Genomic DNA, 1,153,433 nt, shown 5'->3' on the forward strand with positions numbered 1-1,153,433 from the left:
TACAGGCAATGGCCTTGTTCTTTGTTCAGAGACTCTCTGGCACTTCCCACCTAGGACGTTTGCTGGAAGAACCAAGCTGGGCACGCTGTGTGCTGGCTGGGTACAGGTTCTGGAGCTGCTGGACTGGTCCTCTGAGTCTGGTATCTCCCTCTGTTGCCTGGGAGATGTTTAGGGGAGGGCTCTTGCTTCCCTCTTGGAAATCCTGGACTTCCTTCACTGGCGGAAGATGTAAGGTTGACTGTACCTTCAGCCAGGGTCCAAATTAGTCCATCTTCTTACTCCTTTCGAAGTCGTCGGATTATCTGGTAAGTGAGGGCCTCGGCCCTCTTTTAAAGCCAACTAGGTCCCAGTGATTGGTGCAGGCTAAGCCTACCTTAAGGAACGAATCTGGGGTCCCCAACAACACGTGAGCTCAGGACCAGAGTGCTTTGCAACAGGAAAGCTAGTGGGCGGCACCATGTACTCCTAAGTGCCACCATCTTCCTGTCTGTTGTAGATCAAAGTGTCTCTCTGTTTAACTGAGCCCTCTGCGGCTCTTGATCAAATCACAGGTCTCCCCTGAAATTTGTGATGATAGCAGACTTCCTGTCTCCCTTAAATTACATACTTCTCCCTCTGAAAGGGGTCCACTCTGTAGGGGTTGCCTATGGTACTAGTGGATGCAGACATGCCATTCACTGTCCTTCATACAGAGGGCTGGGAACTAGCTTCAAGTTGACACATTGCATACAATAGAGGTGTTAGCCCCGCCTTCCTGTTGTCTGTCCTGCGACCAAGCCCCTTTAACAGGCTTGCCTCAATTAATTCTCATCAGTATGCGCTGCCACCAGCAATTGAGATAACAGGAGGGCAGATCCATGGAGCCTTTGATATTTTAATTAGGCTGCCCATAGCTGGAGGAAAGGGTCACTTTCTTCCTTCTTGAGATGCTTTGAGATACCTTTGACTTTCACGTTCTAGTTGAACATGACAGGGGAGGACGGCGCCTGTAGGCTGTGTCCTCCCAGAGTACACTTGACTGTGCGTTTCGTGCGATGAGCAGGGAAAATGTGTGCAGAATGGGCTCACATATTTTCGGAGGTTGATCTCCCATCAATCAGTTTCATTTTTCAAAAATCAAAAAGCCCTGGTGGAGCGCACACTTCCTTGTAGATGGATGAATTCCTCACACCCAATCTCCCAGCTTCTGTCTATCTTCAGCACTTGCCTCGGCACACCCTCCACCCTTGAGACTCACACTTTTCCACCCAACGCGACTCCTGCCCATGTAGCACTTACCATACCTTGCACTTCTTCTGTGCCTCATCCATGAGCACGGACACCCCAACACCTACCCCACTGTCCTCTTCCTTGCCGCACTTGCACAGTCTGAACACTCACAAGGCATAGTAGGTTTGTACTTTCCCTTCCCCCACTGTATTATTTTTGTGTATTTTAATGTACTTCTATCCCTGTGGGCACTTTGAAACAGAATGTATTTGCTGTCTAAGTGCCTAACAAGTGAGCAATAAATAAATAAATAAATACACTATCATGGCTATTTTCTGAGAGCAAATGTGTGTGGCCTCGCAAAGTGCTTAACTGGGAACATGTCAACATGCCATGACAATGTGGGAATTGAGATGCTGGCGCATGGCTTGAACTCTGAAATACCTGGGTTCCGTGGTCTATCTGAGAAATACCCTTGGCAGCAGTGCTTCATTTGTAAGAAAATAAGTGCCAGGGCACAAATATTTTCAAACACGCTTGTGCCAATGCGTGAGGGCAGTTCCACACCATTGCTGCCACCACCCACGGCTGCAGCCCACATTTGGGGTTAAACTACAGCTCGCACCTGCTCATTGGCGTTGATGGATGCTCTGGCTATCATCACTTCATAATCAAGCTGAGTCTGAGACAATAAGTGCCGGGGCTCAGAAACAAGTGCTGAGCCCTGGAAAACACCCCCACAAATGAAGCACTGCTTGGCAAGCTGGCACAATGAGCATTCTAATATCAGCATCATTGTGCAGTATTTGAGACCAATTCTAACATTCGCTACAGTAGCCTGGATTATTTCAGCAGCACTTAGATTTAACTGCGGCAGTAGCCGTTGATGTTGTGGCAGCACCATGTCATAAAATGCTATATAAAAACGCATATGATTCTGCATGTTATTTTATGACTAATCGAACAGCATTTTATCAACTTGCAGAGACCATCATCGCTACTTGCTATATCCCCAGGCACAGTATAGAAGACTTTAATATGGCTGCCACAATATTTTTAAAAAGTGCGATTTCCAATGGCGTTTCAGAATTGAGTACCATTTTTGCCCACTAGGGGCAGTGGTGCGCTAAATTGGCAGCTTCTTTGACGAGGTATCCCTGTCTCCATTGAGTACATCATGTTATGACAGGGCTTTGTGTCTTGGGACTATGTGCTAAATAACCCATGTGTTTGTCTTGGGGTGTTTACGCACCGCTTGTCAGCATCTCCCCGTGTTGTTGGACATGGCACATCTGTCTGCAGGTCCACCAGCTGCATTTGTATCTCGCTTGCATCATGGGGATGCATGTTATTCCACCGAAAAACATGTCTTCATTTGTACTTTGTTGTTCGGACTTCTACCAGGTGGGCCGCCGGATTGCACTGTATGAACAAAAATGAAGCATATAAGGAAATGGCGAATTCTAAATGGAGTCCAATTGGTGTGAACTTAGTGTAGTTCCACAAATCAATAATACGTTGATACATTGATTGCATTCTAGTGCTCATAGTGGTCCACATTGTTTATGGAAAATATGGACACTGTTTGCTGTTATTATTTTTATTGTATTTATTGAGCGCGGATCTAGCTTTGGGAACAAGGGAGCGGGGAGCTGACAGCAGGGAAGTGCAAGGGCGGGCAGGGTGGCAGCAGGGGATCTACAAGCAACCAGTGGAGGAAACAGTGGGGCGCAGATCCCCGACTCTCAGCTAGGGTAGAGAGTGGTGGCTTTGTGGACCTGGGTGTTGGGGGGGAGCCATTCCTGGAAGTGAAGGGTCTTCAGCTGCTTCTGAACTGTAGAAGCGACGGGGCCAGTCTGATGCTGACACGGGCAGGTTCCAGAGTCGTGGGGTGTAGACAGAGAAGGCCTGGCTTCCGGTTCTTCCCTTCCTGCACTGTCAGAGTCCTTACTTCTGGTGCAGCGAAGACCACCAGAGTCTGTGTTTTGCGTATCAGGGATTGTTAGGCTTATAGTATATTAAGCATATCTGTGTATAGCTTGACTGTTTTCCTTCGGTTATCATTCGCATTACAGAATTTCAGGGACTATTAACTTTACTGTCGGTGTCGTTCTCCGACCTCTCGGTACCTGAATTCTTTTCCGATTTTGCTTCAAATCTGCGGGAAAAAAGTGTTTTGCTGACCGTCCTACTTTTGTAACCAACTTTCACGCAATCGTATTTTATTGCCCACCGATGCCCACATGAAAAACCACGCGTTTCTGCGTTTCATTACGGTCAAAACGGATTTAATTTCACTAGATGGTTCATCGAATGCCCACTAGATGGCAGCAATACAAAACCAATGAACGGCGACGTTAAACCAGGCCAATTTTGGATTTTCATTGAAGAGATAATCTAATCATCCATGTATGATTTTAGCCTCAGCGAGACACTTTGATTTGGAAGAATCCGCTAATGAAGGCTTACAGCGACACGTTAAATGCTCAGATTAGTGCCTCCTGCGAGTTAAATAGAGGCAGGCAGGCACCAGGTTACGAGCTCAGCCGTTCCGATTCATGTAAGACACAGCAGCGCGTTACTGCTCCACTAAGGCAAACTGGACGGGGGGTACTAATAGCCCTACTCTCCTCTAGGCAATACAGCTTAGGTGGCTGAGCACCCGCTGCATAGATAACTGTATCAATGTTGACTATCCCGCTTAACCCTTTCACCCTTCAGTTGGTGATCAAATAGGCACCGCTGAGTTGAGAAATGAGTGACAGCACAAAAATGCAAAATAACTCATTAAAAATCGTTTTCTATTGTGTGGCACATACATGCTACTTAATCTCTTTTAAAACACACCCCTTTCTATGTGTGGAACATAGATATATATTTATTTTGTGGTGGGTGCTAGACAGCCTGGCATTCCTCTCGTTTAGTCACCCGCCAAGCTCCTCTGCTCTCAATTTACATGGATGCTAACATTATACATTCCAATTACAGAGACACTACTCCAGGCCCGGGTTTTATCTTTGTATTTTGGTGCCTGTGAACCCCGGCTTATGAAGGGGAAATCCAGGACAACAAGTCTCAGAATGCAAACTTAAAGCCAGGACTGGATTGGTGTATCCCGAATTGGCATTTATGAATTCATGCCCCCGTAGAGTTCACAGACGCTCGCAGAAACTTGGGCACCGAAATAACTGGACACACGGTAAACTGAGACACTACAGTTTGGCGTGGATTTTAAAAGACCGCTGCATGCCCGTTACTATTAAAACAGAGAGTCAAACTACATGGGAAAAGCAGCCTGAAAATAGAACGCCTGCTTTCCAGAGCAAGCAGGTTTGCCGGAAAAACAACACCTGGGTTAACAACTTTGATAAAGTTCCCTCCTTAACCGCTATAAAAAACCGAGGGATCAGCAGTTTTTTTTTACTATGCACATTATTTCTTGTTACCGCCAATGGCGCCGCAGGGCAAAAAAAGGAGTAAACAGGAGAAACCTGTGTGGGGAGGCTGGTGAGTGAGGAGAGATTGCTAATGGAATTGCTGATCAAGAGTGCAGCAAGGTAGACAAGTTTCCAGAAGGGAAGGCCAAGCCGGGTCAGCGATGTAGGGGCAACAATTCACCAAAATGCCAATGGCAGCGGAAGTGACATCACACACGCGATGGCGCCACAGGAAGTGACATCAGTAGATCATTGATACCAATGACATCACTTGAATTTACATCACATGAAATGTAACCCTGATGAGATCAGCTGAGGTGCCTGGCGGGTGTAAACATCGCCCATGAGCTTACACTTCATAAAATACCAAACTGGTACTAAGAAGACATAAGACCTTTTTAGATTCCAACCCCATGTTAAGGAGGGTGTTGTCCTGATATGCCATGGAGGGCGTCAAATAATGACAGCGGTAGAGCCAGTAGTGTCCTAGTCATGGGCACTGCCATGCATATGCCACTACAGCCTCATATGTCGTAGACTGGTATAGCTGCACGTCAGGTCTAGTAATTGCATGCCAGGTTAACCCCCACATTCCCAAGTGCGGCCATAATGCAGTATGCCACATATATAGCCTCTATTTGTGGATGCTTCAGTATTTGGTCTGTTATAGTCTTACATCCTAGGTTCATTCAAAATATGTAAGGAACAGTTTTATATATCCAGTTGCTTCTTTCATATGACAAGTACATCCTATAATGTCCAAGAATGCCATCCAATGTCAGTTAATGCTTCCTACACCTGGCATGGTCACCATATGCAAAGGAGAGCCTCCCAAGTCTAATTGCTGTCATTATATGTGAAGTGCAGCCTCAAATGCTCAGTAATACCACAAAATGGGCCTCATTACGAGGCTGGCAGAATGGGCTTAGCGGTGCCGGTGCTCTTAAACCCATTCCGCCCTATGATGAGGTTCCCTCGCGGGACTTGCTCTGGACGTGAGGTTTTACCAGACGTCCATTGCGGGTCCCGCGAGGGGACACGGGAGCTAACAACGGGCCCGTTATTTACGGGCCCGCTGTTAGCTCCCTCCCCATTCCCATTGAGCCCTATGGGGGCTCGAATGGGAATGGGGAAGGTCCGGGTTCCCTGAAAGGGGAAATACCGGGCCCTCCAAGGTTGGAATGGCCCGGTATTTCCCCATTCAGGGAACCCAGACCCGGGTTTGGGGATAGCCATGCCCTTATTAAGGGCATGGCTGCCTCCAAACTCGTAATGAGGCCCAATGCCTTTTTTATGGATGGTAGAAGGTAGCATGGGTGCAGCCTTAGCTGAAAATGATTCCATCATGTGCCAAGCAAGCTCAGCCTTATATAAACCATACATGCCACATAGTTGCTTAGATGCATGGTATCTTTCCTATCGATAATGTGCAGCCTCAACTATCATAGAAAATGACAATGAATGCCTCATGCAAATTGAGCATCACTGCATGTAATGTGCAAGCTCATGCCCATGTGCTGCTGCCACCTACCAAATGCAGCCTCAAATGGCAACACAACGCCACTTAGCTTCCCATATTCATGGCATCTTTACCATCAAGGGTCTGCAGCCTGTGGCTAATCAGATGTTTTGGCCTAGAGCCCCCACAATCACTTGCCATTGACTATGCTTTGTAAGGCTGATGGGTGATGTAGTTCCAAACATAAGTAGAGGAGAAGGTGTCAGGCGTCATATTTCCATTTGCTGCCGCCATATGCCACAAAAGCATAAAAACACACTAATTCCCCCGCACCTAATCGAGCCCAACCACCTCCCCTGCCTTCACTGGTCTAACCTAATCTTTCTATCCTGTCCTGAAAAAATGTAGTAACTTCTGTCTCACCTCCCACCATTTGTACTTTTAAACCTTGTCAGGCACTCGAGGACACACTGCTTGTTTTAGACGTAGAAAGCATGGATGAAGATACCAGACAGGGGTGTGTCCAGAAGTTATATTTGGGGTGGGGAGCACGTACAGCTTCTAACAATAACAAGACGTTATATACATATATATTTTCTGATGCATTCATATCCCAGTCTCATTCAGCTTCAATACATTTATTCATATCTCAAGAAAGCAAAGAAACACTTTTTAAAGTGATACTAATTTAAGACTATGACATTATTCTGAGTCTATGCTTGGATTTATTGATGCTAACACTTAGGCATTTACATGTTACTTATGTAGCACTTTCGTCACAGCACTTTACATAAAACACTCTTATATAAAACTTCTACCCGGCAGCCACATTTAATACTAATTGGTCGACCTCAGAAGGATGAAAGGTTCAGTTGACCTTACTAGGATTCAAACCTGTGCCGTGACTAATACCCAGCAGTGAACACTTAACCCGCTGAGATATCTTACCATTTTGTTCTCCTTAAATATGCATATCACAGCATTTTGTAATACGTTGGCTCTTATTAACATGACATTGCTAAGAAACCAGCAGCGTATGTCATGGCCCACTAGTAAACATGAGAATAGTACTGTTACAATTTGTTTTGACAAGGACTGGAGTGGGCAGGAGAGGGAGGTGGGCAGGTATGCTAATAAACATTTTTTTTCAACTGCACAATTGATCAAAAAGCATACTGTGTAGCAATTGGATAGCTCAGCAAATTAAAAGTTCAACTCTGAGATGTGGCAGTCTGCACTTTCCAAGCTCAGATTTCAGCAGGGCTGAATAAACCGTTTATCTTTCGGAGGTTGATAAATTTGGTACTGTTACATTGTGTAGTAATAACACCTACCAGAACTTATGCCTGCTCTTACCTTGCACTTGCCACCATCTGGCTGTTGTATTTATCTACGTATTCTGCTATCCCATGTACTGCACTTTCCCCCCTCAATTCCCCCACGCAATTTTCCCTTTCCCCCTTCCCATGCAAATGCGCGATCTGAATGACACCTCTCCTAGTATGATCGTTGTCTGTTCTTATCTCTGTTCCCCCTACCCGCCTCGTCGCACCTCAAAACACTTGTGTATAGGCACGTTATAAATGACATATCATATCATATTCGTCCAGCAATTAGAAGCCGGAGTCAGACATGAAGCACTTAACATGAATATATGATATAATAGCAACTATTTTACCTTGATACCGGGACATCTAGGCCCTAGGAATATTAAATAGTGAAGCATTTTTGCACAAATGACAGGCCTCAGAAACATTAAACAATCAAGTTAACTCTGAACAAGAAGCTCTTGGTCCGGGGCATCCAATCTGACAGGCCTACATAAATGAACAATAATCTCCAGCTGCACCTTTGCAAAGAAAGTACAGTAAAAAAAGAAAACATCACAGTGTGTTTTCAGGAAATAAAGAGTGTACTAAAACCCACTTTATTTTCATTTTAAAAACTGCCTCTGCATTCCTTGACTAGGCGTCGCAGAGGCAGTGCCAGAGGTCACGGGAGAGTCACCAGAGGGCGCAGCTCCTACCCCTGGCGACACGAAAATGACATCCATGCAGTGATGTCTGACACCAAAGCCGTGAACAACTGCAAGGCCAAAATAAGTGCACACCGGAATGCCAGGAAGATAGTGCTGTGGAACTGTGGCAAGCGGAAGAGGGAGATCACTGACTCCTGCAGGCAATCCTTTAAACATTCAGCTGCTTCAGTGAAAGGGCTGCCTGCTTGGGGTTTAATCATCTCATTAAGAAACAGAAGGAGGGCTGGGGAGCCAACACCCAGCAGGCAGCCCTTATATCAAGGCGTTGCATGGTTAAAGAACTGCTTGCAGTTGTCTGCGCTTGTGATTAGAAAAAAAAAGGGGAAGCATTGTCTGATGCCTCTCTTTTTATTCTAATCGGAAGCACAACATCTGCTTTAATCAAGCAGAGCTTTGGCTAAATGGGTTGCCTGAGGTGTCGGCGTAGGGGAGGAAGAATAGCTCAGGGGCAAAGTGTTTGTCTTGGAAGCAAGACAATGCAGCCCAACACAGGTTCGAATCCAGATCCTGCCCTTAGAAATTGCTTGGTGATAAGCGCGTTATAAAAGAACAATTATAATTAATTAATATGGGGCTAGTGGGGGGTGAGCACTGGCAGTGCCACGGCTCAGGAGCTCTTTTTAGAGACTGTTGGGGCGCTTCCCCAGCTAGACCCCGCTTACTTAAAGCCTTGGGTTTAGCATTAAGGAAGTGCTGCAGAGCATGCTGCTGACTAACGCGGGTCTGGGGACATGCCAGAGGAGCTCTGCCACTACCCCAGGCCATGTGATACACCTGGATTTCATGAGGTTTACCAGAGTAACAGCTGCTGGCACTAACACATGACTTGCTGTGTTATTGGGGCTGCTCGGGCTCATGAACAGTCACATCCATGAGAGCGCCTGGGCCCGCGCCTGTTTGCCCACAATTTGATGGATGTGGAGGAAGGGGATGCGCTGCATGTAAGGTAAAAGTGATAGCATGCATGCACAGTCCCTTATCCCTGCCTTGCTCCCTTCACATCAAATTCTTTCCTCTAGGGAGTGGCACCAGTTGGCAACTCTCTGTGGGCATTGCCATGTTCCTCAGCCTCTTTGCTCACGTTGACACAGGATTTGGAGGTTTTATATAATGGCTCTGATTAATTCTTGGCTCATCTTTTGAATTAATCTCCTCAAGCACACGTGTGGCTCCTCCAAGGGCTCAATGTCTTCCAACCTTCTCATTAAAACTTTCAAGGGCATTCTAAGCACCTTGTCTTCCTCTGCTGGAAGCTGGTCTTACATGGAGGAGGCAGGGGAGGAAGGTGAGCTGTGTGATGAATATTGTGAAGAGGAGGGGACTCCAATGTTGCTAAATCCAGGGCCTAGCAGGGCAAGCTCCCCCTCAGAAGGGACCTTGAGAAGCCAGTCGTTGCTACCAACAGGGACAGAATTGGTCCTTACAGGGGGCAGACATCATGCCTGCAAGAGACCTGCCTCTTCTATCTGGCTGGGCTCTAATATATATAATGGGAGAAAACCCTCCCTGAGACTGTCTGCCTTGCAGAAGCTCAAGACTATGTACATTGTGAAGGGGACTTTGTCCAGTCTCAGACCCTCTACTCTGGCGTATGTAACATGGGGTACATTCACGCCTTTGGGGAGCAAGATCTGCCAGGTGAAGACCAGGGGATGATGCAGATGGTGAGGGTTGGCTCACATGAAAAATCACAAGACCACAAATGCAGGAGGTTATCGACCACCACAGAGATACTGACAGTTTGTACAGCCATGTTCTCCCACGACACCATTCACCCCTCTATATCATCAGAATGGATTCTGTTATCCCGGGTGTCTGATTAGGTGGCCTCTAGATCGAGAAAAGCCCTAGAGAAGGAGGTCAGAGCCAAACTCAAACCAGTGACTCAGACTATCACTGGATGATAACGTGATGTGTAAGCCAGATATAGACCCATAGAAGGTTGACTTTCATTTCTAATACCAATAAAGACCTGAAGAATGACATTGGGCCTCATTATAAGCATGTTGGTCCAGGAACTACGGTACTACGAGCTGTGCTCACGGGTGCCTGTCAGCCCTCCAGGTCTGGCCTGTCGGGCAGAGCGGCATTGTTGCCGGTGCCGGTTCATCCGACATCCCCATTCCCATTGAGCCCAATAGGGCTCAATGGGAATGGGACTGACAGGCACCGGAAATGCAGGAATTATCGGGTCCAGCAATGTCGAAATTACCCCATAATTCCTCATTGACGGGTGCTGGAAAAAATGCAACTCCAGCGGCAGCCGTGCTTGTTTTACGGGCACGGCTACCGCCAGGGTTATATTTAGGCCCATTGACCACTCTTGCAACTCCTGCCAAGACAAATTGCTAGACTTCTTTGTTTCACTGGGCAAAATCATAGACCTCTCTAAAAAGCTATACACAATGGGGGAGCTCCTCGACCCAACAATACTGGCAGGTTGGGTGTAGAGTGCAGTTTTTTTTGGGCAAAGTAAATTTTGCCATAGGTGTGGAGCACTGCAGGGGTGTGTTGGTCAAGGTTGACACCAAGCTCGGAGAGCTGTAATCCTCAGGAACGGGCCAGAAGCCAATGGGCTTTTATTTGGGTGTCCATTTACAAAACGGACACAGCAAGCACAGTACAAAGCATACACAGTCCTGCATCATACTTAACCTCCATCAATAGAGTTTATCCCACGCAGGTTTTTGGAAGGGAAACCTGTCACAGGAGCCCATAAGGCAGCTGCTCACACTATAATGTCAAGGAATTATCTGATTTCACCGAAAATAAATTACTGCATGGCCTAGTTGACTGAATTTAGGCTGTACAAAATGATCATACAACCAAAAAGGCGTATAACTAGGTCATACCGTTCCATTATAGCAAACAAGGGGAATGGGGGTTGCAGGGGTGTCCCCTGCACACCTTGCTAACAGGAGTTGCGGGGGTGTCCCCCGCTTCCAGGACGTTGGAAGCAGGGGACTTAAAAAAAACACAGAGAAAGGGACCCAGCAGTGTCGTTTCCGACCCTTGTTTCAGGGAAAGAACTGACGCTGCAGAGGTGTAAGAGAAGTGCCGGCAGATGGCAGTAAGGTAAGTAGGGGAGGGGGGATGAATATAGGGCTGCTAGCGGGCCGGGGATTTAGCTTGTTTGGCTGAAGGTCAAATAGGTTTGCGGTGAAATCGGCTACAGTCAATTCTGCAGCGAATTTATGGCCTCGGTCAAACAACCCATATACTAATGTCAACAGGACCAGATGATATTGAGGTGCAGCTTCCTACTGGTACTTCCAACGACAAGGCTCCTTATTCCAGTCCAGGGGATGAGGTGGTTGTTGCCGATGCTCGAGGAACACCAGATATAATGCCATTACTGCAGAAGAGAGTTTTATAAGATCTGTGGACTCCAGTGGGAGAATATACAGGCCTGTATAGTCGCAATTGGGAATATCAGAAGATGTCTGAATGTCGCAAACGGCAGTGGAAATACTGCTAGGCTCTATATGGTCCACATATCAAATTTCTCCCACACACAGTATACCTCATGACACAAGAGTGTTCAATGATGGATAGGTATGTACAGACTGTGGCTGAAAAAAAGGGCAATAGCACAGTCCTCCTGAGTGTTTAGTAAGCAACCTATTCCTGGCGCAAAGAAAATACAAGGTTCTCCCCATGATAAAAGTATGGAATTCCAAACAAATGGGTGTTCTTCTATCAGTTCAATATAGAGGCCGTTCAGGTGTTCAGGGAGATTTTACTGAGAGGAGGCTGGTTGATCTGTGTCCATCGCACAGATGCATGTCTCACAGTCGCTCTCTGCTGAGCCCCTAGGAAGGTCAGTTTGGTGGGCTGGATTGGGGGATGCATGCACGCTCCCGTTGTCTTCCAGCCGGTGATGCTTAATGAACTTGATGAAGCGAATGGTGGAATCTCTGAGAGCCCATGCCATGTGGATGATCATATACCTTAAATTACATGATCTTTATGTCTTAGTATGCGTGGCAAATTGACACAAAGAGAGGTGGGGGACAGGGTATTTATACTGCTCCACCAAACTAACCCCCTAACTAATGAAAACCTTCACATATCATACAAAAGCTTTGGTGGACAGTGAAATGACACAGGTGAAGCATCAACCTCTCGCTGGATCAAACTTCCAAACTAGGGGGGGAGAAAATATATATCATCACCCTAAAGTAAGGAAACGACCAACCATGTTAACACTGGACAATATACATTCAGAACAAAAGATTTACCAAAAAAAATATATGTTTATTAAATTGATTAACAATAGTACTCCTTCAAAACGCTATTGATATTTAACAACATAATACAATAGAAAATGTGAAAAGTAAACAAGGAAAAACTCAAGAAAATAATACACGGGAACAGTGACAGTGAAGGGAACCACCTTAAATCAGGTTCCACATTCGGAATAGAGGAACAATCACTATTCAGAAAAACACACAAAGGGCTGAAATTAATTTACCTACATTAGACTTGAAACTCAATTACACATAAAGACTCACACTGCATCATACCCAATCAACTCAACATGTTTCATTCCTCATACAACCACAACACAAACAGTAAAGGGAAATTCATCAGGGGCATGTCTTAAAAAAAACAACAACAATTCACAAAAAACAAATGTTTATGCAATTTTGAAGGCAAAAAAACCGGCCAAAGTGCAGTTTTAAAAAATGCAGAGTTTCCTGGTCAATACCAGGGCTAACCAATAATGCACACTATCAATGTAATGTCGTGGTTAGACAGTGGACAAAAGTGGTAAATGCAGCTGGTTTGCTGCCTTCACCATCCACTTGATCTCTGATCCTGCCGGAAGTAGATGCTGTACACCTGTGAGCAATAAAAGAACGGCGTATAGGTAAGAAGGCTAATCAATAGTACCTCTATACCAACAGAATGTTTAATTACAATTATGAGGAGTACACAATAGGATTTGTAGGGTGTCTCCAAATCCCCATCACACATTGGAAATCTAGTGCTAAGACACATGTTGAATTTTTTAAAAAGCAGAAAAAAGCAAAAGATAGGCTAAATGGTACGGCTACTTAAGCTCTCATCTAGCAATCACCATCCGAGTATCACACCTGTAGCGAGACCCAAACTACTGCAACAAACCCTCCATCACAAAAAACTATGGTCATGAGTACACACTAGGAAACCTCAACAATTGCCAGTTTACTAAACAGCAACTATGAGGCACTGAGGCATATTGCCCGTGTTCGTAGCGGCCCCTAAGCATTCAAAGCACCAAACAGGCTTGTGGCTGCTGGCAAAATAGTTGGTTACGGCAATATCCCAGTTGCAGAGTTTCGGATTCCTAATAATTTTGGAGATGTCAGCACTGACCCTGTTGCAACACCTGGAATTCTTAGGGTTCCAAGTTAAAACATTGACTGTGACTCTCCATTTACCATTACACACAGTGTGGGATATCAAGAAGGAAATTTGCTGAAATGAGGCGTGGTTTCTTTCAGAGAATTGGCCAAGATGGTGGGCCTCTTGGCCTCTTTCACACAAGCTACTTTTTCCGGCCTGGTTCACTACAGGGCCCTAGAGAAGCTGAAACACTTAAATGTATGTGCAGCGTCTCTTACTCTGAGATCATTTCTCTAGATGGTTGCTTGTCCAAGATCTCTGTAAATCCACCCATGTATTGTCTCTGCTGACTGTTCAATGTACTACCCACCACTACCTGGTCAGAATGTCACTCAATCTCACCCCATTGTAAGTAGCTCACTACTTCCCATCAAATCTGAAATCATATCTTTTGCATGTTCTTTTGCAATTAAAAGAGCATTGCACTTCTCTGTATATGAATATAAAATAAATAAATATACTAAAAATAAATGCATACATATGCTCGATGTAGAAGCCAAAATCGTGCTACATTGCAGATTGGTGAACATGGATGCTTGGAATGGTCGAGCCCTGTTCTGCTTCATCCCTCACCATGCTATAGATTTAGGTGCTAGCAGTGGGGTGGTGAGCGAGATGTAGATATATCTCCCATGGTGGAAAATGGATCCCAGAACATTTGAGCTTGCATATCAACTGCTTGATATCCGGGCCGGTTCTTTTGCACTCAGGGCTCTGAGTGTGTAGTGTGCATGTGCTTGCATCTTGCTCAAGATGGACAACATGTCAGCAGAGAGGTATATCAATCACATCTGTGCAACATGGCCCACACACACCTCACAGAATGAGTGAAAATGTTCTAGCACTCGAGCCAAAAGAGAAGGTTGTTGGTAGATGCACAGTATTTACTAGCTCTCTCCATTGTGGTGGCCAACTGGGACGCCAGGCATCTTAGGGATCTCAGCGAATGGAGGCTGATTCCCTGTTTGCAAGGTTTTCAACACAGAGTGGGTACCCTTTCGAATGACCTTTTGCCACCAGGCTCCACGCCCGGCTTACATGCTTGTTGGACTGGTAGATGTTTACTGCCACTATGGACATTCGCCTCTGGCATACACATCCTGCCTTTATTCTGATTGCTGGGAGAGAGAAGGTGTCCTTGTTGTTGATCAGCCCACGTTTGAAAGCACAGGTCATGGTTTCCAAGTCTTTTGGTACTTTCTTTGGTTTGTACAATCCTACTTCCCCAGAAAACAGAGAATCTGATGGATCCGACCATGTACGGACCCCCAAAAAGGGGGTGATTGCTATTCACACCCCGGGGCTCCATCCTCATGAGAGACTGGCTATGTGGGTATTGAGCAAGCCCAATCTCCCATGTAAAATAAAAAACAAGATGGCCCCGCCAGAGTAAATAGAAAAGTGCCTAACATGCTTCTCCCAACATGAAGTCTCTTCTGTTTTGGTTCTGATCTCTTTGTGACTGTTGTTTGCATGCTACCAGGTTAAAGAAAGCAGCCTGTGCAAGGTTGCCTCATAGAAAGAGACATGGGTCCCTTGTTGATGATGGCATCATGCATGCAGGGTGTCATCATAGCATCGGGTGCAGGCTTGGACAGTGATGATTTGCACACTAATGTGTAGTGCAGACCCAACAAATGGTTGGGGTGGGAAAAGGGTCTCCAATTCATACCCTGTGGGGCTCTAAACTGCAGCACGAATTCCACCTTTACCCCTTACTCGAGTCCTGGACATGAGGGAGCATTTTTCAGAGCATGGGGAAACATGAAAATATGTAATATCGCGAAGTAAAAACATTCACGTTTGAAACACAAAGATTCTTGTCAAATCAAGGGTACAAAAGGTGTTATAGAGGACATTTAAATGCATACACACATATTGCCCTTTGTCGCCTCTTGGTTTAGAGATGTCAAATATGGTCCCATTTTCTCCCCCGAAGCTTCTGTCAGCTGCTGGAGCTGCACATTTACCTGGAATGAGGCAGAGGGGTACTGCAGCCATCTTTTCTAACCCGAACAGCTGCAGCTTATGTCAGGTGGGGTTTCTGTGACCCAAAAGCTGGTCTTGTTCAGACTGCTCTGCTGGCCACAGAGGAGGAGTTTGAAGGGTCCTTTCGGCAGTGGTCGAAGTGTACGAAAAGAAGTAGTGGAACTATGTTCCCTGCTGCCCTACCCTCGCTCCCCACAAACCCCATCAACATGCCCCCTTCTATGCACAATCCAAACCCCCAAACAAACACACCTGCTGTTTAAGGGAACGTTCAGTGCAGTGCACTAAAGTGCAAGTTTCAACTTCTTCGTACACTTTCATTTTTAAACTAAACCATTCCAGAATGGTATCTTTTGAAAATAAAAGTATGGGCGCAGTACAACTGAATTAAAAAAAAAAGTGGATAAACACTGCTCCCTTCCACTTCGACCACTGCCTTTAAGAACAGGCATCTGGTTGTTTGTCAGCACAGTTTTTGATGGGTAGACCTTCAGCTCTGTCATGTGGTGAACGCGTGTCTGCCTTCAGGGTCTTCCTGGCATTCAGGTTATTTTCTTCATCTTCTAAAAGCAGAGGGAATTTACTGCATAGTTTGTATCCTTTTCCTTCTGTAGCTGACTTCCTTGTAAAATGGCAGGTACATTTTTATTTTAGAGGGATCCAAACTGTCTCACAGGCGGAAACAATTATCAAGGTTCTTTTGCACAGTGAGCCCAGTGGGGGATGCATAAGGCCTTGAAGCGTAATCTGTGTTTGATAAAAACCGAGTGTGGGGTCTTCAATGCTGGAGTGATATTTTATTTTGTGTTTATTTTTTTGTGTGTATATTTTTATATATAACGCGAAACGCGAAAACGAAACGCGTTAACGAGTATAGAGCGGGCCCAAACTTTACTTTACTTTATTACATTTATATAGCGCGGCCATGGACCCTAAGGCATGAGGGCGCTACAAGACATAGACAACGAATAACAGAAATCATATAAAATTCATAACAGGTTGCTAAAAAGAGAGATAAAATCATCGGATAAAACCTATAAATAAACTAAAAAGGTGAGTCTTCAACCTTTTCTTAAAAATCTCAAGTGACTCAATGCATCTCATATCCAGAGGGAGAGAATTCCAGACCTTGGGCCCAATGGAGAAGAAGGCTGAATTGGCCACTTTAGCAGTTTGGCATTTCGGCACAAGTAACAAATGCTGGTTATTCCATTTTAGCGATCTGGTGTTTTCGTAGTAAGGAGCTGTTGTAAGTAGTCAGGCATGATGCCTAGTTTGCATTTTTGTACTAGAGTTAGAGTCCTAGTGGAGAACATGTCTTGCGGTCGTGACATGATCTCTACGTTTAAGTTATATGACAGTTCTGACCGCTCCATTTTGACACACTTGTAATTTGTTGCAGTCAGTCTTATTTAGTCCCATTAGGAGGCTTGAGTAGTTATCAATTGTTGATCCTATTATCACTCTAGCAATGGTCTCTACATTGTCTTGAGATATAAGGGGCCTTAAATGCGCTAAAGGTTTGATATAATAGGTGCATGATGATACCAGACTGCTGACGTGTTGCTTCATAGTCATCCATTGGTCAAAAGTCACCTCCAGTGTTTTCACCTTTTTCAGTGGTGTGATAGTTTCTTCTCCCAGCTGAAAGCTATCATAGCGTGGCCCAAGTTTATTTAGTATATCTGAGAAACCTATAATAAGGAGCTCAGTGTTAGATTCATTCAGGGCCAATTTATTATGTTTCAATTATGTCGAAGACTTTTTTGATGGCAAGTTCATCTAAGCAGCTATGTCAGCCAGACAGCGGGATGACACATTGAGTGTCATACGCGTAGTTAGTGAATATTACGTTCTCATGTTCAAGCATTGCAAATGAAGGGGCTGTGAAAATATTGTAGAAGCAAGGGGAAATGCAGGCTCCCTGAGGCACTCCGCAGGTGATCATAGTGGGTTCAGATTCTGCCTGTTGCAGAAGACCTTGCTATCATGGTTATTAAGGAATGATGAAACCCGTTTAGATGCAAGGGGGGAAATGTTTGCGACTTCATGCAACCCGGTGGCCATGATATCATGATCCACCAGGTCAAAGGCCGCAGAAAGATCAAGTAACATAAGTAGTGAGGCCTCATTACGATCCATGCGGGACATTAGCTTAGACTTGAGTTCCAAAGAGCGGTCTCCGTACCAAAAGCAAACCGGAACCCAGACTGGTGGTGATTTAGGACAGGATATTTCTTTACATGGTCTGCAATTTGTATGTAGACCACACGATCAAGAATTTTGAGAAGAAATGCTGTATTAGTAATAGGCCGATAGTTATTTGGCACATCGACTGAAAGGCCAGGTTTTTTTAAAATAGACATGACCCAAGCCTTCTTAAGATCCTGTGGAACCGTGCCAGATATTATGGAGGCATTAACAAATGCACAAATTGAGGTGATTAGGGAAGGGGCACATGTTTTAATCAGCATGGTGGTGTAGATGTCATTCTTGCATTTGGTGGGCTTAAGTTCATTGATAATAATTTCTAATTCCTTTTCCGTGACAGGGAATAAGTTAAATGTAGGAATAAGTGGAGATCTTTGAAAGGACCAGTCTGCAGGTTTGATCTTGTTACATTTTAAGGTATTGCTTTTTCCATGATGTTTTCCTTAATAGTGTTCAATTTCTTATGCATGGCTTGTTGCATTACATTACACCAAGAGACATCATCTGTGATAGATCTCTCTGGGGTTGTATGATTAGTTCTTTCTTGTTCTTTTAATATACAGAAGAGTTCTTTTGTGTCGTGTTGAGCATTTTGGAACCTGTTATTAAAGAAATTACATTTAGCCTTCATAATGGCCATTTTGAAGGTGGAGGGAGGGACTTTATATTTACTGAGGAGCAGGGGTGTCTTACATCTCTTCCATGTGTGGTAAGATTTTAGGGTTAGCGACTTCAGGGATTGAAGCTCTGGAGTAAATCATGGGTTACATTTGAGATCAGGCTTTGCAGTCTTCTTTTTAATGGGGGCCAAGATGTTAGCTATGATTTCTAAATTAGCAGAAATCAGTTTTGCTAAATCCTCTGGTGTGTCTCTTTTAGGATGCCTGGGTAGGGTCTTAAGTAATGGTTCAACTTTACTCATAGTGATATTTATTAAGTTCCAATATGATGTTTCTGTTTTATTTTGGTGTTTAGATTTAATAGGGGGATCCACCATGATATAAAAGTTCACAAAGAAGTGATCCGACCACAGACAAGGTGATACTAATATGTCATTAATATTGATTTCATGTCCAGAGCTACCCAATATATGATATGGCCCATGCTATGTGTGGGCTCTTGAATAAGTTGCAGACGTCAGATCTCTATAGAGGGAATAGATAACCAGAAACATAGACAGTGAGACAACAGGCTAAATATCTTGGGACTCAATTCAACTTTGGGGGTGCAGAAATAACATGCCATTATTACTGTATGCCGGCATGTTTCCACACTGACAACGTACAAGTTTGCCGGTGGGGTGGCCGAAATTACATCCAGCTAACAACAGCTAACAGCTGGAGGTAATTCTGACACCCTATAGGCAAAGAATAGCTGGTATTACTGTCGCCGGTATTACCGTTGCTGGTAATTCTGGCAAATCCCCCATGGTGTACTATGGAACTTCATGGAATGGGGACTTTACCGATGTTACCAGCACTCATAATCTGGCGGTAATTCTGCTGGACTGATGGACAGTAAAGGTGTTACCATTTCCCGGTATCTTGGTGGAATTACCACCAGGATACTAGCATACTTGTAATGAGGGCCCTTGTAATGAAAAAGTTAAACTAGATAATGATCGTATTTACGATCCATTTTAAATAGCAAACTGAAGAACTAGACTGTGAATTAAGAAAGCACTGGAACACAATATTCCTATTGTCTTTAGTGGTAAAATGCAGGTAGAGGAAGAGAAAGACATTGGAGAGGGAGGAGGTCATAAGAAGGAGGTTGGGAAACATGAAGAATTTACTCATCCAGCGCAGTGCCTGTGCCATCCCAGGAAGCTGGGGTTAGTGGGCAGATTGGAAATGTGACCGTACTGTGGTAGTTGGTGGAAAAAGGCATGCCCGGATATTGGTAGCTGCCACTATTCCACTAAGAAATGCAAGATGGGAGGGAACACCAGACGGGAAGAAACATGACAGGAAATGCGGGAGAGAGAAAGAAGCCATGGGCTTGCATAGATGCATGTACCCTTGCACAAAAGTTGGCCGAGGTCAACGGGAGGTGCAGGGGGAGTGTACATGCTGCTTTGCTTTAGAAATGCTTATATCAAAGTCCAGGAAGGGAGCTGACCTAAACACCCTTTTGCGGGAGCAGGAAGTGAAACTATCAGTCCTCTCATGGTCATGGCCAAGTGAAAAGGAGGGAGAAGGAAGTTGGGGTCCAGAAGCGGACATGGCTTGAAATTAAGTGCGTACCATAGATGTGGCTGGAGCAGCGACTGAGGGATACTGTTACAAGACTCTCCCCTTCCCACCTGCTTTTGTTGTTTGCTTGCAAACTTCTGTGATGTCTTCTTTCTCACGGGCCGGGATTTGTACAAACCCGAACGCTGGTCCTCGGATTCCAGAGTGAGGTTTGCTATCCAACTTCTGGGAGCGGTCAGAGTTCCAGGGTGGATACCAGGAAGGAATGAAATTTGTACTCGGAGGCACAGAATGAAGTGACCCAAGCGCGGAAGAAAATCCAGGAAGATCAGAGGTGAGGTAGAGGAATGGGAGGAAGGACGGGGGATTCAAGGAACCGGGAACCAGGAATCAAAAGAGAGCCCCAAGTGAACTCCGGCAACACACGTCCGACTACAGCAAGCAGTAGCGTTGAGACATGCAGAGCCGCGGGGGCGTGTCTGTTTTGTAGAGCGTAGAGACTGGCCAGAAGCATTCCGTTATGAGCGGCCATGTTGGAAGGATCACTGAATTCAATCCCCTATGGGTCAGGGACCAGCAAGTCCAGAAGGGGCGCAGACGACGGTTCATGACAGTATGCCTCCTCTGAAACCCAGCTCCTCCGGGCTTACCCGGATGGATAAGATGGAATCTTCGAACCAGCCAGGGGGCATTCATGTTTGACATGGGTTCCCAGGTGCGCTCACTGGGAGGGTATCCCTTTCATTCGACCAAATATTGCAGTTAACCACGTCGGTACCTAGAGTCACAGATTCTGGAAACCTCGTATTCGAGTTGGTCATCACTGGGGTAGATTTTGGAGCTGTTCAAGATGACTGAAGATATGGTTTTAACAGTGAGGTGTGGAAGACTGGATGGACCCTTTTCCAGGATTCTGGTAATCGGAGTCGAAAGGCCACTGGATTGACGATTTCTTGTATAGAAAAGGGTCTGTAATACCTGGGAGCCAATTTATTTGGGCGCAGATGTCAAGGAAGGAGCTTCGAGGGTAACCAGACTTTATCGCCTACTGAGTAGGAAGGTCTAGGTCTTCTTTTGGAGTCAGCATAATGTTTAACATCTCTTCGGGCTTTTTCTAAGTGTTCCTTTGCTTCTTTGTGTATAGTAATAAGGGTTTCAATCCAGGAATCTACCGCAGGAACTGGGGTAGGGTGTGGGGGAACGGAGGGTAGAACTGAAGAATGAAATCCTTGACTACAGAAGAAGGGACTGGTTTTGATAGCTGAATAATCTGAATTGTTATAAGCGAATTCGGCCACAGGAATTAAGAGTGACCAATCATCTTGGACCTTGGTAGCGAAGCAACAAAGGTATTGTTGCAGAGTTTGGTTTACACGTTCAGTGGCTCCTTTGGTCTGTGGGTGATAGCCTGAAGACAAGGCACATTGGATTCCCAGTATACAACATAATTGCTTCCAGAACTGAGATATGTACTGGGGTCCTCGGTAAGAAATGATCTTGGAGGGTACCCCATGAAGCCGGAATATGTGTTTTAGGAAGATTCCGGCAAGGTCAGATGAGGATGGCAGTTTGTGTAAAGGTGTAAAATGAGCCAAATGAGTAAACAAATCAATAGTAACCATGATAGTTGTGTAGCCCCTGGAGGATGGTAGTTCCACGATATAATCTGTGGCAATGATTTCCCAGGGTCTTGTTGGTATTGCAGGTTGGAGCTGGAGGCCTGCCAGTTTCTTATTATCATGTTTGTTCTGATTGCAGACTGCACATGTCTGGATATGGATCCTGATATCATCCTTCCTCTTCGGCCACCAAAACTGTCTTTGTATTAGATGGTGGGTGTTGGTGATTCCACGGTGTCCTGAATGAAAGGTATCATGACATAGGCTTGTGATCTTTTGTCTCAGTCAAGGAGTGGGAATGACTAACCGATTGTCCTTGAATAGATACCCGTCCTTTGTTTTGAGATTCCATCTATTGTTTCTCTTAAACTCCTACCAGGTTTCAGAGGATTGAGTTTGAATTCGAATATTCTCCAGGAGGGTGAGTGCTTGAGCAAGAAATATTGTGTGGGGAAACATCTTTGGCAAGGTCTCATCTTCAAGGGTTTCGTAATCAGGATGTCTGGATAGGGCATCGGCTATAATGTTATGTGTTCCAGGGAGATGATGGATTTGCAACTGGTATTGAGCAATAAAGAAGGCCCAACGGGCTTGACGACTGTTTCTACATTCTAGAGATTGTAGAATCTAAAGATTCCGATGGTCCGTGCGAACTTGTACTGGGTGTTCAGCTCCCAGGAGTAGATAACGCCAGTCAGTGAAAACTTGACGGATAGCTAGTAATTCCTTTTCCAAAACGTGGTAATGGGTTTCACTGGGATTCAAGGTGTAAGAAAGATAGGCGATGGGGTGTTCTAACTTGTCATCCAACTCTTGCTTTAGGACTGGCCCAATGGCGTAGTTGGAAGCATCAGTTTCAACAAGAAAGGGTCGATCAATGTCAGATTGAGCTAGGATGGGAGCTTGTGTGAACTCCGACTTCAACCGTTGGAACGCCGTATCTTGGGCTGAGGTCCACAGGAAAGGGGTGTCCTTCTTTAACAATGTAACGATCTGATGCACAATCTCTGACAAGGTTGGTATACATTTCTGATAGAAGTTAGCAAGCCCCAGGAAGGATTGAATTTGTTTCACAGTAGTGGGAACGGGCCACGACAAAATGGAGTCTACCTTCGAGGAGTCCATTCCAATTCCCTTTGGGCTGAGAACGAATCCGAGGTAGTGAACAGTTGATACATGGAAAAGGCACTTCTCGGGCTTGGCCAGGAGCTTATGTTCATGTAGACGTTGTAAGACTGCCTTCACGTGCTCTTCATGTTTTAGATGGTACTTGGAGTATATCAGTATATCGTCCAGGTATACAATGACGAAGATGAACAGCATATCAGAGAACACTCGGTCCATAAAACGTTGGAAAACCGCTGGGGCATTAGCAAGTCCAAAGGGCATAACCAGGTATTCAAAGTGGCCAAAGGGGGTTCTAAAGGCTGTTTTCCAGGTTAGTATCCAGGTATTCTCAGAGGGCCCTTTTTCAGGTTCTGATAAAATAAACATCCTGCCAAAGGGAATCACTGCTGAAGGCTTCAGTATCGATGGTGCAATCCTCTGGTCTGTGAGGAGGGAGAGCTTGAACTATAGTGGTTGAAAATACATCAGAAAAGGCTTGGTAGGCCCTGGGAATCTGGATAATGTTAGAGACGGTGACTGGATTTTGCTGACTCTCTTGCAAGTCTTCAGAAGACTTTGGTAAGGAATCTAGGGATAAGCAGTGAGACATACAGTGCTCAGATCCAAGGAACAGGGAGCCTGCTACCCAATTTATGTAGGGGTTATGCCTTTGTAACCAGGGCATTCCTAGAACCATCGGATAAAGGGCTGATTTTATAATGTCAAATTTGATCCTCTCTCGATGGTGGTTTATAGAGAGTAGAATCTCTTTAGTCCGAAGGGTTATGGGTCCTGAAGACAGAGGTCTCCCATCAATAGCCTCTACAGGTTGCATTGTTCCTCGAATTTCATGTGGAATGTTGTGAGCAGTGACCCAATCATGATCTAGGAATACGCCCATGGCTCCGCAATCTACTAATGCCAGGATGGGGTAGGATTCTTTCTTAGAAGGGGATAGAAAGGCCTGTAGAACCACAAGATTATTTTGTCCAGGAAAGTTCAAGGATGGAATTTATGTGGAGCAAACATCTCTCTCCCGAAACTGTGCCCCTTCTAGGATCGGGAGCAGGCGTTTCCCGAACGCCACGGAGGAGCAATAGGCATTCTCTCACGAGGTGTTTATCGGATGCGCAATACATGCACAGACCAGTGTGAATCTGTCGCATCCTTTCTTGTGGGGTAATGGGTCCATGGAAGGCCCTCAGTTGCATGGGTTCTGGGTCCGGGGTTGGAGAAACTGTGGGCTCAGATCTAGACGGGTGTTCTGTGGTGGCCTTTTGGAAGCCGATTTAGACTTCTTTTTCTCTGCTTTTCTTTCTTGGATTCGGAAGTCTATTTGCAAGGAAAGGTCCATGAGAGCCTGGAAGGAGCTTGGGCAAGCTACCCTAGCTAATTCATCCTTTATTTCTTCATTCAGACCTCTTCGGAAGAGAGTGAAGCTGGCTTCTTGAGACCAATCTGCTTCCTTCACGAGTTGTTTAAAACGGGTCATATAATTGAGCATATCCTGGGATCCTTGTTGAAAATCGAGCAGTCTTTCTTGGGCACTGTACACCTGTTCTGGGCGATCAAACATGGCCTTTAGAGCATCCACAAACCCATCATAATCATCCAGGAGGGTGTCGCCCGAATTGACTAGGGGGGTTGCCAAGGTCATGGCATTTCCAGTGAGGTGTGAGATCATAAAGCCCACCTTTGCTCTAGGAGTGGGGAAGTAATAGGGCTTGAAGGTGAAGTGCACTAAACATGAGTCAAGGAAAGCACAGAGAGTCTTGGAAGAACCATCATACTTGTCCACTACTTCTCCCAATAACACAATTTCTTTATTTGCAGAGTCAAGTGACAAAACTAGCTGTTTTAATGCAGCATTCTCAGCCTTAAGGTTCTGTACCTCTGTGGTTAGTTCCTGCATGCCTCGCATGAGGTCTTGAACAGCGGCTTCTATCTCTGTATCTGTATCATGTTTTAGGTGTCTCAATCTGTCACAAGTGTCTCCCCTTCTCACCTGCTATTGTTGTTTGCTTGCGACCTTCTGTGATGTCTTCTTTCTCACGGTCTGGGATTTGTACAAACCCATACCCTGGTCCTCGGATTCCAGCATGAGGTTCACTATCCAACTTCCGGGAGCGTTCAGAAGTTCAGGGTGGATACCAGGAAGGAATGAAATTTGTACTCAGAAGCATGGAACTCCGTGACCCGAGCATGGAAGAAAATCCAGGAAGATCAGAGGTAAGGTAGAGGAATGGGAGGAAGGAAGGGGGATTCAAGGAACCGGGAACCAGGAATCAAAAGAGAGCCCCGAGCGAACTCCGGCAACACATGCCCGACTACAGCAAGTGGTAGCGTTGAGATGCGCAGAGCCGCGGGGGCGTGTCTGATTTGTAGAGCGTGCAGCATGGAGCGTAGAGACAGGCCAGGAGCATTCTGTTTCGAGCGGCAATGTTGGAAGGATCACTGTATTCAATCCCCTATGGGTCAGGGACAGGAAGTCCAGAAGGGGCGCAGCCGACGGTTCATGACAGATTCAACGAGTGAATATTGTAGCAGTTAAGCCAAGCACCATAGTTGTGGTAGGTTAGAAGAAGGGTGGGGCTCAATTCAGCAGGGAGCGAGTACCAGAACCTTGGAGCGCAGCTGGCAATGGACTGTCACAAGGGTTTGGTTCTTTTTTAACATTGGCATTTCCAGGTGAAGAATGTCTTTACTCTTTTGCACAGTGGCACCTCATGAGACCACAGGCTTCTAGTCCAAGCTCTTGGGGGATTGCAAGTCCAGGGTTTTGCATGTTAATCAGATTGCCTTGAAATCAAGTCAAGCTTCAATCTAGAGCTAGCGTAAAGCATTGAGTACTGGAGTAATGTGGCTGGAACGCTGAGTGTTGAATGTTAGCCGAGCTGCAGCGTGGTAGATGGCCTACACCACTGTCTTTTAGGGGTCCTTCATGGTGGCATTTCCACAATCCAGTCTAGAATGGATGGTTGCCTGTACCGCAGCTCATAGGTCTGAGGCTGGGATACGTTTTTTAATGTTTCTCGGCAGTATCATCTACAATTTATCCTGTTTTACCACGTTTTTGACATGGAGGTCTAACTGAAGTCTGATGCCCAGGACAAAAGCCATCAATTTGGAATTGTAACTAGAGCTCTACTCCCCCTAATTTCTGAGAGGTCTGCTATCCCGTGTTGGATGGGTTGGAATGGGGTAAACAGATCTGAACGAATATCATTTTCCGAGGATTTTTGCTTCTTGTAAAAAAAAAGGACAACCAGCTTCTTCATTCCCATTGGATTTTTAGAAAAGAAGATAATTGGGCCTCGTTACAAGTGTGGCGGTCTGTGAAAGAATTGGCAGTAACGGAACTACTGCCACTTTTCCCGCACCTCCATACTACAAGTATGGCCCTGGAATGCGGAATATACCTCCAGCAACATGCTGGAGGTAAATCCTCCGGCTTTCCGCTGATAATCAGCACAATCGGCAGAATTCCCACAGCACTGATTCCACCGGCAGTAATTCGGCCAAAAACGCCCCATAGAGTTCAATGGGTTCTATAGAAATGGGGATTAACTCCACCACCTCCACTTGTAATCGGACGGTAATTCCGCCGGACCAAGTGGCGGCAACACTAACTCCGCTGGGGGGATTTCGGCTGATTTACCCCTGGAATACCACCCAACTCGTAATGAAGCACATTAATGTCCTATTCCATCGTGATCTTGAGGTAAAGCTGAGAGCCCTTCGCATATTGGGGTGTACGCAGGTTCATGTCACTTATCAGCTCGCCCAGAGATCCTATGTGCATGTTAACTAATATGGGCATAGAGTGAAGGCCTTAGTGACTATGGAAGGATAGCTCATGGGCAATGCGCTCATCTTGGGAGCAAGACAGCGGTCCTGCGCTTAGAGGCTGAGTCTGGAATGAAGTGCCTTATAAAAAAATACAGTTGTTTTATTTTTTGTTCGTGGAATTTCCCATCTTGAGGATTTGTTATTAGTCTTGGAGTTCTGCCTAGGATCATTGGATCCATTCCCTACAGATGTCCTGGCATCACATCATGAGATCATTATGGCCACGGTGGCAGACACTGCGGATAGATCCAGCGTTACACAGAGGCATGCTTCTCAGTTGTCCATAATGCGTAGTGCCTCATCTTTTACTTGAAGGGTGGTGGATGCAGTGCTGACACCTGCTCTGAAAACAAAATGGTTGCCCTGCCACAGGCTATTTACCAAAACACACCCCTTCAGTTACATGGCGATGCAACACTCAATCACTAGAGCATGAAAGTAGATTCTGGCTATCTGACGGTAGTTGTTTGTGTCAGCTGGGCCATTGGAAGGTTTCTTCAAGAGGTGCATTGTACAGCTTTTATTCAGGGTAACAGGTACCTGTCTATGTGGGTGATCTGGGCCTCTTTGAAGCTGTTGTGGAATACACTGAAGCTAATGATGTAGTGATGATTTCAGCCCAGGTGTTCGAAGGAATGCTTCACCACAGAGCCATCTGTTGGGTCACTCTCATGACTCAAAGTTTGGACAGGAGTGACAGTCTTTTGGGGGAGCCTGGTGATATCAGAAAGCATTCCGTGCAGTCGGTACTAGCTTTAGGTATTGTGGAGCTGATCCAATGTAGAGGCTAACTAGCCTCAATCTCCTGCCTGATACCGATTATCTTTTCAATTAAAAAATAAAAATTCTGAACCTTTCTTTGGAGAGAGGGGTCACTGATTGGGGCATGTGGGTAGTTGCATGTCTGGCCACTTCAAAGATGTTCCTCAGACAGTTCCTCACTGGATCAATGCAAGACTTGATGTGGTCCGCCGTTGCATCAATTGTATTCCCTCTGTATTGTATTGCATGCAGCATAGAGGTCATTCGGTTTTGGGATTGGCATAGCTCCTATTTCCTTTCGGAGGACTGGGGAGGCTTTCTTGGGTCTTTAATTTCCTCGGATAACCAGGGCGATGTTGTCCTAGGCTTCTCCCTTTTCAGAGAGTGTGGGCATTTCATTGATGATGTTTGCCAACGCGTTGTGGTAGCTGGTCATGAGAGTGTATATCCCTTTGTTCTATGATAGGCGGGAGTCAGGATGCCACCTGTTCACCACATTTGTTTCCGTTGATGTTCTGGAGGTTTCTAGCACAAGACTTACTTGGCATTTTTGAGTTGGCCGGTCACATTTGTTTTCACACCCTGTACTGTAAATGGGATGAAGAGAAGATCCAACTCGGCCACTCTTACGGGTCCGCTGCCTTCTGTATGCCTGACTGGGCAATTGCGTGGGCCCCCGGTTGGCACATGGTTGTGAGTTGGCTTGTCGAACGGCAACACTTGTGTGTCTGATGTGTTACCCAAGTAACGACTGAATTCTCCGGCAGCTTCATTTGATTCCATCTGTTGGGTAGTAGTGTGGTTCTACAAGGAGAGCAATGTACTTTTGGTGAATGATAAGCGAAGTTCATTCTGGGAATTTTGGAGGTGAGATTTTAAATTTAACCATCAACCATTCAAAGGTAGAATTCTTTTGCGATCGTAATGGTTACCATTGAAACTTCTTTTTTTGGATCATCCCTGACCGCTTTCGGTGGATAATTCATTAAGAAATATGAGGTTTAGATTACATTCTCTAATTGTTTCCCCCGTTTCACTGTGAAGCAAGAATGTCACGGAGGCCATCTCAGAAAGGCTGTTAAGGGGGGTTCTGTGGGCGGAAGTTCGAAGTACCACATAGATTGTTCAATTGAACCTCTCTGGATGATGTAGGTCTCCTTGTACTGTTACATTTGTTCAAGCTGTAGTTAAGTGAATATCCTGTAACAGCGCCACGATGCCTCAGGGCCACTGTGCGCTTTATCAATTTAAATAAATAAATAAATAAATAAATAAATAAATAATGACACTCAAATTTATACATGCTGTGATGTTAAAGGCATTGTTTTCTATTCATGCTGTGGCTGTTGTCTGGAGATAATGTTGACTGGCATGCAATGTGCTCATTGGCTTCTGCCTAAATATGTATTCTCATGATAGTTTTTGCTGTAATTTGATGAGGTTATGTGGTAGTTGGAGTTCACTTCCTTCAAACATGTCTTCCAGGTAGGTGGTTGTGGGGTATATTGACCATATGTTCTCATCAACACTCGGAGGATCGGAATTTAAGGTGGGCGGACCCTTATTCTTTCATATTTGCCTCTTCTTGAGTGAATAGGCATGCGGACATAAGTTATACAGGTTGGATCCAAGTGGGCAAGGATCTACAAGGTTCTCTTTGAGCGCAAGTCCATTTCTGATTTTCTACGTGTAAGGGTCCTTTGTAGTAGGAATAGTTGTTATTGAGGGTCTAGAAGTTGGAGCTCTGATACTTGAGATTTTTCCTGCCCACCGTTAGGGCTGTGATGGCACTTTCCCGGTCTCTATTCATCGATGAATGAGGGTACATGGCACAGAGTTCAGTACGGAGGGCAGTGACACAATGGTATATGTTACTGAAGTAGGATGGAACAAGGATAAGCACATCTGCAACAATGAGTGCTTTGTTAGAAATTGACGAGGGATTAAGGAAAATCATAATACGTATATGTGTGATGTGTTAAAGTTTGAGTAGAGATTAATGCAAGGGTCATAAGGAAAAGTAACATGCTACCGGCGAGGAGCAACTAGTTCATGCCCTAGATGGTGGTGAGAGGAAGAGATGAGTTCTGTGGTTGCTGCAAGGGACAGCACAGACAGATTTGGGATGTGTTTTCGAGGAGGGCGGAGAATGGCTCACACTAGATGATAGTGAGGAGATATGTGGGCTGTGGATGCAGTAAAGGATTGCACTGATGCACATGTGATGAGTGTGATGAGTGTGATGAGAATGGTGGTGTAGGACTTAACATACACGACATAAGAGCATGCAATAGGGGATAGCACAGAGGAGGTAGAATGTGTCATGAGGGAATGTGTTGCAGTTTTTTTTTTTTGTGATCCGAAAAGAAGAGGTGTGATGGAGAGCACAGGTTAGCTTGTGATGCCGAAGTGTGATATGATATGGAAGAAGGAGAGATTTGTAGCTGGTAATACTAGCAGCAAGTTTGTGTCATGGGAGCTATGTGATGTTAACAAATGAAATTTCAGAGAATGCTTTTCTACCTAAACCTTTTTTTCATCTGTGGGGGGTCAAACCTTGCGTAGGGCTTTTAAGCGTTCCATTAATGCCACAGTCCATTTTCATTCATTTGTGTGGGGGAGAGGAGGAGCAGAACGGAAATTGCGTTTCCGCCGCCTCCCTTCGTCTGCTCCATACAAATGCCACAGCATTTGCACCTGCGCGCATTTTCTTGGCGGCTCAAAAATGCTGGGGATCCCTGTAGAGCCTGCTCGCAATATGTGCCAGCATACAGCAGGCGAAGTCCATCGGGATCCATTCTGCACGTTGCCTGCCATGCTTGCACGGCATGCAGTGTTTACAATTAAAATCTGCATGGCAAGCAGCGTTTAATTGTAAACGCTGACTTCCATGCGTGCATGGCAGGCAGCGTTTACTCATGTGCACGGCAGAGTGCAAATAGGCAAGGCAAAAGACAGCGTTCGCAGTTTTCCGACTTTTGTCCTGCACATTTGCACTCCGCCATGCAAATGACCAAAATTCTACACACAACGCCTCCCCGCCGCCAAATTACGGCCTGGAGCAAAATGAACACCTTTAATTTTCTTCAGAGTGCTTAACTCTTTCATATGAAGGGCACCCTGTCCTTCTTATTCTTCGTCAGATTTTAAGACATGGAACCGAATAGGATAATGTCAATAATAATTCTTTTATTATATAATTGGTTATTTATAACGCACTTAATACCCAGAGGTTTCTAAGGGCGGACCCGGAGATCGACCCTGTGGTGCTCTGCGTTGTCTTGCTTCCAAGACGAGCACGTTGACCCTGAGCTGTCCTCCTATGACTAATTATCGATTTAACAAGTAATTAATGATCGTTATACTTATTCATTTTACAGAAAAAAAACTGTATTGGTAAAATCATTCAGAAAAGTTTAAGTGAACCAAAAACGATGTGCAAAAATTGCACAAGCAGCCCACCTCCAACGTGGGTGGCACCGCGATGCCTCTACGACAGGGGATTTCAGTCCGGGCAACACAGAGGCGATGCTCCCAGGGTCATGTTAGTGCCTGTTTTTGAGCCGCCCTCGTGGCATACCAATGCCAGCTGATGTGGGCAGCCGCTCTGCTCCTTGATCCGCAGCCTTTCCCACTGCCATCCGTTTTCCGAAAATCCACAAAAATAATTGCCTTTAATTTTACTCACGCCAATTACTCGCCGCGCACACGCTCACCTTTTTAGACGTTTCCGGCACGCGCAAAGCCTGTTTTTCGTCCACGTAAATGTTAATCTAATTAAAATCCGGACGACGACGAAAGGAAAAAAAAATGGGGTTGTTTGCGATTACCACTACATTAAAGCAATTAGTCGCTTGAAATGCTTACCTTGACACGTGCAGGGTTTGGTATTTCCAGAACATTCCGACCTGTCAGCCGACCTTCCGTGTAAGTGCACTCTACAGAGAGAGCTGATGTTAGCTATTAGCGCAACATTAATTGGTTCACGTGTAAGGGGGGACCTCCGCCATCTCTGCCGTTTTTACGACATCTAAGGCTTCATGCTGCTTATGGGGTGTTTTTTGTATCATACCAAAGTGTGAGTGGAGAGGGAGTGGGCCGCCAGGAAAGTATCCCCGCCTCACGCGACCATAGCCACTAATTAGATTCCAGTAGCCCAAGGAAAATACGATAAATGCATGTTTGTATACTACCTGGGGAAGTGTTAAACCGTGGAGATGCAAGAAAGAACGTATAGTAGTAGCACCAGAAGCTTTTGTGCATCGCATGATATGTTAAGTTGACTTATACTGCACACGGCTACCACTCAAGGGCAGTCGCCAAGCTCTGGCAGTGCTTACAATTAAAAGCTGCATGGTGGGCAGCGTTTACTCATTTACACGTATAAGGCAGCATACAAATGTCCATGCCACCTTTTGGCCAGCACATTTGCTCTCCGCCATGCAAATGATCAAAATTTGGCGACGGGGAGCTGTCAATGTGTATCTCTATACATAATACATCCCGGCTGCCAAATTATGGCCTTTGAAGCCATGTGATTTCATATTGCTGTACCTGGATGTGAAGCAGAGAGGGGCTAAAGGTATGCATGGCTAAAGGTGGGCATTAGTGTCCTTTACCACATAAGACATTGAGTTCTGAAGTTAACAGGTGGTGCTTGGTGCACCTAAAGAGATATCAGACGCTGAGTTCCAAAGTTTACAGGTGGTCCTTGGTGCACCTAAAGAGATCAGACGCTGAGTTCCCAAGTTTACAGGTGGTCCTTGGTGCACCTAAAGAGATATCAGACGCTGAGTTCCGAAGTTTACAGGTGGTCCTTAGTGCACCTAAAGAGATCAGACGCTGAGTTCCAAAGTTTACAGGTGGTCCTTGGTGCACCTAAAGAGATCAGACGCTCAGTTCTTAAGTTTACAGGTGGTCCTTGGTGCATCTGAAGAGATCAGACGCTGAATTCTGAAGTTTACAGGTGGTCCTTGTTGACCCTAAAGTGATCAGACGCTGAGTCCTGAAGTTTACAGGTGGTCCGTGGTGCACCTAAAGAGATCAGATGCTGAGTTCTGATGTTTACAGGTGGTCCTTGGTGCACCTAACGAGATCAGACGCTGAGTTCTGAAGTTTAAAGATGGTCCTTAGAGTACCTAAAGAGATCAGATGCTGAGTTCTGAAGTTTACAGATGGTCCTTAGGCTACCTAAAGAGATAAGACGCTGAGTTCGGAAGCTTACAGGTGGTCCTTGGTGCACCTAAAGAGATCAGACGCTGAGTTCTGAAGTTTACAGGTGGTCCTTGGAGTACCTAAAGAGATCGAACGCTGAGTTCTGAAGTTTAAAGATGGTCCTTAGAGTACCTAAAGAGATCAGATGCTGAGTTCTGAAGTTTACAAATGGTCCTTAGGCTACCTAAAGAGATAAGACGCTGAGTTCGGAAGCTTACAGGTGGTCCTTGGTGCACCTAAAGAGATCAGACGCTGAGTTCTGAAGTTTACAGGTGGTCCTTGGAGTACCTAAAGAGATCGAACGCTGAGTTCTGAAGTTTACAGGTGGTCCTTGGTGCACTTAAAGAGATCTGATGCTGAGTTCTGAAGTTTACAGGTGGTCCTTGGTGCACCTAAAGAGATTGGATGCTGAGTTCTGAAGTTTTCAGGTGGTCCTTGGAGTACCTAAAGAGATCGAACGCTGAGTCCTGAAGTTTACAGGTGGTCCTTGGTGCACCTAAAGAGATCAGACGCTCAGTTCTTAAGTTTACAGGTGGTCCTTGGTGCATCTGAAGAGATCAGACGCTGAATTCTGAAGTTTACAGGTGGTCCTTGTTGACCCTAAAGAGATCAGATGCTGAGTTCTGATGTTTACAGGTGGTCCTTGGTGCACCTAAAGAGATCAGACACTGAGTTCTGAAGTTTAAAGATGGTCCTTAGAGTACCTAAAGAGATCAGATGCTGAGACCTGAAGTTTACAGATGGTCCTTAGGCTACCTAAAGAGATAAGACGCTGAGTTCGGAAGCTTACCGGTGGTCCTTGGTGCACCTAAAGAGATCAGACGCTGAGTTCTGAAGTTTACAGGTGGTCCTTCGAGTACCTAAAGAGATCAAACGCTGAGTTCTGAAGTTTACAGGTGGTCCTTGGTGCACTTAAAGAGATCTGATGCTGAGTTCTGAAGTTTACAGGTGGTCCTTGGTGCAGCTAAAGAGATTGGATGCTGAGTTCTGAAGTTTGCAGGTGGTCCTTGGAGTACCTAAAGAGATCAAACGCTGAGTCCTGAAGTTTACAGGTGGTCCGTGGTGCACCTAAAGAGATCAGATGCTGAGTTCTGAAGTTTACAGGTGGTCCTTGGTGCACCTAAAGAGATCAGACGCTGAGTTCTGAAGTTTAAAGATGGTCCTTAGAGTACCTAAAGAGATCAGACGCTGAGTTCTGAAGTTTACAGATGGTCCTTAGGGTACCTAAAGAGATAAGATGCTGAGTTCTGAAGCTTACAGGTGGTCCTTGGTGCACCTAAAGAGGTCAGACGCTGAGTTCTGAAGTTTACAGGTGGTCCTTGGTGTACCTAAAGAGATCAGACGCTGAGTTCTGAAGTTTACAGGTGGTCCTTGGAGTACCTAAAGAGATTGAACGCTGAGTTCTGAAGTTTATAGGTGGTCCTTGGTGCACTTAAAGAGATCTGACGCTGAGTTCTGAAGTTTACAGGTGGTCCTTGGTGCACCTAAAGAGACCAGACTCTGAGTTCTGAAGTTTACAGGTGGTCCTTGGTGCACCTAAAGAGATCAGACGCTGAGTTCTGAAGTTTACAGGTGGTTCTTAGCGTACCATATGAGATCACACAATGAGTTCTGTAGTTGACAGGTGGTCAGTGGATTTACTGTGGGCAGAATTACCATAAGTAGTAAATGCTTCAAAACCCCAATGGATTTCCATGACAATCACTTTACATTAAAGAAAATACCTTTATTTGATTTATATATACAGCGAGGACACCTCAGTGCACTTTTCTGCCTGCTTTTTCAAACAGGTTAGAGAGGACTCCAACCCAGAGTGACTGAGGGAGGAGAACTCTCAAGCCATTACTCGGCCTGGAACTCCCCGAAAACGTGTAGCGTCCATCTCTACCTGAAGTCTTGGCAGTTGATATAGAAAGAGCACCAAATCTTTAAACAAAATAAAAGCATACAACAAAATCAGTCACTCGCACAAGTTCCAGTTGCATAGTCTATCGCATCTTATCGCCACACACTCAGGTGCGAGTTGTTCCCCCTGCGCGTCAGGTGCTCACAAGCAAAGGTTGAGGAGGCATTGTTCGAGCAGCAGACATGGTGTCAGGGTCTGCGGGGCGTTTGCATAGAGATCAGAGGCATTTGGGAAGCTTGAAGCAATACACAGCTGGGGTCCTCCAGAGGTGCAGAGCCACAGCTTGGCACTCACCAGCACCTGCAACAAGACAAAGACCACCCTGGAAGTCACCTCAGCAGACCTTGTGCCGCCACCACCACAGGCAACAGCTTGGGATCCCCATCAGCAATACAGTGTTCCTGCATCACCATATGAAACGGGGTATTAGATGCAGGGGCGCTCACAGCAGCGGAATGGACCATTATGAGGTGGAGGGGGCAATGACTGCTCCAAAAGGAGAAGTAATGAAATTTTAGAATAGGGGCCAGTTGCTTTTCCTGCACTTTAGACATTACATTTAAGAAGTAGTCGGGTAGCGGCTGCACAAACATAAAAAGGAATGATCAGCTGGGGCAGGAGGCAGCAGCAGCTGTATGCAGGCAGTAGGAATGCACCCTTAGAACGATAGGAAGTGGCAATAGCGGTCGCACAGTGCAGAAATAGACCAGTATAAAGGACAGGAAGTGGCTATACTTGGACCATGTTGCCGGAATAGAGCATTATAAAGGGCAGAAAGTTGCTGGAGCAATCCCACATTGCAGGAATTGAGTTTTATAAGGACAGGAATTGGTTAGAAAAGTCCCATATTGCATAAATGGACCATGTTCATGACAAGAAGTGATTACTATAGTGGTCCCATGTTGCAGGAATTGAACATTATATGGACAGGAAGCAGCTGGAGCAATTCCACATTGCAGGAATTGGGCGTTACAGCGACAGGAATTGGGTAGAGTAGTCTCACATTGCATTAATGGACGATGTTCATTACAGGAAGCGGCTATAGTGGTCCCATGTTGTGAGAACGGAGCATTATAAGGACAGGTAGTGACTGGAGCAACCCCACATTTAAGGAATTGAGCGTTTCAGCGACAGGAAGTGGGTAGAGTAGTCTCACATTGCATGAATGGACCATGTTCATGACAGGAAGTGGCTATAGTGGCCCCATGTTGCAGGAATGGAGCAATATAAAGGACATATAAATAATCTCCCTCCAGGACCTTCTAAGCTGGGCCTACACTAACAGTGATGTTAGTTCTAGAGGAATTTTAGGGTTGTGCATTTCAGACACTCAGGCCCAACTCTGACTTATTTCTCTCATGGGTTTGTAATTTAACCCATGCCCACCTTCCCTGATTGTCAGAATCTTTGTGTAGGATTTTGTGTAGCAGATGTTTGTTAAATAAAATTGCTACGCCATTCTTTTTGCCAGCAACTTTGCTTGCAATAACGTCCCGAACCCAAAAGGTTTGAGTTACATGGATTGGAGCATGGATAGATGGGTTTCTTGGATACAAGCGACTGACGGGTTGAATTTCCTGAGACGGAATAATATACTATGTCTTTTAATTGGGTTACAGATACCTTTTATATTCCATGAAATACACTTAAATATCATTAAAGCAGATCAGATATGTCCATACAGAGATACATGGACATAAAAGACCATAATATAGATGTAGCTGTGGGTTGTCCAAGCATTTGAACATTCGAGAAAAAGATATTGGTTTGTAGGTGTTGCAAATGAAAAATTGTAAAAAGACACAAAAGGGTAAAAGACATAAGGAAAACGTGACATACTTTTCCACATATTCAGAGAACATAGAATGAGTTTGAGTAGAGGATAGTCTATTTGAGAAGAAAAAGATATACTAAGATCTATCAAGTTTACAGATGGAAGAACGAAAAGCTTAAGACTAGGTGACACCAAATGGACCAAAAGGACCCTAGGGAAACAAGGCACCTAGTCATCACCTCCACCCAAAGGATTACATGAATGATCGAAATCCGTAACACCTGTACATATCTGAAGGATGTCATAGGCAACTCATGCAGGCAGTCAAGATATCGGCAATGGAAAAGTTGAAGGTAGAAACATATTCATATTTTCTGACTTTGGGGACCTAATGAAAGATTTAAGCTCAGCCGGATCATCAAATATAAGATGTCATCTTTGATGTCCTGGGTGTTAGTCTTAGCAGTGCACAGTGGTGGCGCGAGTTATGGTTGCTTAGTTTACCATAACTGACACATTTCTGAGGTTTCGTGGTTTTACCTGTAACCATAGTGTCCCTGTAGCAATGTTTTTCCATAGAATTTCATAGGTTTTGATAAGTGCAATTTAACCATAACGTCCCCTTAAGTAAGTTTTTTCATTGAATTTCAAAGGTTTCTATTAGTGCAACTTAACCATAAAGTCCCTTTAACAAAGTATTTTCATTGAATTGCATAGGTTTTCATGGGTGAAACGTAACCATAAAGTCTCTTTAACAAAGTTCTTTTCAGAGAATTCCATGGGATTTTCCAATGCATGCTATTTTCCTACAACTTACTAATATCATACTTGCCCTAATATAGCAACGTTTGTGTCCAATTTACAACATTTCACCTTAAAACTCTGCCATTTCCCACCTTCTAGCATCATTTTTAACACTTCTATATTTTTTCCACTATTTTTCCTTCCATCGACATCCGCGAAAGTCTGACGTCACTGTAGACCTTCCGGACAGTGCCACGTGACAAGACATAGACTCACTACATTTTCCCAACATTTTCATTAGCATTTTGTGTTATGCTAATGGGAATAATGTGGCGTTCATCCCCTGTTCCACGACCCGGAAGCCCAAGTTATTGGCCCAAGTGAAGTGTGTCTGTGTGCGCCATGATGCCTGTGGGCTTTGGCGTGTTATAAATAAATAAATAACGAGGGCTCTGGACCATTATCCTCCATTGCAGCCCATGCAATGGTGGATAAAGGCCATTAGCCTTTAGCTAGAGCCAAAGTGAGAACCAGGGGTGCTAAATGATAGATTTTTCTTCATACAGCGGGATGCCTGTAGGAAGGAAAACCCTTTTCCAAGATGGCCACCATTTAAAGAGAAGGTGGGGCTCGGTACAAAGCCCCTCTTCCCTTACCATGGCAGCCTGCAGAAGGCGAAGTCAGAAACCTATGACCATATTACCATGAGCACATTTTATTTCCCTTTCAAACCTATCCTACATTCGAATAACTTTATAACATAGCCAGTCCCAGATGAATGTGGACACTTTAACACCATTTTTGATCCTTTGCGGTCAAGGCCAGTAGGCAGATTGTCCAGGTCATGACCTTATACCATGACGCGGACAATCTGGCCACTGCCCATGGCTCCAGGCTATACTTCAGTCACCAAAGGTATATCACTATTTTTTGTACCTACATTATGACACTCATGTAGAGTTTGCTTGAAATCTGCCCGTGTTTTTTTTCTCAAAAGTTTGAAAATGTATGTACATACAATAGTCATATAACTTAGCCCTCAACTTCACAAAATCTATTCAGACTTTACACAAACATTCACGGTTGGGTCTATAATATTTTTGAAAACATTTGTCCACATTCGTCAAACAGCAACAAAGTTATAAGCCACCTAAAAATGTTGAAATCCCATCTAATTTAGCCCACTCTTGAGAAAATCCCATCAAACGTTACAAAAACACTTATATTTAGATTTAAAATCATTTTGCAAACTTTTGTGCAGATTCATCAAATGGCACCACATTTATAAGCCTTTACAATCTTTTCGGACCCCTCTCTAATTTTGCCCTCTCTTGACAGAATCCCACCAAACTTTGCATAATAGAATTCCAAAATTTCATGCACTTTCATTGAGTGGTGCCAAAGTTATAAGCCATCCAAGAACTGCTCCCGAACATCTGAAGTGTCCCTGAACTTCACAGGACTGTTCACGAACATCCGGACCATTCCTGGACTTTTATGGCAAAAACAACAATTTTCTAGGTTCTTATCGGCACATCCCATCCCATCCTCATCACCCTCCCCCTGCCCAGAGATTGTTTGTTGAGTTTGACAAGTGCAATATTGCTTTTAATTTTTTTCTACTGCGGCGTCCGCGGACGCCGGCAAAAGTCAGTGGGTGCGCCCGATGTACGCAGACTTCATGTCGCCGATGGACCAATCAGATCACTGTCCGCGGACCGAACAGGGAAATGGGTCAGCAGAGCAGAGCAAGATATCACTCATTTTTTGGGTCCTACATTTTATCTGTTTTTTAAAAAACTACTAGATGGATTTTCACCAAACTTACAAAAGCACGCTTTCGGGACCAAACCTCTGCTCATGCCACAAATTTGGTGAAAATCCGTCCAGCGGTTTAGGCTGTAGACACGAACAACATTTTTTTTTCATTCGGTCTATGGATAAAAAATGATTTTGGGACCCCCCTATAACTTTGGCCCCCTTTGAACGAAACCTCACCAAACGTGCCAAAAAGATTCAGAGCGGGCCATATACTTTTTTTGCAAAGTTTGGTGAGGATTCGTCCAGGGGGAGCGAAGTTATAAGCCACCCAAAAAGTGCTTTTCCTATGAGTTGAGCAACTTAACCATAACTATACTGCCGCTAGCGCAGGCCATGTAATGAGCTGGAGAGTAATGTCTGACCCCACTCTATTTTATTCCAAAATCCTTTACATCGCCCACACCTTTCTCCTTTTCTTCCCTCCTTCCTTCTTCCTTTGGGCTGTCAGTGATTAGATCATATTAATTTATATATATATGGTGGCAGCCATGATATTATTAAGGTGAAAGCTGTAAACATAGACCTTTCTCAAAATTCTAATACTAATAACATTTGACTTGCTAAATAGATAGATAAAAGTTTCCAAAAGAAAGATTAGAGCTTTGCCCCTCCAAACTGGACTTTTTGGGAAAAATGTGTTTAAAGGTGGAAAAATTACTAAAAATTCCCATAGAGAAAAACGGCGCCAGTAGAACAACCGTAGCCGGGAAACGCTGGACGGATTTGCACCAAGTAAGAAAAATACAAATGTTCCTTTTGGCAGTTTGGAGTAAATCTGTCCAGTAGTTTTGTAATTCTTCTGCAGAGATGGCGTTCCCCTCTCCAAAAAAGGTGTATATCTCCCTTGGCACTTTGCAGGAAAGAGGCGTAGAAGCGCTTCAGAAATGAAAATCCAAAACATTTTGATGCAAGAGATTCCCATGGTAATAGTGATATGCGTGACAAGGCGGGGGGGAACAAGGGGAGACAGACAATGATCCTACTAGGTCAGGTGTCATTCAGATCGCGCATGTGCAAGGGTAGAGGGGAAGGGAAAAGTGCATGGGGGAAAGGGAGAGGGGAAAGTGCAGTACAGGGTTATTAGCATACAGAATACAGGATAAATAACAAGGGCCAGCAGGTGGCAAGTGCGAGGTAAGTAAAGACAAGTGCTGGGAAGGGGGGCTGTAGGGTTACAGACACAGTCCCGCAGTGCAGGGGTTGTCGGGGAGGCAGTGCAGGAGAGAGTGGCTGGGCCAAGGACCGAGAACGGTGAGTGGCCCAGTTGCAGATTCAGTGCAGTTTCAGGGAGCCAGGAAGGCTGTTCCAGAGGGAGGCCCCTGCAGCGGAGAGAGATCTGCCCCCAACTCGTTGTTTGGAGAAACGGCTGACCCTGAGGGAGTTGGAGGCGGATGAGCGAAGAGCTCGAGAAGGAAGATATTTAGGAAGAGAGAATTGAAGGTATTTTGGCCCAAGGCCCCAGACTGCCTTGTGGACAATGCAGAGGGTTTTGAACTTGATCCTCGCAGTCACTGGGAGCCAGTGTAGTGATTTCAGTCCTGGAGAGATACGGTCCCTGGGCTTGAGGCCAAGGACAAGTCTCGCAGTCCTGTTCTGGATGAGTGGCAAAGGGCGGAAAGTAGAGGCGGGCAGATTTAGATAGAGGCTGTTACAGTAGTCCAGCTTCGAGAGAACCAGGGCTCTAGAGACAGTGAGCTTCTGGGGGAAGGACAGGAAAGGAAGGATACCTCTGAGGAGGTGTAGCTGGTAGTGTGACTTCTTAGAGACGTCGGATATGTGAGGAGAGAAGGAAAGTGTGGAGTCGAAGATGACCCCAAGGTTTTTTGCCTTGCAGGTAGGAGCAGGAAGAGGACCCATAGAGGATGGCCAGAGAGCTGCAGGGAAGGAGGGAGTGGGAGTGCCGATGAGTAGAATCTCTGTCTTACTGGCATTAAGGCAGAGGTCATTGGCGGCACACCATTCCTGGATAGCAGAAAGACAGTCAGAGATGAGGGAAGGAGAAGAGGAGGCCGAGGGTAGCCTGAAAATGAGCTGGGTATCGTCCGCATAGCACTGAAAGTTGGGGCAGAGAGCAGCGATGCGGTGGGCGAGAAGTGCCAGATACTGGTTGAACAGCCAGGGAGAGAGGTTAGATCCTTGGGGGACACCACAGGTAGAGAAAAAGATGTCAGAGAGGAAAGACCCCAGTTGGACCTGGGAGGGTCGATTGGGGAGGAAAGAGGTCAGCCACGCCAGAGCCTGACCAGTAAAACCCAGGTTATCACAGAGACGGTTGAGCAGGATGGTATGGTTGACAGTATCAAAGGCAGAAGAGAGATCAAGCAAAATGAGGACACATGGAATGTTAGAGTCAAGGTTTGAGAGCAGGTCCTCATGGATGTTCAGGAGAGCAGTTTCCGTGCTTCTGGCAGCTCTGAGCCAGACTGATGGTCATGAAGACTACCAACAGATTCAGCATGCAGATTAAGCTGGGAGATGGCCAGTTTCTCCAGGAGCTTGCCCAGGAATGGAGTGATAGAGATTGGGCGATAGTTAGCTGGGCAGGAAGAGTCGTAAGAGGGTTTCTTAAGAAGGGGGTGCACAAGGGAATGCTGTAGAGGGGATGGGAAGACTCCAGAGGCGAAGGAGTGATTGCAGAAGTCAGCAAGGGCAGGAGCCAAGGAGTCGATGTGGTCCTTGATAGTTTTGGAGGAACAGGGGTGGACCTGTTTTGATGAGACTTTCATAGATCGGACTTGTCTTGAAACCTCGTCAGCAGAAAAAAGGGGAAAGGGAGAGAAGGAGAGAGGAGGGGTGGCTGCAGAAGGGCCAGAGGAAGTGTAGGGAATAGAGGGGGGGAGGTGATAGGAGGAGAGTGAGGACAGGATGTCCTGAGTTTTTGAAATGAAGTGAGAGGCCAGTGCCGTGAGAGGGCCTGGGAGGGGACAGGAGAGGTAGAGACTGCAGCAGGGTTGGCCAGCTCCCTGCAGATTTTAAAGAGTTTGGCCGAATTGTTAGATGCCGCAGAGATGTGGGCTTGGATAAGAGCTCTCTTCTTGGTGAGAACGGAGAGCCGGTATTGCCTTTGGAGCAGGCGACAGGCCAGTTTGTCAGAGGATGAACATGAAGCACGCCATTTCCTCTCTGCCACCCTGCACTTGCGTTTAAGGGTGACGAGAGCCGAATCATACCAGGAGTTACATTTGGCTTTGGGCTTCAGGTGGATTCTCATAACAGGGGCAAGGATATCAAGAGTATCAGATATAGCGGAGTGGAGAGTGGAGAGGGCTGTGTCAGGGTGGGAGTCAGCCGAAGGGGGAGGAGGGGGCGAGAAGGTGGCAGCGAAAGCCTCAACTGACACGTGCTTCATGGGTCGGATGACCGAGAAGGAAGGTGGCAGTGATGGGGGTGGCTTTGCCTGTGGGGTAGGGAGGGTGAGGTGGGAGGAGAGGAGAAAGTGATCACTCCAGGAGAGAGGAGTGGAGAGAGGGACAGAGAGGGGAAGGTCAGAGGAGATCAGGGCATCAGCCATTGATGTCTTTTGTCAAATGCGTCATTTCATCCCTGCTTGAGAAAGTGGTGAAAAACACAAAAGCTTGAAAATAAATGAGTTAGCCTAGCTAAGATATCAACAAATCTGAATATAAAATAGGGGGGTATGGGTCTGTGGGTGATCTGAGGGGGTCAGGGGCAGGGTTATGCATGGAACCCCAATAACAGAAAAACGGGTGGAAAATAGGTCAATCATAAAGAGTCGACCGCCTCTTCTCTCATTCTATGTTCATGGCCCCTTTTATTTGTGTTCACCCTCCTTCCTTTCCCCCTTTCCCTACAATTCTTATATTATAGTGTGTACAGCCACTCAGCCGTTATCATTTATACAGGCAAAATAAAACCTCGAGACAGCTGAAATCGGAGCCATAAAACGAATGCGTCACGGCACGATGGTGGTATTTCCAGCCAATAAAATGGTCTGCGCTGCAGGCCCACCCTCCCAAGCCCCACGCCCTTCCTTTTTATGGAAAGATTTCCTTCCCGGGAACATGTCTAGGAGCGTGTCCCGTTCGATTTTGGCATTAAGGGAATTTGCAGAGCACATTCACTGGCGAGTCCACAGCAGCCCTCGCTCTCCTCACTTGCACGAGCTCTACAGATCTGGTGCAGGCGATTATGGAGATTTTCATTTCTTCTACGTCCATTAAAATCCTTTGGATGTAACTATCCCTCGGTGTTCCTAATTCGGGAAAGCACTCTGGGTGACATCACACTCTCAAGCTGAATAGAGCTTCTTTGTCAGCGTTCTTCAGCATTTGGCTGTCCTGATGGCTTGGGGTGTAACTCCCATCAGCTCGCCCTAGCATAGCCAATGGGGATAGATCATGGGAGTGGAACCCCAAAATATCTGGCAAGCCGCAGGTTAGAGGTAGGTGACCGTGCAACATATTTCAGAGGCGCCATGCTTCAAGAGGTCTAAATGACGCACATGTTCCAATTTATAAATAAAAATAATAGCGCCTAGATGCCATCAGGAATTTGCTGCGCTTCAGAAATATCGTTACAATACTACAATACAATACAAAATGAAAGGACAGAAAGGCTCATTGCTCGTAGGGTAAGACATGTAGTGGTGAATCATCGCTGAAGATCTGCCTATGAACATGTCGTGACGTTTGGGAAGCGTAGGTGGGCCGTTAAGGGAAGACAGACCTTTGGAACGCATGATGAGTAAAGACCCATGCAAAACCAGCTATTTGATAAAAAGCTGCGTTATTGCGCCGGTACGTTGTGACAGGTTTCTGCATCCTTGGTTGCATTGCATGCTAAAATGTCCCTTTTCAGGTCACTAATACACAAGTATATGATAACCTTCCCCAACCCCAAACCTCATGTCCTCCTTCCCTTTTTCTTCTTGTTCTTTAGCCTGCCTGAGCTCCAGGCCCCTTCCTATCCAGTACATTCTCCTAGTCCTATTTCACTTCCACCTTCTTCTGCCTTTCCTCTAGCGTACCTGCCTGCTACTGCACCAGGAATCCCTACTTCCCGCCCCTAGACCGACCTCAAATGTATCAAGCGTTAACTTTCTTTCTTTAATCTTTAATCTTTATTTCGGAAAATGATCTAAGTTCAAAAAAAGTACCAAACACAGATATCAATACAGTAACATTAGAAACATCACCTGAGTATAAATTACGTCAAAGTCAATACAAAGTTCCAAAAGGTAATATGTGCGTATGCATAAGCTAGCAAAAGACAGCATTCTGCCCCAAGATAGTGGTTCTCTCTGCACTTACCCCAGTCTCAACCAACTGGGTGCACCTGATCCTCCCCCTCCCTGTGACCCTCTGTGCACTTGCTTGATCCGTAAGCAACGCGCCTGAAGATTGTCTGCCTGTTCTCCCTTGTCTTGTCTTCATTGCACTGTTAAAACTGCAAAATCGCCGGCAGGCCCATTTGCTGTCTCTCAAACTGTTAAATGTATTGTTTACGCACTTACTCTGCCTGTGCAGACTATTATCGGCCCCAAATTTCAAATGCTCTGAGCGACTGTTTGTTTTTTTCCCCATGTTCCCACCCTCCTTGAGCGCTTTGAAACACTTGCCTGTGTATAGGCGCTATATAAATAAACAGCACCATACCATACCCTAAAAGGAGCTGCATATTGTATATTTATACGGTGTAGTCAACACTTTGTTCCTAATGTAAAGTGCAAGCTCGAGGTAGAGGTAGATTACATTTGCAGAGTATTCCACTCATGGCCAGAGCTACCCGATTAATCCCCACATTTCTATATTTTCTTCTTACTGCTCCATAAAATAGGCATAATAATACACACTGTGTTAAATCTTCATTTGGAACAATTTTGCAAATGCATTTACAGCTACGCACAGACCTGTTATCCCTTACGGCTAGAGGGAGTGTGTTTATTTTATCATTTCATATAGAGGGCCCTGTGCTTTAATTAAGTCAGCCAATCCAAGCACTTGTCACAGTGCAAAGGCCCTGACTAGGAAAGGTAACGCCAGTGTTGGTTTAACAGACTGCACCTCCTCTGTTTCCTTTTCTCTGGCCAGTAAACATTGGTTCCACATCTCTCAATGTTTTGCTTTGACACATGCCTCCATAGACAGGATAAGTGAAGGAGAATTCCATTTTAACAGTTCCCTTTTAATACAGATCTTTTAATATGGGCCAGCAGAGGAATAGCTTGAACACATTTCAGAAGATACATCAAATGTTTGGTTTCTCGTGAAGTGTCAGGACTCTCAAGTATGTTGCAGGTAAGTTCTTAATTTACTTAACAGGAGGAACTATGGAGCAGACAACGAGGGCAACACAATGCCACATGTCCCCTCTTTAACAAGGCACATACAATCACATGATTGAAGCAGAACAGACTCCACACACACCTCCCTCATCACACACAACATTCTCAATATTTCAACTCATCAAGCCACCTTCGTTACTTTACTTTTATCTTGTGGCAGCCTTTGCTATACACTTCTACGTAACCTTTGTATCATACGGTTAATGTTCACTCTTTGTTTCTTGATCCTAAACATTAATGCACACCCTTAGTTGCTCTTATTTTACATGAATGCACAACCTTGCTTGCCTATTTCCAGATATCAATGTGCAGACGTTGCTGCTTAAACATATACTTTTTAGTACCACTAGAACCATGTGCAACCTTTGTTGCTTTGCACCTTTTCTCATGTACTTTTTTTTTCTTTGCAACATTAGTTGCTCATATAACTAATGTTTCCTGTTACAGAACGTTAATAAGCATTTTCCAGCTAACACATATAGAAAACTGGGCCACTACATGTACTCTTCTCTAGACAAGACAATGGCCCTATTTATACATTTGACATGGCAATCTTAGTGTTGCAATTAACTTCAGCGTTCACTCTTTCCTGTAACCTTCTCTTTTCCTACAACAACCTACCTCCTGTCTATGACACTCCACTCAGCAATATACCTCCATTACTCATATCATCCACATGACACTATTAACCTGCTGTGCACCCATGTCATTCTTTTCCCTTGCCCCTTTGGCAATTCATTTTAAACAGTGAACCCATCGAATTAGGGAAAAATTCCAGCAATGCGGTGTTCGGTGCCTAAACCTGCATTGCATCTAGGACAACAACATTTTGTTTCCTTTCGGTACACTTCTGTTTCACGTTTCACTGTGTCTAGGGACGTCATCAGGGTCTTTCAACGTTTTCAAATGAAAGGGACCTGGAGCCTCAGGGGGGCCCCAGAAACTGCCCCCATATTGCAGTCAGCAACCTAATAACAGCAATATATTCGTTTATATATTATTTATAATCTGGGGCTTACAGTGTGCGCTTTGCAGCACTCACCTTACAAGCTGTGTTTGCTGGAGCCCGTCACTTCTATTGGCAAAAATTAGAGTGTGATCACCTTGTTGACTTTCAACACTGGTTCCAACTTGTCAGCTACTTGCTCAGAAAAAAGCATTAATAGCCCGAGTCATAGCTATTGAGTGCAGTGTTTCAGCTCCCTCCTAGCTTCCCATCTCATGATATTTGGCCGCTATTAACCATATCTTTATCTCCATTAAAATGTATGACCCCCACAAGTGCCTCAGACTGCTTTCCACTCTGAGCAAAGGGGAGCTACAACCATCATGTTGAAATGTTGAAATGGGCACCCACACATCTTCAGCCGGGCCTCTGTCTCGTCTCACAACTACATTTTTCGTTTTCAGATAATATCTTCCTAAATTCATCATCACAACGCCATCAGTCACATAATGTCTGGCCTGTCCTTTTTTCTCTTTGACATAAGATTAATTCTGAAATTCTCTCCCCAGAACTGCTTAAAGAAGTCTCACCCTTTTTGTTTCCTTCTCTGCTAAGTGAGCTTGTTTTTTGTCATGGCCACGTTTATGTGGTGTTTCTGTGCCCTTTCCACTAATGAACAGATCCTCGGGATTCTTTCACCCGCTACCTCTTCGCAAAACGCAATTGCGCCAAGCGCATCCGAACACAAAACACTCTTCTCGAGACCTTCATAGCAGGGTGACGTCATCATGTCTGCCTCCAGCTCTGAAGGTAGTGGACGAGTTTTTAATTTAACTCACAGCTCCAATTTGACTGGAGAATTCACAATTTTGTGGCATTTACTGCAGGGTGACTTTCATTCTTTACAGGTCACAACTCACAGCAATCTGCTCGTTGCCATTTCATCAGAGATGGGGGCGAGCCATGTCTTCATCAGGCTCTTCCACTGGCAGCCCAGGGCTTTCTTCACCCGGGCCACTCAACGGATCATCCCTGGTCTTCACTGGCTCCTCTTCACCTGGGTTGGCCACCGAGGCCAACCTCAGGCTTCCATCTTACCTGTTCCACCTGCTGCGATGGAGTGGGCTTCCGCTGTGTGCCTCTGCATTACCTCCCGGGCTTCTCCTGGCATATGCGGCCCAGGAGAACTTGATTGATGATGGGCCTGCATTGCTGGCATTGAGGCGGGCCTTTGAGGCTAGGTCCGGGCAGAATATCTCTGGGCCTATCTGGTCTGGCTCTTAGGTGGTCTGCAAATGCCATTGCCCAGCAAGGGCGTAGCTGCCCCCGGCATAGCAGATTGCTCTCCCTGCAAACAGTATCTGGGGGACTCCCATTGCACAACCTAATGCTGATCAGAGGATTTAGGCCCCAGGGGGTCGCCTAAGGCAGTGACCCCCGAGGTAAGTTTCTCTCTTCTTTAACTGTTCTTTTTTTAAAAAATCCTCCTGGATTCTTTCTCTCTCTCCTCTGCTCAGACCATTCTTGGGCAGGGGAGTTATTTTACATTTTCTTTTCTTTACTTTTTTCACATTCTATCCAGCCTCATGGTGGGCTGGATGGATTCTTCCAAGGACACACCCACACACAAAACATACAAACACTCACTACACTTTAATAAAAACCTTTTATTACACTGATGTTTTTGTCTTTCTTTCTGGGTGTTCCCTCACAGGGTCAGCATGCAGCCCCACTAGCCGGGTCTCATGGGGCCACAGACTACATCCCTGCGACTGCCTTTTCCCATACCACAGTTACTGTAGTGCACGCCTGATCTGTTTCCTGCCCTCTTTCTTTAGACCGACTTGTTGCCAATTGTAAAGTCCAGCTTCTCAAGAAGTGACAGGACTCTCAAGTATGTTGGAGGTACGTTCTTTATTTACTCAGCAGGAGTAACTATGTACACGGACACAGTGGTGCCGCCCCCTCCCTCCAGGTTACTGATTCCAACTGTCCTGGGTAGAATACTCCAAAGGACACATTCCATATTACATCATAATAACACAACACTAAGGTCAGGCACACACATAGGAACAGGGGCAGGCAACTAGGACATGACAATACAACATCTCGTATGAGCTGTAGTGTTATTTTTAGATTTTTATTTCCCCATAATCGAGCCCAGTATAAAAGTGGACTAAGAGCAGTCAAGTCTGAAATATAACTAAGGTTTAATTTCCCGATGATGTGGCAATGCTGGGAAACTCTGGGCCTAACCCATTATTATACAAATTAACATGATTTCTTGAATTTGCAACTGTCCTTGCAAATCTGAATTGCACAATTCACAGACATTCAACCAATTTTTCGTCCGTAGTTGATGAGGCATGCGCGATATGTGCGGGCCAATCTGGTGTCTGTGTAATAGTTACACCAAGTTAACTAAAGGAGTTTACCCACTATAATTGACAATTGTTTAACCCATAGAGGGCATGAGGGGTGTTTCTGCTTAAACACACAAACACACATAACTTTTTATTTAGATACGTTCAATTTAAGACCCCTTCCCTTCATTAAGGATTTGTTCCCATTCATCAAAATGTGCTACTTTCATGTTACCCCCCTTTTCAGCTGTCCAAATGGCACCCAGAATAACCCACATCTGTGTTGTTACTCTGTCCACCCAGATAATGACCTTAATGTTCCCTCTCCAGAAAATCTCATCCATATCCATTTTCTTCATCAGAAACAATTCTGTCCCAAGGGAAGATAGGTATAACCCATCCAGTCTAAAGTACTCTGATTCACAAAAACAAATCTCCTCAAGTTTCCACATCCACTCTAGAGAAACCGGTTAACTGTCTTAATTTCCCTTTGGGCCCTGTTCAACACCAATGGTTTTCTGGCTCCCCTCCATACTCTATGCGTAAAGAACTGGATCATAACAAGATTGACTTCCGGCCACAAAGCTTTAATCACCCTCATATCATTGTTCATGAATTTGATGAGTTGATGTTTATGGTCATGTTCTCCCAGATGTAGGATAAATAAGTGAGGCTGCAATCTTCCAGTTTCAAGTTAAAAAATCAGGGGCGTTAATTGGCTCCATCTTCGCATTCTCACTCCACAACCCCCAACCACAGTATCTGCACCTCCATGTCAGGACACCCCACCTGCTTATCATATATCCTCCTCACCACTTGATTGCCTTCCCATTTCACAATCGAATGACCACAAATACAAACTTTGTTGTCAGCCTATACTGAGCCAGTGCTCCTAAAAAATGACCCAGTTAGATAGCCGGGCAGTAATTGTATAATATCCTCTTAAGCAACCCAGATACCTCCCCACCCTCATCTGCCCAACTTTATCAGTTGAGATCCATTACTGCACCCTCATCCCAATTGGAAGGACAGTATTCGACATATGCTCAGTGATAAACCCAGCCTACTCACAAGCTTCAGTAACACCCCCAAAAAAGCATGTGCCCTCCACACACGCTCCATTTTCATGGCAAAAGAAAATTGGCACACCCACACTCGCAGCAAAAAGAAGTTGAGTAACCGCTCTACTGGTCACACACTTTCCAACCCTGATCTAATCAGGGAAATCTCTGTCTCCTTGCTTCTCTGATCTGTTTTGTTCATTGAAGCCATAGTTGAAGTACCTTGCCAGAACACCAAACACCCTGGAGCCTCAAAGACAGAAAAACGTTTTCTCCCACCATCTCCGACACCCGGTATCCCCCTAGAAACATGTATGCAAATAACACCCATAACATTAACCATTACCAATCCAATGTTTGAATTTCCAACAACTCATGCAGCAAATGTTGTAATGATTTAACTATAAAACGACAATAATCATCCTTTTTTCTGCCCTTCTGCCTGGCGCAGGCCTCAGTCATTATTTTGGAAATTTTCCCACCACAAGGCTCATATCGCCAGGTCATCTTTCCATAAAAATCAACCCCTGCCAGATTTGCTGAAATGATCAATAAATGACAGATAAATTAGAAATTGAGCTAACTACCATAGAGGGTGAAATTAAGAAACTAGTCCCTTTAGAGGCATTCAAGACGAGATTATCAAAGAAATGTAGGACTTAAAGGAACAAACCACTCGAGACGGCTCAAGAAAGATCTTAACAATTTGTCACATGAGCAAACATTCAAGTACACCAAAGAGAACTATGTTCCGAATCAAAGTAGTGATCCATCATCTATTCATAGAAAAGAAGTGAGACTTCCCACAGCTCTCTGAGCTCGAGTGATGACAGTTCAGCAAGTGACACTATTCAAAATGGTTCCAGTAAGGGCCAACCACGTGGCCGAGGAAGGTTTAACAATAGGCACAGGTCTTCTCAATATAATCAGAATCAGAGAGGCAGAGGCCCACCAGCTTCTAATTCTTTAGACAGGGCACATATGGTATGGGATTATGAGCCTTACCAGATGAGAAGTCGGACAGTCTATTAATAAACATGTCTTTGTATACACCTACATCAGAAGATTTCGCAGTACTGGAAAAAGGATTTAGCTTTGTACCAACTACACAATATGATAGGTTTAACACCAGAATAAAAGTACAAGAGTTTCTAAGGAAGATACACCTTAAACAATATTTTATGGATAATCCATTTGATGCTCCAGAAAATATTTGTGGCTTTCACAAACAATCTTCCTTTTGTCCACCTATGGCTAGCTTTAGTCCAGAAACCATAGTCTTTGAAAAAAGAATACTTGCAGAAATCAAAGCCTTAGAAGATAAGAGTAAGGGCCTCATTACGAGTGTGGAGGCCGACATGCCCTTAGTAAGGGCATGTCGGCCTCCATACCGGGTTCCAGTACCGGGTTCCTTCAGTGAGGAATAACCGGTCATTCCAACCTTGGAGGACCCGGTAATTCCTCATTGAAAAAAAAACAATCCCCATTCCCATTTGACCCCCCATTGGGCTCAATGGGAATGGGGATGGAGCTAATAACCGGTCTGTTAATAACGGCATGTTATTAGCTCCTTGGTCCCCTTGCGGGACCTGCTAAGGACGCCTGGTTTTACCAGGCGTCCTTACTGGGTCCCGCAAAGGGAACCTCGTAATAGGGCATCCCATAATGAACGGTGCCGGTCCCATACCGGAACCCTTCGTAAAGGGAGTGCAAGCCTCGTAATGAGGCCCTAAAAATGATAAGATTGATCAAAACCTGTTGAATAAAGAACGAAAAGCAATACAGTCCTTAAAATCTAACCAAGAGATAATTCTAAGAAGAGTGGATAAAGGAGGTGCCATTATTCTCCAAAACAGAGAAATATATATATCAGAATGTAATCGCCATTTAAGCGACACCTCTTTCTATAAAGAAATTGAAGTAGATCCTACTGGAAAATTACAAATGTTAATAAAAAAACAAAGTCGAAAAGGCATGCAATCGACAGTGGCTCAGTAAAAAGGAAGCAGACTTTTTGATTACTTCAAACCATAGTACGCCAAAATTCTATGCTCTACCCAAAGTTCACAAAACATTAGAAAGACCACCTCGACATCCTATAGTCTCAGGCACAGGGTCAATATTAGAACCTTTGGCCAAATTTGAAGACTTTTTCCTTAAAGGATATGGAAGAAAAATTCCATCATATATACAGGATACAACTAATTGTCATGGCTCAATCTTCCTGGTCTCTGTGCAATTGAGAGTGTTTCTCTTTCGCCGGATCATCTCGGCTACTCCCTGTTCACATGGCGGCCACTGTGCAGAGTACTAAAGGCTTGTCAATTGCTTCATGTTTTTGCTATTCACGCTCTCGTGGGATTCCGTATTTCCGTAGAAAACCGATCTCTGCTGGCTTCAAAGCAAACTGCTCCAGAACTCGCAGTGCGTCTCAATGTTAAGGTTAGAGATGGATATGACATGATTGCTGTTATGAATGAGTATGAATGTGGGACTTGTTTGTATTTACTTGAATGATTTAAAAGAGAAAATCAAAAAATAATTGTATATAGTGTTGTTAAATTTTAATGTTAACTCATGAATTTGATTGCAATAAATAAATGAATTAGGGACATAAAGTGAATGGTGGACTCAATATTTGAGGTGTTCAAAACACAAATCATTAGGGGTGCTGTTTTCCTGTCTAGTACAAATTGTTTTGGATCAATTTTACCTTTATAGTATTATGAAAGTCTGTTAGATCAAGACCGTATCATGCACCCCTGCTTATAATTATTCATATGAAGAAACTGAAATATGTCCGCTGTTAGGGGATGTTAACCCTAGGAATCAGGCATTGGTTTGGAAACCTGCTATCTCATTAAAATTGAATAATTGTATCTTCTTGATGGGCTGCAAAGAGGAAAATCAGATCGCAAACCCTAGTATGTATGACAATGCGATTCAAAGGACTTTGAGCACCTTACATTACTCAACCTCAGAGAGTACTGGTATGAGAAAAACAAATAGTTCATATAGGCATACGTTTGACACTGCACTTTCGGGTTAAAAAGAGGGAACTGAATAAAAGTGTAAGATATCTCAGAAAGTTGGCACCTGATCAGAGTGTAAAAATAAAAGCACTGAAAATGGCCTACAAAAATTGGGCCAGAGGTCATTGCTTTTTATTGTACATAAATGATGCAGAAGCAATGCTTGGTTCGATTGTTCGAAAGAACACTGCTTCCTTTTGGAAACTCATTAAGGAGTCATTAGTGCAATGCCATCTGCAATGCCAACCTATCGATAAAGGGTTGTGGAGGAGCACTTCTCCTCATTATATCGTGAAAAAGAGGGGATTAATGGTTGTTGCTTAGGTAACAACAGTCGGGCTAACGAGGTGAAGATCGAGTTAGGGACAATTAAGGGATTGATTAAGACATCTAAACCCTCAAACGCCCTGGGTGCGGATGGATTGGCAAACGCCACATTGAAGTCGAACTTGAACCTCTGGGCAGCAATTCTTTATGTGTTATTTCAAGAAATTGTTAAGGAAAGAAAACTGTCTGTCTCATGGAAAGGAGCTAACATTGTGGTAATTGACAGAAAGGCAAAACTCGTCTAATTATCGTCCTATATCCCTTTTAGATGCCTCGAGTAAGATCTTTGGGGCTATAATCCTGGAGAATCTGCGAGAGTGGGCAGACACATCTGGGACTATTGGCACATTTCAATCATGTTTCCGAGCAGGTTTAAATACTGCACACAACTGCTTTGTGATTAACCTCCTACAAAACCAAGCCATTCAAGAAAAAAAGGTTTTATACTGTTCGTTCTTGGACATCTCCCAGGCATTTGATCAGGTAAATCGCAAATGTCTATGGGAAAAACGTACCTGGACTGGGAGATGTTCTAAATGCAATGCATGCAGACACTAAGGTAAGGGTGCGCCTAGATCAGAAGGGAAACTACACTAGGTGGATTCATAGTTGCTGTGGGCTATGTCAAAGTTGTGTGCTGGCACCATTTTTATCCAGTATGTACATAAGCGATTATGGAAAATGTTTTAAACATCTTCGAACCTTGCCTAAGCTAGGAAATCTGTATATAAGCTATCTGGCTTACGCCAATGACATAGTCATAGTTGACTTGGCACCAATTGGTCTACAAAGAGCTCTAACAGCGACCAGTGTGTATTTTGCAGCATTGGATCTGCAAACCAATGTTGGGAAATCAAATGTTTTAATGTTAAATTACACTGGAAGTTGTTCAGAACTTTAGGTAGCTGGGAATGGAGATCAGTTAAAAAAAAAACGAAATGCATGAAACACGAAGGACTTTTAAAAACAACTAAATTGAGCAAGTCTGAGTTATTGGCTTTTGACAGAAGGTTTGGCAGGTTCTCAGCGATCCCTATGAATAGGTATTACCACCAAAAAGTGGCTCCTCGGTTGCTATATGGAGCAGAAACTGGTTTATTACCATCTATTTGGGGAAGAGTGGAATCCCTGTTGTGGTTGTGGAAGAGGCTCCTTCCAATTCCTAGGGGGATGCCTATGCCTGTGCCAGGGATCAGACATGAATTAGGCTTGGTCTCACTGCAGGCACGGGGGATTGAAGGCGCCTATACCTTCTGAGAACTGTCTTATCCTCCCCAGATAACTATGTGCTGTCCGAACTACGTTTTGTACTGTTTCATAACACTTCTAGGGTTTTAATTGAGTGGTTCCAATCGACTTTAAACCTTTTGACTGAGATTGATATGAATCTTGAAAAATTGTGTACTCCTTGGGTTAACAGGAAAAGGTCCCTGTTTGGGCTTGATTGGATTATAAACAGAGAATTGGCCATGAATTACCATCTGTTTTACCACTTATCACATGAAGTAAGGGCATTTAACATACTACCTTGCTACCTTATACAACACCCGTCAATGAAAAAACGCTGGGAAATGCTTGGATTCAAATTCAATTTGTATCCCACTAGGGAGTTTACAGGAGCTCGATAAGGAATCCAACGCAGCTTGTGAAATTGCAAACACTGTCTTGGGCAAATAGAATCAATTTGTCATCTTTTGATTGGGTGCAAAAAATATGACCATTTATACCACAGAAGTACCTCCTGAATACCGAATGGTTTTGGGTAAGGTTTTTAAATAGTGGTGAATTGATCTTAAATACTGCACTTTTAGAGTTCTTAAATATCTGCTGTATCGATGAATTGATATGATTATATTTAGGCTGAGGATCTTACAGTAACTGGTGATTTGTTTTGCTGTTCGCTTGAAATGTAATGTATGAATTTGAATTTTATGAAATTATGTAATTTAAATTTGTGTGTTTTGTTTGTTTTTTGCCAATATTACTTGTTAATCATATGCAAATAAATAAAGTTAAAGATATGTAGGATTATGCCACATAACAGAATCAAATGGTATAGTCCAGAGACCAGGTAACCCACGCAACAAGCAGGGGCAACCAGAAGGTGTAGCCCGCACATAATTCTGCAATGCCCACAAAGAGCATGATGTGGGCTGCATGAGGGCTCAACAAAAGGCTTAATGAGACAGTGTGGATATACAAAATTGACAAGGTCCAATCGAATGCCAGCCAAACAGAACAGGATTAATTGCTATTCCGCTTTACGCTACTATTCAAGGTGAAATGGTTTTCGGTAACCCACATTTCAATCCACTCCTGGGAAACCGTTTTAATCATTTTGATTGTTAAGAAAGTCTGCATCTGAATGTGGGTTTCCAACATGTTACAAGAGAAAAAGTCTCCAATGCCATGAATTCAAAATTACTCACATTCCTGAGGGTGTCTAGTCAAAGGAACGAATCCAAAGGGTTGACAGGTCAAAGGATCGACACCAAAGGGTCGACAGGTCAAAGGATCACATTTTTTTTTTATTATATATTTTTTTGGGGGGTTTTGTTTAGGGAAAAAAAAGTGATTTTTAGCAAAAAAAAGGGGGCTGTGGGAGAACCCCCCTTAAAAAAAAAATGTGAAGAAAAAAAAAGAAATGTGAAAACAAAAAATAAATGATTCTTTGACCTGTCGACCCTTTGGTGCCGATCCTTTGACCCTTCGACCCTTTTACTGTCGATCCTTTGACCTACAACCATCCCTGAGCAAATGAATCGAAGTGCAAAAAGCGACAAGCGAAAAAGGGTGAGCCGGAAGATTAAACAGTTAACATTGCCAAAATCATCATTCCATGTAGAACTACCAGATCATCAGGGGAGTATCCGTAGGAGATCCCTTAAACAAGCCAAAAGTCGAATATATCAGAAGAACCATAGAAGAAACTCCATGAATTTAGGTGACACCACTCACAGGGGACTGAAAACACTTGCATTGAGGGGCACCTTTCTCCCAGAGTGGGGGCTTTTTATTTCCTGGTTTGATACATGCATTGAGATATGCCCATCATTGATTGTGTGATGATGTCACCATGTGCAGAGTCATTTGGGGATTGTAGTCCCGGCTAATGCAGCGTGTCAGTATATGACATGGGAAACACAGTAATGCATAAAAGGAATGCGTCCAAATCTCATTATGGACCTGATACTTCCTGGCAGCCAGCTACATAGTGAGCGCTTGAATAAAGGTTATGCAGTGATATGGAGGCAGACTCAACAAAGGCATACCCGTTAACTGTATTAGTGGTCAAGGCAGGTGAAAAAAGGATTTTGTTTTCAAATTGATGCCTATGGGTGGTCAAGGACATTGGCGGGTGACTAAACTAATGCAGTGACGGGGTTCAGCCTCCAAAATTGCATGAGTGGACATCTATGCAAAGGGGAATCTGCGCCTCTAGCTAAATCCTATGCATTGTCTTCTGAACTGGAATGCTGGTTATTTTGATGCTAAATATAGCTCAGTTTGTCTGAGGCAGAACCACAACTGCTTCAACTTGAAGGGCACTACATATAAAATCAACACGATACACCAACCACCAGGGATTTCCTGAATCCATACTAATGCTGAACATTTTACTACTCTGCATCCTGATTGGCACAGCAATTCACCACTGGGGAAAGGGAGGGTGGATGGATCTTACATATATACCAGATTCTCGGAGACCAACCAAATAAATAAAGAAATAATGTGGTCTTTCAAAGAGGTGGTGCACCTATGTGGGGTGAAATAGCCCTAAAATGCCATAACTACAGGCCGGAGTCAGTGGGGGGGGGGGCATGCCCCTCAGCAAAAAGGTCTGCGCATGAGTACGTGAAAAAGGAAGCCCTTGCCCAAACATGAAGGAGAAATGTAGGCATCTAAGCCTGGTGTTGCCTGAAAATGTTCCTTGCCACACATGAGGGGAAGACCTCATGATACTTTTGAAAAAGATTCAGAAAGGTTGAGACCATGTTGGCAAAAACTGCAGCATCCAGCATGTAAATTTGTGTGCAAACCAGCACTTCGGAATGGAGTTTTTTTACTATGACCAAAATTAATGTCTTCAAAGTCCCTCCCTTTGAATTAAAGCCATGCTCGTCAAAATGTGCACAAGATATGCAATCAAGGAACTGTATGTTTGTTCATCATGAGCCCGTCATGAAAAGACATAATAATTTGCAGAATCCATGTGAAGTAATGTGAAACTGCAACAGAATGAAGGGTCACAGCTGGAACTTTCTGCAGTAAAATTGCAACTGTGCTTTTAAATATTAACTGCTTTTAAACATCACCACTTGGAGCTTCCACATGTTCAGTCTTTAAAGAAACATTATGTTGCCTGTCTATAATTAGTGATTGCAGGCAACCACTTTGTGAGGGTTTTTACATATTGAAATGGTGCCATTCTAATACTTTATTTAAGAAAATGCTTGCAGTGGGGGAAAGGCTGGAGTATCAGTTTAATTTCTGCTCTGGGCTCCTGAGGTGTGATTTGGGCTGTGTCCAATCCCCGTTGCCAAGGAGATGGGTTGAGGAATTCTCTGCTCTCCAAGTTTTATGTCCCAAAGCACTTAAGGCAACCATAACATTTGCCGTTGCTGGCAATTAGTCCTTTGAAGCTGATATAGCACCCCTTGTGACATCACAGCCCCACATGGCAGAGGGTGGGGGCAGGGTTATGGAGGGGTTTGATGTCCCATTGCCCACAATTTGAGATATGCTTTTCTTCGTGTAATATCCACAATATCTACCCCAGAATATTCATGTGTGGATTTCTGGAAAGCTGTCCGCAAGCTGCATCTGGTCAACTGAAAAGGATGTTGGTGGCACCACCATACCAAAGGTTTTAAGAAAAAAATTAATTGTGATCACTGCATAAAGATGACAATCATACAAATTGGAGAACATGTGTAACAGGTGATAGGATTTAGCTCAGCGAATGCCAGATTTTCCAGTAATATCGTTTGGGCATGAACGACAAACAACTGTGACACTGCCATAGAATAACATACAGAATGGTAGGTTGGATCATTTGATTCACATCAAAATATAGTGTCTGAATATGCTGATATATACTGCGCAATCTGATGAGAAAGGGTATTTATTAAAATGTGAGATTTCCAGGTACAGAAGCCAGATCCAACCCCCTGTCTTGTCATATGATTGATGGGATATCCGCCCCTGGCTGCTCAAATCACTCCTACATTTCTCTGGATCTACTGGCTTGCAGAGGGGGAGGGAACCCTTGACCACTGCCCTATCAGTTGTGCGAGCAAAATGACACAAAAGTGATGTCATTTGGCTTATAAACAGGTTACTCCTCCTTAACTGAGGATTCTCTCTACACAATCCGAGGTGTGCAGCTGACTGAAAATCTGGACCTATCATTGCAGAAAATTGGGCCTGGTCTTGGAAAGAAGAAGGGAGCTGCAGTAGCTGATTGGGAGGATAGAGAGAGGCCTTGACTGACCCCTTTGATGGTCCCTGCAGTGAAACCCGAAAAAGTCATTTTAGTACGAGCTAAAAAAAAACAATTCTTCCAGGTGTTAAATTATGCGTTTAAAAACAAATCCCCATGTGCATCTATCATATTAAACTAAAGCTGTGAGAATTCCTTTGCCCAAAGCATACCTGTGAGTTGCCGCCGTCAATTTCACTGAAAACCGTGGTTCCTATGTGCCTTTCTCATTGTTCAAAGCCATTGGCCCTCATTAGGACTCCGGCGCTAAACCATGGTGCTATTAGCACCATGGTCCATGCCGGAGTCCGCCATGGAGTAAGGGGAATAACCACCCCATTCCAAGGTTGGCGGGGCGGTAATTCCCCCTTTCTCCATGGCCCTTCCCCATTCCCGTTTTTGCCCCATAGGGCTCAATGGGAATGGGGAAGACGGCAATTACGGTACCGCAAATTGCGGTACCGTAATTGCCATCAAGGTCCCTTTGCGGGTCCCTACTTTAACGGCTGGTCCAGACCAGCCGTTCAGGTCGGGTCCCGCAAAGGGACCTCGTAGTAACGCGCTAAGGGGTTAACGGCGCCACAGCCTTTTACGGCACCATTAACCCCTTAGCGCCAGGGTCATAATGACCCCCATTGTGTCATTTTCAGACCCAGCCAAATTAGTGGGATTTGCATTTTCGTCTTTACCAAAATTTCTTTTCGTCCTTTAACAAGTGATTTTCCTTGAGTATTCCCCTTCCTCTATCATGCTTTGAGCTCAGATTTGGCATTGCCTTTCCTTTATTGCTCATGGTTTTGAGCCCGCCTGTCATTTCCAGCTCCAGCTAAATTTAGTGTGCTTTCCTACTCTATCCTTCTTCCTCTATCATACCCTAGTCACAGATTCGAATTATATTCCCTTTTATTTTTTGTATTTTTTTTTCTCACGTGCTGGCTGTGTTAATATCAGATTTCCAATGTGTGCTAGCTAGTCTGTTTTGAAGCCCTATTTGTTCTCTAGCGTAAGCAGCCCAAAGTACCCTTGTGTGCTGTTCCATAGCAGTAGTATCAAATCATTGAAAACAAACTGTTCCATTGTCGCAGGGGGGAGCGCTTAACCTTTCCTGCAATAATTTGTGTGAAAGAATTCGGCATTGCTTTTCACAACACAAAATTGGTGTGGTGTTACAGTATCTCTCAGCTGGGTCATGTTATAGAAGACTGTGCATTTGTGTTGACACAACATTAGTGGCTGCTGTCATATCTTTGTTCTGATTGGATAGCAAAACAATACATTAATACACTATCCATTGAGAACACACCTGCCTGGTTCTTTGTCTATTGGGAAAAGCGGTGCTGGTGGAGGTTGGGTGCGAGTCAGGTTGGAGGCCTTCTCAAAAAGAATTCTGTGTAATAATAAAAAGCGTGTTAATGTGCGTCACCTTCATTGCAGGGAAAAAGGTCCCTGACTTGCTTGTGCTGCATAATATCTCGTGACACCTATAACCTGTCAAACAGGGTAAGGAAAAAGGAAGAATCATTTGAACTCACTTAAAATTATTTTACAATCTACATTATTTTAAACCTTCATTTAATACAGATGCATTTTTCCTTAACACTTTTATAACCTACACAACCTAGTCCTTCCTACTTCTGGGCATAAACAGCTTTCGAGTTCCTACACCCTAATCAGTAATGTCACTTCCCATGTAAAACAAAACTGCTCTAGTGACTGTGTTTGGTCTTTATCCTGAGATGCCAGGTGCCATATCCTTGTCAGGCACTATACATAGGCTAAATCACAAGCCTTCTGCCTATTGTATGGCATGCCTTGAAGATGAAGGCCATGCAGTCTAAGAAACACCCTGCCATTGTATTTTGAGGATAACTCCTCCTTGAGGGAGGAAGCCTCATTAGTTTCACTAGAGAAAACCCCTCAGCCCGGGGACATGTCTAGTTACCCTTCCAATGGACTAACTGCTCTTTACAGGCTCCAGTACCCTTGTCCCCTTCACAGTTACAAAACTGTCAGTATCAAGAGTACAATGTTTTCCGTTATTCTTGTGCCATTAGTTTTGTGCACTAGGACCCCAACCGGCCCATAGAGCTGGGTGTTACCCAATAGCAGTTTAAGAGGAGGCAGCAGCACCCGTGAGATGGATGGGGATGCAGATTAATACTCTAGCATCAGATCAATAATGACAACTCAATAGTTTGGCAAAGGGAGTCTGTTTAATGACAAGTACAAAAAACGGGGAGTTAATGGATATCAGCAATTGCTCGATCTTCCTTCTCGCTTCAATAACTCCAACGAACTTCATAAAAAAACACATCTTTTATACTAAACACTCATCATTACTGACGTGTAATGCTTAAAATGGTGCATGCAATTCTATTGGTTATAGGAAGGTACCTTTAATATAGGTACTATATCTGTATATGGTAACAAAGTGAGGGGATTGGATAAACAGTGTCAGGTGGGGCATCTAAGGCCTTCCTTCAAAATGGCTACTGTAGACGTCATGAAAAGTACAACGTCTCATTGGTTCTTCTAACTATAGAACCCTAGATTACTTGTTCCACTATGATTGGGTTGGCATCAACCCCACTCATACTTTTACACCAGCCTAGCAGTGTGCAGAATAGCCAGCCAGGTGCAGGGAGCTCGTCTGCTCCCCAGTTTCCCACCAATTATTGCAACAATCACTCATCACTTCAGTGGTCATGTGTCAATTATTTCTTTGTATTTTGGCCTCAAGACTGCTTCTTGGTCTGGAAAAGTGAAGGCGTCTGGGCATGGCACAAGTCCATGCATAGGCATGAAAGTTTCATCCCTTCTGCTTGCTTGGTCATGTGATTCCGACACCGTGAAATTGTCTTATTCTCCATGCAATTTGTGTATTTTATTTAATTTTGCCAGCCATCTGCCTCCTGTGGCTTATCTTGACCTTTCAGAATAGGATACTCTGTTTTTCTCCTCATTAATTGTATCCACTGTTGAGCTATTTCAGCTGGTACGACCATGGCTTCTTGGCACGACTTGCCTTCGTCTGAGTTTGTCTCTGTCCTTAATTCTCGATTTTCCTGTTGCAGAGCTCTCTTCGTGAGACCTTAAGTAACCTTTGGTCGTTTCTGCTCTTGTACATAGTGGAAGTATACTTATATAAAGTTCTTTTTCTCGAGGTAGATATGTATAGGTGGCGCTTGCTGCACTCTATTTTACCACTAAGCTTTAGCAAGCCTTGTGATTTTCTGTGCTTTCTTGCGGTTCCATGCATATGTACACGTGTAAGCTAACTGAATATCTTCATCATGCTCATGGCATAAGCTTCTAACATTTGACATCATTATTTTGCTTTAAAACTCAGGATGTCACTCATCCGTGGTGTTTCGTCTCTTTTCATCATTCATAAGTCGTCATATCTTCTATATGTGAGTCAGTCCGGGTCTTGTGACGTCACCGTTCGTCTTCCTTTAGGACTTTCTTGGCTTCTTCAGGCATTCTGTTTTGACAATCGTCATTTTGTCTCACTTGTCGATATGGTTTCCTCAATGGGTACCTCACTGTCCAAGGTTTCTTCTGTGCAGGTACTTCAATAGGTGCTGTCAGTCTGATAGGTACTGGGCAGAGCCCCACTGCGGCTCTCTGTTGGTTTATTTGCTCGTCATATGTCACATATTTCGGCGTGAATGTTCCTGGTACTTCAAAATGAGCGGTAGGGTGGCGAATCGTGCTTGTGTCCTCCTCTACACTTCTGTCCCCTTTCTATCAAAATAGGGTCCTCCCCTGTCCACTCCAGTGTCACCACATTGTCCCCTAAAGTGAGCAATTGATCACTGCTGTAATGCCAGCTGTCCATTGGAACCTAGGTGATGTCACAGCACAGGCCCAGGAGTTCAAGTATATGTACCCTCTGTCGCCCAGCACACAGCTATGACAGGAAAAACATGAACAGCATGAACTAACGGCCCTGTGCGCTCTATAAATAAATAAACAATGCAATACAATAAAACATAAACATGTTGTGGTAGGCTGCCATTTGAGCAAGGGGCTCAGACATGCTTAATTTCACATGTTAGCTGAGGGGCAAGGGCTCAGAACGTTAAGGTGGAAAATTGACAATGAACTCGGGGACTGCTAGATATTTTTTATGCCAGTAATTAATATGCATATGATCATGTTTACTCAATATTGACATGCTGTGCATACAGTGAGTCCATGGCGACTGTTAAGACCACAACTTAGATGCATAGTTCCTGGCCTACCTCATGCTCTTAAATAACCCACCCATAACCCACCCTGGAATGCAGTGGTTACTGGTGCAGATGTCAATTCTTGAATGGGGAGATGTGTACCGCCTGCCCTTTCTACAACTCTGCGTTGTGCTCGTGCATGCGTTTGGTGAACCGCAGAGGGGGCCCGTGGCGTACAGGCAGCAGACCACAGCGTGCACAGCAAATCGTCTGTGCAAAGCTGCTGGCACCAAACAATGATAGCCATACACGCTTGCAATTGTCACCATGTGGCAGGAAACACCATGCCCCACCTCTGAATATGAGCTTGAATGCTCCCTAGGGGGCTTGGGGAGTTTTCCACCCAATATTTATTTTAAATAAATAATTGGTTGAAATGGTGCATGTACTGCGCACTTTTCAGAAGAATTCTGAACACATACGATATTTCAATACTATAGATAAAACGTCTTGCAGAGCAGTTGCTAAATGGAGTAGTGGGGAAAGAAAACCTATCCTGCGGTGGCCCACCATCTGGGATGTCCCTAGAAAATATGATTAGGGGTCACCAATGCCAAAGAGTAGAGCATGTGTCTATTTCTATGTAGGTATATATTTATAATACACGTGTCATTATCCATTGCAAAATTGCATGCATTTACATTTTCTGTGCGAGAACCATGTTTTAAGTGAGCAAGGGGCAGCTCAGCATGCAGTGTGCACTATATATAATGTTCATGTTAAAATTGTAAATGGAGCAACATTATAGACTTTTAAACCATGCGCGAGTGAGGCTTTCTCTTGAACACATAATGAACTGAATCCCTGCTGACTGATTGCAATTTTGGTAGTTATGGAAAAAAAGACACAGTGAGTTAAAGTAATTTGTGCAGGATCACATGTGTTAACCGAGGAAGCCAGGACTTGGTCATTGGTTTCCAGGTTTCGCAGTTTCCAATTTAGATATTTAGATAGACTACATTGCCTCATATTCCAACCACAGTTTTAGAACCAACATACCTACGTCTGCCTAATTGTGTTTTAAAGGCTCAACTGACCAGCAGAGCACTAAGTCACTTGATGAATCAACCTGACAATGCATAAGAGATCTTAATAGAAACTGGGTTGCAAAATCAAAAATAACTGTCTTAGAAAATAGAAAGGGTCTGAGATGATTCAACAAAGATTAAACAGGCTGAGTTGCATGCAGGTTAAGCACAGAACTAATCAACATTCACACACGGGGCAGGGAACTAACCAATGAGGTTTCTCGGATCCCATGATCTCAGCCTGCGTTCCGAGCAGTCTGGCAGCTGCTGCCCCGCCCTGCCATCTTCCCCCTACCATCACCTCTTCTACAGTCGCCGTTTCCTCCCCTCTCCCTGCCCCGCTCACCTTATTCTTTTTGCAGCGGCGCAACCCCCGCTCCAGCCACTGTCCTGTGCCTACGTGGAAATGGAAGAGGAACTCCACACGGGGCCCCACCTTCAGTCTCCATGGTGGACATCTTAAGTCAGTATTTTCTTTGAATTAACTGGACTCTGCAAGGCATCCCGTTCATTTGAAGACAATATATTGCTATCAGCTCCCTGGATTTCCAGATTGGAAACCTGGGTGCTAATGGCAATAATATCTGAATTGTGGGGTCATCATTATAACGTGGGCCCTGGCCCGCTATCACTCGATCCAGTCAACCGGATCATGTGTTATTGCCTAGGTCACTCAACCTGCTGAAATTCCTTTCCAGCTTCATACATCATGACTCATTGCTCCATTTTTGAAGAACAAGATAACATGTGGATCCCAGATAGTGGCCAATATCACTGCTTTACCAATAGCGCAGTTCCTCACAATGACTTAATGTCTAACAGTTGTCAAGGGTTTTGAACCATGTTGAATCAATAGACTGGGTAGATGTGGGGATGAGCTGTCGCCGCCCATTATTCTATCCCAGAACAAACTAAATCAATAGACTGGGTAGATGTGGGGATGAGCTGTCGCCGCCCACATTCACGCCAGAATTCAGGAGAACTGCGCAGTTTGCGCACACCAAAATGGTCAACTAATCTGCCACCCACCTGTGCAAAGAAAGGTGGTTCTGTTCAAAATCTGTTTTTTTTAATGTCAAAAAGTTGCTAAAATCATGGGCACAAGACCACTCTAAAGATACAACCTTCTTGTGGGGGGTTCCACATCACCACTCTACTGTAAGGATGCCATCAAAACAATGTTAAGTAAGGGTCCTATACTATCAAGCAAAAGACCACTCTATTGAAATGCATTAATTCAAGACAGATCCCAAAAATGGGTGCAGTACCAGCTTTGTCCACAAACCAGCGCTAGCGGTCTAAACTCTGACAGTAGGACTGTATCTCAGGAGTGCAAGAGGATCCGGCCTAACTGGGACTTCAAAGCCTGTTGGTTAATTAAAAATCTTAGCCACCTGCTGTTCCCAGAGGCCAAGAGGCTGAGAACTCTTAACACCCCAGAGACTCACACAGGAGGCAGGATATCACATGGCCCTTCTGAGTGAGAGGGAGGGGGTTTCCCCTTCAGCCTGGAGGAGAGAGACAATAGCCCCTTTCAGTTGAATGGGGCATGTTAATTTTGAATGTTGACTGTAAACAGAGCTCTGCCTGGGAGCAGAGACATGTGATCCCTGACCCACCCAGCTTCAAGGGGCGGGCCAGACTTGAGTGTGGATTCCTATTGCAGCAAATATATATTTTATAGAAACAATATATAACTTATTGTAACCAAATGACAGGAATGTACAACTTTGAGATTCTTAGTATGAAAAATGCCCTCACGATTTGAGTCCAAACTCCAATTTCTACGGTGTTCTAGGACCAAACCCCGCTATTTATTGATATTACAGACACCGGGTTTATGCTAGAAACCTAGTAAATAGCTGGAATGTGTGTAGAAGGAGGGTGTACATCGGTGTAATTTTTGATACAGATTTAACATTGGTAAACCAATTAAAAACGAAATTAAGTTGTCATTTTTTTAATGCAAGCCCCCAGGAAGATCAGGGTCGGACAAGCATGGACCATAAGGAATCTGTAATATGTACATGTAATTTCAACAAATTGTGTATCTAGGAAATATGTATTTGGGTCAGAAATAGATTTGTGTGCACATTGACAAGGGGAGTGTCTTTCTGTAAGCCATAAAGATAACACACAACTCAGCTCCCCAAACAAGGGAGAGGGGAGAACTGGGCCAATGACAAGTGAGAGGTGCAGGCTTAGCTAGGCCCAGGCACACACCCATTTTCAAAACACATAAAAAGTGCCACTGGAACCCAGGTAGGGACATTCACTGTCCACTTTCTTGCGGGACGCTTCGCCGGGAGACTTCAGACTTCACATCCAGAGATCCAGATTTCAAATCCATTAATCTCCAGAGACCAGCAATTAACTCCAGAATTTGTAGCAGAGAGGCCTAAATCCACAAGCTGAATCCTCTTCAGCAGGCCTCAAAACCAACCAAACTATTCAACAGCCGGGCGAGCTGTTTGAATTCTTTGCCAAGAACTTTTGCAAGATCCTGTAGCAGTATCCAGAAAGCAGTGCTGTATCCGAAACCAGAGAGAACCAGAGACCAGACGCTGTGAGCAGAACCGCCAGAAGTCCCGTTCAACCTGTTGACCAGATCCGTGACAAGGCCCATTCCTGTCGAAAATCTAGTGTGAGTACTCAGCTAGCACTGTGCCAAAACCAATCTCTTAGTGTATAATAATCTAATTAAAACTATTTTAACCTATTTAGAACTACCTCCTATTAATCGTGTGTGTCATTCTGTCCTTTTTAAAGCTGAAAACTGTCATCTGCCATTTTGAACTTTTAAATTTCAAATCCGAAAAACTACCTTCACAAAAGCGTCCGTATCTCTGGAACCGTTTGTCCTAGGAACGAAATTTAACTGTCATTTTAAAGCTTAGAATCTAGAACCGACTTCCTACTCCTTATAGTGCCTCCGTAATTAGGCTCGACGCGCGCGACTAATTTACCACGATTTGACATTTTCAATAATTCCAGCCACGTGTGAAAATATTTGCCTTTGCTTTCATCCTTGAAATTCGTTTTTAACCTGCTAATTACTCATAGAGCATTGCTAAAGTGAGCCTGAACTAATACCAACTAGCTGTCACTCACCGTGAACCTCTACAGGGAATTAAAATCAATTTTAGCATCATTTCACTTCATTGCCACCACATTCAAAGCATTTTGGGCCTGTGTTTTAAAATCATACCTGTTTTTCTCTAAGCTTGCTAGGGGGGAACTGAATTTCGTATTTTATTTGATTGCATTCCTGAGAACTGTGTGCTCTCCTTTCCATCTCCTTATATTGCATAAAGGGGGGGAGTGAATTGTCAAGGAAAAGTTATTACATTGGGCCTCATTACACGGATGGTGGAGAACCATGGCGCTATTAGCGCCATGGTTCATGCCGGTAAAATACCGGCACCGCCTTGGCGGAAAGGGGAATTACCTCCCCATTCCAAGGTTGGCGGGCGGTAATTGCCCCTTCCACCATTGCCCTTCCCCATTCCCATTTTTGCCCCATAGGGCATAATGAGAATGCCCTAATTACGGTACCGCAAATTGCGGTACCGTAATTAGCTCCCTGGGTCCCTTTGCGGGTTGGTTTTTAACGCCTGCAAAAAGCAGGCGTTAAATCCCCAAACCCGCAAAGGGACCTCCTAGTAAGGCGGTAAGGATTTACCGGTACCAGTATTTTACCGGTACCGGTAAATCCTTACCTCCATCCGTGTAATGAGGCCCATTGTCTTTTGTTGAAGCCATATCCAGTTATTTTCTGTACTGCATTTCATTCATCATTGCATTGTCCTTGAAGCCATAAAGGCATTCTCTACCACCTTATTTTTCTTTTCCTATTCATAAGTAACCAAGAACTGTGCTACTGTAGGATTACCTATTGCTGATTACTGCTCATATTCACAAGTGTGCTATCCATTATCAATTTATTTATAGAAGTGTGATATATATATTTATATTGTTTAATTTTTCAAATAAACCTTTTAAATTTGCAAAACAAATCTACTTCTTGGCTCAGTGGGGTCAGGGGTATTCTAAGAGAGGGGTGTTATACAAGGGTTCATCATCCAGATTATAACTTGCCATAAAAATATATAAATAAGGGCTTCCCTTGGGCATCCCAGACAAGGCACTGACTTAGTGGGATTGCTTGATTGGAGTCACTTACAGAGTGGGGGCTCGGAGCCGGGATATTCTGGGTTAGATTTACCACTTGTGCAGCTTAATACAGTGTGCCAACTGACCGGATAGACATATCCGGTTAGATCACCACGCTTTTTTACACTGTGAAAGCACCCCTCAAAGGAACGCTCTAAGGAAACGGTCTGTTTTGCAAAATAAAATACAAACTTCTGTAAGTCAGGAAGGAACTCAAATTCCAGAATGACGACCTTGGTAGATATGAAGATAGCTAGGGAGCACCTCTTACATAAACTGTTTGTGAGAGGTGAATGATCTGAGCAGGACCAAAATGTATGGTTGCAGGCGATCACACAACAGGTCACTACAACTGGGTCAGATATGTGGAGAGATCAGGGTCCCTTACATGTGGCCCTGAGTGAACTATACATGGCTTCTAAGGCCAAAGATGAACACAATAAGATTGCCAGGATAGCGGCATATTTGTATCTATACATGGGAGCCATGCAGGACAAATGTGCTGAAGGCCAAGATCTGGCAAATAGGCAACAGATGGTGTTAGAAAAGGCCCAATCTGACCTGGTCTCTTCTGAGCAGAGGCTGCAGAGGAGCCAGGAGTCAGAAAATGATAGTAGGCAGTATATCATTAAAATAAAAGAGGACATGGATATACTGCAATAGGAAAAGACAGACCAGGATACCAGAATTCTGGCTTTGCAGAAGGAGCACCAAGACAGTTTGGACTCCTTACTGCAGAGCCAGAAAAATCTGGAGCAACAGATCAATTTTAACAGGGCATGCACAGAGCAGGTAGCCACCCTGCAAATCCAACTAGACAGAGAGAAAGAGGAAAGCAATATATTGATTTTGAAAGACCTGGATACCCAGACAGAGTTTGATGAAGAACGCCAGAATGCTGGTGCCTTTCAAAGGCAGAGGGACGACCTGGCGTCACAAATGCAGGCTCTTGGTCAGGAAAGGGATACCTTAGGCCAGGAAGTCTGCCATTTAAAAAGAAAAATTGAAGAAAATCACTTGGCCCTCCAGGGGCTGGGTGACCTCCAAAAAGAGCATCAGGGCTTGCTAGATCACACCAGGAGGGTGGAGGAGGCTCTGGCAAGAAAGGAGCAGGCCAGTAGGGATGGTACTGAGGAGGTAACCCTCCTGCAGCAGAGACTGGCCCAGTACTCCAGGACCAATCAGGAGGCACAGAGAGAAAATGAGGCTCTCTGTCAGCACAATGATAGGCTCCAGCAACAGGTAGCCATGCAGGAGAGACTGATAGAGTCTAGTAAGGCCTTAACTGAGGAACTGAAAGCGCAGGCTCTTGCATTGCAAAAGGGAGCAGGGGCTAACAGAGATGAAGTTCGCTGGGAAAGGGAAACACCTGAGCATAACCTCAGAAGCCCTAGTACCAGAGGTCTTCATCTCTCTCGGTCCGTGGACTCTGCCACCCCCATGTCCCCTGGCGCACATGAGCACAGGGCCACAGGGATGGCAGATTACTATCCAGCCAAAAGTATGGGGCTCATAGGCCAGTACCACCCAGGAATGGATGGGCGGGCACCTGGGTATGGGCACCTAAGTACAGTGCAATTTAGTGGGGAACCCCAGGAAATTAGGCCCCCTAAGGGCATCCTAAAAACCTTTGCCCAGTTAGGTCACTGGGGGGGGGGGGTACCCATCAAATCCTGGTAGCAAGGAGGGATCTGAAGACTCCTCTGAGCGTCACAGGACACAGGAGACCAGGTCCCCACATTCTGCCAGCTATTCCCAGGCTTGCAGAATGCGGGAAAACCTGGAAGATCAGACGGGCACCTCTGGGAGCAGTGCTTCTGAATGAGAGGATGAATGGACCAGGGTTACCCGAACCAAAAAGGCCAATAAGGTGAAAAGGGCCTTGCTTAAGGACCCCTTAAAACAGATTAAGGCAATCAGGAGTGTCATCACGCCTTATCATAAGAACGCCAAGTATTCTGTTTGGGAACACTTGGAGCTTTATGAGCAAATGATGGAGACTTTCTATTTGAAGGACAGCAGTAGCTGCATCCAGTATGTCAAATGGACATTCTCCCCTGAGTACTCCAGTTTCTTTGCGGGGCTGGAGGACCAAAACCATTCAAGATGGTCCACATATAGGGCGGCCATCTTGAAACATTTTTCTGTACATAGAAATCCCCAAGAGGCTCGCAAGGCAGCCTACAATTTGCTAATGTGGGGAGGATCAGGCCCGACAAGAATTCGTGCAAGAATTGAAGCGTTCCTTTGCGCAGACCACCAGAAGGGTGCGCACGAACAGCAGAGAATTCATCAACACATTTTTCCATGCTCTTCCCAAGTACATAATGACCTAGCTCGTGAGAGATTTTCACGAGAAAAGATCTTTAGACTGGGTCATTGAGCAAGCCACCCAGATCTATGAGATGCAGAAGCCCATAGAAAATAAAAGTAATGCGCAGAAAAACCCCAAAACCAACAGCACCCCTGCTGCTGCCAAGGTGGCAGAGGTAAAGGTTGCCCCCGTTTTAGATTTGGAGATGGGGGGGCCTAAAAACCTGTCTGCACCAAATAATTCACATCCCAGAAGGCCCTCGGGCCAGTCACAGACAGGGAGTCGAGGAGGTAGTCCCACAAATGGGGTCCCCCGCTCCCCTGACTATGTAAGTCCTCGCTACAAGGGAAACCGACCAATCCTGGGTTATGTGTGGACTCCTCCAGCCCAAGGGGGGGGGGATCCAGCCAAGCACCTGACCCAGGGAACTTCCCTCCTAACTTCCCACAGGAGGGCAGAAATTCCCCAAACACTGGGCAGAACTTTTTTCCCAGGTATCCACAAGGTTTCCAGCCCCAAACTCATCCATCCTTCTTTCCCCAATTCCCTGAGCCCAGACCACCTAATCCGGGGGAGGGGAGGCCAAGGGTGGACGGTTACCCAAATCTTCCCAACCCGGGGTATTACCAGAGAAGGGATAGCTGCCCTTCCCGGGATCAGCCCAGGGGAGAAAATAGAGCCCCGTATCAACCTGAGCGGGTTTCCCAACTTGAGCGCCAGGTCCAAAATATGGCACGGGATCTGGGTCACATACTGAGGGCTCAACAGAACCCTCAGATGAGCATGCCACCGCAGAATGCCCCAAACTCTGGAACTGGTGCTCCAGAACAATGACGGGGGCAGCACCCCGATAACCCACCGGTTCCCAGGGAGGAGGCACAAGCGAAAGGGGGGTGTAAAGCCTTGGAGGAAGCTCCCTTCCCAACTTGTAAACAGCCCCTGGAAAACCAAGACCCGGAAACAAAATCTCCTGCCCCTGAAAGCCTGCCTCCCAAGGAGCAGAGAGGGGTTAGGAGAAACAAAGGACCCAAACAGACCCACTTTGTGGAGGAGGTACAGGTCTTCCAATTTGAGGGAGAGGGATCCTCAGAAGATCCTGGGAAAAGGATCTTCTCCTTCAGAGATGGGGGAACTCCTCCCAAGGAAAAATGGGTCCCAAGAGATTCCAATCCAGACTGGGTGGATGTGGGGATTGAGCTGTCGCCGCCCATCATCCTATCCCAGAACCAACAAAACCAAACTTCCCTGGTTCAAACCCATCCTGGTGACTGCCTCCAAAAAGGCAGGGGCGGCCCAGAACCGGAACCAGGGGAACCTAAAACCGAATCAACAGACTGGGTAGATGTGGGGATTGAGCTGTCGCCGCCCATCATTCTATCCCAGAACCAACAATACCAAAATCCCTTGGGTCAAACCCATCCTGATGACTGCCTCCAAAAAGGGGGGGGGCGGCCCAGAACCCGAAACCATTTCCAGTTGCCAACTTTTTCTTTCAGATTCCCCAGGCTCTCCACAGAATTCTGCGCTAGCAATGTCCAAAACTAGAAAATTAGCCAACCAGTTGTCCAGAAATGTGCATTATCTGTGCCCCTTGAGGAGAAGGAGGGAAGATACTATGCCCCGGTACAAGTACAGGGGCAGGGTACAATTTTGGCACTGGTGGACACTGAATCCCAAGCTACCCTTCTGTCCAAAAGGGCCTTTGATGAACTAAATGCTGGAAGGGGGGAGAATTACCGTATTCCTCTCACCTCTCTTCCTGGACAACTGCAGAACTTTGACGGGAAGGAAATTCCTGTTGAGGGGACTGCAGATTTGGACATCAAAATTGGGCGACACAAGGTGAAACACCCGGTCATAGTAGTGACTCCAGAGGGCACCCCTTGTTTACTAGGGAATGACCTCCTGAGAAGGTTGTCACCCCTAATAGATTCCGTAAACAATGTCCTCTGGACCCAGACTAGCCGACCAATAAAATTAAAACAGAGTGTCAACCATGTTAGTTTAAATGGCACCTGCCACATGGTTGAACAAAAATCTGACCAAGTAGAATTTCACTTCCAGAACAACCAAATTCCAGACGTGACAGTAATAGCAGTAGGACCACAGACTGGTGATGGGGGGTCCTCTCTATTTCTGAAAATCAACCTTCCTTCCAGTTTAAGGTGGTATTCCAAACTGGAAGGAAACACTCTGAAATTCTTTACCAATCCACAATCGGACACTCCCACTCCTATAGTCCAGAAAGATGTGAAATCAGCTCAGAGACTGGCTGATATTCAACAAATTGGAGAGCTGTTGTTCATCCCTGTTCAGTTAAATGATGGGAAGGACTCTGTTCTCGCCCGAGTGTGTGTGAACAACGGTAAGAGCTTCATCAGCGAAGCCATGTTCCGCCAACTCCCAAAAGATCCAGCCATTCCCACATTCAAACTGATAGACAAATGGGAAATGGACCTGGAAGCATCTAATTCCAAACATCTCCTGCCAAGCAGGTGTATGCTCAAAATCTCCATTGGCAACAAGAGCATAGTCCATAATTGTTGGGTCATGCGAGACGTCACTGCCACCTTTTACTTAGGCAGTGACATTCTCAATCGCTTCGCCATTAGTTTGGATCTAATAAACTTCAAAGCTTGGTCCCGATTAGCGGATAATCCGATGGGCTTTGATGATCAAGAAAAAGCATTTAGGTCAGCTCAATTGCTACCTTATGCAGTTGAAATTCAGTTTAAAGAGGAAGTCACCATCCCAGAAAGGACCCGACAATTCTCCCTGTAAGTGAAAGTTAAAAGAGGACAAAAATTGAAAAACCCTGATGCGTATATTCATCTAAATGCTTCTCTCCAACAACAAGGGTTAGGGGTAAACCCAACACTATTAGTTAACATAGAACATGACACCATTCGAATAGAGGTGGATAACAGCGACTTACAGAGTATAACTCTAGCCGCAGGCACCATTATTGGAATGGCGGTTGATGACCGACATTTCTCCATTGATTTAGGAAATTAACTGTTAGGACCAATCCCCAAGGACTGTTTTGACAGTGACAGTGAGGACAATACAACACCAGACAGGATTTTCACCCGGCATGGAGGGAACTTCCTGGTGTACACTTCTTGCCCTTATGGTAAGGAAGATGTGACTTGTGACTTCAGAGGGGATGAGGTGATTTTCCAGGTCCATGAGGGCTGCCTTTGCCACCTGAAGCCTCCGGTCCAAATCAGCACTCTGACCAGGGACTTCTCCACCGAGCTGGAGGAGGCCGCTGAGATAGTCAAACCAGAAGTCTTTCCAGGCTTCAGGCAGATGGTGGAAGAGAGAGTCAACCTAACTGATGCTTGTGTGACTCTGGAACAGAAGCAAAAGTTGAAACAAGTTTACTTGGATTTCCAAGATCTCTTTGCGTTAGACTCATATGACTGTGGTCGCACCGACATCCACACAACAACAATTCCCACGGACCCTGGCATGACTCCAGTGTTTGTGAAGCAATACCACTTGCCTCTCGCATCTATGGAGTCCCTTACTGAAATAATTAAGAACCTTGAGTCCCGGGGAATAATCCGTCCAGTACACAGCACCTTCAATAATCCGGTGCTGGGAATATTGAAGCCAAACGACCAGTGGAGACTCTGCGCCGACCTTAGGGAGCTCAACAAACGGGTCCATACTTCCCGATGGCCTCTGCCCTACATTGACCAAGGGCTGGCCCAGATTCAGGGGTCACAAGTATTCACTGCAATAGACCTGACCAATGGAAACTGGACCATGCCTGTCAGTAGGGAGGACCAATACAAACTGGCTTTTATCTTTGGGGCCAGCAGTACACATGGACCCGGACTCCCTTCGGATACCTCAACTCTGGCAATGAATTCAACATTTTCCTACATAAGGCCATGCCCGACCTGGGTGCGAGGGGTAACCTGGCTTATGTAGACGATGTCCTCATCAAAAGTTCATCTGTGGACGAACACAAAGCGGAGATCCGTTATGTTCTGACGCAGTTGAGGCCCGCTGGAGCAAAACTTTCCTTTCAGAAAGCACAGTGGTGTAGAACCCGTGTTAATTTCTTGGGGCATGAGATTACTCCTCAGGGTCTCTGTCCCCAAGAAAAGAAAGTGGAAGCACTTCAGAAACTGAAGGATCCCACAACTCTGTGGGAACTAAGGAGCCTCCTTGGACTGACTAATTACAGCAGAAAGTTCATTGAGGGCTACGCAGAGATCACCAGACCCCTGATTCTCCCTTGAAGGGGGGGGTCAAGTGGGAATGGGGTCCAGAACAATCCGAGGCAGTAAAACAACTCAAGAGAAGCCTCTCAGAAGCGCCTTGCCTAGCTTACCCTGTCAGAAACAAGGAGTTCTTCCTGGAGACAGGGTTTTCTAATACGTGCTTGATGGCAGTATTATACCAAAAGCATGACAAGGTCAATAAAGTAATCTCCTATGCGAGCAAAACTTTATCCTCTGTGGAGGAAAAATTCAACGATTGTGAGAAGGCACTCCTGGCAACGGTGTGGGCATTGAAGAATTACCGCCCGTTTATCCAGGGGGAACACATCATAGTGGAGACTCCACACCAGCCTCTGCAATATCTCCAAAGTGACAGAATCCGGGCCAGAAATGTGAGTAATTCCCGAATTACTTCCTGGATTCTGTCAATGCAAGGCTTTCCTGTGGAGGTCAGATATGGCCAAAACAAGAAGAGTCCCCTCGGGCATGGTCTGGCTGACTTGCATGATTGTGCCAGAGAAAACTGTCTCGAGGATGAAAGTCTAAAAATCAAGGACAACATGGAGGCATACCTTAATTCCCCACACAAAGTCTTTGAAGAAGACAAGTGTGAGGGAATGCCCACTGTCTATGTGCATGGATGCTCTTACCATGTTGACAACAACGGGGAGAAAGAACTGGTGGCAGGCGTAGGGAATGCATGGGTGAAGGAGTTTCCAGAACCCTCAGCTGGATACAAAATTGGTCCCCGAAATAGTCAGGTGGCAGAATTGATGGCTGTGCATCAGGCCATCCTCACTGCTGTCCAACATCAACTCCACAAACTGGTCATAATCACAGATTCGGATTATGTACGGAACGGGTTTGTGGAGCACCTGGTTAATTGGAAAACCAGAGGCATGTTATGTGCTAATAACAAACCCTTGAGACATGGGAAGTTAATCCAAAACATTGATGATCTGGTCACCTTGAATGGGATGACCATCTACTGGAAAAAGATCAAGGGTCATTCCAAAGTAGAGGGACCAGACAAAACTGGAAATGACTTAGCTGATCAGCTGGCCAAAACCGGGGCCATCCAAGGAGATCTAATAGAAATAGAGTCCTTGTTGGGGGAAATCCAGGTCACTGCTATCACTAGGTCCCAGACAAATGCTCACAATGATCTTTCAACTGCACAATGGAGTAAGGAGACCCTTGATGCTGATTTCATTACAGCTCAGAAGGGGGATCCAATAATTGGCAAGTTTTACCAACACATTGAGGACCCTGAGAACTTTCCCCTGAGAAATACCGATTACATTGGGAAGGAGGACCTTAGAGTGTTGATGAAATGTCCAAAGATGTTCTGAATCCAAGACGGTTTGTTGGTAAGGAAATCCCAAGCTGGCCATGATCAGTGGGTGGTTCCTACCTCATTCCGAAGCCTGGTGTTAAGTCACGCCCAAGATGCGGCCACCGCCGGTCATAGGGGGTTTCACACAACACTGGAAATCTTAAGAGAGGTTGCATACTGGCCACACATGCACACATGGGGCAGGACCTCGACCAATACTTGAAGGGTTGTCTTGTGTGTGCACAATTTCAGCCATCATCCCTCACGCACCGTGCACCTCTCCAAAAGAGGGGGATGACACTGCCATGGTCAGATTTGCAAATCGACTTTGTAGGCCCTGTAATTCTCTCGTCTAGAGGAAACAAGTACATGTTAACCGTCACATGCTTGTTTACCAAGTGGGTGGAATGTCTCCCGGCCCCAAACTGCAAGGCAGAAACAGCAGCTGCCCCGATGATTAACCACATCTTTTCCCGTTTTGCTCTACCTCAAAGGATTGAGTCAGACAGAGATAGCCACTTCACCAGTGAAGTAATGACAAAGATGTGGGAGATACTGGGGGTTAAAGGGAAGCTACACATTGCTTACAGGCCAGCTTCTTCTGGAGCAGTGGAGAGATATAACCGAACCATTGTGAGCATATTAAAAAAGTTTTTGGCAGATTCTGGGCCAAGTTGGGATATCCGATTACCTCTGGTCCTAATGGCCATCAGATCTACCCCTTCATCTGCAACTAAAATGTCACCATTTGAGTTGATGACCGGACGCAAGATGGTGCTTCCCCAGCATTTGCTCTACAGGACCCAAGAGCAGACACTGGTAAAAATGCCTCCACAACTCATGAGTATGTGGAAAATTTAAGGAAAAACCTTCAGCATGCTTTTGCCTATGCGCAGCAGAATCTAGAAAGATCAGCTGATAGCATGAATACCCACTATGACCTGAAAACCACCAGGAAAGTATACGAAGTGGGGGACCGGGTCTATCTATACAATTTCCAAAGGAACCAGGCCAAACAGCGAAAATGTTTGCCTACATGGAAGGGACCGTTTGAAATTATAGACAAAATCTCCTCTGTAGCCTATAAGATCTGCATCCCCAAAGGTAGTCTGGCGAAAGGGGAAGACAGGTGGGTCCATATTAATCAGCTAAAGTGTTGCCATCCCAGGCACACTCTACAACAACTGGAGGAGTCCTCTGCAATACCAGAGGGGACCGCTCCAGATTAATTCAGTTCCCATCCTAAAATATCCCACATATAGTCTCTAAAATATTATGATTGGGAAAAAAAATGTTTCATGTTATATCTTGTTTTAAAATAAGACTGAAAAATGTATCCTGATGTATAAAATGTATATGCCACCGCACTATATCAATAGTGGTGGAAAAATGTCTATGAATAGGTATTGCCGCTTTTGCTTTATCATCCTAGGAGAGATGAAACCATGGAGACTGACCAAGGAGAACGATCCGGGGACCGGGAGCAAAGATCCGAGGGGCCCGGGGTACCGCCCAATCCTCCCATCAGGACCGGAAAGGAGAACTGATTGATCGACTGGAGGGAGGAAAAGATGCTGAACTGTGCCATCTACGGAATTGGAAGAAGATGATGCGGACATTCCAGCGTATGGATCAAAACATCCTTTGCACCCGACTCCCCTCGACTCGAAATCAAAGCGCAGTCGGGCGGGGGGGGCTTGTCAAGGGTTTTGACCCATGTTGAATCAATAGACTGGGTAGATGTGGGGATGAGCTGTCGCCGCCCATTATTCTATCCCAGAACAAACTAAATCAATAGACTGGGTAGATGTGGGGATGAGCTGTCACCGCCCACATTCACGCCAGAATCCAGGAGAACTGCGCAGTTTGCGCACACCAAAATGGTCACCTAATCTGCCACCCACCAGTGCAAAGAAAGGTGGTTCTGTTCAAAATCCGTTTTTTTTAATGTCAAAAAGTTGCTAAAATCATGGGCACAAGACCACTCTAAAGATACAACCTTCTTGTGGGGGGTTCCACATCACCACTCTACTGTAAGGATGCCATCAAAACAATGTTAAGCAAGGGTCCTATACTATCAAGCAAAAGACCACTCTATTGAAATGCATTCATTCAAGACAGATCCCAAAAATGGGTGCAGTACCAGCTTTGTCCACACACCGGCGCTAGCGGTCTAAACTCTGACAGTAGGACTGTATCTCAGGAGTGCAAGAGGATCCGGCCTAACTGGGACTTCAAAGCCTGTTGGTTAATTAAAAATCGTAGCCACCTGCTGTTCCCAGAGGCCAAGAGGCTGAGAACTCTTAACACCCCAGAGACTCACAACAGGAGGCAGGATATCACATGGCCCTTCTGAGCGAGAGGGAGGGGGTTTCCCCTTCAACCTGGAGGAGAGAGACAATAGTTCCTTTCAGTTGAATGGGGTATGTTAATTTTGAATGTTGACTGTAAACAGAGCTCTCCCTGGGAGCAAAGACATGTGATCCCTGACCCACCCAGCTTCAAGGGGCGGGCCAGACTTGAGTGTGGATTCCTATTGCAGCAAATATATATTTCATAGAAACATTGATAACTTATTGTAACCAAATGACATGAATGTACAACTTTGAGATTCTTAGTATGAAAATTGCCCTCACGATTTGAGTCCAAACTCCAATTTCTACGGTGTTCTAGGACCAAACCCCGCTATTTATTGATATTACAGACACCGGGTTTATGCTAGAAACCTAGTAAATAGCTGGAATGTGTGTAGAAGGAGGGTGTACATTGGTGTAATTTTTGATACAGATTTAACATTGGTAAACCAATTAAAAACGAAATTAAGTTGTCATTTTTTTAATGCAAGCCCCCAGGAAGATCAGAGTCGGACAAGCCTGGACCATAAGGAATCTGTAATATGTGCATGTCATTTCAACAAATTGTGTATCTAGGAAATCTGTATTTGTGTCAGAAAGAGATTTGTGTGCACATTGACAAGGGGAGTGTCTTTCTCTAAGCCATAAAGATGACACACAACCCAGCTCCCCAAACAAGGGAGAGAGGAGAACTGGGCCAATGACAAGTGAGAGGGGCAGGCTTAGCTAGGCCCAGGCACACACCCATTTTCAAAACACATAAAAAGTGCCACTGGAACCCAGGTAGGGACATTCACTTTCCACTTTCCACTTTCTTGCGGGACGCTTCGCCGGGAGACTTCAGACTTCACATCCAGAGATCCAGACTTCAAATCCATCAATCTCCAGAGACCAGAAATTAACTCCAGAATTTGTAGCAGAGAGGCCTGAATCCAAAAGCTGAATCCTCTTCAGCAGGCCTCAAAACCAACCAAACTATTCAACAGCCAGGCGAGCTGTTTGAATTATTTGCCAAGAACTTTTGCAAGAACCTGTAGCAGTATCCAGAAAGCAGTGCTGTATCCGGAACCAGAGAGAACCAGAGACCAGACGCTGTGAGCAGAACCGCCAGAAGTCCCGTTCAACCTGTTGACCAGATCCGTGACGAGGCCCATTCCTGTCCAAAATCTAGTGTGAGTACCCAGCTAGCACTGTGCCAAAACCAATCTCTTAGTGTAAAGTAATCTAATTAAAACTATTTTAACCTATTTATAACTACCTCATAGGAATCGTGTGTGTCATTCTGCCCTTTTTAAAGCTGAAAACTGTCATCTGCCATTTTGAACTTTTAAATTTCAAATCCGAAAAACTACCTTCACAAAATCATCCTTATCTCTGGAACCGTTTGTCCTAGGAACAAAATGTAACTGTCATTTTAAAGCTTAGAATCTAGAACCGACTTCCTACTCCTTATAGTGCCTCCGTAATTACGCTCGACGCGCGCGACTAATTTGCCACGATTTGACATTTGCAATCATTCCAGCCACGTGTGAAAATATTTGCCTTTGCTTTCATCCTTGAAATTCGTTTTTAACCTGCTAATTACTCATAGAGCATTGCTAAAGTGAGCCTGAACTAATACCAACTAGCTGTCACTCACCCTGAACCTCTACAGGGAATTAAAATCAATTTTAGCATCATTTCACTTCATTGCCACCACATTCAAAGCATTTTGGGCCCGTGTTTTAAAATCATACCTGTTTTTCTCTAAGCTTGCTAGGGGGGGTCTGAATTTCGTATTGTATTTGATTGCATTCCTGAGAACTGTGTGCTCTCCTTTCCATCTCCTTATATTGCATAAAGGCGGGGAGTGAATTGTCAAGGAAAAGTGATTACATTGTCTTTTGTTGAAGCCATATCCAGTTATCTTCTGTACTGCATTTCATTCATCATTGCATTGTCCTTGAAGCCATAAAGGCATTCTCTACCACCTTATTTTTCTTTTCCTATTCATAAGTAACCAAGAACTGTGCTACTGTAGGATTACCTATTGCTGATTACTGCTCATATTCACAAGTGTGCTATCCATTATCAATTAATTTATAGAAGTGTGATATATATATATATATATATATTGTTTAATTTTTCAAATAAACCTTTTAAATTTGCAAAACAAATCTACTTCTTGGCTCAGTAGGGTCAGGGGGATTCTAAGAGAGGGGTGTTATACAAGGGTTCATCATCCAGATTATAACTTGCCATAAAAATATATAAATAAGGGCTTCCCTTGGGCATCCCAGACCAGGCACTGACTTAGTGGGATTGCTTGATTGGAGTCACTTACACAGTGTTTCAACCCAAGTAACGGTAACAATGGCTGCAGTCTGATTTAGGATGTACCTTCTGGAACCAATAACTGTACACAGCTCCAGAGGGGCAAAGCGAGCTTCCCACCGCCTTTGCTACAGAACAGATGGACAGTTGACACTTTTGCACCCATGTTCTCTGTGTCCATGCCAATAGTTGACTTCAAAGCGCACAGCATACCACCTGGGGGTGCATAGATGTGCACTCCAGCCTGAGTAGCAACCTTTGAGGATACGGGGGACGATTGTGCTCCACACACTGTAGTTCTATCAATGTGGGGGGATGCAGGCTATGAGTTGGAGAGGCAGAAACTCTCTGGTGCTAGAGATTCCATTGAGAACATTACATGAGGAAAAGTAGCCGCGTGCATAAGGGAGACATGAGGGGTACTTTGCGAGTCATACCACTTCATCGAGGTTACACTAAAGTCGGGACTCGAATCCCATTCCAAAAAGCCCATTTCTGCAAAGGGCAGAGAGATTTTGTGCAGCTACGTTGAAAGTGCCTTGCTGATTGAGACCACTTTGTAATTGCTGAACAAGTTGGAGACAATGGGGGTCATTCCGAGTTGGGCGGTAAGGGTTTACGGGCACCGGTAAGGATGCCGGTGCCGGTAAACCCTTACCGCCCTATTCCGAGGTTCCTTAGCGGGTCCCAGTAGGAACGGGTGGTCTGACCACCCGCTCTGTGCGGTTCCCGTTAAGGGACCTTGGAGCTAATAACGGTACCGCAATTTGCAGTGCCCTTATTGGCACCTTCCCCATTCCCATTGAGCCCTATGGGGTCGGAATGACCCAGTAAATCCCCATTCAGCCAGACTGGACCCGGATTTGGAGGCAGCCATTGCTACCTCCAAACTCGGAATGACCCCCAATGTCAGGCTATGTGACAGTTTTCCATCCGTTCTTCCTGTGGTGGTCTTGTTTCACAGGTAGTGGTTTGATCTGTGTCATGCCCACACTATCACTCTTTTTAGTGACACTGAACTCTTTTTTTTGTTTCACTTAATTACTGCTAACCTTTATATTTTAATTGTATTTTTATAACGCCCTAATACCATACCTGTGTTCAGTTTCTAGACCTGATCGGGGTTTGGAACCTGTGTTGCTCTGGGTGGTCATGCTTCTAAGACCAGCGTGTTTTTCCTGTGCTATCCTCCTTTGACATTGTCTGAATGACGCCTGTAGCCACTATAAGGCAGCTTGTTGATGCCATATCAAAATATCATCATCATCACCATATCAATTTATTTGGATTGAAAACCCATCAGACTAGCAGCAAACAATAAAATCCAAACATAAAATACACTCGCAAATGTAAAATCCATTCATTATACATCTACGATCTAAAAGATATGTGAAAAAACGGATGTAATGATTGAACGAGCTCTTATTTATTTATTTATTCATTAATATGCAGCCTTATAGCAGCCTTTCTTAAATGCATAGCTTTTTTCAAAAATGTTTAAAAAAGCCCATGCTACATGTGGAGAATCAACTAGAAGAATAAAAAATAAAGCCGGACGAAATTGTCTGAACTTAAAATGCCTAAGCACAGGAAGGATAATTGCTTAATAAAAATAAAATAAGAATGACCAATAAAATAAAAAATAAAAAAATAAGCAGAGCAAAACAATGCAAAATGTCAAATATCTTCCACAGCATCTCTGCACATAGGACAAGTCGCTGCATCAGGAAAGCCTTTCCAATTTACAGTGTCCTTCCTTAATAATAATTTTAAAAAAAACAATTAAATCATGCACGAGTGATTGGCCAGCAGTCAGTTTTATTATGACTTAGAGTAGGATAAAACTGGATGGAATTAACCCTGATAATGTCTGCGTGCTGTCTATTAGACATCACACGCAGCTCTTTATACTCGCGCCTCCCACTAACAGATGAAGCAAACAGATGTTTATAGAAATGTTGTTCGGATGACACCAGCACACCAGGGGGAAAAATATCTAAAAAACCTCCACCTTTGCCACCCAGTTGGATAGCATCCCCAGAGTGTCAGCGGACACCCTCCACCACCATGCACCATTCACCAGCATGCAGGATTTTAGCAGGGACATCATTTCACCAAAATGCCTGGGGCAGCGGAAGTGACATCACACGACCCTTGACCTCCGATGACATCACAGGAAGTGTTCCTAAGTGCACTGCGAAAAATATGGCTATGATATCACTAAAATGTGATATGCATTTCATACAAGAATGGATCACCATATGTATCGTTAATATCAATGTGTGTAGGCCCATATTTCTAAATTACTGTGAATGCAGGCAGAAGTTGTGACTCATTTATCGACCTCGGAAGGATGAAAGGCTGAGTTGAGGAGTTTAAGAACAGACTACATCAGTATCTGACCCTCTAAAATAAAGCATTAATGAGTCTAGCAATTATTGTATAGAATTCCAGAAAGACAAAATTATTTGTTATTTCTTTTCTTTCTTATTCAGGTTCACTGCTCAAAGTGTTACTTTTGTGGAACCTGCTGTTTTTCGTTAAGAGGCCTGAACAAGAAAGCCAGCCACTTTAGAAACAAAGAGCCACATGGCGCTGGCCACAGTCCATGGGCTTACATTTAAAAAGAAAAAGAAAAGAAAAAGGATAAAAAACCTTTTTTTTTACGGGTAGCAAGGGAGAACTCAGGGGTCGCAAGGGAGACGCCTGGCGACCTCCAAATGACGTCCTTGGACCTTAGTTAACTAGACCTATGAGATGACATCTGAACTGTCAAGGGATTAAGCACTAGATCTATTTCCATCAATGCCACAGTTCTATACCCTTTCAAGATGATGCAAGGACACTGTTTAAAATGGGCCAGATTAAAGTATGCAGCTGGTGTCAAGCATCATCTACACAGTATTCCTGTTAAGTGGGCTATACCTTAGCGCCATGCCGCCACCCTCTTGTTTACTCTGAACAATTCTGCTCAAAACAGGACATTCCATAACGCTAGAACTTCACATCCTTTATTTGTTGCACCTGGGAGCAATGGAAGCACCAGGCCCATCCCAATAAGGTATACCCCTCTTTCCTGTTTGGAGATACCATTCTCAATATTGCACAGCTCGCAGTGCCTAAATGCTGCTGAATGTGGATTGTAGGCCATCTTTCCTTTTCCCAAAGAAGAGACAATGATATAATGGAAAGAGCGTTCCTTTCCATGGGACTGCCTTCGTGTGTTACCTGTGCTAGGCCATCTTCAGAATAGATCCCTCCTCTTCCATTGGTTCTCATCCTATTACACCTAGCCAGCGGAGGTCCCAGAGAACTTCCCCTGCTTCTACCTGAGAAGGATTTGTGTGGATGGCTGTTATGTCTTACCTATCCTGGTTCATTAGCTGTTTCCTAAGTATATGTGAGCCTGTGCCTGGAATGCTTGTATTATAGTGTTCCATCTAGAATGTTTTGGTGTGAGTGCCAAGGTTCTCCCTGTTCAGTTGGAAAGTGAGCTGAACAGAGGGGGGACCGGTGGATGCTTCCCTCCCTTGTGTACTTATCCTGCCTGTAACTTATTACCTGTGATTTATGTACCACAAACCCACTAAAGTCTCTTAACCCAACCTGGTCTCCTGGCGCTGAAAAGCAGCAAGAAAGGACAGAAAAGAAGCAAACCTGTGCCAGAAGGAATATGGTGCACAGGAAGTTGCCCACCAAAAAGGAGTGAGGAACCAGATGGGGCTGAAAAGCAGCAAGAAAGGACAGAAAAGAAGCAAACTTGTGCCAGAAGGAATATGGTGCACAGGAAGTTGCCCACCAAAAAGGAGTGAGGAACCAGAAGCATCCACCGGCCCCTCCCCAAGACCCCCTGGACCCAAGGTGAGCGCACCCCATGTCCTGCATGACTGATTAGTGAGGGACATTTATAGTGATTTTGGGGGGCAGCGCTGCTCACTTTCACATGTTCTGCATCTGCCACTGCAAGGGCTTCTTTTTTTTTTTTTTAAACTTTTCTTTATTGGCAAGAAGCAGTAGAAGGCACGGCACGTGCTACAGTAACAACATAGGGTACAGGTCAAAAAGGAAGGTAGGTGTCAATGCAGAGGCGCAGCACAGAAAACATATAAGCATATACCAGCAGGTAAATCACAGCAGGCCATTCATTTTACAGCATGGTCCATTCCCTGCCCCGGAGATGGGGGAGAAGACAAAAGCTCCAGGTCAACCCTTCTGTTAAGGTAGCTGCAGAACTCAGTCCAAACATTTTAGGTCTAGCATTCACAGGCAACATGTTGATGTAGTCTTCCTCACATGTTTGTGTCCAAGTGAGGGCTTTCAGCCACATCTGTAGTGAAGGGGGGGATCGACGTTTCCAACACCGCAGAATGCACTTCTTGGCCACGCTCGCAGCCACATTCAGGAATCTAGCAGCCCGCTTCACGTCAGTCCCCTCCCAGACCCCAAACAGTAGAGAGAGGGGGTCGGGGTCAATGTGGAATCCCACCATCTCAGAGAGAGCCCCAAGAACCGCGTCCCAGAACGGGGCCAGTACCCCACAAGACCAGAACATGTGTGCGTGGTCCGCATCACTGGATCTACATCTCTGGCAGGAGTGAGAGTGGTCCTGTGCAAATCTCCCAACCGCGTGAGGGGTGTAATATAGGCGATTGAGCAACTTGTATTGGATGCATCTGACCCTGGAGCTGAGAGAGACCTTGCGTGTGTGCGTGCACATTTTGGTCCACAAGCTGTCTGTGATATCCAACCCCAGATCGCGGCTCCAGGCATCTCGGACAGCATGGGAGGGCTCGGGGGCTCTCGCCATCAACATCTTATACAGGCGGACACTATGCCTCTGCCCCCTGCGGAGTTCGCAATATAGCAGATCTCTGGGGACTCGGGGGGTTCGTCAGGATACGAGGGCCACATATCCTGGACAGCCGCTCTAAGTCGAAAGTATTGCAGCAGTTCCAGAAAGGACTTAGAGTGCCCTGGCTTCCAAGTGAGAGGGGTGATAAATTTCCCATCTGGGAACAGGTCGGCGAATGATCTGTATCCCAGGTCCACCCAGTGACGTGTCAGTAGTTTATCTTGTGTAGGGGTGAGGCCAGGGAACGACCACAAGGGAAGCCATTTATAGTACGGGGGGGGGTCGGAGTATGGCATCAGAACCTGTCACCACGCTCTGATGGTGGAGGCCACCGGGTCGGCGGGGGCGTCTGAGTGATACGAGTGGAAGAGGATAAGGGACATGACGTTTACTTCCGGAGTCGCGAGTCTCTCAAGCTTAACATGGGGGGGAGGGTCCTGGTGGTGGTACCAGTAAGTGGCGTGCTGAGCTTGTGCGGCTATCCAGTACTGAGTAAGATCGGGCGCATTGAAGCCCCCTTTCTCGTACGGCAGAGTCATAAATTGCCACTTCCTACGAACGGCACCGGAGTGCCACGGGAAGCGAGCGCAGCCCGAATGCAGGTCAGCAAAGTATTGTTTTCCGGGCCAGAGTGGGACATTGGCAAATATACATAGGAGCTTTGGGACGATGATCATCTTGATTAGGGAGAGCCTCCCTGATAGTGAGAGTGGAAGGTGGCACCATCTTTTCATCTTGGACTGGGTATATTGCGCGGCGGCCCCATAGTTGTCAGCCAATAGAGAGGGTTTCGAGAGGGACACCTGGACCCCCAGGTATTTGATGCCCTCGGGGGCCCACTTGAGTGGGAATTCACATGCAGGTTGGGGAGTTGCGGGTGTGAGGGGGAAGATTTCTGATTTGGTGTAATTTATAGTGAAGCCCGAGAAGGTGCCAATTTTGATAATTTCACGAATGATCGGATCAAGATGGACCGATGGGTCTCTTATGTACAAGAGCACGTCGTCCGCATAGAGTGATATGATGTCAGGGGTGTCCCGTAGCCGTATACCTTTACGGGTGTGGTTGTCTCTGACACTGTCCGCCATGGCTCGATAGCCATCGCAAAAAGAAGGGGAGAAAATGGGCAGCCCTGACGGGTCCCTCTATAGAGGGTGAAGGGAGCTGAAAGGTGAGAATTAACCAGGACTCTGGCGGCAGGGTTAGTGTACAGCAGTTTAATGCAGGCCAACATGTGAGGGCCGATCCCCATTTTCACCAGTACCGCCCACAGATATTGCCATGAGACCATGTCGAACGCCTTTTGGGCGTCTAGCGTCACGGCAACCGCGTTGGCTTTGGGGTCTATCCTAGAAATAACGTTGAATAACCGCCGGATGTTTAGCGTAGTGGAGCGAGCAGGGACAAAACCACTTTGATCCGGGTGGATCAAATATTTCATGATGGGGAGGAACCTGTTAGCTATGACCTTGGCGAAAATCTTGGTATCGGTATTGATGAGGGACAGGGGTCTGTAGGAGCCGCATTCGTCAAGAGGCTTACCCGGCTTGGGAAGTACTGTGATGACGGCCTCGCGCAGGGTCAGGGGAAGGGTGGCCAGGTGCAGGGACTCGGCCCAGACCTCATGGAGTCGCGGGGCAAGAAGGGCAACATGCTCTTGATAGAATTCGGCAGTTAGGCCATCTGGGCCAGGAGCTTTCCCCTTAGGGAGGGCGGAGATGACCGAGGCGATCTCGTCGAGGGTGAAGGGTGCATCTAATTGTTCTTTAGTTGCTAAAGATATGAGGGACATTGGGATGCGGTCGAGGAGGGCGTCCAGGTCCTGTGGGCTGTGCTCCCGCTGTCGGGCATAGAGGGTAGCGTAAAAATCTGTGAAGGTATCGAGAATGGACCGGTCGGACCAGTGTCGCACTCCGTTACTGTCGATGACGCTGTCGATCCGGGCTCCGCCACGCTCGGATCGGACAAGACGGGCAAGGGTGCGACCCGGCCTCTCTCCCTCCCCATACCTCCGGGCCGCAACTGGTCGGGCAAGGTATCTTATTTCGCTGAGGGCAAGGGATTCAAATTAATCTAGCTCAGACCGTATCTCTGCCAGCTTCGGTGGGGAAGGGGAGGCAGCGTATTCGCGTTCCAGCCCACCCAGTCTAGACTCAGAGCGGCGCAACAAATCTCTAATAGCTTACAGAACCCCTGCCTCCCTGGAGATACATACCTCTGATGTAGGCCTTGAATGCCTCCCATATCACCCCATCTGTTGTGTCATGTCGTTTGTTAGTGTCAAAGAACAAGGTAATATCGGCGAGGATATCTGCCCTGAAGACAATATCCTGGAGCGCCTCCGACTTAAAGCGCCAGTTAGAGTGCTGGGGGAGAGACGGGTGCATGGCTATGTCCAATGTGATCAGGGAGTGGTCGGACATCGTGCGTGGGAGGATCTGTGTGGTAAGTGTTTTGGCCATGAGCCCGGCAGAGAGAAGGAAGAGGTCGATTCTGGAGTAACTGTCATGGGCAGAGGAGTAGAATGTAAACTCTTTAGACAGAGGGTAGAATGCTCTCCAGGCGTCGACCAGCCCGGCAGTTGCCATATGTGCGCGGTGTCGGCGAGCAGCCCTGGACAGCACCCTGGGTGCGGCTCCGGATCTATCCAATTCGGAGTCCAGGATGAGATTCATGTCCCCCCCCCCAAATAATTGGAACCCCGACATATCTTAGGAGGGTGTCATTAATGCGATCGAAGAAGTCAGGTGCATCGATACTCGGGGCGTAAGTATTAACGAGTAGGCATTCGGTATTAGCTAGGAAGCAGTGGAGGATCACGTACCTGCCCTCCGTATCTATGTGGCTGGAGCGGAGAGAGAATTCCAAGGACTTGTGAATCAATGTAAGGACCCCCCTGGACTGTGAGGAGTACACCGTGTAGTACTTGTTGGGGCCCCATGCCGGGGCGAGAGACGCCGAGAGGTGAGCGAGGGCGTGGGTTTCTTGTAATAGAAGTATTTTGACCCCGTGTCGCTGGGCATATGCAGTAATCCTGCGCGCCTTCGTGAAGTTACTGAGCCCTCTGATATTCCATGACATTAGCCTAACCGCCATTCAGTAGTGTTCTTAAGGGGGATTCCAATAACGAATGCCATATCCAGTTAAATAAGTATCTGTCACCCCAACCCCAACAGTAACACGCTGTGTCGGGCCATAAGCCACTGCTATCTCACCATTTTTTCCATAACATCCCGCAACTGAGCCCCCCCCAACTCAGCAGTGCCCGTGTACCCACCCAGAAACCCAAAGCGAGCGTGTGAGCCCAAACAGGGCGCCCCATACCCGCGCGCCCAACAGGGGCGCAACCAGGGATCAAAACAAGCCAAACTCGGCGTTGCAGTTGCAGCGGGGGTCGTGCTGCCGTAAGCCTGACTGCGATGACTGATCGGTCGTATACACCGCATAGCGTACAGCAGGGAACATGGTGATTTTCAAGAGACAGCACAGCAGAGCACGATAGACAGAGGGTATAGAACTAGAGGTCCCCAGTGGTCGGTGAGATATACCATAGTTCGTGCTCCAATGTCCCATATTAAGTTTCAGGAGACGTTACAACAAGTTACAACAAACACAGGATATGCAAGACAAGGGTTCATGAGATTGCAAGGCAAGTGTAGATGGCGAGGAGGCCATCAGTACAGTAAAGGATTCGAGTCTCGGGGCGAGGCCAATCCACTTAACCCTCCGCTGATGGTTCGTCGAGAGGGCCAGGGAGAGGAATATGGGATTCAATAAATTTCACCGCCTCCTCTGGGACCGTGAAAAAATACAACTTGTTGCGGTGGGTAAGCTTCAGCCTTGCGGGGAACAGCATGGCGTATTCCACCCTTCTCTCCCTGAGCAGTTTTTTCACACCATTGAATTGTCTGCGCTCCATTTGGACATTGACAGAGAAGTCGGGGAAAATACGGATTGTCTGGGACTCAAATTTCAGTTCACCCTTCTCTCGAGCCAGACGTAGAATGAGATCCCTATCCCTGAAACTGAGAACCTTGGCGATGATTGGTCTGGGAAAATCACCGGGTTTGGGGCGGGGAGCCAGTGCGCGATGGGCGCGCTCAATAGTGAAAAACGGGGAGAGTTGAGGATTGCCCAGGAGGTCTTTCAGGAGGTTTTCGACAGCATGTTCCATTTTGCCCTTGAGGGCCGCCTCCGGAACCCCGATGATGCGGATGTTGTTCCTGCGGGATCTGGACTCCAAGTCATCGCATTTCGCCTTAACCTGCTTCATATCGCGCACCAGGTCGGAGACCGTGCTCTGGAGTGTGTGCACCACATCCTCGTTGGCCCCGATCCTGGTCTCAGCCTCGACCAGCTTGGTATCATGTTGGTCCAATTTAGTGCGCAGTGAGGCGACACTGGCGTTGATGTCGTCAAATTTTTCATGGAACGAAGCAAAGTTTTTGGCCATAGATTCCATCAGTATTGAAAGGTCTGGCTGAGGGGGGGGGCGAGGAAACAGAATCATCCTGAGGTGGGGTAGTTCCTCCCTGCTCCTGTCTGGAGAGGTTTTTGGCGAATTTGTCCATTGCCCCAGATTTGTTGGACCCACGTGACTTGCCAGACATGTTGGCGATGAACCAAGATCCAGAGGGCGGTAAATCAGAAAGCGCGTGCCAGGCCGCAGGGCAGGCGATGGCGGGGGTCCCAGAGGGGGCGGCAGGCCATACAGGGCTAATCACCATATAGGGATGAGAGCGAGGTGCACAGCAGGCAGGTGCGCAGCGGGGCGCGTATGTCCCAGTCCGAGGAGGTCCGGCTGGGGGGAGTGCTAGGGGACTATAGCATAGAGACAGGCCCAGCAAGGATCAGGTCGAGTAGCAGTTAGAGAGCGATCACCACACAGCGCACCCCAGGCCCAGGACGCCAGGCAGCAGGTGGGGGAGTGGGAGGTTGGCAATGGGGTTTGGCAGGAGCAGGGTGATCCCCCCAGAGGTCGTCCGTAATGCAGGTGCAGCAAGGCTCCAGGGTTATACACAGCGCTCCGAAAGTGTGGGGGGTGATAGTGCTCCGCAGTGGAGCCCCCAAAGGATTGGTGAAGTAGAGGGGGGCGGCAAGCTGCAGTGAAGGACCCACCACTCCTCACCTGTACCCAGTCCCAGTCAGCAGGCCGATGGATGTGGCGTCAGGCGCGGGGGAGATCCAGCGTGGCTTCCCAGGATCCGCGGGCAGCATAGAGGAGGCAGGGGTGCGGTGGTCCAAGTAGCAGCAGGAGGTGGGATGCCCCGCAGGCGGCCAGTGGCAGGAAGAGCAGACTGAGGACTGGAGGGCAGCCCCCAGATGGAGCAGGGAAGCCCCGGCATTCGGCCGCCACCAGGGACCTCGGTCTGTGGGGGCCGCCGGCAGAGGGTCCACCCCAGGCGGTCAGAGGGGGGCCAGTGATCCGGTATTGTGAGGGACCGAGTTGGGGAGGCCGCTCCAGCAGCTCCCGCAGGAGAGTGTTAGCGAGCCCGCCCGCCCCCGCCCCGCTCGGGAGGCAGGTCGGGAAGTGGAGTCGGCCCCAGATGGTGGGCTATTGGGAGAGCGGGGGCGGAAAGGGAGCCCAGCGGCGCCAGGCCAGGGGGTCGGAAAAGTCCTTGGCGCCTCGGCGGCCCATGCAGATGTGTGACTGCAAGCCTGCCCACCTCCGACCCACTCGGGAGGCAGCCCAGGCAGAGGAGGCCCAGCGGGGCGCGGAGCGCGGGGCCGCTCGCGGAGCTCCGGAGAGTCCCCAAGGTGCTGTGAGGGAGACAGGTCGAGGAGGCCGCTCCGGCGGCCTCCGCAGGAAAGTGTCGGCGGGGCCGGCTGCCCCCACCTCCCTCGAGAGGCAGTCCGGGAGAGGAGCCGGGGCCAACCGGCTAGGAGGAGGGAGAGCGATGGCGAGGCGATGAAGCCCAGCGGCCCGCGGGGCAGCCCGCAAGGCCAGACGGGCGGGAGAGCCCCGAGACCGCCGCCCAATCTCCAGGCCCCGCAGGCAAGGGGGAGAGGGCGGGCAGGGACCCGGCCCCGAGAGATCCACAGTGGGCGAGGCCGCAGCCCAATCCAGCAACAACGAGGCCTCAGCTGTCCGGGAAGCCCACCGGTACCAGGGCATCCAGCGCTCTGATCCGCCCAAGCGAGGTATCGTGGTGTTGCCCACTACATTGGCAGCCTGATTCTCGGACTCCGGAGCTCTGATGGCGTATGTATCCGCTTATATGTACAGATGAAGAGCAGCCAGGCACGGAGCATGAGAGCTAAGCAGCCATCTTGCAGGCTGCTCAACAGCGCCCCCACAGCAAGGGCTTCTTAATATATGAAGGCATATTCGCATTTTTAGTTTGGCGCTTCACAAGAAGTCAATGGCGTGTTATTGGCAGAGCAAGAGGTCGGGGGAACAAAAGAGAGACTCTGCTTATCAGCAGTGCAAGTGGCTCCAGCCCACTTTCATAAGACTTTTACAAGCTGCGTTTGAACATGCTGTAAAAAGGAGCGGCTGCAAGTCATATTAACACTGAGTAGGAGTTAAAGGCACAGCTGGATTTGACTGTTCATTACCTTCGGCATTACTGGAACGTTACATGTACTGCAATGACTGGAGGATGCATTTCAAGGCTATCAAAATGAAAGCGGCAGGCATTTATTTTCTATTAGCATTTCCATTTTGTCTGATCGGATCTTCAGGAAAGTGTTTCTGCCTTTCGATTTTCTTGAAAGTGTAATGTGCGAACTCAAAATGTTTTGCCTTATGTACATTGCAATTTTTTTTTGTGACATTGCCATTTGATTGAGCTGATACTTAAGAGTTGAAAGCAGCATGCAATGTACCCATGCAACGTTTCTTTATATTGTAAATGCAAAGGCCATCACATGCTAAAATGTTGTTTGGAAAATTAAAATTAAGGCAATGCATCACTTTGGGAATGTGATATATGAAAACATGGGTCACATTTTGCAGGCATTGTGGTGCAGTTTGTATGGTTTGTTATATGGCATTCTATAACATGCTTCTGGGAAAGGAGTTTCCTGTTTTTTGTGCCAATAGCGTTGGCAGGAGTGTTGATTTACAGTGGCCATGTGCTGTGGGTCTCTTTATTGGTGTGAATATAGTTATTGGTGTGTGCCAAACTGTAAGCACGAGTGTTACCCAAGGGTGGGCAATTGAATTATTTTTTGGAGCCATATGGTGGCTATGTGCCAATAAGCAGTGTTTTATTATGGTGCCAATGTGTTTTGTTTGGCAAGTGTTTTAGTAATCGCATTGGACCTAAAGTTATGGTGCCCATGTTGGTTATTGGCAAGTTTTAATTGGAAATTGCTATGGCACCAATGCTTTCAGCAGGTTTTAAGTGGTAATGGAATGGAATTAATGCAACCAAAAGAAATGGCAGGTAATAAAATGTATAGTGTAGTTTGCAGTAACTAACCCACAGCTACATATCAACAAAGACTCTGCCGGCATAACATTTAGAATTTTTATTGCGGCGCACCTAATTTTCGGATTATCAAAATTTGTTATGCTGAATTCGTCTTGTTGTTTGGTGTGGATATTGTGAGTGCCATAGAACTACTGCATTTCTTTGATATGTTCACCTTGACAATGTTTTTATTAACCTAACAATTTTTCCACAGGTATATGTCAAAACTGAACTTTGCAAGCATGATTTTTGGGACTCGCTATGGTGGTGTAATTAAAACGTTTTATATTCCCAAATTTTCAAGCTGAATTCGTTAATTAGTTTATTTAACAAACTGTTTAGGTTATTAACAAGTCAGCTGTGTGATTGTGGTTGTGTGAACGTCTGTTTGCCAGTATAAGAGCATGGTTTGCTCATTGTCTAGTAATAGGTTAGTTCCTTGACCTTTAAGCATGCCTATGTTTAATATCCTTAGTTGTGGCGAGCATTCTCTTGTTCAGGTGGTGAACTTACATAGTTTCAAATGTTAATGTGCTCAGTGGTGAGCTTTGGTGTTTCGAGGTTAGTAGCTAGGTTACAGACCTGGTTTTATGTTGGCACATTTTTGTGTCAATGTGTTAGTTAGTTAATGATTGATCATTTGGTTGGGTATCAACATTGGTGCTATTTGTCACCGTTAATGTGGTTGGTGCTCAGCAGGATGTTATGTGGAGGCAATTTGTGTCTCTAAATGATATGCATTAGGCAGATAGAGGGTATTAACCCTGTAGTTTCTTTCAAGAAGCTTTTGATGTTGGAGAATGATGTAACAGGGTTAATGATATGATGTAGGTGGTCAGGTTTGTTTATTAGATTGTGGGCTGGTTCCCTGTAGCTGAGTTCCATAAATGGCCATTATGGTTCTGGTGAGTGTCTTGTAGTGGATTAGCTATTTTTAGCTATATCATGGAATTGGAAGGGAATAGCATATGACTATTAGTGGTTTGCTGGATGGGATATGGAAGGATAGTTTTTTTTAGATATATTGTCCATTTATGACTTTTCCTTCTGTTTCCTTCCTTCATTGTATTGTCATGTAAGGGGGGAGATGTGTTATGTCTTACCTATCCTGGTTCATTAGCTGTTTCCTAAGTATATGTGAGCCTGTGCCTGGAATGCTTGTATTATAGTGTTCCATCTAGAATGTTTTGGTGTGAGTGCCAAGGTTCTCCCTGTTCAGTTGGAAAGTGAGCTGAACAGAGGGGGGACCGGTGGATGCTTCCCTCCCTTATGTACTTATCCTGCCTGTAACTTATTACCTGTGACTTATGTACCACGAACCCACTAACGTCTCTTAACCCAACCTGGTCTCCTGGCTCCTCATTGCAACCCCTCAACTTGCGTTGTAACAATGGCCCAGCTGTTCTCCTTTGTTCCCAGAGTAAGAACAGGTGGTCATGTCTGCTAACTAAAGAGGCATAACATCATGCAGTTCCCGATCCCCAAAACGTTACTGCTCTTTGAGCTTCCTTTAATCAAGCCTTACCATCAAACTTGCCTCTGCCCCCTGCGGAGTTCGCAATATAGCAGATCTCTGGGGACTCGGGGGGTTCGTCAGGATACGAGGGCCACATATCCTGGACAGCCGCTCTAAGTCGAAAGTATTGCAGCAGTTCCAGAAAGGACTTAGAGTGCCCTGGCTTCCAAGTGAGAGGGGTGATAAATTTCCCATCTGGGAACAGGTCGGCGAATGATCTGTATCCCAGGTCCACCCAGTGACGTGTCAGTAGTTTATCTTGTGTAGGGGTGAGGCCAGGGAACGACCACAAGGGAAGCCATTTATAGTACGGGGGGGAGTCGGAGTATGGCATCAGAACCTGTCGCCACGCTCTGATGGTGGAGGCCACCGGGTCGGCGGGGGCGTCTGAGTGATACGAGTGGAAGAGGATAAGGGACATGACGTTTACTTCCGGAGTCGCGAGTCTCTCAAGCTTAACATGGGGGGGAGGGTCCTGGTGGTGGTACCAGTAAGTGGCGTGCTGAGCTTGTGCGGCTATCCAGTACTGAGTAAGATCGGGCGCATTGAAGCCCCCTTTCTCGTACGGCAGAGTCATAAATTGCCACTTCCTACGAACGGCACCGGAGTGCCACGGGAAGCGAGCGCAGCCCGAATGCAGGTCAGCAAAGTATTGTTTTCCGGGCCAGAGTGGGACATTGGCAAATATACATAGGAGCTTTGGGACGATGATCATCTTGATTAGGGAGAGCCTCCCTGATAGTGAGAGTGGAAGGTGGCACCATCTTTTCATCTTGGACTGGGTATATTGCGCGGCGGCCCCATAGTTGTCAGCCAATAGAGAGGGTTTCGAGAGGGACACCTGGACCCCCAGGTATTTGATGCCCTCGGGGGCCCACTTGAGTGGGAATTCACATGCAGGTTGGGGAGTTGCGGGTGTGAGGGGGAAGATTTCTGATTTGGTGTAATTTATAGTGAAGCCCGAGAAGGTGCCAATTTTGATAATTTCACGAATGATCGGATCAAGATGGACCGATGGGTCTCTTATGTACAAGAGCACGTCGTCCGCATAGAGTGATATGATGTCAGGGGTGTCCCGTAGCCGTATACCTTTACGGGTGTGGTTGTCTCTGACACTGTCCGCCATGGCTCGATAGCCATCGCAAAAAGAAGGGGAGAAAATGGGCAGCCCTGACGGGTCCCTCTATAGAGGGTGAAGGGAGCTGAAAGGTGAGAATTAACCAGGACTCTGGCGGCAGGGTTAGTATACAGCAGTTTAATGCAGGCCAACATGTGAGGGCCGATCCCCATTTTCACCAGTACCGCCCACAGATATTGCCATGAGACCATGTCGAACGCCTTTTGGGCGTCTAGTGTCACGGCAACCGCGTTGGCTTTGGGGTCTATCCTAGAAATAACGTTGAATAACCGCAGGATGTTTAGCGTAGTGGAGCGAGCAGGGACAAAACCACTTTGATCCGGGTGGATCAAATATTTCATGATGGGGAGGAACCTGTTAGCTATGACCTTGGCGAAAATCTTGGTATCGGTATTGATGAGGGACAGGGGTCTGTAGGAGCCGCATTCGTCAAGAGGCTTACCCGGCTTGGGAAGTACTGTGATGACTGCCTCGCGCAGGGTCAGGGGAAGGGTGGCCAGGCGCAGGGACTCGGCCCAGACCTCATGGAGTCGCGGGGCAAGAAGGGCAACATGCTCTTGATAGAATTCGGCAGTTAGGCCATCTGGGCCAGGAGCTTTCCCCTTAGGGAGGGCGGAGATGACCGAGGCGATCTCGTCGAGGGTGAAGGGTGCATCTAATTGTTCTTTAGTTGCTAAAGATATGAGGGACATTGGGATGCGGTCGAGGAGGGCGTCCAGGTCCTGTGGGCTGTGCTCCCGCTGTCGGGCATAGAGGGTAGCGTAAAAATCTGTGAAGGTATCGAGAATGGACCGGTCAGACCAGTGTCGCACTCCGTTACTGTCGATGACGCTGTCGATCCGGGCTCCGCCGCGCTCGGATCGGACAAGACGGGCAAGGGTGCGACCCGGCCTCTCTCCCTCCCCATACCTCCGGGCCGCAACTGGTCGGGCAAGGTATCTTATTTCGCTGAGGGCAAGGGATTCAAATTTATCTAGCTCAGACCGTATCTCTGCCAGCTTCGGTGGGGAAGGGGAGGCAGCGTATTCGCGTTCCAGCCCACCCAGTCTAGACTCAGAGCGGCGCAACAAATCTCTAATAGCTTTCAGAACCCCTGCCTCCCTGGAGATACATGCCTCTGATGTAGGCCTTGAATGCCTCCCATCTCACCCCATCTGTTGTGTCATGTCGTTTGTTAGTGTCAAAGAACAAGGTAATATCGGCGAGGATATCAGCCCTGAAGACAATATCCTGGAGCGCCTCCGACTTAAAGCGCCAGTTAGAGTGCTGGGGGAGAGACGGGTGCATGGCTATGTCCAATGTGATCGGGGAGTGGTCGGACATCGTGCGTGGGAGGATCTGTGTGGTAAGTGTTTTGGCCATGAGCCCGGCAGAGAGAAGGAAGAGGTCGATTCTGGAGTAACTGTCATGGGCAGAGGAGTAGAATGTAAACTCTTTAGACAGAGGGTAGAATGCTCTCCAGGCGTCGACCAGCCCGGCAGTTGCCATATGTGCGCGGAGGCGGCGAGCAGCCCTGGACAGCACCCTGGGTGCGGCTCCGGATCTATCCAATTTGGAGTCCAGGATGAGATTCATGTCCCCCCCCCCCAAATAATTGGAACCCCGACATATCTTAGGAGGGTGTCATTAATGCGATCGAAGAAGTCAGGTGCATCGATACTCGGGGCGTAAGTATTAACGAGTAGGCATTCGGTATTAGCTAGGAAGCAGTGGAGGATCACGTACTTGCCCTCCGTATCTATGTGGCTGGAGCGGAGAGAGAATTCCAAGGACTTGTGAATCAATGTAAGGACCCCCCTGGACTGTGAGGAGTACACCGTGTAGTACTTGTTGGGGCCCCATGCCGGGGCGAGAGACGCCGAGAGGTGAGCGAGGGCGTGGGTTTCTTGTAATAGAAGTATTTTGACCCCGTGTCGCTGGGCATATGCGCGCCTTCGTGAAGTTACTGAGCACTCTGATATTCCATGACATTAGCCTAACCGCCATTCAGTAGTGTTCTTAAGGGGGATTCCAATAACGAATGCCATATCCAGTTAAATAAGTATCTGTCACCCCAACCCCAACAGTAACACGCTGTGTCGGGCCATAAGCCACTGCTATCTCACCATTTTTTCCATAACATCCCGCAACTGAGCCCCCCCCAACTCAGCAGTGCCCGTGTACCCACCCAGAAACCCAAAGCGAGCGTGTGAGCCCAAACAGGGCACCCCATACCCGCGCGCCCAACAGGGGCGCAACCAGGGATCAAAACAAGCCAAACTCGGCGTTGCAGTTGCAGCGGGGGTCGCTGCTGCCGTAAGCCCGACTGCGATGACTGATCGGTGGTATACACCGCATAGCGTACAGCAGGGAACATGGTGATTTTCAAGAGACAGCACAGCAGAGCACGATAGACAGAGGTTATAGAACTAGAGGTCCCCAGTGGTCGGTGAGATATACCATAGTTCGTGCTCCAATGTCCCATATTAAGTTTCAGGAGACGTTACAACAAGTTACAACAAACACAGGATATGCAAGACAAGGGTTCATGAGATTGCAAGGCAAGTGTAGATGGCGAGGAGGCCATCAGTACAGTAAAGGATTCGAGTCTCGGGGCGAGGCCAATCCACTTAACCCTCCGCTGATGGTTCGTCGAGAGGGCCAGGGAGAGGAATATGGGACTCAATAAATTTCACCGCCTCCTCTGGGACCATGAAAAAATACAACTTGTTGCGGTGGGTAAGCTTCAGCCTTGCGGGGAACAGCATGGCGTATTCCACCCTTCTCTCCCTGAGCAGTTTTTTCACACCATTGAATTGTCTGCGCTCCATTTGGACATTGACAGAGAAGTCGGGGAAAATACGGATTGTCTGGGACTCAAATTTCAGTTCACCCTTCTCTCGAGCCAGACGTAGAATGAGATCCCTATCCCTGAAACTGAGAACCTTGGCGATGATTGGTCTGGGAAAATCACCGGGTTTGGGGCGGGGAGCCAGTGCGCGATGGGCGCGCTCAATAGTGAAAAACGGGGAGAGTTGAGGATTGCCCAGGAGGTCTTTCAGGAGGTTTTCGACAGCATGTTCCATTTTGCCCTTGAGGGCCGCCTCCGGAACCCCGATGATGCGGATGTTGTTCCTGCGGGATCTGGACTCCAAGTCATCGCATTTCGCCTTCACCTGCTTCATATCGCGCACCAGGTCAGAGACCGTGCTCTGGAGTGTGTGCACCACATCCTCGTTGGCCCCGATCCTGGTCTCAGCCTCGACCAGCCTGGTATCATGTTGGTCCAATTTAGTGCGCAGTGAGGCGACACTGGCGTTGATGTCGTCGAGTTTTTCATGGAACGAAGCAAAGTTTTTGGCCATAGATTCCATCAGTATTGAAAGGTCTGGCTGAGGGGTGGGGCGAGGAAACATCAGAATCATCCTGAGGTGGGGTAGTTCCTCCCTGCTCCTGTCTGGAGAGGTTTTTGGCGAATTTGTCCATTGCCCCAGATTTGTTGGACCCACGTGACTTGCCAGACATGTTGGCGATGAACCAAGATCCAGAGGGCGGTAAATCAGAAAGCGCGTGCCAGGCCGCAGGGCAGGCGATGGCGGGGGTCCCAGAGGGGGCGGCAGGCCATACAGGGCTAATCACCGTATAGGGATGAGAGCGAGGTGCACAGCAGGCAGGTGCGCAGCGGGGCGCGTATGTCCCAGTCCGAGGAGGTCCGGCTGGGGGGAGTGCTAGGGGACTATAGCATAGAGACAGGCCCAGCAAGGATCAGGTCGAGTAGCAGTTAGAGAGCGATCACCACACAGCGCACCCCAGGCCCAGGACGCCAGGCAGCAGGTGGGGGAGTGGGAGGTTGGCAATGGGGTTTGGCAGGAGCAGGGTGATCCCCCCACAGGTCGTCTGTAATGCAGGTGCAGCAAGGCTCCAGGGTTATACACAGCGCTCCGAAAGTGTGGGGGGTGATAGTGCTCCGCAGTGGAGCCCCCAAAGGATTGGTGAAGTAGAGGGGGGCGGCAAGCTGCAGTGAAGGACCCACCACTCCTCACCTGTACCCAGTCCCAGTCAGCAGGCCGATGGATGTGGCGTCAGGCGCGGGCGAGATCCAGCGTGGCTTCCCAGGATCCGCGGGCAGCATAGAGGAGGCAGGGGTGCGGTGGTCCAAGTAGCAGCAGGAGGTGGGATGCCCCGCAGGCGGCCAGTGGCAGGAAGAGCAGGCTGAGGACTGGAGGGCAGCCCCCAGATGGAGCAGGGAAGCCCCGGCATTCGGCCGCCACCAGGGACCTCGGTCTGTGGGGGCCGCCGGCAGAGGGTCCACCCCAGGCGGTCAGAGGGGGGCCAGTGATCCGGTATTGTGAGGGACCGAGTTGGGGAGGCCGCTCCAGCGGCTCCCGCAGGAGAGTGTTAGCGAGCCCGCCCGCCCCCGCCCCGCTCGGGAGGCAGGTCGGGAAGTGGAGTCGGCCCCAGGTGGTGGGCTATTGGGAGAGCGGGGGCGGAAAGGGAGCCCAGCGGCGCCAGGCCAGGGGATCGGAAAAGTCCTTGGCGCCTCGGCGGCCCGTGCAGATGTGTGACGGCAAGCCTGCCCACCTCCGACCCACTCGGGAGGCAGGCCAGGCAGAGGAGGCCCAGCGGGGCGCGGGGCGCGGGGCCGCTTGCGGAGCTCCGGAGAGTCCCCAAGGTGCTGTGAGGGAGACAGGTCGAGGAGGCCGCTCCGGCGGCCTCCGCAGGAAAGTGTCGGCGGGGCCGGCTGCCCCCACCTCCCTCGAGAGGCAGTCCGGGAGAGGAGCTGGGGCCAACTGGCTAGGAGGAGGGAGAGCGATGGCGAGGTGATGAAGCCCAGCGGCCCACGGGGCCGCCCGCAAGGCCAGGCGGGCGGGAGAGCCCCGAGACCGCCGCCCAATCTCCAGGCCCCGCAGGCAAGGGGGAGAGGGCGGGCAGGGACCCGGCCCCGAGAGATCCACAGTGGGCGAGGCCGCAGCCCAATCCAGCAACAACGAGGCCTCAGCTGTCCGGGGAGCCCGCCGGTACCAGGGCATCCAGCGCTCTGATCCGCCCAAGCGAGGTATCGTGGTGTTGCCCACTACATTGGCAGCCTGATTCTCGGACTTCGGAGCTCTGATGGCGTATGTATCCGCTGATATGTACGGATGAAGAGCAGCCAGGCACGGAGCATGAGAGCTAAGCAGCCATCTTGCAGGCTGCTCAACAGCGCCCCCACAGCAAGGGCTTCAGCTGTCCGGGAAGCCCACCGGTACCAGGGCATCCAGCGCTCTGATCCGCCCAAGCGAGGTATCGTGGTGTTGCCCACTACATTGGCAGCCTGATTCTCGGACTCCGGAGCTCTGATGGCGTATGTATCCGCTTATATGTACAGATGAAGAGCAGCCAGGCACGGAGCATGAGAGCTAAGCAGCCATCTTGCAGGCTGCTCAACAGCGCCCCCACAGCAAGGGCTTCTTAATATATGAAGGCATATTCGCATTATTAGTTTGGCGCTTCACAAGAAGTCAATGGCGTGTTATTGGCAGAGCAAGGGGTCGGGGGAACAAAAGAGAGACTCTGCTTATCAGCAGTGCAAGTGGCTCCAGCCCACTTTCATAAGACTTTTACAAGCTGCGTTTGAACATGCTGTAAAAAGGAGCGGCTGCAAGTCATATTAACACTGAGTAGGAGTTAAAGGCACAGCTGGATTTGACTGTTCATTTACCTTCGGCATTACTGGAACGTTACATGTGCTGCAATGACTGGAGGATGCATTTCAAGGCTATCAAAATGAAAGCGGCAGGCATTTATTTTCTATTAGCATTTCCATTTTGTCTGATCGGATCTTCAGGAAAGTGTTTCTGCCTTTCGATTTTCTTGAAAGTGTAATGTGCGAACTCAAAATGTTTTGCCTTATGTACATTGCAATTTTTTTTTGTGACATTGCCATTTGATTGAGCTGATACTTAAGAGTTGAAAGCAACATGCAATGTACTGATGCAACGTTTCTTTATATTGTAAATGCAAAGGCCATCACATGCTAAAATGTTGTTTGGAAAATTAAAATTAAGGCAATGCATCACTTTGGGAATGTGATATATGAAAACATGGGTCACATTTTGCAGGCATTGTGGTGCAGTTTTTATGTTTTGTTATATGGCATTCTATAACATGCTTCTGGGAAACGAGTTTCCTGTTTTTTGTGCCAATAGCGTTGGCAGGAGTGTTGATTTACAGTGGCCATGTGCTGTGGGTCTCTTTATTGGTGTGAATATAGTTATTGGTGTGTGCCAAACTGTAAGCATGAGTGTTACCCAAGGGTGGGCAATTGAATTATTTTTTGGAGCCATATGGTGGCTAAGTGCCAATAAGCAGTGTTTTATTATGGTGCCAATGTGTTTTGTTTGGCAAGTGTTTTAGTAATCGCATTGGACCTAAAGTTATGGTGCTCATGTTGGTTATTGGCAAGTTTTAATTGGAAATGGCTATGGCACCAATGTTTTTAGCAGGTTTTAAGTGGTAATGGAATGGAATTAATGCAACCAAAAGAAATGGCAGGTAATAAAATGTATAGTGTAGTTTGCAGTAACTAACCCACAGCTACATATCAACAAAGACTCTGCCGGCATAACATTTTGAATTTTTATTGCGGCGCACCTAATTTTCGGATTATCAAAATTTGTTATGCTGAATTCGTCTTGTTGTTTGGTGTGGATATTGTGAGTGCCATAGAACTACTGCATTTCTTTGATATGTTCACCTTGACAATGTTTTTATTAACCTAACAATTTTTCCACAGGTATATGTCAAAACTGAACTTTGCAAGCATGATTTTTGGGACTCGCTATGGTGGTGTAACTTAAAACGTTTTATATTCCCAAATTTTCAAGCTGAATTCGTTCATTAGTTTATTTAACAAACTGTTTAGGTTATTAACAAGTCAGCTGTGTGATTGTGGTTGTGTGAACGTCTGTTTGCCAGTATGAGAGCATGGTTTGCTCATTGTCTAGTAATAGGTTAGTTCCTTGACCTTTAAGCATGCCTATGTTTAATATCCTTAGTTGTGGCGAGCATTCTCTTGTTCAGGTCGTGAACTTACATAGGTTCAAATGTTAATGTGCTCAGTGGTGAGCTTTGGTGTTTCGAGGTTAGTAGCTAGGTTACAGACCTGGTTTTATGTTGGCACATTTTTGTGTCAATGTGTTAGTTAGTTAATGATTGATCATTTGGTTGGGTATCAACATTGGTGCTATTTGTCACCGTTAATGTGGTTGGTGCTCAGCAGGATGTTATGTGGAGGCAATTTGTGTCTCTAAATGATATGCATTAGGCAGATAGAGGGTATTAACCCTGTAGTTTCTTTCAAGAAGCTTTTGATGTTGGAGAATGTTGTAACAGGGTTAATGATATGATGTAGGTGGTCAGGTTTGTTTATTAGATTGTGGGCTGGTTCCCTGTAGCTGAGTTCCATAAATGGCCATTATGGTTCTGGCGAGTGTCTTGTAGTGGATTAGCTATTTTTAGCTATATCATGGAATTGGAAGGGAATAGCATATGACTATTAGTGGTTTGCTGGATGGGATATGGAAGGATAGTTTTTTTTAGATATATTGTCCATTTATGACTTTTCCGTCTGTTTCCTTCCTTCATTGTATTGTCATGTAAGGGGGGAGATGTGTTATGTCTTACCTATCCTGGTTCATTAGCTGTTTCCTAAGTATATGTGAGCCTGTGCCTGGAATGCTTGTATTATAGTGTTCCATCTAGAATGTTTTGGTGTGAGTGCCAAGGTTCTCCCTGTTCAGTTGGAAAATGAGCTGAACAGAGGGGGGACCGGTGGATGCTTCCCTCCCTTATGTACTTATCCTGCCTGTAACTTATTACCTGTGACTTATGTTCCACGAACCCACTAACGTCTCTTAACCCAACCTGGTCTCCTGGCTCATCATTGCAACCCATCAACTTGCGTTGTAACAATGGCCCAGCTGTTCTCCTTTGTTCCCAGAGTAAGAACAGGTGGTCATGTCTGCTAACTAAAGAGGCATAACATCATGCGGTTCCCGATCCCCAAAACGTTACTGCTCTTTGAGCTTCCTTTAATCAAGCCTTACCATCAAACTTTGAACTCGAATAGCCTGCTAGTGTTTTATTCAAAGCAGTCTTCTGAGAGTTAATGACACTAGTGTAAAAAAAATGTCCAAATCAGGTCTGCCTTCAACGACTGGATTTAAAAGCACTATGTGTGTCCTTCACTGAAGTCCTGTTAAAAACAAGCATTGGCAAAGCCAACCATTTTGGCTTGCGTATAGGTATTAGGCATTTGCCAGGCACTGCTATTAGATGGCCAGTTACTTGCAGAATTTTTCACCTGCTACCATCTTTGGCCATTTAATGGCAAGTGCCTTTCCCATGCCTACACAAAAGCCCAAACTGTTGGCATTGCCCCTACTTGTTTTTTACTGCCATTACCCTTAATATTGATTACTTTTTTGTGAATTATCTATAATAAATAACATCAATAACGCCTTATAATTAGGATGGAATCTGTTTAGCATGGTGATCTAAGTAAGACTCAGCAACAGAAATCCAGTAGGTAACGTTACATTTAAAAAGTCTGCCTAGACCTTAATGCAGGAAAATAACTTTGAACAAGGAAAGCAGCACCGGTTGTCGAGTTCCTACAAACCATGTCTCAACACGACTTGAGTGAGTTTGAGAAGTCATTTTCTGTGGAAGGTAATTACTTCTGATATTTGTGTCGCCAAATAACTCTCCGAACGGCAATTACAACTTCTCTCCTCCTCCCGACGCCCTCTTACGAGGACGTTATAATCGCTGTTTGTATGAAAAGCAGCGCCATTTCTGTGGTAACAGATGTTATGAGTATAGCCAATCAAGCCTTATTATCAACAGAGCGCGGCGCGCTCGGAAACAATGCCCTGCTTAATGTGTGGGCGGAGTTCACACCGCCCTTCGGTGGGAATATGTGGGCACGAATGTCAGAACGAGAAGGTTAGGTCTCTGTGAAATTGTGGTTAACACCCTGATGACGGGTACATCTGGAAAGAGGGGGCGCGAGCGCTCTGATGCCAGGCGCCTGGGGAAATGGAGCGCCACGTATTAGCTCAGACTCCAAGGGGCAGACACTTTCGTATTTTCTGAGAACATCACTTTGTCTCTCATGCGCCCCCTCGTATATAATACAAGACTGTTAGGCCGGCGTGTATGAGTGGCTAGTTATGTCAGGGTATGAGTTTGCGGTAGTGGTTTCCTGTAGGCCCACAAGGTGCGGAAGGAACATGTGATGGTCTGCATGCTGAGGTGCCCCTTTCATCTTCTTAGCACAGAGAAGACAACACTCAACACGTAGCCACACTGCCCACTGTGTGACCCCTGAACACATACAACCAGTGGCGGAAGTGTACAAAAAAAAGTAGTGGAACTATGTTCCCTGCTGGCCTGGCCCTGATCCCCACAAAACCCATCGCCACGCCCATCCCAGCAAAATCCAAACCCCCTGCTGTGTAAGGGAACGTTCAATGCAGTGCACGTTTCAATTTCTTCCTAAGCTTTTATTTTAAAACAAGCCATTCTGGAACGGTTTCTTTTTTCAAACAAAAGTATAGGAACAGTAAAACTTAATTTAAAAAAGTAGAGGAGCACCGCTCCCAACGGCTCCCCCCTACTTCCACCAATGGATATAACACACAGGGATACAAAATAAGGCAAACAAGAAACACAGTCACAAGCAGTATGCAACGAGTGAGACGGGAATTTACCAATGTGGGTGCAGAGCTTGCTGTACCCGGAGAGACAAGCTAGACCTCACTCACTGAGCATGTTATGTTATGATAAATTATTGTGGCAATAAGACCCGAGGCGGCAATGGGTCTTATTGACCGGGGTACTAATGGCATTTATTTTCTGTTTCGCGCGTTTCGAAACAGGAAAAAAAAAGTTACAAAAAACGACCGCCGGGAAAGGGAAAACGTAGTCCGTTTTCCCTTTTCATGGCGGCCATCGGGAGCGGACGCACTGGAAACAAAAGTGTTTCTAGCGCATTCGCTTCCAAGACCAGAAGAAAAAAAAAGAAGGTAAGTGGGTTTGGGAGGACGGAAGGAAGGGAAAGGGGAAGATAGGAAAAAAAAAACGTACCGCGGTCTCTGGCAGGGGCCAATGGAAGTCTCCAGCCGTGTGGAGGCTTGGAGCCGGGATGGCCCCGCTCCGGGTCTCCACACGGCTGGAGGTTTCCATCGTCCCCCGCCAGAGACAGTGGGATAGAAGGTAAGTGGGGTGGGGTGGGAGGAGGGAGGAAAGGGAAAAAAAAAGTCTTACCTGAGTCCCTGGCGGAGGACGAAGGAAGCCTCCAGCCTTGGGGAGGTTCGGAGCAGGGATTGCCCCGTTTCGAGCCTCCTCATTGGCTGGGGGGCTGCCACGCCCCTCGCCGGGAACAGAGTACCCGGCACGCACGGCGTACAAGGGAATAGCGTTTGGTATGGCTCGCAAATGAGCCAATCACCACGCTGTATTCCCGTTGTGCCGCGCGTGCCGGGTACTAATGTGTATTCTTATAGCGCCTTACATATCATTGCTATGATCTCAAAACGCTGTGGGTTGAACGCCCTTGGGGACTGCAGTCCAGGTTGGTGGAGTGAGTAGAGTAGCATATAGTGCTAAGCTGCACTCGGTATGTTTGCCGCCAGTGTGGTTTGCATGGAGGTGGCCGTGTAGTGCAGTGGTTGTGAGAGATCAGTGGAATGTGTGCAGCAAGGTAGTTGGCCTCAGAGTCTGCATTTTGGATGCTGTGGTGCCTGCGTAGGAGATTATGCATGCAGCTAGGCCGATTTTTTCATGAGTTATAACTGCGTTTTAACAAACTGTTGAGGTGTTCAAGGAGCAGAGAAGGTATGTGTGCAACTAGGCCGAAATTGATAGAGGGGTATAGCTGTGTTCTATTGTTTGCTGGTGTAAAGTGGAGAATAAGCCTATTGGTAAGAATGAGTGTCTGTGCTTACTGGTAGGAGGCCCCTGTTCCTGGCTACTTTCCGAAACCTGATGAGCTTGCTGTGTCTGTCCCGGTGGTTCGCGGTAGTGGATCTCTCAGAATGTTTCTCTGGCTGGTGCGGAGTATGTTATGTTTGCCCGGTTGGATAGTCCCTCTTCCAGAGGCTCTGTTGTAGTTGTGAGAGGGCCCATTTTATGGGTCCTTGGTCATAGTCCATGGCGGGTGGTTAGTTAATTCCTGACATGTCTTTGGTTACTGTGTAATTCTCAGGAGAGTCCAACCAAGCATAGTTGATATAGCGCCTCAGGTGTGGGGGTCCTGGCCTCACTCCTAGGTAGGCCAGCGTTGCCTGACCTGAGCATATACCCCCCTTGGTAGGCGACAAGGCATGATCCAAATGTGATGATTGAACCACAAGTGCTATGATGCTCTGCATCAGTGGCTCTGCATGTCGATTTCCAGATAGGTAGAGCTTGGCACAGGGTTTAGCAGGAACAGGGTCATTTAGCTGTCAGTGGAGCTAATTATGCTCCAGTAATGTGGTGGTGCGCAGGAGTCTGGGATGGCCTGTATGACAGTGGTTGGCATCTCCTGGAGTGGTAGTGCTGTGCTTCCCTATGGGAAGATAATGATTAAGCTCAGTTATGGGTGCTGTTGAGCTCTACTTTCCAAGTTGATGCATGCCTACAGACATCTCCCGGTTTTAGGGCAAGAGGCATGTCGGGTCAGGTGGCAGTGAGCTTGCCTGGACATAGGATGCGATTATAGTGTTGACAGGTCTTAGGATTCGAGTCATGGGCAGTGGGATTGCGAGTGCTGGGGGAATGGCCAACTTGTTGGCACAAGGGGGACTGCTAGGCCACTTTAGTTGAATTAGGGTGCGGCGAGTCGGCAGCTGCCTAGCACAGAGCCTGCTGGTCTCCAGACAGTTTTTGTGCCCAGACTGTTCCTATCTTTTTGCTCTGATGCCTTATTAGCTGACTTCCGTGGCCTGGCTGTTTCTAGATAATGAAGGTTAAGCTGAATTTTGGTCAATGGTGGAGGGTTTGGCGGCCATAGGCGGTCCCTTTCGTGGTTTAGGGTAAAAGCCAGGTTTTCAATGATTTACGGAAGGCCATGTAGTCCTGGTTGTTTTGAATGTGAGGAGGAAGTGAGTTCCACATTGTTGGTGCAAAGGTAGAGTAGGCAGCCCATCCAATCCTTGCTGAATTGGAGGCTGGGATCACTAGCAGAGTGTTGGGAGGAAGGGCATAATCGTCTCTTGTAGGTATGCCGGGCAAGTCTTGTGCTCTGCTAGGTGAGTAATGCATAGGCCTTTGAAAGGGGCCATTCGTCCAATAGGGAGCCAGTAAAGGGAGCGGAGAGCAGGTGAGATGCGACCCCTTCCTCCTTGTGCAAGAAGGAGTCTGGCGGCCGCGTTTTGGACTGTTTGGAGTTTGTTAAGTAGGTAGGCCGGTGCACCTATATAGATGGAGTTTGCATAGTCCAGTCTGGGCATGACAATGGACATAACAGCAGCAAGTCTGTTGGGGTGGGTGAGGTAAGGGAAGATATGTTTCAGAAGCCTGAGGTGGTAGTGACAGGATTTGGATACATTATTGATCTGGTGGGACAGGGTTAGGCCTGAGTCCATTCTGCAGCCAAGGTTTTTGACTGTGTTGGAGGTGGAGGAGGAGGGGGTTCCGAGGTAGGGGGACCATGGGAGTGGTTGCGGGAGTTGAGCTGTGTTGCTGCACACCATGGTCTCTGTTTTCCCTGGGTTCAGAAGGAGGTGGTTTCTTGTGAGCGTTCAAACGGATGGATGTCCCATGAACCGTGGACTAGGGGAGCAAATAAGTTCAAAAATTGGGGAGGGGCGGTCACGCGCGGAAATACACAATTCAAAAAGGTACAATTGACTCAAAAACAATGAAAGGGAAATTAGGCTCAGTCAGGCAATTAAATCAATACAAAAAGTAATTCACACAATAACATCATGAAATGTATATAAGCATAAACAAGTGTAAAAATAGACCTTAAGTGCACTGCTAGGCATAGAACATGTCATAACAGTGTCTAAGACAGTGCTCACATGTCAATATATAAGTGCTAACATCAAGTGCTTAATGCTTAGTCTTGTCAACCATAGATCTATATCTCTGAGGCAAGCTTCTATGTCAGGTTGTAAATTGGAGCTTGTTTTGGGGATTCTCAGGATAATTTGAGTGTTGTCAACATAGTTATAGCAGTTGAGGTTGTGTGAGCAGATAATCCCTGGCAGAGGGATCATGTAAAGGTTGCAAAAGAAAGGTGAAAGGCAAGCGCCTTGGGGTACACCAGTGTTCACAGAGCAAGCGGTGGAGAGAAAAGGGGGGAGGAAAGTGAATTGTTTCCTGTTGTTGAGGAACAAGGCAGTCCAGTGCTGAGTTTCGGATTCCTAGGGAGTGGAGTCAGACAAGGAGGTTTGAGTGGTTAATAGTGTCAAAAGCTGCTGAGAGATCGAAGAGAACCAGTGCAGCGCATCCTTGAGAGTCTGCCAAGACTTTGAGGTCATCCCAGATTGAGATCATTGTGGTTTCTGTTCAATAGCATGGCCGGAAGCCTGCTTGAGCTGGGTCTAGTCTGTTGTTGGATTCTGCTAAAAGGTTGAGCTGAGAGTATGCAGAGCGGTCGATGAGTATCACCAAGAATCAGGTGTTGGGGATGGGGCTGTAATTGATTGGCTGGAGGGGGTCGAGACACGCTTTCTTCAGAAGGGGTTTGACATGCGCTATTTTGATGGGTTTTGGGAACATGCCAAAGGTGAGGGAGTCGTGGAATATGGATCTTGCCTGTTCTCCTGCAGAGGTGGAGGTGAAGATTTCTTTGAGGAGACTACAAAGGGTCTGCTGCTGGACAGTAGTTTGAGGAACTCCTTGATCGAGATGGGGTTGAAAGAGTTGAAATATAGAGGTACAGAGAGTGGATGGTGGAATTTTGAGGAGTGGGTGATGGGCAGAGGTTGAAAATATGCCATTAAGGGTGGCCGTCTTCTCCAGTGCCCTGTTGTGGAAGTGCTGTGAGAGAGAGTTGCAGAACAATTACGTGGATGTTCTCGGGACAATGGTGCAGGAGGGCTTCACAAATTCTGAGAGGATCCTGAGGAGCTCTTTGCTGCTGCTGAGGTAGTTCAGGATTCTTTTATTGTAGAATTCTTTTTTGGCCTTTCAGATAATCTCAGATGTGTAGTTACAGTGATGGTGGGTGAACACTGATTTGCTATGAGGGGTTTTGGATGCTCACCATTTGCGCTCGAGGGAGCGATTATGGGTTTTGAAAGTCTTCAGGTGAGGCGTAAACCATTTCGGGATAGGACCTTTGCGGGTGGCAGTGGGGCATGAGGGGGTGAGAGGGAGGAGTCAGTTGTTAAGCCAGTAGTCAAAAGATTCGATAGGTAGGGGTCTATTTGAGGTCAGGAGTGTTGAGAGTGTTTGTAGCAGGGCTTCAGCCAGGCCAGGCAGTACCTTGACATTGTTCCAGCATTTGTCGATATGGGTGGGGACAGGGCGGGCCTTGGGTGGTGGGGGCAGTGTGCGGACAGAGAGAGGTATGGCAGAGTGGTCGTCCAGGTGAGGGGTTTGGGGCTGGACACAGAGATGAGGTCGGAGGTGCTAACTATTACATCAAGGGTGTGGCCTTCAGTGTGGGTGGGACCCGTGCTATGCCCAGAATTGTTGAGTGCCTCTAGACTGTCTACCAGGGGTTGAGTTATACAGTTGTTGGGCACATCAAACCAGATATTAAAGTCCCCCAGTAGTGTGAGTGCTGGGTGCTGGGTGGTTGACTAGGGTGGTAGCTAGTGAGTCACAGAGATGGTTGGCAACACATCTGTCATATCCAGGTGGCCTGTAGATGAGTAGGAAGCTGTGTGTGAGAGTGGGCTACAGTGAGAATCTGACTAGAAGGGTTTCACAATTAGCTGTGTAGGGCTGGGTTTCGGTGAGCAAGATGGTGGGTTCCATGTAATAATGTCGCTGTGAAAAAGTCATCAGGTTCTGGTGATTTTTTCCTGGCTACCAAAATTCTTTCCCCAAATATACTAGGACGGGTATGGCAGAAAACAGCTAGATGTGTGTCAGCTGAGTAGCGGTAGAAAATGTCCAGACAAGGGACAAAGGTATCCGGCAGCAACTGGCTAGATGTCAGATAGCTTAGTGATTGGGGAAACACCTAGCTAAGAGGTAGCAGCTGCAGAGGACAAGCCTCTAGATATGAGCCAGATATACGGTGGGATAATGGTGGCAGGTGCTAGGTGCCTAGATGTGGGACACCTGGACAGTGTGAGATAAGGCCCAAATTTGAGACAGTGACTGCAGACAATAAGCGGCTGGGTGTGAAATAACTGAATGCACCTAGGATAGGTACAACCGTAAATGCAATACAACCTACTCTTGGGAAAACTGGATAGTGGGAGAAGCGCCTAAAGTGGGGGCACAATAGTAAATGCAAAAATGCATTAATGCCTAGATCTGGGACACCTGGATTGGGAGAAGTGACTAAAATGAGAGCACAAGGTAAATGGAATAAATGCAACAACACCTAGATTTGGGACACCAGGATAGCGGGAGAAAGCACCCGAAATGGGGGCACAACAGCAAATGCAATAACACCTAGATTTGGGATGCCTGGCTAGTGGGAAGAAAACGCCTAAAAAGGGGGCACAAGAGTAAATGCAATAACACCCAGATTTGAGACACCTGGGTAGTGGGAGAAAATCACCTAAAATGGGGGCACAACAGTAAATGCAATAAATGCAATAACACCTACATTTGGGATACTCGGAGGAGGGAGAAAAGCACCTAAAATGGGGGCACAACAGTAAATACAATGACACCTAGATTCAGACACCTGGATAGTTGGAGAAAGCACCTAAAATTGGGGCACAGCAGTAAATGCAATAACACCCAGATTTGGGAAACCTGTATAGAGGGAGAGTGTGCCTAACAAGGGGTACAGCAACAGGCAGAGGGCAGTTGTCCTACACACAGATTATGGTTATCTAAAACCATTTGCTTGTGTGCGACATATGGTTGACTAACACAAAATAAAGGTGAATCTGGGTCACCTACAAGGTGCACCCCTGTGGGCTATGTGCATCAGACTGTTAGATAATGTGTAATAAGATTGGTGGGGCAGTTTACTGGTTTTCAATAAAGGCTGTTCCTCCTTCTCTAGCCGCACTTACTTTGTCACTTACTTTGTCAGTTGGTGCGGGTGTTGTATCTGAGAATATGTGTATAGATGAATGCTAAGGTAGTCCTATTGGAATGTTATGCTGTTTGCTGGAATGAAAGGGACCGTGAGGTTCCATGAATGACAGTTAAGGGACTTGGAGTATAGATAGGAACCTGGATGGATGCATGAGCGTTACTCTCCCAATGCTAACCTCTTATGCTGCAACTAAGATGCAATAAAGCATCCTGTTCTTTCACACCTACCTGGGTCTGGTCTGGTACCTGCTCCATTTTCATTCAGTGACCCAGATACTTCAGCGGGTTGATGGCTGCAGGCGTCCCAGGTGAACACAGGCCAACATGGTCTGGAGCTTCTTCTTCAGGAGCTGCCCTTTGCCTTGGGCCACTTTGCTGATGGGGCTGCCCAGGCAGAAGGGCTGCTCTTGGTGTTTGTCCTAAATTTGGTAACTAGGCAATCAGAAGCCTGGTTGGGGGCGTGAGCAGTGGCAGAACTATTACAGTCCAGAAAGCCCTTTGCAAATGGGAGATTGTCGGCAGGAGTGATTAATGTGGGTAAAGGAGGGGATTTTTAAACAAGATTACACCATTTTACAAGGCACAGCAGGCAATTACACCTTACCTCAGGACACAGGATGTAAGAGTCTGAGGCCTGAGCGCGATCAGGGAAGACCCTCACTACTTACTGGGCTTCGATTGATGGGCAATCAGAATCCTGGTTGGGTGGGAGCAGAAGCAGGATTATTAGAGTGGAGGGAGCGGGTCAGCAGGAGCCATTAATGCAGGTCAAGGGAGGATTTGTAAACAAGATCACACAATTTTACAAGGCACAGCACACAATTACACCTTACCTCAGGACACGGGATGTAAAAGTAAATGTCCGCTGTGGAGCTAACATGCCGGGTATGCTCATGGTCTCATGGAGATGGGATTTAAACTAGAAGTTTAGAGTGGCCTTGGCTGAGACCAAGCAGAATTTGCATATGGTCTTCCTCTTCTGTAAAGCCATGGCAGGATGAATAACAATGATCAGGTGGGTTTCCCAGAGCACTGCTAGTGGTTATGATTATTTCGAAAATTTCCAACAGTCAACCTTGAGTTTAGCAGGAAAACACCAACAAACAGGTTATTCGTCTGAGAAGAACAAGAAGGAACGAAAGCCTTGTAACAAACCTCCAGACCATCACCTGGCAAATGCATTGTGCTATTTGGCCATGTCAAAAGATGGCAGCTTGTCTGAATTTCACAGCACGCGGGATGTTAAAAATGTGGCAGTATTTCTGTCAGGAATACCGTATGGGATGACTACTGTTACAAAGGCGCTAACCTAAGGTGTCAAACTGAACTGTGAGTATATCACCGCTACACTGCACATGCAGTATTTCTGAAGTACTGCGCATCTGTTAAAAAAAGACAATGCACTTAAATTCCGGTTTGAGAGATGGAAAGGCAGAGGGGACAGCGTAAGTGCACACCACAGCTCTCCCATTGGAGTAAAAATGCACTGAAGGATCATTAGCAACCTTTCTGGGCATTGCACATACTGAGCCTAGGGCATCAGCATGTGTGCATCCCTCTGCACATTCTCATACACTCTGGGCCCTACATTTTCACGCGGGTGAAGGGGTGAGGTAGAGCATCCCTTCAAATGTGGGGGGAAATGTTTTTATGAAGTACTCTCATTGCTTTTCACCTTTAGTGTGAAGGCAAACATTATGCTGGTATACAATCTCACAATTGTGCACAATTTATTTCCGTATTCTGTATTTATAAAACTAGTGCCTGTTGCAAATACTGCATGGTGTACTGTCATGTAATGAGGCAGGTGGTATAGACAGGCAGTGTTTGAAAGATGGCCTATTTATACTGTTCTCACAAAAACAAGGTTGCCCCAATACTGGAATGTCTATGATTAACTCATATTACACCACCGGCCATCTTGAAGTGACTTAAAACGCATGATGCTGACTGAAATCTTGTCTCTCCCACCATATAACCGACTTTAATTTTGGTTCTTGCCAGTTATATGGATACATTTGGGCGGATCATGGGAACATTGAGGGCTTGTCTACAGACACTGTGCGAGCAGAAGGAGGTAACATATTTCCTGGGACCCCTATTTCCTGTCATTTTTCTCACTGCGCTCGCTTGTTAATTTTAAACACTGCCACCCACTTCTCTTATTACTTGTCACGTCACCCCCTGATTTCTCCTTTCCCTGTTTCCACCCCTACCTTTACTTCTTTTCTTTGCCGGTAGTGCTTTGAAGCAGCCTGAAGGTGGCACCAAGCACTGTGCAACAATCCTAGATAAATAACGTGACTCTTACCGCCCTCTATCCCTCAACATTCTCGCCCATCTCGCTTTCCATCTAAGTGCTCTACCCACGTCCCGTTCTCTCTAAGGACTCTATCTGCTCTAAAGAAGCTGCCAGGCAACCAGCCTTTTCCCTTTTTGTGGTTCACCATAGCACAGCCATGCAACTTTGGTAATCTACAAGGAAAAACAGGAGGCATATACATTCTAATTTTCCATTGTACCAGTTGGAATATAAGGTAAACGTGAGAAAATTGTCCTTCCTCAGAGATGCTGAAATCAGACTCATATCCCGAAGGCTTACAACATGGGCCTGACCCTGAGGGTAGGTAACTCTAGCAAAGTGCAACCCACTCACTGCAGGGGCCTTATTCTGCATTAGCACACGGTTGGGGGGAGACAGCCAATCAGATGGCTAGGAACAGAGGCTTGAATCGCCTGTACAAGCCTGGCACTCAGCTTCCCCCGGCCACCATCTTACCCCACCATCCGTACCATTTCTAATTGTATTTCTCCCCCAGCCCCTCTCCTTACTTTATTTCGTCAGCAGCCAGTGCCACTGCCACATCTGCTCCTTTACTTCGCCTCCTGCAGGCCGCTATGGAAAGGCATTAGGGGCTCCGTACAGAGACCCGCCTTCCCTTTCCATGGTGGCCATCTTGATAATGGATTTTCCTTCCTAGAGCAGGATGCCACGCGCGTCCCATTCTAGGAATATAAATCCTTATTTTTTATCACTCCCAGTTTACAGCTTTGGGCACCCTGAGGGTTAATGGCCATCCTCCCCTGTTCCAGGGGCTGGAATGGGGGATAACGGCCCAGAACCCTTGTTATCCACCCTTGCTTCGCTTGGGCCAATAACTTGGGATGCACAGCCCCTGGAACGGGGGATGAATGCCACAGTGACATATGCAATTCCTGCAGCCCTATTGTGCCCAAAGCACTGCATTGGCAAACAACATTTCTTAGTTCCCATGAAATACACTCTAGCAGGTTGACAAAACAGGGAAGAAGGCCAAAAGCTGAAAAGTATTTGTGTGTGTGGTATTTCTAAATAAGTCTTTGGGCCTCAATACACAGTAGGCGGTAAGGGTTTATCGGTACCGGTAAGGGCACCAGTACCGGCAAACCCTTACCGCCTTACTACGAGGTCCCTTTGAGGGACCCGACCGTAACGGCTGGTGTAGACCAGCCGTTAAAGTTGGGACCCGCAAAGGGACCTTGGTGCTAATTACGGCAACGCAATTTGCGGTACCGTAATTAGCTCCTTCCCCATTCCCATTGAGCCCTGTGGGGCAAAAATGGGAATGGGGAAGAGCCATGGAGAAAGGGGGGAATGACGGCCCCGCCAACCTTGGAATTGGGTTGGTAATTCCCCTTTTCTCCATGGTGATAACGGTATGGTACCGGCGGCAACCATGGTGCTAATAGCATCATGGTTTACCGCATAACGTGTAATGAGGCCCTTTGTTTTACTGAGTTAACTGTCCCTGTGCCAGAGATACTGCAATGGTAGCACAGCTCTCTAAGAGTGAGGGTCTAACCAAGCCCCGGAGTGCATTACCTACGGATAAATAACACCACAGACCCATCCCTCACTCTGACTCACGCCATCACATATGGCAACCAGGTTGTAACAGGGCCAGATTCTCAAAAAGGTTTTTAGTGGGGGTTGTGAGATGAGGTGGTGCATCTCATCACTTGTGCAAAAAAAAAAAAATTAAAAAAAAATGTTGACCCCTTTCAAAGATGTCATCTGAATATGCGTATCATAGATGTAAATATGCAGGTGCCGTTTTCCACCTCCTATGCACAAGTATGGGTCTGTATCTGGAAATACATTATTAATGCATGCCAAAACGAATAAGCTTCGAAGTGCACAGAAAAAAATAACTATTATCCTGTGCTTGTTTGAATGGGTTTAGGGGGATGCACAATGCCTGGGAGGATCATTTCTGACAATTTCAGGCCTTTTAGTCTAAGTGAGATAGCAGCAGACCACTTCCATTCCTATCCCCCATAAAGGGATATACATGTTTTCTTTATTTTATGCACAGTTCAAAATGATCTGCCAATGGCACAATTCGATGGAAATGCACAGGTCATCTTTGTGAATAAGATTACACGTGAGTTTCTTAAAGTAACACCAATCAAAAAAGCACATCTTCTGCATAATTTTTATTTGCATTGCTTTTTTGGAATTTGACCCAATGCCTCTCTCTGCAGTCATGGGAATTTATGACCATCTTAATTCAGAATTCCCCCCCAATATGTCCCCTGTGATGTGATTTTGTATTTCATTCTGAATGTCTGCTGCAATATAATGCTTTGCAACAGGGGTACACCGAGTTCAGTGGTCCTCACTTCCCAGACCCTCTGAATTTCAGAATTTCAAAGGGTTTGTTCAGATAAATTAACTCACTTTAACTCTCTCTAACTAAAGATTTTTCAGTGAATTTGAAGGGATTTGTTATGCTATATTTTTTCCAGGTGCCTCTGTTCATCTTTCAACAATATCTTGCAAAAAGGTAAGGGCCCCAGCCTACCAGCTATCTTTAACTATCTCTTAATTAAAATGTATGCACTGAATTTCAATACTTTTGCTATGAAATCATTTCTTTGGGGCCCACTGTCCATGTTGCTCTAATGCTTTTAAAAGAGGGAAGACTGAGGCCCATTGCCCACGAGGGACCTCAGGTTTTATTGCCTTTCATCCATTTACAGTGGGCGACTCGCCAGGGTCAATGTTCTCAGAGTTCACTTGCCATAGCCGTGGCCAATGTATTTGACTTGCCATGGCTTTGTCCATTGTACATGTTGCACCAATTCTTCCCAAAGACCCATTTCTTCCTGTTTAGTAAATGTGATCCGTGCAGGGTTGTGTGGGGTGTAATCAATGGCCCCAAACCAATGGAACTGAACAGACCACTGAAAAGAATTACCTGGCAGCATTTATAACAAAACCTTCACACTGAAAACAGGTTTTTTAAGGCAGACTGTGGGATTTCTGCAAGTAACACATGGAAGGGCCATGTGAAAAATGACTACCTGTCGTTACAAGAGGGAAATCAGCATTTTATTCACAAGTGGCAGAAAAAATTCAAAGGTCCCTTTCACATGAAAAACATTGACACCAAAAGAGCTTTGCATATGTGCTTGAAATTTAAAGCAAGACATGAGAAATATGTTCCCCTGCTAACATAGAGATGTCAGGGAAAAAAGCAATGTATATTATGCTTCATATGCAAAATACAGGCAAGAATTTGTAAAGAAAAGCCCACTTTTTCAATGAAAAGTTCATGTAGACCGAGGCAGACTATGTGGGTGTCTTTCTGCACTGGAAATCCAGAGAAAGATCAAAACAAAAATGTAATCCAAGTGCAGATTGTAAAGGTACATCACTGACACTTCCAACCATCAAAAGGTGGTGCACTGTCACAATTCAAACCTACTTTTCAGCAGAAAAACAAACAGCAGATACTTAAAAGAGTATTTTATTAATGACTGAAAGAAATAGCCCCTTATTATCAGCACAAAAGCAAAGGGAATCATGATCGGTAAAACACACTGTATGTCAAAGAATGAAGGCTGATGTTAGAACATGCAATATGTGAGTTCCTTTCAGCCAAGGACAAATGATGGGTTTCTGGTCAAAATTCACAAAGGACTCCCCACTCAAAGCCTGGCTTGCATTCCCACTGTTGACAACTGCAATACAATGTGGCCTGCCCGAAGGGTGTCGAAAACTAAGTTTCCATTGACCTGCTGTCCCTGAAGACAGTTCTGAGCAGGCCAAAGTTTGTAGCCAGTGCATGAACAGAATGTAGGGGGAGCTGTGAAAACAGGGGCTGCAATCAAGGCTTAACTCTGAATTCAAACAACAAAGTGGCTAATAAAAAAGAAAACTATGGTCACAGGCTGACTAAGAGTGAAAAATGGCCTGGAAGAAGGGGAGCTCACATCTACACCTATGAAGATTCCCTTTGTTTAAATGGACAATCACAATTGTGGCATTTTCCCAGAAATCACAAGTCACACTGATTACATGTATGTTTTATTTTTTAGATCATTTCCAGGCGATTTTGTTGAAATAAAATTCTCCCACCTGCAATTTAGGGAATTATAATGACCAGCTAAAAGGTGTTCCTGGCTGTTCTGAACATGTTCGGAATTTGAGAGTTGGCAAACTGGTAGAGTGTAAAATTAGGAATGTGGGGAGAGAATTACATGTTTCTAAACTATTATGCTTTTTGTAAAAGTGGTGGAAAATTGCCAAACGGCCGTGCAACCTGGTGCGGGCCCGTCTGTGGTTTTATTCAATTGTCCATGGTTAGCTGAAGCAGAATATATAGATATATATATTATGGCATACTAGTGAATCACAATGTTTTTGACACATATCAAGGTTTTTGCCAAAGGTTGACAGGGGAACAAAAGGGTATTTCAAAAGGAGGTAGCCATATGTCTGCTCCAGACTCCTAAACCAATCCTTAGGGAGAGGCTGGACTGGGAGGTAGAGAAGAGTAACTGTCCAATCCTGGTTGCAAGAATTCTTGCAAGTCATTGCCCAGTATTGAAATTGTGTCATCACTGCTATATAAAGTGAATGCACTATGAGGAAGGGACAGAGCTGATGAAGTTTACATCTGACAGCCACAAGAAAACACCAAAGGAGTTTTGCAGAGATTGCATCTGGGTGGAGCTGTCTATTGCTGCAGGGGCTTAAAAGCTGACTGGATCCTATGGTGAAGAGCTGGGTTCCATCCTTGAGAGTTGATTGACCACGCCCCTGGCCTGTCCTCCCAGTGGGTCCTGAAATGCATTTGGCTTTCCTGAACTCTAACAGAGGTTTTAAATGTAAGTAGAATCGAACCCTCTGAAATGAAAAGGTGCAGAATTTGCTTGCTGTCAATTATTTCCCTTTATCATGGGTGGGGGGCAGCAAAACTGTGTAGATCCTTGGCTTATTTTACTAAAAATATTAATTTATTTAATTCCCCTTGGTAGAACACCACAGGGGGATTTTTGTTACAATATGAAATTAATAAAGCTCATTCCCAGTGTGCAATGAAAACTATAGACTTTAATTTAATTGGATAATCCTATTTGTCCAGCTTCCCCAATACTGCCCTTTAAGTCAAGGGAGGGTCTAAAATCCATATTTCTGAAATCATCCCAATCTTTTTCTGTCCAACTTCCCCAAGACAGGCCTTTAACTGCAGGGGGGTCTGAAATCCACAGTTTTCAAATCATCCAAATTATTTCTGTTCAGTGTCGCCAACACAGACCTTTAAGTGGAGAGGTGCTGAAACTCCAAAATTCTTAAACCATCCCAATTTTTACTGTCCAACACAGAACTTTCAGTGAGGGAGGTTTGAAAGCAAATCGCGAAATCACCCTGTGTTTATTTTAAACCAAAGGTGTGGGTGAAATCAAAATTGCTATATGCATTTGTACCAATCTATAAACCAAACAGCTAGCCTTTTAAATGCACAGGAAAAATCGAAATTGCACAGCACTACATATGTAAATTCGTTTTCTTCTTTGAATATTTCTTGAAGTCAAATCTGTATAAAGTAAAGTATTGTGAATTGTGTTTTTCCCCAAACAACTTGCGTGATTTATTTATGTAACAAGAAGTTTAAGTGTGAGCCACAAAGACTGTGGTGTGTGTCGTTTTAATGTGATCTCTATTAACTATCTTCCAAATAAATGCAACTATATTTCCTATACCCTGGCCTGGTTTCTTCCCACACTGTGTGAACGGGCGGGGGGTCAATTTGTGTGACTCTATATGAGACTTCAGTAAGGCCAGAACTAAAAAACGTGAGTATTGCAGGGCCCCTTGATTGGGGGTGGGAAGGAACTCCCCAGTTTAAGGGTGGACTCAATATAATGCAACAGTTTAAACACTCTACTAGTGATTTTTACCCCCAAACCCTATTCCTGCTGTAATGATGGCATGATATTCCGATTCTCGTGATAACATATCGTTTACATATACCTGCGTTAATGGGAAAACACTCAAAAATTAAAAAGTCTTACCACCTCACTGGCACTCACCATGTGGCCCCTCCTCTTTTCTTGTACCCCCCACACCTCTCATTTGCTTTTCTCTCCATGACCCTGTCCCACTACCCCCTTTCATTCTACGCTTCATGTGACTCATTTGTGTTTTCCAAGCACATCTTGCGGCGTTACCACAGACAGAAATTTCACGAGATTCCCTAGATAAATTGAATATGTTCTACCCCAAACAGGCTCTCCAGCCCATCCCAAACTCCCCCACTTCACATGTCCTCTTCGCCTTCCCAACTCTAGCCTGATGTGATTAAACCATCTTTCAGCTTTCAAAGAGCATTTTGAGCATTTTTCATTTTCAGCTTCCTCCGGTATTATCATGGGAATCTTTTGCATTGAACAAAACGAAAATGAAGGTTTTAATTTTTGAAAAGCCTCTCAGCCTCTCTGCTGCAAAGCACCTTGGAGAAATATGTGTGTTTTTTGGGACAAGGGGCACACACTTGTACGTCAAATATTTTAAAACTACTGGATAGATCTGCCCCAAATTGGCAAAAGAAATATATCAAACACTTAGCCCCCAAGTTGTCACTTAGTTGGTACAAATCTGTCCAGCTGTTTTCGCGCTATGTTTTTTTCAATGCACTTTTTGTCTATTGGAAAATGAATGTGACTAGGCTGAAAACAGTATTTTATTTTCTTAATAACTTTTTCATCTTTTCACAAATATTTCCCAAAACGGCCAGCTTGTATCAGGGGATTTAGGGGATGGGGGGAGGGGGCAGGTAAAATGTTATCCAATCCATCCAGCAAGTCAAAGGTTATTAGCAATAGAATTTCTGGGAAATGTCTATGTGCACAGGCTTAATCTTCCCTAAAGGGTGTGGACTGCTGTCCATCCATGTAGGAAGCCCCTTCCAACAAAGACCTAGTATCTGTCATGGACACACACAGTGCAAAACACATTTTCTTGACATTGTATCCTCTACCTGCATCTATAGTCTAAACAATCTGTGCCTAACACTAGGTCTTGCTCTAAGTCCTTAACATTACAGCTCTTTCCAACGTGTGTGCGTAACAATAGTACCTTTATATATACGCAGGTGTGGGTCTTAAATATTAGGTTGCTCTGTCCTTCACAGAATCAGATGATGCAACCTCAACCAGGGGGAATTCTATGAGAGAAGCTTAGATTCATGCCAAGAGGTGCTTTCCAGGATGGATTACTAAAGCTTCCTTCTTACATGCTTAGTTACTGGAAATGGCATCCTCAGCTCCTTCCTTGCAGACTCTTTACCAGGCTCAGCTGTGTATATAATCCATCAACAACACAGCGGGAAGGCCGGACAGGTTGTGATGATAGTTATCATCTCCAGCTAGCCGGACCCTATTTCAGCTAGGGGCCTGGGCGGAGGTGAGGGGGTCACATATTGCCTTTAACAATATAGAGCATTTATGGAGCATCACAATGTTATTTACCAACTGAATGGCACCTACCTTATTGGGCTAGGTAAGATAAAAATCAAAGCCACCATCCCATCCTCCTGGCACTGACACGCTGTTCACTGGACTGTTGAATGAATGGATATCTCATCTTGTAGACACTTATAGGAGGTACATGCTCTGGAGGATGTCCTTTCATATTGGGCCAACCGGTTTTAAACTGTATTGTAGTATGTGAAATATTCCTATTCAGTGGCCTTCTTCAGGTCATTTTGCTTCTTCCATGCTCTCAACAAGGGTAAAACCTTTCCCCAGTTATTGCCCACATTTCAGTACTCTTTCACTCGCACTTGGATGAAGGCTGCAGCCCAAGTTTAGATGGAGCATTATTGCTGATGTTAAGGGACGGATGAATAAGTCATCCGTAGCTATTGTCACTCCCTCAGCCCAATGTTGCATAGGTGAGAGGTGTTACTCACTGAGACAGCCATACCACCCATATCCTAGACAGGTGCAGCGGGAAATAAACATGATCTAGGCTAAAGACAGAGGCATAGCCAGGATTGTCTAACAAGTGGGGCCTGAAGCTAATGTATTTGGGCCCACTGCACTGACAACATTTTGTAAATGCCCACAGAGCTCTCAGTGGGCATTTACTGATTTTGGGTGGGCCTTGCCCACACTCAAGCCCTACACTGTCTACATCTCAGGCTAAAGATGGCAACAATAAAACAAACTCATAATGAAAAATACGGTTTACAGTCACTATTTCGAAAAACAATTTGGTCGAAAGTCAAAATGTCGAAAAAATAATGTCGAAAAAAAAAATTTGAATGTCTTTTTTGTTTGTTTTTTGTTCGAAATGGGGGGGGTTCTCCCCAACTCCCTTTTTAATTTTGTTTCTGTTTTAACCCTTTTTTTACTTGCAGAACCCAAAAAAAACATAAATAAAAAATAAAGGATTCAAAAACATTTTTTTAGACATTCTTTTTTCAACATTTTTGGCATTCGACCAAATGTTTTCGACATTTTGACTGGACACCGAAAAATACATATACATGCATAATACACCAAGAAAATGTGCACACAACATGAAGAAAGTGAACACTAAATCAAATTTGCATTTATACATAAAGAATGTTAATATTGCATCCACAAGACATGAAGAATGTTAACATAAGCAAATGTGAGCTTAATGTAACGTGAACGATATGCGCATATAGCTCACTAAAAAAGAAATGCAACAGTATTGGGCAGCCATCTTTTCCAAAACAGAAGCCACAACACTAAGTAAATGAAAGAGCTCAAGAGAGTACAAAAGGCAGAAACCACAGAAATAGAGATCCATGCAGGGTTCAGACAGTATTTAGCAAATCATGACAAGGTTATTGAGAAACTAGAGAGGGTCTGCATGTTACAGAGAAGGCACAAGATAATTGTTCCCTGGGCACAAGGCATATATTGTTAGATTAATTAAATCCACAACCAGTCTTTGTAAGCCAGGTGTAGGATAATTATAAACCAAAAGACTCCATGGGGAATGGATCAAGAGAGTCCCCAGTGTTAGAGAAAACCATAACGCTCAAACTAATGTTAGCCAAAATACCAATCAATGCAGGGTGAAGTAATTCCAAATGAGGTCTCACAGTACGTGACACATAAGTGAAGAACACTGTCTATTAATTAGCAATGGACACAGATAGAACACCTGCCTCCCTCCTCACGCATACTCCCAGACACAAGGTACCACACAAGGCCAACTAGAGAGGAAACATCCTCGCTCATGACCTAGGAATGAGGGATGGAATCTTTTTTAATTGAAAGGAAAGCAGTCCAGGAACCTCTCTGCCCCTACTTGTGTCTAGCTCATGTTTTGATGGCCTGTCAGTTGTCCAGGTTTGGTCAGTAGAAGGTCAACCAATGAAAACCCCTGAGGCTTGGCCACCCAGTACGAATTATGCCAACCAATGGCATATTGTAGAGGTTATGTGTATTTACTGTTATCAAACTAGAGGTGATCTCAGGAGGAGCCATCAGATAGGTGTTATACAATCAGAAGTTTAACCTGTATATAATCTATACAAAGTTAGTTCTCTTAAACAATCCCTTCACCCCGAAGGTTTTTATAACTAAGATTGTAATGTTAGATCAGTTATGACGATTGTTCACCTTAAAATATGTTGTTTTGTATGAGAGCTCTGAGAGTGACAATCCTATGCTGTCCCTGCTTTATTTACTAGGTTTTGCCTTTCACTTTTTCTGCTTCTGTTTTTGAGTTCAGTTTTTCTGGCTCCTGATCCTCTGCATAAATTTGGGGTTTTCTAGGCCATCATTACAGAGGGTAGCAGAGGTGATGGTTAGCTAGGTGTAGTCGGATTGTTAAGGGTTCCCGCCGTGGGCCCAGGACTACGTAGGTGACCTGTGGAGAGCGGAGTATCATGCGTGACAGAGAGAGGTCAACAGGAGCCCCCTTGGAGAAAATTCCTGTCCGGTCCCTGCAGGATGCTCCGTGGGGTGGAGGGCAGCTGGCGATTAGGGGTGACTCAATACTGAAACCTTTAGCTGATTCATGGATGTAAGTGTTGACATATGCCTGGCAAAACGAGGGAAAGAGATTGGGCCTCATTACACGGTAGGCGGTAAACCATGGTGCTATTAGCGCCATGGTTCATGCCGGTAATTTACCAGTACCGCCTTGGAGGAAAGGGGAATTACCGCCCTATTCCAAGGTTGGGAAGGCGGTAATTCCTCCTTCCTCCATTGCCCTTCCCCATTCCCATTTTTGGCCCATAGGGCATAATGGGAATGGGGAAGGCGCTAATTACGGTACCGCAAATTACGGTACCGTAATTAGCATGCCAGTCCCTTTGCAGGTTCGTTTTTTAACGCCTGCTAAAAGCAGGCGTTAATGTACCAACCCGCAAAGGGACCTCGTAGTAAGGCGGTAAGGGTTTACCGGTACCGGTAAAATACCAGTACCGGTAAACCCTTACCGCCTACCGTGTAATGAGGCCCATTGTTTTCTATATATTGGGAAATTGTAATGACGTGAAAAGATATTGAAGATGAGATAAGAAATGTCTTCTCGGAAGGCCCAGAAAAGATTACGTGGTACACCTCATTACAGGGTAATAAAAAATAGAATGATAGCCTCACCAGGTGTTGGAAAGACAGCCATAGCATATTTTATTTGTGTAGTGGTTGCTGGAGCCAGCCTCATGTTGTAAAGCAGTTTGGTTTTTGCGAAAAGTGAACTTTTTATGTGTAAATTGGTGTATATTGTGGAGAATGTGAAGTTGCGATGGGACCGGGTAGTCCGGTGTGGGTGCAACAAAGTGGCTGCTTGGGATGAGGGGTGGTTCTGGTGTCACCAGTAAGATTTGGAGGGAGCAGTGAGAAGGGGCTGCACAGAGCAAGTAGCATTTGTAGTATTTTTTGGGAATATTGGGTGATGCAAAAGGCATGGTCTCGTGGAAGGACGCATAAACAATAAGTGCAAGGAAAGCATTATTGGGGAAGGGTGGCAAAAGGGAGGTAAAAAAAGATGAGCAAGTATTGAAATAAAATCTGGTAGGTATTGGTAAATCCAAGTGCGATGATTCATCATTGGAGACACTCCCATTATTCATTTGTGTAAATTACCTCGGTATTAGGACAGAATAGAGAAATATTACATCCAATGGGTACGGGACACTGGACATAAAATGTGTATGCCCTGGTCACAAGAAGGCACTCACTCCAAGTCAGTACTGCAACACATGTGCACATAATTAAATGCTGCATACAAAGGGAAACAGTTGCAGAATTGACTAGCCATTCTGAAGCTGTGGAAAATGTATGTGGAGGAGACAGAGGAGCCCCCTGCAAAAGAATGAATGCTTAATCAGCATGATGAAGGGGTCAAAGCACCCACGGCTCCTCCTCCTCCTCCTCCCCCGAACAGTGACCCACCTTCTGAAAACAAAGGTTTTAAATCCATTAGGGATGTTAAAAGCAGCAGCATAATATGCTAATCCGACATTTGCACCACCCGTGTAGAGTAATGAAGACGTACTAAGTGGCGTACAAATGGACTAGCAAAGACCAATGTCCACAAATATGGAATCTGGAATATGATGAGCGATTTGCAGGTCAAACTAAGCCAAGGAAGATCTCCAGAGAGAGAGGGGAAGGCAAGGCAATAAGGATGAGATGGCAATAGTGCCGAACAAATGGGTAGGAGGACAGATAATGTTCAATTTAGATGGGAAAATGCATGGATGATTTTAAAGAAAGAAAAGGGGAAGTTAGAGAAAGGCAGGAGAAAGAGGAAGAAGAGAAAGGGAACACTTTTGAGCGAAAGAGAGTGGTAAAGAGAGGAGAGAGAAAAAGACAGAAGGATTGAAGAACGAGAAAGAGAAATGAAGCGAGAGACAGAAAGAAAAAGGGAGAAGAGACGAGAAGAGGAAAAAGATAGGGCGAGAGAAAGAGATGCAGAAAGGGAAAGAGAAAGACAAAAGGATGAAGAGAGGGGCACGGAGAGGCAATGAGAGATAGAAAGAAGCAGAGAAAGGCAGCAAGAAGAAGTCGATAATATTATGGGGGGATGTACGTTCCCAGACTGAGAGGGAGACAGGAAGAAGCAAGAACAAAGAAAGTGAGCGAGGAGCTCAGAAAGATGTTGCAAGGAAGTCGATGAGATCCTTAAAAAACACACTCTTCCGGATGCAGGAGAAGAAGAGGCCAAATGAAGAATGGTTGGCAATCTTTACAGGAGCAGGAGGGATGGCACTAGCATTATGATGGGAAGTAGAAAACTGTCTCTGCAAGAGGGGGGCAGGAACATATTGGAGGAAGTGATGAGTGGAACGTACAAAACAAGTCCCCTTAAGAAACTGTTGTATTTAAACAGGCTAACAGATTTAGCAGGACAGAAGTACATTAGTATGACAGATGCTGTGACAAAAATGCAGGTTGCGGCTATACACAAACAGGGCTATGGGTTTACACAGTTCCCTTCATTAGAGAAAAGGGGGGACTGATAGAATACATCCAATGGCCACAAATGGACCAAAATAATTTTGTTTGAAAACTGCTAACACTGACATCAGGGGCAGATAAATGGATTTATGAATTGGAGAGAATAACAGCTCGGATGATGTTAGCGGTAGGTGACATAAAATGTTTGCTTGCTGCTACATTAGGAGAGCGATCAAATGACATTTGGACGTGTGCCGGTTACCATGAAGAGACAGCACAAAACATTGACCATAACAAAGTACCCTTTATTAACTGTCAAGCTAACATTTGGAGCATGCTTAGGGTTCAGTATCCAGACTCGTTAGACATGAGTGCTATTATGACTCGTAAAATGGGATCAGATTAAGATCCAATTATGTATATTCAGGAAATTAAGAAAAAATAGAGGCTAGAAGCAAGAGAACTGTGGGATAAAAAACACAACAATCTTTTATCACATTTTATGCCAGAGGCTTCCCAAGGAAGTACGAAGACAATTGAAAAAGATTGCGGGAATGGAAGTGAAGCCATTGGAAAAGATTCAACTGACTATTTTCCACCATTGGCGGTTAAAGCAAGAAAAAGACAGAAAGAACATTTAGGACATGAAGATTGAGGATGCAAGATCAGGTCAGGAGTGATTGTTGAATTTCTCAGTCTGCAGTTAACAGCAACTTTGCAGGAAGGAGAGAGCATCATTATTTTGCACGAAGGTGAGGGTGCACCAAGGGGCAGATGGTTTGGATTTCAAGCTCTATAAGGAGGAGGGTTTAACAGGGCAATCTAGACTTGTTGGACAGACAAAGCAATGTTGGACTTGTGGGAAGATGTGCACATATCACATGTATGCAGAAGCAGGGGAGGGTTACAGCAGAATTGGCAAGCGGCTGATCCACAGAGCGGGATAAATTAAGACCCACCCTATAGTGCAGAACCACCAGAATGTTATGCCCAAGATGACACGCAGTATCAGACAGAAGCACCAGCAATACAACAGACGCAGCAAGGAATGTCGCCCCAAACACAGCAAACACCAATGGATGCGCAGCAGGCCCCGATGCAGATACAAGCTCCAATGCAGACACAAGCACCCACACAACAAAATGCAGTAACGCCATGGAACGCAAACATATTACCACATGCCCCCACACCTAGAACATGGGGTGTGATAGTAGTGGGAGGGAATACCTTCACTTCACTGGCACAGGACTGGACATGTACCCACAATAGGACAGCCACAGACTGACTTGATGTGTCCCTTCCTATCAATTACACCAGACCCACAAGAGGAACTGAGGGTTGGAGTGAATGTAGGCAACAACATATTCTCCTTCCTAGTGGATACAGGGGTGACTGAATCCTGTGTTAGAGAAGGGAAGTTCCCAATGTCATGCATTGTCATCAATACACAAGGTTTTTCTGGGGTGACAAGTATGGTTAGTATGGACTCATTACCCATCACCATAGGAGAATATGATCTTTCCATGCCAGTATTATATTCCTGCAAGATGCCAGTTAACATATTGGGGAGAAATTTGATGAGCAAACTAAACATGACAATATCATTCACTGACCAGGGGATAATATGTTCTATCCCAGGGATTCATTATGTGCACACATAATAATTCATAGCAGCATTCTATGGCCTGGAAGCACAAATGGGCGAGCTATTAGACCCAGAAGTATTCTTTTATGGGGTGAACATTTTGCTAGCAAGGCTTCCAAGAATACAAGACAGACTATTGCGACTACCTACAGAATTTCTTTTCCGACCATAGGTACCCACGGACGTGGAGGAAGGGCAGATAATTAAGAATGAGCTAGAAGCAGCCATAGTAAGAGAAGACAGAGTCATTTTACACAGAATTGATGATGAGTCAGGCAATTGGAGGACAGTGATAGCTCTTGACAAGGGACACAGATTGACTGACTTGACCAATGATACTTTGTTTAAAGATGATGACTAAGATGATGAAGTAATGTTCAATACAATACCTAAATGTATTTTGGGGTTTTGTTATGGGTACAGCTTCTTATGCCGGCGACCCGTGACTCTTCCAACTGCGATATGGAGCATGAGCAAAGTTTCATTTTTGACAAAGGCCTTTGAGAGGCTGAAACACGTGTAAACAATTCAAAGGGCAATTAATATTAAAATCTTTGTTGACTGCAACCAAAGTGACCAAGGGCATTTATTGTCAATCATTGTTCGGTGGCACAGCAAAGGTGTGGATCACAGAATTCATAATGTTCAATACAAGTCTCACATATCAGTTGAGAATTGAAAATAGGGAGATACTGTATACAATGATTTGGCACATGTACCAGGTACATTGTGGAACAGCAGCCCATACGATGTTGGCCAATTGAAAGGAGGGGGACAGTCAAAATTAAATTGATGCAAGGAGCTATTTTAATGTGAGTGAGACAATACCCCATGTCAAAAGAAGCTGACAGAGGTATTCATGACACCATTGATGCTGATGCGACAGGGAATATTATTATCATTAGAATCCTCATGTCACACAGCTCTGTACCCAGTGAAAAATGTGACAGGGGCGTCATGAAGATTTATTCATGGTTTGCGTCCCCCAAACAATATAATTGAAACTGAATTCCAATTGGTTCCGAACACAGCTATAATGTTGTGTAACATCCCACCCAAAGCTCAATATTTGACAGTGATTGATTTAAAGAATGCTTTCATTTCAATCCCATTACATTAAGAGAGTCAGTATTTGACTTTGTTTACCTATCATGGGATCAAGCTAAAACATACTAGTTTACCCCAGGGGTACTGCGAGTCACCTTCGCCCTTTCAACCAAGTGCTTCAGAAGGATTTGGGAAATGTACAGCTTGAATGCCCAGTAGTACAACATGTAGATGACATTTTAGGGTGCAGCAACACAGAGGAAAAATACAAGAGAGACTTAGTACAGCTGATGACATTATTGGCAGTAAATGGGTACAAGGTTTACAAAGAGAAAAATCAATATTGTCCGGAAGAAGTGCTATATAGCTCAGCTAATATCACAAGAAGGAAGGAAATGTATGGACATTTGCAATTACTGCAGGGCATAGGTCTTTGACTACAGCACATATGTCAGATCCCTTTTAAAAGGACTCGAGGAAGCACAGAAAGACAACAGTGACATAGGGCCTCATTCCGAGTATGGTGGTAGCCATGGAGCAATTAGCTCCATGGCTGCCTCCCATACCGGTACCACCTCCGGCTTGGTGCAATTGGGACTTACCGGTCCATTACGAACTTGGAGGGACCAGTAAGTCCCCATTGACAAAACCATTCCCCATTCCCATTTCAGCCCCCATAGGGCTCAATGGGAATGAGGAAGGAGCAAATAATGGTATCGCAAATTGCAGTACCTTTATTGGCTCCAAAGTCCCTTAACGGGCCCAGTCCACAAACCTGGTCAGAACAGGCGTTAAAGGAGGGACCCGCTAAGGGACCTCGGAATTGGGCGCAAAGGGTTTACGGACAACGGTGTCCTTACCGGTGCCGACAATCCCTTTGCGCCCAACTCGGAATGAGGCCCATAGTCTGGACCGGTGAGATAAAATATGCCCTTGATAAATTGAAGCTAGCAATTAGTATAGCTTCTGTGTTAGGGATCCCTGATTACAATGCAGAATTCTACTTATTATCACATTTGAACGGGGTAGTGATGACAGCTATCCACGCACAAAAGACAACCATGTTATGTTATGTTATGTTATGTTATTGGTTCTTATAAAGCACACATACGCCAGAGGCATCTTGGAACTAGAGGATACAACAGCGCCAATGATCAACCTAAAACAGATAAGTCTGCAAGGCACGCCAGAAGTTAAGATGGTCTTCTGTTGCTCGAAGACTGGGAGGAAGAGAATTCCACAATCTGGCCGTTGTGATGGAAAAGGAACCCATTGTATTCAGACAGAAATGAGGAACAGGGAGAAGATGTGCATCCTGAGAGCAGATGGAATGTGTCGGCACATAGTGTGGAAACCTTTCCTGTAGATACTCTGCCCAAGGCCATAGAAGACCCGGTGAACAATCCAGAGATATTTGAACATGGCACGTTGTTGAACCAGCAGCCAATGGATCTGAGTACCTGTGAGATGTGAGAGCCCTAATGGATATCAGTAGCAAAGTGATCCATCAGGTTCTGAAGCAACTGCAAATGGTGGAATAGATAAAGAGGCTGGACAAGGAATTTGGAGTTGTAGTAGTCTAGGTGGCTTAAAATGAGAGAGGCAACCGCAAGTGGGTGCAAATGGATATGGAGAAAGGGCAAAACCTTTTCAAGAACTCTCAGTTGGAAATAGCCAGCCTTACAAATGGAACCAACCTTGGCTGCAGTGGACAAAGACGACAAAAATGTAAACGCCTAGATTTTTAACCCCAGATACTGGTGATAGACAGGGATAAAGCTTTGAAGGCCAATAGGCTAAGGGCCTGGCTGGGGAAGAGGTGGGGAAACCAGAGCATGGACCATGAGGGGGTTGACCACTGGTACCTCTGTCTTGTCTCCATTTAGCTTCGGCCAACTGCGCTCATCTAACTGCCCACCACCATCAGGCATCCGCTAAGATGAGAAAATGTGTCCGACTAGCCTAGTCAAGGCGGACGATGATTTGCGTTTCATCAGTGTAGGAGAAGCAGCGGAAGCCATGGGAGTGGAGCACCATGGGCCACAAACCTTTGGCATTTTACAGAGAGATCCTAGAGCCAGTCATGAGAGGCCATTTACCATGCAAACAAGCATTGGGTGCAGCAGCATTTGCAATTGAGAAATCTGCCAGCATAACCATGGGATGCACAGTTACATTATATTTTGAGCATGCCCTATTTGTGATCCTCGAAGAAACCCAAAGCACATTGACTACACATAGAGCCTCCAGCTATGAAGTGATAATATCAAACCCATCGAGCAAAATTGTTATGTGCAGAGTGGCAAATCCAGCAAGATTTATAGCAGAACCAGTGAAGTAAGAAGACAACGTGCATGATTGCACTAAGTACATTGACTATTATCATGAGATACCGCATGCCAAAGAAAATGACCTAGGAGGGGGACAATTCTCTTCATTGATGGGTCCTCGTCAATAGACCAGAGGATGTATGAGCGGCACAGTGATACAGCAGTAATAAAAGCAAAAATGCCTAATACCTTTGAGACAGTGGTAAGTGTGAGATTGACAGTGCATTTTTCAGCACAAGCAGCAGAATTGGTGGTGCCGATTTTGGCACTTGAAGCACACGAAGATGAGGTGGTAAAGGTGTATTCCGACTATGTGATGTCAACAGTACATGCAGGACTGTCACGTTTGAAGAGGCGTGACTTCTTATGCACAGACAGCACGCCAGTGCATCATGCGCCACTATTGGACGGGCTTATAGATGCACTCCAACTCCCATCAGCCATTGCCATGGTGAAGTACTCAGCGCACACCAGAGGTGCCGACTTGATGTCCTGCAGTATTGAGGCCGCAGACCTTGAGCAAAAATATTTTCCCAAAATATCAGAATTTGTGATTATACCGAATAAATACACACATGCACACAATATGATGATGAAAGAGGCTTTTAATACACTACCCGTAGCCCATAATATAGAATTACAGGGAAGAGAACCACCAGAAAAGCGAGAGTTATGGAAACAATGAGGCTGCTCATTGTCCCCCACAGATACAATGTGGCGGCAGGACAGCACCAGAAAACCAGTCATACCTCTAGGGTTGCTTAAAATAGTATTAGACCAATTGCATTACCCAGCACATACATTCAGAGAATGTCGTGCAGTGGTGATCTCAGAGTGTTGGTTTGTTCCAAATCTGGAAGAACATGTTGCAAAGTCTGATATGCCAGCAGTATACTGCTGGATGTCCATTGTGAACAGTTAGAGGAGCAATACCCTGTCCCACAGGCCCATTTCAGCATTTACATATTGACTATGTAGATATGTTCCAAATTTGTAACGGCTACTGGCACATGCTAGTAGTCATATGTCCCTTTTCCTAATGGATGCCACATTTGCTGCAACGTTCCTCATACGTGAGGTCTTCCCAAGATGGGGAGTATGCGAAGTGCTCCGATCTGACAAATGACTTACTTTTGTAAATGAACTATTTGAGCACATCACTATTGTGTTGGGTATTAAGCATACATTTCTGTCCACTTACCCCTGCAAGCAAACGACATTTGCAAACACCTCAAGAGCCTCTTAAAAGAGCGCATTGCCAAGCTAAAAGTGACACTGAAAAAAGGTTGGCTCCATTCCCTTCCCTTAGCCCTATTTGCATTATGCAATCAGCCTGGCTCAGAACTTCACCAAACTCCACATGAGCTGGTAATGTGACGCTGTATGCATATACTCTTTGCTCCTCCCTGTTGAGCACTCAATGATGCAGAAAATGTAGCTACTGTATTGGGTACTGAGGTGCATGATTATTTGATTACTATGACGGAGTGTGTTACATTTACATCTCAACAGCTTCAAGAATGGCACGGGGAGTTGAAGAAGATTGATGGAGCAACTAAACAAATTGATCTGGAAACGCTGCTAAAGTCCATAGTTTTATTCCCTTGAGACAACGGCCTCTGTACAGGTTTTTGTACATGGTGTCACCACCCCGTGTTAGTGGACCTTTTATAGTGGAAGCATTCACACCAACAGAAGTGAAGCTCCAGGGAGGGCACGCCTGGCCACAACTTAAGATCTACAATGGAGAGAATCCCTTGCCTGCCAACCCTAAATGCGAAAGTGAAGAGGAAATGACAAGAGTCCAGCCGAGGTGCAGTCTCTCTTTCCAAAGAATTGATCAGGTAAGGGACGACCATACATACATTTCCTGAATTGGTTTTCAAAAGATCTGGTACATATAAACTATTCAAGAAGTCCAAGGATTGATTATTGCCTTCAGGCTGCACTCTCCGCAATCCTTCTCGTGGGCAAATGCAGTCTATTTCACATAGCCTTGACTTCTCACTCTGCCCTAAAGCCATATCATTTGATGTCTCAAATGGGGCAGATCTACATTTAGTCATGTGTGATATACCAAGACCCCCACTCAGAGGAAGCAAGACACATTGTGGTGGGGATTCATGGAGACCCCTGAAATCAAATGTAACTGTTTTAGCAGCCAGGGGAACCTCACAGGATGTTTTAGGGCCTGCTTCCAAGTGACCCTTTGCTGGAAGAACACACCACTTCCCAGGCAGGGGGCAATTTTTCAAAACATGAATCGGAATCCCAAATGCAGAGTCCCCTACTAGGGTGGGTTAAAATCTGTCTGCGTTACCAAAGAAAGAGAATAGGAGCCACATATAGTCCCATTAGGTCGTGATGTTTGACCTACTTTTGAGCGCACAACCTCATGAGACCCAATGTCTCATTAATTAGTACCCCAATGACTTTATCAGCACTTGACGAAACATCAGGGCCTCCCACTCCCCACATCAGGGACGAGCATAGCAGAAGCAGTCAACCTGCCAACATCCATAATCATAGCTTCCTCTACTGAGTCACAACAATTTTCTTCACGTGCAGCCAGAATCAAGTATGTAGCTTTGTATTCTTTTGTTGTACTTTATTCATAGATGCATAAAATTGTCACATTTCTTATATATTTCCTCAAAGAAGCACTTCCTTTTTTGTCAATTTTTGATTTTTAGATATTTTTGGCCTGGCACCCAGATTTGCCCCACATTGGAATTTTGGCGTTTCAGTAGTTCAGACATTAGGGACAGTTAAATCCACAGTCTCCTGCACTTTGTCTACCCCCTCACCCCACCAAGAACAATCACAGAATGGACAGGAGAAATCAAATCTACCACTTCAGAAGTCCGAGTCATATCGCCGCTGAGCTATTCGCAATAGACATACATGTTGCGTTGCCAATCACAGAACCAGATGCTGGAGGGCCATCACGACCCAAAAGATGCTTGCAGATCGTATCCCAATCTTCCAATTTTATTTTTGTAATACTTAAGATGACAGTATGTGCTTTAACTTCACTCCATACATTGTCATAAAGATCCACAAACAAATTTAGCACCATATCTAATGCTGATATTTTTGAAGATGTGAAACGTATACGTTCGTCAACTTCCTTGAGAGTAGGATGGATTCTGCCTTCATCCTGCTCTTCTTCGTCTTCCCCAGGAAGAGAAGTTATAATATTCGGGGCAACCTGTTCGAACAAATCAATCAAATCCGTGGGCGAACCCATCTGTGATATGTCACTCATTTGTTGGGGTAACTATGGGGCTGGCTGCCATTCATTTTATTTATTTATTTATATTTATATAGCGCGCAAACAGCCCAGGGGCATTGAGGCGCTGTTACTTGTAAGAGCTTAGTTACAGAGGTACAGGAATGGTAGCAGTAGTTGGTACATTATAAATACTACAGACATAATTCTATACTTGCAGCCTATGTAATTGGTCATTACATTACAGCTTATGCAGTGGGTCATATGTATAGTATTTGTGCTGATACGAGGGACCTTATGTGAAGAGGATGGTTTTCATAGCTTTACGGAAAGCGATGAGGGAGGCCTCACCTCGGATAGTGGAAGCTAGGCATTCCAGTGAGTGGGTACAAGATATGGGAAGCTGGAACCACCCGCTCTGGCTCTTTTTACTAGTGGCACATAGAGCATGTTGGTATAGGGTGATCTGGTTGGCCGTGTAGAGGAGACAGGGTGGATCCTTTGTGAGAGGTTAACATGAGCAGTGAGGTGAATGTACTTGTGTGTCAGTGTCAGAGCTTTGAAGACGATTCTTTCCTTTATTGGGAGCCAGTGAGCTAGTTTTCTAGACTCCGAGATGTGTTCTCTTTTAGCAATGACTTGGGCTGCACGGAGAGCACTATTCTGTATGACTTGTAGCCTCTCCAGGTTTTTATTGGAAGTTCCTAGGAAGAGTACATTGCAGTAGTCTAGCCTGGAGCCAGTGCAGAGGCTGCATGCTCCATGATGCTTATATTGTTCAATGGGGATAAATAAAAGTCGCCAACCCCCAGATTGGGGGCTTCAATTTTATTGTTGTGCTAGTACTGATAGAACCCACGATTTTAAAGTAATAGTCAGTAATTTGACATACAATAGGAGAGAATAACTCACTCCTTTCATTCCTCAATGTTGGCGTCCTTAGTTTAGAGAGGAAATTCCCCTGCCTAAAGTTGTCCAAAACGACAGCCTCATCTCTGGACGTGCCTCAACTCTAACCGCTTCCGGCGAAGGTCACACTGCCTCCGTCCTGCACCCCAGGTTCAGCAGGAATGTAGCCACCAATGCGGCTTCCTGAGTGTCAATGCCTCTGTTAGCACTAATGTGGTTCGTCGCCAGTCCAGAGGGACCGGCCACAGCACTATCAACCTGTGCGGTATTTGTGTACCAAGCGGTCGGGCCTGTTTGGCTCCTCTAACCACTGTGCTTCACCATCTCAAAGTCTATGCACCACACCTGGTTCAAAGAGTAAAACACCCAGCAGTCACCAGGTCACCCCACTGTATATGACAGATTAATAAGAATTCATCCAATCGCTTGGCTCAAAGGGCAAGTCATCAGCTCCGACTGCTGGTACATAGATCAATGGTGCGTCCTTCAAAAGTTCTCCTAGCTCAGTGTGCGGTGTACCCCTGCTGCAGCACGCTTACGCCCCCTGTGTTGAGCCGCTGAGATCGATAAAGAAAGGTTTTTCATCTGGATGCTTTCCTTCAGAATCCTAATGCCATATCACTGGGCGGGTCATATAATCACCATGGCCAGTAATCTAGATATACCAACGATCATCTTTCGAAACCTCCGCTAGGCAGATGGGTGCTTTGAATTGGATGCACGACTGCATATGAGAACCAACAAAAAACCTAAATAAATACCTAAACTAAAAGAGTAATATGAAGTGTAAATATCATAATCCAGAGGGGCCTCCCAGCAGCTCCATGTGCATGTGCGATCCATCAGCACTGTGACTCTCACTCTTCCAGCAAGGGCTTAGGTGGTATGTGTAGGCAGGTCTTTGCAGCGGTGGCGAAGGGTTAATGGACAAGCTGGTGGCCAAGGTGTATCTATGGACAGTGCTACAATAAGGCAATTCTAGGCATCTGCTTAGGGTACCATCAGTACTGGGGCACGAGCAGGCACCCTTTTTTGTAAGAATGTATTATATTTAGCATTAATATAAGGAAAGGGTTAGGGACTTTTGGCACTGTGTCTGTGGCAACATACATCCTTTCACCAAGCCTGGATTCAGCCTGGGGACTGCTTCTACATTGCCTCACTGCCCACCTTTTGGAGCAGAGGCTGTGACTACCTGGCATACTCAGAGGGGTATTTGGTTGGTTGCTCAGGACTGCAATCAATTATATTGTTTCCAGTAAATACTGCAACTTTACCGGTGGGAAGGTTCACAGTTGTTTCCATGTTGTGGTCTGCTACCAGTGTTAACAGTTTTTTTAATTAGTATTTTAGCGGTTGATGAAAGCCTTTAATACATTTAAACTGCTACTGTAAAACAATATACATTTTTAAAGTGAAATGTAAAAAGAAATGTATAATTAATATTTTTTTAAAGTTCATGTCAATATCGTATAACATCAAGTATTGACAATTTCTCCACAACATTAATGTATTGTTCGATAACAAAAAATTACTTGTTGGTAAGATCTTTTCCTCTCAATACAAAAGGTCCCATAATCCTTCTTCTCCTTCTACTCAGGTTGAAGCCTTGTTGATGACGTTGCAGCTAAGAGTCTAAAGACTTAGATTTGCTAAATGGTGTTTAAGTGCCTCAACCTTACCATGTGTATTAATGATTCGACATCGTCAATCTATTACAAGAATATTCTGCCTGGCCCCAAAAGCTTTGGCCACTGGCAGTTGATTCAGATGTAATTTCTAAAACTCCAAACAACGAGATCTTCAGGGAAATTGGGTTAAGTAAAGAGCTATCCTGGGTTCCATACAGAAATCCTAAGGAAATGCTTTTGAATGAAATTAGAGCTAATACTTTTAAAATCCTATCCTCCAATACGGGCCAGGAGGATAGTTCAGGGGCAATGCACTTGTCTTAGAAACAAGACAATAAAAAGCAGCACGGGTTATCCGGTTCCGTGCTTAGAGGCTGGACTCTGGCATGGAGGGCAATATAAAAAAGCTATTTATTTTCGGAGTTCTCAAAAATTTGTTTTAACCTCACAAGTTGGTAAACCACTTCTGTCACAACTGTCCTTTTTAATGTCCTGAGAGGGAAGTAGTTTTAGTTCTTTTGGAATACTTGAAATTCAAGATCCAAATAAAGGCATACAACTCACTATTAAGATTACTCAGTACATTATTTTGAGTTTTCGCAAATCATTGTTAATCCAAATTGTTTTGTCATAGAGATGACTAATGCTTGCCATATACTTAGCCTTAGTTCGACATGCATACAATCCATCAAAAATACAGGCATCTCTGCTTTCTAGAACTAATGGAGACTAAGCTATCCTCAAAGAGCATTATGCACATGGTGCCTCAGTAGAGCGAGTAGGCATGAGCCCGCCGCAAAGGTATATTTTAAGAGTAAAGTTGATTGTGATTTTGAGTTCCATCCACTTTTTCTGACTTGCGCTACTTCTCGTTGTTACACGGTTGGCACCCAGGGAATTGCTAGTGCGCGTAGGATCCATTGTCCAACTTTCTGTTTTGTTATCTATATACAGAAGGATCTGTAGTCAGGTGATCTGACCAATATTCTGGCAGAGAGTGATAAGGGCTGCCTTTAAAAAACATTGCTACCAGGAAACACAATCAACAGCTGGCAGCTTCAGCAGCTGTTCAACTTTTACCAACAGGAACATTCTTAGTATAGATGTAAAATACGTGTTCCTGGTCCTTATGCTGTGGGTTTAGCCCAGAACGTTTTTCCTTACAATTCGTGTCACAGAGCCTCCATAACTAAAAGGTTAACATGCTCTGTCTGTTTACTGGAGCCTGGATTGGTGAGCAAGACATGAGAGTTCCATAGGCATCGTACAGTGAGTATACCTACTGTAACTCATAATATTCTATATGTTCACACAGTAAGATGCACCCTCCCAAACCCAAACAGCCAAGCAACGCTCCTCAAAACTACTTTCTACAGTCCACTGTGTTCCACCCCTTCACCCCCTCCCAGAGCGATTACATGCTCCACACTCACAGTAAATGTTAACTATTCCCAGCTACCTTAAATTGTACGTCTGTAACACATACTAAGTTATGAGAAATGTTCCCTCTTGTAACCATCTGATATATGCATGTAAGACGCCCGAAGGTACCACACTCCGTTGTTTTCCAAAGATAGGTTTGTACTCAATCAATGATCAACATAAAATATAAATACATGAAGTAAATATCCTGAATGATCCTTTGACCTTTTTATATCTTGTGACTTTCACAAACATACTACTACTGCTACTTCTACTACCACTGCCATTATCAATAATATTGCTCTAACCCCGTTGTGGTAGGCCGGATCGGTTGTTAACGCTATTAGCAACTGGGTTTCCGATCTGGAAACCCCAGGTCTTAAGAAAAATGCATTTTCGTTCAAGGAACCAGAGGTTGCATGCGTTCCGTTTCTTGCATGAAAATACTGGCACAAGATGGCTGCCGTGGATCTGGAAGGCGGGCTCCATAAGGCACCCCTCTGCCATTTCCATGGTGGCTGGCAAAGGGAGACAGAGTGAAGCTGCGGTGGGAGCTGGCATCGCTGCCGTCAAACTCAGGTAAGTGGGGCTGGAGAGGGGCATTGGGGTTTCTAAAAAAATGAAGGGAACGGGAGGGTGGGAGGAAGATGGTGCTGCAGGGTGCGGAAAGCAGCCTCCAAGTTCGATGGAACGTATGCTGAGATTAGCAGATTCAGGCTGCAATCCATGAAACCTGATTGGCTGCTCCTCAGCTCCGGGGTGCTAATAGTAATAGCAATAATATTTGGTGCTATATTTAGCATTGCATACCGGAAACTCCAGGTTCAGAGTGTTATTACTAATTGCCTTCATTATTACTCATGTTTGTGGTACTAAGTTCAAAACCTTGGAAGGATAAAGACATGAGACGGCCCAGAGGAGCCTCAGACGCTTGTCTGAGGGGCAGAGGCTCCTGATAGCTGACGCACACCCTACGTGTACAGCTCTCTGTTTCTCCAGTAATGCATTTCTTTTCAAATCATTAATTGTTTTGTTCTCAATGAGAACAATAACGTTTTTTTGACTTGTGCAAAAAAATAAATTAATTGTTTAGTTAAATGGTTCATAAAATAAGAATGTCCATTGTAAAGTATCTGTGAGAAACCAATGTAGGGAATTTTATTGGAAATCTAAACACGATTTACACAAATAACTGATAAGATCCAAAGTAATCATAGCTCTAAAAAATGTCTGTTTCTATACTAAATGCGGGCTACGATTTCCAGTGTCTCCCCAATAGCAATTTAAGTAGGTTTACTAAAGGCCAATTATTTAGTTAAATTATGTGTTTTGATTGGATTGACAAAGCCAACAGTTTGGGGTTTGCACAGGGACTGCTATAATTACCGTAAAATGACAACACCATCGAAATTGGAGCTAGTACACAGGCGTATGATTGCAGTGCCTGCCTAATCACTACACAAGAGCCAAAGTGGATGACTTTTACAGTAGTTGTTTTTAACAGGAATTAATTGAAAGGAACAAATGTGAGGACACACATATTGCTTAAATGTCAAGTGGCTGAAGGCACACTTGCTGAAGATTTTTTTTTTTACACTAGGAGCTGATTTACAAATGCATTAATGATAGGGCTAGATCAAAGATAGACCAGGATGGTATGTTTTGTGCAGGGAAGGGCCTTCAGTGGGTGGAAATGGCCATGGGCAGTCAATGGGTGGGCAACATCCCGAACAATACAGCTCACTCCTAGCTGTATCCCAATGCCAAGAGGTGTGTCTGTATATGTGTCATTGAAGCACAACTTAATAACAAAAACTAAAACAAAGCAAAGCTGGCCTACATTGGTAGACATTTGTAGGCCTTACACTGAAAATAAACATGATTTCCCGCAGATCCTGTATTTTTAATTACATATCAGCCTGTGCATAAACGTTTCAAGGCTATCTGGACAAATTCACAGCATGTTGAGTAGTAAAGGCTGGAACTTTCATATCTAGGCAATAGATGCTTCGCATATTGAAATGCTGTGGGCCCATGGGTACAGAGAACACGGGATCTAGGAATCATGGAAGGTAGGCGTTATTGTCCACTGGTACTCCAAGCAAGCAAGAGGTGAATACACCAGGTAATTCCACAGGTAATAATTAGGATCAAAGCCAAACATCACTGGCCCATCCACACACAGACAGCCACTCTCTAACGTTAAACCCTAGAGCATTCACTCTGCCCCATACACAAACATTCCACTCTGACATCACAGGCCCACTAACATCACAAACTCTGTGTGCTGCAGCATGGCAGTGAGGTATCAAGCTACTACACCGATTATGTGTGATAAAGGAAGAATGGAGAGTGAAGAAAAGTGCATGAATGTACTGCGAATTACTATTAAATTGGAAGTCTCAGAAAAGACCTAATTTACATTGACAGAAAAGATTCAGGCATTCATTGTGGGTACAGGGATTTGAGAGTCAAACACTTGAGTGGTCTAAGTATTGTCTTCAAAGATACAACAGACGAATACATTTGTGAATTTCGGTCAGAATATGGGGGGATCCTGCTCGAGTCTCAGTGTTGGCTCAAATTTGCTCCAAGCTTACAGTCCGCTCACGGCTATACCTTTACCACTAAGCTGCTTACTGTCATGATTTAGAGGAGAGTCCTGAAATCTTAGAGCGTCCAGGCAGATGCTCCACCCAGTGGTCCAATGGTCCACGTTAAGGGCTGAGACAAAACTATGGACAGTCCAGAGCTGGCTCATCACAGGATCCCTGATCAAGGTAAAAAGGTATACATTAGACGCCATGAGTTAATAAGTAATGATTCCAATATAGGTCAAGGATCTCTCAGACTTACCTGGGAGACGACATTCAGAAGTGGTACTTTGCAGACACCTACCTTCCTATCTCGCATTGTCTAGGTCAGAATAAAAAAAACCTGAAGCCCCAGGGAAAACTGCCACACCAGAAATCAAGTGGAACAAAACAATCCCTAACAGAGCACAGAGTAGACTGGCATCCAGCTCCAGAAATGGGGCAGCAAAGGAAGGGAGCATAGAAAAGCAAGAATGTGCCCAGAGGGATCATGGGAAGCATCCACCTAGATAAAAGGTGAGAGAAAGCTACTGGGCACCAGAGGCCAAGCGCCGCACCAGGAGAGGGAGGGTTGGTTGGCTGGGACTGCAAGGTTAGAGCAAAAGGAAATAGGGAACCATGCAATCAAGGAAAAGAAGGAAAGAAAGCCTGCTGGAAAGGAATGGGGGACAAACAGCAAGGGACAGCGAGAGGGAGCAAAGGTCTGACTCGAATAAAGGACTGGACAGACGAGGGGAAAGAGCAAAATCCAAATAATATGAAAATGAGTTGGAATATGTTCTCTAGCACGCTGAAGCATCTCTTGTGCTAGATGAAATTACCAATAAATATCTCAGACCAAATGACCGGACAGACTCAAAGATAATGGCAAAGTACTACTTCCTTCTCAATTTCAAAAAGCAGGCTCAACTGGCAGACATCGGACGGATGCTTGCACACTCACACACAAACTTGATTACACAGAGGTCTTATACCCCAACATGTGGCATCTATGACATCATTCTATGTGGCAAACCATTAAACCTATTAGCGGGAGTAATTGGTTAGGGGAAGTATCTGTTTGTAGAATGTATATGGGTTAGTACTTCATTGGCTGTCTCCTATCTGTAAGACACGCCTCAAATGACTTCTAAATATGTATAATACTGTTTATTGCAAACAAAATGGCAGCGGATTGGTCTATGGAAGATTGTATAGCAGGTTGCCCTATAGTCCCACTGATTGGTTGGCATCCTCACTCAACCTTGGACTTTTGGCTCGACTAGCAGAACATAAGGAAACCTAAACCCAGGTGCTTAAATCACGTCACATTACTCCCCACTTTCCCAATCAGTCTATCATCTCTCATCAGTCCGCCCATGAGCCAAAGTTTGCCATCTATAGTTGACCTTGAAGCCTGCTCTCTCTCTCTGGGTCATTCATGGAGTAAAAGCACATCACTATCTTCATCCGAGGCTTAATGAATAGCCCATGTTTTGGACTTCTGAGTCACATGGAAGAGACCACAAATATTTCCATTTCAACCTCTTATTTACTGCCAAATGATTTAATTATACTCAATGTCATTGCTCTTCCTGGCCTCTAAAGACTTGCTCACGCTATCTTGTGTAGACTTTATGCACTAATTATCCAATACTTGGCTCTTGCGGATTGTTTCTTCTTCTTTAATCTAAGAGAAATATGCCTCTTCCATAGCTTATCCATCTGCCTCCCTTCGTATTTTGCAGCTATTACTTAAAAATAGCATCCTTGATCCCAAGCCAACATAGACCCCTCTTTGTTTTGCACACAAAGCTTTTCTTCCAGTGTCTCCTGACTCAGCAATCCTGATCTGTTTCTGAGGTAGATGAATTGAATATTAACACAAGCCAGCAACCAGTTTCCAACTATGGCCGTCTATGCCACGTTATATATTCCACTATAGCAAGCTTCTATGTATCTTACCTACCGTGCGTTACTGGATATTTTCGCTTATTCATCAGCAAGTTACCTTGTCTTCTTTTGCATTCATGATTACTTTATCGTTTCATGTTTCTCTTATCGCTTCACTTACATTGTCACTCTTAAGTATTTTCATATCGTTTCAGTATGGCTTTGTATATCTTCTTTATGACATCACTCTGCCCTCATCAGGTTTCACTCAGCGCTCCATGATGTCGAATGGTGCGTGCTGACATCCTTCCATATGGCATCCTTCCATACTTTCACTGCAAGGGTATATTCGATATGGTTCTCTGAGTGCATGCCATCTTTCGTACACTCAATGTGGTATATGCATAGCACATGGATTCTCAAATAGGGCCCATCTCCTGATGTTCCAGTATGACGCGGTGAAGGGTTGGGGGATAGGAAAATATGTCTGACAGCTCCTGTACAAACCGAACCAACAAACGATTCACTGTAGAACGTTGCCAAGCAATGCCTTAATGCCGAATCTGGGCCGTTATTGTCCCATACCGTCACATTGTCTGTGTGTCCTTTGCCCATGTTTTGCACCCAGGGTCTAATCTGGTGGCCATCTTGGAATGAAATGTAGAGTAAGGCATATTCTTCTGACAACTAACAGGCTCTGTTAGTCTTTAGTCGTCTGACTATTTTACCACTCAACTTCAACCTAAGTCCGTCTTTCAACTTCCTTTTTGTTCCTTTCCTCATCCTGCTCTTCTGTGTCACTGGTCCCATGTCCCCTGAATCCTAACTTGTTTGGGTATTTTCTGCTTTCAGGAACAGATCTCAAATTGCTCACAAGTATGTGATGATAAGACATTTGATTAGGTGCATAGGCCATTGATGGGAAGTGGGGGTGATCGTCTCAGGCCACCAAGAGGTTCCAGATGAAGCAGACACCTGTGAGAATGTTATAGGGATTGGGGAAGGATGTAGAGGGGAGGGAGACATTCACAGAAACTGCTTAGGTATAGATTGTGCTGAGAGTGAATAGTTCCCAGATGCCCCTGTCCCAAGATCCCAGAATTCCAGATGACCAGCCGAACCCAGACCACCGACCATAAAACTGTTACAACACCAATTTATCAAAAAGATCACAGCAGAATATCCTGGACCCCCATGATTTGTGCTGCGAGGTACCAGGGAGGTAAAGTAAAACATTTAAGCCTGGGGTGGAAAGAACTGGAATGGTGCTGATGCGTCAGGGATCGAGCTGGGGATTTAGAGCTATCCTGACCTCGAAAGCAGCCTCTGTCCCCATGTCTACAGTACCAGGTGCACAGTAGGCCAGATATATGAGATGCACTGAATGTGCTAATAATTGCCAATTAGGAGCTTCAAGCTGAATGAAGTGCAACGAAGAACCCCACGTGGAAGAAGATGGACAAGAGAAGCTGGGACCAAATACCTGGCTTCGCATACGGAGCAGGCCCACTATGTATAGGGTCGCACCAACCAGCTATGCGGATCTGTAACCTATGTGATGTACATTAGTTGTGATGCTTTTTACATTTATAAACTATCAACAATGCTGATTTCGTCAGAGCGCTCGTGGCAGCAGAGTTCTTTGCTGGAGCGTATTTGTCTTTTTATGAGACTAAACCTTGTTCTCCTTGCAAGAGGTGTGCTGGGCCTTTATCCCTAGTGAGTTGTATTATTTCTGGTGTGAGCATTGAGGGGCTTCTCTACAACATACACCAATTAAGGTCCAGGAGTTGTATTGTATTGTATTGTTTATTTATTTATAGAGCACACCTGGCCGTTGAGCAACTGGGCGCTTGCAGAAAATAAATCTTAGGTTACAGGTACATAAATAAGTTACATTTCTAATGTTACAGGATCATATATCAAGCATTTCTTATGTTACAGTGTCGGAAGACTTACATGTGGGATATGTTACATATATCAAACATTTCTTATGTTACAATGTCGGGTGACTTACATGTGAGATATGTTACAGTTACATATGTTACAGTTGCACGTATTTACAATAAATGTACAGCGTATTTGGTATGCACATGTTGAATGTAGCAGGCGGGGGGTTTACCACACACTATTTTGGGAGACAGGCTTAGGCGGGCACACAATATACCTATTATATAGCTTTTCTGAAGACTTGACCTGTCTCTTACCTGTCTCCAACCCCTGCTTAACTGGATTCAAGATCATCCCTGTGATGTGGCGGAGGAATGAGCAAAGATTAGGGCATGATTTCCACAAATAGCCCTAAGAAAAAAGACACTGGTTTAAAGTAACTGGCACTAAAGAGGAAAGACTGACAAAGGAATGCTGGTGTACGGTTCATTTAGTTCTTACATGCTCACTTATACTTTTCACTTTCAGTACACCAGCATGGTTTTTTGACAGTTTTATTTTTTTTTAAAAAGGGAAAATCACAAGACAATATATACAATTAACTTAACCATAAGCAGCTGTGTTCAATTTAAAACAAAAATATTAAAAGTCCTTTGAAATATTAAAAATGTACAAAAGTCTTTAAAAAATGTATACAAAGTCCATACAGTGCACTGTGCAAAAAACAATTTATAAAAACACCTTACTTCAGAGACAACCTGGCCATGGCTGTCTCAAGTTCCTTTCTGCTGCTCTTTCTTGATGTTCTCTGGGTCTTGGCATGCTGTCTTGTGATGGTTTTCTTGTTGTGGCAGACTAACAGCAGCAGGTAGCAGCAGCAGAAAATGGGTAAGGGCCCCAAAGTCTTTACTTGAGCTGGGCTGCATATACAGGGTGCAGCCCAGCAATCAGATGAAGCGTGGGGAGCCCCACAACTCTTTTCCACCTGGGCCACATCTGCCAGGTGAGTCCTGGAGTGCCAACTGTCAGGGACGGACTCCTTTATTTATTTGCAGCCCAAGTGTGCTCAAAATGTTGGGCACTCCCGTGCTGTGGGGAGCAGCAGTAATTAAATGTGGTGCCGGGGCCTCGGCCCCTCCTGGGGGGTGACAGTTCTCATAGGCACTCCCCTGCTAGTCATAGGAGCACCAGAATGAAGGCTCGGGCAGTGGCAGTGATGGCGCGGAGAGCCGATAAACCCTTGGAGGCTTTTTCCGGTGTCCCCGAAAATCTGTTTGCACCTGCAACATTTTTTTCCTTTCCCCAACGTAAAGGGACCCTATCACAACAACATGTGAGGGTCCTTTACTCTGATGGATTTTCCTTTTCCGGATCCCTGGCGTGGCTTCTCACGCCTGGGATCCTTTTCTTAATCCCTGCAAGGGGTTACATTAAGGTAATTCTCTGTTACACTGTTGGGCGATTCTGGACAAGCTTTTAACTCCCTCAGGATTCTCCCTCAGGATTTTATGAGGTAACTACAATCAAGGCGACAGAGCAGTAAGGCTTAAACTGGTTGGGTACTAGTGTGAAACAGGGGGAGAGGCGTGATTGCCTTGAGCATGTATAAAAGAAAATGAGAACCTTTGGTCAGTGCATTTGCTTGTGGAATGAAAGACAATTAGGGGGCAACTTTGACCACCAGGTTTCTGGCTTTGTTGATCGTTTTGGGGTTCACCAAGAGACATCGACTGATTGAACGCATATATTACCCTACAGTCTTTTTTGGTAAAGGGATCCGGCAGTGCTCCAGTGATCCACTGAATAGCGACTGTCCACAAGAGCAAGGACAAGAATCTTTTTTTGTTTAGTTACTTGTGTTTGGCTTTCGCTTCACAATGTGTCCATGACATTCTGAATTGCACAAAAAAGGAACAGTAAGAAGCAAAATAATATGATTGTGCACCCCGGATTATATTTATGACTAAAACCACAAAACGCGATAAATTCTAAATCGTTTCTCTTTCCCCTCTCCTTACTTTAGTTTAATTGGCACTATTTACTTATTGTTCCATGCTGCTCACCAAACTCTTATAACTGCTGTCTGACGAGCATAATCACCACTTTTCATAAACAAAGATATTGTGGGTTGAGTAATTCAAGGTTAACGAGAACAAAAATTGCACACAGCTATCCATCCTTTGTAATGTATGCTTCTTTGTATTTATGTTGGTATTTTATTCAAGCATAGCTGAATGCACCCAAATAACCATTGTTTTCTTGGTAACTGGGTCCAGGTTCCCACACCCTCTACCATGGGGACCTGGGCGATCCTAAACTTGAGGAATTCCCTTCCTAGGCGCATATGTCGCAGGCACGAAAGCTGTTGTTAAAGGGTCATAATGCGTGTGTATTTCCGCTAAACTTTAAGACTCTGCACTTCTCCTCATTAAAGATGTTTCGCCAGACCCAGTTCCCAATAAACAGTTCAAACCAACATTGCGAAGCCAAGTATATCTTTTCTGTGTATTGCCATGCTAGGTATGTCGTTCCAATAAACAGTGTTTGGATAATGATGGCTGACTGTGATATTTCAAGCAACTTGTATGTTTTATAAACAGTGCCTCTGTGGTGCAGTAAATTCCATATGTTTTCTGCAACCCATAACTTTGAACCAGACACACAATGATGTACCTTCGGTCTTATAATGAAATGTATGCCAGGCAAGTCAAACAGAATGACATTGGGGGCTCACTGACCGGCCAAGAAAATATGGAGCGAAGAGAAAACACTGTTGGGAAGAATTAGCCAGCAAGAATAGGTAGTCCAAGATGGCTGGACTGTTAGAAGGACTCACTGCTCATACAGGGTAAAGGACGACAGGACACGTCTGGTTCTCTTGCCATTTATTCACTAACTAACTCGCATTCCTTCCACGGGCTCCTCCTCTTCCTCCTCCCGCCTCTCGTTCCACTTAACAATTTGTGTGCCTTTCCTCCTCCCTCGTAGCATGGACCAGTATTTATTCACTTTGCCCAGGAAGGTCACCAAAGTATCACACTAACTAGAAAGAGGATGTTTAATCTGAGAACTATTCGGGAGTGTATGGGGTGCAATTGGAGGGAGGCTTGAGGGGCAAAAGAGACAATACTTCTGCCTCGAAAGCAGATAGGGCCTGCAAGCAGAGTAGGAAGCATCAGTGATGCTTGCTGGTTGCTAAGAGACTGAAGGATAAGCCTCCGAACCGCTGAAGAAGGGCTGCTTCCATGTGAACGTAAGGTCAGGTGACTAACATGGATGTAGGCGCATGAGAGGCGCGGATGAAGCAGTTACCGTTAAGCATACATCCTGTGCGGTTGTCCCTCATTGTGTTGTGCGTTGCGACCCATGCGCGCCCACAGCCCAAGAGCCAACAATGGTGATGAGGTGGTACACCCACTGCCACCACTGACACCTTGCACTGGAGAAGCAGCCGGCAGCCTGCAGCGCACATCTACCAGTGCACATCCACCGGTTTACGGTGTCACGGAGTGGCCCGACAGTAGTACAGAGCATGCAGGGGGGTGAGGCCTTGCCCATGCAGCTGATTGGCTCACTAGAGTAAACGGGTTGATCCTGGATGTGATGTGACATCCAGCCCATATGCTGACAGGCCCAAGAGGTGAAAGCCCCAACCCATTGTGCCCAGCTTGCAGAGGTAGCCCAGGAGTGTACCTTACCCAGTCCACACAAGCACCAGAAGGCCTCACCCAACATATGTCACTTTTCCCTCTGGCCCATCTGCCCTGTCAAGCCACTCCACTTGGCTCAGGAAGGAGCTATAGGAAAGAAAATCCACCGACATGTGGCAGAATGAGTGCACCTGCACAGGACCAGAACCCTGCAACCCCGGGACCTCAGAATAGAAATGCATTTCCGCTGCCATCACTGCTCCCATTTGACACCACAGACTCCACCAGCTTGGGACCAAAATGGAAAAGGTGGATGAAAGAATTTGATTCATGGCTTGCACCAATATGATAGGTTATTTATAACGTGCTTAATACCCAGAGGTTTCTAAGTGCGGACCCGGGGATCGAACCTGTGTTGCTCCGTGTCGTCTTGCTTCCAAGGCGAGCATGTTGCTGCTGAGCTATCCTCCTGAGACGATGTACACTCTGACTTGCTAAATGGGGATTGCGGCATGGCTGAATCCCTTGCCCCCATGGATTTGGAGACTGGCCATGGCTGCAAGCCATGAGTTCTGGCTATTGGTTACATTACTAGGGTACAGTGGACACTGAGCTAGGATGCAGGGTAGGTGCAGTGAATAATAGGGGTGGTTTGGTTTGACTGGAGTCATGGTGGAGCCCTATGCCGTAGGCAATTGAACGATGATTTCCATCCCCAGCATGCCCTGCTGATAATGACAGACATAAGTATGTGTTGCAAAAAATATGTTTCTTACAGGAGGTTTATAGTTCTTATATATGAAAAGAGGAATTATTGATAACTTATATACAATGATGTAACACCATGAAACATTTTCCTCTATAAAAACTATGAAACTGATAGAAAAAACTTTGTTAAAGGGAGGTTACGGTTAAAATGCATCCCACCCTTGGGACTCTTCTACTCCAGTAGTTAGCCAATGGCATATCACATTTGCATCCCTGGGTTCTCATGAGCACTTGCACAGTGTACAGACCCTTCCATTTATGCACTTCTCTCACTGCACAATGCATATGTGCATTTATAGGAGCACTGTGTACACGTTTTGCTATACACGTAAGGGAAATGCAGATTCAAAAGATTTTTAGAAGATTGTTAAGTTGCAGTTGCTGTGTGGAAGCTTAATATGTTAATAGGGTTATATGTACAGTTTTTGGAAGTGATTGGTGGATGGATGTGTGACTGTTTGAAAGCAGGCATTAAGGGAGTGTTACAAATATACAATTAAAAAGGGTAGGAGGGCTGCCCTGTGCAATGGTGTGCACGTGCCATCCCGGTCTTTCAATGATCCATGGCCTGGAGAGAGGAGTGTGGAAACTGCGGATAGTTATAAAGGTCTATGGATTGTGGTCCTTATTGTATGCTAGAGAAAAGTATTTGGGACAGAAAAAGTGTTTCGATCCTTCTATATTTTTCTCTATTATACGATTGTCCATTATTCCCATTAGCATAACACAAAATCCTAATGAAACTGTTGGATAATCTTATTGAGTATATCTACTTCACTGAGAAATGTAAAGTAGATGGAGTCTATAAGATTATTATTTTTACTTCTATTTTTCAACTGTGAAATGGGGTTCGTAAAGGAACCTTTATTTAGGTGTTTTATTGTTGCAGGAGACATCAGAAAGTAAGGTGGAGAGGGAAATGAGAGAAGAGGCACCAGCCACAAATATGGAGGGGTAGGTGTACAGGGGAACATGTTGTGCTGTGTGTTTCATCTAAGGTAGGGGGCAGTGTTTCTCATGCTCTTTGGTTACAGCTTCAAAAGCACTTCAAAATTGCTTCCGCCTGCAGAGTGGTGTGTTGCAGTATATACAGAGGACTGTTGTCTTCGAAAGATATGGCTCAACAGCCTCTCTTATTGCTTGCAAGGTAGCTGGTGGGATCTTGTGTCCCACAGAAGTAGGTGGGTGGTCACAGTGTTGGTTGAGGAAGATGAGGTGGAGGAAGACAGCCTACTACTTTGTAAGAAAGGAACAACCTTTCTGAGAGCATTGCAGTGGTTGGTTCTGCTGTGGCGCTGCATGGAGGTGGTCCCATAGGAGTGCAGTCCAGGTAGCCTGCCACTGAGTACATTCCACTTTGGTAGCCTTAGCCTTTGGTACATTCCCGACAGTGATAAAGAACTGCCACACCCATGATTCTCTCTGGGTGCTAGAGGTAGGCACTTCCTCTACTTCATCTTCTTGGTCCTCTTCATTGTATCTTGAAGAACTGTGCTATTTTAGTTGTGTAGGTCCTCCAGCTGGTGGTGTTGGGGTAGGCTCTTGGGGAGGAGGGATGGCAGTAGCTGATGCCATTTTTAAAATAAATAGCAGTTTTGCTAATATTCTTCGAAGTATGTGCTGTATGCTAGAGTGTTAATGGATAATGAGTACAAATAGGTGTTGGAGCTGTGCAAGGGTAAATTTTGAGCTTCAAAGTTCCTAGATCAGCTGAAAACGCATTTCCGAACTGTTCGCGAAGCACGGACTCATTCATGAAGTGTGTATGCGTTCATAAACACGCCATCACGCACCACATACGTGGTCATGTGACACTGTCTGGAAAGTCTGCAATGACATCAGACATCCACGAATGTCGGCGAACAGGAAAACAGTGGAAAAAGTTGCAAAAAGTGCATAGAAGTGTTAAATATTATGCTAGAAATTGGGAAATGGCATAGTTTTAAGGTGACACTTTGTAAATTGGACAACAATGTTGCTATATTGTGGTAAGTATGATATTAGTAAGTTGTAGGAATTTAGGGTACACTGGTAAAAACCCATGAAATTCACTGAAAAAACTTTGTTAAAGGGACTTCATGGTTAAGTTGCACTGATAAAAACCTATGAAATTCAATGAAAAAAACATTGTTAAAGGGATGTTATGGTTACAAGTAAAACCAAAAACCCCCAGAAATTTGACAATTATGGTAAGCTAAGCAACCATAACTCGCGCCACCACTGCGCACTGCTAAGACTAACACCCAGGACATCAAAGATGACATTACAAATGTCATTAATGACATCACTGATGACATCACATATGAAATTAATTTTGATGAAAAGTCCTTACAAGGGGATGTGTTTATAATGTTGGTAACAACATGTCAGGGCTGATCGGGAATAATATCATGAACTATTTAATCTATTAAAAATTTAGTAATTTAAATAAAGCAGTATATCGGAGTGTTGTTGTTTATACAGGTACCTAATCATACATAGGCATAGGCAATGGCTGCAGCATGCACCATAGAAGAACAGCATTTTCAATCTGGTAATTTTGGATAGTAAAATAATGAATGCTACCTTGTCAGAGTTTTGAGTAATGTTAAACATGGAACCAATAGTTAATAATTCAAGATTTACTACACTTGTGTTAATACAAACAATACATATGAAAACCCACAATGCATATAAATCAGAGGCACATACAGATAAAATATAAAATAAAGTAAGGAAGAAAGAAACAACATCACCCCAAATCATCAATAACATTAAAGTTCATTATTTTGTATACAAATGAATTGTTTGTTTGAGGCCTGCTTATGGCCCCATATATGTGCACCATGAGCTGAGACCATACCTTAAGGAAAGTATCTTAACAACATAGGACAAGGTTAACGTCTACATATATATCTCCTTTCAAATTTTAAAATTCTCATTGGCAGTGGACAAAAACAACTGGACTAAATATGTCAGTGAACAAAAACAAGTGGCCCACAAATGTGATGTCACCAGTGAAGTCATCAATGACATTTGTGATGTCATCTTTGATGTCCTGGTTGTTAGTCTTAGCAGTGCATGGTGGTGGTGAGAGTTATGGTTGCTTAGCTTACCATAACTGGTTAATTTCGGTTTTGCATGGTAGTGGCCGCGTAGTTATGGTTAAGTTGCTCATCCCATACAAAGAGCACTTTTTGGGTGGCTTATAACTTCGCTCCCACTAGACGAATCCACACCAAACTTTGCAAAAAAGTATATGGTCCACTCTGAATTTTATTGCAAAGTTTGGTGAGGTTTGGTCCAGGGGGGGAAAAGTTATAGGGGGGCTCGCAAAATGTATTTTCTTCCCATAGACTGAATGGGGGAAAACTTTGCGCACGCCTACAGCCCAAACCACTGGATGGATTTTCATCAAATTTGCGGCAGGAGCAGCAGCTTGATCCCAGAAGCGTTCTTTTGTAAATTTGGGGAAATACATCCAGTAGTTTTTTTTAAAACGATCAAAAAGTAGGTCTAAAACAATGTGTGATATCTATGTCCGCTCTGCGGACACACTTCCCTGTTCGCTCCCCGGGCAAGATATCGATTGGCTAATCGGTCGTGTCATGTCTGCGGCATGTGACGCGTTCGCTGATTGGATGGTGAAGAGAGTGAAGTGCGTCAGATTGTTCCGATGCGCCCACCATCTTGGATCCGTATTTTGGTGTCTGCGTACATCGCCGCAAAAACATATTAAAAAATACAACATTGCACTTGTTAAACCTATCAAATACTGTCTGGGGAGGTGAGGGTTGATGAGGATGGGATGGGATATGGCAGCAAGAAGCAAAACACTGGTGTTTTTTTGTCACGAAAGTCATACGGTACATTTGGAGGTGTTTCACAATACAATGTGCGTAAAGTACAGGCGAAGGACTAATGTGTCTCTGTTAAAATGTAATTAAAATAATAATGGAGTCAGACTGCCGCCCCCTAGAGTCTGGCATCTGAGGCAGCCAGCTGCAGCGTCTGATGCAAAGAGAGGCCCTGCATGTGTATGAGAATAACAGTTCTCATGGCGTCAGTGTGGAACGTTTTTGCAAAGTGAGAATGTATTTAGATTCTGAGTGAAGGTCACCAGCTTTGAATTTTTGGTTGTGAGCTAAAGAAGCCCACGCATGGGACACACAGTATAAGGTTCAATTGTTTTTTGACCTTGAGAGAAAGGGACCATTCCGTAAGGAATGCACTGAGAGGAGGTTTGTAATAATGAAGATTTGATAAGGCTATGCATTCCAAAAGTGTGTAGGGAACATTTAAATTCAGTTTATAAAGAATATTTGGTGCGAACGCAGTGAACGTTACTGTCTGATTTACGCCAAGAGAATGGAAATGGTGAATATAATGTAAGTTTGATTTTCGACGATTGTTTACCGGAAAGAGCATTAACTTATTATTATCTGAAGATTAATTTTGGGTTATATTCTATTTGTTTGTTCTCCTTTGCTTATTGGAATGTAACGCAAGTACTATCTTTGTGTGTAGTTGTCTTTTTTTTATGTGGTTATGGGGAGTGCAGCATCGAGGTGCATGTAGACCATCACTAGGTTCACCCAGGTTCAACGCTAATATTTCATTAAAATGTCATGTATGACCATATCGAATTGTGTATCAGTTTGCACGTTATTTTCTCTTTGTTGAGATTGTTTGATGTGTGTGCTAATCGTTTTTTTAAACTCTATGCCGAATTAAAGAGTCAATAGATACATTGTAATAAAGTTTGGGTATTGAGACACATTTTCTGGTATGTTTTCAAAACAGATACATTCTCCCTTTCTGCGATTGTCATAGATTCCAGATGCCAACTGACGGCTCCTTTAATCGGCAGCTGCAAATAGTTGTCAACGCCTGGATCACAGTGACTGTTTTATGGGACGATTGTCCAGGGCCCATGTGCCCGTATGCTGTACTAGCGATTAGGAGTAACATAACATCTTTTATGGTGGTCTAGGCCCAAGTTGATGCACAAGCCCTGGAATTCACTGTTCGACCCAAGCAGTTCTTTTATCGAAAATGAATACCTTGTGTATGCAAAAAGAACAATGTGTGCCTCACGATAAACATTTTGGATCGCGAACGAAGAAACAAATTTGCAATTTGAATGAATATGGCAATAGTCGGATGTTCTCAGAGCGTTTATTGTGAAATAAAAGTACTTTACAAATTGTACAGTGTTATTCTTTTCTTTTAAAGTACAGTTTAATATTCCGAATTGTGACGTGCTGTGTTCTTAGTCACAGAGAAAGGTGTAGAATATCAGTGGGGATGGTGATGTGAGGGTCAGGGGCGGGGCATATGATTTAGTGACGTCAGGGCAGTTTACCTTAGGCAGATGAAGCAATGGATAAGAATAGCAGCAGATGGACGCGCTGAGGTAAGGTGAATTGGAAATGTTTGCGATAGATCAACGTATGTATAAAGAGTCATGGCCGAACCCTCGGGACAATAATATTTTCTGAGCATTGCACTTGTGAAACTTATGGAATAATGTTTGGGGAGGTGAGGGGTGATGACGATTGGTGGGATATTTCTGGCGTGATTTCGAATGAGTTTACAACGTTTGGTGGGATTTTGTGCAGTGCTTATATGACGATTGTATGTGCATTCATTTGACAGTTTTGAAAATATAAAACGTGGGTGGATTTCCAGCAAACTTGTGTAAGGCGGTTACCAGACATTTGGTCGAAAAAAATTGGTCGACCAGACAAATGGTCGAACCAATTTGGTCGAAAATCAAAGGGTCGATTTTTTTTTTTTTATTTTCACCCCTTTTTTTTTTTGGGGGGGGGGGGGTCCCCTCCTCAGCCCCCTTTTTTTTCTAAAAACCCATTTTTGTAAAAAACGAAAACCCGAAAAATAAATATATAATTAAAAAAAAAATTCGACCATTTGGTTTTCGACCAAATTGCGTCGACCAAATGTCATTCGACCAGTTTTAGGTCGACCAAATGTCTGGACACCGTGTAAGGCGCATTGGCAAGGATCTAAAAGCATGGTTTTGCAAATGTGGCAGTGTTTTCTTATTTGACAAGTGTCATAATGTGGTTAAAAAACATAGCGGTATAGCTTTAGTGACTGTGGGGTAGCCTGTGGCAATGGGGAGTGGCCAGATTGTCCGAGTCATGGAATAAGGTCATGATTCGGACAATCTGGCTACTGACCAAAACATAGGATTCAAGTGCCCATGTCCACCTGGGATTGGCTTTGTGGTAAAGTTATTCAAAATTAGGATAGATTTGAAAGGGAAGAAAAATGTGCTTGTGGTAATATGGTCATAGGGTTCTCTTTTTGCCTTCTGCAGGCTGCCATGGAATGCAAAGAGGGACCCTGTATGGAACCCCCATCTTCCCTTTCCATGGTGGCCACAGGCGTCCCAGTGTAGGACGAAAAATCCTCTTTTTTAGTACCCCGGGTTCCCGCTTTGGGAACCTAGACTGCTAATGGCCTTCATCCCCCATTTCAGGGGCTGGAATGGAGGGATAATGGTCCAGAGACCTAGTTTACCACCCTTGCTTCGCTTGGGCTGATAACTGGGCTGCTGGGCCGGTATCCAATGTTCCAGTCCTTGGAACAGAGGATGACCGTCCCAATATTCCCATTAGCATAACACAAAATGCAAATGGAGATGTTGGAAAATCTTATTGAGTCTATGTACTTTACTGAGAAATATAAAGTAGATGGAGTCTATACATTTTTTTTATTTTTTTTTTATTTAATTGTGAAAGGTGGTTCCTAAAGGAACATTTATTTTGTTTTTGGATGCATTTTTTTTTTGTTTGGCAGGAGAGCTTATAACGAAAGGTGGGAAGGGAAATGAGGGAAGAGGCACCAAACACTAATATGGAGAGGCCAGGTGGACAGGGGAAAATGTTGCGCGTGTGTTATTTCTAAGGTAGCGGGCAATGTTTTCATGCCCCTTGATTACAGCAGTGGTGGTGTCTCTTGGGGAGGAGGGATGGCCTTAGCTGATGCCATTTTAAGATAAATAGCAGTTTTGCTAAAAGTATGTACTGTGTACTAGATTGTTAATGGATGAGTAGGAATAGGTGTTGGAGCTGTGCAAGGGAAATTTTGAAGTTGAAAGTTTCTAGATCAGTAGAAAATGCAGTTCCGAACTGTCCGCGAAGCACAGATCTTATTGTTAAGTGCGTACGGGTTCTCGGACACATCATCATGCTGCGCGCCAGCATATGGTCATGTGGCATTCTCTGGAAGGTCGGAAATGAAGTCAGATGTTCGTAGACATTATGGTTAAGTTGTACTAATAAAAAACTATGAAATTCAGTAAAAAAACTTAGTTCAAGGGACGTTATGGGTAAGTTGTGCTACTAAAAACCTATGAAATTCAGTAAAAAAAACGTTGTTAAAGGGATGTTGTGGTTCGAAGTAAAACTGAAAAACCCCTGAAATTCGCCAGTTATGGTAAGATAAGCAACCATAACTCCCGTCACCACTGTGCACTGCTAAGACTAACACCCAGGACATCAAAGATGACATCACAAATGTCATTGATGACATGAAAACTGTGGAAACAAGTACTCCTTTATTAATTCAAAGATTGGACATGGAGGGCAGCAGCAAAGAGAACACACAGGAACGACACGTTTCACCCTAAACGTGCTTCGTCTGAGGACTGTACATTTATAGAAAGCCTTTTGCTCGCTAGTCCATCATTTCTGTTCAGAACAAAGGGCTACTAACACTTTTTATAGAAAATTCTATATTTAAATGTGCCAACATGTTAGGAAGTGTATGAAATATACGAATGTGGATATTGTGACATTATCAAAATACATATGATGCATACAATTTAATAGTTGAATGTTAGAGTTGTAATAAAACGTACCATCATACTAGTACTTATACAGCGTAGGAGGAATATTGCAGATATAAAAGCAGAAGCCTTTCAAACCCAATTGATTATTCCATCGCTATTTCAATATATAAAATACAAAGGGTCAATATACTCTTATTTAAATAAGCTGTTATTTTATATATATAACATTTTGCACTGTTGTGCATTGAGAAGGTATATCGCATTCATTAATAGACATTCTCCCTGATGGATGGGCTGTGAATAAAGTGCAATGTGCAAGTATTTTTGATTTAAAATAGATGTTCCGTCATGACAAATGGCACTTTGTGCGTTGGATTGGCATTTCCCATTAGCTCATGGACATTATCCCCTGTGGGTGAACTAGGAATAAAACGCTATGTGCAAATATTGTCGCAGATATTTCAAACATGCTCATTGCACATTTAATACAAAGAAAACAGGCAGTGCTAAACCCTCACTGGCACCAGGGTCTACGTGTGTATGAGTGCAAACATTTGCATTTAGCACTTGGTATATTACCGAAAGTTAATTATTGGAAAAATAAACTGAACATTGTCAGCAGACAGCGACACTCCTCCATGGATATCAATAATTCACATCCACATGGTGAATCTCTGTATCAGGTCCTTTATTTAGTACATGGTGGACAAGGTGGAGCAGAGAAAACAACAACGCATTTCACCCTGGCGGGCTTTTTCAGATTGTTTAAGTGAGAGTGTGTGCGAGATTAAATCTTCATGCAGGCATAGAGTGCTTTCTCCATTTCTAACATCTAGAGCGGTACCTGGTTTCTTGTTCATAGTCAGCTTTGGCCGCCATGTTGAACATATGAGGCATAATTAGGTCCTATAGGATTCTGCTGCCGATAAAGGTGGCTGCTGCTGTTAGCTCCATGTTTATGCGCTTATTGTTGCACCTACAGTAATGTATCTGAATGCGAAAGGCACTGAGCATACGTGGGTGTTCGTGCTTTTGCTAGATGCTCACTTTGTCAGATAAGAAGGCTATTTGTCAGGACCTGTATAATTTTTTAAAAAGACATCACCATCCGGAGCTTCCTTTTGCCTACCACCATTTCTTAAAATTTCGTGTGCACATTTGCTGACTGTAAACAGGTCATATACAGTGCGTAATGCATTTAGAAATGATTTAACAGAATGTTGTCTAAAAGTTCCTGAATTACAGAAGAAAGTGCTGTAAAGTGCATAGTGCATCAAACTTCATGGTTGTACATTTGCCTATGCATGTTGTGGGGTCTTAATGTAAAATGTATTAGGTTCAGTTTGGTCCTGGATGGAATATGTGCAACAATAATATTTTACAACTGTCATCAGCTAAGCCATCTTGAAGGTGGATCTTTATGCACACCATGATGGTTTAAAAGCATTGCCGTAAGGTAGTCAGGTTTGCCTAAATATGGCCTCAAATGCAAAATGCTAAACTGCTAAATGTGAGTACCTCTAGTAAAGTGTGCGACGCGTTAGGAAACCCTGAATGCCTCTGGGTGCTTAGGTTATAAAAGGTAGCGCTGTAATATGCATAGTGCATTAGAGTTTAAGATTATATAACCTAAAGTACATGAGACTTGATCCACGGACATAGGCATTAGGTTTAAAGTGCTTAGTGCATGTTTTAACCCTGGATTAGATATAGATAGTAATACAGTGCAACATATGAGAGCAAAGGTGCCATGGGTCAAAAGCGAAAAAATAAAGTGCAGAGTGCTAGATCACATAGATGTATGATGCATGTAGATAAGTTCAAAAGTGATCAGTTGGCTGTAGTTTGCACAGAAACAGCCCTGATCGACCTCAAGACCCAAATTGACGAACTAAAGGACAAAGGGAACTCAGCTATGCTATCGGCGGCTTTCGACCTACTGGATCACAAAGTCTTATGTAACCACCACAAGTCAGCCGCCCATTTTTCAAGTGGTGCCATAACCTGGGTTCAGTCCTTCTTAGCAAATCGCACTATGAGAGTCTTCTCCCCTCTCGCAGCTGCAGACCCCATTCAAGTTCGCTGTGGGGTACCTCAGGTATCCCGCGTCTCCCCACCATGTATAGCATATTTACTAAGCCCCTGTTCGACAAGTTGGACAGACTGGGTGACACCCAGATCCTCATCCCTCTTTCGGGCAACTTGCTGGAGGACTCAGCCTTAGTAAATAAGATATACCACCTCATTCAGGCATGGATGGCATCCCACAGCCTCTGCCTGAATGACGACAAAACTGAACTCCTAATCCTAGGCTCCGAGATGGCCATAAAAAAACTCGACCCCAACTACGTCACCTTTAATATCGACAACAACGACATTAAAGTGGTACCTGCTGTCAAAACACTTGGCTTCTATCTCGACTCTGCACTTTCACTCAAGAAGCAAGTCAACTCACTAGCATCCTCCACAGCTCACACCTGCAAATTGATCCGAGCTTGCCGACCATTCCTCTCTGAAACCAATCTCATCACTCTAGCCAACTCACTCATACTATTGAGACTGGACTATTGCAACGCACTCTATGTGGGCTCCAATAAATACATCATAGACAAACTACAAAGACTCCAAAACAATACCCTAAGAGCAGCTCTCAATATTCCTAACAGAGATCATATCTCTGCATTCAGGAGAAATGTTCACTGGCTCAACATAAAAGACAGAGGGCCTCATTAGGACCTTGGCGGAGAGGGTTTTACGCCAGCGTAGCGCATGGCGTACCTCTCCGCCATACTACGAGATTTTTTACCGCCATGGAGGGTTTTACGCCTGCTTTTTGCAGGCGGAAAAATCCATGGCGGTAATGAACCTCGTCGTTAATTACGCCACCGTACTCTACAGTGGCGTAATTAACTCCTTCCCCACTCCCATTATACCCTATGGGGCAAGAATGGGAATGGGGAAGGGCAAAATGGGGATTGGGGATTTACCGCTCCGCCAAGGTCGGCATGGGGTGGTAAATCCGCCAACCTCCATGGCGGTATTGGCAGCTCTGCGCCATGGTCCATGGTGCAAATTGCACCATGGACCTCCGCCAAGGTCGTAATGAGGCCCAGAGTCCTCCTCAAAACACTATCCCTGACATCCAAATGTCTAAATAACATTGCGCCCCCGAATCTTACAGAGAGAATCAACAGGAAAACCTCTACCCGACCCATGAGATCAGCCAACGCCTTCACCCTTGAGATTCCTAGGTACAAACTGAACACAGCCGGCGGCTCCAGCTTCCCAGTTACGGCTGCCCAGTCCTGGAACAAACTCCCACTTGAACTGACCAACCCTACCCCTCATTCAGGCGAAAACCTCTAGCATGGTTATGGTCCAATGATGCCTAAACCCAGCACCAGAGGTATCTCCCCTACCCAGACAGGGTACCATACCTCCCACTAACGGCTTACATGCCATCCTACCACCAGTAGATGCTCTACCTACTGCTCTCAGTAACCTGATCACCTACTGTAATCAAGTGAACTGATGACTCTGCCTGTATTATAACTTGTATGTAATCCTGTTTTGTATATAAATACTGTGCATGTAAATCCTGTATATTTATAACAATGTGTAATTAAGCTGATAAGTATCCTTGTAATGCTTGCGCCCAACTACCTTCGGGTCTCGGCTGCGCCATATCAAATAAATAAACAAACATAAACAAACATAAAAGAGTTTATACTCTCCGGCAGAAGCTAACTCTGTGCGCAGAGTGTTGCTTGTCTGTCATCTATGCGTGAACACAGTATTAGAAATGGAAAAGCCTCCAAGCCTGGTCAATAGCATGAATATCAAACATTAAAAGCCAAAATAGAAAAATAAAGTTCTGCTTTGGGAAAAGTTAATGGATTGTGAATCTAGATAACACCTAATCGTGTATCTAGAACAATAAAGGTTTGACCTTTTGGGTCACGTAATACTAGTTGTAATCAGAATACAAACATCATTACGACAGGAACAATGTTGGACAACACACATAGATATCCAAACAGATGATTTGTAGTTTTGGATATTTCAGTCCCCCATGCAGGTATAGAGTTCCTCATCTTTGTTATGTCCTCACAGGGTCTTTGTATTGTAGTCAACAATATATCGTCTCTCTAATTGTCTCAATTTTCGCTCTCGATTGCCTCCCCTAGGATGTTGGGGTACTGTGTCAATTCCAAAATACTTGAAAGATGAAATATCCCCTCCATGTTTCTCATCAAAATGTTTGGCGAGAGGATATGTTAGGTCATGATTGTTAATGGCTCTTAGGTGTTGAAGTATGCAAGCTTTGACTTCCAGTTTGGTGCTTTCTATGTATGATAGATCGCTGCTGCATTGCATGACATATATTACAAATTTAATGGAACAGATATGTTTTGTAATATGAATACTTTGCCCAGTCTGCGGGTTTTTGTGTTGCTTCATATCAAAGCCATATCTGCATGCCTTGCATTTGCACATTTTTGGAAACCTTTATGTGTACTTGTGAGCCAATTTGAAGAGGAAGATATGATACGATTGAAAGAGACTTGGTGACGAGTCTGACTGTATTGATTTCACCTTCCTGAATGTTACACTAGCATGTGTTTGAATGGATTGCCAGATGTCCCAGTGTTTAAAAATCTTCCTGATTTCCTTAGCCCCATTTTTAAAAGTGGTAATGAATCTAATGCTTTCAGTTAGATTTTTGGGATTCTGAATCTTTTTGTTGGCCTTGATAAAGATCTCCTCTCTGGTTTGATTTGTACATTGTTCGTATGATTTGCTTATAATCGACTTTTGATAGCCTCTAGCATCGAATCATGCTGCTTTGGTTCTCGCATTTTGTTGGTATTTTATCTGTTTACTACAGTTGCGTTTCATCCGTAGAAATTCCCCGTCGGGTATGCTGTTTTCCAAACTCATGGGATGTGCACTTGAAGTATGTAGCACTGAATTGGTGCTTATTGGTGTGCGATGGACTTCTGTGGTGATTGCTTCATTCACAACTCTAACAATAATGTCCAAAAATACCACTTCTGTGCGGTCATGGTGTTGTGTAAATGTAAGACTCGCATTTTGTGTGTTTAAGAGTTTGAAGAAATCTAACCATTGTGTTTCTATGCCCTCCCAAAGGATAAAAAGATTGTTGATATATCGACGCCATAGCATTACTTTGCTGGTATGAACATCCATGCTATCTTCAGAGAAAAGGCTTTCATCCCAGGCTCCCATATAGAGATTTGCATATGTTGGGGTTACTGCTGTGCCCATGGCCGTCCCGCACAGTTGGTTGTAATGTTGGCCGTTAAACATAAAAGAATTGTGCAGAAGATAAAAATATAACATGTCAAGTAGCATCAGAGAGTGTTCTCTGAAGCTTAATGATCTTGTGGACAGGTATCATTAACTGCTTCAATGCCTTCTTCGTGGGTGATGCAAGTATAGAGGGAGACCACGTCAAGTGTGACTAATAGGTAGTGGGACTTCCATGTAATTTGATCAATTTGTTGAAGGAAATCTGAGGTGTCTGTTGTGTAGGAAGGTAATGTTTATACAAATCGGAAAATAAATGGGTCTATGTATTTGGACGTATTCTCGAGGCAAGAGTCAATAGAGGCAACTATGGTTCTGCCTGGGGTTTTTCTGATAGATTTGTGAATCATGGGTATGAAGTGTGTAATTGGCATGCTGGGGAAATCTTTTGTCAAATATCTTTTTTTCTGCCAGGTCAAAAATCCTTATTCATACCAATTGAATAACTTGAGATCATACTCAGTTTTGTAGGTGGGGTATGGGTCACTTGTCAATTTTACATAGCTGTGCACTTCCTTTAGCTGTCACATAGCTTCAGTCTTATAATCCCTAGCATTGAGGACCACCACGTTTCCTCTTTTATCCAAAGATTTAATTACTATGGATTCATCCATTTGTAGATCTTTGATGGCTTTCCATTCACCTGTAGTCGAATTGCGATTGGACGTGGGGGTACCCGAAGCTAATTTTATAAGATCTTCAGTTATGAGGTCCTCAAACAGATCAATTATGTGGCATGTTATGTGCCGGTGGAATATAGATGGATTTTCTTCTTAGTTCACTGGGAGCTCTCATGGAAGTAGATAGAGTGCTGGGCAGCATTAGAATCCACTCATTTTGATCCAGGTTTTGTTGTACATTGTCCTCATTGTCGTTATACAGTGATTCAAGGGTGCAGAATGTTGGTATTTCTCCAGTGGTTAGTTTGGAAGGTATTTCTTTGTTGTTGCCATCTTGTGGTTTTGAGAAATTGGAGTTGGCAAAATATTTGCCTAGCCAGATTTTTTTCATAAAACAATGTAGGTCAGTCCTGGATCGTGCATAGTCATGTTTGGATGTCAAATAAAAGGACACACCTTTCATGAGTACCCTGTAAAAATTCTGTCAGATAAATTCACAGCTTGGGGTGTCTTGTCTGGTGTTGCTATTTCTTGGCCTTGTCAGAGCGTGTCTGATGGCCTCCCGATTGCCCTCTTCTTTTTGCTTTTCCTTTGTCCTCTACATCCCCGTCTGTTCTTGTATTTATACAATGGTAAAGCATGTTTTAATTGCTCTCAACACACCTTTTTTTATCCGCATTGTATGATTATTTGTCAGAAATATCTTTAGAAGAAAACAGACGGATCATAAAGGCGTCTGTGGTTAGGAATGCAGCTGGATGAATTTACAGCATGAAGCACTCTTCGGATGAGCAGCTGCCTGACCTCTTCCAGCCGCAGAACGAGGAAATGTTAAGATTTCCCAGTCCACCCCACCCTACGGTTAATTGGTTTCCTTCTTTGGATGTCTTCTTTTTGCAAACCTCCCACTCCCTCATCTGGAATGATCCACATGTGTTGCTCCCTGCTGACACAGTCTTTTATGCTCTGGCAGTCATCACCTCATGAAGTCTAGGAGTGGATGAGTGACTCAAAACCTTTGACCTCAAAAGAAAAGTCAGTGGGGATCATTCCGACCCTGGCGGTAGGGGGTTAACGGCACCGGTAAGGATGCCGGTGCCGTTAACCCCCTACTGCCCTATTACAAGGTCCCTTAGCGGGTCCCACCAGGACCGGCTGGAGCTAATAACAGGAGCTAATAACAGGCCCACAATTGGCGGGCCCGTTATTAGCTCCTTCCCCATTGCCATTGAGCCCTATGGGGGCTCAAATGGGAATGGGGAATGGTTTTCAAAATGGGGACTTACCGGGTCCACATAGGTCGGAATGTCCTGGTAAGTCCCCATTCCGACACCATGGACCATGGACCCGGACCAAACACCATTGCTGCCTCCAAACTCGGAATGACCCCCAGTATGTTGCACTATTCCTGCCCACTCCTCAAAAGTGATCAGCGAGCTCAGTGGAGAGTGGACTACAGAGGTGAGAAATTCCTTATAAACCCCAGCATGGACAGCTAGGCCACATTTACTCTGTGTGTCACATGTAGTCTTTTCATCGAGACCCACTGGCAACAAGAGGATAACGGAATGGAAGGTGATGTGGCTTAAAGCCAAATGCAACCCAACTCTGTATTGAAATACCAGCACCCACAAACAACCGCGTGCATCCTTGCCCATTACAACATAACTCAATGATCAAAGCTGGACAATACATAAGGTTGCCAGATGACTCTGCCTAATCAGGCACACGCTCCTCCAGTCCAGGGCTTTGCTTTTATTCCGTGTATTTTATTGAAATGACGTGACCTAACACTACAACTCCATCAATGCAGTTGATGGAGAAAGAAAAAACCAGGGACTGGAGCACAATTTCTACGATGATATGGATTGGTCGGTAACTTTAACAACACACCAAAAAAAGCCAATGTTGGTTTGCCAGTGACATAATGCTGATTCTACAGAGAAACTAGGCCACATAGTAATATCAAAGAACATTTAAAGCTTCCTGAGTGAGCAGTATCCTTCTGCAAGCAAAGGTTGAGGAAGTTGCTTGGCCGTTGCTAACGATGACCCATCAGCTGCCCACAGCAGGGGTTGCGTTGGTGAGAATAAATGGGCATTCCAGCGTCTCTATCCTTGCCTGGACCTTGGCCATAGGCCACCTAAGCGATAAATATGAGTCTATAAGAGGCTTCTTGTATTTTCCAGGCATTTATTTATTTATTTATTTATTTGCATTTTTAAAGCACTCACACAGCCCGGGGACATCGAGGCGCTGTTACAGATTTGTTTCACAGCGTCAAAGACTTGCTAAATTTCAAGTTGCAATCCAGATCCGCTCCCTACAACAAAACAATCCTCCATGTTGGATCTTCAGTTTTCCACTTAGCATCACTTCTCTGTCCAGGGCAGCCGCACCATGTTCACACGGCCCTACGGTTTGTGGTTACCGGAGCTCGCAAATCTCCCAGGAGTCACAAAACGCTGAGCAATTCAATTTGATTAGCTCATTTTTCGCTCCTAAAACATCTCAGAGTAATTGAACTTGGGAGCCTTTCCAAGTGCGGAATATTCGGTTAATGTAATTGAGGTGACATTTTTAAAGGCAACATTTGAGGAGTTAAGGGCTCTCGGGATGGATTGAAAATGTTGCTTTATTGTCCGCTGGAGCCGGTCTTGAGTTTAGCGGCCAATTTCATGGGCTGGTTTCTCACACCCGTGCTTTCAGAGCCTCGAGCCTCATCATCTGGAAACATCAACTTGAAACGCTTACCTATTAATTTGGAGATTTAAAGTAGTCTCCTGGCATTTGCTTTTGTGTTTTTCTCTTGATTGGAACTAGTTGGTCTTTTATTTCCATTACTGAGACATGAAAGTTCCCGAACGTTGTGAGCGCCGCGGCAGCATCGCGCTGGCGTGGTCCTTTAGCAACGTCACAGATATTGCGAGAGAAATCTGGTGAATTCTTCATAACTTGGGAAAGCTGAGGCTCTTTGGCCACTCTCAGGAAAGGGAGATACGGTATGGTGGTATGACTCTTTATCCCCCTTTTGCGACAAAATAAAATAAGTTAGGTGGCAGAGCATTGGATGCTGCATGTGCTGCCATCTGAGAGCGGAAGAAAATCACTAGCTGGTTTCAAAAATAATTAAGAGGTTTTTATTAAAAAAAAAAAAAAACATTTGACACGTGGCTCAGGAAGCCGGACTATTCTGGTTTCCCATTTTTTGTCAGAACACCATATACTTTTGTTCTCGTTTTAACTTCTTGCACACACCTGGTTTGCATTTGATTTTTGGTTCAAACCTGGCTTTTCACAAAAGAGTTAGGCTTTACCTTAATACGCATGTATGTATGTACTTTTTGCTGTACTTTCATAAAACCAACGCCTAGATGTCTAACGGAATTGTTAACCTAGACCTTACTATTACGCATGTATTTTTGTACTCTTTGCCTAAAAACGTTCTAACAACCAGCGCCTAGATGCGTTAGGGTTCGGTGCGCTCTACAAGTGTCAACAACAAATAAATAAATAAATACATAAATAAACGAGTCTGTATCACTAGAGGTGGGCTGCAGTGAACTTTAGGAGGGGCTGGAGTTGAGAGTCCCTATTGCATTACACATTGATGGGAATTGCTGTATAGTGAGCTGTAAGAGCAGACTGCTTAGCCTTTCTGATTGGCTAACACTGTCATGCATGAAGGCGATGCATGAGTGCAGGACAATGCCAACTCATTCGTGCTGCTTTCAATCTTCCCAGGCAAAGAAGAGGGCAGAAAGACCTACGTACTGCCCTTCTGGGCTGGCCATTTCCCAACATACTTCAGAAATATGGTCGAAATTGATGTGTGATAATGGTCAAGCTTTTTTATATCAAATGATTCCTTCCTACAAAGGATCTCCCTCGTGTGCGACAATGTTTTTCCCTAGTACTTGGTTCCAAATGCCCACTTTATTCATACCCAGTAGGCCCTTTCCCCTGACAATATTTGGTAACTGCTCTCAGTGATGAACCTGAAAGGCAGCAATGGGATTCCTCCTACTACTTAGGTACTGTTACCCCTGTGTTTACACTGCTCAAAATATTTAATTCCCACACCTTCTGCAGCTGTCCAGGGTATCATGGATGAACTGAGTAGTTCATGTTTACACATGGATATTCCCTATCCTTTCTTGAATGTTTGCCTTCGGTGTGTTTTCCCATGATCTGTAAAGAATCATAGCCACTTTGTCCATGGTCTCTGTGACAGGCAACCTCTGGTTGTCCATGTTATCATGGATAAACCGACTCGTCCATATATGTACATGCACATGGCCATCACTGTTCTGTCTGTCCTGGTTTAGTTTTGCCATTGTCTGCCTATGCAGCACAATAAGTACACCCATGCTCTTGGTGCCTGTAACAGGGGTATACAAGCATCTGAAGGTCTTGCAGTTTACTGCAAACTGTATATACAATGGGGCCTATGCATCACTTTTCATTTTTCCTAGGTTACAGATATCATGTGCAATTGTGCATATATATATTACAGTGTCTGCAGTAGCAACCCTGTAGTTATGGTTAAGTTACTCATCCCATAGGAAGAGCAATTTTTAGGTCGTTTATATCTTCACAAAAGTTTGCAAAAAATGTATACAACTAATTCTGAATTCTTTTGCAATGTTTTATGCACTTTCTTAAAGGGAGGGAAGTTATAGAGATGACACAAACGTTTCCAGATAGACAGGAATGGAAATAAATTGTACTCACTGCTACAGCCCAAACCGCTGGATGGATTTGCATGAAGCATGCGTGAGGAGCGGCAGCCTGGTCCCAATTTGGGCTAATTTTCATACCCACAATGACTTGCTGTTGTGGCTCAGCACTGGAGGTGAGCTTCCAGCGATGGCTACTAGGGGCGCTGTGGAATGTGTGACTTGGCTCATGTCGGGTGAAAGGTTTTTTTTAAAACCTTTTTAAAGCCACTATAACTTTCTTTATTTTTTCAAATCATTGCAAAATGTCCCAGCCACCAACAAGGGGATGGCTTCTTTGATGTGCTGGGCACGGTGGTGGCGCAGGTAATGGTTGCTTAGCATATGATAACTGGCAAATTGCTGAGGTTTTTCGGTTTTACTTGTAACCATAACGTCCCTTTAACAAAGTTTTTTCATTGAATTTCATAGTTTTTTATTATATATATGTACATATATATATGCACACACACACACACACTCTCTCTCTCTCTCTCTCTCTCTCTCTCTCTCTCTCTCTCTCTCATGGATTTACATTGTATAATGGGAGGGAGAGTTGGTTCCTGGCTGACTTTGTTAAAGGGACGTTATGGTTCAGTTGAACTAATAAAACTCTATCAAATTCAGTGCAAAAACTTTGTTAAATGGATGTTATAGTTACTTTGCACTAATAAAAACCTATCCATATTATGGTTACAAGTACAGTCGTAAGCAATCGTAAAATCGTAAGCAACCATAACTCACGCCACCACCGTGCACTGCTAAGCCTAACATCCATGACATCAAAGATGACATCACAAATGTCATCGATGACAAAACTGATGACATCACATGTCTGGCTCCTTCTTTTTTGTTCATTGACATATCTAGGCCAGGTGGTTTTCTTCAGTGACACTCAGAAACAGAAAATTCAAAAGGTACTGTATTTGCAGACGTTCCCTTCTCATATGTTCTTACAGTACTTTCCTTAGGGTTCAGTCGCATTTTATGATGCATATACATAGGGAAAGAAGCAGGCCTGAAACACAGCTATCATTTCTGTACATCAAGATAACCGTTTAGGTTATGAACAGTTTCTGATTATACTGCTTCACTTTGGGTTACTTTATATTCCCTCTATATGCCACAGATTTGTATGCATTGTGGTCTCATTATGTTATGTTTGTAGCAGTACAAGTGTGCAGTAAGTGATGCATTATTAGCTAGTTACTACATGTTGCACAGCATGCAAAAGTCTGATATGGAAGCATTCACCATATTACTATCCAACATTGAAACATTAAAAATATTGCACCTCTATGGTGGATACTGCAGGCAATGCCTATGTTTCTGTATGAGAAGGTTGCTGCACTAGAAAGAACACTGCAATGGAATATTGTTTATATCAGTACATTCTTGAGTGAAGTACGTAGTTCATAATGTCTCGCAATCACCCCTCACACTTTTTTGCTAGCATGTTACTCACAACCCCATGTAGGGACTTTTCATGAAAAGTAACTGCACATGTGATGTCATCAGTGATGTCATCAATGCCATTTGTGATGTCATCTTTGATGTCATGAGTATTAGTCTTAGCAGTGCACGGTGGTGGAGCGAGTTATGGTTGCTTAGCTTACCATAACTGGCAAATTTCTGGGAGGTTTCGATTTTACTTGTAACCATAATATGGGTAGGTTTTTATTAGTGCAAAGTAACTATAATGTCCCTTTAACAACGTTTTTTCACTGAATTTGATAGGTTTTTATTAGCGCAACTTAACCATAACGTCCCTTTAACAAAGTTTTTTCACTGAATTTGATAGGTTTTTACCAGGATACCCTTAATTTGTGTAGATATACCAACCAACAAAAAAAAGACCTGACCTTACGCCAATAACCGCAAAGTCTGCGAACTATGCAACTGTTCGCAGACCTCGGGGAGCATCGATGCTGCCCAAAAGCTCAGGGGTTATCTTACATTGTTGTAGCGTACAGCAAAGACACCGAACATGTTTAAAGAGCAACGTGTAAGTGAATTACAAGGAAATATTAAGTAGATCTGCAAACTCTGTACTTATGAAAGCAACAGTGCAATTGTGCTTATAACAATTTTACAATTTATGCTGCTTTACATACACACTGAGAAGCAACTGTCAGCAGGACAACTGCAAAGTACTGACAGCAGAACTGTACTATGAAGTGGTAAGTACAGTACATTTTTTCCTATAACTGGGCAGTGCATTCTGTGTGTAATACTAGTAAAAATGATTTCTCTTATTTTACATAGAAATGGCATGCACCCTGGAGTGGCTTGAAGAGAATTTGCCTCGGTATGAAATGAGTGAAGACAGTAACTCCATTGGTACACAGTGCAGTCTGAAAAGTAAGACAATTAATACACATTGTTTCACATATACCTGTCACATATGTTTTTCTTTAACAGTACATACAGGAAATGAAGGAAATGCCCCAGAAGCAGCAGCTCCTCCACAAGTCCATGAGCACATAGAAAACCAAAGTAACACTGTACAAAATCACATAGTGAGCCTGGAGGCAAGAATGGACCAATTAATGAACAGTTTTGGCAACTTAAAAGATTTTGTACAGAGACATATCATGGACAAAATTAAATACCACTGCCCCACCTGCACCTGTACCCCTTCCCCCTGTCCCAGCCACCCATCCCCACAAATTCCCTGTAAGCAAAGATGTTATGATGGGACCTCAATCGCTTCCTCCCCTGATGCCCAACCTGTGAAAAACCCCAACCCCCCTGTATATGTCTCCATTTTTGCTAGACCCTTCCCTTTCCTAATTGTGTGTATTTATATTTGTAAATAAAGTGCTATGTGTATACTGTTTCGCTGTGTGTGTTAAAAAAAAAAGCCCCATTATGAGTCCGCGGAATGCGCAACTGTCTGGGATGTCCACAATTAATCAAAATGGAGGTGTCCTACAGACACTATGACTGTCCGGGAAGTCTGCATTCAAAATGGAAGTGTCTGTAGGACCCCGCTCCTGTCTGCATGTCCGAAAAGCTGTAATATACCTTCTTTTTTTTTTTGAGTTTTATTGGTTTTTAAACATGAGGGTAATACATACATGTGCGTGCGTGTTACATCCGCACTGTTACATCAAAGTTATATAATTATTGAACATAAAAGACAATTTCGTGTGGGTTATCTCACCCCCACCCCTTGTATTAGATTTTCTCGGTCCCACTCCCTCCCCCCTCACTCCCCTGAGTGGCTTTCTTGATTCTTCCAGTTTGTTGACGAAAGTTCAGTTTGTGGTTAGCACAAGACGGGACATCAGGCAGTCTTTTTGGGATCTGAGTGTGCGACAGAGTATGCGACGGGCTTGGTTGACTTGTAGCTTGTCAGGCGATGTTTGCTTCCTGCGGGGGGTGTTGCTTTCTAGGGTCCTTGATGTGTTGGGTTGTTCTCTTCCGTGCGTATGACATGTAGATTAGCGAAATCACACCAAGTGTCTTCGTGTCATGCGGCATTGTCGTGGAGGGCTGCCGCAATTTTCTCCATTGTATAAATGTTAGTTGCAATCTTAACCCATTCCTTTTTAACTGGGAGGCATGGGGATTTCCATTTAATGAATAGGTCCGCCCTAGCAGCCAATAGTGGTGGGGACGCCAGTCCCTTTATTCTGATTAGCTCCTCTGCTTCCTCCTCCAGACCAAATAATGTCAGGAGGGGGATGACTTCCGGTCAATGCCGTCTATCTGTTTGATCCAGCCTAGGACTTCATCCCAGTATATGCGAACTTTGGGGCATACCCCACCACATGTGCCAGTAATCGGCGTCCATGTCACATTGTCGCCAGCATTTCGACCTGTTAGTCTGGTACATTTTGGAAAGCCTGTATGGATCGTACTGCCATCTGTGCTGGGATGGTGTTGTGCAAATTATGTCCCATGCCTGCTGATCGAATTCTCTGGCGAAGTCCTTTTCCCATTTTTCTTTGAGGCGGAGGTTTGGGGTTCGATCTTTACAGATCAAGGCACTGTACATTAGAGCTATCAAGCCTTTGTTTGTGGTGGTCATATCTAGGATTTTTTCAAAGGGCGTGAGTTCTCTTCTCGTCTTGTCTTTCCATTCCCTTTGGATAGGACGCCTTTCAAACATAGGTACAGGAAGATCGGGTGCAATTGGAGGGCTTCTTCTAGTTCTGTTCTCGATATGAATGTATCCTCTCTCCACAGCTGGCCGACCCTCTCAAGTCCGGCATCGAACCAAGCTTGGTATCTGGAGTATTCAGGGATTTCCTCTCTGATTCCAGGGGACCAGAGATGGTTCAAGGGGGATGGCCATGTGGTGACGCAGGTCATCCCTTTCCCTTTCCGCCATATGTTCCATATTGCTCCCAGTATTGGGTGGTTGTGTAATCTTCTCGTGAGCTTTGGTCTGGGGACCCATAGCCATTCTGCAAGGGTTGCGGGGGTTAGGTTGTCGTTGTCCAATTGGATCCATTGCAGGTTCTTTCTGTCTCGTAGATGTGGAATGAGGACCCTTAGTTGGGCAGCCTGATAATATCGCTCGATATCGGGGAGGCCAACCCCTCCTTGCTCTTTGGGTAGTATCAGAGTCTCGTATGGCATTCTTGTTTTTTTCCATCCCATAGGAATTTGGTGACTGCCCTTTTCACTTGTTTGAAGAGGTGTTCTGGGACTGTCACAGGAAGTACTTGGAAGGGGTATAAGAAGCGTGGAAGGCTCACCATCTTGATGGCATTCAGGCGCCCGAGCAAGGAGATCGTGAGAGGTCTCCATTTTGTGAGGTCTGCTTTGAGGGCAGCCAGGAGTTGGGGAAAGTTTGCCTCGTACAGGTCTGCAATGTCCCTCGTTAGGTTGACCCCTAGGTATCTTAGTTTTGGGCCTCCGATGATTAGTCCGTTCGTTGGTCCGAAGTGGGTTCGTGGCACGGGAAGGGGATGGATTTGGTTTTGTTCATTTTAAAGCCCGAAAGTGTGCCATATTCTTCGATAAGACTGATCGCTTGGGGGATCGATGTCATTGGATTCTGCACGTGGAGCAGGATGTCATCTGCGTACACGGCCAACTTGTGTTCTCTGCCATTCACCTGCATCCCCTCCACACTGTCGTTTGTTCTAAGCGTTTGCGCCAGTGGTTCCAGCAACAGTGCAAATAATATTGTCTGTCTTGTCCCTCTACTCAGGGGGAACCAGCGTGAGTACTGGGAGTTCACTACGACGGACGCTGGAGGTGCCATGTAAATGGCCTTAATTCCTCGTCAGAGTGCAGGGCCCAAGCCTATTTTCTGTAGCGTAGCTTCCAGGAAGTGCCATTCAACTCTATCGAACGCCTTCTCTGCGTCGATTGAGAATAGTGCGGGTGTGTTCGGCATTTTCTTGGCTTCATGTATGAGGTGAAGGGTCTTCTGGGTAGAGTCCGCTCCTTGTCTGCCGAGGATAAATCCCACCTGATTGTTGTGAATTATGGCAGGCATGTGTGATTCCAGTCGCGCTGTGAGGACCCTCATGTAGATTTTGGTGTCTGTATTTAGGAGGGAAATAGGGCGATATGATACGCATAGTTTGGGGTCCTTGCTTTCCTTAGGGATAACCGTTATGAGTGCCTCGGAGAAAAAGTCTGGAGCTCAGCCTGATTGGAGGATGTTATTGAAGAGCTCGATCATGAATAGAAGGAGGGTGTCTATGAAAGTCTTGTAGAACCCTGCTGTATAGCCGTCGTTTCCGGGGGCTTTCCCTATTGGGAGACTTTTAATCGCTTCTTCTATCTCCTCACCTGTGATGGGGGCATTGATGGCTTGCGTTATGTCTGGGGGTAGGCGTGGAAGGGATACCTTGTTCATATATTCTGTAATCGCCTCTGGGTGTGGGGCAGACTCTGAGGTGTATAGTTTCTCATAGAAGCTGGCAAATGTCTCTGGGACAGGTGGTTTCCGTGGGACGTTTCCTCACTTTGTATCGTTGACACCCATCTTTCCCTGCGCTGCCCTCGTAGTCTCGTGGCGAGTAGTGCGTCTGCCTTGTCCCCTTTTTCGTATTGTTTCTGTTTTAGATACTGAAGCTTGTGGACGATGCGATCAGTTTCTAATTGCTGCAGTTCCTCCCTCTTGTTGTTGGCTTCCTCTATTTTTCGGCTTCTATCGGCGCTGGCTGATTGGGCACTGTGATCCAGTTGGGTTATTTTGTTTCGGAGCTTGTTTTCTATGAGTTGGCGTTCTCTTTTCTTAGCTGCTCCTTCATTAATGAGTATCCCTCTCCACGTGGCTTTGCCCGCTTCCCATACTGTATATACGGAGGTTTCACCTGTGTTCTTTTGCTCGAAGTACTGTTCGATGTCATGCCTAAGTTGATCTCGGAATATCGGGTCCTTCCAGAGTGTCTCGTTGCAACGCCATTTCGAGCTTCTGTGGGGGAGCGCCATCCGACTGCTGGTGGCCGTGACCATGTTGTGGTCCATCCATGTTACTGGGGATATACTGGATGTGGACATTGCCTAGGTGAGGTCTGGGGCAAGGTATAGGTAGTCGATTCTCGTGTTCGTGTACGTGGCATGCGGCGCGGAGTAAAACGTGAAGCCTATCTGCCAAGGGTTTATTTGTCGCCATGCATCCTTCAGTTTGTAGGCGTCCATCATGTCTGCAACCGGTGAGTGACCAGATTCTGGTGGGGCAGCCGCTAGTGGGTTGCCGGCTTGTCTGTCCCATTCTGGGTCTATCCACATGTTGAGGTCCCCTCCCAAGATCACTTTGCTTTCTGCTTCAGTCATGACTTTGGGGACTGTGTGTTGTAGGAATCTGGACTGCCCAGAGTTGGGGGCGTATATGGATGCAAGTGTGATAGTGGTGCCCTGTATTTTGCCGACCAGTACGAGTGCTCTTATGCTTACGTCAGCCCTGGTTTTCAAGAATTCAAACCGAAGCTCTTTGCTGATTAGGATGCCAACACCGGCTCTCTTGAATGTGCCAGAGCCCCAATATTCGGAGCCTGTCTTGGCGTACAGGACCTTCCTCTCCTCCCCTCGGCTGTATCTGGTTTCTTGTAAGAAAGTATGTCTAGCTTCACTCTCTTGAACTCTTTAGACACCAGTGACCTTTTGGTGGGGGAGTTGAGTCCCTTGACGTTCAATGTGCCAATTTTAATTTCGCCAAGCCCGTCGCTCATCGCATCATGTCTGTCGATCATTTGTGTGCCTTCTTGGATTGTGCATCAAGTCCCGCCTTCTGTCTCTGGATGCTTCCTTAGTGGAAGTGGGCTGATAGGTGCCCATAGCCGCCTGGAGCTGTGCTGTGTTCATTTGCCCTCCCCTTTCCTTCCCCCTAGAGGTATCCAACGTGATACCCCTTGCCCTCTGTCCACTTTCTTCATTTTTCCACTTTTCAACGAGGGCCTGCATTTTGGTTTAGTGGCGTCCGGATTGGACTGAGTGAATGCAGCCAGTCCAATGTTGGACCACCGGTGGGGACCATTACCTCATGGTCCCTGTTGCAGTTAGTATCAAAATAACATTTTGAGCCTCCTTCCAGCCCCCCCAACACTTCAATACTAGACAATAACTGTTATAAGTGAAAACTGTAGTGATACATGCGGTTCTATGGCTCGTCGTCAGTCGACTGTTCTATTCCGCCTCCGAGGAGGAGGCCCTTCTATGAGGCGGGCCTCGCATCAGAGGTGCGTGAGTCACCGGGATCCTGACAAGTGTCCATGCAGTGATGCCCGGATGGATGGCGTGGCTCATGACGGGTAACCCTGTTGTGTCTCTGAGTTTCGGGCCTGTCGGGCACGGGTTGCGTGATAGTGTCTCATTTCTCGCGATCCGGAGTGTTGTTGCCCCTTCTGTATTTTCTTGAGCCTTTCACTCTCTTTCTCCTCGGGCCTTGGAGCTCCCATCGTTGTCTGGTATGTTCGGACCCATCACAGTCTCCTTCCTTTGGTGCCGGTCCTAGAAGGTCGGCGATTTCTTCTTCGGATCTTAGCTGTATCCTTCTGCTGCCGTGTTCAAAGGTGAGAGAGAAGGGGTATCCCCACTTATATCATGTGTCCTGATGTTTGAGCCATTTCGTGAGTGGGCCACGGAGGCGTCTCAGCGCTAGAGTGAGTGCGGATAGATCCTGAAAGATGGTTATCTGGGTGCCTCTGAGTGTAAGGGGCCCCCCTGATTTAGCCTTCTCTAGTATTCTGGCTCTGTCTTGGTATCGATGAAATCTGGCGAGGACTGATTTGGCCCGCCAGGTGGGCCTCGGGCTCTGTGTATTCTCTCCATTTTAGGCTCATTGATATCCTCGTCCGCCGTCAGGATTTTGATGATGGCATGTATGGTTTTTTTTAGGTCTTCTTCCGATTCTCCTTCGCGCTCTGGAATGCCAAAAAAGCTTAGGTTGTTTCTCCTCTCACGATTTTCTAAATTGTCCATTTTTAGTCAGAATTCCTCCTCTCTCCTTTCTATTTCTCTTATTCTGAGGTCCATTTGGGTTTCAAATGTGTCTATTGAGGCTTGATTATTCTCAACTCCTTCCAGTTTTTCTTCGATGTTATCCATTCTTTGTGTTATTTTATCTATTTTTCCACCTAAATTGGCTCCCATGTTTTTTATTTTGTTGAGCGGGGCTGCGATATCGCCTTTGGTGGCAGCGGCACTCATTTCTGAGGTCTCCATTTTCTCTGTGGACATGGTGTCAGGGGTCGGTGGGGTTGGAGTGTAGGCGTATCTGGCAAGTTTCACATTAATGCTCATAGGGTGGTGACTGTGGTAGAGGAGGCACACGCCCCTGAATCGGGGGCCCTACCATCTGCACTGCAGTGCCCCCAGATGGCTTCAGGATGATTCCAGGTGCAGGGCGGAGTCCGGCGTCCCCTTGTCACTGTGCGGCAGGAGAGTGGTGCGTACAGCTTGTTAGTTGGGCGTGCGCACAGTTGGGGCTCTTAGTCACGGTGGACTGGCGCTTCGATCTCCAGGATCTTTGGACGTGTGGCTCTGTCTTGCGGGGGTTGGGAGCTGGTGATCGTTCTGTGCAGCCTTGTGTGTTCCTTTTCAGTTGCCCCTCTTATTTGGGGCCATTACTTCTTTTCTGATAGAAAGTGTGGAAGTAGGGTGGTGTGCTGTGATAGGTGATTGATGTGGGTCCTTTGTTGTGCTTCGGTGTAAGGACATGTGGGTCATGGGAAAAGTGATCCTTCCTTCCTCTTCTGGGTGGGTGGCTCCCTTGGGCCGGCTATTGGAAGTTATGTATGACTTGTGGGCATGTATCGGCTCTTGATTATATAGTTGTCCACTTTAAGGGCTGGGCGCTTGGGCTTCCGTGGGGCTTTGCATAGTTACATGGGCCGGTCACCCTGGTGTCTAACACGTTGTGCAGTGGGGTGCACCAAGGAGCATATGAATGGAGCCTCCGGACTCTGTTATAATTTGCAAAGCTGTCAGTATCCCATGTTATGTTGGCGTATGGGGCAAGGTGACTCTCAGGTCTGTGCACCTCTTGGGGTTGGTCCGGCTGTGCTCTGAGCAGGAGGCCTGATTTATGGACATTTACGGGCATTCAAGTGCCCCACATGTTAAGTGTTACTGTTCGGACGCTATCAGCCTTGGGTTGCAGGTGATCTGTTTGTTGGAGCGTCTCCAGGCTCCTAGAGGCTTGTGCACCCCTCTCTCCCCTCCCCTTGCTTGCCAGAGGGTCTAAATCATTGGCTCCATGTCGGGAAGGCAGTCCTCGTGGCACGTGGCCTCCCGTGGGGGCAGGGAGCGGTGCTGCGTTTGGCTCTGACTTCACGCAGTGTTAGAGGGGCCCCCCCGCGGGAGGTTTAGCAGCCGCTTGTGGCGCCCGCACTTGGTGCGCAGCTCTGTGGGCAATGAGGGGGGGCGCTTACTTTCCTCCTCGGCGAGCGTATGCCTCCTCTCATGGAAGCACAGGCTGGTGTCTCTGGAGGCGCAGGTCCGTGGGGTGCAGCGCGAGACACGCTCTGTGCTTCTCTCTGGGCCACGACAAGGTGTTCGGGCAATACAGAAAGGGAGTCAGGCCATGCCTCGCCACAGTCCCGCAGTCGGGGGTCCTCCTCTGATCGTTGCGCGGGATCTTCAGGGCTCAATTCCACTGAGAAGCGGGCCCGTGCCCGCTGCCCCTTGACAGTCGGATTTCGTCAACTTCCCAACTCCGATTTCGACCAGGTTTTTTACCAGTTGTGGGGGGGGGGTTCTTCCGCCAGCTTTTCCTTGGTTTTCGGTCTGGGGGGGTCACGAGATGGGGGCTCAATTCTGGTCAGGGACCCGTGGCCACGGAGCTCACACGGAGGTGAAACTCATCTGTGCGCCCCTGGTGGCCAAACATTGTGACGTACCTTTAATTAGTTCAGGGACCCCACCAATCTCCGGCGGACACTTGGGGGCATGCGCATCTCTCCCCCCACACCCCAAGTCCTATGAACATCGCCCCTATCCGGCATTCCCGCAAACCGATGACATACTTTAATTAGATTGGGGACCACACCCATGTCCGGCAGACACCTGGGCGCATGCGCATCTCATTCTCTGTGTCCTACTGACAACGCGCCTGTCCATCATGTCTGCAAAGTTGTGGGATACTATTAATTAGTTCTGGGACCCCAACCCTGTCCAGCGGACACCTGAGCACATGCACATCTCACCCCCGGGACCCACAAAAACAGCGCCTGCTCAGAACTGTCCACAGCATGTGTGTCTCACTTTTATTTAGTTCAAAGACCCCAACCCTGTCCGTAGGACACCTATGCACATGCGCACAATGTATCCCATACAATCAGTGTCCTGCGGATAGTCATCCAATCTGCAAACGTCCGCAACATCACCATGCGACCTCACCCAATATGAGAGTCGGTCCTTATTCGCAGACAGGGTCCAAGCCACCGAACAGCAAAAAAGTGCTTTTTTGAGCAATGCAAGCTGTTTACTGTGCATCTTCACCCTTGCAGAGGTCCCAGACCATGCCCCTGCCCTTTGGCCATGCACCCAAGACTCTAGTAACTGGTCACAATCACCACAGCATAATACAGCCATACACTCAATAATCTGTACATTGGCCACAACCCACACACATAAGCATGCCGCCTGAGGCCCTCTCCACTTCTGTTTACATAGTATTTCAGTACGTGCAACCATTCACCACAATGTTGGGTGCAATAAGCCAGCGCCTAAGGCCCTGTGCACTTCTCTACACATACAATTACAGTGCTTCACCAGTGGGAACACTCTTGAACTCTAGGGTGCATGGCCTCCGGCCTGTAGTAGCTGGCCACACTTACCACCCACTGCATGGACTATCATGCACCTAAGAATCTCGGGGCACTCCAACAAGCCACCTGACACACACCCTGTCCACTTCTGTACACATATTATTACACTTCTTGCAGCCAATGGGCACACTCTTGGGTGCATGGCCTTTGGCTATGCACCCAAGAGTCTAGTAGCTGGTCACAATCACCATAGCATAATCCAGCCATGTACCCAACTATCTGTACCCTGGCCACAACCCACACACATAAGGCAGCCACCTAAGGCCCTGTCCACTTCTGTACACATACTACTATAGTACGTGCAACCAATCAGCATACTCTTGGGTGCAATGAGCCACCCACCTAAGGCCCTGTACACTTCTCTACACATACTATTACAGTACATCAACCACTGGGCACACTCTTGGACTCTTGGATGTATGGCCTCCTGTGCCCATGCATCAAAGACTGTAGTAGCTGGCCACAATTACCACCCATTTTATATACATATTTGTGCAATCCATATGCCAGTGTGACAATCTTGAGTGCATAGCTGTATTATGCTGTGGTGGTTGTGGACAGGTCCTAAACTCTCAGGTGCATGGCCTTCGGCAGCACTGCAGCATAACACTGCCATGCACGCAAACATCTGCCCACTGACTACAACCCACAAACATAACACAAGCGCATGAGGCCCTATCCACTTCACTTCACATATTGTTACAGTACTTCCAGCCAGTTGACAGACTGCACCCAAGACTCTACTGACTGCCCACAACCAATACAGCATAATACAGTGAAATATCCAAGAATCTGCCCAGTGGCCACAGCCCACACGCATAACGCATCCACCTAAATCCCTCTCCACTTCAGTTAACATGCTATTACATAACTCAAAACGACAGCACAGACTATGATACACCCAAGAATCTCAGGGCAGTCCAACAAGCCACCTGCCACACACCCTGTCCACTTCTCTACACATACTATCACAATACTTGCAGACAGTGAACGCACTCTTGGGGGCAATAAGCCAACCGCCCATGCACCCAATAATCTGCTCAGTGGCCACAATGCTCGAGGCAGTCCAATACGCCAGCTGCCACACACCCTGTCCACTTCTGTAAACATACTATTACACTATTTGCAGCCAGTGGAAAGACTCTTCTTCTGCGTCTGGCCATGCACCCAAGACTCTAGTAGCTGGTCACAATCACCAAAGCATATTACAGCCATGCACCCAACAATCTGTACACTGGCCACAACCCCGACACATAAGCCTGCCGCCTGAGGCCCTCTCCACTTCTGTACACATAGTATTCCAGTATGTGCAACTGGTGAGCACACTGTTGGGTGCAATAAGCCAGCCACCTGAGGCCCTGTCCAATTCTCTACACATACTATTACAGTACTTCAACCAGTGAGTAGACTATTGAACTCTTGTGTGCATGGCCTCTGGCCATGCACCCAAGACTGTAGTAGCTGGCAACACTTACCACCCACTGCATAGATATCATGCACCCAAGAATCTCAGGCACTCCATGAAGCCAACTGCCACACACCCTGTCCACTTCTGTACATATACTATTACACTACTTGCAGCCAGTGGGCAGACTCTTGGGTGCTGCACCCAAAACTCTAGTAGCTGGCCACAATTTCCACACCATAATACAACCATGCTCCCAAGAATCTGCCCAGTGGCCACAATCCTCTGTGCAGTCCAATAAGCCAACTGCAACACACCATGTCCACTTCTGCACACATACTATTACACTACTTGCAGCCAGTGGGCAGACTCTTGGGTGTGCACCCAAGAGTCTAGTAGCTGGTCACAATCACCACAGCATAATACAGCCATGTGTCATGAACCACCACTCGCGCCCCTTCTGGACTTCCTGATCCATGATGCATCATACCACCGGGCGGTGTCCCTCTCAACATGGTCGCCGCATCAGTCATGCAGCGCTCCAGCGTTTACGCCTGTGCGATGGACGCCTACAAAAAGGACATGCGCCCTCGGCACTCCGTGTCTCAGCGCTCCTATACTAGTTAGCGGCTAGTGTGCCTTGCGTTCCTTCCTCGTATCGCTTTTCCGATACTTCAATTCCTTCTTCCTTAATCCCCGGACCCCCGAGTGGTTCTCCTCTTCCAGACCACTCGCTCCTTCATTCCTGGCTCCCTTCCTTGCTCCGTGCTTACTCCCGCCTTGTTTAGCTCTGGAGCAGCAACTTCCTTCCTGGTTCCGTGCTCAATTCTGAACGTAGTCTTCCCTGGCTTCCTGGAATCCTGATCTCTCCCCGTGTATCCATCCACGTTCACGCTGGATATAGAGGATCACCGGCCGTACCTCTTCAAGTCCAGGACCTCTCGGAAATCGGAGAAACCCACTAAGAAGAGAGCGGTGAAAGACAAACAGGTATTATCGGGGCTTGAGTGTGACAGTTTGAGATGCCGGAATCTGATACAGAGTTCAATATGGAGGCAGCAGTCCAGGATCTAATGAGAAGAATGCAGGAGTTAACAACAGAGGTCCAGAACCTCAAAGCTGAAAATGCAGCCTTAAAGCAACTTGTGCTTTCCCGGGATTCTGCACTACAGGAAAGTGCTCTAGTCGGGGGCATAGTGGACAAGTATGATGGTTCCAGCAAATCACTGCGGTCCTTCCTTGATTCCTGTTTGGTGCATTTCACATTTAAACCCTACTATTTTTCTGCACCTCGAGCCAAAGTGGGGTTTATAATTGCCATCTCTCTGGCAATTCCTTAGCCTGGGCTACTCCCTTAGTCAATTCTGCAGACCCACTCCTGGCCAATTATGACGGGTTTGTGGAAGACTTCAAAACCATGTTCGATCGTCCTGAACAAGTAAACAGTGCTCAGGAAAGACTCCTAGAATTCCATCAAGGGAGTCAAGACATGCTTTCTTATGTGACCCGTTTTAAGCAATTGGCTAAAGAAGCTGATTCGTCTCAGGAAGCAAGCTTTACCCTGTTCCACAGGGGACTGAACAACGAGATCAAAGACAAACTTGCTACAGTGGCCCGTCCAAGTTCCTTCCAGGCCCTGATCGATCTATCTCTCCAAATTGACTTTCGAATCCAGGAAAGAAAAGCAGAAAAGAAAAAAACCAAAACAGCTTCTAAGGTTCCCATGGAATATCCCAGTCCTAAGGAAGTAACCACATCTCACTTTACTGATCCTGAACCTATGCAACTGGGTTCCATACGGGGTCTGATATCCGCTCAGGAAAGGATGTGCAGGATTAACACAGGGCTCTGTATGTATTGCGCCTCGGATAAACATCTAGTACCTAATTGCCCTATTGCTCCACCCAGGCGTTTGGGAAACGCCAGCTCCCGATCTTTAGCGGAGCCCAGCTTCGGGAGAAAGGTGTCTGCTCCGCCTCAGCTTCTTCCTTACATTACCCTCGATTGAACACCTTGGTGGTACTACAAACGTCCTTATCTACCGCCAATAAGGAGACTCATTCCGTTATGGCCATAGTAGACTGTGGCGCAATGGGAATCTTCTTGAACCATGAATGGGCCTTGAAAGACAGCATTTCCCGGGAAGCTAAGTGAACAATTCAGGCTGTCGAAGGAATTGATGGAAAACCACTCTCGTCAGGCCCCATAACCCAACAAACCACAGAACTGTTACTCTCGATCAACAATCATCAGAAAATGCTTTGTTTTGACATCATCAAGGCAGCACATTACCCCTTGGTTCTGGGAATGCCCTGGCTGCAAAAACACAACCCATATTTCAATTGGTCGGCAGGGTCCTTATTCCTAGGATCTAAATACTGTCTGTCCCATTGCTTATCCCAAAGCATGATTCAGAATGTGGATATGGAACCCCAGGGTTCCCAACGACCGTCCATCTGTGTCTCCAGTATTTCCCAGGTTCCAGAAATATATCATGACTTCTCTGATGTGTTTTCTTCAGCTATAGTTCAATCACTACCACCACATCGACCAGAAGATTGCGCTATCGACACAGAAGACTCTGCAGTGATATCATTTGGAAGAATGTTTATCCTTTCCGAGTCGGAAAAAAGCAAGAGTATCTGGATACTAATCTTGCCAATGGAACCATTCGACCTTCCAAATCCCCAGCCGGTGCCTCCTTGTTTTTTGTGCCCAAGAAAGACACTAAGGAACTTTGACCCTGGCTGGATTATCTGAGACTCAACCAATGTACCCTCAAAGATCGCTATCCCCTACCACTCATATCCGACGTCTTGGAAGCAGTCAGGGTAGCTGTAATTTTCACTAAACTTGACCTAAGAGGCGCCTACCAACTCATCCGGATAAGGGAAGGAGATGAATGGAAGACAGCCTTTCAGACCCCCTTTGGACATTTTGAATACCTGGTAATGCCATTTGGCCTTGCAAACGCCCCTGCAGTGTTTCAGCGATTCATGGATAGGGCCTTTTCAGATATGTTGTTCCTCTTTGTCATAGTGTATTTGGATGACATCATGATTTATTCCAAGGAACCCCAGCCACATCAGAAACATGTAACATCGGTATTACAACGTTTACGTGAGAACAAATTACTGGTCAAACCTGAGAAGTGTATATTCCACACTCAAACAGTCCATTACCTCAGATTCGTCCTGAGTGCTAAGGGAATTGAAATGGATCCTTCTAAGATGCAGTCTATCCTATCTTGGCCAGCCCCTACCACAGTAAAACAGATTCAATCCTTCTTGGGACTTGCCAATTTTTACCGGAAATTCATTCCCACCTTCTCTGATGTTGTGCATCCAATAGTTGCATTGTTGAAGAAAGATGTTCCCTTCCTTTGGTCCGCAGCTCAAGAAGCGGCCTTCCAGGAGTTAAAACAGAGATTTACTCAAAGTCCCATCCTGGCCCAACCGGATATCGACAGACCCTTCCTGGTAGAAACTGATGCCTCAGATCACGCAATTAGAGTCGTCCTGAAACAGGAATTCAAGGACAACTTGGAACACCCCATCGCCTACTTATCTCGAACCTTAACTACCATTGAGACCCACTATTCAGTGCTGGAGAAAGAGTTGCTCACCATCCGGCAAGCCTTTACTGATTGGCGTCATTTACTCCTAGGTGCCAAATTTCCTGTCCAGGTGCGAACTGATCATAGAAACCTGCAGGTTCTTCAATCCCTGGAATGCAGGAATAGTCGTCAAGCGCGTTGGGCTTATTTCTTTGCGCAGTTTCATTTTCACATTCATCACGTTCCTGGAACTCACAATATAATTGCTGACGCCTTATCTAGGCGGCCGGATTACGAACCAGTGGAGGTCCGTGCCCTTCCTAAAATGTTCCCTGACGCAGTGTTCGTCGCCCAAGCCAACTCCCTGCTGGAAAGGTTCCGAGCTGAAACCCCATCCTCTGAATTGTGGAAGGACTACATCGGAAGGAACCAATGGTCTTTAATTACAAAAGATGGGTACCTTTTCAAAGATAATAGGTTGGCAGTACCCACAAACAAGTTGAGAACCAAGATCACAAACCTTTGTCATGACACCTTCCATTCCGGCCATCGAGGCATTACTTCCACCCTTCGTCATATTCAGAGACAATTCTGGTGGCCTAACATGAAGGATGACGTAAAGGCATATGTCCAAGCCTGCCCAGTCTGCAGTCAGAATAAGTCAGATAATAGGAAACCTGCTGGTCTTCTCCATCAAACTAAGTTGCCAGATCATCCTTGGGAGATAATCGCTACCGATTTTATCGTAGAGCTAACCCCTTCCAAAGGTTTTACCATGATAATGGTCACCATCGACTTGTTCACTCACATGGCTCATTTCACCCCATTGCATAAGTTACCTTCAGCCCAGGAAATGGCAGGTATATTTCTGAAACACATCTTCAGATTACATGGCCTACCCTCCAAGATCATTTCTGACCGTGGCCCTCAATACATCTCACAGTTCTGGAAACACCTATGTCACATGCTGGGCATCCAATGTGCCTTGTCTTCAGGATACCACCCTCAAACCAATGGGATTACAGAACGAGTTAATCAGACCTTAGAACAATATCTGCGCTGCTTTTCAGCCAAAGTCCAGGATGATTGGTCAATCTTGATTCCAGTGGCAGAATTCGATTATAACAATTCTGATCACTCAGCCGTTAAGACAAGCCCCTTCTTCTGTAGTCAAGGTTTTCATCCATCGGTGCTACCAACCATTCTACCTCATGCCACCCCGGTTTCATCGGTTGATTCCTGGATTGAAAGGTTGGTCACTTCGCACAGGGATGATAAAGAACATTTGAAAAAGGCCAGGATGGATGTCAAAAGACATGCTGATGCCAGACTGGGACCAGCCCCTGTCTATGGGATTGGAGACAAGGTCTGGCTGTCATAGAAACTACTACCTCGACATCTACATCCTAATAAATTGGCCCCCAAATTCTGTGGGTCATTTCCCATCAAGGAGGTCATCAATCAAGAGGTGTATCGACTCCAGTTACAAGACTCCCGGAGAAGGATTCATCCTGTCTTTCACACTTCCCTGCTCAAACCATATCTTTCATCCACTAGGTCAACTCGTTGACCCAATCCAGTACTAGTCAACGAGCAGACTGAATTCGAGGTCTCCAGGATCTGCAACTCTAGATATAGAAGAGGTCGACTTCAGTACCTAGTGGAATGGGAAGGATATCCTCCCAGCGAACGAACTTGGGAACCTGTCACCAACATTAATGCCCCTCGCTTAGTGCGGAAATTCCATTTAGCTCACCCAGGCAAGCCCGGTGGATCGGGGTTTCGCAGGTGGCTAGCTGTCATGAACCACCACTCGCGCCCCTTCTGAACTTCCTGGTCCATGATGCATCGTACCACTGGGCGGTGTCCCTCTCAACATGGCCGCCGCATCAGTCATGCAGCGCTCTAGCGTTTACGCCGGTGCGATGGACGCCTACAAAAAGGACATGCCCCTGCGGCGCTCCGCGTCTCAACGCTCCTATATTAGTTACCGGCTAGTGTGCCTTGCGTTCCTTCCTTGTATCGCTTTTCCGATACTTCAATCCCTTCTTCCTTTATCCCCGGACCCCCGAGCGGTTCTCCTGTTCTAGACCGCTCGTTCCTTCCTTCCGGGCTCCCTTCCTTGCTCCATGCTTGCTCCCGGCTTGTTTAGCTCTCGAGCAGCAACATTCTTCCTGGTTCCGCGCTCAATTCTGAAAATAGTTTTCCCTGGCTTCCTGTAATCCTGATCTCGCCCCCTGTATCCATCCACATCCACGCTGGATATAGAGGATCACCGGCTGTACCTGTTCAAGTCCAGGACCTCTCGGTAATCGGAAAAACCCACAAAGAAGAGAGCGGCGAAGGACAAACAGGTAGGATCGGGGCTTGAGTGTGACACCATGCACCCAACAATCTGTACACTGGCCACAACCCACACACATAAGGCAGCCACATGAGGCCCTGTCCACTTCTGTACACATACTATTACAGTATGTGCAACCAGTCAGAACACTCTTGGGTGCAATAAGCCACCCGTCTGAGGCCCTGTACACTTCTCTACACATACTATTACAGTACTTCAACCACTGGGCACAATCTTGGACTCTTGGGTGCATGCCCTCAGGCCTCAGAATATGCACCCAAGACTCTAGTAGCTGGACAGAATGACCACCCACTGCACAGACTATCATACACCCAGAAACCTCAGGGCACTACAATAAGCCACCTGCCACACACGCTGTCCACTTCTGTCCACATGCACCCAAGACTCTAGCAGCTGGACACAATCAGCACAGCATAATACAGCCATACATCCAACAATCTGTACACTGACCAAAACCTACACACATAGACCAGCCGCCTGAGTCCATGTCCACTTCTGTACAGTTTATAGTCAAAGGTTCGAATACAAAGGATCGAATGCAATACTTTAGAACCAAAAGGATCTAAAAAAAAAAATTCGAATGCCTGTTTTTTTTCCCGTTTTTTCTAAGGAAAAATTTGTGGTATTTCCCCAGAGAAACAGGGGTTTGGGGGACAGGGGGTCCCCCAAACCCCTGTTTTTTGGGGGAAATACCACTAATTTTTCCTATAAGAAACCAACAAAAATAAAATACATTAAAAAAAGTGCATTCGAAAAAAGAAAATTTGATGCTTTTGTTTCGAACATATTGCATTTCAAAACTTTGTATTCATAACTTTGACTGGACACCCTTCTATACATATTACATTACTTGCAGCCAGTGGGAAGACTCTTGGGTGCGTAGCAGAGCCAGATATCACTAATATTTTGGACCTACATTTTGCCTGTTTTTTAAAAAACTACGGGATGGATTTTCACCAAATGTACAAAAGCACGCTTTCGAGCCCAAGCTGCCGTTCCTGCAACAAATTTGGTGAAACTCCATCCAGCGGTTTGAGCTGTAGGCATGAGCAAAGTTTTTTTCCATTCAGTCTATGGAGAAAAAAAATGTTGCAAACCCCCTATAGCTTTGCCCCCACACCCCAGCGAAACCTCATCAAATTTACCAAAAGAATTCAGAGAGGGGCATATACGTTTTTTACAACGTTTCGTGAGGATTCGTCCAGGGAAAGCCAAGTTATAAGCCGCCCAAAAGGTGCTCTTCCTATGAGTTGAACAACTTAACCATAACTATATATAGATATATTTAAAGAACAAAAGGTGCTAGGGCACCACAGATGGCACTCCAGCGAAACTCTGCTTAATCCCAGGCACAGATAAAAAAAATGGACAGAGAATGTTAGCGTACAAAAACGTTTTATTCCATCACTCAAGTAAGATAACACTAACTATGGTGCAACATGTTTCGCAGCCCTCTGGCTGCTTGATCACATACAACAGTCCTTTGTGAAAAGCCTGTCTGTATATCTGCCAATGTCTCTATAGTAACTGTGATTCAGTGAAACCCTTATCCATTTTGGCCAATCCACAACCAAGGGTATAGCCTGACTAGTTTAACTTCACTTTGGTCCATTTTTCACTGTACAAACCCAGGTATCCATATATATGTAGAAGAACAACAGGCACATACTTTTTACAATAAAACACAAATGGACCATAAAACAATAAGCCACAAATTAATGCAAATGTTCCTCAATTTCTTATTGCAGCATTTCCGTGTTTCTAAATGTATCCTTAAATAAAGTGCAAGTGCATTTCTATACTGATTACCAATATTACATTTTAAAATGTCTGTTAATACAACAGTGCCCATTTTGCTGGTACAACAATAAAGTGCCAATGTTTTGCGATGCTCCTAACCTATAGCAGATTCTAGGAAGTTCAATTGTGCTATCCTTCTAACTTGATCAAAACAGCATTACCAAATGAGTATGTTGATCGCACAATAAAGTGCAAGTGCATTACAGTACATCTGTTTTATAGCAGTATTTCCAATATTAGCGATTGTAATTGCAAAATAAAGTGCCATTGCATTACTGTACATCTTTTTTGTAGCAGCGTTTCTAATCTTGGACATTTTAATCACAGAATAAAATGCCAGTGCCTTACAGTAACTCTATTCAGGCAAGTATAGTGCCAATTGTTAGAGCACTCTTTTGCATCGATTGATTATCAAATACATGTTAATGCAATATTCCTGAGTTCACTGTAATAAAACCCTGATGCTTGAAAAAATACCAATATATGCCAACTCACACAAAGAATATAAAAACATGAAAGACTTTATCCTTCAAAGCCAAACTTGATTTCTGACCAAAGTACACATGCAATGCTGTTGTTGAGCTCAGACAATTATTCTTAAAATGATTTGTGCTGCATTATTGTTTGAATAAATATTTCTAGCTAAAATCAAAGTGCCACATTGCATGTCAGCACAAATACACCCACAGAAAGACTTCGAACATGAGGATTACTCCCTCTAAATCAAATAATTTGATCACACTCAAACATTTGTATGGCACTCAAAAACATCTTGAACTTAATAGAAAAACATGTATTGGCAAAACCATTTTGTTTTCTCTTTGCAACCCATATTAATCAACAGGCTCTTATATATTGCACATCTCCTCCTCACAGGCAGATAGATGGCTATACAGAATCAAAAATAAAAATACAAATTTCATAAGTAAAAACACTATAAAAATGTATACTTTTAACAAATCAGGGGAATATAACCACCACATATTTTCTGGATTCATGTAATGAGTGCATTGATCAGAATAATTAGTATAGCAACATTAAATACCTGACGAACCAGAGGTACTGGTAATAGTAACATATGACCAAAGAAACAAATAAAGGAGGGTCACTTCACTATAATTTGAAAGTAGTATAAGTAAAAAAAAAATAGTGACGTTCCCAGAAATGAGTACAGTTCCTCATCCAAATTATGGCCATTATGTCTCAAAATCCAGGATACACCAAGTTTCCAACTGTCGCAGCTGTAATTCGCAATCTCCTCTGTGAGATTTTTTAATGTTATGAATGCCAAAAAAGCCAAAGCCTTGGAGTTGCCCCTCATGCTTCTCCTGAACATTTTTGGCCATTGGATAGGATGGGTCTGCATTTTTTAATATCTCTAATTTGTTGTAAGATACAGAGTTTTAATTTTCCAATGGGGCTGCCAATATTCAGTTTTTTACATGAGCAACTCAGTACAGAAACGACAAATTCAGTATTACACTAAATTCCTGAATCCATATAAATTTAATGTTCGACAATTGGATGCTTGTAGCTCGACCAACACTGCAGATTCTTGTTTTCTGAATAACCTCTTTATTTTTTAACTGATCTTTCCCAAAATTCCCAGTCTAGCGCAGCTGGTAAGTACAATTTTGTTTGCAATACTTCAGCCAAATCCGTCATAAGAGTCAAAGGTAATTAGCAATACATTTTTCAGGTTTCCTATGGGACTCAATACACAATTTAACTAGGGTGAAGGCGACAGCCACACTGCTAAACTATATATATATATATATATATATATATATATATATATATATATATCTATATAGATATATATATATATATAGATATATATATATATATACACACACACACACACACACACACACACATATATTTAATTGTTTTCAAACTGAGGGGGGCGAGGAGCGCACTGTGGTTCCCTGTGTGTACCTTCGACAGTCCAAGCACATTCATTTCTCTTGCACTCATCAGGGAGGCAGTCTATTCAGGTGTTGCTATTTAATGCCAACTATGGCCTCATGGGATTCAGGTTGCTGTAGTCAATGCAGGTAGTCAGCAACCAACTCTCCTTCCAATTACACAGTGTAAATCCCACAGTGGGAGGAAGAGGATAACCAGCAGTGTGGCTCTCCAGAGTGGGGGAAGTGTCACACCGGTGCTGCCCCTCTGGAGTCAAGAACTCCCCAAAAATATATAAAACTGGGGGGTGAGGGGCACACTCTGGTTCCCAGCTTAGTGTACCTACCACAGTCCAGTTGATCTTCTTCAGCAAGCAGTTTCATGCCTCTTGCACTCATCACGGAGGCAGTCTGTTCAGGTGTTGCTAGTTAATACCAAATATGGCCTCAGGGGATTCTGGTTGCTGTAGTCAATGCAGGTAGTCAGGAACCAACCCTCCCTCCAATTACACAGTGTAAATCCCACAGTGGAGGGGGGACCAGCAGTGTGGCTCTCCATAGTGGAGCATGTGTCACCCCAGTGCTGCCCCTCTGGAGTCTGGAAACCCCCCAATAAATGTCAAAATAGGGGGGCGGGCACTCTGCTTCCCAGCTTAGTGTACCTACCACAGTCCAGTTGATCTTCTTCAGCAAGCAGTTTCATGCCTCTTGCACTCATCAGGGAGGCAGTCGCTTTAGGTGTTGCTAGTTGATACCACATATGGCCTCAGGGAATTCTTGTTGCTGTAGTTAATGCAGGTAGTCAGGAACCAATCCTCCCTACAATTACACAGTGTACATCCCACAATGGTGGGAGGGGGTAAAAAACAGCAGTGTGGCTTGCTGGAGTGGGGCGTGTGTCACCCCGGTGCTGCCCCTCTCAATCCGGAACACTTTTTTCAAACTAGGGGGGTAGGGGGGAAGGAGCTGGCAACCAGAGTGCACCCCTTGCCCCCTCTAGTTTAAAAAAAGTGTATTATATATATTTATATATTCTATTTATAGCGCGCCCATACACAAGTGTTTCAAGGTGCAACAAAGCAAGGGGGGTACAATGAACCAAAAAGACAACGATCTTACTAGACCCATCGACATTGAGATCGCGCAAGTGCAGGGGAGCGGGAAGGGGGAAAGTGCAAGGGGCAGAGGAGGAGTGGAAAGTGCTGAAACGGGATCAAAACAACAACAAGTAGTGCAGCCAGCAGGTGGCAAGTGCAAGAGTTAAGCACAGACAACGGGTTCTCCAGTAAGTGCAGGTAAGGGGACTGTAGGTTTGCAGATACAGACCCAAGTGCAAGGGTTGCCAGGAGGTAGTGCGGGTATGCATCTGGGTGGGCAGGGACCTGGGCCCGAATTCAGAGGGTAGCCAGGTGCCCAGTGCAGTAACAGACAGATATCAGCAGGGGACAGGAAGAGAGAAGGCAGAAGTGGCACAGTGAGTAGAGCGCTCGCTTTGACATCCGTGCAGAGCCTGCTAACGCAGGTTCAAATCCCGGCAGAGCCAAACTCAGCCTTTCATCCTTCCGAGGTCGATAAATGAGCACCACACACCATGGGTAATAATAAGCAGCGCTCAGATACCTGATGGTTCGTAGCACTGTATAAATGCGAAATTATTATTATTATTAGAAGCAAAGAGGAAGGTCTTGGGGTGCTTCCGGAACAGTAGATGGTTCTCCACAAGTTTCCTAGAGGCGGGCAGGCTGTTCCAGTGGGTGGTCCCAACCGAAGAAAGAAATCTACCATCAACTCGTTGCTTGGAGAAGTGTCTGACCATGAGGGAGTTGGAGTTGGTGGAGCGAAGAGCTTGAGTAGGAAGATATTTCTGAAGGGAGAGTTGAAGGTATTGGGGACCCAGGCCCCAGAAGGCCTGTGGACAATGAAGAGGGTCTTGAACTTAATCCTTGCAGCCACTGGGAGCCAATGAAGAGATTTCAGGGCTAGAGAGATATGCTCCCTGGGCTTGAGGGCAAGGACAAGTCTTGTAGTCCTGTTCTTGATGAGTTGCAGAGGGCGTAGAGTAGAAGCAGGCAGATTTAGAAAGAGGCTGTTACAGTAGTCCAGCCCAGGAAGAACCAGAGCTCTAGAGACTGTGAGCTTCTGGGGGAAGGAGAGGAAAGGAAGAATACCTCTGAGGAGGTGCAGTTGATAGTTCGACGTCAGAGATGTGAGGAGAAAAGGAGAGTGTGGAGTCGAAGATGACGCTAAGGTTCTTAGCCTCCTAGGTGGGAGCAGGAAGAAGGCCAAGGGAGGCCAGCCAGAGAATGACAGGAAAGGAAGATGCAGGTGTGGCGATGAGGGGGAACTCTGTGTTACTGGCATTAAGGCAGAGGTCATTGGTGGCACACCACTCCTGGATTGCAGACAGGCAGTCAGAGATGAGAGAGGGAGACGAGGTGGCAAAGGGGAGCCTGAAAACGAGCTCAGTGTCATCCGCAATGCAGTGGTTGAGGGTTGCCAGGTATTGTTTGAAAAGCCAGGTAGAGGGGTTAGACCCATGGGGAACACCACAGGTAGAGAATGAGATAGAGGAAAAGATGGACCCAAGTTGGACCTGGGAAGGTCCGTTGGAGAATAAAGAGGTCAGCCAGGGCAGGGCCTGATCGGTGATACCCAGGTTCTCATGGAGACAGTTGAGCAGGATGCATGGTTGACCGTGTCAAAGGCAGAAGAGAGATAGAGTAAGATGAGGACAGAGTGGAGATTAGAATCAACGTTGGAGAGCAGGTCTTCACGAAGGATCAGGAGAGCGGTGTCCATGCTTATGGCTGCTCTGAAGCCAGACTGATGGTCATGGAGACCACCAACAGAATCAGTGTGGATGTTAAGCTGAGAGATGGACAGATTTTCCAGGAGTTTGCCTGAGAAAAGAGTGATAGAAATCAGGCAATAGTTAGCCGGGCAGGAGGGGTCGGCTGAGAGTTTCTTTAGAAGAGGGTGCACAAGAAAGTGCTTCAGGGCGGAGGGGAAGGTTCCAGTGGCAAAGGAGTGAGTGCAGAAGGCGGCCAGGCCGGGAGTGAGGGTATCAATATGGTCCTTGATGGTTTTGGAGGAACAGGGAAGAACCTGTTTTGATGAGACTTTCATAGGTCGGACTTGTCTAGAAATCTTGTCAGGGGAGAACAGTGGAAAGGAAAAGAAAGAGGGCTGGGGGCCAGCTACAGGTAGCAGAGAGAGAAGCGGGAAGAGGAGGAGAGGACGAGAGAGTTGACAGGATGTCCTGGGTTTTAGAGATAAATGAGAAGCCAGGGCCGTGCAGATGGTCGGGAGGGGACAGGAGAGGTAAAGAGTTTGTCCGAGTTGTTAGAAGCCGCAGAGACGCGGGCTTGGATGTGGGCTCTCTTCTTAGTGCAGACGGAGAGTCGATATTGCCTTTGGAGCAGGCAGTAGGCCAGTTTGTCAGAGGATGCAAGAGATGCCAGCCATTTCCTATCAGCCACCCTACACTTGCGTTTAAGCTTGAGGTGGTCAGAGTCGTACCAAGAGTTGCACTTTGCTTTGGGCTTCAAGTGGATCCTCATGACAGGGGCAAGAACATCGAGAGTATCAGAGATTGAAGAGTGGAGCTTGGAAAGGGCTGTGTCAGAATGTGAGTCAACCAGAGGTGGAGGAGGGGGTGAGAAAGTGGCAGCGAAAGCCTCAACTGACACACGCTTCAAAGGCCGGATGACTGAGAAGGTAGGTGGCAGTGCTGGAGTTGGCTTGGCCTGAGGGGTAGAGAGGGAGAGGTGGGAGGAAAGGAGAAAGTGATTGCTCCAGGAAAGAGGAGTGGTGAGAGGGTTAGAGCGGGGCAGGTCTGAGGAGAGGAGAACATCCAGAGTGTGCCCTGCAGAGTGAGTCGGGCAAGAGGGAAGAATAGAAAGAGAGAGGGAGTCGCATAGGTTGCAAAAGATTCCAGAGGAGGAACATGAAGCATCCAGGTGGATGTTGAAGTCTCCAAGGAGGAGGAGTTGAGTGGTCGAGGCCAGGAGGGAGGAGGAGAGGTCAGCCCACTCAGAGAGGAAAGAGGTAGTCTAACCAGGTGGCCAATAGATAGAAGCAATGGTGAGAGAGTGGCCAGGAGAGAGAGAAAGCCTGCAGACAAGGCATTCCAAGGAGGAGTAGGCCTGCACAGGAATCACAGAGGCCGGAATGCACTCCGGTAAGATCAAGGCTACACCCCCACTGGGACGGTTGTATCTGGGTGCGGAGAGGATTGTGTAGCTATCAGGGAAGAGAGTGTCAAAGATTGTGACATAGCTGGCCGTGAACCATGTCTCTGTGAGACCAAGCACATCGAGGTCAAGTTCTTCCAGGAGGCAGCAGATGTCAGAGGAGTGTTTGACAGCCGACCGAGAGTTGAGAGTGACAATATGAAGAAAGGTTGCCAACCTTGAAAGACTTCAGGGAGGGCTACAAATCAGAAGTACGCCCTGTGGAGGTGTAGAAGGAGCCGGAAGGGGGCAGGAGAGGGCAAGGTAGCCAAGGAGGAGGCAGAGGTGGGAGGCAAGGAAGCAGGAGAAGAGAGAGAGGGCACCGCAGGAAAAGGAAGGAAGTGATGAGGTGCAGGAAACATTTATCAAAGAGGAGAAGGTTAGCCTGAGGGCGTTGGACCAGGACGGTGACATTTAGGTAGACATTAATGATGACCTTAGAGGAGTGTAAGGGGCCAGGAGGGCCTCCCATCTGGTGCCATCATTAATGGGAGAAGAAGAGAAAGAAAAGAACATAGAGACCATATGAGGAGTCCATAGGTCTGGTGAAGGAATGACAAAGAGGGTGTCGGTGAGGGTCTGTCTGGAGGACGAGCTGGGGTAGGTGTCAGTGATAGGGAGACCAGGGTTAGAGACCAACATATCCTTTTTGAACTTTTTCCTACCAGACTTAGCGAGAAGGGTAGGATAGTCAATGGAGAAACAGTTAGAGAAGATAGGAGAAACCGAGAACGCCATAGGTGATGTGGAAAGGCAGAAGAAGAGAGAGAGAGGGGGGTCGGTAGGGAGTGAGAGAAGCACAGAAGGGGGTGTGGGGCCACTAGGGAGGAGCAAGCGGGTGCACGCAGAAGAGGTAGAACAAGACTGGAAAAGCAGGACAGAGTAGCACAATGCAGCCAATGGGCAGAGCTAGATATGACATTTAGCAAACAGGGGGAAACACAGTACATCCACTGGGCACAGCTATATTCGAAATTTAGCACACAGGGGGAAGCACAATACAGCCACTGGGTACAGATAAATTCGAAATTTAGCAAACAGGCTAAAACACAATACAGCCACTGTGCAAAGCTAGATTTGAAATGTAGTAAACAGGGTGAATACAGTACAGTCACCGGGCACAGCTAGATTCGAATTTCGGAAACAGGGTGAATACAGTGCAGCCAATGGGCACAGCTAGATTTGAAATTTAGCAAACAGGCCGAAACACAGTACAGCCACTGCGCACAGCTAGACCCAAAATTTAGCAAACAGGGTGAAACACAGTATAGCCACTGGGCACAGCAGGAGGCAATGAGAGTGGGAGTTCAGGTGAGACAGCGTGAGGATGGGACAGTCAGATGTGTAGGAGCATTTATAGGTAGAGCTGACTAACCCATGGTGAAGTGAAGTGGCGTGTCATGAAAGTTCCAGCTTCTCCGAAGAGTGTAGAAACGCCAGCCCCAATGAAATAGTGAAGGGTGCAGAAGACCTCCCAGACCCGACCAGGCTGCGGACAGGTAGCAGACAGGGTCTTAGGAAGTTGGCCTTTGTTGAGGGGGTCGGCTAAAGCCTGCAAACAAAAGGGGGTTCTGGGAGTCCCTCTACCAGCACAAACACGGTCCATTGACCTGTTCTTGGGTGGGTGGCTCCCAGGAGAGTCTCAACCAAATCTTAAGCTCACTGTCCCTTTCACAGAGGAGACATTTCCCCACATATTCGTTTTTGTCCTGCCCAAGGGCAGTCCAGCACCGAAATGCTGGGCAATTCTCCTCTGAACAAGAGTACCAATAGAAACCCCAGACAGTTTTGGCCTAGGAGGGCCTCATCATTGAGGTGGAGCTGTGCCTCTCTAAGAACAATGAGCAGGGGGTCCACGTCTGGATTCCTCTGGTAATTTAGGGTAAGACCCAAAGTTAATAAATATGCACAAAGGTGGGTTGTGGGAGTCCCTCTACCAGCACAAACACAGTCCATTGACCTGTTCCTTGGGCGATGGCTCCCAGGAGTGTCTTGGGGGACAGCCCTGTGATGGTGAGGAACATCTAAGATGTTTGGAGGCATGGATACATATTTTTGAATTACAGGTTAGGTGAAAAGCAGTATTTGGATGGTGTATAACTTTGATGCCACTCAATGAAACTGTATGAAATTCTGTGATATCATTTTAGACGTGACCTTGCATGGTTCTAAAATGTTTGGTTCTGTTTTGCCAAGAGGGAACACAATTAGAGGGTGGGAGGGCTAAACATGTGAAAGGCTTATAAATTTGGTGCCATTTCACAAATCTGCACACATGTTTGCAAAACAATTCAAGACCCAGATTTTAATGTTTTTTTTTTCATTTTTTTTCAGGAGAGGACAGAAAGTAAGGCTGGGAGGGAAATGAGAGCAGGGGCATCAACCACACATATGCAGGGGCAGGTGGACAGGGTAAGATGTTGTGTGTGTTAAATCTAAGGTAGAGGGCATTGTTTCTCATGCTCCTTGATTACAGTTTCAAAAGCACTTCGAAATTGCTCCCCACTGCAGAGTGGTGTGTTGCAGTATAAACAGAGTACTGTTGATTTCGAAATATATGGATCAACAGTCTCTTTTATGGCTTGCAAGGTAGATTGTGGGATTTTGTGTCCCACAGAAGTAGGCTTTGTGGTTACAGCATTGGTTGAGGAAGATAATGTAGGGCAAGACAGCTTATACTTCCTAAGAAGGGAACAGTGTTTCCGAGAGTATAGCAGTGTTTGGATTTGGTGTGGAGCCGATGGAAGTGGTCCCCTAGGGGTACTGCCCAGGTTGTCCTCGACTGAGTAGTGCATTTCACTTTGGTAGCTTTATCCTTTGGTACATTTCAAACAGTGGTAAAGAACTGCCACACCCATGATTCTGTCTGGGCGTTAGAGGTAGGCACTTCTTCTACTTCAGTTCCTAGATCAGCTGAAAATTCAGTTCCTAATGGTTCGCGAAGCATGGACCGGTTCGTGAAGTGCAGACACTCTCGCGGTCATGTCATCATGTCACCTGACACTGTCCAGTTTTAAGGTGCAACTTTCTAAATTGGAGAAAAATGTTGCTATATTGGGGTAAGGATGATATTAGTAAGTTGTAGCAAATTAGGGTGCACTGGTAAAAAACCATGAAATTCACTGAACAAACTTTGTTAAAGGGACGTTATGGTTAAGTTGGATTAATAAAAAGCTGTGAAATTCAATGAAAACACTTTGTTAAAGGGACGTTATGGCTACAAGTAATACCGAGAACCTCAGAAATTCACCATTTATGGTAAGCTAATCAACCATAAATCGCGCCACCACAGTCCACTGCTAGGACAAGCACCCAGTACATGAATGGTGACATCACAAATGTCATTGATGACATCACTGATAATATCACATATTAAAATATTTTTCATGAACAGTCTCTACATGGGGTAGTGTTTCTGATGTTGGTTACAAGATATCAGGGGTGATCGGGAGATCCATCATAAACTACTTAATGTATTAAAGAATGTTCTCATAATAAGAAAACATTACATTCAAGTGTTGTTAATCCAGGACCCTAATCACACATACACATAGGCAATGCCTGTAGCATGCCCCATAAAAGTACAATATTTGGAATCAGGTAATTTCCAATAGTAAAATAATAAATGCTATCTTATCAAGGTTTTGCGTAATGTCAAACATGGAATAAATAGCTAACAATTTCAAACATATGACATACTTCTGTTAGTACAATAAACACATATAAAAACCCAGAATGCATACAAATTAGAGCCACATACTTTGAAACTAAAGTAAAGAATAAAGAAGAAAGAAACAACAGCATCAAAAAAATGACAATAACATCAGAGTTGATTATCATGTGCGCAAATGAATTGTGAGTTTGAGGCCTGCTTACGGCCCCATGTATGTGCACTATGAGGTCAAATCAAATTTAATGGAAAGTACTTTAAGAAGATATAAGAATATACATATGTATATATATATATATATATATATATATATATATATCAAAATATATATATATGATAGCTGGTGCACCCAGCGTTGCCCGTGTCCTGATTGAATGGTGTCTCATGTGTCCTGGAGGATGTTGCTCTGGCCCTCTTGTCGGCAAGTCTTACTTCAGTTAGCTCTGGCATCTAATTTGCCCTGGAGAAAGTTGCTCTTGTCCTCTGATCGGAAAGTCGTTCTGCTGTTTGTTGTTGTGTCTTAGAAGCTCTTGGAATTGGTTTTGGCTTTGCATCAGATGGAGCTTTTCCGAGTGATGCTCATTTTTTCGGTTTTTGTGCGGCATGTTTCAGTCACTCAATGGCTTCAGCACATTTGAGAAAATGTCCAAGAAAGATTGATTGATTGTGCTCTCTTCTCGTGAATGAACTTAAGTAAACTGTAACCTTGCCATTTCCCATATTTGGAGTGGCGCGTTAAAAGAAATTCCCTTACAAAATGCTTTAATAAACACATTTGAGCTGTATACAGTAGTAATACATTTCAAAGGAATAACCAACACATCGAACATTTTGCTCAGGCACTTTTCCAAATGTTGCTTCCTTCTAGTAGCTACTGTAGTGAAACGGGGTGAACATCAGTAACTGAGGGTGTCTACAGAGTGAATGTTTTGCATTCAAACATAGACCACAATCTTGCCCCAGACAAATGAGGAATCCATGCAAAAGTTGGTAGCAGTGGGTCCAACGGTGTGGCTACAAATCCACACTGTTAAACCCACTGCTACACACACACACATCCCACATTTGTTTTGCATATAAGGTTTTTGCATCCAAACATAGACTACAATCTTGCCCCGGACAAAAGAGGAATCCATGCAAAATTTGGTAGAGATGGATTAAACAGTGTGGATTTGTATAGCTGGACAAAAATACACACATACATACATTCAGCTTAAAATATAAAGATATAGCACCTTTTCAATTGTTTAAATTCTCGTTGTTAGTAAAAATAAAAACTAGCATAGACACATCATTGAACAAAAACAAGTGGCCCAGATATGTGATGTTATCAGTGATGTCATCAATGACATTTGCAATGTTGTCTTTCATGTATTGGGTGTTTGTTTTAGCAGTGCACGGTGGTGGCGTGAGATATGATTCCTTGGTTTACTATAACTGGCGAATTTCTGGGGTTGTTCGCTTTTACTTATAACCATAACGTCCCTTTAACAAAGATTTTCCGTTGAATTTCATAGCTTTTTATTAGTGAAACTTAACCATAACGTCACTTTAACAACGTTTATTCATTGCACACACACACACACACACACACACACACACACACACACACACACACACACACACACACACACACACACACACACACACACACACACACACACACACACACACACACACACACACACACACACACACACACACACACACACACACACACACACACACACACACACACACACACACACACACACACACACACACACACACACACACACACACACACACACACACACACACACACACACACACACACACACACACACTTGTTCTATCTATCCTAGATTGGCAGATATCTTGATAGAGAGTGTGATACTAAATAGAGTGTTAGTGTTGTTGATTCGTTTTTGCTCCCTGACACAGATCAGGTACATTACTTTGCCCTAACTGTGGCACATGCTCCCTTGTCAAATCATTTACATTAGCAACTGCTACACTTTATTCTTTCTTGGCAGGCTGAATCTTCAGATATGCACACGCATACCATGCGAGCAAAAATATCAACCTTCATGTTCCTAACCATATTAAGATAGGGAACCATGCACAACAACTTTATAATGAGTCCATTATTAACATACCCCAACATAAAAGTAAGACATCTTTTTTGGTTTACATTTTAATTTCCAGCACTTAGTTCAGCACTCTAGGCACATAACTGCTATTTGACTACCCAACAAGGTGCCATTACTGGTAAATCAATATAGCTAAAGAACAAACCCATTCAGATAGAATCATCATTTTGAATTTTATTAATATTATATGAACATTTTGAGAAGGACAATTTCTATCAAATGCTACATCCTTTTCACATTGTTATGCAGGATTTCATAGACCCCAGTCACCTGCATTTAGACAGTGTGATCATACATCAAATATCACTTTACTTAAATCAAGGTAATTACTAAATTATTAGATGAGTTTAATTTCAATTATATTCATTCGTTGTTGCTTCTGATTCATTTTTCTAGCAAAGACACAGAACTGTTACTATATTTCCCATTTTTATACATTTCATTTTTGTCTTTCCTATTTGTCATGTCTTATGTTTACTGGAATCAACTCACAACCATTTGGAATGATTGTTCTTATGACTTGAAATGTTATTATTATAATTCGTTTTATTTTATGAACTAATAACTGTTCGAATTAAGAATATGCTCTTATGTATTTGGCCCTGAAGAAACTCATAATAGGAGTGAAACATGTGTCAGTCATCAGTCCTCTAACACAATTAGAACACATTTATTCAAGTGACCTTCCTTGAAATAAATTAATTATCCAACGTACCTGAATCCTTAAAAATTGACCATTAGAACCTATATTCATATTTTGTTTATATGATGGGTACCTCCACATAATAGAAGTAGCAATTATTAAACACTTTAGGTTGTGGTACAATTAGTCATCCTTCTTGGAACTGAAACTGTTACACCTGCTTTTAACACGTCAGAGGTTCTTCTGACTGTGATCTTGCTTCTAGGTCGGTACACAATTCTGTTAATGCCCTCACATGAAATTCTTCTTGTGGGTTCTGCCAATTGCTCCTTCTTAGGTAAGCATTTTTGTTGCGCCCAATATATTTTGACCCCTTATTTTGTGTTCTCATGGAAGAGTCCCTCCATACATCAGGGTTGTCTTTGCCCTGTCTCTTGTGTCTTGGCATTTTGGGGCTATGCTATGTTGGTGTCTGTATTGCCATGACTCCAGTGGCCCTATGCCTCTGGGGCTTGGACAGACAATGGGTCGAGAGTATGGGAGGCTGCATCGCTGACCTTCCTCCATGATATAGCATCTAATGAAGCAGATGGAGCCAGGAAACCAGTCTAGAAAACGGTGTTGCAATGGATGATGACAGTGGGCAGAGATGCACCAAGCAGCCAGTGTACAGCTCTCCCTTCACGAGAGGGAACCTAGTCACTGCACCGATTCAAAAGCAAGATCTCATCTGCATAATGGAGTAGCTAGGTCCAACATCTGGGCCAGTCTATTTATTTCATTTGTGGCATAACTTTATTGCATATTCACAGATCTTTTTAAATTCATCCCCTGTTATGGAGGTGCTATTTTTGCAGTTGCACGGTTTTACGTGCTTTGATGCCTTGTATCTGCTGCGGAAAAACCGTCGAGGTTCTGTTTTCAAGCATCAGAAGATCAGCAAATTGCACTGCAGCTCTTGTTTTGCATAATGCATACTATCGCCTTCATTATATTGCATAGCCTCATTCCACTTCAATCTTCTTTGCATGCCTAGGATCCTTCAGTAATTATAAGTGTCCGAAAACCTCTGCATGATGGAGTTACATGCACACAGGCATTCTGCTACCTGTAGTTCTGCACAGGTAGAATGCCTTTTCTACTGCATAGAGTGACAGTTAAATGGGCCACGTGTATCCATCCAAAGTGGCGGGGGGAGTCAGGCTCATTGTGTCCCTCTGTGTGATGATGTTTAGGGGGAGGTCTCCCATGCCCATTAACAGCGCCTGGATGGCGAGTTTAATCTACCTTCCTGCTAGAGAGAGGTACACATTACAATTCTGATGACCACAGCCTGGATAGGGGGTTCAGTGCCCATCCTCCGATTAGAAACTGCTACATTTTATTAGGACCTGATAACCCGCACCCAATTGTTGCACTACATCTTACTAGCAGAACACATGGCGTGTCTAATGGGATACAACCAAAAACTGATTAATGCAATGACTTCTTTACTTTAAGTCAACCAATGACCTCCCAAATGTATGTGTGACCTTGCCCAATTGATGCACTGAAACTAACAAATACACAAAATAGCTGTCCAAGTATGATTTTTGGGGTACTTCGGTGTGTAAGTCCCCTGCATTACCACTAAACCCATTTACTGTTACTGCACTCTGTCCCATGGGCTTAAAAGATTATTACGAGTTATGGAAGGGTGATGTCAATCGCAGATGTTCGTGAAATAACTCAAGCCATAATTAAGCCACAGTAATTCCATATATTTTTGGAGGAACAGTGGAGGATTTACCTGCTTTCAACGTTTCCCTCTGCCAGAGACACGGGATCAGCATCCCAATACATTATCATCTTTATCATGATGTATGTTTATTCGGTTATATATCGATATATCCGAATAAACAGGAGGATAGATCCTCTCTGGAGGATAGTTCAGGGGGAACGTGCTCGCCTTGGAAGCAAGATGACGCAAGGGCAACACAGGTTCAACCCCGGGTCTGCCCTAGAAACCCCTGCTTATTAAGTATTAAGCGTGTTGTAAATAACCAATTACAGATAAATAAACACACAGATACAAAATACAGAATTCAAATGACATAATGATTACAGACAATGCATCCCAGGAGATGAACATGTAAGGTCCGGAATACAATCAGATATAAAAACAAATGTGAGTCAAAACCAGACAGCTAATTACCAATAGCAGCATTTCTGACAAGCATGACCTTCCGTACCAAACTAAGGGAGGCCCACGAATAGAGCCATTGGTGGGACACCAGCCACCACACTCACACTCACTCTTCCCGGCAGCACCTCCTACAAGGCTGCAGCGATTGTATCTAACAGGTGTAAAGCACAAGCATGGCCATCTGCACCCTCATCAGTAATGTCACCCAAACACAGGCCATAGCAGGGAGAACAAAAGAAGCCATTAGGGTCAGCTTTATATGGTACCACATTTATTTAGCAGTAGCCAAAAACCAATGCCAGGGGCACTGTTCAGCTTAGGAGCACTTGCCAACTGCATTGTGTTTAGGAACAAATAAGACAGTGCAGGAAGCTGTGCCTAGATTTAGTGCTCATCGCATGAGGCAGGACATTTGGTGAATGAGTTGCTAGGAATGGACATTAGGACATATTTGTATCATGCAAACAGGGCAGAATGTAAGGAATGGGTATTACCTTTTAACCCCAGGAGATGTCGTGGAGTATTTCAATGAAAATGTATTGACACAAATCTTGGACTTTTGCATAACTATTGCATAGGCAGTGTGCAGGCATTTGCCAGTTAGTCACCATTTGCCGGCTATTGCAGTTTTAGGCCTAGGTTTTACCATCGTTTGCTATGGCACTCACATCTTCGAATGAGAGGTATTGCTACTCACGCCGTTGGCAAAGCTTGCCATCAAAATGCATACACTCACACTATTCTCAGCAATTGGCACCGAATGCCAACAAAAGCATGGTTACTTACTCCATTACCACAGATTGCCATCAAATGTCCAGGAACTGAAATCATCAGTTAGAAGAACACGGGACTTCATGACTGCAGCACTCATTAACTCTTCATAAATTAACGGCAGAACCTCGCCTCCCGTCTCGGGCAGCATGCACTCCACAGTGTTGCATGATGTGTGCGTGTGTTTATCCTTTTGCAGTGCACTACTTTGAATGCGGAAGGATACACGACCGCACAGAATGTTTGGTGCCCGTTCCTGGACCAGTTTATCTCATCAGCTTTTTGCCAAGTACACGACAGCAGTTGGTAATTAGTGTCTCAGCAGCCAAGTAGCCAACGCTAAAAAAGACCTCGGACATATGTAGCTGACCAAAACTAGTCAAATTACAAATGGTAACGCTTGAAACTATCATTGTTTTTTAATACATTTTAAAGGTATAAAGAAAATAGGCCCACTGCTTGGGTTTTGTTTCTTAGATAGATACTACGGCGAAACAATGCGCTATCTTTTAACCTGTAAGCAAAACACATGGAGGCCGTTCAAGCACTTATAAGTAGGGTGAACAGATTTTACAAAAAAAAAAAAACCGGACAGGCCATAGACATAAAAGTAGGACTAACATACATTAAAAAAATATATAGTCCTACTTCTATGTAGCTGGCCTGTTGCAGGGCTGGGGGGGGTGCGGATGGGGATGTGCTCACATGCACACCCCTCTTATTGGAGGAAAGTGGCCGGGGAGGTCAAGGGAGAGGAAATGGGGGCGATTCGCGCATTTAAAGTTGCGCCGGGATCCGATTTCGGGATTTCGAAATCGGGTCCCGGCACAAACAGGAACCTTGGGCACCCACCCTTGCAAACCCGGACAGGATTTGCAAAATGAAAAAACTCCCGTGACCCCGGGACAGGGGGGTGATTTCCCCGGACTGTCACGGGAAAACCCGGACGTCTGGTCACCCTACTTATAAGTCATATTTATTTAGAAGAGCTCGTGGAGACGGGCAGGCAGGCATAGTTCATTCCTCTCGGCAGTCCTCAGATCTCCATACTGCGCCTTGCCATTACATCTCATTTCCGCCCCGGGGCCTCCCCACCGCACTGGCTGCCAATCATCTGTGCCGTGTGAAATTCATGGACCCTTAGTATGGTTGGCGGGCATGTGCGCAGATGGGACTAGCTTTTGGCCATCAAGCTCGCTGCGCCCCAGCTGCTCTCCAATCTTTCCTGAGCGGAAAGGCAGTCACGAATCCAGGCGTCCAGCATATGCTTCCTTGTGTTCATGCTCGATGGCAGCTGGCCCTGATTGGCTGTTAGGAAGAGACGGCAACATGTTCTCATGGTGGCCCTCTCTGCCGAACTGACATTGTGTACTGTCTTAATTGAGAAATATGTTTTCTCGTGATACTCAAAAACGGAGACAGGAATGCCATCTCACCCTCTTATTGCATTAATTAAGGCATGTCCAAAAGAGAGTGCAGAGAATTCGTCTATTTTAATAGCCTGCTGATTGGCAAAGGAGCCCTCAGTATTGGTTTGGAAAGGGAGCTAGAGGTGACCATTAGGTAGCCAGAGTCTAAACGGTGTTAACAAATAGAGCAGATGGTCAGGAGGTTTTCAAGCTCCTGAGAGATTCTGGCCACCATTGTTATGTCGGTCCCTGCCACAGAGGGACGTCATTTCACCAAAAAGCCAGGGGTAGCGGAAGTGACATCAAACAACCTTTGACCTCTGATGACATCACAGGCAGTGATGTCATTTGACCCCACCCCAAAGGGGAATCATGGGAAGCAATGAAACACAATCTTTCACCCCTTGACAAAACAGGAAATGGCATCACATAGCATTGTACCTAAGTACACTACGAAAAATATGGTTACGATATTACTATGATGTGATATACAGGAATGGATCGCCATATGTATCATTAAGATGAGTGTGCATAGGCCCATATTACCAAATTACTGTGAATGCAAGCAGACATCCATGGCCAAATGATAATAATGTGTTATTATATAGCACTTATGCTTAAGCGCTTTATATAGAGCAAATATACATATAATATCACCCAACCTGTGTTGGTATTCAATTATCGACCTAAGAAGGATGAAAGGCTGAGTTGAGGTGTTTAAGAACAGACCAAATCAGTGACTCACCCCCAGAAGTGTGCCTGAAATAAACCTTGAATGAGTCTATCAATTATTGTGTAGAATTCCACATAGACAAATTATTTGGTATTCTCATTCTTACTTATTTAGGGTTATTGCTGAAAGTGTTAGACGTGTGGAAACCATGTTCTTTAAAAAATAAATGTTTAAGAAGCCTGTACAAGAAAGCCATCCACTCCAGAAGCAAGAGCCACATGGCGCTGGGCACAGCCCAGGACCGTGCATTAAAAAAACGAACTTTCTTTTAGGGGTGGCAAGGGAGACCTCACGGGTTGCAGTTGCGACCCCTGGCGTCCCCTAAATGACGTCCGTGCTGCCACATGGCCTCACTTACAAGGCTGACTAAAGGGAGTGCTGATGGCACCACCTGAAATCAACCACAGAAGATGCAGACACTGGGAGGAGGTGCAACTTGGTCCCCACTCGTGCCGCGTATATGTGTCGAGTGGGAAGTCAGGCCTTGATGTGTCTAACTGTGTGTCTTAAAGGAACACACAGAATCCCTCCTTTATCATAAACAACTAAACATAGAACCAAACAGTACACATATGAACAATATGTCAAACTATTACTTGGAATTCCAGATATGAGGCTTAACCAGCCACATACTAGCGTGTCCAAGAACACACTATTCCATTACATAATCATCCAGGTGTGCCGGTCAACGTCTCATCTGTCTTTCAGGTTACCGACAAGTCACATCAGTTCCACTTGGTGATTGTTCACGCCGACCTGTCAACCTGTTCGGTGAAAATTCCTCATGAGTCTTCATTTTCAGACTCATTCCCTGGTTCCAGACCACCTCTGCCAACATTGGACACGTCATCACTATCTCCTAGCCTCCTCAGCGCTTACTTCCTGACCAGGTGAACCACAGAATTGTTTAAAGAAACAAGAGTTCCTCGTTATCGTATCATGTCCATCAGACACTGTGCCCATGGATCCTTTCTTGTCCACTATTTTGAAGGGGGTGGTGCTCACAGGGAAAGCTCAATTTTCCACACAACCTCCATGTCCTCACACACATGCTGGGCAAGGAAAAGCCCACTTGGTCATCTTCCAAACAAATCTTCTGCTTGGGCTACTCCTGTGGATCAGTGGGAAGTTGCACCGTACTCAAACAAGAACTGGCATAGGTTCTGGCTTGGTATGTCCTTTGATCATGTACTTATTCAGAGTGCACAAAAAACATTCTGCATACCCATTCACTCTTGGCCACATCAGTGTGATTTTCTGGTGAGTTATTCCTCGGTCTAACAGAAACTTCCAGAAAACCTCTCCCTGAAACAGCGTGCCATTGTCTGTGCATACCACCTTTGGATGGGCAGCAAACATCTTCTCCAACATGGGTCACATCGTCCACTGCTGTTTAGGACACAAACTCCCCTATTGGATATCTCTACCACTTCTCAATTGCCACCAAAATATGCATCTGTGTATGGTGTGATGATGCAGATGAATATGTCATTACTGCCTTCTGCCGCAACCCGGACCAGTATCGCAAGTGCGAGAAATGGTACAAACTGAGACAGACTTACCACCCCATAAACCTAGGGGTGGTTCACAGTATGAGTTACGCTGAGCTCCATGAAATATATTCTTAACTAAAGTAAATGAACATGCGATCTGCCATAAAGGATAAGTTACGTTGTGCGGCACAAGTAAGGATTAAAAGTAGTTTGTAGAATGAGCAAATAGAGCTCATAAAACTTTTGATGTCCAGGTGCACAAAATCAGTAAGCCAAAAGTCTTTATAGAAAAGTAACTGATTAGCGTCCCAAGTGGCAACAAACAACACAACATGCATGTTAGAATTAGCTAAAAGCTTGATAAATGGAAGGAAATCCACTCTCAAACATGGTACCCTAACATATGATCCAGAGATGAAGAACACTGGCCATTCATTATGATCCAAAGACAGATAGGACACCTGCAGAACTCCCTCAGTAGACACACAGACACCAGACAGCACACAAAGTCAAGTACAAAGGAAAAGGAAGGGCTCATCATCCCAGGGTGGCCATGAGCATTCTTTAATTGGAATTATGGCAGACTGCAGAATTCTCTTCCCCCACTTATGTCTTGCTCATATCTTGACATCTTGTCAAAATGTCCAAGGTTGGTAAGCTAGGTGCCAACCAATAGCAACTCCCCTTGCATCATCGCCTATGATGGATAATGCCAACCAATTAGCTTGCCCTGTAAGGATGTATTACAAATGGTATCAATAGTAGAAAGGGTCCAGGCAGAGCTATCTGATAGGCCCTGACCAATCAAGTGACTAACCCATATATATCCTATTGGTAGTTTGAGCTAGTAACCACCCCAACTGCCTCGTATGATTTTTAAATTATTAGTGTAATATGACGTCATTATTGACACAGTTTTTCTACAAAATTAATTTGCAATCATTGAAAATGTTGAGAGTTACGAGAACGAGATGCTTGTATGCTTTCCCGGCTAGGATTCATTGTTAGAATAAAGCTGTGTTTTGACGAGCACCTGAGTCCTCCATAAATGACTATTGTTCAGACTAATTGTGTAATCTTGAAGGCACCTTTACAATGGGTCGAGCCAAAGCCAATGTTTATAATTTCCCACAGGCATTTTCCTCTCAGCATTGACTGGATTGGGGATCTCTTGTCTCAGGGAACGCCACTTGACACCACAAACAGCCCTTCACATAGACATCGACCCTGATTTCTCATAAAGGAATCCACACCTTTTGATGAGGATGTGCCTTCATTTTGGTGCCCCCTTGGTGGCCATAATGCACAAGCTGCACAACTCTTGGTATTAAGTTAGAGGGTACCACTATCCTCAAGTCCTGTAACATCAGCTCTGTTGTTGTGAATGTCAGTTCCTGTTTCACCTGCCAGAGTTTCTCTTGAGTCATCCTGGCATTCACTCACAAGGGCCAGGACAATTACTTAGCACTCATCATCCTCTGATGCCAACACAATCTCATCTTCAGACATGGAATTTGGAATTGCACTCTCTGTTACCATACATAGGTAATTCTCCATTTCCAGTTCAATCTTCATGACATTACTCTTGAGGGAACTTGTATTCCTAGACATAGTGTGATAGATTGTCCCCCCCCAGTCGATACGCCAAAGAGACATTATAGTCAGACAGCTCCAAAATCCATATTTCCATTCTTACCTGAGGCCTCAAGGAAGATCCAGACATAATCGGAATCAATGGTTTACTCTCCATGATTACATGAATGGGCTTTCCATAAATGAACAGATGGTAATGGCGACAGCCCCACACTGCTGCCAGCGCCTCGTGTTCTATTCGTGAATGTCTTGGCTTAGTAGGCAACAGTGCACTGTTGACATAGACCACTGTATGTAACACTTCTTCAGCGTTGCCTTATAATAGTTCTGCACCCAGACCAAATGTACTTGCATCCACAACCGTTTCAGAATGTCGACTTGTGGTAAAAAAAATGACATTGTTATTTCAAACATGAGAGCAAAATTCATCTCTTCAAATGATATGGCTTCTAGCAGTGCTCACTGTCACAGAGTATCTTTCTTGGTCAAGTTCCTCGACGTCTCTGAAAGGGTAGTCACATTTTTAATAAGGCGGTCACAGTATGTGACATACCAAGAAAACTCCTCACTTCTGACACAGTTGTCGGTGCTTTGGCATCTGTAATGTCCTGAACTTTTAGTGCATGCGCCTAAAGGCCTTCTTTCTGAAATATATATCTGAAAAAGCTCAATTTCTTCTGGAGTAATTCACATTGTCCCTTGTGAAGAGTCAGCCCCAGGGATTGTAACCTTTTCAGCACCATCCTCAGACATTTCATGTGTTCAGTTTAAGTCATGGCGTACACCAAGATATCATCATTGATGTTCACTGTACCTTGCAACACTGCCAAAACATTTCTAAGGGCATGCTGAAAAACCTGTGCGGCCCAGGAGACACCAAAGCTCATTTTTTTTAAATACTTGAACAAACCCTTGTGTGTCATGAATGTTGTTATATCTAACATGAGGAGGGATGTAAAACCAACTGGTAGGCAGCCCTCAAATCCAACTTGCAAGCTGGACACTATATCGTCAATCATAGGCGTGATATGTCACTCCCTCCAGATGACCTTGTTTGGTAACTTCATGTCTAAAAAACACTTAGGTTTGTGGGCAACCACAATCGGGGAGAAACATTGAGTGGGTCTTTATTCCATCTCAGTAACATCCAGAGTGACCAGTTTGTCCAGTTCTTCCTCTACTTTGCCACGCAGGTGGAACAGAACTCTCCTGTGTTTCAGCGCAACAGGTTGGACCGTCTCTTCTATATGCAGGCATATGGGGTCAGCTTTCATGCAGCCAATTTGTATTTGTATTTGTATTTAGTTTATTTGTATTGCGCGCCTGGCCCTGAGGCCTCTGGGCGCATTTCTTGAAGGATACACAAGTTACACATAATAAAACATTACATGCTACAATAAGCATAGTAAAGACAGAAGACAGTAGTGCACAAGTGCAGCTCAATATAATGACAGAGTGGTATCCGAGACATTAGTAGGAAAAATGACTGTCAAGTATACAGTATGTTCGTAAGATTACATGGGAATACAATAGGAGATGCAATAAATTTACAATATAATGCTAGTTGCCAGTTTGGTTGAAGTTTTGAGTGACCAGAATTAGGCCCAGTGTCCGCTTGGCATTATTTAGTTATGGGCATGTGGAGGCTTGGTCCTGCTCAAAGAGCCACATTTTAGCCTTGCTCTTGAATGCATAATAGGAAGGTTCAGCTCTAAGTGAGTTGGGGAGTGTGTTCCATAGTTTGGCTGCAAGGACAGGGAAGCTAGACCCACCTGCTTTCTGCAGCTTACTCAAACACTGGTGCAAACCTGTGTATCAGTGAGTTCCCGTCCTTCAAATATACCCCAAAGGCAAAGTTCATAATCTGCAGCTCCTTCACTGCTGCACAGCCCAGCAGAATGACCTCACTCACCCCTTTGGCAAAAAATCTGGCCCTCAGCTTCCTTGAGCCATGGGTGACTGTGGGGACAAATACTCCTTTTTAAGGAATGGGGGTAACACCTCCAAAGGTAAAGGTGCATACAGTGGTGTGTGCTGGAGCAGTCTTGTCGCGCAGGTTTTCATGGTGCAATAACTCTATGACATTAATCGATGCTCCAGTATCAATCAGCACTGGACCTTCAGTGTCCTAAATCAGTACGACACATTTTGGTTGGCGTCTCCGGCAACCTCCTGCACCCAGCACATTTGAAATGAAGAAATGAAGAACACTTCACCTTCCTCGTCCTCCCCGCCTTTAGATCATTCTCAAGAGACGATGGGTCAACTTGAACAAACTTCTAGCGTCTCTTCAGGAACTGTTGTCCAAGCCTGCTCTTTTCCTGTGCAACCAACAGTGGTATCTGGGCCATCCACGACTTTGCAAAATGGTTGATACATTTGCAACATCCACAAATATATCCTTTGGCAGTGCACTCACTACTATTAGGGAGTGAGTAGCCACATTGTTGGCATGCACTTGTCACATCTGCTGGCTTTTCCTGCTTATTGGCACCCTTTTTGTCCGGATGAACTGAACAGGCAATTATTTGACAGCATATGTTTCCTCTATTTTGACTTAAAAATAGAGTCCATTCTGGATGCCCTCACCTCAGCCAGCTTGTGAGATCTACCTAGCTTGAGTATCCTCGTCTGGCTAATACTGGGCTGAAGCTGAGTATCTGTTCCCTCAGCTTCACCGAGGAATTCCCTTGCATGATCTGTGCTCGGATTTCCTCTTCTTCATTAAAACGTCCACCAGTAAATGCTAACTGTCTCAATCTCTGTAAAGCATTCAAACTCCTCTTACTTTTGCATCCCTCAGGAGGAGCCTCCCATAGTCCTCATTAACCATTGGGTTAAAGTACTCCATCAGCGTTGTTGTGGCCACTGCATATGAGTTGTCTACTAGATACACAGTTTTGAAGATTATATGCACAGAGGGTCCTGCATAGTACAATGAAGTGGACCTCTTGGCACTGTCATTCACCCCGCCCCCCAGTAACATCAGAATACATTTCTAGGCACTCCACCCACAATGCCAATCGTGGACCCTGACTTGATGGTGCACCCAAGATGTTGAATTCCACAAGAGGCGCCAGCGAGCTGTGTTGCCTGGGTAACATGCCTTCAAGAAAAAGCTCCTTGGCACCTCAGGGTTTTGGGCGCTTTATAAGAACAATAAATAAATAAAATAAAATAAAACAGACATAGCTTCTACTCGGGAAAAACCTGCTCATGATGATAGCCTCAACTCACTCCACTAGAAGGGTAGGATGAACTTCTGTCTGGACACACCGTTCAAGAGCAACGTTTCTTTTTTTCCTTGGCACCTGCCACCGGACCCCAAAAGGAAGTCTCTCATTCACAGCCCACCACACCGTGGTGTGGCAGGGGTACACAAGCACTCCAGATGAGCAGCCACCTCAGGAACCACACAGCCTTTACTCAAACAGGGGCTCAATCGGGGTGATCCCAATCGTGTAACTTGATTGGTTTTCGGTGAAGCGCCATTCCTTCTTACTACATGTCCGCTTTTGTATTTATTTATTTATATTTAACTCTTCCTCCGTAGAGGATGCACCACAGACTGTGACTATTGTACCAGATTGGTTCTGGAAGGTATGTGACATCCCTCGCAGAACGGTACACCCAAAATCACGCTCGTCGCCAATGTTATGTCAGCTCCTGCTAGTTGGTCTCGCCTGCAGGGACGACAAGAGGGACTGCTGATGGCACCAACAGGGATGCCCCACAGAAGGCGCAGACACTGGGATAGGGCGCAGCTTGGTCCCTATCTTGCCGCTTCTGCATGCCCGAGTGTGACGCCCTTTACTCACTCAGCCGGTGACGTGTCTAGTTGTGTTGTGCTGTGTGTCTTAAATGAACACACAACATCCATCAGAAGCTTGGCGATATTATCAATACTAACACCATCAAACAAATGTACAATACCGTTGTAGGTAACTATGGGAAATCTGCCATATCATGAGCTTTGGTTACACCCCATTTTGAAGTCACATCTTTGGGCATTGGAGGAATTACTGCTGGTGTTAATTCCATCTGTGATTTTTCTGGAGGCAATCCCTCCAGCCAAGAACTGAAGAAATGTCCTTCTTCTGGGAACCTAACTCATAATGAGGCGGACTGAAAAACTAGGTGGTAATTCAATGAACGCCTATTTTTTCACCTACTGCCCGTAGGTGAACTCGTAATGAGGACATTAGTTTATGTTCTTATGGCAGACTCTCCGATAGGCAGAGAATAAATCCTCATCTTTTCACCTATGTACATTATAGAGTTGCAACATTTGAACAAACATATTAACGTTCTTACTTCCCACTACGCCATTTTAACAGTGCTAATGGTACTGGGCAGTACAGTATTTTGCTTCTGGTTAACCTCATCACACTGCAGTTCAAAATATCATACAGCCAAATTGATTTTTCTCTAAAAAAAAGAATTCGGCAAAAGTGAGCCAAGTATTGCAACGTTCAAACACTTCGGTCTTCTCTTATCAGGAAAAGAAAAGTTCCTGGAGAAAAGGGGCAGAGGGAGACAGGCACAGGCACGATTGCACGATAGCGAATTTCTCGCAGGCGGCAATACCAGAGGTGCCGATGGCCTGTCCAAGCGAGGGAGGGATCCAAAGTGACACTGGGTCTGAGGAGGCATCGGCTGGCCCTAAAGAGGAGGGCTGTCAGCCCCAGATTTTGAAAGTTGAGAAGAAGCACATCTAGAGCAGACAAGGGGGCAGCCTGCGGGCTGCCGGCACATTACAAACACATAAATAAATACATAATAAAAATAAGTGGCTGAGGCAATAGCACCTAGATGGGATAAATGATGCAACTGTATCTGCAGCAACACAATGCATTGCATAGCCACTGACCTTCTGCTGTGCAGCCATTGGGTCTACATAGGACACATTATTTTACTTTGTCACCGAAATATCTATGTAGGGTGAGTGGAAAAACACTACTCTGCCCTATGGCAGACCTTGCTGGATTGGATTGCTCCCTCAGTGCCATCTGAGAGATCTGTGGATTCTCGGGCGACACTCTTTTAAAAATATTCTGCAACGTGCACTGGTTGTGTTCACTTTTTAAAACTTTTGGGAGGGCAATGAAACCTTGCACCAACTATAAACGTTTGACTCAGTGGTTATCAAGTGACCTCAGTGCTAAGAGAGGAGGCAGGGACCGAGGCAGGGTGGGAGGGACACATAACTTTCTACCCCTGCTCCCGGGGAATTAGAAAGCATAAATACATTCTCAAGGCAATGCCAGCCCACTTTTTTAGGATGACTGTATACATTTTCACGGGATTCCACCCATTATATAGAAGGACTTCAAGACCTTCTCAGGATGGTTCTTCCCGTCAGCCGGATTGGGTCCCTTCGTCCAGAGAAACCTCCCTTGTCCAATGTCCATGATGCTGGTGAGTAGGACTTCCTGGCCTCTCAAAGTTAGTGTCTCAGTTCATATAATTCACAAAGGGATGACCACAATCCTCTCTGATATTGCAGGCTTTAGGGTGACGCAATCCCTCCTGCTTGGTAAGAACTAGAAGCAGGAGTTCTGGGGTCCTTTAACCTATGACTCAGACTATTGTAAAGTGAAGTGTTGGTGGATGTGGCAGGCAGAGAGAGCAATAGAGGCGTCCTTATTTCAGCCTTCCTTTCTCCTCCTTATGCTATCCCTCCAGTGTCCTCTTTTCCACCTTTTCTATCCCTTTGCCCTCACCTACTCCTCGTGGTACTCGTTGGTCCACCTTTTCCATGTTGATTAGTCCCATTGCTGTTACCTCCTCCAAATCACTTCCACTCTCTAATGCTGCTTCCCCCTCCTTCTCTGTGAGTCTCAACACCTTCTCCTGCACCCCAGCTTCTACTAATCCCTCTTGGTTTACAGCCTCCTCTCTTGATGTTACCACCTCCTCTATTACTCCCTTAGCTATGACAACCTTCCTCGACCTCTTTCTTACCCACCATTCATAGCAGTTCCTCGTTGGCTACCAGTTCCTCCTGTCCACTCGCCCCGTGTGATGTCACTAGTTCCTCTCTGGTTACTACCTCCTCCTCTCCACTTTTGCCTTCTGATTATAGCACCTCCTCCATAAGTCTCTAACCACCTCCTTCTGTTCTCCACTATTGGGACCTCTACACTCTCTTCCTTCACCTTAGCCCTTTCCTCTTCCATTGCTCTCCAGTCTCCAGCCTTCGCCAAACACATGCCTCCTGCTTATGCAACCCAAATTGCCTAACCTGGGGGGTGAATGCCTTTATAATATCTTCCCTGCTGCCCCTGGGTGAGTCGTCTAATGATGGTCTGCACCTGTGGTTTGCAATTTGGTGAAGGTTATCACTGGTTATTCTCCCTCGGGGCATCACTGGCTGCTATGGACTCAAAAGGCTGGGCCAAGTGTATAATGGGGGCTGAGCCCCATTTTGGGATTTAACCCTTCTCCCCTGACCCTCCTGGATGTTGCCTGCTCAGTTCTGGGCTCTTCAATGTTTTCATTGTGTGTTTTAAAGGCTGGAAATTCACTGGGTTAGGTTTTGGAACCCTCCATTCCCCTGAGTGTGTGGGGAATAGTAACATTGTATCCATGGCATGATTATCTCTTGACTGGGACCAATGACTGTGAAATGCATCCTCCTGTGCTGAACTCGGGAAGTTGCAAACTGACAAGATTGCATCCATGGAATCGCAGACTTTACTGTGGGTCCCGCACACTCTCTGAGAGGGGTCCTTTGATGTACCAGGTGAAGCTGCAACAGCATCTAAAGATGTGTTACGATCCACAGGTGCACAGAAACTAGTGAACCTTCAAAGCAAAGCTTGTTTTCCATGTTGTACTTTTGGATCTGCTCAGGGAGATCTTAAATCTCTCTCAGTTGAGGAAGGCATGCACTGATATTACTTTGCAGGCTCTCACATGCGTTCTGGGCTAGTGGAGAGGGGAAAGTCGCAACTCCCAAATCTGGCCAGTGGTGCAGCATTGTGATTGCTCCCTGCCATTCGACGGTAACCAAGGGAGAGTGACCTGTGGAGAATCTCCATATCAACCCTGGCCCCAACATCCACTGGCTCGGGCGTGTCTCCTGGATCCCTGAATCACCAATTTACCAGTCCTCAGACCCAGGAAGGGGACTTCATCACTGTACCTATAGGAAGTGAAAGGCCGAAAGGGAGCTTGCTTGCTGCACTGGCATGTTTGTTGACCAAGCACCATGTCACACATAATTTGTGTGGGAAAAGGCAAATGGATGATAGGGGCCAATTTCTTACACTTTGTGCCTATCACTTTTGACTGCTAATCTAACATGCAATCATGAATTAATTCTAATTAGTACCCAGCGAGGGACAATCAGATTGTAATAATCAATCTGATTGGCCCTCGCTGGGTCATTACCAGGCCCACGAAGACTCACCTGTCATAGTTTGCTTCTCCGCGTCCCACGGACTTCCATCTATTTCCTTGTTAGAACACCAAGGAACAGGAGATCTCCCGTTTCATGTAGGCCATTTTGTTTGTTTACCTTTTTCCCTATCTTTGTAATGGCTGCCATGGAAAGGGAGAAGGGACTACGTGTAGTCCCTGCTCCCTGGTGGACATTTTCTTTTCTTGAGTTGAACAACAGTTGCAATGCTGTTCCTCAACTCGAGAAAAAATGCTATTAGTACTCAGGCATCTATTGCCCCGAGGGCATTACCCTAATGTTAATGCCCCCCCTCCTCGGGTTCTATTGCTTTAAGCTACCCTCTGCTGAAAATAATTGGTACCACATACAAGACTTCAAAATGTGTTTACTGCAGTACTCTGGAGATTTATGGAAATGGGGTCTTCAAAAGCACACCCATTCTTCCAAGATTCTTATGGGAAGTGATACAAAATGTTTCTTCAACAGCATGAGCACAGTTCTGCTAATGCCATGGGTGTTGAATGCAAAGCTGTTTTCTACCACCACACCCGTTGATTAGAAAAATCCATAAGAACTGAATGCAAAATGAGTCTCTCGTGCCGAAAACACATTTCCGTCACGTGTGCTGACTACAAAATGGATTGTAAATGGCAATCATGCTCCTCAACTAATATCATTTGTACCAAATGCAAAATGGGGACCCACAAATGCATACTTGCTTTAAGCTAGTGCCATCAGAGCTGAATGGAATGCCAGTACCATTCCGTCGCATGTGTACTGATTGTAAAGAGTGTATTTAATGACAACCTGCAGTTCAGATACCATCCAGAGCGGTAAACTGGTCTTGGCCTACTAAAACCCTTGTTACTACAACCTGGCTCAACCTGCTGGTCAAACATTCAGATCCAAGTAATACTGACTCCCCCCATACCCTTTCGAGGTCATTCAATTGGGCAATAATAGCACCAATTATTTACAGCCCAACCTCGAGTTGCAGAGACTATACAAACACATTTGTATTATATAGTCTTGTAGAGCGAGGGAGGAGTCATTATCGTGGAATGATGACCTGATAATGATGGCTCCCGAGGGCCATTTGCTATTAACACGTGGGCGTTTTAGAAACATAGGTTTTAAAGCTGTATTGGGCAAGGATACAACTTTATTTTAATAGTGAGCAATGTTGTGGTATTTAGAGAAAACGGATTTCTTTACAAGGTAACATTTTTAATTGTAAGCTTGGTTGAACAGGAACTGTTTCAACAAGAACATGCATTAATGATGATAACGATAATGATGTGGCTATTTATATGGTGCCTTTTTACATTTAATGGAAAAATAAAAAAAACTTTTTTCAATACACAAGTTAAAGCATTGGTCCATAGTTTATTTAGCATTTAGCTTTAAGTTGGATATTGCCTGTCATTTTGAAGGCACAGTAAAAAAAAAAATAAGTTTGATGCGTTTCCTGAATGCATAGCAATGCTTTCTATTGTTTCCTCGTCCGCTTCTGAGTGCAGAATGCTGGGAATGGAGTCAATGTCAGTAGTTATTCACTGTATCCCAAGTATTCTAATTGGCTGAGGGGAGACAAATAATGACATCCATTTCCTACTATTATATTATACATGGGTGGCTCACTCTCGCAATGAATACCCGGGCCTTAATTATGTCAAGTGCTATTTAAACAGGTGCATTTTGCATGGGGCACCCATGAGCTATGAGCCATCATATGAATCAGTGGTTGCTTTCATCCAGTGGGACCCTTCCACTGGGGGAATGAGACACCAATGGACACTCCTTGGAGTGGGGGCATCACAAATCCCCCCTTCCGCAAGAAAAAGGGATTTATGCCTGGCAATGTCATGGACAACCTGCAGGGTAATGGTTAGACTATAAAAAGGAGCTTGGATGGAGGGGGTTACTTTTTAGAATACCATTTCATCACAACTTCACCACCTGGTCGAAAGAATTACTATGCACTATACTGGATTGTAACAGTTTTTGCAATGAAGGTCCTGGAGTTGTGAGTTGGAAAGTCACTTCTCATTTGTAATAAGAAAACAAATATAAGTATTTTGAAGCGCTTGAATGGTATGGAGCAGATTCAAAAATTAGTTACTATTAGTAACTCTGTGATACTCCTGGTTAGATATTTTCAATGCACAAAGAAGTTGCTATGAGTACTACCAATTTTCTCCTTTTCCAAGTAAGTAAGAATTAAGCCAGAGTTACTCAAGGTAACTTCAATGATCATCACATTTCCCTCTTTGGAAGCAATCAATGGTAAGTCAGAGTTACTCATAGTATATCCTGTGTGAATCAGCACAGATGTGATACTAACATTTAACCTAGAAAATATTGCAGTCCAAGTCTTTGTGATTTCTGGACAGAGACCTTACAGAGACATTCCAGGGCCAGTCTCCCTTCCATGCACATTTTCATATTCTCATTGGTTGGGGAACTGCCACACTGTAATGCCTATCCTTCTTAACTAAAACAGAACTTTACTGTGAAACGCTTCTTTTTTTTCTATATTTCACTACTAATGTGTATGCAATATTATTTTCATTTTTATGAAACATTTGGATAGAGTTATTCTAGAAAGGAATACAGGATTTTTCAATCATACATGAATAAAATATGTTTGTCGGAAATATCTGCAAATAAGGATGGTATCAGCAGGGATTACACAAGAAAAGCAATAAGCATCAAGTTCACATTAAGATTGTAATTCATGGTACCCGCCCATTGGAGCTCAAGCGTTTGCTGCTTACAAGCAGTGTCAGTAAGAAGAGAGCTCTTTCCATTTGATCCAGGGTTCCATTTTTGCACAAAATGGCTCCTCTGCTCAGGCCCAGGTCAACTGAATAGTGGTAGAGGAGTAGTGTGGGTTTCTGCTGCAGTACTTTTACCTTCTTCTGTTGATGTCCAGCAGCAGGAGAACACGTTCAAGCACATTGCCCTGCCTGGTTTCCTCCAGAGACCACTTAGCGGCAAACATCAAACTACAGGGAGTGGTGAGGAGGGACAAGAGTCAGAACTCCACAAATAGTGATGTAGCGATAATCTTGGCTTCATGCTCATCTCCCCAGCATCTGCCAATAGGGAATTTGTACTTTACAATGAGGGTGCTCTCCCAGGGCCCCCGCTCCAGTTCAGAGCTGGAATGACGGGAAAGATATAGGCCCAAGATGTAAGAAATATACATCTCTTTGTGCAAGTCTCTGGTTTCACAGTGGTCTCTGTTGTGCGGCTAGGTTCTCCTGCCAGTGCTGCATCTCTCCTGCCTCCTTGTGGAAAGAGAAGCAGGGCGGCTCTTGATTGGGACACCTTGCAGTTGCTTAAGGTATGCATGAGGGGGAGCAATAGTTCCCACCCTTTTGTTTCACAGACCCTCTTCCCAAGTCCCACCAGAAGCAACGCAAGGTTATTGATGTGGATGTGGAGTGACAATCCCACCTCGCTGGTTGGGAGACCAGCTGATCTCCCTCCATCCCCTCCTCTTGCACCCCTGCCAACAGGAACTCTCTGCAACGCCAGGTCATGTAAGCTTGTTATTCGGGTGAAGATATGGTGCAAGGGTCTGAAGGTCATCAGTAGTATTCTCTGTTAATGATAGAAGATGCAAAACTATAAGGACAACTGACACAGGGAATAGGTGTTTATTTCTAAGCCACTGAACCTAGATTTCATATGCCAGGAAACAGTGTGATATATTAGTTCCATGAGGAAAAGGCATTGACTCACAAGTTGCATTGCCACGAGGGAGTCAGGAGGCAGCTGAGTTTAAGATATGCCTCACAAACATTTAGAAAATATATATTCCATTAAACCATATATGATTTGGAACCCAGTCCTTTTTAGTTACTTCAATTTTCGTTATGCAGAAAAAAAAGACTAAATGATGGAAAAATAAGTTTGATTAAATCTGAAGCCAAGGTGTGTGCCTAATTCTCATGGCTCCAAAGATCATAATTCAGCCAGTAGGGCATAAATCCTTCAATGTTTACACCAATACTAAGTGCTTTATATGTCGTTGTCCTCAAAGAGGTAAATTAGTATTGCATGTTCAATAATGTTGACATCTTATGTGCATGATTTATATGATAAACTAACCTAACATTTCCAAAGGAGCAAGAGTCGAAAAGAGAATCAATATCTGCATATGATTACAAGACAATAAAGAAAAGAACATTGATTAAAATAGGTCTTTGTTGACCTCCACACAACAATGCCAACAACAAGAAGGCAAGATTCTTTGTGTATTATGTTATGCTATGTTATGTTATGTATGTTACTAGTTGTTTTTATACTACACCAGCTATCACCACCGTAGTGAGAAAAAAAAACGGAGGCTTATCTGGCAAGTGACATATTTAATCAAATCGTTGGGCACTGTCGACTTAACAAAAATAACTATTTGATACAGCGCTGACGTTGTAATATGTGTGGTGAAGTGAGTCAGCAAAACAACTGTGTACCTGAGGTTCAAGTGATCCAGAAGACCTGCTCTTGGGTTATTGGATGTGAATATAGTAGTTGGACACAGTTCAACTTTTAGCAGCCAGCTCTGCGGCCTAGGAGCTTGAGGCTGGATATTCGTTCTATGCCCCAGTGGCTGCCAAAATGGCTCAGGAGAAGTAGGAGAGTGGAGCTTGGAAACATACAGAGAGGTTTGTCTCCCTCTGTCCTTCCTCTGTCCTCCCACCAATGGGTGTGGAGGGTGCATCGTAGAGAAAGAGTAAGGAATGGGAAAGATGACTGCAGTAGGAACCCATTTGCAGAAGAGCAACAGTGATTCAGACACTGGGCTAAAATTTATGTCAGGCTTACCCATTTTTCCCACACCCAATTTTCCTTGTCACAGCCCTTCAAAACAAGGGGGGTTGCTACTCTCAACAATAATCCTAGCTTCCAATTAAGCCTTGAATCACCCACGAAAGGTTATAAAAAATGTCTTTGCATTATATCAAGCTCTACGGTTTAAAACACATCCCAGGAGAGATGGTCGGATTTAAGGAGTATAATGAGGAAGAGTAGGGCTAACAATAAGGGTGATTGATGAGCAGTTATAGGAACAATGAAACAAAGGCATCCTCAATCTAACATGCTGCAACATAATTAATGTATTGCAAATTGCAACAAATCACACATTTTGGAGTGGACAGATGAGCCAGAGGATGTTGTCATAATGGGGCACTTAGCCTCTTGGGAAACCAATGTCTCCTCCTTCTGGTGCGATCATCAAGCATTAGGACAACTTGGAAACATTGGTCTTAAACATCACTTCTGGAAAGGCAAGATAACCATATCTTGTTTTGAAATGCTATCATTAGGAGTCTTGTGAATTTTGCCAACAGGATTTCTTTGGTGGAAAGTTAGATTTGGAAAGTGACAAACAATAGAAATCAAAGAGGACATCAATCCTTACATGATTTAGGCAGAGAATTCCCACATTTTGGATTAATTCACTGATAATATCTTTCCAAAAGTGCCTCGAACTGCAGGTGCAAATTCAGCAGCATTCAAAATCCCACCGGAATGACAGTGCTGCACAAAGGAATATATTTGGCATGGTAGCTCTTCAGAAAATGTCTATCTAAGGCACCACATTCAGATTGACCCACAAAGCTGCCATATAGCTAGTGGATCATCCGTGAATAACAAGGAAACATCAAAAAAATAGTCTAGAGCAATAGATCTCATCCATTTACCTGGGGGTCTAATTAATAGCTTTTATCGACTGATATATTACGAAGGGAACCACCAAACTGGCTGCTTCACAGAAGTAAGTCATGTAGTCCAAACAAATTAAGACAACTCTCTTTTATGTGGAGTGAATTCCAAAGTTCCAGTTCAATTGAAGGAGCATGCACAACAGAAGGACCCATGATTTCCTGATGTCTCTGAAAATCAAGCAACATCTTTGGTCCGAACGTTAGATCCAACATTAAAATCAAAAATGGTGGATGCACCATCAAGAATTGATCCTTGCAAAGGAGCACATCTGTTTCAGAAATTCTTCTAGCCAAAGTGTTAACCACAAGAAACACCACCTTCATTGTTAAACACTTCACATAAACCTCTGACAATGTTCTAAAGGATAACCTTGTAAAGACTTTGTCATCCAGCTGACATAGAAATCCAGTCTTTAATGGAGAACTCTATGAAAGCTAACAAACAATGGGTTGAAATGGATTGGATTAATACCATTGAAGAAGTACGTTCTGCAAGAAATTCCAACCCATTGTTGAAAGCTGACAAAAAATTGAGGTTCTTAAATAAGTATCTGGTGAAATTTCCTGATTGGAGGATCAGGAAAAAATTCTTGAGACTGTTCTTGAATGTCATACATACAAGGGAGGTACTGGCAAATAGAGGACTGGGACATTCAGCCATTCAATTATGCAAGGTTTGTAGAAATCCTGAAAAGCAATCCATCTGGCATCTATTAATGGACTGTGAAGGCACGTGGCAAGCAAGATCCCTTTTCTTCGAAAAATGTGGCTTTGAGTCTGCATACTATATACGGGAAATGTTTTGGGACAGGCTGATCTCTGGTATCTTATAGGGATTAACAATAGCAGTGATTAAGATGTTGTAAAAATGTAATATTGTCCTCTGATTAGAAAAGTGCTTGGTCTCCAGGAGGAGAAATTGTGAGGTCCTAAATGTAGGTCATTGAGTAATTGGGTAAGAAGTTAAGCAATGAAGGAACCCAAAAGATGTTGAGGGGAAAAACTGACTATTCATATAGGAGAAATTTTAAACGTGAATGGGAAGGGAAACTTGAAGTATGATTCTAATTTAGATTGTTTTTCTTCTTTTCTTTTAATGCACTTATTCTTATGTGTAAATATTCTGTTTTTAAAAGGTTTCATATTTTTTGCAAACCAAATACAATAAAAAAAAAAAAAACATCCATGATAAGTCCTGAGCAGGTACTAGGGGCCTACATTGAGGATGAGAAAAAAACAAAAAACTGTGCATGATGTTAAAACAGCATCTTCATCAACATTACATACCAATAGGATCACCAAATTCCCTAAATGTTGCCCACTGGAAATAGAGTAGAAATTGACTAATGAAAGCAGAACCCTTGCTGGAGGAACTGAAATGCAACTGGAACCACATGAAAGAAGGAAGAAGGTTCTTAGACCCACATCATCCCTGAAATGACCTCAATTTATGACCAAAGCCTTTCAATGTGCAAAGTTGCCTAGGCTGTTGCACAGCTAATGAAAATTCTTAGCAATGACCCTACCTATGAAGGTTCTTCTTTTTACCTGCTAAGACTACCAATTCAAAACCCTGCTTAAATGACATAGAGAGAGCCCTTGAAAAAGTGATTTGAGAGAAGAGAACCTCCAGACTGGGTCCTCCATCAGATGAATCAACAGAAGAAGCCAATATTTTTAACATGAACAGAAATAATTAGGAAAATCTCTACTGACTGCTCCTGCACCTTTTAGAGGACCCGTGGAATGATGGGATATGGATTAGACTACCATTTCAGGTTGAGAAACTCCCACCGCCCTCCGTTGCTTGGAGTTCAAGGAATATCTATTCAATGTTGCCCAGATCTGTGACACATCTCCCTGAACACAACAGGAGAAGCCAAGGCCTCTGAGTGTTCACCTAGAGCTTTCTGCTCAGCCAGTCAGCTTGCCCATTATCCATCACCTGATGTTGACTGCCATCAAAGAAAGCAGATGTTTTTTGGGTTTAAAGCCAAAGTGAAAGCTGACTGCCCCAGAACTTGGAACTTGCCCTCCATCCTGGTTGACGTAGGCATGGGCCCCCATGATATCTCCATGAAACAAAATCACTATTTTTCCACGGCAAAAGATAAAAGGCAACTGAACCCTGAAAGCTCTTCCGATCACTACTCTGTTGGACGATCTTCTTGATTCCTTACAAGACCAATGAGGCTCTACAAATCAAGTTTGAAGTATTGTAGTCTTCCCAAGAACACCTTGCTTTTGATTTTATAAAGTATTGAAAGGGAATAGTCAATCTAAATCTCCATCTTTAACTGGACTAGGACAAATTATTACCTTCAAGTCTGAAACCAGGCAATAACTGCCTGGTATCTACAATACCTGGACGATGAAGAAGTGTGCTTGTTTACCTCACTCATCTTCAGGAATGAAGCTATGGGTTTCTTAATCTTTAGGGAATGGATTATTTTCTAAAGGGTGCTCTTCTTTGCTTTATTTCAAGGTCACAAAGCAAAGATTACACACATTTGTAGGATAACATATTATTGCATGTCCTGAGTGCACCACTCCCAGCACCCAGAAATCTAAAGGAGATCTTGTTCACGCATCTTTTAAAGAGGCCACTGTTTCCTAATCAGGAAAATGTTTGTTAAGCGATGAGTGAAAGTGATATTTCTGCATTACTTGGAGATCTTCTGCATAGGATTCAATTTTCTTTGTTGATTTTTTAGTGGAAGCGTAGAATTTCAGTGACATCTGATGGAAGGAAGATGTTTCCACTGGATACAGGGCTGTAAAAAGATGGCCAGTTTTGAAATTAGACACTACATTTTCAAACTTTCACAAAATGAATAACATTTTAGGAAATTAAAAATAAAAGGGTATGAGTCATATACAAGTCCAAGAAAATACAGTTTCAAACTCAGATATATTTACACTCTGTTAGATATTTTTAAACAAAAGATGACATTTGTGATGTCATCTTTGATGTCCTGGGTGTTAGGCTTAGCAGTGCACGGTGGTGGCGCGAGTTATGGTTGCTTAGCTTACCATAACTGGCGAATTTCAGGGGTTTTTCGGTTTTACTTGGAACCATAACATCCCTTTAACAAAGTTTTTTCACTGAATTTCATAGGTTTTTAGTTGTGCAACTTAACCATAACGTCCTGTTAACAAAGTTTTTTTACTGCATTTCATAGGTTTTTAGTAGCGCAACTTAACCATAACGTCCCGTTAACAAACTTTTTTCATTAGCACACAGACAATATACAAAGATGGAGTGGCCCACGACTCGCACTATTAGGTTCTGTTGTTTTTTGACCTTGACAGACAGGGACCGTGCCAAAAGACTTCTTTTGAAGGAGGGGTGCAAAAACATTAGAGACGATAAGGATGAAATTTCTGAAACTAAACTGCTTTTATATATTATATCACTATGAGAAAGATCGTTGGCACAGACGGAGTCGTATTTAGGGACTTCATTACGCGTAGACAATGGAAAATGCCAATATAATGTAAGTAACCCTTTAGATTATTTTATACCGGAATATAATAACAATAGCGTGGCGTTAAAGCCCGGTTAAGTTGTACTTGTTCGTTCAATGTGGCATATTGTTTTGTACTGCGCACTATCACCGCCGAAGTGGTCCCCTGGCGCTCAGAATGCTCTGAAAATGTCAGAGGAGAGAGGGTGGGTTAGTGGGAATAAGTTAACATACTCCATTGCACTATCCTTGCTAGCAAATAGTTTCACGCCCTAATAAATAAAATGAATATTTTTAATGAAGATCGGCTCATGAGACTAATTTATGTTTTTAAAACAGGTACATCCTTCCCTACTGTCAATGCCACGATTTTCAGACCCTGGCCGACAGATTCTTCAACTGCCAGGTGCAGCTACTTCTAAACAACTTCATGACCCTCACCATCTTATGGGACAATCGCCAAGTACCAATATGCCCTTAAGCGGTACTAGCGGCTAGAAGCAACATACCAACCATTATGGTGGTCTAATGCCTCGTTGTTTGAACAGCCTTCCGATTATCAGTGCGACCATAGTGCTTCTTTTATCATAAACCAACACCCTGTGTACCGCAAAGGAACAGCGCGTGACTCAAGATGAACTTTTGCGGATCGACAGCAAAGACAAATGCAAATCGCTGAATATTCTCTAAACATTTGATGTCAAATAAAAGTACTTTGCAAATTGTACAATCTTGCTGTTTGCTTTTAAATCACAGTTTCATATTCCGAATTGTGGCGCGCTGTGTTGTGAGATGATCTGTGTTGTTTTCCGGATTCTGTGTAGAGTCACGTAGGACTGGAGACGACTGGGCGCGTTTGGCTACACACCCTGTAACGTCACGGAGAGAGACGGGGAATATGAATGCTTTGATAATGTCAGGCTTAGGGGCGGGAGATATGATTTAGTGTCACAAAAGCAGGTCAGCCAGGTCGATGGCGCAAGTGATAGGATTATCACATAATGTCGGCGCACAGCAGCCTGATTTATCGTTTGTTTAGTGGACAAAAAGTCGGGTAAGGGCCATAGGAAATTGTAATGTCAACGGACATAAGGAGGGTTCTTAGAACACTTTCAACCTGACAACGAACAATACGAACAGCGTTCTCAGACCACCCCCATTTTGTTTAATTGCAAACATTACCTCCACGTCCACTCTTCCTCATCTCAGTACTTACTTCATGAGGGCCCTGCCTCCGACACAGGACCTTCTTCTATTTCTTTAAATTCCTATAACTCCTCCCCCACATCCACATCACTCAGTTTCATATTACCAAGCCGGAGCATGGGACCTTCCCCGCAGGGAGGTTGAGGAGGGTCGTCAGTACTATGACGAGGAAGAGTAGGACTAGGAGTAATGAAGATCACCGGTAAGTAATCATAGCATTTCGGGACACCGCAAGTGTTCTTAGAACACATTCAACTTGCCAGAGTACAATACGGACAGCGTCCTCAGGACACCCCCATTTTGTTTATGAACGAACATTTAAAGATAGCGCGAGAGCGCGAGTGTTCTTAGCTCAATTTTAGCTTGCTTGCGAACAAAATGGACACATACTCCGTCCTCAGAACACCCCACCATTTAGTTTATATAGAACATTTCAGAACAGCCGTGTTGTCCGCAGACAAATCGAACACAACAAAAGTGTCTAGCACATAAAAAAAAACAGAACATTGAACCTATCTCAGACTCCCCCACTCTTACACACCAACACACTCCACTAAATACAATTTTTAATCCTAGTTTCACCGCGCTGTCCGCGGTCGTCCGCAAATGCAAGATGGCGGGCGCCACAGAAAATCTGACGCGCTTCACGCACCACGCCGTCCAATCAGTGAACACGTCGCATGTCCGCGGCCATCACGCAAGCCGCTCGGCCAATCAGGACACTGTCCGCGGAGCGAACCGGAAGTCCGTCTGCGGAGCGAACGGCGATATCACTAATTTTTTTGCCTTACATTTTGGTCATTTTAAAAACAACTACTGGACGATTTACACCAAATTTGCAAAAGCATGCTTTCGGGACCAAGCCCCCGCTCCTGCCGCAAATTTGGTGTAAATCCGTCCAGCGGTTTGGGCTGTAGGCGTGCGCAAAGTTTTTTCCCATTATGTCTATGGGAAAAAAACAAAAGTTTTGGGACCCCCCCCTATAACTTTTCCCCCCCTGGACCAAACCTCTCCAAACTTTGCAAACAAATTCAGAGTGGACGATATACTTTTTTTGCAAAGTTTGGTGAGGATTCGTCCAGAGGGAGCCAGGTTATAAGTCACCCAAAAAATGCTCTTCCTATGGAAACACCAACTTAACCATAACTACATGGACGCTACCGCGTCCATGCAATATATATATATATATATATATATATATATATATATATATATATATATATATATATATATATATATATGTTCCAAAAACATGTCAGGATGTCAGGAAAGGATGCAGGATAACCAGTTTATGTTACCTCCACCTTTAACCATAACTATGCCCAAGCACTCAAGACCAGTTACTGAGTTTAAACATTTCTTTATTTATCAAAAGTAGTGCACAAATTCATTAAAAAAGCATACAATACAATGTCTGGTCAGACCAGACATAAAGCAACACTCACCCCAACGGGTGGAAAAACGCCACGCGTTCCACTCGACTCGCGAGCTTCTTCAGGCTTATAGTTGATTCCAACTAGTGATTTCTCGTTGTTAAATAGCCTCGCTGGCCGAGTGTTAGGCTCCTCCCATTATTTGCTAGCACGTCATGTGATCACCAGTGAGATTTTTACTATGACAGAACTCTATGGTTCAGTATGATGGTAAATCCACCATCTTGAAGTGTGTCATTATTCAATACAGCTTATAAGTATAAGTTGCTAAAAGCTGGTGTATAACGGCCAACTTAGTAGTTAGCCATAACGTGCATACAGCAAACCTGGGAGGGGTCCAATCCCCATGCCCAAACGATAATGCAATGCAGCAACTTCATTCCGAGATTTAGCGCCAGTGCGCTGCTATAATAATCGTTACCTCACCTTGCAAGAAAATAATTTCCTCAGGGTGTGGTAAACAATCCGCATGATGGATTGAGTGCAAAAAAGCGGATGCCGCTGCCCCTTTTAAACCTTAACCGTGCTCGCTCGCACAAAACACAGACTAAATGCAACCCTTTCAGTACATTCCATATCAGCTCACAGTGCTAATTAGTTCTGTAGATTACAGAACTCACCAATTTATGCATGTGCATAACTGGAAAAACAATATATTGTGAGACTAGATACAGTGCATTATGGTCCTAGTGGTCTTAAAATTCATCAGGCTTTTGCAAATGCATGAATGATAAAATAATGCATTGACATGAAGAGAAAGTGCTAGTGCATGTTGTCCTATGTCAAATACTACAGTACTAATGATTGTACGGTCTCAGTGCATATATAAAGTGCTAGTGCAATGTTAAAAATGACCTACAATTATCTTTAGGATCAGTGTCCTGAAAATTTCTGTACCCTGTGCGGTGAGCACGCCGAGGCCCGGCAGTCTGATCCCGTATGATCAAAACTATGGACACATAATATTAATCAGCGTCCAATTTGACACATTATGCACCACCTCGCTCATAAGGACAGCGCAACGTGGAGCAGGGCATTTCAGCACCCACGCGCAGGTCTCTGCAGAAGGTACGTTTATGTTCATTTATTTTTTATTTAAATATGTGTATGGATGCGTGCATGCTTGTGTCATGAGTGAGTGTATGGTGATGGGTGCTTGTATAATGATAGAGTGATTGCTGTGTGAATGTGTGTGTGTGTTTGTTTTGGTCCATTGAGCTGAAATTGGCGAGTGGGGATTGAGGGGGGAAGGAGGGCTGTACAACAAAGGCATTTTAAAAATGCCTTTGTTGCACAACCCCCCTACCCATCTGCCAAAATGTGGTCTCCTTTTGCGGCGCTGTGGAGCCCAGGGGACAGGGATGGTTTTTATTTACTGGATATCTATCCTAGTAAAAAATACCATGCTTTCCCCTTGGGCCCCAGTGCCAATTGCAAACTGTTTGGCTTTTTACCCATTTTTTTTTAAAGTATGATCTAAAATGTAACATTTTAACCCATTTTTTAAAAAAAATTCACGTGAGTAAACCACCCGAACCCCCCTTGATTGGTTCTGGCTCCCTCGCTGCGCTCGGTCGCTATGCCATTTTTGTGGGAAATATTTATGCCCCTCCACTTAAAAAATTCACTAGCTCCCACTGGCCCTCGCACTGTGTTGGGGACTGGGTGGGCAACGCCCAGGGACTGTGGTGGGAGCAGAAGGGGCAGGAGCACTGGGATAGTGGTGGGAGCAGGGTGGGGAGAGCCCAGGGTCTGTGATGGGGTCAGGAGAGCCCAGGGACTGGGTAGGAGTGAGATGAGGAAGCCCAGAAGGTGAGGGAGCCCAGGGACTATACTGGGAGTAGGGTGAGGTGACGGCACACAATCGTGCATAGCCATTTGTGCATACTGCCAAAAATCTGCTCAGGGGGGGCCCAGACCAAAAAAGCTTAAAGACCACTGGTCTAGACTGACATTTTGTTGTCAGGTACCTTGTGAACATAGGCTTCATACTGTAGGCTTATGCATTCCTGCACTTCACATCCACTAGGTCTGTCTCCCACTATGTATTAATATAGCACAAGCCTCTGCTGAACCCAACTTTCACTTAAACTGCACCTCTGAGGAAGACCCAACTGCATTTGAGTAATCCCTGCATTGTTCTAGCGACTCATTGACCTTTTAACCCCTCAATATTGCCCCTCCTAGTGTGTAGCCTCTCATTATAAAGTTTCCCTTTGTAAGGTGTAGCCCTGTTTTGCACTCATCTAATGTTTTCAATATAATCACTGTTTCCCACCCAGCTGAATATCTCAGCATAGCCCTGTTTTGTATTAAGCTGAATTCTTGAGTACAGCGCTGTTTTGCATGTAGATGAATTCTTGAGTACAGTCCTGTTGTGCATTTAGCTAAATATATGAGTATAGCCCTGTTTTGCATCTAGCTGAATTTCTGAGCATAGTCCTGTTTTGTGTTTAGCTGAATATCTGAGCATAGCCCTGTTTTGAGTTAGCCGCTATTATTCATTTTAGTTGACCAGACACAGTCATTTCTTTATAGCATGCCAACTAACCCACAGACTAGAGGGGAACTCTGGTGCACCAGAAGACTGACTGACCTCCCTGCCTACCAAGACCCCTGCTATCATCACACATCCTGCCCTCTGGGGGAACGTTCCCCACCACTCCCTGCCAACCGCCCCCTCCCCAACCCCCGAACAACACCCTCCCACTCCCCTTTGCAATCAAGACCCCCGACCTCAGCCTTCCCATCCCAAGTGTCAGCCTGCCCTCTAGGTAAACACTCCTCACCAAACCATTCCATTCCAGCTCCCCCTTCTCAAGCTCCCCACACTACCCTCCCTCACCTCCTTGCACTCCAGACATCTTCCATCTCAGCCTTCCCATCCCTCAGTGTCGCCCACGCATTCCTCACCAACACCCTCTCCTCAGCAGACCTGCCGACCCTCTCACATACGCCACAGGCACCCAAGAATCCCTTCAAGCACAGAATCCACAACACCCATGCCATCTCATCTTTGCACGCCTCTCCCTATCTGCCCCAGGATGCTTACCCACACTGAGATGAGATAGTGGTGGAGAGTTGCCACACTATCTCATCATCCCCAATCTCCCCCAATTCAAAGAAGTCCCTTTTCAATTACCCACCAACACCTCCAGCTCAATCACCCCCCCGCCACCTCAACACTCCCAGGGACCATCAAAACCTGGCATCATTCCAAACCTCACCCCCACCACTCGCTCCAACTCCACTTTCAGACCCCCTCTCTCATAGACCCCATTCATCAACCTGCACCCCCACCAACACCCAATATGCAACTCCACACACACTCCCCCTGCTCGCCCCCCACCACACCCCATGTCCCTCACATCACAAACACTCTTTTCACTGACCCTTGGAATGCCTGGCACCCCACCCTCCATCCTAACATGAGAGACAACTGCCCTCTCACTAACAAACAATCCCTCTCTCCCTCCCCTCCCTCTTACCCCACCCACCCTACAGTCACTCTCACTAACACCACAGTGCCCCTCCTCCCCAACCTCCCACCTATACACCCCACCCCCCAGTAATGCCTCCTCTGGGGATCCCACCCACTTCCCATTGCAATCCAACCCCCACAGCCCGTACCCACCTGCAATCCAAGGGGCCAACCATTTTCACCATTGCATCCCACTCTCATGTATTCTTATCAATGCCAGATCTGTCATCAAACACCGACATAACAGACATAACATTTACGACATTATTGCCACTGAAAGCCCATACATCCTGCTCATTGCAGAAACGTGGTTCTCCGATGACTTCCTACCTATTACACACAAGGCATTCCCCCCTGACTACACTCTCATCAATTACAACAGAGCTAGCAGAACAAGTGGGACTGCAACTGGCTGAACATTGCAGTTTCAATTTCAGATTTCTTGGAACCTCACAGGAATACAGCTTCAAGGTTGGCACCTCTGTTTTATAAATGTGTAAGTGCTTCCCTTTTGAAGTTGAAGTTCTGTGAAATAAACAACTCTGGGAGTGTATGTATAATATTTAGCGAAAGATTGCATTTGAGCATCAGGTATTCACCTAACAGGAGTTCTTTCTATTTTTCTTTGTTTAGTAAGTGCTTCAATGTTAGGTGAGCAATTGCTGCAATACCTCCATGACAGAAAACCATCTCTATGTGCTTTTAAAATCTTCATTGGACAAGCTCAGAAAAGAGCAGGGATATGTGGGAGGAGCTACTTGATGGTTTGGGGCCTTGAGGGCCATTCAAGGGATAAAAAGGCTTGCACTCCTTCCACAATGCCCATATCAGGTTCGGCCTCAGATGAGAACAGTGATGCAGACCCACTGGCTAAACATTGCAGTTTGAATGTTTTTTTGCCGTCCCCTCTGCTTCTCTGCTCTTTTCACCGTTTTTATTCTATTCACTTCTCCTCTCCGGTCCCTTCTCTCACTCCCCATCCCCCTACTTTTTTCTGTGCACTTACTCTATCAGAATTGTCCCTGGATCTAGTATGATAGTAACAAATGTTTGTCTCCCCCCCCTTAATTCTTATCCCTCTCTCCCCCTCCAGCACTATCTGAAATGTCGTCAGGCTTAGTACCATAGTCACATGTATTGTTGATTTGATTGGATTTGTTTTGACTGTTTATTTGTATAGCGCCTATACACAAAGTGTTTCAAAGTGCTTCAAGGAGGGAGGGAACATGGGAAAATACAGTTACATTCTTACAAGTCCTTGAAACGGATCATAATGTGAGTATAACTATCATATCATATCTGTTAAGTATTTCAATCAGGCGATACACTCTGGTCTCAGCCTAGTATGCAGCACACAGCTGAAATGCTTATTTTATTATGTCTATAGGTTCAATATTCTGAGTGATATACCACTCATATCACACCCCTTTTTAAAATACCCCAGGTCACAAAGGACCAGGAATCAGGCTGGTTGGTAAAGGTAACATTTATTTCTTCATTTAAAATTCTAATTAAACATATACTTTTTAATAGGGAGCAACAATCACCAATGTGGTGACAATAACAGATAAGAAGGTATGTAAGGCAGTTAAATTCACTTTTAGCAACACAGAATATAAAACAGAGAAAATAACACTTTTGGCTTGTTTGAAAAGATAGCACTTAGGTTAGGATTTCCGCCTGCAATATTACTCAACTCATCAATAAACCCTGCTGAATAGTTATAAGAAAGCAGCAGGTATTCAGGAATAAAGAACAGTAAAAAGAATTGAAATACCGCTTTCCTTCCCCAAAAAAGAGAGAAAAACAGGTTTGCAATCTTACACTTTTTAAAATGACATTCGAAAATGGCTGTGTGAAACAATGAAAACTGTGCAAAAATCCTTAAATCAATACAAATTTCTATGTGAGCAACATTGGAAAGATGCTAACAATCATGAGCTATAGTTCGAGCAAAAGTAACCACTTTGAATCTTAATGGAAGTTTGGAAATAATTTTAAATGTAAAACACACGTGTAAAACTTTGCAGAAATGCGGATTTCCGCCTAAAATCAACCAAATTATTTAAAGAAGTTAGCACTAGCGCAAAGAATCAAAGGCAAGGTTTCAAGAATGGTTGTGACAATATTACAAGTTCTAAAGGTAAGGATAGGATGACTTAGAGATTGGGATGGAACAAAACAAGGCAAGGTATGCTATGATTTTCTATGCTTCCTATTAACACTTACAGCGCACTTTAATTTAGGATTTTGGACCGTCAAGGGTTCTGGTCATCACACAGATCTGGTCTGACCAAGGACAGCAGGGCACATCTGGTGGGATAGGGTCAGCTGGGTGGTTCTGGTCACCAGACTGCACTGGACTGCACTTCTGGTTACTGGAGACTGGAGATCTGTGGGATGGCGAGTTTGCGGCAGGCATGCATTAAGTAGTAGCACGCCAGCTGGATCAGAATGCTTCCCATAGGTTTTGGGATTTTGAGGTGTTTGAGGCCTAGCTGAAAAAGGAGTTCAGCAATGACGCCACACGGAAATCAGGAAGAAGTCAGGAATCAGTGTGTCTGTGTGCTGTGAGGTTCCTTTATTTATCATCCCAAATGACATCACTAAAGTATATGGCAGGGGCAGGCTTAATGTCCACAACCCTAATGCTAGGATTGGTCAAAAGAACAATCTCTGCCTTGCTTTTCGCTGATTGGATGACAGAAAAAGATGTCATGTTCATGGGATGATTTTTCAATGACTAGAACCTCCCCTAGCCACTGGAACCAAAATCCAACTTTCCCAGAAATACATATTTATGTAGTTGTGACCTCTAAGAAAATCAGGTGCACAGGTTACATATTTTGTGGGTCACATTTCAATCCAACTCCCAAGTCTGTGGGACCTGCTTTAGTCTTTAATACATTTTGGCAATTTCAACCATTAAAGATTTGGACTAACATTTCCCAATTTTGTACATAGATGCGCTGTTACCCCTAGAATATGTGTACACAATGTTATGTTTGCAACATTAATACTTTCTGCGCAATTGGTAATTCTTTATAACTTCTGTTCCTTATGCAGTAGTAAGTCCTACCAAGTCTCCAAATAAATAGCATAAAATTAGATTTAGAATTTTGCACTTCTCAATTTTTTTTTTCATTCTTGCTGCCAAGTTAAATGTCTTGAAAGTTCAGTTGCAAAATAGGCATTTTAAAGCAAATGTCACTTGTCAGTTGTTTCTTTCTTTTTCCCAAGTGTAAGCACGTGTCATTCCCTTTGAAGTAGAATGAGGGGCCTCTACCTTAAGAGTGAAGCTTCCTGCCCCTCCCACTGGAAGGGTAAGTGTCTTAGCCTGCTATTGTCTTGGCCTGGGGCAAAGACTAATGTCTAATGTGACTTGAAAAGCCCCATTATCCTGGGTATTCAAGGCCTCCAGCAAGCAATTAGCCTTTTCCTGTTCCAGCAGTTGAGGTGTCACCCTTTCTCAGGGCTTAGCACTGGCAGAGCAGGTTTTTTTTCTTTTGAATATAGTTTACCAACTCAGACTGGGTTGAGCTTTGAGTTTCACCTTTTAAATCTTTACTTTAAACCTATGGAATTAAAGAGTTTATAAGTGGATTTTTAACAGTAGCAATTTCTGTTAAATTCTTGAATAATCAAGCCTTTACACAATAATATACTTTAAAAATAGGCGATTTTGCTCTACATTCAGGAAAAAGCACATTTAACTTATTCCTTTAAATTCTGTTTTCATCTGCAGCAAATACACATTTTAGTCAGCTCTAGTCCTTCCCTTGAGTGCTGGAATTGTTTGCATCATGGGTAAAATGAAAAACAAAGTCCCTGGGTTGCTTTTTCAAAGATTCTTTTGGTATGAGCCGTCATTCAGATGAGGCCTGGTTCCTCTGAGACTCAAGATCCTGGGCATTGCAGGGCCCCTTTGCTCACAGTGGTTCATAAGAAATGATGGATTTAGCACCAAGCAGCACTTTTAAGGTTGGGAAAGTGTCATTTTAAAGAGGCATTTTGGGTTTACAGAAAAGTAATGCTGTCTCTTTCCTTTGCTCCATGTAAAATGTTGCAGAGCACACTGGCACCTTTCTGCAGTGAGTACTCCACCTGAAATGTGTGTTGGCAGGGCGGTGCAGCCATTTTCTGGTTATTGCAAAGCGCAGTTTAGGGATTTTGGTGCACCCAAGAGTCAGCACGTCCATTTTGTGCTGTTTCTGGCATCAAAGCAGCAAAGTGGTGTAACATAGCACATCTGAGTGGGTCAAAATATCCCACATAACAGACAGTACAAGTGCACGGAACAATAAAGGAGAGATGGGGAAGGAAAAAAAGGAGACAATACGAGCAGTAACATTACTATGCCTGACAGCAATAATTGCAGTGCTAGAGTTACAAGATGAGGAGGAGGAGGGGAGGTGAGGGGTAGGGGAGGGAAGGGAAGAGGAGAGGAACAAAACAAGTGACTATCTTAAGAGACCATGCCTGAACAAGGTAGGGGGGGAGGGGAGGGAGAGAACAAGAAGGAAAGGGGGGCACAGACAAGCTATTTTCAAAGGACTAGGGGCCATGATAAGAGTAAGTGCCAAGATAGTTGCAGGTGAAGGGGGGAAGGGGAGGACAAGATGGCTGACAGAAGAGAGGGACACATGGGCCCAACGTGGTACACAGATGGACACAGGGGCCAGAAAGGGCGCACAATGGGGCACAGGGGCAAGTGGGGGAATACAAAAAATGGACACGGGGCCAGGGTGGGCACACAGAGGGACAAAGGGAACAGTGGGGGCACACAGAGGGACCCGGGGGCAAGAGGGGGCACACAGAGGGAATACAGGGGTGGATTTGGGGGGCACATAGACACTCAAAGGGTGGATGGGGCACACTGACACTAATCAGGGTGCTTCGGGGGCACACAGAAACTAAACAGGGTGCTTGGGGGGCACACAGACACTAAACGGGGTGCTTGGGGATGCACATAGACACTAACGGGTGCTTGCGGTGCACATAGACACTCATGGGTGCTTGGGGGGCACACAGACACTCACAGGGTGTTTGGGGGCGCACAGACACTCAGTGGGTGCTTGGGGGGCACACAGACACTCACAGGGTGCTTGGGGGGCACACAGATTCCTACAGGGTTCTTGGGGGGCATACAGATTGTTCCTCTCCCTCCGCTCTCCTCCCCGATCCCTCACCTCGTGTAATTCTCCACCAGAAATGTTGTCAGGCCTAGTACGGTAGTCGCCGGTCTATTCCCATTTCCTTCCTATCTGTGTCTTAGCACTTGAACTATCTGAAATGTCACTAGGCTGAGTACAATAGCTAATTTCACATTCTTGTTGTTCATGGCCTGTAAGAATGTTTTTTATTTTCCCTTGTTGCTTCCCTTGTCGTGAAGCACTTTGAAACACATTGGGCCTCATTACGACCCTACCGGTCTGGTAACCACAGTGTTGGTAGACTCACTGGCACTGTTGTTACCAGACTGGCAGAGTACAAGTTTGAGAGCCGGATGCCTTTCGGCCCCCCAGGTCTGACCTGGCGGGCGGAACGGCACCCGCTCCCAGACTTTAACAGAAGCACCAGCACTCTTGCACACGGTACTGGCGCTTCCATCCTCCCCATTCCCATTGAGTCCTATGGCACTGGAATGGGGAGTTACTTTTTCCGGCGCCTGGCTTCTGGTACCGCGGGGGCTGTAATGCCCCTGTAATCCCCTAAAGCCAGGCACCAGAAAAAAACACAACTCCGGCGGCAGCCATGATGATTTTACTGGAACAGCTTCCGCCGGGGTCGTAATGAGGCCCATTGTGTATAGGTGCTATATAAATAAACTATCATAGGCACAGGCATGCAACACAGACTGTGAATTGCTCCTGGTGAAATTTCACATGAACCCCTCGTACACCCACATTTTCTTACTCATCTATAGACCCCCCAGGCTACAAAAGACATTTCACAAATGCCCTAAGCATTTCACTAGTGGCCACCTTGATCTCCCACCCCTCACTCACCATTCTAGGAGACCTCAACATATTGTTCGAAGGCCAGAAAACCCCATGGCACAACCACTCATTGACAGCCTGAAAGCCCCTAACATGACTCAGCAGGTAACAGGTGCCACTCACACAGCAGGACATACCTTCGATGCAATGTTCAGCTCCAGGAACCTTATCCCCATGCTTCCCCCTCGACCACTCATATGGACGGGACATGCAGCTATCCCTTTCTCACTCCTGTCATACTCCCATCTTTCACACATGCCTAACACCGGACCACCCATCTGTGTCCTGATTTGGAACACAGTGGTAGTAACCCAGAGGTGACAGACTCCATGCTCTCTGCCCACCCCATCCTACCTGTTGAAGAAAGATTACCTTGTATCAGTCACTTTGACGCATGGCTCTCCAATTCTCTCCTACCTCTAGCTCACTCAAGAGCAACTTCGAACAGACAAGGCCAATTGCCCAGGTAGTTCTCCCCCTTTCTCAAATCTCTCAGGACACTCAACCCCTCCATGGAACGCAGATGGCGAGCTGACCAATTTCCCTAAAACAGAACTGAGTAGGCCCATCAGACCCATGTTCACAAACTCAAAATCAAGAAGGGCAAACAAATATTTTTTATGGCTCAGAATCTCCAAAGCCCATAAAAGTATCAAAGAACTTCACAAGATCATCGCAGAAATCATGCCCCCCCCCATTGTACCTCCCCACCCTCACAAATTTCTCAATCCCTCTGTGACATCTTCTCTGACCACTTCTACAACACGGCACTAGAAAGATCTTGCTCGATCAGCTCGAAACTAACAGCGCTCCCTCACCCACCTCCAACTCCCCCTCTTGAACCCTCTGACCCACCTCCCACTCCCCTATCGTTTCCTTTTCTCCCCATCTCTAGACCTGAATTCCTTAAGCTAGTAGCCAACAGAAATCTTCACTTCAACCTGTGCAGGCAGCATCGCAAGATCCATCCTTAACTCCTCTCTCACCTCAGGAATCTTCCCAGCAGCATTCAAAACATCACACGTCAATCCCCTCCTTAAAAAACCCTTGCTTGACCTCCTCCTTACTGCCAACTACAGATCAATCTCTAACACGTGTTTCCTAGTCAAACTCATTGAGAGAACGGCCTACTCCCAGTTATGCACTTTCATGGATGCCAATCACCTTCTCGATCCCGCACAGTCCAGGTTCAACCCCCTTCATGGAACGGAATCATTCCTAGTTTTGATATAGGATGACCTCAAAAACACAGCAGACATCGCACCCATACTTCTAGACTCCTCAACAGCCTTCAACACCATCAACCACAGTATCATCAATGACAGACTCCACTTGCTTGGCATAAGAGACACAGCACTAAGGTGTATCTCTTCATTCCTTGCCAACAGATAGCAAATAACCCACCTCCCTCCCTTCACCTCGTCCACCCACACTGTCAATAGTGGGATCCCACAAGGCACCTGCCTTTCACCTATTCTATTCAACCTCTAAATGATCCCTCTCTCCACGTATCCATTCAGACAACCTCACATGCTACAACCACACAGATGACACACAAATCATCTTTAAGATTCCCAAGTCCGTCTCCACCCCACACCCTGACCTCACTGCCTCACTGATATTGACCAGCGGATGATGGCCAGCCACCTCCTCCTCACCCCAGAAAAACAGAAATCATGCTCTGCAGAAGAACAGCTCTCTTCCCACAACCCACCCCCTGGCCTTATTCTCTACCCCCACATCCCCCATCCCTGCTGCATCCACAGCGGTTAAAAATCTGGGATGCAGCATGGACTCTGACAGGACACTCTTGCACTGCATTAACAGTGTCTAAATCTTTCTACCTATACCTCAGTACTCACAGACGCATCTTCCCTTACCTCTCCTATCCCCACATACTCACTGCAATCTTGTCCATTGTCCTCCCCCATCTGAAATATACCAACTCCCCTATCAACTCAGAATGCTACACAGGGTTCAGAACGCTGAACCTAGGCTGCTCTTTGCCCCTGGCCCCAGAGAGCACATCACCCCTGCCCTCCGGGTCCTCCACTTGCTTCCGGTCGGATGACAGTCCACTTTCAAAGGCATGTGCATCATGCACCGTGCCCTCCATAAGGCAGGCCGTGAATACCTCAAACAGAAAATCACCAGCTACCAACAGAAATCTTCGCTCAGACACTGCACTACTCCTCGTGAACCCCACTTTCAAATCAACCAGAATAGTAGGCTCCACCTTCTCCGTCCAAGCTCCCACTATCTGGAATTCAATGTCACTCAACATATGACACATTGAAGACGACTTGGCATTTCGGAGGGCCATCATGACACGGCTATTCCCCTTTGCATCCTGACAAACCCTGCCTTCCTGAGCTAGAAAATTACTTAAGACAGACCAAGAAAGCAAGGAACGTCCATGCATTCACCGAATGATGGTGAGAATAAGCAATTTTTTTCATTTTTTATTTTTTATTTTTTATTGTGATATAACCAAATTTATGTTTTTTACACAAACTTTCTCAATACAAAAGGAAAAAAATAGTAAAATGTGTTCATCATTCATTTCAACAAATTCCATACAATTTTACACATACTAAAAGATAATTAATCAGTAACAATAAAATTAAAGTAAGAGCACACTTAGATCCTTCAACAAAAAATAATTTACCAATATTTTTGTGGAATGAATCCTGCATATTGCAAAACTCTTATGACATTTAGTGTTAGTTTAGTCTCGTGGCCAGCAATCATTCTTTTCCAAAGGCACTTGATGATAAACGATTGATTGTCCTGACTGAGCTACCCAGGTATTCAACTCTAATATCCCAGGTATCTCTACAGAATCTCAGTAGATGCTCAAGCGTTTGTTACCTCGGGTCCATGCACTCCAGGCATAGCCTCCGAGCCTCTTCTTCGAGCCCCCATTTGGCTAAAACCGAGCCCTTTTTGATCAAATTCAAACGCACTCTCATGAAATTCTGCCTACCATTTGTGTCTGTGAACTTAATTAAGTACCTTGGAACAAAGCCCTGCTTTTTTCCGTACTTAAAGAAGGATGTCGGAATGGAAGATGACCTCACCGTATCTGATGTAGTGATCCAATCTCTTATTGTCATTGCTTTCTTGACCTTAAGAGGATTTGTGATCAATGTGTGATTGTTTTGTTCACAATAAATCAGTAGGTCTTCTGCCACCTTCTTAAATTCCCTCAAGGTTAGGGAGGAGTCTAGTTTCAGATTGTCTAAGAGATCTTCATATAGTGTATTTGTCATTGGCACCAAGATAGATCTATATAAGGAAAGCAATTTCCATTCCACTGAGATCTTAAGGGATTTTAGGCCCAACTCATATCTCAGTGTGGCCGTCTGGAAGCCTTTGGTCAAACCCAGTACCTGCTTCCAGATGCTGCTTTCTACTTTTTGGCAATCTATGGACCATAGAAGAGGTTTAGCCTCGATTCCATAGAGCAGTACAGGAATCGTTTTTGCCATGTAAAATTTTATTATTGGCAAGATGGAAAATTTGCAGTAAAGGCTTAATATCTTCTTCATTTGTGCAATCAATTGTATACATTTGGCCATTAGTTCTAGAATACTTCTTGTGATGTCATCAGAGGTCAAGGGTCATGTGATGTCACTTCCGCTACCCCTGGCATTTTGGTGAAATGACGTCCATGACTACTGCATCACATTAAGCTAATATGACTGCATGTTAAAATGATGTTAAAAAAGATAAAGCTGAAGGTCAATTGAAACCACATCCAAAAGGATTTCCAAGACACTTTTCATCCTTAACAATAGGACCTAGGCATCCATACATTTTGAGAGAAAGGCCAGAGAAAGGCTATTTGAGCACTGTATCCAACAGGTCAACCCAGAGAATTTCTTCTTTAATGCTGTGTCTATGTTCTTTTCTACCACATCCCTGGGTGTGGAGTCTTCAATTGAAACAGATAATATTACTGCTAATACTGAAAGGAATATATTAATCTGCACTGAATCTAATATTACATATTCCTATCTCAATAGTGGCTAGAGTTTGGAAATATACCTTGGCAATGGAAAACATTTCAGGCTGTCTCCTTAACCGCAGTGCCACGCCCGTCACCAATTTCACTGAAGGAGATGTCAGACAAAGTGAATGCTCAAATCGCATAAACTGGTGCTCTCGATGCTACTCACGTGGTTCTATGTTCATTCTTCGCCCGATTTCTTTTTGCGTCACTTTTTGCCGAAAAAAATAATCAAAATTCTTTTTTATTTGGGGGGGTGGTCCCTCCCAATCGCCCCCCTCCCCGATTACTCATACACTACCCCACGCTACCCATTATATGCCCTCACCCCCCATATTTTTCGATGTTTTTTTAAGTAACAATATTTCGGCAAAAGTGCTATGAAAAAAATAACTGGGGATGAATGAATGTCGTACCACTCAGGTACCCCAAGGACAGTCAATATCATGGGGGTGAGAGTGGGAAGATGGACTAAATTGTGGCAACCAGTAAGGATGTTTTTATACAGTGGCATAGCATATTTTACTGGCATTACATGCAAAACCAACATGATGAATGTGCTTATGTGGAATATGACCTATATTGGTGCATCCAATTGTCTCCCTTCTGGGGCCTGAGTCCGGAATACCTTCAAATTTCCCTTCAGAAATACCTTCTTACTCTAGCCCCTTGCTCCTCCTCCTCCAACTCCCCCAGGGTCAGTCGCTTCTCCAAGCAAAAAGTCGGGGATGGATCTCTTTCTTCAGCTGGAGTCTCCCTCTGGAACAGCATCCCTGCTTCTCTGAAACTTGAGGAGAACAATCTTCGGTTCAGGAAGCACCTCAAGACTCTCCTCTTTGCTTCTGTCTTCTCGCTTCCTCTCCCCTGCTGATATCTGTCTGTTTGGCACCGGACACCTGGCTACCTCTGATTTCGGGTTCAGATCCCTGCCTACCCAGTTGCACACCCGTACTTCCTACTGGCAGCCCTTGCACATGGGTCTGTATCTGCAACCCTACAATCCCCTCCCTGCACTTATTAGACACCCACTGCCTGCACCTTGTTCTTGAACTTACCACTTGCTGGCCACACTACATGTTTGTTGTTCATCACATGTTCAGCACTTTACCACTCCTCCCCTGCCCCTGGCACTTTCCCCCTCCCTCTCCCCTGCACTTGCACGTTCACAATGTCACTGGGCCTAGTAAGATCATTGTTTTGTTCCTCCCTTGTACCCCTCCCTTGCCTTGTCGCGCCCTGAAACACTTGTGTATGGGTGCGACATAAATATAAAATCATATCATATCATAACCAGTAGGGACATGTTCTTAAAGTAGTGTGGCTTTACTGGAATTATGGGCAAAGCCAACCTGACTGTCACGTGTCGTTGTGGGAAGGGGATTACATTGAGACAGCCAGTATGGATACTTTCTTGCAATAGAATGGCATGTTTTACTGGATCTATGAGCAATGCCAACTTGGTGAGTGTTTGTATGTGAAGTGGAGGGGACTACATTGGGGCATTCAGGAAGGATATTTTTTACAGCAACATGGCATGTTTTCCTTGCATTATGGCCAAAGCCAACCTGAGCGGTATTGCGTGAATGTGGGAAGAGGACTACAGTTGGTAGCCAATATGGATATTTTTCCTTCAGTGGCATGGTATGTTTTACTGACATTATGTGCAGAGTCAACTTGATGTGTGTTCATATGTGTCTGTCATGGGGAGGGATGACATTGGGCCTCATTAGGACCCAGGCGGACTTCGCGGTGCTAAATGCACCGCGAAGCATGGCGGAAAGCCGCCGATAGCGCCATGGGGGTTGGCGGATTTACCGCCCCATTCCGACCTCGGCGGAGCGGTAAATCCCCAATCCCCATTCTGCCCTTCCCCATTCCCATTTTTGCCCCATAGGGTATAATGGGAGTGGGGAAGGAGTTAATTACGCCACCGTAAAATACGGTGGCGTAATTAACAACGAGGTCCCGTAGCGCCATGGTTTTCTCCGCCTGGTAAAACCAGGCGGAAAAGGCCGCCATGGCGCTACGGGAACTCGTAGTATGGCGGAGAGGTACGCCATGCACTACGCTGGCGTAACACCCTCTCCGCCAGGGTCCTAATGAGGCCCATTGAAACTAGTAAGGATGTTGTTGTTAAATGGCATGGCATACTTTACTTGCATTATGGGCAAAAACAACATGATGCATGTTCTTACGTGGGACACTGGCCTACATTGGTGCAGACAATATGGATATTTTCCTGCAGTGGTATGGCAGGTTCTACTGGCATTATGGGCAAAGCCAACTTGATAAGTATTCTTACATGGGATTAAAGGGGCTACATTGGGACAGCCAGTATGGACATTCCTTACAGTAGCATTTTATTTATTTATTTATTGGGTATTTATAATGCCACTCAGTTTTAGGCTCTACCCCACCAAGCTGGTACCTATTTGGAATTTGAATATTGTTAATTTAGGTGGCATATAGCCGCATTTGTCACCAATACATGACTTGAGCCCCCAGCCAATGAACAGAGATACAAAGAGCATGTGTGTGACCTTGACTATTTGCACGTACACCAACCATATTTGGTACAAATTTGCTATATCCTTTGAGCATCAAACTTTTTGTCAACACAGCTAAGAGTTATCATTTATTCATTTATAATGGTAGTATGCTGGTAGTGTGCCAATAAGTGTTTCAACCTTCATAACAGTTTGTTTTATGTCTCCTCTTGTTGTTTTCTATAACCACCCATGTTGGAATATGATGATACTGTATCTATGTGGTGGAATCTGTATGAAGAATTTACGAAAGCCCTTTTCTTTGGTAATGTATGAAATTGACTTGTTATGTTTTTTGTATCTATAATTAATATTTATTGGTATTATAGCCCTGAAGAAGACCTCATTAGAAAGTTGAAACACCTGTTCACATTCTACCGGCATACTACCATTAAAAATGACTAACTGATAACTCTTAGTTGTGTTGATAAAATGTTTAACGCACAAAGGATATAGCAAATGTGTACAAATAATTGTTGGTGTACGTGCAAATGGTCAAGGACACACATGTATTTTTGGTATATGTTCTTGGTATTTATAATGCGCCTAGACACAATGTGTTTCGAGGTGCAACAAGACAAGAGGGTGGGGGAACAGGGAGGACAAAACAAAAATGACACTACTAGGCCTTGTGACTTTCGGTTCATGCAAGTGCAGTAAAGAGAAGTGCAGGGGGGTGTGTCGGTCGGGGCAAAAGGACCAGTGAGAAAAGTGGGGGCAAGGGGAGGCCAGATGGACAGAGCCAGGGGAAAGCAGAGAGTGCAGGGGAAGGAAGGTCCATGAGCTAAGTTCGAGGTTAGCGGCTGGAAGGTCTACACGGGTGCAGTCCCAGCCAGGGTAGTGTGGGGGTAGGGGCCCAGAAGGGCACATGCAGGTTTAGGGGCGTCATGGGAGAGCGAGTGCAGGGGTAGACTGGACATGGGGGGCTAGTACCCTGTAAGACACTGAAGGAACCAAGCAGCCAGTCAAGAGGCAGATGTGGACATTAGCTGGGGAGATGGAAGGAAGAAGAAAAAAGGAAGGTCTTAAGAAGCTTCTAGAACTTAAGGAGATCCGTCTCAGGTCTGAAAGGGGCCGGGAGTTTATTCCAGAGGGAGGCACCTGCGGCGGAGAGAGATCTACCCCCCCCCACTCTCTGCTTGGAGGAGCATCTGATTTGCAGAAAGTTAGAGCTAGAAGACCAATGGGCTCTAACAGGGAGGTATTTAGGGAGAGAGAGAGTTGGATTTCATGCGGTCCGAAGCCCCAGAAAGCCTAGTGGATGATGCAGAGGGTCTTGAACGATATTCTTGCAGCAACCGGGAACCAGTGGAGAGATTTCAGGGCTGGAGAGAAGCAGTTCCTGGGCTTGAGGCCAAGGATAAGACTTGCAGTCCTGTTCTGGATTAGTTGAAGGAGGCAAAGGGAGGAGTTAGGTAGGTTGAGGATGAGGGTGTTGCAGTAGTCCAGCCTGAAGAGGATCAGAGCTCTGAAGACATTGACTTTCTGGGGAACGGTGAGGAAAGGTAGAATGCCTCTGAGGATGTACAGCTGAAATGGTTTATTGGCATCATGGTTTATTGGCATCATGGTCAAAACCAACTTGATAACTGGTCACACGAGGTGGGGGAAGGACTACATGGGGACAACTATTAAGGATGTTTGTGTACAGTGGGATTCCATGTTTACAGACATTATGGGTAAAGTCAACTGGATGAGTGCCCTTATGTAGGGTTGAGAGAGGGGACTACACTCGGGCAGCCAGTAAGGATGTTTATGTACACTGGCATGGCATGCTGCACTGAAATTATGGGCAAAACCAACATAATGAATGTTTTTGTGTGGAAAACTGGCCTACATTTTTGCAGCCAGTCTGGACATTTGTTAACAGTAGTGTGACCTGTTTTATTGTCATTATGGGCAAAGCCAGCTTTTTGAGTATTCTTCTGTGGGAGTGGGAGGAAACTAAATTCGGCCGGTGAGTAGGTATGTGTTTGTACATTGGCATAGCATGTTTTATAGGAATTAAGCTCAAAGTCAACATGAGTGGGCTTTCATAGTGTGTGAAGGGGACAACATTGAGGCAGCCAGTGTGGAAATGTTATTACAGTGGCATGACTTGTTTTACTAGTTATGGGTAACGTCAACTTGATCAATCTTATTATGTGCGGTTGGAAGGGAATACAATGAGGCAGTCAGGAAGGATGTTTTTGCACAGTGGAATCACATATTTTAGTGTCATTATGGCCAAAGTCACCCTAAGTGGTCTTACATGGTTGTGGGCAGGGGACTAAATTAGGCAGCCATTATGGATGTCTTCTTACAGTGCCAAGGCATGCTTTACTGGCATTATGGGCAAAGCCAGCTTGGTAAGAATTCACATGTCGGGGTAAGTAAGAAGAGCGCTACATATGAATGTTTTGTTACAGTGGCATGGCATGCTTTATGGCAATATTGGCAATACTAATCTGATGAGTATTCTTACATGGGGATGAGGAGAATCATTGCGACAGCCAGTCTAGATGTTTTCTGAAAGTAGCACTTTGGTCAAAGCCAAGAGGGGATATTGATATATACAAGCCCACCGACACACATGTTTGGGCCAGCATGAATATGTTTGCTTGTACTAGCATATATGCTGGGCAAAGGCATCAATAAAATGCTCCTTTGCACTATTGGTGACCTGGCAGTTAATTGAATTCTTCATATGTAACCCCACAACACCGTTGGTAAACCATGTGGTAAACCATGTGGCTTTATGCACCATTTTAACACATGTTTGTAAAACAATTTCCTGGTGGGGGAGAACACCAGGAAACCCACCCTTTGTGTGTTGGGGTCCCTCGCTACGCTCGTTCGTTTGGAAACTTTAGAGGAAATGTTTACAGCCCTCCAGTCAAAAAATTCCCCAGCCACCACTATCAGAAAGTCGTTAAAATGCTGTTTCCCTGTGTGTAAAGGGGTAGGACATTAGTGCTTGCAGGCTACTCCTCGAGGTTGCACAGCTGGACATTCATGAAAGAGGCGTTATCATTTGAGAATTGTGAGAGGGGGGAAACGTCATTGTGAACTAGAACGTCACAACACTCGCTTATATCCTGTGATTCTACTTTATGTTATACACATGCACACGTCCACCCTACGGCATCTTGCCACTATGCAAGGTACTTTCAACAGCTCAGACCCTCTGTGGAAATGTAGACGAAAAGAAAAGTCTTCGGTGGCCTGCGGAAAGATAAATGGCCATCAGTTGCCCGAAGACGGATTGGAGGAGAATTCCAGCAACTAGCTGCCAACGGAAAACACACGCCCACCAACTCGTGCAAGACGTACCCGTGGAATCAAATGGTACATGACTCGAGAGAACGTAGGGGACGGTTGGGAAATAGGGGTGAAACTTACACTGTAGCAAAGCATAACATAATTAACTCAAAATAGCATACGAGCTCTGTGGCGCCATTAGTAAGCAACTGGGGAGGAGGCGGGCAGCAGGCAAACTGTTCTGCAGAGTGGCTGTAAAAAAGCGTCATCAATTGCATTGAACTCTGTGGGCGATGCTGCCTTGAGGCTGGTGGCAACCCTTTACCTGCCGGGACTTCAGTGATTTCCTATGGAAATGAGGGTATATACACGCCCTAACTGCAGTGCAATGGCAGAGTTCATTTGACACCAGAGGAGATAAATGGAATTAAACTACCCAAGGCAAGGGACTGCAGTCACCATCAATTGCGAGTTTAATGGATATCTAATATCCACTCACTCGGTGTTTAAAATGCTTTTTTGGAAATGGCAAGATCTAAACAGGATGTGGACATTACAGATTGCCATCAGAAATGAATAAACTGGTCATTAAGAGGCGGATTCTGTTCGATTCTCCGGGGTCCATTTGCATCTTTATCTCAGAGCACGTGCAGAACAGCGTGTATCGATTTATTAGAGTGATGGATGGCTCGTTCACTATCCACTAATGAATTTATTGGCGATGACGAGAACAAATAGTGCCTTAAAGCATTGACTTCCCCTGGCCTCAACGGCCCGGTGCACACCACTACATGGGCGTGATTTGGGGCTTTTTGCATTTTTAGAGCAGAAAGGTTCATTTATCCTAACAATTGAAAACAAATGTGTTTAGTGAAAGCTTTATCAGCACTTTCACGAAGCATAGACTATGCATCGTAAAACAATGTAGAGGTTTCAAAGATGGTTTTAGGCAGCTCCGCAAACTCTACCCCACTTATTCTTTCTTCTGCTTAATCTAATTGTATATTTTTTAATTGTATGCATTGTTTTTATATTGGACTCAAATAACACAGCTTTAGAGCAGCGCTTCAGTTAAGGCCTTATCGTACATCTGTTCCTGAAAAAGCCACAAAAACATAAAAATACGAGGATCTAATATGTCAAGGACTCCCGTAGACATTAGTGGGTTTACAATTAGACTTCCAGTTGTAGACCTCAGTTGTGTCTTCAGAAGTATTTATACACTTTCTAATTGTTCTGGTGGAGCCTTTACAAATGAAATTGCTGAATTGTTCTATGCTAGGGAGAGAAATCGCCAAGAGATGCCATGTGTGGGCTCAGGCGGATTTTGTACACTCTTTTTTTTACCGACTCGCTTATAAAGGTAAAGAAGTGGCCATAGGGGGGTCCAATGATCCATTGGTTGACCCGACAAGGAAAGGCGTGCTCTCAAGAGGCACGCAGAGGAAGCGCAAACCCCTCCGCAAGCAGGAATTCCTGGCGCACAGACCTATCGGGTACAGCCAAAGCAGTCTGTCATAGGCCTTGGTCTAGCCTACTGCATCTACTGGAGTAATTTCACTGAAAGGAAAAGGGAAGGGGAAGTGACACTGCACGTCCTTTCACTGATGTTTGACAATATAGGAAATTGAATGACATGATCTTTGATCTTGACAACATAACAAGAAGTGATGTCAAAAAGCATTGACAATGATGAAATCATAGGATACATATAAACTCAACCTTTATTTAATGTAAAGTGAAAAACGCATCAGAACACAGAATAACATGTAAACACGAGAGTTTCACAACTATATCAATTATAATTGAAACTAAGTGTGGTAAAATAAGTTCATCAGAACCCCAATTATGCCAAATATTTGTTCGAGGGTTTGGATGGATAGATCAGCACACCTTCTTTAGGTTTTTCAAAGCCATACACACAGCTGCTCACTGTAGGAGAGTGCAATATGCTACGTTGGCAGTACAATTTTAAAATGAAAACCTGCCCATCTGCTGACAGCATTCAGGGAAGTTTGTTTTACTGTGTCTACTCCTGGTATGAACTTGTTCCCAGCTTGGAGTAGACATAGTAGAAAGGCTAGCTAAGACCTGCCCACAATTGTACTTTAACTATGTCTATTCCCTGTTTAACAGTGTGTATAAGGACTACCTAAGAACTCTCTAAGGATATCCCTCTGTTACGCCTTCTGAAGGTTGAGTCTCAGTCCCAACCTCGAGTAGACAAAGTAAAAGGACTACTCTGTGTTGTGATTTCAAGGTGAGCGATAGGGTGGCTTAAGGTTAGAAGTCAGGGATGCAGGAATGGGAGAGTTTTTCAATTTGTTTTAAGAAATACTGCATGGCCTAGCCAGGAATTTAAATCATTTAAAGAAAAAGTATAGTATAACTGTGGCTTTCAACGCCCAAGTCAAGTTTTCTGTGTGATTTGCACAATAGCCCACAATAGTTTGAAATCATCCAGTATTTTAGAGGTAGACCCATGAATATTCACAGGTTGTTTTAAAAGAAAATCCCCTAGACTTACTGACAATCATTAGTTATCCTTAAATTTACTATTTATTAAAAAATAATACAATGTTTTAAAGACAGTAAATAGAATGAAGCCTTGTCTAAATTGGTCAACGTACAACCCAAGAGCCTTAAATTTGTTAACATCGTAAAACTAATGAATTATTTAACCTGTAAAGAAACAAAACAAGGTGTAATCAATCATCTCTCATAAAAGCTGAAGCACATTCCAGTTTTAGGCTTCAAAATGTTCATGTTTACATCCTTCCCTAAAGGTGGAAATTCCATCTCCAAGTTTTTAGGATTAATAAAATTGGAGAAGCAGTTTGAGTGCATGGATTTTCCTGGTTAAACATTTTGGTAATTTCCATTTGTTTGTGTTATTCTCTGGAACTATTGTGCAGGGAATGAAGCTGTGTATGGTGTATGAATGCCATTTGATTATTAATATTATATTTTGGGATTGGGTATGGGTGTTGCCTTCACAATATTACCCCTGTTGTGTTATGTTGTCTTTGGAAAATGGAATATGCTAGTTGGTGTGCGAGTTTACATGGGCCCAGGTGGTGGCACTCTGCCCCCCACCACCCCAGTTAAGAAATGCTAATTTTGATAAGCATTCTTTTTCTAGTATTTCACTGTATGTTTATATTTTTAAATTTATTGTTAACACATGGAGTAGAGGGTTTTATAGTTGGGTTTTATGGGTTTTTCGAGTTGTATGGGGAATTATGGTATTTTTTTGTATTTATTTCTAGTTTTGGCTGTTGTGTTTCTACTTTGTATTTATTTTCAAAGTTAAGTTAGCTATTTCACTGACTCCATTTTTATTTGAGTCATTTGTACTTTATGCTTTTAATACTATCTTATTTTTCCCCTCTTCATAACTGAAATTTATTTTACATTTTCATTGTATGGGATATTTGGTTTTCTGCTACTCTGGATGTGTAAGACTCAGAACGTGACTCAACTAAGTATTGAAAATCTCATGAACAAATTATCTGTTAGGGAAACCACAGATGCAATAACTGCAATCCTTGACAACCCATAAATGGCCTTGATGTCATCTCTCATCCATTCAAGGGAATGAGGTCCAGAGTCTCTTATACAGGATCCGTGAGCTAATGAAATTAACCAAACCTGAGGAGTGAATTTAGGCCCCTAACCCTCAGAAAGTCTCATCCCTCAGCACACCCTCACAAAATTGGGGGTGGGACTTAAGAGTTGTGATTGAGACTGCCATTCCACTGTGCACAAAAGTAGCTTGGGAGCGTACAGCAGAACAACACGCTGAATGCTTAATCCAGCTCACTGTTGTCAAATATGATGGGTATAGGGGATACTTGCTGATATACTGGTTCAGTTCGGGGTAGGTCTAGTGAACTATGGTTTAAAGATCGGCTGTCCATCAGAAAACACGCTGGGGCTCTCATGCATTTGGAAGTATTCAGGCGGCATGACGTGTATTTGTGATGATGAAACAAGTTATACCACACACACGGAAGTCAAGTCACAGTTACGGCAGAAGTTGTACACTATGTAGAGTCGCAAGGCTTGTAAATGATGTTCCAAATCAGTTTTTATAGAATGAACCTGGTGGCCTTTTCTTGATGCCTCTTTGTATGTTATGTTTTAATTTTTATATTTCATTCTTTCACAGAAAATAGCATGAACAACAGAAGTTACGTTTCATCATAACTGAAAGACAGAATGAAAATAATTAATTAATGTTCAGTTTCTCTAACATCGATTTCCAATCTAGACATTGTCCAAAAAATATATGACACACCATTTTTCTCCAAATTATACACATATTTTTTCATTTATGGTACATTTCCTCTGTGGCGTAAATGTGCTGCATTTTTTCATGCCATGCCACAATAGTTGTCGGTATCCTGCCTTTGAGTTTTGAGTAATTGCTGCTTGCGTCACTGTAGTGACTATAAACTAATGATTATATGCCAAATATCCCGACACAGGCTCTCCCACAGCGAGGTTCAACAGAGCATACACATTCTTTAGATAGTATATATTCATTAATTTTATTGTTCTTTATCACAGTTTCTAATGCATGCCCTTGTTCTTTCATAATCAGGCATGGCGGAAACATGCTCTCCCAATCTACCAAGGGGTTTCCATATTTAGGGAAGCTGCTAGAGTTCCCCAACGTCATTTTATGGAGCCTACTAAGTGTTGAACATAGTATATATTTAGTTTAGTACATTTTCTTAAAAATGGTCCATAATACTTGTTTCTGAACTCACAATTTCCATTGCCAGTAAACTTTATTAATAAAGTTGATTTCAATACTTTATCTCTCCAAATACTCATCTTATAAAGGTTCACCATCTGCTGAGCCTTTCCATGTAGAAGTTTTCTATACCATCTATGGTATGGTAATGTAACACAGGTCTTAATTTAGTCCAGAACTACAATCGCATTGTGAATACATTTGTATCTAATTTTTCAAATCTGTGACTTCCTGTAATTAGCTAACAAATACTCTTCCGGTTTACCTGGGCCTACCAGAAAACAGATCTTTTAACTAGACTGCACTATTCGACCCAGGCCTGTGTGGAACGTGGGACCTATGGTTCCTGTACTGCATTTGTTTCAGTAGAGTAAGGTGTGCGCCAGGAATGTGTCCTGGCGCTCCTACTGTTCTGTTGGTATATAAATGGGTTATATGAATGCGTGACAAATACCACCCTGGACGCTCGTAGATTGGGAAGTAGAATTCTATACTCTTGACATATGCGTACAATATACAAGCATGTACACTGTGCGCGCTGCAGAGACATATTCAGGATTATACAGCATTTATGGATGCCCTAAATCTAGTAAACACCCAGAAATCAGCTGTTATGGTTTGTTACATGGAAACGCAGCCATCAAAATATCAGGCAATGTTTAGTAAGGGTTCTCTAATTCCCAGAGTCAGTGAAGTTGACTATTTGGGAATTAGATTTGCATCAAATTTTTCTCCAGACCCGCTTATTAACAAACAGACTGTAAAGTAGAAGCAAGCCATTGTTGGAGTGGCTAGAGCTATGGGCATGTTTAAAGTCAAACCGGTAGACATGGACTAAAAATATACAAGGGAAAATCGGCCTTAATTGCAAGGTATGGGATGGAGCTGTGGGGCTATAGCAATGTAAATTCAATCCAGGTGGTGGAAAATGAAATTTTTAAAGAAATGCTGGGGTTGACTCGTGCGGTGTAATTGGGGTCCACTTTGAATTAGGTTGTGACTTCATTAGTTACAACATCTTGGCACAACCCCTTCCTCACAGGCTTTGACAATGGGGCAATGTCAAAGCTGAATTGACCCCTAATCTGATCAAATATGTAGTCCGTAAAGATTCAAATTCTAAGAATTATTGGTTGGTATATGTTAAAGCCAAGCCGGTTGAATGAATGGTATCACTACTTTAATTCAATTGACCTTCTGCCTTCCAGTGTGGTTGAAAAGATCAAAACTAGTTTTCACTCACACACTCTGGAGAAAAGGGATACCCAAGAGATGATGAAGGCCTCAAACGGGAGTAATGCAGTTATTACTGCCCCAGGTCCCCAAAAGTTCTTGCTGTGGGCTGAAAATCTTTCTCAATGAATCCCAAATCATGCTTTAATTGCCTTTCTTTAAGATCAGTTGTTGTGACATGCGAGAGTGATAGTGTTATTCAGTCCTTTCTGCTCTGTGATGCTTCCAGGGAGGGTTTGGTCCATTTCCTGCTGTTTTGGCCAATTTTTTCAGAATTTAGAGCAAAAACCCTGTGACCGTGTCTGCGTGATTGAGGGTTTTTAGAGTATGGACCTGACGTGCTTGATGTGCTATGGGCTGACTCAGCACGAGTTGACTATGCTCTCTTATTATGTTTGAGGCATGCTCTGTATATAAGGAAATGTTTATTGACATTTTTGAATCTTAGAATTTTGGTCTGCCTTCTTAATTGTGCGTGGGGTGTATCACATTTTAAATACATATTTTATCAGTTTTATCAGCAGTATAGTGTTTTATTGCCTTTTTGTATGTTTTTGTTTGTATGGTAAAACATTTTATTTCCATAATAAACTTTAAAATGGAATATTCACCTTCTGCTGAGCCTTCCAATGTAGAGGTTTACCATACCATTTCTGGTACTTTAACACAGGTCTTCATTTGGTTATATACTACAATCACATTTTGAATACATTTTAATCTAGCTAACAAATATCCTTCTGGTTCATCTGACCCCATCAGAAAACATATAATCATAATGTTACAGCCATTCGCCAAGGCTGGGCACATCATCCATCCGAAGGTCGGCATCTGGGCTGCACAGTGATAATCTTGAATGTCCGGTAAGCCGCACCACCCTTCCTCTATTTGCCGAATTAATGATTGTTGGTATGGGATGCATAGGGATTTTCAGCCCCTTAAAAAAAGGTCTTTTATGACTTGAAGTTTTCTTAAGAAACGTAGCACAAAATTAAATCAAGGATTTGAAATAATCCTCTATCTTTAGCAAATGTGTGTGTTCTATATTCAACAATGGAAGATTCCTCCATGCAATCAATTTAGTTTTAATCATCCTCAGTCTTGGGGCATAGATTAATTCAAGTAGCCACTTATGTGCTGTGACAAATATGCCCCTCTATTTGTTTGGGTTATCATTACTTTCTTGTGCTAATACCAGCAGGTCAGTTGCATTGATTAATTTCACTTCTGCCTTTGATGTATTGCCTCTGCAAATTGTGAACGTTCTAGTAGTAGTTCCAAAACTTGAATCATTGACCATTTGCTTTAAATAACATTGCTAATTCTTTCAACACACAATTTAATTCCAGAAAGGTTATACTGATTAAATACATATACTACCTGTCTTTCAATTTGAATTGTGACTGCAAGAGTTTCCATATATAACGAATATAGCAACTGGGTTAATGGTCACAACTGGCATGTCCTTTGTTTAATGTCAAATTCACCCACTATGCTAGTCAGTCAGTGATACTTTAATTCAGATGTCCCCACTAACATAAAACTGAAATCAAACAGGCAACAAAATACAGTGATGAAATTCAACAAAGCAAAATACATACTGAGATGAAATGAAAAGAAAAGATTGATATAAAAACATGCAAACAAAACCCAAAACATACATCACTTGTGGAAGAGCCAAGTGCCTCAAAAGTGCAGCTTTTATAAATTCATAAATATCATATATATAACCTATATCTTTACAACTGAGCAACAGGGACATAGCATCAGCCCATGTCAGTGGCGAAATGAGCGGGGGTGGGGTCAGAAGATGGACTGCTTGCCCTCCAGTGGCTCTTTTAAGAGCCAGACCGGGGTGGTGAGGGTGCCGAGCAGGAGCATGGTGTTCCTGCTCAGCATCCTCATTGTCCTGGCAGCAGGACATCTTTCCTGTTTGACGGTTTGAGCTCCGGGCAGCAGAGCAGCTCCCCCAGGGAAATGGCACGTGAATCTGTGTCAACAGAGCATTACAATGGGAGCCATTAGGCACTGATGGGAGGGAAGGGGAACCTTTAGCAGGGACGTTTTTCCCCTTAAGAAATGTGAATGGAGTGATCAGAAGTGAGAAGGGTGCCTATGAAATAATGACTAATACTTTAAAACCCATGGGGAATTTGTTAGGCTCGCATTAATCTGCATGATGCTTCTGTTACTTTGCACGCAGGCTGGGGAGAATAAAACTAAAGCCATACTTGTATTGCTCAACATATTCCTTTGCCGATGTATATAGTGTAAATCTAGTTTATTATGTAATGTGGTTTGCTTCCAAGGCATTGCTAAAAATAAAGTATTATTTAAGCACATGAAATGCAAAGCAGAACCTTAATAAATATCTATATCAACTAAACCTGTGAAGATGTGTTCAGTTGCTTTAAATGTCCACATCGCAGTTTCACCATTTAACCATAGTATGCCATCCTGGGTAAATAATTTAATCACACTGTGTCTTATCTGCAGCTCTGTAATGGATTCACTTCACAGCTTGAGTTAATAAAAAAGCCTAATGACTATGGAGTTGCTTCGTATAGAACAATATTAACATTTTGGTATTTTGCACCACAAAGTTATTTGCTACTTGACCTTACTTATGGCAACTTATTCTAAAATCAATTCCATGGTGCCTCCAAGTATCAAAGACTGATGATGCTCCTAGCAATGTACTTTCTGTGAAGTCATTTTTGTTGGTGCAATCATTATGCAAACTAGGAGGGTTCCTTTTTTGGTATGTGATATTACTTCACTAGACTGGCATTTGGGGGCAGCCAATCTAGCTCTTTCTTACTATGGAATGCATTTTTTTCTTGGAATCCTGTCCGGGGCAGCAGTGTTGTTGTGTGCTCCTGCTTGGCCTGGCTTCCTGTAGAACAGTAAGCCTGGAGCAGTACACGGACAGCAGTGTGGCCGTATGCTCCTGCTCTGTACCCTGCATGCACATGCATGCTCTGTGTCCCACTCCAGGTCATTGACTGCACTGCAGGCCCATTATGGGGCAAAGCTAGATGGAGAGCAGGAGCACACAGCTCCATGTCCCACTCCGGTCTGAATGTTGCAGGGAGAGGGTACAGAGATAAGTCATCATATGGGGGGCAGGAACAACTGTTTGTCAGTTTAGCGTTCATTTTCCATAGTAGATTAGGGGGAAAAATAGCAGGACATTTTTTGTGGCTCTCACCCCCACTTCTGCAATGTTAGATACTCCCCTGGCCCAGATCCTGATGTTTTAAAAAGAAAAATTAGTTCTTTAGCCATTTTCTTTGTAACTCTGCACATCTGGAATGATTAGAAGAAAGTGACAAGGGTCTTCAATGAGGCCTAAACCACAAGGACATTTCTTGCTATGACTTAACCATTTCATCAAAGCCCCTATGGTAGAAAATATGAAGAATTCGATAAAATAGATCTTCTAAAGATGACCGATTTGATCTCACATATGAGATATATTAATAGTTGTTTTATAGCATGCTTAATACCAAGAGGTTTCCATGCACGGACCTGGTGATCGAATTTGTGTTGCTCTGTGTCTTCTTGCTTCCATGGTGAGTGCATTGCCCATGAGCTATCCTCCCTTACTATTACTTCTTACTTCTTATGTCAGAGTGAACACGTATCTTGGTAGATAGCGCCAGAGAAGACAACCTATGTATGGTGTCCGGTCAAAGATTCGAATCCAAAAGGATCGAATGCCATAGGATCGAGTCAATTTGACCTAAAACAAAAGGGTTGATTTTTTTTTTTTAAATATCTTTTTTGGGGGTTTCCGTTTTGGGAAAAAAAGTGTTTTTTTACCACAAAAAGGGGTTTGAGGGGGAGCCCCCAAAAAAAAATTTACAAAAAAAATAAAATCGACCCTTTTGTTTTAGGTCCTTTTGATTCGACTCTTTTGTCATTCGATCCTTTGCATTCGAATCTTTGACCTATAACCCCTATGTATGCATGACCTCTCAGCCTGACTCTGTAGCTGTAGTGCTCTAGACCCAAGATTTACTTTCAGATGGTTGAATGTATACTGCTCCAGAATGGTGTTGCTTGAGATTGATTTTTAATTCGACAATTGGTCCTTCAATAACGTTCTAGATAGATTAATGCGTTGAAATAGAACATTCATTTTCATTTTTGATAATTTTCAAAAGAAATATCCAGTCTACCAAGTCAAAGGACATTTACATAACCAGTAATTATACCTCTAATCGTGATTCTTGATTGCCTACAAGTGCTATACTGTGTAGTAAATAATGAGTATCCGTGGCTAAATTTCCACCAGGAATATGCACGTTTTGGTCTTCGGCAATAATATTCCCTATCAAAATGATCAACATATTAGCAAATACCTTCAACACAATTTGACAGTCGACATTCACTAAGGTTATGGGTGATATGAATGACACTTCTGTTTTATTAGCCACTTTAATAATGAGTGATGGGTGTGAGGAGTCTTTCATATGTCATTTACCAATTTCACATTTTTACTTGTTAATAACATGTGTCAATTTTTTGTAAAATTCAGCCATGTATCAATCAATGTCATTTCAATCTCAATTTTAGCAACCACAGGCTCTAGTATCTGTAGGTTTCCCAGTGCTCAATAAACCACAAAGTGAAAGATATAAGAGAGAAAATGCGAGAGTGTACCAAAGCGGGGGCTTGTGTGTGTGGGGGATCTGTTCAATGTTGGGTTTTAATATTTCAACTGTAAAAACTGAGCCTCTGGATCCTATGTCCTTATATTTTTGTTCTACTTCTGTCCTGAGTATGAAATTGTTTAATGTCTATTTTAGACCATCTAATGGGTAGATGGATTTACAACCTCTGGCTGAACTGGAGACCATAATCGCACAGCTTAGACCAGTGGTTGCCAAGAATGATAAATATGTGATCATTTTTTTGGGTGAGTTAAATGTACAGTTTGAGCCTTTATTATCTATGTTGGCACTTTTGATGAAGAGTATAGGGCCTTTAAGATTCCAGACCTAATTAGATCCTTTACCAAATGCATGCATCCAAATGCACTGGATTTGGCAACACAATTTGCCAAACTGGGTTTTGATGCTGTAAACGATCAGAAAAATGGCAACCAGCTGGAAAAATCCATGTTCTGGAAAGGACAGCCCACTCTCCTTTTAATGCAATATTGGTTGATATGTGTTTCTGGCCTTGTGTACGCGAATACAGAATAACCAATAAAGTAGAAAGTGATCATGACCCAATCATTTTAAATTTGTCTCTTCAGACTAACAACAATTTCTCATGTATTACAACAAGCTGTGTAGACCAAGTACTCCCTTATAGTAAAAGGATACAATGGTGCAAAATTGATCGTGATTTAAATTTACCACTGATATATGGAGAAATGATAATGGTTTTAGAGAATTCTGCTCAGGTTTTTGATTGCACAAAAAATCAATGTTGAGCAGATTTATAACTTACTATTTGAGATATGTAAACCATTCATCACAGCTGATGGAAATCTGATAAACCACAGTATAGGGCCAAAAAAAAGGCTAATAAAAACAATGAGGCCAGCACCAGATGTAAATTCAGCTATAGTGGCACAATTGAGATCCAAATATAAATCACTCATAAAATATTAGAAGGAAAGATATATAGAGTGAATGTTGTCCTTTTTAATGACTGCAACAATTTAATAAGGATCAACAGACATTCTGGTATATTGAGGCTAAAAGCCAGTTGGAAAATGAACAAGGGACCTATGCTGCTAATATTTCTCACAACCTTTGGTTTAGGCACTTCCAAGCAAGTTATGATGCAGGGTGTCCTGATCATCATGTGACGGCAGTTTGATTGTTTTTACAGAAGCTGAGGTGTCAGATGCTTGAATATCCCAGATGGCGGGAAAGGCCACTGGCCCTGATAAAATTCCTACAGTACTTTTCCAGATTAAATGCATGTCTGGGTTCTCTTTTTAACTTTGTTTTTTGATTACATTAATTGCACATGCACTTTACCTCGTTTCTGGATCATGACCAAAGTCATTCCTATGTTTAGGAAGGGCAATAAGAATAATAAATTAATAATCGCCCAATCTCCGTTATTGACTCCCTTTCTAAAGTGTATAGTAAAACCCTTGTTAAGAGACTTTTGAATATATGTAGATTGACCAATAACTAATTTACAATGGGGGTCTAGATAAAATAAAGGCATGATGGAGCATTGTTTTTTACTAAACGCCCTAACACAAGAAGTTAGCATTCAAAAGAAAATGCCTCATCCCCCTTTCTCTGCTCTCTACGGTTCAATCTATATATGTAAAACAAAGTTGTGTTTGTTTGTGGGTTTTTATGTGGAGTTTATCTTGCAGACATAACTCTTCATGAACGGTGAGGTCTGGCATCATGAATTTTGCATGGAATATTCTTTATTTCATTGCAGAATTAATGAATTAATGCAACTATTTCTAGCTCGATAGGTAATCCTGTTCCCGATATAATTAACTTATTATATTTTTCGGCATTATGTTTTGGTGTTCCGCGCACCATGTACAGGTCATTATTAGAAAGGGCTCATCATTGCTCTGTCTGTGCTGAACTGATCTTGCGTTTTTTGGTTTTCTAATATTTGTAGAAGAGAGTGAGTGTGTCTTTCTTTTCATTGATTTGTTCTGCAATAATCTTGATACATGTATATTTCACTAATTAATTGAATATTTGTTTGCTTACTCTGATTATTTGCAGTGTGTGTCTAGCAGAGAAAATGGCCACCACTGCTAATAACACTGCAAATAATCAGAGTAGGCATACAAATATGATATTCATGTGAGAATTTTAATCTAAGACAAAAGAAAATTTGGTGTTACGGCCCTAAAAGCAAATGTACTAAGGCATTTCAATTTACATGGGGAGTAGGAAAAGGGTGCATTTTGGTACTGTTGTTTTTTGTATATAAATGAATTAGTGCAGTTTGTCCAAGATCTGGATTGTGATGATCTCAAAATTGGAGGCACTAAGGTCAGTATTCTACTCTATGCAGATGATGTGGTTCTAATTTAGTTGACCACACATGGACTATTAAAACAACTTGAAGTGCTATGTACGTTTTGAAGAGATCGTGGTTTTAAGGTGAATGCAACTCGAATAGTTGTGATGGCATGCCACCCCACATACATAGAAGAACCTCGTCCAGACCTACAAGAACAGCTAACGCGAACTGCCTACAAGTTCCGCAATTCAAACTCTCTACTATAGGAGGACATAGCTTCCCAGTCAAGGCTGCGCAGCTGTGGAACTCCCTACCCCCTGGCATTAGAGAACCTCAGCACTTCGTTAAATTCAGACAGAACCTGACCATGTGGCTGAGAGCAAATGACATCTAACCACCCTGACGTGCATGACTCCTTTGACGCACCTCCCTGACGCCTACCCTCGGCTCCCGGAACTTACCCATTATGTGTTTGAAGTCTGCGCACACTTCACTACCAGGATACTTGAATCTGTTCTCTCTTTTTGCAATGTAATGTTCTTGGTGCCACTTGACCTGATAAATCACACTGTATATAACTGTATATCATTATCCTATGTCTATCCATAAAACCTGCACCTTGTAATTGTTGCTTCTCGACCTAGATCCTGCCTTGTACATACATGCCTATTGTAACATGTCTGATGTCCCTGTACTTTCCTACTTACCATGTACCTGTAACTAAGTTGAGCATATTCCTGTCTTTTGCGCCCTGATGCTCCAGGGTCTGGTGCGCTCTATAAATAATAAACTAAACTAAACTAAACTCCATTAATCCACTGAAGGTATGTTTGAAGCATGACGATGAAATAATTAGACAGGTTGACTGCTTCGATTACTTGGTTATGAAAGTGATGGAAAAAGGGTCCTGCACGGAACACGTCTACTGCAGTAAGTGCACTCTTGCACAAAGAGCGTTCCCCACCTCAAGATTTGCATCCAGATTTGCAGGAAGGTTGTTTATACCTTCTGTCGAAGTTTACAAAACACAGGTCTGCAATGCAATTTTGTATGGGGCAGACGTATGCAGGTCACACTACAAAAGCATTATTGTATAGTGGGGAAAAAGCATTTTTGGAAAACATGATGATGCTCCCCAAAAGTGTGGTAATGGTGCTGTGCTAATGTGACCTTGGCAGCGGTCCTGTAATTTATGAAACTTACATGTGTCACTTTTCTGTTTTCCCTGCATCTTAACTAATCACATGATTTGAATGTTCACAAGGAAGTGTTATGGGCGCCCGTGGAAACAACAGAAACACAAACATGGAAATGGCTGAAATTCAAAAAGAGTATGCTGATAGAGTTGGAATTATTTGAACTTTGGGACATAAAGAAAGTTATCCTACAGAATCCATGCTCCCTCTCAAAAGAGAGATTCAACGCTTGGGCCATCGGCTATCTCTTAAAAGAGAAGACATGTGGTACATTAACTAATAATTACAGGGTAATTAAATTAATTTGGTGTGGATCCCAGCAGGAAGCAAAGATTGCTTTTCATGATGCTCAGGTTCAGCATCTTATCTCTAGACTCATTCACTTTTAAATGGAACTCAAACTATATGGACAAAGGCATTTTTTGCCCCGACGCGATAGAATACGAGAGGCACTTTTTTTTCTCCTGCCATTCATATGCCACGGCAAGGAGGAAATTACTTTTATCAGTTTTGGTAAACTATGTGTTTTTAAATACGATATGTGCCTTGACCTTTTTGAAATGTGCTATTGATCCTGTAGTTAAGAGAGGAGTTGCTAGTTTTATTAACATTTAATGGTTTATTGGATGCAATTGTATGAACTCCCTATGATGAATGTTGATTTTAGAAATCCTTTTCTATGAACTACTTTCTGCATTGTATACCATTGTGCAACATCTTAGAGTATAATATTAGAACCATTTACGAACCTAGCTAAAGTGACACAATAGAAATCTGAGAGAAATGTTCTTATTTGTCAAAGGACTATAAGATGGTAATTTGTGGAACGTACAGTGGTACTAATTTTTTGGTGCCCTAGACAAAGAAGAATGCAGGATCATATCAAGTGATTGGACCTTGACCAACAATTGAATGGAGCACTTGGACACTGTAATGTCATTGGGCATGGACATCTCCCTCCTATATGTAGGTGATAGAGGAAACGCCAGTAGATTGGGTTTAGCTTGATTTTAACCCTGCCCGTTGGTAGACATCCAGTTAGAGATTCTTGAGAAAGTGGGTTGAATAAAGGCCAGATTATCCTGAGGGCACCTGCTTAATTGAAAAGCGATCTGGGTGTTTCTTGTATAATTCTAAAAGATGACCCTTGAATCAACCAATAGGTCATACAAGCACGTAATATAGATGTTACCATTATGCTATGATAACTCAGCAGGTTGAGCTCTTGTTGCTGTAATCTGTGATTGATATGCATGTTGCAGGTTCAAATCCAACAAGGTCGGCCCAGCCTTTCATCCTTCTGAGGATGATAAAATAAGAACCAATTTCAATTGGATAATAATGTATGTAAATATGTTCTGTCTAAAATGTTTTGTATAAAGGTGCGATACAAATAACAAAATATTATTATAATTATATTTAATAATAGAGAAAAGATGCAAGACATTTGGGGCAGGCCACATGGCCCCAGGGGTCAATATGAACTCATAATTCTACACTCTCGATGTCCCCTTAGATAAAAAAAAGATTCAGACCATAAAGCATCTATATGTGATACCTCAGTCATCTCCTTCAAGAGTTTCAATAGTACGGCATAGCTCAAGGTGCCAAAAGCCACAGACAAATCATGTAGCATCAGCATGCCTGTATGATTTTCATAAGATCTTTTAAGAAGAATATCTTTCACATCAATTAAGGCTATTTCAGTGCTTCTAAATGCCTGAAATCCAGATTCCTAGATTACCTTGAAGTTGGATTTTGACAGCCTTACGAAAGATCTTTAAAAGGAAAAGTATGTTTTTATGAGCAGTCTGTAATTTTCCAAATGTTCCCGCTCCAGAGAAAACTTCTTCAAGAGAATTGGAATCCAAGATTCCTTCCCACAGTCAGGAATAGCTGATGTTCTTAAAGAGGCATTTATGATATTATTGGGATTATTGTCCAGAAGGCGTCCAGAAGATCCTTAATATTCTGTGAGTGACAATGTAATTTTGTACACACTAATTCAGTAATCGCCTTTCTCACTTCGTCGAGCTCCACTTCTCAACTGTTAAACTTTAATTTCTCCTGAGAAAGTGAAGGCAACTCCAATGCCCTGCAGGTAGTCTCCCTTCAATGTCACCTCTATATTCCCTGCAGCTTCATATAATGTACAACAGTATTATGAAAACACTTAATCTGTTTCTATATGGAAATCCACCATTGGGGTTTGAACCCCATTCCAAATTTGGTTAACTATACACTGTTCCTTTTGATTATTAACCCTCCATGCCAGTATCTTCCAGGTTTCCTGTCTATCTCATAGTATCAATGTGTATAGTGTACTCATTTCAATGTCCTTGTTCTATCTGAATTGTTATCTTTAATCTCTTTCAAATCTACAGTTTCCAGGTTTATGGGGTCTAGCGGGCCTCTCTGTTTTTCCAACACTTATGTACTATCCATGGCTTGTTGAATATATGCCATATTAACTTTCTGAAATCCTGCCATAGTTGATATTAAGTAGGCCCTAGTTATCACATCTCACGATTCTCATACTTATCATACCGTGGTGATTTCTCATTTACGAGCAAATATTTCAGAATAATATTGTCAACCTGATTTACCACTACCTCATTTATTTATATTGAATTATACATTCTCCCAGTGCTGCTGTAACACTTGTCATTCCTTCCACTTGCACCTGTATACTAATAGGCGAGTGATCTAAGATACTGTAGTTCAATTTCTGCTCTATCACATATCAACTGTGACAAAAACGTCTATTCTAGAAGCTGAGCTGTTTTGCTTTGAGTAATGTGTACAACCTCTTTACAGTGCATGTAATCCTCGTCAAATGTCTATTAAGCACAATGCTTTGGCCATATATTTTAATAATATTTCCAGTCTTGTCATCCTTCCTGTCTTATTGTAATATTTGCCTATAATGTTGCAGATAGAAATCTTTCCTCGGATCATAGAGGGTGGGTATAGCACTTGATCTGCTCTCATTTCCTGCAATGTCACTGGATCATCAGTAATAGGACCACAACAATGTGCCACCATAAATGTGTTCTCCTGATCTTCTGTTGCTAACATGATCTCACAGTAACCTTTTATAAGATCCAAATTCGATACATAAAGGTCTGCTCTATCACACGCAATCTATGGTCAGTAGTCAATAGTACTTGTCTAGTTGTTTCCGGGGGAACTTCTGTCAGGTTCCTCCCATACCGTCAAATAATTGTGTGTAAACCAAAGTCGTCTTGTAGCAGTCCTCCTATTGGTCAAAGTTGTTCAGGTCCTCCAGAACTTCTAGAGTATTGTAGAGCCTATGGCTCTGAGCCAGATGTATACTTTTTGTAGTGGTTAAGTGGGCCATGAATTGATCTCCAACTTGAAACCTTTGTAGTCAGGCTTATCTTTCATTGAGCATTTTCTGCACATTCTACTACTCTTGCAAATGATGGCCTATGAGGGGGCTGACTATACTGATTTGTGTCCGGGTAACTTGCACATAACAAACCACATTATGCCGGCACGTTCTTAGCTCTCCCACCCCTCTCTCAGTATGTCCAAGATGCTTCGGGTCTCTCTCTCCCTTACACCAGCTCAACTGGTGAGAAACGTATTGAAGTTTGAGAGGTTTTCTGTACTGTGAAGTCTCCCAGGGCACAAGTGTATCCCAATTGATTGGGTCTTTGTCAACAAGCTTGCAGAAACGATTTGTGTGGTTTTGATTAAACCTTTACACCAATCCATCGGTTTGGTACATAAGGTATCTACACTTAGGAGATTATGTCGCTTTGTTATTACCTATGACATTAAGTGGTTCCTTGTCAATTAAAATCTCTTTTGGAAACTCCACACATGAAATGTCAGGCACTAGATGATTCTTAATAATTTGGGTAGTGCTATTTCTAGTAGGGAAGTCATTGGGTTACCCATGGTTTATTCTGAAAGCCCTACAAATGTACATATTCCCATTTCTGGGGGGCTGAGGGGCCCCATTGCATCAGTCCCATCTAGAAAATATATGTTAGTAGGAAGGGCTTGCAGGGGTGCTCTGCTTACATCACTGCAAGAGGGATTTGGACAAATTGGCAGGCATTGATGTAAATCCAAATTAATGATAGCTTCGTTTTGGATGAAATATCTAAAATGTTGAAGAAATCCTTAACGCGCCATCACATTGTATGCAAAACAATCATAAAAACACAGAAACTTAAAACAGGTTATCAGATTTGATGAGGTAGCTTTCCTTCACATTATTAGTGCTTCGATCATAAAGTCTGCACTGACCCAGTTACTTTAGAATCAGGCAGTAGTTGTAAAGGAAGAAGTGCATGGAGAATTGAGTGAATTCAAAAGCTTTAAGGACTAGTACAAACATGTATCAATTGATATGGTTATAACCTGAACTGAAACGTATGAAGTGCATTACAGTGTCCTTATATCCTGATCAGAAAGGAGATAGACACATGTCTTCACTGGAGTGAGACCAAACTGCTAGTCTACGTCCAAGTCGCAAGGAGCTAAATCTCCAGGGAGTACACCACCTTCTCGTTGCATGTTCTGTAATGCATACCAAATATTTATCTATGCATTTATTTGTTTATTTGTCATTTGTATAGTGCACATAACCCGGAGGCATAGAGGCGCTTATATTGCTCCATGTAACCATTATTGGCTACCATGGAATATAATCTAGTCTGTTTTTAGAACATTTCCAACTCTTTCATTTCCATCAGAAATTTATAAAGGATGTTTAACAAAATTCCTGTTTTTTTTCTGAATGCAAGGGTTAACATACAAATCTAAACAGTTGACAGTGGAGTTACTGTCTTCAGCAGAGCTTGATTCAACCTTTCCTCGAGTCAGGTCTAGGAGTACTGCAACACAATATCCAGAATAGTGTGGGGCGACTTCGAAAATGATCACTGCAGCATCCTTTATCAAGTTCAGAACAGATGGAAAAAAAAATCAGTGATGGTGGGAGAAGCTGGATACGTTTAAAGAAAGAGCGTTCGCCAATTTTCAAGATGCCTGGGTTCTAAACTCTCCATAGATCAGCAACATAGAGGTCTTAAGAGCCCTCAGTTTTGCTTTGGATATTCGTAGAATTGTGGGTAATAACTGCTTGCCTAGGACATTGGTAAAATGTAGGATAAGACCATTAACCTGTTTCATTCCTTACAATTAGATATTCAAATGTCCAAATGCTCGACATTTTTCAGAAAAAAGACATTTGAAGATAGAGGGGACACTAAGTGGCACTTCACCAAGATAGCTGCGTCATCTTGAGCTCCATAGGACGAGGAGGTGTTGAGCCGGCCCAGCAGCATTCTGCTGAGAGCATACCTCCCATGTGCCTTGTGCTGTGTATTGGAGTGTGGTTGATGCTGCTGGGCGAAGTTTGGTGCTGGTCCTGTCACTGTGTGCACGTATGCCACCCCAGTGGTTTTTGAGGAGTGAGTCCTGCAAGATATTAGTGCTGACCTCGAAGCGGATGGTGGCTACTGCAGCTGTTGGTGTCAGCAGATGAGGAGGAAATGAGGCGGCATTGAGGACATTGGCGTTAAGGACCCAGCTCATATGAGTGGGACGAGAGCTCAGGACCCGTACTAAGGAGAGCTGTGGGAGTGACCGGGTGTGGCATGGAGTGCACTCCCTGCAGTCCGGGGAGCATTGGCGAAGATCGCCGGGGCTGGTTCTTGATGGTGAGGACTGTCAGGGGCACTTCCTGAGACATTCTGCATGTGGGCGTTAGACAGCGGGGGTGCTAGACAGCGGGGGTGCTGCCGTAGGCACTTCGGTGGTGCTCTTTGCTGTGGGGCCTGGTGGACACTGGTGGTGGGATCAGATCGAGCGCGCACGGTGTATGCCTGATCCCTTTCCACCATGAATTTGAAGATTTCTGAAATAATGCAGCAAACCTTGGTCATACAGGGGACAGTTACTGAATGTTCCTCACTGTGTACCGGCGTGAACTGAGGGGCTTTTCGCACACAATTCACCTTACAGAAGTATGCATTTGGGACAGATCTGAGACAGGGTTTAGGTCTCTAGTATGCCAGTTGCGCTGGCCGTGTGTCTCGACGTGCTGCTGGGTGGAGTGGAGAGAACACTTTGTAGTGGATGTGGTGCCAGTGCCACTTGCCCTTCCAGAGGGTGATTTAGCAGCTGGGCTAGCCTGTCTGATATAGACTGTGGCTCAGCAGTGCTTGGCATCTCAGCTGCTGGGCTCTAGAGTATATCTGCCATAAGGTGCACATGCAAGGCGGTTGGCTGGTGTTACACGGTGTCCTCCTCATATGTCGTATAAAAGAAGAAAGTGCTGTTGTGGAGGAACCATTTGGATTTGGTGGTTTAATTGGTATAGCAATTGCCGGCTGCTGGTAGGCCCGCCCACTGTTTGGTAAGGGTCCCTAGCTGCAAACATTAGTTTGTGTTATTAGAAGAGGCACAGGGGTGAGGGTTTTGTAGGCCCTCTGTGACTGGATGGCGCTGCTCTTTTGGAGGCTGGGCATTACTTTACATGGTGACTGCCGGAGACTGGCCCTGTACATTTGAATCGTACATAGATTGGCTGAATCCACCATGTACCGGCTCCATTGTCGTTTGTGAAGGCACAGGAAGTGGATAGAAGGCCCGCAACCGGTGGTCTGGTTGACACTGCTATTCTCTTGAAACACACTGGGTTATATCTGCAAGGATAGTATTTCACCATGGCATTGCCTTGGATTGTGCCTCTCCACTGCTCTTTTCCTGGGACTACATTAGCCTCCCGTATGTAGTTCCTATCTCTCTGTGCAGCGGAGTAGGCGATTGATCAGAGAGTCTGGGTAGTGGGGTTGACGGGTTGCTGTGGCTGCGTCAATTGTGAAGGGGGCCAGAAAACAAGCAAAGCTCTCCTTTACAAGTATGGAAGCGCCAAGTAAGAAAGAATACACCCAGAGCTTTGCCGAGTGCTTCTACTCCATGGGATGAAGGAAGCGGTGTGGTAGCTGGGTTGGAGGAGTCGACACATCGAACAGTGCTGCCCCGCCGGCTCAATTTGACATGATGGTCCACTTGGAACAGATGAAGACGAGGTTTGAGTCCATAACTGGGAAGCTAGACAACCTAGTCTATAAAATGGATCGGATGAGCAGAGGAGTGAGAAAGAAAGTGGGAGGATCTCTGAGGCACAGCACAAGATTTGGACCCTGGAAGACACATGTCCGGAGATGTCTCAGGCCATTCGCTCCTTGCTATAGGAGGTGGCTGGAGTGAAGGCTAAGAATGAGGATTTAGAGGCCCAGTCCCATGCGCATATTGAGGATTCATGAATCCGTCAAGATACAACATGTGGAGGAGTTTGTTGTAGATCTCATTAGGGAGGCTCTGGTGGACCCGCCCCTCTCTCAGCAGTTTCTTGTTGAAAGGGCACATAGAGTGTCTCTGCAGGTCGTGAGGTGGGTCAGAATCCCAGGCCAGTGATAGGTCAGCTACTGAATTACAGGGACAGAGATGTTATTCTGTCAAAGCCAAGAGAGTTGGGTGATCCTCAGTACCGGGGGTCTAGAATTCCCATCTACCTGGATTTTACTCCAGCTGTGCAGAGAGCTTCTGTTAATTTTGTGGCATTGAAATGTCAGTTACGTGAATGGAGGATGCAATAGGCTATGCTGTATCACTCCAAGCTGCGGGTTTTGTATGACAGACAATAAGATGCAATTCTTCACGGATCCGGCTGAGGTACTGTCTTTCCTGGAGTCTCTTTCCAAACGCTGAACAGCTGAATGGGAGTGCCTAGTAATGTTTCTTTTGATTTTGGAGAGAGGGTATGTGAGATCCGGTTTGTTGTAGTTTAAGCCGATTGTTTCTCTCTGTTTATGGATCCTATTTTCATGCAGCACCATTAGTATGTGGGTAAGGGAGTCATACAGTTTGTGTGAATGTAACTAATTGATCCATCTTCGTGTTTAAGTTAGTCAGGAGTGGGCCGGCAGCCCTCCTCCCACATACTGAATGGGTGGGTAGAGTGTGTGTCCTGGTGCCCCTGGGATGTTTCCCACCTTTGTTGGTTCAGGAAGGGGCTTTATATTTTGCAAGCACCACAGGGCGAATGTTCTCATGCTCCAGGAGACACCTTGTTGAGTCACCAAATGAAGCATTGGCGAGATCTTGGGGGAATATGCGGACCAATACATTATATTCGAGGTGGCACTGAAAACTGCTATATCATCCAGATATGCAAGACAGAATTCATCCAACCCATTAAGGATATGATTCACAAGCCTCTGGAAAGTGGTGTCATGATGCCTACCCCCGGAGCACCAGGCCAGGCCCAGCACCCTCGGAAGCAGGCATCATGCCCTCGGGTAAAAGCCCAGCGGCCCCTTATAGGGGCTCTTTGGACTCAGTCCTGGCGCCTTTGGCGCCAGGCTCATGTTGGACATCAGTCCTGGCGCCATAGGCGCCAGGCTCATAAAGGGAGGTGTTTTGTGCACTTACCTGATGCAGACCATGCTGCACGCTTCAGGCCTCCCTGAGACCTGAAAGGGACTATTTTTTCATAGGGACTATTTTTTCACTCGGGCGTGGCCAGGGAAGGATACATACCTAGTTGGGGAAGGATACATACCTGGGACTTCTTTGGAGGCTATTTAAGTCACGCCCAGACAGCAGCTCATGCTTCGCGTTGTTCTGCTTCCTGCAGCTTAACGCTCACCGTGTCTGCTCCTGCTCCTGGACTCCAGCCACGCCCACCTCGAACCTGGAAGACCTGCAAGGAAGGAAGAGAAGAGAAAGGTGAAAACCAAGGACTATTTCAAACTTCTTACCTGCATCCGGAATCTTCTTGCCAGCATCCCTGAAGAAAGACTTCCATTTAAAAGCATCGCGTTGCTCGCTGCAACGCCACGCTTCACTCACCTGTCCTCGAGACATCTCCCGGCTCCATCGCGGCTGTCAGCATCGGACGCCACATCTCTGCACCTAGAGGAGAGAGGAAGAAACAAAAGGTGAGCAGAAGGAACACAGAAGGAAAGCCTGATTAACAGCCATAATACTTACCGGCTTTTCTTCCACATTTCGGGTCGGCGCCGCCCCGTTGGCAGGTACCATATCCCAGCCCCTATGGGGAAAGGACAAGAGACATTTCTGGGGAATGATAAGGACATTTAGAGGGATCGCCCTCATCACTACTCACCTCGGCAGTTTAACCCCTCGACGCATCGCCTTCATTCTGCACCTGAAATAAAGGACAGATCACAGGTTAGAAAGACAACATAAAGGGGGCCTTACTTGAACTTTGAACTTTCATACTTACGGCGCATCGCTCAGGAAAGTGAGTGGATTTTGCCAGCGCCATTCTGAAAACCAGTGAAGTAACTGGACGAACGTGCGCCCCTGCACCAGAAGCAGGATGGAGAGTTCATCCTTCCAAACCATAAGGTGAGCTTAAACCGGGGTTTGGAGGAAGTTAGAGAGGAGCGAAGGGGGAAAGGGGGGAGCTAGCACACTATTCTGCAGACTGTTAATCCCCTTTCTCATCTGCAGAAGGATATTCCTATGGGCCAGGCAAGCACGATTTGGAGGTCCTGTCCAATCGGTGTTCCGGGTCCTGCGCATCACGCTAGAAGAGGCCACAGCAATCCAGACTAGACCCGCGCCCCCGTGGGAACCAGGTGAGCGTTACAAGTGGCATGTGCGTTCTTCAACCCAAAAGACATTACCCTGAACTGGACAGAGGTTCAGAAGGCCAGCCTAGTTTCTTGGAGCAGGGTAACCTTCTGGACAGGCTAGGCCAATCAAGGTAGAACTGGCGGCGGCCAAGACTAGGTCTCAGGAGGGGTGAGGGTGACTGAAAGACCTCAATGAGCACATAGATTAAAGGACACTTACAAATCACTCCCAAACAGGTGTATCTATATTAAAAATATAAGTACATTTCTTCAAGGCTTTTGAAGTTCAATACACAGTAATATTTTTAAACCAACACAAGCCTACTAAAATACAATTCCACGTGGCCTAAAGGGTTTAATGCAAAGAATGGGTCCACAACCTGCAAGGGAACGAAACAAGCAGTGTGACTTATCTTTTGGCAGTTCTGCAAAGTTCAATACCTAACTGAAAGCAGTCCAGTCCCTACATTGAGAGGAGCCTAGTGTTCAATTGTACTTTCAGGTGCTGGTGCATGCGATAGAGCAGAAGGGGAAAAATTGGGGTCTCTTATAGGGTCTTTAGCAGCTCAGGAATGTGGGTGAGGTGATGCAGAATAAGTTCCCACTATTCGTGGAGGTTCTCCCCAAAAGGGCAGAACAGGTTCCAGGAGTTGGGAATGGTTCCCGAGCCCACACTATTTGTGGAAAGGTGAGTGGCCCTCAGGGGACACTTGTGCGTAAGAATTGATGGATGTGCTAGGGGCCACTGGTAAGGGTTGCAAGTACTCACTGACCGCCGGCGCACTCCCAACCAAACTTTGGCAATTGAGTCCACTTCTGTTGCAGGTTCAAATGCGGCAGTTGTGCGACTCTGCGGCTTTCAGCTGGGAAGTTACAGCGTTGATTCCCCAGTGGGACAGTGTCAATTTCTCTGCTCCTGGTGGATGGATCAGGCTAGTTTCACTGTAGCAGGCTTCAGGGCCCAGAGAGGCACAGCAGCAAAGCACCTGCAAAGTTTGTCTCGATGGCTGGGCGACACGGTAACCGTGTGTACTCAAGTCCGGGCACTCTCTCTTTACTCCAGACCTGGGAATGGCAAGTGTATGATATTCAGTGCGAGAGTGCCGTGAACACAGACCTTGTGAAGTACCAAGTTTTAAGGGTTTCCTCAAAACGGCAGCGTTGTCAGAGCAAAGGTCCAGTGCAAGCTGGTCAGCTGACTGGTTGGCCCAGGGACACTTTCAAAAAAGCTTACATGCAGGGTTTGATGAAGGTGCCGAGAATAGTTGGTCCCACTTTTCTAATGAGTCGAAGCATCTTCACAGACCTTCTAGTTCGATCAGATGCAGAGGGATCCAGCCGGACAACAGTGGGCTCAGGGTGACAAACCTTCCAGCGGGACACCAGCGGTTCCTTGACTTGGCTTCTTAGTTTCAGGGTACTTAGACCCTATCCTTCGTTCAGTGAGAACTCAAGAGATCGACATGGTATGGGTGTTTGGAGCCTTCTCTTATCCAGAATCTCCTTCACGCCAAAACAAAGAGGACCCAATGGGAGATCTGCTCACATACAGGCACACCATACATGGACCACTCATGGACCATGGTGGTCCCAGTCATTCACAGCACACCAGACTCTCTGGCACCCATGATGTGGATTGCAACTAGAAGGTCCAGCCCACATCCTGGGGCACACACACAAGACATGCAGAAGCTGTGAAAGCTTGGCATTTCGCGGGAGAATGCATGCCCAAATAAGGACTGACCCAGGTTGGCCAGGGGCAAGATGGTCAAAGGACAGGACAAAGAACCTCGTGGCATGGCCATTTTGGAGCCAGATCAACTTTATGTGCCAAATGCAGTATACGTGGTTTGCATGGAAGGAAAGGGTTAAAAATACACAAAAAGATAAGCTGCTACATGCCCTGACCAAGGCACATCTGGACTTCTCCTAGAAAATCCTTCGAGGGTGTCTAGGGCATTTGGAAATGACAGGAAGACACAAGCACACTATACTGTAAGGTACATTGTGCACTTGTAACATGTTGCAGAATAGTTGCAGCACTGGAAAGTAATAAGGGAAACAAAGTCTTCCAGATCTACTGTCTTTAAGGGCATGTCAGTTTCCCCATAACAAAGTGATCCAAAAACCGAGGGGAGGACAGCTGAAGGCTCTGCTCCACTGGCAAAGTCAGACTATGGTGTTAAAACAGCAGCAACAAGTTGGGGGGTACACAACTGGATGGAAAACTTCACATAGATGGGAATCTTTCCTAACACTTATGATCATTAGCCTTGGGTGCTTTATGTGCTGCTAACCATGCTTCATGAGCCTATTCAATCTACCCTTGCCTACACGCAAGTCTAGAGAGCTTAGAAAGATCTACATTGTTTACAGAAGACTTGAAGATGTCTCAGAGGACTCTATCTTCAGTTTTTAACAGTTTTGATTAAACCAACCCATTTTACCATCCCATTATTTATTTGGCCTGGATTGCTCAGTATATCAGCGGTGGTCTATTTTTCGGGCAAACACACAAAAGAATGCTACAAAAGGCAATTTATGAGCTTTTGCCATAAAACATGTATTTCGTGTTTGGCCTGCTTGACACTAACCCTATGGATATTATCGGAAACTTTACAGTAAAGTTTAATCTCTCTGTATACTCCTGGTCAAAATAGTTGACTTAAAATATGATACTGTGTCTTCAGTGTTCCACAGTGTCCAGTGGTGAAGTAGGAATAGGCAATTTCCAACACTACTTATTTCAAAGGCAACAGGGCATTAGCTAGAAATCCATATGTCCAACCTGTGAAATAGCCCCTCATGGACATTGTTGTTGCAGGGATTCCAAGTGGAAGTGAGATATGGATAGAAAAAAAAGAGCCCAGTTGCTCAAGGGCTGGTAGATTTACATGACTGTCCAGCAGCCTATGCCACTGATGACACAGGACTAGAAACAAATGTAACCAAATGTGAACATCTACACACAAGACATTCAATGAAGAAACATGCAGGGATCTCCCAACTGTGTACATGGACAGATGTGCATACCACGTGGGAGCTAAGTCTGAAAGATAATTAGTGGCAGAAATAGGAAATTTGTGGGTAAAGTGTAATAGCATTCCAAAAGTAAGCATGAGGCTGGGCACCAAAAGCAGTCAAGTTGCAGAACTGGCTGCCATTTATAAAGGAATATCCACGGTGGTAGAAAATTAATTCAAAGAAACAGTTTTAGTCACTGATTCTGATTATGCCCAAAAATGTTTTGTGGCATGCTTACCCGGGTGGAAATTGAGAGGAATGGTCACTTATAACAAGAAACCGCTAAAACATGGCAGAATGATCCAAGCCATAGATAAACTTTTTTCAGGAAATTACATTATCATTCACTGGCGGAAAATACGAGGCCACTTGAAAACACCAAGGTAAGACAAGGGAGGGAATGACAAGGCAGATCATTTAGCCAAGATTGGGGCTGTGATGGGGGAATTGTTTCTTATTGAGCACCTACTTGCTGAAATCCAGGTGGATGCAATAACAGTCTTCAAAACTCAGAGAATAGTATTTTGTTTTTTTTTGTAATTTTTTTAAAACATTTGTTTCATATCAACCGAACAACCAACAAACAACAAACAAACTTGCAGTACATGTTACAATATGTCAAATTTTACACAGCACAATCATTGTTGACTGTTTTTCCCATTCCCCCCCAATCCTGCATCTCTTCGCGATCTCCTTCTGCAGTTTGCAAAGGGGTTTCCTTACTCGTGTTCTCCGCCGGGTCTTGGTCACTTGACAAATCTTGCGTGAACCCAAATAGTGTAGCTATTAGGTGTCTCCAGCTAGTCAGGGTTTCTGCTTCTTCACCCCCCCACGCCCCATGTTTCTAGCATCCTGCCATACTTCAGTTTCATTTTCTGCCCATTTCTGGAGGTCTTTCCACCATACTTCAATCCTAGGTCTGTGACACGCCTTCCACCCCATGGCAATCCTGAGATTCACCAGTATATATGCCAAATCCTTTAGTTTGCTTACATGTTTAAGTTTACGTGATCTGGGGAAAACCCCAAGCAGGCACGCCCACGCTATCCTTACAGTTATCTTAATCCCCTTTTCCTTAAATTTGTGGGCTATTTCTCCCCAAGATTTCTCAATTTCCGGGCACACCCAGAACATATGCGTCATCCCAGCATTTTCTTTGCCACATTTTGGGCATATTTGCCTTACTGCATTACTGAATTTGGCTATCCTTTGGGGTATCATATAAGCCCTGTGGGTTATGTACAACTGTATTTTCTGTAACCTCGCATTCCTTGACACTTTGCTGTGGTACCCTTGGGCCCGCTTCCACATTCCATCACTCATCTGGACACCCACCTCCTCCTCCCAGTCCCGTCATAGTTGTACCACTTCCTTTCCCACTTTGGACATTACCAGCTCATATAACCTGGATATCTATCTCGTGCCCTCCCTCTGCTATATCATATATTATTTCTATGGTGGTATCCGGTACTTCTTCCAATACTATTTCTGACCATGTTTCTTTAATCCACTGGATCACCCTGTGAAATGTAATATATTGTCCTGTATGTAACCCCGTTTCCTCCACCAGCGTCCCAAATTCCTTTATCTTCCCCTCTTGCCAAATATCTCCTGTTGTCGCTATCCCCACCGGTTACCAGTGTTTCCTGATTATCTTCATTAACTGCACCTCTTTCCCTGCCAGTACCACCAGTGGCACCTGCCGGGAACAAAGGGTTGAATTTTCCATTATCTGACAGGCCTTGCGCCATATTTTCCACCCGAGTGTCATCATTTTTGGGCGCTCTTTCGTGTCTGGTTTGGACAGCCATATGATTTCCTTCAAGCAGTATGGGGCACAATCCTGGCTAAACAACCTAGATTCTGAGGTTGGGTCTTCTGATAGCCATTTTGCCACTTATTGTAGCTGGCTCGCTAGATAATACATTTCGAAGTTTGGCAAGTTTATGCCCCCTTATCATACGCATTTTGCAATTTCCAAAGGGCGACCCTGCTCCTCATCCCATGCAAGAGGAACCCCCTACACATGCTGTGCACCTTGTCAAAGAATCGTCTTGCTATCAGATATGGTATATTCCCAAAATAATGCAGTAATCTGGGTAGGACCACCGTTTTCACCATTGCCCCTCTCCCCATTATCGCCAGAGGGAGCTTTGCCCAAAACTTCATGCTATTTTCGATGCCCTTGACCACCTTCACTGTATTATGCTGGTGCTCCGCCTCAACCGTATGGTAGATGTCTATCCCAAGGTATCTAAATGTATTAATCTTCCACGGTATTTGTAGAACTGGCAATTTCTCTCGTGGAATACCGACGTATCTACCCATAGGGAATATGCATGATTTTCTGGGGTTCACCGCTATGCCCGACAGCACCGCAAATCGTTCCATTACGTCCAGAACATATTGGAGGTTTTCTTCTGGGTATTGTAAATACAACAGCATTTTGTCAGTGTACAAGGAGATCAAGTGCGGTTTATCCCTATCGTGTCATACTGTTGCCTTAGATATATCGCCAGGGGCTCTAATGCTAAGATATACAGCATGGGGGACCACCGGCATCCTTGTCTAGTACCCCTGCTAAATTGCCACCTTTCTGATATTATCGCTCCCATTTTAACCCTGGCCAACGGTGTGCTGTACAGCAATTTGACCCATTTATGATACCCAGGTCCTATCCCATAACTGGTCAGGGCTGCTATCAGCCATGGCCATTTAACTGAGTCAAATGCTTTTATTGCGTCTAGCGATACAAGTGCAATTTCTGAAGTTTCCCCCTTTTGTGTGTTCTATAACTTGGTGTAGTCGCCTGAGGTTGTTAGTTATATTTCTATGTGGAACGTACCCAGTCTGGTTGGGGTGTATTAGTTTGTCTATAATCTGTTTCATCCTGTTTGCCAGCACCGCCGTGAGCATTTTACCATCTTGATTAAGCATTGACAACGATCTAAATGATCCGCAATCTTTGCCCGGCTTATTGGGTTTAGGGAGTGGTATAATAATCGCCTCTCTCAAGGACTCCAGCAATCTTCCTATTTCGTATGCCTCATTTAACATTGTCAAAAACGGGGGGAGCACCTCCGTTCTGTACAGTTTATAAAATTCACTCGGGAGTCCGTCGGCCCCCGGGGTCTTGCAAGTGGGTAGCTGCACCACCACCTCCTCTAGTTCTTCCAGCGTTATCGGGGAGTCTAGGTCCTCTTGCTCCTCCGCACTAATTTGTGGCATACCTATGTCTTCTAGTGTTTCCCTTATGTCCCTGTGGTCACTTTCCCCTTCATCCACATACAGCTGTTGATAGTATTTAAGGAATTCTCTATTCATGCCCTCTTGGGTATCCACTACCTGCCCATCCTCCTTCTCTATTGCCCTGATTGTGACCCCTCTAGCATAAGCCGAATATGTCACGCCAACCACCGTCCCCTTCCATTTCTTCTGGATAACTTCTAGTTTCTCTTTCGTAAGGTGTGTCTCTTGTATCAGGGCTATGTCTATTTTCTGTCTGCGCAGGTACATCATAACCTTATTCCTTTTCAAGTAACTATTGAGCCCCCTAACATTCCAAGTTAGTACGTTGAGGTCCCCCATTATCCAATGCCTTCCCGCCCCTCTTTGTGTGGGTCTGCAGGTTTTACTTATAAGCCATCGCTCATGTCTGTAGGCTCTTTCACAAACTTTACCTCCCCCCGGCCACCTCCTTTTCCAACCCCAACCCCCAACCTTCCCTCCCCTCTTCTACAAACACCCCCACATGCCCCCCTCTCCCTTCCCCACCCACCACCCTTCCCAGTCCCAACTGGTGGCCAGCTCCATCCCTGGATCTCAGGCCTATCCCCATTTAGTACCTCTTCAGCGATGCCGATACTGGGATTCAGCAGGGGGTTGCCACCCTATCGGCAACCTAACTATCCTATCTATTGGGGTTTAAGAATGCATCCTTCGAGTCTCCTGTTATCTGCCACATTATGTTGTGCGCCTTCCATGTTATATTCTCAATCCGTTGCCCCTTAATTTCAACACAATCCTACTCTATCTTATATTCAAGCCCCAAAGTCACAGTATATACAGCACCTCGGTCTCAGGATCAGGCTTCACTTGTCCGTACCATCCTCTTTCCGACTGTCCGCTCCCTCCGGACAATTTTGGGCATCCAACCATTCTGTTGTATCTTCCGGAGTCTGAAAGAACAGAGCTTTGTTTTTGTGGAACACTTTCAGCTTTGCTGGGTACATCAACATATATTGCAGGCCCGCATCTCGCAATCTCCTCTTCACTGTTCTGTAATTCAGTCACCGTCTCTGCACTTGAAGTGTGTAGTCAGGATATGCCGAGATATTTGCAGATGCCCTCTGTATGCTGCCCCCTTTCTGGAAATATTCCAATATCTTCTCTCTATCTCGGTAGTTCAATATCTTGGCAATGATTGGCCTTGTGGGGGCTCCTGGAGGAGGTCTCCTTGTGAGTGCTCTATGCGCTCTCTCCACCGCAAATCCTTGCGTAAGGGCCCCGCCTCCTATTTCCCGCAGCAACATGTTTTCAACGTAGTCCGTCAGGTTACGGCCTTCTTCCCCTCTAGATTGCTGACCTGTTGCTTCAGAATGTGGATCTCCGAGGCATGAGATGTTCGGGCTGTCGTGTTTGTGGTCACTTCATTTTCCAGCTCTTCTGTGCATTCTGCTATCTTCCGTACATCCTGTCTGAGTAGGTTAACTTCCTCCTGTACTGCGCCCACTTTGAGCTCCAGCGCTGCTTTAAGTTCCGCTGGGCAGTGTCCCAATTCCGCCAGCGCACACAGGTCACACATACAAGCCCCTGCGGCCTTCGTGAGCAGGGCGTTCGGTTAGTTGGTGCAGGCACCTTTCAGCTCTCATATTCCATTGTGCTCTGTCCTAGTTTGTTTCTGTTTGCATTCACAAAGTATCATGCCCATGAGGATTCCTCGCTCCAGAGCCTGCCCACGGCCACCGAGCCACTCTGTAGCCGTCACGGGGCTTGGCCTCAGTCTGCCGCGGAACCAACTGTGTTATGCGGAGAGTTGCGAGCAACACTGCTCCTTTCTTCTTCCCATGGACATTGCAGCTCACTCTTTTGTCTGGCGAAATCGCCCGTGCTGTGCTGCTTTCAGAATCCTTTGCTTAACAAGCTTCCCTGCGCTCAGGCAAACATGTCAGTTTCACTCCTTTGTCTGGCGAAATTGCTGGCGTTGTGCTGCTTTCAGAATCCCTTGCTTAACAGGCTTCCCTGTGCTCCGCAATCATGTCAGTTTTACTGCTGTAAAAGTCTGGGCTATGTATCCCCTTGTTTGCTACTGTTGCCTCTTGGTTTATACAATGCAGATTCCTTCTGCTAGGGTCCGTTCCGCGACACTTCCTCGTTAGTAACTTGCCTCCTCTGTGAAGTTGCTTTAAGCCCTCAGTTGTGTGTTTGTACAGTGTAGTTCAGCAAACTCAGCTTGCTCACACATCCTCAGATGAAGTCCTTTGTTCTGAGTCCGACGCATTTTGTTACTACTCCATCGGGATCCTACTGGACTTTCTTTGCTTCTAGTTTACCCGCAGTAATACGGTTTCTTGCCATAGTCGGTGCCTTCTGTTCCTTGAATATTCCCACAGCAGCTGTTCCAACTGCAAGCAAAATAGTAAATTTTAGATGCATCTCCGATCCAGGATCATGCAGGATCAGCAGGAGCACCAGGAAAGCACATCCTATCGCATGGCAACTGAGAGCATAGTTGATTAGCCGGTGGCACAGTGGGGTTTTGATACCACTGATCAGGACTTGGACAAGGCACGAAAGAAGACCCAATGTTACGCCTACTATATAACAATTTGCTAGATGCAGAACCATATCCTCTGACTGAGGAGGACTGCAAGGGAAAGAGGGTGCTGCTAAAGAACAAAAATAATTCGATTACAGGATGGAATGATGATTCGGGAATCCATGTCAGGCGAAATTCAATGGGGGGTACCATTGTCATTTCAGAGACTGATGCTTCATCATGCCCATGATGCCATAACTGCGGGCCACAGAGGTTCTCAGAAAACATCGGAAATCCTAAAAGAATATGCTTATTGGCCACATATGTTCCAAGATGTAGTATTTTATACAAGAGGGTGTTTGGCGTGTGCGAAGTTTCAACCTACTTCCCCAACACACAGGGCACCACTAATGAAAAGAAGTCTGACACTTACATTGTCAGATTTCAAAATGAATTGTATAGTTCCCATGCAAATATCAGCACAAGGAAAAAGATATATGGTAACGGTCACTTGTTTAATGTTCTAGTGGCTGGAATGCATCCCGGCACCTGATTACAGTGCGCAAACAGCAGCCACATTGCTAGACAACCATATTTTCTCTAGGTTCGGTTTGCTTCAAATGATGAAATCAGACTTTGGAAGTAATTTCACCAGTGCAGTGATGACAAGGATGTGGCAAATTTTAGGAGCGAAAAGAAAACTGCACATTTCAAATCAGCCCTCCTCTTCTGGGGGTGTGGAACATTGCAACAAATCAATAATTGATATTTTGAAAAGATTTGTAGCTGAAGCAGGATCCAGCTGGGATTTGCGACTCCCTCTGGTGCTGATGGCTATTAGGTCAACACCAACCAGATCCACAAACCTCAGTCCACATGAGATTCTAACAGGCAGTAAGATGGTTTTGCCACACCATTTGCTATACCGGAACAAGAAACAGGTTCTGGTAAATGCACCCACGATTCACAAATATGTCAAAGAAATGAGAAAGCACTTGAAGGATGCATTTGCGTTTCACACAGGGAAATCTGGAAAAAGCTGCTAACAGTGTAAAATCATACTATGATAAGAAGTCATGCCATGAGGGAGTATGAAGTAGGCATCAGGTGTTTAAGTTCGAATTTGGGAAAGGTAAACACAAGAATGCAAAATTTCTTGCATCCTTGTGTGGTGCATACAAAATTGTGGCCAAAATCTCCACTGTGGTATACACAATCATGATAAAAGAAAGAGATTTGGCTGTCGAACAATTTGTCCATGTTAACCAAATCAAGCCATTTAACCCAAAATACGAGGTGAAAAGGCTGGACCAAACTGAAGATGCCAATAGGGGATGAAGGATGTATTTGGTACGTTGAAGTCAAAGCAGGAAAGCAGATGTCATTTGTATTTGCCGTAGCAGACAAGCAGGAGTGAATGTAAATATTATAATTAGAGTGGGAAAAGAGGGGATAAAACAGGTGAGTATACGTGTGTGAAAATATGAGAGCAAGGTGTGTGAATGGAAAACAAAACAAAGAGTAGAAGTAGAACCAGATTGACAGGAGTTCCAAATCGATGTTAAATTCTTGTGGTCATGCTGAATGTTATAAAAGAAGATGCTATGATTTATGTTCATATGTTTAACCCTCAGGCTTCTTTCCAGCCAGTTAGAAGAGGAAAGGTTATTGTGATATAGTTTTATAATTAATGCACGTGTTTAATTACAGGTTCTTGTAAAAAATGTATGAATAGTACAAGTGTGATGAGAATATTGCATAGTTATATTGCATAATACAGATTTTTATTTTAGGTAAACTCCAAAAAGAAAGGGAATTAATGTGTTTGGTATACTTTATACTTAATCTCTTTATTTCTCTTTTAATCTAGATACTAACTACTTGCCTCACCAGCGCTCATGGAGCTGGATACCGCTGGATCGAAGGTCCCTGGATGAACTGGAGTGCCCGGGACCAAACCCTACATGAACTGGAGCCAACTGGTTCAAAACCCCCCTGGACTGAAGAAGGGGGAAAAGATGAGCGACTGCCGACCATGAATGAAATTCCAAATGTGGTGGATGAAAACTTGATTTTTCTTCAAGGAAATCTGTGGCATTGACACAGGCATCCTGTAGACCTTGTGAGGGATTTGCCACCACAAATTAAGGGAGTTATCACCTTAAGCATCTAATCTTGTCTTTGCCTTAATATATCCATTTCTCAAAAACAATTTAAGTATGAACAAGCAAACGTTTATCTTTGGAGCGAGACATTTTCAACACAAACATTGGTTTCAACAAAGTTAACTCTAGGTTTGGACTATTGCTGCAGTCATTCAGTCCTAAAATATATTTTTTATGTATTTATTTATTTATTTTGACATTCATAAAGCACACCGAACCCAGGAGCATCTGGGTGCTGGTTTACATGAAGGCAGTGGTTGCAAGGTTACAGACATAGGTAGTACATTAGTTACAGATAATGGTTTCAATGGCTATAATCATAATTGATACGTATAAGCTATCTAGAACTACATTTATGAACAGGGTTGGTGTCAAGAGTTGTCGAGTTGGGCTGGTTCTGTTAAATGTGGGGGTCTTGTGAAAAGAGCCAGCCTTTGAGGCCTTTGCGGAAGGACCAGAAGGACTCATCAGATCTTAGGGCTAGAGGGAGGGCGTTCCAATGTTTGGCCACGATAACCGGGAAGCTGCTTCCCCCTGCATTCTGGCGCTTGTGTCTAGGAATATCATGTAAATGTGAATAGGCAGCTTCGTTAGGTCTGGCCGATTGGTCCTTGGAAATGTTCTGGACTCGTAGGTAGGGGCAGTGTTTGGGATACATTTGTGGATCAATGCTAGCGTGTTCAACATGATGCGTTCCTGCACTGGGAGCCAGTGGATGTTTCATCTGGCTATGGAAATGTGTTCTTTTTTATAGAGATGTTTAGAGCTGCTCTTACAGCGTTATTCCAAATGACCTGAAGTTTTTTTTCATACTGCAGGTATTGGTGCCTGCGAAGAGGGAGTTGCAGTAGTTGACCGCAGATAGTGAGATGGCGCCAGCAAATTTGATGCATTTGCTTGTCTGGTTAGTGATAACGCGAGTCTAGGTATACTCCCATGGTCTTTACCTCTTTAACAACAGTGATAATGTTCCCATCGATGGAAAATACTTTGTATGAGTCATTGAGTGTGTTTAGCCGATATTGTGTGCCAATGAGGAGTAGTTCAGTTTTGTCATCATTTAGGCATAGTCCGTGTTGTGCCATCCAGACCTGAATGGTTTGGTATATATACAGCATTAGCATTAACAACATGGACAAACATCGCAAGATTTTAATACTTTGATTTTTCTTGTCAGCATAAGGACTTGATATATTTGTGTTTTGATCATTTATTTAGTTTTTAAAAAAAATAAAAATTAAAAACCAAATCTTACTAACAAAAACAGAATTGCAGATTGCATTGGTATCTAATGAATTGGATACCTGTAAAATATAGATTTTGTGAAAAATAACTGATTATTTTAAGTTAAAGAATGAGAAATGTTTACATTCTCACACATGCGCACAAGGTCACATGGTTCGATGAAAGGGTGTAGCCAGGATTTCTTTTTTTGTCTTGTTTTATCAGTCCTTGGAGGCTCAACAGAAAGAAAACAGGGGGGTTGAGGGGATATGTAGGAGATTAAGGTGCTGCAGATTTTTTGGATTGGTGCAAAATTCAACTAGTCCAGGAAACATAACTTAGACTCCTGCAGAAGTAATATGATAGAGTGTATGTGAACAGCATGGAGAATTCATTTAAACCAGAGTGGAGGGGTAACTTGGGATTCACCCTGTCAGGGCGGTGCACATATTCAGGTAGCGTAGGGACTAATTACTAACTTCTAACAGGACTAATTCCTAATCTTAACATGTATCCCATTTATACAATAAGTGTTTAGAATGGGACAACTGAGTGCATAGCACTTTGTGCAAATCAGTAGTGCAAACTTAGGGTGCAAATCGGGATGTAGTTGGGACCCAGACACAGGCTCTGAAATGCTGCTTAGGAAATAAATGTAAGAATTAAAACTGCTTTTGCAATGGGAGATGTGAGGGTTAGAGAACTTGGAATGTGCAAAATGATGTTGCTCAAAGTAGTCCCACTGTCCATGTTCTAGCGCGGGAAGAAATGCAACTCATCGATTATGGCGTTCATTGAACTAAAACTTTGCTCAAAGGTGGGGTGGAAAAAAATAGTGATTTATGGTAGTTTTCAGGAGGTTTGGTTATCCAGAGGAGGTGTCTGATTGACATATGACATCACATTCAGGGGCAAGCAGATCTTACACTTTGTATAGGGGAATATGCATGAAGTGGGCAGGTGGAAAGGAAGCTTTAAAAAGAAGACAGAGAGACAAAGAAGGGGTCCTTATTGATTTTGGCTGCCGAAAGAGGGAGAAGGAAAATTACAGAAAGAGGAGGCTAATTGGGCACGATCAGAGGAAGACAAACCAGGGCAGAGTGAATAAGATACAGAGCCTGTCCTTCACTAGCTCTACAAGCGCAGATCCTTCAGTCACCAGGGTAAGCATATAAGTAGCCAAATGAGAACATTACATCTTGTTTGTGTGCGATAGTTGTGGGGTGAGTGTTGCATGTGGGTAGTCAGTTGCAAGCTTGCAAAAGCACTGAATGTAGGTCAAAGTTCCACAGATAATTCTGTATTCGCCTGCCAAACTTCTTGTGGGAAATTTTGTAAAAAAAAAAAAGGGGGGTTTCAGAATACTTTCGCATTTCTGGAGCTATGTGTAATGCAGATGACAACGTGTGAAATATGAATTAACTATGCTTCCTGCTAAATGTGCTTTCTCTCTGTATTTCTAATGACAATGATACACTTCATTTATGCATTGTCCATATTTTGAGAATATATAGATAAACGCGGAAGGGAACGGTTTAAAAAAAGCAACACTATGGCTGTTCACTGTGACTTTATTTCATTGATAAAGATGTTACATGTTCAGTATTGTGCCAGAACCTAAGTCACTCTCCAAAAGGCACCAGATAAAGTGAAGGTATTTGCAATCTGATTCCCCATGTTATGAAGGCATCATTTTACAAGTGACTTAGTAATACTACGGAAGGAAATTACCTAGCAATCCAATATAAATAATATAGAGAACATGTGTACCTAGTGCAGCACTAAGTCCTGCTTTTGGTTTCAGCAAATGATCCTAATATATGTCTATCCCAGTGTTTTTTGGCAAGCTAAGAAACCTCACAAAATACCCAACAACCTGTGATGTAGGCCACAACATGAGGACGATGCATGATGTGTCACATGATTCGGTGTGCTGATTGAGACGCTGCAAAGCTTATATCCAGTCTGGTCAGAGGGGAAACACCTCCACAATCCTTTCGCTCTCATTGTTGTGGTGCGATTGATTCCACCCATTGCATCCTCTACCCTCTTTTGCTCTCTGGGTACTTCTTAGGTATTGCTGCCTTGTTAGTAGGTGTCACATGTATCCTGTTAAGGAGGTTTCTTTGATTTAGGGGATGTTCTTGTTGCATGCCTCCGGGGTTCATTCTTATCCTCCACGCATGGTGATCCTAGATTGGTCTGGTAATGGTTTCCATTACCATAGTCTTGTCTATGTTTTGTACAATCTCTGTTCTACTCACTGCTTGCTAAGCCTGACACTCAGCCATTAGGTGTTGTAAGCTGGAGGTTGCTAGATCCTTATTTTCTTCTCTTCTCGATCGCCATTGAGTCAAGCCCACTTGCCTAGCCTTGTACCTCAGAAGAGACCAACCCCTGCTTGATTGTCAAGTGCCCATGGAGCTGGTTGTCCCTGGATTGGACTACCTCCTGCTGGTGCAGCCCTGGAAGCCATTGTGTGGACTTCTTGCAGAATATTTAATCCCCAACATACTGTTCCTGTTAAGAATACTGGTAACAGCAATATGAGTAAATCAGAAAAAATATGATAAGAAAACAGTTTGCATAAAGTTCTCAGCGCATTGTTTATAAACAAAAAATGATTTATATGAATTTCATATTGCATCGTTTGTGAGCAGAAAACATCTGCACGTGTTTCAACGTGTGGCATAGGAAGTGCCTCTGTCTTTTTATTTCCAGGTTTCCCTCACCCTCTCCTACACATTCCTCAGGACCAGCTTTGTTCAATTCGATCAGAAAATCCTCATCTAAAAACAATATAACAATTGATTTTTCCTAAAAGGTGCACAAGAAATATTAATAGCAACCTTAATTTCAGCTACAATGGGTCTGCTCAACTATATCAGTCTTTCATAAGTAATGGAGACAATGTTTCACAGGTAAGAAATCGAAGACATCTCCGTAGGAAGGCCACAGTAGCAAGTGGAGAACAGCTCCCTAGGAAGGCCACAGTAGCCAGTGGAGAACAGCTCCCTAGGAAGGCCACAGTAGCCAGTGGAGAACATCTCCCTATGAAGGCCACAGTAGCCAGTGGAGAACAGCTCCCTACAGCGTTAGTGGACTATCTTCATGTTGATTTCCCTCATTCTATACTGTTTGGCATATATCATTAAAAAAATGCATTTATTTCTTGCCAAACATCTCATTAAGTGAATTTCTTATTTCCAATGATGTTGATTTCCTGTGAAGTTGACATATTAAATTGTTTGTGTAATTAACTGGTATTGATCAGACTTTCCTTGATACATATAAGCATCTCTGTGCTGCTATTTACCGCTAAAACTCATGAACAACTTAGGACAGGACATTCTTTCAGACTCAGAAGGATAAAAAGCAGAGTTGCCCATTTCGAGATTCAGGAACATGATGTAACTCTGATCAGTGTGGATGCATGAAAAAGGCAATGCCTTGAGTGCATTTCCTTATGCTCGTATATGTCTAAGGTTGTATCTTCTTTATGGGTGCGTGTTACTTAAAGACCTTCTTCACTGAGTTCCTCATTGTGCATGTGTTGAAGCAGTGCCTTAAGGAGTTAACCAACAGTACCTAGAAATACATACTGAGTAACTTCTTTGTCAACGCTCTCGGTGGGCAAGCCACGGGTAAGTCAGAGTAACCTGGCCCCTGAAAATGCAATGGAAGTCGAGTAGAAGGACTGTAAATCAGCCACTCAAGAGTACAATGGAAGTCGAGTAGCACAGCTATGAATCGGCCACTCAGAGTACAATGGAAGCCAATTAACAGGGCTGTGAATCAGCCACTGAGAGTGCAATGGAAGCCGAGTATCAGGCCACTAAGAGTACAATGAAACCCGAATTGCAGGGATGTGAATCAGCACTGATAGTGCAATGAAACCTGAGTAGCTAGGCTTTTAATCGACCACTGAGAGTGCAGTGGAATCCGAGCAGTAGGGCTTTGAATTGAAAAGTGAGAGTGCAATGGAAGCCGGATAACAGGTCTGGCAGGATTAGCAAGGCTATGAATCGGCCACTGAGAGTGCAATGGAAGCCGAGTAGCAGGCCACTAAGAGTACAATGAAACCCGAATTGCAGGGATGTGAATCAGCACTGATAGTGCAATGAAACCTGAGTATCTAGGCTTTTAATCGACCACTTTGAGTTCAGTGGAATCCGAGCAGTAGGGCTTTGAATTGAAAAGTGAGAGTGCAATGGAAGCCGGATAACAGGTCTGGCAGGATTAGCAAGGCTATGAAACGCCACTGAGAGTACAATGGAAGCTGAGTAGCAGGGCTTTGAAACGACCACAGAGAGTACAATGGAAGCCTAGTAACAGGGCTGTGACTTAGCCACAGAGAGTGCAATGGAAGTCTAGTAGCAGGGCTGTGAATTGGCCAATGAGAGTGCAATGGAAGCCATGTAGTAGAGCTGTGTTTGGCCGCTCCGAGTCCAATGGAAGGCGAGTAGCAGGGCTATGAATCGGTCACTAAAAGTACAATGAAATCCGAGTAACAGGGATGTGCATTGGCCACTGAAAGTGCAATGAAATCCGAGCAGTAGGGCTTTGAATTGACCACTGAAAGTGTAATGGAAGCAGAGTAGCAGGGCTGGGAATTGGCCCCTAAGAGTGCAGTGGAAGCAGAGTAGCAGGACTGTGAATCAGCCACTGAGCACTGAGAGTGCAATGGAAGCCGAATAGCAGAGCTGTGAATTATCCACGGAGAGTACAATGAAACCCGAGTAGCAGGGATGTGAATCAGCACTGATAGTGCAATGAAACCTGAGTAGCTAGGCTTTTAATCGACCACTGAGAGTGCAGTGGAATCCGAGCAGTAGGGCTTTGAATCGAAAAGTGAGAGTGCAATACAATGGAAGCCGATTAGCAGGGCTGTGAATTGGCCACAGAGTACAATGGAAGCCTAGTAACAGGGCTGTGAATCACCACTCAGAGGGCAATGGAAGTCTAGTAGCAGAGATGTGAATCAGCCACTGAGAGTACAATGAAACCTGAGTAGCTAGGCTTTTAATCGACCACTGAGAGTGCAGTGGAATCCGAGCAGTAGGGCTTTGAATCGAAAAGTGCAAGTGCAATGGAAGCCGAGTAGCAGGTCTGGGACTCAGCAAGAGAGTCCAATGGAAGCCGATTAGCAGGGCTGTGAATCAGCCACTGAGAGTGAAATGGAAGCCCAGTAGAAGGGCTGTGAATCTCCACTGAGAGTACATTGGAAGTTGTGTAGTAGGGCTGTGATCGGCCACTCATAGTCCAATGGAAGCTGAGTAGCAGGGCTATGAAATGGCCACTAAAGGTACAATGAAATCCGAGTAGCAGGGATGTGAATTGGCCACCGAAAGTGCAATGACATCTAAGCAGTAGGGCTTTGAATCGACCATTGAGGGAGCAATGGAAGCCGAGTAGCAGGGCTGGGAATTGGCCACTGAGAGTGCAGTGGAAGCCGAGTAGCATGGCTGGGAATCAGCCACTGAGCACTGAGAGTGCAATGAAAGCTGAGTAGCAGAGCTGTGAATGGCCACTCAGAGTGCAATGTAAGTTGATTAGCACAGCTATGAATTGCGCACTGAGAGTACAATGGAAGCGATTAGCAGGGCTGTGAATTGGCCACTGAGAGTGCAATGGAAGCCAAGTAGCAGGGCTGTCAATTGAAGACTAAGAGTGTAATGTAAGCCAAGTAAAAGGGTTGTGAATCACCAGTGAGAATTCAATGAAAGCTGAGTAGCAGAGCTGTGAACCGGCCACTCAGAGGTCAATGGAAGTTGAGTAGTACGGCTATGAATCGGCCAGTAAGAGTGCAATGGAAGCCAGGTAGTAGGGCTGTGAATTGGCCACTGAAAGTACAATAAACCCCGAATAACAGGGATGTGAATCAGCCACTAAGAGTGCAATGAAACCCGAGTAGCAAGGCTTTGAATCGACCACTTTGAGTTCAGTGGAATCCGAGCAGTAGGGCTTTGAATTGAAAGGTGAGAGTGCAATGGAAGCCAAATAACAGGTCTGGCAGGATTAGCAAGGCTGTGAATCGCCACTGAGAGTACAATGGAAGCCTAGTAACAGGGCTATGACTTAGCCACAGAAAGTGCAATGGAAGTCTAGTAGCAGGGCTTTGAATTTTCCAATGAGAGTGCAATGGAAGCCATGTAGTAGAGCTTTGTTTGGCCGCTCCGACTCCAATGGAAGCCGAGTAGCAGGGCTATGAATCAGCCACTAAAAGTACAATGAAATCCGAGTAACAGGGATGTGCTTTGGCCACTGAAAATGCAATGAAATCCAAGCAGTAGGGCTTTGAATCGACCACTGAGAGTGCAATAGAAGCCGAGTAGCAGGGCTGGGAATTGGCCACTAAGAGTGCAATGGAAGCCAAATAGCAGAGCTGTGAATTAGCCACGGAGAGTACAATGAAACCCGAGTAGCAGGGATGTGACTCGGCCATCGAAAGTGCAATCGAAGCCAAGTAGCTGGGCTTTGAATCAACCACTGAAAGTGCAGTGGAATCCAAGCAGTAGGGATTTGAATTAACTACTAAGAGTGCAATGGAAGCTGAGTAACAGGGCTGTGAATCGGCCACTGAGAGTACAATGGAAGCTGAGTAGCAGGTCTGTGACTCAGCCACTGAGAGTGCACTGAAAGCCGAGTAACAGGGCTGTGAATCGGCCACTGAGAGTACAATGGAAGCTGAGTAGTAGGGCTATGAAAGGGCCACTGATAATAAAATGGAAGCCGAATAGCAGGGCTATGAATTGGCCACTGAGTGTCTAATGGATGCCAAGTAGTAGGGCTGTGAATCGCCACTGAGAGTGAAATGGAAACCGAGTAGCAGGGCTGTGAATTGTCCACTGAGAGTGCAATAGAAGGCTACTTAGGGGGCTGTGACCCAGCCACTGAGAGTGAAAGGAAGCCGAGTAGCAGGGCTGTGAATTGACCACTCACAGTCCAATGGAAGCCAAATGGCAGGGCTATGAAATGGCCACTAAAGGTACAATGAAATCCGAGTAGCAGGGATGTGAATTGGCCACTGAAAGTGCAATGTAATCCTAGCAGCAGGGTTTTGAATCGACCATTGAGAGTGCAATGGAAGATGAGTAGCAGGGCTGGGAATTGGCCACTGAGAGTGCAGTGGAAGCCGAGTAGCAAGGCTGAGAATCAACCACTGAGCACAGAGTGCAATGAAAGCTGAGTAGAAGAGCTGTGAACTGGCCACCCAGAGTGCAATTTAAGTTGAGTAGCATGGCTATGAATCGGCCACTGAGAGTACAATGGAAGCCGGTTAGCAGGGCTGGGAATTGGCCACTGAGAGTACAATGGAAGCCACGCCGAAGGGCTGTGAATCGCCACCGAGAGTGCAATGGAAGCCGAGTAGTAGGGCTGTCAATTGAACAGTGAGAGTGTAATGGAATGCAAGCAGTAGGGCTTTGAATTAACTACTAAGAGTGCAATGGAAGCTGAGTAACAGGGCTGTGAATTGGCCACTGAGCGTACAATGGAAGCCAAGCAGAAGGGCTGTGACTCGGCCACCAAAGGTCCAATAGAAGCCAAGTAGCAGGGCTTTGAATCGCCCACTGAGAGTGCAGTGGAATGCAAGCAGTAGGGCTTTGAATTAACTACTAAGAGTGCAATGGAAGCTGAGTAACAGGGCTGTGAATCAGCCACTGAGAGTACAATGGAAGCTGAGTAACAGGGCTGTGAATTGGCCACTGAGAGTACAATGCAAGCTGAGTAGTAGGGCTATGAAAGAGCCACTGAGAATACAATGGAAGCCGAATAGCAGGGCTGTGAATTGGTCACTGAGATGCAATGGATGCCACGTAGTAGGGTTGTGAATCGTCACTGAGAGTGCAATGGAAGCCAAATAGCAGGCCTGTGAATTGTCTACTGAGAGTGCAATAAAAGGCTACTAATAGGGCTGTGACCCAGCCACTGAGAGTGCAAAGGAAGCCGAGTAGCATGGCTCAGAATCAGCCATTCAGAGTGCAACTGGAACCTGTGTAGCAGGGCTGTGAATTGGCCACAGAAAGTGCAATGGAAGCAAGTAGCACTGCTGTGGATCATCCACTGAGAGTGCATTTAAAGATGAGTAGCAGAGCTGTGGCCTGGCCGCTAAGAGTACATTAGAAGCTAAATAGCAGGACTTTAAATCAGACACTGAGAGAGCAATGGAATATGAGCAGCAGGGCTGTGAATTGTCCCCTGTGAGTGGAATGGAAGCTGAGTAGCAGGGCTGTGAATTGCCCACTGTGAGTGGAATGGAAGCTGAGTAGCAGGGCTGTGAATTGCCCACTGTGAGTGGAATGGAAGCCGAGTAGCAGGGCTGTGAATTGTCCCCTGTGAGTGGAATGGAAGCCGAGTAGCAGGGCTGTGACTAGCCCCATAGGAGTACATTGGAAGCCGCCTAGCAGGGATGTGAAATGGCTCCTGTGAGTGCAATGGAAGCCGAGTAGCAGGGTTGTGGCTTGGCCACCGAGAGCACATTGGAAGCTGAATGTCAGGGCTGTGAATTGGCTCCTGAGAGTGCATTGAAAGCTAAGAAGCAGGGCTTTAAATCAGCCACTAAGAGTCTAATGGAAGGTGAGAAACAGGGCTGTGAATTGTTCCCTGTGGGTGCAATTGAAGCTGACGAGCAGGGCTGTGGCAGGGGCCTGAGAGTACATTTGAAGCTGAATAGCAGTGCTATGAAATGGCCCTTGTAAGTGCAATGGTAGTCAAGTAGCAGGGTTGTAATTACCCATTGAGACCACATAGGAAGCTGCATAGCAGGGCTGTGAAATGGCCCCTGTGAGTGCAATGGAAGCCGAGTGGCATGGCTGGGAATTAGCCTCTGAGAGTACATTGTAAGCTTCATAGCAGGGCTGTAAATTCGCCTCTGTGGGACGCTGAGTAGCAGGGCTGTGACTAGGCTCCTGAGAGTACATTGGAAGCTGAATAGCAGGGATGTGAGTTGGCCCCTGGAAGGGCAATTGAAGGTGATGAGTAGGGCTGTGGATTAGCCTCTGAGAGTACATTGAAGCTGAATAACAGGGCATCGACTTGGCCCCTTTGAGTGAATGGAAACCGACTGGCAGGGTTGTGACTAGGCCCATGAGACCACATTGTAAGCTGAATAACAGGACAGTGACTTGCGTCCTGTGAGTGCAATGGAAGCCAAGTAACAGGGCTGTGAATTAGCCACAGAGAATGCATTGAAACTTGACTAGCAGGGCTGTGACTTGGCGCCTTTCAGTGCAATGGAAGTTGAGTAGCAGGACTGTGGCGAAGCGCATATGAGTACTTTGGAAGCTGAATAGCAGGGCTGTGAATTGGCCCTTTCGAGTCCAATGGAAGTCTAGTAGCAGGGTTATGACTAGGCCCCTGAGAGCACATTGGAAGGTGAATAGCAGAGCTGTGAATCAGCCCCTGTAAATGCGATGGAAGCCCAGAAGCAGGGCTGTGAATTTGCCACTGAGGGTACATTGGAAGCTGAATAGCAGGGCTGTGAATTGACCACCCCTCTGTGTGAAATGGAAGCCGAGTAGCAGGGATGTGAATTAGCCACTTAGAATGCAGTGAAAGATTAGTAGCAGGGCGGTGACTTGTCCCCTATGAGTGCAATGGAAACCAAATAGCAGGGCTGTAAATTGGCCCCTTTGAGTGCTATGGAAGCTGAGTAGCAGGTGTGTGACTAGGCCCCTGAGAGTACATTGGAAGCAGAATAACAGGGCTCTGATCTGGCCCCTCTGAGTGCAATGGAAGCCGAGTAGCAGGGTTGTGACTAGGCCCCTGAGAGCACATTAGAAGATGAATGGCAGGGCTGTGAATTGGTCCCTGGGAGTGCAATGCAAGCCGAGTAGCAGGGCTGTGCCTAGGCCCATGGAGTACTTTGCAAGCTGAATAGCAGAGCTGTGAATTGGCCATTGTGAATACAGTGGAAAGGGAGTAGCAGGGTTGTGACAGGCCCCTGAGATTGCAATGAAAGCCGAGCAGCAGGGTTGGAAGCTGAATAGCAGGGCTGTGAATTGGCCATTGTGAATACAGTGGAAAGGGAGTAGCAGGGTTGTGACAGGCCCCTGAGATTGCAATGAAAGCCGAGCAGCAGGGTTGGAAGCTGAATAGCAGGGCTGTGAATTGGCCACTATGAGTGCAATGGTCACGGAGTAGCAGTGTTGCGAAATAGCTTCTGAGAGTACATTGGAAGCTGAATAGCAGGGCTGTGAATTGGCCCCTGTGATTGCATTGGAAGACGAGTAGCAGGGCTGTGACAGGCCCCTGAGATTGCAATGAAAGCCGAGCTGCAGGGTTGTGACTAGGACCCTGAGAGCACAGTGGAAGCTGAATAGCAGAGCTGTGAATTCACTCCTGTGAGTGCGATGGAAGCCGAGTAGTAGGGTTGCGGCTAAGCAGCTGAGAACACATTGGAAGCTGAATTGCAGGGATGTGAGTTGGCCCTTGGAAGGGAAATGGAAGCTGATGAGCAGGGATGTGAATTAGCTTCTGAGAGTACATCGGAAGCTGAATAGCAGGTTTGTGAACTGACCCCTGTGAGTGTAATGGAAGCCGAGCAGCAGGGCTGTGGCTAGGCCCGTGAGAGCACATTGGAATCTGAAAAGCAGAGCTGTGAATTGGATATGGAAGTGGAATGGAAGCCATTGTGCAGGTTTGTGGGTAGGCCACAGAGAGCACATTCGAAGCTGAATAGGAGGGCTGTGAATTGGCCCAAGTGAGTGCAATGGAAGCCGAGTAGCAGGGCTGTGACTAAGCCATTGAGAGCACATTGGAAGTTGGATAGCAGGGGTGTGAATTGGCCCCTGGAAGTGCAATGGAAGCCTATGAGCAGGGTTGTGAATTAGCCTCTGAGAGTACATTGGAAGCTGAGTAGCAGTGTTGTGGCTAGGCCCCTGAGAGTACATTGGAAGCTGAATAGCAGGGCTGTGAATTGGCCCCTGTGAGTGCAATGGAAGCCGAGTAGCAGGGTTGTGGCTAGGCCCCTCAGAGCACATTGGAAGCTGAATAGGAGCGCTGTGAATTGGCCCCTGTGAGTGCAATGGAAGCCGAGTAGCAGGGTTGTGGCTAGGCCCCTGAGAGCACATTGGAAGCTGAATAGGAGGGCTGTGAATTATCCCCTGTGAATGTGATGGAAGCCAAGAATCAGGGATGTGAAAGGCCCCTAAGAGTACATTGGAAACTGAATAGCAGGGATGTGAATTGGCCCCTGGAAGGGCAACAGATGCCGATGAGCAGGGTTGTGAATTAACCTCTGAGAGTACATTGGAAGCCGAGTAGCAGGGCTGTGCCTAGGCTCATGGAGTACTTTACAAGCTGAATAGCAGGGCTGTGAATTGGCCATTGGTAGTCCAGTGGAAACGGAGTAGCAGGGCTGTGGATTAGCTTCTGAGGGTACATTGGAATCTGAATAGCAGAGCTGTGAATCTTCCCCTTTGAGTGCGATGGAAGCCGAGTAGCAGGGTTGTGGCTAGGCCCCTGAGAGTACATTGGAAGCTGAATAGCAGGGCTGTGAATTAGCCCCTGTGAATGCGATGGAGGCCAAGAAACAGGGCTGTCATAGACCCCCGAGAGTACATTGGAAGCCGAATAGCAGGGATGTGAATTGGCCCCTAATAGTAAATTGGAAGCTGAATAGCAGGGCTGTGACAGGCCCCTGAGATTGCCATGAAAGCCGAGCAGCAGAGCTTCTCATAGCATTGAAAGAGCCAAGCCAGATCTTTGAGTAATTGGGCATTTTTATTTCATTTAGTGCTGCATGAGTCACTGGGCTGTATATATAGTTAATCCATTTTTATTGAATTATTTCATGTTTTTAAATGGGACAATTACAACTTTGGCAAGTGATTGTGAAAATCCCATCTGCAATACTGTCTAGGGGATAACAAAAATTCCCTGTAATCCTCTACACCATAGATCCTCGCATAATCCATTAATGAGCGGAAATCATAGAACAGACAGGTGTGTGCATGTACATTTTCATTTCTCAGAGTCTTGTCGCTGTGTAAAATATTTCTAACGTAACATAATGTTTGTGACTAGATAGTTTATGCTTGGACTACAGCTTCAGTCTTCTGGAGTTTGGGTCCAGAAGAACCCCCACTGATAGTGAAGGAAAATCAGACAACATGACGAAAAGATTCTGACAAAAACACTGAGCATTGCATTTCTGACGATTTTTGCTTTGATGTCCATACGTTGTCTTGTAAAATGGCCAGAGTTGCAACCATTTTGGAAAGTCGTTTTTAGGAAGATTTAAAATGGTGGTGGGAAGATTCTAGCGGACTACATTTATCTTACTTCCTCGAGAAATAGAATTACACAGCCCGGTTTGTCACATGGAGACAGGTTTTTGTCAATGAGGAAAACTAGTCATAGATCACAACTTGAAGACTGGTTGCAGGGCATGGTTTCTATGTCAGTGAGGGAGAAGGGGTCTTACTCAAAGAAAAGATTGGCAGAGGAATATGATCTAGCGTGGGGGCAATTAATGAACTGTTCTTGTTTGGTAGACCCCCCTATTTTTTCTTGCCTCCCTTGTGTGTGTACTTGTCCTCGTGTAATTGATGTATTCATTATAAGATTGGTTCAGAATTCCCAACTACGTTTCATAGCTGTATTATGAGGGTGGTAGCATATGTCCTCCATTGATTTATTTGTATTGCGCCAAAGCCTGCAGGCATCAGGGCACACAGTTGTAGTTTAGTAGAAATATTTCATGCATATTGAAAAAAGAAAAAAATAGGTCAATTTTGGCCATTTGTCAGAGTGAGTAACCGTTTGGGTGTATGTAATCTGTGAAACCCATCCAGTCGCCCGGTTTACAAATTCTAGAATCCAATGGGCCCACATGGACCTTCTCCCACCACCGGTCACCTGGGCATTCTCAGGGCAGAAGGAGGATTACAGTGGTCCCTCTCCTGAAATGTATGTCTCGATATATAGGGGGTTAAAGATCTCCAAGCACACTACCAAGGCAGTTTCAGGAGGAGACTCGACAAGAAGATCACAAGGAAACAGTGGCAGGTTAATCAGGATTTGCAAATGGGTGAGTCTTTAAAGAGTTTTTTTGCAGGAAAGTTGGTTGGACGCGGCTGGAGCTCCTGAACAGAGGGGTGCACGGCATTCTATCTTACGACTGTCTTTAGAGGAGGATATGCTGTCTTGGCTCTGACTCCTCTGGAGTTTGCTTCTTTCTACTTGGACATGTTTTCTATTTAACTTGACATTGGGGCCATGAGGGTATAGAGTAATAACGCCTGTAAAAAGAGTGGCAGTGCCATTCACTATCACCCCCTATACAATGGGACATGGACAGGGGTATAGGTGGGGCAAGTTGAAGTGGGTGCAAGGGGGGGGGTAACCCTAACCTAAAGAAAAAAGGGAATGCTGAAAACCACGTTTTTAGCAGCGGCATTCACATGCCCTGATTTTCATTTTGTTTACATTCATTTTTTATTTTTGTAAATTAACTTTAAGCGAGTATTCAGAATCTTAATTTCCCTGTCCTCCCCTCCCCTGTCCCCCCTTGCTCCCCGTCCAAACTCCTCACTCTGAAGCAAATGTGCATCACAATGTAGTGCATTAAGGAGGGAAAAATAATTAAATACATAAATAAATACCCCTGTACTGCCCCACACTAGTTTAATATGTATGTATTTATTGATAGGCCGCATAGGGGATTCTCGCAGACTTGGAAACAATCTCAACGAGTAGATGAGATTAGATTTTAGGTGTTTTAACTAGGGGAACCCATAGTGTGTTATACACTTGGTTTAATGCTTTTATGGTATACACTGTAACTGGGGCATGACGATGGGTTAGTCTTAGATATAGTGGTCTTAGATGCCAAAGTGTCAATTTGTAATGTTTTTCACAATCTGTACTCTGTAGCCTGCCAGGTTATCTCTTATGTGTATTTATACTTGCACTTGTACTCAGATTGGTATTTGTAACTGCATTTGTATCTACCACCTGTATTTGTTGTAGGACTTGATTGGATCTAATTTTAATCTTATATTATGTTATATGCTGTTTGTAATTTTAATGTGTTGTGTTTGTAAAAGTTCTTTGAACTAAATAAATAAATAAATAAATGCACTTGTCTAGCCCCCAGGTTCACTGCACCTGTCTGATTTCTTGATTACTCAGATTGGCATCTTCCTGAGCAAGTGCTAAATACGGTGTGTGCAATCACAAAGCAGGGAGGAGCGCCCAGCATTGGGTGGCAAATGGAAGCGCTGTGCAGAGTAGTGAATCACGCAAATAAAGTGTGCACAATGAAAAGAGGCTTTAGTCTAGGAGCACAGTAGCTCTAGAGGTCGTTAAGTCAATAATAATATCGATCGCTACAACGCTGTAATGGGCTAGCAGTGTCTACAGCCTTTAAAATACAGAGCAAGGCATTTGAATGGTTGTCTGTGTCCTGGTTCAAGAGGGATTGCTACAGGGGAGTGGTGGTATGGCTTAGTCTGCGCTGTACAGAGGGGTACTAGATGTACATGATGATGGTGGAGAAATGGCCGTTACATGTGACATGTGGCATGATGTGAATCCTGGACAGCTGACACACACACAAAGCTGATTCTCTAACCTGATTTAGATGGGCGTCAAGAATTGATGTACAATTATTTACAGAGAAATAGTAGGAGAGACCTATCTTGAATCTTAAATAATCTAAAAAGTTTAAAACGAATAGCCGTCTCTGGATAACCATACAAAATATGTTTAATTTCCATGTCTCTGCAACTCTTTGCCAAAATGTACTACATCAGTCAATCCAACCAAGGATATTGAAAGGGGAGGCCTGATGGGAGTTGTAGTCTGAAAACTCTGGCGTGCTGCGGGTTGAAGGATCTGCTTCCTCTGCTTTGGTAAGAACTGTATAGTCATGTTTTTAATAATTTCAATTGAAGTGTCCTTTTTGCATTCCCAGCAGGTCTGCTCCGCCCACCTGAATGAGCGACACACATAGAAATTAACAGTTTCTTTGTTTTGTTTCTGTTTATTTGAAGATATTGATTTAACAGAAATGTTTCCTTCGGCTGTTGCAATACATCTAAACTGTGCTGAAGATAGGAGCTCCAGCACTTTGCTCTGCCCTCAATTGGGAAGCACTTTTTAAGGGCCATGTGCGCCCATCTGCTTGTGCGCATCTACGTGAGGTGAGCGGGACAAGGCACTGGGGCCTCATCCTCGGATATTTGGAGGTGAGATCAAGTAACAATCATCTATAGGGTTGACGACTGACGTCACTCCAATGAGCCCCTTGAGACTGTTATTGTTGGCCTGCATCATGGATTCTATGTCAAGACCGGAGGCGAGCATTATGCTTCAACTTCTTATTTATCCCTGTCTACAGCAGTTTCAACACAATCAACTCTTTCCCAAATTTGAAAAAAATAAATATATTTTTCTTTTTATGAAAACTACATTTCCCTTCAATCTAGTCCTCTCTGTAGTCCTTTCTGAGCACTATGACGTGTTCATAGTGATTCATGTTCCTGCCTTCCTTCTCTTCTTTTCCTGCTCTTTAAGCAGATAAGTACCCTATATTTCAGCTGCGATATGCAAAACGAGTAAAAGGGTTTAATTATGTAATGTACAAGAACTAATGCGCGCAGCATATATACCTGAGAGAACGCTGAGGTTAAATAATGTATAGCGACCTTTTGTAAATTGTAGGTAGAAGATTCTCATACGTCATTTGTGGCAGGAGGTAGTGCGGCCCATGTCGTATTATCGGCATGCCCAGGGGCTCAGCGACCTCCACCTAACTCCGATGAGGAGGCGGAGCCTGAGGAAACAGGCGCCACCACCCTTGGGTAGGTGGAGAAATTACTCTAGCCAATGGCTGTGTGAGCCACACATTAAGACCGTCAATGCCTATTGACGGATCGGGAGTGCACGGTGGCCGCCACCCTTGGAGGGGTGGAGCTGCCTGACTATTCACGATCGAATGAGCCAGAGCTTGAATAATAAGCTCTGGTAATGAAAAGGAGCAATTAACTCACCTGCACATGCTGCGGACATGCCGCAAAGCGGAAAATGAAAAAGAAAATGCATATAATGAGATAATGAGACCGATAGCAGCAGCGATCAGGGAGAAAGGGATCCAGATGATTATCTATCTGGACGATATTCTTTTCAAGGCAGACAGCAGAGAAAAGCTTTTTTACCAGACGAGATGGGTGCAGACTCTCCTATCGTCGCTAGGCATCCGCGTGCACATGGAAATGTTTGACACAATCCTGACGAGGATAGAATTTCTCGGTTTTGTCATAGACACCAGGACAGCTACTCTAGATCTACCAGCCAGGAAAGTGAGAGACATAAAGAGAGAGATCAGAAGTTGTCTGGACAACAGCACAGTATCACTGAGGACGATAGCAAGGCTAGTGGGGCTACTAGCAGCATCTATCCAGGCAATATTTCCAGGCGTTATCAGGCCCGGCAAAGGCTAAAGATAAAGCACCTACAGCAAGGGGTAAGATATCAGCAGGCAGTCCCGCTAGACCTAGAATCCAGGACGGAGCTGGTATGGTAGTTACAGAACATGGACGCCTGGAACGGGAAGGCCATTTTTGGGCACCGATGCAATCTAATCATAGAACCAGACGCCAGCAGGGCGGGCTGGGGAGCCTGCTGCATGCAGGGAAATGGAAACAGGAGGCAGATTTAGCGAAGAGGAACTCTGCCTACACATACTGCTTTTTTTTTAGAATAGGGTTGCAGCCTCCGAAAATGGCACAAATTTGATCGAGAATGCCTCACCGATAGCAAGCGCAAGAAATAGGCTTAACAATTCCACCACGGAAAGTACTCTTCATAGTTCCCTGATGATTGATAACAACAAATCCATGCTCAATCTGTGCCTGAGCCTGACACGCAAATCAATTGCACCCGGTAGTCCCAACTACGATAACATTATTGGCACAAATTTATCAGCAAATCCAGACTTGGAGAATTTAGTATCACCATCAGACCTTTCTTCATCTGAAAGTGACACAGAGGTAGATACCACAATTTCCAGTTGCACCCCGCAGCACGACATGCAAAACATTGCTCTGTTCTAACACTTTTGCTTCTAAAATGGTTGTGCTATTCCTATTGTGTACCAAAATGGCTGAGAGCAACTTGAAACCAATCACATTTTGGCCCTGGTTGTTGATACTATTATTGCATCCAGGTTGAACTGCCGGAAAACTTCCAAATACTAACTACGGTCCGACCATCAACCTAACATCTAGCAAGCAAATGACATCATGTAGCTCTTTGTGCATGTAGCCAAATGTTGCATCATCACTGATAATCGATCCTGTCAGTATTCGCTGCATGATACAGTCCACCTTCGCCAACGTTGCAGCCACTCAGTGTGAAACTCTGAGAGTCCCCGTGGCTGCAAATGAGCAAGCTCATTAAGCCATTAGCGTCGAGGAATCCCCACTGGCTAGTTCTGCCTCTAGGCCCAGAAGCAGACGTGATGAGCGAATCCAACATGACTATTCTTCACGACGCAGCAAACCGGTGGAATTTACTAACTCCTTAGCAGGTACTAAAAACAAATCAAGGAAACTCTCAGCCTGGCAGAAGAAGGTCACTGCTGGAGGCCATTATATAATAAATAACAACATGGGGGACGGAACCATTAGACAAGTTGCCCCCCGGGGCCCGTTGGATAAATGCGTCCTTTCGTCCTACCCTGAACCTCTAAACTCAAATATACACCACCATCAATCTGACACCACCACCGTGAATGTTTTACCTGTGTTCACTTCAATTCCCTGTTCAAATCATAAACACAGGTGCATGCCTGTGGAGCCTCCAACTTTGTGCAACAACAAAGCCATTTACCGGCTGCTTCTACTGTGTTGTCTCAAAATCTCCCAGTTAATTACCTGCCCGTTCCCAGTAGTTGCTTCCTTGGCAGCCAATGGAGCCAATGCTTGTGCGGGCTTCAACTGCCCCCACGCCCCCTCCTGTAAAACGTATATACAGCAGGGATCAGAAGATGAAGTGACACTGCACAATCGTTCCCTTTGGCTCACACGTGTTGCTTCATTGTGCCCTCCTATTGAAGCTAAGGCCACGACCATACAAGCTCGCTCCTCTAAATATATAAAAATAGTGGAGATGACACCAACAACAGGCTATCCTGTTTATTAATCGCTCTTGGCTATCAGAATTGTTGCACTTAGTCCCGGACTTCAACATGATTTCATCTGATGACATTGAAAGACTTGACTTATCGGTGTACTCTAGCCAAAATAACTGGGCTTTGGTTGCTTTTGCAACCCCCTTGATTGCCGAATGCATTTGTAATCATGCACATGTGTTATATGAGCTGAGTTTTGAAGTGCTGATCTTTTATCCCAGAGTGAATGTTGGAGAAACATCTATCCGACCTAGGGCTGTGGGAAATTTTGGTTCGGTTGTCCATTATTGAAAACACAACAATCCCAGCACCCCGATCACGATTGGGATGGGGAAATCCTTATGCATCCCAGGATGCAGGGTAGTTGGCGAAGGGTGGGCGAGCTTTTGGAGGGACCAAATACTCCCTATGGTTAAACCCTTCTCTGCTCGATCATGGAATACACTGGGCCATCGCTCCTTTCTGATTAATACCTTGGGTCGACAGGAACTTTGGTTATCCAGTCTTTTTTTACTCCAAGAGATTTGGCTAACATCCTCATTTATCTTGGATGGTTTTACTATGTTTTTGTTTGCCTTTCACCTCTTCCATTTGCTGGATGCCCTAAAGGGTGGGCTCTGTATTGGAGCTAGGATTGAATACTCATTAACCCTGTTTGAAGGAGCAAGGGAACATGAAACTTGTTTAGCTGCTGTGTTACCAAGCTCCCCCCTGATTTTGGAGGCACACTAGTGACCACTCCTCCGGGTGGTAGTTCCACCAAGGACCTTATAGAAGTAGTCCATGACATTATTTACTTGTGGTCCTCTCAGAACTGTAAGGAGGGTATTATCCTAACTGGGGATTTTAATGCGGATTGTTCTTCCACAAAGCTAATGGCCTATAAGGCCTCTATAATACCGGGAATAATGCATGCGCTTGAGGTATTACCCAAATCCGCTGGTTAGCAAGGTTGGAGGCAAACATATTAAGATCCCTATCAGGCTTACCAGGTTTGGTAGCGTTGGAGGGCATACGATTAGAACTAGGCCTCCAATCACTGCAATCTCTGTGCACTATGTCTATTTGTAGATTGTGGCCTTGCAGTACCTTTAAGGGGAGTAAGAATGATTCACTCTTGCATTGCACGGTGACCCATTCGAAGCGTTACCCCCATAGCAATCGTTTAAGGATATGGAGAGCCTGGTGCTCTCGCTTTGTCGTGATTTCTCTTTAACTTGTACATCAGAGCTAGAGGTTCCTGGGTTTTTAAGTAAATTGGGGGCGAAGACCCAGGATCATGCTCCTGTGCTTTCTATGGCCCAGCTGACGGGAATGCGCGAATACTCTGCCTACGCCTCGGCAGTATCTTGTGAAAATGTGCATACCTGCTTCTGATAGGTTTTAACATGTAATTGCGCCTTGATATTCTTCCGGTGTTATCCAGTACGCCTGCGTGGAAAGGCATTCCTCTCGACGAGCGCATTCGTATTTTATGTAAGCGCGAAGTGGAGACAGTACGACACCTAGTGATACATTGTATGCTATTAAGTAAATTCTATGCCAAAGGTTATGCCAAATGCATGTCCCATGAGACAGATCAATTTTGGAGCATGCTACATGCGGCTGAGCCGCTTGTTGCGGCATCCGCGCCGTATCACGTATGGCTCAAGGCAAAAGAAATGTTGGAACTCTTAGATTGTACATAATAAGTACTGGTTAGCAAAAGTTTTGCAATCATGTCAAGTGAAACACGTTATCGGCTGATCCATAATAACAGTTAATGCGCCTCGAATGAAATGTTATACATTTAATTTTTTATATGGATTTAACAACATGCATCTCAATCTTAAAAGTAAAATTATAGGTGTTTTTATTCATATTTTTTGGTTTTCTATAAAAATGGATGTATTGTATTTTATAATTCCAGTGTAAAAACATCTTTATACAACCACATGTACTTAATAAATAAAACAAAATAAAAAAAAGAAATGCCCCTCAACCCCGTCATAAAGATTGTATGAAGGATGGCCTGGCCGTTGACATTTCTTCCGACTCTATGGTGTCATTCCAAGGCGATGTCTGAGAACAAAATACAGCATGTTAATCTCATGGCCCTCATACATGGGAAGAACACGATGGAGATCAGTGTAGCCCAGTGCAGCAGCAAATGCTTTCAATGCCAAAGAGTATGAATGAGGCACTCCTAACAGGAATGAGTATTAACCATGAGGTATCAAACCCTTCCGATGGCAATACAAATGGAAAATGTGAATTGCTGTCATGAAAGAGACGCGTCTTACAGGAGAGTGGCGTGAAGTCGCTTTCCCAGTGTAGCGAAGAGGTCGTTGTTCTTCACTGGAGGCACTCCTATTTTCTTGGCCTCTCTGATCACTGTCTTTCTTGGCTACTGAGGTCTCTTCCATTTCTTGGCCGGCTTTTGATGTGCGGACATTGGCTTAAAGGCAAATTCAAGTTATATGTGTGGCATGGACCACGGCGTGCTTTGCATCCTGCTGGTCTCTCTTTAGAGGGTGGTGTTGTCTGATCAGATCAGGTCTTGGCAAATAGTCTGTTCAGAACTCGAGGGTGTTCATCGCACTTCCCAGGGAAGGCATTGCAGTGCTGCATGATCATGCACCATTGATGGGTCGAAAGCCATGGGCCGATGCCCCCAGCCCCTCCGTCCCGTGTCAAGGGGTGGCATAGGACAGCAAAGTGAGGGCAACATCAGCTCAAAATAAATCTTGAAGAAATTGAAGTTGTGGCGGAATGTGGAGAGGGGTTCATAGAGAAATGCAGACTGTTTCTGTGTTCAGTATGGGAATTCACAAGCTCATAGTGGTACTGGAAAATGCAAATCAATATGGCTCACACATCTACTGTTGCACTTGTCTGAAATTACAGTACAGAACTATGGGCCTAATGAAGAGTTTGGCGGCGTGACCAGAAACGGAGATGGTGCAGTTGTAACAGAGTTCCCACTACATTACTTCCGCATTACCGCACCACTGAACTAGGGGGTTGGAGGTAAAGTGGAGGAAAAACCTCCAGCAAAATGCTGGAGGTGATTCCTCCACCTTATTGCCAAAAAACGGCAAGTTAGGTGGTATTACCACCAGCGGTAATTCTGCCGAAATCCCCATGGTGTCCTATGGACACCATAAATGGTGACTAGCACTGCCATACCGCCGCTTGTAAACTGGCGGAAATTCCACGAGACCAAGTGGCAGTAACGGCAAATCCATTTGGTGGTATCTCAGCAGATTTACAACCAAGATACCACCAAACCTTTTAGGAAGCCCTGTATCCTCTAACGTGTTACTTGCAGGGATGCCCCTTGTAACTTAGAGGTTGATTGTGTTGTGAATAGTATGTGCCAATGTGCCCCATGAATTCTGTGGCATTTAATCCCAAAAAGTAGATCCAACTTCTAAAGTCTATACTGAAGCACATCTCGAGACACGTGACGCAGAACCACCAATCCCTAAGTTGACCGTCCTGTACTTCCCACTGGCAGCCATGCTTTTAAACATGCAGAGTAATTCAACTTTACTGTAGGTTTGAGAGGCTTCCTCTGTCTTCATTTTGCTGTGATTTGAGAAATGGAGTCTTCAAGAGTGGTCTTTGGGGAATTTACCGCATTCCTGTACACCTGTCTTTAGCACTTCAATTCACACTCTGTGGACCTAAAAATGAGCCACTAAGTGTATTTTTTTTATTTGGGGTGACTATAATCTAGTTAAAAATTATAACCTCTGCAAAAGTACATTGAAGGAGCCCGATCAGACATATCTAATCTCACATTTGAGAGTTTCATAACAAATTGCAGATGCTTTGCGATTTAGTTATTTCTTTGGAGCTTCCACAAGGGAGATATTGCACTATCCATTTTAATATGTAATTAGAGGTGCACGTGACAAAGAATAGCTAAGCAGTTTCTGGGTCCAAGTGTTAGCAGGACTTATAACTGAAGCGATAGAAGCAAGGTGGACAGGGAGAAATAATCACTCCTTTCAAAGCTTTTTAGAGGTTATACTGTGTAAATAACAGTGATCGTGCTTCCACCTCGAGTGATTGGTCAAACCCAATGTGTGTAATTCAACGATCCGCACAGTGGGTGTGCGCTCACCTGGGCTTTTTTAAAATTGAATGATGTAGATCAACCTCTGTAAAATGTGTGGGGCTAATCTGCACACATTTTCCTATGCTTACATCATGACATACACATCGCCTGTGAACTCTGGGAGGACAGAGCCTACAGGCGCAGTCCTCCCTGTCCCATTTAGTTGGAATGTGACACCCAGGAGTACATCAAGCCATCTCAAAAGGGATGGCAAAATCTTCCTCCTGCCATGGCCAGCTTAATTAAATAAAAAGGCATCATAGATGTGCCCTATCCTTTGCTGGCCCTGTTGGTGGCAGTGACAGGTACTGATGAGAGTTAATGTAAGCAGGCCTCAGAGGCCTGGTCACAGGGCTTACAAAAGACAGGAAACCCAACACCTTTGATATACATCTGTGTCAACCTGAAGCCAGCTCCCACATCTTAGTATCAATGACAGTGAGCTGTCATGTCTGGTACGTGTGCTTACAGTAGGCAACCCCTGCAGGGGGACCCATTCAGAGGGTAGAAGAATGTGATTTGATGGAGACAGAAAGTCTGTTCTCACCACAACTTCAAGGGAGACCTGCCTTTAATCAGGAGCAACAATGAGCTCAATTAACCAGAGAGACCCTTTGATCCACAACAGACAGGAAGATTGGTGGGACTTAGTAGTACATGTTTTCACCCCTCTACCTTTCCTTTTGCAAAGCACTCTGATTATGACCTCACGCATAACAGAAGATTGTTGGTGGGAACCCAGGATTGGTTTATTAAGGTTGGCCTATCCTACACCAATCACTGGAGCCCATTTGGCTTTAAAAGAGGGCTGAGCCCCTCTTCTGATAGATCATCTGAAGACTTTGCAATGAGTAACAAGAAGAACTAATTTGGATCCTGGCTAAAGGTACAGTCGGCCTTACAGCTTCCGCCATTGAAGGAAGGCCAGGATTTCCAAGAGGGAACAAATATCCCTCTGCTAAACATCTCCCATAGAACGGAGAGAGATACTGAATCCAGAGGACCCTCCAAGCTGCTCCAGAACCGGTATCGAGCCAGAACACAGTGTACCCTGCTAGGGTCTGCAAGCAAGCTTACCAGAGAGTCTCTGAACAAAGGAAGGACAAGGGCGTTGCCAGCAACACTCTCCTTAGCTTTGTGCTGTCTTCCTTAAAGGACAACACAAGCCCAGTGAAGAAGCTAGGAGGAGCGCATCGACAAGCATCAAGCAGCATCCGACTTACAGGACATTTTTTGAGCCAGTCGAGCCCCTCGAGCTGCAACTGACTCCACCACTGACTGTTGTCACGCTGCAGTCACAAACATCATCCGAGATTCCTCAACCAGTGCTTCTGAGCCCCCAACCAGCACTGAGATGATTTCTGACCCGAATCACTGTGAAGGCCAGCCTGCAGTCCTCCATCCAGTCTCGCTCGCCAAACTGCCTGACCGCCTGAGACCCGCAGCTGTCACCCATCTTGAACTCTGTTGCAGGAGCTGCAAAGTGCCCTGAAACCGCCACTACACTGTCGAGCAATAAAATAAAAGCACAAGGTACATTGTGGTTCTGTCCCCCTGGTCCTTCTCTGAAGGCCCCTAGTGACATTTTATGACACATTGCTCCCTATGTGCTTAAACCAAATATCCTTGAACTATTGCGTTTAATTACTTTACCAACTACCCTCTGGGCAGTATCCAGATTGCACCCCTTCATCAACATCAGGAGGCATGCATCAGGCCCCTCCTGAAACTCGCTGAGTGTGGGAGGAGGTTGATGCCCTCAGGTAGATTGCAACTACGGATCCTGTGCTCTTTCTCAAGAAGGCTGCTCATCTCCCCTCTACCGAGATGGCCACCTGACAGACCGCAACATACTTGAGCTGCCTGGCTGCTCTATGGCACCTGGGCCACTGCTGATTTGACAATGGCAATCACTTAAGGAAGTTCCTCCAGGGCCAGCAGGCTTACCGGCCCGCATATGAGGCCTCCATTTAAGGCCCTTGTCTGGCCTTGTCTGGATGCACGATGCAGACGGGTGTGCAGCCTTAACTCTCTCACACTTTGCATTCTACTACACACCAAATGTATGTCAGTCCTTTTTACAGTCTGCTATCATCCTCCCTGTTTCCCTCCTCTCATTCTTTCCTTCACTAACCTTGCTCTGCCGAATCACCTACCAGCCTCCCTGTATCCCCCTCTCGTCTTCCTTAGGGTCCTCTCAGCCCTTGCCATACCTCGAACCTTGGTCATACCTAGCAGACACTATTGCGGACATTTCCAGATACACAGCAAACCGTTGCCATACCCTGATGGACCACCCTGTTGGCTTTCACTGCTACAATGTTCACTGCACTGCACACATGCATTTCCTACTGTTTCCTCTAGGGGCCCCTCACTGTCCTTTGCACCTGCTGTCCCACACCATGTATGCTCTTTCAGCACTGTAATGCTGTACCACCTGCCAACCTCCACTATGACCTGTGGTCATGGGCGTAGGAAATGAGGGGTATGGGGGGACAAATCCCCCCACAATTGTAAGTGGGGGGATATAATAGATTTTATGCCCCCCAGAATGTGTCTCTTGCGCCTTCTCCTCAATGCCACGTGTGTGTGTTTCATTCATGTCGCAGGGTTGGATTGGCCTCTCGGCCCGTGGCTGGGCCGAAATTGTCCCTAGGGAGTGGGGGCCAGTTTCTGCCCACGCATGGGCCTGTGTGAAAAAATAAAATGTAAAAAAAAAAAGATTTGAAAAAAACAACTATTTTGCAGATGAACTTAACTGGTCTGCTGTTAAATCTCAGTTACCAGTTTAATGGTACCTACTACAGAATAATTGCTCATTTTACTATAGCCGATATGATATCTCAGTGGGTTGAGCGCTTGCTGCTGAGATGTGTGTGTGATCTGCAGGTTCGAATCCTAGCAAGGCGATCTCAGCCTTTCATTCTTCTTAGGTCGATAAATGAGTACTAACACAGGTGGAGTGATATTGTATGCATATTTGTTCTATATAAAAGAGCTTAAGCGTAAGTGCTATACAATAACATATTATCATTTGGCCTTGACGTCTGCTTGCATTCACAGTAATTTGACAATATGGATCTATGCACACAAGTAATAATGATACATATGGTGATCATTTCTTGTATGAAATGTATACCATAACCATGTAAATCATAACCATATTTTTCATAATGTACTTAAGAACAATGCTATTTGATGCCACTTCCTGTTTTGTCAAGGGGTGAAAGGTTGTGTTTCATCGCTTCCCGGGATGTCACTTTGGGGTGGGGTCAAATGATATCACTTCTGGTGATGTCATCAGAGGTCAAGGGTCGTTAGGTGAGGGGTGGAACACTTTTTTGAGGCGAGGGGTGGGCCACTTTCTTTGGGTGTCCGGGCCTATTTCTTGTCCCAGTCCGACCCTGCCCTGCTGTGCCATAAAACACCTCACTGAATCCAGGACCAGAACTCCCCCGGCCCTCGCTCGCATTGACAGAGTATGCCGGGTGTTCTCCCTGCTGCCCAGTACACGCAGTGCCAGAGCACGGACACCTTTTCGTCCGCTATCTTTGTCGCTGTAGTCCTGGGTTAAGGGCTGTGGCGAGGAAGGGGGGGCGCATTGCTGATTGCCCCCATTCACAATCGCTCTATCTTCCTTGCTTGCATGCAGTGGCAGACCACACCATATTTTTACCAATGCATTCAGTGTCCCAACAAAACCCACCTTTCTTTCCACAATGCATGCAGTGCCAGCACACACGCCATATAACGTTCTTCCCCCAATGGATACATTGTTGGATCACCCGCAATCCCCAACATAATGCAAAAAGCCTAAAGAAAGCACCCCCAGAACACACGCACCCTAGCTCCCTTTAACACTTGAATGCAGTGATGAAACACAGCCCATCTATTTCACTGCACCCCCCACTACTCTCACTATGTGAAGACACACCCTTTCTCTCCCACATCAAGCGCATTTAATGCCAGAACACACACCCCTCCGACTCCTTTCACCCTAATGCGGCAATGCCCGATTGCCGGACCTGCCTCCCGCCTTCACCCCTTGGCTACAATGTATGCACTGCCACACAAGGTGCCTCACCCACTGCTTTCCGCTGTATTCAGTGCCCCAGCAGCACCCGTGTGCCCTCCACCTCCCTTCTACTGCAGTGGTGCCACCCTTGGCCCTCCGCAGGCGCTCCATCGCCTCTGCATGGAGAGCTGCGCGAGCCATTGCCATGGATGCCCCCACTCCCTCGGTCGGTCAATGGGAGGGTGCAGTTTTGTTGCCAGGCCACTGTGTCAGCGTTGCTGTCCCTTCTTGGCCACATTAGTCGCCATGCCGACACTCTGTATCGCCTCCTGTGAGATATTTTTGGAAGCATTTTGACAACAAATTATTCACCTTGAAAGACAAGCCTAGTCCCAAAAGATGTTTTTTTTCCCCTTGTGGCAATATTGTAGCGCTTTTGTATATTCCTGTCACTATACAATACTCAGATAGTCCAATATTTGGAAAACCAGCACACACTGCCTCGTACAAACAGGGGGCGATACACGGCCAGGAGAGAGAAGGGGGGAGGGGATAATGGAACTGCAGCACGGGTAGTTGGAGGTGGGTTGCATAATATTGAAATGCATGCATTTCTTATGCTGTCTTTGTAAGGTGGAGCTGGGGGAGTAGAGGCAGTCGCGTGTCAGGTCAGGTGGGTCGGGTGCGTCCATGTATCTTTCTGCGGGCAGTAAAAGTGAAACTGATTTATAATATTCCACAAGTATTATAGATGCTGGTACTTCCAAGACTGTGCTAGGGGTGGGGCAGTTACATGTTGGGTGTGCCTAGATAACCTTCTGTTCTTCTGACAGCCATCAAATGTCTGCCAAGGAATTGTGTAATGCATGAATGCATGAGTTTTATAAAGCATAAACCTATGTGGAAAGCAGCCCCTGTAAATAGGTGATGCACCCAGGTGGCCATTATTCAACACAGGTCCCTCTTAAAGACCAGTATAGAAGCAGAGAAGTCAATCACATGTTACATGTACCCAACAGAGCCCTTTATCTCACTTAGAACAGTAAAATGAGAGACATTGAAATTGGGAAGATTAACATATGCAGGCTTCCTACAAGGTAGTACTTAAGGCCATTCTCAAATGGTGCCAATTAGAATAGCTTAATTTCGCCCCTGACAAACTGGTCAAAATATAATAAAGATTTCTCCAAAATGTGTTTACGCAAAGTGCAAAATGTAAGCACCACACCTCTCACATCCACCTCGTTTGAGGGGTGCCACCGGCACCCTAATTGGGATTAGCGTCACCCTCACGAAAAGACAAAGGTTTTTCATAATCTAGAAAGGGATGGGAGGACTAGTAATCCCTCATTACCGCCACAACATATGTGATCTAATTTGATTTTAACAGGATCACCACTGAATTCGGCCATCTTGAAGGGACAGGTGGTTTAGCTGGCCCTGGAACACCAGGCAAGTATCTGCAGCGTGTAAAATACGATGTCAGCTTTCAAAAGTCAAAAGTAGACTGTCTGCAACTTCTGCTGCAGTGCCCCGCGCATGCGCTTAATGAACGTGCCCAGGCCGGGGAAAAAACTGCACGTGGCCTGCCTGCACAGTGCACTGCTGCGCAGCCTCAGTCTTCGTTTTTACACAATGAAGGAGAAGCCAGGCAGCAACCCGTACTCCAGTGACTCTGCTACAGGGTGTGTTATCGAGGGAGACAGAGTGAGACAGACTCTGAGTCTGACCGTAACTCGACCTCCACCTGAGACCTCAGCTGCCGTGAGGTAAGTCAAGTGGCGTGGCCTCCCTATCCCAGGTGGCGGACGGCATGGGGAGGATTTCTCAAAGGGAATGTGCCACTGCCAACGTTAGATATACAGTTTGTAAACACATGCGGCACATTGCAAAACTGATGCGAATCCTGGCCTCTTAATGTTTCATGATGAAACTTTAAGAGGCCAGGATTCCCTGATCAGTTTGCAACACACCACGCATGTTTAGAAACTGTACATTTGACGTTGGCACACTTTCATGAATTGAAAAACTTGAGGCCCTGCCGCCCTCAGGTTTTTCAGTTCATGAAAGAGTGTCCCTGCCAAAGAGGAACATCACATTGGAACAGCTCTTTGTTCGTTCCTTACTGTTGGGCAGCCAGGGCTCACATTTAATCTCCAAGCATTGGCCAACACGGGCTTGCAAGGCCGCACAAACAAAATAGGAGGCCATTCACTGATACAGAAGAGGATCAAGGGTGCACACTGGCAGCTGGTATTTGTTAAAATGGATTTCTGAACTCTGACCTGGTGGGAAGAGGTTCAGGAGGCCAACCTAGTTTCAGGGTAACCTTCTGGATAATCCAGACCCATCAAGGTAGCTTGGTAGTGGTCAAGACTAGGTCTCGGGAGGGGTGACGGTGACTGAAAGACCTCAATGAGCACACAGAGTAAAGGACACTTACAAATCACTCCCAGTCAGGTGTAGATATATTAAAAATACATATACATGTATTTCAAGGCCTTTCAGTTTCAAACACACAATCAAATCACAGTAATACTATATAGACCAACACAATACTTTCAAAATACATACATACAAGACCAATGGGGTCTAAAGGGTTAAAGCACAAAATGGGCCCACAAGGGGAAGGAAACAGGCAGTGCAACTAGTCTTTAGCCCCTTCAACATCCAACACACTCCTAACTAAGAGGCAGTCCGATCCCTAGGAAAAGAGGAGCCTAATGCTCAAAAGTACAGGCAATGTAAGCGCACGCAGTAGTTCCAATGGGCAAAACGTGGTCTCTTCAGGGTCTCCAGCAGCTCAGGAAGGTGGGTGAGGCAATGATGAATAGGTTCCCACTAGTCGAGGGGGGTCTTCACTTGAGGGCAGCGTCGATTCCAAGAGTTGGGAATAGTTTGCACTAGCAGTGGAAAGGAGAGGGGCCCCCAGGTGCCACTCGTTTGTAAAAATGGATAAATGCATTAGGGGCCACAGGTTAGGGTTGCGATTACTTACCGACCCACAGCACACTCCGTCCCAAACTACGGCAGCAGGTTCAAGTGCAGCAATTTGGCGGCTCTGTGGCTTTCAGTGACGAAGATACAGCGATGATTCCCAAACGGGACAGTGGCGACATTTACGCTCCTGATGAATGGATCAGGCCAGTTTCATTGCAGCAGGCTTCAGGGGCAAGAGGGGCCAAATGCAGCGCACCTGCAAAGATCGTGACTACGGCTGGGCGACACAGTAACCTCATATGCTCCAGTTCTGGCGCACTCGTCTCACTTCAGACCTTGGAAAGCCAAGTGTACGAAATTCGGTGTGAGGGTGCCGTGAACACAGAGCTAGCAGTCAGGGACGTCATTTCACCAAAATGCCAGGGGTAGCGGAAGTGACATCACATCACCCTTGACCCCTGGTGACATCACAGGACGTGATGTCATTTGACCCCACCCCGAAGTGATATCGTGAAGCGATTGAACGCGACCTTTCACCCGTTCACAAAACAGGAAGTGTACACTAAAAACAATCTGGTTACGATATCACTATAATGTGATGCTTTGGAGTAAAACGCTATATAAATACAATAAATACAATACAATACAATGTACATTTCATACAAGAATGGATCGCCATATGTATCGTTAAGATCAATGGGTATAGGCCTACATTACCAAATTACTGTGAACGCAAACAGACGTCCATGACCAAATGATAATGATGTTATTATATAGCACTTACGCTTAAGCGCTTTATGTAGAAAAAATATACACCCTAATATTACCCAACCTGTGTTGATACTCATTTATCGACCTCCGAAGGATGAAAGGCTGAGTTGAGTCGTTTAAGAACAGACTAAATCAGTGACTCACCCCCTGAAGTGTGCCTGAAATAAACCTTTAATGAGTCTAGCAATTATCGTATAGAGTTCCAGAAAGACACATTATTTAGTAATTCCTAATCTTTCTTATTTAGGGTCAGTGCTGAAAGTGTTAGACTTGTGCCACTCCTTTTCTTATTTTTCTTCTTTTTTTAAGGGGCCTTAACAAGAAAGCAAGCCACTCCAGAAGCAAACAGAGCCACATGGCGCTGGCCACAGCCCAGGAGCTTGCATTTAACAAAAAAAAGAAAAATAAATACTTTTATTTATTGTAGAGGTCGCAAGGGAGACCACAGAGGTCGCAAGGAGACCTCAGAGGTTGCTGTTACGACCTCTGGCGACCCCTAAATGACATCCCTGCTAGCAGTATACCAAGTTTCAAAGGCCTCCTTGAAACAGCGGCGGAGACAGAGCAAAGGTCCTGCGTAAGCTGATCAGCCCACTGGTTGGCCCAGGGGCACTTCTGAGAAGGCTTACTTGCAGGTTTTGGTGAAGGTGCCGAGAATATTTGGTCCCACTATTCCAATGGGTTGAAGCGTCTTCGCAGACCTTCTAGGACGACCAGATGCAGAGGGGTCGCACGGGACGACAGCGGGCTCAGGGTGCCAAACCTTCCATCGGGCCACCAGCGGTTCCTCAACTCGGCTTCTTAGCTTCAACATACTTGGATCCTATCCTTCGTTCAGTGAGAACTCCAAAGATCGATATGGTATGGCTGTTTGGGGGCTTCTCTTATCCAGAATCTCCTTCGCGCCAAAACAAAAAGGACCCAATGGGAGATCTGCTCACATTCAGGCATACCATAAGTGGACCAATCATGGACCATGGTGGTCCCAGGCATTCACAGCACTCCAGATTCTCTGGTACTCGGGATGTGTATTGGGGACAGACACCCCAGCCCACATCCTGGAGGCACACACACAAGGCATGCAGAAGCCCACGAAAGCTTGGCGTTTCGTGGGAAAATGCATGCCCAAATAAGGACTGACCCGGGTTGGCTCGACCTGGGAAGACGAAGGGCAAGATGGCCAAAGGACAGGACAAAGAACCTCCTGGCATGGCCATTTTGGAGCCAGGCCACCTATTCGTGCCAAACACGGTAATCACGGTTTACCTGGCAGGAAAGGGTTAACATTATATGAAAAGATAAGCTGCCACCAGCCCTATCCGTGACACATCTGCACATCTCCTAAAAAATCCTTTGAGAGTATCTAGGGCCTTTGGAAATGACTAAGAGACCCAAGTGCACTGTACTGGAAGGTACATTGTGCACGTGTTACATGTTGCAGAAAAGGTGCAATAAGTCAGACTATGGTGTTAAACAGTAGCAAAAAATTGGGGGGTACACAACTGGAAGGAAAATTACACATCAATGGAAATCTTTCCTAACAGAATTGACTTGTACATGCAGTTTCTATACAAATGCCGGGCACAACACTGTTTAATATATTATGTATTCCCTTTTTTAAGGAGAAGGGCGTGACAATTATTTTTGCTGCTTACACTAGTGTCCCTAAACTGTCAGGTTACTTTGAGATTTTTTCTAGTTTATTTCCTTAGAGTTGGATCACGCTGACTGCACCTGACACGTTTCTCTGCAAAAAAAATTTACAAATTCTATGAATGTATCTATAACTGCTTCCCAAAATGGGACCCGGTCCCCCAGCTGGAGGTGACATCTATTGCTGTGACACTTTGTCTCTCTTCGCACTCACGCAACATGCTTATCATACATGGAGCAACAACAAACTCTGTTAGAACATTTACGATTGAGGCATTTTGTTATAATGTACACTGCCAACAGAGTCATTTCTAGGTGATCCCGAGTAAACCTATAGAGAAAATAATGCACAGTGGGGGGTCACACAATGCACCCAGGATCACACAATCTGGCAAAGACTGGATTTTCTCCAAGATGTCCCAGGCCTGGCTTGCAAAGTGCAGACAATGCCTTAGATATCAGCCTGACATTGTATACGAAATTCTCAGGAAACCATATAAAGTAAAATGAGGATGAGCCAATCTCAAGAAGGGCTGCAACGTGGGATGTGTGCTCTTTTCTATAGTAGTATCTAAGGTAGGCAAAGGAAAACACTTGATGTATACTCTAATATCAGTAGGACTTAAGGCACACCCCTCTACCTCTTCCCACCAACTCACACCTGCTTGAGGTTTGGATGGTACCACAACAAAGCTTGGTCTCTGACATGAGGGCTACCTGCATTTCGCTAGTTGAAACCCAGCAGCAGCCATGTCCACTTAACCTTTCATAAATTCAGTACCGTTCAAATGAGGGTAATGATGCCTGCTATTACATTGCCTAGAAGCTGAAAGCATCTAGCATGAAGCGCTACGACCAAAGTGTTATTATATTCCATAAAAAAGACTACTACCAGCCCAGACCTGAACTCTGTCCCTGCCCAAAATAAACCATGTGTTGGTGCCCGTCCTGCGCATCTCTCAAAAGAAATAAAGCGCTAATCTTCTGTAGGTCTTGGCTAAGCTTGACCCTGTTTTATTCAAACTGGCTGTTTCTGTCAGCATACTTGAGTGGTTGCAGTGCAATCAAATTCTGGGGATAGAGCCTCGGCAGTACGTGGATTTAGTGACTTCTGTGTCTGTCCCCCTTCCAAATATCCATGCTCCTGACTATTTCTTAAGAGTTAATGCTTGCAGGTATCAATGGGCCCTTTTAAGGTCATGGATCTGGCATGCCTGTTCCAGCTTATTCTGAGAAGCTATATGGAGTGGTTGGTCATGCAAGGCGTGCAAGAGAAAACCTGTGAAATGTAAGCCAGGATAGTGAGGGTGCTGTGAAGACTGAGGAGAAAGTAATGAGTAAGTGTACAGACGTGAGTTGTGTGGGGTGCAGGACAAGGGGGAATGGGAAGCGAGGGACTGGGGTGCAGTAGAGTGTGGGACTGCAAAGTGAAAAAGGGTAGAAAGGGTAGAAAGGGTGCAGAGGACAGAAAAAGAGAGAAGCAAGGGACGGGACAGATGGGAACAAGAACAGAGTGCAGATGAAAGATTGGGATGGTTTGCAGCACGGGGTGGCCAGTGTGTGCTGGGGAGAGAGGGGTCCAGGAAAGACCAGAACACAGGGAGAGTGGTGTAGGGCAGAAATGGCATAGGAGGTGCTTCGGTTTTTCAAATGAGAGAGAAGTACAGACAATTGAGAAACTGCAGAGGGCAGTGTGTCAGAGGAGTGACTTGGTGTGGTGTGCAGGGAAGGGACTTGGGAGAAAAGGGTGTACAACAGACAAGAATGTGGAGTAGTGGAGGGTACAGAGGGGATATTTGTACAAGGAAGAATGGTGGCCCGCCTCATTTTCCCAGATAAAGGGTGCAGTCACGAATGCGTCGTCTTCTAACGCTTGATCCATGCTCACGAGGCCTGCACAAGGACGATTAGAAGTAGTTTGTTGAAATAATTGCAGATATATACACTACACCATATCTGTTTACGCATTGATTGGGCCTGAAAATATACACTGTGGCCCCCCTCTCACAGGTGCAGGCCGCCATGGGGAGGATTTATTAGAGGGAACATGGGAGCTCGGGCTCGGCGCTCTCCCACTGCCCCAGTGTCATCTGCACTCCTGCCTGGTTCCTCTCCAGGAAGAGACAGTCACAGCAGGCTGTTCCTGCATCAACTCCCTTTTCACTCAATCCTGCCTGCAGCCTAGGTCTGAATTCAGGACTAACCTTAAGTGAGGATTATATTCACCTCTGACCTGTCCTGTAGTGGGAGCTGGGCCAGGGGCGTGGCATCTTGCCTTGCAACACAGCATCATGTTATTTGGGCTATCTTAGCAACCTTCATGGGTTTTTGGTGGATGGATGCCACGCAGCCACAGACTCATATTACGCCATAACCTATTCCTTTAAAAAAAACACTAGAATGATCTATAAAGGGCACGTAAAGGGCCAGTTCCGGTTTAGATAAAGCCACTGACTTAGGGGTGTTTACTACAAAGCCCTGTGTAGTTAATAACTTAAATGGAGCTGGGAACATACTACTGGTGTAATACAAATGTCTTATCCAGGGATGCCTTCAGCCACTCTATTAGCACTATGCATTTCCTTCACTGAAGTCCTTCTAAAAACCAGCAATGGCAAGTGTTTGCTTGTGTATATGTATTGGGCATTTGCCAGGCACTTCTTTTAAATGTCCAGGTACTTGCACCATTTTGAAGCTTCCACCATCAGTGGGTACCTAATAACACTATGGCCATGCTTGGCAAGTGCCTTTTCCATGCCTACATTAAAGCCCAAACAGTTGGCGTTGCCAACGCCTGTTTTAAAATAGTCATGCAACTGCATTTTTGGTACCCACCACCAACTGAATAATGAGTTGTAGACAAGTTTTAATAGAGGCCACCATAAGCCACCTGGGTGACCAGGAAAAAAATAAAGCAGAGCCTCGAGATTCACAACAGCACTTGTTCCACTATCTATGTAAATCCAGTGAATACACTCGTGCCGAGGTATGATCGCAGCCTATACACTGCTGTAAATGGGCACCCTCATGTTCCATCATTGAGGGTTCAAGTGGAATAGGATAGGATGGGTTGGCCAAACTCCATAAAGCATCTGCACTTAAAGCGCAGGTGAGAGTATTATAAAAGATCTCTCTAAATGTCCATGCTGGGAGGAGTTTATACTCTGAACTGCTTTCCTTTTTCTTAATTTCTTCTGTTTTCTTTTCTTCTCTTCTCTTGTTTTATACAGTGATGATATATGTAATTTAATATGTACTGCTATTTTAATGTTGTCAAATGTCGAGTTCTTTGACTAAAATACAATAAATAAATAAAAAAGCAAAGACCCCAAGGTGTCCCCAGTCCCCCCCCCAGATTTTATCGGTCTCCTACGCCCCTGCCTGTGGCTCACCTACAATGTGCTGTTATCTTTCGTGCTGCTATCCACTGTTACCCACATGCTTATGTTTTGTATCTGTATGCCTACACTATGCATTTACCCTAACCTGGCACTCATGTATCTGTTTTCCTAATGTACCCCCTCCCCGCACCATGAGGTAGGGCTTTGCTAAACTATGTATTTACCTTAACCTGACATTTATATACCTGTATGCCTAATATAGCCCCCCACACCATGAGGAGTGGCGTTGCTGTACTATGCATTTACCCTACCTGACATTCATATATCTGTATGCCTAATATAGCCCCCCACACCATGAGGCATTGCTTTGCTAGACTGCATTTACCCTAACCTGACATTCATATATCTATATGCCTAATGTAGCCCCCCACACCATGAGGCGTGGCTTTGCAAAATTATGCATTTTCCTTAACCTCACATTCATATACCTGTATGCCTAATATAGCCCCCAACACCATGAGGCGTGGCTTTGCTAGACTATGCATTTACCCTAACCTGATATACATGTATCTGTATGCCTAGTGTAGCCCCCCACACCATGAGGCGTGGCTTTGCTAGACTATTCATTCATACATACCTGGCATTCATGTATCTGTATGCCTAATGTAGCACCGCGAACCATGAGGCGTGGCTCTGCTAGACTACTCCTAAGAACCACTCATACATTGTAATGCATGTGTGGGCTTACACTTTGAAGATTAACACACACTTGCTGTAAGTAGCGCCCTGATACATGTGGTTTTGGCACGCTGCTATAAATGAAATAAAAACATAAATAAATCCCCTTTCCTTCTTGAAACTGTCTGTTCAGATACATTCCTTTACAGGGTGGGTTGTCACTTGTGAGAAGAATACAGCAGATATGTTCATGCTACCTTGACTGGACTGTCCCTTTTATCATTGGGTAATAATTGCATTTTCGCTGTGTTGAAACTAACCAACGATCCACGACCTTACAGAGATAAGCCTGCCATTCCGTCCACGTTACTAAAATTGGACGAGGAGGTTTATAATTTGCTTGTGTTTCCAATTTGCTAGGATCCCTTCTGGTGTACTAGAGGTGTGGAGCTGATTGAAGTTTAAGAAACCGATATTCATCTCTGGACCACTGGTGCACCGGAAGTTGATTCGTTACACACCAGCATGATCTATTTAACACAATATTGGCAATAATAATCCACTAAAACAGGTAAACATTTCAACTCGATTTAGCAAGCAAGATATTGTTTTTCACACAATGACCACATGGAAGTCACATATATTCATAACCTTTCGAATGCATATGCCGACCTCAAGCCCTCAACCCTTCACTAAGTCCAAATAGCGAGAACTGAATGTCGCAGAGGCATGAAAACAAACATGCTGCTTAGGGGGAAAATATCTGATTTCTTTAAGGGCCAAAGAACTTTAGACTGCGCTTGGGCCAAAAATCCAAGTGCATACATAAATATACACTTGTTGCCAGGACTTTAAGTGGGGTATGAAATCGAGGGGTTGGCTCATTTGGGAGCTTGGCTTTCAGTATGGGCATGCCCTGAAAAGTACACAAACATTGTAAGGTACCAAACAAATATCTAAATGTATGTAAGCATTTAAATATTTGTATGTGTACCTTAGTATGCTTTGTGAACTATGCAAGCCATCTTTTATAAAAATTGAAATATGCTACACCATACTTTTCAGGCCATCTTTTTTGAACTTTCTATGTTAATAAAAGATGACTTGAAAAGTGCACAATTCAATCCATATTTTATAAAGCTTTGAAGATGGACAAAGTCTGAGGCGTCTTTGTCCGTCCAAAGCTTTATAAAAGATGGCTTGAATTGTGTACTTTTCAAACCTTCTTTTATAAACACAGAAATATCTCTAAGAGCCCCCAGGTTCGCCAAGTGTCAAAGATGCCTTGGTGACTTGGGGAGTAACAACAAAAGGACACTAACTTCTTCTTGTGAACTCTCGTGCGAGGGGTCACAAGAGGAAGTTACAGTGACTGACAGAAGTGCCAACCAGCCACAGCTGCGGCTGGCTGGCACTTCTGTCAGCTCGCATGACTCGAGAATGGCAGGTGCATCTCCCGTCGCGGCTGTGGCCTTGGCGGGATAATGTGTCCCGCCTTGGTGTGGTGGTATCGGGGGCCTAAGCAGGGCCCCTGCACAGCCCCACTTTTTGGAGATTGCCGGGCCCTGGACACGGCTGGCCCAGGCCAATTAAAGCACTGCTTGTTTCTTGGCTTAGGGATCTACGGCATTACTCGCCCACGATTGTACAGTGACCTTCACTTTGACCACATGCCTCAATTCGCTGAAGATGTTGGTTCACACAGCGGGTGGCTGGAAGGGGGCTATCCTCCGGTGTCTTGCTTCATGATAGTATTGTCTCGGAAAACAGTCCCTGTGTGTGAATGACAGGCTCGGAGGCCGGGATTCTCTTCTCCATCTCTCAGCACAGGAAGCACAGGGCTGCTCATTCTTTGCTTCTTTGCCTCTTTCTCTAACTCATGGGCAGCGTGCCGGGTGTAAGTGGTCTGCTGATGGGTTGGTCCTCCCCGGGTGCATGTATTCCTTACTGGCAGGATGCCGGGAATCCAATTGAAGCGCATGGGGTTGTAGGGACTTGCATGGACCTGCTACCCCACATGCATGTTCCTGAGGTTTCATATTTACTGTCTTCTGTGGTCTCGAGGCGAGTTCTGCTGAAATGCAGTTGCGAATGCAACAGGAAAGGTACACCCGAGCACCTGACCACCAAATGGATTAGTCTGAGGGGTTCCGTAGCTGAGGTCTAGTCTCTGAGTCTGACACAGGGAGATAAGATCTATCAGATCTTCTGAGAACATGAGAAGGGCCCCAGAGACAGCATTTTCTCCCAAAAGTGTCTCTTTATCACCTTGGTCATGTAACTAGGGCACTGTCCATTCAGTTACAATGTCAATGGGGAGTCAGGATATCAAGTAATTTCCCCCCTGCAGCGTTCAATGAGATACCGAGCAATGACACCACTGAAAGCGACTAGTAAGTCACTAATAAGGTCACTCTGAGCACAGTAAACTCAAATACGTGTAAATGAAATCCGGAACAGTGGGCTCGAAAGAATAAAACCTCCACTCAGACACTCGCCTCTCCTATCGCTATGCTCACTCTCTACATCAGCACACAATAGAGTGCAGCTACACCCCTTGATCAATTTCAGCCTAGCTGCTCACATATGAACAATTCTCCATGAACACCTCAACGCCCTGGTAGAACACAGCTGTACCCCACGAAAAATCGGCCTAGCTGCACCAAAAGCATCCTACACAGGCCTAACACAGCCAGAACGCAGTCTCTGAGTCCATCCTCCAGACTGCACACATTCAACTGATCTCAATACCACCACACCTAATGCACGGTGATGATACCGTACCCTTTCGACTGACCTGGACTTCGGTCCCTGAGGGCGTTCAACCCACGAGCGCTTTGAGGTCATACCAATGATGTATAGAGCGCTATATACATGCCAAATAACATAACTAGCCCATTTTTAAAACAATGAAAACTTCATACACTTTAAATATTTTGTGCATTTTATTGATGTGCCTTTATACGCGGCTCGTTACTCTCTGCATATTATATTGTGGACACTAGATATCCCTGCCACACTGTTGTTCATTTCTTAATCGCTGTTTACATGCTTCTCATTTCCCTCTGTGTAGGAAGGGGTGACAGTCAGGCTTTCACTGATGTTACCAAATGGGGTTCAATAAATTGGCAGGTGAAGTGTCTAGTCATTGTATAGCTGATATATGTTGTTGAAACTGATAGGACTTTATTTCTGATGAGCTGCAGACGTACAGGAGCCACGGATGAAGCAGGTCCACCGCCATAACTCGGTGATGACGCAGCAACCAGAGCCACATTTAGGGAGTTGGTGCAGTGAGAGATTTGATTGGTTGGCATGCACATGAGAGCCCATAAGGCCGTGTAAGTACGATGTCTCTGTCCAAGGGGCAGCTACACCCAGCAACATGCCCCACCTCATCACATGAAGGCGTGTTTATCTGCCTGAGAACTGCAATAGGGGTTCTGTGGGCACTAGTTGCGCACTTGTGTCTTGTTACGTGTAATGGAAAGATCTGCTAGAGGCGATGGTCTGTATCATACAGGAAGGCCCGGCACAACGTACAGGTCTAGAAAGGTGATGTACAGCCATGTTCTCGAAGGTCGGCGGATGCTCTGCTGCAAAGTTCATTGTTAATGTAACTGGCTGGGTGTCACCTCCTGACTCTTCTGTTTATTACTCATTGTGTAAAACCCTATGAAATCTCTAAGGTTTTTCATTTCAGGGGCAACATTCTGGGGGTGGGGATGCTATGGTAGTTTTCATGTCCATGTCTGCAGAGAAGTGTCAAAATAAACCTTGCCTCCACCTTTGCTGCCCAGGGTTGCTTAATGAATTACTTGGATCAGGGTTGAAAGCCCGAGATCCAAATGTTCGAGGGAGAACGGACCGAAATTCTGAAATAACCTTCTGTCTTTTCTCCCCTGAACATTTCTGACTTGGCCCCGCCCCACACTCATGACCCACCCACACCCCACACCCCTACTTACCTTGCGGCCACCGACTTGCAGTGTCCCTGCAACGCCTGTTCCCTTTCACTTCCGTGATTGGGACCTGGCGCTGCAAGGTCCTTTCCTTTTTATTCATTTTTAGGGGGGCTTTTTGGGATGGCTGCAGGGGACACCCCCGCATTCCCCGCTCACGATATAGTGAGCAAGGGTGGGGGGGACACTGACACAGCCCTTTTTTTGTTGGCTTTTTGGGATGGCTGCGGGGCACACCCCCGAAAACCCCCGCTCACAATACAGTCAGCAAGGGTGCGGTGGACACCCCTTCAGCCCGCAGCACCGAATGCGTGATTTGGTCAAACTTTTCGGCTGCTCAGAATTTTCGAACGGCCAAAATTCAGCCAAATCACGCATTCTGGCTTTTAAGCTTGGTCAATTTGGATGTTTCCAATTACTTGGTGGTGGATTTGGGGTTCTACACTACAATGTGTTATTGTGTACACTTGTGGGTCTAAAACACGTTTTCAGGAAACAGAATTTCCCAGCAATGCATTACAATGGGACAATGCACAATGTTATAACCCGCATCGGCACATGCACACACACACCTGCTGCTGGACTTCAGCAGAGCACCCAACATCTCTTCTACAGAAGTGGGTTTGGTGGCATGCAGTGTAATCTCACTCTGTCTTTTGCTGTTGATGGTGTGTAATTTGCAACTACCCTGACCTTTGAGCCTAAATCTAGTGAGACAGTGAAAAAATAACTCATTGCTGCACTCCAGCTGTCAGTGAGATTGTATGGACTCTGCTGGACTTGGACTGGTGAATGAACCTGCTAGGCTAGAGTTCACCATTATCAAGTGCTTCTAAAGGAGAACACTGCCTGAGGCAGGGCCATAATCCCTCATCTCGCTGAGATGCCAACTCCAATTCTGGGAGTGATGACCCTGCACAGCTAAACCCTAGATCTCAACCCCTGGCAGCAGAGTTGCCACTGTGTCATTAGGAGCCTTTGGATCCAGGGCTGGTATTTTAGCCAACAGAGCCGTGCATGCTGCGACTTGCAGGCCCACACTGATAATGTTAAAGGAAGACTGTAAATCCCAGCAGGCAAAGAAATAGTGGCTAAAAGCCAGGGACTGATCAACGTGAGCCTGGTGATGAGCACCGATGTATCATCTCTGTGGTGCACAGCAGCTCGCTTCATTTACGCAGAGCAGAGCTGTGCCGTTGACAGCGTCATGCTGTCCTTCCGCAGAGTGGGGGGGTCTGCGGCATGATGCGCATCCTCTTCACCACGCGCACCCCGTGGGTACATATCTATTGCTCTCAGTGTGCATCCCACCTCTACCCGCCTAAAGATGAAATCCTCTCATTGTCTTTGATTGCTTCCATATGCGCTACGACACAATGGCCAAGTTTTCCTTCTTAGTCACTCGTGGAGCTCGAAGCTCCATTACCACGATTGGCAGAGACATGTATCCGCTAATTGGTCCGGTCTGATATCTCCTCGCTCAAGCCAGACCTGCCTCCCGATCTTATTTATCCCCGCACATTTCGTTGCATATAATCTTGGTAAAGCAGTTGCAAAGTCTGCAAAGGGCCATTAGTTCCCATGGCGATAGATTTATGATAGCATCATATCAAGCAAGCAGATCCCATTGTGTATTGAAGCAGCGGGGGCAGTTTGGTTACAAGGAGAAGAGTGCATTTTTATGTAAATGTTCCGCGTTAGGAGGGCTCTGAGGAAAGACATTACCACAACAAGGATAAAATGATACATTATTTAAAAACAAATGATGTTTTGTGAAGAACATATAAATGGCCGTCTTTATGAACCGGCACTTGACGCTATATCATTTTCAATACTGATGTGTCTCTTCGCCACTTGTGGCACAATTCATTTCCAGGCAATTTAATATTGGAGTCATTGCAACATTGTTTTATTTTTATTTTTTACCCGTAATGGATTTCAAGGCAGGCATTCAAAATGAAGTTACTCCTGGCAACTACACCCTGTAATGACATGATCCGGTGTATGCTGAATGTGGCGTAAAAACGCGCTCTACTTTTTGGTTTCCGCCGTTTCGCCAGAATGTGGGATTCTGGCAGTGTTGTGATCCCATGTCACGGATTCACCACCACAAGAGGACACACCGCTTCTGTAACCCAAATATCAGATAATGATGGTAATTCTGCTGAAACCAGGACCATCATGACTGTGCGGTATTCTTGGTGCCATCCTGCGCACCCCAAACCCCGATCTAAGACCGACCCAGGTGAAAACGTGTTATGATTCCAAATTAGCCTCACAGTTTTCCAGGCTTGCGCTGGTGTGTGCGTGTATGTGTGTTTGTAGTCTTGCATGCATGTATGGGTGGGCTCATGTGAGGGGATGGAGGGATCACCTCAGGAGTGGGAAAAGGGAAAGAAATGCACTAATATTTAAATCCTCTCTCCTGTACATCCTCACACCGCAGTGAGGAGGACATGAGGATTCTCTGCATGAGTGTGACCCCTTCTGGAAGGAACTCTCTAAAGCCCTCCACATTCATGTAAAGAATCACTGATCCGTCCTCATGAAGTGCCTGGCCAATGGATAACTTTATGAGTCAGGCACTTCTCTGGGGACTTTACGACCCCATAAAGAATGACCCTACATATGGGCACCATTTTGCCCAAAAGCATTAGGCACCCATGGGGATAGGTATTGCATTGTGGGAGTTTGAACATACCAATCAGAACCCTTGGAAAGTGGTTTAGTGTAGCCAATCAGAGCCCGTTCAACCCTGACAGGCATGTTAGGCTCTGTACGGCCCAGAATCCTTCATGTTCCTCTGTGAGCTATGCTAGACATTTGGAGGAACAGTGTGAATGCAGAAGTGGACAGATAATGTGAGTGAGCTAGAGAGAGTGGGATGTTGCGATGTTGCATTCATACACCATTGTCTTCCAATGGGCAGAGATTGTGTTGCTCATCCAGAATCAATTGCTGTTACTTTTGGTGTGATCATAGCTTGATATTTTGATGTGATTTACACAGCACAGCCAATAAAATGCAATGCACCCTACACCAATCCTGCTGTAGCCTTGAGACCGGCCCTAAATTACTCATATAATACAATTTAGCACTACCACATACATCCTGAAGCAATTCAACTCTGCCGTGTCTTGCCAATACCATCACTCAACATAACTCGAACAACAGCCTCCTTGCCCAGTGGAAGTCAACTCAAGTCAACCATACCTAACTTGATTAAACATCAACCATCACTGGTACCACCAAAACTAAATCCATCCACTATAATGAAACACTATGTCAGCCCCACCTAAGCCCATTCAAAACACATCAAGAACCACCTTTCAACTCACCGCAATGTATACCCTAATGTAAACCACTCTCAACAAACCAACTATTATGGCAAGAAAAAAGCTCACAAAGGTCCATAGTCTACCCCATACAGGGGGATGCAGTATACAAACGACTTTCAAACACCCAAATTCCACACAACATGACTCCAACCAAAACAATTTAATCTCACCCAACTCAAACAAACCTTACCAAATCACATCCAGCACTAAGCAAAACCATCCAGAACTATCACACTCCATCCAAAATAAAGAACTCCAAATGCCTATTCAAACTATACAAACCATTCCGACACTTCTGCATCTAACTCTGGCCCAACTCGGTGCACTCACACACTACAGAACAACACACTCAATGCAACCCAAACTTGGGAATTCCAACCTAATACAACCACATCTTGACCAAACCTACAACACTTTACCAAAACAATCTTCATATAACCTCAAACTCACACAGCTATAGGCAACTCAGTGAAACTCACCCTCATTCAATACCCTTCACAACCTGCCGTTCCTTTGAACCTCACACAGCCCAAAACAACCGTACTTAAAGTAACCCAATTCTATGCAAACCTGACATAACCAACACAACCAACCCCGCATCAGGTTGACCAAAGTGATGTTACCCAAGTACACCCCTGCTAGACTCCCCCCTGGGCAACACCAGCACACATAACTCTTTAGGAACCTGAAACGTATCTTCTATTCGACCTAGGTCTAGTCAATGTAGCATCCAGCCCAACTCTGCAACAACGTACAAGGGCATGTTCACCTTTCCACACAATGCAGTAACTAACGGATCCCTTCGATATTAGGCTATGGGGGCTTGTGCTCCCCTAATATTTTATGTTTGCGGTTGGTTCTTATTGAATATTATGTCACTACTATGCCATTCCTATGCTATATTTCCACAGAAATCACATGATATGTATGGCTTGCCATGCCATTCCATGTCATGTGGTATTCATTATGGCTGTCCTGTCAAAGTTTCGAAACAATAGTTTCGAATGACAAAAGTTTTGAAACAAACGTTTCGAGAAAAAAAAGTGTTGAATGTATATTTTTTAATATTAAAGGGTTTATTTTAATTTCGTATAGTTAAATAAGTGTCACAATAACTCGCCACACTAACTCAAATATAGCCCATGGCATCTCTTGACACAGTTAGAATGGGGATGCCAAGCTGGGTATTAGAATAATTGACCTAAAAACATTTGACCAAATTTATTTGACCTTTTTTTTGGTCAAATTTAATTAAATATATATATGGGGTGGGTAAGGGTATAGATTAGGTTGAGACGTAGTGGGGGGTGCTGCGGGGGTCTCTCCCCACATTTTCAACTGAAGAAAAGGTCAAATAAATTTGATCAAATGTGATTATGTCAAATATTTTAGGTCAAATAGACCCAAACCGCCAGCTGGGATACATTGCTTCTTAATTCATATCTGAGTTATGTATCTTAACAATTCTGACAACTAATTCGAACATTTAAATGCATTTTATTTCTGTAAATGCCGATTACACTATCTTGTTCCGTTCCTATATCGGTAATTACAAAAAAAATGCTAATTGCCTGCAGGCTACCACAGATGTAGATGATGAGGCTGTGTTAAATACTTGTGATTCAGGACATGAAGGCGGTGGCAGATGCATAGGTGGGAAGTGACAGTAGCAGCTGTGCTGGTGTGGCAGAAGAGGGAAGGGAGGTGGTGGCTGAGGTTGAGAAGAATGAGGACTCTACTGGGCTCAATGCTGTGAAGTGCTCATGTGGGCTTAAAACCAGTGATCCGCCCCATGGATGCCAATCACAAGATTATACTGGATGTTGGAGTGTTACAATATGCTTGAGTGTGCTACGGGGAGCAGGGAGGAGCGCTTGAAGGGGAGGAGTGCCCTGTGGCATACAACTTCTTCTAGAGGTCTGTGAGGAGGTTGAGGATCTCAGAGCATTAAACCTTTGGCACTATGCCTTAAAACACTAAAGTGGCAACTAATATCCAACCTCTAAAGCATTTTCCAGGAGTGCCTCTCTACGTGACACAGTGGAGGTGTTGCAACACTGTGGGTACGGCCTCGAGGCCCCGGCCCTTCTCCCAAGCACTGCCATCAACAGAAGCAGCAGGAGCCAAGCAGTTTGGTACTGGCTGCCCATCTCCGTGGATTGGTACCTGGGCTTCCACATGGAGGCCATTAGCAGGATAGCCTGCTCAGGCATAACTCACAAAAACATTTTGCTGGGCCACCATCAGCCCCTCTGCCCCTGTTTGCTTTAACCCCAATTCATGGCACTAACACTGAAGGCCAGAGGGCAGATGGTCCTGCTAACCTCCCAAGCTCTAGTGAGCAAGTTACGCCTGATTGTGGCAACATCTGAAAACACCATCTTCCTGCAGGTGAGTTAGATAGTGGGTGGGGCTTTTTGCCCCTAGAAATGACAAGTTGGCGGTGGAAACTATAAATAACAGTCCTGACAAAGACAATACATTTTTGTGGTTGCTCTTATGAAGATTTCCGATCGAGACCAAAATTGTTGGTGACAGCTTAGGACTGTGGTCTTCACATTTTTTGGCCTGTGCCCCACAGAGCAAAATGTGGCAATGCTGCACTCCATAATTATTTCTCGCATTTCTGCCACAGCAGCTGAGTGTAGCGATGGAGCCAGAGCCAATCAAAGGTGGTCAGGGGGATTTCCCCCGGGAATCTTTTTAAAATAATGGGTTAAAGTGTTGTATTTTAGAGCATACATTTAAAAAACATTGGGTAAAAAGCCAAAGAGTTTGCAACTGGCACTGGAGGTCTAGGGGGCAGGCATAGGATTTTTTTACTGGACATCTATAATAAATGTCCAGTAAAAAGATTTCATCGCTGTCCCCGGGGCCTCACAGTGCCTAACACACACAGAATCAAAGTGATTAAGTGTCAATGCAAGGCGCTGGGGGGCCCAGTGGGAAAGCATGGTATTTTCTAATGGACATCTATGATAGATGTTAGATGTTCAGTAAGCATATACCATTCCTGTCCCCTGGACTCCACAGCACCTCAGAAGGAGAGCTGATTTTGGCAGGTTGGTAGGGGTATTGTGCAATAAAGGCATTTTCAAAATGCCTTTGTGGTACAAACGCCCCTACTCGCCAAAATCAGCTCCACAGACCAACAAAAACACACACACACATACTCACATATTCACAAAGAAAGCACTCTATCATTCACACGAACACCCATTATCATACAATCACTCATAACACAAGCATACACTCATCCATACAAATAAATACAAAATAAATTAACATAAATGTATCTTCTGCCCCGGTCCTGAAGTCTCCTCCCCAGTGCTCCAGCTCCTGCGTTCAGGAGCCTGAGTGTAGGTGCTGAAATGCCCTTCTCCAGCCTGCTCTGTGTGTATGTGCAAATAGGCTCTGGAGTCCCCCCTCACACATACAGACATGCAGTTCCCAAGCATGAGCTATGCAAGGCTGGCAAAGCAGGGCGCCCGAGCCTTGCATGGCTCATTGAGCATGTTCGGCTGGGAAACTGAACTGTCAGAGGAAAACAGTGTTTCCCTTTGACAGTTCAGCCAGCCCTGGAGAACTCCCTCAGCTGGAAAAAGCAGCTGAGGGAATGCTCAGTGTTTCACTGGACTGGCTCTTCCATAATGGGTGAGTGGGCCACTGGCTTGATCCCCTCTAACACATTATGGACAAGCCGCATCTGCCCAGGGTCCCCCTTTCCTGCTTTTTCTTTCCTCCCTTAAAACAGGGGTTCTGATAGGCTGTTAATCTGGACAAAACGCTAGGCAAAGATTTTCCCCTTCTCTCAAAGGCTGGGGGAGGTGGAACTCCAGAAAACATGCTGCCTGACTTATGAAGTGTGAACAAGACAGTCCTTTTAAATGTTTAACTTTAACATGCAAAAGAATGACCCTCCAAACAGTGCCAACTTAACCACTTTTGGGGCCCTGGGCATGGACATGTTTGGGGCCACCCTCCACCAAACCAAAGGAATCCAGAATATCTGGTTGCACCCCCAAGCCCCTTGTCGCGATCACAACCTATTGGTTGATATGCCCCCCTGCAGCATTCAAAATAAGCACGTTTACTCCCTTTAAGTCCCCTTACCCTCTTCATTCTTGCCCTAATCAGAATAATAAACAAGTAGCATTTGAAGGTCAACATTAGCAGTCTACAAAGAGGTTCCTTCTATTCTAGTATAGATACTTTTTATCAATAGCCTCCAGGTAGGTATGCAGCCTGTAGTATTAATGGAGGACCGTTTGTAAAAGGTACATTTAACCCAGAATGGACAGAGAATTCACATTAACTGCCTCACAGAATGCAAAAGGGCTCAAGCATGGATAGAGGAGACCAATTGGAAGGAAGGAGAAAGCTACACATACCATAGCACAGATAATGGATGCAGATTAGAAGCTACAGGAAGGTGTCTGTAACCAAACAGACTGACAGAAGAAGTGGGGTGTGATTTTCAAATTGTGCCTGTGGTGTCCAATTTATCAATGCTAGTGGAAGCAACACCATAGCCAGGGAAAGCATGAAGGAGGCTTTTATGAAGATCATACCCTGAGAAGGAAATCACTCTGAAGAGCTGACAATTTTGAAAGGATTAGGGACTGGCAATTTTGAGAGGTTAGGCAATACAAGATTAAATGAGATGCCCATGATCACACATTGGTTAAGGGGCGGATGTGTGCCAACTCTGCAATTTCTGCATTTGAACACTTTCTTTTCCAGTTCTTATAATGAACTAAAACAATCTCATTTTAAAACTGACTTGGAAAGTAGACAAGTCACATTAGCAAACATGACCATTTCAATAAATATTATAGAAGGGTGTTACGCAAAATGGGAATGATTCTAGATTAATCCTCTCCATCATCAAGTCAAGTCAAGGATCATGTCCCACTCTCTCATGTCTGGAGTAAACATCTTTCTAGGATCTTGTCAAAATAAAGATCTGGTCCTGACATTGATTAGGAGGGAATTCTCCAGATTCAAAAAGGAAAATAATGTGTTAAAGGAGCTCACACATATTTTGGGGACCTGAGTCACATGAATCAACGCTTCTGCAAATCAGCCATTTAGGACGGGGTCACTTAATACCCTCTCGGAGGGCATATCTTCTTATCGGGACCCTGGTACAGGTAGACCAACAGCTTGATCATTTGTCCCTAAATTAGGAAGGAGGAGACTAATTAAGTGAAGGTACCCCTATTCAATATATTAAAGACCCAGTAGCCCATGGAGGAGCTAACCCATAAACAAAGGGGCCATCAAATACACTCTCTCCACTGGGAGTCTAACTTGAAACACCGGAGCATGTTTATATTTCTTATGTAAGCACAGTACAAATTACCATCCCGTCCAGAAATTCCTCAAACAATCTTTAACCCTTTAAAGAAGTGTTTAGAGCGCCTGCCATCAGAAGGCAACTCATCTCTGGATGAGCGCTGACATCTAGCACTAAACTATGTTTTGTTGGTGACTTGTGAGCATGAATGCAATTTGAACACAGATCTATCGTGTGGCAGCAATAGGGCAGGAAGCCACCAAGACCAGGAACTCAAATTAAAGATTCTTTTATTTAGGGGTCTTGTACAGGATGGCACAAATTGATAAAGATAAATTATACAAACCAACTTAACTCCCGGGTCTCTACCGCCTGGTGTCCTTGTTTCTCTCAGTGCCACTTGGCAGATCCAGTTCTGGATGGTACTCTCTGCTGTGCCACTTTGAGGAGAGAAATGTATAGGTGGAACTTCTCCATTAGGAGGTCGTCAACGCTGGCTCCGGTATAACAGCCCCAACTGGGAGGTGATCTTCTGGCAGTTGATTGAATCATGTAGGAGGGACCCCTCGTCCACCAGGGCTTGGGCCAAAGTCTTCTCTTTTACTATGCCCCTTCTCCTTTCAGAGCCCATTGTAAGTTGCTGTTCCTCCTCTGACTTTTATCACCTGCCTTGGGCGATCGGGGTCCTGTGGAACCTTCCTGCCATAACTGGATATGCAGGGTGGTGCCAGCCTCAAAACGGTGGGAGAGAGAGAGAGAGAGAGAGAGAGAGAGAGAGAGAGAGAGAGAGAGAGAGAGAGAGAGAGAGAGAGAGAGAGAGAGAGAGAGAGAGAGAGAGAGAGAGAGAGAGAGAGAGAGAGAGAGAGAGAGAGAGAGAGAGAGAGAGAGAGAGAGAGAGAGAGAGACCAAGTCTACCTGGTATGAACATTGTTTGCATTTGGTCCAATACATCCATTATTCACCAACAATTTAAGGATATTTAGTTTCACAAAGAGATGCTAATCATTTGTTGAGGTGTAAGCTATCTAAATGCTAGCCAAAGTAGTTAAGTCATTGGCATCATCATGTGGGTATATTGCTATAAACAGGGCAGGCTTCTGTTCTCTGCCACTGTAAGTGTGTTGCTGCTGTACAATGTTTGAGCGCTTCTGCTCTCACAGGTAAGAGACCTGGCAGGCTCTTTCTGTAGTGTCCCTTTCTCGTCAGTGCCACGGGCTGAGCGTCATTATACAGTCCTTGCTCCCTTCTACCTGTAACCTCTTCAGTTTGATGGGGATTCATCCCTCCAGCTGGGGGCTGGCTTCACCACAGCTTGATATGCTCCCCCCGCTGGTGTTCCATCTTGCAAGACTCCTCTGTCTTCTCAGTCTCCTTTCTTTGCCTCCTCTTTCCACCCGCTCTCTCTCTCTCAGTCCATTCTCTCCCCTCTGATATCTCTCTTTGTCAGGCTGCTCTTTCACGCAAACTTCTTCCATCTGGTATCCTTCTCTACCATCCTCATCCCTACAATCCACCTAATCTTCATTCTCATTTCTTCAGCACCACACTGCCCCCTATTCCAAACTTCATCCTCTTGATATTCTCACTGTCATTTTCTTGATTTCCAGCCCATCGTCCTGGTGTGTTCCACTTGTAATCCTATCTCTATTGCCACCAAACTCCCTGAGATGTTCTCCACCTGCGATCTTCTGTTGTTCCCAATCTCCTCCCTGCGGTATGCCCTGCCACCAGTCTCCTCTCTATTGCCAACCTCCTGGTCGTGATATTCTCCACTTCCAATCTTTCCTCTATTCTCAACCTGCTACTACGCGTAGTATGCTCCACTTGCAGTCTTCTCTCTCTCTGCCCAGACTCCAACTGCTCCATCCCCGCCTCTGCCCACTTTGGTCTCACAAGCTCTCCTTGAAATCCGCCCACCCTCCCTCAATCTGGTCACGCACTCTCTCCCACTTTTTTCATGCCCGCTGCTCTCAAAAACTGTATGTACAGTTCCTTCCTTCACTCTGTTCTCACAAACTCTCTTCCCCTCCCACTCACCAATTCGAAAACTGTTTTACAAGCTCCTTTGCACATTTACTGATATATTCTCAACTTCTCTCTCTCCATCTCCAGTCGTTCAACCAAACTTCCCAAACCATCTGTCTCCACGTCAACATAATCTTTCTTCCCTCTTCACACTCCAATAGAAAATGGCTGTGAGCCTAAGTCAATGCAGGTTTTTGACCAATACCCCTGGGCTGGACTATGGGGAAGGGTCTGCACAAATGTGTTTCATTTTGGACTGCCCAGGGATGACTTGAGACTGATTGAGTGGGAGGGGAGTGGATTTTTAGTGTTTGAGAGGAAAGGTGGCCATCTTAGATTTCATCCTGATTTTGGTAGTAGGGATGAGGGATGTGAAAGGGAGTTTCACCTCTCTGGAATATCCATTGTGTTATTCTGCTCATTGGGAGCAACTTGGGGACCATGGCAGTAGGTTCCGCCCCAATAAGTGTTTGGAAGGGGAACGGTGTTTGGGATTCAAGAGGCGTGAAGCGTACGTGGGTACAGCCTAGTTTGCAGACCATGAACCTCAAAAGGTTTGCAAACTATGGGACTTTTGCAGCCCGAGAGTATCTCACAGGTCTGTACCACAAACATGTTGGAAAACTTTCGGGGTTTACTTTTGGCACCAGTCTGGGGACATCTGTGCCTTCTCGATGTTTCTAGGTCTTGCTAAGGACAGATTTATGCTCTTTCACTTGGGGAGGGGATATGCTGGGCTGCAACATGTGACTGTCCTCTACCTTGTCATGGGGATCAAGGAAGGGAACTCCAGGAAGTCCTCACCTACCAAGCCTTTAGGGGACCCCCCTTAATGCTGTCAGCATCAGACAGGGGCCCTTGTGACAATTCAACAAAAATTGGGGCTACATTTTCAAGATCCCTCGCAAGTAGAAATAGTATTCACCTAGTAATTTAGGACTGCCTCTGTTTCCCAGCAGTTCAGACATTGGGGAAGATGTACCCCTTAGCTCAGGAATCCTTCTTCTACAAGTGCAGGCTGAGGGACAGCATGAAATAGATGCATAGGAAATGTGATGACCTGCCAATATCTTGAAACTAGATAATTAACACCAGAGACGTAGGGGATAAAAGGTTCAGTTTAGCCATTGATGACAGTTCCCATAATCCCCCAATAAAATGGCACCCACTCCATAAATGGTGGCTAGCATAAGATCCAGATGATCAGTGGGGGAGAAGCACTGCTGCAGTTCTGATTAGAGGGCATGGTGAGACATCAAAGGGAATTTAAGCATTCATTTGTGCACCATTATCTCACAAGTGGTACTATCCAAACACGATGGAAGATGAACTCTGAGGTATTTAACTAGCAGATACCTTGCTCAGGGAACATATTTATTTTGCATTTTTAAAGCACTCACACAGCCCAGAGGCATCGAGGTGCTGTTCCAGGAGTATGTCTCTTAGTTACATATTTATAGCGTGCTTAATACCCGGAGGTTTCTAAGCACGGACCCAGGGATCGAACCTGTGTTGCTTCATGTCGTCTTGTTTCCAAAGCGAGCATGTTGCCGCTGAGCTATCCTCCCGGACAACAGACACTTATAAAAATAGATTCTTTGAAGTTTCAGTCTGATGGTCAAACTACAAATGGCAAGTCCTGCTTCCTAACAGAATTTTGGCCCATGCACCAATTACTTCCATGGGCGGTAGTATGTTAATTTCTTTCTTTTTTTATTTAAAATGTGTTTAGTACACAAAGTACTTTTACATTATCTCATAATCGTATCATCAAAATCATATAATAAAAATTCTTTTTAAAGAAGAAAAATAATATTTCAAGGCTTTCTCATACCTTTTGCAAGCCTTTTGTTACTTCCTAACACACATATAATCAGCATAAGACAGATAAAGTAGAATTTGAAATGTAAGTCCCATTTAGTGCTTTTAGTTCTGTTTGGGCTTGACCCATTACCCTATCAATACTAGCAAAGATTATTATCAGGCATTTCACTAATGCTAGCGTAAGTGATAAGTGTGAGGTCGTCATTAGCCTAATACAGAAGTCAGATGCTATTATTGCAGACAGAGAATTTACAAAATGACCAAAGTGTGCAATCCTCTCCAGCATCAATTCGGAGCAGCACATTACTAAATGTTTTAGAGATTCAGGCTCTTCGCTACACAGTCTGCAGTTTCTTAGTTCTTTTGTGATCCCCAATTTGGGACCTATTACTTCGAGCATAGGCAAACAGTGACTCTAAATTTGAAATACCAGTCTCTATGTTTGCGTGATGGACATTTTTTTATATACAATTTAACCTCATGCCCCCCTATTTATTTCTGTTATTTTTATTTATTACAATTGTTACACGCCCAGACCCTAAGGAATCACGACATAGTTACAGACATCTTGGCATTGTTGAATTATATGCACATAGCTGTTAAATATATACAAATATTTGTAAATGTGTTGCGGCATAAAACATTGTTGCAAATACTTTTAAACATACAGAATGGAAAAAAAAGAGTACAGACATAAGCATTGTACAGGGACTATTAAGATGCAATAGAAGAAGAGAATACCGGCATGCGGAATATTTACAAGATACGGCTGCACCCTACTTAATGAGGCCGTCTGCCTAGACCTGGGCAATTGGCTAGGAGTCAGGAAGTTGTCTAGCGGTGGCTTTAGTGTTGGTTTACTCGAATTGGATGAAAAGCCAGGTTTTTAGTGATTTTTTGAAGGCAGAGAAGGAATCCTCCTTTTTGATGTTTAATGGGAGAGAGTTCCAGTGTTTGGGGGCCAAACCTTGGAAACTACTGCTCTAGAGCTTTTGAAGCGAGGACCAACTATACAATCTAGATCTCTTCCTCTATATAGTTTTCACCTGGTTAGATCTTGCAAATAACATAACATATCAGCATTGATGTCACACCTTTTTATTTTTACCTTTAATGATTATTTCAAATATCTTTATTTTTGAATTTGGGTATTCGTATACATACTTAGACTAGTAATATAAAAACAAATTACCAGTGTCCAAATATTTCTTGTATGTAAAAATCCACCTATTTCAAAATGGCTCCCCTATGCTTGTGACTCTCCCAATCCTGGAACGCTGTTTCCTCCTTGCGCTATTCCAGTTTGAGGAGCAAACAGAAAGAGAGGCTCTACAACCTGGTTGTAGAACACCTCCTCTACATCTGCTCTGACCAGTTTCCCACCCACACATACCTTTAGGTTTCCTGTCTTTGGCCACATTATATTAACATTCTCTTTTTAAACATGTAGTTTTGGCATTTCAGTAGGCAGGGGAAAGGCATTTGACAAATAATGTTGCAGTGGTATTAACTGGACATTGATGGTAGCAGCTGTAACATGGTGCGAGTACCTGGACATACAATAACAGTGTCATGCAAATGTCTAATACTTATACACACGCCAAGACTGTTGGCTTTGCCAATGCTTGTTTTTAACAGGATTTCAGTGATCCGCACGCATAGTGCTTATAAAACGAGTGGCTGAAGGCAGACATGGTTAAAACATTTATATTACACCAGTAGTGTGTTTACCGTTCAGTTAAGCCATTAACTCTCAGAAGACTGCTTTGAAAAAAAACACTGCCAGGCCCTTCAAGCACAAAGTTTGATGCTAAGTCTTGATAAAGATAGCTCAAAGAGATCATAGGACGACGTATTTTTGGGCAGAAGGGGCAAGAAGCGTGTGGGAATGCCATAGGGATTAGCATGGCCATGGGCAGTCAATAGGTGGGTAAATAACCATAAAACACGAACAAGCTGTGTGGCCCTTGATATATGCCATTTCTCCATAGCTGTATTCTTATGGAAATATTTCGGCATATAAGTAGCGCTTTAGTGCCACCTAATAGCTAAAACTAAAAAATTTGTTTATGGGTTGTCACAGCAGAGTTATAAGGTGTGTACAGGAAGGGACACACTGACCAAGCAAAATGGGGTCAAGCAGTCACAAGGCTGTCTTAAGCAAAAGCAATCCAGGGTGAAAGAGAGCGGGGACGGTGAAGTCATGGGGGGTAGAAGAGCGGGCTCGAAAAGCAATTCCAGGGCCTAGAAAGAATGTCCCCAAAGGGAAGCAGAAGCATACAACTATCCATAGCAAGCAAGCAAGCGAGAGATGAGGAAAACCTAGCAGGGGGAAAAGAAAACGAGAATAGAACAAAAGTTTCTGGTACCATAAACGAGAGTGAGATGGGACAACAGGGGGGCAGCAACATTGGTAACTCTAGTACCACTAAGACGGGCCATGGCATCCCTCCAGCGGCACACAGTCCCGCGCCAGTTTCTCCAAATTCCCGAGGCTTTGCATCACATCGCCTGTAAGTTGACTCTTGCCAATAAAGCAGTGGTAGTGCCACACAATCTGGTTGTGTTGCCATTAATTGGGAGCTGATGGCAGGAGGTGATCAATGGGGGCCGAGGGGGGGGGGGCACGGGTCAAATAAATGTGTCCTTAGATGGGATCTAGAAAGAATGAGTGGATCGATCCGCCTGGCACGTTGTGCTATGTCAACCAGGCCTTCTTTTTGAGTGGACAACACATTGAATTCTGATGCTGGCAGGTCTTCCCATACCAACATAAATGCCACATTATGAGCAAAAACAGCAAAGCAATGTGATGCCAAAACACAGCCTAATTGATGAGAGAAAGCTTAAGCATGAAGAACACTTAGATCTGTAACAAGCCATAAAAGAACAATGTGGGGGAAGAGGGTGCTTGGGAGACCCTGAAAACAAGTCGAATCACCACATTCCTATTGAGGCTTTACAATGATGCAGATTGAAATGTCGAAATATCCATTTATGGGAATAATCAGTCAAGAATGAAGCATCGACGATGGGCCAGAGAACAAACCACAGTTATTATCTGCCTCTTTGGTTCGAAAAAAAAAAGAAACCAACAACACATAAGGCGGAAAATGGCCCGAAGCTGTCATTTTTCCTATGCCACATTTGCAAGCAATGTTCCCTTCCTTAGGCAACCAGCAAGAGAGACAGGCGAGCGCGCGAGAGCCTGGCAGGTGGCGCTGGAGAGGAATCTCTCATGCCCACAGGACAAACAGCTGGACACTGTAAGGCAGGAAAGTGAAGAACGCATACATTTCCATATGAGTGTTCATATAAGGGCACATGCATAACAGTCACACATCTCATGACATCTCCTAATCAGTCTTAGGAGGCCGAGCGGGAACGCGTGCATTCTCGTGTTAAGCTTTGACAAAGCCAATAGTTTGGGGTTTTGTATAGTGCCAATGGTGTGTGTGCCCTTCCCCTACTTACAGCAGGGCAATACTATGTCTACCCTTTCCCCAGTAGAGCAAACCTTTCTGAGGTAGTAGTGTGTCAGGCAATCAGTTGCTTTGCCTATATACCAGCATGTCTCTGCTTGTGTCTGTGCAGGTCCCAGCCCTGCAAGCCTTTCAGAGAGACCAGCATGTTAGGACAGCTCTCATTTTCCTTATAGACGAGCAAAGCTTTATCAGGGAGGATGCAGTGCCTACAGGGTAAGTTGGAAACGGTGGCTTCAAGGGACCCCGCTCTAACCCAAACTCCCCACTTGAATCCGGGCAAATCTGTCTACATCCCTGCACCCCTGGGGCCTGATTTACAGAAACACGTGGAAATCTAGTGCAAAAACCTTCACGCGTGCACTAGAATTGCGCTGCGAAAATGCATCACAAGAGTAGGTGATTTACAGAATCAAGCCCAAGCAGAGACCAACAGTGCAAAGAAAATAGGATAGCACATGACACGCCCAGAAAACACCCCTAGCGCAAAGCAAGGAGTCACCGAAACCGACTGCTTTGCGCCCATTCCGACCTGTGACACCAGATGGAGTGAAAATACACAAATAGCATGGCGAGTACCAGCAAGCAATGACCGTTACCTGCACCCATACCAACTACCAAGAACCCTGAGCACCTATGCCCACTATTCCCACCCCCTGTACACCCACGAAACAGAACCACACACATGCAAAGTGCACCTACACCCACTATTCCTACTCCCCATACACCCACCAAACTAAGCCATCCACATGCAAAGGGTACCTATGCCCACTAATACCACTCCCTGTACACCCACAAAACAGAGCCACACACATGCAAAGTGAACCTACACCCACTATTTCTACTCCCCATACACCCACCAAACTAAGCCATCCACATGCAAAGGGTACCTATGCCCACTAATACCACTCCCTGTACACCCACAAAACAGAGCCACACACATGCAAAGTGCACCTACACTCACTATTCCTACTCCCCATACACCCACAAAACAGAGCCAGACACATGCAAAGTGCACATACACCCAAAAAACCTAACCCCTGTAGTCCCAACAATCAACACATCACACACTTAACCCCACCCCAGGCTTCTGTGCCCCCAGTGCATGCCCCACTCTATTGCCCAGAGGAGAGACTGATGCTGAAATAAGACCCAGGGTAGTGGGCCACGTGGGTCCCTGCCCCTGGTAGGAGTACCAGGAGAAGAGCCTCTTGGGCCCTGTGTGGTGGACCTTGACACACTCTGCCATTAATCCTGACCACTGGGCACCCACCAAGCCTAACAAAATGGCCAGCGTTGGACGTGAGTCTCAACTAAGCACATCATCTGGATGCACAGGCAAGGAGAATGCATTGAGGGCTGCACTGTGAGTCACGACAGGGCCACAACAGACAGTGTCCTGCTGGTACTGCACCACACAAGAACTCTGCCCTGCCCCCAAAACTAAATTCCACTGCATGCCAGTACATAGGCCAATACCCAACAAGTTCCACCAGAAGTGTCACCACTTCAAGTGTGCAACCACACCACCCTACTGTAACCTGTTCATGGATATTGATCAAACATCATCTGAACTACAACCTGTGTGTGTCCCTTTACAAATGAGTGTCCCCCAATCACTGACACAACTTGTCATTCCCACCACCCCAATAACTGGTGTTGAAACCTTATGTCCGTTGCAACTACTGGTCCACCATAACAACCCTTTTGAGCAAATGGAATGCACATGTCCCGCAAGAACAAAAATGCGGGAGATCCACCACCTGAGTGCATGTGCACATCAACGTGAACGGGTTGCCACACCATCCCTAGAAGTGTGAGTGTTCGTTGGTACATCACATCCCCACCCACTCTAGTGCACCAGTTGGTCAGATACAAATACTACACAGATGCTTCTCACATGATGTCCGCCTTCGAGAAATCCATGGCCAAATACATCAGAGACACACGTGGTGCTGTCGACATGCATTCACCTGAAGCACATGTACAGCCACAAATACCTTACGCACACACCGTCAGACCTACAGATGTGGCACTGCCGTCTGGTGAGTAACACATGCATCAGTAGCCATGGTGCATGAAAAGAATCCAACCCTGCACAAAAGTACAAATCCCATAGCACAGACATTCCCGATACATGTACAGAACATCACAGTGGCTTCATTGGGACCAGCAAAATCACTGAGCAACAAACACTGTCACTGGCAACTTAGCCACACCCAACACACGGGTGACACCCATGTGACACCGACAAAACCTTGGCGATAGCAACACTACACATGAGAGAACAGTCACATCCACGACACAATTACAAACACATATGAGTAGTGGTGACATATACATCAACCACATCACATGTAAATATGCGTCTACAGTGCAACATCCATGCGCACTGCAAGGCACAGTCATCATCATCACAAATACTAACACATAGACATGTACAGGCAACCCACATGCATACTTGACCATCTGTGCAATTAATCTAATGTAGGACAACACTGACAACCACAAACACTAACCGTAAAATCATCCCACAACCACCTTCCACAAACACATACAGCCACTGTTAGGCACGATTGTATGCAGCACCGAACACTACAACAACCCTGACTACAGGTAATAGGAAACCCAACCTTTGGTATAAGCTTGTACTACACAGTTATGGTAGCGTGTTGAGCAGCCAGGCTTATCTGTTGAGCAACCAGGCTTATCTCAAGAGGGGTCAATGTGAGCTGTAGGGGAGTTACACAGAGATTCACAGTGACAAGTATTCAATTAAACACTTACACCCAAGGTTTCTTGCATAAACAATTATGCATTTTTTTTATCAGTCAGTTAGGTAAGCCGTCTTCAGAAGGGAGCAATATAACAGTAACACTCAAATATACTTCCCAAAATACACACTCTTACTATTTCTAAATCAGTAAGTACCCTTTTGGGATGGTCCAACGACACAACCTACACCCTCTGGTGACTTCAACAGCTCAGGTGGTGGGGACATCAATATATCACTGTTGCATTACAGTCATTTAAGAATAAGGAAAAGGTTATTAGAACATACAAGAGACCACACATATTCTTAAGCAGGCAAATACTTTCAGATCCTCCAATAAGAGTCATTCAGGGGAACAGGCTAAGCCAAAGTCAATTGGCAAAAAGTCTAAATGTGCTGAAACACTTCTTTGCAGGTTAAGAAAAGTCTTTGCACAATGTTTTAGAAGTCTTTGAAGAAAAAGAAGATTCAATGTAGGGCCACATGCTGATTAGACTTGTGAGTAGTAGAAGATGCAAGCAACTCTACAGCAAGAGGTAAGTTCTCTCAGGCTTTTAAAGTAACTTTGGATTGAAGAAAAAGTGCAGCAGATGACTTTTGTTCCTGAGCAGCTCTGCAGATCTCACTGTTCCTGGACCTCAGTCGCGGAGACAAGAGGGAGGACTTCTGGCGACTCCTGCACTGCAATGGGATGGTCACCGCTCGCAACCGGCAATCTTCAAACAAGCGGCTGTTCGGTGTTTCAGCTCCTCCCATCTATCGCAAATAGCAACACTGCGGTTCCTGGCTGTCGAGATGGGCTTTCCTTGCTTCTGGGGTCCCGCACTGAGGGGGCTCAGGTTCTGTCAGCCCCGCTTCTTGGGAGTCTGGAGGATCTTCCTGGAGCTCTTGGCCAGCTTAAAAGCAACACACGCAATCTGGTGTTCCTCTCCCTGGCGTTTCGGTTTCCAGCAGCATCTCTGTGGAAAGTCAACCAGCTCCGAGAGAATGTCCAGGTGGCTTACTTTGGAGTTGATTGGTCCCACCAACTCAAGGGGAGTATTCGTCCTTGCAGGGGCTTCTCTGTCGATACAAATTTGGAGTTTCAACACAGCAGCAGGGCTTCACCGGGCAAACCAATAGTCCAGGAGTTGCAGCAGGCGTCCTCTTCAACTTCTTCTTTGGTTCCTTCATCCAGTGGTCGACTCTGCCTTCCAAGCCAAAAGACTTGCCTTTTATTCAGTTCTCTCCCATTTATTCCAGCCTAGCTTTTAGTCACCCGGCAGGGTGGTTGTCCTTGCCGGACAATCAGCCGGCTAATCACTAAAGAGTGCATTTGGGTGTCCTAGTAGACTAAGCACAGGGAGTTTTGGGCACCTCCCTCACTTCGTGCCCACCCCAGACACCCTGGAGCCAGAGACGGGCTTCACTCGCGAATCCCGCCAAAGGCAAAATGAACAAAGGGACCAAACCTGGTTTAGCGCACAGCACTGTATTGTAAGATAGTGTGTGCTGGGTCTACAAAGTTACAAATGTAAGTAAAGCCAATTTCACTTTACTGCTCTGGGAAACAGTAGTTTATCCCAGAGAAGGTATTTAAACCTTGGGAAATCTGAAAGACTTTTCTGTGCCACTGCACTGAAGGTGCTGTGTGACACCATGTAAACGATTATGCCTATGGAGTTCAGAAATCACATTAAAAGTCCACAATGAATACATCCACATATGCCAATACAACGGTGCATGTCTGTGATCCTGACACCTGCATACAGCATACATTTTGCCTGCTGGCAATGCGCATACGTAAGCACAAATCCTACATGCCACATGATGATGTTGCATGCACCCTCATAAACAGACCAGTGGAACACGCACTACAAAAGATGACTGCACACACACAGAAGCATTGTAGAAAGAGTATATGCGAAAAATAAGAAAAGAATAACCACATGAATCTGATAGAACAACAAAAACAGTATTGTATTCTAAATCCAACAAAAAGCATGGGACAAATCGTCCAAAAGAAATTCACAGGAATCCCCTCTCAATAAATAGTAATAATGAGGCAAACAACAAAAAAGTGAAACAACAACAGTCACTGTTGCAGTCCAATCCCTGCCAAATCAAATTCCAATGTGACTTTGGAGTCTGCCTCCACCTGCCGCAGGCGTGTCTCTGTGATGTTCCTGAGGGCCTGCAGGGTCTCACGAGTTGACTGCTCAATTTCCTGTGCATCCCTCATGCTCTCCCTCAGAATATCAGCACTTAATCCCTCCACCCTTGCACGTACCGCAGCCCTGGTGTGTCAACTGCCTCCTCAATAGCACTCAACCTTGCTTCCTCCTGCTGTCACAGGCGCTGCCGTTGGAATGTCGTTGCCACATGAATACATTGCCTTGCAACTTGCTCCCCCTTGCAGACCAGGAATTACTGCTCTGCCCTACGGGCAAGAAGCCGCTGGTGTTCCTGCCTCTGCTGAAGCAAATGCCCCTGCCACCTGGCAGCCGGCCTCTGGCACTGGCCCTCCGGAGAGACGACCGACTCCTGGAGGGGAGTACTGGCTCACCACTTTCCTAAAGTGGCATGTCCACTTGCACCCCCTGATCTTGGCTGCCAGACATACCTGAGCCTGGTTCCACCGGAATGCCCTCCATATTCACTTGCAGCCCCACTGAGTTTGAAGCAGGCCCTAGACCAGCAAATGGGTGCATGTGGGCCGAGGAGCCGGGGGTGGTTGCAAGCATGGAGGCCACACCTTTGGGTTCCTGGGGAGCAGTTGCTGTGGAGGAGGTGTGTGTCACCTGGGTTTTGCCCGGACCATGGTCACCACAGCACGCAGTGCACCAGCCATCTGCGACAGGATGTGGCACACCTTCCCATGATGGCTGGCAAGTTACCCATGGACCACGTCCAGGGACTCCATTGCAGCCACCTGCCAGCCATGGCCGAAATGAGCAGGGGTACCACTGCATCCCAAATTCATCATTGACACTCACTGCCGGGATAGTTTGTGTGGTTGTGTCGACACATGTGTGCAGCCCTGTATACAATATAGACAATGGCCACGGGACACTGTGAATAGGTAACAAAACCAATGTGTCATGCAGAACGTCCTGCTGCAGGCACATGTCCCAAGCCTGCACATCGGATGATGCACCCCCACCAGACACCATGGCCAGGTCCACAACTGCGCCCTCAATCCTCCACCACACCTGATACTGGCACCACAGATGGCAACTCAGTGGCAACCTGCCTGTCTGTAGGTATGGCTGAATCCTTGTGCACCTCAGCCCCTGAAGACTCACCCTCTAGGTCCATGCAGATGCCCCTCATGTCATCCCCAGCACCATCAGAGAATGTATTATTATTACCATTGGCAGCCATATGTCACTCGGATGAGGTGAATGACGGGATCCGCTGTCGTGGTCTATGCCGCCTCTGGGATTGCCTTGGCCTTGCAACTGTCTCGTCCTTCATGCTGGTTCCCTCATCTGCATGTGACACTGAATGGTAAAGGAGAGAGGAGAGGCCGTTCATTATCTGTGTAAACATGTGCATGTCCGAAGGAAGGCATAGGTACCATGCAGCCATCTCACATACAATGACACTGACCAATCACAACACGACTGCAACTGATCACCCATAACAGATAGACATGTGAGCATGTAATACAAGATGCTAACCACCTCCCAAATGCATGCATGGATCTGCAGAAAATGAGCACTTACCACCCCAAGGGAACAACATTTAGCATGGCCAACTGGGAACATGGATGGGGCATAAGTGAGGACTATAGCATATTACTAAGACAGGCAGCCAGCATCATTGAACCATCTCCACAAACATTAAGTAGAAGAGCAGTTACATGCCTCTGCAGAAAATGCAACCCCCCTTCCGCCTATATGTTGGAAGCCTGCGATTGTGCCATGCTTGACACCAGCAGTTGGGACCAAACCACGGCGAGTATTCGAAAGATATCCTCTGAGAAAACCTTATCAAATGTATCCCCGAATAGACGATAATCTGAGGGAGGAACTCCCTGAAGGAATATGAAAAAGAGTGAAAGAGAAGCCAGCGACATCACAAGAGACTGGCTGAAGAGAATGCATGGATCTTACAGAAACTGATGGCGAAGTTAAGAAACACGTGAATTTTTATATGCGAGAAGATTTCATGTGTGCAAAACATTGAAGAAAATGCAAGTCATTCAATAACTGTACAGATGCTGTAATGCAAGTAGATTAAGTAATCTTAGAAGATGGCTATATGTAGTGAATAGACTGCAGGCAAAGCCTCCATTGTATAGAAACTGGACATAGGTGTGATGAATTGTATTAAGCCAGGACCCATGGAGAGGAAAGGCCAAGAACTGTGCTGCAGCAAGCATTAACTAAGATTGTGGAAATGAATGCTGAGGCTGTCTGGCCTGGTGTCAAATCTGAAGCAGCCAAGGCTGGTTATCTATTCTTAAAGGCAGCAAACGTGAAAATCTGAATCATCCTTTGTTAAGGTGCAAAGAAAGAACACCAAGCGTGCCATGTTTTATACATTTAAGACATTTAAATGCTGAAAAATGAACCAAATCGTGGTCTCCTGTAACGTGAGCCAAGAATGGAAATAGAGTTGGGCATGGAGTCCTAAAACAAAAATAGTGAATGCTCACACTCCCATACATTCCCAGAGACAAAAATAATCTGCAAGACCAAGTTCAAAGACACTCTTCATGGCTGAAGGCATGGGTGATGAGAGATGATGGGCTAATTGTATGGGGAGGTAAAGTCAATTGTACCGCCTGGCGCGTGGCCGTGAGCTTACGTGCTGCTAGGTGAACCAAATGTTCCAGACATGGCAGGAGCGTGCCAACCAATTATAGAGGGCAGTATAACAAAGGGCCTTATAGTTAGAAGACCAATGATATACCGTGTACTTAATATTGTTGAAGATGACATGTTTTAGAGGTAGTCATACGTTGTCCACCTGACAGTAGATATCCAATCACAATCCCAGCCCGTATAGAAAGTATACTTAGATGTTCCCCTTAAACGTATCACAATCCCTTGTAGGTTTTTCTCATTTTTTGCGTAGTATGACGTCACCTAAGATGATTTTTTAGTATATAAATGTGTTTTTATGAGAAATTCACTGAGAGCTCGAGCAAACTTCTGTTGATGTCCGTTGTAACTCCCTGTTTTAGATAATTGTTAATAAAACAGCAACCTTTGCCATCTTCCTGAGTTGGTTTGATTATTTGGTGTCAGAGTTATTCTGCATTCCCATCCATTGCATACACAATACCCAAAGGGCTGTACGCTCAATTCGTCACCCTCCACTGACCCAGGACCCTCCTCTTGCATATGACCATGGTATATGGCCATGGGTAAGGTGGACACGGCAGACCCCATGCTCCCTACTATACATCAGCACTGCCGCAAAGCAAGTCAGCAATCCACCACCCATCCCAATCAATGGCCATCCAGGTCCCAATACACCCCCACAACCACACATCCACCAACAATCGACTATGCACCCGCACCAGATGACTCAGTCAAGCTTATATCCACCAGAGGCCAACACACATCCTGCAATACAGATTGCGGCCTGGGCACACAGCCTTGACTTAGACCACATGTGTTCATCTTTACATGTACCACCTGGGAAGTGAATGTGGAGACTGGTCATCCCTTGACCTGTAACACAGGGCCCAACACTCTTGCCGTCAACATGCAACTGCACAAGACATGGCAGAATACAAGGGCCACCTTAGCACATCCTTCCAAGGTCCTCACACACATAGGCCCCACACAGAGTGCAACCATGCATGCACCATCATGTCACACAACATTGCTGTGTCCATCGACAAGCGTCCTCCCAATATGCATACCCATCTCATGGCACACACAGTCTGCCGCATTGGACTGAGAATGTGGACTCATCTGCTGACTAGTGTGGTGGAGAGGCACACTGTGAAAGAGGTGCATAAGCGCATGGATGATCTGACGAGGCGTACTAAGGAGAGGCTGTGAGCAAATGTATCCTCTGCACAGATGAATGGTGGTGGTTCTCCACATATGGAGGAACACTTTTTGAGGAGGTAGCCTCTTGCCTCATCTCAAGTGAACAGGTCGTTAGTGTTGGACATACTGCAGGTGAGTGATATGTGTGACTGATGCATGTGATCATGACTCCACTGTGCATAAGGAAGGGGGTGTGATTTGGTGTTGCACAGTGGGATACACTCCATGGGATTGAGGTTCAGGCTGTATATACATGCGGGTACAATCAACGTGGAATGCATTGTGGACATTGGCTGCATAGCGGACACTTCACTGCACCTTGCCAGTGTAGATGTGAATGGCGCTGTCTCCATGGCATTGTCCCCAGGTGCTGCATATTAGCATGCACGGCATCTGTGCCATGTCTGTGTAATGTGTACTGTCAATGTTGCATGTGCTCACATGACTCCTCCACTGGCAATGGCTCATGCGTGTGTGTGTAATTCAATGCTCTGGTCATACAGTGACCCAGGAATGTGTATATTGCCAGTGCACTGAAGGGTGGCAGTACATCACCTGCAGCCTTTATGATGGTAGCATACTACCTAGCCATGTATGACCAAGATACTGGTGCATTCAGGGTGTCCATGCTCTGTTGGACATGAAGGTGTACACCGGTGATATCCGTGCTGGTCGTTGGAATGACATGCATGTGGTGCATCTGTGCGTTTGTCCCTTTATTCAACCTTTACTGTACCTAACCAAGTGCCAGGTTAACCATCAGGGGATGCACAACCGGGCACCAGCAGTGGCCGGGCTGCTATGCATGGCGAGAACCCACAGGTGTTGCAGGCCATCCTAGACATGTCTGCACTGGCCTCATCAAGGGAGGAAGATGATGTTTTAGAGTATTTGAGGCAGTTGGTGGCTCAACAAGCACTGAGCAGTCCCGACCCCATGTTCCTACTTTTGCTCGTGGAGGAGACTGAGCCTGAGGGGGGACAAGAGCCTGTGGCCCTGCATGTGGTGAGTCAGGCATCTTCAGACAGCACTGTGCCTGCAACACTGCCCACACCTGTCCTGGTGGCAGCAGAAGTGTGTGCTGGTAGTGGGTTGCATGTCGAACCACAGGCCGTGCTGGTGCAAACAATGAGGCAGGGTAGCACTGCATCATCGCGTTTATGGTGCACAAACATGCGTGGTGGACGTATGCCTCCTCCACGCCTTGACTGGGAGGAGGAGGTCATCCATGAAATCGTGCATCAGGGCGAGCTAATGCAGGAGATCGGCAGGGACATGCATCACCTCGCTGATAACATAATTATGCCAAATACCACAATGTACATGGAGTATTAGCTGTTGCATGGTGAGATCTCTGCCTTGAGGGCCTGTCTGTGTGAGGAGATAAAGGCGCCAAGGGAGATTCTCCATCTTGAGATGTCTTCCATGAGGGACACCATCAGCGCCCAGATGGATGCTTCAACGGCTGCTAGCCAGGAAGACATGGGTGAGTCACGGAAGGAGAATCACCAGGAGCTTGTGCCACTTGGCAACCAGTTGCATGCCTCTGTGTCACATGTGGCAGCCACACAGGAGGACAGGGCATCATCCTTGCGTGGACAGGGGCCCCTTCTCATGATTCACAGGGTGGGTCATAGCTGGAATTTCGACCAGTTGGGATATCTTTTGAGTTCCCTGCACTACGTTCTTCTGTTACTTCCCACCTCACCAGGCCCCTTCCTCATCACCCCCACTGACTATGTGCATGGTCATGGATATGTTTCATTTTATTTTTGATTTGCTGTCCAAGGTGGACTCATTTTCTTTCTTTGATGGGCATTGCCATCTTGCACCGTGTGCAGCTGGTTCACTCACGGTGGACCTTTGCAAGAAATGCTGATGATGGCATTTTCAGCCGAACATGTTCAGTGACGTCAACTGGCATGCTGGTTACCAAAGTGAAATGTTAGGATAGATATACAGGTACATATAATGTTGCCCCATGATGTGCATTATGAGTGCAATATGTGTGACAGGGTAAAGGCACACTAATGGTCATGTATCTGTTTTCATTTCAGGCCACTTTGCACAGTCAGCTCACACCCACCTTGTAAATGCAAACAGGACACTCTACTTCCATCCAATTCCCCATTCCCTCTGCTTAGCACTGACCCTCCTGACACATATGAGGAAGCACAGTGTTAGATGGAGGTGGTGGGAAGCACAGTGCAACATCAGGGACTTGTGGGAAGGTAGTACCCGCCCTGAATGTGCATGTTTGTTGTCCTATGCATTGACATGGGATGGTGCCATTTATATTATTATGTACAGTATTTAGGAATCTGCTGCATGCTGGTGGTAGTCTGTTCACTTGGGGTCCTTATGTGCATGTGCTCCTGGCGCTGGCCCATACACGGCCCATACACTGACATCTTGGTTTGTTCTTGGATTATTAGATGCTATGTATTTGTTCCTTACATGTCATGTCCTGCCATGATTGTTGGCAGGTAGCCAGTACATCATTCATGTGCATCCTGCAGAACTGAGTCTCACCTTCCACATGGGGGATAGGGGGGGTCGAGTGACATGCTGCAGCATTCCTTGTACTTTTCACAAGTTAGCATGATCGTGATATGTGAGCTTTGCTCTGATTTTCATGATGGGTGCAGGGCAGAGTACAGCCTGTGTGCCAAATCACTTTGCCATGCCATGCTGCACACCTACAGTGGGAATGCTCCCTGGACCTGCAGCCCACTGCCATACTAGGGTATTGCCGCACCCGCCCACCCCGCCATGTGGGCCCAGTCCATGCATGCCCTTTGGACAGCCCCTGGGAGGGTACCGTGGAGGCACCTGTACTCATGTGTCCCTGCCAATGAGGCATCGGCACAACCAGTGTGATGGTGAGCTGGCACACAACCACCAAGTCAGATACTGCACATGCATTGTTGTGCTGGTGCAGCATTGAGGCTGCCCGTTGCCAGTATTGGGCAGATGACGCCTGTAACTGCCAGTAAACCCGCTGCCCTGGCAATTACCGGCCTGCACAAGCAGGTGGCCCCTCTACCATGGGAGGGGGTCTGCATTTATTGGAATGTATGTGGTAAATGCTCATAATGGGTGTCTGAGTCAGTCATTTCAATTGTTCTTATTGAGGGTTCATGTGTGAACAATGGGTTATGGTAGTGGCTCAGTATTGGATGGTGTGCCATGCTCTTGGTTTGTCATTTTTTGATGTCTCATGTCCATGTTACTTACTTAGTTGATGTGTGTTGCCAAGTGACCCTGTTGTCTTTATGTGTATGCTTGTATGAGTGGCTTTGGGTATGCAATATATGATACTCGTGACACTGCCCATGTTTACATGTTTATCTATGAGGTTGTCTGTGGGGGATTTTGTGTTTTTTACAGGTATGAGGCACACACCACATGTCCACCCTGGCATGCCATTCTCAGGCAGTTGTGTATGGCCCAACTAGACTTGCCATGTTTCATTATCGAAGTCATTCAGGGATGTGGCTATGGTATGGCTTTCAGACTAGATGTTTTTCATGTGAAGTATGTCTGGACTAGCTTATTGCATTTGTGCTGGTCTTTCACCCTCTGGCCTGCTATAGTTATGGGTACTACCTGTGGCTGCGGACGCAACCTCTCATGCACCTCTATCGGTATGCCAGGGTGGGTGGCTATATTATGCAAGATGCAACGTGCCAATATTATTTTGCATTTCAGAGTTGGTGCATACAACAGTACTCCACCTGAATGATCAATGCAGCAGAACCGTGATTTCAGGACTCTAAACGTCCGCTCAATTATGCCTCAGGTTACAGCGAGTGCTGTATTGTAGCGGGCCTCTGCTGGTGTGGTGGAATTTCGGATCGGAATGCTCAGGAATGGTGATAGCGGATTTTCACTGTTCCCTGTGGATGACAAAAACAGTCTTTTTTATGAAATGTTTTGGTATGGTGGTTTGTATTGGATGTGACCCCCCTCCTCCCCCTTGAGTGTGTTTTGTGTGTGTGTGTGTTGGTTGATACTCACCAAGGAACCACTTGTTGCCAAATGTTCCCACTACCAGTGCCTGGTGGATGGGGGAATGGCATAGTATGTAGCTGACGTGGGTGCATCCAGGGTCGTTGGCATTGACATGCAATATGTGACACTTGATATTGCAGATTATCTGCACGTTCACCGAATGCCCATTTCTTCTGCTCTGATATATGTGTTCAGTGGCTTGTGGGGGCTATAGTGCAACCTGTGTGCAATCTACATCCCCAAGTACCCGAGGGAAGTGGGCAACTGCATAGAATTTTTGTGCAACTCTTTGCCTTCCTGCACGTTGCATGGCATGTCTATGTGACTGTGCACACGTGCAATGATGCAGCTTAGGACCTGTTTGAGGCAGCGTGATTGTGTAGGCTGTGAAATACCCCCGCCAATGGCTGTGGTCCATTGGAATGTGTCAGTAGCTAGGAAGTGGAATGCATTTAGGACTTTCACCAAGGGTGGTATTGGCTGTAAGCACATGGCTCATGACACCAGGTCATTATACCACACCCTGACCAATTCAAGGAAGTGCCATACACTTCCTCATCAGAAATGCCGAATATTGTTGTGGTGTATGGTAGTTTCTGGGCCGCCTCCTCCTTTGCCTCCTCCTTCCATGTAGCATTAAATATGTGAGCAATGCAGGGTTGAGCATGGTGGTGAACTTTCACTACAATTGCATGGCGGGCTCTAAACCTGCGACTGCATGGCCTAGTCTTACCTTGTGCCTGGGCATTGGTGGCAGTAGGATTTTTGTGCATTTTTTTACGCAGATGCAGAGGGGAATCTTTAAATACAGGTTTCTTTGCAGCTCATGGGGCGCGTTTGCGCATTATCATGGTGCCTCCCTCCCCACGCCCATGTTATCCCTGATTGCTCTGGTTTAATGAGGGCATTTGCATATTCCGCCCCCTTCTTGGTCTTTGCACTGCCCAGTCCCGCCCGCCTCACGCAAGGCTCATGGACAAGGTGCACGGAACTGCGCAGAGGGTGATCTGTAAATTAGTGTGTTCCTTTTGCATAATTTCAAAACCAGGTCTGCCTTATCTACTCCATTAAGGAATGTACTTATTGGGTCCATAAAGCCCTTATTTCCCAGGCGGGTGGTCAAAGCGTAAAAGCAAGGTGGGAAGCCTTTATGTTTTCAGTTTGAACTCAACCTCATTTTCATGGGCATAAGAGGGGCACAAAGCAAAGGTTGAATCTACGCTTTCCTTTCCTCCTCCATCTTGGAAGAGCACCACATTTTGCACCTGCATGAGATTTTCAGGTAAGCGTTAAACCAATGGATTCCTTTGGGATCTGTTTGACTTTTTCACCTGCTAATGAGCAGGTGGATTCCATGGATTTAGATTAGTAAACGTTACCTGCAACGGGTAAAACAGAGCCTAAAAGAGAAGCGTAAAGGCAATGTTGCCTTGTTTCATTCTTTACTATTCCACTCAGCCATGCACATGTGTAAACGTGCATGCAGGGAACCCAGCAGTAACGGTGGGTGAGGTTCCTGCGGGTAGAAGGGAAAGGCGCAATCTGGAGAATGGTTTTTCGCTTCCGCTTCTTCCATGGAAAAAGGCAGCTTTCACAGCATTTTGTAGCCACAGCCGATTTCTGGAATGTTCCTGTGCCTTTTTGCTGCCTCGTTGCCCAGTTCCCCGTTTGAATGCGTTAACATGAACTTTTGCTCATCCCCGTGGAAAACACAAATAAACTCATTACGTAGCATGATATTATTCTTAAAATCATTGTTTGAAAGTAAGCGTGTCACCTGCATCATCGCATTTGGGCCTCCCGCGCGTGCGGATTGGACAAATGCATTATGGGAGATGAGGGAGGCAGGGACAAAAGCACTGATGCCACTCGCCTCATCGTGTTCACAGCTCCTGTGTGCACATATTGGATGAACACATCGCTGGAGACGAGGGGGGTGGGACCAGTGGCAGACTTAAGGCAAAGGGCTCAGTATGCAAAAAAGACAGAGGGACCCAGGTGGGCGTGTCATGTCATGGGGGCAGAGCCTAGAGTGGGCATGGTTGCACAATGACAAATCATAGGGGCAAATGCTACTTTTTTAAATTGTGTTTTCTGTGTTTGGGGGTCTCACTTTAGCTAGATACAGCTGGGCGTCCTCGCCAGGTTTTGCTGTCAATGGTGGTAATATTGAAAGATGAAGCTAATGTTGGAAATTATAGGGTTCATGGTTGTGGGAAGGGACATTACGGAAGGTGATACCAGAGGATAATTCCTACAGCATGCAGATCCATTTTTGTACATGTCCCGGGTGTACTGACCCCACACACTTGAAATGTCAACATCATAAACTTAGAGTAGTTCACTGTTTAATATCAAAACATACCAATGTTTTGTGGGTGCTGCTTGAGGCACTTGGAAGGCCCCTTAACTCCATCCCACCACATCCATATCTCTTCCAGATCTGGAGGGCACTGAATTGAAAGGGGGAAGGAATAAGGTCATAATAGTGAGGGAGAATAATATAGAAGGGGCAGGTCACATGAACATTGATGGGACAGGAGAGTGGTGAATGAAGGAGGGGTGAAGCGTGAGGGAGATTGAGAGTGAGGGAAAATAGGAGATACAGTGATTGAATAGAGCCAGGAGACGGTAAAAGGCTACAGAGAATGAATGAGGGCAGGAGAATGGGGCAATAGTTAATAAGGCACAGTAGTGAGAGGAAATGCAGGGCGAAGAGGATACAAGGGCAGGGACATAGAGGCCGGGGGTTCAGGACTGTAAGGAGAATGGGAATAATGGAAGTCTAAAGAGTCGGGGAGAAATGAAGTGTGAGGGAGGGCAGGAGAAATGGAGGTGAGTGAGGAATGGGAAGTGGAAGGGCAACAATGTAAAGGCAACCGGTTTGACGTGGGTAAACAAGGGAGGAAACATTGAGTGAAGGAAGGCAGACAAGTAAGCGAATAGCAGCAACTTGAGGAAGATCAGTATCAATATTACAAAGAACTTTTGACAGAAATGGAGACGGAAAAGGCAAAAGAAGGATTAAGGGAATGAGGCATAAACAGAGAATGTCAGTATTAAAAAAGAGGAGGAAATTGCGGGATAGTAGCGAGGAAATCACTAGTAAGGAAAAAGGAGGGCAAGAAGACTGCTGTATGGGTGAAAATGGAAGCAGGAGGGAAACGAGTACAAGGGCAGCATATTTGTGAGAGGGCAGGAAGTTGCCGTTAATGTTTAATGCCAGGCACATTGAAGGAAAACATGGTTCCGCGGCTTTCCTGAGCAAGGGAATAAGCGCGGACTGTTTATTTTTTCAGAAGTACGGCGGTGAAGAACACAGTCGTGTAATACGTGACATTGCTTCTTTCTGCCTTTGAACATAGTATTTTATATTTTAAAAAGCACCCTTCTCCAGCTAGTCGGAAAAAGCTGTACAAAGAGGGTGCACCCCAAAATAGTGAACAGAGGGCGATTCCTTGGAGGATATCCTGCGCGCATGCACTCTCTTCACCCCCACAAATCCAATAGAGGAGACAAGCGCTGTGTAATGATGGCTGATGGTCGAAGCTCCGCCTCTCTCACAGCTCACACCCACCTACCTGCGAGAAGAGGGAGCACAGAAGTGAGACTTGTGCCACCTGAATTACAGCACATCTGTGATAATACGGCACCACAGTTCACGGCAAGGTGGTATAAACATCACTTTCTCCCAACGCTGCCTCTCTGCCAGGGAACGCAGGGGTCGAGTGGGCTGCGGTGACTGGAGCTGGTGGAGGAAAACAAGCTTGGCCTGTCTTGTCCTCGCACATTTTACGTCCTCTGACCAGGGCTATTTTAAGCACTTTTGGGGTCTGGGGCATGGAAACTTTTGGGGCCCCCCACTATTGGACCAAAGGAATTAAGGAATATATAATATCTTGTTGTCCCAAACCCACGTCCGTCTTGATCAAAACCCATAGGTTGATATGCTGTTTGCAGAGATCAAAATAAGCATGGCAAACCCCTTTAAGCCTCCTTACCACCTTCATTCTTCCTGTAATCATAGTGATAAACAAGTCGCATTTCAACGGCACCATTAGCAGTCCACAACAAAGGTACTTGTGTTCTAGGGTAGGCACAGGAAACATTTAATCAAAACAGCCACAAGGAAGGTATATCAGACATAGTATAACTGCAGGATAAAGATCGCATGAAAAGATGCACATAATTCAGAATAGACAAACGATTCAGATTAGCTGCCTCATAAAATGCAAAAGTGCTCATGCATGGATACAGGTGATCAATGGGAAGCCAAGAGAAAGCTACACATACCATAGTATAGAAAGCGGATGACGATTTGAAGACACCAGAAAGGTGTCTGTATCCAAACAGACTGAGATTAGAAGAGGGACATGGTTATCAAGTAGTGTTGAATTTAAGAGCCAAAAAAAACAAGTGGATCGGGTGTGCAATATATCAATGCTCACTATTATTATAGAGGAAGCAACACTATATATAGCTAGGAAAACCATGAGTGAATCTTTTTTAACAATCATACCGCGAGAACCAAATCACTCTGAAGGACTGACAATTTTGAAAGGTTTAGGGACAGGCAATTTTGACAGGTGAGGCAATACAAATGAAATGCCCAGGATCACACATTTGTTAAAAGGTGATGCTGGCATTCATACCCTCTCTGCAATGTCTGCACTTTACCTCCTTCTTTTCTAGTTCTTACCCTGAACTAAAATTATCACATTTTAATGAATGACTTGGAAAATATGCAAATAATCTGACCCAACACAAACCTTTTCATAGAAGACAGCACAGTACTGTCAGTGATAAAAGATTTGTCCAGGATCACTGTATCGTCTGCTGGCAAAGCAAGGATCCAAGCATAAACTCTTTGGTTCCTCAGTCTGGAATTTGGATACATAATCACCTCTGTGGACTAACACTTTGTCATTTGAGGTGCCTGCCTAGGTTTTACAAACACATTTCTAGACCTTCACCATACTGATGCTATGTTAATTTCTATAGCAACCACTATCTGGTGCAGGTACATTGGTGATGCTATAACCTGGTGTGCTAAAAACCAAAGTACATATACTTGCAGGCTTATCGACGTCATACATTGGAAATGCTACGTCAGCCTTGCTGGAATTTGGTACTGTAATCTTGCATATGAACGCAAATCTCAGCAATGAGTGCTTAGCAAACTGAGCTATCCTCTGAACCATTGTGACACTCAATTTGAGCAATATCCATTTCAACTTTGGCTATTGCACATGATAAATATAATCCCTACAGAAAGAGGAGAATGCTACAGGTGTTGTGCCGCACAAACAGTGAAAGTAGGAAGCGTTACAATATGAAAAGTTTGTAGCAGAATGTTCCTGTCAGCATGAGCAGGCAATATATTAGAGCCTCAGCAGCATGCCATAACATATCCTGACGTGTGATGTTTAATTTTGGTGACTAATGGAAACGGACTTCTTTCAATCAGGCTGCACTTTGGGGCCCCCCTCCAAGGTGGGGGCCCGGGGCAAGTGCCCCTTTTGCCCTACCATAAAGACGTCTCTGCCTCTGACTGCTGCGCACCTTCTTCATTTTGTCAGCGGCTTTCTCTGTTTTTGTGCCTATAGCGTATCACTGGGGCTCGGTGATACGAAGTTGTCAGACTGCTCTGCCAGGAAACGACTCATATCTCCATTTCTGTTTATTTGCCTATTGCACTTCGCTATTTATGCAGTGCTTACGAATCTGATCAAAGGCTGAACATATAGAGTTTTTTGGACATTACCAGGAATCCCAGCACCACCCACCTTGAAGGGCCTTGTTGTTGTGTCTGAGAGAGAGACTGGGGAAAAGGGACGGGGCAAGGCACTGGGGCCCGCTCGCTCTTTGTCCTCCTGGCGACCGTTAAATCCGCCTCTGGGTGGCATGAAATCAACCATGCAGCTTGTGCCATCGCAGCGCCTGCTGCAGGATTGGACGAATGCATTCTGGGATACTCATGCAGAGAAAAAGAGCACAAATCCTGATGAAATGCAACTTTCTGCAAAAACTAAAGAACTAAAAAAGGATTCATCAGCAGGTGCTATCCATACGGAAGGCAGAAATGTGTTGCACATTTCTGAAAGCATCCGCAGTATTGAATAAAAGGAGGCCCACCCAGCACTACCCAACAGTATGTAAGTGCTAAGGCTAATGTTGGCGATCACATGCGTACAATTTGAACTCTTAAGGAAATGACCACAATGGTGTATTCATGAGAAACAGCTAGGTGCTGCTTGCTAGTAAAATCGTGGCAAAAAAGTAATCCGTAAAAGAAATGCAGTGGCATGATGCAACTGAGCTAGAAGAGCACGCAGTTCTTACGACCCATGATAGAAGGGATCCTTGGACATCCATTTTGAAGAACCGAAACACTAAGTTCACAGCATTTCAAGAGTCAGGGACGGCACGCGAGCAACAGTCAGTACGTTGTTTCTGCTTTTGGCAACCACCACACAGAGACATCCAAATTGGCAACTGGCAACACACACCAATGTGACTGTAAAGGGGGTTCTTGTATGTCCTGAAGATGGCATGGATACGGAAACCACGAACAGTACGAAGCCAAAACTCGAGTCGACACTTTTTGCCTAAAGTTCCACCAGACAATGAAAGTTGGGCAGTCATCACGACTGCTAGGGAGAATGTTCGTATCAAAACTAGACAGGTGATATGTGCCTATATTGTACTGAATTGGTGCATTGAATGTGAAAATAACACTCGGCACTGTTGGGATCGAGTTGTAAGACCCTTTTGTTTTCCTATAAATTGTTTGCATTGCGTATCTTGCACAGTATAAGTGGATTATGAATGTGAATGAATGATGTGGTTTGTATGAGGTACAGAATGGGTCGTAGCTGGTTGTGATGTGTGTTTTTGTTCAATAGTGTAATCAATTGTTAGTAGAGATTGAGCTTATGTATATTTTAATGAATGAAGGTAATTTGTTATGCACTGTTTTTTCATTGGTTGTTTAATTTTGATATAAATAAAGAATATTTTGTGATAACAAAATCAGTTTGGGTTTCTATGTAAGGCGATCGTTACTACAAGAATTATGACGTAATGCTATGAGAGTTGGTATATACCCGCGGGTCTATACACATTGTGCAGTGGACCTCTACTTGTTGGCAGGAAGTGTGGTTTAGTAGTCTAGCTGGTGATGGTAGCTTCAGGTGGCCTGGGGTTTGAATCCTTACAGCTTTTTGCACCTGAGTTCCCTTATCTGCATAAACTCTAATCACCAAGACACTTGCTGACTGCATAATAAAATGAGTATAGAAAATGCACAATCATTATTAAACCTTTCCATTCCATTGTGGTTATATTTAGCATATGATATTCAATTTTCTTTATACTGCATTCCAATGTAGTCACCCTGGTTTGCCATCTCTGTAGTTTTTCAAACACATAGTATATGTGTCCAGGTTGCAGTGCAGGGTTTTTCTGCTTGATCACAAAAACTGACCTTAGTTTAATTCACTTTGGATAGGATGGAAAAGGTGAATCCCTTTACTGCAAACCCAAAAATCATGGGTTTTTAGGTCGAATGTTTGCACTTTTTCGCACAAATATTGATGGTATGTGGTGTAGGGGTATTAACTGGAAATTGGGAATGTGGAGGACTGATAACTTATACCCCTCACTTATTTGTCAAAAAAGTGCAAAAAAAAGTCAGACTTTTCAAGCTTCGCAATAAAAGATTCTGTATTTTCACATAGATCCAATCACTTTACCACCTTGTGCATCTGTTCCCTTGTTGTCTGTCAACACTTAAGAGTCCATATATAAGAGCTGAATACCAGTTAGGTTGTATTAAAATGATATGCCCAGTTGGGGAGATTGGGAAACATTCAGTAAGGGAAACTGCTTAAACAAATGATATTTGTATTAAAGTAAGCTAGAATGTTGACTCCAGGCTGCTTTATTGTATGGGAAATGGCCATGTTATGTCCTACATTACAGTGTACATTAGGTGTGTGTTTATAGCGCACTATTAATGCTATATTCTTACTATTGCATTTGATATAATATGCTGGAACCATGACTGTTTCCAAGCAGTGGCACTTTAACCACGCGTATGGCTCCCTGTTTCCTTTCACAAATTGATATTTTGAGTGTGACATTGACATGAAGTACTGGTGCTGTCCTCATAGTGGCTTTGAAGAAATAACATGTCAACATACATAAAATTATTTTTTTTTTTTATGTAAGAGCCCAATGACTAAAACACAATAGACCTACTTCAGCAGGCGGCGGGACACAAGCAAAGCAACAAAAAGGAACATGTCCTCCTTTAAGTAATAAAGTAGCATTGGGTTTTATATATATGAACAATTGGGCAGCCATGTTTGGATAGGCCCGATATAGAACATAAAGAAGAGATATATTTAAAAAACCATTGCATTGCCAATGATGCAGAAGAATATTATGTCACTACTACCTACTGCATTAAGACAGTCATTTGGTCCTTATCCCCCGCGTTGCCACAATGGTAAGAGACAATAAGGGCTAAAAGCAGGACAGATTCCCTAGTACAAATGCTGTAACCAGAAAACGCACATCCACTATACATGAAGCAAAAATGTACTTACCATGAAGAAAACACACTTGGCCAAATATGCATTTATACATGAAGAATATTCACTGCACCCGTTTATACATGACGAACTAACAAAGCACTCATGGGAAGTGAAGAAAAATGTATGATTAGGCCGCCATCTTCTTTAAGATGGATGCCACAGAATGGCCCAGAATTACCAAAGGGCTTCCAAACCTCAGAAAACTCAACAAGACAGAATTCCCAAAACACATGCAAACTAACGCTTACCTGGTACTCTGCGGAAGTGCTTGGACTCTCGATTGTATACCCACACCACTTACCGCCCAAAGCTCATGCAGCGTTAAGCTGTGACACACCGCCAGACTTGGGGAGGAAGGGATGTGGAGACTGGAGACTGGATGATGCCCCTTGGTGAATGACTGGAGCCATTGGTAGTGGAACCAGTGTCAAATGTAGTGTACCGAGAACCCAAAACATAGGTGTCACTTGTGATTCCTAACTCCCCTTCTAGCTCAGATCTCCCCACCCCCGGGAAGGCTGGACTCACCTTTTGTTATGTGGGGAGTGAGTGTAGTGCCGAATGTGTCAGGTGCACCCGTTGCCAGTTACTTCTCAGGCATGTGCTTGCCCAGGCCAGCTGGGGCTCGCTGGGTGCTGGTAGGAGCTTTAATACCACTCATCTGCCTGGTTTCCTTATGTCCTTACATTTCCTTTAAATTTGCACTGCTTATTGGCTTGTTATATCTTTTCTGGTTGTGCCTGTTAATGTCTTTTCTTTTCCTTCTTGCTTGTTTCATGTATTTCATGTTTGTCACCTGCTGAAGACTAACACTGTCTTCACTTCTCCCCCGGCTACTACAGGGTACCTGGCAGGGCGTGGATCGATGGTGAGGGAAAATGGGCCGGGAATTCAATGTGGATCAGCTGGTAAGTGTTTTTTTGTTTTGTGCGCAGCTAGCAGAGAGCCCCTGGTTAACTATGTCATTTTCTTTCAGATGCTGCGAGGAGCCGGAGGAATCAGAGACGGAGCTCGCAGTAAGCGTTCAGCTGTTCGACAGATGAAACGCAAAGCAAGGTCACAGCTCAGGGCGTGGTTTAAATAGCGGGTGCCACCCTGTAGAACTGGCATGGGTTTTGTGGTTCCTGGCTGTGGGCTTTTCAGCGGCCATCTTGGGAGTCAGGCTGTGTGGCAAGTGAGTGGCCACCTTGGAAGGGCGCTTGCCATAGGTGAATTAATGATAATTGAGTGATGAAGGTGCCAACAGAGCATTAAGGCAGTCCAGCCTCCACCTTTGGAATGGATGTTGTGGGTACTGCTGAAGGCGGCATGGCTGCTACTTGGGGCCTTTGTATCTGTAAGGAAGGTGTCCTTGTGCCCTTAATCATGACCCTAAGAAGGCACATTGAGCACAAAAGATAGTTTAATGCTGACCCTCAAGGTTGAAATGCGAGGAAAGAATGCTTCCATGGGAGGAGGGATTTTGCCCAGAACACCATGTGCACAGACTCTGGCAGTAAAATGTAATGCAAAATAAGAATTAAATAGCAGAAAATATAGATCTTAGCAGTGCCCTGCAGATTTTTTTATGACTAGACTTGCCACAAAGTAAGGGAAAAGATAGGGAGGGACAAGAGAACCAATCAGAGAGCAATGGGACGATGGTCTAGTGTATTCGGCCTTGAGTGCTGGGCTTTGCCTCCTGTTATCGTCAAACAAAACATAATCTAGTTAAAATGTGTATTTTGCAGCTATTCTGCTGGTCAGCACATGGGGATGTCAGTAATGGGGAGATAGATTTCAGGATGTAAGAAATGGGTGGTGTGAGCTTTAATGCCAGGAAGTATTTTAGCCAATGGAATTATATCAATGTATGGAACTATGGGATTTGCACCAATCAGATTATTTGACCTGCCCAAAATGTAATAAAATGCCTTGTTTATAAAAAATAAAAAAAAGTGTTTTAGCCATGGGCAGGGCTGAGAAATGTTTCAACAAGTTCAGCTTGCAGTTTTTGAATTACTTCTCCCAGTTGTGTGGGCTTTTAATATAATCTTTGTTTTCTGCACTGTGCCTATTTTTCCATGGAACATTTGTATCAGGTTATGTCTGCAAAATGAGCCCTACTATACATTTGCATGCATAGACTAGAACATGTCCCCAACCAACCCATCAACACAATTGCATGTCAGCCAACGGTACCAAAGGTGCTCTAAGAAGCCAAAACTAATAAGAACTGAAACAGAAACTAGAAAACAGGAATTAGAGAAAACTTCCTAACATTTTCTCCTTAACTCGTGGCATCCCCAGAAGGGAGACTCATTTATATGTGTCGCATCACTTTCATTTTATTTTTGATAGTTTGAAAATATAGACTACTAGAGGTATAACCCATGTTGGAAAATAATCGGGGGGGTTTCTTGGCTGAGGGAGAGTGTGTTTTAAGTCGAAATGAAGCACATACATTTAGCAATATTGTGCTGCTAGTAAGCCCAACTAGAGTCAAGAAATAATTTCCAAATCAAAGAGTTGGTTGGATAGATCAATGTGAAAAATGCTGCAGACCCTAACTTAGGGTCAGAGGGAGTAAGGACCTTTGACCTGTAAGTTTTATGTATTGTTACGTAAACAGGGCTGTTTTTTACACTCCCTAGACTCCCTTGGTATGGGCTAGATTTGATCTTTTACGGCCACGAGTTTCCTCCTGGATCTGCCATTAATGCGGACAGTGTGGGCGGCTGCATAGAATGGACAAATTGTTCGATCAAGTCCCTCTGTACATTTGAAGACGATTATGAAGTCCTGGCTCTCCAAAGGGGTTGTCCACGTGCCTGTGGCCTACACACACGCACACACAAGGGGGGAAAACATCCACATTCTGGTGCAGGTTGATTTCCAAAAATGAATCTGCACGTTCAAAATGTGAATAAGCCCAGCCGCTAAATGAGGCAGGGATTGGCCGCAGGAAGGCTGGGACTGGCATATAGGGCATTAGGCCCATGGCTGAACGAAAAACACAAAATGCTGCTTTGAGTCCGTTTTTTTTGTCAAAGTGGGCCACCTGTTTGTCCAGTATGGGTCAGTTTGATGAGTTAATTCACTCTGCCACTAGTAGTTTTGACCAGTGTTGCGGAATAAATATTCTTTTAAATGCACAGTTTGCATCACAGTTAATCATAAAACTCCCCACTGGTTACTATTCAAACAGTGTCACAAAAGGAATGAATAGCCATTTGCAACTGTGGGCCACTTTTTCATTGGTGCCCGAGACAATGTTATGGCACAGTCTGACCAAGGCCGCAGGAGGATGCGCCACAGTACAGAGCGCCTGGTGAGTCATAAACAGCATGCACGTTCATCCGTGGCTCTTTCCCCTGTAACTGACCAGCTTCTCAAATCAGCGGTTGCCAGGTGAAATCTGCAGCTGCTGCAGGCGCCCTGTACTTTGCAGTCATGGGTGCCATGCAGATATCAGTACAGCACAGAAAGTCTGGTCATGCAAACCAATTCGATAAGACTGGTTGATCCTGCAATGCAAAGTGATATTTAAAGACAATAAAAGCGATTCCATTTCATAACACGAACTGTAGAGTGAAGTGGAATATGTAAATGTGATGTAAAAGTTGGCAGAAAACTATCTGTAAACATCGACAAAGTGCTGGATTGCGCGAAACCTCTGGATCCTTCCCCTCCCCTCTGAAGCACTCCTTTGTGCATCCTCTTCTCAAGAAACCCACAGCTGATCCTTCTTGTCCAGCTAACTATCGCCCAATTTCCATTACTCCCTTTCTTGGCAAACTCCTGGAAAAGTTGGCCATCTCTCAGCTTAACCTTCATTCCAATTCTGTTGGCTGTCTCCATGACCACCATTCTGGCTTCAGAGCTGCCAGAAGCATGGAAATTGCTCTCCTAAACATCCGAGAAGATCTGCTCACCAACCTTGACTCTAACATTCCCTCTGTCCTCATCCTCCTCGATCTCTCTTATGCCTTCGACACGGTCAACCATACCATCTTGCTCAACCGTCTCTGTGAAAACTTGGGTATCACTAATCAGGTTCTGGCCTGGCTGACCTCTTTCCTCTCAGATCGACCCTCCCAGGTCCAACTTGAGTCCTTCCTTTCATCTATCTTCCTCTCTACATGTGGTGTTCCCCAGGCGTCTAACCTCTCGCCCTGGCTTTTCAACCAGTACCTGGCAACTCTCGCCCACTGCATTGCCATTTTCTGTTCAAATTTACAGTGCTACGCTGACGACACTCAACTCATTTTCCTGCTGCCCTCTGCCACCTCCTCTCCCTCTCTCATCTCTGATTGCCTAACTGCCATTCAAGATTGGTGTGCCGCCAATGATCTTTGTCTGAATGCCAGCAAGACGGAGATCCTCCTCATCGGCACACCTTCACCATCCTTTCCCCTCACTCTCTGGCCGGCCTCCCTTGGCCCTCCTCCTACCCCCACCTGCGAGGCTAAGAACCTCGGGGTCATCTTTGACTCCACCCTCTCCTTCTCCGCCCACAACTCTGAGGTCTTTAAAAAGTCAAATTTCCGACTGCACCTCCTCAGAGGTACTCTGCCTTTCCTCTCCTTCCCCCAGAAGCTCATGGTATCTCAAGCTCTGGTTCTCTCTAGCTTGGACTATTGTAACAGCTTTCTAAATCTACCTGCCTCTACTCTCCGCCCTCTGCAACTAATCCAGAACAGGACTGCGAGACTTGTCCTTGGCCTCAAGCCCTGGAATCGTATCTCTCCTGCTCTGAAATCTCTTCACTGGCTCCCAGTGGATGCAAGGATTCAATTCAAAACCCTCTGCATTGTCCACAAGGCTTTCTGGGGCCTGGTTCCAAAGTACCTTCAGCTATCCCTCCGCAAATACCTCCCCTCTCGAGCTCTTCGCTCCTCTACCTCCAACTCACTCAGGGTCAGTCGTTTTTCTAAGGAACGAGCTGGGGTAGATCTCTGTCTTCGGGTGGGGCCTCCCTGGGGAACAGGCTCCCTGCCACTCTAAAACATGAGGAGAACCATCTCCGGTTCCGGAAGCACCTCAAGACCTTCCTCTTTTTTTCTGCCTTCGCTCCCCCTCTCCTCTGCTGATCTGTTCTCTCTTGGCACCGTGAACCTGGCCACCCTCTGTCTTTTGGGCCCAGGTACCTGCTCAACCTGTCACCCTCCCGCAATGCCTCCGGGCCACCCCTTGCACTGGGGTCTGTATCTGTACCCATACAGCCCCCCCTTTTTCGTCCTGCACTTATCGGACCTACCCTGTCTGCTTCCTTAAACCTAGCACTTGCAAAATGCTGGCTGCATTAGCACTGTTTGGTGCCTTTATTATTTATTTATTGTTATTTATCTGTTTCTCCTCTGCTTCGTACTTTCCACCCTTCCCCCCTTCCATGCACTTTTCCCCTCCCCCTCTCCCATGCACTTGCGCGTTCTCAATGTCACTGGGCCTAGTAAGATCGCTGTTTTGTTCTCCCCTGTTCCCGTCCCTTGCCTTGTCACGCTCTGAAACACTTGTGTACGAGCGCGATAGAAATAAAATATCAATCAACCAATCAAAAACATGGCAGCAGTTAAGTATCCGGGGTTCCTATTCTCCACAAGGAATACAAATTACGTAAAACTATAAGTGTGCCTGCAGTCTGTGACTATTTCCTTGATATAGTGTACTCAGACCAACCACCAGAGGCCCTGTTTCAATGGTTTGGAGCAACACACATTTGACTGTCTGCCTAAACTTCCCTGCCAATACAAATTGTGTTTCGCCCTTTTACTGAACAGCCAGACACTGCGCAGTCGAAAATATCGCCTTTTTAATGCCGCATTGTGGGTTAGGATGCCAATAAATGTGGGGGTATTGGAGAGGGCTGCAAGGGGACTCCACCCTCTCCCCGTATATATAGCAGCAAAATAGGATTAAAGAAAAAAAAAAAGTCGACATTTTCGGCTGGGCAGTTTTTGATTCGTAATGATCACATAGATTCTAGAAATCACTGCCCCACATTTTACCTTATTTTCTGACTCAGACTTGAGGTTAAGGACACTTAATTGGAGGTATATCATGAATCCAAATCTGAAATACCCTACAAAGATGAAACAGTGTATCCTTACACTTATAGTTACTCATAAAAGCATGAGAAGGGCATTAGTGTACTACCACGCAGACAGAACTAAAAGCATTAAGCCATACTCAGTTCACAAAAGGCAGCAACATCCTTAGAAATACCTGTGACGCTTCAGAGCAGGTTATGGAAGCCAGCAAGATGGCACCCAATTAACTTGCAATTCACTAAGGGCTATTCTGTGGCTAAAATATCTAAATAATAAAGTCACCGGACGTTGCGCCATTGAAGAATTCATTTTGGGCACTTTATTCTGATGAGTGAAAGGGATATTCAGCAGTAACTTCCAAGAAGGTAGCCCTGAGCACTATACCAGAGTCACGTGGGCGATATAGAGAGAGGCCACAGCGCTTTCCGGCTCTGATGGGCAGTTTTTCAGGGAAATTAGGGGGGCAACGTTGTTTCGATTCTTAAAGTGTGCCTAAAATGGGATAGCTCCAAAATGGACAATGAACACACATTTTTGTAATTAAGTTTTTTTATAACACACAATAACAAGCATATGCATCACATACAAACAGCACGCATGTTCATAGAAATACATTACATACAAGAAACGGAAATCACAACAGTGAATAGATATAACACTGCAGGAAATACAGTCCTGTACACAAAGCACGACATGTTTCAGTCTCTAACAAAGTAGGGAACCACCCTCTTGGGCAGATACAAGTGAACATAAACCTGTGACAAATATGGCAATAAAACAACGAGCAAAGGCATGCATTATGTTGTGTAAACAGCATATACTGTAGTATTAAAAAAAAACATTAAAATATCTATCAAACACTTACTCACGCCCCCCTCCCCACAAAATGAGATATTAGGCAATAGAAAATACAGAAACCGTAGCTACGCAGTGTTTTTTGTTTACAAACGTGGACCTGGGGGAAAAGAACCACTCAGTGTCTTCTACACGTTTTTGTTGTGGTGTGAGAGAAGGTAGACTGGCTGCTGTGCAGTGAGCTCACCCGGGAGAGGTGTCATACATGTACACAGTACTTTTCATTGAAGGATAAAGTTGCCAGAACTAGGTAGGGCGTAAAGGGATCCCATTAATATGTAGGTAAACAGTAAACAAAAAGGAACGAAAGCCCTGTTTCCTAAGGAATTTTGGACCATAATGAAAAGGCCACAATAAAATGCTTACAAATTTGAATCATTGAGAAAGGGGGCTCTTTAACAGAAAATAGCTATTACAGCATCGCGGGGGTACACAGGGGAAGGAAGGTGGGTAGAGAAAAGCAAATAGCAGGCTGAAAGAAGGCAGGTGATGTGTGGGTCAGTTTAATGTAAAAACATACTAGATCATCAGACTTTCTTTGCTTTTCCCTGGAGGGATACTTCAGATGTTCAACACTCTCTAGATTTATGCAGATACAGTCCGCATATAACTGGTCCGGTGATATCTAAGTTACCGCAGATATCTTTATTATTGTTATCTATTTTTATTTGTATTGGAACTCGTTATTATGTTCAGATCACGAATCAATCAAACGTTAAAAACATGAACACACACATCTACTAGTACTGCTTTCGCATCCAACAACACTCTTTTCATCGAGGGAGGCACCAAACCGAGCTCCAATGGTTTGCGTATTACTTTATTATTTCCATATTTGTTTATTTTCAAATAAACTTTACAAAACACATAAAATATAACACTGTATATCAAAACATTATTAAAAACATACTCAACATCGTACACTTTACCAAATAATTCAAATATCCCTAAACAATGTTAAAAGCTTTAAAACAACAACACATTTACTTGATCAATTAATACTTATTCTTGTAACACTATCTATGCGTTTCTTGATAATTAACCACAGCTGATACATGGCGATATGGACTTCTTGACTCTGCGTATTAAGGCAATATGCCCAAAAGTCATCACTCTTGATATAATCATACTCATGTACCGATGGTCCTAACAGATTCATATGTTCCGGACCCTGCGTACTACATTCTGTTAAAATGTGTTTAGCTGTCTTGGGATGTCCCGGGTTCTTACACATACGACAGAATCTGTCTTTTTTGGGAATTCCAAACTGTGAACCAATTACAGTGAGCATTTGAAGCTAGTTTATCCTTAACCTCAATCTAAAAGCCCACAGTCCCATATTCCTGTATTACACCCTATTTGCAGCTGCTTGCCCTAGTCTACAACAACCTGCGGATCTTCTGATGTTTTGGAATACGACTCCCATGGCCGATCACGATTGCCTTTGTTAGCGTGTGTTGCTGGGAGTTGTAGTCCAAAATATCTAGGGAGCCCAAGGTCAGAGAGCCGTGGCTAGGCAATGATTCGCTGTTTACTTTCAGCCATTGCGTGGCACTATCCCACTGCCAGCACCCAGAGAGCACGTCCTAACTCTTCCCAAATTCTCAGGACTTCATGCTCCGAGGTTGGACTGGAATGTGAGTACATCACGCATGTCCCCTTTAAGCCAACCTCGGGGAATGTTTCAGCCATTACACTGCCCACGTGTGCTCCCAGGGCCGGCAGATTTATAGAGGCCTCCAATCGCCTGCACACGCAATTAAACACTGGCTTCCACCGACCACAAATCCTTCCTGCCTGTCACCCAGAAATGGGCAATGTATTGATCCGGTCCAGCTTGTCTCCGCCCCTTCATCTCTCTCTTAATGTTTCTGAGAAACCTTGGCATTGTTAGTACGAGGCACGTGCGGCAATGCATCACCCCATCGCCCTCCTTTTCTCCTTTACAATCCCCTCCCTCACCTCCTTGCTTGTAAACGACCTCTGTGCGTTGTGCCCTGCAAGCCACAAATCAATGGAATTAAAAAGCAATGCCTACGTGTATGGCTCCTGCCGGCAGAGGGCAGGCCTCGGGGAGAAGCTGGGACCACCGTGGCCACGTCTCACACGGCCCCTGACATATACACGGGTTCGAGTCCCCATTGCAAGCTCTGGACTACCCACCCTACCAGGAGACCCTCAAAGGGCCTACATATACAACTTAAATTACTCTTGAACAGGGGCCTGCAACCTTTGGCTTTCCAGATGTATTGAACTACAACGTTCATCAGCCCAAGACAGCATAGTCATTGGTAGGGAATCATGGGTGTCATAGTTCAAACATCTGGTGAGCCACAGGTTCCAGACCCTTGCTCTTGAAAGATAGCTCAGTGTGTTCCTTGACTAGTGCAAGCATTCTGCTTTTGATCTGCAGGTCTAAGGGGGCAGTTCTTATTGGCTGCTTATTTGTGTGGGATGATTAAAAGATCACTCTTGCATCAGGTGAAAGGAAAACCAATTGTTTGAGGGCCAAGAGGGAATGAAGGTTGTACTAAGTGGCCAACAGGATGGAATAAGGCTAGGTTCTGACTTCCGTTCGAGGACGATAAATAATTAAAACCCATTAAATTCGAGAACAGTAACACTTGTTATTTCTGTGCTTGGACTTGGGAGGAATTCGACTTGAAGCACTATGTGATATTATGCAATGATTGCGGGGGGAGCTGGTTTCTGGGGGGAATGGAGTCCTGGGTCAGGAGAGTGTCTGGAGTTGCACAACCTCCCCACACATACTACACAGTGCAGGGGACACAGCGTTAAGGGTGGGCAATGTCCAGTGTGCCATAAAACAATCAACTATAGAGATCATAACGTATAACACCGTCAGTAGGAAATGTTGGAACTAAGTACAGTGAGGAGTCAAAGCAATAACCAAATACAGGACCAAATACAAACGCAGGAGAACACGCAAGCACTTGGCAGAAATAAACCATGAGCATTAACAGCACAGAAGCTGTAGTCAGGAGCAAGTGGGTAGATTCATTGGCAGGGGAAATTAATATACAGTCACATACAGTGCAAGATGGAAAATACATTTGGGAAAATATGAAGTCCCTCAATACATAGGTAAAATAGAAAATACAGAAAGCCCACAGTAAACAACAATTTACAATATGTGAAACACGAGTAAAAGGCTGTTGGGGATCAACATGTGGAGACTGCCATTTCCACAATACATTGAGCCAAAAGTAGTTTTAAGTGTGGTGTGAGTTTCTCAGTAATGAGTTACGAGTGCACAGTGAAATTTAGGCCGTAGGAGCATTGAGAGAGCTCAATTGATTTCCCATTATTTTGATATGAAGGCACACTGCAAGCAAGGAAAGTGGTGATATGAAGGCACACTGCAAGCAAGGAAAGTGGTGATATGAAGGCACACTGCAAGCAAGGAAAGTGGTGATATGAAGGCACACTGCAAGCAAGGAAAGTGGTGATATGAAGGCACACTGCAAGCAAGGAAAGTGGTGATATGAAGGCACACTGCAAGCAAGGAAAGTGGTGATATGAAGGCACACTGCAAGCAAGGAAAGTGGTGATATGAAGGCACACTGCAAGCAAGCAAAGTGGTGATATGAAGGCACACTGCAAGCAAGGAAAGTGGTGATATGAAGGCACACTGCAAGCAAGGAAAGTGGTGCAGGTAAGCACTTTGTGAATTTACCAATACTCATATTTATTTTATGTGTAAAGCACGTGACACAAGCCCAGGGGCAAAATGGTGCTAAGACAAGACATACAACAGTAAACAAGCAAAGAATCAGATCAGGAAGAAAAAGGATATCACAGAAGTTCAGGAAAACAGAACAGTTCTCAGCCTTCCCATGAAGATAACGAGCGAACGACATGATCTCGGATCCAATGGAAGAGCATCCCAGATCTGAGAAGCTGTGTGAGGAAATGATCTCTGAGCCACGTAAGAGAGTCTGGTCCTAGGTATCTCCAGAAGGTAAGCATCGTTGGACCGCAGCGCTCTACGGGCTGGCAATAGCGAGATGCATTTAGACAAATACGTAGGTGCCTGCCCATGTAAGCATTTATGCATAATACATTGCACGCAAAGGGTGATCCTGCTGCAGACGGGGAGCCAGTGTAGGGCACTCCTGGTCGCAGTAACATGGTCTGTTCTATGTAAATCCTCAACAATGCAGACAGTATTGTTTTGGAAAACCTGCAAGCGAGTGAGTTCATGTTTAGAAATGCGAAACAGTAGGCTGGAACAATAGTCCAATTCTGCCCAGATAATGCCACATGTGATAGTGGGGCAGTTAGTGGTGGTAAGGAAGGGGCGTAACTGGGCCTAAAGTTTCAAGTGATAAGAGGTACTGGAAACAAGGATGTTAACTTGTCCTTTCATGGACAGTTCTTGGTCTAACGTGACCCGCAGCGTCTTGACCTTAGACTGGGTAGGAATGCTACAACCTGCAGCCTTGAAAAGCTGATATTCCAGACTAAGCTTACGCAGCTGTGTTGTGGTGCCCAGAACCATAAATTCTATTTTTGAGTCGTTGAGTGCAAGCTTATTAGCTTGCATTCATGTTTGGAAATGCTCATTGGTGGAGTTCAGAGTGGTAGAATTAGTGATGTAATTCCCTGTCAGGGGAACAAGGCATTGCGTGTCGTCCACATAATTTGCATATATAAGGCCTGCTTCATCCATTCGTTCAAAACAAAGTGAGCATAAAGATGTTGAAAAGAGTAGACTACATGCACGAGCCTTGCGGAACCCCACCAGTGATAGTGAACTCTTCCATCAGAGCATACTTAAAGAAAACCCTGGCCCTTCGATCAGCCAAAAATAATTCCAACCACTCAGTGGCTGCTGAGGAAAAAGGCACTGTGCTACATAGTCTCTCCGCCAGTATGGTACCAGATCAAACACGGCGGAGAGATCCAGTAGCACAAGCAAAGTGGTATGTCCACCTTCCAAGGCCTTAAATATGTGGGTTTTTAATTCAAGAAGGGTAGACTCAATGCTATGTGCACTTCCAAAGCCGGATTGTTTCTGACCCAAGATGTCATGTTCAGGAAGGAAATCCTCAAATTGTAGGTGTGCCACTTTGTCCAGTATTTTAAGCAGATAGGGGACATTGGTGATGGGCTGATAGTTACTTGGCAAACTAGGATCCAAGGAGGTTGTTTTTAACAATGGAGAAATTCAGGCCTGTTTGATGTCACTTGGGACGAAATTATCCCTGAATGAGGATTTCACAAATTTAGTTATGAGAGGAACCAGCTGCAGGGTGAATGACTTCACTGTGATTGCAGGGCAGATGTCCTGATCACAGTGGGTTGGCTTTAACTTTCAAAGAGTGTCAGCAAGGTCATGCTCAGATATTGAGTGAAAGTTAAATTCGGGGCAAGTCCTATTGGTATTCGGGGCTACCATATTATGTTCTTTGTTGCCTCGGCCCAGTTTCAATGACAATATCAGACTGGATGCTTTTTAGTTTTTCCAATAGTGCCTCTTGAATGGCATTGCACCACTTGCCATCTTTAGTAATCTGTGATGGAAGAAGACAGGGACCCTTCAGCTCTTAAAGGACTCTTAAAAGCTCTTTAGAGCTAGAGGCTGCACCTAGGATGCGTTGATCAGAATAGTTTTATTTTGCAAGGCAAATAGCTGTTTTATCTGCCTGAACCGCCTGCGAGTAGATGGAATTGTCCTCAATGGATTTCGTTTTTTCCCATTGATTTTATATATTATTCTTGTTTTTCTTAAGGTTGTGAAAATCTGCCGAGTACCACTTTTCATCAGGCAGCTTTTTCAGTAGGTGAGATTTTACAAGAACCACACTATCAACAGCTGTGTCTAGTGTTCTTCGGTAAGCAGCTGCCAGTTCCTCAACAGAATGTAGATTAGGCAAGTTATCAATGGTAGGTTTAATGAAATGCCCCAAGGCAGAGGGTGTGACCTTGCAATCGTTTATGTAAGAAACCCAGCACTTCTCTTGAACAATTTTAATGGGAGGGGTATGGACATATTCCAATCCAGAAGATTGCTGTCAGACCATGGGCATTGATTGTTGCCCAAACCCCTAATGGTGATATTCTGCGATAGTACATAGTCTAAGATCCTCCCTTTATTGTATGTAGGCTGAGTGATATGCTGGTTGAAGCCTAGATCAAGTAACGTGGTCTTAACCATCATGGACGTGGCATCTAAGTCGTCCATAAACCCAAGGTTAAAGTGTCCCAAAATGAGAGTTCTTGCTCTAGGTTTAAGACAAGGGGATATCAGTTCAGAAAGGTATTTGAGAAAGTCAGGCATGTTATGTGGGGGTCTATATATCAAGAACATCTTGATTGTGGTGTTGGGATTAACCTCAAATTTATCCCACATCACTTCACATTCCGGAAATTAGGTATGCTCTATCTTATGAATTTTTAGGGCTTGATCATTGAGTAACGCCACTCCACCCCCTTTAGCGTTCATGCGTTCGGTTCTTTGTATATTGTAACCTGACGGAAACCGCCAGTGCACGGGCAGGTCCTCCGGCATCATGTAGCCATGACTCTGTAATGGTGCATAGTTCAATTTTCTGGGTGATGATATATTCGGCTACCCCCGCAGAATGCTTAACGAGTGACCTGGTATTGAGTAGCATGCATTTCAGCTCTCTATTATGTCTCAATACAGGGACTTCGTTGCATTCTGAGGTGCAACCAAGGGCACATTGAACGTCAGAGCAGAGGAACACTCAGAGAGCTCTGTATGCATGTTTTTATACAGAGATAACAGCGCAAGAATGAGATGCATTGTGAGAGCTTGGAGGAAAGTTCATTACTTCGATGTCGGTGCATAGAGGCATCAGAATATCAGTGCACTTTGACTGGATGATTCCATACTAGGATACGTGTGAATACTGCAGGTCAGGGAAGAGGTGCATTGTGAGACGAGAGACCTGTGGATGTCTCAGGATTGAGGTATAAGTGCATATTACTGATCAGGAAATAGGCACTTTGAGAGCTCCTAAGTGTTGCAGTACTAGGATGCAAGTGAAAACCACATGTGATACAAGAGGTGCATTCCTGAACTTACATGGCAATGTTCTGGAATGTTACGCTGCACACAATTCAGAAATGGAACACAAGTGCATACTTCCGGTCAAAAAAGACATATTTCTCCATAGCCCAGTGGATGCCTCAGCACTGGTGCAGTAGTACATTGTGCCGATGGGTGAGTGGTGCATTGTGAGACCCTTGTGGTTGTATTTGAACTTGGAGGCCTGTGCATGCTGCCAGCCTGGTTAGAGTTGCATTGTGAGAGTTCTGTTGATATGCCAGTACTGGTGTAGCAGTGGATGTGCAAATGGTGACAGAGGTGCATTCTGAGACTTCTGAAATGTTCCAGTATTCGGATACCCTTAATGATGCACCCTGCATGGAGGTGCATTGTAAGAGTTCTGTTGATATGCCAGTACTGGTGTCGCAGTGGATGTGCAAATGGTGACAGAGGTGCATTCTGAGACTTCTGAAATGTTCCAGTATTCGGATACCCTTAATGATGCACTCTGCATGGAGGTGCATTGTGAGCGTTCTATGGTTGTCTTAGCGTTTGAGGTGCGGTGCATGATGCATGCCAGGTTTGCAATGTTGATGTCTCAATAGCGGATCGTAGTGTGGCGAGCAGAGCTCTAATAAAAAAAAAAAATAACCCAACAGTGTACATGGAAGGCAAATCAGATGAAGGGGCATTGAAATTAGGAAGGTGTGTACAATAATTCATGAGCATTATATATATATATATATAACTGATTTTCTTCTCCTTGTTGAGATGGCTCCTCAGGGGCCGGAGCCACCGTTTTCCATCTGGAGAGATGATCGCTGATGGTCAACTTTGTCAGCCGCGCACCACCGCTAAAGCTCCTCCCATCTCCCAGTCTCCCTAACATACTGAAGGAGGGCCCTACACTGCTTGTCCTCTGACTCAGTTTTCAGGTGAAACAAGTCACATATTCCCCTCACTGGCACGCCCGATGCTACTCAGCCAGGCTATTAGCAGTTGCCTCTGAGACCCATCCTATAGTGATCCACGGTTTTAATGAAGCTCACTGGGATCATATTCAGGATGGCGAAGAGTAAAATTCATGCATAAAATGTATTCAGTTTTAGTCAACAGCATGTTTTCATTCCTTTGTACGGCAGAGAGGGGGTGGGGATCATAATTTATGACCCAACGCCCCCTTCCTCTCTGCCATAAATATGCAACACATTTACGCCAGTGTGACATTTTCATGCTGGCGTAAATGCTGTGGATTCCAATGGAGTCAACCTGCTTTTTACACCAGAAAAAAGCATGCAGATTCCAAAGACATCCATTGTAAATACAGACAGTGTTTATAAAGTGCTTTAAGTGGCATAACACATTGGGGGAGGGGAGCTTACACGCCCCGTGGCAATATTTCAAGGTGGGGCCTAAAATATCTAATGTGGCCTCAAATCTAAAGTAGCCAAGACATTGGCCAATGCAAAAACAGGGAGTACAATTTATTATAAAAGGTGTGTTAAAATATAATTATTATGTAGTAAAAAAGTTGACTAAAATAAAGATATTCAAATATACATTTGAAAATTAAATCAAAATCCCACTGCTATTTTGAAATAAATTCATAGTTATCATATATGAATTTATTTAAAGCATTTTAATGACATTACTTTCATAGAATGTGTTGCACACATCAAACAATGTATTCTCTATATTGCGGAAAAGAGGTTAAAGGGAAGGCCAAGTGGTGGTTTGGTAGTCTGGGTAGATGTCAGCTTGGAGTGGAGGGTGGCAGAAAAGTCCACAGGTTCTGAAGATCTCCAATGTGTGTCTATCCAGACAAGGGAAGAAGAACAAATAAACCGGTATAATATATATAATATGCCATCCTCCTAATTAGAAATGCCAATGTTAACCTGCTTCAAAGCAAGAATCAACTTAGGCTCTAGAGAAGGTAAATCAAATATGCTATTTATGATTGTAGGAGACTTTAACCTCGAGACAGAAGGACTAGGAACATTGGAAGGTCTTTGGGAGGACCAGGACTGCGCCTGGGATATTCCGGATTTGATCCCAGGCCCTCCAGTGAGAACACATCGCCTGACCTTAGACACTGCCTGTCTATTGTTTAAATTACATTTAAGAGCTTGCAATGAACGCTTCCCAAAAGACCAGCATGCTAAAATGACTTTCCATGGTCATAATAGGTCGTGTCTTAGAGGCTATATCCTTCTTACTGGAGTTGATTTGGCCAAGGTTGGACGACTTTGAGATCAGTATAAGACCTGAGAGCGACCATTACCCCATAAAAGTGCAAATGAATGGCATTAGGTGTGTGAACATAGAATATCAAGGCCCAGCACAAGGTCAAATGTTGGCCTTTGAAGGAAATGTGTGCAAAGTGGTTAAATGGGTGAAAGTAATCGAACAAGATAACAAACAAGATTTATAATCAGACATAATCCATAACTTACAAGCCATTTGTGACCTGGAGAGCACTGAAGTGTTAATACTGAAAACCTATGAAAATCTTAATGAGGACCTATTACCATTTATCTCAATCACTAAGGGAAAGATTAAAAAGAAATCAACCACTAAGGGAAAGATTAAAAAGAAATCCCTTCCTAAAAATGGGTAGTATGATGAGGAGTGTCGGGAAGCAAAAAAAGACATTGGGCCTCATTACGAGTTTGCTGGTCCGGTAACTATGGTATCGGTAAGCTTCCTGGTACCGTAGTTACCGGACTGGCAAACAATGAGTTCTGCTCACGGGTGCCTTTTCGCCCACCAGGTCCGACCTGGCAGGTGAAAAGGCACCCGCGAGCAGACACTGCCAGTAGCACCGGTGTCATTCTGAATGGTGCCGGTCCTACTGGTCTCCCCATTCCCATTGAGCCCTATGGCTCAAATGGAAATGGGGAGTAAAAGTTTCCGGCCCCTGGCAATGTGGAAATACAGGGTCCCCCAGGGTTGTAATGGTCCTGTATTTCCCCATTGCCAGGGGCCGGAGAAATTCGCAAGTTTGGAGGCAGCCTTCCGGTATTACCGGCAAAGCTACCGCCAAACTTGTAATGGGGCCCATTATGGCCTGTTTAAGTGCCAAAGAGGCAGTATATAAAGGTAAGCTGCGTTGGGCCAGTGCACAATATATGAAACTAACACATATTACCAAGAACACATTTGTGCAAGCAAAGTGGAGACCCATGGCTGAAGACCTTCGAAGTAAAATAAAAAAGTACTATTTTGGCAAATGGTAATGGACAGGGAACTGAAGGGCGATCAGACAATTAACTGCTGCACAGGTGCTGAAGAGTGGTGACAATATTTCAAAGGTTTGTACAGAGGTATGGGGGACGAAGTAGCCCAGCCCACAATGTGCATTAGGAGTGAGCCAATGAGTGTAGATTATCCGTCTATCACATTAGCTGAAGTAGAGGAAGCTATTAAATCACAGATGCGGGGAAAGGCAGCAGGACCTTACCTCATCCCGGGCGATCTGTTCATGGTTGAGTTGCAAATATGGGTGCCTGTCTTGTGTAAGGTGTCCAATGCAATCTTAAGGCAAGGCGCAATTCCAGACTCATGGTACATGGCCACGATAATCTCCCTGTACAAAAAAAGGAGGGAGGCACTTCCAAGCAAATTACCGTCCGATATCCCTCCTGGACAGTGCAGGCAAATTGTTTGGAAAAATCATCTTAAAATTCCTACAACATGGGGCCGATAGTAACAACCTCATAAGTAATCTTCAAGCTGGCTTCCGGAAGAAAAGAGGCACTCTGGACCATTGTTTCACGCTTTTCATGCTGATACAAATGTACAGTGTTAAAATGCATGAAACTATACGCCGTATTCCTTGATCTAAGAACGTCGTGCGATTCAGTATCAAGGGAGACCCTATGAAATCTATTAATTTCTTACAACGCCCCAGCCTATCTGACCTGGTTAATTAGGCTCCTTTACACCGGTAACACTGCATCCGTATTATACTGCCTGGGAGGCGAAAACAGCAACCCATTCATAGATACGCAGGGCAGGCCTGTCCCCTGCCCCCCTCCTATTTAATCTGTATATCCAAATGATTATCAGTGCAATGCACTATTCTATGCGGACAATGCTGTTTTATTGTCAACTACCCCAAAAGGTCTAGAAAATTCGATTGCGATCTTTGTGGCAAAGTGCAACGAACTGAATTTGAATTTGAATACAGAAAAATCAAAAGGTGATGGTGTTGAAACCACGGTTTGCAAAAATCAAATCCATGATGTTGAAGGTGAATGGAGTACAACTAGAGCAGGTTAAACATGACGATTACCTAGCGGGTCGTTTCTAAGAGAGTGGAGGCTGGGTTGACCAAGTTAGCCGGTCCGCGTCCACACTAGAAAAACTTGGGAGGCCAATTCGAGCTTTCCATGCAAGACATGGCCGAGGGGCTATTTCCCCTGCCCTAGATTTACATGGAAAACAAATTGTTCCAGCTGTTTTAGATGGGGCCGCAATATGGGGGTACACTAACCTCTAAAAACGAACAACTGGTGAGCATACGTTCATGAATAAACTGCTCTTGTTACCAAAGAGCGCATCTTCTGCCATACTAGCCTTAGAATTAGAGATAATCCCGGTGGGGGCCTTGGGGTCACTTAGGCCTGTGCCATTTTGGTTGCGACTATTGAACAAAGAGGGGGTATAAATATGTAGAGATGCACTATGCCACCTGATGTCAATGGATGGAGGATAAAACAATTGACTGCCTCATCCACATTAAAAAGACTCTCCAAGTGGCTGGGGAAGGTGACCTTTGGAATAACCCCCAAAATCAGCCAAGGGGGAGGAGGAAATCTATTAGAAATGGAGCGATCCGAAGGGCAAAGGATCAGTTGATGGTCGGTGCTATGGAATTGAAACAAGGGCCCGTTTATTAGAACTCTGCTCAGTAGGCAGAAAGTCCTATTTAGATGTAATTACAGCGCCATATGAAAAATCCCTATATTTCCAAGTGACAATGGGGATTCTCCCTGTAGCTGCTTTCATGCAATCTTCAAATGGATCCATATCAGATCAATGTGCTATGTGTGGGGCGGCAAGAGAAACAATGTTGCATTTTATATTAATTGGTGTAAAAACAAAGCACTGAAGCGTAGATATTTGAAGCCATTTCTGAACGATGTAGGAATTAGGGATACCAGATCAGCCATGAAATTCCTAGGGCAGAGTTTGCTCACCCATGTTATATACGCAACGGCTCGTTTTACTCATAGAGCCTGGTTGCAAAGGAAGAAGCTGCTGAATTTAAATGCTGATGGAGCGTAACATTTTTAGTGAAATACGCAAGAGGCTGCGAGCAAGGATCTCCTCTGTTAGTTCTCTTTAACTGCTTGGTATTAGAAAAAAAATTACATTCACATTTTTAAGTTTATGAATTTTATACAGTATTACGTCATTCTTTCCTTTGCACTAACCTGTTTACCCACTGTTTAGCCTTGAAATACAGCTCCAATATGAATTATATTGATTTTATTGTATTTTTTTTAATTCTCGTTCACCTATTCCTACATAGATGTATGTTATGTATTAACTTGAAGATTTTTATATCGAATAAAAGTATGTTGACTGACTGTTAGCAAACAGTCCGATTCCAATTGTCTTTAATAATGTTGTGAGTCTAAACATTGCTGACAGGGACATCTACTGGCACATACATTTACTATCACTTAATTATCACGTATTGTTATATTTACATTACTGCAAGAGTAAATCAGGCTAGGGGAAGTCAGTTGGGGAGCCCTATAAGAGCCCTGGCACAAAGGCAATATTTGGAGGCTGCCAGGGTTGAGTCCAACATAGCCCTGGCTCACTTAAAGCCATATGTTGACTGGTTTAGCACTGCGTAGTGCAAAAGGGAGCCATAAAGCAATTTTGCCATTATTTTACACCTCCTTTTGCCTTTTTCAGACATGCAAATGATGAACATTTCATGGAGGACACCCGTTTGCACCCAAGATCAAATATACCAGGTCCCCTCTGGAAAATGTACAAGGAATTTGAAAAGTAGGCAGATTGTGTTGAACAATCACCACTGCGACTAGCTTGCAAGCTGCAGGTCACAGGAGCAATCACGGAGCATCAGTCCTGCCATTCGTCCCTGCAAAGTTCATTACACGAATCCCAGTGTATTAACAAATGTTCTACAGCACTTTAGATTAAATGACAAGATATAGTTATAGAAAGTATTGGGCATGCCACTCCGCAGACGTTCAAGAGCTGATTTTGCACATATAAAAGTTAAGGGGCTATCGAAAAATAATGCAGATGTTTGATGCAGGGACTTTTGCCCATAAAAAAAATGCAAATGCCTACAGATATAAACGCACATGCAAAAGTATGGAGCCCATGTATTCCTATAATAGTAGGGTCAACCCGCTTTCCTAATCTCCATCAGAAGATTCATTCACCCCCCCTCCCAGCTCACCCCTCCCCCTCCACCGCCCCCACCAACAGTAGTTCGCCCTGGACAAATGTCCCTAAAGCACTGCTCCACCTCTGTGCGAAAACAAGCCTCAAGGCTAAAGGAGATATTTTGCCTAGTTCTCGAGAGCAAAGAAAATGCCTTTGTAGCAGCAGCTCCGTGCCTGCAAATTGCATTTGAAATTCTGTGCAGCGGCGCCGCCACCATCTTAGATGGGACTAGGCGCGCGCCGATAATGAGCTTTGATGAAACCTGCTCACTGATTCATGAGGCCCCGCGCGCCTCCATCACTTCCCTAACGCACCGTGATTGCGCGACAGCCACTTTTGAAACATGATGTGGTTGTTGGCAACGAGGCCTCTGCATACATCACCAGCTCCGGCCAGCCAAACGGGGAGAACGGGAATTCATATGTGGGATGCGTGAACAGAGGTTTCAAGGAATGCACCATTTATTGGCCGAAACGCTCAGCGTGAGTCAGAGCCTTCAGGGTCATGCATGGAAAATAGGCATTGTGCTGCAGTCCTCCTGACTCATCAAAAGCCTTACTCAGAGAAGGCTATCTGCTCTCAAAACGGACACCAACTTGCAGAACCAGCCAAAAAGCATAGTGTTGCCCCTAAAATGTACCATATTTGAGGAGTAAAATCCTGCTTTCCAGGGGTTATCATCTAAGAGAAAGGCCAATACCAGTATTTTAAGTGAGAAGCACAATTGAGGGGATGGGGGGGGGGGGTCTGAAGTTATAGTTATCCCAACCATACTTAGGCCATGCCCCATACTAGAGACCCGCCCCTCGCCAATGGGGGCCTGTCAATTGCTTGCACAAAGCAAGATAACTGGGGTGCACTGGTATCATATCTTTGGGGCGCCCAGCATCTCATTTTTGTTCCTAAATCACAGGCACTGTGACCCCCTTGCATGCTGCCTGTGGGGGATCAGAGACTGTTAGTAGGAAACAAAAGGGGAGCCGAGCATACCAAAGATATGATAGCAGGGTGCCTAAGCTCTCCTTCTGTTTCTTAATGAGAGGAGCTAACCCCAGCAGGCAGCACTTTCATGCCCTTTCATTCAGGGAGCCGTGTGGTTCAAGGGATACCCATGGGGTTCTGGCCCCCGCTAGCAGCCATTTAACCATGTGGCTCCTTGAGTGAAAGGGTTGCCTGCTGGGCATTAGCCCCTCCCACATATAAACAGAAGGAGACCTGGGGCACCCGGCCTCTCCTTTTATTTCTTGGGGTGAGGAGCCATCACCCAGTGGACAGCCCTTTGACTCAAGGTGCTGCATGGTTAAAGGGCTGCCGGTCAGTGTTTCATATTAGAGAAAAGGAGAGGCGCTTTAGCTAAATGGGCTGCTTGAGGGGGTCGGTACATGTGGGCTAATTGGTCTCAGCTCAGAATCCCGTTTTGGAGGCCTCTGCCCTGGCTAGCCCCAGCCCACTTAAAGCCCTGGGAAACGTTCATATGTCTGGAGGTGAGAAGGGGCCTTAAGGATGGTGACGATTAAGGAGGACTAAGGAGTAATGACAATTACCAAATTAGATCATACGTTAAATCCTATCGCGCCTCATCACTGCCCTTACTTTAAGAAGTGTTACGAAGCAGTAGGTAAGACTCTCACTGTAAATCAGTCATACTCTGAAGAACAAGGATCACCCCAAACACAGATTGAATGCATATGTTTGACATATTTGAATAACGTCAAAGAATTACTGTTTGAAGAATTCTGCTGACAACCTCCAAGTGACAGCTTGTAGCCCCAAATAAAATGACGTGGGAAAAGCCCAGGTGGACACATTGCAAATGTCGGTAAGTGAGTCCAATGAAGTCCCCGCCAGAAACTCAGGATCACCAAGGGGGTGACTTCGCTGACCGGCAGTTGGTCTCCCTTGGTCCCCATCATTTGGCAGGGGACTGTCACTTTCAGTCCAACAGATCCCCTCGCTAAGAACACGGACATTAATAGCCATCTGATCACCCAAGACTTCAAAAGGGGTCTAGTCCCCAGATCGTATAAGGAGGCAGTTCAAAGGGCCCACCTGTGTTTGGAAATGTGCTTCCAATAAAGTCTGCAAAGTTTGCATACCCCTGTGCCAACTCGGCTGGCATCTCTGAACACCTTGAAAAGGTCCAACATTGCGTTAAGAACACCTCTCCCTCCCAGCAAACCAAACTTACCTGAGCAGAAGGTTGTGCAGGGTTGTCCTTTGCTTGCATAGCCATCCCAGACTTTCCCTCCTGGGCAACCAGAAAATTCTAAAAATGGCCACCAGGAGTGATACAAGTTTAGTCCCACTACCACAGCCCCAAATGGGTCCAAATGAGGTTAGAAGCACTCGTCATTCAAAAACAGTCTCAGATGGAGACCACTACCCAATATCCAGCCCCGGGGAAGGTCTAGAGAACTATAAAATCCCATCCAGACATGAAGTCTGTGTCGCTTGTTGGACCAGGAGGTTGGAGTTTGGACTCTGATGCAGAATAAAGCAATCAGGAGAGAGCAGGAACTGGAGAGACAGAGGAGTTTGAAAGAGTAAAGCGGAGTCAGGGGGAGAGTTTGGTAGGAGGTAAGGGGAAGGAGGTGGTGGTCGCATCAAACGGTGCCGTGCATGTTACCATGAGGTCATTTCTATACTAGGAGGAGGAGGTGGTGACAGTAGAGAGGTAGAGGTTGTGGTAACACGAGGTGGTGGTGTCAGTGCTCTTGAGGTGGAGGTTATTACATCAAGAGGTGGCAAAAGTAGCAGGAAGAAGGTTCTGCAACCAGATATTGGTAGAAGTGTGCAGGTGGAGGTGTAAACAAAATGAGGTGGCAGTGACTATGCCAAGGCAGAGAAGGTCCCGGCAGCAGGTGTCGATAGTGAGAAGGCAGAGGTAGATACATCAGGGAGGTAGGTGTAGAATGATCCAGGGGACTGGCTGGGGGAGAAGCTCTCAAGGAGGTTGCAGAGAGAAGAGCCAGCAACAAGGTATTGGGTAATAGGTATCCCTGGGGAGCAGGAGGATTTGATTCTGCAAGAGACGGTCACAGTAGATAAGCATTGATAACAATGTACATAACATTAAAATTATTGGCATTAAATCATAAAATTATAGATGTTACAAAAAACATGAAAATAGATGGGTCATACCATGTTGCATCATGCACCAGGTCAGGGTTTGAGGGTTGAAGTCAGGGCAAGTTGAGAAATCGATGCCAAATAATAAAAAGAAAAATAGAGTTGCAATGAGCAATTTAACACATATTGTTAGACCTCCCATTGTATTAAAATACACAAATATATGATCTTGGAAACATTAGCCCTTAATACATGAACACCCAGCTTTAGTTTAATTTGTGATGTATTCCATACATCAGTACCCGATATGACCAATATAGCAGGGGTTTGAGATCAAATAATGTATATCCTAAGTGTAATGAAATGATTAAATGAATCCTACTCACCCTAAAATTTGATCCAAAATTGTTAATGACTAATGGTTGTAGATTTCTTATATACCCACTTGGACATCATACATGCTTCCAAAAGAGAATAGTTATTGGTACATCACATTTTTTAATTATTTGATATAATAAGGGATCAAATGAATTTCACTGATATGCGCGTCATCATGTTTACTTCAATGACGTCATGCGTTACGCATACGCGTGACGTCATCGCGCTACGGCGCCATTTTGTATTGCGTTTTTTCCGCGATTGCGGCAAAATTGCTGCTGAAGGCGCCGAAAGGCTAAGCAACAAAGACTGGGGCTAGGGATTTATCCCAATGATGAAGGTAAACACTTATGGGACTTATTTATCTGGATCTGCTTGTTCCAATTATTGTATCCTTTGTGTGAACATGGTGCTATTCATTTGTTAATGGGGCAACAAATATCTTAATTAATCATTTGATATAATAAGGGATCAAGAGCATCTTAGTCAGGTTTTAATGTTTTTTCCACACTCTTTTCATATTAATAAACCTCACAAATTAGGCATCAATATGAAGGGCAAAAAATATTTCTATAAAATGGGGCTTTGTATATAATACACATTAATAATAGATTATCTCCATTGTTACTGATTTAAATCTCAGGAATATATTATTTGATTATGAAAAATTATATATATTTTCCACAGGCTACATAACACTTATACCAGAAATGGCTCATAGAAATACAGTTTCTTCTAATCCACTATCTCTTGACAAGGTAAGAGACCCAATGCAGGATCACCTTACAGTTCATGCTATCAAATAGATCATCACTGATTTTGACATACACTTTCCTCTACTGCAGATGTACCAATAACTACTCTCTTTTGGAAGCACGTATGATGCCCAAGTGGGTATATAAGAAATCTACAACCATTAGTCGTTAACGATTTTGGATCAAATTTTAGGGTGAGTAGGATTCATTTAATCATTTCATTGCACCTAGGATATACATTATTTGATCTCAAACCCCTGCTATAATGGTCATATCGGGTACTGATGTATGGAATACATCACAAATTAAACTAAAGCTGGGTGTTCATGTATTAAGGGCTAATGTTTCCAAGATCATATATTTGTGTATTTTAATACAATGGGAGGCCTAACAATATTTCTTAAATTGCTCATTGCAACTCTGTTTTTCTTTTTATTATTTGGCATCGATTTCTCAACTTGCTCTGACTTCAACCCTCAAACCCTGACCTGGTGCATGATGCAACATGGTATGACCTATCTATTTTCATGTTTTTTGTAACATCTATAATTTTATGATTTAATGCCAATAATTTTAATGTTATTTACATTGTTATCAATGGTGTTATGTTTCATACATGATATTTACAGCCTTGACAATGACCAAGGGTCGAAACACGTGACGGCTGTTGCTCTTTTTTTGGAAATTAAACAACATTATTTCTCAAATGATTTGGACAATTGCAACGTCTGCAATATTCCTCGCATTGAGACGATTGACCTTGAGCGCAAGCAACTCCCCCGAAGTTTAATCTATAATATTCACTGTTATATACAAACTTTGTGGGAAGTTTGAGGGGGCAGGATTTGTTTTGCTGCCAGGGGACCTGAACTAATTTATAGGTTGGGTTTTGATATCAATCCAGAGTGGGCACTAGCGCACCAACAGGGACCGATCCCACAATAACAAATTCTTTGATAGTAGACAAGCAGTGGAGAAGGAAAGTGAGAAGGATTGAGAGAAGAGACACGAAGTTGAAAGAGGCAGAAGATTGGGAGACCCACAGGCAGGAGGAAATGGCAGAACTAGATGGAGGTGGTGGGAGTAAGAAGGTGGTGACATAAGGCAGCGGTGGCAAGGGAACAAAAGGGACAACAACATGTGGATGAGTCCCAAGTTACGTGGAATCCGATTTGGAGGTCAGACATCGAGGAGGCAGTAGAGACTGGGGAAAAATGGATGGAAACACAGATCCAGGAACAGGTAGGAGAGGGGGACAAGTACGTGGAGGAGGAGTGAAAGAGTTGACAGGAGGATGCAAAAGCAGGTAGGAGTTGGAAGGAAGATCTAAGGAAGACAAACCACAAGGAGAAAATCAGAGGGTAAAAAGAAGAGGGTAGTCAGTGAGCATAGCTAGGCAGGACTAGAAAGCAGGAAGAAGGATCCAAAGGCATCAGGGGATTCTCAGAAGAGAACAGAGGTGGCAAGAGAAGGGTTGGAAGCGATAAGAAAGCACACATAACTAAAGGGGCTTCTCTCTGTCCCTCTCTTGGCCACTTTGTCAAGGCTTGTCTTGTCATCTTGTTTCCTGGCTGGCCTACACCCCGTACAGAAAAATGAGGGTCGGAGTCTGCAGCAGAACAGAGTATTGAAAAAGAAGGGTGCATTACTTAAAGCCCAAATTCCCAGAGAACCACAAAGGTAGTGAGGAAACAACCCTTTTGAACTGACCGCACGGGAGGATTGTGGAAATGGCAAGCTCTGGTGGCATCAGAGGCTGACTAGAAAGTAGGACATTGTGGGGACCCCCACACTGCAGGAGAATCTTCTCAGGATGAGAAAAGGTATTAATCCCGATGATTTGTTATTTTTGCATTTCCTCGTAGTTCATTCTTTTTGGCCCATTCCTGTAAAGTAACCCGCCTTAAAAGTCTTTTGTTAACTAGAGTTCTGGTCTTGCTATATTTCTTGGTCTTGCAGTCACCAGATACCCGAGGGGGATATTCCATGAGCATTGGCCCATTATGCTGCCATCCTCTTTGTGGAACACGTCTAAACAGAGAAGGCATTGCAATACATGCCCAAGCATATGCTCTCAAGATGGTTCATGACATTCAGTGGCTTAAGGCTCAAGAATAATTCTTGTCCTCAAATTAACCTCCAAAGGGCCTTTGATTGGATACAAGAGCCTCATCTTCACTTGTAGATAGAGAGGGCACACACTAGATCAAAATAAGGCAAGGCTTGCTGAGTTCGAGAGAAGGAATTAGGAACACAAACTGGAAGAACAATGTCCTCATTTATATGAACATGTTAGCATCTTCTAGGAAGGAAGCGAGATCCTGGTCTGGTGATTACTACATCCAGGATAATCTTAAAGTAGGGTGGGGATACCAGAAAATGTCCCAATTCAATGATACATCTAGTACAAATGATTGCCTTCAGAAAGACCAAACATATATCAGAATGATATAAAAAGGTTCTAGAGATTATCCTGGAAGGCCTGGACACCAGCTGACCATTAACCCCGAGTACAAATTAATCCTAATTTGGAACCATCAGAAATAAAACCTAGAATTTGAATTTAAATTGAATATACAGGGGAGTGTTAGGACACCACCTTCACTTACCGTTGGGCGGTCCTTGGGGGGCTGCCTTGGCGCAAGGCGCCGCTGGGGATTGTATCCCCGCTACCATTGGTGGGGTCTGCAGGGATATGGGGCATCTTTTCGCCGGGCCCTGACTGGCGCACATGCGCGGTCGAGCAACGGCACGAGGCTTGCGTTGCAGGCCTCGCTTCCGGCTTCCACGCATGCGCAGTCGGGTGACGGCGCGAGGCTTGCTTTGCGAGCCTCGTTTTCGCACCGGGGGCACGTCCCAGGAGGCGTTGCCTGTCTGGCCTCACTTTCGCGAGGACTTCCTCATTAGCGGTCGGGTCGGGAGCCAGTCGCGTCTCAATGTGGCTTGGTTCCCGACCCACCGCTTCGCTCCTGAAGTTTCTGCCTGTCAGAACCTTGTCCTTACCTGCCTGCCTGTTTGTGTCCTTCCCCGTAGCCTTGGGGAAGGCCCTGTTCTGCTCCTGTTCCTCCCTGCCTTGATCTGCCTTGTTCCTCCTGTCCCTGTCTCCTTTCTGCCCTGATCCTTTTGCCAGTTCTCCCCTTGGTTCCCTGCCTGGGTCCTGTCCCCTCCTCTGTTGACCCACCAAGGGGCTCTCCGTTATCACTGCCTGACCCCGTCTGCTTCCTCCTGGCCAGTACCTTCCCTGGTTGGATCATTCATCCTTCCTGTTGCCAGCATCAGTTTTCCTCCACCTACTGCATCAGAAGGTGGACCAATTTCTACCTGCTCAGGTGGACATCTGGACGGCCTTCCCTATCAGTGCTTGCACTGTTCTGGTGCCACATTAATCCCCGGGGAAGTGCCTTGACTGTGGCGTCAGGAGTTAGTTCCCCTTCAACCCTGTGCTCGTAAGGCGGGAGTGGAGCTGGCTTCTGGCATTACCATTCTTCGGATCAACGTCGATTGACAGCCTGGCATCTCCACAACGCGCATCCTCTGGAAGATCAGGTAAGCCACGTCCCAGGGACGCACATCTTGACAGAGAGTCCCCTTTTGCCAAAGACACGAAAAAATGATGACAGCCAACAGTGCTTATGGGAGACCAAAATAGCGTAGCTGGATGACAAGACGTCTGCATTTGACCAGTCACTAGAGACCAAGCATGAGCAGATGCTATATTTCAATTACCAACCCATCCACTGAAGGCAACGAATGGCCAAAGGTGGTAGTGAGGTGATAGATATCCTATGGCCCTTGATGCAGCAAAATAGGGAGAGAGACAGAGCAGTACACCATGTGATGGGGGGAGTTTATATGTGATAAGAACAGGTCAACCCTATTAGAAGCTGAAACACCTAGCGGGACATGCAATAATCAACGGAGGAAAGGAACACTCTGCATATGCATTTGTAGTTCTCCTTATCTAGGCGGTATGCAGCTAATGATGTGGGGGAGTTGTGTCTCTGCACCAACCAACAATTGGTCTGCCAAAACACTTAGAAGGGAGATCCATGCCCCTCTCTTCCTGCTTATCAAGGCCTGTCTCAAGTGATTATCCATACAAATCAGAACTTGTTTGCCCACTATCAACGGCTGGAAGGACTAACATGACTGACTACTCCCACCAACTCCCTCCTATTGAACCAATGTCCTCTCTCACTGGATGACCAAAGAATCTGGATTGAGGAGTTGCACATTGTTGTCCAATCCCTTCCGGCTGGCATTCCACATTCTAATGCTCCAACCTGGTAAATTGTACAGTGGCATGCATGAGAGTAAAGTGTAAAATGTGGTGTGTATGTGATGTGTGTTGTGAGTGAATGAGAGTTCTAGTAATGACAATTGGTACAAGCTGGACGATGGATGACCCAGTATCTCCTATGATGTCTCCTTTCATGATACGTCTAATCCTGTACTTACCTGCATATTACTGAAGGCGATGAACAGAAAGGTTTATTAATTAATTGATTCATTCATCTTTTCTAGCTTAATACCAGAGACCAGTTACTCCTGACCAATTCCTGTGACTCTGCACCTTCACATATTACACCAACCACCATGCAAGACTGATGCGGATGTTGTGGATGGTGACAGAACCCCAGCATAAAAATTAAAAATAGTGACATAAGTGAATTAGCAAAATCAAGAAAGCATAATGTAAAGGGAAAATGGAAGGGGGTTCAAGAGGCAGGAGAACACAGGTCTGGGAAGAACGTCCTTGACAAACGAAAACAAGGAAACAGAATTGGGCTAAAATATGTTTTTATTTCATTTTCTCTCCATTGGTGGCTTCTTGATGTTAATAAGAGGTCACAAACCCAAATGGCACTCTAAATGGTATTTGTCACAAAAGAGTCAACACAGAGTGATTGTGGTATGCCACATGCAAGGTAACCCAGTTTATTGGAATGGACTGGGGAAAAGCAAGATTAAAGGCCTACCTCTCACTCAAGTATTCTCCACAATTCAACAGGAAACAACATGTTTTATAGGTAATGTGATGTCACAGTTATGAAAACCTATCGCTTCTAGTCATTGGCTCCCTCTACTAAGCTACATATGGAATCCTGTATGTTCCCAACTAGTGATTGGTCACCCTTATCTAAGATCCCATCCATGAACCTTCCCATAAAAAAGTGTGCTACTCATCATATTTGGAAATTATTGGTAGGCCCTAAATTACTTCTGCGGTGAAAAAAGACATGTGCTCATCGGTGAAGAGGCACTCACACTATCCATGGACTGGCTGCATGATTACATGTGTATATAGATAAGAGAGAGAGAGAGAGGACAAGTGTATCACCTTTGGGTTTTAATTAAATTAAACAGCCCATGTTATCTCCAGCCATGGTTGCTGAGTCTCAAGGACCTGTCCTTGCAATCACGCCATCCTGGTCTTGAGACATTTATGAATAATTATTTTGTGAGTCGTGCTACTTCCACCCTATTAAAATTTCATTGCAGCAATTAGTTGTCTTTTTAGTCACATTTGCTTTCCTCTGTCACGCCTAGCCGATTGGAGAGGCATTAATCTGCCAACTACTTCTGAACTTCCTGGGATGTTCAGTCCGTCCCATAAACTCGTAACCTAATTCACCTTGACAGCTGGATGCACACAATAGTATCTTGTTCTGCCATGCAACCCTACCTACGAAGTCTTTTGGGTCTTCACATTCCTTGAGGGCAGCTCCCATCTAGCTTGCCACAGCATTTTTCCTGATTTGCTTAAGCGTGCTTAACTGAGCTTTTTCTTAAAGCTGCAAAGCTCAATTCTCTGCTGTGCTGGTGAAAAAATGGCAGCAGCTTGTCACGTTATGTTCCTCTACAGGACACATTTGCTTTGCATTTATTTTTCTATGTACCAAGTCCTGGTGCATGCTTGGCACATGATATATCTACCTATGGGTAAAATGCAGCATCACCCTACCTATAGCTATTATAGCCATGCTGCCCTACTTGTGTAGTGAGTCCCTATGCTGAGTATACTACCTGTCACCTAGTCTATTCTATTTAAAAACACACACTAATTGTGCAAGCTAATGTCTTCTCTGTCCCCTACTTGTGTAGCGAAACTAACCAGTCTTTGTGCCATCTGCATTTCCAGGAGAATTTAAAGTGCAGTTTCAAATGTGTTCTTTCTGATTTTGTAATTCTATTTACTCTAAGGAAGGAAGGGGGCCACATGCTCTCTAGTCAACAATTGCCCTACTAAATTACAATTAACTGTATCACTACCCCTATGACACTAGCCTTTATTACTTCCCTTTAAATTCCAGTGGACTCTTAATTAGGGCAACGCAATTGTATTGGCACCAGGCAATGCTAGTAGCCTCCACGTTGAACCATGCAGCTGCATTCAATATGCCGAATTTGGGCATTTGACTGGTTCCCGGTCAGTGAGACAAGACCACTCACTCATTGTCAATGGATTTAGCTGGTCTGAACAACCGACATTGTCGGACAGGTGGAGGCCAACAACACTCACCTGCAGAGGATGTGACCAGAAACACATCACAACACCATGTTTTAAACTGAACGGATTAATCAGGTTGTCCTTTACCAGAACAGAATTAAATGAGGGACTATTCCCAGTACACAATAAAATAATTGTTTTAGGCAAGGCAGGAATAATGGAAAGGAAGGCCTGGTCAACGTCATGGGGTCAATTGTCTGGAGCGCACAAAGGGAGCTCTTCTGCAGTGCATAACGAATTAGGTGAGTGGCAACATACTAATGCTAGGAGGGTCTGTTTGTTTTATCTTGCAAAACATATATGAGTCCTTATCAAAAACTCCATGTGAATTGTCAGAGGAAGGCAAAGAGATCCAGAGGGTTCCAACGCATGCAAGTTCCCTCACGGACACGCAGGTCTCTTCCAACATAGGTGAGCCTAAAAGGGATTTATGCAGTGATTACTCAGTTTTGGGTTGGAAATTCTGGGATGGCTATGTTCTCATAACTGTTTTTGCCTGTTTTATTACTGTAGCTTTCATTATTGATTTTTTCTAACCTAAAATAGACATGGTAAGCAGGTAGGCTGGCTCTGTCTTTAAGCCCTGCAGTTCCCAGGTATATTCACATGGCCATAGTCCAAATTCGAAGAGACTCTGCTAAGAGGGTATGCCTTTAAAGAGACCTCACAGTTTGTATTTCTGGTTTTGTATAGGTAAAATAAAACTTGATCAGAACAACAGGGTTTGCTTAATGGGATGATAGTGCCCAGTGCACAAATAGGGAAAGAAAAATGTCTGTAAATTGAGGGACCCCCAGACCTTTCACTCTTGAGAATAACTGGTAGAGTCTCCTTCACTTCTCAGGACCGCAGAAATGTGGAACAAATAGGGAATTCTACATGGAGATGAGGGCACTGGGTACTTGAGAACTTAACTAGGGCGAGATGATGGGCAAGGGACAATCCAAACAGGCTGCATCACCTCATAATGGCTCGACAGCACAACTTGCAACTTTTTAGACTTCTGGCATTTTTTGACTGTACTTAACAAATGCACCCATTGCCCATAAACCAAACATTTAACCTAGATGAATAGGGTGCCCTTAGACGGGCTCTAGAGGGACAGGAGGGGAAGATAGCACAAAAACAGTGGGGGGCTTCTGTGACTTGGTTAGAAGAAGCAATGGTTATGCACAAAGACAGTGAAGTAAGGGGCCTCAGCGAAGACAATGATGATTTACGAGGACAGACAAAACATTTGAGGGTAAGTGGGGCATCGGATAACCCCATGCACCTATGCCCTCAGGTTATAGAGGGTTATGGAGGGAAAAACAGAGACTGACCTGGATGATCAGGATAAAGAGACAGCTAAAGATGTTGTTGAATTTTTTACACATGTATACGCTGCAGCGGGAGCAGCCCAGAGACAGCCAGGGCAGGGGGTGCATGTGGACTACCTAGTCTAACTGTAGATAGTATTTGCACAACATTCAGATATCGCTAAGTGTGATGAATCCAATGGAATTATCACCGATTCCCCAGTGGTGACCTCTTCCCATGTGGCCAGAGGATGGCAGCCACTGCCTGATCCTGACCCGGAGGGCAGTTATATGAGGGAGGATCCATGGGAGAAGTGTGATAAACCTGACAGTGTCTCCCTGGCTGGTCCCTGGTGATCTGTCATCCAGGTGGCCAGATCCCAGCTTCCCTATTGGATCCAGTTCCTGGGGGTGGACTAGTGAGGGAGAATCATCTGGATGGGCGGTCCTTGGGTAGTGGGAGTGTGGCACGGATGGGTGAGACTCAATATCCCCCTCCTTTCAACACCTTTTCCACATCCTGCCGCGTAGGATATTCCAAGACACTGCCGCCCCCTTTTCCAATATGAACACTTTCGCACAACACGAAAGACAACAGACTAACACCAGAGCCATTTACCTGACATGTCCCAATATAGCGGTCAGGCAAAGTCAGGCAATTTACCAGGATCACACATACCTGCTAGCCCTTTTCCCGTCCCCATCAGGATAAAAGGTGGAGCACGAAAGCACACTAGGAGCAAGGCAGACAGCACAGCGTGAGAGCTAACTCAGCATGGCAGTTACAGAAGAGGAGGAGAAAGAGGGTGCACGTTGAGAGGATACCAAGGGGAGAAGTGACCTTGCCCTTATCGACAGAGACCCGTGAAGCCTCAACAGAAGGAATCATAAGACCGTGAACAATAGCTAGCGTGTGTTGCAGCAGATGTCAACGGTGCCCGGGTGCCTCCTCCGCTGACAACCAAGCCGGGGAGAGACGCATGGCCCAATGGTACTGGCCTTGACTCTAGAGACACGGAAGCAAAACAGTTCATCACAGCCAGTGAGTCGAGGGGGGAGCCGACATAGAAACCTAACTGTATTGAACATAAGTAGCAAGCAGCTAATTGAACTTTGAATAAACAAAGAACAGTTGATAAAAGAATTGGGGAAAGCCAGCAAAACAGAACCAAACACCACGTGGGTGTTCACTCGAGAAACGCTAGGCGATTACTCAGCTATCAAACTACAGTTACGAGAAGGCCTTGGGAGAAAGGCAAGAAGAGGGGTCAAAGTGGTCATATGGGGATCTTGTAAAATCCTCTGTACCGCAGAAAGTCTTTGACCAACAGATTATTGTGAAGGAAAGGGAGATGAATCCTGCATGATGAAGTTAGCGAATGAACTGTTTTGCAAAAGTTGGCAAGAGTGAACCCGGCAGAGGGATGCTAACAAGAAGGGGCGAAGTCTGAAGACCCATGAGCATTGTGTTGACAGTAGTGAATCCGCTGGAGGGACATCCACAGTGAATTGTTTGAAAAGACATTATGATTTGGGAATGGAAGAAAAGCCGTAGTGAACCCAGAGGGAGGCTGACGTTTGAAAGAGGTCCGAACACAAAAGAGGGAGATCCAGGGGTAGAAAGACACCATCTAAAGTTCATTGAGAAAGGAACTGTTTATTTGATTTGTTAAATACGATTTCTGAGGAGTCTGCACTGCGAAGAGGGGGACGCGGAGTGAAGTCATCACCTAAAGTATTCGTGGAACAGAACTTTGTGTGTTCAGAACAACAGGCCCTCGAAGGCAAGAGACTTTTATTGAAAAGGGACTTAACCATCGAAGAAACCCACCTTGTCCTGTGCTGAAAACTTGGGGAAGGAAGACCCCTGGCAATCACATCCTGACTTATTATTTGTGAACACTTTTTCCTTTATTGAAACCCTATCCCACACTCTTTCTATAATTAGCTATAAGGAATTAGCTATAAGGTTTTCTTTTAGTATAGGCCTTTTTGTTTTCACATGACGCCACATGGACAGCCTTATTTTTCATTTGATGGTCGACGCTTGCTCCTATCTTAGATTTAGGTTTAACTTAGGCGTTTTTCCACCTTGCATTTACAGTTTAATAAACACTCTTGAACTGTGATCACTTGTGTCTGTCTTTACTGTTGCCACCATGAGCTCCTTATATACAAATCATCTCCTCCAGTGGAGGAGATGATTCCATTGAATGAGACGCGGTATTCCTCCTTTGTCCCTGACAAAGATCCTATAATACCCAAGTTCTTGATGGCTTCTTGTCACCCCACGGATCCCTCCAGTTGTAAAAATGTAAAATCCTGTCCTTTTTGTTACTTTAGACAAAGGCCCATGTATACCTCAAACACTCACAACACACGTAAAATATCTCTTGGTTCAGATATTTCTGCATGTGAACTTCTTGAACAACATCATGTTGGAAATCCAATAACATCTATGGACTTCACTTCCCATAAAACCTCAAGTACTGCGACAAAGAAGAGGAGGGAAGATTTAATGCAGATTAAGCAAAGTCCAAAGACCAACATGCAGACTAGTTGTTCTATACACCTGAGATTGCCGGGACATTTAAAAATGGCAACCGTGACGTTCACAGAAACAGTGTAGGAGTGAACCGCAGAGGAGAAGACTGGCACCTGTGTGCGGCTGCTTGCGAATGTGAGCTACAGACATCGGCTTGGCGGCTGGCCAAAAGGAGGCATGCTGACAGCTTATCTGAAGGACTGCGGGACCACCAGGAATCACAACGGAGATCTGGCAGGTATGGTTGAGTCGGGAGGTGGCGTTCTCCAATCCTGGATGCATAAGGAAGATGGTGAGTAGACACATAGCCACAGGAAACGCTGAAGAGATGCCCGCAGCACCTGGGATGCCAATCCAGGGTGGAAGTTTCACCGCAGAAGCAAGCTTTGATTTGGGGACACCACAAACCACCAGTGAGTTATCCCAGAGCCATTGAGGACCCAGGGACATATCAACAAAACAGAAACCAATTGAATGAAGTATGTGAGTTTGACATTTTGGACAATATTTAAAACCATTTCAAACACAGGCAAACCTAATGTTATATCAAGGTTTAAGAACAAGAAGATTTGAATGCCGACAAGAAAAAGTGCAACAACAAAATCTGAATAATTACATATGTGTGAAATGTCAATGTGGGGGAGAGTTGAAGCAAGTGTTGCCCTCAGAAAATATACTGGATAGAAGAAAAGCAGATGCTAATGTGACTTATTGAAAGTACCAGTGACGCTAAGAGAAATCCTGGTAAACAGAAGATAACAGGCAGTTAACATTTGGGGGAAAGATACCTGGCAGGGGAGCATACCAAGGATCTGTAATACCTCCAGTGAAAAGATTATACCATTGTGAAAGGATTCCTGGCAGGGGAGTATACCAGGCAATCCACTGAAGTTGTGAAGAGATTGAACATTGTGGGAGGATACCTGGAAGGGGAGTATTCCATGGATATAAGAAGGCCATAAAGAGAGGTACTGTCAATCAAATATACCAGGCCTTTGAAAACGGTATAAATAACTATAACACTTGGGGGAATATACCTTGCAGAGCAGTACAACAGGGAATCTGAAGAGCCCCATAAGAGGAGTCTGGCAAAGGAGTATTCCAGGCAGTCCTCTAAAGAAGAGATATGCTCAAGAAGTCCTGGCAGTCAAAACTACCAGGCATTTTGAGAATTGTGGGAATATACCCGGCAGGGAAGTATACCAGGGGATCTGAAAAACCCATGAGAGGATTTCTGGTAGAGGAGTATGCTAGGTAATCCAACAGAGATTGTAAAGCTAAACTTAACAGTGAAACAAAATAGCTGTCAAGGAAGTTTACCAGGGAGTCTGGAAAATACACCTGCCAAACGTTTAAGTTTACAGAAGGAGACATTTTGAAGCCAATACAAAGACATTCCTTTTGATCAAGAGAGACACTGTTTGCTACAAAGGTATTGATGGATGTTTTGAAAGATATTGTGTGGATAAGAACTTTCTGAATCCAAGATAAAAGCAGTAAGAAACTATTCTTTAAAGGGAGATGCTTTTTAGTGACTTTAAGGAACTGTTGTTTAGAAAAGACATTGTGGCCATCCTACTACACATCCAGTGGAAGGGAGCTATAATCTGGTTTGAAGGACTTCTCCTTGGAAAATACTTTTGAATGTATTCCTTATGTTTTGATTATGAACACTTTTTTCCATAAAAACATATGCCAGAGATATTTCCTGCTCTTACTTTGTTTCTAGTACGAGGGTCAGTTTAGAATGTTTTGGACACAAGGACGGTTTCCTCATTACCAATTACTTGGCATAGACTGATTCTTAGATTTAGTTGTTTAAATAGGGAACCTGCGTCCTTAAGATAGGGCTGGAGAGGCAGTTTCCCAACCCTTTTAATATTAACAACTTGTCTGACAATAAGAATACTGCTACTGTGTGTCTGCCTCTCATTTCTGACCCCTCACCAAAGCCATAGTAGAATTTGTTTAACTTTTTATAGACTTTAAAACTTCATAAAAGGGTTTAATTGAAATGTAACCTCTGGTCCAGCTAGAGCCATTTAAGGCTCTGGTTACTGTGCCCTACTTACGTCAAATGCATAGAAAATAGCACACACACACACATTAGGAGTTAATAAAATATTCTTTAGTTTGAGTGTACTTGTTTTTGACTCTTCCTTACCTGGGATTGCAGGCTGTGCTGCCAGCAAAGGGGACACTTATGAAGTTAGCACACAGCTAACATGAATATGCTCATCCCCAGCAGACTAGGACTGTGACTGTGAAAACATTATGAAAAAAATGAAACCAGAAAAGAAATAAAACTGCCGGAGAAGGCAACAAAGGAGCAGGGCACTGAAATGAATCTCTCTGGGGTGCCATGGCCAATAGTATTCCCCAGAACCTCACAGAGCCTGTGGGGCACTGTAGGCTAGGCTGTGCATGCCAGGTGTGGCCTCGCTGGAGCTGGAACCTGGAATTAATTCCCAGTGCAGCCCAGAGAAAGAAACATCCAGGCCTTGTGTGTAGGATGGCCCAGAGACAAAGGTGCAGCAAGGCATGTCAGCCTGCACGAGGACAGTCCTAGAAGACTATCCCATCCCAGGCCATGTGAGCTGTGACACCTGGGGAGAAGGCAGAACCCTGGGTGTCAATTTCCACTATGGCCCGGGGAAGAGAAGGCAGCCTGGTGGAATGTCAGCCCTCTCCAGGGCCAGACAGGGTGGGACCAGCAGATCATACCCCACCTGTTCAAGATACCCTGTATTCAAGCGTAAATAGCGTCTCAGCTGCTGGCAAACAATGTTATCTTGTTTTAATTAACAGAAAATTACTATTCCAAGTTTTCTATAGTTAATTATTGTGTTGGAAATAGTTGATGCTCTACAAAAAATAAAGGCTCTGTGTCCACATTAGACTACTGTCACTTGTTAATTGGTGATGCTAACATGGTGGATGTTCTGGGTATAGATAACATGAATCTCTTAGTAAGCTTGAGGGTTTTCTTAATGTATTTCTTACCTTTTGGCATACAGAATGGTTGTGTGGAGAATCCTGTGGATCCCCCACTAAAACCCTGCCTAAAGTCTCCTCCCAGGTGGCCAGGAGAGGGCAGACACTTCCTGATCCCAATCCTGGGGGTGGTGTACTGCAAGAGGATCACCTGGGTGGAGACAAAGGCCAGGTCATTGGGGAGATGTTGTAGGGTGAGACACAGTATTTCTCCTTAAAGCGAATACTCTTATCAAATACTTAGAGGATGAATTGGCTTAATGCCATTTTGAAATATCTCAACCTCCTACTAAGGATGGAAAGGCACATTTTAATCAAGTGACTCAATCTAGTGTTGAAGCCAAATAACCCATCTTTTATACCCCTCAATCGCCATACCCTCCACAAAGCCAAAGGTTCGCCAATGGTATGCCAACAGGAACATTGAATATGTGCCTTTCACTGTACCATCTATGTCTAAAATGGTTAAACCCTATTACTGCTCTATTAATAACATCAAGGGAGGAAAACCAATCTTTATGCCTTTTAAAGAAGTAGAAAAAACAAATTTCTATAAAATGGACTACATGTCCCACAATTAATTTTATCACACACGTATACCAACAAAGCTACAGCACCCACGTTTCGGAGAAAGCTTCTCTCGTCCGCATTGTTAAGAATAAACTTTTGCTGAGCGGTCGCATGTCTCCTGTTATAGAGGAGAAAGTTGCTGGTAAGCTGTATGAAGTGAAAGCTGACTTGTCGGCATTGTTACAAGCTCGTAAAACATCAAGGAGAGGTTGCACTAAGTTCTTTTGATGCATAACGCTGACTGAAAAGAAGGAACACCCATCTTTTAAGTGGCAGTTTATCGTCTGACTTAAATCGTGTGTGCCTAATTTCATTTCTATTGAGAAACATAGTGTTTGTAACAGATTGAACACTAATGTTGCAGTTGTGGTAGTTGCTGAAGCTAATAGACGAACAAGTACTACCCAAGCCAGTAGACTTAACCCATTTAAAGTGAGACCAGCTCAATTAGGAACTACAACTCATTGTTATAAAGGTGTTGAAGTTGTTAAAAACCTTGTGTCCTCTGATACAAGGGCGACAAGGTTACCCAAGGCTGGAATAGTGGGAATACAGCTTTGGGGCAACTACTGGGAACAGGAGAATGTATATGAAGCTGCAGAAGGGAGCTGGGTACTTGTTAAAGAAACATATTCTAAATCTGTAGAGCTGAGACTGTTCAAGCTAAGAAGAAGCCGTCTGGGAGATAAAAAAAAGATTTCTTGGTAGCTGCAAGATCGAAATAAAAGGCAAAGAGGCTGCCCCTTTTTGCCATACAAGAAAGAACAGTGCCTTGCCAAACTGTAGAGGTCAGAGGGTCTTGTTGAAATTGCCTGAAGTAAATTCGGATTTTGTGGTAGCTTCACGACAGAAAGTAAAGGCAAAGAGGCTGCCATTTCTTTCCATACAAGAAGGAAGAGTGCCTTGCCCACCTGTAGAGCTTGAAAACGTCTTGTTGAAGTTGCCTAAAACTATAAGTTGCAGTAGCAGCAGTAAAATTAGTTGTCAATACTTTTGTCAGAACATTATTATTTCTTAGTAGAAGAAGAGGTACACTGTGGGACAAGAGAGTCTACTCTCAGAGTATCAGTAGCAGAAGGGAATTGCTATAGAGATAGCAAGCCCTGAGAAGAAGTGTACTGACAAAGTTGTATCTAAAGATGCTGCAGAAGTTGCCAAAAGAAGAGTGGTTGTTAAACAGAATTACTACTTTTGTCTTGAACTTTATCCATTCTTTTATGGAAGGAGGCTATTGAGGAACACCATTGGCGCTGTTGTCTTCTTTGTGAAACTTGGAAAGGGTTCTTTTCACCAAGAAAAGAAGGACTTTTACAAGTTGAATTTTGTTTGTGTGAACTTTTGTTTCTTTGGTACTTTTCAAGATTTTATGTAAGACTTACTTTTTCTTGGAGGACATTCACTTTGGGATATTTCTGGTACAGCAAGAATTTCCCAGGATAAATAGACATCCAAGACACTGGTTTCTTTGGTACCCCGTTTCATTTATGTTGGTTACATGTTATTTGAATGTTTCTGTTGTTTAGTATGAGGTTTAGTTCTGTGAATCCTAGGAGGTGTTTCCTTAGATCCTAGAATAGGTAGTGCACCCCCAGGTAGGGTAGGTTTAGTTATGGTTTATATTCCATTTTTGTTTAAAATAAAATGTCAAATTGTGAGAAAACTAAACCTCGTTGTGAGTCTCACATTACTGACCCCTCACAGTTGGCTTCCCATTTTGGCTCTTTCCAAGTATGTCCTACGAATAAACGTTAACCTTAGGTCAGCTGTGATAAAGTGTTTGACTCGAAATCTACATGTTTTGATTTAAATTGTTTGTTTGACTCAGGACCTCTCCCCTTTTATACAGCCTTGCGAGAACTGGCCACTGTCCTTCCTGCAACCTTCATCTTATTTAAAGATGTAGCATTCTCAATTATATTAAAATGTTGTGATCAAGTGCTTCTATTAAAGAATCATTGCGCTTTGCTAACCATCACTGATTTTCATTGTAGAAACCTTTTAAAATCATTCAGCAAGTGCTGTAAATGATTCTGCTTAAGTCTATTATCTGTGTATTGCAGGATGTCTAAGAAACAGCAGGTTCGAAATGAAGTGTCCACAAATGGCCCTTTACATTGTAAGCGTGGAAGCAGTTTTGTTGCAGACCGAGCAGAGCCTTCCTCTTTTTCAGCTTACAATGTAATACCCCACATCTCTAAGGAGGTGCATGTCCTGACTCAGACATGTCAGCTGCTGTGGCAGTAGCTTCCTGAGCATGTGTCAACTATCCAAATTAGAAAGTCCTGTATAAAGACGGCCTCTCAGGGACTGTTTTGGGGATGGCATTAACAACTGTGACTGTCAAAGGTCTTAACTGAAAGCCTGCAGATACCTCTATTTTCATTACAGGATTGGTGTCAACGACTTAGGCTAGGGGGTCATGAACAATTCCAGTCCCTAATATGTTAGCATCCATGCTGCGCCAAAAATAAAATTTATGGGGTAGTCTTGATACTCTAACATTAAATTGTCGCTAGCATCCATGTCAGTCAAATCAATGTATTGGATGACCTGTTCAGATGCTATTTGTGAGGGGTGTGATATCAAAGAATTATTAGCTGCATTACATGGAACCTCTGAAGAATGTCCTAACTAAACTATATCATGAAGTGAACTCTCCTGTGATATGTTACAAGCTATGATGTTGTTTGAAGTGATAGTGACAAGTCTATCTCAGAAAAGGAAGATTGCGTTTCCGCTTCCTAAAAACCTTTTACTATGTTTTTGCCTTTCATATCTGTACTGTTATTCTTAGTATCATACCAGCTAAGGTCATGGTCATTCTTTTATTTTCAAATAGTTTATTTTGATCAGATGTCATAAAACCTTACATTAAACAAATAACAATATAAACCATACAATATGCAGTAAAAAATCTTATATTACAAATACAATTGATACCAAATATTTTAAAACCAGCGATTGTCATTAAAACATATAAGATTGCCATATTTAATTTGCCATGAAAACAGATGTCATTAAAGAGTCAAATCAACTATTAAAACAGATAAAAAGCACAATTAATAAGATAATTCACTGTGTTTTATGTTTGTGTCTCAAAAGGGGCTAATGCCTTTGACCTTTTGACCTCATTCAATGTACTTATAAGTTTGCAGAGTAAGAATATACCACCAATCAGAGATAAAAACATCCAATTCATAACATATGTAATCCTTTAAATAAACTGGTACAAATAAACTGTAAATGTGTTTGTAATATAAATTATATGAAGTAATGCCACAATGGTTTCATCCTTACCTCTTTTAAACATAACATTAAAAAGAGGTAGTGTTGTATAAAATAAAAATACTGAGGAAATGCTATGCCTGATTTTAACCTGTAGGTTTCTTTTTCAATCCCTTTTTATTTGAATTGTAAGTTCCATGTGGTTAATCATCACATTTTGAAATTATTAAGTATAAAGTAAACAATTGAGGCAAAAAAACCATAGTAAAAAAAAAAGAATAGCAAATTAATTACATTTTCACATTCACTTTTATGGACCTCATTTCATATATATTTCAGTTTACATAGGTAATACCTTTTGATATGTTCTGAAAGAAATATTAATTAGATTGCTGAATATAACAAATGTGGAAATTACAAGGAAGCCCGACACGTATATATAATGTCTCATTCATATTCTTAAATATTAAGTCATCAGAATTCTTTTTCAAATGAGTTCATACAAGAATAATATGATAAAGTGCATTGTACTTGGTTTACATAAACATACACATGTACTTCATCACAGTTGAAACTAAGAATAAAAATAATTTATTTTTAAAACTCAAAACCAACAGACATGGGACAGTCGTCAAATCAATGTATAGTGCATGGAGCTCCAACAACAAGCTTTGCAAAGTATAAATGATCAATTGTTATCTGCAACAATTATCATCCTTATTCATGGAATTATTTGTGTGAAAAACGCAGATTTGCGCACCTTTCTGCCCGAAAATCCCTGTTTGAAGTATAGGGATTTTCGGGCAGAAAGGCGCGCAAATCTGCGTTTTTCACGCATATAATTCCATGAATCAGGCAGTATATTTGGCGTTGATCATTTGAAATTAGTGTGGATCCCCAATTTTGCCACCTACACACTTTAACAAATCATTCCAATTTCATGATTTTGAATTTCTTTATGAAGTCATCAAGAAATGTGGAAACAGGAAATTAACATTTTTTGCGGAAAATAGTTCCTAATAACCGAAGTGCTTACATTTTTATTTTTCATGTGTTGAATGAAAATATCAATACATATATTCATATGCATCAAATTGTTTATGTTAAATAGACGATTGCAGAATGTTCTCATTTTGAACCTGAAACAAGGGCATTCCTTGTACTTGTGGTATTTTGAACATTGACAATATTCCTTTCGCCAAAAAATAAGTTAATAGATGAAAACCTGTTTAGAAAAGAGGGTCTTCCAAAAATTGAAAAGTGTGCACCCTCATCTAGGCCACAAACTCACTAATAAATACCTCTTTTTAGCCCACCACGATTAAGGTGAACTTCCACAACATATTACAGCTATCATATATTTTGGAAAAACTCCTAAATTATTACATACAATCCAATCTATTTGTCTTTGCAGATAAGTTGTATAGTTCTCACTATTAACTGAAACCCCTTCATGCAACATGGCGCCAATGTTTTTAAACATGTATATGGAAATAGCTGTAATGCTCACCTGATTCCCACGGAGGCGCAGGTCTGGCTTCGAGTGCTGATGCTTCTTCAATGGTGAAGCGCAGGACTCTGAAGATGGACAGGAAGGGCCCTCTACTCTGGCTTCTCCGGCTCGCAGGAATATTCCCCTGTGCGTGAAAAGGGAGTATTACCTACTGACTGAGTTATGCTCAAGCCTCCCACTCTCTTCCAACCCTCCACGATACCCTTCCACGATTCCCCGTGAAGTCTCACCTTAGGGTCAGGAAGGATGAGCTCTCCATCCTGCTTCTGATGCAGGGGCGCGTTGAAACCCAGTTACTTCACTGGATTGAGGATTGATGGGAGTTCAGGTAAGCTTGACTATTCAGGTAAGGCTCTGTAAAAGTTCTGTTGCAAGGTCAAAAGTCCAAGCTTAATAATAATGTTCATTGGCCCTCATTACGACCCTGGCGGAAAGGGGTTTACGCCAGCGTAAACCATGGCGCCCCTTTCCGCCTGACTACGAGTTCCCGTAGCGCCATGGTGATTTTTGCGCCTGCTTTTTGCAGGCGGAAAAATCCATGGCGCTACGGGACTTGTTGTTAATTACGCCACCGTAATTTACGGTGGCGTAATTAACGCCTTCCCCACTCCCATTATACCCTATGGGGCAAAAATGGGAATGGGGAAGGGTAAATGGGGATTGGGGACTTACCGCCCCGCCAAGGTCGGAATGGGGCGGTAAGTCCGCCAACCCCCATGGCGCAGTTGGCAGCTTTGCGCCATGGACCATGGTGCAAATTGCACCATGGTTCTCCGCCAGGGTCGTAATGAGGCCCATTGTCTTTTTGCAGCAAGCGCTAATGCTTATGTCTTTTTTCCCCTTAGGGGCCGGGGTTCGGAATGCCGGAGATATGGCGCCGACCCGAAGTGAAACGTGCAGTTCCAGTTCCAGTAAATGGCAGGTTAGTTCTGGATGAGCGCTCGGGAACTGTCTTTGCATACGCTCATTCAATGTCTGTCTTTTTTCCCCATAGGGGCCGGGGTCCGGAAAATGCCTGAAAGCGGCAAGACCCGAAATGAAATGGGAATGACCCAACAGGTAAGTCTTATTCCCTTCCTTCTCTCACCTCTTATTCTTGTCTTTTTCTCTAGGCTCTGGGAAGTGGCTGTGTATCCGGATGATCGCTTCTGAAGATGGAGGAACCCAGGAAAGGTGAGTGAAATGCAGCGCTGCAGCGATCGTAACGAAATGCTTTTAAAAATAATGTCTTCCCTTTCAGGATCGTCGGTGATGTCTCCGTGGTGCAGATCTAGCTGGTAAGGTCTCTTGTCTCCCTTTGCAGGTGACCCAGGATGCTGACAGGCGTGGCAGAAGTCCAGATGCAGGAGCTGACACGGTGAGCGTCCAGCTGCGAGGAGCAGAACAACGCGAAGCGTGAGTTGCTGATCGGGTGTGGTTTAAATAGCTTTGGAAGAAGTCCCAAGTGTGTATCCTTCCTCCGATCAGGTATGTATCCTTCCCCGACCACACCCGGGTGGAAAGTAGTCCCACAGGTAAAGTAGTTCCATTCAGGTCTCAAGAGGGCCTGGATGTGGCAGCATGGTCTGCATCAGGTAAGTGCACATTAAAACACTTGAACACATGTCTAGCTTTATGTGCCTGGCGCCTAAGGCGCCAGGACAGAGGTCCAACATGAGCCTGGCGCCTAAGGTGCCAGGACTGCGTCCAAAGGGCCCCAGCTTGGGCCCGCTGGCACTCCCCTGGGGGAAATGATGCCTGCCTCTGGGGTTGCTGGGTCGGACCTGGCTCCTTGGAGGTAGGCATCATGACAGTACGCCCCCTCAAGGCCCCTCCCAAGGTTCTTCCCTCCGGGGGTTTGGGCTTGTTCGGAAATCTCCGGTGAAACCTTTGTACTAATCGAGGTGCGTGGACATGGTTACTAGGCTCCCACGATCTCTCCTGAGGTCCATATCCCTTCCAGTCAACAAGATAGAAGAGTTTCGACTTTACCAGCTTGGAGTCTAAAATGTCTTTAACTTCGAATTCTAATTCCCCTTCAATTTGAACTGGATCTGGAGGCTTGGATAATCGGGTTCCTGGTTGTACTGGCTTCAAAAGTGATGCATGAAAAACTGGATGAATACGCATGTTGGACGGTAGATCCAGTTTAAAGGCCACTGGGTTGATTATAGCTTTGATGGGATAAGGTCCTATGAATCTGGGATTGAAGGTTCGCGGGCCCTTGAGGGGTAAATGTTTAGTTGCTAGCCATACCTGGTCTCCTACTTGGTAAAGAGGAGTTTTACTTTGGTGCAAAACAGCGTTTTCTTTATACTTTTTCTTGGCTTGCTGTAAATGAGTTGCAGCTTCTTTGAAGGCTCGGGTTATTGTGGAATGCAGATGATTTACTGCGGGCATTTCCAGGGTCAGAGGTGGATCTAGGTCAGAGGTCCGAGGATGGTGACCATACAAAGTATAAAAGGGGGTTTGTCCAGTTCCAGAATGCACTGAATTGTTGTATGCATATTCTGCGATCCAAAGGATGTCTTTCCAATTTAACTCGGATTGGTGTAACATGCACCGAAGATATTGTTCGAGAGTCTGATTGGTTCTCTCGGTTTGTCCGTCGGTCTGGGGGTGGTGGCTGGTGGATAACCGCACATCTATTTGTGCTAGTTGGCAACACCTCTTCCAAAAATGTGAGATAAATTGACTTCCACGATCCGAGACTAATATGGAAGGGAAACCATGTATGCAAACTATATTCTCCAGGAATTCCTTGGCCAAGGTGGAAGCTGTAGGGGCAAACCCTTTAAAGGGATAAAGTGGGCCATTTTGGAGAATAGGTCCACAATTACAAGGATTGTGTTGTAACCAGCACAAGGAGGCAGATCTGTAATAAAGTCCATTGACAGGGTGTGCCATGGTGCCGGTGGAATATCCAAGGGTTGAAGTAGGCCGGCTGGCCTTTTCTATTGAGCCTTGTTTTGGGAGTAAATTCCACAAGACAGTACAAAAGACTTTATGTCTTTTCTCCAAGAAGGCCACCAGAAGTGGCGTTTGATTTTTTCCTCCGTTTTAGCGATACCAGGGTGTCCTTCCATTAAAGATTCATGATGATGGGCAATAACAAGTTCTTGCAATTCTTTACTTGGCAGAAACAACCGCTCCTGGAAGTAGGGTAAGTCATCCTTAAGGTTGTAATGAGGACCCTTTTGACTCCATTCCAGTAAGGTTGAAGAGTCTAGAAGTTGTTTTACTTGCGTTTGGATATCCTCAATAGTTTGCAATGAAGTTAAGCCTAAGATTCTTTGCTCAGGTATGATGGGCACAGGTTCTAAGCTCGAATTAGGTTCTTCCATGCCAATCCGGGATAAGGCGTCCGCTTTTCCATTCTTGCAGCCAGGGCGATAGGTAATTACAAAATCAAATTCCGCAAAGAATAGAGCCCATCGGAGTTGTCGTGAAGATTGAGCTTTGGCCGTCTTTAAATACTGTAAGTTTCTGTGGTCCGTAATTACGGTGATGGTGTGTCTTGCCCCGAGAAGGTAGTGACGCCAAGCCTTGAAAGCAGATTTGATGGCCAGTAACTCTTTATCGGTAATTGCGTAGTTGATTTCAGGAGGAGAACATTTTCTGGACCAAAAGGCCACTGGGTGTAGTTGGTTAGTTTTTGGGTCTCTTTGCAACAGGACAGCTCCCATGGCCGAACTGGATTCATCGGTTTCCACTATGTACGGGAGATCTGGGTGCGGGTGCTTCAATACAGGTGCAGAGGTGAATTTGGTTTTCAGGTCCTGGAAGGCTTGTTCGGCCTCAAGAGTCCATTCGAAGCGTTTGTTTTTCTTTAGGAGAGCGGTGATGGGTTGGACTGTTCGGGAAAATTCCGGGATGAATCTTGGATAGAAATTGGCAAAGCCGAGCATGCTCTGAACTCCCTTCACTGAGCTTGGAGATGGCCATTTGAGGATGGCGTCCACCTTTCGCGAGTCCATTCGGACTCCTTGAGGTGTCAGGATGAATCCGAGAAACTCAACTTCTGTGGTATGAAAAACGCATTTTTCGAGTTTTGCAAATAGTCTGTGCTGGCGCAGTTTCTCAAGAACTGCCCTAACATGTTTTCTGTGATCAGATTCTGAAGAAGAGTACACCAGGATGTCGTCAATGTAAACAATGACACAGACATCGATAAGTTCCCGAAGAACATCATTCATAAAGTACTGAAAGGCGGCAGGTGCATTACACAAACCGAAGGGCATCACCTGATATTCGAAGAGCCCAAACTTGGTGCGGAATGCAGCCTTCCATTAGTCGCCTTCTTTTATGCGTACCAGGTGATAAGCTCCTCGGAGATCTAATTTGGTGTACACACAAGCGTCTTTCACCTGGTCGATAAGCTCAGGGATCAAGGGCAGCGGATAACGATTCTTAATCGTTATTTGATTTAGGGCGCAATAGTCTATACACGTTCTAAGGTCGCCTTCTTTTTTCGACACGAAGAACAGAGCTGAAGAGACAGGAGACTTGGACGGGCAAATAAAACCATTGGCTAGGTACTGATCTAAATACTGACGCAAATGCAGGTTCTCAGGTTCCGTAAGAGCATAAATCCTACTACAAGGTAGTTGAGCATTGGGTACCAGATCGATTTGGCAATCATAAGACCGATGGGGAGGTAACGTGTTAGCCTGTTCTTTCTGAAAAACGTCTTGGAATTCTTGGTATTCTGACGGTAGCTGTACAGGGGTGGAAGTTGCTGAGGCTAGACCCATAGCTGGATTTCTTGGATAACAAGTTGGTTCACAATCAGGAAAACGTATCTTCTTTGCTCGCCAGTCAATTCTGGGATTATGTGTTTCTAACCAAGGAATTCCAAGAATTACTTGAAATTGTGGGGCCTTGATCACATCAAACACGATTGCTTCCCGATGTCCATCCTGACCCAACAGTGGAATGCGTTACAGGCCCTGAGGCTATTTCGGTTCCATCTACTGTAGTAATGACATCTTGGGTTACTTTCGGGTGGAGAGGAAGTTTAATCCTGGAAGCCAATTCACGGTCTATGTAATTTCCAATAGCTCCACTGTCGATGTATGCTTTTATAGCATGCAACTGCTGAGGGTGTTTTGGGTCCACGAGCACCATTGGCATGACAAAATGCGAGGTCAAATAGTTAGTTTTCAAGCTCGGCAAGTGGACCCCTACGCTTGCCGGGCTAGGTCGTTTCCCGAATCAGGTGTCACTAATTCGTTATCAGTAGCTCCAACCATCTTCTTAAGTGGTTTAACTGGACAATTTCGAAGAAAGTGACCGGAAGTCCCGCAATACAGACAAAGTTGCATTTGCCGCCTTCTCTCTCATTCTTTCTGCGTTAATGGTCCTTTAACACCACCGATTTGCATAGGTTCAGATACGTCGGTACTCTTGGAGTTAGCGTGGGTTTTGATCGGTGCTCGGTTTTCATACTTGAACCGATCTGCTTTTCTATTTTGAAGTCTGTGATCAAGTTGAACCACCAAGTCAATGTAGTCTGCGCAGACCTGGGGTGGGTTTACTATCTGAGCTAGAACATCCTTAAGCTCTCCGCGCAGGCCTCGATGAAACAATGTGATCCTTTTGCTTTCTGGCCATCCAGTTTCCACAACCAGTCTGTTAAAGGTGGCTATGTAGGACAGAAGATCCTGATTACCTTGTCGTAAGGATAGCAGTTCGTTATAAAGGGCCTGTCCTTGAGAGTGTCGAGCGAACAATCTTTCCATACTGGCCTGGAAGCCCTGAAAATTCTGGAGAATGGGATCATCCTGATTTACCAATGGAATAGACCAATCGGAAGCACTGCCACTGAGGTAAGATAGTATAAAGGCTACCTTGGTCTGGTCATTATGGAAGGCTCCGGGTCTGCATAGAAAGTGCAAACGACATTGGTTCATAAAGACGGCATATTTCTTGGGATCCCCCGCAAAACGTTCAGGCGGGGCCAAAGGCATGTGTCCAGGTAGATTAATTTGTACCGGGTTACTCAAACCCATTGATGTGGAAATGTCTCCGGAATTAGGTAAAGGAGTGTGCCCTGCCTGGGCCTGTAATAACCTTTTGGCTAGGTCATCTGTTCTTTCCTTGGATAAGATCAGTTCTCTTTTGAGAGCGTTAGTCTCCTGGCGGGCTGAGTGCACCTCTGCCCGTAATTCCCCCAAAAGCTGGGCCAGCTGGACAGTCCCGGAAGTCTCCATAGCGCCCGGGTGGGAAATTGTGGGTAGGCTTTGCGTTCTGTAACGCTCACCTGATTCCCACAGAGGCGCAGGTCTGGCTTCGAGTGCTGATGCTTCTTCAATGGTGAAGCGCAGGACTCTGAAGATGGACAGGAAGGGCCCTCTACTCTGGCTTCTCCGGCTCACAGGAATATTCCCCTGTGCGTGAAAAGGGAGTATTACCTACTGACTGAGTTATGCTGAAGCCTCCCACTCTCTTCCAACCCTCCACGATACCCTTCCACGATTCCCCGTGAAGTCTCACCTTAGGGTCAGGAAGGATGAGCTCTCCATCCTGCTTCTGATGCAGGGGCGCGTTGAAACCCAGTTACTTCACTGGATTGAGGATTGATGGGAGTTCAGGTAAGCTTGACTATTCAGGTAAGGCTCTGTAAAAGTTCTGTTGCAAGTTCAAAACTCCAAGCTTAATAATCATGTTCATTGTCTTTTTGCAGCAAGCGCTAATGCTTATGTCTTTTTTCCCCTTAGGGGCCGGGGTTCGGAATGCCGGAGATATGGCGCCGACCCGAAGTGAAACGTGCAGTTCCAGTTCCAGTAAATGGCAGGTTAGTTCTGGATGAGCGCTCGGGAACTGTCTTTGCATACGCTCATTCAATGTCTTTGTCTTTTTTACCCATAGGGGCCGGGGTCCGGAAAATGCCTGGAAGCGGCAAGACCCGAAATGAAAGCGTGGCTGAAGTCCAGATGCAGGAGCTGACACGGTGAGCGTCCAGCTGCGAGGAGCAGAACAACGCGAAGCGTGAGTTGCTGATCGGGTGTGGTTTAAATAGCTTTGGAAGAAGTACCAAGTGTGTATCCTTCCCCGACCACACCCAGGTGGAAAGTAGTCCCACAGGTAAAGTAGTTCCATTCAGGCCTCAAGAGGGCCTGGATGTGGCAGCATGGTCTGCATCAGGTAAGTGCACATTAAAACACTTGAACACATGTCTAGCTTTATGAGCCTGGCGCCTAAGGCGCCAGGACAGAGGTCCAACATGAGCCTGGCGCCTAAGGCGCCAGGACTGCGTCCAAAGGGCCCCAGCTTGGTCCCGCTGGCACTCCCCTGGGGGAAATGATGCCTGCCTCTGGGGTTGCTGGGTCGGACCTGGCTCCTTGGAGGTAGGCATCATGACAATAGCATATGTCCTTGGACAAAGTTTAAAATATAAGTATTAATCTTGTTTACCACAAGCCCAGTATTTTTGCAACATGATCATCAACTATTTCGTACTCTCCAAATGTCCCAACCCCAATCAGCACAGATAATTTAATGGTGAGCATTTGTTACTAGATCTGAATCCGGTTCAGTTTCCTGATTTGGTACTGTAAGGTAAAGACCTCTTTAAGAAGACATGTCTAGAAACAATGTGACAATGACAAGCTGACTAATAATTAAAGCACTCATAAGACAATTTTATGCAATAATTCACTGACGCAATATGCTCTCCAACACCTTTTACGGCAAGGCTACCGCCAAACTTGTAATGAGGCAAATGTGTTTTAAAATCATAAAAATCCTCTGAAGTTCTATCTACTAGATGAGGTTAACTAATGTAATACATTGTTTACAAGAATGTATTACTTTGTAAAAAAGGGACAAAAGCAAGGTATCTCCCCATTGCTCCATACACCATGCCAATTTCCTCATTCAAGTTACGCTTTACCATAACCTTACACTTTATACAAAGCATCAAAAAAAGATTCTAAGCCAGGTGTTGAGATATTGATTTTCTAATTGAATTAAATGTGCCTTTGCCTTTTTATGTAATTCTAAGTAAATGATGGGTCCATCGAAGGCATAAAGAGATTTTAAGTCCACACTAAATTCATTTTGAAGTTCATCCTGAAAGAAAGAAATGTAGCACATTCTGCAACAGTAGACATGAAACAAAAACATTCAATGTGTTTCTGCTGTAAATCTAGCATGTCTTCAGGATAATGTATCCTTCATGATGTTTGTTTGAAATTAGTGCACTGTGAAGGCATCAGAAAGTAGACACAGACAACTGAGTAAAGCTTGGGCTACAAACTTTTATTAAAAGCAAAAGCATTTTGGGAAAAGGCCTAACTTGATCTGTGCTAAGGTGGGATTTCATTACCTAGCTGAACATAATTGTAGTCTGTGTCAGGAAGTCCAATGTAAATGTCTGTCTGTGTCCAAAACCTATAACTGCCCTCGCATCTAATTGCACAACGTGTGTAGGGATGTCACTGTCAAACTGAGAAGTGTTCAAACAAAAGGTTTAGAGCTTCTTCCAGCTCCTGGTTGCAAAAGGGTTCTCCCGTCCCCAGGATTCAAGACAGTTCACTTTACCAAAAAGAGGTGTTCCCTTCCTGATGCTTTCAAGTCTCTCAATGTTCCAAAACAACACAATTCCTTGGGATTCTGCCCAGCTTTTCAGGCTTCGGGGCCTTTTCACCAATTCCACCGAGTTCAGTTCTTTAAGTTCAAAATACACAAGCTTTCCTTGACATTCAGTCAAATGTTTAGATGAGTTAAGTGGTTTTTCCTTTTGCTCAGTGTACACGGACTAGGTGCAGTTGTCAGACCGCATGGTCCACCCATTACAGGTCACGCAACTGACACACCTTACTTGCTTCTTCTTCACAGTTACACTGCCACTCTTTCAGCTTCACATTGGTATTGGACTTATCCTCTTGTAGCTTTCTCAATACTTGTTTTGCCACATTCACTTGTTTGTTTATCAAATCTTCTCAAAGCTTTTGCTACTGCTTATCCTTTCAAATTACACAGGTGCTCTTATTATTATCGCTGTTGCCAATGCTTGTTCTCTTCAGTTTAAACAGTTCACTGTTCCTTTGTATCAGGGAACTTCACTGAATGCTTTCAATTCAAATGGTATCCAATCACACTTGTTTTCATTGGGTTCAGAATTCAAACACAATCAGTTTTGCTTTCTTTCAGGTTCAGTATTCAAAATGAGTGTAATTTCCTTCCAATTAGTCACATTGAATAAAGCAGCCTCAAATTCCTATTTTACTCTGTTGCTGGGAATTTGCACACTGTTCACCGGCTTCTTCACAATTTCAAAGTTAACTGGTTTGCTGGCCCTTCTTTGGCCTTGTCATTTTAATTTCATTCACAGTTCGGTATTCATAAAATCCTTTCAATAAAGCAACATCAAATTTCCAGTTTACTCTCATGCTTGGAATTTGTACCCTGTTCACAGGCTTATTCATACTTTCAAATGTACTGCTTTCCTGGCCCTTTCTTGGCCTTTTCAGTTTCATTTCATTCACAATTCTGTATTCACAAAATCCTTTCATTAATTTCTTTCACCCTTCAGGTTATCGTAATTATCAATCATCTGTATTTTAAGCTGGAGCGGCATTCCAATTGCCTAGTTGGCCCCTTCCTCACTCATAAGCGATCTGACCAGCAACTGGTCTCCGAGTGCTGTTCTCCGCTTCGGCAGTCTCTCTGTGTCGCTTCACCTGGCTCGGCACTCCTCTCTTCCTTGGTCTCCACTGCCTCAGCTTAATGGAGAGGGAGTCTTCATGACTGCAGGAGGTTAGCAGACCAGCCCTTCCAGCAGAGACATTCCGGATCGTCCTGTCACAATCTGCTTCCACTGCAACAACTCTGCAGCTCCTTGGTGCTTCAGGCACGCGTCTCCCTGCCTTCACCTCCTGCTTCTCCTGCAAGCGTTCCACAAACGATCTCCTTGGCATCATGTGAGCGGGCCATTTATACCGGTCCTTTCGCCTTAGGTACAGGCAATGTTCCTCTACTGCATAACAGGCTTGGCACTCGGCATCCCGCTTCCTCGTACCAGTACCAGAGGTGTGTTTGTGTATGTCTGAGTTACTAAAGAGAGGATTTATGGCTCTAGGCTGTCTCTTCCTCATCTCAGTACCTCCTACAAATATCCACCCCCAGGGTCATGATCCGAAAGTGACAGCCTTTCCCTGGCAACCTGGGAGGAGGATATACACGGGAAAGAAGTAAGGATGCCCTCAGATTCCTCACAGTACTTTGCAGATTGTTTAACACCATCATCAAGTACTCCATTTCAAACAGTTTTAAGCATTTTTGCAAATTCAAAGTCTACACATGGCCTATATTGACAGCTAGTTATTTTTAGTGGAAGCAATTGATTGTCCTATCAAAGGAGTTAACTGTAGGAGGTCACCAAAAACAATACATGTTTTCCTCCAAACAGCATCTCATAATCAGTCTTCAGTACTTCCTGAATTCTTTAGTCAACAAAAGTTAGCATATGAATAGACGCCATGCAAATTTCATTCACAATCAGATATTTCACTTTCTGGAGCACACATCCACGTTCTTGGGCTGCTTCAAAGACCGTTTCCTAAATTCCAAATTGTTATCATGCTCCCCGGCTAGCAGCATCAAGAAATGCAGAAGAACACCTCCTATATTACCTTTTTCAGACTGTTGTGGATAATCATATCGACCGTCAACTAAAACCCTGCCTAAAGTCTCCTGCCTGGTGGCCAGGAGAGGGCAGGTTCTTACCCAATCCTGAGGGTGATGTACTGTGGGAGGATCACGTGGGTGTAGACAAGTCCCAGGGTGGTGGGGTGATTTCACAGGAGGAGACACAGTATTTCCCCTTGCAGAGGGATACTCTTGCCACTGGGTTAAAGGAGGAAGTGGCTTATTGTCAATTTTAAATCCCTCAACCGCCTGATGAAGAGGGAAAGATAAATAACCCAACATAGTACTGTATTTGAAGAACAAGTCTTTTGCCTCCCTAAAAATACATACCCTTCCCAATGCCAAAGGTATACCAAAAGGGATGAGGGAAATGTGGTTGTTTCTGTCCCATCTGTCTTTAAAAAGATTAAACCTCACAATCTGAATTCCAACAATATCAGGGGAAGTAAAATCCTTGTTAACAATAATGAAGAAGTAGGAAAACCATGTTTTCCTAAAAATAACTACATTTCCCAGAATCCCTCAGGGACTGTGATGAAGAAAAGGGCTGAGGAGGCATGTAGAGATGAAGGACAGGCAGGCAGGACTAACAACCTTTGGCAGGGTCAGGCAATTAAATCTAAGGGCCTGCACCTGAAGCCAGTTGCCTCATCTGAGAGGAATAAAAGGCTGAAGCAGGACGAGGTAGTAGAAAGAAGCTTGAGCAGGAGCTGGAAGGTCGGCTGCAGTAACAGAAGAAGAAGCAGAGTATGAGGCTGGCAGTTCGCTAGGAAGTGTGATCACAGAAAGGACACAGGGACGAGAGCAGATTTCACCTGCAAGCTCTGAGTTGGTCCTGTGCTCACAAACCCTGTTTGGCTGTGGTTGCATTGGAAGAGACTAGGAGAAGCAGGCAGTCTTTCGAGGTGTGCCTAATTGCCATGAATGCAGAGCTGAAGCCCTGTGTTTTACCTGAGGCCTGTTTGCAGAAGCAAGTAGAAGGAAGCTGGAGAAAGGAAGACTCTATCCTTTAAAGGGGCCAGAACCGATTCACCCGTGCTGAAGAGCGGTGTGGATCCTGAGAGTGCCTGTGATAACAGTAGCAGAGAAAGAGAAGTCAGGAAGTGGGAGCAGCCTGCAGTCGCTGCAACTCTGGAGCCAGTAAATTAAGTGCCATACTGCAAAGCAACAGGGACTCCTTGCCGCTAAATGTAACCAGCTGACACTCCTGTATAAGGTAAAGCGAGGAAAATTGTTTATAATTATAATTATAATTAGTGATTTATAACACACTTAATACCCACAGGTTTCTAAGCATGGATCTGGGGATTGAACCTGTGTTGCTCCACATCGTCTTGCTTCCAAGACGAGCGTGTTGCCCCTGAGCTTTCTTCCCGAGACATTTGTGGGAAGTTGTGAAGAAAAAAGGGAAATGTATCACCCGCTTATTCTGCAATAGTTAAAGTGCTCTCTGTAAAGACTGTAGGGGGGTGCCTGTACTCCTGCTCTGTATATGGTAGAGGAGAGGCACAGATGACCACAGCCAACATTCTTTATTGTTGATAGCAATGGACAAGCAATCAAGGCCTAGCTTCTCAGGAGGTAATGAGTAATATGCAGGCTGGTTCTTAAGTACAGTGTAGTCCCCAAGCACCCACCAAGGAATGCCCACACACTGTTTTAGTGAAAACACAGTCTTTATATAATTAAGGTTTAAGGTTATATACACAATCACAATAACTCACTTTGTGCTCAGTTAATCTACAATGGCAAATATATATAGTTCTAAGTGGTACCACAATTATCATCAGATTTCATTAAAGTGCATCAACTGTACTCTGGTGAAATGTCACACAAATCAATTAAGAAAGGTAACCAACATTAGACATAGGAGGAAAGCAGTTGGTTAGGACAATTGGCAGAATACTGGCCCCATTACCTAGACACAGTTCTGTGTGGAGTTCCCCCCACCTGGGAAACCTGTAAAATAAAGATATACTACAAGCCCAGTCCATATATTGTTCAATGAGTCTTATTTCCTTCTAAAGTGTTTCTACCACCCCAAAGTACCTGTAATGGCAGAGTTCCTCGAGGAGGCATCGATGGATCCTTCTCGAGTGACTCCCTTTAAAGCAGGAGCCACAAATCGTTGATGGGCCTCGAAGGAGGTGAACTTGGCGTTGATGATCCTCGATGAAAAGTTCGATGTCATCGAGGCAGCAGCTTCGGTCCTGGCGATGCTTGTCGACGATGAGTCGAAGACGTCCTGCAAGGAAGAGGCATGCAGGGCATCTCAATGTCGATAGTTCAGGACCGCAAAGAGTTTGTGAGGAACTGTGGCGTCTCTATGGTATTTGGGTGGTGGGAAACCCACTGGTGGATGCTCCTCGGCGCGTTGATGGCCTGGCCTTCTCCGGTGGGATAAGGTGGTCAGCGGTGCGGACGAGCGCGTCTGGGAATCAAATGTCTTACTCAATGGAACGTTGAGGCTCCAGCCGTCGATGGCAGGGCGTCAAGCAGGCCCTGCTTCTGGGCAACTAACTTCGACGGGCCTCCAGCAGTTATAGCAAACCTGCAAACCCTGGTCGACGACAGTGGACGGAATGTCCTGTGCTTCTCTTCATTCTCCTCGGCGGTCCCCGTCTCCGGTCGGCAGCCTGTCGAGGCTCTGACTTCCAGGGAGCTTCGGCAAAGGTTAGCAGTGCACGATGGTCCCTCGTAGCTCGGGAAGAGGGCGTCTAACCAGGACCTCTATCAGTTCTTGAAGACACAGCAGCTTTCAGATTGACGAAACAGAGCAGCAGCAATACTTCTCTACCAGTAGGGCGTCAAGGTTAAGCTTCAGTTTCAATGTCAGTTTCAACTCCAGCTTCTGAACGAATTCTAGCAGTGAGAGGCCCCCAGATATACTGTGGATCACCCATTCATTCTGATGTGTCACACTCAGGCAACCAATCACTCAGAAGGGCTTTCAGGCAGTCAGTCAGCCAATCGGGCACACAGTGCATTCAGGCTTTCTTCTCCATCCAGACACTCACACACAGAATGTGGATTCGGACAAGAACCATGCCATTCAACACTACACATTGCATTCATAACAGTTTCAGGCAGGGCTGTCTCAGTCATTGTGTCAAACACCAGATACTAGACATCCACAACACAGAATGCGTATTAGTCACACACTCCATTCACCCACGTCCCATCCACAGGCGTACCCACAACATATGGTCGTAGGGAAGGCTCTAGCCAGTCTGGTCGGCACTTCCCCACACTACCATATATGGAACTTCCACCCAACAGCCAGTCAGGGGGAAGGGACAGAGTAAGGGCTTCCCGGGACTTAAGGAAAACGAAGGTAACAATCGATGGAAGGCAAGAGGCTATGGGGCCATCTTGTTTCCATCAGGAATCTACTGATTCCAATGACAGGGCCTAGTCATCCCAAAATGGAGGACGCACAGGGCACCTGTCAATTCAGCACGGAGCTGCCACCAGCCCGTACCCTACTCTGTGGGCCACCCAGAGGTGCCCAGGGTTGTACCCCCACCCATAGGTGCCATAAGGGTATCCCTTGGGTCTGTACACCAAACCAAAAGAGAGAACTGCACCGCCAGGATTATGATATGAACTCTTGCACGGAAAACATGACAGAACACACGATAAAAACAGTAAAAGACAAGGATACGGAGGCCCTGTCCCTCCGATGCATTTCCAGCATCACACTCTCGTGTGAAGAAAGTCTTTATTTTCCCATTGTTATATCAAAAATCATTAACCAGAGAAGTCACTGTGTCTCCTATTAAAAGGGAGAACGGTAGCAGTAATGGTTTAATAAGTTGTGACAGACTTTCCCAAAGAGTTACAAGAATATTTCACTTCAGAGAGGCCATGTATGAAGTAATGTGTTTCCCGGTCATTGTCAAAGGCGAACACTGTCTGAATTAAAGGGAACAGAAGTAGCAAGTTGGAGTTTACCATCAAAGAGAAATTGTGTGTGCTTAAATCTGATTTTGAAGTCAACCCTCACTTTTGTAACATTTTCAATAAACATTTAATTGTTGCAGAGGTTGTAGAACTCACAAGTAGAACAGGCATTACCCAAGCTAATAGACAGAACCTTCCAAAGAGAAACCACCCCAATTAAGAACTGAATCTCGTTGTCTTGAAGTTGTTGAAGCTGATACAACCCAAGAGTCCTCTGATAGAAGGATGACAAAGTTATATAAGACTGGGAAAGTGGAATTGCAGCTTTGGGGTAAACTCTGCAGACAAGAAGGTGCACATAAAGCTGGGGAAGGGAGCTGGGTGCTTGTAACAATAACTAATCAAGAATGTGTGAGGGTGAAACTGTGGCAGTTAGAAGCTAAGGCAGATGTTGTGGTAGCTACACGACTTATTGGAGAGGAAAAGAGGCTGCCCTTTGTTGTAATAGTGGAAAGAAGAGTGTCTTGCCAACCTGTAGAGGTCGAAGAGTCTTGTTTAAGTTTCCTAACACATTTCCACAATATCAAGTTGCAGCAAAAGAAGTCGAACTGTGATTGTCTAGAGTTTTGGCTGAACATTTGCATTTTGATGAAGTTGATGTAGAAGTAGTCTGCCACGGAGAGAGCATCTACCTTAAGAGACACATCCTGACAAATTGCATTCAAGACGCTGCAGAAGTTTCAAAAGTAAAGTTGTGATCAAAGTGGAAGTGGTACTTTTTGTATTGGACATGATCCAGGAATACCATTGGTGCTGTTTTCTTTGTGGAATTCACCCCCCTCTGACCCCCCCAAAGGTCCTCCACTCTCCCCCATGGTGGGGCAGCAGGAGAGGGATACATCTGGAGACAACTCTAGCGAGGATGAAATCCACACAGTCGCCATTATGGGGGACCACCACATCACCTCACTCTCCAGCATCAGCCTATCAAGAAAACAAAAACATCAATGGCAGGAGCAGAGAGCTGGGATGTCATCTTGTGACCGAGCAACAATTTCTTAAAGGGATGGCGGCAGTGGTGCGCACATTCATCTGGAAGATTCTTCATCAGGGATCATCCTAAGTGCCTTTCCAGAGCATGGGCACCTCAACCCTCATCCAGCATTTAATCCGGGTGCACCGGACGCAGCGAGGTTGATGAGCAATGCCATCAAGCTGAAAAGAGATAGCACGTAAACATGCACTGCCTTCGCCTTCAGCCAAGGCCTACACCTCTGGGTCGACCACTGCCAATACGCCACAATCCACCTCTGCTTCTGAACCCACTTCTTCCACCATGGGATCAACCTCAGCTGCTCAATCTGCTCCTTGGGTGTTTCTTAATGATTGCCTGGCGATGTGTGTTATACGCCACAACGGCCTCATCCCTGGGGCACCACACTTGATGAGTGGGCAGAAGCAATAGCAAACCACCAGCGAACCTGTGCCTATTTGACTTAACTTTTTAAGTGGTGAAATATTTTAGCCAATTATTTTGTATACGTTATTTATGTTACTAAAAACTTTGAAAAACTAAAACAAAAACACCGTTTCTATGTAGTTGTATTTGTCATTTGATAATGCTTTGACCTAGTTGTTCTCTGCTCACAGGTCCCCTCCCCTTCTGTTGTCCCCCAACATTTCTTGTTCGAGTCACGCTAAACAGTTTCCAAAAACAGAAATATCACAATGAGGCAAAAGAAAACCTTCAGGGCAGACAGATCCTACCCGTAAAAACCTTTCATCCAAGTTATAGACGTAACTGAAAAAATGTTCCCTTAATGCGGACAACAGTGTCGTTAGAGGTAGGGCCCATCCACCATTGAAGCAGCAATGTCAATTCACTGAAATTCCAGGAGTAGGGGTCATGACATCACTCCGTGTATGACATCAAAGGATGTAACATCACACAACTTTTGACCCTGGTGACATCACCAGAAGTAGCATTGCATATACAGAAAAATAATGTGTGTGAGATTGATAAATGAACAAACAACTAAGTACTAACCATTTTCCAACTAGGATGGGACTTGAAAAGCCAGAGATACACACAGTAGAAGCACCTTAGGCCAAGGGCACTTTATCTGGCACTGCAACCTTTTATGGGCTGTTGCTGCCACCTGATTGCAGTTATAGCCTCCGCCACCAGGTATAATCATAGTATGCTAAATAGTGACCCGCAATTTGTGGTGAGGCAATAACACATTGAGTGTAGTCTATATATCTCTCTATCTAGCTATTTATATATCTATCGATCGATCGATCTGTCTACCCAAGCCAATAAGGTAGCTCAGCGGGTTGTGCGCTCGCTGCTGTGATCTGCAGGTCGCAGGTTCGAATCCCACAAGGGCAACTCCGCCTTTCATCCTTCCGAAGTCGATTAATAAGTACCAGTTTCGGTTGGGTGATATTGTAGGTAAATATGTGCTCTGTAAAGCGCTTTGGATTACGGCACTATATATATATATATATATCTATATATATATAAAACACATCAGTATGGATATTTATATATAAATGGGAAATGTGTGGATATGTCTGTGTGTCTGTTCAAAATTTTCAGCATACTTTCCAACATGCTACAAACCTGAAATTTGGCATGCCGGTAGGTCGTATGGTGTAGACAACGTAAAATGTATCAAATATAAACCTGGGTCTATTTTTGTTTTACGTAGTAGGAATTATTCTGCAGCGCATAGGTACAACAGCTAGTCTCTCATATGCAGACACTGCCATGTGTTCCAGTTATACTGTCACATACCCAGTGCAGTCATAATGTGCAATGGACAGCCTCATATATTTAGGTGAATTCAACATATGCCATATGCAGCCTTAACGACCTAGTAATGCCACATAAGGGCAGCTAAAGTCTTATATGCTGGGTACAGTCGCCATATTTAGAGAAAGTGTGACATGTCGAGGTGCTGGTCGTATTGGCTAAGCACAGCCTTAAGTGTATAGTCAACGTGTGTAAGGCAAGGCTTTGCATTTTCTACCACTCTTCCCTCAAAGGGCAAGCAAAGTGCGTTTACGTGCTGCCATGCAAAGCGCGTAGCAAAGGGGGACATTTTTACACGTCTTGCAGCATTGAGGAAAGCAGCAGTGCAATGTCAAAGTACTTGCCCATCTTCAAGTACAGCATGCAGGCTTACAGAGACTGCTTTATGTTTTAAGACTACAATAAAGTCCTTTGAATGCTGCCCTTTGTATGAACATATTCCAGTGTTGGACTGCACTCCTTTTACAAAGAGATAAGCGTATTAGGTGATGGGACATTGTGGAGGTGTCATAGTGGATTACAGACTGGCTCCAAAGTGTCGAATGTTCTATATGTATGCAATTTGGGACATGTTCATTCAATCTCCATTTTAATTTTGCATTTTGGAGCTTTTAGTTCATTTCTCATTATAAATCCAGGAGTCCCAGACTACAAAGGAAAAAGAGACTTGATAAGCATTCCCAAATGACATAGGACACGTAGGCTATAGCAAATATGTCCTTGCAAAACATATGGATGCACTCAATCAGATCCTAGCCAGTCAAGAAATGTTTTCGCCAAAACATGTTTTCATGATGATCAAAGTATAAGTCACATTTTTTATAAATGTGACATGTGAAGCTCGTGCAAATGTTTTTTTTTAAATACATCATAAGACGCTATACTGCCATTGTTTTAATGGGAGTGGGCACTAAGGTTTGTACAAAGGCCATTATAAAATGTGATTAGGGGTCACTTAGAAGAGCTGATTGATCTTATGCAGCCTTCAGTGCTTGGCTAAGGTCATTCTAGCAATGAGTTAGCCGAACAACACATGCATGAAAGCAAAACAATGTAGCAAGTAGTAAATGAAGCCAGCCGGCACATACCTTAAAAGTGCAACACACACACACACACACACACACACACACATACGCCCCGCCTGCTTCCTCGTTTACCCAGCACTTCCTCACCTACTGGGTCCCGCCTCTTTGCTTTATTCCACCCTCCCTTTACCAGGTAACCTACTCCATGCCCCACCTACACCCACTCACCAAGCCCCTCCTCCTCCTCCTCGCTAGAGGGACCCAGTCATCCATCCCTACCACCCCCTTCAGCCTGCCCCGCCTCCTCCTTAAGCCTGCGCTTGCTAGCCTCCACAGTCCCGCCTCTCTTCCACCCTCCCTTTACGGGGGAACTCTTTTCATACACTGAAACTTTCTTTACCAGGGAACTCTTTTCATATCCATCAAAGCTTTTAGAAGGAGTGTGGGTACCTGCAATTGAACAAGGAGATTACCCAACTATTTTGTTTATGTGCCAAAAGCAGGACTTGAACTGAGGCTCCCAGCTGCTGTAACACAAGCACTTAATCTCTAGGACACTGCAGTTAGCTGGTATTTGGTGGAGCGGGGGGCCAGATGTTCTATCCTCTTTGGCTTCTATGAACATGTTTCACAATGCAAATGGGTATGCTTACAGTTCATGCAGGACAAAGATATACACGCCCAAAAGCTACCCTCAAAAGTACAGCCACCAGTTGCTCAAGTGGTAAGGGCTTGGGCTTGGAATGCTGGAGACTCCAGTTCTAATGCTGTGTCCGGTATCTCCTGGGAATGGTATTATTTCAATGGGTATGTATTGCACTGCGCAATCAGATAACAACTAATGCCCCTTCAATACCTGCATTCCCACTAACAGTTGTGCTGTTGTGCCTTTGTTTTCTGCACACTGGCCTTGGTTACACCCATACACAAGCTTGTCTCTCTGGCCCCAACTGACTGGAAAAAACAAGGGTAAAAAGTGTAATCTACGGGTCATGGTTGATGAGATAATTGCACTGGGACTCAAACGGGACAAGTTCTCGAGGTGACCATCGGCCCCTGCATAGCAAATAAACCTGTATAAGCATCTCATTAGCAACTGAATGTGTCACCTGCATGCTATACCTAGGAGGGTGCAGCAGGTTCATTAACCCATTGGGCTGTCGAACCTCCTTCCTTTGAGAGCAGGAGACGGAATTTCCATGTTGCCTTCCTTTGGCACATTAAATCTATCTTTCACCCCAATTCAGAGGATGTTTTGTTTCACGGAGAGATGACAATCATTGTGAGGTGTGAGCCACTAATAGCTAAGCAGGTCAGTTAAATCTTTTACTTTGTCATAGGGGTGTATTGATATGTGCAGGCCAGTCTTCTGTCCTCTGCTACTGTATGCTTTCTTATTGCTGCTTGTTCATGATTTTTAAATGTAAACACTCTGCTCTCAAAAGTGAAAGATTTGAAAGACTCTTGCTGTAGAAAGCCTTTCCCACCCTGTGCCCTGGGGGTGAGAGGGCTGCTTTCTGCCTTCAACTTCCTCAATTTTGGAGTGGCTGGCTCCACCACTGACAATCAGGGCTTAATCCGGGAGGGAAACGGGCAGATGTCTGCGCCCTGCATCCTCCTCATATCCCTAACGCTCCCAAATGCAACCACAGCCCTTACGGGCACACCCCTATATCCTATGCAGCCCCTCCGGTGCAGCCACCCACACAACTTAGGGTTAGGATCTGTGCTCTTCCACGTAGGTCTGGCCACCTAGGCCCCAGAAAGTGTCACAGCCTGCTTTGCAAACCTTAGTGATGGTGGCCTAGGTGAAGATGATCTTGCTGGAATACTGATGCCTTTTTTGTCTCAGAAGCCACCCGAGAGCATAGTAAAATGAAGGGGTGTGCCTGCGCAGTGCCCTCTGTTTACCCTCTGCCTAAGTGACATTAGTTCTGGGCTCTCCAGGCAAAAGTATCCCTTCGGGAGAGAGCTAGGAATAGGACGTCTCTTTCTGCAGGTACACTGGGGAAGACTCAGAGAGCTTGAAGTGGGAGAATGGGAAAACAAGCTCCCCCCAATCTCATCACGACCATGGCCTAGAGGATCACGGCCTAGGCACCCCCCACGGGACGAGTTCGTCTATCTACCAGATGACAAAATACCCTGGTTCAGGAATATAAGGGTATGCCCACCAGCCTGTCCGGCTCAGGCCGACACCTGCGGCATGGATGAACTCGACTGAGACAACAGCCACAAGTATCCACATCGTTAGAGATGCCATAATGACCTAGCCAACTGTCAAGAACACACGTGCCACCATGCACACTGGTCACTCACACACCAACCTACACGAAGAACATATCCAGTGCTATGACGTAGGTGACTGACACACCCACTGACGTGCATCGTTGTTATTTTTCACACAGGCCTTTTTATAGTAATGCAGAAACGCAAGACACTTGAAGAACTTGTGTATACGCTTGCTGACGCTTCTCTCACCACTCGCTGTGTGACGACACCATCATGTATACCTAACACTGCTTGAGATGCCATGTCAACCCGCGATCTCCGTACAATGGATTATGTATCGCCACCCATGAACTTGGGTAGGCCGCAAGCAAGAGCCCCACCATGGAAATCCTCTCAGAGCAAGAGTACAAGTGCTGATCATGCAGAACGAGCCCCAGCGAGAGCTCATAACCAAGGCCACATGTTGCAACTCGCATGCTACCAGCCCGGCGCCAAGGTTACACCTGTAAAAAAAGCCAAGCCCACAGAAACGGAATACAAATCTAATGTGCAGAATTCTGCTCCAGCTACGGTCTCTCCACACGTGACCAAGCCGATCTGACAAGGCGCCAGACCCACGAGACAGAAAGTCGCCTGGGTCCCACGTCTGGGACATAGGTTGCAAAAGCAAAGCGGCAAGATGGACATCTACGGCGATGGGAACGGCCCGCTCACAAGTCTATGAGCAGACCTGTACGTTGTCTGCATAAACACATAGTTGCACATTGTTGCCAATGAAAGGTACACCGCGTGCTGGGAACGACGATGGTCCCAGGCTTGGGGGCTCGCAAGAGGACCAATCAGAACGAAGGGGGGCGCATCACTGACACTACTAATATTAGCCAATCACCAGGGGTCCCCTTGTAGCGATTTTCAATAGTAGGGACAGCCCAAGTATACCACCTGACCCATGTCTCATACTCCTTTTGGGAAACACGGGAGGAGTTGGAGCCTCACAGCCCGGAGGTCTGCGGACGGCTCTGCCGACCCCGGGATAATCACCCCGACAAGTTGGAGGCACTGCTGAGATCTCTTTAAGGTCTACTCTTTTTGAGCTTTTTCTTTTCCAAGGCCTCTTGTTGCAAGGAGGCCCAACGGCGTGGCCCCCTCTGCCGCTGCCCCCTTTTGAGGACTACAGGACCATCGCGGAACTGCGAGAAGACCGGAAAGCGCAATCTGGATATTGGCCCCTTGGAGCCAGTTGAGAAGTATCCCGCCCGCGGTTGGCCGGTGGCCAGACGTGGTCCAGACGAGGGGAGGTGGCGAGCCGCTTCGAGTCGTGACACGCAGCCGAGCGGCCCCGCATCAAGAGAACTTGGTGAGTATGGCACACCCAACGAGCAATGTGAGATTGTGAGGGAGGGGGGAGGAGTTGTAATAAGGGCGGCAGGAGGTGTTATTACAGTGTGTGGCGAAGATTTAATTAATAAGTGTTGATAGACGAGTGAGCGGTAACGGGACAGGCACGAGGGCCATCCTCTACCACGTCACGGAAGGAGGGTGGGTGGAGCCAGACGGCACCACGTGCGGTTGCTCGTAGACACTGATTGGTCCAGATCGTGGGCACCTGTAGAGGGGGTGTGTGTGGATTTCCTACGAATTGACGTTGTAGATCAATGAGTAGATGAGGATCCCTATTGATCGAGCAGTTGAAACTCGATAGATAGATGACATTTTCCTATAGGAGGTAGCTAGATTGTTGCCAAGTAGGGAAGATAATTGGCTGGTTAAGCCCCCCCCCAGCGAGGGGCGTGTCACACGCGAGGCGACGCAGCGTGCGCAGTCCGATTATAAGAGTGAATTGTTGGTTACCTTGTTCCGGGCGTAACAAGAGGACAGCTGTGGGGTTAACGGGGACAAGAAGTTAAAACTTATTGCGCGCTCTCTTGAAGTGTAAAGATCTTACCGGTAGTAGTTGAAAGAGGTTGGTGACGTCACCCGTAGGGCCTTAATAGGACACCTTGACCACATCGCGCTGTTGAAGGGTGGTAGGGGAGTAAGCAGAGGACAAGGGCGGTAAAACCGAGGTGGGGAGGCTGCGCACAGAGACCGCCGGACACCCCCAAATACAGGAGGGGTGGAAAGGGGGAAGTGACCGTGCACGGAGAACGCCAGCCATGCTGAGTAAGGTGGAAGAAGGAGGGGAGTGGAAAAGGTGGGGCGGCTGTACAAGCACGTCACACAGGGCAGGCAGCCGCAGGGGGCTTCATTTGCCGCGGCAGCAGGGGGCCGTACCAACGGTATCAAAGGAAGAAACAAACGAGGAAAAGGACTGTATACTTGTAATTGTTATACTTGGTTGTTTTACTTTTAGCGGACGGTCAAAAGTCCCCAATCTACGGGGCCAGGTAACAACAGCTGTGCTGAGGGGAGTTAAAAGCACAGTATAACCATGTCATATGGGTCGGGATCTGGAGGGTGGGGGAACACTCGGACTACCCCCCTCCAACATATTTGGAAAACGCTGTCACCCCACAGGGAAAAACTCATCAAATATAGCATAGAATGGGCACAAGGAACAGACAACAAAATGACGACACCATGGCCGCCTAACGGCAGTTTTGAACCGTACGTCAAACAATCACTGCTGACACACATACACAATACTTACAAAGGGAAGAAGTTGGCACATCAGGTGGAGGTGTTTAAGTTGTGGAGAATGTTCCAGGGATCCCGGCCAGGACCAACCGGCACGTTCACTGTGGAAGGGACGACAGAAGGGAAGGGGAGCGAAGAAACAAAGGAGGCGAAGGAGATTAAGGAGGAAGAAGGAAACGGGAAAAGGCAACCAGTAGCGCACAATGCGCGGGAAGAGACAGGGAGGGGGATGAAAGGTTTGGTAATGAAAATGAAGTAGAAGTAAAGAAGGAAGGGACAGAAGTCATGCCCCTAGTGAAGGAGGAAGGTGGGTTATATCCTGTGACGGAGCCATGAGAAGCAGCAAGGCAACAACTGACGGCAGCTGAGGGGTACTCAAACCCCGCGTACAACCCTCCACCATATACTGCTACAGGTAGCTACCAGAGGGGGGAGGTGGTGACGAGCACGGTTGGTCAGAGTTGCACGCAGGCGCGCTCAAAGGGAGGGAAGAACAGCGAGGAGCCCTTTTCGAACATAGGACACGATGAATGGATAGCAGCGCAGGTGCTCTTAAAGCTGCGAGGGACATTAACAGGAGAAGAAAAAGAGGTGATGAGGAGAATGAATAAGGACGACGCAGGTAGCACTGGAATAGAGGGTGAGGAGAGCAACACAAGGGAAGGAGAGCTGTCACAAGAAGAGGAGGAGATGTTGGAGGAATGATTGGCTGAATTATGGGATGAGCGGAGTGCACTGATTAAGCAGCTCGAGCAAGAGGCACGAGGAAGGAGGAAGGAGAGGAAGGAAAGTAGGGATGAGTTACAAAGAATGAAGGAGCATACAGAAGAAAGGAAGAGGGAAGCGGAGAGGATGAAGGCAATAGCGGAAAGGGTATCCCGAGCAGCACAGCGTGACATGAAGAGAAGGGAGGAAGAGAAGGAAAAGGAAATGGAGCTATGGAAGAAGAAAATACTCTGAAAGCACCAGGAAATACAAAGAAGGTAAAGTAATAGAAAGCATATTAGAAAGGGAGAAAGAGAAATGGGAAAGGAGGAGAGAGGAAGAAAGAATATTAGTGAAGGTAAGTAGTGAGGTGATGGAGGAATTGAAAAAGAAGAGAGAGGAAATAGGTGGTGAAATAGTGGAAAATAAGGAAGAGGAGAGAAGAGAGAGGAAAGTGGAAAATGGGGTAAGAACATATGCGCGTCGGGATGCGGAAATGGCTACAACATCAGCGCAAAGGGGAGTAACTGGTAGAGAAGAACAGGAAGGAACGCATTTAATAGACTTAAAAACGGTGACAATAAGGGGGAAAAGGACAGATTGGGGGTTGTCGCTCCTGGATGAATTTTGCAGCGAAGAAAATGAGGGCGTGGGGAGAGAAGGAAGAAGCGGTGGTAGGGAGAGCTTAGATCAATTGTACATCACACGTGCTAACGGGGAATCACCATGAACATGTTAAAAGAAGGAAGAAGTGAAGAGAAGTGAGGAGCAGGTAGGAGAACTGGCAAGAGGACCAACACGCGCAGTTACATCTTCACGCCAAACATGCCCACCCACACCCGCACCTGAACACACACCATACATCAGCAGGCTCAGAGATCTCCCAGGACGCAGGCAGGAAGAATGGCCACGCACACCTGCAGTGAACCAAGAGAGTAATAGGAGAGGGGGGAGAATCGAAGGAGAAGATACGACAAGCAGCAGTAATAAAGATATGGCGGCAGATTTACTTGACACAGAGGAAGAGGAGGAGTACACGGATTCCACCTCGCGAAAACTAGGGGGACAGATGGGGTACAATTTAATACCACTTTTGGAGAGGGGAGGGGCTAGACCACAATATGTCCCTTGGAAGCATGCTGATAAGGAGAATATAAAGTGCAGGCTCCCATCATTAAGTGGAGGAGCGGGGAAATGGATATACGAGATGGAAAAAGACACTGCGGGACAGAAACTAGCAGTGGGAGACGTGAAGGGTCTATTAATATCAATATTAGGAGACGCGGCAGATGACCTTTGGAAGAGGGCAGGATTCCCCGGAGTTACAATAACAAACACGTCACATGACGGGGCACCATTTGCCAACTGCAGGCATGCATTATGGCAGGCCCTGAGGGTGCAGTACCCAGACACATCAGATATAGGAGCAATTACGTCACGCAAGATGTGTGAGAATGAAGATCCTGTTGATTATATCCAGGAGATTCAGGAGAAGTGGCGCTTGGAAACTAGAGAGCAATGGGACAAGATACCAGCAATTTTTTACCACATACTAGTACATGGGTTTCCGGAGGCAGTACAAAGACAGCTGAAGAAGATAGTGGGAATGGAAGCTAAGGCCTGGCCGGAAATACAACTAACAATAATGCACCACTGTAGGATGTGGCAAGAAAAGGTTAATCAAAAAGGAAGAAGATAGGAAAACAGAAGAGGCAAAATTAGTGCAGAAAAAAACTAAGTATACCATGGAAGGAGCACTAATAACTACACCGACAGTAACGGCACCAACCCCCACGCAAGTAGTGGCTGCACAAGATTCCACACAACAAAAAAATAGCACCATTACCAAAACCACCACAAATTATAACACAACAGATGCCACCACCCCCACCATACACGGCTCCCACAGGAGGAGGGTACATGCCACCGGGAAATGGATATTGTAACAACCCGAAGGGGAAGGGGCGGAATGATGAGAGGGAGAGGGTATGGCCAACATGTACAACAGCAGGGGGCAGGATTTCGAAGTTACTACCCCAATGGGCAACAAGGGTACCAAGACAATGCGGGGAGTTTCCCATGGCAGGCCAGGGAACCACCTGGATGTTGGGTTCATGGAATGATGGGACACATGTCACGCACATGTAGAATGAGACCCACCCCACCAGCCTGGGGAGGAACAGGGACCACAAGGGCCTATGAGGGAGCAGCAGGTTTACCAGCAACTGCAGGGAACACAACGAAGCAACACACAGCAGCAAGTATCACCACAACAACAGTTGTAGACATACACACCACCGCAGCAGCAGGTGGCAATAACACAACAACACCAAGTGCAACCAGTACAACAGCTCACTCAAATACAGGACCATAAATTGACACCCATTGATACACCGCTACAACAAACACAGTTGGGGAGGGTGACTATCTTGGGACACAACCCTTACACAGGAAGCGGTCAGTCTCTGTACCAATAATAGGAAAGCCCACAGATATCCTTGGTGTGTCCCATCCTGTCGATAACACCTAATAGTGCATAGGAACCACGCATTCAGGTAGCGATAGGTGACAAAAGATTTTCCTTCCTTGTTGACACTGGGGCAACTAGGTCTTGCATAAGGGAGGGTAAATTTAAAATGTCAGGCGAGGCCATGCACACTCAAGGATTCTCTGGGGCTAGAGGGTTGGTGCCCTTTACTGATAACATCTCCTTATCCATAGGAGATTATGACATTTCTGTCCCACTCCTGTATTCAAAGGAGTCGCCAGTGAACATACTCGGAAGGGACATAATGAGCAGATTAAATATGACAATCTCCTTCACGGAGAACGGCATAATTTGCTCCACACCAGGAATAAACATGCTTACTGCACGACAAATACTGCAAGCTTACTGTGGCCAGAAAGGAGCTCGAGCTGAGCCTGTGTATGGCGAGCTGTTCCAATATGGAACAGACATGGCATTTGCATGGATGCCAGGATTAGAAGGCAAGATTTGGAGGAGGCCAGCAGCATATTTGTTCAGGCCTGAGACACCAGCTAGTGAACCAGAGGGGAAGGTGATTTCGGTGAGCATCGAGAGCATTATAGCAACTGCAGATTGCATCGCAGTACATGCCCAAGACAGGGAAGGGAGAGCATGGAGAGCAGTGATAGAACTGGCTGAGGGATGCAGGCTCACGCAGGTGTCTGACGAAGAGCTCTTTTCAGAAAACAAGGGTGAAGGAGAGATGGTATTTATGATGAGTGTCGACATCTGGTTAAGAGTAACATACAAGCAAGTAGCACTGAAAATGGCTATGGCACTCGAGGCACCTGCATCTACCCCAGTACTATTTTACGAGGAAGACATGGCCAAGGTTCCAGGATCACTGTGGACCACCAGTCCCTATGACGTGGGCTGCATAAAGAGCATTGGAGGAGTACAAATAAAGTTGAAAAATGGCGCAATACTACCTAGAGTGAAGCAATACCCACTATCAAAAGAGGCAGATGAGGGCATATACGAAACCATAACAGCCCTGGAAAATAATGGCATATTGGTACCATCAGAGTCAGCATGTAACACAGATGTGTACCCAGTGCGCAAGGCTAAAGGAGGGTCTTGGCATTTCATCCAGGACCTCAGGCCCTTGAATTACATTGTAGAGGCAGAATCCCCCATAGCAGCAAACCCAGCCACGATACTATGTGGAATACCAGCAGAGACATCACGTTTCACTGTGATTGACCTCAAAAATGCCTTTTTCTCAATACTTCTGCACCCAGATTCACAAGATTTGACAAGCTTCACATACAGGAATACAAAATGGAAACACAAGGTTAAGACAGGGGTACTGCGAGTCACCCTCAATTTTCAACAGAGTAATACAGATGGATTTGGGAAAAATTGAAATGGAAAGCACAGTGCTGCAATATGTTGATGATATAATAATTTGCAGCACAACTGACGAGAGGTGCAGGGAAGACGCAGTAAAAATGCTGAAAGTGTTGGCTCAAAAGGGGTGTCATGTTAGGACATTTCCTTTGCGAACAGGGTCTCGCCGCAGCTGAATTTGTCGGTGGAGAAATCATCATTGATAACAACGGGGTTCCCCACCACATTATTTGTGGACCATGCATTGTTTGCAATTTTGAACAAACCTAAGTCCACACTGACCACACAGAGGGCGTCAGGTTACGAGATTATCTTATACAGACCCGAATTGACAATTGTCAGATGCAGTAAAGTAAACCCAGCCAGATTCATAGCGGAAGTTGTTGAGGAAGGTGATTATGCTCACGATTGCACACAAACTATTGAAATGTACTCCAGCACAAGGAAAGTGGAGGAGGATGCCCTTAAACGGGGTGAGATATTGTACATTGATGGTTCGTCAACCATTGACCAAAGCGATGGGATAAGGGGAACTGGGGCAGCAGTAGTTAAAATGACGGAAGATTTGATGTGCGTCCCAGTAAAATGAGTGCAATTACCGTAGCATTATTCAGCTCAGGCAGCGGAATTGGTTGCGCTGATTTTGGCGCTGAAGGAAAGTGTTGACAAAAGAGTTACTATATACTCTGACAGCACATATGTCACATCAACAGTGCACTCCGGGTTGATAAAATGGCAGAGAAGGGGGTTTAGAAGAGCTGATGGCACCGCAGTGCAACATGCCCTCTTGCTAGCAGAATTGATTGAAGTAATTAACGACCTCCAAGAGATAGCGTTGGTTAAATGTCCAGCACACATTAATGGAGATGACTATATCTCGAAAGGTAATGAAACAGCAGATGCACATGCCAAGCATGCTGCATATTTTGGTGAATTATGGACCCTCCCGTGAATCAGAGAGATGGAGGGGGAGGTCAATGGTAAAACAGATGATGATGAAGGAAGGGTACACTCATCTCCCTGCAATACAGATAATGGAATTGCATGCAGCCACACCATTGGCAGAAAAGGAACTGTGGGTAAAGAGAGGATGTACGATGTCCCCCGCGGATGTGCTGTGGCGTCAAAATAATACTGGGAAAGTGGTCAGGCCGTTGGTACTGTTTAACACCGCCCTGGCCCAGCTCCATCATGCAGCACTTACAGGAAAGGAAGTGATTGCAGCACGAATTAGGGAGGCTTGGTTCTGCCCCGAGTTAAATTCTCATGTTACTAATTTCATCAGCAACTGCCTCACATGCCAACAGTTTACTGCCGGTCACACGCTGCAAGTGATAAAAGGTACCATACCCTGGCCCGAAGGACCCTTCCTACACCTTCATATTGACTACGTTGATTTGATCAATGTATGTCAAGGACATAGGTTCATGATTGTAGTGGTATGTCCATTCTCCAGGTGGATCGAGGCCGGACCCTGCTCACACACGCATGCATTTAGAGCAGCTAAATTTCTAGTGAGAGAGGTCTTCCCCAGGTGGGGTGTTTGCGAAGTGCTGCGGTCGGACAACGGCCCACACTTTGGTAATGAAATGTTTGAGCACATCACATCTCTGCTGGGTATTAAACATAAATTTGCATGTGCATACCATCCGGATGGCCAACGGTATCTGTGAACGCCTGAATGGCCTATTGAAAGAGGAAATTGCAAAATTTCAGCAGACAACTAAAAAGAGCTGGTTGTACTGCCTTCCGCTGGCTCTTTTTGAGCTGAGGAATAGGCCAGGATCTGATCACCACCTCACTCCCCACGAGGTGGTGACAGGACGTCAAATGCGCCTTCCTTTAATACCAACATCAAGAGCCTTTACTGACCATGATAACACTGCAACTGTTTTTGGTGACAAAATGTATCAATATGTGTCTTCCTTGATTACTAGTGTCGCCTTTGTATCTCAACAGCTCGAGCGCACGCGGGGCGGGTCGAAGAGCTCTCAACAAGACACCAACGAGGAACAAGAGAAGGAAGGACTATGCACTATTGAGGAGGGAGATCATGTCCTCCTCCGCAACTTCAATAGAAAGTAGAACAGCCCACACTTTACCGGGCCCCACTTGGTAGAGGCAGTGGCTCCCAAAGCAGTGAAGTTGCACGATAAGCACGCCTGGAATCACCTACATGACGTGAAGACCTACAAACATCAGACCCGCCCTAGCGTTGGCAACAGGGCCATTGCAAGACCAACAACATCAACAGCGTCGGCTACAGAGGAGGATACAGCAACCACTGCTGAGGACAATTCTATCACTGCCCCTGACCACTCCTCAGTGACAAACACTGCCATAGACTTTGGACACCTGCCCATAGCCCACCCCATGGTCACGAGATCACAAAGTAAACAAACCTCTGCCCAATCCAGTCCCAGTTCCCCCTCCAAGGCCACCACCGATTGAAAGACATTGTACAACAAACTTGGATGTGACACACACACATATAAAAACACTTGTATGTTTTTCTCTATTTTCTCTCGCACATGCAGGTACCGCATATCATTATATTGTTTAGAAAGTGAAGTAACTAACAGTGTGCTCTGCCCAGTAGTAGATGCTGCCCGCAGATGATAACACCCCTGAGGCCCTATCACACAAATTTGTATATCATATTAGAAGGCCGAAGTACCTAAAAAGAAGAAGGGTATGCGTATATTACACCACATTTGTTTTGGCCATAGAACAATCATTTCCCCATCTTTACGAGCACTTGCTGGCTCTAAGAGATAGGTCACTAAGATTAGCGTGGGAACAGCTCTTCACCTGGGCACTGAAGGATTACTTGATAGGGAGAGCTTAACTAACAAATACCAACAATAATAACGAGCACATTAAGGATTTTCAGGCGGGCACCTTTAATGTCGCAAGAATAAGCTGCCGGACTGCAGCGAGGTAAGAGCAAAATGCCAGTGAGAATAGCTCTTGTAATAAAATTGATAGGAATGTTGGTCATCACTGGTCTGTTGGCTGCCTCTGTATGGCAGAAAAGCTATGCTACCAATTTTGTGGCTGCACCCAGAACTAACATACCCCCTCCCACGGCTGCAACAGGTATGATATCAGGTGGAACTAGCAACCCTTAAGGTAAGGAAGGTAGAGTTAAACGCAGCACATATACTGACAATAAAGGTATCGATAATTACATAACAGATTCAGCAAACGTCTCAAACAACATGTGGTACCAGCACATGACCCAAATTGGTAAGCAGACAACGGAGGATAGCTGCTATGTGTGCTCATTGATCCGATACGCCATGAGCGCATCGAGAACATTCGTTGCCACTGAAATACAGGAAAAAACAGTGCAATGTATAATATATCTGGCACTATTCCAAACGAAGGGACGATTCCAAGGAACAGTGGTGAGAATGCAGTGGAAAACAAGGGACACATACCCATAGGAAAATAATTTCCTCAAGACATACTTGAACTACCATAAAAGCAGCTTACATGCTGAAGCATTCAGATACATGATGGATGGCCCCCGATAAAGGAGACACAAAGAAGGTAACGCTAGAATACCTGCTGTGTGATTGGTACGCCACTGAAGTTCCTGGTGTACCGGGATACTGGGAGAGGCCACTGACAACAATAACTGGGAAAATATACATGAACAATCAATGGGAAATAGGAGTGCTTGGGAGCAACATGATGACAAGAGAAAATATTACCACCATACAGGAGCACAACGACAGATGCTGGATGACGTGGGGTAAATATGTACCCATGCTGACGTAGATGGAGAAGGATGAAGACCCAATAAGCATACTACCACTGACCGCACCCAAATTTTGCTACCAACACAAAGGAGATGTGGGATACAACACCAACTGTGGAAGTGTATTAGAACTACCAGAGGGGGGTGCTGGAATGGCAGTTATAATGGACCACTAATGGGCCTGTGGGGATAAGGCCTACCACACCTTGCCTCTGATATGGAATGGAATATGCACCATGGTACATATCAATGTACCATCACTGGTAGTGCCTCAAAAACATGTTAACATGGCCAATTTCCCCAAGATGGACGAAGGGAACAAGAGGAGGAAAAGGTCTGTACAATCACAAGAAGGAGAGAAAAATAACAACAATAGCATTCTACCATTCCAAGAATGAAAAGACAAGCAGAACCCCTGACAGGAAATTACCTGAGGGGAAGATCGGAAACAGCACTCACCTCCATCCCACCAGAACACAGATTATTCAGCAGGGCTGCAGTGTTCTTCTCGTCAATAATACACCCAGGACTACAAGCATATGCAAACGCAAAATGGCTTCAGATCACCCGATGGGAACTGATGATGACGATTAATTCGACAGTAAATGGATTCAACACCATAAAAGAAGAGCTGCGAGCGGTAAGAATGGTAGCACTACAAAACAGATATGTGCTGGATCTTCTTACGGCTATGGAAGGAGGAGTGTGTGCGAAAATTGGACAATCATGCTGCACATTTATCTCTGCTAACGATGCAGATAATGGGACACTTACTGAAGCAGTATCACAACTGGCCCAGATGCACTCCAAAATGATGGAAGAAAGCAAAGGGATTAAGAAGGATACTAGTTGTTTTTCAATAATATGGTCATGGATGACATCATGGCTGTCAGATGGACTGACGATTATAGTTGGATGCATAATATTAGCTGCAGCTGTGTTGATTGTAATAAGGTTCTGGAAAGTAAGGAAAGCATGCACTACAGACGAAATGATAGAAATGGTCGGCATGCACCCCTTGATGCCAACTGATGACGACCAGCACACCGACATGATAATAAAAGAAAGAGAGAGACTGCGTAAACAGATCCTTACCACCCACTTGGATCCGTCATCTGTAAAATTGGAGAACCCGAGAAACCCGAGGAGCTATGTTGGAAGATGGGTATACTGCAAACCAGGCGGCAACTGTGTTTATATGTACTGGTTGTTCGAAGATCATGTCAACCACTATGGACATTTGGCTGGAATAACTAAAGTATGGAGAGTAAGAGGAGATAAAGAAAAAGATATGTTTGTGGTCGACAAGTCGACCAGAGGGGGGACTGAAGTGGGAGAATGGGAAAACAAGCTCCCCCCAATCTCATCACGACCATGGCCTAGAGGATCACGGTCTAGGCACCCCCCACGGGATGAGTTTGTCTATCTACCAGATGACAAAATAACCTGGCTCAGGAATATAAGGGAATGCCCACCAGCCTGTCCGGCTCAGGCGGACACCTGCGGCATGGATGAACTCAACTGAGACAACAGCCACAAGTATCCATATTATTAGAGATGCCATAACGACCTAGCCAAGTGTCAAGAACACACTGGTCACTCACACACCAACCTACACGAAGAACATATCCAGTGCTATGATGTAGGTGACTGACACACCCACTGACATGCATCGTTGTTATTTTTTACATAGGCCTTTTTATAGTAATGCAGAAACGCAAGACGCTTGAAGAACTCGTGTATACGCTTGCTGACGCTTCTCCCACCACTCGCCCTGTGACGACACCATCATGTATACCTAACACTGCTTGAGACGCCATGTCAACCCGCGATCTCCGTACAATGGATTATGTATCGCCACCCATGAACTAGGCCCGAGTAGGCCGCAAGCAAGAGCCCCACCATGAAAATCCTCTCAGAGCAAGGGTACAAGTGCTGATCATGCAGAACTAGGCCCAGCGAGAGCTCATAGCCAAGGTGACGATGTTGCAACTCGCATGCTCCCAGCCTGGCGCCAATGTTACACCTGTAAAAAAAGCCAAGCCCTCAGAAATGGAATACAAATCTAATGTGCAGAATTCTGCTCCAGCTATGGTCTCTCCACACGTGACCAAGCCGATCTGACAAGGTGCCAGACCCACAAGACAGAAAGTCGCCTGGGTCTCACGTCTGGGACATAGGTTGCAACAGCGAAGTGGCAAGATGGACACCTACGGCGATGGGAACGGCCTGCTTACAAGTCTATGAGCAGACCTGTATGTTGTCTGCATAAATACATAGTTGCACATTATTGCTAATGACAGGTACACCGCGTGCTGGGAACAACGATGGTCCCAGGCTTGGGGGCTCACGAGAGGACCAATCAGAATGCTGGGGGGCTCATCACTGACGCCACTAATATTAGCCAATCACCAGGGGTCCCCTTGTAGCGATTTTCAAGTATCTAATAGTAGGGACAGCCCGAGTATACCACCTGACTCATCCTTAACCACTAATATCCTTCTCCATATGTATCCTATACTAACCCTACCACTCGGGGAACCAATCAGGAGTGGCAATAGGTTTTTTGCTGACTTTTGCAGGTGACGCAGGTAGCACGTCATACTGCTGTAAAAAGGGGCTGCGAGCCCCACTAAGGGTGAGAGTCTGGACGACGCATACGATTCAAGACCCATCCCTGCCATTGTTATCATAAACAGCAGAACCACCTTGCTCCTTGTGTGTGTCTCATACTCCTTTTGAGAAACACGGGAGGAGTTGTGTTCCCAAACTTCTAACTCTCTGCCAGGCCAGGCACTGTTTAAACAGAGTGAAGGGCACCAAAGAGGGAGCCAGTCATTGTGGCTTCTACCCTGGCGACCCTCAAAGATGTATATGCCTGGAGGGTTATATCACCATTAGCAATCAGAATGAGTAAAGACAGGTGCTTAATGTAGGAGATCTAGAATGCTGAGGAAGTTTTGTGAAGTCTGTTTTCAGTGTTAATAACAGTGACGTCATCAAAACAGAAATGGGACTTCACCAAACCTATGCGGCATTGTAGGATTACTAAGGTAAATTTGTTTTCCGATTTATGGGTTGGGGGAACCATTGTACTCCTGGACAGCCGATTAGGGAGTCTGCATGTGATATTGGATGTATGTTCCTCATGATGTCTGCTATATCATGATCTGATGCTGCCATTTGCACAATTGTTCTATTTGGAGAAAGGTACCAGACTCTTCAAACCATTGGAGTAGGTGTCTGCAACCTTTTGCTCTTTGGATGTTTTGGACTGCCGTCAGCGCTATCTAGCATAGTCTGTGATATGATATGATATGGAATTAATACGACGCCTATAAAAAAGTGTTTCAAGGCACGACAAGGCAAGGGAGGGGGAACAAAGGGAAGATAGAGACAACTATCTTACTAGACCAGGTGACATTGAGATCGCGCAAGTGCAGGGGAGAGGGATGGGGAAAAGTGTTAGGGGAATGGGAGGGGGCAGTGCAGTACATGGGAACAAGCAATAAAATAAGTGCAGCAGCTGGTGGCAAGTGCAAGGGTAACTGCAGACAGCAGGTGTCCAAAGTGCTGGTAGGGGGATTGCAGGGTTACAGATACAGACCCAAGTGCAAGGCTTGCCAGGGGGGCAGTGCAAGTGTGCAACTGGTGGGGAGGGGACCTGGGCCAGAGATCAGAGGGTAGCCAGGTGACTAGTGCAGTTTCAGTTTCAGCCAGGAATTCAGCAGGGGAGAGGAAGAGAGAAGGCAGAAGCAAAGAGGAAAGTCTTGAGGTGCTTCCGGAACTGGAGATGGTTCTCCTCATGTTTCAGAGAGGCAGGGAGGCTGTTCCAGAGGGAGGCCCCAGCCAAAGAAAGTAAAGAGATCTACCAACAACTTGTTGCTTGGAAAAGTGACTGACCCTGAGAGAGTTCGAGGAGGAGAAGCAAAGAGCTTGAGTAGGAAGATATTTACAAAGAGCGTGTTAGAGGTATTGAGGCCCCAGGCCCCAGAAGACCTTGTGGACAATGCAGAGGGTCTTTAACTTAATCCTCACAGCCACTGGGAGCCAGTGCAGAGATTTAAGTGCTGGAGAGATACAATCCGTGGGTTTGAGGCCAAGGACAGGTCTTGCAGTCCTGTTCTGGATGAGTTGCAGAGGGCAGAGACTAGATGCAGGCAGATTTAGAAAGAGGCTGTTGCAATATTCCAGCCTAGAGAGAACCAGAGCTCTATAGACAGTGAGCTTCTGGGGAAATGAGAGGAAAGGAAGAATACCTCTGAGGAGGTGCAGTTGGTAGTGTGCCTTCTTAGAGACGTCAGAGATGTGAGGAGAAAAGGAGAGTGTGTAGTCGAAGATGACCCTGAGGTTCTTAGCCTCAAAGGTGGGAGCAGGAAGTGGGCCAACGGAGACCGGCCAGAGAGTGACAGGAAAGGAGGGAGCAGGTGTGACCATGAGGAGAATCACTGTCTTACTGGCATTAGGCAGAGATCATTGGTGGCACACCACTCCTGGATAGTAGACAGACAGTCAGAGATGAGAGAAGGAGAAGAGGTCGCACAAGGGAGCCTGAAAATCGTATTGGCTGAACAGCGAGGGAGAGAGGTTAGACCCCTGGAGAACACCCCTGGTAGAGAGAGAGAGGAGAGGAAGGACCCTAGTTGGACCTGGGAGGGTCGAGCAGAGAGGAAAGTGGTCAGCCAGGCCAGGGCCTGATCGGTGATACCCAAGTAATCACAGAGCCCGTTGAGCAGGATGGCATGGTTGACCGTGTCAAAAGCAGAAGAGAGATTGAGTAAGATGAAGACAGAGGGTATATTAGAATCGACGTTGGAGACAGTTCTTCACGGACGTTCAGGAGAGCAGTTTCCTTGCTTCTGGCTGCTCTGAACCAGACTGATGGTCATGAAGACAATCAATAGATTCAGTGAGAAGATTAAGCTGGGAGATGGGCAGCTTTTCCAGGAGTTTGGCCAGGAAATGAGTGATGGATATCGGGTGATAGTTAGCCAGGCAGGAGGGGTAAGCTGAGGGTTTCTTGAGAAGAGGGTGCACAAGAGAATATTTCACGGGGGAAGCGAAGGCTCCAGTGGCAAAGGAGGGGTTGCAGAAGTCAGCCAGGGTGTCAATGTGGTCCTTGATGGTTTTGGAAGAACAGGGAGAACCTGTTTTGACAAGACATTCATAGATCAGACTTTTCTTGAAACCTCGTCAGGGGAAAACAGAGGAAAGGCAGAGAAGGAGGGAGGAGAGGTGGCCACAGGGGGGGCAGAGGTAGTGCAGACAGTAGAGGGAGGATGGGGAGAGAATGAGAGAGAGAACAGGATGATGAGGGATGATGGGAATTGTAGTACCAAACATTTGTAGAGCCGCAGGTTCCAGAACCCTGGCTCAGAAGAAGCGGAAGACACAGCTCACATACTGGCTCCTGAGGAAGATGTATACAATGGCCAAAACCTGCAGCACAATGTTACTGTTAATGTCCTCCATAAAGTAATCACAGTAGCATCTGTACTGCTCTGGTAGAAGTTCTGTGCACTTTTTATGGGACGAAATACAGGAAGAAGACTCAAGTGATTACATTGGAACGCATGTCCTGTTTTCATTGCAGTTCATGACAATCTCCAGATCCGGATGTGGATGTATTTTCTTTATTACAAGCAACTAGCCATACGGTTCTCTTCGTGATCTCACAATTTCAAGCATGTGTTTTTCCATTATTAAGCTCCATTATTAAGCCCAAGAGAATGGAAAATGTACACATGCTTCCAAGTATTAATGATGAGTACATATGGCATGTTCTTGTTAAATTAACATGAATAGACAGTAATGAGCCACAGGACATTGTCATGCTTCATCGCTCAAATGAACATATGTACCTGTAGTTTTAGAAAAGACCTTTAGGAGATTAGCAATATGACACAGGAGCTTTGAAGGCCAAATGGGAATCCAGCACAACACGGAAGATGTGCTGGCCAATGTGAACATCCCCCTCATTTCAGGTGTGTTGGAGCAGAAAATGGCAATATAACTGTTAGGCGTAATGCACTAAAGACTCAATTTTCCCCTATGCCCAATTTTCATGTGGAGACAAGATAGAGGAGGGGCGTGAAGCAGAGATAAGGAGCCAGATCCTCAAAAATAAAAAAAAGAGTGTGCAAATGTGAGATGTGCCACAAATGCTTCCTATATAGATGTGACACATTCACAGAAGTGTGCATCTCAGAGGTGCGTCAGTTTATGAAAGGAGTGGGAAAGTGGGCAAACAATCCACAAAGTGGGAGCAAAGCATGCAAATACACCAAATTAAGCATGCAAAGGGAGAGTGAAGACAGAAAGTTGCCAAAGAGGCACCAAAATCCTAATTCACAAAACATGACCACTGGGTGTGTTCCAAAAAATTCTCTTCAACATGTGTTGCTTTCTCAGTGTGGAGCAAGTGGCCCAGAAAAGAGTGCAACTGGTTTTTCCAACCAAAGAAGCACATAGAGCTCCCCAATCACAACCAACAACACACTATAGAAGCACAGCACAGAGAAACAGGTACACATTCCCAAAAGTGATCATGCCGCTGCACCGACTGATGAGGAGGCACATTTTATATGGGAGGATCACTGTATATCAAGTGGCCAATGAAGAGGTCACCCAGAGGTACCGCTTCCCACCCATATCATACTGAGATGGTTAGTTAGTGAGAATGGGCCACAACCATGGCAGCCCATGCCACACCACCACTACTCATTGCACTGTCAGCCCTGTATTTCTTTATAAAAAGGCTCTTATCAGATCACCAGCGGCATCATGGTGGGGATATCGCATTCCCCACATGCACAAAAAGGTCTGTGAGCCCCTCTACCGAGAATGAACACGGCAAAATAACCGTTATATGGGAGGATGCCCATTCGGAAAGGGTCTACAACCACATTTTAGCTAGCTATACTTTTCCTATAGGAATAATATCCATTTGCATATCAGTAAATTCCCACCCACTTAGGCAGTTCAGCACCAAAATGCTAGGTAATTGTCCTCTGAGTATGAATACCAACAGCAACCCCAGACATGAGTTTTGGCCTTGTTGAGCCTCATCAGTGAGGTGGAGCTGAGCCTCTCTAAGCACAGTGAGCAAGGGGTCCATGTCTGGATTACCCTGGGTTACTTAGTCACATGCCCTACGCAAGGTCTTCACCAAGATCCTTGCATCTGCCAGGGTATATATAGGCTTGCTTCATTATACATGCACCAGCGCAGGATTAGTGAGGGCATTTTTTGACATAGCTGGTTTTTGGCATTTGTGTTGCTATTGATTGCACCCATGTGGTCCTCATACCCTTTCAGCCACGGAACACTTGTACAGGAGAAAGAGGACATTAGGAAGTAGAACACTTTCCATGTGGCTATCTAGCAATCACACTGCCAGCTTGTACAAAATGATGTGAATTAAATGCATAATCCTTCTCTACATCAACAGAATAATAGGCATTATTACTACTTGAACTACTTGCCTTTACTACTATCCTTCCAGGTGAAGGGCTCTAAAAAACTGAAGAAATCTCTTGACACCAACCATACGTATGATAAGACGTTGGTGGAAAAAAGAAAAGTGGGCCGTAGACTGCTAAGAATAGCAAAGAAATCTAATGCCGAGGTCGACTGGAAGAACTGGCGCCTGGAAGCTAAAAGCTACAACAACTGGCGCAAACAGTACAGAGCCACTCAATATCAAAATGATGCCGAAGTAATGATGCAGAAATTACAAACAAAAAAAAAATCGAGCGAATTTTGGAGGTTGATAAAAGAGACGAACTGCACACAGTCTGCATCTTTGTCTAACGCAGTAGCCGAAGAAAGGTGGATTCAATATTTCTCTACAGAATTTGAAGGTCCAACCATCGACACACAAATGAGAAAGCAGAGCCCGTCGACATCGTGGGTTGATCTTTCGAACACAGAAGACATTGAAGCATCCATAGGGAAATCGAAATCATCCAGAGCCCCGGGTCCTGACGGACTCACGAATACAGACTTAAAAATGTTTCCTGAAAAATGGGCTGAATTGATCAGTACGATTTTTGCGGAATGCAGCAGAACGAATATGGTGCCTGAATCCTGGCAGAAAGCGGTGATAGTCCTGATTTACAAAAAGGGTTTGAGACAAGAACCAGCGAGTTACAGGCCTATCAACCTCCTAGACATATTAGGCAAACTATACGTTACCCGCCTCCTGGAGCACTTCCGAGCATGGGAAAAAGACAGCCAGTCAAAAGATCAATTCCAAACGGGCTTTCAAAAAAGTGGATGCACCTCAATCAATCTTATGGTACTAAACATCTTGAAAGCAAAAGTCAAAGAGGGGGCACCTAAGGTGTATTTAGCCTTCGTGGACCTTTGAAAGGCGTTTGATAAGATTGACAGGCCAAGTCTATGGTTGAAGCTACAAGGTTGGAACTGTCCTACAAAAATACTGGATCCCATAAAAGCACTCCATTCGCACACAAAATTCAGAGTCAAACTAAATCACCAGGATGCTCTGTCAGAGGAGATCAATGTTAACCGAGGAGTGAAGCAAAGGTGCCCCCTGGCGCCGGCACTGTTTACGGCATTCCTAGGCGACTACCAACTCTCTGAAAGTAAAATTCGTTCTTTTCCCCCCAAAATCGGGACAACGGAGATCCCTCGTTTATTGTACGCAGACGATGTCATCGTGATTGACCAGACGAAGGTGGGCCTACAAAGAAAACTACGCAATCTGGAGTCTTACATTGCGGAAAATCACTTGAACTAAATAAAACTAAGACAAAAATCATAGTGCTTGAGAAAGCCCCCAGTATAACTACAAAGAAATTAAATATGTACCTTGACAACACCAACATCGAAATTGTAAACAGCTTCAAATATCTGGGGATTCAAATGGACAGCTCCAGACCAGAAAAGAGTCTCCTAAATCAACTATGGGAAAAAGCGAAAAGCCTGACCACCCAAACAAGAGCAGTGGATCGCAAATTCGGAAAATTCTCTCTGGTAGCGGCCATAACCTTCTATAATGCAAAAGTTGTTCCAGCCCTGACCTACGGAACGGAGGCCTCGTTATACTTCCGGCGGAATAGCTGGGGCAAACTTGAAGGTCATCTGTGGAAAACGGTATTAGGCCTACCCAAATCCACTACTATGCCGGCGATCAGGAGAGAGTTGGGGCTTATATCATTAGCGTCAATGGTCGATCAAAGCGCCATGCGCCTATACAGAAGAATTATCATGTCAGACACCCTACCCATCTATAACATCATACGGGATGAAACTGAATTAGGCAAATGTAAGGCCCTGAACAATTGGGTAAAACCCAGAAAGGACGACCTGGCCAAAATCGAATGCAGTGAGAAAGAGCTGAAAGAAAATCCAGACCGAATTAAAAGAAAAACGGAAGACATGGACTGGATTCTGACAACAGAGAAAGCGGTGGGGAACAAATTTCTAAACCACCTACCTCCAACATTCAACAAGGTGAAAAAACCTTTGAAATATTGCGCTAAGTTCCCAAATAAGAAGCTGAGAAACTCGATCATGAGAGCTAGACTCAACCTGTTGCCAACTAGAGAGATCATAACAATCAGAGGAGCTGGTATCGAGAAGCGTTGTCGATTATGTAAAAATGAACTATCCTTCGAGGCTTTGAAGCACCTTGTGATAGAGTGCCCTAACACGACTGAAAACAGAAATATATACCTCCCCTCGTTGGCTGAAAACTTGTGGATATTCCAAACGGATGAACTGTGGAACAGATTAATCTCTGGCGAGAACACGAGATGGTCCCAAGCCCTGGCCAAACTGATCGAACTAGTGTTTGACCAGATAAACCGTCTACGGCCCGAGGGCGGCTCGGTCCTGGACTCTGACTCAGCTTAAAGAAAACCATAAAGATCTCTTACGAAAAATCTGCTCCCTACTGACACAAACAGGCCTGGCCAGCTCCCAGGGGAGGTATTTAGTCCTCTCCCCTCTCAACTAGTTTCGTTTGATGTGGAAGGTTTTTTGACAAAACTTAGTTGTAACTGAGTAAAGTTCAAATAAAAAAAAAAAATAATAATAATAAAAAAAGAATAGGCATTGTTCCATGACATTCCTCAGTGACATGAAAACTGCCACCTGAGACATTTAAAGGGTGTGCACTTACCCCCAGAGAAAGTGATCCACCTCACAAAGTAAACGCAGAATAAACCTGAAGTTAAAAAGATGCAGTGTCTTATTCTCAGACTTATTAGACCCAATAGACGAGAAGAAGAGAACAGACATTAAACTAATTATCAAAAATAATTTGCTTGTGTTTGTTAGGATAGATGCACTCTTTCTTGGGGGCATCTGATGAGATGCACACGTTGTTGGTGGAAAATGATGCTCATGTCAGCGTTTTCACATAAATAAATGGGCATTTTGCGGTTGTGCCAAAAATATGCACATCTGATCAGAATCGCCATTAAATTACAATTTATTTGGACCTCCTTTGCGCCACAATTTGCACACCTTTTTGCGCTGGGCATTTTTTGGTGTTTACTTTGTTGATTTGCTATGTCCAAAGAGCTGCCCAATGGCCCAGGCACATCTTTGAGCCATGGCGCATCTCATGGAGTTACCCATTTTTTTGAGCTTCAGCCCGAAGATCTCTGCCATGTCACCTTCTCCAACTTGTGTGAGGGCTTTGTTTTATGCCTGAATGACATTTTCATGCTGCTCAAACAAATGGATTTCTATGCAGTCCTCCTCGGTTTTGCACCTGGTAATAACCAGGAGGATTCCACAGGAATCCATTAGTAATCGCTGCCTGCAAAGCATATTTGCAGGCGCTGTTAACTTTTTCCCGAGCCAGGTGGTGGGGGTGACAAGAGTAAAAATGAGTTTGGCTTGCTTACTTGTTCCTTCTCCCCTCCGCCTCCTGAATGTTTAAAATTGCACGCAGGCATCACTGGTCAATAGGCTTCTTCTGGCTGGGTCTGAGATCTGGCATCAGATGTCTGGCCGGATCTCGGGGTCCGACCTGCCTCAGCCCTGACAAGGCTTTACCGAGCCCCCAGCTTCACCGAGGGAAGCTGGGGGCTCGGTGATCCCATCTGCTCTGTGCTTCTTTCTTCAGCTATCATTCGCGTGCTTGCAGGACTTATTTTCTTAGCCTGTTTTCTTTCTTCTGGTCTGAAAGGGACACCACACGAATCAATGGGGCATGAATATCACTGGGGCGGGGGCCATCAGTGTTAAAAGCAGGCTTTCTACATGCTGGCCACATTATTGTTTTCCAAATGTGCATCTTACACTTTTATATGCAAATAAGTCACTTACAAACTCAAAAATGCTGCTTAAAGTTGCATTCACTAGTTTTCTTTGAAATGTTTATGCTTTTTTGTCAGACTACAACACACCATATAATTTGTGTGCCCCTTCCTTTGTGCTTAATAACAGGTTATATCTATAATGAAAAAGAGGAAAAATGAGCCATCAACCATGTGTGCTGCACCTTTCGATTATATATTCAATACAAAGAACTGACACTACTCTTGATCGGTTTTCTAAACATAATATCTTATTGTACTTGTATTCCGCCGACACATGTTTCGACCCTTAGACACAGGTCATCGTCAGGAGCGTAGCTCTAACATACATCCTGGCGAAAACAATATTTTACAACATAATGAAGGAACAGGTGATAATGTATTGACACATAACAAAAGAATATACATTACCACAACAGGCGTATGATCCAATTGAACAGTTACACCCATCACAATTCATGTAACAAAAATGATATGTCAATTCCCAGCATGAATTGAAGCAGGAAAAAAGACGGAAAGGAAAAAAGACAATAACAATATTTGATGTACAATAAATACCTGAATACATTAGTACATAACACCCAGTGCCATTCCCATGCGTGTTCACCAATGAGGCAACTGCACCAAACGTACTGCTTGAAATATGTGACACATGCTTGTGGGGTGCCTAAAGAGTATAAGGATGAATGTTTGATCTTAGATGCAAGGTTTGAAGAGCGGTGTTAAACCAGAGAGATTTTGTGAAAAGCAAGAGAAAGGAGTCTGGCTATGAAAGGGAGTGATCTTTTGCAACCAAAGTTATCAAGGGCCAATGATTTGAAGACTGTAAGAATGGCGACGCAATATTTTAACGAGAATCTCATACTGTACAAGATACTGCATAAGCATTGGGGAATATCAATATTGGTTCAGGATTTACAAACATACATTAGTAACAGACTGAATTTGGTCGTCACAAAAGCTACAACATTAAAAAGGGAGTTAAGCCCTTCCTTTTTCAAATCTGTAGATAAACCTGTAACATGGCCAAGTCATAATATTGTCCAGTTTTTCAAGTGCTCACCTTGTACTTAGATTCATTCTATACAGTGTTTCCTGGTTATCTTATGTTAAGAAAGAGGAAACTGAATATCAAGTGCATGTATTTCCACAAAGAAGGTTCAAAAGGGTCTGTTTTGAGATAGCGGGAAAAACAATGTTTTTGGTTTGGCACAATAGTATGGTTGGTGAGTTGGCCACGTGACAGTATGTTCACATTGTGACCTAGGGTTACCAGTTCATGGAACCAGTGAACATTGTGAACAGATATTATGTGCCATGACAGCAAGATGGTTTATAAACCTTAGGAGGACCATTTTCGATAATTAATCTCAGTTGCATGATAAGCATGCGTTCACACCAATTGTTTACATTGAAGGGTTTTCATTTGAGAATTGACACAATGCACCAACTCTTCAGGCTTGCTACAAGCACGTGTCACATGTTTCAAGCAGTACATTTGGTGCAGGTGCCTCAATAGTGAACATACACGCGACTGGCACTGGGTGTCGTGTACTAATGTTTTAGGGTATTTATTCTATATCAAATATTGTTCTTGTCTTTTTCCTTTCTGTCTTTTTTCCTGGTTAAATTCTTGCTGGGAATTGACATTTCATTTGTCTTACATGAATTGTGATGGATGTAACTTTTCAATTAGATCATATACATGTAATGGTAATGTATACTCTTTTGTTATATGTCGATACATTAGGTATACAGTCTTTCATCGAAAAAAGGGTCAAAGAATCTTTTTCCATTGAATTTGTTATTCATTGAAATGCTTTTCTATCGAAAAGAATATTCATTGCATTTTGTTTCATTGAATTTCCAACTCAAGCATACCTTAAATATAGATGTATAGATGTTTGGATTGGAAATTCATGGGTCGAGGGAAGGCCTACATTTTGAAAATGGGGGTATGGGGGAGAAAAACAAACACTACACATGTTAGATGGAGCTGTCCAGTGCTGAAATACATTGTGAATGTATTCAATAGATTTCAGCACTGGACAGCTCCCTCTGACTTGTGTAATGTTAGCGAGCAATTTCAGGACTGTGGACAGGTTTTTTATTTTATTGGGGGTGGTGGGGGTTGTGAGGTGACCCCCCCCCAAAAAAAAGTGTCAAAAACAAAACAAACAAGTGCACTCGACAGCACCACACAAGTTATAGGGAGCTGTCCAGTGCTGAAATACATTGCAACTGTATTGAATAGATTTCAGCACTGGACAGCTCCCTGTAATGTTATAACATTATGCATGTTTCAGAAACTTTCCATTCAAAACATGTAAAGTGTTTATATAACGAAACCCTATTCGATGAAAGGGTTTCAATGCATAAACACTTTACACTTTATCAATGGCAATTCGATGAAACATCTTTCAATAAAAAAATTTGATGGAACAAATCCTCAAGGAAAAGTTTCAATGGAAAGACATGTAACTGATACATTATCATCTGTACATTATCATCTGTTCCTTCATTATGTTGTAAAATATTGTTTTCCCCTGGATGTATGATAGAGCTAAGCCCTGAGGACGACCTGTGTCTAAGGGTCAAAACACGTGTCGGCACCATACCAATACAATAAGATATCATATTTTGAAAACTGATCAAGAGTAGTGTCAGTTCTTTGTGTTGAATTTTACAGGCAGTACATATAATTCAAGGGTGCAGCGCATATGGTTGATGGATCATTTTTCCTCTTTTTCTGTTCAGTGCATGACTCAGGGTTGGGGTCATTTTCCTGCGACCGGTGCTTGCAGATCACCCACCCAGACATATTTGAGTGGTCTTGTTAAATCTTTTCCTTTGGCTATGTTAATAGAGGTGCACAGCTCAATGGGGAATTAACCCGTTTCTTTTGGTCTATATTTATAAAGCTGTTATGTGCTGGTCAAACTGCTTAATCACTAATAAATGCTTCTGTTGAGCTGACTGCAGTTTTTAGGAAATTAAACCGTGGGTTCATGGGTGCCAACTTTTGATTTTCACTACAGGGACAGAAATACCCCAACCTCTGCCCTGAATATAAACAAGAGACCAGCCGAACCCATTCCCTGACCCAAAACATTTTGTAGCACTTGTTTTTTATAAGGAATTGCAAAAGCCATACGATTAACAACACGTTTTTAATATATAATATCTCAGCAACTGTCTCTCAACCTGCTGAGTTACCCTGGTAGCCTTCTACCGTAGAGCGTGTCTATGAATTCCTTAATGGACTAAACATCACTGATTTATCAACAGTAATGTGGGTGCGGCACTGCCAGGTAAGTGATTTAAAGTGGCATTGATGTACAGTGTGGCGTTTAGAAAGAAGCAGCATTAAATAAATAGCACAATGTTTAAACTATTATTCTGGACATTTCCTTTGAGCTGAGTTTAACTGCCAGCTACGCCCCCTCAGAACTCCGCCCCCTCCTCCAAACTTCGTCCACACCCCGGCCCTTGTAGGATCCCCCTTTAATTGTGTTCTATTTCCACCACTGCATCCAGGGGACCCCACAGCAACATAAAAGTTAACGTTGGGTCCCCTGTACGCACTTTACGTTTTTTGTAAAAATGACTCTGCATGTCTCCTACGTGCCCTTTGCACTGTCCGTAGTTGCTCACTGCGCACTGACACACCCAGTATCATGGGCAATGTTGTGGGTGACCCTCCCATGTGTATTGCCCCTTTAAGGGGATGTGTCCCTCCCACGTTTATTGCCCCTTTAAGATGGGCCATGACTCTGTCATGGCCCAAGCTAATAAAAGGAGCTCCTGCAGGCACGTGAAACAGAGCGGCTGCAGACTCCCAAAGAGGAACGACTGAGTCCGTGTTTCATTATCGATGTAGGCCGCAGGCCTACACGTGGAGGCACAGGCCTGCACGCCCTGATGCTGTGGGACCCGCATGCCAGGATGGCAGCCGATGTCCGCACGGTCAGAGGCCTGGCAGGCTGTGACCCCACTTCATGGTGCTGATGCCTCATAGCACCGAGGGCCCTGCCGGATGTCCAGGGCAGGCCCCAACCCCCACACATAGTGGGACTGTCTGTTGCTAACAGAGATAGCACCCAGGGGCGCCTGCCCGATGACCATGGCAGGCGACCCCCAACAGGCAGGATCGGTGGGACACCGGGTTACCTGAGCTGGCATCCTCTGGGATGTTTGTCATAGTGCACACATTTGAGAATTGGGCCAAGGTGTTTATGCACGCTCTGCCTTGTTTACATGCTGTCCCAGAGAGGGAAAAAACAATGCCTGATGTTCACAGTTACTTTTCTCAGCTTTTACTGAAAAATATCACCCATATCGGTGACATACCGCCGTAATTGATTTTCGCAGGTGGCAGGAAGTGAGTACATAGTAATAAGTTAATGAGGACAGGCAGGGGAGTTGCTAGGTCTGGAAAAGACCCGGGGCTAAGCGGATGTCTGAACTGTTGGGACTGGGGGCTAGCTAGCCTTTTGGCTGTAGCTCCTGAGATTCTATCCGGGGCTACAACCAAAAGATCAGGTGCTATAGCGCAATTAGCCCCCCCTAGCAACGCCCCTGAGGACAGGATTAATGCTCTTCGAAGAGCAGCTTAAACTGCAGTACGGGCGGTAAACAGTTTTGTCACACCTTGGTAGAGTGACAAGTGCACGGACCAATCATTTGCCAGATGCGCAGTTCCAACTATCTCCGCTAGATGTCAGTGTAAGACCAGAGAGCAGTAGCACGCCGCCTCCAAATACTAAGCCGTGCCTTTCCTTTCCTTGGAGTACCTTTACACCCATTCATAAAGTGGAGTCTGATTTGTGGCACTGCCTCAATGCGTTCATATGGGAGGGAAGGCATCTTTGCTTGTCTCCATTCGAGATTTGTTATTCTAATTTCTCTTCTCTTTTATGCCTACCAGCTGCCTTTATTACCAAACGAAGGCTTCTATGTCTCCGCTTTTTTTTTTATTGTCAGCGCGTTTGCTCGTACGCATGTTTCTGCAGACAATCGCCGCCTACAGCCCCAGCTGGCAGCGCAGATTTTTCATTACAACATAATTTACGCCTGGGATTGGAATGGAAATGTCTTTTTGTGCCGCGCGGGGGGTGTGCGTGGCCTGTGGTTTTATAGACGAAGGCGTAACCGTTAGTTACTCTTGTTTTTCCCCGATTGTGAAAGTGACATGGGGCGTGGTTAAGCTGTCGCACGCTGCGGCCTAGAAGGTATTCCAGTTACACTGCCCTGAATTAATCTTAGTTGTGTGAGAGGAAGAAGCGTGCCTGTGCGCGTTTATGTGACGCAGTTTGTGTCTCTGTGTGTGTGGGTGTGTGCGCGTGCGTGTTTATTACCCCAAGGTCTCTTTTCCTCATTCCAGTTCTTACTTGGGAAGGCGCCTACCTTGTGACAGGCGTTTCCCCTGAATTCCTTTTAGACACCCAGGGAATAGGGATAGGAATCAGTGGGGCCTGCTGGGCAGATTGAGTCCAGTGAAGGGAGTTTAGCATCTGCTTGGCATTGGTTGAAACCAGGGGTGTTGCTAGGTTTGTAAAAGATCCAGGGCTAAGCTAATGTCGGGACTGTCAGGACTCGGGGCTAGCTGACCTTTTGGTTTGTAACCCCTGAGCTTCTATCCTGTGCTACAACCAAAAGACCCAGGGCTATAGACAGAGGCGTAGCCAGGATTGTCTAGCCAATGGGGCCTGATGCTAATGTAGTTGGGCCCACTGCACTGACAAAAATATCTGTAAATACCCACACAGCGCTGCTGAGTGGGCATTTACAGATTTTGGGTGGGCCTTGCCCCTCAGGCCCTACCCTGCCTACGCCTCTGGCTATAGACCCCTCAGCCCCCTTCTATCCTGGCCTACAACCAAAAGACCCAGGGCTATAGACCCCTCAGCCCCCCGCCCCTAGCAACGCCTCTGGTCGAAAGGACGATAGGAAAAGTAGTCTACCAATAGTGTTGGCCTTACTTCACTTGGCCCTCTAAATAGGGTACCCATCTCCGCCTCCTGCTCCAGCAGGGCTTGAGCGGGAGTTGAAGCATCAGCTCTACAACGTTCGCCGGTAACTATAGAGACCCAAGATGGGTAACTGGAGGGATCTTCTGGGGCCTGCTGGGCTGTGCGCGCAGGTTGCTCAGGAGGATCGCGCAGTATCAGACATCTTGTGACAGAGTCTCAGGAGTCGCTGGCACCCCCTGTAAAACCGCAAACCTCTGCAGGGGGGTACGAAGCAGGCGGTTAGGACTAGAGGGTATCTTTGGCCACTAAGCAAAGCCGCTCTTCCGCTCTCATTCCATCACTAAGCTAGGCACGCCTGCTCTATGATTCGTGATCAGCTCCAGATGTACACAGCCTTGGGACTTCCACTTCTCATAAGGCCCTCCCGACCAGCGCATGCCTTCCAAACACAATGGACCCGAGTATTGGAATTTTTAGTGCAGTGCAAAGTGACTGGTGCAAAACAGACAGCCTGATTAACAGAGCGGTGCAGAGTGTATTTTTAAAGTCCAAAGAACTCAGAATTCCATGAATCAGGCCCTAGATTTCTAGGGGTGGGTGAAAATCCGCCTGGCAAATTGAAATTGGCAAAATGCACCAACAATTCTGTTCAGCTGACTTGACTGGGTGCTTTCTGCTGCCCTTTTTGAGTTTTTTTGCAGTGAAAATTTCATGTTTTGCTACAATTTCATTTTATATGTGGTCCGAAACACACACGAAAATGACATTTTGGTGCAAAACAAAATGTAAAGGGGCAAAACACCCCTTTTGCGCTAAAAAATGTGTTTCTGAAAAACAAACATTTAAAAAAAGAAGTTTCAGGTGGGAGAAGGCCCCAAACGGTCGATTTCGCTCCACGTGCGAAATTGGTGGATTTTGGGCGGCTTTCAAAAAGGGAAAACCCACATTGCCTCGCACCCCATGCCCACAACCCCACTCACACCCGCACCCTTCCCCAACAGGATTTTTTGAAAATTGTGGGGTTACACCCCTGAACCTCCCTCCCTCAACACCCCCTAGCCACACTCCCCAAAAATAAACAAACACACACACAAACACGCAACTCACACACAAACACACATGCAACACTCACACCCATTCTACAACGCGGCTGCTTCCGGGTCCTGGCGTGCCTGTCAGCCAGCACTCGTGTGTGTCCCAGGGGCTGACAATTTAATTTAGAAAGACCGCTCTGTGCCGTCACAGAGCAGTCTTTGTAAATCATTTTTATTTATTTCGTTTTTTTAAAAAAAGTCTATTCACCTAGAACGAGGGAAACATTGTAGCATATCCCGTAACTGTTCAAGACATCACAGTACAGGGAAGACTTGGGACAAAAAGGCCCAGCCAAGAGTTACCATGTTACAGATTGCTGTCCCGCCTTCTCCCCCTCACGATCCCCCTCGCCTGTCACAAGCGGAATAAAGAAGTGAGGACGGTTTTGCACTCTGAAGTCAAGCTCAAGGATATAACTATGGAAAACTGCAAGAACAAATAATGCTTTCGAAATACCTCTTTTTTAAAGTCTGCACTTTGTTCGTGCTTTTTATGTTGCATTTGTCAAAAAACATATAGACATATATGCATATGTATGTGTGTATGTGGGTGTAGAGGTGAGGGGGCAGGACAGGGGCATCATGGATGTCATTTAGGGGCCGCCAGGTGTCGCACTTGCGACCCCTGAGGTCTCTCGTTACCCCTGTGGTCTCTCTTGCTACCCCAGGAAAAAATATATTTTTTTTTTTTACAAATTGAAGCTCATGAGCTGTGGCCAATGTCATGTGGCTCTTTGTTTCTAGAGTGGCTGGCTTGCTTGTTCAGGCTTGTTAAAAAAAAACAGGGGGTTCCACAAGTGTACCACTTTGAGCCGTGACCCTAAATAAGAAAGGATAGGAATAACAAATAATGTGTCTTTCTGGAATTCTATACAATAATTGCTAGACTCATTAAAGGCTTATTTCAGCCACACTTCAGGGGGTGAGTCATTGAGTTCTTAAACACACCAAATTCACAATGCAGACTAAATCCTTCAAAAAGCATTTAGAGTAGAATAAGCATCCATTTCGGACTATGTAGTTTGCTTTTTGCAAGTTGCAGTGAAAGCATATTTTTTCAGCAGATACATATCCATTTTTGTATGAAATGTGTATCACGTTACAGGGATATTGTAACCATATTTTTCATAGTGTACTTAGGAACAATGCTATGTGTTGCCACTTCCTGTTATGTCAAGGGGTAAACGGCTGTGTGCCATCACTCCCTGTGATGTTACTTCAGGAGGGGGGGGTTAAATGACAGCACGTCCTGTGATGTCATCGGAGGTCAAGGGTCATGTGTTGTCACTTACGCTACCTCTGGCATTTTGGTGAAATGATGTCCCTGAATAGTGGAGTATGGGGAACCCACCTTTAAAAATAAACTGACTGTATTCAATACGCCCCCTCCGATCGTCCAGGCAGTAGTGTCGAACTTGATGGATATGAAAGAAGGCAGCACCCTGAAAAAGAACTGCACTGGGACGCACCTTTCCCTCAGAACCAACACTTACACCTCTTGATGAAGTTCCAGGCCTGTCTACGTGAAGCAGGGATAGCCATCTTCCCTAAGCTAGACAGTGACTGATCCAAGGAACACCCTTACAAGTCTCAGAAGATGGCGGGTTAAAAACATGCTCCTTGTTAACAAGCTATGGAATCCTCCTGAATGTTCATTAAATAGAACATCCAATTCGCAGGCAGCTCAGTTATTCATAATTTCTAAAGCCACGCCAAATTTCATGCTCAGCACATCAAAAGAGTGACCAACCTCTGAACTCAAACCTGCCTTAGGTTTCTTCAAAAAATCAATAGGTCACAAGATACCCAAAACACCCAGCCATTTTGCTGAGAATTTAGTTCCTCCACAAGTAAGCAAGGAGTGTGTATGCCCTGATGATTCCATGGTCACATGCCTGCCTATATGCTTCCCCCTGATTTGACTCATTCCCATGGCACTTGTAAAGTGGGGAACAGCTGTTTGCACCCTACTGGGTCATGAAGACCTGGTTCTCTTTATGGCTGTCATCTTGCCCTCTCTCCTCTTACCTAGGATTACCTTCCCAGTTCAGGACCCAATGGGGTCTCGGCAGCCAACCCACTGGAAATGGATGAGGTGGTTATCGAAAGAGAGGAGCTCTTAAGGCACAGCTCTTCCATGGATGTTGTGTGAGGATTTAGAGAGTCTGGGTGGGGAATTACCGAAAGCAAAGCATTGGCAGCCAGACTCTTTAGGTGTGTTGCTAATTCACAACTGCGATCAGACCCCTCGTTCCGTCTTGAGAGTAAGAACGGGCTAATCTCCCAAAAACCCATGCTCAAATCCCTGCTGGTTCAACCACCAGATTTGGGTGCATCCACACTAGTCCACTGGAGAATCGGATGCCCAAACATTTCAGGAGAGATGGAGAAGCACATACCTAGATTCGAGAACTCACCTGGAAATTCCTAGGTTGTGGTATTCATGGGAGATTTAAGTACTCCTGGGAGGATTCCAGAAGACTTCTTAGGAAGACAGCAGGTTCATAGTCTCACTTAAGCAATCTGAAATTTCCTGTTTCCTTTGTGGATTTAGCTTGCTTGCATGAAGGCGAGGAATGGTTGATCCAGACCACAGAGGGCAACGTTGTAGAGTTTCTGAAGAGAGATTGGTAGAAATGTATCGTCTCACGAGGGAAGAGGATTGTTGCATCTTGTGCAACCCTTACTTATTTTTGTAAGGAACATTATTTTTCTCTTAGTTTGGGAAACCATTTTGTTTTCACGAAGCCAGTCTATTTTGCAAGTTCATTTTCTTTTGGGAAGCTACTTTTTAAATTTAGTTTGGGAAGCCTTTTTTTAATTTGTTGAAAACAAAATGGCAGGCTGGAAGTAAGAAGAGGCATTGCTGTCCAGTCAGTAGAGCGGTCTTGGTAAAGGGGCACAGTGGGGCATGGTACTATTGTCCTCCTACCTTGATTCTGATAGGGCTAGGCACAGTCACATGACATGTTCATTCTGATGAGGCACACAGGGGGCGTCCTGCCTCCTCCACTAATATGGATACTGCTTCTGCTGGGATTGTGGGTGGGACTGGTTGTTGGTCTGGGAGTATTGGTGTGATGGGGGAATTGTTAAGGAGCCTAAGGAGTAGGATGAAGAGGTAGTAAGAGAGGAGGGGGGGTCATGCAGGTGAAAAGGTGGTCAATAATGGGAAGAGTGAAGGGGCGTGTAGGAGCTGTGGGGGTGGAGAGGGAGAAGGAGCACACAGCAATGATGGTGGGGAAGGAGGAAGGGCATGCAGGAGTGTTGCATGAAGAAAGGGAGGAAGAGCGTGCAGACCAGAAGGTCAAGGAGGCGCGACAAGCGAAGGAGCATGTGAAGTGGTAGAGGAAGAAAGGGAGGAATAGCAGTATGCAGGTGAGCAGATGGTGAAGGAACGGCTGGTGCAGCTGGCACTGCAAGGGTCAAGCGCAGGAGGCACTAAGCACAATAAGAGTGCACGGTAAGTTGTTATCCCGCCTGAGGTACACGGAAGAAAGGAGAATACCCTTGGTTTGCCATCATCTTATTTGTCCTTGTTTTTATATTGGGGTGCCTGAGGGCATTTTACTAGAAGATGCTGAAGAAAGCCAGTGCAACATGTGCCAGGCAGCCATCCGCGCGGGGGAAAAAGCGCAGCCCCATTCCAGTGCGCATCGCATGGATTGTGGGTCATTGCATTAGTGTCTAAGGGACCAGGTGGGGTCTATTATGTGGGCCTATCAGCCAAGGACAATGGCTGCAGGAGGCAAGATTGGATATGAGGTTTCAGCATTTTCTGAGGTAGCACACGAATGCATCTGAACATGCTGATGATGTGGTAGTGGCTCGGCACTGGCAGTAAGGGCACCGACTAAAACTTTTTTTTTGTTTATAAATTTGGGTTAGCTTTTTACATTGTTTCTTTTTCTCTTCCCTCACTTCTGTTTTGTAAAAACAAATAACCTAAACATATTTAAAAAAAAAAATGTAAAACAATTTACTGTAAAAAAAATAAAATCAACCCAAATAGCATACAGTAAACTTTGTTTAGAGTTGTGTGGTGCAAAACTGTGGGTGTTGAAGAACAGCGATTCACAGGGGGGAGCCATTTGAAGCCATGTGCCCTACTCCCCCCTTTTGCTTTGCATAGGGGTGAATCACCCACTGGGGCTTTTCAGAGTATTTCTTTCCTCTTTTAGCATTTATGTAGGTGGCACACCAGTTGCATGTTAATGATATGATATTTTATTTATATCGCGCCCATACACGAGTGTTTCAGAGCGCGACGAGGCACGGGAGGACAGAAACAATGATCTTACTAGGCCCAGTGACATGGTTAGGGAGATACCCTACAAATAGGGACCCGGTTCTCATTCCAAATACTGCAAAGACTAATACCAATTCAGATTCCTGCTGTGAGAGTGGAGGGCAGACAATTTCACAGGCCAGTTAAAACCAACCAATTCTCTGCCTTTTGGTAATGCCATTTTATCCTCCTGCCGCACTGGCAGTGTCCTGAAAGGATCATGGAAAACACCATTGCCACCAGAAGCTGGCCTCTCACTGCGGGAACCAGAGGCCAGCTGTATTCCTCCACCCTCATCCCATCCCATTAGATCCCAGAGTGCGTTGATCTGAGTGTCGCTATCACGGGGATACCATTACCCATCCTTCTTTTAGGAGAGATTGACTAATGACTGTGGGAAACAAGAGTAGCTCCTCAAGTCCTATTGAAAAGCTGATGCTCTCGGGGGGATAGCTCAGGGGCAACATGCTCGCCTTGGAAGCAACACAGGTTCGAACCACGGGTCCGTGCTTAGAAACCTCTAGGTACAAGCGTGTTATAAATAACCAATCCTATCATACCATACCTGTGACTATACCCTCCAGAAATAGTGTAGCATGCCTCATGGAGATGCAGTTGAAGGGTCCCACCTCTTGGAGGTACACAGCTCCGACCTGAGAGTGAGGTCACCAATCCCCATTCAGGGTCTTGTTGCATGACATAGAAATGAACATTTCTGTGTGCCCCCCACACCCTCTTCCCTGCAGGAGTGCAGCAATCATTAGGCATGTGCAGCAAACATGATTTCATTTACATGAAGCACATGAAAAAGGCCACACCAAATACAGGTTGGACAGTGCTAGTAAAATACCCACAAAAATAAAACCTCTAATCACCACTTAGCCCACAACCCTCCACACACACGACTATGGTATTAATTGTACTGCAAACTCCAGAACAATCAAAACCTCTTTCATGAAAGAACCTCACCTCTCTAGGGCATACTGGGGAGGGTGAAACAGTAGCATGGAATAATCAGTGTGGTAGACATTGTGTATGGGTGCCGCTTACCTCCAGAACCGCGGCAAAAAGTGAGCGAGAAAGTGACTCACTCAGTTTACTTGGTCAATCCAATCAGGGCCATTTCTCACATGCCCTTGCACTACATTCTGGTCAAAGACATTCAAAGCGTAGGAGGCTTGGCACTTCACACTCTGGGGAATTAAAATAAATGTTCATCCTCATCACCACCGTGGCCCTCACCATCCACACGGCAGTGTGATTTACATTTAAGATACTGAGCTAGAAGTGTCCATGAAAGCAGTATTAGCTGCCACGCGCATTCCACTTACCTGCCTGGCGTGACTTCCGCTGGGACAGAGGTCATCCTCTGACTTGACTATGATTGGCATCTGACTTTGAGGATAGTGTTGCTGTGCTTCTAACGGGACGAGTGTCTTCCCATAGCTAACTGGGAGGTTGTGCGTCTTCATTGTGATGAGTACCAGTGGTCCCCCCCGGAGATATAGAGAGCTTTCTCTTGCTGTTCGAGGCCATTGTGCCAGTAGCACGCAAAAGAAGTTTCAATTGCACAATAGCTGGGGTCCAGTTTGTAAGATGATGGCTACATGGATTAGTGCTGGAGGACACATGTTCCACATGGAGAAACAGTACAGTAGCAGGTTCTTGACCTTGCTGAGACAGCATGTGTCACTTAAGTATGCCCACCGTGTTTGCGGTATTCGACCTACTACCACTACACGCAGGTCCAGACACATTGACGATTCAAGAGGTGAGTCCCACATAGACGTGTTTGAGTGTGTGTGGGAATTGCACCCTCTACAGGGAGTTCCCTTGTGCCTGACACAGTCTCACTTGCTAAGAGGGGACTGCAGATGACAGACTTCTTACTGGCTGTTTGGAGTGCCAAGCTAATGCTTGCCCTTCACAACTCCTCCTTTCAGGCAAACCTTCTTGTAAATGCCGCTCTGGTGCGAGCTTGCACGTTTCATCTCTTGAGGTATCATGTTACTCTACACAATCTGAAATGCAGCTCATTTCGTTCCCAAGCAGGGGGCCAAGAAAAGATGTCTAAAGACATTCATTGTTTTCTTTCAGGTGTTGCATGCATGGATCACCACAAAAGATTCGCACCTGTTCTCTCACTTGCAGCGCAATGTATGATTCACCGGCTTATTTGTGTTCCATTGCGTTTTTGGACAGGCTAATTTCCAACAAGTAATCAATGGAAGTACCTAACTAAGTGACACAGGTCTATGGCTCACACACTGTGTGGCTTCCATAAAGGGCCATATACCTGGTACTTCCATTGATATACCTGTTGGAAGGATAGCTCAGGGGCAATATGCTTGCCTTGGAAGCAAGACAACACAGAGCACCACAGGTTCAATCCTCGTGTCTGTGCTCAGAAACCTGTGGGTTATAAATAACCTATCATATCAAAAATAATCTTCAGTCTTTTTTCCCTCAAACATTTCCATCACAGGATTCTAAGCCCGATCCCACACAGCTGGCATTGCGCTTGAGGTGTCACTGAGTTGGTGTGCAGGACGCGCCATCCAACGCTCCCCTTTGACAGCCTCTTTAGCCAATTGCATCATTTCTTTGCTCATGCATGCCGCTGAGGATATGCAATGCTGGATACCCGAGTGTCGGTAGTTACATTTTCAGATGTTGGCTTTGCTTGACACACAGGTTTTGGACACAGAACACAACACTGTTCGTGACCATGAACAGACAATGACAACAACACATAAATGCACTGTGGGACCGCAGAAAGGGCTGTAGGTGACATCGATTGGTCGGCAGAGGCCGGAGAGGAGAAACAGGGCACTTGGCAATATGAACAGATCCTGAGGGTGTACATGGCTGCCCTGACAGCCTGGCTGGTGCCTCTATTGCTAGATGACAAACTACTCCACTGGCACTTCCGGATCGCTGACTATGTGTCGCAAAGAGAGTGCAGACAGGGTTCGTGCTTTATGTAGATGGAGGGCGTGCTGGTGGGCATCATTCCAGGGCATGCTTGCCCCTCCATCAGTCCCTCTGGCTCAAGGCCGAACCCGCGGCTGGACACGGTACCAGTGTTCTATGACAGGGGTCAGTCGTAGTGCAAGCATTGCTCATCATCATGGTAAGCGTATTCTTGTCCACATTCCCACCGGTGACATGCCAAAGGAGCGGAACGGGTGGGGAGACATGCAGTAGGTTTGCCGGGCTGAGAATCCTCTAGCATGGACTATTGACTATGGCTCTGCCACCCCTGACGTACTGCTAAGTGCTACAATGCCAAGCTGCCGTCATTTGTATTCCCTTCTGAAGCAGATTAAGTGGGTAGCTTCTCTGCTGGCACCTCAACAGACACCTGCAAAATATGGAGTGCTGGTCTATTGCGACATGTGTGGTTGGGACACAGTCCAATTTGTTCATACCCAGACGTCAGGCAATATAGGCCTTGGGTTGCCAGCATTTAGTGTGGGACAGAGCCAAGTCGGTGATGACATTAGATGCACAAGTAGCAACCTCTACCATTCTTTGAGTGCTTGGAGTACTTGTTGTGGTTGATGTGCTGCTTCTAGTTGGTGCATGGCACAGCCCTATGTTTCCACCCACAATTTATGCAATAACTGTAGCAGCCATTGTGTCTTTTGTAAACTGTGACAAATTTCCAAAGCATTCCTTTACCCCCTCCCATGTTTGGCCGCTGGCATTGAGGCCATCTCCTTTGATGATGCTTAGTGCCTCACACGCCTCAGACACCGACAGCTTGGGTAGATCATTTTTAAAAACGAGGTAGCATTGGGCTGTGTGATCTTGCACTTGGCCTCTACTGTTGAAGCAAACTGCAATGCTTCCATAATCAAGTGACCCCAGCATAATCTCTCCCTACATCCAGGGAGGCTATGTGTTGCATCACACACCCAATCACCCTGCCACACATCCCACTGCCTGATCACCAACACACTGCAAACAATTTTTCCAGCACACTCAAAAACGGAGCCCTGTTCCCTCAAAGGGCTGGTAATAATAAAATAGATTCACATGCTCATGTCAATCATTGTGGTAAACCAAGTTGTATGTGAGTGTGTGTTCATTCCAGTTGCCTCTGCACTAATTCCCCCTCTTTCGATGCAGGTAGAATGTTGAGGCACTTGCCCACACATCCAGGAACAAATGCCTCTGCCTAATCACCAGCACCCTACAAACAGAACTTACCAGCATACCCCCACATTCCCCATCCCTAAAAGTGGTGGGAATTCTGATGCAAAGGCACCTGTTATTGTCAACGATTTCACTAAAGCAAGTTCTCTGAGAGCATACATTCAATCAAGACCCCCGAGTGCAAGATATGCAAGCCAGCTGTTGACAGGCCTGGCAGAAAAAATGAAGTCTGTCTCACACAAAATTTGAAAGCCCGAGCAAGTCTAACAAAGGTATTTCTGTGAAATCCAGATAATTCCTTTTAAATATGTTGGCAAAACTAAAGTATGAATCTATTAATGTCTATCACAATGGCACTATCATGGCCTAGGGCTCTCAGCCCAACCTCATCCTTCTTGACAGGTGACTTCCATCTCGGTTCAACGTCCTTCCCTCTCCTACCACCCCTCCATCCCTCATCCCCCTATCCCTGGTGGTGACCCCCCACACCTGTGCCCCCCCCTTGCAAATCCTTTAAACGGGGAACCAGCTTCACTTAGCAACCCTCAATTCTTCCTCTGCTATCAAACACTCTTCTGACATCTGTCACCTGCTTGAAGACCTTGACATTGACGTCCTTGCTCTCACTGAGACGTGGTTCAAGGCCAGCTCCATCACTGCTTTTGACATGCCTCTCCCTGAGGGTTACAAGATCTTGTCCAACCCCAGGCACTCCCGGCCTGGTGGTGGAGTGGCTCTGATCTTCCCTGAGTGGATACCTGCGTCCATCATCCCCACTCAATCCTTCCAATCCTTTGAAAGCCTAGTCTGCATGTTTTCTGTCTCGCCTACCTCTTCTCTTACTCTCGCTATGATCTACAGGACTCCCAGACCAAACACCCTCTTCCACTCAGGATGGGCTGACCTCTCCTCCTCTCTTCTTGCCTCCTCCCCCAAACGTATCTTCCTTGGAGACTTTAACATCCATCTCAATTCTCCATATGTGGCTACTGTTCTCTTTCGTGACCTCCACGCTCTTTCCCCCACTATCCTTCCCTCTGGCCCAACCCACTCTGCCGGCACACCTTGGATGCTCTCATAACAACAGACATCCATCTCTCCAACACTCTTACTACCCCTCTCTCCTGGTCTGACCACTCTCTCCTCTCTTCCCACCTTGACCTCCCCTGTCCCCTGATGATACCTCCGTTCGCACTGCCTGCCTGTCTCCGTCTCTGTCATTCGACCGATGAAGCGTGTGGCAGTTGCTGCATTTGCCTCTTCCTTCATCCCTCCTCCTCCCCTGTCATTTGACTCTCCCTCCGACTCTGTTCTAGCTAACCTCCATCTCTCTATCTCTAACACTCTGGACATCCTTTCCCCCATCATGCGGATCCGCATGAAGCTGGCCTCCAAATGCAACTCTTGGTATGACTCCGACTTGAAACACAAGTGCAAAGCTGCAGAGCGGAAGTGGCTGGTATCAATCTCATCCTCTGACAAACTGGCCTGCTGCCTGCTCCAAAGGCAATATCGTCCTGCCATCTTCTCCAAGAAGAAGGCTCATGTCAATCCTGCATCTCTATGGACACCATTAACATGGCTGAACTCTTTAAATTCTGCAAGGAACTTGCCAATCCTACCGCAGTCTCCTCCTTTCCTCCCAGGCCCTCTGCTCTGCACTGGCCGCTCACTTGTCCTCCAAAACCCTGGGCATCCCATCCTCTCTATTGTCTGCTCCCCCCTACGCCCTTCTCTTGCCTCCCTTTGGCCTCCGCCCCCATACTCTCCATCTTCTCTCCCATTGAACCAGATGAAATCACTAGAGTTGTCTGCTCTATGAAAGTCATCTAAACAGGTGCTCCCCTGCTCCTCCAGAACCATCAAGGACAACATTGCCTCTCTCACCCAAGCCTTGGCTGACCTCTGCAACCACTCATTTGCCACTGGCTCCTTCCCACATCCCCTTAAGCACTCTCTGTGCACCTTCTCCTAACAAATCCATCTGCTGACCCTTCTTCCCTGGCTAATTATCACCCTATCTCTATCACCCTTTTTTGGGCAAACTTATGGAGAAGCTGGTCATCCCCCAACTGACCCTCCACATCGAAGTGGCTGGCTGCCTCCATGTCCACCAGTCTGGTGACTGGGCACCCAGAGGATTGGAAACTGCTCTCCTGAACACCCGTGAGGACCTACTGTCTAATCTGGACTCTAACACTCCCTCTGTTCTGATCCTCCTCGATCTTTTATCTGCCTTTGACACTGTCAAACACTCCATCCTCATAAACTATCTCCATTATACCCTAAGCATCACAGACAGGGCACTGGCCTGGCTTACCTCCTTCCTTTCTAACAGACCATCACAAGTGCAAATGGGTCTTTTTCTATCCTCCACCTCACTCTCTACCTGCAGCGTCCCTCAGAGCTCTATCCTATCGCCACGGCTCTTTGACATCCCACTGGCCCCTCTGTCTGGCCCACCTGATCTCCACCTTCTCCCCTCATTTCCAGTGTTATGCAGATGACACACAGATCTTTCAAGCTGCCATCTTCTACCCCCTCTGCCTCCTCCCTCATACATGACTGCCTGACAGCTATCCAGGCATGGTACTCTATCAATGATCTCGGCCTAAATGGCTGTAAGATGGAGATCCTTTTCATGGGGACAGCTGAACCTTGTTTCCTCTCCACTCTTTGGCCTGACTCCTTGGGTCATCTCCCCTCACCACCTGTAAGGCAAAAAACCATGGGATCATTGTTGACTCCTGTCTCCCTTTCTCTCCACACATCACAGACCTTGCATGAGGAATTCAACCATCCGCACAGGGAGAATGTGCTCGCCTGGGCTATTTGATTTTTTGTTTATTTAAAAGAATGAATGATGGGCGATCAACCTCTGGAAAATATGTGGGGCCAAGCCAGCACATATTTTCCACGCTCACCGCACAGCAGAAAAATAGTCATGTAATATGGGAGGAGGCAGCTTACCAGTGCCGCCCTCCCCGGTCATGTGTAGCTGACATCTGACAGCTGTGGGTTCATCAAAAGCCTCTGGCCAAGGGCAGCCTGATTAGCATTTCAAGGCACCATGGATTTGCATCTCAATTGTTACACCTTGCTGGTGGCGGGGAATACTGAAGAATGTTAATTAGCAGGCCTCAGGGAAAGCCTGGGTGCAGGAAGTGATAATGGAGACCTTTGAATGTCCTGTCTGGAACCACTCCTTTCAGAACAGGGAAGTATGTGAATTGTAGGAGACAAAAGTCTGCCTCAACCCCCTACTTCAAAGGAGGCCTATGTTGTGACCAAGCACAACATAGGGCTCAGTTAATTAGGGAGACACTTTGATGTACATCAGACAGTAAGATGGGTGGGACTTAGAAGTATATGTTGTCATCCTTCCCCTGTCTGTTGCCAAGCAACCTGGTTCTGACCTGAAGCATCAGTGAAGATTGTTTGTGGGGACCAAGGATTGGTCCATTAAGGTGGGCTTAGCCTACACCAATCGCTGGGGCCCATTTGGCTTTAAAAGAGGGATGAACCCCTCACTGATCAGATCATCTGAAAACTTTGCAAGGAGTAAGAAGAAGGACTCATTTGTACCCAAGCTGAAGGTACAGTCAACCTTACATCTTCTGCCAGTGAAGAAAGGCCAGGAGTTCCAAGAGGGAAGCAAGATCCCTCCCCTAAACATTTCCCAGGAAACAGAGGGAGATACCGGATTCAGAGGACATATCCAGCAGCTCCAGAACCTGTACCCAGCCAGCACACAGCGTGCCCTGCTAGGTTCCGACAGCAATCTTCCTAGGTGCCGGAGAGTCTCTGGACAAAGGTCAAGGCTGTTGCCTGATAACACCCTCCCGCACTTTAGGCCATCCGCCTTGAAAGGACACGAGCCTTGCGGAGGAGCTAAGAGGAGTGCCGCACAAATATCATCCAGCATCCATCTTTTTAAGGACAATTTTGAAACAGTTGAATTTGCGAACCGCATCCAGCTGCACCGATGTTGTTGTCATGCCTCAGTCACCAGAGCCACCCGAGAAGTCCTCGGCCATCATTCCAGATCCACCAACCAGCACAGAGACAATGATTCTTGGCCCTGAGCCGCCTTGCCAGACAACCTGAAGACGTCCGTCCAGCCTCGCTTGCCAAACTGCCTGCCGCCTGGTGCCCGCAGCTGTCTCCCACCACTAACTCTGTCTCACGGGCTGCAAAGTGCCCTGGAACCACCGCAATGCTGTCGAGCACCAAGAACTTCTTCAGCACCAACTACTTTGTGGTTCTGCCCTCCTGGTCCTTCTCCAAAGGCCCCTTGAGACAGTTACAACCCTTTGCCCCTTTGGTGCCGGAACCAAATAATCTTGAACTATAAGACTGATTACTTTACCAACTACCCTCCTGTCAGTATCCAGAGTACATCCCTTTCCTTTGTGAAACGGTCTGTGCTCTGTGTTCCTTTACAGTGTTGGTTGTAATTGTAGTGTGCTAGAACTGTCTGTTGTAGTAATAATAAAGTAGATAGACTAATAATAAAGTAGATGAAGTAGATATTTTTATACAACCTTGACTGGACAGTCCTTTATTTTCGCTGTGTTCCAACTAACCAACGATCCACGACCTTGCAGAGATAAGCCTGCCGTTCCATCCACCTTACCAAAATTGAACAAGGAGGTTTATAATTGACTTCCAATCTGTTCATATCCCTTTTGGTGTACTAGAAGTGTGGGGTTGATTGATTGTTTAGAAACCGATATTCACCCCTGGACCACTGGTGCCCCGGAAGTTGATTTGTCACACCTTGCCAAGAAGACCAACTTTCAGCTTCATCTCCTAAAGGGGATTCTACTTTTCCCCACCTTCCCAGAAGCTCAATGTCCCATAGCCTCTGTCTCACTCTGCCTCTTTCCTCCCTTCACCCCTTTCAACTAATACAGAATAGGACTGCAAGACTTATCATCCTTGGCCTCAAGCCAAGAGACCGCATCTCTCCAGCCCTAAAATATCTCCACTGGCTCCCTGTGACCACAAGGATCAAATTCAAGACCCTTTGCATCATCCACAAGGCTATCTAGGTCCTTGACCTCTGTACATCCAGCCTTCCCTCCCTAAATAACTCCCGGCCAGAGTCCTTTGGTCCTCTAGCTCCAGCTCTCTGCAGGTCAAACGTTTCTCCAAGCAGAGAGTGGGAGGTAGATCTGTTTCCTTGGTTTTCTCCTCCCTCAGAAAGAGCCTCCCTGCCCCCCTCAGACTTGAGCCCGATCTTCTTAAGTTCTGGAAACTTCACAAGTCTTTCCTATTTTCCTCTTCCTTCCCTCGCCCCCTCCCATGCTGGTATACAGTTCTTTTGCCGCAGGATTTTTCGTCGCGGGACTTTTCATCGGCGTTTTTTTATCGAAAAAAAAACTGTTTTTTTTTTTGGGGGGGGTTTAAAAATTAAATAAATATTTGTGAGTGAAAGGGAATAATTTAAATTAAAAAAGGGGATTTGGGGGTGGTAACCCCCCCCCCCCAAAAAAAAAAACTAGTTTTTTTCCATTAAAAAACGCAGATGAAAAGTCCCGCAACGAAAAACCCTGCGGCAAAATAACGTAGAACCCCCATGCTAACTCTCCCTCTGCCAGTGTGACTGGGGCCTGGTCCCTTCAGAGTCATACAGAGGCCAGACCACCCCCTACCAGTCCCCCCAGCATCCCTTGCCAACACTTGCCCTCAGGCTCCCTTACCCAGACTAGCCCAACCTGGTCCTCCCTGTCCACCACACTCATCCTCCCTTCCCCCCTCTTCCCCCTTGCACTTGCTGCCTTGGCCCGCCTAGCACTTACCTGCCTCCACCCTTGGGGGGGGCCTACTCCTGCACTTCTTCCTCTATCCCCTCCCCCTGCACTTACCACCTTTGTCATGCATTTGCATGGTAGGATTGTGACATTTCCAATATAACCGTTGTTGTTGTTCTACTTTTGTATTTCCCATGCCCCTTCCTGCATCTTGTCTTTTGGCACCTGGAAACACTTGTGCATAGGCGCCATACACATGGCCAATAAATAAAATAAATACATTCTTTAGAGTACTGTCAAAAATCACCCATAAAACCAATGCCTTAAAGCCTCACTGCAAGCACTATACTCCAGCTCCCAAACAGCAACAGAAATCAGCCTTCTCCCTTACTCAAAGATTGCTGGTGACTGATCAAGTGCTCTAGAAAGAAGCCCCTTATATAGGCAGGTGGGGCTTGCTGCCCTACCTTGAAGACCTGAATCTTTCAACAGTTCAACAAGTTCTGTGGATCCCGAATACAGTGGAATTCAGGTGATCGGGGATTTAGCTGAATTCATTCACCCAGAATTATTTGGTGCTCAGAACCTTTCAGCAACCCCCAAGCCCTGCTTTGAACCCAGCAAGCAGTCTTATGACATATTCTCAAAAAATACTAAGTTCTTGGCGGTCATCTACTCATTCCTGGGAATAGTGGAACAGGGTGATCCTTTCTGTTTTCCCCCCCTCCCCTTTCACCCCTGATTAAATCAATGTGCACTGGGACTCAACATTGCAACTTACAGTGGTGTCTAGGTTCCACATTTATCAGCTCTTTGTGTTTTTTCTCTCGCACTGAACAGTCCACCAGGGAGAAGTTCATTCTGGATTCACCCGATGAAAGGAATACACTCCTGACTTACCTGGGAGGAGCAGCATCCTCCATACCACCAAGAAGCCTATATTTGTACCTTCAGGGAATCATGTAAGAGCATAAAGGTCTCTCCTTTTCACCAGTAGAAGGCTTTAAGAAACATTTTCCCTCGCCAACAGAATCTCAGAGTTTTATCTTCTCATACGTTTTTAGACCCGATCCACGAGGAGGTTGGTGGCTTGATGGGCAGAAGCCAGAGAAGGTTCCTTACAAAAGAATTGTCAGGCAACTGCTTGTGTTACTACCCAGAACACATTAATCCACCACCATTGGTTCAATTTCCCAGAACTGGATGATCATTTCATTGGAACCATGGTGCTCTGGGCTGTAATCAGTTAAGCACTGGGATTGGTATTACACTTTTTCTTTTTACGCCTTCATGATATTTTCATGCAAGCACAGAACACATGGATTCGTATTGAATCTGCCTTGAATTAGCACCTTCTAAAGAGCAGGCACATTCCATAGGAAACCATTTGTAAATACCGCCAGCATAATTTGATAATTTCACAAGATAAGGAAGGGGGAGTCAGCGGGAAGACAGGACAAATTATCCTACTAGGCCTTGTGTCATTTGGATCGTGCAAGTGCAACAAAGTGCAAGGGGGATAGGAGATGGGGAAGTGCAGGGAAAAGGGTAGGGGAATGTGCGGTCAGGGCACCATGGCTCTGAGTGAGTTCTGGGTAAGTGCAGGAGGGCAGGGGGAAGTAGGAGTTGCAGTGACAGCCCCTAAGTGTGCTCTGGGCTGGAGGCAGTGCAGGAAGACAGGTCATGGAGGGGCCTGGTACCCTGTGAGACTCGGAGGGTACCTAGCAACTATTCAGGGCCGGCAGACACAAGTTTGAGTGGGGCAGGTAGGCTATTCCAGAGGGAGGCATCTGCAGAGGAAAGAGACCTACTCCCCACTGTCTGCACGGAGAAGCGCCTTACCCTAAGAGATCGAGGTAGCCGAGCGAAGGGCTCTAGAGGGAAGGTATGTAGGCAGAGCAAGTTGCATATAGTGCAGGCCCCATCCTCAGAAAGCCTTGTGGACAATGCGAAGGGTCTTGAAATTGATCATTGCTGCCATCTGGAGCCAGTGCAGATATTTCAGGGCTGGAGAGATGTGGTCCCTGGGCTTGAGGCCAAGGTTAAGTCTTGAAGTCTTATTCTGGATTAGTTGAATGAGGTGAAGAGTAGAGTTAGGCAGATTTAGAAAGAGGCTGTTGCAGTAGTCCAGCCTGGAGAGAACCAGAGCTCTGGAGACAGTGAATTTCTAGGGGAAGGTGAGAAAAGGTAGACTACCTCTGAGGAGGTGCAGATGAAATTGAGCTTCTTGGCAAGGTCTGTGATGTGAAGAGACAAGGAGAGGGTGGAGTCGAAGATGACCCCAAGGTTTTTAGCTTCCGAGGAGGGCAAAGGTAGAGGGCCCAAGGGGGGCAGCCAGAGTGTGAGAGGGAAAGCAGGAGCAGGGGTCCCAATGATAGAATCTCAGTTTTACTGGCGCTGAGGCAGAGATCATTGGAAGCACACCATTCCTGAATCGTGGATAGACAGGGAATAAGCGAGGAAGGAGAGGAGGCTGAGGCAAGCCGAAAGAGCTGGGTGCCATCCGCATAACACTGGAAGTTAGGTGAGATGGTGGAAATCAGGTGGGCCAAAGGGGCCATGTAGACATTGAAAAGCCAGGATAAGAGGATAGAGCCCTGGGAGACACCACAAGTGGAGAGAGAGGAGGTGGAGTGAAAGGACCCAAGTTGGACCGGGGAGGGTCAGACCAAAAACAAGGAGGTCAGCCATGCCACAGCCTGATTCACGATGCCCAGTTTCTCGCGGAGTCGATTAATCACGGTGGCGTGATTGCCCGTATGAAGGCAGAGAAAAGGTCAAGTAGGATGAGGACAACAGGAGAGCTGGAGTCAAAGTTTGAGAGCAGATCTTGCGGGTGTTCAGAAGAGCAGTTTCGATGCCTCTGGCTTCTCTGTCATGGCGACAACCAACAGACTCAGAGTGGAGGGTTAGCTGGGAGATGCCTGCTTTTCCAGGAGTTTGCCCAGGAAAGGAGTGATGGAGATCAGGCGATAGTTTGCCAGACAGGAAGGATCGGCTGAAGGCTTTTTTAGAAGGGGGTGCCCAAGGGAGTGCTTGAGGAGAGAAGGGAAAGATCCAGTGGTGAAAGAGTGATTCCAGAAATCTGCCAGGGCTTTAAAGAGGAAAGCAACTTGGTCCTTGATAGTTCTGGAGGAGCAGGGGATCACCTGTTTGGAAGACACCATCATAGGTCGGACTTGTCTAGAAACATCATCAGGTGTTATTGGAGACAGGGAAGAATGAAGGCGGGGGAGGTGGAAAAAGGGGGCCTGAGAGAGGCATAGGGAGACAGAGAGGATGAGGAAAGTGAGGACAGGATGTCCTGGGTTTTAGTGGTGAAATGAGAAGCCAGAGCTGAGCAGAGGGGCCGGGAGGGAACAAGAGCTGTGGAGGCTGCTGTATGATTGGCCAGCTCCTTGCAGATTTTAAAGAGTTTGGCTGTGTTTTTAGAGGCCGCATAGACACAGGCTTGAATATGGACCCTCTTCTTGGAGAAGAAGGAGAGTCTGTATTGCCTTTGGAGCAGGCGGCAGGTCAGTTTGTCAGAGGATGAACCCGATGCCCTCCACTTCTGCTCAGAAACCCTGCACTTATGTTTCAGGACAGCAGGTCAGAATCATATCAAGCATTGCACTTGGAGGTAGGTTACAGATGGATCCTCATGACAGGGGCAAGGATGAGTGTTGGAGATAGAAAGATGCAGGTTGGAGAAGGCGGTGTCCAAGTGGTAGTCAGCCTCAGGGATAGGAGGAGCAGAGAAAGTGGAGGCAAATGCAGCAACGGACACCTGCTTCATGGCCCAACAGACTAAGATGGAAGGTAGCAGTGATGGGGTGGTCTTTGCCTGGGGGACCGGAAGCTTCAGATTGGAGGAGAGCAGAAAGTGGTCAGTCCAAGAGAGAGGAGTAGTGAGAGTGTTAGAGACAGGGATGTCTGAGGAGATTAGAACATCCAAGTTGTGTCCGGCAGAGTTTATCAGACCAGATGGTAGAATGGAAAGGGAGAGAGACTCAAAGAGGTTGCAGAAGAGCCCAGAGGATTGGTCAGGAGCATCTAGGTGGATGATGAGATCTCCAAGGAGGAGGAGTTGAGCGTGAGAGTCAAAAAGAGAAGAGGTGAGGTCCACCCATTCTGAGAGGAAGATTGCGACCTGGCCAGGTGGCCTGTAGATGGTGGCCAAAGTTAGAGAGATGCCAGGAGAGATAGAGAGCCTGCAGACCAGGCATTTAAAGGAGGAACAGGCCTGCGTGGGAACGACAGATGCAGGATTCCACTCAGGAAAGATATGGGCCACTCCACCTCTGGGCCAATTGGTTCTGGGCTCGGAGAGGATCTTGTAGCCCTCAGGGAGCAGGGTGTCAAAACTCGTGACATAGCTGGTCATAAACCATGTCTCGGTGAGAGCGAGGACATCAAGGTCAAGGTCTGAGGAGGTGGCAGATGTCAGAGGAGTGCTTGACAGCAGTGTAAGAGTTGAGAGTAGCTACGTGGAGCATGTTGACCCTTTTGAAAGATTTCCGGGTCGGTGTACAGGAGTGAGGTACACCCAGCGGAAGTGGCAGTGGGGCCACAGAGTGGACAGAAGCAGTAGACAGAGGTGGCAGAGTGGCCAGAGGGGAGTTGGATGGGTGTGCCAGAGAGGATGCAGAGGAGGAGGAAGGAGATGGCAAAGGAGCCGGAGAGGAGGTAGAAGGTTTAGCAGGAGGGAGGAAGTTGATAAGACTTGGGAAATGCCTAGCAAGAAGTGGGCGATTTGGCTGAGAGCCTTGGACCATGACGGTACCATTTTGATAAACATTATTGATGGATATGGAGGAATGGAAGGAGGCCAGAAGGACCTCCCATTGGGTGCTGCCATTAATGGGAGAGAAGGAGAAAGGAGAGAGAACAGAGACCATATGAGGGGTTCATAGGTCTGGAGAGAGAACAACAGAGGATGTCAGTGAGAGTCTGTCTGGAGGAAACGCTGATGTGGGTATCATTGATGGGAAGGCCTGGGTTAGAGACCAGGATATCCTTCTTGAAATGTATCCTCCCAGACTTAGAGGGATAGGATAGAAGATAGCTTAGCAGTTGAAGAAGATGGAAGAAATTGAGAGCCCCATAGAGGATGTGAGGAGGAAACAGGAGAGGGTGAAAGAGAGAAGAGAGAGGAAAAAGCACTGCCCAGAGCTGAGCAACACCGGATGCACAGGAGGGAAGGGTTCACACAGTAGGAGCAAACGAGAAGCACACGCAGGTAACACACCACAAGGGGGACACAGGAAACAGCGTGGATGGAAGACAGGGGGGTGGACAACAGAGATAGACAACCAAAAGGGGGGGCATTGGCTACAGCAGAACCAACAGAGCCAACAGTACCCAACATTAACCAACAGAAATCACCCGAAGGGTGGGACCCTAGAGATTGGACACAGAACCAACAATAACCAACAGTAGATGGAACCCAGAGGGGGAAAAGAGCCCAGATAACACAACAATCAACAGTGAGGAGGCACATCAGCTTCAGAAAAACGGGAAGGCACAAGATACAAATTACAGCTAACCGCAGACGGCGAAAGCCTAATGAATGCACTGGGACAGAGCAAGTTAAGAAGGGTGTTTAAATACGTGCAAGGCAATAAGCCTGGAGGCAAGTGATCAGTGTCCATCCACCTCATAAAGGAGACTGGTTATGAGTGTCCAATCACTTCCTTGGGAGGCTAGTTATGAATGTCCAATCACTTCCTTGGGAGGCTAGTTATGAGTGTCCACTCACTGCACTTGGAAGGCCAGTGATGAGCTCCTATGGTAAGCTAGTGGTGGGTGTCCAGAACCTCACATAGAATACTGACAATCTGTTAGATATTGAGGAGCATCCAACCAACCACCACTTATCAAAGGTCAATCACGATCGTCCAGCCTCGTCACAAAGGGAAGCTCCTGGTAAGTGGGGGGAAGAGTTGGTTATTAAAGTTTTTGAGGGCCCTGGGTGGTTAGACCAAGGTATTTAAGCATCAGGCCTGAATTCACTTTTTTTTTCTCTAGTTCTAAACAATTACTTCTGAAATATGCACGGGCTGTTTGTTTTGTCATTCTATTGTCTAGAATTTGACAATGTTACTATTGTATTGTGCTGTCCAAAAAGGGAGTGGGGGCACCTGATCAGAGCATTCTAAAGTGCAATTATAACCATTGGGTTCACGCCACCAAAATTCATAGGGGTTTGAGCAGTCATCAAAACAGCGTTCGTTTCCATTGATGTCATCACAGGAAGCAACATTAGTTAACCTTTGACCCTTACGGTATCACAAGAAGTGGCCTCATGGCCCACTTGACCATGTTTGAATGAAAGGAATTGTACACAATTTCATTGAAAGCGCGTAGAACCAATAAACAAGTCCCCTGCATGAGTTACTGAGTTACATATGTCCTGGATACATTTCAAAGGTCCCCTGTTAGTGTTCTGTTGGTGCAGAAATGCGCCCCTCTCTCTACTTATTTTGCTGCCTGACGCCCAGGCGATGGCACACCCAGAAGTGGTGAGTCAATGGCGGGGTGAGGGGAGGGGCAGTGGAAGCTTGTGAAACAACAGCCATCACGGTCGTGCTTCAGGGGATTTCTCAAATGACGCTTACAAATGTACTACAACTGACAGGCCGCGCTTCCCGCCTAAAAACGGAAGCAGCCGGCATAAACAAACAAATGCTTTGTGAACAGAGGGACGCTTGTCCTGCGTGTGTGTTAAGGTTGGATTGAAAAACAGTGACGTGGGCGTTACATTGAGGCCTTGAAAGGAAAGTTATTCTAACGATAACGAACCTCGCAGGTATGTCGAGAGAATAACAAGTGGGTGGTGTTCAGGTACACGGATTGGCCCGGCGGGTGCCTGCAAACCAGAGCATCCAGTCAACCCCTGCGCCTTGCCAGGTTCCCTGACAACTACTCGTTTGTTCTCTGTGATGCTGTGTGTGTGGGCGAGCCTGCCTCGGTGCCAACTCGGCATCAAAGGCCACCGTAGGCAAGGCCCTTCCTGGAACTGCGTGTTTAACTTGAGTGCCCAGGAAAGGTGTCAGGCTAGAACAGTGGAAACGTGCACCTTGAAGCAATATACAGGACAGGAAGCGAGCCAACATTGGCAGCACACCACTCAGTTATCTGCAGCCAGCATGGACTGAAGCATGGGAGGCTGTTGGTCAGACGTCATGGCCATTCAGTCTTTGGCTTCACTGTTACTATGTCAAAACCACAGAGGCACATGAAAGACAAATAGGCCGTGGGTCTGAAACTTCACCCACTCGACTATTTTTTATTACCGTTTGCTGAACAAAATGCGGAGGGCTTTTAATACCTGCCAAACTGAGTATCCCTATAACATGGCATGGAAGGGGTTTGATGTTGGGAGCCCAGTGTGTAGAACTCTACCTTGGCCTTTAGGCAGTGGGTACACGTAGATTTATATACAATGCTGGTCTATTGGGTTCATTCTTAGAATAAACTCTGTAGCCTACGGCTATTTTTACCTGCTCATGTGAGAAGTGTGGTACTATAACCAGGCTCATGGCCGAAGCCAAAACACACAATGCTGGTAGGGGCCACTTTGATGGCCAATGTGGGCCAGTTTGCTCACTTACTTCACTTTGCGGCTAGTTGTTTTGACCAGTGTTGCTGAATAAATATTCTTTAAAATGCACAATTTGCATCATATTTTATTAAACAAACTCCACACTTGGGTACTATTCAAGCAGTGTCACCAAAGGAATGAATAGCCATTTGCAACCGTGGGACACTTTCTCATTGGTGCCCGAGACAGTTTTATGGCCCAGTCCAACCCTGGCTATAGCCCCAAGTTTATGGGGCTTCCGATGAGTTAATATATTACCCTGTTGGATGCAGTACCAGAGGAATATCATTACTCTGAATAAGGGAATGAGGGTGGTCCAGACTTAGTTTGCTTCAGGCAATCTAATGCTTTCAGAAAGGCTCATAATTGAACAGAGTTCTTTAAAGTCTGCAGAGTCCTTTGAAGATGCACGCACCGGATTGGTTGTCAGTGTCGGCGCCCCCAGAAATAAGCAGGCGTTAAGATATAAAAACTGCACCTGCGCTTAAGCATCATAGACAGAAGATGATTCACCAGATAGAGTTTGGGGGAGGGCTGGTGCACTGAATCCATTGCACACTGGTGGGATTTGTGCTAGATTCTCTTGCTACTCAGGACAGTTCCTGGAACTGGACTTTTAATAAGAGTGGACAGTGTTATGGTGCACCTCAACATACACATCCTTTTAGCACACCTGAACCCGCCCTTCGAGAGTTATCAAGCAAAGTCGTGTACTTAGGTAAAATGTATATTTGTCATTGTAAAGTCTAGAGCAGCATCCCTCAGGCATAGACATATTCACAACAAGGCCAACTAGCTGTAATTTGTTTTAATATAAAGCCAATTGAGTTTCTCATAGTTTGGTTGCTCCACAACACTGGAAGTCATTTTGTGTTGTTAGTAGTTATTTCACGTTGACAGCTAAAGTACTTGATGGCCAATCTTGTATATATGCTTGACATTTACGAAAGCTTTATTATGCTCCAAATCTCACGTGATCCGTATTAGTTAAAATGTTTAATGTGCGATGATTTTCACCTTTCGAAAATATCTCATAGAGTGCTATAACATTATGATCTAACCTTGATAAAGCAGGCGTTTGTGAAACATGCGTCACATCTCGGCACATTGTTTGGTTACTTCTTTATGTAACAAGTTGAAATGTACTTGTTGTATCACCCACACAATTGAGCAAGACAACATATGATCATATGCGGGTTAGCTACAGGTTTTTGAGAAAATCATTGTTCATAAAGATATATATTGAATATGTTGCAGTATATCATGTATACAGCTAAGAAGAACAAGTCTCACAAATGGGGTTAGCAAGTTGCCCCTAATTTACCTTTATCTGCGGCCTACTCATAATAAAATTGCAGGTGTAAATAACCATTTTTGCTATTGGTACACATGACATATTAGGTAGAAGCACAAGTACCTAGATGGTTACACTTACCATACGACAGCATGAGTTTTTGTAATCTAAGGTCATATCTTTGAAATATATGTAAAACTCATTGAAATTATTATTTATTTAATTACAGGATGTTATTTCAAAGAGAAATAGCGTACAATGTAGGCAGTAACAGAGAGCAGCAGCAGTAGTAGGATAAAGTGCCTTTACATAAGATCACTGTTGTATTGAATGGTGGGTGCTGGGTTGTGAAGAGGTGAGCATAGGAATATAAAACAAGGACAAGATCTGGACAGCAAAAAAACATTTTAACATTGAGAGCCTGGGTTCAGTATTTATATGTTTATACATTAAATGGACTAGTCTGAGGGAAGAATGCAGGTTAGGTGGTTTGGGTGGTTAGTTTAGTCGGTGGAGCTGTTTGGAGTGCTTGTTTCATTTCTAGAAGGTGATGTTTGAACCTTGTATTGAAGAGATCAACTGAAGAGATGATTTTTATGGCAAGGGGGAGATCATTCCAGTAATGTTGGACAATATGAGGGGTCGGAAATGTGGGGCAGACAACGTTGTGAAGTTTCCTCAACAAATGCCATTTTAATATGTTCAAAAGTTGGATGAACGCCTCACTATCAATACCCTGATGGTTATTTCCCTGCCTAAAATAAACTAAAGGAAACACACTAACAAAGGATATCTGTCCCTGACACTAAAACATATAACAAATAAATAGGGAAATGGCAGTTCCAAACAATAACGATTAAATTCACAATGTAACCACAGTCTTTCATTGCCTGGTCAAACTCCCCTTCCCCAGGTTTAAATGTGATTCTGCTCTACAGTTCATGCAAAGAACACAATGAAATCCTGGCTTGCAACAAAGTTCCAACACAGTTCGATGCAACTTCAACTTGTCAACAGAAAGTTCCAACACAGAAGATATCAGGCTCTTCTTCTTCCTTAAACAGATTATCTGGTCCTCAATAGCAACAATAATTGTCTTGGTCAGGATGATTTGCCACTCTGATAACGCAAAAAATACAACTTCTCTGCAACAGCCTTGCATGGCTCTTTCTGCAACAACATGAAGTGTCTCTGTCAGGACCACCTTGCAGCACTTCTTCAACTTCCACCTGGCCTACTTCCATGCCAGGACTACAATCTCCAAAGGTTTGCCATCCGGGTATACTCCCCTGCCCAAACACTATTTCCCAACAAGTGCTTTTGTGCTTATGATCAATTTACAAGAGGTTCACAGCAGCTTCACAATATTCAACAAATTGTAGCTTCAAAACGTTCATCAACTTTTCAGGAAAAACAAGATTCACATTGCTGCTCTTTAATACTCTTCTGCAAATGATGCTCCTCTCTTTCTGGATATCTTTTCCCAGAAGGGCAGCCTTTATGCCACTCTTGTTTCCCCACTACACAAGTAACCAAAGACTGCTAGGGATAGGGTTTCTTCCTGCTTCTCCCTTGGGTTTGGCAACATGTGTTTCTCCCAGCTTTTGGCATACATTGTACACAGTATGGGCAACAAGTTTCCGAGCTTCTAGACCTTGCTTTAGCCCCCTTTTGTTGATGGCATTATTGGCCTTGGTATTAGACTCTCTTATCTTGGGCAATGCTTGCAAGTATTAACTCTCAACAAAGTCCCCCCCTCTGGTTGCAGAGTTTTCCACAAACTCACATTTCTATGGTTGCAGTGATTTGGCTGTGCTAGAATAGGTTTTTTTGCTGCGTTTCCCTAGTTCGGTATTCAAAAGTAAACTGGGGAATCACTTTCCTCCTGCACGCTTCCCACTGCGCGACCTCTGCACTTCATATTTCTGGAGACACAGACCATCTCAGGACCAACAGCAGATTTCTGCCAAACAGTGGTCCTGGCATCTTCTCTCTCCTCCAGCTTCTGCCTGGGCTTCCAGTACGAGACGTGCTGCTTCTGCTTCCTGCTTCTGCTCTTCACCAATGACGACAACTCCTCTTCTATGACCTGCAACTAAGAGGTCCTTTTAAGCCTCTCTGTGCCCAATTCTGAACAAGGTGTTAATTACCGAAAAGGTTGTACTAATGCTTACCGACACTTTCGCTAATTAACACCTTTTCTCATGATGTTGTTTTAGTGAGGGAGTACAGAAAGTGCCACTTTATAAACCTGTGCGCTGCTTGCTAGGATTGGCTGGAAAACAACCTGGCAACCAGCAATTTCGAAAATCATTATTTTGCATGCTCATTGTGGCGTCACTCCTTCACATTAGCAATAGTGAAAAATGGTTGTACAAATACGACACTCCTTTGGTGGCAGTCCACTCACTGAAGTTTCGCTGTTTTTGGAGGAGTGGCACCAGGTAAGGGCAACATACTCCCTCATCACACATCCAAAATATTCTCTTCACACATAATCTCACAAAACTCAACAAACAACGTATCTGCACACTCGAGTCTGTGCACACAAGTTTGTAAAAAATAATAGGTATTCAGACCTATTTGATGTGTCAGTGCGTGTTGCCAATGTAACTTTAATTTCATATTTTTTGAAAGTACAGACTAGTACTGCCATTGGACATCATATCATCAGTAACATATTCCTTTAACCCCCCCCCCCCCTCACCATCCGAATAGATTACTGCATTCCACCTGCAGAGTATTCTCAGCAGCACCTTTTGTTAAATTGGGAATATCATGCAATTTAACGAAAATGCTGCCAAGACTTGCAATCCGCCTGTAAATTCCCAAAAGAGGCAGATCTTCACTGTCATGCTCTAGCTGATGCCCAGGGCCACTTCAGAATATGCGTGGTGCCTGGGCATCAGGAAAAGGCACTGTGAAGCATGCTGTTTAGCATGCTCACTGCACCTCGATGAGAATCGGGCCCTCTGTTTCCCTCAGGTGTGGGTCATTTCCATTAATGAGTTTACTACTCCTGCAACATGACAACTTTTCAGCCCTCTTCTTCGTCCCAGTACTTAAGGATTATGGGATTTGTAGTCCGTAATGGAAAAACAAGTTTTTCTTATTTCTTTTGCGTTACAATAAGCCATTAGAAGAGTGGGGCTTTGGGGGAAGTTGAACAAGGGGGTTTCCCATTTCTCCCGATCTGCTTCTCCCCTCATGTGATGCTCCTGCAGAACACCACCCCCACGGTCGTGATCATGAAGCATCTGTCTTTCCCGTGCCACATTAGAAGAGTCCCAGGCCAGGTTTTCTGCAGGAATCATTGTTGATTCCTCACAACAACTAGGGAAAAGGAACACAAGTGTGAGGAGACCCACAAGAACATCAAGTGGACAGTCGAGGAGCAAATAGTTGAGGGAGAGTACAGTGAGATGCATTCACTGATGTACTGGGGGAAAGATCATGGATATACTTATACATGAGTAGCAGCAATGTGGCAAGAGAGGGATTTTGCACGGCTAGCCATTCAGCGAAGTGACGGTAGATAGAGGTGGGGAAGGATCTGGGTAGATTGAAAAGAGTGCATGTTGTAGAGTGTCGGCCTTTTTTTGAGGGATGCAATTGACTAGAGGAATAGACGAAGAAGTAACCTTGCACAGCAGTACAGTTTGCTGAGCAATAGTGTAGAGATAAGGATTTTAGTTGAGTGGCGTGTGAGGTGTGGGTGGAATTTTCTAATGATTTAGAGGGCCTGTCAAGTTTGTTCAAAATAAATGCAATGCCCTTCACTAAACAACGTTTCATTGTGCATACCTGTGCAACCCTTTAATGTTAAATATCAGAAAACTAAGTATTTTTCACTGAAAATATCTGATACAAACAGTGTTTTATTGCGCAGTCATGTAACACAAATAACCTGTAAAGTGTATTCTAGCATTGTGCATGAAGATGATACGTCAATGTACAGTATGCATTATTTGGATTGAGTTAAATTTGGGTTAAGACATAAACATTATTAACTTGTTATTAAGTGAACATTATAACATGATCATTGTTTTCTACTTGAATGCCACATTAAAATGGTTAGTGCAGCTGGAATCTTGTAAACCTTGCCTGTGTGTATCCAGAGCTCACTTCTCAAGGCAGAAGGTCCTGAAGTCAGATTTGGAAAACAGACTTGCTATTATTCAGCAATTAATTATTTGGCTGAGCTGATCAGACAGATATCCAAGGCATATTCTATTGTTTTAAACATCCAACACACAATTATATCCATTGCATTCCAAAATCACATGTTTATGGAGCTTCTCCGTTTATGAGGGAAGCTGGGTCAAAAGTCATAGGCCTACCTATTTAGCAAATAACTCCTTCAAAGGGCCAGTTTGTATTTCTATTTGAGTATTTATAACGTGCTCAAAACGCATTTGACCATATAGCAGTGGAGCTCGTGTCAGAAACAAAGCAGTACAACCAAAAATCCATTGAAACGGAAAGCTGAACCCCCAACCACTCCCACCCCTCTCCTATTTAAAAAGAGGGTCTTGAGAGCCCTGCAAAACTGATGTAGCGACACAAGAGCCCCAATGTCTTGGGGAATGGTGTTGCATATGCAATGGACCAAAATTGGGAAACCTTTTGCCTCCCCTCGAAATGTATGCCGAAGGCAGAACCATCAACAACTGATCTCTTGATCGTAACAGCCTGTTAGGCTGATAACGACATATTTTATCTCTGAGATAGGAAGGGGCAAGTCCATTTAAACATTTAAAAATCAAACATGCCCCCTTAAATTTGATCCGGTCCTCCACCACCAACCAATGAAGTATTCAGCGAGAAGATGACACATGAACGCATCTGCGACCCGGCAGACCAATCTAACGGCTGCATTCTGAGCTTTTTGGAGCCTGCAGAGTTTGTTGGCCGGAATCCTCCCCAGAAGACTATTGCAATAGTACAAATGGACGTTCACCATGGCACGCACCACAAACCATGGTCTTCGACTGGGATAAACGGCAGGACTTGACGTGGAAACACCCAAAAAGACTGAAGGAAGAAAACGTATGGCATATTTGACTGAATTTAGGCTGTACAAAAATCTCATATAGCCTAAAAATGAAAACAAATATGCCATACAAACCATTACAGTGAAGAAAGGCAGCAGGGTCTGCGGGGGTGTCCCCCGCACCATTCTTCACTGTAATGTGAGCAGGGGTTGTTGGGGTGTCCCCCGCTCACGTCTCAATAATGTTTGAAAGAAAAAGGAAAGGCGGACCCTGCACCGCCAATTCCCATACATGCAAGTGAAGGGAACCGGTGTCACAGAGATATGCTGGAGACGGCGGAACACCTCCAGGTAAGTAAGGGCATGGGGGCAAGGAAATAGTCTGAAATGTTTGGTGGAGAGAAAACCGAAAGTTATTTTTGGAAAAATAAAATTCAGTCTTTTCTCTCGTGAACATTTCAGCTTCGTGAAAATCATGGTAAATCACTTGACGAAGCAGTCGCAGCGAGTACAAATTTGCCTAAACCTTGGCCCTAACCTGACTCTCGCCTCCAAGGTTTTCCTTCCAGATGCAGCCCAGATTCTTAATCCAAGTGGCAAACTTCAATGCAGTGACTAAGAGACTGGGGACAAATGAACCCTTTACTACTGTCAGTAGTTCACCCTATAAACCCTCACCCTGGACATAAGGTAGAGTAATAAGCCTTTATTATGTTTCCGCTTCATGTCCTGGGTTCTCAGGATATTTTTTCAGCACGCTATTCTGTTAATGATGACCTCAATAAACATGTAATGGACAGCTTTGAAAATAAAGTTCATGAGTTCACTTAAAAGGCACCATACAATGAAATCATATTATTGGCTTCAATGTTTGAGTCCTTTGCTTGATTTAAAAGCTGCAGATAACAAGGGGGTTCCTGGGAGACTCTCTGCCAGACTTGAGTCCTGGTTACAAGAGCCTTACCCAGAGTCTTTAGCTCACTATCTTTCACAGAGAATAAATATCCCAAACATATCAGTCTTTGTCCTGCCCTGGGGCAGTCCAGCGCCGAAATGCTAGGCAATTCTCCTCTGAACAAGAGTACCAACAGCAACCCCAGACACGTGTTTCGGTCTGGTTGGACCTCATCAGTAGGGAGGAGCTGTGCCTCTCTAAGAATAGTGAGCAAGGGGTCCACGTCTGGATTCCCCTAGTAACTTAGGGTGAGACCCAAAGTTACTTGAATATGCAAATTGACAAGGGGGGTCCTGGGAGTCTCTCTGCCAGACATTAGTCCTGGTTACAAGAGCCTTACCCAGAGTTTTTAGCTCACTATCTTTCACAGAGGAGAAATATCCTAAACATATCAGTATTTGTCCTGCCCTGGGGCAGTCCAGCACCGAAATGCTATGGCAATTCTCCTCTGAACAAGAGTACCAACAGCATCCCCAGACACGTGTTGCTGTTGGTACTCTTGTTCAGAGGAGAATTGCCTAGCATTTCGGTGCTGGACTGCCCCAGGGCAGGACAAAGACTGATATGTTTAGGATATTTCTCCTCTGTGAAAGATAGTGAGCTAAAAACTCTGGGTAAGGCTCTTGTAACCCGGACTCATGTCTGGCAGAGAGACTCCCAGCACCCCCCTTGTTATTTGCATATTTAAATGCTAAACATAGATTTGAACTCAGTGAAACACTCAGAATCATCTGCCTATAAACACAGTAGATTAATAAACGTACACATTTTAAGAACTCTACCATCTGGCCAGCTATTTGTACATGAAGGATGTCCACAAATTCATGATGTATTGTGATCCTGTAATTAAGGGGAAGTACCATACTAGAAATGCCAGTGTGTGAAGGGAACCAATCGCAGGACTCAATAAATCAATCAGAAATTGCTGCACCAAATGATGTTTCTTGGGTTTTATTTGTCAAGTATTTAAGACCAACCACACCAGAAGTTGGGAGACTTTTTGGGAAGATTGTGGAGGAGGGGAGTTTGTCTGACAGCATAAGCGCTGATAGGGGTTCTGCCTGGGTGTATCCGAAGGAAACTTCCCTTAGGAAGGCTGTTTCCAGAGGCAGACAAATGCAGAATACTTTCCCCAAGGCAAACCCAGATTAAATGGGAAGGATTTTGAAAGCCAGGGACAGGCTGGGGGCAGAGAGGTCTTGGTGGAGCTGCCTGGAGCTGTTGGTGTTGTTTAGTACTACACTCTGTATGCATTTAGATGTATATCCCAATAATTACTTAAACCCCTGATAGCAACCTTCTTTTGGGGGAATTTGGGGAATTTTAGTTATGCCAATAACTGGTGACTGGGCTTGTCAGGGAAACTTTGTGGAATTATACTAAAATAGAATACCCTAGAGCACATGATTGCCAGGGCTTATTGTTCTCTGTCAGTCACCAAATAGTAATTAATCACCATGTTTTCACAGGGCCACTTTATATCTGGATTGGTGGCATTGTGTTCAACTTTCTTCCCAATTTGCAGGAATTGATAGACTTCTTGGTCTGAGAAACCCATTGCTTGTGTAAGAAGAGGCATATTGAACAGAGTTGTAGACCCCTTAAAGTAGAATAGTAAGGGGCCTGGTGTCCCCTTTATTTCCAAGAATATAATGGCAATTTATATAACCTATGCCATTTTCCAAAACAACATTGTGCAGAAAAAAGAATGATGCCTTAAGTGGAAGACAAATGGCAATGAAAATGAGGTGTTGGTTCCTTTTTGTTTACAAATGTGCGCCCTTATGCCTGTGTGACCCTTTAAATGAATCTAGATACCGTGGTCACTTAAATAAAATGAAATCTGTGATCCAAAACTCATGCCTGTAGACAAAGTAGACACATTTACCTTAGCGAGAATACTTGATCTATGTCCAAGCTAAACACGCCAAACATTTACATTTAAATCAACCCTTAAAAAGAAAGTTATATGTGAATAAGAAAATTGTCTCTGATGCCAACACATTGCAAGATATCAGAGTGTGCTGTGCTTTCTTTGATATATGATGCCAAAAATCCGTGATCATTTATTAGAGAAAATTGCATATTTTGGTCTACAATAATCATTCAGACTTGCTTTTATATGAATGGGTGTTTGTGTGCATTGTGAATGTAAATTATCTGTGAGATATAGCAGGTAGGTCGTGTTTCTCTTCTGCAGACAAACAGACTGTATTTGTGTTGAATACTGTGGTTGAATTCCCAAATTCCCAGCATTCAAATTGAGAGAACCAATCTAAATTGTGATTTATTATTTGAAATAAAACAGAACATCCAGATTTAAAACAGCCTGTTTTTGTCTTGAATTTTGGGGTGGGGTTGTCGTGGGAGGAGGGGGGCGGGTAAGATCAGGGGACGCTTCTCCATACAACAAATCATCAGAACCAAGATGTATTCCACAGATTAAAGTCATTACAGTCCACAGCTTTTGAGTGACCCATTTGTATTTTCCTCCAGGTGTGTTTCTTGTTTTCTTGTTGTGGATTAGTTCTGTGTGTAATTCCTGGGTTATCTGGTGGTGGTGATGTAGAAAGGTTGTACCTGTATGGCATGCTAGCCAAACCTGATGGAGTTGCTGTGATATTTATTTATTTATTGTGTGAATCAGTTAAAACAAACTTTACACACAGTTGCACAATCAATCGAAATACAGAATAAAAAACATGTCTAACACAAATTTAATATGGGCTAACATGCCATAGAGGTGCAGCCTTCTTACACCACCACCACCAAATGACCCGGCAATTACATTGCGTATACAATGTAAATTATGGCGTGGTTTGAGTGATTAATACTATTGGCCACTGATCTATCTTGCGGACTATAGTGCAGAAGATGCCATGGCCATTAGTATGTAAGGTATGTCACTTGATATTGTACAGTGACTTTTCTCATCGAAAACACCTATCTTGCTGAACAACTATTTCTGGATCTCAGGTGCTGCAATAACCCAAAGTGCCTGCACTAAAATAACACCCAGGACCAGGAAAACAGCAGCAGTAAACGCCTGCCCACCTCTCCAAAAACATGCTGGAAGCGAGAGAGGCACAGGATCTCCCTTGAAAAGAAAATGAATGCATTGCTTTGCTTAATCACACCTTATTTATTTATTTAACATGTGTAAAGCGCGCCAAACCCGTAGGTACTTTACGTAAGAATAGGGGTTCATTGTATTTGCTTAAGCAAACAATGCGACTTACAATTGTGTGGGTAAAATCTGACCAGCTATAATTCCAGCAGCACTTTTTTTGCTGAAATCTTTCAGGCACATTTTGTTTTATGAACTGTAATTTTAATGAAAAGCAATGGCAGAGAACACAAATGTTCGCTAGCAAAATGACTCTGAAATCAATAAATGAAGGATTTGATACAGAAATGTACTGCTTTACGTTTAAAAGGCTGATGCAGTCTGACACCCCTTTGAAGTGGATATGTTACGTATCGTGAAACTAGGTAATATTACCACTGATTGAAGTTGGATAAATCTGGTATGAAGCACTATATAACAATGTGATATTATCATATTATTGTTACTGAGCTGGAGGTAACTCGAGCACAATGTGGTCCCTTTGAAAGCAAGATGGCGCCATGTGTCATGGGTTTGACAACTAGGTCAGGTCGACTCAGCCCTTCACCTTCACAACTCTTCCAGGTCTTTACACCGAGTTCCCACCTTGTGGGTCATAAGGATGGTAATAAGTAACATTGGTTATCAAGCACCCTGAAACTGAATTGCGGGTGATAGCAGTGCTATATTAAACACCAGAATTACTGATATTTGCACCTACCTCTAAAAGGTGCATTAGCAATGGCCGCCAAATCTATTTCGAGATGTACTGCATGTTTCCTTATGATCTCAGCAAAAGGAGCAAACAGGGGGTCATGCCCGCAGAAGGGATGGAAGGATAGGCCAATAAGAAGGGGTTCCTATTGAGGGAAATAACGCATCCGCTATTGGCCCAGTGCCCCAATGGCGATATACATTGAAGTAACCTGTTGATTTCACAAGGTGTCTCTTATTTCACGCGGGGTGGAGGCACCCTCCTTGATGCCATCTCAGTGTTGCCAGGAGGTCACATTTAGGAAGACGTCAACGTAACTCATGATCAAGCCTAAGTCGCTATCACGGACAAAAGGAGGATTGATTTCAGGATTGCTCTTACACTTACACTTTCCTTTAGGTTTTGCTTATCGGGGAGACAAGTGTCTGCGGTAAAGAGATCGCTCCCCGCAACTACCCCAGTGACACCACAAAAACCTGTAACCTAGTGCTTTTCCGTTTTTTTGTGATTTAATCTAGTCATTGGGGTTCAATTAAAACCTAACTGTAAAATTACCAAAAGCAGACAATGGGGCTTATTACAGGTTTTCGAGTATTCCGGCAGAAAATCCACTGTAACCTTGGCAAACGGAATTACCGATACTGCCACTGGATCAGGCGGTATTACCACCTGATTACAAGTGGGGGCTTGTCGGTGTAAATCCCCATATAATGAAGCCCACAGGACCCCATTGGTTTTTTTTTGCTGGTATTACTCCTCCACTTTACCTCAAAAAAATCACCCGTATTACCATCCGGCAATACCAGCAGCAGTAATACCGGTAAACTTGTAGTTATGCAGTGCAGGAAAAACTATTTTTTAAACCGCAATCTCTTCACCTAATCTTTCAGGAAAAACGCATTTTCAGTCTCTACTGAGTCCACAAGCAAAATCCTTCCTACATTTAATAAGAAAATAATTGGACCGGCTTGTTTGCCGATCCCATTTTTCCTGTTTTTGCCATTTAGGCCACCCAGAAGACTATTGCCTCTCCAGCTATCATCTTTGCACTCACACTCCATAGCCCTGCATGCTCTCCTGGACCACAACTGTCCATCATACAGACGTCTTCAACACTTCTGATGTCTCCCCTTTGGGATCCAAACTGCATCTCACTGATGAGGCCCACCAAGGCTACAACATGACTGGTGCTCCTTTTGTTTCATGCAGAAGGGATATAGCAAAGCGGTTTGGACGGGACTGCTCCCATTGATTGCAGGCCCAAGGCTGATTATGCCTGCCTAGTTCCCTTTGGTAATGGCTCGGATAGGATGAAGCATGCAGGAATGGTTCCAGAGCAATGCCCGTGGTTATGATTAATTTAGAACATTGGCTATATCACTAAGCAATAGAGGGTATGCCCAACGTGGGTCCCTTTCTTGGGTCTCTTTCTTGCTGCTGGTTAGGGAAGCGCAGGGTGCATCTCACTGACCAGGCCCAAAAAGACTCACATATGGCTGGTGTTGCATGTTCTCCTGTGCAGAGGAGTTATGGCCTCAGCTCTGGCTCCCATTGGTGGCAAGACGAAGACTGGCTTTCATCTGCCTGGTCCCTTTCTGTACAGACACAGATATGCCAAATAACAATGGCATGCAAGATTGGCAAACGCAGTGTCACTTCTTATGTTTATTAAACACATTCATTTCAACACATGTCAGCTTCAGTTTCTCCAATGGGAAGTGTTTGCCTAGATCTGGATCCCATTATGTAAACAGCGAAGGGCAGCGCAAATAATAATTCTTGTGCTCAATGGCATTTATGTGTCATTTAACAGCGGGGGTTCTAAAATAATTATTGCAAGTTATGTGCATGTATTTTTATTCGTTTAATGTGTAGCAAATGCGTATTTAAATTGCCTACACTTTTACCAGATACAATACATTCATATGCGAAGTGGAACACGCCACATCGCACAATTTACCGCCGCCATGTTCCACTTTCCGAATTAGGCCTCAGTAGAGCAAAACAGCACGTGCATGCACTTGAGAACAGCAATCTGGACGCGCGCCTCCCGGCACTGCACTTAGAATCCGCCCCGAATTCCGTGCAAGAGCAGCGCTGAGCGGGAAAACTCCACCCTCGCCGGATACCTGGCTAACCTGTGACTCATCACTGCTCGTCAACACATGGTGGGCCCGGTACATCCTCGCGCTGGCCCCCCGACAGCCAACCTTCACCTTATCGATAGCAGAGGGGTTCCGCATCCGCTGCGGGGCCCGTGGCCAGCTGGAGAGCACTTGACCGGCGCGCGGAGCCAGCGCGACGAGGAGAGATAATAGGCACTTCCGCATCTTGACTGCTGCAACCAGGGGAAAATAACTCCCCCTCCGAGGGGAGACAGTCATTGTTTTACAATGACAGATAAAGGATGAGCTTTCCTTTTTAATGTGCTTTGCCAGCACAGGAAACAACTGTTTTACTGAGCAGGCAATAACACTTGAAAATAAACTAGGCCCCGCCGCCTCCACTCACAGCCAATTTATGTCCTTTCCTGTTCTCTTGTCTCAGTATTTCTGTCCAGCTTCTGAAACGGATTCAATTGGAAACAGGGAGAGGTGTCATGAATCTTTCAGTAGTGCTGAGGAGTACAGGAGGAAGGACAGATGAGCTAAAGCATCCTCACATGGGATGGCTTGATAGCTGCGAGTCTCCTGGGCTTGCAGGGCCCTAATACTACTATCTTAAGCCACTTGGAGTGGCGGGTGCCTGCCTTTGGCAGCGGTGCCCAGATCGTGTAATTTACATGAACACTTGGGGGGGTGGGGGTGAGACTTTGGTCAATAGCTTGTATCCAATCAAGTTCGCTTTCGTGTTCCTTGGGTCAGATGTCCGAAGCGGCCACAGGGAGGCCAACCCGAGGATTTCCTCTTGGGGATGGACTGAGGGCAACGCCAGCGGCTCCGATGATTTATTTCAAAGGTGGAGGCTATAAGACACTTAGGAGCACGGAGATGCCCATGCATTCACTGCCGACAATCCACCGGGCGTGCTTATACCACATGTATAGAATGAAGCCATACCCACTATGGCCACTATGCAGACTACGCATGTGAATAGGTATTAGCGACCAGGGGTGGACTGGGCACAAAAAGAGTCCCTGGAAATAGTTTTCAAAGTGACCCCATATTACAAATTTTCAGCAAACCCAACTATTTTACTATGGGAAAAATTGGAAATACCACACAAAAGAGGCCCATGGTGCAGAGGCCTACCGCGAAATCTCCAGAGTTGCCTATACGCCAGTCCAGCCCTGGCATGGGGTGGCATGGCGTCTCCAAGCCAATCAGGAAGCTCGAAGTTGGGCTGTACCTCATGGTATTACCCACATTCCGAGCCTCCTCAGAACCACAGGGCTGCCATCTTCCCTCCTTCAAAGGTAAGCCCCCGCTGTCTATGCCCTCTCCCCTCCAGCACCTCACCATTGCCATCTCCTCCACCATAACTGAGGCCCAACTTACCTGCTGCCGCCTCATCACTCCGCGAGAGCAGGAACACTCGCTGTTCTGGTCATGCCCCTCTAAGGGAATGGCTGCTGCGGAAAGGGAGAAGGGACTACATGTAGTTCCCTTTTAGTAACGTCCAAATCGGCCATTTACTTTACTCTACAGCTAGTAGTTTTAACTGTGTTACTGAAAAAGCATTCTTTAAAATTCACAATTTGCAACACATTTTGCAACCTATGGCTCGGAAGTCTGTTGCAAGAGGAATGAATTGCTGTTTGCAACTGTGGGCCACTATTTCATTGGTGCACAAGCCCATTGTATGTCCCAGCCATGCATAGACGTTGGCTGGTGGACCATCCACTTCAGGTTTTGCCTCGATTTTGCAGAATAGCCATAAAAAATACTGTACATGCCCCAATACGGTGCTGTTCCTGCAACTCTGATGTGATAAACATATGCTGCATCGTGGGTGTACCAGATAGGTGGCAGAACGCTCTGCTTGTCTCTCTCCCTGTCACAGCGGGAGAAACATTGGCAGGGCCGGTTTTACAGTAGACAATTCTCTGCGACATCCTGGGTGTCCAACAGCCGAGGGGGCACCAGAGGAGGGCGCCAAATTAATGTAGTCCCACTGCAAGGGAAAGGGGTGGTGGTATCCTGGGGGTGAGCCCGAGGGGAAGAAGACACCGACCCGTGGCCATGATTGCAACTCACTTTATTCCTAAAACTAACTTTGCCTTTCAGGCTCCTCCTCTATCCCCCCAGAACGTTGTCTCCTTGAAAAGACGCTGTGCTGCAACAGTTCCTGATTTACAACACCTCCCCAACACATATCTCCTTGTGTTCATCTCGCATCTCTTCGATGAGTCTATTCGGCCACCTGATGGTTCATTGCGGCTGGTCACCTCTGTCACCTCCTCCTTCCGGGGTCCTCTCTCTTCCAGTCATCCTGCTCCTTCCTCTACGTCCGTTGCTCCTTCACTGTTCTGTGTCAGGACAGATTCCTGTTCTGATACTCCTTTCCCGTCAGGTATACAATGAGTTTAGAAAAGGACACATTGCGGGTTATCTCTTTCCTTTCATTCTGGGCCGTGATCATAGTCCCTTTTATTTCCGTCAACATCAAGGCCACGTTTCATATCTAGAATCGGTCTATCATTTTACCCTCTGCTTTACTGGTACTTCATCCCCTTGATTGAAGACCTTCATCCTTGCTCCTCTCTTCCAGTCGGTCCATTTTCTCGTGCGTTCCATCATCTCCCTCGTATATCTGCTCCTGTCAATTCCACTTGCCCTCCTCCTGTCCACTTCGCTGCTGTTTGGGGCAGCCTTGTGCTTGCATGGTAGGCTAGGATCAAGTTTCCAGGGAGTACTCCTGTGGTAGGGTGGGGCGTATTCCTGTAATGCTGCAGCATCCTACACAGTGCCTGCTGTACTGGCATCCCCTCGATCATGGGCTTCCGGTTGTCATTTTTATTGAAGCCATGAATCGCTCAGCCATTACATTGACCTGGACCACAAGGGTGTGGCCCTTAGGTGTATATGCCAACATGTTTGGCAAATGCATGGAACTCGTGACCATTGAATGGTAGCCCGTTGTCTGTTTTCACTGTGTGGGGGATGCCCCATTCACTGAAAACTTCATCAATAACCCCAACAACCTGGGTGAATGTGGTGGAGGTAGTCTTCTTTACAAAGCGAAACCTTGAGAACTCATCCATGATGATCTCTAGATAGTCTCCTGTTTCAAGGGGACTAAAGAAGTCCATAGCGACACTGTGCCACATACTCTCTGGGATCTCAGTCTCCTGTAGCAGGAGAGGTGGGTCGCTTATGGGTGTGCAGTGGCACAGGAAGCACTTCTTGACCGCTTTCACTACCATGTAATTCATGAACGGGAATCATACGGTCTGTCTAAGCAGCTTCTTGGTGGCCTCCACCCCATTGTCCTCCATGTAATGTCAGTACTAGGCCCCTCCTTATGGGTAATGGTATGACTAAGCAGCATCCTCTTAGAAGAATCCCTTGATTTGACACGTCCAGGTCCATGCAGACTTTGGCTAAGTATTCTGTCTCTTTCCTGTCTTCACCCTGGTGCAGCTGTCACCGACTCTTGTAGTCTTTAAACTTCTGTATTGGATGGTGACATGCATCACGCTCTTCCCTTTTATATTACTGTAAACATGTATGAGTACAAACAGATTCTTATTCCAATCAAGTCTGTGTGGGATGTTTTTACCCATGCATCCGAGCCCTACCTCAAAAACTGTGCAGTACTGGCATTGAAAACATCATGATGGCCAGAGCTTTCCAGGAAATGCCCAGGGAAGTGCATGAAGAATAGGCTGCCACCCATTTTGCCGATGTTATGGGCACAGAAGGGCACTGCCTAAAACCACCATTGGACTACCCACACAGTAGCCTGAAACCATTGGGAATGGCAATGCTGATTGCCAAAAGCAACCTAGAATTGTGGGGAATTCATTTTCTTGAATCCCAAAAAAATGGGTGCATTACCAGTACTCACCACTATCAGAAAGCCGGCGTTTTAAAACAACACCAGACTTTTTTATTTGTGTAAAACTGAATAAATGAACCCAAAGCAGGCCAAAGAAAGACTTACTGAGAGGTGGATACAATGTAAAGTTATATTCTGAATTGACTTGAAGGTTATAACAAGACTGGCTGAGCTGTGGATTTCAGCAGTTTAAGTAAATTTGGACTGAAAGACACTAAAAATCTAAATGTTTAAAAGAAATGAGTGACCTACTTTTGAGTGTCACATAGGTTGCAATTGTTTAAATGTAATAGTTTTAAACTTAGAATCAGCATTCTAGCTGCATATGTAAAAATGTTAGTTTTATTTGAATGCAGAAAACTGGGTAACTAAAAGTGACATTAGCTGGGGCCTGGCTTAAGGAACTGGATTCTGCTTGACAACTTCCCCCCAATTGGAGTGAAACTGGATCCACAGCAGTTCCCAGGCCTAGCTGCCTTTTGCTGTTCCCACCAAAAGGGATATGACACTTCTCTGATTGAATTACCAAGGGACTGCTAGAGACTAAACATAGGACCCAGGCAGAGGGTTTATTGAAGTAGCCATAAATGGCTTCCTCTTGAACAATGGGCCTTCCAGGGCCCAGGCAGATGGTTTATTGCAGGGGTCATAAAAATGGCTTCCTCTTGGCAGAAACTGGGAGGGGGAGAAACTGGAGACAGAGGCCGAGCTTGAAGAAAGTGGAAAGACTGGTTTCTGTACCATGTGACCTGAAAAGACACACCCCTGTAGCCAGAATATGGTCTTAGAAAAAGATGAATAACTCATAGTACGGACTTGTCATCATTATTTAAATGATAGCATAATTCTTGTGATTTTTCTGCCCACATTTTAAGAGGTTGTTAGAACCGGTGGTATGATCTGGGGGCAAACTAGCAGTTAAGAGGGTATTACTTAAAATGTATGCATGTTAAAAATCTGACACTTCATCAATTAATGTCCATACTCCTTGCGCACATGTGTGTAAATTTGGGTTAATGTCCGATATTGCGAAACCAGTTAAAAAGTGAAATATGTTGCCATTTCTCAATGCAAGCTCTCAGGAAGAGCAGATTTGAACAGGGTATATCTCATGTGATATGTGATGGGTGCATGTAATTTCAAACCACTGTGTATCTATGAAATATGTATTTTTGAGCAAATATAGATTGTGCGTAAAGTTGACAGGGGTGGGTTCTCTGTATCATAAACAGACCTCATTATGATGACACTTCATCTCATTCCCCCAATCAAGGGGAAGAGGAGGAAGTGGCCAATGACAAGTGGAGAGGGGTAGGGGCTAGTGATGCTGCACACACACCCACTTTCAAAACACATAAAAGCAGACAGACAGGACAGATAGGGAGATTCAATTCCATTTGCTGCAACGCACTCTGCCGGACCACACAACATCCAGAAGATACTAGATTCAACACTTAGACTTTAAAACTCCAAAGAACTTGATTCAGAACTCAAAGCAAGGGCCTAAACCCACAAACTGAGAACTCTTCTCAGTGGGCCTCAGCATCCAGCAAACCTAACAGCGATAGCCGCATCCAGGAGCCGTGCAGATCAGCGCTGGGTCCAGAGAAAGCTGTGCAGAAAGATCCAGAAGCAGTGCTGTACCCAGAGAAAGCAAAGCAGTATCCAGAACCAGAGGCAGAGCAGAGCTGACCCAGACCGCTGTTCACAGAACTAGAGAGCTGACCCAGATGCTGTGCGCAGAGACCGTCCGTGGCGAGTGAAGAAAACCTGTTGACCAGATCCGTGGCGAGGCCCATTCTATTTCTAAATATATTGTGAGTACCTAGCAGAACTGTACAGAACCAATCTCTTAGTTAAAATAATATAATTCAACCTATTTTAATCTAACCAGAACTGTCTCCTAGAAGTTGTACCTTGTCATTTTGCAAAACTGTCACTTGTCACTTTTAACATTTCAAATCCGAAAAACTACCTTTATTTAATCGCTCATATCTCCGTGCCCGTTTGTCTTAGAGACTTGCAGTAACTTTCCTCTGAAAGCTGGGAATCTTGGCTTCTCAACGAACCTAAAACCGCATTCCTACTCCGTATACTTTCGCCGCAATCGCGAGAAACGCACTCGCGAATTTGCCGCGATTTGCAAATTTCTCCACGTGTGAAAACAGCAGCTTCCTTGCTAAAAATTCGTTTGCCTCTTAAGAACCATCCCTGAATCATTGCTAGAGTGAGCCTGGACTAATATTAACTAGATACCACTCACCCTGAACCTCTAGAGGGAATTAAAAGCATTTTAGCATATTTTTCACTTCATTGCCAGCACATATAAAAGCATTTTGGGCCTGTGTTTCAAACTTCTGTAGCCTAAGCTGCTGGGGTGAACTGAATTACATTTGATTGCATTTCTGAGAACTGTGTGCTTTCCTTCCATTTCCTTGCATTGCATCAAGGGGGGGAGTGCGTTGCCAGAGAAAAGTGATTACATTGTTTTGTTGAAATCATATTGAGTATTTTCTGTATTGCATTTCATTCAACATTGCATCCATTTGAACTTATATAAAGCATTCTCTACCACCTTTTTCTTCTGTTCCTATTCACAAGTGTGCTAGTGCCAGACTATCCATTATTGATTACTGATCAGATTAAGTGTGATATCCAATTATTAATTTATTATAAAGTGTGATATATATCTATATTGTTTAAATTCTCAAATAAACCTTTTAACTTGCAAAACAGAACTACTTCTTGGCTCAGTGGGGTCAGGGGGATTCCAAGAGAGGGGTGTTATATAGGGGTAGTCATCCAGAACGCATGAACTGGACATAAAGATATATCAATAAGGGTTTCCATTCAGCATCCCAGACTAGGCATTGACTTAGCTGTAGTGTTGAATTGAATCCTCTTACAAATTGGGGGCTCGAGCCGGACGTTTGGGTTAGATCTATCACTTGTGCAGATTAATACAGTGTGCCAGCTGACCAGATACACATATCCGGTCGGATCACCACGCTGTGTTACGCTGTAAAGCACTCCTCAAAGGAACGCTCTAAGGAAAAGGTCTGTTTTGCAAAAATAAAATACAAACTTCTGTAAGTCAGGACAGAGACTAATCTCTAGAATGACGACCTTAGTAGACATGAAAATAGCCAGAGAGCACTTCTTACATAAGTTATTTGTGAGAGGTGAGTGGACTCACCAGGACCAAACAGTCTGGTTGCAGGCCATCACGCAACAGGTCACTGAAACAGGGTCAGATACATGGGGAGATCAGGGTCCCCTACATGTGGCCCTGAGTGAACTATACATGGCCCCGAAGGCCAAGAATGAGCACCACAAGATTGCCAGGGTAGCGGCATATTTATATTTACATATGGGAGCCATGCAGGACAAATGTGCTGAAGGCCAAGATCTGGCGAGTAGGCAACTGCTGGCATTACAGAAGGCCCAATCTGATCTGGACTCTTCTGAGCAGAGGCTGCAGAGGAGCCAGGAGTCAGAAAATGATAGTAGGCAGTATATCATTAAAATAAAAGAGGACATGGATATACTGCAACAGGAAAAGGCTGACCAGGATACTAGATTTCTGGCCCTGCAGAAGGAGCACCAAGACAGTTTGGACTCCTTACTGCAGAGCCAGAAAAAGCTGGAGCAACAATTAGACTTTAACAGGGCATGCACGGAGCAGGTAGCCACCCTGCAAAGTCATCTAGATAGAGTGAAGGCAGAGAGCAACAAGCTGATTTTGAAAGACCTGGATACCCAGGCAGAGTTTGATGAAGAACGCCAGAAAGCTGGTGCCTTTCAAAGGCAGAGGGACGACCTGGCGGCACAAATGCAGGCTCTTAGTCAGGAAAGAGACGCCTTAGGCCAGGAAGTCTGCCATTTAAAAAGAAAAACAGAAGAAAATCACTTGGCCCTCCAGGGGCTGGGTGACCTCCAAAAAGAACACCAGAACTTGTTAGAGCACACCAGGAGGGTGGAGGATGCTCTGGCAAGAAAGGAGCAGGCCAATAGGGACACAGCTCATGAGGTAACCCTCCTGCAGCAGAGACTGGCCCAATACTCCAGGACCAATCAGGCGGCACAGAGAGAAAATGAGGCTCTCTGTCAGCACAATGATAGGCTCCAACAACAGGTAGCGATGCAGGAGAGACTGATAGAGTCTAGTAAGGCCTTAACTGAGGAACTGAAGGCGCAGGCTCTTGCATTGCAACAGGGAGCAGGGGCGGATAGAGATGAGGTTCGCTGGGAAATAGAGACTCCTGAGCATAACCCCAGGAGCCCTAGTACCAGAGGCCTTTATCTCTCTCAGTCCCTGGACTCTGCCACCCCCATGTCCCCTGGCGCACATGAGCACAGGGCCACAGGGATGGCAGATTACTATCCAGCCAGAAGCATGGGGCTCATAGGCCAGTACCACCCAGGAATGGAGGGGCGGGCATCCGGGTATGGGCACCCAAGCACAGTGCAATTTAATGGGGAACCCCAGGAGAGTAGGCCCATTAAGGGCATCCTAAAAACCTCTGCCCAGTTAGGTCAGTGGGGGGGGGTACCCATCAAATCCTGGCAGCAAGGAGGGATCTGAAGACTCCTCTGAGCGGTACAGGACACAGGAGACCAGGTCCCCACATTCTGCCAGCCATTCCCAGGCTCGCAGAATCCAGGAAAACCTGGAAGAACAGACGGGAACCTCTGTGAGCAGTGCCTCTGAGTCAGAAGATGAATGGACCAGGGTTACCCGGACCAAAAGGGCCAATAAGACAAAAAGGGCCTTGCTTAAGGACCCCTTAAAGCAGATTAAGGCAATCAGGAGCGTCATCACGCCTTATCATAAGAACGCCAAGTATTCTGTTTGGGAGCACTTAGAGTTGTTTGAGCAAATGATGGAGACTTTCCATTTGAAGGACAGCCAAAACTGTATTAAATATGTAAAGTGGACCTTCTCCCCGGAATACTCCAGTTTCTTTGCGGGGCTGGAGGACCAAAATCATTTAAGATGGTCCACCTATAAGGCGGCCTTCTTGAAACATTTTTCTACTCATAGAAATCCTCAAGAGGCTCGCAAGGCAGCCTACAATTTACAATGTGGGGAGGATCAGGCCCCACAAGAGTTTGTGCAGGAGTTAAAGCGTGCTTTTGCACAGACCACAAGAAGGGTGCGCACGGATAGCAGAGAATTTATTATTACGTTTTTCCATGCCTTGCCCAAATACATAATGACCCAGCTCGTGAGAGATTTTCACGAGAAAAGATCTTTAGACTGGGTCATTGAACAGGCGACCCGGATCTATGAGGTGCAGAAGCCAATAGAAAATAAAAATAATGCGCCCAAAAACCCCAAAGCCAACAACACCCCTGCTGCTGCCAAGGTGGCAGAGGTAAAGGTCACCCCCGTTTTAGATTTGGAGATGGGGGGGCCTAAAAACCTACCTGCACCTAATAATGCTAGGCCCAGAAGGTCCTCGGGCCAGTCACAGACAGGGAGCCAGGGAGGCAGCCCCACAAATGGGGTCCCTCGCTCTCCTGATTATGTAAGCCCCCGTTACAAGGGAAACAGACCCATCCTGGGTTATGTGTGGACTCCTCCAGCCCAAGGGGGGGGGATCCAGCCAAGCACCTAACCCAGAGAACTTCCCTCCCAACTTCTCACAGGAGGGCAGACACTCACCAAACCCTGGGCAGAACTTCTTCCCCAGGTATCCACCCAACTTCCAGCCCCAAAATCCTCCACCCTTCTTTCCCCAATTCCCTGAGCCCAGACAACCGAATCCGGGAGAGGGGAGGCCAAGGGTGGAGGGGTATCCAAATCTTCCCAACCAGGGGTACTACCAAAGAAGGGATAGCTACCCTTCCCGGGATCAGCCCAGGGGAGAAAACAGGGCCCCGTATCAGCCTGAGCAGGTTTCCCAGTTAGAGCGCCAGGTTCAAAACCTGGCGCGGGATCTGGGTCACATACTGAGGGCTCAGCAGAACCCTCAGATCGGCATGCCGGCGCAGAACGCACCCAACTCTGGACCTGGTGCTCCAGAACAATGACGGGGGCAGCACCCCGATAACACACCGGTTCCCAGGGAGGAGGCACAAGGGGAAGAGGGGTGTAAAGCCTTGGAGGAAGCTTCCTTCCTCACTTGTAAACAGCCCCTGGAAACCCAGGGACCGGAAACAAAATCTCTTGCCCCTGAAAGTCTGCCTCCTAAGGAGCAGAGGGGGGGGTAGGAGAAACAAAAGACCCAAACAGACTCAGTTTGAGGAGGAGGTACAGATCTTCCAATTTGAGGAAGAGGGATCCTCAGAGGATCCTGGGAAAAGGATCTTCTCCTTCAGAGAGGGGGGAACTCCTCCCAAAGAAAAATGGGTCCCTAGGGATGCAAATCCAGACTGGGGAGATGTGGAGACTGAGCTACCGCCGCCCACCATCTCATCCCAGAACCAACAGCAAGAAAATCCCCTGGTTCAAATCCTGGTGACTGCCTCCAAAAAGGGGGGGGCGGTCCAGAACCGGAGCCAGGGGAACCCACAATGGCTCTGATCTCCAGTTGCCAACTTTTTCTTTCAGATTCCCAAGGCTCTCCACTGAATTCTGCCCAAATCTCTTCGCTAGCGATGTCCAAAACCAGAAGGTTAGCCCACCAGTTGTCCAAAAATGTGCATTATCTGTGCCCCCTTGAGGAGAAAGAGGGAAGATACTATGCCCCGGTACAAGTACAGGGGCAGGGTACAATTTTGGCACTGGTGGACACTGGATCTCAAGCTACCCTTCTGTCCAGAAGGGCCTTTGACGAACTGAATGCAGGAAGGGGAGAGAATTACCAAATTCCTCTCACCTCTCTTCCTGGACAACTGCAGAACTTTGACGGGAAGGAAATTCCCGTTGAGGGGACTGCAGACTTGGACATTAAGATCGGGCGACACAAGGTGAAACACCCGGTCATAGTAGTGACTCCAGAGGGCACCCCTTGTTTACTGGGGAATGACCTCCTGAGGAGGTTGTCACCCTTAATAGATTGCGTAAACAAGGTCCTCTGGACCCAGACTAGCCGAACAATAAAATTAAAACAGAGTGTCAACCATGTTAGTTTAAACGGCACATGCCACATGGTTGAACAAAAATCTGACCAAGTAGAATTTCACTTCCAGAACAACCAGATTCCAGACGGGACAGTAATAGCAGTAGGACAACAGACTGGTGATGGGGGGTCCTCTCTATTTCTGAAAATCAACCTTCCTTCCAGTTTAAAGTGGTATTCCACACTGGAAGGAAACACCCTGAAATTCTTTACTAATCCACAATCAGAAACTCCCACTCCTATAGTCCAGAAAGATGTGAAATCAGCTCAAAGCCTGGCTGATATTCAGCAAATTGGAGAGCAGTTGTTCATCCCTGTTCAGTTAAATGATGGGAAGGACTCTATTCTCGCTCGAGTGTGCGTGAACAATGGTAAGAGCTTCATCAGCGAAGCCATGTTCCGCCAACTCCCAAAAGATCCAGCCATTCCCACATTCAAACTGATAGACAAATGGGAACTGGACCTGGAAGCACCTAATTCCAAACATGTCCTGCCAAGCAGGTGTATGCTCAAAATCTCCATTGGCAACAAGAGCATAGTCCACAATTGTTGGGTCGTGCGAGAAATCCCTGCCGCCTTTTACTTAGGCAGTGACATTCTCAATCGCTTTGCCATTAGTTTGGACCTAATAAACTTCAAAGCTTGGTCCCGATTAGCGGATAATCCCATGGGCTTTGATGATCCAGAAAAAGCATTTAGGTCAGCTCAATTGCTACCTTATGCAGTTGAAATTCAGATCAAAGAGGAAGTCACCATCCCAGAAAGGACCCGACAATTCTCCCTGGAAGTGAAAGCTAAAAGAGGACAATATTTGCAAAACCCTGATGCTTACATACATCTAAATGCTTCTCTCCAACAGCAAGGGTTAGGGGTAAACCCAACACCATTAGTCAACATAGAACATGACACCATTCTAATAGAGGTGGATAACAGCGACTTAAAGTGTATTACTCTAGCCGCAGGCACCATTATTGGAATGGCGGTTGATGAGCGACATTTTTCCATTGATTTAGGTAATGAACTGTTAGGACCAATCCCCAAGGACTGTTTTGACAGTAACAGTGATGACGACACAACACCAGACAGGATTTTTACCCGGCATGGGGGGGAACCTCCTGGTGTACACTTCCTGCCCCTATGGTAAGGAAGATGTGACTTGTGACTTCAGGAGGGATGAGGTGATTTTCCAGGTCCATGAGGGCTGCCTTTCCCACCTGAAGCCTCCGGTCCAAATCAGCACTCTGACCAGGGACTTCTCCACCCAGCTGGAGGAGGCCACGGAGATAGCCAAACCAGAAGTCTTTCCAGGCTTCAGGCAGATGGTGGAAGAGAGAGTCAACCTAGCTGATGCCTGTGTGACTCTGGAACAAAAGCAAAAGTTGAAACAAGTTTTCTTGGATTTCCAAGATCTCTTTGCGGTAGACTCATATGACTGTGGTCGCACTGACATCCACACAACAACAATCCCCACGGACCCTGGCATGACTCCTGTGTTTGTGAAGCAATATCGCTTGCCTCTCGCATCAATGGAGTGTAACGCTCACCTGATTCCCGTAGAGGCGCCGGTCTTGACTGGGCGTATACCGTATCTTCAAAGGTGATGTGTAACACACGGCTGGCTCTTTGGGCTGGACCTCTGTGCACTGTATGTCTGACTCAAAGGGTAAGATGTCTGCAGATAGAAAATATGGGATTAAGGAACTGGGTTATTGAATGTCTCTCTCTTTTTCCCTTTCTCTTCTCCTGTAGAACCCCAAAGGTTAACGCTCTCACCTTAGGTAAGTGAACGCCGTGCTCTCCATCTGCCTCGGGGCAGGGTGCTGTAACCAGTTTCTTCACTGGATAAGGGGAGCAGGCCTCTTGACTTCAGAGGACTGCTGTCCGTCGTTTACTGCACGAACGGTAAGTTTCGAGTAATTCTAATGTCTTTAAAGTCTTTAGTAATGATGTTTCTTGTTTTGCAGGGTTCCGGCGATGGCGGATGACGGGCTGAAGTGAGTTCAAGATGGAGCCCGTGTGATGAATAGAAGCGCCTGGAAGCACGTAAGTAAGCGCTTGTTGCCTGCTTCACGATGCGCTCTAACTGTCTTTTTATTTTGCAGGTACAAGTTCGGAGCGGCTGCAGGGTGCTGGAATACCCACTGGGTTAGATGTGGAAAGGAGTAATGGCACGTGAGTATTAAAGTTCCCCAATGTCTTTAAACGCACCTTGTTTTGTCTTTCAGATGCGGGATGCAGCGCCGAAGGCCTCCGGAGCGTCTGAAGAGTTGGTAAGCTTTTGTCTTTCAGATGCCGGAATGCAGTGTGAAGACCTCCGGAGCGCACGAAGAGTAGGTAAGCCTTTGTCTTTCAGATGCCGGAATGCAGCGCGAGGCGTTGGTGACAGCCGATGGACCAGGTAAGTGAAGAGCTGTCACTGAAGACCGTAATGCTAACCTGTTCTTTCTTGTCTTTATAGGTGTTGCTGAAGACTGGATTCAGGATGGTAAGCCTTTTTCCTTAGGCCCAGGATCAGATTCAGAAGACACGATGAGCGTTCTGCTGCAGAGGATGCAGAATAACGCAAAGCAAGATTCATCCATCGGGTGTGGTTTAAATAGCCTCCTGTAGTGCTTAGGTCCCTCCTTCCACAGCCACGCCTAGGTAAGAAAAGAGTTCCTGCTTTCCAGAAGAGTTCCAGTGTTCTGAATCTAGGGAGTGGCTCCTGCCCCACCCAACAGGAAAAGTAGTTCCAAACAGAAGAGGATCAGAGGCTCAACTGGCAGGCAAGTAAGCAGCATGGTCTGCTGCAGGTAAGTCCACCCAAGCATTATGAGCCCGGCGCTTCCAGCGCTGGGACTGGGCATATTTATGAGCCTGGTGCCACTGGCGCCAGGACTGGGTCCAAAAGGTCCCAATTGGGACTGGTTGGCACTCGGAACCTGGGTTATGGATCTGCTTCCAAGGGAGTTGGGAAAACCCTGACCTTTTGGAGGCAGAGATCATGACAGTACCCCCCCTCAAGGCCCCTCCCAAACCGGGCTTCTCCGGGGGTTTTGGCTTGTCAGGAAATGTTCGGTGAAATCTTTTGATTAGGCGAGGAGCGTGGACATATTCAGCAGGTTCCCAGGATCTCTCTTGGAGGCCGTAGCCTTTCCAGTCAATTAGGTAAAATAGTTTAGATTTGGAGATCTTGGAGTCCAGAATGCTTTTGACTTCAAACTCGAGTTCTCCATCAACTAGGATAGGTTTTGGAGATTTAGTTAGTCGGGTTTGAGGTTGCACGGGTTTTAATAAAGAGACGTGGAAGACCGGATGTATCTTCATGTGCGGGGGCAAGTCCAACTTGACCGCTACTGGGTTTACTATGGTAGTGATGGAATAGGGACCAAGGTATCTTGGGTTGAATGTGCGCGGCCCTTTTAGAGGTAGATATTTGGTGGATAATCAGACTTGATCCCCTACTTGATATTGAGGGGCTTCCTTCCGATGTTGATCTGCTCCTTTCTTGTATTGTTCTTTAGCCCTTTGAAGGTGAGAAACAGCTTCCTTAAAGGCTTGGGTGATTGTAGAATGCAGGTAGTCTACTGCTGGTGTTTCAAGATCTTGGAGGGGATCCAACTCCGAGGTTCGAGGGTGACTGCCGTACAAAAGAAAAAACGGGGTTTTCCCAGTTCCCGAATGGACAGAGTTATTGTAGGCATATTCGGCTATCCAAAGGATGTCTTTCCAAGTTTTTTCAGTTTGTTGCAGCATGCAGCGTAAATACTGTTCCAGAGTTTGATTGGTCCTCTCGGTTTGTCCGTCGGTCTGAGGGTGGTGACTGGTCGATAGTCTCGCATCAATTTGAGCCGACCGACAGCAACTTCGCCAAAAATGAGAAATAAGTTGACTACCTCGATCCGAAATTAGAACCGAAGGAAAACCGTGCAGTCGGACGATGTTTTCGAGAAATTCTCGGGCCAGAGTTGCTGCTGTTGGCAAGCCTTTGAGCGGAATGAAATGCGCCATCTTGGAGAATAAGTCCACGATTACTAGAATCGTATTGTATCCGGAGCATGGAGGTAGATCGGTGATGAAGTCCATAGAAAGCGTATGCCAAGGGCGAGGTGGGATGTCAATAGGGCGTAAGAGGCCTGCTGGTCTTTCCTTTTGACTCTTGTTTTGGGCGCATACTCCACAGGACATTATAAAGTCTCTGATATCTTTTTTCCAAGACGGCCACCAGAAGTAGCGCTTGATCTTTTCTGAGGTCTTGGCCATACCGGGATGTCCTTCCATTAAAGAATCGTGATAACAAGAGATTACTTTTTTCTGTAAATCTGTGCTGGGTAGGTATAATCGTTCTTGGAAATACAATAAGTTGTCCTTTACTGCAAAGTCCTTTCCCTGCAGATGCCAATTCTGTATGTCTGCTGGAGTTACAAGTTGCCTGGCTTTATCCTTAACTTCCTCTATGGATTCTGTGGCGAATTCTTTGTTCCATACGCACTCCGCCAGGTGATAATATGAATCCCAAGAATTCAACTTCAGTCACGTTGAAAACACATTTTTCCAACTTAGCGAAAAGTTTGTGTTGACGCAATCTTTCGAGGACCATTTTCACGTGTTTCCGATGTTCAGATTCCGATGAAGAATAAACGAGGATGTCGTCAATGTAAACAACAACACACACATCTATGAGCTCTCTGAGGACATCGTTCATAAAATATTGAAAGGCGGCCGGGGCATTGCAAAGTCCGAAGGGCATGACCTGATATTCAAATAGCCCATACTTGGTGCAGAAGGCCGTCTTCCATTCATCGCCCTCTTTTACTCGTACCAAGTGGTAAGCTCCTCTAAGATCCAGCTTTGTATATATGCATGCTTTTCTGACGTGGTCCAGGAGTTCAGGGATCAAAGGTAACGGATATATATTCTTAACGGTGATCTGGTTCAGGGAGCGATAATCTATACAAGTTCTAAGGTCTCCTTCCTTTTTTGGAACGAAGAACAAAGCTGAAGAAGCAGGGGACTTGGAAGGACGAATAAACCCATTTGCCAGGTATTGATCCAGGTATTGTCGAAGGTGAAGGTTCTCAGGCTCGGTGAGGGCATAAATTCTACTACAAGGAGGAGCAGATCCAGGTATCAGGTCTATCTGGCAGTCATAAGACCTATGAGGAGGTAGAGAGTTAGCCTGATCCTTCCGGAAAACATCTTGGTATTCTAGGTATTCGGGAGGTAACTGGGGAGTCTCTGAAGAAATTGCTGCCAGTGCAACACCAGGTGGAGGGTGACAAGTAGAGACACATTCTGGAAACTGGACCGTTCTTGCTCGCCAATCGATCAGAGGATTGTGTTTCTCTAACCAAGGTATTCCTAGAATAATCTGAAACTGAGGGGCCTTGATCACATCGAACACGATCTTCTCATGGTGTCCATCTTGACTTACTAGCGTCACCTCTTGAGTGGTATGCGTTACTGGCCCGGAGGCTATCTCCGTACCATCCACCGTAGTAATGACGTCCTTTACAGCCTTGGGACAAAGAGTTAGATTCATCCTCAAAACCATTTCATGATCCACATAATTGCCGATGGCACCGCTGTCGACGTAAGCTTCAATTGCATGTAATCGATCCGGATTATCAGGGCTAATGAGGACCATAGGTATCACGAAATGCGAGGTCACGGAACTGGTTTTCACGCTCGGCAAGAGGACCTCTATTCTTGTCGGGCGAGGTCGTTTCCCTGCTCAGAGTTTGTAACTTTGGTAACTGCAGCTCCTACTGCCTTCTTGGCAGGTTTCACCGGACAGTCTCGAAGAAAGTGCCCTGAGTTTCCGCAATAGAGGCATAATTGCAACTGTTTTCTCCTTTCCCGCTCCTTTTGTGTTAGAGGACCTTTCAGACCCCCTATTTGCATGGGTTCCCCGGAGTCTACTCCTTTGGAAGGAGTTGGCGGTTTGGAAAATACTCGAGCATCAAACTTGGAACGATCGGCCTTCCTGTTCTGCAGTCTGTGATCTATTTGAACGACTAAGTCTATATAGTCCGAACAATCTTGTGGGGGATTCACTACTTGGGCTAACACATCTTTGAGCTCTCCACGTAGACCTCTATAAAACAACGTAATCCTTTTGTCCTCAGGCCATTGAGTTTCCACTATCAGTCTGTTGAAAGACGCAATATAAGCCAAAAGGTCTTGATTACCTTGTCGCAACGAAAGAAGCTCATTGTCCAAGGCCTGCCCCTGTGAATGTCTTGCGAACAGTTTTTCCATACTGAGCTGAAAAGCTTGAAAATCATGGAGGACCGGATCATCTTGATTTACTAGAGGGATCGACCAGTCTGCCGCATTGCCACTAAGGTACGAAAGCACGAAAGCTACTTTAGCTTGATCAGTTGGAAAGGCTGCTGGCCGGCATAAGAAATGCAACCGGCACTGATTGATAAATACTGCAAACCTCTTTGGGTCACCAGAAAATCGTTCGGGCGGAGCCAGAGGTACATTCCCAGGTAGGTTGATCTGCACTGGATTCATAGAGGATGTAGAAGGAAGATTTCCCCCAGATGCGGGTAACGGGGTCTGTCCGGCTTGTGACTGTAGCAATTGTCTAGCGAGATCATCTGTTCGCTCCTTGGAAATAATCAGTTCCCTTCTTAGAGCGTTCGTTTCCTGACGGGCTGCATGCACTTCTGCCCTTAGTTCCCCAAGTAACTGGGCTAGCTGGTTGGTATCCGAGGTTTCCATAGCGCCTGGACGGGAGTTTTGTGGTAGGCTTTGCGTTCTGTAATGCTCACCTGATTCCCGTAGAGGCGCTGGTCTTGACTGGGCGTATACCGTATCTTCAAAGGTGATATGTAACACACGGCTGGCTCTTTGGGCTGGACCTCTGTGCACTGTATGTCTGACTCGAAGGGTAAGATGTCTGGAGATAGAAAATATGGGATTAAGGAACTGGGTTATTGAATGTCTCTCTCTTCTTCCCTTTCTCTTCTCCTGTAGAACCCCAAAGGTTAACGCTCTCACCTTAGGTAAGTGAACGCCGTGCTCTCCATCTGCCTCGGGGCAGGGTGCTGTAACCAGTTTCTTCACTGGATAAGGGGAGCAGGCCTCTTGACTTCAGAGGACTGCTGTCCGTCGTTTACTGCACGAACGGTAAGTTTCGAGTAATTCTAATGTCTTTAAAGTCTTTAGTAATGATGTTTCTTGTTTTGCAGGGTTCCGGCGATGGCGGATGACGGGCTGAAGTGAGTTGAAGATGGAGCCCGTGTGATGAATAGAAGCGCCTGGAAGCACGTAAGTAAGCGCTTGTTGCCTGCTTCACGATGCGCTCTAACTGTCTTTTTATTTTGCAGGTACAAGTTCGGAGCGGCTGCAGGGTGCCGGAATACCCACTGGGTTAGATGTGGAAAGGAGTAATGGCACGTGAGTATTAAAGTTCCCCAATGTCTTTAAACGCACCTTGTTTTGTCTTTCAGATGCGGGATGCAGCGCCGAAGGCCTCCGGAGCGTCCGAAGAGTTGGTAAGCTTTTGTCTTTCAGATGCCGGAATGCAGTGTGAAGACCTCCGGAGCGCACGAAGAGTAGGTAAGCCTTTGTCTTTCAGATGCCGGAATGCAGCGCGAGGCGTTGGTGACAGCCGATGGACCAGGTAAGTGAAGAGCTGTCACTGAAGACCGTAATGCTAACCTGTTCTTTCTTGTCTTTATAGGTGTTGCTGAAGACTGGATTCAGGATGGTAAGCCTTTTTCCTTAGGCCCAGGATCAGATTCAGAAGACACGATGAGCGTTCTGCTGCAGAGGATGCAGAATAACGCAAAGCAAGATTCATCCATCGGGTGTGGTTTAAATAGCCTCCTGTAGTGCTTAGGTGTCTCCTTCCACAGCCACGCCTAGGTAAGAAAAGAGTTCCTGCTTTCCAGAAGAGTTCCAGTGTTCTGAATCTAGGGAGTGGCTCCTGCCCCACCCAACAGGAAAAGTAGTTCCAAACAGAAGAGGATCAGAGGCTCAACTGGCAGGCAAGTAAGCAGCATGGTCTGCTGCAGGTAAGTCCACCCAAGCATTATGAGCCCGGCGCTTCCAGCGCTGGGACTGGGCATATTTATGAGCCTGGTGCCACTGGCGCCAGGACTGGGTCCAAAAGGTCCCAATTGGGACTGGTTGGCACTCGGAACCTGGGTTATGGATCTGGTCCAAGGGAGTTGGGAAAACCCTGACCTTTTGGAAGCAGAGATCATGACATGGAGTCCCTTACTGAAATAATTAAGAACCTTGAGTCCCGGGGAATAATCCGTCCAGTCCACTGCACCTTCAATAATCCGGTGCTGGGAATATTGAAGCCAAACGGCCAGTGGAGACTCTGCGCCGACCTCAGGGAGCTCAACAAATGGGTCCATACTTCCCGATGGCCTCTTCCCTACATTGACCAAGGGCTGGCCCAGATTCAGGGGTCACAGGTATTCACTGCAATAGACCTGACCAATGGATACTGGACCGTGCCTGTCAGCAGGGAGGACCAATACAAACTGGCTTTTACCTTTGGGGGCCAGCAGTACACATGGACCCGGACTCCCTTCGGATACCTTAACTCCGGTAATGAGTTCAATATTTTCCTACATAAGGCCATGCCCGACCTGGGTGCGAGGGGTAACCTGGCTTATGTAGATGATGTCCTCATCAAAAGTTCATCTGTGGAGGAACACATAGCGGAGATCCGTTATGTTCTGATGCAGTTGAGGGCCGCCGGAGCAAAACTTTCCTTTCAGAAAGCACAATGGTGTAGAACCCGTGTTAATTTCTTGGGGCATGAGATTACTCCTCAGGGTCTCTGTCCCCAGGAAAAGAAAGTGGAAGCACTTCAGAAACTGAAAGACCCCACAACTCTGCGGGAACTAAGGAGCCTCCTGGGACTGACTAATTACAGCAGAAAGTTCATTGAGGGCTACGCAGAGATCACCAGACCCCTGATTCATCTCCTGAAGGGGGGGGTCAAGTGGGAATGGGGTCCAGAACAAGCCGAGGCGGTAAAACAACTCAAAAGAAGCCTCTCAAAAGCGCCTTGCCTAGCTTACCCTGTCAGAAACAAGGAGTTCTTCCTGGAGACAGGGTTCTCTAATACGTGCTTGACGGCAGTATTATACCAAAAGCATGACAAGGTCAATAAAGTCATCTCCTATGCGAGCAAAACTTTATCCTCTGTGGAGGAAAAATTCAACGGTTGTGAGAAGGCACTACTGGCAACGGTGTGGGCATTGAAGAATTACCGCCCGTTTATCCAGGGGGAACACATCATAGTGGAGACTCCACACCAGCCTCTGCAATATCTCCAAAGTGACAGAATCCGGGCCGGAAATGTGAGTAATTCCCGAATTACTTCCTGGATTCTGTCAATGCAAGGCTTTCCTGTGGAGGTCAGATATGGCCAAAACAAGAAGAGTCCCCTCGCGCAAGGTCTGGCAGACTTGCATGATTGTGCCAGAGAAAACTGTCTCGAGGACGAAAGTCTAAAAATAAAGGACAACATGGAGGCATACCTTAATTCCCCCCACAAAGTCTTTGAAGAAGACAAGTGTGAGGGAATGCCCACTGTGTATGTGGATGGATGCTCTTAACATGTTGACAACGACGGGGAGAAAGAACTGGTGGCCGGCGTAGGGAATGCATGGGTAAATGAGTCCCCAGAACCCTCCGCTGGATACAAAATTGGTCCCCGAAGTAGTCAGGTGGCAGAATTGATGGCTGTGCATCAGGCCATCCTCACTGCTGTCCAGCATCAACTCCACGAACTGGTCATAATCACAGATTCGGATTATGTACGGAACGGGTTCGTGGAGCACCTGGTTAATTGGAAAACCAGAGGCATGTTATGTGCTAACAACAAACCCTTGAAGCATGGGAAGTTGATCCAAAACATTGATGATCTGGTCACCTCGAATGAGATGACCATCTATTGGAAAAAGATCAAGGGTCATTCCAAAGTAGAGGGACCAGACAAAACTGGAAATGACTTAGCTGATCAGCTGGCCAAAACCGGGGCCATCCAAGGGGATCTAATTGAGATGGAGTCCCTGTTGGGGGAAATCCCGGTCACTGCTATCACTAGGTCCCAGACAAATGCTCACAACGACCTTTCAATTGCACAATGGAGTAAGGAGACCCCTGATGCCGATTTGATTACAGCTCAGAAGGGGGATCCAATTATTGGTAAGTTTTACCAACACCTTGAGGACCCTGAGAACTTTCCCCTGACGGATACCGATTACATTGGGGAAGAGGACCTAAGAGTGTTGATGAAATGTCCAAAAATGTTCCGAATCCAAGACGGTTTGCTGGTAAGGAAATCCAAAGCTGGACACGATCAGTGGGTGGTTCCTACCTCATTCCGAAGCCTGATGTTAAGTCACGCCCATGATGCGGCCACCGCCGGTCATAGGGGGTTTCACACAACATTGGAAATCTTAAGAGAGGTTGCATACTGGCCACACATGGGGCAGGACCTCGACCAATACTTGAAGGGGTGTCTTGTGTGTGCACAATTTCAGCCGTCATCCCTCACACACCGTGCGCCTCTCCAAAAGCGGGGGATGACACTGCCATGGTCAGATTTGCAAATCGACTTTGTAGGCCCTGTGATTCGCTCGGCTAGGGGGAATAAGTACATGTTGACTGTGACATGCTTGTTTACCAAGTGGGTGGAATGTCTCCCAGCCCCAAATTGCAAGGCAGAAACTGCAGCTGCCCTGATGATTAACCACATCTTTTCCCGTTTTGGTCTACCTCAAAGGATTGAGTCAGACAGAGGTAGCCACTTCACCAGTGAAGTGATGACAAAGATGTGGGAGATACTGGGGGTCAAACGGAAGTTGCATATTGCTTACCGGCCAGCTTCTTCTGGGGCAGTAGAGAGATATAACCAAACCATTGTGAGCATATTAAAGAAGTTTGTGGCAGATTCTGGGCCAAGTTGGGATATCCGATTACCTCTGGTCCTAATGGCCATCAGATCTACCCCTTCATCTGCAACCAAAATGTCACCATTTGAGTTGATGACTGGGCGCAAGATGGTGCTTCCTCAGCATTTGCTCTACAGGACCCAAGAGCAGACCCTAATAAATGCCTCCACAACTCACGAGTATGTGGAGAATTTAAGGAAACACCTTCAACATGCTTTTGCTTATGCTCAGCGGAATCTAGAAAGATCAGCTGATAGCATGAAGACCCACTATGACCTGAAGACATCCAGGAAGGAATATCAGGTGGGGGACCGGGTCTATCTATACAATTTCCAAAGGAACCAGGCCAAACAGCGAAAATTTTTGCCTACATGGAAGGGACCCTTTGAGATTATAGACAAGATCTCCCCTGTGGCCTACAAGATCCGCATCCCCAAAGGCGGTTTGGCAGAGGGGGAAGACAAGTGGGTCCACATTAACCAGTTGAAGTGTTGCCATCCTAGGCACACTCTGCAACAACTGGAGGAATCCTCTGGAATCCTAGAGGGTACTGTCTCAGATTAATTCAGTTCTAACTTAAAATATCCTACATATCGCCTATCAAATTCTGAGTTTCTCAATGTGGGTGTTTTCGTTTTTTTTTAATGCAAAAAGAAATGTGCATGTTCATATGTTTTGACTATACATTTATATGCCACCCCACTATATCAATGGTGGGGGAAAAATGTCCATGAATAGGTATTGCCGCTCTTCCTTTGTCGTCCTAGGAGAAAGAAAACCTGGAGACGGGCCAAGGAGGACGATCCGGAGACCGGGAGCAGAGACGCAAGGGGCCCAGTGTACCGCCCAATACTCCCATCAGGACCGGCGAGGAGAACCGATCGATCCGACCGGATGGAAGAAAAGATGCTGAACTGTGCCATCTATTGAAAGAAGATGAGGAAACATCCCAGGTCTTGCGAGTCCCATCAGTGAAACAGAATGGCCATTGCAAGAGGGGGGCTTGTGGGATGTTTTTACCCATGCATCCGAGCCCTACCTCAAAAACTGTGCAGTACTGGCATTGAAAACATCATGATGGCCAGAGCTTCCCAGGAAATGCCCAGGGAAGTGCATGAAGAATAGGCTGCCACCCATTTTGCCGATGTTATGGGCACAGAAGGGCACTGCCTAAAACCACCATTGGACTACCCACACAGTAGCCTGAAACCATTGGGAATGGCAATGCTGATTGCCAAAAGCAACCTAGAATTGTGGGGAATTCATTTTCTTAAATCCTAAAAAAATGGGTGCATTACCAGTACTCACCACTATCAGAAAGCCGGCGTTTTAAAACAACACCAGACTTTTTTATTTGTGTAAAACTGAATAAATGGACCCAAAGCAGGCCAAAGAAAGACTTACTGAGAGGTGGATACAATGTAAAGTTATATTCTGAAGTGACTTGAAGGTTATAACAAGACTGGCTGAGCTGTGGATTTCAGCAGTTTAAGTAAATTTGGACTGAAAGACACTAAAAATCTAAATGTTTAAAAGAAATGAGTGACCTACTTTTGAGTGTCACATAGGTTGCAATTGTTTAAATGTCAGTTTTAAACTTAGAATCAGCATTCTAGCTGCATATGTAAAAATGTTAGTTTTATTTGAATGCAGAAAACTGGGTAACTAAAAGTGACATTAGCTGGGGCCTGGCTTAAGGAACTGGATTCTGCTTGACAACTTCCACCCAATTGGAGTGAAACTGGATCCACAGCAGTTCCCAGGCCTAGCTGCCTTTTGCTGTTCCCACCAAAAGGGATATGCCACTTCTCTGATAGAATTACCAAGGGACTGCTAGAGACTAAACATAGGACCCAGGCAGAGGGTTTATTGAAGTGGCCATAAATGGCTTCCTCTTGAACAATGGGCCTTCCAGGGCCCAGGCAGATGGTGTATTGCAGGGGTCATAAAAATGGCTTCCTCTTGGCAGAAACTGGGAGGGGGAGAAACTGGAGACAGAGGCCGAGCTTGAAGAAAGTGGAAAGACTGGTTTCTGTACCATGTGACCTGAAAAGACACACCCCTGTAGCCAGAATATGGTCTTAGAAAAAGATGAATAACTCATAGTACGGACTTGTCGTCATTATTTAAATGATACCATAATTCTTGTGATTTTTCTGCCCACATTTTAAGAGGTTTTTAGAACCAGTGGTATGATCTGGGGGCAAACTAGCAGTTAAGAGGGTATTACTTAAAATGTATGCATGTTAAAAATCTGACACTTCATCAATTAATGTCCATACTCCTTGCGCACATGTGTGTAAATTTGGGTTAATGTCCGATATTGCGAAACCAGTTAAAAAGTGAAATATGTTGCCATTTCTCAATGCAAGCTCTCAGGAAGAGCAGATTTGAACAGGGTATATCTCATGTGATATGTGATGGGTGCATGTAATTTCAAACCACTGTGTATCTATGAAATATGTATTTTTGAGCAAATATAGATTGTGTGTAAAGTTGACAGGGGTGGGTTCTCTGTATCATAAACAGACCTCATTATGATGACACTTCATCTCATTCCCCCAATCAAGGGGAAGAGGAGGAAGTGGCCAATGACAAGTGGAGAGGGGTAGGGGCTAGTGATGCTGCACACACACCCACTTTCAAAACACATAAAAGCAGACAGACAGGACAGATAGGGAGATTCAATTCCATTTGCTGCAACGCGCTCTGCCAGACCACACAACATCCAGAAGATACTAGATTCAACACTTAGACTTTAAAACTCCAAAGAACTTGATTCAGAACTCAAAGCAAGGGCCTAAACCCACAAACTGAGAACTCTTCTCAGTGGGCCTCAGCATCCAGCAAACCTAACAGCGATAGCCGCATCCAAGAGCCGTGCAGATCAGCGCTGGGTCCAGAGAAAGCTGTGCAGAAAGATCCAGAAGCAGTGCTGTACCCAGAGAAAGCAAAGCAGTATCCAGAACCAGAGGCAGAGCAGAGCTGACCCAGACCGCTGTTCGCAGAACTAGAGAGCTGACCCAGACGCTGTGCGCAGAGACCGTCCGTGGCGAGTGAAGAAAACCTGTTGACCAGATCCGTGGCGAGGCCCATTCTATTTCTAAATATATTTTGAGTACCTAGCAGAACTGTGCAGAACCAATCTCTTAGTTAAAATAATATAATTCAACCTATTTTAATCTAACCAGAACTGTCTCCTAGAAGTTGTACCTTGTCATTTTGCAAAACTGTCACTTGTCACTTTGAACTTTTAACATTTCAAATCCGAAAAACTACCTTTATTTAATCGCTCATATCTCCGTGACCGTTTGTCTTAGAGACTTGCAGTAACTTTCCTCTGAAAGCTGGGAATCTTGGCTTCTCAACGAACCTAGAACCGCATTCCTACTCCGTATACTTTCGCCGCAATCGCGAAAAACGCACTCGCGAATTTGCCGCGATTTGCACATTTCTCCACGTGTGAAAACAGCAGCTTCCTTGCTAAAAATTTGTTTGCCTCTTAAGAACCATCCCTGAATCATTGCTAGAGTGAGCCTGGACTAATATTAACTAGATACCACTCACCCTGAACCTCTAGAGGGAATTAAAAGCATTTTAGCATATTTTTCACTTCATTGCCAGCACATATAAAAGCATTTTGGGCCTGTGTTTCAAACTTCTGTAGCCTAAACTGCTGGGGTGAACTGAATTACATTTGATTGCATTTCTGAGAACTGTGTGCTTTTCTTCCATTTCCTTGCATTGCATCAAGGGGGGGAGTGCGTTGCCAGAGAAAAGTGATTACATTGTTTTGTTGAAATCATATTGAGTATTTTCTGTATTGCATTCAACATTGCATCCATCTGAACTTATATAAAGCATTCTCTACCACCTTTTTCTTCTGTTCCTATTCACAAGTGTGCTAGTGCCAGACTTTCCATTATTGATTACTGATCAGATCAAGTGTGATATCCAATTATTAATTTATTATAAAGTGTGATATATATCTATATTGTTTAAATTCTCAAATAAACCTTTTAACTTGCAAAACAGAACTACTTCTTGGCTCAGTGGGGTCAGGGGGATTCCAAGAGAGGGGTGTTATATAGGGGTAGTCATCCAGAACGCATGAACTGGACATAAAGATATATCAATAAGGGTTTCCATTCAGCATCCCAGACTAGGCATTGACTTAGCTGTAGTGTTGAATTGAATCCTCTTACATCTGGTTGTTTATTGTTTAATTGTGCCAGCATGGAAGAGGGAAGAGCGCGATGCATGTCACCATCCAATACAGTTGTTCTCTTTAGTAGGTGTTAGAGGGTACGCCTTCTTTGTGTACTGTGCACTGTAGCTCAGTCCAGTTTATAGATCTGTGAGTGGGCAAAGCGCACCAGCAGAGGCCCTTACTCGCAATCCTTAATTGTCTAGTCGTTAAACTTGTTGGTGCTGGTCAGTTCAATTGCCATGGCGAGGGATGGGTCCTCCTGTGACGATTTGGCTAACTCTTCCATCGTCAACACTGGTGGCAGGGCGTGTGCGGTGACCTAACAGAGGTATTCTGCATTGCCTTCCCTCGGCGGTCTCTGTTGCAGTTCGGGGTGCCGTGCGATATAATCAGCTGGGTTGCTGTCTCCCCCGGTCTGTGGACGATGCCAGAGGTCATATTAAAAAACTTGAGAGGACAAATATCTTAATATGTCTTCTGTGTATTGAAGAAGGTAGCATCATTCTGCTTGAAACAACAGGGCCACACTCGCTTAGGTCTTAATATAGGTGCAAACGTTCAGTCATCAGTGCAATTACTATTTTCCCCATTGCAACCACATGGCAGTGCCTCTCCTGTGCACTATACACTCACACCGACATGTTTGGCAATATAACAACGCCTTAAGTGCTGGCCCAACAGAGCAAGGTGAGCCATGACTGTGCGCTCTGTGCAGCTGCTAAATTATTTGTCACCAACATTTTTAATAGTGTCAGGCACGCGATGCACCCTTTTCCATGATACCACGCCATTTGACTCGGGGAGTGATCGCTGGTTGGTTTACTTCTTTTTTGTATTGCTGACCAGTGGCGGCTGGTGACTTTGAAAGGTGGTGGGGCGTAAATTTATCTGGGCGAATTTTGGAGCGAGCGCAGCGAGCGAGCCCAACCCACGAGCCCAACCCACATAAAGGGAGTGTGTGGGCGTTCTCCTCTGTGAAATATTTGGAAAAATGGCTTGTCCAAACCCACAGAAATTTGACATAAAAAAGCATTAGTTTTACATACAAATACACCCCCACACTCCGAAGGCGTGAAGGCCCATTAAAAAAAATACTGAAATACTCTGACGTAGGGCCTGATGCTGCTACCACAGGCTGTCACTGCCACACAAAAAGAACATTTTCATGCCCAGATGTCACAGAAAGCTGTCGTTCAATATGTTACACAAACACATCCCATGAGACCCTCTGAGCTCACTGAAAAAAATAAGATTACTATGCAATATATAGAGGCAGCATCACAATGATTTGTATGTCCTTGAGAGTTTTTATTCAAAATAACACAGACTGAAACTATGTCCCCCCTGGCTTCACATGCGGCTAAATGGCACAGGCCCTTAAGATGAGAAAGGGAGCAAGTGTAAGAACAGGAAGGGGAGAAAAAGAGGAAGGGTGACAGACATTCAGAGAAGGGCTGAGGCTAGTAGAGTGGATCGCCAGCTAAGCAATTGCCTAGAAATGGTTGTAGCATGAAGTTGGCAAGTTTGGTTCTCGGCCATGCTGACTCTGCCCCAAGGGTGGACTGGCCTATAGGAAACTCTGGAGATGTCCGTTTAGGCCTCTGCACCCTGGGCCTCTTTTGTGTGGTGACCTATTTTATGTCCAACATTTGTCATAGGAAAAAGGTTGGACTTGCTGAAATTGTGTAAAATGAGGGCCACTTTTAAAATTATTTCCAGGTCCTCTTTTGGTTCCCAGTTCACCCCTGCTCTGCCCTTATCCCTTTCGATGTAGATACACTGTTTGCCTCTTTATTACACTTCTTAGAAGTGTGATTAACACCATTAGAGATCATATGCAGGTTCTAGATGCCAATGTTTGCGATCACAAAAGGGGAGATTTTCACGTGGAAGCTAGAGAATACAATGTGCTCATTGACTCATTGACTCATTGCTCATTGACCTGTAAAGGGCGAGGGGGGATTGTTTTGGGGTAAGAGCAAAACCCTATTAAAAGTAAAGTTTTGTCTTCCATATAGAGGATGTTTATGCATAATATCAAGTAACTTTTCCTAAATGAAGTCAATAAGGGGTCGGACACCTATGACAAATCAGGAGGGGCTATCAACTAAATATCAGACAGACAGCGTTTCATGTAACAGACTTCCATTCACACCGTTTTTGTCGCGGAGGAAGGAAAGGTAGGGATTGGGTCGGGAATGGGGAATCTCAGCTTTACAGTCTTGATGAACATTTTTAATCAGTAGCAAAATAATGGTGACATCTCCTTTCAAGTTCTGTACTTTTCTTTCTGGGAGTGGAGTGGTAGTGCATGGTCACACACTGGCTGCCCTCTCTAAATGCACAACAGCTTTTCACTGTCCATTTCATACCTTTATCTGGCCCCATGGCATTAGCAAATTCACGTTCAAATGAACATCGGCACGCAAGGGATTTATTCTGTGCTCTTATCTTTGTGGCGATTCAGCGCAGGCAAGTGGGAGGTTACTTGGTGAGGCTCACCTTACATCCCTGGAAAGGCCCATAGTTTTGTTGCAGTGGTTTGTCTGGCCCAGGTCCGACCTCCACCACCGCGGTCCTCAGAGTGGTGATGTCACCAATATGCTGTGGGTGTTGGCGATGGGATCGCAGTGTTCGTACAGTGAGCGAACGTGCATTCTTCGCTTTCTTCAAGGCTGCCGGCAGGTTAAGGGTAAAGGGCCGGCCAGCGTTTCATTTATGTGTGACTCCATTGGGTTAACAGCCCGCAACAGTTTCCGTATGGAAGACGAGTGAGGGAATCTGTGAAGCGACAGCGTTTGTCAGTGTTTTGTTTTCACATGTTCCTATGGATGTAGTCGTAATTAGATGCAGGGAGAGTAATGGGGCATTGAAGGACACTTTGTGCCCCATAGAGCAGAGAGCATGTTTGGCAAGGCTCTGCTGTGGTAGTTTACAGCCAGCTACTGTACAAGTTCACACCCACATACTGTATTGGCCGCGCAAGAGAATGTGCATTTTAAGCTAAAATTCGTGACAGTAGAGCATCTGACCAAACAGCAGGTGGGAGCTGAGTGCTCAAGCGGCTATTTGCTGTCGGGACGTGAACGTGGCAAAACGGCGGATGTCCAGTTTCAATTATATGAGGATGTGCGGCACCTGTATATGCAGCATTTATTTGGCCGTGAACAGCCAGGCGGTTGCATGTTTAGTCGATCAGCATCAAACTACACAAACCGTGTTTGTGTTACACAAACACCATGGTTTATGTAGTTTGATGCTGCTCGTCATGAAATCATACTTCTACACCTAAACACATCGATTGGAGTAATAGGCCTGCCGTGGATTCCCCAGGGCAGGGCTCCAGGACCGTCCTGGGAGCACTGTCCCTGGGGAATGAAGGCCGGGCTGGGTGGGCACCGCCATCACCAGGTTAAGCCACACACACTTACCGGAGATACGTCCTATGGACCCTCTGCAGCTCAGTTGACTGCTGTTCTCAGAGCAGCTTCTCGAGTGTTGTGACGTCTTCTTTGCGCTTCTTCACACAGTGTCCACTCAACATACGACTAAGTGAGAAGGTGGAACCGGATTTCCTTCTGCACGCTGCGTGCGCCCAGTCACATTAATGTCATTGGCTGGAAAACAGCCAATGACATTCAGTGATTGGCTATTACTATGCCGAAGTCCAGAGCAGGTGCGCTGATTGCGCACACATTATTACTAACGGGGCCACCACTCTAGCGCCCCGCCAGCCTTTGCACTGCCATGGGGGTTACGTAGAGTGCGTGGAGCTACGAGCTCCACGCACTTAACATTGGAAAAGGCTGCGTAAAAGGGGACGCGCCCCTCTGCAACAGCCCGGCAAGCCATGAAAAGCAGAGAGCCTCTGTTGGAGCAGCATTCATTTATTTTGGTTTCAGGCAGCGCTGCAAAAAAAAAAATATGCATGCATCCAACGGAACGTGAACACTCTTTTTACAGCACACTGACGTGCTCTCTGCTCTCTGGTGGGGCGACGCCCCCCCGCCCTTTATAAGCAGCCGCCACTGTTGCTGACACACCTAAAGAGAAACCAATAGTCTATCTTCACTCTCCTAGAGGTGTGACACTGCATGCAAACTTCACTACTGACGCGCAAGGTTTTGGCCTGCTGTCATACTATGCTCTGCTGAAGATTACTACCTTACATGGGCGTCATGAGCATGGCTTTGGACGAATGGTGACCAGACTTCCCGGTTCTCCTGGGACAGACCTGGGAAATCGCCCTCCGTCTCATTGTCCCAGGGTCCCAGAAGTTTGTCAATTTTATAAACCCTGTCCTGGGATTGGAAGGGTGGGTGACTACGGTCTTGTTTTTTGTCGGGACCCGATTTCAAAGTCCTGAAATCGGGCCTGGCACGGCTCTTCCTGTGCATGAATGGGGGTATGAATGCTTTTCATGCCCCCATTTCCTCCCCCTTCCCCTCCCGACCACTCTCCTCCAATGAGAGGAGTGTGCCTGAGAGTACACCCTTCCCAGACCCCGACCCTCGCACAACAGGCCAGCAACATAGAAGTAGGACTAGATTTTTATTTGTGTTTACTTTAGTCCTACTTCTACACTACAGCTCAAAATCAATAAGGCACACAGGCTGGCGCCTTTTGCATAGCCCTGAAGAAGGTGGTCTATCTACAATACTCCACTGAAACCGGTCGGCTTCAGTACAATCTAATCTAGTGAAAACCAATATTGTCACAGTTTAAGATTGCTCTGTTCCTTTATATCCCTTCTAAAAAGACTGATAGGGGTACAGTATAAAAATTAAAACAGAGCGACCTAATGACGAATAGGAATCTATAGTGTTGAAGTGGGGTTGTCCCTAACTGTATAAAACAGACATCCAACTATATCTTAATGTTAAAGGATATTTGTACCGCGCACTATCACCACCGGAGTGGTACCCTGGTGCTCTGGCGGCTCTGAAAAGGGGTGGGGGGGTTGAGTTAGTGGGAGGAAGCAGGAAAAGTGCAGGAGAGCAGTGATGTGCTGTTGGCGGCCTCAGCCCGGTGGATCCAGTGGCTGGGCCTGGGTGTTTGCGGCCGGTAGCCGTTGTGTACTGTTGTGTGAGTCTGTGTATCTTTTTTGTTTTGTTGTTGCAGTGTAGTGAAATTTGTGCAGTTTGTTGTGCTGTAGGTTTTGGTTGTGTTGGTTTGGAATGTGAGAGGTGTATGCAGAGCGGAAATTGTTAGTGCAGTTGGTTAGTTGGCTTCTCTATCCTGAATTGAGGCGCTGGGCTTGTGTAGTCTCCCCTGATGCGCCTGTCTTGATCTGGGTCCCTCTGACATTCAAGGTTCCTTACTCTGGTCCCCGCCTCTATCTGTCTTTCTCATAGCCCCCCTGTCCTCCCTTCACACTCCTGTGGCCAGTACACCTGCTAATGTCAACAGGTCAGGTTGTGTGCTGATTGCCAATATCTCGGCAATTCCACAACACTGCAGTACCTGGTGGTAACTAAGGGACGGGTGGAGTAATTGGCTCGGTCTCCGTGCGTGTCGTCTGAGTTTCAGTCTATCCGGTGTCACCCGTCCCGGTGTCGTGGGCGCTTCCCCGTCATTTCTGGGGCTATCTGTGTTTTTTCCAGTTTAATCGTCCTATTCTCTGTTTCGGTTTTCAGTTTGAATCAGTGGTGTCTAAGAGCCAGATTTTTAGTGATTTCCTGAATTTCAGGTGATCTTCAGTGTTTCTTATTTCTTTTGGGATGTTGTTCCAAGTTTTTGCGGCTAAGTGGTAGAAGAAGGTGCCTCCAAGTTTTTTCTTAAGGTATGGTTTGATTTCCAGGCGGACTTTGTTGCTTCATCGGAGGGATCTTGTTGGTTTGTTGATTGTTATTTTCTTTTGTAAGAATTCTGTGCCTTGTCCACTGATTACCCTGTGCGTAATGCAAATTGTTTTGAAGGTGATGCGATGTTTGACTGGGAGCCCATGTAGTGTTTTTAGGGCTGGGGTGATGTGGTCTCTTCTGGATAGTTTGAGGACTAGTCTTGCTGCTGCATTTTGGATCCGTTGCAGTTTCTTCAGGAGGTGTTCTGGTAGTCCAAGGTAGAGGCTGTTTGCATAGTCAATTATTGACATGATTAGGGCGACAATATTGAGTGTTTTGTGTGTGAAGGAGAGTAAAGGTAGAATTCTTCTTGCCGTGTGGAGGAAAAAACATGTCTTCACTGTTGCATTTATGTGTGGTTCTAACGTTAGGGTGTTGTCCATTAGGACTCCCAGATTTTTTACTACCTTCGATGGTGTTGGTGCGTTTCCCATTTCCGTAGGCCACGGGATGGTGGTTCCGTTCTCTTGGTCTTTGGATACGATCAAGATTTCTGTATTTCCTGGGTTGATTTTCAGGTTGTTGGCATTCATCCAAATGAAGACTTCTTTTAGGCAGTCGATTAGGGTTGAATGATCGGCATTGGTGTCTTTGATTTTGTATATGATTTGAGTGTCATCTGCATAGTTGTAGCATGTAATGTTGTATTTTTTGAAGATTCTGATGACCAGAGTCTGATAGAGGTTGAAATATAGTGGAGATAGTGAGGATCCTTGTGGCACTCCACAATCGTTAATCCGTGGAGTGGATTGGAATGGTTTAATCCATACGGTTTCTGTTCTTTCTGCTAGGAATGATTTGGTCCAGAGTAGGGCTGAGTCTGTTATGCCTATGTCTTCTAGTCTTTTGGTTAGAGTGTCATGGCTCACTGTGTCAAAGGCCGTAGAGAGGTCGAGCAGAATAAGGGCTGAGGTGGTGCTTGAGTCTGCGTTAGTTTTGAGATCATCCCAGATGGATAGTAGTGCAGTTTCCGTTCCTCTTGCTGGTCTGAAACCCACTTGAGCTTGGTCTAGCAGGTGCTGTTTTTCTACATGTTCTTGCGTTAGTTTATATACGTAGGTTTCTAGAAGTTTTGCCGGGTAGGGGATGCTAGAGATCAGCCTGTAGTTGGAGAGATCTTCTACGTCGCCACTTGTGTTTTTCAAGAGTGGCTTGCTATATGCTGATTTGAAGATCCTCGGTACGGTCCCTGTTGCTAGTGATAGATTTAGAAGGTTTCTGTAGTGTTCTGCTGGCGTTCCTTGCGCGAGGATTGATATGTAGATGTCTGGGGGACATGGGTCCATGGGTGATCCAGCTTTCTTGCTTCGTTTTACCAGCATTGCGAATGCCTCTGCTGATATTTCAGGAAAGCTTTGGAGTTTGTGCTGTGGTTCCGTGTTAGGCTCGTTAGGTTGTAAGTTGTAGTTGGTTGGTCTCTTTTGTATGGTTTGTCGGATGTCATTGATTTTTTTTTTTGAAGTGGTCTGCCAGGTCATTGCATAGTTTTTCTGAGGGGGTTGGGGTGTTATCGCAGCCTGGTGGGTTTCTCATTTCTGTAATGATGCTAACCATTTCTTTTTGTGTGTTGGCGGCATTGGTGATTCTGTCGTTGTAATGTCTTCTCTTTGCCTTTTGAATTCCCTTCTTGTATACGCGGATATGTTTCTGGAATAATGTTTTTTTATTGGGTTGTATTCTTCCCTCCATTCCAGTTCCATCTTTTTGTTTTCCTTTTTCATGACGCTTAGTAGTGGGGTGAACCATTTTGCCATAGCTCTTTTTTTTGATGGGGTGAACGGTTTTTCTGGGGCGATCTTATCTATTGTATCTGCAATCCATTTTTGTAGTATCTCTGCATTTCTGTCTAGATCAGCTAGTTCTAGTTCTGTAGTTGAGGGTTTGGTTAATTCCAGTTGTTAGACTAGGTTGCTTTCTTTGACGTGTTTCCAGTTTCTCTTTGTGGTGGTTATGAGTTTCGGGGGTTGGGTGTAGACCTGAGTGGGTAGAGCGATCACGAAGGGGATGATGAGATGGTTGCCCCACAGTATTTGTATTGGTGGTGCCGTGGTGATGAGTTTTCATTGGCAAAAATTGCGTTGATGGTGTGTCCTGCCAAGTGTGTTGCCCCTTTGACTAGTTGTCGTAGTTTCATGGTGGTGAGTTGTTCAATCAGTGAGTTTTGGGAGTTGGCATGATTGTCTTCAAACCAGATGTTGAAGTCCCCCAGGATGTTTAGGTGTTCGTGGTTGATGGCTAAATTGGTGATGGCTTTATGAAGTTGTCGACGAATGTTGCATCATATGTCAGGGGTCTGTACACCAGGATGAATGCAATGTTGGTTTTTGGGTTCGCCGTTAAGTGTATTACCATCGTTCCGCAGTTGAGGATGTTGAGTGGTTCGTCACTCTTTATTTTCAGGTGTTCGTTGAATGCTATTGCGATGCATCCTCCTTTTTTGTTTTTCCTGCTTATTTGCAGGCATTTGAAGTTGGTTGGAAGGCAGCTTTGGAGTGCGATTTTGTAGTTGTCGTCCAGCCATGTTTCTGTGATGAACAGGATGTCAATGCCGTTGTCGTCTGGTAAGTCGAAGATCTCTGTTGAGTGTTTTGACATGGATCTTGCGTTTATTAGATTGCAGTAAAGTTTGGAGGTGTTGTTTAGTTTGGACTTTCTTGTTGAGGTCGTCTAATGATCGGTGTTGAGGTTTCCTTCCTGGTCGATTTCTAGTTGATCTGTGTGGTTTGGAGTGTCAGCGTCTTCGAAGAGTTCTTCTAAGTTCTGTCTTGGGTTGTTTTTGTTTTCGTCGTGTTCATCTTCCAAAAATTGTGGTTGATGATTGGAAGTTCCTTTTGCTTTGGTGATGTAGGGTCGTGTGCTTGTTGTTTTTTGTGTTCTTCATTCTTCTTCTGCTTGCATGTGTTAGGTTGTTTGATGTTGCTGCTTCTAACGATGGGTTGGATTGCTTTGGTTGTCAGTTGTCAGCGTGGTATGGAGTTAGGTATAGGGATATGTCTCTTCTCTCAGAATGCACCCCCACAGAAAGGAACACAAATCAAACCAACACTATCAGTGTTGTTCTTTGTTGCTGTTCTGGAGTGTTTATTCTTTCTTCTCTTTTCCTTGGAATGGGTCTTTTGTGCGACATTATAAATTGAGAGTTGTTTAGTCTTTTGTTTGGTGATGTCCAGTTGGTCCTGCTTTGGTCTGGTTGTCTTGTGGTGTAGTAGTGGGTGTGAAGGCTGTCCGCTACTATTTGGGTTCTGTCTGTCAGTGGTATTCCGGCTTGCGAGTCGTGCAGTCCCTGTCCTAAGAGGGGATGGGGGGTGGCTAGGGTTGTTATGTTGGGTTCTGTCAGAGGCTCTCTTTAGTGTCCGTCTCCCTCAGCACGGTTCACTGCGGTGAGCTAGCTATGTGGGTTTGGAGACGGTATCTGCTAGTTGAAGAGTGGCTTAGAGGGGCGCAGCTCGGACTTGCATCTTGTGATGCGTGAGCCCCTAATCAGAGTAGCACTCCATAGTGATTCACTGGTGGGTTCTGTTTCACTTGAGAGTGAGCTGGTCAGCTAAATTTGAGATACCTGTATAGCGGGAGCGAGACCTAGCCATGCAATCTAAATATCATACAATGCAATTAGGGACAGAACCCCAGCGAAACTGGAGAGGCCTGTATAGTGGGAGAGAGGCCTAGCAGTGCAATCTAAATATCATACAGTGCAATTGGGGACAGAACTCCAGCTAAATTAGAGATACCTGTATAGTGGGAGAGAGGCCTAGCAGTGCAATCTAAATATCATACAGTGCAATTGGGGACAGAACTGCAGCTAAATTAGAGATATCTGTATAGTGGGAGTGAGGCCTAACGGCGCAATCTAAATATCATACAATGCAATTGGGGACCGAACCCCAACTAAATTAGAGATACCTGTATAGTGGGAGAGAGGCCTGGCACTAATTATCATACAATGCAATTGGGGACAGAAATCCAGCTAAATTAGAGATACCTGTATAGTGGGAGAGAGGCTTAGCAGTGTAATCTAAATATCATACAATGAAATTGGGGACAGAACCCCAGCTAAATTAGAGACCCTTGCACAGCGGGAGAGTGGCCTATCAATGCCATCTAAATATCAAACAGTGCAGTTTGGAGATTAAGTTTGGATTTTGATACCTACCATACCTACTACAAGTAGCTCATACATCAGTGAGTCCTCAAAACAAGTGTATGCACACATTTTTCAGCAAACACGCTTGAGAGGACGAATCATTTTTCACTCTTTGTTTTTGCTTCTGTTTTAGATGACACTTTTGAAAAACTCTTTTTCAGCTTTATCTTTTCTAAATGTAAACAACCCATAGTCAACATTTGGCCCTGCATTTTGGGAAGAACAGGTTGGAATGAGCGGAAGAGCCAATTATGAACATGTCTGCTCTTGACTAACCCATAAGGGAATTTGGTGCTCAGTATTGAGTTGAGAGTCCAGGTAGGGCGGGTTTCGGCGGAAGAAAAAGGTGGGCCTTACGTGCTGGTGTGCTCCGTTCCTGTTGTCATCTTGCTGCTTCTACTCGCTTTTATTTGTATCAATGATCGGTCCACCACACCCCATTACCTCATAAAGTTCAATGTCAAAAAACGATTTCAACTTAATGCGCTCTTCAATCGAAGAAAATGTCATTGGGCGGCCATTTTGCTGCCTCTTCTTTCTTCTCCAGGCAAGATTTCTCCTCCTCGATGAATCCAGCAGCGGAGTTAGTTGTACACAAGTAAACTATTCAGCAAAATCCAATTCACAGGAACTTGAGGAAAATAGTTTTTCAGAAAGCATACCTAGGTTTTTTGGTCAAGTGGCGGGGTCTAGGCTCCGGCTGCCTCTACCAAAGCCATAATTTTGACAATGTCAAAAGTATATTGAGATCTTTAGACACAAGACACTAAAAGAACAATGAGAGTGACCGTTCGGTGGCCCAGTTCCATAAGCACATGAAATATATTCCCTCAAGACCGCGAAGGAGGAATTCTGCAATGGATTTCACTCTTATCGCTCAATGCATTTTGGTTGTGTTACGCCTACAAGCGAAGGCTTTTAAGACCCATCACACTTTGCATTATGAATGATGGGTGCACACATGTATTGGAAAGGCTTCACAATGGAAGGAGCTGCCTGTTTTCAATGCTTGTAAAATGCAGCTTTCTTGGCAGGAAGAGAGCCGAATTGAAGACAGGCATCATTTGGTGAACATCTGCTTTGGAAGTCATCAGGCTCTTGCACAATAGGACTGTTATTTGCTATGTATGAGTCATGGTTTTACTGATTTTTCTTGGGAATTAGAAAAGCGCAATTAGTTCTTTGCAGTGGCAACTTTCACTCAAGCAGGGCACAAAAGAGAAAAAGAGAGATTTCGAAAGACAGGGGTTCCGTGCCCAATGCGAGCGAGCAAGTGTATTGATCGACGCGCCACCACCGGGCCAAGCCAATTAAAAGTTTATAATTATGCAAATATTCATATACATTCCAACCAACAGGGGGGTTGAAATATCCGTCGTGTGAAGCACTTGCTCGGAATGGCTAATTGCGAGGCCTGGCGAAATATATTAAAAAATGAGGAGTGCGCCAGGAACACGACGCCTCTGGACTTTGATGTGCGCCTGTGGGCTTGGTTTAATACATGAAACGTTAATGAAATTCCGAGCAGCTCAAAAAAACAACATCAAAGTTATTAGGAAGGACTGGTTGTGACAGCGTCACCGCGTTGAGCTGTGCCTCACCAGCGCGGAATCTTTTCTGCCTTGTCACATGTATGATGACTGGCTTAGATGTGCAGGCATGTGGACAGCTTGACTCTGTTTGCTGTTTTCGAAGATACGCTCGCTTTATTACTTACCCGTAATCTGCATTACTCTTAAACATAGTCCTTACTTAATATGGTGTCCCCCATCTCTCAACAACAGAGTTTTTGTTAAAGCAAACCTCGGGCCTCATTATACGTTGGCCAGTGTGGTAATAACGTGCCAGTAATAATGTTTACTGGCACGTCAACGCACCTGCGAACTTGAAGTTTGCCGATGGGGGCACCTATTACTGGCGCTGATAATACCTGCATATCACCCATGGAGTCCAACGGGACTCCATGGAATGGGGGTTTACAACCGTTGCTGCCACTTGTAATCTGGGAAAACAGGTGACTTACTGGCAAAACTCTCTGGTATTACCCGCCCCGTTATTACCAGTGCTGGTAATACTGGCAAATCACCCATGCAGTCCAACGGGACTCCATGGAATGGGGGTTTACAACCGTTGCTGCCACTTGTAATCTGGGAAAACAGGTAAATCAGGTGACTTACTGGCAAAACTCTCTGGTATTACCCGCCCTGTTATTACCAGCGCTGATAATACCTGCATATCACCCATGCAGTCCAACGGGACTCCATGGAATGGGGTTTACAACCGTTGCTGCCACTTGTAATCTGGGAAAACAGGTAAAGCAGGTGACTTACTGGCAAAACTCTCTGGTATTACCCGCCCTGTTATTACCAGTGCTGGTAATACTGGCAAATCACCCATGCAGTCCAATGGGACTCCATGGAATGGGGATATACAACCGCTGCTGCAACTTGTAATCTGGGAAAACAGGTAAATCAGGTGACTTACTGGCAAAACTCTCTGGTATTACCCGCCCCGTTATTACCAGTGCTGGTAATACTGGCAAATCACCCATGCAGTCCAATGGGACTCCATGGAATGGGGATATACAACCGCTGCTGCCACTTGTAATCCGGCATTAATACCGCTGGACCAAGTGACGGTAGCGGTAAAAGTTTGGTGGTATCTGGGCAGATTTACCACCCAGATACCACCAAACTCGTAGTGACGTCTTTGTCCTCTGTCCCAAACTCCCTGGACCACAGGAGCCTCCCCTTACCTCCATCACTTCCTCTGCTTACTCAGCAGATTCACAGGCAGTTTTTCCATCTGGCACTAGTGGAGGGGGACAGGGAGGGGAGCCTTAAGCACAGCCAAGAGTCAAAATGACTGAGAGTAATGGAGACCACTGATAAACATACCCCCACTACCCCATCCTCCCTCCTCGTTAGATTCCTTTCATAATGAGGATTAGCAATGTAACCCACATCGGCCGGTGCACTGGAATCACACGTGCCAATATTTTGGAGCACCTGGGAGGTACATTTTGTCATGGAAAGCGGTAGAACTGAATTTTCCCATTTGATTGCACTGGGGTAAAAATTATTTTAGCAGGGTGAAATGAAAAAAAAATAGCAACATTGTTGATAGAAAAATCAGGAGTCTGACACCTAAATGGGGAAGGTTGGCATGTATTTGAAATAATTAATAAAAACACACACACAAAATGAAACTAATGCACATTCATTGAAATTATGTAAACCCTGATGAGTGTGTGAGCATTTGCCCCAGGAGTTTCATTGCAGATATCGCATATTGTGGTTTGAAATGCAGTGGACCCACTTTGAACACAGTTCGGCCAGTTCTATGCAAAAAAAAACAATAAATAAAACACTGGCTGTCTTGGATCTCAGGGTGCTGTGAATCCCAATACAGGGATTCAAGGAGCAGATTGGTCCTTGTTCTTGGGCTCCCAAAGACGGAGGAGGTTGGCACACAACTGCAGGGGTACTTCAACATGGTGGGGTCCTGGAGAGAGGAACTTCCATGCGAATTAGCTCAGGAAGAGGCCATGGTGTGGGTAGATGTATACTGCATCACTCTTGGTAAAGGCAGGCCTCTACAACGATTATATAAATCTGGTGGATGATGTCAGCTAATGGTGACTTCCTGCCCTTGGCCAAAACCGAAAGGAAAGGAACAGGGGATCACCAGTACAAAATACTGAAGCGGTTCCATTATAAATACACAGTGCACAAGCCCCATTTCAAGAATACCATGGGGCCCTCACTTTGACACTCGTAGTGGGCTTGACATTGCCAGTTAGCATGGCATCCCCAGTAAGTTTGGCATAAGTGGCAATCTCTTAGCTTGACATTCCCAGTTAGAATAGCAGTCCCAATAGGTTTGGCATTGGCAGCATGGACAGAGCAGCCAGGCTTATTTTAGGATGGAGAGAGGGCTATAGATAGGTACAAAGAACTTGTAGCATGCATATGGTCCAAAGAAGCACTGGTACACCTAGGTATTGTAAAAATAGAGGTTTATTTTATATACACAAGCAAAGAGAATTCTTCAGAAAGGTAAGTACTATTAGACGTCATAGAAACATTATAAAAACCAACACTATGCTTATGGTAAGTAAACCAAAGCATAAACCACATTTAGCATAGCACTATGCAGTTCAAGGTGAGTAAAACCTAGTATTACACATTCAGAATGGCTGTATGCTATTCATGGGGATTAAAACCACATTAGTAGACTTTTAGAATGTCAATAGGCAATTCAAGGTAAGCAGGCCCTATTGGTAGTGCACTCTGACACTTTTCCAGCTTTCAGAATAATATAGTTAAACCAACATCACTTTTCAGAACACAGTTCTGAGGTAATCAATAACTTGGGAATTACTTTTCAGAGTGGCAGCATGGACTTCATGGATAGGTAAGAAATCAGGGTATACATTTAGTATGGCAATCAGCTATTCAAGGTGAGTGAAACCCTATTGGTAATAAACCCTTCCACGTAATCTATTTCAGGAATAGTTAGTTATGACAATATTATTTTTTAGAAGAGTGGAACACAATTCAAATGTAAGTAAATCACTTTGTTTACTTTTCGGAATGCCAATAAACAATTACTAGATAAGTATGAACGTTCTAACACTTTGTTACTTATTCTGCTTTCAGTAATCATAGTTACCTCACTAACACATAGCAAGTAAGTACTTTGCAATACTTCTTATATGTTCTCTGCATAGACCCTATACTTTGGAGTACTTTCCTATTTTAGGGCATGAGTGTTCTCAGAGGCAGAAGGGTGACCCTGGTCGTCCAGGAGCGAGCTGTAGGCAGGTCAGGATAAGGCAGAACTGTAGGAAAGTCAGAGTTCCGGAGGATTTCTTGTTGAACAAGTAAATATCAGACTTTTAAGTTAGTAGAAATGTTCAGAGACTTCGTAGAAGGCTCCCTATATGTATTCCAGTGTTAGGCCTGGGAGAACGGTATGGGTGAACTCCCAACTACACAAATCACCCCCTTAGCCACACAGGAGCGACACAAGACTTTAGATAAGTATTACCATAAGCCACACAGTAACTCAGCAGTGAAGCAGAGCTTGCAGATTGACGCCTTCATGATACAGCAACACAGGACCCGGTCTTTGGATTCTTGGTTATGGTAATGAAAGAACGGACACTGGATGCGAACTTGCAGCAGCAGTCGACAGAAAAGGCTCCAAACAACAGTCAACAGAAAAGGCTCCAAACAAAGGAATCTTCAGTGCTTCTCTCAGCTCTGTGATGTTGGCGCCCTTTTCAAGGTACCAGATGATGAACGGTGGTTACCGATCGGATTCACCTTTCTATTTCAGTCCAGCACTCTGGTGAGGGGACTTCAAGGAATGGACTCATGGCTCGGTAAATCCAGCAGGAGTCTACCAAATTTCCAGTAAGATTCGTTGTTTGGAAGATGTTGCACAGCATTCAGGCTCGAGGTCCAGTGGTACTTGCATTTTGCAGCCCACGGAGGTCCAAACTCGAAATGCAGGTCTTCTTAAGACTGATTGGTCCCACTAGTCTATGGGTCAGTGTTGTTATCTTGGGGACTCCTCTGTTGCATCAAAGAAGGGGTCAGTACAGGCAGCAGTCACACGGCAGGCATCTCCGGTCCCTGGAAGTAGCTACAGCAGTATTCTCTTCTTCTTCATCGGATTCCGCTCCAGTGGTCGACTTGTCTTCAGCTTCCAGATGCAAGCCAGAAATATGCATCGGCCATTTCCCCTCGGCCGTTTCCCCTCTTCTTTTCATAATTTATGTTCTTCCTCTTGCTAAACTGGTTCATTCCAATGGGTGTCGGCTTTATGCCTATGCAGACGATACACAACGTATTCTCAGAATTGACAGAGACTAGGATTTGATGGCTTCTCACCTCAGAGACTTTTCAGTGGATGATTGGCAGCTGGATGAACACTAATTGGCTAAATCTAAATGCAGAGAAAACTGAGGTAATCACTCTCAGGCGTTCTCCAGCTGCCAATCACTCTGGACCAGTGATTTTTGTCCTTCCTGACTGGGTGCCTAGCCTACCACAGTATCCTTGGTAACACATTTAGGATAAAAATAGTATTGTCCCTTTCTGCTTCCCTTCAGGTCAATGCGAGATGTAGTTTAGGCCATGTTAAACTTAGAATGTTCCCACATATTCCAGCTACCCTCTGGAACCTGGTTGTCTCTGCTTCCATCTCAGGGACTCTTGATTATTGTAACACAGCTTTGCTTTCCCAACCCTTTGTTTCTAATACAACATCTTCAAGGTTTACAAAATTCTGCTGCTCACCTCATGGTGGGTCTTCCTACATTAACCAACATATCAATGGTACTGTGAAATCTTTACTTGCTTCCTGTCAGAGCCAGAATTAAATGTAAGGCTTTATGTTTGGCCCATTGGGCCTTGTATGGCTCTGGAGCACTTTCTCTGTGTGAGAAGCTCATTAAAAATGTCCCCTCACAGAATATTCCATCTGTAGACCAGTCGCACTGTGTCCTCCGCGTCTATTCCAGATCTACTATTGGTGGACACGCTTTTTCTGTCTCGACATCCGGGTTGTGGAATTCTCTTCCCCTGACCCTGCGGTCCACTGTCAACCACCTTGCCTTTCAGAAGGGGCTAAAAACATATCTGTTTAGTGTTTCTTCCTATCTCGTTCATTTCTCTTTTCTTATTGCTGCTCTTTCCCAAAAGGATCCCACAACGTCATTATACCCTCTGGTCTAAGCTGCGCTCTAGAAATGTTTTAACATAACATATCAACATAACATACAGGAACCCACACACACCCTCTGCAAACTCTCCCTGCAGCTTACAGAAAGGGGCAGATGGATGTCCAATCAGGACAGCCACCCCACCCTAGTGGGGACTGGATTCTCTCAGGCACACCAGAAGACAAGGGTGAGCAGAGTATCAGACGCCTCCCTTACTTCCTGCCTTCACAGACACTCCGGCGCCTCAGTGGGCTACACAAAGGGTTCCCGCCAAAGAGAAAGGTACAACCAGGACCTCCCACACCCTGGACAGCAGAAGAAGAACCGAGAAAGGACAGACACTAAAAATGGTGAAAAAAGAAAGAATTCTCTGGAGGATAGCTCAGGGGCAACGTGCAACATGGAGCAACACATGTTTGATCCCCGGGTCTGCGCTTAGAAACCTCTGGATATTAATCACATTATAAATAATCTATCATATCATATCATATAATTTCTACCAGAATAGTGACCCTCTGTGCATTACCACGGCTGTAATGACAGCATGCGAGTAAAAATAACACACAAGTCGGTAAAGTATGTCCACTGCCACCAGCCATAATAGTAAGCTTGTCACTCTAACAGAGATGTTACAGAAGAAGTGAGACATTGGTTACAGAGTAACCCCAGCAATCCACATAAGGTGGTGTGTGCTGGTCTCACAATGTGAAATATAGAGGGGATACAAAGCCCTCTCTACCCTTGGGAACATGTGTTTTGCAAGGTAAGGGAAGAGAAAATAAAAAGGGAAGCCCATGGGGCACCCCAGCCACACCGCACAGAAAGTGCTGTGTGCTGCAATACAAAAATGTAGATGTCCAAAGAATTATAGGAAACTATAGATTCAAAAATAAACTATGGAGAGTGTGAAGTATGACACCCATAAAAATAGTAAAAAAAAGGGTGAGTGGGGAAAAAGGTTCCCACTCACCCAGAAACATAGAAATAGAAACCACAAGTCCAGCAAAACATTATTGGGATCTCAGGAGGATAGCTCAGGGGCAGCGTGCTCGCCTTGGAAGCAAGACAACACGAAGCAACACAGGTTCGATCCCCGGGTCCGCGCTTAGAAACCTCTGGGTATTGAGCACATTATAAATAACCCATCATACCATATCATATGAAGGTGATTTGGCATATACACGAAAATCTAACCTAATGCTCAGCCTGTCTTTCTCAGCTAGCTTGGCATTAGTAGCAAGCCCTCTGCTTGACATTCCCAGTAAGCATGACGCTCCAATAAACTCTCTGTATGACATTCCCAGTAACATCCCAGTTTGAAAACCTGTCTTTTTTTATTTCAAGTTTTGTACTGCGCCAAATTGCAGCACAGCCACACACAGGTGCGGAAAATACCTATAAGCTTCCAGTTTGCACAGTTCAAGTATGCTTCCCACTGGAAAATTACAAATCAGCACCAAGTATAATGGAGAGCTAGCTGCCATCGAGAAGCCCTGCCTGTGAAGCTCACAGCGGCAAAGGGCACACTGCATCTCTGTATGCTCACGGGGGCAGTGTGTCAAGGCCCTGGATCTGCCACACTGCTACAATGCTGTCTGAATACTCAGGGCAAAGTAGATATCTGTGATACCCATAGAGTGACAAAAGTTTCAACGTTGCCGCCTGGAAGCAAGTCATTATTGAGACTACAATATCCAAACTCCACCTTTCAGACGTCCTCTCCTAATGTGCCCTCTCGCATCTCCTGCACCACCTGTCTCACCTCCCTCCCTCCCTCTCAGTGGCATGTCACAATTCCCCACCTGTGCTCACTTTCAACTCAATGTCCAAATGAACGTTCTCCCTCGCAAAGTAAACAATCCTCTGCCATAGCCTGACTGCCAGCACAATCACATACCAAACACACCAGCATGTCAACACTCTTACGTATACCCACATCCAATCTCACTGTTCCCTCTATACTTGTCCAATCTCTCTTTCACCCTGTCACTCTTCAGTCTGCATGCACCCTGTACATGTGGCTGCTATCAATATCTGTGTGTGTGGGTTGTAGCGTAACTAGACGTCTCGGTATTGCATGTTCTGTCACAGAATGAGGTGCCATGCCCCCCCCAGCCTGAGAATATTTCCCATTTGAAATCACCACCCTGGTTTTGGGGAGAGGGTTGCCAGTGGCTGGCTGCTGCAGGAATCAGCACTTGTCCACACAGAGGAAATGGGTTGCAATGGCCATTTTATAGATAAATATAATAGTTTGCATTAAATAGATGCTATAATTGGTCTGCATTTTACTGTAACACTTAAGGTCGGCCATTCCTGGGTGGTCCCGCGCCCTCAACCTATCAGTTAACACTAATGCTTGCCCCACAGAGACTGCTTGGGAATTGGCTTCACATCCAGGCCTGGAATAGCAAGCAAAGCAAAAGCCACTTTCTGTTTGCTTGGAGTATGTTTATGTCAAAGGTAAATCCGTACAGGTTATGCCCGGGGAACGCCTGTAATCCACCCCCTTTCTCCCACCACTGAATAGTAGTCCCGGCAGCCACTGTCAAACTCTGGTTCTAACTTTATATTGCTGGTCTGTCCCAGTTTTTTATTTTGAAAATCTGTTCACCTAGTTTGATATTCTTCTCACCCACTAGTTCATGCTGCTCTTTTCTTCTTGAGTTGATGGTTTGGTGAAGGGGAAAACCTAATAGCTAAACCACATCAATAGATCTCCTCAATGGCCAGGCCTCTGTAACAACATCTACTTAGGATTATGATTGAAGTATTCTGCAAGTACACATTAACACATTCCTGTTCACATGTCAGGGAACAGTATAAAGACACACCCACGCTGATGGTCCACTGTGGCTTTTGGTAAAGGATGGGGCAACATATAAAGTAGATTTTGATGATCTGAGGGGTCTTGTTGGTTGGTCATGTTTGAGGGGGTTCCATAGGTAGGTTGGTCCTCGTTCATGGATTGCCTTGTAAGTCTAAGGATCTTGGCTGTGATCAGGGAGGACACTTGGAGCCAGTGAATGCATGGTGAGATCGCTGTGTTTCAGGCAGTATATGATTCCTTCGGTGTCCAGTCATTTTATCGCAAACATTACAGAGTGGTAGATAACAGAGCGGACAATAACACTGAAAAGATTAAATAAATATATAAAGGGTAGTGAGGTAAGGGGTTAAAATGGGTCGGGATGGGTTGGAGTTATAAGGGGGGAGAATCAGGGGGCTTTGGGAGTGGGGGGATTTGTTTTGACCGCAATGAAATGTGCCACTCTGTAACTGTCATCGGTAAAATCACATATAACCAGTCCGTCGGCTCTGAACACTGCTTCATGCAATGGTCAATATATTGGTCAACAACAAGGGGTTAAAGCTCAAAGTTAATTTTGTGGCGTCACCCCATTACTGTATGGCACAACATATATATTCAATGAAAAACTTTGTTAAAGGAACGTTATGGTTAAGTTGCACTAATAAAAACCTATCAATTTCAATGAAAAAACTTTGTTAAAGGGATGTTATGGTTAAGTTGTGCTACTAAAAATCTATGAAATTCAGTAAAAAAACATTGTTAAAAGGACATTATGGTTACAAGTAAAATCGAAAAACCCGATTCGCCAGTTAAGGTAAGCTTAGCAACCATAACTCGCACCACCACCGTGCACTGCCAAGACTAACACCTAGGACATCAAAGATGACATCACAAATATCATTGATGATATAGCTGATGACATCACATGTCTAGCCACTTCCTTTTTTTCACTGCCAGATCTCGGCCAGGTCGTTTTATTCATTGACAGTCAGAAACTTAACATTCAAAAGGTATTGCATTTATAGATGTTGTTATCCTCACATGTTCTTACACTACTTTCCTTAGAATTTAATCGCATCTTATGATGTACATATATAGGGGAAGAAGCAGGCCTGAAACACAGCAATAATATTTGTGTGTGAATACAATCATGCAGGTTATACACAGTTGCTAATGATACTGCCTCTTGTTTGCTTACTTTACTCTCCATATATAAGCCCCATATGTGTATGCATTATAATCTATTTATGTTTTGTGTGTATTAGTAGAAATATGTAGTAAGTGATGCATTATTAGCTACTTTAGAAATCTCTCTCTCTCTGATACAGAGGAATTCACTGTTTTATTATATAACTTTTTAAAATTACAAATATTGCACCTCTATGGTGTATGCTGCAGCCAATACCTACATTTCTGTATGAGTAGAATCCTGAACTAGAAAGAACACTGCAATGGAATGTTCTTTAGAATACTACATTGCGTAATGAAGTATGTAGTTTATTACACATCTCCGATAATCCATGATACTTTTTGGCCAACATTACATTCACAACCCCATGTATGAAAGGTAAATGCACATGTGGTTTGAGGGGGGACCTCCCCCCGCATATAATTGTGTTGAAATATCACAGAAGAAAAAATAAATTGACATTTTTGTCTTCAGTATTTTTTTCCTCATTAATCACATAGTTCCAATTTTGCAATGAATGTCTGTTGAGTTGACATGTCTTTTGCCTTTCATAACTTATGTGCATCTCACCAATGGCTCGAAGTGTCGAGGTGGAGAAATATAGACAGGGCCTTGCCGAATGTGAGAAAACAAAGACAGTACCTGGGCTTGAAAAGGCATTGCAACAATTCAGAATATCATACATGCTGGTGAGGAATTAGTATGATTACACAAGACATCAATAGGTTGAGATATGGCCCACCAGAATACAGCGGAGTGACATGGGAGTGTTTCTTGTCTGAGGCTAACGAGACTGCAGTTCTTTTCTTCTATTTCCATTGACTCCAGAAGCAGCCAATCCTTAAAAACACCCCTCACTCGCGGAGCGATACGGAGTGACGTTGGTGTGTTCCTTGTGTGAGGCTAACAAGGACTGCAGTGCTTTTGTTCTATTTTCATTGACTCCAGGCGGAGCCAATTCCTTAAAAACAGCCCTCACTTGCGGAGTGACAGAGTGTGACATGGGAGTGTTCCTTGTGTGAGGCTAACAAGGACTGCAGTGCTTTTCTTCTATTTCCATTGACAACACCCCTCACTCGTGGAGCGACGCAGAGTAATATGGGAGTATTCCTTGTGCTACGTGGGTAACGTGGTAACAGCGGAGTGTGCTGAAGTGAACTTCATGTCCTCCCGAGAAGAGTCAAATATGGAGACTAGACAGCAGCTCTGCGTACGTTCCAAGCTGACCTGTTGTGAATGCGCCTCGGTGCGAATTTCAAGGAGTTGACATCAAGATCTCAAGTAAGTGACTGTGAAAACAACCTAGAGGAGGTATTTCTGTCTAATGAAGGTGGGGGTGTGGTCGACACGGGTAGAAGTGAAAGGAATGAATTTACGGTGAAAAAAATGAAAACAAAAAAAGTGCTGTCTTTATGCGCGAAAGAAATGGGCACACCACTTATGAATTGTGTGGCCCACGATGACCGGTCTGCTCTCCTCCCCCGAGTCTCTTCTACCCATGTGCCCCCCACTCCTATTCGATCTCTCCCTGCTTTGTCGGCTTTGCCTGTGTTAGAAGATTTAGGCGCCTTCTCGCCGGTCCATGTCTCTTCACTTGTGCGTGAGGAGGCACTCACACAGCCGCCTTCTTGTTCAAGAGACGGCACCGGAGCAATTACGAATGAGAAGTGGTCTGTCTTCCACTCTGCAGCCCACAAACGATAGTCCTCAGTGGTTTGAAGGGCTGGGGCATAGCCACCCTGCGACCTAACTTGCTGTCTACCTCTTGCTACAACCTGCAAAGAGCGTCCCCATCTCTTGTGCCTGCTGGTCCAGAAGCGGCACGTACCATGCTTGGCCATGCAGGACTCATCGAAGAGAAATCTGGTACACGTGATGAGAATCAACAAGAGCCAGCATTGGATGTACCCTATACTACCCATGATTTCCAAATGAAAATACCTGAGTTCTCAAATAAAATATACGTGGGTAACGTTGAGGTGGGTTTGCTGCTCTTTAACCATCCCGGGCTTGACCCAGAATCATGGCGAGAACAATATCTCTCCACAATCAATGAGAGGAGGAATTCAGTAGTCGTTGCAGATCGATTAAAGATCTGATAGAGATGAATGAGAAAGTGAATACACGTAACAAAGAAGTGACAGCCCGGAAACTGTCCAGGGAAAAGAGCAATGAGCCATGCACCATGGCTTTGCCTGAGATGCTCAAACACATGTGCAATAAATTTGGTGTCAATGTGTCGTTGATGGATGAGGAATGCAAGACAATCTGCTTGCCCTCTGAACGAGCAGGTGTGGCCAAAAGAAGAAGAGTGGTATCATATACCCCGAGAGGATCTCGATGCTCGCCAAAAAAGAGCTCTGGGAGAGAGGACCTAGGCCATAAGAGAGCCAACAGCTCACTTCCTATGAAGCAAAGAATTAAATCTTGGAATACCGACACTGAATCAACATTAGAGAACTCCTCCTCAGGTGAAACGTCGTCTGTTCCTTCCCACCATCAAAGAAACTACAAATCTGCAAGATCCATCGATAGCTCAAAACAAAAAGCTAGTAACAAAGCCTTGATTAAAAAAAAAAAATCATACAAGAAGTGACTGAAACCATAATGAATGAACTACGGCCGAATTTACTGTCAGCAACTGCCATTGGCATAACACCTTTGGCTAAAATCTACGAACAATTTAATGAGAACTACAGGGACCAAAATACACTCATCGCTCTTCTCAATACCAAAATGTTAAACCTGGAGATGATTCTTCCATGAATTTAAAACACAACTCCAAAATAAAAAATACAAAGATGAGCTGACTGCGAATGTTCTGAAAGATGCCCTGAGAAGTACATGGGAAGACACAAAACTGCTAGCAGGGGTTGCCATGGAAGCGCTATCGATCATGAAAAGATACCACAATGGAAGCGAAAGTAATGACAACCTGAAAATAGATGTGATCAAAGCCACCGCTCCACAACATAGAAAGGATGACACAAGAGGTGCCCTCCTACCCCTTAAAGATAACGTCCAACCTGTTGCGAAGAGGCTCGAGAGAAGACAAGATTGGATGCTGGATCATGCCCCGAGTAGTCCAGGGTGTAACAACGATGATTCAAACAAGACTCCACAAGCGATAGGCCCAAAAGCAGCCATAATGGATATCGCTGTACCATCTACGTCTAGGGATGCTGAAGAAACGTCACATGATCTTTTGAATGTGAAAGATTTGCTAGATGTGGCTGTCGAAAACGATAAGACACTGACCTTGATTCATCAGATCTGTCTCTGGCGAGAAAGACTGTTGAACCCAAAGTGATCGAACCTCTGCAAGATGTTCGAAAAGAAAGCTATGTTATCGTTGAAAAATATAAAAAAAACATCCGAACCTATAAACAGCGAGAAGGGTGCGATAAAACCAAAAGAATCTCTAAAAAAGAAGAAAAAAGCAAACAACATGAGTAAAGCAAAGAATCCTAATGCGAAGAACTCTTGCAAATGTTGGCGAAACTTGAAAGCCTTGAGTGTCACTATTCAAAAATCCAGCTCTATCCTACCTGAAAAAAATCTTAAGGAGGTCAATAAGCCAATGGAATTAGAAATGGTTAAAAAGAACACTCCAGGTAATCAACATAATCCGCCTTTGAAAGAGAGATCGGACGCCTCGATAATGGAAGAGCTACTAAACATGTCAACCTATGAAATAAATGACGATGACGACGTAAGTATAAAAGCCATCAAAAGCAAAGAAGAGATCAGAGCCCAATCATCCGACTCTGAAGATGAGGAGTTGACAGCTCCTCCGAAATAATTTTCTCGGGGTACTGTTAACCTATGGAAGAGAACAGTTGACAAATTTTCACCTGAGAGAAAGAAGTTGAGGGACAATGACACTGAAGTCGGAAAGCCTAAGATCTGCAACAAATTTATAACAATGGAAGACAAGAGAGAGAGGGCCACCGGAAAACTGAAGTATGAAGAAACAAGAGGAGAGCATAATAAAGAAGGTGAGAAAAGAAACAAACAGATGGAAATAAAAAACACCTGTATACTCCGAAGGAACTTGGAAATAACAGCAAAAGAGTGCTGGTTGCGAATCTGGAGGCGGATGAGTCATGGAGGGCCGATAAAAGAGCTACCAACATGAATAAAGTCGTCAGTAAAAAACCAGGACAAGGAGAGACAGCTTTGAGCCTGCTGCTCCAGAGAACCATTCCAAAAGAAGACTGTTTGATTTTAAATCGTTATAACGTGATGCAGCTTTTGAATAAATTCCCTTCCATGAGGTCTATATCATCCATTGACATCAAGACTGTTGAATTTATTGCGGATTCCATCTTGCACCAAGTTGTTTTACCTTTCCATTCAAGAATCATTTATGATCTCATACTACAGAACACTGAAGCCTTACTTTTCCTTGGTTTCACTATAAAAGAGATCAAAACGAAAGGCATCACTGAAAGAAGTTTGGTATGTAGAGCGGACCAAGATGGTGCTCTTCCATGCAGACCTCACACTCCTGTTCATGCCATCAAGAAGGCATTTGAAAATAACATCCAATTAAAGTATGATTTAGACAAGCTGGTATTTGATCATGAAAAGCTTATGGCAATTGTGATGGCAAAAAAAAAAAAAACTTTAAAAACCACCATAGCGACCGAAAAGGGCAAAAAACATAAAGAAAACAGACAAAGATCTTGTTCTACGACCCATGACTGATGATTCCTGGGAATTAGTTGCTGGTGCTTTACATGGTAAAAAAGAAAGCTAACTCAAGCGAGCCCTGTCACAACCAACTCCGGATTCTCTCACCTTACTCTCAAGTCAAATAAACTGCTTGAGTCACTTGATATAATCTGCCTCCAAGAAACTTGGCTGGGGGAGCTCCCCCTTATGGATGGCTGTGATCTAGCCTTTACTCCAGCTATTTGCCAAGGGCGAGGTCGCCCTACGTCCGGCATGCTTATCATGGTGAAAAGAAAACGTGGCTGGCGAATTACCGACTACAGCAATCCATCTGCCTATGTTGAAGTGATGACAGTCACTGAGTGGAAACACATACAATTCTAACATCCGGATTTTTGTGATAAATATATATTGGCAACATAAAGCTGCTGGAGAGCTGGAGTTTTTTTTATCAGTTATGGGACCTTGTGGATACCATATCAGAAAAAGAGGACAATGCAGCCATCATAGTGTGTGGAGACTTTAATATTGATATTGTAAAGAGAGATAAGATGCAACAAAAGGATACATGAAAGGATAACTTCAGGAAAACCATAATAGAAGAACTAGATGGCAGAAGCATGGAAATACTTAATGGAAAGCCGTCAGGAGACATTACCGCACATGTGTCTATCCATCTTAGACTATCTTGTTACTTCAAAAAGCATGACGTTGAACATCTGTAAGATGAAGGTCATTATAACAGACCTAAGTGATCACAATTTACTAATAATCACCTTTAAAACTGAATGCACAACAGAATGAATGAAATGGAATCAAACGATTGAAGTGGAGCTAGGTGGAAATCGTTTGAGAATGAACAGGACCAAGATAACAAATCTGATAACCTCATTAGATGGAGTAAGATCGGATAATGATCGCACGTGGATCAAATACGATGCCCTTCTCCAAACATGTAAAACTCAAAAACAACACAACACCAAACGTTTGGTGAAGAAGCACGTATATGATCCGGAAGTGGTCAGAAAAAAAGGATTCTATGAAAACAGCTGAGGACCCTGGAAGCCTCTTTCTTGACAAGGGTTGGGAAAGATAAAGAAAAAAGGAAAAGAAAAATGCAATAGAAAAACTGGTTCAAGTGATATAGAGCAGTACTCAAACAAAATTATGCCAAAGTCATGATGTCATGCCTAGCACAAAGAAACTCAAGAGACTTTTTGGGCAGCAATCAATGAGCTAGAAAGACCACAGAATGTGAGCTTATGCAATATGGTAACTGAGGACTTGTGGGCTGCACATTATACCATGCTCTTTCAGAAATTGGAGCCCACTTATCGCCTGGACGAGAAGGAACATTTCTCGTGGAACATCCTCATGGAGAGAGATGACATCTATAGTAACATCAAGAAACTAAGTGCCTCACACGCCCCTGGCCCGATGACTTGACCAATTACATTCTAAAGCAAAACCCAGAAGAGTGGGCCGACTTTTGCCATAAGCTCTTTATGATGATACTCAGAGAAAGAAGAGTACCAAGTACCATAATCGTCGCCATTTTCAAGAAGGGTTTGAGATTAGAACCTAACAACTACAGACCCATTGCACTACTAGACGTAGTGGGGAAACTCTTCGCCACCCAGCTGCTGAAGCAACTGACAACTTGGATTACACATGCTGGCGTGGCGGACTCGAAGCAAACTGGCTTTGTCAAAGGTGTGGGCTGTAGCCTAAAACCTGTTCATCTTGAACATCTTGAAAATGGAAGCAATAAAAAAACACCCATTTACGTCGCATTCATTGACTTGGCTCATGCCTTCGATGGAGTTGACTGGGAGCTACTGTGGTCCAAAATGCTTAAAAAGGAATGTCCAACTACCTTACTTTCTGCGATATAGGCTCTCTACTCTGGGACATCAGTCCAAGTTTGTCTAGATCAATGTGGACATATAACAAACTCGATAACCACTACGTGCAGCGTTAAACAGGGCTGTCCCTTGGGTGCAATGCTTTTCAACTTCTTTTTCTCAGATGTTGGCGAAGCTCTTGAGAGTGTTAACTCATATCCTCCAAAGATTAATGGAGAGCACATAAACATGATCATATACGCAAATGACATCACAATATTAGATATAACACACATGGCCTGCAGAGGAAGATCACAGCTTTTAAGGATTACATTGAAAAAAATAAACTTGAGATCAACATAAAAAAAACAGAGATCCTGATTCTAAAGAGCATGCAGGGTTCCAGTTAGCAAAAAGCCAGCCAAAAATGTCAATGGAAGTTAGGGATTGATGCCCTGAAAGTAGTCACAGAGGCAAAATACCTAGGCATCACAATAAGTGCAAGCATTAATGACGATCCTATGGTAAAGAAGCTTATTTCGAAAAGCAAGCAATTTACTGCTCAAGACGCTAAACTTCATGTGAAATACGGAAAATGTTCAATGCTTCCAGTCGTACGCTTTTACAGAAATAAAATCATTCCGGCAATGGCGTATGGAGCCGAGACTTTATTTGGGTGTGACCACAAACTGTGGTCAAGGTGTAAAAATGTTATATGGCGAAGAATACTCCAGCTGCCCAATGGCTTTCCAACAGCTTGCATGAGGTATGAGATGAGTCTGTCTTCTATTAATGCGATTGTCATATGGAATGCGCTAACCCTATAAAGAAAAGCATCTGGAGCCGATAACATCGCTCAATTTCACATACTAAAAGAAAATGATAAACCATCAAGCGAAGGTCTCTTGGGCTGCTGGAGATCTTCCTGTGAGACGATCCTAAAGCAGCTATAATTGACAAAGAAATACTCCTACAGAACCCACATTGGTGAAAAAACAATACTTGATCAGGATTGGATTGCCACCTGTGCTAGGAGGAGGCAACATACAAGAATGAAAAATAATCCACCGAAAGCAAACAAAAATGAATGCCCTTCCTAAGTATATGAGTCAATTCACATGCAAAAGGAGGAGACTAACTTTCCTTAAATTTAGATTAAATGCATGGGTTACGAAAGAAACCTCGTACCAAAGAAAGCAGAGGGGCCGATCTCATCAACTGTGCAGTTTCTGTCATGGTGCGGAGGAATCTTTGAAGCATCTCATTTTGTATTGTCCAAAGATGAGAGATGCAAGAATGAGATGCACGGCGCAAGAAATGGACAAACGTACCACGTGTACTGCTGAGGAATGGTGGAACATGTTGCATAATGGAGAAAACAACAAACTGATATTTGCACTGACTGCTTTTGTAGAGACAATAGATGAAAGACTTAAGATGAGAGATGACCCTATAAATGCAGAATCGAATGAACTGGTATAGCTGAGTACTTAGAATATGGCTCTTCTATGGAGCTCAAGTTATCATGTAGTTGTTTTCTTTTATGTAAGATTTATATGTTTTAAGTCTGACGCATCATGATTTTTGCTAACTCACATCGAATTTTAAACACGGTGCTTTTCTTTTCCTTTTTAAAGGTTTGTAATAAACCAAATAAAAAATAAAAATAAAAATAAAAAAAAATAAAACTGAACTTCTCTGAGGAAAGTAATGCATATCACCTCTGACAGTGGCGTGGAATCAAGAAGCCAACTGTGCACTGGGTTAAGTTCAAGGCTCATTGGGGTTACTCTCACATTGATGCAGAATCTTAATAGACGGAAAGGCATATGAAGTGACAAGGTATGAGGACCTCATGTGTAGCTGTACTTTTTACAGATCATGGTCTATGAGGTATAAAATATCAACAAAAAATCAGGTTTATGCCACCACGTTCCTAGAAGGACAAAATATGATTGGTTCATGTCCAGGGCTTGAGATTTATTTATTTATGTAATTGTTTTTTTTTATAACACGCCTAATACCATACCCGAGTTCGGTTTCTAAGCGCGGATCCAGGATGTGTTGCCCGTGTGCTATCCAACGTTCACAATGTCACAGGAGATGGGCTCCATTCAATACTTTGGGCCTCATTACACGGACGGCGGTGGACCAAGGTGCTATTGGCACCTTGGTCCATGCTGGTAAAATACCGGCACCGCCTTGGTGGAAAGGGGAATTACCGCCCTATTCCAAGGTTGGTGGGGCGGTAATTCCCCCTGCCCCCATTACCCTTACCCATTCCCATTTTTGCCCCATGGGGCATAATGGGAATGGGGAAGGTGCCAATTACGGTACTGCAAATTGCGGTACTGTAATTAGCTCCCTGGTCCCTTTGCGGGCTGGTTTTTAACGCCTGAAAAAAGCACGCGTTAAATTCTCCAACCCGCAAAGGGACCTCGTAGTAAGGCGGTAAGGGTTTACCGGTACCGGTAAAGTACCGGTACCGGTAAACCCTTACCGCCTACCGTGTAATGAGGCCCTTTGTCCTTTTGCATATCATTGACCAAGCTGAATCCCGCCTTTCTGTGTTGAAGGATTTTAGGCTATTGTACTTTTCCATTTAAGCATAAGCGTCAGCAAATGTATTGGTTTCTGCTGCAATATTTCCTTTTTCTTGCTGTACAATTTTAAAATCAACGAAGCTATATCCTTGAGGACTGGTTTCAAGATGGCTCTGATGCAGTCTGCGGAGCTGCCTGTTCGGGCTAGACTTATTTTAGTGGATCATGTGATGCAAAAGCGAATTATAATGCAAATGGCAATGGATCGATATTTTTGTGATGTGCACAACAGTGATGTGGAGCGGAGGAGCAGTGGAGACCCAAGAAGCCTAAGAAACCCACACAGGTGGCAAAAATCAAGTGCAGGCGTGGGGGGAGAAGGACCAGCCCCCAGAGCCATGTTCTCCAGCAAATGGGCCCCTGACATGACATGTATGCCAACACGCCCCTTTCCGTTTGGGAGTTGCTAGTCCAGGCCTGGTTTTCACTAAGCATTATTTGGCTTGAAGAACTGGATTTCCCCTTTATAGATCCAGGGCTACAAATTCAGAATGCAATGAAAAGACCAAGACTGGGCTAATAGCCCAGGTTGCCATGCCTGGAAGACATGAAGTGAGTTTGACTGATCTTCTCACCCCCCCACCACTCCGGGAGGAAAGATTGTTTACGATGACTTAACATAATTGAGTTTGCATGTTGAAAATGCAGCTGTGATTCTGTGCGGTATCTCCTCACCAACCAGGTTGCCAGCAACCCTCTAGGTGGCAAGCAGCCGTGTCAGTCTCCAATGCATGCGGTACCTTAAAGCAAAGTATCACTTGCAAAGACCTCATCTCTTGTAACCAGTGCTGGTCATTGGGCCGGCTCTCGGCAGATCCGAGATCCGCCACCAGATAAGGACCCGGATTTCGGGAACTAGCCAGAGTCAGCGGCCGAAGCCCATGAACTGTGCTGGAATACTTAAAAAACAAAAAAAAAGTGCCCACGACCGCAGCATTGCCTTTTACCGCTGGCTTTGGCACTGGTGTGTAATGCACAATGCTCGCTACATGTACAACTGAATGCTCGCTACATGTACAACTGATTCCTTTCAGTTGTACATGTAGCGAGCATTGTGCATTACACACCAGTGCCAAAGCCGGCGGTAATTCTTTTTCTTTTTTAAAAAAAAAAAAGTATTTCAGCATTGATGGATGTCCACTACGAGTCCCGCCCCCTCTAGACCATGCCCCATCGGGCACCGCCCCCAAACTCCTCCCCCACCACGGCCCTTGTGTTGTGGGATCCCCCACCACATTTTTTCCATTTCCACCACTGCTTTTAACCACTTACAAACAAACGGTTGACTCGTGGAAAACATGAATAGTTACACATGACAGTAATCTCTCTCTTATCTAAAGATTTGCAAACCAAAATTGTAAAGGGAGTCCTTTGACTTACAAATGTTTATTGTTCATGGCATATGGGCCTGCAACCTGGGCTCTCCAGGTATTTTGGACTACCACTCCCATGAACCTTCACCATTGACTGTGCTAGGTAGATCCCAAGGGAGTTGTAGTTCAAAACATCTGCCGAGCCAAAGTTTGCAAACCCCTGTTTTTTTTCGAGTGAAAATTACTTTAAATGAAATGAGGAATGCTGCAGAATCCCAAGATTTACATCCACGTGCTTTTTTTCTATTCCTCATGTGAGCCTATGTTTGCTTTTAATTCCTAACTTGTCGATGTAATGTTAAAGGAAGGTTTTCACATTTAACTTTCTATAAACATTTAAATTAAAAGGGAATCATTGTTATAGGTGTCTAAACTCAGCTTTGAAATCCGCTCTTCTTTCTTCATCTTGGGCAGCAAACGTATGTGTAAACACCCACAGACCAGGGACCGTAAAGTTTGCGACGGTCTTTGTCTCATCCCTGGCAGCTTTGGAGAGGTGTCTGTAGCACGGAAGCGCAGAACCATTGGGATATTTGGGCTCAACGCCCCCACCCCCACTGCTGAAATTCTAGGCTGTTGCTCAGAGGACCTCTCTTTCCCGCAGAGCATTCTTGGGGAGGAGAGGAACCCAATTATAAACGGATAGGTCCTCATTACAAGTTTGGGGGTAGCCATGCCGCTATTTGCGGCACAGCTGCCTCCACACTCGGGTCCGGGTTCCTTGAATGGGGAATTATCGGGCCATTCCAACCTTGGAGGACCCGGTAATTCCTCAATCAAAAATACCCATCCCCATTCCCATTCATGCCCCCATAGGGCTCAATGGGAATGGGGAGGGAGCTAATACCGTTAGCTCCCTAGTCCTTTAGCGGCTCCCACTAAGGGACCTCGTAATGCAGTGGTAAGGGGTTAACGGCACCGGCATCCTTACCGGCACCGTTAACCCCTTACCGCCGACCTCGGAATGATGCCCATAGAATGAAACTGCTGAGAAGCAGGAAGCTTAACAAAGGCTGCCAATTACTTTGACCCCCTCCAAATTTTGTGGCACACTATTTTGTCCCACTCATTTAGCAAGGGACCCTTTCATTTAGATGTCATGCCCCCCCCCAACATTTTCAGCAAAGTTACTCCACTGATGCTGCACATCAAATGTCTACCTTCTTCCAAGATGAACTGTGTCACAATATAAAACCACTTTAGTAACGTTGTTTTTATAGCCACGATGTCTGTTAGTCTGATATGCAAAAGTGTTTGCTTTATTTATTTATTTTTACATTAGTATAGCGCCCAAAAACCCTGAGGCATCAGGGTGCTGTAGAGGATTGAGATACAGGTACCTGGTCAAGTCCAGAGACACAAACGGTAGGTAAATAGGTGGTCAAAGTACAGGTGGGTTACAAGAGTGGAGACATGACATTAGTTAAACAACCAAGTTTCGAGAGCCTTCCGGAATGCCCACTAGGAATGCTCTGCTCTTAAGGACTGGGGGAGAGTGTTCCCCATCTTGACTGCAATGACAGGGAAACTGGATCCTCCTCCTTGGCCCATTTGTACTAAGGTCGGGATAGTCCGTAGGAGTGAGGTTTCCTAGTTGGCCTGGATGGGTGGATCATGGTGATTTTTTGTGATAGGTAAGGCGGGCAGTTTTGGAGATACACCTGTGAGTGATAGAGTCTTGAAAGCAATTATTTCTCTGATCGGGAGCCAGTGCACCGCTTTTCGGGCAGCAGTGATGTGTTCTGATTTGGGAATATTTAGGGCAGCTCGAAGGGCATTATTTGGGATAATCTGGAGTTTTTTAGGTTGTGGACCGAAGTTCCAGTGAAGAGAACATTACAGTAATCGAGTCTTGTGCCGACTACTGCTCGGGTGTTGGTCATGCAAATGTCTGTGGAAAGGAAAGGTATGGCGGCACTTAGCAGTTTGGTTGAGCAGGCTGCTGAGGAGGCTATGGCATTAACTTACCGGGTTAGAGATAGTGTTGCGTCCAGGTAGACTCCTAGAGTCTTGACAGCAGGGGAGACTTTGATCATGGAGCCGTCAATGTTGAAGGCAGCAAAGTCGGGATCTAGATTTTTTATCAAAGACACGGGCCCAATGAGGAAAAGTTCTGTCTTCTCATCGTTAAGACAGAAACCATGCGCCACCATCCCGGCCTGGATGGTGGCATAGGTGGTGTTCAGGGCAGCAGCATCGATGATGGAGGTGCCAGAGAAGTGGAGGAAGATCTGAATGCCGTCGGCATAGTTGCTATATGTAAGTGGTATATGTAATGCTGAGAGTACAGAAGGTCAAAGAGTGGCTGTGTAAAGATATTGTAGAGCATTGGTGAGACGCAGGAACCTTGAGGTACCCCACAGCTGGTGGCGGCCGGTTCGGCACTGGTCATTTCTGAGAAGACTTTCATGGTTCTCTCTTATAGGAAGGAGGCAATCCAGGCGGCCGCTTCCGAGAAGAAGGAGTTCTGCTGATATTAGACGTTGGCAGAGAATATTATGATCAAATAGATCGAATGCGGCAGAGAGGTCTAGAGCAGGAGTGCAGGTTTTCCCACGCCCCTGATCTTGTCTATCTGGTTTTTCAGGGCCAGGAGTGCTGGTGCCTGATTGGTGGGCCCCTAAGATCTGGTTATTTTCAAGATGCTGTTGGATTTGTATGTAAGCAGCTCTGTCAAGAATCTTCAATAAGAAGGGGACTGTGGTGACAGACCAGTAGTTACTCGAAATAGTGCCAAGGGGTGATTTTTTTAGTAGTGGAAAGACCCAAGAATCTTTAAGGCAAACCGGCACTGTACCAGTCATGACGGAGGAGGTCATGAAGGAGGTGATGATTGGGGCTAGCGTTTCCGCACACTCCTTGATGAGGGGTACCTTACAGATGTCTCCTTTGCATGTGGATGGCTTCAAACCTTTTAGGATGTGGAGGGTTTCAGGTTTAGGGAGGAGGATTCTGTAAACAGGCAGGAGGCCTTTTGGCTAGCTCGTTTGGCACATGTTTTGTTGTGGAGCATCTCAATTTTGTTCTGCATAGCGTTTTGTATGCGGCTATCATGTGGGTAGGTGCAATTCCTGAGCATCATCAGTAATAGCCCGCAGTAAATGTGTTCTAAACAAATAATATGTAGACGTTTGACATTATCACACAATTAATTTATTATGTGCCTTTTAATGTGTACAGTACTTTGCATTTTGAGACTTATCTTCCATGCAGGATGTGGAAAGTAAGGTACATTGTTACTATTTTGGCCTGTCTTGTTATTATAAGGTTTTAGATGTTGCCAGGTGCTGCCAATATGTGACTTTTTACTTTGTAAATAAACTCTATAAAACAGTCTCATTGTAGTTCTTGAAAGCCAAGACTTAAACATGTGTGCCAACTAGAAGGTATGTAGTCAGTTGCCTAAATTGTAGTTTGAGTTAAAATACAGGATTCAGTGGTTAACCAAAGTGTGTGATCCTGGGCACATAATGTAATCTCATTGTTCCTTAGTTGCAAAAAATGAAGCTCTTTGAAGTGTTTCAGTTCAAGCTAATCAAAAATAAAAGCACCCCTTATCTTGGGGCAGAGTTAGCATTTTTAGGGATAATTTGTTGTCTCCTCCGTTGATGGCCTCCAGGGCTGTCACCTAGAATTATATTAGTGCAGCAAGAGCCCTGCCTCAGTGCCATATCACCTCATTTGACAGGAGTGTGTATATATTTCTCCAGTCAAGGCACCAGAGATTCTAGGTTAGTGAACTGACTGCATCCGAACCATCATTCTTTTACTCCCCTTTTGCTGCCAGTCAATGGAGGTGCTGGGATTAGGCAGAACTCTGTCCCACATGAGAAGCTCTTTGCTGTGTTCTTTTATGCTGTTCTTGGGTCTATTGGCATTTCATAATTTGCAAAAGCAGTGGGTTTGTATGGAACCAATGCAGCACTGGAAGGAACAGGGCATGGTTGCATTGCTGCGATGTTGATGCTTGAAGAGCTATACATGTAGGGCCCTGCGCAGTGTGTACGTTTTAGATAGTGTGTGAGCAGTCTGGAGTAGTGGTTAATGTGCACTGCAAGTCGGTAATGTAAATTGTTGAAGTTGTTGTCTGTGCAAGAGTGTTGTTTAATGAGATGTATGTATGGTATTTAAAAACCACAAATCAAGCTGGGAAGCAACAGAGAACGTTACATAGGGGACACACCCAGGGGTCGCAGGGGTAGAGGTAGCATAGGTAGCTCTGAATGGGTGGAAGAGCAGGGGAGAGGGCTCTCCGGAGTGGTCGATTTTCCAGAGAGGCTGAAGTAATGTTGAGTCGAGCAATTCGTTGTTGGCAAGATGTTCTTTGAAGGGTAGGGTCGTCAAGTCCTTCCTGAAGATTAGAAAGGTGGTGACCAGTCTTATCTGCTTGGAAGCTTGTGCCAGAGACATTGTGCATGGCAGGAAGTGTTTGTTTTCCCTCCTGCAGTGCTTTGTTTCCATTCTGTTGTTGTCTATTCTGGCGGAGTGTTGGCCACCAGAGATGGTGAGTTTGAAGAGTTGTGCTGCTGTGGCTGTTAGTGTAGTGTTTAGGGAAATGTAGTGTAGACACGTCATGGAGTGCTGTATGTTGATTTTGTAAACCTGTATTGTGTCATTGCTTTTTCGTTGATGCAGTTGTGTTTTAACATACGTTGTGGGTCAAGGCGGGAGGTAGAATGAATTAGAGGTGATCATTGTTGCCATGCCCTGCCTATGAGCCCACCCAATAACCACAAATAATCTTGTGTTATATTACGTGTTGCAGCATGCTCAATGTATGTGGTTCAATGTAGCTGGACATGAGAAGGCAACTGACAATGTCAACCACACACTACATCACAACCACAACATTTCCATGCTGCCAGATACCATGCATGCTAGAACCTGCACGTTCTGAATACTCACAAGGCATAATAGGTTTGTCCCTTCTATCTTTAACCCCCACTGCTCTTAAATGTTGTGTTTTTAATGTACTTCCCACCCTTGCCCCCTTATATTCTTATTGTATAAGCGCCTAACAAGCAAACAATAAATACATGATTATATGTGTGTATCTTCTCTTTAAATCATGTCATGTCTTTGGGCAATGTCACTGGCCAAATGTGCTATATGTTGCACCTTCTGCTACTAATTGGACACTAGTTCCCACAAACATTTCTTGGGGGAGAACATGGAGGTTGTCCCACGCAAGTAAGTCTCTTCGGCAAGCCCCCTCCCCCACCATTTAAAGCATTAGGCCCCCAGCCTTCATAGTTCCTGTCTCATTGCTCCCTTGGTATGACATGCATCTGTCTTCGATCCAGCAGCCAAAGACATGCTGTAAAACCTTCACATAGTTCTGCCTGCTTGCGCACAGTGACAGAAGGCTCCACTACTTGTTGGTGCCGCAGCGGGTGGGGCTATTTTGGCCAGACCATATCCAGAATGGCCGCTACCAGCCCAGTGGTTAATTCAAAGGTGCTACTGTCACATTACTCTCTTCTTACATATTCGATGTAAGAGGGACATAATGGGCCTGTGGCCCATTGACTTGGCCAACATTGTGTTGTCTGCTCAGTGGCATATCGAGCAGTGGGTTCGGGGGAAGGATGGACAGCTTGCCCCCAGTGGCTCTTTTAGAGTATGACCAGGGGCATTTGGCAAATGGACACCTTTCCCGTTCTGCACCCTCATAGAGTGTGAACAGGTAAGCTGTCCGGCTGGCAGGACAATAAGGGTGCCGAGCACGGTGTTCCTGCTCAGCACCCTCATTGCCACGGCAGAGAGCATTACATGGGAGCCATTAGACATTAATGGGAGTGAGGGGGGGACTATTAGCAAGGACTTTTGTCCCTTAAAAAATGCGAAAGGGGTGGTCGGAAGTGAGAACGGTGCATAATGCTGCATGCTTTGTGAAATGATGACTATGGCTTGAAAGAATAAAGCTGAAGCCATACTCTTATTACCCCACATATGTCTATGACAATGGGCCTCATTCTAAGGGTGCTGGTCCAGAAACAACGGTGCCGATAAGCTTACCAGCACTGTTGTTTCCAGACCGGCACACTAGAACTCAGCGGGCAGGTGCCGCCACGCCCGGCAGGTCAGACCTGCCAGGCGGGACGGCACCACCCGCAGAGTTTTCACGGGAACACAGGCACTGTTAGCAACGGGACACAGGCACTGTTAGTCCCCATTCCCATAGAGTCCACCGGGAAGTCAGGTGTTGATAATTTTTTACGGGTCTGGCGGCAACCCGCCGGTAGCACCGGCAGGATTACCACCAGACCCGTAATGAGGTCCAATGTATATAGTGTATAGTCAGTTTATTATGAAAGGATATTTTATTATGTAATGTGGTTTGCTTGCAAGGCATTGCTATAAAAAGAAGTATTATTTAAGCGCATGAAATGCAAAGCAAAACCTTAATAAATATCTATACCAACAAAACCTGGGAAAATGTGTTCAGTTGCTTATATTGTCCGCATCCCGGTTTCACCGTTTAACCAAAGTGTGTGATCCTGGGAAAATCATTTGATTGCATTGCGTCTTATATGCCGCTCGCTAAGTGGTTCACTTAATAGCTCATGTTAATATATCATGCTGTTATAAAAGAACAACCCAATGAGTATAGAGTTGATCCATGTGTAATAATAGTTCAATTTAGGTATTTTGCAACACACCGTTATTTGCCACTTGGCTTGCGTATGGCAGCTTCTTCTAAAGTCACGTCCATGGTGCCTCCAATGATTAAAGACTGATGATGCTCCTAGAAATGGTGAAGTCACTTTTGTTGGTGCAATCCATAGGCAAATCTGGAGGTTTGCATGTATTTTGCCCCCACAGAGCCTGGACAGAGTTCTAATAGATGTGTTTCCTGCATCTGTAATGGTCCAAGAGGAAAACAGAATCAAAGGCTACCCTTGTCATTAACGCACAGGTGGTCACCCTATATTAGCAGTGAGGCTAGATCAACATATATACTAGCTCATAAAAGATCACCAAGTGTAGAAATGTTTCAAAACAAAACAGAATCTTCAATTTCTTTACATAAACACACTTTTAAAAGTAGACATGTGCCTTATTTGGCAGATAGGGAATGCATAACATAAAATCCAACAGGAATATGCATATACATGGGTTAGTAGATAAAAAGTGACTTATTTCATGTACTGCTGCAAAAGTATACATTTGCAATTATTGTCTGTTATTTCATGTACTGCTGCAAAGGTAGCAATACGCAATCATTGTCGACACACAGGGTTTAGGTGTTTCTGGTTCGGTGAGAAATGGAGCAAAATGCAGGGGCTGCATAGATAAAGCACTGCTGCTTTAGGCACCAAACTGTCGTCAGGACTTTTATTCTGGTAAAGACGATGTTGCATAAAGATTGGCGTGCACCTAATTTAGTGAGAGGGCGTCACGACATAAACATTCTTAGAAGGTCGGCTGTCTTTCTTACAGGTGGTGTATTTTCCATCTAAAACCTCAGACTCTGGTCTCTGGTCCATGTCGGTTGGCATCTAGGGTAGATGGTAGTGAAGAAAAATGTTGTCCAGATTTTCCTGGCCGGTTGAATCATAGAAACCACGGGGGGCTTGTCACTACCTCGAAAAGGGAGCTGTGTCACTGCTCTGGTGCCGGACAACATTTTTCTGAACTAGCATCTACCCTAGATGCCAACCAACACGGACCACAGACTGTAGTCTGAGGTTCAGATGGAAAATACTGCTAATGATGGGCCATTAGTCACTGAATAGTTTTGTGGTGGCATTCTGATGGGAAGGGAGTGTTAGGCAGAATTGCACGCAGTACCCTCTGGGACCATTACATACAATTATGACTACAGGTGTAAGCAAAACCAGGCTTTGGTATAAGTCTGTACTACACAGTTTTATGATAGCGAGCTGAGCAGCCAGGCTTATCTCAAGAGGGAATGTGAGCAGTACAAGAGGTTACACAGAAGTCTTACAATCACAGTGGTTCGAGTAGACACTTACACTCAAGGTTTCTTGGTAAAACACATACTAATTTATTACACAATCATTTAGGCAACTTAATATTATACACAAACACACTTCAATAGCAAACCAATAAGTTTCTGAACAAATTAGGCTCTCCTGAAATAGGAGCAAAATGGCATTTCAGTTACTTTCAATGGGAGTAAAAACGCAGAAGTCAGAAGAATAGATCACACATACTTTCTTAGGCAATGCAAATAGTTATAGTTCACTATAGGACTTGATTCAGTTCAATAGGCCTAGGCCAAAGTCAATGGACTAGTGTCTTGGATAGGAAAGAGCAGTTCTTGAAGTAAACGGTAAAATCTTTGCCAAAGTTCTTAGAAGTAGTTTGTACGAAAAAGGATCGTATGTTGGGTCAAAAGCTGATTAGGCCTGCAAGTTGGGAAAGTTCCACAAACTTTCACTGCAAGAGAAGCGTTCTCTCAAGCGGGTTGGCACAGTCACTTAGTATGAAGCAAAAGATGCAGCTGAAGACGTGGGTTCCTGGCCGTTCCTGCAGATCTCACTGTTCCTGAGCTTCAGTCATGGGGACAAGAGGGAGGACGTCAGGGGACTCCTGCACTGCACGGGATAGTAGGAAAACGCTGACAAAATGGAGTCACTTCAGTTCGAGTAGCTGTTCATCAAGCACACAAGCTGGTGTCCTTCCCCCTGGTTAATCCTAAACAGCTCAGAGAATGGTATCCAGGTGGCTTACGAGTTCATTGGTCCCACCAACTCAAAGGAAGAAGTCGTCCTTGAAGGGGCTTGCTTCTTTGTTGAGGTGAACTTGGCAATTCAAACCTGCAGAAGGGCTTCACCGGGCAAACCAACAGTCCAGGAGTTGCAGCAGCCGTTCTCTTCCAGCTCGTTTTCGGTTCTTTCGTTCGAGTGGTCGACTCTTCTTTCCAGTCCAGTCCAAGAGATTCACCTTTTAAACAGTGTTCTCCCTTTCATCCCAGCCTAGCTGCCACTCACCCAGCAGGGTGGCTGTCCTTGCTGGGCAGTCAGCCAGCCAGTCACGCCATAGTGCATTTGGGTCTCCTAGGAGGCTAAGCACAGGGAGTTTCAGGCACCGCCCTCACTTCCTGCCTACCCTAGACACTCAGACGGCAGAGGCAGTCTTCAGTCCTGAAGCCCGCCAAAGGTATAGAAACAAAGGGACCAACCCTAGTTTGGCGTACAGAGAGAAACACTAGAAGGACCTTTCCAAAAAGAAATGGCGAAAAAAGAAGACCGGGACCTGTTTAAACAAAGGGGTAACAAAGTGGCAGTGTACACAACACACCTGAACCAGCAGGTAAGATTATGCGGGTTTATTAGCAAGATAGTTCATAGGAAACATCGGCACATCCCATCAGCCTAGCAAACACCTTCCAACTGTCCCACATGGAACGCCAGTTCAGATCATAACACAGACACTGACATTCCACAGTGACCTCACGGCACACAAACACTCCATACTGACATCACCGCATTCAGGGAGCCAGTGAGGTCCTCTCAAGCCAAGCTTACATTACAACAAGGGGCTTAAGGCGTCATCTTGAAAAACATGGCTCCCCAAATTTTTAGCTACTGGCGTTTGCGGTCAGGAAAAATCATAGTAGTTAGTGGTAGAACCACTGCCATCAGTCATTTCGATAGAAAAGGGGAGCATTTGACTGCTACATGAGAATTTAGACACAGGGGATACCAGCACTCTATAAGAGGACAGTATGTGCTGGGTCAAGGAATTTAAAAAAAGACTAGTAAAGTCAATTTAACCTTACATTCTCTCAGAAACTGTAGTTTATCCCAGAGAAGGTATTTAAACCTTTGAGAAGTCTAAAAAGACATCCCTGTGTCACTGCACTGAGGGTGCTGTGTAACACACTTGAAAAGATACCTATGGCGTTATCTTAAAACTCCATAATCAAAGAACACAAGAGAAAAACATACATCAAAATAGATGAAAGAGTGGGGGAAAAAAAGGCTCACACTCTTTCCAGGTAAAAAAATCCTCAAAATCCAGCAAAGTTGCTGGGGGTCTCTAAGGTAAAAGGAATTAGCACATTTTTGAGAATTCTCCCTAGCAGGGAGGTGCAGTGGGGTGTGGGTAGTTAGCCTGCACAAAAGCCTCGCCTCAGGAGTGCTTGTGACTTCACACATTACCTTTCATAGGCGGCCCCCCACTTTTGTCTGTGGCCCCTCCTACTTTTGTCTTTGGCCCCCTCTGTGCCCCTCCTAAATTTGATTCCTGGCGACACCACTGGTGCAGAGGGAGCCCCCTAACTGTGGGATAATGGAAACTGTTTACTCAAAGCACAGAAGCCAAACTTCGACTCACAGATTGGGGCCAGATGGAAATATTCAGCAGGCGATTTCCTGTATGTGGTGAATTTTGTCGAAGAAGTTCATAGCTCTCAACTCACACGCTTTTGGCGGGTGTCACCCGCCTTGTAAAGGGCTGACTCACTCGCCAAGCGTCCTGCACGCCCATTCATTCCAATGGGCTCTCGCCCGCCAAAAAACAAAATTGGGTGATTTCCCCCGCCTTTGCGACGCAAATGGTTGAGAGCTAATAAATACCATTGCTGGTCGCTGCATAGCCCTTAAAGGGGCTTTACAACGATGATGGTGTAACGTTCCAGTGACTTCCACTAAGCGCGGGTGAGCTGTCCAGGAGGAGCTGTGGTTGATCCCTCTGACAGCAAGCTTCTAACGTTGATCAGAAGGGCTGCAATAACTGTGCCGCGCTAATTAAACGGGTTCCCGTCTCCTGTGTGCGCAGGTGGACGTTATTTATTAGATATCAGTTGTCATGTTAAGCGGCGGAGAAAATACGCTTTTCGCCTCACTGGCTGCTCAGGGGACATTAAAAAAAAAATCCCAATAAAGTCGTGTTGGCATCCACACATGGGCCCCGTTAACTTCGCGTACCTGCTTGTTAAAACTGCATGCGTCTGGCGAAGGCACGTGACATTTCGCGGTCTTGTTTTTACCACAGTCGGTAGTGAGACTTCCTGCTAAGCTGGGCCCTCGTATGTTTTATTAGCACGTGGAGAGGTGGGCTTAATTGCAATGGGCTAGAGCTTATTATTTCGGGGCGAGAGTGGGGCGTACGAAAGAAACATTGACATCAGTTCAGCGCACATTTGTTTTGTTGTGGATTTACTCCGCAGCCTTACTGGTGCCTCATACCGGTCCCTCCCACTACCTGCCTCCTCATTATAAGCCCTCACCCACTCACTAATCAGCCCAGTCACTGTTCCATGTCCCTGCTTCTGCTGCACTCCTTTATGCATTTGAATCTCTACATTTGCATCTGTGCATTTGGAACTGTGCATTTGGAAATGTGCATTTGGAAATGTGCATTTGGATCTGTTATTTAGATAGGGGTCTACATCTCCTTATCCCTCTAGAATTTTCAGCCCGTGAAGATTTCAGTGGAGGGTGCTATCCTGCAGAACACTCAGGGTGCCATGACATCATAAACCCCACTAGGTGTTGGTACTGCCCACTCCATGTTTAATGCATCAGTGAGTACTTGAGTGCACTTGAGCATAGGGAAAAGCAGCCATCAGTTGCGCGAGCGTAACGTTGATCAAGGTGCATTCAGGTGCCGCAAGCGTAGTCCTCTGCATCCAGAACTCATGCCCCCATCACCAGCTCCATCTTCTGCCATAGGGTGAAGAAACGTCCACAGATAATGTAGTGGAAGGCAACAAACGACGGGAAGAGGCACGACTCACAGAACCTGGATCTTAGTATGTGTAGTGCACTACCTTAAATTGGGGTAACCTGGGCGTAAGTGTGTATCTTTCACTGCCTTATCCTGCGTAACCTGGGTGTTTGTATGCATAGAACTTTGCTTTCTGGGTGCATAGTCTTGATCAGTTCCTAATATGGATAGGATTTTAGACATATTTGCCTGCCATTAGTACATTCCAGGTGCCTTCCCTTGTCAAGGGTGGACTGATGACGCCTAGTTATGATCTATTCAAAACTCCCCCCTCATCACTCTTTTGTTTTGCTTAAGCCGCCCAGAGAGGGAGGATTATCCCCAGACGTGGGTTCAACGCTTCCTATGCTTATAGACCGAAGCGACACCTCACTGGCAATGACCAGTGCAGCTGAAACATGCCTGGAGTTGCTTGTAGGCTTGTGCAGAAGAGATGCAACCTTGCAGTTTGCGCTGGACTGGACTGTCCCTTTTTGGGGTGGGACCAAGCCTGATTTGCATATGGCCTTTCCCCTTCTGCAGTGTCATGGCAGGCTGAAAGCAATGGTCCAGAGGTTTGTCCAGAGCTATGTCAGAGGTTACGATTTATTCAAAAACATGCAGCCATCACTCTTTTGTATTGCTTAGCGCACAGACATATCTAATCTGAGAGTAGCAGCGAGCACAGCCAGTGATCAGCTGCATCCAGGAGTTTGACGTCTGTGGAAAATATAATGAAAACATTTACAAAATGAAAGGCTTGTCAACTTAAATTACCAGTTCTTGGTCAAAAACACCCCCTTGACGAAAGTGACACCCTTTCCCCCGCCGCATCATCTTGAGTGAAAAAGTGCCCATTAAACTAAATGTCAGAGATGTAGGATTCTAGCCTGAGTCTCAACTGGTAGGTCAGCGCTATAGTCTGGCCATCATTCCTACGACTCAGACATCCTCCCATCCTCCCGTCCTCCCAGAGGGGGGAGCGTGCAACAAAGGTAGAGACCGCGGTCAATTCATGACTAGGCTATGCAAATCCATGCTGTGTAAGACGGTCCACATTCTAAAGCCCAATACCACTTAATGTGCAGAAAATGACAGCATCATTTTCCAACTTTGTGTATTTGGTTTTATGTATTAAAAATGGAAAGTACTTCCCCATTAAGCCCTGTACAAAAGGCACATTGATAGACTGGCTAGCCCCATTGCTGGGTACTTGACAAGGTCATGATAGGTTAATACATTACACCGCATGGTGGTGGGGAAAGGCCTACAAGCAGTAAATGGGGACACCATAAGCTATACAATAAATACATCTACAGCATTTACAGTGTTTAAAGCTAGATACAAGTATGCAGTCCAGTGATGACAGTGGTTGGGCATCATTGGGTTGGCTGGTTATGGCATTATAAGACTTTGGGGCTCCCTCCGGAGAGAGAAGATGCTTCTTAAAGACAATGATGAAATCAGTCACTATTGGATTGTCGTTCATTTCTGTGGGTAAGGAGAAGCACTGATAGTGTGCAAGTAAGGCCATGGAAAGAACTTGGAAGAGTAGTTATGGTCAGCAATCGGGGGTGAAGAGCGATATGCCTTTTTAGCGGGTTGCATGTGGATGCGTGGGGCAGTTGATTTCTTCTTGCCAAAGGGATCATGCGGCAGTCCTGTCTCAGCGTCTCCTCCAGTGGACGTGGGAGAACGAGAGACAAGAGGGGTGAGGGCCTAAGAGAAATAGATCGGGTGAAACAAGCAGGGAAGGGCATGAATGGGTAACATTGTGCTCAGAGCCAAGCTAAAGTGGCTAACAAATATTAAGGTTCATTATAAGGTATGCTGTAATTTTAGGGGAATTACCACCAAGCACAGTTACTGTTATTTCCGCCTGAGTACAAGTGACAAAGCAGCAGTGTTGATCCCCATTTTAAGTGTCCATAGGTTGGGGATTTTCGAGCTATGACCACAGGTGGTAATTCTGCCATGGTCATTTCCCCAGTTGTGGGTGCTAATGTGGAGAAAATTCCTCCGGCACGTTGAGATTCTGGAGGTATTTATTCAACAATGCTGCCAAATTTCTGGTATGATGGTTCGGTGAAAGTGGCAGTTATTCACTTACGGCCACTGTTTTACCACACTGCCATACTCGTAATGAAACTAAATTGGCACATTAAGCAAGTGCAAGATTCCATCGACCAGCACCGGGTGCAGATCACAATGCGACCATCATGTCAGGAGAATTCAGGGAACGTGTTGAAGCTGGAGTTTGGCTCCTTAGTGCGTTCACATTCAGGGACATTAAGGGAGGCCTGGAAAGCGTTCGGGCACAGTGGTGCATGCTGGAGGGACAATGGAAAAGTGGACGGGGGAGGTGCAAGGGTGAATGTCACCACTTTCCCGCTTAAATGCATTGGTCTCTTAATATATAATTGCCAACTCGGACACACATCCCTTGTTTTCACTATCCTCGGTCAGTGGACTGTTTTTCGAGGTGTGGGTGGCTGGGATGTGTTGAGATTTATATGGAATGGCAAAGTCTTTCATAGGAACGTTATATGACTGGTCGCTGCTATCTGGGGCATCACCCGTACAAGGACACAGTGGTGCATCTGGATAAGACCAGGGTGAGAATCTGTGTGGGTGGATCTCGGCTAGGATGAATAGGCAGCAGTCATCTTGTTAAGGCATGTATTCGTTTGTAAGGCAGGAGGCAGAGGATTTTATAAGTGTTCGATGCTGACTTGTCTTGCAAAAATGTGCCCTTTTCGCAAAACTATGCCATGCATCGGCAGATCTTCAATGAAATGCAGAAGTGATCCACCGTGCGGGCCCGAACACTGCAACTCTGCAATTATAATTCTTCTAGTAAGAAATGGTTTAGGATTGTCATTGATGCCGGAATAATAAGGTGCATTTGGTCAAGAACTGATGTGTTTGTGTCAAAAATAGGTTGTTTTTGTTACCAACTATGTTTTTTCCCTTCAAATCTATTGGCGTTCCACTTCAAATTATTACTTTTCATTCAAAACAAAAATACTTTTTTCCACAATATTTTTTAAACCTAATGTATTTACTTTGCAAGCAACCAGGCCATTCCATGGCCACATTTCTATCAGTCAGAATACATGGAGCCAGAATCTCAGAAATTCAGGCATTTAAAAAAGATTATAATTTTTAGAACTTTTACGGTTCACCATATTCACAAAGGTGGCCTGCACATTAACAGGGTGCAGGCGCTATTTAAAAGCAGGAGCGGTCACATTGCCCTTCTTCAGAGTTTTTTCATTGCCCTTTAAAATAGTAGGAGAATTTACAGAGTTCTCAACTTGGCCCTGGTGGAGTTACAGCTGTTGACTAATTTTATGTGTTAACCTCGCATAACTTTCCATTCTGGTAAGTGTAGTCCTACATCTTTAAAAGGAAAATAGCACTGCATAGACCTTACAGGAAATTAAAATGGTATGAGTTAAAAGTCACTATGTGCAAAACATAGCCTACATTTCTTTAAATTTCAATGATCAAGGAGTGATCTGTGCTGTAGCACCTTGAAGCGTCTTTTGTGCTAGATGAAATTACAATAATGGTCTTGAACCAAATAACCAGACTGTCTCAATGAATATGGCAACGTACTACCTTATTCACAGTTAAATAAAGCAGGGTCAAGTGGCAGACATTGGACTGATGCTTGCACAAGCACACCCTAGTTTGATTACATGGAGGTCTTATACCTCAATCTACGTCATCTATGATGTCATTCTGTGTGGCAAAATACAAAACATATCAAGGTCAGGGATTGGTGAAGGGAACATATCTACTAATAGAACATAGAAGGATTAGTGCTTCATTGGCTGCCCCTTGTCTGTAGGGCACGCCTTGAACAAGCTCTAAACGCATATAGTACTGATTAAAGTGGACAAAACATCAGTATTTGTATTTGTTTATTTATATAGCGCACAAAACCCAGAGGTATCTAGGTGCTTATATGTAAAGATTGGTTGCAGTGCTTCAGGTTACAGAGAGGAAGCACAGACAGTGATTACAACATAGAGGAACTTACAGAGGTCGTACATCATACGCAAAGTGCAAAAGAGTTTGGAGAGCAAATACCTGGAGCCTAAACCCATATTGCAAGGCAATAGCATCACACGAGAGCAGAAGACAATTAGGCAGGCAGTTGCATACAGCCTAACCCCATGTGGCAGGGAGGTAGCATTACACAAGAGCAAAAGTCAATTAGGCAGGCAAATACATGGAACCTAACCCCATGTTGCAGGGTGGCAGCATCACACAAGAGCAAAAGTCAATTAGGCAGGCAAATAACCCCTAAGCCTAAGTGGACTGGCTCCTGCAACATTGATATTTATATTGATATTGATCAAGGCGGGGAGGGAGCAAGGGAAAAAAATACAATGAACATTCTTACAAGGCCTAGAGACAGTAAGAAAGGGGAAATAAAACTCATACTAGGTCTGACGACATTTCAAATAGTGCAAGAGCAATGAACACAAAATGAGGGGAGAGATGGGAGGAGAGGAGAGGAACAAGCAATAGACTAACGTACTAGGTCTGATGACATTTCTGATAGTACAAGAGCATCGAACACAAAATGAGGGGAGAAATGGGGGGGTGACAAACAATAGACTAACGTAATATGCCTATGACATTTCTGATAGTACAAGAGCATTGAACAAAATACGAGTGGGAAGTGGGGGGAGGAACAAGCAACAGACTAACGTACTAGGCCTGACGACATTTCTGATAGTACAAGAGCATTGTACACAAGAAGGGGGGGAAGTGCGCGGGGATGAGAGGAATAAAACATTACACCATCATACTAGGCCCGACGACATTTCAGAAAGTACCAGAGCAATGAACACAAAATGAGTGGAGAAATGGGGGGAGGGCGGACAAGCAATAGACTAACATACTAGGTCTGACGACATTTCTGATAGTGCAAGAGCATTGAACACAATATGAGGGGAGAAGTGGGGTGGGGGACAAGCAATAGACTAAAATACTAGGCCTGGTGACATTTCTGATAGTACAAGAGCATTCTACACAAAAAGAGGGAAGAGATGGGGGTCGAGGGAGGGGAACAAGCAATAGACTAACATTCTAGCCCTGATTACATCTCTGATAGTACAAGAGCATTAAACACAAACAAGGGCAGCCGGAGTGGGGGTAACTGTATGTTAGGTTGTTTCCCAAGCCCACTGACTGGTTGGCATGCCATCTCAACCTTGGACTTTCAGCTCCTTAGCAGCACGTATGTCAAACAAAACCTGGGTGTTTTAATCCCTTCAGATAACTCCCCATTTTCCCAATTAGTCTATCATCTGTCATCAGTAGGCCATCAGCCAAAGTGTTCTGTTTGTAGTTGACCTTGTTGCTGCTCACTGACCAGGAACATTCAAGGGAATGTGAGCACACCGCTATCTTAGGTTGAGGCCCTAATGAATAGCCTTTGTTTTTGACTTCTGAGTCACATGTGAAAAGACCACACATTTTTCCATTTCAACCTTCCATTTACTGCTATTTGATTTAATTATGCAGGGTGTTTCTCCTTTTGACTTCAACTTTATACACTTTTAAGTTTTAATTGACAAGCAGTATGGCTCTTACAGATGTTTTCATCTTCATTTATAAAGAATGTCCCACATTCAGAGATTATTCATGTATTCCCTTTGCGCTTTGCGCTTATCCCCCAAAATAGCATCTTCCCTCTGGGCCAACCTTGACTCATCATTGGGTCTGCCGACAGACTGCTTTTCCACATCTCCTGATTCTTACAGCCCCAGTCTGTCTCCGAGGTAGCTAGGTTAAATTCAATGTGAGCCATTGCCCATTTTCTTAATATGGCCATCCCTGCCACGTTATATATTACTCTATAGCAAGCTTGCATACATTTTCTTTCTACCTTGTGTTACTGCGTATTTACAGTTATTGGTCAGTGAGTTACTCCATCTTCTTTAGATCCATGATTACTTTAGCTTTAGGTACAGGTTACTCTCAGTGCATCAGTTACATTGTTACTTAATATTTTCATATGGTTTCAACATGGGTTCATATATCTTCTATCTTTTTCATGATACCACTTTGTCCTCGTCAGATGTCAGCTAAACGTCCATCCATGGTATTCATTGATGCATTCTGACATCTTGGCAAGTGACATCCTTCCATGTAGCTTTCTTCCATGGGACATCCTTCCACACTTTCAGTGCTAGGGTCCATTCTGTATGGCTGTCTGAGTGCATAACGTCTCTCATACACTCAATGCGGTATAGAAACCATGCCATCTATGGCTTTTCTTCGAATGTTCCAATATGACGGCAGTGAGAGGATGGGAACTGGCAAGAAAACATTTACCTGCTCCTCTGCAGATGTTTGGTGAAAACGTGGCAGTAGTTTCTCATCCTCCTCCTAGGCAGTTCCTTCCCACGAGGATTACTATGGGTGACAGAAGAGAAACCCTGTTCTACTGCCAATTAAGTAATTTTAACCAAATGGGTTATGAAGGCTGCCTTTTATTAGAAGAGGTTGGATGCTGGCACTCCCTTGTTATGACAAGGTAACTGAAGCCCAGGTAGAGAAGATTAGACGGCTGGATTATACAAGTTAACTCCTAGGAGAGACCAGCCCAAGAGAAATCCTGCTTCCGATACCACCATAACCACTTCCATAAAGATCCTAGCTGACTTCAAGAACATCCGGAAAGCCCAGTCCGGGGATATGCTCCCAGGGTAGGTACAGTTCGAAAATCACTCTCATTTAAAAATTGCCTTAGTTCCTCCCAGCTTTCCTGTCTATAGAACCTGGCTGTTCAGGGCCTAAAGGAGAGTAATTTTAAGGTAATTAACTCTCCTGTTCTCATATACATAGTTTAGTTTAACAATGAGACTCTGGCATTGTGACAGGTTTAAAAGCCTGAGCCAAAGGCAAAGTTGCATCGTTATAGCATTTCACGGAAAGGGTGCCAGACGATCACCATATTTGGATAGACAGGCGTCTGGCACCATCTCTCCGTAGCTACCCTATTGGTCGCACATTCACATTCATCCTATTAAAGATTCTATTGAACACAGCCTGAATGGGAAACTCTGGGTATATTTCTCACGGATCTATGTGATGACTGCGCCGCCGCAAATGCAGACAAAAGAAATGTCGACTACCCAAACGGCGAGGCGCAGTGATCACATAGATCAATTTTGCCCACACCCCAATACCCGCTCCCCCTTTCTCTCCCAACTTACCTTTCGGCAGCACAATTCTGTGTTGGCCGCCTTCTCCCCTCTATCCCCGCGGCATCTGTTCCCTTCTTTAACGTGGGTAGGAACTGGCGCCACAGGGTCCTTTTGACTTGACACCCCTGAGCACATTACACTGAACAAGGAGAGCGGGGAACCCTCCTGCATGCTCCGCACCCCTTATTTGGTGTAATGGGAGTCAGGGTTTTTTTTGCCCGCCTGATGCACACTAATCGCGCATTTGCCATTTTTTGGCCGCATTTTGGGCAGATACCTTTCTCAATGTAGATGGGTTGACATTACTATTATTTGATAGAGTATGCCCTACACTGTCACGCACCACCTAGCATTGATCAGTCAAGCGCATCCTTCATCCCGTCGCCAAGCAGGTAAAGCTCTTGGAGGATGAAGATTCCCCTTTCCCACCCTTTCTCAGGTTTCCATGCTTTAAGGGCACGGTGGCGCACTGGCTCGAGTCCACCACACAACCATGTGCTAATTTCAGTACCACAAAATCACTGTACTAGAAACTGCCCTCACAGATAATTGCTCAGCACCTCCGTCGGGATTTACTCTGTTTCTTGCAGATCACTATTCCTTTGACCCACTACCAATGATCACGCGCACACATGCACACACCACTACTGCCACAACCATACACCCTCCCTCTAAACTCCTGCATGCTTTTCCATTTGTTCATCGGTCTCCTTTCTATTCTATTCCTGCTTCTCTTATCCTCTCACACTCCCCCCCCCCATTTCCTTTCCGTCAAAGAGCACGGTCTGGTTTAGCCCAGGCGGGGATACAATATGTGGACTTGCCACCCACCTGCCCGACTTTAGTCTGGACTGACCATATTTTAAGAGCTGTGTCTGGTTCTCCAGTTGACAGACAATGAATCTGGATTGTATCTCTCCCCTGGGAAGGCAGTCTGAGTTTCAAGGCTCAGAAGGCAGCAGCTTGTGGGGTTTTAAAGTGTGTGTGTCAGCCAGCGCTGTCCTGAATGGGCTTCCTGCCAGGCTCTCAATTATATTTCAAGTCTGTAGTTGCTTGGAGCTGTGATTTACAGCTCGATTGTCAGACAAGGGCTGTCCGGTAGGCAAAATGGGTCACGGGGCAAGTCCACCTTCAGTGACCCTTTCATGTGCAAAATTACAACTCTTCATGCAAAGTGCTAATGCTGGGGCTGTTAATAGTGGTGGACAATGTGCATTTTTAAAGCCAAGTGCCCCAGCAGACCTTACCACCTATTTGGTTTATTTTTAAAGAAAAGTGCAACTGCATATTTATAGAAATGTACAAAGCTGCCTCCTTGTTTGAAAGAAAACAAATGCATTTTTTATGTTTGCAAATCTGCACTTTTTATTTACACCCAAGTAAAACCATATTCTGGATATTGGTTTTCAAAAATGAATAAAGAAAACAGTGTTTATTAATAATAGAACCAAACCACGGCAGACTGCAAGTTGTTGCAGTGTTACTTGCAAATGGGACATTCAGGCCTGGCTCTTTTTTTTCAGTTTGTGACTGTAAAAAACAAAACTCTGAATACCAGAATGCAGAGAAACACACAGCACAGGATGCACCACTCACACCTGACCAGCATGGCGTGAGGGAATATACATCTCTGCTTCACAACCACCCTTATAGAGTGAGGAGACAGTGGTGGTGGGAAAGAAGTAGACTAGTTTCATTTTCAGCATATGCCAATTTACATTTGATGGTTTGCAGTATACACATTTGGAAAAAGCTAAACTACAAATTCCAGAATGCAAACCAATGCTGAACAAACAGCCAGGCTGGATGGATTTGCCAGACATGTTATGGCAGTGCTTCTCAATACTTAAAGCTTCATTGAAATCTCATCTTATACTTTATTTCGGTTAATCAACCGTAAAAGTATATACAGATTAAAGACAATGAATTCATGATTAAAATCCACACAACTGTTTTAACATTTCCAGAGAATAAGATTTTTAAAAAGCATATACAACCAAGGTTAGGTTTTTGCTACAAAGTGCAAGTGCTTCACAAGATTGGGACAAGGTTTAAAACAGATTAGAAGGAGGTAGCTAAATAAGCAAGGGAATCTTGCACACCCTCAAAGATCATGACAGATCATAGATTAAGTAAAACAAAATTGACAAATGCCATTGTGTCAGATCTAAAAATAAAACCAGGTGAGCAGAGTCAATAACTTGCTACGTAATATCAATAATCTAATTTGGGGCGTGGCCAACATAGTCAGGTTTACACTCCAAGTAGCCAAGCTCTATGGATATACTGGGCTGTTACTCGAACAACACGCATGTCTGAACACTGGCTCAAGAATCTTACAGCACTGTCCGACTGTCGAACCTCAGCCTCTCTCAATATTGAGATCAATACATTTTCCTAAATGTAACTGTCCTACTGCAAAACAGCAGGAAGTGCATAACTGTCTCATTACCCTCCTCACATAACGGGCACAGGCTTGTGTCAGTAGGTAGCCAATTTTGATTGAAAGAGGCTAACAGAAGGATCCCCAATCGAAAGCGTATATACAAAGCCTTTTCACAGGCTGGCAGAATTTCATCCAGATATAGTTTGTACCCCGGTTGATACCTATGATCAAGGTAACCAAAACCGAGTTTCAGACGCGAGTCTTCAACCAGTAGACAAACGTTACTTCTCGGCTTAATCCCGATTTTTATCCTCTCAATCATAGTGGGCCTTACAGTAGCAGGATGCAACCACAAATCAATCATGTCAAGATCCTGGACAAGGGTCTTGCCATGATGAGCCCATTCTAGACTCCTACCTTCCACCATGGCTAGAATGTGGAGTTCTGTGTTCCGATATCTTTCGAGACCGCGCTACTTCCACAGTTTATCCCAGAAGAGCGCTGGTCTGGCACGGATCTCGGCGTCAACCAAGGTGCCGCCAAGCTCCACAAAGAGCAGAACTCTGGGGGCACTGGCAGGGAGCACCAACAGTTTCTTCAGTTTGCGTCATTGAAATGTAGTCCCCTCGATGTAGATCTATAAAGCTGAGGTACATCATTCATGGTTTCGAGCCCCACATTAACCATTGAATCCGCTACTTCTAGCTCTGCTTTTCCATTTGAACTTCACTATTACGCAAGGGCGCACGATCTAGAATGTTAACAAGGGTAACAACGAAGATCAAATGGGGAGATTGCATTGGAAGTTTCTGTGAAAGGCTTGGAGAAGCGGGGTAAGTCAGCCAGAAGTCACTGTACCGGGCTCAGCCTGTTGTCTCATCTGACAAAATAAATATGATTTTGGTGGAAAGTATCTGGCAAGATTGCCTCTAAAGGGTTGGTAAGGAATGGGGCGAGCAAGCTTGCTGCTAGTTGTGCCTAAAACAGCCTTTAAACATTAATGCGCTTTTAAAATTAATTCATTTGGGTAATTCTGACAATGTTGCTTAAAGATGACAACAGACCATTCTTTTATTGGTGTATATTTTATAAAATGGATAATCACTCTCACCTTTTCGCCCTGGGGCTTTCTTTTGGAATGTTGGCTTGGTGGGTTAATGCACATCCTGTTGAACTCCGAACACCTTTACAGTCACTAGAGCCACTTTGTTTCAGGACAACCTCAGCTTTTCATCGTTCCAAGGTCAAAACATGTATGGGATGTAATTTAGTGGAATATAATTTTCAGCCTCACATCATTATTTCTTATTTTAATAAAGCAGATTGCTTTTAAAAAAAATAAAGAACATAGCTACATTAAAAAATGAACTACTGCATGATTTTTGTTTCTTCCTTTGCTATTGTATTACAGTTTTTAAGGAGGGGGTTCAAAAAATGGTGCTGGCGCATACAGTCCATTTTGTGCTTCAAACAAAGGTGGAAACCCTAACGACACCCACCAGCCTGATAATCCTTCGTAAAGTAAGACCACTACTCAGTGGTGGAAGTTGAAAAAATGTAAATGGGGATTCCACAAGGGCCGTGGTGGGTGTGGAGTTCTGAGGGGGCGCAGCTGACATTTGAACTCTGCTCAAAGGAACTGTTCAAAATAAATGTTTAAAAATGGTGCAATTTCTTTCATGCTGCTTTTTACAAACTCCACACTGTACACCAATTCCACTTTAAATGGTAATGGGCCAAAATGTCGCCCTCACAATTGCAACGGCCGAAATGTCTGATTTTTTTTAACACCCCCTTTACACCACATATAAATGTGGGGGGTATAGGATATTATAGTAATATGGGGAGGTGCGGGGGTCTCCCCCCACATATCTATGTGGTGTGAAGGTGGGTTTAAAATTTATTTTTTAAGTCTGCATTTTCGGCCGTCGCAATTGTGTGTGGTCGCTGTGACCACATAGATCCCTTTAAATCCCTTCCATGGCAGTGGTGCACCCAAAATACTGTTGGTAATGCAGTGATGTTTTAGTACATTACGGGATCCATAGACACGCTCTACAGTAGAGGGCTACCAGGGTAGCTCAGCAGGTTGAGAGACTGTAGCTGAGATGTTATATATTAAAAAGTGGTTGTTAATCATATGACTTTTTGCAATTCCTTATAATAAAACAAGTACTATAAAATGTGTTTGGCCAGGGCATGGGTTGGACAGGCCGCTTGCTTATATTTAGATCGGAGGTTGGGGTATTTGTGCTCCTATAGTGAAAATCAACAAGTTGGCTCCCTTGAACCAACAGTATAATTCCCTATTAACTGCTGTCAGCACAACAGAATCACGTATTGTGATTAAGCAGTTTGACAAGTATATAACACCGTTATAAATATGACCTGTGATAAAACACAAATCGAGGGGCGCATGCATTACAGGGTATTTGTGTGGTAGTCTGACAAAAAAAGAAACACATTTCAAAGAAAACGAGTGAATGCGAGTTTAAGCAGCATTTTTGAGTTTGAAATGACTATGAACGTGTAAGATGCACATTTGGAAACCAATAGTATGCCCAGCATGAAGAATGCGTGCTTTTAACAGTGATGGCCCCCACCCCAGTGATAGTTATGGCCCATTGATTCCTCTGGTGTCCCTTTCAGGACAGAAGAAAAAAAAACAGGCTCAGCAAACCGAGCCTGCAAATGCACGAGATCACCAGGGCCCAGCTTCCCTTAGCTAAACTGGGGGCTCGGGAAAGCCTTGTCAGGGTTGAAGCAGGCCGGGACCCGAGATCCGGGGAGACATCTAATGCCTGATCGTGGGGTCTGCAGGAGCTGGCCAATTGACCAGTTCTGCCACTACGGTGGTGATGGGTGCAGAATAAAAGCTTTTTAACACAATACCTCACATCCTCCTATATCACTTCCTGTGGTGTTGTGCATAGGACTTGCGTCGTGAATAATATAGCTGCCACCGCAAGCTTAAATGCATCATTGACTTAAAAAAATAAGCACTAGCAATTTCCAAAAAAGTTGTGCTACTTTCGTGGCAATGATGGGTGAGTCTGGTTTTCAATGGGGTGCTCTGAAGACGTTCCGAAGATCTCTGCAGCGGTCGCTGAACGCAATGAGCTACTTTACAAGCTGGCCCGGACAATCTGCATGCTCTTCATGGCCTGTGTGTCAGTTCCTGTCCCCCCTACACCATCCCCGGCGCTATTTTTAGTCCTCCGCCGGTGAGAGTAAAATTCATGCAGCCCATTCTGCGAAAGAAAATGGAATCTTCATTAATAATTCGGTGCCCGGGCCCAGATGCCTTTATCGGACGATCTGACATGCCGAGCGCTGCCTCGGCGAGCGGGGGATGGAACGCGGCGTGATCTGCGCGCAGAGGTCTTTCTTTCCCGCGACGCCTCTCTATTGTCACGTCACGTTCCATTTGAAAAGCCTTCAAAAGTCCCCCACCTGCGAGCAGAGATTTTTCGCGGAATTGTGCGATTAGTTTATCATTTCTTCCCCTTTGACGCAGGGGCCTTTAGAAATTGGGGCGCAGGGTTCCATTTTGGTTTGTGTTAACAGAAAGTTGCAAACAGAGATTCGTATCTGGACGGCGACTGCGGGGCTGCACTAAAAAGGCTTCTGGTCACATCTGGTCACATCGGGCCTGCTGTGCGCTCTCTGACCTAGACGTCATGTTAGGTTTTTATGGGCGTGTCAAGTACACTGGCTGCCCTGTGCATGGATTCGTGGTACTTACAGCAGTTTAGGTTATCCACTTGTGCACGTGACTGCAGAAATAGCCTGGCAGGTTAAGGGTTGGGCATGTTCTGTTATGTTACTGTGTTTTGAACTGTGCGGAATCAGTTGCATAACCTCACTCTTAGCGCCCCCCCTCTACCTCCAAGGTAGGGGGATGTAAGGCAGAATCAGACTGGGATGTATAATGAAAAGGTGGCCAACAATTTGCAATTCGTTACTTTTCAGAACAGAGTATTTGAGTACTACCAATGGGAGAGTTTTTAGTATAATTTGCAGCAAATAGAGCATTTCAAAGCACTCGAATCATGGGGTTGTCTAACTCCAGGCCTCGAGGGCTGGAAACCTGACGGGTTTTCATAATATCCCTCATTAATATCCATGAGGAAAATTGTGCATACATTTAGAATCAGTGTATGCAAATGTAATTCATGAATATTAATGAGGGGATCATGAAAATCCGACATGGATCCTGCCCTCGAGGCTTGGAGTTGGACAACTCAACTTCGGGTGCTACCCTATTGCCCGATAGGCCAGTCGAGCCTGATATCAGGTCCCTGGTAGCTTCCCAATCTCCCCTCTCTTTGTATTGCCTATCAAAAAGTGTCTGAGGTTCATTTATACATTTCTGGTAACTTGAGCTACTTATTTGGGTTTGTGGGTTCATTTGGTTGGTGGTCTGTGCATTTGCGCTGTCTGGATATTGTGTGTCACCTGTTAGTGTTAGATGCATATGGACAGCGTTGGAAATGGAAAACAATTATTGGGGAACCGTTACTTCTTAGGAGGGGCGGGGCTTTGGGAAGGAGGGGCGAAACCAAAGGGCGTGACGCCCGGCCACCAGGATTTTCTCCCGTAGAACAGAAGGAGGCAGCAAATCAGCCAATGAGGTGGGAGGTAGATTACCCTCCAATTCCATTATCCGTTTCTAATTTCTTTTGCTATATTGACCAGCCCCAACGCTGGTGCATTCATGTTTGTATGAAAACTGTGATTAAAGGGCTGCTAGGCTGTTTAGTCAGCAAATGAACAATGAGCAATGGTGGACTGCACGGTCGAGCGTATGCACCTAGATAGTGTTGTTCGGACAGATAGCAACCAAGATGCACATGCCACACTCTAAAACGAGGGTCTCAACATTGGGTGGATGTAGAATGGATTGGCCTCTTTTGTTGTTCCAAATTAGGATTCCCAACAAACTGACTGCATTATGTTTATATTTCTGGATTTTATACAACATGCTTACTTTCACCTGAAAGCGTCTTGGTACCAACCGAGAATGAGAAGTCAGAAGTCATCAAAAGACCCTAAGAAAAAATCCAGTCTTTCAGGAACCATCTGGAAGCCAATAATTGCAAATAGACTGGATTGCCACGGGTAATGAATTCTAAACTTGCGGGTAGGGTACTGAGAAAGCCGAACCGCCAAGCATGTTTCTAAGGTATGCAGGAGAAACGTGTATGCGAAGAGCCGATCCAGAATTTAAAGTTCTACAGGGAGTATTCAGGTTCAATTTCATTACAAGATATGGAGGAGCTGAGCCTTGAGAGGCCTTGTGATTAACGCAAAACCTATCACGCTGGACTCACTGCAGAACAGGAAGTCACCAAAGGTGGCTGCAGAACTGGAAACAAATTAACCATTTTGCAAGTAGCAGATGGAGGGCGAGCAGCCGCATTCTGCATATTCGGGAGATGCAAGATAAACTGGGTTGACAAAGAGGAGAGAATGGCCATACTCCAAGCTATGGGTCTGCAACATTGAGCTCACCAGATGGTTTGGACTGCGTCTCCCAACAAGGAAGCAAGAATAGTCATTCGTACCCGGGAAAGGCAGATTGACCAATCACAAACCACCTTTCCTGGGCGCGATTGTGCATTCACCGCCCGCAGTGAAAATAAGTAAAAAAAAAAAAAATGGCCGCACCCTTTAAAATGGATTAGGTCCTTTTTCGGATGACCCGGGCCATTTTAGAACCTGTTTTGCATGGTTGCCTTTTTGTGCATTTGTTTTACTTTCTATTTAAATGGCGGCACCTATTTCTTTTTTTTCTCTGACAGTAGATGTGTTCAAGCAGAGCACATCTCCCGTTGGAAGGGAAACAATATTTAAAAAATCCCCACCCCGGGAAATGCCGGGGTGCGAATAGCTTTTATGATGGAGTGCAGGCATGGCATATAACGGCCCGCAGCCCAAGCTGAGGCCATCGCTTCGCTCGGGTCTACCAAAGCTTGGGCTGGCAAGTCGTTAAACACCTTGTCCGCCACCCAGCCGGTGCTTGAAAGATACAATGAGGGATCATTGGAATCATAGTTTAAAATATCTTGCGCGCCACAGTGTGTGGACACCTGCCAAGTGCTCAGTGCAATGGCCATTACAACCACCACAATTTGATGTAAAGGAAAGAGAGAAAAGACTGTGTATCTTGTTTAACATCCGCAATTGAAGAAAATTGTTCACTAGTGACCGAATCGAGTGGCAGACTGATCAAGTTTGCAACCTAGATTCCTCCCTGATAGCCCGTGAACAGGGTGGCATTAATAGAGATGGTGCTGCTTGCTTAAAAGAGCATAGGAGACATTTTAGGTGCGACCCCGTCTGCGATTTATCATTGATCATATATGCAATACATTCTAAGCTGACTGCCTAAGTGCTGCCAACGCATAGTCATGCAACTAGCAGTTATATATGAGCCAGCTCAATGCTGTGAAGCATGGCAGCCATGCAAGGTTCCCCAGAAGTGAACGTGATGAGGTATATGCGCTGGCATGTGTCACCATTAAATTACAAGACCTGCGCTGTCTGAGGAGGATAGCTCAGGGGCAAAGTGCTCACCTTGGAAGCAAGACGACACGGAGCACCACAGGTTTGATCCCCGGGTCGGCACTTAGAAAGCTCTGGGTATTAAGCGCGTTATAAATAACCAACCATATCATATCATATCTGGCTCTCAGTCCAGGCACCTCTCTGATTTGTTTTAAGTGCAGAACATATTAGATCACAAACCAGTACTTTAAATCTTAGGAATGTTGAAAGATCTGTGTGGAATAGACTCTTCTAAGAGTGCTGCTGGCCACCTGCCCCTATCACTTGCCTTCTTTCCTTCCTTACTCGTTTTTGCTACTTTTCCTGTCCCCTGATTGAGGCAAAGTGCCTGGCGGTTCACTTTGGCCATTGGGGTAGGCTGGAGGGGAACGGTAGAGTGGCAAGGGGTGGAGAAAGGGAGGACAGCTCACCCGATTGGATTACTACTGTCTCATTAGAGGTGACTGTGCTTGAAGAGGAGGAGTGGCGTGTCTGAGCCTGCTCTTGGGGGCGTGCAGGCACGTGTCTAATAGGGACGACTGTGTCTGACAGTCTATAACTGACAGAAATCATGTTTCCGATGCCTGATTGTGGTCAATGCGGGGTGCTGCACAATGTGTGCTGTGTCTGTGGCTTGCCTGTGTCTGATGCTGCATACATTCTCCTGATGAGTTGTCGGTGACTGATGGATTGAATATGTCTGATAGCTTGAACATTGTACAATGCAGCGGTTTTTTAACCCAGCACGTGTGCTTCTCCGCTTTAGCAAGCACTTGCGTTTTCCTTCCCCATTGCAAGCATGAGGCAGGCACGTGTCAAGATATGCTTGTGCAGCCACAGTCCCAGCTAGTCGGGCACATGTTCATCTCCGACTCTTGACTTTCACCAGCATTGCACCACTGATTGACATGTATTTCCTGATCTGCTCCCTGCCACGTGCTCCATTATTAGTTGCCCTTTGCCTTCTGGGAGCACGGGGTTGGCTTACAGCTTTCTCCTCTTCCTGCCTCCCTCGCCAGACGCGGGTCAGCAGCGGAAGTCGCGCACTTTTGTAGGCTTCGCTAGACAAAAGGATCAGACTTGCCAACAGGGAGCAAAGGTCAAGGGGAAGAGAGCGGGCGGAAGTAACAAAGAGACTGATTCAGCACGGGGCTTCCAGGAAGGGCCCACGCGTATCTTCCTCTGTTTATTTCCACCACACGCCCAGGGACGGAATTCGTGTCATGTTCGGAGCCGCCCATGAAGCGCTCACCTTTTCCTCTTGTCAATCTGAAGTCTTGGAAACCATTTCGTGTTTTTCTACGATCCCCGCGAAAAGCTTTGACCCACTTACATTAAATGTTCAGTGAGATGCAACGTTGATCTTTTGGAGTGTATTCGTCCAACACACACCGGGGATAAATAGTTTATGAAGCCAGCCATCTCGCCTTTGTGATCTGAATTCCGCACGTTGAAAAACATAAGAATGGAACTCTTATCCTGCCTTTCCCAGTGGCCCAAATTGTGTGCTCTTGGACGAATATATCCCTTTCTCTGTGCCCCAGTTACCCATGTCAGTCAAATGTTTAGATACAATATTAGAAATCCCGGAAGTAACTGGGCTTTCGAATGCCACAAACAAGGTCGAAGCAGGAAGCGATGCAACTGGCAATGATGAGAACTTTGACAACAAAGACTGCTGACAAATTATTTTGAGTGGAAAGGGAATTCAATCGTGTTTATGTGTAAAAAAAAAAGTTTGTAACAAACTGCAACACATTAAATAATAAAATAAAAGGTATTCTGACGTGTGACTGGCATTTCCCAGCTATGCCGTCCATCAGGTGCAGCGATGTGCCTGAAAGACACCCCGTTTGGAGGCCAGAGCTTCTGTGACTTGGAAGCATTGCCGCAGAAGCCATTCATTTATCTGGAAAAGTGATCGCCCGATTAATCGCCAAGACTGATGCATTGCGATTGATACTTGCATATAAAATACTGGCCACCTAACTATTTTCTGAGGTGAGAAAGGGCGAAAGTGGAAAATGCCTCCACACCGCCTCTAGTGAGAATCGAGGTTGCCTGCTGCTCAGAGTGATGCTGAGTGATAAGAGTGATGCAACGGTCTGCATCAAGGATGTGAGGAAAGGTGCCACTTGATTCAGGATTTATTGTGAGTCCGTAATGTCATGTGGCGCTTGCATGAGAGTCAATGAAGTGGACAATTGCACTCGCCTTGAAAAAGCATGTTCAAATTGCACTAAACATGCGTCGTCATAGCTTTTGTTGAGAAGATTTTGAGCTTCCGATTAACAAAAAGTGCACATATTAAAGCACCAACTTAAAAAAAACCAAAAACAAACAATCTGACAATCATGGCAGAAATAGTTCTGGCAATGCACCGTCAACAGAGCACACACTACAAAACGCTACACATTCATCTTAGTCTTGAAAACGTTTTCTCTCGGGGAACACCTACACATAGTTACTATTATGAAGCCAAATAATATTTATTTGATCAACTTCAGAAGGGTACAAATCTGAGTTGGCCCAGTTAGGACTGGAACTTGTCTTTGATACTAATTGTATGTGTGTGTTACAGCGTACGAGGCAATGCTGAGTAGGTGTGGCCAGGATACAAACCTGTCCTTGAAACTTGTTTCATATGACTATTTGCGTCTGCATTTTTTTTTAGAGAAAGGAAACTGTTCTGAACAGAATATTAGCAGGAATATCAATCCTTTTACTGTGTGCTCTGCAAAAGTAGTAACAAAGCATTATGGGGATACAGAATTTGGTTGATGATATGATAGGTTATTTATAACGCGCTTAATACCCAGAGGTTTCTAAGCGCAGACCCAGGTATCGAACCTGTGGTGCTCCGTGTCGTCTTGCTTCCAAGGCGAGCACCTTGCCCCTGAGCTATCCTCCCGAGAAAAATAATGTGGAAGATGGTTCGAAAATTGAAAGGGCACTGCAGACTGATGGATGCACGATACAATCTACGACTAATACAATACACAGAATATACAATGTTTACAAAGCTACATTTGGGATAATCAGGGGGGTTAATGCCACTGCAGCCGCGAGAGGGTGTTTCCACTGAAAGACGGTGCTTCTTGAGCATCATTTTGAAGCCTAAACATGTTGGGCTGTCCTTAATCTATGTGGGTCGGGAGCTCCTGTGGTGGCAGTCAGAAGGGAAACGTGAGGCTGAGAAGGGCTTAGGGGAAGAGTGGCAGGAGATAGAAGCGCTGCATACCTGAAGGCAAGTCTGTGGCTACATGTAAACACCAGAAGAAGGAATTTGAAAAGGGAGTGGTTGTGCATGGAGATCCACCCAGGATGGAGGGGATGAGCAGAGGGGGGAAAGGAACGGGGGAGATTCGATTGAGTGCGGGTGGCAACGCTAAAAACCCTTTCGAGAGAGTAAAAGGAAAGGATTTAGAGGCCCAAGGGGAGGCTAGAACAATGGTCAAGTTTGCCGATGAGTAGAGCAGAGGTCTGGGTTTTGGTAGAGTGAAATGTGAGGTAGGGATAGATTGCCCTGGTGTAGAGGTTGAGAAAAGCAGCCTTTGAGGCAGAGGTGATGAATTCACAGAATTTGAAATCACATTTGAGATCACTGCCAAAGATGATCACTTGGTTGCCAGTCTTGGGGGCGGGGCTGGGAAGACCATGGTGAAAGACAACCGCAGAGGGGAGGACACGATTAGAACACCAGACAAAGAGTGTCACTGTGACAAAATGTCATCTACAATGTTGTGCTATCCTAACCTGTTTTTGATTTTTGTTTCGATGATGGTTTTCTCTCTCTCAGAGAATGGGCTCGGCTAAACAGGCCTCACTTTTACATTTCTATGCACAGAAAAGAGTAGTTCAAGCATGCGTACTTTACTGGGCTTGGTCTACTGACACTCCATCAGCTGCAAAGTGATTTGGGAACATGGCGACGATAGAGTAACATGTGCCTTAGTAATCTAGTCTGCGAGAATCAAATAAATCCCAACAGCCATGGCCTGCCTTTAAAAGTAATGGCACCCATGTTTAAAATACATTTAACTGTGTATCCTCATTTGCCTGGTGGCAGAGTGTTGCTTAAATATAAACAAGTATCTCTGTTTTCTGTTTCTACTGATTTTCACGCATGAATACAAGCGGAAATTACTTTGGTTCCTATTAGTATTCCTTCATGAAAAATGAAAAACATAGAAAAGTAGGCTTCTTGTTTGTTCTGTTTACTGTCAGAAATGTATTGCAAGCCAAAGGCTGTGAATAATTATTGCATGCAAAGTGCACAGAACATAGGCCATTTTTATTTCAAGCTGTGCAAATCTGAAGAGATGTGTCACAATTCTGCAGTAAACAAATTAGCATCTATTTTAAACAGCATTCATTGGTTTTTGGTGGTGAAAATAGAGTTTAGTTTGATGTCGAAGTTCATTTTTTGTGCCATTATATTATTTTAGCAAAAACTTCTGAAAGAGAAAAAGAAAGATTTTGATTTGTTGCAATCCAGCCTCATGAATGCCCATTTTTGGAAGAAAAAAATAAATGTCTGTTTGAAAGGGTTGCCCTTTGTAGTAAATGTATGAATGTAACGTTCTTTGATTTGGAGATGTACAGTTTTAGTTGTGCACTTTTTTGTTTGAAGGAAAAAAGAATTGCAATTGTATTGAAGAGGATAACAGAACTTGCTTGTGTCCTCAGTGGCTCCGCTCTGTACGTGTCCCATAGCTGACACTCAAGCGCTGTGGCAATATCTAAATTGGATGAACGTGGGGACATGCTGGTTGCATTGCATTTCCTTTACATTGCATGGCTCGAAATTGAGGGGAGCTATCTCCTGCTTCTAGCCTAGAGGAACCTGGCTAGCTTGAAACCAACAGCAAGCAGGTGCTGCTTTTGGCTCTTCATGCCAACCGATGCCTTACAAACACAGATATGTGACAATAACTATTTGAGTATTTGAGAATGGTAATTAAAACGATTTGGGATGCATCTAGAACACATTTAAGTATCATGGATCATGAATAATTGGGAACAAGTTGAAGTTTGTGGTGCACTTTGCACTCCCTGCTGTTGTTTCCCCAGTGGTAGCTCCTCCTGCCAACTAGGTGATGCCCTACACCCAGGAGCTCGTTTTAGCTGCTGCTCACTCATTCTTAATTTCAAATCCTGCATAGCAAAAAATAAATGCAGATAAATAAAAACAAAATGACAAGAAAATAAATGTGGGTTAATATGGATGGAAATGTTCAACAAATACCATAAACTTGGGAGCCTTAATTAAGCAGCACACCCCGAATAGGGCAGGCATTACCAGTCAGGCAGTTTCCCGGGGGTTGAGTTTTCTCGGGCCTTAAGATGGTTTCTGGCCCATTACCTGACAGGTAATGCCCACCCACAGAGGGGTGTATAGCTATTAGCACCCTCAGCATGCTATTCGGGGTGCTAATAGTTTTTTTAAAGTTCAGAAATGGGGAAGTTGCCATTTCTCAATTTGAAATAAACTTGCAAAACAAAATGGCTACCATGGACGTTGGGAAAAGGGAACTACATGTAGTCCTTTCTCCCTTTCCATAGTGGTTATTGCCATGAAGAGCAAGGGGCGGAACAGTGAGCTTTCCTGGAGCCAGGGACGGATGAGGCAGCCATAGGTGAATGGTGATGGGGTTGGAGTGGTGAGTAGGTAGGGGATGGGGAAATGGTGAGGGTGCAAGAAAAGGAAGTATGAGCGTTCAAGGCTAACACTACCATGCCGTGTAACCTGCCTTTGCCTCTCTCTGCAATTCCAACCCTATTTGGGCCACTGTGAGTACTTCAAGCACCTCTGAGGAACTCCAAAGAGCCAACAGAGTAGCCTTTGACACACTCTCAACTTTGAACCACTTCAAGATACGCCGACCCAGACATCAGTGCATATTCCAAGCTTCTTAAAGCTACAAACCATGACAAATTTCACTGCATTGTCAGATCCCGTCAAGCCAGCTCGCTGCTGTAGCCAAATATCTGCGTTTCTCTCATTGGGACCACGCCTATCTTTCAAGCCTTGTCAACTCATCATTGCTTGGCTGTTCCAAGCCTCTTCCAGCCACAAGCTGTTGCCAATTAGAGAATCACACCACTTTGTTCCATTCCATCGAGCCAGCTCACCAACTCAAACCCAACTCGACGCACTGGAAAGTGCTCTGAATCGTTCAGTACGAAGAAAACGAAAAAAAAAAACGAAAAAAAAGCCGAATGTGCATTTACTGTGCACTTGGAATGTGTAACAAAACAAAGCCCAAAATGTCAAACAGGGGGAGCAGGAGTGTCCCCCGCTCACCTTGTTCAGCCTTATGGGTGTGGGGGCTTTGGGGGACAATAAAAAAAGAAAGAAAAAGAGAGCCTGCGGTGCCAGCTCCGACCCACGTTACAAGGAGGGAACTAACGTAGCAGGGATATATGAGAGTAAACGACACACTTCTGTGTATGCCGTCGAAAAGGTAAGTGGGGGGAGGGGTAAAGGGATACGGGATGCCGAGAAAGTGATCTATGTGATCACTGCACAGTGCGATTTTGGAATTCAATATTTTCGGATTTGCAATTTCGCGCTGCGTGGTAATCTCATAGATCTGCTCTGAAACCTGTCTCGATGCTGGCGAGACCCTGAAAGAACAAAGAAGGTTCTGTCCCCTTGGCCTTGTTATATGGCCCCTAGTGCCATTTAAGTCCCTACTGCATGTCTTAAAGACATGGGGCCTCATTATGACCCTGGCGGAACGGGTTAATGTGTGCCGCAAAAGGATGCGGACCCGTTAAACCCGTTCCGCCACATTACGAGGTCCCCTTGCGGGACACGGTAAGCACGCCTGGTAAAACCTGGTAAAACCAGGCGTGCTTACTGGGTCCCGTGAGGGGAAGAGGGAGCAAACAACGGGCCAACTCGTAATCGGCCCATTGTTTGCTCCCTCTCCCATTCCCATTCAGCCCTATGGGGCTGAAATGGGAATGGGGAAGGTCCGGGTCATTGGAGGGAGGAATTAGCAGGCCCTCCGAACTCGGAATGGCCCGGTAATTCCTCCTTCTGGGAACCAGGACCCGGAGGCGATTTCGGGGGCAGCCATGCCGCCAATAGCGGCATGGCTACCGCCGAGGTCGTAATGAGGCCCATATTCTTGAACTTGTTAGAACTTTCGACACAACAATTTACCTGCAGACCCCCAGTTCTTCAATCTTCAGTGTGTCCTTTTCTCCCAAAGTCTGCATTCTCTGGATTAGTTCAAATATGCAAGGTGTTTGGGGCAAGGGGGCAATTTATACCATTTTGGCCACATTTGCAGGTTTTGGGTCTAGTTTGGTACCCCCTGTTGCCTACTACTGGTGGTGGCTGCCTAGAGTTGCCTTATAGAACCTGCCCTTCTTGGAGATTTTCAGTCCTCCTCTTGATGAAATGTTTTGCCAGAGCACCTGCCCGCTATCCAGGCCGCATGAAATTCAGCATTACCAGGAAGACTGTTTTATTTGTATCATGGTGCCCAAAACCAAGCACTATTTCGCTTCAGCGTACCCTAGCTAATAAGATCATTAATTGTGACGGTGCACTAAATAAATGCATTTTAGCATAATACAACACAACTGGGGCTGGATTACAGAACTCGTTAGCTCGTGCCAGCTTTCATCTTGCATGTACTAGCCCTGGCACTTCTGCAAAAGCCAATCAGGAACATGCATGCGCGATGGTGGTGTTGGCTGAGTCTGTCTTCATTGCGCTGAAGGCCTTCCTCTGCCAGTGCATGCCCTGCTTACCGCTGCGCTGGTTACTGGGGTTAACATATATGGAGGGGGGCAATGTGTCGGGTGCAGCACCTATCTTCTCTTAGTCAGTACCAATATATCGTGATTATTTGTTAATGAATGAATGCATGAATTAACACACTTTTAATGTTGCTATGCCAACTGAATTGCCCCCAAATGCTTCCTGGTACAAGGAGAGTGTGAGTGGAGGTTTTGGAAAAGATGTGTTTTTCTCTGATTCCAAGTTAGATTAAATATGGAGATTTGCCACTCCTCTTCTTGTTAGAGACAGGACTATGGCATACAATCTGTTAATTTACCTTATTATTACAGCCAGTATGCCACCTCACAGCAGCTACCAGACACACCACTGAATAGAAGACAGCAGGTCACTGGAGACTGTAGTACACAATATGCTGTTATGCTTCTGGGATCCGGCTCGTTCTGAGGACCCCAAAATGCCTTAGTAACATGCGTGAAATCGTGCTATTTAGGGAAGCCATGAACAGCATGGGAATTGGGAAAGGCGATTTTTTAGGTTCCTTGTGCAGGATTGGTAAGTGTAGCTTAATAGAAAAGATAGGGCAATATGAAGAAAAAGTGAGGCACCTGGTGGAAAAGGCGAAAGTGGAATTAGCTAACAAGATGGGCCTGCCTTCACCAGGTGCGGTCAAGTCCTTCTGTACTGCTCTTCTCCAAGGCCAGCATTTCCCAGTACTTCCGGCAGGATCTCCTGCTTCCCTGGTCCTTATCCCTAGCCCTTATCCCAGGATGAAGCTTTTCTTAAGTGTCTCGCAGAGGAAACTCCCGTAGACACCAGGAGGTCCAAGGGCATGCGCCATGTTGCTGACCTTTCCCCTCTGACAAGCGTCTTGGAACAAATGAACTTCCCCTGCAAGAGTCTGTCTCCTCATGCACTTGGAGAATCTGCCGGAAGTGAATGAAGTTTAAACAATGGCTTCCCTTCATTGGCTGTCATTCTCACTGCCAGCTTACACCTAGTATGCATGGACATATAAGATTGATTTAAGTGGCAAACTGCCGTTCTTCCATTCATCCGAGTAACAGCCCCGAGCAATACCTACAAAATAATGTTGCGCTCATAAGCAGTGTTATGGGGTAGCAAAAATTCATTCAGACTGGGGTCTAGCACACACTCATAGCTCAGTGGCAACACGCTCGTCTTGGAAGCAAAGGGATACAGAAAAGTAGAGGTTCGAATCCCGGTCTGTGCTCAGAAACCAATTTCTTCAATATTAAGCTAAGGGAAAAATAATTTCTGAAGTGATCGCTCTGTATGACAGCTGTGCACTGAGTGAGAGACCCCGTTAATATGGTGCTTTAAACAGAGCTCGCTGTGTCAAGAAGCAGATTCTGATATTAAGGCATCCCTGATAACTAGACACATAGGGCCTCATTACACGGATGGTGGTAGGGATTTACCGGTACCGGTAAATCCTTACCACCTTACTACGAGGTCCCTTTGTGGGTTGGGGGATTTAACGCCTGCTTTTTGCAGGCGTTAAAATCCAACCCGCTAAGGGACCTCGGAGCTAATTACGGCACCGCAAAATTGCGCTGCCGTAATTAGCGCCTTCCCCATTCCCATAGAGCCCTATGGGGCAGGAATGGGAATGGGGAAGGGCAATGGCAGAAGGGGGATTTACCGCCCCACCAACCTTGGAATGGGGCTGTAAATCCCCTTTCCGCCAAGGCGGTGCCGGTATTTTAACGGCATGAGCCATGGCGCTAATAGCGCCATGGCTCACCGCCTACCGTGTAATGAGGCCCATAATGTTTTCTGCTACTTTCAAAAGGAAGGCAATAATTGATCTTTAGGAATCCATCTCTGCATATATTTCAGGGACAGGCGAGGGCACATATCATTGCTCCTTTGTAGCCAATCGGGAGGCAGAAACAGCCAGTGTGTTTCAGTGTGAAGATCAAGGTGGTCCGTTGGGCAAGTATGTTCTCCTGCAGATGCTACAGTGCTGGTGACGGAAATATGGCTAAGCACTACAGGGCACTATTAGACCGTATTTGACCAGGATAGCTCAGGGGCAACATGCTCGACTTGGAAGCAAAACAACACGGAGCATCGATCCCCAGGTCCGCGCTTAGAAATCTCTGAGTATTATGCACGGTATAAATAATCTATCATATCATACCATTAAAATTGAGCCAATAAGGACCCTTGGGTGATAGAAACATGGCCTTGCATCCTCAGCCCCCAAACATGAAGTATTTGCCATATTTTGTGCTCATTTAAGTTGGTGGAAGTAGGAGTCAATCAGATCGGCAAATATGTTCCAGTAGTCAAATGGAAGTCTTACTAATAAACTTGTCACAGTGCCATACCCGAAAAGATAGGCGAGGTCACATGTATTACCACATCCATCTGCAAGAAATATTTGTTTATGGTATTGGCTATTTGAGGTATTATTGTCACATTGCTGTCCATCAGGATGTCTATACTTTTATATTTTCTGAACCTGCCCAAAAATTGAGTGAGGACAAATTGACTGGGTTTGTGGGGATTCTGTTCAAACATTTGTATATGAATTTTATTTTTATTTACACGTTACATGTTTATTCATATAGCGCCTAACACCTAAGCGCCGTACAGAGAACAACAAAGGTACAATAAAATGTGATAAGTCCAGGTGCAAGAAGATTAAGAAGAAGAAAGAAGGTGGACTTTGAATCGAGTTTTAAAAAAGGGAAGAGAGGAGAGAGAGTGAAGTGAGCGTGGGAGAGCGTTACAGTGTTTGGGAGCTAACAAAGAGAAGGACAGAAGCGGGAGGAGGAACAGGGAGGGCAAGGAACAGAACGGAGAAAAAGGGATTCAAAAAGGAGGGAGCAGGAAGGAATATAGAATGAGCTAAGGAGAAGAGATAGGAAGGAGCACGACCATGTAGAGACTTTAACACAATAAAGAGGAAATTAAAGAAAAGGCGAGCCTCAAAGGAAAGCCAGCAGAGATGCTGCAAGGAAACAGAAATGAAGTCCTGGTGAGCGAGTACAGACAGGACACGTATAGAGGCATGATAAATGGAGTGAAGAGGGGCAAGATACGAGGAAGGACGACCAAGAAGTATACTAGAACAATCAAAAAGTCAGGAAAAGACAAGAGAAGAGATAAGGAGCTTAGTGGCCTGACAGGTAAAGAAGTGACGGGCCATGAGTACGCTAAAAAGCTGAAAGTGACAAGATATAGAGCTATAAGTAATATGAGCAATAAAGGAGAGGTAAGTTTCAATGATACTGCCCAGAATGTGGGCTGAAATAGGAAGAGATGATGAGGGGAAAAGAGATAGTGGAGAAAGAGTCCGAAGGGGTTGTGGGGGCAGGGAAGAAAATAACTTCCCTTTTTGGAACAGTTAAGGTGAAGATAGTGAGACGACATCCAAGATTGGATGGAAAGCATGCAATTAGAAAAAGGAGAATGAATAGTGTTGGAAAAAGAGGAAAAAGAGAGAAGACGCTGCATATCGTCCTCATAAAGAGGTATAGTAAAGAAAGAAAAGGGTAGGGACCCAGAATGATTCCTTGGGGGACACCATGAGAAAGAGGGAGAGTAAAGGAGGAATGCCCAGTCCAGGTGACCAATTAGGAACGGTTATAAACCTAAGAATGAAACCAGTCAAGCATATAGAAGCGGAATCCGAGATGACTGAGAGAAGAAAGAATACATTGGTCGACCGTATTGAATGTGGCCAATAGGTCGAGGAGGACAAAGACAGAGGTATGTTTTGAGTATCGACCAGAGAGAAGAGTGGCAGGGAGGGCAGTTTCGGTAGAGTGGTAAGCCTGAAAGCCACATTGAAAGGAAGGAAGGAACAGGTGCTCAGAAACATAGCTAGAAACCTGAGAGTAGATGATTCGCTCTAGCAGTTTATAAAGAAAGTATAGTAGTGAGATTGGGCGGCAATTCGAGGGAATGGACGGATCAAGTGATGTTTTTTTGAGGATAGGGAGGATAGAAGCGTGTTTAAACATAGAGGGAAAGATGGCAGAATGGAGAGAGGAGTTAAATAAAGCAGTGAGGAAAGGAACGAGAGCAGACTAGACCAGAGGGATGAGAGAAGAAGGAAGAAGGTCACTGGGGGCAACAGTAGTATGAGCAGCACAAAGGAAAAGTGTCAGAGTCATAAAGAGGGGAGAAAGTGTCTGTAAGTCCTGGAGGAGGGGAAGGAGTAGGAAAGGAATTCTCAAGTGAAGAGGAAACAGAAGAACGAAGAAGAGAGATTTTATAAGAAAAGTAATGATTGAAATCAGAAGCAGAAAGAGAGTAAAGGGAAGAATAATCAGGAAAGGGAGGCGAGAGGATATGGTTAAGGTTCCAAAATAGCCATTGAGGAAGAGACAAAAGTGTTCCATGTGTTAATATCCCGACAAAAATATTGCCATGCAAGAATATCGCCATATTATTGCGGCTATATTAAGCAATGGAACCTGCGGGGGACATCCGCACAACCCCAAGTCCCAATAACCCCATAAATTATCCCCACTAATAATATCGCTTATGACCTTACCCCAGGACCATATATATGGCGATATTATTGGTGGGGATAATATTACCTGGAACTGATGAAAGGGAGGTAAAGAGATCGGCGAAATAAGTTTGTTTAGCAGAAAGAAGCATAGAATCATAGAGAGAATGAAGAGAAGACAGAAAATCAAAATCAAGATCAAAAGATGCCCTTTTACCATTGCCACTCAGCCCTACGTAGAGAGTGACGGGAAGAGCGGAGAGCAGGGGTCATCCGTGATTGAACAGGTTTATGCGAAGGAGAGAGAGGAAATAAGGGATAGAGAAGAGCATGGGTGTCCACAAGACTTGAGGACAGAAGAGTAGAGGCTGAATTTACAGATACAGAAGAAAATACATCAATAGAGGAAAGAAGAGAAGAGAGTGCCACAGAAAAGGGAGAGATTTGAAAAGATTGAAGATCACGGCAGAGAAAAGTTGAAGAGGAGGGGGATATGGGAGAAGGTGGGAGGAGGAATGAAAAAGCAAGAAGAGAATTATCAAAAGAGTAAAGTGGAAGAACAGATACAGAAGAAGAAATAGGAAGAGAAGATGAAATGAGATCATGTTGTAGAGGATCAAGTAACTCCTACCCCCTCATTGCTGTCATAGTGGAACAACAGGAGAAGAGCTTCGTGTGGGACCCCATGTGTTGTCCCTATACCGCATCGAGTGTACTAGAGACGATATGAACTCAGACAGCCATATCAAATGTACCCTCACACTGAGAAAGTGGAAGGAAGTCTGCACACATCATTGGATCTTATGTACTGAAGAGTGAAATCCAATGAGGACAGGCTTATGTCATGAAGAAGATATACAAAGCCATAATGAAACGATATGAAAATACTGAAGAGAGAGACAATGTAACTGAAGCAACAAGAGAAACATGTACAAAATGATAAAGTAATCATGAATTCAAAAGAAGATACAGTAACTTGCTGACCAATAAGTGTAAATATGCAGTAACACAAGGTAGAAAGGACATATAGACGCTTGCAATAGAGGAGTAAATAACATGGTTAGGGCGGCCACATTTGGAAAATGGATGCAGGCTTGTGTAAAGATTCAATTCAGCTACCTCATAAACAGATCAGGGTTGAAGAGTCAGGAGATGCTGGAAGAACAGCTTCATGTGCAAATGAAGAGGAGTCTATATGGCTTGGGATCAAGGATGCTATTCCAGGGAATAACTGCAGAGCACAAAGGGAGGCAGACGGATAAGCCATGGATGAGACATATTTCTCTTAGATTAAAGAAGAAGAAAACATCAGCAAGAACCAAGTATTGGACAATTAAAAATGTATACATTTTATACAAGGTAGAGTGAGCAAGTCTCTAGATGCAAGGATAGCAATGACACTCGGCATAATTGAATCAAATAGCACTAAATAAGATGTTAAAATGGACACATTTGTGGTCTCTTCACATATGACTTAGAAATAAAAAAACAAGGGCTATTCATTAAGCCTCACTTGAAGATAGTGATGTGCTTAGTGCTTACACTCCCTTGAATGTACGAGAACAGAGAGCAAATACAACGTCAACTACAGAAGGGAAACTTTGGCTAATGGTCAGACTGATGAGAGATGATGGACTAATTAGGAAAGTTGTTATTCAAGCACCTGTGTTTTGGTTTCCTCACTTACTGCTATCGTAGAAAAAAGTCTAAGGTTGGGTGAGAATGCCAACCAATCAGTGGGTCTATGAGGCAACCTGCTATACAATATTACATAGACCAATCTGCTGCTGGTGTGTCTGCTATAATCAATACTATACGTATTTAGAGGTTATTCAAGGGATGTCAAACAGATAAGAGACAGCCAATGAAGTACTAACCCATATACATTATATAAGTAGACATGTTCCCCTAACCAAGCTCCCTCGCCAATAGGTGTTACAGTTTGCCAAGTAGGATGACGTCATAGATGATGCATAGTGGGGTATAACACCTCTGTGTAATCAAATTTGTTTTTGTGTGTGTGTGCAAGCATCCGTCCAATGTCTGCCGGTATACCCAGCTTTATTAAATTGAAAATAAAGTAGAACTTTGCCATATTCTTTGAGTCTTTCTGGTTATTTAGTCTGAGATCTTTATTGGTTTTTCCATCTAGCACAAGAGACGCTTTAAGGTGCTACAGCACATTTTGGTAGCTGTGTAGATGGTTCAGGGTCTAATTGACATAGGCCCAGATCCAGACCCCCAGAGCTTTGGCTGCTCCCACCATAAACCAGAAAACCACAGATCTTCCTGTGGAGAATGGAGTGTAAGAAAACACTTGTGAGAAGATACAGTTGACAGGTCCCCCTTTGATGAAATTCCTGTCTGGTCCCCGCAGGTGTCCAGTGGATGGAAGGCAAACTGGTCAGTTGAGGGAGAATCGATAACGAGGGACTCGAGCTGAGCCACAGACGTAAGTAGAACATCAAAAGTTGCAAAAATAGGGGGCAGGACTATGTTGTAAATAATATATAAGTAAAAGGAATTTGGGGGATTATAAAGAAGGGAAGTAGATACCTCGATTCCCGGTTCCAAGGGGATGGAAGGGGACTCTAAATAGGGGTGTTAAGGATATCTGAGGCAATGCCAACAAGAAGAGTGTGTATCAAATTCCAATATGGAGTAAAAGGAGACAAGATACATTTACTAAAGATATTAAAGGAAGGCGTACGCAGGGGAAAATGTATTGAAGTGCACGTGTGTGGGGTTATAAATATGTCTGTATAAAATTGTTATTGTGTTTAAACTAATAGATATAACATGATAGTACAGAATTAAGGTAATTTTTAGATTCTTAATCAAAAGATTGACATCAATTAGAAGGATAAAAAATCTAAGGAAACTAATAAATAAATAAAAAAGAGATACTTAAAATATTGATGATAAAACAACGAGATACTAAAAGTTGATAGAAAGTGTAAACGAAGGAACAAAAACAATATTGTTGCATAGAGGTTTAAAAGCGGATGAAACGTTTTGATTTTCAGATAAACAAGTGGCGATTGATGGTGCCTGTTCAAATTGATCATTCTGGTATATTTAATAAATAAAGAACAGGATAGAAAAAAGGTGGGTAAGGATAAACAGTCAAGATCGATTTGTTACCATGGGGGACACTCTTCTTCTACACTTCTGCAAGACATTGCCAAGATACACAGCTAAGATAAGGAAATATCATTCAGAATGGGTCTTTGGCACGACTAATAAAACACTCATGCTGTGGCCTCAGGAGGGTTCATTGTTAAAAACAGTATTGCGTCATAAGACGACATAGTTGCATGCCACATACAAGGGAAATAAGCTACATAAAAGGTTGGCTGTTTTAGAGCTATGGAAGATGTATCAGAGTGAGAAAGAGGATCCATGAGAAAGAGGGCTAGGAAGGCAGAGGTTACAATAGAGCAGGGTGTGTTGAAAGACATTATGGGGGAACCTTTCTTTTGCTCCAAGAAATAGTCAACACCCACGTTCTGCAGAGTGGAGGCCATCTGAGTCAGTGGGGTCCTTTATGAGGCACTGGGTCAGGAAACCTATTGAAAAGGAGGCACTTAACAAGTTAAAGTCGGAGTGCCCAAGGCCCTGCCTTCCAGATAAGGTGGCAGCTATCCCAGAGATATATCAGTCCATGGTGGGGAAGGATCCTAGGAAGGGCATAGACAAGGCATGTTGGAAGAAAGTGTGGAGCAGGAAATGCCAATGGATGTGCCAGTCCTCAGGAGTTGGGTTCAAAGGTGTGTGTGCCTCATAGGCAATGCCAACACGGCTTTATCTACGGAGCGCAAGAAGGGTCTGCTTATGCGACTGGACCCTAAACTGGCAGATATAGCTCTGTCTGAGGTAGGCCCTAGAGCACAGGTTAACTTGTTCAGGGACAAGTTTGTAAAGGAACTGTCCTCTTTTGTGCACACGTTCATGGCCTTAGACAAGGCCAAGACCAACGCAAAGAAGGCTTTATCGCCTGGTGTTTTTGCCAGGGCTGGAAGAGGCAGAGCCCGCTCCTCCGGTCACCCCTTTCAGGGCTCGGTTCGTCTGGTGCAGTATGTATCCACAGGCATGCAAGCAAGGTTGTTTGCTGCCAAGGGCAGCTCAGATGTCTTCTTCCCTCAGTGAGGAGCCCAATGGAGGGGTTATGCAGTCAGAGGGCCAGGTCATGGCAAATCTGCAACATGTGAGCAGTCTGTCTTTAAGTGTTTCTTCCTGGGGAGATCTGAGGGGACAGATACCTAATTTTCTCCCCAACTTGGCAGCTCTGACCTCAGATGCATGGGTTCTGCAGACAGTGTCCGGGTTTTGATAGACTTTTATTCCCCTCCCCTTCAGGAAGCTCTTCATTGTCTGCTAGTCTTCTGTCAAGACAAGCAGGATCTGGTGGACAAGGACGTTCCAGATCTCATTTTCAAAGCTGCAGTAGTTTGCACTTCACACAGTCATTATCCCAATCCAGATGGAGGGTTCCAGCCTGTGATAAATCTCAAAGCCCTCAATATATTTGTGGTATACCGACACTTGAAAATGGAGGGGATTCATCTTCTCAGAGACTCTTTGCTCCCCGAGGTTTGAATGTGCAAGGTAGATCTTAAGGACGCTCATCTGGTCATTCCAGTTTATCCTCCTCATCAGTCAGAAATATCTGCATTTTCTGTGTCAGGGTTGCTGCTGGCAATTTGTCTCTCTCCCGTTTGGGCTGGCCTCGGCCCTGTGGTGCTTCACTAAGCTGTTGCGCCCAGTGATGGTGTTTTTGCAAGCAAGGGGTGTCAGGATAATGATTTATCTGGACAACATGCTTCTTTTAGCCCAGCAGCAGGATCTGTTGCTTGTCCATCTCGAGCTGGTAATCTCTCTTCTTCAAAATCTGGGTTTTGGCATCAACCTAGACAAGTTGGTCCTTGTGCCTTCACAATGAAACCAATTCCTGGGCTTTGTTATTGATTCTCATTTGGGCCAGCTTCTTCTTCCCCCCAAAAGAATTCAAGGCATTCACAGCCAGATCAAGTCGGTACAGAGGAAGGGATTGTGTTCCAAGAGTAATAGGGATGTTGTTGGCTTATATTCAGGCCATTTTCCCATGTCCCCTTCATTATCGTGCTTAGTAAAGACTGAAAATCGCTCATTTGCATAAAGGGTCTCCATACTCACACAATGCCAGTCTCTGTCTAGAAGCCTTGCAGGAGCTCCAGTGGTGGCTTCAGCACATCGAAGCCTGCAAGCAGAGAGCTATTTTTGGCCTGTCTCCAGATGTCGTGTTGGAGTCAGATGACAGTCTGTCGGGGTGGGGGGCAAGGTGTCAAGAAATATCCACAGGCGGGAAGTGGTTTATTCAAGAGAAGTCTATGCCTATCAATCGTCTCGATCTTCTGGAGGGTTCCTTTGTGGTCAAGAGCTTAGCCAAGGACAAAGTGAACTGTTGCATTCTTATGAGGATGGACAATGTCTTGGTGGTGCGTTAAATCAACAAGCTGGGAGGGACGCAGTCCAAGGGGCTAGTGGATCTGGCTCAATATTTCTGGCATTTTTGTCTCAACAGAGGAATAACCCTACAGGCAGAGTATCTCCCGGGTCTAGTGAATACAATAGCGGATTGGAATTCCATGTTTCTCAGGGATGGAAGCGACTGGAAACTGGATGTTGGGGTTTTCTAACTCCTGGTGGAGGCTTGGTGTGCGATTTGCACTGACCTCTTAGCCTCCCACCTCTGTTGTCAGGTGTTGCAGCTCTTCAGTTGACATCCGGATCTGGAAGCCAAAGCAATAGATGCATTTCCACAGGACTGGAGGAGCCTCAGGGGATATGCATTTCCCCCCTTCTCTTTCATTCCTCAGGTTCTCCTGCAGGTTCGCAGACAACAGGTGTCTTTGGTATTACCCCATTCTGGCCAAACCAAGTGTGGTTTCTGGTTCTGTTGGAGCTAGCGATAGACATTCCCTGTCTGCTGCCATCCTTTCCCCTTCTTCTCACAGATCCTGAGGAGGTCTGCACAAGCTCGTACTGTAGGGTCAGCTACATTTCATCGCTTGGAAGATTTCTGAGATTCCTGGACTTTCCCACAGCTTTTGGGAGACGCTTTCCAGGTTCTCAGGGACCCTTGGAATAGATCCACTCAGGTTTCCTATTCTTTTGCGTATGTGCACTAGGTGGGCTGGGGCATGGAACGTAGTGTCGATCCTGTTTTTTGCCCATCCAGTTGATGCGGTCAAATTTCTGGTAACATTGTTCAAAGAAGAGAAAGCTTGTAGAACAATTAATAATGTCCTATCTGTAATTTCGGCAGGTCGTGTGCTTGCGAAAGGGGAACCGGTGGGGAAACATATCCTGGTTAAGAAATCTTTGTTGTCCATCCACCTAAGGCTAAGTATTCTACCCTTTGAGATGTTAATTTGGTTTTTTGCCTATTCCAGTCCTGGCCTGATAATGAGGCTTTGTCACGTCAACAGCTGTCTGCCAAACGGGCTATGTTGTTATGTCTTATTTCTATGAAAGAGTTTGTGATGTCAGGGCATTGGATGTTGACAATAAAGTGTATTCCGCTGAGGGCATGACTTTCTTTGTCATGCATCGAACAAAAATGTCACCACCTCGGTTTCTTATCCTTCATTTCGGGAGGTTCAGAAATTATGTGTGGTTAACTGTTTGCAATGTTAGGAGCAAATGAATGCTGCTTACCGGCCTCTCTCTACCTCACAGATACTTATTTCTACCAGAAAAACTTTGGTGCAGTTTCCTTTGCCACTTTGGCTAGCTGGGTGCGTTGGCTAATAAAAGAAGCGGGGTGGATGTCTCTATCTTTGGGGCCATTTCTTCTACGGGCACTATGGCCTCCAAGTCTGTTCTCTTTGGTGTTAGTTTACAAGATATGCTCAAAGCAGCTGATTGGTCCAGGGAGTCTACATTTAAGACCTTCTATCATAAGAAGGTTCAACATGTTGCTATTGTATTCCTGCAAGAGCTTTGAACTTGCATAATATGAAGCCTCTGTTCTTGGCATAGAATGTCTAATCCTACACACTAATGAAAGCGGGGGGTTAGATTCTATTGAGAGACATGAAGGCGAGTATTATCCCTCCCACCCTCCCTCATCTTGTGTTTGTCTTGTTGCAGCTTCCTTCTGAGGGTGGAGTTCGTGCAGGAGTTTTGCACAGTATCCTGAAGGAAATACATAGGAGCGGAGCTGTACATCGCTAGCTGGAGAGGGCTGAGCGCTCATTTGGACTGTTTTTGCTGTTCTTGATTTGACCTCGCAGCTATACAAGGAGACAAGAGACTATGGCCCTCATTACGGGTCCAGCGGAAACCGTGCCCGTAAACCCGGCAGGTAGCCGTCGGACTCGTAATGATTTACCGCTGCCTGATTTGCCAGAAACACCAGGGCATTATAGCCCCGGCGGTCTGGGAAGGCAGGCACCGGTAAAATGCTGATCCCTATTCCGATAGAGTCCAGTAGGACTCCATGGGAGTGGGGACCAGGGAAGCACTGGCACCGTTAATAACTGTGCCAGTGCTTCCGTGAAAGTCTGCGGACAGGTGTCGTTCTGCCCACCAGGTCTGACCCTGGCAGGCGGAACGGCACTCGCCTGCAGACTCGTAGTTTGCTGGTCCGGAAACAACGGTGCCGGTAAGCTTACCGGCGGCATTGATTCCGGACCTGCAAACTTGTAATGAGGGCCAATGTTCTTGGGTCTATACAGGGAGGCTCGGACCCCCATTGGTGTAAAGAGGCATGGCAGCCATCTTGGAATGGGGACCTGTTCTAGATTGTCAAATTGTTCAAATTGATTGGTGTATGTTCATGTTTTAAAAGCAAATGTTTAAAAGCATGTGTTTTTTTCCTTTGCTGCCGTTTCCAGAGTAAAGATTCGTGGAACGTTTTCCTATGGGATTGAGCCATTATAAAACACTTCCATGAATCAGGCCTTAATGCATTTTACTCACCTTCATGTCTATAAATAGAATCTAAATCCCCGCTCACGTTACTGCTGGGGGTTCGCCATTGCATGCAGCAGAGCCCACAGCAGTAAGAGCTAACGTTGGTGGTCCTCTGCGCGCGCACTTTACATTGTTTGTAAAATGACGTCGTAAGATACCTGTTCCTCCCACCTGTGCTGAAGACAGCAGCACAACAGTCCTCGGCATGAGCGCGGTCTCGCTAAGGGATGTTGCACGCCGCGTTTTCATCCTAAGTCTTGTTACCGAGGGTGACAGCGCAGTAATTAGCTTTCTCGTTTCCACGACAGCACAGGGAAGGGGGGTGTTTTCCTGATGCGTGGAGATGCAATGCAAATGAAGGCATCACAGGGAGCCGGCTGCAACTGCAGCATTTAGCGGGTTGGGGTCCCTTCACATTACATAGTTCATTAAACTCGAGGCTCTGGAGAAATAGGGGTGACGGGGAGGGCCCCCCTCGCTTTGTCTCCGTTTGGCAGCCGTGCTCTTCTATCTGAGCGGCCGTCACTGGTCCTCGGAGACCAGCGAGCGCTCTGAGGGAACGTCTGGCGGGGCCCGCCCGTCAGTCACAGCATCTCCGGCAAAATAAGCTGTCGAAAGGGGCGGCAAGGCGCGTTAGATAAGGCCGGGAGGTGACAAAGGGTGTCAGTCAGGCACGAAAGACGGCCTTCCATAGTATTTCCGCGCTCTGCACTTGACACCCGGCTTTTACACAAGGACAAATCGCGTAACATTGTGTTTTCAGTCGTTAATTGGTCTCATATGGAGTGTCGTCTTCAATACTACTACACGTCGTGGGGTAATTTGTCTAATTTTGGTGGGCTTATCCTGAGTATCGTGCCTACTTGTGGGGCCGTGGTCTGGAGTATTTGCTCTGGCTTTGAAAAGACTCATCCCGGGCATTGAGTGCATCTTCCCAAAGGATGTCTGGAGTATTGTGCGCGACTGCGGTGGGCACAAATGCAACATGTTTAAAACGTGGATGTGAGGCAATTTAAAGACCAGTGTCAGGAAGTGCACATGGTTTAAATGCGAGTTCTACGATGGAAGGTTTATACACCTACTGGGTTTGAACACCTTTCAGCCTCGTTACGGGGTTGGAGGTAGCCTTGCCGGTTTTATCAGCAAACCTCCAAACTCGCATCCGGGTCTGGCACCTGCGAATGGGCAATTACTGGTCGATTCCAGCCCAGCCGGACCCGGTAATTGCCCTTTCGTGGGTGCCGGGCCCGGTACATCCCCATTCCCATTTGAGCCCCATAGGGCCCAATGGGAATGGGGAGGGCGGTAGCACTGGTACCGTTAATAACTGTACCAGTGCTACCATCATGTTCTGCTCGCGGGTACAGCCACCAGGTCAGACCTGGTGGCTGCAAGGGCACCCGCAAGCAGAACTCCTAGTATGGCAGTATGGTAGCAACGGTGCCAGTAGCGATACGGCGCTGTTGTTGCCTTACCGCCAAACTTGTAATGAGGCCACACAATCATTTGAGGGAGAAGGAGGAGTGACATTCAAACGTCCCAAGGAACAGACACAAGAGGTTGGTTTATTTCCAAGAGGAAAGTCCTTCGCAAAGCACAGATTTTATATACGAGACTAAAGGAAAAATCCTTGTTTTTATAAAGAGAAATTACAACATAACATAATGGCTATCATTGTAGAATATACTCTCAATACTGTTTGATTGCATTGTATCGCATCAATGGCAGCAACCTGTCCTGCAGCAACAATATCATTGAAATGTATAGCGACATGACCTGGAACGTGATGCAAGCGAGAACGAATAGGTAGAACGTCCTTGTAACACGTGAACTTATTCCATTCCCCGGAAACAGGAGGATTTCCCCCAATGGTGCTGAAACCCTGCAAAGAGGTTCTCCATGTGTTTGTGTATTGCCGCTTTATAAGGCGCCAACCTTGAATGCAGTCGTTTCTTAGCGCCCCATTTGGAAAGGGGGGAAAAGGTAGTGGGCGAGGGCGGAAACAATGGGGTGGTTTGATCCATAATCGTCTTGCCACTAGGACGTGCAGAAAATGCAATACAGGCAAGTAACAAGACAAACCATTAAATAGCCTTATTTGGATACGTGCAATTAAGGGCGGGGCAACAGGGCACCGCCAGCGAAAGGACAGCCTGAGTGCAGAAAGGGTTCTCACCTCATCCGAGAAATGAACATGTGCGTCGGCATTTAGAGTACCCATGGAAACGATAAATTGCAATGTTTTATGACTGTTTTTTCTGTTCCACCAAAGACCAGGTGAAATCCATTGCAAATAATGTAGCAATGGTGGTCGCCAATTTGGCAATGGTGGTCACCATTGCTGAAGTGTGCAGTGTGCCTGCGTGTACAGTAGAGACCATCCTAGAATGGCCGAATGTGGATGGTGTAGGGTGCGGAAACTAGAACAAACCCCCACCTCACATTTGGAGAATCATTGGTCTGCCTCTGCAGGGTTATGTTATATTATATTATATTATTGGGCATTTGTATAGAGCCTTTTACCATTGGTATAATTCCAAGCGCTGTGGGTTGAACGCCCTCGGGCACCGTAGTCCAGGTCAGTGAAGAATAGTAGAGTAGTAAATAGTGCTTGGGTGCACTAGGTATGTGTGCAGCCAGGGCGGATACATAAGGTCCTGATTCATAGAAAAGTGCGCATAGACCAGCAAAGTTTGTGCAGTGAGAAGGACTTTGCGTGCCCCCTCGCGTATACGGCACCTGTGCGCGATCTGCATATTCATCAAATTTTCCCGCAAAATAGATCTATGCGCAAGTCGCAGCCGGAACGCCCCTGACACGCCCCCGCAAAGCAAATGTAGCCACTAATACCTACCTATGTGCGGTGCTCGGGTGCAAACTCATGCACCCCGGTAATCCTGCGTGTGGTCCCCCGCAACCAAGCAAACAAACCAGCGACAAGGTGTAGTGTCCCCCGTAACTGTTCACAGCACCCTGACAACATGCGTTCCATGTATCGTCAAAGTTGTAATTTCCCCGAAAATATGGGTGCAAACCCCGTTAACCATGCCTGCACCCCGCTACATTGCTTATGCACACCCCTAAGTCTGATCGGAACTCCGACGGTGTGCATGTACCCCTAAATCCAACATGCAATCTTACCTCTGCGCAGTGATTCCTACGCACAAGTATCTGTACGTCTGCCTTTGGTTGGCGCTCAGATTGGGAGCTTTGCATGGTAATTTCCCTTGATGTGAGGATGCGCAGTCAGATCTATGAATATACGATTTGTTCCGTGTATTTGTGGGCCTGCGATCTCCTCGCGGCAGGTCGTCTCTCGGCACGCCCGCATTTTCCCTTGTTCTTCCTCATTTTGCATGTTCCACGCCCTATTTTGGACTATGCGTAGGGCTAAGCCCCACTCTGCAAGGAGTTTTGCGCAAGGCACTCAAATGCTCGCAGAGGTATGCCAGACCTGTATGAAATCCATGCAAGTCACGGAAAAGTGGCACGCAGTCGATTCCATGAAGTGACATACAGGGATTTGCACGCAGGATGGCACGCAAAGTCCCGATTTTGCACACAGATAATTCCATGTATTAGGGTCAAAGTGGTGTGTAGCTGCATTCTAGTGCCAGGCGTGGTGTGGTGGTTGGGTGAGATCAGTAGAATGTGTGAAGCAAGGCCAATTGGACTGGGTAGCTGCATTCTGGCAGCAGTGGAGTTTGTGATTGGTACTATGTGTGCAGCTAGGCTGATTTCCGTGGGGAATATCTGCATTATAAAGACTGTTGAGGTGATCATGAACATGAAGATGTATAAGTATGTATGCAGCTAAGCTGAATTAATCGAGGGGTATAGCCACACAACTAGGAAACCTGTGTTCTACGTCTCCTACCCCCAGCCAGATTGATTTTTCCTCTGCCTATAACTACATATTATTATTTCTTTATTTGTTTATTATTCTTAAAGGATCTTAACAAAACATTAGATTCAAATTTGTTAAACTGCTTCTACTAAATAAATACAATTTCAAGATGAATTAATTTAAGATGCATGCAAAATAATACTGTACATGCAATAAAATATTAAAATACACCATAGATTATACCTTCATGCCTTTAAGAAATTATTAAAATTGAAACATTCACTCAAACATGAAGCATGAAACATACAATCATGCATACAACATAAAATATAAAATAATACAGTGTACTGTTAACCCTTGATAGAGGTGTTATTACTCTATAAGATAGTTACTTGACAGCAGCTACCAAAAATTGCAGGGTATTTTGGCTACCATTAGCGCTAAGGGTTGGCTAGTAGGCTCAGGGCACACAAAGTTGCCAAACTATCCTTATTAATATATATTCCTATCTGCTGGGAGCAGTTTTGTAATATGCCACCACTGCCAGTACAACCTAATAGGTAGAATCTCTGAGTCAGAATTTAGAGTAACTGCATATCCTTGGTTGTCTTCTCTTACCTGCCAGAAAAAACACAAGTGCTTGGAAACATCCTGCACACCAATATATTTAGCTTATTGCATCTTTAAAATGTATCTAACACTGACCCCTGACCAGTGTGACAAGCACTGCATTAATACAGGTTATTACATATTTGGCAAAGTAAAGAAATAGAGGAATTTCTCTGTTTATCAGCGAGTAAACCAGGATATTTGTATAACACAGCTTAAGGTAGCCTATCTCTAAGCCACCTCAAACCACTTATTGGAGAGAAAGTGAAATGTCCCAAATGAAATAAGTTTAAGAAATGAAATTAATTAATACAACAAATATACATTTCATTTTTATCTGAAAGTATTTAAATTGATCATTTTCCTGATGTGCTCTGACAGTCCACACCAGAATGCAGGCCCATAATAAGAAAAAATTGTTTGGTGGTCGATGAAAGCTGAACATAGGAAACATCAAACGTCCCGCATTGGCGGACCAAGGAGCTCTGTTAGGGGTATACCCATCTATTCAATTACTAAAGATCAGTAGTGTTATACCATGCAAGATCTCGTGCACCTGGCATGCCTTTTTTGGTTCGATGTCCTTAGATTGCAAGGTTGTTTTTGTGGAGTTGTTTGCCGAATATTTTCAGCCCAAAAAACTCATCAACATTTTAATTTTTTTTATTTAGAGGGGTCCCCCAAACCTCTCTTCTCTATTATCTAGTCCCTATTCCCCACACCCCTTACCCCCATATGCCCTAAGTCACCTCCCCCCCACATTTGTTTATGAGTTTTTTCAGCTGAAAATGGTAGGCAAAAAACTCAGCCAAAAAAAGCCTGGAGATGTAACAACATTGTACCACCCGTTTAAATGTATCCACACAGGCTGTCAATATGAATTCAATACCCACCCTTTGTTATCCACCAACATTCACATTTTATACACATTCCACACTTGACTAGACCACTCTCGCCCCTCAGGCTTCACAGTGCCTCAAATAATACCCCAGAGCTCACACAAGGTTACATGTGTGTGTCGCATTTAAGCCATCATACTTCTAGGAATATCCAAGCATATTCTGGAGCCCCTCATTCATTCAAACAAACCATCATATACTAATGTTATTTGTACCAAAACTGTGAGGAAAGACAATCCAATTATCAGAAGCACTTCATGACTTACTCTTCTTTCTGAATTATAAAACCATTGTCCACCTAACAGGACTTAATACTAATATGGACCCCTGCTATCACAAAATGTCTGTCTCACACCTTAACCCTGCTTTCCATAATTCTGTTCCACCTATTTCCCTCTTTCCCAGCCTCTTTTATTCCGCCTGCTCTTTATTTCTTCAACAGACGAAGGTCTAGATACCTCTGTTGGGGCAAAATACGCCAATTCATGGACAAACGACGTACTATGAGACAATGGTGGTGATTTGGCACAGTATAAAAGCATTGTAACGTAACATTACACAGCAAATGTGAGCAAGAGTAGCACCGTCCTGACTGCAATAACTTGGTCACACTTAAAAAGACTTTTAAAGGGGAAGTTCACTTAAAAAATGTATTGTCTCAAACGATGGACCAGAATAAAATATATATCAAAACAATATTTTTAAAGAAAGTTCCTATGTAAAATTTTGAGCAAATGAGGCTCAAAGTTTTGACATGGGGGCATACATTTTGTGAAATGAAGCAGCCCCCTCTGTTCATGTTAAGCTCTGCTCTGGCAGCAATACTAAAAAAAAAACCTACTGGCAGCTTTTGGTTACTGCTGCCAGAGAGCAGAGCTTAATATGGAGAGAGGAGGCCGCCACAGTAATTGTCTTGACTTTCATTTTACGTTTTCTGTGCTCCCCAAGCCCATGGAAGTACAGAAAAAGTAAAATGAAAGGCACAGCAATTATAAATACTTCACTGGCATAGTTTTCATAATTGCTGCAACTTTCTTTTCTAGTTTATCTGAGCACGGGAAACTGAAAACTAAAGTTGTGGTGATTATGAATACTCTACTGGTGGCCGGCGATGTATTCATAATTGCCAGGACTTTCTTTTTAAGTCTCCCGGGATCTTTAGAATGCTGCAGCCACATACAGTGAGAGAGATGCAAACATTATTGGGCCTCTGTAGTTATTGCAGATCCTGGGTATTCGATTACAGCACATAAACAAGACCTCTTTTAAGCAGACTTCATGAGGCACAGAGAGGGGATGGTAAGCTATCATAGACACACAAAATGACTGAAGCATTTGTGGAGCTGAAGAAGGCAATATTCACAGCTCCAGTGTTAGGATTCCCAATTACAATGACAAATTCTACTTGTTCTCACACCCCAGTGGTGTAGTTATGATCGCGGTACTCACACAGAACTTTAGGACACAAACCGATGCCCTATGATAGTGCACATTACCCTTGCAAACAAGATTTGGCTGCTATTCTGTTTGCAGAGGAAAAGTCATTGTGTATCGCACTGGGGTGCAGCACCGCACTTTATGTTGTGCATGCCCTCTTTACGATCCTCGAAAAGCACAGCACATTGACTACCCACAGAGCATCTGGATACTAGGTGATTATCTCAAATTCAGCAATAAAGGTAGTGAGTTGCAGAATTGTAAATCAAGCAACATTCATAGCTGAACCAGTGGCGGAGTGTGACTATATGCATAACTGTACTACATACATGGAACAATATGACAATAGCCCCAAAGTGGGGGAGAATGCCCTTGAAGGGGCAGAGACACTCTTTATTGATGGGTCATCATTAAATCAGCCGGGACAGCCGAGATAGTAGCAAGCACGAGATTGCCTTCAAATTTTTCAGCACAGGTAGCAGAATGAGTGGCTCTCTTAATGGCATTAGAAGAGCACAAGAAGGTTACAGTGTATTCAGATTTGGCCTACGTGATGTCTACAATACACACTGGACTGTCATGATGGCAGAGGAGGGGCTTCTGATGTGCTGATGGCACACCAGTGCAGCACGCCCCCTTATTGGGCAGATTCATAGACACGCTACAATTCGCATCAGCCATAGCAGTTGTGAAATGCCAAGCACACACAAAGGGGGAGGATTTAGTCTCCCGTGGCAATGAAGGCAGAGATGCAGAAGCAAAGTGTGCAGAATATTTCAAAGAAATAAATGAGTTTGACACTCCATCTAACACACAAATGCGCATGCGCAATATGATATGAAGAAAGGGTATAGTTCACTACCTGCCATGCAAATAAGGGAGTTTCAAGGAAAGGCACCATTATAAGAAAAGGAATGATGGGTGAAGGGGGGTTGTTCAATATCCCTTAAGGATGCATTAAGGTGACAGGAAAGCACAGGCAAGCTAGTGATTCTGTCCAAATATTGAGGAGCACATTGTTGCATTCATGGAACATTGTACTGTTCATAAAAAGTATAACATGGGCCATACGTTGTGAGTAGTGCAAGAGAAATACCCCACCCATTTGGGCCTTTCCCACATGTCCACGATAATTATGTAGACATGATCTAGGTCTGCCAAGGCTACCGCTACATGATAGTAGTTGTATTCCCTTTTTCCTGATGGATCGAAGCTGGTACTTGTTCACACCCTGATACCCTCAGAGCCACAAAATTCCTCGTTAGAGAGGTGTTCCCATGATGGGGTGTGTGCGAGATCCTGCGGTCTGACAATGAACCTCAATTTGTAAATAAGACCTTCGAATATATAACAGCTCTACTGGGGATCAAGCACACGTTTTCTTGTGCTTATCGCCTGCAAGCGAATGGAATTTGTAAGTGCCTCAAGGGCTTACTGAAAGATAAAATAGCCAAAATCAAAGCCACATTGATAAAGGGGTAGATTCACTGCCTGCCCTTAGCTTTGTTCACATTCCCCGATCAACCTGGATCTGACCACCATTTAACCCCTAATGAGGTGGTGGCAGGCCAACGCATGTGACTTCCACTTGCGCCTCGCACTGACAGATGCCCACAGTTCTGCTGGTATCTTAAGTGATGAGATGCATGATTACATTATTTGATGATGGCTAGTGGCTCTTTTATCTCTCGACAGCTTCAATCCCGGCGGGAGAGGTCAGAGAGGATTGAGGAAGACAACACACTGGAAATTAATTTTGAACTATTAAAAGAACTACTACTTTATCCAGGGGACTCTGTTTACTTGCAAACTTTTGTCAGGCCCTAGATCACACCTAGGTGTGAGGGGCCTTTTTTTGTAGAGCAGGCCACTGATAATGCTGTGAAATTGAGTGGCAAAAAAGCCTGGAATTACATTGGCAACCTCAAGTCCTGCTGAGGTGAGACCCCCTCCCGCTAGCACAAAGACGATTTGATGCAAGAAGAACAAGACAAAGTAAAAACACCACAACAAAGATTGACTCGATCCATGACCAGAGTTAGGGAAGGAAAAACAACTGAATTAGAATAGGCCCACTGTCTTTTTTTTCCACACTAGGCATTCATAGTGGAAGTAAAAGGACTGCTTTAAATACATGGTTCTGAATCTGGACACAACGGTTAAGGAGCACTCTATTAGATTTGCAATTGAAACCAAGACTGAGCAGATGATCCCACTTAGATTGTTTTTTCATTCTGTTCTGCTTTATGTGGAACAAACCAACCCACATTTGACCCACGGGGATCCATCCATCATCACGTTACTAATTAGTGCTAGACTTTGTTTGGTGTGGGAGTGATTGTTTTATGCAGCAGTCATGAAATACTTTAGGCAATGAGCTTAACCTAACAGACTAAAACAACAATCACATGTTTTTGAGGCTTCTCAGGTGATTCTTATGAACTTTCAGAACAACAAAGGGGGCATCTGGTACTACAAAAAATGGGAAATGTAATTCGAAATGCTGTATTGATGTTCTGTGCCTTCTAGTGTCTCTACTTCTTTACCCCCTTTGCACTATGAAGGATTCTATTTTTGCATGCACATGCTTTGACTCCTACGAACGCAAACCCCATACATGCTCTCACGGAAGCCATATTTGGGCAGATGACAAATGCTGCCAAAGATGTAAGAAGACTTAAACTTAGTGCAGATGTAGCCTTTGACCAGGTAAATTCATATCAAACTGATTTGGCCCATATTTCCAACATCAAGCACATGACCAAGTTGGGCAAAGAAACTATGAAGGCATGCTGTTGTGTATCCCCTCTCATCCCCGATGGCATGAGTACATCAGGAACATTCGTAGCAAATGAAATTCCAAACACTGGAGCACAATGCCTCATGCACTTGTCCCTCTGCACAACAAGAGGCCGATTTCAAGTGATATGGGTAACTATAAGATGGATGTCCAAGACGACGTTCCCATATGAAGACAGCTATGACAAGACTCATGAAATGATAGATGATTATTGCAGCACTGACAAGACAATAGAGTGCATTCCTGATGGTCCACACAAAGGAGAAGCCTGAATAGTGACACAAAAGGAATGACAATGCCCCAAGACAGGACAAAGGGAAACAGCGGGAATGCCAGGATGCTCGGAAAGACCACAGCTACTAGCGAATCGACAAGTGCACACAACTGAAGGATGGCAGGAGGGAATGGTTGGGAGCAAAGCACATGCACTCCTGACAGTTCCAGTAGAAGTGGTACGCAAGGAAAAGGACAACTTTGCTCAAAGAATGGTAAGCAAATGCAAAACTGCTCACATGGGTGGAGAATGAAGCTGGTCCTATGCCAATTCTATCAATTGGGAGTGCTTCATTGTGTTTCCAGAATGATGGTTCAGTGAAGGTTGGAGAGAATTAAGGATGCAAGCAGATATCGAAGATACTTGGCATGAAGGTTGGTACTGCAGTGCTAATGAACCACTACTGGGCCTGCGGATCCAAAGCATATATGCAACTGTGCCAAATTGGGAGGAATATGCTCACCAGTCCATATAGCCTCACAAGGACATACAGATAGCCAGATTCCCAAAGATTCTCATCAAGGAAGAAGAGGTCTGTAGAACTGACAAGAGTGAAGAGAGGGAACTATGCATTATCAAAAATGGAAGATGCACTGGACGCAATACCACCAGAACATAGGCTGTTCAGCAGGACCAAGATGTTCTTTGCATCCATCATTCTAGCGTTTCAAGCTAAGGTGAACTCTGAGTGGGTCCAAATCTCACAATGGGAGCTGATGTAGACGATACACTCAACCGTTAAGGGGTTCAACATCATCAAGGAGGAATTGAGAGCTGTCAGATTAATGGCCCTGCAGAATCAATACGTTCTAGACCTTCTCACGGCTATGGAAGGAGGCGTTTGCGCCATGATCAGGCCTTCTTGCTGTACATTCAGACCCACCCATGATGAGAATGGGACCCTGACAGAGGCTATCACTCAACTGTCCGAACTGTATGCTAAAATGGGGGGCAGAGACAAATGCTGTAGGAAAGGATGATGACTGGTTATCATACATTGTTTCCTGGATCCCATCATCGATGGCCAGCGGATTGAAGGTACTGATAGCAGCATCAAAACTAGTGTTATTCGCCTTCTGTGTCATCAGAGTAGCAATATCACAGTTCAGGAAGACTACTGAAAAGACTATGGGGATGGAAGTATTCCTGTACGCAGAGACAGAAGAGGATGAGGATACAAAAATACATAATGCCCTGAGGTCACAGCTGACGCAGTGCCCTCTATGCCCAGAAGGCACCAATTCTCGCGACTATTGGGGAAGATGGGCATGCTGCGTCCCTGACAGAGATTGCAGATATATGACCTGGAGTTTGGAAGACCATGCAAAGCATAATGCGAAGCATCATGCAAAGTCAATTTGCACTGCAAAAGTACTCTTTGCACTGCAAGAGTACTTTTGCAGTGCAAAGTGACTTTGCTCTGCAAAAATACACTTTGCACCATTCTGTGAATCAGGGCGGTTCAATGTGTTTGTTGGCAGTGCAAAGTGACTTTGCACCTTTGCACCACGCTAAAAATTCCATGAAACAGGCTTCATTTTTGATCAAACTATACCTGTGTTAAGTATTGATAAAGGACGTGTTTTAGCTGTCACTAATGCACATGCCGTTTGCATATATATATATATATATATAAATATATATATATTTTTTTTTAGTCTTAGAACTTCAATTTATGGCATGTAACACATTTTGACTGTTGGGTTATAAGGATCACATTTTAGACAAATACATCACTTGAATTTGCAAAAGAGGCCGATATATTATTAGGATTGCATATTACATCAACAAATGATTTCAATTTCCACATATAGAATAATTTCTGATTACTGAAGTTTGAGCATTCTTTAACTTTAAATTGGATTGTTGAATGAAAAGAGCACAGAGCTATGCGTGTTATTTGTATGTTTTTCAGTAGTTGAGTGAGAAGCTTTTTGATTTGATAATCACAACCAGGGCGGTTCAGCGGGAATTCTACTCCAACCTGTTGAGTGTGTAATTTGTATTTGCAGCATCCTATTTGGTGAGTGAAGAGATCCGAACACAGCTGGTTTGGCAGCGTTTTCCGCATTGCAGATTAGACAAGTGCAATCATGGGGCACATTATATGGAGCAATGCAATCAACTACTCGGGTTATGTAAATGAATTAGCTTGAAATATGGGTCAGGAGCTGAAAACAAATAGCATTGGAAGGATGCACAGTGCATGACTAGTGACAGTCTGAGGGCGGATATGCAGAGTGATGGCAGCTAAACGTAACATTAGCCAGGCGGAAATCCTATTTTAAAATTTCGGTTTTAAACAGTTTCCTGAACTTCTTGTGGTTGTCCATTCTTCTCAGGGATGAGACTGGTGGCTGGTCCATAATGGGTGGCACCGATTATCTAGCAGCTGTCACTCATTCTTCTATGCACATCACTCCATTTCAGGAGCGCTCTGCAAGACAGGATGAAGTGTATGTGGGGACAGCCGGGTTGCAGACCCTGATTTGGGGGCGCGGGGTGTATAAGGTCTGAAACAGTCTCTGTGCCTGAAGGTATTAAATGGCAGCAACGAGGCACGACTCTTACGAGACTATGGGGTGTCGAATTTAGATACTCATCTCATGGCTTTCTGTGTTGTGCAGGAGGTGGTATTCGGGGATAGAGGGGGCCGTGTCAACTAATTCCCTCCCTGTTTCTGCACAGGCCCATGGATGAAGCAGTTGAATTGAAGGAAAAGGAGCGGGACACAATATGTAAGTGTAACCAAATAATTGCATGAAAGCTTGCCGTGTGAATACGTTTCTGTGTGAATGTCAGTGCATGTCTTTGTGAAGATGTGGAGGTGCGAATGTGTGTATATATATGCCAGTCACATTTGTATGTGTGTGTTTCTGTGTGTGTGTGTGAGCTGGTGCAGTCCACACAAAGAGGGTGGGTTTCAGCAGAACCAGTGTGGGCTGGTGTGGTTGGCAGGGCGCTCAGAGTATCTGGTGCAGGCCACAGGATGTTGTGGCATTAGACACAGCCATAATCAATATCTCCTTAAATTGGAATTACTGGCATTATGGGCAAAGCCAACATATGTTTTCTTACTTGGCAAATACTTTCTTACAGTGCCACTATGGAAGAAGCCAATATATACATTTTCTTACATGGCGAATACTAGGACATATTGATGCAGCCAACATATGTTTCTGGCAAATAATAGCACAGCCAACATGGACATGTCTTTTACAGAGGCATTATGGGCAAAGCCATCTAGGGCCTGATTCACAGAGCGTTTTCCAATAGGATTGCACAATTATAAAACACTTATGTGAATCAGGCCCCAAGTGTGTTCTTAGATGGCAATACTGGCAAATAATAGCACAGCCAACATGGACATGTCTTTTACAGAGGCATTATGGGCAAAGACAATAGGCCTGATTATGAGTTTGCTGGTATCCCGCCAGTATTACCGGCGGGATACCGGCAAACTGCACTCATCGTCTCTGCTGCCCGATTTCCCATTATTACCAGCATATACGGGCAGCAGGGTGCTGCTAAATTCCCATTCCAATGGAGTCCCATAGGACACCATGGGATGTACTGAATCCCCGGCAGGCACCATTATTAACGGTGCCTGTGATTCAAGCATGTGTTTGCCGGTAGAGGCCCGAACTCCGAGCAGGTCAGGCCTGCTGGGAGATCCGTGCCCCCCACCGGAAAACTCGAAGTGTGCCGGTCCAGTAAAAATACCAGAATTGCCAGCATTTTTACTGGGTCGGCACACTTGTAATGAGGCCCAATGTATTGTCATAGATAGCTCAAATAACACTCTGACTCCTGGAGATGGTAAAGTGTTTTTATAAGTTAATTTAGCTGGGTGCTAGTGCCGTCCCTCCCTTTCTCGTCTATTGATAGTATTTTCCGCTCAACCCATGCATCCCTAACCCCTGGGTTAGTAGCTAGAGAATATTGACTCCTACTGTCTAATCTCTAGTCTGGCCAGTGCACAAAACCTAAAGGCAATAGAGTTATATATGCAGGCTTTCTTTTGGGACTTTCTAAACTCACCCTACCGTGACAGTTTTTATTAGCTACCAGAGGATCTTTGGGTGTGCTTTTCAGATACTCTGCCAGACTTAGTCTCCTTCCTCTCACACCCTGATGTTCCTTTCCCTTGCTCTGCATTCACTGTGCCACTGTGTGCTGCAGGCAAACTGTCCAACACGGAGAGATGCTCTACAACTCACCCCCAAAATGTATTTCCTCACCACGTGTGCACACAACCACATTAGATCCACCAAACGGGATATGTGACACACTTCGGAGAAAGATCCCTGGTTCATTGAGATGCGGTATCTATTTCAGAGCCATTGAACATGGAAGACTACAAACATTGAACAGATTTTCATGACTCACAAGAAGGAATCTGCACAGTCAGACATCTTCATATCCCGAAGAAGGCCAGGCCAGCTACAAACTATGTTATGTTATGTTATGTTGTGTTAGCAGAGATAATAGAGCGCAGCATTCACCAAAGAGGCATCATGACGCTAATCAAAATAGATGGGTTTTCAATGAGTGATGGAAGGAAAGATGGGTGGAATTGTCTGCAGTGTATGGGGGAGAGAGTTCCATAAGGAAGCTGCTGTGACAGATAAGGAGCATCCATCACACAGAATAGATTTAAACCTCGAGATAGGGACAAGAAGAGCATTAGCGAATGCAGAGCTTGCCCTGGAACATATGGGCAAATTTCATCCGAAGGTATTTTGCACCTTGTCCAGAGTAGGCTCAAAGAACTAAGTCTAGTACGTTAAATTGAATGTGCTAGGCTACCGGAAGCCAATGAAGCTTCTGTAGCACAGGCGAGATGTGGGTACAACAAGGTGTGGAGGTAGCCACATGGTCAGCAGAATTCTGCAAGAATTGTAAACGTCGCAGAAGTTAGGCAGGCTAGGGCAAAAACAAGGAATTGCAATAGTTATGGAAGAAATGACCAAAGCCGAGACCACCTGAGCACAAAGCTGCACTGAGATAAGTGGGAGGACTTTGCGGGAAGTAGCCCCGCTGGCAGACTGCACCAACTTGGGGCTCCCTGGACAGTGAAGAAGATCATTTCACACACAAATCCTTTGCAACAGGGACCGAGGAGAGAAAGGGACCAAGAGTAGGAGGCCAAAAGGCTGAGTTCCAGAATGAAGACACAATAGGAGGGCCAACCACCATCACCTCAGTTTTATCACCATTCAACTTAAGCCAATGATTCCCCATCCATTCCCCCACGGCCTCCAGACAGTCCCTGAACCTGGTAACCGACTCAGACGAAGACGGGTCAAGGCGAACCAGGATCTGTGCATCGTCTGCATAGAAAGAGTAAAGAAAACCGTGGGAGAAGATAAGTTTTGTGAGAGGCTGAATGTACATGTTGAACAGCGTGGGTGAGAAGGCAGACGCTTGACGGACACCACATATGAGGGCCATAGATTTTTAACAAAAGGAGGGAAAGAGAGGGTTTGACAATGATCTGAAAGAAAATAGGAAAACCATGAAAGAAAAGTGCCCAAGAGGCCAGCCTGCGTCAGATGACCGATCAGGACAGAATGGTGAACAGTGTCAAAGGCGGCACAGAGGTCAAGCAACAGTGGGGCCCCTACACCACCCTGATCCTGAATCCATGCCAGATCATCCACAGTGAGACCAGCACGCTCTCGTTTCCTCGCCTGAAACCAGATTGAGAGGGATGGAAGAAAAGGGATTTTTCAAGGAAGGCATTAAGCAGTGGGCCAGCAAAGGATTTGAGGAGCTCCATCAAGAAGGGGAGGAAAGAGATGGGGTGAAAGTTGTCTGGAATAAAAGGGTCCAGAGGTGGCTTCTTTAGCAAAAGTATCACCGTGGTATGTGTAAGAGAGGCCAGGATCAGACCTGTTTGAAAAGAGACATTAACTGCTCCCGTAAACAAAGGCACAATTGGTGGCAGGATGTTCTTCAAAATACCCAGTGAAATAGGGTGCATCGCGGATATGGATTTAAGCTTGGAGACTGCCATAAGGATATCTTCAGTGGGATAGGTAGGGAATGTTGACCACAAAGTGGTGGATATCGAAGTGGCCACTATCGTAGATGGAAAAGGCGACCTAAGTCCGCAGGAAAGAATCCCAATCGAATTTTGTCAATATTATGTGTTAAAAAAAGCAGACAGGGCATAAAAACGATCACGTGAAGGTGGAAAGGATTCAAGAGGAACACAAGAAAGTGAACGCACAGTCTTAAATAACTCCTTCGAGTGGTTGATAGATGTCTCAATGTGAGAGGCAAAATAGGCACGTTTGGCAGCACAATAGCTTTATGATAAGTGGCCGAAGCTACCTGAAGGGACTTTTTTACAACAGAATTATAACCAAAATGCCACTAACGGTATAATTGCCTGTGTTGGAGGTGAAGAGACCAGAGTTCACCCAAGAAACAAGACTCAGATGGATGAGCTCTAGGTTTTGGATTTTTTTTTACAGAGTCCAGAATGTAAGCCACCACCAAAAAACTAGTCGATGGAGCACCTAGATCGACCAGAGTGTGATCAGTGTGGCACACTTTAATTTGATCAATAATGCCCTCCTTAAGCAGCAAGCGCCAAGCACGCCTAGGGACTGGCTGACATTGGGGCACTGATAAACTAGAAAAAGGGAAACAAATGGTCTGTCCAGAAGACCAGAAGGGCTGGATACACTGGTATCTCTGACACAGGCACGAATATAAGAGCCAGCGTGTTTCCAAGGGCATGGGTCGGACAATTAACATGTTGAACTAGTGCCAATTCATGCCTGGCCACAATAATATTACGGATTTTATTATCAGCAGGATCATTAACTCTAAGGTTAAAGTCACTCGTAATCAGTAGGAAAGCATGGCAAAGCTGAAGGTTGGCTGCAAGCATTAGAAAGGTATCACAATAGGTAGGGTCCAGGCCAGGTGGGTGGATGAAAAGAGCAGGAGATATCGAGATATGAGCCGTGAAGCGAGAGTTAAAAAATAATAGCTAGGCCGTCCCCATCACGGGCGTAGGATGGTCGAGATGCAGAATTTTAAAGTTGGGGTGCCAGCAGTAGTACTAAAGTAGGGCCTGGAGTGACACAGAATCAAGTTTCAGTAACACATGCGAGGTCAGGGCAATAGTCCAATAGCATATTATGGCAGTGAGTAGCATGCGCCACCATTGAGCGTGCATTAAAAAGCAGACACTTAAGGGAGGGTTGAGCTGACTTCACAGTAGAGCTAATAGTATCCATCTTAGGAAAGCCTGTAAGAAATACAGTAGCTAGCGTTGCAAGTTTCACCACATGCTCACGTATATACATTGTGTGTACCTTGGTAATGTTGTCCATCCAGGGAAAGGTGCCGACTATGCTGGCCGCAGACCGGATGGGCACAAATGGGCCTGCCTTTTGTGCACCTTTGGCACGCATCAGCTTCGCTCGCTCCACCCGTCCACTGTGCGGGCGACTTTAGCGGCACATAAATGCTAATCGGGTGGTCACGTGACCTGCCGAACCCTCGGGAGCAGCAACAAGAAGGAAAGACTGCCGGCATCGGGCAGAAGTTTTCAAATGAAGAAATTCGGGATCACGAGAGGGCCCAAGCAGACGCAGTATTTAAAAGCATGCGAATATAATAAGGATATTTAGGGAATGAATCACAATAAAATAAAGCAATTAACCTGAATCTAGCAAGGCAGCACAAATATCAGCCCTCTTACTTTCACATGGGGAAATAACTGCCCTGCAGCCAAAACCCCTATATACGGGCCGACAGACTTACTTTTTATTTTTTGTTTACACCACATCATTTGTTTTTCTGACTCCCTTTGGATACTTCATATTTATTTGTTATGACTGTTGTGCTTATGAGAGCTGTAATCTCTCTTCATTTGACTCTCTATCCTACCTTCCTTCATTGCACTCTTCTCTTCCTTCAGCTCCAATGTTCTCTTCCCTTTTGTCCCGATACAGCTGCTAGTAATTTACATTCTTCTGTGCTATCTGTTCTTGACTCAACTTCTATCAGCAGCCTTTTTCACCTACTTGTGACGGTCCAGAGCCCTGGCTTTCTCCCATCCTTGTTTACCTTAGCCGCAGCTTGCGTAATGCCGAACGAGAATGGAAAAACTATCTCTGTCTGACCTCGTCACTCTTTCAACTGAGCCCTCCTCCTTTGACTCTGCTTTACTTGCTGCAAAACAATTGTATTTTTCGCAACTCACACGTTTTCTATTTCACCACCATTGTGACCTCTATAAACTTCTTTACAATATTCTGTCTCCTAAAGCGCCTGATCCATCTGCTGTTTCTTCTTCTTCGTCCTCTGACTTTACAAACTACTTTACATCCAAAGTAGCAAATCACCACTCAACCTTCAATTCTCCTGTTACCTCTTCCTCTTCTCTCTGTCCCGTTTTACTACTATGTTCTTTTTCTTCATGTTCACCTCTTGCCGAATCTGTACCTCTGTTCTTTTAGCTTGTGTTCACTTAGAGCTTCTCCTTCGGATCGTCTTCCCTCGTCTCTTATCCCTCAAGTATATCCTCATCTTCTTCCTTATCTCACCTCTCTTATTAATCCCTCCTTTGCAAACTCTTGCTTTCCTACAACCTTTCAGCATGCACTTATTCTTCCCATTCTCTAAAAAACTCACTCTTGACACATTCCACATGCCAACTTCCATCCTATCTCTCTTCTGTCCTTTCTTTCTAAAATTCTTGAGCGTCCCGTCTCTGCTCAGGTAACCCGCTATCTGAATTTAATTCTCTCCTCGCTACTCTTCAGTCTGGCTGTCATCCTTCTTACTCTGTAGAGACTGTTCTTTTACATATCTCATGTTCATATCCAAGCTCTCCTCTATTCTTATTCTACTTGACTTGTCCGCAGCGTTTGACACTGTTAATCACTCTATTCTTATTTCCTCTCTTTCTACCTTGGCCCTCTCGGGGTCTGTTCTTGAACGGCTCTGCTCCTATCTTTCCAAACGATCCTACTCTGTAACTTGGGCTGGACACATTTCTCCTTCACTTCCACGTTTATATGGTGTTCCTCAAGGCTCTGTATTTGGTCCTCTTCTCTTCTCTCTTCATATTGCTCCCCTGTCTAATAGTATCTTTCCATCTTTCTTTTCATCTGTACGCCGATGGCAATCAGATCTTTTCCTTCCTTTGATTCTGCTCTGCCATATATTGTTTCAAACTGTATTTCCGCTGTTCAAAACTGGATGTCTTGTCATTTTCTACATCTCAACCCTTCTAAAACGGAGGTTCTCTTCTTTCCTGCTTCTACCATTCCTCCTAATCTCCCCACTCCATCTCTCTCTTTTGCTCCATCTTGCCTGTCCTTTTTTCTTTCTTTCTTTCTTTCTTTCTTTCTTTCTTTCTTTCTTTCTTTCTTTCTTTCTTTCTTTCTTTCTTTCTTTCTTTCTTTCTTTCTTTCTTTCTTTCTTTCTTTCATCTTTCTCTCTCATTTTCTCTTCACATTTCTTCTATTGCTTGCTCTTGTCGTTAAGCACTTTTCAACTTCTGTCTTGCTCGCCCCTATCTCTCATTCCATGCCATGAAACACCTTCTTTCTTCTCTTGTCTTTTCCTGTATTGATTACTGCTCATCTCTATTGCTTGGTCTTCCTGCCTCCCGCCTCTGTTTATAATTCCTCGATTTGTCTCCTTTTTCCTTTACCCGCTCGGCCCTCTATAACACACTCCCTACTTTCTATTTCACTACTCGCTTTTGGATCGTGTCTTCTCTACCACTCTGAATTATCTTCAAATGTACCCGTGGTCTGCTCCCCCTTATCTCTCCGCCTTACTCTGGTTCTACATTTCATCTGGTCCTCTCAGATTACATAATTAATTTTGTTTAACTGTTCTAAACCTCCCTGTGCTTCTCATTTCTGTTCTTTTGCTTGTCTAGCTCCCAAACATTTAACTTCGTTCCTCACTCACTTCATTATGCCTCATCTCCCTGCATTTTCCAATCAAACCTTAAAACTCAACATTTATCTTCTCTTGTCTGTTAATCCTCTTGCTTTCCATTCTTCTGTTTTACCCATGTCTACATTTTATCCTGATTGTAGTGTTTTTTTTATATATCTTGTTCAGCGCCTTTGGCGAAAGGCGGTCTATAAATCCAATACAATGAAATGAAAATGAAATTAATAGAAAGGAACCGATCAGGTTAGCATTGATGAGTATTGATAGAGATGCATGTTTGTGTCTTTACGCTGATAGAGCAGTGGGAGTTTGTGGAATAATTTGATGTATTGATGGATCTGTTTGTGGTGGTTGGGTACTAATTAAACATGGGATACTTGATGTGAAATTTAAGATGTGTTCCTGAAGTTGTTTGTGGAACTCAGTGTTGTTAACAAAAAAGGCAATTTGGGGCAGGTTCAGGGTGCATTTATGGATTTGTGTATTTGTTTTAGTACTGGAGCACAAGGTGGTGCGTTAGGCCTGCATTAGAGTGCATGTATAATCTGGTATGAATGTCCTACATCTGGAATGTCAGTAGTCCATACAGGTCAGGATTGAGACATATTGAGCAGTGTATAGTTTTTATGGACTAATGCGCCATGCTGGATATCATTATGGTGCATTAGAGGAGCAGGGGGGTTTGCAGGTCAAGCGCGAGGTGCATCGTTTGAGTTGTGTGTGAGTTTTAGTACTTGAAAAAGCAGAATAATACGGATCAGGCTTGATCTGCATTCAGAATGGTGTGTGTGCCTCTTAGTGCAGAAACAGCAAGAGGCCTTTCCAGTCATGATTTATGTATTGTATGAGAGTAGATTGCAGCCCACCTCCCAATAGGTTTTCATACACGGCTGCCTTAATGATTGTGATGAATCAACATCCGGGGTACCAGTGATCCAGGGGTAAATATCGGGTTCTAAACCATCAATCAGCCCCACACCTTTAATACACTAGAATGGATCCGAACAGATTGGAATAACAAGCAAATTATAAACCCCCATGTCTAATTTTGGTACCGTGGGTGGAACGGCAGACTTATCTCTGAAAGTTTATGGATCGTGGTTATTAGCAACAGATCGAAAATACAATTATTTCCCAGTGATAAAAGGGACGGTCCAGTTGAGGTTGTATCAAAAATATCTACTTTATGTATATCACAACAGACAGTCTAGCAACACTACGAAATACAACCCACCCTGCAAAGGAATGGAGAGGACAGACAGTTTTAAAGAAGAAAAAGAGATGTACCCTGGATGCTGACAGGAGGGTAGTCGGCATGGTTAATGACCACAACAGTTTAAGGTTTCTTAGCTTCAGCACAAAAGGCAGCAATGGTCTTAAAATGTCTCTAGGGTGCTTCGGAAAGGACCGGGGGGACAGACCACAATGTAGCTTATGATGATGGTGTTCTTGGTGCTCGACCGGGTAGAGTCGGCTTCAGGGCGCTTTGCAGGCTTCTGCGACAGAGTTTGAGATGGGAGTCAGCTGCTGTTATTAGGCGGCAAGACGGTTCAGCGAGCAAAGCCGGACGAACGGCTGCAGGGTGGCCTACATGATGGCTTAGGGTCAGGGATTGTTGTCACAATGCTGATCAGCAGTTCTGAAGCACTGGTCAAGATGTCTTGGATATCTTTAAGCCATGGTGGCTTGACAACGGTCAGCGTTGCCATTGGTTCCAGCTCGGGGAACTGGACTGACTCAAAAATGTCTTTTAAGGCTGAGGTCAGTAGATGCTCTTTGAGACACTCTCCCAGCTTTTTCAAGGGGATTGTGTCGTCCTTTAAGGCCGACGGCCCACAACTTCGGAGTGTGTTACAGGCAGCTGCCTTGTCCTTGGTTTTAGGTTCAGAGACCTTCTGGCACCTCCTACCCAGGAAGCTTGCTGCAGAGCTTAGCAGGGCATACTGAGTGCTGGCTGGGTACTGGTTCTGGAGCAGCTGGAGGGTTCTCTGAGTTCTGTATCTCACTCTGAGATATTTAGGGAAGGAGGGCAGGGATCTTGCTTCCTCATTTGAATGTCCTGGATTTCCTTCACTGGCGGAAGATGTAAGGCAGACTGTATCTTCAGCCAGGGTCCAAGGTTGAGTTCCTTTTGCAAAGTCTTCAGATGATCTAACCAAAGAGGGACTCAGCCCTCTTTTAAAGCCAGGTGGGCCACAGTTATTGGTGTAGTCTAAGCCTACCTTAATGAACCAATCCTGGGGTCGCCACCAACAATCTCCTGTATGCATGAGGTCATAATCAGAGTGCCTTGTGACAGGAAAGGCAAAGGGGTGAAAACGTGTGATACTAAGTTCCACCCATCTTTCTGTCTGTTGTTGATCAAAGAGTCTCTCTAGTTAATGGAGCTCTCTCTGGTCCCTGATTAATGTGGTAGGTCTCCCTTAAAGCTGTGGTGAGACCAAACACTCTCTGGTTCTGGCAAACCACATTCTTGGCCTGTTTGAAGTACCCTCTAATTGGTATGTTAATCACTGTCACCAGATGCAGGGCCTAACAAAAGAGCAGGGTGGATCCACGGAGCCTTGTGGCAAATCCATGGTGCCTTGTTAGTTAATCAGGCTGGCCATGGCAGGGGAAGCTTAGTCCCCCCCTCCTGCCTGGAGATGACATAGTGTACTCCTGGCTGTCACATTCCAACTAAATATGACAGGGCAGACTGTGCCTGTAGGCTGTGTCCACCCAGAGTACACAGTTCTATGCGTTTGTCATGGTGTGGCACAGGAAAATATGTGTGGATTAGCCCCACACATTTTCCTGAGTTGGGTCTACCTCCATTCCATTTAATAAAAATGTTTTAAAAAGCCAAGGCCAGCACACATCCACCGTGCGGATGGTCGTATTCCTCACAATGATGCAACACCTTACTTATGTAACAAGCAAGATGTTAGCTTAAGTGTCTTTAATATTGGTGCTCTTACAATCCTCCCCGTCTGACATTTGGATGGTCTGCATTCTTTTTACAAAGATTTTTAGAGCCTTGACGCTTGTGAACTGTAGAATGAGCTATTGTAATGCATTACAATGTTCGGTGCATTCACGCATTCAGTGCCTCCACCCCGCTGTTTTATTTTGAATAAAAGAGGATACCACTCATCTATGCACGGGTGAACATTCTCAGAAGTGATATGCATGGCCCTGCGAATCGTCTATTGAGATTCGGGTATGTTTGCAGGTTCCCGTAGATTTTTCTTCCAGCCCAAATCTGCCCGAATCTTCTTTAAGAGCGTTAATATTCAGGGATGTCTGGATGAAATGTGGGCAGGTTTGGGCTGATTTCTGGGAAAAACATACACCAAACTCTGCAATGGGTGACTAAGTAGATTAATGTATCAATGGCAGGCATCTATGTGCATCCTGCCAGTTTCAAGTTTGAATCTGGGTAAGAAAAACTCTGTTGTTCATCTTTTAGAAGTTGATCAAATTAGTAAAGTTGAAGGAGGGAATTATAAGATTGCGTGTCAGATCAGCAGAGACATTTGTCATTTTAAAACAAAGGTTTCTCTCAACTCTTTTGCTGAAAGCCTTTCTAACAATTCTTTATTTATATATTGACCACATCCAGGCACACATTGCACAATAAACAAACCATTTTGAATCAATCTCTCCTGTAATTCCCTTGCTTCTTCAAAATAATCTGATTCTTTTTGCAGTGTCAACTCATTTGCAAAAAATGCCCATAAGATACGTTTTTGCAAAGTGCTTTTGTCTGTTGACTTTGAAATTGAAGAACACTGTTCCGGTCTGTCTTTTTCTGAAGAGTGTAGTATAAAGGTTTCCTTTCTCTACTTTAATGTACATATCAAAAACGACTAAACTGTGTTTACCTTCACAAATGGTACATTTCTTTAATTTGAATTTCTGACATTTAGCCGTTCATGAAACTGCTTGAGCAACACATTGTCTGCATGCCCTATCATGAGGGTGCTGTAGATATATCTGTTCCATATCTGGATATTTTTGATAAGAGGATTGTTAACTTCATATACCGACATCCTCAACCATGTCAGTCACATGTCAGGCATGCCTTGGTCTGCTTTTTAACATTCAGGGATCATCACACTAGAGATTATTAAAGTTTATAGTATTACAATGTAGGCAATTCATAACAGACATGGACCTTTGGGAAGTGTTAGTCAAGCATTAAGGGGGTGCATGACGTTTCACTGCATTGAGTTTGCTTTCATGAGGACTACTGAGGGTATTAATTTAAAAACAGTGAGGGTTCAGGTCTGCAGGTCAAGGATCTATCTCAGAAAGGCTGGTAGGGCTGAGACAGAGTCAATCACATGTCATGTTGTGATGTAGACTCCCATTAAAAGAAAACCATTTTGTCAGATAGTATTGTAATGCTAGGAGCCATGTACATGGGGAAAAACACAGAACATATATCTAAATTAAGAGGCAGATTCTCAAAACGTTTTGGGGCGCAAGTAATAAGACGTTCTGGTCCTTTTCATCTATTGCACCTAAAAAAGATGTTCCCTGCTCAAAAGGTTCTTTTGATTGTGTGAATCGCAGTTGCTCACATATAAAGAACCTGTTTTAGCCCCTTTGCACATTTGCAAACATAAGGGGGCTTTCCTGCACATTTGAATGTGCATCCCAATTTCCGGAAATGTCTACACACAAAAATGTGGAGAAAACAAACACATTCCTCCGTGCCTCTATGTAACAGCTACGGGAAAGTGCAATGCATGACAGGGTCACTTCGAAACTGAGTGTACACTTTCCTAAAGGGTGGTACAGCAGCAGTATGAACCACTGCAGTCCCAATTAGATTGCTATCCCTCAAACAGGAATATCAATGTTTTTTTAGTTTTTTTACACATTTCACAATGACAGACCTTTCAGCCAAATGTGCTCCAGATACAAATTGGTGTAAGGGGGCTGGCCAGCTCATCATTTGCTCTGCAGCCGAGACCACTAGAAATATGCAGGCCACCTTTGTGAAAGAGATGACCTGCACATTCCACAAAGTAATGCAACTAAAAAAAATGCATCTCCTGCAGACTTTTTTTTCCGATACTTTTTGTGAATTTGGCACCAAATGTTTTTTTTTAGAGATTCTAATTTTTGTCAACTGCACACAAGGAGTTCGATTTGGTTTCTATATTAAAGAAACAGACAGGTGCAAGCCATTGGTCATTTTGCCACTGCTTTCTTTGAGCCTCCTAAGCAGCAAATGTAATGATGTAGCCCATTAAATGTATACTTTGTTTGCTTTAAACATGTGCTTGCAGGAAAAGGTCAGGCCTATTCAACCCAATGTTTACAGTGACATTTCATAAGCATGTAATTGATATGAGCTTAATCTGGATCTGTCACTCAAATCTTTTTTAAAGTTTGGCCGGCCCCCAACCACCAAACCACAGGGAAAATGTGGGTTCTTCAGGATTTATTTGACATGCTTACCCTCTGCTCAACAAATAAAAAGTTCATGCACTCAAGAGAAAGGTCAGATGAGACATACAAAGAGTGCACAAGGTCTGTATAAGAAATCACATGATACTAAAAAAAACCTGGCTATATATACTTTGGGGAATCACTGATTGCTTCGCTCAACCCTATGTCTGCTCCTCTGGAGTCCCATCTCCCCATATTTTCCCTACCCAGCCCAGCGCTTCTGCTACACTGCACATACTTGTAAACTCCTCCCTGGGTGCTTCCCCTTTGTTCAGCACTCTGTATCTTCCCAGCTAGGTTCACTCATTATAAATCCCATGCATAAGATTATAAAAGTAGTGGCAGGGGTGAGCATATTCGGGAACAGGGGTGGTTCTAAAGCAAGGGCTCATGAGATATCCCCTTTCAAGTAAATACTCAAGTCAGGAACAAGGGAGCTACAGCATGCAGAAAGGGTGCAGATGCATGCAACTTCCTTCCAGCAGAATTGGTGGGGGCAAAGTAATGAAGAGAATAAAAAAAAAAAAACGCTTTCGAGCACAGAGTACTAATCAAATAGAAGGGAAAATACAGAGTTAGTAGCTAAGTAGTGACACTGATTTAGCATTGGGCAAGCTGTGGGGCACACTGGCATGCGGGCAGTGCTTAACATGTTTTAAGTGTCAATGTCAACCTACCAATGTTTTTGAAGATTTCATTGGACAGATTGGGCAATGTTATGGACCTAATGGAGAAGAAAATCGATGATCTCATGGTCCAGATGATGCCAACCATGTCTATCTTAGTTTGGGGCAATATTTGTGGAATACATGGGATATGGGTAAGGATTCTGTAGTGTTGCGAGACATGCCTCATGAATAACACACATGAAGCAAGGTGGTCATGTGACTCAAGGTTATGTTGGAAACCTCTTTGTTACAATAATGCTTTGTTTACACCCTGCACCCTTGTGATGGTCCCACTTTTCATGACCTGTTCTGCATTAGTGTTGGCTTGCACGTCAGACACTACATTGGCGACGAGCCCGGACTCGGCTTTGTCAGAGTGGGTTTTACCCGGCACAGCGCTCCCAGGCCTGTGTGGCACTCACATCTGATGGGGCGTCCAGAGGACAGGCAGCAGGAGAGCTGATGCACCGCCCCGCACCCAGAGTGGCTGGGCGAGGTAAGGCCACGGCACATTAACATAGCCCAGGAAAACCCGGACCACTGCGACCGGAAGGGAGGGTGCGGCCAGAAGGAGCACGACGATGCCATTGCAGGGACAACAGTGAGAAAAAGAAAAACAATACTGTAAAATCGGAACAAGAATCAACATTTGAACTAGCGCGGCATACCAATAGCCCAGGGTATAAAGACCACAGCATGGTTGAGAGCACGCGCATGCCTGATGAGGGTAGAGCCGAAACCACCTGCAGATAAGAGAGCCAGATAAAGGTGCAGTAAAACAGGAGCACGTTAAGGGGAAGACCCGCTGTCCTGAAACCACCAGGACATGTGCAGGCCATTCAGAGTGTGGAGTGTGGCTGTACACATGGCTGCAATGGAGCAAAGACAAGCGATCTCAGATCCAGCACCAGGAGGCCTAGCACAGCAAATTACACAGTAAATAGGGAACCCATTGTCCATATCGACGCTCCTCCCATCCGAATTGACCAACCTGGCACCCAGGTGGTCCAGGTGGATCCGGGAGTTAGAAGGATATTTAGATACACTGGGTCTTCTAGATGATATGTGAATAAAAGGACTCCTTATGCTTACAGAAGGCCCAGAGGTGAGAGACATTATTTTCAAACTGCTGGAAGATGTTGAATACACATACCCAGCACTCAAGTGCATCTTGAATGAACACTTTGCAATACACAAGAATTTTGGCTATGAACAGCATATTTTCCACACCACTGTGCAGATTCCAATGTAGAGGCACTAAGGTTTTAGATCATTGCAGGATGTATCTCCTTGACGTTAAAAAAAATCGACTCCAGAAAACAGACACATTGGCGGAGATCCTGCTATTAGCTAGGACCACCACTGCGCTGGAGCACCAGGTGTCTACATTGAGTAAGTTACAGCTGTCACCAATGGCCACAGTGAAGGAGGAGTCGGTGAACAAACTAGGGACACAAAGAGTCAGAATAAAAGATGAGAAGAAAGACAAAAAACTGTGCTATCGCTACGCATCTGAATTCCCCCATGAAGGATCGTTTCCCACGATCGGGCAGAATTGCTCTGTATGCGGGGGCGAGGACCAGTTCAAAGTCAAGTATCATGCATCAAAATCTTTGAGAGCACACCAGAAAGACTGCGGCTCATGCCGCTTCAAGTTCCCCACTCAACACTCGAGAGAAGAGAGTAAACACCGCTCGGATAGGTGACACGCCTCCCGAGACGGCACAGACAGAAGGCGAGATACTCACACTCACCTGATACAAGAAGAAGAGAGAAGAGGAGGGTACACCACCTGCCCACATTCACACCATCGACCAGAAAATCCAACATGCCATTGATCTCCAAAAGAAGGAAAGGTAACTTATATGCCCAAGGCAACCCCACAGCAACAGCCCAACTCTGAAGTTGAGGTAGTATCTTACAAGTTCCTCATAGACTCAGGGCAATTGTCAATGAGATGCCCGAAGAGGAGTTCATGAAAATCAACTAGTCACCTTGCTTGAAGAAAGCCCAGGTAGATATTTATGCATATAGCGCCAAGGAGGCGTGGGCGTGTAAAAGGACCTTCACCTCATCCTGCCATTATAAGGACAAGTCAGATTGCATCACAGTACACGTGACAGGCGCAGAAGCCACCAGTGGCTGCCTTCTTTGCTTCCGGTCTGCCATCCAAATGGGTCTGATCCATATTCTCTACCGAATAATGGCAGACAGATACATCACACCGACAGCAAAGATAGAGGCGGCCTTCCAATCCCTGTTCAAAGGAATAGGAAAGCTCAAAGGATGACAAATTAGACTGTGCATTGACCCCACCAACAAGCCGGTAGCACAGCACTATAGGGGAATACCCAGCAAAATATCCAGGCGCAGGTTGAAAAAGAGCTATCGGCACTCATCAGGGAGGACATTATTGAACCCGCCAGTGGGCCCACTCCATGGATATTGCCAGTGGTCCCAACACCTAAGAAAGGTCTGGAAGGACAGATCCAGCTATGCATTAAGATGCGTTTACCAAATCAAGCAATCCTACATGAATGGCACCTACTCAATGGAGCAACTGTTTTTTCCCTGCTACACTTGAACAAGGGATATCACCAGATTGAGATCAGTGAAGATTGTCACACATTACGACTTCACCACGCACTTGGGGCTGTTCCGTTAAAACAGACTAAACTTCAGGATATCGTCAGCTGCCGAGAACTTCCAAGAGGAAATAAGAACAGTCACATGTCACATCCGAACTCTATAAACTAGAGCGATGACATACTCATATTTAGCCTTTCACAGGAATCACACGACACAACAGTGCTGCGAGTATGGAGTGCTTCGGAGGACACACACTTAACCATCAACAAAGACGAATGCACTTTCAACAAGTCTACCCTGAAATTCTTTGGCCACATATTTTCATTACGGGGCATAGAACCAGACCTCCGACAAGATCAACGCGCTCATGGAAGCCCCGCTCGCAACGAATGTCGCCCAAGTTTGCTCGTTCCTGGGTCTTGATATTTACTGCAAACTGTACTTGCCGGAGTTCTCATCCATCAGTACCACACTCCGTGCGCTCACAAAAAAAGATCAGAAATTAATTTTCGATGGCGAGGGTCAGTCAGCTTTCGACAGCATCAGAAAGGACATCACGAAGGCTGTGTGCACATCATATTTTGACCCGAGTCTGGCAACTGAGCTCACCGTGGATGCCAGCCATGTCAGTCTGGGAGCCATACTCACTCAGCTCTCTGGAAGTGACCACACACCAAGGAAAATCGTATCCTACACCAGGAAGAGCTTGTCAGAGGCCAAACAACGATACTCACAATCAGAAAAAGAGGGCTTCACCGTCACCTTGGCGTGCAAGTACTTCCGACCTGTTCCTATATGGGAAACCATTCACTGTCATTACCGATCACCAAGCCCTGGTCACCATCTACGGGAAGTTTTAGTACAAATGCCCCCTCGCATCTCGCCCTGGGGACTGTGGTTACAGGAATATAAGTTCAACATAGTCAACAAACCAGGAAAAGAGGCCAAACTGGCAGACTTCCTCTCCCGACATCCTCACCAGAGCCTCAAGCCCTCGAGCAATCATGCCGAAGGGTACATCAATAATATCGTGCACCATGCCCACCCTCCAACGATTACCCTCAAAGCACTCGGCATGGCATCGAAAGAAGACCTGACTCTGTCTCTGGTGTCAACTTGCATTCAGAACGGGAGCTGGTGAGCTGCAGAACAAGAAGCTGCGCTAAGTCCAACCATAGACCCCCTACCGTGGAAAACATTGGCCTGACAGATGAGCTGTCGATTGCACCCTCCAACATCTTACTGAAAGGGAACCGGATTGTCATACCAGATCAGCTGCATCAGCAAACTATTGATGCTGCACATGAATGGCACCATGGCATTTATCCACCAAGAGAATACTGAGCTAAGACAAAAGGTATGGTTCTTGGGCATAGACGACCAACTTGAAAACACCTTCAGGTCCTGCCACATCTGCATCATCCTGCAGCCACAAACCGTCCCGGAACCACTACAGATATTATGTGTGGGAGGAAGTGGCGATTTACTTTTTTGGGTCCCTCCACTCTGGCACCTACGTCTCAGTGGTACAAGATGAACATTCACGATATCCTGCTGTGCAGATACTTAAGTCAACAGCAGCCACGGCAGTCATACCGACAAAGGACCGCATCTTCTCTATTTACAGCATCCCGAAGGTGGTAAATTCTGACAATGGACCTCCATTTAGTCGAAGTGACTTTAAGGAGTTTGCCAGCTACATGGGATTCACACATCGAAAGGTAACCCTGCTATGGCCGCAGGCAAATGGGACACTTGAGCGGTTCATGGCCAGCTTGAAGTGGGTTGAACGCATCGGAAACATCACCTGTCGACCCGTAGAACAAACTCTATATCAACTCCTGTGTGACTGCAGGAACACGCCTCATAGCTCCACGGGGGCATGCCTGGCAGAGCTGATCTTTTGCTGCATAGTGCCAATGAGGCTACCCCACATGCCAGGCCAAATAACAGTGATGGAGACGTGAGAAGAAACGACCACACAGCAAAAGAAAAGCTTTGATTAAGGAATACGCAGACCGGCATCGTAGAGCACTCCCCTCTGACATACATGAGGGTGAAAGAGTACTAGTACAAGCACACACCACACATAAAGGAGTACCACCTTTTGAACCACAACCATTGGCAGTGACAAAACGAAAAGGATCAATGATAACAGCCTCCCACCCGGATAAGACAGTGACAATGAATGTCTCACTATTCAGAAGGTTTGACCCTAGCTCTGGGGGTGAGTGTGTCTGGGACTCGAGTGAGAGCGAAAGCTCGTGGTACTCGGGTAATGAAGAGGAGTCAACAGATGAAGGACCCGAACGTGAAGACAACCCAGAGAGGGAAGACACCCTGACTGTGGCAGTGAGACCTTGCAGAGTGATAAAACGCCTCAAGAGGTGGATCGAAGATATGGTGTGAGACACTATTTTGTGGCGAGGATGTAGTGTAGCGAGACATGCTTCACGAGTAACTCACGCGAAGCCAGGTGGGTCATGTGACCCTAGGTTACTTGGGAAACCACGCTGTTACAATAGAAGCATTAGTGTAGGCTTGCACGCCGGAGACCACAGATTCCTTAACGAGCAGTTCGTAAATGTTCCCAAGTTCCTGGCTCCGCTAGAGTTCCTGCTGCAGTTCTCCTAAAAACTCGGTCGTCTAGCGGACTCGATCCTCTGGAACGATTTACTGACATGTCCCTTAACTCACATGCCGGTGCAATGCGCCATCTCTTTTAATTAACAATAAACTTTTATCTTTCCTACCTATCTTGTTATATTTATTTGCTTTCCATGTCTTCCTGATAACGTATGCTCACTGCCCACCAGTAAGCAGATAACGCTCTGCCGGAGATGCTATCTCTCTAGCAGCACAGCACACTCTCAGCAACATCTCACTTTTTCTAAAGCACGAGTTGTTGCTGTAATTAAAAAACACGGCCATGATTAATAGCACGTCCTTATTAAAAGGCGAGGTGGGTGATGTGCACTTTGCACGTGACAGCCGTGGTATTTCACGTTTTGCTTGCGCCATTGTGCGGGCCGCGAGGGCCGATGGACGCGGCTGTCTGCCTGGTTATAGTGAAGATGGCGCACGTCACAAAATGGCAGCTGGGAGACAATCGTTTCTGATAACTTTCTCCACAAACAAGGGCTGCTGCTTTGTGGCGATGACAAAGGAGGCCTTTCAAGAGATGAGAGTCTCCCCCTAGGGACCCATGTATCCACAGTAATTACGGCTGATACTAATTCACGGGCATTGGATTAATGTGACGGTCCATTTCTTCCTTTGTCTCCTGCAAGGCACAGCTTTTGTCAATGCCCATTCTAAGTGAAGCTGCTGAAATATTGTCAAGTTCAAAGATGACTTCAGCAGGTGTTAAAAAAAATATATAATGTACTTTCAGAACTTCAATGTTAAGGTGGAATTTATGGGCCCGTAAAATTCCTTTACCTCCTTTGAATGACCATATCGATTTGCAGTTTGAAAGGAATTGGCAATGAGGCAGAAACTGAGCAAGTGGACTTGATTGCTTTATAGTAACCATGAAACTGGAAAGAAAACGAAAAAGATTTCATTAGCTTTCGGGGTCAGGGCACTATTGGGTATGGTGAAATGCAGGGAAAACGGACTAGTAAAAACAAGGCTGGACAAAACCTAACAAAAAAGAATACAGACAAGATGGAGCGTGGAACTCTGAAGATCCCATATACATCATAGGCGACATAAGAGCGCTCTCATGGACTCCAGAGACTTGCACCTACTTAATGGTAACTGCACAGATGACATTCCTTCCCAACCAACATGGGAGCATATGGGCCGAACTTCATTCCTTGACTATATTTATGTTTCAAATAACTTTCTTCCATTTGTGAAGAAGTTCCAAGTCATCAAAACCATGAACAGTGATCACCATCTCCTGTTGTTAGGGTGGAAGGGCCCTGGTGTTCAGGACCGGGTTGTAATGCCAAAAGAACTAAACACTTAAAATGGAGGGTTACGTTGGAACAGTTCCATCATTGCCACAAGAAGGGCAACCAGGCCTCCAATCATAAACACACTTTTAATTTTGAATTGGTAGCCTGGAGAAAGGAGGTTCGAAAGCTAGCACGAAGAGCAACTACGTCCGGCTCATCCAAGGATTTTCGCATAGCCTGGTCCGCTAAGTCTAACTATAAAAACTGGCTTTCTTCTTCAAAGTACAAGCAATATCAGGATGACTCGGAGGCCATGCTGAGAGCTTTAGCTGGTAAAGATCCAAAGAAATTCTGGTCCACGTTAAAATCTGAAGAGATGGGTCCAAAATCAGATCAATTTAACTCGATTAGCGAGGAAACCTGGACTGACCACTGCAGAGGCTTGTATAAAACGGTTCATGTCATGCATAAAGCCATTAATTTCTTCGACCACCCTGAGCCATGGGTTTCTGCAATTAATGAGAGCACTATTGCAAGGTGGATTAAAAAAATGAATGGGTCGAGAGCACCTGGCCCTGATGGGTTGTCTAACCTCATGCTCAAGGAGTATCCCAATGACTGGGCCTTTTTCATCTCCATTCTACTTAATCAAGTTACCACCACTCAACAACTGCAGAGTTCCTGGTGGAGAGCAATAGTGGCACCCATACACAAAAAGGTGATTGGGGGATCCAAAGAACTATCGCCCTATCTCTCTCCTCAACGTTATCGGCAAACTCTGCAGTTCCATCATGGTGCTGGGAATCTAGATCTTTTGATTCTCTTCAGACAGGCTTTGTTAAGGGCCTGGGTACCTCGTTAAACGTCCTTCTATTACAACTGTTGAAGGGCACACAGGAAAGCACAAACCTAAGATATATATGGTGGTGTCCTGTCATTTTTTTGAACGTGAAAGTTTCAAATGACAAACTTTCGAATTTCTTTTGTCGAAATGCCATTCTTTTGACAATTTCTTTGTAAAAAAATTGAAAGTGCCGTGGACATGGGTTAGGGTTAGGGTTGGGGCTTGGGTTAGGGTTGGGGGGTGGGAGGGTAGCGTGGGGTTGGGGGCTGGGGAAGGAACCCCCCAATATACACTAAAACCTTGAAACTTTGCATGGAGCTGTCCAGTGCTGACATTACAGCACTGGACAGCTCCATGTACCGTTTCAAAGTTTTTGTGTATATTGGCATTTTAATTTTTAATTTTTTTACTTTGAAACGTTACATGGAGCTGTACAGTGCTGTAATTTCAGCACTGGACAGCTGCATCTAAAGTTGCAAAGTTACAAAAAAAAAAAAGCATTGAAATGCTACTTTTAACATGTAAAAGTGCATTTCAATTGAAACCAGTCCATGACTATTGGCGACGGATTGGTTTCGAAAGAAATGCACTTTGCATGTTAAATATAGGCTGTCACAGCTTTGTTTTTCGAAACTTTATTTTCGAAACTTTTGTTTGCAGAAACTTTTTTTTTAAATTATCACTATGAACCATATATATCTTTGTGGACCTGGTTCAAGCATTCAACCAGCTTGATAGAACCAAACTCTGGTCAAAGCTTGAAGGGAAAGGCTGCCCGAGATCGATCCTTTATCCCATCATAACCATGCACTCAGAAACTTCCTTAAGAGTTACTGAACAAGGCAGGGCTCCTTTATAATGAAATACTAACTTCGAAAGGTGTCAAGCAAGGATGCCTCATGGCACCCGCTCTCTTAAACTTTTTCGTGGAGGACATGTCTGCAGCCTTTTTGTCAATCAGATCATTCCCCCCGAAGGTTGGTGGTGTTCAGTTACCTTGTCTTCTATAGGCGGACAATGTTGTGCTAATTGATCAGACCCCTGTCGGCCTCCAGAGGCAACTGAACGCTCTCCAAACATATATTCAAAAGAGCAACCTTGAAATCAACAAGGGGAAAATGAAACTCTGACCTTTGGCAAGTGCCCTCGAGGGAAAAGTCGTAACTCTTTGTTCCTGGGTGGTGAAAGGATCGAGCAGGTACAATCCTTGAAATACTTAGGCGTCTGGCTGAGTAACTAAAAAATCGAAGCCCCAATGTTAGCTTACCTTATTGGAAAAATGAAGGATCTCACCAGTCAGGCCTGAGCTCTGAACAGAAAGTTTGGTTGCTTCTACATCTTGCCAGTAGTATGGTACCATAAAGCAAATGTCATATCCACGGTAACCTACAGGTCAGATGCAATGTTCAATCTCCCGGACACCCTCTGGAGTCGTCTCGAGGGGATATTCTGGAAGAAGGTCCTGGGTGTCTCTCTATCCACTCCGATTGCCATCATCCGGAGAGAACTGGGCCTGAATTCCCTGAAGTATACGGTCAGTTTGAACAGACTTGCCCTGTTCAGAAAATGCTGCAATCTCTCTCGACCTATGATTTTGGAGATGATACATAAAGAAATGCTCTCTGGCTCTAGCTAAATTCTGCAAAGATGGCATCTATCCATGATGGACCTCCTAGCAGAAATCAGCAGTTTTTCGACCAATCGATGTCCAACCCCACACGAGTGAAAAGTAGCTTATCCACCTGTAGAAGGCCGAAAGCTACACACAACGTGTGACTATTTGAAACAGTTCCCTGACAAAAAGATCAGAGACCACTTCATGAGAGCCCGTTTGAATTTACATCGAACCAACAAGATTCAAGCAACTTGAGGCCTATCAACGGTAAAACACTGTCGGCACTACAATGACGATTCTAAGTTCAAATCTTTGTTCCACATTATCGATCGAAACGCTTTAGATCTTTGTTCTCCGGTTTTGAAATTTCTGACTGTAACAGATGGTGGAGGTCTCTGATGGTAGGACACAAGACCAAGCAAGTTATCGCAGCGGTCACATTTCTAATCAAAGTACTCCCGGAGATCGGAAGTGTTAAGGTCCACTGACTGTTTTTTTTTGCTCTTTTCTTTTCTGTTCTTTTCAATGTTATCTCGTTTCTTTTGTTCATAAGGCTGAATGTTGAATGTTATCTGTTGCTAAAAAATTGTTAATTCAATTTCAAATGCAAATAAATTAATTAAAACGGACCAGTTCTCTTTATTCAAGGGAAGCTGCAATTTTTTTTTTATTTTGGCTTTTAGATGCTAAGCCTTAACTATTGCATAAGAGTACAGCTAATGAGAAATGGCATATGAGGACGGACACAAAGCTTGCAGGGGCTGTTTAGTTATTTACCCACCCATTGATTGCCCATAGTCATGCTATGACCATTTCCACCCACTTCCTGCCCATTCCTGCCCAAAACATCCTCCGGTCTCTTTGAGCTATCTTTATCAAGCCTTGCCATCCTATTTTATTACACTAAGTGCCTGCATTGTTTTATCAAAGTAGTCTTCTGAGAGCTAATTGGGCTCATTACAAGTTTGCCGGTATCCTGCCGGTTATTCCGGCTTTGGCAGGATACTGGCAAACTGCCCCTACCGTTTACGCCGCCTGGTATCCCAGTATTACTGGGATATTGCAGGTGGCAGAAACGTTGGTAAATCCCCGTTCCCTGGAGGGGACTGCCACAATTACCATCCCTGGTAATACTGGTGCCAGTAATAGTGGCATTAATTTGCTAGTAGGGGCCTGATTTACTGGCAGCTCAGGGCTGGAGGTAAATTAGTGCCCTCACCGGCAAACTTGTGTTTTGCCGGTCTGGTAAAATTGCAGGTGCCGGAATTACCAGCATTTATACCAGCAATTTCATTGGACCGTCAAAACTGTAATGAGGCCCAATTACTTCATTGGAGCTGTACACATGCTATTGGTGTAACAAAAATGTCTTTACCAGGTCTTTCTTCAGCCACTGAAGTCCTGTTAAAAACAGGTGTTCGCCAAGCCAACAGTTTTAGCTTGTGTTTAAGTATTAGGCATTTCTGAGGTACTACTATTAAATGCCCAGGTACTCGCTCCATTTTGCAGCTCCTACCATCAATGGACAGTAATACCACTACTGCAGCACCAGGCCAATGCTTTTACCATGCCTACCAAAACTGTTGCCATTGCTAATGCTTGTTTTGTTCTGTTATTTAGTCCCAGCTTGATTCTTTTGCTTACCATTTGTGAGACTTTAGCACACAACTCACACTGCTTAATATTGAAATGGTTCTGTTTGAAGTCCCTTTTCAGTTTTCGTTAAATCTAGCTAGGAGTGCAGGACTTCTCTGCTTCCTATCACTCCTCTCCACCGCACTCCTTTGCACCTGGCCTTTTCTTGGAAATATTTTGCCCTTAGCCTCTGCCTTTTTAAACCATTCCTCGGAGGGCTAATGGAAGTAATGTCCTGAGAGGCAGGATGTACCATGTATTAATGGCGCTGCTGCATTCACTATTTAATCCCCAGTAAATAATTTAAATCGCTATTGGGCTGTTGAGTTATATTATGTTATCAAACATTTATAGTGCGCCTGTTACCATCCCAGTGGTCTTCCCGCGCCTGACCTTGTCCGAAAGGCGGCATATTGTGACCATGCCAGGTTGGCACCATACCTCGGTCTGTGGTTAAATACGAAGAGGGTTGAGGTGAAAGAAAAATAAATATTAGACAGTGGGTACGACAATGGAGATGGGATGAAAACAGTTGCTGTAACGGAAGGGATAGCACTTGTCAGGGGTTTAACTGGCATGGGAAATCAAGCCAGGGCTCATTAGAGGGCGTGGCCTAACAGGTGGCAGGTGATCCCCACCAGGTAGCCCTTTCCAAAGACCATCACCCTCTCACCCAGGGTTTAAGGGTGCTAATCCATCTCTTAACTAAAGGGATGCCTGGCGGGATTTAGACCATACCTTTTTACCCTTAATTGTGGTGCTGACCTCTACCATGCATCCCTTTAACTAAGAGATGCAGGAATCATGGCCCTCACACCCCGTGGCAGAGGGTGTTGATCCCTGCATCTTGTGCTTGAAGGGATGACTGGCGGGGGTCGGCAGCTCTCTTCTTCCTTAACGGTCGCGCCAACCCTCGCCAGACATCACCATTAACTAAGAGATGCAGCAATCACTGCGTGATTGCTGGATCTCTTTGTTAAAGGAATTCCTGGTGGAAGTCATCACCACCGTTATGGAAGAAAACCTGAAGCCAAGGCCTTTTCTTCTGCCTGCACCTCAATTATGGAAGAAAGGGCATTTTTTCTAAATCCCAAAGTTCTTGTGCATCTGCGAGAACTTAAGGCTTTAGAATAAAAGCCCTTGACATGGTCTCAACAGCTGGGGCCACCAGGAGCGTTAGTGAGTTAGTCCCAGCCCAGTTAGCGGTTGTGGTAGAATGGATGCACGTTTGTAACAGTGATTAGTTATCAGTGTGTGAGAGAATTTCTGCAATATATATGGCTAGATGCACTGTGAAGCCAATATCTAGACCAGTTAGTGCTAGGCGCTAGATCTAGTTAGTGTGTGGTCACGTGATGGACTTGAGAGGTGCTCATGTGGGCACCCATAAGCTCAAAATAGAATGCATGGAGATTCCTATAAAACAGTGTTACATCAATGTTCTTGGTCCCCACTTGAATATCTCAGTATGGTAGCCTAAACATGCGCACAGCCTATAAGAAAATCCAAAATGGCTCCCCTCGTTTATGTCACCAAATCTAAATTGACCAGACTACTATAGAACATGTTTGGCAGGGGAGGGGTGGGGGGAGGTCGACTAAAAGCTATTAGACTAAAAAGGAGTTTGAAACAAAAAAGGAAAACACTAATTCCCAATCTGGCAACACAGAATGGGGTATAAGTAGAGCATTGAGCTGCTTTGAAACCTCCCAAAAAAGAAAAACGGAAAGTGCCTAGAATCTGAGAGGTATCAAGAACTCTGAAACCCCTTGAATCTGAGAGGCACTGAAAACCCTGTAGTCACCTAGAGGTTGAGTGCAATTGAGAACCCTGAACGTACATAGAAACAGAGAGATATCAATAGTGTCCATAGTACCTAGAACCTGAGATGTTAAGAACCCTGAAAGACACCTGGAACCTGAGTGACACTGGGAATCCTAGAAGGCATATAGAACCTGAAGGGCACAGAGACACCTGAAAGCAACCAGAGCTTGTGAGGCATCAAGAACTTCAAACATATGTAAAACCTGAGAAGTGTTGAGAATCTAGAAAGGCGCTTAGTTCTTGAGGGACATTGATAACCCTGAAGAAGCCTGGATCATGAGAGATCACCAAGAACATGGTGCATGGAGAAGCCTAAAAATGCATAGGACATGTGAGGCACTGACATCCCTGGAAGTGTCTAGAATTTAAGACATCTAAAAAAGCCTGAAAGTGGATCAGACCTGAGACAAGTGAACACAGAAGAGCTCCTTGCATTGAAAAGGAGGAATTTCGGAAAGAGTGAAATTGGAAGGAAATAGACCGTGAATCCGGATACGGATAGAAAGGCTGACTGGTAAGCCTCAGAGAGACTGGAGCCTCCTGACACAGATGTTAGCACCGATTTTACTTGACACTGCTGCATCGGATTCTTCAGACCTTCATGTTCTACGTTCTCCATCACTGTTCCAGATTATTGTTCAGTGGAGACAGTTCTAGCATCATTCCTTTTTAATAAATGTTTTTATTGGCATTTTGATAAACATAATGGTAAAGAAAGTTTCCAGATTTCGTCCCCCCTTCCCTGCTTCCCCTTCCTAGCTCTGTATTAACCCTTTATTCTTGTAATCCTTCTCATCATTATACATTTTCTGGCTCTGAGTCGTGAGTAGCATCCTCCCTTCCCTTTCCATTGTAGCAGTTCTCTGGGATTGGGAGGATAGCTCAGGGGCAACGTGCTCGCCTTGGAAGCAAGAAGACACGGAGCAACACAGGTTCGATCCCCAGTTCCGCGCTTAGAAACCTCTGGGTATTAAGCACGTTATAAATAACCTATCATATCATATCATATCCCACCCTCCTCCCGTCCCGAGAGGTATGCAAGTCGTGAAGAAGTGCTCCCCATTCCAGCTCCATATCACTCGTCTCCCTATCCTTCCCTTGTTCATGGCTTATTATCTTCTCTGCCACCGCCCATCTCTGTAAATCCTGTAGCCATTGACACAACAGGGGTCCTTTCGTGTACTTCCATGAAATGGCCATCCGGAGCCTTGCCCGTAGCAATAGAAAGGCTGCTATTTTCCTCCACCTCCTTTCCTTCTACCCCCTGTAAAGCCCCCAATAGGCCGTTTTTAGGAGAGCATGCAAACCGCCCCCCCCCCCCTACCAGGGTATTTGTCCTAGTAGTCGCCTTATTCCAGTATGTCTGTATTATCGGCCACTCCCAGACCATATGCCAAAATCCTGCTGAGTGTCGATTACACTTAGGGGAGATGTGAGGTCTGTCTGGAGATATCATGTGTACTCCCTTTGGAGTCATATATACCTAATGCAAGATGCTAAACTGTATTAACTTAAAGCGAGTGTTCCTGGATGCGTTCTTTACCTGTGTGCATATTTTAGTCCATGCCTTCTCTTCGATTGGTCCCTCCATATCCCTCTCCCACTTCTTTTTCACCTTCAGGGGCTCCAGAATTACACTGTCCTGTAGTGCTTTATATAGAGCTGATATTCCATGTCTTCCCGTACCTATAGTCAGCAGAGATCGTGGGTTCCTGTAATATGGAATCCCATTTGGTCACCAGAGCTTTCATCAATGTTGCGTAATTTAGAAATTGCCCCCTCGGCATCCCACATTTTATGGCCCCTTCTGTGAAGGGTAATAAATTCTCACCTTCAAATAAATCTCCCATTGTGAGACAACCGGCACTAGCACATCTTCTGTCCCCAATATTCCACATGACTGCTGTCACCTTTGTATCTGTCCGTAATGGTATGTCAGGGCTATATCCCTCCCCTATACGCAGATTCGTGCAGACTCTTTACTATTCCTGTTGGACTACCTTTGTGAGACACGATGGGACCATTCCTTTTACTTCCTTCCATAGCAATTCCAACCCTGTGTAGTTTGCAAGGGGTTTCCCCAACAGCCTTATGTCGACCTCTGCATCATTAATGTCCCATCTAGATGTGTGCTGTAGCTGGGATGCCAGATAGTACAGTTCGAAATCAGGGAGAGTCAAACCTCCCTCTTGGTATGTCCTGTGGAGTGTGTTTAGGGCTACTCTATGTCTTCCCACTGCCCACAGGAAATCGGAAATGTTACTGTCTAACACCTTGAAAAAGGGAGGTCTAATAGGAAGTGGGATATTAGCAAACAGGTAAAGTAACCTAGGAAGTATGACCAATTTATATATCGTGATGATCTTCCCCATTAATGGGAGTTTCTTCCAAAATACTATTCAATCCTCAATGCAAGTACTGCCCGGCCTATGTTATAATGAAAGATCTCTGTTACTGTATGATGATTCTGCACTCTCAAGTATGTAAAGGGATCTGTCTCCCATCTCATTCCCACCTCCAGTAATTCCCTTATTGATCTTCTCTGAGACTTTTTACTGGGAAGGCTACTTATTTGCCTTAATTTTTCTGAAATCCAGAGAAAGCCCCCAAGCGTTCCAATATCTCGATTAAATATGGAATATGTAGTCGTGGGTTCTGTACATATACAAATCATCTGCATACAAGGAAATCAAATCTGATTGGCCACATACTGTTCTACCTGCATCTGCAAATTGGCCTCTTAAAATACATGCTAATGGTTCCACCACCAGGGTAAACAGGATGGGGAATAGCAGACAACCCTGATTCATGCCCCTTTCTAACTCCACCTAGATGAGACCCCCTACCGGTTTTTATCTGTGCCATTTGTTCATGATACCATAGCTTTATCCAATTCATCATATTTGGGCCCATTCCATAACGTTGCAGGACCTGAAAGATTCACTCCCATTCGACCGAGTCGAAGGCTTTGACAGCATCCCGAGACACCACAACCAATTCCTCCTGTAAATTCTGTACCCTATCAATAATGTGCTGCAACCACCGCAGATTTATAGTGGTGTTCCTCCCCCATACAAATCTGCATTGATTCTGGTGAATTAAGTAGGGTGTCTCCTTCTTCAGTCTACTCATGCGAATTTTACCAAGAATCGTTGTGTCTAAATTAAGCACGGAGATTGGACGATTCGATTCACATCGATGCGGCTCCTTCGTGGGTTTCAATACCACCACTATAATCGCCTCTCTCTAAGACTCTGGCATGCAACCCTTCTGAAAACAAAACTCATATAAACATTTGAATTTTTTTTCCAGTAAATCTGAGTCGGTCTTATAAAATTCTTCCGGGGGGCCATCCCCACCCAGTGTTTTCTCTGTGCCAAGGGAGTTTATTGCTGCCCTCATCTCCTCTTCCGAGATAGGTTCCTCCATGGCTTGTATAGACATATCTGTATGTCTCGGAAGAGAGGCATGTGTTAAAACCTCCTCCGAGTCAGTCGAGTCCACAAGACCCGCACTTTTGTACAGGATTACATAGTAATCATGGAAAACTTTATTTATACCCTACTGCAACATGACCAATTAGCCTTTCCCTGATTCAATCAGTGCTATGATACCATTTGGTTCTTCTCTTTTAAGGAGCCATGCCAAAAGTCATCTGGACTTAGCCCCCTCTCCATGGATCTTAACTGTGTAATTGACATAATCATGTTTCCCAAGATGCTACTGCTCTTGTTGCCAAAGGACACGTTCTCTTAGAAGTTCGGCATCGCACTGGTTACCCATCGCCAGTTCCCCTTCTAATATCACAATGGGTTTCTCCACCTCCTTCAAATCAGCCTGCAATGCGGAACGGATCCCACATGTCATGGCTATACACTTCCCTCTTATGGCTACTTTAAAAGCCTACCAGACTATGTCATAATCATCTATGCAACCCTCGTTAGTATCAAAATATTCCACAGATTCCTGAATCTTGCTCACATAAATCTCATCTCTTAGAAATTCTGCCTTAGCCTCCAGCTAGGCAGGACATTTGCTTCATATCAAATTGGGGTGGCTATAATAATTGTGTGTCTTTTATAGTCACCACAGCATAACCAGGTATGGCTTATTCTTTGAGATTACTCTTCCACCAGACTAATCAGCCCCAAATCATATGACTCTCAGCGGGAAGCGGTCTGATATCATTTCCCCTAAATAATCAGCCTCTCTGAAGTTGTGGAACTGATCCCGGCTCACTATTATGTAATCGATCTGTGAGTAGGTGCCGTTTGGGTGTGAATAGAATGAGTTTCTCTGCGTCCGTCCATGCTGCTCTCGCCACAGGTCAACTAGGTCTAGGTCTAACATATTTTGGTTCAATGGCTTGTACATCACTTTGGGATGTAACCTGTCTAGGGTCGGGTGAATTAAACTATTGAAATCCCCTCCCCAGATTAACTCCCCCTAGCTCTGTCCCCAATCATCTGGACCCCTTCTGGAAAATATGTGTCATTATCCCGGTTGGGTGCATGCGAGTTAATGAGACTTACCTCCCTCCCATCCTGAGTGCCAATAAGTACCTGTGTACTACCCATATCATGCTGCTGTGTTGGTAACATGCAAAGGAATCCTCCTGCTATCCACGTCAGGACCTCCCTCAAATAAGACGAGTAAGTGGCACCATACACTATTCCTCCCCAACTCCTCTTAACCTTTTCCAATTCAACTGCTGTCAAATGTGCCTCTTGGAGGAGCGCTATCTTGATCTCCCACCTCTTCTGATACCCCAGGGTCTCTCTCCATTTGGTGGTCTTACCAATCCCTCACACATTCCACATTAAAATCTGGACTATCCCCATGTTATCTCAAAAGACCCCTTCTCCGTGTCCCATGATGCTGCCTGATTGACAGATTCCATGTGTAAATCGTTTCGCATGGTCTGGCTTCTCCCCCTGAACTCCCAATCCCCCCTCATCACATCCCAAAATCCCAACATACCCTCCCAACACCCTCCCGATGCTTTGATATAACTAACAACTTAATTTCAGCCCTCAGACATGAGGTCTGCCCTAGCATAATGCCTTTAACTTGGGCGCTGAATAGATGCAATTGCTTGTCTAATTGCTTACCTATGGCTTCTGTGCCACCGCCTGGGGTGGCTCTGCCATCTCTCAGCTTATTATGAGAACTATTGCCATGAGGCAAGCAGTGTGTGACCATCTGAGAGCCCGCTCTTGGCTCCCCGCTCTCATCCACCATAAATACCAAATTAATACATTCAAATGCAATACGTTATGGTGGTCCCATGTTTTATGCCCTATGATATTCATAGAATATCTGTCATGGGACTCCATGCACAATTTCCATGTGTCTCAGTCCCTCTGCCACTCACTCAGTGTCTGTTCTCCCTGTTCCCTCTTCTTTGCTCTGTTGCAGAAGCTCTTCTTCCTTCTCTGACACCTTCACGGCTACCAGACCACAAGTTCTCCATCATATGGTCCCCTGTTCCGATGCAACCTCTGGGTTCCCGTCCGTCCCGCAGGCTCACATCCTTGTTCTCCATGGCCTGCTTCATTGGCCAACTCCCCTCTGCCTCCCACAATTCCCAGGCGACTTCTGGGGAGTTAGAGAACCAATGTACATCCCGCTGCATAACCTAGTCTATCTGGGTATGGTAGTATGCACCTGATACCCTTCTCTCTCAATGTCCTCTTCTCTCATTGTCCTCTTTATTTCATAAAGATGTTGCCGTTGTTCCTGTACTTATCTCATGGAGTCACGAAATATCATCACCAATGAGTTGGTGATCCGTATCGGGCCCTTACGCCTGGCTATTGGCAAGATTGCATTGCAGTCCCAATAATTAAATATCCTGGCTACCACTGGTCGAGGTCAGCTTCCAGGAGGGGTTCTGTGTGCAGGGCCCCTGGGAGCCCGTTCCATATCGAGAGCCCCTGGGTGCCCATTGTATGTTGTAGCCATTTTTCGAGAAAGAGCTCCATTGATTCACCCTCCTATCCATCAGGCAGGCCTACTATGTGTGGGTTATTCCTTTGCAAGCGGTTCTCTGCATCTTCTGCTCGTGCTTCCAATGTCTTGGCCATTTGCACTAACCCAGATACTTGTTGCTTCGGGATTTGCACATCCCCTTCCAGAATTGTAACTTTGAGATCTGCCTCTTTCTGTCTTTCCATAGCTTTCCTCATATCCTCCCTTATCAGATTCAGTTCTTCTCCTATCATACCTATGTTGGACTCCAATGCTGTCCTCAAGTTTTTTACCACCAATAACACTTCTGAAATCTTTGCCTCCAAGTTGGAAGATGTTTCCCCTCTGGAGCCACAGGACTCATTAGACTCTGGTTTTGCACAAGCGACCCATGCATTGCATATTTATCAATTTCTGATTGTTTCCCCTTATTTCTTGCCATGCCTGCCTTCATATGTTACCTCTCTGTGTCTTTGGTGTAATCAGACTATACGATTGGACTAACGATGAAACATTCTTCAGGGTTCAGCTGTCTCTGGCCTTTCAAAATGATCCTCTTATGTCCAGGACAGTGACCGCGTATCAGCCTATCAGGGCCAGGGGGAAGGGGTGGAAATGTAAATGCGTCCCTGGTCTCTGGACCTCTCACCAGTCCAAGCCTGACAGCGGTCTCTTCTTGTCCACTGTGGGGCACCTGTAATTATGCATAGGCACGCAGGTGCCACTAAATGCAAGTGTGCAAACCTCGGCCTATGCTCCTTCGCAACCATCCGATCAAGGCGCCGGAGCACGGGGGACACCCTCCGCATCTCCGGACATGTCTCTTCTCACCCGAAGGCTGCTCCTTCCATCCACTACCTCGTCCCACAGCTGGGTAGACTTGGAGCGTTGGTCCCGGAGCATTCTCCCTCTTTCTTCCTTGAAGCACCGATAGTATGGGAGCACAGCGATGGTCCAGCTCACTGCGGTGCAACCAACACTCCTCTCAGTCAGATTACTTCTCAGCTAGAGGCCGCTCTGCCCCGATGCAGTCCTTCCCAGCTGCCCGATATCAGATCGCCAGTTCCTGCACACCCAGCAGTACGGGGGGCTCTGCACTCCTCTATCGGCTCTGACATGGCGTCAACATTTTGCAGGTTGACATCTCTGTCTGTATCACGCTTCAGCGACCACTGTGCATATGCAGAGGTTTCCCAGGCTTTGGGACTAGCCACCCTACACGCCCTCTGCCACCCAGAGCTGTCCCAACAATGTGCTGGTACTCCGCCTCAGTCAGGATAATATAGGATCACGGCGGGTGAGAGGGGAAGCTCCTGGGAGTTACTTCTGCATCTCCTGCCCAATCTAACATCATTCTAAATGTTTCAGACTGTCATTGACTTTGGATATGAAAGTAGATGTTTGGCACAATGGCTGTTTGGAAGATGTGAGACTCTGTGACAGAACATAGTGTGGTTCCATGTAAGAGAGACTTTCAGTCTTGTCAGGAGATTTCTCAAAGTCCTTAGGTCGGGGCGAGAGGAGATACTGAATAGGAAAACAGGTCCTTCTTACAGCTTCCTTGACTTATGCATTGATAGTAGCAGGTGAACAATTAAATCTTAGCTTTCCTGGGGGAAGTTTGGTGAATAAGAACAAGGATGGCACAGGAAATCAGAGTCTACACAACAGCATTTTTAAAATCTTTATATCTCTTTTAAGGATGGTGCAGAAAATATGTACGTGCACGGAAATGTCGGTATACCTTAACCCTCAGGTTTCTATGGGAAGCGGTCATTAAACCTTAACACCAGGTTACGCGGCTTCAGTTCGGCTGGCATGAGGTTATTTGGTAATGACTGAAAAATATGAATGCAGGTGTTTCAGACGCAGTTCTCGGAGGTCCAGGAAGACAGCTCAGGGGTAACAACATTGGCTTGAAAACAGGACGGCGCCGAGCAGCATGGGTTCAATACCTGGTCTCACGCTTAGAGGTTTAAACCCAGCATAAACCAAATAAAAAAAGGTTTTATGTAGTAATAGTCTGCTAGACCTGTTGCTTCAATGCCACTATTGAAAGGGGCTCTGAATGTGGAGGTGGGGTGAGAGTCGCACGTGTGTGTTCACCTGTGCTGGGGAGTGGTGCAGTAATGATATGCACAATGCAGCATTTAGTGACTGACATAGCGCTAGACGTCCATGTAGAGATGAACACTTTGCAGAGGCAATAAACAGAGTGTAGACAGCATGGTGGTGGCACCAATGACCACACTCATGCTGAGAGCAGGTAGCATAGAGTGGGCAGCAGGTGTCCCACACAATATTGTTTCGTGGGACGTGAGTGCATAGCTCCTGGGTCCCTGGCTCGCTGTTAACATGTTTCAGACTCTGTAACTTCAGATCTCAGACTCTGCCAGTCACAGTGAGTATTGGGGCTCTTGCTTTTTCCATGGGGTTGTCTGGGATGGATTCCCGTCTCCAAGTGTGTGAAAGCCCGAGCTTATTTGTTTTTTTGTTTGTTTATAAAATGATGCAGTTAATGCTCTTTCTGAAACGTGGCCCTGCTAATCAGATCCCTTTTCATGAAGTGCAATGCCAAAATCATATTTCATCCATGTACATTAACTGCCTCAGTCTCCTGAAATCTGCAACTCCTTCTTCAGTGGCACAGAGAAGTTTCAACTGTCATATGTGCATTCCTGAAAGCCGCAAGCATACCAGGTCTCTGCAGACAGAGGTAGCATTATAGCTCTTATACCTTCAAACTGAAATGGAATAATTGTTGCCCTGTCAGTCTGGTGGAAGGATAATCTCAAAGAATAAGCCATATCTGGTTATGGTCTGGCGACTATAAATAGTATACAAATATTAAAGCCACCACAATTTGATATGATGCAAATTTCAACACTAGGAGCCCAGACCAGTAATGCCAAGGTGATGTATGCTAGCCTAACTGTCTCCTTTGCTCCAAGTGAGAGAATAGCCAGGTGTCAGGGTTCCATTGAATGCCTTGTTGGATTAACATAGAAGGAGCTCGTGCAATAACAACCTACCTAGTAACCCCAGGGGAGCAAACGTTTTTGGTTCCAAATCGAGGTGGTCTGCTAAGCCTCAGAACTGTTCTGCATCGTTTCTGGCACGTCCTTTTACAGAACGCTAGGGGTTGCCATGGAAACGCTGGAGGCCATGGTATTCGCGTAGGTACTCAGGCCTATGGCGGTGTCCTGTGCGCATGGTCAGGTGACCAGTACTTAAGCCGCGCCCATGCGCACGGCGGCACTTCTGAATTTGTCTGTTTTCAAAGCTATGTACATTGTACCTTGTCTTCTTGGCTCCTTGAATCCCTGGTCCGCCTTGTGACTATCCTTGCTTCCTTTTTGTCATTGCTCTCAAGTCTTACCTGCTCAAACCCGACTCAGAAAGTCCACGGACTGCATTTGTCTAATCCCTCACGTCTTACCTGCTCATACCAGACCCGGAACATCCACGGACTGCATTTGTCTAATCCCTCACGTCTTACCTGCTCATACCAGACCCGGAACGTCCACAGACTGCATTTGTCCAATCCCTCACGTCTTACCTGCTCATACCAGACCCGGAACGTCCACGGACTGCATTTGTCTAATCCCTCAAGTCTTACCTGCTCATACCAGACCCGGAATGTCCACGGACTGCAATCGTCTAATCCCTCAAGTTTTACCTGCTCATACTAGACCCGGAACTGCCAGGGACTGCATTCGTCTAATCTCTCAAGTCTTACCTGCTCATACCGGACCCAGAACATCCACGAACTGCAGTTATCTCATTTCACAAGTCTTAACTGCTCGTTATTACAATCGGAAAACCCACAGACTGCATACATCTCATCTCGTGAGTCTCGCCTGTGTCATATCTTCTTTCTGGAACTGTCAAAGACACTTCTGGAACATTCAGGACTGTCGCGCATCGGCGCAAGGACCAAAGGACATTGGCGCATCAGCGCAAGGATCAAAGGACACCAGCGCAACGGTACCCGGATCAATTAATTCTTTAGGCGTCCTCATGCCGGCGGGTATAGGAAAACAAAACATTGTGTTTCCCGGACTGTCACTCCATTTCCAACTCTTTGCAACACCTATCCAGACCACTCATTTGGTAAGCACAAGACTATTTGTTTCTTACTTTCTTGTTATTTCTGTATTCTTGGTAACAGTTATTTTCGTCATTTTCAAGGTACTCACCAGTCTAACTTGGAACTATTCAGTCCCAGTCTGATTTTCTTGTTTGTGAGTATCAGTTCAGTATCTTGCTTTGGAGAGTCCATTGCCTTAACCCACATGTTAATATCTGGTTAATTTTTCTTGCAGCCAGCTGTTGGAGTACCAGGGTGTACCATATTTGTGGGCAATACTCACCTCAATCTGTCCTTTTGTACTCTTGAGGGGTATATTGTCAGAAAGCCTAAATTGCATCATGACGTGTCAAGCCACCACTACAATACTGAGCTTTTGTGTCATAACACCAGGATGCTGGCCTTATTTGATTTGCCGGGAGGCAGGGTAAGGCACCCATCAGGCCACGGGACCACTCACCAGGAAATCTCCTAGGAAGCCTGCTTCAGATGGGCACTCACATAACAAAGGCCAGCCTCTGACACCTGCACTACAAAGTGCCTTTCAAGTCAGCAGACATGGGCAAGGGTAGAATTAGAGTAGCATGGGAAGGAAAGGGGTTCTGAGAAGAGGTTCCACCATGTTGCTTTTCTGTTGGGGCTCCCTTCCTGTCCTCGCCATTTCCTGCAGGACAAGACACTTTGGATATGATGTAAGAAGCCAAAGTAAATAAACCAACTATGTAGTGTATTCACATGAAGGCAAAATTATTTTAATAAATCCCATCTCAATCCATCTCATAACCTTTCCATTATTTAGTACCAGCTGGAAAGGTGTATTCTTAGTTTCAGCTCTCCTATTTTTTGATTGGAGTAAGAATACCAAGGTCACTTTTTACAGCAATAGGGATTGGACCCCAAACAGCAGGCTTGATTCTATCCAGTTACCAGTGACATTTTGCCTTCATAATCAAAGGGGCTCCCAATCCAACTTTAATTAATCTGTGGACAGTCAAGAAGATAAAAAGTATTAATTGGTCCTCTAGTGGGAGCCTAGTCTATTCTAAAGTCCTCCAATACTTAGCTGAATATAGAAGGCAACCTAGACAGAGTTTAGGTCTGTCCCCTATCTATCCCCTGGGAACAGTGGGGGTGAACTGCTATGGACCAAGGCCTGCCACTCTGCCAGCTGCACAGGAAACATGCTCCCCATGCCCACTGGATGTGAAGTAACCCCTGAAAGTGCTTCTCTGAACTCCCTGTAATTGGAGAGCAGATGAGTTCATCTTGTCGTTGGTGCCTGTGGATGGGGACTATCAGCAACCAAAAAGCCCTGAAGCAGCTTCAATCATGTGTGCACAGCTACGAAGCACATTCAAACAGTGTTTGATGCCCTTAGAACTGATACACGATCTGTCTTACGGCCTTTGACACTTCCCAACTTTGAAATACCCGCCTGCCCCTTCAAACTGACATAGACTTCGCTTTATACCAATAGCACTCATTGCAATCTCAAATCAGACATTGGTTTACCGAGGCAGAAGCCTTCGACTCACCACATCTTCAAGCACTGCAACAAATCAACAGGACTTCACCTTGACCCGACTCGAGCATGGGCTGCTGTCTCAACCCAGAGCTATAATTGTCTCGAACTAACTCAACCGCGGACCCTTCAAACCATATCACTTCAAACAGTGGCGGCTGAGGATTCTTTTAATTGGAGGGGCGTAGATATTTGTCCCAGATATGCCAGAGCGACCGAGCGTAGCGAGGGAGTCCAGAACAATCAAGGGAGGTTTAGGAGGCTATCCCCATTTTCTTTTCTTTAAATATTGTGTTAAAATGTTTTAGAAAAATTGGGTAAAATGCCAAACAGTTTGCAATTGTTTTTGTAGGGTGACTCATGAAAAAATTTAATAGATGCAAGTCACCAATAGTGCACAGGAGGATTTTTCAAACACATTTTCATGATGCCTTTTCCCACAATATGTGCCACTATAAAACATGTTCTCGCTAGTTGTGCCCATAAATTTTCATGCTGACTGCACCATTATACCCTATTATTACCATATAAGAACATACTCATGTTTGCTTTGCGCATTCTGTCAGTAGTGATGCTATAAGAAAACATGTACATGTTTGTCGTGCTAATATATGGCAGTATCCCTATGTAAGAATGTAGGGAAGGAGCCAAGTACCCCCACCTCAACCACTTTGCCCATATTGTCTATATGTTGGGAACCAGAGTGTGAGACAGGTGAAGCACCATTGAAACTACAGATACCAAGGAGAAACCTGGAAGCAAGGTTCCCATTAACGAAGCCATACCTGTATACGCGACAGTATGATGGGCATTTGAATGAAATCCCAGAAAAAGCAGGACCAATGGATGGAAGAGAAGAGTGGTGATGACACACATGCAGCAAGGATGATGTACATAGAAGAGATGCAGAGACAAGAGAATGCAGATATTCTATAAGGCATCAAGAAAGTATCAAAGATAAGTGACATCTTGGGCTCAAGATGAAGAAACTTATGCTACAGAAACAATGAAGATATCAAGTCATTTTACACGTTTACATATGCAAAGAAACGCAAGCAGACAAAGTATTCCTGAGGCTAGCTCTATAGTGAAAAGATTGCGGAATGCACCAACGTATACATATATAGCAATGAGTAAAGAATGGATGTTTCCACTACGTATTGTAGCAGTGCTGGATAAGAAAGGAAGGTTTTTCCGGGTTGTCGCAGTTACAAAAGAAATTGGATTAACAGGAGTGAAACTCAGAAAGGCGAGGCTGGATGAATCCCCAAGAAACCAAGGTCATGTCAGACTGCGATGAACAGACAGTGGATACAAATCGCATGAAAGAAAGAAACTCCTGTTCCGAAGGCATGGACAAAAACAAGGAAGATGTCAGAGGTCTATTAGAAAATAGTATTTTTAATGCACCAGAAGCTCAATTTTGTGGTCTTCAGTCACGTGGAAGGATGACGTTGCACAAACATGACAACCACACCTATGCATGAAGGCAGAGTGTGCCTTCGCCCCCCTGAATTCTCCAGAGCAAAGAACACTCCCAAGGACAAGTTCAAAGCCTTCATTGACAGCAGACCACTGAGGTGATGATAGATGATATGCTAATTGGTGGGGAGCTATGGTTTTGACCAGCTCACCAGCACCTGGCTCTGGCCAGCTGACCAGCACCTGGAAGTCTAGGCTGCATGCTGCTAACATAGGTGAAAAGGTACTGACAGATAGAATGCCAACCAATTGTAGGGGGCCGCGTGATGAAAGGTCCTATAGTTTGTTTAACCAATGGGACGTTGTGTATTTAGTGACGTTCATGGTGACCTGTTTTAGGGGAGGGCTTAGTTGCCTCACCTGATGTTAAGGAGCCTATTTCTTTCTTAGACTTGTATGGAACGTATACTTAGATGTTCCTCCAGTCCTATCACTTTCTTTTATAGGTTTTTGTAGTTTGCCACGTAGGATGTCTTTAGTAAATATGTAGGTTGACGTCATCAATGATGAGTTTTTATTATAAAGAAGATGTTTTTTTCTGAAGCAAATTGAGAAACCATGCGCTGAGATGTCCGTTGATGTTTGTTGTACTCCCTGTTTTAGATAATTGATATTAAAACAGTTAACCTTTTTGCTAACTACCCGAGTCTCGATTATTTTGATTATTGATGTTTGAGTAACTTCTGCATTCCCATTCATCTCAAAGGTATTCCTACCTCGTCTTAAAGGGCTGGGCAGAACCTTAGTTCACAAATATACTCCAGTTGGCTTTACCAAACAAGTCCAAACTGGCTACACTAAAATGCCAGTCGAGCTACACAATAACACTTATCATGCTAGCTTTTTCAAAGATGCCCAATACAAAATGTCATACTGCAATAAGAAATGGATAGACAGTTTGCATAAAAGGTGCCAGTCTTTCTTCATAATAACACTTATCGTGCTTGCTTTACCAAAGATGCCCAATACAAAATGCATACCACAATAAGAAATGACTGGACTGGCTGCATTAAAATGGCAGTGTAGCTACATAATAACACTTATGCTTGATTTTTTTAATCAAAGATGCCCAATAAAAAATGTCATGGCACAGGAAGAATAATATCACTGATCCGGCTTGCTTTATCAAAGATGCCAATTCAAAATGTCATGCCACATTACGAAATGGCTAGGCTGGCTGCATTAAAATGTCAGTCTAGCTACATAATAACAAGTATCCTGCTTGCCTTATCAACAAAGCCCAGTAAGAAAATGACATGCCTGCTCCATGCACTCAGACAGAATCACATTAATGATGAATGTAATTATGTGTGATTGGGGGGCGGGGGCTTAGGGGCATTATTTTACTGAGCATAGATGTCCAGTAACAATTGCCATGCACACCCCCCCGAGGCCCGAGCACCTCACAGGCACACATTAAATGTGTGTGTGTGTGGTGGTGGGGGGCCCCTATTGCCCTCCATCGTTTCACATGCACAGATAATCAATTATGCAATTATGTGAACATACAAGGCACTGTGGGACTTAGGGGACAGGCATGACATTGCATGTGAGGCGCTAGGAATCCTAGCGGACTGGGCTGATATTCTTTACTGGGCATACCCAGTAACAAAATGCCATGCCTGCCCCCTGGGCCCCAGTGCCTCCCACGTACACAATGAATGTGGTTGTGTGTTTGGGAGGCGCTGGTGGCATAGGGGGCACAGGGGTCAGGCATATTTATTTTTTTACTGGACTTCTATCATAGATGTCCAGTAAGCAAAATGACATGCCTGACCCCTGGGACCCACAACTTCAAACACACGCACACAAATTGATTATGTGTGAATGCAAGGTGCTGAGGAGTGCAGGGGGGCAGGTATAGTATTTCTTTTTTTTTTTTACCAGCCATCATTCATAGATTCCAAGTAAAAAAAAATGCCATCCCTATCCCCTGGACCCCACTGTGCCAAACACATGCACTCAATCAAAGTGATTATTTGTGTATGCAGGGTGCTTGGGGGCACAAGGGGGTCAGGTATGGTAATTCTTACTAGATATCTATCATAGATTTCCAGTAAAAGAAATGCCATGTCTGTCCCTTGTCTCCACAGCGTCTAACACACATACACAATCAACATGATTATGTGTGCACGTGAGGTGCTGAGGTGCCCAGGGGGCAGGCATGGTATTTTTTACTACACATCTATGACAATTGTCCAGTATAAATATGCCATCACTGTCCCCTGTGCCCCACCACACCTAACACACACACACAATCAAAGTGATTATGTGTGTTTGCAAGAGCTTGGAGGACCATGGGGAGGGGGTATGGTATTTTTTACTAGACGTCCAGTAAAAAAATGACCATCCCTGTCCCCTGGGCCCCAAAGCGCCACAGAAGTGGAGCTTACTTTGTACGGTGGGGAGCGGGATTGTGTAACAAAGGCATTTTTGAAAATGCCTTTGTTGTACAAATCTCCTCCCCTACTTGCCAAAATCAGATCGACGGACCAGCACAAACACACACACACACACACATTAACATCACATAACATAACATTCACACAAGCACCCCATCACTGTGCATTCATTCATAAGACAAGCATACACGCATCCATGCACATATTTAAGTAATAAATAAACGTACAAACACACACATTTACACAACATACACAAAGCAAGCACTCTCTCATTCACATTAGCATCCATCATCAGACATTCACTTAACAACAAATGCAAACACATATCCATACACATAATTTCAATAAGAAAAATACATGAACATAAAAATCGCACCTTCTGCCGCAGGTCCTGAAGTTTCCTCTCCAGCAATCCAGCCTCTGCTAGCATGAACAGGAATCAGGAAGCTTTCTGGTTCCTGCACATGCTTGGAGGTGGCTGAGACTGGGTGAGCAGATGCCCCATTTCAGCCTGCTTTGTCAGTAAGTGCGGGGAGGCGCAGGAGCACCTCCTTCCACATACAGACATGTAGTTGCCCAGCCAACATTTCTAATGAGCTATGCAAGGCTGGGGAAGCAAAACACCCCCAGCCTTGCATCGCTCATTGAGCTTGCATGGCTGGGGAACTGTAACTGTCAAAGGGAAATGATGTTTCCCTTTGACAGTACAGAGTGCTCCCTCATATGAAAAAGAAATATATGAGGGAGCACTCAGTGTATCACTGGGCTGGCTCCTCCATAATTGGTGAGTGGGGCCAAGACCTGGTGGGTCGACACCCCAGGCCAATATGGACGAGCCACCCCTGGCATCGAATACCGAAATCAACCTCACAGAGCGCTGCCTCAAATCTGAATCGTCGCTGCTGGATCAATGTGTCTCACTGCAACTCGAACCCAGTTCGACCACAAGGATGCTGTTGAATCATCTAAGACCAAGAATAAGGTGTTGCCAAGAGCCCCCCCCAGGTCATCTTTTGGTACCAAAGTTATTTATGTAAGGCCTTTTTTCAATCCTTCTCTTGAAAGATACACTGGAACATTGTAAGTCTACTTCTCCTCTCGCTTCCCAGGCCCTTTGCATGGCCCTGGCCTCTCATTTCATCTAAAAAACCCAGGACATCCTGTCTACCCTCTCATCCTTGCCTTCTCTCCCACTTCCCTCTTTGATTACTCTGTCCCCCCCTGCAGCCACCTCCACACCTCCTTCTCATCTTTTCCTCCGTTCTCCCCGACAAGATTTACCGACAAGTCCGATCTATGAAAGTCTTGTCAAAACAGGTTCTTCCCTGTTCATCCAAAAACATCAAGGACCACATTTACACCCTTGCTCTGACTCTGGTCGACTTCTGTAACCATTCCCTCGCCTCGGGAGTCTTCCCCTCCCCTCTGAAGCACTCTCTTGTGCAACCTATTTTCAAAAAACCCACAGCCAACCCCTCTTGCCCGGCTCAGCCAACCCCTCTTGCCCGGCTAACTCGCCCAATTTCTATCACTCCTTTTCTGGGCAAACTCTTGGAAAAGCTGGCCATCTCCCAGCTTAATCTTCACACCAACTCTGTTTGTTGTCTCCATGACCATCAGTCTAGATTCAGAGCTGCCAGAAGCACGGAAACCACTCTACAGAACATCCATGAATACCTGCCCTCCAACCTTGACTCTAACATCCCTTCTGTCCACATCCTACTAAATCTCTTGTCTGTCTTTGACATGGTCAAACACACCATCCTACTCAACTGTCTTCATGATAACCTGGGAATCACCGATCAGGCCTTGGCGTGGCTGACCTCTTTCCTCTCTGACTGACCCTCCCAGGTAAAACGTGGGTCCTTCCTTTCTTCCATCTCACTTGCTGCTTGTGGTGCTCCCCAGGGGTCTAATCTCTCTCCCTGGTTGTTCAAACAATACCTGGCACCCCTTGCCCACCGCATTGCTGCTCTCTGCTCCAACCTTCAGTGCTATGCGGATGACAGCTTGTTTTCAGACTTCCCTCCACCACCTCTTCTCCCTCCCTCATCTCTGACTGCCTGTCTTCCATTCAAGTATGGTGTGCAGCCAATGATCTCTGCCTTAATTCCAGTAAGATGGAGATTCTCCTCAATGGCACACCTGCACCGTCCTTCACTGTCACTTTCTGGCCAGCCTCCCTTAGCCCTCGTCCTGCTCCCAACTGCGAGGCTAAGAATCTCAGGTCATCTTCGACTCCACACTCTACTTTTCTCCTCACATCTCTGACGTCTCTAAGAAGTCTAACTATCAACTGCACCTCCTGCACCTCCTCAGAGGTATTCTTCCTTTCCTCTCCTTTTTCCCAGAAGCTTACTGTCTCTAGAGCTCCGGTTCTCTCTAGGCTAGACTACTGCAGCAACCTCTTTCTAAATCTACCTGCTTCTACTCTGCGCCCTCTGCAACTCGTCCATAACAGGACTGCAAGACTTGTCCTTGGCCTCAAGCCCTGGGATCATTTCTATCCAGCCCTGAAATCTCTTAATTGGCTCCCAGTGGCTGCAAGGGTTAAATTCAAGAACCTCTGCATTGTCCACAAGGCTTTTTGGGGCCTGGGTCCAAAATACCATCAACTCTCCCTCCGTAAATACCTTCCCACTCGAGCTCTTCACTCCTTCACCTTGAACTCCCTCAGGGTCAGTCGCCTCTCCAAGCAACTAGTTGGGGGTAAATCTCTTTCCTTCGGCTGGGGCTTCCCTCTGGAACAGTCTCCCCGCCACTCTGAAATATGAGGAGAACAATCTCTCGTTCCGGAAGCACCCCTAGACCATCCTCTGTTTCTGCCTTCGCTCTTCCACTCTCCAGCTGATCTGTTCTGCTTTGGCTCTGTGCACCTGGCTACCCTCCAATATCGTGCCCAGGTCACAGCCCACCCAGCCACACACCCGTACTGCCTGCTGGCAACCCTTGCTCTTGGGTCTGTATCTGTAACCCTACAGTCCCCTTACCTGCACTTATCAGACAGCCCTTGTCTGTGCTTTAAACACTTGCCACCATGCTGGCTGCACTACCTGTTGTTCTTATACCTTGCTCAGCATTTTCCACGTCTCCCTTGCACTTTCCCCCTTCCTTCTCACCTGCACTTGCACGTTCTCAATGTCACTGTGCCTAGTAAGATCGTTGTTTTGTCCTCCCTTGTTGCCCTCTGCCTCGTGGCGCTCTAAAACACTTGTGTATGAGTGCGATACAAATAAAATATCATATCATATCACGTTACAAAAGAAAAAGTTATAAGGATACATAGTATCCTTACCACATTTCACTTTAAGGTTATTTGTGCAGTTTTCAAGTACAAGCATTTCAGTAAGGCTGACAGTGTCCCAGAGTACTGACAGTCTTAGGGACTGATCAGTTTCCCAGGAAATTTGGGCAAAAAACAAGGGAAGTAAAGTTGAGGGCTTTACTTGCCTCCAAAAAGTCAGGTCAGGATGCAGAAAAGAGAAAAAAGATAGGTTGCCACTAGACGTATAGGGGAGGAAAGCTGCAAATAGAAAATATTTCCTAACACCAACTATTTAGTAAACCAGAGAAATAAAGAATGCAAAAATTCAGAGAGAGTTTAATAATGGACGACAATACTTTGCAAGACACAAATAAACACACTAAATAAGGATAGCACTCTGAATAGCCAAGTTAATTTCTAAAAAGCAGAACAAACAGGCAGTAAGGTGCACACTTGAAGGGATGCTGCATTTTATTAGTATAATGCATATTTTTAAGTTTGGGGAGTGACAAAGCTATCCTTTAAGCAGCTGCTTAGAGACTGTCGTTGTGCCCCATGTATTTCAGGTGTCATCAAATGTTGTATGATTTGACAGTGTCTGAGTTTGACTAGCTGACTAACGGCTGGGAGAGCAGATGGGGGAAGCTTGTCAACGTAGGTAGTGATGCCTACAACTGTTATCTCTATTTAGGGCAGGGGCCTGCAAGTTCGGACTCTCCAGATGTTTTGGGCTATGCCTAATACGTGTGATGCTGCCCCTGTAAGGGCTGCACGCATGCGGCAGAGTGAAGTTGCATTTTGCCGCGTGCGGTAGAAAAAAAAGGGGCGTTCCCAGCTGCGCAGAGGGAACGGGGAGCCTGAACCACACAGACGTGTCCGTGTGAGCTCTGTGGTGGGCGGGGGCGCATCGGGTGCACCACAACAATGGTGACGCGGCGGGGCTGCATTCCGGGCCGGGGGGTGAGAGCAAAGGTGATTTTTGTGTTTTAATTAACATCTGCAATGTTCGATTCATGCCGCATGGAAAGATGCAGTCCACGGGGTAGGTGGCCAATTTTTAACCGGACCTAGGAAGGCCGCAGCTTTATTTCTGAAGCATCTAAAGGCCATCCAAGGCCAATTTTTGGAACGCTTAGCAGCCAAGATCTTCTGATACCACATTCTGTGGTTTAGATGAAGATTTTGCAAATTGTGGTCATTTTACACCGTTTTACACCGTTTTACACCAAGTGAATGATGGATCCAGGGGAAACCTGCTAAGCTGGTAGGACAGACTCCTGGCTCAATTTTTGGGACTCCCACCCACAGGGTGGCGCAGACTTGGTTCTGGTACAGACTTGGTTTGATGAAATTTTCCTGGCATCGAGTTGGTGAAGGGGCTGGTTCAACATCTTCCTACTTACAAGAAGTTGCTTGAGTTTCAGCCTTTGGGGTCTGACACAAAGTTGCTTGTGCGCTCAATGCCATGGATGACGATGGACAGGCGGCACCTCAACAGCAACTAGATCAAGGTCAGCCTCAGATGCCCGTCCAACCCCCAGTACAACCTCCTGTAGCAGCCGTTCAACCTCCAGTATATCCTCCTGTACCGGGTGTTCAACCTCCAGCGCAGCCCCCTGCAATGGCGGCACCACAACTACCAGATGCAAGACCCCCAGGTGCGTTACCACCAATGCCTGAATTTGATATCTCAGGGGCACCTTCAAGCCTGGGGCCATGCTGTAAGATGTGGATGGATAGACTGGAAATGTATTTCCGTGCCACAGTGGAGACCAACTATGACAGCAAGTTGGCCACCTTGCTGTACTGGGCTGGCCCAGCCGTGCATGAGGTATTCTTGTCACTCCAGCCACGTGATGTCTCATATGTGGCGGCAAAAGACGCTTTCCATGATTACTTCCTCCCCTTTGCTAACGCTGGCTATGAGAGGTTGCTCATCGGGGCAGCACACCAGAAATATGATGAGACACTTGATCCATTCTATGGGAGGTTGAGAAGGCTGGCAGTGCCATGTGCATGGGTGGATCCAGACACCATGATCAGGAACCAGCTGATCCAGGGATGCAAATCTGGCAAGTTGAGAAGGCAAGTCCTGAGGGAACACGGCATCACCCTTCCACGCATTCTGGAGCTAGGGAGGTTTCTGACCTGAAGGCAACCCGAATGGAAGCGGGAGGGCGCCCCAGCAAGGCAGAAGAGGTCTGTGCAGTAGGTCATGGAAGGGGAACCAGACGCTGGGGCGTGAACCAACGTGAAAAGGGGTCGGCTCCTGTCAACTTATGCACCAAGTGTGGATACGACATTCCCCATCCAGCGGAGTGCGCATCAATGGGAAAGACATGTGGCAGGTGTGGTGGTGCTGACCACTATGCAAGAATGTGCAGAGCTACTACCCCTGTGGTAGTTCCCCTAGGTCCAGTAAGGGCTGGGTTCTTCCAGCAGCAGCGATCATCTAATGTTGCTCAAGTGCATCAGGCAGAAGACAATTCAGCCCAGGATGAAGAAGAGGAGTAGGAAGAGGAGAAGGACTTCTTTATATCCAGCATAGGTGTATCGAAGGCAACAACAAGAAGGCAGCCCCGATGTCTGGTGCTGGTGGATGAATCCTCTGTGCCCGTGCTGGTGGAAACTGGGTCATCGGTGAACATTATGACTCACGAACACTATGATGCCATGACGTGCCCTCCAGCCCTGACCAAGCCCAAGGCTTGCATTTTCACTCTTTGAGGCGCGGACCCCATCCAACTGGATGGTGCGTTCATTGCAGGCGTACAACATGGTGGGTCTGCAATAAGGGCCCGATTCTATGTGACGCCTGTCAGCAGCAACACCCTGCTGAGATGTGCGGCGGCAGAGGCACTAGGCATAGTAACCTTTGCGTATTACGTATATGTTGATGACATTCAGATACTCCTGGAGAAACACACCACTCTGTTTGAAGGGATTGGGCGAATGGCCGGTGATCCGGTGAAGCTACATATAGATGACTCGGTGCAACCTATTGCCCTCAAACATCAATGAGTCCCTTTTCACCTAAGAGATCTGGTGGACAAGGAGCTGGACAACTTGGTCAGGGTGGACATACTATAGAAGGTGCAAGGCCCAACACCATGGGTGTCACCGATTGTAGTAGCTCGGAAACCGAAACAACCTGACTCCGTTCGCATCTGCGTGGACATGTGCTTGCCCAACAAAGCCATCAAGAGGGAGAGGCACTTCACGCCAACAATTGATGACATCATTACAGAACTACAGGGTGCCCGGTTCTTTTCAAAGTTGGACCTCCGTGCAGGGTACCATCAGGTGGTGCTACACCCCGAGTCGAGGTGCATAACAACTTTCACCACCCACTGGGGTCTCTACAGATATAAGAGGCTGAGCTTTGGGGTGTCATAGGCGGCTGAAGTTTTTCAGAATATCATCTGTGGGGCGCTAGCAGATCTAGAAGGTATCCTAAACATTAGCGATGACATCCTTGTGTTAAGCGCCTTCAGTCACTGGGCCTGACCCTGCACCGAGAGAAGTGCAAATTTCTCAAGACCACTAATGAATTCTTTGGTTTTGTGTTCAGGGCTGGTGGGATGCCTCCAGATCCACGCAAGGTGAAAGACCTCATGGAGGCCCGTGCTCCCGAGAATGTCTCAGAGGTGAGGAGTTTTCTCTGCATGGTCACGTACTGTGACCGTTTGATCAGAAACCTGGCAGCAAGATCAGAGCCACTCCGAGCCCTTGCGAAAAAGGACATTGCCTGACAGTGGGGTCCACTCAAGCAGGCGACCTTTGAAGACATTAAAGGTGCCCTCACCACAGAGGACATAGTGGCATTTTTTGATCCGGCACTGGAGTCTGAAATAGTGGTGGACGCTAGCCCGTTTGGCCTGGGGGCTGTCCTAACACAGATATATGCCAATCAGGAGGTCCGCCCCATTGCGTATGCCAGCAAGGCCCTATCAGAGACCGAGCAGCGGTGCTCCCAAATCGAGCAGGCGTCTTGTGAGGCTGCCGCCATTTTCGACTCTATGTTCTTGGAGGACCCATGACAGTGGTCAGAGACCATAAACCCCTACTGCCCATACTGGCAGGGTCATCATCCAAACCCCCCCACCATAATTGAACGGTGGATGCTGGCACTCTTAGAATATGGGGTGACACTAGTGCACAGGCCAGGAATCAACACTATGGTCGACTAGCTGTCTAGACACCCGTGAGAAGGGACTGGCGGTTGTCATCCACTTGTGCGGAGGAGGCAGACGAACACGTGCAGCTAGTGGTGGAGGCTGAGACACCCAACTCTGTGCCGATGAAAGAGCTTGAACAGGCATCGGGGTAGGATGATTGATTTTGGATACTCAAGGCAGCCATCCAACAGGACTCGTGGCGGCTGGTCATCGCCTCCCTGGCAGCCAGAACGCAAGAAGCCAAATCCACACTAGAGCAACTGTGGAGAGTGAGGGGGGAGCTGACCTTCTCTTCTCGGAAAATGGCCTGCTGCTAAGAGGGGACTTCATTGTCATCCACCAGAGTCGGACACAGCAGATGATAGTGCTGGCACATCAAGGGCAAAGACAAAAGCACACCTACGCCAGATGGTCTGGTTCCGTGACCTCGAACGAAGGGTGGAGAAGTTTGTGGCATTGTGTGTATGGTGCCAAGCAGCGTCCCCTGCCCAGAGAGATCCGGAGATTGACACCATGCCAAGAGGGACGAGACTGTGGGAAGCAGTCCATGCAGAATTTGGGTCCACATCAAGGGGCACCTACTTTCTGGTGGTGGTTGATGAGTGGTCCCGCTAACCGGAGGTGCAGTTCATTGAGTCGGTGGCGTTCGACAAGGTGGTGGTAGCCATTGAGAAAATCTTTGCCACCCATGGATTGCCCACGGTGCTCTATTTCGACAATGGCCCACCCTTTCAGGGGAGAGTTTCGCTGGGCTAATGGAGGAGTATGGTGCTCACCACTGCAAAGTAACCCTGCTGTGGCCACGGGCCAATTTGGTGGTGGAGAGAATGATGCAAACCCTCAATAAAGTTTTTCGCATTGCCCAAGGAGAAGGCAAGTGCCTGGAAAGGGAACTGCACAAATTCCTGAGAGGATACTGCAACACTCTCCATACCTGTGGCCCTGGCAGAGGCAATGTTCCAAAGGTGCCCATGAGACCTGCTCCTGGAACTCGGGGAGCGGGAGCCCGCCGTGATTGATAACGAAGAAGTGAAGCGCGAACGATGGGAAAAGAACTGCAAATGAGAACATTCAGAGAGGACTAAGACCACAGAGGCTAGTGCCCGGGGACGAGGTCCTGGTGAAGAACCGACACCCCCAAGGGAAGTTGTCTTAGACCTACGAGCCAGAACCCTTGGACATGGTGGCGGTAAAAGGGTCGATGGTGACCGCCTCCGAAGGACACACCTCAGGGACTCGCAATGCTAGCTTTTTCAAATGGCTAGGAGAACCAAGGACTGAGCCAAGGACTGATCCGGTGTCCAGCGGGCAAGTGGTGGAAGTGCAGGATGAGGGCGGTGATTCCATGTGCCTTCCCAGCTCCCCGGCTCGGGAGTTGACGAGTGAAGGGACTCCGATCAGAGATGCTGGCAGGAGGTACACCGAGAGGACTGCGCGAGGGAAACCTGCCCGTCTCAAAGACTACATGTTGGAGTAAGACTGTGAGTGGGAGCACTGAATGTCCCGGGGACACGAGTGGCTGCTATTAAAGGGGATCTAGGGTTTGTGTGCAGTGATGTTGGTTGGTAGATCTGTTAGTAATTCTTTGTTCATCTGTTTGTTTTGTTATGAAAAAAGAGGAGTGTGATCCTGCCTCTTTAAGGGCTGCACGCACGTGGCAGAGTGACGTTGCACTCCGCCGCGTGCGGCCACGCAGAACGACCGGGGAGCCCGAACCACACAGACGTGTCCGTGTGAGCTCTGTGGTGGGAGGAGGCTCACGGGCGCCTGTGTGCGCATCAGGTGTACCACAACAATACGATCCCTTAAAAGTCACTATCCTGGCTTGCAATCATGGGAGTTGTAGTCTAGCACATCTATAGGGCCAACGATAGCAGACCACTGGTTTAGGCATAATTCCAGGTTATCAGACCTTGCCATTATTTCAAAAATCACAGGTGCTCATGGGCGCTCCATATCAGATGAACACTCGTACATTTGCAAACTGTGCCCTGTAGTGGTGAATGTTTACAAACCTATTTGTCTCTTTCTTTGTGGTTGTTCATTTAGTCCCTATTTATATAAAATGTCCACTTAACAGGGGAAGTGACAGGTGCCAGAGACTCTATTGTAAAGTATATTCGGCTGTGTCGGTATTGTGAAGTGGAAGTGGGACTTCAACATTTATGCACTGAATGCTCTGGCTTTGTGTTACAACCTACAGAAAGGTTTTGCGGATTCGTATGTATTTCTCAGGATATGTCACCAGTTTGGTTTTGGATTCGTATATTGAATGCCAAGGAGATTTCGCTATGAATTGCTCTGTTAGATTTTCTTGAAGTAATTTACTGATTTTATTTTTATAGAAAGAATTGTTTTTCATTTTTTTGTGATTGTATGGTTTTTACATGTTTTAAATGTGTGAAAAGTTGTATCACACAATAACATAAAATAAAATAAAAATGAGTTTCTATTTGCTTACCCAGCATGAGTACTTGCTGTGCAAGTGTCTTCGCTTGTAAATCCCTTTTTCACGGAACCACACTTTTCATGGGCATTGCCGCAAATTAGATCATTAAACCTTACATGCCAACATTACCCATTCCATTTGGCTGATGCTAGTCCAGTTTTGTGTTATCTTTGCAGTCTGGGTTTTGTAGACCTGGATTTTCCTATTCTCAAACCAAGACTACAAGTCCCAGAATGCAAAATTAAATGAAAGTCTAGTCTAATGGGTAGTGGGTATATTGCTCGACCAAAACTGATCGAATTTATTTTGCTCGCTGTTTTTTTTGCTTGAAATTTACCACCAAAACGTAGATGGTTGGTTGGGGTCAGGCAATATTGATGGCGTTAGTGCTTGGAGGGGAGTTGTGGAGAGTCTCCCTCATATTTCGTGGTAAAATATTTGAGCAAAAAAAGGGCAGTTGCTTTTAACAATAGACACACACATCATCTAATATGTCCCGAATGGAATGGATAATGCTGGCATGTATCAAACAACTGCTGAGGCTGAGCTACTGTTTACTGCAGTTTAAAGCTATATTCGTCCTTTCGTTTATCTCTGGGTGGCTCCGTTTGAAATCCTTCCCCTGAAGACCACTACAATGGGTGTCGTCATTGGTCTCCCCAAGATCTAAAACAGTTGGCAATGGGAAGAGTTGCCCCGGCTACAGTCTACATGATTGCAAAATTGCTCAACCAAACACGGTTCCCAGTAAGTGCGCCACCCAACCTCATTTACCGTCAGGGGGTGCTTTTCTTCCAGGTCTCCTGGAAAAAACTGAAAGCTATTGTGTTTGGCGGTTGCTCCGCTGCGACTATGATGATTCCAATTTCACGGCTGGCGTGGCGCGTCATGTCCCCAGCAGGACCAGCTGAGAACCAGCCACGCCATTCATGTCGCTCACCAAAACGCAAGGCCTTGCAGCAGCTGGCCGCTTACCCCTGGATGCAATCAGTTGGTTCGAGATTTGTTTTTTTAACCGTTGTTTTTGTTGCAAAGTTCTTTTTTTTGTTTTGTTAAAGTGGCTCTCAGCTGAGCATATTGTTCTGATGCACTAGAGGAACGAGAAGGCCTCTCGCGCCAGCCATTACTTCTTGCCAAAAGCAATAAGCGGCGCCATCAGTGCGCGCGCTACGCGGAGGAGCAGCTGCTGCCAATACACCTGCTAATCCAGTTTTCAGTGCAATTAATTTGTTCATCTCCCACGCAGACGTTTTCTCCAGCGCACCAATTTACTGCTAAGTGCCAAACCTAGGAGTTCAGTCGAATAGCTCTCTGTATGGCGCAAGATTGGAGTTTCGCAATATTCCCCTCCTTGGTGGGGCCGAGCTGACCCATCAAGGGCTTGCAGTTAATTCATAAGGTGCGGACGTGCGCCCCTGGTCAAAAAAAAGAAAAAAACGTCGCACTTCCATGCCCCTCCCCTGTGCGCCCCTGGTCAACAGGCGGCGGGGCATGGAAGTGCAACGTTTTTTCTTTTTTTAAACCTCCTCACTCCGGTGTATGATATGAATAGGGTGCATCAGCGCCCTGTTGTTGTTGAATGCGGTGACTGCCAGTGGCCTTCTGCCTCTATACCAGCTCGGGGTAGCCCTTGAAAGACTCCCCCGAGCAGGTGTAGTGGGAGCTAATGGCGCCTTTTTTTGTTGAAGGCGCCCGCGGCAGAGGGGCGCATTTGGTGACAATGGGGTGCTGAGCACCCTATTGTCATTGAATGCGCTCGCGGCCTGCCGTGCCTTCTCCCGCTACGCCAGCTGGGGGGAGCCCTTGAAAGACTCGCCCGAGCTGGCGTGGCGGGGGCTAATGGCGCCCTGGGGGGCGTGACGCCCCAGTCTGTCACCCAGCTCGGTCACCCTCGGTCACCCTAAGGCCAGGCCTGATTGCCGTCATATACCCTATATGGTCTGCACCAGAAGCCCAGGAAAGCATAGGCTGAGTAGTGTGGGTTCACTCTGCTTCTCTTACCAGATCCCGACCTAAGTAATAAATCACAGACAGCATATGTGTATGGAAAAGTTGTAGGCCGTAGGCATTTTATTTTCTTACAGAAAATAGAACACAACAAAATAATTACACTGCCATAGGCTTTTGGGCACATTGTGTCCAGTTCCGAAGTTGCCCAAGGCTCCTCCTGAGTCCTTGTTATCCCTGAGCCTTCGTTCCTGCGCACATGTCGCCACACCTGAGCGGGTGTTCCTTACGCCCGCTCATGTCCCCCCCAAAAGCACCTTACCTACAACCCCGTTCCTGGAGTGTACTAAAAATGTTGTTGGAAAAAACCCCCATCCTTTCCTTTGATAGGTGCACCCCATCCTGGTGAAACATGTCTGGAGTGTTCCGGTGTAAGCCATGTCTTATGAAATGCAGCCCTGTGCTCTTGCAGTACTTTTCTACTGATTTATTTAGTTTCTTTCTGGCTATTTCAATTGTGTGCCTCTTCTGTGCCCCATACCAGACCCTTCTTGGTATTATCTCTGACATACAAATTGCGGTTTTCCACCAGCTGCGGGCTATGCTATGCAGCGACTCGCAGATGTTCCTTTGTAATTTACCCCTGCTTGTGCTCACCAGGACATTCCCCCCGAGATGTATAACCAGGTACTCGGGGGGGTGGGAAGGGGGGTCCCTGAAACCTATCAGGTCCGACAGCCTGTCGTGGATGTCCTCCCAGTGCATCCTTGGGAGGCCCCACCAGGACGTAATTGTGTTCCTGAAATGTAGTCCTTGCTTCACCTCTTCCAGCCACCTGCCTGCCCGGGTCACGAAAGAGTGCCCCACTATCCATGCCAATTTGTGTGGTCCGGCCTCTGTGGAAACAGGGGAGATAAGTGTAATATCAGTTCCTCCCTTATGTATTTTTTAAATCATTGCGACTTCCATCCCCTAATTCTTCTCACCCCCTTTGCTCCCAGGCCCCCCGCCCATGCAGAGGTTGCTGCCCCTATCCTGAAAGAGTGTGTCCCAAATTCGGCTGGATCCCATCCTGCTTTCGCCACCGCCTGCTTTAATACTGCCTGAATCTGGTACCTGCTGAGTGCGCTGCCGTCCCTATGAATTAATAACTGTCCGACGACCTCTGGTCGCAGATCTAGGAATTCTTGGGTGATGCATCTGGGACAGTGGTCCTTCTCTGTGATGCAATTGAGATCTATTGCTCTCCCCTTCCCCGTTTGGTCTGTCTTAGATTTCCTTAGCATTATAGACATCCCCTTGATACCCATACTAACGTCTTTCCTTGCCAGGCCGTCTTCTGCCCCGGTATTCCTGGCCACCAGTTCCCCTATTCTGAAAGCTCCATAGTATGCTAGCGCAAATGCTGCCCTGAACAGCGCTGTTTCGTACGTGCTGCTGCATGTGTCTTGCAGCACTTTTAGCAGAATTATCAATTTCCCAAAATTTACCGGCCTTCTGCTATCTGGTTTCTTCCCCTCTAACTTCGCCCATCCCCTCATAGCGTATTTTATCTTAGCGCTGTCAGTCGGGTCCGGTATGTCTGCCACTTTTGTGATATATGCCACCGCTGCCAGGTGCGCTGCTGCCCAGCTTTTCTTTTTCCCTCTGGCAAATGCCCCTTCGAGAAATTCACAAATTTTTTCCGTTTAAATTTTTTACACCTTTTTTACACCTGTTTCCACCAACACATCTTTTACATGCTTTTCGTACTGCTTACCCGTTTTGTACGTCAGGGCATTTCTGGTCAGCTTGTAGATGACCCTTTCTTTTCTCCGTTCTTCTCCCACTTCTTTTGAGTCGACCTTGTAGCCAACCGTGCTTTCCTTTCTCGTGCCTCCAACGGGACCCATGCCTTCCGCGGCGTGGGCGTTCTTTCCTTGTCAGCATCTGGTCTCAGCTCCCTGAATTTCTCCCACTGAAAGTGAGAGATTGCATCAGCCACCACATTTTCTTCCCCAGCGATATGCCTCGCCTTTATGCATGTATTCATTTTTAGGCTTTCCAGTGTGATTGCCCTCATTAATTCTAATACTATCATGCATGACGCACTTCCTTTGTTTAACACGTGCACCACCGCCATGTTATCTGACCATACTGCCAACTCCTTGTTCCCTAGCTCTTCCCCCATGCGCATAACGCGACCCATATCGGGAAGAGCTCCAGCAGCGTTATGTTCTTTGTCCATTCCGCCACTTGCCACGATTTTGGCCACTTGCCTGCACATCATTTTTTCCCAGTATTGTGCCAAAACCAAAGCCACCTGCTGCATCAGTGAACAACACCCTTTTACCTTCCTCATTCACCGGTGAGCACCATATTACCGCCCCCTTGAAGTTTTTCAGAAATTCTGCCCACACTTCCAGATCTCTCTTGATTCCTCCCCCTAGCCTGACTCTGTGGTGCCCTTTGTTAGCACCTCTCGTTTTCAGCTCGATACTTCTCTGGAACACCTTCCCCTGCGGTATGACTCTTCCTGCGAAATTCAGTTTTCATGCAAGCGCTTGCAATTCTCTCACTGTTGCTTTGTTTCTTCCTTGTAGTTCCTTTATTGTCTTCAGCAGCTCTGTCACCTTGTCCTCCGGGATCCGACACCTTCCCTTGTTTGAGTCAATTTCTATACCTAGGAATTGGATAATATGCGTTGGCCCCATCGTTTTCACTTCCGCCAGAGGAAAACCCCACTTGCTTGTTATTTCCACAAATTTGTCCAGGGTTGCCCTGCATAGTTCCACACCTTTGGGGCCGACGAATAAAAAATCCTCCAGGTAATGTACCATCATGGACTCCCTCATCTCCTGTGTTACTGCCCATTGTAAAAATGAACTTGCCCTCTCGAAATATGCGCATGAGATGGCGCACCCCATCGGGAGGCATTTGTCGATGAAGTATTCCCCCTCCCAATGCATGCATAACCATCTTTGTGATCCGCTGTTGACTGGCAACAGGCGAAATGCCGATTTAATGTCTGCTTTTGCCATCCATGCCCCTTCCCCCACTTTTCTGACCAGTTCCACTGCCTCCTCGAAGTCTGAATATGATACCGTCGCCTCGCTCTGGGCGATGCCGTCGTTCACCAAGGCCCCCGGGGGGTATGATAGGTGGTGCATCAGCCTGTATTCCCCTTTGTCTTTTTTCGGCACCAGCCCTAGTGGTGAACATATAAATTCTTCGAATGGTAAGGCAGTGAAAGGGCCCTCTACCCTCCCCAGTTCTACTTCTTTCCTGATCTTACTGGTCACTATATCCCTGTTTTCGATTGCCGATTTTAGATTCCTAGGAATGTCTTGTGCTCCATGCCCGGTAAACAGGATGTTAAAACCTTCTCTAAAGCCTTGTCTGATTTGTTCTGCCTTTTCTTGGTCGGGGTATTTCTGGAGCCACCTTTCCATCCTCTCAATTTTTACCGGCGTGGCCCCTTTCCAAAACCCCAGTTCTTATTTCCGCGTCTCATCTCTTCTGCCGCTTGGAGCTGCGGCCCTTGTGCACTTGGAGCTGCTGTGGTCACCCTTGCATCTCTCGCACTTGTGGCTCAACTTGCACTTCCATCCCAGCTACAGGGTACCCCCTTTTCAAAGCTCCTGCAATGACCTGGTTCCGCTCGTGCTGTCCCCATGCTCCCACTGCCCCCCCCTGTGTTGTCAGGGGCAGGCTGCTCTGCCACCCTCTCTGTGACCCGTAATTTCTGATCCGAAAACCCTGGTCTCTATTTCTGTCATAGCTGGATTCATACTTTCTGCTACTGGATCTATAATCCGCTTTGTAATTATTCTGCCAATACTGCCTTCCCTGCTGTCCCCCTGTGCTCCGCTCCTTGGAATCCCATTTCTCCTTTAGCATGTTAAAAATGTAGAGGTTAAAGTTTTCTTCATCCCAGCCCATATCCGGAAAGCAGTCCATCTCCTTTCTGAACTCGTGGTCATACTCTAGCCATGCATCCCCTCCAAACGCTGCGTGGACCTTCAGCACCCTCTGTTGATACGCAACTAATGCTACCCCATCTTCCGGGAATTTTTGTAATATAATTGTAGACATTATGGTGAAGGCCGCCATCCAGTTGTCAAAAGCTCCTCACTACTGGCCCCTTTCTTAGTAAGCTTTTCTCGTCTTCCTTCATGTCCTCTAGGGCCACATTCATCCCCCTCTTTTGACAATCTAACAATGTAAAGATATCGATCAATTTCTTCCTCCAGATTTTTTCCTTTACTTTGTCATTTATGTACCAAGCCATCGCTTTCATCGACCTGCCCTGTGCGTCTTTATCCATGGTTAGCCTGCCATATTTCATCATGAGTGGCCCCTCATTTTCTGCCGCTGCCACCGTCGGTGCTGCCCTCGGTGGTGTGGCCCCTGCCCCTATGTTTGGCCCTGCCGGTACACCTTGTGGTGTCAGGATCATTGGTGCTCCTTGCGGCACCGGGACTACTGGTGCCCCTTGTGGTGCCGGGACCGGGGTTTCCCTGGGCTCTGCTGGTGCCCCCTGTGGTGCTGGGACCGGGGCTTTTCTGGGTTCTGCCCCTGCTCCCCCTGCCCCTCCGTGTCTTTCCTTGCTCACCACACCTCTCCATTTAACCAAAGCCCTTAGATGATCCCTTTCTTCGTCATCACTGCTTCATTCATCTGATGAAATTCCCCGCTGCTCCTCCCTGGATTTCTTCCCCCGTCTGCTCCTCTTGTCATTGGTTCTGGGCGACTTACCCGAAACCGTGATGCAATTTTTAAAATTTTTTACTATTTTATTCCCCACATTATTATTCACAGTACCTTTCTTTTTATCTTTTTTTTTCTCTTGGTCGGTGCCTCCGTCTGTCCCTCTGATCTTTTGGACTCCGCTCTTCCCCTTTTCTGTCCTTGCGGTACCTCGTCTTCTCCTTCGCTGCTGCTGGGCTCTATGAACAGCAGAGGTGACGTTGCCTTTGCTCTTTCTTCTTTCTGCATTACTTCCAGCACCCATTGTGCCCCATACTCCTTCTCCGCCTTTCTCGCCCATTCTGAGAACTCTTGGACCCTTTTCGCTCGTCCTTCCACCATCCTTCTCGTCTGAATTCTGTCGGTCACACTTCTGTTTGACCACGGCGAAAGTCCTTTGTTCGTTCGCAGCTGGTACTTCTGGGTTGCTCCTGCTCTGGCACCGTTGTAGCCACTGCGATCAGAGTGAAATCTAGAGAGGTAGAAAAATGCGTGAGCCCGCAAACGCAAATGTTTTTCCTTCCCCTTCTCCAGGTACTAAGAGCCTACCCGAGAGAGGTGAGCTCTTACCTGGTTTGTGCCGCCTCTCCTTTTCCAGGCTTACTTATACCCCCCCGGCCTTTTGTTCCTTCCTGGGGGCGGCCGGGTTACCCCCCTGACCCCTTGCTGTTACATTTCGCACCTTCCCAGGTGCTGTTTCCTGCCCTTCCTGGGCTTTTGTTTCTTGTGGTGCCATTCGGACGCCCCTCCCTACGCTTTTGCACCGTTTTCCCCCACCTCGCGCCTAAACTCCCAGACCCTCTATCGTCCCGCATTTCATGCGGCCCGGGGCCTGGGTCACAGGGACTGGTTTCCATGCATAGGGGTCACAAAGCAGAGGTTTTGCAATCATTCCAACTACGATACCTGGACAGACTATTACTCTGTATTAAAAACAAATCTGAACCTTTTAGTAGTAGATCCAGCAACAAAGATTTTGGATTAAGTTACATGAAAACACATAACATACAAACTAAGAGGCTGGTTCCCAAAGAAGATACCAATAGTAACTATGACCTACTCTTCACTTACTCCTGGAGAGAAACTATTATTGAGTTACAAAGAAGTTGCCACAAGTAACTTTGACTTACTCTTGACTTACTCCAGGCGGGAAACGATCAATGAGTCACAAAGAATTTGCCACAAGTAGCTCTGACCTACTCTTGACTTACTCTTGGTCAGAAATAAGCCAGTATAGACAACATAAGGGGTCATGGGAGTTGAAGTCCAAAACATCTGGCGAGCTAAAGGTTGCAGATCCCTGCTTTAGTCACAAAGATGTTGTCACAAGTAACTTTGACTTTCTCTTGACTTACCCCTGGTGAGAAAGTATCACTGAGTCACAAATAACTTACTAGGAGTAATTCTTAATTACTGTTGATGTACGCCTGGTGAGAAACTATAATTGAGTCACAAAGAAGTTACAATAAGTACACTTGACGTATTTCTGGTGATAACTATAATATGAGTCACAACGAATTAACTAGGGGGAACCCTGATTTACTAGCCACTATGTCAGAATTGTCCAGGAGTTACTTAGAGCACCCTAAGAAAATATACATATAGTTTTATTTGCAGAAAGTATAACATGGTTCATACCTTCCTGTCTAATGAGCCTACAAGGCTCATTAGACAGGAAGGTATGTTCTAGGGCAATTTGAGGTATGTTATAAGGCCATATGGGGTTTGGCAACAGCCTTTGTTCCCTTGGAGGGCCCTAAATTGTACCACTTTCTGACCTCAAACTTCCCCAGATAAATCTTCACAAAACAAAAATGTAAAAGATTTTGCAGGAACAAAACCCCTGAAATTGGGGTGTTTCAGGAAATGACCAAACATGTTCCTTCTGGCACTAGTCCTGGATGAATAGTAAATAGCAATTAGAAGAATATGTGTACATCTAACTGGTATGTCACCCATGTAGAAATATGTTTCAAAATGACTGAGTCAAATAAAAGTCGTCATTTTAATAACAATATTTTTATTTCAACATTTTTTAATGTGATTGCCAACATGTGTTTCTGTCGCACTTCGTGGTTTCCACGATCAGTCTGAGAAATCACTTGGGTAGATGCCGCTAAAGTAATTCAGACTTCCTTCCTGAGAGCACAGCTTGCAGGGAAAGGAAACACCTGCCAGGCCAAGGGCTCAGGCAAAAAGGCAGAACGCACAGCGGAGCTAGAGGGAAGAAAACAAACAAAGCAAATATTACATAACGTTTGTCGACAACTTCAATCCCTCTACCCTCTCCGAGCCCCACAAGCTTACCTGTGTATTCCGTTCCTTCAGCAGAATACCTACTTGTGACAATACACAAGAATGGGAATGCGTGAAGGTCAAGGGAAGTTTTTTCTGCTTGAAAGAAGCGGGACCATAGACTTCCCTCAATGATGGATTAGTGATGTCAACAGAAGAGTGTCCCCCAATCCAATGAGTGAAAACAAAATCAAATGTTCCAAAAGCAAGTAGACAAAGAAAACAGCAGAGCGTCCCGCTATCCAAGGAGTGAGGCCAAGTGTCTCAAGACCCAAGGGGGCGGAGTAAATGATGAACACAGCAAAGCGTCCCAAAAAATCCCACAAGTGATGAACACAGCAAAGCGTCCCAAAAAATCCCACAAGTGATGAACACAGCAAAGCGTCCCAATAATCTCACAAGTGATGTTTCTCCGTTCGGGAAGCGGGTGGCCAGGAATGATTCGAAAACTACGGGGTTGAAGGGAGCCGGAAACCAGACATGAGAAGCATAATCCAAAAGAAGTCCGAGGTGTATTCCGTGGTCGAGCAGGGGAGTTGATCAAACGAAGGTCTAAGGCAGAACCAAGGAGGCGATAACAAGGTCCAGGGTCAACTTAGAATTCAGGAACCAGAAAGGCAAGGAATAGGAGAAAAGGAACTTATTCCAAGAGCGTAGCTCGCGTAACGCAATGGTTTAGGAGCACCGGCTTACTGGTGGCGCGGCCAATTATAGGAAGTGAATTGAAATCGAGGCGTGGAACGCACGTAAAAAGAAAGTAACAACGTTCCAAAGGTTCCTTGCGGGCATCGTCTTCTTGGGAGATGTAGTTGATTACCGGCGGTGGCGTCGGCGTTGCCGCAAATGCCAAGTTAACCGCCACGGCCTTCTCCCCTGGGCATAAGGATAACCTAAGAAACCGGGGGACGTGACAGTACCCCTCCTCAAAGAAGAGCCTCCTCCGGGTCTTGGACCCTTAGACCGGAGAAACGCCCGCAAAAGACGCGGAGCGTGAAGATTTGAGGCGGGTTCCCAGGTACGATCTTCGGGGCCATAGCCTTTCCAATCTACTAGATAATACCGAGTGCCCCGGATTACTCGAGTATCTAGTATGGCCTGAACCTCATATTCCTCTTCCCCCTGAATCGCAATGGGAGCGGGACGATCACCCAAACGTGTACCGGCAACATAAGGCCGTAACAGGGAGACATGGAACACGGGGTGGATCTTCCAAGTTGAGGGTATGCCCAAACGATAGGCCACTGCATTGATGCATCGCGTGATGGGATAGGGGCCCACGTAGCGGGGATTCAGCTTACGTTTGCCTGGTATGCGAAGGTGCACAGTGGATAGCCAGACCTTGTCCCCCAGGTGATACTCCGGGGCTGACCTGCGATGCCTATCAGCATTTCGTTTCGTGCGATCCTGTGCTTGGTGTAGGTGCTGAAGCACAGCGGCACGGATAGACCGTAACGACTGGGCTGTTGCCTGAGCTGCGGGTACTCGTGCCACTGAAGGAAGGGTGGATGGTAGAACTCGAGGATGTAACCCATACATGGCATAGAAGGGTGAACAACCAGCCGATGCATGGCAGGCATTATTGTAAGCGAATTCCGCAGCCCCCAATACAGACAGCCAGTCCGATTGATATTGTAGGCACAAACATCGGAGATACTGCTCCATTGTGGCATTAAGGCGTTCTGTCTGCCCGTCCGTCTGAGGATGGTATGCTGAGGATAGGCGAACGTCAATGCCAAGAAATCGAGTGAGAGCCAACCAAAAACGCGAAGTGAATTGGGATCCACGATCTGAGATAAGAATCAGAGGGAGGCCGAATAGGCGGACCACCTGCTCAAAAAACAACTTGGCCAATGCAGGAGCAGAAGGAACACCACTGCAGGGGACAAACCGTGCCATCTTGGTGAAGGCATCTACCACCACCAAGATAGTGGTTAACCCCTGGACCGGTGGTAACTCTACCACAAAATCAAGTGACACAGTGTGCCATGGGCGTGATGGGATAGGCATTTTCTGAAGAAGCCCCACCGGTTTTCCAGGTACCGTTTTGCATTGTGTACAGACAGCACATTTAGATACATAGTCTGCCACATCCTGTTTCATATTGGGCCACCAACACCACCGGAGGAGTAGATCAGTTGTCTTAGTTTGTCCTGGATGAGCCGCCAGGCGAGTATCATGGGACCAGTTTAGGGCCTGTAACCGAGTCCGAGCATCAGGGATATATAGACGTTCCTGTACATAAGGTAATCCCGATATCATTTGTGCTTTTAGCCCTTGAAGTACCTCCCCATGGTCAGCAGCCCAGTGGCGGATCCGTTCTAATAAGGAACCGGTTGCAGCACAGACACACATAACCGTGTTGTGTGGCAAAACAGGAAGGACTGCCTCCTCGAGGGGGATATCAACTCCGATACGAGAAAGTGCATCGGCCTTGCCATGCAAGGGGCCCGGTCGATAAGTAAGCGTGAAATTGAATTGTGCAAAAAACAAATGCCATCTGATTTGTCTAGAGTTGGTACATTTCACCGTGGATAGAGCTTGTAGGTTACGGTGGTCCGTGTAAACCGTGACAGGGTGTCGACCGCCCAGTAGATGGTGTCTCCACTCCTTAAAAGCAGCTCGAATAGCCAATAGCTCACGTTCCATTATAGTATAATGTTTTTCCGGAGAAGTCAATTTCCTGGAAAAGAAGGCTACTGGGTGTAGTTGCCGAGTCGTGGGGCATTTTTGAGATAAGATCGCCCCAAGGGCAAGGGCAGAGGCATCAGCTTCAATGATAAACGGTAATAGGGGGTTTGGATGTAGCAAGACCGGAGCCGTAGTGAATGCCTCTTTCAAGGCCTGAAAGGCGTCCTGAGCCTGAGTGTCCCAACAAAAGGGAACTGAGGGACTGGTAAGGCGTGTCAATGGGACTACAATGGCCGAAAAGGATGCAATAAAGCGTCTATAAAAGTTAGCAAATCCTAGGAAAGATTGCAAACCCTTAAGCGAAGTAGGAGCAGGCCAATCAAGGACTGCTCGTATCTTTGCATCATGCATATGAACACCCTGAGAGGATATCACGAATCCTAAAAACTCCACAGAGGAAGCATGGAAGACACATTTTTCAGCCTTTGCATATAACCCATGTTCCCGAAGACGGAGTAATACCGTCCGGACATGGTTCTCATGTTGTGATAATGTTTCCGAGAATATTAAAATATCATCCAGATATATCACAACGAAAACATCCAACAGATCTCGGAAGATGTCATTGACAAAGTGTTGGAAGGTTGCGGGGGCGTTACATAAGCCAAACGGCATTACTAGGTATTCAAAAAGGCCGTATTTGCACTTAAAGGCAGTCTTCCACTCGTCGCCCGCACGCACTCTCACCAGATTGTAAGCCCCCCTTAGATCTAGTTTCGTAAAGAGTTTGGCGGTAGAGAGGCGATCCAACAACTCCGAAATGAGGGGTAATGGATATTGGTTTTTGATTGTCACAGCGTTAAGTGCACGATAATCTACACAAGGCCGGAGATCCCCTTCTTTTTTTGGGACAAAAAAAATCGGGGAAGCAGCTGGAGAACGTGAAGGTCTTATATGGCCCAATCTCAGAGATTTCTCAACGTACTCCTTTAGGAGTTCCTCTTCAGGCCGTGCCAAAGAATATATCCTTCCGTGGGGGAGAATGGCATTAGATACCAAATCAATCGGACAGTCATATTCCCGATGTGGCGGCAGTTGTTCAGACAAACCTTTATCAAACACCTCAATCAGGTCCTGGTATGCAGAAGGTATTTCTACCGTCATCTTAGTAGTAGCGTTACAAGTGAGGATACTTGAAATCAGAGCCTTACATGGAGATGGATGAGATGTCCCGTGAACTGGAAAGCAGTCCTTCAGACACAGGGGAGAAGAAAAAAGCACTGTTTGTTCCACCCAATCAATGATAGGGTTATGTTTACGCAACCATGGGAGGCCCAAGATGACCCCAAATTGCGGTGTGGAAATGAGATCGAAGGACAGGTATTCTGTATGCCCTTCCGTTGTGCTCATCCGCAGGGGTTGTGTTTGTTTTACAACATGACCCGAAACCAAACAGGAGCCGTCTACTGCATAGACAAGTTCTGGTGACTCCTTAGGGTCTACCGGGATACCATAGGTTGCTGCCAAATGTTCATCCATATAATTACCTGTTGCCCCGGAATCTATCATGACTGGACTAGAAAAGACTTGAGAGTTGGGCAACATGAAAGACATATCTAAATATATGTGTGCGGCAGCTGTCTGAAGGAATGAGCCATTGGAAGGCTGACCCGTCACGTCGGCTCGGTTTAGGGACGGGTCGTGGCGTTTCCCGCCCGTTTAACAGGGCGTTTAGGGCAGACACGAATGAAATGTCCCGTTTGTCCACAATACAGGCACAGATTGTTTTGCATTCTTCTCTCCCTCTCTGCTTTTGAGAGGGGACCTTTTACTGCCCCAATTTGCATGGGTTCTACCTCTCCAGAGGTTGGGGAAGATCCCAATTCGGATTTGCCAGGGCGAGGATCGAGGTGACGGCGTTCTCCACGCCTTTGTTGCATCCGAGCATCGACCTGTAACACCAAATCAAGCAATTCAGGAAATACTGAAGGGATAGAAGGGACCACGGACAATGCGTCCTTAAGTTCGTCTGATAACCCCTTATAAAAGACTGCCGCCTTTTTTGATTCAGGCCAAGAGGTCTCTGCGGCCAGCTGATTAAATCGGGCTAAATACGCCAAAAGAGGTTGTTTCCCCTGGGATATTGCCAAGAACTCTAAATCCGAAGCCTGAGCCTTATATCTGGTGTCAAAGACCAGATTCATGGCAACTAGTAGGGCGTCGAAATCGTACAAGACCGGGTCATTGGACTCCAACAACGGATTCGCCCAGGCCGCAGCCATTCCCCCTAGATGAGAAAGCACAAAGGCTGCTTTTGTTTCAGAATTAGGGAATGCCAAGGGACGGCATAGGAAATGTAAACGACATTGATTGACGAATGTCCTATACGTTTTTGGATCTCCCGTGAAGCGTTCCGGTGGTGCCAATGGAAAAGGACCCGGCAAAACCACAGGGGCTAGGGGTGTCGGAGGAACTGGTGGTGGTACAGGAGCAGGAACATCCCCAAACTCCTCATCCACCGGTAAGGGTTGCACAAAGCTTTGCATGACATCCATGCGTTGGTGCAAAGCGGCATGTGCTGCTGCCATGTCTGTGCGTAACGTGGTAAAGGCTTGCATCATAGCAGCCATAGGATCCGCATTAGGATCCATCTTGGACAGACAGGCACCAGTATTGGGCTCCTAAATCTGTCGCACTTCGTGGTTTCCACGATCAGTCTGAGAAATCACTTGGGTAGATGCCGCTAAAGTAATTCAGACTTCCTTCCTGAGAGCACAGCTTGCAGGGAAAGGAAACACCTGCCAGGCCAAGGGCTCAGGCAAAAAGGCAGAACGCACAGCGGAGCTAGAGGGAAGAAAACAAACAAAGCAAATATTACATAACGTTTGTCGACAACTTCAATCCCTCTACCCTCTCCGAGCCCCACAAGCTTACCTGTGTATTCCGTTCCTTCAGCAGAATACCTACTTGTGACAATACACAAGAATGGGAATGCGTGAAGGTCAAGGGAAGTTTTTTCTGCTTGAAAGAAGCGGGACCATAGACTTCCCTCAATGATGGATTAGTGATGTCAACAGAAGAGTGTCCCCCAATCCAATGAGTGAAAACAAAATCAAATGTTCCAAAAGCAAGTAGACAAAGAAAACAGCAGAGCGTCCCGCTATCCAAGGAGTGAGGCCAAGTGTCTCAAGACCCAAGGGGGCGGAGTAAATGATGAACACAGCAAAGCGTCCCAAAAAATCCCACAAGTGATGAACACAGCAAAGCGTCCCAAAAAATCCCACAAGTGATGAACACAGCAAAGCGTCCCAATAATCTCACAAGTGATGTTTCTCCGTTCGGGAAGCGGGTGGCCAGGAATGATTCGAAAACTACGGGGTTGAAGGGAGCCGGAAACCAGACATGAGAAGCATAATCCAAAAGAAGTCCGAGGTGTATTCCGTGGTCGAGCAGGGGAGTTGATCAAACGAAGGTCTAAGGCAGAACCAAGGAGGCGATAACAAGGTCCAGGGTCAACTTAGAATTCAGGAACCAGAAAGGCAAGGAATAGGAGAAAAGGAACTTATTCCAAGAGCGTAGCTCGCGTAACGCAATGGTTTAGGAGCACCGGCTTACTGGTGGCGCGGCCAATTATAGGAAGTGAATTGAAATCGAGGCGTGGAACGCACGTAAAAAGAAAGTAACAACGTTCCAAAGGTTCCTTGCGGGCATCGTCTTCTTGGGAGATGTAGTTGATTACCGGCGGTGGCGTCGGCGTTGCCGCAAATGCCAAGTTAACCGCCACGGCCTTCTCCCCTGGGCATAAGGATAACCTAAGAAACCGGGGGACGTGACAGTTTCGCCCCTTCAGGCACTTTGTCAAGGCAAGAAATTCGAGAGGAACGCAAGAATGACTACACCCTGGTGATCAGACTGATATTTTTATACAAATGGTTGTCAGCAACCTACATTTAGGGACACTGAATAACTACTTGCCTTGGCAAAGCACATGAAGGCAAGAAACATTTGTTGGCAATCCAAACATGTAAAATTAAGGCAATAAAATCCTTATTAAACGTATGATGTTTATTTAACTATAGTATTTGAAGCATTTTTCTTTCCACCTGACACAGAACACAGAGGTATATGAACACCCATCTCATTACAGCATCCGCTCTATCCCTGATTGTATTCAACATCTATATGACCCCACTAGTGGACATCATAAAATACCACTACATTAGAGTACCATGTATGCTCATGGTACTCATTTAAACCTAAGCCTTCATGAAAACACCAACAGCCCAGGTACAGACAGTGGAATTCTCGACTCACATGCAAAGTTGGATGAACCAAAATAACTCTGCCTTAACCCATTCAAGACAGAGAATCCCCTCTTTGGAGAAACAGACCAACCACAAAACACAACCGGCCTCGCCCCACAGAATTACTTTGGTATCTGCATTAGTAGTAACCTCATGATTGCATTATTTCAACTACCTCTGCACTGGAATTTACTTTGTCACCAGCAGCAAACATGATGAGATAGGATATGTCATTCATGATGATATGATATGGCATTTATAATGCGCTTATAGACAAGTGTTTCAAGGCGCAAAAAGGTGAACCAAATGCAGCCCTCCACATTCTTAGACTGCGTAAATGCAATACGTACACCCCAGCTGTGAAGAGCCTTCACAGTCTCCAAATAAAGGCGGTGTCTCAATTCAAGAATCTGCTCCTTATCCACAAGGCACCACAAAGAATGGTGTTGACTTACCTGACCAGTTCCCTAGGGTCAGCTTTCCACATCCCATTAATCACCCACCTTGCTGGGAACAAATGATACACACGCCTCCACTCTCTTGAGGTCTCTTCCCCTCTACAGTAAACTTGAAATTGAATTCATGCAATTCTGCAAGGACTTAAGACTCAGCTGTTTACCTCAGGGTTCGGCCTGCAGACTCAAAGAAAACCTGAAAACTAGCCTTGCAGTCTACATTAAAGATGAGTCCCCTGGCAACTGAAAGTAAGACACCTCAAAGCCCGGGATCCCCGGCAAGCTTATAGAACTGTAGTGTAGAGAACTCTAAGGACAGCATGTTTAGCTTCCATGGAAATCCCCAAAGCACCCTGAAGCAGCCCTAAAGTGGAGAGAGTGCTTTAGAAACACATTGAAATATACATTGGGCAGATCATTTCTCAGCAGTATTCAAAGGTTGCAGATATTAAGTTCCTCTAAATAAGTATTTATTTACAAAACATGTGGGGTGAATACATAAAATATGCATATATCAATCAAAGACTATGCAATTACACAACTGCACTAGATATGCACTGGATAAAGCTTAATTAGTTAAAAAGCTCAGTGAGAAGAATGAAAAGATGACTTTGCTGTGATGACTTTGTGGTGATCCTAGAACACTTATAAATTGCTCACAAATTGTAAGTTTTACATGTAAAAATGAAATATTTTAAAATTCTTGTGATTAAGTATGGAATAATTATGATGTTTTGTTTGTGTCTATATTGTTCATAAATTGTTTGTAATTTGATATATTTTAAGGACTTTGCATATAGTAACTAAGTATGCAGTTTTTATGTAATGTGATTGTTTTAAAGTATTTTGATATATTTGTAAAGGTTTTGTAAACCAAAAACAAATAAAAAAATGTAAGCTACTGTAATTAACTTAGTTACCTAATTAGTTTAATGTTGGCAAGACTCTCCTGTGAGCCTGGCTGAAAACAGTTCACAGGAAACCTATGACACACACAGCCCAAAACAAACACACACACACCTCTTTCTCTCTCTTTCTTTCTCTCACTCCATCTCTTGGAAACGCCTCATTTAGCATACTGACAGGATAGACTCATCCCCAACCTATATTGAGCATTGAAGGAACCCAGTAGGGAAAAGGCCATAACAGACATTCATGACTAGATAGCGAGCAATCGACACCAGCCTCCAGCCACTGCCACGTCCCACCCATTTTCCACTGTGAACCGTGGGAGTCGCGGCAAGAAACCAAAGGCCTGTATGATATCCTTACACCCACTTCACCCTCAATCGAGAGTGGCTCTTACATTTTTGGCTAAGAAATGGCAATTATGCTGTGCAATAGCACCTTGAAGCGTTTATTATGCGCAGAATGGAATTACCGTACCAAATTTCCCCAGACTCAAATAACCAGACAGACCCAAAGAATATGTCAAAGCACTACTTTATTGCCCTTTCAAAATAAAGTACGGCAATCTGACGAACCACAAGCAGTAGTCCGCACACTCACAGAAATTTTAATTACACAAAGGCTTTAAAGCTCAATATGCATCAGCTACGACCCCACCCTACGTGGCAAACTTAAAACCTATTGAAGGGAGGGGTTCGTTAAGGGAACATATGTACCTTTATTTATTTATTTTCCATTTGTATAGCGCGCGCAAGCCCGTAGGCATCTGAACACTTTACCAGTTACATGAGCCCATGACAGGGTGTGAGCATGGTTGCATTTTCGTGTTACAGTTACAGAGGAAGGAAGACATGTATACAAACACGGCAATTAGGTTATAAATCTCATTTAGGTGAACAGCCAGGTTTTGAGTGTTTTCCGGAAGACACGGAATGCGGTAAACCATGGTGCTTGCCGCGGTACCATACCGGTACCACCATGGAGGAAAGGGGAATTACCACCGCATTCCAACGTTGGCTGGCGGTAATTCCCCCTTTCTCCATGGCCCTTCCCCATTCCCATTTTTGCCCCATAGGGCTCAATGGGAATGGGGAAGGGGCTAATTACGGTACCGCAAATTGCTCTACACCAGCCGTTAAGGTCGGGTCACGCAAAGGGACCTCGTAGTAAGGCGGTAAACCCTTACCGCCTACCGTGTAATGAGGCCCACAGTAGGATTACATCACTCTTAGGGCTGGTGGGAGGGAGTTCCAGTGTGTGGCTGCATATGTTGGTGTTAATAACTTCATTGCTGCCCCTTATCTAGTAGCCACGGCTTGAACTACCGCTAAATACTTTTAATACTGATTATAACAGAATACAGTAGTGGATTGGCCTGTGTAGCAGGTTGCTACATGGACCCATATGATTGGCTGGCATTCTCTCCCAACCTTGGACTTTCGGCTCTTTTGCAGCACCTATGCAAAACGAAACCCAAGTGCAGAGAACAATGTCAGACTACTGCCCACTTGCTCCAATTAGTCCATCATCTCTCATAGGTCAGTCCCTTAGCCAAGGACTCTCCTTTCTAGTTGACCTTGCAACCTATTGTTTGCTCTGGGATCTTTAAGGGAGTGTGGTTACATCCTTATCTTGATCCAGAGCTTAATGAATGGCCCTTGTTTCCACCCTCCGAATCATGTGTGAGGAGACCACACATTTATCAATTTCGATCTCTTATTTACTGCTATTTGATTTAATTGTGCTAGGTGCTATTACTCCTCTTGACCTCTGGAGACTTGATCACTCCATCTCACATATGCTTTCTGAAATTTTAATAATCCAATACTTGGCACTTGTGAATGTTTTCTTCTTAGCGTAATCTAAGAGAAATATGTGTCATGTCCATGACTTATCGTCTTGTTCCTTGCAATTATTCCTTGATCGACATCCTTGATCCCAAGCCAAAAGGCTCTCCATGCTTTACACAAAGCTGGTTTTCCAGCATCTGCCGTCTCTGAAACTTTGGTCTGTTTTCTGGGGTACCTCGGTTAGATTCATCTCACCCTCTCTACCCCTCAGGCCAAGCCAACTCCAGCACTGCTACCTACCTTCTCGGTTATCCAACCCATGAAATGTGTGCCAGATGAGGCTTTCACCACCACTTTCTCACACCCCCTCCTCCCTTGGTTGACTCACACCCTGACACAGCCCTTCCCAAGCTGCACTCTTCTATATCTGATTCTCTTGATGTTCTTGCCTCTGTCATGAGGATCTGCTTGAAGCCCAAAACCAAGTGCAACTCTTGGTACGACTCTAACCTCGTCATCCTTAAACGCAAGTGCAGGGTGGCTGAGAGGAAAAGGTGTGCTTCTGGTATAAGCTCTGACAAACTGGCCTGCCGCGTGCTCCAAAGGCAATACTGGCTCTCTGTCCGCACCAAGAAGAGATCCCTCATCCAAGCCTGTGTCTCCACAAGATCTAAAAACTCAGCTGAACTCTTTAAAATCTGCAAGGAACTGGCCAATCCTGCTGCAGTCTCTAACTCTCCTGTCCCTTCCCAGGCCTTCTACATGGCCCTGGCTTCTCATTTCATCTCTAAAAATCAGGACATCCTGTCCTCTCTCTCTTCCTCTCCTCCTCCTCTATCTACTGCCTGCTCTTCCTCTGGCAATCTTCGGCCACCTCTCCTCCGTGGTTCTCTGCCTTTCCCCTGTTGTCCCCAGATGAGGTTTCTAGACAAGTCCGATCTATGAAAGTCTCGTCAAAATAGGTTGACCCCTGTTCCTCCAAAACCATCCAGGACCTCATTGACACACTGGCTCCGGCTCTGGCTGACTTCTGCAACCACTCCTTCGCCACAGGAGTTTTCCCCTCCCCCTGAAGCACTTCCCTGTGCACCCTTTTCTTAAGAAACCCTCTGCCGACCCTTCCTGCCCAGCCAACTATCGTCCAATCTCCATCACTCCTTTCCTGGTCAAACTCCTGGAAAAGCTAGCCATCTCCCAGCTTAATCTTCACTCTGAATCTGTTGGTTGTCTCCATGACCATCAATCTGGCTTCAGAGCTGCCAGAAGTACAGAAACTGCTCCCCTGAACATCTGTAAACACCTGCTCTCCAACCTCGAATCCAACATCCCCTGTGTCCTCATCTTACTTGATCTCTCGTCTGCCTTTGACTTGGTGAACCATGCCATCCTGCTCAACCATCTCTGTGATAACCTGGGTATCACAGATCAGCCCCTGGCTTGGCTGACCTCCTTCCTCTCCGATCGACCCTCCCAGGTCCAACTTGGGTCCTTCCTCTATCTCTATCTTTACCTGTGGTGTTCCCCGGGGGTCTAAACTCTCTCCCTGGCTGTTCATCCAATACTTGGCACTTCTTGCCCACCACATTACCGCTCTCTGCTCCAACTTTCAGTGCTATGTGGATGACATTCAGCTCATTTTTAGGCTCCCTTCAGCCACCTCATCTCCTTCTCTCATCTCTGACTGTCCGCCATTCAGGAGTGATGTGCCACCAATGATCTCTGCCTTAATGCCACTAAGCCCGAGATTCTCCTCATTGGCACACCTGCTCCCTCATTTATTGTAACTCTCTGGCCGGCCTCTCTTGGCCCTCTTCCTGCTCCCACCTGCGAGGCTAAAAACGTCATCTTCGACTCCACACTTTCCTTCTCTCCTCACATCTCTGATGTCTCTAAGAAGTCACACTACCAGCTTCACCTCCTCAGAGGTATTCTTCCTTTCCTCTCGTTCCCCAGAAGCTCACTTTCTCCAGAGCTCTGGTTCTCTCTAGGCTGGACTACTCCAATAGCCTTTTCTCAATCTGCCTGCTTCCATTCTCCACCCTCTGCAACTCATCCAAAACAGGACTGCAAGACTTGTCCTTGGCCTCAAGCCCAGGGATCGTATCGCTCCAGGACTGAAATCTCTGCACTGGCTCCCAGTGGCGGTGAGGTTTAAGTTCAAAACCCTCTGCATTGTCCACAAAACATTCTGGGGCCTGGGACCTCAATACTGTCCACTCTCCCTTCCTAAATATCTTCCTTCTCAAGCTCTTTGCTAATCTGCCTCCAACTCCCTCAGGGTTAGTCGCTTCTCCAAGCAGTGAGTTGGTAGTAGATCTCTCTCATCATCTGCTGGGGCCTCCCTCAGGAACAGCCTCCCTTCCTCTCTGAAACTTGAGGAGAACCATCTCCGGTTCCGGAAGCACCTCAAGACCTTCCTCTTTGCTTCTGCTTTCTCTCCTCCTCTCCCCTGCTGATCCCCTGGCTGAATCTGATACTGCACTAGTTACCTGGCTACCCTCTGATCTCGGGCCCAGGTCCCCCCCCCACCCCTCACCATCTACCCAGCTGCACACCTGCACTTCTCCCTGGCAAACCTTGCATTTGGGGACTGTTTCTGTATCCCTACAGCCTGTATTAGCACTTGACACCTGAGGTCTGCACTTACCCTTAGACTTGCCACAAGCTGGCTGTACTTCTATTTATTATTTTATTTATTTTACTGTTATCCTATGTACTGCACTGCCCCCTGCCCTCTCCCCCTGCACTTTTCCTCTCCCCCACTCCCCTGCACTTGCACGATCTCAATGTCACCTGGCCTAGTAGGATTGTTGTCTCTGTCATCCCTCTGTTTCCCCTCCCTTGCCTCGTTGCGCCTTGAAACACTTGTGTACTGGCGCGTTACAAATGCCATATCATATAATTTCATATCTTTTTCCCCATCGCCGCTTTAGTCATAAGTTATATCGCAGCAAGCTTCTGCGTTCCTTCTCTACCTTGTATTTCCATGTATATACATTTACTTTGCCTCTTTCTCACTTGTTTTGTTGATACTCACAAGTTCTTCAGACTTGATTACGTTTGTCTTGTTGCTTTAGTTACATTTTTTATTCTTTTGAATATTCATAGATCGTTTCAGTGCCTCCATGTGTCTTTCGTACAAGACGTCACTCTGCAGAAGTTACATTTTCTTTACAGTTCCGCAATGTTCATTATGGTTTGTCGACATCTGTCTAGATACAGTTGTCTGAGTGCATAAAGCGTCTCTCTTACACTCTATGTGGCATCGGGACAATGCTTGATGTCATACATACAACTCTTTCACCGTCGTTCCAACATGATGGAGGTAAGGGGGCAGAGCTTAACAATGATGTATTTGTCTCTACAATACAACACAATAGCAAGAACATAGCAAGAACATGAGCGTCAGTGGGAGAGGGAGTGCAGGAGGAGAGGGTTTCTGTGAGAGGTTTACAGTGTTATGATGAGAGCAAAAGAACACTTTTCGAGAAACAGACGTTTTCTTTAAAGCAATGCATTTTCAGTTCCTTTTGAAAAGCAGGAGCGAGAGGACAAATTGGAAGAGGATGAAATGCTTTTGGAAGTCTTAGTGTGTGTATGGAGAAGGCTTGTTTCCCAATCTTTTACATTTTGGATGTCTTAATTTCCAAATCTGCAAGGTGGCCAGAGAGAACTTGCAGGGGCTGTCACCTCCAGTGAACAGGATCCTAGGTGGTTTTAGTGGCAGATATGTCTTATCCAGTCAGCGGGGTACTCCAAACATTCTTCTGGGATGGCTCAGGTAAAAATCGTGTGCCTTTCTCTGAAGTCTTCATGTTAAATAACATCTAAAGAAGAGAACTTTGAGTCAATAAAGCTCCAGGTGAAATCTTTCTTCTGTTGTCACGAAAGGTGATTCAACAGAGGGCTTGGTCCCACCCCCTTAAATAGGCAATACACGGCAGTGTATTGGTCTCCATCTAGCCTTCTTTAAGTTTCCAATCCTGGTTGCTATGTTCAGACGAGCGAGCCTTGTGATGCCAGCACCCAAGTGCTTTGCCTGCAGGAAGTGGGGAAGGGACACAGGAAGTGTGGGAGCCCTGGGAGATTCCAAGATGGTGGAACCCTTCTGTGGACTGGTAGCCCTCTCCTGGCCACTCTAACTCTACTCTGCCTCCAGACTGCCTAAACATTGTTGCAATACCACAGCACATCTGCCTCAGTATGCATGATTACACCCTGCATCATCTATTGAACACCATCCAGACTACCACACCTCATGACAGTATAGATTGCATCTAGGTGACATTTTTGCATGCGTACAGGGACATGTGTATGCCCACACCAAATAGCTGCCGCCATGACTGTGCTCCCTGAAGATGGCAGTTCAGAGTGACACACACCTATGTGTATCTGCTTGCAGGTGATGGAGGATATCCCTTGAGGCCGTGGCTACTTACCCCTGTGCGGACTCGCAGAACAGCCATGAAGAGGAGTACAATCGTGTGCACACCCGTACCCGTGTTGTGATTGAGCAGACCTTTGGCCTGTTGAAGGTGCGGTTCTGCTGCCTCAGCAAGTCTGGTGGGGCACTCCTATATAGGCCTGAGAAGGTGGCAAAGATCACCATGGCCTGTGTTATGCTGCACAACATGTGCGTCCGGAGAAATGTACCACTGCCACCTGACATTGACATGCATGGCCCGGGTGAGGATGATGAGGATGGAGACGGAGGTGAAGTAGCCCCCCTGCCAGTATGTGATGCACGGGATGGCCATGCTGTACGCCAAGCACTAATTCATGAATACTTCTGAAACACAGGGACTATGATAGACATGTGTCAGTGACACACTGGCTCCATGTGTACATGCACACTTGTATTGTTGAGAGTTGGCCACTGAACACCATCACACATTAAATGTACATGCACAAAATGAAGAATGTCCAGCCATTTAATTTTTGGCACACAAAGGGTGTATTTTTCAAACAGGCAACAATGTGAACACTCCCCCCCAACCCCCAGTGAACTCCCTAACCCACCCTACAAACCCCAGTAACCCCCAGTGAACTCCCTAACCCAACCTACAAACCCCAATAACCCCCAGTGAACTCCCTAACCCACCCTACAAACCCCAATAACCCCCATTGAACTCCCTAACCCACCCTACAAACACCAATAACCCCCAGTGAACTCCCTAACCCACCCTACAAACCCCAAATGTACTCTGATGATTGTTCCCTTCACCAAAAACCATGTGTCCAACGGCCATTGTTTGGCCAATCTACTTCTTGGCCTTTTTGCTATCCGGGGGTGGCATCTCCGAGTGCCGTGCACTCCTCCGGGTTATCCGCACAGGGCTTGTGTGGGCTGAGCTTGAAGGTGTTGTAGCAGAAGATGTGTCAGAAGCAGGTTCCACACCTGCTCCAAGGCGTGGCCGCTTCATATGGAGCAGGATGGACGTTAGCGCTTGTGTTACTGCCCCCAGACAGTCCCTCATGACGACTGCAGATGCGTTAATGGCAGCAGTGTTCGCAGCAATGGCTGCTGTGGTCTCCCCAATGGCAGTAGCAATGGCCCTCCTGGTGTCCTCCCCATCGGCAATATACTGCCGCATTAGATCAAGAATTGTCTCCTGTCGTGCCTCCACCATTGACAGGCGAGCCTCAAAGGTGTCGGTGTAGCCGGAGTGCTGGTGGCTGGGGTGGTGGTAGCTGGGGTGGTGGTAGCCGGGGTGGTGGTAGCCGGGGTGGTGGATGGCGCTTGCATGGGGCCCACATCCAGGGTGCTGTCCTCCTCGAAGAGGCACATGTCGGAATCTCCGAGGTCGGAGTCGTGGAGGCAGGGATTGTCACTGCTGTCGGCCTCCATATGGGGTGGGGAGGTTGTCAGGGAGCTTGGGGTGGGTGTAGTGGACACAACTGTGACACCCTCAGTGTCCACATTTGCATCTGCAACGTCCGCGGTGGTTGGTGGTGCAGGAACGGAACCCCCTCCCACTCTTGTGGTTGGCTGCTGCTGGTCTTGATGTGTGTGGCCCACACTGGCAGCAGGTGTTTTTTGCTGGGTTTCAACCCGGTCTGGCACACTGAGTGTTGGTCTGGCCCATTTCTCTTGCTGGGGGGTGGTGGTGGTGTCCCTTGTCCCATGGCGTGATGTTGATGCCCTTGTGCCCCACTCCTGACTGGCATCTTCCTCATCGGTGCCTGGGGGTTAGAAGAGATGCAGGTCATCAGTGATGGTGTCACATGCCAGCGACATACTATTGCACTGTGATATATTCATACATTCATGCATCCATTTATTACAGGGGTGTGGCAATTGGTGTTCTGAGGGGGCATGCCATTGATATGGGGTCTGTGTGTTGAGTTACATGAGCACGGTAATGTTATGTTGCCCGTGTGTTGGGATTGGGATTGGCACTCAGCATGCATTTGTGTGTGGCAGGGTGTGGCACGCATTATTGACTGGATATGTTGATGTGGGTCTGGGTCATGCATTGGCTTGCCTAGTCTCACTTCCACGTCGAGACATGAAATTCTATGTTTAAATTTCCATTTTAAACCATTCGTGCTAACAAAATGGTCCTTAGATGCATAGCTGCACATTTTACAACTTGCACATTTTTAAAAGTCAACATTTGAATTCGTATTAAACAAGCTAGAGTTGTTTGCTGATTTGGTTATTACCATGCTAGGTGATACCATCGTTTTCAGGGTTGGAGCTTTACGGTAGGTTATACTGGGTGTTTCATCCAGTACTTGCTTCAGATCAGGATCTGTAAGCACCACCTTCCAATGTTTCTTCATGATTAATTTAATATCTCTAGCTTGGTAATTAAAGCCTGTAATACATCTAATGTTGTCAGTCTTAGACTTATTTTTACTAGAGAAAAGATTTTGTCTAGTAGTTTTTTCCGCTTTGCCAAAGCACTCTGAGATTGTATTCTTGTTATATCCTCGTTTAACAAATCTCTGGCCAATATGCCTTGCTTCAATTTTGTAATCTGCATTATTGCTACACGCTCGTTTCGCTCTTAGAAATTCAACATAGGGAATGGAATCTACATATATATATACATATTTAGGAAACACACTATAGGCAACAGTTTACAGGACAGTGAATCCTTATTGGATTAGGTAGACACACAATAACACAGATGTACATCTAAAGGCTCACTTATTTCAAATATTGATTAATTCCAGTGTTTGGCCTATTTCTATGCACTTCATATTTTTATTGATATGGGCAGCGAGCAATAGGGAGATTATGACCGGGAGAAAAATACCAGAAGGCTGGGTAAGGGTGTACAAAGGGCCGGGGTGGGGACTCGGGAATAAATAATAGGAAAGGGGGTTTGACGAACCACCGCAATTTAAAAAGAAATTCTGGCAAAACACTAACCGACAAAAAATGGGGATGAATGACCATAGAATCCTGATCACTTCCTTTTCCACTATGGTGTATCCATCCCCTTCCTCTCCCCTATTTGTAACTCCCATATCTCCAAACGGAAGTTTAAACCTCACTCTCTTATCCCATGCCTGGTTACAGTCAGACCTTTCCTCCTACTCCTCTCTCTTCCTCAGGACTCCTCCATTAAATACACCTTTAACAATTTTAACCTCTCTCTGAACTTCTCTGTCAGGAAACATCCTCTGCTCCTTGTCCCCAGCCATGGATCCGCTCAAGAGCTGCCAACTTAAAACTACTATGAAGAGCTAATTTTGCCAATGGTGCAAATCCCCAGCCCCTCAACAGCTCACAGGATTTAAGAAGGTCCTCTTTGAAGTCACTTCTAGCCTGAGCACTGCCAGGTCCAATTACTTCACTCACTGTATCTCCTCTTCTGACTCTCACCCCCACAACCTCTTCCGGACCTTCCAACCCATTTTGGATCCGGCCTACTCTAGCACTGTATTATCTTCCCTTTCAGCAAACATGTTGCACTTTACTTCTCTTCCAAAAGTTCTAAGATCTGTGATTCTGGATTCACCAATGTAGCAACAAGGTCAGCTTTCTATCAAAGTACCTGTTTCTAGACACCATCCCTTTTGGCCAATTGAATGATTGAACATTTAGACAGAAGAGTCTTGTAACTGGCTGCCACAATCAAATCACTTTTTTCGTGATCACTGATTCTTCTGTGTTTTTAAGCAATTTCTATACACTGAAAAACATCTAGCAATAGAATATTTTGATTGGTAGATGAAAGTTCAGAAAGATAAGTACGTGCATATTCGTAAAGTACTGCCTTAAAATAAATTAGGAAGGGGATACCCTTCTGAATGCACATTGGGGGAGCACAAAATGGCAAAACTGTTGCAAAAGTGAGTCAGAGAGCTCTTTAGGGGGGCAGGGCCAGCAAACTTTTTTTGTGCTGTCTGATTGAAGTAGTAATTTGCCGATCTATTTCCTGTGAGTAGGGTCACATTTGATTCTTGTCGGTCAAAATGACACCCTCTGCTGGTGACCAGATGGGCCATCAACAAGCATAGCCTTGGAGTGTGTAACCTTTGGCTCTCCAGAAGTTATGGACTACACATCCCAGCAGTCCTATCCAGCATAGTCAATGGTGAGGTATCATGGGAGTCATAGTCCAAACTATATGGAGAGCCAAAGGTTGCAGAGCCCTGCGGCCTATGATTAGGGGCCTCATTACGAGGCAGGTGCTGACGGAATGAAGGGGGCCGGTACAGGACCGGCCCCCTTCATTCCATCAGGGCTGATTACAAGCTTCCCATCGCGGGACCCGGATCCGACGCCTGGTAAAACCAGGCGTGCTTTCCGGGTCCCGCGAGGGGAAGAAGGAGGTAACAACGGGACACTTATAATGTGCCCGTTGTTACCTCTATCCCCATTCCCATTCAGCCCTATGGGGGCTCAAATGGGAATGGGGAATGGTTCCTGCAAGGAGGACTTACCGGGTCCTCCTATGTCGGAATGACCCAGTAAGTCCCCATTGCAGGAGCCCGGAAAAGGAGCCCGGTTTGGAGGCAGCCATGAGGCCCTAGATCTCATCAGAGAAATCTGATCGTCAGTGTTATTTCTTGAAACACCAAATCTTGCCCAGTCACTCTGTAATTCGACAGCTGCCCACCCCTCTTGCTCCAGCCAGTGGCTCCTTAACATTTTAGTCATGCCCCATGCAGACAGAATGCAAATATGTAATTCATATGCGCAAATAGATGGGATAATGAAAACTGATAAAAACGTAATTGCTTGTACGTGGCCGTATTGACTCATAACTAAAATGATTTCCCACTAAGTCTATTAAATGAACCCCTGAGCTCTTGATAGGCCTGTAATGGAGCGCACACATTATGCCGCATTTCCGAGCAGCATAACCGGATAGTCTGCTATCTGGATTCACAATAAAGGATTTAAAAATGTGTCTTTCTTTTTCAGGAATGAATGTGTGGCTCGTGGGCGTCTGGGCATGCTTTTTCCACCTGCCAAGAAGAGATTACCAAGTCCCACTACCACACAGAAAAGTGCTTGTTTACTCTATTTTTTTATTTTTTACACTTTACACTTCCAAGTGATGGCACTGATGCTGCATAAATGGCAATTAGACGTTGTAGAAATAGGGAGGTTGCAGGGGACAGTGCAGTGAGTTACAAACGATGCATTTGTACACGCAAATGAATACACATTGATTCACTTTACTGGGTCCACTCTAGCACACTAAAATCCTTTGGGCTCTGATTCATGGAATAATCTGTGTGGAAAATCACGACTTTGCGTGCCAATCTTCTCGCAAATCCCTGTTAATCGATTCATGGAACCGACTGCGCAGGACGTTTCCAGGAGTTCGCACTGACCTGCCATGTTTCTGCGAGTGGAGAAGTGCCTTGCGCGAGACTCCAAGCAGAGTGTTGGCCTGGGCCTACGCAGCAGCCCAAATAGGGGGCAGAACATGCAGGATGAGGAAGAACACATGAAAATGTGGGCGTGTTTAGGGACGGGCCATGGCTAAGCAATCACACTCCCATTCCAACGCAAATTGAACCGTATTCATGGATTATAACATAGAACGTTGCGTTGTGAAAAAAACACACGGAAACCTTGTGATCCATCCGTCACAAGATAGCAGGTGCAAACTTCAACGCTCGTAGGAACCAATGCATACAAAGCACACAACGCACACCAAAGCAACGTCTTCAGCCACAATGAACCCAGCAATAGCAAGAGCTATCGTGCACAGACACCGCAGGAGGAGGAGGATGGCCAGGGACCAGACCTTCACACCACGCACCTCGCTGTTGGAATGGCAGATGACCAGGTATATGCCAGGTACAGGTTCCCTCCCACATAATCCTAGACCTCAATAGGGAGTTGGAAGATGGATTAGCATCACCCAATATCTGCTCCGAGGCCCTTACCCCAAAAGAAACATTTCTGACTGCACTTCATTTCATTGCAGTTGGGTCCTTCCAGCAAACCACTGCAATAGTTGGTGGGATATCACAGGCCACCCAATCCCTACACCAGGTGTCATGCTTAACAGCACATGCATGTGTGCGCAGGCACATATATATGCCCCGAACAGTGGCAGAAAGGCAGACAGTGATCGAGGAATTGTATGCAGTAGCACACTTCCCCTGTGTACTAAGTGCAATTAACTGAACACATGTTGCGCTACGGACACCCCGAATGAAGGAGCACATTTACCAGAATCGTAAGCACTGGCAGTCCATGCATGTGCAGGTAGTTGCTGATGCCAATGGAATCATCATGGAAGTGTATGCCAATTTTCCGGGCAGCACACATGATAGCTACATCTCTGCCAGTCACCACTGCACCGGGCCCTGGCATCTGGATAACATGGCAATGCATGGCTCATCAGTTAGTATGAATGGTCACGCACATGCATGCATGTCACACTGAACAATAGACCTTGACAATGACACCCATGTACACATTTACAGGAGACTGTCTACATGCTGTCAACATTCATGATGACACCAATCTGGAATCCCACAATACTAGCTGAGATGAGATATAATACAACACATGTAGCCACTACGGGCATAGTGGAGTGCACATTCACAGAGCTGAAGTCACGGTTCCTCTCCCTTGTCCACTCTGATGGGGTGTTGCTATATGCACCACCGGTAGTATGTAGAATCATAGTGACTGCAGGTCTTCTGCACAATGTCACCACATGGCGCAGTGTACCAGAGAAAATGCAGGTGGGACACCACCCACACCCACAGGCACCACCCTTGTTGATTGGCCAAAGGGCACATGGAGAGGCTACACACACCCAGCTGGTGCAATCATACTTCACAGAAAAAACAGCCCCTGTGGAGCACACACACTGAGGCCACATCCCAGATGCCAATCAATGTTGATTTGGGGCCTATCCTCCATGCCCACAACAACTCCCTGAGAATGTTCCTCTGGGAGGGCAAAATTGTGTGTGTCCACAAGACATAAAACAACAGGCACAAACTGAGCCCCAGATAAGATCAATAACTTGGAGTATACAACTTCCAGTGTGCCAAGTTGTGAGTAAAATGATTCTGGAGGCAGAGCAAATGTACAAATGTGAAAAATCCAGAAACAAGTACAAACATGTGTTAACAGACAGAAGCATCCACTTGGCATCATTCAATTCTTAGCACATAGTCATTCATGGACATGAAAAGCAACATGTTCACTGATTCCAATCGGCCACTTCAAATACTATTGTACACATGTGGGACTACATGCGGTACAAGCTTAAATCTATCCATGTTGATGTGAGCATGGTAAGAAGGGGTGCAAGATTCCACGTGCACACATACATACTCTGAATAGGGAAATTATGCACCCCATATCAAAATTAGCACTGAGTCCGAGCCAATTTGTAAGTGAGAAAAGGTTTGTGAAACACCCCAAGGGCCTGATTCACAGAAGTGTCAAGTAATGCTGCAATCACATAGGGAAACGCTCTCCGAATCATGCCCCTAATCTGTATGCTTGTGCATAAATCACCAACACAGTCATAACAACTTAAACCAACAGTGTCCCTGTATTACACCCAAAAGCACACAGCACAAGCAACAAAGTCCCTGACCACCATCACATGGAGAACAACAACTCTTGTGCATGTAGACACCAAAACACACACATGAAGCCACAAGTAGGAAGGCATAGTACCAAATGAATGCAAAAAACAAAGACATCCGAGGACAGGCCTGGACCCACTATACATGTCCCACAACAATAAACAGGCTCAGGAGCCAACCCATCCCCTGACCAAAACTATGCCCACAAAATGCAGTCACATCAAAGCTGTTATGTCAATCCTGAAAAAGGCGAGTGCACTGCAAGAAACACGAACATCTCACCTTATCCCTTATGTGCCTGCACCAGATGGACTGTGTAATCCATTGATGTCCCCATCTTTTGGCATGGAAACCACCAAGCCACGATGATGTGTCCTGTACACGCAGACAGCAGCAACTTTGCCTTCAATTGCAGCAACCATATTCACATGCTGAATGCATCTGTAGAGAAAGACAAAATAATGTGAGGGAAGGCAACATCGATGCACACAACCATACAGCATCGTGTTCCCCCCTGAGTGACATGCAACAAGTGCAAACAATAACTCATCAGCCACCCGTCACCACGTGTGTGTCGAATCAACTTCCGGGGCACCAGTGGTCCAGGGGTGAATATCGGTTTCTAAACCATCAATCAGCCCCACACCTCTAGTACACCAGAAGGGGTCCGAACAGATTGGAATACAAATGAATTATAAGACCTGCTTGTCCAATTTTGGTATTGTGGATGGAACCACAGGCTTATCTCTGCAAGGCCATTGATCGTTGGTTAGTTGCAACACAACGAAAATACAATTATTACCCAATGATAAAAGGGACTGTCAAGTCAAGGTTGTATACAAATATGTACTTTATTATTACTACAACAGACAGTTCTAGCACACTACAAAATACAAGCCATCCTGTAAAGGAACACAGAGGACAGACAGTTTCACAAAGGAAAGGGAGGCACTCTGGATACTGACAGGAGGGTAGTTGGTAAAGTAATCAGTCTTACTGTTCACGGTTATTTGGTTTCAGCACCAAAGGGGCAAATGGTTGTAGCTGTCTCTAGTGGCCTCTGGAGAAGGACCAGGGGGGCAAAACCACAAGGCAAGGATAAGACATCTTGTATTCAATGACCCTGTAGCATTTATTGCTTCTTTGAAAAAAGTCTTTGCTATATTATGGATTACTAAAGTACCCATCCGGGGATCAATGATGAAATGGACATATTGAACTCTCCCCCCCTTTCTTTGCACTTGAGTCCCCTCCTAATAATACTGTTTGGCTAGTGACTTAACTAACAAGCATTGTTGTTTTTTTCCTTTGTCTTCGTTACATGTGTTTTCTAAAAAACTCTTTTGTAATTTTGAATATCATTGTAAACTGCATCCAATTGTATGCACTATGTTGATTTTGTGTTATATTAACTGTTGAGAGTATATGACTGCACTTTTTCACAATACTTGTTGATCATCAGTTTCTCTGTTTTGATATTTACTTTTAACTTAACCTTCAGTAACAACAAAATAAATGTTTGTTCTGTAAAGTGGATGGTAATTTCCACATAGCGGCTGATTCATTCATAGGATTTCAATAATTAAGAAATCTAATTTCTTTGCAAATACACATGTGGACAGTTCTAGACTAAAACATCTGTCCACCCTAAGTCTATGCAGCTTCAAACACAAACAGTAAGGGTACACTTGTTTGTTTTCATAAGTCAAAGTTGTATACAAATATCTACTTTATTATTACCACAACAGACAGTTCTAGCACACTACAAAATACAACCCATCCTGTAAAGGAATACAGAGGACAGACAGTTTCATGAAGGAAAGGGAGGCACTCTGGATACTGACAGCAGGGTAGTTGGTAAAGTAATCAGTCTTAATGTTCATGGTTATTTGGTTTCAGCACCAAGCGGGCAAAGGGTCGTAACTGTTTCTAGTGGCCTCTGGAGTAGGACCAGGGGGGCAAAACCATAATGTACGTGGTGCTGAAAAAGTTATTGGTGCTTGACAGAGTTGAGGTGGTTCCAGGGTGCTTTGCAGCCCTTGAGACAGAATTAGTAGCGGGAGACAGCTGCGGGTATCAGGCGGCAGGCAGTTTGGCAAGCAAGGCTGGATCTTGCTTCCCTCTTGGAACTCCTGGCCTTCCTTCACTGGTGGAAGATGTAAGGTAGACTGTACCTTCAGCCTGTTTCCAAATGAGTCCTTCTTCTTACTCCTTTCAAAGTCTTCGGATGATCTGCTAAGTGAGGGGTACAGCCCTATTTTAAAGCCAAATGGGCCCCCGTGATTGATGCAGGCAAAGCCTACCTCAATGGACCATTCCTGGGTCCCCACCAAAAATCTTCTGTTATGCATGAGGTCAGGACCAGAGTGCTCTGCAACAGGACAGACAAGGGGTGACAACATATACCTAAGTCCCATCCATCTTTTTGTCTGTTGTAGATCAAAGTGTCTCTGGTTAACTGAGCCCTCTGCGGCTCTTTATTAAAGCACAGGGTTTCCCTTGAAGTATGGGCTGGGGGCTGACTTCCTGTCTGCCCTAAATCAGATTCTTCGTTCCTCTGAAAGGGTTCTACTCTGCAGGGACACCTGCGGTAACTACTAGACCCATACAAGCCATTCACCTGCCTTTTATACAGAGAGGTGGGAACTAGCTTCAAGTTGACACATTGCATACCAAAGGGTTCTTAGTCCCACCTTCCTGTTTTCTGTGTGGCAAACCAAGCCGCTCCTCTAGGCTTTCTTGCATCAATTATCTCATTAGTATGTGATGCCACCAGACAGATTAGACAAAAGGAATGCAGATCCATGAAGCCTTTGATATTTAAATTAGGCTGTGTATGGCTGGAGGACGGTGTGACTTCCCCTACTTGAGAATGCTTTGTTGTACCCGTGGCTGTCAAATTCCAACTGAATATGACACAGGAAGACTTCACCTGTAGGCTGTGTCTTTTTGGAGTACACTTGACTATGTGTTTTGTGCGGGAAGCAGATGAAATGGGTGCAGAATGGCCACACACATTTCTCAGAGGTGGATCTCCCATCATTCATTTTCATTATTAAAAAATCAAAAAGCCCAGGCAAATGCACTCTCACTGTGTGGATTGTCCCATTCCTTTACAATGTGTCTGGGCACCCGTGCAACGAGATACAACCACCTCCAGCCAATGCAACATGGACACCCCACACAGTGACACCTTACCCACCCACAACACTTACACTGCCTTACTCCCTGAGTGCCATGAAGTAAAGGACCACTTACCATTTACATGCTGATGGGACATTAAACACTTGCATCTGTCCACAGTCAGTATGACACTTATAGGACCCCCAAAAAGATACCACTGAGAGGATGGAAACCCAGGATCACCTTGGAAGTACTCCCAATGCCACAATATGGCATTCCCTCATTAACGTGGCACTTGGACAGTGCAGTAAAGACTGCCAAAGTAGCGGATAATGCAAAGTCCAAGAAGAAGTGATTGTAAAATATCACCAATTCTACAGAAGACAGGATCATGCAGAAAGCAGCACTTCACTGAGGCAGATGTCATACTGGAAGGCAGGGCACCGAGGCAACTGGCATGAAGCACACGATAATAATTGAGAACACGCTGACAAACAGAGGACAAGGACAGAGACACACAAAAGGGAGCAGGCAAAAGGGAAGTTGAAGGGATGGCAGACCTCAACGGGACTGGAATGAATTGGATTAAATGTGCCTTGAACTGAAGGGAGCAATGACATGCACTCAGCAGCTGTCAACAGGTCTCTGGAAATGTGATTGTGTACTGAGGACGGTACATGTTCACCATGGCAACCAACATCCCATGGACAATGGTGTGTGCCTGGTGCCTGCAGAGAAGATGTCATCCCACAAATGGCCAGCAATGCTGTCATGTGTGTGGATTTGTCTTGGGAAAGCACCTTCAGAAGTGGAAGAAGGACTAAGATTGGACTGCCTGCGTGGGCAGGCATGACTATTTATAAATCGTTGAATGGGATGCTATGTGGCAGGCAAGACACATGTGAATTAAGTGCAATGAATCCCTCACCACCACAACCATCACCATGTGTCATAGCACACAAACATTCAGGCATGCCACCCTCATGACAACTACCAACATCGGCCCTACAGTGACAGCCCCCTCACAAATATGACCCCGTAACCAGTAGCAGCCTGATTGTCTTGACAAAAAACAGCATGCACAGAAAGACCAGCATACCTTCTCCACGTGTCACATGCACCCACAAAGCTGGACCCATTCACCTCATACAAGGAAATGAAAACTGACCCCCACACAGTCACAGGCTCCCTGCCACAAACTACAACACAAGTGACACCCTGACCGCCCTTCAGTTACCTGCACAGGGTACCCACCTGGCTTGCATCCACTGCATCGCAACTAGAAAGACATTTTAAAATTGCAAATACATGCATCGCAACAACATCAAGATATAGGACATCCATGACAACTCATGTAGGGAACAAGAAAATAGTGTAGAGGAGCAGACGTACATATGTGCAGGAGATCCTACCCCCATACTTCCCCTGTATTGGAGACATGAGAGCGTGCCCTGTCTAACACTAGCTATTGTACCAATATCCAGCAAGTGTATGGAAGACATATCCATTAAGACAACCATATTGAATGTACCGTTGAGTTGATGACAACCTACAGGAGGAACCTGCTGAAGGAACATGAGAAAGAGCTGAGAAAATGAACTGATGTCACAGGCAAGTGTGCACCACGTCCTGAAATACTGATTGAAGACGATGTATGGATCCTAGAGGAGAAATGACAAAGTAACAAATCAATTGAACCTTAAAGTGTAAAAGATCATTACACAGTAAAAAGTGCTGCAGTAAACAGAATTATAAAGAATGTATTTACGTTGAAATGCAAGATGGATCAAGTCATCGTATAGGTTAGCTACAAGTAGGCAATTGAATGCAGGCAGAGCGGCCAGTGTGTAGACATTGGACATTGGTATCATGAAATAATAAGTCAAAGTCTCATTAAGAAAGAATGAAAGGGTGTGTCGCAGTAGAATAGCAGGTTGTTGCAGCTGTGTTTGGATGCTGTCTGTCTTAAAATCAAGAACTGAGAAGTCGGGTGAGTAATCTATGCTGAAGCAGAACATGTGTGCAAGAAAGAACACAAAGTCTGAACTCAAGTCTTTATTCATTTAAAACATTTAAAAGCTTTCAGAATTAACAGAATCATGTGTCCCTTAACCAATCCCAAACGTTGATAGGTTTTCACTATTGCCATGTAGCATGACGATATTCTGATGCATAAAGAAGTATATAATTGTATTTGTTGTGGTAATCACTGAGAGAATGAGCGTACATCCGTTGATGTTCATTGTAAATTCCCTTTTTTAAATAATTGCTAATAAAACAGCAACTTGCCATCTTCTTGAGTTTGTCCGGTTCTTTGGACTCAGAATTATTCTGGTGTAATCTCATCCAGTTACAGATGCACGTTCAGCATGGAACACCCATTGCCGAAGGATGACAGATTGCCAGATGGGGACAGGACACAGAGCGAGAGGTTGCCCAAGCAAGGAAGGAGACATGAACACCTTTGCAAAAAGCAGCCTGGTCAGAGAACCTGGAAGGAACAGAGATGGAAAAGTATCACATGTAGTGGGCCTTGAATGACAAAAGTGGGTGATGGAGAAGGGCAGACTGGCAACGACTGGGCACATGTGAAAGGTCAATCATCATCTCTGCATCAGACAGACCACCAGCAACACACACCATGGCATGCAAATCAGAAAAATACCCATGTACGCTACATCCCCACAAAGAAGTGCCTACAGCCACATACACCAACCAACATCCACCCTTGTTGGACACAATTGCAAAATTCCCTCAGGACATCATGAAATAGTTCACTCACCCCCCAAAAGACCACAAACCTTGAGTGAGACTGTCCCAGTAAGTGTGCGTGGATTGCAGGGAGCACTCGCAACTCACATGGGGAGAACAGATGAAGACAAGTTGTGGGGAGTGTACGATGTCACACATGCATGGGCAAACACTGTGCACACACAATGTGCACTCACTGACAGTGCTGGATGAGATGAAAGGAATGCAAACCAAGAAACACGCAATATAAACAGTGTAGATAACCAACAGAAACTAACACTGTACAAACAGTGACCTCATTGGGTAACACAAAAGCAGTCTCTCAGGGTTGCACATGCACATTTCTGTCCAACCCTACATGCAAAATGTCTGACAAACCTGTCCTTTGTAGTCAATGTACAGAAATGGCCAGAATTGTGTCACCAAAGTCTACTTCATGAAGTGGTGCAGCAGAGGATGGGCATACCTGACAATCAATGTGTGTGGTCCATGTGGAAAAGTAGCAGGGCAGGGCATGTCATGTAAGTGGACAGGGGATTGTAAAGTGGCACAGGTCAAAGAGTAGTGTGCACAGGGAGTACATCTGCAGGGCCCGATAAGATGCATGGGGCCAGGGGCTGTAAGGAGATATCATCACAGTCAGTGAGACAAGTGTTTGAGAACCAAAATACACAACGTTCATATCCCCAGAGAATGCATGCTGTCAATTAGTACAAACCTCCAGAATGAATGAAATGCTTCCAATGGCTAAAGTGTGACAAGTGGTGCCCAATCACTCCCATGAATTGCGTTGTGTATGTGCATTCACCAAAACAATGCACCCGCATAGATGTGTAACAGCACATACACACACATGCCTGTGGACAGACACACACATGCCTGTGGACAGACACACATCTGGACAGTCATTCACCATGACTCAATGATAACCCCGGCAACTAGTAAAAATGTGTCATGCTTGGCAAAGACCATGACGACCAATAATACAGACCCATCACGAGAGACAGTGCACATGCTCACCTGCTGACAGAGGTCGGATGATGCGATTTCCTCATCAACTCCACTGGAAACTGTACCTCTAAATATTTGAAAGGTGGGCCAGTGCCTGGCAGAAGGCATGGGGCGTATGGACTTGAAAGGGTGCAGAGTGGACCTCCCATTAAGTGCAGTCACGGGAATGAATTAGGATCACTGCAACAACATAGGGAATTGCATTTCAACAGCCATAGTTGGCAATCATACATACTGCACATATGTGTCAAGGCTCCATATACCTATTGTTACCTGTACATCCCATCCTGTCGACCTCAAGGCAGCCGTGGCAGATGACACCACTGCGCACGCCTCTATGTCCACAAACGCATTCATCATGCCTTTGAGAGGGCAACTGCACAGCTCAAAGAAAAGAAAAAAAGATTCCACCTTGAAAATGGCAAAAAGAAAACATATGCCACCATCCTGGCCAGGCGGATTGAAAAACAACAAACAAGTGTCCATGCCAAATCAAAACAAAACAACATACCACACTGGTCATGTACAAAAGAAAATAAATAGGCCATGCTGGATTGGGGAAAGGGGAGTCCACCCAGAAGGTGGAAGGAGAGGGTGTATTTCAATATCCACATGAGTGGGGAAAAAAACCTTTTTTAAAAACAACCCTCAATGGGTTAATGGACCTCATGGCAACAATTGACTAGGAGGCTGGTCTGTGCTGGTACCCCTATCCTGCGGCTGATCTGCAGGTGGGTGTGGTGTTGCAGCCCTACCACGCAGTGCCGAGGCATGGTATTAACTGGTCACGGCCAGCCATGACACGCTTGAATGCACCAGCACAGTAAGGGCAGTGAGGCCTCCATGAATGTGATCTCAGATGGCTGTAGAGTCTGTATGCACGCTCACCCATGATGCATTGAATTACTCAGAGAGAGTCTGCCTGAATGCATCCATCTCCTCGTGGATCAGTGTCTTTGTGGCTGCAAGTTCATCATGGATTGCAGTCCGCATGGCCTGCATCTCATGCTTCAGGGCCTCTCTTTGTGCCTCAGCATCTGCATGCAGGGACCCCTGTAGACAACTCATATCAGAATGTGAGCCCTTGATGTTGGCATCCATGCACAGTTTGTGGTAGCAGCATGAGTACCGCATGACACTGAAGCTGTTGCTCCATCCTGGCAGCTGGTGGGGTCATGATCTTAGCCATGTCATCCATGCCCTCTGAAATTTTGTCAAACACATTGCCATGTCGGATGGCAGCACGCAACATCTGTTGCTCCCACTCTGTCTCCCCAGCCTGCACATGTCCACCACGTGTGCAGGGCCCATGGCGGCCTGATGCAAGGGAATATTCCCGTTGCTGTGGCACTCCTGTCATTGGCTACAGGTCTGCAACCCTCCCTTGGACATCAGCCCCAGGACCTGATGCCAATTCATGGGAGGTTGGCCTTGCAGCCATAACTACCGCAGACTAGGGGCCCACCACTGACTGGCCTTGTGAAGCCCGCCGCACCGCTGCAGACAGGCCCCATCTGATCCACCCTTTGGGCCACTCACCTTTGCCCTCTTTGAGGCATACACATCCGGTTCAGCATCAGAGCCAGCTGAGTCCAAAGTGTCTGAAGAGTCTGCAGAATGACTGTGAACACCAGTGGGTTCTCATGGTGTACAACACCATGTCCTCCAATGGTGGTCTTACACACCACTAACTCTTCTTCCTCCTCCTCTGCATCTGGTGCATCCTCACCTGCACATGGACAGAGAAAGACATATTGAGCCATGTGCAAAAGAGACACAAATGCACATTTGCATCAAAGTTCACTAAAACAACAAGTGGCAGGACATGCAGACCTCACACATTGTGCATTCACACACTTTGAGCTGTAAGCAACAGAGGCATGGCATTTGTTGACCAGTGTACCCCGACCCTCACTTTCCCGGTCATGTCCATCATGCTGTCAGTGGACACATTGATATACCAAAGTGGCGTAAAGGCACAATGATGGGTCATGCAACTATCATGTCACCACAAATACCAGGGAAAGGTACCAAACATGCGACATTGCAATGTGAAGGACATCACATGACAACAGTCATCTACCCATATCCACAGACACCACCACGGTCAAACCCTGACACACAAATAAGGACTGGGAGAGAGAACTGCAGACTTGTAGGTCACGGGGGAAGGTGAGGAAAGGGAAAAATGCCTTGGGGAAGGTGCAGCTGAAAGTGGGCCTTCTAGACTAGGTCCGTGAAGTAAAGAGAGGAGCGAGGATTTGAAGATGACAACAAGGTCCATTGACCCACAAAAGAGAGAGGGTAATGGACCCATGGAGTGTGCCCAAAAGTGTGGGAGGGAAAGAGGGAGTAGGGGAACAATGAGTAGGCTCTCTCTGTCACTGGCATTGAGGCAGAGACTGGTACCAGTACACCATGCCTGGATAGCAGACGGGCAGTAATGTATGAGAGAGGATGATGGGGAGGCAGGGAGTGAGGCTTGTTTGAGAGCTGCGTGTCATCTGCACTACAGTGGCATGTCCCTGCCCTGTTGCTCCTACTTCAACCATGCTGCTGGGGAGGCTGTGTATGCACAAATGTCGAGTGCTTACAACATATCCTGAGATGCAGTATTTGAACCTGGTGATGAAGATCATTCAAAGTCCTTGAGTGGCATATATTTGCAACAATCAATCCCCACAGTAATGTCTCTGGGATGGGTGTTTCTGTTTGCAATGCAGTCCCTGTATATGCACATCATACCACAATTCTGGGTGAAAAGTTCACAGATGTGTATGCTCAGACTGTGAACCAGCACTGCCACAGAGACCTATAACATTACACACATTGCAACAAAGCCATCCTGTCACATCAGGCTGTGGGATGTAGCTGGCATGTCTGACCTTACCAGTCAAACGACATCGGTGTGTGGAACTGTGCATGTATCCAGTTCACAGACAGGCCAATGTCTATGCAACTGCACAGCACAATGATGGAACTGACAAGGCATTTGTGCCTGTCAAATATCAACTGACGGACACATTCAGGCCTTTGACGCCAGATATGTGTCTTAAAATGTAATTATCCTGCCAAGTGTGTACAGCTACCACGCACATGCATAGAATAGAATGCAGCCATGCACACTCATTTCCATTCATGATGTACATGACCTACCACATGTGCTGTCAACCACCATGTGATTTTCACATTGCAAGGATGCCAACCACTGTATGACAACCCAACAACAGCTATTGTTCACCAGACAATAAATGGCGTAACCGATTACTACACTAATTAGTAAAAACAACTACATCATGCCTGTAACTCTGGGCTGTGGTTTGTGGGCACTTATGCACCTTCACCTTGGCCACAACACAAGGCATAGTGACAGATAGCTCACATATGCATCCTGACAAGGCATCCCATAGGAGCAAGTGACAAATGGAACATGTAACTTTGCATGACATGATGTGATAGTTCAACAATGATCACATGCACCTGTCTAGCAGTGTAGAGTGATATGCCACAAGAATGTAGCACACAACAGTACATGTAGGTGTCTCATGGTGCCACGTACCAGGGGAGTAGCCTGTGGGTGATGTGTACTGTCACACAGACACATGCCACAAATGTCCACCGCATGAGGTACTCCCAATATGATGGTCGTGTGACATGTGTCTGTACATCAGAAACATGCATTACCCAGGGATGTCATACAACTGCAGCCTGATGTGCCACTGCCCAAAAATATGGGTCATGCACGACTGGCAAAATATACGATGCACAATTACAGCCACTCACCAGATGTTTCCTCACAGTTCTTCAGGCCTCCCACGTGGCTCGTGGCCACTTCATACAGTGTCAGCTGCTCATCCTCTGGTGGCACCCCTCCAGTTGCCGGTGCAGAGGACAGGTTGACACTGAGCTTGTGCTTCGTGCGACGGGTGAGATCATTCCAGTGCTTCTGAACCTGTTCAACAGTGTGCATCTCCACCCATAAGGCATTGATCTGGTCCATGACATACTGCCAATGCACAATACATTGTGCGGGTGTATGGTGCTCCCCGCATACAGGCACATGTCACGATGGTTATCAGTCACGTAGTCAATGAGGACCTGCAGCTCCTAATAAGTAAAGTTCTACTTGCTCTGCCGGCTAGTGTCCTGTGTCGTATATTAGAGTTCAGTCTCTTCCTGCTGTGCAGGGCATCCCTTCCAGCCCTGAGTGGCATGGTGTTTTGGTGCTGTCCCTGTCTGGCTGGGACCATGTTGGAATCATCCAGGTGCCAGACCACCTGTGGACTGGGGCCTGCTATGTTCTTCGGGGACTGCGGAAGATGTCTCCACACCATGCCTCCGACCCTCTGGGGCTGGGGCAGATGTCTCCACACCACATCCCGACCTCCTGGGGCTGGGGCAGATGTTTCCTCACCAGGTCACCACCCTGTCTGCCTCCTTTCCCTCTTGAGGCCTTTCCACTCATGTCACAGGTGTAAGGGATGTATGGAAGGCACACTGAGTTATTGTCCTGGACAATATGAGTAAGGGAACAGTCTACGTGAAGTGCGATGTAGATGTGTGGCCCAGCAAGGCTCAAATGTACCCCAAAATGAAAATAAATATGGTGCGTGATACGCAGTGGTACCCTGAGAAAGAAAAATAGCATGCGCGATACCCGGAAACCTTCCGAAAAATGAAAAAGCGGTTTGCAAAACGCAGTGGCACCCCCAAACGCAAACATTGCACAAAAATTGGCAATTTACCTGCCGCCTCCTGCCCTGTGTTGCCTCACACATTGCCATCTGCTGCTTCCTGTCCATTGTGGGTCTCTGCTGCCCACCTGCACTGTGTTGGGAGTGCCTGCTGTAAGGCCGTTGCCTTTGCTCCTGTCTCCGGTCCTGTGACCACCTCAGCTGCTGTGTCGGACTCCCACCGTACCATTACACCTCCAGTGCTCCCCAGTCCATCTCCAGGACCACCTTGCCAACCCACACCTGCGTCAGGGGTTGCCATGCTCACACCATTTTCCTCCAACCAGTGTGGCAATCCCACAGCAGTGAGGCAGAGGGCTGTCAACTTTAACTCAAAGAAAGTTGGCATTCTGGTGGATAAGGTCCTGGAGAATTATGATGCCCTCTTCAATCCAGCGAAGCAACATGGATATGAAGGACGTCAGAAGATCTGGGTGGACATAATGGCTGCCATCAATGTGGAGGGGTTGGCCGTCTGCTGCATCAAGACTGTTCATAAACGCTGGGAGGACCTAAAATCCAAGACACACACCAAGGCCTTGCATGCCCTGAAGGCTGGTGCAACCGCGGAGGTAGGTTCTCCAACAACATGTGAGCCCTGGCAAGGTTCTACTCGGAGCTGCATACCCAGGTCTGCGATTGGCAACAACGTCTGGAGTCTGCTGTTTAGTAGACATGTGGTGCAGTGCTCTACTGTGCATGTGTTTTGTGTACGTGCATGCATGTCAGTAGTGACACCCTTATGTTTGCAGCATGTGTGTTTAAGCATTCGACAGCAGCATGCAGGCCCCGGACAATGCTCCCCGTGTGTGAGGTGTGACATCTGTAGATTGGACATGCGCTGGTATTTATTTGCAGTGTGTGTTGTTGTCCAGTTGTGCAAACCATGCACATGCATTGCCACTTGTGGCTGAGAAGTGCCTGGATGGAAAGGGTGCCCATGTCAGGTGCATGCATGATGGACATGATGTTGTGCAGACAATAGCAATGTGTGACTATGCGTCTCCCACATCTGGAGGTGACACGTGCATTTGGATGTTTGCCATAGTCAAGTTGGGGCAGTGCAGTTTCTGGGACTCTGATGTGATCTGTCATGGCACAGCTTGTGTACTCAGAGTTGATGTGTGCGCATGTCATGTCTACGTGCTTTGGGCTATGGCATACTCACGTGTGCCTGTGAAATTGATGCATTTATGTGTTGCATGCGCACAGGTCAGGTTGTGATGAAGGCATGTTGTTTGATGTGATTGAGATGCCCAGGCAGGTGTTGGCATGTCCATGCTGTCAGTGGTGCAATCATGTTTGATTACTGGTGGTCAGGAATCCACTCTCTGTCTTGCCCACAATGTGTCCACGGCAGTGGCAAGGCACATCTGTGCTCACATGCTTGACATGTATGTCCATCCTACCAGTTTACTCCCTGACCACCGCTGTGCCCCTGTGGAATGTCTCACATGGATGTGATTCAGGTGCAGTTGGGTCACATTGACTTTCCCATTGGTATATGTGATTTCTCTTGGTATGTGTTTGTGCACAGCCCAATTTGTTCTGCGTTTACATGTGGATGTGTCATGACTGTGGTTGTCATTGAGCTTGGGTTTTTGTGTCTGTTTGAATGTGAATTTCATGTCCATGTGTGTGAGTGTGGATGTTGTTGTTTGTGCCTTGGACATTTCATGTTCCTGTGAATGTTGTTGATGCCACACCGGTTTTGACACAGTACACTGATGTCGCTGTTCTGTGTCTCCTTTACCACAGTTGCTTCAGCTGATGAAGAGGGCAGAAGCAGTGTTTTAGACCATGGATGCAGGGACCATTCCACCGGACAAAGGTGCAGGCCCCAGCCACTCCTCCATGACAGCTGATCTTCAGGGAGCAATGTGGCTGAGGTAGCACCTGTACCAACAGGCGTGGCTACTGGGGGCAAGTCCAAGGAGGTGAAGGTGGCATGGGACCCCTCAGCAGTAGCGGCAAAGGAGTCATCCAGGCTGATGGAGGGTGAGGCCGAGGAGGTGGCTGCTGCAACCCAGCTCATGGGGTCAGGAGGAGGTGTCCAGATGGGTGTGCATGCTGCAACCCTGTCCCAGGGGCATGAGGTTGTGCAGGCCACTCTGGAGGTGCCCGTGCAAAATCCTGTCCCAAGACCATTGGATGCAGCAGTGCACGCCTCTCGGGATGTCTCCACCCAGACCAGCATCCCCTTGACAGCTGATATCCCCATCAGGGATCAGGTGCTGCCCCTGCTGGCTGGCCTGATGAGGTGGACTGCAGTCATACATGATGAAGGGCAGGCTACTCGTGGTATGCTTGCCCATCATCACAATGAGCTGTACCACCTTGTGGCCTTGCTGGCGAGCACACCTGTTCCCTAGTGGGCTCCATGGGCTGCTCACTGCTGCGACAACCTCCTCTTTGCACCAGTCATACTCCGGGGTGCCTTCCGGGCCACATACCAGGATGGCCCCCTGTGCACCAGTCCCACTTCCACTTCCCACTTCCTGTCTGGTGGAGCTCACATCCCTGCCCGAGGTGGGAGGCCCACATATGTCGGCTGAGGTGGTCACCACGCCTACCCAGGCAACGACGGGGGCACAGCAATGGAGGGAAGCAGTCCTCAGAGCAGTGTAGGTGCTGTACGATTCCCCACAATTATCATCAGGTTGGAGGGTGCACCAACGGAGCATGCACTGGGCACAGCGGCAGCCGGTGGCAAAAAGAAGGAGGTGGACTGTTGCTGTGCAGACCTCACCAAGGAGGCAGGAGACGACTTCGGGGCAGGAGCACCATGTCGGTGCGTTAAACGCAATTTCTTCTGTGTCCCTCAACTATGAGAGGGAGCTGCTGGCAGAGAGGCAGTGGGCATGAGAGGCGCTGGTGCTGTGTCGGGCAAGGAGGTGGGCTGCCATCCTGGAGGCCACTTGCAGGTTGCCGTGGGTCTTCGAACTACTGATGCTTCCCAACCTGCACGCCCTCCAGGAAACAACAGAGGCCCACCTGAGGGAAGAGGATGTGGCATGTGATTCAGCCCTGGTCAACAGGTTGAGAGACATTGGTGATGAGGACTAGTCCGCTGCCTTTGTATATCGTTATTTAGGTATAGGTTTAATTTATGCTTTTTTGTTTTGCCTCAGACTTTGATGACTTTCATTCCCCGTTTTTCATGTATATAGTTCATTCGGTATAGGGTTCATTTCATTTTTGATCATTTACCCCGGACTTCTTGGACCTTCCTTTCTAGTTTTTGATGTATATAGTTGTTTTGAATAGAGGTTTTATATGGTTATATTCCACACTTCATGCAGTTCATTTGTGTGTCTGCACCTTTGATTATTGACATTTCACCCAGTGCATCTCTCCATTGCAGGCCATGTGTATTGCGGCGTGCCTGTGTTGTTGCTGTGATGGTTGCAGATGGGGGGATGCATATGTGCCTGAACTTTGGGGGTGGGACCATCAGACTTTAGGCTGCACTGGATGTTTTCATTTTCCTTCACATGTGCAGCATCACTGTGTGTTTAGCGTCACTGTGGTTGTGGATGAGGATTCTGGGGTGTGTGAGATGCTGTACATCCGATATGGTTGCAGTGATTTGTGGATATGTTTAGCATTTTTTGTTTGACTCTGATGGTGGATGGGATGCCAACTGTTCGTGTATGTTTGCAGACTTCCACATTGTTTTGATTTAAGGTCCATTGTTGTTCATGTGCACCATTTGCACATGTTTTTGATTATGTGTGTGCCCACACTCTGGTCACATCACTTGCATTTTATTTCCATTGCTGTGTCACTCCCATGTAATGCTCACACACCCAACCGCATGTGAAGCCACCCTGCCTGCTCTCGTGTCTTGCTGCCTCTCTGCCACTGGAATGCAGTTGTGTGTCATATTTGCTCTTTCTGTGTGCCAGCCCACATTTCATGTGTCAGTGAGTCATGCACTCTCCGTCTACCCTTCCATCACCCATGAACAGGCCTGTCATGTTGTGGTCCCTTATAGCGAGTATGCCACCCATTGCACTCGGGTGAGTTATGCTCAAGCTGTGATGCTCCTGTCATTATTTGTGGTTCAGACTGATGTTTGATTTAGTTTTCTTCTGTACTCAGCACACATTCAGTTGCTGTGCTTTTACGCCTTTGCAACAACCCATGCCCAATGTGCACATGCCACATTCCTTCCGTTGCATTCACTTGTCACATGGGGATGGGGTGGCCACGGTGTGGTTGAGGCAATGTAGTGCTGTCTGGTTGTGGTGCTGCAGGTTCAGGTCTGCCAGAGATTGACAGTGGAGGCACCGGTCCAGGATTGATCTTCATTTCTTCCTGTTGATCGTGTTGGTGGTGGACATGTTGGAGGTGTGCCTCATGCTGTAGGCAGACCACAGAGGCTCAGGTGAGTTGCAGCCATGCATTGGACAGGTTGTGTGGGAGACTGTCAGGGTGCTGCCCAGGGTAGTGTCGGAGGTGAGGGGGGCTGGTGGGTGGTATCTGGACTTGAGGGTGCTGCCTGGGGTAGTGTTGGAGGTGAGGTGGGCTGGTGGGTGGTGTGTGAACTTGAGGGTGCTTCCTGGGTTAGTGTCAGAGGTGACAAGAGCTGGTGGGTGGTGTCTGGACTTGAGTTTCCTGCCTGGGGTAGTGTATGTAGTGAGGGAAGTGTGGGGAGAGGGAGTACTGTCAGGGTGCTGCCTGGGGTAGTGTCGGAGGTGAGGGGGTTGGTGGGTGGTGTCTGGACTTGAGGGGACTGCCTGGGGTAGTGTTGGAGGTGAGAGGGGCTGGTGGGTGGTGTATGGACTTGAGGGGACTGCTTGGGAGTAGTGTCTGGGATGAGGGCAGTGTGGGGAGAGGGAGTACTGTTGGGGTGCTGCCTGGGGTAGTGCCAGAGGTGAGGGGGGCTGGTGGGTGGCGTATGAACTTGAGGGTGCTGCCTGGGGTCATGTCAGAGGTAAGGGGGTCTGGTGGGTGGTGTCTGGACTTGAGAGTGCTGCTTGGGGTAGTGTCGGAGGTGAGGGGGGCTGGTGGGTGGTGTCTGGACTTGAGGGGGTTGCTTGGGAGTAGTGTCTGGGATGAGGGCAGTGTGGGGATCCTTGAATAGTGTCAGGGTGTCGCCTGGAGTAGTGGCAGTGTGTTGTGGGTGTTCCTCGCGTCGCTTGTTTTGATTTGTTGGTCGGGTTGAAATGCATGTTTGGATCCATGAACATGCGCAGTGTGCAGAAAGACGTTTGTGCGCAGACTCGCACAGTGTTATTCTCCGCGCACGGTCTCTGCAGGATAAATGCACTCTTTTCCTTGAATCGGACCCTTAGAGTCATGTCACATAAGGTGGAGGTTCCCAGCTCTTCTCTTCAAGTGAGAATATGAATTCCCTGAATCTTCTCAAGGGTGACCTCAACAATGCAAGTGGTTATGATTTATTGAAATCCTTTCATCCATCACCTTTCTGCACTGCATAAGTCCCTGTGTATTGGGTAGGCAGGCTCAAAAATGGGTCTCAAGGTACATACACATCACTGAGGAGGTCCAATAAATCCAAGACACGTCTGGGGGTTCTTGGGTCTCATGCAGAAGCGAACTGACCTAGCATTTCCTAATGTACCACCTTTTTGGGGTGGGAATACGTCAGACTGGCATGTGGTATTTCAACTTAGATAATGGTGCAACAGAAAGACAAACAATGATATGTCACTGGATGGATTAAGTTAAAGTATTTTTTTTCTCTGGTGTCACGCTATTGTCAGACAGACAAAATAAACTCACGTGCGTTCATCTTGAGAGAACATTTAATTTGTGTGTGCTAAAAGAAGTCATGGACCATCTGTTTTCTCGACTTTTTTAAACATTCCTGGGCATTTGAGTACCAGGGGACGGATTAGTGGGAGCGAGTGGTGAAATAAAGGGTTTGTGCCTGTCATGATATTCCGGTCATTCTGCAGTGCACTGACTTTACTTCCAAAATTCAGCTAGAAAAAAACATCAACTTAAATTTAGTAATTGACTACATGTTAAACAAGTAAAACTCAGGACTCTCCAGGCCATGTATGAGAATTTAGTTGGATATTTCATGAGTATTCAAGCAACCTGAACTACCTAAAACTACTCTGAACGTTCTGATAGGGCATACCTCATGTCACTTTCCAAATATTGGAGATGCTATTGGCTGATGTGAGAAACCAGGTGTCTTACCCACTAGTCCCCAGGAATCTGTCATCCAGGTGGCCAAGACACGGCCATTGCTTTTGTATCCAGTTCCTCGGGGCGGACCAGTGCAGGAGGATCACCTGGATGAGGGGTCTTCAGGGAGTGGGAGTGGGACACCGGAGGGTGACACGTGGTATCCTCTTCCTTATAACACCTTTACACCATCCTACCAAGTAGGATATTTACGAACTCCAACCCCCTGCCTCCCCTTACAACACAAACATTTTCTCACTGACAACCCGCCATGAGAGAAAACAGACCAACACCCGAGCCGTATACCTGACGTGTCCCAATACAATGGTCAGGCAAGTTCAGGCAATTACTGACCATCACACAACCTGACTTCCATTAAGCTTCCCCACGCAGATGAATGGCAAAGCAGGAGAGCGCACTCTGAGTGAGACAAAGAACATGAGGAAACAGAAGTTTCAAGACGGCAGTTTAACAAGAGGAGAAATACTGCGAAACAGAAGGGGATTGCAAGGAGGGAAGTTCCCTTGACCTTATCGACAAGGAAGTGTTGCTTTCATGAGTTCTCGAGATTGGAAAGCGTAATCCTTCATTGTGTCTCAGAGATACCCGGGGCCCTCAGCGTCAAGAATCAAGGCGGGGGGGCGTGGCCAACTGCACAGTAATGCGGACCAGAGTACCCTCTGCTCCTGTGGCCACCGGAATCATCCTGTCATTCCAGCTTGATATCCGCTTCACAATTGAACAAAAAGAATCCTACTGAAAGCTGAAATCCTGCGGCGTGATAGTGTTAAGTGCGGCTGCCATGGGTTCCCTGGAACCACCTACCTGGATGTCTGAAAATTGGCGGCGAGGTGGCAGATGCAAATCAAGATGGCCACGGAGGGAAGCCTGTGCCTGTGACCCCAACACTGAGGGAGGCATGTTGGAGCGGGTGTCGTTGAAGCGAGCTGTGCTGTGGAACAACGAGAGCACTGGCTGTCCTCAACACACAACGTTCCAACATCACAGCAGAACCGGGCGTGCAAGCCACGGAGTCCCCGAAGTGGCGAGGCACAGCTGTGACGCCCACCATGAGCAGCCAGTCACAAAACTGAAAGGAGAGGTCAGACATTGCTGAACATGTGATCTGCCCACATGCAACACTGCTCTGCTGAAAACTGCCACAGGAGTGTAACCCGTAACCAATCTCTGCTGTGTGCCCTAGACCCCACTGCTATATCACTAGAAAAGCCTGATCCGGCAAGTACATGGGGGACGAAGAGAGGCACAGCTAGCTGGTGAGTACTGCATGACCCCTGGTTATTCCTACAGCTGGGAGGGAAATACATACCTGGGCGAAGCCCGGCGGAAGAGTGGGTGGCAGCTACCAACAACCTTTGTGGGTTACCCAAAGCTGGTCAACATTAGTTCCTACTGCACAGGCAGGAAATAAGGTACGGAAGAGACTATTGCAGCCCGGATGAATGTAAGAGTATGAGGAATTGTGGACAGGTTACCCCCCAGTGATCTCGGGAGCGCACTGCAAGCTCAAGCCCAGTGTTGGGGTTGAAACTGAAATTCAGATCACCTCACCCACACCAAGAGAAGGGTAGCGTTACTCCTGGCCAAACAGACAGGATATTGTTCTCACAACGATCGAATAGGAGCCAGAGACAACACTTGGCCAAGTGCCGGGACCCTCCGCCTCCCCTACCTGGGGTCTCTTGTATTGTGAGCAATCCCTGCCCACACCTAACATGGGCAAAGATAAACCCAAGAAACAACCCACGCAGAATAAAATTGACCAATACACGACAGCAGTCATGCAGATCCAGGACGACCATGACCCGACGCTGCCTCGGTTGAGACAGAAAGCACACTATCCTTGAAAGAAGTCATGGCCACCATTGTGGACTCGCGGGCCTCCATAGAACAAAAAATGGATGGCATTAGCATGGATGTATCTCTCCTTCACCATGACCTACAACAATTAACATCCCGCACGGGTGAGTCGGAACCACGCATCTCTGGTGCAGAAGATGGGATCAGAGAGTTACAGCAACAACTAGACGGTGTCAAATCAAGGCTAAAAACGATGGAGGAAAGGGTGGATGAAGGTGAAGGGAGGTCGAGACACAACAATATCCGGTACCTGGGCCTGCCTGAAAATGCAGAGGACCCAAACATGGAACTTTTCCTGGAACCGTGGCTTGCGGATATGTTCGAACTGGACTCCTTCTCCAAAAAAATATCGATAGAGCTCACTGTATGCCGACCAGCAAACCAATACCCGGAGACCTGCCACCCACTGTGATTGCAAACCTCTTAAATTACAGAGACCGGGATGTGCTGCTCCAAAAATCACGTGCCAAGGGCACACTGACCTACAACGGCTCTAAAATAGCCTTCTTTCCACACTACACCAGGGAGGTGCAGAAAGCCCGGCAATCATTCGATCAACTCAAGAGACAGTCTTCCTGACCCAGCTCAAAATATACCATAAAGGTACAACAGTGCACTTCACTGACCCGAAAGAAGCATGGAGATGGGTGGAGCAACATATTGAGGGTGACTGGAGATCACTGCGAAACAACATGAGCAGGACCCCTCGTGCCCTTCCGGTGCAAAGGCCTCCTCCGCCACGCCCCCCAGTGCCGATTAACCCGGGAGAGGAAGGTGATTGCGAGTTCAGGTGACGACCCGAAGCTTCCCAGTGACTCACAAGTGTAAGGGGGAGCCGTAATATACCAACAACAAGGCAAAGGAGCAAGAAAACAGAGGATTTTGACATTCGGGTGGCCACCACGGACACCTCCCCTCAGAGTCTACTCCACTCCAATCCCTGAGGATTTGGGCCTCCTGAGGTTGTAAGGGTAATTAGTAGTAAGTAATACCTTGTTTGTTAGGCAGCGGCTTCTGTTTCCACCAGCTGTCTCCTGTTGTTCGGGTGACAGATGCGTCAAGTTGGGTGGAGTAAAGGGTTGGGGAGGGGATTGTTTGTTAATTCAGTTGTTTTAATTTTGGTTAGTATTGGGTTCGGAAAACACGTCACAAACACCCTATTGAGGAAACATCACAGCACTCAAACAAATCATCATCACATACGTGCGACACATAGCATGAAGCTCACGGATCTAAACTCAACCCATGGCGAATACACGTAGTACCAAGGCTAGAGTCTTGCATTTCCTGGCGTGGAATGTCAACAGACTGGGAAGTGGCCTCAAAAGGAGATTAGTCACACAACTCCTAAACAGACATGCACCGGACAAAGTGTTCCTGACTGTGACGCACATGGTAGGTACAACATGTAACCTATTCAAACGCACTAAATACTGCATAGCGATAAATGCCGGCTTCACCATGGGCTCTCGAGGAGTGCTTAAACTAATACACAAAAAACTTCCCTTTGTTCTCTCCAGTTTGATACAGGATGGGGCGGGGGGCAGATTTGCATTCATTCCGCGAATGCTCTGGAACCAATCCATAGCAATGTTGGTGATTTATTTGCCTCCGGCATTAATCTCTGCAATAATAGATGATGTATACCCTGATACTATCTGCAGACAAGTCAGATGTCATGATCATGGGGGGAGGCTTCAATGAAGTTATGGATGTGGGGATGGACCGTACACATCTCAGAGGAAAAAACCCTACCGCTCACACCAAGCTCGCCACTTTTACCACTGATCTAGGCCTGCGTGATGTCTGGCGCGACCTGCACCCCGATGTAAGAGAGTACCCATTCCACTGAGGCGCACATGCTTCACTCTCGAGGCTAGATTACATTGTTCTCCCCTCAACTGATATACACAACGCAATTGCGGCAACATTGCTTCCTCGTGGCGTCTCAGACCACTCCCCTCTGATGATGGACCTACGCAAAACTAGGCCGATCCTCCCTCCCTCATGGGATCTAAACAACTATTATCTGTTTCCCAGTTCTCGTAGAACAGGCACAGACAACCACAAAAACATATTTCAAACTGAATACAGGGTCCGTAGACAATCCTGGGGTGCTGGGGGAGGCATACAAAACGGTGCTCAGAGGAGAGATCATCTCCTGGACCACCACACACAAAAAACAACACCAAGAGAAAACACACAAAGCCGAAACGAAAGTAAAACAAGCAGAGGAGGCCCATATAGCTCTTGACCAGCCTGACACGCACCGCTCTCTGATCCTAGCACAAAAAGGCCTACAGAATATAGCACTAGACTGTGCTAAATAGGTACACAGGGCGATGCTAGCAAGGATATATGAAACTGGCGACAAAGCTGGCAAAATGCTGGCATGGCTGGAGTGCCGAAATCAAAGGCATAGTCAGGTTAGGGTAATCAGGCCAGAAGATTTGGAACCATTGATGGCTGGTCAGGACATAGCTGAAGGCTTTGCTGACTATTATGCTAAATTATATGAAGCACCGACCTCCCCCGTTGACATCTACTAGAGGATATCACCCTCCCCTCTCTAGATATAGACCAACGCAACCTACTAGAAAAAGATATAACAGAAGAGGAGCTTATAGCCGCCATTCAGAACTCCAATCCGGTAAGACGCTTGGGCTGAATGGCTTCCCAATAGAAATGTGGGAAAAGATAGGCGCGAGTGAAATTGCACCACATTTGCTGCCAATGTACCTTCACTCGAAAGATCACGGCTGCCTACCAGCAGACCTCAGGAAAGCTACCATAGTTGTGATACCAAAGGAGAATATACCCCCAGTCAAATGCAGTTCATACAAGCCAATCTCTCTAATAAATAGTGAGACTAAATTGCTTGCGAAAATACTAGCTTCCCGCTTTTACAGTAGGTCATTGTATCATTAATACACCCAGACCAATGTGGCTTCATGCCACGTAGGTCCACGCGCATGAATATATACAGGCTACACTCAGCACTCAAAAGAGCAGCAACCCTCCAAGGCCCCCTCGCTTTACTTGCAATAGACTCTGAAAAAACCTTTGACTCAGTGTATTGGGAGACACTGTGGGAAATAATGTGTCACATGGGTTTTGGACCACAATAATTGGAATGGGTACAACTCCTCTATAGTTCCCCCAAAGCAGAAACTAAGGTGAATGGGTGGTCATCACGTCCGTTTAAGTTGGGAAAGGGGACGAGACAGGGCTGCCTCCTATCCGCAATGCTCTTTGCACTGGTAATAGATCCACTTGTCGGATTATTAAGAGAAACACAGACGTGGAGCGGCATTCGATGGGCTGCTGATTGAGAAGACAAAGTCTCTCTATACGTGGATGAATTGGTAATCTACCTGAAAGACCCAGCCATTGCCTGCTTCATAATGACGGCCTGCTAGAGAGATACAGTGCATTCAGCGGTCTGGGAGTAAACTGGTCCAAATCTATACTGTTCACGACAGGGGATGCATGCGACACAATTCCAGAGCTGTCCCTACCGTGTTGAAACAGACCAATTTAGGTACTTAGGGATACAAATTACGAACGACCTAAACGAATACGTAACCAGAAATCTCCATCCAGTCATGGACAGATTCTCAGAGGATGGGTCTCCCTGCCACTAACCTTGCTAGGTAGAGCTGCGCTCTTCAAAATGTTGGCCCTACCTCGTTTCCTGTACATAGTGCAGAATGCCCCTCTACAAATCCCGCAAAGCGTATTCCAAAAAATGTACTGTATCCTCAGAAAGTTGTTGTGGTGCGGTGGACACCCACGCATTGTACTTCATACCCTGCAGCGCTCTGTGTGGGAGGGTGGAATTGGAATCCCTCATTTACAAACCTATTATTGGGCCAGCCAAATGGCAGTAGTAAATGACATCCTGCACAGTAGCACATCACTGCCACACATTAGGACAGACAACACTAAATGGCATAAGCGACAACCGCTGGAATACCTCTACCAAGAGACACGTCAAACCCCTGCCCGAGGCATGATGACACATGTAGCACTGATCTGGACAGAGTCTGGCAAACACATGGGATGGGAAATAAAAATTACCCCAGTACAACCACAATGGGTGAATAGGAACCTCCCCGAAGTGAGCAAACTCCCAAAATGGCCTAGCTGGGTGAAATTGGGGATAATGAAGGTCGGAGATGTGATTGCTGGCAAATTAGCACCTGTTACGCTCACCTGGTTCCCACAGGGGTGTCGAGCGGAACTGGACAGCCACGCTCTCCACCAAAATGATGCATAGTGCAGAGATGACTGACTGGACTGGCCCACCTAGCTTCGACTGATTGACCTATAGAAGTAGTCTCCTAAAGGCGGAGAAAGGGAATTAGCCATCCATGGATTTGAGTAATAGGCCCTCACTGCGTCCCCATTTATCACCTCTGATATTCCCGTTCACAAAGCTCACCTTATAGTTTTGAATGATGAGCTCTCTCCCATTACTGTTTTTTTCCTCCCCACTACCCCACCAGCACTATCTGAAATGTTGTCAGGCCTAGTATGATAGTCGCTTGTTTTGTTCCTCCCTTCCCTTTCTGCACCCCCCTCCCTCACCTTTTGGTTTTCTCCGGCTCTACCAGAAATGTCTTCAGGCCTAGTACGGTAGTCGCCTGTCTGTTTCCATTTCCTTCCCACTCTCCCCCTCCCTTCCTTATCTATTTCTTAGCTCTTGCACTATCAGAAATGTCGTCAGGCCGAGTATGATAGTTAATTTCCCATCCTTAATGTTCATGGCCTGTAAGAATGTGGTTGTATTTTTCCTTGTTCCCTCCCTTGCCTTGAAGCGCTTTGAAACACATTGTATATAGGCGCTATATAAATAAACGATCATATCATATCATATCATATCATATCATATCATACCCTTTGGTCACTTTGAATACCTGGTCATGCCTTTCGGACTCGCCAATGCCCCAGCGGTCTTCCAACATTTCATGGACAGGGTGTTCTCTGACATGCTATTCCTCTTCGTCATAGTCTACCTGGACGATATTCTGAAATATTCCAAGGACCATTTTAAGCATGAAGAGCATGTTAAGGCAGTCTTACAGCGGCTACGTGAACATAAGCTCCTGGCTAAACCCGAGAAATGCCTTTTCCATGTCTCTACTGTTCACTATCTAGGATTTGTTCTTAGTCCAGAAGGAATTGGCATGGACCCCTCAAAGGTAAAAGCTATACTAACCTGGCCTGTTCCAACTACCGTGAAACAAATTCAATCCTTCCTGGGGCTTGCCAACTTTTACCGGAAATTCATACCTTCCTTTTCTGAGATAGTTCAACCGATTATTACATTGTTGAAAAAGGATACTCCCTTTCTTTGGACAGCAGCCCAAGATGAAGCATTCCAACGACTGAAGGTGGAGTTTACACAAGCCCCCGTCCTGGCTCAACCTGACATCGATCGACCTTTCCTAGTGGAGACGGATGCCCCCAACTATGCCATCGGAGCAGTTCTAAAGCAGGAATTCGAGGACAACTTAGAACATTCCATTGCTTATCTCTCGCGAACCCTAACTCCCAGCGAGACTCATTATTCTGTCTTGGAAAAGGAACTATTAGCCATCCGTCAAGACTTCACAGAGTGGCGTCATCTGCTCTGGGGGCAAAACATCCTGTTCAGGTCCGTACAGACCATCGGAATCGTCAAGTTTTACAATCTCTGCAATGTAGGAATAGTCGTCAAGCCTGTTGGGCCTTCTTCTTCACCCGGTACCAGTTCCAAATCCATCATGTCCCTGGAACACACAAAATAATTGCGGACGCCTTATCCCGATGTCCCGACTACGAGACTCTTGAAGATCGGTCCTTCCCAAAGATGTTTCCCCACAAAATTTTTATAGCCCAAGCAATCAGTCTCCTGGAAACCCAGTCCTCTGAGATCTGGAAGGAATTTACAGGGAAGAATTGATGGAATCTTTGAACAAAGGACGGGTATTTGTTCAAGGATAATGGCCTGGTCATCCCCACACAGAGACTGCGACAAAGGATTATAAGCCTCTGTCACGATACCCTTCACTCAGGACATCATGACATCACCAACACTCTCCGTTTGATAGAAAGACAATTTTGGTGGCCAAAGATGAAGGTTGACGTCCAACTGTACATCCAAGCCTGTGCAGTCTGCAATCAAAACAAGCATGATAACAAGAGACTGGCGGGTCTCCTACTTCAACCAACACTACCAACAAGGCCCTGGGAATACATCGCTACGGACTTTATTGTGCAATTGCCACTCTCCAGGGGATACACGACTATCATGGTCACCATTGATCTATTCACTCACATGGCTCATTTTACACAATTATATAAACTACCATCTTCCTCAGAACTCGCTGGAATCTTCCTGAAACACATATTCCGACTTCATGGACTCCCTTCCAAGATCATATCAGACAGAGGACCTCAATACATATCCCAATTTTGGAAACACATATGCCGTATACTAGGAATTCAACGTGCCCTCTCCTCAGGTTATCATCCACAGACTAATGGAGCTACAGAACGTGTGAACCAAACCCTAGAGCAATATCTTCGTTGTTTCACCACCAAGGTCCAGGACGATTGGTCACTCTTAATAGCTGTGGCTGAATTCGCCTACAACAATTCGGATTACTCGACTGTCAAGACAAGCCCCTTTTTTTTGCAGCCAAGGATTCCACCCTTTGGTTCTACCATCCATTCTCCCACATCCTACACCAGTACCTACAGTTGACTCCTGGATTGAAACTCTCATCAACGTACACAAGGAAGCCAAGGAACACCTAGAAAGGGCCCAAACTACCACCAAGCATTATGCAGACTACAAAAGAAGACAAGGGCCTTCTTATGCAGTGGGTGACAAGGTCTGTCTATCCTCGAAACTACTTCCTCGACACTTATGACCAAATAAACTGGCTCCCTGGTACTATGGCCCCTTTTCCATAAAGGAAATTATTAATCCAGTGGCCTTCCGACTCAAACTACCAGACTCCTGGAAGAGGATCCACCCATGTTTCACACGTCTCAAATGAAACCCTACGTCCAGTCCTCCCAGACTGCTCCAAGATCTACCCCTGTAATTGTCGATGACCAGCTAGAATACAGAGTGTCCAGGATATGTGACTTCAGGTACAGACGTGGTCAGCTACAGTATCTGGTTAAGTGGAAAGGGTACCCTCCCAGTGAACGCACTTGGGAACCAATCTCAAACCTAAATGCCCCCAGATTACTCAAAAGGTATCATCTCATACACCCGGACAAACCCGGAGGAACAGACTCTTGGAAGTTCAATCGCAAAGTCAGACACCAAAACAATCCATCAATTATTCAGATTTGATGCAACTTTTTCAATCTTCTAATTCCACAAATAGCAGACCAGGTTACCTGGCTGGTTGCCCAAGGCTTCATATTCCCAATTGGGAAGTGAAAACCCTAAAAGCCCATACTCATTATTTAAAACATCAGGCTCTAAACAAATCTGTGACGTCCGGACCCTCCTCATTTAGAATAATAAAAACTCAACATAAGAACGCATTAAGAGCTCTGCGAGCCAAGATCTCTCATGCGGATGGCGAAGCAATGTTATCTGCTTTACATTCTACGAATGGTGCAAGATCCTGGTCTTTACTAAACAAAGCCACACATCATCCGCAAACAGTATCTCAGGCCAACAATGTTCCAGAATCCATCTGGGTCACTCATTTCTCGAATCTGTTTGCTCTGCCCCCAAATTCAACAACTGCAGGACCTGGAGTTAACCATAAGTATTTTCATCTTCAGTTTGACCTGGCTGACGTTTGGTTCTACATTAACAAGATCAGGAAATCAGGTGCCTGTGGCCCTGACGGTCTGTCGAACCGAATGTTTTAACTATTCCCTTATTCATGGGCTCCTATTTTATTCAAAATATTCTCTCTGATTAACATCAACCAGCGTCTGCCTGAATCGTGGACCCACTCCATCATAGTCCCAATTTATAAGAAAGGCGACCGTTCCTCAGCAGATAGCTATAGAACCATAGCTCAGCTAGACCCCCCAGGGAAAATCTTCTCAAGGATAATCTTGAGGGATCTAAATCAGTGGACCCGTGCCAATAATCTGAGGGATCCCTTTCAATCTCGTTTCGTCGCTGGACTCTGAACCAATCCCAACCTTATGGTACTAAACATGCTAAAATCCAAATATGCCCAGAAAAATCAGCTATTATATCTAGATTTTATAGACTTCAAAGCCGCCTTTGATTCCCTTGATTGTCTGATACTTTATCACAAACGAATTCAATATAACTGTCCACTATCTTTGATCATGCGATGGCATACCAACACAACCTTACAAGTTACATTAACATTAGCTGGAAAACTGTCTCCAGTTATCAAAACTTGTCGAGGACTCAAGCAAGGCTGTATTTTAGCGTCCTTCATATTTAATCTATTCCTGCTTGACTTGGGTTTGGCACTGCCTTCCGCTCTATGTGATCCTCCGTAATTAGGCCGTCATTCTATCTGTCATCTACTCTATGCAGACAATTTGATACTTATATCACAGACACCTATGGGTCTGCAAAAATTACTTGACTGCCTCACCTCATATGTGTCTGCCAATAATTTGACAATTAACACGTAAAAGATCCAAATTATGGTCTGTTAGCCTAATGGAAGATCTGAATTGAAACCGTACAACTGGCACTTACATAATATTTCTCTCCTGAAAGTTCAGCAGTACAAGTATCTGGGCATGACCATTCAAGCAGTGCCAACAAATTATATAATGGACGACTTGATGCATACAAAATATCAAATGCTCATATCACAAGCTAAAATACTTAAAGCAAAGTATGGAAAATTCGAAATGAAGCATATCCTATAGTTTGACCAACAAAAAGTCATACCTACTATAATTTATGGAGTAGAAACTTTAGTACCCAGAGAGTCTAAGTGGTGGGTCACTTTGGAGGCCTGCTTCTGAACGCAATTGCTGCATTTGCCCAAGAGCACTCCGATCCCGCTAATTCGTCATGAGTTGGGCCTTCTCTCCTTGGAGTCACAAATTACCTCGAAAATGTGTGCTCTGTTTAGGGAATCTATATTGGGAATTACAAATCCCGGGACACTAAGCATCATGGCTTTACATCTACTGGCACAAGATCACACATTTACTAAGTCCTGGTGTATTTGAACATTTACGTGCCATAAGGAACCAATATCTAAAATACCCAATATCATTACACTGTCTAATGGAACACAAAGACTTTAATGTGGATCAATTGAAAATCTATGGTCTTGACAAAATTGAAGACCTGCCCCGAGGTGGCAACAAGAAACAATTCCTAAGGCAAAGGGAATTCAGATGGATTTGCACTATGGACACATGTGATACTGGGTTAAACTCGGAGAATTAATTTTGTAATTGGCTTTGAGAGAGAACAGTTTGGTTGCGCAAAACTTTAAATGTATTACTTTTTTTGTTATTTTTATCCTTAATGCATATTATCAAACTACTTTATATCCTTTTAAAAAACAACACGATGAAGTAAATCGTGTTAATACTGGCTATTGAAAAGGTACAGCATCTAAAATGGCCGCCGTGTTGCACAGATCAGTTACGGAGCCCAAAACAACACGTTGACGTAAATCGTGTTAATACTGGCTATTGAAAAGGTACGGCATCTAAAATGGCTGCCGTGTTGCACGCGATCAGTTATAGCACCCAAAATGGCCGCCGCGTCACACGCAAATGTGCAATGACATCACCACGCACGCGGGAGCGCGAACGTGATGATGTCATACGCGGAAATAGTATAAAAAACGCGCAAATTGTAATGACAAAGCGCACTGGAAAAGGAGCCATAGAGTAACAAGTGGATCACCTCTAACAATTAGGTAAGCTGAGGAAACTTTGATTCCCCCAATGCTCTTTTTAGAATGCTGACTGCTAACTAGGCTGTAACCCAACAAGGCCTAACTTAAACTAAAATTATGTGCTTTCTTGTTTAAATAGGGTAAAACACCCAAACGATATATAAAGGTATACACACACGTATTGCATAGATCCAAGTTGAATGATTGAAGTGTGGCAAAACAAAAACAAAAACTAACGATCATTGGTGAGTGTCATCTGTATGGTATTATTTACTTTATGAAAAATTACTAGTCAATGTTAAACATGTATTTTGACTGAAAAATTCTTGAACCAAGCATATAAGAATGGATGTTTTTTCTCTTTTTTTCTTCTTTATAAACAGTAATCAAATTTAAAATCAAATCTCTCCTGAGTATCCCCTGTGATATGAACAGGGGTGAAACACGTCTAGGGAGTGAGTGAGATTAAGAGCTTGAATATAAAATAAAACTATTCCAAAAAGAAATCAAGTGTGAAGGAAATCTTTTTGGCACTCATAAGGATCAAAAAATTAAATGGGAAGTCGCAAGCGGAAATGTATATACTTTGAAAAATGATTCAATCCTACCTTTGGCAATCTAGGTAATGATACAACACCACAGCTGACAAACCCCAACAAAAGCAAGCTAGAAAATGTGAATTCGCCAGGAGTAAAAGTCCTGTAAAAGGTTGCCAAAAGTGTATCTTTAGTAAGTCCTGGTGTAACTTCACATTGGACGCATTGGCCGATGCCTCAATTACCTTGGATTTACTATTAATTAATCCGCAACGAGCAAAGCAAAAACTATACCAGCATGACTGAATTAAAAATCGCAGTCAGTGCCAAAGACACAAGTCATGTGATTCGTGTGTGTTTGGACACAAAGCACTTCGTGAACCAGCTGACTACTTGCTAAAATGTCCATCATCAAACATTCGCCAACAGTATTTGAGATTTCGTTTAAATCTTTGGCCGACCAGAGAGATCATGTCTAGACGAAATTTGATTCCAAAAGAACTCAACTATTGCCGTTTCTGTCTAAATAAGTCAGAGAGGGAAACTTTAGAACATTGTTTAATATACTGCCCCATGTTGTCCAATCAAAGAAAAGCTCATTTCAAAAAACATCTTGTATGTATATATAGCAACATGGAAGCAACTAAGATCTGGCAAGCCATATCTAACAGCCCCAAATTGGGTATGCGCGTGGCAATAGTGCACTTTTTGGAAATCAATATTTCAAGAATGTGCGATTAACAAGCAGGCTCCAAAATAAATGCACTAATTGTTCTGGAAAAATATTTAAGCAGACATTTCTTTTATTAATAATCTTGCACTTTCCTTTTTAATTATTTTAATGTCTGCATTTACTTGGTTAGCCTTATCCTATGTTAGAAATGAGATTGAATTTTTCTTTTTTTTTATTCGATGATAACTATGTATTCTCAAGAAAGTAATTGTTGTATAGTTCAATTATTTATAGATATTTGAAAGGATGATTGTATTATCCAAAACAAATAATAAATAATAATTTTAAAAAATTATACGCTCTCTCGGCACAGACATGGATCGGCTGCAGTGGATCTGGAGGCATCCCCCTCACATGAGGACCGGCTTCTCTACCTCTCTGCCCTGAACTCTCCCAAGTCCACTCTTGATAGAGCGAAAAGGGAATTCTACCTAACCATCATTGACTCTCACTCCAACCACCCTCGCCGGCTACAGGGCAGCCTAAACTCACTCCTCACTCCTCCTAGTTCTATGATTGTTAACTCCACTATCACAGCTAATGACTTAGCTGAATACTTTGCTGCAAACATTTCCCAAATGAAAGACTCTCTCCTGACCTTCCTCACAATCCCTCCTCCTACATTTTACACTCTGCCTACTCTATCATCATCCTCTGCCTTTATCTTCCACATTAGTCACACTAATACTGACAAAGGGCTATCTCTGCTGATTAAGGCTAACCTCTCTTGTGCCCCATCAGACCCTCTTGGTCCTCAGCTAGTCATGCCTATTGCCCCTTTTGTAGCCTCTCACCTTGTTAGGCAGAATCCCGTGCAGTGCCCTTAGGGACCACTACACACAATTAAGACTACAGGTGGCAATACAAGTTTACCTTTGGTACAAGCCTGTACTACTAAGTTATAGTGGTAGCAGTAGCAGAGTAGCCAGGCTTATCTCATGAGCTCAAGAGTATATGAGCAGTAGCAGAGATTACACAAAGGGACCACAATTCCTGTGACTCAAGCAAACACTAACTCAAAGTTTCAGGTCAAAAAATATAAGTACATTTATTTTTAAACCATCCGTTATAAACACAACACCTCTATTAAACTTTAAACAAAATCACACGTTAAATATACTACAACTAACCAATTCACTTTGTACAGTATGTCTCAAGGTAAGTACCCTGTGTTTGAATGAACCGGTGTTATGAACAAAACACGATACCGCGGATACTGTTGCAAAACTTTTTGACAGTTCGGTCTACTCAATAAACGCGTATCTGTGACATGAAATGCTACCGGGGCAAAAGCACACTTAGCACCTGAGATACCCAGAGGGAGTTGGAGGCAAAAATCACAGGCAATATTTAGGTTAGGCAGACAGTATCGAGACACACTCAGAAACAGGAGTTCAAAAGTCAAAGGGTCGGAGCCAGGATTAAGTGACACCTGAGACCTGTGCCGAAGATCACACCGTTAGACAGTTCACGATTCAGCGTAGCCCAAAAGTACTTGGATATTGTCAATGTTCGGAAGCAAAAGTTATATGAAGGAGGGAAGACAAGGACGAGCCTTGAGAATGAAGAAAAGGGATTCACCCAGTTTCCTCGAGTAGAGCACAGTACCTTATTCCAACAATGCAGCTGGTGCTCTGGCAGTTGTTCCTGTTGGTTTCCCGCAGACCCACGATTCCTGGAGCTTCGTTGTGAAGGAGGACGTCTGAAGGGGGTCTGCACCACACAGGGAAGAAGCCGGCAGCAGCGACAACGAAAAAAGGTGTGCTCCTTAAAAACAGGAGAGGCGCAGCAGGTGGCTATCCGGACCACTACAGCAGTGTGCAGCGATTTCGACCACGGCGGAGATCTCTGGCTGAAGAAGATGAGCTGGTTATCCCCACCAGGCTCAAGGGAAGAAGACTCCGGACTGGATCTCCTCTTAGTCGTTGAAGGGAAGATAGCTTAGGACTGCAGCAGGGCTTCACCGGGACGGGGTAGTTACAGCAGCCATTGTTCTCTCCGCTTCTCTTCGGTTCCTTGTAGTTCCAGAGGTGACTCTGACTTCTAGCCCAAGAGACCTGCCTTTTATGCGCAAACACACAGCAATTCACACAGCCTGGCTGTCAATCACGCAGCAGGGGGGTTGTCGTGCCGGGACAACCACCTCAGCCAATCATGGCAAAGTGCGACTTGGGTTTCCTAGGATATCCTGTGCAGGGGGTGACTACACCCCTTCCCCACATTCAGTCTACCTAGCCACCCAGGCGCCAAGAGGAGGGCTTCTCTGCAGAAGCCCGCCAAAAGACGGTGAACAAAGAAGGCGAACCAAGTTTGCCGCGCAAAGTAAAATACAAGAAGGACTTTAACAAAAAGAAATGGCGAATAAACCCGACCGGAGCCAAAAGAAAGACGATTTGGTCAAGCGGGTTTATGTTCGAGGCTAATATAATAGCCAAGAACAGTACCATATTTATCTACTATAATCGCGGTAGAAAAGTTAGGGTAGATACCACTGCCACCAGCCAAGTCTAAATGTTAAAAGAGCAGAACAATGCTCAGGGAGGTACAGACAGAAAAGGGGTACAAATTAGCCCTTTCCAGTACTCCATGTAAGATGGGGTGTACTGGGTCTGTGGTAAAAATTACTATGTAAAGTAAATGGCAACTTTACCTTTCTCTGGGGGACAGTAGTCAGCCCCAGTGAAATGGAGTCAGAGGGAAGTCTTAAAGACAACCCTGGGTTACTAAACTAAAGGTGCTGTGTAACCCGTACAAGAACAGGGGCACCTGGAGTGGTGTGCTCTAGTGCTCGAGATCACACAATGAGTAAAAACACATAGGCCAAAACACAGGTAAGAGTGGAAAAAGGATGTACACTCTTACCAGGTGTAAAAAATAAACTCCAGTAATCCAGCAAAGCTGCTGGTGGATTCACTAGGTGGGGGAAATTAGCCCTAGAAGGAGAATTCTCCCTAACACAACTCACTGAACTTTTCAACCTGTCCTTCGACTCCACTTGTTTTCCCTCTGTTTTCAAAACAGCCACAGTCATCCCTCGCCTAAAAAGCAAGGGGTTACTGACTAACTTTTGCTGTTTGTCTCTCCTTCCGCACTACTCTGAAGTGTTCAACCATTTTACTAATTTCTTAGACATCCACAACCTTCGAGACCCCCTAGAAGCAGGATTCCGTTCCTGTCACTCTACAGAAACTAATCTCATGAATGTATCCAACTTCATCACCTCTGCTAAGTACTTCAACTTAGCCGCTATCCTAATTCTCCTTGACTTCATTCTACTTGACCTGTCTGCTACCTTTGACACTGTTGATTACGCTGATCACAAAACTCTCTTTCTTCTTGGTATTCACGATCGAGCCCTTGCCTGGATTGAATCCGACGTTGCATCTCGACAATTATCATTCTACTGGAGCAACAACACAGCTCAACTCACTCCTCTAACTGTTAGTGTTCCACAAGGCTCTGTCTTGGGTTCAGTCCTCTTTACACTCTACACTTCTGTTCTTGGGGCACTAATCTCTTCCTTTGTGTTCTCGTAGCAACTCTTCCCAGACAACACCCAAATCTTCTTCTCTTTTCCTGAACTTGCCTGTGATCTCTTTATAAAAATGTCCAACTGTCTCTGATGTTAAAATCTACCAAAACAGAGGTGCTCTTCTTCTCTGCCAAACACTCTCTCTCACCTCTTCCTCTGCTTATCCGGTTCCCACCTGACACTCTCCCTACTCTTCTTCAGCTAGGAATCTCAACGTCATTTATGACCCTTCTCACATCTTCTCTACTTTCATCTCCAAAACTGGATTAGCATCTCGCCTCAACCTCCTAAATATTAGGAAAATCGGGCACCTAATTCCTTTCAACACTGTCAAGAATCTCTTTACGACTCTTGTCTTCTCTAAACTGGACTACTGTGCTAGCATCCTCTTTGGCCTCCCCAACTATGCTTTCTGTCCTCTAGACAAGATCTTTAACTTTTCTACCAGGACTCCTTTTGTACTCCCTCACTTCCCACCAACTTCCGTGTACCGTCACCAGGCTGGATGGCTGACTTTGCAAAACAGGGCCAGATTTTAATTGCTTCTCCTGGGTCATAAATCTATCCACGGCAAGGCACAACTGTATCTATCCTCCTCTATTCATTCCTACAAGTCTTCTCATAATCTCTGCTCTCCCTCCTCGACTACCCTTGTGGCTCCTTACCCAGCCTGTGCATCCTCTCGCGTCCGCTCTTTCTATCTTCTAGCTTCACTTGCATGGAATTCTCTTCCCCTGGACATCTGAGAAACAGAACATACAGATTCACTCAAAACCAGTCCAAAAACCTACCTCCTCGCTTCTGAGTTACCCTCTTAACCTACCTCTCATCTGCCTGCTAGCTAACCTGCATCTGTCCTTCACTTCCTCTGCCTCCACTCGAGCACTTCACCCATCATGGTCACATCCTGAGCACAGTTGGCCGTACCACCTACCTGCACTTAAAAATGTCCAATGTTCATTGTCCGTAATCTTTGTATGTCCACTTGTGTATTGTCCCTGGTGACTGTTTCATTTACTCCCCTCCACAACTTGGTCAGAGTGTCCTTCAAAGTCACCCCATTGTAAGAAGCTCACTGCTTCCCATCAAATCTGATTTCTGATCTATTGCACATTCTTTTGTGATCAAAAGAGCATTGTTCCTCCTGTATATGAATACATTAAACAAACAATTAAATAAATATTGTTACAATGCATTCTATATCACCAGGAACACCCAGTTCATGGGTTTTGTTTCTCCATCGCTTGCATTCTGGGAGTTGTGGTCTTGGATCTCTGCAATTGAATGCACTACACTAAAGTACAACTGAGCAAAAGCAAAGCCATTGACAACGTTGCAGGCCCTAAAAAATGCAGTCCATGTCGCCGGTAATCAGTTTCTACTCAACATATCAGTCACCATTCCATGGCAAAGGCTAGAAAAAAAGGGGTGCCCATTAGCATCACCACCACATTTTACATAGCGATATACAAGATGGCCGCCAATTCAGCTTCACTCCACACCACAGAAACCACGCCCCTACTTACTTCCAACAAAACGCTGCTGATCTGTGAAGCAGATGTGTCAGTGCAATTGTTAGCCCTCGCTCTCGTTTCACTGCCTAGCTCCTCCACAGGTGCACTCCTAGCCTCTCTGTTCCACCATCTCAAAAGGGGAGAATGCTTGCTATGTCTGACCCACTGCCCACTCGCCACCTCAAAGTGAATGTCTGCCAATGGCCTCCTCCATCCTAATGACTCAACAGCAGGGGGCCTAGGAAAGAGCCCACACACCACTAACCTCCAATTAAATTTCACATCTCCACCTGCTCGTAATACCTCTGATTGCACAGCATTTAGCATGCCTTTGAAGCTCAGATTCTCGGGGCTCTTGCTCTCACACAAATAATAAAAATGTGGCCACATGTTTCAGCGCTTTGATGCTACAAAACACAGTAAAGCACATGCCGCTAGTAAACCACACCAAAAACGTCACCTAGACCTTTCTTTCCCGGCACAATAACTGCAAGTCAGCAAAAGCTCTCGCGCCCTGCAATAAACCGAACGCCAGCTGCAAGTCTACGGGGCAACCTGAGACGCTGGGCCCACGTGATGTGCGTGTCCACTGAAAGCTCACCAAGGGCAGAGCTCAAAGGAAGTAGCTGCACTTCATTCATAAAGTGCACATCTTGACAGCTACATTAGAGGTAGTGCACTCATCTTGAAGGCGGTCTGGACTTGTTGGCACTCTCAAATAAGTGACAATCAGGTGACGAAGGGGTTTGAAGGCACTCCACGCGAATACTGTGTGCAATTATCGGGGGGAGGAGTCGGCAATAGGCCACATACGCAGTAACAATGTGTGCTCATGAAACGCAGGTACATGGCTGACCCCTCCCACTTTCTACTTCTTAGCACTTTCATAATTTGTGCTGTTATCACCGTATTATATGGGTCTCAATTTACCGTACTGGGAAGGAAGATGGGTTGAGTCGTGCCTGCCGCAGGATTTGAACTTGTGGAGTGCAAACTAGCCTCATGTCTGAGGAGAGCGCTTAACACTTGAGCTATGCTTCCTGGTTAAGAAGTGCACGAGGCCCTCATGGTGCGTGTGTGAGAGCCCCATGAAACGGGTCCAGGGCAGATATAAATATGTGTGCAGCTAATTTCTGTAGTGCCACTGCGATATTGTTGCCTTCTGGGAACACTGAACTAACTTCTTTTCTCAGGCATCGGTGCCATCTTTGTTTCCCCATAATTGTGTCCTAGGGACAGAAGCATACGTGCAAACATATATGTATCACAAAGGTTTGCTGCGGACACTCTACATGCTATTGTCAACAGTGATTGGGATGCTTCTTTATGGCATGTTTCCAGACTGCATCTCACCTGTAAAGAACAGTAATCCACACCTGTTGACATACATCATGGGGAGGGAAGGTAGAACAACAGTCAAATGTGGTATGACCGGACCTTAGGTAACTGATGGCAAACACACGTAGAGGTCGATTATGAGTGGAATACCATGCTCTCATGCAGGGCTTTAAGTGGGCCAGGGTTAGCCAGGGCTGAGCCCCAGCGGAGCTCCCCAGTAGCTTTGATGGGGGGGGGGGGGGGGAGGCGCGGTGGCGGATCCTCCTCTGCTCCCACCACCCCAGCAAAGAAAGCCACTTTTTTTTGTATTGTCCTGTGCTAGGGGTACGAACCCAAGCCCTGCTGCTGACAAGCCAGTTTCACATCACAATGTGCTATTTCAGAAATGCTGGTTTCCTTTTATTTCATTAAATGGACTGCTCGTCACATAACGCCTGTTGTCACGCAGTCTATTGAATGAAACAAAAGAAGGAGCACCTACGAAATAGCACAGTGTCATGCGACACTGGCTTGTCACCTACAAGGCTTTGGTTTGAATCCCCAGCACGGGACAATAACAAAAAAAAAGCACCCCGAAGACGAGGTAAGCTGTTTTATTGTATTGTCCTGTGCTGGGGACACATACGGCCACGTCTATCATATAGGACACGCACCCTCGCTACAGCCACCTCGATTTCTCACCCCACGAAGTGAAATGGGTAATAAAATGATACACGTGTCATTGTGTATGCTGCACGGCAGGGTCTGTCGCCTGTTTGGGCCGACAGAGTTCGCTGTTCATCGTTCTTTGGTTAAAAAGAAGAAAAAAAACATTTTTGTGGCAACCGTGTTTGTAAGTTAAATGCAGGAATAGAAAACAGTGTGCTGGACGTCATTATTTTCTTTTCTCTGTTTTATGCTTTTGCCGAAGTTTCTCAATTTCTTTCATAGGTGCATCGCGGTGGGGGTAGGGGGTGGTGTAGGACCTGCGGCCCACCCCAAACCTTTGAAGTGGTCCTTTTGGACTCTGTCCCCCGATGCCTTTAACTCTGCTTATTAAAGGGAGGCTAAAGAGCTGCTAAAGTGCTGCTGTATTACCCCTTTGCAGTGTGTAAGTGCTCTTTATTCCCGAAGTCCCGAAAGGAGGACAAACGCGCAGGGGGTCATTTTCAAATGAGAGGAGTGCAAAATGAAAGCGTGAAAACCAAGCATGCAGGCACATTTAAAATGCGGAACAGTGGTAAATCAGGTTGTAAAAGCAAGGTGTGCCACAGGGCAGACTGGCAAGGGGGCAAAGGGGCAATTGCCCCCCAGGCTGGCTGGGCTATTGCCCATGTGGCAGTGCTCCAAAATGTAAACACAATCATTGAAAAAGATGAACTCCTTCAGAATCTAGGCCGCCAGCGTGCTCAGATTCTGTGTAAATGGAGCGGGGCATTTGTGTTGATTTCAGCAATGTTGTAGTTGTTCTTGGGTGGCCCCCACACTTGGGCCTCCACAGTGAGTGAGAGGGAGAGGAGTCGAGGCTGCATTTAAATAACAGATTCTGTGACCCTGGATGGTGATGTTGGCACCACTGGTCCCTATACACCATTGGTTGGTTACAATTCTCAGCATTGCATCTCGACCCCTACTTGCCAAGGGAGTAAGTGTCCATATTTTATGGCAGTTTATCCTCAGTTTAATTCTGTACGAATGCGTACCCTATGTTCTGGTGAATTTCTTGATTACCACGGTGTTCATACAGAAAAAGCTTAGTAGCACCCTGATAGCACCCATGGATGTTACTTGTATACTGGTTATAGGAATGGCTGTTTGACTGTTTGTGGTACTTAGTTTTGAACACAGTTGGAAAACACACATAGAAAAATATAATATTCAGGTCTTAGTTATTAGATGACAACAAACTAAGGGGGGGGGGTCATAAAGAGTTGGGCAGATTTTTCTTTAGAACCACTGAAGAAAGTTACCAGCTCTGCCAGTGGTATTACTGAAAATCCACCCTACTCAAGTTAACCACCAGGAATGCGGGTATTTCTGGGATGCCTCCAGTGCTATTTCAGAAATATCACATCTTAATGACGCCTATGTCTGTAATCGTTTTTCATTGTCTTGTCCAGAACACTCTTCTCTTATTTGACCAACAAAAGACACACAGGTAAACGCCAGATTCAGATATATAGATACAGAGCAACATGAACACACAGATGCATCCTTCCACCTATACTCTACTCTCTCACAAATATACTCAAACGCATCAACCAAGTCACAGAACCTGAAACACACACACACTCCACCTTATTTGAAAACACAGATAAACATAATAGGCCGCTCTTGCTCACTCTCCATCGCCAGTTCCAAGGCGTATTCCCTGGCAGTTCTCTCTGCTTCTGTAAACTGAAATATGCAGCTCACTTTAAAATAAAGTTCAAGTGGGGAGCACATAAAAAGCCACGTCCCCTCGCCATCTTTTTCTCTGCAATGTCCAAGTTCAGACCTTATAGACACACTTACCCGCAAAGACCCTGACCACGGCTTCTTGTTGTGTCCGGCAGAGGCTGGCTGGCAAATCAAGGTGGTCTACTGTCTAACTGTAAGCCATGGCAATGGAAGGTGGCGAGGGTCAAGGAATTGGCTTGGCGTGAACGACAATTAAAGGGCGTGAGTTGCAAAGAAGGTAAGGGAGGGGGATTGAGTTAATAGTTAACGGATGGAGAAAAATGGGAACAGAGGTCTGAAAGTTAATTGTAAGAAACAGGGAGGCATTGATGATGTGGTGCAAAGCAACAACACCGGAGCAAGATGGGTAAGGAAAAGAGGGCAAATAAGATGGAGATACACATCTTGTCAAGAGGTTGATTGTTGCTGAGATCTACGTTTGACCTGCATACCACAGCACCTGATTGTGGGACTGACTTGACACACTTTTTTTAAGTGAGTGAAGCATATTTGTTTTATGAAAATATGTTTCAATTACTATTTCTCTTATATTTGTGTGGGTTGCTTTATCATGTGACTTGGTGCTTTGAAAGTACACCGAATTGTACAGGATGTAATCTTAGTCTGTTTCTCAGATGTATTTGAGATACATCGTTGCTTTGAAAATCAGATGTATTGAACAGTATACTAGGTTACCCTTTGAATAATAATTTTGCAGAACACATTTATTTGTTTCTAATATTGGAAATGGAATAAGAGAAGATGAAGTCTCCTCAGCTTTCTAAATTAGAAACTGTGGAACCAGGAAGACACGACTGAAATTCCCACCTTCCACGCTTCATACATTATCTCTTTTCATCACTCTGCCTTATTTTCCTTAGCTACCTGTAGAGAAAGCCTCATTCATGGGGATTTATACTCTATAGTCTTACTCTATAAATAATTATAATTTAAACCGTTTATGTTAAGCATACGGATGAGGAGGCATGATGACAAGTGACAGTCCTAAGTTGTGCGGGGGTAGGTATACAGGGTGCAGCTATGGGTTTTGTTGTTGTTTGTTAGGGAGGCAGTTATGGGTCTTTTTTCATTCCATCTCATGTCTGGCTGTGAGAGCCAACCCAGACCCCTGTTCAGCAATGGCTGTGCTCTACCAATGAATTCTTTAGCTTTGTCACCTCATTACATTATTCTAAAACTAAAGACGGCATAGGAGGAGCTGTAGACTGCTGTCAAATTACAAACTGAAAGACATTGAAAACTGGGCTCAAATTCCAGCTTTACCATTTCACCAATTATGTTATCCCAGAGACATAATTTTACTACGTTTGATAAGAGGGAGCATTTCCAAGACCCCAGGGCTCTATGAAACCACAAACATAACTGAAAAATATGTTGCTTAAAAGGAAAGTAATGTTAATAATGTCTACAATATATACTTGAGAATGCATAGGCTGGGGAGAGGTTGGCATTGAGTTCACTTGTTATGGAAAGTGGGGCTGCTTCGCTGTGGGCTTCAGGCTTTGCACTATGGGCCAGATAGGAAACTTGCCCCCCAGGCCCAAAGTTACCAGCCCACCTGGAGTAAAACTGATCTGCCTTGATTTACCTCTCCACCCAATTGTCCTGAACTGACAAGACGTAGGAGCGGCACAGCGCCATGCATTCTTCCCACATCTCGTAACTGCGTTTCAAGTGAGTTTGCCTTCATTTACTCTTTTCTTCTCCCCCTCCACCTAGTGAAAGTTGCAAATTACAGTAATCATAAGAATTAGTAAAAAATGCAGTAAAACGGGTTTTGAACTTTTGAAAAACCACCAAAACACATAGATCCCATAAAACAAGAGGATTCATATAGAAGCCAGTTCAGATTTGGACCTGATAATAAGCACGTGGATCCCACAGGAATCTGTTAATAAACACCACCTGCAAAGAGCAATTTGCAGGCAGTGTTTACCTTTTTACAAAGCAGAGTGAACTGGATTTTGTCTTCGTTTTCACTTTCATCTTCACTTTAACATTATGCTTAGAGAGGAACTCCTTTTGGATTGGGGCGTAACGTAAATCGAAGGCGTAAAAGCCTTGCGTAAGGCTTTTACACCTTCTGCCCCATTTTCCTCAATTCCTAGGACAGAGAGGCAGGACAGAATGCAACTTGTGTTTCTGCCTCTCCCTTCCTCTCCATCAGACAAATACTCCAGCATTTGCGCCCACCTGCATTTTAATGCTGACACACATTCTGGGGATCCCTATGGAGCCTGCAGGCTTTTTGCACAAGTAACAGGCAGGTCGGACTCCAGAGGGCTCCATAGTAAACACAGCCTGCTATGAATTTATGGCAGGTGGCATTTACTTCATTTGCATGGCAGAGTGCAAAATGGGATGGCAAAAGGCAGAGTACACACTTGTACTCTGGCTTTTGCCCTCCCCTTTTGCACTCTGCTGTGCAAATTACGCATCGGGGACCCACCTACGTGTAAGTCTACACGTAACGGGTCCCTGCTGTTGAATACAGTGGAGCTCCTAAATATTTAAAATTGCATGCATGGGACCCAGTAGCAACCAAGTGCAAATGTTGGTGGTCCCCTGCAGGCAATTTGCATTTTTTGTTTAATAACCAGGTTACTGTCAAATTGCAATTCAGTGGTTTTATCGAAGGTGGGGCATGGATCGTACAGACTGTCATCCCCGAACTGTAATTCGTACTTCTGAGCTCTCTCTTTTTGTGAAAACATTCTGCTTTTCTGACCAAAATGTTCACATTCATGAGTCCAAAGAATTTCATTTGTTAATTTGAAAACGTTCCCATTTTGTAAACCAAAACGAACATTTTACAAACGGTCTGATTCAGTGTATTTTTGCATCTCAAAGTCACTTTGCACTGACTTTACTGGTGCAACGTCACTTTGCATTGGAAAAATACACTTTGCACTGCTCTGTCAATCAGGGCGTTTGTTGGCAGTGCAACATAACTTTGCACCAGTGCAACGTCACTTTGCACAATGCTAACAATTCCATGAGAAAGTGTGCCTAATAGTGTCACTCTGCCAAAGTCTGAACCTAGAGAGTGTGCCTAGTAGCATAACTGTGGTATAGTTGCATTTAGAAAGTGTGCCTAATAGCGTAACTGTGGTATAGTCGAATTTAGAAACTGTGCCTAATTAGCGTTACTGTGCTAAAGTTGAATCTAGAAGTGTGCCCAATAGCGTCACTGTGGTATAGTAACATTTTGAAAATGTGCCAATTAGCGCCACTGTATTAAAGGTTGAATTTAGAACTTGTGCCTAATAATGCCACTCTGTTAAAGTTTGAATTTAGAAAGCGTGCCTAATAGCATCATTGTGTTAAAGTTAAATTTAGCAAGTGTGCCTAAATAGCGTCATTGTGCTAAAGTTAAATCTAGAAAGTGCGCCCAAGATCATTGAGTGTGCCCAAATTGTTCCACTGTGGTGAGCTTCACATCCAGTTAGTGTGTCCAAACTGTTTCACTGTGATGTGATTCACATCCAGATAGTGTGCTCAATCTGTTTCACTGTGGTGTGCCTCAATTCTTGATAGTGTGCCCAAATTGTTTCACTGTGTTGAGTTTCTCATCTTGATAGTGTGCCCAAATTGTTTCACTTTGTTGAGTTTCTCATCTAGATAGTGTGCCCAAATAGTATTGTAGTATAGTTGATTTTAGAAAGTGTGCCTTATATCATCACTGTGCTAAAGTTGAATCTAGAAAGTGTGCCTAATAGTGTCACTGTGCCAAAGTTTGAACCTAGAGAGTGTGCCTAATAACTGTGGTATAGTTGAATTGGGAAGGTGTGCCTAACAGCGTCACTGTGGTATAGTTGAATTTAGAAAGTGTGCCTAATAGCGTCACTGTGCCAAAGTTTGAACTTAGAAAGTGTGCCTAATAGCGTACTGCGGTATAGTTGAATTTAGAAACTGTGCCTAGTTAGCGTCACTGTGCTAAAGTTGAATCTAGAAAGTGTGCCTCATAGCGGCACTGTGGTATAATTGAATTTAGAAAGTGGGCCTAATAGGGTCACTGCAGTATAGTTGAATTAGAAAGTGTGCCTAATATCATCACTGTGCTAAAATGTAATCTACAAAGTGTGCCTAAATAGTGTCACAGTGCTAAAGTTGAATCTAGAAAGTGTGCCTAACAGCGTCATTGTAGTATAGCTGAATTTGAAAGTGTGCCTAATTAGCGTCACTGTGATATAGTTGAATCTTAATACTTCAACCAAGCCCTCTGCCCTCGCCATGCCATGAATCCATCCCGCCCAGCTAGGTCCAGAGAAAGAGCCTCACTCTGGCGTGCCTCCCTCTCCCCTCCCCCTAATTCCCTCCCCCTCCCATCCCAAACATCCCACCCTCCACCACACTCTCACCCTCCCCCTATTCAACTCTCAAACCAGAAGAACTCTCCCATCCCAAACCACCCCACCCCCGACCACGCTCTCACCCCACCCCCTATCCAAACATCAAGCCAGAGGAGCCCGATGGCGCGCCAACCATCCTAAGACCCCTGTTCCTGCCATCCCTCCCGAACAACTCACCCGCCAGCACGCCTGCACCCCCTGCCCCACCAACTAACCGCCCAAAACCAACCCTCCCAGACCCACCTCGTCCCGCCACCACCCCTGCCCTTTCCCCGCGTCAACTCCCTCTAACAACCTCCACAGACCTCATCCCTTCCCACTCCCTAAAAACTGCACATCTCTCCCTAGCAAGAACAGTGGTCGAATCCCCATCGCACGCCGACCCCTGTATCCTCTCACACACACCAACTGCATTAAAAACCATAAAAAAAGGAAACAGACCTGGTCTCCTTCAATCTCCCACTACTCCTCGCCCCTCCTATCTTGACCCACCACCTAGATCTCTCAATCACCATCACCACCCTCCTCCTCTTCCTCACCCTGCTTTGAACCCCTCTCCCTTGGATTTGCACCAACCTTACCTAGAACCCCTAACCTCTTACACTTCACCCTTGAATCCCCAGCCCCAAATTCGTCCTCCCATCTGACCACCCGCATACACCCGCTCCATCCTACCCCCACCCACCCCCTCCTCTGCCTGCCTACTCTTCCCAACCACCATCGACCAACCCACCTCTCTCACCTCCCAGATTCCGCCCACTCCCCTCACTCCCCACCACCCACCACCCTGCCACCTCTCAAAGCCACTCACCCACTCCTCCCCACCACCACCCCTACAACCTCCACAACATCCCCCCGTGCCGAAGTAAGATGCATCCTTTTTAACACCCGATCTGTAGCAAAAAACAGACACAGCATCTTTGACCTCCTCGCCTCAGACAAACCTGACCTAGTCTTTATCATGGAAACCTGGTTTTCTGACGACTTTGCCCCCATCGCCCAAGAAGCCTTCCACCCTGGACTACTCCCTCATCCCACTCAACCAAACCTCTAGAGGAGGATGGAGTAGCAATCGTTTTCAAGTCACACTTCTCCACCTCAATCATCGACTGCCAGACAATCATCCCTTCCTGTGAATCACTTCTCGTCAACCTATCCCTCCCCCCAACGTTCTCCCACAGCTTCCTAATCATCCTCAGACCCCCTAGCTATGACATACAATTCTCAGGCAACCTCTGTGATTCAATAGCCACCATCCAAAGAAACCACCCCACCCTCACTCTTCTAGGGGACTTCAATATCTGGCTGGACATTCCCACCAACCCTTGACCCACTCACTGGTCGGTGGCCTAGATGCGCTTAACCTCCGCCTTCACATGAACGGCCCAACTCACTCTAAAGGACACATCCTTGATGCCATCTTTAGCTCCCACTACCAGATACATCTAAGCCCCCCTACACCTATCATCTGGTCTGATCACTTCATTGTGCCTTTCACCATTCGCTCACCGCCCCCTCCCCATATTTGAACCAGAACCCCCAAATAAACGCAAATGCTGGAAGAAATTAAAAATCCTCCCTGACCTAGCTGATGCGCTACTTCAGACTCCTCCCTCAACCACTCCACGTAATGAACCCTTAACCACCGACTCCTTTGACTCGTGGCTCAATATCTCATCAATCCCGGTCACCTCAATTTGCCAATTCTCTGCTTGCCGTGGCACTTATCCCAGATGGTTTACACCAGAACTGAAAACTGCAAAACAACTGTATAAATCCCTCGAACGCAAATGGCGGAAAGATAAAACCAACCCTGGCCTGTCACCATCGCCACTACAAAGCCGAAATCCGAAAGGCAAAAAAAGTCTACTACAACTCTCGAATTCTCAACTGTGAAAACCCCAGCAAGGAACTCCACAAAATAATTTCTGAATTCACCGAACCAACTTGTACCACCACCCAATCGACCCCTTCTTAGTCACTCTGCGACTCACTCTCTCTCCAATTCTACTCCACCGCTCTCGACAGAACAAATTCTCTCAACAACAAACTAGCCCTCATGTCCCCATCACGTAATCCACCCGCCCTACCAGTCACCCCCCTGCCTGCCACAGCAACTACAACCCAACCCACCTTCGACTCGTTCACACCAATATCAAGAGGCCAATTTGTCAAACTTCTCTCTGCCTGGAAACGATCTGGCTCCCCCCTAGAACCCTGCCCCGCCTCAATCCTCAAAGAAATATGCTCATCCACCTGTGCAGGAGAGTATGCAAAAACCATCATAAATGACTCCCTCTCCTCGCAAATCTTCCCTGACGCCTTCAAAACTGCTCATGTCAAGCCTCTTCTAATAAAAACTTCCCTCGACCTTCTTGAACCCGAAAACTACCGCCCCATCTCAAACACCATGTTCCTTGCTAAACTCATCGATCGAACCACATACTCCCAACTAAATGCCTTTGTCAAATCCAACAATCTCCTAGACCCTGCACAATCAGGATTCAGACGTCGACACGGAACCAAAACCACTCTGACGTCAATCTGGGATGACCTTAAGATCACTGCAGACTCTGCGGGATGCGCTGCACTAATCCTTCTAGACCTCTCCACCGCCTTTGACACAATCAACCACCCAATCCTCTTCGACCACCTCCACTCCCTAAGAATCCGTGGAAACGCTCCCAAGTGGATAGCATCCTTCCTCAACAATAGGAAATAAACAAATCTCCTCTCCACCTTTGCTTCTGCCGCCTGACCAGTCAACACCAGAGTTCCACAAGGAGCATGCCTATCAACCCTCCTGTTCAACATCTATATGTCCACCCTCCCAGGAATAATCCACCAGCACAATATCCTGTGCTATAACTATGCCGATGACACCCAATTAATCCTAAAACTCCTCAACTCAAACCCCAACTGTCAGCCGTCCTTGCTGATTGCATTCTTGACATTGATCGCTGGATGACCACAAACCACCTCATCTTAAACCCCACTAAAACTGAAATCGTGGTCTGCGTTAACACCGAGCTTCTCCCCCATCCTCTACCATGGCCATCATCCATGTGCATCCCACCCACCACCTCGACGACAGTAAAAAACCTTGGATGCACTCTCGACTCTGACCTAACCCTCTCTCACCAAATCCACAACATCTCTAAGTCCTGCCATTTCAACCTCAAAATTCTTAGACACATTTTTCCATACCTCTCCTTTCACAAAAGACTCACCACTGTCCAATCTATTGTAATGTTGCGACTGGACTATTCCAACTCCCTCTACCTCTGGGTCCAAGCATACTACCTCATCAAACTACAAAGAGCACACAACGCTGCAGCCAAATTGCTTCTAGTACTTGGCCCAAGAGACCACACCTCTCCAGCTCTCAAACTCTCCACTGGCTCCAGGTTGGATGAAGGGTGACTTTCAAAACCTTATGCATCTCCCACCGAGCAGTGAATAAAACCGGCCCTCTATACCTACAGGATAAGCTAAAACCCTACCACCCACCGCACACTCTAAGGTCAAGCTCTGCCCTTCTTTTGGTGATACCAAACACCAACTCATTCAGGTTAGGAGGATCATCATTCTCAGCCCTGGCCCCCATGCTATGGAACTCGCTTCGACCCCACATTCGACACACCGAAGACTACCTGTCATTCTGCAAATTACTGAAAACATGGCTCTTCCATTAAAGAATCAACGCTTAGAGCAAATGGAATAAATAGCCACAACAACAGAAACCAAAGGTTGTTTGAACAAAGAAAATAAAAGAGCAAAGGGAGTAGATGGAATGGATAGAAAGACTAAAAGGGATAGTGTAACTAAAACGGATAGACTGAGTGAAATGGATAGAGTAAGTGAATGGATGGAACAGATGCAACAGATAGAGAAGATGGAAGCGATTGAGTGGATAAAATGGATAGAGTAGATGGAACGGATAGTGCAGACGGAATGGATAGAGTACAGGGATAGACTGAGTGAAACGGATAGAGTAAGTGAATGGATGGAATAGATGGAACAGATAGAGTAGATGGAACAGAGAGTAGATGGAACAGATAGAGTAGATGGAACAGACTGAGTAGATGGAACGGATAGAGTAGACGGAACGGATAGAGTGGATCGAATGGATAGAGTGGATGGAACAGACAGAGTGGATGGAACAGACAGAGTGGATGGAACGGATGGAACGGATATATCTCTGTATCTCCTATGTATTCTATGTATATGCTATGTACCTGTATCACCATGTTATCTGTATCAAATGTTTACCCTATCCATCCTGTTGCTTTATATACATATGCCGCTATGTACGCCCCCTGTCCTGCTCTCGTGCTTTGTCGCAGGCGCTTTACTGATAACCACCATCTCACACTACTACGCTTACTCTCTCCTATACACCATCATTCAACTAGAACACAGCTATACTATGACACATTTGGCCTAGCTGTTCTGATACTAACATGACCCCACAAACACCTCATCATCCTAATATAGCGCAGCCAGAACTCAGTCTGGCTGTCCACCCTCCAGACTGAACACATCCAACTGATTTCCTCAGCACCACACCTACCGCTAAGCAGCTATCATGCAACAACCACACCAGCTGCACACATATCCGGTGCGCCCACGCACCATACAACACACTCTCTATCTACTGACTTGAACTGTGGTTCCCGAGGGCGTTCAACCTACCAGCGCTTTGAGGTCATACCAATGTTAGATAAGGCACTATATAAATGCCAAGTAACATAGCGTAACATAACTCAGGCTCAAAGTGTCTAAAGTTGTGCATGTGCTCAGCTATTGTTGAGCTTGCGTAGCGAGCAGATGTGCTTGCGCACCTGCCTTTCAGGAGGACATTGGAAATAATATTACAGCTAGCTTCCATGTTCAGATGGATTTATTCATTGATTTATTTAGACATTTGTATAGCGCACTTAACCCGTAGGCATTTAGGCGCTAGATACGTTGCTTTTATAGTTGGGCACTGTTTTGATGAAGTCATAAATATGTTTATCTTTGTCCATATACATTTCCTTTCTTGTGAATTCTAGGGTTTATGAATTGTGGGGGTGGTTTGGGGTCAGGTTAAAAGTGTGGGGAAACAGCGGGTATAGCCCCACCCCCCAATACAAATAAAATCAATATTTATTTTCCTGGTATTATTTCATTCACTATTTTTTGATTTGTTGTAATCACATGTAACCAGCACTTTATTCCTGAGGGGTGGCATTGGGATGGCCTGAATACATGGCTGTGGCACTGTACTGTGTTCACTCCATGTCAATAGATGTTAGCGTGACTCCATGCATCAACAATATCCAAAGGAAAAAGAAGAGCTGTCCTAGCCATAATGGATGGGTGAAGCTCATTTTCTTTTCTCCAAAGTTGTTGCCTTAGCCGGGCAATACACAGTATTCTACTCATGTCACTTGGCCATCCAGGCCTGTAAGCAGGTGATCAGGGATTAGAGGGATGTCTGAGGTATCCAGGATTTCAGAGGCCAGAAAGCCACAGCTTTTTTGTTTCTGGCAAAGTGAGGTGGCAGAACAATGTTGACTATGGCAAGTGGATAAATACTTTTTCTCAAATAACCTGGAATGTTGTAGTTGGATCTGTGGCACGTATTATAAACTTAATAAAGACTCAGCAATTGCGTCTGGGGGACAGATCATAGGATATATCATGATGGATTATATTAGGTTTCGGGAATCCTGATCTCATTACACCAGACTTAACGCCCCTTCAAAGGCTCCCTATGAGGACAAGGTGCTGGATGCCAGCGAACCTCTCCAAAACCTTCCATCCTTATCTTCAAATTGGGAACCTGAGATTGGCTTCACCAACCATGCTATGCATCTGCATAATTAGGCATGAGAGGCTTGGCTGCAGTTCCCTTCATGCACAGGGATCATCTCTCTGGAACTGTGACCCTTCCCTCTTGAGCGAGGATGCTGATTTCTTAAGAATCTAGTGAGCACTGGATCCCTATTTCTTCTAAGTCACTTAAGGCTAAGATTAAAATTCTACAACAACTTTTACTCCCTCAGCCTTCCAATAACTGCTTGTTCTACTGTTCAGATTCCTAAGGCGAGTCGACATGGGTTTGCCCTTAGGATCTTTGGAATGAAGGATGCATATCTTTTTTCAAACCTCTGTCTGGAGAAGTGTTCTCTTTTTGGCAAGATACTTAGGCTCTCAGAACTAGTCCCTCAGACATGGGACCTCTTCCTGGGCAATGTTCTTCCTATCGTTCGTTCTACAGCTCTCTCATGGGCTGGACATGCCAGGTGCACTTGTACGAAGAAATATTTCCATTGCCAAGCAGTTCTGCATCTGGAGATCGTGATAGGTCATCCTGCATTTTTATCATGGTGATCCCGTACAGTGGCTTTTTCGTTTTTCTTTTTTAAAGGAGAGGACTACCAGGGTGTCATTTAAGAATAAAAACAAGAGAAAACCAAAAAACAGGGGGCAGAACACAGTATGAAAATAATGCTGCAGTCTGATTACCCCTTTTGGGTCTGAAAACCTATAGATTTGCATCTAAGTACGCCCTGCTGTGAGTTCCTCCTGGATGTTTGTACACTTATTTTAATGATGCTGGTTTTGTTTAGATACTCCCGCCATTCTCATTATCCAGTGCTTCTGCCTCTATGTACCTTCTTGTTCTGAGTACCTTTTGGTTCTGTTTTCACCCTGGTCATAGATTCTTCCATCATCTCATTACGGTTTTCGGAAGCCTCCAACGTTGGAGATTCTTGTTTCACAAATGCTGGGTCGGAAGAACATGCATTTCTGTTATCGAGTTCCCTCTTCTCCTGGGGCCGAGTCACCCCTGCATCTCTGTAGCATCTGTGTGTCAGTGGCATCCATTTATGAGCCTGATTACAATACAGGCCTGGCTTGGATTACTCTAAGTGTTTGGGTTTTAGAGTCCTCAGGTTCTCCTTGTGCGAAGTCTTTATTTCTAGGTCCTCTGTTGGGGTTATCATAGAGTACAAGATTGAAATAAGACTCTCTCGAGGAAGTCAGTTCTGCCATTGACTCTCTATGGTACCTCTGGGATTTCTTATGGCATCTTTGGCCCCCTTTCTCTAGCCCGTAACCAGCTAATCATAGCAGAATATGGTGATCATTTTTACCAAAAATGCTAAATGCATGAAGGGGTCGCTAATGGTAGGACTAAGGTGCTGTTGTTTCCCATGCATGCAATTTTTGACTTTTGCAAAAGGCAGTTCAAAAGTATAGAGTAAAAACAGGCAAAATTGCCTTTGCTCTTTAATTTCGCTGTCCGCGCTCTAAAAGATGTCAATGCTGCCTGTAGATAATGCTTTGCAGGTGCCACTTGAAATGGATTCCTCTGGGATCCACTTGCTTTGAGCAGGTGCTAAATGCAGAAGGATTCCATAGGCATCCCTTCGTTGTACGCCTGCATGGAAATGTCACGCAGGCGTACAGCAAAGAGTTTGCGCAGGTCGAGGAGGACACAGTTTCCTAATTCTTGCTCCCTCCACGCCCGAACAACTTTTTAAAAATTGCCATGAACAATAACCCAAGCCGTAAACCGCGTGATGCTGTGGTTTTACACCTTGGGGGTCATTTTCCCAAAAAATGATGATCGCAGGCAGGGAACAACAAAGTTAGCTTGACATGCAGTTTGGTCTCCTGAATGCAACTTTAAAAATTTATAAGGACAAGTGGAAAACTGAAGAGTAAAATCAGGCAAACTTGCTTTTAATCTTAAACTGTACACTCTGTTTTTATAAAAGTGTAAATGCCTTCAGCAAATTATGCTGTGCAGATGGGGTTTAGTAGTAGATTCCGATAGAATCCGCCTTCTCATTAGCAGCTGCTAAATCACGATGGATAAGGATTCTGCGTGACAATCCCCTGCACGTGTAAAATGAAGTGTAAAAACGAGACAGAGGAGGAAAACGGGGCAGAGATGTAAACTCCACTCCATGCCCCTTCATCTTCTTTTTTCTTCTAAACTTTATTTATTTGAAGAGCAAATAATACAATTTCACATCATACAGTATATATTTTTGCTTTTGCAATTCTTCATTTCACCTCTCATCTCAGTTGTAAGTAGGCTCCTGATTTTAACTTTTATAACACCTCCCATACCCCCTTTTCCCATTTCACTTATCAATATAAGATTGAGTTAGGACACCTTCTGTTGATACATTTCTTGCGTTTACAGGCTGAGTCTACACCCCCAAGCCTAGGTTAGTGTCAGAATACAGACTTTGCGAAGTACATTAGGCTTGAAATCCATTTGCTCCCTATCCACCATTAACTCGTGAAAGGGCATCCAATTAGCAGGATACATTTGGTAGGATCCATATGCCAGCGCCATCACCTTTTCCAGGTCCATCACTCCTCATAGTCTCACCCACCACATGGCTAGCACCGGCCGTTGCTTTTTCTTTCAAGCCTGAGCTAAGTTGATTCTGACCGCACTTAGCATATGAGTAATGAGGGTGGCATTACATCCCGTGGCAGCATAAATTACCTCCACTGTTTCTCCCAACAGAATCACCGCCGGATCAAGAGGTAGTTGCGCCCCAGTCATTTCCTTGATGTGACTCAGAATTACTTTCCAATATGTTTCCGCTACCGGGTAAGCCACCACATATGAATCAGATCCCTGGTGTGCCCACAGCCCCGCCAACATTTCAAGGGTAGCCCGCGTTAATGGAGTGCATGCATTGTGGCATCATATACCATCTCAGACATAGTTTGTATGCAGCTTCTTTAATGGGAACACATTTCAAGCTTTTCATAGCCCGCCACCATATTTGACTCCATGTCTCCCCAGTAATTGGTTTCCCCAAACCCACTCCCTTTTCAACATGTATGGTAGGGTTTCTTCGGGTCTGACCTATCTACCAATTGGTAAAGCCTTGACACCCCCTTCTCTGGTACCTCCTCCTTTACCGTAAGCTCCAGCCCTATTGGGCTTCGACTAGCCCCTTCCTTTACTTTTGTGTTTGTGATACAATGCCTAATTTGGGCATATCAAAAGCACTCGTTTCGGATATCTGAAACTTGTCTTTGCAACCTTCAAATGTCAGTGGTGTCCCTTCCGTATAGAAATCCCCCAGAACCAGGAGCTGCCTCTCTCCTCAGTGTAGCCAGAAGTTAGGTTGCATTCCTGGTGTGAAGTCTGGATTGTGGGCCATTGGTGTAAGTGGGCCTCCTCCTACTTTTATCTTCTACCCCTGTAATGCTTTATCCCAATACCATAGGGTAGCCGTTGTCGTCTACAACAGCGTGCCCTCTGTCCCCCTGTGTTTTGGGGCATGAAGCCCAAGCGCTCCGAGGGTATGTTTGTCACCTCCCTTTTCAAGGTCACCCATCGGTTCCGATTCTCTCAGGGAGCCCATTAAAGCATTGGTGCCACCTGTGCCGCCCATAAGTGTCTACGGAAGTCTGGTACCCCCAGGCCCCCGAGTGCATATGGTCGGAATAGGACCCTTCTATGGACTCTAGGCCTCTTCCCTTTCCAAATAAAGGCCAAGACTTACCTCTGCAGGTTTTTAATTGCTGAGCCCGGGATCTGTATTGGGAGTGCTCCCACTACATATAAGAACCTGTGGAGAAGGGACATCTTTACAGCAGCAACGCATGGAAACCAAGACAACTCCTGCATGTTCCATCATTTAAGATCATCTATCAAAGGTTTTAGTAACCCCGGGATGTTAGCCCCACAAAGTCTCCGATATGTGGGTTCCAGATTTACCCCAGATATACCATGGTCCTCTGTTCCTATTTTAATGCGTAGCGCCTCCCCCACTCCGGTACCTGCTCTGGGTCTTCGGTGACACTGAGTGCCTTGGACTTAGAATAGTTGGAACCCTGAGACTTTCGCAGACCTATCCAACAATCTGATAACCCTGGGGAGATAGGGTGCTGTGACTTTTAGAAATAGTAAAACATCATTTGCATAGAGGGCTATTTTCTGAATGCCCCTGGCCCATGCCGATACCCGCTGAATCCCTTGTTCTGCCTGGACTGCCTGTGCCATTGACTCCATGGCCATGCCAAAAATTAGCGGGGACAATGGCCAACCCTGCCGAGTCCCTTTGCGTATCGGAATGTTGTCCGTAAGCTGCCCGTTAACCATCAATCTGGTGGTTGGCTTCCCATAGTTAGCAAGGACCATGCGGGAAAAAATCAGATGACACCCAAACTTCCCCTGGGTCAATTGTAAAAAGTTCCAGTCCAGGCTGTTGAAGGCCCTGGTAGCGTCCAGGGCCAATGCCGACATGCGCTGTCCTGATCTTCGTCTCCATTCAATAGTGTTTATGAATCTACGGAGGTTGTCATATGTGTGACGTCCTTTTACAAAACCAGCTTGATCTGGATGAATTATTGAAGGGAGGACCCTAGCTAACCACTGTGCCAAGATCGTTGTGTACAGTTTTGCATCTCCATTCAGCAGTGACATGGGGCGATAACTTGCATAATGGGTATGCATTTCTGGACCCATCAGGGCCTGGGGACTTGTTGCCCTTAAGAGCGCTTAGAGCACATCCCACCTCTTCCTCCAAAATAGGGGCCTCAAGCGCCTGCCTGTTTGCCTCTGGGATCTGCGGTAATTTCACTTTCCCCAAGAATGCCACCTGTGCTTCCCTCTCTCGATTGTCCCCTGCCAGGTTACGCATGTAATATGAGTGCATTATTTCGGTTATTTCCCCTTCCCCCTCCTCAGATCCCCCCAGTATGCTTGAGTTGACTAATGTGTTTTCAGGATTTTTGCTTCCTCAGTTTAGCCACTAGGAACCAATAAGCTTTATCCCCTTTTATATAATACACCTGTCTAGTCTGGAAAAGTATCTGTGCCGATTTATCCAGTAGGTGTGCCTCTAGAGCAACCCTAGCCCTCTTGAGTTCCCGCAAGGCCTTCTGTGACCATTTATCTCTGTGTTGTGCCCCTGCGACTCCTACCTCTGCCTCCAACTTCTGCCTCACTCTTTCTTTCCCTTTCAAGAAATTTGCAGTCAGTGTGATAAACTCGCCACGTATCACTGCCTTACTGGCATCGCAGATTGTGCCCCAGTCTAAACCCGGTGTTGTTTTTTCTTAAAAGTAGTTTCTCAGGTGGATTCTATGTTGGAGCTAAGGGCCTGCTCCTTTAGGATCAATTTATTTAATTGCCATGGCTCGCGCATGCGTTAGAGCGGTACCACCGGGTCCACCCTGAGGGAGATGGGCGCATGATCCGACAGATATCTCACCCCTATTTGCAGCCCCGTAACCTGTGAAACCAAGGTGTCCGAAATCAGAATCATATCAATCCGCAACAAGCCCCTGTGTGCTGCTGAGTAATGGGTGTAAGATTTATTAGAACCACCAGGTCCCTATTAGGTGCAATTGCCTGAGAAAGCGGGCCAGAGCTTGTCTACATTTATTATCATTAGGGGTAGCCGGAAGAGTCTTGTCCATTGGGGCATCCATTACGCAATTAAAGTCCCCCCATTAGGACCTGACCCACACACCATTCTGCAATTTTGGCTAATAACACCAGCAAGAACCAATCCTGTCTTTCGTTAGGGGCATAGACCACCACTAGAGTGACCTGCAGGCTGATCAGTTTCCCCCCAGCACCAGGTATTGGCCCTCCAGATCCCTCTTTATGAATTGCTTCACAAATTGTATCCCTCTAGCCAAAGGTATGCCCACTCCCCTTTTCTCCGACCCACTTGAGGCCAGGAATTGTGTGGGAAAGGCCCTATGTTTTAACCTGTGCTCATCCCCCGTAAGCAAGGTTGTCTCCTGCAACCGCACCACTGAGACTTGTAACTCTGACAGTCTCATCCCATCCTCTTTTCTTTACACCTGCCTTGTGCACTTCCTCAATCATATTGCGACTCCATCCTGACACCGCCTCCCTTATCCCCAACTTTCAACTTCCCCATTAACTCAACTATAACTTTCATCATCGCTATACCACAGTGAATCACCGGGTCCTGTACCACACCCGGGAAATAAAGGGTCTGTACCCTCCCTCTGCCCCAATCCCCCTTCCTCCCCCTTTTGCCTGTGGCCTGTCTCACTCTCACACCCCATATCTGCCACTTTCTCATTATTAGGGGCAGGCCCACCTTGCAGCGGTCACCCCCACTCCAGCAGTTCTCTTCCTTACTTTCAGGTCAAAGCAGTGGCAGCGGTTGGAATACAGTCATCAATTTTCTCCCCACTTATGGTCTGCTCATGTGGGATCCGAGGTCTTAGTCTCTCTGCTACGTCCTTTTGGGCGGAGACACCCCGGCCTCAATTTCTCCTTCTCCGGCCTCATCTCCTCCCCCGAGCTCCCTTTCGAAGATCCTTCCTGGCCACCACCTCTGGTATCCTCCTCCTCTCTCATGAGGTCCTCCATTTCCTCCTCTTTCGAGATCGTGTACCGCTGGCCCTTCCATTTGAATCGAAGCGCATGCGGGAACATCCACTGGTACCGCACCTCCTTGGATCTCAACCAGTCTGTATCAACCCTCAGGCACTTCCTCTTCAGAAGAGTAGCTTGGGCTAGGTCCTGATAAAACAAGATGGACGCCACCTGAAAGCGTATTGGTTCATTTTACGGGCTGCCCGCATGATGTGTTCTTTCTGTTGAAATAGGTGAACCCTGGTCAATACGTCTGGTGTCAGGTGCTGTTATGAGGAATATACCCTGTGAGTACGATCCAATAGGATTTCTCTCTCATCTGCTTGGCCGAAGATGTGTTGGAATAAGCTCACCACATATTGCTGTGGTCCTCGTCCGCTACAGATGTTGGGCTCCCCCAGATACGTATATTGTTATGCCTTGACCTGTTTTCGGCATCCTCTTCCTTACACTGAACTCGGTCCATCTACTGTTCCAGCACCTGTACCCTCCTAGCCAGCTCGTCATGTTCATGCCCTTGTTATGCCACTGTGGTCTCCACTTTGTTGACCCTTTTTTTAATCGCCAGGACATTTCTGTTAAGGTCTGTAATTGACTTGGCCAGATAGGAGGCGCTATATTTGATATCCTTTTTTAGTTCCAGTAACATCGTCGTCAGGTCTGATTTCCGAATGGGTGGATCCTCTATCTCACGGAGGCTTCTGTGAAGAGGTGAATGTATTTGGGCGGCTGTCTGCTGCTGACTGCGTTTTTGTACTTCTGCGACCTGCATCAGGGCTTTTATGTCCCGCTAAGCAGGTCCTTTCTGTTTTGCTGCTTGCTTAGCCAGTCTTCCGTCTTCCGGAGGGTTTAGGGTATCCCCCAGTCCCAGATTCATCATTAAGCTATGTGTCACTTGCCGTGCCAATCTTGCCCACATTGCAGCCAGTGCCAGGGGTTCAGTTTAGGTTCCTCTGCTAGTTTCAGCCACCATGGGCGGTCACGCTTAAGCCAGACTTCACAGATTCTCCTCCACCTGCCCTGCCCCCTCCGACCTGGAGAGGGTAGAGTCCAAGCCTCTGTTGTCTTCTGTTATCTGGGACCTGCCCGGGCTCCTGGGGGACCTGAACAGTGTGGTAGCACCTCTTCTACCGGCTTTTAGGGACAGGTCCTCCTCTGGTTAGCGTGTTCTACTGAGCCACCCCTAGCAATGGGTGGGCCCTCCTCCCGCATGCATGTACTCCCACTGTGTTTCAGCGTTTCGGGAATCAGCCCTCAGGGCCTTCCCTTTGGGCCTTCCACTGTGGAGGTGATGTATATTGTGGAGTGACATTGAAGGTTTACTGGGGCAAGTTCTCTATGTCCGTGCGCTACAGGGTTGGATCAGCCACTAAAACTGTTGTACCCTTCTCCCCCTGTGCTTTCTACCTTTAATGGGCCCCATGGGTATAAGTGACATGTGTTTACTGCCACATTTCATTGTCTTTCTGCCTTCCCTGCCTTAGGTTTCCATGTCATTTTGTGACTACCTTCCTCTCCTGGGCCATCAATCTGATTTCGGTGCATCTACCTTAGAGACCACCGCATGGCTGACACCTGCAGACAACGCTTCCCCACTTGCTTCTCCCCTCCCCTGTGTTGCTGTGTGCTTTGCCATAGCTCTCAACTCACCCGCTTTTGGCGGGTGTCTCCCGCCTTGCAAAGGGCTGACTCACCCGCCAAGCCTCCTGCATGCCCATTCATTCCAATGGGCGTCTCACCCGCCAAAAACAAAATCGGGTGATTTCACCCGCCATGGCGAGACAAATGGTTGAGAGCTATGGCTTTGCTTGTGCAATTGGCCCGTTGATGTGTGAGCCGCGGTTCACACCGTCCTCTTCCTTTCCAGTTTCAGATGCTTCATGCCTCCCCGACCGGAGGTGTGTCAATGTTCCCTGCAGCCCACCCGCTTCTGCGCTCTCTGTCTCCCGATGCTTCCCGCCAGAGTGTCTCTTTAACCAGCCGCCTCCACGGAAGCCTTGCTTCCAGCATCAGGCTGCCACGCACACGCTCCGTTCCGCTCCAGGGCTCTAGTCGCTCCGTCAGTCAGGCTCTTCGTGCCCTCAGCGGTACCCCTCGCTCCACTCTCCAGCCATCGGTCTCCTACCTGAGAGGGGGAGGTGGCCTCACAGCGTGGGTCCCTCGAGAAGGGCTTGTGCAGGATGGCTTCCACCTTTCTTCACCACCAGCTCTCGTTGGGGTTTCCCTCTTTACTGCGAATCCCGACCAGCCTGAAAGCCTCTGCAGCAGTGTGCAAATACAGTGCAGGAATGCCCTCACAGCTTCGACCCGCAGCCCGACTGCCATCTTGTCACATCCAGCGCGGATTTCTGTCACCTCCAACTTCTCCGATAACTCACTTTGCCACCACTCCTTCTACCAGCAGGTGCTCTGGGCATTCCCTCATCCATGCCACTTTCGATAGCCCACTGATTTGACTTTTTTAAGGGGTATTTGGGCAGCGCGGCAGGGATCGAGATATGAGCGCACTGAGGTTGCATCCGTTGGCTTCCTCGGCTGGCCACGCCCCCGTCAATGCCCCTTCTTTGCCTTATGTGTACGTGGAAATGGGATGGAGCAGGAAATTGAGGTTACCAAGCATTACACCTTCCATTTACGCCTCAATTTCTTGCTCCAGCCTTTGTTTGCCACTCTGTGCCATGCCCTATGAGCTTATCCAAGCAGCACTCACTGCAGTCATGCAACATATATACTTTGTTCTCATGCACATTTAATGTGCATATTTTAAGCCTTGTTAAAAGACACGCACTAAGTTATTCACAAGTTTCCAGAAGACATGAACTTAATTTATAAAGTGTGAAGGGTTTAACACAGAGCAAGATAACAATGCATTTTTAAAAACAAGACTGAGGATGGGGCATTATTTCGATGTGCATAAACAACTGCTTTCTTTCCAAGTCACGCATTCTAGTAATTGCACCTTTCCTGCGATTTTCATACTAGAGCTATGTGGGTTTGGCGGGGGGGGGGCACAGTATGCCACTTCGAGGATGAGCCGAAGCGCTCTTGAACTACTATGGGGGCGATTTGGTGCAGTATAAATAGCCTGTTAACATCACAACTAAGGCCCCCGGTTTCATGGTATTTATTTTTACACCATTTATGTCGGTATTAGCATAACTGACCTAAAACATTTGACCTACAACATTTAATTGAATTTTCTTGACCTTTTTTTTGGTCAAATTTAATTATATATATATATATATATATATATATATGGGAGCGGGTAAGGGTAGATTCTTAATTCGGGGCTACAAGAAAAAAGTTATAAATAAAGCCTATAACCGAACCTGTAACAAAACCTGTGAGATGATTCTGGCTAAAAAAAGTACATTTAAGGATCAAATAAAGGATCAACTGCATGAAGACTACTCACTCAGTTTTATCACCACATTTAATTCTGGAGCCAAAGCAACAAAACAGATCTTAAAGAGACATTGGCACCTTCTGAAACGAGATCTTGATATCAGTACACACTTGCCAACACATGCCACTGTGACTTATAGAAAACCACCTTCTATACAAAATAAACTATCACCCAGTATGTTCCAATCACACAAACAAAGTACTAACACCTGGCTAACTACAAGAACATCAGGTTTTCATACCTGTGCCAAATGCAAAGCATGTCGTCATGGAATGAACATGAACGTTTTCTCACATCCTCGAACGAAGAAAGAAGTTAAAATCAAACAAGATCTGAGATGTTTTACGCAATTTGTTATCTATGTGATTACCTGTGCTTGCAATTTATGGTATGTTGGTAGCAACAAGCGGGAAGCTAGGCTACGAATATTGCAACATCTACGTGGAATTAAGGATCACGATATGTCCTACCCACTTGCAAAAAACTTTGAAGAGGTTAATCAAAATGACATTAGTTCTTTTAAATATTTCATCATTGACTCAGTAGGAATTCACCTAAGAGGAGGGGACAGATTGCGAACCCTAAGACAAATGTAATCCAGATATATAGTAGATTTTAATACTAAGTATCCGGGAGGTCACAATTGTGACAAAGAATTATATGCATTCCTGGGATCTTGAAAATTCTAAAACTCTAAAATCATTACTATTTTGTTATTTTGTTGTATCGATATGACAACATAGGTATATCTGTGAGTGTCCAAATGTTCTGAATTTTCTGCACTTTTGTATATCTGCTGTGCACACATCATGAATTAGGGTTTCTAGCAAATTATGTCTGACTTGGACGGTTATACATCTATTTGCGTTTTTTTCTGCATTCACTTTTTATTCTTTATTGTGTGTTTTCTTGTATCACAAATATTTTCAAATCACTAATTTAGTACACACTTTTGGGGAAAAAGTAGAGGATGTTTTATATTTATAGAAACTGTGTGTTGCTTTTATCAATATGTAAAGTGTATTATCATCAAGTTGTGAATCTCATGGAAAGTATAAAAATATTTACAAATTGCAGGATTGCTTTGAATATAATCAATGGGATTTAGATAAAGGATAGGGTGACAATTTTAATGTTAAAAATATTGTGTCCTATATCTATTGAAATCCTTAGGTATAATATACTGGTATCGGAGTGTAACATCTAGCACCATGCATTTTAATCTCTAGTTGAAGATTTCATTTTATTAAGTGATATATTCATACATTGTGGACCATCTATATATTTTAAATTATCTGTATTCAAATCATGAGATGTGATTTTAACATACAATACTAAGCACTTTAATATTTTAGATATGTCATTATAACAATATGAAAAGGTAACATCTATTTTTGTACTTACATTGGTTACCATTTACTAAACTATCTAATATATAGGTTGGTTAAGTAGCAAAACAAAAGAGTTGATGGCTGGAAGGTTTAGAATAAATCTTGACCTCTGGCATTGCTCTGGGCAACCCTCCAGACCATCGTTCTTCTCCTGCCAAGCCATTACAAAAGGGGAAAAAACCATATGCAAATCAGGCTTGGTGCCACCCCCAAAGGGGTAGTCCAGCCCGAACTGCTAGGTCACATCCCTTTTGCACGAGACCACAAGCATCCCCAAACATGTTTCAGCCTTGTTGGGCGTCATCAGTGAGGAGTAGCTTGGGGCTCTAGGCCCAGCAGGCAAGGGACCCACGTCTGGGCATACCCTTCCCACTCGGGGTGACAATGGCAAAACAAAAGAGTTGATGGCTGGAAGGTTTAGAATAAATCTTGACCTCTGGCATTGCTCTGGGCAACCCTCCAGACCATCGTTCTTCTCCTGCCAAGCCATTACAAAAGGGGAAAAAACCATATGCAAATCAGGCTTGGTGCCACCCCCAAAGGGGTAGTCCAGCCCGAACTGCTAGGTCACCCCGAGTGGAAAGGGTATGCCCAGACGTGGGTCCCTTGCCTGTGGTCTCGTGCAAAAGGGATGTGACCTAGCAGTTCGGGCTGGACTACCACTTTGGGGGTGGGACCAAGCCTGATTTGCATATGGTCTTTCCCCTTTTGTAATGGCTTGGCAGGCGAAGAACGATGGTCTGGAGGGTTGCCCAGAGCAATGCCAGAGGTCAAGATTTATTCTAAACCTTCCAGCCATCAACTCTTTTGTTTTGCTATTGTCACCCCGAGTGGGAAGGGTATGCCCAGACGTGGGTCCCTTGCCTGCTGGGCCTAGAGACCCAAGCTACTCCTCACTGATGACGCCCAACAAGGCTGAAACATGTCTGGGGATGCTTGTGGTCTCGTGCAAAAGGGATGTGACCTAGCAGTTCGGGCTGGACTACCACTTTGGGGGTGGGACCAAGCCTGATTTGCATATGGTCTTTCCCCTTTTGTAATGGCTTGGCAGGCGAAGAACGATGGTCTGGAGGGTTGCCCAGAGCAATGCCAGAGGTCAAGATTTATTCTAAACCTTCCAGCCATCAACTCTTTTGTTTTGCTATTGTCACCCCGAGTGGGAAGGGTATGCCCAGACGTGGGTCCCTTGCCTGCTGGGCCTAGAGACCCAAGCTACTCCTCACTGATGACACCCAACAAGGCTGAAACATGTCTGGGGATGCTTGTGGTCTCGTGCAAAAGGGATGTGACCTAGCAGTTCGGGCTGGACTACCACTTTGGGGGTGGGACCAAGCCTGATTTGCATGTGGTCTTTCCCCTTTTGTAATGGCTTGGCAGGCGAAGAACGATGGTCTGGAGGGTTGCCCAGAGCAATGCCAGAGGTCAAGATTTATTCTAAACCTTCCAGCCATCAACTCTTTTGTTTTGCTATTGTCAGCCCGAGTGGGAAGGGTATGCCCAGACGTGGGTCCTTTGCCTGCTGGGCCTAGAGACCCAAGCTACTCCTCGCTGATGACGCCCAACAAGGCTGAAACATGTCTGGGGATGCTTGTGGTCTCGTGCAAAAGGGATGTGACCTAGCAGTTCGGGCTGGACTACCACTTTGGGGGTGGGACCAAGCCTGATTTGCATATGGTCTTTCCCCTTTTGTAATGGCTTGGCAGGCGAAGAACGATGGTCTGGAGGGTTGCCCAGAGCAATGCCAGAGGTCAAGATTTATTCAAAACCTTCCAGCCATCAACTCTTTTGTTTTGCTATTGTCACCCCGAGTGGGAAGGGTATGCCCAGACGTGGGTCCCTTGCCTGTTGGGCCTAGAGACCCAAGCTACTCCTCACTGATGACGCCCAACAAGGCTGAAACATGTCTGGGGATGCTTGTGGTCTCGTGCAAAAGGGATGTGACCTAGCAGTTCGGGCTGGACTACCACTTTGGGGGTGGGACCAAGCCTGATTTGCATATGGTCTTTCCCCTTTTGTAATGGCTTGGCAGGCGAAGAACGATGGTCTGGAGGGTTGCCCAGAGCAATGCCAGAGGTCAAGATTTATTCTAAACCTTCCAGCCATCAACTCTTTTGTTTTGCTATTGTCACCCCGAGTGGGAAGGGTATGCCCAGACGTGGGTCCCTTGCCTGCTGGGCCTAGAGACCCAAGCTACTCCTCACTGATGACGCCCAACAAGGCTGAAACATGTCTGGGGATGCTTGTGGTCTCGTGCAAAAGGGATGTGACCTAGCAGTTCGGGCTGGACTACCACTTTGGGGGTGGGACCAAGCCTGATTTGCATATGGTCTTTCCCCTTTTGTAATCGCTTGGCAGGCGAAGAACGATGGTCTGGAGGGTTGCCCAGAGCAATGCCAGAGGTCAAGATTTATTCTAAACCTTCCAGCCATCAACTCTTTTGTTTTGCTATAGGTTGGTTAAGTTACAATATATAGGCGCCTGCAAGGGTAACACACTGCCTTTACTGTTGTACTAGACCAACCTATGTGCTTTATTATGAATATTCACAACATATATCATGGATTTTTATGTCCTTCTTAGTATATTTATGTTGAGTTGATTTAATTTGTGTACGATAGAACATACCACAGAGGCACCCGCAAGGGTTACATACAGCCTCAAAGGTTAATGTATAAACTACATGTGGTTTTATAACATGCACTTTATATTATGCACCTTATTGATAGCACTCAGCACTTTGTCAGTTAATAGTCCACTGATGTTTACATAGCACATAGCACTTTATTACTTATGAAATATCTGTAACTTTGGTACTGACGTCTACAATATGTATTTTGTAAACTTTTGACACCACATTTCAGTTCAAGCTAAGACATTGCGTTGGCCCACTTGGGCTGAAGAAACATGCCTAGTGAAATAGAAAATGATGAAGAATCGCTTCCTTCAATTATGTTGGTAATGGTGAAAACTAGGATGGAAACTATATTATATTAAACTAGTAATTCCGTGCAAATTGTCCCCCCTTAACCCACTTGGGCTAATTGGTATTTGAGACGAGTGCGAGAGGAATTACTATAGTGCATTTAAAACAATGTGTCTTCAATGAGTGCACTGAAATGAGTGGTCATACAGTTCCAATATGGTTGCTTTCTTGTCTATCAACTGCTATTTCACCTAAGTGCTAAACACTAAAGATGGATTTATACACCTTTCTCTATAATACCACAGTCCTCTCTCTCTGTCACATATGAGACGAAGCCCGAGTAGGGTGAAACGCGTCGTTCTTCTCTTGCATCAAAGACCGCTGCTGCCTCCTTTGTCCATGCATTTTAATCAATAAAGTACACTTTGACTGCACGGTACACAAAAACTGTTTGTGGATTTGTTGATGATATCCAGTTTTTCGTCATGAATACAGTGCCGTTGTGATTTGGATTGGTTTCCAATCCACCTCTTCTTCTATGAAATTGAAAAGTAAAAAAGTAAACACAGACCGCGAGGTCGAGTTACTTTAGAAGCTGCACTCCCTTTAATTAACGAAATCCATCAATGTCCAGCTACAAGTGCTCGCCGAAAAGATCCAATAATAGGAAAGCAAAAGCAAACCACTGCACAGCAAAAAATTATGCTTTTAAAAGTTTTCAAGTTTTAATTCAAAGATTATTTGCAGTAGAAAAACGGCTTCCCAGGAGCAAGGGGAGGCTACCTGACGCGTTTCGCCACACTCCTGTGGCTTGTTCACAGTAGCTCCACCCTGTTGTGGGAGCTCTTTTAACCCATGGCATACCAAATGAACACAGAAAAGGTGACTTACAGAGATGTCGTTTTTACATTCGGCCATTTTACACAGTGCAAAATGCAATTCTAGCACCATGTCTGCATGTAGACAATACTTTCCAACACCTAATAGATTTTACCAGATAGTACATATATCAATATACGTTCCATCTCAATTTTAAAATAATTCGGAAAATCAGAGTATTTTTCAAGGTATTGCACACCTAGTCTGATTCGAGCAATGGACATTAAATAAGCATCATAGTGACGCTATTAATAATAATACACATATAGGTGTGATGTAGTATTTCAAGCTCTTTTGCAAAAAACACATAACTAAGATATTGTTATACAAGGTAGTGGTGTGGCATTAAGTAGTTTCATATACATAAAAGACAATTTATAATTAAAGTGCAAGTGCATGGCAGCTTTTAGTAGTAAAGTGCTAGTGCATAGTGCAATATTTTAGCAGCATAATTCGATGACCAGACATTGTCTTACAACCATCAATTAAAGTGCAAGTGCTTTGCTTAAAATCAATACTCCTACATAGCACAACATTACTCTTGATTCATAAATGCTCGAAGGACCTTATGTGACTAGAATCAAATCTACTTTGCAGTCATGTATGAGCAGATATTGTGTATCACAAAAAGATGCACCTCAATTTGATATTTCATTATAAACTGTGTTCATGGGTGACATGTAGAAAGAAAATAAAATTAAAAAATCAACCCACACAAAACCTAAGGCGAAGAAAGGCAAAAAGACACAGGAACATAGTCAGGAAAACTAAATCATGAACACAATGTTCAGGAGAGAGACAACAATTTTGCCTTGGCTGTAAAAAATACAAATGAGACGACCAACAAATGTATGGCCTATTGGAGTCAGACTGTTTGAGCAATACTATATACAACCAAAAGGGAGGTAGTGTAATGGCTAACTAGCACATTTTAAGTTCCCAGAAAAGTGTACAGCTCTTCATCCACGTTGTGGCCCATCAGGGTTTTGCTCTCAAAGTCTATAATATGTCTGGTCTCCTCTTGTCGTAGCAATTTCTCATTATCACCACCTCTCGGGCCGCAGATAACTTTTTGGACACCAAAAAACCTCAGAGTGCTTGGATCTCCATTGTGGCACTCTGTAAAATGTTTGGCCATGGGATATGCGTGATCTTTTTTGACAATAGCTCTGATATGTTGCAAAATACGTATTTTTAATTTGCACTTAGTGCTGCCAACATACCATTTAGAGCATGGACACTTCAGAACATATACTACCAGTTCCGACTCACAGGTAATTCTACTGGCTATTTGTATTTGAGTCTGGAGGATTGGATGAATATAGCTTCTGCAATTGAACGCATATTTACATGCTTTGCATTTGCAACACTTAAAGAAGCCTTTTTGTCCCTCTGTAAGGCAATTGGTTCCTGTGGATACATCTTCGGAGGCCATATAGCTTTGAACCACCAAATCTTTGATCGCCAGACTTTTCCGGAAAGTAATATCTGGCCGTGCATTTAGCATACTTCCTAGATCTTTATCCACCTTGAGGACTTTCCAATACTTGGTGATTATGTTTCTTATAATAGTAGAATGGCTCCCGAAGGTCAGTATTAACCTGGTAGTATCCTTGTCTGTAGAGTTCCGAAGATCAGTTTGTGATGTTGTCAACAGAGTTTGTCGATTCATATCTCTGACCTTCAGGTACGATCTTTCGATTACCTGTTTGGGATATCGCTGTTTAAGGAAATTGTGAGCCGTAATTTTACTTGCTGAATCAAAGTCTTTCACATCACTGCAATTTCTTCTGATTCGAATTAACTCTCCATATGGGATGCTCCATAAAAGACTTTTAGGGTGTGCACTATTGGCATGCAATGGGATTTTGGCTCCAGTTGTCTTCCGATGCAATTCACACCCAATTTTCTGATCAGTAATTTTTACCTTCACATCCAAAAAGACGATAGATTGTTCACTATGTTGTTCAGTGAATTGTAAGTTCAGTTCATTAACATTGAGGAATTTAACAAACTCTTTCCAAGTTTGAGCTGTACCATTCCATACAATGAATAAATTGTCTATGTAGCGTAGCCACAAAATGATTTTATCGGTGAAGGGCTCATTTCCTTCAGCCCATAACACGGTTTTCTCCCATTTCCCCATCAAAAGATTTGCATAGGGTGGGGCAAATGTGGTGCCCATTGCGGTTCCCTGAATTTGACGGAATAATTCATCATTGAAGAGAAAGATATTGTTCTCTAAGCAAAGTCTTATAATTTCTAGGATCATTGTAGAATGGTCGAGGTAGTTGAGAGAGCGAGTTTTCAAAAAAGTTTTGCATGCTTTAATGCCATCTTCATGTTGTATGGATGTGTATAAAGATACCACATCCATAGTGGCTAGCAGATATGTTGGGAGTGGGTAAGGGTATAGAATAGGTTGAGGGGAAGTGTGGGGGACGTTTCCCTCCGCATTTTCAACTGAAAAAAGGTTAAATAAATTCGATCAAATAGACCCAAACCTTTATGTCTGTATGTATCCGTATGTATTTTTTGCTATGTAAAAAAATACGTTGTAGCTAGTATTTCTCCACATTTATTTATTTACATCAAACACACACACACATGTACACTTGTAGGACTGGAATAAAATACTCCTAGAACTGCACTGCTGCTAAACAAGTCAAGGGCTGCATATCGGGAACCTCCCGTTATGTTGCTTTGCATTGCCATTGACCTGCCATGCATGTTTGACAACTTAATGATTCAACCAAGAGACATGTTTTTCTGTTTTTAAAAAAAAGAGTGATTTTGGTCTGTATTGGCGACCATCTCAAGTAAGTTTGTTGTTTCAATGACTGGGACGCCACTAGGTATTCCGTTCAGTGAAACAAAATACATCGCTCGTAGCACTCCAGGTTTCCGGATTTAAAACCGGGGTGCTATTAGCAATAACACCCGGTCCGGTGTGCCGGATCGGGTGGTAATGGCGCCGGTGCCCATCGTTAAGGCCCTCAGTGTGCTCGGGCCTATACCTTGCAACCTGAGCCAGATCGGGTATTATTGCTGTAGTGAAGTAGATTCATCGGTTATACTGTGTATCCATTTTAGTAATTTATGCTGCCTACACCTAGACAAATCTCAGTCAGAGTATGGGAGGGGGGCAGGACTCTTTCCTGCAGTAATGTGAAAATGGACTATACCTCTCAAATGGGGATTTTCAAGTTGCGACTTCCTTTACTATACAGGAAGTCTACCTTTAAAAGCATCGAGACTCGCAGGACAACAGAATAAATGTAAAAATGTTTCATCCCTGCGGACAGCACAAAACAAAACAGAAAATCTACCAGGGTGTTTAAGTGGTATAAGAAGGGAGATTTCAAGTAAAATATATTGTGAGCTGGATTTTCCATCAAATATAATTCTGTACCTTTGCGATTCACAAGTTGAACATATTCGTAAAAGCTTTTCACTGATTCTTAGTCGAAACCAAGGCAGCAATATTGAATTTCTCTGTATAGTATGTTTTGAACGACTTGCTTTAAAACATTTTCATTTTGGCCATGCACTTATGTTCGAATAGAATTCGAGGAGCATTTTTAGAGACGTGTGGGGCAAGGAGTGGGGAAATGGGGGTGTGGGGTATGAAAGAGGGCATGGGGAACCCCCCATTATAAAAGAAAAAAAAAACATGTTGAATTCTGGGTGATCAAAAGCGCATGACCAAAATGAAAACCTTTAAAAGTAAGTAGTTAAAAATGGGTAAAATGGAATAGGCCATTCATTTAATATTAGTAGACGCAGAGAGGGAAAGTGCTCAAGACTGCTGAACGGTATCAATGAGGCGTTTTCTTCCTCACTTCAGGACAAACATTTTGTCGACAGTTACCACCTTGAGCAGATGATCTCTATTGGTGGAAGGGCAGCACCCCAAAATTAGATACTGCTTCAGAATGCATAATTATTTGTAAAATTGGGGGGCCTTAGACCAAGGGAAGCTTCACCATGCTCTGTTGGACAGGTTGGAGACCTTCCTGTCGTAGCTTCTTTCATAATCTAACACCTGAAGTGGGCAACGCACCCCTAACCTCTGGGGTAACACATTTCTTTCTCCCTAGTGATGGGGCTGCACACCCTGGGGCCTCTTCCCATTGTTCCTTCCTTAGCTTTGTGCAGATGTTTTTTTTTTTGGATCTATCAGATACCAGTACCTAGTAAGGTGCGTGAAATACGGCAAATATGACATTGCCATGTTATGCGATTGCCATCCACTCCCTGTCCCTCCCCTGCACACTAACCTTGTTTCTATAACTATCATGATGGTACTCTTCATGTACGTATGTCTGTGACACCCCCTTATGCAAGTTATGCGCACCCAGCATTGAGGGATGCTTTAAGGAAACCACACTCCGCCTATTATCTTGCTAGCCCCATCCTTGCTGTGAAGCTAAGCAGGGTTGGTTCCAGTTACTGCATGGATGGGTACCCACTGTAGCTGTAAACATATCTATTCTTTTCTTTTTTATGTTTAAAAGATTGTAGGCTTTGAGAACTCACAATGTTTTTAGTCAATGCACAGTGGGATAAAATGATTTGCTGAGGGTTACACACTTTGGTTAAGCAGCATGCTACAAGCCCCTTGTTTTATGGCCGGATTACAGTATTTAAGCAGCAAGGAAAAGGGAAATAATTACTAGATGCAAGAATAACACATGCCCATGTACTTTTACCCCCATAGCGAAAATCAAAAGTTTGCACCCATGAATATCCGCACAGTAAGTGAACATATATTTTAAAATGAAATATACAAATGTAGTTCGAAAAAAGTGCACAGGTCAAAATAGCATTGGACTTTAAAAAAAGTAATGAACACCAGAAAAATAACCAGAGAGAGGAAATCTTCCAACAGATATGCTGGCAAAGTATAAAAGTGCTCACCTTTTAAGCCGAGCAATCTGTCATGAAAAATTCCCTGGAAAACAAAATCCCAATACGAAACAAGTGCATGTGGTCTTGTGGTTAAGTGTCTGCACTGGGAACATGATAACCTGAGTAAAATCCTGCTAACCAAACACTTGAGCAAGCTTGCCAATCTAAAAAAAAAAACAAGGGTTTGCCTCCGCCCTCTGGAAAAAAGTTACACCGTCTACCCACATGTGTCCTTTACTTTTGCCCTGAAAAGCAGCCAGAGTCAGGGGAAAATAACTGCATTAGTGTCCAGGATTGCAAACTCTCCTGCCACATCGTGGGCAAATACTCATGACTTACTTGCCCTCTCATCATTCCCCCCCCCTCAACCCCATGTCTGGCTTTCAACAACACTGCTTCATAAAGATACATTGAAAAGAGCACATACCATAGTGTGACTCAAATATATAATCCTTATAGAGCTATGTTAGGCAAAAAGTATCCAATTGTGGTATTATTCGCCCCATCTTGACTGTGAGACTACAAATACCAGAATGCAATTCTGCAAAAGGCAAAAAATAGTGAACCCGTAGGCCCTTTATGTGAGGTTATGATTTAATAGATGGATGGGGATGCAGAATTTACTCTGACACCAATAATAAGACCGACTCAGGCAAAACATAACTGTTTTAATTGCAATTGTCTAAAACAGGGGGTACAATGGACATCAATGGATGTTGCACAAGCATTCTCAACGTTTCACATGAAAAAAAACACATATATATATAACAGAAACCGTCATCAGTGATGTCATACTATGTAGCAAAATAAGAAAACCTACTTAAGGTTGTGATAGGCTTAAGGGGAACATCTAAGTATACTTTCTATGGGGGATAGGATTGTGATTGGATCTCTAACATCAGGTGGAAAACTTATGCCCACCGCTAGTGCAAATGATCTTTGCTGTCATAAAATACACAACATTTCATTGGCTTTTAAACTATAGGGATCTTTACTACGTGGCCCTCTATGATTGATTAAAGAAAAAAATAGTGTTCCTATTGATAATAGGAACTCTAGTCGCCTGCACACCTTTAGGTATTGGAAAATATCCAAACAATTTTCTATCAATTAATTGATTTTTCTGACAAAGTTCTAGGTTTTAGTGTCTATGCACTCTACTTTTTCAAGATCCCAACTAGGAATGGAGGAAATTATGATTTTAATTATAGAAAAACAATTCAGTCAAAAAGGATTTGTAATTTTCGAAATTTTATGTGTAATTAGAATTTGAAAACAAAAGAAGAGTTTTTTTTAACACATAGGCGTTTTATTCACTCCTTATTCAACAAACACTTAATAGTAATGTTTCACCAAAAATCAAACAAATTAATATCCAAGAGCTCTACGCGTTTCGAGAGTTTAACTCTCTTCTTCAGGAGCAGTAATTTGTGAATATACAATTCAAAACAATATTTTTCTTGTAACACCGTTTCATAGACAACAATAATTTTCAAAAACAATAATAATTTGCAAACAATCATTTTTGTGTCTTGTATCAAGCTTTCCGTTGTGGAATTAAGGAAACGTCATGCTATGGCATGTTTGTTCTTGTACTGGTGCTCTGTGAATAGTATTATTATATGTGTTAGTGAGGTTTTATTTAATTAAGGCGATTTATATATACAATTCTAGTATTAGCCAAATTCCTACCTGTTCACTGACATGTAATGTTCCCAGAATGCACTGGCTTCACAAAACTTAGAAACTCAGGTCTGTAGATCCCTACAAAGGTAAGTATAGTATGTGTAAATATCCCCTTTGTTCTATTTCTCTAGACACTATACATTATATTTTCATATTCAAGTTTGCTTAAAAAACTCACCATTCAGTTCTATTTCATGTGACACAAAGGTGTAGTACGAAGATGTGGTCTGAAAGTCAATGCGCGTTGACCGCGAGTCTTTCTTTATTTAGCAATGTGCCGCCGGTTGCGGTACGTTCGTTCATGTCTCTACAAATAAGTGGAAATTGTGTCAGTATTTACTTGATTAAATGTTCTGTAATATGAGAACAAGCTTAGCAAAAGTACTCCGAAAACGAGCCAGTCGGTATCCTTTCTCTTCCTGTATTCGCGAAAGCAAAGTGGTTGTTTGCCAACTCTGCCTTAAATTATCATGTGATCTCGTTCACGTGATGTTGAAGGCTATTAAAGGATGTTGGGAAATGTAGTGCCCAGTTTCCCTATTCTATCATTAATGATCGGGTCCTTATGATTCTATGTGTTTTATCACATATAGTAATTGTTTGCCGCAGATTGTTATTCCACATTTTCACAACGTACTTTCCTCATATATTTTGCATGTTACAGATCATTATCACATCATATATTTACCAAGTGACAGTTGTATGTTCTCTTTGCACCAATCTTAATGGTAGTTATGCGTTTGTTTTTGAAAAATCAGTGTAACAAATTCATCAATTCAAATAATTCAAATCATACCCAGTTCTATCTCAATTGTTCTAATAATCATATAAAGTTCTGTCTCCTTTCATTATAAGAATACACTCAATGAGAATTCTTCATTCATCCCTCTTGGTTCCAGGGCATCAAGTTTGTGCACCCAGAACATTCCTCTGCGGGAAAGAATTTCTTGCAGGCTGCCTCCCTTTGCGGGTCGGGTTATTATTTCCAAGACTATACATTTCAATTGTGAAATAGTATGGTGTTGATCTCTGAAGTGTCTGGTAACTGGAGATTTTAAATTTCCAGTTCTGATGTTCGATTTGTGTTCGGAGATCCGGTCTTTCACACGTCTTAGTGTTTGGCCAACATAATATTTGCCACATGGGCAAATAAGTCCATATATGGCACATTTGTTCTCACAGGTTGCGTAGTGTTGTAGATCAATTCTCTGACCCGTGTATGGATGTCTTATAAAGGTGCCCTTTTGTACATTGTTGCATTGATTACAATTCAAGCATGGGAATGTTCCTTTCTTTGGTTTATACAAAAAACATTGTTGTGTTGTATTTGTTCGTTCAGCTTTCACTAATGAATCTCTTAGATGTCTTCCTCTGTTGTATGCCATTAACGGTGGTTTCGGGAATAGAGTGCAGAGTTGTGGATCCATTCTAGTGATTTTCCAATTCTTTTGTAATATTCTTTGATATGTGCACTTTTTGTGGAATACTGTGACAAATAAATCAATGGAGGGTTGTCTTTCTCTGGTGTGTGCTGTTGGGTAAGAAGGTCTGTTCTTTTTTTCAATGAGCATTTCTCTTTTGCCTCTGATAGGATTAGTTGTGGAAATCATCTCTCTTCAAACCACAAGATCTGTTCATTCTCTGCTTCTTGGTATGTGTCCTCTTTGGAAACAATACGTTTAATTCTTTGAAGTTGACTTAGGGGTAAGTTCTTTTTCAGGTGTTGTGGGTGATGGCTTGTGAAGAATAAGCTGTTGTTGACATCTGTGGGTTTCCTGAAAATCGTTGTTTGTAATTTGCCATTTTCTGGAAAGATCCTCATGTCTAAGAAATTTACAGATGGGGAACCTATTTCAAGAGTGAATTGGATCCGATTGTTGCATTGATTCAAGTATTCTAAGAAACTTTTTAGTCTTCTTCTGTTCCTTTCCAGATTGCAAAAATATCGTCTATGTACCGCCGCCATATGGCAAGTTGGTTTGACCATCTCGGGTTTTCTAGTATGTATTGTGTTTCAAAATAAAACATAAAAGTATTTGCATAAACTGGAGCCATGGCTGACCCCATCGAAGTCCCAGACGTTTGTAAATAATATTTACCTTGGAACCTGAAATAGTTGTTGTTCAATATCATTTTAGCCAGTTCGATGGCAAAGGTTTTATTAGATGGAAAATATTCTTGTTTCAGTAATAGCCATTCTAGGGCCTCAAGTCCTTCCTCATGCGGTATCAAAGTGTATAGGGACTGTACATCTAATGTGAATGGGATCCAATTATCTTCGACTTGATCCATTGTGTTTAGAATATACAGGAAGTTGGTGGTGTCTCTCAAGTATGTCGAGGTTGATTGAACAATAGGTTGAAGTAATTCATCCAAGTATCTTGACAAGGGGTCGAAGACACTATCTGTTGCCGCTACAATTGGCCTAAATGGAGGATCTGTAAGATTTTAGTGGACTTTTGGCAGTCCATAGAACACTGGTAATATTGGATTCTTATTGACCAAAAAATCTTTAGTCTTTTCTGTAATCCACTTCTCTTCCGCGGCTCTATTGACCACTTCTTCAATCATTGATTGGGTTGCTTTGGTAGGATCATGATCTAGGACCATGTAAGTGCTGGTATTTTCAAGAAGGGATAGACAACCTCGTTTGTATAGAATTGAATCCATTATGACAATTGCGCCTCCCTTGTCAGCTGGTTTGATTTCAATCGTTCTATCTTCTGATAATTCTTTCAGGATTCTATGTTGATGTCTTCGAAGGTTTTGATTTTTACTATCCCTGTATTTTATGGATCTTAGATCTTTTTTCATTCTCATCTCAAACAAGTTCAATGTGGCGTTATTGACATTTGGATTAAATTTACTTTTCGCTCTCATTTCCAAGGTGTCAAAGGTCACTGATCTTTCTTGTGTCGGCGGAATAGAGTCAAAGAAAATCTTTAGTTTCATTTTCCTGATGAGTTTGAAAAGATTCACTTCCTTGTTAAATAGATTAGTGAAATGTGTTGGTACAAAGGACAGGCCTAGACTTGGGAGATCCAGTTGTTGTTTAGAAAAAGATTTTTGGGAAATATTAATAATCAAGTTAGATTTTTCTTTTTGCTCCTTAGGTATCTTCCTTCCTCTTCGCGCTGTAATTGATTGGCACACTTGTACCCTTCTGGAATATTCCACTCACTAGCAGCACGCAAGCTAGTAGCCCATGTGCTTGTGGGTGACCTGACCATGCCTTCCCATCTTCCCACCTAGTTAGCCCATCATCCATCATCACTCCTGCTGTCTGCCGTTCAAATTGTCTTTGAACTCGGCCTTGCAAGTATCACTACGTGTGAGAATAAAAGGGAGTGTGAGCACAGCTTTATCTTCAGTCTCAATGTGGCTTGGCCAAAGTCTATTTTCATCTGGAGCATGTGACAGGAAACCATATTTGAGCTCCTTCTTTTGTATTTAATACTATTAAATGAATAAAACCTGGCTCCCATAGTGTTTTTCCATTTCAACTCAAACAGGATCTCGCCTCGCTTCTCACGTTCATAGTAGATTCTTGAATAGATAACCAGTTTCTTGGCTGCCTCAACCCTTGAAACTGGGCCAGACAAGCCTTCTCAAATCTTTCTTCATCGTCAGCTGTCTTTCTTTGCTGCACCACATTTCCAGATCTTTCTGCTCATGGGTTCTATTTTGCTAAAACACAAAGTGGAACATCCAGATTCTATACACATATATATATATATATATTGGCGACACCACCTGCAGTCTAGTCACTACGTATAGCCAGCCTTATGTTTACTTAGTCTGCTTGTGTTACAGCATCTGTACAGTTATAAAGCGATTTACATTTTCTTCAGCGCTTTTCTACGTGCAATCTTCATTCCCGCACATGAAATGTTACTCGACTCTTTAGTTTGTCATCATAGTCTATAAAACTTAAATACTTTCTTCCTTGGCATCTCTTCTTGGTGCGTCATCCCTGCCTCATGTGACTTCACCAGTCTCTTGCTTTTGTCACTTCACACTTCTTCAGGAACCTCCTTTAAAAGACTGTCATTTCTCAGTGGGTACATCATGTAGGGCTTTCTCAATGTATACCTCGTTTTGAGGATTCTTCATGGGATAGTTACCATTATCAGTGTCGTGTATGTCACAATTTCCAGCTTCCAACATATAGGAAGAATGGGGGCGGGACTTCCGTAGAGGCATTTGGCTCCTCCTCTACACTCCCCCCTCTGGTTGATTCATTGGCAACTCTCCCATCAGTCTTCACATCTAGACATCCTCGTCTGAAAAAGTTCTTCTTTGGAGTCCATATCTTCATTAGTCCTTTCAGAGATCCTGCTGATTTTACGTGTTCATCTTCACTCCAGGTCATGTGGCTACATTGTTTTTTTGGAATGCAGTAGATGCATATTGCCACATACTTCTTGTGGTTCCTCGTTCCTTCAGGTGCTAGAATGCTGGCTTCTATATATTTTCTGATTTCTTCATCTGTCAGCTCTTTGCGTCCAAACCCATACTCAACATCGATCATGATCTTCATTCCTACGGCTTTCTTTGCTGTCTTCTTGCACTGTGTGATTAATATTCTGTTCACACAGAATCCAAACATGATTATCACCAGTAGTGCTCAGAGGAACTTGAAAATATTGACCATCCATTGCGGAACCCATGAGAAGATCAATGCAAACCAGCTGTCATCTGCAATATCTTCTGTTTCATCTTCCATCTTGATGTGCGGATTCGTCAGCATAGTTATGGCCGCTGTCAAGATCCCATTCTCGTCATCATGAGAGGACATGAATGTGCAACATGATTCTCTGATTTTGGCATAAACACCTCCATCTATGGCTGTGACCATGTTCAAGGCATATCTATTCTGAAGGGTCATCAGTCTTATGGCTCTCAGTTCGTCCTTGATTGCGCTGTATCCCTCTATGGTAGTGTTGATCGTTGGCAGAAGTTTCCATCTCGTAATCTGTAAGCATTTGGCATTCGCCATCATCTGGATTCCTGGCATGAAAACTGTCGCGAATACTGCAGAAGTCTGATTGAACAACCTGTGTTCATGCGGAAAAGCATTGAAAATCTTCTATGGATTTAGCTGAAAAGTAGTTCTCCCACATTGTTCGATTGAGAAATTCAACTGATTTCCTCCTTCTCAGGTGAGCATCTGCTTTTGGGAACTCCCCAATATTCAGGTTACTCTTTGGCATCACCAATGCTGCAACATGGGCAATCACTATAGAACACAGGACTCCCAGTCCTTGGGCAGCTTCATATATTCTCTGGATCCGCAGGCCATATAGTGGTCCATTATCATTACTGTTCCATCCTTCATTCTTGGTACATCAAAAATTCGGCCACACTGCTGATTCACTCCAGCTTTTCTTGTGCCATTGTTTCTGAAAAACAGCTATGCACTAGCCAGAGGCACTATCTGTAACAGGGATATTTTGTCATCAACCCATGTCAGCAACCTTGCAATCTTCGGCCAATGATGTTTGCATTCCTTCTCCGCAGTATCTATAACTGGTTCATAATATCCCTTTATTGCTACTGCTCTGCACACAATCAGCCCTTCCTCCCGTCCGTCTGAAGAAAAAACTGTTCTCTCGATTTGCAGCTGGCCTCTCTCCTTGCATCTTCGTGTTTCTTCATAATTCTTTCCATGACAATCAAGCTTTTTGTTTACTTCCCATTGGATTCCTGCTCCATTCATTCCAGGCTGTTGATATCTTATCACGTGATCTCTGGTGTGTGGTCCCTCCCTTGTCTTTAAATCTTGCACATTATCATCTTCTTCTGGACCTGTCTTCTCGTTCACCCATACCAAGGATGCTGTTCGACCCTAGAACTGATCTCTCGTATGGAAGAGTGCAAGGTGTGTCCGGCAATGAGCTTTCTGGACTGCTACTTCTATAGCTATGAATATCTTAGAATTCCCCATGGCATAAGGTATGAGAGCACAAACATAGCAACTCTCCTTAGAGGTTCTCTCTCCTACCTTTTTCATGTTATTACCCAAGTGCTCTGGGCTGTCTAGGTAATTATTTAACTCATAATCGTCTTCCCTTGTGCTTCTCTTGTGTCTCCCTCTTGCAACCTCCACTTTAAACATAAAACCCTCCTATCTGACCCCTCCTTTTACTCGATCCACAACAACCACACTCAGGGCCTCATTACGACCCAGGCGGTAAGTTACCGCCTGGGCCGTGACTTTACCACCATGGCGTAAACTATGTTTACGCCATGGTGGTAGGCGGACTTACCGCCCCATTCCGAGGTCGGCGGGGCGGTAAGTCCCCAATCCCCATTTACCCTTCCCCATTCCCATTTTTGCCCCATAGGGCGTAATGGGAGTGGGGAAGGCGTTAATTACGCCACCGTAAATTACGGTGGCGTAATTAACAACATGGTCCCTTAGCGCCATGGATTTTAACACCTGCTAAAAGCAGGTGTTAAATCCGCCATGGCGCTAAGGGACCTCGTACTCAGGCGGTAAGGGTCGGCGCTGTTTACGGCGCCGTAAACCCCTTACCGCCTGAGTTGTAATGAGGCCCTCACTCAGGTGGGATTTCTCTTAAGCTTGTCTTTCTCTCTACTTTGTTCTTCTCCTCTGACTTCTCCTTTGACTCCTCTCTCTATCAGCACTACATTGCTCACTTTAACATTGTGGTGCCTCAAGCCTCTAACCTTCCCCCTTCTTCAGTGTCCAAGAGAACACTCAAGCAGGACTCTGACCCATACCATGCTGATTCAAGGACCTCTACCCTGTCTCTCTACCCTAGTTGTGCCTCCTACATTGACCTTCCTTGTCCTTCTAACCAACACTCTCCTGTGTGCACATTCAGACCTTCCTGCCCCTGTCCTCATCCCAGGATCCACTCTGAGATCCAAACCGCCAAAACAAACATGTGTCATGACCTACAATGCTAGCAGAAATCATGGACCCCACACTAATCCTAGCCTACAAAATACCTCCCACACCAATATCCATTGCCCCCTGTCTATATGCAAATTACTTGTCTCACTATGTTTCCTTTAAAATGTGTGACACTATCAAAGGCTTCCACTCGTTCTCCCTTATACTCTAGACCATGAGCCTTATTCCAAGGTTGCCAGTAAGCCATTGGTAGTACCGGAGGCTTACCGGCAACCTGTCCTCACTGTTTCCGCAGCCCGATATTCTGGTAGAACTGGAATATTATGGGCGGCGGAATAACGGTAAATTCATATTCCCACTCCATGGGATGGAAACCACTGAAGCACAGGCACTGTTATTAATGGTGCCATTTTTTCAGTGTATTATCTGCTGGACGTCAGGTCAGGCGTGCCGGTAGTACACTGCCCCTACCGGCCTGCTTGGAGTCTGGAGATACGGAAAAGGTGCTGTTACATGTTGTTACCGGCACCTTTTTCCGGATGGGCATACTCATAATGAGGTCATAGGTGTCCCCCACCACTCCTAACAAATTAGCACCCATACAAACAGCATCATCCCATCTTGTGCTACTACCAACCCATTTACTCCTCAAATGATCAAACGCTTAGTTCCAATCACTTGCGCTCATCTCACTGAGTATGAGCTCTCTAGCCCTCCCCCTGTCTCTCTGCTAGACCTTTCCTGTCCTCCTTCAAATTTTCAACTGCCCAACCCCTTTTGATGAAATCATCGACTAAACCAACCCTCTTGGTGAACCTGTTTTCCCTACTACTCCATTATTCAAATATCCATGAGTGGGACGTATTCAAACAGATCACTAAGTAGCTTGAGTGTAACAGCCTTGGGGATCCAGTTCAATCTGGTTTCCATAGTAAACACCCCACCAAAGCTAAACTCATGCATGTCTTCAACTTTCTCGCTTATGCTCACCAATCAAAACTTTCTGCAGTACCCATCTTTTTGGACCTCGTTGCCATTTTTTACACATCAACAATTCCTTTCTCCTCCTCATTCTCCAGGACGTTGGACTTCATAAATCTGCTTTAGCCTGATTACCACCTAAATGGAAGGTTGCTTCTTTAACATCTCATGGGCCTCGTAAACCCCACCCCCTCCCTGTTAGCATAACTCTAGGATATGTCCTTGGAACTCTGCTCTTCACCCTCTATACCTCTGGCGTAGATAAACTTATCACGTGCTTTGGTTTTTACGATGAACTCTTTGCTGATGACACAGATTTTGTTCTCCTTTCCCTCCTTTACTCCAGCCATCTTGGAACAGATTACCAACTGTCTCTCTGCAATCTGTCACTGGATGGCTCTCCACTACCTCATACTGAACTCTTGGAAAAAGGGAAGTATTTCTGTCCAGGCTTGCATTTCCATCCCTACCCTATTCTCTCTGATCCCTTCCCGCCTGACATTCTTGCTCCATCACCAAAAGCTTGCAAACTTGGGTTCCTCCTTGATAGTGACTACCAACTTCATCAATTTATCACCACCACCACTTCTGCTACTCGTATTAACCTTCTCAATATTGACAAAACATAACCCATTTATTACTCAAACTCTAATCTCCACCTTCGTGCTTAGCAAACCCGACTCTTGCTCACGCCCTCTCCTTGACCTGCCTCTCTCTATTGCTTCCTCTCTCTAGACAAAGTCGTCAACTTTGGTACCTGCACTCTTCTACCTACCCAGATCGTCCACCACTTCTGTCAACTGACACCATTCTGATTGGCTCTCCAAACACAACTGCACCCTTTTCAAGTTCCTTCCCCCTAGTCTACAAAGCCATACATTGGGCCTCATTCCGAGTAGGGCGGTAAGGGATACCGGGCACCGGTAAGGAGACCGGTGCCGATAATCCCTTACCGCCCTACTACGAGTTCCCTTAGTGGGTCCCTTCCTTAATGCCTGGTCTGACCAGGTGTTAAGGGCGAGACCCGTTAAGGGACTTGAGAGCTAAAAACGGTACCGCAAATTGCGGTACCGTTATTAGCTACATCCCCATTCCCATTGAGCCCTATGGGGGCTCAAATAGGAATGGGGAATGTTTTTTTTTCAATGGGGACTTACAAGTCTCGCAAAGGTCAGACTACGCCGGTAAGTCCCCATTGAACGAGACCGGTGCCGGTACCGTTATCGGAGGCAGTCATGCTGCAAATAGCGCCATGACTACCTCCAATCTCGGAATGAGGCCCATTTATTTTTTCCAGAGTATCTGCCTGACTGCTTATCTGATTACTCACCATCTCAGTCCCTCCACCCGTCCTCTGCACTCAACTTAACTGTCAAACATCCCTGTGCCTCTTCTCATTTCCTCTGATTCTCCCTTGGCACCCGCTGCCCATCACAAGAAAAGACAGCCCAAATTTAAATCTCTTTAAAGTTTTGCTCAAACTTCACCTACTGGCCAAAGGGGAAGACCACATACATCCCAGTAACTTAACATAGAAACATAATCTCTTTATGCTGGCAGTTGAAACGTTCAAAGCAGAACAAGTGCTTTTGCAAAAGGCGTAGTTCAAGTGAGCTGAGGCCCTGCGGCGCTGAAGCATCCAGACGTTATTTCTGGTATTTAGAGAGTGCCCCAGTGTTAGTAGGCAGAGTTCCCACAGCTGTTATATTAAAACCACCAGCAGACTATTGTATAACACATGTTGTACCGGTGCGGTCTACCACTAAACTCTCGCTTTCTTGTAGATAATTCATATTGAACTCCTCATATCCTTGTCAAATTCCCCTCTTACAAATGTGCACGTTTTCTTTGTATGTGCACTTTTACATCTATGATGATTTCTAAGGCAACATTCTTAAAAATCGTGCTTTGATAAACAACGCTGGGCACACGCGACAAGTGAATGTCATTGTTTGTACTGTTATTACAGAATGGTATTAGCACTAGGACAAACTTTGCTCTGGTCCCAAACTATTGAAATTGAAATAATATCTTGGAGCTAGGGAAAATATTGGACTAGTGCGAAAAGCTGTTCTTGCACTGGTGGAAAGTGTCTGTCATTGTGCCCCATGTGTAATAATGTTTTGGTAACCTTCTTCCTTGGGGCGGTTAGGCTCTTCTCTAGAGAAACCCTGCGTTCCTTGGGAGATATCCTTGATTAGGGGGTGTGCCTCACAGATTCACACATTAATGGCATGCCCTCACAATGCCCAACAACCTCATGGCCTGACAAGATCCAATATCTATTCAGCAATTTCCTTTTTCAGAAAGCACCGAGATATGGACATATGATGCAACATGTTAGTCAACTATAACACGAATATACATGCATCAATACAATTGTACTAAAAGTGTCAGGGTCAAGTTTGTGAGAATATCTGCTATCCATGTTTAAAACAAGCGTGAGTTTTTGTGTGGGACTCACAAGAATGGATGTGAAATTTAGAGAACATACTCAAGGTTATATTATCGCTTTAGAGGAGGTATGAAATAAGTATGTTGTGAGCCCAGGTGTCCCCCCAAAAGTAATTTGCAAACAGTTATGTTTCACATTTAGTGATTGGTTGGGAACTGAATCAGGAAGCGCCTCACAAATCACACCTATGCCGACCTCTCCAACACAGCAGTCTGTAGCTCCCCCATGCAAACCCCCAAGAAAGAGATACACTTGTTCTAATTTACACGTAAGTGGGCTGGAAATGGAAAACATTTAACTGCAGGAGTGGGCGGAGTCTACAATAATTCTTTATGTAGGGTGACCAGACGTCCAGGTTTTCCTGGCACAGTCCGGGGAAAATCACCCTGGGGTCCCAGCAGTTTTTTCATTTTAGAAACCCCGTCCGCGTTTGCATGGTTGTGTGGCTACGTAATTAAAATTGATTTTTCTTTTTTTAAACACTTTCAGAATTTTGAAGTTGGAGGATTGGCTCAAACCCCCAACCTTTCAGGTACAAGTCACAACACTTACTGACTGTGCCACAGAGACTGGCTTGGAAATGGCTGTACAGCAAGCCATGTCATATCAATTAGAACAAACGCCTGTTTTGCATTAACATGCTAAGATTCACAGACAAAACTCCACAAATGAGATCATATACAGTTTATAGAAAGGAGAAGTGCTGGAAATATGATAGTGTGGTGGTTGTGGGGCGTGTTGGGGGAGGGGTGGTAATTGGTGGGCTGCGATGGGGTAGTCCCTCTTTTATGTTGTTGGTCGTCCCGGTTTTCCGTTTGGAAATCTGGTCACCCTATACTTTTAGGAATTTAGGACATACATACACGCCCTTAACACTTAAATGGTTAGGGGGGAAGGCATTTACATAGATTCCTATGGAATCTGACAGTTTTCATAAGAAACCAATGCATTTCCTCCTGCATCATAATCGGCCACTTGCAGAAATGCATATGCTTTTGCCAAGCAGAGTGGATGAGGGTCGTAGGAATCTCAATGTATTTCTTTACCCCGTCTTTCAAAATGTTAAGAGTATCCTGGAGTGTGAAATTGGGTGTAAAACAATGCATACACCTTGTTATGCCTGTGGCCAGGCTACAGAAACTTGGTATTGGTGCAAGTGCAAAGTTACACGGTATCAGGACTAGGACAAAGTTTGCCCTATTGTAAAAAACATTGGGGCCATATTAGAAAACCTTTGCACCATGACAAGTGCAATCCAGTATGGTATATGCACTAGGGCATAAATTACCCTACTCCAAAAAGCATGCACTTTTCAATGCATTTTTGCACCAGGGCATACTTTGCCCCAGTGCTAATACTATGCAACTTTGCATTTGCACTGGGGAAACGATTGTGTAACTGGACCCCTGGTGTGTACGCCTCCCAATTTGACACTTTCCAGATATGGTGAATGAGGATTGTAGATAAGCTATCTTCTTGACACTCTGCTTGGGTTCTTCAAGTAAACTTTATTCATAGTTTATTACAAGATGTTATAGAGCAAACCACTGGGTCCCATCACCCAGGTTGACGTCTCCCAACTGACTCTTTCTAGAACCTTTACATAGCATTCACACTCACACTTTCCACCACAGCACTCCAACATTCTCTCAGCTCGTCATCCACAAATCCATACACTGCAAGCACTTCACAACACAGAGCAAAACGTAATGCAGATACTTTTGTGGATCCTTGGCTATGCAGTCAAACAAATCAGGAGTTGATAGAGGGGTAAAGGTCACAACATGTTATAAAAGGGAACATTTTAGGCATAACCTCTCGCGCATGGGGCTTGGCGTGGAGGAGTGACAGTACAATTGGAAAGCCCAAGAAATCCATGTTGTGAGAAATCCTAAGTACATAATGCATATACTTCTACCGCAGAATACCACTGGAAACCTTCAAGTGTCTGATACTATGTCGATTGAAACATTGCAAAACGCCAATTTCTGCCAAGTGGGGAGTAAACAGCGCCATCTAGAAGCATTGAGATTTCACATCTTGTATTTTATGAAATGAAGCATTTCAAAGTAGGGTTCTACGATGTTTCCTCCAGAGAATTTGCTCGAGGCCTTTTGCTCAAATATTCTTTCTGTACTTATTTCACTGTAACCCCACCAGTTCCCCCCTCCTTAAGAAATACCTAAACCTAAACCCCATCTACAAAAAAACTCGAGCAAATGGGCCTGCAAACAAATGAGCTAGTACAAAAAGTAGCAATCACTTATAGATCTCCTTGCAGAAGCTCAAGTTCGAAATCACCAGGACAACACCAGCCCCCTTTTCCGAAATCCAGACTTTTAAAACAGTTTTTGTAAACTTCGATGACAGGCGGTGGTAGGACACGTGAGTAATCAGGTGGACGCCAGGGTTCAGTTAATGAGACAGAGGTAAGTGGCGGCCAGACATTGTGTCTTGAACGAATCATTAGCAGGATCTTTAGCAGCTGAACGGGTGTTAATAAAAGCGGCTTATTATCACGCATTGTCATCAGCTGAAGCCATTGCAGTCGACCCTTTTTGCCGGGATTAGAATAAGTGTTGATTGGGTTTAGGTGCTAGCGGAGGTGAGGAGTGCAGAGGCTGCGGAGGAGAAGAGATGCTAATTCCCATTGTTCGGACTGTATCTTAATCATCTCTCCTCAAATGACTGTGGGTTTGCCACAAAAGATATGCCCTGCCCCGGACTCCAGCCGCGCCTTGCCTCTTGTAGACTGTGAGGGGGCCTTGAACATAAAGTTGATACTGTCACGTAAAGGGGTTTTGTAGAGTTCCCTTGCTTGTCCCCAATTAGGTCCCAGACATATGCCCTGCCACAGTGCACATCATACAGTGGTTGAATGTGCAGCGCGAGGGGTGATGAAAGTATGCCAGGTGTCCTTTTTGGTCACTGGTATTCACCAGTTTGGGTTAGAAGGATTGACCAACTCCGGGCCTCATGGGCTGGAATCCTGATACGTTATCAGGATATCCCTCATTAATATTCATGAGAAGACATGTGCATACATTTAGAATCATTGTATGCAAATGTATCTCATGAATATGAACGAGGGCTCTCGTGAAAATCCGGCATGTTTCCAGCCCTCGAGGCCTGGAGTTGGACAACGCTGGCCAATGTGCGTGAATTTAACATGGCACGTGTGGAACGTATACCTTGGTCAAGTTGACCAGAATGTAACATGTGAGCTTGATGATTTATGGCTACAACTGGCTCAAACTGGAGTTTTGTCTTCGGGAGCTATGTTAGAGGGGAGTGAGTTTTGGAATTACATGCTGGTATCTGATTGATTAGAATGCATAGGATGAATGAGATGGTGAATATTCAACAGTGGATATATAAACCATGGCCCGGGACTTGGGTCTGCAACCTTTGGATCTCCGGATGTGTTGGACTACAACTCCCATCAACCCCAGCCAGCATTGTCAATAGTGGGGGGTCAGAGGGATATCCCTGCTGATGAGATTCACTAAGAACCGGGCCTTAGATCAGTTGGCCCTCTACTTTCGTTGAAGGCCGATGCCCCGGCACCCCTGGGAACAATTTGTTTGTCATGACACTGTCTAATTGCCTTTCACTTCTCCAAGGCTGGCACTTCCCACTTTGTGAGTAACCAACACCTGCCTGGCTGAAGACCAGGACGAGGAGGGGCTCCTCTATCTTTTATAGCCGGTCATCGGAGCTAAAAGGGGCAGTCGGGTTGTTCTGTGATGAACACATACATTCATGCAAGAATAGCCTCCAACCTCCCCACCCCCTTAGAAATGCTACTGCAGGGAGTGTGAGGGGATGGGGACCCCAGGCTTGCTCTGAAATTAGGGTGCAGCAAGATTGAGGTGTGCTGTTTTACTAGTATTATTTAGGAATGAGATTAAATTGGAGGGGGATTGTAAAACAAAAATGACCTAGGGGAGCAAGTTGAAGTACTAGGTGGATCAGATTTTCAGAATCATGGCGAGGGGCTGGTATAATTCTAGGTACACAATGCCATGTAGTCAGCTGTACACATGAGGCCACACATGTAATGAAGAATGCATTGATGGTGTGTTGCAGAGGACAACATACAAAATGTGATAACATCAGAACTCCAGGTAATGAAAAAGGTTGGAGATCCTAGCATCAATATAGCCTTAAAGGCCACCACAGTGGCGTGTGTTAGGCGTTAAAGGCTTGAAGACCAAGGCAGGGTTTAATGAGGTCCCTGGTTCCGCTGACACATGGTTATGCCTGCTACAGAAGGATTTGAAGCTATTAGCATCTGAGCTCTGCAACTGGGTACTACCTTTTTCATTTCAGGAGGGTTGCACGCTCCGAATGCAATGCATTGGGAGTCAAACAAGATACCGGCCTTGGAAAAAAGAAGGGATGCCTGCCATGAAAACTGAAAGCAGTTTTGCAAATTAAGAAGGGGGCCCCTTTCTATTGCCATTGCAACAGAGGGATCAGCAAAGGGGCAACGAGGTTTCTGCTGGTAACAACATTACTACTTTCAGAGCCAGCACCAGATAGAAGAACAGGTACATTGAAAAATGTACAAAAATGGGGTGCGGAATCCCCTCCGATTTCTCACAACTGCAGTGCAACACCAGGGATTATTGGCTGGCATCTGTCTAATCTCATTGTCATGTACGTAATTCTTGGGCAATTCCAGCAAAGGAAGACATTTTTATAATGAACACTGGCAAGGTTGTTTGTAGTCTAGGCTAGAGTAGAGAACCTCATCTTGCAGGGTACGCTGGTCTCTATAGCGCATGCTATCAGGCTGAATTGTTAAATTTACCCCAGCTTCCAACTTTGATGGACTGTGTACAAATGATGACACTGTGGTCCCCTACGTCTCTGGACATGGTCACACCCCCGATCCTGCTACACGGTCACACCATAACAAACACTAAGGCTGACATTATTCGTTGGGCTCTACAGACTCCCCTCTGCATCAGGATGATCGGTTTCATACTCCCAGCACTTTTTCACTGGTTTACATTACCAACCACTGGTTATATTCCCTTGATTTGTCACAATTCTCACCTTCATGATATTTTAACATCAATACCCCTACTCCTCTCCTAGCCTCACTCCACCACGGTCCTTTGGGTTCACTGATGCAGCGGTTGTCTGTTATATATGTTTGGTGAGATGCATTTGTTCCGTTACTTGACTACAACAGAGGCACTATAGTCCATGCTGTTAATATAGGTCCTGGATGCTGGCAAGGACCTTTATTTATCTGGGATTTTAAAGTTAAATATTTCTGAAGTCTGAACTGGGTGGAATTGAGGCAGCCACCTGTTCGGCAGGAATTTCTACTAGTTTATGCTTATTTAAGACATAGGGCCTCATTACGACCCTGAAAGTACGGGGTTAACGGCACCGTAAAAGGTGCCCGCGCCATCAACCCGTACCGCCTCATTACGAGTTCCCCTCGCGGGACACGGTAAGCACGCCTGGGAAAACCAGGCGTGCTTACCGGGTCCCGCGAGGGGAAGAGGGAGCAAACAACGGGCCAACTCGTAATGGCCCGTTGTTTGCTCCCTCTCCCATTCCCATCCAGCCCTATGGGGGCTGAAATGGGAATGGGGAAGGACCGTGTCCGGGTCCTTGGAGGGAGGAATTACCGGGCCTTCCAAACTCGGTTATTCCTCATTCCGAGGACCCGGACGCAATTTCGCCAATAGCGGCATGGCTACCGCCCAACTCGTAATGAGGCCCATAGGGCCTCATTAAAAGTCTGGCGGTAGCCGTGCCGGTAAAACCGTAAAACCAGCAGGCCGCCGCCGGACACATTAATTTTTCCAGCGCCTGGCTCCACGGAAACACCAGGGGATTCCAGCGCCTCGCTCCACGGAAATACCAGGGGATTACGACCCTGGTGTTCCTGGAAGTCAGGTGCTGGAAAAATGTTAATCCCCATTCCCATTTGAGTACCATAGGGCTCTATGGGAATGGGGATGACGGAAGCAGCGTCACCGTTAATGACAGTGCCGGTGCTTCCCGGAAATTCTGCGGGCTGGTGCCATCCCACCTGCCACGTCAGACATGCCAGACGGGATGGTAGCCGCCCGCAGACTCGGAGTGTGCTGGTCTGGTAACAACGGTGCCGGTAGGCTTATCGGCACCGTTGTTTCCAGACCGGCATGCTCGTAATGAGGCCCATAGCGTTGTGGGAACAACTTGTCACAGATATTACTGTGAACAATGTCTAACTCACAGGTGTTGCCTCAACAACCAGAGGGTGTGGGCTGATTTAGAAAATATTTTAAAGATCAGGATATATCAGTCAAGCGCTATAGTTTAGTGGGTATTGAAGCTGACATCATTGTGACATCACTGAATGACGTGGTGTCTTTACGTTGTAGAATATAAGTGCCATGAAATGCCTGTATACCGTGGGAACTTAAATATTGGCAGGCAGGTGGTTCGAGAGATTTACCTAAGATATCAATAGGCGAACGACTAAACTATTGTAACAAAAGGGCAGAAAAGGTTCAATCTGAGGTCAATTCAGATATTCTACTCAAGAGGGCTGGCTTTAACATTCAATCCGACTCAACACTGGAGCGGAACAAACATTGCTTAACTCCGTGTTTTTGTATTAAGTTGTGAAATACACCAGCACTAATCCCGGGCAAACGTATTCACACATATACCAAATCACCTGAGCATTGGCTCATTCGGTGAAGTCCACCTTTCCGGAACTTCATTTGGGGTTTGGACAAAGAGATGTGAGCAAGTTTGGGCTAATATTATACAGACAGAGCACATGTGGTTTGGATTTATGATCATCCTTTTAAGCAGCGGCACAAGTAGGAGGTTTCTAGAGCAGTTGAGAGTGACGAGAACATTAAAATATTCCTTATTTGAGGGGCAGGGCAATCATTCAAACAGAGATCAGTTGTGGGAGAGGAAGACAATTCTAATAAGATGTATTTGTGGGAGAGGTCAAACATTTAAATAGGATTTAGTTGAGAGGGAGGTAGAACACTGAGGCCACTTGGGAATAAAGCCCTCCTGAAATAAGAAAATAACCATTGTGGTGATAAATGGTGCTAAAATCTCCAGATTACCTTTAATCATGAGTGAGGGTTATGCGCCTCCAAGACAATTAGTAGAGTTAAGCTTAGAACCAAATGCAACAATGTATTTGGTTTTAACCTGTGGAAGGGAAAGCTAATCTAGGTGCACTGTATTCACATTAGGAGTGTGGCTATAATTCTGTCATTGTGAGCCGGTGACCAGGGGTGCCTTTAACTAGTACAGTGTGTTCCTTTGCAACCTTAGTGGTTGCAAAGTCAACTGTATACAATCAAATATGTATTTATGGTCAAATATCAGGCAAAAACCATTTTGAATGAAAAACTTTAAAACTAATCTTAATGTGGAGACAATATTGGAAATCAGCCCAATGCATTTCAGACTATACATAGTCCTTCTTCAGGGACATTGTCTAGCTACATCTAAATGCCTCCTAAATAATTCAGACGCTTAGGCATTAATCTGCATCTGATTATCATTGGTTCAAGTGTGCCAATATGTAATGTAGTGATACAAAGACTCCTTCTCACCAGACTCTATGTTTGTTTGTTTATTTATTTCTATAGCGCTCCGGAATGATGAACATGCTCAAAGAACTGAGCACAGGGCAAGTATCTTTGCTAAAACCTTGAACAATGATCCCGGCACCATGATATAACACTCATGACACAGTGACATTGCTACGCCCTCCTATGCTGCAGAAAGAACCGCTTATGTCAATTTATTGGGGAATAATAAAACTTCATGAAATTACAACATCATCAATAGTCATTAAAGACATTTTAGATTAATATGAACCGCAGGGTAATTCTTAGGGTAGACAAGAGGCTAAATGTTCATTGTAACAGATACAAATAATATTGGTTAGTGTGCATGTTATGAATCTATGCCTTATGCTCATTTTATTACCAATGACTAGAGATGGCGACCTCCTCATGTGAAGTTTGTAACCACAAGTAATGCCAACAGTATCCCTTTTCATTCATATTCCGAAAAAGAATAAACCCTCATAGCAAACATGACCTAGAAAACTTCCTGTCCAATAACATATCGCTACTGTCTTATAAAGATAAAGAAACATAGAAGTAATCGATAGTTCTTTTGATAAAGTCAAGTGATGATAAGTTTACACATTTTACTCAAACTTTATTCATTGGATAACAAACTGGTTTAAGAAGGATGTACCCGTTATGTAAAATATACAAAGTCCTGCTACTTATTCCTGTAGTGAGTCAAAAGATTCTATCCAAAAAGTCTCTTTCCTTCTCAAGGCACATTCTATGTCCAACTGTCCCCCTTTGGAATCCACAACCTCCAAAACGTGACACGTCATCTGTGTGATATTGTGCTGTAAATTCTTGCAACCAGTGAATGCACCATTGTGAAACAAATGGGATGGGAGCAGATAAGAAGCCAAGAGTAGAGCAGACCCACGTGAACCTTTCCAGCCAAATCCCAAGTCACTCGAATTCTGGATGATTCGGCAGCATCAACATTCCTGAACTTTCTTCAGGGTGCAAGCAAAGTGATTTAGGTGTGTTTGGCATGCACTGCTCGAGGTCAAGATCAAACTGCTAGGCAGACAGAGGCTGCTGGAGTAGCTGAGGTAGTTAAAGGACATCGATGGGCAATTAAAACATGGTGAAGTTGAGGGGGAGGGAGACAATGAAAATGATAATCAAAACACATTCAGGATGTTCTTCTAAAGAATGGTCTCTCACACCTGATGCAGGTAGCCAATTCTCCAGGCCACGGTAGCCAATGCCCCATTCTCTAGAGTTTCAAAGGAGGTTGCATCATCTTCTTTTCTGTTGTGAGTTTGCAGGGTCACCAAAGCCCCTTCTTTTGTCTAATCAATAACCAGGCTTTCTGAGGACTCTTACCCCTTGACTGACACTGACGGCTACTCTTGAGGGTGGGTGGATAATTGGTCCGACTCAGGAGGGAGAGCAAGGAAGTGGTCCCTTGCATGTGGTAAGAGTATCCTGGGGTTCTTCACCTTTGCCTCTATGAAGGGCGTGTAACCTCCTTGGCTCCCTATTGTTCCTCCTCCCACATTCGGGCGTGCTCAAGGAAGACCTGGATGCCTGAATCCCTCATTGTATCTACCTAGGACTTGGCCTGCATCACCTTCTTCTCCTCTCTTCGACCGTCTCCAGTTTATTCACACACTCTCTGCATGACTCTCTTCCTCTGTTACAACTGGTTGGAATCCTCTGGAAGGATTAGAATATTTTGCACTGTGTTCCAGAGTGGGTAGAATGCAATAATGTGAGAGAGCTGTTGAGAGATGAGACAGAAAGTGTGACCTGAGAAAATATTGTCTGGATAAGTATATCAAGACATATCTGGTGGAACCAGTGTCCTTATGATACACTGATTCTGTGTCACTCACAGATCCTAATTCTGGCATCTCTTTCTCACACAGGGACTTTACATCCATCTCCTCTTCAACCCTCTCCTCTACCTCTCAGAGCTGTTCCCCTTGTGTTCTCACCACATTCTCTGGGCTCATATCTTTCTCATTTGTTCCGAGCTCCTCCTTCAGATCATTCTTACCATCCCCTTCTTATGCCACCTGTTGACGTCAGATGCTACCACCTCATACCATACTATCTTTTCATATACTCTCATCTCCTCAAGTTGCCACCACCCTTGCTAGCTCCATCTCCCTCAGTTTGCTCTCCTCTCCTGATATTCTCACCTCTTTAACTACCACTAACTATTTCTGTCTTCTTTCCGCTATTTGTGTCACCACCTAATTTACTACGACCAACTCCTTCTGTTCAATTTTCCATTGTGATGTTTCTTCTTTCCTTACTATGATCACATCCTTCTGTTCACTCTCTTCCTCTCTTGCTTTTACCATAACCTTCAATAACACCACCTCCTTCTGTTCAATCTACCTTCCTGATTGTACCACCTCCTTTAATTCAGCCAGCCCCTTCCTCTCCCTCTCTTGTGTCACTACTTGTTTGCCACTGCCACAAACTGTCCTGCCTCATCCGCTCCTTCCAAGCCTCCTGCAATCCACATTGCCAGAATGGACATCCTGGCTTATATAGGGCATTCCCTCTGACTCTAGGTGGGATTTTCACTGAGGGTCTGCACCTGTGAATGGTAATTGGGTGAGTGCTTTGATTGAGTAGTGTCCATGACTGCACTCGGAATTGCTTTGGGCATAGAGGTTAGAACCAAGATTATAACTTGCTTAGCCGCCATCTTGGAGGCCAGTACTCCCTTTGCGTCACTTCCATGTGTTGCTTGTGCTGAGATCTTCTGCTTTCTCTGTGTGTTAATTTGTAATTGAAAATAGACTGTGTATGCTTTCTAAACTCTTCTGTTTATTGCATATTATGAGTACTTGGGGAAACTGGAGCACGAAAAAAGGTGATGGATGGAAGGTCTAGAATTCATCTCAACCTCTGGCACAGCTCTGGGCAACCCACCAAACCATTGTTCTTTAGCCTGGCAAGCCATCAAAGAAAGGGGGAAGATCATATGAAAATCAGGCTTGGTCCCACACTATGGTCACTCACCCTTGGTCTTGTGCAGAAGGGATGTGACCAAGCAGTTTTGGCTGGACTGCCCCTTTTGGGTTTGGACCAAGCTTGATTTGCATGAAGTCTTTCCCCTTTTGTAATTGCTTGGAAGGTGAAGACCAATGGTCTGAAGGGCTGCCCAGAGCAATTCAGGAAGTTAAGATTAATTCAAAATCGTCCAGCCATCTGCTCTTATGTTTTGCTGTAGTCACCTCTAGTGGGACGGGTATGCCCGGACGTGGGTCGCATGATTCCTGGGCCTAGAGACCCAAGCTACTCCTCTCTGATGAGGCCCAATGAGGCAGAAACATGTCTCGGGATGCTTGTGTTCTTGTGCAGCACAGATGTGACCAAGAAGTTTCGGATGGACTGCCCCCTTTGGGGTGAGATCAAGCTTGATTTGCATTTGGTATTTCTCCTTTTGTAATAGCTTGGCAGGTGAAGAACGATGGTCTGAAAGGTTGCCCAGAGCAATGCCAGAGTTTAAGATGAACACTAAACTTTCCAGCTATCACCTCATTTATTTTACTTGGGGAAACCATCAAATTCTATTCTCAATAGAAAAACATCATGCCGAGGGACAATGACTAGGTTTGTCAATTGATACAATCCCCGGTAGAGATACTAACGGTTTGTAACTTTGGATTTTCCAGATTTCCTGACTTATTGCGTGTTCCTTTTAAGTTCCAAAATAAATTTATTGTAGTTTCACATGAAGTTTTAACTATGTTACTACAATACACACTGAAGTATCTAGTGAATGGAAAGATATTCCCTTAAAAGTAAAGATAGCTTCTTCTACACTGGAGCTGATCAATTTTCCAAAGGAAGCTGTGTGGTCTCTCAAATGGGAGAGGGTGCCTCATAAGTACCCTGCATGTTTTTCCATGGGTTAGATTAGGGATTAACCCTTTAGGGATGGTCGGCATTGTTGGTTTATGTGGTAAGGGCGTGGACCATTGGAAATGGTCTTAAATGATACATGTTATTTGCCCCTGCCTAGCAAAGGGCTTCATCTGAGACCTATCTGGGCATCACCACCATTCCACCTGTGGCCCAATCATCCACTGGCCTGGGGGGTGGCAGACCACAGACCCCGTGGTCTAGAGAGTGAACAAGACACCTTTGTCACATGAGACAAAATAGAAGTTGTGAGGACAAAAATGAAGAATTATTTTGAGGCAGGTGTTTACATTTAGTGTCTTTATCTTAGGTTGATACATTTTAGGGATCGATGAGGCAAAATACAAGTTGAAAATGTAGAATTGTTCTGAGGCAGGTATTTAAATTTAGTGTCTTTAATGTAGGTTTATAGATTTTTGTGATCACTGATGCAAAATACCAGTTGAGAATAAGATATTGTAAAATTGTTTGGATGCAAGTGATTACACTGAGGCAGAGATTGTATTTCGGGTATCCGTAATATTTTCCCCATATATATGGTCACCATACATAATTTCGCCGGGAAAAGGTTGTGGCGGCATTATATATGGTGACCATATATATGGAATCATTGGGAGTGGGGTCTGCAGGGGTGTCCCTGGCTCCCCTTAGAAAAAAAAAGGTTTGGGGGGGTTGTGGGGCTGTCCCCCGCATGTTCAATGTAATAATGTCCCAGCAAAAAACGGCCCTTTTTTGGTGACTTTTTTGCCAGGCGACATTTTTGCAGGGACATTATTACATGGAACCGTACTTAGGGCAGAAACTGAGTATGTGAACATTTGTTATAGATGAGACAACAGTTGCTGTAGTGTCTGGTCGCTTCCGGGACTGCTTGGGTGCTGTGGGGCAGTGGATTAATACAATCTAGCTCAAAGGTAATGGAGAAAAGCCAGAGGTATTGCTAGTTGGGCCTGCCTCTGTCTCTCCTGCCTCCTCTCTGTGGACATCCTCCTTCCGGCCTCCGACGCTGGGAACTCCTCCTGTCATAGTTACAGAAGTTAAGAATCTGGGAGTTAAGATCTCCACATCTCTGCCTATGGAGGCGCAGATTAGGCACATGTGTCAGACTGGACACCAGCATCTAAGAATCCTCAGGAAAGTCCTTGGCTATCTTGTGACTCCACTAAGGCCCCGGGGTTGTGGCCGCTCCAGTGTTGAGTCGGATTGAATACTGTATTGCTCTTTTCCTGGCTCAACCTCTTTTGCTTATACATCGGCTGCAACTGTTCCAAAATCTGGCAGCCCGTGTGGTGACTCGAAACCCTTACGGTGCCCACATCTCTCCTGTACTTTTGACTTTACACTGGCTTCCCATTGGTAAGAGGGTTATGTTTAAGTCTGCTTGTACATCCGGCTTTCTGTGGTAAAGGCCCAGTATATCCCCAAGAGAAGTGTACCCCCTATGTCCCGCACTGCGTCCTTTGTTATATGGATGCTCGTCTAGTCAAAGTTCCCAGGTTTCATCTTTCAGAGGTTTGCAGACGTGCCTTCTCGGTTGCGGCTGCTAAATTGTGGAACAACCTCCTGCTCTCGCGCAGGAGCACTGAAGATCATTGAAGATCATTATCAATTCCGCCACCTACTGAAAACATCTCTGGGTTTTTTTCGATTGCTCTCCTCTTAGCCCTGCTCTAGTCTAGTACCAAGATGCCCTGAAGCGATGGCGCAACCTATAAATAATTGTAACATAACATAACATTCTTATAATTCATTGGAGGGATGAGATTGCTTTCAGTGGCTGTAACTGAGAGTACTGACTTTTTGTGATGGACCAAGCAAAATACAATTTTTGCAAAATAATCTTAAACGTGTTCAGTGACATGAAATTACATTAAGAACTGTTTCAGAGTGTGGCACGTTTTTTGTGATGGGCAAGACAAATTACTATTTTCAAAGATTTGTGATTAGAGAAAATAGAAATTGTTGAGATAAAACCATAGGATTGTTTATGGGCAAGATATTACAATGGGAGGTTGTATACTAGTGGCCCAACATTCTATAACATTAAAAGCAAAATACGAGTTGTAAAGTGAAAATCATAAAATTGTTTGAAGGGAGGAGATTACATTCAGTGGCTGCAACTTAGTGAACTGACATTTTGGGAAGGGCCAGGCAAAAAACTAGACATGCCCAAATAATATTAGACTTCTTTGGAAGTAGGAGAAGGCACTCAGAGGCTGTAAATTAGTTTGCCATGTGTTTATGCTGGAGAAGACACATTACCAATGGAAAACATTTGCAAAAATACACTTTGCACAGTGCCATGAATCAGGGTTTGTGTCGGCAGTGCAAAGTCACTTTTCAGCAGTGCAAAGTCACTCTGAACAATGCAAAAGAAACTCCATGAATTGGGTCCTGTGACTATACCACTTCCTGTTTTCCTTTTGTGACTGCCCTCGGAAAGATATTTGACTACAGCCTAATGACTGGAGGAATTTGGATGTACCCTTTGGTCTGCTCTGTGATCCTCACATGTTATTCATATTATAACAAAGGTAATTACTAATTAAATGTGTCAACGAATCGGTTCATTTTTGTCAAACATTTTGTACATTTCATAGGAACGATGGCAATGTGCAGATGGTATATAAACATTGTTATGCATGTGTCCTTTTCTGCTGAATGTACTTTAGCAGCGAGAAACCTCAGTAAATGTGATCTTGCTCTTTTTTCTTTTCACTAAACGTATTTCAGCCAGTAACACAGATTACAGAAGGGGTGTAGGCTAGTCAGAACAACTGTATGTTTGTGAAATTGACTTCATGCATATATTACTGCAGTGATTGGTCGCAATACACATTGCTGGGAAAGGTTTTCTGATATATTCAGGGTGTGGTCACTGTCAGCAAAGTTAAAACAAACTGGAGCTTTGCTGCTTTGCATAATTGATAGCAGGCCCAGCTCCAAAATGTATCATCTAGGTGGCCCAGAGGTGTAACTGGGGGGGCCCAATTTCCAGTTGGTGTGAGAGTAGCCTAACCCACCCAGGAGCTACATTATATAGCCTTGCAAGCCTTTGCCACAAACAATAAACAGGTTACTTTCTGTTTCCATACAGACACTATGGACAGTCACCCAAACTGCATGAGCTAAACAGTCCCAGCCATGACATTCTCTGGCAGGATCCGAGCCATGACATCCTCTGGCCGGATCCCAGCCATGACATCCTATGGCCGGGTCCCAGCCATGCATCCTCTGGACGTTCCCAGCTATTACATCCTCTGGCCGGGTCCCAGCCATGACATCCTCTGACCGAGCAGTCTTCCACACTTGTTTGGTCAGAAACCCTTCCAGTAAGCCGTACGACAGGAAGCACTGAAACATGGCCCATACTCATCATCTTGCCCTAAGGTTGTGTGCGTGCATGCGAGGGACGTAGGCAGACACATGTTTTGTGCACCCATGGTATAGCGTATGTCCTGACGCAGTAGTACACTAGTCTGGTTCTCTACCTGTTCTCTGCCTGTCTCTTCTGTTTTCTTCCTCCTTTATCCTTCTCTTGCTGCCTTCATCCTTCTCTTGCTGCCTGTTTACTCTGTTCTACCTCTCTCTGCCCCTTCTTCCTGCTTTTCCTGCACCACCTGTCGCTTCCTACTTGTCCCTTACCCTCTGTCCTTGTCTTCCTGACTGTTCCTTCTGTTTTTTGACTGCCCATCTCCTCCCATCCTTCTTTTCCTTCATATTCATTTCATTCAGCTCTAACGCTCATGTCCTGCCTACCCCTTCTGTTTCTCTGTCTGCCCTGCGCCTCTCCTTCCATCCTCCGCATCCCCAGTGCCTATCCGCTCTTCCATCCTTCGCATCCTCAGTGCCTATCCACTCTACTCTACCCCAACCCTCTAGTGCTGCTTGTTACTTCTGTTATCTTCCTGCCCCCATTCATCCTTCTCTTCGTCGCTGCCCCTCTCTCGTTCTGCCCCCTCATCCTTGTACTTGCCATTGCTTGGCTCATCCTTTTACTCAGACATCTCTCCCCCCGTGCCTCCTTCCTGCCCATTCTCTTGGCAGCCTCTTTGAAGATAGGCTGTGACAGCCCTGATGCCCCATAATGCAGGAGCGCTAGAGCGCATGGGCCTAGGGGTCAGGGGAGGGCATGAGTGGGCTCGGGGCACACTGTAGTGTGTTCCTATAATAGAAGGGATGCCCCTCTGCGCCCCACTTATTTTAGGGGTTTATGCCTCTTCTCCGACATTGATTGTGCATTGCATCTGCTGTTAGTGTGACCCCGGGACCCCTGCCCCATCCCTGGATATGCATGCACCCCCCTCCACCTAAATGAATAATGGGAGAAAGTGGCACAGGCAAGGTGCAAGGGGGGTTGCATGACAGGGTGAACAAGAGTCCAGACAACACAGGGATAGTAGGGGTAGGAAGAAAGAAGAGCCGTGTAGAGGGGTTGGTAAGGCACCAGGAAGAAGTCACAAACATGGGTACATGTGGGGGTGAGTAGGACGAGGCAGGGAGAGACAAGCTGCAGTTGCTAAGTATATGAAGAATTTGGGGAAATATCTTCCAGCCAAAAAAGAGACTAAACAAGAGTCAGGGAAGAAAAAGTGAATGAGGCTGGGGAAACTGAGCAGACTGAACTGGGTGAACATGCGGTTATCGGAAAGAGCGCGAGTAAGGGAGAAAGTCTGAGGGCAAACCATTGCAGTGATGCAGGGGGTTCTTGCACCTCCCCTCCCAGAGCTGAAGGATGTGCCCTCACCCCCCAGTGTTGCAGACAGTGCCTACGCCCTACTCCCAGTGTTGCAGATGGTGCCAGATTCTCCGCTCTGGCTGTGGGTGGTACTGTGCCAGCAGTGGGTAAATCAACCTCTGCTGACATAATCAGCCTGGGCCAGGAGTCACTACCATAGATACATTTGTATGCAGTATGGGATGTCTTCAAACCCCATGCCAAAAGATGGAGGCCTCCATGGCTCACTCAGTGAGCGAGGGATTAATCAGTGTCAGTATAGCTGTTTGGACATTAGCCACAGTGCCACTGACAAGCACTTAGAGGTTTCCATGAGCCCAGGACTTTTCCAGCAGCCAGCATATATTTTATGGCACTGCGTGGAGCGAGCAGACAGAGTGCAGTTTTCTCTGAAGTTCGCAGTGGGAGAGCCAGACAGAAGCTGGTAAGCCTCTCTTATATTCAACTACTCAACTCACAGGCATCCAGAGCCAATGGCCTGAAACTACCCATTATTAGTATGCCTGTCACTTCGAGTGTGCTTTCAATCAAGCAAACTTAGCAACATGGATAAGCAAAATGCTTCTCTTGCGATGTCGCAGATAATCCCAATTCGAATGAGAACACATAAGAACAAAATACTCTTTTCCACTGTTTGTGCTTATGTGTTCTCATTCGAATTTGTATTATTTCCAACATCGCAAGAGAAGCATTTTCTCAATGCTCATAGAAGTGCCAGCCGCTAAAAAAAAGTAAGCAAAACCTCAAGCTCCTGTCTGACCACCTACCTGCAACTCCTACTCCGACCTCTAGCAAGTTTCAAAGTAAAGTGTAGGCACTGCAGCTGGCCCCCTGACTGCATGCAGTGCGATATTGTGCCAGCAAGGGTGTTTAGGCTTGGCCGCTGCCGCTTGGCCCACGCCTGCGCATAGTGAGGGCATGTGCAGAAATTACAGAATGTCACTGCTCAATCAATGCACAGGCGTGAGCCAAGGCTGTGGGATCCAGCATCCTTGCTGTGTGTGTGTTGCTCTGCGTTGTCTTACTTCCATGACATGCTCATTGCACCTGAGCTATCCAATTAGTGCTGCTTATTGTTTGGTACAGCACAGTGACAAAGTACAGAATGCTACCTTGAGGACATCGGTAAGACCCACAATTGTGCATTTCCTCTGCGTACGAAATCTGCTACGTTTTGTCTCATTGCAAATGCATACGCGTATCCAACTGCGATTTTCAAAAGAAAGACTGCACATTGCAAATAGAGCTCACCTGTACCCTGCACCAAAAGTATCAGAGTCCTGGAAAATCATGAGCTTCACTAAAGCGTCCGGGATGGTGCAGTGTTCCGACGACACTCTGCGTGTGGAGCAAAATAAAATATGGTGACCATGTGCATGTGGGGTGAAATAAAAATAACTACTGTGTGAGTAACTATGTGGCTGTGTGGTTGTAAAGCACCCAAGGACATTGACAGGCTTGATTACACAACAATTCGGACTTGCACAATTGACTTGTCCCGAGATAGAAGCAGTAGAGCATCATTCCACATGGGCACTGTGCAAGCTCCGCACCACAAGGTGTCTTGCCAATCAATCGAAAGACAAAAAAGAAAAGTGATTAGAGAATCCCCTGAGCATCCCTGAGAATCCCCTGAGCGATGGAAAGCGGTCCAAAGCAAAACAAGCACTGGAAATACGAACAGTTTGGGCTTTTGTGCAGGCATGGAAAAGCATTTGCCAGGCACTGCTGTAGTGGTATTAACTGGCTATCAGGTGCAAAATGGTACGAGTACATTGGTATCTAATAGCACGCCTGTATTCCTCCTAATTAACCCTATCCTAAGCTGGGGACCACTGTGCGCGCTGTCTGCAGTGTGTACCGTTTTCTTTTCGTTCATAAACGGAATGAAAAGAAAACTGTACACAAGCAACTCTTGGTCAAAAGCCTAATTTCTAGGGTGGGCCAGAGCAGTTTCTTGATGGCCCTGGTCCCCCTGCTGGAGCAGAGCCCGATTAATAGTCAGGATCTTCGCACAATTATGGGGCAAGAAAAACAACTTTTTCAAACCTTTAGTGGTAACTTCAGTGCAGCAATCATGCATTCAGAATCAGCATTTTCTGCCACACATCACTCTGGTGTGAAAGCGAGAATAGCACATGCTCGGTTATTGTTACTGTTTCTAGAGCAGAAGGCGAGGAGGAGCTGTAGAGACTATCTAGAAATGAGGAGCTAGAGGAACCAGAACACAATGTAGCAGAATATGGGGCGATCTAATGTAACGCTGACCGATGTAATGTAACGCCGGTGCTGTGTGTTCACTCGTTGAGACTAGGGTCTCTATAGATTCCTTTTATGTTGTAAATAATATTTAAACTCTCACCTGATAATGCCCTAATGTGTGTTTAATTCATCCTGAATGTACACAATTGCAGATGCAGACGAAAAGGTGATGGCCAAGGCGTTTTGGAAGTACATCCTCCATCTGGGCCACTATAGAAAAGGGAACACGCAATAACAACACACACAGATATATAAATACGTGCACAAAACAAGGCATTACTAGACTCTAAGGGCCTGATTCATGGAATTATTTGCACGGTTCAAAGGGACTTTGCACTGCCAACGCACAAACCCTGATTCATGGAACCGTGCAAAGTGTATTTTTGCAGTGCAAAGTCCGTGCAAAGTCAGTGCATTGTCATTTTTGCAGTACAAAATGACTTTGGACGGACTGTGCACTGCAACAATACACTTTGCGCAGTTCCATGAATCAGAGTTTGTGCCGGCAGTGCAAAGTCCCTTTTCAGCAGTGCAAAGAAATCCATGAATCGGGCCCTTAATAGGGATGTATGGTAGCTATATCTGTATAAGTAAAAGCGTAATTAGACCTGTCCACTGAGACAGATGTATCCATCCTCTGAAAAAATAAAATACAAATAGTTCAATGAGAAGTCATGAAAATCATCTCGCTAAACAAGAACTGAACACAAAGACAAATAGCAAAAAACAAAAAGAACATATTCCTGCGTGTCCAGCCATGTAATGTAGGTAAATCGCCTACACTAAGTGAAAAACAAGAGTCAGAAACATGAGTTCTTCGAGTATGATGACGTCATATGAAGGGCAACAAACAGGATAAAGGCTTACCAAATTGTAGGCGTTTGAAGGCACCAATACAGGGGCTGATTCCAGATAATACAGGAGCCTCCCGAAGAAGAGGCAGGTTATATACCTACAAGTAAAGAAAAAGAAATTGGAACCGCCATGGTCGGCTGTGGCGTCTGTGAATGTCTATATGTCGTCACCACATCAACTTTAGAAAAAATGTGTAGATAATTGAAAACATTTGAAAAAAGATGCAACATAATAAAAATACAAAAATGCAGTAGGACAGAGACTGAGGGGTAAAGACCTCTGACAGTGTGCTTATGCTGACTGGGCAACATTGTTTTATCATGACTCATCTTTGCCTGGTAAAAGTAAAAATAAATGTGGTTACAGCATAATATTATGGCAGAAACATGGGGCGCAGATGTTAAGAAAGAAAATGTATTGAGAGAAAATAATAGAAGTGAGGTAAAGTATACCTAGATAGAAAGGCTAGTGCATAAGGCTCAGTCCGTGTTAACCAGGGCATTGGGATGGCTCAGAAAATTAGATACTAGTAGTAGTCCAAAACGAATAAAGTGCCGAAAAGTAGTAACCGTAACCAGAAGGGACAGAATGATAAAGACGGACGATAAGAAGTGAGGTTGCCGGGTACACACAAACATGTGTACATGTGTGACTGCTGATGGCAGTTGGAATGCAAAAACAGGTCAAACAAGAAATAAAAATGACCCTCATGAGGGCGCGCTTCAATCTCCTTCCGACACGTGAAATCCAAGCTATCAGGAGACAAACTAATGAAAAGGCCTGTCATCTCTGCAACCAAACAGACGAGCTGGAATCGATAAAACATCTTCTGATATACTGTCCAGACCTAAGAAAAGCAAGAGCCACATACCTGACTAGCCTGTGTACAGATTGTTCGGGAATATTAGAAGACGCAGATATAACGTGGTGCAACAGGCTGATGTCAGGGGAGAAAACAAAATGGACTATAGCGACTGTAAACATCTTGGAAAGTGCATTTGAATTCATTTCCTCAAAAACTCTGATGATGACCGACCACGAGGTCCCTGATGTGGAGCATGGACTTTAACAGGGGAGATTGGACGGCCAGGGAGAAACTGTCCCCCGTCAGAGCTTCAACTGTCTGACTGTTGTATTTTCCATTTCATTGTGTGGCTCTTGTAAGATGACCAGCATCACTTTTGTAAAAATTGCTGAGGCAATAACACACACATTACAAACACACGAATAAATAAAAAAAAAATAAAAAAAATGACTTCAAAGAAAACACGAGAAGTTACACTCCTCGTTCATCCCACTAGGAGTTACTCCAAACGGTCATATCCAGAATGCTTCTCTGCAGTTCAAAATTCTACTGAGATCCATCCCCTTGTGGCTTACAGTTCACGACATTGAGAATCGCAAAGTGGATTGGAGCCAGTTGATGGTGTTGTTCCCAAAGATGTCTAGCCATCGGTAGTGTGAGGTTGTTGGTTTAATGATGGATCTGTGATGGTTCCAGAGAAGTTGAGATGGTGGCTTGGACTGTCCAATATAGTATGCCACAGGGGCATTTGATAGAATACATGTGATGTGTCCATAAGGAAAAATCTATAATTATATCCTGGCTCCTGTCTTCGGGTGGTGGATGTTGTTACCTTTGATCACATTGTTACAATTGGTACAATGGAGGCACGTAATTGCGCCTGTCCTTCTCGGGTTGCCACTGTTAATGGAAGGCTTCATGTGTCCACCAGTGTCCCCTAACCTGTTTTTAAGTTTATGGCTACATCTGTATGTGAACGTAGGTGGGGCTGTGAATTGAGTTTTTTTTTCATAATTTTTACTAGGCAAATTCATTAACAAGTAATATAAACATATGATGTAACTATTTTAACATGTATGCTCTATTGGAGCATTATAAATATAAAGTTTGATGAAACAGGTTAATAAAGTAAGCATGCTATGATTGTTTTCATGAATAGATATTGAGACAAACGCGGAGGCCGAAAACAAGATAATAGGGAAGGAGAGGGAGAGGGGCATCAGTGATCAAAAAATGATTTAACTTATTCAGGATTATTAAGGTATTGAATGAACACACTTCATTTTGTTAAATTTATGTAAATGGTCAACAGAGAATGCATGACATTTTTCAATCCGATGGGTGGGGCAGATAGAATTTAGTTTTAGAGGGTTTCATTTTTTTTCCACTGTCATGATTCCCCAGTGTTTCCTAATAGTGTTTTTATTCCTGTTGCTCTGGATGGAACATTTGGAAACAAAAATGAGATCAGGAGGAATTTTGAGTCTCTTTTGTGTGATAACCATTTCCCTATCAATATTAGCAACCAAACTCCTTGCAGAGTCCAGTTCCTGTTTGGAGTATCCTCTCTGTTCGAATTTGGCAACCATCTTCTCTGATTCAATTGTACAGGCCTCATTATCACTGACAACCCTCTTCACACAGAGTAGATGCCTATAGGGGAGATAGCTGATCAGGCTTGGATGATGGAAGCCCAACCTGTGAAAAAAGCTATTGCGATTAGTGTGTTTACGATACATGTTGGTCTCAAGGCCTCATGAGGTTATTGTGACCTTGATATCAAGAAATCTCATTTCAGAGTCACAGAGTTGCGTTGCAGGGTGAACTGAATCCTAGGGTCAGCCAGATTCAAATATGCCACACAATTAAATAGTGTGTCTCTTGCACCTCTCCAGATTGCAAAGATGCAATTGATGTAAAGTCCCCAAAAACTCAAATATTTAAGCTAAATGGGATGTTTAAGGACGTGCTCAGTCTCATACGTGTACATGATGCAATTGGCATATGCCAGTGCCATGATCACCCAAATGGATGTGCCCGTAGTTTGTAGAAGAAACTGTGCTTTGTAACAGAAATATGAATTTTGGGCAATACACTCCAGCAAGATCATAATAACTTCTCTCAAAGCTCCTATGAATTATTCTTGTAACTGGAACCATTCCATGGCTTCCAGGTGGAGGTCATGTGGTATACTGGTGTACAAGCTTTTGACATGAAGAGAAAAGAGAATGTCATCCATCCCGAATGCCAATCCTTGTAGGATGTTAAGAAAATGAGTGGTGTCCTTTATGTATGTCTCTTCTTTGGGAGGCGCTTATATTTTCTGGCATCAGCACCTGTGCTGGTGCCTGTAAACACCTACAATTCGGTAAGCCTTTATCCTGGTTGTTGCCCTTCATATGATATCATCATACTAGATGAACTAATGGCACTGACCTTTGTTTTTCACTCTTCTTTTTCTTTTACAGTTGGCTTTTTACCTACATTGCATGGCTGAACGTGCAGATATTTTTTTCTCTTTGCGTTATTTTGCTGTTTATCTTGTTGTTGAGTTGTTGTTCAGCTACACTGTTTTCATGACTTCTCATTGAACTATTTATTTGTATGAGGTTACTTTGCTTTTTTTCAGAGGATGGATACATTGGTCTCAGTGGACAGGTATGTTTATGCTTTGACTCCTACACATAGCTCACATCCCTAATCAGAGTCCATTCAAATCATCCATTAAAATGCACGCCAAGAAGGATAGTTGAAATGTGCTAGTCTTCTCTTTTTTATTATTTGTCAGAAACCAACGTTGTTATCCATAGTTTCTTTATTTGCATCAGAATGGGAAAAGAGAACACATTGATTCATACAAAGGGGAATTCAGCATAATGACACTTGCTGTCAGATCCATGGCATAAGGTTTTCTGCCATTACCATGGGTACAACAACAGCGGCAGCCCACAGAATATCCTCCGCAGAGATTGACCCACAAACAGGTTTCACAAAACTGCAGCTCCAGATCTGTCATTCCAAGGTACCAAGTAATTCAGAGACCAACTAGAAGAACACCTGGAGAAAGGTCACGAGGATGAGCACGCGGGTGCCCTTTTGAAATAGAAACGGTCTCACTCACCTTGATCCAGACTAGCCCAAGAGAGCAACAACTGATACAGGGTGTGAGGTGGCAGTGGAAGAATGGGCTTTAATGGAATGACAACACAATGTCAGCAAGAGAAGGAACACCCTGCCTCCTCCTAAGAAACAATCGGCCTGACTAGCCCGAGAGTATGCCAGTTGGAGGCAGGCTAATGGCATTTGCTAACCTTGGGAGACATTTGTTTTAGACAACCTGGTTCTCAATATTATCAGAAGGGTATTACCCTAAGATCGAGCTTTCAGGGATGCCTTCGGGCACAGGAAAGATCATAGAGAAGAGTGAAGCTCTTGTTGAACCCCGCATCTCAGTGCCACATAGTCCACTAGGGAACCAATTAGCAAAGGTAGAGACCAGGTTGATTTCCATTCAGCTGTGCGGAAATAGACAGAGAAACGGGCATAATATGCCCATCCAAAAATCGGGTCCCTTGGCATAGAAACCTCACGGTTGTCAGAGGGTTTTGCCACAATGAGACGTCTACAAAAAAAGGTTAGTATAATACGTTTAGATATGATATCATATGATGGGTTCTTTATAACACGCTTGATACCCAGAGGTTTCTAAGCGCTGCCATGGGGATCGAACCTGTGTTGCCCTGTGTTGTCTTGGTTCAAAGGCAAGCATGTTGCTGCTGAGCTATCCTCCCGAGATGCATTTCAACCTTTAGTGTTAGTTGGTTACATTACCAATTGACTTCCTACATCCTCTGGCCTTGGAGAGCATGGCTTTACAGCATCGTTTGAGAACTATACAATTCTGTTCTGCATACCCACGTGAAATAACCATCACCTCTACCCTCCCTTTTCCATTTCATATAATAAACCTTCATCTGGCACCTAGTGCCCATGTAATTCTTGTTCCAGATCTAAGGCAGTGTGGACTGTCTCCAATGATGGCGCTGGAGCTGGAAGCAGTTGTACCTGTGCCCCTGATAGAGCCTGATGCCATATCCACACAGCCGTAGGGGCTGGGTCTTGTGTGCGTGCCAAGGAATCAGCTTCCTTGCCATGCCACTTGTCTAAACATGGCTGCAGCTTCTGCATCATCTCGTATCATGGCTGCAGTTTTGCTCCGTCAGTGGCAAGTGTACATCCACGGCTCATGCAGGAACAAAATGATGTCTACTTCGACTCGCTCCAAGAAGCCAACCAGAGCCTTATTGACAAGGGATATGTTGTCGGAGTGCCATAGGGCAGAGAAGCAGGGCAGGGGAATGCCATTCTATCATCTTTTTGGTGCCAAAGAGACCAGAAGAACATCTTGTGTTATGTCTGAATGCGGTCAACACATATGTGATATAATCTCATGCATAATAGAATCCCTCCAGAGAAGCACTCTCCTTGTTTGCCAGAGCGACTGGCTGACCTCCCCCATCCTGCTGAATTTGTGCCATTACATCTCCATAGCAGACATCAAGCAGCAATTAACCAGCAGTTGCCCCGTGACCAGGACTAAGTACTACCACTTCAAGGTTCCATTGTTTGGCTTGAGGCCAGCTCCTCGGGTGTTCATGCTCCTCCAGGAGGCGGAAATAGCCCTGTTCCCTTACCTGGATGATTTCTTTCTGCTAGAATTGTTTTGCAAATGAAGCCGTCAACGAAGACCATGTTAGGTATGAGGTATCATTAAGATGGAGGAGAAGAACGGTCCACCAAAAACATGAAGGACAATCACAGGGCACACTATGTATAGACTGACCAAGGTCAGTAAATATATCTCTTCAAAGTGGGTGATTTAATAAACGTTTCTCAATAAACAATTTTTCATGAGCATTCTAACAAGTTTAAATCAAAATGTGTACATACAATAATTTCATTATTTTTCTATATTCAAAGGAAAACATATATCCTCATTCTTTAGTGAGGCAATCATTAATTGCAATCAATTTTTCTCAACAATTTTTCTAAGTATAAAACAACAAGAAAAACACTAATTTCATTTTATCAAAGTAACTGTAGACATTGGGCCTCATTACACGGACGGCGGTAAGGGTTAACGGCCACCGTTAATGGCAACGGTGACCGTTAACCCTTACCGCCTTACTATGAGGTCCCTTTGCGGGTTGGGGGATTTAACGCCTGCTTTTTGCAGGTGTTAAAAACCAACCCGCTAAGGGACCTCGGAGCTAATTACGGCACCGCAAAATTGCGGTGCCGTAATTAGCGCCTTCCCCATTCCCATAGAGCCCTATGGGGCAGAAATGGGAATGGGGAAGGGCAATGGCGGAAGGGGGATTTACCGCCCCACCGACCTTGGGATGGGGCGGTAAATCCCCTTACCGCCAAGGCGGTGCCGGTAATTTACCGGCATGGTCCAGGGTGCTAATAGCACCCTGGATCACCGCCTTCCGTGTAATGTGGCCCATTGTCTCATATTAATTTAACGCAATAATGTATGATTCGTTTTGGGCAATGCCCTTCATCGGGTACAATAGTCAAATCGAATCCCTGAAAATAAACAAAATAATTCCTTCATATTTTTGGTGGCCTGTTCTTTTCCTTTTTGGAAACTTTAGTCTTGTAGCCGAGACTTACACAGGAGCACGTGAATGTACGAGTAATTCAAAACTGATTACGTCATAAATTTAATTTACAGGGAGTGCACCTCCACAATCATCGTTCAGTATCATTAACATGGCCCTTATTAACAAAGCATGGCAGGATGTTGAACGAGAACTTCAGTTTATAGGCACTGCATTCCATACTTCCTTCCGGCTGGTTCATTTACCCCAGGACAGAGGCAAGAGGAGAATGAGTTAGATCCAGATGCTGCGTGCAAGGAGAGGGGCCTTGGCTTTATCCTGGATCCAGATGCAATTCCTGTTGGCAGGAAATTGGTTTGTGACTCCTTCGGTGAGAATAAACATACCATCTCCACCAGTGCTGGTCCCCTGTGACAGAGTTCTAAAAAGTCTTGGTTTCTACAACAATATTGCTCCATGTTCCTCTGCCATGGTGGATGTGCCAAAAGAACCTATTGAAAGGATTACAACTCTACCGCCCTCCACTGCTAACTGTGATGTGTGATGCCAGTGTGCAGAGGGATTTGGGGGGGGGGTCATTTCTGGAAAAGGGGTCAACTCAGTGCCAGTTGAAGGAGCTGAAACACTAGGGGCCTCATTACGTGTTTGGAGGCAGCCATGCCCTTAACAAGGGCATGGCTGCCTCCAAACTCGGGTCCGGGTCAGTGGTCTCTGAATGGGGAAATACTGGGCCATTCCGACTTTGGAGGGCCTGGTATTTCCCCATTCAGGGTACCCAGACCCAGACCTTCACCATAGGGCTCAATGGGAATGGGGAGGGAGCTAACATCGGGACCGTTAATGACAGGCCCGTTGTTAGCTCCCTGGTCCCCTCGTGGGACCCGCAAAGGACATCTGGTCTGACCAGACGTCCAGAGCGGGTTCCGCGAGGGAACCTCGTAATAGGGCGGAATGGGTTTAATGAGGCCCTAGATGACATTTAATTGGTGGAAGCCCAAGGCTATATTAAGAGTCCCCACATGTTTTGCACACACCTCACCTAAGACAGAAACACATGTGATCAGGACAAGCAATACCATGGCTATTGCATATGTGAGTCACCAGGGAGGTGTGCATTCCTAGTCTCTGCAGAAGATAGCAGAGGATGCTTTTGGCCAGAGAAGGATCTCCATTCCCTGAATTGAACCTACAGAAGGGCCATGGACAATACACTGGAAGTCTGCCTGAGCCAATCCTTTCCTTCGTTTCTAGAGTGGTCACTCCACCCAGTGAGTTTGGCACAGATCGCCAAGCTTTTGGGAGTTCCCAACATGGACATGTTTGCCTGCAAGGTCAACTCTCATCTACCTCTATTTTGCTCAAAGCGTCAGTAAGAGGTTTCACGGGGCCGGTATTCTCTTCAGATTCAATGGCACATTTTCTATGTATATGCAGCCTCCCCATTCCCTCATTTCCAAGATGCTCTGGAAAATCAGGAGCCACTGTTTTAGAGTTTTACTCTCGACATCTTACTAGCCCAGAATAACTTGGGCCAACAGTGTTGCAGCTGCCCCCATTTCATTATGATCAAATGCCAACCCGCGAGGTAATAGGAACATGCCACAGCCATTCAAGAGCTGGTACTGGGGGATGTGTCTCTTGAAAGGATGACAGAGATAGAATAGCAAGGGCTGTCTACAGATGTGTCCAGGGTAAGCAGTTATCCAGTTTCTACAGGATAGGTTCCAACTGGATTTAGTGCCTTCTTCCCTTTGACCCCAGTGGGTAGTCTTTAGGGCTTTTCTGGTGTTTTAGGTCGTAGTTGAGTTGGATATACTCCTCATTATCTAGCTGCGGAAAATATTTTTGATAGCATGTACTAGTGTTAAGGCCTTTATCACTGCTTGGTATCTCCCATCAGTGCTAAAAGCACACCAGAGGCTACCTTTCAAACCCAGAGCCAGGCTGACCTAAAAACACATCACTGTGTAGGCGGTGAGCCTGGATGTATTCAAATTGACCTTTTCACAAATGATCGCAGGAGAATTGACCTTTTCACAATTGATCGTGACATGAAGGTCAATTAGGACATATATGTGGGGGGAAACCCCCCGCAACCCTTCACTCAAACCAAAATAAAAAATGCAACCATCTACCCAATCCCATTATATTATTTATTACCCCAAACCCACCCCACACATTTATATATAAAGTAGAATAAAAGTAAAGGTCAATTGTGCAGAAGGTCAATTAGGACCACTATTATTAGGTCAATTAGGACAAAAGGTCAATTGTAAAAGGTCAACTTGGGTAGTACGTAAGCCTGGCAACCATCACGTCTGGTTGGACATTGGGGAAAGTAGGGGCTCTCATCTGCCATCCTCCATGCCTGATCCTTGCTTGGCTTTCCGAGTCAGGAAATAGCAGGTAAGAAAGTCTAACAGGCCGTTTGTTAAGTCAGGGCTGCTGGGCAAGGACAGCAGGCATCACCTATGCTAGGGAGGATAGCTTAGGGGCAACGTGCTCCCCTTGGAAGCAAGACGACATGGAGCAACACAGGTTCGATCCCAAGGTCCACGCTTAGAAACCTCTGGGTATTAGGCATGTTATAAATAACCTATCATATCATATCATATCATAAATAAACTTGTGGCCTAAAGGTGTGCTTTCTTCAGCCTACTTTCTGGGCAGTGTTCAGTGCCCAGAAGAAACCCAGGGAAGATCAACCAGTGGAATGGCAACTTCATAGGAGGAAGCCATCAGATTTGCCACACAGGGCATGTGCGGAGCGGGCACCTGGACTACACCATTGACACGTTTCTCCACCACTATCAAATTCAGCTGGCGGGACAGGCTGATCAGAACTTCGCACAGGTGGTTCGTCGAGCTGCTGCTAACTGCACCTATAATAAAGGTTTTCACTGAGTGGGCATCGTAGATCAGTCTAACTTGTTACTGGGGGCCCCTGGACAAAGCAATCTGTATATTGGCAATTCTTCAAGATAGAAGGGACTAGGAGGAGGAAGGTCGGTCTGAGGGTAATGCTCTGATTTCTTACTGGTAATCTACAGTACTTTTAATCCAACGCTTCCTCGTCCCAGAATTTACACCATTGTCGCTCTCCCCTGCTCTGAGAGAGCTCCTCCAGCTTGGATAGAAACAACAAGAGGACTGTTGTGGGTAGGTGGAATGGTCTTATCGACGAATGATTGTAAAATGAAATAATAATAACGCTATTTAGATGTTGTTGGAAAGGCAGGACATCAGCAAATTGGGGAGGACTGGGGCGGGGTAGGAATAATGAAGACTTCTGTTAAGTTATCTGGCCATCACCTATCAGGCTAGCAGAGCAAAATAAGGAACATTGGTAAAACGGGCAGTACGCCTTGGATCTACCAATACATTAGGTAATAATACCTATTAATACGGTTGTATAAAAAAATTGTTCGAACTACAATTGTTCGAATCATAATTGACCTTTGCACAATTGACCGGAGTTCGGACCCTTGACTTTCGGTCAATTAGATCATTCGAACAATTGTGTTCGAATAATTTGGGTAATACCATTAATACAGTGCTTAGAAGCTGTAGAAATCTGGCATGGGGCACAATGCCATTATTTGAATGATTATTACAATGGTATTGTTATTTCTGTCCCGGTTCAATTACTGTGCATATAAGCAAAACATTGTTTCTTGTCTCCCTGTCAGAAAAGCAGCAAAAATGGTGCTTCTTTTTTTGACAATCATGAAAAAAGTGTAATCTGTCTTTAAATTGCACAAAAGACAAACCACCTGCACACCTTAATTCATGGTTGACACCACGTCTTAGAGCCTTACACAAGTCAAAACAAAATGCTGAGGCCCTTTGGAAGAGCCTCCCTACAGCAACGAACAAGGACAACCTACTAATAATATCCCTCAACTACAAAGAGGCGATCTTACAGGCCAAAAAGGACACACACAATAACAGGATTATCCAAGCCAAGTCGAGTACTAAAGAACTCTTCAACATACTTAAAGAATTAGAAACCCAATCAACTCCCCCTGACACTTGTACTAAAGACATCACGTGGTGCTCCAACGTTCAAAAAGCACTCCTAGGTAAAATCACTTTGCTCCAAGAAAAAATTGAATTAAAAAAAAACAGTCTCTTACTCGCCTCAACACAAACCACTGCTCAAGCCCCAGTCCAGAATACCTGCAAGCCATTTAACTTCTCCCCACTCTCAAGTAATGACGTTGAAAACATAATTCTAAATCTAAAACCTTCCAACTGCCAGGGAGATACCTGCCCAGCCTCCGTCATCAAGGAGGCAACCAAAGAACCTGCTGCTTTGATCACTTCCTTAATCAATGCCTCATTCAACACCAGCATAGTCCCCAAAAACCTCAAAGATGCCTGCGTTCTCCCCTTACTCAAGAAGCCATCGCTAGACCCTGGTATCCCCACTAACAACAGGCCCATTACCACGGTCCCCTTCCTTCTGAAAATCCTGGATAGATAGAGCAGCCTACCTGCAGATCCAGGAGAATCTAGAAACTAATAACCTCCTCTGGCTCAAACAATCAGGCTTCAGACCAAGGCACGATACCGAGACGGCCCTGAATGACGTGAAAACTCAAATTGAAGAATTAAAAGATAATGGCAAACTCGCCCTCTTCCGACTGCTTGATTTATTGGCTGCTTTCAACTTGGTCAATCACCAAGTCCTTTGTAACCACCTCATCTCTGCAGAACACTTCTCTACCAAAGCGACTACTTGGGTCCAATCATTTCTAGAAAATAGAACTATGACAGTCTTCTCCCCTTTAGCCGCTGCCGACCCGGCCCCAGTCACATGCAGAGTCCCCCAAGGCTTATGCGTGTCTCCAACTCTTTACAATGTTTTCACAAAGCCCCTATTCGATGACCTTGACCATTTGTGTGTCACCTACACAAACTATGCAGGTGACATCCAAATACTCATCCCCATCACAGGCGATCACGAAGCCGATTCCAAAGCACTCAAGGACATTTACCTTGTCATTCGGGCCTCTATAGCACAACATTGGCTCTGTCTTAACGACAATAAAACAGAGCTACTCCTCCTCGGTTCTCAACAGAGACTCTGCAAGTTAGTTACCAGCTTCGACACCTTTATCATAGATGGCAATCCCATCAAGGTCTCCAAAGAAGTAAACACTCTCTGCATTTATTTAGACTCCACCCTAACCCTAGACAAACAAATGCAATAATGTCCTCAACGGCTTACACGTGCAAACTAATTCCCACATGTAGACGCTTTCTTGCCACGAACAACTGCACAACTATAGCTAGAGCATTAGTCATGTCGATGCTCGACTACTGTAATGCACTCTATCTAGGGACCAACCAAAGAAACACTAACAAGCTACAAAAAAAACAAAATACGCCAATAGGGCTGGTATGAATTTCCCAAGAGCCAAAAACATCTCGGAATTCAGACGTAATCTCAACTGGCTTTTGATCAACCAAAGAATTGCTTTCAAATCATTATCGCTCACGCACAAATGCCTCGCGAACAGTGCTCCTAGTTACCTGTCCAAATTATTCTCACACAACATATCAGACCGGCCCTTAGAGTCACACAAGCCCACTCTCTCAGAATCCCTAGATTTAAGTTACAAAAGGCGCTCGCTCAGAAATTGTGGAATACACTACCCACCTCGCTGAGATCTGAGACTTCTTATCACACTTTTAGAAGCAAAGTAAAAATGTGGCTACTAACACAAGATCGCTAACTCCCACTTGATTCCAGTATGAAACCTGTACATGTGATCAACGTTTCTTGTCTAATGTATATTTGCTCACTGCAAAAGCGTGTGCCCATTCGCCTAGTGTTAATCCTATGCAATCTGTAAATGTATGCTCAATGTACACAATGTAATGTAATACACTGGTGCCCATTTCAATATCTAAAATCCATTGTGATCTGTAATTAATGCTCAAGTATATATGCAATTTTTGTAGTATGCACCATTGTACAACCTAAGAAATGCGCAAGGATGCCCAAGGGCTTGGTGCCGTTTACAAATAAACAAAATATAAATACAAATACAAATGTACAATCCCCGCTCAGCCCACAAGTCAGCAACGGCAATGTAACCAATTAGTACCACTTCTCCATCTCCCTCCCTCCCTCCCTCCCTCCCTCCCTCCCTCCCTCCCTCCCTCCCTCCCTCCCTCCCTCCCTCCCTCCCTCCCTCCCTCCCTCCCTCCCTCCCTCCCTCCCTCCCTCCCTTCCTTCCTTCCTTCCTTCCTTCCTTCCTTCCTTCCTTCCTTCCTTCCTTCCTTCCTTCCTTCCTTCCTTCCTTCCTTCCTTCCTTCCTTCCTTCCTTCCTTCCTTCCTTCCTTCCTTCCTTCCTTCCTTCCTTCCTTCCTTCCTTCCTTCCTTCCTTCCTTCCTTTCTCCCTCCCTCCCTTCCTTCCTTCCCACAGTCCTCTACACCCTCCGTTCTCATGGGGTGAAGCACGTGCACGTTCTCTGACGCACACTTTATTAGGGAGAAGTCCACGAGTGTCCAGCAGAGCCCATATGCGGCCTTCCTCTTTCCGTCATTTATTTTCGTAGCCATTCTAGTGAAGCAAATGCGTGGGGCTGGATGAGGGGGGCGTTCTTCCAATCTGCGGAGGAGAAAGAAGGGGACAGCTCAGCTGGAGTGTGCAAAGCGTAATTATAGGAGAGCAGGTCCGGGGCATCTTGGCGCCGTGCTTCCAATCGCATTCTCCAATTACTGGGCAGTTATCTGCCATCACTCAGAATTAACCCTGGGTCACTCAGCTGGTGCAACCGACCAAACGGGGTAAAGAGAGGACAGATTGAGGCTGGTGACGGGACCAGCTCAGGGCAGATAGAATAACACAGACCAACAGGCCCAGTATATGGACCCAAGACCAGCATACAAGCTCTGAACTGCAAACGGAAATTTCCACTGTGTGCTCGCTTTTTAACCCTGAGCTCCAGATAAAAGGAGTATCAGGCACTGCTACTTGATTTAGTTGATTATTTTATTACGTGTGGAGTGTGCAATAACATTGGCCTCTCGTCCATAGACTGGGGTGTAAGGGCCTTGCAGATTACACTGCTCTGCAGGACCTGTCTGCTGATGATCTGTGCTGGGAGTGCGGGCAGGAGAAAGGAACACTGAGCCATTTAATCTAGTGTGGCTGCAAAACTAGGGAGTTCTCGAGGGGCCTGTCGGACAGGTTGAGTCTGGTAATAGTGGCGGGGCCCAAAATGTGGGGGAAACCCTGCGAGCCATGCTGAGGGCCCACCTTGGCAACAAATCATAGGTCGCACTAGACGCCTAGACTACACACTTGCGCAATACACACGATCGTGCTGCTACAGGGGCTCACCCCAAACTGCACTAGGAGAAAGATATGAATTTGTGTTTTAATGTATCATACAGCACATTTTCTAAGAAAAATTGGGTAAAAGCCAGAGTGTATACAATTGTTTTATAGGGTAACACCAATCCAAAAATCCAATACATGCAAGTCACCAACAGTGCACAGGAACATTAATGCTTTTATTAATTTAATACTTTGCTATTAAAAATACCATGACACAATGAAAACATGTCCAACTGACTGCACAATGTAGACCAGTCTAGACACTTAACAAACATATTAAAGTAAAACATGCCATGCCACATTAAGACAACCTAGACTGGCTGCACCCAAATGCCAGTCTAGCCAGGTAATTACACTTAGCAGAACTGCTTCATCAGAGATGCCCAGTTAAAATCAAGTCAAGCCAAAGTAAGAAATGACTAGACTGGCTGCACCAAAATGCTTGTCGAGCCACTAAGAACACATATCATGCATGCTTAGCCTGGACATGGATGACCATTAGGATTTAGTGCACAAACCCTGACCCACCCCATCCCCCCACCCATCCCACTCCCTTCCACCCCCTACTTTAACCTCCAAAATCAGCTCCTTGGCTCAGAATTATCTGCATGTACCACTTCCTCGTCCCAGTGCTTACGTATGAGGCACCTTGCCTCAAAGGTAAGTACTGGGACAAGGAACAGTGAGTCTGGGAGTAATGAAGATTACAGGTAACTAAGCAAGGCATTACCTATATGTCCCTCTACCTCGTCCCAGTACTTGTGTATGAGGCAATATGCTTCATACACAAGTACTGGGACAAGGAAGAGTAGCTATCGGAGTAAAGTAGATTACCAAAAAGTAATCAACCGGGCAAATAATTCAGAGACGAGATTTTGCAATAAATATGCTTGCAAAGTATAAACGGTGCCCACCTTTTGAACCCAACAAATGATTATGAATTATTCCAAAGAAAACAAACTCCAAACAGGAGAGGTGTGGGCTTGTGGGTAAGTGTCTACATTGGAAACATGGCAACCTAGGGTGAAATCTTAGTAGCCGAACACTTGAGCAAGAAAACTTTTTTTAAATCCTGGCTTCAAAAATACCTAACAGGGTTTGTGTCCGCCCCCTCTGAAAAAGGTTGGGGGACACGGTCAACACACATGCATCCTCGACCTTTGCCCTGAAAATCAGCACAGGGCCAGAACCAAAGAAAATAACTCCTCCAGTCTCCAAGACTGTAACCTCTCCCGCCACATCCGGGCCAAATATTCATGACTCATTTGCCCTCTCATCCTTTCCACTTTCACCCTCACGTTTCTTCTTCTTCAAATTATCGAATGCGTGGGCGGACCCACGCAGGTGCTTCCCCATCCAAAAGGATGATGTGCACCTACCCCACCAATCTTACACACAGCCCTCACATTCTCATAACTCCTCCCATCGCCCCGTCTGCCCCACAAAATCTAGCAGTACACTGCTCCTCTCCCTGCCTCTCACCCCGACTCCTCCCAGCAAAGCCTTCCCACTCAGTTCAGCCACTCCCAGCGCAGACAACCGAACCCTCATCAACTCTCTCTCCTCAACATGCCTCTCACACGCAAGCAAAAAATGTCCCACAGTCTCAGACACCCCACACACCACACAGTCCCTCGACTCACGCATCCCCACTCGAAACAGACTGTCATTCAGCCCCACATGCCCTATCCTCAACCGGTTCAGCATCACCTCCTCCCTCCTCCTCTATTCCAGTTTCCCTGCATCCACCTTCACAGACACTTTCTCACGAACACCAAACATCCACCTGCCCTTCACCCCACTCCCCCACCTCTCCTGCCACTCATCCATAACCCACTTCACCACCACAGCCTTCACCTCATCCACACTCAAAGGTATCCTCACATCAACCGCTCCTCTCCTCATACCCGCCGCCAAATCCACCAACTCATTACCCAAAATGCCACTGTGACTGGGGACCCACGCCAAATCCAGATTCATCCCCCCACGCACACACCGATCAATCTTCCTCCTGATGTCCAAAATCACATCCTTCCTATCACCATCCCCTGCCACAATTGCCTGCAACCCACTTAATGAATCCGAAAACACCACCACCTTCTCAAACCCCAACTCGCACACCCTATCAATCGCCAATGCAAACGCCACCAACCCCCACGTTTCTATTTCAACAATACTTTGTTTTTTTAAAAGATAACTTGACAAGTACACAAACCATAGTAAAGTACTCACACAAATATATATATATATATATCCTTATAGAGATACTGGAAACAACCCTCTGAAGAGTCAGAGCCCCGCCCCCTTCTGTTGTTTGCTTATCTACAGCAAGGCCTGCCCGACTGCCACAGCGAGAGGAAAGAGCAAACATTTGGGGTGCCTTTCTGGACAGGAGCCCTCAGACTCAGTCACGTGTGGAAATCATTTCTTTATGAAGCAGAGTGACTTCAAAAGGAAACTATTTATTGCTTAAGTCAGAGGGCTAGGGGGCCCCCCTCCCAGGACATGTGGCAGCCAGGCCCCCCCACATTGTAGGGGTTGCGTGGGGCCCGCTACGCTAGGGTCTGGTATTAAGACTTACTATACCTGTGAAGGATTCCCTGCACGGTTTGGGCATGATCACCTAGCAGACGACTTGAATTATGCGAACAAATTCTGGCTACTCCGTGGTTGCACGCTAGCAAAGAAAATTATCCTGCGCGCATGCAAATCTCTGCATTGCTTTTGCATTGTGGACTGGATTGATGAGCTGTTAACCCTCTCGACTTTTGAGAAGCGTATTTATAAGCACACAGGTGAATTGGACAAGTTTGATGAGAACTGGGGACCATTCCTGGACATGTACGATTAACACGGACAAGAGTTGAGGAATTACTCCTTGCTTTCTGCTTGTGGCTATATTTGTCCCTCTTTGTGCTTCCTATATTTGCTGTGGTTTCATTGAGTTACTACTTGCCATGTGGTATGCATGATGTGTTGTACTTCTTTTTTTGTTCTGATGTTTGGACTAATCATGCTCACCAACTGACTTCTGTTTTAGGATTATGTTTCTGATCGTCCCGGGAGGATAGCTCAGTGGCAACGTGCTCGCCTTGGAAGCAAGACGACACGAAGCAACACAGGCTCGATAACCTGGGTGCGCGCTTAGAAACGTCTGGGTATTTAAGCGCATTATAAATATGCAACTAAGACAACAATAAAAAGAAAATTCTGTAACAGCGCCTCGATGACCCCGGGCTGTGTGAGCGCTTTAAAAATGCAAATAAATAAATGTGTTGCACCTATGTATTTTCACTCTCTGTTTTTCGGCTCGGCCTATATTATTTTTAATGTTGTATTTTATGTTCTCTCTGCATTTAGGAGAAAGAAAACATGACAACTTAAAAATAAGGGTGGCGACCCAACTACAAAGTGTTGTTGTACATAAACACTTTACTCAATAGCAATACCAATGAGAAAATAAGCATGTGCAAAGCCTGAACACATTCCTGTTTCCCCACATATAATCCTGTCCTCCTCCACTGCTATCGCTCGTCCATCCTAATCTTCCTATCATTTCACAAAAGCATTTTGTAATCTCTTTTTTTCAACTCCCACATTTTCAGTATTTGAAACATGTAATGCACTCCAAGAACCTCTGGGTAGGGCCAGCGCTAAACAACCATTCCAATAAATAAATAACTAATGTCAATAGTTGATGATGTTCATATGTCATATGCAGCCTTACATGACCCGATAAACGTCATGACATGACTAATGGAAAAGGCGTCACTATACTATTCATACTATACTAGTCCTTCCCACAAGCAGCCACATGCTACAAACAAAAAAGTAGAGCAAAATAACCACTGCCCTGTCAGGCCTTGGGCACTTTCTGTAAAAGAGCCAATAGCAGCAACTGATTGCAGCAAAGGCACGCACACACACACAAACCTTTCACATTAGGGCAAATTCCACATTATTAAGACAGATGTTCAATCGTACAAATGTTCCATCTGCAACTATCTATGCCAATAGTTTTTGGTCCACTCGATGCCACTAAAACGACAATTATGAGTCAAAACATTACAAAAGGCAATACTGAATAGACAGCTGATTGTCATAAAACATAAAAAAGACATTTAACCAAACAGGCTTCTCATACAGCAGGGGTCAAGGGTGAACCAGTACCAGACTCCAACAGAAAAAGTAAAGGGCCTCATTACATGTTTGGCAGTATTTTGGTGGTAAATCTGCCAAAATACCACCAAATCGAATTACGGTTACTGCCAATTGGTCCCGCAGATTTACGGTGGGATTACAAGTGGTGGTATAAAACATGCTGTATAGCTCACCACCTAGGCATTAGGGAAGCAGTCAAACATGGAGTGCCAAAGTGTGGCAATGGGTTGCCCACTGGTCTGGTCTACTAAGGTGGCCTCATTTGGCATTGAGGCCCAGGTGATCGATGATCTTCTATGCAACAGCATTGACCCTGGGTTTCAAAATGGTCCTGATTCACATAGGACTCCCAAATAGTGAACCCCCTTGATTGTGTGTGGCACCATACCCAGAACAAAGGGATACACACTGGTAAGGTCATAGCCAGGGTGATATACCAGGAGGAAGACTTATGAACTTCCATTGTTTATGATAATCCCGTGGACCCACAGAGAATGGGACTGATCCAAACAGGCTCTGACCTTTGCTTTGTCCCCAGAAGCAGTGTAAAAGCAATTGGTGTTGTCAGCATAGATAGGAAAGCTAAGATCAATGCTTTCAATTATCCGGCAGGGGCACCATGTAGGTGTAAAGGGGTATTAGCACCCCTTTCTAAAGATTTCATGGGTCATCCAAACAGTAAACACAAATTCCAAGCAATTCCAGAAATATTAGCCGGTAGTTGTCCAGAATTCTTTGTCCCTTCTTGGTTGAGCCACCACAATTTCAATCGCCGTTTTGGAGCTCCTTTAACTCCTCCCCCTTTCCTTCCAGGCTCCACCCCATACCATGTTCTTTACTAATTCTCGTTGTGCAATGGCATCAACCCGCTTCCTTTTCCTCTCCCTGATGCCCTCACAATGTCACTGCCTCCAGCGGTGCCTGCTTCTTTATGGTGCCATACATCGCTCCACTCCATCACTCTGGGTAGAGGCACCATGGCCATGGGTGCTGTTAGCCATAGCTCCCGTGGACCTTGGCCAATGCCGGGGTCACTATTCTTGCAGCTTGTCAACCTGAATCCTATCTCCCCGGGAGAATCTAAACACATTTCCCAGGCAGTTCATAAGGATCACATGATCAATAATCTCCAACACCACATTCAGAGTAGGACCAATGCTTAAGGAGAGGCAAGGCTCTAGATCACTGAGATCTAGTAAAGATATGTTGTGTCAGGTACCTCTGGAAAAACTTGTGAGAGCTGGGAGATGGTCATTTCATTTTGTGGCCCCAGCTCTCTGGAAGGAACTACCTAAGAATGTGAGATTGGATTATTCTCATTTATCTTTTAAGGGGGCTCTGAATACCTTCTTTTTTACTTACTTTTTATTGCACTGCTCGGATCTTTTTATTCTGCTAATTTTATAATGTCTTTCTTATCGAATGTTTTTTTTGCTGTTGCAATTGCTATACTTTTATGTGGCTTCACTTATTCGTCGCTTTTAGTATGCCTTTTTATTGTTCTTAGCTGCTTGCATGTTTTGATGTAGGCTCTGTATCAATTGTATCTGTTTGTTTGGGATGTACATGTGCCTGTTTGCCTTCAGGCCTAAGCTGCGTTATAAATGCTCACACATGATCATCAGACCTAAACATTAAGACTTAGCATGCTCCCCCGCCTTCAGCACTTACTCAGAAATATCCACAATGCCAATCCAGGTGCCTCTGCCTGTGTAAGAGCCTGACTGAGAACCGTGTAAGAAGTGGTGACACCATGGAGCTCATTTTCCAAATCCCCATATTGTAAATGGTGGCGCTAAAGCCAGGTGTAGCACCTTTTTTATGGTTTGTATTATTATTTTATGTATTTCTTACACGCCGTAGCCGCGGGGCTTCAGGGCACACATATACACTATGGACACATCACAACAGGACATAGGCAAGAAAACCTTTCAATTAAAACAAGATGGTTTTGATACATTTTCGGAAGGTGAACAGGTTCTTCTGCTTTCATAATTCTATGTTGTTACCGCCCGATCAGGGAAGGAGCTACCGCTCCCCCTCACATGTTTGACTCTAGGGCAAGTTAGGTTCATAGTATTCCATAACCGCATGGATCTTGCCATTGTGTGTTGGACAAACCCTTCTTTAAGATAAGAGGGGCAGACCCATAAAAGCATTTATGGGTCCTAGTGTTCATTTTAAAACATATTCTAGCTGCAACGGGCAACCAATGATGTTCTCTCCTGTGGACGGAGATATGTTCTCTTTCTGACACACCCTTACTAATGCAAACTGCATCATTCTGTAGGGCCTGGAGTGTATCAATGCATTTTATTTCTGGCACCTATCAGGAGCGCATTGCAGTAATCTAATCTCGGCCTAATGGTGGCCGTCAACAGGGTTTTACAGTTTTTGGAAGATAACTAACCGGAGGAGACTCAGATGGTATTGTGACTTTTTAATGGTACTATATAGACCTGGGAATCTGCGCCAAGCGACGTATCAAGGGTTTTAACTTTCACCAGCACCTTGATGTCATGATCTTCTATAAGAAAACTTGAGTACAAAAGTTCTAATTTGGCCCTTGCTTGTGAAAAGCCAAATCTAAGGAACTCAGTTTTTGAGCTAAAACATAGCCAGTTTGCTGACATCCAGACTTGTATGGTCTTATACATGTTAGAGATCTTCTTCACATCGCTTGAGTAGTTGCCAATCAATTCGATCAGTAGCTGGGCGTTGTTAGCGTAGTTTCTGACCTGGATTCCCATGTTCTCAAGCAGATCATACAAAGGTCGAATATAAACATTAAACAGTGCCGGTGAAAGGCATGCACCCTGAGGTACTACACGAGTTATTAGTGCCTGGTCCGAAACAGCGCTGACCCAACAAATGTTGGACTTTCTGTTAGCAAGAAAGGAACTAATCCATTTAATCGCTTCTCTGGAAAAGCTTCCTATATCAGATAGAATTTTCAGGAGCTTTTCGTGATCAAGAAGATTGAAGGCTGCTGATAACTGAAGGCACATCAGCAGCCCCGTCTTACTCCTACCGACAACACTCCACATTTGGGTCTGAAGATTTACCAGTGCACTTTCGGTACCACAATTGGATCGAAAGCCCAACTGCCCTGAATGCAATTTGTTAGAGTGATCCAAGTGCCCCTGATATTGCATTGTGGCAATCTTGTCCACAGTTTTCAATAGGAAAGGCAGATTAGTTATTGGTCTCAGGTCACTAAATACTTTTGAATCTTGACCAGGTTTTTTTTAGTAAAGCAGTACCTACAACATTTTTAACAATGTCCGGGACGGTGTCGTGGCTAAAAGTCACATTAGTAAAACGTGAGAGAAATGGAACACATAGTTTAAAATTATTTACAATAATATTTGATTAAATTAAATCTCCATGGCAGTTCGTGAGGTGCATCTTTTTAAGAAAACTCCCCATCTTTCGTATAGAAACAGAATTAAACTTAAAAGCAGATTGGAATGTATTTCTCAAAGGCTCAGATACATTAGGCTGAGTATCAAGAACCGTGCTGCTGGCAATCTTAGCACGGGCTAATTTGATTTTAGTATAAAAAGCATTTGAACATCAGTACAATCCTCCTTAGTGGGAACACATAATTGCGCTTTTGTATTATTCCCGGAATTCTCAATTTGTGTGTCAAAATAGTGCTTCTTGGCCTCACATACCTCTCTTCTGTAGGTCTTTTCTAAAGATGTCCATGTGATCTTATTTTGCTCTATTATTTTTTTCCCAAATTCGCTCTGCTCGTCTTTTATCCTGTTTCAAAGCAGTCAGGACAGATGTGCACCGAGTCTGATGGTTTGATCTATCTTGGATTGTCTTCAACTTCATAGGGGCCACTCGGTCTAGCATTCAGCCACATTTGTTTCATAACAGTTGGCTAAAACAGAAGGGGGATCAGAATCGGAAGTAGAACTCATGAGTCTATGCGTACAATCCCTCAGATCAACCAGTAGCACTAGAGTAAGTTGGACACTAACAAAGTACTGGTCGGACCAGATACAGGGCTTAATACTCATAGAACTTAGGTGTATATTCTTAGATACCACCCACTCCAGAAAAGTACATTTGTTATGTGGCGCTTCTCTATTGTGTATAGTAACTTCTATATTTGTGGCTAAGAAGCCCTGAGGAATTATAACAAATGAAAAACGAGGGATTCTAATATATTTTAAAAAATCTGTGAAAACACAATTTCAATGAATAAAAAGAAATACTAAAGTTGTGTCTGCTTTGCTCGGGCCTACCATGGCTCGGGCTGACGGTCCCATAAAAGCCATGTCCGCCCCCCACAGCGGGCATGAAAGCCACAATAGAAGCAAAGTCAATATGAATTCAGTAACATAAGATATGAAGCAGTCAATGGAAGTGACACGATCAATTAATGCAAGAGAACATTAATCATGCTTTTGTTGCAAGTACACTTGATTTATTTTGCTATGGTTTGTGTTGTATTTTGTTATGACATGGGTTGTTAAAAAAGCATGTGTGGTGCCTCGTGGCCATTTCAAAGGCTCAAACTCTGTCTAGGATTCCTGAGTGAAACTGCATAATTGTTTTGTTATGTCTAGTCCCCGTGCATGTTAACAATGTACACTGTGCCGGCAGAGGGTGACCATGCAGATCAGGATCTGTGAATCAAATGACCGCTTGAAGAGAGGATATCAGCCAGAATGATGGTGCCTGGTACTGAGAGTAGGCGTACATTTAGCAGTGTTTCATTGGCAATTGACGTTCGGTTGTGAAAGCACGATACAGTAGATTTCCCCGAATCCAATTTCACCTACTCGAAAATCTTTGAATTTATTTTCTTCGAATTGGTTGGGTAAGTAGGTACATTTTAAAACATAGATGGTGGTGGGATCAGGGCATATGATAAGGTAGAGGAAACTAGGGGGGAGGCCTATGTCTCCCCCCTAGTTCTCCCACCACATAATAAAAAAGCATTCAAAGAAAAAAACATTTGAAGATTTCTCCTTTAGGTGAAGTGGATTCGGTGAAATCACAGACATTCGTGAAAGCAAGAGTTGCAATTGGAGAAGAAGTAACCTTGTTGGATGCGTGATGCTCCCCCCGCAGGTCGTTTTCACTGAAGCCCGGTTCCCCCGAGCTCAGTAGCACTGTGGGAAAAATCATTTTCTCTGAGTGGCCCCTTCCCTGCCCTCCCCTAATATGGGGGGCATGCCCGCAAACCCAGATGCTCTTCTGACATCCTGCTACCCCAAGCCCTTCCCTGTGTTCTATGGGGGCACCTGCGCAACCGCCAACTTCTTGGCCGATCCCAATCCTGTTCCATATCCTCCATCCCCCGCAGCCTCACAAACATACGGATACATACACATACCTGACCTGGTCATCACCGGCTGCCACTTCCTGAGCCGCCCCTCCGCATACAGAGAAAGGACATGCGCTGTTCAACCACAGGCCGCAATTGGGGGAAGGAACCACAGGCCGCAATTGGGGGAAGGAACCACAGGCCGCAATTGGGGGAAGGCGGCATTTCGTGGATATGTTTTGGATGAAAGTGGCCAGAACAACGACCAAGTTCAGTTTGTTAGGCACAAATTCACACACTGCTTGTCAAAGGGGACCTGATAGAGTCTGACAGCAGGCAAGCAAGATTGTGACGAGCCTGTCTGATGAAGCATACTTTCCACCTGAGGCCTGATAGGGTAGCTAAAGGTGCTCTGCACAGTCATTGGTCAGGAGGCTTAGGTGGTTATCCCACTGATTAGTCAGCGAGTCTGAGAGGATTGACGAAGTGAGTAACAGAGAGTTGAGTGATTTGTCAACTTGAGAGAGGGGTATGCATGTGATGTAAGGCCCTCGTCTCCGCCCTATTGGGAGGGTCTCCCCAAGTTGCTGGGTGCTGGGGATATCATTCCCCCATTGAGGCACTGACACTTGCATACACCATGTGTTGGGGGTCTGGTATTGACAGTGCACAGGTCATAAAATAGTTGGGGGGCTAATTAACATACACACTGGGAGGTGACATCACAGGAAATGAAAATGCCTTAAAGTGAAATGTCCACATTTAATGAAATTGGTCTTTCCTGGTCGCAGAAAGTGCACAGGACAAACAAGTCCTTCCCTTGCATGAAATGAGTCATCAATGCCCAAAAGGTGACCCGAGAGAAGAGGTATTCCCATCATGTTCCTCGCAAACCATGAATAGAGCTCACCTTTGAAAGCCATCCAGATATTTTCTGCAGAGCAAAATCCCCGTTTGAGACCTTTGCCATGGGGTTTTGAACACACTCTCAAGTGATCTTGCGCGTAGGTGTCTGGGATTGGAACAGGAAGACCTGGGTTTAAATCCCAGCTCCACACTGTGTTTAGTGGCCAAATACGCACCAAACCATGAAGTCCATTAACGGAACACATTTCTTACTTGACTGCTGCACTCAAAAACATACAAGAGGGACAGTGTCTTCCTGCTGAATAAAATAAGTGGGAGGACCGCAACACCCCTAGAGGTTCCGTTGACTTGTGCTCTGGGTATCGATGGTGTGTCTGAGGACGGAGCCTTGTACACTGATCGGTCCAAGGCTTATTATGCTCATCGCACTACAAGTGGACATGACCACCTACATTAATACTGCCCAAGTCAGATACTGTTACCACATGCGGTATTCATTTACCAGCCACTCTAGGGTCAACCTAGGATCACTGTTACTCCCCATTCTGGAGACCCACACAAGTTCAATGGGGAGTAGCGAGGGCACGCGGGCACCATTGCCACCAAGATCACTAGAGGTAAAACCTCCAATCAAAGCAAGCATTTCTTTTTCACTTTTGGATTCCAAAAACACTTATTAGTGGAACACCAGGGAAAATGTCAAAGTAGCACCTGTTTCAACACTACCACCTAACTCTTAATTAGTCCCAGGTATGGGGGTGTAGCTGAGTTTGTTTCTCACCACATAATCTTGACAAGATGAGGTTGGAATTGATGACATTGAAAGCAAGATGCTTGCCTCAGTCAGCAGTGTGCCATCTGCAGACACTGGTCTCAATCCCGTTAGGGTGTCCCAGCCCTTTGTCCTTCCAATTTGTATGAATTGAGGTCAATCTAATCACTTAACAATAGTACTTGCTATTACAGCGATTAGAAACGGAACAAATCTGACATGAAGCAGTATGTGAACAATGGGCTACATATTGATGTCTCACCCAATAGCCTAGTATGTGTGGGGTTGGGGGAGTGATATAGGGCCTCATCAGAAGTTGGGCGGTATCCCAGCGCCCAATGCTATTTGCGTTACCGTAACTCAGCCTGGTGCAATTTGCACCGGATCCCGAGTCGCGGGAGCAGCGATAAGGCCCATTTTCCGCCCAACTCATGATTGGGCCAGCCCTTAAATGCAGTGGTAATAGCGTTACTGCAGCAGTTAAGAGCAACCGCCCAACTCATAGGGCCTCTTCATAAGTTGGGCAGTATCCCGGCAGTAATACTGCTGGGATACCACTGGGGCTATTAGCTTTACCGCCAAACTCCCGATTCCCCATTGGGCCCATTCGGGATTTCCCCATACCCCATTGGGCCCAATAGGGATTTTTCGGTGCTACTACCGTCGGCGGTAGTAGCGCGCAGTAATAGCACTGAAAATCAGCAAATTTGCAGCGGATTTACCCCCAGCTCTGCCAAACCCGTAATTTGGCGGACCCTTAAATGCGGCAGTAATAACATTACCGCTGCATTTAAGGGTTAAGGGCATTTAAGGGTTACCGCCAAACTCGAGATGAAGCAGATGGTCTTATTCCATGCCTTCTGTGAATGGTTGTAGCTTTGTAAGAAGCTGTGCGCTCGTGCCTCACCGCCAAAAGCTGTTTGAGGTGATTATGCGATTGCGGTATGAGTCTTATCCCATACGTTGTGTTCGGTGGGGTTGGAGCGTTGTAAGTGTACTCTTCATGCCAGAACTTGTGAGGGGGGTGCAGGGGGTTGAAGGCCTTGCAGAGGCCATGTAATGTAGATAGATAATCGCCAGGAGCTTGGAAGGAGTTGAGATTCCGGAGAGGCCCAAGAATAAAAGGGATGTTTGTGTTTATACCAATATGAAGTGAAATGATGGCATACTGCAATATTGCCCTGCCCTGCGTCCAGTACTGGAGGTCACAGTTTTATCTGATATTACTTGTGAGTTTAGTTGTTTTGACAGCGCCCCCTCTCTGGCATATTAATAAATGTTAGTGCGTCATTACCTCATAGAGTGAACGTTCGCATATGGTTTGGTTCAGGTGCTTTCCCACAAGATTTATTTCTTCACCCGACTGTCCCTGAAGGCCCCCTTCTCGATAAGAAATTCGCTCAAGGCTTTTTTCCCACCCCAGTCTCCCTGATTGTGCCTCCCCGCCCGGTGCGCTGTATTTTTGTACAGCCAATTTGGTGGTGGCAGTTTCAGAGTTCCTGGTGCAGCTCCCCTTTAGGCAGAATCGGTGGAATTACGACATGCGATGATTCCGCCCAGGTCATTATCGCCCTTGCAACTGGAGGTAAAACACCTCTACTTGGGAACCAGAGGTTTTTTAACATATGGGTTTCTAAACTATACTTGTGCAGAGCGGTAAAAAGGGAGTATTTCGAAATGCCGTTTTGCCGTTACCGCACACCCCGTTATCGTGGCTTCAATTTTGTTGAAATCATTGCATGTATTGTTTCTATTTTTAATAAATCTATTTGGCTGCAACACCTCTCTCTGCGTACGGGCCTGGTTCAAACGTTATGAAATAAACACGATGTCGAATCCTGAGGACCGCATTGACTGAGCCACTCGAGAAAGAATGCCACTTTTAATTAGGGGGGTTTAACTGGAATGCTCACCGGTTCTTGGCTCCAAGATGGCCTACGGTCCGACACTGAACACAGAAGCTGACCTTGAAAAGGGCCTTTTGCTAATAGGCATCGCTCAATTTTTCTGAAGAAAATAGACACTAGGTGGCGCTGTTCACACATCAATAAACGCTTGGGGCTGCGATCGAGGAGTGAGCATACCTATTACCTGTTAAGAAACGAGGAACCCAGCAGAATGTGGAATCATTATGCTCGGTTCGCCCCCCTGTAATTTACCTCTCAGGGTAGCGAAAGCATAATGTACGACTTGGCTTACCACAGTGAAAACTAACAGATCACCGCAGGACTCTGTAATCTCCTCGTGTTAATGGCACTCGGAAGGCATATTTCTGCATCTCAAACAGCGAAAACAAATGTGCAGGTCTAGGGCATATTTTCAATCAGAACGTTTCTTTTAAGATAGGGGAAAGTGTGAAGAACGGCCTCACAAGTGTGTTCGTTTCTCCTTGGCATAAATAGGAGCTGGTGAGACAGCCAGTCATTTTCCCAGTCAAGTTGTACTCAGCGCCGGCCTTCGGGCAGGGGCGCCGGGCGACCACCAGGGGCACCATTAGCACCCGGCATAACAGCTCGGGGGAGTCTCTCAAGGGCTCCCTGAGCTGGCGTGGGGGGAGAAAGCGCGGCAGGCGCTCTATTGAAATCAAATGCTCCCGCTCTTGTGCTGGCGCCGGGCTATCTAGCGCGGGAGTGGAGCACAATACATTACAATAAGGCGCTGATGCTTTTGCATCAGCACCTAATGCACAGTGATAACCTCCCCGCTCCGTCGTGGGATCAGGGTGGCTTTCATTAGAATAGGGCACTGTTGCATAACTCCCAGCTACGGCGCGGGAGAGGGGAGTTAAAAGAAAAATGTGCTCCACGGCATTGACCGCGGGCACACAGGGGTTAGAGGTGCGCATTTTTGTTTCACTGCCTGGGGCGCTGCCGCTGCTAAGGCCACGCCCTGGTTTCCCTAGTCCAGTCCTACGAAGCACAAAGAAGGACACTACCAAGCTGGAACAATATATTGAAAATAGAAAGGGGGCAAGTGGAGTGATCTCCTAGAGAGCTATAATCTGAGCATACTGTCCGAAAATGGTGGCGATTGTGGCGAATCTGACCTCCTATAGAGGGGCCTTCCAAACTCGCTAGCCGCTCTCTGGCACGGCCTTATGCCACACTCTGATTGGTTAATGTTGGTAAGTCACTGTCTGACTGGTACAAAGAGAAGCACCAATAAAAAGGGCCCACATTTGCGAGTAACACAGTTCCTTACTTTCTCAGTGTGAAGAATTCGACCACGGCGGGTGTGCGCTCAACTTTGAAATTGTATATGAAATTCAATGATGGAAGTTCAACCCACGGAAAATTTGTAGGGCTAATCCGCACACATTTTCCTATGCTCACTGCACAACATACGCATAGACCTGTGTACTATGGGAGGACACAATCTACAAGCACAGTCCCCCCTGTCATATTTAGTTGGGGTCTGACAGGTGGAGTACACAAAGCATCCCAGAAGGGGGAGGGCCAAACATTCCTCCTGCCATGTGCAGCCTAATTAACTAACAAAGGTGCCACAGACCTGCCCTGTCCTTTTATGAGCCCTGCAACTGGTGGCAGTGATTAAACATAATTAACATACACATAGAGTGTATTTCAAACAGGCCCACATGGGGCTTTGCCGCAGAGGTTAACAAAGGAGATAGGAAACCCCAATAACCTTAGATATGCACTGTGTTAACCTGGACCACTTCCTGTCCTTAGTATCAATTGGCAACAAAATGGCATGTTGGGTTCTGCGTGTATTACAGTAGTCATCCTCACAGGGGGATCCCATTCAGAAGGTACGAGTATGTGGATTGATGTCACCAGAAAGTCTGGTCCCGCCGCAGCTTCAAGGTTGACCTGCCGCTTTAATCAGGAACCACAGAGAGCTCAATTGACCAGAGAAACCCTTTGATCCACAACAGACAGGAAGAAGGGTGGGACTTAGTATAGCTGTTGTTTCACCCCTTTACCTTTTCTGTTGCAAATCACTCTGGTTATGACCTCATGAATACAAGACTTTGTTGATAGGGACCCATGATTGGTTTATTAAGGTAGGGTTTGCCTACAACCATCCATGTGGTCCATTTGGCTTTAAAAGAGGGTCAAGACCCTCCTTTGAACAGACCATCTGAGGATTTTGCAAGGAGTAGCAAGAAGACCTCCGCATTGGAGCTTTTCTGAAGGTACAGTCTGCCTTACATCTTCCACCAGTAAAGGAAGGTGAGGACCTCCAAGAGGGAAGCAAGATCCCTCCCAGTCAATACACAGCATGCCCTGCTAGGCACTGCAGCAAGCTTCCTAGGTGGGAAGTGCCAGAGAGTCTCTGAACTAAACAAAGGGCAAGGAAGCTGCCTGCAACACTCTCCTCAGCTTTGGGCTGTCCTCCTTACAGGGCGACACAAGCCCAGTGAAGAAGCTAAGAGGAGTGCATCGACAAACATCTACTGACATCTGTCTTAAAGGGCATTTTTGAGCCAGTTGAATCCCTTGAGCAGCAGCCGACTGCACCGCTGACTGTTGTTACGCCGCATTCACATACGCTGTCCAAGATGCCTCAACCAGTGCTTCAGAACGGTTGACCAGCACTGAGACAACAATTCCTGACCCAAAGCTGCCATGTTGGCCAGCCTATAGCTGTCTGTCCAGCCTCGCTCGCCGAACTGCCTGCCTCCTGATACCCGCAGCTGCCTCCCATCTTGAACTCTGTCGCAGAAGCTGCAAAGTGCCCTGAAACCCTACTCGACCTTGTTGGGCATCAAGAACATTTACAGCACAAGGTACATTGAGGTTCTGTTCCCCTGGTCCTTCTCTGAAGGACCCTACTGACATTTTATGACCCATTTCTCCCTTTGTGTGGAAGCCAAGTATCCTTGAAGTATTGCGATCAATTACTATACTGACTACCCTCCTGTCAGTATCCAGAGCGCATCCCTTTTCCTTATATGAAATAGTCTAACCCATGTATTCCTTTACATGCTGGGTTGAATTTTGTTGTGTGGTAGAACTGCCCGTTGTGATTATAATAATAATAAAGTGTATATTTTTATGCAATCTTAGCTGAACAGTCCCTTTTGTCATTTTTGTCATTGGGTAATAACTGTATTTTCGCTGTGTTTCAACTAACCAACAATCCATAACCTTTTGGAGATAAGCCTGCCATTCCATCCACATTACCAATATTGGACAAGGAGTTTTATGCTTGACTTGTGTGTCCAATCTGTTCGGATACCTTCTGGTGTTCTAGAGGCATGGGGCTGATTGATGGTTTAAAAACCGATATTCATCCCTGGACCACTGGTGCCTCGGAAGTTGATTTGTCACACTCAGCAAACTACGTCAATAGTATCGGAGGACAGAATTGTGGCAAAAGGTACATTTTGAATTGTATTGTAGCAGTCAGAGTTCTAAAAGTAGTAGTATTCATCACTGTGACATTTGACCTCTCTCTCTCTGTCTATCTCTCTCTCTCTCTCTCTCTCTCTCTCTCTCTCTCTCTCTCTCTCTCAATCTCAATCTCTGTCTTTTTATCGCTATTACCATCCCTATCCCCTGATCGGTATCCCCTCTGCCAACCAACCAGGCCACTCCTTGAGGCTGGGACAAGCTACCCGTCTTCCAGAATAGCCAAAGCCTGCTGCAGGGGAAGATTAACATTCTGGCCGGACTCAAACAGGAAACTGTGATGGGCACTATTAACCCTTCCCTCCACAGGACCAGTCGTCAAAGTGAGCGGGAACAGCCGGGAGCGGTGTTCCAAAACTTTTATTTGTTACTGTTAACAGTTCCACTTCTTTTTCCAACCATTTTCCCCATTCCAGAACTTTCTTTGTGACGTTAAAGCACATTTCTTCACTTTACCACCCAGTAGCAATTACAGCTAAACTGAAATCTATTACAACTCAATTGGCTGTCAAGCAGCATGGCTACAACCCTTGAAAAATATGTTGCAAGTTGGTCCCTTGGCAGGAACTTCCCTGTGTGGCGTGACCCCCCCCCCTCCCCGGCATACAGAAGACTCAGGAGACACCGTATCTTATCCAGGCTCAATGCATACGCTCTTCCGAGCGCACATGACCAGCCCCTTTATCAACAGCCACATGTGTGAAAGTTACCTCACTCCGCCACGTGCGTGTACTTCAAGGGACAACACACTCCTCCTTTTTTTCATAACAAACAACAGCAGTTTAACAGCAAGCCCCACCCACTCCAAACATGTGGCAATCAAACTTAAACACTCCACAACAGCAGGCAAGAATCACAGTCTCCACCCTCTCTGGAGTCCCTGACTTATGGGTCCAGTATATAGTCATTGAGGAGGGCAGGTCTCCCCTTCCCAATTCATTGAGGATACTGCCTGCTGCCTTCCCAGCTCAGTCTCTCCTCAAATGTGTCCCCTCAATTCCAGGGAACCTGAGGGCTGTCAGCCCCACCACCTTCATCCGGTTCTTCGACACAATCTCTGCCCGGGGACAACCCCAGCCATGTGCCTTCTCCTCCTAGTCCCTTGAAAAAGCTGCCATTTCTGGTCACAGTTGCTGTCCCATCAGAGACTGTCACCATCAACCCTTTTACAGCTACCACGTCCATGGGGCTTGGCTCATACGTTAGTGACAGCTTTCCCAGGGGATGTATATTCCATTCAATCACCTCTTCACCTGTGGCCAACTGGTGCTGGTGAAGCCCCCTTGTCATGTTCTCGCCCTCATCCCGGCACCTTCTCTCTTCTTCCACCTGAGCATCATCAATTACAGCAGGCTGCCGGTCACTCACGTCAGGCTGCAGGCCCCTCGGGCATCTCCTGAACATGGCTTCAGCAGGGGCCACCCCAGTCGAGCAGTTCGGAGTCGGTCGATACTACCGGAGGAACTGGTAGAGGCCCCTGCAAAGGCACTGACCCTGACCATGGCCGATTCTGAACACCTTGTTTAATGTTCTCATAAATCGATCTGCCTTGCCATTCATGCGGGGCCACACTAGGCTCATTTTCCCGTGGTGAACACCATATTCCCTCAAAAACTCGGCAAAACTTTCCCCTTGGAAAGGCCGTTCATTACCTGAGCACAAAGTCTGTGGGAGGCCATCGGTTGTGAAGATTTTGTCGAAGGCACCCCCACATTATCAAACTGCACTGAGTCCATGAACTCTACTTCTGGGTATCTAGACAACTGGTCCACCACCACCAGGAACTGGACATCTCTTCCTTTGGATCCAAAGTGCGCGTGTACAGCCTCCCATGGATGTGTTCCTTGAGTCATCAACTCAATGGAGGGGGTCCTTCTGCACTGGGGAAGCTACCTGGCACCAGATACAGGCCCTACAAACTCCTTCACATTCTTCTCCAAGTCTGGGAACCACACCTTTAGCCTTAGTCTGGCCTTGGTCTTGGCCATCCACTGGTGACCATGGTGTGCTAGCTCAATCACTTGCTGTACTTTGTGAGCGATCACCACCATTTTGTCTCCTCGCAGCAGTAACTTGGAGTCAGTGAATGTTATCTCGTCCCGGACCCTCCACAGCTGCTCCAATGTCATCCGTGCCTCCTGGGTCCTTTTGCCTAGACCTTCCAGCACTGACTTCCACTCCCCACTCTGTGGTGCGCTACGCAGGATCCAGAAGCATATGTCATTTGCGGACGCCTTTCAAGCTCCTTGATGGGCATCGAATTTGGAGTAGGAAACTCCACAACCAGCATCACATGCTCTTTGGCCTCTTCCGTGCTGGATGCATCCCCCTCTTGTCCTCCGCCGTTGGGTGATGCGACAAATAGTCTGCTGCGTTATTCGCCCTTGGGCGGTATACCAGCTAGACCTCATATTCCAGTAACGCCAGCATCCATCGCTCAATCCTAGCAGGTGGCTTGGAGGATGACACGGCCATGATCCGCAATAGAGGCTTATGATCCGTTATGACTGTCACAGGCCTCCGCCGCATGCAGAGTCAAAAGTGTCGGCACCCCCCCAGTACCGCCAGGGTTTCTCACTCAATCTGGGAATGCCTCTGCTCGGTGTCAGACATTGTGCGACTGGCATACGCAGTGGGCCTTGCTTCCCCCTTGCTGCCCATTTGCATAAGGACTGCTCCCAGACCAAATGGGCGGGCATTTACCACCACTTCCGATGGGAGGGTGGGGTCAAAAAACACCATGGTGTCTTCTGCTGTGAGCGCCCCTTTCACATCCTCGAAAGCTGCTTGCTCAAGAGGGCCCCATTGCAAGGTTGAGTTATTTTCTTGTCAGGCTCCTCAGTGGCTCTGACCTCGTACGGAGGTTTTTGATGAAACGGCCACAGTAGGTGACCATCCCTACGAAGCTATGAAACTCTGTTACATTCTCTTCGGGCCTGGCTTCCATGATGCCCTTGAGGTGATTCGGAGATACTGCTCCTTCTTAGAACACAAATCTGAAGAACTCGATGCTCGTTCAAAGGATCTCACACTTTTCTCGATGTAGCGTCAAACCCAGTGCCTGAATGCATTCTAGAGTTCTCACTGCCTTGTCTTGTGCGCAACTTCAGATTTTGTGAACACCAGGATATCTTCACTGATGTTCAAGACACCTTCCAGGTCTGCCAGGGTCCTCGTACCAGGTTCTTAAAAACGTCAGTGGCTGACGGCACACCAAGACGGCATACCCCAGCTCGATCTCTAAGGTCTACCCTTAGCCAGAGCCTACTGATCCCCAGATACAAGCTCCAAACAGTCGGTGGGTCCAGCTTCCCAGTTCGGGCAGCCAAATTGTGGAACTCTGTCCCTCTTACTATCAGAAACCTTCCTTCCCTGAATTTATTCAAACACAAAGCCAAACTCTCGCTACTCACATCAGACGACCAAGTTGCACTCTGAAAACTTGATTACCTATGTATTTCTGTCCATGCTTCCAATGTGTTCTGATTACTTTGTTCAATTCAAATGTTACTTGAAATGTCATAATGTTATGTAACCACTGCTTCTAAGATATGCGCCAGGTAGCCTCCGGGCCTGGTTTGCGCTATTCAAATAAATAAATACAAATACAAATACAAAATGGAGGCACTTGTATCGATACAGTCCCCGGTGTGTCGTGAACTTCGTGATATATCGAGATTCCAGATGTAACACGACCTGGTGGTACACAGCTCGCAGGTCCCGCTTAAAGAAGAATCTTGCACCCTGCAGCTCCAAAATGATGTCATCAATAGTCAGGGTAAGGTGCCTGTCCTGCTTGATGGCCTTGTTGGGTAGTCGCATGTTGACGCAAATCCTAATGGAGTGTTTAGGTTTATAAGCAATTACGATGGGTGAGACCCAAGGCATCGGGCTTTCGACCTTCTGATGATGTCCAGGTTTACAAGGTTCTCTAACTCCTTGTCCACTTGGTCCCGTAGATGAAAAGGGAACCTTCGGTGCTTGATGGCGTCCGGTTGAATGGACTCATTGATGTGTATGTAGCCTTACAGGCTTACCCAGTATCTGCCCAATCCCACCAATCCTTTCAAGGACCGCCTGCACGTCCTCGATGTACACGCTGTAGGCAAATCTGACGATGCCTAGCACTTTAGCCACAGCACATCTCCGAAGTATGTTGGTGCTTACATCCGTCACAAAGAAACGCGCCTTGCTTGACCTTTGATACATAGGCCCCTACCAGCGGGATGGGCTTGTCGCATCCGAATGTAAATATCCTCGCCTTTGGACGTTTCGGGGTTGTGGGTTCTTACAGTGACTAGTAGTGCACCCTAGCCATGACAATGACTGAGGCACCTGTGTCTACCAACACCACAATTGGTGACCTATCCACCTGTACCATACACTTTGGCTGCCTCCCCGCTCTCGCCTTCTGGACACTCACATTCAAGATGAAGAAGATGTTTTCATCGTCCTCCTCTTCGTCCAGGTCCTGGATGTTTCCATCCTCTTCCTGATCCACCAACGCCACATTTGGCAGACGTTCTTGTCAGAAAAACTCAGCTTGAATAAGCCGTCTCTGGACAACCATGGGCAACGGGGCTCTGCACATGCGCGGGGCATTCTGCAGGGTGGGGCAGATCATACCCACACTTCATGCATGATTTGCACCCCTGGGTACTCCTGTTCCTCTGCTGCACAGCGGGCCGATGAGCCCCTCCAGCCCCTTGACCAGGGCCAATGGCATACACCTCTTCCGACCTTGCAGGGCAAATTGCTGCATCCATTCTTGACGTCCATGTCTCAGTCACCTCATGCGACCGTCCCAACTCCAGCATACGGGCCATTTTGCTTGGCACTGCACATTATTAGCCTCTCATAGTCCACATTCGCTAGAGACATAAAATGTTTGCGCAGTGCATCTTTCGCTGCAGCATAGGAAGCATCCACAGGCTCCAGCGACTGAAACAGCTGGTGCACTGTTGGTCCAACCGAGTACAATAGAGTTGCCTCCTTATTTTCCTCATCAGTCTCTCCCGTGGCTTTGAAGTATATGTACATGTGATCAATCCAGGATTGCCAGCTTGGAAGCACGCTCGATAGCACCCCCGAGACATCAAACCCAGGAATGGGTGCAAGTGTGCCTTGTTGGCGTGGGACTTGGGCATCCGCAGGCACAGCTGGCAGAACTACCGCAGGCCCTCCACCGGCCTGCGCTTCATCCCCCATGTTGGTAGGCGCGCAAGCATGCCTTTGTAGTCAGGGGCCACAACCCACGTTGGTGCGAGAGGCAGAGGAAAGCAACACAAACAATTGAAACACACCAGATTGTTCAGCACCACTGGTGCACTCTTTTCTTTTTTCTTTCTCTTTTTTTTAAGTTCTGCCCTTCCAGACTGCACAGAAGATCTGTAGTAAATATTAGGCACAACCAGGAGGGCAGATCCTTCCCAGCTGAACCAGACAAAGTCACTGAGAAGAACACTCCTTCACCAGCACAGATGAAAGAATCACAAAGGAAAATGCTGGAGGGTGACAGAGAGAGCCACCAGCACCACGTGTTCTTCCTCCCTGCTTCCCAAATCATGACCTCTCACCTTCCTTATCATGGGTGGGGGATTCCAGATCCCCGAATTCAGTTCAGCACCCACGTGGCCATGGGATTTCCACCCACAAATTGGGTGTGGGAGGTGCACAAGCACTCCTTACGGAGCAGCAACCTCCCGCACCACGTGCAGCAAAATGGCGGCCGTAAACACGGTACGCACCGGCTCTGCAGCATGAGAGAAAGTCACCATGCAACCCATCACACTTCTCTCACCGCTGCATGGCCCAGCTGGTCCATATTAGCCTGTGCGACCCCCTCGTTGCCAGTGTTGTGGGGGCCCCCTGACAGGAACTTCCCTGTATGGCGTGAGCCCTCCCAACATACAGAAGACTCAGCAGACAATGTATCTCATCCAGGCTTCATGCGCTCTCTCTCCCGATCGTACATGATGGGCCCCTTTTATTAACAGCCGCACGCGACAGAGTTACATCACTTCCCAGAAGGGGCAAGACCATTTGCATAGCAGTCTTGTTCACAGCCCCAGAGTGGCAGGTCATCCCAAGCTGCTTGTCACATAGATTCAGTCTGGGACCACAAGCAACCTAGACACGTTTCGGCCTTGATGGCTTTTTCAGTGCTGAGCTGGAAGGTTCTATGTTAAAATAGAGACATAAAAATAACAGGGCTGAAAATAATGAGTTTTTTTCAGTCGAATTCCAAAAATGATTTATCTTTTCTCTATCACATTCCCCTACCTTAATGTATGCCCGTACTTCACCCCCTATCTATTTATTTAAAAAAACTGTCAAATCGTGCAAAAATGTGACTTTTAAAACTTGTTGTTTTCGGCCTCGTTTTGGTTTCGGTTTTGGGGGGTTGGGGGGGTACCGAGATGGAAAAGGAACTAGGAGCTGCTTCTGACCAGAAGACAATAGAGGCGCACACCAATTGGCTCCTCTGAATTCAGTTGTCAGCAGGATAAGCTGTTTTCAAGGAGTACCGAACATGGGGTGTATCTTGTCGGGTGCGATGCACAGCAATGGTCTTTGTGGATTGAGCGATCAGTGTTAGGGTGGCTGCAGTGTTGTAGGGAGAACACTGCAGCTGCCCTTCTTCATTGTGGGGCTGGGGAGAACTGGTAGAGTTTTTAGGGGGCCCAGCCCCTCCAGTTTATGATGCCAGATGGCTACTTGAGATTAAGTAATGCTATTTTGTATTTAGTCTCTGAAGGGGGTCATACAGCAGGGTTTGCTGCTGCAGTCGAGTCCAAAAGACTCCGAAAAGGGCCATTTGTGATAGTCACTTGATTTGCCCCATTTGGACACGCCCACTGCACTGGCCAAGCTGAAGAAGTCTGTCTTTTCTTCAGGGCTTTTTTGACAGGGGACATTTGAAGCAACATTACAATGAGGGGGAAAAACAGATACGAAAAGGGATGAGGTTAATAGTAAATGGTAATAAAAACAGTGACACAGGGAGTCTCCTCTTTGAAAGGAAAGAAAAACATGTAAAATACACTCCAGGAAAATGCATTTATAAAAACACATGGGCCCTCATTACGAGTTCGGCGGTAACTATTGGCGGCATGGCTGCCGCCGAAATCGCATCGGGGTCTGGGTCCTCGGAATGAGGACTTACCGGGCCATTCCGAGTTCGGAAGGCCCGGTAATTCCTCCCTCCAAGGACCCGGACATGGTCCTTTCCCATTCCCATTTCAGCCCCCATAGGGCTGAATGGGAATGGGAGAGGGAGCAAACAACGGGCCTGTCATGCTCACCTGATTCCCACGGAGGCGCAGGTCTGGCTTCGAGTGCTGATGCTTCTTCAATGGTGAAGCGCAGGACTCTGATGATGGACAGGAAGGGCCCCTCTACTCTGGCTTTTCTGGCTCGCAGGAATATTCCCCTGTGCGTGAAAAGGGAGTATTACCTACTGACGGAGTAATGCTCAAGCCTCCCACTCCCTTCCAACCCTCCTCGATACCCTTCCACGATTCCCCGTGAAGTCTCACCTTAGGGTCTGGAAGGATGAGTTCTCCATCCTGCTTCTGATGCAGGGGCGCGTTGAAACCCAGTTACTTCACTGGATTGAGGTTTGATGGGAGTTCAAAATAAGCTTGACTATTCAGGTGAGGCGCTGTAAGAGTTCTGTTGCGAGTTCAAAAGTTCAAGCTTAATAATAATGTTCATTGTCTTATTGAAGCAAGCGCTAATGCTTATGTCTTTTTCCCCTTAGGGGCCGGGGTTCGGAATGCCGGAGATATGGCGCCGACCCGAAGTGTAAGTTCCGGATGAGCGTTAAGGTAATGTCTTTGCATTCACTCATTCAATGTCTTTGTCTTTTTTCCCCATTGGGGCCGGGGTCCGGAATGCCAGGAAGCGGCAGGACCCGAAATGAAATGGGAATGACCCAACAGGTAAGTCTTAGAAGGAAACTGAACTTTTCCTATTTCCCTTCCTTCTCTCACCTTGTTTTCTTGTCTTTTCTCTCTAGGCTCTGGGAAGTGGGTGCGGATCCGGATGATCGCTGCTGAAGATGGAGGCGCCCAGGAAAGGTGAGTGAAATGCAGCGCTGCAGCGATCGAAGCGAAATGCTTTTAAAATGATGTCTTCCCTTTCAGGATCGTCGGTGTGATGTCTCCGTGATGCAGCTTTAGCAGGTAAGGTCTTCTTTCTCTCCAATTCTCTCTTATCTCCCTTTGCAGGCGACCCAGGATGCTGACAGGCGTGGCTGAAGTCCAGATGCAGGAGCTGACACGGTGAGCGTCCAGCTGCGAGGAGCAGAACAACACGAAGCGTGAGTTGCTGATCGGGCGTGGTTTAAATAGCTTTGGTAGAAGTTCCAGGCATGTATCCTTCCACCGATCAGGTATGTATCCTTACCCAACCACACCCAGGTGGAAAGTAGTCCCACAGGTAAAGTAGTTCCATTCAGGGCTCAAGAGGGCCTGGATGTAGCAGCATGGTCTGCATCAGGTAAGTGCACATTAAAACACTTGAACACATGTCTAGCTTTATGAACCTGGCGCCTAAGGCGCCAGGACAGGGGTCCAACATGAGCCTGGCACCTAAGGCGCCAGGACTGTGTCCAAAGGGCCCCAGCTTGGGCCCGCTGGCACTTCCCTGGGGGGAATGATGCCTGCCTCTGGGGTTGCTGGGTCGGACCTGGCTCCTTGGAGGTAGGCATCATGACAGGGCCATTACGAGATGGCCCGTTGTTTGCTCCCTCTTCCCCTCGCGGGACCCGGTATGCACGCCTGGTTTTCCCAGGCGTGCTTACCGTGTCCCGTGAGGGGAACTCGTAATGCGGCGGTGCCGAGTGAACGGCGCCGACACCTTTTCACTCCGTACCGCCAGGGTCGTAATGAGGCCCATGGAATCTGATAGCAGGAGGGAGTGGTTCATTTAGTCCTTTTTTTCTTTCTTGTTTGCATTCTGCCACTTGCAGTTTGACTTTCTATGTGTAAATGGAGGATTTGCCAGTCCCAAAATGCAAAGAAAACCGGACTGACTGAGATATGCTCTCTTGATTGGATTGAAACGAAGGGTCTGGGACCTGGGCAGAGTGCAGAGAACCGGAAAGAGCCCCCCGAGCCTTAGCAGTGTGCTGAGTAAGGGAAGAGAACATGGGGAGTTTATAGCACTAGTTCCCCTATTCTGCAGGGCTCTATGGACCCATATGAGCTACCAGTAGAGCCCTACTGTGGGCAGGACTTGGGCAGAGCACGTGATTATGGGTAAAGTGTTGTTAGGGGTGCAATCATATTGTCAAGATTAGACTATTGTAATGCCCTCCTAATTGGTGCGGACAAAGGATGCCTTAATAAACTTCAAGTTCTATAAAATGATGCCATATGCACGATAAAAGGGATCTCTCGGAGGGATCACATCTCCACCAGTAGGCAAGCTATGCACTGGCTCCCAGTTACAACCTGTAACCAATTCAAGGCTGCTGTGCCTGTCCACAGATGCCTCTATGGTAAAGCTCCAACCTACCTGAAGACCGGAATGCGCATCTCCCAACCAAATAGAACCTCACACTCAGGTAATTTGTCCCTCATTCGCTGCCCCAGATTTAAGCGGACAAAGGGCTTAAACAAGTCCTTCCCTGTCATGGCGGCTCGTACCTGGAACTCTCTACATATGAAACTATGGACAGGAAGTGAACCTGCCCTTTTTCGGTAAATCTCTAAAAACCCTGCTCTATGGCTGAAGTGGCTTGTATAGGATCTTTACTGTCTTTCTTTCCCTTTTGTCCTGTCTTTAGTGTTCGTAGTGTTGTGTTTTTGTGTGTCCTGATGCCTGCGGGTTTCCGGTGCTATATTAATAAATATTTTTTTCTTTTTTAAAACGAGAGGGGAATGTGTAAAAGGTTATAGTTAGGCGAGCCGCAGAGTATGGAGGAACAAATGTCTGGCATCACATGGGAGAGATGTTATGTTTTTTTGATTTGTACCGTGCACCGCTACCACCCAGCGGCAGTCTCCAGGCACTCATGTGGATCGGCAAAAAAAAAGGGGCTAGGATGAGAGGATAGATTCAGAACCAGGAGGAACTGGTATCTCTGAGTGTTGTTTTGCATGTGGTAGTTTGTGAGAGGACTCATGCATTATAACCATATGGGTGAGATTCTGTAGCTCGGGTGTGTGGTAGTGTTTTGTGTTGGAGTTAGTGTATTGTGTGGTTATGCAGGTTTATCGTGTGCACTGGTTAGATAGTCTCCATTAGGGATCCAGAGTCACAGGTGATTGTAGCTATGAGGTAAGCCGGCATCTTGGTGTATAGTTGCATTGTTGGTGGTGTAGGGCTATGTGGGAGTGTTGCTAATCCAAGATCTGGTGTAGTGGCATCAATTATGTAGCAGGAGCAGGAAGGGAAAGAGTTAGTAAAGTTGGTCAGTTTGTTGGAGTCTCTGGCACAATGTGCAAAAGTCCATGAATTAAGGGTATGCATTCTTTTGAATCGCAGGCCAAAAGGACCGCAAACAGAAGCCTGCAGGGCCAATTAAGCCTGAGCCCCACCCCACAGCAGAGGATGACAGGTGCTTCCTCTGCGACCTGGAAGACGGAAAGCAGGTAATAGTGTGTGTTTGTTTTTTGGGGGATGTTTGAGGTGGAGAAGGGATGGGGCAAGTGAGGAAAGGGAGGTTCGGAGGGTAAAAGCCCCCAATGAAAAAAATAAATCCCACCAGCACGGGAGAAGACAGGGGTCAAGGGGCGAGCATCGCCAAGGGCAGTTTGGTGGATAAACCTGCAAAATCACCATTTCTCACCTTTTGAAGACCACATCAAATTGCATGTGGTGTAGGACGGCATTAAGAGCATGGCAATGACAATTTGAGGCCAGTTCCGTTCACCGCTCATCAATGCAATGCATATTTCTTTGAATTTGTGGAATAAAAGAAACCAAAAAAGGACTCTGTGCAAAGAAGTTTATTGATGCAGTTGGGGATTCTATCACATTATAAATTGCGACGAAGGATGGGAGATTGAAATAGATCATCAGACAAATATACAACACCATTCAAGAAAAAGAGATACGACAGCAGAATGTGAGAGAAGCTGAGAAAACAGGAAGACATGGCACAGGAAGTGACAGCCTCTCCAGTGTTTCAGCCAAGCCCAGGTACCTCTGTAATAGTGTGGCAGAAACCTTTGTAGTATACTAGTTCTAAGAACCTGTGTACATGAGCCAAAGTGCAGGTTTTCATTAACACAGTAGGACCACTATATATACTAAGGCAGCAGCTCCCTCTAGTGGTGACAACAGGTGAAACTATGCAAATTGGAATTGTCTCTATATATCCTAAGGCAACAGCTCCATCTAGCGGTGACAACAGGCGAAGCTGCTGCATCGGATAAACATACAGTGACAAACATACATCTGTCCTTTTATTATATTGTTAGATTAAATAAGGAGGCATAATGCCTGCAGAAAAATAGTGAAAAAGTGAAAAGCTGCAGTACTAATACATGCTTAAGAAATAGAAGGGCTGAACCGATTTCAAACGTTACTGATAGAAAAGAAAGTGATGTCTATAAGATACAGAGCCCTTACGGTGAAGCCCCCCCCCTTGAAAAACTGATTAAAAGATTTTGACAGCAAAAAGGAAAAAAAAACATAAGACAAATAGTACACTCTAATTAGAGGAAGGAAGGATTGAATGAAGACATAGGGCCTCATTACACGGATGGCGGAGAACCATGGCGCTATTAGCGCCATGGTTCATGCCGGTAAAATACCGGCACCGCCTTGGTGGAAAGGGGAATTACCGCCCCATTCCAAGGTTGGCGGGGCGGTAATTCCCCCTTCCGCCATTGCCCTTCCCCATTCCCATTTTTGCCCCATAGGGCTCAATGGGAATGGGGAAGGCGCTAATTACGGTACCTCAAATTGCGGTACCGTAATTAGCTCCCTGGGTCCCTTTACGGGTTGGTTTTTAACGCCTGCAAAAAGCAGGCGTTAAATCCCCCAACCCGCAAAGGGACCTCGTAGTAAGGCGGTAAGGATTTACCGGTACCGGTATTTTACCGGTAAATCCTTACCGCCATCCGTGTAATGAGGCCCATAGCTGGCTATCTAAGAGCACTGAGGCGACTAGCAAAATGTGCAACTTTGGAGAGATGTTACAGAGCATACAGAGAGATTTGCTGGTTGTGCATTGTCGAAATGCAAAGGTGCAAGAAATAAATGCTATATTGCAAGAACCCTTCCCTGGAAGAAGGTCTTCTAGCACCCGTAGGGAGTCTTCTCCCCTGTTCAAACTTATTTCATGGAATATCGCTGGATTTAATTCTAAGGTTATTGTCGCTGCCTGGCATTAATTTCTGGATGAGTTCCATATTATAGTTTTGCAGGCAGCAGAGGTATGTGGACTTCCAGGGAAGCAGGGCTATGCAAGTTATAGAGTCTCTGCTTTAAACGGGGACAGGGGTAGACCTGAGGAGGGTTTATTAATCTGGATAAGCATTGAATTAAACATTAAAGTTATAGTGTTCGATACAGAAAGCCTGGATATACAATTGCTGAAGCTTAGTTCCCGCAATGGTTTAATTGTACATGTATTTAATGTTTACATGCAGTCTTTTGGTTGCCCTTCTGCAGTGGCAGCAATTTCCTATTTGACCAAATGGCTGGACATTGTAAATTCTTCTGAGGATAAACCAAGGGCTGATGCCATATTAATTGTCAGGGGCTTCAATGCTCAACTGGAATCCCTGCATTGCTTGGAAGACGTGTTAGAGGATGAGGATGATGCCTCCGGAAACCCTAGCACGGCGGTACCCATAACATGAACTATCTATGGCCATGCTCAAGAATTAGCAACTGTTTTTGTAGAGTGTAAAACCTACATTTAGGGGTTTGAATAGAGTTAGTTTAATTGATTATTGTTTAATTAATACAGTATATTGGCATCTGCCTAAAGCTATGTCTATTGTGGAACTCCCAGAGAGTGACCATAATGCGCTAGCGATTACCTTGAAATACAAGATTTAAAATAGTGGGGTAGTTTCCTGTTTAATGAATTTTGTTAGATCAAATAATCGTCGCTCTCTGAAATGGAGCTGAATGGATAGTATTGTAGAGGAGCAGCTGTATACCTCTGCAGGAAACCCCGCCCCCCTTACTCCCCTATATTGGAGACATGAAACTCTGCCGTGTTTGACACCAGACATTGTGCCAATTCCGCTGCAAGTGTTTGGAAGAAGGGACCCATTGAGAGAACCTTATTGACTGTATCCCCGAAGTGATGATATCCTGTGGGAGGAACTTCCTGAAGGAATATGAGAAAGAGCAAAGAAAAGGAGCTAGTGACGTTATAAAAAGTGCGAACGACGTCCTAAGATACCGGCCGAAGATGATGTATAGATACTAAAGAAACTGATGGCGAAGTAAAGAATCAAGTGAACTTTCAAATATAAAAGATGAAGAATACACGTGAACGAAGTGCTGCAGAAAAACAACCATTCAATAAATGTACAGACGCTGAAACGCAAGGTAGATTAAGTCATCATTGAAGCTGGCTATGAACAGTGAATAGAATGCAGGTGAAGCCACCATTGTACAGAAACTGGACATTGGTATGATGAATTTAGTAAGCCAGAACCCATGAAGCGGGTTTACTGAACAAGTGCATGGTTATGAATAGACACATTGGGGCATTGTTGAGCTTTTCCAAGAGGTTTGGTGGTTCAGCTGTTAACCAACGATTGACATCTACAGAGCACAAGCTGAGTCAGCTGTTCTATATGCTGCTAAACTGTGTGGGTTCGGTAATTAAGCTACATTGAAAGTATCTGAAAATAAATTCTTCAAGCAGCCATTGGGGATTCCTATGAGTACACTTTGCAATGCAGTTAAAATGGAGCTATGGCACACAGGCATTGATTACCATGCCGAGTTGCGACCTCTCCTTTTTTGGGTTAAGGTTTGGACCTCCAACAAAATGAAATTGTATAAAAAGGCAAACATTGATGTCTTTGCCAATAACCACATAACACCATGGGCATGGTTTCTCCACGTGAAGAACATCCTATATTGAATTCGCCTTGATTCTTTCTGGTCTAACTCAGAGTCATTAGCTAGGGATTTTGAGCAATACAAGAAAGGTAAAGGCCTTCGTTTGGGCCTGAGTACGGACAGACCTCATGCACAATAATGAGCAAAAGAAAACGTATCAAAATCAAAAATATTTAATCATAAAGATGGTGCTGGGTTTTGAGCAATACCTTGCGTGGGTTATCCAGGTCGGGGCAACAGCTCTTTGCACCAAGTTGTGACTGGGTATATTGCCTCTTAATGTTCACACAAAGACATGGTCTGCTGATGGTAACCTGTGTTGCCCGATGTGTATGGCTGGTAAGGAGGAATTCCACTTCTTCTTCTTCTGCCCCGTTCCTAGGCATCTGAGAAGAAGGTGGTTCGTCCTGCTCCGAAAAGCAAATAATATTCATGCCTTGATCAGGGCTATGGAATTTTGTAAAACGTCTAATTGTATATCCAGAGTGTTTGAAATCACTACTTATCTGCTTAGGGCATGGAATCTCCAAAATAAATACTTGAAATGTTGTAATTAGTTTTATGACTTGTGGTTTTCTCTAACAGATCTGCTGTTTTTCTTTGATTGCTCTTTTTGGGGAGGGTATTCATTTCTGTATTGCTTGAATCATTCTTAATTTTAAGATAATCCATCAATTGTGTGTATTATATGAAATGTTCTTAACGTTATATTTATAACGTGTGCTTCTATGGTTTATTTTAACCGAAATGAAGCTCTCAATCAACCAAGTCCTAGCAGTGATGGTGTAGAATACAGCATTTTGCTAAAGGAACAGAACTAAGTGGTGGAAAGAGAGAGAATCAAAGTAAATTAAATGGAATGGAGGAATACAGGAAGAGACAAAACCAATGAAAATGAATGGGGCTTCAAGAAATGAAAATATAGTAACGCAGAAGGACGCAAATACAAGAAAGAGTGTGTTAGATTCAGGACATGAAAAACACAGGGCGAATAGCAGGCACTGTCCTGGACTGGGGTGCAGATGAATCAGAAGATGAGGAAGAGTGAATGCCAATAAGAGTTTTGAATGTGGAAATTCTGAAAAAGGTAAACAAAGCAGATCCCTCAGATCTAATGATCAGAAACATCTAATGATCCCTAGATGCAGCACTAGAAAAGCTGAAAGGGGAGCATTCTTTTGTGCTGCTCCCAGAGCTTGGGACGATCTCCCTGTCGACCTTAGATCACAGAATAAGTTAGAGCCCTTTAAGAGAAAGCTAAACACGTGGCTGCTTGCATGACCCTCCTTTCTGGTCCTCCCTCATGAGTTTTCAATTGGTCCCTGATCATCCTGCTTTTTGTGCTTTTATGACTGTCAGCGCCCTTACGCCCATGGGTCCATGGTTGCGCTATACAACTATTTGAAGTAAAGTGAAGTAAAAACAGAAAACCCTACTACGAAGTCTTAGCAGTTGGAAAACCCAGACAAATGATGGCTGATTCTGGATTGGCTCTCACTCTTGCAAAAGAAGAACTTTACTACAAACTCTGGAAGGATGGGCGAAACAAACTAAGAAGCACTCCAGCCAAACCAAGAGGTTATGGAGGCAAAGAATTAAGACACATTAGACACAGAACGCACAATCAGTTCAAAAACAGGGAAATAAAAGAAAAAGTAGACACTACAGATAAAGGCGGTTCATTGCTGGGACAGTCGCATCAAGCGAACACTAAGCGATATCCCAGTACAGAAGTACGGGTAATGGTGGTAACGGATAACCCAATAGAAAGCGTACTAGAAAGACACACTCAATTGTTTACTCATTTGATAATAGCACTCAAGGGGTACGTGCATGAAATCAAAAACAAAATGGGAGCTATAACTGTGAATCACAAGGTAAGACAAGTTCCAGTGACTGCACATGAAGAAATACCAGCCTTGATCAAAAAAAGCTGCTTAAAGGAAAAGTGATAGAGGTTGTAGAATCCACAGAATAGATAAGCCCCTTTGTGGTAACAAAAAGGAATTGAAAAAGTAAGTTAAGGATGTGCATGGAGCTTAAAACACATACAGAAGAAGTGCTACGTGATAACTTCCCAATAACAATCACTGCAGAAATGATGATATCATTGCAAGCACCAATAATAGTTTTCTAAACTAGGTATTGCTGATGCTTCCTATCAAGAAAACTGCAACCTCCAATGAAAAAATTGACAGCATTTGTGATGCCTTTCGACACATACCAATACAAAAGAATACCTTAGGGACCTTATTCAGTGACATCAGTATTTTAAATGATCATGACCCAAGCACTAAAAGGAATTCAGAAAGTAAAATATTTGCAGGAACTTATAATAATTACTGGAATTAATAAAGAAGAAAGTCATGAAGTTCTAAACACGGCACTTTTTTAGAAGTTCGGAACAAGACTTAAAGAGGTTCCATGTCATTTCATCGACAGGAATGACTTTGTGGTAATTTACTACAAAGTAATTCCTTCAAAGTTTTACATCTAATTTCTTTTCTTTTAATTTTGGGGGTCCACACCATACCCTTCTTCCCCTTCATTACTACCCCTGCCACAAACACCCCACCTCTTTTTTTTACCCCTAAATACACATATTTATAGTAAATTACCACTAAGTAATTCTGTCGATGAATGAAAGGTTACCCTTAAAGACACAGAATTTTATTTAAGAAACGAAATATCTGACAAAAAGGAACTGGACTTCTTAGGATATATTCCATGAAAGGAACAGAACCTAAATAAAGTCTGATCCAAGCATTGATTTAGTATCTCAAACCCCAAATGGGGAGCAATTCAAATTATTCATTGGCATGACGGAATATCGAGCTAAATTCATGAAGGATTTCTCAACTAAAACGTAATGTCTGATATACACCTGAACAAAGGGACACATAGGCATGGACAGATCAATGTCTATGAACAGATGGAAGGAGGAAATGCCAGAGATCCCAATCTCAGCTCGTTCAACACAACCTATGACACCATCATCGCTATAGACTCCAGTGCCTATGGATTTGGAGCATTAGCCGACTGAAGGGAATTAAATGCATGCTGTTGTGTTTGATTTAAAGACGTTACATGAGAGAGCATTGTTGGGTAATCCAAAGAGTATTTAGAGCATGCGTTACATTGGGACGAAAGAAGACAGGAAATCGAACCCCCGGGATTAGAGAGACCGGGAAAAAGGAAAAGAACTATTTGATTCTTCAGAACTTCAGAATTCTATCAGGGATAGCCAGAGGAAAGGATGATTCTCAGGGAATTACAGAATTGCTGTACAATGGGCCTCATTATGACCCTGCCGGTCCGGAAACAACAGTGGCTGTAAACCCATCCCCACCATTGTTTCCAGACCGGCAGATTACGAGTCCTGCAGGCGGGTGGGGTCACACCCGCCAGGTCTGACCTGGAGGGAGTAACGCCACCAGCCTGCAGACAGAAATGGAAACACCGGCTCCGTCATAGACAGAACCAGTGTTTCCATTGTTCCCATCCCCATGGAGTCCTATGGGACTCCATGGGAATGGGGATTTATGGAATTCCGCCTCCGGAATTACCGGGTCACCGGTGTTGTAATGCCACCATGATTCCGGCAATAACAGAGGCGGTAATTCATTCCACGTCCGGCAGCAACCTGCCGGTCTTTCTGGCTCGGTTAATGCCAGACTTGGAATGAGGCCCAATATCTTCCAATGTACAAGTCTATAAAGGAATTATCATGTGAGGTGATGTGATGTTTCCTACAATGAGTCTCAAAATGTGAATTACACAATTGGAACATGAAGGCCACACAAGAACAACACTGACTCATTGGAGAATAGTAGAACAATACTGGTGGCCATAGGTGGATTACGAAATAGAAAGACACATATGTATCTGTGCCATATGTTAAAGAGACAACACACTAATTTCAAGACTAGTAAATCTCACCAATGTAGAATGGCAGTGTGGGCCATTGACAGATACAGGTGTCAACTTCATAGGACTAATTGACTTCATGCCTGAAGATGAAAGATATGCCATGCTCTTAGAAGACTACACATCTAAATGGATTGAGATAGAGTTCATGAAGGCAATCACAAGAATGACAATAAAGTTATTTGATGGAATATTTAGAAGAGAAATCATTCCTAAATATTTAGTCACAGACAATGGAGTTCAACATCCAAACAATTGCATACATTTCTCGAAAGTAATGCCATCAAGCACACGATATCCACACTGTATCCCCCATATAGAAATAGACAGGTGGAGAGAATGAACAGATAGATACAAGCAATAGTACAGGTCATGTTCTGCAGTGACCTAAATATGAAGAGGTCTTTAAAGATGTGTCACTCACTGAACCATTCTGAACAGCATAACTGGGATATGCTCCCTCTTTATGATGCGAAAGAGACATCAGAGACGTGGTTTTCACCTGCACGGTTGAAACAAAAGCAAAGGACTCAGGAGTTAATGAAGAAGAAACCTGGAAGCGAGCATAGAAGTTACAAAGGAGGACGAAAAAAGTACACAACACACGAAAAACGGTCAACAACATGCAGGAGCTTGGGCGATGGCGAAACGACCCCACCAAGATCCTGTGTCAATGCTCCCATTCAAGTGAAACAGTTGAGGGAGCAACATTTAAAAACCACAGATAGAAGGAACATTAATTTAGAGATAATAGAATCGTATCAAAGAAAAGGAAAATAAGAAATCATGGCACTAAAAGGAATATTTGATGAATAACTTGAAGAACATATCAAGACAGAGAAGAGAAGGATTATTATTGGAGAATGTGGACCCTGAACAGTGAGATTGTTTGGACAGAAAAGCCTTGAAAGAACCCACAACAGCAGACAATCCCACTGAGCACAAATATTGTACACACTCATACAGAAAGCAAAAGCTCCTTTCATCCCAAAAGTGATACCGCAGATAAACAGGAATCTGTGAGTCTCTCATAATGGGGAGTGATGCCCGGGTTTGAGAAGGGATAGATGGACAGACACTGGGGACAATATGGTTGAGAACCCCAGAGCAAGTAAAGACTACAGTGGATGTAAGTCCCAAGAGATTGACCAGTTTGAGAAAAGCGCCAGAGAGGTAGAAGCATAACATATTGAAATCAAATTAATTTGTGTTACAAAAGGGGAATATGTAGTGACGTGTGATGCAGCACACAAGGGCAGAAGTGTCGGATGTCATGCGGGCGAGACAGAAATGTATGAGATTCGGAGAGCCTATTCTTTAAGAGGACAGGGATGAGAAGGAGTGAAACCGTTCTGCCCACCTGTCGCGACAAATCTGTGCAAAGAACTTTACTTATGCAGTTGGGGATTCTATCACCCTACTGAGGGGGTCCTGTGCTATGGCTTCTGGGTTCCAACATGACAAGGCAAGACATCTCTCACTGAAGGAGGAACCACCCCCCCCCCCCGCCTCCAGCACATATACACCCCAGAAGTCTGCATCTGAATACCAGCCTAAAGACCTCCCTAGCTGATATCGAAGCAGGCTGTGGCTTCCAGGCACTTTATACAACTGTCTGGGAACAGCTTGCCAAGGGCTTTCCTTGACTTCCTGGAATATGTAGGTCTGAAGCAGTGTCATCTTCCTAAATGTTTAAAAAAATATCGAGGCTGCTCGCTCTGACATCAGGAGTTACTTAAAATAAAACACGAGGGGTTTCAAACGAGCTAAGGTCTTTAAGTGGGAACATAGATGGCATGGATCGCAATTGCAGATGTTGAAAGAATGAATTTTACTGTTAAAGAATGCATCTTAGACAGGCAGAAAGATACCTTGCCACTGACGGTTCTGTACAGAGGTGGAATGGTAATTTCCCAAAAAATAAGGTTTAAAGGGTACAAGAAACAGTGATGAACACCCTTAAATCCAGATAAGGGGAACCATGGTGAGAAAAAAATAAGAGTCCAGCTAAACCTGCTGGAGACCATTACCAGAAACAGTTTAGGAAGCAGAAGAAGCCTTTCTAGCCATATGCAGACCACTACCTAGGGTTGGTTCCACTTTAAAAAAAGGAACCCTAGAGATGTGAAGGCACATGGTTGACCCCAAGCAAATGCCCAAGTGGTGGCTCGGAAGGACATGGTTTATGTCAGTTTGTGTGAGGGGTCCCAATATGATCACATTAACCTTGAACCCCGAAGAATATTGCAATGGGGTGCGCACCCAGCGATCATGATCTCGACCTATTGACCACAGAGGCAGGTTTTCCTCTGCTGTTTGTTGGTGGGTGTAGAGTGGGAACGATTGAAAGGAATAGCGTGTCTAGCAGACATTTTTGAAGCTGTGGTTACCTGTAACCAATACCCATCACACTGGTTGCCAAACCGGCTCCACACTGCTTTCCTGCTGCGCGTGTCTGGGGACTGAAAGCCTATGTTAACTCACACAGGACCTGCTAAAATTCATCCATAGAGCCTGCCTCAGTCAGGCTACCTGCATCCTCTCCCTACGTCACCAAAGGTGTCTTTGCCTGAACACGTCAGTTGCAGATGTGATCGTGGTCTCAATATAAAGACTTAGATGTGATGCCATTTGAGAGATAGTTTGAGAGTCAAGGTGTTTGTCTGTGGTGGTTGCCATCATGATGATTCAGGATGCCACCAACCTAAACTATATAGCAATATGTCAATCCTCACCACAAGAAATAATGGTATCATTGTGAAGAAGTCACAACTAAAGATGCTTCCCTTAAGAAAGCTCTAGATACAAGGTAGCAAAGGCTATAATATAGCCTTATAGAACAAGTAATGGGTCATTATCGTGGGATAATGACCCACCACCAAGTTATTACCCGGCTATAAGTTCGTGAAGTGTCATTATCGCAAACAATAATGACCTCTTTCACGGTGTTTAAGACTATTCGCACATTGTGGTAGTAGCCATAGGTGCTTTGGAGTTTTGGGGGCTAAGTAAATAGAAACGTTACTTTGATAGTGAATAAGGTAAGTAGGCAAAATGAGTTTTAACATACACATGTATAAGATGTTAAGGTAAAGTAAGCACTCTATAAGAAAGTAACATTGTTTCCCATGTTTTAGCTTTGGCTTTGGTGTGTTAAATAGGATGTTGGAGCAAAATAAAGGTCATCCTAGAGAGGAATTGTCCTGTTTAAATAATTCTTGCTTGGAAACCGCGATGTTGTTTTCCTGCCTACTTTTTAAAACAGAATGTTCACATTGCAGTCAAAACCCGTAGTTATTGACTGCAGTCTAAAAATTCTGATAGGCTGAGGTCAATAACGATATCCATGTTTTAATCTTCCTTATTGACTTATAGGTTTCAGATGCAGGAATAGGATAAGAACCTACAGAGTGTAGAGGAGCAGCTGTATACCTCTGCAGGAGATCCTGCCCCTTCCTCAGATATGTTGGAGACATGAGATCGTGCAGTATTTGAAAGCAGCCATTGCGCCAATACCGCAGCATGTGTTCAAAAGAATATACCCATTGAGACAACCCTACTAAATGTATCCCCGAAGTGATGACAAACTACACGAGGAACCCCCTGAAGGAATATGAGAGAGAGAGCAAAGAAATGGAGCTAGTGACATCACAAAAAGTATGCACGACATCCTGAGATACTGACTGAAGACAATATATAGATCCTAAAGAAACTAATGACAAAGTAAAGAATCAAGTGAATGTTAAATATACGAATAAGTAGATTACACGTGCACAAGGCGCCACAGAAAATCAACCGTTCAATAAATATACAAATGCTGAAATGCAAGGTAGAAGCTGGCTATACGTAGTGAAAAGAACGCAGGCGAAGCCACAGTTATATAGAAGCTGGATATCAGTGTAATGAATTTAGTAAGCCAGGACCCATGGAGCGGGAAGGGAAAACTGTGTCACAGCAGGAATAAGCAGAATCGTGAAGCTGCACGGCGCGGTTGTCTGTCCTGGAGTCAAGACTGAAGCAGCCAAGGTCAGCTATCTATTCTGGAAATGAGCAAACAGGTGGAGGATGAATCATCCCTTGATAAGATACAAAGAGAGAACACCAAGGGTGCCAAGTTTAATTTATTTAGAGCATTTAAAACCTGCAAAATGGACCAAATCGTGATCTCCTGTCACGTGAGCCAAGGATGAAAATAGAGTTCTAACTTGGAGTCCCAGAACACGATAGTGAGAACTCTTACTCCTGTGTATTCTAAAAGACAAGGATACTTTGCAAGGCCAGGTTCAAAGACAATCTTCATGGCAAAAGGCAAGGGTGATGAGAGATGCTGGGCTAATTGGATGGGGAGGTAGTGTCATGCCCCATCTCCTTACAGTTGATTCAGTTATTTGGACTCCAAATTATTCTCTATGATCCCATCCATTACATATGCACATTCCTAAAGGGCTGTAAGCTCAAGAGAGCCACAGTTTCACTTGCGCCATCCCAGGGTTATAAGTACACTTTCATTCCATACCTTGTGCACCCACCATAACTCTGTGGAGGAGGCAGGTTTGGAGGCCAGAGGGGGCGAACGCTCCTCGTGGAGCACTGGTCAATACCATTTCACTTACCTATGGGTGGCGAGGTCGAAACCACATGGAAGGTGACGCGAGCCAGCCTTCAAACTATAAACTCTCATTTTGTATATACCCTGTTCATAAACGTTTTTTATCTCCTAAATAAATGTTGTTTGCTACATTTGTTTGTATCTCCTGTAATCCACCCTTCCTGCATGTCTGCTAATTGCTGATAAACTAAAGGGAGATTCCCTACTCTGTCTGGGACTGGGAAAAATAGCAAGTATATATACAGGTGTGTGTCCCAACAGGCAAAGGATTCAAGGTAAACCAGTCAAACCAATTAACTGTGACCTGTCTCTCTATGAAAGCAAACCCCCCCCCCCCCCCCAAACACTCTCCTAAATAGATGTATAGCATGAATTATAGTTTTTAAATACTAGAACATGCCTCTTCATTCACATATACCGGCAAGGGCCCAACTCATGTGTTAATCAATCGCACACTCTATGTGTCCGAATCTGTATCACAGATTTATTATAAACAATTCGAAAAATACACAAATAAAATGTTGTTGGGCAAAAGAATAATATTCCCAAACTAATAATTCAACCTGACAAATAGAGTGTGCGATTCATTAACACATGAGTTGGGCCCTTGCCGGTATGTGTGAATGACAAGGCATGTTCTAGTATTTAAAAACTATAATTCATACTATACATCTAATTAGGAGAGTGTTTGGGGGGGTTTGCTTTCATAGAGAGACAGGTCACAGTTAATTGGTTCGTCTGGTTTACCTTGAATCCTTTCCCTGTTGGGACACACACACACACACCTGTATGTGTCTGCTCATTGCTGTCTTTCTGGTATGGTTTCATGTTGATGTGTTGTGGTCGGGCATCTAGGTACATCATTTTTGTCAGAAATCCACAAGCCAACCAATGCAACACAAATCATCTGCTAGTACATGGGTGAGAGCTAGAAGAATGTTATGCTAAAAGTGTAATACTTTTCTGCACCGCTCCTAGGCCCGACCTCTGCGAAGCTCCCGCAAACAGTGCAACAAATAAAGTGACAACCATTAAACCGAGCCCCAATCGCCAGTGACCTTGACTATTTGCAAGGCCCCTGTGTGATACCCTTGTGCTCCTGGCCCCACACTATGGCAGGGAGACACTCATGAATACTTTAATCAGTGCATCACAAATTCATCTTTTTGCGATTAGGAACCACAAATATCTATCAGCCGAGCCATGCATCTTTAATGCTTAGCCTCTATGAGCCGTTATTGGAATCCAGTCAGACCTTTGACTCCAATTCATTAAAGTGCAGAATCAGGGTTACAGTCGGGGTCAGGGATTAGCCCTGAAGTAGAAATGGAACCCAGGGTGAAATGTCCACGTGGCACGTTTGTGATCACAGAGGTGAAAGACAGTCGAGTTGTCCTCTGGGTTTATCATCGCAAGGGCACCCTTGCCAGAGGCTTCCATCTAATCCACTGCGCGCATGGAGTGAGCTCTCGCGTTGCGACTTGAGCTTCTTGGTTGGTGGTGGAGTAAGGGCACGTGTTCCTCCTTTACGTGCACCGAAGAAAGGTCAGCAATGTGTTCTAAGAGAGGACACACGGGCGTTATTAAAGACACATGTATGAAACTGTCATGTGATGTAATAAACATACTGGAAGGTCTAGAGAGGACCCTCCTCCAACATTAAACTCACCCTAAGTATCTCAGACCGGGTTTGTTGGGCTGCCATTTTCAATGCAAAGGTTTAAGATTAAATGCATGAGCTTTGGTGGGTGGTCGTGTCAAATGAAAGGAAGGGAAGTTATAAAACAATCATTTTACATTTTGCAAGAAAGAGGGGGGTGCATTTAACACACTCGCAAATGCGAATGGAATTCCTCTACAGCTGTGCCTCTTGTACAGTATTAAACATATGGTAAGCCTCCGTTCATGTATTTTAGGGTCTCTCGGTTGCCCATTAACTATTTAATTGACTCCATCATGTAAGGCTAGTTGCCTTCCCTTTTCCCATTGTTTCCAGTGTTCATGTATTCACAAAGTTGATGGCTGTTTTGTCTATGTTTACAGTCCTTTTATTGTGTCTATGACCGTGGTGTGCAGAGTTCAATTACCATTTATTCATAATACGCTACATAAACACGTGTTCCTTTCGGTCCTTTGCTTGTAGGAGTGTTCCATTGACACTCTATTACATTTTGATTGTTTAGTTGGGCCTAAGGTAGGCCGCCACCCTGCACCTCTCACTGGGATAGGGTGGTCAAGCTATGCACAATGCCACGCTCTGCCACTCACCGTAAGGCAGAAGCAGCATCAATCTTCTCTTTTATATATCGAAGCTCTACACAGTACGCCTAACCCTCTCTGGGCTTCTCATCCCAGAGCGGAAGGCAGATGTGGTGCTAGGTTGGAAAAAGATCCCGGCTAGGCTAATGTCGGGACTGTCAGGACTCGGGGCTAGCCAGCCTTTTGCTTGTAGTCCCTGAGCTTCTATTCAGGGCTACAGCCAAAAGACCCGGGGCTATAGCCCACCCCTAGCTATGCCTCTGGAAGGCAAGGTAGAATCCTGTACTTACTAAGCCAAAATAATTTGCTGTAACAACTCAACTCTCCATTCTGCGGTGTGCGCAGAAGCAGAGAAGCACGCGGAAACATCCTGCCTGCATGATTTGCAACCTGTGGCCATTTCAATGCACGCACACCCAGAGAATCGGTGCAAGCATAAAATTAATGTGTACAGGTGTGATCGGCTGGTTTCCCATGCGGTCAGAACAAAACGCAAGGAGTATTCGACAGCATAGAAACGTACCGGATTGCATTTTTCACACATAGCAGCGCCCGGATCAGAAACCATCGACACAAGTGAAAAGCCCTCCTGGTGTTAGTGCCACCTCGACGCAGAACCATGTCAGAGTCGCAGAGACACAACAGCAGTAGAACAAAGTCGTCAGACTTTAGCGGCACCTGAAACGTGCAACAACTCAGGGCTTGACAATGAAAAGGGTAAAAAAAAATGACAACAAGTGAAAACCCCTGCTAAAATGAACACCACTGCTGCTAACCTGCAACACATCAGGCGCGTGGGCCATAACAACAGTAGGACAAGAATGATAACACATGAAAACACATCCCGAAATTATCAGCACGTGAAACCTGCAATAAATCAGGGGTGGGTCAATGGCACAGTACAATAAGAATGACAAGTCAAAACACCTCATGAAATCAGCACCACAGGAATGGTGGGGGTTGGGGGGAGGCATAGGAGTACAATAGCAATGACTGCAAGTGAAAACAAATCATGACATTAGCACCACCTGAAAGCTGTAACCAATCAGGGGTGTGGAGCATAGAAGCGGTACAACAACAATGAAAACAATCCTGAAATCAGCAGCACATGGGCCCTGCACAAATCAGGATGGAGGCATAATACAATCCACAAAATGGCACCATTTCCTGCGACACATCAACCAGAAGTAACACCAACTACCCCCTTAGAGGAGCAGCAGGCATCCCAAAAGGGAGCCCACCAGGCAATCCAGCAGCTGCATGTAGCCCCCCAACAGCTTGTCCAGGAGGCAACACATCAACCAACAGCAGACACTCCAACAATCAGCGCAGAATCCTTCCCATCAGCCAACCCAACAGCAGCAGCCCCCCGCCTCCATCAGACTCCAAGCAGCCTCTACTTCAGCCCCCTCAGCAGACAACACAGCAGCAGCATAAGCTGAGGATAACACAAAACGTTCACAGCAAAGACTGTCTTCACTTAGATCAGGTGCATGTAACCTACCAGCCGGACATGAGAGACATTCACTCAATCTTTGGGGACAGCCAGGTTACCCCAAATGCTCACTGAGAGGCTGGTATGGCAATACCTTACCTGCCGAACCTGTTTACTTTTTTACATGTGTTGCCCATGGTTCATTACTGTGTTCGGGGTCACTTGCACATGGCGTTACTCGGATGTATACGAATTGTTTGTTTGACAATTGCTCGAATTACAATTGACCTTTTCACAATTGACCGAATTGTGAAGGTCAATTGTAACATATATGTGGGGGGAAACCCCCCACAACCCCACACCTAATGCCAAACCCCCCAAAACCCCTATATATATATATAAATATATATTACCAAACAGATATATATATATATATATATATATTTATATATATACAGTCAATTGTGAAAAGGTCAATTGTGACCCTTTAAATTCGGTCAATTGTTAATTCGAACAATTGTAAACAAACAATTTGGGTAATACCCGTTACTCAGCACTGATTCTCCAGGACCCCAGCACATCTCCTGTACACCGTAATGCACCGAATAGAGCATCACGTACGTTTTCCTAGGGACCCAGTACTCTAAATGCCATGAAGTCTAACTTCTATAGAATTGCCCGCCTTCCCAGAGTGGTCAGGGCCCTGCACTCCACATGTGTGGCCCTTGTATTCCAGAACAGAGGCATAACTACAAGTGATCTGGAACACAGCGTTGTACTGCTCTACTGAGAAGCAGGATATGATGCTGACTTTCCTGACAGTCGCTGTCGTGATCCTACATTTTCCCAAGACACCGGCCATTTGGGGTTCTTGACATGAATGAATGAAGACGCCTTTCTCCACCGAGTATCTACACTCCATGATGATGTCAACACTTTGGAATGCTCCTACATTGTGAATGGCCCTGTCCACAATAAAGCCCACACTGGTTCCCATGTATTTGATTGAGCAAAGCATCTCCCTCTTCCTCTCTTGCTCTAACCTGATCAGCTATATTAGCTGTTTCCTTTATTATCCCCTCGCCCCACTTCTTTTTCATCTCCGCCCTCACACATAGTTAGACCAGGTGCTAGGGTGGGAATTTCCCTACCTTACTCAACTTTGCTCTCTCCCTTCCCCACTTTGTCATCAGACGCTCTTTTCTTTTAACGAATGGCTGAAATTGCATTGTATCATGTTAAAGGTTGATGGGGCCATCAATATGTAATTGCAAATGGCATCACCATCTAATTCCAGCATTTAAATTGTGATAAGCACTTGCCCTAAGCTTAACTGAATTATTGCACATCTCGCATTTTGTCTTCAAAGACCATTCAAACAGCTGCATGCCCCCTCTGTCTATATGAATGAAGTCCATTTCTGTGCAGCTGTCTGCAAGGACTCCCCAGCCGTCTTTGAATCTAAAATCAATTATCTCGAACTGGCCTTTGTACTTTCTGCAGTCTGCACCCCTATATCCGAAACTTCCCCATGATCGCCCCCTGAAGCCCAGATCTTCTCAATCAATTCAATACCCTGCTGGAGACTCCAGTTCTTTTCGGCCATGCCATATCAAGTTGGGTTTACCCTCGGATCCTTGGGCGGCCACTATTATGGCCTAGCTTGGTCCCACTATCACCCATAATTTGATTAATCGCCATAAGGTCTTACCAAATTCAGCTGCTCGAGTGGCAACAGGCCCACCCTTCGGAAACCCACATCTCCCCTGTCCTCTGATATTTGCATTGGCTTACAGTTGCCAAAGAAATTCATTTTAAATCGCTCTGTATTGTACATCAAACTTTTTATGGCCAGGGTGCGTAAAATGTACAACATGAATTTTGCCCTTACGTTCCTGTGCGCTCTCTATGCTCGCAAGATGCTGGCCTTATTCATGTCCCCAGATATAACCTATCCCAGCAGGGAGAGCAAACTTTCTCCATTGCCACAGCTCAACTTTGAAATTCACTTCCACATACTTTTAGTGTCATTGATAATCATCAGCTTTTTTTGTAAGTCACTAAGAACTCTTTTGTTTTAGTTGTCTTTGTAGAGGAGCAGATGTACATATCCGCAGGAGATCCTACCCCCATAGCTCCCTTGTATTGGAGCCATGAGACCTTACCCTGTCTAACACCAGCTGTTCTACCAATACCGCAGCGAGTGTATGGAAGACAGTATGCATTAAGATGACTATATCGAATGTACCCTCGACTTGATGACAGCCTACAGGAGGAACTCCCTGAAGGAATGTAAGAGAAAGCTAAGAAAATGAACTGATGACATCATAAAAAGTGTGCACAACATCCTGAGATACTGAATGATGATGGTATATGGATTCTAGAGGAAAAATAACGAAGTAAAGAATCAAGTGAACCTTAAAGTGTAAAAGAAGAAGATTACACGGTAAAAAGCGCGGCAGAAAACTGAAGTACAAAGAATGTACATACGCTGAAATACAAGACAGATTAAGTCATCCTGTAGGCTAGCTACAAGTAGTGAATAGAATGCAGGCAAAGCCGCCATTGAGCAGAAACTGGACATCGGTATAATGAAATAATAAGACAAAGAATAATTAAGAAAGAATGAAAAGCTGTGTTGCACTGGAATAGCAGGTTATTGGAGCTGCATTGGGAGGCTGTCTGGCCTGAAGTCAAGAACTGAGAGGTCGAGGTCAGCTACGCTGAAAAAGAATGTGTGTGCAGAGGATGAACACTCCCATGTTAAGGTGCCAGAAAGAACACAAAGGATGCCAAGTCGTAATTAATTTAAAGCCTTTGAAAGCTTGCAGAATGAACAAAATCGTCTCTGGTCACGTTAGTCGAGAATGGAAATAGGGCTTGGACATGGAGTTCCAGACACGATAGCGAGTGCCCTCACTCCTGTGCATTCCCTGGATAAGAATACTCTGCAAGGCCAAGTACAAAGAGAATTTCAAGGCAGAAAGCATGTGTGATGAGAGATGCTGGGCTAACTGGGGGGTAGGGCAGCCTCATGTCCTATCGACTTGCACCTGGGTCTTTGCTTATATGCTGCTAATTGAACCAAATGTTCCAGACATGGTACAAGCATGCCAAACCAATTGTATTAGTCTGTATAATGAAGGACCTTATAACTTAAGAAACCAATGAAACACTGTGTAACTGATTTTTCTTAAATGACACATATAAAGAGGTAGGCATAAGTTGTCCACCTGATATTGGACAGCCAATAACAAAACTAGCTCCCATATGATTGTATATCTAGATGTGTCCCTTAATCAATCCCTACCCTTGATAGGTTTTTCACTATTGCCACGTAGTATGACATCATTCTGACGCATAAAGAAGTATATATTTGTATTTTTTGTGGAAATCACTGAGAGACTGAGCGCACGTCCATTGATGTTCGTTGTAATCTCAGTGGTTTACATAATTGATAATAAAACAGCAACTTGCCATCTTCTTGGGTTTGTCCGGTTATTTGGATCCAGAATTATTCTGGTGTAATCCCACCCAGCCATACATGCATGTTCCAAGGGCCATAAACTCAGCTTCTATTTGTTCTTTCCCCCAGCTTTTCCCCTCTCTGTCTTGTCTCCTTCAGCGCTAATATGCCTTTGGGTGAATGTTGCACTTTATAAAACTCTGTAACACAACATAACATAACATAACATTCCCTCAATCATTTTTTAATGCACACCAACTGTGTGGCACTGTTCCTGCCCTTGTGAAGCATGCATGCCTTTTTGATTTCCACTGCCACACTTCTTGACTCTCTTGAATCAGCTGACTCACTTAGTCTCATACAAATGGCCTTAGAGGCAATTGTAAACTCCCCTACTAGAAATCGATATATCTTGTATAAACGTGCAAACTATTCATGAAGTGGGGGCTAGTAGAAGCGAACATTTTGAAGGAAACCACCCAGGATCGCCTCCGATCTGTTTTGATGCAAAGAGCCCTGTATGTTGATGGTATCTGCTGAAATCATCGAATAAAAAAAATACCTAATGAGAAATTAACACATTTGTTTGGTCGAATTTGTTAGGGATTTTTGTTCATTTTTATTAAAAGTAGATGGGGGTTGGGGTAAGGGGATATTATAAGATAGGGGGAGAAGTGGGAGGAATGTGGGGTGTCTCCCCCCGCATTATTAAAAAAACATTTGATCAAATGAAATTCGGTCATTTCTCAGTAGGTCATTTTTTTCTCGATCATTTCACAGTAATCCTATGTTGATAGGTAGGAAGACAGAAGATTGTTGAGCAATTTATGATCGCTGGGAATGTATGCCACTCTGTGGGGGAGAGCAGCCATAGGAGGTGAGCTGTGTAATATAATGTCGCCGAACTGTAGAAGAGCAGTTTTGATGACCCGTCTAAATGGGCTCTCTCTAAATGCACACATTACACGGGATGGAGGGAATGACTAATCTTTGTTTATGTGACATGGCTGTACCGGAGGACTTGGGTAATTTCGTACTGATATGTAACTGTTTCACTGATTCATGCAATACATTTCTGCAATCGCATTTTATCTTGAACAACATCAGGCAGTATTGGGAGGCAATGTGGTATATCACGAATTGTAATAATGTCGATTTTATTTTTAACCTGCTTGAATATGTTAGGGGTATGCTAAAATGCCATATAGGTTGATATTCAATGTCAGGCTTCGCATTGATTTTTATGCAGAATTTTAAAATGATTAGATACTTGGTTTTGTGCAGATGTTAAGCAAGGTTCTGTAATTTAGGTGTTGTTTTTTTTCTAGCAATTGATTTTGTGTTTATTTTATGTTAAATTGAATGTTTTATCCGCTGTTAATGGAGAAATCCAAATTCAATAAAGCATTGATTGATAGTCCTTTTCATGCCACCTTCCTCCAGGTTCTGTCTTCTCGGTAATTCCTAGGGTCTGTCCTGGATGACCTTCATCTGTCTTCTAATGACCACAGTGGCAGGGCCCTGATTCATCTCAGCTTGTAAGTGGCCTTTGACACCATTTTCATACCATCTTAGTTCATCACCTCATGGAAATGACATCATGGAACTGCATTGACTTATTTTTCACTTTTTATCTGAGACTGCAACTTAGTGGTCTAACTGCCCCTCTTTTACCTTCCTCTTTTCTTCTGCCTTCGCTCCCCCTCTCCCCTGCTGATCTGTTCTCTCTTGGCACCGTGCACCTGGCCACCCTCTGTCCTCCGGGCCCAGGTACCTGCTCACCCTGCCACCCTCCCGCACTGCTTCCGGGCCACCCCTTGCACTGGGGTCTGTATCTGTACCCATACAGCCCCCCCTTTCTTCCTGCACTTATCAGACCTACCCTGTCTGCTGCCTTAAACCTAGCACTTGCAAATTGTTGGCTGCACTACCACTGTTTGTTGCCTTTATTATTTATTTATTGTTATTTATCTGTTTCTCCTCTGCTTCACACTTTTCACTTCTCCCCCCTTCCATGCACTTTTCCCCTCCCCCTCTCCCGTGCACTTGTGCGTTCTAAATGTCACTGGGCCTAGTAAGATAGCTGTTTTGTTCTCCCCTGTTCCCCTCCCTTGCCTTGTCGCGCTCTGAAACACTTGTGTACGAGCGCGATAGAAATAAAATATCAATATCAATATCCTCTTCTCACCCCCAAACCCTTTAAGTGCAAAGTGCATTCTAAGCTTGCTTGCACCGTTTCCCCAATTTTGCTTTGTGTTTCTCCTTTCCGTTGACATTTGTTTTGGCGGCCGATTCTTTTCTGCCCCTCCAGAATGCTATGCAGACTTGGCTATTCAGTGGATGGTTCTCCTTCCCTCCCCCCCCCCCTTTCTCAGCACCAGCGTCAAGATGCCTCTGGGTGTACCTGCACTCTATACATATTGGAGCACACCACATCTCCCCATGCAGCTTTTATATAGAAGCACTGACAGTTACATAGAACAACACGAACCGTGCACTCTGGTCTGCAATTCCTGGCTCTCCAGATCGTGTGCCTCGCGACTACCATGATCCCTCCAGATTTGGTATGCTAGCTTTGTCTGATGGGAGTTGTAGTACAAAACCTTCCAAGAGGCAAAGGCTGCAGGCCCCTGGTACATATTGATCTACTAATGCATGTTCATTGGGGCACACTATTAGTGCCGGAAGGTACTAAGTACGGTACTGTAGAGCAATGAAAAGGGCCTTCTATACCAAGAATCACCATTGCTTACTTTCGATACCGCTGACAAACCTTGCTGATGACACAGTCATGGTAGCCTGTGACATGAAATAAGCAGTGCCACAACCATGTGCACAGCAGCAGCCACCACCATAGGGCTGGAGGTTGACCTGCTGAAGAACCTGTGCTGTACATACACACCAGGGAGAGGGGCTTATAATGCCAGTCAGACAAGGTTTGTCTCATTACCAGAGACACACCGTGCCCATGCTTGTTCAGGAGGCGAGTGAGGACGGCCCTGGTGATGGGGCAGATGACACCGGGATCATTGACAAAAACATGTGGGCAATGTAGATGGAGTAATGCAATGGGATGAATACTTTAGAAATCACTTCCATTGATGTGATGTTTCCACCTTCCTTTATTCTGAAAAAAAAAAATATTTGCCAAATCCCCCACCCCACCTATCCAAACAAATAATGAAACCCAAAAAGGTGAAAATAACTCGTTGGGCTGTATGAACAAATCTGAATTCTGCAAATGAGGGTAGAATAATAAAAAATAAGGCCATCAATGGTGGTGTGCAATGTGCTATCCCTTGGCAGAGAGTTCCAAAAACAAGAATGGTTTCGCAAGGGGCGGGGTCCAACAAAAAAAAATATATATTCTCAGTCAGGGGGCCAGAGGTTCTAACATAATTCCAAAAGTCTCAAATGGAGGAAAGTGGGAAACACACCAAAGCTGTGCTGTGATGAGGGGGGGTGGAGGGGTGAGCACAAAATAGTCCATACACCTGAAACAAGAGATCCAATATAAATATCCAGGGGAGGGAGGTGGAGGTGGCTGCAGCCGGAGATGTCTGGTTACTGGTGTGGCTACAAATGGTTTGCATTGCTCGTGCTGAATGGGCAGCCTAGTCAAAGCAGCAGGTGACCGGGCGCGCTGGAGGCTGGGGAAGAAATGCAATCGGGGAGCATTGTGCAAAGTCCCGACAGTGCTGCATGAAGGATGAACGAGAACCACATCCATCCTGGAGGCTCCAGGGCTGCCTTGGCTGCCTCCTCAGCTGCGAGGACTGGGCTATTGCCCTACTCTACCTTCACCTTTCTGCTCCGCTACGTATGGCTGCAACGGCGAGCGGTCTTAGCGTGGGATGTTCGGAGAGAGTTCTCTGCTGCGTGTTCCAGGAGTGGCAGTTGATGAGAGGCTGGCTAGAGAGAGGGTGGCCAGTGGGTGTGTCCCTCGTGTACCTGTGAGTGCAATAAAGAAGATTCCTTTTTATACAAGAAGACTCCTGTGCATCTATGAGACCACCTTACCACAGCAGTCTGCATGAGCCTGAGTCTGGGCAGCCTCCATGGCTCCCCTGGGCTTCCTGCGTCTGCATCACCCCTGGCCGCAGCCTAGGAAGCCTCAGTCTCAGCCTCAAATGGCAACCCTGCCTCTTATGCCTTAGCAACCGATGCTTCCCTCAAGTCTGAGAGTGCTGCTGGGATGGGTTGTGCCTCACCCACTGGCCTGGGAGGACACTTCTCTTGTGACATCAACTTGTAGCCATTACCTAAACTCCTCATCTGAATAATGCCAACTGGCCTCAATTGTTGGAGGGCAGCACGTGTGTTCACATGCCTACGCAATCAATGCCTCCCTGAGGTGGGGGGGAGGGGTGCTGCCGTTCTTGCTGCAACAGTTCCATCGTCTGCCATATCTAGACCAGCACCGCTCGAATGAAGCCTGCCATTCTGCTGTAGCTAACCCTGTCCTGCCTCCTCCAGGGCTAACAACTTTGCAATGATGCTCGGTCTCACCGTGCCACATAAGCCAGTCTGGGGAGCAGGTACTATAGGAACTTCAATTGGAGAGGGGGCTGTGTCTGATGTCACCTTTTGAGTAACATGTGCCTGGGATGCTGGAGTGGGGCGTCACAGACTCACTGGCCTTGGAAGAAGCTCTTCTTGTGGTGACATATTTTTTATCATTTTTAAAACTCAGCAACAGCAAAATGTCCCCTGGCCTCAATTGTTGGAGCACATAATGCGGTTGGTGTTGTGGTGGAGGTGATACTGTGGGCACCTGAGGGCAGGTGTGTGGTGGTTGGTGTGGGTTGAGGCTGATGGGTGTAGAGGTACCAGTCTCCTCTTGAGAAGATTGGCTAGGGTGTCTTGCCCTCTGTGTGATAGCACCCTGAGTTCTGCCACAAAGCCCACTGAGATAATAAAACAGGCTGGGCACATGCACCCAAGCGAACAGTGTTTTATTGGGGTATTTCCAAGGGAGCGATTGTAAACTTGGCAACTTAAGCACAATGAAACAAAAAGTAGGATGTCTTTTTCTGGAAAATGTGACTGTTCCCAATCTCCACTTCTGCCATGGGCCCACACCCTCCCCCAGCATGCAAAGCCTCTTATTGGGACGTTTGCCAAGGCTTTCGCCATCCTAAAAATAATGGACTCTTTACTCTCTCTCCTCTTTTAGATCTTCTTCACAGTCCTTGTTGTCCTCGGTTGCCTGTGTTCCTTTCTCTTCTCTCTCCACAATGTCAAGCAAATATCCTGTTCCCAGAAATCCGCTTTTTCGATTCCTTTTCTCCTCCTCTATCCCAGTCCTTTTTTTCTCTAGTGGTCAGGCCCATTCTGAACTTTTCCCAATCCCCTCTTATGTTCCCAATGTTCTCTTACTGTCTCCTTCTACCGGCCTCCTCCCCCTTGTATGCTTCTTTCTCACTCAGTCAAGTCTTCTGACTCTGCGCCTCTCTTTGTTCTCGCTAGACCTTTCCAGTCTCAACTGAGTAGCTGGAAGACGCTCGGGTGCAAGTTATCGTATATACCCTATAATCATTAACTGGGTAAGAACGAGGATGAGAACACAATATTCCTGCATTTAAGTTACACAATATTTGGTCACAGTGTTATCCTCTATGGTCCAGGGGTTGATATGTGTCAGCAAACAAATGGTTCTGTGAGGGTTTATTCGAACATAGTTCTCATATGCTGTGACTGGATGGGCCTAAAACCCTTTGTTAGCTCCTTTCCTCCTCCTATTTCTCCATGCTTTGGTTTCTTGCAGTCATGCTCGTTCTGGGGCTCTACGACTCCCATTTTCTACTTTTAGTCCCTCTCTTACTGCCTCATTCTAACTTGCTCCTCTCCAATGCTCTTCTCCTTCCTCCTTAATTGCTGCTCACAAACTCCTCCCACTCTTCTGTGCTCTCTGTTCTCACCAGTTCTTTCCAATCCCCTCTTTATCCACACCACTCTCGCTCCTTCAGCCCCTTTCCTTTTCCTCTGCATTCAATCTATTTCTCCTGTCCAGCTCATCCTACCTCCTACTCCACTCTTCCATCTTTTCCCTTCTTCTCGCCTTCGACTACCAGACTCTTCACTTGCATGCAGCCCTCCAACACCTGCCCCTTGTTCTGAAGCTTATTAGTTACATATCAGCGTAATCCAACCCTCAGAGCCGCCCCCGCTCAGTCCTACTCTGTTGAGTCTGTTGAATGCTTATGTTATAATAATGGGTCGTGTTGAATCTTGTGGAATTCTCCTGCTTTTTCTCCCACTCTGCCCAAACATGCATAGATACATGGCTCCCTGTTACGGCTCGGATTATGTTCAAGTCCATGTGTATTGTGCATCAAGCCTTTTACGGTATTGGAGTAGAGTACCTGCAAGACAAATTGGTGCACTATTTCCCTACTCGCTCGCTCTGCTCCCAGTCTGCCCTCCTGATAGCTGTCCCTTTGTCGGGGGGAAATTCTGCCGGGGTCGGCCGGGCCGTCCGCAGACCTCCGGGCAGGGAGGCCCCAACTCCTCCCGTATATCCCAGATGAGATAGAGTATGAGACACACGCAAGAAGCAAGGTGACTCTGCTGTTTATTAGACAAAAACGGCAGGGATGGGTCAAGGAGCGTACGCGTCCGTCCTGACACACACACAATCATAGGGCTCGCAGGCCCTTTTTACCTTAGTATGACGCGCTACTTGCGTCACCTTGGAAAGTTAGCAAAAAACCTATCACCACTCTTAATTGGTTGCTCGAGTGGTAGGGTTAGTATAGCACACGTATAGAGAACAATATTAGTGGACAAGGGTTAGTCAGGCGATATATCTGGGTTGTCCCTACAATTAGATACATGAGAATTGTTACATGAAGACCCCTGATGATTGGTTAATGTTAATGGCGTCAGTGATAGGAGCCCCATGTTCTGATTGGTGCGCCCGCGAGCTTCCCAGCCTGGGACCATCGCTGTTCCCAGCTCTCGGTGTACCTGTCATTTGCAACAATGTTTCACTATGGGTACGTGCAGACAATGTGAGGACTTATTCATAGCTGGAAGGCCGACTACTCCCACTGTCGCAGATGTCCATTGATCCTTTTAATTGTATCTGCCTATGTCTTGTAACGAGGGATCCAGACGCCTTCTTCCTCCTGGGCTTGGCATCCTGTCAGTTTCGGCTTGGTCACGTGAGGTGGGACCGTGTTTGAGGCAGAATTCTGCACAATTAATATTGTTTTTCCACTGTGTGCCTGGTTTAATTTGCAGGTGTGACTTTAACGTTGGTGTGCGGCGTGCGAGGTTGCAACATCGTGCCCTTGATGGTTTGCTCTCGGAATGTGGGTTTGCAACATTGCGACCTTGGCTGGTTGCTTCGCCGGGCTCATTCTGCAGGATCAGCAACCTGACTCTTGTTCTTTTAACGTCCATGGAAGCTCTTGCTTGCGGCCTACTTAGGCCTGGTGTATAAGTGGAACCGTTTGGTGCACAGGCGCTTTAGGTTACAGTACCATATTGTCTTATGACCAGTATCGCGTCTTCATTATATTTCTCATTGTGGCAACTGGTTTTAGGAGAAGCGTAAGCAAGCTCTTTTAGATGAGTTCATGATGCGTCTTGCGTTTCTGCATTTTGAAAGCCTATGTGGAAAATAATAAAGATGCACGTCCGTGAGTATGTCTGTCGCCTACGTCATAGCACTGAGTATATTCTTCGTGTAGATTGGTGCGGGAGTGTCCAGTGTGTATATTTGTACAGGTGTGCTGACCGTTGGCTAGGTCGTCATGGCATCTCTAACGACGTGTAGGTTTTAGTCTAGTTGATCCGTGCCGCAGGTGTCGGCATGGCCAGTGCGGGCTGCTGGGCAGGCAGATGGACACATCCGTATGTTCCTGTACCAGGGTATTTGGTCGTCTGGTAGATGGGCAAACTCTTCTCGTGGCGGGTGTCTGGGTCGTGGCCCTTTAGGCCAAGCGCGAGAGGTGAAGGACGGGAGCCTGGTCTTCCATTCTCCCACTTCAGTCCCCCCTCTGGTCGACTTGTCGGCCACAAACATATCCTTTTCATTATCTCCTCTTACTCTCCATATCTTAGTTATTCCTCCTAAATGTCCATAGTGGTTCACATGATCTTCAAATGACCAATACATATATTCACAGGTTCCTCCAGGAGTACAGTATACCCATTTCCCTATGTAGCTCCTGGGGTTTCTTGGGTTCTCGATCTTCACCGATGGTGGGTCCAGATGGTTGGTGATGATCTGGTTGCGCAACTTCTCCCTCTCTTGTATTATTATGCCTGTGTGTTGGCCGTCATCTGCTGGCATCAAGGGGTGCATACCGACCATTTCAAGCAACTCGTCAGTGGTGCGTGCCTTCCGGGCCTTCCAAAATCTTATTATGATCAGTGTAGCTCCAGCCAAAATAGTACAACCAACTATAATTTTCAGTCCATCTGACAGCCAAGATGGCATCCATGACCATAATAGTGAAAACCAGCTCTTATCCTTGTTTACACCGTTACTTTCATCCATCATTTTGGAGTGCATCTGGGCCAATTGTGAAACTGCTTCTGTCAGTGTACCATTGTCAGCATCGTTGGCAGGAATGAACGTGCAGCATGATTGTCCTATCTTTGCACAAACTCCTCCTTCCATGGCTGTGAGGAGGTCCAATACATATCTGTTCTGGAGTGCTACCATCCTTATAGCTCGCAGCTCCTCTTTTATTGCGTTAAATCCATTTACTGTAGAATTGATGGTCATCATTAGTTCCCATCTAGTTATCTGGAGCCCTTTTGCGTTTGCGTAGGCCTGCAGTCCCGGATGTATTATTGAGGAGAAGAACATTGCTGCTCTGCTGAATAGTCTGTGTTCTGGCGGGATTGAAGTGAGTGCCGTTTCCGACCTTCCCCACAGGTAATTTCCTGTCAGAGGTTCTCCTCGTCTTTTCCTTCTGTTTAGGACAGTATCATTGCTGTTGGTCCTGTTCCCTTGCTCCTCCTGAGGTGGTGCAGATCTCTTCCTTCTTTTGTCCCCTTCATCCATTTTGGGAAAGTTCGCCACATTCACATGCTTCTGGGGTACCACTAGTGATGGTACATTGACGTGCACCATTGTGCACACACCATTCCACAGGGGAGGCAGTGTATGGTATGCCTTTTCTCCACAGGCCCAATAATGGTCCATTATTACTGCTGTTCCTGCTCCCCCCTCAGGTAACTCCATCACGCTTGCACAGTTGGTGTTGTATCCTACGTCCACCTCTCCTTTATGTTGGTAGCATACCTTAGGCGCAGTCAGCGGCAGTATTGTTATTGGGTCTTCATCCGTCTCCACCCACGTGAGCATGGGTACGTACTTGATCCACGTCGTCCAACATCTGTGGTTGTGTGCCTCGATAGTTGAGATAGTTTCTTTTGTTACCATGTTGCTGCCAATCACTCCTATCTCCCAATTGTTGTCCAGGTACACCTTCCCTGTTATCGTCACCAGTGGCCTCTCCCAACATCCTGGTTTACCAGGAACTTCAGTGGCGTACCAATCACATGGTAGATACTGCAGTGTTACTTTCTTTGTTTCCCCTTTTGCAGGACCACTTGTTATGTATTTGAATGCTTCAGCATGTAGACTGCTCTTGTGGTAACTCAAATAAGTCTTGAGGAAGTTGTTTTCATATGGGTATGAGTCTCGTGTTTTCCACACCATATGCACCACTGTCCCTTGGAATCTTCCCTTCGTTTGGAACAGTGGCAAGTATATTATGCATCGTGCTGTCTTTTCATCTATTTCTGTGGCAACAAATGTTCGAGAAGCGCTCATGGCGTATGGTATTAATGAGCAAACGTAGCAGCTGTCCTCTGTTGTCTGCTTACCAATGCGGGTCATGTGTTGGTACCATATGTTGTTTGAGACGTGTGCTAAATCTTGTATATAATTATCAATACCTTTATTATCTGAGTATGTGCTGCGTTTAACTCTATTTTGCTTGTGTGCAATTTTACTAGTATCACCTGACGTAACACCTGTTGCAGCAGGGGATGGGGGTGTATTAGGTTTTGGTGCAGCAATAAGATGAATAGCATGGCTGTACTGCCATACAGAGGTAGCCAAGAACCCGGTGATCATCAAAATCCCTATTAGTTTTATTACATATGCTAATTTCACCGGCATTTTGCTCTTACCTTGCTGCAGTCCTGACAGCGTATTCTTGCGACGTTAAAGTTGCCCGCCTGAAAATTCTCAAAATGCTGGTTATTAAATGTTAGTTGTTGTTTTTTCTTTAAGCTCTCCCTATCAAATAGTCATTCAGTGCCCAGGCGAAGAGCTGTTCCCACGCTACTCTAAGTGATCTATCTCTTAGGACAGGCAAGTATGGGTGGAGGTGGGGCATTGAATATTCTATGGCCAAGAGGAATGCTGTGTAGTAGACACGTACCCTTCTCCTTTTCAGGTACGTTGGCCTTTTTATTTCATATACAAATTGGTGTGACAATTCTTCCGGGTAGTTATCGTCTGGGGGTACCATCTACTCCTGGTCAGTGAATTTGTTAGTTATCTATTTTCTTAGCAATACAATAATACGCAGTTCCTGCATGTGCAAGAGAAGAGAAAAGAGAGCATTCACGTGTTTACATGTATACGTGTGCAAGGCAATGTCCTCCAGTTCGGTTATTACTGTATTGGGGGTAGGGGTCAATGGGCAGGGGGTTTGGGCTCAGCTGGCGGAAGTATTTTTACGATTTGAGCGTGTGACCATGGGGTGGGCAGTATGGGGATCACCCCTTTCTTCTTCAGTTATTGTCTCCGGGGAATCTGGGGAGTGACAGGGTATGGGAACAATTGGGTCGTTGGCTGTGGTAGGACTCTCTTCCTCCGTTGGTGATGTTGTTGCTGTTCTCCCAATGGACCTGTCGGTGGCGCTGGGGCGGGTCTGCAGTTTGTAGATCTTTACATCGTGTAGGTGGTTCCAGGCACGCTTGTCCTGTAGCTTTACTGCTCTTGTTGATACTTCCTCTACCAGATGGGGGCCAGTAAATCGTGCACTATTCCATTTCCTGTTGAAGTTGCGAAGTAGCACGTGGTCACCTTTAGCAATTTTACACAGTTTTTCCTTTTCCAATTCTTTATCCGCGTCTTCTTGTTGATTGCTGTTAGACCCACCCCGTGTGCGCTCGAGCTGTTGAGACACAAACACTACACTAGTAATCAAAGAAGACACATATTGGTACATTTCATCACCAAGAACACTCGCTGTGCTTTCGTGGTCGGTAAATGCTCTTGATGTTGGCGCTAGGGGAAGGCGCATTTGACGTCCGGTAACCACCTCGTGTGGGGTGAGGTGGTGGTCGGACCCTGGTCTATTCCTTAGGTCAAATAGGGCTAATGGAAGGCAATATAACCAACTTTTCTTTGTTGTTTGCTGTATCTTTGCAATTGCCTCCTTTAATAGGCCATTCAGGCGTTCACATATACCGTTGGCCTGTGGGTGGTATGCACATGCAAATTTATGCTTTATGTTCAGCAAGGATGTGATATGCTGGAACATTTCGTTTGCGAAATGTGGGCCATTGTCTGACCTTAACACCTCGCACACTCCCCACCTGGGGAAGACCTCTCTCACTAGGAATTTAGCTGCTCTAAATGCATCTGGGTGTGAACAGGGCCCTGCTTCAATCCACCTAGAGAATGGGCATACTACTACAATCATATACCTATTACCTTGACATATGTTGATCATATCAACATAGTCAATATGGAGATGGCGAAAAGGTCCCTCTGGCCGGGGTATAGTACCTCTTATTACTTTTAGGGTATGGCCGGCCGTAAACTGTTGACATGTGAGACAATTGCTGATAAAATTTGACACATGAGAATTTAACTCGGGGCAGAACCAATCTTCTCTAATTCGTGCTGCAATTACTTCCTTGCCTGTGTGGGCTGGATGATGTAGTTGGCTCAGGGCGGTGTTCAAAAGTGCCAATGATATTACAACCTTTCCAGTGCCACCCTGGCGCCATAGTGCGTCGGTTGGTGACATTGTGCATCCTCTTTTTACCCATATTTCTTTTTCGGCCATTGGTGCAGCCGCTTGTAGCTCCATAATCTGCGTGGCTGGGAGATGGGTGTACCCTTCTCTTATCAACATCTCCTTAGCCATTCCCCTCCCTCTCCCTCTCTGTGACTCTGGGGGGTTCCATATCTCACCAAAGTATGCAGCATACTTCGCATGTGCGTCTGCTGCTGCATTCCCCTTTGAGACGTGGTCTTCACCATTGGTGTGTGCGGTGCATTTTACTAGGGCTAATTCTTGGGGGTCATTTATTACTTCAATTAGTTCAGCCAATAAGAGGGCATGTTGCACTGGAGTGCCATCAGCTCTCTGTAACGCTCACCTGATTCCCGCAGAGGCGCCGGTCTTGACTGGGTGAATGCCGTATCTTCAAAGGTGATGTGTAACACACGGTTGGCTCTTTGGGCTGGACCTCTGTGCACTGTATGTCTGACTCGAAGAGTAAGATGTCTGCAGATAGAAAATATGGGATTAATGAACTGGGGTTATTGGGTGCCTCTCTCCTCTTCCCTTTCTCTTCTCCTGTAGAACCCCAAAGGTTAGCGCCCTCACCTTAGGTAAGTGAACGCCGAGCTCTCCATCTGCCTCGGGGCAGGGTGCCGTAACCAGTTTCTTCACTGGATAAGGGTGCAGGCCTCTTGACCTCAGAGGACTGCTGTCCGTCGTTAACTGCACGAACGGTAAGTTCTGGGCACTTCAAATGTCTTAAAAGTCTTTTGTAATGATATCTCTTGTTTTGCAGGGTTCCGGCGATGGCGGATGGCGGGCTGATGAGAGTTGAGGATCGAACCCGCGTGAGGAATAGAAGCGCCTGGAAGCACGTAAGTAAGCGCTTGTAGCCTGCTTCACGATGCGCACTAACTGTCCCTTTTATCTTGCAGGTACAAGTTCGGAGCTTTAGAGACGCTGAAGGGTGCTGGAATACCCACTGGATTCGGCGTGGGAAGGAGTAATGGCACGTGAGTAATAAAGTTGCCCAATGTCTTTAAACGCACCTTCTTTTGTCTTTCAGGTGCGGGATGCAGCGCCGAAGGCCTCCGGAGCGTGCAAAGAGCTGGTAAGCTTTTGTCTTTCAGATGCGGGATGCAGCGCCGAAGGCCTCCGGAGCATGCGAAGAGTAGGTAAGCCTTTGTCTTTCAGATGCCGGAATGCAGCGCGAGGCGTTGGTGACAGCCGATGAACCAGGTAAGAGATGCGCTGCCACTGAAGACCGTAGTGCTAACCTGTTCTTTCTTTGTCTTTACAGGTGCTGCTGAAGACTGGATTCCAGGATGGTAAGCCTTTGTTCCCTTAGGCCCAGGATCAGAAGCAGAAGACACGATGAGCGTTCTGCTGCAGAGAATGCAGAATAACACAAAGCAAGATTCATCCATCGGGTGTGGTTTAAATAGCCTCCTGTAGTGCTTAGGTGTCTCCTTCCACAGCCACGCCTAGGTAAGAAAAGAGTTCCTGCTTTCCAGAAGAGTTCCAGTGTTCTGAACCTAGGGGGTGGCTCCTGCCCCACCCAACAGGAAAAGTAGTCCCAAACAGAAGAGGATCAGGGGTTCAACTGGCAGGTAAGTAAGCAGCATGGTCTGCTGCAGGTAAGTCCACCCAAGCATTATGAGCCCGGCGCTTCCAGCGTTGGGACTGAGCATCTCTATGAGCCTGGTGCCACTGGCGCCAGGACAGGGTCCAAAAGGTCCCAATTGGGACTGGCTGGCACTCGGAACCGGGGTTATGGGTCTGCTTCCAAGGGAGTCGGGCAAGTCCTGATCTTTTGGAAGCAGAGATCATGACACTCTCCTAAACCCTCTTCTTCTCCATTTCGACAGCCCTGAGTGGACAGTGGATGTAACATATGCACTGTCGGAGTATATGGTTACTCGTTGTCAAAGCTTTCCTTCAACGCCAAGATCAGTGCAACTAATTCCGCTGCTTGAGCGGAGTAATGCTGTGGTAATTGTACACATTTCATAGCCACACACACCGGTACCTCCATCATTTTTACCACTGCTGCCCCAGTTCTCCTTATCCCATCCCTTTGATCGATAGTTGATGACCCATCAATAAACAAAAGCTCACCTCCCTCTAGTGCGTTTTCTTCAACCTTTCTAGTACATGAGTACATTTCAGTTATTTGCGTACAGTCATGGGCATAATCTCCCTCCTCAATTACTTCTGCTAGGAACCTTGCAGGGTTAACCGTGCTACATCTAACAATTGATAGTTCAGCTCTAGATAGAATGATCTCATAACCTGATGCCCTCTGCGTGGTTAGGGTGGACTTAGGTTTATTCAATATTGCAAATAGTGCATGTTCCACAAACAGTGTAGTTGGGCACCCCATGGTGATTGCTGATGCTTTTTCCACTGCAAAAGCAGCTGCAACGAGACCTTGTTCGCAAGGGAAGTGACCTAACATCACAGGATCTAAGTGACCGCTGTAAAATGCTACTGGTTTGTAGCCCATGCTTGTTTTTTGAGCCAACACTGCTTTCATTACTGCTGAGTCGCAATGTGAAAATATAAAAAATTGTCGCTCATAGTCTGGGGATGCCAGTACTGGAGCAGTTGATATCGCATCTTTCAATTCATCAAAAGCCTCTTTCATTTCCATCGTCCACCCCAGCTTTTTCTCCCCTTTATTAGCTTCCCTTAAAGCCTCAAGCAGGGGTCCTATGTACGAGCTGTAATCAAATACCCATGCTCTACAGTAGTTGCACAGCCCCAGGAATTGCTGCAGTTCCCTCACAGTTTGTGGCATTGGAGTGCTTGAAATGGCCTGTGCTCTTTGTGGTGTAATCTTTCTTCCATGTTGGGATATAAGTTGACCAATGTAAAGTACCTGTTCTTGACAGTATTGTATCTTTTCCATGTCTACCTTGTAACCTTTTTCAGCCAATATTGTCAACATCTTTAAGGAGTCCTCTCTGCATTTACTTTCGTTTGTACTGCAAATTATTATATCATCCACATACTGCAACACTGTGCTTTCCACTTCAATGTTACCCAAATCCATCTGTATTACTCTGTTGAAAATTGAGGGTGATTCGCAATACCCTTGTGGCAATCTGGTATGCTTCCACTTTGTGTTTCGGTAAGTGAAGCTCGGCAGATCTTGTGAGTCTGGGTGCAATGGTATTGAGAAAAAAGCATTTTTAAGGTCGATCACTGTAAATCGTGATGCTTCTGCTGGAATGCCACACAATATTGTAGCCGGGTTTGCTGCTATGGGATATTCTGCTTCTACTATGTTGTTCAAGGGCCTGAGATCCTGTATGAAGCGCCAAGACCCCCCTTTAGCATTGCGCACTGGGTACACAGCCGTGTTGCATGGTGATTCTGAGGGGACCAATATGCCATTGTTTATGAGGGTCGTTATGGTTTCATATATGCCCTCATCTGCCTCTTTTGACAGTGGGTACTGTTTCACTCTGGGGAGTATTGCACCTTTTTTCAATTTTATCCTTACTCCCCCTATGCTTTTTATGCACCCCACGTCATAAGGGCTAGTAGTCCACAATGATTTGGGTACCTTTGACATATCCTCCTTAAAGAAGGGGACTAGGGTGCATGCGGGTGCCTCAAGTGCCATTGCAATTTTCTGTGCTACTTGTTTGTAAGCCACTCTTAGCCATATTTCTACACTCATCATGAACACCATTTCACCTTCCTCCTTTTCTTCTGAGAACAGCTCCTCATCTGACACCTGGGTTAGCCTACATCCTTCTGCTAGTGCTATCACTGCCCTCCATGCTCTTCCTTCTTTGTCTTGGGCATGCACAGCAATATAATCAACTGTTGCAATAATGCTCTCAATGTCCATTAGAACCACCTTTCCTTCTGGTTCATTAACAGGTGTTTCTGGTCTGAACAGATAGGCTGCTGGCCTCCTCCATATTTTCCCTTCTATCCCTGGCATCCATGCAAATGCCATATCTGTTCCATACTGGAATAGTTCGCCATCTACTGGCTCCGCCCTAATCGCTGTCTGTCCGTAGTATGCTTGCATAATCTGTCGTGCTGTGAGCATGTTAATCCCTGTAGAGCAAATTATGCCGTCCTCTGTAAAGGAGATCGTCATATTCAACCTGTTCATTATGTCTCTCCCCAGTATATTTACTGGTGAGGCACTATAATATAAAAGTGGAACTGACAGATCATAATCTCCAATAGATAAGGGAATGTTATCAGTAAAGGGAACCAACCCTCTAGCCCCAGAGAATCCTTGGGTGTTCATGGCTTCGCCTGACATCTTAAATTTACCTTCCCTTATGCAAGACCGGGTCGCCCCGGTGTCAACAAGGAATGATAATTTTTTGTCACCTATCGTTACCTCTATGCGTGGCTCCTCCGCACTATTAGGTGTTACTGACAGGATGGGACACGCCAAGGCCGTCTGTGGGCTGTCCTATTGAGGGTACAATGATTGGCCATTTCCTGTGTAAGGGTTGTGTCCCAAGACCGTCACCCTACCCAGTTGTGTTTGTTGTGCTTGGGGTTGTTGTGTCATCGCTACCTGTTGTTGTGGCAGCGAATATGTCTGTGGTTGTTGTTGTGTTATTTGTTGTTGTTGTTCATTTCCCTGTTGCAACGTCTGCTGTTGTTGTAGGCCCTGCTGTTCCTGTGAGGGCCTTGGTTGTCCCTGTTCACTCCATGATGGTGTTCCTGGCCTAACTCTACACGTGCGTGACATGTGTCCTAATAGTCCACAACTCCAACACACTGGTGGTTCCCTACTCTGCCATGGGAAGCTCCCTGTGTTGTCCTGGTATACTGGTTGCCCTGTGGGGTAGGAATTTCTAAGTCCTCCCACCTGCTGTTGGGTGTTATATCCGTATCCTCTCCCTCTCATAACTCCTCTCCCCCTGTTATAATTATAATACCCAGCTCCTTGCATTGGGTATCCTCCTCCCATGTTGGTTGTGTATGGTTGCAGTGGCGGCGCCTGTTGTGTTACATTCTGTGAAGGTGGTATTTGGGCGGAATCTTGTGCAGCCACTACTTGTGTGGGGCTTTGGGCCATTGTTGTGGGCGTAGTTATTAGTGCCCCTTCCATTGTGTATTTAGTAAGTTTTGTCTGTACTAGTTTAGCCTCTTCCGTTTTCCTGTCCTCTTCCTTTTGTTTCATTTTTCCTTGCCATGTCCTGCAGTGATGCACTATAGTCAGTTCTATTTCTGGCCATGGTTTTGCTTCCATTCCCACTACTTTCTTTAGTTGTTTCTGAACTCCTTCTGGGAGCCCTTGTACTAGTATATGATAGAATATTGCTGGTGTTTTATCCCATTGCTCTCTAGTTTCCATGCGCCACTTCTCTTGGATCTCCTGGATATAATCAACAGGATCTTCGTTCTCACGCATCTTGCGGGAGGTAATTGCTCCTATGTCTGATGTGTCTGGGTACTGTACCCTCAGTGCCTGCCATAGTGCATGTCTGCAGTTTGCGAATGGTGCCCCATCATGCGATGTGTTTGTTATTGTTACCCCATGGAATCCCGCTCTCTTCCAAATGTCATCCGCTCTATCCCCTAATATTGATATTAAAAGGCCCTTTACATCTCCTACTGCCAGTTTCTGTCCTGCGGTGTGTTTTTCCATTTCATATATCCACTTACCCGCACCTCCACTTAATGATGGGAGCCTGCATTTTATATTTTCTTTATCTGTATGCTTCCAAGGGACATACTGTGGTCTAACCCCTCCTCTCTCCAAAAGTGGCATTAAGTTGTGTCTCGTTTCACCCTTTATGTTCCATAATATCGAGTCCTCACACCCTTCCTCCTCTTCCCTTTCTTCTACATCTTCAATTTCGTCCTTATTACCCCTGCTTGTAACTCTTTCTTCTCCATCTTTTCCCCTTCTTCCATCATTTCCTGTATTTAATGTGGGCATGTGTATTCGTCTGTCCTGCCTGCGACTAGGGAGGTCTCTAAGCCGACATGCATAGGGTGTCAGTTCGTCTGTGAAGGGCGCGAGTTTTATTTTGCGTAACGAGCGTGAGGTGGTTGAGCATGTAGGGTGCGATGGGGGAGGGCGTGATGGGGATGGGGATGGTGTGGCTTCATGTGTCTGTCTTTCCTCTAGTCCTTGCTCTCCCTCCTCACTTCTCTCCAGCTCATCCTTTCTCCTACTGATCCATGGTGAGTCTATGTTGGTTCGGGTGAGGTATAGTTTATCTAAGCTTTCCCTTTCACTTTTTCTTCCTTCCCTCTCCACTACTTCTTCTTCCTCACTACAAAAGTCAGTCATAAACGGCACCCCCCACTCGGTCTTTTTCCCTTTTATTGTTACTGTTTGTAAGTATATTAGGTCCGATTCTCCTTTTTCTCCTTTACCAACTGCTCCCCCTTGTGCTGATGTTGTCGCTACTTCTGTGCTTCTATATACATCCCCCCATCTTTCACTCTCCCTACTCCTATCTTCTCTTTCTCCTTCACTTCTCTCCTCCATCTCCCTACTATTTTCCTTCCTTTTCCTTTTTAATTCCTCCATCACTTCACTGCTCATCTGTTCCAATATTCTTTCATCCTCTTTCTTCCTTTCCCATTTCACCCTTTCTCTTTCTACTATACTCTCTATTACCTTCCCTTCTTCATATTTCTTAGTTGTTTCTGATAGTAACCTCCTCTTCCACATTGCCATTTCTTTTTCTTTTTCTTCTTCTTCCCTTTTCTTCTCTCGCAGCACTACTCTTGATACCCTTTCTGCTGCTGCTTTTACCCTTTCAGCTTCTCTCCTTTGCTCCTCATTCCGTTCCCTTATTTTTTCCAATTCGTTCTTACCTTCTTTCCTTTTCCTCGCGCTCTCTCTCTCCTCCCTCTCGAGCTGTTTGATCAATTCATTCTGCTCATCCCTTAGCTTTGCTAGTCGTTCCTCCAAAATCTCTTCCTTTTGTCGTAATAGCTCTTCCCCCCTCATTTCACTCTCCCTGGCATTATCCTCGTCTGTTTTCTTTACTACCTCCTTCTCTTCTCCAGTTAATGAACCTCGTAATTTTAATAATATCTGTGCAGCTACCCACTCATCATTTCCTATTTCCACAGTCTGCTCTTCTCCAGTCCTCCCCTCCCCCGCTGGCATCTTCCTATGAGCCACATATGGTGGAGGGCTGTATGCCGGGTTCGAGTAACCCTCAGCCGCCCTTAACTGTCCTCTTTCTATTTCTCCTAATTCTCTTAAAGGGTACAACCCCCCTCCCTCTGTTTTCACTTCCTGTGTTATGGGTATCTCGTTGCTTGGTTCCTTTTTCATGTCATCTGATTTATTATTCTTTTCTCCTCCCTCTCCTCCGTTCCCCGTGTTCTTTCTGCTTTCACTCCCCTTTTTCCCATCCTCTCCTTCCTCCTTAATCTCTTTTTCTTCCGGTGTTTCCCCCATAGTGAACATTCCATTTGGTCCTGGTCGGGACCCCTGGAACATCCTCCATAAGTTAAACACCTCCACATGGTTTGCCAACTTCTTCCCCTTGTATGTATTGTGCAGATGGTTTAGCAGTGAATGTTGGGCATATGGATCGAAGCTACCATTAGGCGGCCACGGTGTTAGCATTTTGTTATCCGTCCCCTGGGTCCATTCTATGCTGTACTTAATCAGTTTCTCCCTATGGGGTGGCAGTGTTGTGCATATGTGTTGTAGTGAGGTAGTGAGGGTGTTCCCCCACCCTCCCGATCCTGTCCCGTATGACATAGTAGCGCTCCACTTGTTACCCTTCCCCTATCTGGTAGCAGTTTATCTCACTAGCAGTTTACAATATACAACCTTATATCGTTTACCTGGCCCCGTAAGTTTGGGGACTTACGATAATCCGCTAATGAAAATTATAAAAAATATGGTATTTTACATTTGTATATTTTCTTCTGTCTTTCTTTCTTTATACACCACCCTTACGGCCCCCTGCGGCCGAGGCGCACGTAGCCCCCTGCGGCTGCGTACCCCTTATGACGCTCTTATACAGTCGTCCTATTTTCACGTGCTCCTCCCCCTTTTACACTTGCCGTGGCCGGCGTTCTCCGTGCGCAGCCACGCCCCCCTTTCTCCTTTCCCCGATCAACTCATTTACCGTTTATCTCCGTTTCCACTCCCTTACCATATTTCTCTTCCCCACCACTCTCAAAACGAAGATGCCTTGTGCTCGCGATATCCTATGAAAGCCCTACTGGTGACGTCACCGATCTCTTCGAGCTACTGGTAAGTTCTTCGTATATTCTTTAAGTTCAAAATACACTTGCAATCTACCCCCGTTAACCCTACAGCTGTCTTCCTGTCACTCCTGGAACAAGGTAATCAAATCAATAATATAATCGGACTGCGCACGCTGCGTCGCCTCGCGTGTGATACGCCCCTCAACAGGAGGGCTTAACCAGCCAATTATCTTCCGTATTGGGCAACTAACTAGCTACCGCCTACAGGGAAACGTCATCTACCTATCGAGTTTCTTGCTCGAACAATAGGGATCCTCATCTACTCATTGATCAATAAATGCCAAATCGTAGGAAACCACACACACCCACCCTTACACGTAGTCGCGACCTAGGCCAATCAGTGTCTACGAGCGGTCGCACGTGATGTTTTCGTGCTCCGCCCCCCTCTTTCGCGTGACGTAGCCGACTGCTCTCGCACTCGTTCCACTACCATTCATTCCATTGCCAACACTAGATTGTCAAACCTTCGCCGCGCACCTGTGCAACACCTCCCTCCTCCCTTATTTAATTCCTCCCCCCTCCCTCACAATTTCGCATTGCTTGTTGTGCGTGTCATGCTCACCAAGTTCTCTTGATGCGGGGCCGCTCGACTGCGTGCACCCCTCCAAGCGGCTCGTCACCTCCCCTCGTCTGGACCACGTCTGGACACTCGCCAACCGCGGGCGGGATACTTCTCAACCGGCTCCCGAGGGCCTATATCCGGATTGCGCTGTCCGGTCTTCTCGCAGCTCCGCGATGGTCCTGTAGTCCTCAGAAGGGGGCAACGGCAGAGGGGGCCGCGCCGCCGGGCCTCCTCGCAGCGGGAGTGCCTTGAAAAAGTAAAAATAAAAAGGCGGATCTTAAACAGATCTCAGCAGTGCCTCCAACTTGTCGGGGGGAAATTCTGCCGGGGTCGGCCGGGCCGTCCGCAGACCTCCGGGCAGGGAGGCCCCAACTCCTCCCGTATATCCCAGATGAGATAGAGTATGAGACACACGCAAGAAGCAAGGTGACTCTGCTGTTTATTAGACAAAAACAGCAGGGATGGGTCAAGGAGCGTACGCGTCCGTCCTGACACACACACAATCGTAGGGCTCGCAGGCCCTTTTTACCTTAGTATGACGCGCTACTTGCGTCACCTTGGAAAGTTAGCAAAAAACCTATCGCCACTCTTAATTGGTTGCTCGAGTGGTAGGGTTAGTATAGCACACATATAGAGAACAATATTAGTGGACAAGGGTTAGTCAGGTGATATATCTGGGTTGTCCCTACAATTAGATACATGAGAATTGTTACATGAAGACCCCTGATGATTGGTTAATGTTAATGGCGTCAGTGATAGGAGCCCCATGTTCTGATTGGTGCGCCCGCGAGCTTCCCAGCCTGGGACCATCGCTGTTCCCAGCTCTCGGTGTACCTGTCATTTGCAACAATGTTTCACTATGGGTACGTGCAGACAATGTGAGGACTTATTCATAGCTGGAAGGCCGACTACTCCCACTGTCGCAGATGTCCATTGATCCTTTTAATTGTATCTGCCTATGTCTTGTAACGAGGGATCCAGACGCCTTCTTCCTCCTGGGCTTGGCATCCTGTCAGGTTCGGCTTGGTCACGTGAGGTGGGACCGTGTTTGAGGCAGAATTCTGCACAATTAATATTGTTTTTCCACTGTGTGCCTGGTTTAATTTGCAGGTGTGATTTTAACGTTGGTGTGCGGCGTGCGAGGTTGCAACATCGTGCCCTTGATGGTTTGCTCTCGGAATGTGGGTTTGCAACATTGCGACCTTGGCTGGTTGCTTCGCCGGGCTCATTCTGCAGGATCAGCAACCTGACTCTTGTTCTTTTAACGTCCATGGAAGCTCTTGCTTGCGGCCTACTTAGGCCTGGTGTATAAGTGGAACCGTTTGGTGCACAGGCGCTTTAGGTTACAGTACCATATTGTCTTATGACCAGTATCGCGTCTTCATTATATTTCTCATTGTAGCAACTGGTTTTAGGAGAAGCGTAAGCAAGCTCTTTTAGATGAGTTCATGATGCGTCTTGCGTTTCTGCATTTTGAAAGCCTATGTGGAAAATAATAAAGATGCACGTCCGTGAGTATGTCTGTCGCCTACGTCATAGCACTGAGTATATTCTTCGTGTAGATTGGTGCGGGAGTGTCCAGTGTGTATATTTGTACAGGTGTGCTGACCGTTGGCTAGGTCGTCATGGCATCTCTAACGACGTGTAGGTTTTAGTCTAGTTGATCCGTGCCGCAGGTGTCGGCATGGCCAGTGCGGGCTGCTGGGCAGGCAGATGGACACATCCGTATGTTCCTGTACCAGGGTATTTGGTCGTCTGGTAGATGGGCAAACTCTTCTCGTGGCGGGTGTCTGGGTCGTGACCCTTTAGGCCAAGCGCGAGAGGTGAAGGACGGGAGCCTGGTCTTCCATTCTCCCACTTCACCTTGGTTCCGGCTGGCCCGCTCAGGGGGGTGAGCCTTTTCTGTTGTAGCCACCAAAGCTTGGAACGATCTTCCTCTTGCTTGCGGAGGACTGTCGATCACCTTGTCTTTCGGCGGAAACTGAAAACCATACTATCCTAAAAGCATATCTCTATTGAAGCTCCCTTTATGCCTTCAGCGCCATAATGCCTTTGTGCGTACGTGCGCTCAACAAGTTCCCATAACATAACATAACATAACATGACCATGTTATCAGGGAATCCCACAGGAATGGCGTTGTAGGAGTCCCTGTGAGACAATGTTCTGCTGTGCTCCTGAAAAGGGGGCAAGTGGTCTCAGGGACCCTCCCATTATCTCCTCTGGGCTTATTGCCATATAGCGGGGGTAGGCTTCCGGCTTCCTTGACCTCTGCAGCCCCTAACACCAGGCACAGGTAGTGGACTTCATGACAGTGACCGCCACCATGGTGTTGTTCATGGCACATGTAAGTGAAAGAATAATGTCAGTATGCATGTAGGCAAATATATGTGCAACTGCCAGACCAGTAGAGACAGAAAACGAATTATTGGTACTGTATATCCCTCCACTATCATTGCTCTTCTCTGTTGACCGCTCATCCCTTTACCCACGTGCATTTACAGCCCCTTCCTAGAGGGCGTGGCTTGCAACAGAATGCATGCAAAAAGCTATTTGTCATGTATGCCTTGTTCCTGGAGACTCACTGCATGTTGCATGAACCCCACTTGTAACTGATAGCCCAGTTCTTCCATTTGGGTTCCCACACAAAACAGGGACTCTGGGAGCCCTTCTAGATGGGGATTGGCATTGTGATCCCATAGAGTGTCCTGATTTCTGCAGACCTTTCCCACTTTCAAAGCACCTACAACCAGCAGGCAAAGTCTGCCAGAGGCAGGGTGGTGATGAATAAGGGCCGGGGCGGCTGCAATTGATGCTGTCAGCTTGAGCATCCCTGCACACCGAACCTCACTCTAGGATCACCACACCCTGCAATGAGGGGTACTAGAAACACCTGTGTGGCCTAGCATGGTGACTTCTCAAACAGGTGGATCCCTATTTCAGCACCCCATGTCTGATTAGAAGTGTCACAGACTTTGACCGTCAATTTCCATGAGCAACAATCTTGCCTCCACATGATTGTGAGTTGACAGCCCTTTTGGGGATGAAGCATGCTGGTATTCAGGACATACAATTATTGATGCAGGGCCTTTGCCATTCTTTTTCAAAAGACCTGCTGTTAGCATGTGTGCCTCAGGGCCTCCTGAGTGCTCAAAGAGATTGATCCTCTTCTTTACCCTCACTTTTCTTTTACGTCCCAGTGAGGGGCTCTTTCTATGGAAGCCAGGCAATCTTTCTCTAAGAGCCTTACCTCCGAAAGGTCACAGATTCCCACTTACCTGCGCGAGTCTTGTCATTCACCAGTTACAGCCATGAAAGGGACGGGAAACAGAGCTGTACCCAGGTTCCCATGAATTTAACCAGTGCATGCTTTGAATCAGATCTCTCCCATGTGTGCGTGGATGTGTGGTGGAGATCAGCAATGGCAACTACCATGACACACATGCCAGACATTGTTTCCTATTGATTCTTACTGACGGGGGCTACTTTTTCATGGCATTGGAAAAATGGTAGAAATCTGCAGGAATGTAGCCCATGTGTGTTATCTGTGGAGAATCGGAATTAACCATGTTTACATTACTTTTCACGCAGCTATTCCTACCATTCACCCAATTTATTGTGAGGCTGTTTGGAGTGGCTGTTTTGATCACTTGAGATAACAAAATGCAAATGTATTCATGCATGCATACAGGTGTGTATATGTGGGTTTTCAGGTTTTGTTTGTGTTATGTTAGATACTGAGCTCCACTTCTGTCTCAAGCCTCCAACTTCCTCGATGACAGTCATTTATATTATGGTCAAGTCTTCAGGCGTTACAATTCTACCCACAAGGGCTCTGAGGTTATATTCATTAAACCTGAACTTGAGCTTCTTGGAAACGATGGACCTGGTTCATGCCCAGTGCAGTAAAATGGTACATCAGCAACACAGGTCACGGAAAAAGTGGTCACAACAGGGTGCTGTGGTGGCAGGGAATGTCAGACAACAATTTGAGAACACCTACAGAGGGCATTCAGGGTAGGTTCAAAGCAACCACAACAGATGCCATACAACCAGAAGCAGGGCGAGGAGTGGGGGAGTGTAGCACAGCAGTACGGTCTAGTTGTCAGGTCTCCCAAATGGGGTTGTCACAAAATAAGCACAAGTCTGTGTTGACCGCCTGGCAAACCAAGGCAAGCTATTTACGCCTAAAGTTATGTAATTGATTTGCTATTATGTTGAACACATTTTAGTTGCAAGACACACATACAAACATTTGTGAATTCTTTGCTATTGGGGTTGACACCCACTATGCTCGCAATTTACCGAATATAAAGGCTCACAGTCCTGCTCTCTGTATTTAAAAGCAGTTGTTATATTTCAAAATAAAAGAATGCCATGGCTAGCGTCTCTGACCAAACCATATATTGTTTTTAATGTTTTTTGCAGCTCTGTCCACCACTACTCTCAGCACACATATCTATTTTGCTCTCAAAATACAGAATGTACATGAAAACCTTTACTTTAAAGGTAAACGTGGTGCAATGTGCAAAGGGTCCATTAACATAAGCCATTTTTGCCCATTTTAGCCACTTACCATGGTTGAACCAGAAAGAGGCACCATGATGTTTTTTTGTCACAGAGCCTTTTATCCATCCTTTCTACTAGTGAGATGCTGCATTTATTGTGATGTACATTTGCACATAGTGCATTGAGATCTTTCTTCCACCTCGTATTTCTATGGCAAGGATATGTGGACCCAACAAAAAACTGGTGGATGGAAGAGAGGACCCCATAAATAAGTGTGTTTAAAACGTTTTACCTGAATTTTTAATCGATAGCTTTACATTTTTTTTTTTTTGTTGGGATAACTGTCCTTAGAAGCAATACATTTCTTATAGGGTTGCTTAGCCTCTCACATTTAATGGGTTTATTAGGGTTAGCGTACCCTCACTTGCCTGCTGGTTTGCCAATCCTAACAGCACACTTGTGAGTATAATTATATGGTTTACTGGGCCACATTTTAGATGGCTGCACACATTGTTGATTGGTTGTAAGTCTTTTTTATTTATCCTTGAAGTGATAGGAGAAGAGTATGATGACAGGATTATATGAAACTAGATTATTGCTAATTTTGGGGAGTGCATATTGTTTTAATATACTATTTTTAATGTTCATAAATTATCTCTACAAGAAAATAAATAGGCATAAATGCTAAACAAAATAGTTGGTTTGTTTCTATATATAGCTATGCAAAGTCACTATATTTAAAGCATTAATGGTTATTGTTTTAGTGATACAATTGTATAAGGAAGGTATTGGTAACATCGAATGTTAATCATTAGCATAAGGGTAATCCTAAATGTGGATGCATTTTGGCTTGATATATGTAAAGCCTTTGTTGGCTGAATGCATATTAATGAATACATCAATAACTAAACAAATAAGGGTAATAAGGACAGGTTCATAGATGTCATAGGTGTAGACACACAACAACATTGCTGTCAATACTAAACCTGTTAGGTGCTCAGGGTTAGTAGTTTCTCTTGCACTAAGCATACAGATCCAACTCTTGCTAGACGCTATCATAAGATTTAGTCTTGGGAGGATAGCTCAGGGGCAACGTGCTCACCTTGGAAGCAAGACAACACGGAGCAACACAGGTTCAATCCCTGTGTCCATGCTTAGAAACCTCTGGTTATTAAGCGCGTTATAAATATTATATTATTTAATTTAAAGGATCCCTATCGCAAACCTGCCAAAGCTCTGGGTGAACGTTTAGGGTGGAGTTTGGGCTGTGGCAAGCAGGGTATGAGAACATCATGGCCGCGTGTGAATGAGTCGCAGGTCACAGGGAGTAGATTTAGAGGGTCCCGGTTCCCTCGGTAATGCTCACGTGCGGTGGTTTTGGATGTGGCTGGGGTGCTTTTGTTTTGTTCTGAAGTGGAAATGCGTGCAGATAGGTTTTTGCACAGATTGTCCAGCCAGTTTTGCTACACTCAATCGACTTTGCACGCAGCCATCCATTTCTATCAGCACGCCACACACAGCATCCATCTCATATGGTGGCGCATCGAAGCCCACCGGCAATAGTGCACCATTGCCTGCTCATGAGCCTGTAAGTAAAGGCTCCTGGAACAGAGACCAGCCACTCAGTAATGCAACAACTGAGTAGAAAAAGCAAACTGACTGATCGAGCAAAGAATCTACTTGAACCAGTCAAGAGCAGTCCAAAACCATTTAATTCCTGACAGACAGGTAGAGATCTTTAGGAAAGCAGACTTGTTTTTTTGTTTGTCAGAGATTGAAATGTAGTCATTAGTTCTGACATTAATATCAAATAATGCAGTCTAATGACTGATACAAGGCTTTGTGTTCACATTATTTCATGTTAATAGAGAGGCACACATGTGTGATGACAATCACGCGCACATTCCAATATAAACATACAAGAACAATCACAGGTGTTGATAGGTATTTATAGCATTATATACGATGTCCGTTGGCCATAGGGCGGCCATGTACCTCAATACCATCGTGGACCATACTCTTCCAATCCTGGGTGTTCTTGTACAAACCATTGCAATAAGACAGTTTAGACAAAGTGGCTCTTAACTCAGATTAAGACTTCCAGAAAGTCCAGCACTTTAAATATAGGAATTCATAATAAGTAAATACATGCAGGTGGTTCTTGAGATGCCACTTCCTTTTAGCCAACCCATCCCTTTATCAGTATTGAAGTATTTCCCTTATCCAGTATGTGATAAATACCGCATCCGGCAAATACAGCACCATCATGGTTTGAAAAACCTCCTGAAAATATGAGGTCGTTTCCAACATTTTTCATATGCCTAAAAGGTTACATTTTATTTAGTCCCCTACATTATAAAAAAAAAACTTTTGTCTTGTAAGTGCAGGTGTATGTTAGCACGTTTTCCCTTACCTTTCAGGCCCAAAGGCAGCCCCGGACCACAAAAGGGAGTGACAAAGCATACATGCTCACTTCCTTTGTGCATGACCCTTATTTTCAGCTGTTTGCGTTGCCATCACTCTTACAGCAAGGCAATGCATCTTTACATTGTTTTTTTTTAATTATTATACTTGTTTGAATCACAAAGTGATTTATACAAGAGCAGATGTATCCTTCTTTAAAAAAAATGTCATAGTAAAAACGTAAACGAACAAATAAAGACTGATGATAACACACACACATTGTTTAAAAAATATGACTTGGGGTATTTAGGAAAAACCGCCTGCATTATTTCTAAAATATCTTGTGCTTGGCATGCCTTTGCTACACTAGTGTCAGTAAAGTTACAATGCATGCACCATTCTCAGAATAGCATGCACAGACATTAAATAGTGCATGGAGTATTGTATTCCTGTTGATGCAAAGAGTGTCCTTTGTGATATGGAACCCACAATTAAGCCTACCTGGAGCGCAGAACTTGAATGGGTGTCATCCTTCGAATTTGCCTTGCGCTGAGGACTCCCTCAATGCCAGCTTTTCCCAAATAATTGAAATGCCATTTCTCAGGGTAATGGTGCCCATGATTTGCACAGGATCCAATGTTTGCAGACAAAAAACCCTCATCTGACTGTCCATCATACAGTATGTATGCAATCTCTGTGACCAGTGGCCTGATCAGGGTGTGGCCGGGTGCAAGGTCCCCTCTCAGTGCAGCTTTGATGGGTTCAGAGAGGCTCCTGACAGCTGCCGACGATGCAAATGTGCTTGCTTGATGTACACAAATTGTGCTCAAACTTTTTTTAAATTGCAAATGTTATTCAGGTCATACATGAACGTAAAGAGTAGAAATAAATATCGCGCTTGTGACAAACATGACTACAGGTATGTGCCTTTATCACACATGCTGTAATCCTTGATGCAATACAACTTATTGAGCGCAACGTTTAATTGCAGGTGTGAAATATTAATCATTCTTCGCTTTTAGGCTAACACCATTCTGCTGTCTGGTACTTATAGCCCTGCATTTGTAAACTGCACAGGAATGCAAAATGATATGTACTTACAATGTCAGGGCGATCAGAACATGATTTGAGAGCTCTGTTACAGCACGTGAGCATGCACGAAGTGTATATGTGAGAAATGAGGGGAGTGGTTTGTCTGCACTGGGAGATATATAATTAAGTCTAGCTTCCCAGCAACATAGTGCGGTGCATAAAACATGGAACCATACAGAGAGAGAACACAGGGCAGAGGACAGGCCGATAGACAGACTCATTTTGCATGAAGTGTCAATTGCAAACAGGGGACCGCCAACGTTAGCATTTACTTGCTGTGGGGTCCCCTGCATGCGATTTTAAACATTCACGAGGAGAAGGGGAAAAGGGACGAATGAAGCAAGATAAACTCGATTTTAGTCTCTCATTTTACTCGTCGCCTGAAAATTACACTCTGCATGAGACAGTTTCTAATTCCTTCCTATGAAGTCCATCGGTTCACTAGCAGGTGCTAATGTTTGGCAGTGTCTAAAGAAATCCATGTGTAATACTCCTGCATGAAAATCTCATACTGCCGAAAAGCAAAGGGCTCATCCAAGATGGAGGAGGGAAGCGTGGCGGCCATGTTTTCTGTGCTCCGTACCGCAGTGGTGGAGACAGCTTTTGATGCTGGGGGCGAAATAACCAGGGCGTCAGTGGCAGGCTGGGGGGCGCACATTGCACCAGGTTGGATCCGGGGGAAGGCGACCGGCCCTCTGCCCCCCCTTACCTCCCGGCTCTGCCACTGCTGTAGCCTTCCTCCTCCTTGTGTCAGCATGAAAATGGGCTGAAGCGTCAAAAAGAGACTTGCTTATTACACGCCTCCATTTAGCGCACAACCCACTGTAAAATTAGGCTGAAAGAGTGTCCCCCCAGAGGGCCACGTTCACTCATATATATAGCGCCCTGATACCATTGTCGAACCGCATGCATGTGTTTGAATGCTCGGAGGGAGCTGTCTGCCTTTCATTCTTGCACAGTTGCTAAACAAGTACCATTGTGCTATTTACAGTACACAATAAAACACCGCCATTAAATAAATACCCCTGCTCTAGACCCACGTGTAGTAAAACTCTGGCTAGACCACTGTGGAAGGCCGTTACATAGACGCTACTCAGTTTAAAGGGGTGCTCTGCGAATATTGTTTGCAATTTGCTATCAAACTCGAATTGCCTTGCATGAAAAGAATCTGCACTTGTTTCTAATTGGGGTAAAGCAACGTGCAGCCATTTGGCTCGGTTCCACATCAACAAGAGCACCTGAGGGCGCGTGAACCTGCTCTGCACCGCCAGCGGTGTGGGGGTCAAAGGAACAGGGAGGGACTCTTGGCGTTCCAGCGCAGAGCCATTGTGCACGTGGCCGGATAATTCCCACGTTCGGCGGAGTTCCCCTCCGACCCCCCTTCTGAAAGCAGGAACCCGTGCTGACAGCGCAGCGGAAGCCAGGTTTATCCCGGCTTTCCCGGGGCGGGCGGTTCAAAGAGGAGTGTCACCGGAGCACAGAACACCTGCAGGCCCATTCAGGAATTTGGCAGCCGAGGCCAACAGGCACAGTGGGGCAGGAGTCATTTGAGCAGCTAAATAACCCTTAAAGCCGCTGCAAACTTTGTTTTTCTCTCATTAAGAACCAGCCTTTGTTTGGAAGTTTCCGCCCCACTGCTATTGCATAAAAGAATATTAAGCACTCGGCGCCTGGTCGCCATGTTGACATCTGGCGGCGGGTCGTGTGGATGTCACGATGCTGTTATCCGGCTTCCTCTGGGTCCTGTGTCGATGGGCTGGTAGCCTCTCGCTCTCTGGTTAGTTCCCAAAGGGCAGGCTTCGACATTGGCATTGAAAGTAAAAGAAACACTTGACCCTTGAGGCGCTATCACGGGGGCATTGTGGCTGCCCCAAGATGGACTTTTGCACAGCTGCCAGTGTGTGCAGTAGAACAGCAATTTCGTTTTGAACTATGTCAGTCAAACGCAATTTGAAGCATCTGTTCAATTTATAATGTTCACTTAATATTACAAAAGATACAAAGAAAACAAATTACAGTGTTAGCTTTATTTACAAAATGCAATCGCCTAAGAGTCTTTATGCCACAAAAGTTCATTTATGCCGTGGCTTGCCGACCGTAGTATGTTTAGACAAGTTTACCACAAGGCTCTCATACTCCTTGTCACTCGTGGTTCTGTATCCCACGTCAGGTCGCCCCTCTCTAAAAAATGCTCACTGCCACCTCTTGTACCTCGATTTTGACTGTTATCCCCTCTTCTACCCCGGAAGTTGTTCCTTCTCACCGTGTAGCGTGAGTTGTAACCTCTAGAGCTTGTACTGACTTCGTTCTTTGTGCTCCCATCACTTGAACTGAACAAGGTCTCCCTGAATCTTACTCTTTTCTTTTGCTTCCTTTAAGATTACTTTGTGGCTCATCCTATTGGTCACCCGGATTGTAATTTTCTTGGGTTTAGCGAAAAGCCTTCTCATGTGTGAAATTTTGGAGATTTGCTTTTCGTTCTCTGTACTCTTTCTTTTGTCGTGTAATCTTTACATTTGTTAATTTCTAATAGAATTGTATCCAGCCCTTTTTCTATTGGTCTAGAGAGACTATTCATTATGCATCAGAGTGACGTCATATTACGTGGCTGTAGTAAAGGATTGGGATTGGTTAATTGAAACATCTAGATATACAATTGTTATTGGCTGTCCTTTATCAGGTGGACAACCTATGCCAACCTCTCCAAACATGTAATTTAAGAACAAATAGTTACACTGGCCCTCATTACGACCCTTGCGGAAATCGTAAAACGATGGCGGAAATGCAATACCGCCATCGAATAGCGCTCGGTGCGACTATGACCCGTCACCGCAAAGTACGAAGCCATTAGCGACACCGTAGTGAACGCCAACGCTAACTGCACCAAGCACGCGCGCGCGCGCCATGCGAAACCGCAAACACCACCATGGCGCAAGGGTACGCCAATTCCGACCCTAGCGGACATGTACCTAACGCCATCAGGCATGGCGTAATGTACCATTCCGCCATGGTGAGAAGTACGGCATCGCGAATCAACCGTAAACGGCCCCACTGAGTGCCTGTACACCGCTCCCTGCCCACAAAGTACAACTCCCCGTAGGTGCAATGAAGTCACAATGCAACCATTGAAATGTACAAGTCACCCATGCATGGCAACGAACAAAAGAAACACAAGAGGGGCCAATGGGAGCTGCAGGGCACAGATGGCACGAATACAGAAGCCATCCCAATGGACATGACCACAGTCCCCTACCAAGAAACGCACGCAAACACAGGCACCTGTGACCAGCAATATTCCGAGAATCACATCATTCCACCAGTCCACCTGGCTGACCGGCATCTGTTACACAAAACCCAATCCCCCGCCCCTGAGCATGACAACATTCAAACTGTCATATTGGCAGCCCCCATCCCTGACCTCACGGGCTTAGTAGGCAAACGCGCCCAGTACAGTACCACGCAACTAAACTCCGAAGCTGGAACCCAATGCAGATCTCCTCACAATACATCGCCCCCCAAATAGGCATATGCCACATCACTTGCAAAGAAAAACGCTACACGGGCCAAATCAGAATAGAAATTTAATGCACATCAAAGTCACCAAGCCCATACAGCCATCAGGCCATGAACTCCAAAACACCAATCACCATTGTGGGCTGCATCCGCAAGAAATGACCAGCCACTACTTGTGTGTCGCCCTGTTCCCCCATGGTACACAGAGCCACATTCACGTACGAAAAGGCAACATGGAAGCGCACAGAACCGCAGGGCCGTCCCAATGGGGAGGCACTAGTCCAGCTGAAAGGCCGAAATGTTGCTCCGAGCCACCAGTACTGCGTAAGGGCATGTGGGCCATTGGCGATCGTCCCATAAGATCGTAATGCTGCTCCACTGATTAACACGAAGCAGCAGGTGTTGGGAGTAAAAGCCATCTGCAGGAGTGGCATACAGATGGCAGTGGCAAAAGGGGAGGAGATACCTGTCAACCAAAAGAAAAGAAAAAGAACAGAATGGCCATCAGAACTACATTCCAACAACTCACTTCAATGATCACACGAAATCCACAGCCATATGCATGCTAGCCCACTCCAAAGGATCATCACCACCCCAAAACCACTTGCGACTCATAACCATCTATATCGAGGTGCAAACACCATCACAAACGAGTGTACCTGTGCATGCGACTGTCAAAACAGAATCCATCAGATGGGAATGTTAACGTGCATGGACACAAGTGTCTGAGGGCGCGTCGAGACAGGGAGGGCTCAACAAGGCCAGATAGACGATGGTCCCACTATGGCAGCCCTGCATCACATAGCGTAGGGGAGGCGGATAGATCCCAAGAAGCCCTGTACATGGCAAACTCTGTATCAAATCACCTGCCCATGCATCCATTCATCATTCCCTCATCCCGGGATCAAAACGCCTGAATAATTACTCACATAACATTAGAAACATCCATTGAGTCTGTGCGTTATGCAGCCTGCAAAATCCACAGTGCCCCAGCCCGTAATTCCAGTGTTGTGAAGTAACATGTATTTGGGAACGGCCGGCCTCATCGCCCACGTAGCTATTGCGCATCCCAAACTATTCATATCAATCATTGCTTCCTCGCCATGGGCCCTGTCTCAAGGACATTGAACAATAGAACGTTATATTTGCAGTCAGACCTGTGGGCATCTCCTCGCCGCTAGCTGGAAACCGAAAGCGCCGCCCTTCGAATTCCTCATTTGCAACATCACGTCGAAAAGGCATCTGTGGCCGTTTGAAATCACTAATTATTCCATCGAGTGCGGCTGTGTGTGAAAATGGCAACTGCCTTCACCCACAAATGGGACGCCCCGCCCGTCGTTGCAACTCGGTACAGTGATGCATGAGGGCCCACCGTTACTCGAGTACTACGTTCCACTGACCCTTCACAAGTCTGTTCGCGACTGCACAGATAGTATGTGAAACAATGGGACCACAGCAGAATGAACATATCAACCAATCTTACACGGCCATCGGGTACAAATACATGATTGCAATAGCAAGATGCCATTCCCCGAATTGCAGCGTTGTGCGCGGGACGTGCTCGGCCAAAGGGGAGAGCAGTTTGCACAGGTGGAATTAATCACCACAGGTGGAGGCCATACAGCCTGAAAACACATAAATTGCACAGCCAGTCTCCTCCCACAACCACACCGAAATGCTACCGGCAGGACTCGCGATGTTGGCCCTGGGGGACCTGATAGCACTGCAAGTGCTCCAACTCCAAGAAGAAGACGAACACCAACTACAACCAGCCGCACGGAGGAGACGCAGGAGGAGGAGGAGGCCAAGGCAGGGCCAGCAAGGCCCACCAGCACAGCCACTACCACCACGCAGGCAGCCCGCAATCCCACGCCTCCGAGCACATCCGTTCAACCTCACTGATGAGCAGATCCACACCCTCTACCGTCTGGACCGGGACACCATAGCCGCCATTGTGGACATGACACAGGCTGACCTTGTCAGCATGATAGATAGCCCAACCGCCATCCCACCCCTACTGAAGGTGGTGTCTGTACTCCACTTCCTGGCCACAGGCACCTACCAGCACACAGTCGGACAGTTGCATGGCATTTCTCAGCCACTGTTCTCACGGACACTATTGCAAGTGCTCGATGCCCTCCTGCAGCACGCAGACGACTACATCTCTCTACCACGCTCGGAGCAGGAAATTACCAACACAAAAGTGGGATTCCATGCACTTGCCGGCATACCGGGTTGCATTGGTGCCATCGACTGCACCCATGTGGAATTGGTCGTCCCACATGCCATGGAGGCCCAGTACCGCAACCGAAAACAATTTCATTCCCTGAATGTACAAATGGTGTGTGACTCCAACAGGATCATTACACATTGTTGTGCCCGATTCCCTGGATCAACCCATGATTCTATGGTCTTGAGGAACTCTACAATACCACGCTACATGGAGCGACACGCAGGGAACAGATCCTGGCTACTCGGTGAGTCTCATTACATGCATGATTATGTGGGGTATGTGAATTGGCAATGACCTGGCAGGAAGGGGGGGGGGTGTGCGTACGTATCAATGGCATTCCACATCATACGTTTCTCGTCCACATACAGGTGATGCTGGATATCCACTGAAGAGATGGCTCCTCACACCAGTCCGGAACCCACGGGACCAGCATGAGGAGGACTACAACCATGCCCACTCACGTACCCGTGTAGTCATTGAACAGGCATTCGGCCTACTGAAGACTCGTTTCCGCTGCCTCAGCAGGTCTGGCGGGGCACTCCTGTACCGCCATGAGAAGGTTGCAAAGATGGTCATGGCATGTGTCATGCTCCACAACATGTGCGTACGTAGAAATGTGCCCATGCCCCCTGACGCAGAACTGCAAGCACCTGATGATGGTCATGATGAGGGTGGGGATGTGGCAGCACCTCAAGGAGTCTGCGAGGCACCGGAGGCCCATGACATTCGTCAGCATCTCATTGATGTATGCTTCTAGCACTCACGCCTGGTGGCTGATACATGGAGACGGGACTCGTGGCACTGCGTGTGTCTGGGACATGCACAATATGGACTGTACGCCTATGATGGCCTAGTACACAAAGATCAATGTCCACACATCTCATTGGTTGATCGTGCACTTTTTATGGCATATGTGATGTCATGTTGAACACCCTATCGACCCGCCACCCAAGTGAGCCCAACACACCCCCTCCACCCTCCTACCTCCCCCCCGAACACCGGTGTCCAAAGATGCTCATTGTCAGTGGGCTGTCGCTATTGCAAGCCCCCTCTGCGGGTATCAGGGGCACCCCTGCCTGTGGAGCGCAGGTTCCTTCCAGATCTACGTTGGGGGCTGCCCTGGACGGAACTTGCAACGGATGATGTGTCTGCCTGCTCACGTTCATGCATGTCCCTAAGGGTTTGCGAGAGCTCAGTGAGCACACGGCGCACTGCGGCAAGTTCGGCACATACGTCTTTGGACGTCGCATGCAGTTCCCCCCTCAGGCTCTCGGTGCTTCTCTCCATTTGGACTCTCAGGCTCTCGGTGCTACTCTCCATTTGGACTCTCAGGCTCTCGGTGCTACTCTCCATTTGGACTCTCAGGCTCTCGGTGCTACTCTCCATTTGTGCCCTTAGCGTCTCTGTACCTCTCTCCATTTCTGCCCTAAGTGTCTCAGTTGATGTTTCTATGTCTGCCTTAGTGCCCCCACATTCATCGGCATGGTCCTTGAGGAGTGTGGCCAGTTGCTGCTGTTGTACGATTAACTGGTCGAGGGACTGTTGCCTCTGCTGGGCCATGGCCATTTGCGGGGGTGCCACAGAGGGGCTGTTGTCCTCATGTTGCCTTGCCACAGGGCTTGTGGGGGATGGCCAGTCGTCGTCTTGTGGGTGCCCCTGCGTGGTATCCTCATGTTGTACGGGATGGGACAGACAGGGGGATTGGGACAGGTCATGGATGGATCTGACTTCGACATCCCCGTTTTCTGTGTCCGAGCATGCTGCCATCAATGGGGTGTCACCTATGGTGCTGCTGCCACCAGAGGCAGTGCCTTCTGTGGCATCCATTGGGGGGACCTGTGGTGGTGGTGTTGTGGGCATGCTGGCTGCTGGGGTGCCTGTTGATGTTCCCTCCTCTGTGCTGCCACCTGATTTGTGCTGCTGCCGTGTCTTGATGCGTACAGCTGAGGTGGAGGGTCTTTGGCCGTTGGTCTTGGCCCTCTTTGCAGGTGTGCTGGTAGGGGTGTCCTGTTGCTCGTCGTTTGGATCGGACCCTGTGGTGGAGTAAAGGAGGGCAAGGGTTATTGATGGGTCTGTGGGAATTGGAAAGGCATTGTATCACATGCTTTGGGGTGGTACCTGAGGGTGATTTGGGTCGGGGCCTTGGAGGTGCTTTAATTTGTGTGTGGAGTGAGGGTGCAGTTGTTTGGCAGCCTGCAGTTAGGGTGTGCCTGCTGCACGTGTAGTGCGTGTATTAGGGGTTTTTAATTATTTATGTATTTATTGTGGGTTTTAACGTGCGCTATCAGGCCGATGTGTGTGGACGTTCTCCTGGACATGTGTTTCTGTTGCACTATGTGGACGCATGGTACTTCACATGGATGGACTGTGTGGATTTGGCATTGTTTTATCGGGCCCACCTACCTGAATCTTCGGATGTCTGCACTCCTTTCTCCATCCCTCCGACTCCCTCTATGCTCTCCATTCCGATGGTGGAGGCACAGATTTCTTCCCAGGGGGTCAACTTGATGGGTGATTCAGGACCTCCCCCGGTGGCTGTGGCAATGTTGCGGTTGGCAGAGAGTATGCTGCGGACGCGTATCCGCAGGTCGTCCCATCGCTTGCGGCATTGCTGTGGGGTGCGGGGTGCGGTCCCCACCGCACTTACCCGCTGTGCCACCAGAGCCCATATGGTCTTCTTGTTTGCAAGTACCGTTCTGGTCATTTGCGTGGAGAAGACGACGGCAGCATTCTCCTGGAGGGTCTCTGTTAGCACGGTGAGTTCCTCACGGGAGAAGTGGACCTGCCGCTTGCGGTCGCACGCTTTCTTCGCTACTTTTCCCATTTTTCTTGGTTTCGCTAGGGTGGGTGACGGGTTGGGGTGTGTTTCAGGGTAGTGATTTTAGTGGTTGTGTGGTTTTAGTGGTTTTATAGGTGTACGGCGGGATGTTTCCCGTTCCGGGCCCATGTTTTTACTTCCGTTTCCGTATATTTCCGGTCACCGTACTTTCCGGTAGGCGCACACTGCGGTGACCGCTAAGAGGGGTGGCGGTATAGCACCTAGGGCGCCGTACGGCGGCGGTGTGGGCCGTTTTGGGGTCATTTCCGCCATCGCGGACTTTGCACTTCCGCCGTGGCGTGGTGCTCGTGCCCGATGGGTCGGAATGGGCCGCACTTTGCTCCTTCGTGCAATGGCGGAAACGCTATTTACGCTGTGGCGCTCCGGTCAGTCACTTTCCGCCAGGGTCGTAATGAGGGCCACTGTGTTTCATTGGTCGTCTAAGCTATAAGGTCCTTCATTACATGGACTAATACAATTGGTTGGCACGCTTGCACCATGTCTAGAGCATTCAGTTCATTTAGTTGCACGTAAACCTAGACCCAGGTGCAGTGAGATAGGACATGAAGCTACGTCACCACCCAATTAGCCCAGCATTTGTCATCACCCATGCGTTCTGCCATGAAATTGTCGTTGTATGTAGCCTTGCAGAGTACATTCTTCATGCTTCTGTTTTCTGCAGCACTTTAACGTGTAATCTTCATCTTGTCTACTTTGATAGTTCACTCAATTCTTTACTTTGTCATTTGTCCTCTAGGATCCATACATTATCTTCATTTTGTATCTTGGGACGTCGTGCACACTTTCCTATGATGTCATCAGTTCATTTTCTTAGCTCTTTCTCCTGTAGGCTGTCATTAACTCAAGGGTACATTCAATATGGTTGTCTTAATGGATACCTTCTTCCATAAGCTTGCTGTATTATTGGTACAGTAGCTGAGGTTAGACAGGGCACAGTCTCATGGCTCTAATACAGGGGAGGTAGGGAGGTAGGATCCCCTGCGGCTGTTTACGTCTGCTTCTCTACACTATTATCCACATGTAACAACACAGCCATGTTTGCCTTGGTCATATAACCAGTAATGCCATTGCAAGAAAACATGCCCCTGCTGGCTGTGTCAGTAAATGGCAGTACTCCCATCTAAGAACACAATCATGTTTGCTTTTCCAATGGAGCAAATAATGTCACTGCATGAAAACAACCATTCTGGCTATTCAAATAAGTGCCAGAATGGCCAAGTAAGAACATACTTATGTTGGCTTTGCCCATAAAGCCAGTAGTGTCAGTGTAAGAACATAGCCATGCTGGCTGTGCCAATGTAAGGCCAGAAACCTCACATCTTTTCTGGATGAGCATTTTTGTTCTTCCCCTGGGCTCTTTCCCTCTCCCCAGGATGCCCTTCCCTCCTGCATATTGGGATGGAGTGGTAACCCGGAACCTTTGCATGGGGTTCATGAAATGAGTGGTGAAGACTGCTCCAGGAAAGAGACAACGGCCTTCCACCCTACTCTGAAACCCCATCGATATCTTCTTATTAAAATGAAAAATATGAACTATAATTATTTTTACTTCCCTGAGACGGCATGGTGATTACCAAAGGAAATCCTTCCGAGATAAAAATGGAAGCTTTTCATTTAAACAATGGCAGAGCAGCTGCAATGGGAGATGTACACTTGTATTTGTTGCAAGGCGACATTACGCTCTATGCTTAATTTTAAAATAACTACCCAACAGTTCTCAACAAAACCAAGAATGGGTACTATTCCCAATGTTTTCTCCACCCTCAAAAAGTGTGGTTCATTCAGCAGTTTGGCGTGGACTTCTGAGCAAACACCATGCATTTTTCCAATGAGAAAATCAATGCAAAAGGTCAAAAACACACCTTGTTTGGTGCTTTATATCTTTTGACTTGTTGGATGGATTTGCACCAAACTTTCGTATTTTTATTACGGGTATGGTCATGCTGATTTGCCAAATGGGTCAAAAGATATTACCAATAGAACTGTGGGAAAGTCAATGGTTCAAGAAAGTTTCACCTTAACTATATTGTCACAGATGGCCTTAAGAATACAAGTACTCTAGAAGATGGTTCAAGGGTGTTTATTTTACAGATGTCAAATGAGGCTCAAGCCTGATGGTATGTGGGGTCGGAAGGACACTCTAAAGGCCATCCCTCTCTCGTCTCCCATTGGCATCATACCACCCTAGCCCAGATTTACCTATCCCTGTGGTTGGCAGCCAGAGAACGGTAAACCCTACTATGTGGAATACCAACTGTCGCGATGGAATAAAGGTCCCTCCCTCCAGGGTTCTTCTGGGTCTCACCTATCCTAATCTTAGGGATTGTCTGGTTCTCACAATGGGAAGTGGTGACTTCTGAGCTGCTCAATTGTTCTTGGTCTCCCTCTACCACACCCTTGCGTTCCTGTCCCTGATGTTCTTGCCTTCTCTTCTCCTCCTTCTACTATCCCACTCCCTCCTACCCCACTCTTTATTATCTCTCTATATCTCTCTTTCTAAGTGCCTACCATGTTGAAACAACTGCCACCTTCACCATCCCTCTGGTCGTCTCACCTTACTACTCGCTCTTCCTCGCTAGTCTCTCCTCTATTCTCTGCTCTCCACTACTCTCCCCACTCCACTACTCTCACCTCTGCACTATTCTCCTCTCTCCACTACTCACCACTCTCCGATTCTCTCTCCTCTTCACTCTCATCCCCACTGTGTTCCCCTAATCACCACTATTCTCTCCTCTCCTCCTCACTTTTTCTCCAACATACATTCACCCTCACATCCACACATCTCACAATCACTCACTTATCCTTCTACTGTTTCACTAACCCTCACCTATACCTCTGAGTCAACATGTTTGTACTCTCACAATAAAGTACCACTTTCACATCCAACACCTCACATTTAACAAGCTTTCTTTCACTCGCCTCCACCCTCCTTCCTCTGCCTGGTCTCTTGGTCTGCCTCTGCTCTTCCTGACCTCATCTGAACACCCCCCACTTTCCTGTTCTGGTCACTCCCTTTAATAACTTCCCTTTGGCATGTTGGCCTCCTTCCCCTTGTCCATTGGCTAGCATGCTCACCTGGTTCCCCGGCCAAATCTCTTTTTGGCTCTTTCCATGAGGTCCGGCCTGCACAGGTGTGAGATTATAAAATGTCCTTAAATGCTTACCGCCTTTCTCAAGGTGGGCTTGTTGGCATTTCGTGATGGCGGCTCGGCGTAATCACTGTTGCATTCAGTGTTCGTTTTCTGCTGCGTTGAAACGTCTTTGTTGCCAGTGCATAGAAAGTGACGTTTTGTCGGCTTGGGGTTCCTTCCCGCTTCTTCTCTCATGGGTCGGGTGTTTTATCCCTCGCCAAAAGGGTTAGTGGGCATTATAATTCTAAAAAAGAAAAGCGCAAACACTGATCATCATGGTGTAAGCCAGGCATTGGGTGATTGACAGCGATACTATTAATTTGTAACCAGGCACTTATAGAGGGGGCAAATACTGGAGCTATCTCAACTCCCCCACCCAGCCTCCAGGGCAGGGCAGACTCTAACAGACCCCCTGGTAGGCCTTCTGTCCCAGTTTAAGAGGGATATCCCCCACCCTTTTGACAGAGTCAGGTCTTTGACCCTCACAAAATACACACAGATTGCATGAATTGCTTGGACCCTGGATGGGTTTTGCAGAAATAGTGAGAGACCCAGAAAGCAAACGCGTTTCACTGGCCTTCACATTCTCTCCAGAACAAGTAGTGACTGCAGAACAATGTTTCTTTTGAAACGTATCTAAATTTTGAAAGATTACAGCATGTTGTTTCATAGATCAACAACGACAGAAGTCATTTATCACATCAAAATCTTTAATCAAAACATCCAAAATAATTTCTTTACCGAGGCACTTAAAATTCAATTCTGAAAAAAGAAATGTAGATTTCATAGGTCACATCCATTCTCTTAGTTAATCAGGCTGCAGCATCCCCCGAGGCCACCAATCAATTAGCAGCCCTCTCCTGGAGTCTGGGATGAAGGCTGAGCGATGCTAATTCAGAGATGCAGGACAGGAAAAGGTTTTGCAATTGAAATAAGCCTATTTTAGTTCCTGGCAACGTCTGGGCCCGGAAAATTACATTTGAGTAAATGTTAAGGGAATTGTCAATAATGCAATTGATAAAGGTCATAATGTTCAGACTCTAATAAAAATGGTATTTCTATCGGCCTATTGTTGGCGGCTGCGCTGGATGTTCATTTGATGCAAGGATGCCAGCCAACTGTCTTACTGTTTGGCATTGGTGGCACCATCGCTGTAATTGAAATTCTATTGAACAACTTTATCATAGTAAAATATATTTCTACCATGGTTCTCAGTAATGTGGTTTGCTGTCTCACAGTCTACCGTTTAACAGAGAAGGATGTCTGAAATTCCCCTGCGTTATGTTTTTGCAGCCAGAGCAACTTTCAATACCATGTTACAACCAAGACTAGGGGCTCATTGTAAGTTTGCTTGTCCGGAAATAAGGTGCCGGTACAAGGTTGTTAAACTCCAAACCTGCCGGTAGGGGCTTTGATCTACCGGCAGGTAGTGCAGACCCCTACCGGCAGACAATTGCCACAATCACCAGCACCGGTACTACTGGTGCCAGTGATTGCAGCATCCCCATCCCATGGAGTCCTTTTGGACTCCATGGGAATGGGGATTTACTGGTGTTTACGCCACCTGTAATATACCGGGATTACCGTTGGGATACCGGGGGACTTGTAATGAGCCGCATATGTTAGCAGTGTTTGTGTCTCTTTCTTCCTCCTTTACCTCCTCACCTTTATACTCTTTCTCTCTGTCCTTCACCACATCTCCCCCTCCTCTATTATTTTCTTTCCACCTCCACTTCTTCGGATCCTTATTCTTTCCTCTGCTTCTCTTTCAACTCTCCATCCTGCACTACTATTTCTCCCCCCTTCTCTTACCACGTCCCTCTCAACTCTCCCTCCTTTGCCCCACTTCGTCTCTTCTCTACCTCCTCCATGTAGAAGGGTCTTGTTCTATGGCTTTCTGAGCCAGAGACAGGCATAGGCAGGCACGGCAAGTCTGGTCCTGAAGTACAAAGACTACTCAAGGGCTGTTCTGCAGTGGGAAGGAAGCATGATGCAGCAAAGCAGGGTTGCAGGAAGGCATGGTTCAAGACCAAGGCTCCCAACTCTCCCTAATACACACAAAACACTATAATATACTCAATGACAAGACAACATATCAGGAGGGGATATACACAAGCCATTGACAATCTCTGGTGCACTGATTTCTTAGTTAGATCTTTTCTCTTGCATGCTCTGGGGCTTTGCCCTCCCTGGGTGACAGAGGGCAACACTTCCTCAACACACCAGTGTTTCCATCATGATGTCCCATGCACAGGGTCCAAATTACTGAACGAGCATCTGCCACCACTTCAGCAATGCAGTATATGTTTTCCTTGGTCACATCTGGGCAAATCTGGGCACCTCCAGTCCCTGGGTCTTGGCGTGGAGGGGTGCGGTGATGCCAAGGTCTACTAGCTGGGATAGGCAGATCTCATCTCAGGTCAGATGTGTTAGCTGAGGTATATCCAGACTAGCAATGTTGTAGTACAAGTCTGGCACAGTGTCAACCAGTTATCCTTAGCAATGGACACTCCTGCCTATGTCTCGTTCCTACTGATTTGCTGCCTGGCAGATGGATCTAAAAAAGGCCTTCCACATGGTGGATCCAGCTGAATCATCTACCAGAGAATGAAGCCCCCGAGAGAGAGAGCACTGGCATTGATGTCAGTGTGCTCAGGTCCATAATGTAGGAGGAAGTTGTATGTGGACAGTGTGTGAGCCACTCGTGTCCTGTAGCATCCAGCTTTGTCTTCCGTCAACACATATGTCAATGGGTTGTTCTCTATCCTAAAAGTGAAGGTGGCACTGTGAAGCTAATCCTAGAACTTCTATGTAGTGACCAACCTCAATGCCAAAAACTCCAACTTGTGGACAGGATAATTCTGTTCTACTGCATACAGGTCTCAGCTGATATAACCAACGGGTCTCATCTCAGTATTGCTCTCCAGATGCAGGACAGTTACCAATCCCTCTGGACTGGCATCCACATGCAAGATGCAAGCATTCTGGGGATTGCTATAGGCCAGGACTGGTGCTATGATGAAGGTAGGCCTGAGCTACTTGAAGGACTGCTGGCATTGGTTTGTCCATCTCTCACCAAAGGGGTCCCGGTTTGACATAAAGATTCCTTGGTACTGATGGTATCCCTCTGGACCTTTTGGGTAGATAGATATCCCTCACTGAGGTGCACAAGTGCCCAGTAGATGTTGGGAAATCCCTCATGAATCTTGTTTAGTAGTTGCAGAATCCTAGGAAACTCTACAACTCCTTCAGTGTCCGAGGTAGAGACCAGGCATCCAACTCAAAATCTGTTATTAGCAGCTCTACAGGGCCAGGCCAAACATGACTTACTCCCCATCAGGCAATCTAATGCCTTGTTCACCCAAGGCATGGTAAACTGATCCAAAAACGTTCTGGTGTGCAGTCAACAGAAGTCCGTGCACATCTAGATATCCACATTCTTTTTCCGGGTGCCAACAATGGGAAGATGAAAGGGACGTCAGGACCCCTGGATGATCACTGCCTGCAGGAGGTCATCCAAATGGTGGCATACATCCTCTACATAATCTGGAGCCAGGCATCGTCATTGCTCATCACGGTAGCATTGTCACAAGGTCAATATAACTGTCTCTTGTTCTTATTGCTGTTTTTCTTATGATATCCCATGCTTCCCCCCAGCTCCCTTCTTGTCTTGTGGTACCTGGAAACACTTGGGTATAGGCACCATACAATTGTCTAATAAATACATAAAATAAAGAGCATCTTATCACTCATATTGTTCTGATGCTCCACTCCTTGGGCCTCACCAATATCCTAGAGGATGGTGGAGAAGACATTGCAGTGCTGGCCAAGCTGTTCTTCCAGCTAGTCCATGTCCCTCTGTGAGAGTGGTGAATACCCCAAACTGAGGATCTTAAGGTCCAACTCCATCATAGGATGAATGGTGGCAACATTTGCTGGGGGTACAGAAGCTGTCAGGTGGGAATGTGTGATGATAGTGCAGCTTGATATGCAGGGTCTCCAGTTAGACACATTGATGATGGGTGGCTTGATGGTCGTGAGGTCCTCAATATACATCATCATTAGGGAACGCTGTAACATAAATCCTCTTCGGAGCTCCCCATGCTCTTGTGTCTCATCACCAGATGTCTTGGGATTTGCTCCCCGATGAGTCACACTTTTAGGTACCATGATGGTGGTGTGTGCTAGGATAGTCAGTCACTACTGCTTTTTTCCCGATATAAAAATATCATAAAAACAACAAACATCATACAAATATTAACAATAGTAATCATCCTTAGTTTAGAATCATAAACATAATGTGATAATTCATGAAATAGCAACAGCACATCTCATTGTTAAAAGAATCATGAAGGTACAACCAGTTCATAGAGTTGTAAGAGACTCACAATGGCACAGCATCTAGTACATATCTATAAAATACCTGTGGATGTCATACAGCTTTGCTAAAAATCATCAAGAGATGGGGGTCACATAACTATATAAAAATACCATAAAAGCAACAACATCATACAGACATTAGCAATAGCGATCATCCTTGGTTTAAAATTGTAATTAAGCAATACATAACATAATAATCCATAAAATAATATCAGCACCTCTCATTGATCCAAGAAATCATGAGAGAGCAACCAGTTCCTAGCGTTGTAAGAGAATCAGTGCAGTACAGCAGCTAGCACATGGAAATAAAGTACCTGCCAGTGTCATACCGCTTTGTCACAGATCGTCAATAAGCTATGCTCAAAGATCCAAAGACCCCAGCATATCAACTTGAAACTTGGTTGCTAAACCGGTTCATCCTGCACATCCACCTGTTAGAGATGTGCTACAATGCATACAATGATTCTCTAGGGTAACCATATAATCTTATTCAGCCTTATGGCCAACGCGCAAACCACATACTTGGCTCTTGCAAAGACTACCAGGCTTTCTCTAGCACTAATACAGAGCTTAAGAGCACCATCATAGTTCAAATGTGTCATTCCTTAAATAATGGCCTCGGATATCTTCTTCTTAGTGTTAAATACTGAGGGCCAAATAAGACAAAATGAGCAAGGTTCTCAATTTGATCCCGACAGAAAAGGCATTCTGCTGACACGTTAGTGTTCCACCTGTTGCAGATGCTTGCAAGCAGTAATATGCCCATTCTGCGTTTTAAATACAGAGCTCTATCGTGTTAAGGATTAACATAGTCAAGATATGGTTCGTAGCCCAAGACTTGCTTCGAATTGCAGTATCTTCAAACACGGTGGATTGACTATCCTTGTTCATAATATCCTGCTATGCACTTGCCTCAAAGGCACCCTTGAGGGCCATTTTGCTTTTACTGGTCATATTATCCGGGCACGTCCATAGCTCACTCAGCCCAAGAAAATTAAGTCTGTGTCTTATGTGGGAAAGTCTGAGGAGTGACATTCCCCCCCACCTGTGAGACAAGGTCCTTCAGGGCTCCCTTATACTTGCCCAATTGCTCAATGGTCCAAAACATTACCCAATAGTAGAGTGGCTGTGCTTTGATGAATATCTCTATGCATTGCGTGCCAGTCTCCAAGAACAATGGCAAGCTTGGAGTACTGTAGGGCAGGGCAAGAATGCTTTTCAAATATTTGTTTTCTATAACAGAGAGATTCATGCACCTGAAATTCCCCCAAAGCTCAGCACCAAATATTGCTGCCTGTCTGGCTTGTGCCTTAGATGCCTCAAGGGAAACCAGCCCGCCCCATTGTCATGTTCAGAAGTGTACCTTGCTAGTGCTCCTCTATACCTTGCCCTGGTATTGCCTGCTTTGGCCAAATGCCCATCCCACCGACAATTGGCCTTGACTCTCAATTCTAAGTAGTCATAGTAATCTATTTGATCAATTAAGCCTGCATCCGGCTCAAGCATTAGTCTCATTTGTTCTTCCTTCTGTCAGCATTAAAGATCTGGATGTGGTCTTTGAGACATTTACTGGTAGTCCATTCTTGTCACAGAACACCACAAATATATTAAATTGTTTCTTAAGCCCGATGGGTGTTAAGGATATGTGAATTTTATAATGCGCTGGGACTGGGGCATCCACCTGGGAGGTCGGTAAATTCTCGCTCACCCCATTGATAAACATGCAGAACAATCTGGGTGCCAAGACGCACAATACTGGTGTACTCCCATGCCAATATCTATTGACAAAGAAGTATTACCATCCATTGCCCATCTCACGACTGCTGAGTTCTCTGGTTAATCTTAGAGTGACAGCTGAGCCTGCATCCTGTGCGGATAGCTCCATTTTGTGACACCTGTAGCTTTCTGATGTTGGACTTTGAAGTGCTTACCAGAAGGCTGTTACAATAAACCAATTTTGAGTTGACAATGGCTGCAGCAATCATTGCTCGATTGTCCTGAGACAGGTATGGACGAATCTTCCATAATAGGCTAATAAGGAAGGCACATGAAGATTTAAGATAAGAGACATGCCTCTTAAAGGTAAGATGAGAGTTAAAATAGACTCTTAGAGATTTACAGTCTCAGACACTGCAATGGCAGTGCTGTTTACCTCCAAGCAGTTGTACCGAGTGTCAAGGTTTCTTAATTTGTGCTGAGTGCCGATGATAAGCAACTCGGTTTTGGAGTCATTGAAGGCCAGAGAATTTGAGGCTATCCATATTTGTATGGCCCTAAAAACCTCATTTACTCTGATCGCAACTGCTGTTTGGATCTCAGATTGTTTAAACACAATCACAGAATCATCTGCATAGTTTGCAAAATAGACTCTGAAGGTGAAAGAAGGTCAATAGGGTTTTGGAGTAAACGTTAAACAGTGGTGGTGACAAACAAGATCCCTGTGGAACTCCACATGTTAAGAAGGTTCTTGAGGACCGGGCATTACCCTTCCTCCCTACATTGGCTGTCCTCGGCCCAAGAAATGATTTAAACCAGCTTGCAGCCTGGGTAGTACATTTACCTACCTCGATCAGTCTCTTTTCTAAAAGAGCATGATCGACCAAATCAAAGGCTAAAGAAAGATTCAATAGAAATAGCAGAGCAGCATTGCCTTCCTCAATGGTTTCCCCTATATTTGATTTTAAGTCTAGCAGAGTAGTTAGTCTCTGTCCCAAAATGTGTATGGAAACCGGACTGTTCGTTCGCTAGAACATTGTTCTCTTCCACAAAGTTCTGGTATTTTGTACAGGCTATGTTGTCAATTATTTTCAACAAAAAAGATACATTAATAATTGGGCTGTAATTACCAGCAACTAAAGGGTCCAGCATTTTCTCTTTTTATTAAAGAGGTTATCCGAGCATCCTTAATGTTTCCTGGGATGTAGGTCTCTTGAAAAGAGCAATTTACAAATCTAGTAACTCAAGGGACAAGCGTGGTAGCAAAGTCCATAAAGAACTTGGCAGGAAAGACATCTCCCTTACAAGATGTGGGTTTAAGTTTTTGTATGACCTCCAACACCTCGTCCTCTGATACTTGTTTAAAGGAAATGAGGGTAGTATCGGAGGTTGAGACATCACACGCAAACACAGGATCGACTTTGGCTGGCTGCAACAGTTTAACTTGATCCAAAATACAGTTTTGATGTTTTATAGTTTTTTGAGTAAAACTATCATCTATGGGATGGCACCAGTCATTGTCCATGATGATGGATGACTCAAATATGGACCCATTGAGTTCTTGTAGAACTGAAAAAAGAGCTTTTGATTTAGATTTAGCTTTATCTATTCTTTCATTCAGGCTTTGAAGATTTCCTCCTTAAAGCTCCTGGCAGCAGCATTATATTTAACCATGGTGTAATCTGACCATGCTTCCGCCAATTTCGTTCTGCCTTATGTTTAAATCCTCTAACACGTAGAACATCTGGGGTAAACGATTGGTTGAAACTAATTACTTTGTTCTGTTTAAAAGTCTCACAGGAGCTAACAAATCAAATGCCTCATTAGTAGCTGTTCTCAAAGTAGATGTGAAGACATCAAGGGAAAGACTCCCATCCACAGATGGGAGAAGAGGTAGCACTCGAGGTGTGAAAGCTTCAATGGAGACTTTTTTGCAATTGCAACTCAATGTAGAGGGTCTGGTTACTTTTGATGGTTTAGTAGGGAACAGTATAAGTGAGACTTCAAAGTGAAGACGGAAGAGAATAGACCAAATACATTGTTCGACTGATGTAACCTACAGAATTTGTTTTTTTGAGAGGATCCAATCCAGGATGTTACCCCCATTATGTGTAGGAGTATGCACAAACTGGGAGAAGCCAGTGGTTTGAAGTGATGACAATAATGAGAGGGCCTCGTGACCTAAGGGATTATCAGCCCATACATTAAAGTCTCCAAGAATAATAGAAGGTGTAGTATCTTTGCATATTACACCAATGAAAGATCGAAGTTGCTCTTCAAAGAGTGGTGTTTGTTAAGGAGGTCTGTATAAGAGTAACACGCTAAGAGAATTCACAGAGTTTATATTTATTTTTATGAACATAGCTTCACATGATTCAAGAGTAGGGTGGGAAGATATATGCAGATTTAACTCTTGTTTATAGAGTATTACAAATCCCCCCCTCCCCTCTGGTACCAGTTGGGTCATTATGGACACACAAGTAGCCTGCTGGAGAAGCCATCTGTATGACATTATGAGCTGTTCCATGAAGCCATGTTTCAGTGATCAACAAAATGTTAGGGTTGGTTTCCATGAGAAAGTCTGCAATTTCAGCAGCATGTTTTACTAAGGATCGAGCGTTAATCAAACAGCATTTCACTGTCTTATTTAATACTCCCGAAATTGCTAGAGAGCCAGTAGAGTTGGAATGCTTTACAGCATTACTTGGCATGTCCTGATCGAAGACAGGTAGATAACCAATACCGCTCAAGATCCTTGGCAGAGGGGAACTGTGTGGGCTGCAGGTATATTATTAACCGGGGGATATAGCATTTTGTTTGTAGTGGAATCCTCCCATGGGCTTTCCTCATATCTAGCCCTAAGACGAGCTTTGCGATTTCTTTGAATGGCTGCAATGAGCCTACATTTGGTCGACATGATACTGTAGATATAATATATACAAGCGGAGATGGCAAAGGAAACAGCTACACTCACCTAAAACTAACAGGCACACACCGTCTTGGACGCACCGACATGCCTGGCTGCGTCTTCTAAAGGGCAAAGAACTACAAAACTTGTGGGAACTGTAGTTCTAGGCCGTTGCAAGACAAGCAAAAGATAACAAAGCAGTAAGTGCTTCACTAGAAACAACTAATGCAAGTTCAGAAAGACACAATAAAGGCTAGACACAATTGAATCCTAAATTGTGGTTTTTAAAAAAGTTAAATCAATAGTTAAAAAATAGCATTCAATCACGACAAAGTTAATAGTTTTTAAAACGCAATAAAAGCAGAGAACCACAACAAGGGCTTTTTTTAGCCGGCATAACCGGCTTGCATGCTCTGGCGCTAAGGTGCCTTTCTGCATCTTCTAAAGGGCAAAGAACTACAAAAACTGCGGGAACTGTAGTTCTAGCCCTTCAGTGGAAAAAAACGAGCAAGTTTGAAAGCCGAAGGCGGCTTAAAGACAACAAAGCAGTAAGTGCTTCACTGCAAGTTCAGAAAGACATAATAAAGGCTGGACACAATTTAATCCTAACTTGATTAAATATAGATGTGCATCTTTCTGAGGACAGCATATTTTTTTTGGAAATGAACCAGAGGCACAGACTCTGGTCGGTAGTGCTTAATTTACTACAGAAGCTTGCCTGGCTTATAACTTCCCTTTCCTCAATCCAGGATTCAAAGTCCTCCAGGATTGCTCGGGCGAATATCTTCCCATCCACATCTAATAAAGAGATGGGGCAGTTATTACAGGGTGACTCCCTTGCATCCTTTTAAAATAAATATGGGCACTAATTTGGCCATAGTCAGGAAATGGGTACCATATTGTGCTTAAGGGCAGGAGTAATTTGTTTTGTTTGATATGGAATCCAAACTCTTGGCTCTGCTGCATACAAATCCACAGGAACCTAATGTAGTCCCTGAGATTGCATATCCAACCTCCTCACTGGTCACAAGGGTCAAGACCAATGGCGAGGAGGTGCACTTTGGCTCCCGATGATCAGGACTAGCATCTACAAGCCCTGAGATCCAATAAGTTCTAGTTGCATGATCCAGCGTGGTAAAATGGTTAACCCAGGTTGCCTCAGATATACAGCTGTGGAGTTTGCTACAGTCCCTCGGTCGCCCTGCGCCCATTGTGTCCCAGAATTCCTGTGAATACCCATTTTCAATTGTTGTCAAAAGTGATCTCCACAGCCTCCCAACTCAAGCCTATTTCTTGTTCTATAAAATTGCACGTTAGTTTTTCCTAGCTTCTAGGAGTGCCAGAAGTCCCTCGGTATATCCAGACTTTGAGCATTCAATCAACAGGCTCTTGGCCCAGTGGCAGTCCCCGTCAAACCAGGGCATCCTGCCCTGTGTTTGGCAGCAAATCGCCCAGTGTGGTTTGGAGAAAAAACCCACAAGACTCTTAGATAAACATCTCCACTGTTTTTTAGGGCTAGCGCAGAAAAAGGCTTCCAGCATGGGCACACTACTGTCGTTGGCCATTGGCAACACCCAATCACGGTCCAGTTGTACCCATTTGATGGAGCTCCTGGTGTGGCAGTCATAGATTATGCAACATTGAGAGCCAACACATGTAGTGGCACCACTCCCAAGAAGACTTTCTCAACCTCCATGACCAGAGGGTGGTGGTCACTCTCTACTCTCTCAGATATTGCAAAATCCCTTATTAGGGCCCAGGCTTCCACGTTGACCAGAATATAATGGATCCTGCTCATGCAGGTATCATTATCAAAGGTTACTTTTGAAGGGGAATCCCCATAAAAACACCCATTGCAAGCCCTTAAATTGGTTGTCATGGTCAGAATAGCCACCTCTTCTGCGTTCCTTTGGTGCCTTTTAGTTTTACAGTCATTTAACTTATGAACGCCCCGCACTGCATCCTCCTCATCCAGAACCTCCACCACCCTGTCCATAGGCTCGAATTGCAAGTTAAAGTCTCTGACAACCAAAATCCTTAAGGGGCCATGACTCCTTAACCTGCAAGGATTTATTCTGCCATGGAGTAAGAGGAAAAGCCCAACCCCCCCTCCTGGAGACTGACGATTAAACAGGTTTATGAGCAATAGTACTGTACCATCAAAGAGCTTGATGTTCAGCTCCAAGAGATCTGTAGATCGGTTTGCATAGACACTTATAGATGTGAACAGCATGACATTGACCCATGTCAGGAGACGGGCACTTGGGCGTCCGCTGTTCCCATGTGTAACAGGTATAAAAAAGGGAGCATACACCTGCACATGCATGTCTTCCAATGCCCATGATTCCTGCAAGTTAATCACCCCAAATGCATGAATAAAATCTATCCATTCATTATCAATAAGATATTTATTAACCTCATCTATGTTCCGTAAGGTGATACCCATGCCAACCCCCGGCCGGTAGTTGGTATGGGCTAAGCCTGAATGTCTTAATGGCGCATGATCTTCTGGAACATCTATTCAGGTTCACACTATAAGGACAGGGACGCAGAGGCCGTCATTCAGGCCCCCTGCTTGACAGATACCTCTCTGCAAAACCCTGAACGGGCTGCACATGAGATGTGGGGCATGCTGAACCACATGGGGTCAATGTAACACATTTGCTCAGAGTAGAAAGAAATGGGGCAATCTTGTGGGCACAGGTGGGAGGAACAAGAAGATTCCCCATTTTATGATTCAAATTGCTAGTAGGTGGGGCATGGGCAAGTGGTGGACACAGACCCTGATCAACTTTTTGGGTACTTGCTCTTCTTACTCGCTGCATGACTATAGAAGTTGATGAAACCATGGGTAACTTCATTTCTATTGCGATCTCCAGCCCAGAGGAAGGGAGAGCCAACAGTTCCAGGAGCAGTAGGCCCTTCACCAGGTACGCTTCTGCTAATTGCACTTTTATGGTATGCCTGGTCTGCAGACCTGCCACTCTTCTACATGCCATCATGTCTTTATGTATGATGGAATAGCAACCCCATTTTGCTCTTAGGCAGGCTATCCCCTGATTCGTACCTATTATTTTCTGGCTTGGGCACATTTACCAAATATATGCAGTTGTTTGAGCAGGGCCAAGCAAGGGGCTCACACTGCATCCTTTTATACTGCTGGGTCTTCATAGGTTTTCCTAGAGCAGCTTATAGCCTTATGGCAAGGATAACTTCCAAGATCTATTTGCCCACTTCACTGTGCACGTTTTCCCCCTTCCCAGCCCCAAGTCCCTCTGAAGTCCTCAGTGCGGTAGATGGTATTAAAATCCCCTCCTGTTTCCAATTATTGGAAACAACCACTATTCCCTCTAAGTTTTTCTTGATTGTCTTAATTTCCTGAAGCAAGGATTCATTATCTTTCTTAAGTTCGCTTAGGATGGGTGCATAGCGACTACAGACTGTGCCACCGGAAGTCCCAGACTCCTCAGATGCCCCACTACCCCCACCACCCTATCGGCCAAACAAGCTCCAACCTTGCACTTATCTGTGGATGGATTACAACCTTTACCACCCTGCTCCAACTCAGGATCCCTCCCACAAAGTGTCAAGAATCTGTTCTGGATTGCAATCTCTGGTGGATATGACGTAATATCAAAAGCACTAGGAGCAGTGTGGGGCTCATGCCCCTCCCCCATATCACTAGATTTGGGATTATTAAACACGACTGGAATATTATGTGTTCCCCTTCCTTGCTCCTAAGGGGGATTTGGGATTTTGTATCCTGTCAAAATGTTCCCCACCTTGACCAGTGGTGGGAGCGAGACTTTGGAGCTACCCATAGTTTGTAGTGCCGACTTCCGCATTTCTTCATTGATAACCTTGTTGGAGGCTGGCTTATTTGTTGGAAGGATCTTAATATTATGAAAGGTACTGGCACTAGATATCAAGTCATCTTTATCTGTGACTATGCAATTAGAAGGTGTTTACCTCCCGACCCCCATTTGCCCTCCTCCTTTCTTCATTCCCACAGGATTAGAGGAGGCCATGGTCACCCGAGGCTCTATATCATAAAGCAGGCTGGCTATTTCACTAGTCATTGCATTGGCATCAACTATACAATTAGTGAATGTTGCATCTCGCTTGCCCGCCTGCCATGCTACTGGGGGTGGAGGTGGGGGGCTTTACAGCATTTCTTTTTGCCATCTCCTAAATTTAAAATCTGTACAAAGGATCTATTTGGTAGGAAGTACAAGGATGGAAACTGGTAAGTGCTCAACTATACTCAAATACAGCAAATTGAATGGATGGCCACTTACTCAGACACGTGCCTAATAACAATTAATATCAAAATGACAAATAACAAATGGCCATAGATTATCAGAAGTTCTAGACAATATTGTATTATTATATGTTGTAGCCATACATGCGCAAGCTGAAAACCAATGGCAAATAGAACCAATTAAAGTATTATTATTGAAACGAAGATAAGAGAGGCTTGAAACTCTAGTAAAGCCCCGAAGCTTTCGACAAATTTATCAGGGTTTCCATGAATAAAAAAAAGTAAAAAAAAAAAATATATTATTATTATGCTTTTTTTAATCAAAATTTATTGATTTTACAAATTGTGATTTTTTTTAAGTCAAATCGTTCTTTAGTTGTTATTTGATGAAGTCTTTCTATTGTGGATCTTATGTAGAGTTTTCTGATTTGAAGCAGTCAGCTAGTGCGGCTTCCAAGATTTTTGTCGTTGCGATCGTCCAGCGAGAAGTCAAATCGTTCTTTAGTTGTTAGTTGATGAAGTCTTTCTATTGTGGATTTTATGTAGAGTTTTCTGATTTCAAGCAGTCAACTAGTGCGGCTTCCAAGATTTTTGTCGTTGCGATCGACCAGTGAGTTTTCCTGCCGCTTAGCAGGCGACACCACCAAACATCTTCTTTTCTTAATACAGATGATTCAAAGAGTGGAGTTAGGTATGCTTTTCTTAGGGTAGCGGTTTTCGGGCATGTCATCAGCAGATGTCTTAGTGATTCTATTTCAGAACTTTCCTTACACAAGCGACACGAGTTAGATGTTGATAGGCCTTTTAAGGCTCTTATTTCGTTTGTGTACAGAAAGTTCAGCCTGGCCCTTAGGAAAGTTTGTCTTCTGCGTTTGTCCGGAAAGCTGGTGTAGACTCGATCGATTTCATTCAGTTTTTTGGTTTGCGTTGGTAAGTGGGCCATAAGTTTGTTTGTAGTGGCCTTGTCTAAAGTTTGTATCCAGTCGAGTTCGTTTAGTTTTTTCTTGACTCGTACTGGATTATAGATAAGGTCCTCTTCATTGCATCCGGATTGTTCCAATTGAGTTTTCTGTTTACAAGCCCATGTTGAAAGCATTTTGCATTTACCGGCGGTGATTTCTTCTTTTATCATTTTGTATTGTGGAGCAGTGTCCGGCATGATGATCTTTCTGAAGAGGGCCAGTTCATTCCAGTCGACTGAACCTTTAAGTGATAGCAGACCCTATTCCCTCCTGATTGCAGGTAGAGAGGTTGGTTTTGGAAGTTGGAGTAGTTCGCGCCGAAAATGGGCTTCGAGTTTGTGCCACAGACTTGGTGGAATTTTTGGCATGCCTTCCCCTCCGTATGTTAAGGACGGCACAACTTTCCCTCTGTAGTATTTTATCACAGGTAGCAGGGAGAAGCGGCCGAATTTCCTATTCCGGGCCTTTGCCTGTGAGGTGAGTTTCTGAGTTTTTTTCCCAGAGGTTTGTCTGCATGTTTGTTTCGTTGGGGGAGCTGTCGATCTTGACCCCTAAGTATTTAAATTCTGTTACTTGGTCAATTTTTTGTGGAGTCGATTGCCCATTGGTTTGGTTTTCTTTTTGTTTTTGTAGATTTCTCAAGGATCAGGATTTTAGTTTTTTCTTTATTGATCTCTAAATTGTTTTCTGTTATGTATGTGTTCAAATTGTCCAGTTGACGTTGGAGACCTATCGGCGTGTGGTCTATCAAAATGATGTCATCTGCATATAAAAGCCTTGGGATCGGAGTTCCTCCTAGTTTCGGTGGAAATGTTTTTAGGGATTCTCCAGAGTCTTTGTAGTCGCTGAGGAAGGCTGTGAAAAATGCCAGTGCAGTAATTGGCAAATGGCAAGCAGAGTCAGAATCAAACAACAAATACCTAAAAAAAGAAATATTAACATTGATTTGCAAACCATTTGTCAAGTAACACAGACATGGACAAGCACAAGGTCCGGAGCAGTCGGAGAGTGAATATTGTGTTTAATGACCCTCAGGCCAGGAACACTCGCCTGCTTAAGGGGCAGGATTAGTCTGCCTCCCCCCACCAAACAGGAAGGGGATTGCCACAGACTCTCTACCCCTCCCCTCACAAAAGTCAGAGACTGCAGTGTAAGTAACAAAAAGAAAAACACTCACAGTTCAGATAAATCAACCCTGCAGTTCTGCAATTCTGTACAGAATAATCAAGTTCACTGTGTGGTCCAAGGGGAGAGCCAATGGTAGTTCACAGTAACGTTTCCCTCAGAGTCCTGTTAAATTAAATCTTCAGGCAGACCGTTAGGTCCTCTCTCAGCCTTAATGCAGGATCACTTTCATAAATGTATGCCTGGCCTGAGCAACAAGTGCACTGCAAGCGATATCAAGATAATGAAGCACCATTGCGCCGAACAGCGCCAAACAGTACTACGTACGTATCCACTGTGCTTCGCAATAAGGGTCACCTGTCCCTGAATTTATGCAGCGCTCCTGTGATTTGGACTGGAGGGGTAGTCCGAACAACACTGGAGGCTCCAGCTGCAGCAGGGAGACTGCACAGCACCTACAGCAATGGTTTCACCAGGGGGTCGTCTGACCCGGAATTTATACAGCGCTCCTGTGCTTTGACCTGGAGGGGCGGGCCCAACAACACTGGAGGGTGTAGCTGCAGCACCTCCAGCAAGGGTACTAGGATTGTGATGGGCCTACACAGGGCGGTGCAAACATCTTCAAAAGGTCCATCAGGTGGGGTTTAGGAAATGATGTCCACCTGAAGGTATGCTTGCTGGCACATGGGGTGCATGGACAGAGGTCAAGCATATCACAGTACTGCCACCTCCCATTACAGAGCAGCCAGTTCATCAAACATTAAACCTTTGTTCCTATCACCACCTGTGTTGCAAGACCTTCATTCTAACTTCTGCAGACCAGAGCCAGCCATGGTCTCAATGGGAGCACTGACTTTGGCTACATCTCACAGAAACTGCTGTCTAACCCAGATGTACCCCAGATAATTGTAAGGGTTGTCCTACACCAGAAAAGGTTAGCAAAGTGAATGGCTCCAACAGCATATGATGAATATGCAGAACAGGAAAGATCAATGCTGTTATATTTGGCTGTTGATACACTCGACAACTGAAAACCTTTCTACACAACAGCCGCATGACATAAATAGAGTATTATTTCATATCTTTAAATTCCCATCCATTCATTAATAAAACCATATATACCAGCCTATCAATTGCATATACTCTCGAAGACAAACAATATGGACATATATACATTCAACAACATACTATACATTTAATTTATGTACACATATGTGCAATCTTAATGGAAGCATAAAGTGCACATTTCTTGATATAGACTTAATGTACTACCATCATACAATCTTGTGCCAAATTGCAACCTTCTTCAGCATGTGAACTTTTTACTAAATTACAACCTCCTAAATTGGCAATTATTCCACACTTTTCTAAAAAATAAAGTGTTTTTCTCCTCCAAACGGTTTCAACGTCAAATGGCTGATTCCTGCCACTTCTCCAGCAGGGAATAATGGCTACAAAACATAATTATTTATTTATTTTATCATTGCCTTGCTGCTGAAATTTTTCTAATGCAATTCTTCCTAACTTTAAATGAGCTTACTTCAGCAGGCTGCTAGATTCATTGAGCATGTACCGGGCAGACATGATAAAAACACTTTGCAAAAAATAGATGTTCCAAAATGGATCCACATTCTGATACTATAGGGCGACCCAATGAATTGAATATATCTTTATGCACTTCAGGTAAGATGTCAAACAATGGTGTCCGAGTGTTAGTGGAATTAACAAAATCAAATGATTTCTTAAACATGATGCCTTCCTGTGTCGCGCGTGTCGCGCGTTCTGAAAGGTCCTTAATGGCCTATCTTACCTCATTATTGGGATCCCTTGCAAGTTTCGCTTTATGACCTGGAACTTCGAGGAGTATAAAAACAACAGCGTCATATTAGTTAGCATCCAGGAGAACAATCCCACCTCCATTTTCAGCAGGCTCAATGACGATGGTAGGGGAGATCTGTGATGAATCAATGGCTTTAAACTCTGATTTCTTAAGATTCCGATATTGGAATTTAGTTTTGGAGATTATTGTTTTCTCTAACTAAATTTGAAAGGTTTGTAATAAACCAAAAAAAATAGTTTTCTCTAACTCTTGCAGAATTATTTCAGGTGGCATATCAGATAAACTTGAGGTAAATGTAGAAATAGGTTGCAACTAGTAACTACTTCATTACCTGCTTGTTGAGAATTCAGAAGGTCTGTTTTTAGTCTGATTTTCCAAAGGAATTGTTTCATTTCCATATTTAGATGAATCTTACTGGGTGTCTTTGTCGGAGAAATGTAAGGCCTCTTCCAAGTACATGTATTTCTGCTTCATTAAGAACTTGCAAGAAGAGATGCAAAATTGGTGACAACGGTTGCTTTGTTGAAATGTAATCCTATCTAAAAGGGGTTGCTGGACTCTCAGCATGTTGTTACTAATAGGGGAAATGATCAACTGCATGTCAGAATTACTGGAGGATGTGTCTGAAAATGTAATCCTTATTTGGTGCAGTCTCTCTAAGCAGGGCACATTGCTGATTAAATTAAAAGACAAGTTCAACTGCCAAAAACAGATATGCATTTTTTGGTAAAATTGGCAACATTTTACCCCTTAAATTGATTAAACAGGGATGTAAATGGGCCGATATACTAATTGAGATAATTTGTTATAAAGGGGTGCGAGAGGGTGTGCAGAGGGGAAATCGCAAGCTGGCCTGCGCATAGATCACCTTATATAAGGGGGCAGGGAAGGTTCAGGAGCAAGCAATGGTTAGGACGTAAATTGCTTAGTTATTGGTTTGTTGGGGAATTTAAATTGTTTATTTATTTATCTGTTTGGCAATTGTTAAAATGGATATGTTAGTCTGTAAGGCCAGGGAGCCAGGTTAGCGTTTTTTGTGAGCTGTGCCATGTCACATTAAAGCAACCTTTTCCACTTAAAAGCGAGTCTGGGTAATTTTGTGCAGTAAACCCAAAAGCAGTTAAGAACACACAACAACTAGTTTGCGTTTCCACATTATTCTAAACATGTGGCATCTAAATCGAACAATAGATCAGTCATTTGCTAAACCTTTGTTTGCTTTTGAAAAAGGAAAGAGCCTTAGAAAGAAGCTAGTAAAGGCAGCACGCACAATGAGTAAACCTACACCTACCATTCCATCCATGTGGAATTGACCACTGTGAGGTCATGATCCATGTGGAGAATGCACATCCTACAGATTTTCTAAAACAATCATTAATTTCAGTCGTGAAGGAACAACTCGGGATCTAAAAACGTACAAAACATGTAAGACAAAAATGATATTTATGCTATAAAATGTCAATGTAACACGATCTATGTAGGGAAAACCATGTGGCCAATATATTTTTTCATCACTGAACATCGTTCCAAAATTAGAACCCAAACGCATAATGTGTCACTAGTTGCACAAGATCTGTTCTGGTTTATCATTGAAACTGGCATGTCTGCAGCTTCAGAAGCAGGTGAAATGAAGTTAAGTTATAGAGAACAGGTATGGATTTACAACCTGAAAAGCATAGAACGACAGATGTGAGTTTATGGACTTTAGGAACGTGCATGTGGAATGAATGGGATCACACCCGAGTAACTATGAGTCCAAATAACAGAACCAACTCAGGAAGATGGCAAAGTACTGTTTTATTAACAATGATCTAAAACAGGGATGTCACAACGAACATCAACAGACGGATGCTCAGTCTCTCAGTGATCTTCACAGAAAATATAGACTTTATACTACATAATGCGTCAGAGTGGCGTCATACTACGTGGCAATATTGTAAAACCTATCAAGGGTCGGGATTGGTTAAGGGAGACATCTAAGTATACATTTCTGTAGTAGCTAGTATCGTTATTGGCTGTCCGTTATCAGGTGGACAACTTTTGCCTACCTCTAAAAACGTGTAATTTCAGAAACATTTAGATAAACAGTTTCTCATTGGTCTTTAAACTATAAGACCCTTTGTTATATGGACTGCTATAAATGGTTGGCATGCTTGTGCCATGTCTGAAACATTCATTTCATTTAGCAACACGTAAGCCCAGACACAGGTGCAAGGAGATAGGACATGATACTACCTCATCACCCAATTAGCCCAGCACCTCTCATCACCCATGCCTTCTGCCATGAAATTGTCTTCGTACTTGGCCTTGCAGTGTTTCCTTGTCTTTGAGAATGCACAGGAGTAAACACTCTTGCTATTGTGTCTGCAACTCCAAGTTCAAACCATATTTTTATCTTTGGCTCACGTGACAGGAGACCACAATTTGGTTCATTTTGCAGTTTTTAAATGCTCTAAATTAATTAAAGCTTGGCATCCTTTGTGTTCTTTCTTGCACCTTTAACGTGAGAAGGTTCCTCCCCTGAATACTTGTTCTTCTTCAGAGTAGATAGCTGACCTCGATTTCTACAATCTACTACTGTCCAGAAAGCCTCGCCACGGAGTGGCATGGGCCTATTATTCTTGCTGCAACACCGTTTTCCATTCCTGCTTCATGGGTTCTGACTTACTTAATTCATGATAGCAATGTCCAGTTTTCTGTGCAATGGCGGCTTCGCCTGCGTTCTATTCACTACTTATAGCCAGCTTCTATGATGGCTTAATCTACCTTGCATTTCAGCGTCTGTACATTTATTGAACGGTTGTTCCCTGCAGCACTCCGTGCACGTGTAATCTTCTTTTATACTTGAGATCACTTGATCCTTACTTCACCATTAGCCCTCTAGAATCCATACATCATCGTCAGCCAGTGTCTCGCGATGTCGATCACACTTTTCTATGACATCACTAGCTGTGCTTTTTTGCTCCTTTTCATATTCCTTCAGACAGTTCCCCCCCAGGTCATCATCACTTCGGGGGTACATTCGATAAGGTTCTCTTAACGGGTATCTTCTTCCAAAAACTCGCTGCGGTATTGGCACAACAGCTGCTGTCAAACACGGCATGGTCTCATGTCTCAAATATAGGTGATGTAGGGGGGCGAGATCTGCTGCAGATGTATACAGCTGCTCCTCTACAGATGGAACAGTTACAATGATGCCAAAGTTTCAGTCTGATGTATGGTGTGATGGACCCATGTATGCTTTCATGTGTATGCAAGTCTGGGGCTGCTCAAGATCTTTTTATTATGTGTTAAAAGAGGGTGCCCGCTTTTAACAAATATTATTGTTACAATGTGAAAAAGGTTATTCTTTTTTCTATCTCGAGCTTAACAGACACGTAATTTGTGTAATCCGGCAGCAGTTAATTTAACTGCGAGGTTCGATTGGCCATCACGTAGAGGTAGAGTTGTGAGCCAGTTGCTGCATTTAAATCTTCTTGAAAGTCAAAGGTGTGGTTATGTTTAATCCCAAAGCACCAATGTTGACGGTACGTGACAAACTCCTTTAAACAACAATACAGTCCTTATTCAGGTAAAACGTGGATTGAATGGCTAACTTGTAATTTATATGATAAACATCAATTTTGCTTACTTAGTTACAGAAAGAATATCCTGCCTAGTATGTGTGAAGTACCCTTTGGGAGTGTGTCACTCATGGTGATTTTCAGGTGTTAGGAGCAAGGAGTCTAAAGTATTTTTGTAATGTCTGCCCGGTACAGTTTGAATGAATATAGCAGCCTGCTTAAGTGAATTTAACATTAGTCGAATTTCCTCAGAAGAAATTCAGCAGCAAGGCAAGGGTAAAATATATGAATATGATATGATATGATAAGTCATTTATAATGCGTCTGTACACAAGTGTTTCTAGGCGTGACAAGACAAGGGAGGGAAGACAGAGGGAGGACAAGGCAACAATTTTACTAGGCCTTGTGTCAGTCAAATCGTGCAAGTGCGAGAAGGAGAAGTGCAAGAGGAAAGGAAGGGGGGTGCAAATGAGAGGGCAGGGGACAACAGGGCAGCAATGCTCTGAGTAAGTGCAACCAGGGCAGCATGGCTCAGGGTAGTGCAAGGAAAACAAAGGACTGTAGAGTTACAGTTACACCCCCTAAGTGCATGGTAATCCTGGAAAGTGCATGGTAGGCCCGGATGCTGTGCAAGGGTGACTAATCAAGAAAGAGCCTGGTACCCAGTGAGATGCTGAGGGTAGCCAAGCAACCAGTCAGTGCAGCAGACAGGTAGGTCAGGTAGGTCAGCAGGGGAGAGAGAGACATAAAGCAGAGGAGAAGAGACACATTTTGAGCTGCTTCCAGAACTTCAGGTGGTCTGGCTCAAGTCTGAGAGGTGCAGGGAGGCCATTCCAGAAGGAGGCACCTTCAGAGGAGAGAGATCTACCCCCCCACACTCTGCATGGATAAGCGTCTAACCCTTAGAGAGTTGGAGGTAGCTGAACGAAGGGCTTGAGAAGAAAGGTGTTTTGGAAGAGAGCATTGGATGTAGTGCGGGCCCCAGCCCCAGAAAGCCTTGTGGACAATGCAAAGGGTCTTGAACTTCATCCTTGCAGCCACCAGGAGCCAGTGGAGAGATTTCAGGGCTGGAGAGATGTGGTCCCTGGGCTTGAGGCCAAGGATAAGTTTCACAGTCCTGTTCTGGATTAGCTGCAGAGGGCGAAGAGTAGAGAAAGGCATATTGAAAAAGAGGCTGTTCCAGTAGTCCAGTCTATAGAGAAAGAAAACCAGGCCTTTGGAGACAGTGAGCTTCTGGGGGAAAGTGAGAAAGGGAAGAGTCCCTTTAAGGCGGTGCAGCTGGTAGTGGGACTTCTTGGCGACATCTGAGATGTGAGGCGAGAAAGAGAGATTGGAGTCAAAGATGACACCAAGGTTTTTTGCCTCTCAGGAAGGCGAAGGAAGAGGGTCCAAGGCGGGCGGCCAGAGTGAGAGATGGAAAGCAGGGGTAGTGGTCCCAATGAGAAGGATCTCCATTTTACTGGCATTAAGGCAGAGATCGTTGGAGGCGCACCAATACTGAATCTCGGATGGACAGTCAGGAATGAGCGAGAGAGGAGATGATGCTGGGGGGAGCCTGAACGAAAGCTGAGTGTCACTGCATAACACTGAAAGTTAGAGGATATCTTTTCTGGATATTATTCCCTGATGAAGATGTGGCAGAAATCATACTTTTGATGTTGAAAGACGTTGGAGGAGAAAAACTAATGTTTTATAGAAATGTGTGAAATAAGCCCAGATTCAGGAGGTTGCAATTTAGTAAATAGCAATGAAGGAGGTTGCAATTTGGCACATGATTGTATGGATGGTAGTACATTCAGTCTCTATGATCAAATGTGCACTTCATGCTTCCACATGTTTAAGCAATATCACCAGATCTGGTGGCTGGATCATGTGGTAACGGCCCGGAGCCCAGATTATAGGCACAAGTGTTCGAGTGCCTGAAAGATAGTCCCTGGCACCGTTACCACCGATCCAGTCCGCAGGATCGGGTGTTATTGCTATTAGCACCAAGGGTTTCCAATCCCGACCCCCAGGGTGCTGACAGCAATGTATTTTGTATGAATGAACATGACGAGCTTTTGACGTCCCGTTATTCATACAAAAAATGTATCTAAGATGGCTTCCGGGGAGCTGGAAAATGGTGCTTCATGTGGACCGCCTCTTCCATTTCCATGGCGACCTGGGGCGCTGGAATGGCAGTGTCGGTTACGCTGCAAGCAAAAGAATAAGGTGTGGGGATATGGGGATGGGGAGGGAAAGGAACATTGAACAGATGGGAGAGAAGGGTGGAGGGAAGATGGTGGGGGAACAGCAATTAGGTTGCTTGGAACGCAGCATGGATCATTGGATTCAGCCCGCAATCCAAGCAACCTGATTGGCTGGCTCTCCCACCGACAAAGGTGCTAATAGTACATAACTGAAATTGATAGTATGTTGTTGAATACATATATATTGTTTGTCTTCGACTGTATAGGTAATTGGTAGGCTGGTACATATGGTTTTAGTAATGAATGGTTGAGTAATTAAAGATATGCAATAACACTCTATTTATGTCATGCTGCTGTTGTGTAGAAAACTGTTGTCGTCCAGTGTATATAGCCAAATACTACAACATTGATCTTTCCTATTTACAACATATACATATACGTGCATATACAATGTATTCCCAGTTTCCCATGGGCAAAGGGAAATCTGCTTTTTCCAAAGATCCTACAGTATATGTGCCAGGTGTTTTCTGTATAATGATTCATACATAATGGTCACCTGCATGCCCTTATTCAGTATCACTCGATCCTGTCCCCATTGATGTAAACTGTAACAGAGACCGGTGGTCCTCCAAGCCCTTCAGGTATTCCCCATAATCTTCGGGTACTGCACTTAGTGATAACGAGATTTTAGGTGGTCTTCATCTGACATGGATTAGCTGGTCTGGGTGGATGCTGTTTCCCAGAGGATTGAAACACTGGTGGTGTTACTATAGCCATGGGCACATCTGGTGGTGTAGACTTGATTTTGCTTCTCTTACCCCTGTTAGAGAATAATGCTGATGAGGCTCCAGGTGCTCCACTTCCTAGACCTCCCTGGCATTTCCCATCATTGCACGTTCTGGAGTCTTCATAGCCTGGAATCTCGCCCCCACTTTGTAGTAATCTGGTGGGTTTATGCACATACCTAACATGTGTCATTCCTGCCCACATCTATTGCAGAACTGCCATGTCTTGAATGGGCCAGTATTCCATTGATATTCTCGGGTGACCTAGGATCTTGAGCATGCCAGAAGAGCTGTTTTTTTTTTTTTAATGTTTTTATTTACATGTGCACAATCAAAATACATGATTTTTACAAGGCTGACATCTTCCTAGAAAGTCTGGGATGCCGATCTTGTTTAAGAAAGTTCCCATCTACTGATAAATAGCCATCATGTGTCACGTACGTGAAGAAATTCCATGTCACGCCCCATGGCACACTGAGGCAGTTAGGGCGAGGAGATAGGCAGGGTTAAGCCGTGCCCAAGGGCGTTGATTTTGCTGAGCGCCGCTTCCATCAGTTTAGATGTCGCTATTGTCCAGCGGGTTTTTTCCTCTGAGATGAGACGACACCACCAGGTGTCTTCTTCTATCAAACGGGAATCGATCCAGCAGGGAGACAGAAAAGCAGAGCGCTCTTGCCTTAAAGAAGGGCAGTTCAAAAGAAGGTGCCGAACTGTCTCAATGGGCTCGGGGGCGTTGCATAGTCTACAGACTTTTGTTGCTGATTGGTGTCTTATTCCCAAGATTTCTCTTGTATGAAGTAAGTTCAAGCGGGTTCTTAGAAAGGTGGATCTTAGTTTCCTGTCCGGAAATTTCAGGCAATAGGCTAGGGGAGCGTTTAGCCTATTAAACGTCGGAGGAAGGTGAGTCAGCAACTTGCATGCCGACTCTTGATCGTTGGTGGTTATACAGTCCTGGATTTTCAGTTTTTTGGTGACTCTTTGGGGATTGGAGATAAGATCGTCCATGGTACACTCTAGCTCCTGTAGTTTCATTTTTTGGAGGTCAATCCATTTCAGAAGAGTCTTGCTTTTTGATGAAGCCATCTCTTGAGCTATGACATTAAAGATAGGGAGCCCATCTTTAATAAGAGTCTTTCTGAATAGGGCCAGTGTGGACGCACTCACAGTGGCACTCAGTGATAACAGGCCTAATTCTCTTCTCAGTGCCACAATAGGAACAGAGTTAGGAAGGCCAAGAGCTGATTTCCAAAGGAATCCCTCTAGTTTCTGCCAAAAGAAGGTCGGCATGGTAAGCGAGGCAACCATACCATAAGTCAGGGCAGGAACCATTTTGCCTTTGTAAAAGTTAATGGCCGGGACCAAAGAAAATTTGCCATATTTGCGGTCCACCATTCTCAGTTGTGAAGTTAGATTTTTAGCTTTTGCCCACAGATGTTGTTGCATTTTTATATCTTGCCTGCTATCGTCAAGAATCACTCCGAGATATGTAAACTGCGAGACCACTTCGATTTTTGTTTTGTCTAGAGACCCGGACCTGATGTTTTTCGTCGGCGGTTGACCTTTAGAGAATATCATGATCTTGGTTTTCAGCTTATTTATGGACAGATTGTTGATTTCCATGCAATATGCTAGATTCTCCAGCTGGCGTTGAAGGCCAATGGGCGTTTGGTCAAGCCACCAAAATTCGGAGGAAATGATCGTACCATGGATTCAGACTCTTTGAAATCTCCCAGAAAGGCAACAAAGAGTGCCGGTGCCAGCGGACAGCCTTGCTTTACCCCTCTATTGGCTGAAATTTCCTTAGATAGGGACCCTTGTTTATTGAGACAAACACTTAGCATGGTGTTAGTGAGGAGTGCAATTATTGGGTTAAGGATGTCATCTGGACAATTCGAGTTTTTCAGCTTTTTCCACAACAGCACTCTGTTCACTTTATCAAATGCCTGTGAGAGGTCGATGAATGCAGCATAGACTGTCGGTGCCCCTTGTTTGATTTTAGCCTTCAAGATGTTCATTATGAAGATGTTCACACTGGTGCTTCCGTTCTTCTTGAAGCCAACCTGGAAGGTATCTCTACAAGGAGCCAAGAGTGCCCAGCGCCGGAAACGATCCAATAGGAGCAAGGCAAATAGTTTCCCCAGGATATCCAGCAATGCTATAGGCCGGTAATTGCCGAGTTCTTCACGACTTCCCTTTTTGAAAATGGGGATCACGATGGCTTTAGTCCAAGATAGAGGAATTTTCCTACTGTCAGCACAATGTTTGAAGAGTAGACTTACGAAGGGGGCCCATTCCTTGATGTAGGTTTTTAGATCAAGGTTAGAGAGGCCATCGGGACCCGGGGCTCTAGAAGATTTCAATTTTTGAATAGCCAATGATATGTCCGTAGGATCCGACAAATCAACCCAATATGTCTGCGACAGCTCTACCCGCAGATTTATGGTGGATCTTGGGCTCGTAAAAAGGACTGTGAAAAATTGAACCCAGGCTGCTTCCGACACTGCGTTGATCAGGTTGTTATGCGTATTACGCTGAGAGTGATTTATCAGATTCCAAAAGTCTGCAGTTCTCTTTGTGATAAGGGCTCTCAGCATTTCTTCTGCATCATTTTGATAAATGGCTGCTCTTCTTGACTTGATCCATGGCTTATAGATCTTGTTGTAGGTATTCCACACGTCCCAGGCATCCCGTGTGTTTTCAATCTTCGCTCTGCGTTTTTGTTTCCTTGGCTCCTTCTTTTTCTCAGCTATGAGTTTGTCGTAATTCTGGGTAAAGGATGGAGAAGTGGCCATCCCAGACCCCACCTTTTTTCTATGTTCGATCAACATCGGCAGATAGTTTGGCCTCGTTACCTGTTTGCAGGTGTGTGGCGCTTTGGCCACTGCAGCATACTGCTGAGTTAGGGACCGCACATAAGCCGCTGTTAGTCGAAGCCGAGATTGTTGAGGATTCGTCTCGATGGAAGGAGAGAAATAGTTACACTCCTGGACATTGGCTGCCCATTCCAAGGTGAGCATGTTGTGATCGCTTGCCTCGAATTTCACAACCTGATAATTTTGAATTTCTGCAGTTAGGGCCTGCGAGACAAAGATGTAGTCCAGGGTTGCCGACGACTGGCCTCTTTCCCAGGTCGGAATATGATGGTCTCCGCCCAAAATCCATTCCGCGTTATGTAGCCCTCTAGCTGCCATTAGGTCCATCCAGGCTTGCCCTCTGTGTTCCGCTTGCGTGGTTGGAGCGTCAACAAGGGCTTGTTGGGTGGGGTGGATACAGTTGGCGTTCAAATCTCCGCAAATTATTGCGAAAGGGGTGTTCCATTCCAGCATTATTGCATCTATAGTTTCTGTCATGGTGTGGCAGAAGTCTGCGGATGTCGTTCTTTGCGGGTTTCAATACGTAGTTATCACTGCTAAAGGGTGCTTGGCATAAAGCTTAGAACGAGGGTGAAGATTATCCGCAGCGTAGTTCCACTCAATAAGGACGGCCAAGACCCCATAAGCCCTCTTCGTGGTCTTGATGATTCTCAAGTTGGGCCCAGAGCGTATCGCTACGAGAAGGCCGGCGGAAGGACGGCCTAACAAACCCTTTGTAGCTGGTGAAATCTCAATTTCAAATCCGTCCATGGACAGTTTGTCTTGGAGCCACGTCTCTTGGAGACAGAAAATGTCGAACAAGGCTAAATCAATATTGCTGTATTCAGCTAAATGGGCGTGTCCTCTCGTGTTCCATGAGGCCAGGTCAAAGTCTTACGGGCACACACTTCGCTGGCTTCGGAAAATGGTTGCTATGTAGATCGTTTAGAACTCAGCGCTCCTTTGATCCAATTCCATGGACCGCCTAAGGGAGATGTTTTTTGGGGAAATTCACGCCGATCTTCGGAGTTCCTGCTTGAAGAGCCTTGTCGATGTTTTCTTTGAGTTTCCTTTCTTGTGTGCGGAGAATAGTCTCTGGTGACTTGTCTTGTAGGATAGGTGCGATGTTTATCCGTACGTCGTACTGGCGAACTGTCTCTATTGTGCTGGTATTTCCTCTTAGGATATGGGAGTGCAGAACCTCTTTCGCATCTCTGGTGGACTAGATCTCACTATAGGTGCCCTCTGCAGCTGCATGGTTTAGGTTGCCTGTCTCAATTCCTCAGATTAATGTCACAAGTCAGAATATGGATCTGAACATGGGGTCACTAGTTGATTGGGTAGGTTGTATGTATCCTCCAACTCTTCCTCTAGGGTGTGCATGTGCACCTCATCAAACATTTCTTGGAAAGGCGTTGGCCTCTGACTCTGTTGCCGGATGTGCAGCTCCGTCGGCAGCATGGACCATGCTCCATGCATGACTTGCTGCAGCGTGACCAGGTGCAGGACGCTTAGCTCCATTCCCTTCTGTTGGAAGGCCAGCTACAAAATGTGGTTCTGGCTAGGAACTCTGATAACTACTCGTACATTTGGAGGTGTTTGGCATATCACTTCAACATCAGTTCACCACCCTACTTAGCGGTACTAAAGACTCCATTGAGTCTGTGCATGAATTAATCTGTGGTGGGATGAGTAGCATGGGGTGGCTGGATAACATATAGCGCAGGAGCCTGCAGACTACTTTTTAACTCAACGCTGCTTCTCCCTGTCAGGTGATCTCCATTTGTGCAACATCTGTCTGGTCTTGTTCACTCAAATCAAGTACTGGTCTTCACACTTCGTGGTATGTGTCTCCCCCAAGAAAGGTTTCAGGCAGACGTATGGCCCTTGCTCAGATGTCGTTGAGAAGGTGTCCTGCAGCACAACCGTGAAGGTCTCAGACCTGGTGAACGCAATAAGTTTGGCGACTCTATACTCAGGTGCAGGGCTAGCATAGACAGTAGGCACAGTTGAGGTAGTGGTGCCAGTGTGCACAGTAGTGATGGAACCTACACTTTGTTCTTCTGCAGCGATGGGCACCGTGCTGGAGAATTCAGGACTAGGGCTAGATAGAAATAGTGGACTACTCTGCAACTATTTACAGATAGTTAACACCCAGATATGATTGCCGCTATCGGGTCACCACCAGATATGCTATTGGGCAGTATCTAAGTGTTGACTTCTGGGGGGTCATAGCAAACCAGAATACTTGTCTCTGCTATGCCAGAGTTTTCCCTTAGGCACTTTAATTGGCCGGGAGGGACTTTAGGGGCTTGGTCAGCTTGAGCATGTTTCGTTGCCAGCTCTGCTTTATGGAACGCTCCCTATAATAAAGCTATGGCGTGGCCTGACTCCCTCCCTCTCTGCCCAACTGATTACCTGAAGTACATCAATGGGGTGGTACTTGTCAAGTCTGGGTGGCTTATAAGACATTTGAATGCAATTATTAGCTATCTACTGCCTTAACACAAACCTGCAGAAAGGAAATCATTGGAATAAAAAGAGAAACTTACTCTGGCTGACACTGTACAACTATAAGGGTAGGGCAGGTGCCTGGTAGAAGGGGTGTAGGGTAAAACTAGGTAAGTAGATAGGGAGTGAGGGCAATGAATGGCCCATCTCAGCATTGCCCCAAAGAATGTATCTAGGTGGGTGGTGTGTGGCTCTCTGGGGCAAGGCAAGACTCTGAGCTAACTTTATAAACACTGGCATCACTCGTGTACCACCTGTTATGGTATCCAGTGAAAATGTTGGCAAGAAAAATGCAGTCAGTGGAAAAGTCATGGTGAAAATACCTCTGCAGTGAAAGTGTTGCCATAAAATAAATGTAGCTGAAAAGTAACCAAAAATGTAGTACAGCGTGGGTAATTGTTAGTATTAACAGAGTATTAACGGGGTAGTTCAGTCAGAAATGGTATTGGGCCAATCGCTCAGGCATGTATTTTAGAGCATATATCGATCATTCTTAAAGAAAAATCCAATGCAACTCACCCACATTTTTCTCGGTTTAACACATGCGAAAACGACGGGTCGGATACCACCATTTTATGCTAATCTTATCCGCTGGTCCATTGCCCTAAATTGAAGTGCCCTCATGCCACTAATGCAGATCACCCGCCCCTAAGTCTGACATCATAGTCTATTGATGTGTCTCCATGGAAATGCCCAGACACCTCGTTCCTCGATAAATGTAAACTAACCCTTTCTAATCACACAACGTTGGAGTTTATTTTTCCTTCGTGTCAATGTATTTAATTTTGGCTTCCCTGACTTGTTTCTGCTCTGTGAAGCTATCTGCCATGTGTGACACACTGAGAATGGTACTTACACTGCCTAAAATGAATTAACTCAGTAGTTGCTTTTAATTTTTTATATTATGGACAAATGTCTTTACCAAACTATGTTGAAACGTGTGTCCTTGCAAACTTTTAAAGTTTGAGCCTATTAATCTTGTCTTTTCACAATGTTTTTTTGTAACATGGCTGTTTCTTTTCTTGTCTTTCTTTAACATTCAATGTTAATGGGAAACCTCTTTTCTTTACTGTATAAAAACAAAATATTTACCTCATTGTTGATCCTATGCGTCATCATTATTGTGGAACTATGGCAACAATTCAGTCATACCTCAATGAGCCTGAATATCCAGAAGAGGGAATCCTTCAAAGATAAAAAACTCAAGACGATGTAGAATCAGATGAAAGTCATGAAGATCGGTCACCGCAGCCTGAACCCAATCGCATGTAAAATGTTTCCACCTGCCATTGCTGAAAGCTTATTCCTACTCTGGTGGAGAACTGCTGTTGCAGAGAAAACTCTGGCTGCATGGCATACATTGCCAAAGAAGACACACCACTGCTATGCGTTACCGAGTTGAATGACTTCAGGGCTGCCTGCCTTACAGGATCCGTTTTGCGAATGATGATGGTCCTTATACACGAACATAGAGCTACAGTTCACCCTCGTAATTCAAGTAACGAGTAAGTTCATTCTATATATGGTGTGTGTTTCACGACCGAGACAGCGAACATATGCTGTTCCCCTACATCAATATAACTTTAATGGATCACTGACGAAATAATGTTTCTGTAAATTGAATAAATTACTCATTCTAATCTGAAACCAAAGTGTTCATCCTTAGATTTATTGTCCGAACAATTGCGTTTCTTTCTCTCGGAAGTATGTCCCAAACTGTTTATGCTGCAATGCGCGTTCAGATTTCTAATTGATCCCTACTTGAAATCACAAGTACTGTCAGTACTTCTCACAAATAGGTACTTTTTAAAGCATAACAATGCCTTACTTTTTAGAAAGCAGTGCAAACAAAACACATGCAAACATGGGGTTCATTCAAGTAAACTATTTCTCTCTCTTACACAGGTGGTACAGACTTGTGGCATATTGTGCCTTTACATGGTAGATTCTTGGAAGACTGGGATTTTGCATATGACGAGTAATTCCTGCCTGTGTGGTATGAGCCATTTCTGATGAATTCCCCAGTGACCTCAGAGAATACTATTTATATATACATGCAGTACCTTGACCGCAGCAGTGTAAATTGCCATTCACTTTACCAAACTAAATAAAAAAAGAAAAAGTTAGTTCATCTAAAGCTATTTGAATTTTTTTGTAAGTCCACAATATGTCAAAACATCTAAGAGTATTGTAAAAGATTGGTGTGCTTTATGTGAGGGGTAATCGATTCTGTGTCTGCAGCATGCACTTCTCAGACGATCTGCATGAACAATCACAGTACACTAAAAAGTGTGGTCCCATGTGGGTAGTGGATGCTGAATTCTTAAATGTATTTGACCATTTTCTAAACTTGCCTGTATAATATGTCATATAAATGACTACTCAAAATATTCAAATAGTCAGGGAACTGGTAACATAATGAAATGTTTTCAGTTTTTGGTGAATATTTCCATTGATATTTTATTACACATGTTTCCTATGTGATACGATGTACTGTGGTTTGTACATTTCGAACTTTAGATTACTTTGTATATCCATACTTTAGAGATACTTGAATAGCTAAGTGCAATGGGATGATCCTTTCCAAACACACACTCACATTGTGTCCTTTAAAAATAGGTAATTCTTAAAAAATAACCATGTCTGTCTTTTCGTAGATCACACTGTTGGCATTACAGACCGTTACCCTGGAGAAAACCACAGCCACGTCTAACATCATAATGGTGACGCCAAGCAACTTGCACACAAACCTTTTTATCCTTTTTGTGTGGACTAAATTACAGCACTAATGTCCATTTTCTATTGAACAATGGTATGAATATATACATCGATTAAAGGACTGTGATGCTACATCGACCACTATTCCGGAGTAAACAGCAACCTCACTCACCTTTCAAGTAATTTCTTTTAGAATATTCCTTCAGATGCATTCATCCAAAATATTATGTATTTGTTCAAGTTCAACTTAAAACATATTGATTATTGTTATGTGTAATATTAGCTTTTGACACAAACTGGCTTGAAGGATTCTTTGTCAATATCAACCATCTTTTTCATGTATTTTTTTTAATGTTACATCTTTATTTTTACAATTACTGTTATATGGGTGTAGCCTGGAACTTCAACAACATACTATTCTTCTACTGCAACCGGTCTGGAGGATGAGGTATGAGAAGTGATAATGTATTGATTTATGTTGATAGTTATTTGTTATTTTTGATAATTTGCAATACTGTCAGCACATTTCAAAGCATCTGATCAACAACCTTGATGTATTTATCACAAAAACACCTGCAACAATGAAAGCAAACCTTCAGAAAAATGTACTTTTTCACTGAATATCATAGACCCTTTCACTATATGAATGGTGTATATTTTGTATAGAAATGTTAGCTGCTTAGCAAAAAATGTAACAGTCGAAACACATTAACATTACAATGCGCTAAAGGGGACACAATGTAATCAATAGGTTTTGCAGGATGATCTCGCACCAACTCCCTGCGACATCTCTGAAGGTTTTCAGGTACAAATAATAAAAATATGTCTTTTTAAAAAGTTGCATGTACACAATGTTTGACTTTAGGTCAATACTAATTGAAAAATGTTCATCAGATGATTAACCTTTTCTTTTTATATAGTTTAACTTATATTGTAAGGTTGACTGTCATTAAATCATCTTTCTCAAGATGTACTTTGTTAGATCAAAGATTTTAACATTAAAATTGTTAAACAATTTAATCAATGCACTTTGAATGTGTTATGTGCAAGGAATGTACTACTGAAGCAGTTAAAAATTGAAGAAACATACGGACAAAAGGTATACATTAGATATTGCAAAATATCAGTTATCCATTTTTACTCTGATGTATATAGTATGTTCTAAGGGTTTCCATAGTGACATTTTGTTATATATGTATATATGTATATATGATTCTTTAGAATGTCAAGGTTTATACAATTTCAAAATCTTGTTTTTTAGCTTGGTCTGGCGGTCAGCAAATCCAATTTGACTGTTTCAATGAAAATTCAGAAAATAATGGTACATAAATGAAAGGTGTAAAAAAAATTAAGATGTTTAAAAGTTAATTCATTGATATTACATGTTCATGTTGTAATTCATATATTCTGCATGTGTATAAATTAAACATTTTTGTATCTTTCATTAGAGGCCTAGGAAGAAGTGGAGCATAAAGACTCAAACAACTACACAGACTAATGATGTCACCTGCCAAACCGTTGTCATTTGGAAACAGCTACATTTTAAGGCTCAGCAAGGTCCTCACATGATTCAGTGTTTGGATGCAAATGTCCAGTGCCCAGAATTTGAATTGAATGTCAGCAGTGACCCATGGAAAGTAGCTCTGTATCATTGTTACAGCCACAACATCACCCAGAAGAAACAGACAACACCGAAGATGTTTCAGAATTGTTTGCAGAACCGCTCACACAATCCACAACCTCTAAAAAAATGCTATCTAAGAAACAAACAATGTTCCCTGTTTCCCCAATAAATGTGGACAAATCGGAAATATCACACACAGAAATAACCGAAGCATCTTCGCTACTGATTGAGGATTGTGATTGCGATATGGACTTCACTTTTTCTAGTGTTGAGGACCACCATGGAATCGAAAACCAGTTTACTTCTGGACGATTGGCTATTAAGGGAACCAACATACATTGTTTTGACTGCTGCCTGATTGAGATTATGAACATGATTAAATGTGATCATGAATTGCTTAGGAGAACTTGTGAGGAGTCATTGGTGAGGTTTACTTGTGTAGTCAAAGGAACCAACCTGAAGATCAAGGGTAGCTGTGTACCACACCATAACTAATTTTTATGGTTGGCTTAACCTACACTTGGAAAAGTACCTGCTGAAAATGTACTTTGTTCATCTGCTATGTTGTTTAGCAGATCAACGTACAGTACAATTTCTATTTCATGTTTTTCTAACTTTGTGGGACTGAAGTTCCTTTAAAAAACCCAGTACTACAAATATCAGAAGGATTTCTTGTTCCCCACTATTAGCCGGGCATGGACACTCAAACAGATGTCAATGGACAATGCTCTCACTGGCAAAAGGCTCTGGCTTGCTGGTGATGGACAGTATGACAGTCCAGGTTTTTCTGCTAAATACTGCACTTACCACTTTCAAGAAATGCACATTAAAAAAATAGTGAGTTTGGTCATTGTTTGGTCATCGTCCAAGTATCTGAATGTACATCTTCTGTTGCCATGGAACAATATGGTTTCATTAAATCCATTCAACTTCTGCAATCCAGAGAAATGCAAATAAACATGTTAGCCACTGACAGGCATGTTTCAATTGAAAAAGCCATTCAAGAGCAGTTCCCAGACATAAAGCATCAATAAGATGTATGGCACGTCGCAAAATCAATTGCAAACAAAATGACAGCTGCAGTAAAAAAAGGCTAGAGAAAACATTTTAAATTGGTCACAGTCTATCAGCAACCATCTTTGGTGGAGCTCAAACACTTGTGATGGATCTGTAGATATTCCAATTGAAAAACGACGTTCACTGATGCACCATTGTTCTAACATACACTCTTGGAAAGAAAACAAAACTTTCCATGAATGTGCACATGGACGATTGAGCAAGGAGCAGGAGCATAAGAAAAGGTGGTTGGTTCCAGTGTCACCTCCTCACACAGGAATTGAGAAGATTGTGTATGACAATATGCTTTCAAGAGACATGAGGGAACCCTCCGAGTTCTGCCACACCGGAGATTTGGAGGTGTTCCATAATAAGCGCCTAAAGTACGGGCCTAAAAGGTTGCATTTTGGCATAGACGGTATGCAGTCCAGAACAAGACTGGCTGTACTTGCACACAACAAGAATGCTGTAAGGGAACAAGCAAACATTGCTGTAATTTTTGGGATGCCTCCTTACAACAAGGAGTTTACCACAGGAAGCAAACAGTGCACGACAAAGCCAATCTTCCAGCAGATGGACTTTGAATTTGTGAAAGATCTGACATTGAATATTCTGGCCATGCAAATGCATTGAATTGGTCCAGATATTGTTTCCAGGTCCCATTCTATGCCAAGGACATTGCAAAAGATGTTTGCACCCCCCTCAAACCTTAACTTGTTGAAAGGTTGGCCTCAAGAATCAAATCATGTGTGCCTCTCTTTACAATGTTTAACAAAGCCAGTTTCAAGCTTTTGCAGCATGTTTGGAAATGGTTTCGTTGTCCAATAAATGGAATAGTAAGTCACTTGAGATGTAATTGTTAAATGATGTATTTTTTATTAATTACTCTTTGTGAAGTAATGTCACTAGATAGGCCTTAATTTTTCTATTTTCCTTCGATTTATGTATTTTTTACCATCAACATAATTGATTTATGTTACAATAAATGTCAGTCTCATTACTTCCAGTATGTGACTCAAATCAAATCAAATGTAGAAAAGACTGGTGATCTTAAAACCAACAGTTACCAGGAGCTGCTTTTGGCTCCCATGCCAACTAACATAACCATATAAACTAGCTCCTTGTTCCCCAGTGGTAGCTCCTGGTGACCGGTTACTGCTGGATACCAAGTCACTGCTTGTAATTCCAGTTTATCCAATCCTAATGTCAAGCCCTGTTTCTAATGAACTCAGAATAGTTGAAGAATCTAAGCAGAAAATTGGAGCAGCAAACATACAGAAACTCAATGTCTCCAGAGCTCTGGTCCTCACTAGGCTGGACTACTGCAACAGCCTCTTCCTCAACTGCCTAAATCCTACCTTCGTCCCCTTCAACTAATCCACAATGGGACTGCAACACTTATCCTTGGTCTCAATCCAAGGGACCACATCTCTCAAACCCAGAAATATCTCCATTGGCTCCTGGTGCCTGCAAGGATCACATTGTAAACCCTCTGCATCATCCACAAGGCTTTGTGGGACCCCATTACATTGACTCTGTCCCTAAATACCTCCCTCTTAGAGACCTTTGGTCATCTAGCTGCCATTCTCTGCAGATCAGACGCTATTCCAAGCAGAAAGTGTGGGGTAGATCTCTTTCCTCGGCATGAACATCCCTTTGCAATGGCTTTCCTGCCCCTCTCAGGTGTCTGCCTGATCTTAAGTTCTGGGAGATTCTCAAGACCCAACTTTTCTCTTCTTCATTCCCTCCCTGTGCATTATGCCCACCTCTGTCGCATTGACTGGCTTCCCGGTCCATTCTGAGCTCCATTGGGCACCAGACCCACCTCGCCCAATATAGCCCAGCACCCTGACTTCCTGCTCCCCCTGCACTTGTCCTTCCGGGCCCCTTTCCCTTGACAAGCCTGGTGGGGTGTGCATCCATACCTTGCCTGGTTCACCCCCCTTCTCGTGGTGATCACTCCCTGCACTTTCCCACCTATTCTCCCCTTAGCACTTGCCTAGCCCCATTGACCCTATTCGTCCTGTCTTCCTCCTCCTCCCCTGCATTTGCATACCTCCTCTTGCCCTTAGCATTTCCCCTCCTGCCCCCAACCCCTATTTTTGTCTTTTGGTGCCTTGAAACACCATGTTTTGCATAGATGTTTTACAAATAAGCAATAAATAAAATAAATGAAGTCTAACCTCGCTGGAAACTAGGAATCATGATAAGTGGCTGCAGATAGCAATAGACCAAAGGCTTATGTGCCACAGTGGTAGCCCACACTGAAATAACAAGCAAAGGAATAGGTCTTGCCCATGTGCACTATGAACATGTGCCTGTGGCCTTGCACATTTACATGTTATTGTTGAGGCCCACATGTGGAGGACACCAGGCGGGCATGCATCAATGCAGAAATCAATATGATTGCTGGAATATATATTCACTGAAGCCAGTAAGCATTTCATGACTGTACTCATTCGAGGCATGCTGGAATTTTAGTGATGCAAACAATTATTTCTTTTCATTTTTGCTCATCTCACGTGTTGCCCTGGCTGCAAGAGTCCACCCAGACTGCTGCAAAATGTCCCCCCTTGCCGGTCCATCCATGCCGTCTCTATATATTAACCCACCGCTTTTGTTTTCATATTCTGTTCATTTCAGAAAAGAATTTGCCCACTTTGGCCCAAAAAACTGCCCCACACTATTAATTTGGCTTTTTCTTGGACATTGCCCTATTGAAGTATAGGGAAATCTGAGCCTATCTGCACTTCACCTAAGGTCATCTTTGAAAGAACACGTAAATGTTGTGCGACCAGGTGCATTGATACCGTTCAAATGGAATTAAATATTTTCATATGTGGGATACTTGAAATATTTTGTTCTTTTTCACTGCACAGCTTGCCTTAATATTATTAATTTTTGTGCAATGTGTTACCAAAACGAAACTCTCTCTGACCTACTATAAACACTGAATGAAGGGTCACATTTTTATTTGTCCTTGAATCCACTGCACTAGCAATTTGAAGGCCAAGATTTGTCAAATATCCCCAAAGAAGTGATAAGATTCACTATGTTGAAAGCTTACGTAGGAAAGTTATGTTTCTATTACTGAGACATGTCTTTTCAAGCGGTTGGTCATCCATGACATAGGGAGATGGGAAACACAAGACACAATGTAAGCAAAGTTTTAAATAATATTTATGCAAGTCAGGGTGGCAACTGTGTGGTATTCTACATGATTAACGTTGTAACAGATGAATACTCAATTTGATGCAAAGAATAGACATTTTGCATATATACAATTATAAATTGGGTACTGAAATATATTTCTGCATTCCAGATTTTACATAGTTATATTATACCGATGTGTGCCTGTCATGGGTAAAGTTTACCGCTCAGCGGCTTCTTCAACCGTAATTGGACAATAATCATCAACAAACTTCTGTGGTAACCATTAACTGGGTGATCGCCAGACATCAATCTGTCCTTTTGCAGTTGCAGTAATAAGGAGCAACATGGCAACTATAGGTTCGGAAAACGTCTGGATGTGTGAGTGTTGCATTCGAAATTTAAACCACTGATTTCTTCTCTGTAATGGAACCCAATGTACGTCAATCAGAAATCGGTGATGGAAGATAATAATTTGCTGTGAAGAATGCAAAGACTGGGATTAATTGAACGATGAACGGAATCAGAATTATAAGATCACTGTTCACAGTTAAACAAAAAATGAGAACCATGCAATGTTCACTAGAAATAATCTCTATTGGAAAAAATTATCCATGTTTTTTGTGGGCTTAATTACCTCTTTTCAGCGTTATGTCAAAATTAAAGTACTTGTTATGCTCCCGACTATTGCTGTTATCTTCAAAATTAACTGTTTTTATCATGTTTTGTGAAAAGAAACAAACATTTTGCTTCTGTTGTGGATGTGTGTTTATGTTCCTGGTTCTGTATTAGATAACATTATGATGTTGGTGATGACAGAGTATGTTTGTCTATGCTGCCCACTATTGTCATTAAAATAGGTGGAGCTCATTATGAGTGTCTAGTGATCTCAGGGTTAGGGGCGGGTGATCTGAATTAGTGCTATGAGGGCACTTGAACTTAGTGCCGTGGATCAACGGATAAGTGTCAGGATCTATAGATTTAGGGATAATAGGGAGGATGAGACTCGCCTATGTTTTCTTGTGTGTGGCTTTCTTGGAGTCCTTTCCTTTAGGTGATTTCTTTTGCAAGTTTTGTGGAGTTAAGGACGAGCCTCCCAGACCCACCTGACTGAAGGTCAGCAATCAGGTAAGGTAGCCCCAGGAGACTGCACAAAAGCAGGAAAACCCCTCAGAGAGGGGAGAAAAACCTGCATGCGTCGTCTGTTGGGAGTTCCTATAGTTATGGCAGCTGATGGTAGTTAAGAGAAGTCCCCGGTAGCAGAGAACAGAGCCGTAGGTGGAACGAGGTCATTCAAACACAGGAATGGAGCAGAAAAGTAAGACAAAGAACCAAAAAGGAAGGTCAGGGGAAGGAGCGGAGGAAGACACAGGGGGAAGGCAACAAGAGAAGCGCTGAGCTAGGCACAAGATTGCTGAGCATTGTGACGCAAAGCATACAGGCACTATAAGTATTAGTATCTGCGGACAACTGAGGCTGCCAAACACTAGACCACTCCTACAGATGTCCATGAGAATAAGCGTCATCCATCTTACAAGGAAAAATGGTACCAACGATGTGGGATGATGTCTCCAGGTGGACCAGAGAGACCTGGGGCAAAAAAGCATGACAATAAGATTAGCACAAGATGGTGGCACCCCGCCCGTAGTTCTCGCATGTGGTAAAGTGAGAAAAACTCAGGTAAGTTGCATTGGAATTCTTTTTAAGAACGATTGATGTATGCTCGAAAATACATGCCTATCGATTGGGCCTATACCATTTCTGACCAAATTACCCCTTTAAGGAGACTTTAGAGGGCTTATGATTGCATGGTTCATGGTTAGGGTGGGGATTAGGGTAAGGATAGGGGTTAAAGTAAAGATGTTAAGGTTTGGTTAGTTGTTAGGGCATATTAAGTGTCAAGGTAAGTGTTTGAGTAGGGTTTATGGTAATGATAGTGCTAATAGAGTAATGGTTTGGGTAAGTGTTAAAAATAGGGATAGTAAGGTTGGAGAGGGCTGGTGATGTTGGTGGAGGATAGCGGTTAGGATAATCCTAGTGGTTAGGGTAAAGTATGCATTAAGGTAAAGGATAGAGTTGCAATTATGGTAAGGCTAAGGTTAGTATTAGAGCAAGAGTTTGTGTTGGACAAAGGCTACGTAATTTGTGGTGAACACGTGATGGGGTTGCAGATAGGTATACTTTAAATATTCTATTTATTTTGTGTTGAGTAACGTGCAAATAAAATGATATAGTGTGCTGAAAGGTTAGTGTTCTGTAAGAGTTCAGGGTAGCATACGGGTTGTAATTAGAATTTGGAGAAGGTTTTGGATTGGCATTAGGGTGATTATGGAGGTCTCGTTAGAGGTCTGTGTCATATTTGGGGTTACAGTCTTGTACTCTTGTGTATTTAAAAATTGCTCTTTTGGCGACCCTATTACTGGCAACACTTTGGAGTTCCTGTATTGAATGACTAAGGGCTTCATTACAGGTCCAGCGGTAACCGTGCCAGAAAAACCAGCAGGTAGCTACCAGACCTGCAATGAATTACGGCCACCTGAGTTGCCAAAATCACTGGGGCATTACAGCTCCGGTGGTCCAGTAAGTCAGGCGTGGCATTTGTAAATCCCAATTCCCATTTGAGTCAGGACTCAATGGGAATGGGGATGATGGAAGCACCGCCACCATTAATAAAGGTGCCGGTGCTTCCATGAAAGTCTGCGGGCGGGTGCCGTCTGCAGTGGCGGGAGGAAGGCATCCCGTCCGCAGACTCGTAAGCTTACCGGCACCTTTATTAATGGTTATTAATCGTTGTTTCCGGACCGGCAAGCTTGTAATGATGCCCTAAATGTTTTTAAACTACTTTTTGCTGACTACATTTTCACATGGCTACATTTTCCTGGGGACATTTCACATAGAAACCTGTTCCCTGTCTCTTCTGGCCTGTGGGTCCTGCAGTCAAAACAGGATGAAAAGAAGGGAAGATACAGGAAGCCAAAGTTGCAGGATAGCAGGGGTCAAGAGGAAGGATATCACCTCCTCTAAATCATTATATTATACTCTATGACATTGTAGTAAATACAGGAGGTGACACAACAAAACACTGGACACTTTTACCTCTGGTGTATTGACTTCTTTAGTTAACTCTTGACAAAAGGCAAAGCCCCGTCAGCAGAGCAGTGTGATCTGTATTGTTATGAAAACAGGGTTTTCCAACACGCAAGTGCTTACTTAAACATTAAAATACCTGACCATGCTTTTATATGTAACAACTAACCTTCTAAACTCCTGCAGTCAAAACACTTTAAAGATATGTCTTAAATATAAAGTGCACACTTTTAAAAAGACCCAGTAAAAAAGCGTCCTTACTGTGTACAGTCTGGGTACGACTGCCTGAGGTGCTGTCCCCTTGAACTCTTGCTTGATTCTTGGATGGTGGGCCATGGGAAGAGGAGATGTGTCTGGCCCACACTGGCTGTGGTGGTGCCTGCCTGGGCTGGAAGCCTTTTTAAGAATAAGCTGAGTGGCATGGGTGGAGTTCAGGCCTTGGGCTGCATGGGCCCAGCATAGAGGGAAGTCCCAGGTCCTAATTCCAACTTTCATAGCACCTGTCAGCTGGTTTCCCCTTTGGTAGATAAATGGGGTTTCGGGTAGGGTTGTGTAATTGTCTGACTGTGATCAGTTGAGCGAGTGGTGTGAGAATGTTCTGTGATTGGGTAGGACTTGCGCAAACTACTGATTGCCAAGGTTGTGTGTGTTGGTAAGCAAACCACCCCCGAGATCCACTAGCTGAGGTTACAAATCATGTGTCAACTGTTCTGCCAGAAGCTCATCCTCCTGTAACCCTCTGCGAAGGCTTGTTCTGCTTATACCATATATCTCTGGAAGGCATCTTTCGTAAATCCACTTGAATCCATTTGTGTGACCCCGCAAATGGGTATGAGCGGTGCCTGTTACCCTTCCCATGAGCAGAGCTTGCAGAACTCTGGATTTCTGACAACCAGATTCTGACAACGCGGCATGTGTACTCCAATGGGGACAAGCTTGAGATTAACTCAATTCTCATTGAAACTCCCTGGGTATTCCCAACCGTGACAATTCTTCCCAGGAAGCCATAGAGACTTCAAGATAGTATGACTTGTGATGAATACGGGGGAGGGGGGGCATGGTAGCGGGCTTTGGAGATCCCCCGTAGACCTCCTTCAGAGCATGCTTCACGAAGTGCGCAGAGGACCCAGCCCCGAAGGTCACTCCAGTCCTGCCCTTTACACCATTACTTTTCACGGTTCACAGTAAAATAAAAACAAAAGCACTTCAGTTAAAGGAACTAGAAAGTTACAATGCAGAACCTCATAAAACACTGACATTCGCCGGTTTTGCTTGAACACACTCACAATGTCTCATAAGGCATCAGGCCACACATTACAAATTGCATCATCTACAAATTGCTTCATCGATGACATCACTGATGAATTACCACGAACATCATCAACGATATCCACATTAGCATGCCTCATGAACACTAGTCAATAAAGAGCCCTAAAATCTGGCTCCATGCACAATACATGTAGATGCAGTGCCCACTACTGAGGACTGATTACGTGGCATGGTTTATGGTCATGCCCTCAGCCCATTAGCCTTAACAATGGTAATCTCAGGCCATGGTGTTCGTAGATGGTCTATTGATAGTGTGCCTGGGAGATGGTCTACCTTCAGTGCCTATAACCTGGCCCAGCTGACACATTGACCCTAACTGCAGTACCCATTGAGCCTGCAGCCATGTTCAGTGGGCACAGTGACCTGTACTCAATAGGCATCCAGTCATGCCTTGAGCCCACTGTTCCCCAGACATGGCCGCAGGCCGTGCCCTTGGCACAGTGACCTTACCAGCAGTGACCAAAGGACACACTGTGCCTACATACAGTGCTCACTAGGCAAGGCTGGGAATTCTTTGCAAATGCTATGGCAATGTATTTGCATTGTTTTGGGGCCCACATTTTATTGCAAACACTGGATCAATCAATACTTTATTTACGGTTCAAGTCCCACAAAAGTATATATATATATAAAACACATATAAAACATCACAAATCATTTTGATTGAAAGCATCTTAAAATAACAACATGTCTTATCTGGTAAAACCATAAAATAAGTGTATCATAATTATATCTTAATTTTTAATGTACCTTAATAATGGTGTGATCTGTTTTTGCAAAATACACAGGCTTTCCTTCAGTGACTTTATTAAATACTTAAGTCTAGATATCTAGGAAATAAAAACATAAAGTGCATATCTGGTTCAAGTAATGAGTGACTAAACAGCAACATTTCTCTTTTGCAGTTGACCACCCAGATGTACAATTCTGCAACCGGAAATACAATTAGCCGAGATCTTATATATAAAGATCTTTTCTGTGCAAGAAATATGTCATATAAATACGTTTCAGCTAAAATAGGGACTTTAAAAAGCAGATGGCTGGCATATCTAGTTTGCTACATACATTTAACATTGGGTGTTCACCAAACCTAGCAGTGTGGGACCTAGACCAGCTGAACTGGGAGACTGTACCATTATACCAGTTAACACCAGTTGAATAAGCACATCTTGCCTCTGTTTTCATTTAAAACCTTCCCTGTCTTGATTTGGAGCCGGATCCATTCCCCGTGCTTTCCCAGGTTTGTTCAGTGCATGTGTGTGTTGTTTTCTGGTAGCTGTGGAAAGTCTCTAGAGTTGTGATTGGGGTGAGGGGTTTTAAGTGTTCCCAACAGTTCCCTGTAGCAGCCAGCCTTTATCTACTATTCAGCTTACTTGTTTTACTTTCTTGTTAATTACTTGTTTTTTTCAGTGCATGTGCATGCACTTACTTACATGTTACTTTGTTTTACAGTGCATGTGTCTGTTGCATTCTGGTAGCTGTGGAAAGTCTCTGGAGTTGCGATTGGTTTGAGGGGTCTTAAGTGTTCCCTGCAGTTCCCTGTTGCAGCCAGCCTTTATCTGCTATTCAGCTTACTTGATTCTTCCTTCTTTTCTTATTTACTTGTTACTTATTTTCTTACTTACTTGTATGTAGTTACTTACCTGTTGCTTTGATGTTGATGCTGCAGAGTCTCCAAACATCTGGCGATATTGTGCTTCGTGAATTCTAATGCTGTGTTATCTATGCTCACCGTTCCGTATCTAGCTCATTTCTATTTTCCTGCTTAATGTGCTGACTCTCTAGTTTCTTGCTTGTGTTCTATGTGACCATACAGTTCCCTCCTTGTTTGCAATGCAGGCCTTTCAGAATTTAGCTTTTTTGCTGTGCTGCCCTTTCAACACCTTGCTCATTTACTATGCTGACTGTTGGGTGAAAAGACAGTCCCAGAGTGATAGAGATGGAGAGGCCATGCCGTGCCCCTATTGTGAGAGGGAAGTTGGCTTGTGTAACACCCATTGGAAAATGCAGGCCAGTTCAAAACATTGTTTTCCGATATAAAGCCTAGTGAATGAACAAAAACGGGCCTATTTCAACTGTAATAAAATACAAAGACACCGAGTTGAAGAAGAGTGTGCCTTATAACTGTAATATTGCTACCTGTGTCCAGTGGAGTCAAACAAAAAGAATCAGGTTTAACAGATTTAATACCGGAGCGGGGCACGTGGAAAGGAAAGATAAATTTGAAATATGGCACATTTGGAAGACAAAAAGGTGGAATGATGTCTGACAATTAAGAAATAAAGTCAAGTGACAGATTGCGTTATCAGGAATAAAGAGACTTAATTTTCATCATATAAAATCACAGCATGTAAAGAGAAAGGCCTATTTCGTTTTGTAAAAGTGAACACTGGTTTCCTATGTTAACTGTGGCCTCTCTTTGTGCATACGATTACTAATGAATCTACCACTGTTCTAATATAGTAGAAAAGAAAAATTGTATTTATGAACAGCTGGCATTGGTGTAATACAAAATGATACATGTTAAACACATTCTGTGAATGTAAAATGTTATTATTTTAGAATTATGTATGTAGCTTGTTTTTGCCCATTTAAGTGGAAGGTCTGGCCCTCTGAAACATTGACCTCAAGACCTTTGGTTGAGGCCCTCTAGGAGAAGAAGGTCTTGTTTTCAGTTTAAATGCCAACATATATCAATAATTAGATCATAATTGTGCAATTTGAAGATAACACAGCCATCAGAAATGACCTGTAAGGTCAGGTCTCCCCATTAACTGTGCATTAGCTTTGAACAATAACATTTCAAGCCCAGGAAGGAAGGGCATGATCAGATGGGCCAGCCAGATGTCCTAATCAGGTCATAGAAGAGAAATGAAACCTGAGAAATGGTGTGGGCTGTTGTGAAACTCAGGAACACTTGTGGTGCATTGCCATTGACTAACATTGAATACATTTTCTTGAATGAAAAGTGCATTATGTGTTCCACCAATCTCATCAAGGGTTCATATTAAAGGGTACCATAAGCCTGTCAGGACCATGTAAAGATGAATTGTGTGTGATTGGTACAACTTTAGTTATGAGAACAAATATTGTACTGGCCTTCTCATAATTCTGAGGGAATAGAACGTTGTTGTGATGATAGGTTATGGAAGTAAGGTTTGAATCAGGAAGGGGCAGATTTGTGACTATTTCGACGCAGCAACAAATTGCGAAAAATGGTAGCTCCACCCAGGAAGGGCGTACCGAAATCAAATTAGTATTTTCTGACTCGCCATAAAATATAGAACTAAAGAATATATATGTAGAAAAAGATATTGTTACACTTTTTTTCCTCATGCGCCAAAAATCAAATAAGTCACCACTCAGTTGTAGAAAATAAAGTTGTATATTTGTATGAACAAGTGCCCTTTATGATGATGACACGTGTTTCGACGGACTTGGCCGTCCTTTTCAAATCAGGGCCAATGTTATGGTTTACAATCCTGAAATTGGCTTTTCAGCAGATGTAACAAGTCATGGGATCAATCCCAACCTCTGTATTTCTACAAGCACCTCCGTACGGTTCTGTCCGCGGATTGTAAACCATAACATTGGCCCTGATTTGAAAAGGACGGCCAAGTCCGTCAAAACAGTGTCATCATCATGAAGGGCACTCGTTCATACAAATATACAACTTTATTTACTACAACTGAGTGGTGACTTATTTGATTTTTGGGGCATGAGGAAAAAAAGTGTAACAATATCTTCTACTACTATTTTATAAAACTGAGTGGAGGAACCACATTTTTCTCCATTGTTACATAGTCCATGCTACAAACAGTATTATCATCTTCTGTTTCAGACTTACAGAAGGGCGCTGAGGTCTAACTTGCACAGTGTCCGTTGTCTAAAGGTTCCTCAATCAATTTTGCTACTGCTAAAAAATATATATGTGCCCTCAGTTTTCTGAAAAATAAGGGTATCTGCCATGTTGTTAGATTTTAAGGTCACTGAAAAAGTTAAACCCACTTGTCATTTGGGGATGATGAATCTTTCTCCTGGTTCAGCCTCCATCATTTACACCACCTAATTCCTTGTCCTACTAGCAGGCAGTAGGGGTATTGAGGGGAGGGAGAGGGATAGAGCTGGCCAATCTGCAGTGTGGGAATTTTTTATAATAATAGAGGGTCGCCAGCCCTATAAGAGATCAGTTTTCCATCTGAGAGGGATCTTTTTTTTTTGACTTGTCAACTCTTGGGACCTATCTTTGGACTTTTGATTTTTCCCTTCACTTTCCGACTCTATTGCTGGAGGTAGTCTGCTTCTGGTCTATTGCAAATAAATAGCAGAGAGCCAGGAAGAGCTACACAGGCCTTAAACATTGCATGGGGGACAGAGACTGGGAAATCTAGAAGATAACTAGGCCTGCCATTTGAGGAGGCAGAGGAAGTCTGGGTGCTGAGGACTACCCTTGATTGAAGCCTTTGACCGAATCTGTGCTGTCCCCAGAGGATCCCTGCTGTTTTCCTGCATGCCCCATAACCAAGGCCTCCCATCTAAGTAGATTAATCTAAATGCTAACACAAGTGTGTGGGGAATCTGTCAGCTTTAATCTCTATCTCGCATGGTGGGTAGTAGGGTGGAACTGGGGACACCTTGGCACATTTAATTAAATCCAACTCAAATTAATTCCACTATGGAAAATCACCCTATCCATTTAAATTGAATTGTGTTGGGAACTGCCTGTCTTAATCCTTTCCATTAAAATGTGGGGAGGGGGTAAGCTGTGTAGATCCTTAGCAAATTGAATTGAAGTTAAATCAGTTAATTCACATATAGAAAATCATGGTATTTCCTGTACTCTCAATCGGGTTTCCTGTCGTCTGGGTGTTAGTTGAAATGCCTCTTAGTGCTCCTCAGAGAGACATCATGGCTGGATGGTGCAGGGGCATTCCTGCAAACTGCCCTGAAGTGATCATCGCTGCCACAGGCCGTGCATTTCTGTCCCAGGGCCCTCGTGCAGAAACTCATAGCGACATCTGAAACACATTTTAGTGGTGTGGTTGAACTTGTCAGGCGGTGTCAGTGTCAGTTTATTGATAGTCTCCTGGTCACTTTTGTGAGAAGGACTTTCGTGTAAAGGGCTGCTGTCTGTGGCTGCACGCTGTGATTTTGGAGCCAGAGCAGGGTTTCTCTTGTGACTGCAGCAAGTGATTGTGGCTGAAGCACAGACTACGGTGACAATGAAAGGAACTTTTCCTAAGTGTTGGAAGCCACGCCCTCGGGACCCAGAATCCCATGGACAGCAAACACCTGTGCTTTTGAGAACGCACTTTTGTGAGAAGGGCTTTCGTGTAAACGGCTGCTGTCTGCAGCTGTCTTGGGCGGGGTTGGCGAGGTGAGCATGGAATACGATTGAATAACAGTGTGCTGGGTACTGGCTTCTTTTCCTTTTGTTGTTTCTTGTGAAATTCCAGGAAATATGTTTTTTCGCAATATAGCCTGAAATCAGGAATACAATTATGTATATACAGCAATGTCACAACCCATGGTAATGGGGGATCCCCCGCTCATAAAAAAGTGCTTGGTATAATGGCTGAGAGAGGCTGAGGGAAAGACATTTCTGAAACAACGTCTTCGCTCTCAGTCGATGGGATTTGACATAAGATCATATTATAATTGTTATGAATACTCAACAAGTGGTGGGGCGGGGAACCTCAATAAATTAAAGCAATTAGATGCCAGAATTGATGGTGAAATGGTAGCTTTAAAAAAAAAAACATCGCCGGTAATGTCGAAGAGATTCATAGCGATGGAAGGAGTCTCAGATACGACAATGGCTATTGAAGGCAATCGTTGCAAACTGGCAGGCACAGAGGAACAAATAATGTCAGTCAATATGAGTATAAGGCAGCCTATGAGATGTACGGTGGAGAAGCAAAAAAGGTTAAGAGAAGCCTATAATGAGCTGCACATTACTGGTCAAGTGGATAATGAAGCCTTGGACTTCACGAACATCAGTAATACATCTGGTCTTGTGGAAGAAATTGTCTTCGTTCACTCTAATACTGCTGATTTAATGCAGCTGGAGGAAGTCTCACCAATCCAAAGTCCAGTAGGAAAAACGTCTATCTCGCAAAAGGAGAGCTCCATATCAATAACCAAAAATCAATGAGTGCATAACAACATACAAACAGCGAACGCAGGCGAACATGAGGAAGTGAAGAACCCACCGGTACCAAAGCAAGTTAATGTGGAAATGGAAAATGGGTATCTAAATGGCCCAGCTATGCAGTGAACCACCTTAGAAGAGAATGTGGTGGGGCTTACAACGGTTAACATCTCACTGGCTGCGATGAACATGGCGTTAATGTCCCTAACTAAATTGTACAAAGCCATGAAACAAAAAATAAATCATCAAACGATTAAGCTATCTCAAATAGCAAATCGAAAGGATAAAAACCATGCTAATAACAATGAGGATACCCAATGTGACATGTATGAAATATTCGGACACTGTAAGCAAATAACAGTAGGATCACAAACAGAAAATGAGAGCAATATGGATGCAGATGGTACTCTAAGAGTCAAAATGGACAAAAATAAGGATAACCTGTCATCGCTAAAAGTGAAACGATCAAACACAAAAAGTAAACAACTGCGCTGATGCACGAAAGGTGAATTGTGAAAAAGCTTGAGTGAAAATAACAACAATCACTGTTAATGACAATTTACCAGCTAATGAAGTGAAATCAAGAGTAGGTCAGGCGAATATGGAGGAGTCTATGGAAGCGGCTGATACCCAAACATTTCAAATATTTAACTCCAAAAATCCTAAATTAAGCAAGAAAGCAAAACAGTCAGGAAATAAAGCTGCGGAAATGAGGAAATAGATATGCGAAAAAAGAACGCTCAGAAAGCAAAAACAAGGAGATTTTTAAAAATCATTAATAAATCTCTAAAACAACTAGAATGATCAAATAAGGAAGCGATACAAGAACAATTGTCGATGAGGGATCAGCAACTAAAACAGGCTAAGCCATTCAAGATTATGACATATGAACCCCTTGATGAAATAGTAGCTATGGCAGAAATACAAAGCTCAGCAGCTGTCTTAAAGAGTGACACACTGAAGTCGGCGATGGTGAATAAAAAGGAGTGAATAAAGCACATGAAGAAATCGTTCAAGGGGTGACAGAAAGTCAAAGACTCTCCACTCATCAAATAAGGGAAGAAATTCAAAAATCTGAGCCGCAATATTTACACAATCAGCAGAATAACCAGGTTATGCAACCAACAAGTCAAATAGCCGTAAGAACTGATGTGTACCAAGCTATATTGAAAGGACCAAATTGGTCAGAAAAAACAACATCTAAACCTCACACAAAAACAACTAAATTTAGGACAACATGGTGAACGTACTGAATTCGGCCCAGGGTCAGGAAGAATAGAAAGTGTAAAAAAGCCTATGGTTTCGAAATCGCAACAACTGATGATAAATTACCATAATTTGATTTTTGATTTTTGAATGTCGAGGGCATCCATTTGTCAAATTTGATCTTAATCGCTCCAGCATAATGAACATGTGCAGAGACGTGCCACAACTAAGAAATATAATCTCATCAGATAATAATGCGATTGAATTTCTTGATGATAATGATTTATCAAGGGTACGGTTATCCATACGATCTACAGTAATAGCAAATACAATATGGGGAGAAAGATCGATACTCAATGAGATGGGATTTACACTTATTCAGGAATCGAATCAACCTAACTGGAGCCAAAATGAGAAAGTGGGAAAGAAAGATTGTGAATTTATGGGGTGGAAAGAGCAAGTATCCCACATTCCCAACTGCAACCTCAGAATATGTATCAAGCTGAAAAGTACAATCAATGATAACAATGACCGGTGAGGGAGTCTGTCTACTTAGTATCTTGGAATACCAGAGGTTTCCAGCACTTTATTAATTCAAAGGAAAATAATTTTAATGACTATGACATTGTGGTATTACAAGAAACATGGTTGACCAGCATGCCAACTTGGGACGGATATCATATACTGTTTACACCGGCAGTCAAGTTAGCAAGAGGCCATCCCTTACCAGGTTTGATGGTAGCTGTGAAGAAGTCAAAAAACATAAACACACAATTATATGAGTCAATCTCGCCTTTTATCCAATTGATCATCTTGGAAGCAGACTGCACAATGGCGAAAATAAACATCTATTGGGCCAGAGCCCATTTCTATAGAAGAGTTCTTTGTGCTGATAGCGACAACATGAGACAGATTAGCAATCATGAGGAAGCTGGACTCCGTGATGATTATGAGTGATCTTAATCTACATCTAATGCCAGAGGTGATATCAAATCAAAAGCCTGAAGAATTAAGATGGATCAATCTAATGGAAGAGAGACAATTTGTTATGTTAAATGGGGCAATAGAAACAGATGATCCAGCCCAGTGTATAGGGCACAGAGGGGCATCTACAGCTATCCTAGATTATATCTTCACAGATAGTAAGCCATTGCCCATGATTGCGTCGTTGTATATAATGCCTAATAACTTGAGCGATCACTGTCAACTACGTCTAACATTGAGATGAAGGGAGAAACCATTAGAATGAAAAGAGACTTTTTTAAAGGTCAAGTTTTAGTCAACAATGATAAAAATCGTTTGAGGTGGTCAAACAATGCTCTCCAAGATTTTGAAATAGCAATCAAGGTACAAGGAGCTAGTGATTATGTATCTTTGATGCAAAAAATATGCAGTATCAAAATCAAATGCCGACTTCCAGGGGAATAGACATATGCATGCATTCGATCTAGAGATAAAAACTAGGAAATGCAAGCTCAGGCACGAAATTCTGAAAACTCAGTACTTACCATCCACACAAAGATTGAAGCAGGTAAAACATCTCAAGTCAGCATACAAGAACTGGATTAGAAGTAGGAAAGTCCTGAGCTACCAAATTGATAGGGAGCAAATGTTGAAAATGATGGCGGCTAAATCCACAGCAGAAATTTGGGGGATATTGAATGAAGCAACTACTGAGTGTCAAGAATCAATTCAATCAAACTCCATACCGGAAAAAACATGGTATGAATACTACCAAGGCATTTATAAATCACCATTTACTATTGATTAGGTAGCATTTCAGGATGTTAAGGGGAGCCATCTTCTGAATTTCGATGAAGATGATGTAAAACATTTTATTGCAAAATTGAGCACATCACGAAAAGCAGGGCCAGATGGCCTAAACAATACTATGTTGAAAAAACATTGGGACATCTGGGCAAGCATTCTTAATGAGCTCTTTCATAATGTCAGGAGAACAGGTGAAATACTGGCTAATTGGAAACAATCAGTGATTGTTCCTCTATACAAGAAAGGAAATAGAGCGGATCCCTCTTCTTTTAGACCAATAGCCTTACTCGATTGTCCTGGCAAGATCTTTGCACGTATTGTGTTAAAAGAATTCAATGTATGGCTAAAAGATAGGAACATGAGAGACCTGTATCAAACAGAGTTAATTGCAGGGATTGGGACCAGTATAAACCTTTTGGCCCTAAATGCTATTATTGTGAGCCACCATGAAAAGAAACAAGCGTTGTATATAGGATTAGTAGATTTTAAAACAGCTTTTGACGCAGTACCGAGAGAACTACTGTTTTTGAAACTCCTGAAGCAAAATTGCCCATGGAATTTACTTAAATGGATTATGGAACTTCATACAGGAACTTCAACACAAATAAGGTTGAGCAGAGAGGGTATTCTTTCAGAGAAAATAATGACAGCGAGAGGATTGAAGCAGGGATGCATTCTTGCGTCCACTTTGTTTAACTTTTTTATATTTGATATGGGTGTGAGCTTCAGAGACATCATAACAAATTCTCGTAAGCTTGATGGTCAGGAAGTAAAATGGCTATTTTATGCTGATGATCTGCTGTTGCTATCGAAGACTCCGTCCGGGCTAAAAAAACATGCTCAAAAGCTGGGAAAAATATGCTAAACCAAAATATGATAGCAATAAACACAAAATAAACTCAGATCATGCAGTTTGGAAATGGGATACAACGCTGTCGGAAAAATACATGGCATTTGGAAAAAGTAGATCTTCAAATTGTACCATCATACATATACCTAGGGGTTAATATAAATAATCATCCCCGGTATATGCCTTATGAGACAAACTTAAAAGCAAAACTAAGTACAGCCAAATCAGATGTAAATGCACAACTTGTGTAATAAAAATGTCTTAACCAAATCACACGCGCAACTTATTGAAAGTAGATTTGGAAAATGTTCTGTTATCCCAATTGTGACTAATTATAAAACTATCCCAATACTAACTTATGGATCAGAAACAAAAGTGCCAAAATCTGGAGTTTACTGGAATAAGGCGGAAGGATTCTTTTGGAAAGCAGTGCTAAAACTAACAACCGCAGTTCCAATATATCTAGTTACACATGAGCTAGGGCTGACCTCCATATATATGCACACTATCAATGGAAAGTATGTATGCTGTACCGTAAATGCCTACTTGCAGATAAGAAAGATAATATTCTATCAATAGTGTCTAGTTATGTTATGAATTTGAATGAAACATTTATGTTTAAATTGAGATAGAAAGCGTAAGAGATTATGAACGATGCATGTATATCAGAGGAGATCCTTCTTCTAAACCCAGAGTTGGCGAAGAAAAATCTATGGGCAATCAATTGGATTCCAACAAGGGAAGGATGTGGCAATTATAATGTTTTCAAGAAAAATACATTTACACAAAAATGCCATGGTTCAATGGAACCTTACTTATCTCAATGCCCTGATAGGAAGGATCGTTCAGGTCTTTTGCGACTAAGATTAAATATTTGGAAAACGCAGGAGGTAACAGAAAAATGGCATTCCCTATCACCCCAAGAACAACTATGTCGATATTGAAGTAATGCAATGGAAACCTTGAAACATATAATGGTGGAATGTGTAAATTTGAAACCAATATGTATCAAATATTACTGGAGCTACTTTGAACAATATGCAAAGATTGATGTAGAGATGATGTGGCTTCATATCTTTCATATACATTCCAAATCATTGGGTTTTGCAACAATGATTTTTTTGACGGAACTAGATCTGGACAAAGATGATATACTTTTATGAGAGTTAATCAGGAAATAGGGAACATTTTTTGTAAGATTAATAATGATTTTAACATTGATCTCAATGATGAAATATGATCATTTTAATTTTTGATAAAACTACTTTTAAATTATATAAAATGTTATTTTGAAAGGTTGATTGAATCAGCTGAACAAAATAAAAAGATAGTCTCCTGGTCTCTGGGGTCCGATGAAACATTCACCTGAACCAGGTGCACCACCTGTTGTGATGTTGCAGCATTGGTACGTGCCATGGCCAGGATCTCATCTAGGGACCTTTGTTTTTGGAGTAGCTTCTTTTTGAATTCAGGGGACTCACATCCGGTGATGACTTGGGAGAGTAGTGCTTCCTCATTTGAATAGTGATGGAAAGAACAGTGGTTGATGCATCGGCGGAGCCTCATGACGTAGTTGTCTAGGGTCTTGCCCCTCTCCTGTATGGTGGTTTGAAAGATGTGTCTCTCATAGTCCACATTGGTGTGTGTGGCAAAGTATGTTGCAAGGGCCTCCTGAATCTCTTGAAAAGTTGCTTTTTCTTCATTGACAAGCTCATATAGTATGTACCATACTGCTTCCCCCTATACCAGGGTCAGGATGTTCTTTTTGCGTTCCGCATCCATGGATCCCATTGCCCCTACATATACTTTAATATCCTTTGGCCATCTAATCCATCAGGGTCCAAGATTGCCAGTGTTGGTGAGATCAAATGCCGGGGATAATGGCCATGGTGAGGTGTGACCTTGCGCAGTCTGAGGGGCGGGCAGGCACTGTGGCTGGAATATCTTCTTTAGAAATGCTGGCTCTAAAATGGCTCCCCTCTTTGACTAAGTGGGCACTCCATACCATGTGTATCCCTCCTCAACTCTCTTTCTGCTGTGGCACAGCTGCTTGCAATTGCTGCTGGGGTGCCTGCTGTGAGCCACTGGGCTCGTCAGGTCTGGAGCTGCCATGTATGTTGTGGGCACCAGGGTCTCCAGGGAGCCACGAGAGCTGAAAACTGACCTGCGTGTCACTGGCACCGCCCAGGCTAAACGGCATACATGTGTGCTGCTTACCTTGCGGCCACTTTGTGGTACTGGATCACTACCGCTGCCCGGTTTGGCTCACTGCTGCAGCCTGGGTCGGGTACTGTTGTCAATGCAGGCGGCACTTGCAGTCCGCCTCAGAAGAGGGCATGTGCACCATCGGAAACCTCGCCAGGTCCGATCACCTTCATCGCCAATGTTAGATTGCCATCTTACTTGCTAGTGGTCACCGTGGGGTGAACAGGTAGTCACGCAGCAAACAGGGGAGGCCCACACAGATGCAAACCCGTCTCAACTCCCTTTGTTAATAAACTGAGGCTTACTGCCTCCAACCGTCACTTCCATTACACAAATCCACCCCCCGCAGCCCCACCTTCCACATAACGATGGGGAAGGGGGAAGGTGACAACATGAAACAACCCAGAAATACAACAGTGATGGAGGAAAACCAATCGAGGTCCAGGATGGATGGCTCCCAGAAACTGTGCTCTTCAGGCAACTGGTTATGAATTGCTGCTCCTGTTGGATCTGCCAATATGCGGCTTTGTATCCGCCAAGGCTTGTGTACTCAATGAGATTGAATGAAGGCAACGTGCATTGTGGTGATAACTTGTTTCCTGTAAAGAATGTAGGAGGTGGTTTCTGATATGTTTAATATAGATCTAGGTCTGGCTTGAAAGCCTGCTGCCATATGGCAAATTCCCTTATCCTTCCACGGCCCTTGTGTCGTCACAATTTCAGAGAACCCCACTGTGTCCCCCATTGGCACTATGCAGCCATCGATAGCCACTCTCCTATTTCAGACTGACTTACCCGCTCCACCTTCCTACCAAACCTTTGTGGGTGTATACACCACCGGGTGAGGAGCAGTGCATCGCATGCCTGCAGTGTCATTGTATGTGACCATGTCTTACAGGTGACCTTCCTGCATGTCACCCTTCCCCCGGCAGCCTGCACATCCAAAATGGTCTATTACTAAAGCAAAGATGTCACCAATCGTTCACTGGAAGTCACAGCTAAAGTAGAATATGCAGGGGTCTGTCGCTCAAGGTGTTGAACCCTTAAAGGGGTTCCCCAGGGGATTCGGGCAAGGCTTGATGCGATAGGTTGAAGCTGGTACTTGTTTGCGCTGAAAAAGAAAATATTTAAGATCAAAGGCTGCAACTCTTCGAGAGTGGCATAGTTAAAATTAGCTTTCCAACCTATAGAACCTGTCCATTTGTGTCAATTCAGGTCCTTGTAAGTAAATTACTTAGGAGGGAATTTATTCTCATTGTCCTACCTTAGCTCATCGACTCTCGTTCTGTATGATCTGGCATGATGTCTATGGCAAAATCTGGTGAGGCTAGAAGAAGTCCCATGTTGCATCACTGTGCTTGGAATGGCAACTGTACAATGTTTAGGTGATCTTACTTTTTGCAAGCAAGGTCATTGAAGCGTAACGTATATCCCATAGAAGACTGGCTTGGGACCAACTGGAGAATACTGTGCTAGTTGCTCTCTTTCAAACTCCAGGTAAAATAAACTATTTGCTGGTCAGACAATCTTTGCACTCAAACAACAAGAGGTCAGGGTCAGACTTCGAAAATGGTTCAGTCCACGGGGTGGGCAATTGCTTTGAAGTGACTGCATGGTGCACATGGTCCAATTTAGAAACAAGCTCAATAAGTACACCACTAAAAAGACTAAAGATGGTAGTGAGCCAAAGAAAAAAAACACCAAACGTATTTGTGAGTGTGCTTAGTAGTCGTCTTACTCAGGGCTCGAGTCCTAGATGAAAAGTGATATTGCAGGAAGTTAATATATGAGACATTTTACTGTGTCTGATACAGACTTCATCTGGTCTTGCGGCTAACTGTGTTGCCTTTCAAGCGCCTGGGTTCGACTCCCGGTTTTGGAAATACACACACCAAGTGGGTGAAGGAAATGTATATATTTTTCAGTTCCTTAAAAACTCATGGGGGATGGCGTCTGCTCTCTCAAAAAAAGTGAGCCGACACCGTCCACCCATGTGGTCCTCGACTTGTGCCCCAGTTTTAGTCGCCGTATATGAGCTAGTTTGCAGCATCTACATTTTGGGTGGTTTGATGTCCCAACTATGTTTTCCAAATGAAAAAGTTCTAAGTGCACTGAAAGACAGGGCCTTACGATGGAGACCACGCTGCCATGCCCGGCATGAATCTAATATATGACTGACAGCCAGCAGGGTCCCTGCAAGTCGCCCCCACCTCCCCTCCGGCCACCCCCACGTTCTAGCTTTTACTTTTCAGAATCAAAGCCTAGCGACACAGCTGGATCTAATTTCTTAACATTCCTGAAAGTTGGAAATCGATAAGTATAATGAGTGCAATCTGATGTTGCTTGCTTTATTTCTTGGAAGTACAGTGGGAAACGTCAATGCACATTTTAACTGCGGTTTCTTCAGATTTTCACATTCCTGCTGCAGCTATGACATTTCTTTCCTGTGTCAATATGAAAAATATTTCTGTGGATTTACATGTTTCCTGGGATTTGGACTGCTTCTCTTTGTTTATCTTGGGCATAGAGCTAGGGATACTGGTATTGGCAATGTAGCAAGTGTACATCTTCCCACTGCACCTAGGACACATGGAATGCTACATATTAGCACCCGGCCAGGGCGAGCCAGCCAATCAGGGGGCTAGGAACGCGGGTTTGAGCCACCAGTGTAAGTCCGTGTTCCAAGCTGCCTGATGCCATCTTCCCCACAAAGACCCTGTCCCCTTTTTCTTATTTTTAATCCTCCCTTGCCACAACTGCGCACGTCCCATTGTAGGAAGCAAAATCGATTTTTTTAGCACCCTGGGTTGCCGCTTTGGTAACCCTAGGTACTAATAGCCTTAACTCCCGATCCGGCCCAACGAATCGGGTGTTAACGCCACATGGGAACATTGTAGAAGATTCACAAAAGCTTGCAATAGAAGCAAGAGATCTTTTTTCGTGGATTCATTAGTCATATACACCAATATAAATTATGCCTATTTACAAAATAACTTAAGACTGTGGAGCAGGCATGTATTTGTCTTATGGCTGGCCATCTTCAATGTGGCAGTGGGCCAGCAAAGATGGCTGCTCTCATAGGCAATGTGCATGTGTCAGTGGACATGTGAATGAAGATTATGTAAATGCCCACAAACGTGCCATTTGGAGTCTACTCGTAAGAGTTCGAACTTGTCTTAAAAACGTTATGGTTAACCTCTGAAATCAGGGTTTAGGTGTTATGTGATGTGTGAAACGGAAAGAAAAAGCACGTAGATGAAATGGCTGTGTGCGTCCCCCACCCTGATTGCCTGACCCTAAATTCAGCACAGTAGGGGCAAGTACTACCCTCTAACCAGTGAACTATGGCGGCAGTGAAATCAGAGCTAATGCACAATAAAAAGCACTGCTTCTAGCAACCATATGATGACTTGTTTTGCTTTCAGTTTTTCTCCTATGACATCTTGTAGCACAGTCCGTTGTTTTTTTTGTCAGTCTGCATTTTAGCATTTGCGGCTGTTGGTCACTGGATGGCATTCCCTGCATCCTGTTCTCCCTATAGGCTTCTATGGCACTGTTTCGGTCCTGGTGTAATGCCCTCTATGGTCCTCAACACTCTGAGCCTCTCTTCATAGCTGCACTTCCTGGCCCCCAAAGCCACCTTTTTCCTGAATCCCAAGCTGAACATCGGGGGTCATTACGAGTATGCCAGGCCGGTAAGAACGGTGCCGTTAAGCTACCAGCACAGTTGTTACCGGACCGGCAGACTCCAAGATCTGCGGGTGCCCTCCCGCCCCCCTAGTGCGACCTGGCTGGGGGAACGGCACCCACCCACAGACTCTGACGGTAGCACCGGTGCTACCATCCTCCCCGTTCTCATTGAGTCCTACGGGACCCAAATGGGAATGTGGAGTCATTATTTCCGGCACAAGTTTTTACCAGCACAGCTACCGCCAGGGTCATAATGAGGCCCATATCTTGAATGGGTATACACGCATTTCACCGCAGTATTTTTCATCGTGTGTTTTTTCATCGCCATTTTTATTTCGAAAAAAAACTCATCTTTTTTTTTTGGGGGGGGTTAAAAAATTAAATATATGGTTGTGGGTGTAAGGGAATAAAATAAAAGGGGGTTTGGGGGGGAAACCCCCAAAAAAAGAAAAAAAAAAAGATGAGTTTGTCGAAAAAAAAAACGGCGATGAAAAAACCCGCAATGAAAAATACTGCGGCGAAATAACGTAGAACCCTTGAATGGAGAGATTTTTGTCTTTCACCATGGCTCTAGTTATGTGTTTGACAGTATCCCATCTGTACTACCAGGGGGATCCCGGCTAACAGTGTCTCCGTCTCTGCTGCCAGATATCCCGGTATTACCAGTATATTACGGGGCAGTCAGAGACGGTGGTAATTCCGCATTCCATGGAGTCCCATAGGTCTCCAGAGGATAGGGATGCCGGAATTACCAGCATCAGTAGTACCAGTGCCGGTAATTCTGTCAATTCTTTGCCAGTAGGAGCCTGAACTACCGGCAGGTAGATCAAAGCCCCTACCAGAAAACTAGTGGTTGGCCGATCCAGTAAAGTGCTGGTACACAGAAATACTGGCACTTTAATACTGGACGGGACAACTGATAACGAGGCTCTGGGTCCTAACTCTTCCTTATTGAAGGGCCCCTCATCTAGCCAATCTAAGTTTAGCTTTGCAGCACTAACTTCTAGGTATCCCTCTACCGCACTGTTGAAATTGGTGTTGTTGCCTAGTAATGTCCAAGCAGAAAAGCCACTTATACATCCTAAATCACCTATATTATGGGACGGAGGTCCTGAGTAGCCTAAGTTTACCCACTCATGTTCCCATACAACCTCGACAAACTTTTGTTCAACCAGTGTTCTGGGGAAGCATGCACTCTGCAACTCTCCAAGGACAAATACCTCACGTTTGATAACTACAGCATCCCGACAATATCTCCATCTTCATGACAATACTGTCCCTGTGGTTCTGCTAGAGAGGTGTGCAAGTGAGCTAATGTGCAGACCTGAATAGTTATAGGGGGCCCCTTTTCTCCAATGTTACATTTTTGACAGGTGGGAATGCCTCCTGGTTGTCCTTATCCCGGCCCTGCCCCTTTTTGATATGGGTTTGATTTCTTTTTGATATGGACTTTGATACCAATTAATTTTTTATATCAAAATGTTTCCATTTCAAATTTTATATCGATTTGATATCTGTTTTATATAAATGGATACATGAAGTGTGTTTGTGCACTTGGATACGGTTTAATATAAAATGTGTATCAACAATTTTTTAATATGGGAGAGCGCATGTGCGCTGTTGCTTGGTTGAGGGCATAGTGAGTTGTGAGGAGTTAGATGGTGAGTGTTAGGGTTTCGTGATGCGGCGATGACGCGGGAGTGGGTTGGACCTTCATGACGTCATCATTTCATGGGGATTTGATATAATTGTAGAACAGATTTTATCGAAACTTTATATTATTTTTATATATCAAAAATATCACAAATTAAAAAAGTCTGATATTAAAATATCAGATATATTTTAATATAATTTTTGTTGTGATATCAACATTATTTTATATAAAAATATCATTTTTCATATAAAACATATTGATATCAAAATGACATCGGATATTTTTATATCACAAATCATTTTTTTACATCAATTCTTTTAATACCTGTTCGGGCCCCATGTTGCAGTGAAAGAAGTATTTCCGACACCAGCAGAGTGTGTCTCCTGTAGAAACAGAACCTGAATATTATGACTGTTCACATAGGCTATAATTCTTCTTGTCTTGATGTAATTCCCTAGCCCTCTGACATTCCAGCTAAGAACTCTAATAGTCTCCAGGGTGCCTTAAATTAGTAGTGTAGACAGCACTGTTCTGTAAATGCCATTTCATTACCACTGGATTTTGCTTGTCACTCTGAATTATTGTACGTATATAGCTGAACATGTGTTCCCCAATTTCACCCCAACTTGTAACCCCTCCCCCACCCGCATTGCCCTCTCAAACAGGGCATTGTACACCACCCTCCCCCCTACCTCACTTTCCCAGACATTTGTGCACATCGCCAACTTGTGCATTCATACAATAACAAAACAGAAAACCGCAACCTCACCTTTCTAACATCAGAGCAAAACAGGAGCCGCCGCCGATCATTTGAACAAGTACTCTATTCCAGGGACAACAGTCCAATACCATGTTAACACATTAGTACTACATTATGATCACGTTACTAGGTCAAAATGACTTACATAGTAAAAAAGGTAATTGAGCCAATAGTAAATGAAGAGATCGCACCCAACACTTTCATTAAAACATCAGTGTTCCTTCAGACTGTTCAGGATGACTATAGAGATGCCGCACCTGTATCTTCTTCCCCTGGAGGGTGAATAATACTGCCTTTCCCCAGTATAGGATCCGTAGGCGCGCTGGATATAGCATGGCATATGGGACTACTCTTTCCTGAAGCATATGTTTCACGCCCAAAAGGGATCTGCGTTCTTCTTGTACAGCCAAGGAGCAATCCGGGTATAAATGAATTATAGTGTTGTTATAGTGTAACAGCCCTTTTTCTCTGGTGAAGCGCAGCACAGTGTCCAGGTCTCTATAGTTCAGTAATTTTGCAATAATTGCCCTGGATGGAGCCCCGGGTTCAGGATGTGTCAGCAGTGTTCTGTGGGCCCTTTCCACCACAAACATTGAGGAAAAGTTTTGCTTGCCCAACAGATCTTTCAACAGGTACTCAACGCTCTCTTCCATGGGGCCGTGCAAAGGTTTTTTAGCAGGCCAATTATGAGTATGTTGCTTCTCCGCGAGTGGGATTCCAAGTCGTCATATTTTAACAAGGCTCTTTTCAGGTCAGTGGTGACTCTTAACATTTGAGATTTCAAAGCAGTCATATCATCTTCTGTTGACGCAATGCAGGCTTCCGCCTCCGTCATCCGCATACATACTTTCTCCATTTTGCCATTCAATGTATTTATATTGGTCATGCTGCCATCCAATTTAACAGTCATGGAGGCAAATCTGGCTTGCATGCCATCCATCACCTGTTTAAGGCTTAGTGACTCATTGGATGTCTCACAGGTGGTTATTTCAGGTTGATTGTCAACAGTCTTGTTCAGGCACAGTGGATTAGTCTCTCTGGCAAAAGCATCCAGCGTGTTCTGCTTCTTCTGATTGGCTCCCCCTCTGGGCATGGTTAGTTATGTCTCCGCCTGGCGAGGCCAGATTTTCATCAATGAGTGCCAATGATATAGTAGGGTGACAGTTTCTGTGCCTCAGGTGTCAGTGTTTGCTGATCTGTATACTAATTATGAGTAGCTTAACAAGATTGACAGCCTCTTAGTGCAAGAGTATCGGGAATGCAATATAAAGGCTTCAACGCCAACTGTCGCCATCCGTGGACCAGCCCACTGACCCACCACTAGGACCTATGGTAGAAACATTAGCGTGAAATCCCTTGTTAAGTTTTCATCAGCAGAAGATGGAGAAACCAAAATGGAGTTTTAGAGTCATCTCCCACCGGGCCCCAGCAATGTCCTCATGTGTCTTAGACACTATTGACCAGCATTGTACCACACTTCATTGTAGGGGAGTATCTAAGTGTCACAGAACAGGAGAATAGGGGCCTGGTAACGAGCTACCGCTGCCTATCATAGTGTGCCATGCCGCCGCTCCCCTTCCTCAACATTACCTTCCTAGGTGTAGGGATCAGTATATGCACACCTGCGTGCATGCTCCGTCTTCAAAATCCAATCAGTCCAGAATCGAGGCCAACCTCAGGCTCGGGCTGTTCAGGGTCAACAGTTTTCCACACGTCCCACCCACTGCCCACTCCCTACCTTAGGATTTTTACTGAGCGAAGAAGCGTCCAGTGACAATCCGATGCCTGAGTCGTTTTCATCATTCCTTGTGGTGTTTGTGTATGTGTGCCTTCTCAGCGTTGCAGCCACAGAGCGCAGCCACGGCTTCTACCAGAGCCCTCACAACTTACAGGGTGTCTGGTTCGCATGTCCTGCCGTGCTGAGGATAAAACAGGTGTGCTTCCTCATGTTTCCAGGCATGCATCAAGGAAAGATCATTGGTGCTGCAGCGATTGCTGCATGTCACCAGTTGTGAAGATTTCCCTGCAGCTGATGGTTCTACGGGAGCATCCGTCCTCTCCAAGTGTGGCCTGCGTAGGCCACTGCAGGGTTTCTTGATCAGATCTTCGGAGTTCCAAGGAGTTTTGATGCAGCACTTGAACAAGTTGTGGCAGGATACCACCAACGCCGATGTATGGTTTTTGTTCATGTTGGTATTTCCAAAAAGCGGGTTTAACTGCTTATTCGCTGGCTGCTCACTCAGAGGCTCAAAGAGTTGCGGCCGTCTTGTGGCTGCTCAACAGCTCCTCTCACCCCCCAGAATTGTCAGTGTTTCTGGGTAATTTTCTGAAGGTAACAACATCAGATCAGCGGGATCGTGGAACATGTAAGTTCAAGGAGAGTTGTTTTTCAATAGGCCAATAGGCCTGCTGCGGTTTTCGTACACTTGCTCATCCTTCCAGATTAGGGGAGTGGTACAGTAATCCTGAAAGTTCAGGGCAATATTGGCAGCAGTAAAAAGACCAGTAAAAAGACACATTTCTTAGGACGGCAGTTAGAAGTGATATGTTGAGCTTAGAGCCCTTTGCATAGCACGCATGCAGTAGATGGGATGCGGAATAACTGACACCAAATAATTGAACTAACTCAGGAAGATGGCAACGTTTTCTGTTTTATTATCAATTGTCTTAAACAGGGAGTTACAACAGACTTCCGCCGACGTTCGCTTGAGTCTCTCAATGCATTTCACAAAAAATGACATCTTTATACTAAAGCAATGTCATACTATGTGGCAAATAAGAAAAACCTATGACGTGTTGTGATTGGTTCATGGGGAACATCTAAGTATAATTTCCACAATGGGTAAGGTTGTGATTGGATATCTACTGTCAGGGGGACAACTTGTGCCCGCCTCTTCTGCAAGTCATCTTCAACACTTATTAAGTACACAATATATTATTGGGTCTCAGACTATAAGTCTCTTTGTTATACGGCCCTCTACAATTGGTTGGCATGCTCATGCCATATATGGAACATTCGGCTCATCTAGCAGCATGTAAGCTTATACCCAGGTGCTGGGAGGTTGGCATGACTTCACCTCCCCACCCAATTAGCACAACGTCTCTCATCACTCAAGCCTTATGCCATGAAGATTGTCTTTGAACTTGGCCTTGCAGTGTATTTTTGCCTCTGGCAATATAAGGGAATGTGAGCACACAATATTGTAGTTCTGGAACTCACTGCCCAACTCTATTTTCATCCTTAGCTCACGTGACAGGAGACCACGATTCAGATCAATTTGCAGCATTTTGGTAAGATGGATTTCTGAACTCTGTCCTGGAGGGGCAGAGGTTCAGAAGGCCAGCCTAGTTTCTTGGAACAGGGTAACCTATGGACAAGCCAGACCAATCAGGGTAGCGATGGCGGCGGTCAAGACTAGGTCTCAAGAGGGGTGAGGGTAACTGAAAGCCCGCAACGAGCACACAAAGCAAGGACACTTACAAATTACTCCAGGCAGGTGTTATATTGAAAATATAGACACATTTATTACAAGGCCTTTGTAACATCAACCATAGTAAAGAATCACGGTAAAACTCCAATAAACCAACACTTCACAAGCAATACAATATATATACAAGACCAAGGGGTCTAAAGAGTTAAAAGCACGAAATATGCAGACCACCTAGATGGGGAGGAAAACAGGCAGTGCAAGTAATTGTTAGACCCCGTACGACATCAGAGGCCACCTAACTAGAAAGAAGTCCGAGCCCTACGAAGAGTGGAGCCCTGTGCTCAAAAGTACCTGGACACGCGGGTGCCAACGGGCAAAGGAGAGTCTCTTCAGGGAAATCAGGCAGTTTGGAGAGATGAACAAAACGATGAAGAACAGTTCCCTGTTACTCAAGCGCGGCCTCCACTTGTGGGTAGAAGCAGGGCGCGAGCGCGGAAAAGGGTTGCTGTATACGACAGCGATGGAAAGCCACAGGCTCCTGCAGGAGGGCGACCGGTTAGGGTATTGACTACTCACCGGCCCCCTATGCAGGCAGACCCAGGCTTCTCCGGTTCCGTTTCGGTACTGGCAGGTTCAGATGCGATCAGCAGGATGTCTCGACGCCGTGTAGATTCCGCGACAGCAGGAGTCAGGGTCGAGGGTGTCCCAAATGCAGCGAACACGCACAGGTTTGTTACCACAGCAGGGCAACTCGGCAACCGCGGGTATTCCGGTCCCAAAGCACATGTCTCACTTCAGACATGGGAATGCCAAGTGTACGAATCGTGTGAGAGTGCCGAGGACACGGGATTAGCAGTAAGCCAGACGGCGGTGACAGAGCAAGGTTCCTGTGTAGGCTGGTCAGTCCACAGGATGGCCAAGGGAAGCTTCCGAAGGCTTAAGTACACGATTTGGTGTAGATGCCGAGAATAGTTGTTCCCACTATTCTAAAGGGTCGAAGCGCCAGTACAGGCCTTCTCGTTCGATCAGAGGCAGAGGGGTCTCACAGGACGACAGCAGTGCAGGGTGCCAAACCTTCAGCGGGTCACCAGTGATTCCTCGACTCAGCTTCTTAGTTGCAGGATACTTGGCTCCTAATCCTTTGTTTGTGAGAGCTCAGGAGATCGACCTGGTAGTGGTGTTTCCAGCCTCCTCTTATCCAGAGTTCCCTTCACGCCAATTGGAGATCTGCTCACAAAACACTCACACCATATGTGGACCTTTCACGGACCACGGTGGTCCCAGGCATTCAGGACACTCTAGACTCTCTGGCACCCAGGATGTGTATTGGGAACAGACATCCCAGCCCACATCCTGGAGGCACACACAAGGCATGCAGAGGCCCGAGAAAGCGTTGTGTTACGCGGGAAAGTGCATGACCAAATAAGGACTGCCCCGGGTCGGCTCGACCTGGGGGAAGGTGAAGGGGCAAGACGGTCAGCGGACAGGACAAAGAACCTTGTGGCATGGCCATTTTGGAGGCCAGGCCACCCATTTGGGCCAAACGCGGGAAGCGCGGTTAACATGGCAAAAAGGGGTTCAAAACACAAAGAAACGATAGCTGCCACCAGTCCCATCAGTGACACACTTGCAAATGTCATGATAAGTCCAGCGAGAGTTTCTAGGGCCATTGGAATGACTAGAGACCCAAGAGCGCGGTAATGTAAGTTACGGTGCACTTTTGTTTCATGTTGCTCAAAAGCTGCAACATGAGGAAAGGACTAAGGAAAACAAAGTCTCCCGGTACTGACTGTCTTAAGGGCATGTCAATTTCCCCGTAAGAATGGAGCGAAAGCCCAGAGGAGTGCGGCGGAAGGCTGCGCTTCTCTGGCAAAGTCTAGATCAGGGTGTAAAACAACAGCAAAAAGTTTGGGGGTTGCCACATGGAAGGAAAATTACCTACAATCATGAAATCTTTCCCAACACACACTATCGTAGTTCTGGAACTCACTGCCCAACTCTATTTTCATCCTTAACTCATGTGACAGGAGACCACGATTCAGATCAATTTGCAGCATTTAAATGTCTTAAATGAATAAAACTTGACATGCTTGGTGTTCTTTCTTTGCACCTTAACAAGGGATTATTCAGCTTCTCACCTTATTCCCCTTCAAGAATAGATAACCAGTCTTGGCTGCCTTCAGCTTTGGTACCAGGCCCGAGAGCCTTGCCACTCATGTCCATGATTTCAGCTAATTCTTGCTGCGACACAGCTCGCGACCTTCCTTCTCCATGGGTCTGGGCTTATTACTTCATGACACCGATGTCCAGCTTCTTTACAATGGCGGCTCTGCCTGCAGTCTATTCACTACGTATAGCTAGTTTCTATGATCCCTTAGTCTACTTGCATTACAGCATCTGTACAATTATTGAACGGCTGGTATTTTCTGCAGTGCATCACACATGGAATATTCTTTTTGCATATGAAAGTTCACTCGATTGTAACTTTGTCATCACCTTTAATAAGGTCCAGGCATTCTCTTTTGTCAGTCTTCTTCATGCATCACACTTTTTCTTGTGACGTCACCAGCTTCTCTTTTATTCTTTCTCATATTCCTTTGGGGAGTTCCTCCCTCAGATTGTCGTCTCTCCGGGGATACATTTTGTAAGGTTTCCACAGAGGGTATTTTCTCTGAAACACTCGCTGCGGAATTGGTGCACATACAGGTGTCAAGCATGGCACAATCTCAGCTTTCCAACATACTGGAGCATGGGGGCGGGTCTTCCTGCAGAGGCATTTAGCTGCTCCTTAACAATGTATTTTAATTAGTGATTAGTTTAGTGATTAGGGGTTAGCAGGGTTAAAGCCTGAGGGATATAGAGTTTGTTTCGCCCTTCAAATAGGGGTATGAAATGGGTGTGCCTTCCTTCCTGCTGTGCCCAGGCTGGTTTTGAGAAGTTGCCAGCAAGGGTAAGTTTGATACTTTCTTTGTGCACCCTGTGATTGATTTCCGGGACGTGGTGGCTCATGATAGCTCTAAAGGGCTAGCCACAATAAACTCTAATGTGGTATATTGTCTATTGTGCAGATGCCCAATCAATGCTGGAAGATGTTGCTGCAGGCAATTTATTTGTGACATTGCATGTGCGGGTCGTGCAGGCTTAAAGTTTTGTTGCAACATTGGTCAACGATCCAGGTGACCAATAGTTAACCCTGTGGATGCATACCAAAGCTAGAGGATGTGGCTGGGTATAAGCGGCAGAAGGTGATGCCTGCTGCGTTCTGAACTCCAGATGCTTATGGTGAGTTTCCCAGGCAAAGACTTTCTTATACATTTTGGCCTGCTGGCCCGGATAGGCAGTTTATTCTGACATTGCATGATCGGGTTGCGTATGCATACAATTTCGTGGTGGCAGTGGACCACCATTCTGGTGGCCATTAGTTCACACTGCGTTATTCGCTAAGATGAACTGACCTACAGTAAGCAGAGGATCCTTAGAATTAATGGCCCTAAAAAGGGTTTTGGAGGAGTTGGCTCCTCACACGGTAGAGGTGTTGACGGGACCCTAACAGTTTGGATTATATCAGAGTGCCATAATGTGTTGGATTTTGTAATAGTGATGTTTTCCCGAGTTGTGGGTTAGGGTGTGGTCACCGGTCCTGGAGGTCAACCGGCTGGGACAGTGGGCTGCTACCCTGGTAGCCCATGGGGACGAGGGCAGGTTCTATTACTCTGGAATCGCCCTCATATGTCTCATAAGTTTGGGATTGCATACTTGTACAATGTAATAGCTGTCCCGATTAGACACGCTGGTTTTCCGGGACCTGGGAAGTACGTCGATCAGGGCAAATACTTCTGTGTCAATGTACAATGTTTGATGGTGCCCTCTCAGGTGATCTCCATCATTACAAGTATTGTTTGATTGTGATAAAAGATGAAATATATCATTAAAACCGAGAGGGGGTGGCAGCGTCATGAGCACACCCTTGATAACAGTTCCAAGGGCCAGAGGGTGGCATCTCTTCCTGCTGCCTTGCTGGGACGTGCAGTGCATGATTTGGTATTTTCCTCACCAGGATGTTTTAATCCTCCATGTGGGTGGCAAGGTTATGGCACATTGGGGTACGGGGTGTGTTATGTAATTTCTGTTGGATGAATTCATCTTTTTAATGTGTTCCTTAAAGGACACTACTGTATTGTGGACTTAGAGGATCCCTGGACAATACTGGGGGAGGGTGAGACACCCCTTGGTGATGAACACTGCAGTGAAGAAAATGAACATTGAATATTTCAGGCTCACTTGCTCTCAGAGAGGGTTTAGGCAGGGGCTATAAAGCGCTCCTCCCCTGAGTTTTCCACAGAGATGGGGTCCACCTCTCAGAAGGAGGATTTGATCTCTTCATTCACAATTAGCTGGGAGTTTTTCACGGGTGCATATACCCTAGCACTGGGGGAGGGCTGTCGGACAGAAGCTCAATCATCCCTGTGGCGCTGTTGATGGACCCCTACACAATCGATTATGAAAATGTTCGGACCATGACCAAAATGTTGAACTAAGATGAACTATGATTTTGCTACCCGAGTTGTGAGTTGAGGGTTTCACTCACATCCAATAGTGCAAGTGGTGGATGGTGGGGGTGGCCGCTCGGGTTCCCCATTTGTTGGAAATGTAGCCCATGCTTGGGCATTGGATTTTCTGGCTGGATATTGGATTCTACAAGACACTCTGGGAGAGATCAGATAGCTAGTAGACCAAACTGGCAGCTGGCGGGTGTGAGAAACCTGAAGGTGTCTCCCTGACTAGTCCTCGGAGATCTATTAACCAGGTGGCCAGGACACAGTCATCGCTATTGGATCCAGTTAATGGGGTTGTCCAGTGAGGAAGGATCACCTGGATGGGAGTCACTGGAGAGTGGAAGTTGGACACCAATAGGAGAGACACGGTTTCCCCCGTCTTATAACACCTTTTCCCCAGCCTACCACGTGGAATACTCAAACACTCTACTCCCCCGTTTTCTGACGCAAACACTTTCGCATATCATGAAGAATGATAGAGTACACCAGAGCCATTTACCTGACTTGTCCTGACAAAAGGGTCAGACAAAGTCAGGCAAATGATCAGAATCCTGACGGCCCTTTCCCTTCCCCACAGGGATAAAAGGTGGAGCACGAGAGCAGATTACGAGCAAGTCAGACCGCACAAAGTGAGATCTAACTCAGCACGACAGTTCAAGAGCAGGAGAAAGTTGGCACAAACCGGGAGGGTGATACGGAGAGAAGAGACCTTGCCCTTTCCGATCATGGCCCTTAAAACCTCTGCAGAAGGAATCGTAAGACCACGCACAATAGCCAGCATGTGCTGCAGCAGATGACAATGGTACATAGGGCACACCTCCTCTGATAACCACGCTGGGGAGAGACACTTGTCTCTGTGGTACCACCCTTGACTCTAGAGAGAAGAAAAGCCAAGCAGTTCATCACAGCCGGTGAGTCGAGGGGAGAGCCGATAAGAAACCGAACTGTGTTGAACGAAAGTAGCAAATGGCTAATTGAACTGTGGAAGTACAAAGAACCGCTGATACCAAGAGGGAGAAAACTAGCAATAGAGGAGTCCGGCACCACGTGGGTGCTCAATCAGGAAACTTTGGGTGATTACCCGATTGTTGAAACTACCGTTACAATAAGGCCTTGGGAAAGGTGGAAAAGGGGTCAAAGTGGTCATACGGGGATCTAGTAAAATCCTCTGTACAGTTGAATCTCTTTGACCGACAGATGATTATAAATCTAAGGGAAGTGAATCCTGCATCGTAAGAACTGATCAATAAAGTATGCGATTGGCAAAGTTTGTTTGTTTGTTTGTTTATTTATTTGATAGTACACACCAAACCCTCAGGTAGCTGGGCGCAAGAGACAAGTAGGCTTAGAGCTTGGTTACATAAATACAAAAAGACAAGTAAACTTAGAGCTTAGTTACATAGATACAGGAGATATCCAGAATTCCTGTCACGTTGGGTTACATAGTGACTAGCGACTCTAGGTAAAACATGAATAGAGTTATGTGAAGCAGAGGCAACAGGTACATAAAGCAATGTAGGTCATGTCTGAGGAAACAGTCATTAGTGTGGTCAAAATACAGGTTAGGCTACTTAGGAGTCATTTGTTCGAATCCAGGTGAGGATTTTCCTTCTAAATCTAGATTAGGGTTGATCCATTCTCAGGTCTAGGGGGAGTGCATTCCAGGATTTGCAGATATGACTGGGAAGCTAGAACCACCAGCTGTAGTATGTTTAAATCTAGGAATCTCAAGGGTGTAGGTATTAGCGGATCTCATAGAGCGGGCAGTGCATCTCTTGTTTATTCTTTCAGCAAGGTAAGGTGGCGCTATGTTGTTGAGACATTTGGATGTCAGAGAGAGTGTTTTGAGGGTGATCCTATCATTAATCTTTAGCCAGTGGACATCTCTTCTGAATGAGGAGATGTGTTCTCTGGAGGAGATATTCAAAGCTTCTTTAAGGGCATTATTTTGGAGTCTTTCTAATTTGTTAGAGATGTATGTATTAGCTCCCGCGTATAATGCATTACACCAGTCCAATTTGGATATTATAAGTGTGTTGTCCAGGGTGATGCAGTTGGTTTCTGAAAGATAAGGTCTGCAGGCCCGGATTGTCGGAATCGAAATGATGTTATACCTCCTATCGCATTGTTTGAATGTGTGTTGGCCTACGCCAAGTTGTCTAAAAACATTGTGTAAATAGATTCCGCGGCAAGGTCTTGACCTTAATGTCCTGTGTAAATCGCCATCTTGGATTTAGCTGCCATTTTAGGTTCTCTTGCAATGTGGAAGTCACCCTGAACACCAAAATGGAGGCCGAATGACATTTCGAGTGGGATTCTGGCCGTTGTGACCTCCGCATACATGAATGAATAATATGCCTGCAGGCCACTTGTTGGGGTTGCGAACTGAGACCTTGTCCTATCCCTGACCTATGTGTAAATGAACAACTGTATCAGCGAAACTGATCGAAATGCATACATTATGGGATTGACCTGGCAACGAACCCTAGGCCTGGTCCTAAGAATGGTTAACCCGCGAGGGGGTTGGCCAGAGCTGGATAAAAAAGTATAAAAGCATAAGTATCCCAATGTACGGTCTCTCACACTAATGCAGTGAACTATCGTTGAAAGTTTGTTCTGTTACTCTGAGAGCCGAATAGCTATCTGTTTGTCAATTGACTTTTTGGTAATTGTTGTAGCTTTTGAATAAAGCACTTTGTATGTTCTTTGTAACCTGTGTTGGTGTGTTTCCTTTGGGCTTCCCGGCCTCATATCAATTTCTTTGTTTTCACAGTTGGCGCCCGAATAGGGACCCTCAAGATTGATGCCGGATCATTGAAGGTTGACGCAGATTATCGAACCGGGATCGGACGGTGTAATTCTGCGGGCCCGACCGATCGAGACGCGATACCTCGGCAGCGCTGCACGATCCGATCCTTGGACGATAGTCATGTGGTCTGACACGGCATCTTGACGAGGGTCCAATTTTTGAGGCGGGCAGATTTGCCGAAACCACCAAACACAAGGTAAAATTCGTTAGGTAAGTTCTTTGATAAACCGTACGGTCCTCCTTAGGTTTGGTCAGGTGCAGTCGTGACCCGGCTCTTAATTTAACCCTGACAATTTGAATTTGGCGTATTGTATCTGCAGAAACAATTATTGACTAGGTAACACCAATTTTTTGTGAAATGCCTGGGAACTTGTCTAGCTGCTTTAGGGCTCTGTTCCGCAGCGATCGACAATCCTTGGAATTTAGCCGCTCGGCACCACAGGAGGGGTCGCCGGCATGTACTATGTACTGTAAGTATGGCATTGGAAGTATAGTATTTAATGATATTTGGCACAGACAGACCAGACATGCCTCTGAATTTCAGTGGCCAATGAACGGTAGTTTTGAGATCCCCCGTATTGAATACTTAGAATCGATCTTGTTAAAGAAAAAGGCCAGACCAGCAGCCTTTGATGTGTTACAGAATTGAAAGAAAGAAGCATTACAGCAGCCTAAAAGTAGGGATAAATATGCACGTCGTCATAAAACAAACGCCGAAAAAGCCTTATTATATGATAAAGAAAAGCGTTCAGAATCAGTTAAAAATATGGATAGAGCTTTTTCACTCGAGATCCAGAAAATGTACCCCTCTAAAGATTTCCATGTTTCTGAGGAATTTATCGAGAAGTTATTAAATGAACGCAGGCCTGATGCCTCAGCGCCACCTCTGTATGCTCCTATTTTGGGCGCTCTGCCCATTCCTGTTGTTGCTCCTGTTGTTATTCCTGTTCCCCCTGTACAACCTATTGTTCCTAGTCCTTTGGTTGTTGTTCATCCACCTATCGCACCGCCCCTTCCCTCTGCACCGATAGTTGCACCTTTATTAAATGTACCTATACCTCCGCTCCCGGGTGGCCCCGTATTGACTGAAGTCGATCCAGGTGCAGGATCAAAGATTGTGACTCGTAGTACTGTTTCTGTAGATAAGAAACAGGAATTGTTTGCATGGGCTAAGCATTGTATGGAGAAAGGTGATCAAGTTAATGTTTTTTCCACATTATCTGATTTGAATAGTTTTCCCGAGAAAAATGTTTTTATCAAAGGTTTGGGGACTCATTTGTGTGTGATGTGGGGTAGATTACAAAATTCAGATCTTCCACAAGGGGTGAGAGATCTGAATGCTTTGGCACTTTCGAGGGACACAGAGCAGAAAGTATATGGGCATGTTGAAAAATTGTTTGAGTTTAGGAAAGACTTTGAAAAGTTGCGAGATGAGGATGACGAAGACGATAGAATATATGTACAGCCACGGTTCCTTCCGTGCCGTAGATCAGCACCTGAGGAAGTACGAATTTGTACTAAAGATGCGGTTCGATGGATCTCGGGTTCATCGATACCGCCAGATGAAGTATATGACACGTATAGTCAGTATACAGTAGAAATGCAAAGAAAGGTAATTCAGGTGATGGTACAGCACCTACAAGAGGAATGTGTAAGGAAGAGGGTTAGTTGCCCCATAGAATTATTGGGGATTTGTGAAAGGGCTTTCTCGCCCGATACTTCTACAGCTGCCTTAGCGCTCGACCTGGCCCTGTTACTTAGTAAGCGGCCGGAGGTACCTATATCTCAGTTGCCTATGAGAGAGGTTCCTCTGACCTTTGTCCCAAAAGTTGAGATCCCCGCCAACGCTGGGACTGGTGCCCACGCTGTGGATATCCCTGCACATTATGTATCGCAATTTGTTCACGTCCCGTTTTCACGACAGGAAGTGAACACAATTAGACAATCAGTTCCCGATATTAGGAAAAACCTGACAGGGTTTTACAAAGAAATAGAGTCCGTTTTACAGTCCTCTGTGTTCACCTTGAGTGACATTGACTTGTTATTTCCTGTACTCCTACCCGTAGATGTATGGAAACAGGTTTGGACAATAGATGATGTGCCGGGGTTGGGAGATACGTGGGCTAATATGATTAGAATTGATCGGGAAAGAACAGCTGGTGAGAAACCACCACAGGTAATACTTACTTTACCTGATAGAATTGTCGCTAAACTAAAAACTATAATTCCAGAGAAAAGGATTATTTGGTACAAGCTTACGGCCTGTGCCCAAGGGAAAACTGAAGGCGGCACCGAATTTTTTAATAGATTCGAGCAGGTATTTTCTGACTTCAGTGGACAGGATTTAGGTACAGAGTCAGGGAAAAGGTTGTTCGTGGACAAATTTGTACGTGGATTGTTACCTGACATCCAGTCACAGATTATGTCCTCTGAGAGCGCTTGGCAGGCAAAATGTCAATCTGAGGTTTTGCACATGGCTCAGTATTATGAGAACCGTGTTAATAATGAGAAGGAAAAAATTGAAAAGAGAAAGGGAGATTTGAAAACCAAAGTATTATTACAGCAAATTGTTAGAAACCCCAGAGGAGGCACGACACAGACTAGAGGTCAGTACGTCCCAAAATGAAATTCTCCTTTGGGTCCTGTGAATATTAATCAATGTGCTTATTGCCACCAGGAAGGTCATTGGCGAGCACAGTGCCCTGTCCTTCGCCAGAGGTCGAACAGTGCGTTTGGGGGTATGGGTAGACAACCTAGGGGCCGCCCTGGAGCAGGGGGCCCTGATAGAGGTCAGCTTTTACAAGATCCTCAGCAACCTTTTTCACGGGAAAATCAGACCTCGAGTCTGGACTCGAGAAACATTTTTGATCACCCTTCTGCTGCCTACCTTTCTGAAGAGCTTCCTTCTGACGAGGCTCTATTTCATTAGGATTGCCCGAAGCAGGGTTTGGAACCTTCACCTATTCCCGTTAATCAGAAAGGCCCCTACGTTGAATTATTAGTAGGGAATAGGAAACACCAGTTTTTGATTGACACTGGAGCACAGAAGTGCTCCATTGATCATTCTCGGGTTCCAAACATCCCACTGTCAGGGCAAACAAATGTTTCCGTAGTGTTTTCTGGTATACCAACTGTCTGTCCGGTTTCTGCACCGGTATCCGTTTCTTTGGGTCCCGTTACGGACCATTGTCCTTTTCTTCTCACTTCAAACTGTGGAGAGAATTTGCTGGGGTTGAATTTGTTAAAGAAATTGAACGCAGTAATTCATTGTTCTTCGGATGGAGTACGGCTGACGGTTTCACCACAGCAACTTCCTAATTCTCAGTTCTTGATTCGACTTTTACCTCCCGAGTTTAGCATTGTCCCGGAATGTTTGTGGGCGGTGGACGACAATGATGTCGGAGTGTTACAGATTGAGCCCGTTAAAATAGTTCTGAAACATGGAGTGAAACTGCCACGCATTCCGCAGTATAAATTATCAGTCGAAGGCGAACGCGCTTTGAAATGCATTGTCTCCGATTTTGTGCATCATGGGGTGATCGAGGAGATTACAGGTAGTTTGTGTAACAGTCCGATCCTGCCTGTATATAAGAAAGGCGACAATGCAATTCCATACCGGTTCATAATTGATCTTCGTGCTATTAACCGAGTGGTCGCCCCACAATTTCCAATTGTGCCCGATGTGACGACGATATTGACAATGTTCCCTGCTACGGCTATGCACTTCAGCGGTGTGGATCTAAAAAACGCCTTCTTTAGTATTCCTATACATAAAGAAAGCAGATATCTGTTTGCGTTCACCTTGGGGGGACGCTCATTTACATTTACAAGGGCACCTCAAGGGTATACTGAAAGTCCCAGCATTTATAGTAGAGCTTTGAAAGAGCAGCTCGATACCCTTGAATTGCCACCTACTTGCACGCTGCTTCAATATGTTGACGATTTGCTTTTGGCTGCAGACTCTGAGAGTGCCTGTAAAGAAGGCACTGTACTGTTGCTTGTTCATCTAGCTAAAAATGGCCACAAAGCTTTGCTTAAAAAATTTCAATATTGTTGTCAGGAGGTTGCCTATTTAGGCTACCTCCTGTCAAAGGAGGGAAGAAGATTGACACCTGAAAGAATAAAACACATTTCTGGCATGTCTGTTCCAAATACACAGAAGGAAGTCAGAGCCCTGATACGTATGGCTTCTTACTGTAGGTTGTGGATCCCGAACTTCTCACTAGTGATAAAACCGATGTTGGCTCTGACGAAGAAGGGCATTTCTCTGCCACTGCCATGGGAATCGGAACATCAACGATCATTTGAGCTTCTCAAAACCGCGCTATGTTCGGCACCGGTTCTGGGTACTCCAAATTATGACAAGGCCTTTGTGTTGTTTGTGCATGAATGTGATGGATGTGCTTTGGCTGTGTTAACACAGGAACACGGAGGTAAGAATAGGCTGTGCGGCTACTACTCCTCCGCCCTTGATCCTGTCGCATGCGCTTTGCCAAGATGTTTGCGCGCTGTCGCTGCTGCTGCCGCGTCTGTGAAACAGAGTGAGGGAATGGTCCTAGGCCATGATTTGATTTTGATGGTACCTCACTCTGTTGATATTCTATTGAACAAAACCCAAACGCAACACCTCACCTCTGCGCGGTTAACAAGGTATGAACTAATTCTGTTTGCCCATCATATCCAAATTAAGAGGTGTTGTGTTCTTAATCCGGCTGAACTCTTACCTTTCCCGCAAAACACTGTTTGCGGTGACGAAGAATTACATGACTGCCTGTATACCACTGAACAAGAAACGAAGGGCAGGATAGATCTCATAGATACTCCTTTGGATAATGCAGAAGGGGAGCTGTTTTGTGATGGCTCCTGCTTCAAACTTTCGGATGGTACATCTACAGCTGCTTATGCAGTTACTACATTGAGCAAAGTTGTCGAAACTAAGAGAATTTTGCATAACTCCGCGCAGGCCGCAGAGATTATAGCGTTGACCCGAGCTTGTGAACTTTCCCAAGGGCGTAGAGTAAATATATATACTGATAGTCAGTACGCATTTGGGGTGGCTCACAACTTTGGAAGGCTCTGGTCGCAAAGAGGGTTCCTGACCTCACATGGGACCAAGATCCAGCATGGCCCCTTGATAGTGCACTTACTCTCGGCGCTCTCACTCCCTAAACAGTTAGCGATCATGAAATGTGCAGCACACCGGAAAGTCATAGATGATGTGGGCAAAGGGAATGCTTTTGCGGATTTGATAGCCAAACAAACGGCCACAGACCTTAGCACGGACATGTATGCCTCGAGGGAAATGAGAGATGCTTGCATAATGGATGAAGGTATTGGGTCTGTGCGAGATATTCAAACTGATGCCACGATAGAGGAATCTAAAAGGTGGGCTGAAGGAATGGGGAAACTGGATGATGAAGGGTGTTGGGTGGATACATCCGAAGGGAAATGGTTGCTCCCTGATTCATATGTATTGGCAATGGTTACGATGGCACACGGTCCTACGCATGTGTGTGCCCAGCAGATCACGGAAATGCTAGAACAAGTTTGGGTAAATGACAAAATTCTGGAGACTGCAAAGAGGCACGTCCAGAACTGTATGATCTGCTTACAGCACAATGTGGGGAAGGGGACAGTGACTCCAAGGGGAAGCTTTGGGCCCCCTTCTGTTCCCTTTGAGGTCATTCACTTTGATTTTATTGAGATGGAACGATGTAATAATCTAAAATATGTTCTTGTAATTGTTTGTGCCTTCAGCAAATGGGTCGAGGCTTTCCCCGTCAAAGATGCTACCGCCATGACCACTGCAAAGATTATGGTAAAAGAATTCTTTCCTCGATTTGGGCTCCCGAGGATAATCTGGTCGGATAATGGCCCTCACTTTATTGCAGCAGTAATTTTGCAGATATGTACAGCCCTATGTATTGAGAAACGATTTCACTCAGCTAGACATCCTCAAAGCGCTGGGTTGGTGGAAAGACACAACGGTATTTTAAAGAATAAACTTGCAAAAACATGTGCTGATACCAAACTAAAATGGCCAGATGCCTTACCTATGTGTTATTAGCTATGCGTACCACACCTCGGACTAGAACTGGGCTTTCTCCCCATTTGAAGTAGTGATGGGGAGACCTGCTAACATTTGGGGTCTCCCGAAACCTAAAGCCCTGAGAGAGGTGGAAAATGTATTGCTTGTAGACTACTGTAACCAGTTAACTAAAAACCTGTATTTAATTTATCACCAGGTGCACTCTGCTTTACCTGTACGGCTCACGGGCCCAGGACACGATATACAGCCTGGAAGTTGGGTCCTAGTGAAGGCCTACGAGAGGTCTTCCTGTCTCGCGCCTCGCTGGCGGGGACCCCATCAGGTGTTATTGGTCACCAGGACAGCAGTGCGGGTGGCTGGAAAGAAGAACTGGATTCACGCGACACATGTCAAGAAACTTCCTCACCCAACGCCACACGTTACAGAAGAAGCAGAACCCCTCGCTGACGCTACAGTCTCTGATCTTGGAGTAGCAAACAGCGCTGTGCGTGCGTCGGAGAAGTTCTCTGAGCCTGAGGAGCTTGGGGAACAGTCCTTTTCGTCTCCGCACTCTCTTGAAAAATCACTTCTGGAAAATACTGTTTCGAGCTCTGCGACTTCCGTCGCCTTCGACACGTCGCTTCCCTCAGGAAGTGACGATACCTTACTTCCGGACCAGACAATTTTGGGTACCACCAGGTACAACCTTCGACGAAGGAAATAGAACTACGGCACGAGTTTTGCGTGCATTCGGAAAAAGGAAGTGATTGGAAATCCTCTTGTTAGGAGAAAGTTTTGTTGAACAAAAAGGGATTCTGCTGGCTAGGGTTGGGAAGGACTAAGAAATCGCGCGACCGTAGCGTCGCCAGCAATGAACATTGGGGTAGTCGATCGAAGAACTACGATGCCTGCCACCTCCGCTGCTGCCCCCCGTATTGGACTTGTGAATAAGGGGGTGACCAAATTGGACAATGAACAATGTGCCTGGGACCCGAAAACGTACTGCTGTGTGTTGATAATGATAATTGTTATTTTTGCAACTGCTGCTGTAGGACTTTGGTATTTTGAAGAAATCTATCCTTTGAAACCTTTATTACCGATCGAGATTGTACCAACTGTTTTGACTCCCTCTGTACACCTTCACACTCTGTCCCCTAGAGAATCCCAACATAGACAAAAGTATCATAATAACACTCTGATGATAGTAATGAATGCTACTCATGCCATTTTTAATAAGAGTAATTGTTGGATTTGTACTCATTTACTGCAACATGGGAACAAGGGACTGGGATGGTATATACATCCTCTACCTTTAACGACTGCTTGCTATGCCTCTCTTAGAGCACTATTCTTTGGCCGATGGAATGATAGCATCTCAGGGAACTTTGCTGGAAGAAGCAGCAGAACCCCTCGCTGACGCTATAGTCTCTGATCTTGGAGTAGCAAACAGCGCTGTGAGTGCGTCGGAGAAGTTCTCTGAGCCTGAGGAGCTTGGGGAACAGTCCATTTCGTCTCCGCACTCTCTTGAAAAATTACTTCTGGAAAATACTGTTTCGAGCTCTGCGACTTCCGTCGCCTTCGACACGTCGCTTCCCTCAGGAAGTGACGATACCTTACTTCCGGACCAGACAATTTTGGGTACCACCAGGTACAACCTTCGACGAAGGAAATAGAACTACGGCACGAGTTTTGCGTGCATTCGGAAAAAGGAAGTGATTGGAAATCCTCTTGTTAGGAGAAAGTTTTGTTGAACAAAAAGGGATTCTGCTGGCTAGGGTTGGGAAGGACTAAGAAATCGCGCGACCGTAGCGTCGCCAGCAATGAACATTGGGGTCGTCGATCGAAGAACTACGATGCCTGCCACCTCCGCTGCTGCCCCCCGTATCGGACTTGTGAATAAGGGGGTGACCAAATTGGACAATGAACAATGTGCCTGGGACCCGAAAACGTACTGCTGTGTGTTGATAATGATAATTGTTATTTTTGCAACTGCTGCTGTAGGACTTTGGTATTTTGAAGAAATCTATCCTTTGAAACCTTTATTACCGATCGAGATTGTACCAACTGTTTTGACTCCCTCTGTACACCTTCACACTCTGTCCCCTAGAGACTCCCAACATAGACAAAAGTATCATAATAACACTCTGATGATAGTAATGAATGCTACTCATGCCATTTTTAATAAGAGTAATTGTTGGATTTGTACTCATTTACCGCAACATGGGAACAAGGGACTGGGATGGTATATACATCCTCTACCTTTAACAACTGCTTGCTATGCCTCTCTTAGAGCACTATTCTTTGGCCGATGGAATGATAGCATCTCAGGGAACTTTGATGGAAGAAGCAGCAGAACCCCTCGCTGACGCTACAGTCTCTGATCTTGGAGTAGCAAACAGCGCTGTGAGTGCGTCGGAGAAGTTCTCTGAGCCTGAGGAGCTTGGGGAACAGTTCATTTCGTCTCCGCACTCTCTTGAAAAATCACTTCTGGAAAATACTGTTTCGAGCTCTGCGACTTCCGTCGCCTTCGACACGTCGCTTCCCTCAGGAAGTGACGATACCTTACTTCCGGACCAGACAATTTTGGGTACCACCAGGTACAACCTTCGACGAAGGAAATAGAACTACGGCACGAGTTTTGCGTGCATTCGGAAAAAGGAAGTGATTGGAAATCCTCTTGTTAGGAGAAAGTTTTGTTGAACAAAAAGGGATTCTGCTGGCTAGGGTTGGGAAGGACTAAGAAATCGCACGACCGTAGCGTCGCCAGCAACGAACATTGGGGTTGTCGATCGAGGAACTACGATGCCTGCCACCTCCGCTGCTTCCCCCCGTATTGGACTTGTGAATAAGGGGGTGACCAAATTGGACAATGAACAATGTGCCTGGGCCCCGAAAACGTACTGCTGTGTGTTGATAATGATAATTGTTATTTTTGCAACTGCTGCTGTAGGACTTTGGTATTTTGAAGAAATCTATCCTTTGAAACCTTTATTACCGACCGAGATTGTACCAACTGTTTTGACTCCCTCTGTACACCTTCACACTCTGTCCCCTAGAGACTCCCAACATAGACAAAAGTATCATAATAACACTCTGATGATAGTAATGAATGCTACTCATGCCATTTTTAATAAGAGTAATTGTTGGATTTGTACTCATTTACCGCAACATGGGAACAAGGGACTGGGATGGTATATACATCCTCTACCTTTAACGACTGCTTGCTATGCCTCTCTTAGAGCACTATTCTTTTGCCGATGGAATGATAGCATCTTAGGGAACTTTGATGGAACTAATTTGAATAATTTCGAGAAACGTGAATTGTCTCCCCTGGGATGCTCGCTTTTCGCAAATAGAAGTAAACCTAACATCGCTTCTATTAGGCCGTCTGACAAACTATCTCTTCCTTTTCAAACTCTGATTTCCTTTAAAATGGCTCCGATAGGCAATAAGGACGCTGTACCTCCTTCTTATTCTATAAATCATAGTCCTGACTCGGTTCCCTTCTGTGTACAGAGAAATGGCACTAGGCCAATGGGAGATTTTGAAGCTTGTAAAAACGTTGTAAATTTGACTGGGGAAAACAGGCCTCTGTATGTAGGGGGGCCTGTTTATTTTGTTTGTGGTAGTTTAGCATTTCCCTGGTTACCCAAGGATTGGCAGGGAACCTGTTATTTAGGAATATTGTTACCCGGGGTATTTGTAGCAAGTACATTAGAGATTTCTAAGGCTCGCCCGCGGCGAGACGACAACGGAGATACCCCTGGGCAAGTATTGGGAGACATAGCAAAATCAGTTGTTGTGTTTTCGTACCAGACTCCTCGCCAACAATTTTTAAAGAAATACAGAACTTGCATACTCTCAGTTCTGAAGTACATATCCTTGTAGGAGACTGGAACCTTAGTACTTGGTTCTGGGATTCTTTACGATCTTGGGGTTGGAAGGTGCTTTCCGTTATCCTGGTTATTTTGGGGGCCCTGTTATTCCTTTGTTGCTGTTTTCAATGCCTCCCAAGTATATGTGGAATGTTAGGGGGGTGTTGTGCCCAAGCAGTGAGCGCAATAGGGCATAAAATATATGCCCCAGATACAGCATCTAAAGAATTCATGTTACAAGAGGTTTTTATGAACGACCTTATGGCTATAGACATTACAGACAATGATGCGAAATCTATGGATGATAGCACATGGAGTTATTTTCAAAAGTATTAGGAATGATGTTTAGCACTTGGCATAGGCCAAAAGGAGGGTCTGTCGGAATCGAAATGATATTATACCTCCTATCGCATTGTTTGAATGTGTGTTGGCCTACGCCAAGTTGTCTAAAAACATTGTGTAAATAGATTCCGCGGCAAGGTCTTGACCTTAATGTCCTGTGTAAATCGCCATCTTGGATTTAGCCACCATTTTAGGTTCTCTTGCAATGTGGAAGTCACCCTGAACACCAAAATGGAGACCGAATGACATTTCGAGTGGGATTCTGGCCGTTGTGACCTCCGCATACATGAATGAATAGTATGCCTACAGGCCACTTGTTGGGGTCGCGAACTGAGACCTTGTCCTATCCCTGACCTATGTGTAAATGAACAACTGTATCAGCGAAACTGATCGAAATGCATGCATTATGGGATTGACCTGGCAACGAACCCTAGGCCTGGTCCTAAGAATGGTTAACCCGCGAGGGGGTTGGCCAGAGCTGGATAAAAAAAGTATAAAAGCATGAGTATCCCAATGTACGATCTCTCACACTAACGCAGTGAACTATCGTTGAAAGTTCGTTCTGTTACTCTGAGAGCCGAATAGCTATCCGTTTGTCAATTGACTTTTTGGTAATTGTTGTAGCTTTTGAATAAAGCACTTTGTATGTTCTTTGTAACCTGTGTTGGTGTGTTTCCTTTGGGCTTCCCGGCCTCATATCAATTTCTTTGTTTTCACAGGATAAATGTGCAGGTTTAGGCTGTAGAGGATGCAAGTGAGTTGACATGCTTCTTAAGGGTAAGTGCAGAGTCGAGGTAGAATCCTAAAGTTTTGACTGCGGGCATCACCTTGATGATATTATTGTCAATATTAAATGAGGCATAGCTGGGGTTGAGTTTTTTTAAGAGCCGTCTCTGAGCCTAGGATCAGAAGCTCTGTTTTGTCTTTGTTCAGCATAACCTGTTTACTAAAGCTGAGTCTTCCAGGAAGTTGCCCGAAAGGGAAATGAGGATCTGGGTGTCATCTGCATAGTTAGTGTAAATGACACCTAGGGCCTCATTACGAGGTATGCCGGTAGCCATGCCGCTATTGGCGGCATGGCTGCCGGCAAAACCGCATCCGTGTCCGTGTCCTCGGAATGAGGACTTACCGGACCATTCCGAGTTCGGTATGAATGGGAATGGGAGAGGGAGTAAACAACGGGCCATTACGAGATGGCCCGTTGTTTGCTCCTCTTCCCCTCACGGACCCGGTATGCACGCCTGGTTTTCCCAGGCGTGCATACCGTGTCCCGCGAGGGGACCTCGTAATGTGGCGGAATGGGTTGAATGGCGGCGCAGCCTTTTACGGCGCCGTTTAACCAGTTCCGCCAGGGTCGTAATGAGGCCCCTAGTCTATCCAACTTGTCAAACAGAGGCAGAGGCTTAGTGAAGATGTTACACATGGTGGGAGAGACACATGATCCCTGTGGTACGCCGCAGTAGATTTGTATGGGATCAGCCGAAGCTGGGAAGGACCTAACCCAGGTTATAGCATCAGTTGAGAAGTGAGCAGCTGATTTGAGGTGGTTGCATAACACTGCATGATCCACCAAGTCGAAGGCTGCAGACAAATCAAGGAGGAGTAGCAAAGCTGATTTACCATTGTCCTTCAACTCATCAATTTGGGTCTTGAGGTCTATTAAGGCTGTTTTCGTGCCGTGAAGGGGGCAGAAGCCAGATCGTTGTGATCCTAATAGGTGGTTAACTTCCAGGTAGTCCTGTATTTGAAGATATGCCACTCTATCGATAATTTTAAGTAAGAAGGGGACTGTGGTGATAGGTCTATAGTTGGTCGGGATGGCAGGATCTAATGTCTGTTTTTTTAGCAGTTGGAGCACCCATGATTCTTTGAGATTATTGGGCACTGAATTGGTCTTGAAAGAGGCATTAATAAGCTATCGAGATGAAGGGGCCTAGGTCTCTAGCTGCATCCTTTATAATTTGTGCTGGGCAATGGTCGCCTTTGCAATTTGAAGGTTTCAGAGAGAGAATGGCCCTCATTACAACCCCGGCGCTAAACCATGGCGCTATTAGCACCATGGTTGGTGCCGGTGTTGTAACGAGTCCGCCATGGTAGAATGGGGAAATACCGCCCCATTCCAAGGTTGGCGGGGAGGTAATTACTCATTTCACCATGGCCCTTCCCCATTCCCATTTTCGCCCCATAGGGCTCAATGGGACTGGGGAAGGCGCTAAGTACGGTACCGCAAATTGCGGTACCATAATTAGCATCAAGGTCCCTTTGTGGCACCCTACTTTAACGGCTGGTAAAACCAGCCGTTAAGGTCTGGTCCCGCAAAGGGACCTCGTAATCAGGCATTAAGGGTTTAACGGCGCTGACACCTTTTACGGCGCCGTTAAACCCTTAACGCCTGGGTCGTAATTACCCCCAATGACTTTTCTGTCTCAGAGATGGTTGCTGCCCAGGGAGGAGCAGCGACGCTTTCTTATTAGCTATTGTTTGAAGCAATTTTGTTTGTCAGGGCATTTTGTATGTCAGTACACCAGGGCTTATTCTTAGGAATATTGTCGACCTGTGGTATTGGTGATTCCATTTCCCGGAGGATGGTGAATAGTTCCTTGGTGTCTGATTTCGCCTTTGAAATTCTATCATTGAATATGTTCTTTTTAGTACTGATTATTTCCTTTTTGTAGAGTTTGGAGAGGTTTGTTAATTTAGCTCTGTCCTTGTCAGTGGGGGAGTGTTGCCGGGTTGATTGGAGCTTTCTTTTTGGATTCTTAATTCTTTAAGTTGGGGCGTGTACCTATTGAGATGAGATTTCTGTCTTTCTTTGCGAAGTTTGACAGGTGCAATGGAATCTAGTGCCTTGGTCATTGCGTTGTTGAAGACTTCCACTAGTAAGGTGGGGTCTGTATTGCTGGATATGTTGTTAATAATGGGGAGGTGGTGTGGGAGTAGATTTTCTGCTGTTATATCCTTTTTGCTTCCAGTGGGGAGTGGGGATGGCATAACAATATTTTTAAGGCAGAGGAGGTCTAGTGTGGCGGAGAAGGAGATAAGGTAGTGATCAATCCATGGTTTTGGGACACTGTTAGTAATGGTAATATTACAGTTCAGGTCGGCAACACAGTCAAGGGTCCTTCCTTTGGTGTGGGTAGGGGTGACAACTTTTTGTGTCAGTCCATGGTCCTTTAGAAGGGCTGCCACAGATTGAGCATGTTTATCACACTGTCATTAAAGCCAAGATTGAAGTCGCCCAGCAGCAGGATTTGGGCATGGTCTTTAGTATTGTTGGTTAGGAGCCAGGTAAAGTCTTCCTCGAAAGTTCCTATTGGGCCTGGCGGTCTATACACCAGGTGAATGATTAGTGTACGGTTATTGGAATGGGGAAATTTAGCTGTGAGTGTCTCGCATGATTGGTAGGATGGAGAGCTGGCAATTCTAATGGATAAGCTAGATTTGGAAATAATGGCTAGGCCACCACCTCTGGCATTAGGTCTATCAGCTCTGAGTATCTGGTAGCTATCAGGTACAGCTACCATAAGGGCGGGTCCTGCTGCATTATGAAGCCAGGTCTCACTTATAGCAAGCAGGTCCAGATTCTCATTGGCAAGAGTGAACACAAAGGAGGAATGCCGATAAACAGGGGGGAGAAGTCTAACGTCCCAATGTACAGTTGGTTGACAAGATTGAACCCGGCAGAGGGATTTCCATAGTGAACTGTTTAAAGAGGCATTAAGATTTGTGAAGGTCACAGATGAAATTGTGTTAAAAGCAGTAGTGAACCCGACGGAGGGAAGCTAACACTAGAGAGGGGTCTGAGCCTGGAAGAGGGGGGCCTAGGGGTGAAGAGGCATAACCCAACATGCAAACAGAAAGTAACATTTGTTTATTATTTTGGAGTCCATCAGGTCCTTGGAGGCAAGAGACTTTTTGTAGAAAAGAGATTTAATCAACGAAGACTCTGATTGCAGAGGGCGGAATTGTTGGCTCATGCTGGGAAAACTCAAGCTTGTGCTGTGCTTGAGAATCCTATCTTCTCCCGTGCTAAAAGCGTGGGGAAGGGAGAATGCCGGCTATCACATCCTGACCTATAATTTGTGAACACTTCCTTCTTTCTTGTGAACATTATCCCACACTTCTTTTGTATTTAGCGTAAGGATTGGCTATACGTTTTCCTAGTATAGGTCTTATTATCTGGCAAGACACCACTAGGACTGCCTTATTATTGTTTGATGGTCAAAGCTTGCTCCCATCATAGATTTAGGTTTAGATTAGGCATTTTTCCAACATACCTATAGAGTTTAATATACACCCTTGAACTGTGATCACTGGTGTGTGTATTTACTGTTGCCACCATGAGTTCCTTACATATAGTGTCAGGAGTGGGATGTGACTCAATTGAAACTAATTGGGGAACACTACAATTTCAAAGACTTAGTCAGAGAGCCTCTAACCCTTCCATCGCCAACAAGGAATCAATAGGGTTTGATATCTGCAGTAGCAGGGAAGCTATTATCCCTCCTGGGAAAAGAGGAATGATTCCTATGGACTTGGTCCTGATACCCTCTTTAGAGTGCTATATACCATTGGCCCAAAATCTGGCCTAGCTTGGAAGTTCGGGATAGACGTCCTAGCAGGTGTTATTGATCACGACTTCCAGGGAGATGTGAAGGTTCTCTTACAGAATTGTGGTGAGATCCCTTTTGAGATATGTCGAGGCGATCAAATTGCCCAGGGAATTTTAGAAAGACTGTTTTTCCCTAAGTTTTAAGAGAGTGAACCAGATAAAGCATACAGAGGAAACTTAGACTTTGGGGAAGCTGATACATCTCTTAACATCAAAGAGAGCAAGGGAGAAGAGCCCATCTATCCCGACCTAGCCTTTGCCCAGTGAAATGAGCCAGCTCTCGCTGAAGCTTTTCTACAAGCAATCCCCAAAGGAGAAGGTTTAGAGAAGGGAAGCACCTTATTCTTCTTAAAAGAATCATTGCTTTATAGAAGAGAGACATCTATGGAAGGACTAGTAAAAACACAATTGGTAATACTCAAGAGCCACCGAAAGGTAGTACTGGAGATTACGCATTCCCACCTTACCGGGGGGGGGGGCATTTAGGAAAATCTAAAACCCAGGCGCATATTAGTGGGAAGTTTTACTGGCTAGGTATCCATGATGATACCAAAACATTCATGCAGACCTGCGAAATCTGTCAAAAGACCAGCACACACATCCCATTCCCTGACCCTCTGAACTGGTTACCAATCATAGAAATCCCCTTTTCAAGAATAGGTATGGACCTAATTGGTCCTTTAGAGACCTCCAGATTAGGCAATAAATATGTCCTTGTAATTGTAGATTATGGGACCAGATATCCTGATGCTTTCCCGATGCAAAATAATACCACCCAGCAGATCCTCAAACATGTTCTACCGTATTTCTGTGAGTCGGTTTTCCCAAGGAGATACTAACAGACCGGGATTCAAACTTTAAGAGTAAGCTTTGGGCCGAAGTCAAAGAGCTACTTCACATTATCACATTACAAACTTCTGTGGACCATCCCCAAATGGATGGCTTGGTAGAAAGATTCAATACGGTTGTGAAACTGATTTTACGGAAATTGATAGACAAGGACGGGATTGAATGATCCCACGGGTACTATTTGCAGTGAGTAAAAGCCCCCAGTCTTCCGCAGGGTTCTCTCCCTTTGACCTGCTCTATGGTAGAGAACCCAGAGATGTCCTGTACATGCTCGGGGAAACCTGTGAAGAACGAGAAGAGGCCCTTATTCCCATCTAGCAAACCACCACTAGAATGTGAAAACATGAAATTGGTTCGAGACTTCGTTTGCACACATATGGAAAATGCCCAAAGCCAACAAAAATCCACTTATGACAAAAAAGTTAACTTAAGATCATTCGCCATAGGACAGAAAGTACTGATACTCTTACCCACATCAGAAAACAAACTTGTCTCCAAGTGGCACAGGCCTAATGAAATCACAGAGCGAATGGGACTCTGTACTTATAAAGTAGCCCAACTGGACAGAAAACATAAAATCCATTTGTATAACATACATCTCTTCAAAGAGTGGCAAGAGAACCCATCAGCCACCCATCCCAAAGTACTAGTGTGTCTGGTTCCTGAAGAGATTGATAACTTTGAGTTAATCCCTCCCGAGCTACTATTCAAAAACAAGAAGATTTAAAAGATGTGGTAAACTAATTTCCTGATGCATTCTCAGAAAAATCAGGACGAGTAAAAGGCACATATCACTATATCTGAACACCTAAAAGGTAAAGTGGTGCATTTAAAACTGTATCAACTCCCAGAAGCCTGTAAGCAGATAGTGATTAAGGAAGTCAACAAAATGTTTAAAGCCAGCATTATTGAACAATCTTCAAGTCCATGGTCCTCTCCTATCATATTGGTCAGTAAACCTGACCATTCCTGGAGATTCTGCATAGACTTCCATAAAGTTAATGCCATCTCGGACTTCGATGTATATCCCATGCCTCTCATCAATTACCTAATTGATAAACTCGGGGCAGCCACCTTTTTAGCTACTCTAGATTTAACCAAAGGGTACTGGCAAGTCCCGGTATATGGGCCAGATAAGGAAAGAAACAGGTTTTCAACACCTCTAGGACTATTTCAATTTAAAGTCCTGACTTTTGGCTTACACGGTGTGCCAGCTAATTTCCAATGCCTCATGGATCACATTTTACAACCGTACTCTGATTTCTGTGGAGCTTACATTGACAATATCATCATTTATAGTAAGACCTTGGAGGACCATCTCTTCCATCTTTATACCATCATGAAAGTCCTCAGAAACGCTGGCCTAACTGCAAATCCAGTTTAATACTGATTGGCCTAATCAGTCGCAAAATACCTAGGCTTCTTTGTAGGGAATGGGTATATACAACCCCAACATGAGAAGGTAAAAGCTGTCTTAGATACACCAACTCCCAAGACCAAAAGAGATTTTAGAGCTTTCCTTGGGTCAATAGGATATTATTGTAGGTTTATCCCTAACTTTTCAGATAAAACAGCCAGGCTAACAGATAAACTTAAGAATGCCAGACCCCAGAAACTTCATTGGAATAATGAGGACGAGATATGTTATAATAACCTGAAACAGACCTTGTGCAAGAACCCGTTCCAAAAGGTAGTTGAATTTTCTAAGGAGTTCATCTTACAAATGGATGCCTCCCTTATAGGATTAGGAGCAGTCCTGTCCCAGATTTGCGATGGGTTGGAACACCCCATAACATTCACCAGTTGCAAATTGTTTCCACTGGAAATAAATTACTCTGTGTTGGAGCTGGAGCCCCTGGCCATCAAGTGGGCCATAATCCATCTACTATCTTTTAGGGCAAAAGTTCACACTCATCACAGATCACTCACCCTAGTTTGGATTAGCCAACGCACACACTCCAATCCTCGGGTCATGTGATGGTTCCTAGACCTACAACCCTATTGATTCACAGTGGAACACTGAAAAGAAAAAGACTAGGGAAATGTAGATTTTCTTTCCTGGTTCCCCTTAGTAACAAATGTGGCTACATCACATGGAGGAAAGGTATGTGAGAAACCTGAAGGTGCCTCCAGGGCTAGTACTCGAGGATCTGTCATCCAGGTGGCCAGGAAATGGCCATCGCTATTGGATCCAGTTCCTGGGAGTAGACCAGTGAGGGAAGATCACCTGGATGGGGGCCCTCAGGGAGTGGAAGTGGGACACTGACAGGTGAGACGCAGTATCCGCCTTGTTATAATACCTTTCCCCAGCCTACCAGATAGGATACTCAAACATTCTACCCCCTGCCCCTTTTACGACACAAACACTTTTGCATATCACGAAGGACGATGGACTAACTCCAGAGTCATTTACCTGACATGTCCCGACACAAGGGTCAGTCACAGTGAGGCAATTGATCAGAATCACACACACCTGACGTCCCTTTCCCTTCCTGACAGGGATAAAATGTTGAGCACGATAGCACAATACAAGCAAGGCAGACCGCATGAAGTGAGAGCTAACTCAGCACGACAGCTCAAGAGGAGGAGAAAGATGGCGTGAACCGAGAGGGTGACAAGGAGAGAAGATACCTTGCCCTTTCCGATCAAGGCCCGTAAAACCTTTGCAGAAGGAATCGTATCACCGCGGACAATAGCCAGCTTATATTGCAGCAGATGTCAACGGTACACAGGGCCCTCCTCCGCTGATAACCAAGCTGGGGAGAGACGCTTGTCTACACGGTACCAACCTTGACTCCAGAGAGAAGAAAAGCCAAGTGGTTCATCAAAGCCAGTGAGCCGATAAGAAATCCAACTGTGTTGGACGAAAGTAGCAAATGGCTAATTGAACTATGAAAGTCCAAAGAACAGTTAATACCAAGAGGGGGAAAACCAGCAACAGAGGAGTCAGGCATCAAGTGAGTGCTCACTCGGGAAACTCTGGGTGATTACCCAATTGTTGATACTACTGTTACCAGAAGGCCTTGAGAAAGGCGGAAAAGAGGTCAAAGTGGTCATACGGGGGCCTAGTAAAATCCTCGCTAAAGTCGAAAGTCTTTGACCCACAGATGATCGTAAATCTAAGGGAAGTGAATCCTGCATAGTAAGAACTGATCGAGAAAGTTGTTGGCAAGAGTTAACCCAAAGGAAGGATGCCGATAAACAGGGGGCGAAGTCTAAAATCCCAATGTACATTGTGTTGACAAGAGTGAATCTGGCAGAGGGATGTCCACAGTGAACATTTTAAAAAGACATTAAGATTTGTGAGTTTCACAGATTAAATTGTGTTAAAAGCAGTAGTAAACCCAACGGAGGGAAGCTAATACTAGAGAAGGCTCTGAGCCCGGAATAGGGGGATCCAGGGGTGAAGAGGCATCACCCAAGGTGCAAACAGAAAGTAACTTTTGTATATTATTTTGGAACCCATCAGGTCTTTGTAGACAAGAGACTTTTTGTAGAAAAGAGACTTAACCACCGAAGGCCCTGGTTGCTGAGGGCAGAACTGTTGGCTCGTGCTGGGAAATCTTGAGCTTGTGCTGTGCTCCAGAATCCTACCTTAGCCCGTGCTAAAAACATGGGGAAGGGAGAACCTCGGCTACCACATCCTTAACTATTATTTGTGAACACTTCCTTCTTTCTTGTGAACATTATCCCGCACTTTTTTTGTATTTAGCGTAAGGATTGGCAATAGGCTTTTCTTAGTAGAGGCCTTTTTATTTGACAAGACGCCACTAGGACTACCACATGATTGTTTGATGGTCGAAGCTTGCCCATCTTGGATTTAGGTTTAGATTAGGGATTTTTCCAACCTACCTGTACAGTTTAATAAACCCCCTTGAACTGCGATCACTTGTGTTTTTCTTTACTTTTGCCACCATGAGTTCCTTACACGGGTCAACAGGACTGCTAGGGCCAAGGCCATGGTAACCAATTATGGTTGATGTAAAAGACACGTAGGGTCTCTGTCAGAATCTGTGATCATTTTCTGTAATAAAGCGTGGCCTGTTTACCTCCAAAATGTATGTAGTATCTTTCGTATAATTAAATGTGTGTTTCATGAAGACATGAGCATATGCCAGTGCACCCCTCTGACAGGATGGCTAGCCTCTGTCTCAAGGGAATGCATGCCAGGCCCACTGATGGATTCCTCGAAATGGGAAGAAAGTGTTTCATTTTGCTGTGTTTAGTTACAGTCCCCTTGGTGTGTTCCAGCTTCATCAAAGCGGGGGTGGAGCGCAGCAGTCATTCCGTTAGAATGTTCCGACATGCCTGACCTAGACTTAACGCTTGTAAAGGGAGGCCAAGTCCACTGGAATTCAATAGTGCATGACTTAAATGTGCACAAAAGAACAAATATTTCTTTAAAGCAACTAAAAAACCTCTTACATGCTTTGATGGCTAAATCATGCAACAACATCGTATGCATGTTTGGGTTACTCCATGTAAGCTCCTACAGTCTCAACAAAATGTGTAGCGCTTTGCTGGATAAACAGGCTAAAATATGTTATATTGAACATAGAAAACCTTCCCAAAAGCACAAACCTGAACTTGTTGAGCTCTTATGAAGATCTTGTGGGTGCCCTTGTACATGGCTATTTGTGGAATATACCATGTGGAAGGCATATTGGGTGTACCCAGTTCCATCCAATATTGATTGAAAGGTTGGCATAGCAAAGTAATCTACTGAAACCCTGCTCCCCGCCCCCTCCACCCTTCTTGATTGCACACCATCCATGTGGGCTTGCTTTGCGGTACGCATCTGATGGCACTTCCCACAGGCTTATTTATTCCACATGTGAGGCTGAGTCAGAGAAACACCTCGCGCGCTTCCATAACTGCAGCAGTGTAACACTTTGCAGAGCTGCTAATTGAACCCATATCCCCGGGAACTTTCAGCACCGTAGTGGATGGGAACGTTCGTGCTGATGCACGCGCAATTAATGGGGAGTGCACGTGTAGCATTACACTTTGGCACTGGGAGTTGCGTCAGAGTTGAAAGCAACATGTAGGCCCTTAGTGCCACATTCTAACCTTCCAGCTTGGATTATTTCATTTTGAAAAGGTTGGAGTGTTTTACATCAAGAAGTAAACGCTGCATTTCAGCCCGCCATACATGTTTGAGTTTTGTGTAAATACTGATACAAGTTAACACATTTTTAATATCGAGACATACTTTGTCAGTTGCTCACAGTGTCAGATTGCTTGTGGGAATTTTGGTTGGCAAGGGGAGTTTAGCTGGAACAAGCTTTATTACTTACTTGCTGATGGCACCGGCTCAGGTTGCTCATTCCAAGATGGTCTGTCACCTCGCATTAGAAGTAAAAACGTTACAGCTGTTGGCGGCCATTTTGGTTGGTAACTCGTGGAAAATGGTTGGGCAATTTAAGCCTGTTATAAAATGTATGCCTTATAAGTAGCATCTTTGTTATTTCGGTGGATTCCTGACCACGTGGTTATGGTATGGGATTGCAAAAAAATGACGTATATCTAGAGAACAAAGAAAAACAATTCATTTGAGCAGTCTTCTTCCTATTGTGTTTCTTATGGGTCTCTTTTAAGAGTAATTGGATGCCGCTGTGCTTGTTAATTCAAGGTGCACAGATTGTGGTGGGTCTCCACTCACAAGGATGAAAACTTAGGGGTGCACCTAACATGTTTTGGCAACGAATACTAGCTTGCTGTTGGGTGTATTGGACTGCTAGGAGGGCAGAATGTTGATGTTTTGTGGATGGGGCAGTGGAACCGGTAAGCATGGATTTGTTTCCTGTGCACATGTACCAGGTGGTATCAGTGCAGATATATTAGTCTTGGAAGAATCTGGGCTATTAGCATATAAAAGGGGCTCAGTTGTGAAAAATATACAATGGCATTTTCCCTATGATCGCAATTGAAATGCTGTAAAGATGGCCGCTTACAAGCGGAACAAGGAAAATTCCACTCAAGCGCTATAACTCAGGACCCATTTTTTATGTTCCTCCTCTCAGAAGTACCATCTAAGTAACATTTGCCCTTATCTGATTATGATGGTTTTCTATTTCTTAAACATGCACATTGATACTGAATTTATAAAAAAAGAAATATAAACTTCAATTCAAAGTACAATCAGACAGGCAGCTGTACAATATGCCAATGATGCTCATCCATAATCAGTGCAGAAACCAGGGAATGATCATCAATGCACAGTGAACGGGTTTGAGGAATGTTAGCATATTGATTGTGGGCTATAAGTGTGAATATAGGTGGTCATGGATTTGCATTGGAGCATTTTGAAACACAGTTTAATGGTGGCTCAGCCCAGAGAATATCAAGAGGCCTGTCATGTCAAAACAATATGCGAGCACTGTGCTACTTTCACGCTGTCAACCCAGTCTCCAACAACATGTGCCAACATAATCCTGAAAAATACGTATTCATGCTGACTGTGATCAAGGAAACTTGTGATACCTGTCTTAACAATACATACCCGCATTGCCCTATAAAACACATTTTCATGGTGACAGTGCCCAACATATTCCAGCATTGCCATGTAAAACACATGTTCATGGTGCTAGTGCCCAACATATGCCAACACTGCCATGTAAAACACATCTTCATGGTGCCAATGCCCAACATATTCCAGTATTGCCATGTAAAACACATGTTCATGGTGCCAATGCCCAACATATGCCAACACTGTCATGTAAAACACATTTTCATGTTTCCACTAACCCAATATAATCTAACAATGCCCTGTAAAACTCGTGTTCATGTTGCCAGTACCCTTGCCAAAACATGTTTCGTGTTGCCTGTGCCAAGCTTTGGCTGTGAAAAATATTCACACCTGTACAGACATAGAACACTAGCCCCACTCAGAACCACTTTTTTTACGCATATATTTTCTTTCCACCACGCGACCATCTCTCTTCTCTCTCTGGTAAGTCTTCTGCATACAGATATAAAGGAGGAAAGCATATGAAGAACTTTCCTCCCTGAATCGAACCTTCATGCGGCGTCTAGTTGGACTTGAGAGAGCATCAGAATAGACACCTGCAAAGCATCCTATGGACCGAGCACGCTTGCATCGTTCTAGTGCCTGCACTGTACTCCTTTATGTGTTATGGTGCCCAAATGGGGGACCTGACGGACTTGGCAAATCCTTTCTCGCACCCAGTACTCTTTGATGCGCATGATACAGAATATTCAGTGATGCCCTGTGCATATTGGGAGGGACTGTGTACCAATGCGTCTTGGTCATTAATTCTGCTGACCTCCTAAAGGTTGATTACTGCTCCAGATTACTTTACAGATTAGCCTCAGCGGAGTGTTACAGAGTGTTTGGTGAACGTTTTGGGGTCTGCTGTCTCTTTCTGTTTTTCAAGGAGGAGGAGCACTACAAAGCAACCCCGCCCGGCGGAGCCTCGGCGTAGTGTTGCAGAGTGTTTGTTGAACATTCTGTGTACTGCGAAGGCTGTGAACCATGCAAGAGGCGGGAGTCTGCTGTAGCTTTCTGTTTTTTGAGGAGGAGGAGCACCACAAAGCAACCCCACCTGGCGTAGCCTCAGCGCAGTGTTGCAGAGTGTTTGGTGTTTTGTGCTTCTGTGTCTTCGCCTGAGGTCTGCCACCATGAGCAAGGCTGTTATTGGCCTCATTACACACGGTAAGATCGCCCTCCATATTTAATCATACATCACAGAAGGAAACTATAACGAAGCGTAAGGCTTCAGGGCCGCTCGCAGTGCAGCAGTGAAGCATGCCGAAGGAGTAGTCACTGTCCATTCAACGATGGGGACACGCCGAGACGCAGCATCTAAGATACTGCTCCTCCCTGGCACAGCTCATCTAACTACTGCTGATCTCGAGTCTGAGCTTAAAACCAGTAACACTAGACTGGAGGATCAGCCTAACGTCACCAAGCCCACTACGTCTGATGATTTGGCATTATCTACATACCCACTTTTCTCGACCGCTGGACTAATTAGAAAAGCTGTCCCCTCCAAAGGTTTGCAAAATCTTGTCCTCGCAAAACCTTTCTGCTTGGCTCCACGATGAGGGATCCTTGGCTAAACGTCCGAGTGAAATTGACTCACTGTCAAAACAACATTGAGACCTATCCTCTGCTATACTTCCTGTTGAACCTTCTGTGATATTTGCTACTGATTCCAGCTCGCAGTAGATGGCTAAATTGACCAATACAGTGCCTTATCTGGGAACGAAATTAATCGAAAATGTATCCACAGCCCTCTTAGGGACCATTGATTCCCAGCCGAAGCCAAATACCACACATGCCATTGCCATAACGGGTGCCTTTACCAACACTGACATCTGGGAAAGCCTTATCAACCAGGAGATAAAAGGAGTGGCCATCCATCCTTTAACCCACTCTGAAATCCCCATTAATGTGCCTCAGGAAGTTGACACAAAATCATGTCCCTTGCTTGAAGAGGCAGTCACTGGTAGTAAAGTGGAGATCCATGCAGAGATCCACCCAGCTACAGATATGCATGTCTTGAATCTATCAATCAACACGACCGACCCATTCCCTGCCCTATTTTGCAAATCTGGGATACATCCAGATGGATTCCTTCCCGCCTCTCCTAACCTTTCTGTGTCATTAACGAGCCAAACACATGGAAGACCAAGCACTAGCAGTCTTAACTCTGCTGCCATGTTTGAAGCTCTTGAGAGCCTGCTTATGACTCAACTCTCTAACACCGAAGACATATTGTCCCGCTCAACAACACACAAGCTAAAATATACTGCTTTAACAGAAGCAGTAATGTCCCTGGAGTCGCTACATCGGGCGCACGTATCTCAGTTAACAGAAATAGGGGCCAATGTGAACCAACTGCGGACATAACATCAGCCCTTGCAGTCATTGTCCTTATCCCAGGACACATCTGCTACTACCACGGTTGTTCCAGCTGAACCTATGGTGTCAAGTGTACTGGAAGTTCGTCACACACGGAAACAAAGGCTAGTTATCTGCCAAGCCAAGAAATACGGAAATGACAATCTAAAACTAACCCCCAGCTAATTAACTGATCCAGCCACTGGAGCTGAATTAATTGGGGGTGTTCTCTGTTTTTCATGGATTAAATAAACAAAACAAAAGCTCTTTGATCAAACAATCAGTAATTCCATCCTTTCCTACCTCTAATATGGTCGCAGGCTATGCAAACTTGGAAGACTCAGCTCCACAGAATTTAATAGTGGCTGATGGGGAAGCTTTCAGTTTAAATTAAGAGGATTTGATGTCCAACAGAGAAGAGAGGCAAACAAGAAAGACAATCTCTAACTGTGCAGTACAAACATCCTTCAGTATTACGAACTTAAATAACACTCAGATGTATGCTAATGAGGAAATAACTAAGACACAGTTCTAGACCACTAAATCTGTATCGCAGGTCAAATCTATCTTACCCCGCACAAGTGAGGTGCAGGGTAAGAAGAAAAAAGGCCTTTGGAAAAGTCAACAAAAACCGGGTACAGCAAATGGGGGAAGCCGGTCTAATAACAATGTACCCGTCTACAATCTAAAACACTTGTTTAACACACCTGAGCCACCAATAGTATCAAATGATGGCATGCATAAAGGTTAAAAAGATGGGCACTTACAGCTTACAATGACATCTGCCGTAACAATTGAAAATGTTATAGCGATTCCAGACCCCCAAGAAAGGAATGCTTTGTCAACAAAGCATTACTGTTCTTATCATCAGAGTATAATGAGGTCTCCGCATTGTTCTCAGCATGAGCGCGTAGAAAAGGCATTGCTAATAAAAAGTCTCTTTCAGAAAGACCAACATGACTACCTGAACTGGATGCCGGTCATGGAGCTATTTCAATCTATAATACCCCTGCAAATTATCCACCCAGATGACATTAAAATTGTGCACCAATGCGAAGATGCCAAAGACGTAACTTCAATGGTCCACTTTTTTCCCAAAGCAATGGTGGACTATGCAATAGAATATTCTCAGCTCTTCTCCTGGGTTGGTTATTAGGTTACCTCGCTACTTTCCAAAAGAGCCTGCGACCTGACTGCCCATGACTGCAGAGAACTGACATCAACGGACGATTGCAAGTCCAATCCATCGGTCCATCAAGCTTTGGTTGCTAATAGAGGTAAAAAGAACTATAACACAGGAACTTGGAGGTGCGGCCCATGGCCCCTGCAATGATGAGGATCACTGGGAATGGCTGGCTGGTCTGATACAAAAGTGACACCAGCAATGCCCCTAACAGCAAATTCCTTGCTCTTAGTTGGAACACCAGAGGCAATACTCATTTGTATGAACAGGACGGTGTGTTTGACCATGTAGACGGTTTCAATATAGTAGCACTGCAGGGGACTTGGATGGTCGAACCAATAGCCATGGATGGCTGAACCATCATCCAAAAACCGACCACCAAAGGTAACCTAAAGGTGGCCTGTTATTTGGTGTAAAAAAACTCACAAACTAACAGAAATCCACTGCTTGTCACCAAATATCTTGGTAGGCAAAATGACTACTGTGGACACTATGGAGTGGAAAGAAATCATCATTACCACACTATGTGATCCACCTTATACTGCACCCTATGTGCCTATTCTTAAAGGAATGGAAGACTGTTTTGAAGCGGACATCAACAACGTTCCCATTATCATGTGTGGCGATTTCAACTCTTATATACTGAGGTCCGACAATCAAGAGGAAATGTCCAACGTACCATCGCACTAGGGACCAGCTGAAAGATCTAGGCTCAATCATACTTGCCCCCATTGAATAAACTGGGAAACCTTGTTATACTCAAGAGGGTTTACAATGATAAATGGAGCTCGACCATCTGATTGTCCCCCACAATATACAAGGCACTCTGCCACTAGTTCCAGCATTATCAACTATATCTTTGTAGTGAACAATCCATCATTGGTAACTGATTTGTCCATAATACAACGTCATGAGAGTGATCATCTTCCACCCATCTTGATATATAACAATGTAAATTTGTTACCGAAACAACAGGAACCGTTTTACGTAATAATGCCATGACTAGAATCAAATTAATGGTCTTCAACCAAACTTGAATCAGCCATAGCATTTCTACTGTCTCTGTTTGGTCAATTCTGAACCTCTGTTTCAACTAACGTACGAGACACCGAAACACACAAAGGTAACTCCACACTAGCTAATTACCAAGAGTGTCTCCACGCTATTAGCAAAGACATCTTCCCCAAAGAAATGGGCAACAAATTAGTGGTCTCTGGACTGAAGAATACCCACAAACATAGCTATGACAAATTGATTAGTGACAAAAAAAGGGTATCTACAGAGAGTTGCGCTGTCTGGCTACACACAAGGATGTCCATGCCGAGTGTGCCCTAGACCGGAGAAAAATAAGGGCAAATTCCAACAAGTGGCTCTGATAACACCTCCAGGAATTGGAAAGATGGAAGAACCTAGTCTGGAGCGTCCTAACTAACAACTCTAGAAAATTCTGGCAGATCATCAATATTGACAAGACCAGTTCCTCAGTAATTAATGGTGTGACTGAAGCTGGCTGGATTGTCTACATTAACGACACGCTTGGTGGCACCAATATGGGCCAATCTTCTCCTCTCTACAATCTGGAAACTGATAATATAAGAACAGCATACAAAAAGTGGCTGGATTGATTAGCCATAGTAAGTCATCATTGGCCACTGGCCAGATGGTCTGTGCAATCTCTTGATAAAATCCAATGTTGATTTGTGGTCCAACGTTTTACACCACCTGTTTTCCTGCATAGCTTCTACCCAACTGCTTCCACAGTCCTGGTGTGATAGTATTTTGGTTCCTGTACTAAAAACAGGCTCACATACAGATCCACAAAACTATCGACTCCTGGATATGCTTGATGTTCCTTTTAAGATATTTGCAAAAATATTGTTGGAGGAACTAACAAACTGGGCAGACTGGTCCGACATAATCCCCTGGAATCAAACTGGTTCCGTAAGGGGTGTTGTACGTCAGTTAACATATTAGCTCTCATCAACATTATTGAACAAGCCTGGAAGGTTCCGGAGATGTCCCATCTACCTGGCATTCATTGACTACAGTGCTGCCTTTGACACTGTTGATCGTGGAAGGATATGGGGGTAATTTCAGAGTTGGGGAATTCCCCTGGGCCTATTGAAAATGATTATGAAACTACACAAAGAGACACGTTTTAAAGTGCAACTAGAGAGTAATGGCAGCACATCTAGTTGCATCAATACAGAATTGGGCCTCAAACAGGGCTGTACATTTGCTGCATTGCTTTTTAATTTGTACTTATCTGCCATGGGCCCTGCCCTAATTAATACCAGATGTATACAACCACGCCTGGGCAACCGTGAGGTTCAATGGTCTGGCTACACTGATGACATCGTCATTCTGTATCTTACACCCTCTGGTCTACAAATAGCCCTAGACAACCTCTTGTCCTTCTCTGTAGCTAACTCCCTAAGAACAAACACCACAAAAACTAAAATCATGGTGTTTAAGCCACCACACAAAAAAGTCACACTTTCTACATGGAATCTCGAAGGGGCTCCAATTGAAGTAGTGGGCAAACATACCTATCTGGGCATTGAGATTGACTCAGAACTATTGGTTGTCTCACATCTGAGTAAGATAACAATGCAAAGAGCTCAAATGTAAGGCACCATTTGCTCACTTGCTTACAGGGGAGGAGGCTATTCAGTGGGATCTGTTGTTAATCTGTACTCGATGAAGATAGCACTGATTATCTGCAATGCCGCCGAGGCATGGGCATCTGGGTCAATGGAAGCCATCTCCAGAATAGAGTCAAGGACCCTCAAGCGGCTACTACGTTTACCATCAGAAATGCTCTATTTGGAATTTGGCCTTACACCTACAGGCAAACAAATTATACTGATGAGTCTAACCTTCTAATGAACGCTTGCCCATGCTGTGAGTAATACTCTCATGGACCTTCTGAATGAAGTCTTCTCCTCAAAACTTGCCTACATGAAAGTTTCCTCACTCAATGCACTTAAACATCTATCTGACCTATGGTTTGGGAAACTTAGAATGGACCCCATGGGAATGAAACTTGGCCAGTTCAAACGAACCATGAGGTCACTGTTGGACACATATAGCCATGACCAGATGATAGTTGACCTAGCTTCGGAAACGACTGCAGAGTGCTTTTACCATACATATTGGAAAGACAATTTTTCCCAAAGTAAATCCTGAACTTCATTGGTAACCATCTTGTATTGGTCTATTTACGCATTACGTTTAACGCTGTCAAATCATTTGAAACAACTGGGCGCTAGAATAGGATGGAAAGGCACCATAGACTCTGCCGGTTCTGCTGTGACCCCGCTATTGATTCTGTGCAAGACCTGCTTTTCGATTGTGGTGCAATGGCAGCTCTCTGACGGAAGGCCATCGTTGCTGCTGGTCTTCAGTCGATAGAAAGTTCCAATGATCCCTGGGACTTATTCATGTCTGGGAACCATGAAGGAAGCATAATGTACTTTTCCACGCTATGGAATGAAATCCATGATATAATCGCCATATTTCAAGCATGACCCCATAGCACTATGTGATTTGTACCTTTTAGTGAATGTTTCTTTTTATCTACCACTTCTTGATATGATTGATGAAATGTACTAAAAACGTATTCATTTAACAATATAATATTTTTTAAAAAAATAAGACTAGTTAGCAGTATTCCCAGGACAGGGATCCCAGCATCTGTTTCTGGTCTCACACGCAGGTGTCCCGTATGACACAGTATAGGCTTTACTTAAGCCTGCCTCCGCAGTTTCACTGAAATATTAAACCCACGCGGTCTTGAGAGCTAATCAACAGAATGAGAAATGTGTTTGATTTGGTGGTTTGGTAAAACATACCACAACCTTGAACACATAGAATCTGTTCTTGGGGGTGTCGAGGAAACAGCATTCTTTTTGGTTTTATTTTCCGTTGAATATGTTGCTGAACAACTGGTTTGGCCCATTCATTTGTATTTGTTTTATCACATTTTTGAGTGGGAACCAGGGAATTTCAGGCATCAGGGAACATATAGCAGCGAGGCCGAACATGCCTCATCCTTCAGTGTACATGACAGTTATGAGTGGGAATTATTTTTTCCTTTTTTTTTATCTGATGAACAAAGGAACATGTGCAGTGGTAAAATGCACGCTGTATGCCCATTTACCTTTTGTGTTAATGACTTGCAGGGCTACTTTCCTCCTGTGGCTGATCACTTCACTTAACGGATATATATGGGACTCATTGCGAGGTTGGCAGTAACCCCTTAACACCGCTACCCCCACCTGACATCCTGGTGCTACCGGGATATCATAAGCGGCAGCGGTACGGTTATTTCCCATTCCCATGCCAGTCCCATAGGACTCCCAGAGAATGGGAAAACTAAAGCACCGGCACCGGTGCTTCAGTGAAAAGCCTGCCGCTAGGTGCCTGGACTCCCGGCTGGTCAGGCCTGCCGGGAGTTCTGTGCCCCTACTGGCAGACTTGTATCTTGGTAGTCTGGAAAGGGTGCCGGTACGTTCCTACCGCACCTTTATTTCCAGACCGCCAAACTTATAATGAGGTCCATAATAACTTGCTGTCCTGTTGCTTTGCTGTGCCTGGCAATTTGTATCCAGCAACTAGGGTTTCTGGTTTGGCATTTGATATGCTTGGATGCTTTGGAAGGATCTTGACCTTTACACCTATTACTTTCCTAAGGTATCTATGTGCACTGGCTGCTTTCAATTAGAAATTGGTCTTGCTCGACTGGCATGCGAGTGCAACAAAACATGTGCATGCAATAGGCCCTTTTCTATAAAGTTAATAATAATTACACATGAATTTCAGTATCTCTAGGAGTGGTTTTGTACAGAACATTTTTGGTTGTGTAAGTATCAGTCGTGCATATGTGTGCAATAAACCGACATGGCAATATTCTAGGAAAAGCAACCCATATATAAAAATGCCTGATTTTGTACAAATCATGGATCTTTAAGTTGGGTGGGCAGCCTTTCCATCTTAGTTGGAGTGTTGGTAGCCCACTGCGCTTCCCAGCGGATTGTCGTGTCATGGTGATCGGGAACAACACACATAAGATGGGAGCAGAGGCAATGAGACATGCAGGACAATGCTCTGTGTGCCCAACTGGGGGGTAACACATACCTTTGAACCAGTTATGCTATATATGCAGCCACCAGGAACCGGCACACACTTACCATAGAAAGTGCTACATCCCCTCAGGGCAGACCGGTGGTGCCGTAGCCTGAGGACACATAAACCTTTGGAGGTAAGGAGGATGCAGCAAGCAGGAAGATGGCTACAATGTTTCACGCCCTCAATTTGGAGTCTCAATGCATCTTTCAGAGAGAGTCACTGCACGCAGTCGATGCAGGGAATGTGGACGACTTCAAAGAAGCAGCAAGAATAGCTACAAAGCTCTTTGAACACAAAGACAACATAGTATCTCAGAACCCCCAGTTTTACCCCAGGATATAATAGTAACACTGAGAGAACTTGCTGCACTATGTGATTTCACAAAGACCACCGCGTGAAATGCACATAGCGCACAAGGACATACATTGTCAAGGCCCAAGAAAGGTTCATTCAGCAAAATGATTTTTCATTGCTGCAGATAACCAGATCCACTGAAGAGACAACAGACAAGAACAAAAGCCACGAGTACCCACAGTCTCACCACAGAAATGCAAACGCTCAACTTCAAATACACTAGTAGACCCGAAATAAACATCATAGAGGATGCCGAAGGGCCGGTTAGGACTGAACCAGATAGAACACCATGATAACCGTTGTGGGAGTGAGGAACTACCTGGGCAAGATCGCGTCTGTACAGCCAAAAACACAGAATGCTCCACATGCCACTACATAGGGCACGATGCAAATCTATGTAAACAAAAGCCTCAAACTCGGTTGCAACGATGTTGGGAGAAGAAGCCAACACCAGTCCCCATACCAGCGATGAAGGAGCCACTCTATGCACAAACTCGGACACCACACAGAAAAACAGAAAATCACCAGGTAGATGCTTGCTTCTGGGTATGAGCTCACTTTCATCCCGATGGCAAAACACACTTAGATGGCAGTCAAAGAGAAAATAGAATTTAAGAAAGAACACAAAAAACCCACGGCATATGGAGTGTCCAAAGAACAAAGATTAAGTTGCAAAGAGTCCAGATTAGACTTCAAGAATTGCATCATGCAGACAATGGGGGCCATTACAACTTTGCAGTTGTGGAATTAACGTGCCGGTATTAACGTATATGGCACATTTTTGCATCGGCAAAGTACAAGTTTGCCGGTGAAGTGGAGGAATTACTTCCAGCTAAGACCTGGCGGTAATTCCTACACAATACCAGCAAAAAATATCATAATTCCGCCATACTGAGTGCCGGTGACATTACCGTTTGCGATATACTTGTGGATTTACCGCTAGGATACCGGCAAAGTTGTAAGGACCCCCATTGTCACACTTCACCAAACAGGTCCTCAATGTTAGGATGGTAACTGAACATATACTTGACCCTAGCTGAGAGCAACAAGTCTTGCGCCTAAATGCCAACAATCTAGATAAAATCCCATATCACAACAAAGAGGTATTTTCAGAAAATCCCACATGTCCAAATATGTATTTCCACAAGATAAAATCACCTAACTTCCCTGTCAAACAGAAAGTGAGGCCTTTGCTGGCAACATCCAGACAAACATTGCAAAATCTGTGGCAGACTTGACTGACAATGGACCAATCAAAACTATCAAAACCATTGATTTATTAGGGGCCTTCAATCTAGGCTATAATGACAAACTCGACCAAAAAGCCAGTGCCCTCTGTTCGGCACTCCAAGATATGCATATCTTCCAACTTGTCCACACAATCACACATTCCAAGGGAAGAATATTAGACTGGATTCTTAACCTAAACATCCAATTTACCATTAAATCCATCTCAGATGTCAACTGGTCTGACCACCATTTAATCAAGTTCCTCGTTACTACGCACAGCACTGAAGTTTTACCACCCACCCAACCCATCACCATTAGTAACACGCGTAACCTCACAGCTGACAGCCTCACTCCTATCCTTGCAGATAATCTCAAGCCCCACTCTCACGCAGTCCTCAACCCGGGAGCTCATCGCTTCCATATATCATAACTGCCTCAACACCACCATCGATGTAGTAGCCCTGTTCAAAAACAAAACACTTTGCCCTGCCAAACGAACCAAATTTTGGTTCAACATAGAATTAATGGTACTCTGGCACAATAAAAGAGCGCTGGAACACCTACACAAAAACGCCCCATCCACCTCCTCAACTTTGGCCTACCTATCAGCCACCAAATCTTACAAAAGGGCAATTATTACCCATAAAGCGAAATCCCTGAACACCAGCATTAACAATGCTGCCTTGAACTCCAAAGAGCTATTCCTGATCCTTAGGGAACTAGAACTCCCCTCCCCATGCCCCGCCTCCAGCAATTCTAGCAAAGCTTGGTGAACAACCATACAAAACACTTTAGCATCCAAAAGTCTCACCCTCCAAAATAAAATACAGGCCAAAAAGAACCTCTTAACCAGCAAAAGCTCACATCCCGGTGTTCCCAGGAATGAAGCTAAAAAATCAGTTACCCCATTCAATTTCTCCCCAGTCTCTCGGGGCCAGGTCCTGAACACCATATCTTCACTAAAATCATCTAATTGCAAAGGTGATAGCTTCCCAGCACACTTAATCAAACTGTGCGCACCCACACATACGCCAATCATCACCAACTTAAATGCCACCTTCAGTACTAACTCCGTTCCCGCCAGTATCAAAGATGCCTGGGTCACCCCGCACCTTAAAAAACCCTTGTTAGACCCCTCCATCCCAGATAACTACCGCACAATAATCATGGTGCCATTCCAGTTAAAAATTGTGAATAAGCTTGCTTAGTCACAAGTCCAAAGACACTTGAAAACAAATGATCTGCTTGCAACCAGACAATCCGGCTTCACACCCAATAATAGCATGGAGACAGCCCTCTTAGATTTAAAAATCCAAATGGATTCTACAAGGGACTCCGGTAACCTGTGCATCCTTCTCATGCTTGATCGCTCAGCTGCATTCGACTTGGTGGCCGATGAGAAATTATGTACAGCGTTAGCAGTAAATTTCAAATTCTCTATGGAGGGTATCCTCTGAATCAAATCCTTCTTAGCTGAATGCACTTCAAGAGTCTCTATTGGGAGTGAGGCTGCCGACCCCATAACACTTCCCCTCGGGGTCCCCCAGGGATCCTGCCTGTCACTGACTCTTTACAATGCATATACAAAACTCCTTTTTGCTGCGCTGGATGGCATGGGTGTCATCTACACGAATTTCGCAGATGACACCCAGATACTCATACCTATCACAGGAAAATCTGATCATGACTCCATTTACATTAATAAGGTATACACTATCATGCAAAATTGGATGGCTGCCAACAGCCTATGCCTTAATGATGATAAAACTGAGATCATCATCATTGGCTCTCTGGCCAGAATAAAATCTCTGCACCCTGACTACTCCGCCATCACTATAGATGGCACTCCCATTCCTGTCCTCAGTCAAGTCAAAACGCCAGGGGTATACTTACACTGCAACCTCACATGGACTAAACACATCAGCGCCCTCTCTACCTCGACCGCATACACAGCGAAACTGATCGTTTTAAGCCGCCAATTCCTGATGCCCCAAAACTGTTTAATCTGGCTCAGGCCCTTATTCTTTCCAAACTATATTATTTCAACAGCCTCCTTCTGGGAACCACTACAAAAACCCTATCTAAACTCCAACTGTTGCAAAACAAAACACTACGAGCAGCCTAAGGACTCAAGAGAAATGAGCATATCTCACACATTTGAAGAGAGCCTCACTGGTTTCCCATTCAGTCCAGAATTCTATTTAAAACGCTTTGCGTCACCCACAAATGCATCACTAAGACAGCCCCTTCCTACCTTAACAATGCCATCCTACATGAAAGTTCTATGAGTTTCCTCAGATCAGATACCAACTCCCAACTAATGATGCCAAGGTTCAATACCACTAGGGCTGGGGGTAACAGCTTTCCAGTAGCAGCACCCAGAACCTGGAACTCTCTCCCCGCACATATTAGGAACAAGCCTTCACACCAGCGATTCAAGAAACTTATCAAAACCTGGCTTTTCAACAAAGACTAATTCTGTGGCTTGTTCTTTTTGTTCTTCAGGTCGGATCATCCTGCAACCCTCTCATGATCCCGGCACTGTACCATTCCACTTGTTGGTAACCCCGTGTATCTAGATCAGTACTCTACTGTTTCCACTGTTTGCACCATGTACTAACCGTAATTGCTCACTCTTGGGATGTGTATCCAGATAAGTTAAACACTGCTATAACATACACCATGATACCTATGGGTTTGGGCGCATAATAAATGTTGTAAATACAATAAAATAAATACAAATTGTGATTGGCTGAGCCCCATAGTATTAACAAAGAAACAGTCCTCAGATCAATTGCACCTCTGCCTTAACATCTAAAGCCTCAACAAGGAAATAATGTCAACTGATATTCACTACTAAGTAATGTTACGTGATGCATCATTTTTCAGCAAGTTTAATGTGTGATTGTAGGTGTCACAGCAATAATCAGGTGTGGCTCCATGAAGAATCCAGCTCTCTCTTGGCTTTCATCACCCCATTTGGAATGTACCAATATTCATGCATGCCGCTTTGCCTGTCATCAGCAGCCTCCTTCTTCCAAAGATGGACAGACATTTTACTTAATGACTTTAGAAATGTTGCATATTTCCCGGATGATATTCTCACATAACAAAACAAATATGACATTGACTACAGTGCTGCACAGTTTGAAGACTGCAGGTGTGAGAATAAGCAAAGAGAAATGTGTTTTTCAGACCACCACAGTTTTGTATCTGGTCTACATTCTGTGTCAAGTCGGGAGGCCAGCGTTATGCTTCAACTTCTTTTATTCACTCTTCAGCAGTTTCAAACATAAAACATAAGAAAAACTGAAAAGGCGACTTTCTCTTCCCCCCTTTTCTTCTTCTTGCTTAAAACTACAAGCACCACTGTCTCTAGTGTCAGCAGACAAATCCAAAGATCACCAGTAATCTTTCTTAGGGCCAGCCTAATATTTCCGAAAAGACTGAACCTCTAAGAACACTCTTGAAGAAGGGTCAATACTGCAACTAGGGAGAACCTATGTCCACAGCCTTTCAGGAAGTGAAAGCCCATTGCCTAATCCTGAGTTAGAAACATTCCAACAGTAGATGCCAGTGCATATGGCTTGGGGCAACCTTAACCCAGAAGGTAAAGGAGAAAGAAAGCAGTAGCCGTGTTGACCAAAACACTCTCGACAGCAGACCATAAATACTCAGTAACTGAAAAAGAAATGCTAGCCTTGCATGGGCAACAGAGTATTTCCGAACATATATTTGGGGAAGACAATTCTGCTTATTTAATATCATAATGCATTGCTACATTTGCTAAAACGCCGGGATTCACGAAGACTTGCACCCACATTATAGAGAGACTTGCAGCAAAACTGCATGCCGGGCTAGAAGAATGACTGGACAGATTTCCTATCCAGGTTGCCAGATGCAGAACCAGCAAAGTCCTTCCTTAAGAGTGACCATAATTGCTCCTTTAACAGATATCTGCAAAAACGGTTCCCAGTCTTTCAACTAAAGAGGCCTGGAGAAGGTCAGAAGAATGCCACAAAACCAAATCAGAAAAACAAACGGTCAGGAATGGTTGGTCCGATGATCGTAACCTTCCCATGGCTAAACTCTCATACCGACAGGGGGGACATGAACTCACACTTATAAAATAAAGGCTATTCAAAGGGGGAAGGGAAGTGCCTCCTCTGAAATTGTGGCATGAAGTCACACAACACAGACACAAAGGACATTTGGGAATCAGCCTCACCATAAAAGGCTATGTGAAGCTTGCTGGTGGCTTTTGATGGTCCAAGAAATGTCCTGAGTGTTCAAACAATGTGTGGAATACAGCGATGGTGAGAAGAGGATGCAGACAAGACAGGCTGCCCTGCAGAACCTGAAGACGCCCATCCACTCCTTGGAAATAAATCAGACTGGACTTCATTGGCCCGAAGCATACATAGAGAAAGACAATATACATAGCATGGTAGTGGTGGACTATCTTTTGAAGTTGATCGAACTACAGTTTGTCCCTAACATATCTAGGATCACAGTCATCTCAGTGCTCAAAGGCATATTTCATAGAGTGTGGGGTTGCCCAAGCAAATGGTAACTGAAATTGGGGTGCAATTGGTCTCTACTGAAATAAAGGAATTGGATATTGCAGTGTTCAAGATCACCCAGTCACCCCAATGTCAATGGATACGTTCATAAAAAGAGGCTTACAATTAGAAATCATGACACATAAAAAATGAGAACGAAGCAATACCAGCCCATCACCTCAAAGCAAACCCCATCACTGGGGCATCCCCTTTCCATACAATGATGTGATTGGTTATTTATAACGTGCTTAATACCCAGAGATTTCTAAGCGCTGACCAGGGGATAGAACCTGTGTTGCTTCGTGTTGTCTTGCTTCCAAGGCGAGCAGGTTGCCCCTGAGCTATCTTCACAAGACAATGGGAGAGCCTCCTCATCGCTGATCGCACAATCACTCTGAGACATAGCATAGAAGTCACTGTATCTGCACAAGACGTATTGTGAAAAACACAACAGAAACACAAAAGCAAGAAATTCACAATGGCAGCAGGAAGTCGGTGGAATATAGAAACATCACACATCATGTGAGATGCCATCACGATACAGCTCTCCCTAAAGACTAACAACTGTTGGTAGAAACTAAACTGTCACGAAAAAGTATGGAAAATGGAGCGTGTTACACTATACTCTCGAGGGAGCAAAAGCCAAATGAAAGAAGGACTCAAATCACAGATGACAGAGACAAGGCGACTCTTACCAATTAATCTTTGCTTTGGTCAGGAACCATTCTGGAGTGAGACCTTCAGAATTACCAAACAGTCAGAGAGATGAGTCACCAGCAACAAAAGCAAGGACACAGCAGCATGTCATGTCAATAAACGTGTCATTCTGATGAACAGAATGTATTACAGTTTTACAATATTCCTAAAAGGTAATCTAACCAAACCAATCCCAACAAAAAGAGGCCTAAAGCAAGGGCGCCCTATGGCAGCTATCCTTTATAACTTCTACATCCTGGAAATAAAGGATCGGCTCGTCATAACGAGAGGATGTTCGCCAAATATAGGCACCTCAACAGTAGGTCACTTATTGTATGCAGATGATATGATCATCTTGGACAAGACCCAAATAGGTTTGCAGAAAAAACTCGAAGCCCTGGAAATATATGTCAAAGACAATAAACAAGAAATAAATCCTGACAAATCTGAAATCTTAATAATGAAAACATTGAGAGCAAGCAATAAAAAGTCTTTCAAATGGTGCGTCGGCAACAAAGCTATTCCAATAACATCGAGTGCAAAATACTTGGGAGCAATAATAAGCGCCGACTGGAATGACCAACCGTGGATAGAGCACTAACAACACAAAATGAGTCAACTAACGGCACAAGCCCTCATTCTGAAACGAAGATTTGGCAAGTTCTCGATCCAACCAACCGTAGACTTCTATAATGCAAAAGTTATTCCGTCAATAGCTCATGCTGGAGACACTGCTCTCAGAATACCATCGGAAACCTGGGAAAAGGTTGAAGCCAGATTCTGGAGAAAACTACTGAGATTACCACAATGTGTCCCAATGAATATAATTCGACACAAATTGGGTCTTTATTCCTTGCAGGCTTCAAATATATGGAAAGCTATGCTAACATTCAGAAAGACACTAATTAAAGACTGTCCACCACAATATGAAATTCTAAAGGAAGAAAATAAAAAAGCTCCATTCTGGCCTCTGATCAGTTGGAAAGAAAAATGCAAGGAGCTCTTACAGAATTTGCATATATCAGAAGACACCTTATGCAATAATCCTAAAAGGGTGAATACTGCGCTATTGTGCGCTGATTGGGCCAAAACCGAAAGTGCCCATGCCATCTCTAAATTTCACACCCTCTCAAAAAGTCCTAGCTCAGCACCAAAAATTCTACCCGGCTACCTGAAAAAGAGCACGAATCCTACTCATCGAGATCTAATCTTACAATTTAGACTGAATATTTTAAAAACAAAAATAAATCTGAAAAAATACGGCACAGTATCTGACAACACGTGCCGGCTCTGTGAGCAGGAAGAAGAATCTTTACAACATCTAGCAATGTTCTGTCCTGAGCTAAGATCAACAAGAGACCTACTTCTACATCCAGTATTAACTCCGACGTGTGGGTTAGATTCTGACTTGTGGTGGGAAACCCTGTATGACAATCCAAACCAGAAAACCACGAGAGCACTTGGTATATTTCTACAAACAATGATGGCTAAACTGGAAAACCAACATGCAGCTCATAGCGAAACAGTAAAGGACGTCACGACGGTGGAATAAGTATAATTCCCGGATTATGTCAAAGCTCAGGCCAAACCGAAGAGGATAAGAACAAATAAACAAAAATTTGAAACCCTGGGAAGGAACTGATACAGAAACAAAAGGAAAACTCCTATAGATGGTTTGGCCTTGTAACTGAGACATAAAAACGTTTATTTTTTATTTTTAAAAAGCAAAAGTTTGTATTTATTTACGCTATATGCTTAATACAAAAATAAAAAAATAAAAAAATATTCCTAAATTAAATGTAGCATGCTCTATTTTGGCCACACTTTAATCTTAATAGTTTCTATCCAAAGGAAGATTCAGTTGACTTAGTTTCACTTTGAGAACTTCTAAGGGATCACTCCAACCATGAAAAATAATATCTCATAGAAAGAGTATTCCGTCACCACATGCCCCAAAATATCACTAGGAGTGAAATGGGCCAATATTAGTCTACGGAGAAACCTCAGTCAGAATAATGACAAAGGTAGCACTGTTCAGCTGGTAAAACCTCTCAGACTACGGTGAGAGCAGCACAATCTTGCTGGTTTGCATAGGTCACGTGCCTCTGTCTTCAGAGGCATCTGTAGACACTGTTTCAGACTTTTCTCACAATTTAATTCAATTCCTTATGTCTGAATACATTTGTATTGTTTTCATAAAAGCTCCATATCACCAAATCACAATGCCATAACATCACAGTTGTTAAAACCATTAAGCGTAAACACGCAATTAAAAGAAATATATTAAAGACCAATTATTATAATATAATATATACACTTGGTTACCCATTGAATATCAAAGATACTGTTTCCCCAAGTCCTTATCTATACATTATTTGTCCCATCTTGCACTGTTTTACTCTTAATTTATTGTTTTGCACTTTTTTCAATGGGCAATTTCTTTGGGCAAGCACTTTTCTTGAAAACTGAAGGGACACCCATGAAACTTGTTTTGTACTGGCATATAGCAGGAATATAAAAGCTGAACGACACTGCTTACAATCTAGATGTGTCCACAATGGGGCTAAAACCTGTTTCATAATTAATGTGTAATTTGGACAACAAATGGTTATAGGAAAATATATTGCTGGTGTATTTATACAGAAGGGGCCATTGGTCATTTGAATTTAATTGATTTTCCTTATACCACCTCCTAATAGAATAACTTCTGTCCAAGCAGTTTAACCGCGGCCTTGTTATTGAAGACTTATCTCTCGAAAACGGCGATCAACTAAAATAAGGCTGTTGTCCTAATACATCAGTGATCATTGCTGTGGGTCTATTTGTTGGTTTTAATAATTCAATATCTTTCCCACGTTGCTTGTGCCCAATTCCTTTATCCACGCTTTTCTTAACATTGATGGGCCCATAATTACAGTTAAGGCATTGATCTAAGAAATGTGCATCACAACACATTTCAACTTTCAAATCAGTTTAGGTGTCCCACTACCCAACATAGTTCTCACTAAAAGTTTGGACAATGCAGCAAGTGGGTATGTCAGAACATTTAAAGCCATCCCAACTGGCTGCATCTTTATATTGTCATTGATCATGTTGATACCCAATTTTGTTTGAACCGAAAAAGATGGGACTGAGGTTGGTAAACCTAACAAGTGATTACTAAACTCATTCTCCACCTCCATCACTCCCATACCATATATATATATTGGGCTTCATTACGAGTAGCCCGGTAAAAACGGGTTCATTACCGGCATGCCGGTAAGAGCGGGTCCGTGCTCGTATGAACCTGCTAATAACGGGTGATTAAGAATGCGCGAGCATGCGCAAACCCCCATGCCGGTAATGGCAATACCGGCATGCCGTTAAAGGCCCTCCAACCCCCCGATAGCGCCATCACGGGACCCGCCGATACCGGCACCACCTCGGAGCAACCCATAAATACCGGCCCGGTAATACCACCATGCTAATACCGGGTTCGCAAAACCGGACCCGGAAATAATGTCATCGCGCAGGAACGGGAAATGGGCCGGTGGCCATCTTTAAAAACACAATCCATTGCCATCCTCCCTAACCACCGGTCTTTTCGTGTCGTGCTGTGTTGCAAAACCCTGAGGATGTCCAAGGCCACCCGGAAGACGACCCCCCGGCAGCGGAAACAGCGTTTCTCTGACGCAGAGCTCAATATGCTTGCGGACACTCTGGCTGCACATGCAGACATAATGAAAGGCAACAACATTAAGCGTGAAGCAAAGATGAGGAGAAAGGAAATCTGGCAGCAGGTTGTCCGGAAGGTGACGGCCGTGGGGACCACCCCACATACTGTGCGTGACTGCCGCAAGAGGTGGTACGACCTCCGCTTGAGGGTGAGAAGCATCCTGTCAAGCAACAGGAGGGCGGCCATGGCGACAGGTGGAGGTCCACACTCACCTGCTAAACTGATGCCCTGGGAGGAGGCTGCCAGCACATTTATTGACCATGAGTCAATAGAGGGATTTGGAGAGATGGAGATGGGTGCGGCATCAGCCCCCGAAAGAGGTGAGTGACCCTGCACATCTCTGTGGGGGAAACCATGATTTAGCACAAGTGACGTGGAAGTGAGACTAGGCAAGGCAATGCATGTCCCTACACCCACATCAACATACCCAAGTCAAGATTGTGGCCCAAACCCTGCCACACAGAAATGCATGCTGAGTGCCAATCCCATAACCAACACACGGGCAACATACCAGGACCGTGCCCATGTAACCCAACACACAAACCCCATATCAACGGCATGCCACCTGCCATGCATTGGTTGTCAATATGCCCCCTCAGAACACCAAGTGCCACACACCTGTAAGACATGGATGCATGAATGTATGAATATTGAACAGCACTATAGTATGTTGCTGGCATGTTACACCATCACTGATGACCTGCATCTCTTCTAACCCCCAGGCACTGATGGGGAAGATGCCAGTCAGGAGCCGAGCGCAAGGGCATCTACATCACAGCATAGGACAAGGGCCACCACCACCCCCCAGCCAGATAAACAGGCTAGACCCACAGGCAGTGTGCCTGACCGGGTGGAAAGCCAGCAAACAACACCTGCTGCCAGTGTGGCCCACACACATCAGGACCAGCAGCACACACCCACAACAGATGGAGGGGTGTCCCTTCCTGCCCCACCAACCACTGCGGATGTTGTGGATGCCAATGTGGCCCTGAGGGTTTCACAATTGTGTCTACTAAACCCACCCCAAGACCCCTGCCCACCCCCCCACCCAATATGGAGGCCTACAGCAGTGACGATCCCTGCCTCCATGACTCCGACCTCAGGGATTCAGACGTGTGCCCCTTCGAGGAGGACAGCACCCAGGATGTAGGCCCTGTGCATGCACCATCCACCACTCCAGCTACCACCACTCCAGCTACCACCACTCCAGCTCCTACCACTCCAGCTCCCACCAACACCTTGGAGGCACGCCTGTCGAGGGTGGAGGCACAACAGGAGTCAATGCTCGACCTCCTGCTGCAGTATATTGCCGATGGGGAGGACACTAGGAGGGCCATTGCTACTGCCATTGCGGGGACCACAACTGCCATTGGGGAGACCATAGCGGCCATTGCTGCGAACACTGCTGCCGTAAATGCGTTGGCTGTCCTCATGAGGGACTGTCTGGGGGCAGTCACCCAAGTCCTAACCTCCATCCTGCTCCATATGCAGCAGCCACGCCTTGGAGCAGGCGTGGAACCTGCCTCGGACACATCCACTGCTACAACACCTGCATCCTCTGTCCCTGCAAGTCCTGTGCGGATGACCCGGAGGAGTTCACGGCACTTGGAGATGTCACCCCTGGACAACAAAAAGGCCAGGAAGTAGAGTGCCCAGACAATGGGAGTGGGACACATGGTTGTGGGTGAAGGGAACCATTTATTGGAGGACATTTGGGGACATTTGGGGTTTGTAGGGTGGGTTGGGGAGTTCACTGGGGGTTTTTGGGGTTTGTAGGGTGGGTTTGGGAGTTCACTGGGGGTTGGGGGGGGAGTGTTCACATTTTTCCCTGTTTGAAAAAATACACCCGTTGTGCGCCAAAAAAATCAATGCCTGGACATTGTTCATTTTGTGCATATCCATTTAATGTGTGATGGTGTTCAGTGGCCAACTCCCAACAATCCAAGTGTGCATGTCCACATGGAGCCAGTCTATCATTGTCCCTGTGGTTCAGAGTATTCGTGAATTAGTGCTTGGCGTACTGCATGGCCATCCCGTGCATCACGTACTGGCTGGGGGGCTACTTCCCCTCCGTCTCCATCCTCATCATCCTCACCCGGGGCATGCATGTCAATGTCAGGTGGCAGTGGTACATTTCTCCGGACGCACATGTTGTGCAGCATGACACAGGCCATGGAGATCTTTGCCACCTTCTCAGGCCTATATAGGAGTGCCCCGCCAGACCTGCTTAGGCAGCAGAAACGCGCCTTCAACAGGCCAAAGTTCTGCTCAATCACAACACGGGTGCGGGTGTGCACACGATTGTACTCCTCTTCATGGCTGTACTGCAGGTTCCGCACAGGGGTAAGAAGCCACAGCCTCAAGGGATATCCTTCATCACCTGCAAGCAAATACAAATAGGTGTGTGTCACTCTGAGCTGCCACCTTCAGGAAGCACGGTCATGGTGGCAGCTATTTGGTGTGGACATGCACATGTCCCTGTACGTCTGAAAAATTGTCACCTAGATGCATTCTATACTGTTATGAGGTGTGGTAGTCTGGATGGCGTTCAATAGATGATGCAGGGTGTAATCATGCATGCTGAGGTGGATGTACTGTGGTAGTACAACAATGTTTTGCCTCCCATTCAAGCAGTTTATTCTACACTATGCATGGTCACACTAGCCACATTGGCACAGTTGCAGTCCTGTACAGTCATGCATTACTTGCCATCACCATGGTGGCCTGGTTGTGCCTCTTACTTGTTGTCATCGATATGCAATATTTGTTCCAGTGATGTGTCATGTTCCGTTTGGGAGGTTCAGGTCTGGAGTGTTTAGCTCTGCATGCATTCTCCAATCACCGACAATTGCCACCCAGGTGGAGTATGCATTCCCCCCCCTTTCCCAACCAGATGGAGTATGCACCCCCCCCCCCTTTCCCAACCAGGTGGAGTATGCATCCCCCCCTTTCCCAACCAGGTGGAGTATGAATCCCCCCCTTTCCCAACCAGGTGGAGTTTGCACCCCCCACCCTTTCCCAACCAGGTGGAGTATGCTTCCCCCCCCTTTCCCATCCAGGTGGAGTATGCATCCCTACACATCAGTACCCCAAAGCACTGCCATGGGCCAGTTGTGCAACTCGCCAAGCAGCCAGGCACGTGGCCCAGCATGTCGCTCCATGTGACGGGGTAGCGTGGAGTTGCGCAGTACCATGGCATCATTTGTTGATCCGGGAAATCGGGCGCAGCAATGTGTGATGATCTTGCTGGAGTCACATACCATTTGCACATTGATGGAGTGGTATTGCTTGTGATTGCGGTACACCGCCTCTATGTCATGGGGGACTACCAATTCCACATGGGTGCAGTCGAGGGCACCAACACAATTGGGCATGCCTGCCAGTGCATGGAAGCCTACTTTGGTGTCGGCTAACTCCTGGGCAGTCCGTGGTAGGGATATGTGGGCGATTGCATGCTTCAAGAGGGCATCCAGCACTTGGTTCAACATGCGAGAAAATAGTGGCTGTGAAATGCCATGTAGCTGGCCCACTGTGTGTTGATAGGTGCCTGTGGCCAGGAAGTGTAGCACAGACACCACCTTTAGTAGCGGGGGGATGGCAGTGTGTATTTCTATGAGGCTTGCAATGTCGTTGTGTATCATGTCCACTATGGTGGTGAAGGTGTCCCGGTCCCACTGGTACAGGGTGTGGATCTGCTCAGGGGTTAGGTTGAATGGGCTGGGTCTGGTGCGAGGGATTGGTGGCTGCCTACGAGGCACTGCTGGCTGCGCTGGTGGTAATTGGTGGGCCTGTCTCACCCTCCTTCCCCTCCTGCGTCTCCTCAGTGCTGCCTGTTGTTGCTTCTGTAGTTGTTGTTGTAGTTGGTGTTGTTGCTGTAGTTGTAGCAGTATTGGCATGTCCTTCAGCGCCATGATTGCAACAGCTAGTGGTAGCATTTTGGTGTTGGAAGGGGTGTGGTGTGTGGGTGTGCTAATTTTATACCAGCCCAGCCTCCATTGACTCCACCTGTGGGGATTGTGTGCACCTGTGGCAGTTGGCTTGTTTCCTGAATGCTGTTTGCGGGTGGTCCGCGATGCCTGTATGGCCGGCATCGTGCAGCTCATGATTACCGGCTTCGCGATGCCGGTATTTGCATGTTCGCGTGGGTTGGGATGTCCTCCTATTACCGGCATGCCGGTATTTGCTCCCCAAAGGGGCGTGTCTACGCACCCATGCCGCTATTAGAGGCACCGTTATTTAGGTTGCCGCTAAGGGCGGGTTGCCGGGTCAGAATACACCGGAGCGGTAAGCGATGGACATTCTCACCAGGTACCTGTGTTAGGGCGTGGGGTGGGTACATGGCACCAACTAGGGACACACCTCCTTTGAGGAACACAGACCCTAAACCTAGGAAGTGAAGACCTTGTGGAATCACAAAACACTGTGTTGGTGCTTCTACTAAAGCTGATGATCCTATAATGACTGTTCCTCTAAGAGAATCGGGGAATGGTGGTCTGGCAACACCGGTATGCCAACTCCTCTCACACATGTGCAGGAATGCCATTAATTGAGAGACAGGGTGGAATCTGACACCAGTCAACCAGCTTCCATCATGTATGTCCTCCACTGTCACACCATTAGTTAAAGATAAACCAGAGTTCTGCAAACATTGGCTGCCCACATGGTTTGAGGAGAAATGATAAGGGAATTGAGGATAGAGAGACCAGTTGGCCACACCCCTACCATATCAAGTTCCAAGATTGACACCCAGGCCTCTACTTCAAAGACCACACCCAGAGTGTTACTGTCTATCCTCACCCAACAAAGACAAGTGACAAAGGTGACACAAATGGCAAGTCCCAACTACCAGGGGAACTGCAGGCATTTCTTTTTGTGACAGAGTTTTCTTTGTGCTCCAATTTCACTTTAATGGAGGGAGACTTTTGGAACTTTGAGTTCCCTAAAAATGTAGTTAGAAATCGCTGGATTTATCCTGACACGTTTCCAACTGCACTTTATGACATATTTGATTATTACTTTACACCCAAACTGATATAGTTCCCAAAAATGTTTGAATCCAGAGCATTTAATCCAGAACGAGAATAACTGGAAGCGGCATACAGTAACCGTAGATAATACCACAAAGATGAACGAATGGCTTCTGGACTTCAAATGCACTTACAACCTAAACTATGTAAAGAGAAAAAAGTGTTCATTGAAATAGTGATAGAGCATTTTGAATTATTGTTCATGATCAAACATTATTGTCAATTCAAGAATCGGCAGGCGTAATTAATAAATTGGAACAAGCGATAGAGACCATCAAAACAGAGTTATCACACACATTTCGAAATGCTAATTAGAATAGACACGAACTGAGATAATTACGAATTTGGAACAATAACAGCCAGCGATTGCATCAAAAAAGATTAGTACGTTAGAAAATGGCTGTGTGATCATCCCAGCGATGAAATATATAACTGGATGCCAAACTATCAGAGGCAGTCTTTTACTGGATCTGATGAGGCAGTTTTCCGGGCACTTCTGCTGACACTTCTAATTCCGGTTCAAGTAGGTCAACGGCAACACCGGGTAGCAATCCTGAAGACTCTCAGACTTGAGCACTGACCAATTTACTAGACATCTTGGAAAGAATCGTCTGTTTCCTTGCTTGATGAGCTGAAGCCTCCATGCCCCTTCCACAGCACATGGAGGATGCTCTGCACTATCCACCTGCTTCCCAAGCCGGTCTTTCCGGGTCTTCAGATTCAAGAACAAAAAGGGGCGTTAGAAGGAGAAGGTTCCTATCAGAAAGTGTAAGCATGCCAACAAACCGAACAAAAAAAATATTTGGCAATCAATCATTCAAAACATGCACATTTCAAGATTTGTTTTTCCTTAAAACAAATCTATAAGCTAAATACATTACAATGTTATACAAATAAAGCACCATGAAAACATACATACAATAATATACATAGCCCTAGCTTAGCTTCCCAAGATATAAAGGAATAAACCCTTTTATATGTATTATTGCGGGAAAATAATTCTTAGACAGTGTTAGGGCATAAAATAACCTACTTCCACAAAACGAAGGGAACGAGCATACTAAGGGCAGATGGCAATAACCAACACATTTCTACATTAAAAAAGTAGTATTTCTAGGGCCTGCTCTCAACACACATTTTAAACACTTGCCTAAGATAATTACATCCTTATCACTTTGTCGGCACAAGCTAAGGCCCCCCTACCCCCTCATGGTTGCTGGCTCCCCAGGTCTAAGTACAGGATCTAACACATTTTAAACAGTGTATGGTGCAAAGGTCAAATGAATAAAACCTGTAAATATCTTCCCTAATAGCAGGACATGTTACCCTCTACTCCCCCACTTGCCTTCGTTCCCCCCTGGAATTTAACCAGGGGTAGAAAATCAAAACAGAATTTGAGATAAGCATGCATAAAAACCTTATTCAAATTGAACTGAACAATTAATTAAAGTGGATAGTGTATATTCATAGAACATCCAGATAACCAATACGAATAAATATGTCATTAATAAACAAAGGTCTCAAAAATCGTGTATACATCATGTCTTGGCAGCCAATGTGGAAGTTCTAAGTCAAAGTGTCTTTCTTAAAAATGTATTCAAGGGTGCGGACAACTGCAATGGATTACTTACGACCAGTAAGTTGAAAGCCGGGAGACATTTCCTCACATTGATACGTGGAATCAAATATTGAGCGCGTAGTTTCGCGTAATTCGGGCAGAGTAGTGCAAAGTATAGGCTTGACTCAAACTTGTCAGGGCGGAACGGGGAACAGCTATTCCTAAGTCGTGCATTATTGGACCATAGAGCAAACCATGAAATAGAGGCAATACATTGAAACAGAGTCTGGTCAAGGCCCAACGTTCCAAAAAATACCTAGTAGAGCTTAGATATGGCGGAAGCTCCACAGACAGAATGGATTGATATTCAGAAATATTTTCGTCAAGGGAACAACTAGCAGTCAGGACGCCCCTTATGTTGATGCCTAATCCCATTATTATCGGTTTGATTCGCAATTTATTGACAACAAAACTATAGAACCACAAGTTATGGGCATGCATGGCTTCCAAGCTTTCTAGGGCATGTCTACACCATGGGATTCCATTAACATTTAGATGATGCATAATGTGATCTAAAAAAATACTGGACAACATGGCTTTAGGGTTTGAATGGGTGGAAAGCCACAGCTTGAGGGGTGCACTTGCCCAAGACTGTGAAATCGGTTGAATCCCTAATTTAATATGGCATTTAATCCCAGTGGAGCAAGTGGGCAGACCTAATATCTTGCAGCAAAATGGGTTATCAACTACCTGGAGCTTACAAGCGTCTTCAAATACCCCATAACTCTGCACCATATCTACCTGTGGCCCTAACACGTGCCGAGTAAATCCTCAAAATAATCAACACTGACTGATGCCTGTTGGCAGCACTGAATTTATGGAGGGCACCTATATGTTGCTTCATCTTTATAGCTGCAATACTTAGGTGAGCAACACCCTTATATTTTTGTAAAAGAGACCCCCCAAAAATGAGAAGGAGTCTTTCTCTTTTTGTCCGGATGTGTTGTATAAATAAAACTGCTTTTGAGTTTTTGTAATGAGAAACCAACTACTACAAATTTGGTGTGTTAAGTTTTAGGTCCAAATTTACCATAATTCTCACACATCTGATAATGAGTTTTTGAATAGAACATGGTGTCCTGCAATATGGGTGACGTCATCTGCATATGCCAGAATGGGGTTTCTTTTGGAACCAAAACATGGTACATCCATTTGAGCACCCAATGACACGTTATCTAGGTTGTTGCTATATAGAGAAAACAGCAGGGTTCCACCTCTTTCAACCTTAACCCAGGGGTTACAGTCTCTGTGGCGCCCCACTCGTACTGCTGCCCTGTTATCCCTGGGAAGTTCGACCAGGATGCTAATACAAAATTAAAGAACAGAAATACAAATCACAGAAAAAAGGGTGCCAAGGCTGGGAGCTTCACCAGTACTTTGTGTTTGAATATACTTCAGTACATAGTCCCAGGAAACTCTCATACACAATTTAAACAGTCGATCAACAACAGCAGCAGGAAGATCATTGCATACATGAGGTGAGTCTACTGAGTCACATTCATTAGGCATATTCAATTATTTGGCTGAATATAATTAAATTAAATGACCCACCCCAGCATCTTTTTGCAACAGCATATGTTAGTCCCTTCCCTGCAGCAAATGGGGTCTGGCCTAAATTTGCTCTCTCCAGAATTCCATTTTGTCGTTTGCAACCAAGGGTTCCAAGAGCATATTCCATGAATTATCAACCTGCGTGTTTTTCTTATTGTTGATGGCTTGTTTGTATTCAGACCTCCTTGGCCCTAGTATCAATCTAGTTTGATTTCAGGGTGATTAGCAAGTTCATTTTTGATACTTTACATTGGGAGTCGAAGCAGCCCTCTTTTGATACTACTCTACTAGACCAGATATCCGCCTCAAACAATCCAGTCAGAGAATGCAGAAACACTTCACTTTCTCCATATGAAACCTTGCAGTCATAATGTATTAAAGACTCAGGATTTAAACATGTTTGTAGGAAGACTTTATTCTCACTTATTACATGGTCAATACAGGCACCATGGCTATTATCCATTATGCATATGCGCGTGAGTGGAAGATGGTCACTTTCTGGTCTGTCCTTATAATATAATCAAAAATGTTGGGCCAACAAATCACTGGGATAACAATACAATCAATCAGGCTCTCCCAGGTGGCTGACATAGGCCTGTTTCCAGATTGGTCTGATAGTGTTCAGCCATTCTTTGCTCTAAGACCAAACACTTAAATAGAGGATCTCCCTTCAGTGATTTCCTAGAGGAATATCCTCCACTTTACCTCCATACATCAGCAGATCTACCACACAAAAATACTGCTCATGGTAAATTCCAATGTAGCCCTAAGGGCACCATCATTGGGGATTTGCTCTGCCATACCACCACTCTTAATCCCATGCTAATGTCACAGGACTGACTGGCCGGAGAGTAAATGAGTTTGGCAGCAATTCTACAGTTTACCACCAGATTACTGCCAAACTCATAACGAGGCCCATTGTTTCTACTGTGTTGCTTATAGGTTTGTTTACTAAGATTTTGACTGCTTTAAATGAATGTCACCACACTGAAATGTAATTAAATACTCTCAAGGTAAGGCCATGAGAGCTGCACCGTGCCACAATTGAAAATTAACATTATGGCATGACATTTAGGGATAACATTACCTTTACATATCACACTATCGCCTATTATTGCATTTTGATTTCTTATGGCTACTGATTTTCTAAGTAAGAGTCATTTCATGGGATTTTCCTCTGGTTTAGTGCAGTTCTTCTAATAGACATTACTAGCAGTAGACTATGATCACATATTGTACAAACATGTAGCAAAAAAGGACTGATGCAGACATATGTACGACTGCATTTGCTATGTTCTATGGGCATCTTTCAAAAATCCTGCATCTAGATACATTTCTAAATGATTTTTGGATAAGGATATCTAAAAATGGGAAACCTTTTGTTCTTTACTGGTCGTCTACATTATGTTCTGTCTGTTTAATTACTTGATTTAGTTAGGATTAGGAACGTTCTATTTAGTGTCACTTTCCAATGTTGTTATCTTTAATTGACTGAAGCTGAGCTCCTGAGGATGGATTATTGAATCGGATACATGTTGAGCAATATTAATTGGCTTGTCCTCCTGAGGAAATAATAATTTACATGTGGATATTGTCTTTTCGAACCAATTTGAAAAGGATCATATACATAAATCCTCAATTTCAAGTGTTTTGAAGTCTTGGGTGTGACTGAACTTTGATTTTGTGCGCACAAACCGCCGGTAGGGTTTACAAACCTGTTATCTGGAAACACAGTAGAAATACACATACAATGCTACGTGGCTTTTATATATTTTGCACGCTTGCAATTAAGTGAAAGGAAACTCTTGTGTCCTGACGAAGCTTTGAATGTTGGTGTATGGTGCATGCTTGCAAGGCTCAAAGAATGGTGAATGTGTGGAGTCCAATGAATGCATGTTCCAAAGGTGAGTGTGTTTTGGGCTGGGCTTGAATGAGTGAGGTGGTCAGTTAATGCGTCCTTCTCTGAGTGTTACTTGACGGATTTGAATGGACTTGACAACCTTCTGAATAATCAATTCTTCGTCACCTACACGAACATGTGACCTTAATCATCAATGAAGTCCGGAAATTAAGCTATGGCACAATCACTACATAGCAGTACTGCACACATGTTTTAATCACACCTGGAGATCCGAGCTAGCTGGCCTACTTATTTAGGACTTTTAATCAGGTTTAAAACATATAACCTTGAAAGCTCCACGTATTAATATTGTCATTTGCAGACAGTGCAGCAGACTGTCAAGACTTATGCTGTTAAAGGTCTGTCAGACAATGCAGCTGCATATTTGAATTGATATACCTTTTCATTTCATGACACTTTGTTTTAGGTTTCAGGCTTAGATGACACCAAAGCTCTACTGCTCTCGTGAACATGTGTTTGGGCATGGCGTGTGTGCGGCGTGACTGCCTGTGAAGGGCCTGTCATAGAAAATGTACTTCCTGATCATTTTGATACAGCTCTGTGATCTGATCAAGCACATGCACACCACTTTGTTATTAACTGGAATTGCCCAATGCCCAGGTGTCTGTTAATATGCTTGATTTGCACAAACAGATGCAGCATGACACAGATCGCTCAAGAATCCTGTGAATCGTCAAGGGCAGTTCAAGGGTCTTTGTTAAAGTTTTCTTTATGGACCATAGAGCCATCCCAATCTTTCTATCTCTCTCTCTCTCGTCTCCTGTGCATTCTCCTCCCTATCCCAGGCATCCATATCCCCAGTTAGTGCTATCGAATGGCAAACCCTTACATTTACCATCACACCTTTTATAATGGCGACTCCCTGAAAGCAGGCTGTCTAAGCTCCTTCAGGGACTTCCTAGCTTCCCCAGTTCTAAACAAAGGTTAGTGTCATAAAGGCAGTTTGGAAAGTGCCTTGCTCTCTGGTATTCAGACAACTTCAGTCAGGCCCACTCACTTCTAATCTATCCTGACTGCCACGCCCTCCAACGTACTTCCTACCGTCAGTCCTCTGGCCCTCCAATCTTTTCACTTCTTCTACTCCTTGACTCCTCCCTTTTATGTTATCACTAGGCCCGCTCCACTTCTCTACACGTTGTCCTCCTACATCTCTCTTCTTGCTACTTCTCTCGTCTTGCCATGACAATTGTGTAGGTTGGAGAGAGGAATGCAGTAGTAGTGGGAGGAGGAGAGTAGTCCTCCCTCGACTACTCTCCTCCAACCTACACAATCGCCATTCTTTCACCCTATACTAGTCACTTCACATTGACTCCTTACACTAACCTCTTCCACTCAGATGCCACACAATGATGCCCACTCAAACTGCAGCACCCTTGCACTCAAAGCACCAATAACTCACCTTCTCCAAAGAACACGTCCAGGATCCGCTGCTCCTTTATTCCTCCTGCTGGTCTTTCGGTCCTCCACCTCCAAACTGCACTGAATTGCCCTGAATAACCCACACTTCCTGCTTCCTGTTCCTCCCTTTTATGTTCCCTCCTATTCTGCCATTGAGACCATCCATCCTGCTCTTTTCGTAACCGAGAAGTATTACAGATCAGAGAAGGCATAAATAACATGTTTAACCCCCCCCCCTTCTCTACATTGGACCGCCACAGGGCAGAAATACCAGCTGCATTCCTCTTTGGGTTTGGTCTTGCTGTTGCAGTAAATCAGAGCTTATGGAACGTGGATCTCTTACTGGATGGGATTACCGGACAAACTCAAGAAGATGGCAAGTTTCTGTTTTATTAGCAATTAACTAACACAGGGAGTTTACAACAAACAACAACGGGAGTATGCTCATTCTTAGTGATTTCCACAAAAAAATACAATTATATACTCTCTTTGTGCGTCAGAATGACGTCATGCTATGTGGCAACTATCAAGGGTTGGGATTGTTTAAGGGACACATCTAGATATACAATCATATAGGAGATAAGTTTGCTATTGGTTGTCAAATATCAGGTGGACAACTTATGCCTACCTCTTCATACATGACATTTAAGAAAAATCAGTTAAACAATATTTCATTGGTTTCTCAAGCTATAATATCCTTCATTATATGGATGAATACAATTGGTTTGGCATGCTTGTGCCTTGTCTGGAAAATTCAGTTCAATTTGCAGCACATAAGCCAAGACCAAGGTGCAAGCAGATAGGACATAAGGCGGCCCAACCCCCAATTAGCTCAACATCTCTCATCACCCATGCCTTTTGCCATGAAATTCTCTTTGTACTTGACCTTGCACAGTATTCTTGTCCTAAGAATGCAATGGGAGTGAGGGCACTTGCTATTGTGTCTGGAACTCCAATTACAAGACCTATTTTCAGCCTCGACTAATGTGACAGGAGACCATGATTCTGCTAATTCTGCAAGATTTTGAATGTTCTAAATTAATTAACACGTGGCAACTGCTTTGTTCTTTCTTGCAGCTTAATGTGAGAAGGTTCATCCTCCACACACATGTTCCTCTTCAGCATAGATAGCTGACCTCGGCTACTCAGTTCTTGACTTCAAGCCAGACAGCCTCCCAATGCTGCTCCAACAACCTGTTATTGTAATGCGACACAGCCTTTTATTCTCTTGTCATGATTCTTTGGCTTAATTATTTCATGATACCAATGTCCAGTTTCTGTACAATGGCGGCTCTGCCTGCATTCTAATCACTACTTGTAGCTAGCCTATACGCTGACTTGATCTATCTTGCGTTTCAGCATATGTACATTCTTTATACTTCTGATTTCTGCAACTTCTTCTAATGTGTGATCTTCTTCTTTACACTTTTAAAGGTTCACTTGATTTTTTTTTACTTCGTCATTTCTTCTCTAGGATTCATACTTTGTATTCATTCAGTATTTCTGGACTTTGTGCACACTTTCTCATGACGTTATCAGCCCATCTTCTTAGCTCTTTCTCATATTCCTTCAGGGATTTCCTCCTGTAGGTTGCCATCGACTCAAGGGTACATTCGATATGGTTGTTTTAATGGACATCATCTTCCAAATACTTGCTAGGGTATTGGTATATAGCTGGTGTTAGATAGGGCATGGTCTCATGTCTCCAATACAGGGGATGTCGGGGGTAGGATCTCCTGCAGATATATAAGTCTGCTCCTCTACAAGTCCCATCCTTCTTCTGTCACAAAAAGTCTGATTGAGTATCTGGGGCTCTACTGGGTCTTCACCCGTAAATGATGGCTGTCTGTTTTTCGGGTGGCACTGAGTTTCAGTGCTGTGTAGTCACTTTGGTGGATTACTATCTTCCTCCTTCTACGCGCTGTGCTACGATGCATTGTCACCATTGATGGTAGTGCAAGGAGAGTTGTCTATCCATTCACAGGTTTCCATGTCTCTCTTGCATATGTATCTGGGGTCCTCCAAGGAAAGTAACAACTAGAACACAAAAGTAATTAAAAAAGGAGCATACACCATGCAAGTAGTAACACATTTTATTTACACACAGACACTGCTGGGGGAGCATGGTTCAAACAGCACGGTGGAACATAACTGCGTGAAGAGAGCTGTCAACGCCACCCAATGTGGGCAAAGATTTTATACGCAAATGGCATACACAAACATTTGTTAGATCATCCTTTGAAGCTAATTGGTGGGACTAGGTCATTACCCTATATCTAGGCATATATTAAATAATGATGAATGGCTGTTGCCATTCTGGCCCTCATCATTCAGCACCACGCTTCGTGACCACACAGAACTTCCCACACCACACCACCCCACAATGATATTGTAAAGCATTATGTGATTGTGATAACCATTGGAACTTCATCTACTATTGATCAGTTCCCATCGAACACACATGACAACATGAGTTGACCAATGGAATTGACCAATGAGGTGTCTAGCGGACATTGGCAAGAACACAAAACACTGTTTCAACCAAGGGACATCGAAACCTCTCCCGGGGTTGGTTACCTGTTGCTCACCCCTTCATCTCACAGCCCTCATCCCATGACTATCTTCCAAGAGGCAATTTGAAACTGCTTTCCCACCATCATTTGGATTTTAATTGCCTGTGTTTAATTTCTGGTGCCTGGCTCGCTGGCCTCGAAAGTTGGTTCCATTCCCCTGCATCTCCATTCCTCTGGTAATGGCCAACTTGCAACATTGCGCTCAAGAAATTCATGTTTAATCTGGGCACAATGCCTATGGCTGCAAAAAAACAAATGTTTTACTTACTTCCGGCCTATGCTCCAAAATGGCTGCTATGTTGATCATATTGTGCTACACTACCACTTCTACCCCTTACCTCTGCCTCTTGTCCTGGTGCCAGGCAGACCACATCACTTAACACACCACATCACCATGTCATCATAATGTCCTCCTGTCCTCATCATTAATCCATGCCAGCAAGCACCCTGCTTGGCAACCTCTGCATACAGAATTTAACTCAGGAACTCATGTTACCAGACAGCCAATGCATGCACCCATGTCACCAGATAAGCAATGCAACATTAGGACTCCAACTGATAGTTGGGTACCTCCTGGATAGGTACGTGCAATAAACTCTTCAACAATAAATGTACACATGTCCTGGATATCAAAATATCTTAGCTACACCTGGAAATGGATAAACCTCACCCTAACAACACTGAACAATATCTAGCCTTGGATAACAGCAGAAACCTAAGTGTTGCAGAGTTTGATTTCATAACCGGTACCTTGGAGGCCACATCACGGAACATATCTCTGCTCAACATGTGACAACAGCCTGAAACCTGGAAACAGGACCTTAATAGCTCCATCCATGTCTCAAACCGATCTACACTACAGGCCAACCCATAACTCCTCCCCCCCCTCTCCACCTTCAGCATATTGACCCAAAGAAATCAATAGCCAGGGCTCACCCCAGACACAGTGCCCCTACTTACCCTTATATATCATCTCAGGAGGATAGCTCTGCAGCAACGTGCTCGCCTTGGAAGCAAGATGACACGGAGCAAGACAGGTTCGATCCCCGGGTCGGTGCTTAGAAACCTCTGGGTATTAAGTGCGTTATAAATGACCTATCATGTCATATCATATCATATCATATCATATATCATATCATATCATATCACAAATAACTTCAATGAAGTCCTTGTAGTACCTGAAGTTCACAGAGTACAGTGAGAGGAGGTGCACAAACTGTACCTATCAGCATTACACCCACATTGGCGTGGCACCAACCACACCTTAAATAACCATGGTGATTCCACTTTCATATGGCCAGCCATGAAGCCATCTGTCAGCTCCTGGATGGGGCCACTGATAAGGCGCCAAACACACCTCCTTGATGGTGCATACAATGCACAAACCCTTGCAGCAGACAATGGTTACATATCGAAGAATAGAAGTAACCACAGTACCTTTATAATGCACTATATCCCTGAAAGCAGCCATGGATGATGATGGGGGAGTCTGGGAGCAAATTATAGTTGCCATTGAACCTGTCTTACTTTCCATAACTTTACTCTTGCTCTCAATCCTCCTATGGTGGGTTATTGCACACCCCACAGTGGAACTGAGTTTGCTGGAGCACCTTGCACAGCTTGTCTAGCAGCACCTAGCCTTAAACTGTTCCTTGCTATCGTGTAAAGACTGCTGTGTCCTGATGGGTAATCTGCTATCTGAGTTGCGCTTTCTGCCCTTGGTCCTTGGAGCATCTCCACTTTCCATCCCATATAATCTAGTGCTACGTCATGCTTAACTTCCAGAATATCCCACAACCTTCTAGCCACACATTTTCTGCTACACCTTCTGGGCAGACAAGCCACAGCAGCTGAACCCCAATCAGGAGCATGAAACTGACAATGGCTGCTTTGTACTTTAGCTGCTCTGCAATTTGTAGCTACTGTATATGCTGCTAGGTCAAAACTTTGCGTTGATTTCAGTTCTCCTTCCCTTGCACAACTCGCTGAGGATCGGTGGTACCTTAGGAGGGATGAGTCTCAGGAGGATAGCTCAGGGGTAACATGCTCACCTTGGAAGCAGGACGATGGGAAGCAACACAGTTTTGATCCCCGGGTCTGTGCTTAGAAATCTCTGGGTATTAAGCGTGTTATAAATAATCAATAATAATAATATAATGGGTGATCTATGCTTGACTGCTCCCCCACCTGTCACAACCCCCCTTAATTGTTTCTGTGTGGGCTCCTGGAGGATTCTTTACCACTGCTTTAATGTAACAGAGCTATGATGCCTCTCTATCAGAGACCAGCCATGAGCATCATTATAGAAACGCCCAGGATACTTAAATTTAAATTACAAGGCATAAAATAAACAGTGATGGATCAGAATTCGCAATGAAATTCTGTACGTTTGCTAATTAAAACGACACATGCGTAGCAGAGCAGACCATTGCACTTACCCTACAAATTGAATGAAAATAAATGCATCAATGGTTGCACTTACATTCTTCTCCTCAGCACCTACCCTGAGCACTTCTCCATGAGCATCAAAGCACCTTATCCCTCACGTCTCCCCTCTGCACTTGCACGTCCTGAACATTTCAGGTATAGTAGGTTTGTCTCCCCTTCCCTCTATTCTCAATATTTATTTGTACTATTAATGCAATTATTTGTCCTTGCTATAATTCATTGTCTACCTTCCACTGTCCCCACCCTGTTTGTCCTGTGGGTGCTTTGAAAAGGTTTTGCTAATTGTATAAGCGCCTAATAAGAGACCAATAAATAAATAAAACACTCTCCCCCTGGATGCCTCTCTTGCCCCTACGGCTCTCTCCACCCTCTTTTCTCTGTTAACTGCAAGTTCAAAGGGGTTAATGGTGAGAGGGAGTTCAGCAGGAATCATCTCCTCAACATTGTGAACTTTTTATTTACAAAACTTATGAAAAAGGTCCTTATACAGCAAATACTGTACATGGGACACTGCCCTGTGCAATGCTGACTGCACCGAGCTGCACAAAGCCTTGCACTGAAAACTGTTTTCAGAGCCTTTTTTAATCATATCTGTTTATTTATTTGTGTCCATTCATTCAGCTAACCTTTACATTTTACAGATACCAATGTCTTATTTCAGAGGGTACTCAGAAATGCTCTATTGTTGCTCATGTTATGTCTTGGGTAATAACGTCTGCTGACATTCAATATATTAGTATAAATTGCTAATCAAATAAGTTTGCTAATCAACATTTTAATTAGCACACTCTGCTAATCAATTTTTTAAAACTAATGAATGCCTTTAAATATGTACAGTTTTGGTTACGCTAGAGGCCAGCCACTAGCCATCCTCATCTTCGCCAGCTCAGGACTCCTACGCTCACAGAACGTTCACTGCAAACTATCATCAACATTCTCCTGAGCTGTCAATCATAACAATGCCCCAACATTCTACCTGCGCTCAGGGACGGCCAGCTGGACAAACACGTACATCCAAATCCAGGATAGAAGACACTGCTCATGGCCATACTCGAGCGGTGTCACGCAGGCCACTCAATCACACATATTTCAAAAGTTCGATTTCATAGCTGGCAGAGTGACATTTCTCAAGCTGGAACACCTGCCGGGGAACTGATTTCACGACGTTTGGCGGGCTTACTCTCTCCTATCGCTCCCTCCTGACACCTGTACAGGAAACGAGGGGGCTTTCTTCCTCTCCGTCTCCTCCCCTTGGCACGAAGATGCTGCAAGGTAATTTCTCCCTCTGGTGCAATGCAGATTCCGTGTCAGTCTGTGCCAGGAGCCCACTGCAGAGAAACAGCAGTACAAGGAAAAACAGCGGCCAACTAACGCTATCATTTTTTTGTAGCTAATTGACCTTGTCAAGATAATTACTGCAGATTGCGAGACGCTCACTGTCTTTGGCACTTCCAATGGAAAACTTCACATTCTTGTATAAAAAGAAATCCTGGCTGTGGCTTGAAGCTCTGCTTCTTGGAGTAGCACAACAACCTCACTTCCTAAACAACTCCATTATTTATTCTACTTAAAATCTCCTGCTACTCTGCTACTGCTGCAATTTTAATCAAGTTAGCTTCTGTTTTTAAAACGTACACTATGGAATGGGCGGCACTATTAGTTCAGAGGTGCAGTACATTTTTGGCAGTAATTCCATTATCACCACTTTTTTGGGTGGTGATGAAATTACCACCAAGATTACCGCACGACAGAATTCGTAGGTGAAGTGAAGAATGTTCCTTCTGCATATGGCTGGCGATAAATCAGCCACTTTAGAATCTGCAGATTTACTGCAGCTGAATTGCAGCTGGTGGTAAATCTACAAAAATCCTCATAGAGTCCAAAGAACTGCAAAAGTAGGGACTAACACCATTTTACCACCCCTTGTAATCCAGCATTGAATCCACCAGACCAGATAGCCGTAACAGTAAATCATTTTTGGGATCATTCCACAAATGATCGTAGAATTACCACTAAACTAGCAATGAAGCCTTATTAGCCAAATTCTCATTTTTCCCACTCGTGCAAGCGGATTGATCACTGGAGTACTAAAAATAAATGTGTGTTAATTGATTCAGAAAGCGCTGATCTCTTTACTCGTGCGCTTTTGATGCTGGCGGGGCGGGGGTGGAGCAAGGCAGGGACCGATTGCTCCTGAAAGGGCACAAAGATCACAAATGATTCTGGGGAGAGCCCTCATCGGGGTGGGGGGGTGAATGTTTTCAGTGGCGGGGCCTATATATGTCCTTAAAAGGAGCACCATTTTTTAGACAAATTGGATGAAAAGCAGCACAATTTACAATTGCTTCTCTATGGAAACATGAAAAATATCCAGCACAACTCATGATTCATGAACAGTCATGCCTTGTGAATAGATTTAGTGTCAAGGTTGCGAGCGATCAAGCGTAGCAAGAGACCCCAAAACAATTAAGAGGGTGCAGAGAATTCGTTTAAAAATAATGCGCAGCGATTGTGGTGATATCCTTTCTGAAATTTGGCTATTTTGATCTAAGAACTTCAAGCATTAATCTTAATGTATTTATTATAGTGGATTTTGCAAAAATATGTTCATTGCTACACAGTTGAAGCAGTAAAAATATTTTGTTGCGAAGGATATCTTTTGGAAAACTTATGAAAAACATATGATTTTTTGATTTAGGGAGTTTTGAATATATATGACGCAGTGTGAAAATATGGTTGTAAAGGGGTTCATTGACATGACACAACACTCAAATGTTCTTTCTTTTTGTTTGTGATATCTTCCTTTTCTACTATCCTTGAAAATCTGTACCCGTATCCAACCCCTTTTTTCTGTCTCTATCCACCAAACATTTTTTATTTCTTTTGCCAACTTGCATATATTTGATGTAATACACAGTTAATGTCCGGGGTTTGAAAAAGGCCAGGGGCCAAAACATGTGTAACCAAAGGACACACCAGCAAATAAAATCATGTTACCTGGCGCAATTTGTGTGGAGGCAATCTATTTTGTTGAATTATTCATACAACATGGGTTTAGAAACTAAACACAAAATACTATTAACATATCAACACATTCACTCATTAACAACAATCCAAGAACACAGGGTGAGTTAATATTTCAGCAATGTTCAATGCATTTTATGTTATGTTTGTTGTGCATATTGGTTTGTATGTTATGGTTAGCGTTAAGGTTGGTTTTATTTTTAATGATAGGCTATACCTTAATGTTGGCATTCCCAACATGTATAGACTTCAACATTTTAAAATGAATAACCTTAATTTAAAAAAGAAATCCCCATATATATTTTATATTAAATAGCAAACACTAGCAACGTTACGGTAGGCTTACAAGGCTTGGGAAGAATACATTTTGACTTGCATTGTCAAAGCGGAATTAGCCATTTCAGCCCAATCCCACATAGCACTGCACTACCCAGTAGCCATCAGTGCAGGTTCACTTCCACTGTAGAGCCCGATGCATTACAGCTATGCAAATTAGCTCAAATGTCAATCTTTTGCTCCTGAAAAATTGTCTTTGTAAGGCTAAAATATACATAACACTTTTCAACCCAGGACCAACAGCTTTCAACAATCTTTGCAACGGCATATACATTAGACCCTTACTAGGACTAATGAGAGCAGTATAGTATGAATCCTTCTTATTGGGACAGGCACGTAGGGTCATGTTGAGCAAACACTAGAAAAGTTATGAGGTGTTTAAAAGACTTGGAGAAAACAAATTTCCATCAAAACTATTATTGAAGAAATAGCCATTTCAGCCAAGTAATATGCAGCACAGCATCACCTAGTAGCTGCCATCGGAAGTTTTTTCTTTTTTGGATTTGTAAAGCACGCTACAGCCCAAAGGCATTGAGACGCTGTTGCGTGAAATTGTCTTGGTTACACATAAGAAGGCTTGGTTCAGGGTTACATAGAACGTACAGCCCAACAGTAGGCATTTCTTAGGATACATACACCGGTGGTTCAAAAGGAAAGCATAGCTCATAGTTATAATGTACGTTTAACCTAACAAATGAATAAAAGAACAATACATACATTGGTGATTACAGATTTAGAGTATCAAACGGTAGCAGTGAGGATCTCATCATAGATTGTACTACCGTACAGCCTGAATGGGCGCCAGTGGTTCATAAGTGACAGGAGTAGTACCAAGTTATACAAATAGCATAGTTTTTATTGCTTTGCAGAAGGCCAGGTGCGAATCAATCCCTCTAATGTGGTGGGGGAGGGGGGTGTTCCAATGGGTCGCGGCCATAGTGGGGAAGCCAGTACCTCCTGCTCGTTCGTCTCCAGTTCAGAGCAATTTAGCTCAAATGTGAAGCCTTTGCCCCGGGAGCTAATGTATATACCCACAATGCATTGCCTATCTGACTCGGAACTGGCAGTGAACTTCCAGGTTACTGGGTGGAACTGTGCATGCAGTGTGTGACTTGGCTGCAATGGCATAAGCACACATATTTATACATCAATAACGTATATGTAGATATGTAACACATATGCACATATGAAACACCTTTATATATATATATAACTATACGTACAAACGCCTGTACTAGCATCAAGGCCTCCATAATGTGCAAGTGTCCACACTCTGTCAGAAAACAATATGGCCGTGAAATGCAAAGCCATTCACGTGGGCAGTATAATACATCCAAGGAGGTTCGACAAAAATCCTGCGCACAGGTGGGAAAATGGAACATGGATTTGCTAAAGCGTTGATTAGTGCTGCCCAAGGGGAACAGACCCTGCGAAGGCAGCCGGCAGTGGAACAATATTAGCAGATCAAAAGAGTCAGGCAATCAATAATTAATCAAACACGCCTGGCGAAAAAAAGAGGACTTTTTCTGTTAAAACACCAATTTTTAATCCAGTTGCGAGACGGAAAATGCGAGCAGTTCCACTGGGGTTTCGTGCAACTCTGGGAACCCAGGGCTTAATCACAGAAAGCTCTGACACCTGCAAAATGCAGATTATCAGCGTCGACAGACAAAAGGCCACCTCAGCCCCAGATCAAAGCCAGCGAGGTGGGAGACATCTGGAGCGCGGTATCTATGCCGGGGCATTAGCATAATGAATTTCATGAGTAAGCAGCATACTTTAAAATCATCTCTTTTGATCTATTAAGACGCCATTTACTATAATCAGGGCCATGGCCTCCATTTCATGACGGCTGTTTTAATACTGTGGCGTGCAATTTTTCATTAGGGTCACTTTCTGAATATTGGAATGCGCACCCTTCTAAGTATGCACTGGCGGTGACTCGCACCATTCCTGTGATGTCTACTGGAACCGCTGGTCTGGGGAGAGGGTAGGGCCTACAGCCCAAATAGAGCATTTTGCTGAGGAGACACAAGAATGAACCTCCACTTCTCACCTCATCCATGAACCACATAATCCCATGCTTTCTGTCACCTTTTAGAACTCTGACACACCTCGTATGGTTGTAGGGCAACTGGTCGAATCTAAATGGTCGACAGGACAAATGGTAGACACCAAAAGGTCGCCAGGTCAAATGATCAAATTATTTATTTGTGTTTTTTCACATTTTTTTTTTTTTGGGGGGGTCCCCCTCTAACCCCTTTTTTTTGCTAAAAACCCCTTTTTTCCGATCATTTGTCCTGTCGAACAAATTGTGTCAACCATTTGTTTGTCGACCATTTGACTAGACACCGCCTCCTCCAACTCTCCCCTCACAACAATTACAATATATATTCAGTTTACAGATGAAATATGAACTGATCTGACAGCGGTAGCAGGGGTTTCTTGCAGTGAGTCCAGTCCGACAGGCAGTCGGTGTGAGCCAGGAGCGAGGTGGAGCTGCTGCTAACGCTAATGGCGGCGCGCGTAATGAAAGGCGTGAGTTCAATCATCAGAGATAGCAGCAGTTGCCCACTGCAAGTCCATTTCAGTGGTGGGGGTGGAGCTACATTACTACTACCCTCACACACACCACTACTATTCTTGACTTTCCTCATTACTGTAACGCTCCCATCTACAGATGACCTCTACTCGCCTCTCTCCACACTACTGCTATTCTCACTCCACCCACACCTACTCCCAGTCAGCCTCCTTTCACTTCTACAGTCACCTTTTCATTCACTCCCTATTCTTTCTCTATCAATCTCACTCACTCAACTTGCATGTACTCTCACACCCAATACCACTTTCACCCACCAACCAATACCTCACCTTGCACACTCATTCAGGAATTCTCCTCCATGTTCCTCTGCTCTGTCCTTCCTCCACAAGGTCTATTGGTCTTCCATCTCCTCCCTTGACCTCACTCAAATAACCCACACTGTCCGGATTTCTGTCCTCCCTTTAATTCTCCCTCTTCCCCCTCCACTGGCTCTCTCCAGCACCTGGTTCACCGAGCCAATTGCTGCATGCCCTTTCCCCAGGGGAGGTGTGACACAGAAGACTGTGCTCAGAGAGGCGCAGCTTCACCTCACTGATGAGGCCCAACAAGGCTGAAACACGTGTATGGGGTTGCTGTTGGTACTCTTGTTCAGAGAGGAATTGCCACAGCATTTCGGTCCTGGACTGCCCATGTGGGCGGGACAAAGACTGATATGCAAATGGATATTTCCCATCTGTGAAAGGTACAGTGAGCAAAATGCAGATGGCTGCAAACTCTCAAAGTGGTTAATAACCACTGAAGAGGTTATCATGCCATGTTATTTTCGAGAGAGGGGCGCCTGCTACCTTTTTTTGTATTTTTGCAAGGAACTTGGGGTTGGTCACCCTAAGTTACCTGGGGGCAACCAGACGTGGACTCCCTGCTCACTGTACTCAGAGAGGCACAGCTTCACCTCACTGATGAGGCCCGACAAGGCTGAAACATGTGTGTGGGGTTGCTGCTGGTACTCTTGTTCAGAGAGAAATTGCCATAGCATTTCGGTGCTGGACTGCCCATGTGGGCGGGACAAAGACTGATATGCAAATGGATATTTCCCATCTGTGAAAGGTACAGTGGGCAAAAAGCAGATGGCTGAGAACTCTCAAAGTGGTTAATAGCTCAGAGAGGTGCAGCTTCACCTCACTGATGATGCCCAACAAGGCTGAAACACGTGTATGGGGTTGCTGTTGGTACTCTTGTTCAGAGAGGAATTGCCATAGCATTTCGGTGCTGGACTGCCCATGTGGGCGGGACAAAGACTGATATGCAAATGGTTATTTCCCATCTGTGAAAGGTACAGTGAGCAAAAAGCAGATGGCTTCAAACTCTCAAAGTGGTTAATAACCACTGAACAGGTTATCATGCCGTGTTCTTTTCGAGAGAGGGGCGCCTCCTACCTTTTTTGTGTTTTTGCAAGGAACTTGGGGTTGGTCACCCTAAGTTACCTGGGGGCAACCAGACGTGGACTCCCTGCTCACTGTGCTCAGAGAGGCGCAGCTTCACCTCACTGATGAGGCCCAACAAGGCTGAAACACGTGTATGGGGTTACTGTTGGTACTCTTGTTCAGAGAGGAATTGCCATATCATTTCGGTGCTGGACTGCCCATGTGGGCGGGACAAAGACTGATATGCAAATGGAAATTTCCCATCTGTGAAAGGTACATTGGGCAAAAAGCAGATGGGTGCAAACTCTCAAAGTGGTTAATAACCACTGAACAGGTTATCATGCTGTGTTCTTTTCGAGAGAGGGGCGCCTGGTACCTTTTTTGTAATTGTGACACAGAAGAAGGCATACAAAAGGGGTCTTAAGCCCTGGCATTTTTTTGTACGTAGGTCTTTCTGTATTTGTTAATGGCGGCCTGCTATCATCATAGTGAATGTCTCCGTTTTTGGCTCTGCCTGATCTTTCTTGCTGGTGGCTTGGAAAAGGGCTTGCTCTGCTGCCCCGTCACACGTAAGAGGTTGGTCCCTGTGTGTTTTTTAACAAGTGCTGAGGTTCCAGGAATTCTGCGCAGACCACTCCACATACTCACAGTGGTCTAGGTTGTGTATCATGGGTGCTCTGCTGAGGTGCTGATTGGGTTGCTCTACGGTGCTGAGGTTCTCAACTGCCTCGCTCTTGGTCGGGTTGTGGTTTGGTTCTTCCACCACTAGGAATGCTGGAATTTGTAGTCTCCTACGAGACACAGAAATAGACTGGCACACATGGTGCCGTACAGCGAAGGGGTAATTGACAGTAGTAGTTCAATCAAACTTGCAGGGACATGAAGAAGGGACAGGAGCAGTAGCGTGTTCAGACTCTTTTGACCGGTGTGGGCCAAGTGGGGCACTGACATATGCAGGGGTGACATGATGTACAAGTGCACACACACACACATAATGATCATAATTTATGATAACTGGGTGGCACCTGGGGTGGCCGATCAGATTTCAGTGGCAGCATGTGCCACCCCAGGCCTCTCCCTGTACATGCCACTCGACAGGGGACCTCCCAAACCCTGCCTCTGTGGTAAGACAGTTATATAAACTTTACATTATTTGTAGGATTTCTGGTATTTTAGACGATTTTTAATTTGTTGTATATACGTTTATTTGTGTGTTTGAACTTGTACACTTTTGAACATCTGCATATTTGCATATTTGCGCATTACACATTTGTATGTTTGCGCAGATCAATATTTTATTTAAGTACCACCACACCCAATTGCTGTTGGTCTACTGTAAGGAGCCAATTCACAATGTAATTGGAATGTTAAGGAGACCTAGATTTTCTACCTTTGCTTGTGTATTTTATGGCTAACTATTATCTTTTGGTAACTTTCCTTAAAAAAAAGCAACTTCATCAATACCTATTAAGTAGGCTGGAAAAAGATGTGCCAGCACTGATGAAGTGCTAGATTGGATTGCTTTATTAATCACTGAGGTTAAAGGGGCTTAGGATTCAATGCCTAAAAATGCTTTAAATGCCATCCAAACGGCAGCACATACACCCACAACTGTCACCGGTGTGAAAAATAGGGATCCATAGATGTGAGAACTCTGCGGCATTCAGGACAAGGGAAAATAAGCTACCGATAATGCACAGAAAGGGCAGCATATTACTGTCCCTATTATGTTTCGTCTAGACAATCGGAAGCAAATATGTTATAATCACAGGGTAATGGGACAAAAAACTGAAGGGGAAATCTAAGACAACAATCCTCTGTAACTTCTTGCTTGGTACATCATCTCAGAAGTTTTATGGTCATTGTTGTGGTTGGTCTATTCATGAGCTGGTCCTTTGTTAGATATACTAATATACTTAGGGCAAGATGAGTTCCATGTAAAGTAAAGCTATGAAAAAATATCAAGGGCTGTATTTTGTTAAGGTTTACATCTCTAGAAATGGTGTACCATATATTAAGTCTTGGACGCATCATAAAGGATGTAGCAACTTTTGTTGTAAGCTTTGGGTATTTTAAACCTTCACTACCTAGTCTGAATTATCATTTAAGAAGAGGGATTTATGTCCTAAATTAAGACACAGAAAACCTACATGTTACATGCCTACTTTTCACTGTTGAAACATGTTTGCAACTCTAGAAAATAGTAATACATCTGTTTTTCAAAATTCATTTAGTCGAGTGCACTTTGTTTTTGCACTTTTCCTCGATTTGACTTTCACTAATCATTTTGTACATGTTAATGTGTGTCAGGTGAATGGGGTGGGGTATTTTGGGGTTGCTGAGTTAGGAGGAAATTTGAGAGGACCCCCCCTCCATTGAAAAAACAAGTTGGTCAAAGTCAAATCGTGCAAACGTGCACAAAGAAAGTCCACATAATACATCAGACGAGGAGGAATGAACCTAGAACTTCCTCATGCACTCAATGGAGGAAATAGTGTGACTATTTTTTTTTTTTTTTTTTTTTTTTTATTGATTAGAGTTGTATTACAACAACTTTTTCAATTTTATACATAATACAAAAAAAATTCAATTCATTCAAGAATAAAAGCAATGAATCAATAAAACAGACATATACAATTACAATTACAACCATCATCCGAGTCTAATTTCATAGTTTAAAAGTGTTAGCTTGACATAATATATATCAATCATTCCAAATTTAAAGCTTTTAAAAAATTAATAGTAGCAATCCTTATACCCATACAGTCAGAAGCAGCCAAGGCGATCCATCTATTGCTTGGATCTATTTGTGCAAAATACCCAAAATATTTGGAAAAGTGTATGTTTCGTAAACTCAAAAGCTTGGAGGCTGTGCACTCCAATAGTAAATGTTGCAGTGTTTCAACAATTGTTATATTTTGACAAAACCTACACCATTCCAAATCTGGTGAGATTTGTTTTCTTCTTACTTTAATTTCCCTAGTAGGCCAGATATTAAATCGCAGCCTTAGGATGTCATGTCTAATAGCAGAAGAGGGAGCCAAGCACAAATACGAGGGGATATCTTTGTAGGCTTTAGGTGCAAATATTGTAGGATCAAAATCTCTATAGGTTAGACACTTTACTCGAGTCTCAATCCAATCCATCATATGGATTTTCTTCTTTGCTCTCTCTGGCTGATCTAATAAAAGGGCCAATGAGATATCAGCCTTTACCATAATAGAGAGAACGTTTAAAGACCACTGTTTCGGAAACCTTTCTGGTGAGGTTAATATGTAACTGGAGATAGCCGACAAGGCACAATTATCCTGCGTGGAAAGCAAGCATTTGCGGAATAGTGCACATAAACGCCAGTTATGTTGGGCACATAATGAGATTAAGCCCAATTCATAGCGCATCATAACTCCAGGGATGCATTGCGGTAAATGCAAAATGGCTCGCCAGAATTTGGATTCTAAATGATTAAGAAATCCAATTGGTAAGATTTGCGTTTCCATACCATAAAGAATAGTTGGAACAACGTTTTGATTCCAAAACAAAATGGCTGCTTTAAGTGTAAATTTGCCATACTTGGATACAATTATTCGGGTCTGACATATTGCCATAGTTAGCTTTTGTTTAATTTTGTTCAACTGTGAATGTAATGTGGGACAACCATCAAAAACAACACCCAAATAAACATAATTTAAAACTATCTTTATGGGGATTGTCTCAATTTGCCACATTAACAGATGCTTGCGTAAACCTTTAGGGATAAACGTAACAATCTGTGTTTTGGCAGTGTTTACAAGTAATTCATTTTCTTTGAAATAGTTGCAAAGTGCTGACAGAAGGTTACGAAGGCCACTCGGTGTTTTTGACACAAGAACAAGATCATCCGCATACCATAATGCACTAATTCTAACACCATTTAGCATGGGAGAGTCAGCCACGACTTTAGTAAAAATCCAACGAACATCATTAATAAAAAAGTTAAACAAGGCAGACGCTAAGCTACAACCCTGTTTTAGACCTCTATACGTATATACAGGGGATGATAAGAGACCTTCGGTATTTAATCTTACAAAGATTTTAGTTTTTGAATGTAATGCAAAAATGATGTCTATAAGAGTGGAGAGACACTCCGCTTTGATTAACTTATTTATAAGTTTGGGTCTTGAGACCGAATCAAAGGCGGAATGTAAGTCTACAAATGCAAAGTATGTGGGCTGTCTCTTACACTGAGCTTGTTGTCGGATAGCGTTTAAAGTAAGCAGGTTGACACTGGTACCCAAACCAGCGACAAAGCCAGTCAGTGTGACTATTAGCACCTAGTGCATCCCTATCTGAAGAAGGGAGATTGATGGTGGAACACAAAATGTTAGTAAAAATACAGCAATCACTGATGATGGTGAAACCAGGTTGCAAGAACAAAAATCATATATTTGATCTCAATGAGGAACAATTAACTCAGGTAAAGCACTTTGATTATTAAGGTATACAAATTGCTGATAATTAAAAATGGTCAAGTCGTGTGACGAAGGTTGATGATTCTTGTAACAAGTTAAATACAGAAATACTTTGTTTTTACAGCAAATTCTGAAGATCAGGCAGTAGAACCAGCTGTAGACGACGCTAAGTATAGAGGGATTGCCCACAATTCTGCAGATGTATGGGGTCATTCATCCTTGAAATATCTTGACCTTGTGGAAGCAATATTTAGAAATTTTTGCTTGGGTCCGTAAATCAAAAGCAAGCAAGTTATCTTATTAGGAATTGAGACTTTCTACGACTTCTAACACTATTTAATTTGGCCCGAGTCTATTATGGATGTAATTTTTGAGTAACGTGAAAGATATTTTATCTGTGAAAATACTGCAAGAAGGATACATCCATTCTTATTTCCAGCTTAAAGGAATGATTCAAACAAAAAGCTGTAACTGATCTTGAAGATACATTTTAAGATGACGTGCAAAGAAAATCACTGTTAAAACATTCTTACCATTTGTATGTTTTTCCTCTTAGTGATTTCTATTTATCAATTTCTGCAGAGTTATCAAAAAATGTCTCTGTTAGAATAAAATAATAATATGCATCTTTCTTAGCCCTAAGCTAATCCCTTTTACACTATCAAAATCCCGTTCTTTCAGTAATATTCAAAAGGGTGTCGCACTTGTCAGTCATTGAGTAGAAACAAAAGAGAAATGCGTTCATGCCTTCCTCTGTCAGTCAAGACAAAAAAAGTCTGGGTCCGTGGAGAGGGCATTTATTAGTCGCCGGCCTTCACTGATAAACTAGAGGAAGCCATGAACACATTTCTCTTTTGTTTCTACTCAATGACTGGCAAGTGGATCTAGGTCACCTGGCCTAAGCCCTGCCCACCTGGTGCCTTCATGCCTGCCGCTCTTTTTCACCACTTAGAAAGCCCCGCCCACCTGGTGCCTTCCTGCTTGCAGCTCTTTTTCACCACTTAGCAAGCCCCCCCACCTGTTGCCCTCCTGCTTGCCTCTCTGTTTCCCTACTTAAGGAGCCGTCTGTCAGGTTTCCCTGCCGTCCTGGTAATGTAGCAGGGAAGGTGCGGAATACAAGTGTAGGCACGCCCGTAATCGCATAACTTTCGGCTTACCCGGAACGCAGTTTGGCGCCTGGAAGGTCGCTTGGCAACGCTGGCGTCCTCTACACCGCAGGTTGGCCCGCCCTGCGATGACGGCAGCACGCAATGCAGTCACATGATTCATCTTTCTTAAGCCCTTCCCCCTGAAGTTGCCGGCGCTTCTGAACAACCTTCAGTGGCGTTACGAACTTTGCTGTTTGGTTTTTGTAATCTTTTCTTCTTGCTTTCCTCGAATTGACCACGGACCGCTAATAGTTTTGCTTATCTGGATTCTGGTTCTGCCTTTTGTCGCCTGCACCCTGCCTGACTACGGACCGCTGCTGTTTTGCCTCTGGATTTCGACTCAACTCTTCATTGCCTGCTTCCTGCCTGATCACGGACCGATTTTGGGTTTATCTTTGGACATGTTTAAGTACCTTGCCGCCTGCACGCTGCCTCACCTGGAAAACTCATAGGATTGTCTTCTGATTTCGTCTACCTTACCTTGCTCTCCTTGCTTCACAGAACTTTGCACAGTGCCTGGAAAATAGATTGTATTTGGGGACTAAGTACACGGACTAGAGACTTCTGGGTGTACGTTTTGCCATCAAGGAACTTGCCACGCATGTCAGTTGCTCTTGAACTTCGTTTTGGCTGTCGGACAGGAGTCCAATACGGTAAGACTGTTATTTTGCTAATTTGACTCTTTCATGTTTCTGCCTTAGCCAATTCCTAATTCCTGGTTCCCCTCTCTGTGAATTCACTTGGCTGCTTATTATTTGATTGGGTACTTTGTGTTTCCTGGTTATACGATATTGACTATTGCCTTGTCTTCAGCTGGGGGTGTGTACTTCAGCCTACCTTGTGTCCAGTTCCATGACGCCAGTGGTGTGTACTCCTGCCTACCTTGTATCCAGTTCCACGACGCCAGTGTCATCGGCCTCCTGTCCTTCCATTAATAGACCATTCTGGTTGTGAATTCTAACAATCAGACAGGTACATTATTTGGAAGATTTCTTCGTCTACATTACGAGGCAACTCGCTCCATATCAAGTATTCAGTGGTTCTGACACCCTCCAGCCTCTTTTCCTTTGCAGATGGGGAGCAGGTGCAAGTGGATCTAGGTCACCTGGTCTAAGCACCACCCACCTTCTTACACTTGCCTCTCCCTTCCTGCTCTTAACTATTAGATCAAGAGCGTCTTGAAGGGCAAATGAAGAAAAGGGCAATTCCTGTTTGGACCTGTACGGACCAGGAGGACACAGGGCCCGACCCCCTGCTCAGACTGCAGGTAAGCATGCACCAACATGTGTTACCCCCTCTGTCTCCACAGGCCTTCCCCACCCCCTCTTATCCCCCTGTGATGTTCCCTTGTGCCCCCCCTTCTCGCACACAGGTGTTGCCTATTTTGCGTGATTCTTCTACCCTGCTCCCCCTCAACCTCCTCCAGCCTACTTCTGCAGGAGTCTTTCCTGATACATTCTGGTTTCACCATCACCTTCTTGTGGCCAATGCTGGATTTGACTTTTATGGACTTCATTCATTCACGGTGGGTCACTCTTTATCAACTCTCATGCTGGACTTCCTTTGCATCTTGTACTCATGGTGGCCCTGAACCATGCTGTTCCCATCTTCATCTTGTATCCTAGCTTGCAACATTATGTGTTACTACTGACTTCTGCAATTGTATTCGCTCTCCACTCTTGCTTCTCCACTCTTTTTGACTGTTTACTCTCTGTTCTCTCTTCCTTTCCGTTCTCCCTTTTCCTATCTCCTCCCCCTACTTTCTTCTATGCACTTACCCTATCAAATTGTCCCTGGACCTAATATGATAGCAACCTTGTCTTTTTCCCCCACCCACCCATTAGTGTTTTTTTCATCCCCACATCCCCCCCAGCACTATCTGAAATGCCGTCAGGCCTAGTATGATAGTCGCTTGTTTTGTTCCTCCCCTCCCTTTCTGCACCCCTCTCCCTCACCTTTTGTTTTTCTCCAGCTCTACCAGAAATGTCGTCAGGCCTAGTACGGTAGTCGCCTGCCTGTTTCCATTTCCTTCCCACTCTCCCCCTCACTTCCTTATCTATGTCTTAGCTTTTGCACTATCTGAAATGTCGTCAGGCCGAGTATGATAGTTAATTTCACATCCTTACTGTTCATGGCCTGTAAGAATGTCATTGTATTTTCCCTTGTTCCCTCCCTTGTCTTGAAGCGCTTTGAAACACATTGTGTATAGGCGCTATATAAATAAACTATCATACTAAATAACATTTAAGGACAGCTCCTTCTATTCTGCAAAGTAGGTTAGGCTGTTCCAATATCACCCTATTCTCTTCTCTAAATGCTATGTAAATGCTGACTGCACCAAGCAGAGGTTAGTTACACATTGAGTCATAGTGTTCAGCCTTTCCACTTCGTTAAACACACGAAAGGTATCTTTTTAAGGTTGTGCAAATAGGGTGACCATTGTTGGAACGGAGGGCAAGTGGTTTCTGTATTTAAGGCCTCAAACATAAGTCGCCATCCATGAACTGCCAGAAAGAGTTTGTCATTAAAGCCATAAGTAAAGTGGAAACTCACAATATAACAATAACATCTGTTGAATATGCAATTTGTTCTGCCTTCTGGGGTTAGGGCATTATTATGTCTGCAGTATGAACATATTTGAGTTGTTATCTCTTGCAAGTGAATAACAAATTACCTATGCTGATGCAGGATTTCTTTTTTGTATAAAAGGAGAAGCTGTGTACTATTCAGGCACTTCACTTCTCCAGTCTCCATGGAATTCTGGGAGTGGAAGAACCTAAAGTCCGCTCGAGTGTATGAAGTGCACAAAATAAATCTTACCTTGTTATTTTGAGGCTATGGACCTCGTTATCAGTGTGCTGGTGCGGTAACAATGGTGCCAGTAAGCGTACCGGCACCGTTGTTACCAGACCGGCACACTCTGAGTTCTGTGAGTGTCTGCCATCCTACCTGCCAGGCCAGACCTGACGGGCGGGACAACAGCCACTCACAGACTTAGACAGAATCACTGCCACTTTTGCACACGGTGCTGGTGCTTCCGTCCTCCCCATTCCCATATAGTCCTATTGGACTCAAATGGGCATGGGTAGTTATATTTCCCGGACCCTGGCTTCAAGGATCACTGTGGTTGTAATGCCCTGGTAATTCCCTAAAGCCAGGCGCCGTAAAAAAAACACAACTCCGGCGGCAGCCTGCAGTTTCTACCAGCACGGCTACCCCCGGAGTTGTAATGAGGTCCTATGTCTCAGATACTCTACTTTATTTGAATTATAGCGCTTAGAACTCTCATCTCTTATAACCAAGTAAAGGTTTGACCAACTATCTTTGGTTGATAATATAGCTAGTTTGGTGAATATTTTTGTCCTTCCATGTGGCTGTCATTGTTTATCAACAGAGACAAGCATGCATTTCATCTTTTGTTGTTGTGCATGATATAATGAACTAAGAACACATTTATTTAATTCCATAATTATGTATTTTGGATTTTGGACAGTGTCGACCAGCATATTAATGTTTTATGATGCTTAATGATTCAAGAATGTGCTGGTAACTTGGAAAACGTTTGCCATTTGCACTACAGATTAGACCGAAAACAAATCACTCTATCAAATGACATTTAATTTTGTTGTATAGTGTAAGATTAACATTATTTTTACGGTGATAATTGTATTGATCACTGTGATAGTTACAAATGTCTAGTTATGTATTTAGGTAAAGGGGTATTGTATAACTATATGAAAGGGATTTTAAGCATGTCTGATGGATGATGTGTGTATTGGGAATTGTCTCTAAGATCTGGAATGGATGAGCTCATTAAATAGGCAAAACTGTATAAATGACACTATGCATTGTATAGACAATGTATGTGGTGCTATTAGTTTTAAGATCTGTAATAGATTAATTCATTAAGCATGCAAAATTCTATAATCCATAGTATGACATGAACTTAGAATGTGAGATTCTAATGTTATGTATGGTGCTATGATCATTAGATTATGATGAAATGCACTGAATAGCTAAATTAAATCATTGTTAGATGAACTTAAGCAGGAAATGCGCTAAATGTTGAGATGGTATGATGCATGTTATGATATATATTTTTAAATACATGTTTGTACATTTTTTTTGCTTTATGAATTTTTTCATAAATAAGCATTTGATGATGATGAACTGAGCTGCCTTAAAGGGATGGTCTAGTAAACATTTTTATTTAAAAAATAGATAGGCCACATAAAAAAAAAATACTAGCATCCTCTGTTTTAAAACTTCCTATGTAAAATTTTGAGCTATTCAAGCTCAAAATTCGAAAAAGCAAGCACAGGGGCGCAGCCATTTTGTGAAATGGAGGCCCTCCTGTGCTGGCTTTTGCTTTTGCGGCACTAATGAAGGAAAAGCCAGCCAGCTGTAGTAAACAAAGTCTACCGCTGGGTGGCTTTCCCTTCATTAGTGCCGGGAATCGGAGGACGCGGACCGGAGACCTGAGCAGGAAAGCTGCAGCTGAATCTCGGTAAGTGCTATTTATTTTTTTTACAAAAAATAAGCACTAGCTGCGGTTTTTTTTCTAAGTTTTCCGGGCTGGAGGAGCCCGGAAAACTTAGAAATAAAACCGCAGCTTTAAAAACGTTGTATTTATGTTTGCGGTCGCTTTTGAAGCGACCGCAAACATAAATACAACGTTATTGTGTTGGAAAATGCTGTGCTTTTTCTTTCTAAGTTTCTCAGGCTCCTCCGGCTCGGAGGAGCCTGAGAAACTCGGAAAGAAAAACTGCAGCGTTTTCCAACACAACCGCGTTGTCTCTGCCTGAATCTGCTTTACCATTTGGGGCTCTCGGGCTCCCGGGAGATGGTAAAGCAGATTCAGGCAGACACAACGCGGCATTGCGGAAAACAACCGCGTTGTGTCTGCCTGAATCTGCTTTTCCATTTGGGGCTCTCGGGAGCCCCAAATGGGAAAGCAGATTTAGGCAGACAACGCAGCATTTAGCATTTCCCATTTGCGGCTCTCGGGCTCCCCGCGGGGAGCCCGAGAGCCCCAAATGGGAAATCAGCTGCAGGTAGAAACACTACGCGGCATGTAAACATAACCGCGTGTGTTTCTGCCTGCTGTGGCTTTCACTTTGGGTCTCCGGTGCTCCCCTGGGAGCACCGGAGACCCAAAGTGTAAGCCACAGCAGGCAGAAACACACGCGGTTGTGTTGGAAAACGCTGCAGTTTTTCTTTCCAAGTTTCTCAGGCTCCTCCGAGCCGGAGGAGCCTCAGAAACTTGGAAAGAAAAGCCACAGCGTTTTCCAACACAATAACGTTGTATTTATGTTTGCGGTCACTTCAAAAGCGACCACAAACATAAATACAACGTTTTTAAAGCTGCGGTTTTATTTCAAAGTTTTCCGGGCTCCTCCAGCCCGGAAAACTTAGAAAAAAAACCGCAGCTAGTGCTTATTTTTTGTAAAAAAAATAAATAGCACTTACCGAGATACAGCTGCAGCTTTCCTGCTCTGGTCTCCGGTCCGCGTCCTCCGAGTCCCGGCACTAATGAAGGGAAAGCCACCCAGCGGTAGACTTTGTTTACTACAGCTGGCTGGCTTTTCCTTCATTAGTGCCGCAAAAGCAAAAGCCAGCACAGGAGGGCCCCCATTTCACAAAATGGCTGCGCCCCTGTGCTTGCTTTTTCGAATTTTGAGCTTGAATAGCTCAACATTTTACATAGGAAGTTTTAAAACGGAGGATGCTAGTATTTTTTTTTTATGTGGCCTATCTATTTTTTAAATAAAATGTTTTACTAGACCGTCCCTTTAAGCATCTGCTTGGGGAGCCATTACATTACACCAAACCAAGTGCTCCAGTCTTTATAACACCACTATCGTAAAATCAAACACGCAATCCTTTATCGCCAAGGGCTTGCATAATGTGAATGGTTAATGGCATAGCATAGGGCATCCACTTAGTAACTGTACTGTAAATCCCAGCCCTTCTCCCTTGCATTCCTCAAACTCTCACACTTCAAACAAGGCAATTGACTCATTCTTGGCTAGTATACCATTGTCTGCTATACTCTCAAATGGCATAGTGCCCCAACATAGCAAAGGCTCAAAGACATGCTTACCCCACTCCATCAGATTTCAGCTTTTTGCTTCACTACAGCACAAAGTCTGATAGGGATTTTCCATACACCATACCCCCAATAGTCTCAGCAGAACCTATCTAGAAGATGAATTCTGATACCCTTTAACCAAATAAACTCCTACATAACCCATGCAGTTGTATGCTACTAATTCTGTTGTCTTATCAATGAGAATTAAGAGCTTGCTTTTATCCTCCCTTATTACCTAACTCTTTACCCATCACAGATTCCATTTACATGACTGGTGATAAATAACATTCGCCATGTTGCGCACACACCAGCAAATGTATGGTGGGTTTAAAAGGCTTCAAAAATACATTCCATGTGAAATGTGAAAGCAGTATTAGCCATGTCAGCCAAGTCACAGACAGCACAGCGCGGACCAGTAGCCATCCTTAGAAGTTCACTTCCATTTCAGAGCCCGATGGGTGCTGCATTGTGGATATGCAAATTGGCTAAAATATGAAGCCTTTGCCATAGAACACGTCTTTGTCGGTAGGGCACTGCTACTACATACATAGCACTTCCCAACCCAAGACAGACAGTTCTCAAGAATTCAGACAACTGCTTAAATATTTCACACTTATTAGGAATTGTCAGACTCCTTGTGGTTGCAGCCAACTCCGAAATTGTCGCCTCTTTCCATAACTGACAAACTGTTTCTTTTTTTTAACAATTAATCAGACTTTTTAACTCCGTCTTAACTACAGATTTTTCACTGCACTTCAAGTGTTTTATCAGGCGATCACTTCTCCATTGCCCATATTGCCTTGACTTGTAAATAACGGATCCCCATGGCCACTGTCCATGTTGCACCATTAGAACTCACCAAGCATGGGCCACTGTCCCCTCTTTTTCCCTCACCTTTAATTTCCACGGTAGTTTCCACTGAAAAATGCACATGGAAATATAACATGGTCATGGTCAAACCACATTCTCTTGCAGTGGTGATTAATTATTTGTATGCAGGGTTTGCTCATTATTATGGTAATTGATTCCTCGCTGTCACTCACCATGTGCCCCCGTCCTCTTTTATTGGTCTACCTATATCCCACCATTGTGTAAGTCCCCCCTGAGCCTTTCCTATTATGCCCTTTCACCTGCCGGTTTCCATGACACATTCTTTAGCGGTTCTTGAGACATTACCACTGGAATCCCGTGGAAATTGCATGCAATTCCTGCGGTAAGATACAAATGATTTGCCTAAGAAGAGCTCTCAGCCCTCCAGAAAGCTGTGAACTACCCATGGGGTCTCCTTTCACTCTCATCACCAGTACCTGCAGTTAAACTATCGCTTTAGATCCTCCAAATATCATTTTGTGACTGTGGTTCTTCATCTTCCCATGGGAATCTGTTGCATCAGTAAAAAAACAAAAAAAATGCAGGTTTTTAGTTTCTGAAAACCCTCAGTTCTGCGAGGTACTATAGGAAATAAATAACAGTTTTGGGGGAACACACTCTTCTACTTTGATTTTTTTTAAAAAAAAACTATTAGTTGGATTTACAACAAACTAGGAAAAGCAGTATCCGTGATACTTTGTACCCAACTTATTTCTAATTAGGTGCAAATCGATCTGAGGTGTTAGGGCTACGGGCGTTCAATAGATGCACTTTTTTTCTTTGGGAAACCGAATGGGAGTAATCCGAAAATATTTTATTTTGCTTTCTTTACTTTTGAAAAGTTTAACAAATTTTCCCCCGAAATGTCCAATAGGGGGAGACTGTGTCTGTCATTTCTTTTGAAAATTTGCAGCCAAATCCATCAAGCAAGTCAAATGTTATTGGTTTTGGAAAACGTCAATGCAAATCAGTCATCTTAATTTTAGGGTTGTGACCACCACCATAAAATATAGATAGATAGCAATAGGTATAGGGAGCTAGATTTGTATGTAAAGTGCCAATTTATTTTGTTAAGTATAGATGGAAATGGACATAGATAGATTGACAAAGAGATTTGTATGTGAAGTGTCATTTTATTTCCTTTTGTATTTTGATTCATTGAACATAAGGGATGTCATTTCTAAAGAAGAAATACACATACTAGGCATTTCAAATTACACCAAATTATAGAGGCAGTCTCTGAGTACTAAGTGGTGGATGTCTGAAAGGATGTTGGATCAGCTGATGAAGACATGCCCAATTGAAACCTTGAACACGGTAGAGTACTAAGAAACAGACATACATGACATTTGTGTTAAGGGACTAGAGTATGAACAAGCAAACAAGTACATGTTTAGTACATTTTGTACATCAGTGTGGCTCTCCGAAGGGGCAGTGTGGGGTCAATGCGTGCCTAGGCTATAGAAAGGGGATGAAGATGCCTCTTTGTTGGCTAAGAGGTGGAGCTTAAGTCTGGTGTCATTAACACACAGCACTCCAACTCGCCATGGAGCCAGTGTTTACTATAAATAAATAAATAAATAAACAAATAAATAAATAAATAAATAAATAAATAAATCATGGTGCTTATATTGTCAGCTCTGATCCAGAAGGAATATATTATTATCTGGTTGCTCTCTTTGACCTACTTGTGTGAGCTTATTCCCAATGTCAGGTTTCTACAAGGGATCTCTGTGCACATCCATGTTTGGAAATGTTTCAAGTGGTATTGATATTCATGCTACACTGAGTATATTCATTATACACCTTAATGCCAAAACATGACTGGAAACTGAACACAGGTACACTCAAACAGATCTTTGCGACATGGAGTCACCCAGCAATAGACCTTTTTGCAACAAGAGAAAACAAATGCCAAAACTTTGCATCCATGTTCACACAAACAGAGTCACTAGGCAACACACTATGGATGAGTTGGTGTTAAGATGGATTCCTAGAGTCTAGCCTTGTGGAAATATTTTAAGAAGCCACACTAGTTTGAGCAGGGAAAGTCTGAGAGGTTAGCCAAATCCCAAGCAAGGTAGCAACGGAGAGCAGTCAAGGTTATTCTCAGGAGAGTGTGAATGGGGTCAGTGTTCCAAAATGAGTCCACACAGTCACAGTCAATACAATTCAATCTAGATAGGAATGTACAAAAATACTATATTTATTCAAGGCCCAAAACACACACTAAATAGATTAAACAACCAGGTATAACATCACAAAACACTCCATAATAAATATATGTATAAAGGCATCATAGGTTCTTAAATGCATTCAGTGACTTCACTGAACTGGTTGTTGGGGGTAGGAAATGTCCCTCACTTAGATGGACTGTTGAGGGTAGGAATTGTGTTGCTCCTAACTAACCACCTACAAACTCACCATTCTGCATACTCAGCCTCAAACTCTGAACTAAACACACCCATCACTGTGGTTGGTCATTGGATTGTCCTCTTCCGTGTTCCTTGACCCCTCCCTCCAATCCTTGACTTGATCTGAAATTAAAGAAACACTGGTAGTCATACCTGTCAAATAATCGTACATCTCATCACCTAGAGTCTTCGCTACACTCTGGGCATCACTCCTTAATCTAGATGGAGGCATAAGAGGCATTCTCATGCGACGCCCTGTCACTAATTCAAGGGGTGAGGTGGTGGTCAGAACCTGGCTGATTGACCCTCAACATCCCCAAGCATATTTGGGGATGTTGAGGGCTGCTCTGATAGCATTTTTTGAACTATTTGTAATGTGTTAATATCATGGACAACGTTGACTAAATGCTGAGACACCGCTGTGCTGACATCATTAGTGACACCACGACATAGCCGCCTTAGTCATGAAGTACACTCGCAGACATGCACAGTTTACACATACACACACTCGTATACACGAAGAACATGCTTACACAGTTCTGTAGATAGAGAACAGATACATATACATACTGTCAAAGCTTTTATTATTTTATCATTAGCCAAGTGCAGCAACGCAAAACGCAAGGCAACAAAGAGATCCAGAGCAAGCTTGCAGATGCTTATGGCAGCTAACCCTATGGAACTACAGGTGTAAATAAGGAGCTTGGTAAAACCAAGAACAACTAACTTATAGGAAATATAGCACTATATACGTTTGTAGAAATCATATTATACGTCTAATGAAAATCACAGAAGGCCTCAAGCCACAGGATATAAGACGAGGGAAGCAGCACCAGCTTGCACACAACAGGAAGGCCAGAGCTCTCAGCCAAGGTCAGAGATAAACAAGCACATTCCAAACGTCAAACGACAAGGGGCCAGCTGCAGAAAAAACAGAATAAATTCTCATAATTGCAGACCTGGAGAACTCAATTCTCTGGTCCACAACCACGTGATGCGGCCGAGTCAGACAATGGGTATTCAGCCGCGGTGGGAAGATGAACAGTTCTCAGCAACCCAGACGAGAAGTGAAACATGAATAAGTTAACAATGTTGTACCATGGCGCCCACTCCCAAAGGCAAAGGTGGTGTTGCTAACAGTTACATTGGGAACACATAGTCATTTCACATCAACTTGTAGAGGTGCACAGAAGCCTGAGGACTGAACTGGGTCCCAGGCCTGGGGAGACCAGTTCCAGCCAATCCGGGGACATAAATCCAGGGGTGGATGGCAGGTGGCAAGGGCCAATGGTAAGTCTGTGACCCTGAATAATGTAATAGTTTCTTGGGGATAGGCAGGCGAACCACCTGACATGGGAGGACCAGTAGAGTAAGATATATACTGACCATCTATAGGGTCTACCACTCTGAGCACCCAATACATGTGAGTGATAGGTTTTTGGGGAAGGGGCCAGGTGCTGACGCAATCCTGTATCAAAACGGGGAGACACGTCTTGTGGAATTGGAGATTCTGGAGATCTGTGATTGTCCTGTATGATCCCTGTTGGCTTTTGTAATAAATGACAGTTCTAACTTGCCTTTGGGTGAGTCCTCCATTTGTTCTGGGGATATGGTTGTTGGGCCCTTGGGAGCTGAACGGGCGAGCTCGTAGAAATCCCCAGACCTGGTATATTGTGTGTCCTCCAACAATGGATGGAGAATACAAACCAGGAACGTGCTCACATTCAAACATAGACTGAGATTGAAGAGAGACCAGGTTTTTAGGTGGTGTTGCCATGAGTGAGCAAAGACACAGATGACTTTGTGGTCTGCAGTATATAAATATTCACTATTGTTATGTATGACACAACCGTATGGCCATCTTAGGCCAAGGTGAACTAAACAATTCTTAGTTTCAGGCATATTTATATACTGTTAATGTGGACACGTGAGGCACTTTGAGACTAAATGCGTTGCCTAGGATCACACATTTTGGTTCAGTGGTGAGGCCAAGATTTGAGCACAGTTTGCAGGTTTGGCACTTGACCATGTGGTTTTCCACTTCTTGCTCTGGAGCAAGGTGCATTTACTTGTGAATGTTTGTCTTCCATGAACTAAAAAAATACCATGTTTTGTAGATCATACTTAGAAAGTACACAAATCCCATGATAAACCAACATAACAATACATATTTTTAATCCTTATAGAACATGTTATATAAATGGAGAATGATTCTAGCTGTATTCTCTCTATGATCAAGGGATGTCAGCATACACCAGAACGTGAATTGCTGTGACCTTAAACAATGTCATTTGTGTTTGCTACTGTGTTTTAAAGACTTAAATACACCCAACAAAATAAACTGTGTAATATGATCACCTGCGTATACTGATTATTTGACATAGACTTGCATATTTGTATTCATGGTGTGTAGAAGAAAATGTGCAATTGGAGAAAAGTGCAAACTGTTTCTTGTGTCAAATAATCAACCCTAACAAAAGCTCGCTAGATGCCGACCACATTTGATTGCCTCTCTCGTGTTTGTGACTCCTGCCACTCAAATGGCTTAGATGAAAAGAAGGATGAAGGAAGTGAGGTTCAACGATTGTGAAAGCATGCATAGTGTAAGAGTAATGTGTAAGAAAAAGGTGGGGGCTAAGCGGAGTCTCTAGCAGTGAAGTCTCCCCACATGCCAAGGTGAAGCAATCGCACCACCTGCTATGCCATCATATGCCAGTTGCAACCATATATGTCTAGCTTTTGCATTTGTATGCCAGGTTGATGCTCCATTACCCTGATACAGCTGTTGCTTGCTAGGTGCAGACTCATGTGGCCAGAACATGTCATGTTATGTTGAGTTATGTAGTGTTATGTTATTTGGTATTTGAAAAGAGCAATGTTCAACCTTTCCATAGGTTCTTACCACTGACATCTGTCACAGAGGGGAGTGCCTGTTTCGTTATTTGTGAGTAGTCCTCAGGGGAGATTTCCCCAGGATGGTAAGCAGCTCTGCAACATCCCAAACACCCCTTAGTATGACCTGACGGAAGATCTCAGCGGTTAGGGATTGGAGCATCCAATTTCCAGACCCTGCCGTTCGCTGTGGACTGTGGCAAGGCTCTCTGCACTCCCTCCTTTTACGCATCATCAGCATGGCGCCGCTCTTTGGTCCTATTCACCAGTTCAATTCATGTGCAATTCACCATCACTCTCTCTAACTTGTCAGGCCTGGAGCAAGTTACAGGGGAAGGCCTTTGCCTTAATGCCTGGCAAGCCTGGCTGAGTTCTAGCTGCCTACAGACCACCTGAAGCAAAGCAGAAATCCTTCTTGGAGGGTCCAGTACACTAAGATGGGGGTAAGGGGCTGGATAAACCTGGTCACCTTGTATATAAAGTGGGGCATAACAGAAACTGCAGATTGCTAGTGACTGGATGGAGGCCTTGTGTTAAGGGTGAGAGAGAAGGACTGAAGACCATGGTACACAATTAAGGTAAGGCCTGATTGGTTGGCAGAAAGATTGCTAAATACTCTGCATCCCCATCACTTTTTCATTCAGTTTACCCTAATCCCTATTGTGACAAAAAAAGATTAGGAATGAACAACTTTAAGTTGTTCTTCAACTCGTCTGTTGATTGATTCCTCGTCCATTAGGACTCCCTGGTTCCCATTCCCAGTTTGCACAATGGCAGTTGAACTGCATCCACGCTACGCACAATTTTTATTTCATGTTAGGCAATTTTAGAGGGATGTTTTAGAAACCTTTTTAACCTTGCATGCATTAGTGCTTCTAACTCTACTTATGGTGTATCAATAGGTCGAGATTTACAGCGGCCATGCACCTGTGCCACTCTAACAGTTCGATCATTTCATCTAATTTGCAGAGATTGACTTTCGAGGAAATGTAAACTCCATTTCTTATATTGACACAATCGCAGCTCCCAGTCTGCCTTTCCTCTTTATTGGTGACCGGTCCGGCTAGGAACATCTCCTCTCTCGCCTTTGACTCTCTCCATCATTCCAAAGTGGCGCTGGCATAACAGACCCATCTGGGCCTGTCCATGCCAGCATGGACGCAGTACACTGGGGCCTTAATGGCCATTATAAAAATGGCGACGGAGACATGATAGGTTCATATATTCAGTGAATGACTCTGTGAGATTGGCGCTGTTGTACATTGTTGGTGGTAATTCTATTAACGCCGCTTTTCTGGTTGTAACATAATTATTGCTGGTTTTACTGCATTGCTGAATTCTGTCTTTGCAGGTGGAGGTATTCACCTCCAGTATTTTGCTGGAGGTAAATCTTCCTCTTTACCTATGAATATCAGCAGATTGACTATACCAGTATTACTGCGTGCGGTAAGGCTATGTTAATTGGATTTTTTTCATTTCTTTCCTGCAGCTCCAGGCCGTTCCCAATGCCTCTTCTGCTCCTCCCCAACTCTGCCATTCACCGGGAGGGTTGCAAACCACTTTCTGACAACTTGAAGGATTTTTTTCCTCCGCTCGCTCGGCTTTGCTCATCGAACGCTCACAGCCTCCCAAAAGCAGGTAAATCTTGCCTGGCTTTCTCTTGATCCTCTCAACTGTCGATCTACCCATTGGCCTTCCAGCTTCCAGAGCCTGGCTCGCATCATCCTTGGAAGAGCTGGGATTAACATTGCTTTAGCATCGCTTGTAATCCTGCTGCAAATTTTTGGGGCTGAGTGGCACTTATGGTAAAGGAGTTTGGATGTAATTCCAGTGATTTCCCGCCAAACCCACGATAAGGCCCACTGTCGGTCTTGCACTCCTCGAACAGGCTATTTATCAGGCCCACTCAAGAAACTTTCTTTGGAGGAAACAGCACACAATACCCCAAAATGTGTTTTTACCACCAATGTAGTATTCTTGATATCTCACAAAAGCATACACCTCAGTACACAGCCATTCTGATTAACGCTCGCTCAGCTGTGAAACTCTTTACTGATATATCGGTTCCATGTCCTAATATCCCTGCAAAAATATCACCATATTTTTGCAGCGATATTAAGGCATGGAACCTGCGGGGGACACCCCGCAACCCCTGCATTATTTTTAAAGGAGCGGGGACACCCGTGCAAACCCCGCTCCCAATAACCCCAAAAATTATCCCCCCCAAAAATATCACCTGTGGCCGTTCCAATACGGCGATATTTTTGGTGGGGATAATATGTAGTGATACCGATATATCATGTTTACTAGGCACAGAGAAAGCGCACTTACGTTTCATGACAGGTTCCTGCCTAAGTGATGACAAAAGCCAAATTATGAGTGAAATGTTACCATCTGGTTATAATATACTCTGATTGAAACTAAGAACTTCCTCTAGGCCCCAGCCTGTACTGCTACACTCCAACCTTTCTGTAAGACTCTTACTCTGTCTCTCACCTTCCTGAGTGTTGACGTCAAGATGTCTCTATGTGGCGAGCTTCGTCCCTCATAAATCTCTGCTAACAGAACATAAAATATGATGTATTCACTTATACAGCCCCAGAGGGTCCAACCTCAGGACTTTGTCATGGGCCTAATACCATTACATTCCCACTTTGACCACCCCAGTGCATTCCCACTTTGACCACCTTGGTACAATCCCTTCTTGCGCAATCCTAGTGCATTCATCGGTTGTGAATGCCATCTGAATTCCACATTTTAGAACCCTGCATTTATTTGTTTATTTATTTAGCTAATTCATTTTGTATCAAACCAGGAAGAAATGCATCATAACAACTGCAAGCAGAAGAACAGGGCGGAAAGGGAAGTCCCACACACAATAAACACCTCATCGTGCTCTCCCCTCGCGGCCCCAACGCACCCTTTCATCATGCATTGCTTTTGAACTCGATCCCTCTCAGGACCAATGTCGGGTGTTTGGGAGCCTCTGGAATCCAGTGCGTCGGAGACATTCCCTTTGATGGCGATGCCTTTTAATGCGAACGGGGGAAAGCCTGAGTCTGTGCTTTGATTGAGCGTGATTACAGCTATATTCGGTGATTGCATGTGCGCCTATCGAAAATACGATTTTATTTTTATGCACATAGTTGAATAGGCCTAATCTCTGCGCCACTTGCAGTCCCTGGCTGCAGTCCCTGGCAGAGAGGCAGCGCATACATTACAAGGTACACTTGAGATCCCAGAGTTATATCTTAAGGGCAGGCTTCGTCTCATCAATGAGCATATATGCATGGCGTATGAGGAAGGAAGCAGCCGGATCAGGCATGGGATCTGGGGGAACACTAAGGAAAGGTAGGATAGAGGTAACAGTGCCTGTCTGCCTGGGATATCCAGCGACCCCCGGGCAGATTCCAGAGCATTGGGGGCCGGGGTGGGCCGCGCGCTTCTGCTGCGTCATCCCCCGACTCGGCCTCATCCCCTGCACGTATGTGTCAATATGATACATGGTAATCTGTACATATGTCTGTACACATTGTGTGTCAGCAGCTCCCTTCTCATCCCTGGGTATTGCATCATTGAATGTATCTTGTATTCCTAATTAAAGTGCCTAAATATGGGATTGTTTTGCCAGCCCAAATGTCCTCATGTACAGAGCTCCTTGTCTAGGGTGACCAGACGTCCCAGTTTTCCGAGGACAGTCCCCGGAAATCGCCCTCCGTCCCGGGTTCCCGGTAGTTTTTTAATTTTATAAACCCCGTCCCGGGATTGGAAGGGTGGCTGGCTACGGTCCTGGTTTTTGCCTATACCTGATTTCGAATTCCTGAAATCGCACCCAGTGTGACTCTTCCTGCGCGTGATTGGGGGCGTGAAAAGCATTGACGTCTCCATTTCCTTCCCCTTCCCCTCCCAGGCCGCTCTCCTCCATTGAGAGAAGTGTTTCTGTGAGCTCACCCCTCTCTCACCCCCGCAAAAGGCCAGCGACATAGAAGTAGGACTACAGTTTTATGTGTGTATACTTTCGTCACTGTATCCTTGTCGAAACTCGTCCATCATTACTCAAATGCATTTAGCAACTTGCAGGTACGCTGCAACCAATAAGGAGGCACCAAACGGCATTGTTTGCTGGTGGGCCAACCATAATCCGAGCCAGCTGCTGCTCGCTGAATCCCTTCGTCCAGCCTGCCGCTCACATGTGCTTCTACCTCCTTTAGTCCACCCTCTAGCTCCCTCTTTCCTTTGCCTACTAGATGTGGAGCTGCCCCGTGAGGGAGACGCGCACGCGGCGACGTGACGTTGCACGTCGCCGCGTGCGCCTTAAATAAACGGGGCGTTCCCGGCCGCGTCAGAGCGACCGGGGAGCCCGAAGCACACAGACGTGTCTGGTCTGAGTCTGTGGGTGGAGGGGCTCACGGGCACGCGTGGGGGCACCCAGAGACCCCCAACAGTGGCGACGAGTGTTGGATGCCCGGGCCCGGCGGTGAGAGCGATCCCGGATAATTTTTCTCCGACGACGAAACATCCGCGGATGTTTCGTCTCACGCTGTGGCCGCGGACCATACACGCGGCTGGCGGCCATCTTGCGCACGTGGCTGAGGAACTTCCGAAAGCTCCGGTTTGGAGTCGGAAGACCATCCAAGCCCAATTTTTGGATTTGCTGACTGCGGGCAGCCTAACCCGCAGGCCCATGCCTGAGTTTTGATGTTTTGGCCAATTTTCAGTCTGTAACGTCGTGTGGTAGCTGGAAGATGGACTGAGGTGGCTGGGCCTTCTCAGCCCACTCCATTTTTGAAGCTCAATTTTTGGAACATTTGGTTCAAGGACCCTCTTCAACCCCTTCATCATCACGTGGGTGATGGCATGCCCGCTCCTGAGATCCACGTTGGAACGAGACGCCTCAAGGTAGCTTCTTTAACCCTTTCATCAACACGAGGGTGGTGGCAGGGTGGAGAGAGGTGCAAGTTGCGGCCCTCAGGACTAGATCGAGGGTGCCTGTGCGCTTGGGCCCATGAGTGATTTCGGCGCCCTGGAGGGTGCGACTGCCACGGCCTCGGAGGATTCGCAGGACGAAAGCCTGGCAGATTTGTTTCAACAGAATCCCCCACAGCCAACCCCACATCCTGCGACGTCTGGGCTGCCTACACCCACGGTTGGTGCCGCTCTTCCCCCGAACCAACCACCACCCCTGGCCATGGCCCAAGCCAGGGCGCAAGCGGCCTTGCAGCCCATTCCGGAGTTTGACGCTACGGGTCCTCCGTCCAGCCTGGGCCCCCGATGGAGAAGATGGATTGGACCGCTGGACATGTACTTTCGGGCCGCCCAGGTCACGGACAATGACAGCAAGGTGGCTACGATGCTGTATTCGGCCGGAGCAGCTGTACAGGAGATATTTGAGTCGTTAACTCCGGTGGACAACTCCTATGACCAAGCCAAAGCCGCCCTCCTCGCGCATTTCATTCCCCTTGCCAACGTGGACTATGAGAGGTTCGTCATGCTCTCGGCCAGACAAAAGGAGGATGAAACGCTCGACACCTTCTATGGCCGCCTGCGCCGCCTATCCCAAGGGTGTGCGTGGGGGGATGCGGAGGATATGATGAGGACCATGCTAATCCAGGCATGTTCATCTGGCAAGCTGAGGCGACAGGTCCTGAGAGAGCCCGGACTCACCCTGCCCAGAATCCTGGAGCTCGGGCGGTGCCATGAGGTGGCGGAGGCCCGTGCCAACAAGATGGAGGCCGGATCCCGCGCAGCGAGGCCGGAAGAGGTGTGCGCTGTCTGGCGAGGCAGCAGAGGGGTGCGAAGGCCCGGTGGGGCTCCCAGAGACAGAGCTGGTAAGCCAGTGGAGTCATGCCAGAAGTGCGGCTATGACCTCCCCCACTCGTCTGAGTGCATGGCAATAGGAAAGATCTGCGGACGCTGTGGGGTGCCCGACCACTTCTCGAGGGTGTGCAGGGCGACCCTGCCTGTACTGATTCCGAGGGGACAACCCCGTCTGTGGACCCCTCGCCAAAACCGCCCGCCCAATGTAGCTCAGGTGGAACAGGCGGGAGAGGAGACGCCGGCGGAAGAAGCGGAGGAAGAGGATGAGGAGAATATCTTCTTCGTCTCCAGCATGGAAGTCCTCAAGGGGAGGAGCAGGAGACAGCCGAGATGCGTCATGGAGGTGAACTGCTCGCCGGTCCCGGTGCTGGTCGACACGGGGGCCTCAGTCAACGTAATGGCGAGATGACATTATGCCGCGCTCAACCCACCCCCGAGGCTGGCGACGCCGAGAGCCCGCATTTTTGCATTTGGTGGGCGGGTGCCCCTGCCACTGGACGGTGCGTTTGTCGCCAAGGTGGAGCATTACGGGTCGAAGATCAAGGCCCGCTTCTACGTGACTCCGGTGAGCAGCAACACCCTGTTGAGTTGTGCGGCAGCGGAGGCTCTTGGCATAGTGAGCTTCGCGTACTCAGTCTACTTAGAGGACATCAACGATCTGCTGGACAAATATGCTGACATCTTTAAAGGGATTGGGAGAATGAAGGGTGACCCCGTGAGGCTCCACATTGATGAGTCGGTGCAGCCCGTGGCTCTGAAACACAGGCGGATCCCGTTTCATCTAAGGGACCAGGTGGACAGAGAACTAGACAACCTGGTGAACCTGGATATAATCGAAAAGGTGGAGGGCCCCACACCATGGGTATCCCCTATCGTAGTGGCGAGGAAACCAAAACAGCCGGACTCCGTCCGGATCTGTGTGGACATGAGGCTGCCCAACAAGGCCATCAGGAGAGAACGACACCTGACCCCGACAATCGATGACATCATTGCTGAAGTGCAGGGGGCCCGGTTCTTCTCTAAGTTGGATTTACGAGCTGGATACCACCAAGTTGTCCTCCATCCAGAGTCCCGATATATTACAACCTTCAATACCCACAGGGGGCTCTACCGATACAAGCGGCTGAGTTTCGGAGTGTCGTCAGCAGCCGAGGTATTTCAGAACTTGATCCGAGGCGCTCTCGCAGACCTGGAGGGCGTCCTAAACATTAGTGACGACATTCTGGTCTTTGCCAGGACGGAACTTGAACATCTGAAACGTCTGGCCAAGACCCTCGAGAGGCTGCAGTCGCTGGGGCTCACTCTCCACAGGGACAAGTGCGAGTTCCTCCGCCCGACCATTGAGTTCTTTGGTTTCATCTTCAAGGAGGGCGGTGTATCTCCGGACCCCAGGAAGGTCCAGGACATCAGGACCGCGCGCCCCCCTGAGTCGGCGTCAGATGTGCGGAGCTTCCTGGGAATGGTAACATACTGTGGGCGCTTCATCAGGAATCTCGCCTCGAGGTCGGAGCCTCTGAGGGCCCTGACGAAAAAGGATACCACCTGGCAGTGGGGCCCGTTGGAACAGTCGGCGTTCGAGGACATCAAAGGCGCCCTGACAGCAGATGATACCGTGGCCTTTTTTGACCCCGCCCTGGAGTCCGAGATTGTGGTGGACGCCAGCCCGTTTGGCCTCGGTGCTGTGCTCACCCAAGTGGGCAGAGATGGGGGGATAAGGCCAGTGGCATATGCCAGCAAAGCCCTCTCCGAGACCGAACAGAGATACTCGCAGATTGAACGCGAGGCCCTGGCTGTCTTGTGGGGCTGTCGGCATTTTCGGCTTTATGTGCTGGGGAGACCCGTGACAGTGGTAACGGACCACAAGCCGCTGCTTCCGATCATGGCCGGATCATCTTCAAAACCACCAGCCAGAATCGAGAGGTGGATGTTGGCCCTTCTGGAGTATAGCGTCACCCTAATCTACCGGCCGGGTACCAACAATGCTGCTGACTACCTGTCCAGGCACCCGGTGGGCGGTGGAGGACCCGCACAAGACTCGTGTGCTGAGGAAGCCGATGACCACGTCAGGATGGTGGTAGAGGGTGCCACCCCCAACGCAATGCCGCTACCCGAACTGGAGAGTGCTGCGGCCAACGACGAGTGTTTCCGCATCTTGAGGAGCTCGATGCGGTCGGGGTCCTGGAAGTCCGTGCTGGAATTGGTGGCAGGGCGCACTCAAGAAGCTAAAGTGACCCTCGAGCAACTCTGGAAGGTAAAGGACGAACTGTCCTTCACGGAGTCGGGCCTGCTGCTGCGGGGCGATCGCCTGGTGGTGCCGGGCTCCAAGATCCATGAAGTCATCAACCTGGCACACCAGGGACACCAAGGGGCCGCCAAGACGAAGGCGAGACTGAGGCTGAAGGTGTGGTTTCCCGAGCTAGAGAAAAAAGTGGACGAATTCGTAGCGGCCTGTGTGTGGTGCCAGGCGGCCTCCCCAGTCCAGCGGGAGCCTGAAATCGAAGTAATGCCACGAGGGACCCGGCCGTGGGAGGTCGTACATGCGGACTTCGGATCCACGGCCGTAGGCACTCACTTCCTGGCCATTGTGGATGAATACTCCCGATACCCTGAGGTGGAATTCGTCGAGTCGGTGGCATTTGAGCACGTGGTGGGCGCTGTGGAGAAAATCTTTGCCACCCATGGGTTTCCCGTGACTCTGTGCTCGGATAATGGGTCCCCATTCCAGAGCGCTAGGTTCTCGGAATTTCTGGAGAGCTGTGGAGTGGCGCACCGGAAGGTGTCCCCGCTGTGGCCCCGTGCGAACGGGGACGCGGAGAGGCTGATGAGGACATTGAACAAAACATTCCGGATAGCCCAGGGACAGGGCCAGCCCCTCCAGCGGGCGCTATACCAGTTCTTGAGAGCGTACCGCACCACCCCACACGCCTCAACGGGGGTGGCCCCGGCTGAAGTCCTGTTCCGAAGGTGCCCCCAAGGTCTCCTCCCGGAGGTACATGAAAAGGAACCCGGCGTAATAGATGACCAACGGGTGGAAGCGGAGCGACAGGCAAGGACACATCAAGAGAACATACGGCGGGGTCTTCGTCCGCAGCGGCTGGAACCGGGCGACGAAGTGCTGATCAGGAATCGGCATCCCCACGGAAAACTCTCGCTCCCATATGAGCCGGAGCCGCTGGACGTGGTGGCAGTAAAGGGATCGATGGTAACGGCCTCGGACGGGAAGTCGGCTGTCACTCGGAATGTGAGCTTCTTTAAGAAACTGGGGGACTCTCGAGCTGAGCTCCCGCCTGACCCGGATGAGACTGTCCTCCCGGATGAAGATACCCCCCGGGGGGAACTCGTGGGGTCGCCAGAACGAGGCACTGGAGCAGCTGGGACTCCTGCGGCTGAGGTAGGCGGGAGGTACCCCCAGAGGGCTGGGCGAGGGAGACCTGCCTATCTCGGAGACTATGTGCTGGGGCCGATTGACTGTGGTCCGGAGTAAGGGGAATCGGGAGGCTGACATTAAAGGGGCATGGGCTCTGAGTTTGTAATTGTGATGCTGTGTGCAGTGCAATTTTTGGAAGTGTCTGTTGTTGTTGTTCCTCCCGGAAAAAGGAGGAGTGTGGCGCTGCCCCGTGAGGGAGATGCGCACGCGGCGACGTGACGTTGCACGTCGCCGCGTGCGCCTTAAATAAACGGGGCGTTCCCGGCCGCGTCAGAGCGACCGGGGAGCCCGAAGCACACAGACGTGTCTGGTCTGAGTCTGTGGGTGGAGGGGCTCACGGGCACGCGTGGGGGCACCCAGAGACCCCCAACACTAGACTCATCTCAACTCCTTGCTCACCTTCCAACTTCACACCGCCCACCTCCAGAGGCTTCTGCCCCCATCCCTGCTCCTCTCCCTACCTGGGTTAGGTTTGGGGTTATTTCCGATCTAACGTGACCATAGCAGATTTTTCTACAACAACCCAACAATGTCCGCAGTCTCTGCTGGTGGTGCGTGGCAAACCGCCTGCTCCGCTTTTACTTTCTTTCCTCCCCCAAAATGGCGGCAGGCTTGTGCATTGCCCTGTGCTAATGGCAGTAATGCCTTTCTAGGCAGCCTGTACCACGTGGTAACAGCACACGCCTGTCAGTAATGCCCTCGTTTCCACGCGTCCATTACCTGGGAATGGCGAGTCATTTCCACATGGTGCAGCTCGTTTCGAACAATATCATCACCTCATTGCTGCATGGGTTTCATTGTACGCCTCCTGTCAGACAATCCAGGTGTTCAGAACGCAGTCAATCATTTCTGGCGTAGACCTCATGCCAAACCTTCTTACTCGAGCAGCGGCAGCAGTACAACACCACTTACCTTCTGCTCTGGTATGGCTCAGAGGAGCATCGGTATTTCAAAAGCCCCAAACGAACAAACATCGTAAAACACAAAATGTGCAGTTTTACTGGTACTAGGTCCAGGTTAACTAAATTAACAAGTCACTTGTGTGTGTTCATTGCTCCCCACAATAAAGACACTGGCCCTCATTACGACCCTGGCGGAATTCGGGAAACGATGGCGGAAATGCAATACCGCCATCGAATAGCGCTCGGTGCGACTATGACCCGTCACCGCAAAGTACGATGCCATTAGCGACACCGTAGTGAACGCCAACGCTAACTGCACCAAGCACGCGCGCGCGCGCCATGCCAAACCGTAAACACCACCATGGCGCAACGGTACGCCAATTCCGACCCTAGCGGACATGTACCTAACGCCATCAAGCATGGCGGAATGCACCATTCCGCCATGGTGAGAAGTACGGCATCGCGAATCAACCGTAAACGGCCCCACTGAGTGCCCGTACACCGCTCCCTGCCCACAAAGTACAACTCCCCATAGGTGCAATGAAGCCACAATGCAACCAGTGAAATGTACAAGTCACCCATGCATGCCAACGTACAATAGAAACACAACAGGGGCCAATGGGAGCTGCAGGGCACAGATGGCACGAATACAGAAGCCATCCCAATGGACATGACCACAGTCCCCCACCAAGAAACGCACGCAAACACAGGCACCTGTGACCAGCAATATTCCGAAAATCACATCATTCCACCAGTCCACCTGGCTGACCGGCATCTGTTACACAAAACCCAATCCCCCGCCCCTGAGCATGACAACATTCAAACAGTCATATTGGCAGCCCCCATCCCTGACCTCACGGGCTTCGTAGGCAAACGCGCCCAGTACAGTACCACGCAACTAAACTCCGAAGCTGGAACCCAGTGCAGATCTCCTCACAATACATCGCCCCCCAAATAGGCATATGCCACATCACTTGCAAAGAAGAACGCTACACGGGCCAAATCAGAATAGAAATTTAATGCACATCAAAATCACCAAGCCCATACAGCCATCAGGCCATGAACTCCAAAACACATTTCACCATTGTGGGCTGCATCCGCAAGAAATGACCAGCCACTACTTGTGTGACGCCCTGTTCCCTCATGGTACACAGAGCCACATTCACGTACGAAAAGGCAACATGGAAGCACACAGAACCGCAGGGCCGTCCCAATGGGGAGGCACTAGTCCAGCTGAAAGGCCGAAATGTTGCTCCGAGCCACCAGTACTGCGTAAGGGCATGTGGCCCATTGGCGATCGTCCCATAAGATCGTAATGCTGCTCCACTGATTAACACGAAGCAGCAGGTGTCGGGAGTAAAACCCATCTGCAGGAGTGGCATACAGATGGCAGTGGCAAAAGGGGAGGAGATACCTGTCAACCAAAAGAAAAGAAAAAGAACAGAATGGCCATCAGTACTACATTCCAACAACTCACTGCAATGATCACACTAAATCCACAGCCACATGCATGCTAGCCCACTCCAAAGGTCCATCACCACCCAAAAACCACTTGCGACTCATAACTATCTATATCGAGGTTTAAACACCATCACAAACGAGTGTACCTGTGCATGCGCCTGTGAAAACAGAATCCATCTGATGGGATTGGTAACGTGCATGGACACAAGTGTCTGAGGGCGCGTCGAGACAGGGAGGGCTCAACAAGGCCAGATAGACGATGGCCCCACTATGGCAGCCCTGCATCACATAGCGTAGGGGAGGCGGATAGATCCCAAGAAGCCCTGTACATGGCAAACTCTGTATCAAATCACCTGCCCATGCATCCATTCATCATTCCCTCATCCCGGGATTAAAACGCCTGAATATTTACTCACATAACATTAGAAATATCCATTGAGTCTGTGCGTTATGCAGCCTGCAAAATCCACAGTGCCCCAGCCCGTAATTCCAGTGTAGTGAAGTAACATGTATTTGGGAACGTCCTGCCTTATCGTCCACTACGCTATTGCGCATCCCATACTATTCATATCAATCATTGCATTCTCGCCATGGCCCCTGTCCCAAGGACATTGAACAATAGAACGTTATATTTGCAGTCAGACCTGTGGGCATCTCCTCGCCGCTAGCTGGAAACCGAAAGCGCCGCCCTTCGAATTCCTCATTTGCAACATCACGTCGAAGAGGCATCTGTGGCCGTTTGATTACACTAATTAATCCATCGAGTGCGGCTGTGTGTGAAAATGGCAACTGCCTTCACCCACGAATGGGACGCCCCGCCCGTCGTTGCAACTCGGTACAGTGATGAATGAGGGCCCACCGTTACTCGAGTACTACGTTCCACTGACCCTTCACAACTCTGTTCGCGACTGCACAGATAGTATGTGAAACAATGGGACCACAGCAGAATGAACATATCAACCAATGTTACACGGCCATCGGGTACAAATACATGATTGCAATAGCAAGATGCCATTCCACGAATTGCAGCGTTGTGCGCGGGACGCGCTAGGCCAAAGGGGAGAGCAGTTTGCACAGGTGGAATGAATCACCACAGGTGGAGGCCATTCAGCCTGAAAACACATAAATTGCACAGCCAGTCTCCTCCCACAACCACACCGAAATGCTACCGGCAGGACTCGCGATGTTGGCCCTGGGGGACCTGATAGCACTGCAAGTACTCCAACACCAAGAAGAAGACGAACACCAACTACAACCAGCCGCACGGAGGAGACGCAGGAGGAGGAGGAGGCCAAGGCAGGGCCAGCAAGGGCCGCCAGCACAGCCACTACCACCACGCAGGCAGCCCGCAATCCCACGCCTCCGAGCACATCCGTTCAACCTCACTGATGAGCAGATCCACACCCTCTACCGTCTGGACCGGGACACCATAGCCGCCATTGTGGACATGACACAGGCTGACCTTGTCAGCATGATAGATAGCCCAACCGCCATCCCACCCCTACTGAAGGTGGTGTCTGTACTCCACTTCCTGGCCACAGGCACCTACCAGCACACAGTCGGACAGTTGCATGGCATTTCTCAGCCACTGTTCTCACGGACACTATTGCAAGTGCTCGATGCCCTCCTGCAGCACGCAGACGACTACATCTCCCTACCACGCTCGGAGCAGGAAATTACCAACACAAAAGTGGGATTCCATGCACTTGCCGGCATACCGGGTTGCATTGGTGCCATCGACTGCACCCATGTGGAATTGGTCGTCCCACATGCCATGGAGGCCCAGTACCGCAACCGAAAACAATTTCATTCTCTGAATGTACAAATGGTGTGTGACTCCAACAGGATCATTACACATTGTTGTGCCCGATTCCCTGGATCAACCCATGATTCTATGGTCTTGAGGAACTCTACAATACCACGCTACATGGAGCGACACGCAGGGAACAGATCCTGGCTACTCGGTGAGTCTCATTTCATGCATGATAATCTGGGGTATGTGATTCGGCAATGACCTGGCAGGAAGGGGGGGGGGGTGCGTACGTAGCAATGGCATTCCACATCATACGTTTCTCGTCCACATACAGGTGATGCTGGATATCCACTGAAGAGATGGCTCCTCACACCAGTCCGGAACCCACGGGACCAGCATGAGGAGGACTACAACCATGCCCACTCACGTACCCGTGTAGTCATTGAACAGGCATTCGGCCTACTGAAGGGTCGTTTCCGCTGCCTCAGCAGGTCTGGCGGGGCACTCCTGTACCGCCATGAGAAGGTTGCAAAGATGGTGATGGCATGTGTCATGCTCCACAACATGTGCGTACGTAGAAATGTGCCCATGCCCCCTGACGCAGAACTGCAAGCACCTGATGATGGTCATGATGAGGGTGGGGATGTGGCAGCACCTCAAGGAGTCTGCGAGGCACCGGAGGCCCGTGACATTCGTCAGCATCTCATTGATGTATGCTTCTAGCACTCACGCCTGGTGGCTGATACATGGACACGGGACTCGTGGCACTGTGTGTGTCTGGGACATGCACAATATGGACTGTACGCCTATGATGGCCTAGTACACAAAGATCAATGTCCACACATCTCATTGGTTGATCGTGCACTTTTTATGGCATATGTGATATCATGTTGTACACCCTATCGACCCGCCACCCAAGTGAGCCCAACACACCCCCTCCACCCTCCCACCTCCCCCCCGAACACCAGTGTCCAAAGATGCTCATTGTCAGTGGGCAGTCGCTATTGCAAGCCCCCTCTGCGGGTATCAGGGGCACCCCTGCCTGTGGAGCGCAGGTTCCTCCCAGATCTACGTTGGGGGCTGCCCTGGACGGAACTTGCAACGGATGATGTCTCTGCCTGCTCACGTCCATGCATGTCCCTAAGGGTTTGCGAGAGCTCAGTGAGCACACGGCGCACTGCGGCAAGTTCGGCACATACGTCCTTGGACGTCGCATGCAGTTCCCCCCTCAGGCTCTCGGTGCTTCTCTCCATTTGTGCCCTTAGTGTCTCTGTACCTCTCTCCATTTCTGCCCTAAGTGTCTCAGTTGATGTTTCTATGTCTGCCTTAGTGCCCCCACATTCATCGGCATGGTCCTTGAGGAGCGTGGCCAGTTGCTGCTGTTGCACGATTAACTGGTCGAGGGACTGTTGCCTCTGCTGGGCCATGGCCATTTGCGGGGGTGTCACAGAGGGGCTGTTGTCCTCATGTTGCCCTGCCACAGGGCTTGTGGGGGATGGCCAGTCGTCGTCTTGTGGGTGCCCCTGCGTGGTATCCTCATGTTGTACGGGATGGGACAGACAGGGGGATTGGGACAGGTCATGGATGGATCTGACTTCGACATCCCCGTCTTCTGTGTCGGAGCATGCTGCCATCAATGGGGTGTCACCTATGGTGCTGCTGCCACCAGAAGCAGTGCCTTCTGTGGCATCCGTTGGGGGGACCTGTGGTGGTGGTGTTGTGGGCATGCTGGCTGCTGGGGTGCCTGTTGATGTTCCCTCCTCTGTGCTGCCACCTGATTTGTGCTGCTGCCGTGTCTTGATGCGTGCAGCTGAGGTGGAGGGTCTTTGGCCGTTGGTCTTGGCCCTCTTTGCAGGTGTGCTGGTAGGGGTGTCCTGGAGCTCGTCGTTTGGATCGGACCCTGTGGTGGAGTAAAGGAGGGCGAGGGTTATTGATGGGTCTGTGGGAATTGGAATGGCATTGTATCACATGCATTGGGGTGGTACCTGAGGGTGATTTGGGTCGGGGCCTTGGAGGTGCTCTCATTTGTGTGTGGAGTGAGGGTGCAGTTGTTTGGCAGCCTGCAGTTGGGGTGTGCCTGCTGCACGTGTAGTGCGTGTTTTAGGGGTTTTTAATTATTTATGTATTTATTGTGGGTTTTAACGTGCGCTATCAGGCCGATGTGTGTGGCCGTTCTCCTGGACATGTGTTTCTGTTGCACTATGTGGACGCATGGTACTTCACATGGATGGACTTTGTGGATTTGGCATTGTTTTATTTGGGCCACCTACCTGAATCTTCGGATGTCTGCACTCCTTTCTCCATCCCTCCGACTCCCTCTATGCTCTCCATTCCGATGGTGGAGGCACAGATTTCTTCCCAGGGGGTCAACTTGATGGGTGATTCAGGACCTCCCCCGGTGGCTGTGGCAATGTTGCGGTTGGCAGAGAGTATGCTGCGGACGCGTATCCGCAGGTCGTCCCATCGCTTACGGCATTGCTGTGGGGTGCGGGGTGCGGTCTCCACCGCACTTACCCGCTGTGCCACCAGAGCCCATATGGCCTTCTTGTTTGCAAGTGCCGTCCTGGTCATTTGCGTGCAGAAGACGACGGCAGCATTCTCCTGGAGGGTCTCTGTTAGCACGGTGAGTTCCTCACGGGAGAAGTAGACCTGCCGCTTGCGGTCGCACGCTTTCTTCGCTACTTTTCCCATTTTTCTTGGTTTCGCTAGGGTGGATGACGGGTTGGGGTGTGTCTCAGGGTAGTGATTTTAGTGGTTGTGTGGTTTTAGTGGTTTTATAGGTGTACGGCGGGATGTTTCCCGTTCCGGCCCCGTGTTTTAACTTCCGTTTCCGTATATTTCCGGTCACCGTACTTTCCGGTAGGCGCACACTGCGGTGTCCGCTGTGATGGGTGGCGGTATTGCACCTAGGGCGCCGTACGGCGGCGGTGTGGGCCGTTTTGGGTTCATTTCCGCCATCGCAGACTTTGCACTTCCGCCAATGCCGTGGTGCTCGTGCCCGATGGGTCGGAATGGGCCGCACTTTGCTCCTTCGTGCAATGGCGGAAACGCTATTTACGCTGTGGCGGTCCGGTCAGTCACTTTCCGCCAGGGTCGTAATGAGGGCCACTGACTTTTTTATTTGCCCACCACGATGTGCTAATAACCTTAAAGACCTTGCAATGCGGTCATTATCACTTGGGTTAATGCCCCCCTTCCTCAGCCTGTAGGGCTTACATATGAATACAATGCACTTTGAGTAAAAAAGCAGCAATTCCAGTGTCAGTTTCTGTCTGTGGGGAGAAGTCACAAAAGCAGTGGGTGGGCTGAGTATGACTAAGTTTCCCAGGCTTAGTGGGTGCCTCATCTGCAGGGCTGGCTGTTATATACATGGTGATTACATGGGTTACATATGCACATATGGATTGAAATGATCACAAAGATGTCAGGGAGGATGGGTATGGGCTAAGGGCAGGGCCATGGCAACAACTCCCTCTTACAGTTGTAAAGGGAAGGAACGGCTGTGCGTTGCCTCCGCAAACATAATAATCAATAAACATACAGAGGTCAAGATCGGCCAAGATCTGCTCACTTGCCTCGATCCCATGGCCACAGACCTACTTGATACGTTTTTACAACAAGCACATTGATGAGCATTTATGAAAGATTGCGTGGCTCCTTGCATACGACCGCTTTGCATTATTGCTAGTCACACAAGATGGCGGTTTCCATAGCTTTTACTTGAGCAACTGAAGATACTGTGCGGAGATGGAGCAACATATTAGCCTTTGAAGCTGCACAAACTTCTTCTTCAGATGGTGTAGAGTGAAATGATTAGTAATGAGAAAGCCCCAGAACATTACATTTTCAAAACGAAGAAAAAAAGGAGCATTTTAAACATGACTGAAGGACCAGTATTTATGGAATGTGGATCTGGAATTGCTGCTTTATCCGAAAGACCATAAATCCTCCCGGGAGCAGGGAGCATATAACGGTTTTGACAAAAATGCACATTTCTAGCTGAGAATTTCATTTAGGAGTTCCATTTAATATTTGACTGTTAAGTAAGGCCCAAGCCTTAAAGTGTTCCCAGGTAATTTCCTAAAATGATTGATGTTATTTTAAAAAGCATATTAAAGTGAAGGATTTAAATGCGTATATTTGGAAAACAGAGTCAGTATTTCATTTTCCTCACACAGTCTATACATGTGTTTCAAAAAAGGTAACAGGCGCTCCTCTCCAGAAAGAACATGGCATGATAACCTGTTCTGAGATGAGAGTTTGCAGCACACGCTTTTTGCTCACTGTACCTTTCACAAATGGGAAATATCCCTTTGTAGATCAGTCTTTGTCCCGCCCACATGGGCAGTCCAGCACTGAAATGCTATGGAAATTCCTCTCTGAACAAGAGTACCAACAGCAACCCCAGACACGTGTTTTAGCCTTGTTTGGCCTCATCAGTGAGGTGAAGCTGTGCCACTCTGAGCACAGTGAGCAGGGAGTCCACGTCTGGTTGCCCCCAGGTAACTTAGGGTGACCAACCCCAAGTTCCTTGCAAATATTTCAGAAAAACATACATATGTGTTGCAGCCGTAACATTTGGCAGAAGAAAGATGAGGTTTATAACCATGACTATTTAGATTCCTAAATGAATCGGGGATGTTATCATACAATGTAGTCATTTGAATGAATTTAGTCTGCAGAGGCAGTCGGTAGAGTTGATAGAGTGGCGGGCACCAAGGAGTTCACAGTGAGTTCCGTTGGTGCTTGGACATTATCTTCTTTGAACTGGGTGCTCGTCGAAAAACGGCAAGTGGATTTTATTTGCGTGACATTCATCAAAGCTTTAAACCACAAATAGTAGAAGTGGTGGATTCATGGAATAACCTATCTCTCTATTACATAGGCATCACAGAGACTCTATTGTAGATAGTTATGGGGCTTATTTTGACTATTGTTAGCCACACCCCTTTTACCAAGAAGCCCCTATATATTTGGCGGCCACGCGCACCAGCGCGCGTGAACCAAGGAGTGCACAGTGAGTGCTGTTGGTGCTGGGATATTATCTTCTTTGAACTGGCTGCTCAGTGAAAAACGGCAAGTGGATTTTATTGGCGTGACATTCATCAAAGCTTTAAACCACAAATACTAGACAGAGTGGATTGATAGAACACCCTTTCTCTCTATTAAAGAGACATAACAGAGGCTCTATTGTGGATATTACTGTGGCTTATTTTTACTATTGTTAGCCACGCCCCTTTTACCCAGAATCCCCTATACAAATATATGGCGGCCATGCACACCAGCACACATGCACCGAGGAGTGCACACTGAGTGCTGTTGGGCTGTTCGGGCGGCAGGGCTGAGGGGCTGTGCTGCAGAATTGTGTATGGAACTTGACTAAAACCTTCCCACTCAAGCGTTGAACTTCTTCTTGATTGGGTAAGAGGTATTTGAACTGTCCCTGGTGTTTTAAGGTTCTGCTAAGCATTACTCATTTGTATAATAATCGTTACATCTCTCCCAACGCATCAGTAATATTTGTAACAGTGAGCCAGTTGATCATAAAACAATTACGGTTAGAATATTATAAACATGCCAGCTATCTTAAAAAATACCAATTTAGGAGTGCAGCTAAAATGGCACGTAAGAAACAATCGGGAGTGCTAAAAACAAAGAGAGCTATAACAAAGAGGAAAATAATTAATGATAGATCATTAAACTCATTGTTGAAGGGGTTTCGCTGGCAGTGGTAGAAGCAGTTTGGGGAAAAGGGGTGAACCCAAAATGGCACAAGACAAAATCACAACTTATTTGAAACCTCAGAGTAAAACCAAGGAAAAGTTTAGTGCTGTGGTGCTATCACGCTCTATGCAAGTGATGGATGATAAGCTGGAAGATGTTGTGGAACTAGAGCCAATTGACAATCATTCTTCATTTAATATGGTACTACATTTGCAAAATGCTCAAAGTACGGTGGTGTTGTAACATCAAAGGCATCCCAGATTCTTCTGTTTGATGTGGAGGTAGTATCCACCAATCTAGAGAAAACACCTAATTTGGATGAGATTGTGGAGATAGTTTATGCATCTTCTCCAATAAGGAGGAATGTGTCTACATCTTCACCTCTGTCAGGGATGGCACTCTATTAAGAGTAGCACAAGACACCCAGAAAGGGTTTGGGTGGTTGTGCCAAAATAAAGTGGACAGATAAGTACACACACAGCAGAGAGGAAAGAGAGCAAAGAGTAGGCCAGAGTAGCAAGGGAAAAAGGTACAGAATGAATTCCCTCTTGGGGTGTATGCAGATCTAGGAAAAGAGTATTCCACGAACCTTAGGAAATACTCTAGCCTTCTACACAGTTTGCTATAACAGAGGCCCACGCTGTTTGCTCATGGCTTGGAACAGCAGCTATGGGTGTCTGTAATGTAGAAACGAAAAAAGGGAAGGGGCAGAGGTTGACTGATGGGAACCAACAGACAAGCTCTGTACAAAAGGGTCTACAAACAGTACAAGAGAAGATACTACAGACAAATCCAGGAAAGGAGGTGATAGCAAACTAGCAGAAGGAAATGAAGGGGAAGTCGTGTAACAGGATAGGATAGCAGAGGACAGTAAGGAACAAGGTTGAGAGCTCATTGGAGCAGGAAAGCAATGAGCAAGCCCACATGAGCAGGGCTGTAAGTTAGAGAGCCCAGATGAAAAGGGCTTAGGGCAGCAGAGTAAAGCAGGCTGCACGGTAAGGAACCCAGAAGGGCCGGGCGGCAAGGAGTGGGCCCTGAGGGGCAGGGCCGCTGACCGTGGAAGGTAGCAGAGGACTGTAGCGGGCTGCTAGGCCGAGAACCCAGCGGAAAAAGATAGGTAGTAGGCAGCGGAGCGTGATAAGCTGCAAAGTAGGAAGGCCAGAGGACAAGGGCCGTAGGCAACCGGAGTGAGGTAGGCTGCAGAGCAGGGAGCCCAAAGGACAAAGGCTGAAGGCAGCCGGAGTGAGGCAGGCTGCAGAGCAGGGAGCCCAGAGGACAAGGGCTGAGGCTGGAAAGCAGCAGAGCGTGATCAGCTGAAATGTAGAGAGCCCAAAGGAGCAGGGCTGTGAGGCAGGGAGCCTGGAAGGCAATGGCAGGAGGCAGCGAAGTGTAACAGGCTGCAAGGCAGGAAGCCCAGAGGAGCTGGACTGAGGTAGGGAGCCCAGAAGGCTAGGGCTGTAGGCAGCAGGGTGTAGCAAGCTGCAAGGCAGGAAGCCCAGAGGAGCTGGACTGAGGCAGGAAGCCCAGAAGGCTAGGGCTGTAGGCAGCAGGGTGTAGCAAGCTGCAAGGCAGGATCCAAGCAGGAGAGATGGTAAACAGCATACAAAGATCCGTAGAAAGACGCAAAAGGTGGAGGAAGGACTCTCAGATGCAAGAGGCTGAGCCACTGCAGGCAGCAGCCTTTATACTGCCTAGCCCAGCACAGAGGCAGGCTAATTGGTTGCACCTGGCTAAGCACACCTGCAGGCAATCGGCCACCTCCCTTTCTGTTCCTGGGCTGGTGGAAGCAGGGCAAGTCCCTAGGGCTTCTGGGGGGTGTAGTTCCTTTGATAACCAATAGGAACAGCCAGGAATCGAAGCTTGTAGCCAGGTGCATTGTGGTATACGTAGTTTGTTGGAAAAAATAATGAAGCACCAAAGTCTCGCAAATGGGAAATAAAGTTCCCAAAGTAAATATAGATGGATCCAAGAGTCTGTTGTAAATAAATGATAAGCAAATAGTCCATATTGAGCGTAAATGGATGCGCCCGTGGCGCAGGCGTGACAGTATGCCCCTCTCCAGGCCCCTCTCCAGGCTCCCCGAAGACCGACCTACAGAAAGAATGTCTGTCACACCGTACAAGAGTCTTAATCCAAAAAGGCACATCATGAAGCACCAGAAACGGGTTGCAAGGTGAGAGTCTTGAATGACAGAGACAGTACCAATGTTCTGAACTTTTGATGTAGAAATCATAATAGACGAAGTCTTTGGAACACTGACCCCAACTGTGTGTGTATGAAGAGAGGAACTGCGAAAAACTGCTGCAGGATCCATGATAGATTTTGCTTTGACGGGCAACAGTATGGTGCTGGAAAGAGGAGCCATAGGTACAGCAGAGTTGGTAGCTTTAGGAAGGTTTTCCAAGACATCCGGAGCAGCAATGACAACGTTAGGGTGAGCCGCAGAAAGTTCAGGAGTCACAGCGGTGGTTTTCCCATGATTAGTAGACAGTTCAGAGGTTACAGCAGCAGTGAGATCTTGAATGGCTGTAGAGAGTATCAATGCTGTAGCAACTGGGTGTGTGGGTGCCATGAGAGAACCAGCAGGCTGGAACGCACCTGAGACTGGTAGAGTAGAGTCTGGCAGTCTTAGTGCTATAGATACACCAGCAGGAACAACTGGAACAGTAGTCTTAACAGGGAAAACCTTCGCTGACTTTGCAACAGTTAGCATGGCGGATGAGGGATCAGGAAGAGAAGGTGCTGCAGGATCAGGTTGTGTAGCAGAGGATTCTGCTGCAGCGAGCACAGCTGCGAAGGAAGTAGAAATCTGGGCATCGGGAACATCAGAAATAGCAGTAGCTTCAGGAATCACAGTAGCTATAGCAACCTCAAGATTCGCAGCAGGGACATCAGGTGTCTCAAATGTGGCAGGGAGTTTAGGAGCCATAGCAGCAGGAGGATCATGAATAGCAGTTGGAAGTTTGGGTGCTGTAGCAGCTACAGACAGTTCAGGTGTTGCAACTACTGGTAGATCGGGTACCACAACCACTGGCGATTCAGGGGGTATCGAAGAAACTGAAGATGTTGATTGCTCAAGAGTGTTGTCTGATAGCACAGCCACACTTTGGCAAGCCCCGCTTGCCAACTCAGCATGCTCGGTGTGAACTGTGCCAGTCTCTTCAGCTGCCGTTGTCATTTCAGAAGAGGTTGTAAGTGTGAGTACTGGACAATAGGCAAGGGTGAGGGCGGAACCATCCTTTGACTCAGAGGGATCTCCAATTAGAAGACCACCCTTGTTTTGTGGTGTTATGGCTGTGTGAGTGATTTGAACCACCGGAGGAGTTAATTCTTTTCTGTCAGTACAACAACCTGAGTTACTGTGGCTGGAAGATGAAAGAGCTGTGTCAGTCTTTAGAAGGGATACATATGCTATATTTAGGTCTTCCATCTGCTTGGTATAAGTCTGTATCCTTTTCTGCGTGGCAATTCCAGGCCTTATCATGTCGATCTCTAAAGATAAGATGTCAGGTGTTGGACATAGTGTCAGATGGTCTGGTAACTTGTGTCCCTTCATAAGATTCTGATATTGCAAATAAACAAAGTCATCATAGAGGTCTTCGGTCTTTCTTTTAAGGCGTAGGAGTTGTTCTTGTAGCAGGTAAGTATCATTTGTTTGATCTAAAGCTTCAGAAGCTGGTGTGGTAGAAAATTTGGTTGCAGCAATGGGAAGACTGACCTTAGGGTTATTGTGGTTAGTAGATACTGTGGAAGCATTTAGACAACCGATGGTTAGTATAGGTCTTTTGTACCCTGGACCAGATGCACAAACCTCAGGATAATGACTGCCTTGTCCTGTCAAATAAGGTTTTCCAGCATTCTGGGGGGCTTGCCAAGCTGATCTTGCGCATATCACTCTGGCAACAGCGTATTCTGGTTTAGAGTCTCCCACAATGAGTGATATATCCTTAGCTGTTGCGGTGTTAGAAGGCTTGTCAGAAGACGCAGGAAAGTTTTTCACTGTTTGGTCTAACAAGATCTGTAAGAATTCATTTTCTTGCTGTAGCTCTGCAACAGATAAGGACTGCGGATCATAGTCGCAAATGTCATAATAATTGTACATGGAAGAAGGGTCAGCTAGCCAGTGAGTATAGTACTGTGCTTGTAAATCTTTGTTTAATAAGGCGGGACTGTCCTTTAGACTAAGGTTCTTGTTTGCTGTCTTTAGGGAAACCATAGGTTTATGCAAAGGTTTCTTAACTCGAAAGGAAAGCATCTTTGGTCTGTGTGTGCCTTTTCGGCCTATGGAACAAGAAATATTTTGCTCTTGCATTCTGTCAGGGATGGCACTCTATTAAGAGTAGCACAAGACACCCAGAAAGGGTTTGGGTGGTTGTGCCAAAATAAAGTGGACAGATAAGTACACACACAGCAGAGAGGAAAGAGAACAAAGAGTAGGCCAGAGTAGCAAGGGAAAAAGGTACAGAATGAATTCCCTCTTGGGGTGTATGCAGATCTAGGAAAAGAGTATTCCACGAACCTTAGGAAATACTCTAGCCTTCTACACAGTTTGCTATAACAGAGGCCCACGCTGTTTGCTCATGGCTTGGAACAGCAGCTATGGGTGTCTGTAATGTAGAAACGAAACAAGGGAAGGGGCAGAGGTTGACTGATGGGAACCAACAGACAAGCTCTGTACAAAAGGGTCTACAAACAGTACAAGAGAAGATACTACAGACAAATCCAGGAAAGGAGGTGATAGCAAACTAGCAGAAGGAAATGAAGGGAAAGTCGTGTAACAGGATAGGATAGCAGAGGACAGTAAGGAACAAGGTTGAGAGCTCATTGGAGCAGGAAAGCAATGAGCAAGCCCACAGGAGCAGGGCTGTAAGTTAGAGAGCCCAGATGAAAAGGGCTTAGGGCAGCAGAGTAAAGCAGGCTGCACGGTAAGGAACCCAGAAGGGCCGGGCGGCAAGGAGTGGGCCCTGAGGGGCAGGGCCGCTGACCGTGGAAGGTAGCAGAGGACTGTAGCGGGCTGCTAGGCCGAGAACCCAGCGGAAAAAGATAGGTAGTAGGCAGCAGAGCGTGATAAGCTCCAAAGTAGGAAGGCCAGAGGACAAGGGCCGTAGGCAACCGGAGTGAGGTAGGCTGCAGAGCAGGGAGCCCAAAGGACAAAGGCTGAAGGCAGCCGGAGTGAGGCAGGCTGCAGAGCAGGGAGCCCAGAGGACAAGGGCTGAAGGCAGCCGGAGTGAGGCAGGCTGCAGAGCAGGGAGCCCAGAGGACAAGGGCTGAGGCTGGAAAGCAGCAGAGCGTGATCAGCTGAAATGTAGAGAGCCCAAAGGAGCAGGGCTGTGAGGCAGGGAGCCTGGAAGGCAATGGCAGGAGGCAGCGAAGTGTAACAGGCTGCAAGGCAGGAAGCCCAGAGGAGCTGGACTGAGGTAGGGAGCCCAGAAGGCTAGGGCTGTAGGCAGCAGGGTGTAGCAAGCTACAAGGCAGGAAGCCCAGAGTAGCTGGACTGAGGCAGGGAGCCCAGAAGGCTAGGGCTGTAGGCAGCAGGGTGTAGCAAGCTGCAAGGCAGGATCCAAGCAGGAGAGATGGTAAACAGCATACAAAGATCCGTAGAAAGACGCGAAAGGTGGAGGAAGGACTCTCAGATGCAAGAGGCTGAGCCACTGCAGGCAGCAGCCTTTATACTGCCTAGCCCAGCACAGAGGCAGGCTAATTGGTTGCACCTGGCTAAGCACACCTGCAGGCAATCGGCCACCTCCCTTTCTGTTCCTGGGCTGGTGGAAGCAGGGCAAGTCCCTAGGGCTTCTGGGGGGTGTAGTTCCTTTGATAACCAATAGGAACAGCCAGGAATCGATGCTTGTAGCCAGGTGCATTGTGGTATACGTAGTTTGTTGGAAAAAATAATAAAGCACCAAAGTCTCGCAAATGGGAAATAAAGTTCCCAAAGTAAATATAGATGGATCCAAGAGTCTGTTGTAAATAAATGATAAACAAATAGTCCATATTGAGCGTAAATGGATGCGCCGTGGCGCAGGCGTGACAACCTCATACTTCTGGGGATGCTTCTATTTGTGAACCCGACATTTTTTAAAATATTAAAATCTTTGTTCACTATTTGTAGCTCCATCTTTAAAGGGCAACTTATAATGAAAGTGGTGCTTTGCTAGATTGGTGGACGTGATACTCAATATATCTAAACCATTAGAGGAACTTCCTGCTCCTGCAACATCTTCTGCACTTGATATTACATGTATACCTATTACATCTCACATGGAAACTAGAAATGCAGGATGTCGTCGGGAAATGGATAGAGATAGTAGGGATAATTGCAATGCCTTTGACTCTACACTCACCATCCCCAGCGATACGTATAGCTCACCTAAGGATACTTCGCCGAACAGACAGGTACTATTGCCAAATGTACAAAATGCCACCTCTATTACCAATAATCAAAAGAGACCATCTATGGTAAAGATAAAACAACAGAGGGAAAAACACAAAAAGTTCTTCATTGTCCTTGGCCGACACCACAAGGTCTAGACTTAGATGTAAATTATTAACGGATAAATTCCAGCTTATCAGTGAGACACCTAGTAATACAGCTTCTAGACTAACTACCAACAAAAATAAAAAATAAAATAAAGTGAGTAATACACTATATGCTAAGAATAAAAAGGCCAATAAAGATAGAGAATTGGATTGTTGGTTGGTTAGTGAAGATCTGGTGAACAAACAGAAGAACAGGGTCCAATTCTCTGAACCAGAAGAAACAAATAACAAATATAAAACTGATCAAGAGATCAGCCAAATGGATGGGCCTAACATGATTGACAATGGGGACCTAGTTGATTGATATTATAATTATAATCATGAAAATATGGTTTGCAACACATTTGGACTAAATGATATATTGAGTGCTACTTTACACAATATTACAAAAATGTTAATTGTGGATATGTATGCCATGTCGTGTAGTCCTTTCCTGAATAGATCTAATGTATTGCAATTTATACACCAAATCTCTGAATTAAAGGCAATCACTATGCAGGAGATCAGACTAGTGGAAATTCCCAGAAGTATTAGTGGCCCAAATTGGGCTATAGTACACGTGGTGTCTCCTATTGTTTGTGAATGAATTCTGCTTTATGCCAATGCTTATAGAGAGATGGGATATGAGTTTGCTCGTATGGAAAACTCTGCAGCAAAAGTGAACACTAACAAAGGGAGAGTGCAAGGAGGGAGTGATACTGTAAAAAGTCCAATCAATATTGATAAACTGATCCACCGCATAGTTGAAGAACTGAAAAAAGCTGGTGTGAGCACAACTGAAAATAAGAACATCAAATATATGAATGATGGATGCAAGACTCTCAATTGACCTGAGAGGGAGGTTAAAGAGGAAATATCTGTTGTATCGTGGAACTCAGGAGGCCATCAATCATTTGTGTCCTAGAAAGAGGGTATGGAGATATTGCTAAAGGCCAATATATCTGCCTTACAGGAAACTTGTCCATGTCATGATTTTGTATTGGATGGATATAAAATTATTTAAAAAAAGCCAAATATTCAGGATTTGGAAGACCTTTTGGGAGCTAAAAACCATCTAATGCTAAATGATTACTAAAAAGATTCCTAATTCCTTTAGATTGGCAGCTATTCTGGAGCTAAATACTGATGGTAATATTTCTAGAATATTGATCATAAATGTATACAACCATCCTAATGACACACTCTCATGTTTGATTATCAATGAACTTGATAGTATAATTGAGGATTGGACGTTGGATGATCCAAATGCCCTATATATTATAATGGGTGATTTGAACTTTCAGAGATTTACCCCCTCACTTAGGGATGTCAGAGACTCTTTCCCTATCGGGACAAACCAATGGGAAGTAACTATCATCGTAGAGATGACTGACATCCCTCATCCTATTAGAAATGGGAAACCTTTGACTATAGTCATGGTTTATGCCAATTGTTAATAGGTTATGAGGTAGTGAAAGTATGCCCATATACATGGTCCGCTAGAAATTCATATTGATGGATTGATTATATTTTCTTTCTTAACTCAATGGTAGAGTTAATGGGTCGGGTCGGCTCGGTTTGGTGCCCAATCAACTAAGCAACCATGTGGTCCAAAGGTATAGTATTCAAGTTAAAACGCTAAAAAAAGAAAAACTGGTGGTAGGACTTGATCAAATTTAAGTGGCAACAGAATTTACTGATATGTAAAGAACATGGAAAGATATGTTGGCTTTTTTGAAGAAATACTGACGATACTGCACCCATTACAAAATATGTGTGCAGAAAAGTTCTCTATTTTTGGGCACAAAGCTCATTAATATATCCATGAGGTGAAAAACAGACAGCAAGAGAAAAATGAAATCCTGCGATGTTGCTATGGCCAGAAAAAGGAAGACATTTGCTACCGTTGTGCTTGTTGTAAAGAAAAGCTTGTGTAATCATGCAATTAAGGGAAAGTAATTAAGCAATTTAAGATAAAAATGTAGGAACTTTATCAAAAGGCACTAGCCATCAGAGGCCACACTCAAATGGTTTCAACTGCACTCTAAGCTCAAAAACAATGATGGCCATAGATTTTGGAATCTATATAAAAACTATGTTGGCTCCGATGACATTGAGAAAAATGAGATGAACCCCATATTGGAAATTAATTGCATTAAACAAGTCAAAACCATCTATTATAAGAGTGACAAGCCTATACAAAATAAATTATTTGTTTGTTTGGATTCCGAGGAGCTTGTTGCTGAAGGCGGACTGGACAACATTGAGCTAATAATAAATAAGTTGAAACCATCTCAAGTTAAAGTTGCTAGAGACCTTCCTAATAATTATAGGTTGTTGGCCATGCCCGATGCCGATAGTAAAATGTTTGCACAGATTTTGCTAAGTGAATTAAATGTATGGACAAGGAAGAACAACTAACTCTCAATAATGTCGTATGAAAATATTGAACACCTGACGGACCACAGAGCAACAACACTTTAGTTTTCTTCTGAAGAAGTGGATGCAATTCTTAATTTGATTAAAGATACACATCAATCAACACAGCATGCCGACCCATAAAACAAGGTTAAACAGCTGCATTATGTTATAAGAAAGGCCATTAAAAGGCAGCTTCATGCAGTGACACTAAGTGGATACTTTAGAGCACACAGAATCCCACAGGGACTTTGCATACCATTAAGACCGACCTTATGCAAAGAGAGTTAGGAATTCTACAAAAAATTGTAACAAATCTTGAATAAATGCTCCCTTGATTTGATATTATTGATTATCAAATAATTGGCAGTAAGCATGGATGCTTTAGAGAAAGAAATTAATGAATTATCTACAGAAATTACAGCATTAACTCATGCAGAAGCCTTTACTGACATCCTCACCAATATCAACAGTCATCTGGAGGCACACAAAAAAATACGCCTTGGAATCTAAAAAAATCAGAACATTTAAAAGAGACACATATGACTATCTTAATGACGAGGTCTACACTTGGGCTGACAAATACCAGTTTCAACCATCACAACCAAATAATCCATCGAATGATAACAGCAGTTGACACTCCGATACCACCACATCAGTTAACACTGTGACATCAGCAAACCCTCCTCCACAGACAATCACCACAGAAGAACACCAAAGAGGTTCGGATAATGCAAGAACCGCAGGCTTGACTTTTTTAGGACCAGGAAAAAAACGAGGAGGGGGGAAGAGGAAAACACCAAGGGATGATAACAAGATTACAGTTACAACAAACTTAGTGGTGAACTTGTGAAATATAATATTAACTACCCAAGAGACAAGAACTCTGCAAAAAAGGCCTAAAATGTGTTCCTATGTATAGCAACAACATTTTCAACACTAATGTAGAGAATCACAGACTGATTCGAAAGCTTAAAATTAAGGTATTCTTTGCAGAATTAGAAGAACAACAAGTTGACATCCATGAATATGTATAATTTAAACCCAAGAGCACATTCACAGCCCCTATTAATGTACCATCTATCGAGATATTTGAAAAAATGGTGCTAACTGATCTACAAAAATGACACTTTGGGAAACCCAAGTATAACAACCTACATAGGGGTGAATTGTCACAAATTCGTACCTTGTACTCAGACACCAACATCACCATCCACTGAGCTGACAAGGGAGGAGCACTGGTAATTCTTAATACAATTTATTATCTAAATGAGTGTGAACGACAACTAAACGATACAACAATTTATGCAAAATTAGAACATGATCCAACAAATGAGATCAAGATTTACCTAGAAATAATGCTGATGTCGGCAGAGGAAATGGAGTGGATCTTGTCTAAGACTAAAGCTTTTCTATTTACGCCACATCCTAAAACACCTTATTTGTACCTACTGCCTAAAATACACAAGAGCTTGATAAACCCACCAGGAAGACCTCTAGTGGCAGCAATAGGAGGCATCTTACAACCATTGGGCACTTACATTGACTTCTTTTTGACAACCTCTAACACAAAAAACATTGACATACATAAAAGACAGTACCTACTTTTTAAAATCTCTCAACTCAGTACAACTAACAGATGAAGATATATTATTTACAATAGATGCATGTAGTTTGTATACCAGTATTCCTCATGACCAGGTTCATGAGGCGGTTGATTGGCTACTCCTCCAAGAAAAATCAATAGGAGCTTTGAAGGACTTAATCATGGTACTTCTACAATTTATTTCACACAACTCCTACTTCAACAACTACACAATGAGACCTTTTATCTACAGACCCCAGGGACAGCCATGGGTGAAACTATGGATCCAGCCTACGCAAATAGTTTCATGCACAAATTCAAAGTGACTCACATCCTCAACCATCCAATATGGTCCATAAACATCAAGAAATGGGTGCGCTACATCGACAACATCTTCAGAGTGTGGCATGGGACACATGAGCAACTCACTGAATTTCTAATTTACATGAACAGCATCAACTCTAGGATCCCGTTTACAACAGAGATCGGTAACCCAAGTATACACTATCTCAATGTACAAATTGATGTTCAGGAGCACCAGATATTCACCACATTATTCACCAAACCGACTGACAGAAATAATGTATTGCATAGGTTGAGTTTTCATCTGCAGAGAACACTTAAGAACTTACCTTATGGGCAGAGGGTCAGAATTAAAATAATTGTAAGTGATCCAACTGAATGCAAAGCACAACTGTCAAAACTATGTACTAAACTCGGTGAGAGAGAGAGGATACCCAGAAGAAGACCTGACTATGGCAGTGTCGAAAAACAAGCACCCAGACAAGAGAAAATCTCTTGATAAACAAAAGGGAAAGGAGCCCATCTCCAATTGTGTTTGTCTCAAAATTCTCCACTCAGAGCCAACAAATTAAGAAATGTATCACTAAGCACTGGACGATGCTGATGCTGACCAGAGACGTGAGAACAAAAGATTTATTTGGTAATCTGTCTATTTTTGCCTACCAAAGAAGCAACAATTTAAGAGACCTTTGTAAAGGAATAGCTACCCCCCGCTCCCTCAAACTGAACGTAGTGTAGATAGATCCCCTGCCCCTTAATCCGAGTATAGATAACTTGTTGGGGTGATCTAGGCCTTCAAATGTGCAGAAAACTAGAATGATAGTGCTTTGCAGCAAATCGCTTTGAAAACTGATTTATGTTTAAAAGGTCAGAATGTTTTCAATAATGGAAGGCTTGTTAAGTAAATAAGTATATTGTACTAACAAAACTAGACTTGAAATAGACCAGGTGTCAAGATATGACCAGAAATAGGGTAATCCACCATTTTGTGATAGGTCAGACAGAGTCAGGTGATTCCTAAAATGGTGGAATGCTGTGAGTCAAGACTTTTTTTTATAAGAGTTCATGTAAAGGACAAAGGAGGGGGCTAGGAGTGAGAAAAACCAGTTTAGACTAGGCTCGAGTGGCAGATGGGCCAGTCGAGTGGCAGAGAGGTCAGCCAATCACAAAGTAGAAATAGAAACAACTCATTGATCATACCATATGAGTTAATGAATCAGAGATAGGAAGGGGTTGTCTTTGTGACCAAACCATTAGCTCACCTCCCTAGGACTGTATATGAGGCTGGGTAAACTTAGCAATTTGAGCAGAGTTCCTAAGGTATCCAAGATGTATGATGTGTATCGCCTACTGGAAGAAAATAAAACCCTGATGACTTCTGAAAGTTGCCTAAGTGTCCTGCTTGTTCCAGTGTCTCCTTTTGACATCAAGAGATCCCAAGGCCCAGCAGATGGGGGTTTTGGGAGCCTTATGAACACTTGGAGAGCCAGCCACTTGTCCTGAGCTTATGTCTCCAGGACTGACTGAACCAGGAAGATGGGGTAAGCCGTGCTATCACGCCTGGATGGGGGGGTGAGAATGAATTAGGAGGACAGATGGGGGGAAGGACAAACTGCAGTTTCCCCAGCCGGTAGAAGAGAAGGGACTTGCAGGCATGATAGCATGGCAGTAGGCCTTGGCGCTAGGCCAGCGAAGAGGACTATTTTATTTTTGGAAAAATCACAAAAAATTATTTCAGAGTCCATTCTTGGAAAAGTTCCAAGAACGTTAAAAATGAGAGAAAATCCGAGGGTCTTAAAAAAAATGTTTAATTAATTATTTAAAGATCCATGTTTGGGAGAAGCATTATAGAAAAAATCAAGTCACTTTTGAGAGACAACTCTTAAAAAAAACAATTTTTTGAGGTAATGTTTTAACGGCTTTCAGAAACAACTTTAGTCACTCATGGGGACCTCTCTAAGAAAATTGTTTTGAGGTTATTTGTTGCTGGTCTTTTCAGACACACGATTTACCAATTGTAGGGAACCCCCTTAAGACTTTTTTTGGAAAAGTAATATTTTTTAAGTAAAGTATAAGTAGTTTAAGGTAACAATAAAGGGGAATTAATTCAAGACGTTAAGCGTCAAGGAGTTATTGAGAACCTTGGCTTGAGTGCTGCCGAGCAAGTAAGAGACATCGTGAGAGAGGCCACCATAAGAGAATACGCCTTGCTCCTAAGCTTTAAAGAGTGTTAACAGAAACCCTAATTCAGAGCCCCTTAGTGGGACATATAGAAGACGGGAACAAATAAAGACGGTCCTAAAGGAATTGGTTTACATTCCAATCAGAGCCATTTTTAGAAGGCAAGAACATGTCTTAGAAGAAGACTGTTATAAGAAAATATATGTGGCCGGCTGAGTGTGTTTGTTGTCTGTATTGTAGGTGTGTTGTGTTTCATGTCACATGTGTGCACTGTGCATTTTTATTTATGGTTTAAGACAAGAGAATGTATTTTTAGTTGATTTAAAAATGTGGCATTAAGCCAGAAATTAAAAGAAATTAAATAGGAACAAAAATGAGATAATCAATAATATTATAGATCAAAGTAAACAGTTTTACTTTATTTTTATGTTGATAAAAACAAAACTTAGTGAAATAAATGAAATAAACTTGGAAGAAACTGCCTCCCTTTAAGCCTATATAAGAAATTAAAGCCCAGCAACTCTGGAGTTAATTTCTAGATTTGCTCACACTAGACAAAGCGATTTATGATATGCACCCCATACAACAAAAAAACATGTTCATTTTGATGGAAATAAGTAGATGAAAGATAAGGTTGGAAGTGGAGTTTTCAACAAAAAAAATGATGAATGCAAGTGCTCAGGCAACAAAAAAAAAGCGCTGCGATAGAGAAATGCAAGCAGACAGATGGTTAAGACCTTTATTTTTATGATGTTAATATCCTTAAGGGCTTCACAAATGTCCAACGCTATAAAACCACACTGGATTTTCTATTAAATATAGAGATAAGATTGTGTAGCCATGAAACAGGGAGCTGCAAGTATGCAAAACAGCTCCTGTGTAAAAGCAAAAGGAGATTTACTGTTGACAAATGTTTAGTCGCTTAAAAAGCCCTGAGGTAGAAAATTGCAAGCAGACCTAAGTTTAAATCCTTTATATTAATGAGGTCAGCCCCTTCAGGAAGCTGATAGGATTTGTGCGACTGAGAATCGCATTTGATTTACAATGATTCTTGAGCAGGGAAAAAGTTTAGATTATGAAGTGCGTAGTTGGCAATATTTCAAGATAACCAACTGCTAAGGAATGAATCTGCTTAACAACCTAGGCAGTGAAAATGAGATAAGCAGAGGTGTGCACTGCACTGTAGTAGGAATGAATGTGAGTTTTGTTTTAAGACGAAGTAAGTGAATTTTTTTAATTAACTGAGATGTTGACAAAATTGATGTCTTTAAAATGAGAAAACAGCAGAGTTTTTGATTGCCGTGTATCGATAGAGCATTGGTTTAGAAAATATGTGTGCTCTCTTTTAAGCATGGTAGGCTATGTTGTGTTATGTATTGAAAGTGATCAGGGAAAAAGGCATGTCATTTTTTGGCATTGAGGAAAATGTTTTACCACAAGTTGAAAGTGGTTCATGATAAAAGACATTTGCACAGCTGTAGGCAAAGTGGTCAAAGCAAGCTTGTGTACATAAACAGCTTGCGAAGGCCACAGCTGATTAAAATAGAGAAAATATTCATTTTATGTAAAAGAAGATGGTCAGATTTAAATGCAGTTTTGTATTTCGGAGGTCAGAATCACTGGCGCAGTCAGAACAACTTAAAAAGGCAACCTTGTGGTTAAGTACGGAGATGTTGCCATCTCAGGGGAGAAAAATGTAGATCATTGTCAGGTAGAAGGCAGTGCAGAGCCATTGCCCTCGCTATGGACAGACAGATAATGATAAATGAGAATGAGTTTGGGGCTTCATAGTTTCTCTTGCTAGAGAAAGGGCACACCAGATCGTGATATGCACCTTCATCCCAGATGAGTAAGATTAAATTAAGATGCAAAATGGGAGTTTTTGACTACTAGCGCTCAGAAGTGGATACATGTACTAGAGAAATTGTCAGAAAGAGGCACATTAGCTACAGAAGACAGCAAATGTCTTCTAGCTGTGGGGACAACATACTGATGACAGTTGGTCAAAGGTAAGATATTTAAGCATTACTGCTCATAATGGAGTTCTGTGTAAACAAATAAAGGGCGGTAGTCTTGAAAGCATTTATAGCGCTGTGTCCAGACATGCCGGATGGGGGAGCTATCGAAATGCCAGAGGCTGTCAGAGCGTATGCGGACACAGCCTAAGGAATTAGTGGACCTGGAAATAAGGCCATGATTAGAGATGTAGTTAACCATTGTGCATTAGTGCAGGCTTGTGCAAGAAAAGAATTGCAAGAAAAGCAATGCTGGGAAAGTGAGAAAAAATAAATGCAAAAGAATTGTTGAAATGCACCATTGGTAGGACAATAGGAACAGTAGAGGCGAATCAAACTCACAATAAGCAGTACCATAAGGTAGGGGAGGCTTCTAGGATAGAGTCTTCCAAAATAGTTAGGGAAATTCTCAGAGTAACATGGTTAAGTTCCAAAATATCCAGAACGCCAATCAGATTATGCATGATGTGCAGGTTAGGAGACATCCTCCTTTGTATTGCACATAAAATATGTCCAAGCACTTTGCACGCATGTATAGAAATGAGGGATTGGTGCAGAATGGAGAATTCTCAAGAAGGGGGACAGCACGCCCCCTAGTGTACAGCTCACAAACCAAGGAGGGGCTTTGATGAATGAAAGAAGGAATACTGAGTCGACTCGGGTTCAAGGATGATGAAACTATACTGAGGAAATATTCTTTTTGCCATATGCAAATGGAACTGATATAATAAAAGTGCACATGCAGAGACTCATATTAGGGTGGGCCTTGTGAACACTACAGGGGGATTTTTGGACCCAGTAATAAGGGGTCACTCCCCTTGCAACTAAAAAGATGGCAGATGTTGAGTATGCCATTATGAGGGCTGACAGTATGATGATAAGATGATTTTGTAATGTAAAATAATGAACATGTAGGGGTTTTTCTGTTTAGGTAAATCCAAGGGTATGTGGGTGTCCTCAAGTGCTACTGCCTATGAGGGGAATGTGTTAAAACTGGCAATCAAATAGTCACACAGAGAAAAGAGAATTCTGCCATGGGTGCACCAAAAGGCACTAGCAGAAGCTGAGCAAGCTCATGATTGTATGTATTTGTAGGAATGTTTATGATGACCTGCACGTGTAAAAGAAGAGATAGTGGCAGTGGAGGAGATTCTCTTTTTTTACGGTTCTTTAAGAATTAATCAGGGCAGTAGACTTAGAGATACAGGTGCCGGTGGGGTAAACCGCACGACTAATGGAGATAATGATGTGCTATAGCGCCTTTACTGAAAGTGCTTTTACAGAGCACATAGTCATATACAATATTACCAAACTGAAAGTAGTGCTCATTTGTCAACCTCGGAAGGATGAAGGGCTGAGTTGGCCCTGCCAGATATTTGAACCTGCAACCTTTTTTATTCTTTATTAATATTATTGCAGGTTCAAATGAAAGAAAATTCTTACAAAAGCACATGCGTAATTTGTTGGCTCAGATCACAGCAGCGAGTGCACATCTCGCTGAGCTATCTTATCCATTTGAGATGTTGAGTTATTGAAAAAATGTATGCCTTCCGTCTTGCTTTTTGTCACAGATTGTTGAAATAGTGGTGGCAGAGAAATCTTGAAGACCAAGATTTAATGGTGTACAGTGACCCCGCCTATGTGACGTCGACAGTACATGCAAAGATAGCACGTTGGAAAAGGAGAGGTGCGCTCCGAGTGGGTGGCACTCCTGTGCTGCACTCAGCATTATTGAATAGACCCATTGGTGGAGCACTACAACTCCCAGTAGTCATCATAGTAGGGTGATGGGATAACTATACTGTTTTGAGTACATCAGTTCAAAAGAACCACGCCACAATGTGTGCAACACTTGGTTCAGTTTGAATAAAGAAGAACACGTTGCATGTTGTATAAGTAAAGTGCACTGTATATAAAATGAACTCATTGCAGAAGTTAAGTACAGATAAATCCACCTGCAAATTTAGCAATATGCAAACACAGAATACATAAAGACAAATAGGAATAAAAGGTGTTAGCCTAAAAAGAAGAAATGTCTTTGAAAAAACAGAGGAATGCATGCATTTATAGTAGGACAGCCTCACAGGGGTACCTGATGCGTTTAGCATTGTTCGTAGCACTAGGTTTTAAAGGTGCCAAGAATAAATATGGCAAAGAGATAACAATGTTTGGTCCAGTGGTAGACATTGGGACTGTATGTCCATGCAGCAAAGGCAGAAAGGTGCTGAATCAACAGTAGAAGGCTGAGGATTTTTTTAAGACCATAAGTGTAAGTTTGTTTAGTAAGAAAATAGCAGTCTCTGAAGGGGAGTGTGTTATGATGTATTTTTGGTTTAGTTGCAACAGGCACCTTCCAGTGGTTGAGGAAAGGATTGTATGACAAAGCCTAAAGCATGATGATGTTGTTTAGATAATCAAAGAAAAGTATGGTTTTTGTTTGTTTTGAAAATGCACCATTTTAATATGGGTATACTTATTGGGGCATAAACAAGGCAGAAGGCCGATGAGATTGGGTGGTAGAGACTAAAGCTTTTTATTGTTGTGGCAAAAGCACAGTATTATAGATAATTGTGTGACCTAGTGGAAAGGTGGTGAGAGTATATGATGAATTCAGTCTCAGACCATGGATATTTGTGTGCAAAGAGGGGGAACAGGTGACCTCCATGAAATTAGAGACAGCCATAAAGTAAGGAAATATGGCAAATGATTAAGGGGTGAATAATAAAAATGGACCATGAAGGACAGTAATGGTTCTCATAAAAAGATTTAGGTTAAGTAACATCACAGATGACGATATACCTAGACAGGGCTTAATGAAGTATGAAGTGATGTTTTCTATAGGGCATCCCACATTAAAAGGAAAGGAAACATTGTAGTATACATGAAAATGATATAGCAGCATTTATAATAAATAAAATAATTGGAAAAAGTGTCAAAACGTTAGGTAAACTTTGGGACTTTTTTGGCATAGGTCCAGAAAATTGAATTAGGAGAAGATAAAATAAATAATCTATTCTAAAAAGTATAACAGTAAGGAGCTCAGTTTAAAAAATTGACTGCATTGTATGAAAAAAGAAAATTATGTTAAATAAATTAAAAATGAATGAAAGAGTAAAGGGAATGATGAAATGATTTGATGCATGAATAACTGGATAGGGAATTAAATAGGGAACATAACACTTTTAAAAAACAATTTAAAAATAAATAAATAAATAAACAGCACCAATGAGGATTCCAAGCTGACATTGAAAAATTACGCAGAGCAATAAAAAGAGTCAGGAAATAATGGTGAACCATAAAGGGGTATGGTTGACCAAAATTGGGTTAACCAGACAAGGAATATTGTGTACAGGACCAATTTTAGAAGAAATATAAAGGTGAGTAAGTTACCATTTTTTTTGAGTGCCTATAACGATTTTGGTTTATGTTACAGATGAAAGTCGTGGATATTGCTTGAAAACAAGAAAAATATCTGCATGGCCTTAAATAGGGAGAAAAAGAAAAAAAGAGGCAAGTACTGGTTCACACTACAAGGGTGTGGACACACAGTTTATCACTACAAAAAGTAAGAGGATCCAGATAAGTAACAGAAAAATATGGAGATAGAGACATAGTGTGTTCAAGTGTGTAGCCATTTTTTCCCCAAGATCGGTGCAATCTGTTGTGAAGACAGTAGAAAAATAGATGAAAGTGTGCCCACTTCAAACAAACGCAGAACACAGAAATCAAATTGAAGGTGGGTAACTATTTCCCTATTATTGTGGAGTATATAAAGACGTTCAGAATAGGCAAACACTGTAGCTATATGATTTAATGTGAAGGTACATAGTAAGAATTGGTGCATTGTCTAGAAAAAAAAGGGGTAGGATATGTTAGTGTCGTGGGGTTAGGGAGGAAATAATGGTTCTGGTTGTCTCAACAGGATGAAAGCAAAGCACAGAAGGAAAAGACCATGGTCCAACGTAACCGGGAGAAAGATGGAGAAACAAAGGCATGAAGCATTTACAGCTGAGCAGCAAGCACGTTCAGCAAAGCTGTAGAAGCACGTTCTGCTAAGCGGACGAAGGACGTTCAGCTGAGCAGAGAAAAAAGCTAAATTATAGGCCTAAATCTTGTACAGGTTCGGTAAAAGAGTTTGTTCATATTTGCACCACCAAGTCGGAGAAAGCCATAAATTAAATGAGCTGAAGGAAGTGAGAGATGATCTTACATAAACATTTTGTGTTAGTAGCAAGGAGAAAGGGTTTAGGTTAGGAAGAAATGTTACCCCTTTGCCAGTCCCCGAATGACTTTTTGTCTCTGTTTCGATTATTAAAAGAGAAAAGGGACCCCTGATGAAAGCTGTCCTCATCTGCTACGGATGCGCCTAGAAGATGCGAGAAGACCCCCTTCTTTTGATGTCCTTTCAATTTGCTTATTTGTTGTTTGTTATTTTTGTCTCTTTCATCTGACAGTGTCAACCTTAGGAGGAAATGTGTCCCCCGAAGGACAAATGTTGCATAACGAGAAAGCACAGATGTCATAAGGGCAGAGAAAAATGAGAAGATTAAGAATATATGTTTTTGTAAACAAATCAGGTTCCAACCGTCTGACCATACAGTAAAATATGTATAACAGATGGAGAGAATTAGTAGCTTCAACATACCAAAACAAAATATGTTAGATATAGTTTGTCTAGGACACAGGAATGACCCAAAAATGTTTTTACCATCATTTTTTAGGAGGTAGGAATGTTCAGAAAATGTGTATATGTAGTTTATTTAGAAGGCAGGTGAAGTTTGCTAGAAATCGCAAACAATGTTTTTAAGGGGATGGGTGGACAGGAAATGTACTGATAATAGAAACATAATTATTGTGCAAAGGAAACTCATTCAGCTTTTATATTACAGGTGGATAACGAGGGACCTATGTGGGTCAGAAAATTGGCCGACTACATAAGCAGAGAGAGTCACCAAGGAACCCAATGAAAAGCCCTGTTCAAATTACCCATCTATGTCAAGATCTGCAAAAGACTCCGCCATCCTTGTGTTCCCTTGCTAAAAGTGCCCCGCAAATGGACATAACTGATGCTCTATGGAAAAAGAGACACTTCACTGTGAGAGAACTGGCCTCGAATTAAAGACCCAAAGACTTGTGCAAACCAGCTCAAAAGAGAGGACAAAGGTCTACAGGAAACAGCCAGTCCTCAGATGCCAAACCAAGATGAGTCGGTGGAAGATTACACAGTGAAAAGAAAAAATGAACTTTTGTGCATTTGAAAAGATGTATGGGCAAGACAATGGGAGCAAGGAATGATGTCATGGGGTGGGAGTAGGAGAAAATATGTGGACGGTGAACCACAATATGGCTAAAATGTATGCAGATAATGGGCTGTTGGGTTATCTCAAGCAGTGACTGTCTCTCAAAAAAGGCATAGTGGCTGTAAGATTATCTGAGGCATATAGTTAGTTTACAGTAAACTAGGGAATGAAGGTAGGGCACAAATAAAAGTAAGTACATGTAGTTTTATGGACATCTACATGGTTAGAATAAAAGAGTATAATGTGTTAGTATTGATGTTGTAGAAATGTGTTAGGATATCTCTTAGATTAAAGTAAATGACCTGTAGAAAAGGGTGGTAAGGTCAGAAATGTGTAGGTACATTAAGAATTGGGGAGGGTGAATAACTAAATACTGTACATATGGGGGAGTGTAAAGGAATTACTATCCCCCCTCCCTCAAACTGAATGTAGTGGAGATAGACCACCTCCCCTTAATCCGAGCGTAGATAACTTGTTGGGGTGATCTATGCCTTCAAATGTGCGGAAAACTAGAATTATAGTGCTTCGCAGCAAATCGCTTTAAAAAACGATTTATGTTTATACGGTCAGAATGTTTTAAATAATGGAAGGCTTGTTAAGTAGTACATGATAAGTATATTGTACTAAAAGCTAGACTTGAAACAGACCAGGTGTCAAGATATGACCTGAAATAGGGTAATCCACCATTTTGTGATAGGTCAGGCAGAGTCAGGCAATTCCTAAAATGGTGGATTGATGTGAGTCATGATGACACCAGTGGGGATCTTTTTTATAAGTGTTCATGTAAAGGACAAAGGAGGGGTCTAGGAGTGAGCAAAAATAGGCTCGAGTGGCAGAGAGGTCAGAGAATCACAAAGTAGAAATAGGAACAGCTGATTGATCATGCCATATGAGTTAACGAATTAGAGATAGGAAGGGGTTGTCTTTGTGACCAAACCATTAGTTAATCTCCCTAAGACTGTATATAAGGCTGGATAAAATTAGCAATTTGAGCAGAGTTCCTAAATTGTCCAATATGTATGATGTGCATTGCCTACTGGAAGAAAATAACACCCTGATCACTTCTGAAAATTGCCTAAGTGTCCTGCTTGTTCCAGTGTCTCCTTTTGACCCCAAGAGATACCAAGGCCCAGCAGATGAGGGTTTTAGGACCCTCATGAACACCTTCTTGTCAATACAAGATCAAGCACTAACCAATGGATAAAGAATACAAATCAAGGAATGTTCCCATGTCTTTACTGCAGAAATTGCAATAACATCAACAATGGAACTTCAGTATTTAATCCAACATCCGCAAAAGTATACAACTGAATATATATGCAACTTGTTTGACGGAAAACATAATATAACTGTATAAGATGCCCATGTGGCATACATTACGTAAAAGAAACAGGCAGAAAAATACGCATCAGGATAAATGAGCATAAAAGTTGCATTAGGAGCAGGAACACAACAGCAGATGTTGCAAGGCATGTTAAAGAGGAAGGTCATAGCATTTCTCAGTTAAAGTTCCAAGTACTGGAAACTATAGATGCAAAAAATCAAAGATAAGACCTTAAAAAACTAAGAGCACATTGAGAAGCCTACTGGATCGACCCGCTGGACTCTTTGAGCCCCGGAGGAATGAACAAAGAATGGGACCTCAATTGCTTTCTTGGAGACATCGGGGACCCTACTGAGCCTTAAAAGAAGAAAGAAAAATATGATTCTTATTGCTCCCGACAGAATATTACTGGAATTCAACCCAGGAAATGTGATGAACACATATAGAGATACATTGCATAAACTAAGTTTAGCTCCTTTTGATTTCTCATTATTAACAATTTATATGAATGATCCTAGATGGCCAGCTCTGACTTACATAGAGACAGACGAAACCAACACAGTAGAATACTATCTTAGTTTTTAGTTGATGAACATACCATTGACATTGTGGGTTTCACTAATGATACGCCAGAGTACAATGTAGCATAATTTTACCATCGCAATGACAATGGTCGTACGTTATTTATTTTCTCCTTTTTCTTTCTTTTTTTATCATCCGATAACAGTTACAGATGAAACCAAAATGGTTAAATACCTTATACGTTTTCAGTCGCTATATAATACAACTACATTGTGGGTTTAACTACTGACAAGCTATGGAACAATAAAGCTTAATTGTACCATCGCAACAGCAATGGATTTTATTTCCTTTTATATTCACCGCCCAAAACTGATTTTCTTTACGTGGAATATTTTTTCCTCCAAGTATTTACATGTTTGACAGAATCAGTTAACACTATACATTAGACGCTATGACAGACACTAAAGTTGAAGTGCAATTTGTATCTTTTGTCCGTGAATTATAATAGATGATGATTTGTGTAATATATCCTTTCATTATCATGGCTGTGATAACAGATGATGAGAAACAATGAACCCATAATAGTTACTGTTTTATCTATACACAGCAAAGATGTTAATACTTTGTATTGCCTACACTCCTTTCAAACAGGGCCGCTTGCGTATCTATCCAAATGCTGGGCCACACAACGTTTTGGCAGTATACTGTTGTCTCCGAAACCATATGTTTACCCATTAATGCGCGCACACACACCACTGTACAATCTGTAATGTTGTCAGTGCGGAACCTTAGACACTACTGCATGAGCAGAACAGGTAAGCAAACTGCAGTCCGTCAAGATAAGCGATAGAAATCCCGAACAAACTAACTCACATTATAACCCACTTCGGTGCATTCTATCATTACAGATTAGTTACAGTAACAATCACGGCACAACACGTATGAGTCACATGCAAATGAGGTAAGAAGAACAGTGATGATATAAGAGAGATTAGGCTAGCTATTGTGCAAATTAACCCATTTCCTCATACAGATAACGCATCTTTATAACGCAGTGCCGGCCTTACTGCATGTACCATTGCGCTACAGTAAAGGTCAGTAATGACTAATTTTCTCCACTAGCCACCAGCACTGCATGGGTGACCATGGGACTGGTAGCAGGTTTATGCCATCACTAAGAGCAAATACAAACAGTGTGTAACACGCATGAGACTGCTGCTCTCTATCCAAAATTCAGGGCACATTAGAGCACCAACATCAGGTCTGCACGCCATATTTAGACAACGCTATGTTTTTATGCATATGGACCGCCATCACAACCATTTGAGCCAGCTTTCGAAAGAAAGAATCACTGTTCATAGCATGGGCATATTAACTGATTGATTTTAATCTATTTTAATTCATGACTGTTTTGCGATGTGTTTTTTCTTTCTTATTTTTTCTTTCTTTCTTTTTTTCTTTCTTCCTTTCTCTAAATTTTGTTTGATTGTTGTTCGTTGAATTTCTGTCTATGTAATTGAACCATGACCTATGTTCTGATACATTCGTCCTACCACGATGTGACAAATCGATGTTGTCAACCATCACTGATACCATGGGGGAAATTTGCAATGATACAATGGGAAATCATTATGATTATCTGACGGCATGCCTACCTTGGTGACTTGCTGATTCAATTAACACCTGTGTATATTTTGATCATTTTCAATAAGAAATTCCCTGATGAAGGACGCTTCATAGTCCGACATGCATTGGCATCCTCTTGCATAAGAAAATAAATAATCTAATAACTTTGGCATATCTACAGCTCGTTTTTTCAGAACAAACATTAAGAAACAACACGTTTCAAGAGGAATTATTTAAATTTTTTTAACTACCAAATATCTTAAATTGATGTAACCACTTGAGTGGTAATAAGGGAGTGCAGCCCCCACTGAAGGCTAACGAGCCTAGATCAATTTTCTCACTAGTACTATTTTGCATGCCCAGCATGGAGGTATGATAAAGTGGGCTGCACCCAACTCAGAATTGCAGACAAATAGAATTAATTTTGAACTCTTCATACTTAAAGAAGAATATACTTATGAGTGGTGCCCGCTTTCTCTATCTCCTATCATTTGTAATTTTCCTCTCAAACTTGTAGACATGCACATAAGCTGGTTAGGATACGCTGAGATACACTTTTATTAGACCATTCCTCAAAAGGGTTACAGCATAGCATGAATAAACTATTCAAATATGCCCTAAAAAACTAATTAAGCATCAACTACAATAAAACCAACATAATGAAGGTTGGTACTCAAAGTAGTAAGAACAAAAAATGTGTTTGGAAGATGGAAGGTGAGACAATAGAAATTGTACACTCACATACTGTCACGGATGGCACTCTGTTAAGAGTGGCACAGGACACCCTGGAAGGGTTTGGGTGGTTGTGCCGAAGTAAGGTGGACAGATAAGTACACACACAGCTGAAAGTAAAGAGAACAAAGAGTAGGCAAGTGTAGCAAGGACATAAGGTAAAACAGAATGGATTCCCTCTTGGGGTGTATGCAGATATAGGAAAAGAGAATTCCACTGGCCTTAGGAAAAACTCTAGCCTTCTGCACAGTTTGCTATAACAGAGGCCCACGCTGATTGCTCATGGCTTGAAACAGCAGTTATGGATGTCTGTAACGCACAAACAAGACATGGGAAGGGGCAGAGGTTGCCAGACGGAAACCAACAGACAAGCTCTGTACAAAGGGGTCTACAAACAGTACAAGAGAAGACACTAACAGGCAAATCCAGGAAAAAAGGAAGTCGATAAACAAACTAGCAGAAGGAAATGAAGGGAAAGCCGTATAACAGGATTGGATAGGGATAAAGAACAGAGGGTTGAAAACAAGGAAGAAAGCAAGGGAGCAGCAGTCAGGAAACAGGGGGACTGCAATAATTGAAAGTAAATAATGTAGGTAACCTGTTGTGGATAGCAGAGGACAGTAGGGTACAAGGTTGAGAGCACAGAGGAGCAGGAAAGCAATGAGCAAGCCCAAAGGAGCAGGGCTGTAAGGAAGGTAGCCCAGAGGGAAAGGGCTTAGGGCAGCGGAGTGAAGCAGGCTGCACGGCAAGGAGCCCAGAAGGACCGGGCAGCAAGGAGTGAGCCCAGGGGACCAGGGCCGCTGACTGTAGAAGACTGCAGAGGACTGTAGAGGGCTGCTAGGCTGAGAACCCAGCGGACAAAGGCTGTAGGTAGCAAGCAGCGGAGCGTGATCGGCTGCAAGGTAGGAAGCCCTGAGGACAAGGGCTGTTGGCAGCGGAGAGAAGCAGGCTGCGTGGCAAGGAGCCAGAAGGACCGGGCAGCAAGGAGTAAGCCCAGAGGAGCAGGACCGATGACTGTAGAAGGCTGCAGAGGACTGTAGAGGGCTGCTAGGCTGAGAACCCAGCAGACAAAGGCTGTAGGTAGCAAGCAGCGGAGCGTGATCGGCTGCAAGGTAGGAAGCCCCGAGGACAAGGGCGCAAGGTAGCAACTGAGCGTGATCGGCTGCAAGGCAGAAGCACGGAAGGGCAAAGGCGGAGGCTGGGAAACAGCAGAGCGTGATCGGCTGCAAGTCAGGAGCCCAGAAGGGCAAAGGCGGAGGCTGAGAAGCAGCAGAGCGTGGTCGGCTGCAAGGCAGGAGCCCAGAAGGGCAAAGGCGGAGGATGTAAAGCAGCAGAGCGTGATCGGCTGCAAAGCAGATAGCCCGGCAGGGCACTGGATCCAAAGCAGGATTAAGGAGGAACCGCATACAAAGATCCGTAGCTCTAAGCAAAAAGGTGCTGGAAGGACTCTTAATGCAAGAGACTGAGCCCCTGCAGGCAGCAGCTTTTATACCACCCTGCCCAGCACAGAGGCAGGCTAATTGTACGCGCATGGATCAGCACACCTGCATACAATCTGCCTCCTCCCTCTCTGTTCCTGAGCTGGTGGAAGCAGAGCTGATCCCTAGGGCTTCTGGGGATTGTAGTTCCGAGGATGACAAATAGGAATAGCCAGGAATAGATAGTTATAGCCAAGTGCATTGTGGTAAGTGTAGTTTGTTGGGAAAAATAGAAAAGCACCAAAGTCTCGCAAATGGGAAACAAGGTCCAAAAAGTGAACAACGGTTGATCCAAGAGTTCTCTGCAGAAAAATGAATAACAATTAGTCCATATTGATCGCCAATGTATGCGCCCATGGTGCAGGCATGAAAGTATGACCCTCTCCAGGCCCCTCTCCAAACCTCTCTCCAGGGTCCCTGAAGACCGACCTACAAGAAGAATGTCTGTCATACCAAAAAGGCACATCATGAAGCACCAGAAACTGCTTAAGGTAGCAAGGTGGGAGTCTTGAAGGACAGAGACAGTATCAATGTTCTGAACCTTTGAGGTAGAATTCAGAGAAGACAAAGTCTTTGGTGCACAAAACCCAACAGTGTGTTCATGGACAGAGGAACTGTGAAAGACTGCTGCAGGCTCCATGGCAAATCTTGCTTTGAAAGGCAACAGTAAGGTGTTGAAAGGTGGAGCCAGAGGTACAGCAGAGTTGGTTGCTCTAGGAAGGTTTTCCAAGGCATCAGAAGCAGCAATGGCAAAGTCAAGATTAGCCGCAGAAAATTCAGGAGTCACAGTGGCGGGTTCTCCATGATTTGTAGGAAGTTCAGAAACCACCGCAGCAGGGAGATCATGAATGGCTGTAGATAGTTCCGATGCTGTAGCAACTGGGAGTGTGGGTGCCATAGAAGAACCAGCAGGCAGTGACGCACCGGAGACTGATAGAGTAGAGTCTGGTAGTTCTAGGGCTGCAGAGACACCAACAGGAACAACCGGAGCTGTAGTCCTAAAAGAAAAGTTGTTATCTGACTCAGCAACAGGTTCTGTCCTTGTAGGCAGACAGGAAGGGGGTGCTTCTACTGCAGAAAGAGTGATGTGAGATGCTGCAACAGTAGCAGATTTAGAAGTATTAGCAGGAGGAGCAGCAGAGATTGGGCTAGCAGATACAGTAACAGGTAGTATGACAGATGTGGGGTCAGGATAGGGTAGGCGTTCTGAAGGCTGATCTTCAAAGTCTGGTGTGCTCAGATTGCTATGTGGGTCTGGGGTATTGACTGATGGAAAGGCTGGATTCCAGACAGGTACTGGGTATTGTTCAGAATTTGAATCGTGGTCTGGTGTACAAAAACCCTTAGAAGCAGAGTACATTTCTGATTTGATCACTTCAGAAGAGGCTGTAAGTGTGAGAAAAGGACAGTAGTCCGGGGTAAGAGCGGAACAATCCTTTGACTCAGAAGGATCTCTAATCAGAAGATTACACTTGTCTTGTGATGTAATGGCAGTGTGAGTGATTTGGCCCACCGAAGGAGTTCATTCTTTACTGTCTGTACAACAGCCTGAGTTACTGTGGCTAGAAAGTGAAAGAGCTGTGTCAGACTTTAGAAGGGATGCATGCATACGCTAAATTTAGGTTTTCCATCTGCTTGGTATAAGTCTGTATCCTTTTCTGCGTGGCTATTCCAGGCCTTATCATGTCGATCTTTAAAGACAGAATATCGGGTGTAGGACATAGTGTCAGAAGGTCTGGAATATTGTCTCCTTTCATCACATTTTTACTATGTAAACAAACAAAGTCATCATAGAGATCTTCGGTCTGTCTTCTAAGGCGTAGGAGTTATGACTATGATTATGGCAGTCTACGTCATGTAGAAATGTCGGTTCTTCGGGGGTGATGGTCGGACTCCCTTCCAGCCACACCCTTCCACCCTGGTTAATTACCGGCGCGCAGTTGTACGGCGGGAGGGAGAGTCAACCTAGAAGTTAGTGGCCATTGGAGTCTATTGTGTTCGGGATGTTCAGGGTCCAGTTTTAGAACGCATTGACCCGCCTTCTTTCATTACAGAACACAATGTTAGGGTGCAAGGCTCAGGCAAGACCAGCGTGAGCTGGCCCTGGCAGTGCTTGAGGTCAACATGGAAGCACGGTGGAGGGCATCTGGCCAGGTATCCGGAAGAACAGGGCTCGAATAACGGCTGTGTTTCGGCTGCATATGTTGCTGCTATGGAGAGGTGACTTGGAATTCACCAGCTGGTTAAGGATAGAAGTGCATTCGGGCTTGTCCGCTTGACATACGTTTAGGAATTTCCCTGTCAGGTATCATGGATAGGGGCGGGAGGGGGTAAACTTCACGGTCCCATGGCGGGAAACTTCTTTTGCTGATTTTGTTACTTTGAAGACAGAGATTAGGTGCTGCGCGGCATAATGTAATGTCGGCGTTAATACAGCTAGTCTCGGTGCGCCATCTATTTTGGATTGCTAAATAAGCTGCCTTACGGGAATTAAACAAAGAAACAGGGCGGGACAGGCATATGGTTAGTGCTGCAAAACATAGATCCATGAAGTTTTCCCATGTGACACGCCTTTTTAACCCCGGTCTACGGTCAAACACATTGTGTGATCTTGTACATAGTCATTTTGAAAAGTGTTTCGTTGTCAGACAACATTTCCTTATCATTATGCTTGTTTCATTATCTGAGGCTAGTGAAAATACCATCTGCTGCCATCAATGTGTCCAGGTGACTAACATCAGGGGGGGGAGGAGGAGGGGAGTGTTGTTTGCTGGAAGGGGGCATGCCAGTCTGTTGTATGAGGTAAAGGTGGCTGTTTGGCCGTCGATGTCTGGCAAAGCACGTTAAAGGGGTGACCTTTTCACATATTAGAGGTCACGTACCACTTGGGTTATAAAAAAACAAAGGCCACCTTTCCAACTTGCCCAAATGCATTCTGGTTTTTGTAGTCCCATAACAAGATGGGATAATAAAGCAATAATGCACACTTTAGCTCAACATATTTTGGTACAGTTTTTACCAAGAAATGGCCTCCTAAGTAACTTCCCATGATGCCTTGGTGTACTTGTGATGCTATTAAACCAATGCTACTATTCATGCAAATTGGGAGGCGTTAAAACACATGGGACGGACCAGATGTCTGTGAGGGGGTTGCTTGCTAGTTTTAATGTTGGTCTGCAAGCATTTATTTAAGTTACATGCAGAGACCGTCAGGTGACAGGGTAGGCGGGGTTCTACATGGAATGAAGGCGGCATCAAAGAAGTTTTGGGAATGGTGTCGCGCCTCAGCCAAGTCATGTTAGTGCCTTGAATCTGGTGGATTTGGGGTAAGGCGCTGTTGCCTAAAGCTCAACATCCTGCAAGCCTGCCTGACCTCCCAGGCCTGCTAATACGTTTCAACACCAAAGGAACCATCCTTCCCTGCAAGAGCTATAGGATGCCCCTCCAATACTCCCCCTCCTCACCCGTCCCCACACTATTCGTTTTGGAAATAAACTTGGTGCTCACTCTTTGGCTCCGGGGTAATGCTAATGTACCCATTTCACGCTGTCCGCACCACCAACAAGCCATTGGCAGGGGCGTACAGATGGGAAGAAGCTAAGGGGTGAGGAGGGGCACAAGCCTGCAGGGGTTGTTTCCATCTTCCCATACAAGTGGAAAAGTGTGTCTTTATTTGGGGTACCTCACTGTAGAACATGCACAGCCAAGATCGTTTTATATTCACAGCCACAAAGCAGCGCGCATCATTTCACGTTAATCATCCAGCCAGTAGGATAGCTCTGTGGGTTGAGTGATGGCGGTTGCTACCTATGTACAATCTGCAAGTCGCAGGTTCGAAGCTCGGCGAGGGTAACTCAGCTATTCACCCGTCGAAGGTTGATAAATGGGTACCATAGTTTGAGTGGAGGTATGTAAATATGATCTATGTACAGCATATATAAATAAGAAACGCACCGGAAGGGAATCAACTTCAAAGGAGCAATTTACATGATTTAAAATGCATTAGGGCAGCACTGCACTGCCCCAGCTACTTCCAAAACCGTTAAATGCAGCACAAAAGCAGCTGGCACAGGGGGTTCTATTGTCACATATGAGTTTCGGATTAGTGGTACCCACTGATCGGTACCCCGGGAAGGAGCTCTAATTGCTTATCTAATACTACTATCAGTGAGGGAACTTTTAAGCTAAGGTTATATCACTGCTATGACATGGCAAAGCACTTTCTCAGATCACAAGAAACGTTAACAATGGGGGAATTAATCTCCAACACTTTCGACAAATACTTTAACAAGTGAAGAAATGCTCTGCTGTGAAATATAAAAAATAAAATAATAATTTTAAAAAAAGCTACTGTGATGACATGGGTGTGTGCAGGCACTCGGGCGGGAAGTTCTTCCAGTCCTTTACAACATTATTTTGTGGCACTTATCAATGGTAGGGTCACCCCACGGGATGCCATGTTTTGCTAATAAGATAACGGGACATAAAAGTGTGAGATTGTCCGATGCATGCTTTTGCCAGCAATAACCTTTCCAATAAATAAGTCGTTAAATAGGAGTAAGTGACTTGGGCGGAAGGGAGAAGCTCACCACTGAGATTTTCTTGTCAATACAATGCTTGCTTAAACAGAATGCCTTGTGGCAGTTTCCTCAAGTAATTACGCTTTCTTCCAGTCCCGACTTTGGTTTGGGTTACTGATACAGTGTTCTACTGCTGGGGTTGCTCAGTGGTTTCTTTGAAATTCTTGACTTACCAGGCAACATCAGTGCAGTTTGTTTGCTGACCATTATCCGAAATTCCTTCACGTGATGTAACGGGCAAGGTTGTGGGGTGTGTGCTTCCTCCGATCGGGCAGTAATAATAGTAGTTTCTCTCTGGGGTACAAGGTGCACTACTGGTCCAACCATATCCATGGAGCGGTGAGGGTGAAAGTAGGGGTGCAAGATTCTAAACATCTTTTCCTAAATTTTGTTGGGAGACATTTTACTCCATAATTAAAATGTTGGGGGAATTTACGAACTTTAGAAAAATGGCTAATACACCCCTTATCTGGAGGGCCGGGTTCAGTAACATACTGCTTTGTAAGAACGGCATGCCTTGGTTTCCGTGGGTTGTAGCAGTGGGAAGTATAAATCTGCATATAGCATCATTCATGGGATCATTGGTCATGCGTTGAATGAGTGGACTTCATGAATTGTCCATGTGTAATTATTTGGGAGGTTATTAAACCTGGTGGCGAAACCAATGCTTAACGATATCATGTAACAATTGTTGTGTGGGCATGTCTAGATATCGGTGTGCACCATATACCTTAGCATATAAACAGTGAAGGCAGCATAGCCTGTGAGGAATAGGACTAGAGGAAGTGCGATTACCAAATAAAAAAATTGGCAAGGCTAGTATTGTAGAGAAACAAGGATGAACTATGTATCTGTAGATAAATGGTTTATTCAAGCACAGGTTGGCCAAGGTAAACATGGGGGAAGTAAGTAATAGGCACACCATAAACACAATAACTACACTGGAGAAATGTAAGGGTGCCGGCCTTTGAACCGAACATGTACATCTGAAAGCAATGGTGTTTTAACTGGCCTTGTGGAGGTGGTACACTGGGGCATGTATCGGGGGATTTCTGGGGGTTTTACAAAAGCTATTTTAGTCCAGATTATCAGAGTATGGGCACAAGGTTAAAAACAGGGATGCCAGTTGGAACAGGATCTTATAGGGCTGTAGAGTCATGCTTGAAAACTCCCAAAATGTTGCAGGCAATTAACAGTGAGATTAAATTATGAGCCCAATGAAAGTATAGCTGAATGAGCTCATCATCCACAGACCCTGGGATGACACTGGACATAGGATGGGTTATTAGCAAGAAGCATGGGTTGGATCAAGCACCCACTAATCACATTGGCAACGCCTAGGTGCATAGGCTGCAACAGAAGTGCTCACAATAGGGGATTAGCCAGAGTTCTTTCTCTCCTAATTTAACACGCTGCTGTCCTTGGACAGGAGGCCCTCCGTGCATGGAGCTGAATTGGTGTAGGTTTGAATGTACTTCGTGACACCACCCCCTGCAGGCAAAGGGCCCTCCAGAAAAGGAGCCCAGTTGCATTACTGACTGTACGAAAGATGCCTTCACACAAGGGTGAAGGCGGGGAACTGAGGTCCCTTCCATTGTTCATCATGCCACAGGACACAGTCTGCGTGGCCGTCTGCTGGCATCGATGCTGGTGGTGAATGTCGGTGTGCGTGCTTGATGAAAGGTGGTTGTTATTGAAAAAGTTCCTTGTCCTAAGGCGAGCCATGACCAGATGACTGGGGTGATCTGTCTGCCGCTGGCAATCAGCAGAGAGTCATGGCGAAAGCACAGGTTGATCCCAGTAGAAAGCACTGGCAGATAACACAAGGGGGCTGAGAAACCACTAGCTTAGAAAGAATGGTGCTGAAGAGAGGACCAGGAAAAGGGGGAGGGGCAGTGGACTTGGAAGTCCTTCCAACTCCAACAATGTGGGGGGTGGGAAGCTCGTGTGAAGGGGAATGGGAAGTAGTGGGGGGAAGGAAGAATTCCGGCACGGAAAGGCTTAGAGAAATTAAAGGGATTGGGGAATGGATAAGAATTGGGGGAAAGGAAGGAATTGGGTAAAATAACTGGGGGAATGAAAAGAGGTGGTGAATGCAGTTAGTCGGGCAATGGGAAAGGGTTGGGGAATGGGAAATGTTGGGGAATCGGAAAGAGTTGGGGGATGGAAAGGAATTGGGGGAGCAAGGAATTCCAGATGCTGATTGGGGGGGGGGTGCTTAGGAAGCTATGCCCAGCGCAGAATCTTGAGGTGTGATGTAGGAACAGATCACCTGTAAGCTAACTCATGGCTTGATGTTCAATAAAGCTTGCTGCAGCACTTGTAACTTCCACCTTTGACAACTTGTCCTGCCTTCTTATTTCAGGGGGACCTTGGGGAAGTGCTGGGAGAGCAGGCACAAGTTTGAGGTCTAGTATGACTGGTGTGGTGGTTGAAGCCTGAGTCTGTGGGGGTCGCAGCTGTGGGCTGTCCCCGCAATGCTAGGTGAATGCGCTGTCAGAACAGCGATTGGCAGGCCCCGCCATTAGTGGGGACGCTCACCTAGCCCCGGGCTAATTAAGAGGGTGGGGGGAACTGACTGGGTGGCCCCTGCCCATGTGCAGAGGCCTTCGGAGCCACATCATGGAGGTGCAACGGAATGGGAGAAGGGCGAGTTCTGCTGAGTGATTTCTGCACGCTTCAGTGCACTCACTGGTTGTGTGTGATGTCTTCATGTAAAATTTTTCCTGTTAGATTGCTCATCACTTATTGAGCTTTAAGCAAACACCAGAACTAAGACAAATGTTATGTTACGTCAAAGGTATTTGTATAGCGCACCGTCAGCAAAGGAATTGGTCCCCAGGTGCTCAGGCGGGTCTGTAAACGAGAAGGCGGATTGCTAAGCAATTCTCTGTGTTTCTCGGTGATTGGTTAGACTTCTGATTATGGAAGCTGTGCATTCTTGGTTCTGGTTTGTAACTCATATGAAGACGAGTATAAATGTGGCATAACACTGTATTTTAAAGGTTTTCACCATTCCCTAACTTAAGCAATGAAACCTGCAGAGATCTTTCCCAGGTAGCGCCAGCCCGGAGATCAAGTTAACAGGCTGAGCAAAGCAGAAGCCTTTAACGAGGTTATCAGTTGCCATTACCACCTTTGAAAGCCTATCCGCAAGGATATTGATATGATATGTCATTTATAGCGTGCCTGTACACAATAGTTTCTACTATTACAACTATTGGGTACACCCCCTGCCTTTCATTTTGGTTTTATCCTGTTTTAGTAGTTTGTTTATTTTTCTTCAGTTCCTTTCAGCTTCGGGTTTCCTGACCGTTGCGGGTGACTGGACGCCTATTCTCAGACTCATACACTCGCATTACTTTTGTGTTACTTAATATTTAGTTTATTGTTCTGCTTCTGGCGTTGTTTCCTCGGGGGAGGGTGCTTGGCCTCCAACAGTCATCTGGGGTCTCGTACCTGGCCGCCGTGTCTGCTTTATTTTCAGATTTGCAGACATTCTGCCTTGGGCCGGCTCTTCTCGCTGAGTCCTTATTGCAGCACATGGATTGGCTCATGCGATATTAAGTGCTTCCTGTCATGGACTCATGGTGGAATGGAAGCACAGTGGCCATGTGCACCGGGGACGCCATGTCCGTTCTCATGGCCCGCCTGCCCCCCCCCCCCTATTCACGCGATGACTTTCTAGGGCCAGCGCCATCGCGTACACGGGTAGCAAGGGCGACCCCAGGGGTAGCAAGGGAGACCTCAGGGGTTGTAGTTGCGACCCCTGGCGATCCCTAAATGATGTCCCTGCATCTGTGCTCACCCGTGCACAGGACAGGCTATAGACGCTGCACTTTCTGTCTGCTTTGAACAGGAGCAGCTCTGCCCCCCCCCTATTCACAGGATGACTTGCTAGGGCCAGTGCCGTCGCATACACGGTGGCCGCGAGATTTTGATTCCTCCGTAAGTGCGGCCAGTGGAGTAACTTTGCTGAAAATGTTGGGAGGGACATGAAATCTGAAGAAAAGGTGCCCCAGCCAAATGAATGGGGACAAAATGGTGTTCCATGAAAGTTGAAGGGGACAAACCCCTGTCCCCCCCCCGGAATTACTCCCATGAGTGCGGCTAGTGACCTTTTAAATATACATGTGCTGAGGGGTTTTCGTTTGAATGCGCACTCCTTAGTTGCATATTCTGCTCTTTTTTTGAGGATCTTGTTCCTAAATGCCTGCCTGATTTTTTTTGTATCACTTTTTTGTATCACCGAAACCTGGTTTAGGGGTCCAGTGATTGTTCAGGCACTCCCAGTGGGTTACAAGATTATTCACCTTGATCGGATACAGCTCATACTGGTGCAGGAGTTACTGTGATTTTTTAATTCTAAGTTATACATCACGTCGTTACCATGCCCTCGTGTACTTAAAATGGAGGCCCTTGTGGGGCGAGTAACTGTTTCAGCCTGTCAGATCATTCATAGTTTAATTACATATCGCCCTCCCCATAATGATCCCCTTTTTTGTGGTGCGTTTTTAGATTTTTGTTGCTGATTTGCATCTCAAATTTCCAAATGTATTGCTTGTAGGGGACTTTGATCTTAAATATCACCCTCCCACTACTTCTGCCCTGATGCGGTTCTTTGCTGCAGTGTCGGACTCAGAGCTCAAGCAGCTCGCTGCTGAACCTGCCCATGTACAGGGCAACACTCTCAATCTCATTCCTCTACTGGTGTTTTTCCTGCTTTTCGAGCTATTTGGACTGATCACTTAGTGATTCCGTTCTCATTTGCCGTGCATTCTGTGCAGCCTATTACCCGTGTGCAAGCGGTTCTTATACAGGACTGGTGTTGCGTGGTGAGAGTGGATATTGTATTGCACATTAGAAAATCTTGGCCAGCTGAGTCGATGGTTGAGCTGTCTTCGCTGTCCTCAGTTCTGACCTCTTTTGCAGACCATGTTGATCCTCTTCGCTCTGTGTAATCGTGCGGTCAGCCGTCGAAGACGTGGTTTAATAACAAGCTTAGATCCGTTTGCCTGCAATGGAAGCCAGCAGAACGCAAATGGCGTTCTACCTATCGCCAGGAACGAATGCTGTTTTTGCAATAGGTCTCAAAAACCTACCACATTGCAATTCGAGAAGCTAAGAGCACACTCTACACGAATAGAGTTGAGGGCACCCTTAATCAGCCTAAGGATTTGTTTTCATTTGTTCATTATCATCCGATGCTTCCCCCTCAGCAGGCAATGTTTCCTTACAAGCTTTGTGAGATTCTTTGGCAGACTTGGTCTCACAAAAGTCTACATACGATATTCTAAACAAAATCTCATCCTCTGGTTTGAGAACAAGCACATCTGCTTTGCTGACTCAATACTCTCCTTCTACACCTTCCTGGTCCTCATGTTCAGTATTCGCAGCTGAAGATATTTTGGAGGTGACTATAAAGCTCAAATCTGTGTCCCCTTTTGATCCTGTGCCTCTGGACGTTCTTAGAGACATTATGTCGGATACTGCTCCTTTGGTTGGCTGGGCCATTAACGCTTCTTGCTCGTCGGGTTCCGTTCAAGTGTACCTGAAACAGGTATTACTTATTCCACTCTTAAGAAAGCCTTCCCTTGATCCTACTGATTTAGCTAGCTTTTGTCCAATTTCCCTTCTCCCTTTTTTTATGAAACTTTTAGAATCTCTGATCTCTCCTTTACTTAGTTCTTTCTTGAAACACTCTCACTTTTGGATCCTTTTCTGTCTGGCTTTAAGCCTGGCCATGGCACAGATTGTGTTATGGTCTTGGTGCGTATGTCCGATCAGGGTGGGGGTTGTCACACTGATTCTATTAGATCTGTCGGCCACCTTTCATACAATATATCTCCCCCTCCTGCTGGACCGCCTAGCCTTGGCCAGACTCTCCGGCCTGGTGTTCTCTTGGTTCTAATCCTTTTTGGGGGATCAAGACCACATTATTTCCTAGTCTTCTTTCCGTTCTTCATCACATTCTCTTGTTTGTGGTGTCTCCCAGGGCTCTGCCTTGTCCCCCACTTTATTCAACATCTATATTCAGCCTCTTGTGAAACTCATCCTCTCCCATGGCTTTCACTGTTACTCCTATACCGATGATACCCAAATCATTGTGCAGCTCAATCTCTCTCAACATGAAACAGCCATCCGAGTTAGGGGTTGCTTGGAAGCTGTGGGCTGTTGGACAGGGGACAATTGGCTCAAACTAAATGGGGACCAGGCAGAGCTGCTGGTGGTGTGCCCAACTTCTGCTACTTCTTTATGGAATTCTACTTTTTGGCTCTTTGCCTTAGGCCCACCACTCCTGTTTCGACAGTCAAGAATCTTGGCGTTAAAATTGCCTCGTCTCTCTCTTTAGAGAGCTAAGTTAGTTCTATCTGTCAAACTGGGCATTTCCAACTTAGAGTGCTTGGTAAAATTCTGCCATTTCTTCCCTCTTCTCTACATGCTCTGGTCGTTGCATCGTTGGTCTTGAGTCTGATCGACTATTGCAATCCTTTTTGCTTAGCCCAATCACCGAATCTGATTAATCGTTTACCTTGCTGCTCGAATGGCTACTGGCACCCCTTATGGATCCCATATCTCCCTGGTGCTTAGATCTTTACAATGGCTCCCTGTTCTTAAACTGATTGAGTTTAATCCCTATGTATTGTTTGCCAGGCATTTTACAGTGTTGGTGCTGAGTACCTTTCCAGGTTGTTTGTTGCAGCCTCGAGCCACTAACTTGATCTTGGTTCCTCGCATCAGGCTCTCCAGAAGAGGGCCTTTTCTGTGGCAGCTGATACAATCTGGAACTCACTGCCCCCTATTTTAAGGGGAACAAAGACTCATATGCAGTTTAGGCGTTTCCTTAAGACCTTCCCCTTTTAGCTGATAGGTTTTGTCAAGAGAAACGGTGCACCCAAATGTAAACACATTAAATAAAACTACAACCCAAGATGGCTGCCATGGAAAAAGCAAAGGGAACTACTCCAAGTCCCTTTTCTGTTTCTATCGGTGGCTTTCTGGGAAGTGCATAAAATTGGGTAGGTGAGCATTCTGAGTCAAATAAGTGCGGGGTTCCAGAGGTGTTCGGTGGCAGAGAGAGGAAGGGATTTGGGGGCCCTCTGTTGAAGAGAGGCAGGAGGAGGGAAGATTGTGGTTCAGCTGTGCGAGGTGTGCATAGAAAATCACAGGACTCAGATTGTGGGAGCAAACCATGGGGTAAGGACGGCATTCCAAGCCCTCCGATTGGTTAGTTGCTTTCATGTGCTAATACTTAGTAATATTTTACCAACAAACTTTCTTTAAATCTTGTGAAAGAAGCTAGGAGGATATGGGTGAAATCTTTGGAAAATCTGATTGCATCTGAAGGCTGGTGGTCTCCACGGAGAGAGAGACAGGCTCAGCACCACTGCGGATCCACAGAAGGCTGGAACTCTACAATGGGTCAGAGCCCCGCAACTTCATTCTGTCGCCAACCTGACACAATCTCTTGGACCAATTAACAAAACGTTTGCACTGGCACAAGGTGGAGTCTTCATTTCCTTGGGTATTATTGTGTGGCACACACTAAACTCCCTTTCAGGGAGTAAGGGGAGAAGGTGGCAAAGGGCGCGGAGGAAGGAAGGAAAGCGCAGACATGGATTCGAAGCGAAACCAAAGGTCACTTTCCTGCAACTTTAGTAATAACTACCTGGGGGATTCCATTTGTCATTATCTTGAGGTGTCGAGGACATAGCGAGGGACCAGAAATCAACGTTGGGGCCTGTGACGCCTGGACCAGAAGGATGGGGCATGGGGAATCGGGCATATGCCCCAAGGCTGGAGCGATCGAGTGAGCTTTCAGCAGCTTCCTGAACTTCAGGTGACCTTTCTGACCTTTCAGATCCACAGGCACAACATTCCACAGTTGGGGAGGTGGTGAGGGGCTGGTGGAGAGTTGTCAGGGAGGCTTTTCGAATATGCTAAGAAAACCCTTTTTATTTGAATGTCGAAAGCAGGGCGTATCATAAGGAGTGGCAAACCCGACTGCTGCTGTACGGGTGATGCATAGCGCCTTGAAGATTATACAGTAATTGGAAGCCAATGTAAATCCTTCATGATGTGTTGCTGCCTCTTAGAGCCCATCATGGTAGTATCCGCTTCATAAACTGCCCAATCAGCTTCCTCGAGGAACTAGCATATATGCTATCGCACAAGGCCAGGTGGGCTGGAATCAGGAGCCTGACAACGTCCAAACCACGCTGGGAGTCCAAAAGCAAAACGATTTTCTATAGCACATGTAGCTGAATGTGTGAGCTGCTGTGCAAAGGGGCTGGGGTGAGAGCTTAGGGGCAGTGCTCTTGTCTTGAACGCAAGACAAAACTGGGCCGCACAGGTTCGAAACCTGCACGAGTCACATATAAGAACCCCAATTAATGTCTTAACTCGAAACTTGTACAGGTTTTATGCTTTTTTGGTTGGGTTGGATGCATGCCCTAGGATGGCGGCCAAGAGAAAGGGCAGATGCTTATGTTGGATATGCATAAGAGGCAGAGGTCTGTAACCTTTGGCTCCCCAGATCTTTTGGACTACAACTCGCATCAGCCTTGGCAAGCTTAGTGACTGGATCCTGATCATGGGAGTCGTAGTAGAAAGCATCTGGAGAGCCACAGGTTGCAGGCCCCTGCAATAAAGGAGTTGACTAGCTAGTACAGCAGACACACTTGCAGTCGTATGGTAGCTGGGTATAAAATGCTGAACAATGCAGCAAAACGGACTCCCACACAATCCATTTCTCCAATTTGCGAATTAGAGGGTTCTGCGCTGGGCCCTGTCTGTACAGATCTTTCTATGAACTGTACAGTATCTAAGAAACTGTCTATGGTGCCAATTCATGGAATTTATTGCACAGAGAAATAGGCTACTTGCGCTCAATCTGCGCGCGCAACTCTGTCGATTCATGGAATCGAATGCACTACACTTTTCCTGGACTTGTGTGGATTTTGCACTTATTTCGCACTTGCCTGGCACGCCTGTGTGAGCCGTCGAGGGCCTTGCGCGAGACTCAGAGCAGAGGGTAGGCGTGACCTTCGCAGAGTACTGGGAAGGGGGCGAAACATCAGAAATGGGGACTAACTTGCGAAGAAGTGTTTGTTCCGAGGGGCGGTATGCAGGCAGTCCCTCTCACGCCCACTATTGCGCGGCAAGACACTTATTCATGAAATCGATCGCGCAACGCCTTGGCTGGGAAATATCTCATGCAAATCCTTCATAGGATCCACCACCCAAAGGCTGGCGTAAGTACACTTGTGCGTAGGATTTTCAGCACGGAGGTGGGGTTGCATGTTGGATTTTGGGATACGTGTCCTCAATCAGGGTTCTGATGTAACGTAAGGGTGCACTTAAGCTGTGTAGCGGGGTGCAGGAACATTTTACATGGGTTCGCACGCAGATTTCCCGAGTTATTGGCAAGGTACACATTTTTATATGCATGTTTATGGGGGACCCCACACACTGTTTGAAGATTGCGTGTATTCGTGCCCCGGTGGGAGCACGCAACGGTAGCTGATCTGTCAGTTTCCTGCTTTGCATGTGGGCGTGCCGGGGCGTTCCAGCCGTGACTTGCAAATACGATTACTTTACGTAAACAATTGCATGAATACGTGTGATGCGCATTTTTCTTTCTGCGTGCACGCTCGCGCAGTGTCCTTCTCTGCGCGCGGCTCTTGCACGATTTCTGCGTGAAATTGCATGAATCGGCCCCTCTATCTTTTTGTGTGTGGCAGCCCACGAGGACTTCAGTGCACCAGTGTTCTTTGACACAAACAAGCGAACAGGAACAGTGCAGGAAAAGTCAAGAGAAACGGAGACAAAGCTGTTCCTTTGCAGCATCTAATAGAAACACATTTTGCAAATGCATCATGTGCGCTACTAAGGGGCGAATGCTTACAAGCTGCCTACTCTTGAGTCCAGTGAGAAATGAGTCTCTTATCCTCGGTGACTGTTCAATCTGCCTGCGAGCTGCTTTTTTATTCTGCATAATCCAGCAGGCGGTGAGCCATTTATTCTGGGTGGGTGTGGGGGGCTAGATCCATCGCGAGATTAATTGCTTCCCCTTGAAACCCCCCCAGATCGCTTGCGCGATGAATCCTTTGATCTATTGGGTGATTAGCGCCTGATTTTTCGCGACTCCACTTAGAATATATTTCTGGGACGCACAGTTTACTCGTGGGGACCGAGTTTAATTTTGAGGTTGACAACCTGTTTATTCCAATAGGTTATTTGGACACAACCTCGATGAACAAAAACCTGCGTAAGAAATGTTCAAGGGCAGAAATGTTTTGTTATTGGGATTTATAATACTAGGAAGGTGCTGGAGCCCTGCCAATGAACATACATGCCAACATGACCTATTCGTGTCTATGCTATTCCAGTTCATTTGAGCACTCTGCCATGTGTTGTCCTTGATTTCCCCATTCTACTGCAAGTCCTGGAATTCATAGCAAAAACCCTACTGGGCAGTTATCTCCTACATGGAAGGGGGCATGTTAGCATGTGTGTGTGTATTTTAATGATGGCTAAACAAATAATGTAGTTCTTAATTTCATGTTTTCTTTTTTTTCCAGGACGTGGTCTGGTGGTCAGACATAACGTCCTCGTCCTGCTCTGTAGTTTGTTGCGGACTTCTTTATTTATTTCGCCATCTATGTGGCCTCGAATAATAGTTTAAGTGAGATAGAAACTCAGCAACTTTTTAGTTTTGGCTATTAGGTTGTGCTGGTGGTAAAGCGCCACCTATAAGCCAAAATGATTACATTGGAGTACAGCTAGGAGGCGGGTGGGATCTGAGGAAAGACACACAGGTTGTGGCTGCTGTTTGGTTATTTATCCACCCATTGGCCGGCCATGGCCCTTCTAATTTTGGATCTGTGTGATTACTGCGCCGCCGAAATTCCCGCACCCTTTTCATATCTAGTTCCCTTTCTGCGGCACACTTTTGTGTGTGCTGCAGACTCCCCTCTATCGTACAGGCGAAATTCGAACAATTATACCATACGTTCTTTTGTAGGACATTTTCGGGGAATTCGATAGAAAAAGGGGAGGGCATTAGTGGGGCAGTGGGTAAGGCAAACGCAAACCCTGTTGTGTTGATGGGTGCAGGTGGCAATCTGCTTTCCATGGGCTTGGCGGAAGAAACCTGGCAGTATGTTTCCCATAAGGAAGAGCCCAAGACCCAATAGACTACAGCTTTTTGGGTCTGGTCAGCCGCTGATAGTTCTTGAGGTGCAATGGGAGGATCTATCGAGCAGACAGAGGCAAACAATAGCATAGCAGTCAAGGGTGGAGACATCCGCACCAAGTTATGTAGAGCACAGTAAGAACAGCAGCAATGGAGTTATCTGTGCTTGATAGCGATTAATGCGTATTTTATTTATTTATTTATTTTATTTACGTGATGCCGATGTATCATTTACAGATGTGTGCTACCATAATTACTTTTCCTCTTGGAGGGCTCTGAATGCAGAGTGCTGTAGTGTTTCTAGCCATCGTAATGGGATAGAGGCAGACGTTCAAGGCCTGAGTCATCTTGTGGAATACAGGGTCAGATTGGCCTACAGGGCAACAGAGCAATGACCAAATTACAGGCCCAACATGCTAGTGTAAACCAGTGTTTTGGTCAAAGTGGGCCAGTTTGATGAGTTACTTCACTATGCAGCTATTCATTGTGACCAGTGTTACTGAACAAATAGTCTTTAAAACGCACAATTTGCAACACCTTTTACCAAAACATCCCCTGGGTACTATTCAAAAAGTCTGAAACAAAAGGAATGAATTGACATTTGCACCTGTAGGCCACTCTTTCATCTGTGCCTGAGCCCGCCCGACCAAACCTCCCAGGCGCCAGGCTACAGGGGCTAGGGTGTGTGAGGTGCATAGGGATTCTGGAACAGCTGTAGGGGGGCTGGGCCTGTGACCAGATCTCTATTTGTTCCCTATTTAATACCAGCAAACAATTTCCATCCAGATTTTGGTTGCCACCAGGAAGGCCTGATTGGTTTTCAGTTTCATTTACCATTCTCCATTACCATCCTGACCATTGAGGACAAGCAGATGTGCGTCACCAGCATGCATCTGGAATGCAAGCCTGAGAGGACTGCTCTGCTGAACCCAGCTGGTCACTTTGGGGGGGGGGTGGGAACATGTCTTCAAGTGAAGCAACATCGGTGACTTTCTTCTTATGTTTTGCATTAGCCATTTTGCAGAGGAAACATCATTTTGTGCAGCAATTTTGGCCACTGAAACCTGAATATTGTACGTTTCTTGCGGGTGAAACTGAAGCAATTCCACAAAGGGAGGGACGTGTGAATTAAGGGTGGGTGAAAGTGGGGTAAATTGCTTAATAATGAGCACATTTCCAAGAAAGAACGGTAGACCGGATTCACAGAAACTTTCCCACCCCTACTGGTAATCTGAGGGTGTGTGTTGGTACTGACCAGAAAAGGAGATCTGAGGCAGCAGTTTTATAATTGGGGAGGGAAAAGACCTTTGCATCCGGTACTGCAGAACCCTCATGCATTGGCCTAACACTCCCACTCAGTTTTCTAGTGGGTCAAAGGTCTGCACATATTCAACAATGTGACGAACTGCTGACATAGCCACCAACATAGGGACTTATAGAACTGGGGTTTAAACATTCCTCCAGAGCTCGATGATCAGAGCCATGCTTGGTGTGAAAGCAGACAACCTGAGAGCTGTCCAGTAGGTGATACCATTCAATGTGGCATTTTTGATTATTACACTGTGAGTTTTTTGTATCAAACAGAGATGACATAAAAACACAAATAACATTACAGGGTCAATATTATTTGGTATGGAATGTTCGTGTCTTCACTTAGTAAGGAGGAACCAAACACAGTAAATAAAAATGAATAGGTTTTGCGATGCAGTTTAATTTAAGGAACAGGATGGTAGAGTAGGGCACAATTCAACACAAAATTGACTTTTTGGCCAGAAGGCTTCGGTGTTCAAACAAAGACTAAAATAAAAGACAACTCAACACAAAAGAGACCTTTCCAGAGCCGAGGTTTCACCCAGTGCTGGGGGTTTCCCCTGTCGTCTAGTTCCCAGGGGAGTACAGAGAACCCTCACACTCCCCACCCGTATGTGTTTCTAAACTATTTCTCTTGGGATCCAAGATTTCCCAAAAAGGATTGATTAAAGCCAACCCAAAGGTGTGGGGAACTTAAGAAGCAAAAAGGTCTAATCAAGACAGTGCAAAGTCCTGCGATAAACACAACGTTGTTGAGGTATCTGAATCTTAAGGACTGGAGGCATGAACACATCGTAAAGGATTGGAGGTCTGAAATACATTCCTATTCAAAAGACAGAGTATGGCTCCCAAACAATGGACAAAGATGGTGTTTCACTAACATCACAGTTCTAGGTAGAGGAGTGCTGCTGTACACTTGGTTTGTCTGGATCTTGTGGTGTGCCTGGGTCATAAACCAGATGTTACCTGCGGCACTGACTCAACTGGAGGATGCCAGTGGCTTCCTTGATGGTGTCTTTTGCTCAGGGGATGAGGCGACGGCCTCTTTCTAAGTGTATTTGAGCATTAGAGCCCTTTTGAAAGCACACATGCAATGGATGGGATGCAGAATAACTCTGATACCAAATAATCGAACCAACTCAGGAAGATGGCAAAGTGTTTTCTGTTTTAATACAAATTTTCTAAAACAGGGATTAACAATTGACGTCAACGGACGTCGCATAAGCAATCTCAAAGCATTTAATAAAAAAATCACACTAATATACTAAAAAGTCATCATATGTGATGGTGATGTCCTACTGTTTGGCAAATAAGAAAAACCTATGGGGGTTTGTGACAGGTTCTAGGGGAACATCGAAGTATACTTTGTATGAGGGGTTGGGTTGTGATTGGACTTCTACGGTCAGGTGGACCACTTATGACCACCTCTAGTGCAAGGCATTCTTCATCATTATTAAGTACACTGCTTACTATTGGCTCTCAAACTATAATGTCCTTTGTTATATGGCCCTCTATAATTGGTTGGCACGCTCATGCCAGTCTGGAACATTCGGTTCACTAGCAGCACGTAGGCTCATACCCAAGGTGCCAGGAGGTGGTCTTGACTTTACCTCCCCACTCAATTAGCCCACGTCTCTCATCACCCATGCCTTCTGCCATGAAGATTGTCTTTGAACTTGGCCTTGAAGTGTATTCTCGTCTCTGGGACTAGAAGGGAGTGTGAGCATGCGCTATCATAGTTCTGGGACTGCATGCCCAACTCTGTTTCCATCCTTGACTCACGTGACTTGAGGCCGCAATTCAGCCAATTTTGCAGCATTTCATTGTCTTGAATGAATAACACTTGGCACTCATGGTGTTCTTTCTTTGCACCTTAAAAAGGGATGATTCAGCATCTCAAGTTCACTGCTTTCAGGAATAGATAACCAGTCTTGGATGCTTTAGCCTTGACACTGGGCCAGAGAGCCCTTCTCGATACTTCCACAATCCCAACTAATTATTTGCAGCGACACAGCTTTCGGTCCTTCTTCTCCATGGGTTTGAACTTACTATATTTGTGACACCTATGTCCAGTTTCTATACAATGGTGGCTCTGCCTGCGAGAAACACTGTCCTATTTCTCTCAACTCTTCTACTATCAGTTTCTACACCCTCAGTTTCTAGTAAGGTTGATTGGAGAGTTAGGAAACTACTGGGGTGATTTCCTGCTCTGATGTGACACATATGGTATTTTACCTCTATGTCAGGGAAGTTTGAACTTCTGCTGCATATGCTATTTTGTTTGCATGGAATAAAGTTTGCACTGTGTCTGCCGTTGCTGTTCCTGTTAAGTGAGCTAAATAAGCGTATACATGGCCCACATTCACCAACCACTACAACCAATCAGACAAAAATGAATACAGACAACATCTCAGAATGTACACATTAGCAGTCCTAAAAACAAAAATAGCATACTATGCCACAAAAATCCAATCCCCAACAAACCCACAAAAAGAACTATTCAAAATCATCATGGAAATAGAAATTGAACATTGTACAACAAATGCATTGTACCACCTCACTCCCTATCTGACAACATATCAAATCACCTAAAATCAAAAATTGAAACAATTGAACAGACCATTGACACAAGCCATGCAACAATAAACACAAATCCGGAGCCACCGGAAAACCAGCACACCACCAACCACCACAACAATCGACCGATTCGAACCTATAAATGAAGAAACGTTCAACAAACAAATGAAAGATGCCAAACTTGCTGCATCCCCCAGTGACCCATGCCCACCATGCATCTTCAAAGACAACCTCAACCGGAGACATCCAGCATCATACTTCCGGCTACTGATGAACCTATTTCGAAGCACAGGAATAATACCTAAAACCTTCAAATCAGCATACATCAAGTCCCTACTAAAAAATGAAAGAGGAAATGCAGACGATCCCTCCAGCTACAGGCCCATAGCGAACCTACGCTGCCAAGCGAAACTACATGAGAAGCACATCTACAAAATACTACTCAACCATGTAGAAACCAATGGAACACTCAACCACTCCCAAGTCGGCTTCAGACCCATGAGAGGTACGGAATCAGTTCTTCTATCCCTATGGGACGATATAAATATAAACGCAGACAATAGCACCCAATCGGCCCTCATACATGACAGCCGCTGTTGACACAGTCAGACACACAACACTAATCCAGAGAGTGGAAGAATGCGGCATAAAGGACTCTGTTTTACAATGGCTACATTTTTTCCTCACCAATTGAACTGAAAGGACATACCACCATTTAAATCTAGCACCAAAACATCACCTGTGGCGTAACACAAGGATCTAGCCACTCCCCACTCCTCTTCAACATCTACATGTCCCCCTTAATGAAGCTCATTTAAACTCATGGACTGACCACCTACAACTACACAGATGATACCCAACTCATCTTCAATATAACCTCAACCCAAGAACCAAACCATACCCTCAACAAATGCTTCATGGACATATACAGCTGGATGACAATCAACAACCTCAAACTAATCCTGACCAAAACAGAAATGACCCCCCCCCCATAGGATGATCCAACACACATAACACACTTGAGCTAGCCACGATGCATGGGAGCTCAACCAGAGGCATCCACTGTGATAAAAGACCAGAGACTCATGGACAATGGACTCTCACTAGAACCAGAAATCAATGCAATAGCAAAGAAATGCTTCTACCTCTTATGACTGATTAGAGGGATGCTGCCCTACCTCACCTTTCCACAGAGAACGCTCGCAATATTTCTTTGCTATTATCAAGACTAGACTAGACTATGCAAACAGCCTCTTTCTTGGAAAGTCAGAACGCCTCACAAAAAAACTCCAGGGCATCCTAAATACAGCAGCAAGACTACTCCTGAGACTAAACAGAAGAGACCCCATCACACCAGCCCTGAGAAGCCTACGCTGGCTTCCAGAAAAAAAACAGATTAACTTTGAAGCCCTCTGCATCAGTAACAAATCTCTACAAGGACAAGGAGCCACATTTCTTCCAGCCAAAATCACCCGCTATCAAACATGTAGAAATCTAACAACAAGCAATGTCCTCCAAATCGAAAAACAAGACACTATGAGAAAAGGAAATTCAAAGGAACCGAATTCTCCCGTTTGATAGCCAAACTATGGAATTCAATACTGAAGGATACAAGAACGACAAAAGATCACGTAACCTTCAGAAAATGACTGAAAACCTGGATATTCAACTCACAGAGATAGGTGTAAAAAAGGGCACCTCCCACAACTCATTCCAGGATCCAAGGCAGTCACTGGACAGTATGGATCCTGGAATCAAAAATAAAAGAAAACACATACTACTAACTACTAACGACCTCTGCTCCTCGCTCCTCTCCCGCACACCTCCCGTGTACCACACATGCCCATATGAGCCAGCCTTACTACAAACACAAAAGCCACACATCTGCCACAAGAACAAACTGCACCAAACAACCAGACACTGGACGTTGCCCCTCCAGACACAATAGCCCTAGTGCACCAATCAAAGCACACCCAGAAAGCCAACACACAGAGACACCAGTTTCTCCTGGTTCTGCAAGCATCAACAGAAGAGAATAACCTCTATCCTATCCCTCTTCCCTCGCTACCCTACTCGACACACTTTCTTACAGAGCCAGGTGAGTGCCTGCAGACCATGCAAATGGTAGCGGTGTGCAGTATAAATCAACATAACCTAATCTATGTATATATATATATAAAAGTGAAAATGTGTGGTTTTGTGGCTCCGTGTATATTCCCTATACAATTCCAAACCGTTTCACCAATCTGCACCACATTTTGCACTGTCACATGTTAGGACCCTCCAGACATTACTTGCTATATGACATTTGGACACCCCACGCCTTGCACCTGATTTCAGCAAAGGTGAAAATGTATGGTTTTGTGGCTTTGCATATGTTCCCTATGCGAGGTAGGTGGGCACAGCCATATGTTAGTATTAAACTCAATCACTTTAAATGCTACAATGAAGTATTATGATTTTTGCTTGAAGGAGCTTTTTTTTTCCCCTTCCCTCCCTCCTTCCTACCCCAACCCACTTACCTTCTTGCTCCTGCATCCCTGGTGGGGGACGATGGCAGCCTCCAGCAGTGTGGAGACCCCGCGCCTCCACACAGCTGGAGGCTTCCATCGTTCCCTGGCAGGGAGGAAGGTACGTCTTTTTTTTTTTTTTTTCTTCCCCTCCCTCCCTCCAAACCCCACTTACCTTCTGCTTCTTTTTTTTTCGGGAACGGACGCGCTGGGAACACTTGTGTTCCCAGCGCGTCCACTCCCGAATGCTGCCATGGAAAGAGAAAACGGACTCCCGTTTTCCCTTTCCTGGCAGCCATTTTCTTGGTCGTGTTTTTTTTTTTTCTGTCCCGAAACGCCACAGCGTTTCGGGACAGAAAAAAATGCTTTTAGTGCCCCGGTCACGCACATAATGCGGGCCGGGGTACTAATAGCAATATAACCCTCGTGGCGGGGGCATTACCTGAGTCGGTAATGCCCCTGCCGCTCGGGTTATATTGCTTAATTAAAGAAGGCAAAAGCCTTCTCAGCATTGCTAGTTCATAAGCCACTGCATTTCGGAAAAAGAGTCAACCTTCAGGGCTGAACTCTTTCTAATGACAGCACGTTCATTGCAATTGTGGTATACATATACATAATAGCATGCACAATGCATGTAAAATTCGGATGGTGTTGAGTTCAAGACGATAAACATACCGCTAATTCGTTAGTTGAAATAAAGAAAGAAAAAAGAAAGAAGAAAAAAGAAAACTAAGAAAAGCATGGATAACATTAGTGATTAGGTGAATTATGCACATACTAGTAATAATCCCAAAGAGGGGATGGCCAAAGTACCTTAGCTGATGAGTCTGTATATCTGTGGATGCAATAGTATGAGTCCTAATGTGTTCAATAGAATGACGTGGTTACATTAGAGGAATGAGCAAAAGCCCCTACCTGGGCTCCGTTGTGTATGGTCCTCAGGTTAATTCTTCGAAATTCCGAATCTATGGGGAATTATGTTTATTGATCAAACATATATGTACTCAAGACTGGCAGAATGCGTGATGATCATACATTAGTAAGTGGTACCTATTCAGAATACTAATGTATGATCGTCACGCATTCTGTAAGCAGTAGAGGATATGAGCGTAGGGCCCTTTAGGAACGTGTATGCAATGGATGTGCTCACAGAATAACTCACAACCGAACCAACTCAGGAAGATGGCAAAGTACTGTTTTATTAACAATTATCTAGAACAGGGAGTTACAATGAACATCAACGGACTTACGCTCTCAACAACTTTTTCACACAACAGAGGCTTTATACTACAAGGTGACATCATACTACGCGGAAAATAATGAAAAACTTACTGGAGATCAGGAATAGGCTCAAGGGGAACATCTAAGTACACATTGAATGGGCCTCATTACAAGTATGGCGGTAAGGCAACAATGGCGCCGGTATCGCTACCAGCACCGTTGCTACCGTACCGCCATACTATGAGATCTGCTCGTGGGTGCCCTTGCAGCCACCTGGTCTGACCTGGTGGCTGTACCGGCACCCGCAAGCAGATCATGATGGTAGCACCAGAACCGTTATTAACGGTACTGGTGCTACCACCTTCCCCATTCCCATCGAGCCTTATGGGGCTCAAATGGGGATGTACCAGGTCCAGCACCCACGAAAGGGCGATTACCGGGTCTGACTGGGCCAGAATAGCCCGGTAATTGCCCATTCCCGGGTGCCGAACCCGGATGCGAGTTTGGAGGTAGGCCTTGCCAGTAAAACCGACAAGGCTACCTCCAACCTCGTAATGAGGCCCATTGTATAGGAACTAGGATTGTGATTGGCTGCCCACTGTCAGGTGTGCAATATATGGCTTCCTCTAAAACATGTCATCTTCAAAAGTATTAGGTATACAGTTTCTTACTGGTTTCTCAAACTATAAGGTCCTTTATTATATGGGCACTACAATTGGTTGGCATGCTTGTGCCTTGTCTGGAACATTCGGTTCACTGAGCAGCATGTAAGCCCAGACCCAGGCGCAAGGAGGTGGGCCTAAATCTATCTCCCCACCCAATTAGCCCAGCATCTCTCATCACCCAAGCATTCTGCCATGAAGATTGACTTTGAACTTGGCCTTGCAAAGTATCCTTGTCTCTGGGAATACATGGGAGTGCGGGCACTCGCTATCGTTGTTCTAGGACTCCCAGGTCGACTCTATTTTCATCCTTGGCTCACGTGACAAAAGACCATGATTTTGTCCATTTTGCAGCTTTTAAATGAATTAAATGAATTAAACTTGGCACTCTTGTCATACTTTCTTTGCACATTAACAAGGGATGATTCATCCTTTGTACGTTCACTCTTTTCCGGAACAGATAGACGACCATGGCTGCCCCAGTCTTGACTCCAGGCCAGACAACCTAGTCCTGCATCTCCACGATTTCAGCTTATTCTTGCTGCAACACAATGCTCCCTTTCTTCTTCATGGGTCCTGGCTTAGTAAAATTCATGATACCGATGTCCAGCTTCTATTTAATGGCGGCTTCGTCTGCATTCTATTCACTACATATAGCCAGCTTCTATGATGACTTAGTCTACCTAGCGCTTTTGCATCTGTACAATTATTGAACAGTTGATTCTCTGAAACACTCTATGCATGTGTAATCTTCCTTTTAATATTCAAGAGTTCACTTGATTCTTTAATTCGTCATTAGTTTCTGTAGGATCCATACATCCTCTTCAGTCAATATTCTGAGATGTCATTCATACTCTCTTATGACGTCACAGACTTCTTTTCTTGCTTTTTTAAGATTACTTCAGGGAGTTCCTCCCTCAGATTTTTGTCTCTTTGGGGATACATTCGATAGGGTTGCATCAAGGGGTATCTTCTTTTGAATATACGCTGCGGTATTGGCAGAACTGCTGGTGTCAAACACAGCACGATCTCCGGCTTCCAACATATATAATGTAGGAGGCGGGATTTTGTGCAGAGGCATACAGCTGCTCCTCTACAGATCATAGCCACAAAAGAAAATAAATACAAACATTTTATAAGTAATTTATCATAATAGTACACTCATGTCATCTCAAAATGTGAATTTATTGTGTACACCTTCTCGAATGTAATAGCTAACAAAAAAATCACCCGCCGTGCTTCGGTCTGTCAACCACCCATTGAGAAAACAAAAATAAAAGTAACAAGTCCTCAAATCAATAACCACCTTACACCTCCTTACATTTCTAATTGGCATGCATAATTAGTCTCATGCGTATATTGAGCATTGCCCATCTTCTTACCTAAGTGCTTGACTAATTATTCACCCAATCTTTTGCTCAAATAGTTCTTCCAATATTCAAGTTAATCTCATTCCTTGAACTAGATTTCATGTCCATAATGCCTATAATGACATTGCATCTCTGGGTCAAGAACAATCTCACAGGTGTGTACCAACACTCGTAATCCTTCCACAAACTAGAAATATATATCTTGAGTTGAAGATCTTTCCTTACCTTTTACTGTACCAAATGGGACATCATCTCATGGTAGCTGGATATGTTTCTCCTAGTTAGCCTTTCCTGTACCATTTAATGGTCTCTTGCCAGATACCATTCAGTAAGTCACTCTTGACAAGCCCTTGAAAAGTGATTATCTGATCACACACTGCTTTTAACTAGTGTGATATGCCTTCTTCATCTTTAATTCCCCTTTACATAAACATACTTCATGACGTTCATAAACCTCCATTGAAGATCATAGATTCCCCCTGTGGTTGTCACTATCTGAACCTACACATGTTATCCGTGTTAATCTTCCACTATTGTATCTGGTTCTGTCTGTACACTTCCCAATAATGCTTCTACTAGCACTCAAATCCACAAATCTCTTCTGCTGCTTCCCCAGCTACGCGGCCGCCCCTTCTACCAAGTTTATAACATTGCCAGGCAACTTACATCTGATGCGCGTTATGTCACGCGTAATGTTCGAGCCACAGAAAGTGAAACTGCGCATGCGTGTCATTTAGACACTAATTCCCCTCACATTTCTGTGGCAACTAAACGCTGTCGCTCAATTTCTATAACTATCTAATAAGTTAGGCAAGCTCTAAATATAGTGGCATAACCATGACGCCTGACTGGCGGCGTACATACTTATTTATTACAAATCAATGCACACAAACTATCACCAGGTTAAGATAATATCCCCACAACCTCATCCTTGCGATTTAAAACACAATTCATATATGGCTTGCATTCACGGTAAACCCAGATAAGCACATGTAACCTGACACTTAAATACATATGCGTTAAACGGTCAGTCTCTACGCTCGTATTAACTGTAACCAAGCAGAATTTCACAATCACAGAGGTATCAAATTAAAGATAGCCCTTCCTAATGCATAAGGTCAATGTCACAGTATTGTACTAAAACGGTATTCTTATATATGTTGAATACCAAGAAGCATTATTGAACCTATTCTTCAAAAGTAGTGGACACACCGGTGCACCGCCACCTACGCTGGGTCAGATTTTAACAGTCTTAAATTTTATGACATTGATGCTTGAACAACTCTTGTAACATATACATAACAGAACGTTTCATTATTAGTAAGGTAACCAGATTTCTTGCAAATTCTGCTGCTCATTATTTCTTTAGTTGTAACTTCACATCATTTCTCAATGAACATTACATAACCCTACAAACATTATAGGAATATCCCCATCTCATGGTCCGAGTTCAAGCCACTTAGCACTGTTCTATATTTACAAATCATTCTGGCTTCCAATTTGGGGAGCTCTTTTTGTTTATCTCCCCCTCTTGGGTTGTTTAACACTGTTCTCAACCCAACAAATAAAATCCCTGCTTTATGTTTTATTTGGTGTTGTTCTTTCCAATGGGTTGCTAATGGTAGTCTCGTGTCTTCTTTCTGTAAAGTGTGGGTGTGTTCTCTAACTCTGAATCTCAATGCACATATTGTATTCCCAATGTACACCAATCCACATCCACAAATTATGGCATACACCACATATTTCGTCTTGCAATTAATAAAATCACATATCTACACTTCCTCTTGTATATTGATTCTCAGAGTTTGGCATTCATGTGTGTACTGAAAGATAGAATATTACAGCTCTTTTAAAAAAGAAGTTGTTATTGTTCCCAGTGTACATTATATCTACTTCTGAGATTAAATGTGGAGTGCAGATGTCCATTACAGTCTTCACTGCTAAAATACACAGTCATATATTTAAAAATCAAATTATTATTATTTTTTTTAAACATGCCATATAGCTTTCCAGGAGGCATCAGGCATCGTCCACTCATCTAAAACCTCAAGCCAAAAAAAAGACTTTTGATATGAATCGGATTCACAAAAGTAATATTATGGGCCTGATTCATGAAAGTGTTTTATATTGGCGCAATCCCATGGGAAAACGTTCGATGAACCAGGCCTTAAATGTCCATACACATTTGCTGCTAAACAAAGAGAAATCAACAAAAATGACTACTCATTTCTTGAATACTAAGTAGCCCCATACAAATAAACTTTTATTTTTAAAGTGCAGCCACTCCCTGCAGGTAAGACTGTCATCAGAAGTCCCTTTCAGAATTAATGGGGGTGCTGCAGCACCTCAAGCACCCCTATTTCCAGCACCACTGAGGCTGGTTGTCATGTATCTGTTCATGGATACCAACATGGATGGCCAACGAACAGACATCCCTGATACTAGTGTTATTTGCCTTTTGTGTCAGATAAGACCACAGGGATGAAAGTATTGGTACACCTAGAGACTGAAGAAGATGAAGACACAAAGTTATGGAATACGCTTGAATCACAACTGACAGTGTCCTCTCTAACCGGCAGGAACGTTGTTCGAGTTCTCATTCAACACCCATGACTATTAGGGGAAATGGGTTTGATGCAACCCTGGTGGAAACTGCATTTACCTGACCTGGAGTTTGCATGACCATGCAAAGTACCATGGACATCTTGGAAGTGTAACACAGGTTTGGCTCCCGAAATTACACATGATCAGAGGGAGTCATGTAGGTAATGTGGTTGACTCGTCGACCAGAGGGGGGATTGCAGATGGAGGTCCAAATATCGCCCTCATGACCCTCACACAACTCTCAGCCCACACAAGCCCGAAGACAACTACACGCCAAATGCACCTCACTCTTAAGCACTTCAATAACATTGATGATGTATCTCAGATGTGAGAAACATTACTCTCCCAGACAGCGATTTAGGCCATTACCCAGTCACTGATCTGGAGGATATGGAGATGCCATCAATATAACAAGTGGACTGTCGGGGGCTAAAACAAATCCCCATAGAGTCCTATGGCCTTAAACTAATGGGGACTAACACCACTTACAACCACTTAATACCACACCACCAGTGGTAATACTGCCGAACCAAGTGGTAGTAACGGTAATACCGTTAGGTGGTATCTCAGTGGTATTACCACTAAAATATCTCTAAACATGTAATGAGCCTGATTGTTCTTAAGTCAGCACATCTGCAGTTCGTTATTGCATTCGACAAAGCTAAAAAAAGTGCCTTCCATTCTACCCTTTGGTGACAAACTTAATTTCGTTCTCACCTTGTGTAAACAAGGGCAATGTGCAGTCAGCATTTGAACTTCAGGATATGTTTGGAAAGTACATATCAAAAGAAAACACTTAAACTAAATGAGGCACCAAAGAAGCTGAGCCGTGATTGAGGTCAGATGATAACCGGGCATCCCCTGAGGATGAGCTGGAGCCATTGATCCTGCATCTGCATAATGGCCTCATGAAATCAGCCTATAATGTCCAGCTCATTTGCATATCTGTTATGACAAATGAGAAAAGATGCTCATGCAGCGTGCACCAGCATGAGGATCAGGAGTGTGCAAATTCTGAATTCTGCCTGCGAAGTGGTACAGATTTGCCTATTTGTCCTTTTTTTACTCAACCAAATTGTGAAATTCTGTTTTCGGGGCAGAATTGCCTCATTTGTTTCTATCAGAAATGTAAATGCATTTTACATTGTCCTCAACAATGTGCTTTAGTGTGAAACTATTAGAGGCTATTTTTTACTGTTGCATTAACTGCCTAACATGCATTGATTTGTGCATTATTATGATTTCACATATAGTTATGCGGAATTCCACTTCCACATCACTGCCTCTGGTGCACATGCGAATATTTCTGATGAGGCAGGTGTCCGAGACTTTAGAATGCAGCTTGACTGCAGTTAGCAAAGTGCAGAGAAGAGACAATGGGCCTCATTACATGGTAGGCGGTAAACCATGGTGCTATTAGCGCCATGGTTCATGCCGGTAATTTACCGGTACCGCCTTGGAGGAAAGGGGAATTACCGCCCTATTCCAAGGTTGGGAAGGCGGTAATTCCTCCTTCCTCCATTGACCTTCCCCATTCCCATTTTTGCCCCATAGGGCATAATGGGAATGGGGAAGGCGCTAATCACGGTACCGCAAATTACTGTACCGTAATTAGCACCCCGGTCCCTTTGCGGGTTCGTTTTTTAACGCCTGCTAAAAGCAGGCGTTGATATGATATGATATGATATGGCATTTGTAACGCGCCTATACACAAGTGTTTCAAGGCGCGAAAATGTACCAACCCGCAAAGGGACCTCGTAGTAAGGCGGTAAGGGTTTACTGGTACCAGTAAAATACCGGTACCGGTAAACCCTTACTGCCTACCGTGTAATGAGGCCCATTGTTAGCTTTAGACTTTGGAACTTCTCCTTTATGTCGATCTGTGTGTCGTTAGCCTTTATTTTTAATACAGTCTGTGCTTTCCTCTTGGCTTGATTTTGCTGTACGTTTTCAGGGAATATTTATTTTGCTTACATTCATGTTCTCTTGGAATCTGTGAAGAATCTGAGAGAAACTTTGAGAGGAAACATTAACTATTCTTGTGTCAAGTTGAGGTGCCTGAAGCCGACCTGCCCTAGAGGAGCCTAAGATGTTCTTATAAGAGGGTGGCAGGCCTCCTCCGTGGGCAGCCTGGATCTTCCCACTGGAACAGTGCAAGACACTGTGGTTGGGGGTAGCGTATTACTTGGCCAGGGGTGTTGCAAGGTCTGGAAAAGATACAGGGCTATGCTAATGTCAGGACTGTAGGGATTCATGTCTAGCTAGCCATTTTGTTATAGCCCCCGAGCTTCTATCCAGGGCTACAAAAGACCCAGAGCTGGAGCCCCCGCCACTCCCAGTAATGCCCATGCACGTGGCACAGAAGACGGGACCCCAGAAATGATGGAATGATGGTATATAATGTAAGCCAGAGTGTCTCAAAAGCCTGTATATGGTGGCGCGTGTGCATCCCCGTCGCACACAAGAATGAAGAGCTTCAGCAACAATTATGAAATAAGAAAGCTAGGTTTTCCAAAGAATTGAACTAGATTAAATTGCTAAACCTGGAATTAAACACGGGTTAATCAAGCAATAAACAAGATAGGGGGTTCTTACCCTGCCCCCCTTTATGTAGGGTTAAATAGCAAATTAAATGACTGCTTCATCATGGGTAAATGGCATTAAGCTCCCGTACCAAGGGCTGGAATGGGGGTAATGGCCAGGCAGCCCCAGTTAACAGCCTGAGCGAAGCGAGGGCCATTAATGAGGGCTCTGGGCTGTTACCCCCGTTCCAGCCATTGGAATGGGGGTTTAAGGCTATTAGCACCCCAGACTACCAAAGCGGTAACCCGGGGTGCTAAAAAAAAGCAGTTTCCTTCGTTCAACAGGACGCGCGTGGCATCCCTTTGTATGAAGGAAAATCCTTTACAGATGGTTGCCATGGAAAGGGAAGGCGGTGCTCCGTACAAAGCCCCTCTTCCCTTTCCATGGCAGCCTGCGGAAGACAAGGGGAAGGAGCTGAAATAAGGGAAGTACCGGGTTGGGAGGGTGAAAAAATAAATAAATCAATGGCCAACTTGTGGGGGGAAGATGGTGGCAGGGGCGCCGGCCATCAGGCGGCATGGAATGCGGGTTTGCACTGGCGATTCAAGCCCGCATTCCTCCCAGGGTGCTAATATGGGTTAATTAATGAAAGGTGGTTAACCATTAAATAAGATTGAAGATATAAATAAGGTGCTAAACAGCAAATTATGTTATTATTTTAACAAGGGTTAGACAATAGTTAATTAAGGATAAACCAAGGTTCTAAACAGCCTATTAAATGACTGCTATAACAAAGATTAGACCTGGATTAAAGACTGGGGATAAAGAAAGGGGTTCTCTACTAAACAAGGTGGGGGATTTAAATAAGGGGTCACACAGCAGATTAAAAGATCGCTTTAATAAGAGTTAAACAGGGATTAATGAAGCATAAAACATGAGGGGGGATTAACCATTAACCAAGAGTGGAGATTTAAACAATGGGTCAAACATCAGATTAAAATGTCTGCTTTAACACAGGTTGATCAATCTTTAAATAAGGTGGGGATTAACCATTAAACAAGGGGGATTTAAACAAGGATGTAAGCAGCAGAGTAAATTACTGTTTTGTATGGGCGCAATATTTAAATTCTCTGAAGAGTCTGGAGTGGATCCTATTTATTTCAGGGTTTAGGGCATTATAGTTTTTTAAGATTTTGTTAGTTACTTTGGAATTGCTTTGGGGACATTTACCTTCTTTGCTGTGACACACCAGCAAGCTTTTCATGTATGTTAGATAAATAATACATGCTATCTCGCCAACAGGTGCCCATATTCTATTCTTCCTTGGTATCTGTGTCAAGTTTATGTGCTTGGAAAAGGTACTGCTGATTGATAGGCGCACATTTGTGGACTGGACTCACAAACCTCCTAAAAAACATTTTTCCCACTACTTCAAAAAATATGGAGTAAAATACTGGTACTTCAAACTGCTCTCTGGATCCCTAATCCCACTACTGTTGGTCTGATTTTGATGGCTAGAGGGAAGGCATTTCAGTGGAGGGGACAATGTATGCAGGAAAAACCAAAGCGGAAGGAGGCACGCGGAGGGGGCGACGCAGAAAGGTTCAGTAGAGTAGAGCAAAAGGCCTCCAAAAACGAGATGGGGAGTAAAGAGAGACAGAGTCCGCAAGGTATTTGGGGGGCCAGACCTTAGAATGATTTGTAGACAAGGAGTAGTAATTTGAAGAGGGAGCGATTGTGCATGGAGATGCTCCCAGCCTGGTGTCTGTAGGGGGAAGTGGGGAAGGTTCTGAGTAGTGTATAGAGGATAGCATGTGGCTAAATTGAGGGCTTTGTTCCGAGGTGAGAAAGTGTAGATGGGAAGGTTGAGGAGTAGGCTAGAGCAGTGGTCAAGTCTGCCGAGAACTAGATGGGGATAAAAGTCGTGGCTATGTGAGGTGGGGGAATATTGCTTCGAATGTGCAATTTTTCCAATGTATGTGGCAGCAATTAAGGGAATATTCAATACTGGCGTAGTCCCTCCCTCTTGGAATAATTTTGTAGCTGTTACAAAAAATCTTAATGTCGAACTAGCATCATACATATCCATAACATTATGAAACACTGATAGAACAGTACTTTGCCAAAAGGCAAGCTATTCAACTAGCTGTGAATCTATCATTCCACCAAGACTATTGTGCTGTATTCTGAAGGCTGTGCAATGGAGCATGCACACACGGTGTGGCTATGTTGGGTACTACTTGACAAAGGGGCTACTGACTGTGACCCTAGTTAATAATCAAAGGCGTTTGATTGTGTTTAATGGAACATGTATAGATTTTGGAACTAAATCAATAAGTTGAGTAAAGGCATGACATGGAACCCCCAAGGGGCACATGTTAATGTACACCGAACTAGTAGAATATTCTCGCTCACTGAATGACTAGCAAAGGAATGTCAACATCACTCAGGCTCCCAGCTCAATATTTCAAAAACCAAGGCCATCACACCATCACCACATGACACAGGCAGTTTATGTGGGTGCTCTCGTAAGCCACACCTTTGACCCACAATGTGATCAAAATGATAGCATGCTGCAGATCGTGTAGCCATACCTGGCTCATCATGTAATATGTGGTTACCTTTAGAAGGTATATTCAAGTCTTAACTTTTGTAGGAAAGCATTAACGTTCAAACAGGGTAATGGTGAACATGGTGACTTTTATGGACTTCATTGATTCACGGTGCGTCACTCTTTCTCAACTGTCATGCTGGACTTCCTTTGCATCTTGTACTCATGGTGGCCCTGAATCATGCTGTTCCCATCTTCATCTTATATCCTGGCTGCAACATTATGTGTTACTACTGACTTCTCCAATTGTATTCGCTCTCTCATCTCTTGTTTCTCTGCTCTTTTTGAATGCTTACTCTCTGTTCTCTCCTCATCTCCCTTTCTCCATTTTCCCATCTCCTCCCCACCTCCCCTTACTTTCTCCTATGCACTTACTCTTTCAGAATTGTCCCTGAACCTAGTATGATATCAACCTCATCTGTCTCCTCCCTCCTCCCCGTACTTGTCCCCCCAACCCCCAGTACTATCTGAAATGTCAGCAGGCCTAGTACGATAGTTGCTTGTTTTGTTCCTGCCCTCCCTTTCTGCACCCCTCTCCCTTGCCTTTTGTTTTTCTCCGGCTCTACCAGAAGTGTTGACAGGCCTAGTACGGTAGTCCCCTGTCTGTTTCCATTTCCTTCCCACTCTCCCCCTCCCTTCCTTATCTATGTCTTAGCTCTTGCACTATCTGAAATGTCGTCAGGCTGAGTACGATAGTTAATTTCACATCCTTACCATTCATGGCCTGTAAGAATGTCATTTTATTTCCCCTTGTTCCCTCCCTTGCCTTGAAACACTTTGAAACGCATTGTGTGTAGGCGCTATATAAATAAACTATCATATCATATCATAACTAGGTTGATTTCCTTATCTGTTGCACACACTCTCCAAAAAAGATTCTAATACATTATCCCAACAGCTAAACTCTAGAATGACCAACTTTACCCAGGTGGGGCCAAAAAGAGTCTTACTGCTCCCAATCATGAGAGGATGAAACTTTGACAAGTATTATTGTGCAGTGCGGGACAGTTGTCTCTTGGAACTACTCAGTGTTAAGGCCAGTGACACGATGGCCTTCTGACTGATGATAAAAGCCGATGACACGGAAATGGGTCTACCAAAGCGCGGGAAAACAAAGGCCTGCAAAGACGATGCTCATTCCATGGCTTAGGGTCTGGAAAGAATCCCTGAATGCTACATCTTCCAAAAGATGATCCCTTGAGAAAGCACGTATTATCCACGTGACACACTAATGGTCAGCATTATTGCTCTTCAATTTTCAAAACTAAAATAAATGAAGACCATCTGAGCCTGTTTCTGTTTTTTTTTCCTTTGCATCTATGTTCACTCGTACACTTTATGTGACTGCCGAGGCTTGTTTCTTATGCTCCTTTTTTTCTGCATATACCAATAGATAGTTTGCACGCAGCATAATAGCAGATCCTGTCACTCCCAGATATATTCTGGGACTTGACATCTCATGATCAAGTCATTCACAGTCTACGAGTCATCGGCAGAGATCAATCTACACCAGCCTTCCGGCAGATACCAGACAGGCTCAACATCCCTAAACATTGTCTATGACATCTCTTTCAAATTACAACTTATCTGATGGAGCGTATGTTACACAAAGTTGATCTCACTCCTTGGTCTGATCTGGACAAATTAATTTGGAGTCGGATATCGATATTACCAGAGGAAAAAAATACTGAGGCGTTGAATTAGTCGCTTCCCATAGAAGTGATTGATTCTAACCTTAAATCTGCAGCAGTATAAGGCAATCTCTGATATATTGCATTTCCCTGTTAAACTTCAACAATTGTGATTTGTTTAATTATTTATATTGACATTTGTATAGTGCACATAACCCAGAGGCATCTAGATTGAATGATAAGGTGCATTGTGGGGCACATGAAGCTGACCAAATACACAATCATCTCTTGATCTGTGCTATATATTTAGACACATATTTATTTAAGATTAGACCCATCACAGATCAAGCAGCGAGACCAACAATGCATGGCTTCATATTTGTCTCGGCAGAGGAAGGGGATGTATAATATGATGCTTTCTTTTTATTTTAACCAGAATTGCTAGAATGGTAATTGCAATATACGAGTTGGTGATGTCACTAACAAAAACATCACACTAGTCACCGGAAACATGGGGATTTTGTCACAAAGACGAAATAGTCTACGCGAGACTAGGGGTTTGTCTACTGGGTTCCCTATAGAGTAGATGGTCTAGTCCAGGCTTGTCCAACCTTTTTGAATGTGGGGCCGAAGCATTAACTTTTTCTCACCCAGTGGGCCGGCGAGCCAAAAGTCAACAACCTCACCCAAAGCAATATATTAAAAAGCAATATTGTGTGACCTTTCACACAATAGCATCACAGGCAGTGATAGCCATGCAGTCCCAAAGATAGCTTTTGGTGTCATGGGCAGTGATCAAAGGTTAGTTGCTTGTGATTTCTGTCAGTGTCTATGTGTTAATATTTTTCTGAAATAGTGGGGGCGACCGAGTGTAGCGAGGGAGCCATAAGGTTCTAGGGAGGGTTTTGGGGGATTGCCCCGCCCAATAATTTTTTTTCAAATATGAGGTTGAAATGGTGCATTTTACAGCAGAAAAGATGACCAAAAAGCCATAAGTTTACAATTAGTTCTAAAGGGGAACATGACAATTCCATGTCACCAACAGCAGAAAGGAACATTTTACAACACAACACATTTTAATGATCAAGATCAATGTGTCCACAGTGTAAGACAGCACTGTCACTGATGTAACACACTGTCATGCTGGTTGTACCCAAAATATGCCTCTGTAGCAACATGTCTATGCTGGCTGTTCCCAATTTAGGCCAGCATTGTCCTGTACAAAGCATGATTGATGCTGCCTGAGCATTTGCAGTGTGCCCAATACATATGGCAGCTTATCTCTGTCAGATAAAATGTGGAAAAGCGATCACCCAAAGGTGAACCTAATTGAAGAAACGCAATGTGAGCAAAATCTTAAAGTATGCAACCTAGCAGGCCTACTGCACACTTATCTTTTCTTTCACCAATAAATCGGGGGGAGAGCGCGAACGCAGTCCCCCACTACCAGAAATAATGCAGTTGTGTATCCCGCATTTGGGAACATAGCAGGGGTCAGCAAATCCGATGTGCAATGGGTAAGCCTCACCCTGGGAGATCTGCCCTTGAGATCAGATTCTCCCCTGCCAGCTAAGTATGAGTTGCATGCAAGAGGGCAAGGGTTGGGTCAGTTCTGGGAAGCCCCGCTAAGCGAGGGTGAGAAGGCAGGCCCTGACCCAGCCCCAACCCCCCACACCCTAAAGCTCTGAGCGTCTGCAGAGCTGCCTGTCCCGCCTGTAGGGGGAAGCTCCAGCAGGCAGAGCCCAGCAGAAAAGCAGATTGTAGCGCATTTCCTTTCTCCCATCAGGCCCTGCTCGGCCCAAGATTTGTATAAATAGCAGGATGGCTCGAGCAGGCCGGTTGCAGTCTGCTCACTGGGCTGTCGGCCCCACACGGGCCCATGGCCCTCCTGAGCGGAGCTACTCAGCGCTGGCCCCATTGACACCATCATAATCATCCTGGACCTCGACGCTCCACCACCCCTGTATCTCAGAGTTCTGCTCAATGACAATGCTGAAGCTTTGACATCTTTGCCGTAACCATATACCGTGTTGTGTCAGCCGAGCCTGCACAGCGCCATAGGCAAGTATTCCCTTGTCCGGGCCCAGAGGTCACTGAGTCTTCCAGTGCCATCCACTTGGCAGGGCCTACTGTTCCCAGCGTTTTCTACCCGCAAATCAGCACCACTGCCAAACAGAAACTGCATCATTGGGGCCCATCGCTGCTGCTCTCCGACTTGACCCCAGCCCAGCGCAAAGGCACCCATGCTTCTGGTCTGATGCTGAAAAGCCTGGCTCTGCTGAGATCCGAAAGACAAGAACTGAGGTATTTTGGGAACATAGTACTATTGTTTTTTGTGTTGCAACTGTATCAGCTCACGCCTCTCCTGAAGGGTATAGGCTGCCCTCAGACTGCGCTACCAAAAGAGTGAAAATAAGTTACACCTGTTGGGCTTGCCTGTTTAACTTTTATGATTGGGATCACTGCTGCATGGGTATTAAGCGCGTTATAAATAACCTATCATATCAGATCATATCATAGATCACAGATCAAGATCATAAGCAACTTCCAGAAACCTTGGCAGGTGGTCCACTGAGGCCCATTTGCAGGTTGCAGTGTTTTTGGGGGCACTACGAGGGTAACATATTGTGCTCTACATGTGGTATTCGCCATGCTTTGATACCCCACTGGCCACATCTATAATGTCCAATGTACTTGGTATAATGCATGGACATTTTCATCAATCCGCACTGTGCTTAGAGGTAAACGTAACTGAGCTCGTGCTGTTCTTCTTTGTCTCGAGACGAGGGAAAAAAGCACTGCAAAGGTTAAGTTTCTCAGCTGATCAAGGTTCATCTTCGGTGACATTCGCAATTCCAAAGAACGATTTTTGGGGCAGACAGGCTGTGTCACCGCAACCCCTGCTAAACATATGTCCAGAGATGACAAACCTTGAAAGTAACTCTGCACAATGGCCCTCTGAGCAGCGGCCCACGGCTAATCAGGGGTTCAGGAATCCGCTGTGCTGCCCATGCCGAGAGGAACTCCTGCAAAGCACCTGTCCACATAATTCTTCGCCCGGGCCAGCACTCTCTTCTCCTCACCTCGCCACCTCCTCTCCTCATCTCGGCTCGCCTTTTGCCCCTCGGAGCACCATGCAAGAGAGGAACGGGCATGCCTGGGCCGGAGCACGTTCGTCTCTTGCATGGTGGGTCCTACTTGCCTGAAATGGGATATTTAAATGCAACGTAATTGCTACTATATTAATCCCATTGTTCATAGTTTGTGGGAGTACTGGACAATTGTATGGACCCGCTCTCACTGAAAATGAATGGTATTCCCGAGGTACCCCTCACTATGCCGTGATGCAAATTAGTCTCTCCTTCCTCCCTCATCAAGTCCCAAGATCTTCTTGACAAATGTATTTATTTCTGCAATGTTTGTTGGATATCCAACAAACATTGCATAAATAAATAAATTAACGCTTCGTGGCTGAGGACTGTAACTACCTCTGTTGACCCCATGGGGTCACCAGAGGAAGTTACAGTTTTGCACACATGCACATCTACAAAAAAAAAAAAAAAAAAAAAAAAAATATATATATATATATATATATATATATATATATATATATATATAAATATATATATATATATATAAATATATATATTGTTTTTACTCAAGAGTTGTCCAACATACGGCCTCGTTCGCGGGCCACTTAAAATGGCTTGGTGGGCCTGCATTGTGGCCTCTGGGCCGTATGTTGGACAACCTTGGTCTAGACACTGGGTTTAAACACAAGCAATCTGGGAATGAAATTGCACAGTGGTAGGAAGGAATATTGGAATTTCCTCCAGCTTTGGTTTACACTTTTTGCTATTTACTTTTTACCTCTGCTTGTAAGTATGCCATAAAATGTGCAAAATGGCCAAATAAATAAATAAATAAGGACATGCCATTTGTGCTGTAAGAGAGGAATTATGCAGACAGCCACACAGGAACGGCAAACTTCTCAGTGCCATATGTTCTGAGCATGCAGTGTTTGCAGCCATATGTGGGTCATTCTTACGTTTCAGGCAGGGGTGTTGCTAGGTCTGGAAAAGATCAGGGGCTAAGCTAATGTCGGGACTGTTGGGACCCGGGGCTAGCTAGCCTTTTGGGTGTATCCCCTGAGCTTCAATCCAGGGCTTCAACCAACAGACACATGGCTATAGCCCCTTAACCCCCCCTAGTACGCCTCTAGTTTCAGGGATTCAAACAATAAGCAATTTGAACCGGACACATGCCGGAGTGTTATGCCAGAGTAGCAAAGAAACGTTTAGTTTAGTGTATTTACGTATATAGCACACTGAACCTGGAGGTATCTAGGCAAAGAGGAGCCCAGGCAGGGTCGGATTGGCCACTCGGCCTTTCGACCCGTGGGCGGGCCGAAATCATCCCAGGGGAGTGGGGGCCGATTTCTGGCCATGCCTTTGGAAGAAAAATAAATTTGATTTTTTTTTTTTTTCAAAAAGCCTTTCATCCTTCTCAGGTCGATTAAATGAGTACCAATATATGGTGGGTGATATTGTATGCATATTTGTTCTATAAAAAAGAGCTTAAGCGTAAGTGCTATACAATAACATTATCATTTGGCATTGGATGTGCTTGGATTCACAGTCATTTAGTGTGCTTAGGAACAATGCTATTTGATGCCACTTCCTTTTTTTGAAGGGGTGAAAGTTTGTGTTTCATCTCTCCCCGGGATGTCACTTTGGGGTGGGGTCAAATGACATCACCTCCAGTGATGTCATCAGAGGTCAAGGGTCGTGAGGCGAGGGGTGGGCCCCTTTTTTGAGGCGAGGGGTGGGCCACTTTTTCTTTGGGTGACCTGGCCTATTTCCTGTCCCAGTCCGACCCTGAGCCCAGGAGGTTTCCTCGAGATGTTCTACAGAGGGATTTGCAAATGCCTACGGAGCGCTTCAGATGGTAGTGATGTAGCCGCAGTGACAGGACTGCTGGCACGCGTTGACCTACTACAGACACCACACTGGGCAACTGCAGGCACCCAGTGAGCTGCTGCAGACATGAAACTGAACACCTGTAGACAGCCCTGCACCCTACTGCAAGTTCCTATTAGAGCTCCTGTGAGAACTCCTTTCAGCTCATACGGGCGCTCATTGTACCACTATAGGCACCCAAGAATGTTCTTGAGAAAGCACAACCACGACATTTCTGTGTCATCCCATTGTTGGCAGCCCAGGCACGTAAGGCTGATGTGGATAGCATACAATGGCCAGTGTCATACAGATGTGTAAGTGGGGAAACTGAGCTTTGCACACACATATTCTGGTTTGCAGTTTCTTGGTCTCGTGGCTTCTGCCTTACCTTTTGCCCTAATATACAGTGCTCTCTGGATAGTACCCTCTACATGGATACCAACCTCTATTGTTTTCATGGGTGTGTCAGCATGGCATTCTTGAGGTGTCGCTCAATTGGCTTTCACCAAACCAGCTAAAACAAGTCCTAACCAGGACACGGTGTTGAGGTGCAAGTGTTTTTCACTACAGCACTGTTCCTTTGTACTGTGTAGAATGATTGTTCTATGGCATGGGTGCACAACATATGGCCCGCGGGCCAAGTGCGGCCCGTGATGCTGCTGGATGCGGCCCGGCAGGGTTGAAGACTTTCCTAATGGAAGGCGGCCCGCAAGCAGCAAAGGTCGCCCTCCATTAAGAAAGTCTTTGTTTTCCTTGCCGGGCCGTGAGTCACGCAGTGTGTGTGTGTATGCTGCCAGGGAAGCTGGGGCTCAGTGACCTAATCTGCCCTGGCAGGGGTGCAGAGTAGGGGGGGCTGCGGGGCCCTCCTCCCCCCCCCGCCCCCGGCAGAATGAAGTCAGGGCTGAGCAATCCCCACCCCCCCACGGGCCGCACAGAAGAGGGGCAGTATGGATGGCCCTTTGTTCCATCCATACTGCCTCTCGCTGGCGGCCCGGGTAAAAGCCGGAGAAAAAAGATGTTTAAAAATGGAGGGACGGATGCAAAGCAAGAGGCTCTTGTTTTGCATCTGTCCCTCCATTTCTAAAAATCGTTTTGGGTTGGGTATACTTCTACATCTGTGCACCGGGGTGCACAGATGTAGAGGTACACCCAACCCAAAACGATTTGGGCAGTGCCAGAAGCCTCGCCAGCGTTCCAGGACGTCTGGGTAAGTACATGGTGGGGGGGCTGTATGTTTGTGTGTGTGTGTCTGTCTCGGCTCCGTCCTGTGTTTTTTGTTTTTGTATGTATGTTGAGATGCGGAGGTGGGGGTGTGTGTCGGGTGTGTATGGGTGTGTTTGTATTTGTATGTCTGCATTGTATGTTGAGATGCGGAGGTGGGGGGTGTCGGGTGTCTATGGGTGTGTTTGTATTTGTATGTCTGCAGTGTATGTTGAGATGCGGGGGTGGGGTGTGTGTCGGGTCTGCTTGAATGTGTTTGTGTGCAAGTGCAGTGTATGTTGAGATGCGGGGGTGGGGTGTGTCGGGTCTGCCTGAATGTGTTTGTGTGCAAGTGCAGTGTATGTTGAGATGCGGGGGTGTGGTGTGTGTCGGGTCTGCCTGAATGTGTTTGTGTGCAAGTTCAGTGTATGTTGAGATGCGGGGGTGGGGTGTGTGTCAGGTCTGCCTGAATGTGTTTGTGTGCAAGTTCAGTGTATGTTGAGATGCGGGGGTGGGGTGTGTGTCGGGTCTGCCTGAATGTGTTTGTGTGCAAGTGCAGTGTATGTTGAGATGCGGAGAGGGGGTGTGTGTCGGGTCTGCCTGAATGTGTTTGTGTGCAAGTGCAGTGTGTGTTGAGATGCGGACGGGGGGTGTGTGTCGGGTCTGCCTGAATGTTTGTTGTTGTGTGAAAGTGCATGTTGAGATGCGGGTGTGGGGTGTGTGTCGGGTCTGCCTGAATGTGTTTGTGGGCAAGTGCAGTGTATGTTGAGATGTGGGGGGGTGGTGGGGTCGGGTCTGCCTGAATGTGTTTGTGTGCAAGTGCAGTGTATGTTGAGATGCCGGTAGGGTGGGGGTGGGGGGGCTGGGGCGGTGGGGTCGGGTCTGCCTGAATGTTTGTTGTTGTTGTGTGCACGTTCAGTGTATGTTGAGATGTGGGGGGTCCGAGTCTGTATGCGTGCATGCTTGCGAGTTTGTGTGCTGAGTTGGGGGGGCTCGAGTTTGTATGGGTGCATGGTGTATGCTTGTGGGTTTGTGTGCTGAGCTGGGGGTGGGGGGTTCGGGTCTGTATGGGTGCATGGTGTATGCTTGTGGGTTTGTGTGCTGAGTTGGGGGGTGGGGGTTCGGGTCTGTATGGGTGCATGGTGTATACTTGTTAGTTTGTATGCAGGGGTGGGAGGGTTGGGGTCTGTATGAGTATGGGGCATAGTGTTTGCATGAGGGGTGGGTGTCATGGGGCATAGTGTTTGGTTGAGGGGTGGGTGTCTTGGGGCATAGTGTTTGCATGAGGGGTCGGGGCCATGGGGCATAGTGTTTGGTTGAGGGGTGGGTGTCTTGGGGCATAGTGTTTGAATGAGGGGTCGGGGCCATGGGGCATAGTGTTTGCTTGAGGGGTGGTTGTCTTGGGGCATAGTGTTTGCATGAGGGGTAGGTGTCTTGGGGCATAGTGTTTGCATGAGGGGTGGGGGCCATGGGGCATAGTGTTTGCATGAGGGGTGGGTGTCTTGGGGCATAGTGTTTGCATGAGGGGCGGGTGTCTTGGGGCATAGTGTTTGCATGAGGGGTGGGGGCCATGGGGCATAGTGTTTGCTTGAGGGGTGGGGGCCATGGGGCATAGTGTTTGCTTGAGGGGTGGGTGTCTTGGGGCATAGTGTTTGCATGAGGGGTGGGTGTCTTGGGGCATAGTGTTTGCATGAGGGGTGGGTGTCTTGGGGCATAGTGTTTGCATGGGTGGGGGCCATGGGGCATAGTGTTTGCATGAGGGGTGGGTGTCATGGGGCATAGTGTTTGGTTGAGGGGTGGGAGCCATGGGGCATAGTGTTTGCTTGAGGGGTGGGTGTCTTGGGGCATAGTGTTTGCATGAGGGGTGGGGGCCATGGGGCATAGTGTTTGCATGAGGGGTGGGTGTCATGGGGCATAGTGTTTGGGGGTGGGAGCCATGGGGCATAGTGTTTGCTTGAGGGGTGGGGGCTATGGGGCATAGTGTTTAATAAAAATAGGGGGTTGAAAAAGCCTCCTGCCACACCACGCCCCACCGTGCCTACCGCCCCACCCACATTTACTTTTTGGCCCACTATAGCCATCATGTAAGGTACTTTCGGCCCTCTGTCAAAATCAGTTGTGCACCCCTGTTCTATGGCCATCTATCACGCCCGCCACACACACTCCCAACAGTCACAAGAGTCTGGAGGGCGAGGGTGGAGGGCAGATTATTACTGCACTGCAAGTGTTTCTTATTTGCAAACATTTTTCAAAGATATGAAGAAACACAATTCACAAGTTGAGATGTTACTCAGGTCCTTACACTTAAGCTGGTGTCAATCCTTATACTTGAGCAATACTTGTAGTTGTACTTTGCTTCTGTAAAAAAAACAGGAGCACAATGATCAGGGTGCAAAGTGAAGGGAGCATAAAAGCCAGATGCTGGGAATCACACAGCTGGCATGGCCCAATGCAAGATGCGTGCAGTCTCTTCTCTGGGTTATACCTGTGTGGCAGTCATCGGCTTGTATTCATTGTTTTATCTCACAGCAGGCATGGCCCCAATGCAAGATGCGTGCAGTCTCTTCTCCGGGTTATACCTGTGTGGCAGTCATCGGCTTGTATTCATTGTTTTATCTCACAGCAGGTGTGGCCCCAATGCAAGATGCGTGCAGTCTCTTCTCTGGGTTATACCTGTGTGGCAGTCATCGGCTTGTATTCATTGTTTTATCTCACAGCAGGCGTGGCCCCAATGCAAGGTGCGTGCAGTTTCTTCTCTGGGTTATACCTGTGTGGCAGTCATCTGCTCTGATTCATTGTTTTATCTCACAGCATGCATGGCGCAATGCAAGATGCATGCAGTCTCTTTGCTGGGTTATACTTGTGTGACAGTCATCTGCTCTGATTCATTGTTTTATATCACAGCAGGCATGGCCCAATGCAAGATGCGTGCAGTCTCTTCTCCGGGTTATACTTGGTGGCAGTCACCTGCTCTGATTCATTGCATGACCCAATGCAAGATGCGTGCAGTCTCTTCTCCGGGTTATACTTGTGTGGCAGTCACCTGCTCGTATTCATTGTTTTATCTCACAGCCAGCGTTGCCCCAATGCAAGATGCATGCAGTCTCTTCTCTGGGTTATACTTGTGTGGCAGTCACCTGCTCTGAGCCACTGTTCTATCTCGCAGCATGCATGGCCCAATTCAAGATGCGTGCAGTCTCTTCTCCGGGTTATACTTGTGTGGCAGTCACCTGCTCGTATTCATTGTTTTATCTCACAGCCGGCGTTGCCCCAATGCAAGATGCATGCAGTCTCTTCTCTGGGTTATACTTGTGTGGCAGTCACCTGCTCTGAGTCACTGTTTTATCTCGCAGCATGCATAGCCCAATGCCAGATGCGTGCAGTCTCTTCTCCGGGTTATACTTGTGTGGCAGTCACCTGCTCTGATTCATTGTTTTATCTCACAGCAGACATGGCCCAATGCAAAATGCACGCAGTCTCTTCTCTAGGTTATACTTGTTGTAATGAGGGCCTAGGAGTGTCTGTCAGTGCTAATGTGTCGGCTATCTCCCTTTCCATGCACAGCATTGTTTCCCTACACAATCCATTGTAATATTCTGTGAAACAGGAAATTAATGGATACTTGGATCGTTAGGATCGTGTTCCTCTCTCGTTCCCCATTAACCAACCATGCCAGAAGCCAAACCGCCCTGTCTTTCTCTCTGCAGATGTATCTCATTCGTGTCCTAGTCATGTTCTCCTAGCGCTTCCCAGTGTGTTATGCACCACATCCTTAATTCCTGATGTTTTTTCCCCTCCCCTTTTGGCCCACACTCCGGTTTTCAATTAAATCAATTTCCTTTTCAGTTCTATCCAAGGAGCTTCTCAAGGAAGACCTCACTCCATATGTGGCAGATATACATTTTCCCCTCACCACCACCTTGAAGGCATCCTATTCAATCCCGGCATCACCCACAGAACCCTCATTCAATTCAAAGAAGTCATAGATATGTGTCCCCAGTTTGTCCCCGGCAGCCCTCCCACTGACATATTCCAAGTTAGGATGGCGGCCCTGCCTTTCTGTGAGCAAAACCCCATTTCCAAGGTAGAGTGATCGGACAACCTTCTTTCCAGATATCCCAACCCTTTACACATACATGCCTTTCCACCTCCAACAAAAAGGTGATCTATTCTTGTGTATGCCCCGTTTTGGACTTGTGTAGAAGGAATAACCAGTTGTGGCCGGGTATCCTACTCGCCATATGTCTGCCAGTTTGCAGTTAGCCTGGCTATTCCCCAATTATCGAGAGGCCTTAGATCTGTGTCCCGTGTTTACAGATCGCAGGATCTATCATGCAGTTAGAATTGCTGCCACATACCCACATCGCACGTAAATAGCGTGTCGATTCAACAGCGTGGGGGAGAATTCCTCTCTGTCTACATTAGGCGCATGGGAGTTCAAGCACGCTTCTACCCCTTACAAACTTCCATGCACTATCACAAACCTGCTTTCCGGGTCCACTTGTGCTATAGCGACTCTCAGAGTGACCCCGTCTGCCCCCCATATCAGTACTCCTCTAGCGTACACGGAGTATGAAGCACCATCGCCTATGCCTGCCCATTTCTTGATACATTTGTTGAGCTTTTTTCATGGGCAGGTGCGTCTCTTGTATAAACGTTATGTCCACCCAGATTTTTTTTTTCCAAGTGCGCTTTCACTCTGCATCTCTTTTTTAAATTATTTAGCCCCCACACATTCCACATCATACACTTAACCAGCCCAGACATTGTACTATATAGGCCATGTTCCCCTCCCACCTGTCTGCGGCTTGTCCATTGCAGGCAATATCGTGATTCACAAGTATAGATGGAGTGCCAAAATATGAGCCCCACTGCACTGTTCCCTGTCCCCCAGGGTGTTTTGCATACATTAAGCAACAGTGTACCTCTAACCCCAAACTTTTAAACCAAACCATCGAAGCAAACGGCCATCAAAGAGTCTCATAGCTGTAAGGAACACGTGCATTACTAATTCCCTACTGGGGGGTCCTTCGATGAAATGGGCCATCTCCCAGGGGACCAGCATGCACATGAGGTCTAGGGTGGCTGTGCCCTATGTTGGAAACTCCTATTGGGCGTAGGCTAGTCCAATGATGCTCTGCTTGCTCTCTTTCGATGACAGACTTGTGCAACTGCATCTAAACACCATTGCCATCAGAGCCCTGTGGCGGCCCGTAAATTCACGAGCTGAGTTGTTATTCTGTCAAATGTGCCAATATGATACCCCCCACTGTCTTCATCAGTCATTACACTCCAGTATTTGCCCAGTTTCCCAGTTTCTGACTTTGTCCTCGATACGACCTCCTCCAGGATGTCGAGACAATCCGTTAGCGGTCTTGTCTCTAGTTTTCCGTCTATCCAAGGAGGACCAAACATCGACTTTGCGTGTAAGTTCCTGTGGTTTGCCCTGCCGGGTCCTCCCCCATGGCCACCTTCCGTCGACCTTCTCAGTCTCTCCATCCAAATTGTCCTGCAGGCCCTGTTGCTGTATCCATGTTGAATCATCCTCTGGGAGTTGAAAAATAATGTCTTGCCATTGTGCATCACTTTGAGAAATAAGAGCATATAGCGTGTTTGTGCCCTTCTCACCTGGATTTAACCCTCTCATTGGGTCTCTGCTGCCTTTTCACTTTCCAAGTGTAGTACAGATACATTGCCACTTGTTTATTACCTCCTCAACTGTGGTCCCACTCCTGTGTATGTCGTTGGAAGAACTCTTTTTCTTTGTAGTTCATTACTTTGGCAATAATAGTGTGCGGTGGGGCACTAGGAGGGGGTCTCCTGGTCAGAGTCCTATATGTCCTCTCTACAACAAAAACGTGTGACAGTTTCCCGGACCCACCTGATTGCAATATTATGTTCTCCACAAAATGTGTTGGGTCATCCCCCTCGTCACATTCCTGCAGTCCTATGATCCTTATTTTATTCCTTCTGGCTTCTGCATTCGGTGTCCTCCACCCTCTTCTGCAGGAATTCGGTACAGTCCTAAAGCTCTTTTACCTGGGACTGGAATGTTGATGTGGACATCTCCACTATTTATTTATTTTATTTGCATTTATAAAGCGCGCAGCTGCCCTGGGGCATCGTGGCGCTGTTACAGAGGGTTCACTATCTTCCGTCCATGCTCCTCAAAAGTATCTGAGAGGTTACGGAGATCTTGGTGCAGTAGTGAGATGTCTATTCTTATCTCGTCCACCTTATTTTCCATGGAGGCACACAGGAAGACTATCGCCTCCATCACTGCCTGCTCCATCCAGCTATGTTGCATGGGGGCAGGAGCCGACACATCTTGCTTTTGTGCTTGCTGGGGTGAAGAATGTTTCTTAGTAGGTTTTGGGCCTGAATACGTGAATCGCTCCATTCTAGTTTGTGTATGGTTTGTGCCCATTCTCCCAGGCAGGGTTTCCTGCTGCACCAGTGAAACTTCACGGAGCCAGGTTCAGTTGTTATGTCCTGCCTTCTGTGTCCTATATTCCAACTTCAGCTGTCCCTAAGTGAATTAAAATGACTGCTCTGGTGTAATATTGTTTACCTTACCAGTATCCATAGTGCACTCTCAGGGGCCCACTCCTTCCACGCCCACCTTTTACAGGCCACCGTTCATTCTGAGATCCCCGGTCTCCCTTGCCTCCGGGTTGGGCTGCGTTCTGCGTGTGCTCCTCCTTCCTCTGCTCGGCTCCGTCATTGGGCCTCAGTGACAAGTGGGAAATCACGCCCCTGAAAGGGCCTCCAGTCCCAACCCCTGGTGTCCAGAGACCCTCACAGGCGCCCTATCCGTCTCTCGTTTTGTTCCGCCCCTCGTGGCCATCATGCCTCCTCAGACCGAAGGGCATTCTGTACGTAGGGGCATGAGGGAGGGGCTCTTATCAAATCCCTCTGAGGCTTCCTGCAGGACATGGAAAAGCGCCCCGTTGCAGCTCACTACCTGCACTAGGGTTTCCTTCCGATCGAATTGCAGTTTGATCGGGCAAATATGGGCATGGGTTGCGGATCCGCTCTCTGGATTTGTTGGTCTAGCGGGAGCCAAGCGTGGTTACATCCATGCACTGTGGCATCTCAGCCATGCTCCTGTGAACACACTTTAGTGCTTGACCCCAGATGGGATGGTCAGGGGATGAGTTTCCTGGTCTACCTAAATGAGAGGGGCTAAGAACATTAAATGGGAGGAAATCACTGGATGTTGCAGGGGGTTAATTAATAAGGGGGCTCACAGAATAGTTGCACAATAGACTACTTTCTGCTTTGATTAGAAGACTGGCATCTGGTGAAAATCATGAGGGTGGTAGAGTGCCCAGAAAGTAATCATAATCCGCTTGTTTTGCTGTATGACCTTGGAAGAGTTTCCAGTACTAAACACACACTGGAAAAAAACAGTGCATAATTTAAGACCTCCATTGGGGGTGAGCGTTAAAATGATCGGCTATTCTCTTTAATCCTAAATGGTCTTTATTTAAGACCCCGACTGCCTGATTTATGGAATGTGTAGCGTGGTGCAAAGTGACTTTTCACTGGTGCAAAGTGACTTTGTACTACCAACAAACACCCTGATTCATGGGGCATTGCAAAGTGACTTTGTAAATGAAATTACCGGCACGTTAATTCCGCACCGGCAATCTCCTAATGAGCCCCAATGACTTTCATCCACAAGGAAGTCAAAGGAGTGCTTATGAAAGCAACAAACGACAAGATGCTTGGTCCCAACTTTTGCCCAGCTGATGTATTCTCACTGAGCCCAGGGTATTGGGTGCCAATCAACAGCTGTTTTCAATGCAGTTGGCAAGTCCAGTGCTGTCCGCAATTCTTGGAGAGAGGCAATACCACACATAATATCAGCCCATCTCTCTGCTAGATGCAGCAGCCGTGCTATTTGCAAGATTAGTCGTCAAAGACTGGGCAAAAGGATTTCACACACTAGCAGAAATCCAAAATGGTTTTGGCTGAGAACTGCTCTACTTGTACTGGCACCCTTACGTGTCCTGTGAACACCGTTTGTCTTACTGCCTGTCTTCGTCTCACTGTTGCGCCCTGATGCCTGCGGGCCTTCAGTGCAGTACACATAAATAAATAAATAACATAAACATAAGGGATAGGCACACGCGAACAAGCTTCGAATCTATTCTCAGTGACTAGCAAGGCATCAGTGGGGCAAGGAGTCCCCTACATATTTGCCATTTGTGGGCATTTTATCAGCATTCAACTGTGTGGATAGGGTCCCTTTGTGGACAGTATTGATGAATAAAGGGATTATCACCATATCATAAAATGTGCTTAAACGTTTGTACTCGGATCTCACATCTCACAATCAGGTGAGATGCGGTCCTGATGGTGAGTTATCTGCACCCTTTCCCCGTGGGAGAGGAGTGTGGCAGGGCTGTGTATTGGCCCCACTCCTCTTACATTTGTATATATCAATGATCTGCAATCAGATCTGGGTGGTATTGGTGACGTCCCAAGGATAGGGTGTGAGCCATACACATTATGACTTTATTCTGATGATGCACTTCTGCTGGCACGTGCCCTGAAGGTCCTGCAGACTCCTGTCAACAAAGTCACTGAATTTATGGACAAGGGAAGACCATCAATACACCTTGCTAAGTCTAAAGCGATGATGGTGGGAAGAAGGAATCCATTGAGCATGGATATATGGCCTAACAATGATAGGATGCTAGGGTGGAGTGTGTGGATACGTACGATCATCAGGGCATAGCCTTCTCAAGATCTTTCTCTTGGACGAACCACATTGAGAAAGTGCTAGTCCATATGAGGCAAAGACACAGAGTGTTCTGCTTTGCTGAAAACATTGGGTACTTCTCCGTACAGCACATGCTACGCATATGCCGAGCAGCAATGCGGGAAACTGTCGTATACAGTGTTGGTATTTGGGGCTATAGCAAGGCAATCCCCTTGGAACGAAGCAGAAACGAGTTTCTGCAGAAACATTTAGCAGGGTCCAGACTTTTTGGATTCACTCAGAGTTGGGAGCCATGTCCCTAATGGGTCATTCACTCAGAGTTGGGAGCCATGTCCCTAATGGGTCATTCACTCAAGAGTTGGGAGCCATGTCCCTAATGGGTCATTCACTCGGAGTTGGGAGCCATGTCCCTAATGGGTCATTCACTCAAGAGTTGGGAGCCATGTCCCTAATGGGTCATTTACTCAAGAGTTGGGAGCCATGTCCCTAATGGGTCATTCACTCGGAGTTGGGAGCCATGTCCCTAATGGGCCATTCACTCAGAGTTTGGAGCCATGTCCCTAATGGATCATTTACTCAAGAGTTGGGAGCCATGTCCCTAATGGGTCATTCACTCAAGAGTTGGGAGCATGTCCCTAATGGGTCATTCAATCAAGAGTTGGGAGCCATGACATTAATGGGTCATTCACTCGGAGTTGGGAGCCATGTCCCTAATGGGCCATTCACTCAGAGTTTGGAGCCATGTCCCTAATGGGTCATTCACTCAAGAGTTGGGAGCCATGTCCATAATGGGTCATTCACTCAAGAGTTGGGAGCCATGTCCCTAATGGGTCATTCACTCAAGAGTTGGGAGCCATGTCCCTAATGGGTCATTTACTCAAGAGTTGGGAGCCATGTCCCTAATGGGTCATTCACTCAAGAGATGGGAGCCATGTCCCTAATGGGTTATTGAAGAATAAAACCACTTCTGTTATGGGTCTCCATTTGGACTAAGCCCCAGGCTGCCATAACACAACATATTTTCTGGATGGCCAATGCAAACATGATGTGGCAAATAGGTTTTAATGGCTAGGTTAAGTGAAAAATCAACTGATACAACTGTGGCAAGGTGTATGGTATGAAAACCCATGCTGCATGAATTTTAATTCGAATAAAAATGACCCCTTACTTTGAAATCTGTAATAGACAGCGAGTGAGGCCGAGGGTGACAAACCATGCATCTCTGAAGTGGACGGGGGGTGGGGGGTGTCTGTGGGGGGCACACTGTTTTTCCTGGGTCACTCCCGCTCTCTCTCAGATAGTGACATTAAGATTAAATATCTTTCCTTTACAGAGCGAAACCAGTAAAAGGAGCAAAAGGAAAGAGATGTGTGGGTCCAAATGTGAACCAAGGGTGGTAGAATATATGGTCCATTTTATGTTTTTTGTCCATTGTACAAGGTTATATGACAGCGAACATCCTAACAATTTTAAGGGGAATCAATTTTACTAGATATCGATCTGCTTTTCTTTTTATAATGACATGAATAATCTGTTATACACTAGGACGATATCTATGCAATGCTGCTAAAATAAAGGGAGATTTTTTTTATCCTGCGTCTACAATTTTTAGTATTTTTATGGTTGCATCGAACTCTGCATGCATTTTTTTTTTATTGACATTTTATGGGGTGTTTTGCACTCGGAAATAAAGATGTAAAGAAAGAAAAACCCTAGTTTCCTTCCCACAAAACAAAACTTAACAGAAGTCATGCAAATCTACTGGAACCTTTCCGCAATGCCTAAGGGCTGTTGTGCGCTTTATTAATAAACAAATAAATACAATACATGTTTGCGGAAAGGATTTCTTTTTCACATTGGGGCACAACATGCATCCCCTGCGAAGTCTGCACCTCTTTCTGCATGAGTGGCACGTTGGCGTGCACATGCCATGGATGCTACGATCTGCTAGACTCTGTGTGGCAAAAGGCATACTGGGGTGCTCATTTGCATATATATTGCCATCACCCGGAGTGAGAAAACAGAAAATGAGATCACAGGGACATTCATTGATACTCCAGGACATCGTGGAAAGTTGCAATACACGAGGTTTGCATGAGCAAACCCAGAAAGAAAGACACATGTTATGCGGTATAAAAGTGATCACGGATATTACAAGATATGGTGCAACGGTGGGGTCTATGATGCCATAAATTAGGCGTATTTTGAACAGCAAATACCGTGAACAGAATAATGTTTATGTCTGACACATTTGGGAGGTAAGGTACAGTGAGACCAAATCATTTTCCAGGGTTCCTGCATTTCAGTGAAGTGACAACAATGGGATTTAAAACAGACCATTTACCGAATATCTTCTCAGCTGTAGTTGGTACAAAGGGTATGCAGTGATGTTAACGAATTACATGACAGAGAATGCTGTAATAAAGCAAAGGGAAACATGGGTGTTTGGGGGGGGGCAAAATAAAATAAAAAAATAAAAATTATGTATATTTTGTTATAACATTTTCGTTAATACAGCATTCTCTGTAATTTAATTAAATGAAATCACATGTACCCGGTACAAATGGGTGCCAATGTTAGCTTTCATGGGATAAAATAATACCCAGTTATTAGAAATTACCTGAAAGATACTAAAATCCCACAATAAACCAATGCAGCAGATATATACGTGCATATAGAGAAGTGTGACTTTATTTTCCCCATCAAGAGTGCAAGACTACAAATACCAGAATACAAAGCAATGGGAGCCTTAAATTCTCTTTCATATCTTGCAACTGCACCTTGAACGCCTGAAGACTCACACAAATGAAAATGTGTGATAAGAACGCTTGTTAGCAGCCATTGTTTGCCACAGACCTATATCCTGTTATTATGCATGATTTGAATACAATGAGATGTTTCTAAAAGAGAAAACCTATTTGTGTGCATGCCAAACAATCTGACATGATGGAAATAAGCTAGTCAGTTTGAAAAAGAGTTGTGAGGTGATGATTTTGGATTCAGTTTATCTGTCTTGAGAGAAGGCACTTATTGTGTATAGCTATCTGGAACTATATGCTATAGCATCCTCTCAGTTTTCAGCAGTCAAACATTCACACTTATTAGGGAGAATTGTCAAGGACAATGTTCACTGTGATTATACACACTGCTGAGTCTGCTTCTATTTAGCACATGTAAAGAGATTCTCACTTAAGTCTGCTGCTGATGACATATAAACGAGTTAAAAAATGTATTTGTGCATCCCCAAAGACAGTCCCCAATTAAGTAACTCTGTTTAGGACACGGTGCATCACTGGCCCCCTCGTCACTTTGACGGTGATGGAGATAAGTGGGGCCCTGAGGCCCTCTGTTGTTGCACTAAAGCATGTACCACTCCAAACAAAGGCTGAATCTTTCCCATCATTGTCAATGTACTGCTTCACATGCGAGTATTGAGCTTCTCCGAGGAAATGAGCAGAGTAAGCAGCGGTTGCTGAAGCACCCCTTCGCGATCCGTCCCCCAGTGGTGTCTCTGGCCACCCACCTCAAAAAATAGCCATAACTACAAGCACCTTCTAATTAATGTATGCCTGATCTTAAAAGTCCCCAGAAAATATGCTAATGAAGAATCTGGTCCCTCAGTCAGCATCTTCTCGAAGCACCCAACTCTTGCCGCTGCTCCAGGGGTGGCAGATGCTCGCCGTCAGGGGATCTCCATTTTGAATGTCGCCTCTGAGCACAGTACACGCTCATGGAACTTCGTGAGGACCTGAACCCCCACCTGTTCTTGAGATCCTGTGCTCCTTGCTGGGCCAGCAACTCCTAGATACAACAACAACCCTTGTAAGCTTTGGCCATGCCCCTAACAAATCAGCCTGGTAGGTGTTGGCACCATGTTCTTGCTTGCTGGCCTCTGCCCTAGGCCTGAGTATGTCAGGGCACTGATCAACCAGGCTAAAGTATGATTTTCAGTACGGGGACAGAATTCCCCCACCCAGGATATAAGCAAGGAACCAAATGAATCGAGGGAGCCTGACCCCTTCCCAGATCCAAACGGTGCATTTGACAACTTATTTTCAGGAGGAATAAGGCACAAGAATCTACAGGCAGTGCTGACAGCATGGTTGGGCTCGTTGAAAATGTGTAGTATGGTGCCACTACCAGGGCCTCTTTGGGTTCCCAGTCCACCCCTGAGCGCTGACCATATATTATCTCAGCAACAGCAGCTCAAAATGCTGAGCTACCTTTGAAGTGTTCTGGTTTGCACCTTGTCACTTAACGTTCGAAACCTCAGGCCGTGGATCCCTAAATCACTGTATTATACGCAGTTCATACAAAAAAAGGGAGCAGGCGCCCCTCTCTGGAAAGAACATGGCATGATAACCTGTTCTGTGGTTTTTTTCCTCTCGCTCACTTGACTTTTCACAAAGGAGGAATATCCATTTGCATATCAGTCTTTGTCCCGCCAACAAGGGCAGACCAGCACCTAAATGCCAGGCAAACCTCCTTTGAACAAGAATACCAACAGCAACCCCAGACACGTGTTTCAGCCTTGTTGGGGCTCATCAGTGAGGTAGAGCTGTGCCTCACTGAGCACAGTGATCAAGGGGTTCACTTCTGGGTTCCCCCAGCTAACTTAGGGTGACCAACCCCAGGTTCCTTGCAAAAATACAAAAAAAAGGTAGCATTAGACACAGTTCATGTATATGACTTTAAAGCCAATAGTCTTTTATCTCCAGCAACACTGACACTGTACACTGCTCACCCAGGATGCGTGGTCAGACCCTCGTGGAGAAAGTGAGTTACCTGCAGCTGTTACTAAAGAGCCAAGGGGGCATTTGCCCCTTTACCCCCCCCCATGTATTTGGCCACTATGCCACTTGTACCTCTTTTTTAAGAAAACATGTTAAGATCTTAACACATGCCAAGCCTGGGCTGTTAGCTTCCTCTCTTGCGTGTTAACTTAATCCACCCGGAGCTGATGTGGCAGGACATGCGCTGTGATGCAAGCGGGTGAAGCCTAGGGTGGCACATGCCCCGGACAAGATCTGGACCATTCAGGGGGCCTGGATCCGGCTTCAACTTGGTGTCTTGGCACTAACCAGATGATTCTCAAATGTGGCAAGCTTTAAAACACTACACAGTCCCTAGTAGTGATCTGTGGATCACACATCAGCGATAGATGGCCGCTCAGAGAGGAGGGAGGGGGAAAGGAAAGTAGGAAGGAAGGGTTATGTGACGAAGAAGAGATGGATGGATGGGTATATCTATCTATAGAGATACATAGACAGACAACGAGATCGATATAGATGTAGATAGGTAGAAAGGGAGATGGAACGATATACAGATAGACAGATAGTGAGATTGATAGACAGCGAGATGGATGGATAGATAGACAGATAGATAGATGTAGATAGCTAGAAAGGGTGATAGAGCGATATTGAGATAGATAGACAGAGCAATAGACAGACCAATAGACAGACAGACATCGAGATAGATAGACAGCGAGATGGATGGATAGATAGACAGATAGATAGATGTAGATAGCTAGAAAGGGAGATAGAGCGATATTGAGATAGATAGACAGAGCAATAGACAGACCAATAGACAGACAGACATCGAGATAGATAGACAGCGAGATGGATAGATAGATGGATAGATAGATAGATAGATAGATAGATAGATAGATAGATAGATAGATAGATAGATAGATAGATAGATAGATAGATAGATAGAGAGAAATAGACAGACACAGAGAGCTAGAGAGAAATGTAAGTAGTGGCAGACATAAAAACGACCTAACAATTATCCCAAAGAAGGAAGCCCCTTGGCAATTGGGGTGTAATCAGGAAAAGGGATCCCATTATGGAAAGATATCTGGAATAATATAATGAAAGCCCTAATCCGGTTGGCAGTTAATCCTTTTCCCCTCTAATTGGTTTAGCCACTGTGCCCCTCTAATGTGAGAGAGAGGCTCTCAGGCGCGTCCCCGCCATTGCTGCGGGAATCCCATTAGAGGGAAAGGGGCTACCCCAGTTGACAGAGTCCTGTCTGCTGGGGCAGTTACAGCTAATCTGCTATCGAGACTAACACAATTATATGGGATTATAGTTTTGCCACAGATGCATTGATGAGGGTAATCCCAGCGGGCAGGGGAGCGACAGGTGGGGCATTGTAATCAAAGGCAGGTTATGCGCGTGCATTATATGAGACCTGGGCGTCCCTGAACAAAGGTACAGAAAGTAGCATCTACGGCTAGAAGTGGCAACCGCCAGCGCGAAGCACGCTGGGATTTAAAAGGCCGGCTGCTTGCAACGTCTTTGATCAGAAATACCCACCTGACGACAGACCATCTCGATTCTTCTTTGTTGATATTGATATTTGTACCACATTGTGTTTCAGATACAGGAATCTGCCGGGAAGGGAACAGAAACAGCAACAGTTGTAACAAAAATAACATTTCACAAAATCAGTAGTTTAGAGAGACTATGATTCACATGAGCAGATAATGGAGGCATGAATGTTTCACAACGCAGGTGAATGTTGAGTATTACTCAATAAAATGCAGGAATGCTGATTACTACAACTCTCCCCGTGCTTTTGATTTCGGTTCAAGTCTTTGCTGTCAGTGTAGATTTATCTGGGATCGACTGCTTACCCTGCATGCCAGTGCAAGTCTTTTCTGCGATGCAGTGCATCACCTGCACCTGTGAGCGACTACTCGCCCTGTTCCTTCCAATTTACTTCAAGTCCTCAATGTTATGTTATGTTACAGAGTACATATGCTGCGCCAAATCACCACTGCAGTAGTCTCAAAGCAGCCAGGTGTGTCCAGAAAGTGGCGTATTGTGCCTCCGCTCGGGGTTTCTAGAGCATAGTCGGCGAGAAATGCGAAAAGAGGAGAGGGTAGAGGACATTTTTTGTGCCCCAACACTTTTTGTTCCTTCTATGACAGAAATCATGCGTGAACATGTTCATTGAAAATCACTGCCAGATGATTATTGACAGATTTGAGCCATCGAACGTCTTACACTTTGTTCTAGGTTAGGTGAATAGAGTTTAAGTTAGTTTGATCTCTAGTCTATATCCGTGACATATGGCTCAGGCTCTGCGTTCTGTGACCAGTTCATAGAAGGCACCAACGGAGGGTGTTGCAGGCTAGTGCAACGATAAGGAAGCGATTAGAATTGGAGTCTGAGTAGGATAGGGCTCTCTTTAATTAGATTGGGATTTGCAATCATTATCTTTAGGGGGCCATAACGACTGCTAGCAGCCCGCAAACCTACGCTAATGGTCCGAGCTAAATCCACAAGATCTGCTTGCATTTAAGTTTCTCATAGAGTGCCAGAAATGTGCTTTGCCAAATGCTGATGGGTTTCAGCTTGCTACAGCCAAGAACACCAGTGCCCGCCCACTAGAACTCTGCATTGCACATGCTGAACTGCCTATGTGAGCAATGAAATCAAGTAAGTGACCAATGAAACAGTTACAGCCGAGCAATAGAAGTATTCTCACCAAGCCTGGCGGCTAATATTTGTTCTGCGCTCTGGTCATCAGAGGCCAGCAATCCTTTCAGCTTCAATGCTGTGTTGCTTGGCGAGAGGCTGTCACTGATGTATTTGCTGGATATGAACCCAACCAACGTGGTGAGGAAACATGATGAGCCTGGCAAGGCAGATACAGCCTAGATGGTGATAGATATGCTGCCAACCGCTGATATGCCGGCATAGCCGCAATGCCAAGAAATACAGAATACTTCTTGGCATCATAACCCATGCTTTAAGTTGAAAGCGGCTGTTTTTGAGCAGAAGTTGAGTGAGGACAAGGATGACAGAGAGACAGAGCAAGACATGATCCAAGTGTGCCAGGATGAACTCTTGAGATGCTAGCATGTCCATTTGCAGGATGGTCAATGTTCAGAGGTAGCAATGATCTCCTTGAACTGTACACTCCAACTCAAGTACCAAGAATGCTATCATCTGGCTGATTCTTCCTCTTCTGGCCTACATGGGATGTAGAATCAGGGAACACTGCTGCTGCATGCCCTGCAAGCAGGCAGATGAGCCAATGAGGCACACTCTAACCTGGGTCAGGATCATTCAGTATGTCTGAGTCTACATCTCCTATCAGGCATACAGCTGCAAGGGTGACAATAAAGTGTCTGCCAGACACATTCCTAGAACTCAATTTCCCCTCTTCCATGACTGGCTGTAGGAAACAGCAGGTTATCCAGGGATAGCGGGTCAACGTGGCATCTGGAGATCTCATAACCAGTTTGCAGTCCTGAGCGTGGCACTCAGGAGTTTAGGTGTAAAAAGACAGCATGGGGTTGGGATGCTTTTTAATTTGGGATATAGTCCTAGTTGCCATCTATAGAGGCATGCTAGGTTAGGTGAAACCAAAAAAGTGATGGGTGTAAGGCTTTGAATGAATCTGAACCACTGGCATTGCTCTGAGCAACCTTCCACACCACTGTTTTATACCCCGTCTGCGCCATTTGACAACAGGGGTCCAGCCATATGCAAATCAGTCAGGTACTGCCACCAATAGTAGTAGCCCAGCCCAAACTGCTAGGTCACGTCCCCTCTGCAAGGAAACACAAGCAACCCCAGACACGTTTTGGCCTTGTTGGGCCTCCTCAGTGAGGTGCAACTGGGTTCCCTATGGCACAGCGAGCAAGGGACACACATCTGGGCATACCCTCTCTCACATAGTGAGACAAACTACAACCAAAAAAGTGATGGGTGGAAGGTTTTGAATTAATCTGAACCACTGCCATTGCTCTGGGCAACCTTCCACCCACCGTTTCTTAGCCCGCCTGCGCCATTGCAACAGGGGTCCAGCAATATGCAAATCAGTCAGGTATTGCATACTAGGTTAGGTACAAATGTTTCAACATTTAGAAATTACACAGACCTCTTTTGTGATTATAAAATGTATTCTTCCGGATTCTGAGACCAAGGGCCTCATTACACGTTGTGTGGTAATGGAATACCGGTACCGGTAAAGGTTTACCGGTACCGTTAATTCCCTAAGCCAATCACGACCCGGACCCACCGCTATCTGCGCACCCGTTAATTACGGTGCCACTAATAGCGGCAAGGCCGCGGGCGCGCGACCCCCAGGCCGGAATTAGCGCCATGGCGCTAATACCAGGCCATCACAAGCCATGCAGACATGGCATTAGCGACATGTAAAACACCCAAAAACCCCTTACCGGCATGGCGCTAATAACGGCATCGAAAAGCAACCGTTAAGAGACCTGAGCAGTGTACCCATCTACTACAGGTGGACACAATCAGCACAGGTGCATGCAATGGAGACAGGCAGCACAAAAGAGCACACCACACCCCTACCCACACCCCTTCCCACACCAAGATGATCCCAATAGCAGCAGCATGACATGACAGCCTTGACTACATGATAGCAGTGCAGCACCAACAACAACAGCCCACACCAGAGGTGACCCGTTACAGGTACCCATTCCTCACACCATACAGGCGATGCCAACGATCCACTGAGGAGGTGGCTCCCAACCCCTGTACGGAACCCACAGAACCAGCAGGAAGAGGACAACAATATTGCACATCCCCGTACCTGCGTCGTGATAGAGCTGGCAGTCAGCCTTCCAATGACAGTGCTCCGCTGCCTAAGCAGCCTGTGTGAGGCACTCCTTTACAGCCGTGTCAAAGTGGCAAAGATAACCAAGCCATGTGTAGAGCACTAAAAAATGTGCATATGATGGAATGTGCCAATGCCACCTGAAATTGACATGCAACCACCAGAAGAGCATGATGGGGATGTGGATGAGTACGGGTGGAATGCCCCGGCAGGACATGCAAGAGGCAATGCCAAGAGGGCACACGATGTGCGTCAGCATCTGATTCTGAAATCCCATCAGGCACAAAGGTGAAAAAGCATGGACGGAGATGGATATTGTTGCCCTGGTGCATGTTTGGAGTACCACAAAGGACCCTGTCCAAGATAAATGACACATACGCAATGATGGAGACCACGCTTGGGTTTCAACTTCAGAACAACTGTGTATTGAACAGAATGTGATAAGAAATGCAACACCCCAAAACACCCAAATGCACCCTTACCCCCCTCCCCCCAAAACACCCAAATGCACCCTTACTCCCCTCCCCCCAAAACACCCAAATGCACCCTTACCCCCCTCCCCCCCAAAACACCCAAATGCACCCTTACCCCCCTACCCCCCAAAACACCCAGGTGAGTCTTATGGTGTCTATAATGTTTCCTGCACCACATGTGCCACCTGGTTCTTGGTGGAGCTAAGCATCAGGGCCTCCACCGACATTGGGTTGCTGTGATGCGGGGCGCCTCAGGTTGCACAGGGAGCAGCGCAGGGGGCTGGTCTGCTGGGAACTCGCTGAGGAGGAGGTTCCCGGTCGATCCTGTGTTGGGGGTTGGTGATGCTGCTCCATGATGTCCCCAATACATAAAATGGCCTGGCAGAGTTGGCCCATCTCCTGGCATATCCTGTCAGTGCAGGCCTCCATGGCCTCCTTTGTTTGCCCTGCATATTTTTGAAGGTCATCCCTTAGACGGCCTGTCTCGGCCACATGCTGGGCGACCAGCGCAGTCATGTCTTCCTGCCTCCGGCTGATGGTTGCAAGGTCTGCCAGGGTGGTAGGTGCTGCTGGGCTGGACGGTGCGCCCTGGTCCATGCACCCGGCATCCGGTGAGGACAGCTGAGGGCTCCATGCACCTTCTACAGTCAGGGTGTCATGTGCTCCCTGGGTAGCAGATCCAGACGTTGCCCTCGGACTCCCCTCAATGGACCATGTTGGGCTGGGGTCATGGATGAGTTGTAGGACGTCGATTGCGTCCTCCTCGTCACTGGCCGGTGCGGTGGCTGCTGCCTCCCCAGTGGAGCTGGTGGCTGCGGAGTGCGTGCCCTCCGTGCTCATCTCAGCAGTGATGGGGCACACTTGCGTGGGTTCGGCTACAACAGGAGCCGTGCCCTCAGGCTGTGATGCAATGGTGCTCCTGCTGCCCTTGGCCCTCTGCAGATGGACTGTCCTCCCACTTCCCCTGGAGGTGGTGGCGGTGTCACCCCTCTCATGCATTCTGGCTTTTTTGGCTGCTGGGGGAGTACGTGCTGTGGTGCTTGTGTCTCCAGTGTCTGTCGGTGATCCTGTGGAGGACATAAATAGGGTACATCATTGTTAATGGGTCTAGGTGCCTCATGCAGAATGTTCACGTCATGCTGCTCTGTGCATTGGGGCCTATTCATCAGTGATTCTTGTCATGGGGATGTCGGGTTGGTCATGCATTGATGGGTCAGTATTGCACGTGTATATGGTGATGCATGCATGTATGTGTGTGGCAGGACCAATGGCCTGGTCATCGACACATGTTTGGGGTACCCCCTCACCCTTCACCGTGTATTGTTTGACGTATTCACTCACCTCCATCAGATGAGATGGCCACACCATGCTCCATGTCTCCGACCCCCCTCTATGACTTCGACTCCGATGGTGGAGGCACATGTCTCCTCCCACTCCTTCATCTTCAGAGGTGATTCTGCTCCTCTTCCTGTGGCCATTGCAAGGTTGCGGTTGACTGATAGGATATTCCGCACACGTAGCCGGAGGTCGTCCCACCTCTTGCGGCAGTCCTTCACGCTGAGGGTGGTAGTGCCCACCGCACTAACTTTGCGGGCAACTTCGTCCCAGATGGCCTTTTCTTGATGATCGCCTCCCGGCGCATATCATTGGCGAATACGACCTCCGCATTGGCTGCAAGTGTGCTAGTCAGCATTATGAGCTCCTCTGGTGTGAATTTCTCTTTCCGCTGTCGATCAGAGGATTTTTTCAGGGCCTTTGACATCTTCAGGCAGTCCTGGATGGTTTTTGGTCAGAGTTCTCCGGAAAGATGTCCTGGATGCAGAGGATGGCAATGGATTGTGTTTTTAAAGATGGCCGCCGTTCTCTTTCCTGTTCCTGTGCGATGACGCTATTTCCAGTTCCGCTTTTTAACGGTGTCCGCTAATAGCGGTGACCGCTATTAGCATGTTGCGTGAGGGAGGAGGTGCTATCAGCACTGTGGTCGAGGCCGGTAATGGGCATTTTGTGGACTTTTGCGGCATGGAGGTAATGGCATTTACGGCATGGCGCTATGCTCGTTTCCGCGAACTCGTAATGGGACGCTATTAGCGGTCTTTTGCGAGGGCGGACACGCTAATAGCGCCATGCCGTAAAATTCCGATTTTTACCGCACAACGTGTAATGAGGCCCCAAGATTCTAAATTAAACTAACAGATAGTATTAGAACATACAACTTGCAAAGAAACAAAAAAATACAGTGCCTCATCATAAGTTTGCCGGTCCAGTAACAACGGTATAGGTAGGCTTGCTGGTACTGTTGTTACGGGACCAGCAAACTACGAGTTCTGCTTGCGGGTGCCTCCTGTCCTCCAGGACTGGCCTGGCAGGTGTACCGGCACCCGCGAACAGAGCATGTCGGATGCACCGGCACCATTCAGAATGGTGCCGGTGCATCCAACCTCCCCATTCCCATTGAACCCTATTGGGCTCAAATGGGAATGGGAAGCATTCTTTTCTGGCGCTCGCGAATGGGCAATCACTGGGTCCAGCGGGTCCGTAATGACCCGGTAATTGCTCATTCGCGGGTGCTGGAAAAAATCACAAGTTTAGCGGCAGCCTGCTGGTTTTACCAGCAAGGCTACAGCCAAACTTGCAATGAGGCAGAGTGTAAAATGTTGTGGTTTAATTTCCTTATATCATTCTTTTATAGTATTTGAGTTGAGCCTAAATATGTTTCGAGCTTTGCTCTTCCTCGGGGCACTATTTAATTCTGTACATTGCACTCTTTATTCAAGTTGGTCCAGGAAAAGATATATACCTAGTGAATGACCAAATCACTGAATTTCTTGATGCGAAGGAGTTCACATTTTGGCTCATGTTAATGCCGTCTCGTTGAGATGATGCGGTTTCTTCTTAAACGTGCCTGATAACACAGATCACATTTTTATGTTTGATGGGAAATTTGTGTTGTCTCACGGTCCGCTTTCCATTTTGGCATGCTAGGTTAGGCTGTAGAAAGGCAACTTGATAGTGTATGCCTCCTGATTTTTGACGACCAGTGTCATGATGCTCAATATTATAACTTTGTGGCTAGCACTTGGTATGTAAGGAGTCATTGATAGGAAGGAGGTGTCTCAACATTCTTCCATCTGATTCTCCAGGTTATAAGAGACCGTTTTTAGGTTTGGCATACTATTGGACTGTCTCCCCCTTCTCAGTTATGTGCGTCAAGCTAGCAGGGCAAATTTGGGAATCACACTGACCTTTCGTCAGAGGTCAAGATAGACGAAAAATGAGTGCATCCAGATCCTGACCGCCCACTCTACTGCACAGCCAAGTACAGTCTATAGTGCTGCAAGGGAGCCCATCCACTGTAGATGCTCTACTTATTTCATGCTGAACACCTGACATTCATTAAAATGAAGCTGCACCAAACCCTGGAAGATTACAATAAGACACTGGTGCACTAGATTCAAAAGATCTATGATGTCTTCACACAGGCCACTTTTGTATAAACCCTGTTTCCCGGGCCTGGCTTTTACTTAGCGGAAGACGTCATTCTTGCACCTACTCCAACTCCACTCTCTACTCTAATGCCGTGGATGACCCTGAAACCCCCTGCACTCTCTCTCCTACTCCCCTGACATCCATCTACCTTGCTTTGTGCAGGGAACTCTGCCACAAGTCTAGGCTGTCTATGTTGTTCCCTCCCACCCACTTCCCCCTAATTCCCTGCCCTTCAGATCCCTCGCCAAGCAAACCCAACCTTGCCCCCAACTCCTGACCTCACCCCCTTTCAATTGTAAAGTCACGTTGGCATCACGCCCTGTGCACCAACGCGCATGCATCATTATGCAGTATTTACTGACAAGCACACGTGCGGCAAAGGTAGCCTGTTGGGAAATGGATTGTGGTGAAACTGGGCTAAATGGCTCCAACACATGGAGAGTGGACACAATCCCATAGGGTGATGACCTGTTGCCAGGTGTATGTCGGGTGCACCTTAGAGAAGTCAGGGAATTGACATTGATAGCTAAAATCCTGGCGTGATGACACGCGAGAGGTGAATGGAGCTCATGATGACAATAACTATGGATAAGTAAGATATCTTAAAGAGAGTGACATCTTCCCCTAAATATATGA

General features: G+C 45.2%; 1 non-coding gene across 1 annotated transcript; it reads right to left on the minus strand.

The window, feature by feature from the left end:
• Positions 1 to 1,125,764: 1,125,764 nt before the first annotated feature.
• On the minus strand, positions 1,125,765 to 1,125,926 carry LOC138490621 (U1 spliceosomal RNA). The gene has a single exon (XR_011275559.1). It is a non-coding gene; the product is annotated as a U1 spliceosomal RNA (small nuclear RNA).
• Between the last annotated feature and the right edge of the window lie 27,507 nt (positions 1,125,927 to 1,153,433).

The sequence above is a fragment of the Ambystoma mexicanum genome, chromosome 9, assembly GCF_040938575.1.
Source record: "Ambystoma mexicanum isolate Mex_15411 chromosome 9, UKY_AmexF1_1, whole genome shotgun sequence".
Classification (NCBI taxonomy): Eukaryota; Metazoa; Chordata; class Amphibia; order Caudata; family Ambystomatidae; genus Ambystoma; species Ambystoma mexicanum.